Source organism: Bacillus rossius, chromosome 8 (genome assembly GCF_032445375.1).
Source record: "Bacillus rossius redtenbacheri isolate Brsri chromosome 8, Brsri_v3, whole genome shotgun sequence".
NCBI lineage: Eukaryota > Metazoa > Arthropoda > Insecta > Phasmatodea > Bacillidae > Bacillus > Bacillus rossius.
In genome coordinates this window covers 6,492,630-7,646,062 of record NC_086336.1, presented here as the reverse complement: position 1 = coordinate 7,646,062, position 1,153,433 = coordinate 6,492,630, and the positions used below count along the sequence as shown (strand labels likewise).

The window sequence follows — 1,153,433 nt, the reverse complement described above, 5'->3', positions numbered from 1 at the left end:
AGACTCATATTACAGCCTAAATTTTTATAGGCGTTTAACATTTCCTGGATAATAATCTTTTGTGTTGCCTAGAAACTTAGATACAACATTTTTAAAGCCATGCCAGGCATTTCGTTCCAAGGTTGTCATCACTTTTCCAAATTCTGTATCCCTAATCAGCTTCCTGATATCAGGTCCCGTAAATATTCCCTCTTTCAACTTCGCATCAGATAAGCTAGGGAAACATGAACAAAGATACTTGAAAGTATTTCCATCTTGCGGTAATGCCTTTACGAACTGTTTGATCAAACCAAAGTTTGATGTGAAGTGGTGGAAGCAATATTTTTTTCGGGATCCATCAAGCTCAGATTGATGACATTTTTTACTCCAACTTTCAATTCCATTCTAATTTTCCAATCAGTTTTTTTCCAATGTAAATTTCTTGCTCTACTGTCCCGTTCACAAATATAACAGGGGAATTTTATGTAGCCTTGCTGTTGACCAAGAAGCATGCATATGATTTTTAAATCACCCATAGGCGTGCCCAGACATTTTCATTAGGGGGGGGGGGCGCCTGCTAAATTGTTAAATCAGAAGCTGAATTTAGAATGTTAAATAGCCTAAATACATTCACTCATTGACTTGTTTATTTTTGTGCAGTATCAACGAGATATGTTTATTACTTAATATTTATATCCGTATAATTTTTAACAATCTTGAAAATATGTTTTTTTTTCCATAGACAATGTTTAAAGGGTAGGACTTACACATTTCCCCCCGTCGAATTTTCCAATAGCTTGGTCCAGATCTACCTTGAAATGAACTTCTTTTTAGTGAATGCAAACACAGCAATTCAGACAACAGAACTTTAACAAACCTCTTAAAATATTTTTTTTTTGCTTTTAAATATATACATCATCGTAAAAAAATTAAATCAAAATTCTAGATGACACAGACGACACTCAAAAGGTACATGTTTTTAAAACCACAATAGCTTGAATTTTCAACTGACCTTGTTTTACAATGAATGATTGTTCAATCCATCAAATTTTAAAAACATAAAAAAATATTTTGATTTATGTGGTGATATATTGTACTCAAGTATTTTCAAATTAACTCAAAGCACTGATTACCAACACAAATTTTAACAAACCTGCAAAATATTCTTATTTACATGGTAATACATTCTACTTAATTATGTTCAAATTAACACAAAGTTCTTATTAAAAACACACATTTTAAAAAACCTGCAAAATATTTTCATTTACCTGGAAATAAATTCTACGAAATTACGTTAACGAAAACATTATCTCAAAGTTCTGATTACAATCACAAACGCAAATATTAAAAACCTGCAAAGCATCCTCTTTTTTTTTAATCAATTACTAAATTTTATAGACTCGACAAATTGAGAACAGTTTTGATTACAAAAATAAATTTTTAAAAATATTCTACTGTATTTAATTACGTTCAATTAACCCAAAGTTATGGTTACGAACACGCAAAAAAGTTAAGGTAATTTTCTCTCAACAGCTAGGAACTATCTATCATAATTTTAAGTTGTTTTTCAATTAATAGAAATATAATGATATCCAGGCAATATGTAATTGTAAGTTAAACAAACCGGCAAGCATTTTTATTTATCTGGCAATAATTGTTGCTAATTTAAGCACAAGTTTACTCAAAGTTCTAAATTACAGACACAATCGACGCTCAAAGCTTACAATTTTTTTGAATTCTTCAATTAATTGGTCCATATTTACCTCTGTCGCAAGTTGTTTTTCAATAAACGGAAGCATAAGGTCGTCCAGTCGTCCTTGGTTCATTGTTGACCTCAGTTTGCTTTTCACATGAACTAATTTGGAAAATGTTCGTTCACAGGATGCACTACTTACAGGAATGACACTAAACTCAGTAGCAACTTTCTTGAATTGTGTAAATACATTTCCTAAACCATTATGTTTCAACCAGTCTAGCCATTATTACAACATTGTTTAGAAAGGACTTTGTCTGTGTCACTTTCACGTGCTTTAAGTAGTCTTATTTCTCCTTCCAATTCATCTGGAGAAAGATCAAATTTATTCGACAGAATAGCGATTTCGCCTTTGTTTATTTCCAGTTTAAACACATTTCCTACCGCTGTGACGATCGCAGTTGTTTCTTGACTAAACCGTTGATCAATACCTTGAATCAAAGTATCCAGGGTAAGGAAAAAAACTTTCGTACGAATCTCATCTTTTTTCGTTTCTGGTAAATGTTCATTTTGCCAATTTTCATCCAAATGCCGAGAAACCTTTCTTCGTTTGATGGAAGGGACTTCTACTTCATTTTCTTCACAACTTTTCAGAACAGCAGTGTATGTTTCATTGAAATACATTTCGTTTGAACGCATACCTTGCAACGATGATCGTAGGTGTTGCACTTCTCCTATGGCAGTTAAAATATCTAACTTGGGATCTTGATGTATCTCGCTGACTTTAACAATCATTTGTAGTATAGGGTGCATGAACTCAATACCTACAAAAAACTCAAAACTTAGGAGTTGCTTGAGTAGTCCTTTCCCTTTAATTTTTACATCAGGGAAGGTGGTAGTTTCAACAACATGGGAAATAGTTTTCACAATAGCAGAGAAATTCTGACGAACTGCAGCAACAGCTTCTGCTCGACAAGCCCATCTTGTTGTTGAGAGTGATTTAAGTGTTTTCAGTTTTGTTTCAACATTTTTTTATATTTGTTCAAAAATGGCATGGCGAGTAGGACTTCCTTCAATAAAGTTGTACAATAGTTGAACTACTCCAAAAAAGTCAAATATTAAACTGTTTTCAGATCTTGCTAAACATGAACCAACTAGTACTAGATTCAAGCAATGTGCAAAACAATGAACATACATTATTTGGTTATTAATGTCTTTGCATCGGGATTGAACGCCACTAATCTGACCTGACATTGCTGAGGCACCATCAAAACATACAGCAAGCACAGACTTCCAGCTGAGACCTAATTCCTCCATCACTCTGTTAAGTGTACCAAAAATGGTGTGCGCATCTCTAACAGGTAATCGCCGAAGACCCACAAATCTTTCAACAGCCCTATTTTCGTTATCGTCAAAATATCTTATGACAATAGCCATTTGCTCATGATGGCCACAGTCACTTGTTTCATCTGCCATAAGCGATATCGTTTTATCCTTTAGTGTTTTGCAAATTGACTGCAAAATAACATTGTGTAGGGATTTTATCAAGTCATTTTGAATTTTGTTGCTCAAATATGTACTATTCTTTGGTCCTGCTTCCAAATGCTGTTTCATAACAGAATCATACTTTTTAAGAAAATCTATTATTTCCAAAAAGAGTCCTTTATCTGCACTGTCAGTACTCTCATCGTGGCCTCTAAATGGTCTCCCTCCTTTCGCAAGCAAAATTTTTACTTCATTTCACTTTCTTTTAAGGCATTACTTTTCTGAATGTCAATCAAGGCATCAACAGGTGTAGCATGTGAAAATGATTTCCAAGATGAAACACTTTCAATGTGGCTTTTAGACTTTTCATGAAGTTTGAAGCACTCTATTGCATCCTTCCAATTTTTGAAGCCTTTGTTGAGGAATGCAGTATCAATATGGCCTTTAGATGAAGCACTGTTAGCACAAAATGCACGACAGTAGAAACAAAATGCTGCATCCTTGTATTTACTGTATTATAGCCAAGTAAACCTTTCAAACCATGTTTGTTGAAAACTCCTAAGACGATTGCCGAACTTAGTGCGAGGAAAATTTTGCATAGAAGGCTGACAAGGCCTACTGGCCAGTCTTGTTTGACGTTCCAAACGCTGAAGTGGAAGAGGCAGAGCTGGGTCATTGTGTTCTATAAGATCTTTTCCGTCGTAATCCGATGGTAATGGCGATGATCTACATGAACTGTCAAGACTGCAACATGCATCACTCAATAAGTTTTCAACTCTTGCATTAGATTTACTGGATTCAGTGCCCACATTCGTTATATCAGAGTCCAAATATTTTGCAGTTTTGTGGAATGATGAGCCATCATTCACAGCCTTCCGAATAACAAACCTAAAGTACAAATAATAGTTAGCAATGATGAAAAATGTAATAATTCTACACTCTTCATTTCAGCACGAATGAAAACTGACAAGTATGTTAAAAAATAAATAAATAAATATAATATGGGGAGTGTACCGAAGGGCAGGGCATCGTACCCCGAGTGCAGACTTGTTGTTGGGCGACTGTAGGCAAGTGCATGCCGTGAAGGATGATATTAAATGAAGCCCTACAATGGAGTAGCGCCGGAATGAAGGGGGCGGGGAAAATAGGAGACCCCGAGAAAACCCGCCGAACACGACATCATCCGGCACGATTCCCACATGCAAAAATCCTAGGTCAGACCCCGCCAGGAATCGAACCCGGATCATCATGATGAGAGGCGAGAGGTCTGACTCCTCGCCCACCACGGCCCCTACAACGTGATTAACATTGCAGACAGACACTTCAGAAGCGTGTCTTGTACATAATCATTGCTATGAACCATAGTGGCTGTCGCTGTCGCATGATGAAGGCATTCCATTAGCATTAGTGACGCCTTAGAATTTTGGTATGGAGCAAGGGTGAATCAGAGAAAACTATGTAAAAATTATAGAAAAAAAATTTAATTTTTTTTCCGAGCAAATGAAACAATTTTGGTTTTTCATTATTAGATATCCTATGAAAACGATAATGGCTTTCACGAAACAACTCAAGAATAAATGTCTGATATCTTTAAATTAATTAATACTACTGAAGTTGGAAGTTTAAGATTAATTGGAGAGTATGTAGGGCATTCAATTGATTACAAACACTTGACAGTTAATTTTTTTTTCTATTTACGCTCATTAAGGAGATTCGTTCAAGAGATCAAATGAATTTTACCATATTGTGTATGTAAATACTAAATGTTTGTTCTCAATATATGTTCTAATCTATATTTTAATGTTAAGGGCGCCGTCTGGCTGGAGGATTATGCTCGTTTGAGCCACATAAGTCGGGGAGCGATAAGGGTCAACACATACGCTTCAAGTGCCCCGGCGGCGCCTCTACACACAAGGCACCGAACTTGCGTGCAGAGTTTTCGTCCCACGCTTTTGCCATAGGACTTTAAGTGGTGCGCGTGTCGCTCTGGTGGTTTCACTGATTTTTACATATAATATTTCAAGATATAGTAGTCTGAAAAAAGGCATTTTTGGCCATTTGAAGGCCTTTGGAAGAGTGTTTGCAAAAAACGCGGGAGTTTTAAATCACCATAGTCCGACATAGCCTGATGTGGGATTTCTTTTCGTACGACGTGGACGCACGTGAATTAAATTTTGTAACGAACAAGTACGACAAACACTCTGCAACACCGTTTGCGCGCGAGGCAGGCGGCGCCCTTAAGTAAAAAACTACCCTACAAGTTATGCATTAATGTTACATGCAAAGTGGCTTAATCATTAATTCCTGTTATTTGAACAAGGGCCCATTGCATAGAATTCGGACACAGCTAGTAGCCAGCTTGACTTTGCCTCTCATGGCCATGAAAATGTGCACATATAATCATCTTTAATCTACTTTGTAGATCAGGCTGGCGCAGACCTACAATTTAACTAGCACAAAAATAGCACACACGCAGTCATTGGACACACAGTCAGCACGTAACTACAGACTGCATTAAAATATAAAAATTATGTACAGTCATATCGAACGTTTGTATGATGTTATAATACCTACATACCGCGCCTCAAGTTTGCACCCAGCCATAAGGAAAAGTTGTGGCTAGCCTTCCCTTAGTCTAATATCTTGGAAATCGAAAATCATATAATTATGTGACTGTGGGGTTTTATTAGACGTAACGAAAGCCAAAATAAAGAATTACAGATTCCAGGATGTACATTTCTCCTTTAAATTAATTGTGTATTATGTATCGAGGGTTTAGTTGAGAGTGTTTTACGGCCCGTTAACAGCAACATCTTAAGAGCCGATAAGTGTGATATCAACTGAAGGACACTATGTCCAAGCTAGGATTTGAAGCCCGGACCCCTCACACCGCAGACCAGTGCCTAAACGATTACACTATGGGGGCCGGTTACAGATAAACAGGTATAGGCTACAAGCGAACACTGATTTACAGAAATATATTATTAGGAATGTCCCTTACATGATTACAAAATAATTAGGGGGGGAATTTAAGTCATGTTGTACCTATTGTTATGTACTATGTAATAACAAAATGTTATGTACTATGTAATAACAAAACGACGCACAAAAATCAAACTGTTTCCATTTTCAACGAAGTCTGATTCATCTTAGTTTTAAGTTTTGACAACTATTCAGTTTGTGTTACTAAAATAAATAATTTTTTAGAGGGATAGGAGAACCCCGAGAAAACACGCCTACTTGTGGCATCACCCTAGAGCGATTCCTATCACGTGCGAAAAGCTGGGAGTAATTCCGCCGGAAATCGAACTCGGAGCATCTTGGTGGAAGGCTTATTCTCTTACCACTTACAAAAAATGTTTATGATATGTACCTGGTTGGTAGAAAATTACATACTTTTCTAGCATTATTTCGTACTTTTTAAAATGAACCTCACACGACACAAGAATGAAACTAATTGCACTTTTTTATAATTGATTTTCTTGGGTGCATATTTTTGTTAAGTAGTTGAAAACTAAGAAATACACATTTATTTAATCTAAACTAGAAAATTGAAACATACATACCTATCCATCGCTAAAATAACGGACCACTGCAAATGAAGCACTCATTCATATTAACATTTTAAAGGTACAACACACAAGCTTTTTCTACTGTGCTTGACCTGATCTGGCGAAGTCGGAGAAGTCACTGTTTCAAACGAAACAACAATCGTGACAGGTTGGATGAGTTTTCTCACGGATATAGGGTAGAAATACCGCATATAGTTTTCAAATCCAGGAAGAAAAAAGATTTAAAAAAAGAGAGAAGAAAGATTATCTTGTGTTTACTGGCTACAATCGCATTCTAACTTTTCATAGGCTGCAGTCTGCACGTATTTATGACAGCGATATTGGAGGCTATTTATACATGTTGATAACTTCCCCTATTTGTGTCACAGATGCAGGAGAGCAATAAACATTCCCGCGTGTAAACTGTCTGACCGAATTAAAGTATAAGTTATAGGCCATTTTAAGGGACCTTATGTTTTAAATAAACTAAGGCGGCTGTATTTCCAGAACGATAAAATGTTTAAAAATGTTGTTAATTAGCACGCTGCAACACTGAAACACAGTTTGAGTTTCACAGTGCCAGGAATATACGAATATTAACGAACGCATTAGAGAAAATGCCGATCTTAGTGATTACATTAGGGGGGGCCATGGCCCACCTGCCCCCCCCCCCCCCTGTAGGCACGCCTATGAAATCACCGCAAACTAAACATTTGTGTTCGGTGTATTTTATTCTCTCCAAAACATTTTTCAAGTTTTCTTAAGTTTCTTTAAGATAAACTGAATAAGCTACAGGTATCAATGCAAATTTATTGCCAATATGCAGAAGGACAGCCTTTAAGCTTATTTTTGAAGAATCTATAAACAGTCGCCATTCTTGTGTATTGTATTCGATATTTAATTTTTGTATTAAACCGTCAATATCACAGCAAAATACTAAATTATACTCTTTCTTAAAATACTCCACAAATTCGTGTTCTCTGCTTCGATACCAATAAAATGTAGTTGCAGCATCTAATAAATTGTTTTCTTTTAGTCGAGAACCTAGAAGTTCTGCAGCGTCCTTAGGTAATCCAAGATCCCGTACCAAATCATTCAGTTCTTGCTGTTTTAAAGGTCGATGGTCATTTGTAGGGTGAAGCATTTCACCATTGCTTTGCAGATGAACACTTTGTTTTGAGTTTTGTGATAAAGGCGTTTCGAAGCTGTTAGTGTTAGTAGGAACTGGTATGGGTAATTCGGGTCCATGTGGAAATGGCTTTGTTACAGACGAAACATCAGGATACACAATTTTGGCGCGGTTTTTAGAATTTTATCTTGTTACATTGGTCAAACAAAAATACCAATCATTTAAATGATTTTTTTCCCGCCACAACATAGGAATACCGAATTACAATGATTTTGATTTACTGTAAGTCCACTGTGTTAACACTTCAACACATAGCCAGCATACTGTATGCGGAACCCACTGTTTCTCTTGGTAACATAACCTCATTCCGAAGTAAGCATAATAAGCATTTTTAACAAAGTCTGTTATTTTTAATATTTGCTTAACTATTGTATATTGACCGCAAATATAGCAAAATACATTTGGATTGGTTTTGCAACTCCTAGAGCCATAGTTACAGATTTAATAAAACAATCATTTATTACACGTTTTTTTGCAGTTTAAATCACTATGATTAGTCATAGACTACATAAAACATTTTTTGATACTTTTTCTCACAGGGGAAAGGCAGGTTAGTAACAATAGACTATAGGATGGTCGGTCATAGAGTATAGAATAGAAATATAGATCATGGAATGAATTTTGTAAAAAAAAAAAACGAACTTACCGATCTAACAAACTATTATATATTTATCAGTATGCAAAAAGAATGTGACGTGATACGTTAAAACAAAGTTTATATTTGCTATATACAGACCAACATCTACATGTTTGTGATAAATTTATTTTAAAAACTTTTTCATCGCAGACCTGTGTAATGGAAGCACCAAACGTATTGGCGTGACAAATATAACTGTATTGCAGTGGGTATATTTGGCACACTTAAACATCCATAGCAAGAAGTAATCACAACTTTTAAAACACGTAAGAAACCAGCATTACTCGCGCCCTTTCCGAATCACATTGTCTTCGGTAGTGCGGGGCAGAGCGAGCGTGTCGAAGTTACTCTCAATTTGAGGTGGTTCAGGTGTCGTCGATGAAACAATCTCTTTTGTTTTTTATAGCAGATTACTGAATCGTTCATGGTGTACTTTACGCAAAAACGTATTAATAATTAAATTTTTTAATTTTATTGCTATAATAATGACTTTAAAAGATAGCTCAGCCCATTTGTTAGGTTATTTCATAATAGGTAGGCCAATAACTTTTATTTTCACTTAAAGTAAAAATTAATTATACGTTCACATGTAATTTAAACAAAAAATATATTCTTGAACTGAAACAGCTACGTTTATTAGGAAATATTGATGAATATTCATGAATAAACGATGTGGCCAGGCTTCTGGCCAAAATACATACTGTTTTGCCTTTGAGACTTTTTTTTATATAAAAAAGAGTTTATCTTTGTTTACTTATTTTTTATTTATCGTTTCTAAATATTTAAATACTATTATATTTAATTGTTGGTTTAGTTTTTTAATTAAAAGTTTTTTCTCATAGGTTTTTTTTTTTAAAAAAATAATTACTGTTTTTAACTCTATTGCGTCACTGGGGAGTTGCGCGGGAGTGCGGAATCAGTTTCTTCGTGTAGAGAGTTTAAATGGCAGTTGGCAATAGGAAGTGTGAGTTGGCTGCCCTGTAATAAATACGTTGGCCGTGGTGTGTAGTGAAGTGACGAGACATTCGGAGTCCGCGGCTAGCTGAGGCGACACCTCGTTGCAGTGTCTGTGCGCGGGGAGTCAAATGGGCCCGCGACTGTGGAGTGTACAGGCCATGCCCGGGCGTGGTGCAGAACTTTTCACGGGACTTCGAATTTCATACGATGAGCCTCAAGCACGTTTGTTCGGCTTTCGGGGATAGGCCAGGGTATATTTATTAAAAGGCACGAAGAAATTAAAATTCCTTGTTTGAGATTAGCTACGAGTGTTTATGCTGCAGCGACGAGGGAAATTGTGAGTACAGCTGATCTGATTGTAGATGGTGTTGGTTTGGATAAACTAGAATTTTAGTACGTGACTTTGTGGTGGCACAGAATCTCCGTTAGCGTTTTGCGTGCACCTCAGTGGGCGAACATTAGCTTGGTTCAGAATATACATATATATTTAAGTTTATGTTTCCAGAAGTAAACTATTGACTTAAACATGAAATATTTGCGCCTTCCCTCAGCGTTTTGTATAGCATTTTGGTAAATGAACATTTTTTTAGTAAAATTAATTTTTTTAATAGTAATTTTTGATGTAATTTTTGACAACGAACACTTCATAAGAACAATATATATGTTACGTAACCTAAATAAAAATGGAGATAGTTTTCATCCACTTAAGATTTAAGTCTAAAATGGTAACTACTGCTATCTTAAACTAAACATGTTTTTTGGTCCAGTTTGGTAAAAAAAATTTTTCCTTAAATCTAAAATTTCATTGTATTACTTTTAAAATACTAAGAAATCATTGCTATATTTTTACAAGTAAAATGTAGAAAATAAAATATCACATATAATTCACTAGGTTACATAACTTTAGAATAAAAGGCTGGATTTTAGTATATATTCACTAGATGGGTAAATAGGCAGCAACGTGTTTATTCATACTCCGATATACTTGTTTTGGTCGGCAACTGCGTTGGCTGGTTTTCTGTTAAGAATTTAAGTATCGTTGGTATGGAGTAAATAATTAATTTTTCTATTCTGCTATAAAAAAACTTTCATGCCCACTTTTACACCCATGGTTATAACAGAGGGTATAGAAGAAGTTGGTCATTGTGTGGGGTGGGCTCAAGAATTGTGCTTCCTTAAAGGTAAAAATTGTAAATAAAATAAAAATGTGTTGTATTAAAGTCAGTCACGTAACTTTAAATTGCGTTTATTTTTTACGATATACGGAATTTCAAAATTCCACTGATTACGCGCCAAAATCATAAACTATATTCTTGACTCAATAGTGTTTTTGCCAGTCTAGTAAAAGTATAGTATGCCAGTGGAATGTTATACTTCTAGGATAGGGCTGTTCTTATTACTACCAGGAACTACAAAAACCCAGTGAGATGAACCATGTTGAGGAATTTTTTTTTATTTAGAGTGGCTACGATGGAGTAATCAAATGTGAAGTAGCCACAGGAAAGAGGAGGTTTGAGTTGATGGAATTAGCAATAGTTGTCAAGAAATTATTAAAATGTTATCAGCACCAATGTTGGAAAACAGTAAAGTTATTCGATTTTAATGACTACTTATTTTTTTTTGCGATGTATAAAAGAATCGGAATCAGCCAAAAAAAAAGTAAACTTTGTTGTACACGAAGCTCAAAAAATAAAAATTTCCTGTTCCTAGATGATAATTGGCTTTTGAACAGCTCTTAGGCCTAATGCAGGAAATCCTGATGCAGCTAGAGTGGTATATACCTAATACCAGTGTCATTATTTCATTTTTCTTTATTTTCATTATTCTGATATTTTCTCACTAAGGTAAAAAAAAATCTGATTTTACTTGCAAATGTCAATAAATAAATAATGTTACTAAAGTCATTTCGGCGTTATATATATATATAAAATGTAAAACGAATGTGAGCATTTATTTAAAATTTGACTTCGTCAGTTAGGTATGATAATTTCTGTAACAAACATTTTTTCTTAATTGTTGTTAAGAAACTAATTATGATTTTGTTAATGAGGCATATGAATCTATATAGTTGGTGGTACCCAGACCGCCAGCCTGTTTTTCCAGAAAACAAATAGTGCAGAACTGGTATAAAAATCAGTTTACGTTATTGACGTGACAACGTCTAATAAATTGATGAACGCCGGCTGCATAGACGAAAAAGTGTCCCGTTACGCACATTGTCCCGTTACGATGTGTCCCGTTACGCTCATTGTATGTTTGCGCCTCATCTATCTCTCTTCCACTCGTTTGGAACAACCATCGATTTGACTTTTTCGAGGCACATTAAACTTGAAACACTCCCATTAGTTTCCTACTTTTCCTATCATCGTCCTATCCTTAACAGAATAACACAGATTGCAAGAAGTTAAATAGCAAACATGTATAAAAGTTATAGTTAAAATAATCTCTTCATTAAAGTAATAAACGTATTTGAATTAATGAGTGCAAATAATAGTAAATTTATCAATTAAATTGTAGATTTCATTTCACTTCATCTTTTTATCCATACAAATAAGTGATAATTCAATAAAAATTATTTAATTTTATTCATAAAACAATGCAATTATTGTATTAATGTTTTGTTATGACGTTGTCACGTTAAACTATCGTAAACCGACTTTACAGACAACCAATTTTTGTATCACATATTTTCCCGAGGTTGTTTAAAAGAAACTTGTTCATTTAATGAAGTGTATGTTAAGATATTGCAGTTAAATTACGCTTGAGGTCGTTTGGTGGTTAAAACAGCAACCTCTCTCCCAGCCATTAAATTGCCGTTAGCATGTTCTTCCTGAATAATCTAGTGAAACATTCCAAGTGGAGGTCGCAACACAGTTACTTGCTGAACACTTCGGAACGACCAACCCGTATTGCATCTGCACCAGTTCGCAGGGAAGGTGGTTGAAAATTTAGGCCCGAGGCACACCTTGATCCGCCATGTTTGGTCATTAAAATTTTTCATACCAATGTTTTTTTTTTTTACGATATTGTTAGATGTTATACTTAATTAATGTTTAACCACTGAAATTTTAAAACTTGCTGCTTGACGTCCAGTACTTGTTAAAAGGTCGAACGAAAAAACCATAGCCAGATTGTCGATCTAACTGCGCGGCGGTAACTCATTAGGGATTCATTATCTGGGTTATCACAATCCTCATATTGGCAAAGCTTCTGTGATCACACTTTCTAAATATTTCTTCATAAAAAAATATTCAAAAAAAGGGTTGGTGTATGGGGGGGGGGGGGGGGGGGGGAAACAAATAACAATGTGGTGGGGGAAACCTAGTCTAGATTTATGATTGCCCGCGCAATTCGAAGAAGTGGTAAAGTGTCCCCGGCTACAGAGAAGGCTACATGCGCGAGCGAACCAGAAGGTCTCTGGCGGGTGGGGCGGGGGGGAGGGGGTGTATCCTGCAAGCGAACCACGCGCCTCCTGTACATCTTCTCTCCGCCAACCGTCGACCGAGCAGGAGGCATGGCGAGGGAGGGGGAGAGACACCCCCTCCTCAACCTTAGCTATGCGTCGTTCACAGCCGCAGTACGTCATGTGCCACCCTAATACCCGCGCCGCCGATAAAATATTGAGTCCCGCGGAAAAACCCCCACGCCCTTCCAAGACGCGCGCGCATTGGACGGGGAGGGGAGGCGCAGAAGTGGTCCAGACGGGTGGCTGCGAGGCTGGGGGCGAGAGATGTCAGGTATTGTTCCATCCTCCCGCCACCCCTTATCCCCTCTCTCGGCCATGCTCCTTCTAAGGGGGCCAGCCATGCTTGCTTACGGGAGCCCCCAGGATTTATATTGGACGCGCGCAAGACAAATGGCGAGATTGTGGCCGAAATTTTTAAAGCCGTATTATCTGCTATTTTCTACCTCTCTCTCTCTCCCTATCCCTCTCTCCTTCTCTGCCCTCCGCGATTCCTTTTCCGGGGACTTTCTTCTTGCGGACTTTTCTCATTTTTCTCGTCCGTCATTTATCTTTCGTGTGTTTTGGACAAGGTTAACCCTTCTGTCCCTTCCCTTCACCACCAACCCCTAAACATGAAACATTTATAAATCCTCAATCTTATTCTACCAAGACTATTCCAATTATTCTTTGCTGACATATATAAATGTGTGTGTGTTTCGAAATTATTATTTTTTCGCAGAAAGGGAATTTTTACCCTTATCAACGCTGACACCACCTGAGGTGATTGGAACTGAAATAACATAGAAAGAAAGTGTGTAACAATGGTGCTGCCATTTGTGACAGATGGTGTGAACTTAATTACACAAAGCCAACGGGAAACTTTATAGTATTAACAGTTTTGTGAATTTTAGAGATGGACAGTATTTTAATAAATTTACTTGATGAAAATCAGTTCCAAAGCCTGTATTTAGTTGTTTTTTTTTTTTTTCAAGTATTTTTCGTTTTTATCGGTGGTGTTTCATTATATAGTTTGAAATTTCAGAATGCAAATGGAATGATTTGATAGTCGACGAAGCTGCTCCGGTAACGAATTCTAGCGGCAAGTGTGGTAATTACGTGTGAATTGTGTTTAGAAATGTAGTTGAAAACACAACTTGAGTAGATTTATCACGTTCGGCATTATTTTAAGAATTCTATATTAGACATCGTGTCCGAGTTTCGTACTATAAGTGTATTTGCAACACGGGAACACATGAATTTGTTCGTTACCGAGGTTAAACGTTACACATCACTGGTTTTGAAGTAGTGCTGTATGTTTAGTCGACAGCGAAATCTTTGCAGTCGGAAACGTCAGGTAAAGGAGTACAGTCATATCGTTGGGGGGTTTGGGGATATTTCCCGTACATTCCCCTCCCTGATCATGGCCTAAACGGAAATGAATCGTGCTAGCATTTTAATGGAGTGATTTCCAAAAACCACTGTCAACCAGTCAGTATCATCGGAGCGGCATCTGTAAGCTATTTCTGTAAGACTGCGTGAAGTATGCGATAGGCATGCTGAAATAGCAGTTTCTAAACTGTGGTGTAACAGCTAAACTATGTGATCTTTTGCTTGTTTCAATACTCATACGTTGTGGCAGAACTCTCCGTGTGTGATATACATATAGTACACATAATGCCCCTAATTGAGAGTGTAGGAGATAGGTTCAAATACTGGATGTGTGATATCCAGGCAAACATATGAAAAACTCTCTATATCGTGTATTACTCTTACCAGGCAGGTAGATAAACAAAATAAAAAAAATATGTTTTGCAATAATCAGGTAATAAAATTTATATGTTATTGAGAAAATATCGTTACAGATGTAAACACCCTTTCTGTAGCAACCGACAAACATCTGTAGGTTCCTCAAATATAATAACTTATCTCTATGATAACACATTTTATTTTATTTTTAATCGTTTTTATTAACTAGCTTTCTTGTCTGTCTGCTTGTCAGTTAAATTCAACATTTTTAAATCTATTTTAAACTAACTTCACGATGAGCTAGAGACTTGAAACCTTAAACATAGCTTAATACTGAATGTCAGTGCAATATTAACTCGCTTTCTTTTTATTGCAATCTGTACAGGGTTAGGAATTAAAAATAAAATTAGATACTCAATCCGTACTAAAAAATAAACTAGATAAATGGCAAAATTTCACACAAACAACACTAAAATACAGAAAATAATAACTAAATAACATATAGTTTAAAAAATCACTTTTTTAAAAAGCATAAAATAATTTCTAATAGCCCCGTAAAGATATATAATACCATTAAGATTACTATCTCTATACCTACATATATTGTATTAAAAACTATTTAATTGTATTAAAAACCTACTAATTAACTTGCAGAATTTAAAACGAAAAAAAATCGTGAGGCGCCTGCAATAGACAGTTGATGCATGAATAGTTCAATTGCAATTTTATTGCACTGCAAATAATATAAACTGTTGTGTAGGTTTTTTTTTTTCAATTAAAGCTACTCCCTGCGCATGTGCCACGCGTTTTAGGTGTTAAAAATTAACACTCACAAATTTTTAGGGCAAACTGTATGGGGTTAGGAATCTCTATGGTTGTTAAAAATCTTTACAGGATTAGGATAAATTATTTAATACATTTTAATCCTTTTTAAAAACGTTATTTAAAAATGTTATTTCTATTAATTATTAGTAGTATTACAAGGTATCAGAACTTTGCTAGCCATCAGTTTGTTAATGTAACAAGATGTTGTAGTAATATCTCAGTGTCAAACGGTAAATAATTATAGCAAAAGATTTTCCTTAAGTAATTGATTTATTTTGGGGTTCGGTCCGACTAGCGGATATCTGCGTCGAGCAGAGAAACGTACAAACAATACCACTGGGTGCGAGATCTGAAACCTTCTGGGTCATTCCGTCTTCAAGACTGCGTGAAACAATTCAAAACTGAAAACAAACAAGGCAGTTGACTAGCATGGACTAAGAATTACTAATGCGTGTGCATTGCTATAATAAGGCATTCTTTTATGAAATCAAAGTAAAGAAATGATCAGTAAACTTTCGACAGTTTATTAAAATTAAGAAAATTCATATAACTCTCTGAAAATATCATACACACACATATATATATTTGTGTGTGTGTGTGTGTGTGTGTGTGTGTGCACGCTAGAGAATATGTAACAATTAATATTATGATTGACAGTTTAGGTAAAAAAAGTAATATAGCAAGCTGTCATAAATGACACTTAAGTACATAATAAATGGCTTGAAAGATATTGTGAATAATTCAAATAGATGCGGCACTTCAATAAGAGTTTTTATTTTTCGTAAGTACACACATTAGCTGTATCCGAATACACACGGATGCATTCATGTCACAAAATCCCTACATCACTTAGCAAGTTCAGCCACGATGTAAAAGGCACATTTCTAATAGATGGATAGTATCCGAATACTTTCACTGCTAGCACACCTGTTCATATTTGGTCGTACTAATGTAGCTACACGTAGCCATTTTGGAGTCGTGATATCTACGAATATCCAAGAACACGGAACTATCAATGACCAGTTAAAAAAGTTAATTTAGCGCCCATGTTATAAATGTTAACGAACAAAATAAAAAAAATTTCTTATGGTTTTAAAAATAAAATAAACCTTAAATGAGTATTAAGTTAGCCTTTCGTAGTTATTATTAACTTTATATTTGTCTCTACTTGAGTTATTTCTTACACTTATAACTTCTTGAACATAAATCACATTTCCAAAGATAATGAATGTAGGGACACATCAGTGTATGTGAGTGTTGCATCCCTAGTGGACGCGTGTAGGGATGCATCGGCATCCCTGGTGAGAGTTCGGACGCAATGCAAAGACACAATGCACTTCTAGTCGAACCCTTCTATTGTGCATTTTAATACTTTGTTAGAAAATGAAAAAATCAAACATATACATGCGTGGATACTCCTGAAAATCCGCGCACCATACACGGTCTAATTATAATAAATTAAAACCTGTATAAGTTACAAAACTATAAAACTATAAAGTATAAGGTATAAAACTCCCGACGCATTGCAAATGGGAATAATATCATAAAACACTATGGCCATCCCTATTCAGTATTTCATAACAGGGGCCTACAAAAATACATTCAAGAATACACATTCGTTCCAGGAACGACTCAGGGAGTGACATTAAGGGCCGGTTTCACAAAGTCTGGTTATCGTCCGGTTATCTTCTGATTAAAATTTAAGTGCTGGTTAGCAGAATTACCTGTTTCTCAATATAGGGTTAACAGTAATCGGCCGATTAACTGATGGTAACCAATGGTTAAGTTAAACACAAGAAGAGGTTCTGATTAGTTGGCTACTGCTGATAGTTTTGAGGTTATGTATATTTTTGAAGCTGTTTGAAACCACATAGTGTGCAAAACAGAGATAATTGATTGAAGTGCCGCAGTGATGATGGCGAATGAATTGAACATTTTGTTTGAATATGATGATGAAGAAATTGTTGATTATTTAAATAGACCACGAATATTTCGAGTAAGGCCAAATCACTTTCAAATGAATGACAGTGAATTTGCAATGAGGTTTCGGCTTAGCAAAACTACGGTCCTAGCACTGTTGCTTTGTGCCATATTTTTTGTATATTAAGCGCCCCATGCTTTTTTCTCATTTATACTAGTATTGCTTATATACTATTGTCATAAATTAAATTTTAAAATTATTTTTTACTTTTTAGTTTGATAATCTTTAAAAGCATGTTTCTTTAGTTTTTTAAACTATATTTATTTTTAACTTTTTAGTTTGATATTCTTTAAAAGCATGTTTTTTTAGTTTTTTAAACTATATTTATTTTTAACTTTCACAAAGTCTGTTTAAAGTTTCGGTTATCTAATCGAACGATTAATTTAAACAGAACATTAAGGTACAAAGGTTAAGGGAAATATGGCAACCAGGCGATGACGTATTGGATCGCGATTGGCTGTCGTGCTACCTTCGTTTGTTACTTTTGGCCAGTGTTTAAGGTTCGGTTAGAGAAAATTGTAAACAAACATCAATATGGACGAAAATAAGCGGCCACGATCCGGAAATTTTCTTGCTTCGGAAACGGAATTACTTATATCTTTAGTGGAAAATTTTACCTAAAACAATGTCAAACACTTCCAACTGTCTTTCTATTTTACATGCTTTATATTAGCTTCACCTGTATGTTTGTTTGTCCGTCCGTCTGTAACTCTTTCGACTAAGAGTGAGTGACTCATCACTGTAAAATGTCCCACGGATTGCATTATGTTCGTTAGCCGAGCGGTCTAAGACGCGCGACTTCAGCGATCGTGGGTTCAACTCCCGGCCACGCCGAAAAATAAAAAATGTTTTTTTTCCCCCCGGTAAATTCTAAGATTATATCCATACATCTAACTGTAAATGATTAAGAGAGACTTTACCATTTCTTTGTGACGTTGCAACTCCAAATAGTTATCTCAGATGGTAATAGGTAGTGTCGGTAACTCATTTCCCTATGATAATTATACATAACTATAGTTTAAAAAACTAAAAAAACATGCTTTTAAATAATATCAAACTAAAAAGTTAAAAATAAATATAGTTTAAAAAACTAAAAAAAACATGCTTTTAAAGAATATCAAACTAAAAAGTTAAAAATAAATATAGTTTAAAAAACTAAAGAAACATGCTTTTAAAGATTATCAAACTAAAAAGTAAAAAATAATTTTAAAATTTAATTTATGACAATAGTATATAAGCAATACTAGTATAAATGAGAAAAAAGCATGGGGCGCTTAATATACAAAAAATATGGCACAAAGCAACAGTGCTAGGACCGTATTTTTGCTAAGCCGAAACCTCATTGCAAATTCACTGTCATTCATTTGAAAGTGATTTGGCCTTACTCGAAATATTCGTGGTCTATTTAAATAATCAACAATTTCTTCATCATCATATTCAAACAAAATGTTCAATTCATTCGCCATCATCACTGCGGCACTTCAATCAATTATCTCTGTTTTGCACACTATGTGGTTTCAAACAGCTTCAAAAATATACATAACCTCAAAACTATCAGCAGTAGCCAACTAATCAGAACCTCTTCTTGTGTTTAACTTAACCATTGGTTACCATCAGTTAATCGGCCGATTACTGTTAACCCTATATTGAGAAACAGGTAATTCTGCTAACCAGCACTTAAATTTTAATCAGAAGATAACCGGACGATAACCAGACTTTGTGAAACCGGCCCTAAGATCGCGCGTAATTAACGTCGAAGCCCGGACAAGAGAAGACACGACAACCACACGAAAAAGTAGCTCGTCAAACAGGGGCAACGGCTGAGCTACTCCAGGCGCAAGAAGGCTCATTAAAACAAGGGGGTTAGGGGGAATACCCTTGATTGCAGAAGTAAACATAAAGAAACGTAAAACGATCGACCCCAGAAAATAATACGAATTATCATGCCATCCGTTGTGAGCAAGCATGAAGCGCTGCACCTTGGCATGAACTATTGTGTCCAATAACAGGATCAAACCAAATACACGGTACGCGGGTAGTTAAATTTAGAATTTGGCAAACGAGACATAATTTCAAAACACTGGTCAGTTTAAAGAAAGATCCCTCCTGGGCGCAGCTATTTTGCACCAAATTAGCCAGACTCGCGTAATACCTACACGGACTGTACCCAAGCGAATACGGCTGTCTCAGAACAAGCGGGGACACGCAAGACGGGAAATCGTCACTGTAAAAAAAAATTACGGTCTCCAAAAATTTTAATTCACCTCTTTCGAGTATATCGTGTACTAGTGCGTGTATCTACGTGTGATTTTGTTTACACATTTACCATGGGTGTAGACAGTATTTTTGGATGGGGAGGGCAGAAGCCAGACCCTCTGGAAACTCTTTACGAAGATAATGCTTGAAAATACATTTTCAGGTTAGTTGACGATCCCTTAAGTACTTTTTGGAATTCCTGTCATTGTAATTTTTGTAAAATAAAATTCTTTGTCTAAATAAATCTGGCAACCCTACTCCCCCCCCCCTTTTTTTTTACTACACTCTTGACACTTATTGTTACAGAAAAAAAGGGTTGTCTGTAAAGTCGGTTTACGGACGATAATTTTACGTGATAACGTCATAAGAAAACATTGATGAAAAATTTCATGCTTTTAATTTTCAAATATTATTTACATTTTTTTGAAAATTTAATTTAAATTATTTGTTTAAATATAATCACGAACGATTAGTTAAAAAGCCCGCCTTAACCTGTTTGATATTATAGAAGATTTTGTCGCACGGTGGTTGGCCGGTTCGTGCACGCTCGGCTCAGGCGGAACGTGACAATTTTTCGTGCGTGCAGCCGGCGTTCATCGATTTATAAGACGTTTTCACGTCAAAGAAAAAAGAACGTGACATAGACAACGACAGGACGTAGAGGAGATGGAAGGGAGGGAGGGAGGCGCGAACCTGATGTCTTCGAGCAGGAAACGTCCGTCACAGAGTCTTTAAAGGTTGATATTTAATTCGTTGAAATAAGTACAACGCCTTACATCATTCATTGCGTCTAGTTTATTACACAATTGGTTTCATTTCAATAAATTACTTGGTTTTGAGATAGCAACTTGTGCGCACATTAACAGTCGTTACTAGGCTGGCCACGTATATGAAACCTGGCGACTTAACCGCGGCGTCTTGCATATATTGTGTACAACAGTATTTAAGTGTTGCCCTTTGGCATCTCGACTGCGAGTCGGGCGTCTTAGCACTGCGGCCGCCTAGTTACACGTGCATATGCACATACACAATTATGTGTAGGTATGTGCTTGTGAGGGTGACATGACACAGGTGCATGCCCGGCTCAAACATGCCAGGAGCCTTTTTTTTACAGCCGATGCAGCACTGACACACCTACACTAGGCCGGGATATGACGTCATTATCGCAGGTCAGTGATCTGTTGCCTTTATCAGTCACGCTGCGCTACGGTGGCATTAATCTACTTTCATCCATGACGGACTGAATGGTATCTATGTTTTTACTTGGCAATAGAAAAGTTATCGTAACGGTAGTTCCATAAACTTGATAAACATATATATGCAATGTATTACTCTTTATTTAAGTGGTTTTTTTTAAAGCACTCTATATCAACACTACTTTATTAACAGTGACAATGAAACTTGCAGTTGCTAATATTTTTTGTATGAATAACATTACTTTCTATACTGTATCCGACGACTTTCAACCGTTTAAAGTGCTTAAGGAGAATAAAAAAACGTTACGTGGAATGTGGTTGTATCTGTATAAGATACATAGCTGAATCTGCAGTTTTTCTTTTCTTCTTGTAGCTTGCGAATTTGAGAAATGTATTCCATGTTCATTTTTCCTTTGCCTTTTTTCAGGATGTTGGAATATAAATTAAACCCTCATTAACATATTAGACGTGTGGAGACAATGTTGCGTCGTTGCAGTCAACTGTATCCAGGTCATTTCGAAGCCAAATAAAAAAAAAATCAGCAAGTCTGCAGTAAAACTGGTTTTTTGAAGTTGTCGCGACTGTTAAAAGTGGACCTGAAATGTTTTCACGCAAAAAAAGTCAAGATTTATATATAATTTTCAGGTGTTGAAACCAAGAAATACATACTGATTTAGTTACTGTAAACGAGGTTTTCTTAAAATCGTTACTATTTTTTTTTATTTCGTCTCGTAGAACTTATAATTATTCAAACATTTTTTTTTATGTGTGACCATATTCGCTATATTCTACACACTCATATAAACACATATATATTAATTCTCACAAATATATATATATATATATATATATATATATATATATATATACTGACAAATTAACATAACTAGAAAACACAAAAAGTTAAATTCGGTGTCGTATCGAAGCGTTATGTTGTAGGTAATAAGTTACTGATTTAAGTTACTTGTCTGTATTTATTACAATGACACAGTTAAAACTCAATACTATACCGTAGGCCTATATTACAAAATTTTCACCAATGTTAAAAAAATAAAACTAAAAGTGAAAAAATAAATGCAAACAAAAATTTTCTTTAATTATTTAAAAGTAGGTAGGCCCTACAGTTTATAACTCTGTGCATAAATCATAAATTATTTTTCCAATAATTCTCAAGTGTCCTACATATTTGTTTTTAACATTATGTTACTAGTACCTACTATTTATATAAAGGAAAATCCAAAACTTTTGGCACTTTAAAATAAACTTATTGCATTAATTTACAGAAACATTATTAAAAATCTGACATTTTTATTTCAGAAATTTTATGCAATGTTGTTTATATAACCTATACTTTAAAACAATAACTAAGACAACTTTCACCTAAACAGCTTTTGTAGTTCTTGCTGAATTAGGTAACACGCATTGCATATAGAGCATGTAATTTTCCCCCTAGTTTCCCGAAAACATTATATTTATGGACTACTCATACCTACTTATATATGCTGAAAAAATACAGATCCTTGAAAATGATATGACCTAACTATGCGAAGACATATTCGAGATACTAAAATAACCAGAAATACATTTTTTTACACACAGCAAGCAATAAGGATATCTAAGAATTATCTAAGATCCCAACTTTATATATTTGGTACACCTTAGAAAATGCCAATGCTAATTTCTACATGCAGTGGAAGGCAACATATAGAGACGAAGGCAGATCCTAAGCAGGGCTCGTGCGATGTACTTTTGGCAGCAAACTAATTATACTTCACCGTGTTATGTAATTATTAATATTTCCTAGAACTGACCGAAACTGCATTGAACATTAGTTTATTTTAATTTAAAAAATGATTTACAAGACAGTCAAGCAAACTAAAATTGTCTTAAGCTGTTGCTAAAATGTCTGAATTATTAAGTAAAATAATTTATGGTCACAGGCATAAGTATTATTAATAAAAAAATAACTAGACTCCAAAATGCAATTCCTCTTCGCTTTAGGAGGATCACAAATAATCACATTTATCACTGCTCTCAGTTTCAAAGAGCTGGATTCAGATAGTCGTAAATTTCAGGTCGTTGGAAACTGCGCCGGCGTCTGAATTAATGAAGTGAATCTCGAAGTAGCCATCGTTCGGCCGGCGGATGCGATGACATAAGACATGGGGGGTGGAGTGGGGGGGAACACGAGATTCCTCCGCAAGATGTCGGCAGACGCACTTTCGCCCAACTCGTTTCGCAACCGACCAGCTACCAGTATCTTGTAGAGAGGGACAGGAGATTCAAGGAGAAACAATCCCCCCCCCCCCCTTCTATGCCACAATCTCACCGGTCTGTATTTACGTCTGTAGGTACATACATAACGGCATGACATCGTCCACGATATGCAAAATACATACTAATCAGGAACACTAACTTGTAAGGGAGAGCATCTCGGGAATAAAAATTCGCTTCAATTATTTGATGACAGTTTTGAATGCAAAAGTCTATTATACATGGAAATAGATCCTTGAGGGAGGGGCTATGCCCTCACTGAGGGTGCTCTATTACGCTTGGAAAAGCGTGAGGATGTAACTACATTGATAAATGTAAACAAATAAAACTATGTTTTGTGGAATACTTTCTGTAGGTATATATAATAGTTTTCTAATATAGTTGGCTGGCTAATTTCCACGGGTCCCACTTAAAAATCTTACTGGGTTTTATGACACACCCCGTTGGAATACGTAGATGTTTATCAATCCAAAATTATCCTCTTTAAACCTATTGGTACTAAAAGGTAGAATCTGGCAAAATGGTAAAAAGTAGTAGGTAGTAATTTTCCTCAATATCTTAGTACCCACCTCGTAAGTTTCGCAGATTAATTTTTTTTACTAATAGAATAACGGTCCTCTCGTCTTTTCACCCCATTAGAGTTAAATTTTGGGAAATTGATAAATCACAGTACGTAACTGTTTATGCATACTCTTCATGCTCAGTTCTAACAAAGATTCTGAGATCAGCATTAATTTATTTCCATTAATCCGGTGGAACCATTATTCACAAACCTAGGACTGTAAATACAAACAATTATAAAATGGTGATGGTAGTCTGGTATGCGTTTTATTGGTACGCAATTAACTTACGTATATTTATTTAGCTTGGGAAATGAATTAAATGTTTTAAAATCATATTTAAAAATAATTACCCGTTTAGAGTGTGAAATTTTGTAATAATATACTACCTAGTGCTGAAGTTACCAAAAATCCGTATTAATAATAAATTACCTACCATAATCAATTCAGAAGATTTCGAGTGATAACCGAAACCCGAAAGAAAAAAATGTCGGATCTTAATTTTTCAAGTAAAATATTAATGTGAAAATTCTTGCCTTCCATTTTGTGGTCTGGGTACTAGATATTTCCTATTTACCTAGCAAGACGCCTATGGAAGTACGTGTGAAGTCCTCGTTTACTTGGTTCCTTGCATACTTCACTTCCGGAGACAAGCATACACAGAGAAAAAAAGGTTTGTTCGAATCAAACAAATATGTGTTTATATATGGCGAAACAAATATTTACTTGCTGTAACAAAATACTTTGTTAGCTTAACCAAACTTGGTAAGTAACAAAAAAATTGGTTGTCTGTAAAGTCGGTTTACGGACGATAGTTTAACGTGACAACGTCAAAACAAAACATTAATGAAATGATTGCATACTTTTATATGAATAAAATTGAATCATTTTTTTTGAATTATCACTATTTTTTATGGATACAAAGTAGGAGTGAAATTAAATCTACAATTTAATTGATAAATTTACTTTTATCTGCACTCATTAATTCAAATATGTTTACTACTTTAACGAAGAGAATATTTTAACTGTAACTGTATACATGTTTGCTATTTAACTTCTTCCAATCTGTGTTATTCTGTTAAGGATAGGACGATGATAGGAAGAGTAGGAAACGAATGGGAGTGTTTCAAGTTTAATGTCCCTCGAATAAGTCAAATCGATGGTTGTTCTAATCGAGTGGAAGAGAGATAGATGCGGCGCAAGCGTACAATGACCGTAACGGGACAATGTGCGTAACGGGACACTTTTTCGTGCGTGCAGCCGGCGTTAATCGATTTATTAGACGTCATGTCAAAATGATTTCTTACACCTAACCAAATATACGATTGATTTGAAAACATTTTTTTGGGTCAACAGAATCTTTCCTACTACAAAATATTTTTTTGAATGAACAAATTATATTTATTTCGCCATGTATGAACAAATATTTTGTTGAGGCAAACAATTATTCTTTGTCTCGGTGTACACTTGAGGTGTAACTCGGACACGTAGCGCCCAGAGCCCCCTCGTGTCTCGAGTTCCCGCGGGCCTGGACGGCTAGGATTTCAGCGGCGCGGGGGTAAGGAGCGAGCTAACTCGTAAATCCTGCCGCGCCCCCCGCTCCTAGCCGGGGACCCTAGCCGGGCTGAGTAATGGCCGTGTAGGGGCGCGCATTATGCGCGGGCCCCCGGCACCAGGCCTGTACGGCCCGCGACGTACAGCTCAGGGAGATCTGTCGTGCGGCGGCAGGCGAGTTCGGCTCGTCACGGCGACCCGGGTTCCCACTCGGCGAAATACCAATCACCTGAGCAGTTCGCGTTGTTGAAGTGAAACTTCTAATGCGACTTCCAACAAGGTTGCGTTAAACGTTCAACGCTCCTGGGGATGGGGGAATAGAAAGAGACAGAGCGAGGGTGAATGCGTGGCACTCGAACGCATGCGCGTAAGTATACTACCTGTTACAGGCCAGCGCGAGCGTTAGCAACGAGTAGCGTCCAATATTCCAAGCACATGCGCGTGGTATTCTTGCTATGCAGCGAAGTTAACAGTGTGAGCGTCGTGAAATTATCTGAAATACGTACTAGTTGTTCTATTTTAATTTATAATAATCATTATTTAATTTACTTGTTATTTTTTAGTTTGATTTGATACAATATGGTTTCACTAAAAATCAATTCCTACCACTTCCTATTTTCATTTCCACATTACGAAGTTTCACTTCTTCCGCGCGGAGGGACTCCACACACTATTTTTTTCCCTGTCTCAGAACACACACGAAAAAAAAATCTCTACTGAAAAAACACGTCGCCAAGAAATAGTTTGTAATACCTAGGGACAGGAAAAATTCGCAAATTCAATGACCTTCACAACAGACTTCCAAGATCCTCTATGCACTCGGACAAATTACATCTGCTCAGTGGCTACTGACTCGTGACAACTATTAACTAGAATCCTTTTCATTCGATACTTATTTCGCTGAGGATTATTCATTGGCTCAGAGTCCTTCAGACAACCTGTGGTACAATCACTCAAGCAACAAAAACTTAAAACAAATTTGAATTCTAGGCTATCGTGAAATGAAATCGCGAATTTTTCCGGTCTCTAGTAATAATACCTCAAGAAAGGTCAACTAGCATTGTACAACGCATGTCTATGGTTATTATTGGACATTCGAAATACGTTTTACGAGATATTACTGAGTATTTCTTACGAAAATGGGCTCTTATTATCATTTTTAATTGATGTTTCATTCAAGAATAATTTTCTTAAACCGCGGGGAAAAAATTGATCGAATATTCGATAACTTATTTAATTTTGTTGGATCATGCTCAATATCTGTTTCAGTTAATGCTGGAAAACTATTGATGGAACAGTTTGCAAAAAAAAAACTGTAACTATTGGAGGTAGGTACTGGAAAAATCACATAGCATAAATGCCCGGTTAATAACCCGTGTCCAGTATTACTACGAACACTATTTTGTAGTAATAGTCGTTTCCATGTAAATATATATATTTTAGAACTATCTGTAATCTTACGAGAATATTTCTGTTCCATTCGCAGTAAAATTACGGTGTAGAATACACGAACATGTGTGTAATCAAGTCGATGTCACGTGTTCGTTGGCTGCTGCCACGTTTCACCTGCTCTGCGGGTTGATCATGATTCGATAATATGGTCTTTCATTGGCTTAAAGTCCTCCAGAGCGTGTCGAATGACGCCAGAGACTTTCAAGTGCGCACATACGTAGGTATGTACACTCTTTAAGGGAGTGCCTCTCATTTCAGGTCATGATTTTATATTTATATTAATCACTGATCAGCTTTTAGACTTTTTCAATATTTTAACTTTCACGAAATGAAAAATATATACAGCCCATCTTTTTTGCATAATTAGCTGCCAAAGTTACATTTTTAACGTTTTTGGGTTGTACAAATAAGGAGAATTTAATTTATTGCAGAACTGAAACTTTTTAGGATTAACTACAATGCCACTGGCTACTTCATGATATGGTTTGCATTTCTATCACAAAAACACATTTCATGTTTCTTGGCTGTCAAGATCATAAAAAATTTGAGAATTTTGAAATTTCAGATAAAATTAATTAATATTTTATTAAATGAATTCAAATACATCTGCTTCGCGTTGATTATTGAAATACAGTGCTCTTGACACTACCTTGTTGAATCTGGTTTGGTTAACACAAAGAAAACTTAAGCATATATTTATCTAAGAGTATTAATAATTTTATATGATTTAAAGCGTCTGTTGCTAAAAAAAAACTATAACTTTATATCAGTAGAAATAATTTATTTGAGGTTTTACTGACTATCTTATCTGTAAAGACGCCATTCATTTGCGCTTTTAATCGGTAACAAAGCATACTTAATTGCTTTATGTAAATGTGTGTGTATGCTTCAATGATAACACTGAATCATTGTTTTGACAAACTTTAGTCAAAATCTGAGTCAGAAATAATATCACATGCAGCTAACTACAATTTTTTAAATAATTTTTAGTGACTAAAGTAGGTGTGAGTAAGACACTGGATTTTAGGCCTGAAGTGAAAAATTAAAACTCAAAATGTCGAATGTCTCGTCACGCTGAATCTGTCTGTTCGTGGTAGCTCTACAGCCGACACTGCCAGGTATGTAGCTATGTAATCTATCATGTTTCCTCTTCAACCCGGTCATCGTTCAGTTAATGAACAGGTGGCTTCGTAAATCATTAATGAATTCTGCAGGAAATCCGTGTTCTTTGGTCTAAGGGGTCATAAATGTGGGTTTTCTCCGGAAATTAACGTATAAAGATACGAATTACCGCATCAGCTACAGTACTAAAATAATTATGTCTTTAGTAGGTAAAGATACCTTAAGCCAAACTTTGAAATTGTTTCATCTGAAATACCCTAGTTCTTCTTTCAAGTTTGCATTTAGAAGAATAGCATTTATATCATTAAGTGGGATATATGATATTTGGTGAAAGTTACACTAAGACCACGATATCCGATTTCTGGCGATAATTAAATATATTCTCACACAAGTACTGGAAAAAGTCAATGTGTGTTTTTTTTCTACATAACATTTACCAAACTCGAAGAATTAATATAAATAGTTATTGGTAGGGACTGGAAAAATTCGATGTTTCAACGACCTCCAGGATAGACTCAATAATCCTATGCACCATGTGGCAAATGCCACCTGTTCATTGGATTCTGATTTATGAAATTTCTGAACTGGATTTTCGTGGATTCATTAATTCTGTGACTGATGAGTTGTCATTTTCCCACGGTAATCCAGGTAAACTGTGTACCAATAGTGGTAGCACCATAAAAGTCCAATGGTTTTAATTCTAACCTATCGCGAATTGAATCCGCGAATTTTAACCAGGCGCTAGTTATTGGTAACCATAACATAGGACATTGTCTTAGTTTCCAAGGTGGTTTCTTCTTTTGTCTTAACAAGCTTTCAGGTATCCGGCGCCTATTGTGTATGAAGCTGCCTTGCACGATTATGTACAGATACTTTAGACAACGAGGTCATCAATATTATAGTAAACTGTGAACCACTTAATAAATGACCGGATGATTTTATATCAATTAATTCCGGAGGATAGAATGAAACCTCATCACTTGTACGTGTCGTCCTTGCATCTACATGCATCAACAGCCCTGAACTTTGTTGTTTACGTAGCGTCTAATAGTACCTTATTTGTAATATTTAATTATCCGTCAAAAGGAATGTGTTCAAATGTGTCATTCTTTATTAACACAAAAAATCACTCTTTCACAACGCCATATAATACCAGTATAATCTTGAAATAGGCCTAAAACATATTAAATTTATAAATTAACCTTTCATTAACTGAAAGGCGGAATGGTCTCGCCAAAAGATAAATATAAAAACGAAAATGTAGTAAATTAAAACTATTTGAAAACAGAAGTAATATATTTGCTGTCAGTCTAATTAAGCCACAAAATCAAAGGAACGAGCTATTATTATTGAAATCAAGTAGGCTTTATATTTAACTGTGCCTTCCGGATGGCTTTGATTTATTACATTGTTAATTCTTGGAACCCGAATGTTCCAGAAGTCAAAAATAAAACGTTAAAATAAAAACGGTTTTAGTTCTTGCAAAATTATAGAAAAATTATAGCTCACTTTCTGCTACAAAAACATATTATTGTGCAGTTTCTTAAAAATATATAATTTGCAGCTCTTTCCATTTTATATGTGTGGTAAGACAGTAAAAACTGCTCAAATTTGAGATAAAATATAGAAAAATGTATAAAAAACCTACTCCAACAATAATTCATTACATTACTTTGAAATATCTGTATTTCCTGAGAAGACTACGGTATGTGCGAGCTCCCTCTAAAATCTACATTTATTGTCACACCATCGACTTCTGTGTGACGTGATTTTAGTGATAATTTCCATATATGGATAACTTTATGTACACAAGATTGGAGGTCAATATAAAATATTTAAAATACTCATATCTAGTCATTATTAAAAAAATTGTAATCTTAATAAAAGCTACATGGAATTTTTCTGATTCAAATTGAACTTTGTACGGGAGGATACCTGAGCTTATCAGTACATAAAATATATAAATATTGTCTTTACGAATTCAAGTCATATTTTATCACCAGTCTGGGTTCTAATCCCGCAGTTGGGATTATCGAGCTAGTAATAACAAACGTGTTCGATTGTTCGGTTCACATGAGTGTAAAGCGTTGAAGGGTTGGATTGTTTTAGTCTGTCTTCTTGAAAAAAAAATCTACACTTGTTGAAAAGAAACTTTAAAAACATAGAATGACAAATTACTTTAATTATTAGTTCAAAGCTATATTCAGTTAGTTTATTAATGTAAAATTAGTTTATATTTATTAAATATTTAATTTAATATTGAAGCATATATTTGGTGCAAAAGAAACATTAATGTTTAGTTCCTGTTATTTTTTTCAGTTGATTCGCAATTATAATCTTGTATAGCAAGGTATGAATACAAGTACTGGTATCTTAAACATATCATTGGAAACTTGCATAGTTTTCCGCAGTCAAAAAGTCGCTACTTCCGAATTTCACTAAGATAATTACAAGAATTGTTTTCAAGTTCCTTTAAGATACAATTACAAAACCGCATATGTACGATTAAAACCACCTCTTTGCAAATATTTCGCATCGACATTCAGTGAATTTATTAATGAACAGTATGATTATTTAGCAGGAGATTAAGATTTCTGTGAAGAATATGTAGGCGTTGTATTCACATTATGTAAAAGTGCGTTAAAGGAGCTGCGAAGTAAAATTACGCCCAAATGTTATGAAGAGCAAACTACAACGATTGGGACCTGTTCGTAATGCTAAGTCTGATTTTCGAATACATAATTGACTGTGTACATTTAAAATTAAAATGGGTGAGATGGAAAAGGAAAAGATTAAACTTCGTGCAAAATAAAAATAAAAAACCTTTTTGCTTACTAAACGGGAAATTTAATGTAAAAATGTACAGTTTGACATTTGTTTATTAGAATGTAAGGAAAAGTAAAAATGCACCTGAAATATGTAATACCTATTATGACCACTGAGTTATATGTAGTTAAAAGTTGAATAAATGTTTTCATTTTTAATTTAAATGAGTTGCATTCTTTCTTGCTATCTTATTTAATATATGTAAATATGATATAATTTATGGAGCCCTATAAAATGATTTTAACTTACTTTTGCTTATTAAATTTGTTTAAATTGCTATAATATTTACTATTTTTTCAATTTATGTGCATATAATAAAGAATTTGGATGATGTTGTCCAGATGATTAATATATCATGCTCAAGGTTTTTCTCCTTAGGTTAGCTGAAGGTAATTTCGCACATGCCGGAATACGATATGAGGTGAAATCTTTCTTGAACCGTTGCGGTCATGCCATGGCTGCTGGGAAAGTTAGGGTCAGACAAGCATACAAGTATTCACACACTGCACCACGTGGGCAGTATAAGAGGTAACCACTAAAGAACAGAATCAACAAGAAAAATAACATTCCTGCTATTACAAACAATATCAGATGTTCCTCGATGAAACTACATCGATAACTTACCACTCACGTCAGTAAAATATGAATTACAGCATGCCAATGATAAAAATTATTACGACAACAATGTTGTGATGTCACACAATGGGTTGGATTTCGAAGAAGGTCGTTGTGACCTTAGCACTGAATAAAGAAGGAAGACAGTAACTACATATCAAGGCGATTCTGCACCTAATGTAAAGAAATTATTTCTAATCGAACATAACACAAATTAATAATTTTGATGTTTTCTTAACAAAATTAAATTTTCTAAAGTTCGTCGTCCATAATAATCTTGAGGTTAGGTTGAACAAAGTTAAAAAACAAATAATTGAATAACACATTAAGCGATACACTGGTGTAGCAGGGAAGTAACAATGAAACCATAGTGTCGTCATAATGTATGAAATAAGAAAAACAATATTGAAGCAGCATCTTGATTTGAGACAAGTACAATTAATAAATAAATTAAAAATTCGGGGTCAAGTTCTCTAATTTCAAAACGAAGGGGAAAAAAAAGCCAAACACAGTTGAGCAGATGTCACACACCAGCTGTGCAGTGGCACACTAGACAGAAAAAAGCTAGTTCAATGTTGGCACCAGTATCATTTGCACGTTAGCAAAAATCACATCGTTACAACCTAACATATAACATGAAAACAAATACCACTGAGTAGAAATAACTTTCACGTGGTGCCGGTAGGAAGAGGGTGGTCTGACGGAACATACATTAAAATGTTTCAATGTAAAACTGATTTTTAAGTGCGTGTATCAAAGTTAAGAACATTACTGAAATGATTTTATCAAAGAGCAAGATACTTTTATTCTTATTACAAATTAGGAGAGTGCAACATATACTGCCATCAAGATTTTATTATTACTACTTATTTGCAACATTAATAAAATTATATTCTAATTTACATGCGTTATTTATATATGTTATGTACATATATGTTATATCTTCATGCATTATATATATTAATTTTTGTGACGTGAAACAAGACAACGCTGGATAAATGGCAGTCATTTAAGTCTGCTGAAGGTCTCAAAAAATAAAATGCGAAGAAATATTTTTTTTTTCAAAGAGAAATTTTGTATTATATGAACAGCACAGACGAAAACAAACGTTAACCGAGAAATTTAGTTCATGATGCGTTCCATTCACAGTCTTTACCACTCAACTCGCACTCTCTAATGCCATCGTGTGAACACTTAGCTGTTTGGAGATGCCTGTACTGAGATTTCACCGTGTTTATTGTTTGTCTCAAGAGTTGAATTTGCTCCGTCAAGTACATCGCCAGTGTGGATCGAAGCAGTGTGAGAATTGGGAAGATGTTCGTTCCCCCCCCCTCCCTCTCTAAACCCTCTCCCAAGGAGGCGTGCCTGTGAACCGGCAAGAATCGATGGTTGGAAGTTCCCGAGATTAGGGCCAGCGAGGCAGAAGTCTTCGGGATCGCTCGGTTGTTTTGTTGTAGCTTCTCCATGGGAAGAGATCCACTGGCCCGACTTTTCCCGTCAATCGCCGAGAGATATCCCCCTCCCCCTTCCCAAACCCCTTCCGCACGACCGCTTCCGTGCTATCTCTCTTTCGCTCGGTCCCAAAACTCAACATGCTCGAAGGAAAAAAACTTCGACTGCGACATTTTCCGCGAAGGGCGAGGGCGCATTTTCGGCTTGCCCGACGATGCGAGAGTAAACTCCTTTGTTGAACTCCGGGTCTGAAGTTTGTTTGGACGGAGACAAGTTGCTTTAGCGCGCTCGACTCACCGTGGATACTTTTCAAACCAAAATAAAAAAAAAAGTACTGATAAATAAATGCATGGTTAACCAACAAAAACATTGAGTACGAAGTTTGTAATCTATAATAATACTAAAACAATTTGGGCTTAAATGTCTATACTTTGGAATAAATTAAGAAAAATAACCCTCTTACGAAGCGACTATTTAAATTATTTATAACGAATAGTTTATGAAACTTTATAGTCTTTGTTTATTACGGTATCACTCGAAAAAGATCTGGACGCATTTCAGTAAAACTTTTATATTAGTAACGTTTTTGGTTAATTTAAACAATTTTAATGTGCGTTATTTCACGATTCACCCCTAACGAGGCGAAAGGGGTATAAATAGTCTTACAATAATTAATAATATCTCTGAAGCTAAGAAAACATTATTAGAGTAACTAAACAAAACAATACTACTTACTCATTTTTAGCACTCTGCAAAACTGCGCCCTTAAGACGTGTAAATAGGGGTTGTTTTGTTAAAAAAAAAAAATCATATTTTCAAATCTATAAAAGTGGTAAATACGAAATCGAGTATAAACAACTCATGCACGGATGTAATTAATGTGATTTTTATTTTCTAAATTTTACTGTTTTGGAGGTGAAACGGGAAAATGTTTTATTTTATTAAAAACACATATCACTTTAGGCGATTGCGTGGGAGGCTAGACATTGAGCATGAAGAACAGAACAGAAAAAACACTAAGAGTTTTAACGCATCTCCGCAGCAAATAAAACATTGGGTACATTTTTGATACAAAAAAAATCAAACACTACTAAAAACCTGTCTAAAATTCTCCCATTAAGAGGGTAAAAACGATTTTTATATTTATTTTAATGTATAAAATAAATATCACTGAAGCTAACCAAACAAAGAAAAGATATCCGACAAGAAAAAATTAAACACACATAAACTATATTTTATAAAATACATAATTCTTTCTATAATCATTTGTCTCAAGCTTTTAAAAAAAAAAAACATTCTATCAGGTAATAATACAAAACATACAATAGTACCACCACATTTGTACAATTTTTCGAATGTTAATCTATGATGGGATAAAAATGGGATAATATTGTTGATGCAAAAAACTTCTTTCAGAATGTATTCATCTGTAAAATTACTTTAAAAAACTCTTTTTTCCGTGGTCTTAAAACCATCAGCCAATAGCAAAATTAAACATAAACTTGATTATTGTTTGCGATAATATAATAGTTTTAATGTTAAGATGCCAGGTGGTACGAATGCGGCAACCGTGGTCACCATGTGCTCTGCCTGCGATCCAAGCGTGGTGCAGACTATAGCACGGGCGAAGAGCTGCACAGTCCCACCGGGGCGCCGGCGGTAGAGACGCCCACGCAACAGGCGCCGGGCGTCCATGCTGGGGTCGGCGGGGAATGCGCGCGGCGCCGCCTGATTGTCCGCGGATGATTGATGGCGTCATGCGGACCGCGTGTGCGAGGCGCCCTCACTTTGGGACGCCCGTCGCGTCCGCTACCTCGACGTCATCCTGCGCGCCGCGATCCTGGTTGCCACAACGGTGCGTCGACGAGAACGCCACCTGACCTAGTTTCGTCAAGCAGCATCTGTAACGTTTAATGCGGTGTAACGCCCTCAATGTACAGCTTCTGGTGGAAGTAATTTCGTGAATGGAACGGAAGTCTCATGGAACGAAATGTGTAACCAAAAGGGAAACCTTTTAATAATGTTACGAACTTGGGAAGCAAGGGTGCCGCGCCACCCCCTCTGCCAACATATTATCTTTCCTCGGCGCTTTTATCTATCCGTGAATGGCCTGCGAATTCCGTGATATTTCAGATGCCGCACGCGTGGAGTGGCGTGAATAAGCGCCACTGTTCTGGATGCTTCGAGCGTCGTGTCGGCCCGGGATAACACAGTCACGTCACCAACTCTCCAGTAAGTTCCAGAAAGACAGCCAACGGGTATAAAGGTGGTGAAACCACCCTCCGCGGGAGTTCCAACAGGCGAGTTGAGTGAAGAGCGAGTTTAGCAGAAGCGTAGCGACGGGACCGTGCATGTGTGACCGAGTGGCGCGAGACTGTATGTGTGGACAGGTGCGCGGTGATGGGCGAACCACTGCTGAGCCTAGCTCCAGTGAGGAGTGTGAACTGTGGACTGGACATATACTTATGAATTTGAAGATATGCATTAATTGTGGTGATTTAATAAGTAATGAAAATATAGGTAGCAAATAAAATTAATTGGGCTATCCTTGCGTACCCGTTCTTCTGTACTCGTAACAGAATTAAATGTTTAATGAATTTTAACAATATGAATAGTATTTTAATAAAATTACTTGTTGTAAATGAGGTCCAAAGCTGAGGTTTAGTATTATTTAAGTATTTCTCTTTTATCGGGACTATTTAGTTATATAGATTAACGTTTCGGTTTGTTAATCCAACGCCTCGATAGTCGTCGTAGCCTCTGCAGTAGCGACTTATCGGCGGCTGCGGAAACTACGAGTGATTCGCGTCCAGAGATGTAGTTGAAAACACAATTTGTGGATACTTAATCATGCTCGGCATTTTTTTAAAGAATTTTCCTTCGATTCTCGTGTCTGAAATTTGTATTAAAAGTATATTTCCAACATGAGAGCACGTGAATTTTCTCGTTACCGAGGTTAGATGTTACACATCTCTGGCGAGTACTTGAAGTTTAGCTCCCGTTTTTAATTCTTCTTTTGGCTTGGTGAGAAATTATCAAATAGCAAAGTAGACTTGAAGAACATATGTGCTTTACATCTACTTCACGTTGATGATCTGACTACAGTGCTTTTGAAACATGCTTGACAATTCTGAGGCAGTTGAAATAAGAAAGAGTGGTTACCAAATCGTGTATAAGCCACTATGAGCACTCTAAAATAACTTGATTATGCATGGGCAAGTTAATTGTAGAAAAAAGATCGTGACTCTAATCATAGACAAAAACTTTTCAATAGTGTGTAGTTGGATAATTTTTCCCTTAGATACCTACTTGAAAACAAAAAAAAAACCTGAATTTATATTTGTGGTCATCTCTGAAGCTTTCAAACTACCCCAAATTACCAAATACAAACGAACAAAAGACTACTATTCTAGCTTTATCTATCATTAGTGCTATGTAACGTTTTAGCCTAGCTGAAAATTGTAAAAATTTACTGTTATAAGTGGGAAAACAGTTTCAAAAGGATAGCCCAATTAATTACAGTTTTATTTGTTACTACTATTTACAACTTAAATTTATCGAAGAACACATAGTCCAATTTCATTCCTCAAACTAAGTCTCACGACGATCAGTAAAACATTAGCACTGCCCACTGGAGCCTGCACAGAGAAAAAGGTTTGTTTGAATAAAACAAATAATTGTTTATATATGACGAAACAAATATTTACAGGCTGTAACAAAATATTTTGTTAGCCCAACAAAACTTGGTAAGTAACAAAAATGATTTGTTACACCTAACCAGGTAGCCTATAGCTACATTTGAGTTGGAAAAAACCTTTTGTTGGATCAACAGAATCTTTCCTACTACAAAATATTTGTTTGAATTAACAAATAATATTTATTTCGCCATGTATGAACAAATATTGTGTTGAGGCAAACAATCCTTTCTGTCAGTGTGGCTGGACAGTGGCTCGCCACCTCTGTAAGTCTCTGTCCACTCACTCTGTTCACGCCGCGCCGCAACACGTCCCGCACTGTCGCTACTGTCGCTACTGTCGCTACTGTCGCACCGACTCTCTCGCGGGTCGCTACCAGAGAGACTCCTCCCTCGGTGACCGAACAGCCGCAGGTGTCTCTCTCCTCTGGTCGGCTGGTGCCCTCTTACACCCGCGCAGGTCAGAGGTCAGGCGTGGAGGCAGCCACAAGCCGCGCTGTAGTCGCAAGTGACCCTGACCCCACGACGCAAGCCTCGCGCACCCTACGAGGTGTCGACCCTAGAACGAATGTTATTTGCCTATTTGCTACAGATAAGTGATATTATCTTTGAAAGATTTGTGCAATGGGAGTGCATGACTTGATGTAGGCTTTTGGACATACGCCATTGCTAAGCACATGTATGTCTGTAGAAGAAAACTACAAAAAACACAAATTAAGCAAAAAATTGCTGTTGTCAGGATATAAGCAACACACAATACTCCACAACAGGAATATGGTCAACAAACAAAGAAAAAACAAAGAAAAATGGAATAACAGAACTAAAAAACACCCACAGATGATGACAGCACAAAAATACTTCTGTTTTTTGGAAAAATATTGTGTTTTGCTGTGTTTTTGTCTCGTTTCAACTGTTGTGCTGAATTTTTTGGGTTCGGTATTTTTGTGCTGTCATCATTTGTGGTTTTTTTTTCATCTTATTAGTCCATTTTTCTTTGTTTGTTGACCATATTCCTGGTGTGGAGTATTGTGTGGTGCTTATATCCTGACAACAGCAATTTTTTGCTTAATCTGTGTTTTTGTCATTTGTGTTTTTTTGTAGTTTTCTTCTACAGAAATAAATGTGCCTAGCAATGGCGTATGTCCAAAAGCCTACATAAAGTCAGATAAGTGATATATAGGTACCACATACATATGGTAAACTAACAAAAAAAAATTTAATGCATTCTAAACAATAATACTTATAGGAGATACAGCATTGATAGTTTAGCTTATCCTTACTATTATAATATTAACAAGACTATGCACGAGTTTTCCAATAATAAAGATCGCAGGCTCTCATGACACAGGCCTCGAGTCACTGCTCTCTGAAGATGGCGACTGCAGTGTCGAACGAGACGTCGCTGATATCCACGCCTCCGATGCGGATACAACCCAGAAGCCAAGCAACTTCCAGTTATTTAATAGTTAAATTTGAGCGACTCTTAGAGGGAAGATTGTTGGTCATTAATTCAATTGTGTTTTGTTTTAAGTAAAGTAAAGTTAACATATTTATTTTTCGTTAAATGTTATCATTAGAGACCTGAGTAGTATACGAATGTATGTCCTGAAACAGGATTCAGGTTGTGGATGGTGCGGATTGTGATTGTCGGCCCGCCATTTTGGATTGTGACGTCACGGCGGCCATCTTGGATGAGTGTAACGGGACACAGTGTAACGGGACATAACGTAACGGGATAAGTATATCACGGCGGCCAGTTTGGATCCACCATCTTGGATCCGCCATCTTGGATGACATCATTTTTTTTCTCGAACTTTCCGCCATTTTGTTTTCTGCCATTTTGAATTATGTCGTCACCGTTGCAATTTCCGTTACGTCCGCCATCTTTAACTTTTTTATTTATTAACCGATTTTAATGGAAAAAAATTTAAAATTTATAAAAAAATTAAATTAATAAAATTTTAATATTTTTTTTTTTAAAAACGAACATTTACGACACGGAGCTCGGAGTCCTCGGTTCGAACCCGACGGGTGCAAAAAAAAATTAAAAATGGCGACAGGCTTCTTCCCCCTGTGGTGGCTGCTGACAGACTGGCCCCCACCACTTTTTTCAAAGCATATATATCGACAGTGAGCATGACGTCATGTCCGCCATCTTGTCTTCGATGTTGGAAACCATCATCATTGTATCGGCGGCGAGAGTGCGCTGGCGCCTAGTTAGTTTGATTCTTACCCGCTAGAGTGCAGTAATCATTTATTACTGTGACACCCGCCATCTTGAAATTTGGTCGCCATCTTGAAAATCCGTAATTTTAATGCTAGAGATTCGGGAAAAAGTTCAAAATCCATTAAATAAATTTGTAATCTATATACTGATTGATTAGATCGACTAAGGTCCTTGGTTTGATCCCTGGCCGATACAACACAACTTTAATTTAAAAAATACCACAAAAGTGACAGGATTGAGAAAATAAAAAACACCGCAAGTACTTTTAAAAACTTTTATTACATAAATTCAATACACTGCTACAAGTACAAAAAATAATACACAGACATAGAACTAAAGTCTTGTGGATTTCTTGATTCAAACAGTCTTCTTATTGTATGGACTAAGTCCTTTACATGTTCGTAAATGTCTATTCAGTCTATCAGGTCGACATATTGGTACACTACAATTTTCACACAAAACCGAATTATCGACTTCATTAAAAGGACAGTGATATATTTCATGTTGTTTAGCACTTCGAATAGTTGTAAATGTTTTGTTACAAAATATACAGCTTGATTCTGATGAATGTACAGCCAGTCTATTACAATTCCTGAGGTGCCGTTTTAATCTTCCATAGTGTTTAAACTTGCTTAAACACCTGTTGCACTGATATTTAATACGTTCAGAGTTATTATTACAATTGTGTATTACATAATCACGTAATTTCAAGTTTTTGATCTTCTCACAGTACGTACAGTTGGGCGATGGAACACCGTTGGATGCTCCTTCCTTTATCAATGACACTGGAACTGTTGACAACCATTGTAACACTGCTGTCATGTTAACTTCGGAAGCCTTTGAGGTCTGCTCTGCAGAAGATGTTGCACGCGACGAAATCTCCTGCTGTGCTGAGAGAGCAGGTGTAGCTGTAGACGACGTAGTCATCGTGGTCTGCACTGATGATGGTAGACCTTCGATCCAGGTCGGTGTTGATACTGGTAAAGACGCCATCGAGGTCTCAAGAACAGCTAGTTTTTGGTCTATTATTCAAGTCTAACTACCCGATGCGTTCATCACCGCAGCCAGAGACGGACTAAAGTTCATATCACCAGGGTCTCACTTATATGTTCTCATCAGCTGGTACAACACATGAGTCAAAACAATAACCATGTTCATTATACTTGCACTTAACTGTCTCGGAGCATTTTATATAATGACGATGTAAGCTGTCGAGGCGTGAAATTAGTTTATTACACTTATTGCACTGAAATTGTATTGGTTTCAGTAAATTATTCGGACAACTGCTTCTTTCATGTCTGCGAGCGCTTGAAGTGCTAGTAAATGATGCGCCACAGTATTTGCACTGATGCGAAGTACGCTCTTCATTAATTGAAGTCTCCTCTGCAGTCGGTATCGGGATCTCCGCGACTGTCGACACCGCAGCCACTGAGCTCTCCGCTGTCGTGGTCTCCTCTGCATCTGGTATCGGAATCTCCGACTCCATCATCATTGCTGTCATCGAGGTCCCCGCTGCTGACGGTAAACAGTCTATCCCGGTCGACATTGGAGCAGTAACTAAATCTCACGAAATTGACTGAAGAGAGCATGTCCGTACTGCACCGCGGCCAGAGGTATACTGAGGGTCCACTCGTCTGAACTTCGCTTATATACCCGCGGTCTACTGGAATACTACATTAGTCAAAATATTGTCTGTAATTAAAATTAATTTTTATTAGGTAGCTAAAAATTGTAGAAATAAAAAACAAACACAAGTTCAGGTTTTACACATTTATTTATAAAAAAATTACACAAATGCATGTTAGGTTAAGGAATTAAGCATTTTCGCAAGCAAAGTCTTTAATGCCGCACGAACTGCCTCTTCGACTCCGGTTCCAACTGGTTCGCAGGTCACGGGATCAGGAACACAGGTTTCCAGCTGGTCATCTTCTGCGATGTCGTCATCGCGAGCGAGACTTGGTCGATGACGTCTGTGACCACGTCTGCGCCTTGGCTCTACTGCAGTGCTTGTTGGGACAGATTCACTGCCTGAACTTCGACGACGTGACGCACGCCGTTTGGAAGTCTGCGTAGAAGCATCACAGGTAGCAAAAGGTTGCAACACGCTCATGTTTGGTGTTACACGTGCAGACGAGGCAACTACCTCAGCGATGCTAGCAGGAAGGATTGTGTGCGGTCTCATGTGATAGACGGCACAGTTTCCAGGTTCGCAACAATCTAATAGCTGCTGAGTCGGTTCGTAGGACACAGGAAAGTGAGCAAACCGCCAATGCTGAGCATCTCCATCACAGGTTTCTGTATATGTACGTAGATACCCGGAATCCCAGTAGCTGTACTCGACACTGCTGAAGCTAGGTCTTGCGCTCACGTACACGTTAGCAGGATGAAACGTAAACATCTTCTTGCAGGTTGAACGTCAACTGAAGGCATGTACGTAGGTACGTCATTTATATATGCAGGCTCCTACTAACACTGTGTGTGCCATTTCTGCATTAACTGCGAGTTTGTACAGGCACAGACACGTTCAAACTTGTCACGTAGCTGCACGTCGTATATTGCACTAAGCTTGCGCAGGGAAGGACAGCCATAGTCGGTCTGTAGGTCTTCAATTTCAACTGTTCCGTCGTCACATAGATCTCGTAGCCATTTCTTCTGTTCAGGTCCGGCAACGTATATTGTTTCGTTTTGAACTAGTAAATCTTGAAGTGTGTTTTTCACTTGGTGGTATGGGATTTTTCCTTCGTCCCACTCTAGTCCGTGATAATATTTGCATAGCCATTCGTTCGAGCGTTTACTTTTTTCGTCTAGTAGTTTCCACGGATACGGAGGTCGGAAGCTGCGGGTTCGAGTCTTGTCTCCGGAGGTAACAGCATTTTCTTTGAGAACAAAGCCGTTTTGGCTCTGGAAACCTTGAAGGTTGCAGTACATCTTGTCGCTAGCAATGCTCGATCGTAACTGAATTATTATCGCAAACGAAAAGGTATTTAAGTCAGAATTTTCACAAGTTTGTCTCTACAATTGTACGATGCAAGCCGATCGTGAAGTATCAGACAAAATGCATAGGTGTTTGGCGGAATATTTCCGCTAGTCGTTATCTCGATCCTACAGTCGATGATGTTTGAATTTATACGATCATCCTGTTTGGAAACGTCAAACACCATTAACGGAGCCTTGTTCTTGAAACTGTCGGGACTCAGTATCGGTGACTGTCTCCGCCTATAGTAAGCTTGCTGAAACTTGGCATACATTTGATATGCGAGAAGAAATCTTCCACTTTCAAAGTCCATGTTCATGTCAACGTACGGATAACTTTCGCTGTTTAAAAATATTTTTACATTACGTAATTGACAGTTATCGAATAAGGAGCGACTTACTCCTGCATTGAGCTGTCTTCCGGTCTGAAGCCCGACGATGATGTATCTTGGTTTTTCCGTAGCGAAGCTGGACTTTACTATCCAATTGATACGCTGACTATGAGGCAAGCCAGGATAAGTTTCCAGGCTCCAGGATCGGAATGGCACATCGAAGTTCTTGCCATTTTCTATGTTCTTCAACATCTTGACTCGTTCAACGGTGCTCACTTGGATGTGGGGCAGCATCCACTCGATAGACTGTAGTGTTAGCGAGACATCTTGAGGGTTTTCTGCAGCGGTGATAATTGCATTAATGTGCGTGTTGGCTAAAAGCAGTACGAGCTCTTGATTCGAATTAATGATTATAGGCTTGTAGTCTTCAGCGAAGCCAAGAAGCATGGACAGAGGAACACAAACTTCGAACTTCCCTTCGGCATAAACCGGAAGCTTATATTCATCCTCGAGAGCCCAACCGGCCATCTTTGCAGCAGTCAGTTCATTTGGCGTGATAGAAAGGTAATTTTTGATAGCAGATGTTATGCCTACATCTCTCGTCTGGTCTACCTCGACACCATTAAGTACATAAGTAATGCGCTCGATGAGGTGAAGAATACTATTGCAGGATATTGTCGTCGTTGTCGGGTGCGTACCATCCGCTTTTGTAAGCATGCCTCTTATACGTAGAAATGACTGCGAAGGTAAAGTACAAATATCTTGGTGCTGTACAGCAATGCGTACTTCCGATGGAAGTGCGTACGGTCCGAGCAGGAAAGGCTGGTACTCGTGCAATTCCATTTTCGTAATGCTGTCATCAAAAATGACCGGATCTTCCACGTTGAGGATTTCGTCTTCCATATTTACTCGGCACTTGTCCAATACTGAGAAGATACTTTATGCTGTCAGGTGTTAATGCACCGATGTCTGGTAGAGAACTGTTCTTATTCACGACAATACGATTTCTTTTATAACTGTTCGGTGTTACGAACTTTATGCCCATTGCTTCAAGTGCAGACGTAATGTAATTTCTTCGTCTTGAAAATTCACCAATCGTCCTCGCTGGTCAACGATTCTGACGACGACTTCGTGTGCGCACTTCACGACGACTGGAACGTAAATGATACTTTGCGGTACTTCGACCAGTTTATATCCTGGCGGGACCATCGGCGAAAATTCGTGCAGCATTTTGTTTAGTCTTCCGTTGAGATACGTTCCACTTGCCAAATTACAGTTTATTCTTATGACATTCACAGGCAAAATGTTTACTGCGCGCGTAGATTCGTACGTTCTTCCTGCATCATACACCTTTGATTCGAATCCTTACATCGAACCTATGGTCCCAGGTTTCGTAAAGTCGACAATTTCACTGCATGTTAGAATGCTTTTTTGAGTGTTTGGATTTCCACGCAGTTGAAAGTCTACATCCTGTGGTAACATATCCCTGATGTAATTTGCAATGTCGTCAATTTCGTAAGATCCAACAGGTAACTGTATTTCATGAGCGGTCCCATCGCTTTTCAGGAAGCAGATCTTGCAGTTTTCTTCGTCGATATTCGGTATGGCATTATACGTTTGAAAATCTACGAGTCCGATACACCATTCTCCGTCTAAATCCAGAGGCGGGAAATGAACCGCCCGCAGCTCAGATGCGTGACCTGTCAAGGTAAGTGTTATTGACATGACTAATAAATTATCATCACTGCACAACCTTTAAGTAGCAATTTTTATTTGTCAGCTAAATTATTTTTTTAGTTAAAAAGCGAAGACACAAGTGTCCGCAGTTTGTTTGATTAGGCCTCTGTTCCGTTTCGTAATTGTAGAACAGTGTAGTGGTCCGGCCCAGGTACCGCCTAAGTTCAGGCGGAGGTCTCAAATTACCGAAACTGTCGTAGTAAGTAGCTTTTTTTCCAGACTTTATATACGCTACCCAGTGCGTGCCGCGACCTGCCGACGTGTCTAAATTAATTATGGCGCGTTCGTTGGTTTTTGGTTTGCTGGGTAAAGTGTCTCGCATAAACACGCCGCAGAAATTTGGTATTTTCAGTTTGCGTGCGTACTTTATTAAATCTACGTTGGTGAGCGGTCGTTTCGGCAGAGAACTTAGGATTTTCGTTTCTTTTTCATGCCTCGGCCTGATTTGTGAGGACGTAAGTACAGTCCTGCGCCGTTTTTTTTACCCATGGCAATGGCTTCCATGCTTGCATTATGTCGCTGTGCTTCTTTTAACTGCTTTCGCTCATTCTTCGAAGTGTTGACTGCCCGCACTATACCGCTCGTTGCACCGATGAGACCGCCGAGAGCACCCAATGCAGGCAAAAGCAAAGGAAGAAATCCTCCTTTAATCTTCTTGTCGAGAGTCTGTAATTTTTGCTTGGCTTTTTGTATGCGTGCTCCAGTCTTGCGTTTGGTCTTGCGTGAGTTAGTCTTTGACTTGATGGAGCTGGCTTGACGAGCACCCAGTCCTAATTTCGTCTTTGCCTTCATGATTTTAGATACGCCCCAGGCCGTGATTTTTTCTCCTAGACCCGCGTGCGTCGATTTACTTATTTCTTCAGCTTCCTGTGCCAATATCTCGTCGGCCCGGTGCCTGGATTCCAGATCCTTGCCGAGGGAATACGCAATATCGTGCTGCTTGCACTTTTCGTCGAGAGAATTAATGCCCACGTCACCGCGAGCTAACCTTTTCGCTAGTTTAGTGCCGGGGCCGCAAAATCTGTAGCCGGGAATGTGTAGCTCGAATGGAAGAATGTTTATCAGCGAGTTTACGAGTCCTGCACCGATGTGTTTATTGTTCTTACCTCTTCGAGCCATTACGCGCAACTGACCAGAAAGTATAAATGTGTTTGATTATATACAATTTATTTAGTACAATGCAGGTCGTCAAGCACGAAGTGTGTTTGCCCGTGCGAATTACGCAAGACGATGAAACTAGCGGTCGCGAATCGCGACATGGTGTATTATTACCGTCCACCGTACGTTGCATCATAGCAGGACCGTCAAACTGTGGCAAGACGTGCGTTCTACTGAGTTTACTGGAGGAACCAAACGGTCTTCGGTTCGAGAACGTTTACTTGTATTCCAAGTCGTTGCAACAGCCAAAGTACCAGCGCCTAGCAACTGTTCTACGCTCGGTGGAAGGACTGGAGTATTTTCCGTTTACCGATAATACCGATGTGGTGTCTACCGACGAAACAAAGCCTAATTCCGTGTTTGTGTTCGACGATGTAATGTGCGAGAAGCAGGGCATAATACAAGAGTACTTTTCCATGGGTAGGCACGCCAGGGTAGACAGCGTATACCTGTGTCAGACGTACAGTAGAATACCCAAACATCTCCTACGAGATAATGCGAATGTTATAGTGCTTTTTCGCATGGACGAACTTAATTTACGTCACGCCTACGACGACCACGTAAACACCGACATGTCGTTTCAGGAATTTAAAGACATGTGTTCCTTGTGTTGGAAACACGAGCACGGATTTCTAGTAATCGTAAAGGACTGGCCTCTATATAAGGGCAGGTACAGACGAGGTTTCGATCAGTTTATCGTCAAACATGAGTCATAGCATTTCGAAATTCGGTCGTAGCAGCAGACATACTGTAGGCCCCGACTCTGATATCCGCAAATACATTTCGCTACTGGCTCAAAAAGTAGACAGTGTGAAAAGGGAATTACTAGAGTATCTCGTTGCCATCGACCAGCGCGTAGAAGCCTCGGATTCTCGCATTCGCGACATGATCGAAGTATCGAATGCACAAAGACGTGACGATCTGAGAACTTTTCAAAGTAGTCTGAAAGCATCACTATCTCACTTGTCAACAAATTCAGATTTTGCCACACACAAGAAAGAAGTTTCTGCGAACGAATAAAAAAGTATATATAAGGAGGTCTTGCAATAAGTTTTCAACCAGTACAATGTCGGACCTGGCCAGTGACCTTCATCGAGCTATACAGTCTGTTCGTGAAAAATATTTACTTGCTAGACGAACCAGACTTGCACGTGAGATGGCTAATGAGGAGATATTTAAACCAATCACTAGTCGCCTCGACGAACTTAAATACATGGAAGAACCAGCTATCATTGTGAAGACAGAAGTTGAAGATGAAATTCCAACTGTAAAGAAGAGAAAGTATGAACCAGATCGAGAAGAAGAAGATTTAACAAGTACAGAGACCATGCACAAGAAAAAAATACCGAAAAAGGGACATCAAGTGAATGCAATGGTCCGACCATACCTGATATCGTTTACGAGCCGGAATAATGACACGACCTACGGAGTGTACAGAAAATATAATAAGTGGTTCCTCGGTGCTAAAGAAATAGACTTTCTACCAGGAAATATCGTACGCGTAGCAGAGTACAAAACGCGCGGGACTCCGGGTCTGTACGAATAGCTGTTTCGCAGGGAGCCTAAAGGATATTCTCACAAAGACTTACAAGAGTACAAAAAACTGCTAGAGCTAACCAACGCACATTTTCGCGATAACGATCCAGATAGTGGTGTATATAAAGACGTAGATCATGAAAAAATCGACATTCTCGCTAATCTCTTCAGTGAACTAACAATACATGGCGAAGGTTTAAAAAAGCTAGAAAGTGGTCAGATATTTGACTATGTATATTGGGACGACCCTAATGAATTAGTTGATCGCCTTAGAATTCTACATGCTTCGCTTAGCGTAGGAAACTATTCGCACATCAACGAAATAGTCTCCATACTTGAAGAACTGAGGGAAGCCGGCTACATACAATGAGTCGAACCGGTATCGCTCGCGAACTTCATGCTCCTGCTAGACGGAAATACCTTCGTCGCAAAGTCATAGTTCGTGGAATTGACGATTTATTCCAGGCGGACCTTGTTGAGATGATACCGTATTCCCGATTGAATAAAGGTTTCAAGTACATGTTGACAGTCATCGATGTTTATAGCAAGTTCGCTTGGGCTAGACCTGTCAAATCAAAGACTGCAACTGACGTAGCCAAGGCCATGAACAATATTTTGCGTGATGGACGTGTACCGTCGCACCTGCAAACGGACCTCGGGAAATAATTCTATAATGCAACCTTCAAGGCTTTGATGAAGAAGTATGGCATCAAACACTACTCTACATTTAGTAACGTCAAAGCCTCCGTTGTCGAAAGGTTTAACAGAACTTTGCGTTCCAAGATGTGGCGGCAGTTCACGGCTAACGGAAATTACAAGTGGCTTGACATCTTGCCGAAACTAATAAGCGAGTATAATTCCACTGTGCATTCTACCACGAAAATGAAACCAAACGACGTAACGGACAATCGCTTGCTTCAAACAGTGTTTTCCAACATGAAGAAGAAAGATCCACGAAAGCCTAAAGCTAACGTCGGTGACATTGTGCGAATCTCCAAGCAGAAAGGTATCTTCGAGAAAGGTTTCACTGCGAACTGGAGTCCCGAACTTTTCCGTGTGACACATGTTCGTGAATCAGAGCCTAGGACCTACTACCTCGAAGATTTGGACCACAAACCTATCCGTGGCGGCTTCTATGCCGAAGAGATTCAGCCTACGTTGTATCCTGATATGTACTTGGTGGAGAAGATTATAAAACGAAGAAACGGACTGTCCTACGTCAAGTGGTGGGGCTTTCCACCTCGCTTTAATTCGTGGGTGGCAGATGCAGACATCGAGAAATCCACAAGACTTTAGTTCTATGTCTGTGTATTATTTTTTGTACTTGTAGTAGTGTATTGAATTTATGTAATAAAAGTTTTTAAAAGTACTTACGGTGTTTTTTATTTTCTCAATCCTGTCACTTTTGTGGTATTTTTTAAATTAAAGTTGTGTTGTATCGGCCAGGGATCAAACCAAGGACCTTAGTCGATCTAATCAATCAGTATATAGATTACAAATTTATTTAATGGATTTTGAACTTTTTCCCGAATCTCTAGCATTAAAATTACGGATTTTCAAGATGGCGACCAAATTTCAAGATGGCGGGTGTCACAGTAATAAATGATTACTGCACTCTAGCGGGTAAGAATCAAACTAACTAGGCGCCAGCGCACTCTCGCCGCCGATACAATGATGATGGTTTCCAACATCGAAGACAAGATGGCGGACATGACGTCATGCTCACTGTCGATATATATGCTTTGAAAAAAGTGGTGGGGGCCAGTCTGTCAGCAGCCACCACAGGGGGAAGAAGCCTGTCGCCATTTTTAATTTTTTTTGCACCCGTCGGGTTCGAACCGAGGACTCCGAGCTCCGTGTCGTAAATGTTCGTTTTTTAAAAAAAAATATTAAAATTTTATTAATTTAATTTTTTTATAAATTTTAAATTTTTTTCCATTAAAATCGGTTAATAAATAAAAAAGTTAAATATGGCGGACGTAACGGAAATTGCAACGGTGACGACATAATTCAAAATGGCAGAAAACAAAATGGCGGAAAGTTCGAGAAAAAAATGACGTCATCCAAGATGGCGGATCCAAGATGGTGGATCCAAAATGGCCACCGTGATCTACTTGTCCCGTTACGTTATGTCCCGTTACGTTATGTCCCGTTACGTTATGTCCCGTTACACTCATCCAATATGGCCGCCGTGACGTCACAATCCAAAATGGCAGCTCAATGTCGTTCAACTGGAGGGGGAAGGGGTGTTTGAAGTGTTTGACACTTGTCCGCTAGGGACCACCACACGTCGATGCCCTAGAGATGGTGGCGATTGCGGCGGTGAATTAACCAACCACCTCAAAACCGTATTAGAAATTTTAACCTGGGCTGGCGACTTCTATACAGTATATATATTCAAAGGACGCACTTTGTCCATCCCTAACCCAGACTCCTCCCAAATACACTTAATTTTAGTTAGTTTATGAAAATAAACGTGACGGACATTCAGAACATGAGGAGCCACGGGCCGAGGTGGAGCGACGCACGACAGCGCCAGAAGTCGGCCGAAGCCCAGACCAGCGACTCCGAGGAGGGCGTCGGTAGGCTGCGAGATGCGAAGAGGAAACTAAGCGGACGACGCCTGTGACGGGTGTTGGGGAGACTCGCTTGAGTCCTCCACCCCGGCGAGTAATGTTATCATGAGCGAGTAGCACCCGTTCTGCCACCAAAGTCACCACTTGAGCGCGGGCTTGAATCCTCCACCCACGAGTTGTAACTCGCTAGGCGAGTAACGTTATCATGAACGAGTAGCACCCGTTCTGCTGCCACAATCTACACTTGAGCGCGGGCTTGAGTCCTCCACGCACGAGTCGTAACTCGCTAGGCGAGTAACGTTATCATGAGCGAGTAGCACCCGTTCTGCCGCCAAAATCACCACTAGAACGCGGGTTCGAATTCAACATCCCGACCCGCCGCTCGCTGAACGAGTAGTTGTCTGCCTGAGGAGACACGAGCAGTTGGATTCAGACTTTTCAAGGATTCTTGTTGTTCGACAAGTACTGAGATTACTTATGTTGAAAATATTATAAAAAAAAAAAAAAACTTGTTAGTCTACATAAAAAATATAAGTTATTCCTTCCACGTGAATGTTTACCCTTATACAATGGAACATCGAACTCTGAATTCGGAATAAGGTGTAGCTTCTGCGTAGGTCCATTTGTTTGGAACAGTGAAAAAGAATTAAAGTTTGTATGTCGAAACCATACTACTGAAGGCAGCAATAAACTCACAAATCTGAGGTGTGCCTGTGATTCAAATACAGAGAATCTCGGACAGTGGGTAAGTTTGCTGCACCGTTGGAAATTGCAGTGAAATTTCGGAATTTTCAACGGAAAAAATTTAACTCATTCAAACAGTCCTCCATAATTACAAACAACTGAATCTTCGTTTCTACATTTCCTTTTAAACAAAAGGTAAACACACACGTGGACAAAGAAGAGTGTTATTGCTGTAGATTTAACCAGTTATTGGAAGTTTTACTAATACACAAGATAAAATGTTAAAATGTCCGTAAATTTACCAAGAACCCTGGATAACTTGGAACCATAGTTCTTTTTAAACTGATGGTAAAAATTTTGGACAGCGTGGCAGCTCGATAAAAATTGGCCACTAAAACGGGGGTGAATGAAATAAAATTTAAAAAAAAAAATTCGCCAGTGGTGCCAACATGCCGGGAGCGAGGGACTTGTCGGCGCTACTGGAGGTTCCATGGGACTTGCCGAGCCGCGGCGGACTTAGCGCCTCTCGTAATGAGACTTAATGGTCGCGCTTGAATCAAGACACATGTAGCCGCGCGCCCTTCCAGACTCGACGGCTCTCGCAGTCGAACACCGCGAATCGCGTTCCTCTGCCCCAGCTTCGTCCTTAAATATACACACATACATATATATATGCACTCGTATAACTCACCAGGCCATTTTAAATTGTGATTTACTCCGCTGTTTCCCCCCCGGCACGGAATTAAATAGAATCGCTGCTCTCTCCAACACGGATTTAATGAATAGAGATGAACGCGCGACGTTTTAAACCGTGTTCCTCGTCCGCGCTCTCCGGAAAGAAAACACCCGTGACGAAATTACGGCGATATTTTTTTTTACCCGTTGTTTCATTAGTTTTCTGACTGTGTGAACCCCCATTAATATGTATATAAAACTCAAACCCAGATGGCCGCACGAAAGCGTGAAATAATTACTTTTTTTTTACGAATGAATGAAAATGAAGACTTTCGTATGTCTTTCACCCCAAACCAAACAAAAAAAAATTAGTTTTTGGCTCTTTTTTGGACAACATCCGCCAGGGGTTTGTTTCATGAATTTCCATCCCGCTCAAAGGGAATGTTATGTATGAAATTAAAAAAAATAATAATTTAACGGAACTAATTTTGCTTTATTATTTGACGTGAATTATATGAACATCAGAATCATCAGAGAGAATATTTCACGTCCATCACCAGACAATTTTCTGCATCCCCGTCGCTTCTCGCGAGGTGGACGGCTGAGGCTCACTCGAGCGCAAATTTCGCGCCTCATCAGGGGGGGCTCGTTTTGCCCCACTGGCTCATTTCTCTCGGCTACTTTGTGCCTCATTCGATACCTACGACTCTGCATTGTTAAATGCTACTGCTTATGTGGTTTCGCTTGTGTTTTTTTTTTATTTTCTTCAACATAACATGTTTTCACTTAGGCTTTTTGCAATTAATGGCTCCAAAACCAAAGTTAGTAACTTAATATATATTCCACTCAACTAGCACCACTCAGTGTTCAATCACGAGCCATCCATAAGTAACGACCACGTCAGCTCTACTCAGATACATTTACTTTAACTCTTTATCTTACATAGTTTACGAGTTTTAAGCGATGTTGAAACCTCAGCCGAAGTAACACCCAACACGATATTAGACATTCATATTCCTGTCGGAAATTCAGGACAAAATGTTGTAAAAAATACGTTTATTCCGTGAACATACATAAGTGTGATGCGTACAGGCCTAAAAAATCTACAAACCACTTTAAAATAGTTTTATTTTAGTTGTCTGCAGCCTGAGTGCCTTGGTTAAGCTGCAGTGAATTCGCTTTTTACATTATGCATTTAGCTCAAGATACTAAAACCAATTGTCATAATTTGAGAAAACATTTTTTTTCCATGTCGTAGATTGTTTCTGACTATGTTTAAATACAAACAAATACTTCGATAAAATTTATTCACAATTTACCTTTTCATGTATCTAGAAGTGTTGACACAAAATAAATCTATTAATACGAAGGCGTTGGCCCTTTATGTGCAAAATTGGGATAGATAGTGTAGGTTTTAATACTGAAGGATTACCATTTAATTAAATAAAAATATACTTTGCATTCACTGCTTTAAGTAATAAGATACTTCTTAAAGTATACTGATTTTCAGGGTCAATGAATTTTATTAAAAGTATAATTTTGTAAAATTCAGTAGAATTTTTTATATCCTTACTATTATTATAATTGCGAAGGAGTGTTTATCTGTTTGTCCTTCTTTCGCGTAGCAACGGAGCAACGAATCAACATTATTCTTGTATATAGATAGTTTAGGACGAGTAAAATTATGTACCTACTAACCGAAGTCGTTGCCCAGGCCAAACACATCAGAATATTAGGAACGTTACCATCGAGTTTTCAGTCTGTAGGACATACGCTTGAAACACCGGAGATTTTTATTTTAAAGTCCCATTGATTGCGCAATCTCGGTGCATCAAGCCTACGCATCAGCTCAACCTTGACGCCAATCTTCAGCTTCATTTTGTGGGAAGGCAGGTAACCCCCAGACAAGATGTGACGGACGCAGCAAAAGATTGCGCGTTACAAATTCGAGGAAACGCCATCTATTTGACGAAGATCGAAACTAAACGGTTATTAGCGCCTTCAGTTCGCTAGAAGCCGCGAGCTTCACTAAGTATATGGGTTTCAACCAAGGAGGAGAATAGGAAGTTGCCAGACCTTACTATATGACCGTGTGGCAGACATAGATAAATGACACAAACTCACTGTCTGTGTGTCTATGACCTACCTCCTATGATTTTCTATTATAAAAATTATTTACACCTTTATCACTTCCTTAGGGAAGAATTTCGTAATTATATGTATTCTTAAGTCACACTCCGACTCCTAAACTATATATATATATTTATATTTACAAGAATAATGTTAATCCGTTGCTCCGTTGTCGCGTGAAAGAAGGACAAACAGATAAACACTCTTTCGCAATTATAATAATAGTAAGGATATATTAAATTCTACTCAAATTTTACAAAATTATACTTTTAATCAAATGCATTGACCCTGCAAATCAGTTTACTTTAAGAAGTACCTTATTACTTAAAGCAGTGAATGCAAAGTATATTTTTATTAAATTAAATGGTAATACTTCAGTATGAAAACCTATAATATCCATCCAAATTTTGCACATATGGAGCCAACGCCTTCGTATTAATAGATTTATTTTGTGTCAACACTTCTAGATACATGAACAGGTAAATTTTAAATTCTCGTACAATTCTACTAAGGTAAGTGTGAATCGGTCACTCTACCGATGTCTGGTTATAATTAGCTCAGTGAGAAATTGTTGGCGTGACAAATAGTATTGATTACCTTAAAATAATATCTAGTTTTTAAATGATAAAGAAGTAAATTTAATACATACATTCAGTTTATTAGAAAAAATAAACTAAGTTTTTTGGACGGTGGTGAACGAAGATTTTATATTGGACATACGCCATTGCTGGTAAACAGCAATGGAGTATGTGAAGAATAACATCTCGAGTAGAAAAAAACTGCACGCCTTTTCAAATGATTTATATTTGCTTACATTTACCACACATTATATGTTTCAGCTTTATTCTTATTAGTGAATTAAAAAAAAGTATTCATGTTTGCAATTCTGAAGTTGGCAGGTACATACTCTAGGCTCAACTTGTTTATATTTATTCAAGTATTTTTGAGTGCTCATTGCTGACTAACAAGTTCATATCCTTTGATAGGATTACATTTGATTGGGTAACCACTTCTTTCCTTGTTTATAACTGGATCAAGGTCGTTATGGGCGTTTCATAAACACGTGAAGCACATGTATGATGAGTGTTCCAATTCTACATTGTTATATAATGAACCCCCAAAATGTAGGTAACACACATTGCAGACATACTGACGGATGGACAATATTGTTGGTTTACAGGGTACTTAATTATAATGTGATAATGATTATACAAACTTCTTGTGAACCTTGCTGTTGAAATCCTAAAATCACGAGCGAAATTCCCGCATTTGCATAGGGCAGCTCCACAAGCTATCTCCCCCTCATGCTTGAACTCTATCAGCGTGTGTTGAGCGGAATGCGGAATCACCAAACCCTGGAGTCGTCCCACAGCCAGGAACAACCCCCTCTCCCCCTGCCGGTTGACGTGATCGCCAGTCGAATGGCGCTGTTCGCCCGGCACGTGCGTGGAAGGTCGCGCCGTGCCCATGTGGTCCTGGGTTTATGGCCCCTGAGTACACTCGTCCTCGCCCGCAGATGTCGCCCTTGTCGCGGCGATGTGACGACCAGGGTTTCACTCAGTGCGCCGGAGCTATCGCCAGAGACCTGGCCACGTCTGGAGTGCCAAAGTTTCTTCTTATTTGACATGTCTCGAAGGAGACCTCTTTCCAATTCATGTGCTACTCAGAGGAACTTGATCACCTACACATTTGCCTGGCCCAATGTCGCGACGGCTTAATCCTAGGAAAATCTTCAGCTCGCTTCACCATAAGCTGCAATTCAAACATTTTTGCTTACATTCTCCAACTGTTGGAACACATCTTTTATGAAACACTCTGAATTTATGAGAAGACTTAGAAGAGAACTCCCGGGCCAAAGCCCAACCCAGTCAAGATACATATGTCACAGCTCAGATATCAGTAAAGTCTAAAATTTTCGTAAGTATGTAGGGTGATGCGGAGTATACCATGGATGTCATTGATCCACATACATTTTCCAATCCCTAGTTATTACTTTAGGCCAAACGTATTTGTGAGTTATATAAACTTTTAGGCTGAATTCCAAAACTACTATGTACATTAAGATAATTGTACTTGTTCATTATCGTTCCTTGAGTTGATACATGTTTGGGTTGAAGGCTACTCACTGTTTCATAGTTCTCCAAGTCAACTGTGGGCTTATTTCGGAAGCAGCATATTTTAAAACATGTTTGAATGTTAGCCTACCGTGAAAATAAACTGCGGCTTATTATGTAAACTAACATTATAACAACACTATTGGGTTGTTGTTCAGTATGGTGTGATCAAGTAAAGGCGTGAAAGGTTAACCTGAAAAATGGGTTGCCATAACAACCAGGGGCAAAGTTAAAGCTATACATAAAAAAGTCTTTTTAGAGTAGGTCCACTCATTCATCGACAACAAGGCTTGTCAGGTTACCTACAAGCGATTGGGCAACCACTTCTTCTCATTATTTATAACTAGCTTGTATCCAATCTTAATGCAAAAAGTCTCCTTAGTAGGTTGTCAGTTCATGTTTAATTTACGGGACAATGCCGAAACTATGTTGTTCAGCAGTGCCTGAGTCAATCATTTGAATTGGGATTTCACTGTGGGCCTACTTCAGTAAGAGTTTAAACCACTTCCACCACATACATAGAAACTATATTACTATTTGTAAAACAATTATCCTGATCGCAATGATGACGTACTCTAAATGACAGAGTAAAAATTGGAATGGTTTATATTCCCATTTCTAGAATAATCCTTTTTCTTTTAATTTTTTTTCCTCGATGCAGGAATGTGATTTGTAACAATTCTTTGGAATGAAGTGCGAAACCATTAAATAATCACTTTTCCTAGGCATTCTTTTTTACTATACTTTGACCCATAATTCAGTCATCACCTATTCATCTGCTTGCGTCAACCGAAGGTACCAAGGACGAAGATATTATGACCAGCCACCAGCACACCTTCCCAGAGCCTGCCACGACAGCGGGCGATACGCCTGGTGTTCCACCATTCCTGGTGGGTTCTCTCCTTGGCACAGTGGGGAGACACCACTCATCATCAACAGGCCGCTCATCATTCACAACGTTTCCAATTGGATCGCTTTTATTTCCCGCCGCTTCCTTATTCGCAGCCAGTAACCGGAACACGGTACACGCCAGGGGGGAGGGGGAAGTTTCTTCCCTCGTCTCCCTCCAGCAGCCAGCACATCCGAAGAACCCCTCTAAGGTCCGCCACGGCAGGCCACCCCCTGGCCCAGCAAAACAATTCTTCTTTCGCCCTCTCCCCCGCAGTTCTTCCCAATTTCCTTCATTTTCATCTCGTGCGGACCAGGTTCTATATTGCGATTCGCAGATATCATAAATCCTCACCCTCCCCCCCCCCCCTCCATCTCACACACCGCACTCTTCTACCGCGCTATCCTTTCATTCTGTCCCTTTCCTCCGCCCCCGCCATCCACCCGGCCACCGAGACCGAACTTCATTTTGGTTCCTGCGTCTTCTCTCCTCTGCCTCACACCGACACCCCTCCCCTCTTTCCACCAGCTTTATCTGTCTGCTCCCGCTATCGCTCGTCTTTTGTCTTCGGCCCCTTCCCGCGCGACAAGCATGCAGCAGTCGTAAGATGATACCAACCTCCCGCACGCCACTCCTCTCTCTGCCTTCTTCGCGGGAGTGCCCCCATGCCCGATACATCTCGGCCAGTCTTCATATTCTCTTGCCAGTGTTTCATTTCCTTGGCAGGAACGAAGAAAAAAAAAATAAATAAGCAACACTTCAGTTACTTCTGTGGTGATTCTTATACTGTCACGTCATTTCGAACTGATATATGGGTCATAATAATTTTGTACTGCAACATATAGTTTAAAGGATTATAACCCCCGTAATAAACCAGTAATAATAATTTCGCTAAATTATTGCTTTATTTGGCCATAGTGTAATAATTTAAAAATAATGAGAATACTGTTTGTGTCCTCGGTACCCATGCCAACTGAGGTGTCACCCTCCAAACCTAAGCACAAAAACATCATGGACCCCTGGTTCAAACCTCAGTATAATCACGTAAGCCATTCTATCTAGCCTCAGTTTATTATTACAGCCATGAACGTTACACCGTAAATTTTATATTATTTTAAAATACTTAACCAACTGTTGTATTATCTAACAAGAACTTTTAATGATTTTTTTCGTGACTATCATCCAAATTCAAAACAATTTAAGTTTTAAATGTTGACACGAAACTAATTTTTAATAGGTATATATGTAGTAATCATATTTAAAATATTCCATTGCCTTAAAGGAAAATATACACTTAATTATACAAAAATACACTAAAACTAGTCGACATTTTGTTAAATCCAGAGTTTCTCTTAAGATGCAAACAAATATAAATTTCAATGATTACAAACATTCAAAACTACCTGGGCCCTTGCAATACATCAAATACTTTTAAACCATACGAAAATGATAGCTTAAGTCTTGAATGAAATTAAAATGAATTAATTATAATTGTTCGATCTTTTATGTTTCATGTAAAGACTAAACTCTGGCATGTGTTTTTTTTTTTTAGAATTATCAATGGTGAAAATCCCTGTTAATAACGCCTTATATTGACTTTCTGACACTACACCACCTAATATTTTGTATAGCACTGTAATTTGTATTATGTCAAGAGTTAAATTTGTCAAGTTATACGATTCCTTTCCTCTTGCGTAGTTATCTCCAAGGTTAGGTGACTGAAAGTTTCCATAATTTAAAAGGAGTTTTGTTAAAGTCAATATAATTTCGTAGATTCATTGGTAGCAAAGTACTGTAGAAACACACATACACCAGCTTAGCGTTCATGATTGGACTAGTGTGCTCTTGACACGCCCTTGGTGACACTGAGCCAACTAGGAGAAGGGGTACGTACCAAATGACGTGTAACCCGACAAAGAAGTGACCGTGTTATTGACCGATGAGCGCTCTAAAAAAGGCTTGATTATTTTTAGGCAAGTTGGGTCAAACCTGGAGTGAAATAAAACTACAAAATAATCAAGGCTATGCTTACACAATATTATTTATAAGTTTAGCTAGAGAGAAAAGAAAACCTTTAGTTTGTGAACAGATTTTAAATGTTTCTAATACAAATATAAGATTGAAATATTTTTATTTTACTTTGAAAAGTTGGAAAAATAATTAACACCGATAAAATGTTATCTAATACGAAAGAAGGGAACATACAATTATAACTTCTAAGTGTCTATTTGCTTAAACAATTCTCATCAATTATATTCTTATAGTTCCTAAGGAATAAAAAAAATACAGAAGCAGGTTATCGCAGACGGAAAGCTTGAAGTGTATAAGTAATTGTTGCTTGGCTTTATTAAATTCGTATATAATTTCGCAAGAAAAAAGGATTTATGGCTATGCTTGGGAAAACCCGTACGAATTGAACGAATTTATCCACACAGAATGGTTTTTAGTTTCTTTGCGCGCAGGAGACCAATTAATGTAAACTTGAAATAATGGTGGTCGTGATAAAAGACTCATTTCCTTTTGCAGTCAGAAGACATATTCAAAATTTGCCAGGCTTAAATCTCAAAAAGTGTGCGTGATCAATTTGATGTCATGTGTTCATTGATGCAGCCACATTTCAGCTTCTCCCCGGGTCGCTCATGATTTGGTCATATGTATTCCTATTTATTTTTCATTAACCTTTAGTTCTTCAGGATGTGTAAAATAACCAGGGAAGTTCAAGTATATACATATTTGCTGTGAGACTGCCACCATGTCTTTAGCTATCAGTCACACATTTTGTTATCATTTAAGAGCAGCCTACTTTTGTATTTCAATATTAAGTAGTGTGTCATGTTTTGTCCCTTCTCCAAACTAAATATTAAAGCTTTCAGGACTTTGAAGTGAATGGGATTAAGAATAAGAATACCTTTACTTAAATATATTTTTCAAGGTGGTCGCTTGTACCTGTGATAAATCGAAAAACTATGTGCGTGTATCTTGATTGAAATTAACGGAGTATTAATTTTTATTAATACTCTTTATATTTGTTTCTTTAACAAACGTAAATAAACTCTCAAACATATTTTGTTAATATTCGTAACTTTATAAAAGGTATAAAACTAGACATATGTATGAGAAATTTACCGTAGAAATATGGTACTCTTATTTAAATAATTTCCCATACAGAATTGTAGGTGAGTAACTTTTAGGAATTTTCAAATATTATTTTCGGAGTAATGGTTTTTATGTCTTAAATGTAACGGAACGTTATATTAAAGTTGTTGTTGGGCAGTCGGCGGTGGGGCCGTAGCGTCTCTGCCTCGACAGTCCAGGGTTCGGCACCCGGGCTATGCGGGGGGCGCAGTCAGCGTCTTGCCGTCCCTCGTGGTCGACCAACGAGAGGGCACTTGCTTCTTCACCGCGAGGACTCGCAGTTGGACGTGTGCAGAGAGAGTTGTGTCTCGAAGAGAGCTGGGGTTATTGTAGTTGTATACCGAGAAGCACGTTAGATAGACTTGTATAGCAGAATGATAGTCATCGACGAGTACAGCGGATTGCCTACCCGAAAGTCTCAGGGTGTACTGCACTCACGCAGGACTCCAGTTCAATGCCAGAGAGAGAGAGAGAGAGAGTTAAAGCATCCAGAGACCGATGCTGTACAGGGCAGATCCGCGCAGAGGAAATAAATAGCGAGTGTATGAAACCGAACAGGAATGGACTAGTTTTTGAGTACAGCTCATGAGTCCCCAGAAAAGGGCGAATACTTAATCGATGAATGTGAAGTTCCAGAGATCCTAATTACGCTCAATATGGTCCTGACGCCTGCCCAACCTCATCCCCTCTCCTTACCCATCCCCTGTCCTTACCCATCCCCTCTCCTTACCCATCCCCTCTCCTTACCCATCCCCTCCCTTGCAGAGTCTGCTCTGGTGGTGTCGTCAGACAGTAGAAGCCATTACAATCAGTGTTACAAATGGGAATTCGCATCCTTGTCCTCCAGTTAAACCTTAAATTGATCGTTTCTTGTCGAGTGTGCGTTCGTATTTCGAAATACGTGTGTCAGAATGAACCGATAGACATATTCTCTCTCACCTCGTGTGGTCCGTACGTGAGGCTGCAAGTGTTTTTTCGTGCTCATGTTTCGTGGCTTTTATCATTCGTCTCCATGTCTCCTCCGTGCTACCAGCTGTGTTCCAGTCTACCGCGATGTATCCTGTCTCGCCGTGTCGGTTTCAGTTGTATCCACCGTGTCCAGCTAGCGTTCCACGTGTTCCTGTCGTCACTATGCTATGCGTTTCGTCTGTATAGTAGAGCTGTAGAGTTAGATGACTCTCCTCATGTCCTGCTGACCTCAAGTCTACTTGGTACCGAGTTATACATGACTGCATCCAGAAATCAACGCTAGAGCGACTCAGTTTTATTCCTCAGTTCCTGAATCAAAATTATGTAATTCAGTATCAGAATCCAGGTAGTCAAGAAAGCAGAAGGACGTTTTATTTAAATTCGTACAATAATTTGCCTTAAATGGGTTTCATCCACCGTAAGTAAGAAAGCCTGAAACCGTGTATGAAAATAATGAGTGATTTGAATGACTTGGAATAGAGGTTGGTTCATAAGTAGACCACTGATTTTATAAGTTATATAGTTTTATAAGTTATATAATTTTATAAGTTATATAATTTTGTTTGTAGGAAAAAAATCTGTTAAACACAATTTTATGTCGCAACAGTCAATCAAGAATTTATTTCCAATTACAAAATTTATTACTCTGGAAATACTTATGAAGCATGAGTGTACAGATTGTACAGAATGGTTCGTCTAGATTTCCTGTAGTTTGAACCGTATAACTATAGGTAGATGAAGAAAAACAGATCCCGTATCTTTTAACCTTTGTACTTCCTAGGACAGCACACTTATGGGCAGACAAAACGAGTCAAGGTTTGAAGTTTAGTATTATGTAAGCCAGCTCATCCAACTGAATTCATTCAGTCTCTATTACATCGAGTAGATAGGAGATATCTTGTTGTGGAAAAATAGTGGTGACATTGTCCTCCCAAATTCGGTGTGAAGAAAGAGTTTAAAGCTGCTAGACAAAGAAGACGTCCTTTAAATGTTTTATTATGTTCGTTAATATGTTGCCAGAGAAATTTCGAATTTTGTTAATCTCTGAACAATTCATGAATATTAGTGTAGTCGACTGAGAAATAACTAAAACAAAGATTCATTTTTCAATTAAGTTTCGTAGAGAGCTAGAAACATTAATAGAGAAAAGAAAGAAAAATGCAAAGCAGTTAGTACCTAATAATATAACTTTGAAGCTATATAAGAAGATATAAAAAATCGATAAACAAGAATTTCCAGATTGTCAACCGTCCATCATTGTAGGTATTATGTTCAAGAATTAAGAAGCCAAAACATAGTTGTGACGTTGTGTATGTATCAGAACAAGCGTATAAATCATGCTTCTCCAGACTAAGGGAAATACTTAACCGATAAGTGCGAAGATCCGAAGATCCGAATTCCGCCCACAATGATCCTGACCTCTCACCAAACTCTTCCTTTTTTCTTCCAATCCCCTTATTTCGAGAGTTTATTCTGGTGGTGTCAGAAGTAAGACTAAAGACCTCCCATGCCAACATAACGAGTAGAAGTTTTATATAATTTTCTTTTTACAATTTCCTTTAACTTATAAAATGCCCGCTGAGGTATCCGTGTTTTTGTAGTTATTAAAGCGATTAAAATTGAAGTTTATTTATTTCAGCTACTATGGCTGTTGCCTCCTTCCCTAATCTATTACGTTTATAATTTTTGTGATTTTATGGTAATGTTAATAACATTAAACTAAAGCCACAGCCTTTGGAGTATGGCTGCGAGTTGGTGCGAGATACGTGCGTTTTGAGTGTTTTGATAGCAGATACAGATTCATGTCGAATGTTTCGTGTGATAGATACTGTTCCCAGCGGGCTGTGGGAATTGTGGACAGATGGTGGTGGTGGTGGTTGGGTTGGATGGTGGTGGTAGTAGTAGTAGTAGTAGTAGTAGTAAAGCTTTTGGCAACAATATAAATTACATTTTTTGGTTTCGTTTTTATTGCGCGTGTTTTTAAAACACACTTTAGCTTAAAATCATGTTTTGATTAATTATTTTAAGTTTGATATACATAGAACGCAATACTTTCAGTTGTTTTAATCGGTACAATGCAAGTTTTATTTTCAATTTTCATCATTTACTGTGGACAAAAATCTGTTGTAGGCCTTCGGCCAAACAATTGTTATTATATCTGAACTAATAGCTCTAGCGCTTTGAGTTGAAATTCCATCAAAGATGTAGAACATTTATGAAATTTATCTGATAAAAATTGGAAAATACAACCAGGTTCCAACCACGATAATGCTATGCTCGCTTGTGGTGTTGAAGTATCCACATATGATGAGCGAGTTTAATTTCATATACATAAATATTAATATTTGTTAGCAACTTCGCTTTTTTTTAAACGTGCTTGTGTACTTGTTCGAAACGATGAGTATAATCGTACTCGCAGCGTTTAATAGGCTGCCACCATAAATCGAGCATTTAATTGTGCGCAGAGAGCCAGTCCATATCTGCGCGCAGTTTGATTAAAGAGCCCGATGGTACGGCAGGGTTTGTGAGGGGGGGGGGGGGGGGGGGCACCGCGGAGAAATGGAAGCGAATTAATTAAAGAGACGCAGAGGAATTCAAAAAGAAGAAAAAGGGGGAGGGGTTCGAATAGCAGGGTGGTCGGCGGTTTCTACTCGCATTCGGAGACGAAAGAATTGCGTGGCCTCGTGCTGGACGAACGAGGGGGGAGGAGGAGGTTGGAAGGAAAAGGGCAGAGACAAGAGAAACGGAGAAATTTGCCGCTACCTACAAAAATGCCCCTCCGCTTCGCACCCGGACAAGATGCGTACACTAGAGAACCGCTGTTTTTCGCAACTCGACGATGATCTTGCATTAGCGGGATGCTGTGTACTGCACATATCTAGGGAGTTCCTCTCTACCACAACTGTTCACTTATTTTGCAATTCACGTATGAATAGGAAAGTCACAACTTGAAACAACATTGTGTTTTGTTAAAAATTTGTGTAATTTTGCACAAACAGTGTGAATTTAAGCACTAAGTAAAAGTGCATATTCACTCAATTATTTTCCGGTGTGCCTGTCAGATCACATTCCTTGCGTAATATTTCCTCTGCATTTTACACCTAATGTAGGTTGGGCTAATACTCTTCAAAATACACATTGATAAAACAAACTGAGTTTCAATGTAAATAAACAACTTTTCTGATTGCATGATCTTTAAATGATTCATGCAATGGTTTTTTGGACATACGCCATTGAAGTTTTGCACTGTTTGTCATGGAAAAATTTCGAAAGTAAAAAAAAAAAATATGGAAATAAAAAATTTACAGAAAACAAGACTAAATCAGCTGATGTTGGACAAACTCAACCAACGATGAAACTAAACAAATATTATGGACAACACAACTACGGCAGCACGCACAAAAAATGTCCAACCTCTAACTTAGTCATGAAAAATAATATAACAACACAGATGCACATAGTGGGCTTACAACGACGAGACATTAAATGAAGGCAGACAACAAACCTGGAAAACGCAGTAAACATATAAACACAGCGATGAAGATAAACAAGTACTATGGACAACACAACGACGACAGTACTGACGAACACAGAATGTATCCAGTGACAACAGTTGCGACGTTTCGGGAACTGACATCTATTCCCGTCATCAGGCATTAGCAGACTGATATTGGACACCGGAAAACTATGGGTTTATACATGTTAGAGCTCCTCTCCTTGCACAGCAAATGGCATGCCAGAGCTATTCTGATTGGCCGTGCACAAAATGGGTGATAATATTGGATGATTTATTACTGCAAGAGTTGTTGGTTTGCAGCTAAGTTGTGCAGTAAATTGGTTCCGACAAGAAATCAGTTGTTGATGAACAAAATCGTTTAAAGTATGAACTTCTAGAAAATGGCTATCCACTTGACATCATAAAACAGCAAATGACATGAAACAAATTTCAAATCTCTGAATAAAAAGAAAACTACCGATAAATCAAGCAGCATAATAATTATTCCCTATACTCGTAGTCTCTCGGAAAAAATAAGACGTTTGGGAAACAAACACAGACTCTAAACCTTTTTCAAGTCAAATTCCACTATCAAAATAATCTTCTCCCTGAATTAGTTGTTTTCTCTTAGAAACACTCATGAAATTTTTATTTCATCTAATCGAAAACACTTTTACCGTCACACACTGGTGTTCGCGTCAGTTTCAGAGCTCACAAAGGAACGAACGACTCAGTTGTGCAAAGAAGTTCACGTTGATGCGGGCAGATGCCACCTCATTCCACAAACTTGTTATTTAGACCGATGGTTCAATTTAGGCGCCTGTCCAATATAGGCAACTTTCCCCTACACTTTCAACGTCCCTGGCCATTGGATCATAAGATATTTTACATACTCGAATGACCAGAAGCCAATGAAGAACTCCTAGTAAATCACTTGACCAAAAAAAGTGCTACCAGGAGAGAAGGTGAAATGTGGCAGCAGACAATAAACATATATCATAGAGTTGATTATGCACACGTTTATGGATTCTAACCTGGTGCCAGAAAATATCGCGATTTTTACAGCAATCAGCAATAAGCAATCACTCGAGCCGATTCAATATGTTAAGAGCCAGTCAACAAATCGCTCTATCGTGAGTATGCACAAAAATGTACAGTCTACCCTGTTCCCAGAAACTAACTCTAAGTAATCAGGTTTCCTGTTTACTAATGTCACTCTGTGGTCCCCAAATAATGCGCCAGGGCTTCCAACCACTATCAGATTTGCTCAAGGGCACTTTAGTTATTTCTGACTGCTTTGCAATTGGCCGGAAATGACCTGCCTTTGCTTAATAGTTAGAGCCACGAGTATTTGAATTATTTATTTGGTAGCAAAGTAGACTTGAAGCACATCTGTGTATTTACTTCTCGTGCATGATTTAACAACAAGGTTCTTGACAGTTTTTTGACAATATTGAGCAATTTGTAAACAAGGACGATAACTAGTTACCCAATAACTTGTAATCCTTCAAAGAATGTGACCTTGCGATCAACCAATGAGTGCTGTAAATATATTTGAGTATATTTGTATATAATTTGAGTCTGGTTTGGATTGAAATGATCCACAAAATATCTAATCGTGTCTTTTTAGTAGTAACATGAGAGTTTTCTTAATTTACGGTTTAAATTTAGGATAAATCCACTCTAATTTTCCTAACGTGGTGTCGAAATTCTATACCCATTCATTGTACGTAAAACTACCAGTTGTAAAAAATATGGTAAAGTTATTATTATATCAGTTACATGAGGAGGAGGTACCACGAAATATTGGGTAATATCTAAAGTTTATTTATTTATTTATTTTTTGCTAGAGGAAGTGATCTTTCGCAAAACAATATAATTGCAAAATCTAATGTAATACGATATGTCTGCGACAGAAATTTCTGCCTTGTGCTTGGCAGCAGTCTGCAAGTGAAGTAATTTCCTTATCTGGCAAGGGCATTTGGAAAGTGACTGCTTCCGCACAGAGTTGCTGTGGTTTGGGTGCCAATTATGGGCGTGTACAGCCAATCACGTCACACAGACGATATTACAGTGTTTTAAAAAAAAAAACTGGTATGGAAATCTCTTCGCGAATAAATCACTGCCTCTAGTTATTGCGCCCACTTATCGTTTTTCTCATAGTTTTCATAAGAAATAATACTAAAACACTACAGTTTTACCGTCGTTTAGTTTGCGATTGATATGCCAATCAACGCTCCCTTGAGCTGGAGCGGCATGCAATACAGCTTTTAAGCTTTCGTAACAAAAAATTTTCATATTTAAAATTACTTGTTTATTGAACACACACTTAAAAAAATACTGTACGTATTGCAGCGTAGTCCTTTATAAATTTGTTTCAATAACATATTTTTTATTTCGAGCTTAAAAATTTTTCCTGTTCCTATTGTTATCATTCACAGTCCTTTGAGATGAAACAAAATGTATCGTTCAGATAAATAATTAGTTGTATGATTTTATTCCATATATGTGTGAATTGTTATGTTTTGTATTTTTGTAAGAAATTTTTAGTAAACTATTAAATTTTGATTTTAAATTACACAAAAAAAAAGTTTTAGTATGTAGGCTAAGGAAATAAGAAGTTGGTATGTGAAGGCGGCTGTGCCTGAAGGAAGTCTTGCGCGGACAGCCAGACAGACATACATCCCTGGCGCGCGGCCTGTTCCCTCGGGCCGGCGCGGCGAAGATGATGTGTCTCTAGTGCACTCGTGCAAGCTCCCGCCCGCCGCCCCGCCCCGCCCAACACACCCCCGGAGTTCTTCAACTGGGGCGATCCGTCTTGCGTCAAGTGCGGGCCCGGTGCCCGGCGCTGGCATGGCCGCTGCGCTCGAGCCGAGGCGAGAGAGATACCACCAGCCGTCTTGGCAGGGGAAGTTCCTCAGATCTCCAACCAGAAGCGGACAAGTGGCAATGGCGAGAATACCGACTCGCTCGGTTTGCAAGAAACACAACCTACCTAAAGCACACCGTAATTCCACGTATTAAATATAACTAGTATCACACTGTCGCAATAGACGTACATACATACGTTGGAAAACACAAATGTAGTTAATGAATAAAATGTATGTATGACTGTCGACAAAATCAAGAGCTAAAGAGCCCCACCCCGTAAATCCATGTATTAACTTTTAGCTAGTGTCATACTGTCGCAATAGACGTGCATGCGTTGGAAAACACAAAAATGTAGTTAATGAATAAAATGTATGTATGACTGTCGACAAAATCAAGAGCTAAAGAGCCCCACCCCGTAAATCCATGTATTAACTTTTAGCTAGTGTCATACTGTCGCAATAGACGTGCATGCGTTGGAAAACACAAAAATGTAGTTAATGAATAAAATGTATGTATGACTGTCGACAAAATCAAGAGCTAAAGAGCCCCACCCCGTAAATCCATGTATTAACTTTTAGCTAGTGTCATACTGTCGCAATAGACGTGCATGCGTTGGAAAACACAAAAATGTAGTTAATGAATAAAATGTATGTATGACTGTCGACAAAATCAAGAGCTAAAGAGCCCCACCCCGTAAATCCATGTATTAACTTTTAGCTAGTGTCATACTGTCGCAATAGACGTGCATGCGTTGGAAAACACAAAAATGTAGTTAATGAATAAAATGTATATATGACTGTCGACAAAATCAAGAGCTAAAGAGCCCCACCCCGTAAATCCATGTATTAACTTTTAGCTAGTGTCATACTGTCGCAATAGACGTGCATGCGTTGGAAAACACAAAAATGTAGTTAATGAATAAAATGTATGTATGACTGTCGACAAAATCAAGAGCTAAAGAGCCCCACCCCGTAAATCCATGTATTAACTTTTAGCTAGTGTCATACTGTCGCAATAGACGTGCATGCGTTGGAAAACACAAAAATGTAGTTAATGAATAAAATGTATGTATGACTGTCGACAAAATCAAGAGCTAAAGAGCCCCACCCCGTAAATCCATGTATTAACTTTTAGCTAGTGTCATACTGTCGCAATAGACGTGCATGCGTTGGAAAACACAAAAATGTAGTTAATGAATAAAATGTATGTATGACTGTCGACAAAATCAAGAGCTAAAGAGCCCCACCCCGTAAATCCATGTATTAACTTTTAGCTAGTGTCATACTGTCGCAATAGACGTGCATGCGTTGGAAAACACAAAAATGTAGTTAATGAATAAAATGTATGTATGACTGTCGACAAAATCAAGAGCTTGAGAGCCTCACCCCGTAAATCCATGTATTAACTTTTAGCTAGTGTCATACTGTCGCAATAGACGTGCATGCGTTGGAAAACACAAAAATGTAGTTAATGAATAAAATGTATGTATGACTGTCGACAAAATCAAGAGCTAAAGAGCCCCACCCCGTAAATCCATGTATTAACTTTTAGCTAGTGTCATACTGTCGCAATAGACGTGCATGCATTGGAAAACACAAAAATGTAGTTAATGAATAAAATGTATGTATGACTGTCGACAAAATCAAGAGCTAAAGAGCCCCACCCCGTAAATCCATGTATTAACTTTTAGCTAGTGTCATACTGTCGCAATAGACGTGCATGCGTTGGAAAACACAAAAATGTAGTTAATGAATAAAATGTATGTATGACTGTCGACAAAATCAAGAGCTTGAGAGCCTCACCCCGTAAATCCATGTATTAACTTTTAGCTAGTGTCATACTGTCGCAATAGACGTGCATGCGTTGGAAAACACAAAAATGTAGTTAATGAATAAAATGTATGTATGACTGTCGACAAAATCAAGAGCTAAAGAGCCTCACCCCGTAAATCCATGTATTAACTTTTATCTAGTGTCATACTGTCGCAATAGACGTGCATGCGTTGGAAAACACAAAAATGTAGTTAATGAATAAAATGTATGTATGACTGTCGACAAAATCAAGAGCTAAAGAGCCCCACCCCGTAAATCCATGTATTAACTTTTAGCTAGTGTCATACTGTCGCAATAGACGTGCATGCGTTGGAAAACACAAAAATGTAGTTAATGAATAAAATGTATGTATGACTGTCGACAAAATCAAGAGCTAAAGAGCCCCACCCCGTAAATCCATGTATTAACTTTTAGCTAGTGTCATACTGTCGCAATAGACGTGCATGCGTTGGAAAACACAAAAATGTAGTTAATGAATAAAATGTATGTATGACTGTCGACAAAATCAAGAGCTAAAGAGCCCCACCCCGTAAATCCATGTATTAACTTTTAGCTAGTGTCATACTGTCGCAATAGACGTGCATGCGTTGGAAAACACAAAAATGTAGTTAATGAATAAAATGTATGTATGACTGTCGACAAAATCAAGAGCTAAAGAGCCCCACCCCGTAAATCCATGTATTAACTTTTAGCTAGTGTCATACTGTCGCAATAGACGTGCATGCGTTGGAAAACACAAAAATGTAGTTAATGAATAAAATGTATGTATGACTGTCGACAAAATCAAGAGCTAAAGAGCCCCACCCCGTAAATCCATGTATTAACTTTTAGCTAGTGTCATACTGTCGCAATAGACGTGCATGCGTTGGAAAACACAAAAATGTAGTTAATGAATAAAATGTATGTATGACTGTCGACAAAATCAAGAGCTAAAGAGCCCCACCCCGTAAATCCATGTATTAACTTTTAGCTAGTGTCATACTGTCGCAATAGACGTGCATGCGTTGGAAAACACAAAAATGTAGTTAATGAATAAAATGTATGTATGACTGTCGACAAAATCAAGAGCTAAAGAGCCCCACCCCGTAAATCCATGTATTAACTTTTAGCTAGTGTCATACTGTCGCAATAGACGTGCATGCGTTGGAAAACACAAAAATGTAGTTAATGAATAAAATGTATGTATGACTGTCGACAAAATCAAGAGCTAAAGAGCCCCACCCCGTAAATCCATGTATTAACTTTTAGCTAGTGTCATACTGTCGCAATAGACGTGCATGCGTTGGAAAACACAAAAATGTAGTTAATGAATAAAATGTATGTATGACTGTCGACAAAATCAAGAGCTTGAGAGCCTCACCCCGTAAATCCATGTATTAACTTTTAGCTAGTGTCATACTGTCGCAATAGACGTGCATGCGTTGGAAAACACAAAAATGTAGTTAATGAATAAAATGTATGTATGACTGTCGACAAAATCAAGAGCTAAAGAGCCCCACCCCGTAAATCCATGTATTAACTTTTAGCTAGTGTCATACTGTCGCAATAGACGTGCATGCGTTGGAAAACACAAAAATGTAGTTAATGAATAAAATGTATGTATGACTGTCGACAAAATCAAGAGCTAAAGAGCCCCACCCCGTAAATCCATGTATTAACTTTTAGCTAGTGTCATACTGTCGCAATAGACGTGCATGCGTTGGAAAACACAAAAATGTAGTTAATGAATAAAATGTATGTATGACTGTCGACAAAATCAAGAGCTAAAGAGCCCCACCCCGTAAATCCATGTATTAACTTTTAGCTAGTGTCATACTGTCGCAATAGACGTGCATGCGTTGGAAAACACAAAAATGTAGTTAATGAATAAAATGTATGTATGACTGTCGACAAAATCAAGAGCTAAAGAGCCCCACCCCGTAAATCCATGTATTAACTTTTAGCTAGTGTCATACTGTCGCAATAGACGTGCATGCGTTGGAAAACACAAAAATGTAGTTAATGAATAAAATGTATGTATGACTGTCGACAAAATCAAGAGCTAAAGAGCCCCACCCCGTAAATCCATGTATTAACTTTTAGCTAGTGTCATACTGTCGCAATAGACGTGCATGCGTTGGAAAACACAAAAATGTAGTTAATGAATAAAATGTATGTATGACTGTCGACAAAATCAAGAGCTAAAGAGCCCCACCCCGTAAATCCATGTATTAACTTTTAGCTAGTGTCATACTGTCGCAATAGACGTGCATGCGTTGGAAAACACAAAAATGTAGTTAATGAATAAAATGTATGTATGACTGTCGACAAAATCAAGAGCTTGAGAGCCTCACCCCGTAAATCCATGTATTAACTTTTAGCTAGTGTCATACTGTCGCAATAGACGTGCATGCGTTGGAAAACACAAAAATGTAGTTAATGAATAAAATGTATGTATGACTGTCGACAAAATCAAGAGCTAAAGAGCCTCACCCCGTAAATCCATGTATTAACTTTTAGCTAGTGTCATACTGTCGCAATAGACGTGCATGCGTTGGAAAACACAAAAATGTAGTTAATGAATAAAATGTATGTATGACTGTCGACAAAATCAAGAGCTAAAGAGCCCCACCCCGTAAATCCATGTATTAACTTTTAGCTAGTGTCATACTGTCGCAATAGACGTGCATGCGTTGGAAAACACAAAAATGTAGTTAATGAATAAAATGTATGTATGACTGTCGACAAAATCAAGAGCTAAAGAGCCCCACCCCGTAAATCCATGTATTAACTTTTAGCTAGTGTCATACTGTCGCAATAGACGTGCATGCGTTGGAAAACACAAAAATGTAGTTAATGAATAAAATGTATGTATGACTGTCGACAAAATCAAGAGCTAAAGAGCCCCACCCCGTAAATCCATGTATTAACTTTTAGCTAGTGTCATACTGTCGCAATAGACGTGCATGCGTTGGAAAACACAAAAATGTAGTTAATGAATAAAATGTATGTATGACTGTCGACAAAATCAAGAGCTAAAGAGCCCCACCCCGTAAATCCATGTATTAACTTTTAGCTAGTGTCATACTGTCGCAATAGACGTGCATGCGTTGGAAAACACAAAAATGTAGTTAATGAATAAAATGTATGTATGACTGTCGACAAAATCAAGAGCTAAAGAGCCCCACCCCGTAAATCCATGTATTAACTTTTAGCTAGTGTCATACTGTCGCAATAGACGTGCATGCGTTGGAAAACACAAAAATGTAGTTAATGAATAAAATGTATGTATGACTGTCGACAAAATCAAGAGCTAAAGAGCCCCACCCCGTAAATCCATGTATTAACTTTTAGCTAGTGTCATACTGTCGCAATAGACGTGCATGCGTTGGAAAACACAAAAATGTAGTTAATGAATAAAATGTATGTATGACTGTCGACAAAATCAAGAGCTAAAGAGCCCCACCCCGTAAATCCATGTATTAACTTTTAGCTAGTGTCATACTGTCGCAATAGACGTGCATGCGTTGGAAAACACAAAAATGTAGTTAATGAATAAAATGTATGTATGACTGTCGACAAAATCAAGAGCTTGAGAGCCTCACCCCGTAAATCCATGTATTAACTTTTAGCTAGTGTCATACTGTCGCAATAGACGTGCATGCGTTGGAAAACACAAAAATGTAGTTAATGAATAAAATGTATGTATGACTGTCGACAAAATCAAGAGCTAAAGAGCCCCACCCCGTAAATCCATGTATTAACTTTTAGCTAGTGTCATACTGTCGCAATAGACGTGCATGCATTGGAAAACACAAAAATGTAGTTAATGAATAAAATGTATGTATGACTGTCGACAAAATCAAGAGCTAAAGAGCCCCACCCCGTAAATCCATGTATTAACTTTTAGCTAGTGTCATACTGTCGCAATAGACGTGCATGCGTTGGAAAACACAAAAATGTAGTTAATGAATAAAATGTATGTATGACTGTCGACAAAATCAAGAGCTAAAGAGCCCCACCCCGTAAATCCATGTATTAACTTTTAGCTAGTGTCATACTGTCGCAATAGACGTGCATGCGTTGGAAAACACAAAAATGTAGTTAATGAATAAAATGTATGTATGACTGTCGACAAAATCAAGAGCTAAAGAGCCCCACCCCGTAAATCCATGTATTAACTTTTAGCTAGTGTCATACTGTCGCAATAGACGTGCATGCGTTGGAAAACACAAAAATGTAGTTAATGAATAAAATGTATGTATGACTGTCGACAAAATCAAGAGCTAAAGAGCCCCACCCCGTAAATCCATGTATTAACTTTTAGCTAGTGTCATACTGTCGCAATAGACGTGCATGCGTTGGAAAACACAAAAATGTAGTTAATGAATAAAATGTATGTATGACTGTCGACAAAATCAAGAGCTAAAGAGCCCCACCCCGTAAATCCATGTATTAACTTTTAGCTAGTGTCATACTGTCGCAATAGACGTGCATGCGTTGGAAAACACAAAAATGTAGTTAATGAATAAAATGTATGTATGACTGTCGACAAAATCAAGAGCTTAAAAGCCTCACCCCGTAAATCCATGTATTAACTTTTAGCTAGTGTCATACTGTCGCAATAGACGTGCATGCGTTGGAAAACACAAAAATGTAGTTAATGAATAAAATGTATGTATGACTGTCGACAAAATCAAGAGCTAAAGAGCCCCACCCCGTAAATCCATGTATTAACTTTTAGCTAGTGTCATACTGTCGCAATAGACGTGCATGCGTTGGAAAACACAAAAATGTAGTTAATGAATAAAATGTATGTATGACTGTCGACAAAATCAAGAGCTAAAGAGCCCCACCCCGTAAATCCATGTATTAACTTTTAGCTAGTGTCATACTGTCGCAATAGACGTGCATGCGTTGGAAAACACAAAAATGTAGTTAATGAATAAAATGTATGTATGACTGTCGACAAAATCAAGAGCTTGAGAGCCTCACCCCGTAAATCCATGTATTAACTTTTAGCTAGTGTCATACTGTCGCAATAGACGTGCATGCGTTGGAAAACACAAAAATGTAGTTAATGAATAAAATGTATGTATGACTGTCGACAAAATCAAGAGCTTGAGAGCCTCACCCCGTAAATCCATGTATTAACTTTTAGCTAGTGTCATACTGTCGCAATAGACGTGCATGCGTTGGAAAACACAAAAATGTAGTTAATGAATAAAATGTATGTATGACTGTCGACAAAATCAAGAGCTTGAGAGCCTCACCCCGTAAATCCATGTATTAACTTTTAGCTAGTGTCATACTGTCGCAATAGACGTGCATGCGTTGGAAAACACAAAAATGTAGTTAATGAATAAAATGTATGTATGACTGTCGACAAAATCAAGAGCTTGAGAGCCTCACCCCGTAAATCCATGTATTAACTTTTAGCTAGTGTCATACTGTCGCAATAGACGTGCATGCGTTGGAAAACACAAAAATGTAGTTAATGAATAAAATGTATGTATGACTGTCGACAAAATCAAGAGCTAAAGAGCCCCACCCCGTAAATCCATGTATTAACTTTTAGCTAGTGTCATACTGTCGCAATAGACGTGCATGCGTTGGAAAACACAAAAATGTAGTTAATGAATAAAATGTATGTATGACTGTCGACAAAATCAAGAGCTAAAGAGCCCCACCCCGTAAATCCATGTATTAACTTTTAGCTAGTGTCATACTGTCGCAATAGACGTGCATGCGTTGGAAAACACAAAAATGTAGTTAATGAATAAAATGTATGTATGACTGTCGACAAAATCAAGAGCTAAAGAGCCCCACCCCGTAAATCCATGTATTAACTTTTAGCTAGTGTCATACTGTCGCAATAGACGTGCATGCGTTGGAAAACACAAAAATGTAGTTAATGAATAAAATGTATGTATGACTGTCGACAAAATCAAGAGCTAAAGAGCCCCACCCCGTAAATCCATGTATTAACTTTTAGCTAGTGTCATACTGTCGCAATAGACGTGCATGCGTTGGAAAACACAAAAATGTAGTTAATGAATAAAATGTATGTATGACTGTCGACAAAATCAAGAGCTAAAGAGCCCCACCCCGTAAATCCATGTATTAACTTTTAGCTAGTGTCATACTGTCGCAATAGACGTGCATGCGTTGGAAAACACAAAAATGTAGTTAATGAATAAAATGTATGTATGACTGTCGACAAAATCAAGAGCTTGAGAGCCTCACCCCGTAAATCCATGTATTAACTTTTAGCTAGTGTCATACTGTCGCAATAGACGTGCATGCGTTGGAAAACACAAAAATGTAGTTAATGAATAAAATGTATGTATGACTGTCGACAAAATCAAGAGCTAAAGAGCCCCACCCCGTAAATCCATGTATTAACTTTTAGCTAGTGTCATACTGTCGCAATAGACGTGCATGCGTTGGAAAACACAAAAATGTAGTTAATGAATAAAATGTATGTATGACTGTCGACAAAATCAAGAGCTTGAGAGCCTCACCCCGTAAATCCATGTATTAACTTTTAGCTAGTGTCATACTGTCGCAATAGACGTGCATGCGTTGGAAAACACAAAAATGTAGTTAATGAATAAAATGTATGTATGACTGTCGACAAAATCAAGAGCTAAAGAGCCCCACCCCGTAAATCCATGTATTAACTTTTAGCTAGTGTCATACTGTCGCAATAGACGTGCATGCGTTGGAAAACACAAAAATGTAGTTAATGAATAAAATGTATGTATGACTGTCGACAAAATCAAGAGCTTGAGAGCCTCACCCCGTAAATCCATGTATTAACTTTTACTAGTGTCGTACTGTCGCGATAGACGTGCATGCGTTGGAAAACACAAAAATGTAGTTAATGAATAAAATGTATGTATGACTGTCGACAAAATCAAGAGCTAAAGAGCCTCACCCCGTAAATCCATGTATTAACTTTTAGCTAGTGTCATACTGTCGCAATAGACGTGCATGCGTTGGAAAACACAAAAATGTAGTTAATGAATAAAATGTATGTATGACTGTCGACAAAATCAAGAGCTAAAGAGCCTCACCCCGTAAATCCATGTATTAACTTTTAGCTAGTGTCATACTGTCGCAATAGACGTGCATGCGTTGGAAAACACAAAAATGTAGTTAATGAATAAAATGTATGTATGACTGTCGACAAAATCAAGAGCTTGAGAGCCTCACCCCGTAAATCCATGTATTAACTTTTACTAGTGTCGTACTGTCGCGATAGACGTGCATGCGTTGGAAAACACAAAAATGTAGTTAATGAATAAAATGTATGTATGACTGTCGACAAAATCAAGAGCTAAAGAGCCTCACCCCGTAAATCCATGTATTAACTTTTAGCTAGTGTCATACTGTCGCAATAGACGTGCATGCGTTGGAAAACACAAAAATGTAGTTAATGAATAAAATGTATGTATGACTGTCGACAAAATCAAGAGCTAAAGAGCCTCACCCCGTAAATCCATGTATTAACTTTTAGCTAGTGTCATACTGTCGCAATAGACGTGCATGCGTTGGAAAACACAAAAATGTAGTTAATGAATAAAATGTATGTATGACTGTCGACAAAATCAAGAGCTTGAGAGCCTCACCCCGTAAATCCATGTATTAACTTTTAGCTAGTGTCATACTGTCGCAATAGACGTGCATGCGTTGGAAAACACAAAAATGTAGTTAATGAATAAAATGTATGTATGACTGTCGACAAAATCAAGAGCTAAAGAGCCTCACCCCGTAAATCCATGTATTAACTTTTAGCTAGTGTCATACTGTCGCAATAGACGTGCATGCGTTGGAAAACACAAAAATGTAGTTAATGAATAAAATGTATGTATGACTGTCGACAAAATCAAGAGCTTGAGAGCCTCACCCCGTAAATCCATGTATTAACTTTTAGCTAGTGTCATACTGTCGCAATAGACGTGCATGCGTTGGAAAACACAAAAATGTAGTTAATGAATAAAATGTATGTATGACTGTCGACAAAATCAAGAGCTAAAGAGCCTCACCCCGTAAATCCATGTATTAACTTTTAGCTAGTGTCATACTGTCGCAATAGACGTGCATGCGTTGGAAAACACAAAAATGTAGTTAATGAATAAAATGTATGTATGACTGTCGACAAAATCAAGAGCTTGAGAGCCTCACCCCGTAAATCCATGTATTAACTTTTAGCTAGTGTCATACTGTCGCAATAGACGTGCATGCGTTGGAAAACACAAAAATGTAGTTAATGAATAAAATGTATGTATGACTGTCGACAAAATCAAGAGCTTGAGAGCCTCACCCCGTAAATCCATGTATTAACTTTTAGCTAGTGTCATACTGTCGCAATAGACGTGCATGCGTTGGAAAACACAAAAATGTAGTTAATGAATAAAATGTATGTATGACTGTCGACAAAATCAAGAGCTTGAGAGCCTCACCCCGTAAATCCATGTATTAACTTTTAGCTAGTGTCATACTGTCGCAATAGACGTGCATGCGTTGGAAAACACAAAAATGTAGTTAATGAATAAAATGTATGTATGACTGTCGACAAAATCAAGAGCTAAAGAGCCTCACCCCGTAAATCCATGTATTAACTTTTACTAGTGTCGTACTGTCGCGATAGACGTGCATACGTTAGAAAACACAAATTTAGTTAATTAATAAAATGTATGTATCCACTGTCGACAAAATCAAGACCTTAAGAGCCCCGCTTACCCGGACACGGTGTGTAGAGATTATGGAAAACGACGCGATATAAAAACTTCTTAAGATATCCGAGAAGGGTCTGTTTACGAAAAGCATTAAATAGTTCACTGAGGATGGAAAAGGTCTTTTTTTTCTGGATTAACTTTTTAAACTGCATTTTTAGAAGAGTTAAGATGGCTAAAACGCGTGTTTTCAAGTAATTTTAAAGCATAAAATAACCGGTACAGATTCATTTAAGCACATCATGGATTTGAATTACATCTCTATCTATCTTTCTCCGCATTATGATGTCACGTTCGCCACTCAGTTTTCATTTTTGTCCTATGGACGACGAGAAGATTGCGCGCCAGTTCAGATCCTTGCGCTTAGAGGCGATACCGCGCTAGAAGCACCAGCGAGCGTCGCGCTTATCAAATTGCCTCACCAAACAGATACACCTCTGACAAGTTGGGACTCTTAACATTTTGGCAAGAAGTTTACCAAGTCACTGTGCAAAATAATGTCTTCCTCGCTTGCTACGGATGCTACGGACTGGAATTGAAACAGATTGCAAATAACTCCAAATTATTGAAATTTGAAATAACCCCAGAGGACTCCAGTTATTCGCCAGACAATAACAAAGTGCAACTCACTTCGCAGGAAATAGTAGCGTTTATTTATTGAACTCATGTGAGATAACTTGTTGCAAAATATTTAGAGACTTAAAAAAAATCGTTTATTTTGTTATCAGGATGAATTGGATACACACGTCTCTTAAATAAAAATGTCTATTTCCAATTGGCTGCTACCACAATTATACATTCCAGCCACATTGCACAGGTTATTGAATTAATTGAACTTTTTAATGATGTAATTGGTTTATTGACCTTTGGGGCGTGTGAAAAATATCTGTGGTCCAAATTTAATACAGTTAATGTGTCTTATATTATGTATTCCATCCTGATTTCGAATTAAAAAGAAATCCCTTTCGCCAGTCCACAGGCGTAGGTTGATTTCGAAGTATCTATTTATTCTGAAAATATTTAGGAAAATTCTATAAACATCTGGAACATTTTAAGAATTAAATTATTTTTATTTCAGCCAAACGTTTAGATGAAGTTTAGGATTCATAGAATAGATTATAGAGGATATGATAGTATATCTTTAAAATAAGTAATTATTTTTCACTTTCAAACCTTGTTATTTCCACCCCTTGCAGTAATGATTGGGTAAACAAAAACAATAGTTTGAGTAAATATTTATAAAGTAAAAAAAAATGAATTTTATTGTGTACCAGGTATGGAAGTTTTATTTATTTTCTCTTTCCAACCCCAGTTTTTTTCAACCCCTTGCAATAAGGGTTTTGTATTATCAAAAATTGTTTCAGGCAAATGTTTTAGATAAAAATTTTAAGATTAACAAACAATTTGAACGGATTTGATGGTGTGCCTACTAAGGGAATTATGAATTTTATTGTTATTCAACCCAAGTTTATTACACCCTTTGCAGTCATAGTAGGTTGTATAAAAAATTATTTCAGACAAAAGCTGTAGAAAAAAATGTTTTACAATAAATTAGATAATAAATTTGATAGTGTACATGGTACTTAAGTTATGAATTTTTTGAAAGAAAGTGTACCCTTGTTTTTTAACCCCCTGCAGCAATGGTTCATCTGATCAAAAATTGTTTCAGAAAAACGTTTTTTTTAAAAATTATAAGATTTACAAACAATTCAATCGGATACGATTGTGTCCTTGCTCAAGGAGTTGTCTTTTTTTTTTACTTCCAAATTTTTTTTACCACCCATTGTATTTATGATTGGTCGTATGAAAAATTATATCAGAAGAAAGTGTAGATAATATTTATACGGTTTACAAAACAATTCAAACGGATTTAATAATATGCATATTAAGGGAGTTTTGAATTTTTTATTTTGTCTTTCAACCCTCGTTATTTTCCAAATCTTGCAGTATTATTAGGTCATTTAAAAAAAAAATTCGGGCGAAAGTTGTAGATAATATTTTTAGGTTTTATAATAAAAATAAATGGTTTTAATTGTTCAATGGGTACGGATTTTATGATTTTTTATTGCAACCCTTTTTTTTAACCCAAAAAAATTCAGGACAACAGTTGAAACGAGACAAAAACACGACAAAACGAAAAGACGAAACAAACACAATAGTTTTCCAAAACAGAATAGAACGATAAAAAACCCCACATATGATGACAGCACAAAAATATTGAACCCAAAATAATTCAGCACAACAGTTGAAACGAGACAAAAACGCGACAAAACGAAAAGACGAAACAAACACAATAGTTTTTCAAAACAGAAACAAGCGACGTTTCGGGAACTGCTATCTGCTCCCGTCCTCAGGCAGAGACGCACATGGTACGAAATCACAGGTGCGAAAACAGCAATTTTTTGCTTAGTTTTTTTTTGTCTTTTGGGTATTTTTATTTATTTATTTATTTTTATTATTTAGTTTTCTTCAACAGAAAAAGTTCTTAGCAATGGCGTATGTCCAAAAACTCACATCAAGTCGTAATATTTTCCATATTATGGGAGTTACAGCGATTTTTCTGTTTTTCAAAAAATCTTAACCATTTCTACCCTTTGGTCATACATTACCCATTAACGAACTGGACCGAAATTTTCCACTACTAGATTTTATGTACTAGTTTTTTGGAAGTGATTTGTGAAAAATTCAGCTATCGTGATTGTTATATATATGTATATTTAAACTTTTGAGTTTACGATGGTTTTGGGGTCTATGGACACGAAACGTTAAACTATAAAAAAAAAATTCTGAGTCGCACCATGGTAACGGCTACAATAGGTAATATTTCTTTCTCTACAATCCTATACATACTTGAGAACATGTCACGTGTTCATTGGCTGCATATTTGAGAGACTTTTAAACTTGGTCATCTGTGTTTTGACCCTTCTTTAGTTGAGGGTTTCTCATTGGCCTGGATTCCTTCCCACAAACTGTGAACCAACAGCAGAAACTCCACAGAGGTAAAATGATTTCACTTTGAGACTACCAGGAAATAAATCTTCGAATTCTTCCGGTCTCTACTTATCAAACTTTGCTTTCCAGAGTTTATCACGACGATAATGCTAAAACCCTCGCGTTTATGCTCGTGTTAAGAAAGGGGAAATAATTATATCAGCCGAACAATGATCATCTCAACTGTATAATCTGTGTCATGTACGTATATTGTCTCAACTTTTGGCATGTTCCTCAGTTGTCTGCCTTTGAAGTTCTGCCAACAATGTCTTAAAGAACTTCATGTTGTTTTCAGTGGTCATAAACAAACATCAAGTGACATTTTGGAAATGGGCACCACAGGTACTACTTTAAGAGTCACATGAAACAGGTTGTTTTAACCACTGGGAAACTGCCAGGCACATTTACAACCCGCCAGTGTCTGGACCTTCGCCTCTTCTCGTAGTTCTTCCTTCATCCGCGTGGTGTAAGGCGGCGCAACGCTCCATCCTGGCGTGTCGATATTTTCTCAGGACGACAGTATATTATTTCCATGCATCCCTGCTGCGGAGGGACCAGTCCTCGAAGGGCACACGAGCCTTCCCCCCCCCCCTGACCACCCCCTGCGCCACTTGTTCCCGGCGGCAACACTCAACCTCCCCGGAGCCCCGTCGGAGGTTCCCCTTCGTCGGTGTCACAACCACGCCCGGGTCCACGACATCCACATAAATTATTAACAAACTTCCATCCTCTCACATTCTTCTTACTTTTTATCTCCCTTTCGCCAGCCTCCTTCGCCCCCTCCGCCCCACCTACTTCCCCGTCGGATTGGCTCGTCGCTCGGGCTTAGGGGTCGTCGCCGCTGTCCCCTGCCCGGTAGATGAGCGAGTAGTCGGCCGCCCCAGCGGCGACGTCCTGGAGGCACAGAGGCCGCAGCAGTAGATCGGAAAAGGTCAGTAGACCAGTGGCGGATCCAGGATTTTGGTTTGGGAGGGCCTTGACCCAGCTGAGGCTAGGCTTTATCAAGGCAAACACTAAAACAATAGTGGACCCAGATGCTTTTGGAGGGGGCTTGAGCTCCTTAGCTTCCCCCCCCCCCTCTGGATCCGCTACTGCAGTAGACTGACAGTCGTGTAACCGAAAATATACGTTTGATCGAACCCCCCTTTCTCCGAATTTTCAGACAGATCACTTTCTGTCCACAGACTTCTTTTTTTCCCGAGGGATCCTTTGGCATAAATCTCGAGCGAGCGTGTTCCGAGATTGTCAATGCATTTGTCACTGGAAGATAATAATACTAATTGGGAATTTGTTTTATCACTGAAAAACCCCTTTTTTAAAAGCTTAGAAAAAAATGTAAGTAAAGAAATACCGCAAATCCACTTATCAAATCTACTAAGCCACACCTCGAGTCCAAAAAATTGGCGTATTTATTTCGTTATATAATAGAAATCAAACAGTTACGCATTTACTTTACTTCTGCTATTGGCTCACAGTTTATCTTGGAGGACTCTGGAACAATGAGACACCATCGATCAAAGAAGAATGGAATCACATGCTTCTCATTTCAGCAGCCAATGAGCAGGGGACATTTTTCCGAGAGTGCAGTGTGTCGTGGTCATTAATGCCACGAACATTTTCCTTTCATCAATTAAGAGCTAAGATTAATTTTTATGCTGGCTATCCTAATTCCGGAATTTATAACAAAGCATATAAAGATGTCCAATTTCGATTTTCACTGAAAAAGAGGAAACGCGTCCCTCTCAAGTTGCATCAGATTATATTTCCAAATTGTTAATACCTATACTATTTTTTAACTAGTCAAAGGACTGTTTTTAAGTTTTATGAAGCGCCAAGTAGGAAAAAGTGAAATGTAATTATGAAATCTGTAAAAACACACCTTGTTTACACTTGTGTGTTGAATATGCTCGGTTTAACTCCGTGTCACTATGTCAAATTTTCGTATCCAACAATACTTATACTATAGTAAAGTTTGAGACGTAATATTAGACAAAATAGTGTTCAATTTTCTCAAACATGTTTTAAGTCCTTACACACTATAAGATTATATGATTAAACGAAGCTAGCTGTAACATTTTAAAAATTGCTATTATACATTACAGTTCTGAATAAAACATTTTTGATCTTTTATGATTTTTCCCTAATTTTAAAATTTAAAAACATTTCTGAATTTCAATAACATTAATACTCATTGCATTATGAAATTAATATTCTGCATTCTTAAGAAGTCGGAAGGCTATGGACACGTCATTCAGTTCTTTCCAGAAATATTACTTTACATAAAACACTTATATTTTTATTACTTTACATTCATAGCTTCTCTAATCTTCCATGTGTCATTTGCCATTTAAGAGACGCAGAAAAAACTTCATGCTATTTCTGGTTTTTTTTTCTTGGGACGATATTGTTAACATCTAAAAGTTTTCATAACCCATCTTACATACAAAATATTTTCTTGAAAATTGAGTCATCTAAATTACAAAAAAAAAAAAGGCCACACTGGTGACGTTTTTGGAGTCTTCATGAAACTCCTGATTGGTTTATCCTACTATATTGGAATGTTTTGGAAGCGTACGTTTGACAGTGTAACGCAGCCTTCACAGCCATCAGTTTGTCACCGACCTATTTTACAAGTCTTCGTGGTAAGAGCTGTGGCAACTGACTCGCCTGTCGTAGAGGCGAAGACGAGCTTATTTGTAGCGCGCTGGTAGACCTTGTGGTCGTCCTGCCCGGTACAAGGTCACGCGGTACCCACGCCGATGTTTCAGCTCCGTTGTTCCGCCTCAGCGCGCGGCGGGCAGGCGACGCCTCCGCGTCTAAGGGGGACCGGCAGCCCAGGGCTGGAGGGGGTAAACAGGAAAACCCGAACTGACAGTGATTTACTCGTTTCATTTCACCGGCGCAACCCCCTTCTGCCGCACTCACCCCCTGAGCCCCTCGCGAGGAACTCCCCATGATGATTTACCGTCGCGCGGTGTGGTAACCCATGATTTATTAGCGCAAACACGGGGCAGGCAGGAGTGAGCGGCTTGATGAGAACTCCGGGGGGGGGGGGGGGGGGAGTGTTTGGAGCAGGGTTATGGGTGCTGCAGTCGCCATCCCTAGCTCAACCCTTCATGCAACACCCCTCGCGCGCTGGAACTACCCCCCCTCCCCCCTTCACGCATCGAGCACCCCGATCCTCGAATGGCGGGAGAACCAGTCTTAGTGAATGGTCGTGGCTGAGAGGAAGGATGGGGGCCATTTTAATGTTAATACGCGCGCGCGGCGATCCGACCCAATTATTTCGGCATATCTCACACACGTCCTCTTCAATGCTGACGTGCGTGTTTTTTTTTTATTCCCCTCTCTCTCTCTCTGTCTCTTATCGTACTCGTTGAAACACTTTTATTTTTGTATTACCTATCTCACTTCAAGTACGAAGGAGAGGGAAAAAAAGATGCAGCTACGCAGCTTGTGATTTCCTTCGTGAGGGCGTGAATCGGCTACCGTCCGCAGCCTGTGTGTGGGTTCTTTCTTTGAAAATAAATCGCATGGGTGGTAGTAAGGACTATTTCCTTCTGAATAATTGCAGGCTTTCGCTGCAGATCACCACACCAATTGTATGCCGTGGCGTTTAACGCTTGGGTACTTTGGCGACTCTCGACAAAATTCATCCTCGTTGCGGAATGCTGTTAAAAAAAAATCAATGGCATTTTGGGGATTACATAATTACGTATATGTAGTCTGTCTCACGCTTGGATCACAGTGCAGGGCAAATGTCACCTTCTGTGACCAGGTTGATACTACCAGCTTGTTAGCATTAACATTATTATTTCCTATACTATCGGTAGTCATGATATGTTAAAGTATAAAGTAGCTTGGCTTCTGGGTTGTAGCTGCGTCCAACGCGAATATATAACCGATTTGTAGGTAGACATTGCAGTCTCCATCATAAAATGTCGACGGAATTGTCGGTGATATATTCGCCTTGGACGCGGCTACAACTCAGAACTCAAGAAACTTCAGACAATGGCCGTGAAAGCCTATGATTTGCCATAAGTTATAGTTTACTAATTTGTTGAATTCTTAGACCATAAAAAGTAACTTTTAATAGTTATTACAGTTGCAAAGTTAGGCCAACATTATGAAATAAAAATAAAATAATAAAATATATACATATATAATAACCCCCATTTATTATTTTACTTGAGAAACTATTTGTAGCATTCGGTCAACATTAATAACAAGTCATCCCATTAATGAATTTCTATGGTCGATCAGAAATTAAATGTTTAATATTGATGACAAATGGTTGAAACAAAGATGGACATTTCTTAGAAGTAATAATAATGTAATCATTAGATTATGTTCTTGGTGAAATGCATAAATAAACTGTATTTTAAAAATACATTCCCAAGTAAACTCTTAAAAATTAAATTTTTATTTCAAACATTTCTGGCAACAGGGCACATTGAAAAAAGGTCAGCGCTAATAGCAGATATTGCGCATTGGAAAGAAAGAGTAAACGTCCATTAAAATGCACCCTGCAATCTGAGGAAGAGACTCGCTGTACGGCCATTCCATGCCAAAAAGGACCAAATTGTGTACAACTAAAACATAACATAAAATGTTTTTATAAGACTATAACTACTCAACATATCCTTAATTAACCATAAATGTATAAATTTTTCGATTTTTCTTAATTTTTCATACATAACTTTTCATTTTAAAATGGGTACCTAATAATTACCATGTATTATGGTATAAACAAGTCAAGTTGGCGCTCCTTTAACATTGGCTATATATGTTTTTCTTTAACATCTGTGTTTTGGAGGGAAAAGGCCTGTTCATTTGGCTTCCATCTGTATGGTTTTTGTGGTTTAAAGTTATTTTTTAGAGGTTTCAGCTAGTGTTTTTTGAAGACCTGTTTGATAGTGTCCCGTCCGTAACAAAAAAGTAAGAAAGTTTATTACACGCATAAAATATTAATCAAGTAATTGTTTATCATACATGACTAGATACTACAACTAGATGTTAACAGAACCTCAAAGTTTAATGTTGATTATTAATTTTCTGGACTAATAAATCACTTTTTTAAGATTTGTCCTGTCCGTAACGTTTTTAAGATGTATTATAACATATTATCATTTTTTTTTGTTTTTTTGTAAATTATTGCGAATTTACCTAAACATGTGCTAATAACCAACATTCACATGAGAATTTCTATAGTAATATTAACAAATTTAGAAGCATGTAATGTACATAAATCTTTATTTTGAGAGTTGAAGCCAAGGAACAGAATTCCATATTACCGTAAAGTGTACACTGATTCGGAGACAGATGAAGAGTGTGTTGTGCAGAAGCTTAAGAACAATGTTCAAGGAGGGCAGTACCTACTCATTGAGCAAGTAGGGCAGAGTAAACATAAATATGTGGTGTTGAGCCAGGGAGGAGTAGAAGATGGCAGCATTGATATTTTCTACATGGAGCAGGTTGTACGCGATGGATGCCAGGACATTCTTTTTAAAACAATACGAGGAAGAAATATGTTGTGAACTTTTCAGAAGTGATAGGTTTACTTCCAGAACCTGAGTTAAAACAGCTTGGAGATAGGATTTATTACAAATTTGAAAAGATAATTCCTGCGATTATGTAGAACCTGCTTTTCTGAACTTAAAAAATATTTACGATACTGAAATGACTGATAATGTTAGAATTTTTGCTGTTGTGTTCATTAAGGAGTAACTTTTAAACCAAATTTTTATGTTCAGTAAGGTGGTATTGTAAATTATATTTTGTCCCAGGTCATGTCCCGTCCGCAACAGGGCACTCACTAACAAACATTTTAACTGTTGCTTAAAACTTAATTTTTTATGTCATTATATAGTATACTTTTAACTTCTCGTTATCTAGATACTAAATAGTAAATTAATTTGGATAAAAACCACTTAATGATTTTCAGAAAATATTTAGTATTCCTCTTTGAATCAGAGGCCAAAAATAACTTTAAAATGGACAATTAATATCATCATATATGCTGATATTATTAAATGTAATTATGTTCTGTTCATTAAGAAAATTATTTAAGTCAAAGTACTAAATTAAGAGTTTTATTGTCATTCAGACTTTTCTCCCGTCCGTAACGTCCCGTCCGTAACGTGTCACTCTCTCAAAAACATTTTATTGGTGGTTATTAAAACTAAGTTCTGATTTCAGGAGGTTATGCATGTTTGAACTAAGTACTACTATACAATGTATTGTAATAACTGGATGTAAATCACTTCATAATTCACAGAAAATATTCGGTGAAAAACTCACCTTTGCCGTCCTGTCCAAACTGTGTCCCGTCCGTAACAATACCAAAAAGATGTATAATTCAAGGATCAAATTTAATAATTATCTCGTACATCAACAATTGGAAGGTGTTAATACGTACTAAGGGTGACCAACTGCAGATATTGATAAAATAGTTAAATAATATATTTGGGACAGTGTGCAACATTATTTTTAAGGTCTAATTGTCCCGTCCGTAACAATGGAATTACCCTGTAGTGATGTCAACCTGAATGAAGTACATGTACATCAGCTTCACATTGATGATGGGACTAGAGGGCTCGTGACACTCCTTTGACGACCCTGAGCCAGTTATAAACAAGAAGAAGTGGTTACTTAATGCTAAATTATGTGACCCTGACATAGACCACTGAGCACTTTAGAAAGTCTCGTTTATCCAAAGGCAAGTAGTCTAGTCTGGAGTGAAATTAATCCGCAAAATGATCTTAGTTAAACTAAAATCGTTCCACATATTATGTTTACATTATATCACGATACAATTTTTTTCCGAAACTATCGATGGATTAATTATATTTTTTAATTAATTCATATTTTACAATTTAATAATTGCAGCGTTAATGTTGTTTTAGTCCTATTTTAGTCGAATAAAGCAATAATTATATATTGTTTACACTTAACTGAACATTATATTCAAAAACAATAAAAGTAACATTAGGGTTGTACTCTAATACCTAAATATGTTTTCTCTCCAACTAAATCAATAGGTAAACCATAATTTATTCAGACAACAAGATTTAAAATCAGCTACTAACTAGTATTATAGTAGGGAGAATTCAACACAATTTACCACTAGTATTGTTGCTAATATACAATGTTGCTCTAATATTTCACAATTATTTTGCAAACCAACTTAAATTAAGAGACATATTTCCATGTTCGTTTGTTGAAATACAGTTACAAGCATTTTTGCCACGAAAATAGAGAATGGCTTAATTCAGGTTGTCATTATTTCACATAAGAATATTAGTCTTCAAACAGAAATCTATCTATTTTCTCAATTTTTTTAGTGAGTTAATAATATCAATATGATGTAAACATTTTTTTTATTTTGACATTTACCCTTGCTCGTTATTTTAAATGTTCTTAATCATAATTCATTTCAGTTTTGAAAACTATCCGAGGAAACTCAAAATGAACCAAACAAATTCAAAGGTAATAAATAAATTATTTAAATATTTCTTGTAAATTTATTTATTTCCAGATGAACTCATTCGAGCAAATGTTTATACATAATATTTTCCTCTAGCTATCATACTGAATTGATTTAGAATTTACGACTTCCTGGAAGGGATAAGGTACATGTGTACATTAGAAATGTTCTGAATACGACCAATTTTCACTCCATTTGTTATTTTTTTTCTTTCGTGCAGTATTATAAAGTTTGCTACAAAAGAACAATAACGTTCTTCAGCTGTCAAAATTTGATGCAAGACATGCAGGCTTCACAAGATTTACAAAGCCACGGAAACACGATTGCTAAAATCACGACAAAAGAACGCAACGAACCCTAAGCGCACACACAATTTTTTTTTTTTGGATCGAATTCGAGTTAGATGTCCCTCTTTTCAACGGGGAATATTACTGTTTTGAAGACTGCGAATGTGGTGTCGGCGACTGTGCCTTCCACCCCGGTGGGCGCTCAGTTGTTCGCAAGAGGAGGGTTCGCCATTGTCGCGTGCCTTTAGTCCTGGTCGAACTCGCCTCGAGTTCCGGAACGCACCCGCCCTGCGCCGACCCCCTTCCTCTCTCATGCCCTTCACCCTTGCTCAACCCTTCCTTCCCCTCGTCCAACAACAGGCCGGGGGCCCCCTAAAACACAATCCGCTGACCCCGTGCATTGGACAGGCAACACATGCTGCCAATATTTCATGGTGCGCCATGCCGTGCCCTGGCGTCGCTCGCTTTGCAACACGATTGCGTTTTGCTTTTCACTCCCCCCCCCCCTCCCCCCCACGACCGCCGACCAAAACCTTCCCACCCCACCCCCCCCCCCCCCCCGATCACCACGACCCACTCGTAATTTTTTTTTGTCAGGTAAGCTCGGCATCAGCTGTGACGTGGCAACATCCCCACTTGAATATTCGAGCGCGTTATTTGATCCGCAGGCCGCTGCGCGATATATTACACTGGATGTGGGTGGAGCCCCCCGCGTTCTACATTATGCATCTCCGTGATTAGCTCGGCGTGACTGGGGCTACAGTTGTTTGATTGGGGGAAGAGGGGGAGAGAAAAAATAATACGAAGCGAGAATTTTATGTTTGGGGTGTGGTCGATCGTGTCTTTTATTATTGCTTTCGGTGAAAAGTGAAAAAAAAATTGTAAATGGAACAGAAATATTCACGCAAACATACAAATATTTGTACACTTGTACATTTACACTACAGAATAGGGTTCGCATTCTTAACCAGGAATTTATGCTTTGTGTTGTACAAGTACCTCCAATGGTTAATGTTATTTGTAAAACTTTCCCTTGATAGCTTTTAAGTATTAGCTGCGCACATTAATAAGCATAATAAAAAAAATACTCAAATTTGTGAATATTCGAATACCTTTTACGCTGTTTGAAAAAAATTCTGCTTTAATGAAACATCAATTAAAGTATAAAATTATGCGCCAATTTTCGTAAGAATAACTCTGTATTGTCTCGATAAAAAAAAGTGCTTTATATATGCAAAAATAACCATAGCCATGAGTTGTTAAAATTTAAAGTGTATTTTTTGTATTATTTTAAGGTTTCCGAAAATACATATTTTTTTAAAAGTACAGATCGTACGTTTGGAACGGTGACAATGCATTCGTCACAAAGGCTGCAAGCGTGGATTGATACTGCGGGAGAGACATGTGTTAGGACTCAGTCTCACGAATCGTATTGGTTATTTCGTTTCGTTTGAAATCTTTTACTGTAAATTTATCACTTTAATTCATTTGCAATTTAATTATCTCCTCAAATCTCCTCACATATTTACTGAACATAATCTAACAGCGGTAAAATGGTAAGAATTTAAATATTTGAAAATTCCTGGTAAGAAAATTTGTGACCCAACTACAAGTGCAAGGTGACTAAAGTGCTAAGGGCGATATCCGAAGACGTTCGGGTAAGGAAGCAAATAAAGCACTACCTTGTTGGGATACGACTGTAACCCAACTCGCGGGCCGTATTCCAGGACGTGTCCAAACCGAATCCCAGTAAGGAATAAAATCGGCAACCGTTTTAATAAACGGCGCCCTGCGCGAGGCTAGAAACTGGCAGATAGCAGCACCATCGCACAAAACTAGAATCAGCATTTCTAATTTTCTCAAGTATTTTTAATCTAAGAGATTATTTCTTGTTATGACCATTGAAGTGTAAAAAATTTATTCCAGGATAGTTTCGCGACCATAAAGTTTCATTTGGCACACCAACGCGCTCGATATGTTTACCGATGATCACAAAAATGACTATATACGATTATTTCGATCTCTCCAGGCTAGACTCAATTTTTGTACACATACTCTAGAGCCACATTCGTGTGCTCATTGGCTGATAAAATGCTCATATACTTTACATACTGTTATACCCAGTGGCACATGATTAGTTCACAATACTTCTCCCTGTGTTTCACTGTCTCAGCGTGTTACAAGGAGTGTCTAAAGAAATCGTAACCCCACATTTTATGTTTTCAAGTTTAACTGTATGACAATTGAACTACGATACAATCGTGGCATTATCTAAAGAAGGCCTTACCGGTATTGCTCATATCAATACTTTGTCACAAAAAAGTGTTTTGACGTGACAACGTCTAATTAATCGATTAAAGCCGGCTGCACGCACGAAAAAATGTCCCGTTACGCACATTGTCCCGTTACGCACATTGCCCCGTTACGCACATTGCCCCGTTTCACGCATTGTCCAGTTACGCACATTATCCTGTTACACACATTGTCCCGTTACGCACATTGTCCCGTTACACTGTTTCCCTTTACGCTCATTGTACGCTTGCGCCGCATCTATCTCTCTTCCACTACAGATTGGAAGAAGTTAAATAGCAAACATGTATACAAGTTATAGTTAAAATAATCTCTTCGTTAAAGTAATAAACATATTTGAATGAATGAGTGCAAATAAAAGTAAATTTATCAATTAAATTGTAGATTTCATTTCACCTCTTCTTTGTATTAATACAAAATAGTGATAATTCAATAAAAATAATTTGATTTTATTCATAAAAGTATGCAATAATTTCGTCAATTTTTTGTTATGACGTTGACACGTTAAACTATCGTCCGTAAACCGACTTTAAAGACAACCAATTTTTTATTACTATTCCCCGTAGCGCCTGTGGGCGGGTACTTGTGTATTTCTCCTTCCCACTGGCGGGACCATGTCTCGCCGACTTGGTAAACAAATAAATCTGGAGAGTAAAGGACGCGGAAGGATGCTCTTCGCTTGTCACATGGACCTAGTTTCGCCGGAAGCTTTGGGACCATGGTAGCCGCGAGGGGGAGGGGGTGAAAGGACCGACGGGGATGGGGGCAGTTGATTTGTGGACGGTCCTTTGTCCGGACGATGGGAACTCGAACATATGAAATGCCGCGAGAAAAGGGTCCTTTCTGTCTTCCTTTCTCTCCCTCCCTTCCGCCCTCCATCGCTCTCTCTCCGGCAGAGATAGCGTCCATTTACGAAAAGGACACTTGGGTCTCCACCAATTGTTGGCGAGTGGACACTCCCGTAATATTTTGCCCCATCTCTGAATGTCTCAGCCGGTTTTTTTATTTAAATGCCCTTAATTTTTTCCACCCTAGTACAATGTTTTTGTAAAAATTTTCTATTTATAAACCAGCAGATTATAAGTAGGGCCACGAATATTTAGCGAATTCATTTCATTCCAGGGTGAATACCAATTGCCTTAAAATTATGAAACATTTATAAAGTAAACTTTCTTAGCTTTGCTCATTTAGCTCTCTTTTGGTAAACTTTTTTGTTTGCTATTCCATAAGTGGGTTTATGTAACTCCTAATGACTAATATATCCAATGAAAAGAGGCCAAACATGTTTGGCCGGTACATAAGTCCATATAAAGATAGTCCTGCCCTTATTGGCTGTCACCTAAGTATAAATTAATAAAGGTTTCGTGATTGGCTGTCTGAAGAAAAGTCTTGGCAGTATACATACAGAACAAAAAATCTTTTAGCTCCCATTTGATCTCTCGAACCTAAAGATGCCTCCTGCAATGCAAAGAGAAAAGTCGATATAAACTATCAATACGACTCGATTCAACCTCGAGAGCCAATAGCTGGCCAATGAGAAGGTCACATATTTTGGTGGATTGCACATGATTGGATAACCACTTCTCCTCGTGTAAAACTGTCTCAGGGTTGTCAAGGGCGGGTCAAGAACACTGGAGTCCATACATCAACGTGAAGAAAGTGTATATGTGCTTCGATTCTTCTTCTCAAGGACATGCTGAACAAACATTTTTTTTCTTAAATACCTGCGTTTGGAACCTTTTATCGCATCGAATTAGATACAGTATTCTGAAATTTTTAAAACAAAATTTGATCATTTAAACCACTATTCAAGCCGGATCAACAATACAAAGTAAATTTCAGAAAATAAACATAAGAGCGGTAATTACGTACAGAAATAAATATTTTATTATAATAAAAGAATGTTTGTATTATAAAAATTTCAGAAGAAATTGTTGTAATAAATTTTTTCAAATATTCTTACTTAAAACAACAGACAAAACTTAGTCAAATCTGAGCTATAAGAATAAATACAAAAGCAGATATAATTTGAATTTATAGAGCTGTTTTTAAGCCTGCATAATTATTTGTAATGTAGATTTAGCGTGCCAATTATTATCTACAACTTTAAGTGTAGGTATTAAAAAAAATATTTTGGAGCGAATTTTGAAGTTGGTAAAACACTTGTATGTTTATTTCTGAAGTTGGTTGTTTCATCTCACCAGTTTTAAGATTCATTATATTTGACTGTAATCAAAAATTCTAAAGTATTTAATTTCTTTTAAATTATTAGAGGCGGAGGTTCGCAAAGCAGAAAAAAATGTTGGTAGTGTTTTATAGAGAACACTCTAAAAAAAATTTTGTACTTTTACAAGGGAATTTCTTGGAAACCCTGTTGCCAAGGATATTTCTTGCAAAACTACAAGGCAGAGCCTTGCAAAATCGCACATCGTACAAAGTTCTGCCTTGTAGTTTTACAAGAAATGTCCTTGGCAGCAGGGTTTCCAAGGATTTTTCTTGTAAAATATACAAAAATTTCTTTCAGTGAATGTATAATATCCATTTCCTTAACTCCCACTTTATGATCTAAGGTTTAATAATTATTTTTTATAATAAAACTTGACTTACCTTCATTTATATCCTTAATAGGCATGTTACTAAGCCCGGTTACTGGTTGGTTTTCCCTAAACCTCGAAGTAATAGAGTAGATGCTACGTACCAGCACAAGTTCATTCATTACAACAAACAGAGGCTATAGTATATCACACAAATTATAAAAATAAAATTCTTGCTTTACAAATTTTTTTTTTATCGTTTCTGACTGAGTCCATTTGCTGGTGCACAAGGCTATGTCGAAAGCGATACTGTAACATAGATTGCTGCGTTAACGTATATGTTATGTTTATAACAACATAATGAAAAATTATATCCTTGCACTTTACTTTATTGCTATGCACCAGAATCATTGGCAAGCTTATTTTTAAAACAATGTGCTCACAGCTTGTGATTACCAAATATATTTGCTCAGTAATTAAATTATCACACAGCCTACAAAATAAATTAAGGAGCAGAATTCAGCTAGAAAATTTACAAGAAACCCAAACGAAGCTATCAAAACAAACAATAATTATGGACAGTTTAAACTTTAAAAATATTTAAATGCAACAACTGAACTACACAATTTCACAAATTCCTTAAATAATTTATCCTAGTGATATTTAAACTCTTGAGTATTATTTAAGAAATCACAAGATATGTGTGCACTGGCAGGCACCTGCCTAAGATGGTACTGTCATGTCTCATCAAAAATATTAAAAGAAAAATTAGTTTTTAGTTATTATGTGACAGGTTCAAATACTCACTAAAGTCGTGAAACTGAAAGGCCAAACGGGTTAGCACCACTCGTCATCAGCGACTGCTGGTAACTAGCGACGGCACGGGACTTTGATCGTGTGTTGTCTCGTGTCCCGGGACTTTGAGACTGTCGAGACTTGCCAAACATTAGAAAGGGCCCGTCTCCGTCCGCGTGTCCGTGTCATTGTAGAACGACCCGTGTTAGACCCGTTCTACAATGACACGGACACGGAGACGGATCTCACGGACCAGAAGGGTCGTACCACAACGCCGAACGTACAATAACGTCGAGTACCATAACGCCGAATGCCAAATTGACCGCAACGCCGACAGCTAGAAAACTGCTGTGTACCACAACGCCGAAATACAGTAACGCCGAAAAATGTACCACAACCTAACCTAACCTAGGCTAGCCTAACTTATCCTAACCTAACCTAACCTTACCTAACCTAACCTAACCTAACCTTACCTAACCTAACCTAACCTAACCTTACCTTACCTAACCTAACCTTTGTGGCAATCCTGCAATTACATTTTTCGGCGTTAATGTATTTCGGCGTTGTGGTAATTCGGCGTTGTGGTACACAGCAGTTTTCTAGCTGTCGGCGTTGTAGTCAATTTGGCATTCGGCGTTATGGTATGGTAATTCGGCGTTGTGGTGCGTCCCCTGCGCGGGCCGCGTAACTCGAGCGGAGCTTTCCAGAACAAGAGGCGCACAGCTGGCGATCGAGGCGCTCCAGTCGGAAGTACGCCGTGTGGCGATCCCGTGTACCACAGAAAAAGGCGGGAAATAAAGAACCGAGACTCTTACAGTGGAAACTGACACCATGTTTCACGCGACATGTGTCGCTATCTGTTGGGTGGGCCCACAACTATCAGCAAATAAAAAATCGGAATAGAGGTTCTCATAGAAATTTTTTTTAGTTAATACTTTTTTTTTGGTTGTATTAAGTTATTTCCTTGGCTGCGCAAAACTAATTTAATCGATGCGAAAATACTTAATGCTGTTTTGTAATAAACCGTCATGTAATAAATAAAGAAGTGGGAGGTGCAAAAACTCATAGGTACTATTACACACCACAAAATTAGTGGATACCTAAATAGAGTGAATTTTCACTGGTTTGTTTGCCTGATAATAGCTTGTACATTACTTCTCCTAATAAATACAATGTAGTTATGTCAGCAATATTGGTATTATGAAAACTACTATCCAGCGGACGGGCCCATAACTACTTCAAAAACATTTAGTTGTCTGTAAAGTCGGTTTACGGACGATAGTTTAACGTGACAACATCATAACAAAATATTGATGAAATAATTGCATACTTTTATGAATAAAATTGAATCATTTTTATAGAATTATCATTATTTTGTATGAATTCGGAGTGAAATGAATTCTACAATTTAATTGATAAATTTACTTTTATTTTACTCATTAATTCAAATATTTTTATTAATTTAACAAAGAGATAATTTTAACTATAACTTTTATACATGTTTGCTATTTAACGTCTTCCGATCTGTGTTATTCTGTTAAGGATAGGACGGTGATAGGAAAAGTAAGAAATGAATGGGAGTGTTTCAAGTTTAAAGTGCCTCGAAAAAGTAAAATCGATGGTTGTTCCAATCGAGTGGAAGAGAGTTAGATGCGGCGCAAGCGTGCAATGAGCGTAACGGGACACAGCGTAACGGAACAATGTGTGAAACGGGACACTTTTTCGAGCGTGCAGCCGCTGTTCATCGATTTATCAGACGTTGTCACGTCAAAAACTGGGTCTCAGTCTCGGTAATTAGAGTTCCTCCCCCGTGCCGTGTACTGCCTGGCCAGGTGTAAGTCGCGGTCCTGCGCGGGGAGACACGCGGTGTGCGCCGGCGATGACGCGGCGCGCGCAAATACCTGCCGATGCCGCGAGCCGCCGATGACGTCATCCAACCGCGGCGAACAGGCGTATCTCAGGCGCGGCATCTGTAGCGATCCGGCGGTCAGACATCACCACGTGATCCTCGTCGCATCCTCCCTACCACCTTTGAATATATATACTGTATAGAAGTCGCGAGTGGATAGGATTTACTCTACGTTTTTCAGGAGCGTATGATGAGCAGCTTGGGAACTTCACCGCTGCAGTGCGCCGCCGTAACGCCCTGTATCGTCTTAGTTGTTATTTACACGTTAGAGCGCAGCTCTGTCGCCCGCTGTCATCCCCCGCACCCCCTACCATTCATTCCCTGCAGCTCAAGTTCGTTCAACAGGAGGGGGAAGGGGTGTTTGAAGAGTTCGACACTTGTCCGCTAGGGACCACCACAAGTTGATGCCCTAGAGATGGTGGCGATTGCGGCGGTGAATTAACCAACTAACTCAAACCGTATTAGAAATTTTTACCTGGGCTGGCGACTTCTATACAGTATATATATTCAAAGCTACCACCCTCTAGCGACTCTTAATTCCTTTCCTGTCTTGCAAGACTCTCTTTAAACCCCGTGGCGATGAAGCCCGCCAGAACGCAACAATAAACTGCTAAGTCTTGCAAAATTCTGGTTTTGATTTGGCGTCAGTTTAGAAAGAAAATGAAAGACTAGAAACCAATGTTCAACATCTAGTAAAACTTCTGACAGAATCATGTGCAACCCAGACAGAAAGTGAAACGTGGCAGAAGGCAATGAACATATCTATGGCATCAACTTTACTACTCATAATATGTGTGTGTAGTCTAACTTGGCACCGAACCACAAATATTAATTTAAAGTTCTTTAAAAATCGCTTTTGTTCTTACAAGCAAGCAATTTGGTTTGATCGTTCTATTTTTTTTTTTTTTGCTGGGCTTTACGTCTTTATTAAAAGCAAAGTAGTTATATACACGGCATCAAGTATACTGCTGTTACGACTTATGCGGGGTGAACTGGATTCGTAAGGGATAGCCATTGTGTTTTATTACATTTTTTTATAAATTAATATTTACATTTCTAATAGATAGTTGTAATTAAAAATGCCCGATCACCAATCACTGGCACTTAAAAATGTTTATTCGCAAGTCACTCAATTTCTGCCCACAGTTCACACTCCTGACTGGAGCTAGGCTCATTCATTCAGTGGTTCGCCCCTTACCACGCGCCTGTCCACACACAGTATCGCGCCACTCAGTCGACCTCTCGATCCCGTCACTCCGCGTCGCGTCACTCTAGAGGGGGTCTCTCACCCTCTTCGCCGATGTTGAACTTCTCTTCACTCGCGGAACTCTCCGAACTCTCGGAACTGTCGCGGGACTCCCGCGGAGGCCGGCCTCGCTGCTTATGTACCTGTGGCGCCCTTCTCGAACCGACGAGAGCAGCTGTGACGAGTCGCGTCATCCCGGATCGAACCTATGCCCGAAACAACAAGAACGGTGTGGCTCATTTGCGACACTCCACGTGGCGGCCTCTCTTAAGCCCGGAATTCCCAAGCCGCTAAAGGTGATGATAGCCCGAGGCGTGACGATGCACGTAAAAGGAGGGGGAGGGGGTTAGCGAGGACCCTTGTAATCCGGCCAGGCACACGTGGCATGCCTTACATCAGTGGCCGTGCGGGGCCGCCAGCCAGCTCCGAACCTGGTGCGCGTCGCGGTCCTGTCTGCGTTCGTAACAATACACTATTAATGAACACTGAAGCTGTTCGCGATGGACCGGAGGCTGCGGCGGTCAGACGTCCAGCTGGGTGGTCCGGGTCCAGGCTGTATCCTCTCGTGCGCATGCGCGGGAGGCCCCGTGCAACGGCTCCGTAATGAAGCACGCGGACCGCGTCTGCGCCGCTCGTAAAACCGGCCGGCCTCACCGCGCATGCGCGCGCAGCGGCGGTACGCAAGGAAGACGGTCGTAAAACCCGCGCATAGCCTCAGCGGCAGTTGCCATCAAGGTTACGTGCACCTTATTTTAATACTTTTCAATCTTCGACATTCTTCTATTTTAACAATATAAAACCTATCAAAAATTTGCATACAATTTTTATTTGCTTTCTTAAAATAATACGTGGTTTGCATTCCAAAAATTATGTCTTCCCTCATAGGTTTATACCTACATTATCAAAATCTTCATCCAAGCAAAAGATTACGTTACGACAGCAAAATTTACCCAAGTGTTTAAACATTGGAGATGCATTACTACCAAAATCTAATTTTAAATAACTCGATTTACAGTTCAGAACATGTACTCACATATATTCTCGATATATTTAAAACTGTTCCAAGCGTGAATCTAATCGTTCCATGTAAACCAATTTTACAGAAAATGATGTTCTTTAAGTTTTATTTGATGTACTTCAAATGCAATTTTCAACTTACAATAATTAGAAACAAAATTTTAATATTTGTATGGTTGTTCCTTATGTGGATGGACGAAGCTCCAGTCTCATTCTTGAGGCTTTGAGGAATGTGAGAAGTAGGTCTGTGAATAAATATAGCGCAACACTAATTTTTCTTTATTAAGAGGCCACTCCAGTGTTTCAGGGGCACTACGTAACCCGCGTTAACCTCATAAGATTCAATGTTATTTTCATTTTGCTTATAACTAATTAACTAATGTAGATTTTGAAATGATGCTTGCTTGATATGTAAAACAACGATTCTCTTATCAAAGCCCCTTTCTTCAAAAACGTGCTTAAATTATGGTTTTACACTAATCTTTACTAATATGTATAAGTGTATTAACTAGGTTTGAACCATAATTTATGCACGTTTTTGAAGAAAGGGGCTTTGATGAGAGTATCGTTGTCTTACATATAAAGCAAGCATCATTTCGAAATCTATATTAGTTAATACGTTATAAGCAAAATGAAAATAGCATTGAATCTTATGAGGTTAACGCGGGTTGCGTAGTGCCCCTGAAACACTGGAGTGGCCTCTTAAGAATAGAAATTTTTTTTCTTGATTTTAAGAAACTTTGAATAAATGTTCCAGATCAGCTGAAGTATGTAAGTTGTGGAAAAATATTTGATTTTTACAAATTGGGATTTCTGCCTCCTTTCCACATTCTGCGCATGCACCAACAGCAAACTTCCAGTGCAGTGAAGCAGCTGTTGTGGGGGCTAAACGATGAAAACGCTATCATGTAACTGCAGGAAGCCAACATGGCAGGGGCCTCAAGGTCCCGTGTGAGACGCCCTGGTCGCCGGGGACTTAAATTCAGACGACGTCGCGTCACGGAAGACTCGGCTTTACGAGCGCGCGCCGACGGGAATCCGCTCCGGCGATGACCACGGAGGAATAAGACCTAGCTGACCACCAGCGATGTTGGTGACGGACGTCTAGTGTTAAACTTAGTGTTGTTTAGGTGCTCACAATGTGGATTTGGCACTTGTTCCATTTTCTGCACCTCCTGTGCATTTTCTTGTTTGGTGGTCATATTGTTTTCAATGACTTTATTTAGCGCTCCGAAGACCTTGCCTTATAAGTTGGTTAATAATTTTTGTTGGTAAAGATATTAATCATTCAAATGTACCTTATAAATTTTGGCTTTATACCAAAGAAAACTATGAAGTTAGATATAGTATTTATTGTATAAAACTATTTTAGTACTGGAAGTTATTTATGAGATAGGCCTATGTTAAAGATTAAAAATAAACGTTGGAAATAATTTTATGTATTTGGTCAATGTTCTGCCACCTTACATTTTTCAGCATAGGTTTTTGTTCCTTTGTATTTGGTTTTGAATTTAATATGCAGGTTAGGCCCCCATCTGGGGAAGTGTTTACCTTGCGGAAGGTAACAAGAGTTGATGCTTGCAGTGGGAGTTGGGACTCTGATGGGGCCCGGCCTCAAGTGCCCTGGTGTGACGGTTTATGTACCGCACGTGTAGCTTTGTGAAACAACCCTGTAACACCACATGCATACGCACGCTAACTCACGTCTCGTTCCGAGGCCTTCACAGTTGAGATTCACGCCGAGTCGAGTGCAAGATTAAGAGGTCCGCCTAGTCAAATGGGTGTACCTGTGTTAGTGAGCCGGGATGATAATCACAATACTCTCTGGTGCTTCTAGCGCGGTATCACCTCTAAGCGCGAGGCTCTGAACTGACGCGCAGTCTTCTCGTTGTGCATAGGACAAAAATGAAAACTGAGGGGTGACCGTAACATTTTTGGCGAAGAAATGAAGATCAAGACGTAACGAAAGTATCTTAAGTGCTTTCAAGAATATCCTCCGGTGGTTTTATGCCTAAAAATTATCCTTAAAACATGCCTTTAAGCAATTTGAACTCTTTTAATAACAATGTTTAAAAACCTTAACCTGGAAACAAAACTACCCTCCGCGAATTCTTAATTGCTTTTCGTAAACAGTCACCACTCGGATATATAGAGTAGTTTCAAACCACGAGTGTTCTTGTGAAACTTCGGACACCTTGTGTTTGCCCCGGTAGGCGGCGTCCAAAAAATAAGTAAACTCAGTAGCCGTTAATTGGCGAATGTCCGTGTATAAGTTCACAAAAACAAGAAGAAACTATAAAGTAGTATTAATTGTTATATTAATTTTAAATATATGAAATATGGGCAGTATTTTAATAAAATTCCTCGTTAAAAATCAAGGTCAACGCTGGACTATAGTATTTTTTTCAATTATTAATTTTGTTTTTATCAGAGCCCTTTATTATATAGTTAGTCTGCTAATAAAATGTTTTGATGGTCAACGTAGCTGCTACTGCAGCGAGTTCTACGGCAGAAGCGACAACTACGTGTGATTCTCGTCAAGAAATTTAGATGAAAGCACAATTTGCGTGTATATTTATCACGCTCGGCACTATTTCAAAGAATTCTACGTTAAATTTCATGTCCCGAGTTTCTTATTACAAGTGTATTTGCAACATGAGAACACGTGCATTTGCTCATTACCGAGGTTAGAGGTGACAGATCACTGGCGAGTACTGAAAGACTATCACAAAAAATTTTTTTTCACTTGATTGTAGTGTCTGGCATAAAAAAAAACCTATTGGTTTACAGAAGAAAAAAATTCGCTGAAGATCTAATTGCCAGCGAGGTCATTAAAGACCGTAAAGCGAGACACAGATCGTAGGTATATCGCAGCAAACATCGGACGTAGCACATAGTAATGTCCCACCATTCCCAGCGTTTTCCTTGTGATTTTTTGAAAAACCTGACAAATCGAAATCAGGGTTGCCGAACCGAGATTAGCAGCCGAGTCCACTCTAATGAAAATCCAGTGTATTTTCCACTATGCAATCCCACTCCAACACACACCATGTTTTTTATTTAATTTTTTCTTGACATTACTTTTTTGAGATGTTTTTTTCCTGTATATTAACCACAGTAGCATTCTTGCATGTAATATTTTGTTGTTGTTTTTTTCAACAAATAGATATTTACGCAAGTGTTCATAATTGTGATCACTTGATTGCCCTTGTTTAGCACAAGGATGACGCTGACTATATGGCGAAGAAGTTTGTGATAGAAAAATTTTCATGAAAGCTATCGGAATAAATTTAAAGGAAAATCCCTTGGGTAATAATGATGACCAAAATATGAACTGACTAACATGTAGTGTGAAACCAGTTACAATTTATTATCTCATTTTTACGTTTAAAACGGTTAATCTTTTAGAAGTTTTTAGTGTCTAAACTTTAGCAAAATTAATATATATATAAATATACATATAGGTACATTACATGCATTTTGTATAATTAGCTGGCAAATATGATTTTTTAAACATCTTTGTACAATATAAATAAGTAGAAACTAATGGGATATAAAACTGAAACTTTTTTTGTGTTTAAAGGCGTTGCTGGTGGCTTCAGCTTGGTATGGTTTAAAATTTCATCAGAAAATATTATTTAAATTTATTTAACGTTTTTTTTTAATTATATATTTTTTAATGATTTTAAAAGGCCAAGTAAAATATTTTTTTCGGAAAGAAATTAATCCATATCAGTTTGTATCCAGTAAAACTGGCTTTAAACCTTAAACGTTAGTTTTGTATTCCACTTCATTCTGCATTTCCATATTGTACAAAAAAGTTTAAAATGCAACTTTGCCAGTTAATCATACAAAAAGTATGCAATTTCTATATAGGTATATTTCTTTTTGTAAGAGTTCAGCCACTTAAAACGTTGGCAAGTTTGACCGTATGGTACGTAAATATAAAATAATACCGTGGACCCCCGTGCGACTCTTACGCAAGGCGTGCGTATACGTCACCCCCCTGACAGCCTTCAAGGTCCCTCGCCGCAGGTGACCTTGAACGGCGATGGAGATAAGCCCCTAAGCACCAGGCGTGCAGCGAAAGTCGTTCCTTGGGCCTCCTAACAGGACGGCAGTTGGATTAAGGAGTTCCTCGACGTGATCTGCATCGTTACTACCGCTAATGAGACCACGGTCAGCTCTTAAGGGCTAGAATAAAACTTTTAATCACTGTCGCACCGTCTCTAAGCGCAATCCGATGAACCAGCGTTTATTTACTTCATATTGGCACACGGATTGTAGCTTGTCTTTCGTGACCCTTCGGATTTAATCTAAAGCTTCTCAATCTGTATTAATAAAAAAAAAGTTTTAGTTTGTAGACTTGTTTGTAGACACGGGGGTCCACGGTATTGTTTGTTTGTATGTTACTTGCTAACAAAAAATTAAACAGTTTTATTCCGAACTTGACGTTCAAAACAAGAAGACGGTCTTTGACGACATGATATTGTGGAAAACTACACCAAAACCCTTTCCCATCATTTGAAAAATAATTTGGTTACTTATTGTTGTTTTTATCCAATCCCCTTGCTTGCACGAAATTTCTAATAACTATCTCCATCCCCTTTTCGCTTCTTCTGAAGCAAGATTTCTGCACTACTCGATGGAATATTGCACACTTGATGTTCAAGATAAGAGGAAAATACTGTATGAATCTGAATTCGAAAAACCTCACATATTGCCCATTCCTGCATCTTAACAGAAAAATTTGTTACTACTTGATAAAAATTTGCACAAGTTATATTCAATAAAAAAGGAAAAAAATTCTGAGCCTCAATTAAAAATATAGAGGTACATATTCTCGTCTCCACATTTCAACCATGGATGTATGTGTTAGTCTGACAACATTTGTGAAGTCATCCTGTTAGCAAAACAAACCGTGGTTATTTAAAGACTAATAATATAAGTTTGTTTGATAACTGCAATGGCGTACGTGAAAAAAAAATGCATGAAATGCCACTCGCTGCCTGCTCGCCCCAGTGGTCCCAGCAGCTTGTCCGTCGAGAACAAGGCGAGGCCGCCAGTGTGGGTCAGGACGGACGAGGAGTGTCGCGAAGAGACGTGCGTCCCGTGAGTGACGAGCAGCGCATCAAACCAACATAACGGCCGTTGAGGTAGGTCCGTCGGCCAGTGTTGCCAAGCGCAGCGGTGCTTGTGCCGGCCAGGGCGTGCGGGGACGTGACGTCATCCGCCAGGTCACCGACCGCCATGTCGGGAGTCGGACGGTCCACCGCGGGAATCCTAAGATGTCCATCATGTTCTGTCCCTGCCCGATCACGCCCGAATATTCACCTTCGGCCAACCTCGGGATTCGTTATATTTTTGCGCAGGAAAAATGAATTCAAATATTAAAAGTGGTCGGTTAGGTTAGCTACATTAAAAAAACTTTAAAACACTATGGACGGTTAGTTAGGTTGGTACTTATTATCTTTGAAAGATTTGTGCAATGGGAGTGCACAGCTAATCAATGGCTAAGCAATGGCGTATGTTCAAAAGCTTACATCAAGTAGTTAGGTTGGTATAGGTACATTAAAATAAACAGAAAAATATAAATATATATAAATAAACCTGAGGTGGGCCGAATGTGAATATTCGGGCGTGTTCGGGCAGGGACGGAAGTTGATGTACCTACATCTTAGGCTTCCCGCGGTCCACAGCTTCCACCGTGCAGAGCGAATGCAGGTGTGACGTGATGACTGGGACAAGCCTGTTTGTTTGTTTTTGGGTAGGCTAAGCAACGTCGTTGCTGACGGTAACACAACCAAAACTGACCTGATAGGTTCAAGCCACTATTCGCGGATACATCTGCTTCACTTCGTTGATTGGACAACGGCGCTCTTGACACGCCCTTTGACGACCCTGAGCCAATTGTAAACAAGAACAATAAGTGGTTCCCCCAATCAAGAGTAATATCTGTCAAATAGTGTATACTTGACTAAAAAGCACTCTGAATTGATCAAGTTGGGTTTAGACTGGCTCTACTGATAGCAAGTTAAGATTTCAGCAAGCCTACTAGCCTACAGGCCCACAGGCCTTAAAGATATAATCAAGCATGCTACGTGCTTGTTACGCTAGCTATAAGATGCTTGTAGGCCTATCAATCTGGCACATGTTTGACTCAAGCTGACAATAAGTAACTTGTCTAGGCTCTTCAAGCTTGTTGCAAGCTTGCGCATGCAAGTGTCTCATGATGATCAGTGTTGGCCTGAAACACGCCTGAATAAAATTCGACCATTGCGCTATGTGAGCCTACCGCAAGCCACAATACAACGTTAGAAACGAGGGAAATGAATCGCACATGGTCTATGTCAAGAAAGAATCGAAAAAAGTGCGCTGCTAGAAATAACTGCAAATTTACGGACTTTTCAAAGAAGAATTCTTCGTTTTTTAAGATAACTGGATCTTCGTAGAATTCACGGAGAAATTCAATTTCCCAACACTGTTTTTCGTCATAAACAGGGCAAACCAACTATGTGTTTGCAGTAGTCTTAATCAGTTTCCGAATGTTATTAATAAATACCAACCAAGAATATTGTTATGGGTTCATGTTCGAAGTGAGTGAACTTTGTGAACGTAAATGTACGATGATCCATGGATAGTTTGTAACCAGAATTTTTCTTAAATTTATCGAGTGGAAATTGTTAACAGTGAGGCCTTGCAGGAGTTCGAAAAGTCGCGGAACACGCAATTCAGTGTGGCCGGTTAGACGCTCTGGAATGGAAGGTTGCACGGTGTACGGTTAAATACTAATTTTCACATTCAGTTTACGAAGAACGCTGGTAACTAGTTGTTCAGGGATCTTCATAAATTCCCGGTTATTTTCGCTAAATTTACGGACACTGAATTAACTTAATTTGAAAATGAATTTTAAAAATATACTTAGTACATTAAAAAAATTGTTTAAGTCTACATAAGAACACTCTTACTTTGTCAAAATTTTGTTCAGAACGAAACCTACAACTCGGAAGTCGAAATACGGTGTAGTTTCTAAGAAGATTCTGTTATTTGAAATTACGAAGAACTCTTCGTTTATTTCAGCTGAATTCTTAGTTTAAAAGTTCGTTAGTTTACTGTAGTTTGTAGCAGTGGCCTGCGAGCCTGCCAGTCCTCGGCGGCCCAACTGCTGTGAGGGTCGTGGTTTCGAGCAGTGTTTTAGCAAGAGTCTCTCAGTCCTTAAGCCTCATTGTGCCACTGTGAGGCTTTAAAAAGTTTCAAACAACGAACAAACATGCGACATGTTCTTCACTTACTACATCACAATCACGGTTTAATACCGCTTATCTATAAAATAACACTGATAATATAAATATAGCTTACGGTACCTATTAATTTGGAAATGAAAATTCTCTATTTATATTCATATTATAGATTCATATACATCACTTTTACCCCGTTTTTATTAGCTTGACCTGTATGTATGAATGGCTATGTAAATAAGACATTATAATAACTTATTTTCATTCAATTTTTACCCCCTCTTCGACATCCGAATGTGTTCAAATTTTGCATACATATAATGAACCTCTATTTTTATAACGTAAGACCTTGGTGTCAAGGGGAGTGGGGGTGAGAGGGTCGAAAAACCATAAATTTCAAACTATGAGTAATAACCATGCTTCTGTGTATCCATGAGATTGGGGCATGGTGGGAATTCGCCCCGGGGTCGACTGTGCCCTTAGGGTGGAAGGGGGTTAGAGCCTCAAAATTTGGAACATTTAAAAATAAATGCTTTTTCGATTTAGTGTTTCTGATCCATGAGGTCGGATTATGGTGGAAAATGTGCCCGGGGTTCGACCTTCTCCCACTCGGTGTGAGAAGGGATTAATGACCCAAAATTTGGAAAACTTTAAAAAATGTTTCTCTATTATTTGGAGTGTTTTTGATCCAATATGTTGGGTTATGGTGTAAAATGAGCCTGTGAAGGAGTTAAAGCCCTAAAATCTTTAACGCTCTAGAAACCCGCCTTGGAGGCTGATTTTTAGGAAAACCCCGTGCTTAGTTAATGTGTAAGTTATATAAAGAATATCCCTGCCGCGTTTCAAGCCTGTAGATATATACATGACAGACGTTCAAGAGTTTTCATCTTACCTTGCCCTCGAAAATTTAGATAAGTCTTCACTTAAATTAGTTTTTCATAACCATAAACATTTGTTATTAATTCAATAGTAATTTTTAACTGGGAAACTAAAAACATTGTCTTAATTTTTATTGATCAATAAATGTCTGCAGTTCTATGGTAGTACTGCAATGCTAATGTGCTGTGGTACATAATAATTAATAAAGTACGAAATGGGCAATGACAACTGTATAAAACATGGCGACGAAAGCCCTTACGCGCAACGAGAGTTTCAGTGCGAAACAACAGCGCAGAGGTAAGCGGCATTTTCATTACGTTTCCAAAAGATTTCTTTGGAAACAAGTTGCAAGACAACGTTAACATCGTTTGTAACACTACAAGAAAGATACTGTATCTCTGCATAACACATTGCTATGTTTATTACTGCATATATTTTAAATACGTTTTTCCAGATCATGTTGAGTTTTTTTTTTTCAAAAAATTGGCGCATAGTTTTATTTTGTTTTATTATGCTTATTAATGTGAGTAGATCATATTAGAAGGCTTTTAAGGAAACTGATTACAAAAAACTTTAACTATAGGAGGTACTGGGACAACCCAGTGTTACTGATCACACTATTTTGTAGTGATACAGTGGTTTTCATGTAATTGGATTCAATTATTCATTCATTTTTTTAAAAAAAAAATTGAGAATATAAAGAATCAATTAAACTTAGTCTAAAAACTATAAACCCTCTTTCATCGTTGAATGACCTAAAATAAAAAAAATAAATTTTAAATTTAATTTTTTGTCCAACAGCCAAATAATAGACCAGAAATCTGTATAACTAAAAGCTTGGTGTGCTTGACATCATTTGTCTTAAATTTTCTATCAGTAATAACAATATGATTTGTAGTATATTTTATATCAAAATATTTAGGATATAGTCAATACATTTTAGGACATAGTCATTACAAAAAATTTAGGAAATAGTCATTACTAAAATGAATGAAGACAGCACCCCACACTTTTTTATACAGAGTTATGGTGCATTATTTGGCTGTTGGATAAAAAAACTTAAAATTAAATTTTATTTTGTAAATTTTATTTCATTCAACGATAAATTCGTTTTTTTTTTTTTTCGTTTCTTAAACTATGAGTTATTTATACAATATCAATTGTTAGCAAAGAAGTGCAATACAAATAGATTGAGCCAGTAAACAAATATATTTCTTATGTTACCAAATTTTTGTTAGCATTTTAAAATGAGATTTAGCTATGCCAACCAAACATATGTTATTTCTTTGAGAAAAGTTGTTTTTTTTTTAAAAAAATATCTAGTTATATATGACGGTTATGGTTCAAACAAAGTTTTGTTTGATATTTTAGTAAAGAGTTTAATATGTTTTTAATTTTGGGGTAGGGAAGTTTAGAAGATGGCTAAATGTGTTGCATACTGTTCTGAGGTTTACGATGGCGCGCAGTGACAAACCTTGGTGATGTCAGTGAACACGAGAGAGAACCCATCAAAACTTGTTGCCGCGGCCGCACCGCGCCGAGGTGCACCTCACATGCGGGATGCCGCCGGCGAGCCATCAAGATGCGGGGGTTGGAGGGAGGGGGGGGAAGCGTCGCGCGAATACCTGAGAGCTCCTGATTGGCTGTGATTAGCGTGCTCGTCGCTGCACGGCGGCGTCACAAAGTGTCGAGCGCGCCGCGCCGCCGGGGCGGGACAAAGCCGGGCGCCGCTGACTGCAGTCCGCGGTCAAAGAAAGGTCCCTCCATCAGCGGTGACCGAACCGTCATGCGCCGCGAGTTGCCATTGGCCTGCCGAGACTCGGGCGAGTGGCACGCTCTGTTGCATATCTCCACCTGCAACGCTTGTTACAGATTATCCAGTGATCTTCGTAAACGAACACGGAACTGTGAACACGAATCCAAAAGAATATTTTTGGTATTAAAAAAGTGCCAGTTATATGTGTTCGTATTATTTAAGTAAATTTTTTTTATTAATGTAAATATTAGTAAACATTAAAACTTAATTTGGCTATCCCTTACGACCCCCAGTTCTCCCCACATTATAACTCGTAACAATATAATGCTCTTTTGTTTGAACTTAAGTTATTTTAACATCACAAACCAAAACTAAATTTATTACTAATAAAATCAGTGTTGGCTGTTAGTACAATCTCACCATAATAGATGCAAAAAAATCGGGATAGGTATTTATATTTTCTATTTTTTTATGCATCCATCTTTGTCTAAGAGCATCAGTCGTACATTATTTCCAAATTGGATAACTAAACGATTGCTCTAGTAAGATTAGTAAACACCAATACAATACACAACCAAGACAGGTAGGGTACTTGTATATAAACGTTTAGCTATGCGTAACAATATAAAATGTGTTTAATTGTTTTTAATATGTTAACTTAAAAAAAACTACTGTACCGAATAAAAACCTATTTTTATGTCACATATTTCTATATGTCAACACAAGTTTTTTATTTAAAAAAAGTTAATTTCCTTAAGATATTGCATTATTTGTAACAAAACCAGGGGAAAGGGCTTGCGCTATTAAACCGTCATATAGGTCCCTACCTAGGTATGTAACAAAAATATAATTTCATGTCATTGTTAAACTATATATTTAATATAAAAACAAGTAAACATAATTTACGTATTTTAGTTCAGTGTTTCTGTAATTGTTTTCGTCATAATATTAACAGAAAATTAGTTAAATACCTCAATATAAATATAAGTTAAAAAAATTGGCGTTATACATTGAGTTAAGTACCTAATCAGTTTTTTAAGGTGATTCTTAAGATAAAATTTGCTGTGTTAAAAATCTTAATCCACCAGTGTGCAGCTATAAAATAAATACACGAAACAACAGTGAAAGTCATCAAAGTGTATTCTCCGGTGTGTGAACGGGATGATTCACAATGGCGTCAACTCGTTCGGCGAGTGGCTTAAATCTCAGCGAACAAAGGACCTTCTTTTTGACCGTGCTCGATAGCGTACTGTGTTTTGTGGCTTTATATCGACCACGCGGATTTATACATTCGCCCGCAGGCAAAATAACCCGAACATGGTAATTTATAGCTAACTAAAATCCTTAGGATGGAATATATAAAAGAAAATGTATAGAGCAGGTATTTGTGGCGCAAAAAGGACACTATATACTACTGTGGTACGCTGGACAAGCTGTACACGTAATTCCAAGCGGTTTCACTTTTTTACCAAAAAATGAAAGAGAGAGCAAATAATCACATATTACAATTGTAATATAAATAATACACCATAACCAGTATTTACGCAAAATCTGACGATTAAATCAATTTGAACAGTCGCATCTCAAGTGATAAAACCACTATGGTTTTTAATACATTCACTTGAAAGATAAAATACTTTACAAAGTATTAAAAAGTAGTATTATTTTTTTCTTTTTGAATGACGAAAACTTTAAATAATAATTTTCTTTCAGTTTTCTGGGAAATTACTATTTTAAATTAAAAACCATAGTAGAACAGGTCATATTTTTCCATAAACATTCCATGTGAAAAACGGGTCTGGGCACAGCATTTAATGTTGCACAGTTTGCAGACAGTAACGTGTAAGACTCCGCCCAGACAAGGCGTTACTTTACAGGTGTCCCTTTCAAACCACTTTCACACTGAAACATAAGCTCACCGGACAAAAAGAAATCACTCATATCTAGAGAGATCATAACAAGAATCAATTTAATACCGTGTAACTCAACCTCTGGACTTTACAACCGCCTGGACTCGGTTAGAACGTCAGCCCACGAGATGGTGCAGGTACATTGATTGCGGGGATGCTGATGCCAGCGTTTTGCCCGCTGTTCCAACATGCCTTACAGATTTCCAGTGTGGTTCAAGCCAGTGGATTTTTCAGGTCAATCTTAATGTAATTGGTAGGGGCAGGCGTTTTTCGCAAATAAATCAGAACGCCTGTTGGACTTCAACAAGGTATACCCGCAGCAGCGGTTTATTCCTTGTGATTGGCGGTCGTCGGCCAGAGAAGTCGTTGCCTCACTTGGCCGAGCCACTCAGGACGCGTTTGCTTCCGCACTGAATAGCTGTGATTGGTGGTTTAACAATCGACATGTACCTGAAAGAAACTCGTCCAATCGTGACACACAAACGATGATACATTGTTTTAACTTTCAGCTAGTCTCAGAATCTTTTCGCGAAATATGCATTCCCCTAGTAAATGGTGAAGGAGTGCTCATAGAACCAGTCCATATGCGTCCAGCCCGATGAACTTTGCTGTTGACTGAAAGGCAACGCCTGATCATCCGGAATGTTAAAATAAACACGCTGGTTCATGTTGGTGGTCACAGCAGTGAGCACACCTGGTCCATGATACGAAAAAAAAAAAAACCCTCAAAAACATCACAGACCCACCTCCGGCTTGAACTTGACCTTGCACACATCCAGGATGAAGTGTTTTTCATTTGGCCTTCGGTGCACTCTACGACGTGCGTCATTGGAATGCACACCACAGTACGTTCCACCAGTCAGCTTCTGTCCACATTCGATCAAATACTTCACAGTTTTATACCTCACCCTCAATACAATGTCTTACAAATAATTTTTTATATAAAATTAATACAAATTTTAATAATAAATTTAAAATAAAAAATGTATATTTTATTACCACCCAAAATAAATATGTCTCTGAAATATCTAGAAAAAAATTAAAAATTATTTCAATAATAAAAATAATAAATAAGGCTTTTAAGTTTAGAAAAATGTAGGAAATCACTGAACTTACATGTGTAATGTTATATTTTTATAATTATTATTTAAAATGTGTGTACGATTAGCCAATGTGACACGTTTAAGGTATATAGTATAATGTAAATAAAATAAACTGGTGGAAGTACTAGCTAATCTTGTGGAATATAACCCAAGTCAAGTTTGGGGAATTGTTTACCAACGTTTTGGTAAACATTGTAGTTGCACGCTAAAAAAACAACCAACTTAGCAAATTCATACACTGATCGAGAATACCACTGAAATTAACTTAAAAGTGCTGTGTTGCAATCAATTCTGAAAAAAAGATAATTTTTGTACAGATATGCATTTTCTTTTAATGATCGTGCTACATCCACAACAACAAAAAAACAGACCTATACTTAGATCAACGATTGATTTGAGGATTCATTGAGTAGCAAAATAGAATTCAAACACATATTATATATGCTTTACGATGATGATTGTACTACAATGTTAATGATATGCCTTTGACATTTCTGAGACAGTTAAAAATAAGGAGAAAAAAGATAACCCATTCAAAAGTAACCCACTCAAAGATGTCACTTTGTCATCCAACAATGAACACTGGATTGCAGTATATATCTTTTTGTAAATGGAACAGAATTTTTTATGTAAAATTACAGACGTTTTTTGTAAATTTTGTACATTGTCATGATATCAACCGTATCACTACAAATTGTTCGCAGTAATACTGGGTTCTGATTATTACCCGGGAATGTATTCTTTGTGTTGTCCAAGAACCTCAAATAATTATATTTTTTGTAAACCCGTAGCTTTCCAGTATTAAATGCGTTCATTTATTAGAATAATAGAAAAATTAATTATTGAATATACGATTATCTTTTCCAAAGTTAAAAAAAATTGTGCTTAAACGAAACATAAATTAAATTATAAAATTATGCGCCAATTTTCGTAAGATATTCTCGGTATTATTTAAAAAAAATATATAATTCATTTTCAAAGTAACAATATCTTTCATGTAGTTGTCATACGTAGGGACCGGAAAAATTCGCGGGTTCAATGACCTCCAGGATGAACTCCATAGTTTTACGTACACTCGTTCAAATGCCACCCACCCATTGGCTGCTGTCTTGTGTAACGTCCCAACGTAGCAGCCTGTGATTCGATAAAGCTTCGGTTGGGTGTTTCTCATTGGGCCAGAGTCATCCAGGTGAGTTGTGAGCCAATAAAAGAGGCAGCACTGAGGTACAACTATTTGTATTTTGGCCTATCGCGAAATGAATTCGCGAATTTTTCCGGTCTCTAGTCATACGGGATCTGATTACAGTTGCCAACAAACTGTTAAAAATTTTCTCTTTAAAATTACGGAGAACGCTGGTTACAAATTATCCAGGGATCTCCGTAAATTTATGGTTATATTCGTTAAATTACGGCTGCTATGTTTACTTACTATGAACATTAATACACAATATTAATCTTCGTATCATTCTAAAAACCTTCAAAAACCTTCTTAAAAATTCCTACAAAAAATATTTCTTATAAGTACTGCATGTGTGTTCTAACGGCATAAATAGAACTCGGAGTACGAAATACGGCGTATTTCTTACAAAGATCAAGTAATCCGATGTGTCAAATAACTCTACGTTTATTGAAGGTGAATTCTTCGCTGAAAAGGCCGTAAATCTACAGTAATTTCTAAGAGTGCATAAGCTAAGCCCGAGCCTGTACACAATAAAGTGGCCAAGTAGTTCGCAATCCTTTGTAATCCAAGAGATCACCCTCTTTGAGTGGTTCTTGCAAATAGAAAAGATTGATTTAGGATTTTTTTGTAGACTTAACACCAATGATGGTTACATCGTATGTCGTAATAAACATCAATAACAGAAGGATAAGATGAATATACAAAAGAGATGAATGCTGCAAACAAATGGAAAACAAGACAAAATTAACATTTGTCTAAAAATTAAAGGACAAAGCACAGAAAGTTCCTGGAAGAAATTAGTCAAAAACACGTGAATGTATATAATTAAAGCGCTGACGGACTTAGTGGGCTGCCGACGACGATACAGTTGCGAAAAAAGCAGAGAATATTGACAAAAGGACAGAGACAAATAGAGAAACCCAACAATGATTCAAAACAGATAGGGGATGGTGGGGCAAGATGGGTAAGCTAACTTTAACACCTTACAAAACATGTAATAACAAACAAATCAAAGCGTTTTGATTACATTTTGTTTGTTCAACAATTAAACTACAATAACTTGCTCCATATGCGGGGTAAGACGGGGAACGAACATTAATACAACTTTAAAGCCACTTAAGCCTTTATCACTGTCTTATCGAATCTTATTTATGACTTTCGTGTAACACACACATGAGAACTACCTCGTCGTCTTCACTTTCTATCCCTTCACAGGAATTGTGGGAGCAACGCCCACATCCAATGCATTGTATCAAACCTTCTTCGGAGAAGTCGTAGCAGTATAATATTTGTTCATCATTTTCTTCTGTGTCACTGGGCCTTATTTTATGGTCTGTTGAGCATGGGGATTTGTTTAAGAAATCAGAACTCACTTCATTTTTCATGCCAATAAGTTTTTTTTTTGTTTCTTTGTTTCATTATAACTCTTTGAACTCTTTTATCATTTTCAAGTAGAAGATTTGAGCAAAATTTTCTTTTAATTTCTTCAACCAATTAATTATTATAAGGTGATTCAATTAAAACAACAGTTTTTGCACATCTGTAGCATGGTTTTATTTTGCTTTTGTTGGTCCACTTTTGGAATACCTAAAATGAATCTAGGGCTGATAACTTTAAAGTTAGAAGAAGCAGCCACTTGTTCTTATGGTGATTTTTCTCGTGTTTTAAACCTTTGACACAGTTGCTTGATACTAATGAAGCATTTGTTTTTGGATCTTCTGGAATCTGTTCTGCAGTTTCTATGTCTTCTACTGTGGGAGCTGGAGGAATGTCTGTATTTGAAGATGGGAGAAAATCACTTTCTTGAAATACATTTTTGTCCACGGGCCAAATTCCTGTTTTTATAAAGTCATTCACAGCTGTGCTCACGGTAGCTGAACGGATGAAAGCTTTACCGAATAAACTTGAGATCTGATGCAGGGTAACCACTTTGCCAGGACTGGTGCAAAGCCATGTTCCTACCTCATCTTCGTAAAACTTACTCAGAGGTTTCATGAATGCCACGTCCAAAGGTTGGAAGACGATGTAAGCGATGTGGTGGCAAACAAAGTAAGAAAAACCCCTTCTTCACTTGCCAAATCAATCAATTCTAAGTTCTTGGTGTGTGTTTTGTGGCCATCTAATACAAGAAGTATTGTTTTGTCCTTTGATGCTCCAGTAAATTAAATAAACCCTTTGAACTAAGTGAAAAGTTATTTTGTCATCCTACCAGTTACTTCGACTTGTGCCAAGGTACCAGGAGGAAGTCCACTCTCAAAATCTAGTTGCATTCTTTTTCGGGGAAACAATAACATCGGTTGGACGTAGCACCCTGAAGCTGAAACAGAGATCTCTGCAGTCACAGTGTGGCCTCTTTCTGCTGAGGTAACTGCTCCTACTTGTCTACGCCCTTTCAAAGCAATAACTTTTATGTGACCTATAGGATTGACTTTTAACCCATTTTATCTCAATTAAAGGTTCTCTGCCCAGTTAACTTCAATTTATCTACTTGACTTACTAAAAGATCTAAAAGCTTGCCTACAGCAATTCAATTAAAACCCATAGCTCGTGCGACTGATGTAGACTCCGGTTTTCTTATTGCTAAGGTTGGATTACGAGTAAGAAAACATTTTACCCAATCTCATCCACCAGATTTGGATGCAGCATAAACGAATTTTTGACGCTGTTCCTTTCAGCAAGCTGAAAAGCAAGTTCACCAATTTATTTAATAGTTAAACCAAAAAACTGTCCCTACATTTGCGTTAGGTAGTCTTTAAGTTCTGTCTCTTATTCCGTGGTAAATACACTAGTTACTGGTCCTAGTTTTTCACAAAAATATACCAAGGATTAGCACACAGGATTTGCCACATTTCAGTCAGTTGTAGTTGGAGTCTCTTTAAACTTTCGAGCAGCCTTCAAAGAACCCATTGGGCCTTCTAAAACAGCATTTACAGCTTTTTCCACGGACTCCAGTGACCATTCATGCCTTGAGGTTTTCCGTTGATACTTGCGAACCATCTGAAACAAAACACATCGAACCTGTAATACATAAGGATCACACTTAATAATCGATATTATATCTTTATAAATGAAGTTGTAATGTCTGTCTTTGTGCGTGTGATTGAGGAGAGCGTGGTGCAGTAATCAGAAAACGCAGAAATTCTTTTTTTTATTTTTGAGCTATAAATCCATTTATTTCTTGAAATACTGGACGGAAAATTACGATTAATGTTGCAGCTTAAAGCTAGAATTTTTCTGTAAACAAATAATTTTAAAATAGCTGTTTAAATTTGTTCCAATCGGTCAAGTGATTCTTTTTATTTTATTTTGATAATTAAAAATTAGGATCTAGGCCTGATTAGAAATTTTTTTCGATAGGAGACTATAATTTTGTTAATGTATTTTTTTAGAAACAATTATTTATTAATAATAAGTAGGTACGGAGTGAGTTGTATAATAGAGTTGGCAAGACGGGGAGATTCCCCCTCTTTCCCCTCCCAGTAATGTCCCAAAGCATGCTTTCAGGATAGGTTAGGCCTATATGAAAGTTTTTAAGTGAAAATCTAAACGTTTTACGCCATTTTTTTTGCTAATAAAACATTCTATTCAGTGTTATGCGTACCTACAATTCGGACGATTGACGATGTATTAGAGCCTTAAAAGAAAAAGAAACAATTTTTCAAATCAGATTTTAGTTTGTTTTTTTTCATTCAGAAGTGTATATATATATATATATATATATATATATATATATATATATATATATTAATTCTACCCGGATTCGGTATGATGGTTCCGTGCCAGTCTGGCCTCGCTGTCGTAGAGACGTGAAAGACATGGCGGTGCGGCGAAGCGCTCCCAACCGGGACTTGATTTACGCGGCCGGCGCTACGACTCGGACAATCGTCAGCAACAGGTGAGCTTTGTGCGATAGCATCACTCACGGCGCACTCGTGTATTCCGCGCCGCGCGGCCTGTTGATAAACACCCCCCCCCCCCCTTTTTTTTCACCTCCCACCCCCCACCACCCTCTTCATCAGTCCTTTTTCTCCACATGGCCGCCACAAAAAGCTTCCTCCTGTCCGAGTACGAAACCTCTTCCGTTTCTGTACATGATTTTTCACGGAAATATTATCTGATTGCTATCTGGAATACAATACATGTCTGCGGCAGCAATTTCCACCATGTGATTGGCAGCCGTCTGCAAAAGACAGTAATTCATTCTCTTAATTGTTCAGGTCATATAGAAAAAGTTTGATCCCGTACAGAATTGCCGTGATTTGTGTGGCGATAACGGGCGTGTTACTTTTGAAAAACTCAGCCAATCACGAAACACAGACAATACCACACATAAAAATACTTAATTTTCCAATTTTTTTCTCTCCATTTTGAGCTTGAATTCGCACTTGTACCTCTAATAAAATAAGATATGGAACCACTTTTTTATAAGTAAATGCCTTAACATTATTTTTCGGCGTCAGTTGAGCTAGGATTTTTGTTTCTTCTTCAATCAACCGCTTCATTGTACATTGTAGAAAGACCAAAATTTGATTTATCTACGTCAACGTCGCTTAGAAAATTCTGCATGTCTCTCTGTTGTTCGGGGTTTAATTTTTCTTTGCCTTTTGATATCGCATTTCCCTCTGCGATCATTTTATTTAGCTTTAAAGTGTCCGAACCGAGAAAATAATATCTTCCCGCAATTTAATAAGCGTATTTATCATAGTCCAAAATTGTTAGGACTTATTTATTGTATTCTTGAGGTACAGTAAAATGATGTAAATATAAAATTATTTTGGCTTCAGTTCACAATCTAATTTTACTAAACAAGATAAAGTGTATATAAGATAGTATTGCCAACATTTCAAATAAGTATTAAAATGCTGCTAAACAAAACACGCAACTTATTTTCCACGCTATGTACTGATGTCAACCTCAGAGTGATTTGTTTAAACATATGAAGTATTTTTTCAAGGGTGGAATCATGTGGTGTTGATAATTCCATGAATGCGTCATAGCTCACGTCATTTGACGGCCAATGTAAATTGATACGGTAGAGCGATAATTGCATGTGGCGTAGAGCATAGACCTGGAGTACTTAGGTACCAGACACATACCCCGGTGGTTTACGCAAGGGCGTGTTAAGGGCACAATTATAGTCCAATCATCAACGTGAAGATGAGGATCCACACATAACTTAGAAAGTCACAACTTAGAATTCTTGAAAAAAAATCCACATAACTTAGAACTGTTTTGGTTGGAACCGCCATAACTTGGGAACACACAACGCCGAACCAAACAACTTAGAAACGTAATAACTTAGAAAATGCTAACTTGTGTGTTTCTAATTGAGGAGGTTGCTGCAATAAGGGCCGATGAGACCATGGGCCCAATTTTGGGGAGAATACAAAAATGAATCCTACATATCTTAATCTCTATGGTCACCAAATATTATCCAGAAATTTTAATTTGTTGTGTCGGGAATGAAATGATTCATGTGATGTTATGAGCCCTTTTTGAAGATAACCATTTTAATTGTTGAAAGTTTTCAGTTATGTGTTCGTGTATTAATAGTTGTATTTAAAAGAAGTGAAAGTATATTAAGTGAACGAAGAACTATTGTAGATTTAGTGAAAAGAGGAGCTAAACTTAAGTGTGTTGACCACCGAGAAAACTTTGCGCCTTGATGTCTCAGACCATTGTTTTGGAGCAACCTCCTCAAGCGACAACAGAGCGCCGAGCCGGTATCGGAACAGGCCGGGTAGCAGCGGCGGGGAAAGTAGTCGACACGTGGCGGGCAGGGGGGAGTGTGGAAGCTCCTATAAGGCCCGGCGTGTAGTCCCGCGGACGCCGCCGGCATGCCGAGAGCGCTGGCGTCGCCTTGGCAGGCGGCGCGGTCGCGTGCTGCGCCGAAGGCCCGTTAGCGCGCAGAACCGACCAGCGCGCAGAAGCGCACACTCGCATGCTCGCGTCCACGGGCCTGCAACGGCCGCGCTACGCTTCTCTAGGCGCGTTGAAAAGAATCATTACGATGCCCGGGCAAAATGAAAACAAAATTGACAAAACGGAAAAAAAAAATTGGTTGTGTGTAAAGTCGGTTTACGGACGATAGTTTAACGTGACAAAGTCATAACAAAACATTGATGAAATTATTGCATACTTTTATGAATAAAATTGAATTACTTTTATTGAATTATCACTATTGTGTATGGATACAAAGAAGGAGTGAAATGAAATCTACAATTTAATTAATAATTTTACTTTTATTTGCACTCATTAATTCAAATATGTTTATTACTTTAACGAAGAGATTATTTTAACTATAACTTTTATAAATTTTTGCTATTTAACTTCTTCCAATCTGTGTTGTTTTGTTAAGGATAGGACGATGATAGGAAAAGTAGGAAACGAATGGGAGTGTTTCAAGTTTAATGTGCCTCGAAAAAGTCATATCGAAGGTTGTTCCAATCGAGTGGAAGAGAGATAGATGCGGCGCAAGCGTACAATGAGCGTAACGGAACTCCGCATAACGGGACAATGTGCGTTTAGGGACACTTTTTCGTGCGTGCAGCCGGCGTTCGATTTATTAGACGTTGTCACGTCAAAAAAAGACTACGTAAAAAAATATATATATGTATTTGCTTTTAAATCTTATACTTTAGTGATTGATATTGAATACTGGTCCATATGATTAAAAACATTTATTTATTGTTGGTATTTGTGATATAAATTGTGTTTATAAACTTTCCTGAGTGTTCTTTTAAATATATTTATAGTTTAAATAAGGTATTTTCCCGTAGTCTATGTATAATTTATTATCATTATAATTAGTTTGACTTTTCATTTTTAATTAATATGTATCTGGATTATTTTACTAAATTAAAAAAATCAATATTATACACATGTCTACAATAATATTGAATACTGAGTGTTGATTTAATGTTTTAAATTTGATAGAATTTTTAATTTACTAAACATATATAAAATATCAATCCAGTCCTTTTATTATATTATGTATATTAATTACTTGCACGCAAAATTGAAGTTAGTTATTTATTACGTCAAGTAAGACTAAGTATAACTTATAACTGTAGTATCAGTACAAATGTGTAAACAGGCTATTTATATTTTGGTGAGTTAGTCCAGTCTCTAGTCAATTTATCGTGGGAGCCCCTAAAAATATTCTCCAGGCAATACTGAATGTTCAATTTATCCGCTGAACGTGAATAGCGGTAGATTACATTTTGCAAGAATTTACTACTGTACTGCTAAATATATAAGTAATCAGTCCTGACATTGGTAAGTAGTTGATATATTTTTTGTTGATTTCATACATCTCGTGATTAACGAATACACAGAAAAACATATATTTGGGATAGTAATGGAGGAATGCATTATTACATGGCATATTTTACTCGAGTTATTTCGTTTAAAAAAATGAAAAAAGTAGATCATATCCTCTTGACAGGAATCTGAGCATGTGTACATTTTGCCTTACACTTAGGAAAATATCTGTGTGGGAAACACGAACACACTTGTAACACTGCGGTCATACAAGTGTAAAATTACAATCTAGTAACTTGGAAAAACAAATCTATTGTTGTATCTTACTTATCAAATCAGGTATCCTGCTAGCCTAAAAAATCTCTAAACTTAGGTAAAATAAACGTGAATATATTGCATAGCCTGTAGGTACTTTGAATGTTCCCTTATACTCTAAATGTTTGCTTTTATGCCAGTGGTATTTGAAAAATTTTCTGCAACTGCGGTGTATAAAAATAATTGTTCACCAATATATAACATTTCTACCATGAGGGATGTGATACAATTATGTTAAGAACATTTTCTGATTTTCAGTGCTCGGTATTAGAAGTATAGCCATAATTTACTCTTAATTTGTTAAGTCAATGTCCCTTTCTAACTAAAGTATTACAAACTAATTTTATTCAAGAAAATCTCACATTATTTATCTCTTTTTTTCCAGGTATTTTCGGAATAAAAAGCTTACACTCTGCTTGCATCCAGAACCCAAAAACATGAGCTCGTTTAGCAGTTTTCAAGGTACGTACAGTAGCAATGAATTCATATAGTGAATGTAGCTAAATTATTCACTTTATAAGAATGTGGCACAGATAAAATTTGTATTACATATTTTAGTTTATTTTCCTCCTTGAAGATCAGCTCATTCAGTAAGTAAGTGAAAATGTGACTTAATTTCTACATAAAGTTTACATTTATTTCCATGAATATTTTGTATGAGAATGTTTTTAAGATTGTCATTTTCAATTCGTCCAGAAACACGTGAGCAAACTTGGCTATTGCAATAATTACTTAGTGTTATAATAATATTTTTTATTGTTATATAGCAGTTCCTGCCTAGTATCAAATTTTATCTACACATGTGTATCATTTTATATATGTGAATGTATGAGCTTATTCACTGCTGGAAAGAATGTGTTCAAAGAAATCAGTAAGTGTTAATGCTTGTTATTCTTTGTATTATGTTTATTTAATAAACCGTACTGTTACGACATATGTGGGTAGAACTGGGTTCATAAGGGATATTTCAATGAAGTTTTATTACAGTTTTATTAATTACTAATATTTACAGTAGTAATAAATAATTGTACTTAAAAATGACCAATCAAAATCACTAGCACTTTAAAATGTTTATTCTCAAGTCACTCAATGTCTGTCAAGTTCCGCAGTTCGCACTCCTCACTGGAGCTAGGCTCAACAGGGGTTCGCCCCTTACCACGCGTCTGTCCACACAGTCTCTCACCCTCTTCGCCGATGTAGCACTTCCCTTCGCTCTCGGAACTGTCGCGGGACTGACGCTCGGGAACTAGTCGCGGAACTGCCGCGGAGGCCGGCGTCGCTGCTTGACTACTTCAGGTGCCCTTCTCGAACCGACGAGAGCGGCAGTGACGAGTCGCGTCATCCTGGGCCGACCCGACGCCAGAAAAGTTCAGAAAGGCATCGCCCCTTCACGCCATTCCGCGCGGCAGCCCACGGAATTTCCAAGGCCACTCAGCGATACATAACAGCGCGGAGTAAGGGTGTTGTGCGGGGAGCGGCGATCCTTGTAATCCGGTAAGGCACGTGTGGCATGTATAACGTCAGTGGACCGCTCGTGACCCGGCGCGTGACGTCAGTGGCCGTGCAGGGCTGCCAGCCAGCTCAGAACCTGGCATCGCGGTCTGGTATCTCGCGTTCGTAGCAATATACATATTATATTCATAAATATAGATAACCTTTAACATTTTTAGTTATTATTTTAAAATCTTCATAAAATTAAGATATTTTTTTTTATGATTTTCATTTAAATTTGTGATTTTATGTTACTTTATAAATACATGTCACTTAATTGTATACCAAGACGATTATATACAACTACCCCTCTTTAACTGCAAGCCCCTGCTATCTCCATTATTATACACTAACTGCAATTAAAACCATTGCAACCAGATTTCAATATTAAATTATTATTTTTAATACTTTTATAAAAATTTAATTTTTTTTTCTGGTTGTAAGTTCTAAATCCTATTCAGTTCGTAACAAATCAAACTTTAAATGCTTTTGATTTCTTTTGAAAGAAATGGTATAAAATTTAGTATGTAACAAAGATGGATTAATACTTAGTACCTATTACTTATCGTTTATTTGATTGTTAAAAGTTTTGGCCCCATGTGTATCATGTGAGTTATTATACCTTTATTATTATTTGCTGAAATCAGCTACAGGCAACTTAACATTCTGCTGAACCTATATGAAATTACTGGTCAGTGAAACGATCAAACATGGGTGTGAATCCCAAAGAGGACTAGGGGTAGGGGAGCTGTGGGACATGTGCCCCTAGAACTAAAACCCTCCTCACTGAGGAGGAAATCTAAATCCTGAAAACAGGTATGATAAACGCAATAAGAGCACCCAAATTATGTCTTAAGTCATAATTGTTTCCGCTTACTGAATGCATGTTGGTGCAGACCGCCCGTGAGATGACTCGTGTCGGATATGCCCCAGCGCGAATCACTATGGCCGCATATTCTCCTAATCATCCTCCCCCTTCTTCTGAAACTTGCATAGTTGCCCATGTGCCTATTGACAGCATAATGACAATAAACCGTAGTTAAACAACAGTTAAGCAGCTTGAGACCTACAAGATACGGTTTATTAACCGGAGAAAAGCTTAAATGCTTAATATATAGGACGCTTTAACTGTGTTCTCGTTGGACCACAAGTAGTTTCTGACACTCCCCGAAGGACAAGTTCGGTAAGAACATTTCAAAATTCTGATTAACCAATCGAGTGCAATCTGGCTGGAAGATAAAATTGTGTGAGCGGCCAATGAACAAACGACTTATATGTGTAGGTACAATTGCGTGTAGTTCACTGTGGTGCCAGAAAATAGCCTGCATGTCGCTGCTTGGCTTGTGCTATGCAGTTCAAAAATTTTTTTCCCAGCCAGGCCTTGTTTTCGCGCGCGTCGGTGTGACGTCACCGCCGGCGAGGCCATGGCGCCCTGGCGCAAAATTCTGGCACACTCACACGTGGTGTCTCCCCCCCTCACTGGCATGGCGAGAGAGGGGAGGGGACCGCGCTTTCCCCCTCCACGAGGCGCTCGCCGTTCCCCTCCCCCCCCTCGTGAAGAGGCGGCGGCGCCATGATCACTCCCGTCTAACCCTGGCGTCCGCGCCGGGGCGCGAACTCGTCTGGCGTCTTCACTCCGCCTGTCAAAATGTTGTGTGAACACGTTTTAAAAACAATCTGCCCTTCCCGCTGTTCCCTTCCTCCACTCTCACTGCGAGGGAATGCTCCCTGCTTGCGGATGAGTCGCCCGCAAGGAGGGGAGAGAGGGGAAGAGACTTGATGCCCCTCCCTCCCTCTCAAACAAGCTTGTGTCCCTCCCCCCCCTGCACATATTCTCCGTCTCTCTCCCACTCACGTGCGCGGGCACCTCTGTCCTGCTCTCTCCCGTGTGGAGCATGGCCGTGCTTTGTCGCGGCCGCCCCTCCCGCCGCGCGCGATCGTGGTTGGGCACCCGAGGGGGGAAAGGGGTCCGGGAGAATGGGGAGGGTTCGCGGGGGTTGGGGGGTGGGGAGGGACCAAGGGGGGAGTTTTCCAACTCCAGCAGCCCGTAAACCATTCGGCCAAACACTTAACTCACGCATAGCCGACAAGACAGCTAAAGGTAGGCGCACCGGTGCCCGGCTCTGAGACCACGTGAAGACGCGGTTTCCCCGTCGAAGGAAAGAGCGGCCTGCCGTGCTCTGGGCTCGAACCCCGCGCGCCAGACACAAGAGAGACGGCGAGAGGGAGAGAGACGGGGAGATAACAACCCGCCAGCACGTGTCGACGCCGGGGATGTGACGCCGCAGAACCGTCGGCGGACGTCTGAACGGTGAGTTTGCTCGACTCCACGACGGTCTCCGGGAATTACACGGACAACCACGTGACGGACACGGACAGATTTTGGTTCCCGCAGTCCTGCCTGTCCCGCGAGAAATTTTGGCCATCCAGGTGACCGTATTCATCGTCTTCAACAGGTGTAGCCCCATAAGTAAATCTTTTACTTTCAGTGCAAAACGTACTTCAATATTATAATTTTTTATTAGCTGTTGCAATACGACCGTAATTTTACGAAAAAACTTAAAACCAAATGATTTGTTTTCATTTGTGGCCATTTGTATCAGTGTATCTTTCGTTTGATGCGTTGTATCGTGATATAGGTACACCAAAACTGCAAACCTAACACGCACTGTCTTCCCATAAGCGCGAAACTATTAACTAGTAAATTATACACAGTGATAATGCTAATATTTTGTGGCGTTAAAATTTGCATAATTGACATTGGTTTTGCTATTACTATCTTTGATTTTCCTAGGCTATGACACATATGTAAAATAATTTTTATGATATTTAAATCCTGAGATTATGATGAATAAATCCTAATTGATTAATGTAATTTAAATAAAAATTATGAATAGGACTCTGTGCATCATTATACAACTTATTTTATTTTTGTTATGATATCATACAAAATTGCTACTAAATAATAATAAAAAAACATTTTGTATTTTTCCTTTAAAATTTGTTTCGACCATAGCAATGCCATAACTAAACCTAATAATTAAAAAAAATTATTTTAGGCGTATAGTGGTTTTAGTCAACGAACTTGCTACCTGTTGCGATGGTAAGAAACAGTTAAAACTTTTTTCCAGGTCTGAGTAAAGTGTTTAACTCTCAGGAACCACGAGGTTACAGAAGGCGGTGTAAGATTAAGCTTTCAGAAATATTTGTCAATCGGTTATGACAAATGCCTATAAAAATGCTCGAACAAATTTACTGCGTAGCAAATGTGCAGTGAAGGTCACTTCTAAGAGACCGTTTATGTAATGCTCCCAAGTTATGTAATTATTTAGTCTCTATGGGAATGACCTGCCAAAAATATAAGAACTTATTTTTCATTAATAAGTTCATGAGGCTTTACCACTTAGGTGTGTCTATAACAAAAAAAAATTAATTCACCATTATTTGAACATTAAAAATTGTATTGATCATAAGTTTCAGCTTTAGATATAATTACGCTTATTATTCTTTTACCAAAATTAAAAATTATCTATTTGTATAAGAGTGTTCAGCAGTTAACTTATTTTCATTATTTATAGCTTATATCGTATATTTTTTTAATTCAATATAGTTTTGATCAAAAGAGAATTCTTACGTATGTACTGCGAGAGTCTAAAAATTGTTGGTGTTTTATGTTACCGTGGTAATAGCATTAAATAACTTTAAAAATTCGTGTTCAATAGTAAAGTAAAAATTACGTACACTGTCAAAATTTTCTAAAATAGTTGATTAAATGAATATTGTTTTTTTGAAGAAGTAAGGCTTTGCATTCAAAGAATGGCCGAATTTTTAGTTAGTAAATAGCTTCTTAAAGCAATGACTTAATAGTATAGGTATTATTATTTTATTATTTCCTCTTTCGAACTGAAATCTTTCCTCTAAGTGTGAAATGTTGTAAAAATTAAAATAAATATAGAAGTACCTATTAAAATATCGTTTTTAGCTATAGAGAATGCTGAGAAGTGTTGAAAATTTATTCCAAAAATAGTTATGTTATAACCCAATACTTAAATAGTAACCGTTTATTTAATCTTTCTAATATTTTCGGGGGGGGGGGGGGAACATCCCCTTCATTGAAATATTTTTTGACAGTGCCCTTTATTATTTATTTCATTCTAAACACTTAACAGTCGTAAGAATAATTTAAGTACATAGGCCTATCTGTATTCAAATATAATGCTACAAAAACAAACTTGAGTTATATGTTTTCTCTAACAAATTAAGTGATTCCTATAGGCCTATAATATACAAAGTAAGTTAAGTTAATTAACAGTTCACTTATTTTTTATTCAGGGTACAGCTGTGTAGGTTGAAAATGTTAAAATAATTTTTAAAAATTTTACGCTTATTTTTAGTAATTATAATACAGAAACTTTGAACGGAAAATGAAAACCATTTCCCTTGGTAAACTATCGAATTAATAAATTAAAAACTTTTCTAGAATGGTACAACATATTTGAACTAAACCATCATTTTTACAAAGCATTGTAACTTTCTTATCCTCAAAAAAAACTAATATTAAATTACTTTTGAATGGGTTGAATTATATTATAATATATATGTATATATGATATTTCCCAGGGTTTAGTTTCCGATTTCAGATATGCGGCAAAATACACTCACCGCGACCATATAAATAAAACTTTCCCTCTCTACATTACATATTCCTATGTTTGATCCTTTGGTTAGCTGCTTGTAAGATTGCAGGAAATAAAGTGAAATAAATATAAAATTCAAATATATTTTAAGTAACAATATGTTTATATATATATATATTTCTTTGCTAGTAAAATTAGCAGTTTAATTACAGTGGCAGCAACAAACTCTTAAAATTTGAATTTCGGTAGAAATTCAATGATGTACAATAAATCAAGAAAATTTTATGGTGCCATCAAAATTTTAATAGTGCATTAGCAATTCTTTCTAAATTATGTTGGTATTTTTGTTTCAAGAATTTCAGCTAAATAGTTTATCACTATTTTGGAAAGCAATAACAAAACAAAATAATGGAGCTTCAGAAAATAAAATCTTTCTTTTATAATTTATACAATTTAATGAGAACCAACGTGTGCTCACTGTTACATAATTGTTACACAAAAATTCTGAACGGAAGATTTGAAAGTTAGTTACCGGTACGGCAGTCCTTTAGCTAGAAGGCATAGGTATTCTTTAAAGACCTACCTAAGGAAACAATGTTCGAATTAAGAAAAATATTCTGATACACACTAAAGTTGAGGCAGAGAAAACCACCCAGAATCATTGAAATGTAAACGTAAACAAGAGAGGGTTATCTCAGTGGAATATTTGACACCCATGTTATCATAAAGTGATTAAAATTCTACTAATTTATAGAGAACAAGGGTCTGTGGGGCACTGATTGTAAAAACCTTACTATCAATGATTTATTGAAACATTAATAAAATACTAGTCTTCCAAAATACTACAATTTAAGAAACATTATGATTTATTGTACGAGAGAACGCATGCAATACAAAAAAGGTTTAACTTACGGTTCTTAAAAAAATAGTCAAGAACTTAAACCTCTTGTAACGCAACAAAGGAAGGTTTCCACATTTAATAAAACATTCCTGTGAAACTAGACAACCACATCAAAGATACATTATTCCATGATCAGGCACATAATATTATTATGATACTATATCCACAGCATTGCATTGTAATAGTTTTTTCAACAATTTATTTTTAGTAAAAAAAAAAAACAGAATGTTTTACAGTTTAAAGTGTTTTTTATTATAATTTTAAAGAAGGATTAAGGAATTTATAATCTGTTGGTTTTGTTTGTTATATACTTCACAAATCACTTGGTTTCGTAGTAGCCCAGACTCATTTTATGTGTCATGCTAAGTGCCTTAAATATGAAACATCTCACAAGTACTAGGCGACCAAAGGTACCTAGTCCCCAAATATCACTTGCAAAGCACACACGATGTATGTATACAACGAAAAAATTTCTGAACTTTTACAAAAGATTCCTTTGGAGACCAGTTGCCAAGAAATAGTAATACAATCATGAACATATTGTAACATTGTATAACACATGACTATATTTTTGCGTCTATCAAATACGTTTTTCGAGACAATACTGAGTATTTATTAAGGAAATAGGTGCATAATTTATTTTATAACTGATGTTTCGTTCAAGCAACAAATTTGTTTAAACCATTAAAAATAATTGGACTTAGTTTGTTTTATTATGATTATTAATGTGAGTCCTTAATAGTTGAAAGCTATTCAGGGAACGGTTTATAAAACTTTAAGTAGGCTATTGGAGGTACTGGGACAACACTAAGCATAAATGCCCGCGTAAGAATCCGAGCCCACTATTTTGTAGTGATACATTTGTCTTCCCGTAAATGTATAAATTTAAAATAATACATCTGTATTTGTAATTTTACGCTAATATTTCTGTACAATTCACAAAAGAAAATTCCAGTGTGCGAGCACTGACAATCGCATGCAGTGTTACAAACACTGATGATGCAACAACAGAGGGCCTTCCATTGGACTGGCGACCTTAGAGCAGGTCTGAGCGGCACGAACGCTACTGGCAGGCTTCGAGCCGCGCATTGGTAATCTTGGCGGGTAAAAGTTCGCAAGTCGCACTTCCTGCACACACGTGCGCGCGCACACACAAACAACACACACACACACACACACACACACAGCGTCCTGTAGCGAGTACGGCTGTACACCTCTAGGAAGCCTTGCCTTTTATCCTTATCCTCTTTATAGCTTTCCGCTCGAGTATTTTTTTTTTCCTGTTTGTCTCTTTTCCGGGTGCGTTAAATGCGTAGTGCATACAAACAAACGCAAAAGTCATAAAAAGGAAATATTTGCTATTCAATATTAATCCACTCCGCATTAGGATTTGATGAAAAATCTTGTAAGCATCCTTCGTTGATAGTATGCTTTGGAAAAAAAATCAATTTGATTATTTTAGTTACTTTACCGATGTAACATTAACTTTTAGAAGTACGTATCTTTATAATATATTTTGGTAAGGTAAGATAGTACCTATATTTAGGGCAATTGACTTTCAATAGTAGGCCAAAAAATCTTCAACATTTCCTTTCAAAATGCACTCAATTTAATTCAAATTTAATAGAAAAAAGTACATATCTATTCACGATTAATCTCGCAGTAAATTGAGTATGAGTGGATTCTCTTTATCATAAGCCAATCGTGAATACTTAGCGATTTGTTATAAAACTCTAAAATTTATGAAAAACTGCAATGGAAACACCATTCAATAGTTACATGCTGCTTATATTCATCATATCAAAAAAATGTTTTTCTTTAAAAAAAAAAGCTAAAACCTAATTGTTAAAGAGGTCGCATCGGGCTTCAATGACGAGAATATAAAAACAATAATAGAATCTGAAAAACTTGACAAAATTCGATGGGGGTTGTTTTGTCGGCTAGATATTTTCATTGCGTAGAGTATAATGTACAGAAATGGTAAATACAATTTATAGTTTAATAATAATTACAAACATATTTTTATAAATTAAGGGCTTGAAAACCAAAACCAAAATCAAACAAATATGAAAAAAAAAATTGGCCTGCAAAGTTATTAAAACCACATGAGAAAACTCTCAATGATAATCAAGTCTTATAACAACAAAAAAACATATATTTCAATAGTTTTCCTTCACAATTGCACAAAAGAATGTTTAAATAATTTATAATTAGCTTAAAACTGGAATATTCTTATTTAGTTTCTAAGTTTTGATTACAGTAGAGCTTTTCTTATGTAATTTTAATCCATGTACCACCGATTTCATTATAATTGTTTATTTTATGTTTTAAGCCCTTATTTTACGAAAAAAAAAAATATATATTTTTAACTATTCACTGTATTGACTATTTCTGTACATTCACGTCTCCGTAATAAAAATATCGAGTCAACAAAATCAATGCCATCGAAATCTGTCTCCGTTAAGATTCTATTATTGTTTTTACATTCTGTCACTCATGCACATTGCAAACTTTCCTATCCTGTTAAAAAAAAATACAATAGCACAACCGGGAAGTTTATTATATGTTATGCAAATGTGTTTGCTCACTGAAAACATTTTATCCAAGCTATATTAACCAACATTTTTGAAGCATTTTATGTGTAATGCAGTTAAAATACATTCTTAAAAAAACATATGTACAACTATATTTTAAAACCACAGAGGCTAAGTAAACGATAAAATCTTTATTTCTTAGGCTTTTAAGTTTTTATCAAAATATTATACAAAAATATACAGTAGACCTATACAAAAATATACAGTAAACAAAAATACTTGCACAGTATAAATTTCGTTACTGTTATAAAAAAAATAATTTGTATTTGAAAATTTACGTCCTAATGTTAATCAAAATATTGAATGCTTGAGAACATAGTTATTGTTCAGGTAAAGCTATTTTTTTGATAATTGATATCGAATTCTTTTGAATGAATACTTTTGATTGACTTGAGGTTGAATACTTTACATTCTATTAAATGTTTTATAGTAATAGGAGTTTCATTTAATTCTTTAAATAATTTGTAATTATTTAAATAAACATATTATTACCTAATAGTTTAAATTTAGTGTATTTTTCTGAATATTTAGAGATCAAATGCTGTTCTGAATGGTTCACAAAATAATTTTTGAAAAGCTAACTAATAATATCTATTTAAAATAAAATCTTTAAATTATGTTTTCTAATCTGAAAGACGTATTCGATTAGGCAAGGCCTGTATTATCTACACGAAATACAAACTAGTATTTTGTTCAAATAATTGAAACAAACATAACTGAAACTTTTTTACTAAACTAAAAGAATCATGTTAAATATTACTTTTGAATAACGTTAATTTAGAAAATAAATTTAAAAAAAAGCTCTAAAACCGATCCACCAATGTGCTTGTATTGGCGGAATTAAAAAATCATGTAGCATATAAAAGTATTTGTTTTTAAAAATAAATATCATGTGATTATAATCCCTAGTATTTGTGTGTCCTTAATACTTTCAAATGTTTTGATGTCTTTCGTTTCTATTGATGAAGTTATAACTTAATATATATGCGTATAAAAATACATTTATATAGGTGTATGTATATTGTGTACACTTATAACTAAAACCTGGTTTTTTAAATTATTTATATAGAACTTTACATTTCTAATATAAATTCTTATAATTTTTCTTTATAATATTTTTATAGCCAGGTTACACTTTTATTTAGGCCCACGTACGCGTAAGTTAAGGATTTTTTTAACTTGCATATTCAAACATTAATAATTTCAAATATTTCCTATTCCTTTTAATTAATAAAATCCTAAAGTGATAATATTTAATTGTACAAGACGCCATCTATTAATGAACTAGCTATTAAAATTTTTAGGTAAACATTTTAACATAATGAAACTCACTAACCAAAATTTTGAATGTGAAATTCATTATACAATTTGGTAAGAATTTTCTGTTAATCTTATTCCTAAACAAATGTAAAATAGATGCCACGGATTCTTGTGAAATATATTTATCATTAGTAATTTATATCTACTCATTAACATAAGAATGTTAAATTTTCAAACAAGTTTTCACAATCTACGTATACGTATTAGAATGTTGTAGGCCTGAATAAAAAATGCAGAAAAGAAAAATATGAACAGTTATGAAATAATTACTACTTGCATCTTAGTTTAACAATTCTGTCATACATCTTTGTGAGAGATTGTGGTTTCAGTTCTATGTATATTAGAAAAGAAAGTCTTTATTAGTAAACCTAATTATTTAATGTATTCTTTAGGTCACAAAAGACTTTTAAGTTGTGTACTCATAAAATATTTGTGCAGGTACAGTATTAACGTTCTTTTTAAACTTTAATTTTTGCATGATATCCATTACAAATTCTGAAATTTATTGATATAAAAAATTAGATTTAGGAATATATTTTTTTAGGAAAATACCTTTTTCACATTAACGGGGTCGCCTAATCAGAAGTGTATCTATGCTAGTGAGGCGGGATGAAAAGCGCGATTCTTGCTGGTGGTACTAGCGTGGTATCGCCTCTATGCGTGAGGCTCTGAACTAGCGCGCAGTATTTATGTCATGTATAGGGAAACTATGAGATTTTTGAGCGGGTAGTCATAATAGTATATGGCGGAGAAACGAAAATAAATTTGTAATGCAAGGACTTTGTGAGCTTCAAAAATCTTTACTGGGCGTTTCGTGTCTAAAAATTACTCTGAAAACACGCGTTTTAGCCCTTTTCACTCTCATAAAAAATACTTTTTTAAAAAAAATATGGAAACACTTCTATCCATCCGTTGTCAGCGCATTCTAAAATGATTTTCGTAAACAGGCATCACTTGGATATGTTGAACAGTTTTCAAATCACGTAGTTTTCTCTCAAGTTCTGCTCACTGTGTAAGCGGGCCTCTAAAACGTATTTGTAAAATTGAAAGTGCATTGATATGGTACAAGCGAAACTAATTCCGTATATGGATAATTATGGAGCTTAATTTAGCCTCAATCTTTATAGTGAACTTGGTGATAATAATAACTAACATATTAATAAATAAATTCTTCTCGTGAAGGTTTTTATAAAACTTTTAAGGCACAATATTGTAGACTTTTGAATACAATATATAGATATTTTATAAATTATTCGTAAAAATATAGCTCTTCAGAAGAATCGCTATAATTCCGTTAACGAAATGTGCATTACTCACTAAATATTTCTTTTCGGGTCTGGTACAAATTTAAAAACAATTAGGATGCACTGAAGATAAGTTTTAGGAACCCCAGGAAATTACCACTAAATAAACTAATACTGAATCGCTGAACCAGGCCTAATCATCTATTACAACAGCAGTCATTAGCTATATTTGAATCCAAGACCATTAATTTGATTCCCAATTAACTAACAGTTGCGCAGCAAATGCGTGCTATTATTTTGAAGCCCTGTTGCTATTGTATTGCCTGTGTGAACTTGACCTAGACGCGGATAATAAGCTGTTTACTAAAATGTGTTCCAAATGTGAAGAGCTCGTGGCTTCCAACGCAAACATCCCCGTTATATCATCATGATAGAGTCTGCACCTGTGGCGATCCAATTTTTGGTGTGTTACTTAGACTATGGCCGGGAAAGTCTCCTGAAATATAAGGAAGTTAATGTTTAAATGTTACTTTGTTTTTAGGAGGTTAACTATGTTAATTTATTATATTAATTTTTTCTTAATAAAGATTTTAAAACTGATCCCATAATTCTTAGGACTCTTAGATAAATTTTCAACTTGATAAGAGCTATGAAAATAACAAAAAGAAATTTGAAGAAAAACTAACTCTAAAAATTTGGCTAGTACCTAATTGTCCAAAATTAATATGTCAGATTTTTCTTTAAAATGTTTGCATTAAGATCTTCTCGTCATTTTTACACTTATGACAAGTCAACTACCAAATTTATTTAATTTAGCTATTCCGAAGATACGAAACACTCGAGAGTTTTGTTTTGGATTAAAGTTTAATTTTTGTATAAGCGATTTAATTTTTTTTGCTGAAAGAAAAACTAGATTATTCAGCCGAAAGATATCTAACTCGCTTTTAATGCGTGATCTCCGTAAGGTGACAAACGATGCGAAATGCATGCTGTCGCAAACAACCAAGTGATGATTAATTTCAGGGAATTGAGATACTTATCCAGCCTGTATCGCTCGAGCTGTCCTACGCCTTGTCTGTACGCAGACAGAAGAAGGCGCTAAACAGAGGGCGTCGTAAACTAGCGTGGTCGGACCGCATCCTCGGGAGGCTTGAATGGAGTGTTTTCTCACTCCCGCCGGCTTGTCAGCCCTCCCGCCCTCAGCCGTGCGTTATTTTTCATTCACAGCGCTGGAAATTACACGTTGCGCAATGTAATGACAGATCGCGCGGTCGGTAATACCACCAAATTATCCGCCGCGCGAGTTAACAGCGCCTGCATAATAGATCCCTGCGCCATTCTTCACGTTCACTTAAGCTTCTTGTCTCGTGCTGCGCTTTGCAGAAAACTGCTTTGCTCCGTTAGTTAGCCTACTCGCCAGCCAGCGGCGGAGGAAGATAATTTCTTGTGGAGTGTCTGGATGGGTTTTTAATAGTTCGTGCAACGTCCCGAGCTGTTGTTTTTTTCTGTGCGGGCTAAACGCCGTCATTTACCACACGGTAGTTTCTGTACCTATCCATAGAGACCGGAAAAATTCGCCGATTCATTTCACGATATGCTAGAATCCAAACAACTGTATCTTTATATTGCTTCTGTGATTGGCTTACAGTTTATCTGAAGGACTTTGAGCCAATGAAAAACCTTCACCCAAACAAGTATCGAATCGCAAGCGTCCCAGTTGACAGGTGTCACAAGTCAATAGCCAATGAGCAGGTGGCATTCGCCTGAGTAGGTAGGGGATTGTGGAGTTCATCCTAGAGGTCACCGAAAACGCGAATTTTTCCAGTCTCTGCCTATCCATGTTTGACGACTACGCTGAGAAATTGTTCTTCAATTTACAATACATATGTATGGGGTTGACAAGAAATCACTAATAATAAAGATATTGCCAAACAATTCATTGTACGTTTTCTATGATGGTTTAGCAATAGCCTAAAATGTAAAAAAAAATAAGTTTTGATCTACATATTCAGTGTTAATGTATTTTTATATTGGTCGTACTACTCAAAAGAACACATACCTACAGTTTATGTATTTTTGCACATTCGTTGTCTAAAATTACCACTATATAGTGTAAATCAACGATTATTCTAGTATTTCACTGGTAGAATCCTTGGAAAAATACACCAACATGAAGTAAAATAACTTGTGTTGTGATAGTGATACACTATTGTGATGAATGAAACTTTACACAAACAGTATGCATTTTTACACATTATTAATATAACACTATTTACTCGTATTTTGGGTCTCAGGTCCATTCCTTGTGTACAAATACAACTTCTAAATGTAATTTTTACTCTACAATAGGGTACTAAAAATTCGAAAATTGACTGTAGCGCGTAGTTCTAGACTGGCGCGCAGTTTTCTCGTCGTGCGTAAAGAAAATGTAAGAAATAAAAAATAATTAGAGCTAAAATAACTTTTGTAAAAAAGTACAAATGTTCATAAAGTTACAAATATATTATTTGTGAACCTGAGATTTATTTCCAATCACAAGAAAAGTAAGAGTAATATTACATAAAAAAATTTGTTTAGGTTTAGGTTTTAGGAGAGGGTTTATATTCTTGTAGCCTGGATGTGTCGTTTGAATAAGTAGTTATGTAAGGATCATGTGTCGATTTGCATAATTCAGTCAATGTGTAAACCAGAAATACAAAGTATTGTACAAATACTGAATATGATGAAATCTTAAAGTTTGTGAGCAAATTCTTGACTGGTTCTGCCATGGCAGTTAAATTCACACGGACAGTGTTGGTGTAGTTTTACACAAAAATGGAGCACTGAAAGTGTTATAATTTGACACACACTAACTAATAAAACACAAAAACGGAAGTTTTTTACATAGACAGTTTATGTGTAGTTTTATAATTAATAAGTTGAAAATCAACTACATATAATTAAATTTAGCTACTACAGGGTTGGTGTAAATTGATACTATGTTAGTGTATTATTACACAAGCTAGGTGTCAAAATACACAGACGCATGTTAGAGCATAAAAACTCAAACATTTTAGGAGATTTGTGCTGCTAACAACAATCGTATAAAATTACAAAAATTTTTACAGTTTTAGCAAAATTCTAGAAAATGAACCATTTATGTATAGTTAATTTCACCTTTATTGTAAAGCTACGTAGGCCTACATAAATTGTTTAGGAACAGTAGATACTTAAATATTATTTTATAGAATGTTAAGTAAATTCATTTTGACTCAAAATGTATCCTTATTAACATTCAACATTCAGTAGCGTACTAAAACCTATAAATACTGCTAGGGAGAAAATGACAAATTCCTATTGATATTATTTAGGCCTAAACTTGTCCTAATTTTCCACCAGGTCGTTTCTGAGGCTGCTAAGGGCTGGAAAAGTAAGTAACCAAATCCAGGTATCTGAAATATTGTTTTAAATCAACTGAAGTAAATTTTCATGTAAAAATTATTATAAACGCCTAATTAAGGCCCGGTGTTTTGTATTGACAGTGAAATAGTTTTAAGTCACTAAAATCCGGTTGCAGAAATAACAAATTTTATTTTGTATACTGTTTATATAGGCCGTTTAATAAATTTAATTGGTTTACCATCAATCATTTAATGATCCCAAAATTTATTTTAAATGCTTCTTACCGACGCAAAAACAAGAATGGCAGAAATAACATAACAAAAATATACTAAAAAATTCATCTACAAAAGTTTTGTAATTTAAATATTTTTGTGTAGTTTTTAAAAAGTACAGTATAAATTATTTTGCACAAAATTGTAATAAACCAAACAGTGCTACAGGCCTTCGCCAAATAGTACAGACATAGTCTTTAATAACTGATACTAATTTGTTTAACTACAAATTTGGATGTAGTTATAGAATATGAGAAAATGAATGTACGATAAGAGAGTTTAATTAATTAGGTATCTATTTTTATAGCAAACATCAATATTAAAACAAACTAAATTTCGTTCTAAAAGTCTATAATATTCTCCAGAGTAAACTAACAACTACTAAATATTACAAAACTAAATAGGCCAAATGACAAAATCTCATTAAATGAAAAATATTTTGCTGTTTATACGATATAAGTAAAAAATTATAGTTTTAATACAGCTTGAAAATAACGTTTAGTAAATAGCTGGATAGAAAAACTCGTGACTTATTAAAACTGTAAGGGACCCATTGAACTGAATTACCAGGATAATCACTAAGTTGTAAGTAATGAGAAGAAAATTAAATAACTAACGAGGCTTGGGAGACCTAGCCTTTATAGTGCGCACAGTTGTCGAAAGTTAAGATGTTCGACTAAGTGAGGATTCAATAGAAGTATATAAATATGTATATATATACGAAATTATCTATGTAATACTGATTTAAATTACCATAGTTCTAATGTTCACAATGTGTATTAACAGGCTTAAGCTACGAAAAAAAATCGGAAAGAGGCAAGGTAATTTTCCATATGTAAAAATATATACTTATAGTTTGTGTAAATTTATTAAACATTGTAGTAATATCAAATTGCATTTGTTGAAAATTCACACATGCTTTGCCTATATGAATTTACTTACCGTGTTTTAAGAACAACCCGGCTGTGGTAAATTCATCAAACAAGAGCAATTGCTAATAATTGATTTTAATTAGTTATTATTTAAGCTCAAAAGTTAAAATACACCATTGTATGTAGACTCTGTGTAAAACTAAACTAACATCGGTGGAGAACTTACTGCACACATATATTTTGTGTATGATTACACTTACATGTACCATTACGCTTTCCAATTTCCACAGCAACCTTAGAGCCACTTGACAAAGATACTCAAAGAAGTTTCTTATCGCTCTCTAGGAAGAATTTGGCTCTCCACCAGTTATCACTGACTGAACATGTAACTTGAACAGCGTTCTGAGATCTCACCTACGGCTTGGACTCTACTCGAACTGTGTGCTCCAAGGAAAATAACTTCGCTGTACTCATGTTCGACACGACAGCATAGACTTCAAGACAATCGTTTGTCACCGTTTTTCGTGCAAAATGAGCACAGTTATTCCAACATATTCCAAAGCATAGTCAAGTACAGAATTGTTATGCAAGGGATTAAAAATATAAATTTAATAATGTCTGAATTTTATTTATATTTTAATCTTGTTGAGGATATTTACGTCGCCTCGTGCTAGGTAGGAACTTAGCCCAATGACTCAGGATTAGAAGTTACCCTTTCGCATGTAGTACCCGTTAGGTATGTTCTTAATCACGTACCAAATTATTAAACTTTGTGTGTGGAAATTTCGTAGTTTTCTATTAATTTGAAATATATTCCACAAAATAAAGAAGATTAATTTACTATTCATAATTTTGTTCTTGTGTCCATACTTAAATATGATAAATTACTGAAAAATTTCTTAACTGAACTAACAAAAAAAAGTCCTGTGAATATTTTCTACCTCTGTTTTGTTTTTGTAAATGTTCTTCAGCACGTGATATATTTTTTTCTTTTTTCTGATATGTCAAAAAGGAAAGCTTTTTCTTATCCAGTTAAAAGTAGAAGCAGGAAGGAGTTCTTTCACTTGGTCACTTGGTCACACACCAATAGTGTGCCAATGGGTTACATTGCGTCTTTTACGTAAGGAGACGAAAAACTCGCGGGTTCAATGACCTCTAGGATAGTCTCCATGGTCCACTGCACACTCGGACGAATGTCCCCTGCTGATTTTTTTTCTCACCTATGAAACGTCTCAACTGGTAAACCTGTGATTCGATACTTCTTCGGGCGATGGTCTCTCATTGGTCCAGAGTCCTCCAGATAAACTCTGAGCCAATAGCAGAAGCAGCGCAAATGTGTAATTATTGTTTGAATTCTAGTCCATCGCGAAATTAATCCACGAATTATTCCGGTCCCTACATAGCCCTATACGCTATATATAAGTGTATATATATATATAATGTGTGTGTGTGTGTGTGTCATCCGTTCAAATTTCAGTGCGAGTTATTATTAAAATAGCTGTTTTATGCTGGGACAACTGCAAAAATTCGTGTTATTTTCTGTGCCAGGCTAGAATTCACAAACGTGTTCGAGGTCATGTCGATATCGTGTGTTCATTGACTGCTAACACATTTACCTCTCTCCGGGTCACCCATGATTGGTTCATACTTTTAATCCGATGGGCAGGAACGTTTGAAAATTAAGTCGAAACTTTCATGTCTTTACTCATGCTTGATATGTAGTACTGTAAATTCCTTAGTAAGATATGAAATGTGCATAAAATATATTCCTTAGTAACCCAGTCCTTAAAGAGTTTCTTTCGGAAAAAAAATTGTGGACCTATTCATGCTTTTAATGGCGTTCATCAATAACAATTTTTTTACCGAGATACTTACCCCCATCGTATCAATAGTTTAAATAAATCATTATTTAATTTTTCTTCTTGTAAATTAATACAGTTGTGGCTTAATCAGCATCTGACGAATCACTGAAACACAGATCAAAAGTTTTAGTATCACAATCAAAAATATACTCTAAAAGTAACTAATACTTTATACACTCTAAAATTAAACCGTTTATTAAATCCAAAATTAAAATACCTGTATTTTACTTTACTTCTTTAACTTATTTTTTAATTCGCTCTTAGAAGAAGGAAGGATAACTTGCACTCTGTCTTAACCAATAAAAGCCATCTCCAAATGCAAGCGTTTATCAACCGCGATCACGCAGTCGCCTAAATACCGAATAACTCAGTGTTATTCAACCACTCTGTGAATTATTTAATAAATATTTTTGGGTAGCATTACAAATTTTTGCAGTAAAATGCCAATGAGCTGTATAGAATCAACTGATTCAGGGCCAGTCAGATGATTTACAGAATGCAATCAGAATATTTTTTTATTTGATTCACATAAGTCCAATTGTGATAATTAATTATTGACAGATAACGAACTAAACCTTTCTAAAACAAATATTTTGTTGTCCTAAAATAAATGTAAAACAAATAAAATAAATATTTATCGCTCATACCGCACAAAATTAATCAAAATTCAAATTCAAATGACACATTAATCTGTGATCTAGTACGCAGTATTTACGCTAATGTTCCAATATTTAACAATAAGATTATTCACAACAAGCTAACTTTGCATGAACGTCTAAGAATTTATCATAAGTGTAATAATGTATAAAGTTTACAGTATGACTACAGCAGAACGCTTTGTAGTGTTGCAATCACTGATCTTGTACCCATGCAAGCATCAGAGGGTGAAAATTGATTTTTGTGAATTTTAAATAGTTTGTATTTTTTTAAAAGTAATATATGCCTACAATTTTTTATCATACTCGAAGGACGTGCTGAATAGTGGGGCTTCACTTTGTTCAAAGTCGTTTTCTCTTATTTCTAGGCAAATTTTAAGAATAAAGAAATATGCGAGTCAGCTACTCGCCAGAGACGTGCAACATCTTACTTCGGTAACGAGCAACTTCATGTGTTCCCATATTTGAAAATGCACTTGTTATACGAAAATGTCACGAAATTTAACGTCGAATTGTTAAAAATAATGCCGAGCGTGATAATTATACAAAAATATTGTTTTCAACTATATTCCTGAAGGTAAAACACATGTAGTTTCGGCACCAGCTGCTAGAAATCGTTAACGGAAAAGCTACGTGACTATTGAATCATTTGCAGATCTCAAGGTTAAACTTTCAAATGAAACGGCTCCAATAAAGGCTGAAAAAATAAATCTTGGAAAAAAATATTAACCTCCGTTTTTGGACCTGATTTTTACAAGAAACTTTTTTTAATACTCGTTATCTTGTTAAAATTCACTAAACAGTTACTATTATAACGTTTCCCTTTGGTTTCGTGAACATTGGTTCGCGCCATCCCCCACAGATGGCAGCACCGTGGTTACACTTTTGCGTTCCGTGTGACTTCCGTTCCGTTCACGAAACAAACCCTGCCGAAGGTCGTGCACCGAGGGCAGAGATTCTCGCGGCCAGATACAAACTACTGAAGTACGACGTATCCCCGGCCGTCGCTCGTACACGTCACCAAATATTCACCCCCCCCCCCCTCCGTACCCAGAAACAGGCCGGCGCGTCGCGAACCACTCGGCCACGATTGTTCACGGCACTAGCCGGCAGTTGTGGTTACACTCGCCACCACCCGAACCCCACCCGGCCGCCATACAGTCATACAGTCCGGCGGCCGTCAATGCACGCCGCAACTCCTTGGTCGGGAGGAGGTCGGCCAGAATTGCGGCCGTAATAATCGGAATTAGTCTTACGGATTCCTACGACACTTTGCCTTAGCAGTAAATTAACAAAAAATAATTCATTCTGTTACACAGGAATAAAATTTCTGTACTTTTACGAAAGATTCATTTCGGAAACTGTTTGTAAAGAAATAGTTCGTAACACTACAAGAAAGATATTGCAACTTTGTACACATGGCTATGGTTATTTTTGCACATCTGAAATTCTACTTACGAAATAGGCATATATATTTTTTTAAATCATGGAAAACATAATCGAAATTTCAACCTTATACTGGAAAGATATTTAGGGAACAGTTTACAAATAACTTTAACTATTGGGGGTACTGGGACAACACAAAGCATACATGTCCGGGTGAAGTATCCGAAGCCAGCATCACTGCCAACACTATTTTTTAGCGATACAGTTGTTATCATGTAAATGTACAAAATTAGTAATATCTGAAATTTTACATGAATATTGCTGTTCCATTCACGAAGAAAAAAATTAGAGTGTAGGAATTAAGTTAGCTATTGTACCTTGATTACCGATAATAGAACTGTTCTGCTATTTATATAAGCTATTTTTTTCCCTAGCGAAACAAAATTCATCTCTCATTTCTGCTATTACATTGCGGTAATGTGAACGCCTTTTGTCGTACTATCAGCTTAATCGCTGAAGGACACGCGTATCTGCAGATTGTATTCTGAACCGACCTCGTCTGTAATTAACATTATTTATTTTTCTGCATGAACTTTACTTTATTTTAATTTTATTGCTTTCAAATAAATTCAGCCTTGTAATTTAACTAACGTGATTGTATGGATTAAACAATCTTGATATTTTGATAGGTAATTTTTGTGAAAAGTTTCACATGCAACTTAGAGCTTCTTCTAATATTTTTGACGACTTATCATAAATATCAAAACTATTGTATAAGTGGCAGGATTGTGCCTCATAAAATGCGAATCACTCATAATTGTTTTCTCTCTCAGTTATACATAACATAGGCCTATATCATGCTACACTTTTAAAAGTCTTGTATATTTTACAAGGAAATTCTTTGTAAACTTATGTATTTTGATATGTTACTGTAGTGCTATAAGTAAAACTTTATATATATTCTGACATATTTTAGTGAGTAACAAAAATTTTATGCTGTAACTAGAAGTTTATTATCGTTTATTTGCTTTAACAAATCCTCGTTTAAAATTACTTGCTAATTTAGCGTAGTATTTTTTTTTTAGATTATGGCTAGTCAAATTAACCTGTATTAATTTTTTTGCCGCATTAGTGTTCCAAATAATTTTTTTCTCTAAATTTATTATTTTTTGATTGTGTTTAATTGTAGGGTTATTTATGTTTTTGTAGCAAATTTTTGGTCATAGTATCTAATAATTTGGTGCAAGGTGGTGTTATTGAAAACGTTTAAAAATAATGCCTATAACTCGAAAACTACAACACTTTTAAATTAATTTTTTTGTGGTTTTCAGAACACTCATTTACTGGCCTAATAAATTTTTATATAAATAAGATATTAACCAAGCAGCTTACACATGAACTAATTCAATTGGCCGCTACAGTCACAAAATATATATTTTCAGTATGGACACAGCGAAACTATTTGTGACAAAAATATTTTTTATGTATTCAAAGTAGCTTATGTAAGTAGCAGCAACATTTTGTTGTCAATTAATGGTTTTGCCTAGATTAAATTTGTTGTAAATTTTACCTATATATTCGGTAGAGTCGATATCGATAAAAACTATTTCATTGCGAAGCAGTTATAATTTAAAAGTGTTTCGTTATCTGCATTAAAAATAATAAACAGTAACATGTAAACTTAAAGAGAGCCGTACAGAATTCTTAATGTTATTTCAGTTTAGGTAAACAGTAGTCTGTATCATGAAACGTGTTTCTTTATCATGAAACGTGTTTCTTATCTGTAAGTTCTCAAAAGTAACCCCATGTTCCGCGCGTACTTCTGACACTGTCGTTTTGTCAACAGTGCTTGGAAACAACTTCTAGTGAATGACGAGCCTTCGTAAGACAAATTACGTTAGCTGCTTTGCAAGTGACAGTTGAGAAATGGGTCAACGCCGGTACACAGATCACAATTTTTTTTTAACTTATACAAAAGATTACTTCGGGAGCAAGTTACCAAGAAATAAATTGTAATACTACAAGGAAAAAAACTACTATAAATTTTTGCAACACAATTTTTTCCATGTGTGTTTCTTTGGAAACAAAACTAAATGTGTATATAATCGCGATTATTTAATTGATTTTCAACACAATCATAATTTTTTAAACAATGGGGAATATAATAATATAGTAGTATACTTCATACTTATCAGCATTTCGTGCAGTGATTGACTTCGAATCTCCTGATGGCGCTTGAGGATTGTAAACTTCAGACTTATTAGAATTTCATGCAGTGATTGTCTTGGAATCTCCTAATGGCGCTTGAGGATTGTATACTTCAGACTTATCTGCACTTCGTGCAGTGATTGTCTTGGAATCTTCTGATGGCGCTTGAGGATTGTATACTTCAGACTTATCAGCATTTCGTGCAGTGATTGACTTGGAATCTTCTGATGGCACCTTATCAGAATTTCGTGCAGTGATTGTCTTGGAATCTCCTGATGGCGCTTAAGGATTGTATACTTCAAACTTATCAGCATTTCATGCAGTGATTGACTTGGAATCTTCTGATGGCGCTTGAGGATTGTATACTTAAGACTTATCAGCATTTCGTGCATTGATTGTCTTGGAATCTCCTGATGGCGCTTGAGGATTGTATACTTCAGACTTATCAGCATTTGGTGCAGTGATTGTCTTGGAATCTTCTGATGGCGCCTTATCAGAATTTCATACAGTGATTGTCTTGGAATCTCCTGATGGCGCTTGAGGATTGTATAACTTACTTCAAACATATCAGCATTTCATACAGTGATTGACTTGGAATCTTCTGATGGCGCTTGAGGATTGTATACTTCAAACTTATCAGCATTTCGTGCAGTGATTGACTTCGAATCTCCTGATAGCACTTGAGGATTGTATACTTCAGACTTATCAGCATTTCGTGCAGTGATTGACTTGGAATCTTCTGACGGCGCCTTATCAGAATTTCGTACAGTGATTGTCTTGAAATCTCCTGATGGCGCTAGAGGATTGTATACTTCAAACTTATCAGCATTTCATGCAGTGATTGACTTCGAATCTCCTGATAGCACTTGATGATTATATACTTTAGAGATATCAGCATTTCGTGCAGTGATTGTCTTGGAATCTCCTGATGGTGCTTGAGGATTGTATACTTCAGACTTATCAGCATTACATGCATTGATTGTCTTGGAATCTCCTGATGGCGCTTGAGGATTGTATACTTCAAACTTATCAGCATTTCATGCAGTGATTGACTTCGAATCTCCTGATAGCACTTGAGGATTATATACTTTAGAGATATCAGAATCTCGTGCAGTGATTGTCTTGAAATCTCCTGATGGCGCTTGAGGATTGTATACTCCAGACTTATCAGCATTTCGTGCAGTGATTGTCTTGGAATCTTCTGATGGCGCGTGAGGATTGTCCGTGGTTGTTAATGAATGTCTGCTGGACGTAAGGCCGGCGAGGGAAGCCCAGACGCGAGCAGAGAGCAGCCTGGCGCGGGTTGGGGGGAGGGCAGAGCTTGGCCGAGAGCCGCGGCACGTAGGCAGAACGCGCCGAAGGAGACAATGGTTAAAGGGATCCCGTACACGGCTGGCCGGAGGCTGCGGGTCATTGTTTGTCCGGCGCCCACGTGGTCCTGCGCGCCGCGCGAATCACACCGCGAGGCCAGCCGCGGCCGCGCGTACCCGTGTACAGTCGCGTGCAAACAACTCTACTGCGCTGGGCTCGGATGCTCACCCGCGCATCACCTCTTTGTAGAGACCGGAAAAATTCGCGTGTTCAATGACCTTCAGGATGGACTCCAATATCATCTACACACTCGGGCAAATGCAACTGTTCATTGGCTGCTGACTTGTGAGTCGTCTCGACTGGGTGGCCTGTAATTCGACACTTCTATGAGTGGAGGGTCTCTAATTTGCCCACTGTCCTCCAGATTAACAGTGGACCAATGGCAGAAGCAGCACTAAGGTATAATTATTTGAATTTTTGCATAACACGAAATGAAACCGCGAATTTTTCATGTCTCTACCTCTTTGTGCTGTCCCAGTATCTGAAATATCTCAGTTGTTTGTAAACCGTTCCCTGGCCAGCTTTACAGCACAGAACAAATCAAATTTTTTTTTTAATTTTGATTATCTTTTCCGTGGTTCAAATAAATTATGCTTGAACGAAACATCGATTATAATATCATATTATGCGCAAGTTTTCGTAAGAAATACTCAGTATTATCTCGAGAAAAAAAAAGTATTTCATACATGCAAAAAGTTAAAATATATTTTTGAATTGGCCACTGGTTTTCAAAGTAATATTTTTTAAAAGTACAGAAAATTTAATTGTGTGTACCTAGGCCTTCTCCTCTAAGAAGTTTGGCAACCATCATGGATATGCGGGCTAGAACCCAGCCATGATGAGTTTCTTGGGGATGACATTGGTTTTTCCTGTTGTCTTCTGCATCCTCTGACGTTGACCATGAAGTAGTTCTGGGTATGTTTCGCCCTCCAAGGACAAGGTGGTGACATGTACCTTCTCCACTCGGCAGAGGAAGTCTCCTCACTCGGGAGTCTCACGGCTGGCTGACTGCAGTGTCGCAGGCGCCGGGAGACACCAAAAGTTTGTAAGCTACACACGAGCAAAAAATAATAATAATAATTGGTTGTCTGTAAAGTCGGTTAACGGACGATATTTTAACGTGACAACGACAAAACAAATCATTGATGAAATGATTGCATACTTTTATGAATAAAATTGAATCATTTTTATTGAATTATCACAATTTGTATGGATACAAAGAAGGAGTGAAATAAAATCTACAATTTAATTGATAAATTTATTTTTATTTGCACTCATTAATTCAAATATGTTTATAACTTTAACGAAGATATTATTTTAACTATAACTTTTATACATGTTTGCTATTTAACTTCTTCCAATCTGTGTTATTCTGTTAAGGATAGGACGATGATAGGAAAAGTAGGAAACGAATGGGAGTGTTTCAATTTTGATGTGCCTCGAAAAAGTCAAATCGATGGTTGTTCTAATAGAGTGGAAGAGAGATAAATGCGGCACAAGCGTACAATGAGCGTAACGGGACACAGTGTATTGGGACAATGTGCGTAACGGGACACTTTTCGTGCGTGCAGCCGGCATTCATCGATTTATTAGACTTTGTCACGTCAAGAAAAATATTTCGGCACAGCCTACAAGCATAGATATATTTCGAAGTACCTAATTCTTCTGGAAATATTTTGTATAAACTCTTGGAACATGGTGCGCCATCCCTCACGATGTCAGCTCCGTGTGTTTTAATTAAGTTTAAAACTTAAACGTTATTAATCCTTGTCCGTCCACGCTTGTGACGGTCAGGATTCATCGTCGCAGACGACACTTTTCACGCTATTAGACTTTTTTTTTGGGGGGGGGGGGGGGGTAGATCCTTGGGTCCGGACAGCTCCCTTCCAGGGTTAAATAAAAATAAACAAGCGAAGACAGAAAAAGAAATTGTAGCAAATCTACTTACAGATTATTTTATAAGGATTATGTACATAATAATCAGTGGGCTACAATAATGTATTTCGTCCAGGATTACAGACCGAAATATCTCATACACACAATTTGTGCACACACACACACACACACACGCACGCACACGTGTTATTGGAAACATGTCTTTCATACAAACTTGACATGCATGTTCAATGTATTTAATAACATAAGTTCACATGTAATCGTGACATATTTTAAAGAGATCATCATATAATAATTTATTTAAAAACAAAGTATTAAAAACGAATTAAATAAAAAAAAAACAAAGATAATGAAATGTTCAGTACCTTCAAGCGAAATATATTTAATTTGTGCTTGCAAAGATTGGAATTCTAAATGTTTGATATTCCCTGAGGTTTTATTTAAGCGTGACAGTAAATATTCTTTTAAAAATCCAGTGATAGGGAAAAATGATAAAAATAAAGAAGTATATGATGGATGTGCTGGACTCTCCTTCGCCCCACCCTGGCCAGGGCCTGTCTGGTGTGTGCTTGGCGAGGGGAACTGACTCCCCGGGGGTCAAGCCGACGTGCGCGTCGCTTCAGGCCCTCGCGCGCAAGTGGCCGGCGATTACGAGAGACTCGGCCGTGAACACTTATATCACGTCATCGACAAGAACTCTGACTGATCCTGCGATAAGGCTTGTCTTTAAAAACGTGAATACCTCAGAGCTTATTCCACGATTCTAGAAAAGCTCAGTGTGAGATCCCGTGACATTATTTATTTTTTATGAACAGTAATTGTAACGTTAAGTACAGTTCTACTAAAGTAAAGTTTCATTCGGCACACCAATGCGTTGGTTTTTCCCCTTAATTTTTACTTACGTGACTCTATAGAGAGTTTATGTTACTACGCATGGGTCCACCAACTTTGTCACATTTTCGAAAGTTACATAAATCATTTGTTCTGTTTTTGAGTACTAACAAATAATTAAAGACAACATACATGTATTAATTTGATTCGTCGTTTATTGGCTAGCCTTAAATATTAGCGAGACCAGAGAGAAGATTGTTACCTGCTCGTTGAGCTGATAATTAAAGGAGACACACGTACACTCATGCTTATCCAATTTCTGTAACGCACTACACAAAAAAATTGGTTTTCTCGACCAATAAATATACACATATTATTCAAAATAGTAAGAAGAAAACATTCTGAGGCGATTATGGAATGCCGGTCATGAATTCCGACGGAAAAAAAAAATGTTATCGAAACGACTCGTAAAGTCGTATGGCTATAGCTGACACGGGTTAGTGTTCTTGATGCAAAATGAGTCCCAGGCAAAATTTTTAAATAATTTCTTGTTAAATAAAATAAAATTCCATTTTTTTGTGATTCGCCTTAAAAGGAAGTACTATCAGATAAAAATATTTCTCTAGTGAATAAGAGCGAGAAAAATGTTACATTGTTTTGCGAAAAATGTTCATGTTAGTAGTAGTGACGTAGTATTAGAAACTGGTAGGTAGAGACCGGAAAAATTCGCGATTTCATTTCACGATAGCCTAGAATCCAAAATTTTTTTAAACTTTTTGCTGCTTCAGTGATTGGACCACAGGTTGTCTGAAGGACTCTGAGCCAATGAATAATCCTCAGCGAAAGAAGTATCGAATCAAAAGCATTCTAGTTAATAGTTGTCACGAGTCAGTAGCCGCTGAGCAGATGTAATTTGTCAGAGTGCATAGAGGATCTTGGAGTCTATCCTGTGGGTCATTGAATTCGCGATTTTTTCCTGTCCCTACTGATAGGGCACCGACCTTCAAGGGAATGGCATCGCGGACCCAGTGGATGCCTCGCTGCCACGTGGTTCCCCGCCCCCGGAGGCTGCGCCCCGCCTCCGACCACCGCCTCCCGCCTGGAGCGGGGGCGGCGCCCTTGCGCGGGGTCTCAACGAGTTAATGCCCACTTTTCTGGCCCCCCGCCGCCTCCGGCCGCCTCCGACCGCCTCCGGCCACGCTCGCTTCACGACGGCCGACACTGAAACAATGTACACTTACAATTCACGACGCCCTGGGCACATCACTTGATAGTGTCGACGACTGTGATGACGATTGATTGGAGGGTGATCAGCCCGGAGGCTAGTGTTAACTTGAGCCGTGACAGGATTGGAGTGTATCACGGGATGATCCTGCGATGGTTGGTCCCTGCCTACCGTCCGCTGCATGGAGGTGGGGCGAGCACACAACACCAACAATGTAATTTTTTTTTTTTTTTGTGAATTTGTTCATTTGCATGAAAACAACTGTATCACTACATAATAGGTTCGGATTCTTTCTCGGGCATTTATGCTTTGTGTTGTACCAGTATCTCCAGAAGTTAAATGTTGTATGTGAAAAGTTTTCTGAATATGCTTTCCAGTATAAACTGCGCATATTAATAAACGTGATAGAACAAACTAATGTCAGATTGATTGAATATTTGATTATATTTTCCATGGTTAAAAAAATGATACTTAAATAAAAAATCAATTCAAATTTAAAATTAGACTATGGGCCAATCATCTTGTAAAAAGAATTTCATATATGATATGCAAAAATAATCATAGCCACGTGTTGTAAAAAGTTGCAATAGCTCTCTTGTAGTATTACAAGCAATTTATTGGCAACTGTTTTTTCTAGAATCTTTGGTGAAAATACAGAGAGTTTTTTTTTTTTTTCTGAGCAGTCCTCAGCCCGGAAAGAAATTCCCGACCCGACTGGGAATAGAAACTGGCACCTTTGTCTCACTAACATGGAGCTTTAGCCCCTGACCAAATATGTCCGACTCGCTATGTTGATCCTTGTCAACTATTTGACGTACACTTTACGTCTCTTCGACGGCGAAGTCATTCGGGGAAGAAATGCATGACAAGATAAATAAGAGCTAATGGGATAACAATCAGGCATTGCCTTTAGTTAAGTTTCGTGGCAGCATGAGAATGGAAGGATTTCAGGAGTTCATGGAAAACTGAATTCTAAATGGTCGGACAGAGATTTGAATCCTGGATCTACGAAATGTGAGTCTCGTGTATTTACACTTTTACAGCTTACAGCTTAAATGTTTCACGACGACGCCATCTGGATTCGTACGTGTTTTGTCGTGTTTTCGAAAATAGTTTTGTTTTCTAAGTGACGGTAATAATTTCTAGTAGCTAAAAAACTGTTTCGAGGTCTCTGGAATACTAACTACATTGATTTCAGCGCAAAATAATTTACAGTGAGACTTTAAACATATGTGGTGGTTTCAAAAACCAGTTCATTTTTTTTAAGGAGATCTGCAAAAGTCCTACGCATACATAAGTATTACTTTTGCACTAGTTAGCACGTATACTTATTAGATAGTTTGACACAGTGAACCTTGCCCCCTGCAATGCATTCGACATTTTGACTATGGCCTACTTATGTTTGGATGACACATTTGATAAGCTACTTCTCCACAATTAGTAACAACTCAAAACAGCCTGGTCCTCGAAAGCATTGTAGGTATGTGTTATAGTTTTCTTATGTGTTGGTGTAAACAAAATATTAAATGTATTGTAACATTTTGAAGTGAAAATTCTTTGCTCAGGCTTCAATTTTCCAGCGTTACGAAAATTCCGATCGATTGACGAGAATAGCTTGGTACGTGGTAGGGGAAGCATCTGCGGCGACGCCACTTTGATTCAGCATGCACTAGCGGTCAAATGGGAAAGACGGGGGAAAAATGGGGGGGATAGGTATTTAGCGTAGCGTAGCGTAGCGTAGCGTGCTATATGATAGTTTTACCGGCCAGATGAGGAAAAGACAAGGGAGAGGTAGAAATGACGCAGCATGATGCTACGGAACTCTCGTAACGCTGCTTGTTTTTGCCTACTCCTCAGTTTTCATAGCGGTTAACGATTTACGCTACCATATTTATTTTATTTTATTAAAATTATGTACAATTTATTCGTGTAAAAAGTTATGGATTTGTGCTAATAACTTTATAAATATCATTTATTTTTATTTGAATTGTGTGATTGAAAATGTAAATGATTTATCTTTATCTATACCTAATAAGCAATAAGATTCACTTCTATCACGTGTGGACTCCAAGCGCAAACCTTTTTTTAATATACTCTTTTTAACGCACACAAATAGTTCTACTAATAGTACCACGGTTTCTCTCGCATAATTTTAGAGCATTGCTGATATTTTACCATTGTAAGAAAAGTATGCGATTAATTCCAAACTTTATTAAATACATAGACACAATACATTGTCAAGTGTACAAAAGATTTGATTTTTGACAAAACCGTTTAATAATTGTATTTACTAAAGTCGGTTTGCGTAAGCCTTTTTAAAATTGTTAGTATAGATTAAAGATTAAGTATTTCGTTTTATAACCCACTTTTGCCCGCGACTTCATTTGGGTGGACTTCAAAATTTCCTCCAGAGTGGAATAAATAAAGGGAAAAGGAATTTTTATAAAATAAAAAAATTGTCTGATTTTTACTACAGTTTTTCGCTTCATTGACATGATAATAAGAGTCACATATACCTATTTTTTTTGACACTTATAATTTTATGTTATATAGTGTGTAGAAAACATATGCTTTATTTATCTGCCAGTATGTACAAGCTTTGGGAACTCAATACTCTTGGACAAACAACATAGAGCTGACCATGCGAGAAGCATGGAGTACCCAAGTAAATTCCTGCCAATTTCAGTGTTTATCCCTGGTATTTACTAATTTTCATTGTAAATGCTAGCTTAAGCGGGAATTGTAACCTCTTAAATTGAAAGGGCAAATTATTGGAAATGATTAGGAGGCAGAGAATCAAACCGCTCTCACCTCATAATGGTTCTCCCCAGTAAAACCGGAACGCCAACCCTCAACTCCAGTCCGTGGGAAGGCACGCCTGCCGATGCTAAGGAGTTCAGGAATTCCACGAGGGAAAAAGTACTGTCATCACTGGTCAACACCGTATTTATATTCCATTCGCCGAATACCACGTATAAAATCAATTTGTTGATTTTATTTACGAACGCGCAAAACGATAGTGCGTTTCTAATTCAAGGCAAGGCCATCTATTGCCGAAGTTCAAGACTAACCTGTTATTAATGTTATTAATGTTGGCTAGCCACCGCGAGCTTCATTGACGGACGGGTCTTTCCAATGAGAAGGATAGGAAGTTGCCAAACCTTACTATATGACCGCGTGGAGGAAATAGAGACACACACTTAATGTTTGTACGTCTATGACTTAATTCATATGTTTTTCTATTATAAAATAGGATTTAGCTAGCTTTTTCCATTTCTTTAAAAACAGAATTTCATAATTATATGTAGCCTATGTGTTATTCCAGGGCGTGATTATAATTATATGTAGCCTATGTGTTAATCCAGGGCGTGATTCAGTAAAAAACATCTAAATATCCAAAATTTCAGATTTATAATATTAGTAGAATTTATGTACAAATTGTATTCCTCCTTCCCCTAGAAACTTGCAAACTTTGGTTTATCATTTAGACAGAGGCTGAAATGCATACTAATATACATTTGAACTTCGTCCTCGTTGGACCACAGATACTTTTGACAGACCCCAAAGGTCAAGACGCCTAAGAACATAGAATTACCAAATTTAAACGACCCGATAACATGCAATTCGGCCGAATTGTAAATGAGGCGTCAGCCAATCATCAACATGTGGAGTAGGCCTACATCCTGGTGTTGGAAAGTAACGTTCACTTGGCAAGGACCGACTAATGCATCATAAGGTATTTTTTCCTACGTGTTCCTGTTTAGATATGATCCGATAAGTACATGGAAAACGAGTCCTTCAAATAGGCAAGAATATTTTGAGATGCTTTCGTGAATAATCGGGACGTTGCGTTGCTGGAAAACATAATTACGTACATTAAACTAGTGGAATTACGTGTTACTCCTTATAGCGGTTCTTTTTTACTCTGCGGTCTTCTGTTTCAATAAATAAGTCGTTCAAATGAGTATGGAATGATGAAATAGCCTTTTTTCACGAGAAGTACATTTTCGAAAGATTCTCATTTGATTTAATACATAAGATCAGACATATTAGTTTTTTTTTTTAATATCATGATTGTTTCTGATATCGTCATATGTTCGGGTGAATTAGGGGTAGTAATATACATACTACGTTAAAATACTGTGACAACTTTATAATCCAGCTGTAATTATAAATATTTTAAATATAAGTTTCAAATATAAAATAAAGTACAGATTTGGGAGCGGTAAAAGTTATTTTATCTTCTATCATTGACGACATGATATTTTGTATCATTGGATGAAAAATCTTTGCTAAATTTTATCATCGTAAGGTAAAGATGCGGAAAAATTGGTTGAAGTGCAATAACTACTATTCACGAAATTAAAAGATTCAGTGAAAGTAAGCGGTAAAAAAAGGCCTATATAATTGCAAACTAAACATATAATTTAAATAGTTGTGATAAATTATTATTTCATTATTAATTTTATCTTTTTTCAAGGTAAATACATAATTGCGCAATAATCCCGTTATTATAAACATGCTCATTGTAAGAGAAGTTTAAAATAAGATTTAATGCTTGTTTTCTGGACATACGCCATTGTTGTAACTAGCGATGCCATAGGCCTATGTCCCCAAAGAAAAACAAGTCTTCGTCTTTGTGGAAATTATTCAAAGAACTCGTTAAAAAAAGTTATTGAAATAAAATAAGTGTAATAATTAATTTTTAAAAGCTTCAAAATTGGTATGTAAAATATTAAACATTAACCTGGTATATCATTTTCTTGTACAAACATGCTCTAAAAATACTTGAATAAACGTTTGTTTCCAGAACCAAATATTTTTAATGCAACGAATATTATGTTGTTTTAACCATATAAATTAAAATAAATTTCTAATTTCGGTAAAGAAGACATTATCGGCATGCATTTTTATGTAAGTTTAACCACTTAATAGTTACAATAAATGTATGAATACCATTGTTCGAATTAAAAATTGTTAGTGTTTAAATAAATTAAGTTAATTTTGGTTAGATTAAAATATTAAATTTTAAATAAATGTTTCATGACAACAATGTCATTAGATTTTTCATTTGCCTACAACAAATTTGACACATAATAATTAGAGACCCGTAAAATTTGCGGGTTCAATGATGGACTCCAATATCCTCTACACACTCGGGAAAATGCCTACTGTTCATTGGCTGCTGACTTGTGAGTCGTCTCGACTGGGTGGCCTATGATTCAACACTTCTATGAGTGAGGGTCTCTAATTGGCCCTCAGTCCTCCAGATTAACAGTGAACCAATGACAGAAGCAGCACTAAGGTATAATTATATAAATTTTAGCATAACACGAAATGAACCCGCGAATTTTCCGGGTCTCTAATAATAATATACAAGTGTGTCGCAAATGTTATGATTAAGATTTCATCATTAATTTTATGACCAAACTTAGTGAAAAACTTGTTTTAGTGAGGAAAATTAAACCATTCCAACTAATAACAAAAAAATAATAAAACTACTAACTTGCATGGTACAAAAAGTAATAAATTATGCATATTTTTATTTTTCTGTACTAATTAAAACTTTATATTTTAAAGTTAAATGAAAAGCGCCTACCATATTATTTGGTTCGAATAACCTCTTGGTTTCAGTATATCAAGTATGAAAAAAGAAAAAATACATGACAGTAACTCGTCATGAGATGGTTAATGACAGGCCTTCTCAAATAAATTTGCCTTCGGGCCACTTGCATTAATTTTACATATACCTGAAGGTTTTTTTTTTGGCGCGATTAGGGGGTGGGAGGTGGAAAAAGTGAAAAAAGCTAACTATTCCATGTTTTTACATAAGTCTTCCTTTTATTAATTTTTAACAAGAAACAACTAATTATCATCAAAGATTCGAATCATTTTATGTCCCAAGCACCTGCAAATTAATTTTACAAAAGCATGTTAACCAATCAACCTGTCAAGCACTTTAGCGTGGAAATGGGCTGGCACTCTTCTTTCTTGAGCTCCGTGTACTGGGGACCGTTCCTGGTGCGAGAAATGAGCATTAATTAGGCTTTCAAGAGTGTCATCCTTCGAAGAACTTCTGTTTTTTTTTTTTTAATTTGTTGGTAGACATTACTCTGAATCTTCTCTCTTGGATCCATGTTGATCCAAACATGGTCAGTATTTTGATTGCTTTTTATGTAATAGCTGGAAAATTCTTCATTTTACTTAGTTGAATCCAGAAATTTATGTAGTCAGTGGGAATCCTGAAGAGTTCATTCACACTTAACTGAAAATATAAATCACACATTTATAGCTTCATACTTATTCATAAATTTAAATCCCAATTTTAAGCTAATTTATGAGCTCTAGTGTAAGGTCGGTAGTCGAAGGCCTCTGAAGGAATTGTAAAATAAAATTTTCTTTTAATTTGTTTGAATATTAAATAAAATTTAGAATAATTATTATTCAAGTAGCTTATCATTTCATATGTTAAATCTTTTTTATCTTTAATTGTAGTAAAATAATTAAAAATTCCACACAAAGAATCCTGAATAAAAAATTCAATATATTCCTTGAAATTTAAGACGGATTATAAAAACTCACATATATTTTTTATTTTTACCTTACAAACCCCAAGTAAAAAGTATTTATATATGAAAGAATGTCAACAAGAAAAGCAAGCCTTGCAAGTTTATTTGAATCTCGTAAAAAAATGTTAAGAAAATAACCCCTTTTTAGATGTATCCATTTGTTCTAGGAAAAGAACAATTTATTCTCTCAAATCCCAAACTCATTTTAGCATTTGTCCTTTGGTGAGGCGCCTAACATTTTTGTAGAGAAAAACATCTGAGAGTTCAGAGTTAATATCATTTAAAAACTGTTTAAGTTTTCTATGTGTAAGATCTTAATCTGATCTCAAAATATTTACCAGTTTTGTGATATCAGTTAGCAGGGGATAACAATCTTTACTTGTTTTACCACAGAGGACAGTATTATTAATTATGCAGCGATAAGGAATTATTAAGTTGTTAATACATTTAAGTTTTCCAACAAGACGTCTCTTTTCACTTGCCATTGCTGGTGCTCCATCCGTTACTACAGATTTAATATTTACAATGCTTACATGTTTTGATGCAATAAGTTTGGAAATATCATTTAATAATATTCCTCCAGTGGTTCTCTCATAAAGTGGTAAGAGTCCTAACAACTCTTCCACAAATATTTCTCCATTAGAAAAATCCCACAAAATCAGAAACCTGAGCTATATTCCAAATATCAGCAGACTCCTCAGCGGCCAAGGAAAAACCACTGCTTTATCAAAGTTTTTCAGATACCAAAAACTTATGTTATGTGCAACTTATTTGCAACGTCGGGTTGCAGTATCGTTTGATTAAGAGATTTTCTGGCAATTTTTAGACAGTCTCATCACCTTCCATAACCTTAAAAATTGCAACTAGACATTCTTTCACAACTTCGGCATGAGTAAACGGCATGATGTTTAACACAAAACCCATGAAACTCTTAAAGAAGCTTTTGTACATTTATTTTGGGCTTAACTACCCTCACGCATAATTGGACTCCCTTGTTTGCACTATAAAAACACGCTGTTGATTTTTTAAATCTTAATGAATAATCACAAGAAATTTTGCTGTGAAATTTCTTGTGCTTACTCTCAAAGTCGTTTTAAGTTACATACCTGGACAACCGAGAGTACTTTGTTACAAAAAAAGTGGATTGGCTTATTAAGGCCCCAACATGGTCAACAAAATGGGTCCGCCCACTCATTCTTTAACTTGCGTTTTTCTATGTTCACTTTCCTTTGTTTACTACACGGTAATATTCCGCACTTAAGTAATATGAAACTAAAAACTTGTACCACTCTTATACATAACACTGAATCAACACTCAACACGTAAAACAACTTCACCGCCGCGTCACTGGACTGATGGCTTGTAATATACCCGAGCCATTCCAGTCACCATCATCACTCTTGTCCATAAGGTCTCCAGTGCAGTTCACATAGGCACGCTTAGCGCAAGCGCGGTTTACATGGGCATGTTCGTTGTGCTTCCTCGTTAATAAAGAGCGATAATTTATAAAGTACTGATTGGATACAATAAAAATAATCCTCCAAGCGTACCCCAGTAAATAAATATTTGCTTCTAATGACATTTGAGTAATTTTCTTTGAACTATTGTATCAGGGTGAGCCAACATAAATTTGTCTGCGGGCCGGTTTTGGTAAACGGGCCGCCTATAGAGAAGGCCTGGTTTATAAGAACGTAAAATGTCGTCAGAATTACGCCATAGTTTTTCCAGGTCAAAAATTGACTTGTAAGCACACACTTGTATGCACGGAGTCACACAGGTAAAATATCAGAAGCTATTTTTGAAAATGAATATTTGAACAATTAACTAGTTTCATATAGTAGCTATGCAAGTACCCACTGGCTGATTGTAAATAGCAATTACTTTGAAATGTTACATTATATATCCAAACCTACATTTTACTTAAAATAATAAAATTAAAATAATTGGGTGTACTATGGTGAAACATGTAACGTACATTTTGTTTGAGTGTTTTAATAACTCCAATTTATCTCCTTACTTCGTCAAGATTATGAATTTTTATTGAAGTTGGCAAAAAAATAAATCATCAACCGAAGGAAGAAATAGTACCCTGGCACGTAGCGCTCGCGTAATATTTTCTTCGTATAATTTGAAGATGTAAGGCCAGTGTGCGGTTTTCGAGCACGACTCAAATTTGAATTTAATCACCCGGTGCCGCCTGTCACGTTTCTGAATGTGACACTTGGGTATTCCTGGAGCGGCTCGCTTCCTTTCCACTGGGTGCTGTGGTCCGGCATGGTGTTCCTGGGGAGGGGATGTCTGGGCTGAGTTTTGGAGGAGGGGTTGCCTTTTAATCACCACTGCCCCCCTCGTAATAAAGTCATAAATCTCCGTGCTATCATTGGCCCGAGGAACGGAGAAGCCTATCGTGGAGGGGGGGGGGGCGGCCTAAATTGTTTGAACACGATGTTATTTTGCTGTCGGAATGCAGATCAGGGTGTCGTAAGGGGGGAGGGGGGAGGGTCGTTGACGCGCTGCCTTAAGTGGCAACTTTACGACCGCCGCTTATTTACGAGCCGGCGTCGCGCTGTCAGGCAGACGAGACCAGAAATCTCCATAATTTTGGGCGACACGAAATGAGTTAGGGGGGACAAGCCGGCGGGATCTGGATTTTTTTTTTTGATACCCCTGGTCCAACTTCGACCACCTCTGCGAGAAGATTACAACCTCCGGCACACTTATTCCTTATTTACGAACTCTTAAAAGTAGCCGGATTTATGCCTGTTATTACCTGCACGCATCCGCCCAGACCGCCTCTCTCGACAGGCAAGTGTTCTTATATTTTAATGAGTCCCGGTAATTTGAAACAAAGTGTCTAGCCCACGCATGACTTGATTTCCTCTCCTTGCCCGGTAGACTATCGTTATTAAAATAAAAAAATATTAACAAAAAATTTCCCGTTTTATTGAAAAGTCCCCAAATTTACCAAAACTCAAACTGGTTTTTGATTAGCTGGTTGTAAATTAACCATTTGGTATCCGTGGCATCAAAGTACAAATTCGTGAGCCAATAGAGGGAGAAGGTTACTCTGGGGGGAGGGAGATGGAGGTAAATTGGTTGCCAGGGCACCGGACTCATCGGAAATGTTAATATCTGGTTCGGCAGGTGGTATCTGCATGCATGTGAAGCGAAGAAGGGGGCGGGGCGGTCCTGAAATTTGACTACAAGCAGCGTTCTCGACCCGCAGGGTGTGTCCAATCTCAGTTCAACACTGAGCACACAGCTCCTCTTTCAGCGAGACGTTAATATTTAATGAGCTTGATATGCATACCTAGCATTGTGAATCAGAAAACACAACTACAGCCGTTGGAATAAAAAAATTCCTCTTGCGTATTTATTACTGTTTATATTACTGTCTCGTTAACAGCAAGATAACAAGATCCACACACTTATAGTCTGAACTGTGTTACTTGTATCGAATTTGACAGTTATATTAAGTATCAATCGTCTACGAACCCTTTTTTGCCACGGTTTCTCTGTCAACAGTGTTTGCAAGCAACTTCATGAATTTTCCAGGATTCGTAAACAAACATCGTCTGATGCTTTGCAAAAAATGTAAAATGGGTACCACTGGTACCAATTTCAAGAAGCGTCAAGTTGGAGATATGTTACGTGACATAGCCCACACAACGAGTACACAACAATGGAACTAGGGAAAGAATCGACGCTAGCTTGATAATTTAACTCTTTACTATCTCGTCAGCCAAACACATTCTTCGTGGTGTCGTTATCTTTTTTTTTTCATCACGGTCGACAACAGAACTTTTTTTTTTATCTAAAATGGATGAAGGGCTTGCGACGCGGATTTCGTGAGTCACCATAAAATAACAATGCATTGTTAAAATAATTTCTCTAAACCATAGGCAAGAAAATATAAATCGCATTATGATTGCCTTGCCGCTAAACAATTTCGCGACGGATAACTTCTTCGAGCCACGGTCAGTATAGCAAGCTGCCCTGCCTTGTGGTGGAAGAAACTAAAACACATGCAGCAAGTACTTATCATTTGGCAAAGCCCTGATAAGGAAAGTTGTACGAAAATTTTGTTTGCATCTAACTCAGATTAATTTAATTTTCTTTGTTCCCCTAATGTATCGATAAAGCTGGAAATAACTAACGTCCAAACGGCGCAAGAGCATTTTGACCACAGAATGTCCAACGGAGACAGACGCCTCCTGGATCTCAGTGAATCACTTGTTGACCACTTGTGTTCTCAAAAACTTATTAATAAATCCACGCTGGCTCCTGCCTAACTGATAATTAACAAAGCTGTTAGTTGTATTTTCTATAAATCCATCACGATAAGCGCTCTTGAATTTCCTTGTTGTTGTTGTCTCACCATTTTCACACACGATATTTAGTAAACGTTATTATGCATAAATTATGCGACATATATATATATTTAATTTTTGTAAATGTTCAGCCACACAAGAAGTCGGCAAGTACAACCGTGTGGAACTTAGAAGTCAAATTGGGACATACGTTCTTGAGATTAATTATAACCAAAAATAGTTTTGCTGTGCGGATGGGAAAGGGGGTGGCATCAGGTGTTAGGACGGGAGAGACTGGGGAAGCCTACGATTCACGCCGAGTATTCGACATGCCCGAACATTACCGAATACCTGCCTTCGGGTGACTTCAGAATTCATTTGTTTAGCTATGTAGCTAACCTATCTTAACCAATCATCCTAATTTTAAAGAATATTAAATGGGCTTAACCTATCATAACCCACTGTTCACACAACGTAACCCAACTGACCATTTTCATTCTCTATATCACAGATTTGTAATACATAAACCTAACCTAATCATTTGTTAAAATGGTGAACTATTAGATCACAATGTCAGTAAAACCTTGTCAAAAAGTAGTTGTTTTTATTATTATTTTCCCTTTTGTAAAAAATTACTCACCTTAATAATTACAAAATTATTTTTTCAGAAGAACAATCATAAATGGTGTTTTATTTCTTTTTTTCATTCATACATAACTTTCCAGTATATGTAACACTCACATTGACTAGATTTTCTCATTGGTAGCATTGGAGAAGTTAGCATTGACATTTCCCGGCATTTAAAACAGACGTTTTTTTCACCTAAAAGAAAACGAATTCCGAAGACACCCGAAGGCAAGTACTCGGTAATGTTCGGGCATGTGGAATACTCGGCGTGGATCGCAGGCCTTCCCGAGATACTGCAGTGGAGCGGGAGGCGAGGTTGCCAGACCGCCGCCGCGGACTCGAAGCTGGCGGCGGCTGGGCCCGCCCCGGCCGCCAGCCGCTCCTAGGAGGCGGCGGTCACACGGGGTCACCGCGCACCCTGCAGCTCCATCCCTGGGCGCTGGGTCCAGCCCTTCGTAGCCGCTCTTGGAAACATGCACACGCGCCGTTGCAGTTTTGCGCCGCTCGTCACGGGAAACCACCTGCTGTGTTCGCCTGTGTTGTGGTAGTGTTTGTTGTCCATAATTAGAGCCACGGAAATCTCGCGGATTCATTTAGTCGCAAGCTAGAATGCAAACCTCCACACTGTCGCACTGTGTTCATGATTGGACCGCAGTTATCTGGACACGCCCCTCTACGACCGTGAGCCAACCATGTCCAGCTTGGAGAGAAGTAAGCGAATCAGGTAGTGCCAAATAACAAGGATAAAAATGTTCTCGCTAAGAAATCAACCAATGGGAAAGTAAACATGGGTCGAGCACACCTATAACTAGGAATTCTATCCTGAGGCCAGAGGAATCCGCGAAATTTCCGGGACTCTATCCATAATACATGTTTTATCTTCATCGTTGTGTCCGTATACTTGCTGCGTTGTCCAGGTTTTTTGTTGTCTGCCTGCTTTTACTGTTATTGTTTTAAACTGTCCTGTCGTTGTTGGCCCACTCTGTTCGTCTGGGCTGTTATTTTTTTTTTCATGACTTGAATTCTTTCCACGGAATTCTTGCGCTGTCTGATATTTAAAGTCTGATTGTGTTCGCCTGTGCTGTCGTCGTTGTGTTGTAAATAATAACTGTTTTAGAACATCGTTGGGTTTATCTGTTTGCCATAGCTGATTTAGGCTTGTTATTTGTGGTTTTTTTATTTTTACTTCTTAGTTTGCGTTCTGGAATTTTTTTTTCATTACAAACTGCATAACTACAATGGCAAGAAATTGAAATAAATTAAAATTTCTCATCGCATGAATAATTTAAAGATCGGATGTAACGATATTTACAGTTGCTGTTTAGTCGAAAAAATGCACCACGAAATATTTTTTTCCTAGCTGTAAACTATCGTGCAAGTTATCATAATTATAAACGCTTGCGTAACTTTTACCATTAATATATAATGTAAGTTACTTAAAAAATTCGAATACTAACCTACTGACAGATAATGCACAGCTTTAATGATGGATCTAGAAACATGACATTTTGTATAGTAGTTTGTTTATGACGTAGGTGAGCATCAAAAGAAAAATTTTAAAATATCAATGCCTAAGCGGATTAAATAGGCTATGGAAGTTTGTCATGTTTTGATGTTAGAAATATGGAAATTGGGGTTTAGGCTTCCGTTTATAAATAAGTCAGTTTTGTCAGCGCTTTTGGTTAGTTCATCAAAAATAAATATAAAATACTTTCCCATAAATATCTGGTGACAAAATTGTAACTTAGGAAATATGAAAGAAATCCATTGTGGTAAATGAATAAGAATGGTTTTTAAAATATGATAATTTTAATAAAACGAAATATTCAACTTTATCTGTGAGAACAAGTGACGGTAAGGAAAATAGGTTAAGTAGATAAACGTAGTATTTGATATAAAATGTCACCAATTCATTTGTTAGACAATGTTTGAACAAGTTTGTGGTAGACGCAAAGAAACATTCCTCTTAGTGTATCACTTTGGAAATTCATTGTGAAAATTAAACTGGAAACGTTTCCATGGAAATCAAATAATTTTTTAAGGTAGATTACCGAACGTATTAAAAATATTTAATTGTGAGTTAGTTATTAAGGCACGCATTAGGCCTATAATAAAGACTAAAACAATAGAAATATATGTCATTAGTTATGAGCTAATACTTCTACTATTTAACTGAGAAGATTAAAACAAATTAATTTTTTTTTCCTCATTGCTTTCTGCAGAAATTGTTTTTATACGTTAATATTTAAAAAATAATAAATGCCATAATTTTAAAATACATTCTTATAGAAAATTTGTTTAGTACAAAAAGTTATTTTGGATATGAGTAATTTTTTTTTCGGAAACGGTAGAAAATCTAATTTTCAATCCCTAAAGATTCTCTATTTTTGTTTCTTACATAATTTTGGTAAAATATTTTTAAAAATGCATAGAAAGCAAAGTTAAAAAAACTTACAGAGAAGTTACAACACGTAAATAAAAGACGATTAAAAAACATTTTTTATGTATGCTGTTATAAAACTCATTTTATGTGGAAAATCTCGGTCGAGTTCGTTAATAAATAATATCCGACCAAATGGTAGAAATGGGGAGGGTTTTTTTAAACAAAAAAATGCTGTAACTGCCATTATATGAAAAAAATATCACATCCGTTTGAACGAATTATAACTCGTAGAAGTAACACAAAAACCTTTTGTGGGAATAATTTTTTGATATGACCAACCATAACTAAGGAGTTGAAAAAAAAATTGTTGCAGGACAAAGAAATACATTACTGCCTTCGTAAGCTAATCGGATTCGTTTAAAATTAATTTATCTTGTAATTTTTATCTAAAACATTTGTCTGAAGCAATTTTTAATTATACTAACCATTGCTGCAAGGTCTTGAAAAAACAGGGGTTAAAGGGAAAAAATCCATAACTCCATTAGTAGGAACACTATCAAATCCCTTCTTATTTATTTTGAAAACCTTAAAATATTATATACCACTAATATCTGAAATTACTTTTATACAACCATCCATTACTGCAAGGGGTGGAAATAAACAAGAGATGTAGGGCAAAAACATTTATAACTCTCTTAATAGGCCCACTATTAAATCCGATAAAATTGTTTGTAAATCGTATACATAGTATCTGAAACTTTTGTCTGAAAAATATTTTTACGACCAACAATGACTGGAAGGGGTGGAAAAAACAATGTTTGGAGGACACAAATTTCATAACTCCCTTAGTAGGCACACAATATAATCCGTTCAAATAGTTTGTAAATCTTATAATTGTTATCTAAAAATTTGTTTGAAACTTTTTTGATTAGACAAACCATAACTACTAGGGGTTGAAGAAAAAAAAACAGTGTAGAAATAAAAAATTCATAATTTCTGTACCATGTAGGGCCTACGCTATTAAATCCGTTGTTATTTATTGTGAAACCTTAAAAACATTATTTGCAACTTCCGTCTCAAATAATTTTTATACGACCAGCCATTACTGCAAAAGGTGGAAAATAACAGGGGTTGAAAGAAAAATAATTCATAACTCCCTTAGTAAGAAATCCGTTTAAACTGTTGGCATACCTTATAAATATTATATCAAACTTTTGGCTGAAAACAATTTCTGATACAAACATCGCTGGTAATATTTTAAGGTATTAAGTATTGAATTTTTTTTAAATTTATAAACACTTATCCACGCTTCTCTCATTTCTTAACTTAATAGTAATGATGATGAAAATCTCGTGTCCAATCGTAGGACTGTCGGTTGCAGTGTTAGCAAGTTCTGAGAACCAGGACCTATGAGTGGACTCACATGCTCCTGCTGTGATCTTGTGAGATAACGGGACAGTGGCGGGATTTAAACGTGAAAACCCACTGGCTCAGAGCAGACTGCGACGTTTACAACTTATGCAAAATTTGGGTGTGAACCCACCGAAAGATCAAACCTTGATGGGAGGCAAGTGATACTGTTGCAATATTATTTAAAAAAAGAAAATTATATAATGTTTGTCTCTTTAGAGCCTAAGGTCCCACCTGTCTATGAGTTAAGTTTTTATGAACATTTATTTGCTTTAATTTTTATAGTTTAACTTACATTGGACTTACTTTGGGACAAACCAAGACTGCATACTCAGATTCACACGCATGACTTACCCAGAACTCGCACCCAGGACCCAACACGTTGAAAGCCTGGAGCATCCAACTGCGTTACGGCGGTCGGCTCTGTACGTAATTCGCCCTTAATTATAATTACGCAATCTATAAAAAAAGAATAAAATTATAAATTTAATTGGATTTCTGGCTAGCTTGCTGCAAATCATTTTCGCTATAAATTACCATCTCAACAAATGGCTGGTTTATAGCAATGGATATTGCCACTGAAGTTGTGGCCAGCCTTTTTAATTGCTGAATGCGAATTCATGAACTGCAAGAAAACGCAGAAAGTAAAAGTTTGTATCACGTATAGATTTCATGTGTAATTATTTTTTTTTCGTGTTATTGCGTAAATATGTCTAAACAAGCCCCGAGCACTGAAATTTATATGTTTTAAAATTATTTTCTATGCTTTTAATGGCAATATAAATATTCAAACATTCCACTTATCGGTATTATTTATATTTTTATATACAAGACAACCTTGCAGTGAATAATGCTTTAAAATTCTATCGAGCCATGAGGACTCAATCAGAGACTACAAAACCAGCGAGAATGCGCAGATTTATGTCGTATCTATATTCTGCAATTAAAAACACGTAAAAAACTTCCAGCCATTTTCGCTTTGATGTAAATCATAAAGTTAATGAAGCTTATGAATTACACCTGTACTGGTTTGGGCGGGTCAGCTCGAGATAAATAACCATACTAAAATTTCCCACTCGTAATGAAGCCGCTGCAGTCTCAAATCAATTAAGCAAGCTAACTCCACCACGAGCTCAGAAGAAACAAGGCAGATCTTTTTGACCAAGGCTGGCTTCCACTTTCTACAGCTGAGAAACTTCGACACCATCACTGCAGCTTTAGGAGTAGTATTTTCATAAATGAATAATACAATTCCAAAAAATTTTATTTCATGTCCAGACATAAAAATGCACTAGCACTCATATTCATACACCTGATAAAAGTCTGTATTAAACTTACAAAAAGTTATAATTTAACAAGAGAAATCTAGTACAGACAACATAAATAGTCGCATGCTGGGAACTCGCGTGGCGTTTTGAACTTATAACAGTGAAACATCTACGGAGAAACTGTTCAGCACTGTTTTCAGTGGAGAAAGAGATTCCAGCTTTATCTCTGTTGTTCACTCGAGTTTAATTGTAGCGATTTGTTACATATTACAGCCGCTGATTAGGACCTCGTAAGATGACTGCTCGATGTGCTTTTGTCTATTGGGAGAGATTCTATTAAATGGAGTAAAAAATTACTGGATATTTATGAGCTGTCATGATATAACATTACCTTCTTTTAAACCAGTTTATTCTGAGTTAAGAAATAATTTCTTGAGCATTCATCTCCTTAGAGAGAAATGTTGTAATTTGTCTCTCTGGCAGCGGAGAAGCACCGAGGTGGAGATAACGACACTAGCTCATGCATCAACTGCAACATCACTTCAAAGCACAAGAAACGGAACAGGCTAGCATTTTTCTCGTGGTCGACCAAAGTTCAAGTGAATAAAAATTATTACTATATTAGTTTTATACAAAGCTGTATGATTTTTACTAACACTATTTGGACGTAGATATACAATCAGTTACCATTTGATATTTTATAAATTTGGGATATTGGTTTGAGTCGTCAATTATTTTGTAGAGAAATTCATATGGAAAATATAGATGGCAATTAGTGTGGTTGTATACAAGTGTAACATTTTATTTTAAATAATATGTAAAGATCGCTGAAAGCAAACAAAAATTTTGTTTTTGTATTTGGTTCCTAATTATGTTATTGCGTCAAGTTCAACAATACTTATACAACACTTAATGTTTTCTTTTTAAAATTAAGAATATTCCCTTTGTGAAATAATTCAATTTCTAGAGTGCATTTATTATGAAGGATGACTTCGTTTACAGATACCTAATAACACCTTCAAAATTGCTATGTACAGTTAAGTATCATTTTAACGTGTAGTGCCAGCAAAGTACTGTATCATCATTCACCAGTAGATACATGCAGGATTCACATTATATTCTAGTGCCAGGCTATATATCACAAACATGTGCGTTGTCAAGTCGATGTCTTGCGTTCATTGGCTTCTGCAACATTTCACCTTCTCACCGGGTCGCACATTCAGGGTTTTTTTTTTTTTTTGTGATTTCCATTGGGTTATAGTGTTAGTATTGGTGCAATAATAACCAGGGGCGTTCATGTGTGTAAACATTATGATCATTCACTGTCGCGTTATAATAACATGTATTTAGTAGATCTCTAAGGCTTGGTTCACAATTAAAAAAAAACATAAACGAGTGCATAGCAGACCATGCGCACAACGTGTGCGAAGTCGGTTCACAATTGAAATGTTACTGTTAATTTCAGCCAATGAAATTTCGCGATGCGTCCGACATCTGTTGGCAGATTTAGTAAGTAACTATATTAACTACGAAATATTTATCCCGTGACATCTGACCAGAAACTTTTTCTAGTGACTTATAAGTAGCTAATAGCATTGATTAAATTTTAAAACAGGAATCACACCTGAGCATTCCAATATCTGGAAAATTTCTCGCTAAAATATGGTTGAAAAATATAAGCAGTTCTCTAGTCCCGCCAAAATGGCTACCTGTTCTACTCTCATTGGTTGTTGCGCCATGCGTCCTTAACAGAAATAAAATATATTCATTTCCCTTCTATGTGCACGGCCTGTCTCCCATGCACACGATCGTCCTATGCGTATTGTTTAAAAACATGGCGGTCAAATCTTTTGCGCACGACTTATTGTCACTGTTAATGTTTTTTTATTGTGCACACAGCTTAAAGCATCAGGTTGATCGCGTGTGTGTTGTTTTCACGAAGGATAACGTTTTGAGCGACTTGCTACCCGGCCCAGCGGAGGTCGGGCGGTCCAGATGCTGGGCCATGAGGAGAGCAAGTTGAGGCGGAGAAACGGGATGAAGATAAAAAAGAGAAACAAGATTCCAGGCGGCAAAAGAGAATGTTCTTTCGGACCGAGACGCGGCCAGACAGGTTAACCTCCCGTACCCATTCCCCCCCACCCCCTTACCCACGACCAGCCCCTCCATGGTCGGGAAATTTCTTCCGGAGAGTTTCACCGGGTAGGCGGACTCGCGCCGATAGCATCTCGGCAGGTCTGCGCCTCGGCTCCAACCCGCGACCGTCGGCCAGAGTGTACCCCCTCCCCCCTGCCCACTCATGACGGAGCAGCCAGGTGGGCCCGGGGATGTGTCCAGTACCTCATCTCGTGCGCATAGCAGCGAGTGCCGTTGGCGTCGCCATGGCTGGCCAGTCTTTGCCGCGCCATCTCGGCCCGCCACTGCTGGGGCAGTGACCCACGTCTCCATCACAGGAAAACACTGCTCTGTCGATGAACACGGTATCTTTCACGTGAACATATCTTCCCCGAGACAGATGGCATTGGTTCGTGGGAAACATCTTTACCATCAGGACATTAACGTTACTCCCGAACAATCACTTGGTGTGCTCTGGGGACGGAAGCAGATTATCCGCCCAGCGTGAATAAGTGAAGACAGTGAAAAATCAAACCCGGAGGCCATCTCATGAAAGACCAGGCTCTTCATGCCAGTTTGCGTTTCTTTGACGATCGACTCACAGCTCGTGCAGGAGGGGGGGGGGGACCACTGCTGGCGAACAACTTCTGATGTAGGGGAGACCGGGGTAAGTTGGCGAACGGGGTAAGATGACGAATCGTATGTAACTAATCCAGAAACACAGATAGAAGGTTGGCGCCCCTGTGACCTTGAGTGTCATCATCTGCACCTACTAGGCAGGTGCAGCGGAATTCTCCAGTCAGTTTGAATGTGGCAGCTTTGAGAGGCTAACTGTTTCGTGAGCCATTGTTGCAATATTGAAGGTACGTATGTTAAGCTATTACAAGAAAAGAGTCAATTTATATAAAATGTTTATACATGTAAAATGAAACGCTGACTTTTGGGAGTATTTTAATGTATCGATTGTTGAAGAAATTTTTTTAATGTTGTTAGTGATTTTGGTAAAGCAAAAAAAGGGCTGCTGGGGCAAGTTGACGGGGGCAAGATGACGAATTCGTCATCTTGCCCCTGCAATCGTCAACTTGCCATAGGTAATGAGAATGTGAGCTTTATTTTGTATTACTTAAATGTGTTATTTAAACCAATGATATGCAGATATGAATAACATTTATGTAAAAGCAAAATAATAATGAAATTGTATAATATTATAAATATTTCCTGTGTTAATAGCCGTAACGATTTTGTTTGATTTTTTTTGTAGATGCCCAGGCATTACGGAAAGGAGAACGGAAAGGAGTTGGAGTGAGGTAGAGATGACTGCTGCTGTGAATTTTTGTCGTGATAAAGGTATTGTGATAGTCTGATTGCCACCACATACTTCGTATAGGTTGCAGCCATTGGATGTTCCGTTTTTCGGCCCTTTGAAGACATTCTACTCACAAGCCTGTGAAAATTATTTGGTGTCACATCCCGGACAACAAATAACTGATCGTAATGTGGGAAATCTCTTCGCTGCACCCTATTCAAAAGCAGCAACTGTAGGCAATGCCATCAAAGGGTTTGAGGCTACTGGGATAGAGCATTACAACCCTTAGATATTCAAAGAATGTGATTTTGCTGCTGCGGCTACATTGGATAGAAAACTTCCCGGAAGTGAAGAACCAATGATCACTTAAATACCAATTTCATCTGACCATGCATCAAACGATGTGTGGCTAAATTATATGCCTAATGCTTCAGGAGCTGATTCATTAGCCCAGCCAGAAAAAATAGTGATCTTATCGATGAAGCAGGGCCTTCTTTTGGGAGGGCCAATGCAAGTTCATGTAGTAAAAAGGCATCTTTTTATGATTTAAAACCATTGCCAGTGGCCCACAGGACAACCGCGACAAGGAAAATAAGTACAGGATCAGCTTCAGTAATAACAAGCTCACCAATCAAGAACATGTTGTTACAAAGAGATAGAGAGAAGAAGCAGAAAGAAGAGAATAAAAATGAAAGAAAAACAAAGAAAACTGAAAAACGAAGCTCTGATCATTCTGTAGCAAAACCATCAAGCCAAAATAGTGTTTCTTGCCCTGCATGTGAAGAAGTTTATGTGGAACCTCCAAATGAAGACAGGATTCAGTGTTCCACATGTTCTGAGTGGTGGCACGAAAACTGTTCCAATTATGTGTGTGACTATTGTTAATGACATTATTCAAAGCAAAAACTTGCAGTTTTTCGTTACTATGTGGCAAGGAATTTTATCAAAGTCGTACAAATATGTTACAATATATCTTCTTTACAGCCTGCATGTTGTTTAGTGTAGGATATCTATAAAACTATTGTGTACTTTGTCTATAAATATATATATTTTTGTTTCGTCATCTTACCCCAATAGGTTCGTCAACTTACCCCACTCCTGGGGCAAGATGACGAATGTGCTAACTTATTGGTTTCTTGTCAATAACTTCAGAACTACACACATTAATACAACCTTGTTACATGTTTAGGTAGAAGATAGTATATACTTCGTATTGGTACCAAATTAGATATAATAAATGCTTATTTATCTGTTAAAGGCCATTTCAAAGCTTAACATCGTCAACTTACCCCGGTCTCCCCTACTTAGATTGATGCAGATCATGAGATCACGTGAGACGATTGATGCAGATCATGAGATCACGTGAGACGATTGATGCAGATCATGAGATCACGTGAGACAATTGATGCAGATAATGAGATCACGTGAGACGATTGATGCTGGGAAAAAAAACCTTAACTAAATGTTAACTGAAATAACATTCAGAGCCATATTTTTTGTGTGTGTTTTTTCCATTTTACATTGGTAAATAGTGTTATTACCTTTTGTTCTTTGTTTGGACATGAAAAAAAACCTATAATCCACAAAAGAGAGCGTGTCAAGTCGACATGTGTTCATTTGGTCAGAGGTTTTCTAAGGTGGTTTTTAAGGGCTTATAATAATTCAGTGTATGTCATAACTCGGTAATCTATAACCATAGACGTTCAGGTGCAAAAAACACAAGTATTATAGACTTTTGTCACATAATAACGCGAATTTAGCCAGTTTCTATCCATTATAATCACTTCCGGACTGCTTATTTTGTGTTTGGTTAACGGGACACGATCATCGCGACAGCAACATCCCGCCCATCCTGTAACTTCTTTTTGCCCTTTTTTTTATTTTGGAGCCAAGGGGCCGTATCTTATTGGCGACTCCATTTTCTACCGCCTGCTTGGGGCCCTGATATGTGTTTGAGGCCCGAAAGCAAGGAAACAATAAGGGCGTAATCGTCCGCATAATAAGTGCCCTTCCACCCCTATTCACGTAAAGTAGTTAAGTTATAATTTTGTATTACGGTAAGCACCGCTAAAACAAGTTAACGTTTTGTCAGTGTTAGAAAAGAAACACCGTGTGATGCAGTAAATGTGACAGTTTGGAAATGGATCATAACTTCATTATTAGTTACACTACATGATAGGTTCAAATTGTTTGTAAGCCTTATAATTTTTTTAAACCTTTCTCATTGCTGCAAATGGTGGAAAATAGAGGTGTTTAAAGAGCAAAAAAATTAGTAACTCCCTTATTAGATACATATCCAAAACTTTTCAATTCATTGAATATATTTTCAGTATTATCTAAAACCTTTTTTCTGGAAGAATTTTTGATAAGACCACTGCAAGGGATTGAACAAAGAATTGTTGAAATCCAAAAAAAAAAAAAAAAAAAAAAAACGTACTATATACACCGTTTAATCTGCTCTTATTTTTTTTTAACCTCCTAATATCATCATAAATTTTGTCTAAACTATATTTCGATACGACAAACCAATACTGAAAGGGTTGTAAGTAACATGGGTTTAAGGACAAGAACACTTTAGTAGTATACGCTCAAAACCCTTATAATTTATTTTAAACTTTTAAACAATTTTTAAAAGTTTGGCTAAATTAATTTTAATGAAACTAACTATTACTGGAAAAATATTAAAAAACAACAAGGGTTCTTTTAACGACAGATTTGAGACAAGTTACACGACACGGACTATACAACGTGTTCTCGGAATGATTAGCCGCGAGTGATACTCCCCGGTGACAATTGAACTTCTCGCTGCGAGATAAGCCCTGCGTGACAGCAATCGCTCCCACCGAAACAAGGAGAGACCTAGGAAGGGAAAAAAAAAATCAGTAAACACTTTTTCAAAAATCACTTTTCTACATCCTATCACTCCCTCCCCCCCTTACGCTCTTACGCCTCCTCCGAGCAATGAATCAAAAACTGACGTGCTCGCCTCTGCAGGCCTCTTCCACTGATAGCGTTCGGCGGGAGAGCCATTGTGAATTAATTTTTAGTCTCTCTCTCTCTCTCTCTCTCTCTCTCTCTTGTTCATTCTCTCCGCCTACCAGTTTCGCCCTCCCACTACCCTGTTCCCCGACACAGCCCCATTATTTAATGCACGTTCTTTCGTGCATTATCGTAGTTATTGATTCGAGTAATTACAGCCCGCGACCATTCATCATTGACTACTTCTGTGTGTTGTCCCGTCCTGCATGCGTTCCCGATCAGTTACATTGTGTCCGGCGACTGAGCAGTGGGAGGGGTCCCACTCTCATTTTTATCCTGTCACGCTGTAGTTCTTTATGCCCGCCGAAAGGGGATTTTAATACTTTTACCCTCGCTGTTGAAAAATTTACGTAAATATACGGCGGCATTTTTAAGAGAAATGTTTGCACTTCGAAACACTGAATATCGCTTTTTAAATTATTAGTGAAATATAGTTAGCCGAATTTTTGATCGGCGACAAATTATATCAGTTGTCAGTTATTGCTATCGTTACAGTTTGAACCCATAGCATATCTGCTAAGCTTCAGGATAAATATGGAAATATTTGTATAACATATTGCAGTCCAAGTTCGCATCATTAAAGAGAGCCGTATAAAATTAAAAAAAAATGGCGAGATAAAATTACTTCAAGTTATTTAGAGCCAGGGTTAAATAGCGTATACACATCAAAATATTTTAAGCACTGAAACTTACATCAGTTTAGTTTTAAATTAAAATACATGTTGTCGTGGTTAATATAAATTTATTTAGTATAATGGCTTTAGTTAATATAAAGAAACACAGCATTACGGAACTATAGGCTACGCTGTAATTATTTACATAAATGCTTAAACAAAGTGATTTAGGTACATACTATTCAACGAGCCAACTGCACTTGTAGCCTTGGCTCGTTTCCAGCTAAGTGGAGGTTCGTGGCACGAGTGAAATCTGACACATCGCATCTTGTCCGCTACGAAGCATGGACACCAAGGGCGCACTGTACAGAACTCGTCAGCGATACGCGCTATAGGTTTTGCCGTTGCAATGACGCGTCGAGAGTTGGAGAGAAGGGCCTGGGTTGATTGGGCGGAAAAAAAAGAGCACTTCTTTCAATTCACGCCAGATATTTTTAACCTCTAACCTCGGTAACGAGCAAAACTTTATGTGTTTTCATGTTGCAAATACACTTTTAATACGAAACTCGGACAAAAATTTAACGTAGATGTTCCCGAAATAATGCCGAGCGTGATAAATTTGCGCAAATTGTGTTTCCAACTACAATTATGAACGTGATTGAAACGTAGTTTCCGCACCCGCTGCTATGATTTACTACCGGAGCCACTATGTTGACCATCGAATTATTTGATTAACAGACTTACATGTTAAACTATGTAATGAAATGGCTCCAATAAGTACAGGAAAAAGAAAGCCTTCAAAAATAACTTAACTCCGGCTTTGGAAGTAATTTTTGACCAGGAATTTTATTAAAGCACTTCCAAACGTTTTAATAAAATTTTAACCAGTTAACACTTGTAAAGTTTCCCTTTGACTTTGTTAACTTCGGCTTGTAGCTACCGTCAGTTACAGAGTTACACATTTCCGAAATGGCAGGAAGTGGGTGGAGGAAGTATTGTCCTGTGTTTACGACCATCCCCCAAGGGGTGTGGGGGGGGGGGGGTGTGAGGAATGCCCAGAAGTTCGCAAAACCACGCCAGCACATTTCACTTTGTCTCTCCCTTCCTCTTGATAATTATTAATGCAGTCTAATGATTTGAACCACGCGCATAAATCTGCGAGCTAGTCTATTGTAATTTATGTCCCGGCTCGCTCCACCCCGCACATCCCACCCCTGTGAGCTCGCATAGTAAATTAGATCTGTATCGGGAGCGTTGAAACTCCCCGCTCGTAATGACTGCGTGACGACTGGGGGCTGATGATAGCCACATTTGGCCGCTCGCAAGGCGCGGGACTCTTCTTCGTGGTGCGCCGACGAACTGACCACGAGCGTCTCCCCCCCCCCCCCCCTTCCGTGGCGTTGCCCAAAGAATAGAGAACGAAAAAATTTGCGGATTCATCGGAATCAAAACTTGTTTACATTCAACTGCTTCATTGATTAGGCAAAATTTTATCTGGGGGACTCTGATCTAGAGACCGGAAAAATTCGCAGGTTCAAGGAACTTCAGGATAGACTCCAATATCCTCCACACACTCGGGCAAATGCCAACTGTTCATTGGCTGCTGACTTGTGAGTCGTCTCGACTGGGTAACCTGTGATTCGACACTTCTATGAGTGAGGGTCACTAATTGGCCCCTCAGTCCTCCAGATTAACAGTGAACCAATGGCACTAAGGTATAATTATTTATTTGAATTTTAGCATAACACGAAATGAACGCGCGAAATTTTGAGGTCTCTACTCTGAGCCAACAAGAGAAGTATTAAATTACTGTCATCCTTGTGGGCAGGTCTAACAAGTCAGTAGTCAATGAGCAGGTGGTAGGTATTTCTCCGAGAGAGTGGAGGATTGTGAAGTCCATCCTAGAGATAATCGAAATCGTGAATTTTTTCCAGTCCCTAGTTATAAAATAAAGGAAGTTGTTATCCAACCACGTATAACTAGGGACACTTTTATTTCGCGAATACATTTCGCGTCAAGGTATTTCACAACATACTGTAGCTTTTTAGTATAGTTACTGGCTGTGGTCGGTGAGGGATGTTCTCCTCCACTTGACAGGGTCACTGAGAATGTGGGTACCGTTCTGCTGCGCGCCCACAATTCGCATACAGTCTTTTGTGAAATATGTTGACAGGAAATGTATTCGCGAAATACAGGTGTCCCTAGGTATAACTATTTGTATTTTAGCCTATCGCGAAATGAATTCGCGATTTTTTCCTGTCTCTGCTGATGGACCCAGACCAGGCGGGCTGCTTCAAGCCCGGAGAGTGAAATGGTCGTGGCTTCCCTGCTTCCCCCGCCTGCGGTGACTTTTTTGACGTGATAACGTCTTATAAATCGATGAAAGCCGGCTGCACGCACGAAAAATTGTCTCGTTCCGCCTGAGCCGAGCGTGCAAGAACCGGCCAACCACCGTGCGAGAAAATCTTCTACAATATCAAACATGTTAAATTAAATTTTGCAAAAACTGTAAATAGTATTTGAAAAATAAAAAGTATGTTTCATTATGACGTTATCACGTAAAATTATAATCCGTAAACCAACTTTACAGACAACCCCCCTTTTTTTCCATAAATGCTTTTATTCAATGAAAATTTTTATTACATAGGCGGCGAGGCCAATAATAATATTAATAATGTTCGCAGGCTTTCATGGCCACTGTCTGATGTAGCTTGGCTTCTGGGTTGTAGCCGTGTCCTTGGCGAATAATTCACCGACGTTTCGGTCGACATTGCAGTCGCCATCAGGGAGCAGTTACCTACAGTAGGTGAATGGAGTCGGTGAAATATTCGCCGAGGACACTGCTGCAACCCAGAAGCCAAGCTACTTAATAATATTAATGTACAAACAAACAATTCCAGTATATAGAAGCTGCAATGCCAGACGGTATAGTTAGGAGCAGGCATTTTTCGCGAAAAGATTTGAGCAATTATTAGACTGCAACACGGTATACCCGCACCTGTTGTTTCTTCCTTTTGATTGGCGACCGTCTGCGAGAGAAGTCGTTGCCTTGTTTGACCGAGCCACTCAGGACGCGTTTGCTTCCGCACTGAATCACTGTGATTGGTGTTGTTACAATCTATATGTACCTGGGAGTGACTCACCCAATCACGAAACACAGACGGTGCTACAGTGTTTTAACTTTCATCCAGTTTCGAAATATTTTCGCGAAATCTGCATGCCCTTAGGTATAGTCTCTCCTTGCAGACTTTGAGACGAGTAAGTACAAGGGACAAAATCTCGTGCGTGACGAAGGTTGTGGAGGAGACCAGTGGCGGATACAGAAAAATCTCAAGGGGGGGGGGGGGGGGCGCAGGTCTACCTCTTCCACACACTCCCTTGTTACGTCACCTTGGTTGCTTGGATGCAGCCAGAGATCTTTTTCCAAGCTCTATCCGTTTCATTTACGTCTCGCCCGAATATTTGCTGTTGTTGGTGCATAATTGTGTGCTATATGTAGTTAAAATGGCCAATTGTGCAGTATAAAAATGTCAAAATCACCACAGAAAAACTAAAGATTCTAGTCACATGCAAAGCTTAATAAAACTTTACTCAAACTGTTTCCAAGACATGAAGTCGTTAAAGGTAAGTGTATGAATGTGTATTGTATAACATCGGCGGCCGGGTGCGCGCCCTCCCCTGGCCAAGAACCATGCTTGGTGCTGGGCTGCCCTGGTCGGAGACACAGAGACAGGACGCCGCAGCCAAGGACGCCACGCCGAGGAAATGTCTCCTCCGGGGGATTCCGAGAAGCGCCTAGGCGCGGACTGCATACACAGGCAGAGCTGGTCCGCGCCTCTGCTTCACACAGCTGCAGGGCTGGCTACAACCACCAGTCAGGGGACCGGAATCAATGAACTAAGGATTGCAACTAGTTTCAAATTAAAGCTACGCAAAATTTCTACAAGTTTGAAAATTTTTTTGACGTGACAACCTCTAATAAATCGATGAACGCCGGCTGCACGCACGAAAAAGTGTCCCGTTATGCACATTGTCCCGTTACGCTGTGTCCCGTTACGCTCATTGTTCGCTTGCACCGCATCTATCTCTCTTCCACTCGATTGTAACAACCATCGATTTGACTTTTTCGTGGCACATTAAACTTGAAGCACTCCCATTCGTTTCCTACTTTTCCTATCATCGTCCTATCCTTAAAAGAATAACACAGATTGGAAGAAGTTAAATAGCAAACACGTATAAAAGTTATAGTTAAAATAATCACTTCGTTAAAGTAATAAACATATTTGAAATAATGAGTGCAAATAAAAGTAAATTTATCAATTAAATTGTAGATTACATTTCACTCCTTCTTTGCATCCATACAAAATAGTGATAATTCAATAAAAATGATTCAATTTTATTCGTAAAAGTATGCAATCATTTCATCAATGTTTTGTTACGACGTTGTTCCGTGACACTATCGTCCATAAACCGACTTTACAGACAACCAATTTTTTTTTAGCTTTAATTTGAAACTAGTTGCAATCCTTCGTTCTTTGATTCCTGAACCCAGACTGGACGTTGTAGCCCTGCACCTCTATATAGAATACATTATAGATAATTTTTCTGCCAAACATATATTATATCATTTTTGTTGTGTACTAACAAGGAGAACTAAACAAAACATAGAATTGAACGCTTTTTTTTCGTTTAAAACCAATGCTAATGCTACCACCATGCTATGATTTGGATTTATTACATTAAAAAGTTTTTTTTTTTTTTTTTGGCTTGCCGGTTTTAAAATTCCCCAGTTTTACAATTCCGAAAGGCCAGGAAAAAATTAAAGAGATCGAATTTAATTATGTAATGAATTAGCCAGTGCTGTTGATTTAAATTTTTTTTCTATTTCGGCAATTAATTTATTACCTTTATTTTTACGATCCGATAACTTCTAAAATTTAACTTTGGCAGCTAAATGCAAAATTAAAAAAACAAGAATGCTATATATATATATATATATATATATATATATATATATATATATTCTATTTGAGACACTCAACAAGTTTCCAAGATTAACGTTGTAAAAGGTAAATATAAAATTATTACCTGAAGCGAATACGTGGGTTAAATGAGTTGTGAAAGGAGAAACACATCAAAAATACCAACCGGCTGACGGTGACATTGTTTTACTTGTTCAGTTACAACTATTTATCTTGGAAAGTATGTATCATAGTAGTAAAAATACATAAATATCTGTGTATCTATAGGATTTCTAGGCGCATATTTTTTCTAGCCGGCACTCACTGTAAATATTTCTATAAATAAAACATAAATAATTATATTAAATTACAGATATTTATAAATTGGTACATTTAAATAAAAAAAAAACGTATCACTACAAAATAGTGTCCCCAGTAATACTGGCATCAGATTCTCTCCCAAGCATTTATGCTTTATTTTGACCCAGTAGCACCAATATTTTAATATATTTGTAAACCATTCCCTGAATAGGTTTCCAGTACTAACTGCGCACAAAATAATCTAGATGTAAAAGAATAAAGTCAAATTGTTGAATATTTTACTACCGTTTCCATTTAAAAAAAAAAATATGCTGGACTAAACATTAATTAAAATATAAAATTATGCATTAATTTTCGTAGGTAATGCTCAGTATTAAGTGATATTTGCAAAAATAACCATAGCTGTGTGCTGTAAAATTTTACAATATCTTTCCTGAAGTATTACAAACAATTTCTTGGAAACTTGTTTCCAAAGTAATCTTTTGCAAAAGTACAGAACATTTTCTTTCTGTGTGTATACTGTGTCATTTTATCTGTCTCAATATTTACAGTTGTGCAGAGCAGTAGATACGGGTGGTTATCATTTCCCAACTCTTACTTGCAAAGCATTACGAACGTTGACAACCACGCGAAGTTAAGAAACAGTGTGACGGAATCACAGTGGCAGAATGGTACGTAAACCATTGGTGTTTGTAAAACTGACAAGTTTACAAACTGAAGGCGAACTGCGCGTGGAGTACTGGACGAGTGAGGATGAGAAGACTTGAGAAAGTCAGGGCTACAGGAGAGGATGCGGTGCGCTGGTTCGGGCAGCCCGAGACTTGGCAGCGACTCTGGAACTGCTGGAGAAGGCCGTAGTTTCTGGGAAGGGAGGAGGAGTTCTCCAGAAGCGTGCAAGGCCGTCAGAGGACTTCTGCATCTGGAGCTTCTCCCTCCAGACCCGGCAAAAACCCGGAGCAATCCGAACAGGGGCTTGTTTCAGAAGAACCATACTTCACTAAAGCTTATCCCAACACCCGAAATCGATCACTGGTACAATGTCAAAAATTTAAACCCTAAATTTACGAAGAAAGTGAGTTTCTTTCAGGTACATGTCTACTGTTGGAACGCCAATCACAGCAGTTCAGCGCGGAAGTAAATACGTCCTGAGTGCTTGGTAAAAGAAAACGCATTGGCTTCTATAACGCAAGAGCCTCGCGCCTATATAGAGGCTGCACCGCACTGGAAATACCAGCGAACGCCTCAGTAACTCAGCTGGATCATGAAATAATTGTGGCTCTTATTAGTAATGACCGATACAGATCTATGAAATTTGCGGTATTATTTGGACAGAGGCTGGAAGGCATACCATTGCAGTCTTTAATTCCGTTCTTAAAGAACAAAACATTCAAAAACTTGTTAATTCTACAGCAAGGACACTCTTATTTGTACCACGTGTATGTACACTTTTGGTTAGAAAGAAACATACAGCTTGGAAGTCTAAATATGGCGTAGTTTCTGCGAAGATTATGTTGTTTGAAATTACGAAGAACTCTTCGTTTGTTTGAGGTAAATTCTGCGTTTAAAAGCCTGGAAATTTACTGTAATTTCTAACTGTGTAGAGACAGGAAAAATTCGCGGTTTCATTTCACAATAGGCTAGAATCCAAACTCGTTTACCTTCACGCTGTTTAACTTGTTGGACATGAAGGACTCCGAGCAAATGGGAAACACTCAGCTAAAGGAGTATCGAATCACAAGCATCCCAGTTAACAGTCAGTAGCCAATGAGCAGGTGTATTCTGCCTGCGTACATAGAGGACCGTGGAGTCTATCCTAGAGGTCATTGAAACCGTTAAATTTTGCAGTCCCTAATTACTGGAATTCTTCGTGTTCACAACCACCGTTAAAGTCTACATAACCTTTCCTTTGGGAAAAAACAAACTATACTTTGGAAAACATAAAACTTCTCACTGACGTCAATGAAACAGACTGAAATTGAAAGTAATTTTTTTTGAACTAGGTATTTTTTTATAAGATCTAAATGTATAATTTATTCACAGATAAATAAACGTAGAAATGGCAATAAATATTTTTTTTACCTGGAAACAATACAAAACAGAGTACGCCGATATGTTGTCAAATATATGTCTGTGTACTCTGTGCTGGGTTAAAATAACATTTTGTGCAGTTTTTTTTAGTTATAAAGATCTTAAGAATTTTATTTGAGATACTTCGAGGGAGTTTATCAGTAAATCTAAGCTAATTATTTCTTTAAAATTAGTATAACTTACTCCTAAAAAAAATATGTTGTTCAGAAGAGGACAAGCTCGTTAAGAAAATTTTGTGGTTTTAAATTTTAAGATACAGATTAAATACATGCTCACATATCCTGCACAAAGCGCGACATTTGGCCGAATAGGTTCGTTTAAAATGACATCCTTTGATAAAATTGCATTTGCCCCAGGGCATAAATGACGGTGTAGCATAAGGTACAAAGAATGTATTAAAACCAAAAAAAAATTGGTTGTCTGTAAAGTCTGTTTACGGACGATAGTGTAACGTAACGTCATAACAAAACATTGATGAAAGGATTGCATACTTTTATGAATAAAATTAAATAATTTTTATTTAATTATCACTATTTTGTAAGAATACAAAGGAGTGAAATGAAATCTACAATTTAATTAATAAATTTACTTTTATTTGGACCCATTAATTCAAATATGTTTATTACTTTAACGAAGAGATTATTTGAACGATAACTTTTATACATGTTTGCTATTTAACTTCTTACAATCTGTGTTATTCTGTTAAGGATAGGACGATGATAGGAAAAGTAGGAAACGAATGGGAGTGTTTCAAGTTTAATGTGCCTCGAAAAAGTCAAATCGATGGTTGTTCCAATCGAGTGGAAGAGAGATAGATGCGGCGCAAGCGTACAATGAGCGTAACGGGACACAGCGTAACGGGAAAATGTGCGTTACGGGACACTTTTTCGTGCGTGCAGCCGGCGTTCATCGATTTATTAGACGTCACGTCAAAAAAAAAAAAATAAGGGAGACTTTATCACAGTCTTCGCGCCAATACCTCTCTGTGTTTCTTGGTGCAGTTTTAGTATGTCTCCGGCTAGAGAAACGTTACCACCACGCGTAACCGAGCTCACCTCGGCCGACAAATTGTGAGACAGCGGTTGCAGCAGAGGGCCTGGTGCTCGCTTGAACACGGTAGGATAAAAAAAAAACTTTGTATGGAAACATGTTACGCAGGTTCTCCAGTCGAGAACTCGCCACGCTTCGGGAAGAATTGCAGGTGTTAGCGGATGCAGAACTGCAATCAAGAACACGAAAGAGAAAGACTCGGTAATAAGTTATGTATCCCGCGGAAGCCAAGCTGGAAGTGACTGGTTTTTATCGCCGCTGGACCGTGACGCGCGGGAACTTGTTCGATGCCAGTTTATGGCGGGTTTCGGGTGCTCCCTGTTATACTCGTATATGTATATGTTCTCTTCGTTCGTGGAAAGAGAAAACAGGTGCCTTTCGAAGTCTGGCGACCACTGGCAGGCTGAGTTATTCCGCCTGTAGCCCTTGGGTACGGAAAAAATGTCGTAACTGATTTGCGCCACACGGTTGAGCGCAGCCGGGCTTAAGAAAACAGAACCTACACTGTAAAAGTTAGGTCCGCATTACCTATGTATACGAAATCGTGAGTGTAGAAGTAGTCAATGTAGTCGTTAGAAAGAAACAAAATTCCCGTTTTTATTTGACCACAGTCTCGATTGCAAACGTTTGTACAATTCAATGACTCTTTTATTTGGATCACAGTTTGTTTGATATAATGTAGGACTACCCAAAAGTCATGTGGCCGTATCATGTATTACCCTGATAGAAACTGTTATGTTGTATCTGTCAATGGAAACATAACACTGATTAGATAATGCGCACTTTCGTATATTCTAACTTGAAAAAAAAAAACATGAATACATCAGGCCTACAGAGCCAAGATTTTTTCGTCAATTTATTTCTCTCCGGGCTACATATGACAACAATCATTTACACAATCAATCCTTTGTATAATACTTGTTGGTTAGTAACAAGATCACATCATTTTACACAGGGTCGTAAGAGGCGTGTTAATCACTGAACTGAAGTACAATTATCAAATCATTAATGAAAATCAAATGTTTATGTTCTTCAAGTCTACTTTTCTTCCCTATTATTACTTTACTTCCCTATTATACCATGAAATAATTGTGGCTCTTATTAGTAATGACTTATACAGATCTATGAAATTTGTAATATTATTTGGATAGAAAGGCGTACCATTATATACTTGAATTGCGTTCTTAAAGAACCATAGGTACAGTTTTTTTTTTTCAACGTCAAAGATTTTCAGACTACCTAAGACTAAGATATTTGCGTCGTCTGTGTTTCGTTCAGGTACATGTCTACTTTTGGAACGCCAATCACAGTAATAGAGTGCGGAAGTAAATACGTCCTCAGTGCTCGGTCAAAAAAGGAATTGGCTTCTATAACACAAGACCTTCCATTGCAATGAAGAAACCACTGGTGCAGGCATACAGTATTGCAGTCTAATGGGCTGTGATTTTTTTTTTCGCGAAAAATACCATTCTCTAACCATAGGATGTAGTTTCAACACGCTCCGAAGGACATTAAATCAATAATTAATTTACAAAACTCAAATTAAATAAACACCGTTTTATTTGTCTACAAGTGTGTGGATTTCATCATTGTTCAAAAAATTACCAAATACTTTATCGCCTTTTTGCACCTATGAAAATTATAGAAGATTTATTTAAGATGTTACAACCATCCCTCACTCATGACTTTTTTACATGCTTTATATTAGCTTCACCTGTATGTTTGTCTGTCCGTCTGTAACTCTGTCTGTCCGTCTGTAACTCTTTCGACTAAGAGTGAGTGACTCATCACTGTAAAATGTCCCACCCATTTCATTACGTTCGTTAGCCGAGCGGTCTAAGGCGCGCGACTTCTGTGACGTCAGCTGTCGGATTCAGCGATCGTGGGTTCTACTCCCGGCCACGCCGAAGAAAAAAATGTTTTTTTTCCCCGGTAAATTCTAATATTATATCCATACATCTAACTGCAAATGATTCGTAGAGACTTTACCATTTCTTTGTGACGTTGCAACTCCAAATAGTTATCTCAGATGGTAATAGGTAGTGTCGGTAACTCATTTCCCTATGATAATTATACATAAATATAGTTTAAAAAACTAAAAAAAACATGCTTTTAAAGAATATCAAACTAAAAAGTTAAAAATAAATATAGTTTAAAAAACTAAAAAACATGCTTTTAAAGAATATCAAACTAAAAAGTTAAAAATAAATATAGTTTAAAAAACTAAAGAAACATGCTTTTAAAGATTATCAAACTAAAAAGTAAAAAATAATTTTAAAATAAAATTTATGACAATAGTATATAAGCAATACTAGTATAAATGAGAAAAAAGCATGGGGCGCTTAATATTCAAAAAATATGGCACAAAGCGCCTCAAGCTTTTTTCTCATTTATACTAGTATTGCTTATATACTATTGTCATAAATTTAATTTTAAAATTATTTTTTACTTTTTAGTTTGATAATCTTTAAAAGCATGTTTCTTTAGTTTTTTAAACTATATTTTTGTAAGTATATCCGTTAATTACATGATGGTTGTGGTACATTTGACTATTTTATTTAATATTATGTCCTGCTCACAGACATAAACAACTTTTGGGGATTCCGCCGGTAGCGTCAGCAATGTTGCTTCTGGACTCCTGGAGCAACAAGAAACCTAAACATTATGATCCTCGCATCTCAAAAATACACTGATCTGATCCTTTCGTGACCAAGTCTCCGGAAATATAATTCAATGCATATTTCCGTACAAAAAATACCCGCCATTTCACAGATATTTTTTTATTAAGTGTATAAGGACTAGCGGCCATCTCTTTCTTTGCGCACGCTCGTAGGCGCAATGCGCTTTGTTCTTCCCCCTCCCCTAGCCCCTTCCACAGCTGGTAGCGCCCGCGGCGGCTTGATTTATCGCCAGAGTCGATTTGAACACCCCTCCCTTTACATACGTATAGGCAGTGTTGCCAACCGCATTTTTGGTATTTTTTTCTTTGCAGTGTGTACGGCTAAATAGTATATAACTTTTAATATACTAGGCTTACTCTAAAATTATATTAATCAGGTTCACCACCACTAATAAGATAAGTGTAAATTAGTGTGTTTTTAAATCATAACGTAAGGAAATAGTTAATGTATCGTAATGATAACTTATACGTAAAATGTAACTTTATTACTGTCTAATAATAAATACAAAAATAAGTTATTTCCTACAGCGAAATCTTTATTTACGAGGTTAGTCATAAGTCGCCACACAAATGGTGAAAGCGATGATTAAGTAATGTTTATTTTATTCGTACATCGTTTGAAATTTACAAAATTATGTGAATACGTTCTTCATGCGTTAAGTGGCATCTCTTTAAATTGAATTTTCTCCCAAAAGCAAAAAAGGAAAATTAGTCACCGCTCTCACCATTTGTATGGAGGCTAATGACTCACTGTGTGAAACGAAATACCAACATTTTTATCGATGGCAAACTTCCCTGAGGAAAATAAATCCCTGGTCGAAATAAGGTTCGTTCATAACTTGTTACCGTTTATTTGCTAGGTTCCGACCTTTGGATAACGCATACGAAATTGTTCTGACAACACAACATTAAAATTAAAATTGTTAATAAACCTCCAGTCCCGGAAAGATATGTTCCAGCGGGCAATGAACAATTGAGACACGCTGTCTCATCTGTGTACAGGTGCTTGCAGTTCATCTGTGTGCCAGAAAAAAACCCTGTTATAAAACAGTTCTTTTGTCCTCGATCTGCTCATTCGTTTCAGTGTACCGAGCACGGGCTGGCGAATATACTCGTTTTGTCCGTCCTGAACTTTGTATTCGCACGCGGTTACCTTTCGCGATACCTTAACTTTCTCCTCGGGAGAACGCGTGGTGGGCGATAGATAGAAAATCGGCGGAGTTTATTTTCCCAATGAAATTACGTATGCGGTGGCGTACTCGCGGTATATTTACCTATTCCGAAATCCTGCTTAAGTTCTACTTTCGAAATAAAAACTTAGTATTCTTCGCCCCATACAAACTTGAAAACTCTGGCTACGTGACTCCCATGTGATTGCGGAAACTGTCGAATTTCGACATGATTCCGTTTCGGATGACACAATTGTGTGCCAAAGATGTTATTAACTTGGAGGACGCAATATACTATGACAATCATGGGATAGGTATATAGTGAAAGTCCATCATTTAGGTAACACGAGTTAACTACTATATGGCATCATTTTCGAAAAAAACCTTACGTCTGGCTGCTAAAAGATTGCTATTCTCTGGCCCCAAGATGAGCAAAGTAATATAGCAATAACACGATAGCTTTCAAGTAGATTGAGGCGAATAGACGCGATGTTATACAACAAACCATGGCATATGTCTTTAATAGACACTCAAAAGTAATATCCTTATTTAATATCATTGGCACACTAGTTTTAACCAATGAGCTTGAAATTAAAAAATTCTATACTAAATCCCTATTCATTTGTGTTTTACAAATTAATTATTAGGACTTTCTAGTTTCTACTTTAAAATTTAAACACTACTCTTCGTTAACGTTATTAGCAGAGTAATGTAGTTAATAAATAAGTTACCAAAAAAATGAATGTGCTGTGGGTAGGTATGTTATTGATTTCTCGGTGACCGAGAACCAGTAATCGGCACTAGTGTTACGTGCAACGGTCAATAGTTTGAACCCAACTCCCGATATGAAGCATGCCTATATAATTTTCGAGTACTTTGTCGGTACTATGAGTTTCGGATGCCTTGGTATTCCAGGAGGTGACTTTTTCTTAGCCATTTTATGCCAGGGGTCTTAATAAACTTAAGGATGTATCTTTTCGTAAATTTGCGGACACTAATTCTCCTTATTTTGAGCACGAACCCACAAGAATCATCTTGGAATGTAGAAAAAGTTTTCCGGGTGCAAGGGTGGCTGAGTAGCTGTCTCCTGGTGCAGGGATGTCTGGGTAGCTGTTTCCTGTGTTTGGGTAGCTATCTCCTGTCAAGGGGATGACTGTGTAGCTGTCTACTGGCACAGGGATGACTGGGTATCTCTCTACTGGCACAGGGATGTCTGGGTAACTGTTTACGGTGTTTGGGTAGCTATCTCCTGACGCAGGGATGTCTGGGTAGCTGTCTACTGGTACAGGGATGTCTGGGTAACTTGCCTGGCACAGGGGTGACTGAGTAGCAATCTCCTGGCACAGGGATGTCTGGGTAACTGTTTAAGGAGTTTGGGTAGCTATCTCCTGACGCAGGGATGTTTGGATAGCTGTCTATTGGTACAGGGATATCTGGGTAAATGTCTCCTTGCACAGAGGTGTCTGTATACCGTTTTTCGGGTGTTTGAGTAGCTATATCCTGACGCAGGGATGTCTGGGTAGCTGGCTCCTGACGCAGGGATGTCTGGGTAGCTGTCTGCTGACGCAGGGATGTCTGGGTAGCTGTCTCCTGACGCAGGGATGTCAGGGTATCTGTCTACTGGCACAGGGATGCCTGGGTAGCTGTCTCCCGGCACAGAGGTGTCTGGGTATGTGTTTCCAGATGCAGGGGTGTCTGGGTAGCTATCTCCTGGCGCAGGGATGTCTGGGTAGCTGTCTCCTGCTACAGAGGTGTCTGTATAACGTTTTCCGGGTGTTTGGTTAGGTGTCTCATGGCGCAGCGCCGTCAAGAGATGCATGAAACTGATTTCCATACAGCCAACTCCAAGTGTGCGAGTTCGAAGGCCGCGTGGCCACGCGCGGGCTACGCTCCGGTGAACAAACTGCCCGACTGAGCACTGCCCGTCTGAGCACTGCCCGACTGAGCACTGCCCGACTGAGCACGGCGCAGAGCACGATCCCGACATCTGGGTTGTTGCAACAAGCAGCAGGTCAGCTCGTGCGGGACTTGCGCGTATCTGGCTTTAACATTCGTGGTTGATCTCGAAAACTGTGCCAACGTCTGGCACGAATTAGCGATATACTGTTACAAAACAAGTGGCAGTATGATTTCTTTTTAAATAATATCACACACTCCAATAAAAAAATTATGAAAATAAAATTTTTAAAAAAATTGTAAATTTTTGATATTTATTTTCTAAACACACAAATAATCGATTCTATACGCATTGTGTAAGTAAAACTACCTTGTGCTTGGATTAGATATTATTTTGCCAGAAAAAAAGTGGCCTTCAATATAACAACGAAGTGAATTAATTAAAACCTATTAGCTCACATTTCTCTTTGAAAGTATTTTTAAAGTCTTAGCTAATATCCTCGATTATTTTAAGTGGAGTGTTTTTGTATGCGTAACTCAGTATATATTATGTAATAAATTTTTGGTACCATAAGTTGTTAAAATTTAGGAGCTTTTAGACAGATGTTTTGTAAAACATTATTTCAAGTATATAAAAATTTAAATATTATGCGAACATTATAAATCTTTAAATGAATTCATTTAAGTCGGTTAAGTGTAAAGTTATAACATATTTTTTGTTAAAACATTAATCGATTTTATGTAAGGTTACAATATATTTTAGAAACATTTTAAAATAAAAGAAAACTTATTTCTCAGGGGTAAATTTTTATTCGACGTTATTTCCATTTTGAAATAGCCTGAAGTAAAGTGATAAATCACGATAACTTAAATTCACTTAACTTTCGAACAAGGTAGTCTTGCGTATCATTTTATTCTTACAGATAATTGATTTTAAATTATTTTTGTAGTGTTTTGTCTAACCGTAATTTTCATCTATAAAGAAATGTGTATATAACTTAGGGCATTAGTGAAGTATAATTGTGTTTGCCCAAAAAGGAAACCAAATTAAGTTTTCATCGGATATTAAATAATATTTAATGAAGAAAATCCCTAATCAAATTATTGAAAAAATTAAAAATTAAAAAAAAATTAAATCTTATATATATTTAAAAAGAATCGTAAAAATGTTTTAAATATTGCCACATTTCGTTTATCATATATAGTCTACGCTTCCTAAGGGTGATACTATATCGGTCATTTTCCCATTAAACTACGCACAAGGCACTGAGAAGAAAAAGTGCCTACTACATGTTCATGTTTCTACGGAACGTAAAAAAACTGAAAGCCATTTTTTCTATTAATATATAAATATTTTTTTTTCGTTCAACAAAATAAGTCCTAATCACTGTGAAAGTTTGTAAGGTCACGATAATAACTATGACCATTTTGTTTGTGTTGTTTTACGAACTTTACCGACATTTATTTTAGATGCAGAAAGAGTGAACGAGTGTAAGAGAGAACCTTTTCTGTAATGTAAACATCATAGACTTTGTAGGTTGGGTTTTGTGTGAACTCAGAATAAGTATATACTCAGAAAAGACGCATGGGTTTCAACCTGACAGAGGAATAAATAAGGGAAAGAAGTATGTCCGTAAGTCGTAAATTTTCACCTAATATCGATTGTTGTCTGTGTAGCCAGATTAATACAGAATAGTGAAGAATTTTTTAGAAGCTTTCGTTGCACCTGGTGTGGGACAATGGGAGGAAGAGAGGGTTTTTTTAGGCGGTAATATCGATGTTTTAGTTGTCTTGATCTTATTTATAATGTCCAGTAGTATTTTTTATTTTTAATTGACTGTGTTTCATTTAATGAGTTAAACGATTAATCGTTTCTGTGATGTTCATGCACTTTATTCAGTATGTTGGTGCGTAAGTAAGCAATGTAGTGTTGATTAGAGTATTGTAGAGTATTGTACCATGTTTATTTTTGTCCACGTTCTTCATATGATTTTGCGGCAATATTTGAGGGCAGAATGATTTTAGAAAATGCTTCACTTTAAGAACCATGTCATTACTGAATATCAAGTTTTTTTACCCAATAAATTTTGCTCTTAAGATAACGTTTACAATGTTAGGTATCATAATTGTGCGGTATGTAAAGTTCCTGATAATAAAAATGAATCTTTATTTTTTATTTTTTTTATTGATTAAGTGAGTAAATAGAATATATATCGATGTAGGCCTACTGAGAAAATATTAATCAATAAACTCAAAAGAAAATTCCAAGTTCTTGCTTTGATAAACTGCCACCCTTGAAACATCGTGACAGTTGTTACATTATTAGGTAATTGTTTTGAGGTGTGGTTTTGAAAGAGTTAAAATGTAGGTTGGCCACCGTAAGGAAAGTAAGATTAAAATACATGCTGAGAGAGCTGATGCTTGCAGTGAGTGCCCGGGTCAAGTATAAACAGCCGCATCACGAAACGTGAAAGCATTCAGCCATGAAGTCAAGAGTTTATTCTTAATATTCTTAATATTTTTTTTCCCTCATAATTACTATTCATATCTGATGTACAGTTAAAAAAAATAAAAAAAACCTTTTCTACTCTAATAAGCCACATAATTATTTTTGTTAGTAATATTCAGTCCTCATACAGCTTAGTATTATTTCTTTTTGACTTAATTTTTTTTTAGTTTATTGATTAACACGTGTTCCCCATAGAACAAAAATATCACAAATAATATTAGGAATGTTCTTTCCTAATGTATCATACACCACTGAAATTCTATTTTTTGAACGCAACGTAATAAATAATTTTTGTTTAGTTTATACGATCAGTGACAATGTAATATGTACCACTGCAGTGAATAATTTTGTATGATATTGTACGTCACAACGAGATTATATTTTTTATCTCAATAACAGTGCATTAATTAAATATAGAATACACAAATGCCTGAAGGATAAATTACGGAGGTAGATTATATACCTACTCACCTTCAAGTTGTCAACATACGTGGTATAGACACCGCCAGTGAGTAGCACAATAAGTAGTACAGTGTAGCACCGAGCCCTGAATGTATTCCCTTCGTCCCACGCAGAAAGATTTTTTTTTTTTGGTCATTTTATAAAAGATTTTTTTTGAAACCAGTTATGTAATACCTAAAGAAAGATATTTTAGTTTGTACAACACATGGCTACCGTTATTTTTGCATAAATAAAATATTTATTTTCGAGATAATACTGAGTTTTCTTAGGAAAATTGACGCACAATTTTATATTTTAATTGATCATTCAAGAATTTTTTTTAAACCACGGAAAATACATTCGTATAATCAATAATTGGACTTTATTTTGTTTTATTATGCTTATGAATGTCCAGGAACGGTTAACAAAAAGTATTGGAGGTACTGTAACAACACAAAGAATAAATTTAATGGTAAGATTCCCAACCCAGTATTACTGCGAGCAATATTTTATAGCGATACAGTTGATTTCGGATAAATGTACAAATTAAAAAATATCTGTACTTTTACAGGGATATCTCTGTTCCATTTAAAAACCAAATAAAGGGGGTTGTCTGAAAAGTCGGTTTACGGACGATAATTTTACGAACAAAACATTGATGAATAATTGCCTACTTTTTAACTATCAAATAGGTATTATTTACAGTTTTTCCAAATTCAATTTAAATAATTGTTTAAATACAATCACGAACAATTAGTTAAAAAGCCCGCCTTAACCTGTTTGATATAATAGAAGATTTATTCGCACGGTGGTGGCCGATTCTTGCACGCTTGGCTCAGGCAGAACGTGACAATTTTCCGTGCGTGCAGCCGGCGTTCGTCGATTTATAAGACGTTATCAAGTCAAAAATTTCCCTGCACCCTAGACCTCACCCCTTCTCCTTCGGGAAAAGCCTTGCCCCTTTTTTTTCCGCTACGGACTATTCTAGGTCCCCTCCTCGCCGGCCTTTTATCTTGTTTTGAACCGGCATTCAAGAGCCGGCGGCCGGGAGGCTGGGAGGGTTGCTGGGATAGGGTGTCGGTGGGTTGCGCCGGGGGAATGTTGAAAGCGCCAATAGAGATTGGTTTCGCTTGCCCCGCATGGCGGCGTTTCAGCCTTGTGCCTTGGAGCCCGGCGGGGAAGGGGGAACCGGGAAACTCAGCCGCTTGTGGTCGAGTCTGGAATTCGAACCGCCTTTCCTCCGTTGGGAACGGAGAAACATTTATTTTTTACAGCTTTAACGAAAATATTTCCTTGGAAGAGCGTCTTTTTCCGTGCTCAGCAGGTTCACATACTTCAGTGACAAAAAAAATGTGTACCTTGAATAACCTCTCTTTTTCTCTGTTTCTGAACGTTCCTCCTGAATACCATTATCTATTTTTCTCAATAACATCTATTTTTCTTAATGTGTATCCTGAATATCATATCTTTTACTCTATACTTAAACTTTTATCCTGAAAACCACTATCTCTTTTCCTTAATGTGTATCCTGAATAACCTATCTCTCAGAGTGTAACCTCAAAAATAGCTTGCTATGTGTATTCTGAATAAACTCCCATTTCTCTGTCTTTCAATTTGTGGATAACCTTAAAATAACCTCTTCCTCTTCTACCTAGAATATTCCATCTCCCTATCTCTTAATAGATAATTTGTAGTAAATTAAATGGCAAAACTTATCATATAAATTAAAATATTAATTGCTAGCATTATTAAATTAATTTAAATGTTAACATATAAAAAACAGTTGCAGTTTTTGGCAAATATGTACCAGTTATGATTAAGGAATTCAGAAATTTGTTTGGGAAGTGTTCTGGTTTGTCTACGTTTAGGTGGATCAAATGAAAATTTTCTTTAGGGAACCAAGTTTATATTATTTATATTTACTGTAATTATTTGTAAAACCGGTATATTTATTTTACATAACGATGTATAACCACTTCAAAATTGTACTTCTTTAGAGGAACATGCTAGATGATTTAACTTAAGAATTTTTGTATATAATTTTAAATTCTTTGTATCTCGTAGTTACTAAAGACATTGGGTGAGAACTTATCACAAGAGATTAAATACCATGAAGTCGCTTGTCCATGATTTTTTTTTTCCAAAAAATTTTCTAATACCATTGTTGACTACTGAACAGTACCATGTTCTAAATTGTTTCTTAAAATTATAACCAAGTATCTAATACATTCCAATCACTACATGATATTTTATTTTTAAAATTATTGACAAACCTCTAAATGTAATTTTAACCTTCAATTACTCTGCAATTACTAACTAATATTTACAAAAACAATTACTGTGAAAACACAAACTGGCTGTTAATTTTTTTTATTATTTTTTACTGAGCAATCACAAATTGACAAACACTAAAGGATTTTTTTTCTCATAAATGTACAGATGAAAACTCAATAGCAGTCTTAAAATTTATTTTTTCTCCTCGTTGAGTTAAACAAACAACTATAGCAGCACACCAATGTGTCCTAATGAATGCAAGCCTATCAATTTTAACAGTAATTTTTCTGCATGAAGTTTCGAAGTCGTGGTTATGCGTCAGTGCTCAAGAAAGCTTAAACTGATTTTGCGCAGGAATATGTGATGATAGAAGCGATGTGGCTAAAGCATTGATCATAGCTGATGGTGATTCAAACAAAGATTGATTCGTAAGGCGTGCATATAATGACGTTTCGATGAAGTAATTTGCAAAATAAAGTTATGCACTTGTTCTCACTCTTGGTTTACAAACTGTCTTGGATGAAAGAAAAAAAAAATTGTTAACATGTTCTATAACTAGAGCTGCGAATGTTTTTTTTCTTATTTATTGGGTAGACAGTAGACTAGAATAACTTTCACATGTATTTTCACTGGTGATTACAAAACAGTTTCGTTCTCATGGGTCCCTAAGTGCGGAATGAACATTTTTACACCTTTTGGTGTTATCTAGAAATAAATTTATTTTCAGAAAAGTGAAGCTGCGAAATTTTTGAGAGTAGTGTAAAATAAAATTGGTGGATCGATAAAGTCCCAAAGAGAGAGCTACAATGTGCAAATAAATAGTTTGCAAGTAATTCCATCATAATATTCAACTACGCAATTAGAACTTTACACAAATTTCTGGAAAGTTTTGCAAAATGTACCCTACATTAATAGAAACCCGGACTGTTTATTTTAAAAAATGGACCTCGTTTCCGTAATTTACAAACGTGGAACTTTCCGTTTTTTTTTTGTTAGTTTTGGTAGTCGAAGAAGGTCGTTTCCGAAGGTAATCGAAGCGTTCCTACGGCACTGATGCCTTAAAACGATCCTTCCTATTACAGTTACGGCAATCACACTACTGGCACTTCATTTTGAAGTATTACAAAGGTCCCTAAATCAGGATGGATAGATGAACGAACTTAGTCCGGACGAAAAACAGCTTTCAGGTGAAAATCTACAGTTAAGGCATGAACCCCGTTGCAGATAATCACGGAAATATGTTGATAATTTCCCCTGTGAATACAGATACATGTACATTGGAAATCCTAGGAGATCCTTTGAACACGCATTAAAGAACACAAAAACAACATTTGTAAGGGTGAAACTAGAAAATCTAGAATTTCCTATCATTCTGGAACAACGCTACTTCCACCCGTACAGGAAAACTATATGAATCAGTATTAATTGCATCGTATTAGGGAGTTTTATTTTACCATTTGGTTTTTACTCAGAATTTTTTGGAACAAATTTATGGATAACTTTCTAAATTAAAGAGAAAATTGTTTTCTCCATAAAAAAATGCAAACTCACAACATTCTCATCAAGACACCAGTCAGTTGCATTAGTTAGTCCATAAGTGCGCACCCAATTAGGAGAGTCCTTCTTCTTCCATTGGTGTAGCAGAAAAGGGAGTTATATAACATATTAGTAATCCCTATTTTCCAGTTTTCGCTATCAGTTTGCGACCGATGACAGGAACATATGCTCCTGAGACGTCGCAAATCTTTTGTCGCAGTAAGCCTACTATGTTCTCTCGTACTAAATTCCTTCCAAGGAAGTTTCTGTGTTGCCCAGGCATGTAACAATTTACATCAGGCTAGCACTGCCTGATCCTCAGTGTGTTTATAAGTACTTACATATTTATCGTTCGTGTCCATTACTGAGGGTTTTATCTATTGCAACCAACCTAAACTAGCAAATGCGTATCTCAAGTTACCATAGAAATAATCATTTAAAGAACATGCAATATTGGTATTAGCTTATTTTCCTTCGGGACATGCCAATGACTACCAATGACCAAACGAGGACGCAGTTCAAGTGAATAACGGTATGAATTACAATCTCTTTCTCAGTAATAACCCGAATGTTTCTTATCTATAGTGAACGTATGAATAACAAATCAGTTTTTCAAACAGTAATAGGCCTAAAATATATACTTCAACATGACCTTTCGGGAATATTGTAGTTGTAAGCCTGCATCTGCATTAGATGTGATCTGAACTATTTTATGACTTGATATCAGGAAAAAAAAACCATGTACAAACAGCAATAACAACAGGTGCTCTTTTGTCTCTGTGTCTTATCGTTTTTTGTAAGGGCGTTAGGACAGTTTCTTTTAAGGATCCTCTAAGTCCGCCATGCCACGTTACAGCATTTTCGTAACACTATTATTATTAAACTCCAATACCTACAAATGGTCAGGTTTTTTTCAGCGTTATATAAACATAATTTTTGGTTGCAAATTATTTTATATTATTTTATGGGTTAAATCTATTTGATATATGAGTATTTACAAATAAAAATTCAACCCTGATAGATTAGACCAACATCAGGCACTTAAAGTTCATTTTATGTGATTCTACGGCTGGTTAATTATTGCCTTCAATTAGGCGTCTACATTTCTTTTTTTCCCCAAAAAAAATAGGTATACATAAAAATCTGAAATTCATAACGAAAGTAAAATATTTAATTTAGTATAATAATTGAAGTTAATGTGTGACTGACATCTCCAGTTTCTCTCGTGTATTAATAATGTATAAGATATTATTTTAATTTAAGCTATGGCTTTATGAATTTTTTTTTAATTGTAGGTATTGTATTAGAATGTAGTTACCCTTTTAATTTAAGGGTAATTAGTCCCTTGCCATCTTTTAATCATATACAATATTATAATATTTTGATATCTCTTGCAATGAAGTTGCCATTTAAACATTTTTTCGGCTTACATGGCCAAGGACCTTTTTTCGGCTTCTTGTTGATGTCAACACTTGTGAACTTTTGTCATTATCATGTTAGCTGTAGTCGCCCGCCTGAAATAAGTTATTTTCTCGTGGCACTTAAAGACTAGAGCCTGTTTGTAAATACATATGTGATTGAAAAAAGCACAGGAGATTTGGGAGACATGGTTTAAGCACTGACGTGCCAAAATAATTGTAATAAATAGTAAAAAATTTGAATTATAGCAAAAAGAGTTAAAAATCAAAGTGGCTGACTTAATCCCTGCCTTAATCATGTGTCCATAGCAATGTTTTGTTTGGTTTTGTCACGTACTAATTGTAAAACATACGAGAACTGAATTTAACCGAGAATAAATAAATAGTATTGCATTCATTTACAACTGTATCTACTAATAATGTCATAAGACACGATTTGTTGGTCTGTAAAAATTTCTTTAATGTTATCTCTGGCATAATATTCAATATTTAACGGTATGGTCAAGTTATCAAAAAAAAAAATAGTGGGTTTGTCTGTAAAGTCGGTTTACGGACGATAATTTTACGTGATAACGTCATAAGAAAACATTGATGAAAAATTGCATACCTTTTTAATATTCAATTATTATTTACAGTTTTTGCAAATTTAATTTAAATAATTTGTTTAAATATAATCACGAACAATTAGTTAAAAATCCCTCCTTAACCTGTTTGATATAATAGAAGATTTTCTCGCACGGTGGTTGGCCGGTTCTTGCACGCTCGGCTGAGGCGGAACGTGACAATTTTCCGTGCGTGCAGCCGGCGTTCATCGATTTATAAGACGTTGTCACGTCAAAAAAAAAAAACTGGTTGAAACCAGTACGGCGTTTTTCGGCTGCTCCTATCTCTCTCTGTGTCGATGTTCCGCCTGCGAGCAAATGGCCAGGTCTGCTTAAAGTCGAGGCGCGCCTGGGAGAGGTAATGTGCCCACCTTCTTCGCGGCCAGCGTGTCATTAGGGCAGGCGGAAATCACGCCGTAGTTTTTTTTTCCGTGAGGTTGCCTACCCTGCACACACTATAGCCTTCCCCCCCTGCCTCTTCCTTCCCCCCTCGATCCTTCTCTAACACGAGCGACTACTCCCTCCATACCGTCCTCTCTCTCTCTGTCTCTCTCTCTCTCTCTCTCTGGCGACTCGTAACTTGCGGTGATAATGGCCCATAACATAAAGTACCGGCCAGAACCCCGCACGCCGACTGGCTTTTACTACTTCCCCCCCCCCCACCCCCCCCCCAACATCCCTGTACGCTACCCTCGTGACGTCACGCCATTCACAACGTCACCCCGAGGTTCATTCACAAAACCGCCCGTAGCGCGCGTCCCTCTGCCGACTGCGAGTTTCAGTTTTGCTGACTTAAAAAATGCACTTTTAACAAAAAGAAGCTACACTTAATGTATGTTAACTGTACCTCATCGAGTTAATTACGTATGCAAAACCAATTTTTAACTTATTTTAATTTATGGCGTGTGTACAAAAATATTACTAAAGAATATCTTTAAATGTGTGTTATTTATATTTTGTGCCAATTTTTTTTGTTTATTGCGAAATTAAAAAAAAAAACTCTCTTTCAGGCAATCATGCCACTACAAATAAAAAATTTCGCTAAGTCGTACACATAGGTGCTGGACAAACTTCCAGCTCTTTCCCGCAAAATGTAACTGCTTTGTACTGTCCCTGGAATGGTGGCAGGAAAAATTTGCCTAATTAAAAACCTTGCTGTTTTTATCCGAGTAGACCAAGCCAACGACCTCTGATCGCATTGCGTCCCAACGAAGTGGTTCCCGGAAAACAACCATTTAACCGTAATGACTCAAAATTAAATCTTATTCATTGTATTTGTTTATATTCCACAGTTGTACCTAATCAGAAAGGAATTTCTTTGAGTGATACTTACCGGCTTCGGCGTATATTCCTAGGAAGGGGTACTGGGGGGGGGGGGGGGGTTGTTTGTCTTCTTGCGATTGCCAAATCGTGACTGTGAAACTGGCTTAGCGTCAAAACTATGTTTAATGAAAATTTCTGCATGAATATGTTGTAAAGTTTACTGATTATTGTATGCATAAAGGCCAAAATGTGGGCAGTATACTACATGCAAGCGCTCTATCCAGGGATGATCCGTGATGACACGCAAAACTGTCTGCCCCCTCCTCCCCCCTCCTCAACCCCTTCGGCAACGTGACCTCGTGTTTACGTAGTGAGTGTTCAGGACTTGGGGACCTCATAATATTATAAATTTAATTCTTAAAACAGTAAGCAATTGTTATTTTGATATATGTATATGATTTTTATTTTGTTCTTTAAGGAATTATTATGTTATGATTTACACCAGCCACAACATGCAGCTTCACTCGCGAACTTTCAGAGTATTGCTGATATATTACCACTGAAAGGAAAGTATGTGATTGGATCCAAACAATTTTTCTTAAAGAAATAAATAGACACTCTTCATTTAATAGATTAAATAAATATCTGAGTTTACAACATGCTTTTTCCCGCGACTTCGTGTGCGTGGACTTCAGGATTGGGGAATGAACGAAGAGGGAAAACGAATTATATAGGAAAAAGAGAGTGATTTGTAATGTATCTTTGGGCTTCACTGACATAGCAGATTCGCGGAAAATATATTGTTTCTCTCTTTCAATTTATTATTTTCGGCCAGTATGCATATGTTTGGGGCACTCCAGTTAAACAACTTTAAAGATAACTGCAACGAGGCACGCCGTAACATCGCGCACATTATCATTTCCATAGACGTGGCTTACAACCGGAGGTCAAGACGTAGTTTGTGACTCTGGACACGTGGCCTATACGATCAACACTCAAAGTTTTCAAGGTTTATTCCGAGCGTGTCATGTTACCGAGGATGGCGCAGCGGAAGTCAACTGCAAACAATTGCAGCGTCAGCCAGTAGGCCCTTCGTCATCTTCCACCCTCGTACATCACTGTACTCATTCTGTGCTAAGGTTCTTTCTTGTCTCTACAAATTCAGCGTCGAAAACTCATTACGCTTTGGTGAATTCAAGTGCCAAGGTATTTGTTCGACAAAATTAGTAATACACCAAATACTACTTCAAATGTATGTCCAATTATTTTCACTATACATAGAATGTCACTGCAAAAATATTTATTTCATTCTATAATCTGTTTTTTTAAATTTTTTTCAAGGTTACTAAATTTGTTTTTCTATACCGAATGAACGGTTTGTCACATTGTCAATGAGTGATTCAGTGAAAGTGCTGGTGAATCAGCGAGGAGGCATCACTTAAAACAATGGCATCGTACAGCAAAAAGAATTATTTGGGAATTAGTAAAAAATTACATTTAAACTAGTTGCTAGCAGCAGTTTCTCATTTAAATGTCACTCTTTACTACATCCCCTATTCCCTATTGTTATTTTACACCCTTGAGGGTAAAACTTTTACAAACTTTGAATGTCATATTTATTTATATCGAATCAACAGCCTAAAAAATAAGAGTCAAGCTTCTAGCGTTAAAAATGACGATACTTCCATACAACTTTTCATCCCCCCCCCCCCTTTTCAACAGCACACAACCCTTTTTTTCGCATTAAAAAGTAGCCTATGTCGTTTCACAGGCTCTAGACTATCTGTGTACCGAATTTCATTTAAATCGGTTCAGTAGTTTTAGCGTGAAAGCGCGACAGACAGACAGACAGACAGACAGTTACTTTCGAATTTATAACATTAGTAAGGATTAGAACGCTTTAACCGCGTGTGCGTGGATGGATACAAGGCCGTAAAACCCACTGCGTCTGTGACCTTGAGAGGTGGGCGGGAGTAGACGAATACGCTCCTGGAAAAAAAAAAAATTAAACCGATTCATTTGCGTTCGCGTGCAAAAGCGGCACAAGCATCCGCCAAGCTCGGCCTCTTAATAATCAGTTCCTGGAGCCGATAATAAATTGTGTTGAAAGAGGGACGGGAGGAACACTGCACGGTTTAGTATCGTGTTTATGGATGGCGTACCCAGAGTTATGCGACTGCTTTTTGTGGTAGGCTCTGTCGCCGACGCCATGGTCTCCCGCGGACCGGCCCGTAAATCAGTCGCCTCGATCTAGATATCGCGTGGCCTTTGCGGGCCGGGGAAAATGGCTTACTCGGTTCACCCGCGGAAAAAAAAAAAATAAAAAATATTGTCAATTCTTACGATGATCAATCTCTCTCCCCCTTCCCCCATCAAATCGTTCCCAAAGTAGATTGCCGGACCGCTAACTCTCTTTCTCGCTTTAAGCGGCTGGTCGTAAACAGCATTTTACAAAATAACGTGCTGATGTTGGTAGCACTTGGGACTTGATTTACATCACCAGCCATTGTAGTGAGTTTTCAACCAAGAGCACAAAGAAGGTATCTGGTGGGTGAAGTAGTTAGCCAATGAGTATTAAACGACCTTTATAAATTGGTTGTCACGATAGCACGATTATGTTGACAAAAATGTATGGTTTTGTTTTTAGGCTAAGTTTGTTTTTCAAACAGGAAATTTTGGTTGATATTTTTTATATATTTATAAAATCTGTTTATTAAAAAATATAGTATATTAGGTACTAAACAAATATGATACTTAAATGTTACGTGATACTAATTTCTCCAAAACAGTGTTATTTTCACTCAATGGCCTTCGAGATGTACGTTTTTAATATAAATATTTGTAATAAGCCTTTCAAACTTTTCGGAACAAATAAAATGTTTTAAATATTTTCTACTGGCGTAGTGTAAAAATGAGCAAATAGTAACAATTAGAAAATAAAAAAATTAAATTTTTACATCTATTTTATTTTTACTAAATTGTGGTAAAACGTCATGCAAAATAAATTAATTTAATCAAATTTAATGTTTAATAAAATGTTAGATATTTGTAATTAGAGTCCAGTTCTCACGAACAATGTTGATTATTTTTATGGTTTTAATTAATTTCTGTGCTTTGTGGTGAATTAACTTGATATTCGGTGATATGGTGTACTGACAAGCCTTTCAGTGCTATTGTGGTTTTAACGCAATTCACCATATAATCTTGTCCCTAGCCATAAGGCTCTATCACTCGCGCCGAGACTTAGTTAAGGGATTTTTCTGCAAATATAATCCGATAGCTGGCACACACTTTTTTTGTTTGTTCACAAATTTAAATTCAGATATTTATTATAGGTACATTACATACCTATAATTTCTGTTAAGTGTAACACAAGTTATAGTAATTATCAATACCTGAAATACTTGTTACCGTCATCGGATGGTTTTTTTTAGGAAACATGTGTCAAGAAAATTTGAAGTGAAAATTATAATGCACGATAACTATGGAAATAAATTTAATGGAAAAACTCTCCAATAATACTAAAGATAAAAATTAAAAATAACTTTTTCGTACACTGTTAATAAATGCTGCTTATTATTTAATTCAATTGTACCTAATACATATTTTACAGACCTTTTACGAGCATATGCATACATGAGAATGTTTAATTGTTTCATAAGATTAAAATGCCAAATGGACACAATTTATACTTCAAAAAATGTCATAACTTGTTTTAAAATTTGAAACACAAAGGTTAAAACGTCTCAACCCCAAACATTTATTAAATTCGGGAATGATTTTTTAAAACGATGTGTTTGTTCTTTTGTTTTAATGTATTATTTATCATTTACACATATTTGTGAGTCTGTCATAATGGTTTTATGATCATAAATACGCCTATTATTGTTTCGCTTTTACGTTTACGTACGATATCGTTACTCTGAAAAATTTCGGAGAGAGGAAATGTTTAAAGTTTTGAAATAAATTACTCAATAGTTTAATCAAAGAACATATTAAATATGATTTGTATAACGTTACTAGCTGTCATATGTGATGTTGATATGTTATTTTTTTTTCTCTCCCTCTATAGATTTTAAATGCATTGTAGTGCGTTGAGTTTAATTCTTAAAAAAATAACCAATTTTTTTTATTTGCTTCATTTTTAAAATACGTAATCATTTCCAACTATCCACATCAAAAACCATTATTTTTTTGTATACGAAAACCACAGGCAAAAAAACATAATTAATAACTGCACTGTAAACTTTACATGAAGATATAAAAATTCAACTATTGGAACATTAAATAGAGACTGTGTTTAAAATCTCCCAAAATTAAAATAAAGTTGAAATAAATTACTGTAACATACATCGAAACCGGTAAAATTCCGGTTTTTGCAAGTTATAATACGGGTAGTGTAGATTCACTTCTTTGTTTAAAAGGCAGTTTACTGTTAATGTTTATTTAACTGCGTGCTTTAAAATTTGATAGTTTGTTCAAGCGCCATCTGTTCGGGTAACTACATTTCGCTGTGACGTTTCAAAGTGTTTTAATTCTTCGTTAAAATATATTTCGCAGCGATAAGACGACGGCCAAGAAGTTGTTTCGGTTAGAAGACACCTGCATTCGTTCCCGGTACGTTTAAGTTTAGTTGCAGCTTCCTGTTTCGTTCGAACAGCCTATAAATATATAGTAGGTCTTTTAAACGCCTAGGCATATATCATGAGCCACCTGCCATTTAAGCGTGTTTAAATATTTTTTTTTACTTTTAAATGATAAATATAGTCGAATGTGGACGTAAATATGCGTTCGTTTGTCATCGATGCTGAGAGGGCGGAAACTGAAATTCCCAGCCGCCAGTTTATCACCACGTGGCGATAGCTACCCCGGCGGGACCGTAGCTGAAAATGTCTAGTTTGAATGTCGTTTCGTTCCCCCTACCCCGCATCGTATGGGTTTGGGGATGGGATGGGGGGGGGGGGGGGGGCAGGCAGTTCCAGCAAGTTTATGAGCGCAGTAAACTCGACTCCCGTCCCCTCCGCATGCACTCCACATCCCCCCCCCCCCTCATCCACCTACATTGTTTACAGCACTAAAACACACGGCACGCATTACCCCTGACGCCACTCCTCGTTGGGGTAGGTCAGGCTCCCCGAAAACTTTCTCCTCCTTTTGTTTACGTTGCGCTGGCGCTTACTGCAAGCCAACGTGAAGAAACTAAAAATTCTTGGCAATGCAGGTTTGCATAACCTTGCACACAACTTCAAGAGTACCCGATACTTCAGATTTATTCTCCATTTGATAGGCATACAGTGTGTTTAGATCTATATTTAATGGATTTTACGTAATACCTAGTACTCCATATCGCCCGACACGCCATTTTGGAATTTCATAAACTCATTACCAAAACAAGTTAAGGTGGAGACATAAGAGCGAGCACCGCATAACAATCTATTGTTTTACTTAACACATCACTTGTTATTTAATGTGTACACTTCTAAGACTTAATACTTATGTTTGAATAATTATCTGCCAAGTATATCTAATATCGTAAAAATTTTCGTACCATTGTCAGTAGACGAACAAGTCTCACTGCTAAACATCATGGCAGAATTTTGAAGTAGTTCATATGTCTTTCTCTTGGCAGCACCACTTGACGAAGGAGAAATAAGAATATTCCATACTATCTGACTTTTCCATATTACCCGAAGTTCAGTTAAAGTAACTGAAAATTTTGCAGGAAAACAAAAAAAAAAAAAGAATTATAAGCTCTAAGCAAGAACCATAAAATTGATTACCAAATAATTACTTACGTAATACGAACATATACATAATAACATTTTTTTTAAACTAGCATACCATCAACTTTTTACTAGCGAAAATATCATGATAGTGCTTTTCATATGTCAAATTAGGAAAATATGTGATTAACTATAAACGTACAAGAGTCAAGCATAAATAATATTTTGTGGACTGCATTTTTTTTTTTGAAAATGGAACAGAAATATTAATGTTAAATTAAATGTATTTGTAAAAATTTACATTTACATGAAAACAACTGTATCAAAACAAAATATTTTTAGCAGTAATACTGGTATCAGGTTTTTACCGAAGTATTTATGCTTTGTGATGCCCCAGTACCTTCAATAGTTAAATTTATTTGTTAACCGTTTCCTAAATAACTTTTCATTATTAACTCCACACATAAGAACTGCATGCATGATACAACAAAATGAAGCCACGTTGTTGAATATTGGATCAGCTTTTATATGGTTTAAAAAAAATTGACTTGAATTAAACATGAATGAAAATATAAATCTCTGAGCCAATTTCCGTAATAAATACTCAGTATTATCTCAAAAATCGTATTTAATATATGCAAATATAACCAACAGTTGTACATACGAAGATACAATATATTTATTAAAGTGTTCTAAACTTATATCTTGGCAACTGGTTTCCAAAGGAATCTTTTGTAAAAGTACAGACATTTTTTTTCTGTGTAATAACAAGATGACATTCGTTACAAAACTATTCAATGTTAAAACAGTATTAATGTCTAAAAGGTTACTTATATTAATGTGGATTGAAAAATAATGTTTTCAACGGCAGTATAATTTTCTCTCTCTCAAGCCCAAACGATCCTTTCAAAAGTAACAACCAGTATGTTCGGCCGCCTTCCTCCAGTGCCGTACTCGCTGACCTTGGGCTGTTTGCGTGTAGCATTTTGTTTAACCTTTCTAAAACCCCACCTCCCCTCGTCCATCATCCTCGACGCGCGCATGCAAATGGCCGCCACGCCACTCAACGTTACTTGAAAGATGTGTTGTAGCGTCGCCCACACGACCACTAGTCGTCGAGGTTTATGTGACCTACGAGATGTGTCGCATCTGACACTGCTGTGGACGGTTCGACACCGCTCTGGAAGTTGAACACTACTGTGGATGTTGCGTCACTTCTCTGGAAGTTGAACACTTTTATAGACGTTGCTACACTGCTGTGGAAGTTGAACATTACTTTGGACGCTGCGGCACTTCTCTCGAAGTTGAACGCTACTCTGGAAGTTGCGACACTACTCTGGAAGTTGCGACACTACTCTGGAAGTTGCGACACTACTCTGGAAGTTGAACACTTCTATGGACGTTTCGACATTACTCTAGAAGTTTAACGCTACTATGGACGTTGCGACACAAATTCTGGAAGATGAACACTACTGTGGACGTTGCAACACAAATTCTGGAAGATGTACACTACTGTGGACGTTGCGACACTACTCTTAAAGTTAAACACTATTATGGACGTTTAGTCACTATTTGGCGTCATTATTTGGCGACAGCCTAGAATGAAAATGTTTGAACGATTAAAATTTCATGGGTCATTTTATCACGGCTTATTCGACACGCCCTGAAGGACCTGTCGTACCTAGAACAACATCTGACCATCTCATGTGAGACTCGAGGAGAAGGTTAAATCCAGCAGCAACCTGAAGGCAGCAGGTGGTTGGTTATCTCCTGCGGGCAGCTACAACTGTAATGGTAGTCGCACCACTGAGACAGAATTGCAGTCCTCACTTCAGGCACAGGAAAGTCATTCACCTGCAAAGTTTTAGCCTGGATTTTACGTATCTCACTGGAAAATCTGCTCTGAATGGAATACGAAAGCAGTGCTTGAATTAGAGACAATATCAGTATAATTTTTTAAGTTCAAATTGACACAAATACACAAATAGTTTATATGGTATTACCGATTGAGATCTGAAGTTTTCTTTGTAATTGGAATACAATATCTTTTTGATTTTATTTATTTTTATGCCACAAATTAGAGATTATTCGAGCTTGTTTTAAAGAAAGAACCCTTAACTGATAGTAATGAGAATATTAAAAATAATCAAAATGACGTGCATACAGCCTTAGGAGCTTGTGTGACTTGTTTCGTCAACAGACCGAGTGAAAATACTAATACTCTGTTGAACAAATTAGTTTTATAAATCAATTATTATCGGTTTAAATAACAAAAATCAAATATGGTAAACTTTCAAATCATGATTTACATGGAATTACAATGTATCCCATAGCAAAAAAAAAAAGTACCATGTTTTCAAAATAATTAATTTTAATACGCGCTAAGTTGTGTTTACGGCATAGAAACAAATCCTAGCAAAAAAAACTTATCATATTCATACGTTGATAAGGGCTCGCTAGTCAGCCTTAATGATATAGAAGTTGATAGGTGTCAAGAAAACACCTGTAACCTTTCGTAAGACATAATTTTGTGCTAATCATTAGGAATTTGGTTTCTCGGATAGATTTTAACCAATACAAATAAACAATAAAAATTTTGTGCAAACTTTTACCCTTAAAAGCATAAGAAATCCATTTTCTCTTTCTCTACTGAACTGTTTATTATGTAGAACCGTACACAACACAGCAGGAAATGCATGCCAATATTTGTGTAAATTCTAAATTTTTTATTTAATTGCTTTTCTTCTAAACACTTTTTAAAAATTTAGCTTTTTTTTACAGGAAAGAGGATACTAACAAAAAAAAACACATTATAATTCCTAAAAAAACATTTTATACGATGAATTATCATATTTGTTTGTTAATTGAATATCCGTAAATTATTAAATTTAAAAAATTCATATAAACGATAGAAAAATTAAGGAAAATATTTTCCCCTTAATTGAAGACACGCGTGCAATAAAGGGGTAAATTTTTCTTCCTGTAATTTTAAAGAAAAATTTTTTCTCTGTAATAACTGACGAAAGTAACACATGTCAAGAAAGAGAAATCATTACTTTTTTTCATCTTAATTACAGACAGGGTTTGCTCATGTTTTATTTTTTCTGGCGCCACCACTAATTTGTGACTGCCCTCTTAAACGCTGCTCAAGTTGTGGAGTAATTGTAGTTAACGAAGCCAGCTGGCCAGCACTCAGTATATGTAGGGTTCGGTGCTGTGACAATGGTGTATGATGTCAATCCGTGAGTGGTGGTCCTTATTTCATTAGATTTTCGTCTGTAGAGTTTTCACGTGTATCTAATTAAAATTAATTGAAGAGTCCTAATTATGAAAAAAAAATTAAATTGTCGCCGACGTATTCTTACAATAACTTGGTTGATAGTACTGGTTCAAATGTATGTTTTACTTTTGTAATGAGTTTTATTTTACATCCTTCAATACAGAGGGACAGAACATAAGTAACCTTAGTTTCATAATGAATAGATCATGCGATTTAACTAAGCAAGTAAAACAGATAGCAAAACTATCATAGTGGATGGCAGCTACAACGAACGGTGTAGTGTATACATCATTCGCTTCACTGTTAGAAATTACAGTACATTTACGGACTTCACTTTAGATAGAGTATGTATGACTGGAGAAAATAATGCACAGGGAGAATTCAGAAGCAAGTAGACTATGTAAAGAAAAGGGGAAGGGGGGAAATACCGATCATTGTTAGTTCGCTTTCTGCCAGTTATTTTTGTATAAGACAAACGTGTCAAGTTCGTCTCTTAAATCCAAACTCTTACGTCAGTAAGAAGTGTCGACTTTCTGACTTTTTTGGCCTTTTTTTTTTAGCTACTCGCCTCACGGCGGTATATATATTTCCCCAGTGTCGTCAGTCGCTCAAGAAGAGATAAAAAGAAGTTAAAAAGTGTTTCAGTTTCGTGGAAGGGGGAGGAGGAATAATTCCTTCTTTGCCGGCATGTGTGTCGCAGCTCCAGCTACGCGCGGTGGAACTACACTGTCACCAAGAAGTACTGTAAATCCGAGGTCATTTCAACGAAGATTGCACTCTCAAAAAAAAAACTGAGGATATTCGTTGTTCCAGATGGCTGGGCCTTTTAGGATGGATTTCATACTAATTTCTTGAGCAATTCCTTCGACGAGAAATTCTTCTACGCATTCTTGTTTAAATGTTTGAGTGTCATTAGACGTTTCGAGAGATTGTCTAAAGGTGGTCGTCTTGATGAAGACCATCTTATAACATTCCCATATTTCTTATTTCTGAGAGGGCATTCTCCTGTCTCGCAGTCGTCGCTTAACACCATCGCGGAATCATGTTCCATGGTTTTTGAGACCGTGCTTTAAGATTAGAAATAAGACCGTCTTTGCCAAGACCGTTGCAGACATGTCTCAAGCAATTGCTTGTTCAGGTCGCATATGAGTAGAAAATGGCTGATTCTAGAGAACCTCGTATTTTTTAACTAACATGAATCCTGTATGAAGTGCTGAACGCATCTGATGAGTGTTTTAAATGAGTTAAGTGTTTGTTTGTGACCGATGGTTACGTTTCCAAGTGCCAAAAAAAAAACAGTTTTTTTTTTACATATCGATCGCAGAACGAGTACATTGGATATGAAAGGCGATGTTCATCATGGTTGATGATGTCAATATCACCGTCAGGAAAATTAAATCTACATTCGTGATGCCCAGATATTTTGCAGCACTCCTACTTCTGGCAGTAGAGTGTGTTTGTTGTGCACATAACTGATTTCAGAAAGTTTTATCACTTCAATATTATTCGTATGAGTTCATGTTTGTTTTTTTTCCGAAGATCCCTGGATATTTTTTTTTTTACCAGCGTTCGTCGTACTGTTCAAAATGAACATTTTTAACAGCGTAACCAGAAAACGCGGAGAGCCAACTGTGTGGAGAAAATGGGGGGAGGAGAAAGAGAGAGTGAGAGAGATGGCGGAGCGGAATGCGTGCGCGGTGAGCAACCTAGTTTAAAAATAAAAATACGCGTGGAAAGAAGGAATAAAAAGAGAGGGGACGGCCATGCTTCTAACTGAACTGAAATAAATTATGTGCGAGTGTATGTGGGAGGCGACACACACTTGGCGGCAAATGCCGCTCCGCGTGTTGGGAGCAGGCTAACCGCCTCCTTGCCCGCGGGGAGAGGCGAAGTATGGGTCCGCCCTCGGCAAGCCTTCATCTCACAGACGAGAGAGCCACACCCGCTCGCTTTTTGACGTGACAACATCTAATAAATCGATGAGCGTCGGCTGCACGCACGAAAAAGTTTCCCGTTACGCACATTGTCCCGTTACGCTCATTGTACGCTTGCGCCGCATCTATCTCTCTTCCACTCGATTCGAACAACCATCGATTTGACTTTTTCGAGGCACATTAAACTTGTAACACTCCCATTCGTTTCCTACTTTTCCTATCATCGTCCTATCCTTAACAGAATAACACAGATTGGAAGAAGTTAAATAGAAAACATGTATAAAATTTAAAGTTAAAATAATCTCGTCGTTAAAGTAATAAACATATTTGAATTAATGAGTGCAAATAAAAGTACATTTATCAATTAAATTGTAGATTTTATTTCACTACTTCTTTGTATCCATACAAAATAGTGATAATTCAATAAAAAATATTCAATTTTATTCATAAATGTATACAATCATTTCATTAATGTTTTTGTTATGACGTTATCACGTTAAACTATCATCCGTAAACCGACTTTACAGACAACCAATTTTTTTTTTCGTTCTATCTCATTGTATAAACCGGTGTGGCATTAAATTTAGCTGTCGATTTGGATAGGTTAGCTACATTATAAATACTTTAAAACAATGTGGATGGTTGGTTATATAAGGTAAGTATAGCTACATTAAAAATACTGTAAAATCATTTTATGGTTGCTTAGCAAATAACTTTTTAATATGTAGCTATCCAGGCTAGGAAACAGTTTACATGATTTCACAGTATCTTTCATGTAGCTATCCTAACCAAATCAACCGTCCACAATGTTTTAAAGTATTTATAATTTAGCTTACCTAACCTTTTACAATGAACAAAAAGAAACCGAAGATGCACGATCGGGCGTTTGGCTGTCTCGTCTGTGAAAAGGTTTGCCGTCCCCCCTCAGCTTTGCGACGCGTCGCGTCTGCTGTAGCCGCGCAGGACCTTACAGGCTGTGGCCGTGGCTAGCGAGCGCACAGGCTTGATCGAGATGAGGTCCCCACCTGGGCAACACCTTAATCAATATAACAACGTGATCAGCTAATCCGGAGCCACGCTAGGTAATCTGTAGGGGCAGGTATTTTTCGCGAATAAATCGGTACACCTTTTAGACTGCAACAAGGTAGGTATACCCGTACGAGCGGTTTTCTTCCTTGTGATTGGCGGCCGTCTGCGAGAGAAGTCACTCAGGACGTGTTTGCTTGCGCACTGAATTACTGTAATTATTGGTGCTGTAACAATCGACATGGACCTGAAAGAAACTCGCCCAATCACAAAACACAGACTGTTCTGCAATGTTTTAGCTCTCAGCTATCCTCGGAATCTTTTTGCGAAATACGCATGTCCCTTGTAATCTGTTTTGTTTTGTTCATTACGTCTCGATGTTCAGCTGTCAAAATCTGCATATTTCATTCAACCGAGGACAAATCTAATACAGTTGTAAGTACAATTAAAATATTTGGTACATTTGATTTTTTTGTTGAAAAAATGTCTTGTTTTCTATAGCACTGCAGTAAAATAATACTTAAGTAAGTTTGGTGAACTATGGTAAAACGAAAAATAAAAAAAAAAATTTTGAATGGTTGAGGGGAAGGCCACGCCACTTTGGTCCCCCCCCCCCCCCCCCCCCCCCCCCCGACCGGGTCCAAGTATTCGCCAGTGTATTCAGAACATGTCAGAAAATATCTCACGATACGTGAATAAAGTGTAGGCTCACTTTTTCCCTTTGATTTCTCCATGTACACTGTTAAAAAGTTCCTCCTGTAAACTTACAGAGGATAGTGATTACAAATATACCAGGGATCTTAGTAAATTTTCTTATATATTCGTAAAATTTCCAGTATTTAGTTAACTTACTTTGAACATTTTTAACTTACTTTGAACATATATCAACAATAATAAGCATTGGAAAATTAATTAACCTTTCAAAAACAAATAAAGCCTACACCAAAAACTCTTTTCTTTCTTGTATGTGCATATTTACCCTAAATTTAAATACACATGACACTCGGAAGTTAGAAATAGTCGTAATTTCTACGAAAAAACCAGTTATCTGGAGAGAAAAAAATGTTTGCTAATCGTTTGCACGATATGCATTCTTCAAAGGAAAGTCTGTTAATATAACTGCAGTTTCTAACTGTGTATTTTATGTTCTCTCTGGCGTTACAAAGGCGTATTGAGGCCAGGCGCATCTCAATATTGATATGTGCGAAATTGTTTTTCAGATTTAAAATTGAAATGTTCTTCATGAACTCCAGCAGCGCACGCCAGCACTGGCCATCAATATGACGGAACACAATTCTCCACACAGAAAATAATTTTCATCAGTACTTACAGATACAAAATATTCCTTTGGAAACAAGTTGCCAAGAAGTAGTTTGTAATACTACAAGAAAGGTATTCTAACTTTGAACACTACACGGCTATGGTGATTTTTGTATAGCTATATGTATGAGATACGTTTTTCTACATAACACTGAGTATTTCTTACAAAAAGTTGGCACATATTTTCATATTTTAATTGATGTTTCATTCAAGAATAATTTTTTTTAAATAGTGGAAAAACTAATCTAGCATTCAACAATATGACTTAATATTTTTCACCGTACTTATTAATATGCACAGTTAATACTGGAAAGCTATTCAGGGAACGTTTTATAAATAATTTTAACTATTGGAGGTATACAGGGAAAACACCAAGCATAAATGCCCGGGTAAGAAAATCCGAACCCTGTATTACTCCGAACACTATTTTTTAGTGATAGGTCTACTATCGCTTTCATGTAAAACACATTAATAACTTTGCTATTCTAATATCTATCTTTTTATAACAAACATTTTTAAGTACGCTCTTTTAACTCTTCTATTTTGGCCACATTAATAGGATATAAATATATAGAACGATTTAATGAAATAAATCCTTTAAAAATTAATTGTATCTTCAAACTTTTTTACTATGACCTGTTTTAATTTATTTACACCGGTGGGCATTTGAAAAATGTTTCGAAATTAAACAAGCAAAAACATGTTTACACAAGCTGCAAAAGATTTTTTTTTTTCGGAATTAATAAGTCTGTCTACTTGTTTTTATGTCTACACTCTAACTCACCTACGTATTTTATAACAAACAGTGAACTTTTACTGGCGTATGGAGAAATCCATTGCATATGGAAAAATAGTTACACTTGTCTTAGGATAAAATCTTTAATATTTTACTGTAAGCATAACTAGTTTTTACACTTTATTTATCTCTAAATGTATCAAAAATGTTTTCTTATCAGTACTTATAACTAAATATTTTACCTAAATTGCTATATAAATTTCATAGACGGCTATTTGTTATTTAATATTTAGTAGCTGTGTATGTATGTAAAGAAATTTGTTTCTGATTGTGAATTAATTGAAATTTATTGCTTCTCTTACTATAAGCGTTTTGAAAAAAAGAAAACAATAGATTGCTAATCCAGGATATCGAATCAGTGCTTATGACTAAACCTTATTTAATCTTAATGTAAGAAATTATAGATATTTATATATTGCAAAATATAACTTGAGAAAAAATACAAATATTTTTTAATAGTAGGTACCTACTGAAATGACTAGCACACACTACGGAGCACAAAAATCATAAAAGGAAATAGTTTGTTTTAATAAATGAGTGACAGGACAGCGCTATTATAGAGAACGTCGTAACATATGTAGGTATATATAAAGTTGCATTGAATATAACACTTAACTTTATAAAATAAATAAATAATCAGGAATAATTTAATTGTTCCTTCGTAAAAAAACAAAAACTTGTTATAAAAAACCTTATTGTGTTAGACTAAGCCTAATGATTTTAAGATTTAATTTTTAAAAATTACACTAAATAATTTTATCAAACTAATGGACCAATGAACTTAAAACTATGACATCCAAACCTACCAGGTTTACTTGATTTTTTTTTTATTCTTTAGTAAGATATTTCTTCTGTCATAAATCTGCGACTACCTTACACGGCAATATATAAAAAAAAAAATTCTGATTTTTATTTACAGCGTAAAATACACATAGTATCCTTTACAGGTTTCACGCCGTAATTTATGATTCAAGATGATAACTAAGTGCTGAAGGCGTTTTCCTCAGTTACAAGGTTCTTGTTTTGAATAATCCTCTCTGTATCGAAGTGGCTTGCCGCACAACAAGCTTAGTACGCTGTATAATGTTTTTCATTTTCTTCTCACATTTCTGGTGAGAAGTTGGCAAGGTTTCGAAGATTGTTGTTGCTAAAAATAGACTATGCATTTCTATCTTGTTCAACAGGTTGAACTATAAATCTCTAAACGGCAGAATTTTTCTGACATGTAGACCGAGGAAACAGCGAAAGTAATAAACATCCTATGACAAGCTCGAAAAGAAAACATTCAGAGAATCAAGAAAATAGCATTTTTATGACCAATTTTAAATTTATTTACTTAGAAAGTTGTAGGAAATGACTAATTAATATTTATGGCACGGTTTTTAAATCTCGCATACTAATAGGAATAGTGCATGACAGACAAACAAGTATGTAGACTTAACCGTAGTTAAATATCTGTAAAATATTTAAATTTGACTAACTTATTGCACAATTAATAATGTTCACAAATACACGGTCTACCGACATAACAGTTCACAGATTTTCTACTTAGAAAATGTGGAGTTTTTCCGTTTTTCAACAAGCTGCATTACTAATTTTTTTTGTGGGGGGGGGGGAGGGGGGTGTTTGTTTTTGAGAAACGGAACACAATAATTTATCGTTTCTGTAGTCTAAAATGTTTAAGACGCCATTTGCACAGAAATTTGTTTGTCCCGACGTTATGTACGAGATGTTATAAAGTGACGAATCCTACTAAAATAAACAATTAAATAATGTTTATTGCTTGAACGTTTGGGTAATAAAATTGATATTTATTCATAGGAATAGCCTAACTATTGTATCGAGGAATAAGCCTGTAATTTTTGAAATATATTAATTATTTACGGGTAGTTTAAATTTCATAGAAACCATTTACAATTTACTCATTTTAAATGGTTTTATCTCTAACTGTATTTTAGTTAGATTTTATTTTAAAATTTATTTTTTTGAGGTTAAAATATTAATTTTATTAAAACTTCATATTTTTAAAAAGTAAAGCATACTTTTCACGATATTATAAATTTTCTTTGAAAACTAGCTGAGCCAATTGTAAAAAATAAATCTTTACCAATAATAAAACTGTAAGTCTGTACATTTGGTGAAATGATGAAAAAACTATTAAAATGCTTATTTACAATATTGAGGATTCAAAAATATAGTTTTTAAAATTTTTGTCTGTTTATTTGAACATCAATCGAAATATATTTTACGGATTTTGATTAGGTATTATTTTTAATTATAAAGGTCCTTTGCTAACTTATCTAGGTTTTATATATTTTACAGGATTTCACCCCTAATATTGTTTTTAGAGAATTAATTACATTTCAAACTAATAAAGAAAAGTTATTTTATATTAATAATTAACTTACCAAAATTATACTACAAAAAAAATTTAAATAAAAAAAAACACCGTTTAGGGATAAAAAAGAGGGTAAATATTTTAAGAAAATAATTAATACCTCAAAATTTAATTAATCATAATAAACGAAATTGGTTACCAATAATAAAAGAACAAATACAAATAACTACTTTTTTTACTATTTTGCGAAATTTATTTTCCAAGGGGTAAAAAGGGGTAGGTATTATTTTAGATTAATAAATGTATCTCCAATATCAATTTAGCGCAATAAATGAAATTCGGTAACAATAATAAGCATACAAAATCTACCAACCACAATTTTTATATTTTGCGAAATTGTAAGGGGTGGTAAAGGTGTAAGTATTTTTTAAATGTTAATAATTACTATATCTCTGAATTAAGTTAAGAGTAACAAATTATACCGGATACCAATAATATACATATGAAAATTACCAACAACAATTTTTATATTTTGTGAAATTCAACCCATAATGTGAGAAAAAAAGGTAAATATGGATTGAAGATAACAAATTATATCTCCTAAGACAACCAAACACAACAAAGGATACACTGGACTAATAATAAAGATAAGAATTCTACCAACCATAATTTTACCATTTTCCTAAGTGTAACCCCTAAAGAGGAAAACGGGAATGAATAGTTTTAACATTAATAAGTATATGTCTGAAAAATTAAGCATAATTAACTATTTGGGACAAATAATAAACATAAAAAAATTACCAACCACAATTTTACAAGTTTGCATTATTCAAACCCTACGGTTGGTAAAAGGGGTAAGAGTGTTTTTAAAACAAAAAACTAACATTTCTAATTTAATTTTATGAACTAGAAAAACTTGCATCTATATTTAGGTGTTGCTTATTTTTACGTTTATTAACATTCGTATTTTAATGGGGTGCAAGTGGAGTAAGTCTTTATTTATTCAAAAAATTCGTATCTCCGAAACTAAATAAGTAAAACATAAATTAATAATAAAAATAATAATATATGAAATTATTATTTTACTTATGTGTAAAATTCCACCCCTAAATGGTGTAAAGCGTTAGGTTTTGTTTAAAGAAAAAATATGCATACTTCAGAATCTACTATACCTATCTGAAGGTTAGATATTAAGTATTAACATTAAGCATATAGAGTTTCAAAACTGAATTTTTTACGTTTACTGGTTTTTTTCTTTTAAGGTTGTGAAAAGGGATAGGTTATGTTTTATCATTAAAAAGTTCGTATCTACATAGAAAACAAAGCTGGATGAAAAATATTAGAATAAATAGCGTAACTAATTATATACGTAGAGTGCTCTTAAAACTATTCGAATCCAATAGCATTCAAACGGGGGCACGTTAGTTTTTATAATAATAGTTCACATATCCAAGCAAATTAAGATGAAGGTAAGAAACCTATCAGGAATAACTAGCAAAATTTATATTAAATATCTTGTTTTAACCTTAATAATTTTTCCATATTTGACTGCATGATGGGTGAAAATGTGGTTAATTTTGTTTACTATAAAAGTCGTATCTTGAAGCTAATCAAGCAGGCTGTAAATTATGTGGTATGATTTATAAACATGCATAATCGACCAATTATTTTTTACAATTTGCTGAAGTTCTAGTTTTTAAACGGTGAAATATTGTAAGTATGGTTTTAACATTAAAAAATAATATATTCTCATCAAATTAAACTAACTTTAAGAAATTGTAAATGATAAACATGCAATCAGCTACATTCTTTATTCAACGTTTACCTGAATAACACCTCTCAATTTAAACACGGTTTGGTATTACCTATACAAAATATAAACAAGTTATGAAATCCATTTAATCATATTTTGGCAAGATAAATTAAAACTAAATATAAATATAAGTTTATTATAATTATTTATGAATTCAATCTCCGGTAAAAAATGAGAGATTGTTTTTTGTTTCGTTAACGGATATTGCCATATTTATTTAGTTCTGAATTTTCACTTTGGCATTCACGTGGGAAAATAGAAGAGATGTAACAAATTTGGGTATATTATTTAAATACTACTAAAAAAAACTAAGAATGAACTATTACATTGGATAAAAAATTTGATATCGTACACTTTATTTCAAACAAAGATGCTATTGTGTGAAATATGCTTAAATAATTTTAGTTATTTGTAGTAAGGTGATTTAATTTAATTATACTAACCATAGCTTTAGCCATAGTAAATGAAAGTGTAGTGTAAACTATGGAAAAAAATATACTTAAATTAAAATAGGTGCGTGTTTAACAGTTTTTTTTAATTGCTTACCTCATGAAATGAAAAGAAAGTAAATGTGATTTCATCAAGGTAAAATAAAATATATATTCAAACATGACAAATTTATTGTCTGTTTATTTAGTAAAAAAATGTTTGGAAATAATAACATACTTTTCTTCAAATGGTCAGATTATATAAATACTCTTAATTGGCGCAAGCAAAGCCGCGGGTTTAGAGCTAGTAATAAATAATAATAAAGAACCACAGTAGTGTTCTAAAGTTTGCAGAAATATTTGGAGATGGAAAAAAAAGAGGGGTAAAAAATCGGGAGTTTAACGATATTTTTTTTTCTTGATGCGTTGTTGGCATCTATTTTTTTGTCAGTGTTCACTTCGAGATGATATTGTTACTATTCTTCCTAACGAGTTCGCGTGAAGCGTAACCCGTGTGCGGGTATTGATAGTTTTCATAGCCAATCACTGACCATAGCAACTTCGTCTCTATAACCGGCAGCCTCATGGACCACCTCCTGCAAAGGGAAGCCATCTTTTCACAGACGAGAGAGCCAAACTCCCGATTGTGTATCTTGGTTTTTTTTTTTTTTGTTCATTGTAAAAGTTTAGGTTAGCTACATTATAAATACTTTAAAACATTGTGGACGGTTGATTTGATTAGGATAGCTACATGAAAGATACTGTGAAATCATGTAAACGATTTCCTAGCCCTGGATAGCTATATACTAAAAAGTTATTTGCTAAGCAACCATAAAATGATTTTACAGTATTTTTAATGAAGCTATACTTACCTAATATAACCAACCATCCACAATGTTTTAAAGTATTTATAATGTAGCTAACCTATCCAAATCGACAGCTAAATTTAATGCCACACCGGTTTATACAATCAGATAGAACGGGAAAAAAAGCGAGCATGAACTTCGGGGAACTTCGGGTGTGGCTCTCTCGTCTGTGAAATGAAGGCTTCCCCTCCTGCAAGCCGTAGCGGCCTCACACTCCGCGGAGCCCTGGACCATGCACTGTCACGGGGCTATAACGTTTTGAAGATGAGCCTTACCGGGAGGCCTGAGAGGTGTATAAATTCCCCCAGGTCCTTCTATGGAAATTTGGAAAACTAAACTCTTAAAAAGAATGCTATTTAATCCAATTTGAAACTTAAAAGTTCTACAATGCTTATTGCTCATTCACCTCGAGTAATTGTTGTTTTCTTCCCTGGTGAACTGGTTGGTTTTAAAAATTCTAACGAATAAATTCCTGTAAATTTTGCGAGGCAATCAAATCTAAGAAAAATAATTTTTATACGAAATAATGAATTGATAAATGAATTGACCAGCACTTTAAATTTCATCCTAGGAAAGAATAAAAAAATGTAGAGTCCACGCGCCACAGAAGTGAAACTACTTGCTAATTAGATAAAGATAGGGGCAAAGTATTAGTATTTTTTATATTGAACAAGAGATGCAAGGATGCGGGTATGATCTGAAATGAAAAACTGGTTGTCTATAAAGTTGGTTTACGGACGATAGTTTAACGTGACAACGTCATAACAAAACATTGATGAAATGATTGCATACTTTTATGAATAAAATTGAATCATTTTTATTGAATTATCACTATTTTGTATTGATACAAAGAAAGAGTGAAATAAAATATACAATTTAATTGATAAATTTACTTTTATTTGCACTCATTAATTCAAATATGTTTATTACTTTAACGAAGAGATTATTTTAACCATAACTTTTATACATGTTTGCTATTTATCTTCTTTCAATCTGTGTTGTTCTGTTAATGATAGGACGATTATAGGAAAAGTAGGAAACTAATGGGAGTGTTTCAAGTTTAATGTGCCTCGAAAAAAGTCAAATCGATGGTTGTTTCAATCGAGTGGAATAGAGGTAGATGCGGCGCAAGAATACAATGAGCGTAACGGGACACAGCGTAACGGGAGAATGTGCGTAACGGGACAAGGTGCGTAACGGGACAATGCACGTAACGGGACAATGCGCGTAACGGGACACTTTTTCGTGCGTGCAGCCGGCGTTCATCGATTTATTAGACGTCGTCACGTCAAAAAAAATCTGAGGAGTAGACAAACACAAGCAGCGTTGCGAGAGTTCCGTAGCATCACTGTTGCGTAGTTCCTACCTCTCCCCTGCCGTCTCCCTATACGTCGGTTAGAACTAGCATGTAGCATATTACGCTACGTACTCCTCCCCTCCTTCCATGGCGTCTTCCCGTTTGACCGCTAGTGCATGCGTTGGGAGTCTCTAGGTCGTAGACTGTTCCCCCACCACGTACCTATCTATTCCCCTCGTGCGACGAAGGTGTTCATGACGATCGAAAACTGTAGCGTCTTCGGGAAAGAAGATTTTATTTTCAAAAAACATAAATTTACCTTTCCATAATAATGTACATATTTTGAGAACGAAATGAGAAATAAGGAGCGGGTCGTGGCCCGAACAGCAGTCCCCCCTCCAACCCCCTCGCTAAGGGTGGCACTCTAGGAGACAGGCGGTGGTTTCAGCGGTCCACAGGTGCTCATTAGCATCTCGGACACCGGTCAGACCGCTACCTCTGCTGGATGCAGCCGGTGCCTGCCTGCCTTTCTCCTGGGTTCCGCATCGGCTGGCATCATGCTGGCCAAGGTAACGTCTTACCTCTCACACGGCAGCTTGGGGCGAGCTTTTACCCTGCGTCACATGTTCAATATACCCTATTTTACCGCATAATCGTCGCACCTATATTTTAGGACGTCAAAATTTGGATGAAAAGACCTCTTGCGTAATCGTCGCATGATGATTTTTGGTCCCGCTATTAGATTCCGGGGTCTTTGTGTAGGTATTTTTTCCGTATAAAACGATGTATTTTAAAGTAGAAATCTAATATTTATTCCGACATTACCTTGCTGAACATACGCTCTGAATCTCAATCACTTATTTGAATCATTGGAATGTTAGTCAATGAAAATTCTGCTGACTGGTGAATCAGGAGTTGACTGTGAACTTTAGGGAAAAAAAATTGTGAAACCCAATGACGAAACGGCAACGCTCAGTTACGGAAACAAACGTTGTATGAATCAAATGATTGAAGGACTGGTTCTCGGTCAAATTTCGCTTAATCAACTCAAAAGCTAGTCAGAGCTATGCAACACATCTCTGTATTGTTCCACATACATATATTTTTTTTGCTGAATAAACGTTCTACGTTTGTTCTCTATACTTGGCTTTTCGATTCGTTAAGCTCTTGGTTTCTGTGACGAAAAAGCATTTAAATTACGACAGTTCAACATTCATCTACCAGTGATAACTTCCATTCCAAGAATATTTCAAAGATGGTCTGTTTGATGATGCCTGGTTCATAGTTACCTACATTTAAAATAAATACTTATATAAATAATTTTTTTGCTTTTACAAAATCAGTACCCAAGTTTATAGGTTTTTTTTGGGGAAACAAATTTTTTTATTGATTTACAAGTGGTAGCAAGAATTTTACGACAAATTATACACATTACACATAATGTTTAACTCAAAACTGTATGCTATGATTAAAAAATATATATTTAAATATGATAAGACACTTAATAATCACTTACTAAATTGCTAAAAACTATTTTGTTGTTAGCAGGAAATGGTTGAAATATTAATTTATTTAAAATAATGTGAAAAACTTGAATTTATAGTAGCAAATTGTTTTAGTACACTTCTCCACAAGCGAATAAGTGTTATGTTTATCGACACCTTCGATGTTGGTTTCGGGAGTTTTCGTGCGGCTCGCTCGTAAGTCTCTCGGAGTTCCAGGTTGCTTTACACTGTTAGAAACTGCGGTAAATTAATGGACTTTACTACGAGAAACGAAGAGTTTGGTAATTTCAGATAACTGGATCTTCCTGAAAATCGGGCAGGATTTCAACTCTTGAGTTCTGGGTTTATTTATAAACTAGGTAAACCCAGAAGTAGATCCAACACGTTTTTGAATGTATTATTCATATTATATTATTATTATTTTGATTCTTGATTAAAGTACTTGAACTCAGCACCCGTAAAATTACGAATATAACAGTAATTTTACGAAGATCCTTGGATAATTTGTAACCACGCTGTTGATTTTTTCTCCTTAAATTCATGAACAATGCTGATTACAAATTATTCATTATTATTATTGAACATGAATCAACCATAATAATTTTATTATGTTAAAAAAAAAACATCAGAACCTTTTTTTGAATATACAGCAGAAAACTTTCACGCTTGTGTTCACCCTGCATTGGATCGAGGCACTCGACTCGAAATCGGTACATATGCTGTAATTTCTAAAGGTGAAGCGTTCTTCGTCAATTCCAGGTGAGGATTGTTGACGGTGTGGGCCGTGCGCGGTGTTGGTCGGGCCAAAAGAGCAGGTGAGGCCTGGCTGATTTAGTGCCGTGTCCACAGAGGGACGGCCGCCTCTTTGCCTTCTCTCTCGGCCGGGAACATGGCCGTCTGACCCGCCAACCACTTTCCAGCCATCGGCGCTCCTCGACTATACCAACAGCTCCCCGTCGTCCCAGATAGGTGAATCTTCGTGACACACACCGACCTTCGATAGTCTGGCAACTTCGCTGATCTCGCACGGCCGGAGTCCTGGAGGTACATCACGTTTGGGGGAGGACAGGGTAGGAACACCCCCCCCCCCTCCCCCCCTCGAATACCCTTTTTCGGAAACATAATTATTAGAGACCGGAAAAATTCGCGAATTCATTTCGTGGCAGGCTAAAATACAAACAGGTATACCTCAGTGCTGCCTCTGTTATTGGCTCACAGCTCACCTGGATGACTCTGGGCCAGTGAGAAACAACCAACCGAAGCTTTATCGAATCACAGACTGCTACGTTGGGACGTTTCACAAGACAGCAGCCAATGAGTGGGTGGCATTTGACCGAGTGTACGTAGAACTATGGATGTCATTGAACCCGCGAATTTTTCCGGTCCCTAATAATTATTAATGTTACGCGTAAATTTTAATCTTAAAATCATACTTTCCCAAGAAGAAGGCAACTTAAATAAACGGACGTGTCTTCGTATACAATATTATTTTTTGGAACTGGAACATAACTATTCATGTAAAATTACAGATATTTTTTGTAAATTCACATATTTACATAAAAAAAACAACTGTATCACTACAAAATAGTGTTCGCAGTAATACTGGGTTCTGATTGTTGCCCGGGAATTTGTGCTATTGTGTTGTTTCATTACCTCAAATAGTTTTTGTAAACCGTTCAATGAGTAGTTTTCGAGTATTAACTGCGTACATTAATAAGTCTATTAAAAATTGTGTGTGCTTATCTACGCGCGTTAGGATTTATACTTACTTGGTGTAATAAAAAATAACTTTAAATTTGCATGCAAATAATTAATATAAATAAAATAATAAAAGGACTGGAGTGTTATTAAAATAAATTTGCTAAAGTATTATTTCAAACAAATTAAAAATTGAAATAAATAGCTAATCTGTATTCAATATAAATATATTCATGTGTATAAAATTTACTAATAATTAGGTAAATAATAAAGATAAATTTTAATCACTACATAGTATAAAACAAAGTCGCTTCCCGCTGTCTGTCTGTCCCTATGTATTATTAGATCTTTAAAACTACGCAACGGGTTTGATGCGGTTTTTTTAATAGATAGAGAGATTCAAGAGGAAGGTTTATATGTACAATTTATGCATAATATAGCAGAGAAACACTGATAAATTTTGAGGTTTCTAATGTGATGTCGTAAATAAACACATTTTTTTTGCACTTACATTGCAAACACTGGCTGAACCCTACGAGATAGATCAAAATAATGCTACAGTATTGTACACCTTAAAAGGTCTACAAAAACGTCTGAGATGGTATATGTCTATCTCTTAGGGATAACCCACATTAACCATTTTTTATCCTTTACTTTTTACGAGAAATAATGTCTTATTTACGAAGCGATTTTAAGCAATAGTGCATTAATTCTTATCCAATTAAGTACCTTAAATACATTGTGAATTTAATTGATCTATATTATGTTTGTATTGTCTAATGACAAAAAAGCTATGAGCGTTGTATATAAAGACATTCTGTAGTGTATTTAGTATCAGCATTGCACCCGTGCGAAGTCGCTAGTTAAAAAATCAATAAATATGCTGAATGCTTATTCTAATATATAATTCGAATTATTTATAAAATAATTTCATAATTTATAATGCAAATAATTTATTCTTACAAGAACATAAACTCACGTATATGCATAGGCCTACAACACAATATCTAAAACTAAAAATCACCAGAAATATATATATTTTTTAAATTATATGAAGCAATATTCAATATCAATCACTAAAGTACGAGACTAAAAAGTACATATATATTTTTTATTTGAATGTAGCCTATTTTTTGTGTGTTGCCTTTTTTTTTATCCTGTGAAAATTTCGTTGCATGGTGCGCGCGCATTGTAAAAATTCACTCTTGTCAATTTTTTTCATAACGCGCCTAAAAACGTACAATTTCAAAAATAAAGTCCAAATATTGAATATTCTATTATGCGCCAGTATTACCTATCTAAAGAAAAAAAGTTGTCATGTATGCAAAAATAATCATACACTGTAAAAAAAACTTTTTTTCCGACGAAAATCCTTGAAAGTTGTAAAATTGCGTTTAGTTCAAGGTTTGACCTTGTAATTTTACGAGGGATATCGTTGGCAACATGGATTCCAAGGACTATCCTTGTAAAGGTACAAAAGAAAATTTTTACGGTGTAGCCATATGTTGTACAAAGTTATTGTTCCGTATAGTGGCAGACTTGTAAAGGTGCAAGAGTGTGTTGTTTGGGAAGCCTTCATTTCACAAACGAGAGAGCCACACGCGAAGTTCCCCGAAGTTCATGCTCGCTTTTTTTTTTCGTTCTATCTCATTGTATAAACCGGTGTGGCATTAAAGTTTGCGGTCGATTAGGATATGTTAGCTACATTATAAATACTTTAAAACATTTTGGATGGTTGGTTATATTAGGTAAGTATAGCTACATTAAAAATACTGTAAAATCATTTTATGGTTGCTTAGCAAATATCTTTTTAATATGTAGCTATCCAGGGCTAGGAAACCTTTTACATGATTTCGCAGTATCTTTAATGTAGCTATCCTAACCAAATCAACCGCCCACAATGTTTTAAAGTATTTATAATGTAGCTAAACCTAACCTAATTGACCATAAGTCATCATGAGTTGTCCAAAATAAACATTCACGGACACACGCCAAACGAAAAATATTGTGGCGTACAAATAAGTACCGTTGGCTTGTTTATGGTCTTTTCTTTTATCAACACCGCCATATTTATTTACTATGAACAAAACAAAACCCGAAGATGCACGATCGGTGGTTCGGCTCTCTCGTCTGTGAAAAGGCGGCTTCCCGTGTTGTTGTGCGTGCACCCGGTGGTGTCGGACGAGGCGCATACATCACGGCGGCACAGATGTCCGCGGACTGCGGCGGACTGCTGGGAAAGTGTCGGGATGGATCGGCTGGAATACATACATCACCCCCGCGCCGGCGTTTAGCGTGCGGCGGCCCGTCTGCGCGCCCGTGTTTACGACCCCGCGCCCGAGAGAATGCACTAGGCATGGAAAGTGGAGAGCAGGGTGTCCACAAGGAAAAAAAATATTTCGTACCAATTTAGGAGAGAAAAAAGTACTAGATTTGAAAGAAAAAAGTACTAAATTATAATTTGTTTGGATTTTAACAATTAAGGAAGTTATTATGACATTGAAATGCTCTAACTTAAATATCACACCACACACACATACATTCCTTAGTTTTTAAAAATAATTACGCTTAATAATAAAACATATTGGAGTTACTGTAATATTATTATATTAAAGAAAAAAAGTACTAGATCTGAGCGTAAATATACTAGACCACTAAAAAAACTTATGGAAGTACTAGATCTAGTACGAAAGTACTAACTGTAGACACCCTGAAGTGGAGCGCAATCGAGTTCCGGAACCCCCCCCCCCCCCCCCCCCCCCAATTCCTCCACAGGAAGTTGTCCCACAGGAAGTTGAACGCCCGGCACTTAAGGGGGTGCCTCCCATTTCAGGTCAAGATTTTATATTTACAGTAATTACAGATAAACTAGTAGACCTTTTCAGTTGTTTAACTTTCACGAAATGAAGAAAAAAAAATGTACAGCGCATACTTTTTGCATAGTTAGGAGCCAAAGTTCCATTTTTAAAGGATTTGGATTGTACAAATAAGGAGAATTTAATTTATTGCAGAACTGAAACTTTTTAGGTTTAACTACAATGCCACTGGCTACTTCAAGAAATGGTTTTGGATTTATTCAGAGAATATTAATAAATTTTACCTGGCATTTCAAAATTCTCAAAATTTTTTTTTTATTTTGACAGCCATGAAACATGAAATGGGTTTTTGTGATAGAAATGCAAACCATATAATGAAGTAGCCTGTGGCATTGCAGTTAAACCTAAAAAGTTTCAGTTCTACAATAAATTAAATTATCCTGATTTGTACAACCCAAAAAACGTTCAAAATGTAACTTTGAAAAAACTTATGAAAAAGTATGCGCTGTATATATTTTTCATTTTGTGAAAGTTAAACATTTGAAAACAGCTAAAAGTTGATCAGTGATTAATATAAATATAAAATCATGACCTGAAATGGGAGGCACCCCCTTAAGGCTGGGTACCCACACGCCATGTTGACTTTGAATTTTTCGTTTTCTTCACATTACTGTTGTTTGAGGGCTAACACCGAAAATTTTAAATCCCTTTTATCTCTTGTTTTGTTGTTCTGCCAAAAAAAAACATTTTCAACAGATATTACTAATTGTAATATTTAGGTGTAATAAAGGTGCGCAATTCTTCCTAATAATCATCACTCCAGCAACATTTTACACCCATCACATTACTCTATGTGAATATCTGTTGAAAACAGTGTTGTTGTGGTAATACAACAAATGCAAGGGTGGAATCAAGAAGCGATTTTAGAAATAGCCCCATAAATAAAAAAAATGACGAAAAACCGACCAATCAATATGGCGTGTATGACCGGTTCTTAGGTAAAAATATGCACTTTGAAGAATTTGCTGGAAAAATATATATTTCAAAAACAATTGTCGATTTTAGAAGGGAAGTTAGCCTGTAGGTAATGTTTGCTGAAAATTAAGACTAGGCATAAGTACCTACCTATATCTTGTCCGAAAATTTCTAAATGTAACTTGCAAGGCAACACATGATATTTGTTTTAAAACAATGAGGATCACATTTAAATGTTTACAATCTTTTTTGACATGACAACAGTTATAAATCATACTAAACCACTGGTATTTTCAGGACTGTAAATTTTAAGACAAGTAGCTAAAAAAAAAATGTCACACAAATACGAATATTCAATTTATATTTTTTGAGGGAGGATGTATCTGTGTGACGCCTGCTGGTGCTTCTAGCACGGTATCGCCTGTAATCACAAGGCTGTGGATAGGCGCGCAGTCTTCTCGTCATGCATAGGGCAACAATGAAATTTGAATGGTTACCATAACATTATATAGCGGATAAATGAGGTTAAAGGTGAAATTAAAGGCCCTTGGATGGTACCAAGGATTTTTACGGCCGTATCGTGTCTAAAAATTACCCTGAAAACACACGTTTTAGCCGTTTTCACGCTCCTAAAAATAAATTTCAAAAACGAAATATATGGAAACATTGCCGCCCATCCGTCCTCATAGTATTCTTAAATGCTTTTCGTAAAAGCTGTGAAGCTCTGCACACCGTGTGCGCCCAGGGAGGTGGGCTACTGACTATTCATTATGAGGTTGCATCAAAGAGAACGACTTATTTTACCTCAAAAAATATGTAACATAAATGATACAACCATACAGGCTACGTTAGTAAATATAACTCATATAGAGGTGCCAAACAACTTATCAAGTGTAGTAAATCTTTTTTAAGTTGTAGCATTAAACCCAAATTGCCTGTTTTAACACTCAACGTAAAGAAAAGTAAATACGTCAACCTTTCGTTTGTATGTAGAGTTGACAAAATTATAATTATTAGGTTCTTAGAACAATTTGGGGTTGTTTTTAATGTTTATTGTATTTTGCAGTGAATCACCCCACTGCTCTGCTGCATTGATGATCAGTATTTGACTATCGCATAAATAAATAAAATTTGTTTTATTAGCGAAAATAATAAAGTTGATTACTTAGATATTTAAAAAGTATAAATTAATACGTGTTTGGCCACGGGTTTAAGACATACGAAGTACTTACTTTGTATTTTTTTTATCAAAACAAAGTTAACCCTACATGAAAATTTCGCTTCTCACACTATGTAGGTATCTATAAATTGCACACACACATACACACTACGTGACGTCTCTGAAAAATTGTAAAGTATATTTATATTATAGAAATGGGTTGGATACGTATTTATGAGCCAGCTTGCTTGGAGTGGAAAATAGAAGCTTGTGACGTCACTTCAGAAGAATAAACACGTAAGTGCAACACGACGCTGCCAGAGAAGTCAGGTGATTAATATTGTTTGTCTTGGCGTCTTCTTGAAAACATTTCCTTCCTCCCAAAAGCCGATGAACTCTCTTTCATGTGAGAAAAACTTAATACAAAGTCATAGATTATATAGGGCCTAATAATTTTTTAGGCCCACAATTTTAAAACTGTTGTGAACACATTTTTTAAAAATATAATACAAGTTTTTTTTCTCAAAAGAACCTCAAGATTCTGAGCTAGGCACATTAATAAAATACACGGGCCTATTTGTGCAACACTATTTCAAAGTCATTTCTAGCAATGTAATTTTAAAAAAATGTGTATTATTTCCGTCAGTGTTTTCATAAACTAAATAACCACTGATTATTTTCATGGTCATTGGAAATGTCTTATATATTTTTGCAGAAATAGGAGTATTACCTATTAAGCAGGTTTTTAGCAATATAAAATTTCATACGGAGCTTCAAAACTCTGTTACTAAACGTTACTTAAATTGGCAGGATTCATTGATAAAACTGTTACAAGTGTTAAATTTAGCCGTGTAATCCCCTTAAAAAATTCGCTGAGATTATCAAACAAAATTAAATTACATCAATTATTATAAGTATATATATCAGTTTGTAAAGTGATAACCAGACGGTTTTTTTTAACTGGTTCTGGAACTGATTCTTTTGATATTTGAGAAAGAGGTTTAATACGCCAGGTTGGTCTACATAAGTATATAGGGACTTCCCTTTGGATTTACTTTAAAATTGAAGCACATTTATTTACCTGTGAAAACCTTCCAAAAGAGTCCAGGAAAAAGAATATTTTTATTTGTGAATCCCTTTTTCCTGTAAAATAAATTTTTGTTCACTAGAAAAGTAATTATAATTCACCAACGTTGCAGATAAATCTTATGTCGTATAGTGGCCACAAAATGCCAAAGTCCTCTGAATAAGGAAACGGTGTGTTTCTATTTTTTTCTCTCAAAATTGCCTTTGAATTTCTGTCAATAAAAAGAAAACGAAATTTTTTCAATGTTTCCAAGAAGATGTGATAAAATTTATTCAAAGAAAGTTTTTGAATAATATTTAAATATAAATATACAAGCTATGGCAGAATTCAGTGTTTAAAAGGAGCAGTGCGAACAAACACCACTGATATATGGCCCTATTTGTTTTGATTGGAACAAAAGATTTTTTTTTATTCTCATGAGCCACAATTATCAGGGTATTACGTATTTTTATAGCGTTTCCCCGAATCCCGCCCCAGAACACAACCTCCCTCCTTGTTAGGCGCCGCTTAAACCATGCAAAGCCGTGGACTTACCCCCTCCCCTTAGCGCGGCGGATCCACACACACTGTTACCGGCTCCGTATTATACGCCCTTTTGCCGGTGAGTGTAGCCTCGGTGAGGGATGGCCTTCTCGGGCTTACCCTATCTCCCCATCTCCCGCCGCACAGCATCTTGCCTTCTCCATTCCGCTCCCCCATCCTGCTCCACCTCCTCCACTTCTTCCTCCACTCGACGCGACGCGCGCAATTCCTCTTCCCTTAAAACCTGAGCGCGCGCGCTTTTCTCCCCTCCGCCCGCAAGTGAAGCAGTAAGTCTTCCGGACTTTCCCGGGGAATTGAAGAAAATAGGACGACGTTGGCGCGGAGGCCCGGGGAATTGAACCGTTTCCCCGTTTTCCCCGTTTTCCGCGGGCCTTGCTGGGTGACGTCACCTATGCAATTAAACCCAAGATCTGGTCGCAGCCTGGCTTTGTACTGCTACACGCGGAGCAACACAGAGGGAGAAAAACTTTTGAAATCAACCTTTCAGAAATTTGACTGCCCATATAGCCTGTCCCGTGTAACTTGTTTCAAATTTTGACATTTTCAAAAGTTGTGCTGTTGGATCTCATTTAACAACTGTTGCTTGCAAAGCACCACATTACGAACATTGACAACCTCACAAAGTCGTTCAGAAACAAAGTTGCCAGAACAAAAGGGCATACCCCCATTCCAGGCAGCCAGCGCTCCGGGCAGATAATATGTAGCCGCCCCCATTACTTTACCAGTTGTACAAATTCAAGCTCATTTATTATCACTTAAAAAACAGCACACAGTGCAACTAAAAACTGAGTTTTTTTTCAAACATAGGCTTTTGGTCGTTTTTCATATATAAATTTGATGAAAAGTGAGCTATAGTATACTTTATATGGTTGAACGAGATTTCAACCAATTTGTCAAGTATTTGGTTTAGGGCCTGATATTTTAAAGCGCACTGCAACAGTTAGTATGAACTAATATTTCCCCTCGACGTGGATTTTTATAAAAATCAAATTATTACCCTACGTTAAAAAAAACTTTTTTTTTCCGTCCAAATTTTTTGTCTTTTTTTTCCGCACTTCAAAAACTTGCGCTCTCGTCATATTCCCTTTTGGCGCGTTTGTAAACCTAGGCCTGCAAAAGGGGCAAAGAGCAATGGCGTTGGGAGTGAGAGTGACATAGAATCGAAGTTTATTTCAGTAAACTCCCTATTATCCGCGCATGTAGATTATCCGCGCATGTAGATTATACGCGCATGCTACGAAAAAATACAGCACATATGTAAATCTGTATTTTATTATAAGTGAGCAAATTTGATCTCTACTGACGAGTGTATTGTGCAGTATAAGTACAGTAAAACGCCACAGGCCTTTTTGGAACTCACGTAGTAGGCTGGCATGCATTGCTATTTTTGTCTCTGTCGCACTTTGTTTCTAGTCGTATGGTTGAGCATTTTTATGTTTACATTACTGAAATGTATTGTATGTTAATTATTCAGTAAAATACTACAATTTTAGCATAATTTAAAATGTTGTAGTGTTGATTGTAACTTTTATTGTACATAAATGTTTAGACTTTTAAGTTGAAATTAATGTTTCCTTTTTTGTTTCCCATTTCCGGCTCTTTTGCGGATTATCCGCGATTTTCACTATCCGCGGTGGCCCTGCCACTGAATTTCGCGGATAATCGTGTGTACTGTACTTTGGTTATTTTGGTTCAAATGAAAGCCATACAACATTCCGTTTTCTGCCACTCGTGTTGAAGCGAATTCCAGAAAATCTGCACATCTGTTTCACTCTGATGATTGGACGAACATGGGCCATTTCTCACCCAGTTATGTGTAACCCGCCAAAGAACGTCATCTTTTTGTCCACCACTGAGCACTCTATAATGACTTGACAGCGTATCAACAAGTTGAATCTGGCCTGGACTGAAATCAATTAGCGAACTTAACGTGGCTCCAATCAGGGTTGGCTGATTTAAACCACAATAGTTTAAAACATGGTTTAAACCAAAGGTTTTTTTAAAGGAAAACAAATTTATTTAATAATGTATTTTTAATTAAAGATCTAATTCCACGCTTATAACATCAATAGTTTGCTCATTGATGTTTCTTGTGATTTACAGGAACAAACATTTAGTATCAGATATTATCATTTAAATTATCTGAATAAGTTGTAAAATAACCCCAGCTAAACACTCCTTTAAATTTCAAATGAAATTATGAATTGTAGTCAAAGTGTAAAAGAAGAAATAAAACAAAATAATTGTAAAAAAAATCCTAATTTTTTGGGAAATCTCCGAATGTTGGTACTGTGAATCCCCATTCTATGGGAAGCACCCGTTCTATGAAAAATCCTCTTCCTGTGGGTAAATACCCTTTCTATTATTAAGTCCCAGTCAGATGTGCAGTTCTGCTGGACTTCAGTTCTTTGATGTTATAACTTTTCTGGTTAAACACGAGTGGCAGAAAGCGGGATGTTGAATGGCTTTCATTTGAACCAAAATAAAATAAAGTAATAAAAAAAGCTTGGTTCAAAACAATAAATCTGGTTTAAAGCGAAAAAAGTTTTTTTTTAATTTAAAACAAAAATGTTTATTTTTCCAACCTTGGCACCAATAAATAATCTTTTAACCGCATGTCCCATGTTCGCAAATTGGTGGGTACAAAACCCACCTGCGTATTCCCGTGGCTGAACCGGCCGAGGGAAGACTGGAATCGAAAGCTACGCCACTCTGCCTGGTCCAGTCGCTACCTTCCCGACGGGAGATCCAGGGATGCTGCCGGGATCACGCGCGCGTGAGCGGACTGCCGGAGCTTCCCGTCAGCGCGAGAAGGGAGTATACGAGCGAGGCTCGTCATCTTTGCGCTGCCACGAGTCACCGAGCTGTGCTGTCCGAAGTTACCAACAACTGAATCTTAGAATCTCAGCCGGATCCCGTCAATACTCAACAAACCCTGTAGGCTACTCGTCGTCAATTCACGACCGTTAACGAAGGGGGGAAAAAATACTGCGATGCCTGGTTCATTTTGAATAAGTGTTCTTCTTTGTTTTTCTTTGTTGACCATATTCCTGTTATGGAATATTATGTGGTTTTCTATATCCTGTTGACAACAGCATATTTTTGCTTAATTTGTGTTTTTGTCTTTTGGGTATTTTTTAGTTTTATTCTACAGACATACATGTGCTTAGCAATGGCGTATGTACAAAAGCTTACATCAAGTCGTGCACTCCCATTGCACAAACCTTTCAAAGATAATATATATAATATAAATACGCTCATCATTGACTCACTGACTGTATCTGTAACGCTATAAGAATTCTGTTTTCGTTCGCCTACAGTGTAACATTTTCATTTTTCTTTGCTAACCTGTTCCTCCTAGCATTTCTGCCGAGTCCGTGGCGCAAAGATAATATGCATAGCATCATATTTTGTCGAGGCACATAGTTTCAGTATTTTTCAGTTATTAAGAGCGAGCCGTGGCTTGGTTTGTCACGTTTGTGGCTGCGTACATCTGTTTGATATGAGTTAAGTTGTTAGCCTCCGCTTGCAGATATGAATATGGCAACCAATGTCGTGTCTATTTTCCAGCGCTAATGATTGGATTAATTTGAGGCACTGACGTAGTAAAGGAGGTAAGCGCCATATTTCACCACATTGTCATTCTCAGGAAAAGTAGAATCTACTGAAGTTGCGAAAGTGAACATGAACCAAAAGTCCCACAAATGTTATAATACAGCAAATTAAGTCTGTGGTAGTGTATTTATACTCCTCAAATGGGTTTTCTTTTCCTTAAACAAAAAGCATTAACGGCGTTTACCTCATTTTCATTGTTTATTGGTCGTGAATTGATGTTGATGCAGATTCGAATTGTAGTAGGATGCTAATGTTGCTGCGAAATCTATTCAATTTAGCACCTTCATACGAATCGCACAGCCAATTTCGTGTAAATTTTTTTTATAATATATATTATATGTCAGAAAAAATATTCATTTTCACGATATTAAAAGAAATTGAATTTTTTTATATTTCGGGTATATTAAATTAAAGTGCTGTTGTATTCATAATTTTTCAACGGACGCCTAAAGTGCCTTACAACTAAATAGTGTGTGTGTATATATATAAGAAAACTGTTAAAAGATTTCGATGAAATTAAAATTAAGTATCGATAGCTGCTAAATGCTTATGTGAATTATATAGTTTTTAACATGTACATACTTTGTAAGACTATAAATTTGATAATTTTTTGAACTTAAAAAATAGCTTTACATATATTACTGTGTTTCACAGTTTAAACATACGTTAAAGGCATTGAGGTTTGATTAAATTAATGACGGAGTGAAAAATTCATAGTTAATTCTAACTGCTTTAATTTGTGGAGCAGATTATAGGTGTAAGAAATCTTTTATGTGCATGTTGAGAAAGTGTGTTAAAATAATGTGCAGGAAAATATAGCATACTTATAAAAATACCTTTTTTACACTAGACGTATTATACTAATGTTCATTATAGCGTACAAATAGGAAAAACCTAAACAAGTTAAATATTATAAAATAAAATATGACTGAATCACTTGAAAAGTAGTCAAAATAAAGGCCTATCGATAAGGCTGCAGCCAAATTTATTAAACTATTTTGACACGAGTGTATAAAGACAAATGTTTCCAAGCAAACATCCTTGAAGTGCTGTATTCTTATACCTCGAATGACATTAAATAATTTTTTAAAACAGTCACGCAGGGATATATGTATTGTTTAGAAACATGTAACTTGTCAACACACGACACCCAATCCCTCATATTATCACCAAAACTTAAAAATCATTTCTTAGTGCCATTGTAACTTAAAGGCACAAAATATAAAACTGTTACAATTTATTAACAAGTCACTTCGAAACACACAACGCCAATACACATTGGAAAACTCTGAATATACTACCACTGGCTTTACTTCGGCATTATATTTAAGCAAAGCTTTAGTGTTGTTTTAATTAATTTTCTTTAACTTTACGCCTGGAATGTTCCGTTATCTCTAATAACAAATGAACACAAACAGGATAATACATAGGTTAACTAGGCGATTGTAAACAAAATTCAGTACCAGAATTCAGTAAACAGAACTTATTAAACTAAATTTAATCACAACTACGCGTGTTGCATTAACAGTTATCCTATAGTGCCTCTAGCCTAGCTTATGGTTCTCTAAGTGAGATCTTTGTAGAGAACTTATTTGCATCCAAACATTTCTCTCAATTTAATTTCTGATTTGGTACTGTTTCATTCTGATGCATCGACCTTGAACTTTATTTTATACTATTTTGTTAAATGCTAACTAAAGTATTTTTAATTGATTTAATACGTATCAATAAAAATAACGCGCTATTTGGAAAATTCATGTCAAAAATGTCTTAAATTTTGTGGAAGTAGTAACTAAACAACATAAACATGTCCAAAAACTTACATCAAGTTAAACAACATAACATGAAATGAGTATTGCAGTTAGTATGTACAATACAACAAAATTTATTGTATTACCAAATTATTTTTTTGCTAAAAAAAATTAAGTAAATTATTGTACAGCTTTAACAGGTACTTTATTCTTATTACATGGAGAAGGAAAAAAATATGGTAAATAGACAGTGCGTGAACTAGACAATTTTACGGATTTTACATTTAGCATCCCTGCTTACCTACCCCTTCAAGAGTTACCCATATATTGCCCGAAGGGCAAAGGGAGCTCACTAAAACTGACAACTATAATTACTTCGCTAAGTGTATTCGTAAAGTGAGTATCCCCTCCCGTAGCGCTCTGAGCGCCGTGTTACTAATAAGCCCGCTCACCTAGCGCTGCAGTTGTATGCAGATGTTCCAACCCCTTGGATGGTTAATTCCGCTGGACTAGGAAGCAGGGCTGTTCCCCCACCCTCACAAACCCCATCCTTGAACACTTCCCTGGTGGATCCAAACTCCTTCCTCGCGCCTTCTCTCAAGCCAGATTGCACCCCGCCTTGCCGCCAAAACGCCGTGGCTAATCCCCGCAAACTATTCTTCTTTGTTAAAAACTTGTTCTTTTCCGCGGCCTTGTTGCTACAGATGTGCAGGCTCCTCTCATAATGGCCGGCAATATTTCTTCCACTTAACTACACATTCATATCCACGCGAAACTCCAGCCACCACCGCACACTTCTTTCAACCACGACCATCTTCTTCGGTACTCATTCTCCCGGGAGTCGCTTTTATTTTCGTGCAGAATGTTTTCAAAACGCTCCTTTCGTAATAAGTACGAACTGCGTTGGAACTATAGAGATTAGTCCGCGTATTAATATTTATCTAATGAACATGACCCAACATTTTAAAGTTATTTGGAGATCATCATTACTCTGTGGGAAATCTTCGAAAATAAAAAAATGTTAACTTTGTTCGGAAATTAAAAAAATTGTATACTTAAAGTTCTAGTTGTTGCGTAGCTTTCTGAAGAGCGTCCACATCTATTATTTTTTATTAAAAACAAATAATTTTTTTGAAGAAAAACCTCAAAATTATTAATAAATAAAGTTTAAACTTTACATAGAGAAAAGTGGCATCATTAAGAAATTCTACAGCTAATCTGGAACTTGGACTGTTATTTTAATCTCTATTAACCAATTTAAAATAAGAACTTATTATATACATCATAACCTAGCTCAAACTGTTCAAACAGAAAGCTACTAAATAACTAAACGTCTAAATGACTGGAAGAAGACTTTTTACAGGTATTTTTTATGTATTGAGATGAACTAGATCTATATTAAGTTATGCAAAGATTTCAGAGCCGTCTTAAATGTGTTTAAAAAGGAACAATTTCTATACGTGTTTGACAGCTGGACTTAGCTTGTATGAAGTTAGCAATTAAAACGTTAAATATCAACGCAAAATCTTTTTGGTTTTTTTTCTCATATAATAAAATTATTCCATATAAACGTCCAACGGTAAAGTAAACCCAATAACTTTCACGTGAAAAGGTTTTCGTTAAATTATTACAACCAGTGGTGCATTGCAATTAGATTTTAAATAGTCTTAACTACAAAAGTAAGTAAAATTTAATAGCAAATATAAAAAATGCTGCACTTGGATACGAGGATTTCTTCCATTTATATCCGGTCATGTATTTTACCCACTTATCATAATTCCTATACCTTAAAAACATTTTTTGCTAGAAAAATACGTTGTTGTGCCAGTCAGGTTATTTAGTGAATTTTCAGTTAATATAATATTACAAATCGAATAATTTATGTCAATCTTTAAGTAGTACAGAGAAATAAAGTCCTGGTAAATGTGGGTCAAGCACAACAGATTTCAAACTTTTCTACGTTAGAGTTGTAGGCAACGAGCAGTGCTTGGACACTGGCATAAAAATGTTACTACTGTTATCACAGAGCCTAGTTCTGACTGAATCTTTAACTGAGGAGCAAGTTATGTTTTACCAAGAGGAAATGTCTGCAATTGATAATAGGATTAATTTAACAGTGTTGTATCGGAAACAATCATTTTTGGCGTGGAAATTTGATTACCGTTTATTGAAAATATTTAAGTTTCTGCATTAAAATAAGGGCAATACATTTATTTTTAAATAATTTTATTCCTGGCCAAAAATATTCTCGAGTGATGTTCCCCTTGTCAGGGCAAACTAAGCCAGAATGTAGTGTTGAAAACTCTGTTGATCCTGTGTCGAACTGCGCGCTGGTTAAAAGCGATGCGCGGTTAACACACCCCGCAGGTGATTTAGTTTCCGACCCCGCCGGCAGAGCGCTCCAGCGGCGCGTCGCGGCGACCCCAAGAGGACGTCCGTGTAATGTAACACTCTCGTGCCGGACCGTAAAGGGAACAAGAGGGTTTGGCGGGTACTTAGGGGGGGGGGGGGGTCCGGAACCTTGTTAGTTTGTCGGCTCGCCGCTACCTGCGCTGCCGACGCGGTGAATCATCACTGTTCACGCGGGGACAGCGTTTAAATTGGACAAACGCTTGATTAATCAGCGGAGACGAGTTTTCATGGCGCCTCTGGAGCTATGTGGTGTCGGGTGTCCATTTACACTCCGATACTTCAACTGTCGGAGCTTCCTAGCGTTCGATTACAGCTGCCGTAAATACACACGGAGCCTGCTCGTAAATCCGCGCTGCTTCCGCACCAAGAAAAATTCTTATCGATGACCCGCTGTAACTGTGGCAACCATTTAAAAAAAAAGGTTCCGTCGCAGAAGCGTATTCGCTCTAGCCTGAGGAACACACTCCTTCAATGAAGGATTGTTGTAGCGCTGGAGGAACCATCCGTCTTACCTGTCAAGGCAAATAAGCTAGTACTTGAAAGGAAAACGCAAAAAAAAAAAAGTTCTCGGCGATAAAATAAGTGTCGTTCGCGAGTTCCTGTCTCTTTTGCTATCGAGATTTAAAGTTCCAGTTTTGGAATGTACCACCCTGTACACTTCAGTAGCCCACGCCACACCTTTCACCTGCGGCTCGTAAATTTTGCGAGTCATTTTAAACTAGTTTCACAGGAATTTGCACACTTCAACCTTTGCTATTTTCTCAGTAGTGACCAGCCCACTAACATAGGCCCCTACAATAGAAGATAAAGAAACTGTTGAAAGGGCAACATACAAAATCGTTTATGAGAATAAGGCCTGCCTATAAGTTTCTTGTGGTGACAGAAATTATTCTTAATTATGAGAATTACAAATTTTTACCCATATTTGCCTCTAATAATTATCATCGAAAATTGCAACTTTAAATTTTGCGTTAGAAAAAAATTACTTCCCTTCAAATATTTACATATTTATTGATGATTTTAAAATATAAATACCCGCTTTTCCTATCAAAAACAAAGTTGATAGATAATACGAGCTCCAATTCCTCATAAATTTTATGAAAGCCAATTTTTTGGTATTAGCAAACGTATTGCCTTCACTCACCTATTTCTCTTGAAATTCTGTTGTGTTCCGATAAAATTAACAAACTATAGACGCTTTGAACGTTACTAACTGAAAGTTTAAATTACTAATATATATATATATATATATATTTTTAAAAGTAACGTAGTTTAAAGACTCTGCTGATTGTATGTCATTGAAAGATACCGGTTGAAGTCTTATTAGAACAACTTGAACTACAGTGTTAGAAATTTCAATATAAATATACCAAGAATAAGGGATACAAATTATTTAGGCACCTTAGCATATTTAAGCGTGTCTTTGTTAATTTATAACCTATTTATTACCTATTTTGAATAAGCACTCTCCAAAATAATCTTAATATTTTAACAAATATAACAATAAAACATATATAGAGTTTTTAAAATCAATCGAAATGGTGGAGTCAGGTGTGTTTTCCACGAAGATCCAGTTATTTGAACTACGTAGATCTCTTCGTTTATTTCAAGTTAATTCTTCTACGAAAATTCTAGAAATTTAATGTAATTATAATAGTGACCAATTTTATAATAAGTTATATCGGAAATTTATGTAATTTTTTTAACTGTTGAGTAAAATCATGGGCCCGGTGTATCCTACAGTCTCCTCTATTTTGTGCTCTGTAAATAAACTTCCCACCCCTTTTTCCTTACTGTACTTGTACTTGCTCTTATTCTTAAATCATTGACTTAAGTTTATTATTAATAAATTTTTTCCAAACAAAGAGCACGTGTAACTCAGTACAAGTGATATAAGTTTACTTGTTTGCCAATTCAAACCTCCACTCGTAAGTATATCATTAGGATTGAAATGGCAGATAGAGAGAGAGGAGAATGAGACAAGTTTTTTTTTAACGAGCCCAGCAACGTATATAGCATAGTGCTCTCTTCATCTCTCTTTGGCCAAGTACCCATTAGCTGTACTTTTCGCGTCAGAAACGTTTCACAACAATGTTTCACGAGAACGTTGCATTAAAATTCGGCCTTTAAATTTTACTCTATTCGCGCCCCAAAAAGATTCACTTCAAAAAATGATGTTGTGGATGGATTGTTTCAAATAAAACCGAGTTTATACAAAGGAAGTGAAAAAAATGCATTGTATACATCTCAAATTTTCTCTGCTGAAAATAGCCACTGAAGTAATTTTTCAACTGATTTGCAGTCGAGTTCCGATGAATCGGGAACGCTGTAGCCGGTGCGGAACAAATAGTGGGGGGGGGGGGAAGAGAGACGCACGTGGATTCGACGCGACGCACCGCGAGCGCGGGCAGACGTCTTAATTGCGGTGTTAATTAGGTGTCGAGCGCCTGGCTGCTGCACCGTCGCCTGGCGTCACTAATGATCGGCCCGCTCCTATTGATCTTCAGGGGGAACGCCCTCCTTCGTCGGAGACGTCGGCGTCGGGACGCCCTCGGCCCGGTACGAAGAAGCTCGTCACGTGAAGCGTCGCGACGCCAACCCACGTTCAATAAAACCCTGTTTAACTTTTCAAACTTTTTGTTTTCTTTTACCGAAAGGCTGTTAAAAAATTTAGACCTACAAATGACGAAATTCAATTTAATTACACTATTATCCAAGAATGGGAAGCCTTCTTTTCACAGACGAGAGAGACAAATGGCCGATCGTGCATCTTCGGTTTTTTTTTTTTGGTTCATTGTTAATAAATATACAACTCATGATAACTAATGGTCGATTGCGTTAGGTTAGCTACGTTATAAATACTTTAAAACATTGTGGACGGTTGATTTGGTTAGGATAGCTACATTAAATATACTGTGAAATCATGTAAACGGTTTCCCCCAAATAAATACACCTGTTGTGGTACGGAAAAAAAAGCAGCGAGCATGAACTTCGGGGAACTTCGGGTGTGGCTCTCTCGTCTGTGAAATGAAGGCTTCCCATCCAAGAATCTTCATATATCTACGGATATCGTCGTTCAGGCCCACATATTTCTCAATGTGTATCTTCGAGCACTGACAAAACTTTCAAAACCTTGATAGATACAGGGTAGGCTCTAATCATATTATTGTTCCTCACTAGCTGATAACCCGAGACCTCGCTCATAAGTTTCAGGGTATTGCTGATATCTTACCATTGTAACAAAGTGTGTGATTTTTCCAAAGCGTTTTCAGGTAAAATATATACAAAACAAAATATCAGGCGTATAGTAGATTAAATTCATAACAAACTTGGTAAGGTTTTTATTTTCTAAAGTAGTAGTGCGTAGGTCTGTCAATTTTAATCATAGATAATAACCCGATTTTATAACTTCCGTTTTAGTATATTCGAGGATATTTTCATTTATAGATGGAATATCTCTTACCTACTTTTAATTCCATAAGTAAGCAGTTTAAAATATAGTGAAACAAGTGACTATTACATTTTAATAAAGATTATGTCAGCATTTATACTCACACGTGTATTTATTTTGGTTATAGCTATGTTCATAAAAATTAAAAATTTTCACCTTTTCACAGATACCTATTTTATGTTTTTTGAAACATACGCATCTTTATTTAAGGTGTAGAATAGAGGGATCACAGGGATTACCTTCAAATTATAATTAGTGATTTTATATGGGATTAAATTTATTTATTTAATTTTTTTTTGTATGGAGAAATTTGTTTCCTCTTTAGAATGAGGTTATTTGGACAGTGACTAAGGTTGGCAACGGTTTTTTTTAGTTCATAGTTTTCTTAATTCTTTATGTTTGGTGTGTGTATTTTTGATAATTTATTTCCTAGCCCTTCTTTGCGTTTGAATAATTGTTTTAATTGCAGAGCTTGCATGGGGGTTATGTAGCGCGTCAATTTTTTTTTTAACTTTTGAATTGTAAAAGTAATTGTTAAACAAAGCAATGTAAGACTTGAAACTTAAGGGTGTGCTGTTTTGACAAGAAAGAGGAGACTCGTTTTTGTCTTTTTGAGCTTATGGCAGTTCAGAGACTGTTTCCAGTGCTGCAGAAGAATCTATTAATTTAGCTCAGAATAGTTTGCAGCACTTAGCTGGTGCTGTCAAACCAAACTCAAGAGTTTAGTCTAAGTCTTTAGTTGACACTATATTACGAAACATTTTGCATTTAGGGTTTGTTTCGAGATTTGAAGCAGTGTTATAATCCTTTTGTATTTTGAGTGAATATGCCATTTTGGATTGGTTAAGCCAAAATTTATCTTCAAAAGGGAAGCCATATAAATTTTACTAACTTCCTCGTTGATTTCCGTGTTGAAACTTACATAACAATAAGCCCATTAGATTAACTTATCTAATGAAAACATTTATTACTGCCGGATATAAGTTTTAGTTTTAGTTCGTTTGTGCTTGGCCTCAAATATCGGAAGTCTGATTGACAATGATTTAGTTGCACCTAAAAATTTGTTAAATTTCAAATAAACTAAAACCATGAAAAGGTTTTTTTAACTCAAATTTATAAAATTTTTCTCTGTAAGAGTGAAAAAAGGCAGAACATTTGTAGTTCCCTTGTCCAACCTCAAAGCTAGATTAAATATTATTGCATTTTAGTATTGAATCTTATTGGAGGTAGATCTCTTTATTCAAGATGAAATTCAGAGTGTTTTTTGTTACATCTCTTGTTGCTATGTTTTTTGATTATGTATTTGTCAATTTTAATTGTGTCTATGTGTTGTGTTTTGTTCTGTGTGTGTGTACTTGCATAACGTTACTAACATCATTTTTCAGAGTAAAATTTTTAAATAATGAATAGGTACTTCCTTTAAATTAAATTTAATGGTAAACCCTCATAGTCGTTTGTAATATATGGTATTGGCAATATATTAATATTATACAGATGAATTACTTTCTTCTTTTCTTCTTGATTGAATCTACTCCGCGTTCGAAATTATTTTTGTAGTACTATAATATACCCTTTGTCTTTGTGAACTTTGATTCACGCCTTCCACCACAGATGGCAGCACCGTGGTTAAACATTTCCGTTCCTTGTTTTCCGTTCCATTCACTTAATTACTCCTAACAAATGCCGTATACCGTAGGCTAAGTTGTTATTCACAAAAATAAAAAATTAATCAGTTTTGAACGGCTTTGAATAATGTAATTTTTATCCTAGCAAACGCAAAGACTTGACGGTAGGAAATCTGCATATTCTATTTTTTGTGCCAAAACGAATAGCGCATACATCATGTAGGCCTAGTAGGCCTATTCTGCAAAAACGCGTATTTTATAACATTCCACATACTAACTCCAGGCCGTACTAAGTTTGTCATGGTTGTGATTAGACCTGACCGTTACATCGCTGCTGAGCTAGAGCTTCACTTTAAAAACCACCAGTTCCTTTAGTATAGCTTATATTAATTTTATTTTATATCTACAAAATACTATACAAGTATTGGATTATTAAAATACCAATGTGACTGGGCGTGATTCACAAAACATATTAAAATGTAATTTTTAATGTAAATAGGTTTGATGTTAGGTTAAAGCCATTAACGAAAAGCTAATTTATAATTCTATGTAAGTATCGAAAGTATATTGATGACGATCGAACAGCCTAATTAATTGCCATGCTTGCTAATCTGATACACAATTTAGAAGTTGGTTTATAAACCATATACTTAAGTGTATCAATCAGCTATTGATTTAAAAAAAAGGGTTTTTTCCTACTAAGTGAAGAGAGTATAATTAATGTTCGCTTTTGCACATTAGAATATAAAAAAAATTGTTTAAGTGGAAATGTGTAATAATTTTATGGAATAATTACTTAATTGTGCATGATATTAAAATACGGGCAACTGAAAGTTGTCATTTGTTATAACTAAAAGGTATTAATTTAAAACCCTTCAAAATATAATCGCGCGTTATACGTGTTTCAAACTGATTTATTCCCACTGCATACTTGCACGATGCCGGTGATTTTATTTTAATCTCTTAGGTTTCTGAGTGTGGTTGAAATAATGCTCAAGTACCATGTTGATTTATGGTTTGCTATCAGATGTCGACTTTCTTTCCCCCAACGTCTTGCACCGAGGTAGCGTGTGGCTTAATGATTTCGCACTTTCTTACAACGACGTTAAAAATTTCTGTTTAATCTTCTCCGAGACTACCTGCAGTCCATTTGCTCTCGAAATATAATTTTTATCTCCCTCGCGTTCCCCCCTCCCTACGTTATTTTTATCATCGCCCTCTTAATTACCATAAATATTTCTCTCCCGCGTTTCTGTGTTGTCATAATTTGTTCTGCGCCTCCTCTTTCCCCTTCGCAGTTTTGTCCTCTGTCCTGCCTCCGTTCCTCTCCCCTATTACTCCTTAATATATACGCGAAGCCGTAGCTTAAGCTAATGCAAAATCGATACCCTACCATTATATCCTTGTATATGTGTGCTATATATATTAATATCGCTGCAGTAAATCATCTGCAAAGCGTGCAAAGAAGCAAGCAAGAGGCCCTTTTTTTACCATCCTATCTTTTTTATTTAAAAAAAATATTAAAAAATTTAAATGGGAGAAAAAAGTTTTTTTTTCTCCTCGCTGTGTAAGGCACAGCTGCTGCAGAAGCGACCACGGCATCCAGTTTCCAATCCGCTCGTGTGCCTCCCACCATTTCCTCCCTTTTAACTTACCCCCCTCTGTCAGTTCGTTCATTAGATCCCTTCCTACTCCTGCGCGAACATCCCTTTACGCCCTCTGCAGCAGCGTTGCTTTCTTTGCAACAGCCCCGGCCTCGCTACAGGCTGTACAACAACCAGTTACGGCGCGCGCGACGGCCATTTTGCGCGGAGGAACATCGCCATCACTGACGCCAAGTCTGGTCTTTTTATTTCATCCAGCATCCCGAGACATCAGGTACCTACATAGTTCCGGAGAGATGCAAGAAGACATCTCTCGGCGCTGTCCAACCTCAGCCACGCTCTCATACTCAGCATCCGACTCTCGCAGCCCGAATGTTACCAGAAGCACTTGACCTAATCGCCAGGCGAAGACTTGATTGCTATGAGCTACGCATACTTAGCCTGTGTTTGGTCTTACATGTGTCCATTAGTGTTGCGTGAATTCCTCAGCTATGTTTAATTTTTCACTGAATAATAACACGCTCGATTTAATTTGAAAAAAAATTATAATAATTTAATATTGCATAGAAAATATTCTCACGCAATAAAAGATAGTATGTAGGTATGTTGGTGATGGATATTATACATTACGTGAATAGTTTTGTAATTAGTTTAAAAATTATTAATTTGAGTAATTAACATGGACTATTTTTATAGGTAGATATATTTCGCATTGAATGCAGAGTACAATTCCAACATTTTGTGAAGTTTGGTAGTCATTTTAATTAATTTGCTGCATTGCACTTTAAAATTTTCGTGATCATCTATCATAAATTTCGTCATCACAATTCTAAGAATTATTTATATTTTTGTACGAACAATGAACTTTTCACGATGAAGTCTTTGTGAAAAACTAAAAAATCTAAAAATAATTTTATTGCGAAATCTGTGAAATCTTATTTTTACGTCCTTTATTCGTACTTTTAACACGGACTTTTCCTGATGGGTAGCATATTTCGTCACACGTATCATTTAATCCTAGTTCTCCGTATTGGCTATGCAACCGTTACGTCTTGATCCCTCCACATATGTATGCATGTATGCATGTATGCATGTATGTATGTTTCCTATGGACTACAAAACGGCTGGACCGATTTTGATTAAATTTTCAGGCGATCTTCAGATTTGCCCAGCGGGTCATCCTGTGAAGTTTGGTGGCGATCGGATCAACAGAACGATTTTTTTGGCATTTTTGTGTCATATGTTCAATACAAATCAATACAAAATTAGATTATTTCTATTATTATTATTATTTTAGATTTATGAACATTCACAATTAAAAGCGATATTAGGGTCGCTAGTAAAGGATAAAAGAAGAATATTACATTAATAACAATATGCTCAACAGATGTAATAATCACACAGCTCACAATTTATGTACATAAACACATTTAAAGGGGTTTGATAAGATGTGCGTGCAGAAGTGGTTTGGAGCCGACTATAGAATACTTATTTAAATTTCCTGTGGTAGCTTAAGTAAGTCGTTCTAATTCATACCTTTAATTATATGTGTGTTTTTAAATATATACTAATTAAGCAATTTCAGATTTTAGCGTCAATAAACTGCTCGTCTAGGACAACAATTATTCTTAATTTTGTTCAAGTCATTAACTAAGCTATATTTTTCTACACCTGAGTAATCCTCGTATTTTTTTTTGGTACCATGATGAATCCCACAAACATGCTCATAGATAAACCGGTGTCCTTTGTCCATTGGCTGATGCCCCATTTTACCATCTGTCAAAAGGCAATTCATGTAATAATGTCGTTTGAAATTGCTTATGTTAGTAATCTCTTGTCTTTCGGGCCGTGTTAAAACTGCCTTTAGTCCAACGATAACTCAATTAAGGCACCCTCTCTTCAAATAACAACGATAATTCTGCAGGTTTTCGGGATAAAAAAATTAAAATGTTACACGTTTACTTATTATTTCATTCGAAAAAAAAAATTTCGTGCGTGCAGCCGGCGTTCATCGATTTATTAGACGTTGTCACGTCAAAAAACCGAAGATGCACGATCGGGCGCTTGTCCCTCTCGTCAGTGAAAAGGCGGCTTCCCGGCAGCTAGCTGCGTCCGCCCTTCGACGTCCGCTTGACAGCTGACATTCTCCCGGCCTCGAGGGTTGCCATGGCGACGGCTTGCGTCACGCTCGACGGATCACGCTCGCCGGCCGCGGCGAAGCGCGCGTCGAGTTGGTGCATACGCTCGCTGGCCAGCACCGTCGGTGTTCGCACGTTGTGTTGCCCTTCGCGCGACTTCACCTGCCGTGTTTACAGCATAGCTATACGTAGAGACCTGAAAAATTCGCGGGTTCATTTCGTGTTATGCTAAAATTCAAATAACTATACCTTAGTGCGACTTCTGCCATTGGTTCACTGTTAAGCTGGAGGACTGAAGGGCCAATTAGAGACCCTCACTCGTAGAATTGTCGAATCACGAGGCCACCCAGTCGAGACGACTCACAAGTCAGCAGCCAATGAACAGTTGGCATTTGCCCGAGTGTGTAGAGGATATTGGAGTCTATCCTGGAGGTCGTTGAACCCGCGAATTTTTCCGGGTCTCTAGCTATATGATTTTCGTAGCTCAGAACACGGGGGAGAAACTCTAATAGCCGAGACTGAAACCTAGTTTTATTGAAGCAGTTCTGGGACCACCCGCTGGGTAGTAGTTTTCAGAATATACTAATAACATAGCTACATTGGTTGTGAGAAGTAATGCATAAGGTATCAGGCAAACAAACCAGTGACATACTGTTTTAGGTTGCTGTAATTTTAAGATTTTATTTTTGTTTTAGAGTAATGGTTGTTGATTTTTTAAAACTTTATATTTTGTTTGGTTTTTGCAATATTTTTTCCAGCTTTAGCTAAGCTATATACGTTATCATACATGATTAAGAAGCCGGTTATTTATTTGCAAGTTTTGTTATTATTTTGTCCAATTTATCCAACATGGGAACTCACCCGAATTCATTGATTGATTTTCCACACCTACGCAATGCAGATAACTTACTTATCTTATACAATGAAATCTTCGAAACATTTGTTTAGATAATCATCTTCAAAAAAACTTAAACATCCAACTCAGCGCATAGCGCCCAGCTGTGTAATTAATGAGCTAGATAGGTTTTAGACCTTTGTTGACTGTGCCAAGATATTCGTTCCTGGATCCGGAAAAAAAAAATTGTACAAGTGGTGGTAAATTTCGTGCCCAACTATGAGATTTAAAGTTATTTCCCAAGCTTGCCAAAGCAATTTGAATGGCCGTGGGTTTTCGTAGATATCTGTTATTCCGATTAAATGAAAATAAAATATGAAAATATGATTTAAAAGCAGTTTTCATATACATGCTGATTAGCGTTGCAATGGTAGTGTTTGTATGAAAAATTGTCCTTTTTTAATTTCTTTCCGTACACATCCTTGTTGCTGATTGGTCAAGCGAACGTGCCACGTGTTTGCAGGCACGGTATATATTGGCTGCATTACCTCCCGCGCTCTGCCAATAGATGTTTTCACTAGATTTATTGTGGCTCTACAAATTCGTGTCTGTGCTCGTGCTATTATAAATGAGTTATACTTTATAAACATTTTTATCAAATTACTAAATTGAAGCCCAACATTTAGGGACTCATGTCAATCCAAGTATAAACAAAGATCATGTAATCGTGTGGTATAAAATTTTTAAATAAAATTTATAAGTGGTCTTTGAATTTTAAAACATTCATTTTTAGTTTAACATTCGAACATATATCAGTCAAAATTTAGTTTTCATAAAGTATAAAATCCTCAGATATTCAGGATTTGTGGGGGGGGGGGGGGATATTTATTTGTTTATGATATACATCCAATGTTAGTTTTACGACAACGGCTACATAACAATTGTTATTTATAAATTATATAGCACGATTTCATACTGACATGTTAGGATTACAATAAAAATTGAACTTTAAGGGCCTCAAAACCATTAAAAAGTCCTTATTGAAGTGACATTACCACATAAAAACTATAACTGTATTTAATTTTTTAATTAAAATTAAATAACCGTATATCATACCTAATGATATGTGAAAAATCACTGAGGATACCACCCACTACAGATCACAGGCTCTCTGAAATATCTTATCTGAGGAGTCACAGAGATGTGATAAACTTAGATGAGGGCTTCGTGATACTCTTAGGATGGGGTTTCCTCTGAGTCGACCACAGGTGAATCTAATAGCAAGTGGTGGCGAGACTTAGGATTGGGATTCCTCTGAGCCGACAACAGGTTAGCCTAATAGCAAGTGTTCGCTAGACTTGGGATGGGAATTCTCCTGAGCCGACAACAGGTTAGCCTAATAGCATGTGGTCGCTAGACTTGGGATGGGTATTCCTCTGAGTCGACTACAGGTTAGCCTAAGAGCAAGTGGTCGCGAGACTTAGGATGGAGTTTCCTCTGAGTCGACCACAGGTTAGCCTAAGAGCAAGTGGTCGCGAGACTTAGGATGGAGTTTCCTCTGAGTCGACCACAGGTTAGCCTAAGAGCAAGTGGTCGCGAGACTTAGGATGGAGTTTCCTCTGAGTCGACCACAGGTTAGCCTAAGAGCAAGTGGTCGCGAGACTTAGGATGGAGTTTCCTCTGAGTCGACCACAGGTTAGCCTAAGAGCAAGTGGTCGCGAGACTTAGGATGGGGTTTCCTCTGAGCCGACAACAGGTTAGCCCAAGAGCAAGTGGTGGCGAGACTTACGTAGGATGGGGTTTCCTCTGAGCCGACAACAGGTTAGCCTAAGAGCAAGTGGTGGCGAGACTTACGTAGGATGGGGTTTCCTCTGAGCCGACAACAGGTTAGCCTAAGGCCAAGTGGTGGCGAGACTTACGTAGGATGGGGTTTCCTCTGAGCCGACAACAGGTTAGCCTAAGAGCAAGTGGTGGCGAGACTTACGTAGGATGGGGTTTCCTCTGAGCCGACAACAGGTTAGCCTAAGAGCAAGTGGTGGCGAGACTTACGTAGGATGGGGTTTCCTCTGAGCCGACAACAGGTTAGCCTAAGAGCAAGTGGTCGCGAGACGTAGGATGGGGTTTCCTCTGAGCCGACAACAGGTTAGCCTAAGAGCAAGTGGTGGCGAGACTTACGTAGGATGGGGTTTCCTCTGAGCCGACAACAGGTTAGCCTAAGAGCAAGTGGTCGCGAGACTTACGTAGAATGGGTTTTCCTCTGAGCCGACAACAGGTTAGCCTAAGAGCAAGTGGTGGCGAGACTTACGTAGGATGGGGTTTCCTCTGAGCCGACAACAGGTTAGCCTAAGAGCAAGTGGTGGCGAGACTTACGTAGGATGGGGTTTCCTCTGAGCCGACAACAGGTTAGCCTAAGAGCAAGTGGTGGCGAGACTTACGTAGGATGGGGTTTCCTCTGAGCCGACAACAGGTTAGCCTAAGAGCAAGTGGTGGCGAGACTTACGTAGGATGGGGTTTCCTCTGAGCCGACAACAGGTTAGCCTAAGAGCAAGTGGTCGCGAGACGTAGGATGGGGTTTCCTCTGAGCCGACAACAGGTTAGCCTAAGAGCAAGTGGTGGCGAGACTTACGTAGGATGGGGTTTCCTCTGAGCCGACAACAGGTTAGCCTAAGAGCAAGTGGTCGCGAGACTTAGGATGGGGTTTCCTCTGAGCCGACAACAGGTTAGCCTAAGAGCAAGTGGTGGCGAGACTTACGTAGGATGGGGTTTCCTCTGAGCCGACAACAGGTTAGCCTAAGAGCAAGTGGTGGCGAGACTTACGTAGGATGGGGTTTCCTCTGAGCCGACAACAGGTTAGCCTAAGAGCAAGTGGTGGCGAGACTTACGTAGGATGGGGTTTCCTCTGAGCCGACAACAGGTTAGCCTAAGAGCAAGTGGTCGCGAGACGTAGTATGGGGTTTCCTCTGAGCCGACAACAGGTTAGCCTAAGAGCAAGTGGTGGCGAGACTTACGTAGGATGGGGTTTCCTCTGAGCCGACAACAGGTTAGCCTAAGAGCAAGTGGTGGCGAGACTTACGTAGGATGGGGTTTCCTCTGAGCCGACAACAGGTTAGCCTAAGAGCAAGTGGTGGCGAGACTTACGTAGGATGGGGTTTCCTCTGAGCCGACAACAGGTTAGCCTAAGAGCAAGTGGTGGCGAGACTTACGTAGGATGGGGTTTCCTCTGAGCCGACAACAGGTTAGCCTAAGAGCAAGTGGTGGCGAGACTTACGTAGGATGGGGTTTCCTCTGAGCCGACAACAGGTTAGCCTAAGAGCAAGTGGTGGCGAGACTTACGTAGGATGGGTTTTCCTCTGAGCCGACAACAGGTTAGCCTAAGAGCAAGTGGTGGCGAGACTTACGTAGAATGGGGTTTCCTCTGAGCCGACAACAGGTTAGCCTAAGAGCAAGTGGTGGCGAGACTTACGTAGGATGGGGTTTCCTCTGAGCCGACAACAGGTTAGCCTAAGAGCAAGTGGTGGCGAGACTTACGTAGGATGGGGTTTCCTCTGAGCCGACAACAGGTTAGCCTAAGAGCAAGTGGTGGCGAGACTTACGTAGGATGGGGTTTCCTCTGAGCCGACAACAGGTTAGCCTAAGAGCAAGTGGTGGCGAGACTTACGTAGGATGGGGTTTCCTCTGAGCCGACAACAGGTTAGCCTAAGAGCAAGTGGTGGCGAGACTTACGTAGGATGGGGTTTCCTCTGAGCCGACAACAGGTTAGCCTAAGAGCAAGTGGTGGCGAGACTTACGTAGGATGGGGTTTCCTCTGAGCCGACAACAGGTTAGCCTAAGAGCAAGTGGTGGCGAGACTTACGTAGGATGGGGTTTCCTCTGAGCCGACAACAGGTTAGCCTAAGAGCAAGTGGTGGCGAGACTTACGTAGGATGGGGTTTCCTCTGAGCCGACAACAGGTTAGCCTAAGAGCAAGTGGTGGCGAGACTTACGTAGGATGGGGTTTCCTCTGAGCCGACAACAGGTTAGCCTAAGAGCAAGTGGTGGCGAGACTTACGTAGGATGGGGTTTCCTCTGAGCCGACAACAGGTTAGCCTAAGAGCAAGTGGTGGCGAGACTTACGTAGGATGGGGTTTCCTCTGAGCCGACAACAGGTTAGCCTAAGTGCAAGTGGTCGCGAGACGTAGGATGGGGTTTCCTATGAGCCGACAACAGGTTAGCCTAAGAGCAAGTGGTGGCGAGACTTACGTAGGATGGGGTTTCCTCTGAGCCGACAACAGGTTAGCCTAAGAACAAGTGGTCGCGAGACGTAGGATGGGGTTTCCTCTGAGCCGACAACAGGTTAGCCTAAGAGCAAGTGGTGGCGAGACTTGGGATGGGTATTCCTCTGAGTCGACAACAGGTTAGCCTAATAGCAAGTGGTCGCGAGACGTAGGATGGGGTTTCCTCTGAGCCGACAACAGGTTAGCCTAAGAGCAAGTGGTGGCGAGACTTACGTAGGATGGGGTTTCCTCTGAGCCGACAACAGGTTAGCCTAAGAGCAAGTGGTGGCGAGACTTACGTAGGATGTGAATTCTTCTGAGCCGACAACAGGTTAGCCTAATAGCATGTGGTCGCTAGACTTGGGATGGGTATTCCTCTGAGTCGACTACAGGTTAGCCTAAGAGCAAGTGTTCGCGAGACGTAGGATGGGGTTTCCTCTGAGCCGACAACAGGTTAGCCTAAGAGCAAGTGGTGGCGAGACTTACGTAGGATGGGGTTTCCTCTGAGCCGACAACAGGTTAGCCTAAGAGCAAGTGGTGGCGAGACTTACGTAGGATGGTGTTTCCTCTGAGCCGACAACAGGTTAGCCTAAGAGCAAGTGGTGGCGAGACTTACGTAGGATGGGGTTTCCTCTGAGCCGACAACAGGTTAGCCTAAGAGCAAGTGGTGGCGAGACTTACGTAGGATGGGGTTTCCTCTGAGCCGACAACAGGTTAGCCTAAGAGCAAGTGGTGGCGAGACTTACGTAGGATGGGGTTTCCTCTGAGCCGACAACAGGTTAGCCTAAGAGCAAGTGGTGGCGAGACTTACGTAGGATGGGGTTTCCTCTGAGCCGACAACAGGTTAGCCTAAGAGCAAGTGGTGGCGAGACTTACGTAGGATGGGGTTTCCTCTGAGCCGACAACAGGTTAGCCTAAGAGCAAGTGGTGGCGAGACTTACGTAGGATGGGGTTTCCTCTGAGCCGACAACAGGTTAGCCTAAGAGCAAGTGGTCGCGAGACGTAGGATGGGGTTTCCTCTGAGCCGACAACAGGTTAGCCTAAGAGCAAGTGGTGGCGAGACTTACGTAGGATGGGGTTTCCTCTGAGCCGACAACAGGTTAGCCCAAGAGCAAGTGGTGGCGAGACTTAGGATGGGAATTCCTCTGAGCCGACAACAGGTTAGCCCAAGAGCAAGTGGTGGCGAGACTTACGTAGGATGGGGTTTCCTCTGAGCCGACAACAGGTTAGCCCAAGAGCAAGTGGTGGCGAGACTTACGTAGGATGGGGTTTCCTCTGAGCCGACAACAGGTTAGCCCAAGAGCAAGTGGTGGCGAGACTTAGGATGGGAATTCCTCTGAGCCGACAACAGGTTAGCCCAAGAGCAAGTGGTGGGGAGACTTACGTAGGATGGGGTTTCCTCTGAGCCGACAACAGGTTAGCCCAAGAGCAAGTGGTGGCGAGACTTACGTAGGATGGGGTTTCCTCTGAGCCGACAACAGGTTAGCCTAAGAGCATGTGGTCGCGGCGTGTGGCGGGACGACAACCAGCGGCGCGGCGCTGCCTTCTAACCAGGACGTAATGAACCCGGCGGCGGCTAATTGCGTGCTTTCGGCGGTCAGCGCTGCCAGCTCTCCCGTCTGGGAGGAGGCGGGCTGCCTCGACCGTCGCCAGACGTCGCCGTGAACCCCGCGGGTTATTTACGTTGCCATTCAGACGCGATCCGCCTTTGCCGCTGGTCGCCATGCGTCAAGCCCCCCCAGATTTACCGCCGCTAAAAGAAAACGGCCTCGGTTGTTTGGTTTGTGCGGTGCCTTCACACCTGCGCCACACTACCTTTTAGTTCGACTCAAAACACCTTCCTTCTTATAAAACAGAATAACTTGCTCTCTTAATTAGATTTTTTTTTATTGTTCTTCCGCTGGAAACACGCTGGTGTAAGATTGATGCAAGACAAAAATTAATTGCTTCTTTCTACTGGCAAGGATAATTGGTGACCAAAATAATTATTCCGCATTTTCGTGTTTAATATAATTCTCCATTGTTTTCCATAATAACTTATTATTATGTCGCTAAATAACTACCTATGTGTTATCGCATCCGTAAAGCTTTCTTGCAACATAAATCACAAAGTATGTCACTTTTCTGTATTCTTATGACGTACGACGTCTTAGGTTTTACACTCAGTAATGTGATTGGCTCCGAGTTAACATATTTAACGAATTCAACTGAATTTAATATCAGTGGTATTTTGGAAGCAATGTAGCAAAATTAAATAAGTGGGATATAATTTAAAATCATTTGTAGAGAATGATAAATGTCTTCAAAATCAGTATTTTAATTGTGTATACCGATGCTTGTACGTACAGTTAAAGAAATTCAGACACTATTGTGTATTCTCTTCAGTTTAATTGATGTTTGTCTAAATATTATTGTTCAACCATCAGCAATGACGTTTATAAAATCATCATCATGCGTGGTTATCAAAATTTTTCCTTCGCTAAATTTAAGTCACAATAGTTATAAAAACTTGCAACTTATTATGTTTTATTTAATTGTTGTTTATGTTTTCAACTGATTTATATAGGTACTAAAATAGGCAGAATAGCATACCAGCTACAATGGGATTAATTTTTCAAAGTGTACTTTCCGTCATTAAAGTTCTGTTCAAAGAGTAAAAATAAAATATTCATGACATGAAAATTTTAAAATATTTACATTTAATTAATAGTGTGGGCATTTTTTTAATATTAGTTATAATTTATAGAACATGGTGCATATTTAAAATAGAATATAGTTTAACAAATGTGTTTTTTTCTTTTGTTGCAGGTAAGAGTGAACTGGACGTTGTAGAAACCAGCCAGCCATTGGCATGTTGGGTAAGGTCATTGGCACTATTTCTATCACCTCGTACACCGCTCGAAAGAGTTTTGAGCCACCTGGTTTTCTGATCAATAATGTTGAGCTAAAGGTTTATTCTGATCAGTAAATGAAAATATACATTTTATGACACCAAAACACACGCTTTACTGTACAAACCTAACCAAAAAAAAAAAAGCCATAAATCTGGAAATGGGTACATATAATGCTTGTCAGATAACTGAGTAATTTAAAACTGTTTTTGAGTAGTTTAAGATCTGATAATATAGAATGAAGAAATACTAACATCACGTTGGTGTATTACCGATTTCGATCATTGTAGTTTTCTATGAATTTGCGCAGTCTTGCAATTGCACTTATTGGCTGGGTGGCAAAAAAATTGGTAATCTGCGAAATAATTGTTTCACAGTTGGGTCCTAATCAGCATTAATGGAAACAGTCTGTAATAAATCAATAATTTCGCAAATGTAACACTAACGAATTAAAACTGCAATGACAAGTTGGTTAAAAGACAGAGTAATTTAATATTTAATAAGGTCGCCTCAAACTTTATCCGTGTAGTTTGAGTGACATGAATCTGCCCGTGTTGCGAATTGACAGTAGCTAGAGCAGTCCAGCTGAGGCCATGACGTCGAGAGAGTTGTCCCCGAGTGTTGTCCAGTGCACGGCCAGCTCCCGTGACGTCAGGCCGGTCAAGCGACACATATTTCCGACCTCGAATTAATTTTATACCTGACAGGCTGATAAAACTGTATCAACCTGCCTAGGCTGATAAAACTGTATCAGCCTGCCAATGACTGACTTCCTCGCTGACATTTGAATATTAAAAATAAATATATTTTTTTTTTGTAAATGGAACAGAAGTATTCATGTAAATTTATAGATATTTATACATTTGTACATTTACATGAAAACCACTGCATCGTTACAAAATAGTGTTCTCATTTAAACGGGGTTCGGATTCTTACCCGGGCATGTATGCTTTGTGTTTGTCCTAGTATGCCTACCTCTAATAGTTAAAGTTATTTGTAAACCGTTCCCTGAAAAGCTTTCCAGTATTAATTGTGCACATTAATAAGCATAGCAAAACAAAATAAAATAGAGTTATTGAATATTTGATTATCTTTAAAATGTATGCTTGAATGAAACTTCAATTGAAATATAAAATTATGTTCCAATTTTCGTAATAAATACGCTGTATTATTTCACAAAACGTATTTAATCTATGCTAAAAAAAAGCCATAGCCATGTGTTGTACAAAGTTACAATATATTTCCTGCGGTATTATCAACTATATCTTGACAACTGGTATCTAAAGGAATCTTTTGTAATAGTATGCACAGAAATATATTTTTCTGTAATGTCTAAAAACGAACGATGGATAATAAAGCAGGTTATTTATTTGCTTGAGTTACGTTAGGTATAATTATTGAGAGTTTATATCTCGGCACATAATATTGGGCATATTTCTCTAAAATTTATCAAAGTGTTGTACTTCAAGAGGAGTTTATTAAAATGGAATTTACGTTAACAATGTTAACGTTGACTGAGTTAACGTTCGGTTATAATTTTAACTTACAGGTAAGAAAAGTAACAATAGGAGGTCTAGTGCTTCTAAAAATTGATTTTTAAAATTGATGAATACAAATTTATTTATACTTAGTCTTCATTTAATTATATTTGTAGTTGTAAATATACGCAACAAAAAAATTAAATCGGCTACTTGTGAACTTTTTGTCCTCGAGCACCAATGTATCCTCTAGTTATTTATTTTTTTCATTATATTTTAAAGGGTGAACGGTAGAAAATTTCTAAAGAAAAATGGATCTCAGCCATCTTTGAATTTACAAAGTTATATGAGACATTACGGCAGTAGGGTTTTCGTTTAACATTTTGTGTCCCAGTAAGTATGAGGATTCAACAATCTCATTTGTTTAAGATATCGTTTATGCACTCGCACATCTGAATTCGCCAGCTATTTTCCCCTAGTTATTAGAAACTAGAGTATATTTATTTATATCAGAGCAGAGTGAACGTACGGATGCAATAGAATGTAGCTTCAGAAATAGCGAGAACAAATGTCGCATGGCCGATATTAAAAAAATTCAGAATCAGCACCTGCTAGAAGTGAAATTGGAAGTTTAAGTGCGAACAAAATTTTTTCCTTTTGTATACATTTTTTTTTTCAGGTTTGAACGTCACCACGTTATTCGAGTCACTATCCAAATAAGCTTTACCAATATGTGAACTCTCGTGTGCTTGAATTACTATATGCGACAAAGTAAACCAATGCCAAGAAGTAAATTTTAATCTACATCTAGAAACGATTTATGCATTGATTTTCTTTGGATACTGAAAATATACATTCATCAAAAATTTTAATAATTAAATCATTTAATATATATTATTTAATGCAGTTTTTTAGGACATTCGCAATTGCATTTTTTAACGGTTTTTCCGAAAATAAAATAAAAATAACAATTAACATAAAAAAATCACAGAAAATAAGATTGAATCAACTGGTTGTGTCTTGTTTTCTGTACAAATTTTATCTTCATATTTTTTATTTATTTATTTTCGGAATTTTTCCATGACAAACAGTGACAAACTGCAATGGCGTATGTCCAAAAAAAACTGCATTAAATCAAAATTCCTAACTGCATGAATCATTTAAAGAACGTATCTTATGCAGTAGTGTTTTTAGTCGACACTTAGTTTACATTTAAACGATATAAACAGTTTCAAATGTGATTTGTAAAATAATTGTATTAAGATAGTCGAAAAATGTTATTCTTAAATAATCAGTACGGGCAGGAAATTTTCGGGGGAAAAATCTAAACGCCTACTAGATTGCAACAAGGTATACCCACACCAGTGGTTTCTTCCTTGTGATTGGCGGCCGTCTGCGAGAGAAGTCGTTGCCTTGTTTCCACGAGCCACTAAGGACAAGTTTGCTTCCACACTGAATCAGTGTGATTGGTTGTTGTAACAATCGACATGCACCTCAAAGTAACTCACCCAATCACGAAACACAGACGATGCCATAGTGTTTTAACTTCCAGCTACACTCGGGATCTTTTCGCGAAATTTTCATGGCCCTAATAATCAGTGTAGCCACATTTGGGTCTGTATTATCTTTGAATATATATACTGTATAGAAGTCGCGAGTGGATAGGATTTACTCTACGTTTTTCAGAAGCGTATGATGAGCAGCTTGGGAACTTCACCGCTGCAGTGCGCTGCCGTAACGACCTGTATCGTCTTAGTTGTTATTTACACGTTAGAGGGCAGCACTGTCGCGCGCTGTCATTCCCCGCACCCCTCACCTATCATTCACTGCAGCTCAAGGTCGTTCAACGGGAGGGGGAAGGGGTGTTTGAAGAGTTCGACACTTGTCCGCTAGGGACCACCACAAGTCGATGCCCTAGAGATGGTGGCGATTGCGGCGGTGAATTAACCAACTACCTCAAAACCGTATTAGAAATTTTAACCTGGGCTGGCGACTTCTATACAGTATATATATTCAAAGGTATTATTTAAGGAGAGGAGATCGCTTCGGCGATTTTTCCAAGTCTGGAGCGGGACACACCGACGATGTGAAGAAGTCCGTGGGATGAAGCTTGGGGGGGGGGGGGGAAGGGGGAAATTGTTTTTTGTTGCAGGAAGCCACGAGGGAGGTTGTAGCACGGCGTTTAGCGAGTGAGGCTCCCAGGCAAACACGCTGCCAGGGAGCAATAACAGGGAAACAAACAGTTGAGGCGAGAGACTTTTGACGCGGTGTTTGTGGATGCTCGTGAGGTTCGGTGATGGCTCGAAGGAGGGGAGGTCTGGAGGATGAACAAGCGCAGTTCCCTAGCGACTGGTGCGTCGCGCTGGTAAGAAGCAGCAGTGACAAATCCGGGTTGTCGCACACTCGATGTAGCGACGCAAAAAAAAAAAAACTTAATTTGGAGGATGTCCGATAAAATACGAAACGTGTTATTTTGTTAGTCGGGTGAGCTTTACACTTGAGACGATTGAATATTAGAGTTATTGGCTTTCAACAACAACAACAACAACAAAAACAACAAGGTGTGGGTTTCTTGGCTACAAACCACCATGTTGAATAAATGTACATCCGTGACATTAATTTTTATATAGGAACGTTTTATTGACGTCACACTGTACAAGCATAGAATTTAATGTTCTGTAACGCCAGGTAATGGCCAACATGTCGGATTTTTTTTTTGTAAAAATGCAGGTAAATGATAATATCAATATTTTTATTTCTGTAGGCTGGCTTCACCGGGGCTGACAGCCAGAGCGACACCCGTCTCCTTTCTTATGGCCGGTGGGGAGCTGCGTTTACAGGAGAGGCGCGTTATTCTCCTATATATTATACAAGAACTATTTCTGACCGAATGACTTAGTTTAACAGCGTATAAACGTAACAGATATACAAATTCAAAGATATGAAAGCAGAACTCTGGCCACAAGCATGAAACTTGGCTGCGGGGGCGGGGCCTAGGTTCGTCCGAGGAGTGCTGATTGGTGGACCGGGAGAGCTCCGGGTCACTGAACTGGCCTCCTCGATGGACGATGTGCAAAGAGGAAACATGAGTCTCGATACTGCCTCGAAGGCGCACTGACGTGTCCGTCCATCGAAGGGTCAGCATTGTTTTTGTATTTGCGCTTCTTTTCTGGGGCCAGGAGCTTTATCGGCCTTTGGAGAGCATGAGACGGTTTAAATCACTGAATCATTTCCTTCTGTTATTTTCTAAACAATCCAAATAGTAAATTAATGATTATTAAGTCTATTATGTTGAATTGTTCACAAATTGGATCTCCAGTAGCCAAGTTTAACGAGTGTACATATTTTTTTTTAAAATCCTGTTGTTTTATTTATGTATGTCTGATCGCGATTTCAATTCCGAGTCTAGCCGGACAGACAGTTCGAAGGACGTAACTGACACGTCATTCATCAGTAGGGCGGGTTACAAAGCATGGACTGAAATACATCTGCGGGCACGTGCGTGCCGAAGGAATCGACACGGCCACGGTGAGTCGTTTTTCTCTTCCCCCTCCCAACCACCCCTTCGTCCTCTCTCTCTCTCTCTCTCTCTCTCATACAAACACAGAGTATATATATCTCTCTCTCTCGGAGACCAATAGCGAAAGCGACCAGCCGACGGCCGGCTAAAATATCGAAACGGCGGTTGATTGGTGCGCGGCTTAATTACCGTGAAAAACAGGCCTGGCCGTAATTTATCCGCGGGCGTGGGTGGAAAGGGTTTGGGTGGCTGAGCGGTTGAGGAGTAAGGGGGTAGGGTGAGAAGGGGGGGGATGCAGGAGGCGATGGTAACGAATTGCTGTACAGCTGCCACGCAAAATTAAAGTCTGTATCCGAGCTACGAGTCCTTCCACGCATGTACACTTGCCTTTATTTTTTTATTTATTTATTTTTTTTGCCTTGCTACACGTCACACAACCTCTTGACACACATCTGGGTCCTGCCTTTGCGCAAATCAGCCAAGTAAATAATGTAGATAATCAGTAAGTGTTCATATGCATATATAATATATTCATAAAACTTATATACACATAAATTTAAAAAAAATACTCAGATTGCTAACTATTCAGAGGAAATAAGCATCAGAACAAAAGAACACACACGGGTTAGAAATTTTGAATAATCGTTTTACTAAGAAAATACTTGCCGCATGCTTACTGAACTACACGATAATGTACCTGTACGTACCTACTGGTGGCAAGCAGAAGCAAACATTTTTGTAAAAATTTTGAGGATTTTTACGTTGCACGGTTATGCGAAGTGCATGGTACCTCCATCTTCGTAGTGGCCTCCAAACATTCTGATCATCAAATTGACGCTCATAGGTACCAGTTGTTGGGATCGAACCCGCGACTCTGACCTCGCGAGCTCGAAGCATGAACAGGAACAGGAACCCAGAACAGGAGCCGAGCTGTCAGACTGGCTTTGTGATCAACGCGCAACCATTGTTTTATGAGGAATGCGGGTAAATAGTTGTTCAATAAGGACGACACACTTAAAAAAAACAAAACAATATTTAGGGAACAGTTTTGTGACCAGTTCTGAGTTAAAAAAACATCTGTAGCTAGCATTAGATTTCTCTGTAAACAATTGCTGGAAATGTTTCTGTTTATGGTAGAAACAAGAGTGCTCTGGTGTAGGAACTTAATGAGGTTTATAACTCACCATCTTGCAATTTCACGCATTCTGATACGGCTTGCAATCAAGTTTCCATGGCATTAGGACTTAGCTTTGGCTACTTGTTGAAGTCAACACTTGTGAACTGGTAGTAGTCGCTGGCGTGAAATAATAATTTATTTCCTTGCGGTGCTTTAAGACTAGAGCCCGTTAGTAAATGCGTGTTTGCAACAAGTTATAGTAGTTCAAGGAGATAACATTAATGCCTTGACATGCCAAAAATTGAGATATATTCAAAATATTTATAGCAAAATAAATTAAAAATCCAAGATGGAGGGGCTTAATACCCATTCAATCAAAATTGCAATGATAATAACAAAAATTTCTGGCGGCAACAGTAAATGATTGGTACCAAAAACCACAGTTTTATTGGTATCACTATCTACGTTAAATAATATTTAGGTGTAATGGTGTAAATCAAGGTCGTGTGCGTTTGCATTTGCAGCCAGTGTCACTAGCAACATTTTGGCGTTTCGGCATGCCTTTTTAAAGTCATCTTAAAATGATATTTAAAAAAAACTGAAGCCCTGGCAGAGTATTAGGTGTTTAGGACCACATACGGACACCAATCACGCTCAGTTTGCTGTGACTGTACCAGAACACTAAGTGTTCGATTATTAATCCCCCCTGAATATGGCTGCAGCAAATCACGCAAGTCATTAGGTGGCTCATAAGCGGAATTCCGTGCTATCTACAAACAAAAAACCTTACACGCCTCCGTGCTTCATACTAACCATAACCTTACATGCTGAAGTCGGCGCCCAACCACCGGCAATTTCATATTTTGACGTGACAACGTCTAATAAATCGATGAACGCCGGCTGCACGCACGAAAAATTGTCCCGTTACGCACATTGTTCCGTTACGCTGTGTCCCGTTACGCTGTGTTCCGTTACGCTGTTGGCGAGTGCAGTAATAATAGGTTATGTTACAGTTGACTAAAAAGTTATAATGATTCATATTATTGATGATAAATATTTGATTACAGTTTATTTTAATGAAAACTTGTTCATAATTATATTTAAACTTTATAGCTAAACGCCAGTTTTTAAAATTAATTACGAGTCATCTACACGTGAACTGTTTCGTCGACTGTTTATAAAGTGAAGTAAAAAGTTAATGTGGATTTCATTGCTTATTAAAACAAAAATTTCTGCATAAAAGGTTAATTATTCTTGCATTTTAAAAATCTGATTACTAGTATAATTTCAAGTATTTATTGTCTTATTATTAAAATAAAAATGATTCAATTTTATACATAAAAGTATGCAATCGTTTCATCAATGTTTTGTTATGACGTTTTCACGTTAAACTATCGTCCGTACACCGACTTTACAGACAACCAAATTTTTTTACTAAATCAGTTTGTTTAGCTGGTTATTTTTATTACAATAGAGCCAACGATCAATATGTGATTTATTTTCAACGATTTAATAAACTGTACGACATGTATTTTTATTGAATTTGACATTACAATTGCACGCAGAAAGTACTTTTAAAAAGATAACTTTGGAAATCCGTCGCTAATAATTTGTTTATAATAATACAAGAAAGATATTGTAAATTGTACAATACATTTCTGTCGTAACTTTGGGATCTTTCAATTGCGTTTATTCATGATAATACTGAGTATTACCTACGAAAATGGGAGTATAATTTTATATTTTAATTGGTGTTTCAATCAAGCATAATATTTCTAAAACATGAAAAATAAATTAAATATTCAACCATTTGACTTTATTTTGTTGAATCTTGCTTGTTATGTCCGCAGTTAATGCTGTAAAGCTATTCAGGGAACGTTTTACAGATAACTTGAACTATTGGAGGTAGGCTACTGGGACAACATAAAGCATAAATGCTCACATAAGAATCCGAACCCAGTATTACTGCGAGCACTATTTTGTAGTGATATAGTTGTTTTCATGTAAATGTAAAACATTTACGAATAATAGTAATTTTTGGGACCGGAAAAATTCGCGGGTTCAATGACCTGCAGGACGAACTCCATAGTTCTACGTACACTTGGTCAAATGTCACCCACTCATTGGCTGCTGTCTTGTGAGACGTCCCAACGTAGCAGCCTGTGATTCGATAAAGCTTCTTTTTGGTGTTTCTCATTGGCCCAGATTCATCCAGGTGAGTTGTGAGCCAATAACAGAGGCAGCACTGAGGTATAACTATTTGTATTTTAGCGTATCGCGAAATGAATTCGCGAATTTTTCCAGTCTCTAGTAGTTTTACATAAATATGTCATGTTCATTTACAACAAAATAAAATAAAAATAACAGTGTACACTTATGCCTGACTCGGGGCTAGAATCCGACTGCTGTTAGGAGGTGGGGTGTTGGTCGAGGATTCGAACCCGGACCTGCCAGGAGCGGGCTTGTCAGACTGTTGCCGGAAGTCTGATGTGCCTCACCTGGGAGCTTGTGGTCGTGGTTCCTGAGGTCTGCGTCACTGCAGTGGCGTGAGGTGACCTTGTTATCTGCGCGCGGGGAGGGGGTCCGACATTCCCCCTCTTCCCACCTGGCCGTGCGGGAGGGGAGGCGAGTTGCGGATCAATTGGAGGAAGACAATTTGGAGGGTCAGAGGGCCAGTGGACAGTTCCCCGACCTCGTCATAACCCCGACCGTTTCCCCTGCACTTCTTTGACCTCCCTCCACGAGACATCCTGCCAGCCCTTGGTCCGCCCCGCAGAAGGGGTGGGACCCCCCCGCACCGCCCTCCACGAGACATCCTTTCAGCCCTTTGTCTGCCCAGCTTATGGGGTGGGACCCCCCGCGCGGTGGCAAAGACTCGTAAAATGGCGGGTAGCGAAATGTTTAAGCCAATAGAAAAACTTAAGGAAACTTTTATGTTTTCTTAACTGTAAATAATGTAAATAATGCTCATTTTCTTAATTAAAGTATCCGGGAACCACAAGGCAGATGGAGGTAGCAGGAACGTTTGCTTGCCATGATCGTTCCCGCAAGACCTTTTTTTTTCCAGCAGAGGAGCCGAACCAACAGAAGTATCCGGCGCTTAGAAATTGCATGGACGTATACTGCTTGATCGTGCCTACGAGACTTCATTGGTGAAACAATTTACGTTTGATATATTTTAAAATTAAAATATCAATCAACCACACTAGCAGTTTATATATATATATATATATATATATATATATATATAACGCTTGTGTATGAAAAAAGGCTAAGGGCCAATTGAACCACAGTCGTTAAACAATGTTTTATTAACGACTGTTAAATGTTACCTCTCCGTTTTAAACAACGATTAATCTTTTTCATTTCACCACACTTTTCTTGTGTTTAACTTTCCTCAGGTAGATAAAATGGTTTATCGTTATTAAGGTTCGTTAGAAACTATTACAAAGTAGTGGTCATTCTTTTTTGTTTGTATTGAGTTCATAAAAAGCTTTAATTTGCAAATAAAATGTTATAGTTCAGAACAAAACTAGATTATTTTAATTTTGTTAACTTACGTTTTATTATGTGCAATTATTTATGTTCATAATAACTTAAGTTTGACAATATCATTGGAGCTGAGATTAGTGACGACTCAGCTGACTATTGTTTGTTACAATAATATCCACTGGAAATGTTCGGCAAGAACAGTAAATTTAAGCATAACTTATTTCGTCTAAAAATTACATCAACAAGACTTCAAGATGTTATAGCAACTGGAAGTAAATAAATTTGTAACATTCGAGGTGTCAAGCGTGACCAAAATTTTCCTTACAATATCTGGATGACCAAGCTTCGCTCAGAAGAATCTTATTAAATGAATAGCTAATAACTCGCGTCTTCGCTCTTGCAATTTTAAGAGGGTTGCTAAAACCTTACAATTTAAAAAAGTGTATATATGATTAATTCCCAATATTTGGACTAAATAAACAGACACAATAAATCGTCAGGTGCATAAAAATATATTTTGTAAAATAACCGTTTTCGAAGTAGTTATGGGTATGCTATTTTTAATTTTTAGTAAAGATTAGGTATCGGATTTGAAAACTTATTTTTTAGACTGATCGAGGATATAGTTTACCTTGATGAAATTACACTTCCTGCCATTTCATGCGGTAGTTAATTAAAACATATAATTATTAAACTTACATCTATACTTTTTCAATTACGTTTACGAATCTTTTTCAATGTCACATTCATTTTCTATGGTTGAACCTAAGCTTAGAATAATCAAAGGATCTGACATTTAGATAAATACATCCCGTTTTTAAGAATATTTGATGCAATCGGATCTTTCTTTTAAATGAAGAGTACATGTATAAAGTTTATTATTGAACTTATTAGTTGAATCTTAGTTGTTTTTTTTGTTATTAACTAAGCAGTAGGCTTATATCCAAATTTTTACCAATCTCTTCTTTCCCACTAGGATACTGATGTAAATATTAAGAATTAAGTAAATGTAGCAATATTGTTTAACCAGAAAAAAAAACCAAACCCAGCTAATTTATTAGATTAAATAAATTTATTACTTTTTAAAAATAATATTAACCTCTGTTAAGACTGACAAGTGATAATTCGGAGAATGTTGAATAACTTACGTAGCGTAGGTATGGTCATTTATCATTTCCTTAGGCACAAATTTGTGGGATTTGTTCATAATATATTTTTTTTAATATTAAAACAGTAATTGAAATATTTAACCTCTTAAAAAGTTAACTTCTGTAATTTGTAGAAAAGAGTTGATAGTTTTTGCATGCTTGTAAATCCTACCACATAACTTACATTCCGCTTCATTAGCTTTAGGGATACGACTTTTATAATAAAAACAAATTCAAATGGTTTTTAACACCTTTTGTGGTAGAATGTGGGAAAATGATAAAAGTTAAAACCGATATAAAATCATAATAACTCATTTGAAAGTTATTCTTGCTCAGTTTTTAACATCTTAATTTGCTTGAATATATGATTTAGTAGACTATTATTAAAACTAACGTGCCCCGTTTCACGCACTGCCTTTGAGGTCGAATATCTAAATATGTTTAAAGTATTCCAGATAATAATTTAATAAAGTAATTCATGTGAAGTTGCTTACAGCCAGCTGTATTTGCTAAGGAGATATGAATTTTTCCATATAATAAACATAACTTACTCCCTATTCGCACCATTAAAAATGAAGGCAAAAAAAAACTAAAGAAAAAATCATATGCTTAGTGCTTACCTTTATGTGCTTGTTATTGAATCTTAATTTCTAATTCTTATATTTATTAATTTCGGAAGTATTAATTTTTGTCTTTACATGAAACGTCGCCCCTTCCACGTAAGGACGGAATCATACAAATAAGTAAAATAACAATTTTTAATTTATTACCTTACCATTTTATTTACATCTTACTTAGTTACCGAAATTTGATGTTTAAAAACATACTACCTCATTTTCCACGTCATTACAAGATGTATTTTAATAAACGACAAAAAGTAATACGTAACTTCAGATGCAATTTTTTTAGTATCTTACGTCTATTACTTATTCATTTGGAAGCTTTTGTTTTTTATTTAAAAACAACCCTATCCTTTTATCAAACCTAGGGTTTGAATTGCGCAAAATGGTAATGTTGAGTTTGGTGGTTTTTGTATGATTATTATTCGTTCCCAATTTTTTTATTGTGCTTGATTAAGTTTTAAGTTAAAATCATTTTATCCAGCAGATAGACATTCCACTTCTAATGCCAGAACAGACTGGTCAGCCAGTATGATTTCATGGCAGCCATCTTGAATCTACCAACTTGTTTTCGTCTGCAAGAGGTTGCAGCCACCATATAAATTAAAATTTTACCCATATCATTGCTTGAAAAAACTTTCATCACAAGTCAAACCATTTCAGCGATAGTACGAGTTCAGCTATGTTTGGGCGTGTGCGCTATCGGAATTCTTTATAAATGACTCAAAATTCCTAACAATTTTCATATTTCGAGGGAAAAATTTCCGTTTCAAGACAATTTCCTGTTTATTAATAAATAAAAAAAAACTAAAAATTCTAAAATCTAAACACCAAAAAGGTTTTTCTATTTGAAAGAACCTTATGTCCTAAACATGGCTTAAAACTCCTGAAAGCAAGCCACTCTGAGCTGCCTCGACATGGACTGTAAGATTGAAATTCTTTAATTTTGACCAAAAACTTCGGGGAAAAGACCAAAAATCATCAAAAAATTCGCTTGTTATTTTACTGATTAATTCGAGTGATTCCTGCACGTATTCGATCCTTGCCTTATTCGCAAATGGTAATATCAGGGGAAAAAAAGATCTAATAAATTACAAAAAAAAAAAAATCTTAAGGTATATATTCATCATACACCAACCACCAGTAAGGCGCAGATAATTTTAGGTTAAATATATTTCTCTATTTAAACTTAATATTGAATTACAATGTTCAAGGGAAAATGCAACAAAATTACAAATAAGAAAATTTATTAGGCCTATATTATTTCCACCAGTACAAACAAGGATTACTAGCATTTCTCGAACTCTTCAGTCTTCTTGGAAGGTGGATCGAGTTCTTTGCGTGCACTGACATGTATTTTCAAGGCAGTTCTACATGACAGTCGATTAAGAAGCAACGTACAATCAGTGGCCAGCAACATACATTTGGTTGTTTAGGAACGTCAGATAGGTGCATTTAGTCGGGGTTTGGGGTTGGAGGAGCTTTGCATTCTCAGTAATGTTGGAACAACCAGGTATCTTTCCCATTCCCAACAAAGCTGGTCAAAATATGTAAGGAATGGGGATGGGGTGAAAGGCATCGTCTTGTCCCGCAGGGTACTTAGCAACGATAACGGATTGAAGGCGCACCTGCATCTGGCTGAGGTTTTTGTCTTCTGCGACAAGCTGCTTCCGGCTCAACTTCTTACACACAAGACATAGTGGCAGCAAATAATCCTGTCTGACTGGAAGCTACAACAATGCTGTCTGGAGTATAGAAGTTATCAGAGATTTCACTCCCAGGCTAAATATAATTTCTTCTCTTTTCCTGAAATAGGGCACCAATGAGCACAAAGAAATGTAGTTTTGTCTGGAACGATATCAGGATCTAAAGTATTTAGAATTATTCGGGTCCAGTTTTTATGGCTCGTTAGTAAATTTCATACTTTTTACTAAAATATCATCTACTTTGTATTTCCGTATCTTGATAAACATGACATATATATGAAGTATTTTTTAAAGATTATTTTAGAGACGGGAGGTGGCGTTCGTTGGTGGTATAAAACTATATTAGCTCGTTAAATCGCGATATCAATTTACATAGATGGCCATATTACAGTGCCTTCTTTCACTGGCGTATGTAAATAATACTTTCTAGTATGAACGATTGAATAAAGTCACGTAGAACTGTTAGAACTATAAATATGATCAATTTATTCTTACTTTTCTCCTAATAAGACATGGAACTGGCTGAAAATATAATTACCTACTTTAAATAATGACCAATTTTAACTGAATATCTGCAAAGATCACTATGAGTACAAAAATATTTTTCATAAAATAAATGAATTTCTTGTAAATTTGAAAAGTGTTCATATAACAGCAGACGAACAATATAACAATAATTCAACATGAATTTGGGCTTGGATTGATGTTTTTCTAGTTTGTATGTAGCCAATATTTTGATAGCGCATATACATATCGATGCAAAACGCCCACAAAAAATAGTACTGTATGCCAAAAGTTGAAGTGAACGGTTCCTTCTCATAGTTGTAATTTTATAGTAAAGTATAACCTTATAGCCTAGTCGCTTTTATAACGTCGCCCAAAATCTTCCAAGAGGATTGAAGGCGATTACAAAGCACATTAAATTACTAATAACTATAATATTTTGTAAGAGAAAAACGGGACTTTATATGTTTTAAGTTGTGATATGGTATGGTATTCGCTGTTCGTGGTAAAATCGCAATATAAAGTGGTTTTACTTAAACCTATATTATTTATTATTATTTTAATTGTATACAGAAATGAACACTTATTACAAACACGGTTATAGGGTAGCTCACGCAGCTCTCTACCAAAATATTTAAAAACACAACCATTTAAGTGTGGCTGAGCACCAGAGAAACATCGAAATAATATTTATTTTAATAGAAAAACATTTTTAATATAACATGCAGCTTCTATTCCGACAAGTTGCGTTTGATATAATGTAGAGAAAATGTTACTTTGAAAAGCTAATTCACCATATTTTTTGTGTGTTGTATGACCTAAATATACAATTAATCGTAATCTTCTAAATAAAAACTGTTAACTAATTTGTTACTTAAATTTACAATTTTAGGTGAAAATAATAAATAAACTAGTATGTATTTTGGATAGTGAAAATGTAGAGAAGACATTTTTACAAAAATTATCTAATTTTTTTAAATATCCTACGGTTATCAAGAATATTGTTTTTTTTATAACGACAGTAATCTACAGTAATTTAGAGGTATTTTCTATAAGTGTAAACATTGTAGTCTTGCCGTATTAATTCGATGTATGACATGCTTTGTACGTTTCCATGGTACACAATCTTAATACAAAACAGTTCTTTGTGGATCTCATCAATAATTTTGCACTGAATCTAAGCCAAGCTACACATTTCATTCGAACATGCTAGTGTACATACACCGGCCGGTGTTGCCAGTGAAGCTGCACTGCATTTTGCTACGCTGGCTAAGAGTCTAATGTTTGAAAGAAACATAGCTGAAATTAACGTATTTGTACAAAATAAAATCTTTTGCGATCGTGCGTTTTTTAAACTAAGTTTCAGTTTAATGTTCAGCAATAACCATAAAGTATTATCCTAAGAAAGAACAGCAGCGGAAGACTTGCACAACCCTGAAAATAAAGTGTCGGTGAGACGTTGCGGAGTGAAACTGTGGTTTTAGGTACCAAGTAATAATTCTACTAGAAACCAAATTACTATAACTATATAATAAGTAAAAAAAAATTTCCATCATGAATATTTTTTCATTTGGAAAGAGTTCAGAACAAAAACTATAGCTGAATACATAGAGGAATTAGTTATAATTTTTTTTTCTGGTTTTGTATTATGCATATTTAAAAAATCTAACATCCTATGAATACTATGATTTTTTATCCACACTATTCAATATAATATAATGATTGCAAAAAAATTATTGATCATTGACATAATCTATTTAAAAAGCACTTGCACATGTTGCACTTTGCCCCACATGCGGGGCATATTGCACCATTGGAAGGGCCACATTGAAACATTATCTAATTCGGAATTTCCAGATTCTAAATCGTCTGTGTCATTATCTGCACAGTCAATACACACAAAAAAAGGATTGTTTTTAGCACAGGACCAATGTAACCACATTTTGCACCTTAAACATTGTACTCATTCTTCGTTATTCTTATATATTTCTCCACAGTTCAGACAGTGAGTGTGTTGTGATGATTCTCCGAAGAATCATCACTGAATTCAAGTTTCCTTTTGATTCTTGTTTTCTTCTTAGATATTTTGATGGGCAGGTTTTACTTTTTTGTTTGTTTTTCTTCTTACTCTCTCTTGCGGCTTTTTCCATTTCCAGCAATGTTTTCTCTGGTGTATCTGTGAGAATTGCACATTTCCTTTTTTTCCTATTTCGACTGCATTCTTGCCGTGGCCCTGCTTTAGGATACGGGCGAACAGCTTGAGGTGAAAATGTTTGCGTTAAATCTCCATAGTCTGATATTTGGACACTGCTGGGCCCAGGGACGATATCTAGTTGGTGATCACTGCCCGAAAACACTTCATTCACTTCCTTTATTTGACTTATATATTTTTTGTATGCCTTCCTCGGGCAGAGTACGATCTGTTACAAAAGAAGCTGCAAAATCACTGTCTTGAAACTTATCAACATTCAGTGGGAAAATGCCTGCAGCTGAAAATCCTGAAGTAATATTACAAGGTGTGAATGATGTCATGAATTCTTCTTTAATCATACTTGGGAAGTCGTAGATATTAAGAGTTTTTCCTGGATTTATTTTTATCCAGGAATCGACTCCCCTGGTATAGAGTTTCTCGAATGGTCTGTAAACACGAATGTCAAGGGGCTGGAGCCGGTGTGAACAGTGTGGTGGAAATGACAAGAGTACTACACCATTGTCTTTACACAAATCCAAAACTGTAACACTAAGGTGAGAGGAATGGTTGTCTAGTAACAACAATAGAAGTGGATCGTCTTTGTTCGGTTTGGTTTAGGCAATAAAATGTTTCATAAATTGCACAAAACTGTCTTCTGTCATCCATCCAGATCCTGTAGCAGCACCAATGCAACCAGCTGGTACATCTAGTATGAAGTGGTCTTTGAATTTATTTCTTGGCAAGATAATCATAGGAGGAATAAAGGTTCCCTGTGCAATCACCGCTGCAGCAACAGTTACGAGTTCACCACGTTCTGCTGATGTGACTGTTCCCACTTGTTTGACTCCTTTTCCTGCGACAATTTTATTTGGTTTCAGCACAGTAGTTGCTCCAGTTTCATAACAGTTCCAAATTTTTGAAGGAAGTAGCCCTGATGGGTGACGTGAGTAAACATCAGAGAGTTTCTTGTAAAATTCATTCATATTATGCTTTTTAAAACTTGTCATCCTGGCTTAGCTAGTTTCTTCCGGTTGTCTTATTGATAGCTCTGGATGTCTTTTCAAAAATCCACACAACCAGTCCACTCCTGCTGTTTCTTTTTCTGCCCAAGATGGGGGCATTTTTAGTCCATATTTTTTAGCACAAAGGTACGCAAGTTGTCTCACTTCCTTAGGGGTCAATCCAAACATGATGTCACTGCATCCGACTCGGAAGTGTTGTTCGTTAATACCGCCAAAAAACTGTGTTTTAAGAGATAACAAATTCGGGAAATGTACTAAAGTAGTAAGAAATGGTATTCTATGTGAAAACTGTGACAAATGGTATCACTTCAATAAGTGTAGCAATATAGAGGAAATAAATATTCCAGAAAATGAGTGGGTCTGTGCCACGTGTGCCACTTGTGTAATACAAATTAATGGATGATGAAGCTACACGGCATCACTGTAGAGGGAGTACAACACAACGCATCAAATTTGTGCAACTGTCTCAGACGATAGTGCTACGAAAACGCAGGTGATCCTTGTCATCCAACTTCTGGAAGAGGTTAGTTCACTACGAGAAGTCATAAATGTACTGCAAATTGAGCTGAAATCTGTTTGACAAAGGTAAAGAAACTGTAGTGAGTCTTCCTTCTCCGTGCTTGTGGTCGCAAGTGGTGCGTAAGCGGAAGTTCAGCAAGACAACTTTACCGTGTGATTTTTCCATTTGTGTATCAAATAAGTTTGATGCTCTGAACAACAGGGCAGAAGAGGCTACCAAACAAGACCACACAATCAAACGCGATTCAGTGAAACACAAAAAGTCAGGTAACATAGTTATCCTTGCTGCCAGTCATGGCAGAGGCATAGCTGGCGTGTTGAGTAATGTAATGCCTGAAAAATGTGTATTTGGTATGATTAAACCAGGTGCAAGTATACAAACCGTCCTGGTAAAAAGTGAAAAACTTGGTCATAACGATTCAGCTGTAATCATTGGTGGATCCAATGATGTTTCAAAAATGAAGGTGATAAAGTGATTAATGTGCTGAAACAAAAACAGAAACTTTTTAGTGAAACAAATGTGATATTGTTACAGAACTACCCCCCCCCCCCCTCCCCTCGTCTAGATCAACCAACTTGGTCGTGTGTTAATGTAGCAGTAAAGGACATAAATAGGAGTATCAACAATGTTTGTAATTTGTTTAAAAATTTTCAAGTTATAGAAACTAGTACATTAGCTAGGAAATTATTTACCAGGCATGGATTGCACTTGAGCCGCGAAGGTAAACAGAAACTGACTACTCTAATCCATAGCTCTACCAAAACAATGTCAGGTGGGCAGTGCATATCCGAGATTATTCCTTTAGGCTTTACTGTACAGGGGAACTAGAGAATGGAACCGAACTAATAAATAATAAATACAGTAAAGCTCGGTTCTCAAACTCAAACACAAGTACTTTTAAAGTTGATTTTGGTGAGAATGTATTCACACTACCTATAAGTACTGACAATGGTAATAAGTTTTTTTCCGAATAACAGAAGTATTATGTTATAAGATTTGTGCAATTGGAGTGCATGACTTTATTGATGTAGCCTACATCAAGTCAACAGAAGTATTAATGTAAAGTCCCGGAATTTAATATCTAGGAATAGCAATACATATGGTACACAAACTAAAGATAATATTCTCAATAAACAAGACAAACACCATGCTTCTAACAAACCTATGCGTCTCATCTTGCACCAGAATATGCAGTCACTGAGAAACAAACTCACTGATCTCGATTTGTTATTTAACACTACACTGTTAAAAAGTGAAGCAACTACTCCAAATATTACATGCTTTATTAAACATTGGTTAAAAAATGAAGAAATTGCGTTTTACCCAATACCAAATTACACTATGATTTCCAATTATTGTCGAAATGAACTTATAAATGGAGGTAGTTGTATCTATATTCAAATCAATCTTTTATTTGACAGATGCATTACATTATGTATTTATAGGCCACCTGACAGAGACATTGATTCTTTTTTAAACGGATAAATTAATACACAAAGCATGGAAAACACATTAATACTCTGCGGTGACCTAAACATTGACTTCTTAAAAGAGACTAATGCAAAAAGAAAATAGTGCACATCCTTAATTCATATAACTTACATAACATAATAATAAGCACACCAGAATCACTAAACAATCCAGTTCTACAATAGACTATTTCATTACCAACCTTGACCCAAAATACCTTACAAATAATGTAGCTGACTATGGACTCTCAGATCATATGGCTCAGATAGTTAAAGTGCATCAATGACATGTACCTGATAGGAAAACTAAAATAAAATATAGGCGCATTCATAAGCACAATAAAACATTGTTCTTAAATATTTTGGATAAGGAAACTCGATGGATATCGATGAAATGACAACCATTGAACAAAAATTTAAATGCATAACAGAAAAATTGACAATCATCATAAATGCCACATTTCCGTTAAAACACGTTACAACTGACCAAAAACCCAAACCATGGCTAATCAAGGGAATAATTTCATCCAGTAAAAAGCTAAAGAGCTTATATTTATTAAGTAAAACCTATAGTCAGACCACACATTTTCAGCAGTATTACAAGAACTACAAAAAAAATTATAGGAGTGTGATACGACAGGGTAAGAGGATGTATTTACAGAACAGGATAAATCTAAGTGAAAATAAAATGACCACAACATGGAAAATAATCAATTCTGAACTAGGTAGGGACACTAAACTGGCAAAAGAAATCAATAAACTAGAAATAAATGGCAAAGTAATACAGGACAGTGAGCATATTGCTTCAGAATTCAATAAGTTTTTCACTAATATTGCTGATACACTAAATTCAACACAAAACAGACAAATAACAGAATCTATTCAAAGTCTGAAACATCATTGTCCCTTTAACAATAAGACCGTTTACTTATACCCAACATCAGCAAAAGAAATAATAAAATTTGTAAAACAATTAAAAAACTCAAATTCTTCAGATATCTATGGCATATCAAACAAAATGATAAACGTTTCTGGACTTCACATTGCCAAGCAACTATCAAAACTAATGAATGAAGTTTTTCTGGAAGGTATTGTACCATACTGTTTGAAAAAAACAAAAAAATACTCCCTGTCTATAAAAAAGGAATTACGACAGATGCAGCAAACTATAGGCCTATTGGTTTACTACCAATATTTGCCAAAATCTTTTAAAAAGTAGTTTACAATAGACTATCACTTTTCTTCAGAGATTGCAATATTTTGAACAATAATCAATATGGTTTTCAATAACATAAATCAACATTAAATGCTATACATAATTTAACTAGTAAAGTTTTTAACATTTTGGTCTATATTAATGACCTGCCTCTAAACATTCCACAGGCCAACACAGCCGTAACTTATACTGAGAGCTAACATGTTACACATCAGAACATCCAACATCAATTAATGCAAATGAGTCATTGAAGAGAGAAAAAAATTTGCGCTGCGAGGTGAGGTAGAAATCGACAGTGGCAGCCCCAAGTAGCCGAACAATGAAGGCAAGGGTGGGACTAGCCTAACTCTCGGCAAGGGAACGAATATCTGAACAAAAATACACGGACAGGTCATGGTCACTAATGTCAAGTTTAGATTTACAGGGAACCCAAGAAATAAACCATCCAGCGCTGCGCCTATTTCCTGCCGCTCAAAACAGCTATTAGCCCAGGAAACAAAGAAATAAAAAGGACATCTGTAAAAAATTTGTGCAAATACGAAATTTTGCACATTGGTACAGTTGACTATGCTTAATAACATACCGTTAGTTACTGTTATAGACCATGTGCGTATCACCGAAAACATGCAATTAAGTTCTATATAACAGCGACTTAAAGCAGTCCCTTAAAATGCTTCCCAATTATGCAGTTTTCAAATAATTTTTCCAATAACCAATCGGAATAATGTATAAACGCTATTTAACATATTTATGTTAAAAATATTTCGTGTGTTTAGATTAAGGATAGGATTTAATTCAAATTATTTATAAAGTAAGTTTTATATTTAATCTCTACCACCCGAACAGCTAAAAATAAGATTTGCAACGAACTGAAGAGCCCAATGTGAAAAATTTCGGTATAAATATTTTTGCGTATTCTTTAAGCTCTAAGACAGTGTATTGATTGAGAGTCTATCTAAACAGGTTGGTTCACTAGAGTGGACCGAGTTTCGCAGGGGGTTTACACTGCAACGGTTCTAAGCTCTCACGGCCAGCGCGACATTGCGAGACAAATTATTACTTTTGGTATTATTCAGGGACTAGCTAATAACCCGCGTCTTCGCTAGCACATTTTCTGAGTATTAATAAAATCATACTATTAAAAAGCTTACATCCAGCATTATTTTTATAGAGATATAACGTTTTATGATTAAACATAACTGAACCCTTTTCCCCACGCTTAAAAGACGAAATAAGAAAAAAAATTAAATAATAAAATTTGTAACTCAAATGCTGGTTTTCATTCTTAATTTTTTTCTCTGAGATCCAGAAGATTCTCCCCACATTATTTCGTAATAATACTGTAGGTAGTGATTTTCTTTTCTTTTTGGCGTGGCAGTATGACGTTTGAAGAACCAAAAAAAAACAACTAAGTTTGCAGTACATTTCGCTAATAAAAGTGCCGTCGTTTCGAAAAAAAATTTTTATATTCATTAATACTTTCCATGAAAATTTTGCCGAAGGCTCGTTGTGAAAGTATATGGGGTTTTAAATATTTTATTGTATGTGAGTAAATTATAAGCAATGACTTGGGTAAACAATTAATTAATATGGTGGCAACAACAGTCGACGGACAAATAAAAGAAAAACTACATAAACATTTTTCGAAAGAAGTACATTGGTAACGGCTACAATAGCTAGTTTTATTCAATATCTACATCAAACTGTATTCAATTAATTGGATTATCCTTTCAGACCTCTTTCACACCCATCACATTTCATTGTTTTTTTTACCGTTTCTATTTTTAATCCCTTTTTATGTCCATATTCTCTTTACAGATGTCTTAAAATGAGAATATTGTGACTTACCGATTACAGTTTCAATAAAATTAATATTCCAATTACTAAAAAACAAATTTCGTTGAACTTCTATTTTTATATAGGCCAACTAAATGTTTAATCTAGGTGGGTAACGTTTCGTCAAAATGAGGTCATACGAGACGGAAAAACTCATCAATAACAATCAGGTGTGTTAAAAGATATGTCATGACCTGCAAGTGAAAACTACCATTTGTTTTGCCTATAGTGACTTATAAAACTATCCAGTGTGCTGTTACTATTTTCATAATGCACAGAAAGTAATGATTTATTTTAATGATACTATTATTTATTAAAACTTATTATTTTGATTGTTATTATAATTATGAAATTTTATTATTTAATTTGTATATTGTTCGCCCGCAAAAGTTATTTAAATATATTTTTATTAATTATGTATATCTACAAGAGCTATGCTCTATGACCTGAAATGGACTTATATGGACAGTAAATTGAGTATACCCCTCTAAGGACTAATGAACTTAACGAATAAACGATGATTTTATTCGGGGAATTACTTAAAGAAATTTTCATTGTTGGAAATTTTCGTTTTAAATTTACCGCATTTCTGTGTTTTAAATTGTATTAATAAGTGTTATTTACGGTATTTATATTGTAAATTACGCTAACCGATTTTGGTTTCGGCCAATGAGAGGCCGTGTTTTAGATGTGAGGCGTCTAGAACGTCTTAATTAATAAGAAGAATGGTTGTATGAAGGCGTCTGATGCCGACGCAAAGGCGCGAGGCCTATTTTAAATTTGAAAGATAGCTAGCTAAATTATGCCATCCGACACTCAGGATGAGCTTAAACGACGTATAAATAAATAATGTGTAAGATTATAAGGGCATATTCTGACGGATATGTTATTAGGAGTGAAAATCTGTAAGTAAAGATCTTGCATTTTGTATCGCCCATAGACATACCCAGCTGTATGTAATTTCTTCGTGAATCACTTCGATTTGACTACAAACTGATTAGTTTTCACGTAAAAGGTGTCAATTATCCTGAACTACGTCATGAATTGTTAGTTCCAAGATTTAAATTATTATTTTATTTTGTGATACCCAGAGGTGAAATGGGAGTACAAGTTTCGTGTCTCTACCATATAAACTGAGTTAAGCCAAGGCAAATACGAACCCAAATATAAACATAAATAGTAATCATACTAATTAATTGTGCTATGATTTCAAAAATTTTTCTGTTATGTAAGAATGCGTCCGTAAAAACATCATTTGATTTATTTTCTGAACTTACACTAACGAACTTTTGTGAACGATTCATGTGTGCTACGTATTTTCCTGATGTCTAATTTACATAAGCGCATATCCACGAGTCATGTTCAGTATGGTTTGGATTGTTTTTCTGTGATTTTTTTTATCTAATTATATTAATATTGATTTTTATCTCTACACCTATGTTAGTTGTCCCTGATGAATAGCCATTTTAAACTTAATAATAAAAACCTGAATTCTATCTTTATGTGTTGATATATGTTACCTAGCTACCTGTGTCCAAGAGTGTGTGTTTTATTATAAATAACATTTTATGCATGTTTCTAGGGGTCACAGTACAAGAGCTTAACAGTACCATTGACACATATATATATATGTCTATATATATATATTTTTTGAAAAATAGTGACAGCCAGTGTATATCGTCCCGACAACACATACACAACAAAAGGGTCTATTTATAAATCAACGAGTACTATTAATGGTACTGGCGCCAGCAGTAAGCAGCAGTAGAGAGAGTGGCTACCACAACAGTAAGCATACACCAACAAGTTTAGCAGTACACCAGATTTTTAAAACTGCGTCAATTTGCTTCATTGGCTGTGATTTATATCTCTATATATACATATATATACACACATATATATAAGCCTAGTTGTTTGAACAAGGTTGACACATAACACATGAAAAAAATCCCTTTCGGCGCAGCCTACAGGAGCAGGTAGATTTTGACGTTTATATTTCTTTATGCTGGAAGAAAAGTGACTTATATTCATTTTAACAACATTACCAGAAAAATCATCAATATCCGCTTAGAGACATTTTAAATATTAACAATGGTTTCTTAATTAATTTTTTTTAGAGGTATCTTGTATCTAATATTTACTATATTTAAATGAATAAGAACAGATTGAATAGTGATCATAGTACAGAAATTATTAATTTGTTTTTAATCGCACAACATTTTTTATCCCCTTGCACCGAGTTCATCTTATAAAAAAATTATTTTCGACCAAAGGTTTTAGATAAAATATAAGGATTTATAGACAATTCTAACGGAATTGATAGTGTGCCTACTGAGGAAGATATGGAATTTTTGGTTTTTCAACCCCCGAATTTTTTCCACCCCTTGCAATAATGGTTCGTCGTATAAAAATTATTTCAGACAAAAATTGTAGATAAAATTAATACTCTTTCAATAAAAAAGATTAGGAATCAATAACGTACATAATATGGAAATTATTATTATCTTTAAATATTCAAACCCTGTTTTTTCCACACCTTTTACCAATGGTTCGTCTCATCAAAAATTGTTTTTGACAAAAGTTTTAGATAAAAATTAAAGGATTTATACACAATTTGAATGGAATTGATATTATTCCTACTGTGGGAGTTATGATTTCTTTTGACAACCCAGATTTTTTTACTTCTTGCAGTTATGATTAGTTGTACAAAAAGTTATCTAAGATAAAAAAATTTTGGTATTACTCATTACATTTATTAAACGTTCAAACGGATGTGATACTAATCATATTTTGGGAGTTATTTCGATTTTTCTGTTTTTCTTAAAACCTTAGCCATCTCTGCCCATTTGGTCGGATATCGCCCATTAACGAACTCGACCGAGATTTCATTTATCAGTTTGAAAGTTATTTGTGCAAAATTACGACAGTTATCGTGACTATAAAAGTTTGAATTGTATATATATAGTATATATATATATAAATATAAAGGCTATATAAACTTTTGAGATGACTATTGTTTTGGGGTCTATGGACCCTAAAACGAAAAGCATTACAAAAATATTCCGGAAGTCGCACCATGCTAACGGCTACAATAGGTAGTATTTCTTTGAGATCTACCTAACAAGGCAACAAAAAAAAACACGTAGGCCTACCACAAAAAGACGCCAATCATTACTTAAAATAAACATATATTTCATTAAACGTTAAAATAATGCAAACAGTTTTTTTCTTTTTGGAACTATGACTTGATATTTTAATGGTTTAGTTTTGTTCAGTTGGAAAGAATCGATGTCACAAACATAATTTTCATTGTCAATACAGCAGCTTATTAATTGTCCAGTTCTGAGTGTTGTGTAATACTTCTAAATTTGTGGTTTCAAATCTTTAGGGGAATTTGTTAAAAATTTCTTAATAGTAGAGCAAACAGAGAAAACTTTAAAAAGGAATCATGTATTTAAATCTTAGCGCTTTACTTTAAATAATTTTTATCGTCGTGATCATACACAAAATAAATTTGAAAACTGATAACTTTGACAAAATATTTCATAAACACTAATACAAAGTTTAATTATTTGAGCTAATACATTTCCAAAACGTGTTGAGCTCTTTTCCTAAATAGAATGATCAACCACAGAGTAGATTTCCAATTTTTATGAAACTAATTCATGCAGTAAACAAAATAGTTGCCTTCATTAGAATTTTTGATCATATTAGAGATATTTATTTGGATTTAGAAGATATTTATATGATACAAATAGAGCTTGTTGACAAGTAAAAGAATGATTTGTATTTAATTGTTACAAAATATAACCAAAACAATTTCACGCAAAAAAAAAAATTGCGGGGAATAAATAACCTGAACACTTTTAAGTACGTGTGTTACTGTATTATCTCGTAACTTATTTACCCGTAAGTTTTCACCAATAGTTGCGGCACTTAAAAAAAAAAAAATATTTTCATGAAAAATCAAGCACGTAAGCACATATATAATTGAATGGTGAGAGAACACTAGTATTTGATACAAAAAAAATGCGAATTACGCAGATATTATGTTTCATACAGCATTATATTTTAAGTGGAATGCAGTAAATATTTCAAATAAAAGACCAATGATCAAAGACCATATGAATGCATTTGTAATGCCGCAGGAAGTTTCCTTCACCTCCCACACAGTTATGAGCTCCTAATACCCAGTTCGCCCGAGCACTCCGCATTCGAGTCCCAACCACCGTGCGAGTCCCACCCACCCCTTGGGTCCCCCCCCCCCCTTGGGTCCACCACCTCCCCTCAGCCAATGGGAGAGTATTTGGCCACTGCCAATGGGAACAGTGATGTTTCTGCGGGGCGGACCAAGGGCTGCCAGGAGGTATCGTGGAGGGAGGTCGAAGCAGTGCAGGGGAAACGGTCGGGGTTATGACGAGGTCGGGGAACTGACATAGAGCCGGGTCAGAGACATCACGGAAGGGCTTTTTATTAAAGGGTTGGTGTTTTCGGCGGTCGCCGCAGCGACAGAGGGGTCGCAGGGGGTGTAGGTGTGTGAGAGAGACGGCGACGCCAGAGGAAGGAGAAGGGGTGACCAGGAGGGAGGTGTTGGGGGCAGTAGGCGCAGGCGAAGACCGCAGTGACGCAGTGCGATGATTGACACAAAACAATTTCCGCTTTGCAGGGTCCCGGAAATGTTGCAGGATTTCGCGAATTGACGCAGGGCTCCAGAAGGGTTCGAAGGTCGTCTGGTCGGGTCGGTGGTGGGGGGAGGGTTTGGTGAGTGGGGAGGGGTTGGCACATGCATCATCGTCCCGGTTCCGCCCGTCAGTCAATAGCGAGAGGGAAAATGGAGTTTTGCGTTCGTAAAAAAAAAGAACCGAATGATTCGGGTTGGCGCATTTATGAAGGGGAAAAAAATTTCCCTTGCCATTTAAGCCAGCAGCGAACCTCGAGAAGCATAATGTAAAACAGTTTTAATCATTTTTTTTTTCACTTGGGTAATCCCACGACCCACTTTACTAACGGGTGTCTCAAAACATCAATTTAAAATAGTGAACAAGGAAGTTGGTTTACAAAGATACTTATTGAACGTTTACACGTTTGAAGAAGAGCCCAGAATACATAAGATTAACAACATTTATTTAACTATCAGGAAAAAAAACTATTTGCTCTCAATATGATTTTTAATGTTTAGCCATACTTGCATAAAGTATGCCGGATAAATATGCAGAATATGTTTCCCCGCACCTAGTATGGCTCAATTGTTGTTGTCTAAAGTATTTCCGGTGGGACAAGGTTTGCTTTTGTCGCAATTTAGGATAAATTTTAATATAGGAAGAAGTGACTAGGATTTGAAAGCTTGTCGGCTTCATGTATGTATAACAGTGGGGAACTTTAACTTTATACCTGTTCCTTGTTCTAAATCTTCGCAAAGAAAATTTTGGGTTGAATTTAAATACTTATAAATTATTGCCAATAATATATTTAAAAGGATATCACTGCTTTCCTGGTCGGCTGTTTGTGATTTTCAGTGAATAAAGCTTATGCTTATAAATCGTTTTGGTTAAAAAAAGTATTCAAATCTCCAATTTTCTTATTGTTTATGAATGCTAAGGATCCTCTCAACTTAGGTCACAGTGAACAATGCTTTTAAAGCATATAAAAAGTGAGTACATTTACAAAAACTTGTTAAGTGTACCTGAAGAATTGGTCTTTACCAATATAGCTTCACCTACTTCTTGATCAAGAAAACTCCTAAATATAACCTTTCTTAATACGAAGCCTATGTAAATTTATTATTGTCAAAGCAGTTGGAGATGAAATTCACCTTGAACTGCCAATGCCAATCAACTCTCTCGATTGGTAAAGTAGTTAACTGTCATAGCCTAAGTCAACTGTTACATTATTGTTTAAAGTAGGCTTTAATTGCTGTATTTTAGGCGTTTTGACAATGTCTTACGACAGATATTTGTTGTGAGTTCCCAAATATTTTAAACTTAATTTTACTATGTTTTTCAGGGTAGAGATTTAAATCAATGCGTCGAACAGACACAACTAAAATGGAACAATATTGTGACTACTGAAAATACTGTGTAATCATCCCTTTCAATTGTGGCTCGGCTCTAATGGGCTGTACTTTTTGAAACTTATGCAGCCTAAGATTTATTGCGTGTATAAAGTACACCCGAACGTTTGAAGATACATTTAATGAAACAAATGAAATATATGAGTGGTCGTTTGATTTCATATGATCAATTACAAGTATAAGAAAAAAAAATTTTAGTTTTAGTTTTTTTAGTTACCTATATATGGGCAATCTACATGTTCTTTAATTGGTTAACATTTTCTCTCTGTTGTTAAAACTTTATTATTTACGCATATCATTTTCCCTTGCATGTTATAAGAAACTATTTGGCACTGTGAACCTACATTAATTTGATATGCATTACAAATGTCAAAATGATACATTAAGAAACCCGTATTAAATTCGCGATGCCCATTCACCCGCAACTCTTACGGCTTTCTCACTCAATCCTGAGCGAGTGTATAAGGTACAGCATCGAGTATTGTATGATGCAGGTACACCTATCAGCAGAGGGCTTCTGTCAGTAGTACTCTTCTTAAATAAGCCATCTTTAAAAATAACTCGCTTAGTTAGACAAGTTATTTTTTTAAAGTATGATTAGTCAATGTTATCTAATTAAAAATGTTTTTGGCATAAGACGTGCACATACTTTTCCCTCCTAATTTATGGCATGTTGTGTTTTAAAGTGTTATTAAAAGTATGGTTATTCACAAATGCGAAATAAAAAAATTCTATCGGAGCATCCAATAATTTTGTGCAGGGTGGGGATATTAAAACTTTATAAAAATGCCTATAACTCATATACTATAACCTTTTTTTTTTGTTCAGACCCTTTATTTCAACTGTTCTTAGCTTGGCGTTGAGATCTGGAACATAATGTATAGATAGGCATTTTCTCACATGGAGTGAAAAAAAAATGTGGGAAATTGTGTCTACTTGTTTATTACTGGCTTCAATGTTAAAAAAAACTTCACCTTCAGTTTACGAAGAACGCTGATTTTAAATCATCCAGGGATCTTAGTAAATTTACAGCCATCTTATTAAATGTACGGTCACTGAGTTCATTTACTTGAAACATGAATCCAAAAGAATATTCTTGGTAAATTAACAAAACATTAAAAAAATCTGGTAGTCTACGGTAAGAAAACTCATAATGCCCACGTGTAAGTTTACCTTTGTTTAGAATTACAACTCGGAAGTCGAAAAACGGCGTAGTTTCTATGAAGATTCAGATAAATAAATTTCGAAAAACTCCTAGTTTATTTGAGGTAAATACTTCGTTAAGAAATCAATAAATAAACTGTAATTTCTAACAGTGTGGGATTGGTACGAGGTGCTTTGCCGCAGTTGACAGGGTCAGTTTGAACACGATGTTGTACTTCAAAATCTTCGCCACAACAGGAAGAACAAAACTACAAGGACTTGAGGAATTACTTGATACTAAACGTTTTAGTATTACAAAAAATTATTTTAGTATTGTTCCAAATATGAAGGCTTTCGTGATCATATAGGTATCAAACCAGTTCGTTGCTCAAAAAATTTTAATTTTGCAAAGGAATTATTGTTGCCAAAATACTTTCCAGTTAACCTACAAATTGAACAACGCAAATTAGGAAATACATTTCGGTACAGCACTAAGAGAAATGTTTATATTTTGAACAAGCTGTTTTCTCGTGATTTATTTTATCCGTCCTAAATCACTGCATTAATAAATGTCATATATTTTTCTCGTAGCATCACAATAAACCTTTTTAGCAATTTATATACCAACGAACTAACCATATTGTAAAACTTATACAAAAATATTTACTACTTAACGTACCAACATTTCGTACAGTACTAAAAATGTGAGTACCTTTTAACAATAAAAGTTTCCTGAAATAAATAAAATCTTTTCATAGTTCGAATAACTGAATGTTAGCAGAAACTATGACGAATTCCAACTTCGAAGTTCTGTATTTGTAGTAAACAAGGCAAAACTGCACTGAAAATAGGAGTCTGTTTTTTTGCTGTACCCTGGACATAAACAGTTACTGAAATCTCTGCTTGAACTCCAGTTGATTCTTGTAAGCTAATATCAAAGAAAGTGAACAAAAAACGTAAAAAGATATGAAGATCCAGTAATATTTTATTAACTCTCTTCTAAGTAAATACGAGGAAATAAGTTGGGCACTAGATTCACGTACAACTATAAAGGTTTCATTTAACTTCAGATTACTAATATTTAATTTTGTCTAATGGCATGCTAATAAAATATTTGTAAATTATATATATTTTTAAATATAGAGTACAGGTATTTCTTCAGTTTATACTTTATTTAAAAGAAATGTTAAGTGGCCTGCTTCTATTTCCATGCATGCCTTATATTTTTACGTCAAAACATAGTTCATATAAATTGTCAAAATCCTTATAATAAAGGCTCACAAAGTTCAAAAAAATTTATTTGTTATTTTTTTATGCCATTCGAAGTTGTAATAAATAGAGACCGGAAAAATTCGCGAATTCATTTCGCGATACGCTAAAATACAAATAGTTATACCTCAGTGCTGCCTCTGTTATTGGCTCACAACTCACCTGGATGACTCTGGGCCAATGAGAAACACCAAACCGAAGCTTTATCGAATCACAGGCTGCTACGTTGGGACGTTTCACAAGACAGCAGCCAATGAGTGGGTGGCATTTTACCGAGTGTACGTAGAACTATGGAGTTCATCCAGGAGGCCATTGAACCCGCGATTTTTTTTCCGGTCCCTAGTAATAAACAATTTACATCCCTCTTGCATTGCTTCTTCGAGCTTCTGAAAAGAACCTAATGAAATGAATTCTTACTGTCGATCTCGCAGTTGGAGGTTTCGCCAAAATAGGGACATCGGGTATCGGCACCAGGTCAGTCTGCGCCGAGGTACAGGAGTCGCACAGAGCGCAGTAGGAGGAGGGGTCGTGGACTGGCAGTGGGTGGCAGTGGGTGGCAGTGGGTGGCAGTGGGTGGCAGTGGGTGGCAGTGGGTGGTAGGTACTCCGCGGTTCCCCCGGCACCTGTGGCTCACACGGCGTGCGAAAGGAACCGACCTCTCGCTTGCTCGCGCAGGGGGCGTCGAAGCGAGGACTCCCTCAATGGATCGAGCACTTAACGCGGTGGTCGCTAGGGCCCTTCTCACCTCCACCCCGCCTTCCTCGTCGGCGGGGTCAAGTCTCCACTCGTTAACAGCTCCGCCGCACCCCCCTGCAACATCCTTTAAGAGTTCACAGGTCGCCAACCACGGAGGAAACTGCGCTGAGGCGCCCACCCCAGACCGCAGACCGTTGCTCGGGTATCGGCACAAGGGTATCCGAACCAACAGGAAAACAAAAAGAAAAAGCGACGATGCTCTCAGCAAGAAGGAACTTGCAAACTTCGTGAAATCACGTGTATTTCACTTCACTCCAGGACTTTTAATGTTCTCGTTGTCGGTAACAAGGTCGTGATTGGCTAACCGCTTCTTCTCCTCCTTGTTTGTAACCGGCTCAGTGTCGTCACAGGTTCTGTAGTCCAGTCACCAACGCGAAGCAGATGCATGTATGCTTCAAGTCAACTTTGCCACCTAATTGATGTGTGAAATAACCGTGGCTCTATTTTTTAGTAACCACTGGCCCAGTATTGTCACCGTACAAAACAGCTTTTATTTACTGCAGCAAATTTTTTGTTTTGTTTAGAAAGGTATAATAAATTGTATTTAAATTTGAGTCACTGCAAATATTGTGTTGCTGCAAGTAAACTTGTTTGTTATCATGTAGGTAGACCTATATATATGTAGAAGCAAGCTTGCAGTGTCATTAAAATAGTAAAATGAAAACATTGTTACAAGCCCAACTATTAAAACATCAATAAAAATTGGTATCCGAATAATTAAAGAAAAGCGATAGGTCGTTTTAGACAATACTGAGCATGGCCATGGGCATGGGCAATGTCACGGTGATGGCAGCCGTGACGTCGCTATGCTTGCCGAGGCAGTATCATTCTGCAGTGGTTTTCCATTGCCTTCCGCGGGATGAACGTGAAAGGGACATCACAAACACCCAGTCCTGAACCAGGGAGAAGGTTTGAAAATTCTCCTCCAGCCAGACACGCTACTCACTAGACCAAGTGGGCGGACATAAAATCCATAAAATTATTTAATTACATATTCCAATAAAATTATATTATGTATAAAAAATTATTTTAACATGTTATTCTTAATGTCCCATAATAGAAGTGGTTTGCTATTTGATTTTTTTTATAAGTCCATTTAACGAGAATCAAATCGACAGCCGTTTGCGATATATGTAACTTATTTATGATTTTAGAACATTATTTTTGTCATATATTTGTAAAAAAAAATTTATTTTAAAAAATATCGTAAATTTTAGAATATAAGTGAATTCTGGAAATTTACCTGAAAGTGAAGCCAAAAAACAACTTTAAGATAATTTTTCCTGCAACCCACCTTAAAAAACCTACTAAGTCATAAATTCTATTTGGCCCAAACTCAATAAACAGCGGAAAACATTACTATATATGACATCTGAACTAAATATTGAACTTTACTCTAGGGACAAACATTATATTTGTAAGAAAACTTCAATTTTATTTTACCACCCATCACTTCATTTAACGACAAATAAAAAAGGTAAATATTTTCAGTACCTAAACAAAAAATAATTATTTATTTATATATTAAGTTCAACCTTAATTATCATTAACTTCGTGGCTGTTATGGCCAACATGTACATTACAAAAATTTATTAATATATTGAAATATGTTTAAAATATTTATATTGAAGAATCACCATCATAATCAATCGTTAGAGTTGAAAGAGAAAACAAATAAAAAATCCCTTTAATTTTACTTATCTTTTAGCCTCTACTCCTATAAGTAAATGTAGACTACTGTAGTTTCATGTTGGTACAAGTAGAATTTGCCGCTGTGACATTCAGTTGTTTAAGCGTAAGATGAGAAGAAAAATTTTAGTTACAAATGCGCTGAAAGTTGTCATGGGCCAGTTGGTTTTTTTTTTTTTTTTTCGGGGCACTCATGTTTCGTCAACCATTCATTTCTTCGCTGTTCTATCTCACCATTGCACCCTTCACTAGTATATGAGTAGGTAGATACCTGCAGAATTCGCGCTATTTTACAGTGTCAGGCTTTAATATACAAACGTGTGCCTAATCAAGTCGATGTCATGTGTTCATTTACTTCTACTATCCTTCTCTGCGGGTTGCACATATTTCGGTCAGATGTTTTCCATTGTCTTCTACTCAGTAATTTTTTTTTGTATTGTTAATGGAACAAATATTCACGTTAAATTACATATGTTTGAAAATGTTGTACATTTACGTGAAAACAACTGTATTACTACAAATTAGTGTTCGCAGTTATGCTGGGTTTCGAGTTTTACCAGGACATTTATGCTTTGTAATGTCCCATTACCTCATATAAATAAAGTTATTTGTAAATCTTTTCTTGAATAGCTTTCCGTCGTTTGAGATAATTATGCTTGAATTAAACATAAATTAAAATATAAAATCATGCGTCAATTCTCGTAAGTACTCCGTATTATATCTAAAAACGTATTTCATACACGCACAAATATTCATAAATGTACAAATTAACAATAACTGTATTTTTATGTTACAAACTATTTCAGAGCAACTGGTTTCCAAAGGTATCATTCGTTAAAATCATTCAAGGGATGTCAAATACGCCGTGATCTAACAAGGCACTTTCAAGTGTACAAACATTTGCATTCTAAAATTCCACAAAAAATAAGGCGAATATGGAAGGTTTGGAATTTTGTGTGTTTAAGCTCATTATGTTTCCGGATTGTAATACAGGCACTAAACCTATTTTTAAAAAAACCTTATTTGAGACCCTGCAAAGAAAAAAAAAAGTTTTTCTTGCCTCACCTCGAATCTCGAAATCTAGCTGCTGTTTTATGCAAGATATGTCTCTTCCACTGGGCGTCACTCGACAGACGAATAATTACAACTTTGCGATCACAAGAAATAGGGGGGGGGGGGGGGGGGAAGTGCGCAGCGGTATCTCTTCCTTCTTAAACCCGATGCGCTAAGATATATTTCTCTTTCTTTACGCCAAGGGAGCGAAACCCTTCGCAAGACAAATTCTTTTATCTTCTTATATTTCTCTCCCTTTTTTTTCTCCTTCTGCCTTTCATCTTTTTCTCTGTTCTGGACTTCCTACGCGTTCTCCCGCGTCCTTCCCCCACCCCCCTCTTTTTCTGTTTTTCCAACTCCCTTATTTTTTTCCCCAATCTCTTTCTCTCTCTTCTTCCTATCCCTTCGATGCTCGACCATCCCTTGCGCGTCGCTCTGTCTCTCTCGCGCCTTCTCTCTCAACAAAGATAGATTACTCGCCCATTCTTGCAATTTCCCTGTCGTATCGGGGACCGTAAATTCCTCGTGAGTTATAAGGTGGAGTTGGAAATAGTAAGGGGGTGGAGGGTGGATCGAAATCTCCCAGGGACCTAAAAGAAGCGGGGCGGGGTAGGGGATGGAAGGAGGGGGGAGGGTTGTAGGGGAAGATGGAGCTCGCCGGGTGGCGGGCGTCCGACAGCCATTGTGAAGCCCGGTGCTTCTCAACCTGAGACCTCTGGCCATCCTTCACTGTTATGTAGCTCATCAAGCTCTTCCCCATTGTCAAGCCCGGTGCTTCTCAACATGAGACCTCTGGCCATCCTTCACTGTTATGTAGCTCATCAAGCTCTTCCCCATTGTCAAGCCCGGTGCTTCTCAACATGAGACCTCTGGCCATCCTTCACTGTTATGTAGCTCATCAAGCTCTTCCCCATTGTCAAGCCCGGTGCTTCTCAACATGAGACCTCTGGCCATCCTTCACTGTTATGTAGCTCATCAAGCTCTTCCCCATTGTCAAGCCCGGTGCTTCTCAACATGAGACCTCTGGCCATCCTTCACTGTTATGTAGCTCATCAAGCTCTTCCCCATTGTCAAGCCCGGTGCTTCTCAACATGAGACCTCTGGCCATCCTTCACTGTTATGTAGCTCATCAAGCTCTTCCCCATTGTGAAGCCCGGTGCTTCTCAACCTGAGACCTCTGGCCATCCTTCACTGTTATGTAGCTCATCAAGCTCTTCCCCATTGTCAAGCCCGGTGCTTCTCAACATGAGACCTCTGGCCATCCTTCACTGTTATGTAGCTCATCAAGCTCTTCCCCATTGTCAAGCCCGGTGCTTCTCAACATGAGACCTCTGGCCATCCTTCACTGTTATGTAGCTCATCAAGCTCTTCCCCATTGTCAAGCCCGGTGCTTCTCAACATGAGACCTCTGGCCATCCTTCACTGTTATGTAGCTCATCAAGCTCTTCCCCATTGTCAAGCCCGGTGCTTCTCAACCTGAGACCTCTGGCCACCCTTCACTGTTATGTAGCTCATCAAGCTCTTCCCCATTGTCAAGCCCGGTGCTTCTCAACATGAGACCTCTGACCATCCTTCACTGTTATGTAGCTCATCAAGCTCTTCCCCATTGTCAAGCCCGGTGCTTCTCAACATGAGACCTCTGGCCATCCTTCACTGTTATGTAGCTCATCAAGCTCTTCCCCATTGTCAAGCCCGGTGCTTCTCAACATGAGACCTCTGGCCATCCTTCACTGTTATGTAGCTCATCAAGCTCTTCCCCATTGTGAAGCCCGGTGCTTCTCAACCTGAGACCTCTGGCCATCCTTCACTGTTATGTAGCTCATCAAGCTCTTCCCCATTGTCAAGCCCGGTGCTTCTCAACATGAGACCTCTGGCCATCCTTCACTGTTATGTAGCTCATCAAGCTCTTCCCCATTGTCAAGCCCGGTGCTTCTCAACATGAGACCTCTGGCCATCTTTCACTGTTATGTAGCTCATCAAGCTCTTCCCCATTGTCAAGCCCGGTGCTTCTCAACATGAGACCTCTGGCCATCCTTTATTGTTATGTAGCTCATCAAGCTCTTCCCCATTGTCAAGCCCGGTGCTTCTCAACATGAGACCTCTGGCCATCCTTCACTGTTATGTAGCTCATCAAGCTCTTCCCCATTGTCAAGCCCGGTGCTTCTCAACTTGAGACCTCTGGCCATCCTTCACTGTTATGTAACTCATCAAGCTCTTCCCCATTGTCAAGCCCGGTGCTTCTCAACATGAGACCTCTGGCCATCCTTCACTGTTATGTAGCTCATCAAGCTCTTCCCCATTGTCAAGCCCGGTGCTTCTCAACATGAGACCTCTGGCCATCCTTCACTGTTATGTAGCTCATCAAGCTCTTCCCCATTGTCAAGCCCGGTGCTTCTCAACATGAGACCTCTGGCCATCCTTCACTGATATGTAGCTCATCAAGCTCTTCCCCATTGTCAAGCCCGGTGCTTCTCAACATGAGACCTCTGGCCACCCTTCACTGTTATGTAGCTCATCAAGCTCTTCCCCATTGTGAAGCCCGGTTCTTCTCAACCTGAGACCTCTGGCCATCCTTCACTGTTATGTAGCTCATCAAGCTCTTCCCCATTGTCAAGCCGGGTGCTTCTCAACATGAGACCTCTGGCCATCCTTCACTGTTATGTAGCTCATCAAGCTCTTCCCCATTGTGAAGCCCGGTTCTTCTCAACTGAGACCTCTGGCCATCCTTCACTGTTATGTAGCTCATCAAGCTCTTCCCCATTGTGAACCGGGTGTTTCTCAACTTGAGACCTCTGGCCATCCTTCACTGTTATGTAGCTCATCAAGCTCTTCCCCATTGTGAAGCCCGGTGCTTCTCAACTGAGACCTCTGGCCATCCTTCACTGGTATGTAGCTCATCAAGCTCTTCCCCATTGTGAACCGGGTGCTTCTCAACTTGAGACCTCTGGCCTCCCTTCACTGTTATGTAGCTCATCAAGCTTTCACCATTGTGAATCCCTTTTTTTTTAACTTGAGAACTCTGGTCATCTTTTATGTTATGTAGCTCATCAAGCTTTTTTTCTATTGTTTGGCATTGAATAAATTTGTTTGCAGATTTTTATTTAAAAACTTATTATGTATATACATTACTTTTTATTAAATTTCTAATATATACACTTATATCTACATCTATATTCATAAAGTAAGCTTTATCGAAAGAATATGGTACAAATAATTAGACATTCTTATCATAATAGTTATATTTCTAATTACTTAAAATTATTACACCTCTCACATTTACTAATCCAACCTAACGTTGGGGAAACGTTAACTCTGTGTAATTATATAACATATTAACCGAACATACAGTGATTTTTAATCATGTCATTGTATAAAATTTCCTTATATGTAAGTTCAAATGTTAGGCGCGAGGGCATGGTACAGGGTGAAGTTGGTGGTTGACCTTAACCCTTGCCACCTTTTTAGATGTCGATAACCCTGACCATTATTTTTTGTCTTTCCAATACGATACCTGGCTGAAATTAGAAACTTTAAATAAAAAGTTATATTTGGATTATATTTTAATTAAAATTAAAAAACAATTGTAGGTACATATTTTTAATATATGTTTATAACAAACCAAAAAAATTGTTGAACTTGAACCACATGTTTACAGTTCGTATCTAAGCAAGAAAAATACAGTTTTCTGAATTAAAAAAAATCTTACAATTATATTATATTACGAAAAAAATAATATAAAATCTTTAAAATATGGAAAATAGCTGTCGGTTTGATTCTCGTTAAATAGACTTAAAAATTCACATAGCAACCTTCTACGAACCATAACACTGGGCGGGACTGATTCACACCACTACCGCAAAGAAATGAATACGCATGCCTTTTGTGACGTCACATTAGCCATACCAGCTGCCATATTGGGCTCTCTTCTCGTCTGGTCGAAAATTTCATCTGGTGTGCCAGTAACGGAACATCGCTCGTAATTCTCAAACTCTGATTTTGTACCAAAGATTTATGTATCTTCCATAGTCTTGGGGAACCATTTTTTTTTTTGGCATTCTTGTGCATCACTATTGTAACTACTATTATAAACAATCATATTTTATTGTATTAATCTAATGAGGGGGTAAATTTGACACATGTGTGTTATGAAAGTCCATACACGAGTATGTTTATCTTCAGAAATTTCTGGCGTCCATGCATTGAAATCAGTTACACGTGTACCTTTTCTGAGAGAGTTTCCTTCCCGTTTTTTGTGTTCCGGAGGAGTGTCGGCTCTCTTCCATTTTCGCTCGGGAGGACACTCTTGCTTTATCGTATCTTCGGCACCCTTGGCGCTGCAGACCAGCCCCCTTCTTGCCCCCCTCTCCACCTCACTCCCCCCTCGGGGGTGCTACCGATCACCGGAGGGGAGAGAGAGTCCTGCTGGCGACAGATCGTGATGAGGAACTGCTCCTGAGGGGATGCGGGTGTCCCTGAAGAAGACAACCTCCCTTCTCACTCCCTGAACACACCCTCTCCCCCCACCACTCCCACCCCTGGGACGAGGGCTGGAGCGAGCATCCCTCTCCCGAGCTCCTGGATTTCATCTCCCCCTTATCGCACGCCTAATTAGCATCGCCTACCCCGCCGCGGGAGTTCCTTCCGACCTGCCCCCTCCTTGGACCAGGCTCACGCAGTCCCTGGAAGACAGGAGTCCTCGCGCCCGCTCGTGTGGACCCGACCTCGGCGCCTCGTGTCCACGTCTGCCGCCAGTCCGGGTCCTTGTCCTCAACAAGATCTGGACTGTCGGCCTCACCAGCGACCACCCGGATTACACCCTTAAAGGGCGCAACTGCTGGTACCGGGTCCGGATAAGTCATGAAGGCCAAGATGGCCCGATGACATGTCTGGAAGGTCTTCGCTTCGGCTGGAGAACTGGGGAAAGGGCCCGTCGGGACTGTCGCGATCAGGGGAAACTGGCGAGTTGATCATCCCTACCCGGACATACCTTATTTTTGATATTTAAAACTCCGGTATTAAAAAATTCATTTAAAGGGATATAGTCTATATGTTAACTCCAATAATGTCCCTTCGCTAAATTATGGTACGAAAATAGGATATTATTGATGTCATCGTCATCCAGGCTGGTTTGATGCAGACAACTATGCCCTCTCTTTCTTTTCTGAACGTTTCATGATATATAACACCTTATGCTACACTTACGCAGCTGGTCTAACTTCTGATGTCTGGAATCGTACGGCAGTGTCGTATGTAACTGGACCGGTAGGTTGGAGTGCTGCTGAGCACGCCTGATCGGGTAGCGGGGGACGAATCTCACTGGCTGTCCTGTGAAGCCCTCTACCGAAAAGGGGGACATGTTTCCCAAGCCTGTTCGGTCCAGTGTGTTTCAAGGCTCTGGCCCAAGAGGATCTGTGAGCTGACTCCCACCCTAACCTCAAGGATGCGTATGTGTTGGAGGAACACAGGAAGGTTGAGCCGTCCTTCGGGTCAGGAAACAGGTCTGGACGTTTCAGGTTGCTTTCCTCAAAATATTTACAAATTGAGAATTATAAATCAAAGCTCAACATCTCTATTAAGGGCCCCGTCTACCCAGGCACATACACGGTGCGTAGAGTTTCAGGAGAAACAAAACGATTTCTAAACTACTCAAGATATCCAAGTGGGATCCGTTTACGAAAAGCTTTTAAGAATTCGCTGAGGGCCAAAAAGTACTTTTGATTTCGATTAACTTTTTAAACAGTAATTTTAGAAGAGTTAAAATGGCTAAAAGGCGTGTTTCAGAGTAATTTTTAGGCACAAACAACCGGAACAGATTTTTGAAAGGACATCTATATAATGTTCGGTCACTACTGAAATTTCACAGTTTTCCTATGGACGAGGATAAGACTGCGCGCCAGTTCAAGCCTTGCGCTTACAGGCAATAATGCGCTGGAAGCTGCACCAGCGAGCGTCGCGCTTATCATCCCGCCTCACTAACACATATGCACTCCTGACTATATGGGCCCTTTAAATCTGCAAATGGTCTCATTGCTCTGTTACCGATTTGATCATATCCGTTATTTTTCGTATGATGACAAATAAAAAAGAAATATTTAATTATTTTTTATTTATTGTACAGATGTAAAAAGTTAACTTTAGTAATAACACAATTAATTTTTAAATGTACAGCACAATATTAACTATGGCTCTATGAAAAAGGTTTTTAAAATCTATGTTAAATTCTACGATAGTGAAATTGACAGAATGACAAATTTAAGGAGGGGTATGCATAGGCCTACCCTCATCCAGCCTGGTTGAAATACTTTACATATAGCGCGTGACGCAAATCGGTCGCCTTCACGATAATCCGTTATGCTGTGGTGGTAAAAAAACCAACTCATTTGCAATTAATCGAAAAAGTGCTTGTTCATGATAAGTTTACTAAATCACAAAAAAAAAATGATTACAGTAACTACTTCTTTTTAATGCTACGAAATATACGGCAAGGTAATGATATGTTGTAATTGAAACAATCTAATGTTTCAGAGCGTTGACATGTGACAAGTGTTTCTCCGGCATAGAGATTGTTTCCCTTAGGTCCGACACCTCTGTGTGGTAGGTTCGCCTTTAATGGGACATAATGTCTTCCAATTAATTATACTTCTGCCAAGTATCAAAACGTATAGGTACTGCCGTGCTTGCTGAAATCTTTGCAGATTGACGTGAAATACACTTCCTAGACAATCCTGTTATATTGTGTTTGATTTCACTTTATTTCAAGCCTGTGTAGTCTTTATGGCACAAGGTATTTAAGCCTGGTGACTCATATCATAATGCCATTTGCAGTTTCCATTAGCTTAGTTTAATTTTGACAGCTTAGTTTTACCAGACGACCTCGATACAAGCTTTCTACAAGTTTGACGGCAAGCTTGTATAGGTTTTGTACTGGCCAGCTTGATTCAAGCTTGTCATAGTGATTTAGCAGAAAGTTTTTAGTGTTCAAAATAATGTTTTAATCAAGTTTGTTTTAAGCCCTTTTAAACTTGTTACAACAAGTTTGCTGCAAACTCATTCTGTGGTTTGCTAGTGACTTAATAGTCATTAATAAATAACTTTGAATTCTAAAATTGTTGCAAATTATGTATGTTACAGTTACATAAATGGTTAATGAAAGATACGAAAAACTAAAGGAATGTCTAGTAATAAGCCACACCGGCTGCACACCACTACATAGTTTAATATATTGTTTTTTTTTTTAATTTTCAAGGAAAAAAAGAATTAAATTCTCAAGAATGTTTGTTAATTTACGGATAACTTTTTAAATTCATGTTTACTGAATTAACTTCCTTTGAACATGAACTTGCAAGATTCATTTTGGAGTGATAAGTGGACCTTGTTAAGTCTCCAGATAATACATTCTTCCTTATTCGTGCCTGTTGGCAACTAACAACGAAAAAACTCAGAAGAATTAATAACCTTCGAAGATTCTGTTATCTGGAAGAACAAATATCTCTTCGTTTAGTGGAGGTGCAGTCTTCACTGAAAAGTCTGTAAATTTGCCGCAATGTCTTACCGTTCAGAGCGTGTGACACTTTGTATAGCATTTTTAAAGGCAGAAATGTACTAGGAAGATATGGCTAGCTATTCATTAGCTGAAGAACTAGATGCTTTCCAAGGCTCAGTGTGGAAAGTGTTGAAATTTTGGCCAAATCACATGAAAGAAATTAAATTTAACAGAGGTTTTTAATGCAGCCTGATGCTTTGCAAATAGGCTATACCGTAAACTTTACACAACAGAGTATAAACTTAGTACAAATATACTTTAACTGACGTAAATGGTTTATTATTTAAAGTTGTCTCCAAAATATTTTTTATTTAGTTACCATCAGGAACTTCCAGCCTAGTTCATTAATGTGTTAAAATAATTGTGAGTATACTTTAGCTAGTTTTTACACTAGAAAGCACTTATTTTAAGAGAATATTTAAACGATTACGTTCATATAGTTAATGGCATTTATCAGTTATATGCCCAGAAATATAATTATCAACCTTTCAACAACCTTCAAATTGCCGCAAAATCATTGGAGCTTAATAATTCAAATTCGTTCAACATTCCTAAGCAAAGTGGTATTAAATTTGCCTTGTTTTACAAGTTAGCTAATTAAAATATTTTGGTTGGACTGATTAGTATATGTGACTATTGGTTTGGAAGTTGCCAGTTATGACTTCGTAACTTAATGTAACAGGTGGCTTGGCACTTGAATTGCGAACAATTAGCAAGAATAAGCTTTAAGCTGATGAACTGCTGAAAGTTGTTCGCCGGAAATACGGCGTTACCGCCTTAAGTGCGGGAAATCTTCCCATTATTATTGGAGCATAAATTTGTAGAGGAGGAAAAAAATGATAGGTGTTTGCATGTCTCAGGTTGTTTCCTGACCATAATTGAAATTAGAGCTCCCCCACTATTTTCCCTACCACCACAGGCCAACTTTAAAATTGGCCATCTGCCACTTTGAGGGTGGGCTAGTTCAGAATCTGTGCCAAATGTTACTATGTAAGTATTTCAGCTTGTCATTTGAAATTGCGTTTCCATACTTGAACGAAAATTAATGTAACCTTAGAACAAAACATTAAATTATCGCTTACACATGAAGAAAAAAAAACGTGTTAAGTATTCTTTAAAACCTCTGGTTAAAAAAAAATTGATATTTAAAACTCCGGTATTAAAAAATTCCTTTAAAGGGATATAGTCTATAAATAAGTTAACTCCATAATATCCGTTCGCTAATTATGGATACGAACATATGATATTATTGATGCTATCGTCATCCAGGCTGGTTTGATGCAGAAAACTATGCCCTCTCTTTCTTTTCTGAACGTTTCATGATATAAACACCTTAGGCTACACTTATACCAAACAGCAGTGGTTCGAAATACGTATTCAAGCGATATTACTTGCGTTTCATAACATAATTTACTGATTTAATAATATTTCAGATGACAAATGGTTAAAGACAGTAAAATATTGTGAGTTTTCGTAACCTTAAACAGTTTATTTACTAGGAATAAATTTTTATTAATGGTGTTTTTTAAGTTCAGACAAAGCAATATTGTGAAAATTATTGTGCAGTAATAAATTTCGTTATTTTGGCTTGTACTTAAATTTAACTTAATTTAAAACACATCTAACTTAGATTACTTTTTACACTATTTTTTTACAAAAAATGCGCTTTTGCACCTGTAAACCCTTCAAAAACTTACAACTACCTTTTATCGTACCCGTATTACATTATTAACTCATTGCTTTTGCAATGACGAACGTACACCTTTCCACTATCTTCCCAATGTCGTGAAAGGTCCTTTTTTCCCATTGTCCTCCAAAGGTTTACTTCTCCCGTTCGTCTGAGAGAAGTATCTCGCCGTCCTTCTTCTCAGGGCAAGTGGTGGTGTTACTTATCTACTTTTACCCGCATTTCTTTGGCACTTCCTCCCCCCCCCCCCCCCCATGTTTTTCACAACGCATCTCCCTCCTCCACCCTCCACCCCACCAGCCTTCCCTCCGACGCCATCATTCTCTCTTCTTCCACCCGTCCCACTCCAATTTATCTGCGACATTCCTCCCCGCTCCCCTAGCTACCATTTCCCCCTCCACTAGCCACCCAGAGCCACCCCTCCTTTGTCGTGTGGCGCATCCCCCTCTTCCCCCCCTCCCCGCAGCATCCCAAGGGCTCCTGGACCAGCAGGCAGCCACTCCTGTCGCGCCGCGCTCAGCACAACAACCACTTACATCCGGCCTGAGCGCCGTGCTGTTATTTCCCCACCACCATTACAAGTCCGAGTATTGTTTACATCACTACGATCACAGTTCCGAGTACGGTTTACATCACTACGATCACGGTTCCGAGTATAGCTTACATCACCACGATCACATGTCCGAGTATAGCTTACATCACCACGATGACATGTCCGAGTATAGTTTACATAAACACTATCAGATGCCCGAGTATAGTTTACATCACTACGATCACAGTTCCGAGTACGGTTTACATCACTACGATCACGGTTCCGAGTATAGCTTACATCACCACGATCACAGCTGCGAGTATAGTTTACATCACCACGATGACATGTCCGAGTATAGTTTACATAAACACTATCACATGCCCGAGTATAGTTTACATCACCATGATCACAGCTGCGAGTATAGCTTACATCTCCATTGCGTGTCCTGTGTGTCTACTGTGTGTTCAATATGTGTGTATTGTGTTTTCATTGCGGGTCCAGTGTGTGTACTGTGTATTCGATATGTGTGTACTGTGTGTTCATTGCGTGGCCATAGTGTGTACTGTGTGTCCATTGCATGTCCTGTGCGTGTACTGTGAGACCATTGCGTTCACTATGTGTCCATTGTGTGTTCAGTGTGTGTGTTTGTACTGTGTGACCATTGTGTGTATTGTGTGTTCTATTCGTTTGTTGAACGTGTGTCGTTTCGTTAAATGTGTGTACTCAGATAAGTAATAGCTCTGAATACTTACTGGTTTAAAACATCTTGGTCTTCATAAAACCTTTTTTAATGAATTTTGGTCCTTTAGGAAGAACTTGTTATCGACCAATAAATAGGCCTGTAGATCAGTTAAGTCTAGCTTCGAGAGAAAGAAATTTGCTGAAAATAATCTTGGTTCTGTTTATAGAAAACGAAACATTGAATAAAATGTAAGAAGTCTTTAAGAACTCGTAGTGATGTGTAACATCTAACCTCGGTAATGAGCAAATTCACAGTGTTCTCATGTTGCAAAAACACAATACGAAACTCTGGCCTAGGACACGAAATTTTAGGTAGAATTATTTTAATAATACCGAGTGTGATATATATAATATATATGCAAATTGTCTGTTCAACTACATTTCTGGACGCGAATCGCACGTAGTTTCCGCACCCGCCGCTAGAATTCGCTGCCGGAGCAGCTACGTCAACTATCGAATGACTCGATGCACAGAGCGAAAATTTAAACTGTGTAATGAAACGTCTCCGATAAAAGCGAAAAAAAAAAAAGACTTGAAAAGATACCAAATTCCTCGATTTGGTCCTGATTTTTCGACTATGAATTTCACCAAAATACTGCCCATATGGTTAAATTTCATTCGACAGTTAATGCGTATTATAATGTTTCTCTTTGGCTTTTTTTGAACTTTTGTTTGGTCCGCCACAGGTGTAACAACGTGGTGTCACAAGGAACATCCGTTCCATTCACAAAACACCGAGGGCTGAGTTGTTACACATCCGGCGGGTAGGGGGGGGGGGGAGCTGCCAGGGGTTTGAACCCCGACCATCGCTGGCTTGTGCCCGCCTGCAGCTATGCGTGCCGGCGGTGTGGGATTGCCGTATATTACATGCATGAGGTGCGCAGCGAAGCAGGGGGGGGGGGGGGTCGTGCTGGGACGCCCCTGAGGTAATCAGGCGCCGGCGTGAGTCACACAGACACCGACAATGGTGAGGGGACAGCTACGGGCGCGTGCGTCTCCCCGCTACTTCATCATCTTCCTTCATCTCGTCGCATTCTTCCGCGCCGCTTCTCTGCGGGTTGCATTTCTTCCGCTCGTATGGCGGGAAACTCCCCCCCCCCACCCCTCTTCAACCCACCCTCGAGCACGGCCAGTCCCAATACAGTCCTACCAACCAGCCTATCCCCCCTCCGCGCGCGCACGCACGGGGCATTATAACGTGGAAACGTCGAGGGATTACCGTCCATAAATTAGGATGGCTATATTAATAACGGCGGGGGTCAACCACTCAGGCCCTACCGAAGCAAGCGCACAGTTTCCCCCTCCCTCCCCCTGCCGAGCTAACCAAATCTCCGCGGCTTAACGCTGACGCGTCCTGATAATTTACTGCAGACGCTATCTCGGCGTGGCCGGAATAATTTTCCCATGGGGAACGGTTTTTAGTTTTTTCCGCCAGAAACCCCTCGTCGGTTGGTATTCTTGGCGATGGTGTGTATAAACGTGCTGTCGAGAGGGAGAGAGAGAGAGAGACAGAGAAAGTGAGCATGGCAGGTCCGTGCCATTGGTGGATTAATGTTCTCCGGTGAGAGATTTAGTGGCGCCTGAAGAACTTATGATAATTTGTCTCTACGGATTTGAACGGACTGTTGTCGTTTTGTACGAGTTTAGAATATTTATATTTTATTTTTACTCTCCCGTATTAATTCTCGCAGGTGGTTTGGCTATTCGTGGAAGTTGAGTTACAGGATTCTATCAAAATTACCCACAATAGCGCTATAGAATTTTCGCGATTATACCTACGTTTATTGCGATATCCTGCTCGTATTTACTAATTAAAAGAGTAAAAAAAAAAAATTTAAAATGTTTAAAATATATATATTTTATCCTTCAAATTGCTGACGGTCGTTTTGGGGGGGGGGGGGGGGAAAGTGTTTATTTTAAAATATGAAAAAGCGTAACACTCTTTTTATCTCTCTCTTGTTGCTGAAACGCTCATTAAGAACCCATTGTCACATAACAATTAAATAGTCGCAAAATACTTGCGAAATTCGCATTATATTCCGGTACTACACTCTAAAAAAAATTGTACTTTTACAAGGGAAATTCTTGGAAACCCTGTTGCCAAGGTTATTTCTTGCAAAACTACAATGCAGAGCCTTGCAAAATCGCACATGGTACAAAGCTCTGCCTTGTAGTTTTACAAGTAATATCCTTGGCAACAGGGTTTCCAAGGATTTCCCTTGTAAAATATACAAAAATTTCTTTCGGTGTAGGATAAACTCCACACAGTAAAATAAAGGTAATTATCATTATTTATTTTGTAAAAGTAAACATTTTTGGAAAGTTACAAATTTTTTTTTTGCTATCCTGTGCCTTCTGTACAATCTCAAGATAACTGACAATAATATGACAAAAATATCTTTTAATTCGATACAATACTTCTGTAAGCGTTCATTCCTTGGTGAAAGAGACTCAAGAAGTTACGCTTACTTTACATGGATGGAAATACGCTGCAAAATGTTGAAGTCGTCTCAGCTGGTTTGTCTGTGATTCGATTCTTCTTTGGTTGAGGGTTTATAACTGATTGAGATTCGTCCAGATGAACAGTAAGCCAATAGCAAATTTATCTAAGAGGTATATGCGTTTGAATTCTAGCCTATCACCGAATGAATCCGCGAATTTTGCAGGTCTCTAGTAATAAGTGATGTAATATTCTCCAGTACATGTAGTTAGAATTTTCTCTACCGTGTATATTCGTCAAATCGGTCGCTTCGATGGGGTAGGCAGCACCCAGGCAGTAATCCTCCTGTGACTTGTTACATTACAAAACATTGACTGCAGATGTAGATCTTTCAAACTTGCGGTGGGCTAAACAGTTATTTTCTAATAATATTTTCCTTTGTTCGTGTTCCTAAGAAATAAAATATACTGAGAAATTCAGCATTATTGATGTATTTTCCCCATAAATATGCTTCAGAATTAACATAAATTTTCTTGTAATTTTACAAAAAAAATGTGTAAAGTTACCATTTTTTTTTACTGTATACACGTTTGTATGACTCCATCGGCTGTGGCCACATTTTACCGTTCATTTAGATTGGATGTGATGAGATCATTTACAATTTTTTATATTGTTATTGGTTTATCGTCCATCGTGTAGTGTCGAAACTACCTAGGGTCCAATTAAAACATAGCTAAGCTGTATAATGGTGTGCATTTCAACCTCTCTCAAAATAATAACGCAGGTCTTTGGTCAACGCGTACCAGCGAGTGGTGTGCGCGCATCAGCCATAGAGGCGAAGATGCACCAGTTGAAAGCTTGCATGTAAACCTTACCGATGCAAGGTTAAAGTGTTTGTGAATACAAAAATAAATTATCAAGGGATTTAAATTCCCCTTATCCTCCTTGAGAACCCAATAATTTTCATTTGCAAGTTAGATACATTAGTGTATTAGTAAGCCCTACAAAAAAAAATCATTTTAAAGTCATTTTAATTTTCTAAGAAAGATACAGGAAAGAAGGTTAAATAGTCATATAATCAGGTCGATAAATATCTAATAGCTACGTAACGTCCAATTGGTTTAATTTTTTAAAAATGTTTTTTTTTATATATATATATTCCATAAACGTTCTGTTTCACAAGCAACCAAACGTATCTACGTTTCTTCCTCAGTACCTATATCTATCATGTTTCTAACCTACACAAGAAAAAACCCATAGGCTATAAGAATTAAACACTTGCTGAGCTGTTTCACGTTAAAAAGTGACTATGACTTAGATTGTTCTTAACCATACATATTCAGATCTGCAGAATTTATTACGTTACTTATTTTATCAACAAAATAAAAATAATGGGCACTTGACGAAACAGAGATGGCATAAAACAGTGGTAGGATGCGTAAAAAATTACCACGCTAAAGATGTTTTAGAGACGTTTAACATTTATGTATTCTTTTTGTACGTTTTTATATAATATTGATGATTACGTTTTTTTTATTTTTATGATATTAGGAGAGATATCTTTAAAATTATATAAAATCTTGGTGTCTATTTGTGGAATTATTATTATTAAGTATAAAATATTGTTCCTGTTAAGAAATTAGGCAAGCACCCTACCTAAACAAATTAAACGTCTTTCAAAAATGTTTGATTGTATTTGTGGAATTATTTAAATCAATGTCTTCTGATGTTCTTGACTTGAAATTTGGTATTTTAGTCAGTGGTATTTTACCTGTGGGACAGCCACCAAGTTTTGGCAAGTATATATGATAATTAGAGTCCCGGAAATTTCGCGGATTCCTCTGGCCACAGGATATAATTCAAAGTTATAGGTGTGCTCGCTCGACCCATGTTTACTTTCCCATTGGTTGATTTCTTAGCGAGAACATTTTTATCCTTGTTATTTGGCACTACCTGATTCGCTTACTTCTATCCTAGCTGGACATCGTTGGCTCACGGTCGTAGAGGGGCGTGTCCAGATAACTGCGGTCGAATCATGGACACAGTGCGACAGTGTGGAGGTTTGCATTCTAGCTTGCGACTAAATGAATCCGCGAAAATTCCGTGGCTCTAATGATGATCATGTTTGAACCAAAATCTTATTCTGAACAAGTGGTCAAAAATACTTTCTTCCGTACTAGAGTTGAATATTCTGAAACGATTTGTGTCCATTATTTCGCACCAAGTTTTTTTTTTAAAGAGTGGCAAGACTGCTCCGTCGTCCACTGCGGAGAGGAAAAGGGGCTGCGTAAACCCCGGCGCGGGCGGATGGGAATGTGTAATTAGTCGGGAACACGTGTTCCCTCGGGGTCTCCTCTCGCAGCTGAGTAGGAGAGTCACTACTCATCCCCCCCCCCCCAATCCACCCCTAACATGGAGGCAAACCCTTTCGCGCGTAGCCGAGCCACGAGACTGTCGCGCCCTTCTCTGCGTGCGAGCTACCAGAGTCATAGCTCCCCCTTCACCACCCCCAACCAGCAGTCAGGTGTCGCTCACCTGGCACCAGCAGGTGATAAGACTTCTTAGGCACCCGTCGAAAAAACACTTTCATCTGAGCTATTAACCGATCACTTCAGCAGCAAGGAATTAAGTGACCACAAAAGAAGAATGCACTATAGATAGAGACCGGAAAATTTCGCGAATTCATTTCGCGATAGGCTAAAATACAAATCGGTATACACTCAGTGCTGCCTCTGTTATTGGTTCACAACTCACCTGGATGACTCTGGGCCAATGAGAAACACCCAACCAAAGCTTTATCGAAACACAGGCTGCTACGCTGGAACGTCTCACAAGACAGCAGCCAATGAGTGGGTGACATTTGACCGAGTGTACGTAGAACTATGGAGTTCATCCTACAGGTCATTGAACCCGCGAATTTTTCCGGTCCCAAACTATAGAATTTCAAAATGGCGTAACTACATACAAAAAAAACAAATCAGCCAAAAATACTGTCGGGCATACAAACATAGAATATATCAAACAAAAATACCAACGTTGTTTTTAATAAAGTTATAAACTTCAACGATATAAGCATGGGTATTTAAAATAGGTATATAAAAAACAAAATTTTTAGAAAGGGCATCATACAAAATTCAAAACATTATCAAAAGATTCCCAGTGACAGCACAATATTTTGTACACGATAAAACCGACGTCACTCTTTCACGAATTATGTGTTTCTTCAACGAAAACAAGAAATAGGCTACTAATGGATGGATTCATTCGATTCGTTTATTTCATTCTTGAAGATTCGTTTTTTTACAAACTTCCTCACCGAGTTCTGGGTACTTTTTGATCCAATAAAAATGGCGCCCTAAATTGGCAAAAAAAAAAAAAATTTTAAACCTGACATAGTTTCGCCGAGGATACGGCTGAACTGATATCACAAAATAAATCGACTCTAGTCCTTAATTTCAGCACGCATTCTAACACACTTGTTGGGTCTTAAAAGAAGTTTCTCGAAGTTTATCTGCAAATGCGGCCAGAATATCAGTTCTTGAGTGAACTTGTTTCAAAGAGATGACTGATTCTATCGACTAATTGAAAATTCATTTTTCTGCTCACTTAAATGTGTGGATTAAAATGTTTAGGGTATGTGTTTGAATTCCCGTCGTAGATATTTCATTAGCTCGAGTAGAGCCCGTTACAATTTTAACAGGAATACATTTCCCCGATAGCCAACCAGTCGTCACGAAAAAAAAACTGCAGAATGAGGATCCACGAAGCTTTAGCAAGATGCCAGGCAAAGTTCAGTGCCCCTGTCGTGGTTTTCTCTTCCCTGATCTCTGGCTGCTGCGTTGACGGGTTGATCCCGAGGCGAGTCGGGTTGGAGGCAGACGTAATTCACGGCCGCGTCTCCGAGTTCGGTTTGCCGCCAGGGAAGGGGAAGGAGGGAGGTGATAAAGACCCGTCGACCGCCCGAATACTGACGAGGACGGACAGGCCTCGTCCGCCGACGTCCGCCTGCTTGGTATTCCCCGGCCTCCAGCCTTCAGGGGGTGAGGAGAGGGAGCAGATGGCCGGGGCGGGGCCCCAGGTGCAGGTCTGTTCGACGGCCACGTGGACCCGACACGTGCCGCGCGCAGGTGTCTCATCTGGGGCGGGGAGACGCGCTCCGCCTCGGAATCCGCGGGCTGGCCGGCCGGTGCCAGGCCGCTGGTGCCTGGTCTCTGGTGCCTGGTCGCTGGTGCCTGGTCGCTGGTGCCTGGTCGCTGGTGCCTGGTCGCATGTGCCTGGCCGCTGGTGCCTGGCCGCTGGTGCCAGGCCGCTGGTGCCAGGCCGCTGGTGCCAGGCCGCTGGTGCCTGGTCTCTGGTGCCTGGTCGCTGGTGCCTGGTCGCTGGTGCCTGGTCGCTGGTGCCTGGTCGCACGTGCCTGGCCGCACGTGCCTGGTCGCTGGTGCCTGGTCGCTGGTGCCTGGTCGCTGGTGCCTGGTCGCATGTGCCTGGCCGCTGGTGCCTGGCCGCTGGTGCCTGGCCGCTGGTGCCTGGCCGCTGGTGCCTGGCCGCTGGTCGCTGGTGCCTGGTCGCTGGTGCCTGGTCGCTGGTGCCTGGTCGCTGGTGCCTCGTCGCTGGTGCCTGGTCTCTGGTGCCTGGCCGCTGGTGCCTGGTCGCTGGTGCCTGGCCGCTGGTGCCTGGTCGCTGGTGCCTGGTCGCTGGTGCCTGGTCGCTGGTGCCTGGCCGCTGGTGCCTGGTCGTTGGTGCCTGGACGCTGGTGCCTGGTCGCTGGTGCATGACCGCTGGTGCCTGGTCGATGGTGCCTTGTCGCTGGTGCCTGGTCGCTGGTGCCTGGTCGCTGGTGCCTGGTCGCTGGTGCCTGGTGCCTGGTCGCTGGTGCCTGGTCGCTGGTGCCTGGTGCCTGGCCGCTGGTGCCTGGTCGCTGGTGCCTGGTCGCTGGTGCCTGGCCACTGGTGCCTGTTCGCTGGTGCCTGGTCGCTGGTGCCTTTATTATACACATCTCTATGGATTCGGCTAATTTTTTTGTGCATCAGGATACGCTTGTTTCCAAGGTATACATATAGGCCTATCTTTGGCGTTAGATTCGGAGAGTCAGTGAAGAGCATTACTATATATGGGTTGTCGGATGTCCGTTATTTCTAACCAAAATACCTTCCTCCTTTTAAACTATTGATCTTCAGAGAACACACAAGTTAGTGTGTTGCATGACGCACCACAGTCGTACACTTAATGTCTTCTGGTGAACAAATCGTCATGACATCGAGATCCAGAAAGTCCCTAAATTTTTTAAAAAAAATAAGTTTTGTATAGAATTAAGTGTAAGTCACGGAAATGTTAACGATTCTCACAAATTTGTTTACCTCTTGAGAATATTATTATTTTGTTACTGTCTGGTGAAAAATATAAGGCAGAAACTTCCTAAATTATTTTTAGTTTATTTGTTTTGAAGAAATGGCACTGAAAGGAATGGCACTGAAAGGGCAAGAAAATATGACTCACATTCTTTTATTTACCCTAGTAATCAGTTGGTGACAATGAAAAACCTTTATTGCTCAATGACGCGACCGGTAACCTCGGGTAAATAAAGAAGCCGTGACAAGCCACGCGTTTTCTTAATAAAGCAATTGCATTGCATGAAATTTGGGGAAAAGACAATACAAACAAACTGAGTCCTGAATGTTGACAAAGAAAATCTTAAGTCTCCAAAAATCCCTCAACCTGACTGAACTCTCACCCGAAACCTTTTTTTATGCCAGTGTTTCGTCCTGAACAATGTATGGAATAGTGGAGCTCAGATTTTCGACCAACGAGGAGATCACGTGAGAAATATCATTCTCCGCAAGGGAACTTGTGCCCTCAGTGTCCAACTACCAAGGAAGCTAAACTTCGGGCATTGTTTGGTTTGCTGCCTCGTTGGGAACATTGGCCAGTTGACTCGTCGTACGCGGCAAGAGTCATATGGTGTAATTTTATTGTATGGGAGAATGGCTTTAATATAAGCAAACTGTGCCGTTCTATATATTTCGTACGGAATGAAGAAAAATATCCCAGGTTTGACACGTAATGATGTTCCACACGTTTTCTTTATGCATGCAACCGATGTCAAAAGGTTTTTAAACCATTCGTGGTATCTGGAAACAGAATTAAGTCATCCCAACTAATTACAATATTTCTTGCTCTCTTATTGAACATTGTTGATCAGGCATCTATTTAATATTTTAATTAATTAAATGATGGTTTAAAACGGAGTATTTCTTTGGTTATAAGTAAACAAACGCTGAAAGTCGAACGGGCATACCAAACGAACGACGATTTCAAATAACGCTCAGTAAAATTAAATTACAACTTTTAAAAGTATAGCTTTAAATAATGTGCTGAATTATTCCTTTACTTGCCAGAGATGTATAACATCTAGCTTCGGTAACGAGAAAATTCACGTGTTTTCATGTCGTAAATATACGTATAATACGAAACTCGGACAGGGAATTTTAACGTAGAAATATTGCCGAGCGTGATAAATATATTACATATATATGCAAGTTGTGTATTCAACTACATTTCTAGACGCTTATCGTAAGACGTTTCCACACTTGCCACTAGAATTCGTTGCTGGAGGAGTTACGTCGACCATTGAATTATTTTATTAGCAGACCAAAATAAAAATCTAAAAAAAATAATGAAACTGCTCAGATGAAAGTGGAAAATGCTTGAAAAAAAAAATTCTATAGCACGGCATTGGACCTCATTTTCGAAAAGGAATTTTATTAAAATACAGCCTTGGTGACGCAAGCACCACTTGCCTCGGACTCTGAAGTGACGAAGACGGCGTCACCGTCCCTCTCCAGTCCTGGATCTGTGACCTCGCCGTGATTGGCCGAGCACGCGCGGGAAGCCACGCCCCTCTCGGAGGTCAACTCCGGACGGCACTGCCGGACACCTGCTGTCCGTCGCCGTCGACCCAACTTGCCGCATCAGGAACCCATTCCGCGCCCCACAGGTCACGAACAAGAAGTGAGCCTCCACGCCACAACACCCCGCCCTCCGACGGAACATTGCCTGCATCTGGCCGGCTGCACGCAGTCACGGCTTTCAATATCCCATGTATAGAGACAGGAAAAATTCGCGAATTCATTTCGCGATAGGCTAAAACACAAATAGTTATAGCCTACCTCAGTGCTGCCTCTTATTGGCTGACAACTCACCTGGATGACTCTGGGACAATGAGGTAACACCCGACCGAAGATTTATCGAATCACAGGCTGCTACATTGGGACGTCTCACAAGACAGCAGCCAATGAGTGGGTGGCATTTGACCGAGTGTACGTAGAACTATGGAGTTCATCCTGGAGGTCATTGAACCCGCGAATTTTTCCGGTCCCTACTCATGTATTGTAGGGAATTATGTAAGCAAAGGAACATTCTAATAATATGTGTGAATAAAAGTGTTCAAATAAATTACAGATATTTTGCAAATTTGAACTTTCACATTAAAACAACTGTGTTCGCAGTAATACTGGGTTCGGATTCTTATCCTGGCATTCATTCGTTGTGTTGTGCCATTACCTCCAGTAGTTAAAGTTATTTGTAAACCGTTCACTGATTAGGTATTCGGTATTAACAGCGCACTTTATTAAGCAAAAAAATGTCAAAGTATTGAAAATTTTATTATCTTCGCAGTTATACTGAGTTAGCAATCTTACCTGGGCATTAATGTTTTTTGTTGTCTCAGTACCTCCAAAAGTTAGGTTATTTACAAAGAGTTCCCCGAATAGCTTTCCAGTATTAACTGCGCACATTAATACGCATAATATTATAAAATTAATTCTAGTTATTGAATATTCGACTATCTTTTCCATGGCTTGAATGAATATAAAATTATGCCCCGATTTTTGTAATGAATACTCGTTATTATCTCGAAAAATGTTTTTTTTTTTTTTTTTAATTTATGAAAAAATTACGACAGCCGTATGTTGTGCAAAGTTACGATATCTTTCTTGTAGTATTACAAACTATTTTTTTGCTACTGGTTTCCAAACGAATCGTTTTTAAAAGTACTGAAATTTGTTCTGTGTACAGGTAGGCTACACCAGAATTAATTGATTTTATAGGAACCAAATTTCTTTCCCTATTGTTTGTATATGGCGAAATAAATATGTTTTGTTAATTCAAACAAATATTTTGTAGTAGGAAAGATTCTGCTGGCCCAAAAAAAAAATTTTGTTAACTCAAATGTATATTTGGTTAGGTGTAACAAATCATTTTTGTTACTTACCGAGTTTGGTTAAGTTAACAAAATATTTTGTTCCACCAAGTAAATATTTGTTTCGCCATATATAAACAAAAATTTGTTTGATTCAAACTAACATTTTTCTCTGTGTAGGCCTACTACCCATGTGCAGGATGTTGGGGATATAACTGAAATAGACAAGAAAAATCACCATATTATATGTTCTAAAAACTCATCCGGTGAAGCGCTTGAGTCCGGTATGCGTTTTGCTGCGAAATTATGAGAAACTAGACAAAAAGACGGAATGACAGGGCTCACACTATTCACGCCGGGAATTTCGCTTGCAATTCGCAAACGAGCTCCTTTCACAGAGAATGTTGTGTAATCGCTTAAGAGTGTATTATCCGTTCCACGTAATTATTTAATTTTTATGTTTAACACGGTTAAACAGGAAGACTTCGCGTTTAACCGAACATATATATATATATATATATATATATATATATATATATATATATATATATATATATATAGTACTTACCTTTTGCATAATTAGCTGGAAATTTTTTGAAATTTCACATTTATGTGCAGTATTGATAAGGAGACAAAACTGAATAAATAACTGAACCTTTTTGGGTTCATAGGCAATGCTAGTGGCTACTACGCGGCATGGTTTCAAATTAATAATAAATAATCTTTTTAAATTAGTCTTTTAAGATCATATAAATTCTGATGAATCAAAACAGGCAGACAAAATTCGAAAATTTTAAATTAAACCTTATCACATTGCAGCCATTAATATTAATTTTAAACCTAAAAAGTTCCAGTTTTATATTATACACCAGCTAATAACCCGCGGCTTCGCATGCACAATTTCTGCGTATTGCAAATATCTTACCATTAAGAAAAAGTTATCTGTTTCATTCCAAACATTAATAGCTAGTATTCCGTTTGAATGAAAATCCAATTAAATTTGAAATTTGAGGTAAATAAGTAATTGATTGAAAAATACATAAAACTTGAAACTACTGTTAACAGAAAAGAAAAAAAAAGTTATATAAGCTACCAAGGAATAGAAAACCTTGCTAAAATATTGTAGAAATCCCAACATCATTAATAGATGAATGGATTGTTTTTTTTTTAATTGAATCCACCACAACAATCTTTTTCCGTTACCTAACAGTTGAGGCGCTCGGCAGCGCCACTGCAGCGCTCATCCGTCAGTGTCGCAACATGGCGGCGAGGCGTGTAAACAAAACACTGGCGTGGTCTCCCCCCCCTCCCCCCCCCCCCCCCGAGGCAAGCCCGCGCGACACGACGGTGCCGTAATTAAAACACAGCGCCCGGGGGCCGAGGTGTGGAGGGGGGAGTGGGGAGCCTCTGTCTCCTTCCCGCGCGGAGTTATGGACTGCAGCGCCTCACGCGGCCTCCTTAATAAACTCTCCCCGGCCTCTGAGGAGTCCGCGCCGCCCGGCGGGGGATCAAGTGGCGCGCAATTTGCCCGCCGCCGGCCCCCGTCGCGGGCAGGGCTTACCTCCGACCGCCGCGACCGCCGCCGCCGATTCATCACATCGCCATCCTGTGGGCGAGGCCAAAAACCCAAGGTTCTACAACTCGCTCAGTGCATTGTAATTCAGGTGCACCCCACACTGCTGAAGAATCATTTGAATTCGACGGCGGGGGTGCGTGTCTCGTGGGATAGGTTTGGCACACGGGCCTGCGTGTGCGCTGGTAGGTTGTGTAATGCTTAGAGAACTGTAAAATTCGCGGATTCATTTCGCGATAGGATAGGGTCCAAATACTTTTGACATTATTTTGCTTCAGTGATTGGGCCACAGTTTATCTGAAGGACTCTGGGCCAATGAAAAATCTTTAACAGAAGAATTAGCGAATCACGATCATTCCAGTCAACAGGTGTTACGAGTCGGTAACCAATCAGCAGATGTAATTTGCACGAGTGCATAGAGGATCATCGAGTCTATCCTTTAGGGATTTGAAATCGCGAATTTTATACAAGTCTCTAGTAATGCTATAAAAGTTACGTGTACCTAATTCGGCGGGGGGAGTGAAGCTCCCCACCAGTCAAATCGGCTAACTGGCGTGATGTAGTGGCGATGTTGGTGTGCATTAGAGGCTTGTCGGTGTGCTGTAATTTCAAGTGAACCTAGTTAAACTCGGGTGTGGCGTGTAGTGTAAAGCTGTGCAAGCCGCTCCTACGAAAACCCTGGGAACACGTAACATGCCAGGGATTTAGCACATTAGTGCATGTATCAGGTAGTTCAGGCCGACACTCGCGCAGGCATATAATCGTGTGATGTTGTTGCTGATACGTTAAAAGAAATTACATGCATTAGTAAACATCTGGCCGCCTTAAGGACCGAACTATTGCGTTCCGACATAGCTCGGTCAAAGTATGGCTAAGCCAGTATTGTTGTCTGCGACCACCAGACCCGCTCTCGCTTTAATACAATTCCTTGCACTTACGCCATTGAAGTTTGGCACTGCTTTTTCGTGGAGAGAACCCAAGAACGCCAACTAAGATTCAAAAAATGAAAACACAAACCCACAGGTAACTAGCCCAAATCAGCTGATGTCAAAAATATAAAACCAACGATCGACCACAGTGGCAGACACCAACCAACACAGAAGGTTTCCTGGTGACAAAACAGTTGCGACACGTTTTCGGTAACTGGCATCTGTTCCTGTCATCAGACAAAAATAGACGGACATCAGTTCTCGAAACGTCGGAACTGTGTTCGTTGGTGTTGTCTGTCGTCGTTGTGTTGCCCATAATATCTATCTTCATCGTTGTGTTTATATATTTGCTGCGTTGTCTACCTGCGTTTACTGTTCGTTATTGTTGTCGTTGCTAGCCCAATGCGTTCGTCAGTGCTGTTATTATTTATTTCATGAGAAAATTCCTTCCACGTAACTCTGGTACTGTCTGATATTTAATTTTGAATGTGTTCGTCTGTGCGGTCGTTCTGTTGTTCATAATACATGTTTATGTTCATCGTTGGGGTTATCTGTTTGACATCAGTTTATTAAGGCTTGTTTTCTGTTGGTTAATGTTTTAATTTCATATTCTTAATTTGCGTTCTTGAATTCTGTCCATGAAAAACAGTGCAAAAATGTAATGGCATATGTCCAAGAAATTGTATTAAATAGAAATTCCCCATTACATGAATCATTTAAAGAACGTAACAGAGCCACTATTCTTTCGTGGATTCGCAATTTCAATGACCAGTACCTATAGGATAGAAACCATAATCCTATATGCACTTGGGAAAATCATACTTGCTCATTGGCTACTGACTCGTGACACCTGTTAACTGGGATGCTCGTGATACCATACTTCTTTTGCTGAAGGTTTTTCACAGGCCAGGAGTCCTTCAGCTAAACTGTAGCTGAATCACTGAAGCAGCAAAAATTCAAATGTGTTGGTATACTTGTCTATCGTGAAATGAACCTGCGAATATTATAAGTCTCTATTATTTGGGCAATAGTTTAACCGGGGGACTCGACACCAATGAAGAATCGTCTACGAAAGAAGAAGTATCAAGTCACTGTAATCCATGTTGACAGTTCTCACAAGTCAGTAGCCAATGAGCAGGTGGTATTTGTACGAGTATGTAGAGGATTGTGAAATCTATCCTAGGGGTCATCAAAAACGCGAATTTTTCCAGTCTCTACTCACTGGTCGTTAAGATCAAATATTTTTGGCGGGGTATGCTTTACTGGGTAACCTCCTCTTCGTCTTGATACAACTGGCTCAGATTCGTCAAAAGCCACTCTCCGCTAACAGCAACTTTAAAGCTTATGTATACTTTCTTCAAGACTACTTTGCTAATTAATGGATCCGCGAAATAATCATGACTATAAAAAAATATTAAAAGACAAACAAAATTTGCCTTTTAATAATCGAAAATTTAAGTTAAAATATTTGTTCACTTGAGAGTCCCTAGTCATTATTAGGGCCATGCACTTTTCACGAAAATATTTTCAGACCAGCTGTACGACAAAACTCTGTAGCATTGAGTGTGTTTCATGTTGGACTGGGTTTGTTTTCATGTACATGTACTGTTATCACAGCAATATTAGCCATTCGGCGCGGAAGCTAACGTGTCATGAATGGCCCGGCCGAATATGGCAATGGCCTCACTTGCAGACGGCCGCAATATACAAAGAAACTATCGCTAGCACGGGCATACCTTATTGCAGTATAATGAGGGATCATATTATTTCGCGAAAAATACACGCCCTTAGACATTATATCGCACGGTTATTTGTCACGCTCTAAAGGACTAGAATTTCTATGAAAACATTTGACCGAATCATGTGCAAACCCGGAGAAAAGTTGAAATGTGGAAGCAGCCAAAAAAACACGTGACATCCAGCACAAGTTCACACATATGCGCTCACATACAGAAAAAAAATTCTGTAGTTTTACAAAAGATTCATTTCGATATCAGTTGCCAAATAATAGTTTGTAAAAATACCATAAATAGCTATATTGTAACTTTGTACACCATATGGCTATGGTTATTTTTGCATATAGGTATGAAATACGTTTTTAGATATAATACTGAGTTTTTCTTACGCTGAATTTAATATTTAATTTGATGTTTCGTTCAAGCATACTTTTTTTAAAACCATGGAAAAGATAATCGAATACTCATTAATTCGACTTTATTAGGTATTATTATGTTTATTAATTGCGCAGTTAATACTGGAATGCTATTCAGGGATTAGTTTACAAATAATTTTTTAACTATTGGAGGTACTGGAACAACACAAAGCATAAATGCCCAGGTAAGGATCCGAAACCTGTGTTACTGCGAACGCTGTTTTCTAGTGATACAGTTGTTTTTATGTAAATGTAAAATTACAAATATTTATCATTTTACATGAGTTTTTTTTTCACGCAGAAAAAAAAATTACACGGCAATTGATGCGGGGGGTTATGCAGCAACTAAAAGAACTCTCGGTAAAGAAGTATCGAATTACGTGCTACACAGTTGAAGTTCTTATGAAGTGAGCGGCCAATGAACAGACGACATTTGTTTGAGCGTGTAGAAAGATGTGGTGTGTATCCTAAAGGAATTTAAAGTCGTGAATTTTTTTCAGTCACTATGTACATATTTGCAGTTTTATTGACCTCTCGCGTAGACTCAACCTCTCTTGGCATGCTAGGGCAATCATCGGCTGTCATTGTCGGCTGACTTTCACATTTCTTGGCTGAGCTGGGGCAATTATTTGGTTAACAGTGTTTATATTCATCCACATAAATTGTATGCTAATATATAGAGCACACATATAAGTAGAAAGGTTTGAATTCTATTTTATCGTGAAATTAATCTGCGAATATAGACCTAGGTATGGCACATGAGTATGTTCTGGTGAAAATCGTAGTTTCATTTTGTTTTTTTAACCGTTTCCATGAATAACTCCTATAAGTACCGTTGCGAAACGTGGGGTATTCACTCAAAATAGTAAGAACTACGCGGTAGGTGAGCATTATACAGGTACGCTACTCAGATGGGGCATGCAACAGCCCCATGCACACTGCTTATTCGGAAAAAAAATAAACCATTGGGCATATGTAGGTATCAGAGACGAATCCCCAAGTAGAACCTAAAATGGCAGCCTGGAAAACTTTCCGCTGGAGACTCAAAGTCGATAGAATGGTCATATTAATAGACTGTACGTTTATTTATAACCATTTAAAGCGTATTTGTAATAATTAAATTTTTTTCGAAAAGTTAATGTGCCTAGATTACTAAGTGATGAATAAATACACACGAAATATTTTTCAATAATGTTTTGATGAGTGAATATTACAGACCATAAGGTTCGTGGGATTTTTTGAAGAGATATTGTAAATCATAACATATAAAACTTAAACAGCGTTTTTTAGTATAAAATATAGTTTAGACGTCCGGAAATAGAAAGCAATCAGTAAAACACATTCACAAATTGAAACCACTCAGTTGTGTGCAATCCCCCGAAAGGTGAAATGTGGCAGCAGCAAGCAGCAGCCAATGGACAGACAACTCCGGCGCGTGCGGTACCAGAAAATAACGCCAATTTTTGCGTGTCACAAGTGATTATGTTTTAATCTCCGCGGGTTGAACAAACTGCCAGTTTCCGCGAAGCAGATGCACGCGGGGCTAATTATTTTTTGCGAAACTAATTACATTGAGCGCGTTGACGCGCGCGCGCCGTTGAATGCGCAGGAAGCCTTGAATCAGGCCCGTGCAGGGATGCCTGCTCAGACAATAGCGTCGGGTGGGGGTGAGAGTGTTGGGAAGGGGGGGGGGGCGAGAACACGAGATAAAACACCCCCTATCACCCATCCCCAACCCCCGTCCAACAGTTTTCCACTTCACTCCCGTCCGCTTCAAGCGCCGGAGGAGGGGACGTGAGGGGGGGTGGCAGCCTGGATTAATTACTCAGCCAAGTTAATTAGGCTTAGTCTACCTGCGCGGTACACTCTCATATACGAGTAGAGCGCGTCCGACCCATCTCCCTGTTTCCCGTCTCCCCCTCCCCGCCGCAGTTCTATCTTCCTCTGTTCCTCCCCATCTTGTTCCGCCCAACCCCTCGCTGAAGGTGGATTTAAATTAAAGGTGGTAGGCGTGCGTGCGGGCCAGCGCCGCGGCCGCGCGGGCATTTCTAATTTATTGTGGTGGCGGACCTGCAGCTCGCGGAATTAAATACGTTATGAAGGGGACTTGCGACTTGTTCTGCGCCCTCTCCCTCCCCCTCTCACCCTCTCCCACAAGCCGGGCACAAGTCTCCGGGAACTGTTCTCGTACGCAGAGCGGCGCGGCGCGCGAAAATTCCTGCCCGGCTTGCTAAATAAATGTTTGTTCACGCGGGACAGATTACAGATATTTGTAAAAAAAATAATAATAAGGTTCGCTGTATTACTGGCTTTTTGCTGTCCCAGTACAAACTAGTAATTTGTAAAACGTTCCTTGAGTATCTATCCAGTATTAACCGTGCACACAAATAAGCATGATAAAAGAAAATAAAGTCCAAATTTGGAATTTTCGACCATATTTAACATGAATAATGTTCGCAGGCTTTCACGTCCATTGTCTGAAGTAGCTTGACTTCTGGGTTGTAGCCGTGTCCTTGGCAAATGATTCACCGACGTTTCCGTCGACATTGCAGTCGCCATCATCAGGGAGCCGTTACCTAGTAGGTACCAAAGAACTGTCTAATCGCAAGCATCCCAACTGACAGTTCTGACAAGTCAGCAGCCAATGAGCATGTGTCAATCGCCTGAAAATGTAAAGGATTGTGGAGTTCATCGTAAAGGTCATCGAAACCCCGCATTTTTCCAGTGCCTACAAATAGCACTTGATCCAAATACCAGATAAGTCAGTTCAAGTGAGCAAATACGTTCATTTAAGAATGTCGCCGATTAATAACACGAATTTTTAAGAGTCCTACCGATATATTAAATGGAAAATTCACAACACAAATAATTTATTTTTATTTTTCATTTTCCGTAAACAAAGGACAGCTAGAGGAGATTTGTGGGAAATAGTTTACCATTCGTTATTGCATTATACGCATACATTAAATATGATACATTTTTGGAACAGATTCTTACACATATAACTTACTCCGGTGCCTGTTATGAAGTTTCCTAGCCTTTGGGGGACTTAACCACACCCTTCTGATCAACAAGTTGTTTAGCTCCAGAAGTCGTGATTTTCATAAATTTGTTGTATAGCCGATGATTTTTGTGACAAAATTTAATGGAGCTTCTAAGTATCTTTATTTGTATATTTTTTCGTCTGAGTTATCCATATTATGTGATTTGGCACAATTGATTGATGTTTTATGAACACAGGTAGGGTAAATTTCGTGGATTCATTTGGTCGCAAGCTAGAATGCAAATCTTCATACTCTTGCAATGTGTTAGTGATTGGACCGCGGTTATTTTGACACGCCCCTCTTCGACAGTGAACCAACGATGCCCAGCTAGGAGAGAAGTAAGCGAATCAGGTAGTGCCGATTAATGAGAGCAAATAGTTTCTCACTTATAAATCAGCCAATGGAAAAGCAAACTTTGGTAGAGAAAATATAAGGTTCTGACGTCAAATGAATTTGTGTAGTTTCAGGGTTTCTAGTTATGAAAGTTAAATGCTCGGCCTCTACTCATATTTCTAAAGTGTTCCAGAATTCGTGTGTTTGGTATTTAACATATTGTCGGTTCAATGCGCAATTCTTTACTGTAGGATATTTAAGGAAGATTGTGCCTCACCAACTTCGAATTCAAATATTTTGACACGACTTGCAATAAAGCTTAACGTGATAAATATTTTTGGGTTTGACATGGCATAGTTATTAGTTTCGTTACCTGTTGAAGTCAACACTTGTGAAAGAATGTGATTATTTTCATAGTTTTAGTCATCCGCGTGAAATAATAAAATATTTTCTCGCTGCGCTTACAGACTGTAGCCTGTTAGTAAATATGCGGTTGCAACAAGAAATAGAAAGTCTGGGACGTATGATAATTGCCATGATTTCCTAAAAACAACTTAGGTTAAATAGCTCAAAATTGAAATAAAAGTAAAAAATGTAAAAAAAAACAAGATGGCAGGCCTAATCTCACTTAAAGGCCCCGCTTAATTAAGCACACACGGAGCTTCGGGTAAAACAACGCGATTTGGAAACTACTCAAGTTATCCGAGAGTGGTCTGTTTACGAAAAGCATTTCAAGGTTCGCTGAGGGCCGACAAGTAATTAGGTTTCCGGATAAAGTTTTTAACTTCTGTATTTTGAGAAGGGTTAAATAGAATAAAGGGAGTGTTTTGAGTAATTTTTAGGTATAAAACAACTGGTACTGATTTTTGAAAGCACTTAAGGAACTTGCGTTAAACCTTTATCTTCATTTTTTACGCCATATGTTTCGGTTACCGCTCAAATTTCATAGACTGCGCGTCAGTTTAGAGACATTATCTTTGAAAAATTTGTGCAATGGGAGTGCATGACTTGATGTAAGCTTTTGGACATACGCCATTGCTTAGCCATTGCTTAGCAATGGCGTATGTCCAAAAGCTTACATCAAGTTCAGAGACATGCCGCGGTAGAAGCACCAGCGAGCGTCGCGCATATCATCCCGCCTCGCCGACACAGATACACACATGACGAGGCGGACCCCTTAAAGCTGAAATTGTTTCGCTGCGTTATTGACACGGTTATGTTTGTCTGAATAGTCCATCACTTGAACGACGATGTCCGGCGCGGGGCTGTTGGTGGTGGTGGGGGAACTGCCAGGCCAGGTTGATTGTAAGATACGAGCCCGTAGGCGCGGCTGGCAAGGGGGGTGGGGGTGGAAGGGGGATGACCTTTATTAACCGACGCGTGGCCCCGTCGGACAATTGCAGAGCGCCTGTGGGATGAGCAATCCATCATGGCGGCTGCGCGCGCATCGAGTTCTATCCCTTCTCCCTCCAGCCCCGGGCCGACCCCCAGCGACGCGCGCTGATTGGTCCGCGGCGGAATCACGTGATTAGTTGGCGCGCCGGTTCAAATCAGCGTGTCCCGGGGTTCCGCGGGAAATTCGACGGTGATTTGCAGTAGTACGGCGCCAGAGACCCCGCTTGGCAGTGACCTGTCAAATTATGCGAGAATTTCTGGCTTCAGGGTAGAATCCGCAATGCTGCGCACGATCAAGTTCATATCATTCGTCCACTGGCTGCTTCAATATTTTAATTTTAACGAATTGGGTCATATGTAGCGACCTGAAAATTTCGCGGATTAATTTTTGCAATAGGCTAGAATCCAAATACATTTATTTGCCTGTTTGCTGCTTCAGTGATTGGGCCACAGTTTATCTGAAAGACTCTGGGCCAATGTAAAACCTCCAACAAAAGAGGCATCGAATCACGAGAATCCCAGTTAAACAGGTGTCATGAGTCGGTGGCCAATGAGCAGACGTAATTCGCCCGAGTGCATAGAGGATCATAGAGTATATCATGTGTCATTGAAATCGCGATTTTTTCCGGTCCGTAGTCATTTGAATATTTTTAAGTTTGTTACTGGCTTATAGACGTCCGGAGAGTGCCAGATCATGCTTTAGTCAAATATAAATTTTATTAAAACATACAATAGTACATACCTATATTATCTCTTGTCGCTGAAAAATAACTTGAAATTTTTTTGTCTCTCGTGATCATATCTGCTAGCTTGTGAACTTCTCGTTTGTTCAGCAATAATCTAGTTCTAGCACAAGCCAGAATCTTTTGTAATTTCTTATATTTTATTGTTCTTTCGTATTTTTTACTTTTATTTTGTAATTTTGAAAAAAATTTTTATGTGATTCACTGATCTCGATTTAGGAAAACGTGCGTTAGTATTCTCTGTGTGCTCATGATTATTCATCTCAATATTTTGTTGGTTTTCTCAATGTGCTCATTATTCCTGCCAATATTTTGTTGGTTTCTCCAAGTTCTTCTGGTCATTCACGACAACGCTTCTGTTGGTTTTCTCCGTGTGCTCCTTGTTATTCCTGGAAAGACTTCTGCTATTGTTCTCTGGATGATTCTGGTAATTTCTGAGAAATAAATCCCTGCATGAAAAATATCAAACTTTATGAGAAATTGAATTTTTTTAATAGTTTTGTATAAATTGCTGAATTCCTGTTACTGAATCAGCACTTAAAATATTGTAATCTGGTGGAATTCAAACAAACAATAATTATTACTCAGTCGAATACTATATGCAATTTAAATCTGAGAAACACTATAATGCGAAACGACTTGTCTTATCCTTGATGTCTATTAGCGAAGCCTTCCTTCTCTTGCGACCGAGAGAGATCATCCTGCATCCCACATAAAAAAAAAAATATTTATCTTAATACAACATGTGGGAACAGTCAGTGTGGTTCCTAAATCAGTAGTTTCATCGTCTGCGTATATGTGTCGGTACTGTGGGATTTCGTTCATTAAAACCAACAATGCTAGACGTCATGAGAAAGGCAATTGTACAGTTGTGACAATTGTAGCTTTCGGTTTGTACGAAGTTATAAATTTAATAAAAAAACACATCAAAACCCGTGAAGGTACTCTTTTATCGTCTACTGAGAACAAGTCAGTTTTTGGACCAAATGTGTGTGGAGTTTTCATAAATCATCACACTTGGGCAAATTCATCTCCTGCATTAAAACTTAATGAGATTCCAGCATCGAAGAAACGAAAACATGCTATCGTACTAAATTAATAAAAATTATTTACCTACAATTACCTTTTTTGGATAAAGCAAAGATCGAACCAAGCACTGTAATCGATCGAATCAATCAATAAATTATTTACTGATGATTTTATGATACAGTTTGGAATGTTTCAGAATTTTTATCTTAAGGGGAATGGAAAGGTACAATATTTTGGGAATCCTGGAATCGAAGATCAAGGATAAAATCTGAACTACTCATCATATTTCTTTGCGGTTTGTTTTGCCAACTAGATAATTTAATTACGGAGGGTTGTGTGTACAGCAGTGGCCACAATAATGCATAGTTTTTTAGAGAAAAAAATTAAATAACTTTATGCAGAAATAAGGGGTATTATCCACAAAATTAAAAATTATACCAAAATGTAATTTTTATATTGTGTAATATAATATTATCTAGAACTCTATTATAATCAAAGTGAAAAACACTTGATCGCTGAATTTTAAAGGAATTTTAACCAATTAAAACCTGCCATGCAACATTTAGGTAAGGAAGGACACGCTTGTTGAGCAATTACGTAAAATTCTGTATTATAGAGCTCTAGATAATATTGTATTACACCATTCAAAAATTATATTTTGGTATAATTTATAATTTTGTGGCTAATACCCCTTATTTCTGCATAAAGTTATTTCATTTTTTTCTAAAAAACTATGCATTATTGTGGCCACTTCTGTACACACAACCCTCTGTAATTAAATTATCTAGTTGGCAAAACAAACCGCAAAGAAATATGATGAGTAGTTCAGATTTTATCCTTGATATTCGATTCCAGCATTTCCAAGATATTTTACCTTTCCATTCCCCTTAATATAGGATACTGATTTCCAATATGGCGGCCAAGACGGACGACTATATGGTGGGCACCCTGGCAATAAATAATTACTGCACTCTAGCGTGTAAAAATAAATTATGGCGGTAGCACCCTCCAGCAGACGAAAACAAGATGGCTGACTTAACGTCATACTGGCTGACGCAATATATTCCTTGGAATTTGTGGTGGGAGGTCAGTCTACCGGCTGCATTCTTGGAGGCAGGATCCGTCACCATGTTTAGCCCTCACCGGGTTCAAATCGAGGACTCTATGATGTTATGCATTTATTAATTAAATTTTAATTTATTAAAATTTATTATTTTTTAATTTTCCTGAATTATTACCTGATTATATGAATTTCCAAGATGTTGGAGGTAAATTCATAATTTCCAAATGGAGGAATGTTTTTTAGTAAATTTCTCTTAATGTTTTTTATTAAATTCAAAATTTTCCCGATTTTCTAGCATAAAAAATAGGAATTTTCAAAATGGTGGCCGTATCGAAAATTGCAACGGTTACGTCACAATTATTATAAATTGCGGTCATGACCTCGGTGGCTTAGGGCGGCTTGCCCATGGGGAATTGAAGTCACTTTGGGGAATTATCTAGCCTTTGGCATTTTTGAGGATTAAAACGGGAATTTTTCCTAAAAACAGGTATGTTTCCCTTGAAATAGAGAATTTTTTCCCCCGATTTTTTTAAATGTTTTTGGCGGATTTTAGCAAAATTTGATTAATTTTGAATAATTTCTGGCAATTGTTGGCAAATTTCGAAGTTTAAGTTCAAGGTAAAATGTCAAGGTCATCCAAAATGGCCGCCGTGACGTCAGAATCCAAAATATCAGACGAAACCACCGACACCGCACCTTAAACCATGTCCTCGGAGGAACTATTATATACTACTCCCTTGTATTTATTTTTTACGCCATGAATGGAGGTCTGCGAAATTGGCGATAAATTTGTTCACAGTTTAGAATTTAAATCTTTCTATTTTTGGACGACCCCGGAAGGACTAAAACCCAATGAAAAACACCTAGGGAACATCCGACTATAATTATGTGCAACCAGAAGAGAAGGTGGAATGTTAAACGAACTTTACTACGCACACGATTCTAGCCGAGCAATAAAAACCATCGTGAATGGTGTTTGTCTCTAAAAGGCCACGGGAGTAAATGAACGGCCTGTTCATCACACACGCACGCTTGTTTACAGCAATAACTGAAAGGGATTTGGCAATGAAAAGACTCGGCTCTGGCTTCAATTTATGTGCGAACGAGCAGGGGTTTGCGTGTGTGATGGCAGTTCCGCAGCTATCACTACGAATACTGCATACGGAGGCATCCATCTGCACGCTATAGTTTACGCTATCGTATATCAGCCCGAGTCGTGATTGTTGTACGCTTGCCATTGAGAGAAATTTTCATCTTGAAGCCTAAACATCGTTTCAAGACGGTTACGGATGATAATTTTACGTGATAACGTCATAAGAAAACATTGATTAAAATTGCATACTTTTTAATTTTTAAATATTATTTAGTTTTTTTTTTTTTTCAAATTTAATTTAAATAATTTGTTTAAATATAATCACGAACAATTAGTTATAGAAATAAACTGAAATCCAATCAATGTCAATAAATTGTTAATTTGAAATGAAATTGGACAAATAAATGAATTTTTTTAAATTCATGCTTTTAAAAAGCCCGCCTTAACCTGTTTGATATTATAGAAGATTTTCTCGCACGGTGGTTGGCCGGTTCAACTTGTCATTTTAGACACATTGTTATGACATGTGTGAGGTTAAACATTAATTTTTAATCTTACATTAATAGGTACGCACGATCATGTTTTTCATTGAATACTAAATAAAAGCAGTTGACTTTTTATACGATCGTTTATATGAGATAATAATTTTTTAGTCAAAATTGTAACATAACCTATTATTACTGCACTCGCCGACCGATGCTACTTTTTTTTAATAATCAAAGAACCAATATATGAGATTATATCGCTAATCAAATTCTTAAAATGCAAGAATTAATTACCTTTTTTGCCGCAATTGTTGTTGTAATAAATACTGGAAACCACATTAACTTTTTACTTCACTTTATAAACAGTTGACAAAACAGTTCACGTAAAGGTTGTGTGCAGCCGCTTTCTCTCTTCTACTCGGACGCATCGGCCGATGGAGTGGAAGAGAGATAGATGCGTCACAAGCCGAACGCTTAGGCCGATCGTGCCTCTCTATCGCTTGTTCCGCGGTCTCGCTTGCACGCTTGGCTCAGGCGGAACGTGACAATGAGTCATGCGTTTTTCGTGCGTGCAGCCGGCGTTCATCGATTTATAAGACGTTATCACGTCAAAAACACGTTTGAGTGAACTTTCTATAAAAGTGTCATTGAATTGATTATGCGTTGTTTTCTGTTACCTGAATGAACTCCTAGAAGTCGCTCACGATGAAGTCGGTGTTTATTGTCCATTGTGTTGCTAACCAAATTGTTTAGTATAGCGAAAAAAATAATTTTGTTTGAATTGATGAAGATTAAGCAAACACACGGTTTTGTTGGGGAAGAGTTATGATTTGTTTAGCTGAACTAAATATTTGTTTAAAGTGTTGACCCAACCAAATAATTGTACGGTACAGCAAATTAATTTTAAACAAATAATTTATTCATGCAAACACTTACTATCGTTTTTTTTTGGCGCTTCTAACGTTTAGTATGATCAAATAAATATTTGGTAGAGTCAAACATATTTTTTGAATTAAACAACCAGTATGCAAACAAATTTATTTGGTTCCTAGACCCAACCGTTTTTCTCAGTGTGGCTTCCATTAAATGTTAAAGAATACTTTCGAAATGTTGCAATGTAACCATGCTAGTTTGCAGTTTATGTTTGGGTCTCATGTGTCCAATAAACGGCTGCATGACAGATACAGTTGTTTACATGTAAGTGTTTAAATTTTAAATATATGTAATTTTTAAATTAATATTTTTGTTACATTGACCAAAAATAGACAGTGTAGATCAGTCCTAGGCCAGTAACATATGGGGAGAATAGAACCAATTCCTTTCCGAAAATCCCTGAGCTGTGTATTGGGCTGTATTAAAAACGTTTTGACTAGTATCCCGCTCCAGATGTCATTACTGAGACCCCTATCAAGAGGATTGAAGTGTTTTTTGAGTGTTAATTTAGAAAAATTTTGTTAGAAGAGTAAATATTGACAGTATTTCTTATTTTAAAAACTTTTTTTTTGTGTGTCTGCTGCGTCTGTCGCTGTAAAGTCAGCGCAGCAACGTACCAATGAGTAACGGAACTTTTAAACGATTTAAAATGCAAACGTCCGCCATCATCAGTGGATGTTCCTTGCAAAGTGCTACAATAATTTGTGAATTCTATCTAGAAAGAATAAATAGCATCCATCGGGTTCATGATGTTCAGGATGAGTTTCAAGTAATATAAAGCCAGATATCCTACACTTTTAGAAGATCGCCCTACGGTGTTGTACGTAGGAGTATTTTTCCTGTATAGCAAATACTATCTATCGTAAGTCCATATTTCTCCTATACGTAGCCCATTTAGCAAAGACAGTTAAGCGACGCCGATGCCGTTATTCAAAAACGGCGAGTTCAAACTGAACGAACTTAACATTTTTGTGAATTTAATAATACCGCCTATTTAAGACAGTAACTTTATAATCTGATATATATATATATATATATATATATATAATTCAACAAAATTGCTTATGGGGATTCTTGGTATAACTCATAGGTCCAGGAACATCGATCTTGTGTTCTGCACTGAACTAAACTAATCGTGGCAATTTAATATCAAATAATTATTTTAATATTGTGTTGTGCAATTATATAAATTAAGAGTTATCACTGAAATAAGTGATTGAAAAAATACTGTTACGAACATTTTGTGTTAACCTTGTGCCCATAAATAAAGCACATTAATCATCAAGTTTGAAAGTAATACAGTTCTGATATCCGATTTTGAAAAAAAAATTAAGTATTATATTTAAGTTCACTGAATTTTTTTGTCAAAAAAATATTTTTTATGAGGCCTCAGTGTCTTTTATATTCTTTGCATATACACAATTAAAGAGTGTAATTGTTTGTATTATTATATCACAAACAGTATAGGTATATATATATATATATATATATATATATATATATATATATATATTAGTTATAATTACCTCAAATATATTTTTGTTGTGTTCATTTCCTCCTCTTTGCACTATCAAATCAGAATAACCTCCAATGTTGTATAAAGCACATCTTGAATAACTACAGAAACGCAACACGACTTAGACAAACCCCAACCTAAATATGCAGAGTACACGCACAAAGGTGATAATCATTCAAATAAATCTAATAATAACTATTTATAATATAAATAAAATATTGTAATTATAAATAATAACTTATATTTTAATTCATGGTGTCAAAATCATTACTACAGAGAAATCGTTCAACTGCTTAAAATAAGATTTTTCACATACCTATATGTGTAGAACTGAAGTAAAATTAAACTTTATGTTACTGTACAGTATTAATGAAGTTTATTAACTGGCAGTTTATCATGATAAATATCGGAGAGAAATGTGACACGACAGCTCATTACCCAAGTGTTAACAAGTGAAACCGTTGAAGCTAATAAAACGCCAAATGTGCGTGAAACGCAGAGAAATTGTGGCTTTTTAATGGCTGAAGCGTGACCATGTAATCGACCCAGCAACTCAGTGGCGATAGAATCTGCGGCAGCAACGCTTATCACGATTAAAAAGCAAGTTGATACAACAGCACATTGTTGTTTTAGTGGCCTGGTTGTAAAATATTTGGTAAGCTCTCTTAACTTAAAATATTGCTTTTATTACCAGGTGTCACATATAGCAATCGGTACAATGTAAATGTTTTTTGTATTTTTACAAGGTAAATCTTTTGTAAACTCAGTTGCAAACGATGTCATTTGTAAAACTGCAAGGCAGAGCTCTGTGAAATTGCAGTTTGGTACAAAGCTCAACCTTGCCATTTCACAAGTGCTATCGTTCGCAACTGAGTTTTCAAGGACGAAGGTTTGCGTTTTAACTTGAGACTAAATGAACGAGCTAAATTTCCTTATCATTTCAAAAAACGCGTTTACATTAAGTTTTCTTTGCGATAACGGAGATCAGAAAAATGTGTAGTGCTAAAATTAAAACGTTTTGACACCATTTCTGACATTGAGAAGGCCTCAACGGAAAAGCTGAAGGATTTCCGAGAAAAAAAAAACTTCTAGAAATACTTCCAATCATGGAATCAACATTTGGATAGATGCGCATTGTTAGCCAAGGCGAGTATTTTTAAATAGATTGGTTCACACTTGATGAAAGATTATTAATTTTTTCTAGTAAAATTATTCACCTAATTTTTATTAACACACGTCGTATTTGTCTTTAAACAGTTATGCAAGCATTGAAACGTATTATTTTAGTTCTGTTAGGCCTGGATTTGGGAAGAATGTGTATCTATAAAAAAATAGAACTACTTAGATATAAGTTGAAAGTACAAGCTATCGGGGCCTAAAGGCAGCTTCTCGTGGAATAAAGCGACGATCTTCGAGCTTGCTGTTCCCAAAAAGCAGTAAGCTTCCTCGCACCGAACGTCCAGCAGTATAGGTGACAAAAGCTTAATCGCAAACGGGTTTCGAACCGTTTGTGTACACGACAGAGCGCTGGGAGATTTACGGTGGCGTTCTTACCCGGCGATAAATCAGTTCCGTCGACCACTGCGGGGGTGGTGCTGAGTAAACATCACTGTTTGCTGGTGTCTGGCCGATTTCTACGAAATGTTAGTTTCACAATAAATTGAGCTGGAAGCCATAAGCCACTTAAAACACACCCTAGTTTATGGAATAGAAAATTATTAGAAATGTCAAAATATGTGAAAATATGTGATTTAGTACAAACTGATTACTGATATACTGTTAAGTACACATACTACCTATACGAGGAGTTTACGTAAAAGTCAGAAATTTTGACCATTTCTTTCTTTCTTAATATATTATCTTTTCATAAATAAATGCACCTACATTTAAAAAAGAGGCAAAAATTACAAATTCCAAGTGTTTAATTAAGGATTACACCCCTACGCTTAGACGTTTTCAATAATACAATAAGCTTATTATATATAGCTATCTATATTTAGATTCACTGGTTTATTTATAATCTATATGATTTAAGTTTAAACCTTTATACATATGTTAATGTATTATTTTAATGACAGGCTATTATTAATTTTTCAAATGACCTATATTAAAGTTTATTTTACTCTCTAAATTAACTAGCTGCAGTAATAAGAAATATATTATTTTTCTAGTAACCACATAGTAAAAAAAATCCGATAACATTCTAAAAATTCATTTAAAATTTTCTATTTTCCGGAGCTCTCCAGAAAAATGTTTTCCTTTCTAGCATTTGATAATAATTATACGACATTTTCTGTGACTGTGAATTTGCTGCTTCTTTGGAGATGTTTGTGTCAGATTCACAAAGAATGAGGTAAATACGTTAAGGAATGTTCGTATAGTAGCGAACACACAATGCAATCCAACCACATAGTTATAGGTTATACTACATATAGCGAAATAGTATGTTCTTTGTCAGTCTGCTGTAATGCAACCTTATTATTGTAAAAAGAGGTTGTGTACTTTTACACTATATGTATGTGGCATCATTGTCCCCACCAAAGTTATTGTAATTTTGTATCTAACTAAACGTGTTGGTTTATTTTTACTTAAACACAAAAGTAAAAATACACCAACATCTGGACATTCGTGTAAAATACACCAACTTCGATGAAGTCTTTGCTGTCACATACTTTTAATATAAAATTACAATTAGTTGGTTTGATAAATATGCCATATCATTGGTTATTGTTAAACAGTGTTAAATTAATTTAAAAATGCATGCTTTCATAAATTAGCCTCAACTGTTCGGTAATTTTACTGCATTATTTATTAAATTTACACTATGACCATTTTAATTGGTAATACTTCCAAAAAAGTTTAAAATTTTGTAGCTTTTATCTTCTTTGAACAATAACACTGTATATATTGTTTTATATTTGATCACCTATTAATAGGGACCGGAAAAATTCGCGGGTTCAATGACCTCCAGGATTAACTCCATAGTTCTACGTACACTCGGTCAAATGCCACCCACCCATTGGCTGCTGTCTTGTGAGACGTCCCAACGTAGCAGCCTGTGATTCGATAAAGCTTCGGTTAGGTGTTTCTCATTGGCACAGAGTCATCCAGGTGAGTTGTGAGCCAATAGCAGAGGCAGCACTGAGGTATAACTATTTGAATTTTAACCTATCGCGAAATGAATCCGCGAATTTTTCCGGTCTCTAAGTATTACCAGTGCGTCAGCAATAGCAGGGCCGGGGCGAAGTGCTTGGAGCCACCCATGCGCGCCGGGGGAAAGCCCTGTAGTCCGCTCCGTCCAGCGAGCGAAGTTCCGCAGAAAAACCGCGGCCTTAAATACAGGGACTGTTTCAGCGGGCCTTCGCTGGAATCCACCCCGCTTTGTGACAGCCATTGTTGTCTCGCGTGCAGAGCGGGGAGGAATTGTATCATTTATTGCAACCCCCGGGTTCCCTTTTCATCCCCCCCCCCCCCACTTCCCCCCCCCCCCCACCCCCACAGCAGCGTTGTAGGCCACCGGCACAAAACACGGGAGTTAATTCCGGGGCAAGAAACAATTGGACAATGAGAGTTTGCCTTCCGCGCCATTTCAACCCCCTCCTCCCCCCCCCCCCCGGAACACCCGTGGCATTACCGCTTTCTCGCACAGCTTTTGAAGCTCGTGAGTTCGGCGCGCGAAACTCCCTGTGCTTTCGGGACTTTCCCGCAACTTCCCGGCTGTAGCCTTGGCCCCGCGGCGACGACGGGGGTGCAGTTTACGTCTCCAACCTGTCCAAGCAAGTAACACTGACCACACGGGAGGCGATGGCGGCTTCAGGATGACTTTTCGGGAGGGGCTATCGCACAAAGAAAGGTCGTAGTTGCAAAAAAAAAATGAAAGTGGTCAGATATTGGCCTTGGAATATTATTTACAAATTACAGGTTTCAGATACAGAACCTTAGTAGCTCCATGCAACTTTTGATGAGATAAAAGTTTAACATATTAAATTAAATATTTAAGTAAACATAAATATACACTAATCGAAAAAAAATTGGTCTCGGGAGGGACTATCGCCCCCACCACCCTCCTTTTGGACCCGCGCTTGCCACACGGAGAGAACACAAATTCTTTCATACTTAAATCAGTAGAGCCACGAATTTTTCGCGGGGTTCATTTCAGTAGATCTACAGGCTGGCTCGACGCACCCACGTACAACCACGATCTTTGGAATGTACCTACGTTGTTCGATAACCAGGTCACGCGTGATTTTTCTAACTGTATATCATTACAAATAGTGTTCCTAGTTGTACTGGGTTCGGAATCTTACACGGGAATTTACTTTTTTTTTGTCCCAGTACCTCCAATGGGTAGGCCTACTTAAAAGTTATCTGGAAAACGTTCTCTGAATAACTTTCCAGTATATAATGCGCATATTATTAAGCATAATAAAAGAAAATAAAATCAAATTGTTGGATGTTTAATTAGATTTCCAGGGCTTAAAAAATTATAATTGTATGAATCATCAGTTAAAAAATAAAATTATGCGCCAATTTTCGTAAGACATTTCAGTATTGTTTTGAAAAGCGTTTTTATGTAAAAATAACCATAACCGTTTGTTGTAAAAAATACAAGAAATTTATTTTAGCTTTACAAACTACTTAGCAATATTGGTTTACAAAAAAATCTTTGCTAAAAGTACAGAAAAATTTTTTCTGTGCTTTATACTTTTGTATAGGAGGCTCAAGGTTTTCAAGGGCATTCTAGTAAAATCATCAGCGCGGAGCTCGTATGGTTAATTCAATGAAACCGAGAAATAATTACGGCTCTATTTATCAGCTTCCCTTTGGTTGATTGCGATAAGTTTACTTACGCGATGGTTCTCTGAAACCGATTTAAATTGACACAATTAATTTTGAGAAATAATGGACATACGCAGATCTAATTGCAATTAATTTGTCTGTTGCAAAGAATGTTTTTGCTTTGTCAGTCTTTTCTAAATTAATTTTATTTACTACCCTTATTGCAACAAACTATCAAAGAACAGTCTTACAAAGTTAAGTTTTATTTTTTGTACATCCTCTTGGTACAGTGTAAATTTTTATTTTGTAAAAGGAAGATTTTCGTGTAAACGTACAGATTATTTGTAAATTTGTACAATTACATGAAAGCAGCTGTATCACTACAGAATAGTGTTCGCATTAATACTGGTTTCGGATTCTTTCTCGGGCATTTATCCCAATACCTCCAGTAGTTAAAAGCTATTTGTAAACCGTTCCCAGAATATCTTTCCAGTATTAACTGCGCATATCATAATAAAACCAAATGCAATTACTGATTATTCGTATATCTTTCCCATGGTTTAAAAGAATTAAACTTGAACGAAACAACTAAAATTTAAGACTATGCGTCAACTTTCGTAATAAAACTCGGTGTTAGCTCGAAAAACGCATTTTAAAAAGCAAAAATTACCATAGTTTTGAATTTTACAAAGTTACATCTTACTTGTTATATTAACTTACAAACTATATTTTGGCAAATGGTTTACAATGAAATCTTTTGTAAAAGTATAGAAATAATATTTTTCGTGTAGCTGAGTAATTTTGTAAAAATATTAGGCTGTAATAACTCAAAAGAAAAAAAAACGCAATATTCCTTTATTATTTTCATTTCATTCAAGATGTGTTACATGTAGGGCAAGTGTACCGAATATGAGACCCTTTTTTTTTAATATTTATATTTTTTTATTAAAACCACTATTGGTAGATTTATTTATCTTAGATGATATATTATGAAATGCACTTTTACTTCAAAACAGGATTGAGCACTTGTATAAATACAGAAAATAATTAAACTAAGAAATAAAAAAAATGCGAAATTTTGTGAAAACAAAAATGTGTTCCTAATATGAGACACCCCCTACATTATGTTACAAATTCCATATTTGATATCATTTAGTCACTTTTTGCACTTTTGTTTGTTACACATAGGACACACAAAACATGGATCAGCTCCGCAATTAATGAGCCCACCCATAGCACTTGAGGCACTGCCGCCATTTCTCGCCATGTCTGTCCTCTGAGAAAAGGCAGCCGCATAACAAACACTCTGCATCATCATCACTTTCAGATCCATCACTTTCATTTGAACTGTCATGCAGCGAAATATTTTCGTCACTGGAGTCCTCAGAATCTACAGCGATGAATGATTTGGTAGTAATCCTTAATTTGTCCGTGTTGCGAGATCTGGTTTGTGTAGGTCTAGCTTCGTTTCCTTTCTGTTTCCCAAGAACCAATTTCTTACGAGCGTCAGCCTTTTTCTTCCTTGCGACATTTTCATCCAAGCTTGTTTTGTATGACGATGATGTGATAACATTAGCACTGCCACATCTAATGGATATTTCTTTTGAAGGAAAATTTGGTAGTGGTGAAACATCCACAGGTCTGATAAAGGGCCTAACTGCACTGCTGCAACATGGCTGATCTGTCTGCATCGAAGTTTCTCTTGGGTGGCTCTGGTCTTTTCTACAAATGGCTGTATCTGAATTCTCTTGAGCTCCATTTTCTTCTCTAGTTTCTTGGCCATTTAATGATTTAGAGAAAGCACCAAATTCATAATCACGAAATATGTTTCGGTTAAATGGAAACAGGCCTGTTTTATTAAAAGAATTAACAGATATTTCCATTGTTGCTGATCTTTGGTATGCAGCATTGAAAAGTTTAGCCACTGTAAAGTTTGTAACAACATGATTTGGGTTTTGGCGCAGCCAGTCTTCTACTTCTTGAGCATAATATGTCTTGAGAGGGAACATAAAACCTACATCCAACGGCTGCATCTTATGAGATGAGTGTGGAGGTAAGCAGATGATCGAAACGTGGCTTTCCCTGGCCTTCTCAAGAAGAGAAATATTCCTGGTATGAGAATTATGTCCATCCAAAACTAGCATGACTGGATCTTCCTTGGATGGTTTCACAAATTTTAGGAAATGGTCGAACCACATCGTGAAAATGTCCGTCTGTATCCATCCTGATGGATGACATGCTGATATTGAACCTGTTGGAGCCCCACACATTAATTCATCCTTCATGTTTTTTCTCGGCCAGACAATTAAATGTGGAACAAATGATCCCACTGCATTCATGCAAGCTACAACTGTAATTAAACATCCTCTCTCTGCTGATGTCAAGCATCCCACATTCCTTTTACCCTTCAAGGTGAGCACTTTGCTGTGCTTGTGCTGTACAACAGTTATTCCTGTTTCGTCTACATTGTAAAGACGGTGTGGCTGGTTATCAATTTTTTCCAATTCTCTTCCATATAAATAGAAAAATTTCGAAACACTGTCAGGATTGAAACCTTTCACTCTTGCAAACGATGTTCCCCGAGGACTGCGGACAGAGAGTTGTGGGTGACGCTTTAAAAATCCTTTTAGCCACTTCCTGCCAGCATTTTTTTTGTCATCTGAAAAAGGATGTTTAATGCCATTCCTTAATGCTAGCTGAAATGCTAAGCGCTTGATGTCTTTTCTCCTCAGTCCATAAAACCGGGAATCCATATCAACACAGTAACGCTCTAATTCCGATTCCAACTCATCTGTCAAAACTGGTCGTCTACCCAAATGAACGTTTACTAAAGCTTCAGGTGACTTATTTTTATCTTTTACGTACCGTTCAAGAGTTCCTTTTGGAACGCAAAAGTATTTTGCGGCCCGCTTGTAGCCCATTTCACCTGCTCTCACACTTCGAACAGCACCAATCATCATTTCTGGGTCCCATTTCTTGCGTTTTGGCGGGGTCATCTATGACAAAATAATTGTAAGGATTACTACTCACAGGGCCTACATATCTAACTATGTTTTATTACAAAATTTTAAGAAATTTTATATATAATTAAACTTATTAGTTACTGTTCTTACAGCGACAGTATTATTTTAAATCTAAATCACCTAATATGAGACCCTTACTCCTAATATGAGACCCTATCTTAAATTAGGACATGTAAGTGGTCTCATATTAGGCACCTTATCATGGCCGCTACAAAACACATAAACAAGGCTGAAATTTTAAACTGCCATAGTTCCTTATTTATACACATGGAAGCTTACTTCACTGCTAATAAGAAAGTATGAATGGATAATTAATATAAACGTACCTCTATGTTGATAATAAAGCTGCAAGATGCCACTCACGAAAACTCAAAACGAAGAAAATCGTATAAACTGTTATTCTGGATCTCGCGCGCATCAGATAAATGTCTCACTCTCTCCGTGGTCGGGAAATGGAGGCTGCTAGTAGTTCCAAGAGTGGCTGATAGGTAGCAGCTCTTACTTGTCAAGATAACCAAGGGTCTCATATTAAGGCCGGGTCTCATATTTGGGTCACCTACCCTATACCTACGCTTATAACTTCTGATGGTACACTGTTAGAAATTGCAGTAAATTTACGAATTTTTCGATGAAGTATTCACTTCATATAAACGAAACGTTCTTCGTAATTTTAGGTGATTGTGTCTTCGTAAAAACTTAGCTGTGTTTCAATTTCCCTGTTCTGTTTATGGGATAATAACACACGTAAAAGAAATAAGTGTGTTTCTGCAGACGTCTTAACAACTTTTTGTATGTGTTGTTATTAAGGCAATATTATTATTATATACTCTTGTTCAAATTGGGTGAATATAGCAACCGTAATTTAACGAATCCCTGGATAACTTGTAAACAGCTTTCTTAGTGAATTTAAGGATAAAATTCTTAACAGTGTAGGCACTACTCACAGCTCATATCCTGTACTATCGTAATTCTGAAAGTTCAACTGCTGTCGTAATGCGGAAACGTGCGTGACTATTGCTCGGCTTAGATTAATGGTGATTATGAAGGTTTGTTGATACTGGTGGGCGAGCACGGTTATATCAGGCAATGGCGGTGTGATTCCGCAGTGGTTTACCAATGCCTCGCGGTGTGAAGGTGAAAGGAGATTATACAACACTCAATCCTGCACCTGGGAAGAAAATGTTCTTCAAATAAAACCAAGCGGACAGGCCTGGAATGTAACCTAGGACCTTCTGTCTCTCGTCTGATCTAACATATGGAATATTTTCCGGATACATCCACAAATTAATTTTTCTTTTTCAGTAAAAAGGTTTAAAAATACATTAAAAAAAGCGCTTTACGTACTAAAATAGTTGGTCTTCCTGTTTCTCCTTAGTACTTAACGTTTTTAAAAGTCAGTTTATTTCTGAAACAAATTTTCAAAATGATTAATCTCGAATATTTTATATTTTTTTATCTTCTAATTTAACTCCAGCAAAACCTTTTTCTGAGTTTCTGATGAGTTTTGAATTATTCTGGTAATTATATAAAATAGAAACACAATGAAACAATCAAGATTAAATTAAATAATGCTTAATAGTTCCGGTAGCAATTTAAATCTATTTTTTTAATTCTATCAGATTTTAATATCAAAGAAAGTAAATGCTTCATCAAATTTACTCTAGAGCAAGATACTGCAGTTTTATGACCCGAGTTATGCTTAAAAGTTTAAATTTAAAAAAAAAATTATTTTAAAAAACTATATTACAAAAAATGAGCTGTACAACTGACAATAATGACATTGGTACGATGGAAATAAATGCAGTATTCTTGCTTTAAAAATAATAACACTTCAGTGCAAATGCTTATTCAACCTTAAAATTGTAACTGCTTAATAATTCTTAAAGTAAAATAAAAATCAGAGTCAAATTTGAATAACAGCCCTTTAAGTAGTATCTATGAGTACCTATGTCTTCACCTAAGATCTTTTAAAGAAAACTATTATTATTTTAATTTAAAAAAGAATAAGTATTCAAAACTAACCGAAAAAAATTGTTAAATTAAGAAAAAAATTAATACTCTTAGTATAAAATTGAGTACTATATTTTTAACTAGGAGAGTTTTACAGGAAGTAGTTCAAGCTAATCCATTTAGAATTACTTTAGCCAGTTTTAAGAGATTTTGTTATGTATTTAATTGATTTTCAGTAGTATAAATACTTGTATTTTTACAGTTTCGTTTTTGTATATAATGCCATTCTCACACAAATATTTTTCTAAAAAATTAAATGTTTTTTGGAGCACATATTTAAGCACGGTACATTTATTTAAATACATTCTTTAGGCAAAGTAGCACAAAACGGAATTGGTGTTATAATTACTTAAATTATGAATGATGTATGAAAGATGTTAGTTCACGAACAATATGCAAGTGACTCACAGAGTTATGAAAGTTACGAAGTCACAATGTTACGAAAATTATGAACGTCAAAAAAAAGTTCGAAATTAACTGAAACTAAGGATTAGTTTCCAGCTGCATTTAGCTTGATTTTACATGCATAAAACCCGAGGCCTGTTTAGAAATTTTACGTGTTCCGTAGTTGCCAACCAATATCAAATTCACGGATACTGTAGTGTTTGCAAAAAAATATTACAGAAGACGCAACTCAAAATAAGATTTTAAAGTTAGATAATTGTACTGTCTTCCGGTCGGTTGACTTTGTAGAATCATGTTTTCCCATATAATTCTTACCTACAAATTTTTAGAGGATTTTTCTAACGGATTACAAAACTGTACTAAGTGGAACTTTTATTGTTACGTGATGGGTAGAGACCAGAAAAATTCGCGGGTCCAATGACCTTCAGGATAGACTCCAATATCCTCTGCACACTCGGGCAAATGCCAACTGTTCATTGGGTGCTGACTTGTGAGTCGTCTCGACTGGGTGGCCTGTGATTCGACACTTTTATGAGTGAGGGTCTCTAATTGGCCCTCAGTCCTCCAGATTAACAGTGGACCAATGGCAGAAGCAGCACTTAGGTAAAATTATTTGAATTTTAACAAAACACGAAACGAATCCACGAATTTTTCAGGTCTCTAGTGATCGGTAGAGGCAGGAAAAATTCGCGGGTTCATTTCGCGATAGGCTAGAATCCAAGTGCGTGTAACTTATTGCCGCTTCAGCGATTGGAACACAGTTTGCCTGAAGGACTGTGAGCCAACGAATGACCCTCAACGTAAGAAGTATCGAATCATAAGCATCCCAGTTAGCAGGTGTCACGAGTCAGTAGCCAATGAGCTGGTGTAATATTCCCGCGTACATAGAGGATCGTGGAGTCCATCCTAGAGGTCATTCAAACCGCGAATTTTTCCAGTCCCTAGTGATGTGTCAGCTCACCGTTCAAGCATCTGAGACGTTCCCATCGCCTGCCTCGGAGCTGCAAGCGCGCGAACCACACAGTCTGGAGAACACATCTGCGCTCGTTTGGGGCCTTTCACGGAAATCTCCGCGTCATTTCTGGCGAGGGACTGGGGTTGTTCCCCTTGGGTGAGGAGGGGGGTGAGGGTCGGCTGGACGCGCGTTGGGTAGCCAATGCGAATGCAAGCTTAACTCCCCCCCCCCCCTCAAAAGACTTCAGGGGGGAGCCGCCTCGTTGTGCGTAACGACTGAAACTAGGCCAGTGGGGTAGGCAGATACCGCGAGAAGAGGGAGTAAAACACATCAGGGATACAGTTTCCTGCCCTGCCAAACCTCAGGGGTCGTGATGTTAGTCTTTCCCACTTCAAGCGAGGAACAAAAGATTCCTGTGGAAACCAGTTTCAAAAAGAAAAATCTCTTCATGAAATATATTGTAACTTGTACAACTCATGACTATGGTTAGTTTTGCATACATAAAATACCTTTATTTTTATATACCACTGAGCACTTCTTACGAAATCAGGCATATAATTTTAGTTGATGTTTCATTCAAGCTTGGAAATACAATCTAATATTAAATAATTTGACTTTATTTTATTTTGTCGTGTTTATTAATGTGCGCAGTTTATGGCGGAAAGCTATTCAGGAAACGGTTTGCAAAAAAACTTCAACTATTGAAGGCACTGGGACAACGCAAAGCATTAATGCCCGGGTAAAAATCTTAACCCAGTATTAGTGCGAACACTATTTTGTAATGAAACAGTTTATATCATGGAAATGTAATAATTTACAACTAATTGTAATTTTACAGGAATATTATCATTTCACAAAAAAAAAAAAAAGTGTAGGCTACATGTTGAAAATTTTTTTTCAAGAAATACCTACGAAATAAAATATCACTCCCTCAGTACTAATTGTTTGTGGCACCTTATGACTCGGTCTATCAATGCATGCCGATAATTTAATTCATTTTTCATGAGGTGTGTGCCCCGCCTCGCGTGAGTTTAACTTTGTTTTGCACTTTGATGTGAATTCATGTCAATATATTTCTTGCATATTGTGTTTCAGCTCAGAATCATCATTAGATATTTACTCAGTAAGTTATTATCTAATAGAGGTAGAAAGTCACGCAAGAGTACATTATAATGATTGTCACTTGCGTGACCATTTACAGTCGATAATACCGTTTTGATGAATATATGTTGAGAGAATATTAACTTTAACACCATTGCAAGAGAGCTATTAGGATGATTTTACAGGAATTACGTTAGTTAATAGCAACTACACGAATATGAAATAAGTAACTCGTCGTGGAATACCAAGCATTAAAATATATTTCCAATATATGCGACGAAATTTTCATATTCATACGTCCTTTCAACAGTCATACGTCCATTCAACAGTATGAATCATTAATTGATATAAATTCAACCATCATAAACTTTTAAGCATTACATTTGTTATTAAAATAAACATGGCTTGCGAAACAGCAAATTTATTAAGTACGCTTTGCATGCAAAGCGGTGTTATGTTGTGTCAGAAGAATGTTTTAGATGCATGTTGTGATCATCGATTTTTAATGAAGCTGGAAGATGAATAAAATATGACCTGAAAATATTACAGTTTATTTTGTTTTCGACATTCAAACCAGTATTATAACTACAGATCATAAATGTTGAATCACGTAGTTTTATGTCGCAACAAACCAACATTTTCCTATAGTGCCTACCTGAACTTGATATTTTTCATGACAAATAACTTTCTTTGATAACAGTTTCGTGTTTAAAAGTACTATAGAAGTACATGCTTATTCGGTGCCTAAGAGTATCTTATTTCTGTTTTGTGCTTAATAAAGACTAGTAATTTGCTAGAGAGAGAAAAAATATTTGGCTGTTGAAATGTTTCAAATACATTATAAGTATTGAAACTGTAATGATGATATTGTATCTCTCAATTTGTATATAGTACCTAAGATTCTTTAGATTTCAGCCTACTGAAATGTATTTAGGACTGCTATCCATGTCAACACTCTTCAGTCGAGTCCTATGCAAGTCTCTGTACCCACTTAACTTTATGCTAATGTTTTCATCTTTACATATAAAAATCGTAAACACATTCTAGCCTAGTCGTGAAACTTGCATACAATATTTGAAGTATATGTACACTTATCCTATTAGGCCTACGAGGCGTTTCCGATTCTTGAAAATTAACATCAAACATACACATACCTATACAAATCGATATTTCACAAAAAAATTAATATAGTTTAAATCTTTGTTTTATATGCCTATACGAGTCAAATTACTTTCCCAATATAGCTTCAATGCTGACGTTGGCTTGTTAGTTGTATGTTTGAAACATTCATTTTTTTATTTTTTATTTTTTTTGCCATTTCTGAGCAACGACGTATGTTATGTAGTAAAAATCAACAGGGCACGAAATGTTAAACGCTGTTTCTTAGCGGGACAGTAGCTGGTAGAGTTTTAGATTTTTGTGGTTTTTGACAGTGTGTTTTTAGTTTGGTGTTGACGGTGTGCGAATGACCCAAGAGGGCTGGAGGCCTGCCTCTCCCTGACGCCATCATCCCTGCCCTTCCTCACCCCCCACCCTCCACCCTCCCCGCGGCCAGTGAAGGCAGCGGGAGTTATTATTCTTCCCCCAGCGTCTGTAGCTGTCGAGTCCTCCGAAGCGCGGTTGGACGGAACCCCACGAAACATCCCAACCCTCCCCTTTTTCAAAGGCCTCTCTCACCCCCCAAACGCAGCCCCTTTTTCCAAAGGGTAGGAACCCCTTTCCGAACTACGGACACTTTTTCCACAGCGCAAGATGGGCTAGACCGTTCCCTCTCCTGGGTGCCGGGGCGATAATAAGCTGGAACCTGATTGGCGGTCCCTCGGCCGGATCAGTGGGAAAACAGTGCCCGGCGCCGCAACACATTCTCCGGGTCGCTGGGGCCGGTGGTTCGATGTCAGGGAAGCTACTCGCATCCAGAGAGAGAGAGCTGTTCTGGCAGCCCCGGTCTGCAGGTTCACACGCACCTCCGGCAGTTTGTAGTGCGCGACGTGCGTGTGTGTGTGGAATAGTTTTCGTCTTGTCCTTTACATGGATGCGCGTGGAAGTTTGTCGAGTGATGCGCGCGGGACTTGTTATATTCACACGGACCCCAGTGACGCGGGTGCGAGTTTCGAATGCTGTGTAGGCCGGTATGGAAGCTCGGGAGTTTAACGAACGCTCCCGTCTACCTAAACAAGTAAGAATTAATTTTTAATAAATAACTATTGGCTAAAAATGTAATAATTATTTATTTATCTATACTAATGTTATAAAGCTGAAGAGTTTGTTTGTTTGAACGCGCTAATCTCAGGAACTACTGGACCGATTTCATAAATTCTTTCACCGTTGGATATGTACGTGATCCCTGAGTGCTAAAGGCTATATATTTACCACGGGCGAAGCCGGAGTGGACCACTAGTTATTAAATAATTTACAAATAGGCCTACCAATACATACTCAACGGCATAGTTCCATTCTTCAGGTACGATTGATACTGGTAATCAAGCCCAATATTTTCATATCATATACATATGCTTATAATATTTATTACACGTACAAAACGCATAATATCCAGGGCCCATGTAGAAATTTTACGCGTTACATAACACAACTACATTTAATTATTTGAAAATATGATTTTAAGGTGAAGTATCACTGTCTTAATATTTTTACTTTTGGATTAATTTTTCCCATATAATTTTTATCTGTAATTTAGAGTTTTTTTTGCAAACGTACAACAAAACTGTACTTAAGTGGGATTTTAGTGTTACGCGATGGGCCAGCTCAAGTAACGAGTGATTAAAAGAATTAGTTATTAGTATAGTGTATCCTAAAGTAGCTTACAGCCATTTTTTCGTGGGCCTCGTAAGCCTGTAAAAATACATAATGCAGAGTATCTCTTACGTATAGTGATATTCATATATGTAGCTACGTCTGTCGATAAATAACTACAAATTTGTTTTTCGTTTAAATAAATAAAAATAATTTTACAATATAATTTTTTTTTCATTTATTCAATTGAGTGTCAAATTTCCATTTTTAACACTCTTGGCGGAAATACCCTCATTCGCGCGAACTTCGATATTTTGGTGTTCAATTTTTCTCAAAATAATTCAGCGTATTTAACGTGTAGTCTAATCATTTACCATATCAATTTATAAATTGACATATGAATATTAAGTTCCTTCGGCGCTAAGTTTGCTTGTATAAAGAAGAATATATAAATGTATTGCATTGGTTTTATTTTATATCAAAATTAATTAAATAAAAAATTAAATGTTCTGAAGTTTTATGAATTTAGAATGAAACTATTGACAACAAACGAGAATATCATATTAACTCCCATACAAGCAGTAGTAGTAAGTTATAGCTAAGAAGTTAGTCGCTAATTACAAACTTAAACTTAAAAGAACTAATTGAAACCAACATATAAAAATTTAATTCGTTGAAATAATGAATAAATTTTATACTTAAACGCATATAGCTTATATGTAAATTTTATGAAAGCATTGACTAAATTAAAAAAAATAGTTATGTGTCATTATTACTGTAGCCATAAAATGTCCTATAATGATTTCACGTGAATGTTAAAAAAGTTGTGTTATTGAAAATGAATAGATACAACGATAGTATACTGCACGCTAAAAAGGCCTTTTTTTTTACCGATAAGAGCTAAATAACTCATTTAATTACAAGCTTATTCAAGCTTCGATTTGTTACTGTGTTGAGTTAACGAAAAAATAAGCATAACACATAGGCCTAACATAAAATAATGCGGAGCCATTAAATCATTACAATTAGTTATAAAAAAATAGACTGTTCCCATATAGTCTAACTCCATCACATGCTATAACCTGATCGAGGATTTCAAATAAAGTACCTATAAACATTTATAAACCAAGGTAATAATTTATTTGCTAAAATAAATATCACTTCCACTTTCAGAAAATGTGTAACTGCAAGACACAAATCATTTCTTAGTTCGTATACAAATTATGAAAAGAATACTAATGTGAAAATTAAATTATATAATTGCATTTTTGCATTAGTCATACGAAGTATTAAAATAATTTTAAGTCCCAAGTGCGTTCGTAAACCTTTATATTTTGGTTATAAAGTTCAAGACATTTTGTTACTCAAAGATTTTAAACAAATATTAGCACTGAAAACCTACGAAGGCAGGATAGCATTAACGTATGTTTAGGGCCTAATATATCTACTTAATTCTTATAAGGATGCAAAGATCAATTATTAATGTGATAGAGTTTTGTATAACTAACGTGTATTTTTGGTAAATGCTAACCATAAGAGCTATTTAGGTAAGAGAGGGTTATATGGCCAGAATAAATAAAACCTATCTAAATGTAGGAATTAATTTTACAATATGAATTTTGGTTAGCAAAAATTATGCATAAGCAAAATATATCTAACTTAGCATTCATTGAAATTCAATCCTTAAATGAAATATTATGCTTATAGCTAAGTTTTGTGGGTTTTGTGTTACGAAGATAAGTTTATTTAACAGCGCAGAGGACGATTCTATTCTAAACATCGACCCCCTAAGAAATAACATTGTATCTTTACCTCTTCGCGTGTATAATTTACCTTATTAGGGTAAGAAAATATTACTGCCATAAATGATTTAAGAAAAATATTTTATGAAATTTTCAGAATTTTTAAATCTATAGGCCAACTCTGCTGAGTGATCCAGTGTTTCTTAGTGTCTCAAAACCACTCGACATGCCTATTATTATTATTATTATTATTATTATTATTATTATTATATTGATAGGCCTTAGAGTGTTTTTGTTGCGAATTAGTACTATACCGTCAAATATTTTTTATTACTTTCATAACACCATTTTTATGCGAGATAGGCTGTGTACCATAACATTTGGTACTATAATAACTAGTTTTGTGTATTATATTGTAACGGTTCTTTAATTCTAGTGTTGTATCTTAAGGTCTCATTATACAATTATAAATGTATAAATACAAAGTTAAAGATATATTCTTTTAGTTTTGAACTAGCCTGTATGTACAGCAGGCCTACACAGGAGTGTTAGTGTCTGGTTGTGCAAATGATCTGAAACATAATCCTTTTATTTTATAATATAAATTCCACCTGTAAAATTCTTTTACTAAACGTACTTGTTCAACTAATATACTTCTTTCTAAAGAATCTTCCAAATTTGAGCTCATATTCAAATACCAAACATAGTTTTTTGTGCTAGTTTAAATATACTATCCTTAATAAATTTAAGATGATATTAAGATAGTTAAGTTTTTACAATTAATTTGTTTTTATCTTACTAAATGTTATAATAAAATGAGTTAAAACAAGCATAAATGGTATAATTTGTTGTAATACTTAAATTCCGTTATTTGTAACTTTCAAGAGTATGTTTCAAGAAAGGTCCATTCTTATGAACTACATACATAACTACATTAGTTATTGCAAAATTAATTACTTTTGGTTTAACATTAAAAATAAAAATATAATATTTTCTCATATATAAAACGATAATTTGTCATCTAAACCAGCCTAGGAACAGACAATAAACTGTGCCTAAACATTATATGATAGATTTTTTTATGACCGAGCCGGTGGTAAAACCAACATGATAGAAGTATAAAACAAAATAGTAAAACTATTGCAAAGCCGTAATTGGGATTTTAGTAAAAAAATTAAAAATTATTTTGTAACCGCTCATATAGCCTACCTACTACTGTTTGCTTTTGGTACTTAAAACGTGAAATGTTCAAAAGTTGTATGAGTTACTCTAGTTCAACCTCATTACTTATTATTTATTTGTTTGTTACATTGTATTTCAACAATAAATGTGGTCTCCTTGGGAAAATATAGTAAAGGCACCTTATTTCAAATAAAAATAGAAAAATTACCGATCCGATGAAATAAGAATTTAAAAAAAAACAAGCAATATTTCGTAACTAGTATCTTCTTTGTCTGTTTTCATGTTGACATTTATCATGAAAAATTTAATTTCAAACAATAATAATAGTATCATAATAGTGCAAGAAATTGTTACATTTTATAAAAAAATATACGGGATGGATAACTCTATGAGTTTGCAATTTTAAATGAAAGTGAAATATAAGTCTTTGAACTAAAAGGGTTAATTTTGTAGTTAATTTTACAGAATGTGTGAAGTTGTATATGCTTGTTATATCTATGTGATTTTTCTTTGTTTGCATACTAATTGTTGATCTTTATTTTTTTAATTGATGAAAGAACAGTTGCATTGTTACACCTGATGGTCGGAGCATCACGAAGTGTGTTGAGACACTTAGTTACAAACATGCAGGCTTACTGCGACATATCACACTCATTGAGAACCTTTCTTGCATCCCACCCTGTGCTTGGAACGCTGGATCAATCAGAAAAACTATAATTTGATGATGGACAATGATAGCCTGATATTTGTGCGTATGCACATAATTTGTTTCCGTTTGCTATAATTACTGTTAAATACAAAAAAAATTGTAGACATCTCATGTGGATTTGTTTTATTTTACAATTACACGATATAATATTTATTATTTAATATTTATTTGTAATTCGAGGCAGGCTGGCTAGTCTCGAACCAGTAACACTGAATTAAAAATCTGAAGTTCAAATCCAAGTTCCATAACCAATTACAAAGATTTTGCAGTTTTCGCGAAAGGTTTTCAAGACTGTTTGAAATTTAAAAAAAAAAACTCTCTGTGTTTCGTGACTGGGTGTGTTTCTTTCAGTTACGTATCTACTGTCAGCTTACCAATCAAGGTAATTCAGTGCGGAAGCAAACGCGTCCTGAGTGGCTCGGTCAAATAAGGCAACGGCTTTTATCTCAGACGGCCGCCAATCACAAGAAAGAAACCACTCTTGTAGGTATACTCTAATGCAGTCTAAAGGCCGGCCGTTCAGATTTTTTCGTGAAAAATGCCTACCCCAAACAGTTACGCACAAATTTTAGTGTTTCTAGTTATCTATTGTAATTTTTTTTCACTAATCACCATTCACTGATTGAGAAAAACAGTTGGCCAAAGCAATTTTTGTGTGCATTCTTCTTCGCCCGTTTCTTCACCGCTGTTCCTGATCCTTGGAGGCATAAAGAAGAAAAGATTGTAATGCGTGAAAGATGTTTTTATGACCAAACCTTTTTTTTTTTTTGCGGGTATCGTTTTGGGGGAAAGCGCGTAAGGGCGCGAAATCCCATTATTGTTACCTCGAGTTCTCCCGTTTGATATTGTGTGTGTTTCGAAGTTGGTTTGTGGTTGGCCCAGGAAGGAGGAGGGGAGACCGAAGAAGAACTAGGAATTTGAGGTGGGGGCGGATGATGATACCACGAAGGAGGGGGAGAGGGGGAGTGCGGTGTTTCGGGGATGGTCCGCACGCCACGGTTGAATGGGACGATGGCATTTTCGCGAAATTAAATTCTTATCGATCCGAACTGGATTGTAGCTGCGACGGGACCCCACTACACAGTGATGCTTGCGGCCCGCCCGCAGAATAGGGGAGAGCTTCTCTCTCTCTCTCTCTCTCTCTCTCTCTCTCTCTCTCTCTCTCTCTCCACCCCCGCGTTCACGCATCTTACACCCTTCTGGATGGAGTCTGTTTCCGCATAGATAGTGCTGCGCCCTGCTCGCGCGTGAAATATTCCCCTTCGGCGTTTTTTTTCCCTCCACACCATTCTTATTACACGTCTTCGCCACCGCCTTAGGCGCTAGTTACCTTTCCGCCCTGCGCTAGGGTGGGCGGGGGTGAGCGCTTCATACAGAAGGATGACTTGTCGCCCAAACCCCCCACGTGTTAAACACCTCACGGTAATGTTCCCTCGGAGCTAGGAGCCGAACCCCCTAGGCGCTAGGGACGATGTACGATGTGAGACATGCATCACTTCTCGGTCTGGCCCGAGCCCTCGGCAACTCGATAAGGACTTGTGCCAGAGCGCCGTCGCCGCACAGTAGGCGGGGCGCGAGAAAAAATAATTAAGCCCACAGTCGGGAAGATCATCTCGTTGCATTCATTAGTATGCGGTTTGGGTAACGTTTCATGTGCATTCTGCATCCACTAGGTTCTCCTGCATTTTAAATTAAATTAAAGTAGGCTATGTAAGTACTTTAATATCATTCTTTAATTTGCCTATACCTACCAGCCGTTCCGAAATACTTCAAAAAAATTTTTTTGGGTTTATTTTAGTCCTGAATTTATAACTAGGTACTACGCCAATATAACATATTTTGAAATAAGTCAAAATAATACTTACTTATTTGTTGTTTACGTGTAACTTTAATTTAGTGTAGGCTAATTTAGTAAAATAAAATTGTCTCATATCACATTTATAAATCAATAATATTTTTTTTTTATCTTGCAGTAAGATTTTAACACTATGTTTGCAAATTTTTTCAATTCTAACCTGACCAAACACAGATTCGCCTACTATTTTATTTCCACGTTTGATTTTGGCCAATGATTCCAGACCATCTTTTGCGATGTGGATTTTAGACATCAATAATCAACCAAATCAATTTGGAAAATTCATACAGTTATGTTATTACCTATCATACAACTGCCATAACAAAGCTATCGTGCGTTCAAAAAGAAACGACCAGAAGCGTACTTTCACGACAAAACTTTTAAGATCTTTGAGCTGACAGAATTGGTTTTATTCAGGCCAAGGCTAAACTGTCCGCATTTCAAGTTTACTTAGCATACCGAGGCTACAAACCATCACAGATGTTCCTTAAAGGCATAGATGAATAGGTATCTTTGGAAGTTTGCAGGTACTGAGTTTATTTTACGTCCAACATTAACTAAGGAGAATTATATTGAAGGATTAACAAAATATGAAAAAATATGAAATGCTAAGTAGCAAAAGCACTCTCCTCGCATGGCTGTTTACTCTTTTTACACTGGAACACAGAAATCAAGAGTCGGAATCAGTTATTTCATTTTTGAATGAAAAGTAAGTAAATTTAGTGTAATTTCTAACATCGTTCAAATGACTCGCAAGCGGTGTGGTAGTCTATGTGTTTTTCTGAATGATTCTGTATGCGAGCGGTTCAGATTACCCTGTGATTTTGGCGGGAATGTATCTCTTAATTTTTTTTAAACTAACTATTCAATCCTTTCCTACTATCTAAACGGACACGAAGTTTTTCGAGATGTTGGCTTTTATTTATCCCGAAAAGAAGAAAATTATTCTGCTACTGCACTGTTAAAAATTTTAGCCGTAAATTTACGAAGAACGCTAGTTACAAATCATCCGAGGATCTTCCTATATTTATCGTTTTCTTTATAGATTTACGGGTATTAAATCCACTTCAAATTTTGATCAACAGAAATAAACCTTTTATAAGCAAAATATTCAAATACAATTATGATTTCTGCAAAAAAAACACAATTACTTATTTCTTTCACGTGTGTGTTTAACGTGTTTACATCGACTCACTAACTTTGAATTCGAAATACGGCGTTTATTTTACGAAGACCAAGTTTTCTGAAATGACGCTCTGTTCGTTTATTTCAGGTGACTTCTTCGTTGAAAAGTCGGTAAATTTACTGTAATTCCTAACAGTGTGTCGAGTTTATATACTATTCATTATCGTCGTTATTGGTGATGAAGATAAGTCGATAAGTTTTAATTACACTTAACCAGGTTTACTGCTATTAATCGTACATTAAAATTTTTAAAAAATAAGCACGTCATAACATAGTAAATGATAAAATAGCTAATAAGAAAGAAGGCAGAATTAAGCTTAAGATAAGAGGTAGGGCAAAACAAGATGATAATAAGAACTACATTAAAACCAGTCCTTCACATTCACTCACAGATTCAAGCCACGAAGTATAAATGGAAAATAGGTGTTCCAAAGATTTTTTTTCTGCCTATGTTTGAAATTAGCTAATTTTTTTTATTGCCTTGTTGTCTAGTCTAGTTTTATCAAAACTGGGGCTAAAATGTTTTATTTTTTATTTTTAATAGCCGAATCTCGTTTCCTCCGATTCCCTGATTAATGCGCAGGAAATGCACTAATTATCTAAGTTATAGTTGTATGATAATTCATGCTGAAAACACTTTTGACTCAAATTAGGTACTTTCCTGTGTTGTTATGCAAATAATGAAATATCTATAATCGCCAATCACGCCAGTTTGTTGGTACCTATGTTATGAACTGTTAATGGTATTAACCAAATGTATTTCAGTGAAAATTACAAAATAAAAATAGATACAAATTCGGATTTTATAACTATAATAAAAATTTCTTAACACCGCGTAGCTTTTCTTTTGTGTGAAGACAGTAAAATTTATCCATATTTACTTCTAGCATGACTTAAAACTTATGACCAGAAAGTCGGTTCTTCAACGATTTAAAATGTAAGTGCATAAAATGTGAAAAGTAATGATTACTATGTATGCTTTAATAATTTTTAAATAGGTACATATACTCAAGTATTTCACAATTACATCTGTAAATTGTTTTGGCAAAGTATTTAATGCCTAATTAATTATTGTTATTTATCTAATAATTTAGGGGAAGATATTTGGATCAACTTTGTCGTCAGTAAATATGTTAATTAAAAACTTTTAGGGTAGGAAAATATTTATTACAGTTTCGTTGGGAGGTAAATTATAATAAAAGTTTGCATTTTTTCAGTGTGATCTGGTGTTTCTAAATATAGGTCTATCGGAAAAGTGGTTGAATTTGAGGAGGATGTGTAGGTATAGGTATTTCTTTAAATATAGGACAAAGCTGATTCTCGCCCCGCATTTGCCTGTTTTGTTGTGCGTGCCCGTATGTAATAACCGTGTAATTTATAAACAGCTGGTGGCGCGCTTAAACAGTCTTGCAAAAAGTAAATACTTTTAGGCTATACAACGTCATATAGTTTTATACGCATTTGTTTGCATGTAGCTATGTAGAATAAAGTTGTCTGCTGGCAATGTTTGAAAAGATATTTCCCTTTTCTTCATCACATGCAAATTATTTTACTAACTAATTAATGTTTAGAACACATCAGACATAAAAAATGCGGCGTGTACTTATGTACGCCCGTTAGAAATTATACTTACTTGGCGTAATAAATTAATTTAATTTTGCATGAAAATAATTAATAGAAATAAAATATTAAAATGACTTGAGTTATATTACAAATAAATTCAATTAAAAAAACAAATACCCAGTATTCAATATTAATATAAACACATGTATAAAACTAATAAATAACTTCAGTAAAAACGAGATGAATTTTAATAATTATAATAATACAAATTTTAAATGTTAATTTTATTTGTTATTTTATTTATTAAATAATAATGTAATTTATAGTTAAAAATGCAAATAAATTATACATACGGGAACATAACCTCACTTATAACCTATAAATACACATGTAAAATACAGTGGAGAATGTTTATAAACACAATATATTTCAATAATATTCACACAAAATAATTTTTTTTCAATAAATAGACCAGTAGTCAATTTCAATCACTAAATTGATAGATTTAAAAGCACATATGACATTTTTATTTGTATATAGACTTTCTTTTATTATCCTGTGAAAATTTCGTTGCACGGTGTGCGTGCGTCGTTAAGTCCCTCTGATCATTTTTTTTCTTTCATAACGCGCCTACAAAGAAGTGTAACTTGAAAAAGGCATCGCTAGAGACCGGAAAAATTCGCGAATTCATTTCGCGATAGGCTAAAATACAAATCGTTATACCTCAGTGCTGCCTCTGTTATTGGTTCACAACTCACCTGGATGACTCTGGGCCAATGAGAAACATCCAACCAAAGCTTTATCGAATCACAGGCTGCTACGCTGGAACGTCTCTCACAAGACAGCAGCCAATGAAAGGGTGGCATTTGACCGAGTGTACGTAGAACTATGGAGTTCATCCCGGAGGTCATTGAACCCGCGAATTTTTCCGGTCCCTAGCGCATCGCAAGGAGTGAAGTCGGCCTTCGCGGGTCTAGACCACCGAGAGAGAGAGGCTGGGCTGGACCACCGGGAGATGGTCGACGGCGGGAGATAGGCTCACCGTGTGTCTCCCACGAAGAGCTTGGCCGCTCGACGCGACGAGTTGCGAAAGGAGCGAGTAGCATAGGTCGTCGGTCGTACGCGGCGGCGATTCTAGATTCCTGCAGGTTTTTTTTTTTTTTTTTTTTTTTTCCTTCGACTTCCTCGACGGGTGCGTTCCATTTCGGCCGCGGCAGAACTTGCGGGGACGTTTGGCAAGACCTCGGCGCGTTCCACCTCGACACTTCCTGGTCCCTCCGAGGTCCGGACAACGGGACCCGCGCACGCACACTGCCCGACACACAAAGGGAGGCATTGTTGTCCTCCTCTTTTAACCCCGGCGGCAAGGGAAGAAAAACTCTCCTTTTTTTTTGATCCCCCGGGTGTTTTACGACCCGTTTCTTTGTCCTTAAAAATCCGCGTGGGCGCGCAACTCCCTCCAGTTCGCTTTTCCTCCTGGACACAATAAGGACACGGACAGGTTACCGTCTTTTTTGTCTGCCAGCGACCCCCTAGAGCGCCGGGCACCATGGCGTCTTCTTGGAAACGATTATGCTCACTTCCCTGCTGCCACAGCGTACAAAAAACGGAAACTCTTGCGTGACCTTGAAAGCATAAGCATCAGGGGGGAAAAAGTAAGGGAGTTTGGATTTCAGAGCAAAAAATAATAATAGTAATGCACCCTACCTTATCGGAAGGGCAGCAGAGTTGTAGTTTATTATTTCAAAACCAACGCCTGGTGTTGTAATTGGCTGAACGAAATATTGTCAATCGGGGATATAATAGATGTGGATGATATTGAAGGCCTTGTTCATATAAGAGGGTTGTCTGAAAATTTTTCGACCACAACATGAAGATGGCAGCACTCGTCAAAAAAAGTTGGGGAATGTGTTTGCTCATGCTTTGGAAGATACATGCCCTCTGAAATTTCAGCCATTTTGGAAGCGCAGTTGTTTTTAACAATCTTTTTCGTAAGTCATTGCAAAATAGTTGTTTACGAAGGCGGTGGCCTCCTCATTCTACAAAAATCTCTATCTCCGGGCGCATCTTCTAGCCTAATGAGTGGTCAAGCAGTTCAAACCGTCATTCGTGGATTTTCGCCATGACGAAACGAGCTGGAAAGTTGTTTAAAATCCGAAAATCCGGCGTTTCCAAAACAAGATGTGCATTCGACGAATCCCGTGTGTCCACGGTGTTTTAGACCAAATATCAGCTAGTATAGAAATATTTTCGCGTGAAATAACTCAACGGCCGCTGGTTGTTGGTTGTGTGTCCGGTGGTGTACGCTGCGTCGCTCTCGTATGCGCGGGCAAGTATAGTTGGTTTTTGTTTTTATTTTATTTTGCCTCGGGGGGAATCTGAAACAACGTGGCCATGAGGCGCGCGGTTAAGAATTCCCCGCGCATAGCCGCGCTGAGCGGCGGGAGCCGTGATTCTGGGAAGCCTTCTTCGCGCGGGGCAGACCTGGGACATCCTCCAGGCGTAACACTCCGCGTCCACTCTGTGCCGCCATTTTTTTTGACATTATAACGGCTTATAAATAGGGGCATGCAGATTTCGCGAAAAGATTTTGAGACCAGCTGAAAGTTAAAAAACTGTAGCATCGTCTGTGTTTTGTGATTGGGTGCGTTTCATCCAGGTACATGTCTATTGTAACAACACCAATCACAGTAATTCAGAGCGGAAGCAAACGTGTGCTGAGTGGCTCAGCCAAATAAGGCAACTACTTCTCTCGCAGACGGATGCCAATCACAATGAAGAAACCGCTGGTGCGGGTATACCTTGTTGCAGTCTAAAAGGTGTGCAGATCTTTCCGCGAAAAATGCCTGCCCCTAAGCATCAGTGATTGGGCCACAGTTTATCTGAATGACACTGGCCAATGAAAAACTTTAACAAAAGAAGTATCGAATCACTAGCGTCCCAGTTAACAGGTGACACGAGTCAGTAGCCAATTAGCAATGGTAATTTTTCCCGCTTGCATAGAGGATCATGGAGTCTCTCCTACAGGTCACTGAAATCGCAAATTTTTTCCGGTCTCTAGGTCTACTTATAAATCGATGAACGCCGGCTGCACGCACGAAAAATTGTCACGTTCCGCCTGAGCCGAGCGTGCAAGAACCGGCCAACCACCGTGCGAGAAAATCTTATATAATATCAAACAGGTTAAGGCGGGCTTTTTAACTAATTTTTCGTGATTATATTGAAACAAATTATTTAAATAAAATTTGCAAAAAACTGTAAATAATATTGGAAAATTAAAAAGGTATACGGTTTTTCATCAATGTTTTCTTATGACTTTATCACGTAAAATTATCGTCCGTAAACCGTCTTTACAGACAACCCCCTCCTTTTTTTAAGTAAACGGAACAGAAATATTCATTACAAAATTACAGATACATTTGAGCGAAAACAACTGCAACACTACAAAATAGTGTTCGCAGTAATACTGGGTTATAATTCTTACCCGAGGCACGTACCTATGCTTTGTGTTGTCTCAGTTACTCCAATGGTTTAAGTTATTTGCGAAACCTTTCATGGAATAACTTTCCAATGTTAACTGCGCACATTAATAAGTATAATAAAACAAAATATAAGAGTCCCAATTATTTGATATTCGATTATCTTTTTCATGGTTTAAAAAATAAAATTTATGCAATGCTGAAACAACTGTTAAAATATGTACAACTCTATGCGAAAATTTTCGTTAGAAATACTCAGTATTAACTCACAAACCATAGCTATGTCTAGTACGAAGTTAAAATATTTTTTCTAGTAGTAGGCTATTTTTTGACGACTGGTTTCCATAAGAATATTATGTAAAAGTAAGAAAATTTTATTTTTCTGTTTGTAAACAGCTAGTGATTTCTAACAAGAATAATTTGTTTAACTTATCTTCTCGTTTATAGAGACATGAATAACGCGCTTATTTTTTCTGGTGCCAGGCAAAAATCTATACACGTGTGAGTAATCATGTCTGTGTCACGTATTCATTGGCTGCTGACACATCGCGCCTTCTGTCCGGGTCGCACGTGATTGGATCAAAATGGTACATAGGTGTTTTTCATTGGCTTATAGTCCTTCAGGGCGTCTCAAATAACCCTTTCCACAGTGAGCAGAGATGTTCAAGTGTATAAACATTTGCATTCTAGACTGTCATCAAATGATAACGCGAAATTGGATGTATTTACTCACTAGCACGTATTCATGAACTATAAAAATACCTCATTCTCTAATAAATACCAATAATAAATTAATACATTTTGTTCGTTGGTAAGTATAACCTCTTTTGGGAGATTAAAATTACAAATTTATATCCTGGACTGTAAATAGAGAATACATACGTACGTAACATACTATACGTAGATATACCTACGTATAAGCCTATTGTGTGTCGGTATAAAATATTTTTACTCTCGCGAAGATAGCGTCAATAAAGGCAAAATAAATGTTTTGAAATACATATAACTATCTATTAAATATTTACATCAAAGATTTGCCTTAAATATCAAACATTTTCAATAAGATATAAAATATTTTTTTATTTTATTTTTACCACATTACAGTTTCCAGAAACTGATACATCGTAAGTTTGTCGTTGTGTCGTTTGGGAGTTTTTATTTTTATGGTTTTGTGAATGCAATCATAGCCATGATTTTTAGAATTAATTAAGTTTGAGAGAAGTTCAAATCCTATACTATGTTTGCTATAAGTTATTCAGTTGTTTGTATAAAAATTAAGTAATTATTTTACTTATTTTAATGCATGTATTAAATAATTTTTATGTATCAGTTTAAGAATATTGGCTAAGTCAAGTTATCGCGTCTGCTGCTTCCAAAATACACGGAAACGTAACAAATTGCAACCAATAAGATTACATTTCATGCTACAAACAATAATTCAATTTAAATAATAATATTATGCTTCGAGAATATAGCACGGGCAGAGTTTACATATATCCAATAAAGAAAATTAAGTACATTTTGATAAAGAAAACTAGATATTCTTGTACTTGAAACACTTTTCAACGTATTTAGAACATAAACAAACAAAGCTAGCACCGCAGCCAAGTTCTCGGTTTCTATTGTTCGCACGGATCAAAGTAAACAGAAGAGCTCAGCATTGCCGAGCTAATCCGTACCGTACGGGTACCTGCGTCTCCGTATACGTGCTAAGAAGGAACTCTGTTCTGTGATATCCGTCTCCGTTTGAGAGATCCGTCACCGTTGTCTTGTCATTTATTTTATTTATTTAGGTATTCATCGTCTTTATTGCTTTTCTTACAATTTACCACTTTTCTGCAATTACATCAAATAGTGGAATATTAAAAATTAAGCATGATATAAGCAGATGTTGACAAAATATTAAGAGAACAAATTAAAATTTTAACTTAATATTCAAATATTAGCTAATACAAAAGATTCAACCATAAGTAATTTAAAGTAATTAAAAATTAAGCATAGACATACATAAAAAGGAAAGTGATTAAACATACAGCAAATAGTATAAAAACATTAGGTGCTACTACATTAAAACCAGTCACTCGCACATTCACACACAGATTCAAGCAGTAGGGTAGCAGTGAAGTGGTCATGGTAAGCAGTTGTTACAAAGATGTTTTTTCAGCCTGTACTTAAAGGAACCTAGAGTGTTTGTTTGCCTTGTCGCTTGGTCTAATTTATTCCAGAGCCTGCTACTCACGGTTGCAAAAGATCCCGACAGACATTTGGATGAGTGCACTGGGATAGATAGCATTGGGTTGCGTTTGTCATTGTAGAATGGGTTTAAAACGTAGGTGTTTAATTTTACAAAGAAATGTTGTGGAAATAGGATGCCAAAATATGTTATTGTATATTTTGAAATACAACAGTTTAAATTGTACAATATATTCCTGTAGAATTAGTAACAAATAATGGTTTACCTTAAGAAAAGCAAAAATTGTATTTTCCCGAATAATGATATACACTTCAATCTTTTTTTTATTTTATCACAGATCAGTATGTTTGAAAATATGCCATCAGTTGCTTATACCAGCAAAATAAATTATTTTGGCAACTAAGTTTCCAAAGATAATTTTTTCGTTAAACTTACAATTATCAGATTAAGTACATTTTTTTACCTTTTATTTTCAGCCATCTATATGAAAATTGTTTATTATTTCTTGGAAATTTTGTAATATTTCTAACGTGTTAGAATTATAATGTGTTTAATAAAAATTAAGAAACACTCTAGTTACCTATTTCATTAAATTGTACAGTTATTTCAGTATTGCAATGGGAAAAATCAAAATCACTCATATAGCAAAATAAAATTAAGGAAAACCGTCATTTTGTATTAACAGTATGTTACTGATATGTACCTACCATTTCAACTAAAACTAAGTTTCAAATGTATGGTGTCATTTTGTATTTTTTTATTTGAGAAGAAATTTAATTATGGCCTGATTCACATTCTATGGTCACAGATCCTCCATCGCGCAGTACCGGAGTACACGCAGGGATCTAGTGACACAACTCCACGGGCTGTGCTGTTAGTTCAGCTGGCCGCCGCCGGCGACGAAGAGCGCGCGTGCTGCTAGTTCCGCTGGCGGCCGCAGCGCGCGCTCCGTCTGGGCGGGCGCGGGGCCGGGAAATTGCAGGTCGCCAATCGCTAATAGACGGGCAGCGCCGTGGTGAATCCAAATGCATGCAGGCTGCCAGTTGTTCCACGCATGCAAATGAATGATCGTGTTCACAGGTGCCTTTACTAGGTAAAAACACGTATGCTACCTGCCACTTTGAAATCGCAAGTGATTAGGCAATCATTGAGCTACAGTTACAATGGCTGTCTTCTAAAGAAATAAACAAAAAGTAATGTTTAAATAGAAATTAAATTACTTTTAACTGTAACAAGAAAATTATTTTTAGTAAGTCAATAAAAAGGCAAAAAAAAACATATTTGGCAGTTAGATACTTTTTCAAATTTATTTCTCGTGTTTTATTTTTTTTTTTTTTTTTGGGGGGGGGGGGGGGGGGCATTAAGACTTATAAACTAAGAAATAGAGCGATATAAAACACGGTATTTATTTTATCATTTACGCTGACTTTAATTGTACGTAAAACTTGGACGCTTTTTCTACAAAAATAAACGGAAGTAGGTACGATTTTCTACAATGTGGTAGAGGGATCCGTTTTAATTGTTCTTAGGTAGTCAAATTTTACTAGTTTACACAGAACGCATGGAAGGGATTTAAAAAAAATCAAATGACATGATACGACAATTTTTATTTAAGAAGTTATAAATAATTCTACATAATTCATTGAAGAAGAGATGACCTAATATTTACAAGCTTCATTATACCTGCATCTGGTTTGCCATGGACCTAGAATTGTTGGAGTGAGGTCGTTAGGCTAATAGCAGCGGGGGGAAAGTAGGTTTTTTTAACACACGTAACATTCCACCAAAAACACAACGTGTCTCTTTCAAAGGCCTTTGATCACTTCTGATCTTCGTTAACGTGTTTTATTTGTAGTAGATAATGTATCCGAAGTAAAGACTGACATTTTGTTATTTGAGGGAAAAAATCATTATGTTGGTTTGAGATGATTATTTTTGTTTTGACTGATTTTTCTATCTTGTAGAGATTATCAATATAATATTAACTTCTAACGCTTGTTAGGAATTTCTGCTAACAGTTTCACTGCTAACGAATTGAATAAATTAGTTGTAAATAGATAAAGTAGCAAACAAATCCTGCTCTTGCCAAGTAACTTGGAATGGCCGCGCCACGCGTTTGGTTGGCTGGAAGTGGCACGGCCATATTGTGACGTCAGCATCCCCTATCCAGCACCGCCCCCCAGTCCGCCATGCCGGAGGCTAGGACGGCCAATGACCTTCCACCACGCAACCGGGTGATGCGGAAACAAGTAAACTGTATCTCTCACATTTTATTCATCGTGGGATGAGGAAGATTGCTTACTGGAAGAAACATTTGAGTGCGAAAACAGTTTAAAAAAAAATCTTTTTTTTATATTAATTATGGCATTCAGACAACAATTTAAAAGAGTTCCATACATTTCCAAAAAAATTTGAAGCCGTTTTTTAAAATTATAAATATTGTTTTTAAATCACATGTAAGTAGAATGAAATTTTATATAGGCTATCCCAAAAAAATATAGACCTATTAAACTGATTCCGTTATATTTTCTTTCTAATAAAAGTGCAAAAAACCCATGGTTCATTATTTGTTTTCATTTCATTTACCTTGTAATGATGAATACATTTTGAATCGTTACGTAATATTTTGAGTTTTATCTCATATTTATACAGTCTTAACATTTGTGTGAATGGAAAAAGTTACGTCCTGTAAAAACTATGACATGCAGGTGAAAATCGAGTTTAATAAGTTCCGAAATAAATTGGTAAATGCCTATAGGACGCGTGAGATATATTTACCTACCCTAAATGGGTTGTCAATTTAATCCAAACTGAAATCGTGTACAGGTGTAGCTTCTACACCTACATACATTTTGTGTCGACATTTTAATCAATGATTTATGTGGGTTTGAGTTCATAATTACATTCTTGTTGATGGTAGTCGGTTACCTAAAGCATTATATCTTGTATTAGAGAGCATTATTTTTTCGAAGAAAAATAATGCGCCCCAGTGTATTTAAACTTCATCTCCGATGTTTTAATTATTTTTTACCTAAACCAGGTTAGTGAAAACAGATGCGTCAGAAAGTTCCAAACATGGAACAGACGCAGAAAAATTAATTATTTTTCTTAGAACAGATCAATTATAACGGCACGCACTTTGTTCTGCATAAGCACGTAGACATTTTGTAAAGTATTTACTAAAATATAATACGCTGGGTGAATTGGTACAATGACAACATGTTTGTTCGTTTTTCGAATATTTGCTTCAGAAGTAGCTATAAGAAGATTCTTTGCCCAAGATTCTAATAAAATAAATTAAATGAAGAGACTAATTGTTAAAAAATATCTGATAACCAAGAAATTAACTTTGTTGGGGTAGACGAATATAGGCCTAGGCCTGAATAGTAAGATATGAGACCTGTGTAGTTGACCTCGTTTAGTGAAATTGAGTGCCATAGAATAGATATTAATATTTTGTTGCATATGTTGGATGCACTTAAGAATATTTTTGGAAGAAAGCCAATACCGTAGGCCCTACTATTGGCGTTATTATAAATTAATAATTGTAAAAGATAAATCCAATGAGTTTGTGGAAGTCTTCCGATCTCTCTTATTTGTTTTGGAAAACCTTTATTCCAGTGAAATGTACCTAAGGTTGGTATTGTAATTTTAATTCTTTTTATAGGTTAATAAATTTCATGAAAGGCTAACGAACACTAACAAAATTTTGTTTATTTTTAAATTCTAGGCAAACAACTATTTTAATTAGTCAGTCAAACAAATATAGGCCTATGTGTGTAGGTAGCCTATATGTTCGAGCAACAGTTAACCTTTATGCAGCTATGATACAGTTAACGTATGCAGCTATGATAATTCCCTATTTTTATGTGAAGACGTAAAAATTTATCTTAGCAATGGGGATGGATACAGAACTAACGGCATTTGGGAAATTTTGCATTAAATATTAATAATAATATAAAAAATATTCTGTAGTTCACAGTGGATAATTATTTTAATGTTTTACAATTTGATGCCAATGATTCCCTTCAATTCGAAGAAAATACATACAAATAAACAATTTAATAATGCTTACTGTGAAACATGTAGCTATAAGTAACATTACCTACAAATATCCATACATCGAGAACGTGAAACAGTATGTGAAGTAATTATTGGTAGTGTTGTTAATAAGTAAATACGCTGTGTTAAATTTTCCTGAATAAATATAACCACATAGAAAACTGAAACGTTAAATTAATTTTGGTCTTATACAGCGGAATATAATGCTTTTCTATTATTTATTTCCATTTTAAGAAGCTTTTGTTTTTTTCATATTTGCTGTAAACTAAGGCTTCTCCGTAAAAATATGTTAATTCATATATTTATGTGACATTTAGACTATGTTTTGGTTATAACGTTATAAAAATAGCCACGATTTTTGAAAGAGTAAAACAACCCTAGGGTTGTGAATAAAATATCAGTGCTATTTTATAGCCCACGTTATTTCTGTGTAAAAGATGAACGATGCGCTCGTCTATTGTGTGGTTACTTTCAATCCTGCTACATAAAATGATAAAATAATTGCTCCATTTTGGATTTTATTGCCGTTCGATCGATACCTTACTTTGAAAAGAGGTGGAGGCGCTTTCACTGTGTAGCCTCGGTGACTCACCCACCGACGTAGTTCACACTTCTGCCGAAAGATGGCAGTGTTTTATATAGCAGTGAAAAATCGCCATTTCCCTTTTTAAGGGCCTTTTACTTGCGCGGGAATGGAAGGAAACATAAGTTAACGCGTCAGGAAGTAAAATCCACAATAGCATCGTGTTTTAGCTTCGAGGATATAAACTTGTCATTTTTTCTTGGCCAATTATGGAAACTGTTTATTTCAATTAATGAAAAAAAAAGATAAGGGTAAAACACATAGCGGCTTACACCCTTTACCTATGTGATAAAATTACGAATAATATACGTTTCAGTAACATAGCCATTTCTAAACCTACCATTCACGCAATTTTTGACATATTCTTTCCGACGACCCTTCCACTTAATTGATTTCACAACTGATTGCGTAGACCAATAAGAAACGACGTACCAACCGGCCATTTCTGAATGGCCCTTATTGAACGAAAACATGATCAACATTGTTACAGGGGTTGTCTTCTTTAAAAGGAAATGTAGGGTAGTTTTTTGTAGTACAATTACGTGAACAATTTCTGCTTTGGGTAGCAATAGAAAAACAAAGTAACAAAAATACTCACAGAAAATTCCAAACGGAAATTGGATCATTTTAATGTGCTTTTAATCCTATCTGCCTCTTAATACCACAATATATACCCGTAGGCCTATGTCAATGGTATAAATTTTATTTATATAGAGTCAAAAAATATAAGTTTTCAATTATGTCACCCATCATTTGTTTATAACAGTGTCATTTAAGCTGTTTAAAATCAACGTCTATCAAAACTTACCTATTTCTCGTTACCTTTTTTTTTTTTTTTTTCACTTTAAGTTATCGAAAATTTACGTCTTGAATAGCGAGGTCGTGGGAAACGAACACACAGCTATAAACAAAGATAACAGGGAAGGAATGTGTCATGTCACATCCAGAAGATTACGGAAACGGAAACGGGTAACGTAAACGGAGACGGATATCCGGGAACATTTCACCATCGCATCTGCTGCTTCATGGGCAACCAATGAGATTGAATATTAAGGTTACAAAACATTTTTTACTTTTTAAAATAATATGCTTCGATATAATAGCAGACAGAATTCGCAATAATAATAAAAATAAACAATAATAATAATAATAGAACACTTGATATTCTTAGACTTGAAACCTTTTTTTAAAAACGTTTTTAGAACTTAAACAAACATGGCTACCACCGCAGCCTAACACTCGGCTTTGATTGGTCGCATAAAACAAAGTAAACGGAGGCGCTCAGCATTGCCGAGCTAATCCGTACAGGTTCGTCTGGTCTGCGTGCTGTTATAGAAACTCTGTGCCGTGATATTCGTCTGTGGTTACGTGCCATTGTAGAACGGGCCTTAGTCCCGGTTTATAAACTACGCAAAAAACGTAAGTATGCAAGAAACACAAGACGCAAAAATTTAAAAAAAAAAATTGGTTGTCTGTAAAGTCGGTTTACGGACGGTAGTTTAACGTGACAACGTCATAACAAAACATTAATGAAATGATTGGATACTTTTATGAATAAAATTGAATCATTTTTATTGAATTATTACTATTTTGTATGGATACAAAGAAGGAGTGAAATGAAATCTACAATTTAATTGATAAATTTACTTTTTTTTGCCCTCATTAATTCAAATATGTTTATTACTTTAACGAACAGATTATTTTAACTATATTTTTTATACATGTTTGCTATTTAACTTCTTCCAAACTGTGTTTTTCTGTTAAGGATATGACGATGATAGGAAAAGTAGGAAACGAATGGGAGTGTTTCAAGTTTAATGTGCCTCGAAAAAGTCAAATCGATGGTAGTTACAATCGAGTGGAAGAGAGATACAAGCGTACAATGAGCATAACGGGACAAAGCGTAACGGGACAATGAGTCATCCTTTTTCGTGCGTGCAGCCGGCGTTCATCGATTTATTAGATATTGGCACGTCAAAATCATCGTTTTCAAATACCTATTTTTAAATTACGCGTAGAAACGTAACGCAATCACCAACCAAATTTCTACCTCTCGCGTGTAGCTTGTTTTTCACCTTCCATATTTTAAGTAAAGTGTTCCGAAAGATTTCAAAGACTTAAGACGTTATAGAAGGTCACCAAGTTGTTAATACATACATCACGTTTCCGAATGTAAAATTTTCACACAGTGAAAAAAAATAAGACTTCTTAAAATAAGTTTAGTGTCATTTTCCCCCGGCCTAGCAAAAGGAGCATATGTAATGCGAGTCCAATGTTTTAACATAGCGCCATCTCGCTGAAATGATTTTTGACGTGAGAACGTCTAATAAATCGATGAACGCCAGCTGCACACACAAAAAAGTGTCCCGTTATGCACATTGTTCCGTTATGCTGTGTCCCGTTACGCTCATTGTTCCGTTATGCTTTGTCCCGTTACGCTCTTTTTTCCGTTGCGCTGTGTTATGTTACGCTGTCGGTGAGTGCAGTAATAATAGGTTATGTTACAATTGACTAAAAAATTATGGTGATTCACTTTGATGATAGATAATTGATTATAGTTTATTTATATGAAAACTTGTTCATAATTATATTTAAACTTTATAGCTAAACGGCAGTTTTTAAAATTAATAACAAGTCATCTACACGTGAACTGTTTCGTCGACTGTTTACAAAGTGAAGTGAAAAGTTAATGTGGTTTTCATTGCTTATTATAACAATTTCGGCAATAAAGGTTAATTATACTTGCATTTTAAAAATCTGACTACCAGTATAATTTCAAGTATTTATTATTTTATTATTAAAATAAAATTGATTCAATTATATTCATAAAAGTAAGCAATCATTTCATTAATGTTTTGTTATGACGTTTCGTTAAACTATCGTCTGTAAACCGACTTTACAGACAACCAATTTTTTTTTATTTCTGATGTTTGACGTAAGCGCGGTTTGTAAGAGTGAAGGAGCAATTACAATAGCCCGTCGCCTCTTTCCGTCATCCATCCGACCTTCACATTTTTCGTCCGTCAACGCCACCCAGCTAGCCAGACGATTTACAACATGACTTCAACCGTCCGTCGAAATATTTTCCCAATAAAGTGTTATCAACAATTAGTGTTTTCCTCTCAGAGACCTATTTAGATTTTATTTACAATTTATGTCGTGTCTGTGTGTGTTTTACTCGCATATCCTCGTGAAAATTCAGAGTCGTGATTGAATAGATTGTTCTAGTAACAACTGACTGCCGCAGCTAAAACCATAGATAGGCTATATTTAATCCATCCGTCCGTCGTGTTTGCTAAACTTTTGACGGGCCGACGGGTGACATTTTTCGGGCCCTCCTATTGGCTGCAGGTCACTTGACCGATGGGCAGATGAAGAAAGAGCGGACGGAAGCGACGTACTACTCTAATTCCGCCTTGACAGTGGCTTGTGAATAAAACACTGCATGTCCTCTAGGACGCAAAGTAGGCTCCTGATCTGGCGTACAAGCTTTCTTTACAACAAAAGTATAATATTCCTTGAATGGTGTTTCTAATTGGCCTTTTGGGGGCCAAGTAATTCGGCAAATACTAAGGTAAGGAACGCAATAAAATTAGCAAAGCTGGAGCTTCTTGAAGTGTGAAATATTACACATAATGACTTAGTATATCTACATGCTCTGAAAAAAAATTGTTTGCGTATAAAAGAGAGAAATATATGTATGTATATATAATATGTTTGTGTGTGTGTGTGGCCTTTAATTTTTTAATCTGATAAACCATCAATAAAGCAACTATAATGCCAAAGAAACATATGAACATTGCTCATAAAAATTAAATTATATAAGTTACATAGGCCTAGGTACCTACTTGGTTTATTTTGGTATGTATTTTTGAAATCATAACTTCAAGTTTTTTTGGCGTTAAAAGTACTAACTGCCGCCGTATTAGCTATTCTTCAAACTACTGCTCAGAGAGTTGCAGGTGTCTTCACCATTAGTATCACACGTTTCACATTATTTAGGCTACAAGGGGAAAAATTATATGGTTTTGTAAAGCACCAACACGTATTCGTACAGTGATTTCTTTATATTGAGAAAGAGAGAGAGAAATAGAGAGACAGAGAAGGTAGAGAGATGACGCTGCAGTTCACCGACCGCCAGCACTTTACCCCCCCCCCCTCCCCCAACCCAAAAATAAATCCTTCTGGTTGATTTTGTCGTCGACGAGGCGACACACGTCCAAGAATCTGCCCCGCATCACCTGGCAGGCAGGAATTCACCCCACAGCCGCGCGTCGACTTAAGTTTCTATTTTTTTTTTTTTTTCTGTCGCTCTCCCAGTTGGAGCAACCCCAAGTTACAGGGCTGTCCCGTGCACTCGAAAGAAAGAGACAAAAAAAATAGGAGGGGGGAATGACATTGAGACAAGACAAAGATGGATGGCCCTCCCGGGGAAAAAAAATGGCGCGAGGTATGAAAAAAAAAAAACAACGTGAAAGTAAGAGGTACGAAAGCGAGTGGTGTGGAAAACATTATTTTAAAAGTTAAACATTTTTGTTTTTTTCCCCCTTTTTTGTTCGACTTTAAATCACCTGGCTCAAATAAAGTGCAATTAATCTGCTGCGGAAACATGTAGGTCCTGCTGCCACTAAATCACTTAAATAAAAAGAATTACTCCCTCTAAATCAGAGAGAATTTTACCAAGACACTCAATAGTAGGTACAGAAAATGCATTCTAACTGGCTGGGCCAAATGTGAAATTTTAACAACAATTTGCATTATAGAAATAAATGTAAAAAAATATGAACACGATCTAACAAGGCCTAAAAGGGTTGACATTTTTCTTCAAAATGCAATTGTTGGTACATAGCGTAAGTCAAAATTCTACCAATAAACTTTGACTGCAGGTTCGTCACTGAAAAAAAAAGTTTAAAAATTATAAACCACTTGTTATGCTTATTTTTCATAAATGTTTGTGATGCGTTGTGTGGCTCCTAATTATTTCCAAGGAAATATCCAACGTTAAGTGCTCAATATTAGAATTTGTAATATAATTTTTTATTAAACAGTTGTTTCTCTCCAACTTTAAAGGAATATATGCCCTAGCGAGTGTTCCCTTGTGATTGGCGGACGTCTGCATGAGAAGCCATTGCCCTATTAGGCTGGGACATTCAGGACAGGGCAATGGCATATCTCGATAACGGCCGCCAATCACAAGACACAATCTCTAGTGCGGGCGCACCTTTTTGCGGTATATTGGAACGGTCAGATTTATTCGCGAAAAATACCTGCCCCTACGCTAGCCGAATTGGTTATTTCTGATCCATGTCATTATTAGCCTACTAATGAAACTGCCGCCGGACAGAGTCGCTAGATTTGCATGTCTCCATTAATGACAAAAAAATAATAATTAACGAAAAGGACGTCTAAGATCAAGCTTTAATCATTAGTAATTTTTTTTTTCATTGGCTTCTGTGGTTATGTAAAATTAGACTACATGTCGCCCTTATTAGAGACCGGTACAGGTTTTGACTTGAGTCGGTCGTTTCGATGCTGCGACTTTGTTTAAGCACCATGCGTAATATGGGCCGTGTAAAATTACGCGAAGGGCCAATTACAGGTGTTGTGAAGTCTATCCTGTTTGCAAGTGTATTCGCTAAATGTTCCGGTTCCTAATTGCAGGTTCCAGGTGACTTGCAGCTTGCCGCGAAGAGTAATTGCGCTGGAGGTCTCGCGAGTTAGCGATAATTGCAGCTTTACACGAGTCGTCTCCAGTCATGGACAGTTTACACGCAAGGGAATCATGCAAAAGAGGAACTAAAACATGTAGTGGAAGGTTTGATTTTCAGAGCGCGTCTTTCAAGCTATGTAAGGGGCGTTTCACAAATTATCCTAAATATTTGGTGCTAGGTAATTCTGCAACACACAACTTCTCGTCATTTGAAGTCATACAGTCTGTTTTACTTTAGTTTTATAGTCTGTTTGTGCCTAATGAAGGGAACATATGGCAGTTCTCATAATGTCGCTAATTTTTTTTGTCATAGGAAACCTACGTTGTTCGTCGGTATTGTAGTCGTGTTGTTGTCCATAATATCTGTTTATCTTCAGCTTTGTGTTCGTATATTGGCTGCTTGTCCAGATTTTGGTGTCTGCCTGCATTTACTGACTCGTCGTTGCTAGCCCAATGTGTTCGTCTGTGCTGTAATTATTTTGACGTGACAACGTCCAATAAATCGATGAACGCCGGCTGCACGCACGAAAAAGTGTCCCATCACAAACATTGACCCGTTACGCTGTGTCCCGTTACGCTCATTGTACGCTTGCGCCGCATCTATCTCTCTTCCACTCGATTGGAACAGCCATCGATTTGACTTTTTAGAGGCACATTAAAGTTGAAACACTCTCATTCGTTTCCTACTTTTCTTATCATCGTCCTATCCTTAACAGTATAACACAGATTGGAAGAAATTAAATAAGAAACATGTATAAAAGTTATAGTTAAAATAATCTCTTCGTTAAAGTAATAAACATATTTGAATTAATGAGTGCAAATAACAGTAAATTTATCAATTAAATTGTAGTTTTCTTTTCACTCCTTCTTTGTATCCATACAATATAGTGATAATTCAATAAAAATTATTCAATTTTATTCATAAAAGTATGCAATCATTTCATCAATATTTTGTTATGACGTTGTCACGTTAAACTATTGTCCGTAAACCGACTTTACAAACAACGAATTGATTTTTTCCATTACAAACAGTGCCAAATTGCAGAGGCATATGAACAATAATTTACATTAAATTAGGACGCCGCGGTTCTCAGAGCTTCGATTCTGATAACGCGACACTTCTTTGGGGCCACGAGACATTTCCAGAGCGGACCTGAGAGGTGTATAGGCTAAAAAAAGGACGGCGAAGTGAAGAGGGCAAATGACCTCTTGGTGAGCGATGGTGGACGGCGAAAGGTGGGCTACTTACGTAATTACTTCCACCAAATGCCGTATACCGACAAAAAAAAGAGGTTACATTTTAATAAATAAATAATACACAAACTTATAGTTAGAGACCCGGAAAATTCGCGGGTTCATTTCGTGTTATGCTAAAATTCAAATAATTATACCTTAGTGCTGCTTCTGTCATTGGTTCACTGTTAATCTGGAGGACTGAGGGCTAATTAGAGACCCTCACTCATAGAAGTGTCGAATCACAGACCACCCAGTCGAGACGACTCACAAGTCAGCAGCTAATGAACAGTTGGCATTTGCCCGAGTATGTAGAGGATATTGAGTCTATACTGGAGGTCATTGAACCCGCGAATTTTCCGGGTCTCTACTTATAGTTAAAAAAACTAAATTAATTACCCGATTTTATCGTTGAATGAACTAAAAATTAAAAAAAAACCAATCATATTAATTTTTTTCTCCAACAGCCCGGACACATTTTTCACCGTAATCCGACCTTGGAAACATTTTAAAACGAAAATAATATATTTCAAAGTTTTGAATTAGGGGCTTTATGCCCCTCCTACTCTGAGGGAGCGGAAGACGAAGCCCAAGCATATTTTCCACGATAGCACGACTTTGGAAACACCTTAACAATGAAAATAATATATTTAAAAATCTTAATTTAGTGGCTTTACGGCCCGGGGGGGGGGGGGGGGGGGTGGTGGTGGGGGATTTTTATTTCCAGGGCTAATTTTCCACCATAACCCAACTTCAGAAACACTCCAAATAGAATAAGCATTGATTGTTTAAATTTTCGAAATTTTCTGTCTCTAACTCCCACCTACTCCACGGTACTGTCGACGCCTGGGTATATTCCCACCATGCCCCGACCTCATGGATATACAAAAAGCCTGGTTATTACCCACAGCTCGAAATGAGTGATTTTTCGACCCTCTTAAGTTATCATAATATTGTACTGTCAGAGGTTACTTATATGTAGAGACCTGCAAAATTCGCGGATTCATTCGGTAATAGGCTAGAATTCAAACACATATACCTCTTAGATAATTTTGCCATTGGTTTACTGTTCGCGTGGACGAATCTCAACCAGTTATAAACCCTCAACCAAAGAAGGATCGAATGACAAACCAGCTGAGACGAATTACAAGTCGGCAGCCGATGAACTTGCGATAGGATTTGCCCGAGTGTGCAGGGGTATGTGCAGTCTATCCTGAAGGCCGTCGAAACCGCGAATTTTGCAGGTCTCTACTTATATGTATGAAAAATTTCAACACATCCGGACGTCGAAAAGTGGGTGAAAATTGAATTACATACTCCATACATACGCGCATACAGGTGAAGCTAATAAAGGTGCGGTAAAAAGAGCTCCTGGTGTGTTTGTACTCGCCGCCCGTTCAACCACGGATCGCATCTCGCTCTGGTCGCGCGGAGGAGTTTAATGGGTCCGGCGGGCAATCCGGGCCTCCCTCGTGTGCTGTGTCTCGGGAAGGGTAGTGGGGAGGGGGGGTGAGGTCCGAGCTGCCGTCGTGGCCTCGAGGCGTGTGTAATTAGCGGTAACTTAGAGAGCAGTTTGGCGTTCCGGGCGCCCGAGAGTCGCGGTGCAAGTCGTCCAGAACCACCGCTAGGAGGTACAGCCTACTGTGCGGGGTGAAAAACCTTGGCTTTGTGGTCACCCTTGCTTTACCCACCAACTCTGATCTTCGCTTCCTCGCTTGCTTCAGTTTACGTACCAAGAGAATTGGACAGTATATTTGGGACTATACCTATGCATAGGGACCGGAAAAATTCGCGGGTTCAATGACCTCCAGGATGAACTCCACAGTTCTACGTACACTCGGTCAAATGCCACCCACTCATTGGCTGCTGTCTTGTGAGACGTCCCAGCGTAATAGCCTGTGATTCGATAAAGCTTTGGTCGGGTGTTTCTCATTGGCCCAGAGTCATCCAGGTGAGTTGTGAGCCAATAACAGAGGCAGCACTGAGGTATAACTATTTGTATTTTAGCCTATCGCGAGATGAATTCGCGAACTTTTCCGGTCTCTACGCTATTCATTGTCCAGCTGTGGGAACACAGGAAAAATAAAAAACTTTTATCGAACGCGGGACTTTCCACTAACAGCAGATTATGTCTATCTTAAACATAGCTATATGACGACCAAATTTGCGACAAAGAAAAATATGCAGTGCTTTCAAAGTGCAATTTCGGTAAGTTTTAGACACGAAAATACAATAACCCAACATAGTGGATGAGGCCGAAACTTAGCAAAAAAATTATAAACGAAAACCTTTATTATCTCTACTACTGTGATACTGATTGTAGGCCTTGATTTGGTTATTTTCAATTTAAAAAAATTATTGTAATTTTGTACGACCAGGCATCGCTGAAATTTATTTTAAAACTGCTGTGACAGAACTACGAGAGCCGTACGTTGATTATCGAATCATTTCATTAGCAGGCCGAAATTTTAAACTATATAATGAAACTGCTCCGATAACAGCGAAAAAGACTTTTAAAAAAATATTCCTGGGTTTGGACCTGATTTTCGACAGTAAATGTTACTAAAATACTGCCCATTTTTTTCCCTTTCGGTTTGCGACATCCGCCGCAGATGGCAGCACATTGGTTAAGTACCCATTTACGTTCCATTCACGATATTACTAGAGACCTGAAACATTCGCATATTCGTTTCGTGATAGGCTAGAATGCTATCTATTGTACATCTTCGTTGCTATTGTTATTGGTTCACAGTTTGTGTCGCGGACTTAGGGCCAGTGAAAAACCCTCGTCCACTTAAGTATCGAATCTTAGGCAAGCAAGTTGAGAACTCTGAAAAGTCAGCAGCCAATGAACAGGTGGTATTTGCCCGAGTGTGAAAAGGGCTATCGAGTCCATCCTAGAGGTCATTCAACCTGCGAATTTTTCCGGTCCCTAGATATTACTCCCACCGAATGACGAATATCGACAGCTAAGACGTTGCACGTGAAAACAAAATTAAAGCGACCGACACGAGCGGGGATTGCCCAACGTTGAGAAGAGTTTTGTCGTACGCGCGCGATGGTTACCGCGCGGCGCGCGACAGTTACCGCCCCTCCCGGCGCCGCAGGACGTCTCGACGTCACGTGCAGGTGCCGTGCGCGCCTGGGTGGTCCGTCGCCTGGCCCCGCCCACGCCCCGAGGGGGGCGGTACAGTCCGTGTCGCAGCCAACCGGCTCCTCCGCGCACGCGCTGGCCCGCCGGGTCCACTTGCAGTGCTTCTGATGCTTCGCCTAGGGGCCGGAAAATGTCGCGGTTTCGATGGCCTTCAGGATATACTGCACATTCCCCTGTACACTTGGGCAAATAACGCAAGTTCATCGGCTGCCGACTTGTGAGTCGTCTCGGCTGGTTTGTCTGTGATTCGATCCTTCTTTGGTTGAGGTTTTATAACTGGTTGAGATTCGTCCAGATGAACAGTAAGTGAAAAGCTATAGGGACCGGAAAAATTCGCGGGTTCAATGAACTCCAGGATGAACTCCATAGTCCTACGTACACTCGGTCAAATGCCACCCACTTATTGGCTGTTGTCTTGTGAGACGTTCCAGCCTAGCAGCCTGTGATTCGATAACCTTTAGTTGGGTGTTTCTCATTGGCCCAGAGTCATCCAGGAGCAAATAACAGAGACAGCACTGAGGTATAACGATTTGTATATTAGCCTATCGCGAAATGAATTACATTTTAAGATCACTACTGATCAAAAACATCTATATACTATTATAGCTTACAGCTAAATAAAGACCATAGGAAAATAAAACGGAAGAAAACTACTCGATAAAAATTTTATCATGAGAAGTATATAGCCTGTAAGTCATTTAAACAAGTAGGATTCGTTTAATATGAATGGAATTAGTCAAATTGTAAGCCGTGTTCGCTGTCTTCTCTAGACTATGGTATTTCATTGAAAGCTCGTAGTCGCTGAAAGTTCAAAGGAAGGGGGTATCCCTCATGAGAAATTTGATGTCAACTGAACGAATTCGTTCATAGCTGCAGCCTAATTTACAAAAATTACATGTACAAAGCTACATATAGGCAGCAAAGTTTTAAAAGTATTTTATTTGTAAATTCTTTTGCTTTTCCGCTGCGAAAGAATCCATTAGAGGGGGAGAGGGAAATTCCCTAGAACTTAACTCCATCAGTTGGTAACACTGCAGTTCTGTCGGTAGCTTGTCTCTCATCTACCTCAGACGTTCGTCTGTGCTGTTGACTTTGTGTTTTAACGTTGGGTCCATTTGCTAATTTATGCTTGTTCTCTGTGGGTTTATTATATCCTTTTTATTTATTATATTTCATTCTTTAATTATTTCCATGACAACCAGTGCAAAACTGCATAGGCGTATGTCGAAATAATTGTATTAAATATAGTTTAGCTTTAACAATACCTGCCTGTAGTTTTAATTTTCATAAACATTTTAGTGGAGAGTATATACTTGTTTGCTATTTACTTTGATTGATAAAAAAAATTGTAAGTAATTGCTCTGTGTAAAGAACTTATTTGACTGTTTTGTGTATGTCTGTTAGAAATTGTAACGTCTTGCATAATATAAATAGGGACGGTATAAACCAATTTTATATATAGAAATTTAAATTCATTACCTGTAATCATAAAAATATTAACTAACCTTTTTTTAGGCATACTAAAATTCTCACTATAATAAAACAAAAGGTCTGATTTACCTTAAAATATAGTTATTTGTAACGAACTTCTTAACAGATAATCGGCTTGTACTCATTAAATTGAGCAATTATGGTACAGAAGTCAAGTAAAATAATGCTCGTTAGTGCTACCAAAAAACGGAAATGAGTAATCATTTTATTAATCAATAGGCAATGAAAGTACTGATTTATGCTTTACTGACATAAAAACTCCCCCTTCAAATGTTTTTATCGGTAGGCTACTTATGCCCTCAAAAGATAGCTCATGCCCTATAAGTGACTGGTTTTAATGTAGTAGCACCTATGTTTTTATACTATTTGCTGTATCTTTAATCACTTTCCTTTTTATGTATGTCTATGCTTGATTATTAATTACTTTAAATTAGTTATGGTTGAATCTTTTGTAATAGCTAATATTTGAACATTAGGTTAAAATTTTAATTTGTTCTCTTAGTATTTAGTCAACTTATGCTTATATCATGCTTAATTATTAATATTCCACTATTAGATGTAATTGCAGAAAAGTGGTGTAGTGTAAGAAAAGTACCGCCTTAACTTCGCCACCAATAAAGACGATAAATAAATAAATAAATAAATAAAATAAAATAAACAATGTGGCCATCGGTAGCTAAAATATTTTTCCTAGGGAACTGCGTTACCTAGCTAAACACGTGTTTTCAAATATGAATGTAGCAGATCATCTTTATATATATATTTATTGTGTGCGTGTGTATGTCACTGAACTCCACCTAGACGGCTGGACCGATTTCGATGAAATTTTGTGTGTGAGTTCACGGGGATTCGAGGATGGTTTAGATTCACAATTGGATATTTTATCTCGATTCTGAGTTAAGAAAAACTAAAAAAAAAAACACGCTTTAAAAGCAAATATTGCAACGCATTATTAGAAGCCATTAAGTTTTGCTATTGTAAGGAACTAAGTAGAGAGTAAGAAAAAAATAAAGATCCTGACTGTTTATAGCGTCGCCATGTTTGTTTCAATTTTCAATACCCTTTTTGTATATTACAATTTAAATTGCAGAAAAAAAATCATGTTTGATAGCCACACAAATAGTGAGGATGGTTTAGATTCACAATTGGATATTTTATCTCGATTCTGAGTTAATAAAAACTAAAAAAACACGCTTTAAAAGCAAAAATTGCAACGCATTATTAGAAGCCATTAACTTTGCTATTGTAAGGAACTAAGTAGAGAGTAAGAAAAAAATAAAGATCCTGACAGTTTATAGTGTCGCCATATTTGTTTCAATTTTCAATACCCTTTTTGTATATTACAATTTAAATTGCAGAAAAAAATCATGTTTCATAGCCACACAAATAGTGAGTGTGTGTCATTTCTCTATGTCCACGAGGTCCCGCCGCGTCAATTTTCTCCTTGGAGCGAACCCGTCCGCTTAATTAAATAAACAGCTTTTATCGTTGAATGATTTCATGATTTATTTAATGAAAATATGCTCTCATAAAAAAATTAGTTGGATAGACATTCAATAGGTGTCTTTCTCTCTCTCTCTCTCTCTCTCTCTCTCTCTCTGAAATGTATGTAGCTTTCTCGCGGGTCAGTAATGCAGACAATCTTTACATTCTAGCTCGAGACGGAAAAAACAGTAAATGTGGTTTACAAAGACATTTTATGAAGTGTCTTCCCGTCATTACATTTGAAAGTAGAAACATATTTACTCAAAATTTAGGTAGTAACATATTTTTATTGCAAAGACTGAAATAGAGGTGAGAAAAATTATCATTTGTGAACATAAGAAAACTACTACAACTGTATCAACTGTTATGTTATAATGTTTAAATTTCTAAATGGTGCAAGATAATACAAAATTCCATGCGGAAAAAGTCGTGGGCAGCAGATACGTATAGTTATAGGTGTGGGGCTATGCATGCTGATTTTTCATACACTGCATGGATGCGAACATGTAAGAATAATCTATCTATCTTACTATAATAAAACAGTACTTTTTCTGTCTGTCTGTACGCGATTTTGATGAAATTTTGTGTGTGAGTTCACGGGGATTCGAGGATGGTTTAGATTCACAATTGGATATTTTATCTCGATTCTGAGTTAAGAAAAACTAAAAATACATGCTTTAAAAGCAAAAAAACTAAGCATTGTTGATAATTAGCCTCCATGGCAACGGGCTTTTGCATTGTTGTTGCCTTCTGCGTAACCATGGGAAATGTTTTTGGTAACGGCAGTGGCGTGCCCAAGAGGAGGGGTATGTATAATGAGAAGATACAAAATGTCCAGCGTAGAAAAACTTACCGCCATATCCATATCTCACAAAAAGTACATTTGGGCAGGACAATGTCTGTCGGGTCCGCTAGAAAGATATATAGAAAGATAGAGATATAAATAGAAAGATAGAGAGAGTTATAGAGATATACATAGAGAGATAGGGAATTAGAGAGATAAAGAGAGATGCTTAGTATACGTTTAAAAAATTACAAAAAAAAATTGATTGAGGCATTGCAACGTATGCCGGGCATTATCTAGTAGGTATATATATTGTTTTCTTATTCCACTCATGACTCGGTTAAACCTCAGAAACACAAACAAAGTAACTTAAACAAACAAGATTGATTCGAACGAGTATGTACAGGTTTGTTGTATGTGGTATGCCAGGCTTAATGTATTTACTTAACAGAGTTCAAATTATTAAAAATTTTCTTTTTAAAAGATTGCTCGCAAGAGTCAAATTGTATTAAGCACTTTTTTTTTTTTAGTTACTAGAGGAGATAAGCTAGGTAATTCATTGTTTTGCTGGCATAACCTCGTTGTTGCATTCGATTGTGAAAGTATTAAATGTTACGTTAGGTGTATCTACAGATATTTTATTATTAATTAATTTCTTAGATTAGCCTTAATTTTATTTTTACCAGCAAAAATAATCAGTTTTTATAAATCTTTTTATGTAATAAAATATTTTCTTGGATATTAATATTTTTTACCAATATCGGTGTTGAATATAAGATATATTTAAATGAAACTACTATACAAAAATATTTTATTAAATTTAAATTAAAAAACTTTTTGTAAAATATTTTTTTGAAAGCATTAAGATTATTTAATAATATGAAAAGTGCCTTATGTATCTTAAGAAACAGTTAAATCTTTAGCTGCCATTTCTTTTCTGTCCTTGTTGCTGCTCCGGAGTTGTTGTAGTTCCAGAAACCGCCGCTTCGCGTGGCGCCACAGACTGCCACGCCACTAGCGCTGCCATCTCTCGGCGGAGAGCTGAACTACGTGGTGGCTGCAGCACGGCTTAGCGACTGTCGGAGCAAAGTTGCGCCCGTTCGGTTCGCCGGCGGGAGGGGATGACAGGGGGGGAGTTGGTTGTTTTTAAAGGAGGGGAGGGGGAAATGCTAGCAGCGGCGAAACTTGCCGCAATCGATCATTGTAGCCGTGGATTTCACACTGCTTCGCGACGAGATATTTATGGTCACTAGCGGCACCGGACCGCGCCGTGCCAAGGTTCCGAAAAGACTCAAAGGAGATATTTCCGAGCTGTGCGCGAGTTCGGGGTGAAAATTTATATCTCGTGCGAATTTTTTTTTTTTTCATTCGTTTCTGTGCGCCCGCCATCGTTCGTAATGCTTCAATTTTCCCGCACACACACGCGGCAGCAGCGCGCCCGCCGGCCAGCCAATAGGGGCGCCCAGTTCCGGTCACGTGGTGCGGTCTGCTTACCAATTTCCGCGTAGGGGAGGCGAAAACAAAACGGAGGAAAATTATAAAAAAAGAGGTATGTTGCTAACATGATTTATCCGCGTGTGCACATTCCCGAGAGTCGCCTTGTCAGATAACAGAAGCCCATTTTCAAATGGGCCACGTGATGTTTTTTGTGGAAGCAAGTGTTTTATCCAGTGTTTTGTTTCCATCCTTGTAAGAAACGTCGTCTGCTGGGAGGCTGAACCTGTTCTAACCTGGCCAGGACAAGTTTCACAAGATTTTTCTTTTCAGAGCTACCTTTTTTTTTATAAAGTCACTCTTTTTTTTTTCTTCTGGAAATACGTAAGGAGTTTCGTCACATCCTTCGATTCGACGTGACGTCACACGGCGATTGGAAGCTTGCCCGAGCTGTGGATACTTTCCCAGTTGGATACATGTATCTTTCTGTCTCCGTCCCCTGTTTATGCGTGTGTGCCGTGATGCATTAATCATGGTGATGAATGGTGAACACAAATATATGGTCCTCGGTATTTATCACGTTTTGGCGTGCCAGGTTTCTAGAATGTGTGCTAGAGCCTGCCCGTTGCTCAAGCAAAGCAAATTCGGTGGCTTCAGCGTTCTTCATTGTGCATATTTTGATACTGTTCTCTTGCGTCAATCTGAATGATATGGGTTACTCTTAAAATGGTAATTAATTTACCAATTATATTTAGTGTTTTACGTCTGTGTTTCTGAAATCATAACAACTTAATTTTCAATAATTAAAATATCACGCGAAAAAATTTCTTAAAACAAAATAAAATCGGTCAAATGCATGAAGTTACAATTAAATAAGTTGTTAAATTTGTTGTTGTGCTATACGTGTTCGTAGCCTGAATCTTAACGTTACATAGGCTAAAGGTTAAATGTAGCTACTCATAATAAGAACATTTTCAGAAGTCTGTTTTTGCCGTGTTTATAGAAAAAAATAATGCTGTGCGCTAAATTTGCGAGTGTGGTTTTTGTTGAAACAAAACAATAATATCTACGACCAAACTACGCCCACGGCCAAATTCTGTCAGTTTGAGTCCAAAGTACATTTTAACATATACATAATAAACGTACCTATAAATTTCATTTAAGTAGGGACACTATTTTACACATTTTTGTTGGTTTCTCTTAACCATTAAATATGTCAGCTACTTTACATGTTCAGGCTAAAGTAAAGCATCATTTTACTTTTCGTAAAACATGTTATAATATTCAATAAATTGTGGTAACTACTATTATTCCGTAGAGCGGAAGTAAACTTTGCTGTAGGCCTAATCATTAAAGCTGCTTAGTTAGTATTAGACAATCACGAAAACGTAATTTTAAAAACATCCTTATCTTTTCGTTAGAAGTGTTTGTTGTTCCCAAAAACAAATTTGAAAACGAAAATTATAATTTTCTTTTTTTCAAACGAAAATCCAATACATAAAACGACAAATTAAAGAAAACTAATTTCTATACGGGTTATTGCCGGGGTACCTTTGGATATTAATAATACATTACTGAGCCATTTGTGCATGATAGTAAAAAATCTTACCTAATGAAGTTTTTTTACAAACTTTACAAATATATTTTTAAAAAATAATGTGTTTGTGTGTAATTTGTTTCGTAAAGATACCTAATCATCAATTTTACCGTTGCATGAGCTCTAAGAATGTGCCGATAATTTTACATCATTAATTTAGATTCCATTGTAATTTTTTTTTTTTTGTAGAATTTCAACCAGGTCTCTAAACAATACAGTCATTTAATCAATCTAAAGTTACATAGGTAAAGACATCAAAATAAATGGTTTATAGGGTAACATATAATTAGCCTATAATTTTTACGTATAAGTATATCAAAGCAGAATTTTTTGAGTATTTACTAAATTTTAAGGTACATGTACTATCTGTGGTGAAACACTGTGCAACGTTTTCCTAGTACATTTAAGGTCAATTAAATTTTGTCATTTTGTTATTTTGTCATTACTTTGCACAAACAAAAGTTCAATTTATTAATAAATCAAATCTACTATAGTAATCATAGCTGAAAGTGACCGAATTGATTCCGTTATTCTTAGTAAATCACTAATTGCCCTGAAAGTTAGCTTCTGCCACCGTGTATTTAACTTTTATCACAGGCCTGATCTCACTAGGAAATTTCAGATGTCATGCAAGTTTTAGAAATAAAATACAGAAACGAACACGGGTTGGTCTGTGTCAAATCATTCGAGTAAACAGAGAGGTAATCCATTTCAATCACAGTTCAGTTCCACAACTTGAATGTTGGTAAATCAAGACAGTTTTTATTTCATTTGTACGAAAAGTTCTTCTTTGAAGGATTAGCACAGAAATCATAATAAAATTTTCACCATAAAAAAAACTTTAATTTCCCTGAGTCACGTAAAACCTGTTACTAGTGAATACCTATAGCCTTCTCACACTACTCAAATATCATACTAATCGTATTGTTAGTAGCGTTTCTTTTATTAATTAAAAAAGAATTCCAGGCCGTTTAAGAAAACATTGACTCTGGTATTGTTAGAAGATAATTTTAAGTGAAGTTATCTTTTTTGCCAAAAAAAAAAAAGGCCAAGGTTTCTAAGTCCATCCCGGCTGGATAAAACATATTAGAATATTTATAATATAATTTTTATAATATTTTTTTTAGTCCGAACCAAGCTTAAACATTGCTGCTTTTACTTCTGTGTTTGGACTTTCGCACACAGCATCACACAACTTGTATAATATTCATATGTGAAAAATTAAATCAAATATTAGGAATCAAATTGATGATTCACATTTTTTTAAGTTGCGATAGTTGCATTGTAGTTGATAGGAAATATATTTCTACAAATTTTCTGGTGTTATTACGTGCGAGCTCATGAAGTTTAACGGCACGGGTTTTTGCATTTAAAAAGCAATTTTTAAACAAATGAAGTTCTAAGCGAGTAATGTAAGTAATTATATACAGATAACAGTCAAAAGAGAAATTTATTCAACGCCGCGCCGGCAAAGGAAGCGAATTTCTTTTTTATTTCTTCTTTTTTATTTTTTGCATGTGAGTGGGAATACAGAAAAACAGGTTTTATTTTTTCGAGTTACATGCGAGGCAACCGCTGAGAGACGCCTCAACGGCGCACATACACTGTCATAAATTACTGTAAATTTATGAACATTCCAACGAAGAATTTCACTCAAATAAACAAAGAGTTCATCGTAATTTCGAATAGCCTAACTAACTGAACCTTCGTAGAAACTGCGCCGCATTTCAAGTTCCGATTTGCATTTTTCGTTCTGAACAAAGGTGAACGCACACGTTGACAAAATGAGTGTTTTTACTGTATCTACACCTAACCAGTTTTTAATCTTTTGTTAAAATACCAAAGAATATTCATTCGAGTTCAAGTGTTCGTAAATTTACGGAGATATCTGGATATTTGTAACCAGCTTTCTTCGTAGATTAGGGTTGAACATTTTTAACGGTGTACAGGCCTTGCAACTGTCGCTCGATCAAGTCGATATAGAGAACAGGATGAGTGCAGCGTCGGTGTTCAGGGCCGTCTTAGGCCCTTGCAGAAGCCCTGCTTGGACACACAGTTTTGGGGCCTTCTAAAGAAAAAGAAAGAAAAAGAAAAAAAACATCAGTTATGCACTTTTATTTAGTGACTTTATTCGCTACTAGCTAATAACTCGCGGCTTAGCTCGCACAATTTCCGAGTATTCCTAAATCTTACCATTAAAATAACATTATGCGATTCACTCCGAATATTATTACCTAATAGACAAAATAAATTGTCAGATGCATAAAATATTTATTTCATAACAAAACTTATAAGAATAATATTTTTGAGTAGTTTTGCGTAAGACATTTTTTTTTTTAAGTATAATCAACCATCTTATTTTAAAGCCTTTGTAGCAGAGTATTCGAAGATATATTTTGCATTGAGGAAATCATAGGTACTTACCTCCTTTTCATTTAATGAAATAGACAATTGAAATAAAATGTTCAAACTCACACCTAAATTATTTAAACAAAGTTTATGGCATCGTTTACACTGAAAAATTAATTTATAATTGTTAGAGATATTCTTAGGCATATTATATAATTTCACCTTATTACAAATACCTCCCATTATCTAGGGATATTATATACAATCACTTATTTATTTGAAATATATAATACAGATATAAAATTTATTATACAACATATTAGTTGAATCTTAGTTTACTTAGCCAGTATTACTTAAACAAAATCCCCATATTTTTACTCATCACCTCTTTTCATTCAGGTATGCCAATGTAAACATTAAGAAATAAGTAAATATGGCAATATCTATTAACCAAACAAACCAAATCCAACCCTTTTTAGCCCTTTTACCTACGTCAAATGTAGAAAAATAGTTAAGGTTAAAAAATATTAAATTATAAATTTTACCATATTCTTGCTCAGCTATTTACATTCATTATAGTTTGCTTATATATATATATATATATATATATATATATATGATTTACAACTCTAAAAACTGACGTGCCCCCGTTTCACTCTCTTTCTGCCTTTAGAGTAAAATATCGAAAAAAATGTTAAAGAACTCGATATAATTGATTATTTAAGTTTATATGCTAAGTTTCTTACATCCAGCTATATTTGTTATTGAGCTATGAAATTTTTATGTTATAACATAATGCACACCCTTTCCCACCCTTAAAATATGAAATCCGAAAATATTGAACATAAAATACAATTCGTAACTCTATTTGCTAAACGTTTATTCATAATTCCTAACCCTTACTCCTTACACCCCTTAGGGGATAAATATTGCAATTAAGTAAAATAATAATTTTAGTTATTTAATTTTAACATTAAATTTCCATAAAACATTTGGAGATACAATTTTTTTGGAAATAAATTAAAACTAACGCCGTTAACACCTAATAAAAAACATATTTTATAAACGCAAAAAATAAGCAAAAGGCCTACCTAACTTTATGTTCAGGGATTTTTTTTAGTATATTACTTATGCTATTATTTAATTCAAAGTGTTTTTTTTGTTTATAAAAACACCTAGACGTACCCCTTTTACCAATCTTAGAGTTTGAATAAAGGAAAATGGTAGAACAGTCGTAGGTAGATTTCAAATGTGTATTACTAGTACCCATTTTTTTTTCTTGATTAAATTCGAAGTGTAAATCATGTATCTTAAAACTATATTCACCCCTTTTTCACACCTTATGGCTGGAATTTCACAACAAAAAAAAATTGCAGTTGGTAGTTTTCGCATGTTTATTATTGGTACATAACATATCACTTACTACGCTTGATTAAATTTTGTGATATAATTATTAATTAATTTTAAAAACATACTCCTTTTTCATACCAAAAGGGTTGAATTTCGCTAAATATAAAAAATTTGATTAGTAGTTTTTGTATGTTTGTGTTGTACCCAAAATAATTTATAACGCTTCATTACGTTATAAGATATAAATAATCTTAAAAACATACTTAATTTTCCACACCTTAAAGATTGAATTTTTTTCAATGTAAATATTCTGGTTTATAGTTTTCTTATGTTAAGTATCTATTGGTACCCAATATTTTTATTACATTTAATTAAATTAGAAGATAAAATTATTAATCTCCATAATATACTTACCCCTTTTACACGCCTTAGTGTTTGAATTTTGAAAATACAAAAATTGTGAGTGAATGTTTTTTGTAGAGTCATTTTTGGTACCCAAAATAATTCATTACGCTTAGTTAAATACGGAGTTACAATTATTAAACTTTAAAATATATTTATTTCTTTTTCAAATTTTAGGGGTTGAATTTCGCCAAATATAAAAATTGTATTTGTAAGTTTTCGTAAGTACATTCATTATTAGCAGACCTACCCAAAATCATTTTTTACAGTTTTAAATTCGGAGATATTATTTTTTAAAACATTCCTTTTTTCACTTCTTAGGGGTTGACTTTCACAAAAAAAAAAGTGGATGAAAAATTTTGTATGGTTTTTATTGGTACCCAAAATCGTTCATTACGACTAATTAAATTCGGACATATAATTATTAACTTTTAAAACATACCCTTTTTTTCTCCCCTTAGGGGATGAAATTTGCAAAATATAAAAATTATGTTGCGTAGTTTTCGCATGTCTATTATTTTTACCCATTATTTTTCTTATGCTTGATTAGTTTCAGGTATATGATTTATTATCCTAAAAAGTATATTTACCCTTTTTAACCCGCTTATGAGTGGAATTTTGTATTTATACACAGCCTAGTTTTTAAGTAGCCAAAAAGCTTTCCATTAAAAAATTCATCAAATTATGTCCAGTGGTTTTTGACATAAAAATATAAATAAATTTTTAAGTTCTCAATAATGTAAATAGCCATATGCAATTTGTTTTCTTAATTTCGTCCATTGTACAGACTTTTACCTCGAAGATTTTTATTATTAGTACAGATTATACAAATAAATAGTATGAGAATTGATTACTTTTTTGAGAATTGTACTTAAGTGAGGCCCCATTAAACTGAGAGCCTCGGGATCGTACCCCATTTGCCCTTATGGGAAATACGGAACAGTCAGTGTCGCTGAGAGGAAATTGTCCGGCTCCAGGCTGGATTCCACAAATGTATGCGTAATCATGTCGATATCATGTCTTGATTGGCTGCTACCACTTTTCACCTTCTCTTCGGCTCGCACGTTTGTCATTGCATTTTAGTCCTCCAGGGCGTATCATTAAGGGCAGGCATTTTTCGCGACAAAAAAAAAATATGAACGCCTATTAGACTGAAGCTAGCTATAACCACACCAGCGGTTTTTTCCTTATGATTGGCGACCTTCTGCCAGAGAGCCACTCAGGACGTGTTTGCTTCCGCACTGAATCATTATGATTGGTGTTGTAACAGTAGATATTTTTCTGAAAGAACCTCTCCCAATCATGAAACACAGACGATGCTATAGAGTTTCAACTTCCAGCTACTCTCGGAATCTTTTCGCGATAGATGCATGGTCCTACGTATCATAGGCCTATAACTAGGGATAGGAAAAATTCGCGGGTTCAATGACCTGCAGGATGAACTCCATAGTTCTACGTAAACTCGGTCAAATGCCACCCACTCATTGGCTGCTGTCTTGTGAGACGTCCCAACGTAGCAGCCTATGATTCGATAAAGCTTTGGTCGGGTGTTTCTCATTGGCCCAGAGTCATCTAGGTGAGTTGTGAGCCAATAGCAGAGGCAGCACTGAGGTGTAACTATTTGTATTTTAGCCTGTCGCGAAATGAACCCGCGAATTTTTCCTATCCCTACCTATAACCCATGAGTAGGGACTGGAAAAATTCGCGGTTTCAATGACCACTAGGATAGACTCCACGATTCTCTATGTACTCGGGCAACTATCACCTGGTCATTGGCTACCGACTCGGGACACCTGTTTACTGCGATTCTTATGATTCGATACTTCTTTTGTTGAGTTATTGCTATTGGCTCAGAGTCCTTCAGGTTAATTTCGGTCCAATCACTGACGCAGCATTAAGCTAAACGAGTTTGGATTCCAGCCTGTCTCGAAAGGAATACGCGAATTTTTCCGGTCTCTAGCCATGAGTAGGTGCAGGTATTTTACGCGAAATAATATGATCCCTCATTAGACTGCAGTAAGTTATGCCTGCGCTAAAGATTGTTTCTTTGTAATTGGCGGCCATGCAAGAGAAGCCATTGCCCTATTGGGCCGGGCTATTCAGTTCGCGTTATTTTCCGCACTGGATGGTTGTGATTGGTGTGCTGAGAGTAGACATGTGCCTGGAATAAACCCGGCCAACCACGAAAATACAGACAAAGCTACAAAGTTTTAACAAACATAGCTGGTCTGGAAATCTTTTCACTAAAAGTATATTGCCCTACCCATGATAGAATAACATAGTCTTTAAAGCTATAAGTAGGTACTGGAAAAAATCCGTGGGTTCAATGACATGCTATGGATGGATGACAAGGTTATCTTGTGATTTTATAAAAAATATTTGATTGAGGATCTCTAATTGGCTAAGAGTCCTCCAGATTATCAGTGAACCAATAGCAGAAGCAGCAAAATGGTTTAATTGTTTGAATTTGAGCCCCTCACGAAATTAACTTCCGAATTTTTCCGGAAAGGATGGGGAGGGGAAATAAAACAGGCATAACACGTGCTATTCTATGCTCGATGCGAAAACAGTGAATCTCTGCTATACCGAAAAACGCTGTGTATGATTTGCGACCTGTTTTCTCACTAGGACACAGTTCCATGAAATACCTACTCTATATAGGCTGTTTGTAGTAGATATCTGTTCAAACTGTTAAAAGAGATTAATAATTCATTAATGTTAAAAATTATGTACAGTGGGGAAGCAATAAGTTATACATTCCAGCGAATTTTTATTTATTTTACACTTTTAGAAGATTATATAAATGATAGATAAGCCAATGCCAATGCACTTATATCTTCTCTTGTTTCAGATGAAACAGTGTTGTATCATATGATTCTCATTTCGACCACTCAATTATTAGTCAAGTTTCTTGTATCAGGGAAACGGAACGAGGTTTCACGCCATCCGGTGCGCGCCGTGCAAGAGACGAATATCAAAGAAACCATGTCTCCATTCATGATGTGACCGCAAAAAAAAACCCCAACCACAGCCGTTCATCGGAACCACTTCGCGCGCGCTTTACGTCCCCTCTTGACACCCGGAGACATTTTACGACGTCGTAAAGCACCGTTCGCTGCGCAGCGGAGGGGTATGTGAATGGGCGATTTTTTTTTTCAGTTTTTATCTTCACCTCGTCAGTTCGGAGGTTTTATCGCGAGCAGGTCGGACGTTTACGGCCGCGGGGGAGAAGTGTGTTAGCCCTCGCTAACTGGCGGCTAATGAGCGGGCGTATGAGCCGCACTCTCGGCCGCCGAACCAGAGAGCCGCGGCACTTCATCTCGCCGGCCGCTGCCGCTTGTTCGTATACGAGCGCTCGTAAACGTCACCCGGCGCTCCTGAGGCGGCCGGCGCGCCTGGCCTCGTACTCGGGAGTTCTTCCTCACAGGGAAGAATAAAACATTTATGTACTTTGGAAAAAAAATGGGTTGTAAAGTCGGTTTACGGACGATAGTTTAACGTGACAACGTCATAACAAAACATTCATGAAATTGTTGCACACTTTTATGGATAAAATTGGATCATTTTTATTGAATTATCACTATTTTGTATGGATACAAAGAAGGAGTGAAATGAAATCTACACTTTAATTGATAAATTTACTTTTATTGGCACTCATTAATTTAAATATGTAGGGATAGGAAAAATTCGCGGGTTCATTTCGCGACAGGCTAAAATACAAATAGTTACACCTCAGTGCTGCTCCTGCTATTGGCTCACAACTCACCTAGATGACTCTGGGCCAATAAGAAACACCCGACCAAAGCTTTATCGAATCATAGGCTGCTACGTTGGGACGTCTCACAAGACAGCAGCCAATGAGTGGGTGGCATTTGACCGAGTTTACGTAGAACTATGGAGTTCATCCTGCAGGTCATTGAACCCGGGATTTTTTCCTATCCCTACAGATATGTTTATTACTTTAACGAAGGGATTTTTTTAGCTATAACTTTTATACATGTTTGCTATTTAACTTCTTCCAATCTGTGTTATTCTGTTAAGGATAGGACGATGATAGGAAAAGTAGGAAACGAATGGGAGTATTTAAAGTTTAATGTGCCTCGAAAAAGTAAAATCGATGGTTGTTCCAATCGAGTGGAAGAGAGATAGATGCGGCGCAAGCGTACAATGAGCGTAACGGGACAAAGCGTAACGGGACAATGAGCGTAACGGGACAATGAGCGTAACTGGACAATGAGTCATCCTTTTTCGTGCGTGCAGCCGGCGTTCATCGATTTATTAGACGTTGTCACGTCAAAAATATTCCCTTTGAAACCGGTTCCCAAGAAGGATACTGTAACTTTGTATAACACATGGCTACGGTTATTCTTGCAAACATGAAATACGTTTTTTTTAGATTATTTTTAACGAAAACTTGTGCATAATCGTATATTTTAATTGATGTTTCATTCAACCATATTTTCTTTGTAAACCATTTAAATGATAATCAATGTACAACAATTTAACTTGTTTCCTTGTATCATGCTTATTATTTGCGCAGTTAATAGCTATATACTGGAAAGCTCTTCAGGGAACGTTTACTATTGGAGATACTGTAACAAAAAGCATACATATCCAGGTATACTGTGAAAACAATTTTTTTTTAGAAACACGGTTTTTTTTTTCAAGTAAATGTACCTACAAATTTACAAAAAATCTGTAATTTGACATAAATATTTTTGTTCAATTAACAAAAAAAATTAAAATACAGCGGAACTGATGATCCATTTTCCCTTGGGAATAAAGTTCAGGTGACATAAAATGTAGACTTGACAACTTAACATTAACTATTTTGATGTTGTTTTGGTGACCTGTAACTAAAACCATTTTAACTTACATTGAACAACATTAAAGATTATTATCGTTGAAACCCATAAGATTTTTAATTTTTTTTATTATTCTGTGGTTAGATGTACCTATATATTCATATTTTAAAGTCTTTATGAACATATAATAAATGTTTTTTTAGTTTATTACGTAGGCAACTGGAAATCATGACTCGCCTTTACAGCGGAATTAAAATAAGAGGGTTTAAACCCTGAAAAGATAATAAGTAGGGCCATGCATATTTCGCGAAAAGATTCTGAGACTAGCTGAAAGTTAAAACACTGTAGCATCGTCTGTGTTTCGTGATTGGGTGAGTTTCTTTCAGGTACATGACGATTGTTAAAACACCAATCACAGTAATTCATTGCGGAACCAAATGCGTCCTGAGTGGCTCAGCCAAATAAGGCAACTACTTCTCTCGCATACGACCGCCAATCACAAGAAAGAAACCGCTGGTGCGCGTATACCTTGTGGAAGTCTAGTAGGTGTTCAGGTTTATTCGTGAAAAATGCCTGCCCCTAATAATAAGAAATAGTTTTCACAAAACCGAATTTCAATATCGACGGTACTCCTATAGGTACTATCATTTGGTTATTATCATTGACCTTTTGTTTGCATTTTAAATTTTAGCGAGTAAAGAACAAATTGTAGTTAATAATTCGAATTTTTTTATTATGAAGTGTATAAACGTAGGCTATCTGAGTTAAAAAAAAATTTACATATTTGCAAGACGGCTTTTAGAGTTTTGCAGCGAATTGCCATATATTTATTTTCGTACTAATATGAGTATGCTCAGCGAGAAAAGCAACTTTTTGACTCTCCACACATTAGAAACAAAATATTCTTGGAAATTATAAAAAAAAAACACATATAATTTAGCTGGCTTTGCCGTATCAGTTAAAGTTTACCTCAGGGTGTAAAATAGGACGTACTACAGATGAACCATGTATAAAGGTGAACTAAACAAATCTTGTTCAGTTTTTATAGATGTATACCTAATCGGATTTCTAAATTTAATTTGCCCGTTACTGTGGAATATTTGTAAAATTTTTTTTCCTTTAAAACGTAGGCTAAAAAAATAATTCAAAATTATACAAACTTGTTAATCACAGTAAATATTTTATTTCTCATTTGCAGATTTTTTAACGTTCTTAAATATTTGTCAGTAAATTTTGCCTATATACATTATTACACTACATAATTGAAAAAAAAATTGCTTTATAAGTAACTAAAATTAATTATTCTGTAATTTAAAATGTAAAGCAAACATTAAAAGATTTTATAACAATTTTAATTTTAGAGTTCAATGATTACTAAAAATTTGCTCCCCCCCCCCCCCCCCTCGCAAAAGTGATACGCATTTTTTTCACCGAGTTAAAAATCTTGCAATTTTAATTACGTTTATTTTAAGTTTTTAATGATGTTCATGCATGTCATCAGAATAAAATGAAGATATTTAAATAGGCTATCTATGTGTTATTAGAAACGAGAATACTAAATATTGTTACATATAAAACTTGAGGGTAACATAAAATGTAATATAACATGTTAACATAAAATATAATATAAATATACTTTATATGAATTATTCTAATGTCCACAATATCTGAGTTGCTTTTTAGTTGATTCTAAAATAATATACAATTTGTTTCTATATTCCATTTAAAAATTGTTATTTTTTTTATTGTTCCAGGTGAGTTCGGAAGTCAACCAGTTACTTTGGTGGTCGGTGAGTTGGCTACAAACTGTTCTATGAACTACGAAAAGCAACCCTAAACTGTGGAAATTTTAAGTAATCAGAATGAATGAAGAAAGCATGTGAGTGCATTATTATGATAAGGTTTTTAGCTCACTTATGGCCAAACATTTTTATTTCAAAGATTCGTTGATGATCGATGTTAAAAATTATAACCACTATGCTAATGATATTTACAAGACTTAGCATACGGTGCAAAAAAAATGGCACAATTTCATTGAAATTAATGCTTTAAAAAGAAAAACCAAAACAATTTTTTTGTCAAAATGGTTGTAGATATTGGACTAAAGGTTAGGTTGCTTACTTCTGAACGTAGTGATCAGCACAGAGCAGTTATGTATTTGTTTCGAAGTCTGCTGAAAAATTGTACGTAGGGGCAGGTATTTTTTCCGTAGAAATCTGAATGCTTATTAGTCTGCAACAAGGTACATCCGCACCGGCGGTTTCTTCCTTGTGATTGGCGGCCGTCTGCGAGAGAAGTCGTTGCCTTATTTGACCGACCCACTTAGGACGCTTTGTTTCCACACTGAAGCCATGTGATTGGTGGTGTTACAAATCGACATATACCTGAAATAATCTCACCAATCACGAAACACAGACGATGCTACAGTTTTAACTTTCAGCTTGTCTTGGAATATTTTCGCGAAATATGCATGCCCATAATTATTTTCTATATAATCAGTATACACCATTTCAATGGTGTAAGGCATTAAAATACATAAGTGAATAAAAATCTTTTAGTTTTCAAGCAACATTCAGCTCTATTTTATCTTAGTACAGTTAGTTATTTATATCTCTTGAGTGTTTGTGAATATTAAGAAGAAGCCAACGGGGTTGCTTGAATAAACACCCATTAATAACACTTGCCTCTCAAATTACTGTGTAAGACAAATGCCTTAGATTTGCTTGCGGTTATATGATTGGTTGAGATAAAAAAAAAGAAATCCAGCGCTCCGGAAAATGGTTTCCGGAGTAACAGAAATAAACTGTTGAGCTACTACACCGCGAGTTTTAATTTTTTATGACAGTCAAACATTGCGTCAAAAGTTAAGCCTAAGATACCATCTCTGTCGGATCCACTTACGTGCGGAAGGTTTATTACACAGCCTGTTCACAGAAAAAAATGTTTTCATAGAGAGGAATGGGGTGTAATTTTTGAGGGAGTATGGACATGATGAGATACCAACTTAACGCCACCCAATTTATTTGAAAACGATTTTACGCTTTGTTGGCAGCAATGTTATTAGATAGGATAGACATAACGCAGTGGAGGGAGATCGGACAAAGAAACGGTCGTTGTATAGTGCGAAAAAAATAATTTTCCTGCTCTAAAAAACAACCTTTCTTTCAAAACTAATTATTTAAATTCTTAAAACAAAAAATATATATCCCAGCCCCTCCTGCAAGTTATGCATGTTGCTGAGACAAAGTGCTTGCTTGAAAAAATTATATTTACAATGAAAGCAAGCTTTCACTGTCGTTAATGAAGCATAAAAACTTTCACGATAGGTAACAAAAATGCTGTAGTAAATAAACTTTTGTGTGACAAGACAATTTATCATGTCATCAAAAATCATGTACAATTCAAAGTAAACTAAATGTAACAAAGATAGACTCTGCTATCTATATAACATGATTATTTAATATTATAGTTGTTTTTTTTGTATTTATTTGATTTGGCCAAAAAGCTCGTGTGAATTTTTTTTTTCTGTGGCATAAATAGTGGTTTTTGCATTGTGGGTTGGCCACTGGGTACTGGGGAGTCCACCGAGTGCAGGAAGGTATTGGAACCCGGGTCGTTACCACAACGCCGAAATACCATAACGACGAATCTCAAAATTGACCACAACGCCGACAGCTAGAAAACTGCTGTGTAGCCTACCACAACGCCAAAATAACGACAGAATGAATTTGTGTGTGTTTCTTAAAAGTACCTTAACGCCGAAATACCACAATCAAACCTAACCTTACCTAATCTAACCTAACCTAGAGTAATATAACTTAACCTAGCCTACCCTAGCCTATCCTAGCCTATCCCAACCTAACCTAACCTAACCTAACCTAACCTAACCTAACCTAACCTAACCTTTGTGGCAGTCCTGCAATGACATTTTTCGGCGTTGTGGTGCGTCCTCTTCGAACCCGGGACCTGTCGGACGCGAGTCAAGTTTTTTTTATTACTGCGCCGTCTCGATGACATAGCGACTGCCTGGGGGACACATCGGCGGACGTGAAGCAAGTCTGAGCGGTTTCTGCTTCCCCACCCCTCGACCCCCTCATCGTACACCTGCGGCCGTCGACAGTACCTTGCTCACCTAACGGCGACGTCCTCTGTCGACGGCCGACTGACTGGAAAAAAACGAAGGCTTCAAAATTCCTGGAATGTTCTCAGTGGAATGGCCTTGCTTGAAAAAAAAAATCACAGTGACATTTTTTCTAGCCAGGGAATCATTCTAGTGCGTAGGGAAACAGCAGAGAATGATGACTAGAGACTGGAAAAATTCGCGGGTTCAATGACCTCCAGGATAGACTTTACTACACTCTACACACTCGGGCAAATGCCAACAGTTCATTGGCTGCTGACTTGTGAGTCGTCTCGACTGAGTGTCTGTGATTCGACACTTCTATGAGTGAGGGTCTCCAATTGGCCCTCATTACTCCAGATTAACAGTGAACCAGTGGTAGAAGCAGCGCTAAGGTGTAATTATTTAAATTGTAGCATATCACGAAATGAATCCGCGAAATTTGAAATTTGCAGGTCTCTAATGATGACTTAAGGAGAAATACAGTAGAGTTTGTGTCATTCTTTATGTATATAATAATTTAATAAAAAATAACGAACGCTGAACGTAGGCTAGTACAATTAACTTATGTAAGGTCTAACACATTGTTAAATAATACCGTTATAAAACTGATGTCGGTGAAAATGTGAATTACGACACTTGTAATGCTAAAGAAAATATTTTGGAAATAATAAATTTCCAACGTAGCTATACTTGTTTTAACCGCTGGATTATTTTATTGCATAGCTGCACGTTTACTTTATTTGCGAGGTTTTTGATTGACTGAATAAAAGTAAATTTTACTCATCGAAATGATTTTTCACCAATATTGCAGACTATAAAACATTTTAAAATTCTTTCCGGGGACCAAGTCGTTTCAGGATTTTGAAAATCAGTCAAAATTTCTTAATATCAATCAAAACGTGTTACAACTGTGTCACCTAAAGTAATCAGAAGGATTTTAGTGATTACAACATTGCATTCTCCACTTTTTTTCTGTCAGGTAACTATTGTGATTTTTCAATATTTAACATTTTCCCTTATTTTAAGTTTAGAATGTGGAATTTTTATCATGAGGTACAAACAGTCTAGATACCTGGGAAATTCACTTTTATATTTGGTGACAATTTATAACACAAAAGTTTGTACACTTGAACATTCCTGGTAATTGCATCACATGTTGTGTAACACTCCCTGAAGGACTATAGGCCAATGAAATCAGCCATAAATAACTTTTGTCTGAATCATGCGAAACCCGGAGAGAAGGGGAAATGTGGCAGCAGCCAATGAACACATGACATAGACTCGAGCACGCATATATTTACAATGAAGTTTAACGTAAACTATGTTTCTGGTTAGGAATTGTTTCGGTAGTATTTTTATCTACTGTTTTTTATGTTTGCTATGGCAATACACACTGACGACACAAATCAAGTTTACTCCATCTTTACATTAAAAAATTATTAAGCAAATCACCGATTAATTAAATGCCCTAGATAAAACTAAAATCTTTAAAATGAATATTTAATTTATCAGTGAAACAAATTTTCACTGTCACAACAGTTTGTTTATCGTACACGTTATTTATTAATTGTTTGCTGGCACTTCAGACGTCATCGATTTATACCGTTCCTCACAAGTCCCTGGATAACAACGAAACACACACCGTACGATGGTTCGTAATCTCCAAATGGATACGTGTTTCGTTGGAGCGTGGAGTGTTCGTAATAGGCCCGCTGGCCTTCTCTGGGTATCGAACTCTTATCCCCAGTAATGGTAGACCGCCGTGCTAAGACCTCGACTTCACAGCAATGTATTTGGTCACTAATTAAATTAATAACTTTCACCTCCGTTTGTGTTGAATTTCACTGACCTCAAGCAGTTACCAACGTCTTGACCTGGGAACACACAACCATGTTTAAAATTCTGGTTGGATTCCAAAACTGTCAGGACCAAGGGACAAGAGGGCGAGAAAAAAAAAAGAAATTGTATCCGAGACAGTTTAAAAAGAAATTACGGTGAGGCATGAAGAGCCCTGGGTCGAAAAGGGAAAATGAGGGACTAGGAAAAGGACTCGTCGGAGGAGTTAAAGAAAGCGAGATACTAGAGGCAGTGCATGTAATGGGATGTCCGACACAAGAGGAAATCTAAGAAGTGAATTCCGAGGTAAAGAGCCCTGTCGGGGCCTGGGTAGGTATATGGAGTCTGTTGTGAGGTCGTAAATCAGTCATAAGGCCGTTGTGATTTATCGCTCTTGGTCTGGAAGGCAAGGGAGAAAAAAAAAGGTTTTACAGGGGAAAACATTTTTTTTTTGTTTGTTTCTGTGGTTGGTTGGGTGCCCTGGTTGGAGGAGTGCTATGTTGTGGAGGAGAGGAGGGTTCTGATGGAAGGTACAGGAACCTGAGGGCATTATTCTGGGAACTGCGGCCGGGGTGGGAGGGGCGGAGCTCTGTTCCTGGGCAGGATCCTTGTTCGACCCCGGGTCGACCAGAGAGCAAGCCACGTGTTGCTGATATCGCCTACGGATCTGACCCTAGAATTCGGCTTGTGAAAGCGATGCGACGCAGAAACTAGAAAAAAATAAATTCGCGAATTCATCCAGTAACCGGGTAATTCTGTAGCAAATAAAATGTTACAATTTTTTTTTTGACACCACATATTTATTGACCCAAATTAAATCAATCTGAATAAACGACGAAACCGCAAATACCATTAGGAACTGAACGTGTGTAAAAATCAAAACTGAAACTAGTTTCCCATTAAGAGAGCAACATTACTTAAGTTTTGCCTTTTAATATAATTCTGTTTATGCTAAACTAGGTTTACTATTGCATTTACAGCTCAGGATTGAAAAGCTGACATTTATTTTACTTGCGTAATCTTTAAATATATCATGCTTAGCAATGCCTAGAATAAAATAATTTCATTTTACAACGTATCTTTGCATTGAATATGTTTTCGTATTTTTTCGTGAAACATTTATATGCATTGTTTTTTTTTCCGAACCAGTGTCTCTCATGGATATCCTTATACATCTCCAACCACGAATGAAGTAGCCTACATGCAGTGCATACCAAACAGTTCCATGAGTAAATAATTTTAAGATAAATTATTCACAATACTTAATAATTATTTTAGTTTTTTTTATAAAACTAAATAAATGACCATATAAAAATCTTATAACTTATATGTAAGTAATCAAGTTTTTTGATGTGGCCGCAAAATGTTTTTCATTAAAAAGAACAAATAACAAAAAACTTTATTTTATTTTTACAATACAATCGTAACGTAAAAAAAAATTGATAATCGTATTGCGATAAATTTAATTCTCATTACAGATATCACAGATTTACTTGTATTTTCATACATTATTCTGGTTGCTTAGCGGAGCAAAAGTTTTTTAGTGTATTTTTATTAAAAATAACAATTATAGTGCGCTAAAATTGATTTTGATTTTTTTTACACCAGAGATGTCTATTAAATATGTGTAATTTTCTTTCATAACAAATTATAATTTGTGTTTTCATTTTTACCTTTTCTTTAGTATTTTTAATTACTCTGCACTTTTGGTAGCATTGGTTCCAAACATTGCAAAATTAATGCTTCATCGACTTATTACTTCTTATCTATAATAATAAATAAGAAGCCATAGTATAATGATGTTCGATTACTGAGGCACTTTTATATTATTTTCTTGGATTTATAATAATTTGATATTATAGTCTGAAAAAAAGATATACAGTGTTTGTAGCAGAGTTTTGTGTTATAGTTGACTATATAAATAACGAAAATTTTTACCATGCAATGAAAATGTTATCATTGGCAAGTACATTTTATGGCTGTAATATTACTATTTATACTTTATTTTTGTAGTTATTACAAATAGGAAATGATAAAATGAAAGCTTACCTATTAACATTTCGGTGTATCATAAGTTATGACCCGTGAATTTCGCGGATTCATTTCGTGTTATGCTAAAATTCAAATAATTATACCTTAGTGCTGCTTCTGTCATTGGTTCTCTGTTAATCTGGAGGACTGAGGGCCAATTAGAGACCCTCACTCATAGAAATGTCGAATCACAGGCCACCCAGTCGAGACGACTCACAAGTCAACAGCCAATGAACAGTTGGCATTTGCCCGAGTGTGTAGAGGATATTGGAGTCTATCGTGGAGGTCATTGAATCCGCGAAGTTCACGGGTCTCTAATCATAACTGGTTCATGATTTAAGGTTATATTTTTTTAACACTAATGGATTTAATAGACTTATGTGCGCACTATTACCGAAAAGAAATTCATGTTTTAATGAATACTTATTGCATGAGGTATTTTGACAATTGTAATTTATTTCACAGTAGACATATTTTTTAAAGTAAATTCACTTGCTTTCAACACTCGTTAGTTTAATTTAATTAATTGTAAAGAAACACATTCAAAAGCATGACATTAACTATCCCTGTAATTACTGTTGGTTTTGCTGTCTGCACTTCTAAAAACCTAATTTTAAACTCATATGCTGATTACATGCTTCACACCTTAATTGCCTTGTTTGTTTTTGAAGGCACACCTCAATTCGTTAATTAGTTTTTATACGTCTACTTCTATGGGCAGGCAGTTTTTGCGAAGAAAAAAATTATCAGGCCGTTCATTAAACTGTGGTTTCTTGTAATTGGCGGCCGTCTGCAAGAAAATCCTTCGCCTTATGTGGCAGGGTGACTCAGAACGCGTTTGCATCCTCTCAGACTCGATGTGAATCTCGTGATGACGTATATATGTAAGTGACCGAAATTCAACCATTCACGAAACACAGGCGTTGCTCCAATGTGTTAACACGCAGTGAAATCGTTTCGCCAAAATATACACCCTATGTTTTAATTGCATTTATTAATCTTGACTTTAGGTTAAATATTTAAACTAATATCATACCGTTTATCACAATCCGAAATCGAACATGAAGTTATGGCTAATTTTATGGTTTTTTGCAAGTACCTACTCAAGCAGATGTTCTCTATAGTAACTAGTAATTAAAATTTTCTTTTTACTAAAAAGAGAGATTTTCGAATGCTCAATATTAGCAACTTAGTTTTCCTCGCAAGCGTTTTTTTATTGAAGAGTTAAATAGACTTTTAAATTTTTAGCTGTGTTTAACGGGTTGGCTAATGTGTTGTGATATGGACATATGAAGGGCAGTAGAAACACGTTTGAAAAGTCACACATGCAACAAAAAAACTGGTCGTCATAAACATAGGTTAATGCAAATGATACGATAACACAAATAAAGGGGATTTGGCTAATAAAAAAAAAGAAGAAATCGTCGTATTTGCAGGTTTGAGTTTTTAGACTTACCTATCTAGGTCAACCAAAATCTTGATAACAAATTCTAATGTTTTTTTTTTTTTGTGATAAGAAATTAGCAGAGATAATAAACATGTTAATAACAAGAACCTCGTGCACTCGGAAAATATTTGACGGAATGCAGAATTTCTTATCGCTGTCCAATTTTATTTTTCATTCGTACTGTACCTACACACAGCCTACCATTCCAAGCAAATGCCAAAATAATTCAGCAGAAAATATTTTGGCCAAAAGTTAAAAAATTCGGTCTTTTAAATAAGGAGATTATAATAACCTGAACAATTATTTTGCGGAACAAAAAAATACAATGGGAAATATTAGTTTACTATTGCGTCAGAAAGAAAAGAAAATGCAAATTTGTACAACCGAAATTCCATAAGTTTGAACAAATTGTTGTAACATTGTTATGTTGCGCCAATTTGACTTATGTGACTTATTGTGCACACATTGTTGTGCAACTTAAATACGGCGTAGGCTGTATTTATATAATACTTCTTCGGCCTCCATAACTCAACATGAATTAAAAATTTGCGGTGTGTTAAGGTTTCAGTGTCACAGGAAGCCGGTTTTTCTTTTGGTCACAGCGAATTAATTTGATAAATATTAATATAATTGGTGTGTTTTAAAGTTATGTCTTTATTTGATGACAATGCCAAAAGGAGATCGTGATTTCATAATTGAGGCATTCTATAAACACTTCGGGGTTTCTCCTCATCAGCACTTAATTCCTTTGCAACTACTTAACTACCATATTGTCTATCACCAATGAGTGTATGAACTGAGAAAATACTTTTCCTGTTTTTTTTTTCTCAGACACCAAACAGCATGAGCACTTTCTCTTATTTGTAGGACGGCAATTTTGAAAGAAATGTTTTTAGTTTCTTTGACATAAGATGTGTTGGGGGATTCATGTTGACCTTAGAGTAGCCAGAAGTGTATATGTATCGTTTTCGTAGTTTATCATGCTGCGGATTGCCGGCATTTGTTCGGACAGACGGTGTGTCTGACTGGGGGGCGCAGTTACACTGAACGCCGAACTGCTTCGGGTGAACAGGTTAAAGTAAACGTGCTTACAAAAGGCGAAACCGTACGGTCACACGGCAGTTGGCATAAAAATGTGTTCAACTCCAAAACCGATTGTCTACTGCGACCGAATGAATGTGTTGTGGATCCTTTTTTTTTTTTATTTGAGCAAGCGTACCTCTGTTAGAGAATTACCGTCAAACAAAAAAAATTACCTGTTGATCCTTTTTTTGTTGCATTCGGTTAAATATTACACGAACTTGCTCCAGGAACGGTTACCGTATTGCATTTTTCTTGAAGGACTTTCATACTCTCAACAATCAACAGCTAATCAGGGGATTACTTTGAAGAGATTTCTTTTTGAACTGCTTCGCCAACCTGTACAGGTTGAATGAGAAACGGCCTCGAACGAAACATGTGACCGCACCCAACAGTCGAACTCTGAAGTAGTCACTAGTCCAGGGTGACCGCGCCCTACTTACTGAATCGCATGGGGACGCACCACAACGCCGAAATACCACAACGCCGAACGTACAATAACGCCGAATGCCAAATTGACTACAACGCCGACAGCTAGAAAACGGCTATGTACCACAACGCCGAAATACATTAACGCCGAAAAAAGTCATTGCAGGACTGCCACAAAGGTTAGGTTAGTTTAGGTTAGGTTAGGTTAGGTTGTGGCATTTCGGCGTTAAGATACATTTAAGAAACACACACAAATTAAGTCAGTTGTTTTTCATTTTGCTCCTGTGCCCCCTCCCCCTCACCGCAGCAACATTATTCGGCGTTACTGTATTTCGGAATTGTGGTACACAGCAGTTTTCTAGCTGTCGGCGTTGCGGTCAATTTGGCATTCGGCGGTGTGGTACTCGGCGTTATTGTACATTGGACTTTGTGGTATTTCGGCGTTGTGGTAACGACCGCAGTCGCACTACTTGCACGGGCCCGACCTGTCACAGTTTCCCTCCTCAACTCCGCGGCAGAAGCAGGTTTCAATCAACAACCCGTATGATGCGGAGCATGAATTTTTTTTCCACGCCCGTGTGATACGCGCATTTTTTTTTTTTTTTTTTTTGGAAACTTTCACGGGTTCAGACAAGGCATGCATGAACGCAAGCTCCTCGCTGTCCTATACTGATTCTTTAGAAACAAGAGTGCTTGATGTTTCATTCTAATTATTGCCGCATGTTGTATGGTTTGACGTGTAGGTACATTTTATGTGGTAAGTTATTTAGCTTAACATGTAGGGTTGAATAATGAATGGTTTTTAGAGTATCTAATACTGATTAGCTTACATGTTTTTTTTTTTAAATTTTAGTTTAGTTCTTGTCTATGTTCTTGTTATGTTGTATTGTGTACTTTTTCTTTGTAAGAAATAGGACCACCATTTAAGAGCTCATATTGGAAAATAATTAATCATTATATAGTTTTTTTTTCCGTAGTTTTAGGTGCGAGCTATTTTCTTAGCTTAGTCTATTTTTTAAGTGATCACTTAATGGTTTTTCTATTTAATGTTTAGTTTTACTTGTAAATTAATATTTTTAAAAGTATGTAAAGTGTAAGACAATGCTATGTCCACTCCTTAACTTAGCCACATGTAAAAATAAGATCAATAAATAAGCAGAGGTTATTGCCTCAACAATATAGCTTCTTAATTTTCATCATACAAAATGTTTTGTGATGGGAAATATATTTTGTAGAAAATAATGTTATGGATTTCATAAAACTCAGTGTATATGATTGGTAATAAGTACTTTGTCCCAGTCAATCAAAAGCCTCGCACATTAGAAATATTAATTTTTTTAAAGGAATAATGAATCTTCACCAACGTTAGTGTAATTTTCCAACTACATATGTTGATGTATTTTTACTCTTGTGCAAAAGTAAAAATACTATCAAAAGTGTAAATGTACAATTGTTAGAGTTTGATAAATGTCATAGATGTTGGTGTACTCTGTGATATATTAATTTACCTATGCATGTATGTGTACCCTACACATATCAATTAATTTTACTGCATTATTAATTATATTTACATTAAAAGTAAACATTTAAATCGGTAATACTACCAATTTTTATATTTGGTTTTAGTTAGTATCTGTTAATGCACAAGGTGTACCTTATAGCGATACTTAATTTTATCACCTTCAATTGTCTCATTAAATAAACATTTCTGATAATTTGATTGAACTAGCTAAGTATCGAACTCACGACCTTTGGTTGATAGTCTTGCGTCTTAACCACTTTATCATCGTGCGCACTAAAAATTCCGTAACTTATAAGAATGTCATTTTATGTAAGTTGGACAGGCATTTGTCAGTATTAATTAAAAAATATTTTATATTATTTGCTGTCCCTTGTATTAGTAAGTTTACTCTGACAAATATTTTTAAATTTTAGTATGACATTTGCTTGTACTGACAAGTACAATTTACTGACAAAAAAGAGGCACTGATTAATTTAACACTTCATGTATGTGTAATTTCATGCATACATCTAAATGTATAATTTTAACACATAAGATATTAAAATAAAATATTTACATTCATGTTTTTTTTACCGAAGCCTGTAGCCCAGATTGTGAAAATTTACACCAACTGTAGGCTACTATATTTACAAACACGACATAAAATATTAATTTAAATCTTTGCACGAAATTTTTTTCAACTTTTTTTTTTAGAGTTTTTGAGTAACAAACCAATTAAATTATGGTAAAGGTGCGTGCAATTTTTATGCAGTATTGCGGCGTCAAAGCAAAATTAATTATTTCTATGTTGGTTAAGCTATTAGAGATGAAGATTAAAAGTGTGGTTACTATATAAAATGTACCTAGGTATTTTTAAAAGTTCAATATTGCTTTATAGGTAAATAAAAAACCGCAAATATTATTAAAGAACAAAGTAAACAAGAATATATATTGTAATATTTTTTTCATTAAAAATAATATTCTGTAGGCCTAATCATTAAAACCGATTATCATCTTTTCCGAACTCCAAATATTAAATTGTGAAAACTGCTCCAAATCGATTCAACTTTGTCGCCAATCTATAAAAAATGTTTTACTTTAATTTTCAGATTGATATAGTTTACTTCGGTGAGTGATAACGCTGATTTAGAAAAGATTTTTCATTGACTTTGCAATTCAAACACATTCAAATTGCAATCACTGATTACACAATAATAAGCAGATTGTTACCAGAATTTGTAGTACATATATTCACTGAGTTGAAATACTGATTCAGATTAACAGTGTAGACAGGAATTAAAATGGAGACACCATTTTTTTTCTGGTAGTAAATTTTAATTACCCATTATTTGTCCGTAGTTGACATATTTTGAAATATTTTGTATGTAGAATATAGAACTTTCACTTTCTGAAAAATGAGCAGAGAAAGGACGAGTACAATTGTGTAAAAAGGCTTAGTTCCAGTAAAAATATTGAAAATTTAAATAACATAGTTTACAACAGTTCTGCGTGGTCTAGGATCAATTTTGTGATACGAAAAGTCCTTAACAGTCAATATGGTTTGGTAGTATGGAAATTTGGTTACTACAACCATCACATTTTTCTTATTGCAGAATACTTAAAACTGTTACATATTATTTTTAACGTTTAACGTTCAAAGGTGGCAGTTTACTAATAAAATTTGAGTTCAGCCTTGAATTTAAATGTTTTAAAAACTAATTTGTTGATGTTTTCCTTTTTTTTTTCTGAAATCGTTTCTTTCTCATATGATGGTCGCAGCTGGCTGGCTGGCTGGCTGGCAGCGGCTAGCGTATGCCACTTGTTTATTCCCCTCTCGTCGCACAGTCGCGCGCAAAGCAAACAAGCTCGCTCCAGACATAGAGCCTCCCGGTTTCCCGGAGCTGCTTCCGTCACGCGACCGAGGCACCGAAACCCTTTTCTTTTCCAGTTTACAAACATTGTGAGATTTCCGTAGTCACTTATTTGTCCGCTATAAACCCACTTTCTTCGCCGCCCTCAATGACAAAGTTACCAACTGTAAACAAAGGAAGTACCTACATACGAAGTATTGTTTTACATGGATAAAATGTGTGTCGCCTCAAATATATAACAACAATGACTTTACAAACTAAATACAACAACGAAATATTCTGAGATATTTTGTTTTATTAAAATATGTAGTATTTAAAATCTCAATTTTTTGCCTCACAGAAAGTAGTTATACCTATGGTATGCGTAAAATAATTTCCTACAGGTGTGCATTTACTTAATTTGATTTTTCTATTTACTTTTTAAAAGCCAACATGTTTGCTTCAATATGGAAAAATTGAAGCATTAAGACCCTCAAAAGTTAAATAAGACAAAATCACATAAACACATTGAAATTGTCTATTTCAGAGAATAGATTGGTTTCTATTTAACTGAAAATGTTTGAAACTAGGTGTACTCAAATTACTCTACTTGAATGCTTATGTACGTTATTGTACGATATCTTATTTGTCTAAGAAGAGAAAATCTAAGTAGAATTTTTAAATGGAGATATTTGCATTGCTCGCGCAGTGAATATTTATTTAATACTAAGGAATATTTAAAAAAAAGTAGAAAATAGAAGAATATTTTTTTGCGATCCAAGTTCAATTTTTTTTGTTGCAATTAAGTAGTTTTTAAATATACTTTTATAGTTTTGGTTAGTAGAGCAGGCGTTTATTTTGTAAACATAAATAGTTAACTGGCCCCAATATGGCCAGTCATACTCGCATGGATACTTTAAACGAAAGTTGACTGTTTTCATGATTTCAAACAGAATTTTATATTCTGTATTAATTAAGCACAGACCGCTTCAAATAACTTGCTGCCAATTTGCCATACAACAGCAAAGTGAAAATAGTTTAAAGTAAATTGTAATCAATTAAATGCAGTTATTATACAAATGATTATTATAACAGTTCCGAAAATATTTAAGAAATTACCATCACATATAAAATGAGCTGTTCCAAGCGTATATGACGTTTACAGATTGTTTTAGTAAAAGTAGGTATTAAATATTTTCGTTAGAGGAGATTAAACCGGTATTGTTTCACATCCAAACAAAGCCGTGATTTAGAACTGTTAACACCCAGCGAGTTCATGTGTTTCGAAGCCCGTAGATATTAATTTAAAAAAACAATGAGATTGCAACTTGTTTCTGAGAAATTGAAATTGCTACATAGAATAATCACACATTGAAACTGCGTCACGGAGATTGAAAATTGGTTTTCCGCGTCTTATTAACGCATATTAACGAGGCTAAAGTATAAGTTAACTAGGCAAAGTAAATTAACAGTGTATAATTCCATCATACTACCCCATCTAAACTACTGTGCTTCTGTCATGCACTTTGCGGATAAAAGCTACAAAGCCAGATTGCAAGTATTACAGAACAGGGCAATGCGAGCTATAGGTACTGTTGAAAGATAGGTAGGAGAAAATTGATGTTATGCTATAGGAATTGTGTTTGCTAAGTGTCCGTGAATTTCTTTATTGCAATTGTATGAATTTTATATGTAAGATTAATATTGGAGTCCTGCCTAAATATTTAAGCAATAGGTTAGAAAAAAATTCAAATGTACATTCTTATGCCACACGTAATTGCAATAAGTTCCATTGTCAATATAGGCGGACTGCTTCAGTTGAACAGTCAATCAATGCTAAAGGTCTCCAGGAATTCAACAATTGGCCAGTTTACATTAGAGAATGTCCACATTTAAAAATGTTCAGGAAACATTTACAAAACTATTTGCTATGCAAAATACAGCAATGACTTGAATACCAACCTATAAGTCGGATGGTGTATATATGTATACCAAGGTGATTTTGTATGTATAAGATGTTATAATGTTGTCAGTATTGGATGTATGAATCCTATGTTTTATTTTTATGTGATTATGTTAGCATCTGTGCTATAAACAACAACAATAAATAAACACAATTCACTTCGCGCACGGAATATAGTGGACACAGGCTTCGCACGTACCTGGTAACTGTTCCTGAAGGATAGCAAACACGTCTTCGATCCGGATACCCGCAGACTTGCCAACCCAACTGGAGACTGACAGTATTTCCCAACTTCGCGACCATAAGGCACCCCTCTTCCCCTCACAATTTCCCATCACAAACCAAAGTTCCACCGGCCGGGCACCGTTAGGAGGTCGCCAGCGTGGCAAAATATTTACAACGGAATTTACATGGCCCTCCCTGCTTTTTCGTGGAAGTGTTTTTGTTGCGTCGTTTCTTTGTGAGGTTTGCGGGGGTTTTTACTGTCTCTCGCGTCAATTCGTTATAGGGTGTGTGCCGTTTCTTCATCGCTTTATTTTTTTGTATGTTACCGCCGTTGTTCGACTGCAGTCGAAAAACTCCCCCCACCACCACCACCCACCCTTAGTAGGCATAGACATTTTACAGCCGGACCCCAATAAATGTCAGCGTTCTTCGTTGACAAAAGGCGAACGGGCGAGGGGGTGGGTGGGTGGGTGGGTGGGTTTCAAGGTCACCCGCGGAAGACAAGGGAGGTTTTCGGCCCCCAAGAACTGTTTATTGTTCCAACTGGCTTGTGTTGTGTCCCGGTATTTTTTTTTAGGAGGGGGAGGGGATGGTTCGTTCCTTCTTGAGAGCAAGAAAACGTTATTCCTTCCCAGAACAGTACTTCTGACTCCACAACATCGTGCAACACGAACAGAAAAAAAACAAGCAATTTTCACTGAAAAGAACGGTAAAAATGTGGGAAATTGGGGATTTTCAAAATATTCGTTATCCTGTCTGCTGTCTGTAGCTCTGGAATGAAATACACCAGGCTACAAGGCAATCAAAAACTTGGCTAATATACCATCATAACTTCGCAGCTTACCTTCTGCTTGAATCTGTGTGTAAATGTGTGACTGCTTTTATTGTAAAACCACTTTGTTCTAATTTTGGCAAAGCCGGATTTTTGAAGTGTAAATTACTCTCCAGCAAGTGTATATTATGCTTAATTTTTAGTTGCCTGAAAATTGGCTTTTTGGTTAAATTTTAATGGTATTATCTTAACTTTGAACATGTAGTTAAAGATTAATTCTGCTTTCTATCTTATTACCTACTTGTTTTTTCTTCTATTATATTTATGTTATTTTAATTTTTGTAAAATTTTAATGTATGACGTAATAGCAGAAAATGTGGGTAAGTGTAAGAAAATGAACATCGCCTTAACTTCGCCACCAATAAAGACGTTGATAAATAAATATATTATCATGCGTTTAAATCACGGAGTACTGAAAGCTAAGTGCTAATAACAACCATGCTTCACTTTCAGGTTACCGCCTTCAGCTGAACACGCAAATGAGTTTATTGTACTCTTTAAATATGGTACCACAATATGTTTGATTTTAAAAAATGCGCTTCATTTTTTCTGAATATAACTCACACAAGTTTTAAATGTTATTTTAAAAAATAACTTACCTTCAGTAGTGATGCACTGAAAAATAAATAACAATTTTGTGGCAACCATAAAATATGTTGTATGACTTCTCTCTTTCAAATAATTTATATTGAGTACTCACTCTACTTAAATAACTTTTCGTAGTGTCCAGAATTATTGTATTAGTGTTAGCAATATTTTTTATTAATATTAATATATATTTGTGGAAACTAAAATTTTTGGTCACAGTTTTTTGCCAGAAAAAATACTTACAAAATATTTGTGTAGACCAATTTTTTTTTTTGGTGATAGGCTGTAATCGACGTTCTAGTTGTTAAAAAATCACTTTAATAACACAAAAACAAATGTATTTTTTAACAGAAAACACACTTACGTTAGTTTTTATGTATAAATATACATTTACTAATAAAGTCAACTGATAAAAATACTTACTCTATGCCAGGCCAGGATTATGCTCCAATTTTAATTTCAGTACAGGATTTTCTTTAATTATATTTTTATTTTCAAGTCTGATGTTTGCCTTGTTGATTTTTGTGGCTGACATAGTTACACGTGAGTTAAATTTCAGCATGATCCTGAGATCTTTTTCCGGTGGAAGTAATTGATATGCATAGTAATTCTAGAAATAAAAGTGACTTAAATGCATAATTCTAATCTTATCGGTTAGCTTAAAATGTTGGAGAAAGAACTGTTATTTTTTTTTAAGTTTATGAAGCTAAAAATAAAGAGTAGACTATTACAAAAAATAATTTTATGTTGCTGAAATAAAAAAAAAAGAAATGAATGTTAAATTACTTCGAGGTCTCTGTACATTTTCGTATAAGCTTGAATAGACAAAAATATAAAACGGTATTATTATTTTGTAGCTCGTAACTTTGCAAAATTGTTTCATAATTCGTAACAAAATAAACACACCGGTAGACAGTAAAACTGTTTTTTTTTTCTAATATAAATTGTTCTTACACTTAAAAAGTTTTAATTTAACATTGCAGTGTGTTGTGTGTTCCAGTACCTCCAATAGTTAAAGTTATTTGTAAACAATTCCCTGAATAGCTTTTTAGTATCTATACAACTAAGTAAAGTCATTGTTGAATGTTCGACTGCGTATCTTTTAAATAATTAAAAAAAGGGGTGATCTGTAAAGTCTGTTTGCGGACGATAATTTTACGTGATAACGTTATAAGAAAACATTGATGAAAAATTGCATAGGCCTACTTTTTAATTTTCAAATATTATTTACAGTTTTTACAAATTTAATTAAATAATTTGTTTAAATATAATCACGAACAATTAGTTATAGAAATAAACTGAAATTAAATCAATGTCAAATAATTGTTAATTTGAAATGACGAAATTGGACAAATAAATAAATTTTTTTAAATTGCTGCTTTTAAAAAGCCCGCCTTAACCTGTTTGATATTATAGAAGATTTTTTTGCACGGTGTTTGGTAGGTTCTTGTACGCTCCGCTCAGGCGGAACGTGACAATGAGTCATGATTTTTCGTGCGTGCAGCCGGCGTTCATCGATTTATATAACGTTATCACGTCAAAACATTATGCTTGATGAAACATTAATTAAAATATAAAATAATGCACAAATTTTCATAAGAAACGTATTTTGTATATGAAAAGAAAAGCCATAGCCATGTGTTGTAAAAATTTGCAATATCTTTCTTGTAGTATTACAAACTATTCCTTTACAACTGGTTTCAAAGGAATCTTTTGTAAAAAGTGCAGAATTTTTTATTCTGTGAAGTAGGGTATATTATCATATTTCTTCGTTGATATCGATTACCATCAGCCATCCATTCATCCATCCATTCATTTATCGGGCACAGTGTCGTGCTGGATTCCCACAAACTCTTCAGTTAGTGAAGAGACAAATTCTTGCCGTGAACAAGGCTCCGTGCGGCATCGCTGGCTATGTGTATGTGTGTGCAGTCGCCTCGTGTTAGAATCGCAATATTGCGACGAACGCGACGCGAATAAGGACGCGACGCGACAGGAAGACATCGCGCTATTGTGAACAGGCGGCTGGTACCAGCGGGCGCGACCAAACGAAAATTAACTATTTAACACAACATGAAACCTTCCTTTACATAGATACGTACCGAACATACGGAAGCCGTCAAAGTTAAGAGCTGCCGATTTTTGTTTTCAATCAGATTTCCAATTTAACATTCAATAACTATTGCGTGAACTCATTTGAAATATTTCACAGATAATATAAGTTAGGCATCAGCCTAACCATGTTATGAAAACAAAATGCGGGTTTTGATTTCAGTTAAGTTGTGCCCATGGATTCGCGCCGTCCTATTCACATGATTGTGCCACCAGTGTTATTGTATTCCTAGTTGTCGTTCAGGAGGGGGGGTGGTCAGGGGAAACACAGCTACAATATTTGTAAGGGGAAGACTGTTTCAACATTTGGAAGGCGAGGGGAAGACTGCTCCAACATTTTGGGGACAAGAGGAAGACTGCTCTAACATTTGGTGGGTGAGGGGAAGACTGCTCCAACGGTGTTTCCTTCAAAAACAAACATATAAGCTCAATATGATCCATGATCCTTCAGTTTGGGTTAATGTATTTTCAAGCTATTGTTTTTAATTACTATGGAAGTTACACTTGATAAGCATGACATATTACTTTCAGTTGTAAGTCTTGAATCTATACATTCAGAGTGTTCAAGAATTCAACTTCAAACTTCAAGCGAAGAACGGTTAATAGGCCAATAATTTAAATTTCTGAACTAAAAAAATAATAAAAGAAATGTGTTCTAGTTTTTGAGTTAAAGGTTTAAAAATATTTATCGTGCATCAAATTATTATCTATATACTGCAAATTTTGCTTCGCTATTCTAAAAAAGTGTACTATTGATAATTCGTCAAAACAAAATAAACATTGGCCTGATTTACTTTTGGGAGAAAAAAAACTCATTTTCACAACTTACGCGGAAAATACTATTTAATCGGATGACTACGACGATTTAACACGTAAAAAAAATTATATGCTAACAAAGAAAGTGATTTGCTTGAGTGAGTCATCGTTGAGTTCTGTGAAATTTTGTTGTAGGTATGTAGTCTGCTACACATTGTCTGATATTTGTAAAGAGCCAGGCAGATGTTTGTGATAACAATTCTGGCCCGACTAATTGCGTCCGGCGTGCTTTTAACGAGCTAGAACTTGTGCAGCTGGTTGTACTCTAAAACTATTTTGAAGACATTTCTTCATACAGATCTGGAACTAGTAGCCGGAGCCAGTGGCGTAGCCAGGATTTGTGTAGGGGGAGTGTTAAGAAGCATGGCCCACCCGGATTAAAGCAGGGGGGGGGGGGGGTCCGGGGGTCCTACCCTGAGAAAATTTCGATTTTAAGGTGTATAATAGTGCAATCTTAGCAGTTTTCGGTACTTAAATTTAAATATTGTAATGGTAAAATTTTTATTAATTTCAATATGAAATTTGTTTGAGTGATGAATAAGAAATTATTTAAAGATTTGGCGCTAAGGGGGGGGGGGGGGGGTTGAACCCTTAAAACCCTCCCCCTGGCTACACCCCTGGAAAGAGCTGACAACAAACAGGTTTTGCGGGTGAGGTCGAGCGTAGAAAGGCTGTCAGCCGACGGTCGGCGGGCAACCAGAGTTTCCCGACCGACGTCGAAGGCCGCGGAATGGTTTAATCAGGACGGCCGCCGCTCGCAGCCGCCTGCGACCCGCTCCAGACGATCTCTTCTCGTCGGCCGCGGCTTGATTTATGGGCGTCTCTCCGGCGCGGCCAGGACGCCGAAGAAGGGGCCCCCCCGGGGGGGGGGGGCGATAGGGAGGGGTAGGATGTCACACAGCGATCCGTCGTCGGGGCTGGTTAGCGCGGCAGACGCCAGACGCCATCTGCCATCTGCCATCCGCCCAGTGGCACCAGCTGAGGACGAGGCCCCTGCATCTCTGGGTCTCCGTGTTGCCAAGAGTCTCTCCCCTCCCCCCTCACCCCCGGCGGACCTGTGCCTGTCGCCTGTGCGTAGGACCGTTGTTGGCCGACAATGACTTTTCTCCTCGAACGAACTTTCAATATTATTGACATATCGTCAGAGTCTGCACCGCTTCGCTAATACATAGGGACCGGAAAAATTCGCGGGTTAATTGACCTCCAGGATGAACTTCATAGTTCTACGTGCACTCGGTCAAATGCCACCCACTCATTGGCTGCTGTCTTGTGAAACGTCCCAACGTAGCAGCCTGTGATTCGATAAAGCTTCGTTTGGGTGTTTCTCAATTGGCCCAGAGTCATCCAGGTGAGTTGTGAGCCAATAGCAGAGGCAGCACTGAGGTATAACTATTTGTGTTTTAGCCTATCGCGAAATGAATTCGCGAATTTTTCCGGTCTCTGCCAATACATATGTTCCACACTTCGGTTACCGGTACCTGGTCCTTTAAGAGTACAGGCGTGATTAGAGTAGAAGTAGATTTGGCACCTGACAATCACAGTGTCGGACGTAGATCAAACCTACTTCCCAAAGCACACCACAAGAGTTGAATCCACGGGCGCCGCCTGGGTTGGCCCGAGGCATAGTTCCATCTCGACGGACGCGCTCCGTAACGGATCGCATTCATGTCGAAATGTTAAAAGTGACACCTTCGTTGGTTTTACGTTTATGTTTCTCTACAGGTTCGCGATTTCTGGTTAAATATTAAGTATTAAGTAAGTTTTAGTTCCACTCAGTACTAACTTCAAAGTAGCGTTCTCTGATGTGATAGTTTATAACTAGGGACCTGAAAAATTCGCGGTTTCGATGACCTTCAGGATAGTCCACACAGTCATCTGTATACTCGGGCAAATAACGCCAGTTCATTGGCTGCTGACTTGTGAGTCGTCTCAAATGGTATTGCCCGTGATTCGTTCCTTCTTTGGTTGAGGGTTTCTCATTGACCCAGAGTCGCCCAGACGAACAGTGAGCCTTTAGCAAAAGCAGTTTAAAGGTATACGTGGATGAATTTCAGACTATCGCGAAATGAAAAATGAATTTGTGAATTTTTCCGGTCTCTATTTATAACTTAAAAAATACGTGAGTCGTGCAAATCCTGAAGCGTGATTATTTCTTTCACAGTTCTATTGTCGAATAAGTCCGAAGATGTTTTACTGTTCGTCGTTTTCCGACGGTCTTCTCCCAGGACTTCACCTCTGGAATCCTGAAGGACTGGAGGAGACCCTCGTGAGACTGAAACAAAAGAGGAACACGTGGTTATCGTCCATTCACACTCACGCTTGTGTGGAGGGGGGTGGGGGGTGACACCCGTTTAGTGGCCTTCATAAAATATTTTCGTTGATATATAGACCCGCAAAATATTTTCTGATGGCAAGATATAACGTATTGATGTCCACTGTATGGATTATTAGTATTTTTTTTTTTTTGCAATTACATGTAAAATTTTTTGAGGTAAAAAAAATTATATTGGTTGGGGTCTATACTGACAAAAACTTTTTTTTTTAGCCACCACAAAACAGGTTTATTCAGTGTGTCTGTACCGCAGGAAACATTGGCGCGTAGACGCTACTCGTTGCGAACTGCAGTCGTACACGCCAACAAGACAACAACATGTACGAACTGTCCGGTGATGTGGCGTAGACAGTGCAGATAGTTCATTGGAAGAAATAAGTCACAAACACCTCACAGGACAGACGAACAAAGTAAACTCCCTAAAATAAAACAGACGCGACGTTTAGGAAACTGACATCTGCCCCCATCATCAGGAACAAACATACTTATTGATGACTGTAGCTTTTGGTTTTACATTTAACTATTCTACAACAATAAATAGTATTATTTGAAGAACTTTTGATGACTATAAACAGAATGAATATAGACATCTAAATTTCTAAACAAATGTGATACGTAAAACCTTAAGAGAGAAAATTACAACTTTGATGATACACTCATGAAAAATTTCAACAGGTTAATGGACTATAAAATATAATTGGAATTAACACGCACATATCGACTATACCTTCTAAAGTGATTCATCACACTGTGAAGTCTTGCCCGATACCTCAAATTACCTTCCTTGTTAATACGCCCTTGGCTTTCAGCAGGAAAACAGTTTTCGTGTTAGCTTCGTAAGTTCGCGTGTCATCTTAGAAACGCTTTAAAATTATTTGCGTAGAGTGTGAAGTATGTCGTGTTTGTCTGCAAATGATAGACATTTTTGTGATCTTGTGGAGAGTAAAACAAAATTCTAAGTGATATTAACTATCTTCTCTTGGTTATATAATGGGCATGGATTTTTTCAGTGAAGTCCGCTTGAATTCTAACGCAAGGACAAGTTGATGTAAGATTTTAACCATTATTTCTTCACCACAATCACAAAGATTTCTCTAATGACAATAAATTAAATACGCCATATATATCTCGGCACAAGAAATATTTTATATAATTTCTCGCATGGTACAAAAATCTGAATTATAGAATTCTCTGCGCGTTTTAGGTAAAAAAAAACTCTAAAATCTTAAGTAGTTTAAATAAATTATAGTTCCGCATTTACATATATTATTAGGGTATGTCTGTATTCTATGTTGCATATATTTTTCTGTAATGAGTAAATATATTTTTCAGCGATGTTTACGTTTTTAAAGAAAAAAAGTTTTTTATTAAATTAGATTTTATAAAGCTACATATCAACATTTTTTTATGATTTAGTATTTTTTGCTTTGTTTTTAATGATATTGAGTATTAAAAGTGATTGTAATTTTTGGTACGAAGAGAGAAAACTAATCGCAAATACGTACATAAAAGCACACTTTCACGCAGCATAAGTAAACATTAACATAGCCAATTTTTTGGCTGGATCAACCAAATCTGACTTCAAAGCAGGTATTTTGCAACAAACCTGTTATTAAAACAGAATTTTGATTGTATCAAACAAAACTTTACAAGTTCGCTGATGGTTTTTTTTTTTACATTTTTTTGTTTGACCTGCCTGAATCTGCATTGGCCATCGCTGCTATTGTCCGTGACTAAGCTAGCATGCAACCACATGTAGCTGGCAACGTGCTTCCCCGCTATACGCACTGCTGATATTCCTTAGCCTGCTAATTAAAGTAATTTAATTCTGTCCTTGCAGCGAGGTTACCTCATTTCCTTATTCATTCGCGCATCTTTGTTCCGCCAGTCCCTGCGTCTAACTGTTTGCAGTACGAAAGAAGTGAATATCCTTTCGTCTCAAAACAGCAAAAAAGAGAAGTTTATTTGTAAATAATGTCTTAACTACGTTGTCTCTAAATCAAGAGGCCAATGCCATTTTGTACGTAGCTGGTCATTCAAATGTAAACGACAGTTACACACACATATATATTAATTTTTACAAACTTAATTTTTCGTATAATTACTAATGGTAAAAAATTCATTAAGAACTGTACCGTTTTATTTCTTATGTTGAATGTTAAAACTTGTTCTTGCATTTTTTTAAGGTATTAGTGAAGCAAATTAAGTATTTTTGAGATCATAAATAAAATGGACGTGCTCGATATCAGTTTAAAAAATTGAAACCTTATCATCATTAGGCCTTGTTTATAAAACTATGTACGCAGAACACAAGAAGGCAAGATTCAAAATGTTCAACAATCACATTTTAGAATAAAGGTTTATAAACTACTTGCGTTGCGTTATGTACCTTGCTTATTCTTTAACTCAACTTTCAGGCGTTTTCGACGGCCAAATTTGAAGGGAAATGTTCCGAAAACTTTGAGAGACGCAGATATTAAGTGCATAGAAGCCCATAATGTTATTTTTACTATCGACATGATTACACTTGTTTCAATTTCATATAGTGGAAGTAAATTGCACTTTTAAACCAAAATATTAACAGTTTCTTTTGAGATCATGATAAAAATAAATCTTCAAAAGAAACCTGGATAAGAAAAATATTTTTTTTACTGTTTTACGAATTCATGTTGTGTGGTCGGTGACGTCTTGCTACTTATGTTCTTCATAAACACCGAGAATTTCTTGCGTTGGTTACGTGTTACGCTGTTTAGTCCCAGCGCTCCTAGCGTAGCATCAACACAGCTTATCTCAAAGACAATCATTATTATTGCATACCTTATATTTTTCAGAAACGATGCAATTTAATATCATAGCCTATACATAAATAAAGTAAAATTTTCTTGTCACGCTTAATTTCTTTACTGCCCACTTTTTTAGTAAAAAATTATAATTTTCTGTTAGAGTTTTTTGCATTTTCTTTTGTTGATGGACAGAAATGACTTTTAACATGTAGCTTTAATTTATTCCGTAAAGTAAAAAAAAATGGTTGTCTGTAAAGTCGGTTTACGGACGATTGTTTAACGTGACAACGTCATAACAAAACATTGATGAAATTATTGATCCAGAAGAAAATGAAATATCATATTAGTTGTGGTAGTCAGCGATGCTAACCGCACGGCCGCGAGGCAATTTTGGAATCAATTGTTTCAGATGTTATATATATATATATTTATAAAAATTTTGTTTTTTGTTGTGGAAGTTTTAAAAACGTATGTAGTCCGCCATGTTTATTTCTTATGGTGGTAGGCGGTAAATTAATAACCGTACCGATTGTGTTGAAAATCGGTGGATGATCGTTAAATGACATAATATTAATAATTCAAACGAAGAAAATATGATTGAAAAGTCAAATCGATGGTTGTTCCAATCGAATGGAAGAGAGATGCCACGCATTCGTACAATGAGCATAACAGGACACATCCGTAGTGGGACATCCGTAGTGGGACAATGTGCGTTACGGGACAATTTTTCGTGCGTGCAGCCGGTTCATCGATTTTTTAGACGTTATCACGTCAAAAATGTAGATGAATTGGTGTGAAGTATTTCTTATAGGCCTACTGACTAAAACTCTAGGTTTCTTCAACTCCAAAGCATCCATTGTATTGTTTAAAAAATTTTATACTCTTAGAACAATAAATATTTTGCACTTTACATTTTTTATTACATTCACACGTGAATTTCATTCGGATAAATAACTAAACGATAAAAGAGTAATATTTACTCAAGAACAAATCTTCCACGTTTAATTTCACAACTACTACTAGGTTACTAATTTTGAATGCCACAATTGACTCTGCTACTTTTATAAACATTATATAAGAATGATTTGTGCCTCGTCTGTTTAAATTATAGCTAAGCATTTTTTTAATCTTGAACTTTGGGTCTTAATTTTTAATCAAATGCACCATAAAATCGTGATAGTATATAATAACAATTCTAACATTCATTTCATCACGCTTATTACGGTATGAATAAATAATAAGAAAAATAATTTCTATATTAGTATATTAGAAAATTTTGAAACATACGATTCCAAGGTAGTGAGATGTTATTTAACGTGTACGGTAGGCAACCAGTGAGTGTGTTCAGTTTTTGTGAAAATACTTCTTTTTCTCCTCTGGGTTATGTTTAGGCGGCGGCGTCGTCTTGGAAAAAAAGAAGAAACAAGCGGTGGTCTTGAGGAAACACCATTAAGGGGGAACACTCGTGTTCACTTAAACGCAGTAATCAACCTCGTGTGAGATTCTGCGGGAGACGTCGGTGGTTTGGAGCGCCGTTCGTACAGATTCTCCGCAGGCAAGCGACAAGCGAGCGCTTCTTCAAGTAACGACCCGTCTTTATCCCCTCATCACCACTGTCTCCTTCACCATATACCGTCCACTGCCACTTACTGTATCCTTATCTGTGTATACTTCCTCAAATTGTAACGTTTTAAAACTCACCTCATTTTAATCTGAATAATACCGCGAATGCATTTTATTTAAATTCATGTACATCTATGTAACAGTAATAAAATGAAACTATTTTTTTTTCTCACGTGATAAATAATTACCACTGTCACTCAATCTACAGCAATGTCTTCCAGAAAACACATGGCGTGGCATGTTTTGGTAGGTATTAAATATGATGTTTTTAGACAATAATAATTAATAAAAAATGCGTTGGCACCTCAGACCAACACATTTAGTTTGTGACTTCTGTAGTCTGGGTGCTTGATTGGAGACTAGCTAATTAGACGACAGATGTTATGCTAAATGAATATCCATTCTGCGGCACGTCTTGGTACTCGCACACCATTGCCGCCGACGCTAATTCTGGTTTTACAGGGAATATCCTCTTGCTCTTGAATAAAAGTTCACCTAGTTTGATCAATAAGTTTTTACAAGTAGTTTATAGCCACAGAGAAGAAGTAATTTTTACTAACACTAACTAACAATCCACGGATTCGCTAGCGCACATTTGAGATTATTATTGATAATGTACCATCTTATGAAAAGGATGTGAATAATTACAAACGTTTTCACTAAAATAATTGACACATTAAAATGTCACGTATATATAATACTAGCTGCAGTACCCGGCTTTGCCCGGGCTGAACAACGGGTGATATATTGTCCGCGAGTTACAGCAAAATGGATAGCGATATGTCCAGTGTGGTGGACATTAAGAAATGACACATGATTACTGTTTGTGTATCTGTGACCTATGATTTTCTGTTTACCCAGGGCGATCGGTTGAAAGGGTTAGAAGTTGATGCGCTACAGCGCCATCTAGCGGCGAGTTACAAAAAAAATGGATAGCATAAAAACCTTCTTCATGATAAAAACACTTCGATGTGCCAACTTTCATGGCGATCGGTCAAACGGTGTAAGAGTTTATCGACGTCATACATACCAAAATCCAATTATATATATTCTTATATTTCAAAATTTTGGGGCTTTCACTTTTGCGAAAAGTGGATGTTCAGGACCTCGAATGGTTTGGAACACTCCATCTCGAAAGAAATGATATTTGAAATTCCTGAAATTGTCGGAATTTTGGGGGTTTGTCCCCAGAGGAGGAGGGAGGGGTGATTTTGAGGACCCTGAATGGCTGGGAAACAATAAAAATCGAAAGAATGATATTTGAAATTTTTTAATTTTTGGGGTTTTGACCCCTGAGGGGGGGGGGGGTTATGTTGAGGACCCCGAATGGCTCGTAAACACTCCAAATAGTAAAAAAAGTATTCTTAAATTTAAGAAATTTTTCGAAATTTTGGGGTTTTGCATTCCCCCAATCCCCTTACCACAAATTTGTTGGAGAACACGTCCTTGGGTAAACGTTCCGCCATCCTCCGGACACTTTAGTTAGTAATGACTTAATTTTAATACAATTTCCTCCAATTTTTCGAAATTTTGTGGCTTGCACTTTTGCGAATGGGGGGGGGGGGGGGGGGTGGAGGTTCAGGACCTCGAATGGTTCGGAACACTCCATCTTGAAAGAAATGGTATTTGAAAATCCTGAAATTTTCGAGATTTTGGGACTTTGTCCCCAGAGGGGGAGGGGTTATTTTGAGGACCCTGAATGGCAGGGAAAAACTAAAAATCGAAAGAGAATGATTTTTGAAATTTTCTAAATTTTGGGGCTTTGACCCCTAAGAAGGGGGGGGGGGGGCGGTGATGTTAAAGACCCCGAATGGCTCGTAAACACTCCAAACCGAAAGAGAATAGGTTTTAGAAAGTTTGGGAACTTTTTTTATTATTGGGTCTTTGACTCCTTGTGGGGGGAGGGTAGTTTGAGGACCCCGAATGGCTCGGAAACACACCAAATAGTAAAAAAGTATAGGTACTTAAATTTAAGAAATTTTTGAAATTTTTCGTAATTTAGAGTTTTGCACTCCCCCCCCCCCCCCCCCTCCCACAAAATTGGGTGCGAAGTCGACTTTGGGTAAAAGTTCCACCATGCCCCGGACACTTTAGTTCGTAATGACTTAATTTTAATACAATTTTCTCCAATTTTTCGAAATTTTGTGGCTTTCACTTTTGTGAAAAAGGCAGGAGGGGGGGGGGGTGGAGGTTCAGGACCTCGAATGTTTCGGAACACTCCATCTCGAAAGAATAGATATTTGAAATTCCTATAATTATCGAAATTTTGGGGCTTTTTCCATGAGGGGGGGGGGGGGGCGGGGGATTCTAGGACCCTGAATGGCTCGAAAACGCTTAAAATCGAAAGAAAAAGATTTTTTAAAAATTTTTAACTTTCGAAATTTTGGGTTTTAACCACCTGGGGGGGGGGGGGGAGGGGGTGATGTTGAGGACCCCGAATGGCTCGGAAACACTCCAAATCGAAAGAGATATAAAGGAAAACTTATTACCTACCTATGAATAATTTTCTAAATAAATTAATAAAGAACTCTATGTTTAAGAATTTACGTACATACATAATATTAAACTTCAAACTATACACACCAAAAAAACTAAGGATGTTTGTGAAACTATTTTTATTTGTCATAATGTTTAAAACATTTGTAGGATTTGTTGATATGTAAAACTGTGGTGGCCATATTCCGCTTATCCAAAGGAGTATAGAAATTAATAGAGATATCACTCCCTGTACACACCACAAATCTTTGAATTAAGTAAAATAAAACATAGTCCAAAATGATCTCCTTGCCAAATTTCATTACGATCCGTTCAGCCGTTCAGCCGGGAAAAGGTAACAAACAGACAGACAGACAGACAGACAGACAGACAGAGTTACTTTCGCATTTATAATATTAGTAAGGATTTAATTTTTAACAAAACCATTTAAGGTTGATATCATCTAAGGTGTTTAATTTTCGGTGTAGATTAAGTACCAGAATATATTGCGCCCGTATCAGTGTATTTAGGGATGTATTTTACCTTGACCTTCTTTTCATTTCACCTCCATAGAACAAAACCACTTCGACAAGGCTGAAATTGGAAAGCCAAGATTGTTAAGAGCTGCGTTTAGTCCATGTGCTACAGAAGTGAAACTTCTTTCTTATTTGGTATATATAGAAATTAATTATTAGTATATTTTTATTTAATAAGAAATAATATTATAGAATAGTAAGGATGCGGGTATGATCTCAAATAAAAAAAAAAAAACGAAATATGGTAGCGTCAATAATTAGCCGTTACGAAAACTGAGGAGTAGATAAACAAGAGCAGCGGAATGAGAATTCCGAGGCATCACTGCTGCGTCATTTCTACCCCTCCCCTGCTGCCTCCTCTTCCAGCCGATACAACTAGCATATAGTATGCTACGATACGTACCTACACCCCCCCCCCCCTTCTTCCTTATGTCATCATTAAAATTCGACCCTAGCGCATGCGTTGGGGTGACATCGCTGCTGACGCACTCTCCTGCTCTTCAGGTTCCCCCACCACATAACAAACTAGTCCCCTCATGCGATCTGAATTTAATTTTCGTAACGCTTGACAGTTGCTGCCCCCTCAGCAAAGAATTTTCACTTAAATAAACGTGTGGGCTGAGTCCACGTGCGACAGAAGTGAAATTTCTTGCTTAATATATTATTAGGTATGGGTATGGCAGAGGTAGCAGATCAAAAAAATATATAGGGCTATATGCAAGTATGCGAAATATAAATTAATTAATCTATTGCACAATTATGCAAGTGTGAAAGTGTGTAAATATGCGTGTGTGCATGTATGTGAGTGTGCAAATATGCAAGTGTGCAAGAATGCTGCGTCATTTCTAACTCTCTCCTGCCGTGTCATACTTTACCGATTTCTCCCTCCCCGATCCTCCCAAGTTCCTAACTATTCCCTTGATGCGATCTGAATTTTCGTAACGCCCGACAATTGCAGCCGCCTCGGCAAAGAAGTTTCACTCGAGGAACTGTCGGTGCGCCCGGGACGTGTTTGCAGTCGCGCCTGGCGGTCAGCCGCGCCCGCGCCGGAAGTGCAGGCCGCTCGGCTAAGCGCTCACTTCCTGTCCCCGCTCCAGCTGCCTCGCGACAACCCCCCCTCCCTTCTTTGCTCCTGAACGTAGCAAGTCCTGTCGCGCTCGCCACTGCATCGTACACCGTGGGTTGTTGGGCTGGGTTCAAAACTGAAAAAAAAAAAACAAAAAAAAAACAACTAATAACTCCTGCGCACAAGATTTGCCAGTCATGTATTTGAAACTACTGTTTCATGCACAATAGCGCATACGTAGGGGCATGCAGATTTCGCAAAAAGATTTCAAGACTAGCTGTAAGTAAAAAAAAACTGTAGCATCGTCTGTGTTTCGTGATTGGGTGAGTTTCTCCCAGGTACATATCGATTATTACAACACCAATCACAGTAATCCAGTGCGGAAGTAAACGCGTCTTGAGTGGCTCGGTCAAATAAGGTAACGACTTCTCTCGCAGACGGCCGCCAATCACAAGGAAGAAACAGCAGGTGCGGGTATACCTTGTTGCAGTCTAATATGTGTTCAGATCTTTTCGCGAAAAATGCCTGCCCCTACGCATAGGACGGTCGTGCGCGTAGAAGGGTAATGAATATATTTTATTTCTGTTTCGGACGCATTGGCGCAACAACCAATGAGAGTAGAGCAGGAAACCATTTTGGCGAGACAAGAGAACTGTTTATATTCAGCAATCATATAGTGGCAAGAAACAGTGGAGGTATTACAATGCTCATGTGTGCTCACAAAATTGCCCGTCAAATGTCACGGCATAATAATTTTGTAGTTAATATAGTTACTTACTAACACTGCAAACATATGTTTTCATTTGCTGAACTTAGCAGCAATATTTCAATTGTGAGCCGATTTCGCACTGATTGTGCTCAAGGCCTGGTATGCACTCGTATATGTTTTTTTTTTTAAATTGTGAACCCAGCCTTACTTAGATAAACTAATTATGCACTGTGTTCACATGCATACATTTTTTAGGTTTATCTCTTATTTTCCTAAATCGAACTTTCTCTTTAGAAGTGTATCTCCGGTGCTAAATAGCTTCCTGATATGATTAAGTGATTGGGTTAATTAGGTAGCCTACACATTACAGATACATATGATAACTAAGGAAGTAAAAATTGACTACTTACTCTTATAATTTAGAAGCCTCGAAAATATATTCACATAACATAGAAATAAACAACTTAAAACTATTACAAGACAGGACCGTATAACATATATATGGCATAAATAAAAAAATAATTTCTCTCGTGTGTGTTTATAAGATGTGACAGCATCCCGACAATATTTAAGCCCTTCGATAAATTTTACTGGACCAGTAATATGTCTCTCGGTCGCTTAAGTAAAAAAAACAAACATGTAATCTGACCACTTCTCAGACCACATGGAAGCGTTCCGAGTGATGTGTTAAAAATGGTGTTACTTGTATTTAACTCGACAGGTTCACCGTCGTATCCTGCCCCTGTTGTGTTCTCAACTGTGTTTTTAAATAACTCCTTGTTGTTAATTGTTCGTCAACCAAACAAACGTCATGCGATGCTTTGAAAGCAGCAGTGAGGAAAGGTTTACTACTAGTATAGCTACCAGTTGTTTAAAACCGGTAAAATGACACAAGTCATCATTAGTGGAGACCAGGAAAAAAAACCGCTCATTGGCCACTGACTCGTGACACCTGTTGATTGGGATTCTCGTGATTCGATACTTCTTGTGTTGAAGGTTTTCCATCTGCCCAAATTACTTCACTGAACACGTAAGAAGGCGAATGTATTTTTGAATACTAGCCTATCGCGAAATGAATCGGCGAATTTTTTTTCCAGGTCTCTAATTACTAGAGACAGGAAAAATTCGTGATTAAATGACCTGTATGATATACTCCATGATCATCTATGCACTCGGGAAAATTACATCTGCTCATTGGCTACTGACTCGTGACACCTATTAACTGGGACGCTAGTGATTCGATACTTCTTTTGTTTAAGGTTTTTCATTGGCCGAGCATCATTCAGATAAACTGTGGCCCAATCACTGATGCAGTAAAAAGGCAAACTTTTTTGGATTCTAGACTATCACGAAATGAATCCGCGAATTTTTCAGGTCTTTGCTAATTACTAGGTAGTTTGCAGCGTGCTGACTTTCTCGTTGACTCAACACACGTGCACACGCGCGAACTTCATCCGATTTCCTTGCGTCGTTCAGTCGTTTAGTCTCGCTGACTGCTGGGTTTGAAGTGCTCGTGACTGTATACAAAGGTCGTTTCCTCTAGTGGGTTCTCTCGCTTCGTAACTACACGAAATTACTGGCGCTCCAAATAAACAAGGCGGGGAATCTTTGTGGCTAATGTTTTCTTTTTTTGCCCTGACCGTCGGCTAACTTCTTCCCCAGCCCCTTTCCCCTGGTTAACCTCCAGGTTTCAGATAATTCCCCTCGTCCCCTCCGATGGCGCGGCGCTAATAACACGGCGCACTTGGCCCGCTCTCACTCCCGGAAGCGGCCGGCGGCGGTTGCGCGCCGGAAGGGCGTGTGACGTCACGGGCCGGCGACCGCGCGATTGTCATCTGTTCGCCCGGCCTCGCTGCGATGGCCGCCGCCGGGCGAGCGAGTCTATCTTTTGTCTCCGGACTGGCTCTCGCGCCGTCTCGAGGCTACACATGCGTCTGTGTTCCCTGGTTCATAGGGGCATGCAGATTTCGCGAAAACATTTTGAGACCATATGAAAGTTAAAACACTATAGCACCGTCTGTGTTTCGTGATTGGGTGAGTTTCTCCCAGGTACATATCGATTGTAACAACACCAATCACATTAATTCAATGAGGAAGTTAAACGCGTCCTGATTGGCTCGGTCAAATAAGTCAATGACTTCTCTCGCAGACGGCCGCTAATCACAAGGAAGAAACCACAGGTACGGGTATACCTAGTTCCAGTCTAATGTGTTCAAATCGTTTCGCGAAAAATGCCTGCCGCTACTAATTCAATACTATTTTCCTCTTTGCTTGCGTGAGGAATACGCCCCACTTTTTTTTTTTATCGACGTTATACCGACGTTAGGCGAGAGTGAATTTTAACGATGCGCGCGCACCATGCAACGAAAATTTTCACAGCATGAAAAAAGATATATGTGTACTTTTTCATCTCATGCTTCTGTGATTAATATTGAATGCGGGTCCATGTCACTAAAAAACTTTATTTGTTGTGGATGTTATAGATATAAATTGTGTTTATAAACTTTTTAAAGTGTATTTATATGGGTGAGAATACTTTATACTTCTTTAGGCGCCGTTTTAAAAAAAATTATGAGAACTAATATTTACGAAGCGCGCGTTGCATTGAACAAAAATTGATACGCGTTGTTGATAAGGTGTTGGCGACTGTAACTTCTTTATCCCCGTGCATTTCCTCGCATTCCACTTAGCTTTATCTCACTTGGAGTCAGAGCTATTCGAGTGCTTGAAAACATCTTTTGTACTGGCATAATTGTATGGATATTCCGTAATCTAGTCACTCCCATTATTTTCCTACTTTTCCTATCATCGTCCTATCCTTAACAGAATAACACAGATTGGAAGAAGTTAAATAGCAAACATGTATAAAAGTTATAGTTAAAATATTCTGTACGTTAAAGTAATAAACATATTTGAATTAATGAGTGCAAATAAAAGTAAATTTATCAATTAAATTGTAGATTTCATTTCACTCCTTCTTTGTATCCATACAAAATAGTGATAATTAGGGATAGGAAAAATTCGCGGGTTCAATGACCTGCAGGATGAACTCCATAGTTCTACGTACACTCGGTCAAATGCCACCCACCCATTGGCTGCCGTCTTGTGAGACGTCCCAACGTAGCAGCCTGTGATTCGATAAAGCTTTGGTCGGGCGTTTCTAATTGGCCCAGAGTCATCCAGGTGAGTTGTGAGCCAATAGCAGAGGCAGCACTGAGGTGTAACTATTTGTATTTTAGCCTGTCGCGAAATGAACCCGCGAATTTTTCCTATCCCTAGTGATAATTCAATAAAAATGATCCAATTTTATTCATAAAAGTATGCAATAATTTCATCAATGTTTTGTTATGACGTTGTCACGTTAAACTATCGTCCGTAAACCGTCTTTACAGACAACCAATTTCTTTTCATAACCTAGTTGAACGCTATACCTAGTTCCAACAGTTGAAAGCGTCGCATGCTTTTAGGCCACTTATCAAAACTGCAGTACGACGGAGAGGAAAACAACAGCCGTTCGTCCGTCTATACGTCGATAACGCTACCTACCCATAGTTGTACGCGCTTGTGTCAGGGGCTTATTGAGTGCGCGGTCAAATCAGATAGTGACCGAGAGAACGCGAGTTCATACACTGACCCGTGTAAACATTTTATATCATTCTCATATTGAACAAGTGAAGATTGTTTCATATTAATGTATATCGTCTGCAGTTCAATGAAAACTATTGCACGGAAAACTTGAATTGCAATATCAAAAGGAAGCTTTCGGAAAATAAAATTTAACAATGCTGAGCTTTAGTACAACATAATAGTAAAATTTGTTGCACGCATTTGCGTCCTTCGTGGAACACGTTTAGGATAGAAATATTCGCAAAGAAGCCGTATTTGCAATAGTGCAGATAGAATTGTGTATTATTAGAGAAAAACATTTGGTGAACCCAAAGCAAAACCTTCTATATCCAAAGAAAAAAAAATAAAAATTACCGAAAGATGACATATTAATGCAAGTAAACTAACATTGAGACTAAACATTACTATTAAGTAAAGATACCGAACTTTACTTTGTACGCTCAGAGTGATGAACAAAAATGTTCAAGATAAATTTAAGGACATGTGTAGGTATGTCTTATCTTCGTTACTAGTTCCCAGTTGTTTCCAGAGATTCTGGCTGGTTATCCAAATCCAAGAGTCGCGTGTTGTTCGGCCGGAAGGCTATGGTTTCCCTCCGCAGTATCACTTCAAGCCAGCCTCTGACCCAATAAACGCATCATCAGCAGAAAAAAAAGTTAACGAGTAGGTACTCGCCTGTACTATGTAACCTAGGTAACATATAACCTCAGTAACTACAAATACGCATCTTCTCATGTTGTAAATACACATATAATACTAAACAAGGGCCTACGACACAAGAATTTAACGTAGCATTGTTAAAAATAATACTGATCGAGATATATGAATGAAAATTTTGTTTTAAACTGTATATTTGGACGAGAATCACACGTCGTTTCCGCATCCGCCTATAGAATTCGCTACCGGAGCTGTTGCCTCGACTTAGAATCATTCTATTTGCGCACAAAAATTAAAAACTATATAATGTAAATAGTCCCGAAAAAAGAAGAAAAAAACTCTAAAAAATACGTAACCTTGGCCTTGGGCCTGATTTTAAAATATAAATTTTATTAAAATACTTACCATTTTATTAAAATTCATTAAACAGCCAATACTAAAATCAGATGGTAGCACACTTTTCCGTTCAATGTGACTTCCGTTCCATTCACGAAATTATTCCTGCCAAATGCCTAATACCGAGAAGTAAAATGTAAACACGTCAAAATGCAAACTAAAAAAAAGTAATCTGTTTAATTTGAGATCCATTACATGGCACTAACTTCAGTCAGTGTCAATATTACGTCCGCGCCACCTTGGTAGGACACAGGAGTATGTGAACCTGACGGAGCCTATAGTTGGTGCACGCCAACTTGGCTTCACCGCGGTACAGTGTGTGCCTACAGACACCGCGCCTCCAACAGGCAGCGTGTAGGTGCGCTGGGAGGTAATGGAATAAAGCTACCCACACACGGCGACCATGGTGGTGTCTCCGGCCCGGCACGGGTTATAGACCGAGCCTATAGTAGGTGCACGCCAACTTGGCTCGCCGCGGTACAGTATGTGCCTCCAACAGGCAGCGTGTAGGTGCGCTGGGAGGTAATGGAATAAAGCTACACACACACGGCGACCATGGTGGTGTCTCCGGCCCGGCACGGGTTATAGACCGAGCCTATAGTAGGTGCACGCCAACTTGGCTCGCCGCGGTACAGTATGTGCCTCCAACAGGCAGCGTGTAGGTGCGCTGGGAGGTAATGGAATAAAGCTACCCACACACGGCGACCATGGTGGTGTCTCCGGCCCGGGTTGACACACCCAGGGGTCCCTCGCTTATAATTAGGCCGCGGAGGCCTCTGGGTAATTTATCGCGCTCCCCTCCGCTGTACGCCCCCGCGCTTCGCAGAGGGGATGTGCCCCTCCCACGTGTGTGTGACGCCGCCAGCCTAGAGACGGGAGGAGAAAAAAAATTAAATATAAAAACCTGTTCCGGTGTTGACCGCGGCGGCAACCAGGGAATTATTTATCGAGGTACTTAGTTCATTGCGGCCCATAACTCAGGCCGCCGGCGCGAGACGCGGGTCGCGAAGGCAGTGGTTTGTCAGCGTCGCGGCTTCAAACACTTGCATTTTTTTAAAACTAATTTACTAGCTTCTGGGCTCTGCACCAACAATTCCTTTGGCACTCGTGACGATCGTACTCGCCCAATTACGATTTAAGTTTCCTTTTTGGATTTAATTAGTTGTGAATGTTTAAATACACTGATAGAAAGGTTTGTTCGCCTCAAAAAAATATTTGTTTATATATAGCGAAATATATTTTGTTAATTCAAACAAATATTTTGTAGTAGGAAAGATCCTTTTGACCCAAAAAATTATTTTGTCAACTCAAATGTAAATTTGGTTAGGTGGAACAAATTATTTTTGTTACATACCGAGTTTGGTTAAACTAACAAAATATTTTGTTCCACCAAGTAAATATTTGTTTCGCCATGTATAATAAATTATAAACAATAATAATAATTAAATAAAAATAAATAAATAATAAACAAATATTGGTTTGATTCAAACAAACATTTTTCTCTGTGTAGATTATGTTCTTTAATAGACCTGCTTCATTGTATTCAATTTTACTTTTTTTTTAACTACGTGCTTAGGTATCATGAACATAAACGAAGAACAAATCAATTAAAATATATTAAAGAATCAATCGACGTTGGCCTACTGCAAAGGCTCTACTTCACCCTCCAATTTAGATTTTTAAAGTGACTGTACATGTTAACTTCTATGGATTGGATATCCCAGCGGTGGAAACAGAAAATATCCTCAATTAAAAAAAAAAATTGTAAATGAAAAAATACTTGCCACTCAATAATAGTCGGTAGCGTGTCGTGTATAGGCCTATATGGCAACATAATTTTGAAACAGAACGTAATGTGGAATGTTTGAAGAGTGAAATATCCGTAGGAATTTAACCAAACAAAAACCCACAGCCATGAAAATTCAAAATAAACTATCCCAAGATCTTCCTGTAATGATTGGGGAGCAACCGAATGCGGAATTTGAATGTGGGTCCTCAGTAATGGGAGTCAAAAACTTACAATTTCGCCATCTCGCTGCAAAGGCTATACCTATTGTTTGAAGTATTTTTCAATGTTATTTTTTTTAATAACCTATATTAACGTTTAAAATCTAAACAATGATAATTTGCGTTATAAGTACCTCGTAACAACATGCAGATGATTTATTACTATTTTAAACTTTAAGTGATTGAGGATGTAAAACAAAAGTAACCACAGGAAATTAAATTACGCTTCTATTACATTTAGCCTTGAAAATATTCAAAGCCATAACGTAGTTATGTGGTCGATTTATAACACCTAACAATGGACCATTCCAGCCTGGTAAGTAGGCCTATATAAGAAAACTATTCTAAAACAGAAAATATTATTTCAGTTGGAAATACCTATGTCAGGGCGGCTTAAACCAACCAAAAGCTAAAATTTAAACAATATGTTAACCGGATCTGACTTTACTTTTCAAAACGTAGTGTGTTGTGCGCACGCGACTAAAGGCTTTACCGACCATAGTGCTCGATTTACGTTATTTTTATTTGTGTGCTAACCTCAAGGCCACGTTTAAGTTATTCATCCCTCGGAAAAGAACACCAATGTCAAGTGTAAACCGTTTCCAGCGCATGCAATTCAGATAACTTTAATTTTTTGTGGCCTTGAAACGAGGAGGGGAAAAAAATTCTGCGTACGATTCCGGGCCATTTCGAGGATTTATCACCTAAAGGAAATATCCTCCTTGGGTGCAAGACTGGGTGTCCAGCTATATGCCACATAAGGCAGCGGTAAGTCATTGCAGAGTCATCTTGTCTTGAAACATTGTGGTCAACATACCACGACACCCTCCATCTTTCCCCGTCCGTATCAACCCAACATGTTCGTGACACTGAGTCGAAAAGATTTTTCACCTAAACTCTCGCTGCTGGATTTGAAACACTTGCCCGAGTGACCAGTCGACATGAATTAACCCGGGCCCATCAAGGCGTGTGTGTTCAACCAGCGTTATAAAATGTCTGCGCGGGGCCTTAGAATTTAAAGTGTTTCCCCAGCCATTCATCAGGGCACCGATGCCTGGGTTCCGGGCACCGATGTTGAATGTTGAACAGTGACAGTAAGTTACAGACCCCATTTGTCACGACTACAAATGATAGACTCCCATTAAAAAAAAGTTCCTATAAATTCGTGGCTACGATTTTTTTCTCTCTCGCAGTTTGAACTTTCGGGAAGGCCACACCGGCCGGGAGAACAGAAAACCTGTTGGTGAGGCGGACTGTGCGGATCAATTTTTAGATCTTCCACTTCCTTGTCCAGCGATCCGGTTTTCAACCACTCTCTGTACTTAATGATATACTTCACCTCCTTTCCTCCTCCCTCAGCCCGATTCATTACTAATTTAAGATACCGAAAGAAAGGGGTAAGCAGTAATAGAAAGTAAATTTGTACGGTATTATGTGTATTAAGTAATAACTGTTGTCACTATGGCCAGTAAAACAAAAAAAAAGTAGCTCCTCTGACAATCTTGCGATGAGGATCCACACATGACTCAGAAACTCACAACATAGAACAGTCATAACTTAGAATTCTTGAACAAATCCACATAGCTTAGTACTGTCCCAAGTTAGTACGATCACAGCTCAGATACACGTAACTGCCCAGAACCTATAAATTAAAAAAAAATCATAACTTAGACCCACACAATTTAAAAATGTCATTACTTAGAAACATGTAATTTAGAAATTCATAGCACCGAACCAAGCAAATTAGAAAAACGTTAACTTAGAATTATCATTATTAAGAAACAAACAACTTAGAATTGCCATAGCTTAAAACACGTAACCTAAACCCACAACCTTGAACCACATCACTTAGAATCGTCAAATCTTAGAAATACTCAACTTAGAAAAGGAATAACTTAGAATATTCAGTCGTGTGATTTCCTGAGTTGTGTGTTTCTAAGTTTTGACAGCAACACCACGCGGGGGACTACGTTATTTACAATAAGCTGTGTCAATGCAACACCACATATAAACTAAAGGCGAATCTTCGTATAAAGTACAAACGCTTTGAACTGAGTTTCCCGAATTCTATCTCACTTTTAAATCGGGCAAACAAGCACGTGTTAGAGAATCAAGCGTATTTTCTGTAGATTTATAAAGTTTTAGAATTTTGTTATTACTAATTTAATATTATTTTGTAATTTCATTTTCAAAATAAGTAAACTCAATACCCGTAAATTTAGAAATACATCCGTACATTTGAGAAGTTTACTGGATGATTATACAGCGTTCTTAGTAAATTTAAGTTTTTTTTTTTTTTCAATTTAGAGGATTGTTAATTTTACAAAACTTTGACTGCCTTTGAAATTATAAAACTAATGCTTTATGTGATCATGCAAGTGTGTATTGTAGTCTCCGTGTTTTCGATCCTAAACACAGGGATACTTTGGCGTTAACTGCGGTTTTTTTTTCTGTTGTTGCTGGAATGTGCTCGTAATTACAAAGCACTATGCTTGTAAGTTTGACAAAAAAATTATATTTTGGCAAGTACTAGTTTCCGAAAGAAAAAAAACATTCTTTTGTGAAACAGAGAGAAAAAGTGAGTTCCTGGTCGGAGAACCGGCGTGGGACGACAAACCCCCCCCCCCCCCCCCCCAAACATACGAGTCACGGCGTCTCGCTCGCTCTCGTAATTTATGGGCGCAGGTGCGCCCTCCTTCCTGCTCGCACGTCACAGGCGGTCCGGCGGGCTAACCGCGCAGCAGTGTTGCCACCACGAGCGCTCAGATATCCCGACAAGTTCGCGAGTCAACAACGCCTTAACTCCTCACTCATTTTCCCGGTGAAACTTCTTTTGGGCGCGATGAGAGTACAATGTCAAGGTCTAATTTCAAACCAACGATTCTGACGCGAAAAAGGACAGAGAGTAGGTATTTGGCCAAAGAAATTTAAAGAGAGCACTATGCTATATACGTTGCGGGGCTCGTTTCCGTTCTCCTATTTGTGCGATGATTCGTCACGCGCCAAAAAAAAATCCCTTTCGGCACAACCTACTGGCGTAGGTAGATTTAGAAATACCTATTTATTCTGGAAATATTTTGGAAACTTCTATAAACTTCTGGAATCTTTTAAGAATTTAATGTAGCCTACATACCATCCTATATGTTTACCTTTCTTATATTCTTACACTACGCCCATACGTTATTTGGTAGTTAGGTATATTTCGGATCAATAGACTATCTTACAGTCTAGCTTCAATTTATTCAATTATTAGTATACTCATAATGTGATAGCTCTCAAGCAAATACATATATTTATTGCGGTAAATTTAATGGTTAGTCAGTTATCACTGATTTCACCAGAAACTTCAGGTGAACATTATTATTTTAAAAGAAAATTCCTTTTATTATTATGACTAAAATTTATCATTTATAAGCGTACATATTAATTTTGATCACAATCGTATCTACATTTACTAAATGATAGTTTGATAGCACTTACTAGAGATGACATAAAAATAATAAATTCCAAAATACAAGAATACAAACTGTAAAAAATAATTTTCGTAATATTCAAAAATGTAATGCTATGTGCCTGATGTTTCTTCGGACTTTGTGTGTTGTATGATGTGCCAGTGCTGCTTAAGTGACGTCACTGCTGCCATATTTGATTACCTTGAGTCTCATGTTTTCATTTTGGATGACCTTGCCCCGACAGCCATCACGGACAAATTAGAACTGTTCACCATATTGGGTCCATCTTGGGTTTCTAGAACATAAGACATACAATGATTTTAATTCTACCATTTTTAATGCCAAAGTCAAAAATTAAAAAAAAAAAAAAACGTGTCTATTTACATAGTCCTATATATTTTTTTAGAAATTAAAATGTTAAAAAATATATATATTTTAAAAATTTTAAATGATTTCATATATGATGAATGGGGTCAATAAAAAATTTTTAAGTCCTCCAAGATGGCGGCAATCACCGTCATATTTCCCAGAAGAGAGGTACAAGTAATTTTTATACCTAGTACCTACTTTGCTGAACATATAGGCTAGACCTACAAGATGTTAATAACTAATATATTTTATTAAATGTGTACTACACAAATATGGAAAAAAATTTCAAAAACAAAAAATAAAATAAAAAACCTTACCGTGAATTAAAAGGAAATATAACTTTACAGTTTGTAATTTCTTATAACGATGGTACGTCAGGATGCTACCTAAATGTTTCACTTACAGTGTACCTTCTCCAGCTTCCCTCGCGACTCTAGCTCTTTTTCCTAGTAGGTACATTCACTATGTGCCGACATGTCTGCTGTCGAATGGTCAGGTGACTCGCTTCCCACAAATGCGATCCTGGTTAAATTAAAATTCCCGGCGAAACTCGCGCGAGTAGGAACGTATGGTGGACATTGTCTTGGCCACAGTGGGGTTTTTAAGGGGAACTCTTATTTCCTCTCTCTATCTCCCCCCCCCCCCCCCCCACCCGCCAACAATTCCATCCCTCAATTCATTCCACCAAGTTACATTCACGTCTAGTTATCGTTCACCGCCTCCAATGGCCTTGAAAGCGACGTGACTTTGATCTAACCGCCCCACTTCTGTCTGGTATCCGCTCATGGATTCCTTTCTCCCGCACAGAGCACTAAACGGTATTTTTTTTTGTATTTGGAACATAAATATTCACGTAAAATCACAGATGTTTGTAAATTTGTACGTGTGCATGAAAAAAAACTGTATCACTACAGAATAGTGCTCGCAGTAATAATACTGGGTTCGGATTCTTAACCTGGGCATTTATGCTTCGTGTTGTCTCAGGAGCTCCAACAGTTTAAAGCTATTTGTAAACGGTTCCCTGAATTGTGTAGCTTACCTGCAATTAACTGCTCACGTTAGTGACAGTAATAAAACAAAGAATAATTCAATTACTTAATATTCGGTTATCCTTGAATGGTTAAAAAAAATATATTCTTGAATGAAATATCAATAAAAATATAAAATCACGCTACAATTTTCGTAAGAAATTTCTACCTTGGACAATTGTTGTACACATATATAATAGATTTCTTGTAAAGTATTTCTTACAAGTATTCTTTCTTACAAGTATTTCTTACAAAGTTTTTCTTTGGCAACTGGTTTCCAAATGAATCTTTTATAAAAAAAAAAACATAATTTTATTTTTTTCTGTGTAGGCGTTGAGATCGTTGTTTCGAGTCACCCGGTACTCGCGCCGGCCATGCGAGCGGACGCCGACAAAAGGGGAAGTGCAAGATGTTAAACCCCCTCCCCTCCCCTCACCCAACCATGTCCTTCTCTTGGAGGCAGCCTCACAAGTCGGCGACAGCTGTGACCGATGGCTTTAACCTGCGCACGGTGGGGGGGGGGGGGGGGGGGGGGGGGGGGGGGTAGATGCGCCGGCCACCCAGCAACTGTGGCCGGCCAATCAGCGTGCCCCACCCGCCTCCCACCCCCCCAGCAACAACTGATGCGTGGCGACGTTGCCAAACGGGCACCGCCTCCCTGCGTCGTGAAATGTTACTTAGTTCACGTAAAGCCCTCGACTCTAGCAAAAAATAAATATATCGTTGAAACTAAGTTAGTGTGACATTTGATACATTTAATTAATATGGACACTAATATTAATTTAATGTAACAAAAATTTTGAATTATTATCAACGTTTTTTTTTTTGTAGTAGCAATGGTATTGAAAATTGTCGTTAAAAACTTCGTTGACCCGTTTTAAAGACAGTCAAGGTTTACTTTAAATTAATTAAACATTTTAAAAACAAATTTCTCTTTTTCTAGCAAAAAAAAACTACATTTTTGTGGCTTGTAACAAGACTATATTTTAGCTGGATGCAATAAACTATTACTCCTGGAAAGAAATATAACTTTTTTTTTGGCCATGTTCCTAAAGAATAAATGGAAGTTATGTAGGCCCCTACCCGTACCTTCGTATTATAAATTCACATTTATTTGTGTTAGGTATCATTCCTAGATGCGTTTAGAAATATATACGCATAGGAAATGTACCAATTGTGTGTTGTATGATTTTTTTTTCATATCATGTAGGCCTACAATGTTTAGGAGCGTAACAAAAATATTCCAAAAGGGTAATTTGGAATAATAATAAACAACTTATTCAATAACTTTCACTGTAATAGTATGGCAATATATTCAGTTCATTTTGTTTATATTTTGGGAAATATAGTTCACAGATAATTATGAAATATTTATTTTGTAAAATTACAAATACGTTCGTTGTATTACTAGAGACAGGAAAAATTAAATTCGCAGTATTCATTTCACGATAGGCTAAAATTCAAATAGTTGTACCTCAGGGCTGGCTCTGCTATTGGCTCACAACCCACCTGGATAACTCTGGGCCAATGAGAAACACCCAACCAAAGCTGTATCGAATCACAGGCTGCTACGTTGGGACGTCTCGCAGGACAGCAGGCGATGAGCGGGTGACATTTGACCGTGTGTACGTAGAACTGTGGAGTCCATCCTGGAGTTCACTGCAGCCGCGAATTTTGCCGGTCTCGCTACGTATTAACTCCGGCGCTGGCAGGTCTGTTCGCTTGGGAAGCCTTATTTTCACAGACGAGAGAGCCAAACGCCCGATCGTGCATCTTCGGTTTTTTTTTGTTCATTGTAACTCATGATAACTAATGGTCAACTAGGTTAGGTTAGCTACATTATAAATACTTTAAAACATTGTGGACGTTGATTTGGTTAGGATAGCTACATTAAAGATACTGCGAAATCATGTAAACGGTTTCCTAGCCCTGCATAGCTACATATAAAAAAGATATTTGCTAAGCAACCATAAAATGATTTTACAGTATTTTTAATGGAGTAATATAACCAATCATCCACCATGTTTGAAAGTATTTATATTGTAGCTAACCTATCCTAAATCCACCGCGAACGTTGGGCGTGGCTCTCTCGTCTGTGAAATGAAGGCTTCCCCTGTTCGCTCGGCGATCTCCGCCGGTGCCCTCTGGGAAGTGACGTCACGAGACGAGCACCACGTGACTCACTCGGCCCCTCCCACGCGCACAGCCGCCGGCCTTGCCAGGCCCTGGCCGGCTGCCGCCTCGCTGGAGGCGCTCCACTGTGCACTTAGTAACTTGATGTAAGCTTTTGATTTGGTACTTTTACAAAATATTCATTTTTAAAGCAGTTGCCATGAAACACGGGTTGCCACCAATTACCTACCTTTACTAAAGACTAGCGCAATCTCAGGGCATTGTTTATATCTTACCATTGTAAGAAAAGTATGCTTAGATCCAAACATTTATTCTGAAGAAATAGACACTATAAATTTTTATGTGTATAAAACATTTGATTCATAAGAAAATAGCTTAAGAATGTTATTTTCTAAAGTGGTTAATTGTAGTCTTCTAAACTTTTAGTAAAGAATAAATATTTGATTTTTTTTTACAGTTTTTATGTGTTATAAGAAATCACAAATCCTTTTTATTTCATTTCATTAGATAGCGAATTAAAAAAAAGAGAAAGAGATGCATATTTAATTTTAAGTAAGATCATGCCATTGTTAACACTTACCCTTCCATTAATTTTAGTTATAGCTCTGCTTAAAAAAAATAATTCAACCTTATTACGATTACTTACATTATTTTAGTATTTTTAAACAAATTCAATTTAATTTAAAATGTAAATTAAAGGTATTATATTTATTTTCAAATTTAGTAGTAGTTATTATGAGCATTACTTAATCAAAATTCCCATAATTTTTACATTTGTTTTTAAGTCGAATCATAAGCTTTTAAACACAAAACGTTTCATCAAATCGGTACAGTAGTTTTTGCGTGATACCTACACAAATAAACAGAAAAAACAGACACACTACTGTTACAGTTTTGTAATAATAGAGTTTAGGTTATAATTGCAGTAAAAATACAATAGGTTTATGAGATTTTACAATTGAGTTAAATTTAATTTTTCGGAAAAGCACTCGGGACTACATACAACGCCAGATAGGCTATACAGATTTAAGCCTATATTAATTTGTTGTTATTTTCGTAATAAAATGATTATAATATTTTTTAAAGTAATAATATACTAATATAATATATTATATAACACATTTTATTTTTACAAATGTGGGGATACAGGTCCGGAAAGTTTATCCCAATCAATTATCTATATTTTAGTTTATCGTTTATCAACTACTAGATAACCTACATTTTTTTTCCTAATATACGACAATCAGAATGACTGTCCCCAAATTAATCACACTTTCATAAGTCCACTATTTGCATTCCCTACTGGAGCGCGGCTCGATATTGGCTGACTCTGCTGTTCGTATCTTACCACTCCACCCGGTACCAACACACTGCTATGCACTGCTCTCTCGATATTCGCACACGAAGCCCGTCTCTCGTCGCCCGCTATCGCTCGCCAAAAAGGTCACTCACACTCTTTATTTCACTCTTCCATCGCTGCAAGGATTCGCCGGTATCGCCACCAGTCTCGCGCTGGCTCGTCGGTCAACGCTGCCTTATATGCCTCAGGGTTCGTAGAAGGTCTCGTAGAAGTGTCACATCATCAGGGTCCCCTGACTTAGCACTCCAAGCTGCGAGAACAGTAGCGTCCTAGTTGCGCCACTTAACGCGATTGTGCTATTGCGCTCTGTAGAACTCTCCAGGTGAGACAGTATACAGAAAAGTTGCCAATAAATAGTTTGTAATACTACAATAACCATATTGTAACTTTGAATGGTTATTTTTGCATATATGAAATACGTTTTTCGAGATAATACTGAGTATTTCTTACGAAAATTTACGCGTACTATAAAATATTAACCGATGTTTTATTTAAGAATTTTTTCAAACACTATAAAATATATTAGAATATTCATCATTTCACTTTCTTAGGTTTTATTATGCTTATTTATGTGCGCTATCAATACTGGAGATCTATTTAGAGAATGGTTTAATATTACGTTTTTACATTTAATGGTACTGGGACAACACAAAGCATAAATGCCCGGGTTAAGGATCTGAACCTAGTAATTACCTACTTCGGACAATATTTTGTAGTGATACAGCTGTTTTCATGTAAATGCACAACTTTACAATTATCTGTAATCTTATTTGAATATTTATGTTACATTGACAAAATTTGTCAGTGTAAGGTGCTTCCCGGTCTTCTCGGGACAGGGAAGTTGTTTTAAGAAAGCAGCTATCTAATGGAGAGTCCGTGTAATAGTAGAAGGAAGGGAAAGGGAGAGGGATGGGCATTACATTATTAATATTTAAATGTATTGTTGTAAATTTTTGGATAGCGGAAGGAAAAAATTAAATTCTATAGGTAGATACAGGTAGGACTACAGAAGTTGAAAGCATTTCGTGTAAGTACCTAATATTATCTATGTTTTCCGCGGGTAGAGCAGCGACGTAACAAAATTGATATTTTTCAGGTAACTATTAATTTTATTACCTTGATATGTGCGAAAGTTTTGCAACTAAGTTATGTAAAACCATACACAATGTTATGCACGAACAAGAAAATAGTCAACGCACTAAGTTAGCTAGCCTGAAAACCTAAGTATCTGTTTTAAGGGAACGAACACTATTTACCTAAGTATTTAATGAACCGGAGTTTTAAGGAAAGTATTATGGTTGTTAAAGGTGGTTGCTACATACTGCAAAATAAATAGGCTAACATAGGCTGGAAGTCAATCATTCTGAGTTTTATAATTCTTCGTAAATAAACAATTTTTTTTTAAGTCATTTAGAGAGTTGTAAGCACAGAAGTAATTAATCCATATATGATATAGGCCTACCTGAAACAGGTAGGTATATAAAATCGAAATATCCGATTACTAAGCCATAGTTATCATGTTTATAAGACTAGGTATTTGCTACTTTCGTTAACTTAAACCATTAACGGTGGAAAAGAAGAAAACTAAAAGTAAAATATAGAAAATTTCATGGAAAGTGAAAAGGTCGCTTGATGAATTAAATATACCATACCGAAAGATTTACGTTGTCGCATATTTTTAATCAAATTATAAATATATATGTTATCATTTTTCTTTGCATGTTACATACGCCTATGATTCCACTCATGATGGAAGTCTGGGATCAGAGGGTAACGTCAAAATTTTCCCCATAGCAGGTACGTCTCGTTGGGTGCGGATGTAAACCAGATACTGTTAGAAAGTCGTTGTTTTTCCGGGAAGGACTTCGTTGGTTCTGGTTCATACTCCAGCTTAATAGACATCGTGTGGAAGCCTCAATCTTTACTGAGTGTTGCAGCAATTTCTGAACTATTTTCCCCGAGGTAAATATCAGTTAATGACTGGGTGTCACGTGAAAAGAAAGCTGGACCTTTGATTAATGCGCACGTTGCAAATTAAACCTCACGTTGCCTGAAATATTCGCACTGATGAATGATAATACGCCGAGAATTGCAATGTTAACTTCTGACAGTGTTGTTTATTCGTATTTTTTTTAGAATGTTTTTTTTTACCGACATATAACTGGGTGAATTAAAATAAAGTGTACACTAAAAACGTTTTTAAGTCAGTATTTAACACTTCTTCCGTGATTACAATTTTAAGATACTCGACTATAAATCAATCAGTTGTTTACCCTAAACGGCTTAAACGAACGCATTACTGGTTAATATTTACTTTGTTCAGTTATAATATCCAAAAAAGTCTCGCGGTGAATTTGGAATTCTAAGTGTTTCTAAATAAAATCAGCTAAGCATTCGCCGTTACGGTTGGATATAAATGTTTAGTTTTATTCAATGAAAATCATCTTTAAAAACTGAAGAAAAAAAACATGTGCCAACTGAATAACATTATAGAATAATCAATATATTTATAATGCATAAAAGTTGAAAAAAATTATTAATGCGCAACTGTAAATGAACGTCTCCCCTCCTTCCCCCCTTCTCCTCCTTCCTACAAAACCACTCACCCAAGAAATGTCTTTACAATACAGAGGAATAAAATTTCAGTGTTGCAAATCATTTCGATGGTCTCGTGATATGTTTTTGTTTATTTTGCAAAACTTAATACATGTAGCACTGTCAAAATATTTTTATGCCATCATAAGCTTTGGTTTTATATGTAATATCAATGTGACAAAAGAAAGAATACAAATAGATCCACAATGAAAAGGATCATTACCATAAAGTGTAATATCCTAATGTGCAATAATTAGTGCATAGTTATTGACCGGAACCAAAACATGTTTTGATATTTATCGGCAATGGTAATGGAGGCCTACGAAATTCGAGTTGTTAGGTGACAGTCTAGAATGTAAATGTTTGAACACTATAACCTCCCTGGTCATTGTATCAGGGCTTATCGGTAGGGCCATGCACTTTTCGCGAATTTCAATACCAGCTTAGAAATAGCTGTGATTTCAGGCACATGGCTACTTTCGGTACACCAGTCTTCAGGCCGTAAAGGACTATAAGCCCGTTAGGAAAAGATCTGACCGAATCATGAGCGACCAAGAGAAGTGAAGTGTGACAGCGGCCAATGAACACGTGACATCGACTTGACTACGCACACGTTTGTGGATTGTAGCCCGGGGGCCCTGAGTTCGAACCACTCGGCTCTCAGAGACACTCGAAAAATCGACGTGCGAAACTCGAGACCATCCTCGGCACACTTGGCTATGTTCGAACGAAATTATTCCGCATTCGTGTTCGAGATGACGGATGTCGTATGTGGCTCGTGAGCGGTGAGGAAATTTGATTTACGTGTTGTGGCTAATCTGTTTTACAGAGAGAACGAGCGTCTTTTATTTCTCACGCATTGCCTCGTGGCGCAAACTCGAGGCTTCCCAGGTATCTAACCACAGGGAAGAATTGCCATTCGCCACCCAATCCAGAGGGCGAAACGTCCGGAAACGTCCGCCGCAGTTAGCCGACCAATAGCAGACCGCCGATGGGGCGACGTGGAGGTCACAGGGGTCGAAGCAAGGATCAGTCAGGACACTGGAGGAGGAGGACTCACAAACCACCCCCCCCCCCCTTAAGAAGCGCTGAGGTAATGAGTTACCTGCATCCGCGCCACGACCGCGCGTCCATAAACAACTCATCCCGAGACAGCGGCCCGCGAAAGACACGGCAAGAGGGAGGAAAACTGGGTTCAAAGTTCTCGAAACCCTCGCGGGTAATTAATCTGAGAAGCATCTCCCTTTTTTTTTTTCTTTTGCCCCCTCCCTCAACCCAGTACCGTGTTTATCTTTAAATACCCTCCCTCAAGAAGCTATCGCAGGCGTCAGGATGACCAGCCAGGCACGATGCAAGTTTCCTCTCCCTTTTACTCGCCGACGATGCCATCACTAGCGAATCATTCCCGCGTGACCATTTGCACGGTTGCTAACGCGGTAAGTTACTTTCTACTGGTACTCGACTTAACATCGTCATCATTTTTGATAATTTTTTTTCCCTTCAAATTACTATTTCTGAAACAAAATCATTTTTTGAAGTACGGTCAAGAACCCCTGAATAGCTATAGCAAATTATAGTTTGTACTCCGCGTAGAAAACAGTCAAAATTAAAAGAATGAATTTTAAATAAAAGTCGAAACAAGTTTTATTTAAATGCTGCAATCTGAAGCAAAATATTTTAATCTAAGATAGAAGAGTTTTTTTTGCTGGGTACCGAAAATTGAAAACCGCCCTTATGAAGAAGGAAAGCGTCAGTTATGCTATTTGAACTGTTATGTCCTTGCTCCATCTAGGCACAGGGTAACATCACAAGAATAATTTTGCAAGACCAGACAAATGACTCTACAATTGAATTAAGAAACGGCCACAAGTTAAACTTGGCTGCTGGATGTTAATTTTATTAATGATTTAAGAAAATAGTTATTTATTTACTATTTTGATTCTGACGAAAATAACGTACGGACTTATGATTAAATAATTCCAAACTTCTTGTGCCCTTCAAAGGCTGAGAAACTTCCCTTCTGGCCCCAGAACAGCAGCAAATACAAAAACAATGCTGACCCTTCGAAAGGCCGGACACGTCAGTGCGCCTTCGAGGCAGTATCGAGACTCATGTTTCCTCTTTGCACATCGTCCATCGAGGAGGCCAGTTCAGTGACCCGGAGCTCTCCCGGTCCACCAATCAGCACTCCTCGGACGAACCTAGGCCCCGCCCCCGCAGCCAAGTTTCATGCTTGTGGCCAGAGTTTTACATTCATCTCTTCGAAATTTTATATATGTTACGTTTATACGCTGTTAAACTAAGTACTTCACTCAGAAATAGTATCTGTATAATACATTGTGAAATAACGCGACTATCCTGTAAATGCAGCTCCCCGCCGGCCATAAGGAAGGATACGGGTGTCGCCCTGGCTGTCAGCCTACAGCCTCTGGTGCAGTCAGCAAGACTGTCTGTTAGGAGTGCGCCGTGGTGCAGGGTTTTATACTTATACTGAATATTTGACACGAAACCTTAATCAAACAAATTATATGCAAGGTTTAACTGCTACATTTTTTAAAAAACAAATGAAATAAACGAGATGTGCCAGTTGTGGAACTGCTGAGGTCGACTGGGGAACAATGGAAAGCACCGCGGTGACGAGCCGACGTGACGCGAGCCAGTCTTCTGCCCGCGGACAGCCGCACGGCGGGGACCCCAGCCGGGGACGCACCACAACGCCGACAATACCACAACGCCGAACGTACAATAACGCCGAAAACCATAACGCCGAATGCCAAATTGACTACAACGCCGACAGCTGGAAAACTGCTGTGTACCACAACGCCGAATTACCACAACGCCGATATACATTAACGCCGAAAAATGTCATTCCAGGACTACCACAAAGGTTAGGTTAGGTTAGGTTAGGTAAGGTTAGGTTAGGCTAGGTTAGGCTAGCCTAGGTTATGTTAGGTTGTGGTATTTTGGCGTTAAGATACATTTAAGAAACACACACTTTCATTCGGTTGTTTTTCATTTTGCTCCTGTGGCCCCCCCCACCCTCCCCGCAGAAACTTTTTCGGTGTTACTGTGTTTCGGCGTTGTGGTACACAGCAGTTTTCTAGCTGTCGTCGTTGCGGTCAATTTGGCATTCGGCGTTATGGTATGCGGCGTTATTGTACGTTCGGCGTTGTGGTATTTCGGCGTTGTGGTAACGACCCACCCCAGCCGCGGTCCCCGCGGCGGTCCACTGCAGCGAGACCTGAGACCTGTTCCGCACACAACCGCGCTTCGGGCCACGCGAGGAATGAACAATCGTGGCCAATAAATATCTGCGCGGGGATTTTGCCGTTGAAAGATTAGGCGTACACGTTGCATTACCATTCCCAACCAAGAAACCTCGAGCGTTTTGCTTTATTCCTCCCTGATGCTCGTGACTTGTAGACTTGCAGACTCGCGAACGCACTTGGCTTGAGACCTGCGCAATTTCCGTTTTCGTTTTTTTTTTCCTGTTGTAGCTTGGCTTCAGGATTGTAACCGCGTATAAGGTGAATACATCACCGACGTTTCGGTCGACGTTTCAGTCCCCATCATCAGAGTAACTCTACCCTGATGACGACGACTGAAATGTTGATCGAAACTTTGGTGATATATTCGCCTTGGACGCGGCTACAACCCAGAAGCCAAGCTATTTCAGATAATGACCGCGAAGGCTTTCGATCTTTTTTTTTTGTTGCCAGGCTAGAACTCACAAAAGTGTGCGTAGTAAAGTCGCTGACATTTGTTCATTGGCTGCTGGTACTTTTTGTCTTCTTTTCGGGTCGCATATATCCTTTCCCTAAAAATAAGAGAAAGGCCGTTACTTTCGTGCACCAGGAGTACGGTTAGGGAACAGGTGAACATATTCAACACCTCAAACTTTTTTTACTTGGAATACCGACTTAGGTGTTTTTCAGTGATTTTAAGTCATCTAGAGCGTGTCAAATAACCCGTGAAAACAAAGACCAGAGACGTTAAATTAAGCAAGCATTTGCAGTTTAGACTGCTGCCAAATGATAATGCGAATGAGAAACAAAAAACAGTTGATCGCTTTGATTGCGCTGAGTCAACTCAGGAGCAGAACGTCTTCTCTCAGAGACAGCAGCCAATGAACAAATAAGAGAGTCTCAGAGAATTAAATTATTTCAAGTCTAGCATGCAGGTCTCTAAGCTCGTGAAATTTTTGGTTCACCATAAATTTTGTCTTCTTTAAGGATTCGCATTGACTATCGGTTGAGATTGAGCAGTCTTAAGAAAAGTGTCCCTTGAAATACTTCAAACTCCATGTTATTTAAATCTTATAGCAATCGTATTTACTTTCAGCCTAAACGTTCACCGTGCATCACGTTTTAACTGTCGAACTCCAACGTATAGACTATTCATAAACAACCACTTTTGACTTCAATCTAGGTTTCTTTAACTAATTTAACCTGTTGTGTTCTTGCCAATAGCACATTGTTTAGATATTTATTTCATTACTGGCCGTGTCCCCGATATGATTTCCCAAAATTTCAAGCCCTATTAAACCCCCTTATGGAATGAATTAAAAAAAATCCTTTCTTAGTGCTTACATACGTTATATAAGGAAGTCCTATGCAAAATTTTATGCTTCTAGACTCGATGGTTTAAGTTGTGCGTTGTTTGTCGGTCAGTATTAGAGTTTTACAAAGTATATAGATTGCAACGAGAATACGTATTCACTCCAACACTGATAGAAAGCGGTATTTTATTACTTCCTACTCCTGCAAATCCGGGCGAGTGTTTTTTTTCTGATCGAGGAGGTGAAACCTGACAGCGGATGAGAACCCCTGGTCGCACCGGTTTTCAGAACGTGGATCCAGACACCTGGAGCCGCGGTGGCGCAGTGGTGAGGCACCCTCCTCCCTGGGCGGTGACCGCTAGTGTGACCCCGGCTGACCCAGCGCGGGTGTCATGGTGGGCGTGGCCGTGTGCCGCTGGACTTTCTTCGGCTACTCTGGCGACACCGACCCAACACGAGGCCTGATGCCGCGCGCATCAGACCAACCCGGGGGTCGGCAGACCGCGGCTCTTTCAATTGTATTTTGCGGCTCTTCAAATCACAGCGCTGCCACAGCAAAAAACAAAAAATCTAATATCACCAGCCGCTTGGAAGAGTTCGAAAGAGAGAACTGAAATTTGATTTTTCACCGTAAGTGGACGGCTGCAAAACAAATGCCTAAAATATAGGAAATCGTATTTTGATACGTGGAATAGGCTTCCTGAAACCTATGAAAACAACACCAAAAAAAACGAGCTTTTGCTATTCTAACAATCTTTGGCTCTACCTATTCATGTGAACAAACATTCTCTTTAATGAATCAAATAGAAATAAATTAAGAAGTAGATTCACCGACGACAACTTACAATCATGTCTAAAATTGAAAATAAGTGGTTTCTTGCCAGTCATAGATAAGCTTTCGAAAGCGATGCACGGTCACCGTTACAAAAGTAATACATTTTACCAAGCCCAGGTGCTTTTTTATTTAAATTATTTATTTATTGAAACAATTTAGTTTTTATCAGTAAATAGAGCTGTACTAATGAAAAAAAACCGGTTATGGCTCTCTAAAAAATTGGAGAAACTGTTTACTTAATACTTGTCTCATCTCACTCGAAAGTATGCCGTCCCAACAATTCTGGCCATGCTCTTATCCCTGCTACCTAAACGAGCGAAGAAATCATCTTATCCTTGCTTAGATATAACATAGTTGTAAAGAAATACATAAAAACCTCATTTAAAATCAATGTAAAAGACGAATGGGCCTACATTAATCACCTTATAAAATAACATTCTGAAACTTTTTTTATGAATAAATATTTTATACACCTGAATATTTATTGTCTCTTTCGTATTTTTTTTTAGAATAAATTACACACTATTCTTAAAATGGTTTATTTTATATATAAAACCAAACCAATACTTCCTTCTTATCATTAGGAATGGAAATACAAAAAACGGTTTCAAAATGGAATAGATAGTATTTATAAAGATGCGGTTAGAAACTAATTGTATACCTTTCGTTTTAATATATCTAAGTGTATGCTATATCGGTATAACCCAAAATTATAATTAATAATCTTCCTAGAGATGGAATTTCCCAAATTATAAAATGATATTCATTTACTTTAATGTATTTTATTGATGCCGAATAGCTTTTTATTTCTGCTTTATGGAATTCATATACTGCCTTTCAAACTATTATCCTTCTTTGGCACCATAAATACGATTATACAACAAAAAATAAAAAATATATAATCCTATGTAACTTAGGTATAGCTTATATACTTCCTTAGGGGTGAAATTTTGAAAAATTGCTGAAAAGTTGGTAGTTTTGAAGTGCAAGTTTCATTCAACGCCCTCATACTCTCTAACCAAAAAAAATGATTTTATTCCTTAGCGTGTATTGTAAGTTACTAAGATGTAAATACGTATGAGTAGAGACCTGTAAAATTCGCGGATTCATTTCGCGATAGGATCGAGTCCAAATACTTTTGACATTATTTTGCTTCAGTGATTTGGCCACAGTCTATCTGAAGGACTCTGGGCCAATGAAAAATCTTTAACAGAAGAATTAGCGAATCACGAACATTCCAGTCAACAGGTGTTACGAGTCGGTAACCAATCAGCCGATGTAATTTGCACGAGTGCATAGAGGATCATGGAGTCTATCATTTAGGGATTTGAATTCGCGAACTTTACAGGTCTCTACTAATAGCTTATTCACTTCCTAAGGGGTGAAATTTCGAAAAATTGCTGGGAAGTTGTTAGTTTTGAAGTGCAGGTTTCATTCAATGCCCTCATGCTCTCTAACAAAAAAAAAATGTTTTTATTCTTTGCGTGTATTGTAAGTTACTAAGATGTAAATACGTATGAATTGTTGATGAAAATAGGAAAAAAATACCGAGGATGTATTCTTGGGAAGCATCAGTACACACAGGACAGTTTCTCGGAGCGCGCACCGACCAGCCAGGGGCCGTGATGAATGACTCCAAGTGTGTCGCTGGTCAGCGAGCGGGCTGCCCGCTTACGGGAGCATCGCCGCCTACACTCGCCCAAGCACCATTCATCCTCGGAAGGCGTGGGACCTTGGGCCGGGAGAGCGGGGGGGAGGGAGGCGGATAGGGACACGTAATTGCGGAGTGATACACTCACTCGACTCCGTATAAATAACACTTCGGCCCTAATCAATCCCTGCGCTACCCTCCTCCCTACCACGCTCACGCAATACTTCGCAGGGACAAATTAAATGCAAATGTCCGTGGTGCGTTTCCTTTCCCTCCTCCACGACTTCGTTTTTTTTTTTAATTTTAGTTTTCCTCTTTATCATTCTTTTCTCCACCCCCCCCCCCCCCCCCCCTTTTCCTCACTTAGAACTCTTACCACAGCACCGTCCGGGTTCTTTCTTTGGCGATAGCGTGTCTTCGAAAAACTCGAGGGAAATTTATCCACACGAGGGGCATCATCGCGAAGTAATCGAACAGAGTGTAATTAGAGCCTCATTATCATGCCGGGAAGAAATGTATCATTTCTCTAGTCCGTCCGGTTGTTCGAGCTCTTCTGAGTGCCGAAGAAGAAGAAGAAAAAGAAAGAGAAGGAGAGGGAAGGGGGTCAAGGAAGGTGGAATATGGGGCCTTTTTTCTACTCCACGCGAACGCCGTGAAGGTATAGCTATAGTGTCGAACGAGTCGGCGCCGATATTTCAAATAAACCACTTCGGCAGTGCTACTGCGAATTAAATGTCCGCCATTACGTCACGCCCATCTGGACAACCTCTCTTTTTTTTAACGAGGATAAAATTACAGCGGTAAATGTTGGTATAATATATTCTCTCGGCGTGTGGTCCCCCCGACTATTGTTCTCTTAAGTGCTTGCGAGCGGGCAGTCGGATACTCCCAACTCTGCCATTCGTAACGTACAGTCTGCGTCACGTAACGTGTCTCAGATCTGATAGTTCTTAAATCCTGTACCAATTGTCCAGGTATCTTGTTCGGTCAACAGTGTCAGCAGTGATTGTAAGCAATTGTGTGTAATTGCCAGTATCAGTAAACAAACATCGAGTGGTGCTTTGCAAACCACATTTAGGAATTTGGCACCCGTTAATACTACTTCTGAGAACTGCCAACATTTTGACGAATAAAATGATACATAGGCTACGTAAGTTTATCGGTTCAAAATAATGTCGACGAACAGCAAGATACGTCTTCACGACTCGAGTAAACGTTTAAATCGGGCACTGAAGAGAATTAGGGGAAGAACCAGACATCGCCTGTCCTGAGGAATCACTAATGCACTGTCTTGGTGAGTGATTTCGGAATACCGAAATTGGGGTGTCTGAAAAGACATCGAACCAGTGTCCTCGCGAATGTAAGTCCCGAGATTTACCAACGTGGCTACTTACTCTATTAAGTGAAATCTAATTGGTAGGGGCATGACGATTTCGCGAAAAGATTTCGGGACTAGATGAAAGTTAAAACACTGTAGCATCGTCTGTGTTTCGTGATTGGGTGAGTTTCTTCCAGGTATATATCGATAGTAACAACACCAATCACAGTGATTCAGCGAGGAAGCAAACGCATCCTGAGTGGCTCGGTCAAATAAGGCAACGACTTCTCTCACAGACGGCCGCCAATCGCAAGGAAGAAACCACAGGCGCGGGTATACCTTTTTGCAGTCTCATATGTGTTCAGATCTTTTCGCGAAATCTGCATGCCCCTACTAATTGGTAGGGACCGGAAAAATTCGCGGGTTCAATGACCTCCAGGATATACTCCATAGTTCTACGTACACTCGGTAAAATGCCACCCACTCATTGGCTGCTGTCTTGTGAGACGTCCCAACGTAGCAGCCTGTGATTCGATAAAGCTTTGGTTTGGGTGCTTCTCATTGGCCCAGATTCATTCAGGTGAGTTGTGAGCCAATAACAGAGGCAGCACTGAGGTATAACTATTTGTATTTTAGCCTATCGCGAAATGAATTCGCGAATTTTTCCGGTCTCTACTAATTGGTAATTATGGGTACTTGCGTAGAAAGGGTAATTGGCTCGATCCTATCTCCTCGAAAGGAGCAAATTTTAAAGCAATGAGTCGGTGGCATAGTGATTCGAAGCATAATGTAACATTAATAGTCCAGTTCGTTCCAGATACATTAAAGGCCTGATCGTGCAAGAAGATACGATTCCTTTATCTTTCAATGTAAAATCATGCAAGAGAAATTCTTGCCTTAACCATTTTACTTGCCCTCAGAGGGTTTGGCACACACAACACAACAAAAACCTTGAAAAAAATATTAACTGACGTGATTTTTGAACATAGAATTCACGAGATCGCAAAAATTAATTACGAAGAATTTCTTTTTACTGACTGCGAGTGCAAAAAGAAAATCGTGCGAGTTTTATCGGTATCTTATGGGCTTATTTGTTAGTTGTTTAATTGAATTTAACCTGAAATATTTTCCAACAAATAGTTTTCAACAAATTAAATATAAGTATAACATTACGATTATAAATATTACTTCATCATACGGAGAGAATGTGTGCGAATTATGAAGAGAGGGGGAAGCTACGTTTTGGTGATTAAATTGAACAGGTTGGAATGACACGCTAGTTTAATAAATACTCTTGGATCCGAAGTCATTTTGTTTCATTTTTGTATTTGATTGTTTGCTACATATTTTACGGACACGAAAGGATGTTCGTTAATTAAGGCTCACGGGTTCTTATATGTAATCTCTTGAACAAATACAGAGTGAGGAAGTGGTAATGGTTATCAAGCACTAAGTGCAGGTGTGTGTAGCATCGACAAGGTGTGTTGCGATGGCTATAAGTGTGACCAGCAGCCTTAATTAAGTTCGTGTCCGCACAAATTGCACTGTTTGTTACTTCTCTCGTGGCTTACTTTTGCTGTCTAGCCAGCGTCGCTTGCGGTTGGAAATGCAAGCGTAAGGTCCATTGTTTATGGGAGTTTTCCAGCGGTTGTCTTGCTCTTTTGGAGAATTCACTTCAAGTTTCTAGTTGTATTAAATAACCTTTTTTCCCCTGCGTCTTTCTTGGAAAGAGCACAGACTAATTTTGTAACATCATCTATAACAAGAAAAGGTGTAGATAAGTAATTAGAATAGTTATAAATGTTTAATATCCTTCTTGGAATAAGATCCTACAGATTGATAAAATGAGGATTGAATTCCTAGTAAATTATTTTATTTCGACACCATTCATTGTAAATCAAAAAGTAAAGCTTTGGCGACCTAGGCGACGGAGGAAGATATTAACATATAAAAACAAGGTGATAGCATATTGTAAATTATTCACAAGAATATTTTTTGTTATAGATATAATCGTACCATAATTTGCATTTCCGAACCTATTTCTGTAGAAATTACACAATTATTTGATTTTTATGTTAATAATAAAAATTAGTGGTTATAATACTTGCTTGAACGTATCAGTTATTAAGTTTTTTTTTATTCCACGTCAATATTTTGTAAAATTTGCACTGTTACACTTTTAACTAGTCAAATAATTTTCTTTTGGAACTGGTTTCAAAATTTAAAAAAATGTTCACTATAGGCTTATCACAAAATAAATTATTTGTAATTTGGAGGAGCATACAAAAACAGTGTATAGTGTGAGTGGTTGTAAGGATGTTATGAAATTAAAAAAGAATTACTTATATGTCAAACGGGGACTTGGGCATTTTACTAGAGCAACTTGGCCTTTGTTTTCTTTTAGGTGTGGTTTTGGACAAAACATTTACCTTAAGTTGTTACTAACACGTCGCAGTTTTTAAGTACTAATATTTTTCTTAACGTCAAGTGTTTTTGATTTAGTTCTAGGAATGCCAAAAATAATATAAAGTCCATCTTTTGATGTGCAGTTGATTTACTTTCTTCCTTATCACCTTCCCATCACTTTCTGTTTGGTGAAAAAACGAAAATCTCAATAATTATAAAGCGAATAGATACTAATCACTGAATTATTATTGGGATGTGGTCATCAATAAGTACTATCTCAGTGAAAAAGTTTTTACTTATTTCCTCACGGTAAAATATCATTGGTAACAAGTACAAAGTACAGTACCACTTTAAACTGCAGTTATTTTAACAGTAAAGATAAATCTAAACTATCGGTAACGTTTCTTATGGGAAGGCTTCATTTATTGCCTTTCATTTTAGTCGCGTTTATCGAACGCACCCTTCTTTTTAAATGCGATGCTGGTAAATCATTCCACACTATTTTGATAGAAGGGGGGAGGGGAAGGTGAGAGAAAGTGGTGTTCGGGAGAAAAATAAAAGTCTTGCTGTAACATTCTGTACAGCAATGCGTTTACGTTTTCGTGACGTCTGTCGCATTCATCGGAGTAATTTTCGTGCCGCAACGGTAAATCTATCAAGGAGTCGGGAAGATGCCCGTGGCGAATTACGTATTTCAGTGACAACCATATTAATATTAAAGTCTTCTTTTTTTGGTTCCACACGAATTAAAAAAAACGGTGCTTTCGAACCATGCCAAGGCTTAAAAACAGGTTAATAAAAATGGATAACAATATTCACCAGCTAACCTGGGTGGTCTGTCGATTTTTTTCCCCTTCAACCATTGCAAAAAGAAAACACAATGAAATAAAATAAATGTTCCGATGTTTTGTCTACTGCAGGGGAGAAGCATTTCTATCACACAAAGGTTTTTTTTCTCTCCTCGTGCCTTAAAGTGACCTTGAATAACAAAGGAGGTGCCGCGGGGCATTTGGAGCAGGTAAGTCCTCAAACGTCGAAGCCCACCTCTGCCTGGCTGACCACAGAACACAGCGACACAGAATTCCTATTTCTTCGTCACCGTATAACGTGTACGCAGGGTCATTGAGACATTTTTTTCCTCCCGTTTACCTTATTCGCAGTTTTTTTTTAATTCCCAAAATTTAAATATATACGTTACCATAGTCATAACTGTGAAATTGTACTGCTTTTATCGCATAAGTTTCAAGGTTTCCATTTAGATATAGGTATCGACACAAAACTTGTAATTTTCGTTCTGCTATCAGGGTAAAGTCACACACAAAATAATCTCTAAAATCAACCTGACTACACTATATTGTGCAATGGCCCAGGGATTTTTCCTAACCCCGTCCCACCTGCTACCCTTGCTCTACCTCGGCATGTACTTAACTGAATATATTATGCCTAGGATTTTAACCACTGTCCGAAACACATTCAATTAGTCAGAGAATCGTTATCCTTCATTATTCATTCTTCTTGGTTGTATTCTCTTAATGTGCTTTGATAATATAAATTTTGTTGTAGGTGCCAAATTTTTCTCACACGCAGAGTAAAAATTTTTTAACAGGTACGATGATCGCTGGCTACAAATTATCCAGGGATATTCGTAAATGTACGGCTAACTACGTGAATTTACGGACACTGAGTTAGCTTATTGTGAAAATGAGCCCAAAAGAATATTCTTGTTATAATATGAAAACATTCAAAAACTGGTCAAGTCTACAGTGATAACAATCTTCTTTAGTCCAAGCGTGTGTTATCTTTTGTTTAGAACTAATCATACAGCTCGGAAATCGAAATACGGCGCAGTTTCTACGAAGAGTCAGTTATTTGAAATTACGAAGAACTCTTCGTTTATTTGAGTTAAATTCTTGTTGAAAAGTCCGTAAATTTACTTTAGTTTCCAACAGTGTTGTTGGTACTATTATAACTGCTACTGAAAAAAAATTAGCGGTCGTAATATATTGTTTAGATGGTTCTGCGTGTTCATCTATGAATTTCTGTACGATTGTTTGTATGTTTCATCAAGCTCTCTTACAAATTTAAACTATCTAAAAAAAATTATTTATTTTGATAATAGTAATTTATTATTCTCTTTTCTTATCAAGGAAATGGGTAAAAAGATTTTCACACATTGCAATTTGAAATTTATTCTCAAATTTCCTTTCTAGAGGTACATAAAAGTTTACCCAAGAACAAATTACGCGTGCCTATTATTTCAGAAATTTTAAATTATTCTGTACTCTCTCTCCTAATGTCTGAAACTCTACTACAGGTTTTTAAAAACTATTCTACATCTATACATAAACGAGCTCGCATCAAGCACAATTGTTTACATGAATTGGTATTTAGGGGGAGGGGGGGAAAGGAAAGTAACCACATACACGTATCCAAAATTTTTACTTACTAGTCTTGATCTAATTGCAAAGTAAAAGACGAGTCCAAGGAACCTCCAGTTCACGAGGAATCACTGCTAGTATTCCAGCAAATTCAACTGCAGCGTGGTGCATTTCCAGGTTTAGTGGGCACCAACTCCATCGTAGGAAGTAGAAGTACCAATCTTAACCCGGAGCTGGCCTCTTCACGGCGGTGCTGTAATTACAATCATCGCCAAGGCTCAGCAAGCCGGATTGTCAGGTAGGGTTTGTTTCAGGGGGTGGGGGCTGGGGGTTAGAAACAAATGTCTGAGTTGTATTTGTTTGAAATGCAGCCAGTCCCTGGACGCGGGGGAAGGGCGCGGCCATGCGCGAGGGGTGGAGATGTTATCAAGGCGCGGGGAGGGGTGGCCACAGCGCGGAGGGTGTTGGGGGTGGGACAGGTGAGGGGGCAGACGCTGAAAGGGTGGTGGTGCAATATGGGAAATTTCGTGCTGCTGCCCCTGAGGAACTGCCCCGGATCACGCCACGCTCCTCCTGGGTACAGCGCTGGCCAAGAGAACCAGAGCCTCAACACTCGCTTCCTCCCTCTCGGCAGCTAGCTTCTGCACGGTGTCCAAATGACGCAATGCCTTTTAATAACGTTACCAAGGCCAACAGTCTTTTCATTTCGCCCCATCGTACCACGTCTGAGAATAGCCGTGTCTCGAAAGACGAAAAAAAAAAAAACTTTAATAATTTATCATTTGCTGAAGTCAGAAAATTCACAAGTGTAAAACACCCCCACTTGCCATCTCTTTCAAACTTTAGGAGATCTTTACCCGAGCTTACAAACTGATCAATCACCTGGTATTTGCCAGTAAACATAAATGTAGGTTTGACGTCAGAAGGTTCGCGCATACGTGCTTCGCCTCTCACGCAGAGTTGGATATTTTTTTTTATTGTCATCACTATTTATGATATGAAGTGATCTGCGAGAAAATTTTGTTCTGACAGCGTCCCTGCATTAGTTTTTTTGGGTAAAAAAAATTCTCTCACTAACTTTAACTTTCCTTTTAAGCTGATTAAGGAAACGTAAGCGATGAAAAACACGAGCTTGACTTTTTACCGCTATTAGATAATTTAAAGCACGTGTCTGTTGAGAAAATTTGAGACTTAGCATGAAGTCCAAGAATGCGGTCGTGATAACTTACAGGAAAAGTAATGAAGCAACGTTAATGACAGTACAATAACTTATAAGGAAAGTAATGAAGTAACATTAATGACAATACAATACAATGAAATAACCAAACAGAGTGCAAGACCAAGCCTTGAGGCGACGGAACCTCCCAGCTCACAGTGGATGCCGAAGAACATCTAAGACACTTACCAGTTGCTCGTGGTTAGCTCGGTGCCGAGATGTTGGATTCGAACCCATCACATTAGCTGTCGGTAATCACTGCCCCCAAGAAAACAGCCAGTGAAGATACGAATGTGGTTCTGCGTTGGAATAATTATGTATTTATCAAAAATTAATAAAATTTATATGGCGTGATTTTAACCGGGACTACTGGTTGATAAATGATGCTCTAACCGCGCGCTATCTGCTCTCTATCTCGAAAACTATTCAACGTATAAAAATATTTTTGAAACAAAAGTTTCAAGGAAATTAATCCTATACAACATTGGTAATAAATGCAAATAGCGAAAAACCCATAGGAAACGAGATATTAGCAAAACAATGTGAAATAAAACCGATTTTTGTGACCTTTAACCTTAGATTTTAATAGTCGCGTACACCCTACCATATGTAGGTTTTGAGACAACTATAAGAATTTTAAAATACAAGTTTATACGAGTTTATATCTGGGTATCTCAAATTCCGAGATACTTACCTAATTTTGACTAAGATGACTGGACTATGAGCTCCTGAACCAGTTGCGTAAAGACTCGGTGATTGTGTACTGATTGTTCATAATAACTTCCTCTTTACCAATGCAAATGCGGAAAAATTTATGTAACTGATTTTGTATTTACAGCTACGCAAAACAGCTGACTTATTTTACAAGCTTATTTTTATAGTCATATTGTAATAAGCATTGTGTTTGTACTAAACATCGTGCTAAAAGATTAAACCATTTCATTTCTCTAGGCAATACAGAAGTTTTGTCGTATGAACGACGTTTAAGGGACTTATCCAAAAGGGCTAGACAAAACAGCTGACTTTCTTGAGATACCTGTTACCTGTTTTATAATAATATTGAAAAAAAAAATTATAGAATGGACCAATAAAGACCTCAGAAACCATCAAATTTTTAGGAGTCATGAGAATCTGTATGCAAGGGAAAAAATTAGAATAAAAATATTATTAATTATGTAAGGTAAATTCAGAAACACAAACACTTCCATTCGTGTAGCTGACAAGGCCTACATAAGTTATACATTTCTACAAAAGCTATTATGAAAAATGGTTACATTTGTAATAGTCTACAATGCTCCGTGAATGTTTGTTTGACGCTTCAGGGATATTTTTAGTAAAAAGAAACAGTTTAAATCCTTTGCATGTTAATATGATTCTTTTGGAATATTTTTGACGTGACAACGTCTAATAAATCGATGAACGCCGCCTGCACGCACGAAAAGTGTCCCGTTACGCACATTGTTCCATTACGCTGTGTCCCGTTACGCTCATTGTACGCTTGCGCCGCATCTATCTCTCGTCCACTCGATTGGCCTATGCGTCCGAGGAGAAGAAAGACAGCGGCAGCACACAACTTACATCTACACGTGAACTGTTTCGTCGACTGGTTATAAAGTGAAGTGAAAAAATGTGGTTTTCATTCATTGCTTATTACAAAAAAAATTTCGGCAATAAATGTTAATTATTCTTGCATTCTAAATATCTGATTACTAGTATAATTTCAAGTATTTATTCTTTTATTATTAAAATAAATATGATTCAATTTTATTCATAAAAGTATGCAATCATTTAATCAATGTTTTGTTATGACGTTGTCACGTTAAACTATCGTCCGTAAACCGACTTTACAGACAACCAATTTTTTTTGGGGTTAATTTTTTTTCAAACCTAAGTTCCTGTTCCCCTCCCCCCCCCCCCCCCTCCCTCGTGTATTATTTGATTCCTGATGCTCAAAATCTCTTGAGATCTAATACGGACTCGAGATAATCAATTTTACAAAATTGATTTGATTCATCACTACGTCACTTGTGGCTGTAATGAGATTGCAAACAAACAGCGATAGGAATACGTCGAGTGCTGCGGTCCTCGGCTCTGTGTCGGGAAACAAACGGCCGAGGGCGCGGACGCTACGGAGCGCTCCAGTGACTGATCACAGGCGCTGCGCGGCGCGATGGTTACATATGCTCTCCGGCGGGGGTCGTCCCACGCCGCTTGTTTGCCCTCAGCAGTGGCCGTGGCCGTGTGGCCGGGTGGTCCCGTCTGCACTCGTCGCTTGGGAGGACGTGTTCCTCGTTACAACCTCTCAGCGATAACAGCAACCACAACAAAACAAGGAATTCTTGACCAACAATGCGCCTCAAATGAACTAAGTTATCTTCGTATAGTTCCATGGAACTAATTCTTCGTCAAATCTATGCCAGATTCTAAAATTCCGAGTTGTTTTAGATAGAAAAAAGATGTTTTTATCTATACTCAAATGACATTCTTGTAAGTTCATGTTAAAAGTAAGTCAATTATATGCCCATAAATAAAAAATAATCTACGTAAATTTTACTATGGTTACACAAATCCAGTCATTTAGCACGCCCAAAGTAGATTTTAAAAATTCACGAATACTTTCATCTGTGCAAATTTAACAAAAATATTTAAAAATATGATAGATGTGTGGCTATTTTGTTGAATTTAAGTTAGGTATCTACATGATACCAAATCCAGAAAATAAGCAGCTATGCTATGTCTAAGACGCAATACTTACTTAGGCATATGTATACTGCTAGTCGTGATGGTAAATTGTTTGTAAGCTATCAAAAATAACTTTCCTATCTAGTAGTAGAGCCAGCTTCATTCATGCTATCGTAGGCTTATCAGATACAGGATGGCCACGACTTGGCCAGGGCAGATTATGTGAGATATGTGGCGAGTGCCGTTGCCTTCCGCAACTAGTAGTTGAAGGGACAAGACAACCGCTGGCCCTGAACACTGGAAAGAAATTTCTGCGCTGGTGGAAAATGCCCGAACCTGACTGGTAATCGACCCCAGGGCCCTTGGCTGATCTGAGGGCAGCTATAAACCACTGATACAACATGTCTGGTTCTACTCCGACGTAAGTCATAAAACTCGTCTTCTCACGCCCATTGGCATTGCGTGCGCATGCGCCTGCGGTAGACCAAATACAAGTTCAGAGCCAGGTGGATGGTTCAGCTTTTCCCACCCTAACAACGAGGAACAACTCAACACATGTGCTCCATCCGATTTACAAACGGGCCAACAGGGCGTGTTCCCGGAGCTCCGGTTTTTGACGGGCAGGAAGAATTTTAAGTGCGAAAAACATTGAATGACAAAAAAAACTTTTTTTTTGAGGGACGGGAAGTATAAGTTATTAACATACAGTAATAATTTTATTTTCAGACATGTCATATCCTACAGTTTAACAGAAAGACGAGTTATACCTATCCCCGCGCTTGCCGTAAGATATAAACAAATAACGTATTGCAGGTTGTTTGACCTCATTTGTAAGGTGACAGGGTCTATGAAAAATCTTATATATTTAGTTGTATAATATGCTGTTTTAAATTTTGAATTTTGTAAAATTTTATGAAGTTTTTGGTTAACTGGGAAAGTGTTCCAAGGGTTACGGCTGAAGATTATCTGCCCAGAGCGCTAGCTACCTGAAATCGGTGCCTGTAATACATCTTAATACAAATACTGTGTCCTTATTGAGATATAATTTACACGAACTTATATCTATTATTTATAAAAGCCTTCATAACTAAATTATTTTATAATTGGACAGTTTTATCATTATATATTTTTTTACAGTATTGTACAGCGGGAAGATTAACTAACTCACCAGTCTGAATGTAAGGCAAGGTGAGCTGTAGTCTGTTTCATGTAACGTGTTTCATACAGGACAGTACCAGTGGTGCACATTTTCCAACTGCCACTTGAAGACTATCACATCAACGAGATTATCAGAGACGGGCAACTTGGCGACGTATCAAGGAAGAAAGTAAAGTATATACGCACGCCCATGGCCAGTAGTAGGAGCCATGCTGGCGTGTTCCTGGGGGTAACAGTGGGAAATCGCGGGAAAAGCGGGCCGAATGGGCTGGGACTCGAAGTTCCTTGAATTATTGACGGGAATGTTTCACAGGGATGAGAGCCACACACGAACGGGAAGCCTTCTTTTCACAGACGAGAGAGCCAAAACCCGAAGTTCCCCGATGTTCATGCTTTTCTTCTGTAACTTTTATGTAGCTATCCTAACCAAAACAACCGTCCACATTGTTTTAAAGTATTTATAATGTAGCTAACCTAACCTAATTGACCATTAGTATCCTTTTATCAACACCGCCATATTTATTTACAACGAACCAAAAAAAAAAAAAAAACCGAAGATGCACGATCGGGTGTTTGGCTCTCACGTCTGTGAAAAGTATTCCCCACACGAACAGTTCCGAAGTTCTCCGAGGTTTGCTGATCACTAGTCGAAAAAAAAAAAAAAAAAAAAAAAAAACATATTTCAGGGATGTATACATTTTACGGTCACATAACGTTTTAAACAACGGTAACCTAACCTAAAATAACCAACATTTTATTAGTAACGATAACATTACGTAAATTAGCCTACCCTCTCGGGAAAAAAAAAATTATTTATTGCATTTACCGAACCTAACCTAAAATTCTACTTCGGTGAACTTCGGAACTGTTCGGGTTGTGGTCGTGGCCTTCGTCCCTGTGAACTGTGGACTCGGACCTACGTCACTCGGACGCAGCTCGTCATGCACAAGGGCGAGGCCATATCGACCCTCCAGCCCAGGTGGGCGGTGCCGGGGTGGATATAAAAAAATATATTCCTGTCCCGTCGCTTCATGCTCGCCGGCAGGACCGGCGTGTGTGTCTAGCAGGGGGGAGGGAGGGGGGGTTAGGCGGAGCTGTGCTACCCCCTGAGCGTGTGCACGTTTCGTGACGGGAAAAAAGCCCCCCCCCCCCCCCTCCCGGTCCCTTAATTCCCCCTCCTGCAGCATTGCCAACCTCGCCACGCTATTATTACCTGGGGCCCCTCCCGAGAACTTCCCTTCTTTTCCTCCCCTTCGAGCCACTGCAACCCTCCGTGCATCGCCGACAACCTTCCTAGCGTTTCTTTTGTGTTTTCTGGACGAATATTTGGAACAATGCCCAAGCGAGTCAGGCCGCTACACTCTTTTCTAGTTACATGGTCACTGTTATTTTTGGACAGTAACTTCAGCGAACAATTTCACCTTGACATCGGAATTATTTCAAAAGGTCAGAAAAACAATTACCAATAAGTAGAGACCTGCAAAATTCGCGGATTCATTTGGTGATAGGCTAGAATTCAAACACATATACCTCTTAGATAATTTTGCTATTGGCTTACTGTTCATCTGGACGAATCTCAACCAGTTATAAACCCTCAACCAAAGAAGGATCGAATCACAGACAAACCAGCTGAGATGACTTACAAGTCGGCAGCCAATGAACTTGCGTTATTTGCCCGAGTGTACAGGGGTATGTGCAGTCTATCCTGAAGGCCATCGAAACCGCGAATTTTGCAGGTCTCTACTAATAAGTTATGTAGCTATTCTGGTTCTACTTAAATCTGTATTGGTTTAGTTTACTTTTGCAGTGAAAGTCTGAACGTTTGCTGAAGAACATGTAAAAAAATTGACACATCATCTTGAACGGAGTGAACGCATCAGATAAGGTATGATCATTTCTTTCCAAAATTCTCCTAGAAAACACACCAGACTGGGAAGTAAGTATGTAGGTAGTAGTAGTAAACAATCTTCAACCCTTTCACTTACGCCATCAATCTTCTTGTTATTCGTGGTGTCTATTTTTTTTCCTCACGCTTGTTCACAAACATCTTCTGTTTTCCTGTCTACGTATTCATTTACCCTGTTTACATTTCTCGCCGAGGAGTCTTCAGTCATCTCACCGAGGACCACAATGAAGTCAGTCTCTTCTAGTAATCGTTGGAAGTTGCCAGTGGGGATATTATTTGACTAAATTATATGGAATATTTTTTATTAATATAACATTAATTCTATTAGCATGAGAGCACATGTAAACACTATACAAATATAATAATTTGTATACCTGTACCGTTGGTTTCTGAATGTTAGTATTTTCATAACGTACATAAATACACCAACTCCGCTAGAACTCAAGGTTTTAGTTTCATGGCTATACTGTACAATGCTAAGCTTAAGAGAAGGGCTAAAAATCCAACTAATCCAAAATTCTCTGACCCCTCCTGGTCTTGTATAAGTTTTCACAGACTAATACAGCAAAACTGTTTTTATTTGCTACTTCCTTACATTACCATAGTCGCAATGGACTTAGGGTTCTTCAATGTCGTGATAAACAGTTAAACAATGAACAAAAAAATACACAAATTGTTGTTTCGTACATTGCTCCGAGATTCCATCAAGACAGAATTCAACATTGCATGCCATTAAATATGACACATTTGAAAAAAAAACTCGACATCAGCATTGCAAAAAAAGGAGACTAAACCCAGAATCCAAAAAGATGCATGGCACAGATAATGATTTAGATATAAGGAATACTCCTTTCGCTACACTGTTTTAAATTACAGTAAAGTGACGGAAATTTAAAAAAAAATTTGACCTTAAATAAAGGAATACATCTTCGTAATTTCAAATGACTGAATCTTCGTAGATACTACATCGTATTTTGATTTCCAGGTTGTATGTTTCGTTCTAAACGAAGGTGAACAATCATGTGGACAAAAGAAGAGTGTTCTAAACACGTTTTTTAAATTGTTTCTTTTTAAATACCAAGAATATTCTTTTTGGACTCATTTTCACAGAAAGTGAATTCACGCGTCCAAAAATTTACGAAGATAGCCATAAATTTACGAAGATCCCTGGATAATTGGTAACCAGCTTTCTTCGTAGAGCGAAAGTAAAATTTTTGATAGTGTAAACATTTCATTGAGACTCATTGATAGAGACTGGAAAAATCGCGCTTTCGATGAACTCTAGGATAGACTCCACAACCCTCTACATACTCAGGAAAATGCCACTTGCTCATTGGCTATTGACTCGTGACACTTGTTAACTGGGACGCTTGCGATTCGATACTTTTTTGGTTGAAGGTTTCCCATTGGCTAAAAGTTCTTCAGATAAACTGTAAGCCAATCACAGAAGCAATATAAATGTACAGTTGTTTGTATTCTAGCATATCGTGAAATGAATCCGCGATTTTTTCCGGTCTCTACTCATTGATAGGTGCGATATCCAACTTGATGTTTTGGGTTTCCAGGAGGTAAAAAAAAATCCGCGACCCTTCCAGGCGTCCCGTGTATCTGCTGGTGCTGGACACCCCGAGAGCTGACTGTCTCTTGCTCGCATCCAGCACGGCTCTGGGAGGTTGCAACAGGCCCGGTGTGATTAGGGTTACCAGACGTCCGGCAAAAGGAGGACATGTCCTCCTTTTTATGTATTTATTTGCGTCCGGCCAGATTTTCCTTAATGCTCCAAAATGTCCGGCTTTTTTATAAAGTGAGATAATTCCTGCAGTTACACTCTGAGTAAAGCGCGCGGTGCTCGCTAATGCACTGTCTGCAGTCACCCCACTAGTAAGTAGTTCTATGACAGCTTGACAGGTAGCAGCACATGCAGAAGCACGTGTTTTTATTATGCTGTATATGCGTAGTTTGTTTGATTCTTTATACTGAAACTGTATTAAATGCCAAAACATTGTAAAATATCGTACTCCATTGTAATTAATTCATGGCTTTTTAGGAAAAATATATATTGTCCTCCTTTTTAGTGAAATGTCCTCCTTTTTCGAGGTGAATGTCCTCCTTTTTTGTTGTCAGTGTCTGGTAACCCTAGGTGTGATGCAACCTGCAGTTGAGCGGGGGCTGAGAGAGAACACAGCTTCGCACACTCCAGCCACGACCGAGACACTCCCAGAGGCATATGCATTCACTCACCTCGACTGTAAAGGCTTTCAATTGGGCAGAAATTTCTTGGACATACGCCATTGCAGTTTTGCACTTTTTGCCATGGGAAAAAAATCACAAATGCAAAATAAAAAGTAAAAAAAAAAAATTGGTTGTCTGTAAAGTCGGTTTACGGACGATAGTTTAACGTGACAACGTCATAAAAAAACATTGATGAAATGATTGCATACTTTTATTAATAAAATTGAATAATTTTATTGAATTATCACTATTTCGTATGGATACAAAGGAGGAGTAAAATTAAATCTACAATTTAATTGATAAATTTACTTTTATTTGCACTCATTAATTCAAATATGTTTATTACTTTAACAAAGAGATTATTTTTACTATAACTTTTATACTTGTTTGCTATTTAACTTGTTCCAATCTGTGTTATTCTGTTAAGGATAGGACGATGATAGAAAAAGTAGGAAACTAATGGGAGTGTTTCAAGTTTAATGTGCCTCGAAAAAGTCAAATCGATGGTTGTTCCAATTGAGTGGAAGAGAGTTAGATGCGGCGCAAGTGTACAATGAGCGTAACGGGACACCGCGTGATGGGACAATGTGCGTAACGGGACACTTTTTCGTGCGTGCAGCCGGCGTTCATCGGTTTATTAGACGTTGTCATGTCAAAAAAAGTAAACACAAACCCACAGAGAAAACGCCTAAAACAACTCGTGTAAAACAGATGAACCCAAAGATGAACCTGAACAGGTATTATGGGCAACACAACGACGACAGCACAGACTAACACATACAAACTTAAATATCAGACAGCACAAGAATTCCGTGGAAGGAATTTAGTCATGGCAAAAATAAAAACTGCACAGACGAACCCATTGGGCAAACAACGACAAGACAGTTTCAACAAGAACAGTAAATTAAAACAGACAAATAAAAACCTGGAAAACGCAGCAAATGTACGAACACTACGATGTGCTGTCGTCGTTTTGTTGTCCAATAGACCTGTTTTGGTTCATCGTTGGGTATATCTGTTTGACATCTGATAATTAGGATTGTTTTTTGTGTGTTTGTATTTTAATTTTTCTACTTATTAATTTGCATTTATGAATATTCTCCATGATAAAAATTACAAAACTTATTTGGCGTATGTCAAAGAAATTGTATTAGATAAAAACTCAAACTGTTTGCTTTTCCTCCAAGAGTTTACGATTTTTCATAACGCTACACCAAACTAAAAATATTTTTGACAACATTCACAGAAAATGTTATTTATATTTTAACTTAAATTCGTTTTTCGAAGAAATTTTCATATGAATTTTTATATATACAGTAACGAGAGTTTCAGTTTGAATGTTTCTTTGAAGTCAATGGAATTCCTCAAAACTTTGTTCTCGTTAGGATAAAAATTAGAAAGTCGCTGATTTGATAAAATAACGTGAAACAAGTGCCTCAAGGACCGACTAACAAAATCAAGGTAATTTTAAAGATCGGTTTTGTTTTAAGCAAGCTGTATCTCAATGTTAATGATCAAGCGTTAGTTCTTCATCTCCCAAGTTATATTTTGTTTAATTTTTACAATTTTACTTGTAAGACTCAACATTCTATCATTCATACTACACGTCCCAAAAAAAAGTCGACTCTAAATGAAAGTGCTAATGTTACGATATGAACGGTCCAACTAACATCAGACCTCGAGCACTCGTCTTGGCGCGGAGGGAGAGGAAGTCGCGGCGGTATCGGAAATGGCCGGTGCGCTAATGACCGATACCTCGTGAAAGCTTCCGGCCGTCAAGTTCCGAACTCTCTCTCTCTCTCTCTCCCCCCCCCCCCCCCCTCCAAACCCACCCCAGCAAAACAATCCCTTTCGGAAAGTGTTTCCCTTGTTTCTGCCGAGGGTTAGGCCTGCTCGCAGCGGTTTCCCCCACCCTTCCAACTATCGGTTCAGTCTCCGGAACGAGTTATCCTCCTGCAAGCCTCCCCCCCCCTATCAACATCTAACTGCTGCTGCGGGTTCTTGGGCGCCTGCCTTCTTCGCATTCCCCCGGAGACCCTTCGCGAGGCCGAGGGAATCAAACCACGGTTCATTGACTCGCGCCTTGGGGCGCCCGCCTGCAGCGAGGGGTGCGTTCCGCCCCTAGCTACCCCCTCCTCCACCCATAGACGGGCTGCAGTGCTGAGTGGTCGCGGGTGCTTCTAGGCGCCGTGCTTGTTTCAGTCCTGCCAACCACACCACAGATATTTAATTTCACCGCAGATAATGTTGAACCGAACGGAAAATACCACCTGCACAGAAAAAAAAAATTGGTTGTCTGTAAAGTCGGTTTACGGACGATAGTTTAACGTGACAACGTTATAACAAAACATTGATGAAATGATTGCATATTTTTATGAATAAAATTGAATCATTTTTATTGAATTATCACTATTTTGTATGAGTACAAAGAAGGATTGAAATGAAATCTACAATTAAATTGATAAATTTACTTTTATTTGCACTCATTAATTCAAATAGTTTTATTACTTTATTTGGAAACAAGTTTCCAAGAAACAGTCTGTAATAATACATAGCTATGGCTATTTTTTTTTGCGTGTATGTAATACGTTTGTATTTCTTACAAAAATTGGCGCATTATTCTGGAAATTATTCGCGGAATGGTCTACAAATAAATTTAACTGTTGGAGGTGCTGGTACAACACAAAGCATAAATGTCTGGGTAAAAAATCCGAACCTCAGTATTACTGCGAACACTATTTTGTAGTTTGTGATACATGTAGGCCTACCTTTAAAAATTTACAGACACCAGCAATTTTACTTGTAGGATACTTATATTCCATTTTAAAAACAAATTGCAGTGGGTCGATATTGCATTTTCAACACAAAATCTCTTTTAGTTTTTCATCCCATTTTATTAAAAATCATTATTGTATAATCTCTACAAACGATTCTTTGCGAAAATTACAACCAATTTTCTTTCCAGTAGTTTTTCTCATTAATATAAAACTATGTTATTTTATAGATATGCAGCGTTTAATTAAGTCAAAAAAGTCAACATTCTTTATGAACCCGAGATTCAGTTTTGATGGTAATGCTAACACCGCTTTTTTTTTAGAATTAAACTATTTTGTGGTGTGAATTTTACGTGTGAACACGTGTTCATACAATGTGATAATTGCTTCATTAGCAATTAGGTTGAGAACTGTGCCTATCTTACTTAACATAAGTGATGTCTAGTTAAAATTTTAAATACTTTTTAAAATTTGTTTACCTAACATAAATCAATACCCGTATCCTCGTTTAAAAGGAAATGTCTGTAGTTGTATGTTTGCTATTTAAAATATATGAATTGTCAATGTTCCATGCTTCTCTCATGAAATGACTAGCAAGCAAGTAATCTATGAAGTTATTGTTAGTGACCATTTTTCAATAAATATGTACATTCTAAAGTGCACTGCCCATAACTTAAATTTATTTCTAATCAATATTGATATCTTTTCACACATTATTTTTTAACCAATTATAAAAGAAAAAAGGTTACAATGAGTCATCCTTTTAAAAATACTTACAGAAAATTCCGTGATAGCATATATTTATGTTTAAAGTTACATTTTTGTAGTACCTTAATTTGATGTATCAGTCATGTATGTCAGCGTAAGTCATGAAAGCGTCCTTAAAGAGTTTTTTTACGACTTTATTACAAACATGAGATTTATCTACTATCTTCAAATTTAATATCAATGGTCATAAACCTTCCGGAAGAAATTCTATAATGAAGGTGAAAATTCGCTCAAAAATCATTTAGAAGTTAGCGAACAGACAGACAGACAGACAGACAGACAGACGCGAAGAGCGACTTTGTTTTACACTATTTAAATATACGTCATTTAAATGCTAACAAGAATACTCGCTTCCACTGGTTTTTCAGGAACCAATAAATCGTACATCACGTTGCAACCAAAAAATGATTTATTTTAATGAAAAATTAATTAATAAATTTGTACATAATGTTTCATATTTTAATATTGCAAAACCTTTATGTTATTGCTTTTATTGGAAAAAAGTGACTCACAGCAAGTAATATTATACGGCATGTAATTTACCTATTTGAAAATAGCAGCAAAAAATTTTGTAATATTTGAAGTTGAATTTTATTTCGTATTTTAACACATTAATGTTAAACGTACATATTTAATTGTGATCCGGGAAAGTCCAAATGTTTAATTTTTTTCATGATAAACTACAGCCAAATGTTATGGTTAAATATCGAAATGTTATACTAGAATGATTCGCTGGATATAATCATGAACAATAATTTGCGCATTGCCAAGCTGCAGAACTGGCCATGGTGTTTATATATATATGGTGTCAGAATTGTATGTAAACAAAGCACTACGAAAATCTAAGAGATTAAATGAATGGTTTCCAAGACATATGTCACATCTTTCCATAGACGTCACCGCAGCTGTTCAAACTAAAAACCTTTCATCTAACGGGTATGAACTCCGGTATATGTTCCAGCTTATCTGTACAATTTAAGCTGCGTTTTGTCAGCGAAGTCAAGCCTAATAAGGCTATAAATTCAAATTAATACTACAAGACAACCTCCAGACATGCAGTTTTATTGATTTTGGTTTTCGTTCTGCCACAGATTTTGTGTCTCATTTAATGGTAGAGAAATTGATACTGCTCCCTGAACTAAGAAATTCGGAAGTGATCCATAGTCATCACTTCTAATCAGTCTACTACATATATCATATCACTTTTTTTCTGGTGCGTTTACGCCAGTCCCTTTAATCTTCGACTATTCTACCTGTGTTTGATCACATTCATGCATTTATTTTTCTTAGAATTGTTATTTAGTATTGTAGACTCATTGGACAAAGTAAAACATTTCTGTAATTATAATAGCAGAAATTCTGATGAGAATCCTCACTTCTTAATTGAGCACTGTCAATCGTTGTGCATAGAAAAAAATTGTGTATTATACGAATTAATTTGGGAATTCACTACTAAAATAAAAGGTGTTAACATTACAAGCAAAACAGTAAATTTTCCTAATACAGTGGTGTGAAAAGAAAATTTGAATTTATTAATCAACTGGTACATTAGGAATCCACAATATTTTAGTGTGTTAATATAAAATAGTGAAATAGGTATATTATAAAGCAAATTATTGTTATATTTTAGTTTTTTATGGAATATATTTGAAGCTAGTTTCTAAATTATTTATTTATGACAAAACTTAAATATTTACATTTTATATCGTAGATAATGGTCTTTAGTGAATGTAATTTGGCGAGAGAGCTAAAATAATTTTATGTTTACAATGTCTACATCAATTAGAATTCTCTTATGGACACTCTGCATCAATGTGATAATGGAATTTTATTATAAAAAATCATAATACAATTTTTCAATACAAATAAATAGAAAATAATTATTTGTAAAGAGCTAATGGATATTGTTATACGTGTAAATTTAAATGTTTAATTTTCAAGTTCTGTCGCAAGAAAGTTTATAAATTTCGCATAAGTAAGTTTGCTAGAAAAGTATTTAATTTTGGATAGTGTAATAAGAGTTTTAATCGTAAACCACAATGATAAATTAAAAGAAAATATTCAGGTATTTGAAACGTTGTTAAATTTCCTGTGGACTGTTAAATGATGATTGATATTGACGATGAAAAGGAATATTCTAATACATTTAATATCAGTTGTAATATATTTTAGTTTAATTATTTGAAGTAAAGGATGAAACACATTTAAAAAACGCAATTTAGATAGAATGATTAAGACCAGCTGACAGTATCACTCTACACCTGCACAGCGAACCAGATTAACATACCCGTAATATTCCTGCCATTTTTCACTTGAATTTGTGTTCATTCCGCTTCTAGATTACTGATAATGAAGCGATTTCAACTTGTCGTGTAGCGTATTTTACGCATACTTAGATTTCGTTGAGCGATACGCACTGGTGTTCAGAGAGTATAATTTACGTCCTTTTAATTATAGCTAACCGTGGGAGCACAGTTCATCACTGGAGTTAGTAAACAAAGCTTGTAAAATCTACCGGCTTTTGAGGACTGCCAAAACATGATATATTCGCTTAAAATTAATAGGTTTTATTTTTTCAACATTTTATCAAGTAACAAATAATAGGCCTATATTGATTTGTGATATTTATCTTGTAATAACTTAATTACCTACAGTATAGCAAAGTTGTTGTGCTCAAAATTTTTATCAAACATGTTCTGTCAGTCATAAGTAGGCATACTTTCAATAGTTTTAATCCTTTTTTCTAATAGTACCCAGAACTAGCCCACTTGAAATGTGTTTTTGTGTGTCAAATAATGACACCCAATTAATTTTTTTTTCCGTTTTAAGTGTAATAAAAATAATAAAAGTAGTGGTTACGCTTTCAATGTAAGTTCTTGCACATAGTCTTACTATTCTGTGATGTTCTATATGTTTATTAAAAAAAACATAGGAAACTGTCCTAAAGAATAAATTATAATAAGATTAATTTAATTTTATGTGAGAATGGTAATGTTGGTTCTTCAATAAATTTATCAAGATTATTTTCATGCACTACTAAGTACAGTTAAACGTGTTGTTTGTAGACTATGGACAAAGATAATCGAAATAGGTAGGACTATGTGTTTCAAGATTGTTTTTTTCCTTCTTACTATAACTTTTATTTTTGTATTTTTTATATAAACATTTTTAAAATAAATTTTCATTTAGAAGGTATTTGAAGACTGCGTATTCAGATTTACAGGCATCAGTATATTTTTTGTTACGGTCCCATTTAATTCGTTTCACGTTTGCTATTCGTTTATAATCCTTCGACGCATTAAACTATAATGGCATATTTGAAGAAAAAAAACGTGTACACAAACTGAAGTAGCAAGTGCTGAGATCCAACCTGACACAGAATAAATTTGTGAATTTATTTTCACTTTTGTTAACTGTTATACCATATTATTTTTTCTGCGCCCGTTTTCGCGGCTTTGTAATAAAACTTTGGCTTTGCTTGAGTCTATATTCATTCAAGACCTGACGTCACATCTGTTCACCGTCTAGCACTTTGGTTGCCATTACGCTCCCGCATGCCCCTTGTACACTGTAAAAATAATCTTCTAATTTTATACCAAGTGTATGCGCCAAAAGTGTCAACACGCCTTCACGTGTTGATGTGACTTTACTCATGTACTCAAGTAGAAAAAATTACCAAAAGAGTAAAAGAACGATGGCTATGGTTTGGTAAATATGTAGGGCCATGCAATTTTCGCGAAAAGATTCCGAGAGTAGCTGGAAGTTGAAACTCATAGCATCGTCTGTGTTTCGTGATTGGGTGATGTTCATTCAGATACATGTCTACTGTTACGACACCAATCACAGTAATGCAGTGCGGAAGCAAACACGTGGTTGGGTCAAATAAGGCAACGACTTCTCTCATATACGTTATCAAATCACAAGGAAGAAACAGCTGGTCAGGTTATAGCTAGTTGCAGTCTAATAGGTGTTCAGATTTTTTTTTCTCGCGAAAAATGCCTGCTGTTGGTTTATTTTTACTAAGTGATATAAAAATTTACACATGTAAACATGTTTATATTTACCAGAAGTAACAATAAATTTTTTTGCATCATTGCGTAAATTTACTCTGACAATGAACATACCTACTTTCACTGCTTCCAAAAATGTTTTGTATTTATTAACGTATAGCTTAAAAAAAACAATGCACATTATAATTAAAGTTATTATTTTATCACCTAATATTAATCGAAGTAAACACTTCATATTGCGTAGACTAACCGAGTACCGAATCCACCATCTTGTGGTTGAAAGAATAGCAACGTAATCTCGCGATCATCGTTTTCGTAACTCAAAGTAAATTAAATAGGTTTTTGTTAGTTTTAATTGTGAAACACATTGTATTTTTGCAGTTTCTTTTTCATTGTAATAATTTAATTTTTATATAGCCTATTACTAAAGTGTAAGGACCAAAAATACGACACTGATTTACTAACACTTTTAATATGTGTAATTTCAAATATTCATCCAAATGTGTGATTAAACACGTTAGTAATTTTAATAACAAATGTACAGTCGTGTTTATTTATTTTTTTTACCAAAGCCTGGAGTTCAATTTGGTTTTCCAGGAACAATTGTGTAAAATCACACAAATTGTACCGGTTTTTCTAAATTACACGACAGAAAAGTATAATTGTTGAAAATTGTAGGCAATATGTACGGTTGCCTATATTACGTTTTTTTACAGTGTAGCCACACGTGATAATAACGTTTACCAACGAGCTAAACTTCTTAATAGCATTTCAGAATTCAAATTTGAACTAACAAATAATCGTCATAAACAATCTCCCTCAATTAATTGGTTATAAACCGTGATAAAAAAAATCTGTATTTTTTTATTACTAACTAGCTTGTTCCCTACAGATAACGGGTCTGATTTCAGAACCAAATTTTTCCCGTTTGAAACTGTGGATCAGCGGTGGCTCTCAAGCAGACGGCTTTAGATTGTTGCTCAATTAAATGACTTAAAAGCCGAACTTCGAAAGTTTATCATACTGGGGATGCGTAGGATTTTAAGTTCATCAAAAACGTGCTGATATTTTTGACACATTCCTGAAAATATTTTATAAATTTTGTTAATCGAGACGAATATTACTATAGCTATTTCATTGCAGATCTAAACAATAATTAGTATTTTTAAAAATAACACATGCACCCACAATAAATAAAATGATAAAAAGTTAGATTTTTTTTAAAGTAATTTGATATCTTTGTTTATTTGTTATGTTTTGACTGAACTATATTTTTCTTTAAAAAAAATCCTCAACATGACATATTGCTTGGCAATGGGAAACTTCACTGGGTCAATGACCTTTAGCACAGTTGCCTTTGAATCAATACTTATTTGGTTGGACATCTTAAAAAACATTTAATCGCCAAAATATCACAAAATTTTTTGGTATTCGAAAAACAATTACGAAAAATGTAAACATGACAATGCGTTCCTGTGCAATAGTTGGGGACTTGAAAAATTCGGGATTCAGCTGAACTTCTGGAAAGACTTACACAGTCTCCTGTTTACGTGGTAAAATCACGCCAGCTCATAGGTTTCTGACCTGCGAGTGTCTCAACTCGGTTGCATGTGATTCGATAATTCATTGGTCGAGGGTTTCTCATTGGCGCAGAGTCGTCCAGTTGAACAGTAAGCCAACAGCGGAAGCGTCTTTATGCTATCACTAGAGACCTGCAAAATTCGCGGATTTATTGACCTCTAGGTTCGACCCAACAGTCCTTTAAATACTCGCGGAAATGACACCTGTTCATTGGCTACTGACGCGTGAGACGTCTCAACTAGGCTGTCCGTAATTCGGCACTTTTTTGGTTAAGTGTTTCCCATTGGCTCACAGTTCCCAGGATAAAATGTGGGCCAATCGCAGAAGCGGTACGAAGGTATAGTTGTTTTGATGCTAGCCTATCGCAAAATGAATCCGCGAATTTTGCATGTCTCTAGCTATCACGAAATGAATCCGCGAATTTTTCCGGACGCTACCCAATAGCAGATGCATCGGCATAACTACTATGTAGTTTATCAAAACAAGTAGGTAAGCATTGAAGTCACCAAAATTATGATAAACAAGAAGTTGTAGCACATAGTTTGCAGTGTGTAAAGCTGTTTGTAATTTTTGTTTCAACATTACAAGAAATAAATATTGTGATAACTTGTTTCCAAAGTACAGGATGTCTATAAAAGAATATCCCAGTTTCAATAGTATATTATAACAGTTTAATTTAGACTATTTACAACAAATCATAAATAAAATTGAAGCTTAAATGAGTTTTTTTTTACAAATGTTTACTATGTGCACCCGTTAGTTAAGTCCAGTTCTTCTCATACTTTGGTTAACCGTCCGGAGTAATGGAAGCAATAGCCTCTTCAATTCTGTGTCTCAACTCTGGCAAATCATTAGGTAGCGGCGGAACGTAGACACGATCTTTTATAAAGCCCTAAAGGAAAAAACATCGCTTTGCGTTATTTCAAGTGAACGTGGAGGTCAGCGAAAAAGAGGAGGTATATCGTCTCGACCGTTCCGACTCCAATCCAACTGTCATGGACTTCGCCGTTCAACCACTCCCGTACATAGAGTTTCCAAAGGGGAAGGGCTTCAACCAGATTGCCAAATGAAGTATAGAGGTTCACCCTCTACCTACTAATCCGGGAAAGAACCATTCGTTCGCGCTGAAAGCGAGGAAACAACAAAGCAGTATTCGCGCAAGCGCATGATCTAAAACTGTTCTCGAGTTACCCTTCAATTGTGACCTTGAACCCAACACTCTAAAACGCTTACAGTTGATACTTTTAAATTTTGTAACTGGGGAATTATGTTATGGAGGTACTGTACTACCTAACAGTAAACTACTGCTGGCTGCCTTGTTCAGTCTCGGTGCCCGGGGGTGAAGATGGAGGCCGGAGCACATGGGTGGAGTAGAAAGAGAGAGAGAGAGAGAGAGAGAGAGAGAGAGAGACTGGAGGAGATGGGCGGGAAGAAACAGGCCGAGGGAAGGTTCCAGATGGATGACTCGAGCCGGTGGGCGTGGTGGGTTCGTCTCTCAGCTGTCAAGGTATCACAAATGCTTGCCGCGGAGGGGGGAGGGGTGTTCCGCCCACTTCTTGCCCTCTTGCCCGCTGCGGCTCCTCGACCTGGCGCCGCCCCCCTCTCGCCTACCTGCCGCGGGTCCAGGCCCCGACGCTCTGCCCTATCACATTTGTAATACCCGCCTGGTCCCGGGGGCCATCTTGCGGCGGCGCGCGGCCATTGCCCGACTGCAGCGCCTCTGCCGGCGGAGCGAGACGACCAGTCCGCAGTGCTACCAGCAACACACTGTAGCTCTGTACATTTCTGCACACGTGAAATATACTGAGTGTGATGCTTCATTCAAACATGATTATTTTCAACCATGAAAAATATTATAGAATTTTCAATAAATAGAGTTCATTTCGTTTTATTATGCTTTTTTTTTAATATGCGTAGAACTTTTTGACGTACTGGGATAACACAAAGCATAAATTTGCCCGGGTGATTATTCGAAACCAGTATTACACTATTTTGTAATTTTTTTTGTGTAAATGTACAATTGTACAAACATCTGATATGTTACATTGATATCTTGGTTCCGTTTACAGAGTATGACATATATGGGTAATTCTTGTGTTTTTTTTTTAACCCGGAGTCGCTTCCGCTGAGTGTCTCAGCTCCGTGCGTCATCCATCTTTTCCTTTTGTACGTCAAGTGAGCAACAATAAAGTAGGTGTTTCATCCTGCGGTGTGGAAGGGGAGGGGGGTTGCATTTCGGCCTGCGGTTCGGTCGGAGGGCCTTGGTTGTTCTCGGGAGGGCGGACGGGGCGGGGAGGGTGGCATGAATATGTATGAAAGCACAGCCCCGCGGTAATAGGGCGCGCGAGGGGTTAGGGGAGGCGGCGGGGGGTTGGGCAGTGCAGTCGAACGCCGCGCGGAGGGAAAGAAGTGCCTCCCCAGACACGAGGCAGCCCCACGCGAGATGACGCTCATGGGTCAGCCCGAGTTTTAAACACGGAGCTACGTAATTTTCCGTAGATGATAATAATAATAATAATAATAATTAGGGGCATGCATATTTTGCGAAAAGATTCCGAGACCAGCTGAAGTCAAAACAATGCAGAAACGTCTGTGTTCCGCGATTGGGTGGGTTTCTTTCAGCTACATGTCGATTGTCACAACACCAATCACATTAGGTCAGTGCGGAATCGAACGCGTCCTGCGTGGCTCGGTCAAACAAGGCGACGAATTCTCTTGCAGACGGCCGCCAATCACAAGAAAGAAACCGCTGGTGCGGGTATACCTTGTTGCAGTCTAGGAGACGTTCAGGTTTTTTTCGCGAAAAATGCCTCCCCCTAATAATAATGCATAGATAGGGACCGGAAAAATTAGGAGGTTCAATGACCTCTAGGATGACCTCGATAGCCCTTTACATACTCGGGCAAATACCACCTGTTCATTGGCTGCTAACTTTTCAGAGTTCTCAATGTGTTTGCCTGTGATTCGATACTTAAATGGATGAGGGTTTCTCATTTGCCCAAAGTCCGTGATGCAAACTGTGAACCAATAACAATAGCTACGAAGATGTACAATAGATAGCATTCTAGCCTATCACGAAACGAAAATGCGAATTTTTCCTTTCTCTATGCATAGAGACCTGAAAAATTCGCTGATTCATTTCACGATGGACTAGAATCCACATACATACGTGTGCCTTTCTGCGGCTTCAATGATTGGGTCAAAGTTTACGTGAAGCACTCAGCCAATGAAATATCTTCAACAAAAGAAATATCTAATCAAGAGCATCCCAGTTAACAGGTGTCACGAGTCAGTGGCCAATGACCAGGTGTGATTTACCCGAGTACGTACAGGATCATGGAGTCTATCCTGTGAGTGACTTGAATCCCGGAATGTATTTAACTGGCAGGGAACCAGCCGCTAACAATCACGCTATAGTAAGCTAAGCATAAAAATTATAAACTGTATTGGTTTTATTGTGTCATAAGGGAATTCATAAATTTTGCCGTTAGAGTGATGATGAATTGACTAGTGTGTATGGTTTGTACAGTAAATATTTTTGTTTAGTTTCAATTACTATGAATTTGTCACTATAATAAGCATGCCAAATTACGTTTTTCTGATACATTTTTCACTAGTAATCTTTTAAACTTTATTTATTACATGTTTATACAAGGCCATGGAAAAACAAGTTTAAGTTTTAACTAATTTATTCTACTTTCCTCAAAAATACTAAGTTTTCAGTTTCTTGTTATACATATGCAAAAAGGTCGTCCGATGTAAAATTAGTTGTTTTTGTATTTATTTCCTATCTGTTGGCTTGTTTTTAGAAATACGAGGGAAACACATTCCGTTAGTAACAAAACATAAATTTAAATATATAATTCATTGATAAACAATTCAGAAATATTTTTATTTTACAATATAATTTATATCAATATGTATTTTTATTTTCATGTCGTGTTGTTTTTATCAGAGCCTAAATGCCAGCTGCTTAAAATGTTGTGCGTTGCTATCTCAGCCACATCAGGACACGCTCATGTTCTAACGTACAGTCTCCGAGAACCTCGCCATTTTTAAACCGAATGACTAGAGACCAGAAAAATTCGCGAATTCATTTGCGATATGCTAAAATACAAACAGTTATACCTCAGTGCTGCCTCTGTTATTGGCTCACAACTCACCTGGATGACTCTGGGCCAATGAGAAACACCCGACCAAAGCTTTATCGAATCACAGGCTGCTACGTTGGGACGTTTCACAAGACAGCAGCCAATGAGCATGTGCATTTGACCGAGTGTACAATAACTATGGAGTTCATCCTGGAGGTCATTGAACCCGCGAATTTTTCCTATCCCTAGTTATTGCCTCACAACTCACCTGGATGACTCTGGGCCAATGAGAAACACCCAACCGAAGCTTTATCGAATCACAGGCTGCTACGTTGGGACGTTTCACAAGACAGCAGCCAATGAGCATGTGCATTCGACCGAGTGTACGTAGAACTATGGAGTTCATCCTGGAGGTCATTGAACCGGCGAATTTTTCCGGCCCCTACGGAATGACGCATGCGGGCGTATTCCACCTAGTTAACATGAAATGATTATCTTGGAATGTACTTGCTACTACTACTTTAAGATAAATCATACCGATTTGTAAATTACTTAATGAATATCACTCGTATATCATTTGACGACAACTACCAACCACCAGCGGTTAGCAGCGAGCTCTTTCTCGAAACGCATCGTTACGCGGCTACCGAACAGTCGAAGAGGCATGCTCGGTGGGTAAACAGTCGTAGCGGTTTGGGCCCGCCTTCTTCTTCATTTTCCGCCTCGCACTCTGTGTTTATCGGCGACGAGTTAAGTGACGCTATGATTGCCCCGCAGCCTATTATCGAACGACTCTGTGCTTCGAGACTCGGCGACACTGATTTATGGCCATCCGGCCAGCAGTTCTTTTTTACTCTCCTCCTGTACGAGTCCCAAGGCCGCGTGCGAACGACGCCTCTCGACCTGGAAACAGCGCGTGATGCTGGCGAGAAGAGAAAACTTAGCCTTCGACATTTTGGGGTCGGCGTGGAAAGTCCCTCCTGGGTTGAACAGGACTTTGGCCTCAGCGCGACGTCTACTGTACGAACTAACACAACTCAGTTAAAACCTCCTTCAGATCAGCTGAATGCCACTGAAAATGTCCAAATATATTTTCATGGTGGGGCAATTTTTATACTTTTATTTCCGTAAATTCTAAACATTTCGCTATAATTTGTAAAGTTCAAAAATATTTAAATGCATACCTACTACATAATATATATTTTTATTTTTATAAAATAGCGCATTGTTTTGGACACAGAACCCTACAAAAAATGTTCTTTTCAATTTTTTTCTCTAGATTTCATAACCTTGCGCACTGAAACAAAAGTTTTGTAGTCACCGAAAAATGTTTGCCAAATGTTAAAAGTGTCTACAATTAGTTTGCACGAAATTAAACTTTTTGTGTACACTACAGAATTGTCTGAAGTCTCCACAGCCTAATTTGCAGAGTAAACTTTAAAAAATACATTTTTTTAAAGGTTGCGATTTCAGATGAAAGCTTTATTCAGAATCATATAGCATATCGGGAAATATGATTAATTCTAGTCAAGCTGTTACAGATAGCAAAATAATTTTCCAATTCATTTCACGATAGGCTAAAATCCAAATACTTGCACCATTGGACTGCTTCTTGCAACTGGCCCATATTACATGTGGATGACTCTAAGCCATTGGAAATCTTCAAACAATGAAGTACCGAATCAAAAGCAATCCAGCCAATACATCGCTCACGTGAGTAGCTAATGAATAGATGACATTTTCCAGTAGGCCTATTCGCAGGATGTGGAGTCCGTTCTAGATGTCATTGAACCAGTGAATTTTTTCAGTCCCTGGACATCATTCCAACTCACCTGAGTTCTATACTTATAAATATTAAACTACTCCTTATTTTAAATCTGTGCAAGACCGGCCGTGATTAAGTTGAATTTATTGCAGTTATGGATAGTGACATACAGTTGACACAGGTTGGTTCTAAGTGTTCAATTTACCCGTGGAACGCAATTTAATTGGCCAACAGGTTGTACCCACTCGAATTTAGCTGTAATTTGTAACTGCAATACTAGAGTATAGTTTTAATTTAGAAAAGGCAAATAAGTTTAAATCTGATGGCAATCAAGATTCTTTAAAAATTCCCAATTTATATGTGATTTCCCAAAGAAATTCTACACTAATCTAATTAAAATGTTTAATAGAGAAAAATAAATAAAAATATATGTCCATAAACTCTGTTTGCGACGAGTTAAAAGATTTCTCCTTTTTCAAGAATAAACCATTCACATCTATGTAACTTCGAAGAATAATACATAGCCTAAATATTTCCATAACTAAGCGGGTTCTTATGGGTTATAATTCCTGAAATGTTATACTTATTTTTTGCAAAGTAAACATTTACGATATTAAAATATAATTATTCAATGAGATAAACAGACCAGCGAAAATCACGTTATTGTCGGGTGCAATGCTATAATCTTCATATGTTTGCATAATCAAATGCGTAATAATTCGCTGTTCACACATTCAACATCTTCTCTCGGTATCGCATGACATGGTCAAATGTTTCTTTAGTGTTTTTCATTGGATCTTAATCTTTCAGGTCTTCTAGTTATAACACTTGATTTAAAGACCAGGTAATTTCAAAAGCACAGACACTTTCATTCTAGAAATAATGAAGCTCATAATTAATAATATGGACAACATAGTACTTTTTTTTTAATCTCCATCGTCGTGTTTATATGTTTGCTGCGTTACCTCAATTTAATCTGTTTCGTCGTTGTTAGCCCACTGTGTTCGTATGTGTTGTTATATTGTTTTTTATGACTTATTTTTGTCAACGGAATTCTTGTGTGGTTTGATATTTAGAGTTGAACATTTTTTGTCCGTGCTGTCGTCGTTGTGTTGTTCATAATACTTGTTTAGTTTCATCGTTGTTTCCGTTTGTCCGACATCAGCTGATTCAGTCTTGTTACCTGCGAATTTTTTATATTAATATTTTTATTATTATTTTTATTTTCGGTAGTTTTCCATGACAAACAGTGCAAAACTACATTGGCGTATGTCCAAAAAAACTGCATTAAATCAAAATCCCCCAAGGCATGAATCAATTAAAGAAGTAAAATGTGGCAGCAGACAATAGACTATAGACGCCTACTTATTGTGAACAAAAGAATGGAGTTTATCCTGGTACCAAAAAATAACATCAATTTTTTTAGGTTTCTATGCGTAGGGAACGGAAAAATTTGCGGATTCATTTCGAGATGGACTAAAGTTCGTACCCTAAGGCTACCTCTGCACCTGTATGACTCTGGGCCATTGAGAAACACCCAACCAAAGCTGTATCGAATCACAGGCTGCTACGTTAGAACGTCTCGCAGGACAGCAGGCGATGAGCGGGGGACATTTGGCTGAGTGTACGTGGAACTGTGGAGTCCATCCTGGAGGTCACTGAAGCCAAGAATTTTGCCGGTCCTTACCCATTAATAGTCAACCATGCTTAGGCAAATTATTTACCTGTAGTGTCAAAACTACTAGTTATAAAATAAATTCATGAGTATTTAACCCTAATTTTTTTTGTTTGAAACTTTTTTAAGATAAAGTAAAATTTAAACTATGTTTAATATTTTTATGTTTTATAACTAGTGACCTGCAAAATTCGCGGATTCATTCGGCGATAGACTAGAATTCAAACACATATACCTCTTAGATCATTTTGCTATTGGCTTACTGTTCATCTGGACGAATCTCAACCAGTTATAAACCCTCAACCAAAGAAGGATCGAATCACAGACAAACCAGCTGAGACGACTTACAAGTCGGCAGCCAATGAACTTGCGTTGTTTGGCCGAGTGTACAGGGGTATGTGCAGTCTATCCTGAAGGCCATCGAAACCGCGAATTTGGCAGGTCTCTATTTATAACCGTTCGGTTTCCAACTTTGCCTTTTACGTGATGGATGGATGATGCGTGTATCGGTTTAGGACAGTATCTTGATCAACTTCCCCTATTAATAGAGACCTGAAAAATTCGCCCATTCATTTCACGATAATCTAGAATCCAAAACGTTTGCATTTTAGCTGCTTCGGTGATTGGGCCACAGTATATCTGAAGGACTTTGGTAAACAAAAGAAGTAGCGAATCACAAGCATCCCAGTTAACAGGTGCTACGAGTCAGTGACCAATCAGCAGATACAATTCGCCCGAGTGTATAGAGGATCAAGGAGTTTATCCTATAGGTAATTGAAACCGCGAATTTTTCCGGTCTCTACCTATTAACCTCGTATTTAATTATTTGACATTTATCCATCGAGCCACCAAATTGACGCGCAGTTAGCAGGAATCTTATATTACGTTCCGGAGTAAGGGAACACTTAAAGGATTCTCGCGGACAAGTCGCTGGCCGGCGGGAAGTGTTCGCAAAGCGACGGGGGGCCGGCAGGACGAACACGCGCCAAGAGCTGCGAGGGGGCCGTGATAGCGGCTTCGAGAGCGCAAACGACCAATTACCGAGTTGCTGTCCCTGTGATCGTCGGTTCCGCCACGGCGATTTGCAGCGCGCCCCGTTCACATTGCCCCGCCGCCCGCCTTACCCCGCCTTTCCCCGCCTTTACCCGCCTTCCCCGCTTTAACAATAACCGATCAATTCGCCGTCACCGTGCTCGCCTTTTTTTTTGCAGACGCGGCAATTAGAGGTTTTCCATTTTGTGCAAATTTTAAAATTAAAAAAAAAACCGTTGTGATTGGTTTACTGGCGATTCTAACATTTCCAAAAAAAAAAAAAAAAAAAATCCAACTTTGAAAAAAAAAATTTAATTAAGCCTTTATGTTTTCAACATTTTTTTTGCCATAAAGGTTTTTTTATAATTTTATTTTTTTATAATTTGGATTCGTCAAAAAACTAGTATTGAAATAAGTGGGATTGTAGTTAATAGTGACTGGCTTGGAAATAACTGCAGTTTTAAACGCACACTCTGTTAGGGTTTCATAATCTCTTAAAGAACGATTTCCTTCCTAAAAAAAAGTAAATTTTCAGTTTTAAAGTTAAAAATTACATCATGGCATTTAACCTGTTGAAAACTATAAGGTAAATTTCTGCTCATATTTCTCCCCCTTACCTGATGAAATAACGGGTTTGCCGTTTGGATGTTTTGGATTGACAAGCGAATGACCTAATTAAAACTTTTTCATAAAGTCTGAGTACCTACAACCGTTTAGAGTCTTGTCATGGATATCACTTGCAGTGTTTCTATTTATAATATTTATCATGTTAATAAAGCAACAACAATGATTGCTACAATATCCACTTTATTCAAGCACATATTTGCATGAAAATCAAAACTCATATACTTAGGTAAACCCTACAACATAATAAAATGTATTTCTTGCATTTTTATATCTCTATTCTTGTAAAAAATGCTTGGTTATCGTCTTATCACCTTCTTAATTATCTGGTTATTTAAATCTGTTTAAATTTAGTGCTTACATGGCTATGGTCTCCACTGTACACAAATAATTAAGAACTAAATAAATGTTGAACTTTTAACATATTATTTTTTTCCATGTTAAACAATAAAGCTTATTTACATTTTTGTGTAATTTTTAGTAAATAGGTTGTCTTGATGGATATTTTGTTATCAACTAATTAAAAGGTCCTGTTGCGTTGGTAAATGCCACAAAAATAAAGTTTTTTTGGAAGTAATAAAATATTTTGTGGTGATAGAAAATTAATTTCACAACCACACAAGTAGATATTTGCAATTTTTTTGTTGTAACAAGAAAATATTGTTGATGTCAATATTTAAAAAAAATGTTATGCTACACTTACAAGTGCACGTGCAATCGACAAGTAGACACGTGGGGAATTGATTGAAATTATACTTTTAACATCAGCTATCGTATGGTTGCCCCATGTTGTAATGAAAATTTGGGTCTTTCATATTTATAGGTTTTATGAAATGTTTGTATGATAAAAAAATATTTTTTCATAAATATTACCTTTTTATAAAAAAATATGACCACTCCTAGCTAAGTAAGATAATTCTAAAATTGATTTCAGGTTAAATCTTGTAAACTTTTGCGCGTGTAGCAAGCAATGTAGGCCATACGTCTATAGTGTATGTCTTCTATATTTATACTTGGATGATTGAAATTTTATTTATGAATATTGCGTGTAAGCTATTATAAGCGTTTTTTGATTCATCAGCAGAAAAAATATTATTTTATAAATAATTTTGTTATTGTTAAAAATCTATAGTTTGTTGATCTTAAAAAATAATGTAAAAATTAAAACAAGGAGACAAAGACATTGTGTGAAAATTGACGGAGTAATATATCGAAACCCACAATTTTACAGCTTATTTGAAACATTGAACTATTAATGGAAATATTTTTGTACAGTAAGTTGGTTTAGCCTTGAAAATATTTTTTTTAAACTTTATATGGTAATGTAAATACCATTTTTTATGTTAGAATTTTAAAAGTAACATTTTTTCCCCATACAATTTGATGTTATTCACTTTAACTGGTGAAAAAACATGGAAAACACATTTAAATTACACAAAGTAAATTTAGGATGCCTGTGGCACACTTAAAAAATACTACGTTATCGCTTTTATAGTTGTACCGCTAAATAGTTTCTTCCGTGTGTATTTTAAACATACATACATTTGGTACTTATAATGAAAATACCTTCTTTATAATAAATGTTAATTACACACTTCGTCACACATTTGAATAAAACGTGGCGGAATCAACCATGGATTAACTATCGGTATGCCATACAACTGAAAATTGAGACGACTAAATAATAAGACCCAAGATACGGACACTTGAGACTCTAAGGTATGGTTTCAAATAGCAAAACAATCGAAATACTAGAGCTTCTATTCAATAAATTATTTTAATTTTACACATACTAATTTGAAGAGCAGCCGTTAAAAGTACAAAAGTAGAATTAATGTAGCCTATTTAAATTATGATCGTGAAAAAACTAAAGTATAAATAATCATAAGAACTTTGCATTCGTTAAAAATAAATATTCACATCCATGTGGCCACGTTGTTTGAAATTTGCTCAGTCGTAAAATGAAGGAAACAAACGAAGAGTTTCGGAAATCTTTAATTTGCTTTTATTGGATTAAACTACATAAAGTTAAGAAACTAAATATTTAAGCTTCATTAGAATTTACTTCGCTAATTTAGTCGGTACGTATATTTCTCATGGTTCTAAAAAAATAAATTTTTTAATGTTTAAGTAATTAAATAAGAACTACCGAATAGAAAACCAAATAATTATACCTATGATTTGTACATTACTGTCTGTAATATGCAAATAAATATTTTTTTTTTAATTTGTAGTACATAGTTATTTAAAACAAAGTAATGGAAATTTACAGTATATCAAATCGTTTTACAAATAATTTTGTTATTTTAACCTTTACATATATTTGAATTGTTTACAGAGTGTAGTGTTCCGCATGATCAGCTAATATCGTCTTACTTTTAAACTTTAGGGTGGATACATATTATCCTAGAAAGTTCTCTTTGAGGTTATCCGTTATCATCAACAACGAGGGCCGCTGATAATAAATTGTACTCAGAAGCTGCTGCCGGCAGCCGAAGGGTTAATTTGTTTAGTTTAGGTAGTACATCCCGCAGCCCGCGCTGTTGGTATCCATGTTTGTTTACAAGGGCGGGGAAAGAATATTCGGTAATGGCCGCCATAACTCAATGCTTCCCCTGCAGATGGCGGTTGCTTCGAGTGCTTCACTTGTTTTTTGTTCCCCGCCGTCACTCCATTGGGCGCGTCGCCCCTCTCATTCCCCCCAGAGGGCCTCGGGGGTAGTTTTTCATGCCGCTGCGTGGGGGAAGAAATGCTCCAGAGGAGCCGCTCTACTCAGAGCACTTGGGCCCGTTTAGTTCCAACCCCTACCATGTCTTCCAAATTGATTGTAACGTAATAAAATACGTCGAAAGTGTTCGTGCCTTTTCTTTCCTCGACCTTATAGCTTACCACACACGCTGGTATTATAATTACGTAATTTAAAATTTCATAACTGTCATCCCCTTTCAAAATATGTTTGATTCAATGTTTCTCACACAGGATAATATTTTTAATTTCATAAAATTTGACATAAATGACTTACTTGGTGTTGTAGAAACACTAAAGTATAGGGTCTAAAATAAAAAAATTAATATTTACATTTCTTTTTTCCCGTAGAATATTAAAAAAATTGTCACAATGGGTTCAAATAAAATGTTACAAAATTAGTTTCTATTTACGTAAATCCCAAATTTTCAAACTGATTCAGAGGATTTTTGCAGTCCAATATTAAAATTTGAGTTAGTGTTGTGTGTACAAATAGTTATGTGTAAAAATTTGTATGCTTTTTTTTATTTATTTTTTCTAAAAATACATAGGTGTACCTAGAAGCAATTTCAATCTTCTATTTACATTTCAGTTTTTTTTTAACAAAAAAAGAGGTACTCGGCGGAATTGCGTTAATTAATTGTCAATTTTTAAACTGCTATTAGAAATTAACTCAAAAAAACATTCTGAATTTTAAATACTAATCTTATGTTCATATAAAAATATTCAGGATTTAAATATTTGCACACACTGTTATTTTAACTGTCTCGCTCGTTCAGCTGTACGAACAATGTGACTAACGTTCATTTTAACTATTACAGAATTAGTTACCTTAAGAAAGTAAATATGAATTTACGTGCCAGTGAACAAAATTAAAATGCATACAAAAATCCTTCCATAATTTTTTATGAATTTCATAACTGGTTTTAATTTTTTACTTGTAATATTAATATCTACTATACATATTTTACACATAGGTAATAATATTATTTCCAAAAAATATATTTTACTTTGTTTAGGCCCTATGGATCAAATTGTAGAAAAGTGATTCAAAACTTTTTTTATTTGCCGATCTGTAAGTCTTATGTGTCGATGTGACGAGGTTTGCGAATTCAATCATAACTCACATCCATGAGCAAAGAGTGATTCTAAGTCTACTTTAACCTTGTAGGTTCCCGCGTCTTAAACGTCTGTGCATAACCAAGATCATCAAACTCAACAAACAATTAACAAACACTGGCATGAAGAAAGGCATGAAGAAAGGCATGTAGGAAGGGCGAGACACCTATCTCTTTCCGAAGATTAAAAACAGTTAATGGGCAGGCTATATCTTATGTTGAGATCCTTGAATCACTTGTGTTCATAAATAATTACAAATCGTATATAAACATTATTTAAAAATGTATGATTCTTTTTACCGATTAGAAATATAGTTTAAGTTACCCTTCATCAAGGTTTTAAAACTAAAACATTCGTTAAGCTACTGACCGAAGACAATATAAAGGTCGCTCACAAACACTTAATTAAACCTCTGTGCCAAAACTCGCTACCTAAACGACTTAAAACCCTGTTTTTTTTTTTATTTGACTTATCTTCTTTCATCTTGGCTCGGGCTGACTGAGTTTTATAGTTTAGCAAAGGTGGAAGTCTTGCGTCTACACATAATCTATTTAAAGAAATAATCGCAAGAAAAATATTAGTAAAGTTATTAAAAAAGTAATTTGGGAACAAGGTACCAGTTGTATAAGTTTAAAACAATGATGGTTCGCTTGGAGTACCTACACCTGGCTGTTAGGCGCGCCGTGGCCACGAAAGGCGCGCGCTTCCTTCGCGAGGAGGCAGCGCCCAGGCCTGGGAGCGGAAGCCCGCGCCGGGTGTAATTGGCCATTGTGGATCGCAAGGGGCCTGGTCCGCGTGTGGTCGGCTCCATGACCCCCCCCCCCCCCCTCCATAAAACAAAGACCACAAGCACGTCGCGCGACTTCCAACCTTACCGACGCACGCGGTAGCGCCCACGCACCGGACGCGACGTCGCCGGCTGTCGCGGGTTATCGTCGCCTGCCCCTTGGCGGAGTCCGTAAGCGACGAGTCCATAAGGGCGAGAGAGCGCAGGTGGACCTACTGGCCCGCGTCTTCGTTCGCGACGGCCGCGCCCCCTGCGACTTCTGCGACCAGCACGAATCTTCTGCGTTCTTGTCGCCGGAATCTTTACCAAGACTGACAGACCGAAGAACAAAAAAAAATTATCTATAAAAAAATAACAAATTATTTTTTTTTAGAAATACTTTTACCCTATTACCTATATATATAAATAATATATATATATATAAATAATATATATATATAAATAATATATATATATATGTGTGTGTGTGTGTGTGTGTGTGTGTGTGTAGGTGTGTAGGTGTGTGTGTGTGTGGGGGTGTGGGTGTGTGTGATAACGTAAATTAAAAACCAGTAATAAATTACATTGCAAAATTATAAAAGTGTTTTGTAGCCATTTTAATTAGGGAAAGTTCCACTTGCATTTCTTTTGTTTCGTTTTCAGTTTCTAACCACTTCCGAGTCTAAGTAAAACGATATTATTTTTTGATAAGCTCTTACAGTAATTTTGATCACTGACACGTAACTTGACAAATTTTACTTTATTGAGGTAATTAGTTACGAAATGCACCTACTTCCTGCGTCGCTCAATATTTGGTCAGATGTTTTTTTTTTCTGAGGCGTTTCTCATTATCTTGCAGTCCTTTAATCCACCAGCGATCCAATGAATAGGGAACATTTGCAGTCCTGACTGTTGCCAGATAACAGAGCCACGTGTTTGAATTGGAAGATTTTGTATGCTTAGCAATAATAATTTGATAGACTTGCATAAGACAAATATGTCTCAAATAAACGAAGGTATCTTCTCAGTGCCATATATCTGGATGATAGTAGAATCTTCGCCAGGACCAAACTTCTGGTTCGATCTCTGTCTTCCTTTGTAAACAGGACTAGCAGCCACGCGGACGTAAGCTGTGGAATCTTAAATTTACGGAAGATCTCCAGATTAACTTAACCAGCGCCTTCATTATTTTACATTGAAAATGTTTGGAAGTGAAGTTGCTTGGCTTCAGCGGCTACAACCCAGAATCCAAGCAACTCCAGACAATGACAGCCAAATTCTGCGATCTTTACTAATGCTTAGAAGTGTTTGGTAAAAGTTGTCACAATATCAGATTCTCTGTCCGAAAATGGTGACGCATTTTCGGGGCTAAAAAAAAGTTTCTCATACTTTGTATCTAAGAAATTTTCCCAATATTAGGAAATGTATAAAATTACGTATTAGCCTTAGTAGAAATCTTTGAAACAAAATCCTGTATGTATTATTTAGTATATTTAACTTATAAGTTATTTGCTGTTATAAATACGAACATTATGAATTATTGCTATTAGTCGCGATATTTGGCTTAAATATTTTTGCGGTTAGCTCAATGAAACATGAAATAAAATTATTTGTGTAATTATGGAACAGTAAGTTGAATTGGAGATATATTTGGAAGCTTTATGGAATCATCCGATTCATTATAATAAGGTCTGCGTTCATTGAAGTGAATAAAGATGTGGTTTATAATGTTTAAAAATTAATTATGATGCCTAGGGAAGTTAATGCCACTGAATTGTCGCTGGCAATCTCCAAACATCGAGAAGGGGATTAATTTCAGATGTCAGATAATAAATCTAACATATCCTGAATTATTAATGGGCCAAGTTCAGAACTCTGAACAGGTGAGGTTTCGAATGGTTCGGGCTTAGAACGTGACGACTAACGAAGTCAACAGTCAGCAAAAATCCACTAAACTTTACCAAAGAATAATTTGGTTTTTACATGTATGCCTACCAGAACCAACTAACTATCGATATAGAAATAAATCTGCATTTGCTTGACGTGGTGGTGCATGATCCGAATATTTAAGGGCCAAGTGTATGACATGAGATCCTAAGTATTCTGGTGTCTTCGATGGTCGTTCACGAGCTGTACGAACTTCAAGTGGTTGAAGCTCAGACTGCCCGTGGAATACGATACGCCGCATGCGGAAGCTAGCCGGCCGGTGCTGGGGCTCGGCCAATGAGAGGCCCCTTCCCGGCCAGCAGCAGCCAACAGGACGCGAGGCCAGCTCCCGGCACGGCCAATGAGCGCCTGGCTTCGCTCCCGTCAAAGACACCGCCGGCGCCATCTTAGCTCCGCGCGCACTTACCTATGCACATCCCGAGCTGCTGTGTTCTCCTAAACACCAGGGAGCCCACGGAATAACTTTAAACGTCCCGTTTTATTTCATCTTATTTTATTTTCCATCACGGACACGAATTCACCATCTTGCCTGCCGAGACGCCGTTTTCCATCAAAATTCTACCGGCGCTGAGATCCGCCGGGGTGGGGCGGCAGTAATTACACCGCTGCCCCGGCTTACACGATCCACTCCTGGTCCTGGTGGAAAAAAAAAATAAATAAAAACATGGTCGCGATGGTCATTTTCCCCCGTTGCGAGCAGGCCACGACTGCGCCGCTCGGAGTACGCCGGGCATAATAATCCCGGGCCGGCGGTAGTTTTCGACGGCGACGGGCAAGCCGTGTAATTTTTGTTTGATGGCGCCCTGTAGCTGAAAGGACGCGTCGTTCGGAAATGCGGGTCATTAATCACGCATGCAGATGATATTGAGATTCCGTTCGCGTGACCCCTTCCCCTCCTCCACCCCTCTTTCAACCAATTTTTCCCTTCTCGCTGGCCAGTTTTTCGGACCCCCTCACAAATTCATCTCCCCCCCCAAACCCCTTTCTACTACCCCCTCCCCGTTATTTTCCTTCCCGAACATCAGGACGCCACGGTTATTACGATTTTTCGGCCAGTTTTAATCGACTCCGAAGTGACAGATAGAGAGGATGATTGCGGTGTTGGTAGGGTCGCTTTCCAAAACACGCCGCGGCCTCCGTGCTTTTATTTTTATTATTTTTTTATTTTTTTTCACCATCGTCACGCGAACGATTTTCTCGTCGGTTTAGCGTCCGCCCCGCTGATCGCTATTCCCCGCGCGACGTGGATTCTGTCCCGTCGCGCTTCGTAAGGGAAATTACAGCGTGGGCGAGTGGTATCACTGACGGCGACGCATCTGCGTGAGACAGGACAGGTTTTATTTGTACAGTTAAAAAAAAACTCACCTTCGTGAACTATCATCCAAACATTCGTCGTGCGCTTATAGGACCTACATTTTTGTATTTTAATTCTAGGCTACCAACATTTTTTGGTACTTTTTATTTAAAGGTTCTATTGAAATAACTAAGCTAAACAATTGAATGGAACATTTACAATTTACTTTTAAACAAATCTATATATTCAGATTAACTCATACAAAAATTTATGCAAAATATTTCATCTAATTTTTTTTTTAATTTTACAAATAATTCTTAGGAAACTAGTTACCAAATATTTAATTAAATATACAAGTATACTTATTAGCGTATCTTTTAAATATAACCCCATGTGTAATAAACAGAACAAATTGTTTATGTAAATGAGCAAGTACTTATTAAAGTCTGCCAAAATATGATATAAACATGAATTTACAGCATGTTATAGATACATGGGCTTGAAAATATATTTTGGGAACTAAGTTTCTAAGAATTCCATTGTAAATCGTAGAAATTTGTTTTAATGTGTTAACTAAAAAAAAAAAAAAAATCCACGTGGAAGATAAAATTCTAATATGTGGAAGTAGTAAATAAGCGGAATCACAAGTAGGTACATAAATTGGTTGCGAACTAACTGCAATGTAACATAACTAAATGATATCACAGGTCTATAACATGATAAACTAAAAAAAAATTGTCATCTTGTGTTTAAGTATACTAGACAGAGATCTGTAACATTTAACCTCGGTAACAAGCAAATTTATGTGTTCTCATTATGCAAATACACATAAACTACGAAACTTGGAAACGAAATTTAACGTAGAATTCTTGAAAATAATGGCGGGCATGATCAATTAACGCAAGAATCACTCGTAATTATCGCACCCACCACTAGAATTCGCTTCTGGAGCAGCTACGTCGACTATCGAATCACTGGATTTGCAGACCTGAAATTTTAAACTGTATAACGAAACGGTTCCGATAAAAGCGAAAAAAAAAAAGTCTTGAAAAAACCACGAAACCTCGGCTTTGACCTGATTTTCGATCAGGAAGTACCAGCTAGTACTATAAAAGTTTCCTTTTGGCTTCGTGAACCTTTTTCTCGCGTCACCCACCATAGATGGCAGCACCGTGGTCACACAATTTCGTCCCGTGAGACTTTCCTCCCATTCACTGAATTACTTCTATTAAATGCCGTATACCCGGAGCTATGATGTTGACACACTAAAAAATCTGTAGCCAGATACAAATAGTTAGGGACCGGTAAAATTCGCGGGTTCAATGACCTCTAGGATGAACTCCATAGTTCTGCGTAAACTCGGTCAAATGCCACCCACTCATTGGCTGCTGTCTTGTGAGACGTCCCATTGTAGCAGCCTGTGATTCGATAAAGCTATGGTCAGGTGTTTCTCATTGGCCCAGAGTCATCCAGGTGAGTTGTGAGCCAACAGCAGAGGCGGCACTGAGGTATAACTACTTGTATTTTAGCCTATCGCGAAATGAATTCGCGATTTTTTCTGGTCTCTACAAATAGTCTACTTGTGAACTTTGCCAAAATTTTAATACGTGTATTGTCCCAGATGTCGGCGGTCCTAATTCTCGCAAGGCCACGGGTGTCGCTGATAACAGCCTTGCTCCTTATCTGCTTGTGGCGCTAGCGACTGCTGTCCGCCAGCCGAAACTCCCCTGTCGCGGTCATGCGTGATTGATTGGCTGTCAGGATTAATGGCCGCGGCAGGTGAAAGGCTGGTGGGAGTAGTCTGGCCCGCAAAGTGAATGCAGATCGTGATGTCGACCGCCACATATAACGAGTGACGAAATTGTACGAGATAACTGGGTGTAGGCGTTACGTCGGTGAAAGTCACTGTGACTCATGCCGCATGTACACATTCTCCAGTTGAAGTATAGGTACACGAGTGCTAAAAAAAAATTATTGGATTTCTCTATGGTTACTGTAATTTGAAATGTCATTAAACTACATACATGAGAATAAGTAATCTTCACAATTACGTGGTAACCGGGCGAAGCTGTTCCCCCCCCCCCCCCTCAAATAATGGTATACGTCATGTAGGTTAAACGCCTAAAACATTGGCTAAAATGTTGCATTTGCATTATGATGAGAGTTTAAAATGACTTTCTTCTATGGAAGTGACTGTGCTAAACAACGGAGATTCTAAGTCATTCTTATTAAACATCATCAGATATGGTCAACGTCATTTCCACAATGTTTTGAATGTAACAGTTCGGCGAAGGTGAGATAAAAATGTGAATTCAACTACGTCGTAACATGCCGTCTCTTGACAATTTATAACTCAATGAGAATAAGTTTATAGTAACATAAAAAAAGGTTCAATTTTTATTTATTAGTTTAAAGGGTAAGTAATTAAAATAAATTACTTTTATATAGCTATAGTATGTAACACAATTTTTTTCAAATTAATGGCGGTTTTAAAATATTAAAAAAAATGTTATGATTATTGAATAGTTATTTACTAATTTTACTCTTCTTTTGTAGTGCGTAATAAAATTCAAAATGCAATTCCACGAAATCCGTATTTATTCTTAAAATTTTTTAATTAATTTCAGGAAATCATGTCTGTTCATAAGCACAAACGTTTTTGCTCAAACGTAACCAGTGATTCAACCACTTAGCTACGGTTGATAAAATAGAATTTAGTAGTTTGGATCTTAACCTCTTATCGACCCTTTTAGGGTCCAGATGTGGTGAATGGTAGCAGCTCTTATGAACCAAGCCCAAACCTACGGACAGGAAAATATGTAATGGCAAGAGTCACTAACCAATACATGCATGAAAACGGCGTGTGCAGTTAAATATTTACGATTGCGTCTCAATAAAATCATCAAGATCAATGAATATTATTAGAGCCATTCATTTAGTCGCAAGCTAGAATGCAAACCTCCACACTGTCGCACTGTGTTCATGATTGGACCGCAGTTATCTGGACACGCCCCTCTACGACCGTGAGCCAACGATGACTAGCTAGGAGAGAAGTAAGCGAATCAGGTAGTGCCAAATAACAAGGATAAAAATTTTCTCGCTAAGTAATCAACCAATGGGAAAGTAAACATGGGTCGAGGACACCTATAACTTTGAATTCTATCCTGAGGCCAGAGGAATCCGCGAAATTTCCGGGACTCTAAATAGTATACATATCATGTTTAAGTAAGTAATTGGCAACAATTATAAAAATTATTTAGTTAAACGTAATTATGAGATCGTTGACCATTGCATAAATAAATATATCATAAATCGGTTATACTAACATCAGAATGATTTCTCATAGTTTTTTTTTTTTCAAACCACGTTACAGAAATTAAGTTCAAGCTGTCGTAAAAGAAAGATAACATTTTCTTTGAGGTTTTTTTTTTGAAGGAAGAGAGAGATTGAACTCGGCTATAGGGCCAGCATTTGCATGAGGATCGTTTATGCCGCGCGAGCCGCCGATAAGGCGGGGGCCGGTCTTCGACGCCACCGGGAGGTCGGCGGCGATAAGGCGCGCTCGTTGCTCGGAGGGAGGGAGGGAGGTACGAGCCCGGGTCGGGTAGCGGTCCTGGGTTCGAGCTGTCGCGTGGCCGGCAGCAGTTACCCGGGGCCGCCGGCGACTATCGCCCAGCGCGGCCGTCGAGACGTCGAGGACATCTGCGGCCGGACAGCGGCCGTCGAGCGCCGAGGTCACCCGATACCGCGGGCGAACATGTCAGCGCTGGTCTGAACACCGATGAAGCCTTTCATTCTAACATACAACACTTTACTATAAATAGATGCAGATTTCGCGAAAAGATTTCGGGACCAGATGAAAGTTAAAAAACTGTAGCACCGTCTGTGTTTCGTGATTGGGCGAGTTCCTCCCATGTACAAATCGACTGTAACAACGCCAATCACAATGATTCATTGCGGAAGTAAACGCGTCCTGAGTGGCCCCGGTCAAATACGGCAACGACTTCTCTCGCAGATGGCCGCCGATCACAAGGAAGAAACCACAGGTGCGGGTATACCTTGTTGCAGTCTAGTGGACGATCAGATCTTTTCGCGAAAAATGCCTGCCACTACGAATTCATTTCGCGATAGGCTAAAATACAAGTAGTTATACCTCAGTGATGCCGCCTCTGTTATTGGTTCACAACTCACCTGGATGACTCTGGGCCAATGAGAAACACCCAACCGAATCTTTATCGAATCACAGGCTGCTACATTTGGACGTTTCACAAGACAGCAGCCAATGAGTGGGTGGCATTTGACCGAGTGTACGTAGAACTATGGAGTTCATTCTGGAGGTCATTGAACAAGCGAATTTTTCCGGTCCCTAACTTTAAATATATGTAAATGAGAGGTTACTGTCAAAAGTTTAGTTACGGTCAAATGTAAAATAGCCTACACTAAAAAAAACTGTGAGCTTAAATATTATTTTTTATGCATATGTTTGAATATTTTGAAGCGCCTACATTTTATACCTTAATAGATTCAATACCAGATTGGATATTAAATTTAATGTTAAAAATTACATTGATAGTGAACCTGTCAAATAATATTTTTTTCTTTTAATCAGCTGAAACTTAGTTGTTTCCCAATGAATGTTCTGCCAAATTGTCGAATATTAAGAAACATGACTATTGATGCATAGAACCATTGTTTTATTATTTTCTTTCTAAATGCTCAGTGAATGGATTTGAAAATCTTTAGAACTACCACTCAAATCTCCGGACCTTTTAAAACCAATAATGCAATACCTTACTATAATTGTGTTCAGAAAAAAAAATTATTATTTATCGGTAATACCACATAAGATTTCTTAGTGAAAACTTATAATTTAAGCCATTAAAAATAAAATTTAATTATTGGCACTTTCGGGACTATTTACATCACAAAATTTAAGGGTTGAATAATTTAGCTATCACTTAATAGCTGGAGTAGGATAAGAATAACAAAGCTTTTTATTAGAGTAGGCTATGTTTTCTAGAATTATGCAGAAAGAAAATTAAATGAAATATGTAATAGGCTGTTTATTATCAAAGATATAAAAATTACGGTGAGTGGTAAGACCTCTATTTCTGAGTGAACTTCCTGTGTTGGTACCGGAGGGCATTGCAGCGTGCAGGCTTCGAGCGGGAACACGGCTGGAAGTATTCCCCCACCACGACTCCCCGTGAAACTTAACACCCGCTGTGAACTGAAGTGTGTTTCTGATAATCAACTCATAGCTGGATACACCTCGCCTCCCTTGCCCCCATCCCCACCCCCCACCCCCACATGCCTCACGTGCCGACATGCTTGTGTTCTTTGTGCCCCGCACTACACATTACACATTACTCGCCGTCCGAACTGCTTCTGCTCGCATTCACACAGTCAGCGACATACAAAATAACACTGTTTCCACAATAAACTAAGTATATATCTTACGGATTGACTTTAGACAAAGTAACTTAATTAAAAATTTATTTTCTGTGACCAGAGAGAATTTTTAAATCGAGTTAACATAATTCCTCAGATATTTGTGTAAGAAGGCTTACTTATTTCTGCGCCAATGCTACCTAATACATATTTTAGGACTTCATAAAACTTCTTCGATGAGTTTTTTTTCATTAAAATCTCTTTTGTACTGAACTTAATATTTATACAGGGAAAAGCGATATTTCTTTACAAGTGCATATAAAAAATTACTGTTATTGAGATAATATTTTTTTTAGGAATTTTAATACTGCTCCGCCAACTTACTTGAATTCATTAATGATTTACCAAACCCGTTTTAGTGCTCTTAAAATATTGTAGTCCTACTACAAAAAAATAAGTAAAAAGTACTGCGAAATATAAATTTCCCTTTAGAAATTAAATGAGATATGTGTGTGTTTATGGAACCCAACACTCATATTGTTCAAGAATACACATGGACGATCACAAAGAATTCTGCCGCGCGTATTTGTAAGAGAAATTATATTCCTGAATATATTATACCAGTTGTGTTGGTTATACAGAACTTATACCAGTGTTATGTTAATAGAATGTACATTAAAATCCTAGAAAATGCTAAAAATTAAGTTTCCAAAGTTTTTTTTTTAAGTTAGCAAACAGAATTTTGTTTCATATTACCTTCATTAAACTTGCAATTTTATGGCATAGAAAGGTTAAAGCTTCTTCAAGCAATAGCTAGCTACCTCTTTTTAACTAGTTGGACGATATTTACTATTTTATGGTAAGTCTTGGTTTTCCTGAAAGTTAATCACTAGCAAGAGTCGGCACGCGAGATTGAAGTAATTTTATGGACGCGAAGACTATTAAAACCGATAAGTGAAACAGCTAAATAGCACGTGTCTTGTCTTCCTGGCCGATACTGATATGAAAAATGGCAAAATAAGTGAACATAACTGTGCAGAAACGTGAAACAGGTTCGTTGACGTGATAATATTTATATCGCCATAAATGTCAGCGCGCCCGCTAAGAGTAATGACTTAACAAATTATCGGCAGTTTTCTGAAGTCTCTACTAAATTATTTCAAAGTTAGGTATTTAATGTATTATTCTTAAAATACTAAACCAGCAGCAGACACTTTGAATAGTTAATTAAATTAAGGTAATTTAAATCTGATGATTTTATTATCACTTTACACGTATAATGATTTACATTTTTGATTTAAAACGATGAGAATTAAATTCAACAAGAGGAAATATAGTACACCACTTCACTAGAATTATTGAAAAGCCAATTATTTCTACCTGCAGCAGATAATCTTAATTTATCTTCAGTTATTCACATAACTATAATGTGAAGCAATATAATTCGATTGTTGAGTGATCATTTTGATTTATAAGATTTGATTTTTGATGACCGAAGGTTAGCTTGGATTTTATGCACAAGCGCATATTACCATTCCTAACGCGGGTGGTCATACGAAGTTAATGCCTGTACAGAAGAATGTAATGAATTTGTTTGGCCATTGAAAAAATAATGTTTAACATCCATTAGCCTATTTCAATATTTACTCTCTTTATTACAGCGCAAATTATTTGACGTAATAAGTATTGCATTCGCCAGCGTTTGCTCCTTGGTAAAAAATACTTTGAGAGATCATCATTTAAATTAAAGACTCCGATACTGATAGATTTATATAAAATAGTTAATCAATTATTTAAATTTGACAAATTGGAAACAATTTTTTGAGGTCGCCAAAAACTACTTTTAAACTGCAGCGTGTTAAAATAAATTATCTTAGCTGTTTACGAAAAGAGACAAGTGCAAAAGTAGTTTAAATCTCTTATCTTTTGATTTATTAGTATAATTATAATAAAAATATTTAAGAATTCCGACAAGAAATTAAGGGTATGCAAACACCACTAACCGAATAAAAACTTTCTTGAAAGATATATGACTGTTCACAATTGATGCATCGTGTAAAATTAATCCATTCTGAGTACAATTTTATTCCAGAACGTAAAATAAATTTTCTCTCTGTATTTTGCTTTATTTCCTGACTGTTTACATTTTAAATAAATATATATTTTTTATAAGTATTCTAAATTATTAATTTTCTTTGCTTGCTTTAGCATGGCAACGAGTTCGGGCAAGTACCTACACTGCCGCATACTTTCATACAATAGCAAAATAAAAAGTTCACAAAAAAATTACTTTACTGTTAATTACATGTCACCTTTCTTTTTACATTATCTTGGCACTGCTTAGAAAAATATGTTTAGGAATTCCTTCATTCAAAGTGAAGAAGATAATTTTTTTTAAAGTCAGGAACTCGTAAATTTACATGATAATAATACTCTTCACTACCTTTTTTCTCCAAGTCCTGCTCTTACGTTATACCAATTTCAATAAATTATTATAATTATTAACAATTCATCCAAAACATGATTTACTTGTGTAGTGATATAAATGATTATCTTTAACTGTGATCGTACTGACATGGGTTTATAAATATTTTAAAACAATTTAGTAAACTCTTTATCATCTTTATGCTATTACCCCTATAATGGCTGTGCGCCCAACTCCCTTTTATTCTTTCTCCCTCACTAACTTTTTCTATATTTTAAGAAATAATTTTTCAGAATAACCAATCCAATATACCTACATCTTTAAGCATTGATCGATAAACCAGTAATAATTGTATATCTTTCCCCTACTTACATCAACTATTCCATGTTGAATGACTGAAAATGACCACGCAGTTCGACGAAAACTAGCGATATAAAATATTCCGATGTGGTAATTGAAAAATCGCTTACTATTTTAGACTTGAATTAGGTTAAGGTAATGAAAATCCGGTTATATTTAGCGCTGAAATCAGTTATGAACAAAGCTCTAGTGGTACTGTGACATGGTGATGTCATTATTGCCTAGAGTGTAATTTCAATCAAGACTGTCGTTCAGAATACTGATAAAAAACTGGTGCGTGTACTTGTGTAAGCGCTTTAGACTTTATATGTACTTGCCATACTAAAAAAAATACTAACTTGAATTTTGCACGCAAATAATTAATAGAGAAAAAATAATAAAAGGACTGAAGTGGTATTATAAATACGTTGATAAAGTATAAATTCAGTCAAGTTAAAGAAAGTAAAATAAATATTCAGGTGTTAATATTAATATAAACAATTTATAAAATTTTATTCAATTTGGTAAAATAATCGAGATGAAATTACATAATTTAATAATGAAAATCAGTACATATACTGAAAGATTAATATAATATATTAATTTTAATCATTAATTACATATCAGTGGAATAATTTATAATGCAAATAAATTTTGCATGCGAGAACATAACCTCACAAACACTCCCACGAAAACGGCCAGGAGACTACTTAATCTTTCACAGACACTCTCTGTCAGCGACAATGGAAGCTTACTAGCAACCTGACATCGTTATACATATACGGGAACAACCTCGTTTATATAATACACTTAAAATGTTTATAAACACAATTTCTATCACTGATATTAGATATTATTTGGACCAGTATTCAATATCAATCACTAAAGTATACGATTTAAAAGCACATACGTAATTCACATTTGTACGTAGCCTTTATTATTTCATCCTGTGAAAATTTCGTTGAACGTAGCGCGTGCGTCTTAATAAAATTACTGTCCTAATTTTTTTTCATAAAGAGCCTAAAGAAGTATAACTTCAAAAAAATTTGTTGTCTGTAAAGTCGGTTTACGGACGATAGTTTAACGTGACAGCGTCATAACAAAACATTGATGAAATGATTGCATACTTTTATGAATGAAATTGAATCATTTTTATTGAATTATCACTATTTTGTATGGATACAAAGAAGGAGTGAAATGAAATCTACAATTTAATTGATAAATTTACATTTATTTGCACTCATCAATTCAAATAGGTATGTTTATTACTTCAACGAAGAGATGATTTTAACTATAACTTTTATACATGTTTGCTATTTAACTTCTTCCAATCTGTGTTATTCTGTTAAGGATACGACGATGAAAGGAAAAGTAGGAAACGAATGGGAGTGTTTCAAATTTAATGTGCCTCGAAAAAGTCAAATCGATGGTTGTTCCAATCGAGTGGAAGAGAAATAGATGCGGCGCAAGCGTACAATGAGCCTAACGGGACACAACTGAACGGGTCAATGTGCGTTACGGGTCACTTTTTTGTGCGTGCAGCAGGAGTTCGTCGATTAAAATGACGTCACGGAAATATTTATCTTAGAAAGGCTAAATAAATTTAAATACAATTTTATCAAAGGATTTAAAACCATATCAAATAGTAGCCACCAGCATTGCCTTTTACCCCAAAAATTTGTAGTTATTTATTCATTTATGTTCTCCTTATCCATATTGCGCAAAAATGATAAAAATTCAACTTTGCCAGCTCATTGTGCGAAAATTTTGAACCAGATATATTTTTTTAATTTGTTGAAGTTTGGCCAATCAAAAAGTCTAGCGTTTGCCGTGTTGAACGTAAAAAAAAATAAAACAGTGAGCTGGAACGGGACATACACAATATAATTCTAGACTGTTTACATGAAAACAACTGTATCGCTACGAAATAGGCTTTGTGTTGTCCCAGTACCTACGATAGTTTAAGTCTAGTCAGTTGTAAACCGTTCCCTGAATAGCTTTCAAGCATGAACTGCGCAAATTAATAAGCATGGTGTAAAAAAAAATTCATATTATTGAATATAATTTCCATGTTTTTTTTTTTAAATATAAATGTTAGAAGAAAATATAATTAAAATTTAAAATCATGTGAAAATTTTCGTAAGAAACGCTTAGTATTATTTTGAAGAAAAAAAAACATTTCTTATATTAAAAATAACCGTCCAATCACGAAGACGGCTGCGTACGAGACTTTGTCACCTGCGCGTTCCGTCATCCGTCTCCACCTTCAAAAAAAAAAATCACCGCTGACCTCGGAATATTGGGGTGGGGAGTTGCCGACGTGGATTTGTTCCGCGGGGCGCGTGTGTCGGGGGAGGGAGGGACCCCGCCGCGCGGTGGCGCGTGGGAAAGGAGCGATAGAGAGGGAGAGAGAGAGAGAGAGAGAGAGGGAGAGAGAGGGAAGATGGACGTGGCCGTGGTGTCTGCCGGACAGTCGGCGCGCCGGCCCTGCGAGGGGGGAGGTGGCAGTCGCCGCTGACGGACACGCATAGTTCGCGATAGTGTCTGATAGTGTCTGCCCGCGCGCTGCCACGTCACACGGGCTCGGCTCCGGAGGTAAGTGCGAACCTTCCCCCCCCCCCCCGGCCCAACCAAACGGAGTGACTACCGATACACCTCGTGTAACAACCTGTCGGATACCATTTTCTTTGCTGTTGTCTGCCACTTCTTAGAGAAATGTCTGATCATCGCGAGTTTAATGAATTTCCACACATTAAAACCAGATATTCAACAATCATCCAGACTGTATTTAAGTCACAACAGATTATCAATGATTTGAAGGCGACTTATATCTACAGTATTGTTTTGCAGTGGAAAAAAAAAATTAAATGTCGGTTTCAACGTGTTATTTTTTTTTTATTTTGAGCTTTTTTTTTTTTTTTTCGACAAGTGGAATGTTTTGATGCGAGAAGACGTCGAAAAGGTCGATCTATCGACACGAGGGCGGCGTCTCTCCCCTCCTGTTCGCTAGCACAACCCCCTCCCTTCCCCCCTCCTCTCTTCACCGGCACACCCCTATCTCGCGCTGGCTCTCGATTCCTCTGTCTCGTGAGCACGCCGCGCGTAGCACCTCCCCACCCCTCCCCTCACCGTTACGTAACCATTCTGGCCTTGGCCTCAAATTGAAAATGATTAAAATTATTAAATAACCAGCCACCCCGCGGCAGCCGGCAATTAATCGAGTTCGTGACTCCGAAAGTTTTCTCGTGGGAAATTTTTAATTCGACTGAATCTGGTTCTTCTTTTTTTATTCTGTAATCATCTGCGTGTGAACGAAATTTCATGCTGTAAACATAGCAACGCTATTTTTTTTTTCAAACCAAGTGCTCTTAAATAACTTAATAAAATCAGTGCGTGGTGAGGTTTGCCTGTTACTCCACTGCATATTACACTTTGGAACTTTAGGATTTGGTGCCTGCTCTTAAAATAACACAGTGGAAAAAAAACTGATCAATCAATCATCTATACCGCTAACCATTCAAACATTTAAAATTCAGCGTAATGCAGTGCTTAACACATTGCTTAAGGCAACATTTTTAACAGTAATTTTAGATATTATGAATTAACAAATTAAAGTTATTTTTTCACGTTTGTACTACCTATGGCGAATAGCTGTTAGCGGGACCAGGTAAATTCTTTCCATGTTGTGTCCATCCATGCATGTTTTAAGAATGTGTGTATGTAAACCCATATACAATTTCGCGCCACATGTTTTTGATTCTTCGGAGCAGGCTGCCCTCCTGTCATTTCAGCCAGTTCGTCAGATAGTGAAATATTGGTAAATATATACTCCTAAACTATTATTATAGTGATACTTATATAGTTTTTTTTTTTCAGACTTTAACCCGCGTTGTTGATGTAGAGCTGTATCTGTTGCTGTTTCGGAATAGATAACTCGTTAAAAAAAAACTTTATTTGAAAGGACCCTTAAAAAGTGAGTTATAAAGAAGGTCAGCCATTTTATTTTTTGTCTTTCGCATCGCGTCCTTTCATATATCCTTGTGAGCTTTAGGGGTTTTTTAGCCCTATATTTTGGTAAAAATTAAACAATGGTCTGTTGCTTTGCCAGCTAACTTCTGTCTGCGCAATTATATATCTAATCCTTAACTAAAAAATAATTTCAAACTGCCTTAAAACGGTGTGTGAAAATTTGTGAACGCAAATAAATCGCTGTCGAAAAAGTATGTTTATTTGTTGATGCACCAGATCGTGTTGCGCGTTTAATAATTCTGATAACCATCCATGGCTCTGGTGCGTCACTGAATGCAGTCTTGAGGTATGAGGATCCTTCGGTTGAAGTTGCTTCTTCGGTAACGGACAAACCCTCGCTGTCCGGTAAACAGCTGTGCGGACGGATGTCCAGACATTCCGTCCCGTCTGGACGGGCAATTGGGCCAGTTCCCGCCCCGCGAGATGGTTTTTGTGCCCTTCCCCCTTCCCCCCCCCCACCGCGGTTAAGGGGGTGGGGGGTGGGGGTGTGGACCTGGCACCAAGCCGCGGTCACTGTCACGAACAAGAGCGCGGGGATATGTGTCGTATAGTCGGCGTCGGCGTCGGCCTCGGCGTCCCAGAGGTGTGCACTAACGGGGACGCACCACAACGCCGAAATACCACAACGCCGAACGTACAATAACGCCGAAAAATGTCATTGCAGGACTGCCACAAAGGTTAGGTTATGTTAGGTTAGGCTAGGTTTGGGTAGCCTAGGTTAGGTTAGGTTGTGGTATTTCGGCGTTAAGATACATTTCAGAAACACACACATTCATTCAGTTGTTTTTCATTTTGTTCCTGTGCCCCCCCCCCCCACCCCCCCTTCATTCCCCGCAGCAACATTTTTCGGCGTTACTGTATTTCGGCGTTGTGGTACACAGCAGTTTTCTAGCTGTCGGCTTTGCGGTCAATTTAGCACTCGGCGTTATTGTACGTTCGGCGTTGTGGTAACGACCCTACACTAACTATCCAGGGAACGTCATTAATTTACAGGTATCTTCGCACCTTTTAGGGGCGAACGATCAGTTCACTTGCTTCAAACATGTAGCTTCAGCTTATTGAAACAAAAAAAAATAAAGAAACCTGTTAAGTTAACAGCAGAAACACACACTTCCTTCAACGTGCAGGTTTACCCGCAGTTTACCCTGGAACACGTAACTTGCACGCAAGAACGTGCGGCGTGGAACTACGAAGGCCCTTTTCGTGTACGATATGAGGTGGATCCTTGTTTTAAAATTCAGTTTAATTTAACGTAACTTGTAATGTAAACCTTTGGAAGAGCGATTGTGTTATTAATGCTGTACTTGCATAATTTTTTTTTTGTTGTGAAGAAAATCTTTTGTCGGTGCACACTTTACCTTTGGATCAAAATACTCGTTAGATAAGAGCGCGCACTTGCTCACTATCATCGCCAACACGTGCGGCATTCAAGTGGTGAAGTTGTGCTAGTGTGAGCGAGTCCATGAATAATTTCACCCTGCAATGTTCAGGAAGTGGGCGAACTCCTCCGGCTTTCTTATAGCCGCCTACCGTGCGCCAGCTAACTTGGAATTAATTATTGCCCAGGTCACGTAGGCAGATAACACCTTACCGGACACCCAACCTGTCGTCACTTACCTGATTGGCCGTTAACTTAAGGCCATTGGATAGTAAAAAAAAAATTATTTTGTACGTAGGTAAGTGAGTACCTATAAAGTTAGCTCACAATTTCTTTTCTGACATTAAGTTAAATACGTACGTATCTGTTGACAATGAAAAAATGCCTTAAAATTATCACTTTTTAACTTTACGAAGATCATTGCTAAACTAAAATAACTCGTGAAACACACTGTTCTAGACTTCATAATTTTACCAACTAAAAGTCAAAAAAAATATATATATATATATATGTTGCGAAAATATTTTCTTGAGAAGAAAAAAATATTGCTAATTCTGTAATAAATTTATGTGACATAGCCTATAGGCTATAAAACTGATGATATTTATTAATGAGAAAATACTGAAATACGGTAGATTTACAAATTATGATATTTATATGAAGTTATGGAGTTATATCGTAAAAAAATCTCATTCCTCAGTTATGTCGTGTAACATTTATAATAATCGACATAGGTACAGTTACAAGTATATTTGCAAATATGTTGGAAAGAATTAATTTTTTTAATGTTTCAAATATACTACGCAATATTGTTACGTAGTGGTTTCTATAGCCCGTGAGAAACAGACAATGAACCCAGGTCTTCTGAAATGCGATGAGTCTCTCTTCTCGGATCCACATGCGAAAAATTTGTCTCATCTATCCACAGATAATTGAGCATTGTCTGTCGAGGGGGGGGGGGGGGGGGGACGACAACTGGACTTGTGTTTAGTTCATTCTATGCTTCTGTACTCCGCCACTTTTATACGTACATACATTGATTTGATTTTTGCAATGCTGACTTATTTTCTTTGTAACAAGCATCATTATGTACCTATAGTTCTTTGGTAAAAGGCTTTTCCTCCAAGATTACGTATGTAGTGGTGTGGTGGAACTATGAATTATAAAATCGGTCAAATTACCCCGATTTCGGTTTTTGTTATAGTTTGATGAAGTCATTCCAGACAAATGTTTTGATGGTCCTGTATCAAAGGATATGCTCAATTATTTTTTTAATATGATTAAGTCTACACGTAACACGTGGACGTGTAAAATATTCTGGTAATTGATTGTAAACGTATGTTACAAGGTAGCCTAACCGATTTCCCGAAAAGTAGAGGTATGTCGTAAGAATGTAAATTCACCCTTCCTTCCTAACAACGTTGATTAGCTATAGGACACACGCATATCTTTCTTGTGGAATCTTCACTTATATAGACAATTCACCTGTCATCATATAGGTACTTATATATCCATATACGGCGGCGTAGTTACTACGAACTAATTCATGAAGTTTGCGTTACGCAACTTGTCATCAATTTAACAGTTTTCCAAAGCAGTACCAATGGTGTATGTATAATTCTGCCACTGTTGTTCCTGTTATAGTTATACACCGTTGTTCCTGTTCTGTGTATGCTTCTGCCACAGTTGTTTCTGTTCTATGTATACTTCTGCGGCTTTCGTTCCTTTTCTATGTGTATTCATGCTAATGTTGTTCCTGTGATTGTGTTTGTAAAAAAAAAAAATATTGTGTTAATCAGAAATTCGCAATCGGAAAATGGGTACCACTGGTACTACTTTTAAAAGTTGTCAAATCTGATACAAGTTACGTGGCACAGACTATATCGGTACAATGCCAAATGCACTGCATTACCTTTACAAATCCTGTCAACAAAAAGAATATACGTATAAACCCATTCTTACTACGACTTTCAAAGGTATACTGTTCTGCCTGCCCTCTCTCTCTCTTAAAAAATTCCACCCTTTCCGCCTTGTGTAATTGCTATTTATCTGTCTGCCATGCACCCAACGTATACACACAAAGACCAGACTATATATGTATACGCATGACCCCTCGCTCTTCCACACCCCCTAGGAGACCTTGAAACATGTACACGCACGCCAGAAATATTCTAAAGGGGGTTGGGGGGTTAAAAAAAAAAATGCGAGGCGAATATTTTTAAGAGACCAAATTTATGTGCACTCGCTAATTTAGGAAACTATCTTATGCAGGCATTGTTGCCTCGTATTTACTGGTGATTTATTGCCCAAGTGGTTTTGGTGACTACATTGTGTATATTTCACTTCTTTTTTCAAGGGTCACAATGAATTAGGGGTCTTAGTTTCATTAACGCTTTTATTTTTTGACATAAACTATAACATTAAAAAAACTTTCTGGCTCTAGATAATTTTTACAAATACCTGAAAGCTTGAAATAGTGAAAAAAGCTATTTCAAATTGTATTTAGCTTAATGTGCTTAACTTATTCCAAAATATTAATGAGCCTATATGCTTAAATAAATTAATAAATATATATAAATATATATATATATATATATATATATATATATATCGAATGGATCTGCGTAAAAATTCAAGGTTGAGAAATTATATGTAAATCGTAAAGAATATGCATATTTTAACACAAATAAATGTCTGTAATTTCAAAGACTTAATCAACTCACGTATTATAGTTTTATGTATTGCTTGAACGTATAACAGTTAGCATGAGATAAAGCGGAATTAATTTTATCAAAGTTGGCCTTCTTACAACTTCAGTATTTCAATAAACCATATTTTTTTTGTTACACAGTTTAAATTTGTATATTCTAAGCTGAAATATTTCCTGTAACATTATTTTATAAATGTGGTAAAAGCAGGCAAATAACTATTTCCAACCATTATATTTTGACTGCTCCGTGAACTGAAATTAACAGAATGCTCCTTTTTATATTAGTCTCAGGGATCTAATTTTCATCCAGAAATTTATTAGTTTATTAGATTAAGTACTTGAACATAAATTGAGATATAACTCACTTAGTAATTTCCTAGCTGATAAAATATTTTTGCAAGTTGTTTTGTGTCGATTCCGATATTGATTAATTATTTTTAAATAACTTAAACATGCTAAACTATATCATTGAAACTTAAAATAAGTCCATATTTAGCCTCAATTGTAGGCTTAAATTAATTCAAAAGCGAGTTAAACCTGCTCAACTTAAAAATATTTATCTCTGCTTATTTATTTTGTGAATAAATTGCCTTGATATCACTGGTACACCTAAGAGATCAAAACTTATTTAAAATGTAGGCCCACTTTTTGGAAGATTTAACATGATTCTTTCGATTAAATTTACAATAAATCTCACCTTTTTACACGAAAATTTCCGAAAATATTCGTTAAATTAATAGGGATCCCTAAATCTCTGATAGATTAATGAAAATTAATTGTTAAAATATTAATAAAAATTCCCTGAATATAACCAGTGTTCTTGATTAGTTTAAGGTGAATATTTTTAATCGTGTAAGTGAACAATTCGACATTATTGCCACTATGACAAAGAATAGACAACGATAGTTAACTATGACGAGCTCAGACTCAAGTGTTTTCCGAAAAGTTAAAATTGAATATTTTCAATCTAAAAAATTGAAGCTTCCGCATAAATTCTGACACAGTAGTATATTTAAAACGTTATTAGAAATGATTAATGTAATAATAAAAAATTATAATGTAGCATTATATGTCTTATGTATAAATTAACTTCAAATTAAAAAAAAGTACTTTAAAGGATATTTTTAACTTTTTGATTCTTTTTTAAACAAAAAACTTGTTTTTTACTAAGTGTTAATGATACTTGGTAATGTATTTTTAACTGTGAAATGTTGGTCTGTTTGTGAAAAAAATGTTGTAACTTGATTATATTATTGAAGTTAATCGCTATAACCAAGTGGGAGGGGCCTCAGGATAAAGTTTACGATATCGTTCCAATTTCATAGTTACGATTTCGTAAGCACAGGGTTATGGGAAAAAAAAGGGGGGGGGGGGGGAGAGAATCAACGCCCGTGGCTAGAACCATTCTCAAATATGATAGTCAAGTAAAAGATAGAAGTCACCAATTTAATTTAAATAAAACGAATTTCATTTTACCAGAAATCTTGAAGAAAAAAAAAGTAATCTTTAGGAAAAAAAAGTCAATGTATATCTGGGAACAAGATGGAAAGAAGTGATGCTTTCAGTTTTCCAGAGAGTGCGCTCAAGATTTGAACTCGGCAACAGCTGTCTTGCCCATAACCCCGATTTTTCAATTTTGGTCCATCGGACATTGTTCTGTGTGCCGATACGTGATTTACGGGCGTCGACCAAGGTCGCCGGAAAGCAGTTATCCACGTTTGTTTTGGTTGCTGTCTCCCGCCTATCGCTGCTCGCTTGTAATGGCGGTAATAACGGTAATTTACATGGCCTCCCGTCTGCTCTGCCTGGGTCCACGCCCCCCTGTTTCTCCCCTACGCGGCAGAAGGGGGAGGCGAAATGCGTGCGCAAGCAGTTTCTTTGGTCGCCGCTAGAATGCGCGGCGTGTGCGAACTGCGACGCCAACCGTGGACACTTGTCTGAGCTAGTTCCATGAAACTGCCGATAGATAGTAGCTCTGTGACAAAAAAACACTCTGTGCGTCACTTTCGAAATTCAGTCAAATTACACACTGTTAAAATTACAATTGTGTTTATGTTGTTAATAGTAGCATCGTTTTACTTTTCTCATATAACTTAGATGTGTTTTCGGTTGTTGGTGCACAAAAGAATGCCTGAATTAACGGCTATAAATTTATTTAAGTACCATTATGTCCATATGTATATAAACAGATTAAATTGTTCAGCTGAACAACTAATTTAATGTAGTATAAATTTTCGGTTTGCGTGTGCTTTATTAAATTTTGTAATTGAGAAGCTATTTTTGTTTGTTTTTTTAAACGAAGTTCTTTGATACCGTGTTTACATTTACGAGAGAAAAAAAAAAGTGATTAAGCTTTCTTTTTGTTAGATACGAAATTTCCTACATTAGACAACAGCGCTACGTGCGACTTTATTTGGGCACTACGTGATACATTGGTACAAATCACAATATAATGTTTTCAGGCGCACCTTTATTTATCATCAACATAACATGGTTAGTTGAGGTCCATAGTTAAATAATGATAGACATTGTTAAAGGGAAAAGTCTGACGTGCTAGTTAAATTTTGTACAATGGTTATAGTGTCTAAAAACGCAAAATCCTTTCCCCTCCCTCTATTTACGTACTTCAGTTGTTACAGTTACATATATTAAGACGTTTATAAAAAAGTAAAGTTTTGCACCATGCAAATCTGCAAAACTATTTCTGTATAAATCCAATTATAATCAATTAGAATAGATACAATCATCCCATTTATTCACTTAGATTAAATGGCAGATATGGACTCTAGTGAATTAAAACGTTTCAAATATTTTTGTACCATACATATTTCATATTCGTGTAGCTGTGAATTTTTTTAAAGGTAACACTAGAAACTGACAAATTTTTCACCCTAAGTATAAATTTATAAGAATAAAAAAACTAATGGAAACTCATAGAAAGAATACGGGCTAGTTACAACCCATTTCAAACAGGAATAAAACTAAATTCTATCAACATTTGAAAGACGACTTCATTACCAAGGCAGTTTGGACATTATTATTTACTTGTCACGAAGTTATAGGTTTATATACGTGATAATGTGATAATCACTCATTTTTGTGCATTTAATAAAATATAGTGAAGACAACTAGGCTAATAGTGTTAATTTATAATTTTGATTTATTCTTTAGGAATGAAAATTACAGGTAATAAATTTATTCTGTTTCCTAAATCTTCTCAACGCTATAGCAAGTGCTACATTATCGTAATGTTAGAAAGTTTGTCTATTTTATTTCAAACACGAATGCTTTAGAATCTGATTTGAAGTTATTCGGTAACAAATGACACAAATGCCAGGATTATGAGAATCATCTTTCATTTGATTATTTTTGGTATTATTTATTTAATTAATATTTTTCCCCAAAGGTTTAACAGCGTCTGCTTTTAAAATTCATGTCATATCACTCTGTGGTTTTATTATCGTTATATTTAACGTTTTCCTATTTTAACTATTCTATTCGTCAGACCTGCCTACAAGCTATAAACATTGCATTTTTAGAGTTTACTGTCAAATAATTTCCAGTTTATCTACAATGAATTTAGTAAAATAAAAATAAATTATTACTAGCAACGGGAAAAAAATAACTTAAAAAACTTCTATGCTAATTGAAGTTGTTCATTTATCACACACACCTGAATAGAGACATTCGTACTTTGCTACGTTGGTATATTTCGAAGATAAAATATCCATAAAACATGTTAAATATTTAGTTGAAGATAACACAAAATTAAACCATTTTATAAAGAGCAAACTACCAAGCAAATGAGTTTTCTGTGTTGTGCAACTTGCTCAAATTTAAAAGTACTCAAAAGTTGTTCTAGTAGACCCTCAACTGAAACTTGAAATCCTGAAAACCACACGGAGTTGCTTACAAATAGGTACCTACTATTGGCAGAACAGCAGTAGCAGAATGATATTGTCTAGGCTAAGGGTTACTTAGTGGGGGAAACCAGAACATAAATATAAACATTATGGCAATCATTATTAGAGCTCTACTGATAAAACAAGAAAACAAAAAAAATTATTTAATTAATTATTAAAATAAAAACAGCGCCTGGACTTTGTAAAATGTATTTCTTAGTTGGAACGGTGACCTTGCATCGCTCTCGAAAGCTTATCTATGTCTGACAGGTGACGGACTTATTTTCAATTTTATGCATGATTGTAAGTTCTCGGTTAATTTGTTTCTTAATTTATATTTTATATGTTTCATTGAAGGGAATGTTTGTAGCCTACACGTGAATAGGTAGAGCCAAAGATTGTTACAATAGTTAATGCTAGCTTTTTTTTATCGGAGGTTTCAAGAAGACTGTTTTATGTAACAAATATGATATTCTCTATTTCTGGCATTTGTTATGCAGAGCAGAGAGATGCAGAGCCGCACAATCGTATGAAAAGAGCCGCATGTGGCTCGCGAGCCGCGCACTGCCGACCCCTGACCTAGGCCATTGATAGGCCTACTACTTTTGAGAAATTTCAAACTCAGACAAGTCACGTGGCACAGACTATACTCAGTGCCGGAATCAGGACTTCGCGGGGTCCTGGACCATTTGCTGTCACGGAGCCACGATATCTCGAAGTGGGGTCTTACCAGAGAGGCCCTGGGAGGGGGGGGGATGTAACAGCCCCTAGGCCATCCCCAGAAAATGTGAAAATAAACTCGCTAAAACAAAGGTTTTTTTTTTTTTTTTTTTTTTTTTAGTCAATCTGGAACTGCCATTTAAACAATGCTTTTGCTCGTTTATATTGAAAAAAAAATTGTGTTCTTTCCTGACAAATTATTCTCGGCTTGGTTTTATAAATACAAATGAATGATTTTCTTGTTCGAAATCATGAACTGAAAAATTGAATTGACCAGCACTTTAAATTGCATGCAAGAAAAATAAAATTTTCCTTTTCCCCGATGACACCCATATTTTTAACAACGAAGTTGTAAAACTTTATTGTTGTGCGCCCCTGACTACTTAAGGGGAAGGAAAACGAAACAGAAATATGAACTTAGACGTCAGTAAACTACGCAACGTGTTTAGGTATTGAATATGCAGTACCTATCCTCACGCATGTTGGCAGTGAGTTAGTCTTTGGGAGGTAGGTTTAACGATGGCGAAAGCAAATACCCCCTCCCCACCAACCCTTCTTTATTTTGTTGGCGTAAGCGCATGGAATTTATTTTTGTGGTGTTTTATTGCCGCGCGCACTTGGTCGACGCTCTGGAAGGCCGCGAGGCAAATCTCTCGGGATAGAAGAAGAATCAAGGTTGCGTTGAATTTGCATGAATATTTATGAAGCGGGGTTGTGTTTCTGGAATAAGGGTGGCCCGGGGGTGGCAAGGTGCAGAATACAGAGACTTGCGTGAGGGTTAGCGGGGCGGGATGGAAGTCAATATGCCAAATTCTCTCTTAGTTGCCCCTCCCCCCCCCCCCTTCTAGCTTACAGTGTACACGAGGCCAATTAAAATGGATGAGTTTTCGCGCATTTGCATAGCTGGCAAAGGTTTTTTTTTTAACCCTCCCCTCCATAAAATAAACAAGCACGAATAATGAGAAATAAAAATGCGAATAATGAACGCGGTGCGATTGGTTTTTCATCAAATTTCGCCATCTAGCTTGCAACACAAATAGGAAATGTAGCCGATTTATACAGGAGAAAAAAAAAAGCTGTTTCTTCGATATTTGAAAATTCTTTTGATTTTAATTCAGTAAATTACTCAGAAATTCCATAAATGGGTAATTCTCATGAAATCTCTAAATTCTTGTCCTTAGAGTTTTTATAAAATCTATTCGACATATGTTGGTAATAATTTTTCCTTGAAAAGCACATTACTTAGGGTAATAGTGTTGGTTATAATTTTTGAACCGTAAGGGCACCTTTAAAAAAAATAAATATATAGTACCCTGAAAATCATTCCCTCACTATGTTTCAAACTCTAGATTGTAATACTTTCACATTTTTAAATAAAAATATTAAAAAGATTTTTTTTGCGAATTTGACTAATCGATTAAAAATACAACAGATTTTTAAACATTATTTGAATTTGGAATAAAAAGTAATTTACAAGTTTTCAAATACATTTTTTTACACGTGTCCCATTAAAAAACACACCTTTACCAACAGTCGATACATGAACGCACTTTCAATTATTCATAATCGTTTTTATTGGTTTTTGATAGTTGGCAGTACTGTTAATTTTTACAAATGGCCAATTTGTCTTATGCGTGCTAGAGTATCTGTGTAGCAAAAATATTATATGAAAATTATTCAAAGATTACATTTTCAGCCATCATTCCCTCACATTGAATAAAAACAGAGTTAATTACTATATCTAAATATGAATTGCACTGTGAAGTAGCTCTTTAGAGATATTAAACTTGCACAAAAAATCAGGTGTAGCAAAAGGTATGTAGCAAAAAATTTTTAGGGTATGTTTCATTTCGTCATTCCCTCACCTGACGATTTATGAGTTAATGACTTCTAAACTAGTCTAACTTGGCATTTTTATTTCTTTGCTAATGTAATCCTTGAATCTATCGTTTTTTACCCTAGTTTTAGGACAAAAAGAATGGCAAGAAAATATAAATTATCTGATTCAGAAGCAAAATTAAAAAAGAAAGAATACGATAGGAAGCACCGAGAAAAAGTGAAGTTTAATCCTGAGAGTTTAGCAAAACTTCGCCAAAATGCAAGGGCTAAATACCTGGAAAAAAGAGGAAGGCCAAGTGTAATCTATATCAGTTATGAGTTCCAGAAAAAAAAAAACTAAAGAGAAAAAAATTGGAAGAAAAATAGCAAAACATATGGAGACCAAAAATCCGCAAGAATTTGACAAGGCTCTCAAAATAAAAAAATCTTCCTTCTAATTCAGGACCTACTATACAACCCATTTTTCAAAATACGTCAAGGCTAGGTAGCTGCTCAGAGAAGTTTGCAACTAAAAAGGCACAGAGCAATACAATATGCGAAAATAGCCAGGTTTAAGAAAAGTTTGAAAGAAGAAACAAGAAAAAATTATAAATATCGTAACAGATGTCAAAGGCAAACCAAAACCGTTCAATCGTCTCCTGAAGCTAAAGTATCAGCACTTTTAAAAAACGTTATCCTTACTTCCTTACTAATATTATAAATGCGAAAGTAACTCTGTCTGTTTGTTACCTTTTCCCAGCTGAACGGCTGAACGGATCGAAATGAAATTTGGCAAGGAGATATGTTATATCCTGGGGATGAACATAGGCTATCTTTTGTCTAAAAAAAAAAAGTTTTAAACGGGTTAAAAAAATATATCTTAATTTAATGTAAAGTGTGTCATAGATATACAAACTGTTAGTGTCATTCCTCTATGTCTGCCGAGCAATAGCTTTCAAGCCATTACGTTACGTTTTGCTATTGTAAGGAACTAAGTAGAGTAAGAAAAAAATAAAGATCTTGACAGTTTGTAGTGTCGCCATATTTGTTTCAATTTTCAATACCGTTTTTGTATATTACAATTTAAATTGCAGAAAAAAATCATGTTTCATAGACACATAAATAGTGAGTGTGTGTCATTTCTCTATGTCCACGAGGTCTCACCGCGTCAATTTTCTCCTTGGGGCGAACCCGTCCGCTTAATTAAATAAACAGCTTTTATCGTTGAATGATTTCATGATTTATTTCATGAAAATCTGCTCTCATAAAAAAGTTAGTTTTATAGACATTCAATAGGTGTCTCTCTCTCTCTCTCTCTCTGAAGACCAATCTATGAATCATTACAAATTTATTTCCTTTATTTTTTTAGTTTGATTTGATACAATATGATTTCACTAAAAATCAATTTCTACCCCTTCCTATTTTCATTTCCACATTACGAAGTTTCACTTCTTCCACGCGGAGGGAATCCACGCAATATTTTTTTCATGCAATTAAAAACTATTTTTTAATGTTGCCAAAGAAGTATAACTTCTCATGCACGCACCTAAGTACACGCACCCAATTTTTTTATTTAATTTCTTCTATATATATTTTTTCTCCTTACCTAGGGCACTCATAATTATTTTAAATTTCACGTGTATGTTTTCAATGTCATTCGAGTTGTTCAATATTTTTTTTGTCAAATTAGTCATTATTTATAGTACTTTGTTTCATTTTGGAAATAATAAAAAAATAGTTTCACTAACATTCTTAGGTTTTTATTGTGTGGATAGTTTCAAGTTTAATATTATGTAGGTACATAAATTCTTAAACTTATAAATTTCATCGAAATTTATTCATAGATAGGTAGGGCCTACTAATATTTTCTGTCAATGTTGTTATTTTTTTTTACAGTACCTACTTATTTGCAAGGAGTTTGGTTTAGTGTTTATAATTTATCTGCTGAGCGTCAAGAGTCTTAGGGCTGCTGAGACCGAAGACCAGAAATATTTATCAATTATGTAATATATTGTTGAAAAAATTGAATTTAACTATTTCAAGAAAGTTGATATTTTTATTAATTAGAATAGTTACGTGTAATTGCCATCATCCTTATTTCATATTAAACATTATGTTTGGTTGACTGTGAGATAATTTTATTTATGTATGTTTTAATTTCATATAATTTCTTATATATATATTCTTACCTACCTACTTCTATTAAATTGCAGGCGGATGTTAACATTGTCATTCCAGTTGTATAATTTTTTTTGTCAAATTAGTTGTTATTTATACTTTTTGTTTCATTTTGGACTGTTTTTTTTTTTTTTTTTTTTTTTTTTTTACTTAATTCAAAGATTTGTTGTGTGTACAGGGAGTGATATCTCTATTGATTTCTATACTCCTTTGGATAAGCGGAATATTGTCATCACAGTTTTACATATAAATAAATCCTACAAATGTTTTAAACATTATGACAAATAAAAAATAGTTTCACAAACATCCTTAGTTTTTTTTTTTTTTTGGTGTTTATACTTTGAAGTATATTATTATGTATGTACGTAAATTCTTAAAAATACAGTTATTTATTAATTTATTTAGATAATTATTCATAGGTAGGTAATAAGCTTTCTATTTGTCAATATTGTTATTATGGTAGATAGGAGTACAGTAAATGCCTACATTCTTATATTCCTTTATATCTCTTTCGATTTGGAGTGTTTCCGAGCCATTCGGGGTCCCCAACATAACCCCCCTCCCCCCACCCCATAGGTGGTTAAAGCCCCAAAATTTCGAAAGTTTAAAAATTTTTAAAAATCTATCTCTTTCGATTTTAAGTGTTTTTGAGCCATTCAGGGTCCTCGAACACCCCGCCCCCTTCTGGGAACAAAGCCCCAAAATTTCGACAGTTTCAGGAACTTCAAATATCTATTCTTTCGAGATGGAGTGTTCCAAACCATTCGAGGTCCTGAACATCCAACCCCCCCCCCCCCCCCCCCCCCACCACCACCACCTCAAAAGTGAAAGCCCCAAAATTTCGAAATATAATAATATGTATATAATTGGATGTTGGCATGTATGACGTCGATAAACTCTTACACCGTTTGACCGATCGCCATGAAAGTTGGCACATCGAAGTGTTTTTATGCTAACCTTTTTTTTTTTTAACTCGCCGCTAGATGGCGCTGTAGCGCATCAACTTCTAAACCTTTCAACCGATCGCCATTGGTAAACAGAAAACCATAGGTCACAGATACACAAACAGTAATTATGTGTCATTTCTTAATGTCCACCACACTGGACATATCGCTATCCATTTTTCTGTAACTCGCGGACAATATATCACCCGGTATTCAGCCCGGGCAAAGCCGGGTACTGCAGCTAGTATTTTATAAGATAGTGAAAAGAAGCTTATTTTTTCGGAAGTTATTACTAAACAACTAAAAGACAACTACACACATTTGAAAAAAAAATACATAGTGAGAAGAAGAAATTCTACGACATTCTAAATCCCGACCTTCTGAAAAAGTATAAATTACTGCATTTATAAAAAACTTTTTTTAAACATGAGACCTACAAAAAGAGTGCATCTAGGAAATTACATGTACAACTGATAAAAATTAAACTAGACGTTACAAATTTTTTAGAAAAAGATGAGAATTCCAGGATGTGTCCCGGGAAGAAAGATTCCCTCATATTAGTCGTCATTCCCTCACTTTTAAGTTTTTAAATCATTCTTTGGTTCGCTTGAAATAAGTTTATTCTGGGAACCACTATATTAGTACAATCTAGTTACATAAGTAGCCTTCTACAAAATTGACAGAAAAATTCAATTTAATTAAAATATTTTTTATTAATTGTTTTATCTAATTTCGTGATATCACGAGAATTACCCAAATCTATGTATAAAATTATTCAAGTCGTGTTCAAAATGGTTGGTATAAATACATTTGTCCTAAATATCTTATGCACGTACCTACATTTACGAAGGTATTTTATCACCAATATTTATTGATCGTGAAATAAAATTATAATTTTTCTACTATGGATACCAGACAGTGATTAAATAGATGTCTATTTAATTCCATAGTTCAGAAATCGCTACGATAATCTCGGTAGGAAATAAATACTTAGAACTTACATGCCAAATTAAAGAAGTGACGATGTACAGTGTTTTAAAATTGTGGGTAAATTCTAAAAATAACAAGCGGTATGTAAAATTATTATTGTGTACCTGTGCTTGTGTGGAATTCTGCCCATACCTAGCCCTAAGTAAAATATGTTCATATCAAGATATAGCCTATGACTAATAACTTAATCTAGCTTTACCAGCCAACAATAAAAAATTTAATATTGCATTAGGTACTGTGAATATATTTTGCATGGAAACGTCTAGTTCATAGGATAAGCATGTACTTCAACCTACGAAAGTGTGTTTTAAAGACCAAACATAAAATAAAGTTGAATATACATAGCATGACGTTTACTAAAAATATATAATTTTACATATATCTAGATATAGGTCTTCCTTATAAATGCAATCAACAAAAATTCAATTATGAATTCGATTAAGGTTTTGGACTTATAACGCTATTTTATTTTTTTATTTATATTATAGCATCAAATAAGCCATAAGTAGACACCTGAAAAATTATAGTTGTTTCTGCTGCCAGGCTTGAATTCACGAACCTGTGCGTGAACCCATTGCTGCACACTGCACCTTCTCTCCGGGTCGCGCGTGATTGGCTCATATGTTTTCATAGCTGTTTCTCATTGGCCAATTGTCCTTCAGGACGTCTCCAATAACCCGTGATGCAATAACCAGGAACGTTTTAAATGTACAGACATTTGAATTCTAGACACTCTCAAGTCATAATATGATAAGAAAATGCTATTATCAAAAAGGGATTGACTTCAGTATTTTTATTGTATTATGTTTGTGATGTCTTCATGTGTAAAAATAATCACCTTAATTAAAAGGTTTTACATTTTGTTTTTCTTTGTTTCCAGGTATGTGACTCACTAAATGCTACAATAAAGGATGCTCCTTGATATACGGTAGGACTTCCAAAATAATTACTTATGTATAAGGTAGTGAGTAGTAATAATCGGAATCAATTTTACACATAGGGAGAGAGCATTATTATATATTTTAAAGGACTCGGGTATATATTTCGTCACCGTCTTTATCGATAACAATATTTCCTATGGGTGCAGAACCTAATTTGTTTGTACCATCAAGATCATTAGAAACATGTACATATTGAAGTTTATGTAATAATTTAAAGAAGAAATGGCTGTTTCAATGCAAGGAATTGTGCAAACAGGATAAAAAAATGTGTGAAATTTAGAATATAAAATCTTGTTACGAATATAGATCTGAGTTTTTTTTTCTAATCTCGACCAGAATAATTTTATATTATTTTTACCTAATAGCTTTGTGCTTGAAGAATGGTTCAATTCAAACTTTAATAATTTCATTCCTAGTTGGGAGTGAATGAAATCCGAGTTTTTGAAGAAAACATTTATGTCAGTTAAGGCAAATACATCTCAAATACCCACCCGGCATATGTAAATTTGGTTTTGAGTCCTCAATTGTGGTGTAGATCTTGTTACGATAAGCCATGTGACTTAAAACCCTACATTTTCCTAAGTAATTTTAAAATATTTCGTGGTTTCAAACGCCAACTAAGAATTGCATTCATATTTTTCATTGCATTTGGAAACGCGTGTTATTTAGTGTCTTGATCTTATGGTTAAGAGCACCAATTTAAGAAATTATTATATCAGAAACTATTATATGATAACGGTAAGTATAAATATCAACAAAAAAAGGACGAATGGAATTGATCACTCATTTTCTTAAACCTAAAACGAGTAAACGAGTAGCACCTACTTGCTCGAGAACTGTCAACACTGAATACTGCGAGTGAACACATCGATTCTTGTTGGCTGTGTAAATGTTTGGTAACTTTCACTTCCGCTCATGCGGCGATGTTTTGTGTGCCTTGTCGTTAAGCTTGAGTTATTGATTCCTGAAAAGTGAAAACTTGTCTTCTGTTTAGCGAGAGCTGAACGGCCTTTTGAAAGCACAGCTGACAATAGCTCTGTTGCCTGCTACGACCTTCCTTCCCGTCATCTTATGACTGCCTTAGACAACAGACGTATTTTCTACAATATCTTTGCTGGTCTTGAAATATAGTACATCTAGACATAAAACATTAGGCATGGGTTTAAGTTTTATAAAATACATGTGTGACCACTTATAAAATCATCGTATCAAAATGTAGCTTTAGGGAAATGGGGGTCGACGGTTTAGTATACTCACGGGCTTTAATTCAACTGTGGAATAATGTAAAAAAAATTACTTATTTTTGTGTCTTAAAATACGTACCAACGATTAGCCGAGAATACAGTTGTATTTTAGAAAGGAAGGTGCATTTTCTCAGGGTAACATTCAGTGCGTTTACTTGCAAGCGCTTGAATATTCATTGAAATCTTCAATTTGGAATTTAAATTTTTCTTTAAACACGCCCATTTAAGATATTTTCAAGTTGCATCACTCAACTCACGATTTAAATATTAGTTCCAAGTTACGGACGCGGACCAAAAAAATGTTTACAGCGAAAACGTGAGTTTCATACAACGCGGTCTTAAATCACCGTGATACGTCTGCGACACTAATCGTGTATTCTTTTATTTCCCCAAACAACTTCCTCTTATCATTTTTATAGCTCACTGACACGTAACTCGATTAAAATCTGTTTTTAATAATAACTGAGAATTTCCATAAACGCATATGTATATATACATGAATATTTATTGGATGACTACTTGTTGGAATGCGGATTACAATTTACGGTAAACGTAGAAACTGGTATTTTATTACTATACTCAACGGCCAGTGTCGAAATACTTCCCGACAGGAATACCATAGAAGGTATCCAGTAACTGCCGCTATCTTGTCCAAAAATGGAGGCAAATTGTAGAAATATAATATTTATATACATGGCGGGACAAGAATGCTAACCTTAATAATAAAATAAAAGAGCTTAGCTATTTTTATTGTAAATTCTTTATTTTAGGAAGCCTACTCACATTTCAAAATTCTAACCGAAGAAATTGTTTTAAATTTATGTTTATTTAAATATATCTTGCAAGTGAAAACTTGTCTGCTTACTTCACTGATATTTGATATTGCTAAATAATGCTAATGCATTTTAACTTTATTTTACACTTTTTACTGCCTATTTCCTATATTGCCCGAACGCACTGAATTCCTTGTAATTTTTTTTTAAGGACTAAGCTTGGATAGTAATTAGTTAATATTTTACGAATATAAAAATATGCAGGACTAATTTCATAGCAACAGATTCCTGTTATTAATTGAATGGATACAAGTTTTCAACATATGAATTTTTTTTTACTTACAAATATTTTTTAGCTATACCAAAATTAAAATTAATATAGCTTGAAACACAAATAATCTTCAATGCCAATATATTCTGTTCTTATTTCTTTGTTTTTAATATATTGCGGTGCTCTTCTTTCTAAAGTTGCTGATAGGACACATGACGTTTCAGAAAGTTCAATTCTTCCACGATACCTCCCGTAGAGTATAGACGTTAATGAAAGGTTAAGAAGTACGCTGTTAATAATTTCTAAAAAAACCTAATTAATTAAATAATAATTATGTAACAAAAATGCCAATAAGGATTCTACACATTCGAATATGAATACTTAACTCAATTGTTGATGAATTATTGTTAAACTAGTTGTGTGTCCGAGGCGAAATGAAATTAATTTTTTTCAAGCCGTTTTTCGCCTGAGTTTCAAACCGGCATATCTGAGAAATACACGAACCTCACATTGACAAACTAGCTTTTCGGAAATAATTAGGAGGAAAACTTTGACAGGTGAATATCCTTTTATTATAGGCCTACTATTTCACAAAAGTATTAGTTCCTAATTTTTCATGAATTACCAAAAACGACTTTTGTTTATAAACAGAAGCCTAAACACCAGATTCCATATTTCCAACTTCAAAAATGACAAAATTCCATACAAACTGCCATCCCCTATTTAACCCTATTAGGGGATACATTTTCCAAAACTAAGTTTTTATAAGGAACTCCAATGAAAATGTTAATGCTTCATGACCCACCGGTTTGAACTGTGCGTTGTGTTTCGTTCATTCAGTGTAAAGAGTTTTATCAAGAAGATGGTTATTGTTAGGGACCGGAAAAATTCGCGAGTTCAATGACCTCCAGGATGAACTCCATAGTTCTACGTACACTCGGTCAAATGCCACCCACTCATTGGCTGCTGTCTTGTGAAACGTCCCAACGTAGCAGCCTGTGATTCGATAAAGCTTCGGTTGGGTGTTTCTCATTGACCCAGAGTCATCCAGATGAGTTGCGAGCCAATAACGGAGGCAGCACTGAGGTATAACTATTTGTATTTTAGCCTATCGCGAAATGAATTCGCGAACTTTTCCGGTGTCTAGTTATTGTTCGAGAACAGAGCGTGATCGCGTTCCACAGGCTCCTGGTCAGTCGAAGCGAGGCGATGAAACATCAGCGGTGCTCGTGAGTTTCCCGCACCCTCCCGCGTCGACACGCGGACATGACGGCGGCGGCGACAGCAACACTTGCCGTGTGCGCCGGGGGCGGGCGGCGCTAAGCCATGCAAATCTCCGCAGACTCTTATTGCTCCCCGGCCGGACGGTTTGTCACGCTCCGGAATCAATTTCCTGCCCCCCCCCCCCTCCCGCTTAGACTGAAGAACAACCCCCCTTTCCATTCTCCGGTTCTGAGTCCTGCAGCCTCTCACCTCCCGTGATCTCCCCGGCTTCCCTCCGATCCCACATTTCATTACTCCCCCCCCCCCATCCCTTAACACGCCTGGAGGAGCACTCTTGAGACCAATAGCGAGGGATACCCCCTAGTCGCTTCCACCCCCGTTCCACTCGCATCGCGGGAGTTCGCGATCTAGAAATATCGCCTTGTATCGCGCCGCCTCTTCGGCGCCAAATCTGGCCGCTGCCCGTCCTCAGGTTCCCTTTAGGTGGACTCCTGGGGCTCTCCCCCCACTCCCTCTCTCTCTCCTCCACTATCTCTCTCTCTCTCTCTCACCCTCTCTCAGTCACCAGCGGCGCTTTCCTTCCCCGTTCGTCCTCACTTCGCGGCTTGGGGGAACCTGTCTCTGCGCGCTGCGAACTTCTCTCTCGGCCTCATCCGCCATGTTTATCTTGGCTTTCATTTTTTTATAATTTTCATGTATGTACAATTTCTAAAATAATAACTATTTTCAACGTGTGTTTGCTAAGTGTAATATGAAGGGCGTAAAAAGTAGAGCAAGTGTTCGTGAGTACAAACACTTACGCCTTTTTACGTTCTTACATTATATGAATATCTGTTGAAAATATTTTTGACAAAATGCAAGGGAGGTGGCGAGTTGAAATTTTATAAAAAGTAATGACGAAAAATTACCGTGATTGCGGGTAAGACTGAGCCTTATGACACCTAGTATACATTCTCTTACACTAATAATATTTTTAAAATAACAACCGTTGCATTAGCTACTAAAAATTAAGCAATTTAACGTAACCAACATTTAGCTGGCAATATGTTAAAAAACATAAATGTTTCAAAACAGAGTTATAAACATTAAAATTCTGAACGAAATCTAATTTACGTATTACTTATTTTAAATTAAGTGTAAGCATTCGACTACTTCCATTAGTTATATCCAAAAATATGTTGCTAGCATTATTACCAGTCCTTTAACATGCAGTAGGTAACCCACGAAGTGATCTTGCTGAATAGATGTTCTGGGATGTTCCAATGTTCAAATTGATCAATAAACAAATACGAACTAGCAATTCAATGTAATGACTCATATACAATTTTTTTGTCTGACTAAAATTTAATAAAAAACATGTTCTGAAGTGATGGTAAAAATATTTTTAGAAACCACAAGAAGACGTTGAATTGTTTACAAAAATAAATATGTTGATCATATTTATAAATATATTTATGCCTCCGTAATATTTATGATTTCCAAAAATAAAATATTTTATTTATATTATAGTTATCAAAATTTACTGCAAAAAATATCACAACCAATTTTAATTAAATTACTTTTTCCACGCGACGCTTTGAAGACGTTTAATGAACACACGTTTAGCACTATTAAAAAAAGGTCCATTAAGCAAAATTTTTCTTTCTCTTTCCGTAAAAGGAAATACGAATGTGATCGCTCATTGCAGATTGTTTCAGATTAGCAAAACTTTTAAGAGTTTGTATCGAACTAATTCGATGGAGCCCATACACACTAACACTTAATTGCTAATATCTAGATCCCCACAAACCTCACATTAATGCCTAATGGCAGGCTAGAATCCACAAAAGTGTGCGAGATCAAGTCAACCTCATGGTGTTTATTAGCTGTTGCCACATTTCACTTTCTCTCGGGGTTATGCATGATTCCGTCATTTGTTCTCCAGGTTTTTTTTTTCATTGGCCAAACATTTGCATACAAGAAAATCGCTCAATCATACCATGTATTAACAATATCTCTCGTAATAACTCAAGGACACAAGGATTTCGCTAATTAAATCGGTGTGTCAGAAAAGACGCAAAACTCGTATTTTTGGTTCACTGTCGATGGTGTATGTATATATATATACACAAAAATATATATATACATATATATGTGTATATAATATACACTCATGACACGTCCTTATCGAGGCTGAACCAATAGCATCAAGAGATAAGCGGCATGAGCTATTGGGTGCAACCAAGTCAAAAAATGAAAAGCTCCCAATTTTGAAATCATCCAATAGGCATGCAACGGTTGTGCGAGTGTGTACAAAGGTCTGATTCCAGACAGTAAAAAGCACAAATAAATCCTTTGTAAACTAAGATGTAAAAATATTAATTTGTATCAATAAGGGAAGTTAATTTTCATTGCATGGAATAAAATAACTCTGCTATGTAATTTATGCGGAAATGTGTCCAGAAATAAACATAGTTTTACACTAAAATGATCAAAAAATTTGGTAACCATTTTGCAGTGAAATTTTTTTCAACCAAGTTAGATATAAATATAAATAAAGAAGATTTGCTTAAAACTTGTAACTTGTCGATACGGAAATTAAGTTATTTACCTATACATATTTATGGAAAATTTACCATACAATAAAATAAATGTGAGACATAAGGCAACCTATCCTACCATGCAATACAGTGACATCTGTTACTGAGCCGCCATTATTTCGTGGGTTCGTCTCACTCCAGGCTAGTCTCAACTTTTTTTTTTTTATAAACGATCGAACATCGTTAGACGCTCATTGGTCGATAACAAGATCGTGTGCTTTGGTGGGTTGAACGTGATTGGTTAACAACTTTTTTTTCTTCTTCTTGTATATAACCAGCCCAGGCCCGTCAAGTGCGCTTCAGTCTAATCGATTTTGCTACCCGGTCCATCCGCGGAGTTTAATTTTCTGTTTTATTTATTTATTTATCGTCTTTATTGGTGGCGAAGTTAAGGCGGTACGCCTTTTCTTACACTTAACCACTTTTCTTCAATTACATCAAAGAGTGGAATATTAAAAATTAAGCATTATATAAGCAGATGTGTACTAAATATTTAGAGAACAAATTAAAATTTTAACTTAATGTTCAAATATTAACTATTACAAAAGAACTATTACGAAAGAAGAGACGCGAACCGAGTTCTGGAGTGGAAAGAATACGTGAGCTCCACACGCAACTGTTACCTGGGCTAGCCACGACGACGGCTATGCTGGCTGCGACATCGTCCCCGTGGCTCGTCGACGGAGTCCCTGGCGGCTGTGGGCCCCTCCTCTGCTGTCAGCGCCCTGATGTCTCAATCGCCAGCTACCGTGGGTCCGCACTGGGGGGCTTCTGCCCCCCTCCCCCCTCCCCTCAGGGAGCGGTGCCAGGCTGCTGGCTGGTGAAAGTTTCAGCCCCGTTCTGCTGCCCCCCTGCCGGAGGGTCGCAGTTTCCACGGCCCCCCTAACCCACCCCTAGGCTTGCCTTGTTAGCGGAGTCCCAGACCTATCGCGGGCTATCGCGCGTACACGCAGCTGCCTCGTCTGGCTATGCTCTCCTCCATCCTCGGGGGTAACATGCTGATTATGGCTGCTGTGTAGGAACTACAAGTTTGTCCATCCTGTGCCGTGCTATATATAACTCACTTATGTTACTCTTTTTTTTATAACTTTCCTGACTTTCTAAAGTAAACTAATAATTCAACGGTATGGGAAATTTACCATACAGTAGAGACTGGAAAAATTCGCGCTTTCGATGACCTCTAGGATAGACTCCACAGCCCCCTACACACTCAGGCAAATGCCACTTGCTCATTGACTATTGACTCGTGACACCCGTCAACTGGGACGCTTGCGATTCGATACTTTTTTTGTTGAAGGTTTTCCATTGGCTCAAAGTCCTTCAGATAAACTGTAAGCCAATCACAGAAGCAATATAAAGGTACAGTTGTTTGGATTATAGCATATCGTGAAATGAATCCGCGAATTTTTCCGGTCTCAACCACAAAGATATTGTACCTTACCTACATTATTCAGAGAAAAGTTAATCTATATTTAATGTGCCATATCTGTTATTAGCTGTCTAGGAATTTCACCTACGATTTTTCATTGTGAATCAATTTGAAAAATTACAAAACTAAAAATATTTAGTTACAATTTCAAGATATTTGGAAACATACAACCCATCAACGTGTATTGAGGAAAGGCTTGTCGTTAAGTTAAAAATAATATTCCACACATGTCGGTTATCCAATTTTATCCATCAACAATTTTTCAGAGCATCCAATCGCAAAATATTATGTGCAGTTTTCAGTCTCAATTAAATTATAAGAAATTTAGTTAAAGAACTGCTTAGGTTTATTTCAATTAAATGATAAAATGTTTTTTTAAATATTAAGGAACCACAAAATCCTTTTACCGTAAATTTCTTAGTTGTCTTTTCCTCTAAACTCTGCATTACATATTTTCATGATAAATATTTTAGGAACAAACAGAGAAGTACTATTGAATAAAATATTAGTTAAAGGCTATTTAAAATATATAGCTGTTGTTTACAGGTATATTATATGATGTTCATGTTGAACAAAACACTAGCAAACATATGAACAATTTTCCTTCGTTTCTGAAACATTGCCTTCCAAGGACAAGAGCATGTTTCACCGCGGACGACATCAACACTGTGGATGCAGGCGAGGCTGAGATGCGCCCAATCGAGGAGACAGCCAGTGCAATTGTGTTTCCACGGAAGTTATTATCAGTGGAGGGTGCGTGTCTGCAACGAAGAACGGGGACAGTGGATGCGCCCGCACGTATGCAATGGACAGGCATCCTTTTGACTCTGCGTATCTCCAAACAGTGGACCAGACATTAGTCCGCACGATTACCCTATCTAAATTCGATCGAATCTGCACTGCATGGATCTGTGTGTGAATGTGTAATACTTGTATTAATGTAATGTATTAGTTTTTTTATTCTTCTTGCTTGACAGCAGGTGTATGCATATACAGGTGAAGACTGAATTTGGCTTACAAACTTCGATTGTAGGTTCATCACAACAAAAGTAAGTTGTCAGAGACTGGAGAAATTAGCGGTTCCAGGAACCTACAGGATAGACTCCATAATCCTCTAAGTGCTCGGGAAGATTACATTTGCTCATTGACTACTGAGTCGTGACTCTTGTTAACTGTAGTGCTTTTTGATTCGATACTTCTTTTGTTGAAGATTTTTCAGTGGCTCATAGTCATTCAGATAAACTGCGACAAAATTACTGAAATAGCAGAAAGCTATAGCCTATTTGGATTCTGGCTTATTGCGAGAAAAAAATCCGTGAATTTTTCAGTTCTCTAGAGAAAAAAACACACTCAAATATGTAGATATAAAGTGATTCCCAAGTGTGAAGTTGCAGCTGAACAACGTTTTTATTGTGAACTACCTAAATTACCCATTCTTCGCTACGCTTACACAGCTCATTGCACGCGCCCCTCATAAAAGGTACGTCACTGCAGCGCCTCGAATGAAATTTGTACAATTTCTAAACGTATACCGATTCTCCTCATTCCCTGATCTAAATACAGTTATTTGCTCATGAGAAACCTATGTGCTTGGAATGACACCCTCAAAAGACTTGATTTACGTATATTAACTAATCGAAAAATCCAACCCGAACTGCAAGCTATCGATGCAATGGCCGTTGCCGTGTAGACACAAGGTATTTACAATGCAAAAGCCAGTTACTACATATACAAATAAAGCTTTAATAATGCAACTGCAAAATTTGTTCAGCCGTTTTAGCACTTTCCGGATCCGTCCCACAGCAACCTTCCATTTTTTTTTACAAAATTATCACATTTTAAGCCGTAAATTTACCCAGTGCATTGTAGGCTTCTTGTTATCAAACATCAGAAACTTCGATAATGTATCAAAACTCGGACGTATAAAAAACACACGGTGTTTTAGAACCTCTCGCCAATACGCTAACAGATGCTTGCCATAGTCCATTGTTTTCGGACTTCTGTTGATGTAAGGCCGTTTCATGTAAGGTCTGAAAGACTTGTAAGTAGTATAGGAATGTATTTCCTGGGACACGGGTTCTGGGTGTGGTGCCGGTGCCGGTGTCCGTCATCTTGGATTGTGACGTCACGGCGGCCATCGTGGAGGAGTGTAACGGGACACAGCGTAACGGGACAAGTTTGACCTTGACCTTTGACCCTCAAAATTCGCCAAAATTGGGCAAAAATTGCCCAAAATTTCTCAAAATTCGCCAAAATGTACATTTCTGTGGAAACAAATTCCGCCAAAAAATCTCAAAAAATTCCTCAATTCAAAAATTCCCGTTTTCGAGAGAAAAATTCCCGTTTCGAGGGAAAATTTCCCGTTTTTAGTCCTTAAAAATCCCAGCGGCTAGAAATGTCCATATGTAGGCTTAAGCATCCATGTCTACAGCCTACGATAAGCCTCTGACGTCATCATGGATTATGACGTCACCGTTGCAATTTTCGTTACGGCCGCCATCTTTAACTTTTTTATTTATCATCCGATTTTAATAAAAAAAAATTCAAATTAATAAAAAAATAACTTAATAAATTTTTAATAAAAAATATTTAAACATTCTGCTAGCTTGTGAACTTCTCATTGTTGAGCAAAGATAGAGTTCTAGTACAAGCCAGAATGTTTGAATTTTTTTTTCGTTTTTATTTTTTATTAATTTTTTTTTGTATTTTAATGATATCAAAGAAAACTTGTGGCGGTTTTCTCCGTGTGCTCCTGATTATTCTTGCCAATATTATGATGGTTTTCTCTGTGTGCTCCTGATTATTCTTATCTATATTTTGATGGTTAATCCGTGTGCTTGCTATCATTCCTGCGGTTTTGTTCAAAGGTCAAGGTCACACCCATCCAATATGGCCGCCGTGACGTCGTAATCCAAGATTGCGGACCGTGAGAAATCTGAGAAGCACTAGCAGGAAGGACGGACTTTTTTCTCCTTGGATACTATCGAAGCCAACCTCCCTTTGCGATCGATAGTGAGCGTTCCGCATCCTACATTAATGAAATATATATTATTTACCTGCAAGCAACACGTGGCGCCATCTGTTGACGACAGCCGGAACTAGTTGCAACAATTTGCTTTGCATTAGATAACTTAACTCTCGCTGATGAAATATTTCAAAAACTCTATTTAAGAAATGGTTCCAATTGGAGAAAACTGACAGTTTGTATCTAACATTAGTCACAGAAGCTATCATGGATCGTGGTTTGTTATCTATAGCTGAATCGGAAGGAAGCCGCTGTAGATACTGTGGCAAGGATTTTGTCATGAGAAGGAATGCCAGACGTCATGAGAAGAATGATTGTGCTAGAAACCCACTACGCAACATGTTAAGCTCTAATCGTTGTAGCAGGTTGTTAACACGAAATGACAGCTTAAAAAGACATGGTAGAACATGTAAAGTCAAGACTACTTACGGCATAGAGGACACCGATGGATCCACTAGACTAAAGAAGAGTGATCTGCATTATGACAATAATTTTCCCTGTCCTGAGCGTGATGGTATTAGCTCACCCGATCGTGAGGAAGAACATAAATTAAAGGATGCTAATGGCTTCGGGAAGACTGAAACTAATGGAAGTATCAACACCGTGAAAAGTGAGAATACATTCAAGCCTATATTCAGTAGATCCTCCATTCTTTGTAAAAATGATGGACCCCTAAAAAGGAAGCATGAAGACGATGAAGACACTACGACATCATCGATAGCGAATTCATACGGTAATCTGGGTGAAGAGGATGTCTTCTACAGTGATTGTTACAGTGACTCTGAGGCTGTTGACAAAGGCATAGACTGTGATGAAGCACCTAGAGCTGACAAGATCGAAGAATGTGGCGATGTCCTGAGACCGAAACGATGGAAACGTCGTGTTATAATAAATAAATCTGATAATGCTTATTATGATCACTGGGATAATTGTGATATTAAAAGTATTTATAATAAACAAGCAAGTAAGATGGTGGTAGAAGAGATTGATTACACATCATGGAAAGATCCAAACATATTGGTTGACCGGCTAAGACTTCTACATGGCTCGCTTTGTGCAGGAAACTATCCGTGCATCAAAGAAATATCCTTCATACTCAAAGAACTGAGGAAAGCTGGCTACATACAATAATGGCTTCTTTTACTTGTATTTGTGTAATGTTGAGAAGTAATAAAATATTTAAAGTAAAATTTAATGTTTTTTATTTCTTGTATTCTGATTTCCAACAAAGCCTGTGTGTGTTTCCGCTACTGTATGTGTGATCATTACGTTTTCTGTGTGTACTGTGTGTACGTTCCGTTTCCTGTGTGTACTGTGTGTACGTTCAGTTTCCTGTGTGGACTGTGTGTACGTTCCGTTTCCTGTGTGCACTGTGTGTACGTTCCGTTTTCTGTGTGCACTGTGTGTACGTTCCGTTTTCTATGTGTACTGTGTGTACGTTCCGTTTCCTGTGTGTACTGTGTGTACGTTCCGTTTCCTGTGTGTACTGTGTGTACGTTCCGTTTCCTGTGTGTACTGTGTGTACGTTCCGTTTCCTGTGTGTGTACTGTGTGTACGTTCAGTTTCCTGTGTGTACTGTGTGTACGTTCAGTTTCCTGTGTGTACTGTGTGTACGTTCCGTTTCCTGTGTGTACTGTGTGTACGTTTAGTTTCCTGTGTGTACTGTGTGTACGTTCCGTTTCCTGTTTGTGTACTGTGTGTACGTTCAGTTTCCTGTGTGTACTGTGTGTACGTTCATTTTCCTGTGTGTACTGTGTGTCCGTTCAGTTTCCTGTGTGTACTGTGTGTCCGTTCAGTTTCCTGTGTGTACTGTGTGTCCGTTTAGTTTCCTGTGTGTACTGTGTGTACATTCCGTTTCCTGTGTGTACTGTGTGTACGTTCCGTTTCCTGTGTGTACTGTGTAATCATTCCATTTATTGTGTGTAAATTGCATGTATTGCGCGTACATTGCGTACATTACGTGTTGAAGCTGATGGAGCTGTTGGAGCACTTGCAGCTAATGGTCAATTGAAGCATAGGAGCAAAATGTAGTTGGATCTGATGACGTGAATTGTAGCTCTTGGAGCCGGGCGTATATTGGAGAGATCGATATTTTTTTCGATCAAATGATCCTCTTTTTTAATTTGTAGATTTGACTCCAGTATTATTGTAAATGGTTCTTGATTTGACTAGCGTATTATTCCATACGGTGCATGTATATAAACGAGTCGTAGAAAGCAGGACGCTCAGTTTGTTACTGCCGTCGACGGTGTACGGATCACCTAGTTTGTTTCTTCTGGTGCATAAGTCGCGTAACAGGCCTGTTCTTGAGACTTCGATGGCATCTTTACCGACTTTAACGTCGTACTCGATGGAGGATGTACCATCGACTACGGGAACCATGACGTCGGCGCCGACGATGTTGGAGCAGATCCCGTTGGCAACTCCTCTGACAACACTGGAGGAGACTTCGATATGTGCTGTTCCACCATCAGCTGAAGTTTCATCAGCATTGAATACTTCAATTAATGAAGAGCGTACTTCGCAACAGTGCAAATACTGTGGTGCATCATTTACTATCACCTCAAATGCTCGCAGACATGAAAGAAGCGGTTGTTCTAATAATGTTCAAAGAATACAATTTCAGTGCAATAAGTGCAATAAACTAATTTCACGTCTCGATAGCTTACATCGTCATTATAAAAAATGCTCCGAGACGTATAATGAACATGGTTATTGATTTGACTCATGTGTTGTACCGGCTAATGAGACTATATAAGTGATATGAACTTCAGTCCGTCTCTGGCTGTGGTGATGAACGGATCGGATAGACATTTAAAGTCATGTAAAAGGCTTAGTCCGTACAATAAGAAGACTGTTTGAATCGAGGAATCCAAAAAGGCTTTATTAATTTGTCTGTGTTTTTTTTGTACTTGTAGTAGTGTATTGAATTTATGTAATAAAATTTTTTAAAAGAACTTGCGGTGTTTTTATTTCTCAAACCTGTCGCTTTTGTGGTATTTTTTAAAATTAAAGTTGATTTGTATCGACCAGGGATCGAACCAAGGACCTTATTCGATCTAATCAATCAGTATATATAGATTCCACATTAAGTTAATGAATTTTGAACTTTTTCCCGCATCTCTAGCTAAATAATTACACGATTCCAAGATGGTGACCATAATGACTTATAGGATGATGGTTGATTTGTAAACTATGCTTTATTTAGGACTTTGATGATTATTTATTAAAATTATTATAGTTCACTTAAAATTAATGTTTTGCATCGTCCAGGGATCGAACAGAGGACAGGAGCGGATCGAATCAATATGTAAATTAATGAGTGATTTATTTAATGAATTTTGGAACTTTTCCCGAATCTCTAGCTTTAAAATTACGGATTTCCAAGATGGTGGTCTTGATGTCTGATAGGATGATGGTCGTAGAGGATTTAGAGTCTCTTTACGAATGTTGAACATGGTTTATTGAAATTATTATTTTTTACATAAAATTAAACATTATTGCATCGATCGGGTATCGAACCGAGGACAGGAATCCATCGAATCAATATGTAAATTAATGAGTGATTTATTTAATGAATATTGGAACTTTTCCCGAATTTCTAGCTAAATAATTACGGATTTTCAAGATGGCGGCCGAATTTCAAGATGGCGAGTGTCATAGTAATAAATGATTACTGTACTCTAGCGGATAAGAACTAAACTAACATGACGTCAGCGCACTCTCGCCGACGATACAATGATGATGGCTTCCAGCATCGAAGACAAGATGGCGGACATGACGTCATACTAGGTGACGATATATATGCTTTGAAAAAAAGTGGTGGGAGTCAGTCTGCTAGCACCCACCACGGGGGAAGGATCGGTCGCCATTTTTAATTTTTTTTTGCACTCGTCGGGTTCGAACCGAGGACTTCGAACTCCGTGTCGTAAATGTTTGTTTTTTTTAAATATTTTTTATTAAAAATTTATTAAGTTATTTTTTTATTAATTTGAAATTTTTTTTATTAAAATCGGATAATAAATAAAAAAGTTAAAGATGGCGGCCGTAACGAAAATTGCAACGGTGACGTCATAATCCATGATGACGTCAGAGGCTTATCGTAGGCTGTAGACATGGATGCTTAAGCCTACATATGGACATTTCTAGCCGCTGGGATTTTTAAGGACTAAAAACGGGAAATTTTCCCTCGAAACGGGAATTTTTCTCTCGAAAACGGGAATTTTTGAATTGAGGAATTTTTTGAGATTTTTTGGCCGAATTTTTTTCCACAGAAATGTACATTTTGGCGACTTTTGAGGAATTTTGGGCAATTTTTGCCCAATTTTGGCGAATTTTGAGGGTCAAAGGTCAAGGTCAAACTTTACCCGTTACGCTGTGTCCCGTTACACTCCTCCACGATGGCCGCCGTGACGTCACAATCCAAGATGACGGACACCGGCACCGGCACCACACCCAGAACCCGTGTCCCAGGAAATACATTCCTATACTACTCTTGTAGGTGCTGCTCTATGCGCGTGTGGACTTGGTCCGTGTCTGGGCGCCGCGCTGGTAGGATCATCTGCTTCCCGACAAGCCGGGACACCGCAGGCTCGGCGGACGTACTTCGAGCTGGTGGGTTTTCTCGGGGTACTCCTACTTCCCTTCTCCCATTCTTCCCGTCAATCCGCCATCAGCAACTCATCATCTCTCCTCAAATTCCTTATATGACAGCGATGTCTCCAAGACATCAAGGGGGAGAAGTGGGAACAAAAAAAACTCTCTTGTTTTGTAAAGATGTTAGGCTACAAAGATTTGTATTCCTTTAAATTTTAAAATTTTCCTTCCAATAGGCCGAGAACAAACATTGAAAATTTTGAAGTAGCTTGGCTTCTGGGTTGTAGCCGTGTCTTTGGCGAATAATTCACCGACGTTTCGGTTGACATTGCAGTTGCCATCATCAGTAGGTAACTGCTCCCTGGTAATGGCGACTGCAATGTCGACCAAAACGTCGGTGAATTATTCGCCAAAGACACGGCTACAACCCAGAAGCCAACTACTTCAGGCAATGGCCGTGAAAGCCTGCAAACATTATTGAAAAATTTTCCTGCAAAAAATAATTGGTCTCGAAGGACAGTATTATTATAGTTTAAGTCATCTTCAAAACCTTTATTTCATACTAAATTCCAGTGGCATTACAAGTGAAATTATATGTATCATTCATTCACGTTTTATATGTGTAAACATCTTAGCTTATGGTATACGGCATTTGGCAGGAGTTACTTTTTGAGAATGGAAAGATAGTCTATGAACGTAGGTAAATGTGGGACAAAGATGGTGAATCCACGTGTAGAAACATAAACCCGTTAATAGTAGACTTTCGTAAACATAGGGAACATTCCAAACGTATTGATGTACGAAATAAAACTTTTCGATATTGAAACTACCCTGGAATATATTTGGTAAACTAAAAATAATCATAGGAAATTATATCCCAAGTTTTAAAATACAAAGGAAAAATCGAGATTACACTGTAAAAAATAAATAGTCTCCTTCCTTAACCCAAATTGCCTCGATAGTATAGTAGTAGAACGCGCGGTTATTAAGGGGATTGGTGCAGGACAAAAAACAGTCATTCGCCAGAATTTGTTGGAAATGAGCTTAAGTGTTTCATAAATGCTTGTTTATTACTACTGTAAGGCCAGCCAGCACGTATATAAGCTAGCGGGTTAGATTTGGCGAGTTAGTGGCGAGAGAGCTTCTGTGGGTGGAGGTTGTCGAAGGTCGCAGCTCTGAGGCCTGCCATCTAGCGGGAATCTTTCGAAGGTCTTCCACAATATCGCCTTTCTCTCTCTCTCTCTCTCTCTCTCTCTCTCTCTCTCTCTCTCTCCAACACGGACGGAAAGCGAACCGCGATAACCAGCTATTATCTTCGCTTCCCATCTCGCCCTATCCTTCATTCTCGGATCAGGTAGCCGCCCTACCCCGCGTAGACTTTCGTGTTACTCCAGGAAACCAAGACTTAAAAATGCACAAACCTGTGAAAAATTTGTCCAAAGCTGAATTTTTGTACTGTGGTAGAGTTGACTATGCTTAATAACATACAGAAAGTTTACCGCTGTAGACTTTGTACGTTATCACCGAAAATTTGCATTTAAGTCGTAGGTGACAGCAACTTGCATCAGTCCATTAAAATGCTACCCATTTATACAGTTTTTAATTTTGACTGTCCGTAAACTTACCAAAATAATCTAGAAACTGTAATACACCCATTAATGTTAGAAAATAAATAAATTTTTAATATTTAAGATATGATATAAAGCGATTAATTCACGACATATATTTTTTTATCTTTGCCACCCAGATAAAAATACGATTTACACCGATTTGAAGAGCCCAATGCGAAAAAATGTCTAATGTTTTTTAATTATACTTTTAGCTTTAAGATAGTATATTTATAAAGAGTCTAGCATAATTATTTGCCTCATTAAAGCTGCCCGAGCGTTGCAGTGTACTGCGGCCGTACTGATCTTTCACGGCCGGCGGGCTTTGAAACACGCTGCGTACTGCGACACTCAATAAACTTAGTCTTATTTACGGATTACTTAAAATATATTTAATGCATATGATATGGTGTATTCATGTTACATCTATTGAGATATACATATTCTTTTTTCTTATATGAATGATTTTTGATACAATAAAATTAATAATAAACAATTTCTGCTTGGAACTTGTAAATCAAAATTCTAGAGGACCTCTGGTTTTATATATATGTGTGTTCGTATTTTGTTACAAAAATTTTATTATTCAAAATGATTTTAATACCAAAAAATATAATTATGTTTTATTTCTAATCTTAATATATATAAATCTCGTGTCACAATGTTTGTCCTCAATGGACTCCTAAACCACTTAACCGATTTCGATGAAAATTGGCATTTATGTGTAATTTTTTCCAACTTGAGAGATAGGATAGTTTTTATTTCGATTAATGGTCTTAATCTGATAATTTTAGAGTTTTCTAATGTGATGTATGTATGAGTTGGCAGAAAATCACCACGGCAACGGCTGTAGCATTGTTGATGCTTCATTCGTCTCCATGGCAACGACTATTTCATTGTTAGTGTAGTCCTCATCACTCATTAAATATAGACCACCAATTTTTAGATATATAAGGGTAAATAACTATACACTGGTAGAACAAAGTCGGTCGGGATTTGAAAGTGATATAAATTATTCAAATTAAGAAGACAATTACTAACTACATCTGATTTCTAAAAAGGTCCAGTGAACTCTTTACCAAGTCAACCGATTTCGATGAAAATTGGCATTTATGTGTAATTGTTTCCAACTTGAGAGATAGGGTAGTTTTTATTTCGATTAATAGTCTGAATAATTTATAATTAATAATAAACTGATTAGCAATGTTGATTGGTGTTTAAGCCCGGGAAACAGTGGGTACTTCGTTTCCATGACAACGTTGCGTGCTCGAGAGTCGGGAAACCATCGGTGCTATTCGATTTGGTCTCATTTTCCCCCCCATAAATACAACCGTGCGAAGCCGGGTCGGGCAGCTAGTACACTATATTATTTTCGATCAGAACTATGCAAAATTTTAATGTAGCCTATATTATAATATATATATATATATTTCATTGTATAAAATTAGTTTACTACATAACAATTGAAGAAAACCATACACCGTAAATGTACTTATTGAGTTTTGTCACTTTTATAACATAATTCGTATGATAATATTATTTTTTTCCAGAAAATAAATAAAACATAATTTGTGTTGTAAAATGTATTGATAGAATTACATATTTAGTATTTTTTTTTTCTAAGTTAATTCATTGGAGTGCTGCGCCTAGCTTACTTCGTTGAATTGCTAGTGGCAAAGAGCGGTGGTGGATGTTTTTGCAAGAGTTTGACCGTATTTTATGACCCTAGCTGTGAGAGGGTGTTTGTCCCAGAAATCCTAACGGTCAAGGGAAATAGCCTTTCTCTGTAGTCACGTACGGGTCTGCTACTCGCGCAATATCGTCAGTTTATCACAACTTTCTGGGAAGTTCTATTGTTGTTATTTATTAATAATTTAGAAATTAAAGAATTTATCATACTAACACTTTTACCTAAGCAAATCGCATCCTGGAAGATTTTTATCTACGTTTGCAGCAAAAATCACTTGTAGTTAGGAAACTTTTATTCTTTCAGAGTAAAATTCAGTCTGGAATTACCATACATTAAAAACCTTAGTTTTCTGTAGCAAAAAACGTCCCAGCACGAGCGACTTTAACACTGCTGCACACACACTACGCAGCTTGAAATACATCAGTGGTCAGACTATTGTACCAGACACTCAAAATATACACATTTAAACCTTTAAAAAAAACACACACACAGACAATATTTATGAAGTGATTTTGACGCTACGCTCAACATATTTAATTTATGTAACATGTAGTCAAATTTCTATAAAAATATATTTTTTTCTTACCTTTTATGATTAAAATTACCAATTTAATAATATGACGTTTAAACTTTGAGGTGTTTATCACAATTACCATGTAGGGCATTCTTTTATATTACATTGGTGTCATAATGAGAACCGACTTAAAAAAGTATTAAAGTTATTAAGTTTACGAAACATTTTTGTGGATCATTGTAGAAATTATCATTAAGGACTCAACTGCTCATTATTGGCGTGATCACAAGGTTTCATCGGTAAACGTTTGACGTGTTACTAAGAAATGTTCATTCTACTACTGTACAAAATTTTTGCTTTGGGATAATTTTCCATGTATTAAAAATTTTTGTTTCTTAACAGCGAAATTCGTCCCGACCCGAGCCTACTTCGACAACCTCGCAGTAGTATACACTACGCGCTCGGATCGCTTTAGTGGTCAGACTAATTGTATGAGACACTTAAAAAATATACCAATTTAAAGATGAATAAATATGCAACAACGTTTACTTCAAGCGATTTCCACGTTGGGCTCTTTAAGTTTATGTAAGATGTATTTATATTTCCTTAAAATTGAATGAAAGTTAATTCGTTACCTTTAATGATTTAAAAGGTCTATTTTATAGAAACATGTTTAAACTTTGTGCTTTTTATCACTATCCTCAGATAGGGCAATGTTTCCAGATTATTTTTGGTTCCATACTGACGGTCTACTCCATAAACTGCATTAGCAATATCCATTATTGTGGATCGTTTCAAAAAATTGTCATTTTGTACTTAACTGCTCGTTTTTGGTGTGACGCAGGGGCGGAACAACTAAATTTCCAAAGGGGGGGGGGAATATACCTTTTTATAAAGAATCATCGATCCTCCCTATTGAAGCGTGGGGGTCCGGGGGTCCTCCCCCTAGAAAATTTGTATTTCAAGGTGGAAAATGGTGCTATTTAAGCAGTTTTATTATCTAAAAATTGATTACACAGCACTTTCTTTGCCCCCGTTTGCCCCCACTTCAATGTTTCAGAGGGGGGGGGGGGCAAAATACCCTTGCCCCCCCCCCTTGTTGTTGCGCCCCTGGTGTGACGCACAAGGTTTGCGGCTGTACTTAAACTTTTGACGTGTTACTAAGAAATGTTCATTCTACTACTGTACAAATTTTCGGCTTTGGGATAATTTTACATGTATTAAAAACCTTTGTTTCTTCACAGCGAAATTCGTCCCGACCCGAGCCTACTTCAGCAACCTCGCAGTAGTATACACTATGCGGCTCGGATCGCTTTAGTGGTCAGACACATTGTACCAGGCTCTCAACAAATAAACTAATTTAAAATTTAAGAACTAAATCGTGATCGTAAAATGGCCGCCATGGTGATTTGCGAATTTATGGAGAAATAAAAGCAGTTAAAATCTTATGTAATTTCCAAGAGACATTATTACATCACCAATCATCTAAACAGGTTTAAAAATTTTAAACATATTCAGTAACTGGTCAGTTTTTTCAAATGTGTTAGTATTAACAATCTGGACCATATCTAGTCGGTGAGGTCTGTTTTGTTACAGACTATCTGTATTCTGGTATTTGGATTTTGAAGCTACTTAATGATTCGCTTTCAATGTCTATTAAAATATACCTAATGCTAATTGCAGGAATATTTCTACTCGATTTCAAAATTATAATTCCTGAACATTTGTAGCGGACACATTTCAATGTAACACTTAGTGATTTTCGAGTTGTGTTGAGGTTTCACATGCCACTTCGTATATACCTGCTCTGGTAACAATGAGTCATCACAACCGGTGCCGTCTGTACGAGCGTCTTCACAAGTTATCCTGAAATATGTTCTTAAATATTAATTCAAGTGAATTCTTAAAATCCTACACACCTTATCTTAAGTGTCGTAAATGAATCGTTATATTTTGTAAATCCATATAATATAGTAGCCAACATGGCGCGAAGCGATGGACGCGATACGAATAATATTTTTTTTTTACCAACCACTACATCAGTAAATATTTGTGGTTTCCATTCGCTATGAATTCAAGCATGTAACATTTGTACTGCTTCTTCAATTCGGCCACAGTTAAATGGGAGGCTCTGAATCACTGAAAACTCCTCAACAAAATCAACGATGAATCACAGGCATTACAACAAACAGTTGTCACAAGTCAAGTAGCCAATGAGCAGGTGACATTTTTCGAGTCCGTAGAGGATTGTTGAGACTATCCTACAGGTCATTGGCAACGCGCCCTTACGCGCATGGTTAATGCATGAGTAGAGTGTAAAGGCGTAAGCATGAGACACATCTAGGTCCTCATCTAACCGCGCACACTTATATTTAACTCAGGATAGGGTGAAAAATGTTTACTAATTTTGCAGTCCTAACAGTCACCAACGAAACGCCAGCAAAATAAATAAATAAGCTCACGAATATTGTTCGTGAATGAAGGCGAAGCTGATACTTTGGAAACGTTACCAGCAGATATTAAATAATGTTTAACTATTATTTACGTAGCTTACTTCTTAAAACTGCATTCATGTAAACTGATTTTGTGTGAGACTATGTTGAGTGTTTTCTGCTACACTTATTTTTCTGAAAAAAGTCTATTGTGGCTTAAAAAACTTGTTAACATTGATGCCTCTCATAAAAAAAAATTCAAACGTAATTATACGTATACATGTTGAGTATAGTTTATGAATGGTTCACGCATTGCTGGAAAAAAAAACATGTTTACAATTTTACACATCTTTTTGTTGTCGCATCGCGTCCATCGCGTTGTACATACGCAACTCTGAAAAATAAATGTATGGCAAAAAAAGCTATAATAAAATAATATCTTATCTTTCTTTATTCTTTTTTCTAAGCGCTCTAATGGCTTTCGATAGTTTTGTTCTTTTGTGTACTCTGCTTCTTCGGCATTTTATTCCTGAATAAATCTCACGCTTACAACAAAAAACATCTAGCTAAATCACTGTGCTCAATAATAACAGAGAATAACCATTCAATTATACGCCGAGCTAGACCAAACACGTTCTCTTATCTACTGAAAATGAATACGTTGACTTCATATCAGTTTCACGCGAAATCCCGTCTCCCCTTCGTAAACAGCAGACAGCTGTGGCAGGGTGGGAACGGGCTGCAACAAGTTCGGGAAACTGTCGCAAGGTGTCACTACTGTCCAGCGCGCTCCATAATTTCTCGTATCCGAGCTTGCACGCGGCTCAAACATCTACAGCTACGTTTTTACTTTAGGTCCGACTGCAATAAGCTAAAGACTAAAATAAAGTCAATCATTCAGCCGACAGATATGTAGGCGTTTGAATTACAAATGAAAACGCGAATGTTATTAAATTCGCAAATGAATATCACGCAATTTCGTAGCAGCTCATTTATTAAAATTTAAATTGTAAATACGTTAAATTAATAATGATTACAGATAAAATAATGCTCACAGTCATATCTCCCGTGTCTGAAAATGTATCTGCGAAAGTTTTACCACTGAATTCTTTATAGTTTTTTAATAAAGCTTGAATTTAAAAAATTCCCGAAAATCAGCAATAATCTAATTAAAATAAAAAAATAAAAAAATAAATTTTACACCAGAATGGTTCAAATCTTCTCTAGCAGCTGAATCATTCACAAATATATTGTTTTTTATAATACGATGCTGGTGCACCAATCCCCTTAAGCACAAGGAGTATTTTTGACGTGGTTCAAAACTCGTTAGTTAAAAAAAAAATATTTTTGTATTATAAAAATTATATTGGAAGCAAATATATTTGAATACATTTTATTTGTTTATATTATTGCTATAATATAACTAAATACTTAGCTCGGTCCATTGTTTTTATATTTCATATGTACTAGGTATATATCCTTCATTTTTACTTCAAATAAATTACGTTTGTTAGGTATGAAATGAACGTCCATGAATTCATTAAGTTATTAAAAAATTATTTTTATAATAGTACAATTATCCTTTAATACTTTGTTATAATTTATAATCATCTAACGTGTGCGGAAGCTTTATATTTTTAACTTCTTGATTAATTTTAACTAAATGAAAATAATTTTTATAAAATTAATTGTATAAAGTCAGGCCCTAAGCTGGGGTTTAGTATATTTCCAAGTCTTTTTTTACATGCTTTATATTAGCTTCACCTGTATGTTTGTCTGTCCGTCTGTAACTCTGTCTGTCCGTCTGTAACTCTTTCGACTAAGAGTGAGTGACTCATCACTGTAAAATGTCCCACCCATTTCATTACGTTCGTTAGCCGAGCGGCCTAAGGCGCGCGACTTCTGTGACGTCAGCTTTCGGATTCAGCGATCGTGGGTGCTACTCCCGGCCACGCCGAAAAAAAAATGTTTTTTTTTTTTTTTTTTCCCGGTAAATTCTAATATTATATCCATACATCTAACTGCAAATGATTCGTAGAGACTTTACCATTTCTTTGTGACGTTGCAACTCCAAATAGTTATCTCAGATGGTAATAGGTAGTGTCGGTAACTCATTTCCCTATGATAATTATACATAAATATAGTTTAAAAAACTAAAAAAAACATGCTTTTAAAGAATATCAAACTAAAAAGTTAAAAATAAATATAGTTTAAAAAACTAAAAAACATGCTTTTACAGAATATCAAACTAAAAAGTTAAAAATAAATATAGTTTAAAAAACTAAAGAAACATGCTTTTAAAGATTATCAAACTGAAAAGTAAAAAATAATTTTAAAATTAAATTTATGACAATAGTATATAAGCAATACTAGTATAAATGAGAAAAAAGCATGGGGCGCTTAATATACAAAAAATATGGCACAAAGCGCCTCAAGCTTTTTTCTCATTTATACTAGTATTGCTTATATACTATTGTCATAAATTTAATTTAAAAATTATTTTTTACTTTTTAGTTTGATAATCTTTAAAAGCATGTTTCTTTAGTTTTTTAAACTATATTTATTTTTACTTTTATTGAATACGTTTCATTATTATACCTAGTTTAACCTTTCTCTCTGCAAATCAAATGATTTGATAGTCGATGGAGCTGCTTCGGCAACGAATTCTAGCGGCGGGTGCGGAACTACGTGTGATTCGCGTGAAGAAATTTACTTAAAACACAATTTGCGTATATGTATTTTTTATGCCCGGCATTATTTTTAATATTTCTACTTTAACTTTTGTTTCCCAGTTTCATATAAGCTCGTTACCGATGTTAGATATTTACACATCACTAGCGAGTATCGAAAGACACAATTATTATTAATACACCAAACGTATTGGTTTTCCAAATTAAATTTATGATAGTGAAACAACCATTGAAAACATTTGGTAAACATAACTTGTCAAAGCAAAAAGTCATCTCAACTTTTAAATTACGTAAAAAAATGGCATTACAAAGAATATAATACACATTTTTCCTAAGGCTCTTTAGAACAGAGGTTGAGCGCACACGAAATTATTTTAACCCTTTTTTTAAACTTTTTTAATAAGATAATAATAAAATATTATGTAATAATATTGACTCAGCTCAATAAGTATATTTTTGGTTTTGTAGGGTGTATTTAATGGCTAATTTCAATAGATTAAGCAAAAAAAAAACATTAATATACTTAGTATTATAATTAATTCAAGCATTCCACTCAAATAAAAAATAGTCTTTAGCAAAGTTAAACTTTTTTCTATAAAAAAAATATTGTAATGTCTTAAATAAGGTAGGCTTCCTACTGTAGAAAACCAATGCGGTAACATTTATTTCCTATTTCTCCTCCTTACGTCCATGTTTAAATCATGGGTTTGATTCTTTATATTTAAGTTCCTTTTTTTTTCCATAATTATTACTTGGAGTATGTTTCTTAGACGTTTATAAAGTCTGGTTTTTAGTTTTTGTATTTATAATATTATTAAGAATTGACGTAGGTATGTGTGATGTGTAGAGAACGGAAAAATTCGCGGATTCATTTCACGATACGATAGAATCCAAACAACTGTACCTTTATATTGCTTCTCTGATTGGTTCACAGTTTATCTGAAGGACTTTGAGCCAATGAAAAACCTTCAACCAAAAAAAGCATCGAATCGCAAGCGACCCAGTTGACAGGTATCACGAGTCAATAGCCAATGAGCAGGTGGCATTTTACAGTGTGTGTAGGGTATTATGGAGTCTATCCAAGAGGTCATCAAAAGCGCGAATTTTTCCGGTCTCTAGTGACGTGATATTTTTGAAGCAGAACATGAGGTTAAGCGCGGGAGCAGTACAGTACAGTCGGTTACTGAACGAAGAAAGCGGATGGATGGCTGTTGGCGCGGAACGGACTGTACGCGGACGGCACTCGGCGACGGACAGCTGAGCCGAGGCGTGGAAGCCGGCGGTCGTAAATCTGCGGGGGTAAAGAGCGTCGTCGTGTCGGAAGCCCCTCTCGGGCGATGGAATTACATCGTGCGGGGGTCTCCCCTCTCCCGCAACCATCCCCTCCTACCACCCCAAAGACGCCTCGGGGCCGACAAAAGACCCCACCCTCCCGTCCGCTTCAGCCCCCGGGAACTCGCGAGGAGGGGAAAAAAAAAAACTTCCAACCCCCTGGACCACGCCAATGGCCGCCGCCGACGAACTGAGATGTTAGCCTTCCCCTCGCTCGCCCCATGGCTTCCCCCCCCCCCCCCCTAATTCTTCCAGGACCTCAGCTCCCTTACTTAGGGCGAGAGCGCTCTGACTCATCATGTCCTTGGGACGGGCCGTCGTCAGCGGAAATAAGGCTCGCTGAGTCCGGGGGACGGATTCATCTCGGCTCTCTTCCCCCAAATGCATACTTCTGTCTCGGGAGCACAAAAGTGGTGCATTTCTCGTGCGATTTCGTCTAAACTCGGCAACTGTCGGGATTAGCTTTCTCCCTCTCCCTCTCTCTCTCTTTCTCTCTCTCTCTCTCGCTCTCTTTCTGACCGCTTCGCGTAGTGCACGTGGCGCAAGACTTTCAAACCCTTGCTTTCGAACGACGAACGAATAGAGTTAACAAAAAGAACTCCAACTTTACCCTTTGCAGAAACGATGTTCTGAGTATATACAAATATAGCTTAGACAAACAGACGTGATAGGCTAATATTTGCAGAAGAGGCTTTTGAAAACATGTAGATGGCAATTACAAATTAATTTTAGAACTAGGTTTTTATGAACACACAACAATATATTCTTGCACCCCTTTGTGCTCCCGAGACACGAGTCAAATGCACCATCGGAGAAATCAGCGAGATTTCCCGACGTCTCCGTACAAGATTTTTTTCTCACCCTCTTGGAAACACATTTATATTATTTAACATTTACAACTTATGTAAGGTTACTTAAAGTGAGCTGTTCGCATAGTTAAGACTTTTTCAAAATGTTATTTTTTTTTTTAAATTTTAACGTTGGTTTGTAATTGGAAAATTATTATTTTGTTATTTACTAGTGACTAAGGCAAGGTGGTCATCGCTTTAAATTCACCCCATGTAAAAATAGGACGAGTAACGAGTAAATATAATAAAAAAATTAAGCGACTTTTCCAGTACTCGCCAGTGATGTGTTAACATCTAACCTCGGTAACCAGCAAATTCAAGTGTTCTCATAAATTTTTGATTCGTAAATTTTACACGAAATTTAACGTAAAAATCTTAAAAATAATGCCAAGATGATAAATATACTGATAAATACAATATTCGCTTTTGGAATACCAACATTTCTGGATGCGAAACACACGATTAATTTCCGCGCCCGCCGCTATAATTCGTTGCCTGAATCGTAAACTTTGCTTGTTACCATCACGCGCAGATAGAAGCATGAAACAACAGGAAATTTTAAACTATTAGAAAAGGCTCCAATAGAAGGGTAAAAGACTTGAAAAAAATCTTGAACCACGGGTTTGAGCCTTATTTTCGACCAGGGAATTTATTAAAATACTGCTTAATTGCTAAAATATCACTCAATAGTTAATACTTTGACGTTTCCGCACACGTTAGAAGTTACAATGATATGGCATTACGAAAATACGAACCTGAAATGATTTTTAAACAAATATAATGATACTAAGTATATTGAAATCAGCCATTAAATGCATCATATCAAACCAAAAATAAACTTATTGAGCTGATTCAATATTATTACATATTATTTTATTATTATGTTATTAAAAAGATTTAAAAAATCTTTCTATTGACGAGGTTTGAACCGGGTCAAAAATTTCGTGCGCGTTCAACCTCTGTTCTAAAGAGCGTATGGAAAAATGTGTATTATATCCTTTGCAATGCAATTTTTTTTGCGTAATTTAAAACTTGGGATGATTTTTTGTTTTGACAACTTAATGTTTACCAAATTTTTTCCATGGTTGTTTCACTATCATAAATTTAATTTGTAAAACCAATACGTTTGGTGTAAATATTATTTTTCATCCCTTGCACTAATAACGAGGTTGAATAAAAATTTACTTTGCACTAAGGTTTAACGTAATAATAAGATGATTTAAAATAAATACAAACGAATTCTATGCTAAGAAAGTTTAAAATCTTTTTTTTAAATTTCAAACCCGGTTTTAGATACTGTTTAGAATTTATACAATAAATTAGAACGGAATTTAATGTATACATATATTTTTAAGTAATGCTATTTTACTTTCAACCATTGTTATTACCACCCATTGCAATAATGGTTGGTTACATAAAATTTTATTTTAACAAAAGTTTTAGACAATATTTAGAAAGTTAAAATAAAAGAATGGTTTCAATGGTAGGGAAATTTTATTTATTTTCTTATTCCAACCTCAGTTTTTTTCAACCCCTTGCTATAATAGTTTGTATTATCAAACATTTTCTCAGACAAAAGTTGTAGATAATATGTATAATATGAACGGATTTGATAGTGTGCAAACTAAGGGAGTTATGAATTTTTTTTCCATTCAAACCTTGTTTATTCCACCTCTTGCTGTAATGGTAGGTCAAATAAAAAAATATTTCTGACGAAAGTTTAATAAATAGTTTATGGTTTTACAATAAATAAGAACGAATTTGTTGTTTTAGTGACACGGGAATTATGATTTTTTAAAATTATACTCCTGTTTTTTTTAAACTCCCTACACCAATGTTCCATATTATCAAAAATTGTTTCAGACAAAAGTAATAGATAAAAATTATAATATCGACAAAATATTTGAACGCATTTGATAGTGTGTTTAATAAGGTAGTAATGAATTTATTTTTGTATTTTAATCTCTTTTCAACCACCCTTTGAAGCAATGGTTAGTTGTATAAAAACAGTTTCAGATAAAAGTTTTAAATAATATTTATACGGTTTACAAACAATCAGAACTGATTTACAACTTATTAAAGGAGTTATTAATTTTCTTGTCCTACCACTGTTTTTTTTCCACCCCTTGCAGTAGTAATAGTTGGTCGTATAAATAAATATTTCAGAAGATAGTTTGGAAAGTAATAATGTATGGTTGTACAGTAAATTATAATGGATTTAATAATAAAAATTGTACGAAAAATATTATTTTGTTTTAAGTTATACCATTGTTTTTTTATCCCGTTTCTGCATGGTTCGTTTTTATCAAAAATTGTTTTAGAAAAATGTTTTTGACAAAAGTTATGCCCTTTACAAACAATCTGAACGGATTCGATAGTGTGGCTACTAAGGGAGTTATGAATAATTTTCTGCTCCAACTTTTTTTTCCACTCCTTTCAGTTATGGTTGGTTTTATCAAAAAAAAATATTGGTTGTGTGTAAAGTCGGTTTACGGACGATAGTTTAACGTGACATCATAACAAAACATTGATGAAATTATTGATCCAGATAAAAAGGAAATATCATATTCGGCCTGAAACTGAGCCGTAATAGGTTTTTGCAACCAAACCAGTTAGGCATTAAAAAAATCATATTCTTTGAAGAAGAAATTTATTTTAATTTTTCTACCTTTTGTATGATAAAATCTACCTCTGCATACTTTTATGAATAAAATTGAATCATTTTTAATTGAATTATCACTATTTTGTATGGGTACAAAGGAGTGAAATGAAATGTATAATTTCATTAATAAATTTACTTTTATTTGCATTCATTAATTCAAACATATTTATTACTTTTGAAATGTTGCGTGAGCCGTATTTATTTTTACAAGCACAAAAAAAAAATTCGCAGCTGCCGGGATTCGAACCGACAACCTTTCGATTCTATGATCAATTAAATTCAATTCAAAAGATTTTTATTGTGATGTTTGTGTACATTTTTTGTTTACAATGGTTCACTTAGTGGAACGCCAGCACATTGTGCTCTTTTTCCATAAGATAGCGACGCTGACAGCACGACCACGAGGCCATACTTGAAAAATAATAGTTTTAGATGTTATATACATAAATTATTTATAAAAATTTTGTTCACGGTAGGGGAATTATATTATTTCGTTTTTATAACACGATTTTATAACAAATACGCATCCCAAATACACCAAACTTATTTATAATGTGTTACAATATTTTTTAAACATTGTGCAAAAGATCCCGGGTGTAATTTGAATTATTATGTGTAACTGTAAAGCACCATTGTTGGTTCAAAACTTATTTGAATACTCAACATTACTTTTAAATAACCGTAACGATTGTCCTGAAAATCGGTGGACGATCGTTAAATTACATAATATTAATAATTCAAACGACGAAAATATGATTGAAAAGTCAAATCGATGGTTGTTCCAATCGAGTGGAAGAGAGATGCCACGCATGCGTACAATGAGCATGAAGAGAGATGCCACACATGCGTACAATGAGCAAACAGGACACATCCGTAGTGGGACATCCGTAGTGGGACACTTTTTCGTGCGTGCAGCCGGCGTTCATCGATTTATTAGACGTTGTCACGTCAAAAATGTATTTATACAAAACGTTTTTGGTATTTCTCCTGTGAGTTATAATACGTCCAAACAGATGTGTTATTCATTATATTATGGGAGTTAGAGCGATTGGGTGGGTTTGAGAAGATTATATTGGACCATGGACTTCTCCACGTTTATAATTGGCTCAGGGTCTTCAAAGGCGTGTCAAGAGCGCTGTAGTCCAATCAACGTGAAGCAGATGTGTAGGTCCTTCAAGTTTACTTTCCTACCAAATAAATCCGCTAAATAATCGTGGATCTACTGTTAACAAATATAATTTCACAACGTAAACAAGATTAGCAATATTTCACTTAAACTGTAAGCTACATTGTCAATAGTTTTATAAACAATTAAAGGTTATAAGAGAAAAAAAACGTGTATAAATCTAAGATGGCGTGGTATAATCATATTATTCTCCTTTAAGAGTGCGTTCGAAGCAGCAACAGCCATACTTTATTTCCTGGTATAATTCTTGAAAGTGGTGTTTCGTCTCGACCCCTCCTCTTTCTTATTTCTTCCATCCCCTTGTGTTTTTTTTTTCTCGCTCCCATTTCCTTTTTCCTTGTGTTTCCTCCCCCTTCGTCGTAAGACTGCATTATTTTTCTTGTCTCTATTACGTATATCTTTTGTTGTTGCCACGAAACTCGCCCCCTACACTATGTCCTAATCCCCCTGCAATTGTCTAAGAATTTTCCTCTGATTAATTGCTTGTTTCCGCGCCTCTGCGTCCAGGACAATATTTCTCTCTCTCTCTTTCTCTCTCTCTCTCTCTTTCTCTCTCTCTCTCTCTCTCCTGCTCCCAAGTTTTATATTTTTGCAACTTTTCGTCCCACGGTTTTCCACCCGAGACCCCTTGCTCTCCATCCAAAAAAAAAATATGATGTTTCACTTCGCTTTTAATATTTATGATGCCTTTTGTTTACTCTGCGATAGTGATTTACGGCGGCTGAAAAGGAATTTTCCAAGCGTTTTAATGGCCGTTTGAAATGCGTTAATTTTTTTTAAACTGAACCTTTTTTTTATTACTTCGCGTCAGGAGTAAGAAAAACTCAATTACTGGGTGGTTTGTGCGTAACTTGGCTTCATTGTTATGAAGCTTCTGTCTCTAGAAATGCCCGACTAAAGTAGCTCGCATGCAACGTTTAAGAAAAAACTGATAAACTTTTCTTATTGTTTTTCGGTTACAATAATAGCATATTTTCACATCCATTAACTAGCTAGGTTCTATATTTTAATTTACATTTTTTTCTGTAGTTAGGAAAAGCTAAATTTGTTGTATTTATAAATAATTTTGGAACAAATATGTTTGTAAACGATATTTAAAGTGGTAAGTTCTTCCAGAATATTTTTCTTCATAATTATCTAGCCGAAATAGAATCGTCACTCAAATTCCAATGTATATGTGTACAAAAATTACAAGCGGATTCATTGATTTTCTTGAATATATGAGGGAAAATATATCCTTAGAGCTATCGTGCTTTTAGTGCTCAACAAAACACAAAATATAAGAAGGATACCTTGATGTACAAATAGACGTAGTTCACAAATCTCAGTAGACATCACCATACCTACACTTTATCGAACACGAAATTGCCTCACAACTTAACCAAAAAATTCACGAAGTTGTCTTTAATGGATAGCAATTTAACTTTGCCCTGTTTTCCTACAAACCGGCAGTTACACTGAAAATATTTTTGCTGCTCCGTCGCAAGGAAAATCTTTGGAAACTCAGTTGCCAACGATATCTTTAGTATATCTGCAAGACAGAGCTTTTTACCGTTTTATGAGACAATGATCTAGCTGGCAGTTTTACAAGTGATGTCGTTGGCAAATGAGTTTTCAAGGATATTCCTTGTAAACGGGCAAGAATTTTTATTTTGAGCATAAATTTTGACGCAACCATTTATGAACTTATGACCTCACGACATACAGTTCACGGTGTCTTGAAAGTTGTGAAGGTCGAGATGAGCACATGACCGTTCTTTAAATGATTTCTGCAAAAGGGAATTTTGATTTTAAAAAATAGTGTCTTGGACATTCACATTGCAGTTTTGCACTGTTTGTCATGGGAAATATTCATAAATGTAAAATAAAATTGGTTGCCTGTAAAGTCGGTTTACGGACGATAGTTTAACGTGACGACGTCATAACAAAACATTGATGAAATGATTGCATTCTTTTATGAATAAAATTGAATCATTTTTATTGAATTATCACTATTTTGTATGGATACAAAGAAGGAGTGAAATGAAAAATACAATTTAATTGTTAAATTTACTTTTATTTGCACTCATTAATTCAAATATGTTTATTACTTTAACGAAGAGATTATTTTAACTATAATTTCTATACATGTTTGCTATTTAACTTCTTCCAATCTATGTTATTCTGTTAAGGATAGAACGATGATAGGAAAAGTAGGAAACGAATGGTTGTGTTTCAAGTTTAATGTGCCTCGAAAAAGGTCAAATCGAAGGTTGTTCCAATCGAATGGAAGAGAGATAGATGCGGCGCAAGCGTACAATGAGCGTAATGGGACAATGTGCGCAATGGGACAATGAGTCATCCTTTTTCGTGCGTGCAGCCGGCGTTCATCATTTTATTAGACGTTGTCACGTCAATAAATGAAAATTAAAACCTAAAACCCTCAGAAAACAAGCCTAAATAAGCTGATGTCAAACAGATAAACCCAACGATGAACCTGAACAGGTATTATGGACAACACAACGACGACAGCACAGACAAACACATTCAAACTTGAATATCAGACAGCGCAAGAATTCAGGAAGGAATTCATTCATGTAAAAAATAACAGCACAGACGAACACACTGGGCTAACAACGACAAGACAAGTTATCGACACATTTTCTTCCAGAATAACATCAAAATATAATAGTCATTTGTAATTTGGTATAAAGTTCTGCTTTATATTTTTGCTAGTGATATCGTTGGCAACTGAGTTACCAAGTATCTTCCTTTTAATAGTACTTTATTTCAGTGTAACGCCCCTCGTGCCTCAAGGTTGAATTATTTTTAATTAATTAAAAAAAGCCTTGGAAACTGCTGGGTAAGAAAAATGAGACAATTAAGTTATTGACCAGAGGTGGCACGAGGTGGAGAACAAGATAATTTGGAACTCCCTGACACAAGCAACTGGGGAGCTGGTGGATCTTTTAAGGGAACAAGGTATATCATAAATAAATTAACACTACACAAGTAGATTGGTCTATAGGTTCCCTGTTTTATTATTAATGAATTTTGTGTTCGTATTATTCAAACCTGACAATAAAAATCTTAGTAAATAACAAAGTTAAAGGGGGCCCCCCAGGATTAATTAAAACAATACATATTACACCTTAACAAAAAATTATTACATAATCAAAAATTTAAAAATTGCACCAAATTTGAATGTCCCAACAATTACATCGATGATTAGTTTTATTGATTCTACATATTCTTGAGGAAAGCACTGTTCGCTGGTAGGCTATTCATTCGATTAATGTAGTTCGTAGCTAGAAAGTGGGGGGGGGGGGGATGTTGATTTCACATTACCACCCGGGTCTTCAAAAAATAACGTCGGGTCGCGGAAACCTCTCTTCTAACGTGACCCGCAGTGGAGGTGCAGGACCACGAGCTGGGAGCAATTTGTCTCTCCAGCACTTCGACCCTGTCTGAAACCCAAATCAAATTCAAAACGAATTAGACTTGCTTCCAGACAGTCCTACACCGTCGGCGCAAAAGGCCAACAAACGGGAATGGGGGGGAAAGAAAAAAAATTACTCACCAACCAGGGTGTAGAGTTCGGAGCTCACTAGGTGTCTCGCGCCGACATCAGGATGCCGCGGACCGAGAAATCAGGATGCGCGGACGAAACCGGAATTTTTAGAATTAAATAAGAAGAAATAAAAATTTAACTACGCATGACTTTTCTAAAAACTACCTCTGCCTGGCTACTGTACAAACGGGATCAAATCCCTTAAGCAAACTGACTACATTCTCGTGCACGCGAAAATCACCGTTCCCGCAAAAAGCCTCTTAGCGCAGAGGACGTAGAAGAGACGTGGTCAGTAGCCGAGGTCAGAGGGCTGAGTCCCCGCAATCGGCCAAAGCACCTAATTAAATCGGGCGGTAAGGCCCCGGGTCAAAGGAGGGGGTAGGTTCGGTTCTAAGCCGAAAATTTCCGAAGGAGTCCGAGGCGGTCGTGACAACAACACGACATGCGCGCTCTCTACCGGACCGAAACGAAAGCAAAGAACAATCGACTTCTCCGGGCCACGAGAGGAAAGCATAGTGCCTTATGGCACCGCGATGCTGCCTTCTAGCGGCGTAAGGGGGAACTACTTGAGGTGGTGAGCAGACTTGCCACCAGGTGTCATGAGGGTAAGCTCTGCACGCTGGCGACCAGGCCCGCGGTTACTTTTTTTTCTCCGCTAGATGTCGGGGATGAGTCTGTCGTACCCGGGAGAAGGTTTTTGCATCAGGTCATCGTCCCGTCCGGTCACTGCTCCTAGCCTAATTTCTCAGAACTGAAGTGAGGAGGAGAGAGAGGAAGGGGGGCAGAAATAGCCACTAAGGTGGGAACGCAGCTCCACTGGAGACTGCTTCGTGACGAGACATGCTTTTCTCAGCAGGCCTCTACAAGGTAGCAGCTTGCAGCCCCGGAGCTGCTCAAAGCAGTTTTGGTCATGCAGGGAATTAAAATTACAAACTCGGGACGTGACTGCAGGCGAGAGAAATTTCAACCGGGCTGACCATGTCCACATTAGACAGCAAAATATCAGATTGGCCCCCTGGGAAGGGGCTTCGGTCTACTGGCACAAAGTTTAAATCCGTGGCGTACACCGGCCTAACAAAAGTAAATCACCCCCATTAACAACCAGATAAATTAGAAAAAACAAGAAATCCCCAAATAATTTTAAAATTATAGAATAAATTAAAAAAAAGTGACGAAATGCCTAATTTCCGGCACATACTCCCCCGCTTGAATGCGGAGCATATAGGGGAAAAAAACACACTTACACTGCTCAGTAAAACTAGTACCAGGTTCGCCTGTATCCTACTACTTATATAAAAAAAATATGTTGATCAAATCGAAGGTATATTATAATTGTCTAAGTCACCCTTAACGGTGAATGATGTCATGAGGAAAGTTGATCTCAGATGTTGGGAATGGTGTCACGTGACAAAACTCTAAACATGGGCGCTGTGAGGCGGGCCTAAAACACTGGGCCGGAACCGGAACTTGGTCCGTCGGGTGCCAGTTATGAAGGTGGGGATTTGTGTACCCCTGAAAATAATGAAAGTGGGAATGTAAACCCCTGTACAATAGTCTTTCCATAAGAAGCCGAAGGCATTGGGACTCAGCCCTGCACAGTCAGGCGATGGAGAAGACAGTCGAATTTGCTGCTTGCTCGAAGGCGAAACAGAGCCTCAGTCCCAGAGTGACACAGGACCTAAGGGTGGAATTCCCTTGGCGGAATTTTAAATGATTGGGGATGAAAACCCCAAAAGATCAACAATCCGTAGGGAATGAATGAATTTAAAAATATTAAATATTCGATAAATTAAGAAATTTCAGCGCATACCACTCTGATGTTTATTATTAATAACTAATATTTATTATTTAAAAGCATTCTGCAAACAAAACGATAAATTAACGACTCTTCGCACTCAAATTTAAATTATTTAAAGAAATGTAAAATGCAATAAACCAACAATTATAAATCAAAAAGGGATAAATTATAATGGAGCGGTTAGATCTTCCATGACTGCTGATAGACTTCGCACTGCCTGAGAGGGGGTTTGAACATAGGCCGTCCAAAGATGAGTGGTGGGAATGTAACCCAAAGAACACTCGAAAATGGTCATGAGATATTTCACTCAGACGACCTTGGTCATGGCTCGTTGGCTCAGAGGACCCTTACTTTTGCGCCGCTCGTTGGCTAGCTTGACCTAGCTCCTATTTTAGAAAAACACATAAAAGAAACCAGTTTGCCGTCTGGAAGCCACGTAGCTCTTACTAAAAAAAAAACAATCTCATCGATAACGATGTAAAGGAAATATAACTCAGGGGTAGAATGCAAAAGAAAAAAGAAAAATGGCTAGATGTGACAGCTTCAGTGCTCAGACTCTAGGTACGTCACTGTACATCACATTTACGTGCAAGGGAAAATAAAGAAATAAACATGTAAAAGTATTAACGCAAAATCAGGACAAAAAAACACTACAAACATTATTTTTGCTTACTTTACGAATTATGGTTATTAAAAAAAGGAACGTAATCAAAAATTAAATATATGAAATCATGGAACAAGATTCATGAAGATTCAAAAAATATCAGAGAGGTATTTCTGAGTAAAAAAAATACTAAAACTATTTATGTCAAGTAGCTTGTTAAAGACTGAACTTACGTATGTAAAAATTAAAAATTAAAATATCTTAAATTACCTCGAATGTGCTAGCCTAGAAACGGGATGCTTAAACATACCCAAATTAATTCAGTGCACCTCTCGTTGGGGGTTGAAAGTATTTCACCCTTCTCGGTGATTAAAGACTGATAAATATTAAAATGAGACTAGTCACCTCGTAGCTGCTTAATTTCTGGGGGAATACATATTTTGATACGCTTGATTATATTATTATTATTGAGCAAAAAAAAGGATGCCTATTGCCCTACTACTTGTAATAGAAGCCGAATTAATTCCATGTCCTTTGTCTGTAACACTTTATGAGTCAAACACAAGGTTTATAATTAAATAGGGTCCATTTAAACTTGGTTTGAATTATTCAAAATAAATCCTTAAAATCATATAATAAATAAAAAATATTAAATTTAAAGCTTAAAGTACCTGTATGCTTACAACTATTTATGTCTTTGCTATATTAATGAAATAAAATTCATCCCGTTGATCTCAGATTTTGGATATTGTGTAGGAACACAAAATGGGCGCTATGAGGGAGGCCGAAAAGCACTGAGGCCGAAACAAGGGAAATGCGTCCTTGAGCACTCAGTGACTAATGGGGACTGTAACCCCTGTAAATGGGTATGGTAACCCGTAACTTACAAACTAAATTTGGGAATATAACCCCTGTACATAATTGTTTCGCTGTCCATAAAAAGTCTAAGGCATTGAGTCATAGCTCTGCACAATCTGACGATGGATCAGACGAAATGATGAATTTAATACTTGCTTAAAAAGCGAAGTACACCTCGGTCCCGGATACCTACATTTCTTAACTCACATAGGCTCAATATGTTCAAGCTCTGACGGTTGATCAGACCATCAGGCTGAAGCAGAGAGACCTACGAGGGAATTTCACCCCTGAGTTAGTTCGGGTTCGAAACCCGAAAGATCAACGAATTTGGATGAAAAATGGATAATGAAAAAAAATTTAGATGTTTTAAATACATAGCTGTACACCACCTTATAAAAGGGAAATAACACCGATCCAAAAAAAAATATATAAGTTAATAAATTGTTTACTCAAAATTCATAATTACAAAAATATTATTTATCCTTTACTTAGCCTTCTTAGATTAATTGGTAAATTGCTCATAGAAAACTCGACGTTAAAAAAAAGGTGTAGTACTCTATCTTACAATAAATTCCTCACTACATGGCTAGCGTAAAAAGTATTGGGGATTCAACCCGTATATATAAACAATTTAATTCAGTAACCTTTCCTTAAAGGCATGAGTGATTGCACCTCTCGTTGGGTGATCACGAAATAAATCTAAACAAAAGCTAGGCACATGGATGTGTATAGTGACACAATGAAATGGTACGTCGAAGTATATTACGTTGCTTGTGAACGATGCAATAGGATTAGAGTACTTGTTAATAATACTTAAGAGCATATTCTTATTTTATATTACGTAATGAATGGACCCTTTATAAATTTATTTTATGTACTATTAACATACTTTATGGTTAATTTTAAGATACTTAGAAATAGTAAACAATGGAAGATTCTTAACGTTAGCTAAAACAAAAGGTTTATATTATCATATTATTTGTATAGTTAATATTATTATAAGGTATATATAAAATTGTTATGTTATATTTTAGTAACCCTAGATTAGAAAATACTTTGCTGCTAGATTTAAAGTAGTATAGATTATTTATAGTGCTTGTTTTGTGACATAAAAATTATATTATTAGGACATACAAAGCATGGGTAGTTTGTTTACCAAAATACGTGGCCCATGAGTGGAGCACACGGAAGAGGAGAGGGGGGTTCCGCGCGGTTGGCGGCCCTGTCATGTGGTGAAGAGATAAGTCGGCGCGCGCAAGACTCCGAGAGACAAACCAAAAATACCACAATGTCCGAAAGGACTTCGATGATCTGTTTTTTACAAAGATGGCCTGGTTTGCAGGCGGATGTGTTATAAAAAAAAACACAGATAAAAGGAGGAATTTAGAAAAACTCAGGGCACTGTCGGCCGTGAGGAAACAAACTAGATTGCAACGTATTGTTTCGCTGCCGGACACGACATGACCTTGCCTGCTCCAGCCGGTGAGGCGTGAAGGGGAGGGGTGTCTGACCGCGCGCAAACACAGTCACAGCGGGACGTAAAACTCAAAATAAATTTTAAAATAGAAAAAGCAATATAACTACAGGGTGTACCAGCGATCAGTTTACAATATTATTACAAAATTGCTATTATCAAAAATTAATTTAAAAAAAAATTTTCGTACTTTTATTTTTATTTTAGATATGCTTATATTATTCAGGTATGCCTATAGACCAAGGAAACCACGCTCTGCTACCAATTGTAACGCCCCTTATGCCTCAAGGTTGAATTATTTTTAATTAATTAAAAAAAGCCTTGGAAACTGCTGGGTAAGAAAAATGAGACAATTAAGTTATTGACCAGAGGTGGCACGAGGTGGAGAACAAGATAATTTGGAACTCCCTGACACAAGCAACTGGGGAGCTGGTGGATCTTTTAAGGGAACAAGGTATATCATAAATAAATTAACACTACACAAGTAGATTGGTCTATAGGTTCCCTGTTTTATTATTAATGAATTTTGTGTTCGTATTATTCAAACCTGACAATAAAAATCTTAGTAAATAACAAAGTTAAAGGGGGCCCCCCAGGATTAATTAAAACAATACATATTACACCTTAACAAAAAATTATTACATAATCAAAAATTTAAAAATTGCACCAAATTTGAATGTCCCAACAATTACATCGATGATTAGTTTTATTGATTCTACATATTCTTGAGGAAAGCACTGTTCGCTGGTAGGCTATTCATTCGATTAATGTAGTTCGTAGCTAGAAAGTGGGGGGGGGGGGATGTTGATTTCACATTACCACCCGGGTCTTCAAAAAATAACGTCGGGTCGCGGAAACCTCTCTTCTAACGTGACCCGCAGTGGAGGTGCAGGACCACGAGCTGGGAGCAATTTGTCTCTCCAGCACTTCGACCCTGTCTGAAACCCAAATCAAATTCAAAACGAATTAGACTTGCTTCCAGACAGTCCTATACCGTCGGCGCAAAAGGCCAACAAACGGGAATGGGGGGGAAAGAAAAAAAATTACTCACCAACCAGGGTGTAGAGTTCGGAGCTCACTAGGTGTCTCGCGCCGACATCAGGATGCCGCGGACCGAGAAATCAGGATGCGCGGACGAAACCGGAATTTTTAGAATTAAATAAGAAGAAATAAAAATTTAACTACGCATGACTTTTCTAAAAACTACCTCTGCCTGGCTACTGTACAAACGGGATCACATCCCTTAAGCAAACTGACTACATTCTCGTGCACGCGAAAATCACCGTTCCCGCAAAAAGCCTCTTAGCGCAGAGGACGTAGAAGAGACGTGGTCAGTAGCCGAGGTCAGAGGGCTGAGTCCCCGCAATCGGCCAAAGCACCTAATTAAATCGGGCGGTAAGGCCCCGGGTCAAAGGAGGGGGTAGGTTCGGTTCTAAGCCGAAAATTTCCGAAGGAGTCCGAGGCGGTTGTGACAACAACACGACATGCGCGCTCTCTACCGGACCGAAACGAAAGCAAAGAACAATCGACTTCTCCGGGCCGCGAGAGGAAAGCATAGTGCCTTATGGCACCGCGACGCTGCCTTCTAGCGGCGTAAGGGGGAACTACTTGAGGTGGTGAGCAGACTTGCCACCAGGTGTCATGAGGGTAAGCTCTGCACGCTGGCGACCAGGCCCGCAGTTACTTTTTTTTTCTCCGCTAGATGTCGGGGATGAGTCTGTCGTACCCGGGAGAAGGTTTTTGCATCAGGTCATCGTCCCGTCCGGTCACTGCTCCTAGCCTAATTTCTCAGAACTGAAGTGAGGAGGAGAGAGAGAGGAAGGGGGGCAGAAATAGCCACTAAGGTGGGAACGCAGCTCCACTGGAGACTGCTTCGTGACGAGACATGCTTTTCTCAGCAGGCCTCTACAAGGTAGCAGCTTGCAGCCCCGGAGCTGCTCAAAGCAGTTTTGGTCATGCAGGGAATTAAAATTACAAACTCGGGACGTGACTGCAGGCGAGAGAAATTTCAACCGGGCTGACCATGTCCACATTAGACAGCAAAATATCAGATTGGCCCCCTGGGAAGGGGCTTCGGTCCACTGGCACAAAGTTTAAATCCGTGGTGTACACCGGCCTGACAAAAGTAAATCACCCCCATTAACTACCAGATAAATTAGAAAAAACAAGAAATCCCCAAATAATTTTAAAATTATAGAATAAATTTAAAAAAAGTGACGAAATGCCTAATTTCCGGCACATCAGTTTGAGGTCACATCCAAAATTTTTCACAAATGAGTATTGCAGATGATGCAACCGTTTAATGCGTCAATGCTTCATCATCAACTCATTAATTCACGTACGAAGCATGGCAGTCCCTTCTCGTGGGTACTGGCTCTCTTAACCTGCCATTAATGCCACCCCCCAGTTATAGGTTTGGACTAAATAGTGTGAGAATATGTCACCAATGCGGGTTGGTTTAAATGTGAAAAAAATAAAGTTATTTAAATAGAGATAGGGTGTTGGCAGCCGTACAAACGTACTTAATGACAATCTATAAAAACGAACATATAATTTTTTTTTATTATTGTTTTCTTGTAAAGGCATGTTTTTAGCAAAATAAGAGATGGTATTGATGTGTTATGCCTTGAGCTCGAAAAAAAATGTGTTTTCACCTGTAGGATAGACACCATGATGGTCTATGCACACCGGCAAATTACCTGTGCTCATTGGCTACTGACTCGTAACACTTGTTAACTTGGATGCTCGTGTTTCGATACCTTTTTTTAAATTTTTCATGGGGCCAGAGTCCTTCAGATAAACTGTAGCCCAATCACTGAAGCAGCAAAAAAAAAAAAAAGACACACGTATTATGATTTTAGCCTATCGCGAAATGAATCCGCGAATTTTTCAGGTCTCTAAATATGCCTCTATTAACGTTGTCAGCACGTGCTTCAGAATGATAACAAACCATAGACCCTCGTTTCGTGATTTACGGCGCCGGCGCGTATGCACTAGGGGAGACTATGTTGGATGGAAGAGTCATAGTTTCTCGCCTGGTCTCGCGAAGGCATGACGGATTTGCCGCGGAACAGGAAACGACGGTGCGCCCCTCCCCCCTTGCCAACCACCCCCTCTCTCCTGCCGTGGCAGACGACGGTCCCATATTTCCAATTAAATAATTAATGAAGTAATTTCCAGTGTTCCTTAATCTCACGCTCCGGGTGCATACGGCGCGGCTCTGCTCCCCCCCCTTCCCCCCCTCGCCAACCCTAGGGCGCTCCATATCGTGATTGTATTGTTCGAAGCCACCCTCCCCCTTTCTTCCCCGGGCTTTATCTGCCCGTGTCCATCACACACAGCCACCCCCCACCCACCCCCTCCCGGCCCTTTCACATCCAATCAACTCTCCCTCAGTCGTCCCTGTCTGATCCCCCCTTCCATTCTCCTCGTCACTCGCTCCGCCGTAGCCATGGCAACTGAAATATTGAGTCGGGGAAAACTTTTCTGTTGAATGCTTCAACCGAGTGGAGCAATACCCACGACGCGACGCCAAGTGAAGGGAAAGATTTCGAGGAAGGGCAATAATAATAAAAAAAAAACAAGCATTGTTTGAACCTGCTCCAACAGTTTGGATCGTCTGTGCCAAAGCTTTTAAAAAATGTACGGTACATTCACAGCGAGTCGTCACGTGACTTCCGGGTTGCACACGGTAACTTCCAATTGAAATATTTACTTACATGTAAAAGTGTCATAGTTAGTAGGTTCAGTCATTTCTCATACTCAATTTCCCCCCCCCCCCCCCCCCGTAAATGCGGCTTAGTGTGTTAAAGATGAAACATTATTGGTTTAACATTATTTATGCACGTGCATGAAATAATGGATGATATAACATTTTTTTTTCCTGAGTTTAATATGGGCAAATGATTAAGTGCTTAGATCGTTGACTTGAATCACCCGTTTTGAATAAAGTAGCAAGTCGATAATCTCGCACTTCAGCGCAAAGTTGGTAAATAAAAAAAAAAGACGTAGAACATGTTTGGTCAAATATTCATTCTTTCTACGTTCTTGCGCTGCGTAAATAAGATACTTTTTTTTTAATATTTATAGCAACTTATATTAGGATTTAACGTGGTATTTTACTGTAAACAAACAAATGTTTCGTAAGATTTTGTCAAATTTTTGTTTTGGGAGTAATAAAAAGCTGTTGGAGGTATGTGCATGATCTAAGTCTAATAAACAAAACAAAAAATCATCGTGACTTTTGTTGCAAAAGGTAGTTCTTAAAAGTTCCTACGCCTTGAGCATAGACAACCCAAGGCGCAGTCCCGCCAGGCGTGTAGTCTAGCGCGTCAGACGATGTAACAATACGTGTTTATTAGCGTTGTGTTACGACCACGCGAGAGGTTCGGCCGGCGAGTAAACAGGTTGTTAAAGGCCCCGCGCGGGAATCTGAGGTGGCGCGGGTAATTTACAGCCTCGTAACTCGTACAGCTGCGCTCATAAAACTTTCATCGCGGCAACTGCGTGGCCGCTTCCTGTCGTATTCCGGCGAGCGCGCCCGCCCTAATGTCTTGACTGCCGGCGATCACATGCGTCATTCTAGCAATGACAAATGCGCGCGCTGTCGCCACGTCTCATCAACATAAATATTTTACGCCTTGTTTTTTTATCAGTTTCCTGAATTACGGAATGTGCCTTCCGATGAAAACCTCGAACAAATAACTATTTTCGCGCTACAATTCATAACCGTGGTAAGTAACCTGTTCCTTTGTGTTGCGTTAGACAGTATTTTTTTTCAGACAAACCACAAATTATTACGAAAAGTGTAATTTCTTGCGTGACGTTACACACACAGATATATATATATATATATATATATATATATATATATATAATATATTTATAGGCAATTATTTCTTCTTGCTCATAGCTATTTTCCCCACGGTGTTTTTAATACTGTTTAAACGTCTATTCGCTCAATTATTTAATAAATATAATTATTGTATTTTAAGTTTATATGCTTGTACGGAATGAATATTTGTACAGAAAGCAACAAACTTATAATTGGTTAACAATCACCTAATATTATTTGACTAGGTAACCCTAAGAAAATGTGCAAACATTTCAAAGTACTGCCTTCAGTAATGTCCCTTGATCTATTCTACTCTGTACTCCCACTATGATAGGGTAAAATCACAAGATTACGATTGTGAGATCACACAATGAAACAATTGAATTAAAATTTGCCGCGCATAAAACGTGACTGCTGGAGTTTCAATTTATGACGAATTTAACATAATATTTACTCATTTACAATATGATTCCATAGTAAATTAGGGAAAGGCTCATGATTCAGTTAATCAAACTATCTCGTGCCCTCCAAAGGCTGAAACACTTACCTGAGGCTCCAGAACTGAATCGCATAATAAACGGTGACGACCCTTTGAAGGTCGGACTCATCAGCGCGTCTTCGAGGCTGTATCGAGATTCTGGCTTACTCTCAGCACAAGGTCCCTCAAGAAGACCAGGTCAGTGACCCGGAGCTCTCCCTGTCCACCAATCAGCACTCCCCGGACAAACCTAGGCCCCGCCTCCGCAGCCAAGTTTCATGTTTGTAGCCAGAGTTTTATTGCGGTCTCTTTGATTTTTTATAATTTGTTACGTTTATATACTGACACACGAGTTTCTTGCATTAGAATTATTATGTGTATGAAATTTTGGAAAATAGTTTAAATTTAATATTTCTCTAGCCAGAAGGAAAGAAAGATAGCGTAGTTTTTACAGCTGAATATTTAAAATGAAACCTTTAATTAAAACATATGAATTCACTAATAACGTAAATACATTCACGAAAACAAATAAAATGATCGGAATGAAAAGTGCTTATTAGAACGTCTGAACCAGTATCCGTGCAGATGTGTGAGAAAATCAAACATCTAGCCCGAAGACGTTTTGGCAGCATAATTAAGGACATTTAAAAACAAATATATTGTATCGTTATGAGTATTTATGTTTCCAGATATAATTTATTTAGTAGGGTTTTAAACCATGTTTGTTTCTCTGTAGGAGTGGTCTAAGACAACGGTTTATGCTATATGACACGCAGGAAATTAAAAAACGAACATACGTCATGCAACACACACATCATGAGGGCGGCATTGTGTAATGCTAGTGAACAATCTAAAATTCATTTTAATTCTTTCCTGCATATATGTGTTAGCAACAGTAGTAAATTAATTTATTTACGTCCATGTTATATTCTTAAACAGCATGTATTTTAGTCTTCATATTTTAGGTAAAAAAAGTAATAGGCAACTTTTTCTTAGCTGAACGCTGTTGGCAAGATGCAAGTTATTTTTTCTTTATTAGAGTGGCACCGACATCATTGGCAATTTTTAGAACAAACGGAAGTTAATTACCACGCATTATTAGCGTTTAATTAAATTGCATACATTATTAAATATGTGTCCATCTGTTTCATTGTTTCCTACATATGTAATTCCAGCTCCGAGTCGATGATTTTTTTTTTATTCTAAGAACAAGTCGGGAATTCCTCATCCTCCATAAATTACTGAGCTCCGCCCCTCCTCGGGAAACTTCGCCAGTGGTTTCTGACCTCTGACCTCGGCTCGCGCCGAACTCCAGCTCCCCCCCCCCCCCCTCTTCCAACTCGATGAACCAAAGCAACCCCCCTTCCCTTACATGAGGCCCAACGCGCCCCTCTGAATTCCTCATCCGCGTGCCAAAATATTTGCGTCTAATTCGTCATTTCCGGGAGGGCCCTATTTTACTGTCGGCCGCCTCCCTCCGCGCCTGACCCCGGCCGAGTTGACGCTGTAGTAATGCCCCTGGCGTCAGGAATCCTATACCCCGCGCGCGCCCAACGCCGCCTGTGTTTACTCCGAGATGAAGAGCCTTCGCGATGGTTTCAGACTTCGCGTTTCGCGGCTGTGAGGAGTTCCAGTCCTTGGCGGTGGGAAAACCGGAGATATTTTCCTTTTCGTGCATAAAGCTATTTCGTGGCTCAAGAATGTCTAGGAAAAATTGGCTTAAAGCATTGCAACTAAAAAAAATATTTTTAAACCAGTACCTTTTTTTCCGGCGAAGATTGTAGGTATTACAATGTCTATCCTATAGCTTGCTGGTTTTCTTTTTTGATGTTAAATTTTCCATTAAATTTAGTAATTACAAAAAAGGTGTAAGTCGATGTTGTCTATAAGATCACGTGTTTAATAGGCTCAAAAAATATTCCACCTGGAATTAAAGATAAGTCCGTATATTGCACACATTTTTAAATGATTCGCCAAATTGAGAAGGTGAGCCATACGTAATTGATACCTAGCTAATTAAAATATAGAGTTATACTGGTTGGCATTTTTTTTATGTATTAGGTATTTTCAACCAATTTTTTTTTAGTTTTTACCATTCTATAAATTGAATCAGTGCCTACATGTGTAATTAGATAGGCTATTTATTTTAAGTCTCGTACTGTTACAGTACATGTGAAGATGATGTCAGACATCAAATGAGCAATGTGGTAACCTATCCCAGGGTTTCTTCCGTGGAGTGTCTTTGTATACCATTTAGCTCTTCGTTTCACCTGCCAACCGAAAAAAAAATAGAAATTATAAATATTATCTTTGTTCTGGCTATCTTGTTATCTCTCAACTGTGTCAAACAATATTTTTTGAATGTCATAAGTTATATGCCTGCTAGAATATGCCGTGGTGTTCCATTATGGAAAGTATTTAGTTATTAAAATACTCAAAATAATTGCAGTAAGAATATTTAAGCTACAGTTCAGCTCCATCAACTCTCGTGGAAGAATACACTACGAATAATTCAATTGTTGAGATAAAGAACCTCAATGGTTTGGAGTTGACATTTTTCGTGAAAAAGGAATAGGCCCGACTTATGCCTCGATAGGCCCAGCAAAGAAAAAAAATGCAAAATAAGGCTTATATTTATTGCGCACCAAACCTAATTATGTTAAGTGTTCCATTGTATAGGATAATCATTATTACTTTCCTCAAAAATTATTTATTCCCTACAAGATAACAGTATGTTTGAATCTGTGTTGGTAAATCATCAACCTATTCTGGGGATTGGGTGGAAATTATTTTCACACATAATCTTGCTATTCGTGAGTGTGACGGCTTATAACGCACAACATCTGACAATTCCTAATGGAAGTTTTTTTCTCGAAAACTGTTAATTTGGCTTGACAGAGCTACCAAGAAAAACCGAATGCAAGCCTTATTTACGTTAGACAATCTCATAAGGTCCGGTCAGGTAGTGAAACATTAACGAGTGGGGAGATATAACCCTGTGACCTTACAGCCTTTGTGCTCTTACCGATAACTTCTGATATCGATTTGTGATGATGGGGGTGCAAGAGAGCGTATTAATTGAAAGTGATTAAATAAGAGTATGCCTTTTAAAATTTCATAGTTTTTGTGGTCGTTCCTAAAATACACTTTGAAAACCTTGAAAACATTTTATTATGAGATTTCTTAGAATTTTTGAGACATGGAAGGACGGGAGATATGCGAAAAGCATAGCGGACGCGATGATTTTCTTTTTTACTTTTTTTTTCTGTCTAGACTACTGTTACGTACAACTCTTCGAACATTGAGCTTAAAATCGCCAGGAGACGGCATTCTGCGACATAGCTAAGTCACTTTTTAACCACACCATCGCCGTATCGAAATAATAAAAACATCGCGGAAATGATGCTTGAATTAGAATGTCCGTCGTCAAACCAGTCGCTTCCATCACGTGCACTCCTCTCACAATTTTTGACGTGACAACGTCTGATAAATCGATGAACGCCGGCTGAACGCACGAAAAAGTGTCCTGTTATGCACATTGTCCCGTTACGCTGTGTCCCGTTACGCTCATTGTACGCTTGCGCTGCATCTATCACTCTTCCACTCGATTGGAACAACCATCGATTTGACTTTTTCGAGGCACATTAAACTTTAAACACTCCCATTTGTTTCCTACTTTTCCTATCATCGTCCTATCCTTAACAGAATAACACAGATTGGAAGAAGTTAAATAGCAAACATGTATAAAAGTTGTAGTCAAAATAATCTGTTCGTTAAAGTAATAAACATATTTGAATTAATGAGTGCAAATAAAAGAAAATTTAATAATTAAATTTTATTTTTCATTTCACTCCTTCTTTGTATCCATACAAAATAGTGATAATTCAATAAAAATGATTCAATTTTATTCATAAAAGAATGCAATCATTTAATCAATGTTTTGTTATGACGTTGTCACGTTAAACTATCGTCCGTAAACCGACTTTAGAGACAACCAATTTTTTTCTTTCCGAAGCAAACTCTTCACTTGAACGAATGTCTGGGGTGTTCCGCCAGCATCCTGCATACCATCAGCTGGCCGAAGAGGGTCTTCGCTTGGTGCCTGGAACAGTGCTTCTAGCCGTCACTAGACTGATGCATGTATAGCGACTGCCCGGGATCGCTGGCTCACTCGCCAGAACCGCCAGCTGGTGCTGGTGTACACAAATAAACTTGTAAATGTATGTTCGTTCAAATCTTATACCTCCGAAAGTTCTCAACAGGTTGCTTTGAAATTTTGACGCAACATTGCATTCGAACAGGCGCGTGTTTTTTTTGTATAGGCCTACCTACGTCACACCTATGACAGGTAAAAAATAGATTGAAATATGTGAAGGTAAAAACATACCTTTACAATATTTTCGATGCTTCACTGAAAGAAATTTTTGTGTATTTTACAAGAAAAATCCTTGGAAACCCTGTTGCAAAGGATATTACTTGTAAAACTACAAGGCAGAGCTTTGTACCATGTGCGATTTTGCAAGGCTCTGCCTTGTAGTTTTGCAAGAAATATCCTTGGCAACAGGGTTTCCAAGAATTTCCCTTGTAAAAGTACAAAATTTTTTTAAGTGTTAGCTCAGGGCCAATCATTAGAATTGTGCGATTTAGATCTGGACACGGATTGCTTTTCACACGGAGAATTGCGTGATCTACAGTTGACAAACCAGACAATCTCTGTGTCTGCACAGACAATGGGACAGCAAAAAAAAATATACATGTATACCCATAAGCATTGTAAAAATTAAACATATTAGAAATGTGTGCTTTATCTTGTCTTTCTTTTCCGTTTAACCAGACGGTGCCCCAGCCTACGTGTGGCCGGGTATAGATTGTTAAAACAAAAATTACACCTGCAGAGCATTTAAAAATAGAATGAACAAGATATACAAATAAACTTAAATTAACAATTTTATAGCCGGAGCTGAGACACGTAGAAGTGAAAGATCATACAAAAAATTCACTCTCCATCTTTAGTTGATTTCCCAACCCTGAAGATGCAAGCCGTACAGTCGCAGAGCGAAACGGCGATACAGTCACCCTCTTCAACAAATCCTGACCTCTTGAAGCAGGATATGCAATTGGACGGAGGCCGCGAGATCACGCCATGACGTCACACAGGCTGTGAAGGACTTACAGCAGGGGAACAAATCACACCTCCAGAGGGGAGGCGGCAGGGGCGATAGATCCTTCTGAGCGACAATTTAATATTGGAATTCTATTTTGGAGCTTGCATTTATGTTTAATTGAATCCTTAAAGTCATGCGTTAAATTAAAAAAAAATAGTTCAGTATTTTAGAACCATACATTTTTAAATATTCGAAGGTCATTCTATGAATAATTAAATGTCGTGTTTTGCGACTGCTTTCTTCTTTGTCCCAAGAAGTCTTCCTGCAGCCACCCCTGGCTCTGACTGTACCTGGTCTCGGGCAGGCGCGCGAAGGGCGGCAGAGGGCGGCTCCAGGTTGCGGGCGCACGGAGTGTGCACTGGGGGCACAGACCACTCGCCGCCCGAGCTGCCCGACTGTGAAGGGCAAGGACAGAGTTTTGGCAAGCCGCGCGGCCCTGCCGTTACATACGACTGTCCCCGCGAGGGTAGACGATGTCAGGGTCTGTGGGGAAGGTGCCGAGGCTAGCATGGCTTCGTTGGGGGAAAATAATTTGAGAAATGTTAAGAGAGAGGAAGAGTAATGTGGTTCACCCTTCACAGCAGCAGTCGTGAAACTTTTGCGTTTCATAAAGAGGACAATGGTCAACGAGACAAGAAAGATGCGGTTATCACGAAAAGCTCTTCACCACATCCTCGCTCATCCAAACCAAAAACACTGAGGGAGGTCTCTTTACAGACTGACAAGTTTTCGTAAAATACTCTCCCTTCTTTAGTGAACATTAATTTTTCTGGGGCCTTTGTACCTACACTGTAAAAAAACTTTTTGAACTCTTTACGAGGAATTTACTTGGGAACTCAGCTGCCAAAGATATAACTTGTAAAACAGCAAGGCAAAGATGTGTAAAATTTCCAATGGTACAAACGTCTGTCCTGACATTTTATAAGTGATGTCGGCAACTGATCCTCCGAGGACCATCCTTGTGAAAGTGCAAAAATAAATTTACTGCGTCAAGATGAGAAAATACCCTCGGCAGTTCGCCAGTCGCCGATGGCGAGTTTCGTTCGCTTAGCGGACCGTGAACTAGCTAGCGGAACTACCGGCGAACAAAGTTAGCTTTTCGAAACACACGACTTCAGCAGTTTCGTAGCGGGACGAGACGTAACTCACCGTCTTCAAGAACTACAATTTTTTTTCTCGAGTTTAGTTTTATCCCCGCATTGTTTTTGTAGGTAGACAAGAAATGAACAGATAAAAACATACGTGTATATTAATTTTTGGACAATTAATGCGAAAATATAAGGCTTACATCTTCAGTAACAAACTAGAAAAATTATAATTTGGTTTTGTAAAAGGAAACTGGGATAAAAGCAAATTATAAACTGCAAAAGAAATAAAGAGAATTAATTATCAAATCCTTTTTACAACGCTTTTATTAGCTTCACCTGTATGTATGAACAGGCTATGTAATAAAATCTTTCCATTCAATCTTTAGCCACTTTTCGACGTCTGAATGTGTTGAAAGTTGGCATGCATATAAAGATTTTGATAACTTAAGACCTTGGTGTTATTGGGGAGTGGGGGTCAGAGGATTAAAAAAAACACTCATTTCGAGGCTTTTTGTGTATTAATGAAGTCGGAGCATGGTGGTAATTTTCCCCGGAGTCGATTGTTGCCCTGGATTAGGGGGGAGGGCTAAAAACCTAAAATTTTGAAAATTTAAAACTCAATTCATTTTTAGATTTGGAGTGTTTCCGATCCAAAAGGTCGTTATGGTGGAAAAGTGCCCGGGGTTCGTTAATAGCAATATGGGTACTATATATGAAATAATCTAGCCACTCTTCTAGCGTGATAAAATGTATGATACGGACATTCCATCAGTCCGTGTTGATTTCGGTAAAGATGGTGTACATATAATTAAACCAATAACCATTCAGTTTCCAGCGAAATACAGCTATGGTACTGCAGAAAGGCGAATGTTGTCATTAATACTAAGGTGGGCATCTACCGTGCATGAAATGCAAGGCCGCACTGTGTAGATTATGCAGTTGTTTATTTGGAATAACGTTTTGTTTCTGCCAGACAGGCTTATGTAGTCCTTAGTCGTGTTGTTAAGTCAAGCAATTCCTTTATTTTAGTATTTTATATAAAAATTAACCCCCTCCTCCCTTCGCTCCACTCTACGTCTTTCCTCGGCGCTGTTATCTATCGCTGAGCGACCTTGTGAATTCCGCAGGCCGCCACGCGCAGTGGCTTGAATGAGCGCTGCCTTTCTGGACTTATAGTTGGGTCGGCCCGGAATGACCGACTCGTCACAGCTGCTCTCATCGGTTCTGGAAAGAAGACCCACTAGTATAAAAGGGCGACACCAGCCTTTGCGACAGTTCCGGGTGAGTTAGGAGAGTTCGGACAGTTCCGCGAGTGAAGGGAGGAGCGACATCGGCGCAGAGGGTGAGAGACCTCGAGAGTGGCGCGACGCGGAGTGACGGGATCGAGCGAGACTGTGCGTGGACAGGCGCGTGGTAAGGGGCGAACCACTGTTGAGCTTAGCTCCAGTGAGGAACTTCACATACATTAAGTAACTTGCGAATAAACGTTTTTAATTGCCAGTGCCTGGTGGTCGGACATTTTTATGAACAATTATTTATTAGTAATGTAATATCAGTAATTAAAAAACTGTAGGTAATAAATGTTAATTGGGCTATCCCTTACGAACCCAGTTCCCCTACATTAAATTGCTACAGTATTATAACTAATATGAGTAATACAAAAATCTTTTGTTTGAGTAAGTTTTTGATACGACTAACCATAATTGCAAGGGGTTGAAATAAAAAGGGCCTTACGACAAAAAAGTTATAACTCTCTTCGTGGGCACAACATCTAATTCGTTTGTAAATCTTATAAATTGTATCGAAAACTTTTGTTCAAACAATTTTTGATTAGACGAACCATTGCAGCAAGGGGTTAAAAAAATGAGGGGCAGAATTTAAAAAAAAATAATTATACCTTAGTTGGTATACTATCAAATATGTTCTAATTGTGTGTAAATATTATAATTTTCTGCGAAAACATTTGTCTGAAACAAAAATTGATAGTAAGTATAAACCATGACTGCAAGGTGTTGAAATAACAAGGGTAAAGGACAAAATTCATTACCTTTTTAATAGATATAAGTACTATCAAATCCATTATAATTTATTGTAAAACGCCTAATCTTTATCTAAAACCTTTGACTGAAACAATTTTGATGAAACAAATATTACCGTAAAAAACATGGGTATAAATTAAAAAAAAAATGTTAATTACAAATTCTTCGGAATTTATTATTAATCATCTAAATGATAACCTTTGTCCAAAAAATTATACGATCACGCATTAGTGCAAAGGATGAAATATAGTGTTTGAAGATCAAAACTAATTGCATAACTACTTTAGTAGGAATAATATGAAATGCCTTAAGACATTCAATGCTGGATGCATTAAGATAATAACAATCAAAATATTTTCGCTGCATGGGATATGAAAAAACGTTAAAATGTTTTTTTTTTTTAATATTGGCGTTCATATAGGATGTTATTTAGGCTACAAAAAGTTGTTAAAATGTTCCAGGAGTTTATAGAAGTTTCTAAAATATTTCCAGAAGAAATAGGTACGTAGGAATCTACCTACACTTGTAGGCTGTGCCGAAAGGGATTGTTTCATGTTATTTTTGAAATTATATAGCGATAACTTATTGACTGGGTACACATCTCTTCACCATCTCAAACACACGAAGTCCAGAAATCGATAAATGAACGCCACTCTCTTGTGGTGCCCATTCTGGCAGATATCTGGCGTGCAGTATAACAATGAATAAATGTTTTGGCAGTATTATTATTGCTTTCCAGTGATTTTATTTAAATAGATAAATACAACATTTACTGTTTGCCTCATTCACCTGGAAGTAACCTAACATACTCAATGATTGGCTTTACTGAGGAATTTTGAAAATGAAACTGATATTACTTTGTGTATAAGTAATATGTGCTTGTTTTGTCTCTTCACTCACATATTTCTAACAAAAATGGCTACCTATTGACCAATCAATTCGCTTTGGGAATGCTTGATACTGAACGATTCTAATGTCTCTGAAGTATAAAACAAATCATCGGGACACTTAATCCCCAGTTTGGCAATGTAGACTAATTATTGGAATGAAAATTTTGTACTTATTATCAATGGGTATGATAACAGTACAATGCCAGAAAAGATGTACACGCCTTATCTGTAACATTATGACAGAAAAAATTTATGAGAATAGTTGGGCGTGCCTAATAATTTTTAATATAAGTATACTAAACGCGCGAGAATAACGAGCACCCATTTTATTTCAAGAAAATACAGGTTATAATATTTTACATACAAATCCTAAACAATCTCGTGGAATGTATGTTAATATCTTAACTTGTAGAGCCCACCCACATTCTAACAGTGTATATTTCTTGCATTGTCGTACACGATAACTTGTGTTTTCTTTCCAAAATGAAACACCTTGCAGTGAGCTGGCAGGTTTTCTCGGGGTGATTTCGTTTATTACACTCTGGCATTCCGTCACTGCTCGATGTTTGCCCGATTGATCTCTTCTACCGTCAAATAATGACAGTCACTTATAACACAGTTTCCACATAAAAATTCCCTCCACACTGAAACAAATGTTGTTAATTTAACTACAGCTCTTTGAATCATGGTGAATTCCGGTCTCCTAACATAACTCTAGTTAACTTTGCCACACAATTAAATTTATATGTGTGTGTCAAATAACCTATATCTGTGTCATTAATACTTTCAGTTGATCAGTGGTGTTTTGAAAATTAAAATGACAGTAGTAGGTACTGGCAAACGTAACTTCAATTTGACAACCGTATACAAAATAAATTTCAACCGAAAAAAAACTAGCTGACATATCTATAGGAGCACAGTTTTCTTAAAAAAAAAAAAAACTTGTAAGTGACTTTTCATGTTTTATGTTACACCGTACAACTCACCATCAGGATTAATATTTTTCTAAAACCGGTAGTTGTAATAGTTTTCTCGGGTTTATTTATCTGAGAATGAATATCCACAGGTGCAAAGGGCAAAAATGCAGATGAAATCTCTGTAAGGAACTTTATTACTCGACTGTCGTCTGCACTTTAACGGTTGCAATCCTGTTGTCGCTCGTCATGTTTGCGAGCACGCCATGGTGAAATGCCCGGCTCCCCTTTCCAATCATCAGGAGGCCGACTCGCGTACAATGGCGGCGCACTGGTGTACGCAGTATCCAGTGTCCGCTGCCACCCCTCCTCTTTGTGTGGCTCCCCCCACCCCAACCCCTTGTTGTACCCAGCCCTTGTGTATTGTGTTGCCCCCGCCAGCCCCTGCGGGCTAGGCCGGCCCGCCTGACATTTCCTTCCAAAGAGCATGGTGGCATTTTGGAGCGGTCTCTCGCTCCCCTCTCGCTTTCTCCCTGGAGACGGGAGGCGGCGAATTAATTAAACTGCCGGCCGCATCAGCGCGCCACCGACCACCCCCTTCACCACCCCTCCCCCATCCTCATCAGTTTACGCGCGCACGAGCGGTTTTGTTGCGTGCGGGTAGCGGGGCGGTCCGCACACGCGAGATCGAAATAGCGCGCTGCTGTTCGACATGTCGACACGTATTTTAGATTTAGGGTTCGACATTTCGAGGGTCGACATTTTTTTTTTTTTTAACTATCGCTGACATCTTCCGAGTCCGACAATTCGAACTTTCGTTAACATGTGAAAGATTGGCAAATATTTTAAGGTTATGAAACTCTACATAATACTCTCAGTCAATGAATAAACACTTATTCAGAATAGGCCTATAGTACAATTATATGCATTGATATGAAATACAATTTTACAATTGCATTTCATTGCAATTGTCTTTTGAAGTAAAAAAAAAATGTTTATAAAAAAGTGAGCGAGTCTTGTGTAACATATAACGTCGGTGACGAGTGAAATTAATGTGTTATGATGTTGCAAATACGCTTATCATACGAAATTCTGACACGCAATTTAGTGTAGATTTCTTTAATATAATGCCGAACGTGATAAATATAAGCAAATTGTGTTTACGACTACATTTATGGAAGCGAATCACACGTAGTTTCCGTACCCGCCCTAGAACTGGCTGCCGGAGCAATTAGGTCGACTATTGTAGAATCATTCTATTTGCCGAACGAAACGTTAAACTGAATAATGACACGATTCCGATAAAAGCGAAAAGACTTGGGAAAAATTCTTAACCCCGGCTTTGGGTAAATGTTGGACAAGAGATTTTATTAATATTCTGCCCATCTTGTTGAAAATTCATAAACATGTTATCACTATCAAGTTTCCCTTTGGCTTAGTGAACTTTGGTTCGCGCCATTTGCCAAAGATGGCGGCACCGTGGCTTCACATTTTCTTTCCATAGGACTTCCATTCCATTCACGAAGTGCCTCCTACCAAATGCCATATATAGCTAGAGCTAAGACGTTACACATCAAAAACCTAAAACTTATCAGTTCTGTATTCATTAACAGATTTGCTTGGATTTGATATTTTGTGTTAGGCAGTGATATTATTGTTGAAATTAAATATTTGGTTGTAATATGTTTATGATAGGTAACGGTGATTGTTAGGTGCCGACCTCCGTGGCACAGTTTGAAGTACGCCGGCATTAGGTGCGAGGGTTTTGGGTTCGAGTCCCGGGTAATGCATGGTTGTAAATTTTGTAGTTGTCTATATTTAGAGACCGGAAAAACTCGCGGATTCATTTCACGACAGCCTAAAATTCATATAGTTGTACCTCAGTGCTGCCTCTGCTATTGGCTCACAACTCACCTGGATGTCTCTGGGTCAGTGAGAAACACTCAACCGAAGCTGTATCGAATCACAGTCCACTACATTGGGACACCTTCACAAGACAGCAGCCAATGATAGGGTGACATTTGACCGAGTGTATGTAGAACTATTAATTTCATCCTAGAGGTTATTTAACCAGCGAATTTTTCCAGTCCCTACTATATTAGTCACAACACTTGTCACCGCCACTGAAAAAAATTAAAGATATAAAAAGTTGTTACGTCATTATCCTTCCACTAGCTATCTGCGTTCAAATCCCGGCCACGTCAAAACCGTTCTATCATCCCCTCATACGTTGACATCGATGTCGAAATGCACGATCGTAATTCATTCCTTTATTCGTATTGCATAACTGCACGTATCAGTAACGGATTGTAATGTTCGACGTAGAGGAGAAATGTTTTAACACGTCCAATAGCTGACAGCATTGCTACCATCAGCTGTCAAAACATATAATGCGACAATTCTTACTGCCCTTTTTTCTGTATTCTGAAAATTTAAATTTATATCCTACTAGCAGTATCAGTCACATCTTGAACTATTTGCAAATATCCGGCCATTAAATATCTTTTGATTTTTAGCATTTCTGTATATATAATTTCATAGTAGTTATTTTATTATATAATGATATATTTTTGTCTAGTTATAACAAGAAATCCAATGCATTTAATATTAAAAGTGAACTTTAGTTTAATCGTGTTGGCCTTGATAATACTGTATTATTTTCCTGTTGTACTTACAAAAAAGGATAAGTACAACGTATTCCTCCTCCTATGCTCGTCAGCAGTTTAGGTGTATTTTGTTAAGACAATACTATTTTTAATTTATTCACTCACACCTGAGCTTCATTTTATTCCAATCTTCCAAAGACAAGCCACTTCATTATTGCACAATAACACATCGAGGTGTGTTTGTCACATACTATACAATGAACAAAATAAAATAAAATGTAGGTAATAGTGGTTTAATATGGCGAGGTGGGCAGAATAATTCACGGCTGTTTCACGTAAACGAGTCTCTACAGGTATGCGTGAATGGTAATGCATTCCTGAGTTTATCACCTTGCCATTCTACGTAAAATGAGGAATAGTTTGTTTTGCTTGTTGCAAAGATATAAATGACTGTATTTTTGTTACGCTTTCGAGTAATTTTTTTATGTGTAACACCTTAGTTCTCAGTATATGACATTTGGCGGAAGAAATTACATTAATGTGAAGGAATTCTAAAAAAAGGAAATGTGTAACCACGGTGATGTCATCTGTTAGGGATGGTGTGAACCAAAACTCACGAATACAAAGGAAAAACTTTAAAGTATTGACTGTTTAGTGAATATGAAGAACATGGACAGTATTTTTTATTAAAATTCTTTGTCGAAAATAAGTTCCTAAGCCGGGGTTTAGTTTTTTCTCAAGTCCTTTCGCTTTTATAGGAGCCTATTCATTATATAGTTTAAAATGTCGATCTGTCAATATAATGATTCAATAGTCGACGTAGCTGATCTGGCAGTGAATTCTAGCGGCGGGTGCGGAAACTACGTGTGATTCGCGTCCATAAATGTAGTTGAACAAACAATTTGAATATTTTTTTTATGGAATTATACGTTAAATTTCGTGTCCAAGTTTCGTATTATAAGTTTATAGAAATTTGTCTTAATTTCAAGACTTTCAGTGAATTATCTGAGATGCATAATTTTCCCCGATTTTTCGGGTAAAATGACGCAATGTAGTAAGTCGTAATTTTTGCATATGCACTGCTGTACTAATTGTGAAATGCGTACCAGTATTATATATAAGAAATGTGTATAAAGTATTGAGCTTAGCACTGAAATCATAGATCCATATGTCGTTTTATCCAAATTTAATCTAAGGTGCGCCATATTACCACACTCTCCAGATGTGATTTCATTCTTATTTTCCAAGGACAAACTACTTAATTACTACACAATAACACAGCGAAGCGTACGCTTGCCACGTACAGTACAGTGCAAAATCACAACTCAAAATTTAAGTTTGTTTGATATTCTTTTTATTTCTGTTTGGTTACATGTTTCACTAGCATTAAAAATGTACATTGAATAAATTAATTTACAACATTGTTCCAGACTGTATCATGTCTCCTGCAACGTTGTTGGTTTGAAACACATAGCCTAATAACATTGATTCAAACACATGATAATATACCTATAGGTACACATATTGACTACTTATTTCGACGAACAAAACTAACATAAGAAACTCTCCCGTTATTCGAAGTGATATTGAGCGAATGAACTGATGTTTTTTTTTTTTTTTTTCCAACGTTCAAAGTGAATTATGAGATCTGTAGTCTAACAGCTTCTTGTGAGGATATGGACGTGTAGGATCGTTTTGGGCTATGAATTTTACTATGTAAGGACTGAATTTTTGTATGGATGAAAGTAATTAATCATCATTGGATACGCAAGTACAAGCTAAGGAGTACATGCGTCTTTAAAATTTATATTTAGTGCTTAAAAAATGTCAAAACTGCGTTTGCGATAGATTTCTATGAAAATAATTTCAGTTAATAACATTCTCAGAAGAAAATAATTATATGTTAATCTTAAATAATATATGTGTTTGTTTTATCAAATAACAGCTTTTCTATGGCAGTTGTAGTCATAACACAGACTGAAGCAGCATCTTTCAAACACCTATTACCATGATCTTTTCACGGCTTACATACTGCATGAATCTGTGTGTGAAAAGAGTGACTGGTCTTGATGTAGTACTATGTACCTACTATTATCTGGTTTTTGCAATGCCGGATTTTTTAAGTGTTAATTATTTCCAGCCTGTGTATTATTATGCTTAATTTTTAGGTAGCTGGTAATTTAAATTTGTAATTGTTACCTTTTTTTCTTTGAACATTTAATAATAGCTGAATTCTGCTTACTATCTTATTGCCTATTATATTATGTTTCCGTTATGCTTATTTTTGGTAAAATATCACTGTATGATGTAATAGCAAAAAAAGTGGTTAGTGTAAGACATACTATCTATTGATTCTCTTATATGAACGGTTTTTGATTCAACACGAAAATTAACACTAAACGATTACTGCTTGGAATTTGTAAATCTAAAACTGTAAGAGATCTTTGGTTTTCTATCTGTGGTTGAATAGTTTGTTTTAAAAAAATATTAATTACAAATTTAAGTTATTAAATAACAAGTATTTATTTTTATTTCGTGTGCATTATTTTATTTTCAATGAGAACAGTGCAAAATTTTAACTAAGCCTATATTCGAAAAAATTCTAAGAAATTTAATTGTTCAAAATAAGTTTATTACTATATAAAAATGAAGCAAATGCTACATCGATTAAAACCTTTTTAAAAATATTATTACTAAATAATATTTCCAAAAATAAATTCAAACAAGAGTGTTATTTCAAAATATTTAGCATGAAAGATTTGTATTTTTTTTTTTAAGTTGATATTTTTGTGTGCTGTCTCTCTGACTTCGTTGGATCCTTAGAGTAGCAATGAGTCGGGAGGGTTTTTTTTTGCAAGGGTTTGACCGTTTTTTATGACCCTAACGGTGAGAGTATGTCTGCCCCAGAAATACTATAGGTTAAGGAAACTAACCTTCCTCTTTAATTACGTACGGCTCTGCTACCCACGCAATAACCTTTCGTCAGTTAATCAAAACTTTGCGAGGAATTCGATCATTTCTGGGTTAGATCTGTTTCACCATAGTAACAAAACAAATATCGTTGATAGTGAATCCATGTTTTTACTACTGTAGCAGAATTGCGTATGAAGAAAAAATTAAACTGATTTTGCTGTACATTACATGAATAAAAGTGCACTCTTTTCGAACGAAATCGCGAGTTCATTAATACTGTTCGTAAAAATTTTACTAAGGCTCGTGAAAATTTACGATTATAAATTTTATCCCTAGAAATAACGCTATTGGTCCCAGTGATAGCTGCTTTATTTGTGTTTTTAATTTATTGATATTAAAGAAATTGAAGGGTGAATCGTACTACAACACCATTTTACCTAAGCAAATCATATCCAGCAATTTTATTTTTATCTAGGTTTGATATGTAACAAGGAAAAGTTTATTCTGCTACTGTACAAAAGTTACAGCTTTGTGATAATTTTCGATATACTTACCACTGTGCAAATAATTCAGTTTTGAACAAATTGTTCACAGTTTGAAACCTTTGAAGTTGCTTGGCTTCTGGGTAACTCTACCCTGATGATGGCGACCGCAACGTCGGCCGAAACGTCGGTGATGCATTCGCCTCGGACGCGGCTACCACCCAGAAGCCAAGCCACTTCAGACAATGGCCGCGACAGCCGGAGATCCTGGGCTATCTTCTTCGCGAGTGTAGATAGCGGAGTGCAGGACTCGATAAGCGCCCGGGGGAAGACATACAAGGGGCAGCCGGGGCGACAGTAAACAATGCCTCTGTGACCCCGGGGCATTCTTCACGCCCCGCCTTGTAGGGGGACGTCAGACTACCTCCCCCTTCCCCTCACCATTCCCACCCTTAATGGCTGTCGATCCGTTACACGTCCACCGGAAAGAAAAAAAAAACTATTCTTGGAGGGGTGCGCGCGCATTTTCCCCCCTGTCAAGGCTTCGGGGGGTCGGTTTGAAAAGGCATTCGGGGACCCCCCCCGCGTCAAAAACTTCCTGGGGGTTTCTACCCCCTCTTCGATTTCTCTTTGTCAGGGGACCAATGGAAGCTAATCACATCGCTTTTTCTTCGTGACGAGGAAGTCGCCGCTCCGTCGGAGAAGGAAGGGAGAGATGGTCTTTGTCGCCTGACACAAAGACGTTCTCTGTTTTTTTTCCTTCCTTCCTCCCTCCCTCCATCAAGTAGCGCGATCAAGCTTGAATGTTTCCATCGCATATCGTGTCGGAGCTGTTATGTTTTCGGTAGCCGTCCTGAAAGTCTGGCCTTGCTATCACCGCCCACAAATAAGCGAGTCTCTGTCGTGCTGGCACGGGAAGTCTTCAGACAGAAGTCAAGAATTTGACGGGGATACACAGATAAAAACATTTTATGAACTTTTACATATACTGTTTGGGAAATCAGTTACCAAGAAATTGTTTTTGTAATAGTAAAAGAAAGATTGTAGCCTAAATTTGTACAACACATGGATATGGTTATTTTAGCATAAATGAAATACGGTTTTTTAAGATGATACTCAATATTTCTTACGAAAATTGACCCAAAATTTTAATTGATGTTTTATAGAAGCATAAATTTTTTTAAACCATAGAAAAGATCAATTAGTATACTTATTATCTTAGTTTATTATGCAATATATATGGTGCGTAGTTAATATTCAGGGAACGGTTTAAAAGTAACTTTAACTATTGGAGATACTGGGACAACACAAAGAATAAATGCGCGATTAAGAATCTGAGCCCAGTATTACTGGGAACACTATTTTGTAGCAATTAGGTTGTTTTCATATAAATGTACAAATTCACAAAGATCTGTAATTTTAAATGAAAATTCCTGTTCCATTTACAAAAAAAATAAAATCAGTGTAGGCACCTTATTAGATACCTAGATCATTTACTACTCCGTCGTGCAGTCTAGGACATGACATACCAGAATCGCTCGAACTCTGGGTGGCAGATGTTATAATGCCTGCTAGGAAACATATTTAGATTGATCTAAGAGTGCGCCCTAATGCACTCACTGTTTTTGAATTAAGGTCACTGTGTAAACATGTCCCCCCCCCCCCCTATGTAAATGTGAACCGGTCGCCCTACATATGGTTAAAACACGGCGCCGTGAACTAATCTACAAGAAAAGTTAGAATATACCGAGCTGCATTAACCGAGGCATATTTTTTGGAAATGTTAACATTATATTAGTAACGGTAATTTATAAGATGAATGGGTGTAATTTTTTAAGTATTTGTTTTTAGTAGTTAAAGTGGTATATTTTAAACATTAGAGGTTTCGCGCTGTTTTATGTTCAATTATGCTCCTATTTTTTTACTGTGTAGAAACACTCGAAAAAATTGTAAACCAGCATAGTGCTGACATTTTTGTGCATAAATAATTAAATATAATAAATGAAAATCACACAATGCATCCGATAGTATGTATAAATAATCATCAACAAAAACTTATTTTTTCCTCAATTCTATCCAAAGATATGTAAAAGGTGTTAAATTTGATTTTAGAAATACAAAATTCATATCTCTGAAGAAAATGAATGAATAAATAGGAAACTTACTATGAATAACATACGTAAAAAAACGTTGCATTGTAAGTCAGCATGCATTAAAAACATAAAGAATTAGGTGGATTGATTTTTCTATATTTTTAATTCGACCAGTTTTTTGGTAAAAAGATTTTAGTTGATTTTTTTTAAAAAATAATTTTCTCGAAGCCAATAAATTCAGAGATGTTTCTAAACTTTTACTCTAAAAGTGTGATTATTTGGTTCGTTTGGTTCGTAAAAACTTTTCTAATACAGTATCTTCTAAAGGTAACGGTGCGTGATGAACCATTATAAATATTTATAATGTTTTACGTAGTTTTTTTATTATTTGAAATTTTATCAGTCAGGTAGGTAAACAGGAATATATGAGAAACTGGGCATGACACGTACACACAAAATTCTCTATTCAATAAAGTTTTAAATTTATAATTATTACATATCAGTATTACTTAACTACGAGAGGTAAATTTTTAATTACAAGTATCTATAACCCCAAAATAATTAAAAGTTTACTATTAAAATATTTTTTACCTGATGTGGTAAAATCGTGATAAGTTTCTTTTTTATAGGACAACAGGTATCATACAATCCACACAAGCGGAAGGCATGATTTTTAATGAACATATACCTAATGACAATAAAGTCGGTATTTTATACCTACTTTTCTTTTGTAGGAAAAATGTAAAAGCGTGAGAATTTCGTGTGCTTAGTTTAATTAAGTCTTAGCATGAATATGAAACCATTAATACGGACGATAAACATGTGATGGTAGGCTCTAATTAACATTAAAAATCAAGACGAGAAAATTTCACCGATTTTCGAAATTTCATTTTAATAAGATGGGGGAAATGTTTTGATGATACTTAATGGGTGATTGTAGCCAAGACTTATGAATCTGTCATCGCCATTTCAAAGAAATAGGCGAATGTTGTTAAAATTCACTTCTGATGCAGTGTTGTGATTTTACCAATAATTAATATATCTCTGGATAAACTAAAACGGCATAGGCATATAAGGTATTGACAGGTAATCTCTTTAAAAATAAATAAAATTCTATATGTACAAAAATGTTTTTTTTTTTTTTTCCATTTCCAACCTGACATTTTTTGTAATGAGAGAAACCTTAATATAAGTATTGCTATACTTTAAGATGTTATGAATTTACTCATATACGTCTACTTTTCCTAAAATAATACATTAGAAGCACTTTTTAATAATTTGAGCGAGTGAAACCGCGGGTGGTAAACTAGTTTTTTTATATGTCAATAATGATCAATACTGACAATAATATATATTTTTTAAATTACATACTTTGATAAATTACTCTAACACTAAAAAAAGTTATATTGATATTAAAGTTAATCGCAATGATCCCTCTAAAGCACGCATTCAACACTGTGATTAAAAGGTTAATGTGGTTGATAAACCCGATCATATAACTTAATAAAACATAGTCGTTGTGCACCCCTCCCACTAATTCGTACCCTGTATAGTTTGTGTGCTGCATCTGAAGAAGTTAATGGTAGACCTGTGGACGAACGTTCGCCATATGTCAGTAGGTAGGTCTACCTCCAGCGAAGCGCATGAACCGGAACATTATTTCCTTAAATTATCTTTCCTATCGAAACGCGCTGCCTATTTCTAACACGTAATTATCCTGCAACAGTATCTTTTATCGCTGGTAATATACTAAATTAGGCCTATCTTTTCTTTTGCTCTTTGTTCATTGTATTTACAGACTCCTGAATTTCCAAAGGCTTAACAGTCTTATTACTACCTTACATTCTAACCTGACAGTCACTAAGATGTACCCTAACGTTTTTTTTAATTCATTTTGTAATAATAAAAATTACTTTATCTTGACACGAGCTTGCACTTTCCTTAACAGTTGGCCTCATGTGTGTAGGCAAAGAAAAATAAGATAATAATACAGGCTTGCCTCGTATTATTCAGTCGAAATTTTAATTTATATTTCTTTGAATGTTACATATAATTCATGCATTCCTATTACTTGAAAATCGGATATCTAAACAAATAATGTTGTATTGCTATATAGATTGCCTCGAAAGTATTGGGAGTCTTTATTTCATATTCTAATAAAACGCCATTTATTACATGGTATCTTATTTAGAATAATTAAATTATGTAACATTTTTTTTCTCCCGTTCTTTTTTTACAGACTGTAGTTCCGTATAGCATGGTCAACGTAGCTGTGACTGAATGCCACAGATGTGTGACAGGTTTTGAGATGAACCCTATAAATGTGAAAATATTTATTTAAGTGAAATCAAAATAACGCTAAAAGTTTAAAAATTTAAATTTAGTTTTAGGGTGTGTAGTTGCCTTCGAAAATTCGGCTGTAAAAAGTTAAATTAAAAAAAAAATCTTCAGAAAATCTGTGTCATATAAAAAAAATATTTGAAAACTTCATCACACTTAAAAATGGATCTCCCCCTCCCCCCTCCCTTTTCAAAATTCACTAATTTGCTGGAGTTCTCAAAGTGTCGGTATCTAGAGTGTAGTACCAGACGAATTAGTGGAAACCGCCGTTATTCCCAGCGCGCTGACCTCTTCACCGCCGACGCTTCCTGACAGTTTGCGGCGATCGACCACCCTGGTCTCACCTCCCGCCTGATAGCGCCTTGCGTGATTTTTTTTCCTAACCTAAATTAAATATAAGTGTGTTGGGGGACGGTTCCGTGTTAGGGAGGGAGACTAAGTGCGTCTCAGGCTGAAGCCCACACGCTCTAATCATGCAGGGTATTAGCCATGCATGAGGGGTAGCATGCACCGTGTGCTAGGATGGAGATTGGCCAGCCATGGCAGCGATTGGCGCCATGACTAACTCCCCTCACTTACTATACTAGACTAAAACTAGACAAGTTGGGCCCAGGTAAAAACCTGCATAGACACAGGGAAAAACCCTGGGCTCTGACATGCGGGATGCAAAATTTCATGCATTAATATCAAGCAGGAGGCTTACGGGAAAACAGAAGGATGGATCTGGAAGAAGTGTTGGACAGAGTAGAAAAGAGTCTACCATGCGGGTGGGGAGGGGGGGGGGGGGGGTTGGGGGCTTGGCCATGCGCCGTCGCGGCCGGAAGCCGAACCACAGGTGACGTCATCGGCAGTTGAGTCTGCCGGTGACGTCATCGCTCAGTGGGCGGGGCAGGAGGGCAGAAGGCGAACGTATCAGGCACGGGAAGCCTGCCGACTTTCAATGGAGTGGTGGGGAGAGGGGTTGAAGAAACGGAACAAGCCGTGGCCAAGGAAGGAGAACAAAAAAAAGAAAACAACGACTCAATTATTACCGGCAGTGAAGCGGCTCTAATAGAAACCAATTATTATGACTATTATTCCTTTGCCCCTCCTCTAACCCCCGTCGGTTAACATCCTGTCTGCGGCCTGTCTGCCAGGTAACGAATGCTCCGCTTGTTCCTGCGGCGTTCGTTGTTGCAAGAAGTCGCTATGCTCGCATCCCCACGACGCTAAGTTGTTATGAACGACATAAAACAAATCAGAGAATCTTAAATAAAACTAAGACATAATTTTCCTGCCACGTCAGGAGGAATAACTTGGGTTTCTTTGAAATAACCCCCTGATTTCATTACTGACGCGAATATTTAAGTAAAGAACTAAATTTTACCACAGTTATCTTAAAAAAAAAAGTAATATTCAGTAAGATTCTATTTAAGTAAATTGGCAAAAAAACATTTAAAACTGAAAAAATAAAAAAAATAAATATGATAGAAACGAGAATTTATTTAATGGTAAGCGTTTATAGTTTTGCTATTTTTTATTCTTGACATATGTAGGCTATATAAGTTTTTCTGATTAAAATATATTTTTTTTTATCTTTTATTCACCATAAACTAAACTTTTCAATTGCTTACACGAACCAAACACGTGTTTAGCATACAAATAAATATCGCCCTTTTTGTATTACATAAATAGACCTTTCACGAATTTGAAGTAAAACCATAGGAGTATTTAAAATCCAACCAAAATGGCTTACGATCTTTGCTACATCACTACATACAATAAAGTTACAATGTCATTTTTTCGTGGTAGTCTGTAACCTATCCTATTCTTAAAGTTTGAATTTTGTGTGGGACAAAAGTAGAAATTATTTTTCGAATTATGCCTATTCGTTTCAAATATTGTTTGGAAATTGCAATGAAAAAATTCTGTTAAATAGTATTCTCAATAGAACTTCCACTCCTAATAAGGTATTTTACTTGGTAGTTCATTTTAAATTATATTTTAACATAACGTTAATTTTTTTCTAATATAATTTTATTTACTTTCTTTCTATAATAGTCAACCCGTCAAATATTAAAGTTCTTTAGCTTTCTAATCAAATATATATAGCCTTTAATGATTCACTATTTGATCCCCCCCCCCCCCCCCTAAAGCATAACTTTCACTTTCCACTCAAAACCAAAACAACATCTTCTTTTAAAACACTTCCATATCGCCCATATGGCCAGAGTACGTACGAAGCGTGTTTTTTTTTTTTATCTGCCATCCCTCTCGACTTCTAGGGCCAAATAAAAAGATCTCTCGGAACTGCACTCGGGAATACCCCCCCCCCCCCCCCCCGCCCCCCCAACCATTATTTTTACCCTCAATCACTATACCCGTGCAATGCTTACCACGTCAGGCGTCAAATTTTGAGTCACTGTTTCTCCTCAGGGGTTCGTCTGCCCTTATCGCCGTCACACCCTCCCTCGCCGCATCTCTGTTTCCCGCATTCCCCCTCCCTTATAAAATACTATCATTACATTTTTATATTCTACTTTTCTTTTCCTATTGCCGCAAACACTACGTGCTTGCTACTGATATTTCAGAAAACATCTCCCAACTCGTTCAGAAATAACAGCAAATTTACGGACTTGTCACTTAAAAATGCACTTTAAATAATAATCGATTACTACTATACCTTTGTATAAACTTTTCCATATTCCTAATTCCGATTTTTGTTATCCTTAGTAAACAGAACACACATGGAAGTGAAATGAAGAAAAGTATTTTTCCCGAAGACTTAGCAAGTTTTTGAAGCTTATGTTATCACTTGTGGTTTCATGTTTCTAGTAAATAAGTAACATTAGTACCTACATGTAAAATTACGAAGTTATTGGTATGGTTACGAAAATCCGTGGATAATTTGTAATAGAGTTTTTGGTAATAAAAGGTGAAGTTTTTTAATAGCTGACTGTTAGATTATTTGCCTGAAGAGTATAGCAATATCGTCTTATTTTTAAAATATTAGGCCCTATTTTTTTCCAATAGTTTTAATTTTAAACCTGTAACATTTATTTTGAACTTTGTTTTGTTTCATTTTGGCCAAAATGAGGATCCTTTTGGAAACTGGACACAGCAAGGCCGATATCTTGCGGCTTAGAAAATCCATTTCTTTAACAATAATTTAATGCTTATGTAACACAAAATATTGAAATCTTTTATGCTGTTCATAATGATGTTATAAATGGCAATGATTGTTTTGAGTTCATTTTATAATACGTGTCAGAGAGTCATAATTAGCCATGCTTTTATTCGTATAAAAATGTTTCGGCATAAAACTGGGAATTTTGGACATAAACCTTTTGCATGGGTTAAATGAATTAATGGTCCAATAATGTATTTTCACTCTACAGTGGTAGACCTGTAAACTAATAACTAGTTAGCCAGTGTTGTGGCCAGTATTTTGATTCGTCTATTCAAAGACAGTTGAACTTTCTTTGTATACACAAACACAAGGCCACACATACAGTGAAAAAAATTACGCAGAATATACCGATATAATACTTGAAAAACTAAATAAAGTTTAGTTGACATATCCTTTACTATTATAGACATATTTGTAACAAAAGATAATGGAAAGTAAAAAAATACATTTGTAAATATTTACATATAAAGGTTTTTACATAGGCCTGTTAACATATGGTTAATTGTGTAAATTAAAAATACTCTAAACATGTAACAGCCTTGTTGTTATGGTTTAAAAAATATGCCAAAGCTGTTTGGGTAGGACCTCTACGTGATATGAAATTGTACATGCGCAAAGTATGTGTAAATTTACAATAATAAGTGCAAGCGTGCCAGAATATGCAACTACATTTGAGTGTGCGTGTTTGCGAGTATATAAGAAGATATAAGAATACGTGCAAGTATCCGAGTGTGGAAGTATACGAGTGAGACAGTATGCGAATGCGTGGGCATCACAAGTGCGCAAGTATGCAAGTGTACTGCAATGCATACATGTTATCGAGCACTGCTGTGGCCTTCTGTGTTTTCGAGTTATTGAATAGCTTTAGTATGACGAATGTTTTTGCTTTGCACTTCTCATTAATCTCTGAGATTTAAAATTTTTCTTACGCTCTGATAACGTGTTGGCCTCTTCTGTGAGGAAGTTTTGCTTCAAAAATAATGACTTGATTAGATTACGTGTGTCTTCAACACTTGACGGAATGAATCATGTGTTAAGTTCGAAACGAAACAAAGTAGCGGCTGATTGATAGGTAGGTAAACGAGAGTACTATACGTACATATGTACCTTTTTTTTATATGACTTCCGGATTGGCCACTCAGGAATCGAATCATGGTGGTCTTGGCGCAAATAAAATGGCTCAAAAAACTCAAGCACAACTTTCACACTTATAAATTACAGTATAATTACAAAATTTCCCACGAAGAACTCACTTCAAACAAACGAAGAATTATTCGTAATTTAGATAACTGGATCTTTATATAAACTACGCCGCATTCCAACTTATGAAATCTGTTTTTCAATAAAAAAAAACACGCTAAACGACTATGTGAGTTTTTGCGTCAATCATAACCAATTCTATTATTTTGGTTTTGTTTTTATTTAGGAAGATAACGATAAATTAATAAAGATCACTGGATTATTTGTAACCGAGGATTACGTGAACTTAAAGTGTAAACTTTTAACAGTGCCGAAGGAAATTGAGTTTTGTGACGTTGCTTTTGACTAACTGAGCGCCGTTAAAAATAACAAATACTTACTAGGACAGGCTTTTCAACGAAGGTTGCCGATCAAATAAACCAAGTGCTTTTCGCATTTTATAAAATTGGACCTTCGTCGAAATTCCGACTTTCGAGTTGAGTGTTTCTTTGTGAGCAGGGCGAACATACTCGTGTACGGAATTAGAATGTGTTAACTTTGCAGGCTACAGCCAATGTGTGAGCTTATTGTTCACTACTCCCAAATAACTAGACCCAGTTCATGTTGAAAGTAACTGAACTCAGAGCCTGTTAATTTATCGTAGATATACGTAACTTTACGAAGATCGCTGGATAATTTTGTACCTATCGTTCTTTGTGGATTTCAAGAGAACATATTTTAACAGCGTGGTTGGTTGAATGGAGTAGCTGCGTGCGGGCAGAATAAGGTAGAAAGTAAAACAGGAGAAGAAAGAAATCGTAAGGCACAAAAGGGCTTTAGGGTTGGGCTGAAAATGGGAGGAGGCATCCAACTCTGACTTCGATTTTGTGTATCTGCTGACACTTCAGCGCCCCTTCCTCCCTTCCCCAGCCTTTTGTTCGTCCTGTGCGTATATGGTCGACCCTGCGCAGCCAGCCGTGTCTGAAACGCTCTGCGGGTCCCGCTTGTTTTTTATTTTTCCTCACTCCCCCCTCCAAACTCCCCCCCCCCCCCTCAACCTATTTCCCATGTGCCAACGCTATGCCAGGCGCCTTTACCCATGAGCTTGAGCCTCTCAAGCAACTTCCGCGGACTTGTACAGGAAATCCAACATCATGAGACAAACGCTCATGTACAAAACACAGACCTCATCTTGTAGTTACTATACCTACGCTGTCTAGTCATCCTGTTCTGCATACAAGCACACCATAAATTGGGAGACTGCCCGAAGTAAAATGGTTTATATTGGACGTATATCAAAGACACCTATTTATACTACTTCTTAGCTTGTAGGTTGACGTCACGTCAGTGCAAAATATGAGTGCCCGAAGTTTCGGCATGCCTTGTTTTGTTGCAACCGGGATTTAATCATCCTCAAAACCAAATATGCACACAATTATTCTAGGCCAATTTAAATTATCTACACAGCTACCATAGCCACGAGACACGAACCACAAACAACTAACTCTATGCTGGCAATCTCCGTACATCCAGCCAAATGTTTGTTATGATCATTTGCAGCGACGTGTAGCCGGCTCAGGAACGAACTAAACAAGGCAACAAGGAAATCTAATTATCTAGCAACGTTCAAGCACATGCTGAAGAAACATCTCTATATGGTCAGGGTATTTCGCGAATTACCTACTGTTAGAATGTGCGTGTGAATGTGAGAGGGACTGGTATTAATGTCATACTATAGCATATTGGATAACTAATTTTACCTTTAATTACATTTCAGCAGGTGTTATGCCTATTTCGAGTTAAGTACAAAATATTTTTCTTTTTATCTTTCATATTTTTATATTTAGTTTACATTCAAGTTTGTTTTATATAAACTATTTTTTGCTATGCTTAATTATTTTGTTTTAATATGCAACGTTAATGTAGAGGAATGGGAATGTTTAACGCGGTTAAGTGTAAGAAAATGCGTATCGCCTTAACTTTGCCACCAATAAAGTCGATAAATAAGTAGGTAAATTAATTAAAGATGCCTCGGCTGCAACAAGGCCGAAACACATCAGTCACTCCTCACTTCCGCGAACCTGGTCTCGACCCAGTAGCCAAAAAATTAGTGATTAGTGTAGGTTAGAATGAGACTTAAATTAATTTTTTGCGTTTTATCCTTTGGGCTTAGATGATAACTTTAACCTCTTTTATATTATTTTAATTCTTTGTGTAACTTTAGGCATTTGCAATATTGCGCAGAAGAGAACCAAAATTTTTTGATTAGAGTTACGTTTTAATTGCAGTGGCGAGCCAAGATATCATTTAAATTTATAATGTTCTCACCACTTTTTTATTCTGCCATGATACCTGCGTCATAATAAACTAGGAATGATATGATGTGAGACTATCATTGCGAGTTTCCTGGTCAGATGTGATTGAGTAGTTTTGAGGCGAGGTACTCGGAGAGTGAGGCGAGGTACTCGAAGAGAGTGAGGCGAGGTACTCGAAGAGAGTGAGGCGAGGTACTCGAAGAGAGTGAGGCGAGGTACTCGAAGAGAGTGAGGCGAGGTACTCGAAGAGAGTGAGGCTAGGTACTCGAAGAGAGTGAGGCGAGGTACTCGAAGAGAGTGAGGCGAGGTACTCGAAGACAGTGAGGCGAGGTACTCGAAGAGAGTGAGGCGAGGTACTCGAAGAGAGTGAGGCGAGGTACTCGAAGAGAGTGAGGCGAGTTACACGAAGACAGTGAGGCGAGGTACTCGAAGAGAGTGAGGCGAGGTACTCGAAGAGAGTGAGGCGAGGTACTCGAAGAGAGTGAGGCGAGGTACTCGAAGATGGTGAGGCGAGGTACTCGAAGACAGTGAGGCGAGGTACTCGAAGAGAGCGAGGCGAGGTACTCGAAGAGAGCGAGGTGAGGTACTCGAAGAGAGGCGAGGTACTCGAAGAGAGCGAGGCGAGGTACTCGAAGAGAGCGAGGCGAGGTACTCGAAGAGAGCGAGGCGAGGTACTCGAAGAGAGCGAGGCGAGGTACTCGAAGAGAGCGAGGCGAGGTACTCGAAGAGAGCGAGGCGAGGTACTCGAAGAGAGCGAGGCGAGGTACTCGAAGAGAGCGCGGCGAGGTAGGTACTCGAAGAGAGCGAGGCGAGGTACTCGAAGAGAGCGAGGCGAGTTACACGAAGACAGTGAGGCGAGGTACTCGAAGAGAGCGCGGTGAGGTAGGTACTCGAAGAGAGTGAGGTGAGGTACTCGAAGAGAGCGCGGCGAGGTAGGTACTCGAAGAGAGTGAGGCGAGGTAATCGAAGAGAGCGAGGCGAGGTACTCGAAGAGAGCGAGGCGAGGTACTCGAAGAGAGCGAGGCGAGGTACTCGAAGAGAGCGAGGCGAGGTACTCGAAGAGAGCGCGGCGAGGTAGGTACTCGAAGAGAGCGAGGCGAGGTACTCGAAGAGAGCGAGGCGAGTTACTCGAAGAGAGCGAGGCGAGTTACACGAAGACAGTGAGGCGAGGTACTCGAAGAGAGCGCGGTGAGGTAGGTACTCGAAGAGAGTGAGGCGACGTACTCGAAGAGAGCGCGGCGAGGTAGGTACTCGAAGAGAGTGAGGTGAGGTACTCGAAGAGAGTGAGGCGAGGTACTCGAAGAGAGTGAGGCGAGTTACACGAAGACAGTGAGGCGAGGTACTCGAAGAGAGTGAGGCTAGGTACTCGAAGAGAGTGAGGCGAGGTACTCTAAGATGGTGAGGCGAGGTACTCTAAGATGGTGAGGCGAGGTACTCGAAGAGAGTGAGGCGAGGTACTCGAAGACAGTGAGGCGAGGTACTCGAAGAGAGTGAGGCGAGGTACTCGAAGAGAGTGAGGCGAGGTACTCGAAGAGAGTGAGGCGAGGTACTCGAAGAGAGTGAGGCGAGGTACTCGAAGAGAGTGAGGCGAGGTACTCGAAGAGAGTGAGGCGAGGTACTCGAAGAGAGTGAGGCGAGTTACACGAAGACAGTGAGGCGAGGTACTCGAAGAGAGTGAGGCGAGGTACTCGAAGACAGTGAGGCGAGGTACTCGAAGAGAGCGAGGCGAGGTACTCGAAGAGAGCGAGGCGAGTTACACGAAGACAGTGAGGCGAGGTACTCGAAGAGAGTGAGGCGAGGTACTCGAAGAGAGTGAGGCGAGGTACTCGAAGACAGTGAGGCTAGGTACTCGAAGAGAGTGAGGCGAGGTACTCGAAGACAGTGAGGTGAGGTACTCGAAGAGAGGCGAGGTACTCGAAGAGAGCGAGGCGAGGTACTCGAAGAGAGCGAGGCGAGGTACTCGAAGAGAGCGAGGCGAGGTACTCGAAGAGAGCGAGGCGAGGTACTCGAAGAGAGCGCGGCGAGGGAGGTACTCGAAGAGAGCGAGGCGAGGTACTCGAAGAGAGCGAGGCGAGTTACACGAAGACAGCGAGGCGAGGTACTCGAAGAGAGCGCGGTGAGGTAGGTACTCGAAGAGAGTGAGGCGAGGTACTCGAAGAGAGCGCGGCGAGGTAGGTACTCGAAGAGAGCGAGGTGAGGTACTCGAAGAGAGCGCGGCGAGGTAGGTACTCGAAGAGAGCGAGGCGAGGTACTCGAAGAGAGCGCGGCGAGGTACTCGAAGAGAGCGCGGCGAGGTAGGTACTCGAAGAGAGCGAGGCGAGGTACTCGAAGAGAGCGCGGCGAGGTAGGTACTCGAAGAGAGCGAGGCGAAGTACTCGAAGAGAGCTAGGCGAGGTACTTGAAGAGAGCGAGGCGAGGTACTCGAAGAGAGCGAAGCGAGGTACTCGAAGAGAGCGAGGCGAGGTACTCGAAGAGAGAGAGGTGAGGTACTCGAAGAGAGGCGAGGTTCTAGATGAGAGCGAGGCGAGGTACTCGAAGAGAGCGAGGTGAGGTACTCGAAGAGAGGCGAGGTACTCGAAGAGAGCGAGGCGAGGTACTCGAAGAGAGCGAGGTGAGGTACTCGAAGAGAGGCGAGGTTCTAGATGAGACCGAGGCGAGGTACTCGAAGAGAGCGAGGCGAGGTACTCGAAGAGAGCGAGGTGAGGTACTCGAAGAGAGCGAGGTGAGGTACTCGAAGAGAGGCGAGGTTCTAGATGAGACCGAGGCGAGGTACTCGAAGAGAGCGAGGTGAGGTACTCGAAGAGAGGCGAGGTTCTAGATGAGAGCGAGGCGAGGTACTCGAAGAGAGCGAGGCGAGGTACTCGAAGAGAGCGAGGTGAGGTACTCGAAGAGAGGCGAGGTTCTAGATGAGACCGAGGCGAGGTACTCGAAGAGAGCGAGGTGAGGTACTCGAAGAGAGGCGAGGTTCTAGATGAGAGCGAGGCGAGGTACTCGAAGAGAGCGAGGTGAGGTACTCGAAGAGAGGCGAGGTTCTAGATGAGAGCGAGGCGAGGTACTCGAAGAGAGCGAGGTGAGGTACTCGAAGAGAGGCGAGGTTCTAGATGAGACCGAGGCGAGGTACTCGAAGAGAGCGAGGTGAGGTACTCGAAGAGAGGCGAGGTACTCGAAGAGAGCGCGGCGAGGTAGGTACTCGAAGAGAGCGAGGCGAGGTACCCGAAGAGAGCGCGGACGCAGTGCAGCAGATGTCCAGATGTCCGCAGCAGCGGCGACCCAGCGAGCAGATGGCGGCGGTGTTGTGTCCTCCCCGAAGACACCGCCGCGCGACGTCTGCGGGGGAGGCTAGCCTCCAGGGGGCGGCGGGTGCCGGGTATTGATTTAGGAAAAGGCGGTCTATCTGCTGCGTCGCGCCGGTGGACGAAGGGAAGAGGGGAGAGTAAGTGAGCTCTGCTCTGGTCCTCTAGCAGAGGGGGAGGGGTCTGTAGACGGAGTGGTGATGGTTGCCAGACAGCTGAGTCCTCCTGGCGAGGAAGATGGTGGCCCTGCCCCGCACACTGCTTCCAGCCGGCGCCAGATGGTGCCAGGGCGCGCGACCATGTTGTCTCTGCCAAGAAACACAGCAATCAAAACAATGTAATAAACATTCACAAACAAATTAAAAACTATGTAGCTTAAACACTCGCTCTCTTATAGCTGGTAGATCTAAATAATTTCCTTCTATAAGTTATAACAATGCGTTTACCTATTTATCCACACTTGCAAGAATTTATACCTTTTTTAAATGCACTAAACTATTTTTTTATTAATACCATAAAAATAATGTAACTTTTGGACTACGGCCATAGTTTGACAAATAACATAACATTTATGTACAAACAAAATTTTCTTCTGTATTATAGTTCAAGTTTACTTAAGTTGAGACCTTTTCTTCACTATTAAATTTTACAAACTGTGAAGTTTTATTTGGCATACTGATACTTTATTTACGTCCCCAGATGATCACGAAAGCGAACAAGTACAGGTACATATTGTTACATGATTCTACAAGCCGGTCCGCCATCTTGACGACTTGAGCTGCTGCGTATAGCAGAAACGCGCATTTCACTTATCCCCTCAAATTTTCGTTCATGGTACGCGCGAATTTAGTTGCATACTTAATGTTTACCCTCAAAGAGCTTAAAGAAGTAAAACTTCAAAAAACCAACCCATTATCTATTGCTAAGGTATCATTTAAACTATTTGTTTACTTTTATCACCTAATTTATGACAAAGATAAAGATTTTAGCCTTATCTTATATACCTTAACTTTTGACCAATTAAACAAAAATCCCGTTACACAAACTAACGACAGAACAAAACTTAACTAATGTAACATTATAAAATATATTTATTTTTAACTAAAGTACAGATATTATAAATGTCTAAAGAACATGAACATAAGTAATCACACACACACACACACAACCATTAAAGTCTGTCAATAAATTAACCCTGTGTGTTTCTGAAATCTTTGGCGATGGGCCTACTGAGAGATGTAGCTATTTCGCAATCCCAAGTTTAAATTTTGAACAAATAAAATATCAAAAAATTAACAAAATTATCTCTAACGGTGCTTAATTTCGTCTACTGTTTTCGTATTTATAAAAAAAAAATTCAGGGTTAAATGTTTACAATTTTAACTCCGAATAATAGTGTCTTATGTGACTGGGCTGCGTTTGATGGCTAATTTGGAATAATTTTTGTCATTCCAAACTGATCAAAGATGACATAATTTTCTTATATTTTATAAATAACTAAAGTTATTTAAAGGATCACATTGCAAAAGTTCTCTCTCTCTCTCTCTCTCTCTCTCTATATATATATATATATATATAGTTTGCCGAGGATCTTATCGGACATTCTGAGCGAGGAATGCGCGTGGAAGCACAAGGGAAAATAAGCACTGTTCTCTTACAAAATGTTCCTTCGGAAACCAGTTGCCAGGAAATAATCTGTAATACCATAAGAAAAGATACTGTAACTTTGCACATCACATGGCTATGGTTATTTTCGCACTTATGACATACTACGTTTTTCGAGGTAATACTGAGTATTCCTTACGTGAATTGGCGCATAATTTTTGTACTTTAATCGATGTTTCGTCCAAGCATAAAAAAATTTGACTATATTTTTATTATGATTTTTAACGCACGGTGTTATAACTGGAAATCAATTCGGGGAAGGGTTGGATATTTTTAACTATTGGTGGTACTGGGACAACACAAAGCCAGTATAACTGCTAACACTATTTTGTAGTGAATAAAGTGGTTTTCACGTACAAATTGAAAAAAAAAATCTGTGATTCTTCATGAATATTTCTGTTCGATTTACAAAAAAAAAAAATACTGTGCGAGGGAGAGCCACAGACGCCCGCGTCGGCCAATCGAGATCCAATCGGCGCCGACTGCACCAGACCTCTGGAGAAAGGTTTTGATAGGGAGAAGTAGGAGGAGAACACATCGCCAACACTCCCCTTCCCGGCGACCAGCCCTTCTTCCCTAACACTCCCCCCTCCCTGGTGTGGACGGCCGCTGAGATGGAGCGCCGCACTTAGAGCCCGGGAACTGCTCCTGTGGGATGCTGGAAGCTGCATCTCTCTCTCCCCTCTGCTGCCCCCCCCCCCCTCCGCCTGAGAACCACGGAGAAACAAGGACAACGTCAACACGCCATTGACTGCCCAAGTGTTTTTCTGCACTGGCCTGAACCGATGTTTTTATTATTAATTACCAGGGCTATGTGATCTTTCTTGAAAAATGTCATGTGATCAGATACTTACTTTTCCGAGACTAACGTGCACACGATTCAAATAGATCGATTTTTAATATTTTCTTTGCTATTGAGTGACATATATAGATTTTTAGAGATATATGGCTTATATATATACGAGAGATAAAGGTATATATATATATATATATATATAATTTTGAGAAATAGAGACAAAGATAGGTAGAGATAGACAGGTTTGTATGTAGAGATAGATAGATATAGAGAATTAGAGAGAGATAAGAGAGATGCTTTGTACATGTGTATGTACTTAAAAAAAATTAAAATAAAAAAAACTGAATTGCGATTGCAACAGATTAGCTAGGAAAATAATAAAATAAAATTAGTTATCAAGAATTCTTTCACTCGAGCTTCCTTGCTGCTCCCGCGTCGTGTGTGATCTCTACTCTGGCTGTCAGAATATACATATAGGTATAAAGAGTGTGGAGTAATCAGTTGGCTCACTAGAGCGGTCCGAGCGTCGCAGGGTGTGTCGTACTGCGGCGGTTCTAAGCTCTCGCGGCCGGCGCGTATTTTTATCTGGGTGCCTTATTTCTTTACTTAATCATTTTAAATCTTAACTTTAATCTTAACACTTGGAATATTTTTCAACATTGATGTATACACTAGCGTTTACAGATTATTTTAGTAAGTTTATGGAGAATCTCCGTTAAAAAAAGCATACATGGGAAGCATTTTAAAAGGGACTGCTGTAAATCGCTGTCGTCTTAAGACGTTAACAGCAAGTTTTCTGTGATACAGATCTACTGTGGTAAACTTACGGTATGTTGTTAACGCATAGTTGACTCTAAAACGGTGCGAAAATTCAGCTTTGGACAACTTTTTCACAGGTTTGTGCCTTTTTATGTCTTAGTTTCCTGGACTGGTAGGGAACGCAGAGATTCATCTAACCCCCCCCCCCCCCCTCCCACTCCGCGCTTCGCCGGCGAAGAGGAAGACTTTCTCTTCCCTCTCTCTTCTCTCTCTCTCTTCTCTCTCTCTTCTCTCTCTCTTCTCCCCGTCACGGCGAGGAAGAACTTGAGATATTTACGAGCAGCGAAGACGCGACACTTTTACACCTTCCCACTTCACGACAGTCTTGCCAGCCCTCGCTGTGCCACCCCGCTGCCACCCCCTTCACCACCCCCTACCACCCCTCACTCCCCCCCCCCCACGGAGACCCGGTGTCCCGGTGATATCATCGCTGGATGTCGATGGTAGTGCTGCTTTGGCCGGCTGTGATGCTGGCTCCATGTACTTATATGATCCTTTTTTTTTTTAAATGTGATTATCTATAGCCGAGTCCATGCATAGTGAGTCCATCATGGGCGAAAAACTGTAGGATTCCCAGATAGGCCCGTGGGATAGCAATTATTATTCCCAGTTCATAGTTACGATTTTGTAAGTGGAAGCCCTTAGGATGGGGCATTTTGATTCCCGGGAAGGGAGGGGGTGCATCTACCCCCCATTTGATCTACGTGGTGTCCATCCCTATTTTTTCTCCCATTATTGCTGTTCGTATTACTACTTTAATTTTATTGGTTTACGTATTTATTATTTTATTTTTTGAATTGTATTATCGTTTCTGTATTGTCGTAAGTTCATGTAAACTGGTTTTTGTATATTTTTTTTAAAGTTTAATAGCAGTGGTAAATAATTACTCCTTTATTAATTTTGAAAGACATTTTCAAATTCAACCAAAAAACCTCCAACAATAGGCTGACACAATTAAAAAATATCCTCAAAACAGTAGAGAATTATAAATTCAACAAAAACCCTAGCAATCAAACAGTCATCGAACAAATGGTAGGGCAGAATATAAAACAACCAAATCCAGCTCATGAACAGTGTATATGAATAGTTTGTTGTTTGTTTATTTTTTTGATACCTACTTAATGGTGAGTTTGTTACCTAGCCGTTGGAAATTAGAATGGCAACAAGAGCTTAAGGAAACACAGAGCAATGTATAACACATATTTAGTACGGCATGTACAGAGATTTATTCACACATTATACAAACACATATAATCCTCATACATTAATATAAATTTTCTTATTATGTTGGCTGTTACACATTACTGCTACAATTCATGTTCCAGCGATTACCAACAAAACACCTGAAATAAACTTATACAAAATTACGTACCATTCACTACTTTTTAAACATTTTCTCATAACTACACGAATTATTCCTCAATAAATAATTCTAACTGGACCCTTTTCTTTTAGTTATAATTACTAATTCTTTTTTATACAAAATACTTAAACCTTCAATTACAGATCAAAATTAGACATTGTTTTAACAGTACCAGAGACTTAGGAACGAGATATTTCTAACACAATTTAAATTTCAACACTTCTCCCCAAATAAAATTGGCTAAAATCTTCAGTGTCGTTTAAGTGATAGCGGCGAGTGTTTTTTATTTCCGTTGATCCTTGACCTGATCACCCCAGTCGGACCGGAAACATCGACGGAGCGAATGTCTTTATTCTACCTCTGCCGCCGTGCTGATTCCCTGATACTTGCACATTTTCGCCGGCTCTTAATTCACACTATTTGGTAATAAAACGAACACTATATTAGTGCAGAAAATTGGAGACAAATCACCTAACATGCTGTTGCTTGAAATTATTTTAAAACAGTTTTTCATTAAAAATTTACCTCCTTGTTTATGTTCATTGGTAGTCTTAAACGCCACGACTGGTAGTCCCGCTAATGCCACTGCACTACGCCCTTAATGTTTTTAATCAAGTAGTAACACCTTTTATTTTCACCGTATTAATAGAACTAGAAAATATATATTTTTTTTTTTTTTAAGTATTGCTGAGCAGAACTCTGTTATGTTCCTAGTCGCAAACCACTTCATGACCCTCGGCGGAATTTTCTATGTTCCCCTTGGTCATTTTACTGCAAAGTCCGACACATACTTTTTACTTCCGAAGTCCCGTGCCAACTTGCAAATTGTTACTGGGCTACCACTGAATTATTACCAAGTCCGTAACTGACTTGTATAACTTGCGGCCTCTCTTACCGCCTTTTTCGGCATCCATGCGCAGCTTGAAGACCTCAGCGGGCAGCCTTTCGGCGTCGATGATCGAAGGTGCGGGTCGTGGTCACCGCATTATTCACGCAGCCGGTTGAGAGAAGACTCTGTGGAACTCGTGCTAGCAGCCTGCTTATATACTCGCTGCGCTCCATACTAAAACAGCGAGGAATATTCTGGACATCCTGAATCGGAAACGCGGCTCGGAAACTTCCGACCACGTCCACGTGCTCCGATCAAAGGCGATTCGGCACGAGTGGACCCGAGGATCTGCTATCCAACGCGCATCAATTGAAATTCGCGCGCCGAGTCCGTGCAGTGTATGGCGGGTGGTATCCCACTAGCCCGCAGGGGCGAGTTTCCTCGTTACGCAGTACCAACCTGCGTAACAAGTTTAAGGCTTTTATACTGTATTAATTGGCTCAATACAGAATTGTTTTATTAAAATTACAAAAATAGGCTACTTAATTTCATTATCTTCCATCCTAATAACGTATAGTAAAAATGCATACTTTTTACACCACTAAATTACAAAAACAAACGTAAATAATAATCATAAAAATTACTTAAATTTTTTACAATAATAGAACGGAAAGTTATGTATACACCACACGCACATCTATATGAACGTCTTACTAAATAAAAAACGTTGGTTTTGTGGCATAATTGGCGACATTGTACACTGTATCTCGCAACCTTACATTTAAACATTGAAAGTGTTTCTTAACGTCACAATTCTGCAGGGAGTCTATTAGTACCCTTAGTTTAATTGTGACCACCAATTTCATGGTTATATACCTATATATATTCTTAATGTGGCTCTCTATAATTCGGTTACCTTATTGAATTCCATATTATTTCTGAAATTTTTCCCTTGTCTGTTAATCATTTACATCGTTTGGTTTTTGTTCTTGAATATTTTATAATTTCTGCATTGTCATTAGTTTTGTGTAGAATGATATATATATATCTATGTATTTTAAATTTAATAGCATGGTGAAGTATTACCACTCAGTGAACTTAAATCGACATATCCAATTCTCGTGCACAATTCAAGAAAAACACGCAAACTGTTAAATAAAATAATCCAATGTACAAAACGATACAGAGCTATAAATTAAACAAAATTAAATGTCAGTGACTATCGGCACAGACTAATTCAAAACAACAAAATCCAGCTACATGCTGCAAAAGAGTACACACAGCAAACAACGCAGAGGGAGGGCCCAACGAAGATAAACAACAAAGTGGGAAACAGTTAGACAACACAGGCATGAAACGACTTTTTGCAGTCTGAAATCTGGCACCTTCTTCAGGCGAGATTCTGGGTGGTAGTAACAATCGTAGTAGACTGCAAACGCATTAAATAGTAAAGGAAAGTAAAATAAAAATACAAAATAAAATTTGGAAAAAATTATTTACAATTTTGTCTGCTGCGATCACGCCGTTGAAATACCGGTGGGGTTTTCTGGTAGTTTGCGTCAAAATATCGTTATGGCTGAGTCAAAATATTTGTTTCTGGTGGTTAACTAATGCCGTGCGGATCTTCTTGTTAATTTTACTATTGATCTTCTTATGTTGTGTTGTGAGCTCGCTACCATCAAAATAATTACATAAGTCTGTGTGAGATAGTGTGAGCAATGCAGCAAAATAATAATTATTTTGGCTTGGTTATAAATTTTTTTTGAAGTGGGGATGTACGGTTATAAATATTAGATGATTTACATTTTGACAGTCGTGTTTTAAACTCGAAACCTCGGTAATTTAACAAATTTCAAAATTTGGCTCGATATTCAAAGAAGGAACGGCTTGCGTCATATAATTCATTATCTTTCTCAAAATATATATATATTTTTTAAATTTTTTTTAGAAGTAGCAGCGTAACGCCTCATTAACGTATACGGTGATATTTCTAATCCTCTTCCGCCGGAAGATTTTTTTTCCTTCTTTAGGATCATTCCCATCTCTGTTTTTTTCTTTTTACACAGCTCCCTCCTGTTCTTTTTTAAGGGTTGATGGCAAAGTTTTCCCCGCTGCTCCTGTGACAGCATCAGGCTGGAGTAGCACTTAATCTCGACTGAAGGAGATGAATTAAGCCTACTGGCGTGTCCTATTCGGGGAGGAAAACAAAAGGGGGACTCGGAAAGAAAGGAAATATGCTAAGCCTAGTGTGAACTGAAAATTTTTGGCGAATGTTTCTACACACCATGGAAATTTTTTGTAAAAGCTTGTTTCAATTATTTTTTTATTGCTGTCATACTATCTGAATCATTTCCAAATAAAAATATCGCATTAGTAGCTATGTATTTTAATCTTTTCAAAATGTGTCAAAACCAACCTTTGGACGAGGTATTTGTTTTGTGCTTGGATTACACTAAAACGTAGAAAGCACGCAAATGTTATTATTTTCATTTTTATGCATTAATATTATATGCCAAAAAGAACCGAACTTAAAACTTGCTTGTTCTTTTTTCGTTTAGGATTTTAGCCGCAAAATACTAGGTTTATTTCATGAACCCAGTTGTTTAAAATAGAAACATAATAATATTGCGTCCACTGTGTGATCATGACGCAATATTGGTGCACAATGTAAGTTCAGACATCCGCTCGTGATATTTTTAAATTAGAAAATAGCAAGTAAACAAATATATAAGTAGGTGGTAAACTTTAAATCAAAATTTTAACAGTTCTAAAAAAATTGGTGGTTATTTTGAAGGGCAAAGTTAAATAAATCAAAATAGTGTGAAATTATGCCTCCACTCCAGTGGCAGGCAAGAGTGAGTTTATTTTTGTTTGTCCATTAATTTTAAATTTAAGAAATTTGTTTCTCAGGTGCGTATGTAACAATTGGTTTTGCCCTGCTTAAGTACTTTACGTAACGTGTGAGTATTGTTTAGGTTATAATTTCTCACCTACATAATGAAATTTTATTTTGGCGAAGAGTAACCCTTTGCGTATCTGTGTAGTAGTTTCCGTCCTTGACCCCAGATGCTAAAAATAAAAATGTAGGAGCTATTTGAAATTTAAAAAATGATTGCGGAGATCAGATCTTTTTTTTTCCTCTCTCTCTCTGGTCCTCGTTCTCGTGAATCCGCCGCAGATATCCGTCCGCCGGGAGATGCCCTCGTGCACGGCCGGGCAGTCGCCGGCGTCCAGCCCTCATTAATAACCACCCCTCCCCTCCTGTGTCGTGCCGGAGCCGTGCCAAGTCGCGCCTGAAGATCTGCCGGTGCGGCCGGGGGCGCTGATGTGCTCCGCCCTCTGACCTCGACCGCGACGGCTCTGCCCGTGCCGCGAGCTCAACTCCAGGACAAACTGCGCCATGCTTCACCTTCCATTCTGTGGCATTTTCAGTTCCAGGTGTTTGATATTTATTTTTGACGTGACAACGTCTAATAAATCGATGAACGCCGGCTGCACGCGCGAAAAAGGATGACTCTTTATCCCGTTACGCTTATTGTCTCGTTACGCTCATTGTCCCGTTACGCTCATTGTACGCTTGCGCCGCATCTATCTCTCTTCCACCCGATTGGAACAACCATCGATTTGAATTTTCGAGGCACATTAAACTTGAAACACTCCCAATCGTTTCCTACTTTTCCTATCATCGTCCTATCCTTAACCGAATAAGACAGATTGGAAGAAGTTAAATAGCAAACATTTATATATGTTATAGTTATAATAATCTCATCGTTTAAGTAATAAACATATTTGAATTAATGAGTGCAAATAAAAGTAAATTTATCAATTAAATTGTAGATTTCATTTCAGTCCTTCTTTGTATCCATACAAAATAGTGACAATTCAATAAAAATGATTCAATTTTATTCATAAATGTATGCAATCATTTCATCAATGTTTTGTTGTGACGTTGTCACGTTAAACTATCGTCCGTTAACCGACTTTACAGACAACCAATTTTTTTTATAAGTATATATCCTGCGGCTGTTTAACTACATAAACCCTGGTCCATTATTAGGCGCCTTAGGTGCCCGTTCCAAAATTATCAATATAAAAAACACTAGTTAGTTGTAATAAAAAATTAAATTTATTTTTAAATTGTGCAATTTAAAGTATTTCTGATACACACACATAATGATAAAATATTTGACAAAATGGTCTTTAATGAAGAACCTCTTCAAAAAAACCTACATTGCACTTGAATTGTCTCTGGTCATTGAATAATCTTCCTTGCTGTGTATTCGATTCAATATGCACCTTCACTTGACTTGCGACTCTTGATCGTGACAAAAGCCACATAGGTAGAGTTGGCCGTGTTTAAATACTGGATTGACTAATTCATCAGTTGACTAGCCTTGCGCCTTGTTTATTGTAAAAGCGTAAGCAGGAATTATCGGAAATTGTGGACGTTTTAATACGAAAGGTAATGTTTAGGGGCAGGCATTTTTCGCGAAAAGATCTAGACACCTATTAGACTGCAACAATATATATCTACCCAAGCCTGCAGTTTCTTTCTTGTGATTGGCGGCCGTCTGCAAGAGAAGTCGTTGACTTATTTGACCGAGCCACTCAGGACGCGTTTGCTTCCGCACTGAATCAATGTGATTGGCGTTTTTACAATCGACGTGTACCTGGGAAAAACTCTCCCAATCACGAAACACAGACGGTGCTACAGTGTTTTAATTTTCATCTAGTCTCGAAATCTTTTCGCGAAATCTGCATGTCCCTAGTAATGTTGTGTCGGTCGGAGTGAGATCAATCCTGGGAATTAGAACTATATCTTTGTGATTGCATGTTGTAGTGATTTTTGCTCTCATCAAATTTCGTCCAGGCTCTTCCATAACCAATCGGGTCCCATTGCAAAGTCCTTCGTTTTGGGTTGAAGTTTCTCAGAAACATGATGATTACACCTTTCTTAAGCAACAACACATGAGTTGGGCATGCCGGATGGAGTTCGCTCATTACGGAATTCTACAGGGAAATTTAGTGCATTATTTGGATCTTCACTGACAACAGAATCGGCTATATATAAGTATTTTAGAGTTACGGTACCGCCAATAAAATCGATTATCTTCCATTTAATTTATAATTATCGCGCGTGTCGGCGCGGCAGTCTTTTTAAGTTTGGATGATAAATTTGGTTATTTAAATTTAAATTCGTTTATTCAAATTAAAATTAAATTTAGATTCAAATGCACTTCTTAACACATAAAAATATGGTACGCGAAGCGGAGTAAGTAGAATAAATTATATTACGCGGTGGAACAATGCATCAGTGATAAGCATATTTAAATTAATAATTGAAAATTACTTTTTATTGTTTAATTTTTGGCCATATATATTTGTTAAACGTCACATATACATTTATCACAAATATTTTTTTTTGTATGATCATTGTCATCTTGGCAGTGCATATGGTTTCACTACTGTGACTCCAGTTATTGAAATATTTTTCATACCTTGAATCAGCAAAAAATGGGATGTGGCAGTGTCATTGACACGGTCGTCTTTTGTACGTGAATACGTGTACGTAACAGGTAATATTTTCTATACAAAATATAAAATACGCTATTTTATGTATGATAGATCCTGTTTTTTATTTGAACACCATATATATTCACCGTAACTATTTTACACTACTGTTTTATGAATTCAATCGATAGATTTTGTCGAGAGCTGACGATTGAAACCAAAACGAACGTCGTAGCTTCTCCGAGTCAAAAGTTATACTAAATTGAAATTTCGAAACGCAGCAAAATGACCTCAAAATGGCGGCGCTTCCCCCTCCACCGCGCGCGATGCGTCACAGTCCTCACTTAGCGTAAGGAGTTCTTTGATTCTTCAGCTATTCAGTGGTGTAATTAAATTCTGGATGGAGATGATAGGTATGTAATTGCAACACCAAAACTGTATCCCCCGATTTTATTATCATTCGTTTTGTGAATTGCCTCCCACTATGGAAGCAATTTTAAAGACGTATTCACGTCAAAAAAATAAAGTCAATATGGTGGGTGAAGCTAAGTAAATTTCCGGTGTATGACTTGAAGCGCTGATGTGCTTGGTTGCCGCAATCATAAACTACTGTTTTGGGAATGCTCAATAGGCCTGTGAACGTGAAAGCGCAGTAAAATACGTCCCCCCGGCGCGCGGCGTGTGTACACATGTAGCCCTGCCTCCCCTCCGGCTCCGCTGCTGCCAACCTGCCGCGCGCGCGGGAGATGAAGTAGCTCCGGCTGTAAAGTTGTCAGTGCGGGTCGTAATGCTCTCATCCGGCCGCTCCAATACCCCAGGCGCTACTTGCCGCCGGCGGGGCTTCCTTCCGCGGGTTGGCACGCCTGCTCCTGCTGGGAGGTACAGCTGCGCTCACAAGCTCACACACCGCACGTCAAGACAAACCAACAAAAAAAGTAAGAATGAATAAACGAATTAATCGTGAAACGCAGCGTCCACGTTGAGCTTATTAAAGACGAGGTTTGAAGCAATCTGAATATAGAAGCAACGGATTTTTTTTTTTTGGGCGAAACCGGAGTTCCCTGAGAACCCCGACAGTTCACGGCAACGGCCGTCCGCATTAAGCGTTTGAAATAGAATAAAGCAAATAATTTTAAAATTCTAGATATGATATCCTTTAGGGATAATATGTGAAAACAATTTATTCATACTTATCAAAGAACAGGTTCTTTCAGCTTTCTTCGCATAACATCCCTACAGCTTGATTTTTAGAATCATATGTTGTAATTAACTGCTGTGCCTCCAGTTTTTATATTTGATATTATTCTGTTAAAATCACTGTTGGTTTGATAATTTTGAATACCTATTTTTTTTTTTTTTAGATTTAATAATAAGAATAACATGCAGTGGACGTGGCCATGATTTGTTTGTGTGTGTGTATGTTTGGGCGTGTGTGATGTTTTAAAAACCGCTTTCCACTGCGTAATACCGTAAGTTCAACAAAAGAAAGCGCAGTACACATGGTTTAGATTGGAATTGGTAATGACGCTTCCTACAATGAATTTTTTTTAATTTTTGTAAATTGAACAAAAAAATCTTGTAAAATTACAGAATACAAGAAAGGGCCCGCAATGATACTCGTTTTGGATTCTTACCCGTGTATTTATGCTTTGTGTGGTCCCAGTGCCTCCAATATTTAAAGTTATTTATACACAGGTTCATTTAATATTTTAGCAGTATTAACTATGCACATAATAAAAATATCAAACAAAATACGGTTCAATTATTTACCTTTTTCCATTGCTTAAAAAAATGGTTGGAAAGAAATATAAATTAAAATATTAAATTAAGTGCCTATTTTCTTAAGAAATACTCAGTGTTATCCCGTAAAACGTATCTCATGTATGCAAAAAAAAACCATAGCCATGAGTTTTACAAGATACTATGTATTAATTGTACTGTTACAAACTATATCTCGGCAACTGGTTTCCAAAGGAATCTTTGTAAAAGTACAGAAGTCCTTTTTTTCTGTGTGGCCTAGCACAATTCACAATATCTATGCCTCAACGAATGCAAACACGGCCTGGTGCGTAAGAGATGGCGTTAAAATGTTTTTGAGTTCCATTAAAAATAAGTCACACTTCTCCGAGAAGCGGCCGGCCAGTTCGTTTCCGCGCCATCTCGCGAGCACTATGATAAAAGAAAACCGGTTTTGCCAGCACCGCAAGCTGCTTCGGCGGCGGCCAATTAACATTGGAAATTTAAAACGGACGTTGGGAATCGTCTAGGACTCGCTCGCGTCACTTTGAATTACCGTTCCTCCATTGGGCACACTCACGGCACAAGGTCTCCTTAATTACGTTTTGTTGGCCTGCGGAAAAACCAGTTCCAATAGCCCCCCCCCCCCCCCCCTTCAACCGTTTACGAGCAACGGGACAGGAAGCGAACTGAAAACCACCCTAATGTATTCGTCCGACACCTTGAAGTAAAATAACATAACAGGTTCTACCACCTTCATTCTTACCATCTCCACCAACGTAATGAACAACAGCTGTAAGCCGTTTGGCCAATGTGAAAGCTGGCCTTGGCTTGTTCAAATAAACATTTTTTTTTTCAGCTGTGTTATTGAACCGATAATGGCGTTTTTTTAATCGAGCGCGAGAAGACACGAAGTTCTTCTCTCTCGCTTTCGTCTTCTTTTTGAAGATTCTTAGGGAACTGGGGGGGAAAAAGTATAGAAAAAAAACCGTCAGATTTGGAAATAGTTTGTGGTCGCAATAACCGCGTTTCCTTAAAAAAAATTACGTTCAGTTCCCTTGCTGTGTTTTAATGATCGGTATCGCCCGACCTGTTGGACTATTATTTGAGTTGTTTACTTAAAGGTACTTCGAAATCTACCCACGCCTGTAGGCTGTGCCGAAATTGATGTTATTTCTGAGCACGTAGAACACTCACTTGTACATAGATGCTACTTGTAGACCCCTACATACCTATGCCATTGAAAGTAATTATTCTCACAGTTAAAGGAAGGACATTACAACGAATAATACAACTCGGAAAGAAGAAACGTTAATGGCGTGTGTCATATATATGAATTATTATTTTAATTGAAAACAACTAGGCAAAATAATGTACACCCATAGTTTCTTATTTTAAATATCTGTGTGTAAAGTGGTTTTGTACTTTTAAGCGTTAGCTACGGTACCTAAAAAATATATAAAAAAAGCAACTCTTTCATTGTAGGAAGTGCTGCATCTAACTTTGTTAATTTACTGTAAAAAATTATTATTATTTTTTCCATTGTTTTAAAAAATATAAATAATTTATTTAACGGCAGTGCAGTGTCGGATGACGAGCCTCAGTTTAGGTGACGTTAAGGCAATAACGGCATGAATGCGATGCGCTTGTTGCAGTGCGTGTCGAGTGTTTAACGGAATGCCCGGCTTCGAGATACCAGCGCGCTCATCTTACTACGCAGCGGCAGTGTGTCTATCGCGCATGCGCAGAGTTGGCCCCTGCCCTCTCCCCCCTCTCACTCTTGTATCTTCCGTCACCCCACAAACGATTTCTCGTTCCCCCCCCCCTATCTCTCTCTCTCTCTCTCTCTCTCGCCTTCATGCCGGCAGTTTTTCCCGGCCAGGGTGTCCACAGTTAGTACTTTCGTACTAGATCTTGTACTTTCATAAGTTTTTTTGTGGTCTAGTACATTTACGCTCAGATCTAGTACTTTTTTCTTTCATACAATAATATTACAGTAACTCCAATATGTTTTATTATTAAGCGTAATTATTTTTAAATCTATGGAATGTAGGTATGTGTGTGTGGTGTGATATTTAAGTTAGAGCATTGCAATGTCATAATAACTTTCTAAATTGTTAAAAAACCATAACAAATTATAATTTAGTACTTTTTTTTTTTCAAATCTAGTACTTTTTCTCGCCTAAGTTGGTACGAAATGTTTTTTTTTCCTTGTGGACACCCTGTTCCCGGCGCAGTTCCGGAACCCCTTGACAGGGACTCCCACGCACCAACCTTCAGCGACCTCTCTTGGACCACGACACTCTGACTATAAAGGCCAGTCTACAACAGAGATGAGGGAAATACACAAATTGAGCATAAGGTCAGATTGTCGACGAGGGGGGTGAAACCAAAGAGTTTGGGGGCGGGGATGGTTTAGTTACCACACGTACCAACATGGCGGCCGTTTGTTTACAAATATATCACTGTACCAGTATTGGAGGTTAAATTGGAGAAAAAATTTCAGTTCATTACATTTACGTTATGAAGATTCGAATTGGACTTTTTATATATACCTATAAACATATTAACCAGAATATTTCTATCTAATTACCATCCGAACAGCTTAACTACAGTCTTTAATAAAATGAGTCTAGAACAGCTGATACAAATATAAACAAACGTCCGCCTTATTTATGTGTGAAAATCAGAAAAAAATTGGGGAGAAAAACGGTTTCGCTTCTGACGGTTAATGCTCCTCCATCTGTATCGTTTCCTAATCTCTGGCTTAAAACAGTCCGTGTCCTTATTAAAATATGAATGACGTCACACTGTCGCATGTCTACAATTGCGATGTCCGATTCTACTGATTTATCGAGCGCCAACATAATTTTTTTAAATTGTTTTTGTTTCATTGCAAATAAGTATGCATCTTAGTTTTGAAAACTAAAAAGATAAAATGAACCCTTAGCAATTTCATCTTACGTTGATTGTTATCAACTTTTAGGAAGTATAATATTTAACTTTAAATTTTTAAATTAAATGTGTTTCCTAAAATTTATTAAATTACATTTGGAATAGTGAACAAGACTAAAGTAACTAGGTGTAATCGCTTCTATAAAAATATCAAAGCACAAAGTACAGCATGCAAGAAACTTTACTTTATTCGACGATGACTGAGTTATATTGGTTGAATTGAGTTAGGGCCTTGAAACTCATTTTGATTTTTAGATCACTGTTTGTGCGTACTGACTTAAGAAGGAGAAACCTCGAATAAAATATTAATCTTAAAACTATCAGGATGAAGAAAAAAAAGTCGCTCTTAGGAATTTTTAAATGCCTATGCTGTGGTTGGTTTCTAACAGGTAAGGTTAGGTTAGGCTAGGTTAGGCCAGCCTAGGTTAGGTTAGGTTGTGGTATTTCGGCGTTAAGATACATTTAAGAAACACACATTCATTCAGTTGTTTTTCATTTTGCTCCTGTGGCCCCCCCTCTCCGCAGCAACATTTTTCGGCGATACTGTATTTCGGCGTTGTGGTACACAGCAGTTTTCTAGCTGTCGGCGTTGTAGTCAATTTGGCATTCGGCGTTATGGTTTTCGGCGTTATTGTACGTTCGGCGTTGTGGTATTTCGGCGTTGTGGTAACGACCCAGTTCCACGCAGTCACGTGACTAGGGGCCGCTCGCGCCTGGTCCAGAGGACGAGAGAGGTTCATCAGCATTCAGGCGGCGCGCACAGAGGGCCTCGATAGTGGTGGGGGGGGGGGGGGAGGGGGCTACTGACGGTACCGAACCCCTGATTCGCAGGCCGACCCCTACAGACATGGCTCTCTGCTCTGTTAGCATGTCACCTAGAGCGTGTCACGCACTTTTCCCAAATTTAACCGTTCTCGAAAGTAGGCTATAGGGGCATGCACGTTCCGCGTGGAGATCTCAAGACTAGCTGAGAGTTCCGTGTTTCATGATTGGCTGAGTTTCCGCCAGGTACGTGTCAATTCCTAGAACACCAATCGCAGAGAGAAACAGTCCTGAATGGCCCCGGTCAAACAAGACAATGTCTTCTCTCGCAGACGGCCGCCAACAGCCATTCTATAACTGGCAGAAGCGGGGCGGTAATCTTAGAAGATAGAAAAAGAAATATGTGCGTGGAGTCCGCGCGACATAAGTGAAACCATTAATTTATTGTTTTGATTGGTATAGGAAACATTGTCTTTGACTGAGGCAGCAGATCAAAAATATTTATTTGCAAGTATGCGAACGCTAAAGTATGCGAGTATATATGTATGCAAGTGTGCAATTATTCAAGCGTGCAAGTAGGTATGCTACGTCATTTATAACTCTCCCATGCCGTCGCTTCTGCCGGTTCCCCCACCACGTACCTCACTAAACCCCTCCTGTGATAGGAATTTTCGTAACGCTTGAAAAATGTAGCCCCCTTAGCAAAGAAGTTTCACTTTAAAAATTTAAAGGTAGCTGTTTAGTTACAGAAACAAATGATTTTCCCCAAGTTTTCTCCGAAAATTTAATTTAATGCATTGCAATTTGTGGACAAAACAAAGGAAGGACGTTTGCCAAAGCCTCTCTTGTATCCACCACTGACGGTAGCGATATAGCACTACAAATGGAAGAGGGTAACATAAGACGCAGTATTATTACGGTGGCCTAATTAGGATTATATTCCTCATAGTCATGACTTTGTGTCCAGCCCACATTACAGAGAAATTACCAAACGGTTCACAATTGTAATTTTATCGTATCTTTTTCTTAATGGATGCTTGATTGAAATTTGAATTATTTTTCTTGTCGTAAAAGGGTCATGTAAGTATTATTTTGCAGCAAGCAGTCATAAATGCGAATGTTTAATACGCTGCTATTATTAACTAGTATTATTGTTTAAGTTAATATGTACACTTAGGAGTCACGAGGTAAGCATATGTTTGCAACCATATGTAAGGCTGGAGTTACGAGTAGGACCTTTTTAGTTTTTGTCTAGCTTGTAAAATTTGTCCGAGGAATTAAGATGTTTGCTAAATAAACTGTTTATTAAACTAAATGTCAACATACTGTACAGCGAAGACCATCAAGGACCAAAGTCTGTAATTTGTATAAAGCTGAGGCTTCTTTTAATTCTCGTAATAATTAAAAGAGGTATCCACCAATTAAATGTAATGCTATCTGATACGAGCAAAACAAGCGATAGTTCTTTTAAGCCTACTAAAAAATGATCTTGGTTTGTAGATGTGTGTGTATATGAAGACACTTGTGTATAAATTAAATTAATGTAATGAATAACAAAATACATAGCAGTTAGTAAACTAATAAAATCAGCAGAATACAAACTTAAAAAATACACTATTTGAAAATTTGTGAGCTGATTAGTTATTGTGCTCACCGGTGTAATGGCCGCGGTGGTGAAGTGCTTCATCAGACGCTACAGCCTGGCTGAATACGGGATTGATTCCTCGGTAAAGCAGGAAAATTTAAAATTTGCCCTAGGACTGGTTTAGTTTAAAAAATTAAGTATACCATGTAGAACGAATGCGATCAACCGTAAAGTTATCTTTAAAATACACATTTTTTGTGGTAATATAAAAGATACAATTTGGCGGGAATTTGAAAACTTTCGGAAATAAAGCATGAATGTATTTATTACCATCCCACTATGATGCCAATCATGATACCCAGTATGCTATTTTTTCCCCAAGAAAATTGTCATGTTTAACGTATTTAATATAATATTCGCACGAAAATCTCGTGTTTATAAGTATCCACACTAAGAAATTATAGTGCTGAAAATATTGTTTGTAAAGCTATAAACGAAAAAAAAAAATACTGTTGTTGGATATCAAAAAGAACTTTAAACAATTTAGTATTTTTAAGTTTCAGATTGAAAGGCAACTGCGATAGCACCGTCGTATACACTTCCACCGCGCCTATGCCCCAGAAGGCGACAGGACGCCATCGCGTCATTCATTAGCTTTATTGCGAGCATCTGGGAGCCCGGGACTGGAAGCCTCGGTCGATATAAAAAAATGCAAGTCCATTAGTTGGGCGTGGCTCTGCGGCACGGACCCGCCAACGAGCTGTCGTGAATCTCATCACGGCAGCAGCTGAGGCGGATTTTTAACTTTACAACACGCTAAGGAACGCGTAGAAACTATTATTAGGCCCAATAATTTTTTTTCTGTATGATGTGCACACACTTCTTTTTACAATTTGGTTCTCGAATTTCGTTGGATGAGAAAACAACATCAAATTACAATACATGTGCAAGCAAAAATAAAAGAATTAATAAGGGAGCAATTGTTTTTGTAGTAAAAAAAAATTGGATCAAGAATTTGTCCGGGATTTTTTTCAAACCTAAGAATAAATTATTTGTGTTTCGTATTTTTTCTGAAATTGTAATTTATAGGTCTTATATTTATCTTTAATCTTGTATTCGGTGTAAAAAAAATGGTTCAGTAAGAAGTTACTTAGAAGCATTAATTTATGTCCTTCATTTATTAAAATTACATTTTTGTTTATTATTCGTAATATCACTTTGGAATTAGTTTGTTAACTTAAATTTGATTTGTCTGAAGGATATTTATTATTATCTTTGTACTTTTATTTTTTTTTTTTGGTACAGGGGTTCACCCACCTCATTTCCACGTTGAGGTGAATTGCAAGGAATCGGCTATTTTCGTCTCTTAACTGTGCGACATCATATCTGTGTATGAATGTTTTTTTTGGCAACGGCGGTTCCTTTTATACGTCAATTAATTTCGAGCTCGTGTATACCGATGTTCTAATTTTTAGTTACATTTGAATTAGCGTTTTGGTAAGATTTTTTTTAAATGGTTCCCTGTTTCTACCTTGTTACGTATGTATTCTATAGTCTGTCGTGTTTACGCTAGTTTGAACGAGCGGCGAAGGGCAGGCGTGGAGCGAAGGCGCGCGGCACGCGGGGGAGACAGGGGCGGCTCGGACGCATGAGCACTCGCGACGCCGGGCGCCCCGACGCCGCGCAGAGGGGGCGGGCCAGGAGCTGGAGGGGCGGGGGGAGGGGGAGAGATGGCGACGCGCCGCGCGCCGGTATAGACGACCCGGCAGTAGTGGCTCGCTTCAGTTGAGTTGCCCGCGCGCGGAGCACGGCGGTCCTCCCCCAAGTTCTGTCCCCGAAACTGCTTCGCGTTCGCAACGTTAGCTATTGTTTCCATTCGTCCCCCGCACCGCTTCAAGGCTAGAAATTGTTGTTTTCAGTTTCCAACCCTCGGGAGACACGCGGTATTCCTCCGGTGCTGAGGAGAAGACGTGGTTTCTGCGACCTTGACGCGTCCGTCGTCTTCTGCAGAGGACTCGAAGATCAAACCCCGAAGGAAATAAATCACGTGAGCGAAAAATGACGACGCGGTGCTCGAAACCCCAAGAACGCCCAAGAGGTCGGTCCCGCGTGCCGAGACTCCGGGGGAACCATTCTTAAAGACTTCAAGGTCGTCTGACGTCATCCAACCAGATCCGAGGACGAGGAAAGAAGGAACGTGCAGCTTCGCCCGCCGGGAGACGTCGACAAATCTGCGAGCTCTCAGATCGCGGCCAGCGGAGATTCCGCGCCTCGTGGGTTCAACGAACTGTTAACGGTGTCCCCAATTCCTCCACTTTATTTCTCTCCCTCCTCCTCCTCCTCCTCCTCATCTTCTTCGTCCGGGTTTGAGCGTGCGTCGAGGCCGGACACTGATGAAGCCGTACCGCGGACTGTGTTTGTTTTCGCTCCCCAGTGCGTTCTGATTGGCCCGGAACACGACGGCAGCGAAGGACGACTGGCCGGACCCGTCATCTGCATACTCGTGCGCGTCGCGGTGAGGTCCTGCGAGGTCGCGCGTGAGGAGAGATGTGAGAAGAGGAAGGCAGGGGAGAGACGAGAGCGAGGCCACGTGGTTGGGCGGAGAGCGGTGCCGCTAGGCCCCACGGCGGGCCGGCATGAGCGCGTGAGGAGACGCCGCAGGGCGCCCGGTGGCAGGCGTCGTCGCCGGCTGGTACCGGGGGCGGCGCGCCTTCACGCGCGGCAGGACGTCGGCTCGAAGGAGGCGCCGCAGGAGGTAGGCCCCCCGAGACCCCCGGTGCCCCCCAGGGGCGTAGCTGAGGTGACTGGCTCACCCCCCCACCAGCCCCGGCGCCCCTGGTGGAGGCCATCTCTGCCACTGGTGCACCCCCAACCGTCCAACATTCACAAACTGAACCAACGTCTTTATTTCGCGAGTCGACGGGTTTTTTTTCGGGGTGGCGCTTCCACGCCCTCTAATTAAGAGGCGAAGAGGCGTGTAATTAGCCGGCCAGTGTCACCCTTAGCGACCCCCACGCATTTCATTTATTTATTTGTCAATATCATTTACACAATAATAATATTTTTTAAGGAAATATAAAAATGAATGTAACTAATATATTTATGCCACCGGTGGTTTTAAAACTTCACAAACCCTGTTAGGATAAAAAAAACTTCCAAATAAAAATCAAAAACAAAAATAAATATTACAACTAATTATTTTTTTTAAAGAGCATATATATTTAAGTAAGATAGATTACTATACTGATTTAAAAATATATATTAAACCTTAAAATACGATTTGGTAGATTATACGATGTGTTAGATTATTTTATTTTCCACTAAGAACGTCCTTTAATATTTCCAATAAGAAATGCCATGTCCATACATGAACGTATAGTTTTGACAGTGATGCGATCACTATGCCATAGACACGACTTCCTTGATTTCTCCAATACTAAAATAAAAAAAAAAACACTTTAATGATGTGGTACAAACTTTCCTGTTTAATGTATGAACTATATCAGTGGCTGACATAGGCTACAGTGGTGGGAAATAACTAGCCACCAAACTTCATCCAATTTAGCTGGATTAGCATGCCTTCTCGGTGCTGTGTCAGACACATTGTGTATCGAGCTGTGGGGTTAACGTGGACTGATTCTAGCGCTTGGTAGGAGCCCTCCTGGCTCATAACATTGCATTTAATGTTTACTTTCTCGAACATGTTTCTGCAGATATTGCACAATTTATATAGTATACCTATGTATGAACATCCTTATCCATTTTGTACATCCCTCAGCAATATATCGTAAAAATTACTTTCACAGTGTTTTTAGATAAAGTCTTGGCTAAAGGTTTCCAAGTAATTTGTAGTTAACAGTACAAATTTTATTTTTTTAGGACAATTTAATAAAAATCTATATGACAATGAAAAAACAACATTTTAAAATAAAATAGTGGCCAGTAATAGTGCTCAGAGTTAGTTACAGGGACCAGGTTATGAATATTTCTGAATAATAAGAAATAATGGCAGTTTCACGACATACCGAGTGTAGCTATAGGAATATTACGTCACTTAAAGGTTTCACAGATGTTCCAACAACATTGTAGTGGGAGCCGAACCACTTCGTAACCGAATCTGTTCTTTTGAAATGCTGTCATTCCGTGAGGTTGGAATCGAACCCACTGCCCTCGCCTGGGAGCGCTAGCAATAACAGCTACTGAGAAAGCAGGGTACAAGATGTTTCGTCAACATAGGCCTTAAAAACCTTTAGTGGTAAAATAAATATTGGTAACTGACTGCGAATTTCTCTGTTGATTAAGTTGGAAGCAATTTTATAGACAACACAAATAAATGTGTTACCGCAACAAATTAAGTTTGCGAGTTATGTGATGAAAAGCATTATTTTGTGCAGCTACATTTTTCGGTCTGACAGACCTGATTCGCTGTGTTGAGAGGTCGCAGCGCTAAACAATCGATCAGAAAAATCTATGACGTTATTTTTCCTGTTAACATAACTCAAGTCTGTTAGCCCTGCATAGACACTTCATACCTTAACTTTCTCAACGTACAATTTACTAATAAAAATTCAACCGTTATTTTAAATCATCATAGATTATATATATCCAATTTCACCATCAGCGTTTTGACTAACAAATTCATTAAATAATAATTTTAAACGTGGCAAGAAATTAAGCTGTCAAATGTAACATCGTAAAAACAATTTTTTTTTTCATTTAAAGGATTTGGTTTCTTAAGATATAATTTGGTTGTATGTCTATGCATGAATTTTACTTAAATACTGTAATACAATAAAATGTTTTAAAGTCACAAATGGAAAAAAAATGTACTTTAATGCCAACTTAAAATCCATCACTACATGGATTTTGAAATTAAGGTAATTTGATGAAACACATTTAGCAAGATATAGTTATTAAGCTTTTGTTGTTAAGCGCTGGGTGTTAATAACCATGTTCTTGAAAAGTCTGCGACAAGGCGTTTGGCATAAAATAAAAATTAATTCACATTTGGTCTCAACTCAGGAGCCAAGAAACAGTTTTTTTTGTTTTAAAAATTGCAAAACAAATACCAAATAAAATTATTTTAAAATAATTATTTTGAAGCAGAAGTTATACTGCTAATGATACATTTTTGTTTTCAGTTAATAAAATGCTACGTTAGTCACAACAGTTTAGTTTAGTTATTTAAACATATTGTTTAGATCTCATAAGGAACTTTATATTAGATGCACTGACGCATATAAAGTGAGGAAAATGTTTATAAACGTTTCGTTGGGGCAACCTTATGATCGGGAAACTGGACATATTCCCATGAACAAAATCCTATTGTAACCGAACAAAGTCTAACTAACAGCGTGGCTGAGTTTACTCTGTCAGCCTAATACTGAACTGAAACAAATATTTAATATAGGTTCCGTTGGAACAATCAATAATCCACTAAAAATACATTCAGTTTGAAGTAACTTTTAATTAGGTTGTCTCTGAACAAATACCGGTTATTGAAACCTGACTTAATTGGGACGCGGAATCATCTACATAACTAGGGCACGCAACAGACTACTTGTCAATATGATTTATGTCGAAGGCTTCTCACGACCCTATTTCGTCTCGACACGTGAGTGGCTTGTCGGACTGTTTAAAAACCACCTGGAAGCCTTTTGTCAGAGAAGACCAACTGGATTCGTGTCCAACATTACTGCATGACTAATGATATACAATCTCTGAGCTTTTTTTTATTTGTCTCATCATAACTCTTAATATTTTTTCCCACAAAGTGTTTACGTCCATAACAATGCAACGTAGCACCATATCATTGTCGCTACCTCCCCCAGAACTTTTACTGCAAACTGTGAACATAAAACTGTGCTGTTATTTCTTCTGAAGCAATCATTTTGTGGGTAAAATACAATTTATTTAGGCTTTTGTTAGTTTCGAAAGTTTAATAATGATAACAATTTTTTTCCTGTGTTAAATTAAACCAAATTCCGTAACTGTGACAAATAACATGTTATACGTACTAGGAATTCGTTTGTTTCAGTGAAACACGAATTGATGATGTAATAAATGTTTATTTTTTAATGATCTCTACGTACTTTTCTTTTTGTTTGCATTCTCATAAAATGTTGGCATACGAAATAGAATTCCAAGATATCATGTGGCATATTAACTCTATTTTGTATCTATGTAAATATATATTTACAGGAAATCGTTTAAGTGCTTGAAGTACCGGTCAAGTAAATAAATACTAGATATATACAAAGAAAAATGCAGAAATATCAGCTCATTATATGACATTCTAATGAAATGTTTCATTTATCCAAGTTTATATAAGTTGAGGTCTTAGAAGAGTCATTTTTAAGGAATTTTGACTGCGTACCTGATGGAATTAATTATCGTCAACGGATACATATTAGAGATCTTACAATCAAACGCAATTATTTCAGCATAGCCTTATAAAAGAAACCAGGACGAAACAATAAACTGTGTTCACTGAAATGCAGGCATTTGAAAAACACCACTTGGCAAATTTTTATTTATTTATGAATGTTCTAGAAAAATCGTCATGATACTCTAAATTTAATTTTATAGCCCGTTAAACAAGACAGCTAGTTTGGATGAAGCTGGTTATTTTTATTTGAAGAACGTATACTATCGTACACACGGAAGAAGGTTCAGAGGAACAGTGCTTCTTATGTGACCTTGAAACTTTTCAGACTCGAGAGCTTGTACTGGCTGGAGCACTGGACCTGTTTTACAGCGCACAACCATTCGGGGAAGGGAGGGGAGGTGATTATATTTTATAGTGCATAATGTTTTAAACGTTTTGCGTGCGTGGATCATGTTTAAATCAAATCGTTATACCTAATGTTCGTTTAATACACATTTAAATACATCCGTGTACGTACTAATATATATATATATATTGATATATATATATATATATCAATACTTAGACTTATTTAAACGTGTGTTTATATGTGCATACATACACACAGATGTGTGTGTTTGGCATTTTTTATTCAAGGTGAAACAGCTCTATGTTTTGCATTAATTTGGAAATGTTATTCCCTCATGAATTATTTTCTTTATATTTACTTTTAAATTTACTTATTTGCTGTTGTACATTTTAAGAATTCATAGATTTTATTGTATTTGTTTGCATGATAAGATTAGTGGGCAAAAATTCCCTGACCTAACCAGTCAGAAGCTCGAACCAGTATTATACTTTTTTCTAACAATTCTTCGGGACGTACGAAATCTGCTGTGCAGCTTAATGTCCGTCATAATTTGGGAAAATTTAATAATTGCTTATTCAAATAAAGTTTTGGCTAGCCTGTATCTCTTCCACACGAGTGTATTGCAAACTATAAGTACCTACCTGCATGTCCGGTTTCTTTTTTTGGATTCGAAATGAAATATTTCAGCAAACAGTTTCTGAAGACTTTCTTTAGAATCTCCTAAATTGTATACGTTGGGCGACAAAGGGCATCGTGACGCTTGGCAATGTTGGGTCACAAGAAAAAAATATGTTCCCCTTTGGCATTTCTTGGAACGTGTTTTTTTGGGGTTGGTCTAGGGAGGGGGAAGAGGGGGTCTAGCCACCCGTCGTGAAGACTCATCGCTCAACTGTCACAGTCGCAGGCACCTCCGCGCCGATTGCCTCTCATCTACTCCACCTTCTTTTATGCTCCAGACCCGCTCTCCCGCGCTATTGGCAGGTTCCGCGCGGACTCTCCCCCCACCCCAACTCCCCGGGACCACCACGAAGGAACGACGAGGAATGTCTCATTTCGTTCCCTCCCGTCTGCGTGAAGGGCGGCAGCGAAACAAACCCGCCAATTCTTAGGGGGCCTGCCTACCTGGGCACACACACGGTGTGCAGAGCTTCTGGAAAAAAAAACGCGAATTTAAAGCTACTCAAAATATCCGAGTGGGGTATGTTTACTAAAAGCATTTAAGAGTTCGCTGAGGCCCGAAAAGTACTTTTAATTTTGGATCATGTTTTTAAACTGTATTTTTAGAAGCGTTAGAATGCCTAAAACGCGTGTTTTCAGAGTAAAATTTAGGCATAAAACAACCAGTACAGATTCTTGAAAGCACTTAAGGGGCTTGCATAACACCTTTATCTTCATTTCTCCGCCATATAATGTTACGGCCACCGCTCCAATTTCACAGTTATCCTGTGCCGACGAGAAGACGGCGCGCCAGTTCACAGCCTCGCGCTTAGAGGCGACACCGCGCTAGAAGCACCAGCGAGCGTCGCGCTTATCACCCCGCCTCACTAACACACACACACCCCTGACGAGGCCCGACCCTTAAGGGGCCCGCCTCGTCAGGGGTGTATCTGTGTTAATGAGGCGGAATGGTAAGCGCGACGCTCGCTGGTGCTTCTAGCGCGGTGTCGCCTCTGGACTGGCGCGCAGTCTTCTCGTCGTCACAGGACAACTGTGAAACTTGAGCGTTGACCTTAACATTATATGGCCGAGAAATGAAGATAAAGGTGTAATGCAAGTCCCTTAAGTGCTTTCAAAAATCAGTACCGGTTGTTTTATACCTAAAAATTACTCTGAAAACATGCGTTTTAGCCATTTTAACTCTTCTAAAAATACAGTTTAGAACTTAATCAGAAATCAACGAACTCTTGAATGCTTTTCGTAAACAGACCCCACTCGGGTATCTCGAGTAGTTTACAAATCGCGTTGTTGTTCCTGAGGCACTGCACATCGTGTGTGTGACCGGGTGGGCGGTGCCCTTGAGGGGCGTGAGGACGGATCCACTCTGCACTCTTAAAAGTAGCACTGTGAAAACCAATGGTGGATCAGTGCAATTTACCTGAAGAGCTGTGAGCACCGCAACCCTTTTAGGAATCTTTCGAAGCACTTGTAAAAGATTTTTCCTATCTCCAGAACGTTTGAACTGCATTTATTCTTCCACGCGAAATCACTAAACGATATTTTAAACACTTTCATCTACGGGGTGAGGGGGGGCAGATAAATTGGCCTTAGTCAACTTCAAATATCACATTTAAAATATTTTTGCACCTTTGGTAAACATTCATATCAAGCACGTTATAGAAAAAAAATGGATTTTCATACTTTTATAGCTTAAAAATAAATTTTAACATTTAATGAAGTTTTCCCGAGTCCTGCAATTAACGTTGGGGCAACTGATTGTGTTAATATGAGCTTATTACACATAAAGTAGTAGGTTTTACAAAGTGTTGCTGTTCAGCCGTCAGCTATTCATTAAAAAAAAATTACATCTATTGGCTTGTGTTCTATTTCGTGGTGCGTTTCCGAGGTTGGAGTTTTACTGGACACCCATTAAAATTACGTAAATTTGGCAGAGCTAACGGAAAAGAGAGAGTTAAACCTTTGTAAAATTTTATTTGTTTACAAGCTAAGTACCCGGCGATGCCTGGTCTAAACCCATCATAATATGAAGAACATCACTACCGAGTTTCAAGTCTGTATGGCATACACTTAAAAAACGGAAATTTTTTATTAAAGTCTCATTTATTGCACAATCTTTGTGCATCAAGACTACGCATCAGCAAACCCGGGACGTCAATCTTCAGCTTCATTTTGCGGGAAGGCAGGTAAATCCTAGGCAAACCAAACGATAGCACGTTACAAATTCAAAGCTCCGCCATCTATTGACGAGGTTCTAAACTAAACTGCTATTAGCGCCTTTAGTTCGCTAGCAGCCGCGAGATTCACAGAGCGGATGGGTTTCACCAAGGAGAATGATAGGAATTTGCCAGACCTCGATGTATAACCGTGTTGTCGGCATAGAGAAATGACGCAAACTCACTGTTTGTGACCTACCTCCCATGATTTTCTATTATAAAACTGATTTTACCCATTCTTCACTCCCTTAGGGATGGAATTTAAATATTATATGTAGTCTGTCACTCTCCGGCCCATAAACTATCTATATACATGCAAAAAAATGTTGTCAATTCGTTGCTCCGTTGCTACGCAAAAGAAGAAAAAACAAACACACTTTCGCATTTATAGTATTAGTAGGCAGTTGGCCTTCACTACTGGCCAATATTTTAATGGTTTTTTAATGGGTAATGTTTGTGCTACGTGAAATATCAGCGTTTTCTTGTAATCATACATTGCAATGAAAATATTTCTTGATTCGAAATAAATACAAGAAACATTTCGATTGTAATTATTTCTCCCAGCAAGCCAAGAAATACGATCGCACAAGACAAATAAAGAACTCAAATGTAAGTACAATACAGAGGAAGTCATCAATCTAAAGCAGTTAGTTACTACGGATTTTGTTTTTTAGCTTCTGTTCCCGTGATGTACGTTCATTAACTTGGCACCCGTAAAAACGAAAGTCTGTTCCTTAGTTAGCACCCTTGCCAAGAATACGTCTTTCCAGAATGAAAGGCAGTTAGTTGACTTTTTCACTAAAAAAAAGGATACAATGCAAGTGACAAAAATATACCTACGTAAATTACATGAGTTGTATGTGGGAGCATGGCTGGGCCTCATTATTTTCTTCTTTGTACCTACCTCATGAATCTTCCCTTCTGAAGTGTTGAGATAGAATAAGATCCACGCAAGAAAATGTAACTAAAACTACATTTTTTTTGGGGCGCATGTAACAAAGTTTAAATGAAAAAAATAATGTTTTAAAAAATGGTTAATTTGTAATTTTAAAATGTTCTTACTACACATTGTATATTTTATCGTTGTTTTACCTTGTTCGATAATTAAGTCTATAGGAATATTAGCATGAAAATATTTTTTTAAGTTAATCATTGATAAACAACGTGGTATAAAAAACTTTTTTTTAACACTTTCTGATTCGTAATCTTGACAAAGACCTTCGTGGGTGAGATTGTTATAAATGTAGTAATTTTAGTAAATAAATTCGACACGCATATTGCAGAAGAACGCCTGGGGTAAGTTTCTCTGGCCGGAAAGCCTGTGGTAGGTGTGTTCTCCGGGGGTGACTCAGGCGGTGACGTCACCCCCCCCCCCCCCCCCCCCAGAGACGACTTGTACGGGCAGAGGGGGCGGAGATACCGGGATCAATTGCCAAGACAACAAAGTCAATTTGCTGTTTATCCCCGGAACAGCTCCAGGGGAAGAAGGGCGCCCTATGGGCCAGAGGGCTCTTCGCTTCCTGTAGGATCGTTTCCCGAAGCTCGCTTGTCGAGAAGGCGCAGGGGAGACTTAAACACACTGCAAAAACCTTATTGTACTTTTTTTACAAGGAAAATCCTTGGAAACTCAGTTGCCAGCGATATCACTTGTAAAACTGCAACGCAGAACTTTGTAAAATTGCAAACGGTACAAAGCTATACCCTGCAAATTTACAAGTGATGTCTTTGGTCACTGAGTTTCCTAGGACCATCCTTGTAAAAGTACATAAACAATATTACAGTTTGCAATGCACTTGGCCGTCTTTTCTGTATGCTAAATTCGACTAATGTTTAGCTTGAAACACTTACCAATCAACACAACAAAATACATCATTGGTCGTATTATTTAACGAACACTGTTTTTACACACTCAGTCGAGTAATTATTATATACAAAGAAGTGACGGAAATGCATCGGGAAAATTTGCTATATTGAAGAAAGTCAAAAAGATGCTTTCTTTTTTAATGAAAATTTGTGTATTTGAGAGAAATTTAGGATCTAAGATCGTGGTCTTAATCAAAGAGCGAGTTACAATAAAAAAAATGACGGCAAATACATATGTCGTACACTCTCTCACTTGCATCATAGCACCACAGTGTATCATAGCTCACAAAATAAGTAATTAAATCTTCTGATCCATGACATGTGCGTGAAGCTTTATAGATGGCATCCACCAAGATCCCCATAGTGGTAATGGTTGAATAAACTGGACCAAAATATTGAGTTTGTTGAAATGTTTCATTTTCACAAGAAATATTGACAGTAAGTCTTAAAAGGAGGATCTAAAACGAAACAGTGATTGCATGATTTATATGTGCACATATATAAATACATTCATGCCTATTTGCTGGTTGATAAGCAGAATTGTTTTCTGAAAAGGAAAAAAAATAATAATTGTGTTTGCGTGCCTTGAAATTGTTGTCATATTATTCTGAGCGTCTGTGCCCAGAGCCGCAAGGTTCACTGTTTGTCAGTAACTATCACTGTAAAGAAAGTGAATTTCATTATTATTGCAGCACATCCTTGAGCGTAAAATAAGGATGAGACATGCAAGCCAACACGACTGTCGACCTCTGAGACACCACAGTGTCTTAATTATTTACTTCTCCCCTGAAGTTGGGTTTCTGCGTTTCTGTGTTGTTATTACTATTTTCTTATACAGAAAAAATTCCGTACCCTTACAAAGGATTTCTTTGGAAACCAGTTGCCAAAAAAATAGTTTGTGATAGCTACTACAAAAAAGATAAAGTAACGTTGTGCAATACATGGCTATGGTTATTTGTGCATTTGTGAAATACGTTTTTTTCGAGATAATACCAAGTATTTATTACGAAAACTGGCACACAATTTTATATTTGAATTGATGCGTCATAAAAAGATAAATTTTTTACATTGCGTAGAAGATAATCGAAAATTCAACAATTTGACTTTATTTTTCTTATCATATAATGCTTATACTGTGCGTAGTTAATAGTGGATAGCTATTCAGGGAACGGTGTAACTATTGGAGGTACTGGGACAACTCAAATCATTAATGTTCGGGTAGGAATCTGAACCCAGTGTTAATGCGAACACTTATTTTACATACAGTTCCATTTACAAAATAAATAATACAGCGTGCTGTGAGGAAACCCTCGCACACGTGTGGTCGCTTGTTGCGACCTGAGGGATCGTGGATCGGATAGCAACGTCGAGAGCGCATTGTGCCTGATCGGGCTGAATCTGTTTGCACGTCAGTGAATCACCCGGCTGGGCTCAGGCCTGTCGCCATGGGGAATTCTTCTTTTCACAGACGAGAGAGCCAAACTCCCGATCATGCATCCTCGGGGATTTTTTTTGTTCATTGTAAATAAATATGGCGGTGTTGATATAAGGATACTAATGGTCCATTAGGTTAGTTTAGCTACATTATATATACTTTAAAACACTGTGGACGGTTGATTTGTTAGGATAGCTACATAAAAGATACGGGGAAAAAAAAGCATGAACTTCGGGGAACTTCGGGTTTTGGCTCTCTCGTCTGTGAAAAGAAGGCTTCCCGTCTCCATGGTGTGGTTGATGGCAAGGAGGGAGCGCCACAATAGGTCCACCCCAGAAGAAGGACAACCCTCCCCCCTCCCCTCTTTAGGAGCGCTTCTCCGGCCAGCGATGGCCGCATGCTCATGGCTGACTCGCGAACCTCACAGGCCGTCGTCCGTGTAGTGTTTTCCCGCCAGTCCGAGCGTTCTTTGGCCACGGAGTGGGAGTCTGTTTTGAAGTTGAAGCCATCCTGGGAAAAACCCAACCGCGGCCCTATTAAGACTAATGATAGTCTAGATGAATTTTAAACCTCCAGGAAAGTAAGGGTCTAAACTTCAAGGACAATTGTCTCCATGAAGCCTCATTGAGGACGATTCTTTGAGTTGTTTAGAATTTTATATTTTTGAAGGGAAATTTTAAAATTTTTTTAAATAATTTAAACATTTTTTTGGTTAAAGATTTTTGGTGTCAATTTCTTTTTCTAAAATCTGGAAATTCTGAGTAATTCTAGCGAAGTTTTGGAAAATGTTGAAGTTCAAGGACATCCAATATGGCTACCGTGACTTCATAATCCAAGATGGTGGACACAGGTTCTGCCTCCACACTCCTACTCCTGTGGCAGGAGGCACTATTACATACCTACTACTCATCTAGAAACTCCTAAGTCCTATATTTATGCAAAAATTTCAATTTAGAAATAAAATAATTTTTTCTTGAATGGGCTAGAGACTGATCAACTCATAAATAAATTTTAATCTATATTTATGATTTTTCTTGTACCTGCCTTCGTTCTGATTTTACCACATAGCATATGATTTATTTTTTTTCCAGCGCTAGCATAATTATTTCCAGTTTATGTTACCTGCAGGACTATTTATTATTAATTTATTAAACAAAATTTGAAGTCTTTTTCCTATTTTTCTGTTTCCGTTTCGTAGATCCGTTCCGTATCGTGACTTCAGTTTATACGTTTTTTTTTTGTCAAAGGGAAAGGTTAAATAAATTCAAGAACAGTAACCACATATCTGCCAGATCCTTCATCGCGATTAAATCGCGTGTTCTTTCTTGTTTTCTTTCTTGTGCGTGGCACCACCAAGGTCAGACGAGGACGAGAATGAATGGCCTCTGCGTCCAACTCTTACATCAAGGCGCTTGACCTAGCCCAACAGCAAACTTTCATCAGGATACCGAACGATAGCGTATTTCGATTTTACATTAGTTTTTAATCAGTCTACGTTTCTTTTTTCTTTTTTTTTCAAGGAATGCGAAGCAAATAGTGATGCTGTTTTTTTTTGGATGGACGCTAGTTAGATTACATTTGAAACTGCATGTCTCGTAGCAAATATAATCACACGCTCGCCTCATATGTTTATGCGATTTATAGGGCCGTGTTGTATCTCTTCAAGTAGTTCCACAAAATTATTACAGAGCGCAGAGTCGTAGCTGTCAATCACAGAGGATTGTCCCTCGCCACTGTGCGACAGCCAGCTACCTACCCGTTCGTGAGATCCGCAAGAAATAAAACCGTTGGCATATCGTGTATCTGAACTTACTCTTCTATTAGGTATATAAATGTCAGACTTATGTCTCCCCTGGGTTCTTTATTAAAAATCTTTACATTATTATAATTAAAAACAAAATGTATAATAAAAATGAAATAAAAAAAATTCTTACTGGCCACTAAAATGATTAAATAAAACTCTGTATTAAATAGTAATAACATCTACCATTTTTTTAAAAAAAACTAGCGCTCACCCTTAAATAAAATCACGGTATGCCATGCGCGAAAGCCTTAAATCCTTGGAACAAGTCCGACGGAAGGAAACGCGACCCTTGCAGATTTTTTTCTCCTCTTGGAAAAAAAATTTGCATATCGGAAGATGAGGTCCTCCCCTACACCCACCTTCCATCATCCATCCCTTAACCATCCCCTCAGGACCTGGTCACGCCGCGGTGCTCTCTCTCCCCCCACCACCCCTCTGCATGCTCCCATACTCCCCGAGTGATGTATTTATTACGCACGATCCATCATAGAGGTCGTCCTAATGAAATTCTCCGTCCTGTTTCAAGCGCGGTTTCTTTTTTTTTTTTTTTCCTTCCCTTCTCTTTGCCCCGTCACCCCGCCGCTGGGCTACCCTTGCGTGTTGTCCTCCAATACCTGACAGCGGCCGGAGAGCCGGCGCACGTCGGAATATCTCCGCCTGCCCACCCCTCGCCCAGGTGGCGTCGAGACAATGCCCGCGGCTAGGGGATGCTCACCCCTTCCCCGCCCTGGCGGGCATGGCGACCCGGAGGAATTAGTCTCGGCTGCCCTCCGTCGCCGTGTGACGTGTTCATGAGCACCAGCCCTGCGAGAAACACGCTTGCACCGTCGAACAATGTTTCACCTTCAATTCACAAAGAACTCTGGCTACAAAAAAGAATTGGTTGTCTGTAAAGTCGGTTTACGGACGATAGTTTAACGTGACAACGTCATAACAAAACAATGATGAAATGATTGCACACTTCTATGAATAAAATTGAATCATTTTTATTGAATTTACACTATTTTGTACGGATTCAAAGAAGGAGTGAAATGAAATCTACAATTTAATTGATAAATTTACTTTTATTTGCACTCATTATTTCAAATATGTTTATTACTTTAACGAACATATTATTTTAACGGTAACTTTTATACATGTTTGCTATTTAACTTCTTCCAATCTGTGTTATTCTGTTAAGGATAGGACGATGATAAGAAAAGTAGGAAACGGATGGAGGTGTTTTAAGTTTAATGTGCCTCGAAAAAGTCAAATCGATGGTTTTCCAATCGAGTGAAAGAGAGATAGATGCGGCGCAAGCGTACAATGGGCGTAACGGGACAATGAGCGTAACGGGACAATAAGTAATACTTTTTCGTGCGTGCAGACGGCGTTCATCGATTTATTATACGTTGTCATGTCAAAAAATTATATCCATGGATCTTCGTAAATGTACGGACACTGAGTTCACTTACTACGAACACGAATCCAGAATAATATTCTTGGCATGTTAACTGGTTAATTCTACAACAAGAACACTCTTCTTTTGTCCACGTGTGCGTTTTACCGTATACAAATTGGAAATTTTAAGTACGGCCTTCTTTCTATGAAGATTCAGTTATTTCAATTCACGAAGAACACTTCCTTTATTTGGGGTTAAATACTTCTTTAAAAATCCCGTCAATCTGATGTAATTTTAAATAGAGTAGGCTTCAAATGACACAGTTTAGTACTACTTAACATTTTTAATTATCACCTCTGATTTGCAGAACCATATATTAACATATGCATGAAAACCACCGTGTCATACAAAAAATATATATCGGCAGTTTCAGAGTAGCTGAAATACTCTCCTTAATGAATTGGGTGCGGTGACGATACACACGTACACACATATATATATATATATATATATATGTTATCTTTAAAAGATTTGTGCAATGGGAGTGCATTACTTGATGTAAGTTTTTGGACATACGCCATTGCTAAGATTTTTTTTTTTTTTATATAAAAATTATACCAGCTGAAGTGATTGCTGTACGCACATTCCAACGAAATTCATCTTGTTTGGCGGCAGGAAGTTTGTATATTGCACTCTCAACAGATGAAACTATGTCAAGTGCAGGAATGTGTCGTGGAGCAATGCTGAAATTGAGGCCTTTTTGTAAAACATTTTCCTCGCTATTGGACAGTTTTCTTGAAGATGAATTAACGACAGTGTTGATGCTCTGTGTTGTGGGATGTGTTTTTGTATTCATCTTACTCGTCAGTTTGGCTAATTTATCTTTTTGCTTCTCTTTGCACTGTAGAGACCTCTTTTGGACCAGATTCGTGATGGACTGATAGATGCGATTGAAATCTTTAGTATTGAGGGTAGACTGAATTTCAAGCTGTAGTGCCGAAATTTCATTGTTCAAATGTGATTTTTGGCAGTGATATGCGGCAATTCTTTCACTCAGAAGCTTTTGGCTGGCTTTCCGGGTTATTTGTTGAGCCTGTTTGCTGTTGACCGGGGATTTGATTGTGAGTCCTCTAGGAATGACTCCCTTACTGCGACATTTACAGAGAAAAGTCAAGTTATTCGAACATTGTGATAAATCAATTAATTTCTTTTCCAACTTCCTCAGAGAAATATGCATACCGGGTCCATACCGAGCATTGATGTTATCTTTAAAAGATTTGTGCAATGGGAGTGCATGACTTGATGTAAGTTTTTGGACATACGCCATTGCAATGGCGTATGTCCAAAAACTTACATCAAGTCAAATATATATATATATATATATATATATATATATATATATATATATATATATGCCCATACGAGACTTAAAATCTGTAGGAAACTCTAAATTTGGGTGTTTTACATAAGATAAATTATTATAACTAAAAGGTTTTTAATGCGCTGCTGTTAAAGTGTTTAATAATATGATATTACTGAAATATGAGCGAAATTAGTTGTCCCTTACAAAAATCCAGTCATTTAGATGAACCGTGGGAATTCGTGGAATTTCCGTTATAATAAAATTTACCGGTTTTGGATAAATTTTAACATATTAGATGGCGTCATGGTCACTAATTGCAGCAAATTTTATGTCGGTTTGCAAAGTTGAGTGATGCAGATATAACTTAGTAATATATTTTTTTAGAATATTTACTTATGTGCATTTGTAATGAGCAAAACCATTCAAACGTCAACATGGTGAGAACAGATGAGTTTTAATATAGACTAATAATAATCATATTAGTGCTAGGTAAACATAGCTGTCGTTTCTGTGTTTAGGCATGCCATAATATTGTATTTTAGATATCTGATCAGAGGTAAGAGGAGTGTTTATTTAGCAGTGCGGATACTTTTTTCAATCAGCAACAACATATTTTGCTCCTATGAGTGCGTGTCTGAAGTAACTGCATACAGCACAATTCCGACTGCGATTCCATCGGTCTCGAGTATGAGGAAGATGGCAGGGGCAAGAAACAGTCCTGCAACACACTGCTGAATATCCGAGCTCAAACATCGTGCTTTGCGGGTCGTATTTGGCGCCTGCCGTATCTACAGCTCCACCTGACGGGTGGTGATGGAGTCGAATTGTTTAGTTTGTGTCCTTCCGGTTAAACCCGAAACTGTAGCACAAACATACAATACAATATTGTAAATCATTATATTTCTGTTACTATAGGTAAAATATTTTATACTGTCTTTTAAATTATTTTAAGTTCATTTGTTACTCAGCAAAAATATTCATTTGAACAGTTTATTTCTATTTTTTTTTAAAGAAAATGTTTCTTGAAAAAGTTTAAATCCAACAACCATGTTATTTACAATAACAAATAAAAGCATTAATGCGTCGTTTTTAAATCTACACGTAATAAATTCATGAACTGTGGCAATGTATAATAGAGGCCTGCATAAATCATGGCCCAATATTAATCTTCTCCCTGTACAGCGAATATTGAAAACAATTTGGCAGGAATTAGTGAATTAACATTTATATGTCGAGCTAAAATTATTTCAACGGACTCGTTGGGTACCAAAGTAGACTTGAAGCAGATATAGATCGGCTTCACGTTGATAGTTGGAATACAATTGCAGAATCTGAGCCAGTATTAAACAAGGAGAAGAAGTGGTTACCCAATCACCTGTAACCCACCAAAGGTTGTGACCACAATTATAATTTATTTTGTAAATGGAACAGAAATTTTCATGCAAAATTACAAATGTTTGTAAATTTGTTCATTCACGTGAAAAACAACTGTATCACTACAAAACCATGTTCGCAACATAATACTAGTTTCGTATTCTTACCCGGACATTTATGCTTTGTGTTATCCTTGTCCCAATAACTCATAAGTTTAAAGTTATTTGGAAAACAGATCACATTTAAATAGCTTTACAGTATTAACTGTGCAAATTAATAAGCATTACAAAACAAAACAAAAATTGTCTAGTGCTTGATTAAATTTTTTTTTGGTTTAAAAAATTATGTTCGAATGAAACATCAATTAAAAAATTTTGTATGCACCAATTTTCGTAAGAAATACTCAGCGATATCTAAATAAACGGTTTTTTATAAATTCAAAAATAACTATAGCAATGTGTTGTACAAAGTTACAATATCTTTCTTGAAGTATTCCAATCTTTTCCTTGGAAACTGGTTTCTAAAGGAATATTGTGTTAAAGTATAATATGTATTCTGTATTGATTTAATTGGTATAAAAACATCTTGATAATATACAGGGATTATGAGTCCAGCCTGGAGCCCATTTAATCCACGAGAAAAACGCGGGTCTATTTCCAGGATGATGTTGCACTTATTTTTCCCGATATATTTATCAGTGGCGAGGCAGATCCAGCAGAAAACTGGCGATCGCAAACATCGCGCGAGTGTCGGAGACATCGATGGGACGGGTCGCGCGATCATTGGCGATGCTTGCAGAACCCAGTGGGCGATTGGCGATCGCAAACATCGCGCGAGTGTCGGCGACATCGCTGGGACGGGTCGCGCGATCAGTGGCGAGGCGGGCAGACCCAGTAGGGAACTGGCGATCGCAAATATCGCGCGAGTGTCGGCGACATCGCTGGGACGGGTCGCGCGATCAGTGGCGAGGCGGGCAGACCCAGTAGGGAACTGGCGATCGCAAACATCGCGCGAGTGTCGGCGACATCGCTGGGACGGGTCGCGAGATCAATGGCGAGGCGGGCAGCGGAATTAACGGCAATATTTTTTCCCGCTGGCGCGTATTGACCGCCTTCGTGGAAGGGCGGGAAGAGGATGTTTTTAATAAGGGCAATGGGTTTTGATTGAATTATTATATCCCTGGGATGGAATTGGTGCGCCACAGCAAGTGAAAGATAGTAAATTTATCTTTTTCATAACTGAGGGTGAGACTGGAAAATTTGGGTGTATGTAAAGTCACTTCTGAATAAAAAAAATCAACACTATGAAATAACATGCAACGAAAATATACCTACCATTGCTTTTAAAACTGTATCGAACTAGACAACGACGATTATGAAAGCGAGATTTTATATTTTTTTTAGTAATTTAATAAGAATTTTTTTTTAATGTGACATAAAATTTAGAATGCGATTGTTAGTATGTTCAAATGAATGTGATTTATAAAATCTCAAAAATGGCTATATTTTGACTAATAATTATTTTGCCACGATGATTACAAATTATTTTGAAAATTTAGATTGACATATTTATGAACTATCTGTTAGCTTTGCTTGCGTAATTTCAGTGTATTGCTGACATTGCACTATTTTAGGGAAAATGTTATGAAATAAATACACATTAAATTGTCAGGTGTATAAAATATTTAACACATAACAATACCATTTAAAAATGTTATTCTATAATACGATTATGCATAATCTTACTATGTCTGGGTCTAGATTAACTATCCGATATTATAATTCCCGTTTTAGTGTGTTTGAAGATACATTTTACCTTAATTTAATCATATTTAACTTTTTCCATTTTATTTTCGAGTAGCGTTCTACTCGTCTGAAAAAACGCCGTCAAGCATTTAAAATGTCGCTAACCTTAACTAACCTAACCTCACGTTCACATCATTTTACAATATTTTTATTGAAGTAACACAACCCAAACACACTTTCACACGATTAAACTGGGACCATAACCTGATACAATTTTCTGGACCTGGGAAAAAAATTAAAAATATCTATTCGCCATGTAAAACATTTACACAGCCATAGTCACTATATTAATCTTCATGTCGTTGCTTCACGCTAGCAGCAACATACCTACATGGAGTACAGTACATACTACTTCATTGCACTCATAAAATATTTTTTCACCACTGCCATTTGTGGCTGTAACGAAATATTTCTTCGAAATATTTAACAGTTCACTTGAACTATAAAACTAAACAAGAAAGTACAAGATTGTTCAAAATTGTAACAAACATTGCGAAATAAAGCCTCTTTGTTACCGCGCGGGAGTTTAATTCCAAATATTCAATTTTTTTCGTTTGGACGATGAAATTAATCAATGGAGTACACAATGAACACACAAACTTGTAGGTAACCTGGGGACGAAACAACTGCAGAAGTTTAAATTTGTGTTAGGCCTTTTCTGTATTTTATATTCGTTGTTCTCTACCCCATGCGCACTGTTTTCTCTTTCCCGTCATTATTTTTTTTAAAAAAAGGGGGTGGTTGCCTGTAAAGTCGGTTTACAGACGATATTTTTACGCGATAACGTCATAAGAAAACAATGATGAAAAATTGCACACATTTTAATTTTCAAATATTATTTACAGTTTTTGCAAATTTAATTTAAATAATTTTTTTATAAATATAATCACGAACAATTAGTTAAAAAGCCCGCCTTAACCTGTTTGATATTATTGAATATTTTCTCGCACGGTGGTTGACCGGTTCTTTCACTCTCGGCTCAGGTGGAACGTGACAATTTTTTCGTGCGTGCAGCTGGCGTTCATCGATTTACATGACGTTCACACGTCAAATACCCGCGCCCTCGAGCAATAACCGTTACCCCCGTCACTTCCGTTACCCTGCAGTGACGTCATCATAGTTTCACATGAAAACTACGTGCGTGAGCGCAGTGACAAGTGGCTACGGGTGACGAAGTCGCTGGGTTGGCTGCCCGAGCAACCTAAATAATTTTCTTTCTTCGTAATTTAAGTGGGCTGGCTGGCAGCCCGGCGGGAAACGACTAAAGTCGCCCTCGAAACAACCAGTGCTGCCAAAACCAATGCGGACAGCAATGTGCAAGCCCCCAACCCCCCGCATGGTGGACTCTTTTCTACAGTGTCCAACTCTTCTTCCGGAACCATCCTTCTGTTTCCTGCAATCAACCTGCTTGCCAATAATGCATGAAATTTTGCATCCCGCATGTAAGTGCCCAGGGTTTTCCCCTGTGTCTATGCAGGTTTTACCTGGGCCCAACTTATCTAGTTTATAGTCTAGTGAGGGGAGTCAGTCATGGCGCCAATTGCTGCCATGGCTGACCATTCCCCCTCCTAGCACATGACGCATGCTTCCTCTCCCGCATGGCCTGAGACGCACTTAGAGGCTATCCCTTACCTAGTACCCCTCCCAAATACACTTAGTTTTAGTTTAGGTTGGGAAAAAAAATTGCCCGGGCAGCGACGCTCTGCTGGCGTGGAGGAGGCATCTTCTGTCGACGAGGGGAACTCTTGGAGGATGAAGGGTCTCCGAGGATTGTGGGCGAGGGTGGCGGGGGCTGCGTTTTGGGGTGAAGTTTTTGTGATAAGCGGGAGGGTTTTGGCAAGGACCTTTCCCTCAGAAGGCTTCTGGGGGAGGGGAAGGGGCTGTGTCACTTTAAAAAGGGCAGTGGAAGCCGAGGAGGCGGCAGAACGCTCTTTTGGCGCAGTAATTTATAGCTTCCCGGCAGCGGCCCAGCTCACCTTGAAAACCAACAATGGCGGCGGGGGTTGGAAGTCGGCGGGGTCATGGTTGGATCAGCAGTGAGGAAGGGGAGGGGAGGTTGTTCTTTGTCATGGATATGACACGAGCTGGTCCGACGCGACTGGGCTGGAAGAAGACGGAACAGAAAGTCGCGGTGCGGATCTGATGGTGTCTTCACGCCTGCGCGGGAAACTGGGAACACGCAGTGTTAATGATTTAATTGTAATGTCTTGGTTTTGATTGGAGGGCTGTTTCTTTTAGTTGTATACGATAACCCTCCTGCAACTTAATTTTTTTGTTTAATGACAAATAATACCCGTGAGACTCCACAAAACTGATGATAATTGTGAAAACTTCCGCGATTTCTCACATCTGTTATAGGTATTACAATATTGAATATCAATTGTAAAATTAGCGACAGAACAAAAATGCAATAATGATATCGTATAAAATACACAAAAAATTACCTTAAATAGTAGTGATGACGAGAAAATGAAATAACCTACACAGCATCCGAGGCCGAGCATTAAAAATTAATTAATTCATTGAAATTTATCTATAAATATATATTTTTTAAAACTTATCCTAACTAATTTATAATGTTGCGTTTTCAAATATTTCTTAATTTTAAATTGAATTGAATAACAATATTTTTCACAGTTATACATTTATAGTGCAAGGATAGATTTTTAGCGTTTCGACCATGGCAAGAATCTTCACGGATATAAGTAGGTAAAAAATTTGGCAGTTTTAAAACTTGCCATAGGAAATATTTTCCCTTGGGATGAAAGGCATTAAGGACTATTTATTTATAAAAGTTAGGCCCTACACATAATTTGTGAAAACATATACAACGAAATACATATCACATTACTTATGTATTTTATTTTCGCAACTTTTCCTTAAGGAAAAATTATGACGTAGATAAAAATTGTTTGTGAAAATAGAGTTTGAGGTTATGTTTGGATTTCGTCTTTTATAAAATCGATACAGTCAACTAAAATAACTTTTAATTTTACAAAATCTATTACAAATCATATTGTTATTACTAATAGAAAATTAATGACTAATGATATCAAGCACCTCACGTTATAGTTATACAGAGTTTTGGTGCATTAATTGGCTGTTGGAAAAAACTTAAAAATAAGTTGTTTTTTTAATTTGTAGTAATTTAGATGATAAATTTTTGTTTTTGTTTTTTAAACCATAAGTTTTTATTACAAAGGAATAACTATAAAGCAATAGCAAAAATTGCGAAAATTATGTGATGTAAGGTTTTCATTCTGTTAAACTAATTATCTTATCTCAACCATGATTAACATAGTCCATAGTTTTAAGATTGGAACGTTTTGAACAGTTTTGATTATGGTATTACTAGTACGTGATCATAGCTTAAATATGAAGTGAATCTGTATGATAGAGATATAATTACTTTTGATTTTTTCTGCATCAGACGTTTTTATTCTCTTTCATTAAAATGTATAAGTTTCTCATTAAGTAGTCTAAAAAACAAAATCTACAGCTACATAGGTTTCCAGGGTTTTATAACGTTTATTTTCAGACACTAGAGAATTATTCATTTATAATGAACAGAGTTTCTCCAGCGTAGCGTTAAAGAAATTGCATAAATTTTAAATATCTAAGATGATATAGATAGTGGAATTAACAAGGAATAATTAAAAGAACGTAATAATATGCGCATACCTAAAGACGCGACGTAACTGAGATATTATAGCCATATGCAACCTCTTCCTAATTGTATAATTTTTGTGTCAGAAATAATGATAAAAACATTGGACCACACATTATGTAAATATAAACGATTTATCACATTTGGTGATTCTTAGCGGGGTAAAGGTAGTTACTCGGTTTGGATAACTTGCAAAGAATTGCGTTTCTACGCGTGATAATGCCCTATTCGGTTTTATTATCCGATGAACATTTTTTACTTAGACTACAGTTTCTTTTTCTATGAATTCCTTATAATCCTACGTAATTGTATCCATGAACGAGTTTGTAAATGTTGTAGATTCCTCAGAGATGGATTAATCTACCCCAACCCGTAAATGACAAAAAATATTATATTGGGTTTTTACCATGCTCGAGATTGAATTTGAATCTATTTTGCTTTGTTATACTTATTCGTCATAAGCATTGCCAACTATTATAGATAAAAAGGATTAAAATGTTAAACTTTCAAGTCGATATCGATCAACTTAAGTTGTTCTCCCATAGCTTCTCATACTGCAACGCAACCCTACCATAGGCTGTACAAACTTTCGGAAACACATTAGCATGCAAAAACCCGCTACAAATGCAAAACTCCGTGAAATGGTGGGTTTCCTAAATTATCTTCGTTTATAGTTCTCCCTCGTTTCTTGTTCCTCTGCCAGCTAAAACCTCGCTGCTGCTTCCTTGCCACGCTGTTCTAGTAGGGTGAACACGTGAACACGTGAACACCTGAACAGGACCATTCCTTCTGCTGAGGAATACTGCGGTCCTATTTGACTCTGGTCGGCTACTATGACTTATTATATAAACTGGGAAGAACAATTGTTTTGTCTATTACTAACGTGATAATCTATCCTATTGTTTCTTCAGATATTTTACGTCGGATTGAAGGATGATTACTCCGTTCGTCTCCGTAAGATATTAATTTTTTAATTTTTTTTCTGAAGTTTAGGCCAAATAATTTAGTGGAATGATTGTTTATTAAGTATTAGTCTATGCTTAAATTATAGAGCATGAATCAATGTATTTTTTTTAAATCTATTCTTCATAATACTATTAGCTATACACACGCATACAGACGAAATCTGGACATGTACATACAGATAAGTCAAGACACAAAGCGACATAAAATTTATCATTTGTTTGTTTTGACATTGTTGGGGAAAAAATTTGAAAAACTTGCAAACAAAAGTGGTGCAGAATTTTCTCGAGTAAAAAACGCAGAAAAATGTTTACTCAATAATCCCTGTTTGGAGCACCATAGAATATTTGAAAATTAAGTTCTCATATTTTGCGTTCGTCATACGATTTATCTGCTGTGAATCGTCCCACCAACAAATTGTAATAATCATAAGAGTTATCCCCCATATGTACTCTTGTATTTGTTTGCGGAAACATCGTAGCCACGTGGGAGAAACTTTAATTGCCAAGACTGAGACTACTTTTTTAAAGTAGTTTTGTCCTGCCCTCTAGATAGTAGTTTCGTAATATATTACTGACACAGCTACAACGACTGTGGGAAGTTATACATAAGCATTTATCAGGAACTCAAACCAATGAAAATTAATCCACTTTATTTAGTTGCCACATATGTAATTTGTGATGTAAAATAACAGGCATATTGCATAGCCTACTCATTTATATAGAACATGATTTTTTTTGTTCTTACAGAACAGCATTTAGTGTTTTTCGCACAGTTAAAAACTATTTTACTGAGCAATTAGTCGTCAAGGAGTTAAATTACTGTTATAAACCTAAACCTTTAGAATTGAAACTCTAACCTAATTTTTTTTCTTAGTAGTTATGGGCCCACCCAACAGATAGCGTCACCTGTCGCGCACAACATGGTTTCAGTTCCCACTGCGAGAGCCGCACTTCTGTATCTCTCTCGTTCTGTGACCGCGGCTCGGGGCGAAGGCAGGCGCGCGGTGATGCGGAAGCCGCGAGAGGCACAGAAGGGCCTCCCGTGACGTATCTGGACCAGGAAGCTGCGAGTGTTTCGCGGTTGGGGGAGGGGGGGGGAGGAGAGAGCCTGTCGTCTTGTCTGGAGCCGGACAGCTGTTGCCATGGCAACTGTTCGGGGTTGATTTACGGCCCCGTGGTATACAGGCCTCCCTCCGTCACAGTACAGGCGCAACCCCCCCCCCCCCCCAACTCCTCTTAAGGCCGGCGGAACCCCGCCTCGTGCGCTATCAATCAATAACAGGCATCTCGCGTTCCTTGGCCGGGAATCTGCCTGCCGCTGCGCCCTGGTCGTGACCTTGAACCCGCTGCGGGGACCAACGTGTGCGCTCCGTGGTGCAGTGACGACCGTGGTGTATGCAGTTGTTCGCCCACAGAGCCATCGTCATTCAAATAGTAGCCTGTACATTCTAGCCGTGTGCCCGATGGGAAAAGATTTCATCCTCATTTTTGATGAATTTCCAAAAAAAAAAAAAGAATATTCAACCGACTTGTATTTTATAAACAGAAGCCTAAACACCGATTTCCAAATTACTTAGAATAACGAGGTGAAATATTTTCGTCAAGTTCTTTAATGTAGAAAGTAGAGCCAATTAGGAAAATTATGGAAAGTTTAAAAAAAAAAAAACAGAAAAAAAACTTTCTAACTATGAAAAATATTACATCTGTTTACAGTAGTTTTTCTAGAAACACCAGAAAAAATGCTCTCCGCTTACAAAAACTATTTATTAAGTCGTTTACATTAAAACGGGCTATTTTTGACAATGTCGGGTGGGATTTTCATTGGATCATAGAGCTTGTTAGCCGTCCCGCACTAAGATCTTCGGCTTGAGGGCCCCGTATCCTTGTGTGCACACATGGTATGCGGGGCTTCAGAAGAAAAACTGATCAAGACACATAATGTGTCTGTTCACGAAAAAGCATTCAAGAGGAAGTTGAGGTAAATCGCAATGCTGTTTGGGTAGGCTATGTTTTGTTTTTAAACTGTATCTTTTGCAGAGTGAAAATGGGTAGCAACGAGTGTTTTCAGAAAGATATTTGGCTATGAAACTCTCAGCAAAGCACTAAAGAGACTTTCTATACTACTTTATTTACACGTCTTTATTTCTCTGAAATGAAATGTTATATTGTCAACTTAAATCTCATAGTTTCCCTATGCACGACATGCAGACTGAGTCGTTGCCACTATTTAAAGCCATATTTTTTACATTCTTATCGTTTTAATGTGTTTAATGCTGGAACAAAATATTAATCAAAGTGGTAAATAGGATAACATTTCTATTTTATGGATAAGTTGGCGAACATTGCGCTTAAAAGCGTTGAAATGATTAATACGCATGTCATTATCGTCCTTAGCCCTCGTATCCTCGTGGGCCAAAATACGTCTTAGGAAACTTTTTAAGGTGTTAAAAATTAAATAAAGCATTCTAATCTATTTCAAGCCCCCGTTACTTGCATCAATATATCAGTTTCCACGGTTTTAGCGTATTCATCATTGGAAAGGTAATGACTGTAATTTCAGTGAACACATATCCAATAAAATCCTAATCTTTAGAGTGACCATGTATGAAGGTCAATTTGAGTATAGATAATTGAAAACTAGTAAATATCTGTCACAAGAAAATAATTTTTCATTAGATACACGTTAAAAACAATTTACAATAGTCATAATCAAAATAATAACGTAATTGAAACAATTCACTTTTATGTTAACTCTACATTACTGAATAGACCGATTATCTGTGGAGAAACCTTCAACATTGACAATTCAAGGATCGTGTGTGTTTTTGTTATAATTTTATTACAATTAAACGCTTTTCCGACAGGCAGGGCATTGTAAGCCGACGTCATACGACACAGACCGAAAATGTTGGGACATGGCCTACACTGTAAATTATTTTTTGTACTTTTACAAGGACAGTTCTTGGATACTCACTTGCCAACGGTATCACTTGCAAAATTGCAAGGCAGATCATTGTACAATTTGCAATTTTGCAAAGCTATGCCTTGCAGCTTTACAAGTGATATCACTGGAAACTGAGTTTTCAAATATTTGCCTTGTAAAAAAGTACATAAATGTTTTACAAATCAATCAGATGAACTATCCAATAATGTTTCATGCGTCACGTAGCGAATCTAGGGGAAACTGAAGTCAGAGTGACTGTTCCACGTCGTTAGCACGTCAGTGCTGGTTCATGGCCACAATGTACATGGCAATGCCAAGTAAACTGTTCACCAGTGGTTGTCTGAGCAAGCAGTGCCAAACAGGGCTGTTAAACAATACATAAACGGACGACGTGCATTCTGATTCACTGTAACAAGTTGTTCTCTCTACGACGTTATCTTCTGTAGTTTGAGTAGCAATTCGACCTTTTAACATGATTTTATAGTGTTAGGCTTATTCCTGGTCACGTTTTACGATTTGAGTTCTGTGTTTTGAGCACGTGGCTATGTCATGGATTGTTTGTGTTTGTAACTGCATTTGCAGAGGTATGAAAATTACTAGACTCAAAGAACAGAGTTTAATATTTTTAGTTTTTCTTATTCTACATATGTTTTAGGATCACTCAGCCATGATATATTGACAATTAGTCCCATTAAATGCAAACAAATTGCAACGTACTATTTAATTTTGTTGCTAGAAAATTATTCGACTATATATTTTTTTATTTTGGGAAATATCACTTTAAGTCTAATTATTTTCACGCATATTTACATGTTTAGAACATTGTAAAAAAAGTCTTAAATTTATACACGGTAAAACCATAATGTTAATTTGGTAAAATGAGGGTCGGATGCACAATTGTTAGCCATGATTATAGCCACTTTATTTTTACGGATTTATTTTACTTCTTACTAGAATGAACTCACCTGTATTCAATAAAACCTTTTGAGTATGCTCATTGTTTGGTAACAAAAAAAAAAAACGATGAACGAGTCTTTCAGTACTGGCCAGTGATGTGTAACATCTAACTTCGGTAAAGAGCAAATTGAAGTGTTATCAAGTTGCAAATACACTTATAATAAGTACGAAACTTGGACGCGAAATTTTCTAAACTAATGCAGATTGTAATGAATATATCCATGAATTGTGTTTATAATTACGTTCTTGACGCAAATTACACGTAGTTTCCGCACTCACCACTAGAATCCGGTTTTGGATTAACTATGTCAACTATTAAATCATTTTGATTAGCAGACAGAAATTAAAACTATGTACATATAATGAAACTGCTCCGATGATAGAGAAGTTGAAAAAAAAAATACTAAACCCTGACTTTTGACCTGATTTTCGACAAGTAATTATATTAAAAACTACTGACCATCTTGTTAAAATCCACTAAATAGTTAAAACTAAAAGGTTTCCCTTTGGCTTTGTGAACTTTGGCTCGAAACATTGGCCTCAGACTGCAGCATAATGGTTACACATTTCCGTTCCATTCACGAAATAACTTCTACCAAATTCCGCATAACAAATACTGTAACTTAACGCTCCAAGGAGTTGATATTCAGTTCTCTAACGTCGTAAGAAATCTGGGAGTCCTGATAAACACAACCTTAACCTGGAGGGAGCAGATAATGCAAATTTGTAAGAAGGTACATTTTTCCCTTCACTGCTTACGACGGTTAAAAAATTTGCTTCCACTTAGTATTAAAACCATGCTTGTTCAAACATTAATTATGCCCCACTTTGATTACTGCGATGTCCTCTTTCCTGATCTAACAGATAAACTAGCTAAGCGACTACAGAAGCTCCAAAACTGCTGCGTAAGATACATTTTTAACCTTAAATTACGTGATCATCTAACCCAATACTACCAGCAGTTAAAATGGCTCACTCTCGCACAAAGACGCAAAATGCACATACTTATCCTTGCTTATAAGGTGCTGCAGCAGGTATCACCTCATTATATGTCAGCCGGTATTAATTACCTACATAGTTACCATAGCCATGACACGCGATCCACACGCAACCCAATGCTATCTATCCCAGTGCACTCATCCAAATGTCTGTCGGGATCTTTTGCAACCGTGAGTAGCAGGCTCTGGAATAAATTAGACCAAGCGACAAGGCAAACAAAAAATCTAGCATCCTTTAAGCACAGGCTGAAAAAACATCTTTGTAACAACTGCTTACCATGACCACTTCACTGCTACCCTACTGCTTGATTCTGTGTGTGAATGTACGAGTGACTGGTTTTAATGTAGTAGCACCTAATGTTTTTTTTCTTTTTTTTTCGGTTTTGATACTTTTTGCTGTATGTTTAATTACTTTCCTTTTTATGTATGTCTATGCTTAGTTTTTAATTACTTTATAATTAGTTATGGTTGAATCTTTTGTAATAGTTAATATTTGAACATTAAGTTAAAATTTTAATTTGTTCTCTTAATATTTAGTCTATATCATGCTTAGTTTTTAATATTCAAATCTTTGATGTAATTGCAGAAAAGTGGTTAAGTGTAAGAGAAGGCGTACCGCCTTAACTTCGCCACCAATAAAGACGATAAACAAACAAACAAACAAACAAGATGTTACACATCAAAAACATATCCTTTAGCGGGTTGCACGTGGCTGTTCACGTCACGGGCTGTCAAGAGTCCTGGGGTCATCAGATTGTTCCGACATACGACCGGCATCCTCACGGTCCCCTCCCACATGTGCGCCCTGTCAGGGTAGGGCGGGAGACATTTCAAGTTCGATTTATTAACATTCCAGAGCAATAAATATAAACAGAACTGCTAGGGATCACTACCTCTTTTTGATTTGAAAGGTATTAGAGCTTCGGCAATGACCAGCGGCTGGGGCCACCAACCCAGCATAGTCACCACCTCAGCCCCGTACCTCACTCAGCTGACCAGACATTTGGCACTGCTGGTGCCTTCCCCGACCTTCCACATCACGCTGGGACCCGGTGAACCCGTGGTCCGGTGGAGGCCTGCTAGCTGTCCGGGCTAGTACCGGAGCTGTGTCATCGTGTGAGCTTTCTCCAAGCGATCGGAGCACCACCACCAAGTACGAGTCCTACCCAATCAGAATCCTGGGCCTCGGAGGAAACCTCAGCGGGACACCCCGTTCAATCTTTCATGGATATTTTCCCGTACGTCAGCGTGAATTAGATGTACGCGTGTTTGGAGTCTACTTCGCCACGCGATGCATCTGCCGGTTAACCGCGGCTCCGGCGTTAATCAACGCCGCACTGCTGCCGCGAAGGAAACGGCCCCACGACAGTAGCTGCAACCAGGGCGTATCGATCTCTCCCCACGCGGCCAGGCTGTCAGTCGCGCGACTCGGCGTGGCGAGTCACGTGTGTGAAGAGTCACGCGCGCCGTTCCAAGCGTCCAACTCGACATTTCCAAGAGCACGGACATGTGCGTGGACATCCTCGTGACATTTCGAACTGTGAGTTTACTTGCTTTGAGCATGAAACCATAATAAGTAGAGACCTGAAAAATTCGCGTATTCATTTCGTGATAGGCTAGAATCAAAATACGTTTGCCTTTTTACTGCATCAGTGATTGGGCCACAGTTTATCTGAATGACACTCGGCCAATGAAAACTTTCAACAAAAGAAGTATCGAATCACGAGCGTCCCAGTTAAAATGTGTCGCGAGTCAGTAGCCAATAAGCAAAAGTTATTTTCCCGCGTGCATAGAGGATCATGGAGTATATCCTACAGGTCATTGTAATCGCGAATTTTTCCGGTCTCTAATAATAAGTCATTTTGGGGCAGAGATAAAAAACTTTTAAATGCAGGCTAAATACATAGCACACACTTTCTTATTCCTTACACATGAATGTTAAATACGATGTGTGAAAAAAAAATACGGTGATTGAATTTTTAATGGTAGCAGCAGCTGCACAAGCTAGAGCCATTTAAAGTAATAAGCCCGATAACCTGATACGTTGAGATAGTCACATTTGAACAAGTTGTGACTTGTCAGTCGGCTTCCAGAGCCGGAAGAGACAGGTCGTGTTTACATACTGTAGTCTGTCGGGCGTCATGGATAGAGACCCGGAAATTCATCTTGCTACAGGTTTGAATTCAAAGTAATGGGTGTTCTCAACCCGTATTTGCTTTCCCGTTGATTGATATCTTAGCAAGAACCTTTTTTTATCACTGTTATTTTACACCACCTATTTCACTTACTTCTCTCCTTTCTCGGTCGTGGAAGGGCGGGTACAAATAACTACTGTGCGAGAGTGTGATGGTTTGCATTCTCACTTGCGACTTATTAAATGTGCGTAGTTTCCGTATCTATAATTATCACTTTCGAATAAGTCGTTTAAATAACCTTTGTTTGAGAAACGGAGATCAGAAAAAATGGGTTTTTGCTAAAAGTAAAATCTTTTGACGCCATTCCCGACATTGAGAGGGCCACAAGCAATTGAAGACCCTTGCGAAAAAAACTTCCGAAAATGCTTCCATTATGGAATAAACATTGGGTTAGGTGCGCTACGCTAGCATAACACCGGATACAAGCTCAGAGGTTCAGAGTTTAGAGTTGCGAATTACGAGTTGCCAAAGTATGCAAAATTAGATATGTGAAATTATGGAAAAGTTAACAAAAGTATTTGAAAGTGGGCTATATGAAGTGATATACTGTTGCTGCTATCAGTGACCCCGCGCCTTCGAGCAATCACTCATCGACCATCTCTCTCTCTCTCTCTCTCTCTCTCTCTCTTTTCTTCCCCTCTCTACGGCAGCAATAGAAAGTAACGCAATCGTTAAACGGGAGAACCTCGTATAAAAAGTATAACTTCAATAACTGAAGAAAGTTGTGTAAACAATCTATAGTTTTCTTTGTTTTAAATAAATCGGTTCCACAGTGCAAATTAAATGAAGATATTTTAAAAGTACTTCAGTGGCTTAACGGTTTGTTAAAGGTATTAGACGCCCTGGATTTTCAAAGCAGTTAACTTTAAAATTCGTAGCTAACTGCAATTGTTTCACGAATAAATTACTGACATATTTTATACACAATTTTGCATTTTTCAACAAATTAAACAAGTTAAGGAATCAGCTATGACTAAGGGGATGCAGATTTCGTGAAAAGGTTTCGAAACTAGATGAAAGTTAAAACACTGTAACACCGTCTGTGTTTTGTGATTGGGTGAGTTACTTCCAGGTACATATAGATTGTAACAACACCAATCATAGTGATTCAGTGCGGAAGCAAATGCGTCCTCAGTGGCTTGGTCAAACAAGGCAACGACTTCTCTCGCAGACGGCCGCCAATCAAAAGGAAGAAACAACAGGTGCGGGTATACTTTGTTGCAGTCTAATAATTGATCAGATCTTTTCGCGAAATATGCCTGCCCCTAGCTATGGCCTGCAAAATTTCTTTATATGTCGAAATCTAGAATTCAAATGTATATATGCTTGAACGTCCCTGGTCATTGTATAGGTGTAGACTAAGTATAGCTATCGGATTATTCGATACACCCCAAAGTACTAGAGAGCGACCTGGAGAGAAGTTAAAAAAGTAACAGCAGCCAATTAACACCTGGTGGCTTCGACTTGGTTACGTACACGTTTGTGGATTCTAGCGTGGCACAAGGATGTAATGTGAATTTGGCAGGTGTCAACTAATGAGCCATTCAGCCCACTTCGTCGAACCCCGCTTGTACATTGACAGATTCTGTAATTTTTAATCTGCGTGCAAAATTGTACAACACAGGGTTGCACGAAGCAATATTCATTCATCAAATATTTTAGCAGTAAAATTCACTAGTTTGCAAAAGCAGTGAGCAGAAAAGTATTCAACATGGACTGGAAAAATTTCGCAATTATGATTACCTCTAGGATAGATTTCACAATCCTCTACACACTTGGACAAATACCTTCTGCTCATTTGCTTGAGAGACTTGTCAACAAGGATGACAATGAAGTTATACTTCTTTTGTTTAGGGTTCTTCATAGGCTCAGAGTCCCCCCAGCTAAACTATTGCCCGATAAATGAAGCAGTATGAAGGTAAACATGTATTGATTCCAGACTATCGCGAAATGAATCGTCGAATTTTTCCGGACTCTATTAATGAGACATCTGACCAGAAGTCAGGGGGAAAAAGTGCGTGAGTCTTTCAGTACTCGCCTGAGATGTGTAATATCTTAAGACCTGCAAAATTCGCGGTTTCGATGGCCTTCAGGATAGACTGCACATACCCCTGTACACTCGGGCAAATAACGCACGTTCATTGGCTGCCGACTTGTAAGTCGTCTCAGCTGGTTTGTCTGCGAATCGATCCTTCTTTGGTTGAGGGTTTATAACTGGTTGAGTTTTCCAGATGAACAGTAAGCCGATAGCAATATTATCCAAGAGGTATATGTGTTTGAATTCTAGCCTATCACCGAATGAATCAGCGAATTTTGCTGGTCTCTAGAAATATCTAACCTTGGCAACCAGAAATTTCATATGTTCTCATGTTGCAAATACATTTATATTACAAAACTCGGGACTCGGACACGAAAATTAATGTAGAATGTCGAGCGTGACAAATAAACGCAAAATGTGTTTTCAAGTAGTACATTTACGGACGCGAACCGCACGTATTTTCCGCACCCGCCGCTGGAGTTCGCTGCCGGAATCGTAAAAGTGGCTTGCCACCACGACGCGCAGTGTCGACTATCGAACCATTTGATTAGCACACAGAACTTTTAAAACTTTATGAAACGTCTCCTATAAAATAAAAAAAAAGACATGACAAAATACTAAAATACAGCTTTGGACCTGATTTTCGACAAGGAATTTTATTAAAATACTGCCCATCTTGTTAAAATCAACCAAAGCAGGCAAAATTTGTATGTGTATTTGTGAACTTGGGTTCTCGCTATCCCCCACAGATGGCAGCGTGCACACAGAGAAAAAGGTTTGTTTGAATCAAAAAAATATTTGTTTATATGTGGCGAAACAAATATTAACTTGCTGTAACAAAATATTTTGTTAGCCTAACCAAAATTTGTAAGTAAAAAAATTGATTTGTTACACCTAACCAACTATACAGTTGAGTTGACAAAATCATTTTTGTTGGGTCAACAGAATCTTTCCTACTACAAAATATTTGTTTGAATTAACAACATATATTTATTTCGCCATATGCAAACAAATATTTTGTTGAGGAAAACAAACCTTTCTCTCAGTGCATGCATTTAAGGACCCTCCCCACTCTGGAATCGCCAGAGGTTCGAAGCGATACCCGTGGCGAGATGGAAATGCACGTAATGAATGTGTGTAACTAATTCCTCGAGTAGTGAGCTGTGTGCGAGCTCAACAGGCTGCGCGCGGGCGGAACAGCCTGGCCGGACCCTGGCGGCCGCCTGAAGGGACGCTCCACAAATCACCGCGCGCCGTACCTCCCCGCTTCCAATCAAACTCAACCTTTCCAACCAGGGACGCCGATAGGCCCGCCCCCACCTCCTGGACTCTTCCCTATCACCTTAATGCGTCGGTGCATCATCGGAGCGCATCGTGACCCTACCCGCACGTTTCCCGCGACGCCATTTTTCAGCGTTTATCTTCCCCCTGCCCGCGCCTATCGACTTCATTCAATCGCCTATCGATGGCCCGCCGACAATTTCCCCCCCCCCCCCCCTCAATCCCTCGTGTTCCTGCTCCGGGCGGTGAAAGGGGGTAGGTAGATGTGGGGAGTGGGGAAAAAAAATCGAAATCAATTTTATTCGCGTTCCCATTGTCGCCGCCACAATCCATCAGCGACAAACGGCGGAGGCGTATCGCATCGGCCTGCGCTGTCTGTTTGTTACCTTCGCCGGGAAGTTCCATCGTTTTCACACACACACACCCCCCGTAACTTGCCTCCCCTTCATGCCCCTTCTGCACCAACCCTTACTGAAACGCAACCCCCCCCCCCCCCCCCATACCACCGATCTCCTCTCGCGAGCATGCACTCCTCCCGAACAATTTTTTTTTTTTTCAAAAACTCTTGCCGGTATTATTTATCGTCGGCGCATCACGGTCGAGCGCGTATGAAGGGGGGTTTAGCGCGGGGGAGGGAGTAGGGAAGTTACCCCCTTCCCCCCGCCCGCAAACCCCTCCCTCGTGATGACGGAGGCTGGGCTCGTTGATTTGTGGGCCCGCGCGAAACGGCGTAAATCACCCCTCGCCCGCGGATTTCCATTTGAATCGCGCGCGCTACCGCCAGTCTCCCCCACCCCTCTCCCATGAACCAACCCACTCTCCCCTCCCCCTGGCCATGTTCGTGCATGCGCGCGCACGCACCGGAAGCGCTTCCTTTGCGACGAGCTACCTCCCCACCCCTTCCTTCTTTCCCGACCCTCCACCCACACTCTGTATCGCTGGCTGTGCTGTGCCCCCCCCAACCCCCCACTACATCATGGCCGATGGGCGCCTGCGGTGGGAGCAGTCAGTGGGTTAGCGCCCGTCGCTTCAGTTTGAGCGATGGCCCCGATAGCGGATGATAGCTCTCCGGGCAATGATGCTGGATGCACTGAATGAAAAATGAAAAAAAAAAAAAAGAAGTGGCTTTATAGCCGACAAAATACTTCTTTGTAGTTGGTCAAAATACTTTTTTTTTTTTTTTAGCTTCACTGGAACTAAATTCATCCAGAGTCAAGTTTTATTGATTTGAAAAAATCGTAGCATTTTTATATTAAAATATCTTTAAAACTAAATAATTTGTTCCATTTTACGCATTTGATTTATTTTTTAAGAAAATATTTTTGCAAAAAAATATCCTCTCAGGTAGTCTAAAAAAAATACTATTTAAGCTTTGGGATAGTTCCCTTTTAGAAGTAAATTTTGCAGTTGCTTTATTTGCATTTAATGCATATACTTATTTAAAGCAAAAATTAACTTTAAAAGAGGAGTGAGAAGAAAAGGGATTCTCAAAACCAGTGGTTGAAACTGGGAAGACTATGAAATTCTCAGTAGGGATTGATATTATCTTATCAGATTGATTTTATGGTTACTAAAACGATGTAGAATGAATAAGAAACATCCACGAATTCACATGAGTCAGAAGTAACCTCCCCTTATTAAACGTAAATATAAATTGTAGAACTTAAATTTGAATTAAATATGTGGGCCTACCTATAATTAAAATATTATTTTTCAGTGACAGGAATATTTCAAGACTGTGGAAATGTTTACTTCTTGCTTCGCGTCTCTAAAAACGGTAAATGATGCTTACAACGTTCCAATTCTAAAGTCTCATAATTAAAACAGTTTGATATTAACATAGACTAATTATTGATTTTATCGTTTACCTCTACTAAAAATTTACTGAATATTTGCTAACATATGTCTAGCTGTCTCTGTAAGCTACTGGGAAACAAAGAAACGTGCATTTATCTGTATGTTCTTGATATTCAATTAACAATTTATACATGCTTTTCCTGTAATTGGTTTTATGTAAAGTGGTCATCAGATGTGGAATAGTGGTGTTCCATTCACGAAATTTTAAAACACTTTCTGCATGGACATTCGAATAAAAAGTTCCATAACATCGAAGATTATGTTGAATGAATAATGAAATGAACCTATTATTTATATAAACATCCGAAGGTTTTTAGGGCCGAGAGGTGGTGCTACCAAAGACCGCAATGGTTTCTTCAGAATTAGGTTGATGCAATAATTTCACCAAAAAAATATTTTGTAACTTTAACTTTATTCGTAATTTGGTGTCTACTCCCATGTCCTTTCCAGCAAACTGCAGGGAAGGTTTATCGAGAGAGCGGTATCAAGTTGTATGTCCTATGTTGTGACAGTTTAAGACGTAGATTGTTTTCTCTGGAGAACCGTTCATGTGGCGTATAAAGACATAACCGGATTTATTTCTCTCAATTTTCTTTCACACCCGCCTTTAAACCCAAACACCAAATCAAAATATCAATAAATTAAAAAAAATGAATGCTTTGCAAGTCGCTTCCAAAATATACAAACAACACTTTTGAAGCGGAATTTAAAAGTTTCAGTTTGCGAAAATGTAAAAAAAATAATACGCTTTATGGGCTTCTAATTTTGAGTTTTTGAACGTCACAGACATTTTTGAAGTCACAAAAATTTCCAAGTTCACCTCCTCTGTTAAAGTGTAATCTTAGCAGGCTTAATTATTTTTATTAGTTTGTTCATACTGATAGAACATTTTGTTAGTTAATGATTATAAGAACCGATCTGAAAGTTTCACGGATTCATTTCGCGTTTGCCTTTTTTTGCCGCTGCAGTGATCGAGCCACAGTTTTATCTGAAGCACTCTGGACCAATGACAAATCTTCAACAAAATAAGTACCGAATCACGAGCATCCCAGTCAACAGGTGTCACGAGTCAGTAGCCAATTAGCATGTGTAATTTGCTCTAGTGCATAGAGGATCATGGAGCCATTGAAATCACGAATTTTTCCCGGTCTCTAAATGAGTATGTGAGTAAACTTAGTATCTCTGGAGAATTTTTAAATATAAGTATATTCTTTGCGAATTTTAAGGTAGAAATTTTTGGGGACGCACCACAACGCCGAAATACCACAACGCCGAAATACACTACCGCCGAAAAATGTCATTGCAGGACTGCCACAAAGGTTAGACTAGGTTAGGTTGGACTAGGTTAGGTTATACTAGGTTAGGTTAGACTAGGTTAGGTTAGACTAAGTTAGGTTAGACTAGGTTAGGTTAGACTAGGTTAGGTTAGACTAGGTAAGGTTAGACTAGGTAAGGTTAGACTAGGTTAGGTAAGGTTAGGTTTGATTGTGGTATTTCGGCGTTAAGGTACATTTAAGAAACACACACAAATTCATTCAGTTGTTATTTCGGCGTTTTCTAGCTGTCGGCGTTGTGGTCAATTTTGACATTGGGCGTTATGGTATTTCGGCGTTGTGGTAACGACCCGAAATTTTTTAGTGAAAAATTCGCACTTCGCTGCTAAGAAGACCTGATTTCCATTCTCCCTCTCGACCCGTCCTCGCGTGGCTGAATGTTGTGTGAAGGAGGTGGGGAAAGGAAGGGGGAGGGAGAGAGAATGGAAGACTCTGGTTCGTGCGCCGGGTAAAAACAGCGGGCTCCGGGAGGGGGGGGGGAGGCAGTGGGGAGGGCCACTCTTGGATCTCATCGATCTCGCTATCACGAGGAGGTTCGGGCAGCTGCTGCGGGGATGGATTCAGAGAAGGAACGGGAACACGTGAGGGTTGGTTTATATTTTTTTTATTTGGAAGGGGAGTGGTGGTGGGTTGAAGAGACGAGTAGGTAGAGCGATTGGATCCAATGGTTCCGGAATACATCCCGAGAATTCCGTCAGGGCTACTCGCATCCCCCCCCCCCACCCATACTTGTTCCTCCCATGGTAGTTCTCTTAAAACGGGTTCAAGGCAGTGAAACGTAACCCCGTTTTTAGCTTTGTTCGGAATACGCGTTATTATCTGTCGCCACACTAGACTCCAAAAGCTATTACGTAATGACTGTTTTTTTTTTTAATTTTTACTTTCTGTTCGGAACGCTTGCAATTCGATCTTGTTGGTTTCAATCCATCAGAACGTGTCAAATTCCCTGTGAACAAAAAGTAAATATCGTTCTAAATTCAATGGTGTCATATATATAGGGGGCTGTAGCTCAGCAAACGAGCGAATATTGCAAGTTTCCGCTAATATAATACAACATGTTTCTAACTTCCACGGGCTACTTAACAATGATGGCACTCACTCACTGTGATAACTACTTTATCCTGGCAACGGAAAATCCCACTAGGATCATGAAGACACTGCATTTTAATAGTACAACTGTGTCATTTAAGATGTAGTCTCTATTATACCGGTTTTTAGTAGACATTATCCTAGTTACTTATAAGAATAGATGGGAGCTGAGAAAGTAATAGTTAACAAATAAGTATCTCAATACCAACAAATTATAAATATTATTAATTCGTGTTGCTATCTTTTGCCGTCTTGTAAGCCCAATAAAATGAAAAAAAATTCCATTGGCAAAGAATATTTTAGGGTTTTTGAAGCAACAGGAACCTAGATGTTATTCTCATCTATCGTGTTAAATATTTTTAACCTTTGTACAAAGAAATTCTTTTAAACTTTGTTTCCAAAGTATTTTCTTCTAGTGCTGGAAAGTAAAACATTGTACTGTTTTAACACATTTCTGTGTGTCTTACAAGGGTGTGTTTTAATACCATGATTAGCATAATTTGTGAATGTTTAATTATATTTTATTTATAATGCAAAGAATGTAATGCGTAGTTCACACTGACATGGTTGTAGATAACAAGATATTTTTTTCACTAAATATGTAGTTTCGGAAAAAAAGGCCTTTGTAAAATTACCGGTATCAAATATCAGTGTTTATTTTGTAGTTACAGATTGGATAGTTAATTGATCCTATCACTGGTGATGGTTTAAGCATAATTGTCCCAAGAAACATTTCGCGTTAAATTACATTATCTTGTAAACATTGTGCCACACCATTACCATATGAAAAACTTAACTACAACAAAAACAATGAAAAAGCAGTATTCTGAGTCAGAAAATTGGAAGGGTAGCTAGTTCTTGTTGAACTTAGAAAATAAATTTAAAACACAATTTTTATTTCGTTGGAATAGGTAAAAATGCATTTTTGACACTCAAACCTACAGTTTTTAAAATTATGGGCAGAAAACCATAATGGAAATTTTTCTGTCACAATGATATTCTCCACCAAGTTGCTGGATGCGTTATATTTAGATCAAACTTGTTACGTGTTCAAAACCCAGCTACTCTTGTGGTGATTCCAGATGAAAGTTTAAATCAATTTGATGTTAAAGTTGCTCTTGATGACTGAGGATATTAAAGCGCAATGTTTATAGCAAATAACCATATGGTTATAAACTTATAAGAGTAGTATTGTATTTGAGTTATTGAGTAGTAATAAACCATTCAAAACATTACCCTAAATAAAAAAATGTAGTCCCATTCATATTAATATTCTGTCACTTTCATTGGCACTGTTCGAAGTCAGATCATTAATGTTCCTTGTTTCTTTTGTTTCAGGTAAGCCTGCGCCAATTACTCTTTGGCAACAGTGTGGTTATGTCTATAACTATCACCTCGTAATGGTGAGTGTTATTTTACTTACAGTTATGTTATCTATATAATTAGGATTATGCATATGCACTTATTTTTTTTTTCTAAAAATGCAGCAGGGTAATTCTTCCTGGGATTAATAAATTAATACCTATCACTGCGTAATATTGCCAGTTATGTGGCGGTGATTTACAGTTTCAAAAATACAACTATTGACAATTTTTTGCCAATTAGTAGGGGCATGCATATTTCGCGAAAAGATTCCGAGACTAGCTGAAAGTCAAAACAATGTAGCACCGTCTGTGTTACGTGATTGGGTGAGTTTCTTTCAGGTAAATGTCGATTGTTACAACACCAATCACATTAGGTCAGTGCGAAATCAAACGCGTCCTGATTGGCTCGGTCAAACAAGGTGACGACTTCTCGCGCAGACGGCCGCCAATCACAAGAAAGAAACCGCTGGTGCAGGTATACCTTATTGCAGTCTAGTAGAAGTTCAGGTTTTTTCGCAAAAAATTCATGCCCCTACTAATTAGGTTCGTTCACTGCTAAAATTTTTAAAGTAAAATAGTTTTTAAATCTTAATTACATCATAATAGAAAAATGTCATGGCTATAGACCTACAGAATACTCGTTACTTTCTGGTTCTTCAAATTCTCAATACTTGCACACAATGAAGTCGATGCCTATTGACTATTGGATGCTATCACATTTTAACTACAAAAATGATTGCATGTTATTGGGTTATTTTGATTTTGGTAATGTTTTTATTGGTATCTTGCCTTCCAAGTGAGACAAATATACTGATGGTAGTAGCCTAATGATAGGATAAGAACGCGAAAAAATTTGAACGCTTATTAGGGTGCAACAAGGTATAACCGCACCAGCGGTTTCTTCCTTGTTATTGGCGACCGTCTGCGAAAGAAGTCGTACCTTATCTGACCGAGCCACTTAGGAAGCGTTTGCTTCCGCACCTAATGCTGTGATTGGTGTTGTCACACATAAAAGAAACTCACCCAATCACGAAACACGTACGATTCTACAGTGTTTTCACTTTTTAACTTGTCTCGGAATATTTTCACGAAATAAGTTAAGTTTGCATTCCAGCCTCTCTGCAAATAACAACGCGAACTTTTCAGGTCCTAACTAAAACTGTAATGGACGTTATTATGCTGTAACATTGCATTGGACATTTACCTTTTTAAATATGGCATGTCTTCTAGATTTGTTTAGGAAACAGTCAAATTCATAGGAATGGTGCCAACACTGTATGACTATATATCTATTTTTTTATTCTACAAAAGTTATTTATTAACTTCGAAAACTTGCTAAGGGATGTTTAAGTTTCTCGCAGGTTACGCGTGGCTGACGGAAAGGTCTGACACCAGAAAAAGTTTCTAAGATAGTGCATGACTAAGGGTGTCACCAATTACTGAACACCCTGGTTCTGTTATTTAATGTCTGAGAGCTTCTGTAATCCGGTGATTTACCGCAAAAAGAGTTAAGCCGCACATGCCAAAACTAAAAAAAAAATATCTTTATTTAGTTAATGCAACTTTTTGTAATTCCCACTTTTGAATGCACAAAATTGCGGAATATTACGCTGAAATAATTCGCATAATTTAATAATCTGTTTTGAGACGGGGAAACATTCAGTCTTTAAGATAGGATACGTCTCTGCAGTTCTGTTTTTTTTTTGGGAGTGGGTCATATCTAAACGCCAAATGCCTAGTTCGCAGTTAAAAATAGTCATGAAAAGTATAATTTTGATTATCAGTAACCCGGCCGATCAGAGTAATATATTACCCCATCTTAGTTCACTAGTATGATCTAGTTCTATTGTTGTGTTCACGGAAAGTTTGTAGTTATTATCTCAACCAAACCATCGATGTTGATGAGAACTTGTAAAACCTACTGCGAAAAAGTGAAATGTAAACGCAAAAAATGTGAAAACTTAATTTTTTGAAAATCGGTTTGTAGACTTATTTGACACTTTTTTCGATGACACTACACGTATTTGCAGTAGTTTTTAAAAATCATATTTATTACGCTTATGAGACGTTTTCATTAAAAAATTTTTTAAACTGTTTGAAAAATATTATAAACTCCTAAAGTATCACTAGTTGACAAAGCTTTAAAATATAAAGCTTAAAAAACTACAAAAAAAAATTTCCCCTTATTTATACTAAGGTACTGAAGCTCATTCCTATAAATGTTTTGGAAACATTTAGGAAATTCGTTAGAGATATACAATATTTGTATCGTTCATTTCCGTACCATTTTGAAGTTTATAATGCACATTAAACATTAATAAAACATTAAATAAAATTTTCACAGATTATCTTTTAAATAGGTTTCTAGTAAATCATTAGATATAAGAAATAACGGAGAATTAGAAAGTGATAATATTCCACTAAGAAGGATAAGTCTGAATCCGAAATACAAACTTCAGCTTCAGATTCATCTTGAAATAATTTGTTGAAATAGGCCTAATATAACTACCCCAAGAAGAGTTATGTTTCGGTTAAACCGCAAGATTTGCCACTGTCGTTAAATGAATTATATAATTTAAAAATCTACCAAATAAAACTCGCTGACACGCAACGCACGGCTTAAACCGGTGGTCTAGAAGCATGAAATGTTGCATTAGTAGTTCCTTATGTAACGTAGTTGAGCACTAAGAAAGGACTTATTTCATAATTTCTTCCATTAAGGGAGTTAAATAGGGGTTGAAAGTTTTGTCATTTTTTCGAAGCTAGATACATGGAAATTGGTTCTTAGGCTATTGTTTGCAAACAAATGTCAGTTATATAGCGTGTTTGGTAGCTCATCGAAAATGATTATCAAATAGGGCCTACTTTAACGTCGGGCACAGTAGTGTATGAAAGAAACACGACTTGATGTACGCTTTTGGACATACGCCATTGCTAAGCACATTTTCTGTAGAAGAAAACAAAAAAAAAATACCCAACAGACAAAAAACACAAATTAAGCAAAAAATTGCTGTTGTCAACAGGATATAAACACCACATAATATTCCATAACAGGAATTGACTAAGAGAACTAAAAAAAAAAAAAAAAAAACACAAATGATGGCAGCACAAAAATATTGAACCCAAAAAAATTCTGCAGAACAGTTGAAAACGAGACAAAAACACGACAAAACGAAAAGACAAAACAAACACAATAGTTTTCCAAAACAGAAGAGAACGGAAAAAAAAAAACACACAAATGATGACAGCACAAACATATTGAACCCAAAAAAATTCAGCACAACAGTTGAAACGAGACAAAAACACGACAAAACGAAAAGACGAAACAAACACAATAGTTTTTACAAAACAGAAACAAGCGACGTTTCGGGAACTGCTATCTGCTCCCGTCCTCAGGCAGAGACGCACATGGTACGAAAACACAGGTGCGTGAATGAAACACGTCAGAAATGTTTGAGTAGTGCGTGTATTTCTTAAACCTCTGATGCCTGTTGGTGGTGGTTGGGGGAAGGGGAGGCGGTGACTTCCGCCTCGCTGGACGGAGCTACGGTCCTTGACACCGGACAGTCCGGGAGGGGTCGGCATTGCCACACCGCCGTCGAGACCAGGCATCAGACCACGGCTCTTCGGAAACCCATCAAAATAACGACTGGGGCGAACCCATGAATTATGCATTTTCAATCACAGGGTCGTTTATAACACGGGCCCCGACGGAACCCCGAGAAGTGGAACGGCCTAGGGGGGGGAGAGAAAAAACAGGCGAAAATGGAACAAAACTACAAATATTGCGACACCGAGTTTTTGGTGTTTTATTTTGCTTCGCTCAGTTTTTCTCTTGAATGGGTTCGCATTATAGCTGCGCATGTAAATGAGGTTACAGTAGAGAGCGTTTGCCTGCAGGAACAGCTTTTTTTAAAAAAATCCCTGTATGTTGTTTTATTTGGACCGGAAAAGAGGTGGGGGGAATGGGGTAAATTGTGGAGCGGCTACGATGTTCCCACAAGAGTCGCCTCCCATCTCGTCACGAGACCCCAGACGCGCGATGAGGAAATCACTCTGCCGTGATCTTTTTTTTTTTGTCGTTGTCGGTGAAGTGTGAGGGGGGGGGGGGTTAAGGGGGTTAAGGTGGTGGGGCATTCCCCCACGCGCCGGCCGGTAGGTCGTAAATCCGCCATTAACGTCGCGGAGAGCCGGGCTTCATCATTATGGGAATAAAAGTGGCTGCTTAGTGATCAACTCCCAGGAAGAAGCAGCCCGGGCTAATAGCCATGTTTACGACCGGCGCGCCCTCGTCAGGAGAACACGGGGACCACACATGGCCCTTGAGGCCTTCACACGCGATCAGCGCAGCTCCCGGCCCGAGCTGACAGTCCGGATTGAGATCCTCGGCACACACGATCAGTCCAAGTGCTCATTTCGGACCGAACATGAAGCCCTTCCCTACACACGGTCATTCTCGTGACGCTGTTGAGTGTATCGTTTGCATGGCTGCATTGGATCTTGCAATCGAACGTTTAGTTGGAAAACAAAATCGAAAAGCAACCAGCATAGAACAAACAAAGACGTCTGTCACGACACTGAGCTGATGGACTGCTTGTTTGGACTTGGCGAGACGCTGTTCCCCCACACTCGGTAGTTCGGACTGAGGGATCTCGAGCTCACATCCCTGTTTGATGGGAAGACACAAGCTCGTCAGTTCATCAGTTCCGACTGCACAGTCCGACGGAAGGATCCATCATGTTAAAATGGTGTCCCGTTGAGGTTTTCTCCAAGGCCCAGGATTCTGATTGGGTAGGACTCGTACTTGGTGGTGGTGCTCCGATCGCTCGGAGCAGGCTCCAAGTGTTGACGTGATGAGCGATGACACTGCTCCGGTACTAGCCTGGACAGCTAGCAGAGGTTTGGATAGTCCTCCACCGGACCACGGGTTCACTGGGTCCCAGTGTGATGTGGGAGAACGGGGTAGGCGCCAGCTTTGCTGAACTCGTCTATAGGGCTTTGGACGCAGCCACTTGTCTGGTTAGCTGAGTGAGGTAGTGTCTAACCTGGGATGGGTAGCCTCACCCTCTGGACATAGCTTGATATCTAACACCTCTCCTGTTTCGCGTATACGGCGTATACCGTATCCACGCCCGTGAGGGCCCCAGGCCTGCAGGGCCTAACGGCTAAGAGGACTGCGGGTTAATACATAAAAGGGGGAGCAATCCCTTTGACATTCGTGTACAGTCCGACGTCCTTGCACACACACACGGCAGTTAGGACTGTTCAGTTCGGACTGATAGGTCCTAACGATCAGTTCGGACTGATCGTGTGCAGGGGTCGCTGCGTCGCCGGCCCGCCCGCTTCGCATCTTCTGAGTCCCTTGAAACTTTGACCATTATTACATCATATACACATTATTATACACCGCAAAATATTATATATAATAAAGTATATCAATATAATTATTATATATTAATACAAGTTCTAGATTTTTTTGGGAGTGGACTATATGCTAAATGCCAAATTCCAAGCACACAGTTTAAAAATTTACGAAAGCTCAAATATTAAAATATTAAAACAATCCTTCTATGTGTTCATTTAAATATTTTTAGCTGTCTCAGTCTTTTTAACATGTTGTTTTGTATATAATATATTTTATATTAAGCATGTAACAGGAACATAACTGAGTAGTTCTCATGCGCCTGCTTTCAGTTACTGAGGGACGAACCTCTTAATGCTTTACAATAGCTCTTTGACATTTGTTGTTCGGGCATAGATTTTCACACTAGATATTTACAAGACCTTATTTTCCTGAATTTTTTTTACAGCAATGACATATTATTAAGTAGATATCATTTGAGAAAATTTGTGATGAAACACAAATTGCGTGAGAACAACTGTATCTAATACTTAATAGTATACAAGTACAGCCTTTGAATAACACATATGAAAGACAAGATAATGGAACATCCAACATTACGAATGGGCCCGAACCTTTATACTCCAGTTCTCACGCCAAAGTGGTCACTTCACATGCTCATACCTGCATTTTATAAGGAAATATTGTTAAAATATAACCGGGGAAGTAAAGTTAATTTATTACTAAGCTATGGAGTTAAATTAAATAAAAAAAGGCCTAAAATAGGTTAATTTGACACTCGTAAATACAAAGAATTATTTTTGTTAAGACAGTTTATCTGGATTTCTAAAAATAGCAAATGACCTATAAAACATAAATTCTGCAACAATTACCAATAAGCGGAGACAAGCAAGGCTTGCGTTATTTTCTGGTACCAAGATAAATTCTACCCAGTTGTACAATTACAAGTCAGTGGTTATTGTCCCCTGGCTATGGTGGCATTTTCCTTCCAGTCATGTTGAGTGTAATTGGGTCATTAGAATTTGTGTTTGTTGTTATTGGTGTCTTGTTCTTTGGGGCATGTCAAAAGTACCTACCTATGGTCCAATGAATTGAGCGCATTTCAAGGAAATATAATCAAATATTCAACAATTTTACTTGATTTGGTTGTATAATACTTATTTTTTATTTGCGCATTTAATACTGGAAAGCTATTCAGGGAACGGTTTACAAATAACTTTAACTATTGGAGGTACTGAGACAACACAAAGCACAAATGCCCGGGTAAGATTTAGAACTCAGTATTACTGTGCACATTATTTTGCTGGCATACAGTTGTTTTCATGTAAATGCAAAAATGTACAATTATCTGTGATTTCACACGAATATTCCTGTTACATTTACAAAAAAATTACACTATAATAGAAACGCGACTTTTGTAGGTATGTGACAATAGATGTGCCATGATTTTAAAGGTTATGACGTGGAAAACCTGCAATAATCCCACGCCACTGCACACTTACTTTATTTAGTGTAATTACAGGCCCCGATTTACATAAAGGCCAACAGGGCAATTGCCCAGAGCGCCAATTTTTTAAGGGGTGGGAGAAACTGAATTTTATATATTAGTTCCGTACTATATACCTATTACCTGTTAGTTCTATATTTTGATTTGTATATTCAAATATTGTTATATTTTAAAGAGTTTTTAAATAAATAAAAATATATAATTCTTTGACTTTGTTTATTAAAAAAATTGCATAAAACAACCTTTTTTGGCAGTTTTTATTTATTTTTATTCTTTTATTTTTTAATTTGTTACCACGGAGTACTAACTGCTAGTTTTACTAACTACTGCAGTGCGCTTAAAAATTTAACCAAATAGGTACTTTAGTAATAGATTTAAAACTCTTTTAACAATATACATTTAGTTATATATATAAAAGCTGTTTAGGTCTGCAACAACCATTTATTAAATTTTAATAAGGAAAAAGATAAACAGCTTATCCTTCCGCAAAACCTTAGCATTTATTTGCATAGTTTTTTTTTTAAAGTTGATAACAAGTAAGCTTGAATTAGTAAAATTTCTGTGATGTTTGGGAGGAACTGGAAAAGAAAGGTGGCGGCTAAAGACTATCTGCTCAGAGCGCTAGGCTACCAGAAATCGGGGCCTGGGTGTAAAATTTCCAGATGGTAAACTGAGGATATGGTGGGTACCGGTCTCCGCATATCGTCTGCTGGGGAGTGTTTGGATTGAGGGGGTGAGGGGAGTTTAGTCTGCCCCCCCCCCCTCCCGAGTGAAGAAGACGCGCCACAATAGGACAGTCGAGCAGCTGCGCAGATTCCTAAGGTGAAAGTCGGTCCCCTGTTACAACCGCTTACGCAAACTGACGACGGGGGAAGAGCGTGGAGAATGCTTTGTACTCGTCCTTCTTGACTTTTTGTTCCGAAAGAGTGAAAGTTGCTGCATCTCCAGTCCCCAAAAGTTTCTAAAGGCCGGCGTGGAATGGAATAAATTGTTTTAACGGGGAAGACATAATAGTGTCGACATAACGCAATGACTATTTTGGTGCTGGTTATCGTAGAAGAAACCTCAGAAAACCTTCTGTTCACTCCAAAAATATTATATAAATTATATTAAAGTTAAAAAGATCATATTTGTAAAATTTTTACGTTAAACTTAAAACTCACATTCAAATTCTAACTAGTCAATGCAACCACAATTTATACTTGGTTCACAATATAGACCATCATATTTACCAGTAATTCCTCATCGTACTGTTAGGAACAAACACTGTATTTGCTGCCAGTTTTTGTAACCAAACAACTATTAGGCTGAAATATAAATCTTTGTCTCAGTTTTTATATTTTTTTTACTAAAGCTTAAAATTTAAGATTTATGCTGTATTATCATTTTAGTGTAGGCCTGTATAGTTAATAGTCGAAATTACTTTGCAAACATTCGTTACAATTTGACTACGCTATCGTGTTATGTAGTTATAAGCGGGTCCTTTTAGGCATATCTCGAATTTTGAGTAGATTTCTATTGTAGCCGTTACCATGGTGTGACTTCCGGAAATAAATTTTAGTTTCATGGTCCATAGACTGCAAACCATCATCTCGAATGTTTGTAAGTATATAGGTATACCTTTAATGGACACGACAACTGCCGTAGTTTTGGAAAAATATCTTCCAAACTGATACATATAATATTATAGCGGAAAATCTCAGTCAAGTTTGTTGATGGGCATAATCCAACCAAAGGGGTAGAAATGGTGAAGATATTTTGAAAAACATAAAAGTTTATATAACTCTTTTAATAGGTATGTCAAATATCACATTCGTATGAATTATAATATCGTTATAGTAGAATAATTCTTTCATCAAAATACATGATATGACCAACCATTGCTGTAATGGGTGGAAAAAACAGGGATTGGAGGACTAAATAATTAACAAATCGCTTATTTTGTACTGTATCAATTCCGTTACAATTTATTGTAAATAATCTAATATAATTAAATCTTGTGACTGAAACAATTTTTGATAAGGAAACCAATACTGCAAGGGGTTGATAAAACAGGTGTTAAAATACAAAAAATTTCAATTCTTTCGCACCGTATAGGTACATGATCGAATCCTGTCTTATAATATTATCTAAAACTTCTGTCGAAAATAAATTTTCACAGAGCGATTTATTGCAAAGAAAAAGTTATTCAGTGTTGGATACATTAAATTAAAAACATTCGAAACGTTTTCATCTATTGAATATGAAGATATGTTAAATCGATCATTTTATAATAAGAAATAATATTTAAGGGACTAAGTACATTAAGTTCTAAAATATCTCAGAAGTTTCCAAAACGTTCCAAAAGAAATAGGTGTGTGTATACATATATGCGCCTGTAGGTTATCCTGAGAGGGATATTTTTATAATATCCTGTGCTAAATTTAAATGTAATCTAGCGAATCGCAGGCAAAGTTTACGAAGAAACCTTTTTGCTATAAAGAAATTGAAAACTTTTGAGTCGAGTTTGCCGGCCATTGAAATCTCATATTAAATGCAAGATCTCTATATATATTTAAGACGAAAACATTTTTTTATAATTAACTTAATTTTTAATTTATCGTTTGCCGGAATAAACGATAAGGTTTACTAGTTTTCCACTAGCAAAAAGGCTGGACAATGACACAGCCACGTGACCACGTGGTGCTGGCGTCACTCATTGCAGATGAACTCATCGGGCTTATCACAAGGTCTAATTACACGGTCAGACAGCCGCCGCCCTGCCGCGCCCCTCTGCAGGGGTGCGGACTCAACCGCCGCCAGGCCTCGCGCTCATTTGCATGCTATCCGCTTATTAATATGCATGGCTCCCAGAAGGACTGTGCATTGTGCCCGCCAGCCGCGTGTACCTTCCTACTTGACGCGATTTCATGCGCGGGTCTTTATCTTTCATCCCTGCAGTCACCGCCCTCTCCATCTCTCTCTCTCTTCTCTCCTCTCTCGTGCAGGGTACAGAGGGGCAATAGCGTGGTCATCACTCTCAACTCTCCTCTCTAGTCCCCGGTACAAGGAGGAAAGAGCATGGTCATCTCACTATTCTATCCTCTCTCGTCCCGGGTACAGAGAAGCAAAAATTGAGTATAGCTTTTGCTACTTACTTAAAATATTAGTGACTCGTTTGCAATTAGGTTTTTAATTGATTGTGTCTTACTTGAACTAAACGCCTCAAGTAGCTTACAATTAACAAACGAATTTATTTCAATAAAAGTAAAAGAACAGATTCCAATTCTCTTTTTGAATTTCCAAAATTTTTCACTGTCCAAAAAATCATAACAATTCCAGCAAAATAATTATCTGCCTATTAAGGTTGTACATTAAAAGAACCTGCATTTATTACCACAATTTTACTATTATTTAATTAAAAGAACCAATAAATTATAAGCCCATTAATTAAAAACATTTTTAGGTTTACCTATAAGTTTTTAAGTTCCTCTTAGGAATTATCTATTCAACAATAAAAATTGGGTTAGGTGTATAGAAAAATAGACTTAGTAAATAAAACAAATATCGTAAGTAGGCAAACCTATAAAGTATACAGGTGAGCTCCGTATTCCTCTGCAATGGTTGTTTCATTATATTTTCCTTTGAATATTTAATCGCACTTCATGGTGTCATTAACATCCGCCTAATAACATGGTGTGTTTTTCCACTATGCTTGAACAGCGTTCTGAATTATGCATGTGGACATTATGCGCCTCCGCACATCCGTGGAATGTATTTTTATTCTTCTTCCCTTCCCCTGCTTTTAAAAGTAACCCCCCTCCCTCATCTACCCTGAAACCCTATTCCCCACCACTCCCCTCTTCGTATTGACAACAGGCCCCCGCCTCTCCGGATCAGAGCGCTGAAATAATTTAGGGAGATATTTGCTAATAGGACACGGAGGGTGGGCCTGCAGCTATTAGTCATATGCAAATATTCTCCCCGGAGATCTTAGTCGAAGGGCGCAGCTGCGAACAGTTAAAAAAAAAATTGAGCAACGTCTTTCACGCGAGTTTTCGATGCAGAACGGTCGGTTATTTTTCGCGGAAAGATTAGTTTACCAGAGTATCGTTCGAAACAATCTTTTATGTATTTCACGAGAACACTCACGATGATTTTTTTAAAAATTAAATGGCTCCAATGTAGACTTAAAGCACATAAACAACTGCTTCACGTTGATGATTCCATGTCTCATGACGCGCTCTTGACGCCTCTGAGACAGTTATAAACGAAAAGAAGTGGCTACCCGATCACTTGCAACCCGCCAAAGGATGCAACCTTGTTATCGAACAATGAATAGGGACCGGGAAAATTCGCAGGTTCAATGACCTCTAGGATGGACTCGATAGCCCTTTACATACTCGGGAAAATACCACCTGTTCATTGGCTGCAGACTTTTCAGAGTTCTCAACTTGCTTACCTGTGATTCGATACTTAAGTGGATGAGGATTTCTCATTGGCCCAAAGTCCGCGACACAAACTGTGAACCAATAACAATAGCAATGGAGATGTACAATAGATAGCATTCTAGCCTATCACGAAACGAATCTGCGAATTTTTCCGGTCTCTAACAATGAACACTCCAGAATGGCTCGATTATACATAGACAAGTTGAGTCCATCCTGGAACGAAGGAATCCACCAAATAAACTAACTCTGTACACAAGTGAACGAATTCTACTTTTGTTATTCGTTAACTCTTTGCACGTGAATTACAATCATTATTTTGTAAATAATAGTGACCTATTACAATGCACCCTCTGTTCTACAAAGAAAAAACCCGTTTTTGTAAAAAATAAATTTGTAATGTGATATTTTACCATGTGATTAATTAATCACTATGAACTATTAACTAAAAAGACGAATCATTATAATCTGGCCGCCTATTCCGAAACAAGCAATATTGCTGACACGATATCCAACATCTTCCTCTTTTAGATCTCTGTTTTGTTGTAATGATACGGGGCCCTCTGAGTATATTACAACCACAGTCGTATATCGCATCAAATTATGTATTTGCTGTTGCAACATGATAGAGATATGACAGTAAAAATCGGCCATTTGTTGTTTTTAGCCTTTGAGAATAAGCATGTTTATCGTAATATCTCAAGTTTGGTGTTTTCTTAAGCATGCGTTCGCTTTAGGCTATAATTGAGCAGACGCCAGTAATACCCAACTATCAACACCTTACTGATGGCTAAACAGTTATTGTATTGTGTTCTAGGCAGGTTTTAAATAAAAATTCTGATGTGATTTTGGAAAAGTAGGGAAAAAATATCTTAGCTATAGTAAAAATTATTTCAATTCTTTCTCTGATGTTCTGTGAACCTGACTGAGTGCGTGTTGTGCTATGCACTTACGGGCCCAGTCAGTTCAACCCCCTGTTTTGCGAGCACCGCGCGGAAGATTCCGCAGCTGCGAGACGTGAGCTGGACTAGAGGACGGCCATCGATTGGCCCATGACTGGCCCCCTTTCAACAATAGGCCTATTAGGACGCGCGCCAATAGCTGAGCGCGGAAGCATCTCATTGGCCCGGCAAATGAAAGGGTTTCGAAAATCCCGCCCTCGAAGGGAGTAGCGGTCGCATGCCCGTCCAAAACGGCCTGTAACGTTATTTACTATAACAAAAAACTTACAAGTGTTTTTTTCAATGATTGGGGTCTATAATTATTGTTCTCTGAGACACACTCACGAATATTGACCTTATTAAAGAAAAATAATTAGTTATTTTAAATGATATCTTGAAAATACTCATAATCAGTACCTGTTTTACTAAAATGTACTTTCATATATTTAATAGTATTATTTTGCATGTGGGTATCATCGAAACGTTTTTTTTTCGCTCAGTTCGTAGTATAAATTGTTTGTATACCTACTTACGAAAGTATTCGTACGAAATCAATTCCTGCTTAGCAGCATACATACACTTCATCTTTCAAAACGTTGTTTGTTAATAACTTCGTGTTCAGATCGGCAACTTTCAGTGTTTACGGGACTAGTCTTTAGGAGGTGTGATATCAGGTGACGTAAGTTACTTATGTGTGTGTTCCGACATGGTCGAGTTATTAGACCTACATAAGTGTCGTTGATTCAGGAGCGGGTTTTGCGTTTGTCCCGTCACCTTCATTCTGCGGAAGGCAGTGGTGGACCACCGCAGCATCATTTTGCCTTGTGCGTCCGTCATGCCCACGGCCACCGACCACGGAGATGACAGGGGCATTCATGCCTGCCCCCGAACAGGTCTACCAATCATGTGTGTGCAATACATACGTATTCCTTTACGCATGTGTACGTGTTAAACGTATGAGCTTGACATGTTTGTATGTTAAAATGTTGCTATATTGGGTGCGAATATGTTGATGGAAGACAATATGTACGAATTGCCAAGGCAAGACCTAATGACCTGTATGAGTCTGCTCAAGCACAAACCCGTAAACAGAAAATTACAGGAAGAAAAAACGGATATTTCAAAGCAGATATTTGACGTTACTATTAATATTTTTGCGAAATCATTTCAAAACCTTCCAGCCAAGTAGCTTATTAAAATCAATTATGAGAAATACTAAGAAGTGATAATCTTTTTCATTCTGAACGAATATTACAAACTGTCATTTTTTTTGCCTTGTGGTTGGCAACCCATAAAAGAAAAATTAGCTTGTTTGCTGCATTAACTCTGATTTTAAATCTTCAAATATTTGTTCTTCGTCACAGTCGTAAATACAACACTGGTAGCGCCACGTTACTTTTTAATACTATAGCTATATGAAAAGATTAGTAAACATTATCTACCAAAAACCCTTTTGTAACTAGTTGGCAATTTATTTTTGTAACAGCGCATGTTAAAAACTGTACGTTTTCGAAGATGTTTCTGTGGAGCTTTAAATAAAGATATTGTCTTCTTTGAGATTTGCGGTCAGGTCCTAACATACGTGATGTTCACAAACAGGCCGCAGATCCAAATCTCTCTAGTTTAAGTTACGTGCGCAATGTCTCTGGAGCGAAAAGTGTTTCTACACCCGGATCAACCCCCCCCCCCTTTTTTTTTCTAAGCCGTGTTTTCCACCCTTCAGTTCACACCCCCGATTGCAGCCATAACTCTCGTGATCTCATCCCCTCCACACCCCGCCCCGCATCATCCCTTCGGGCGCAAGCAATAACATCCCCCGGATCCGAGCGGCATTCCTTTACCAGACTATCGCCTCGCACGTACGGAAATTTAATTCCATCTAATTCATTGTAATTTTTTTTCTGCTGCGAGCTCTCGTCTGCGCGCTACGCCCACCCGTCGACATCAATTTCGTCGCGAGCGCTATGAGGCACCGCGGATGGGTCTCCCGTTGTGGAGAAGGGGGTGGGGAGAGAGGGGGTGACTATGCTGACGACGCGCATGTTCGTCGGAAAGACGCCTCCCGCAACCCCTCGGTCGTCTCGGAGAGCGAGTTTTCAATTAGGGACCACGAATCTGGAAGTAATTTAATTTTCGCAACCCTGTTGGGAAAAAAAAAATAGGGGGTGGCGTGGAACCCGCGCAGGTTAGAAGAGAAAGCATTACTTTCACTCCTGTCCGCGATTTATTTACGATTGCCCTTCCACACCTCCCCCCCCCCCTTCTTTTTCTCTTTTGGACCTTTCTCCCCTCGCGCCTTAAATTCTTTATTTTCACTAGACAGCCAACAACAAACGATGGGGTTCCCGGAGTTGCTCTGCGAATTAAAGGGCGAGTTTCGTGATGGAAACGAAGAGATTTCTTTCCATGGTAGGTAAAGGAAACGAAATGACGATGATTTAATGTTTTAGAAAACGCATTTGAATAAACAGTCATTGATATGATGAAAATGTGTGTTTAAGTCGTTGTACACTGGCCAGTTCATACAATCGTGAATTGATGCAAACTATTAGCCCACAGGATTGACCTGCAAAGAGTTTACTTATGTTTTATTTACTTAAGTGGCTATGCAGTCCTATCTATTTACACCAAAGATCTAAAACATTAACTTTAGAAATAACTTTTCTGTGGAGTGCACCGTTGTACACCTTTAAGTAAAAATATAAAGCATTGCTTCAAATCAGTATACATTATGGGCAGATCGTTTAAAGGGATTTAATATATTATATCAGGAAAAACTCCTGGATCGTTTTATTCAAACATTTCACACATTAGCGATAATTCCTGTTTATTGAATACAATCAGCATATATATTTTTTAAAAATTTCAGGCATTCCTCATATATTACAGGCCTTATTCACAAAAATTTCATGAAAAATAATTGTTTATTTATTTCTTTTCTCTATTTTACGTTCTGTATGATTAGTTAAAGTTTCTAAGGACGGAGGTAGGCTTCAATATATAATGTGTTTCAAAACTCTTATTTTTCTACGAGTTTTTTTATTTAAACTGACTGAAATAAAATAAAATTTTAGTTGATGTGCTACTTACAACCTTGGAGATTGCTTCCACATGTTGAAGACCAAATCCCGCTGTATCTTATGACTCCCTTGCACTGATAGGCTATACATTCATAGTAATCTGCTGCAACAAGCAATCCCCAGATTTGTTTCCGTCTGGGAACAGTTCTCGTTAAAGGATGTTATATCGTCTTTATTTTTCATCCCGTGAATTCGAAGGGAGTGAGTTTATCTGGTATCTGACGTGGACATATTCGGCACCCTTGACACCAATCAGACCTCTCCTCACGGGGGAGGGGGGGGGGGGAGATCGGGAGGCAGGCGTTTTACTTTCTCCCGTCTTCCAACGCGTTCGTAACGGCCCTCCCTTCGTCTGTTTCTCGAGCCCACCTCCCCCGCGACTTCCCATCATGCATCAAACAGTCCCTCTCCGCGTGGGATAATACCACGCATCCATCACGCCACGGTTGGCAGGCCTGCCATGACGCGGCCAGGAGCAACATGGCGGCCCCCATTCTCTGTAACAAGGTTAGGTTATGTTGCCGTTGCATTCTGATGCCTGTGAGGGATCTCTTCGCTCACGTCTCCTCTTTTTTTTTCCTCTTCCTTCTATTTGTATTTTCTCTCTTTCTCCCTCTGGCGACGTGGTATCTGTTTTGTCTCGTATTCTTCCTTTGACAGTTTCGACATTCATCTTGCTCCCGTCTGGTCGCCGCGTGGTTTTTGAACTGTCGGGTTGAAGTTTCCAAATGGTATGCGCCCGGAGGAAGCCGTTGGTTATCTGGCGTCTGTTTCCCTTCATATGCTGATATGCTCAGACGCACTTCATCAGTCTGTTCTCCAGTGGCATGCCCAAACAATTCTTCTCCTCTCAGCTGATAAACCATTAGCACGTACCCTACATCCGTGTTGCTTCTAACGTCTGTTCTCTCACGAATGTGTGTTTACTATGTTTAATAACTGTAGTACACTGTACGATTTTGTATTTTACTTTTAGTTTATGACTACTCTTCCCGGAAGATTTATTTATTTATTTTTTTTAGGAAAATTGAGTGCTAAAGCGTTAATTTTCACCATATACATGCATTCTTTTGATTATTTGTAATAATTGCATGTGAACTGTTAATAAAACTTTAGATTATAGCTTAAACTATATAGTATTGAATGCGGTATTTATTAATGGTGAGACAAACCCAAGCTGTGTATACCTTTACCTATGTTGAGAGATGTACATCGTGAAGTACGCTTAATTTTGTCCACAAAATAGGTCAAAAAATTGTCGGTTTTGGAAAAATGTATATACCTAGCATTTATTTATGTCAAAAAATGTATAGGGTAAATCGATTTTATCTTTAACAGATATTAAATATTTATATTGAATGTGGTTTTTACGAACCAGCATTAAAGTCATTCAGCCTAAGATTTGCCGCACAACTCATTCAAGTCGTTATAACATTGAAAACTAATATCCGAGGTTCATTCAAATTTAAACAAGAAAATTTTTCTACAGATGTATTGGTGATTTATGAAAATACAAATTAAATGTCTTAAATTTCTTCATAGTTTCCTTCAACAGAAATACATTTTCTCCATCAGATAGGAAACTTTTTTTTATCCCTTCACGAGAAAAAAATTATGGTTGCCCCAGTAGCCAATTGCGCGTGTAGCTACTGTTGATGGCAGTGTCGTTTTGAAAAGTTGCCCCTCCTGATGCCGCCTTCAGTGGACCCCCCACAAGCTTAAGCACGGCCTGAATGTTGTCTTCATTGACGCTGGTCACCGGACGACCTTCGTGGCTTTGATTATTCACTTTATCACGACCATTTTGAAACTTCTGGGCCAAACCGTACATTTGGTTTTCACTCAGAGTAGCATCAACACATTAGTCGGGGAGAAAATGAATTATATCGCGTCGAGCAACTGACTCTGGTGCTATCACAGCGACTCTGACACAACGGACTTGAGTGTGAGGGCCGGATGCATGCCTATCCCCTCTCCGTCCAACCTCCAACCGATTTTCCATCTTAAGTCACTACTTGATTAGAATGAACCAAATGCTGCTTTACATTTGATTGACCCTCGAATTTCGACGTATAATTGTAGTTTTAAGACGCACTTGTTGTTCAGCGCGGCTTTAACTGTAGGTGTACACGGGTACAGATGGCGCTGGTATGTACAGAAAGGCTTCAGCTAGGCCTCGAACTTGGTTTCCACGAATGGTGCGGGTTTATGTGAACTAGCGCGGGCCTAAGTCCACACAGCGCTATCCTTCAAACTCCACGTGGCGAACACGGACATGTAGTAGTGAACACGGCCATGTAGTAATAAGCACGGCCATGTAGTAGCTAGCTCGGCAATGGAGGAACGAGCACGGCCATGTAGTAGCTAGCACGGCCGTGTAGTAGCTAGCATGGACATGAAGTAGTGAACACGGCCATGCGCGAGCACGATCATGTAGTAGAAAGCACGGCAATGGAGGAACGAGCACGGCCATGTAGTAGCGAACACGGCCATGCAATAGCGAGAACGGCCATGTAGTAGCTAGCACGGCCATGTAGTAGCGAACACGGCCATGCAATAGCGAGAACGGCCATGTAGTAACAAGCACGGCCATGTATTAGCAAGCACGGCCATGTAGTAGCTAGCACGGCCGTGTATTATCGAGCACTAGCGAGCACGCCCATAGAGTAACAAGCACGGCCATGTAGTAGCTAGCACGGCCGTGTAGTAGCTAGGATGGACATGAAGTAGTGAACACGGCCATGCGCGAGCACGATCATGTAGTAGCAAGCACGGCAATGGAGGAACGAGCACGGCCATGTAGTAGCTAGCACGACCATGTAGTAGCTAGCACGGCCATGTAGTAGCGAACACGGCCATGCAATAGCGAGAACGGCCATGTAGTAACAAGCACGCCCATGTATTAGCAAGCACGGCCATGTAGTAGCAAGCACGGCCATGAAGTAGCTAGCACGGCCGTGTATTATCGAGCACTAGCGAGCACGCCCATAGAGTAACAAGCACGGCCATGTAGTAACAAGCACGCCCATGTAGTAGCTAGCACGGCCGTGTATTATCGGAACACTAGCGAGCACGCCCATGTAGTAACAAGCACGGCCATGTATTAGCAAGCACGGCCATGTAGTAACAAGCACGGCCATGTAGTAGCGAGCACGGCCATGTAGTAGCGAGCACGGCCATGTAGTAGCGAGCACGGCCATGTAGTAGCGAGCACGGCCATGTAGTAGCGAGCACGGCCATGGAGGAGCGTCCTCGGGAGAACAGTCCGGATCGGAAGTCTGGAGGCCTTCAAGTCGAGCGTAGCTTTGGACGATACGACCTTTTCAGAATCGTAGACTGGATATGAAATATCGCCAGCTGCTCCCTCCCTTTGAGACGTCATAGCGCCCTCAGAGTGGCTGTGAAAAGCAAACCCTCCTACTCTTCCCTTCTTTTTTTTTCTTCTTATTTTCCCTCCATCCCTGGCGATGGAGCAGAGGGGGTTGCCTCACTCCGACTGACGCGGGAATGAAAGATAAAGAGAGTGTGACGCATGTGCTCCCCCCTTCCCCTTCTCGCCCCTCACAAAAGTGAGGCACCGCCCACATATACCCTCCCTGCCAGCCATTTGCTCTCGACACTCTGTCCGTAGCTGTATTAGTTTGTTGTTACTCAATGCATTTTGGGTGATTTCCACTCACTCGTACTTGTTCATTTTATTATTGACGATGCAATAACTTCTCCTGTGTCAAAAATAATCACATTTATATGCCAAATCTTTTTTAACTTAAAAGCATAAACATCAATCTTTTGTCATGATGAAAATTATCTAGCCTAATTAATTTAAAAGAACGAATTAAATAAATTTATTTCCCATGTTTAAATAACCGGGCAAAATTTATGAAAAATATATTTTTATCTTCCCTTTTAATTAAATCAATTAATATCTTTAGTGGTGAATGGAGAGACCTTTGTTAAAATATTAATGCAAAATAGAATGATATTAAATTTTTTTGGCAAACTTTTTTTCTAAACCTGCTTTAAATCACTTTGTGTTATCGTTAAAAAAAATGTATAAATGACCAAGTCAACATAGTGCATTTAATTTAACAATAAAAAAAAATGCTAATTGTATCTGAACATAAGAAATTTTTCGAATTTCGAATGTTAATAATACGATTATATATGTTTGAAAACACACACACACACACACATACATATATATATATATATATATATATATATATATATATATATATATATATAAACACGCACGTCCTCGAGTTTTTTTAACGTATTTTCACTGCAATGTTTTTTCCATCGTGAGCTAGCTGTGGAACGAAAATCTAAATTTGCTGGGCGTACCAAGGTTATTGCATCAAGTGGAATGTAAAACAGGTCTGAGCATTGCGTAATCTCTAGTTTCCTGTTGGTTTTTTTTTTGTTGCGCTATTTTACCGCAACCGAACAGGGCAAACCCGCTGAACGATCTGATGCTAGCTCTGGAATCTCCTGCTTGAGGCGTACCTGGTTAACTGTAGGTACTCCTAATGGACTTGCGGTATTTCATTTTTAAACTGTTGGTTTATGAAGTACATGCTACGAAGGTGTTTGGCACGATTTTAGCATGAGATACCGCAGAAATAGTCACCAAACATATTTGCAACTGAAGTTCACTTGGAGTGTCTGATGTAAAGCGAACCAAGACATAAAGTGTTGATTGTTGACAAATAGAGATTTAATTTTATAGCTATCCAAGCCCTAGCTTACAAACATAATATATAAATATATGGTCAAAGTTAATTTATATAGGGTGATATTGTAATACATATTTAGATTTGGAATGAAACCTCAATTTGGCAACATTTTAGAATTTGTATTTGTTTTACTGTGGCATCAGACTTTCCAATTATTGTTTCGGCTACTTACCAACATCCTCTAACTCGGGTACATGTATTTTTTTTTAAATTAAATATTTATTTTCTTTTGATATTCTAAGCTGTATTTTTGTGTGCGAAACATGTTTATATGCCGTGATAGTGATTAATAACGGGCCAATTTTACCGCGCGTAACTTTTTTTAAGGGCATAAAAAATGAGAAGAGCTCATTCATCACGTTTTTAACAAACAAGAAAGAAAACTCAATGCTACTGGAAATTTTCCTCTTCCCTGTGGATATGTTACTTACAGACTTATATATTATTAACAGCACTTTCTTTCGTAAATGGAATAGAAATATTCACGTAAACATAAAGATATTTGTAAATTTTGTACTTTTACATGAAAACAACTATATCACTATTTTGTTTTGTGTTCGCAGTAATTCTGGCTTCAGATTCAGAACCGGACATTTTATGTCTAGTGCTGTCGGAGTACCTCCAATAGTCAAAGTTATTTGAAAATAAGTTCCCTGAATAGCTTTCCATAAAGTCAAATTGTGGAATATTGGATTATTTTTTCCACCTTTAGAATAAAAAATGTGCTTGAACGAAACATCAGTTAAAATTCAAAATGTTGAGAAACTTTTGGTAGGAAATACTCAGTATTGTCTCGAAGACACGTATTTCGTATATGCAAAAATAACGAATAGCCGTGTGTCGTGCAGTTGCAGCGTCACGAAGTGGTTTGGCTGGACTCTGATGTCTTGATCTAAGCTTTTGGACATACGCCATTGCTAAGCACATGTATGTCTGTAGAAGAAAACTACAAAAAACCCAAACGACAAAAACACAAATTAAGCAAAAAAAAAAAATTGCTGTTGTCAACAGGATATAAACACAACATAATATTCCATAACAGGAATATTTGGTTGTTTTTTTTGTAGTTTTCTTCTACAGACATACACGTGTTTAGCAATGGCGTTATGTCCAAAAGCTTACATCAAGTCATGCACTTCCATTGCACAAATCTTTCATAGATAATGGAATTGATGTGAAGGCGCCGTGTGCAGGCCTCGCCCGAGGCATCGATTGGCCGTGTCCCTTGCGGGGAGCACGCAGATAGGAGCGACCTTGTTAGCGCAGTCAGCAGCGACCCAGGGCCCGATAACCAGACACGTCGACAGCCCCCGAGGAGCTGTGGCCGGGGGATGAAAGAGGGCCGGAGGGGGTAGGGACTCGGGAATTATGATCCTACAAGGGGTGACACCAGCGAACGGCGGGAAAGAGGGACGGGGAGGGGAGGTGAGGTTTCTACCCGTGGCACGATACCAGGAGGGTAGGAGTCCACGGAGTCAGGGTGGTTGGGGGGGGGGGGGGGGGGGGGAGGGGCTCGTCCCTCGAGAAGCGCTTGTCAAGCAGTACCCATTCGGACGCGTTCTTGGCCGCACGCGAAGCGGTCTTTTCGGTGTGACCACGCCCACTCGGACGGAGCCGGCGACGGTCATGGACAGTTGTTTCTCTTGAACTCAACCACCGGGTGTCGCGAGTGTCTGGAGGAAGACGCGCCGAAGTGGTCCGCGCTGCTCGTGTGTGGATGTCTCCCGCGCCTAAGACCATGTGACGATGAAGACGTCACACGTCGGCGGACTGACCCCTACGCCCCGCATACTGGGAGGTGAGTTCCCGCGCGCTCGTCTGCTGGGTGGGGCAGGGGGGCGGGGTAGCGGAGCTGGTTAATGAATGGACTCCCGGCTGACGAGCGTGAAGGAGCGACCGTCGAGACGAATTATTGTTCGAGTCGTCGCTCCTCCCCCTTAACTAATCCACCCCTAGGCCCCCTTCCCCGTGTTGGTCATCGCCGCGCTCTTTTCTAGCCCTGCACCCTCGTGGCTGTGCAGATAATGCGCGAACCTGTTTCTGCCATTACGGAGATCAACATGTTCTCCTGTTCATCTAGGTTTGCGGACGCTCGGAAAGTGAGCCAATATAGCCTATTTATACTGGTTTAATATTTATTTCAAAAGAGCAATTATTTTTACAGAGATATATTTAAAACCTAATATGTTATTAGGCTATTTAAAATTGAATCCACATATTTCTTAGAAATAGTCAGCTTGGCAGAACATTGGGAAGAAAATTAGATTTTGAATAAAATGTAGGCCTATACCGTAAAACTTTTTTTTTCTTTCGAACACAGTGTAATTTATTTATTTTGCTTATAATATCGTTTAATTTTTAAACTATATGTTAGGTATTAGCTTACACTTACACGTAAATAAATTAAAGCTCATATAAATTTTAATTTTACTCCTTGAGACTATTTTCATAGAATTTTATTTATGAATTCTCTTGAATTTATTGATTATATGTTGTATATATAGGTAAATTTCCATGTGGCATCATTACGTTATATATTTTAATAATTTAGTTTTTAAACATATGTAATTGATATATTTTTAACTTGATTCTTGATTCGGCAAAGATGTAATATAAAATATCTTGTACATTATTTTTAAGTTAATATGTATAAGAGGGTAGACGCTAATTTTGGCATCGTTGATGGGTTTCAATAGTATATAATATTTCACCAACGAGATTTGTCTTAAAAGTAGACCCTACATCACAAATTTTTTTTCTCTCTCTCTCTCTCTCTTTTTTTTTTTTGCTAATTAGTTACGTGGTTTCTTGTTTAAACGCGTATTTTAAACCCTTTGCAGTATGATTCCGCACCAGTTGAAGTAAAAACCTTATAAATAAAAATTACACAATATCCTATTTGGTGCTACTTTAGTTCAAACTCCGATTTTGAAATGATAGTATAATTTTTAAATTATAGTGTCCATTAGATTCCTGTGGCTTAGCGTACAGAAATAAAGAGTGAAATTCAAAAATTGTTTAAGTAAATGATACTATGTTGATGTTATATGTATGCACTAATACATACAACCACCTAAAAATGAAACTGCTAACCATATTCCTATTTTTAAAATAGGTTATTTTGCTTTTCAAGTCAACATGGTTTATTAATTTCAAATTTTGGATTTTTTAAAATAAAATGAAGAAGTTACTCTCACTACCACGGTTAAACCCATAAAGTTATAGATTATATCAAAATAACAATTTCGTAAATATACTTAGCAGTTGGAAATCAGCAATGTGAGAATTAAAAATTATGTTATTATTCACTCTCTAAAAATATCTCCCCCCACCCCCCAATCCCCTCACACCATAAAAAAATCAATTCGTAAAGATACTTGCAAAATTCGGGTTATTATTTCGCGATAGTCTATAATGCAAATTTTAGTGCAGTATATAACTTTCCTTGGCAGTGTATCACGGCCTATTTCGCACGTATTGGAGAACTAGATATCACCAAGTAAAATGGTCGGTGGCAGCGGTTTTATGTTCTTCATGCCCGAGTTTTTGGTGAGGCATCGACGACTTAGCGGGCTTTCTCTTGCTCGCGGGATTCCTGAGAGAAATAGAGAGACTGAGTGAAGGTGATTCCGTTTGTGAACGATGTTTGGAGAGAGAGAGAGAGAGGAGAGGATGGCTCATCTTCAGAGCTTCTTCTCTTGCGGAGTAAAAGTTTGGTTCAACAAATAAATAAAAACTACGCTTGTGTTTGTTTCGAAAATGATAAATCGGTCATATTTGATGCCCAGTCACCCCCTGTCACAACTCCTCAACATATATCATAGTTTTGAGCGAAGCTATATGACGAACATCGAAAGAGTTTCTGTTGTCGAAACTTAGCTATGTTAGAAATAGATATGCGTGTTTAAACATAGGGTGTATTTAAATTTAAGGTGGAATCATTAACCCAAATATATCACTCTACCAGGTTAGGAGCAATCTTGTGAGCACTAAACGATGTACCAAAATATTGTTACGAGGATACTAGAAGGGGGCAACGAGGCAGGCCAGTCGGCTCAGCGGCGCGCCGGCCAGCCAAGGGTGCAGTGCGGGTAGCGACCGTCCCGCTGCGGTAATCCAATAAGGCGCGGTGCTCTCCTCCTGTCTCTCGAGTGTTCGCCTAGAGCTCCGTCTGCGTGAAGTGGCGTAACTAGGACGCCACTGTTCTCGGAGCTTCGAGTGTTAAGTCGGTGGTTCTGACGACGCGACACTCCGGAGGGCTGCGAGGCCTCTGCAGGTCGGGACTCGGCATGTATTCAAGACAGAGGTCGGCCTGGAGCGAGTAGTGAGGGCGTTACAGAGGCAGGTGGCGACACCGGCGGCTCCCCGGAGCGGCCTGAGAGGCCAGCGAAGTGACCCCTTGGCGAGCGATAGTGGACGACGAGCGAAGGGCTTCGTGTGCGGAGATTGGTGCATCGGGGACCGAAGCATCAGGGTGTGGTTTGTGCGGCGGACGAGGAAGTAGTGCGAAACAGCGTGTTAAAGACGGAGGTACGAAGTAAGAGACGAGCAGTAGAGAGAGCCACTTTTGGGCCAAGCTCCTGTGGAGGTAGTAAATTGTGGACCGTTATGAAAAAGTCATTAATTTGTGGACGAACATGTAAAATTTTTATAAATTAATAATAGTGTAAATATAAGAAGTAATTAAAACCATATTGTATTAATTGGGCTATTCTTTCCAGACCTCTGTTTCCCACAATCGTAACAATATTAACAACTTACCATATCTCAATTAATTGCCGTTGACTGAAATTTTTAAATAACTGCTAATTACAAGAAATTATGTGAGAAACTAGTGGTCAAAGCGAAGTACTTCATTTAATGTTATGTAAGTTTAATTCATATGAACGTTCAAAGGAAATGTACTAAAAAAATAGCTTCTTGTAAGGAAAATTAATATTGGAATGATTAGCTAAAGCTGTGGATCATCGACAGCCTACCTTTCGTCCAGCTGTAATTGGCCCACAGCAGCAGCCAGTCGAGAATCACTCACCTCTCAGGATAGAGTATTAAAACACAGGAGAACTTATAACTTCAGTAGATAACTCTACCCTGATGATGGCAACTGCAACGTCGTCCGAAACGTCTTTGATATATTCGCATTGGACGCAGCTACAACCCAGAAGCCAAGCAACTTCACACAATGTCTAGGAAAGCCACCAATCTTTATGGGACATTTTAAGATTTTACTATGGCTAATTTACAGAATTATTTCTCTGAAAGACATTTAGGGCTGATATAAATAATTGGCGTAGATTAAAAAATAATTATTATTGACTATCAGATTTCTTTATAAGGCCTACTAGCGAAGAGTTTTGTAGGACGCTTTAATACTGTTTGGCAGTATGAAATTATTTTGTGGTGGTCATTAAATGTATTTAATTTCAGTACATTAAAAAGTATTATTAATAGTTTATCGTAACCAACATCAAACCAGCAAGACCACTTGTTAAAGCTTTGCTAGAATGTCACATCAAAATAACCACCACGTTGCTTCGCCTCTGTATTCTTGCATGGTGTGTGCTTTTACCCTACCCTGGATGACGTAGAACACCTACCTGCGTTAAGCCTATCTTGTCATCTTTGTGAGATTTACGGCATCAAGGATCGTTTATGGCTCAAGAGGTGACTAGAGAGTTTTTGTTCCGGACATAAAGCAAAGGACCCTTTTTATCATAACAACACACTACCAAGCATTATAAATAGCAACAGCAACAAATTATATTAACAAGTTACCGTGCCACACGTCATAAATTAGCAACGAAATTTGCTACACGTCTATTTTATTAGATACGATAGAACACTGACATTGAAAACAACCGTGTTTGCAATATCTTAATTAGAAATTTTGGCTAGCTGAAGGCTCAATCTTACATAGGCTATAATGTTTTTTTTTCGTCATTACTTTTATTAAAAATATATTTACAAAAAATTTTCAAATTGATACCTCCCTTGAATTTGTGTTATGCCACAAATATTTTCAACAGATATTTATTTACTTAACGTTATATAATGGGTGAAACTATCATCATTAGTAATGATAATCACGAATGATGATCACGTACGCGAATGTTCACACCCATAATGCGTGTTGAATCCCTGTTGAAAGTATTTCAGGGGTGCCCACAAGGGGGGGTAACGACGCAGACTGCGTCATTAAAATTTCAGGGGGGGGGGGGTGGTTAAAAGACGAGAAAAATGTATATATTATTTACATAATTATAGCTTCTAATGTGAAAATACGTTTCTGGTGCTTTGATAATTGAAAGGGATCTTGTAAATCAAATTGGCATCCCCGCACTTTCCTCAACAAAAGCAGTTTGGCATCTGTCGGTTCAGGATGGAAATATTTCCTGATATGACCAAAATCATTATTAGAAAATCAGTTTTAATTAATGCAAAATGTGATAAAATATAATACTAAAAAAGTATAATATTATAAAATAATTGAGTAAATCATTGAGAAAATGGCATAAAAAATTTCGGGGGGGGGGAAGGGGGCCCCATCATTAGGTTAGTAAGGGGGGGGGTGAGTCATAGTGTTTGGGGGGGGGGGGGCACCTTGAGTATTTGAAGCAGAACAACTGATGCAATGGAGGTATCAAATGTTAAGGAAAAAAATTAAACGAAAAAATCAACATGGTTTGTGAGACCGAACCTTAAATGGACTTTTTAATATCAGTAATGCAATATGTTTAACAGGAGTGTGTTTTTCATTTGTAAGCATAATTTCAACTTACAGAGAAGTCGTACGCCTTATGATAGCCTATGATAGCTTATTGATGTGTAAACATCTTAGCTGTCGGTTATCGGCATTTGGTAGAAATAATTTCGCGAATGGAACGTAATTCGATTCGAACGGAAATGTGAAAACACTTTGCTGCTTCACCAGTGGAAGTCTCAGAAATCTTGATAAGATGACGGACCCGCGGGAATCATCCGTGTGTATTTACTTTCGCGGACATCGTGTAATTTACTAAGCGTATTGTAGAGACCTGAAAAATTCGCGGGTTCATTTCGTGTTATGCTAAAATTCAAATAAGTGCTGCTTCTGTCATTGGTTCACTGTTAATATGAAGGAATGAGGGCCAATTAGAGATACCTACTCACAAATAGAAGTGTCGTTTCACAGGCCACCCAGTCGATACGACTCACAAGTTGGCAGCCAATGAACAGTTGGCATTTGCCCGAGTGTGTAGAGGAAATCGGAGTCTATCCTGGAGGTCATTGAACCCGCGAATTTTTCCGGTCTCTACGTATTGGTTTGCCATTGTAAAATTTATACTGGTATAAACGTCATTTTAAACTTTATGATATAAGATATAGTCCTAAAACGTTATGACAACTCAAAAAATACGTTAAAATACTGGCATTACAATTTTGATCACCCTTAGTTAACATTGAAATGTAGATATAGTGAAGCGCTCATTATAATGTAGAGACAAAATAAATTGTTAGTCTACATATTTCGTGATTAGCAACAGGTTTGCTGTTAAATCATAAATGTTGAATCAGCCCAATAAGATTATGGTTTGTTTGTAGGGATTTCTGTCGTTCAAGCAAAAACCTATATACATATACTTAGTGTTATATTACGTGTTTTAAAATGTTTCCGTTTACTTTTCTAATTTTTATTTTGGACTGCAATTCTTAGTTTGAAAACTATACTTAAAAGATAGCGCCGCGTTCATAGTGCCTTAGAGCACAAAAAAAATCTACATTTTACATCATATTTTCTACATCACAAATATCCTGGATAATAAATCTTTATATATATATTTCTTGTGTGCGTGTGTATGTCACTGAACTCCTCCTAGACGGCTGGACCGATTTTGATGAAATTTTGTGTGTGAGTTCACGGGGATTCGAGGATGGTTTAGATTCACAATTGGATATTTTATCTCGATTCTGAGTTAAGAAAAACTAAAAAAACACGCTTTGAAAGCAAAAATTGCAACGCATTATTAGAAGCCATTAAGTTTTGCTATTGTAAGGAACTAAGTAGAGAGTAAGAAAAAAATAAAGATCCTGACAGTTTATAGTGTCGCCATATTTGTTTCAATTTTCAATACCCTTTTTGTATATTACAATTTAAATTGCAGAAAAAAATCATGTTTCATAGCCACACAAATAGTGAGTGTGTGTCATTTCTCTATGTCCACGAGGTTTCGCCGCGTCAATTTTCTCCTTGGAGCGAACCCGTCCGCTTAATTAAATAAACAGCTTTTATCGTTGAATGATTTCATGATTTATTTAATGAAAATATGCTCTCATAAAAAAATTAGTTAGATAGACATTCAATAGGTGTCTTTCTCTCACTCTCTCTCTCTCTCTGAAATGTATGTAGCTTGCTCGCGGGTCAGTAATGCAGACAATCTTTACATTCTAGCTCGAGACGGAAAAAAACAGTAAATGTGGTTTACAAAGACATTTTATGAAGTGTCTTCCCGTCATTACATTTGAAAGTAGAAACATATTTACTCAAAATTTAGGTAGTAACATATTTTTATTGCAAAGACTGAAATAGAGGTGAGAAATTTATCATTTTTGAACATAAGAAAACTACTACAACTGTATCAACTGTTATGTTATAATGTTTAAATTTCTAAATGGTGCAAGATAATACAAAATTCCATGCGTAAAAAGTCGTGGGCAGCAGATACGTATAGTTATAGGTGTGGGGCTATGCATGCTGATTTTTCATATACCTACTGCATGGATGCGAACATGTAAGAATAATCTATCTATCTTACTATAATAAAACAGTACTTTTACTGTGTGTCTGTACGCGATTTTGATGAAATTTTGTGTGAGAGTTCACGGGGATTCGAGGATGGTTTAGATTCACAATTGGATATTTTATCTCGATTCTGAGTTAAGAAAACCTAAAAAACACGCTTTAAAATCAAAAAAACTAAGCATTGTTGATAATTAGCCTCCATGGCAACGGGCTTTTGCATTGTTGTTGCCTTCTGCGTAACCATGGGAAAGGTTTTTGGTAACGGCAGTGGAGTGTCCAAGAGAAGGGCATAATGAGAAGATACAAAATGTCCAGCGTAGAAATACTTACCGCCATATCCATATCTCACAAAAAGTACATTTGGGCAGGACAATGTCTGTCGGGTCCGCTAGAAAGATATATAGAGAGATAGAGATATACATAGAAAGATAGAGAGAGTTATAGAGATATACATAGAGAGATAGAGAATTAGAGAGATGAAGAGAGATGCTTAGTATACGTTTAAAAAATAACAAAAAAAATTGATTGAGGCATTGCAACGCATGCCGGGCATTATCTAGTTATATATATTTTTTAATTGACGATTATATCTTATGACTATTCAAGTTTACAAAATTTGTTCCTGGAGAGTTACACTGCCATGAAGAGTACTTTCACACGCAAATACGCTTAGGTTCGTCCCCTGATGTTCACAAAATTTAACATAAGTATCCACACGTGAGTGCGCCATCTTGACGTCTTCGGCTCGTGGCTATAGCAGTTTCTGCATGCATGCACATTGCACTTTCAACCAGTTAAATTTTCGTTGTGTAACGCGGGCTTATTTCAATGCAATTCGTTTTTCGAGACAATACTGAGTATTTATTACGAAAATTGTTACATTTTATTTCATTCAAGGAAATTTTTTTTTAAAACTATGTAAATGATAATAGAACATTCAACAATTTGACTTAATTTTGTTGTATCAAGAAGCTCTTTACGTGTGCAGTTAATACTGGAAAACTATTCAGGGAACGATGTACAAATAATTTTAACAATTGGCATTTATGCCCGGGTACGAATCTGAACCCAGTATTATTACGATACGGTAGTAAATGTACAAATATCTGTGATTTTACATGAATATTTATGTTCCATCTACAAAGCTAATTATAGTGTGGAGTATTGCTTGTGAGTAGTATAGGAATGTATTTCCGGCGGCTGGCTTCTGGCTGTGGTGCTTGGTGCCGAGCCACATCTCTGACGTCACGTCTATCTGTGACGTCACGTCGGCCATCTTGGACGAGCGTAACGGGACACAGCGTAACGGGACACGGTGTAACGGGACATAACGTAACGGGACAAGTAGATCACGGCGGCCATTTTGGATCCGCCATCTTGGATCCGCCATCTTGGATGACGTCATTTTGTTTTCTCGAACTTTCCACCATTTTGTTTTCCGCCATCTTGGATTATGACGTCACCGTTGCAATTTCCGTTACGGCCGCCATCTTTAACTTTTTTATTTATTATCCGATTTTAATGAAATTTTTTTTAAATTTATAAAAAAAATTAAATTAATAAAATTTTAATAAAATATTTATAAATATTGAACTTTTTAGACACGGAGTTCGGAGTCCTCGGTTCGAACCCGACGAGGTCAAAAAATTAAAAATGGCGACCGATCCTTCCCCCTGTGGTGGCTGCTGACAGACTGCCCCCCACCACTTTTTTCAAAGCATATATATCGACAGTGAGCATGACGTCATGTCCGCCATCTTGTCTTCGATGTTGGAAACCATCATCATTGTATCGGAGGCGAGAGTGCGCTGACGCCTAGTTAGTTTGATTCTTACCCGCTAGAGTGCAGTAATCATTTATTACTGTGACACCCGCCATTTTGAAATTTGGCCGCCATCTTGAAAATCCGTAATTTTAATGCTAGAGATTCGGGAAAAAGTTCAAAATCCATTAAATAAATTTGTAATATATATACTGATTGATTAGTTCGACTAAGGTCCTTGGTTTGATCCCTGGCCGATACAAAACAACTTTAATTTAAAAAAATACTAAAAAAGTGACAGGATTGAGAAAATAAAAAACACCGCAAGTACTTTTAAAAACTTTTATTACATAAATTCAATACACTACTACAAGCACAAAAAATAATACACAGACATAGAACTAAAGTCTTGTGGATTTCTCGATTCAAACAGTCTTCCTATTGTATGGACTAAGTCCTTTACATGTTCGTAAATGTCTATTCAGTCTATCAGGTCGACATATTGGTACACTACAATTTTCACACAAAACCGAATTATCGACTTCATTAAAAGGACAGTGATATATTTCATGTTGTTTAGCACTTCGAATAGTTGTAAATGTTTTGTTACAAAATATACAGCTTGATTCTGATGAATGTACAGCCAGTCTATTACAATTCCTGAGGTGTCGTTTTAATCTTCCATAGTGTATAAACTTGCTTAAACACCTGTTGCACTGATATTTAATACGTTCAGAGTTATTATTACAATTGTGTATTACATAATCACGTAATTTCAAGTTTTTGATCTTCTCACAGTACGTACAGTTGGGCGATGGAACACCGTTGGATGCTCCTTCCTTTATAAATGACACTGGAACTGTTGACAACCATTGTAACACTGCTGTCATGTTAACTTCGGAAGCCTTTGAGGTCTGCTCTGCAGAAGATGTTGCACGCGACGAAATCTCCTGCTGTGCTGAGAGAGCAGGTGTAGCTGTAGACGACGTAGTCATCGTGGTCTGCACTGATGATGGTAGACCTTCGATCCAGGTCGGTGTTGATACTGGTAAAGACACCATCGAGGTCTCAAGAACAGCTAGTTTTTGGTCTATTATTCAAGTCTAACTACCCGATGCGTTCATCACCGCAGCCAGAGACGGACTAAAGTTCATATCACCTGGGGTCTCACTTATATGTTCTCATCAGCTGGTACAACACATGAGTCAAAACAATAACCATGTTCATTATACTTGCACTTAACTGTCTCGGAGCATTTTATATAATGACGATGTAAGCTGTCGAGGCGTGAAATTAGTTTATTACACTTATTGCACTGAAATTGTATTGGTTTCAGTAAATTATTCGGACAACTGCTTCTTTCATGTCTGCGAGCGCTTGAAGTGCTAGTAAATGATGCGCCACAGTATTTGCACTGATGCGAAGTACGCTCTTCATTAATTGAAGTCTCCTCTGCAGTCGGTATCGGGATCTCCGCGACTGTCGACACCGCAGCCACTGAGCTCTCCGCTGTCGTGGTCTCCTCTGCATCCGGTATCGGAATCTCCGACTCCATCATCATTGCTGTCATCGAGGTCCCCGCTGCTGACGGTAAACAGTCTATCCCGGTCGACATTGGAGCAGTAACTAAATCTCACGAAATTGACTGAAGAGAGCAGGCCCGTACTGCACCGCGACCAGAGGTATATTGAGGGTCCACTCGTCTGAACTTCGCTTATATACCCGCGGTCTACTGGAATACTACATTAGTCAAAATATTGTCTGTAATTAAAATTAATTTTTATTAGGTAGCTAAAAATTGTAGAAATAAAAAAGAAACTCAAGTTCAGGTTTTACACATTTATTTATAAAAAAATTACACAAATGCATGTTAGGTTAAGGAATTAAGCATTTTCGCAAGCAAAGTCTTTAATGCCGCACGAACTGCCTCTTCGACTCCGGTTCCAACTGGTTCGCAGGTCACGGGATCAGGAACACAGGTTTCCAGCTGGTCATCTTCTGCGATGTCGTCATCTCGAGCAAGACATGGTCTATGGCGTCTGTGACCACGTCTGCGCCTTGGCTCTACTGCAGTGCTTGTTGGGACAGATTCACTGCCTGAACTTCGACGACGTGACGCACGCCGTTTGGAAGTCTGCGTAGAAGCATCACAGGTAGCAAAAGGTTGCAACACGCTCATGTTTGGTGTTACACGTGCAGACGAGGCAACTACCTCAGCGATGCTAGCAGGAAGGATTGTGTGCGGTCTCATGTGATAGACGGCACAGTTTCCAGGTTCGCAACAATCTAATAGCTGCTGAGTCGGTTCGTAGGACACAGGAAAGTGAGCAAACCGCCAATGCTGAGCATCTCCATCACAGGTTTCTGTATATGTACGTAGATACCCGGAATCCCAGTAGCTGTACTCGACACTGCTGAAGCTAGGTCTTGCGCTCACGTACACGTTAGCAGGATGAAACGTAAACATCTTCTTGCAGGTTGAACGTCAACTGAAGGCATGTACGTAGGTACGTCATTTATATATGCAGGCTCCTACTAACACTGTGTGTGCCATTTCTGCATTAACTGCGAGTTTGTACAGGCACAGACACATTCAAACTTGTCACGTAGCTGCACGTCGTATATTGCACTAAGCTTGCGCAGGGAAGGACAGCCATAGTCGGTCTGTAAGTCTACAATTTCAACTGTTCCGTCGTCACATAGATCTCGTAGCCATTTTTTCTGTTCAGGTCCGGCAACGTATATTGTTTCGTTTTGAACTAGTAAATCTTTAAGTGTGTTTTTCACTTGGTGGTATGGGATTTTTCCTTCGTCCCACTCTAGTCCGTGATAATATTTGCATAGCCATTCGTTCGAGCGTTTACTTTTTTCGTCTAGTAGTTTCCAAGGATACGGAGGTCGGAAGCTGCGGGTTCGAGTCTTGTCTCCAGAGGTGACTGCAATTTCTTTGAGAACAAAGCCGTTTTGGCTCTGAAAACCTTGCAGGTTGCAGTACATCTTGTCGCTAGCAATGCTCGATCGTAACTGAATTATTATCGCAATCGAAACAGTATTTAAGTCAGAATTTTCACAAGTTTGTCTCGACAATTGTACGATGCAAGCCGATCGTGAAGTATCAGACAAAAAGCATAGGTGTTTGGTGGAATATTTCCGCTAGTCGTTATCTCGATCCTACAGTCGATGATGTTTGAATTTAATCGATCATCCTGTTTGGAAACGTCAAACACCATTAACGGAGCCTTGTTCTTGAAACTGTCGGGACTCAGTATCGGTGACTGTCTCCGTCCATAGTAAGCTTGCTGAAACTTGGCATACATTTGATATGCGAGAAGAAATCTTCCACTTTCAAAGTCCATGTTCATATCAACGTACGGATAACTTTCGCTGTTTAAAAATATTTTTACATTACGTAATTGACAGTTATCGAATAAGGAACGACTTACTCCTGCATTGAGCTGTCTTCCGGTCTGAAGCCCGACGATGATGTATCTTGGTTTTTCCGTAGCGAAGCTGGACTTTACTATCCAATTGATACGCTGACTATGAGGCAAGCCAGGATAAGTTTCCAGGCTCCAGGATCGGAATGGCACATCGAAGTTCTTGCCATTTTCTATGTTCTTCAACATCTTGACTCGTTCAACGGTGCTCACTTGGATGTGGGGCAGCATCCACTCGATAGACTGTAGTGTTAGCGAGACATCTTGAGGGTTTTCTGCAGCGACGACAATTGCATTAATGTGTGTGTTGGCTAGAAGCAGTACGAGCTCTTGTTTCGAATTAATGATTATATGCCTGTAGTCCTCAGCGAATCCAAGAAGCATGGACAGAGGAACACAAACTTCGAACTTTCCTTCGGCATAAATTGGAAGCTTATATTCATCCTCGAGAGCCCAACCGGCCATCTTTGCAGCAGTCAGTTCATTTGGCGTGATAGAAAGGTAATTTTTCATAGCAGATGTTATGCCTACATCTCTTGTCTGGTCCACCTCGACGCCATTGAGTACATAAGTAATGCGCTCGATGAGGTGAAGAATACCATTGCAGGATATTGACGTCGTTGTCGGATGCGTACCATCCGCCTTTGTAAGCATGCCTCTTATACGTAGAAATGACTGTGAAGGTAAAGTACAAATATCTTGGTGCTGTACAGCAATGCGTACTTCCGATGGAAGTGCGTACGGTCCGAGCAGGAAAGGCTGGTACTCGTGCAATTCCATTTTCGTAATGCTGTCATCAAAAATTACCGGATCTTCCACGTTGAGGATTTCGTCTTCCATATTTATTCGGCACTTGTCCAATACTAAGAAGATACTTTATGTTGTCAGGTGTTAATGCACCGATGTCTGGTAGAGAACTGTTCTTATTCACGTCAATACGACTTCTTTTATAACTGTTCGGTGTTACGAACTTTATGCCCATCGCTTCAAGTGCAGCCGTAATGTAATTTCTTCGTCTTGAAAATTCACCAATCGTCCTCGCTGGTCAACGATTCTGACGACGACTTCGTGTGCACACTTCACGACGACTGGAACGTAAATGATACTTTGCGGTACTTCGACCAGTTTATATCCTGGCGGGACCATCGGCGAAAATTCGTGCAGCATGTTGCTTAGTCTTCCGTTGAGATACGTTCCACTTGCCAAATTACAGTTTATTCTTATGACATTCACAGGCAAAATGTTTACTGCGCGCGTAGATTCGTACGTTCTTCCTGCATCATACACCTTTGATTCGAATCCTAACATCGAACCTATGGACCCAGGTTTCGTAAAGTCGACAATTTCACTGCATGTTAGAATGCTTTTTTGAGTGTTTGGATTTCCACGCAGTTGAAAGTCTACATCCTGTGGTAACATATCCCTGATGTAATTTGCAATGTCGTCAATTTCGTAAGATCCAACAGGTAACTGTATTTCATGAGCGGTCCCATCGCTTTTCAGGAAGCAGATCTTGCAGTTTCCTTCGTCGATATTCGGTATGGCATTATACGTTTGAAAATCTACGAGTCCGATACACCATTCTCCGTCTAAATCCAGAGGCGGGAAATGAACCGCCCGCAGCTCAGATGCGTGACCTGTCAAGGTAAGTGTTATCGACATGACTAATAAATTATCATCACTGCACAACCTTTAAGTAGCAATTTTTATTTGTCAGCTAAATTATTTTTTTAGTTAAAAAGCGAAGACACAAGTGTCCGCAGTTTGTTTGATTAGGCCTCTGTTCCGTTTCGTAATTGTAGAACAGTGTAGTGGTCCGGCCCAGGTACCGCCTAAGTTCAGGCGGAGGTCTCAAATTACCGAAACTGTCGTAGTAAGTAGCTTTTTTTCCAGACTTATATACGCTACCCAGTGCGTGCCGCGACCTGCAGTCGTGTCTAAATAATTATGGCATGTTCGTTGGTTTTTGGTTTGCTGGGTAAAGTGTCTCGCATAAACACGCCGCAGAAATTTGATATTTTCAATTTGCGTGCGTACTTTATTAAATCTACGTTGGTGAGCGGTCGTTTCGGCAGAGAACTTAGGATTTTCGTTTCTTTTTCATGCCTCGGCCTGATTTGTGAGGACGTAAGTACAGTCCTGCGCCGTTTTTTTTACCGATGGCAATGGCTTCCATGCTTGCATTATGTCTACGTGCTTCTTTTAACTGCTTTCGCTCATTCTTCGAAGTGTTGACTGCCCGCACTATACCGCTCGTTGCACCGATGAGACCGCCGAGAGCACCCAATGCAGGCAAAAGCAAAGGAAGAAATCCTCCTATAATCTTCTTGTCGAGAGTCTGTAATTTTTGCTTGGCTTTTTGTATGCCTGCTCCAGTCTTGCGTTTGGTCTTGCGTGAGTTAGTCTTTGACTTGATGGAGCTGGCTTGACGAGCACCCAGTCCTAATTTCGTCTTTGCCTTCATGATTTTAGATACGCCCCAGGCCGCGATTTTTTCTCCTAGACCCGCGTGCGACGATTTACTTATTTCTTCAGCTTCCTGTGCCAATATCTCGTCGGCCCGGTGCCTGGATTCCAGATCCTTGCTGAGCGAGTAGGCAATATCGTGCTGCTTGCACTGATCGTCGAGAGAATTAATGCCCACGTCACCGCGAGCTAACCTTTTCGATAATTTAGTGCCGGGGCCGCAAAATCTGTAGCCGGGAATGTGTAGCTCGAATGGCAGATTGTTTATCAGCGAGTTTACGAGTCCTGCACCGATGTGTTTATTGTTCTTACCTCTTCGAGTCATTACGCGCAACTGACCAGAAAGTATAAATGTGTTTGATTTTATACAATTTATTTAGTACAATGCAGGTCGTCAAGCAAGATGTTTGTTTGCCCGTGCGCATTACGCAAAACGATGAAACTATCGGTCACGAATCGCGACATGGCTTACTGTTGCCTTCTGCTGTACGATGCATAATGGCGGGACCATCAAACTGTGGCAAGACGTGCGTTCTACTGAGTTTACTGGAGGAGCCAAACGGTCTTCGGTTCGAGAACGTTTACTTGTATTCCAAGTCGTTGCAACAGCCAAAGTACCAGCGCTTGGCCACTGTTCTACGCTCGGTGGAAGGACTGGAGTATTTTCCGTTTAGCGATAATATCGATGTGGTGTCTACCGACGAAGCAAAGCCTAATTCCGTGTTTGTGTTCGACGATGTAATGTGCGAGAAGCAGTTAACTGCTTTCGCTCATTCTTCGAAGTGTTGACTGCCCGCACTATACCGCTCGTTGCACCGATGAGGCCGCCGAGAGCACCCAATGCAGGCAAAAGCAAAGGAAGAAATCCTCCTATAATCTTCTTGTCGAGAGTCTGTAATTTTTGCTTGGCTTTTTGTATGCCTGCTCCAGTCTTGCGTTTGGTCTTGCGTGAGTTAGTCTTTGACTTGATAGAGCTGGCTCGACGAGCACCCAGTCCTAATTTCGTCTTTGCCTTCATGATTTTAGATAAGCCCCAGGCCGCGATTTTTTCTCCTAGACCCGCGTGCGTCGATTTACTTATTTCTTCAGCTTCCTGTGCCAATATCTCGTCGGCCCGGTGCCTGGATTCCAGATCCTTGCTTAATGAATATGCGATATCGTGCTGCTTGCACTGATCGTCGAGAGAATTAATGCCCACGTCACCGCGAGCTAACCTTTTCGCTAGTTTAGTGCCGGGGCCGCAAAATCTGTATCCGGGAATGTGTAACTCGAATGGCAGATTGTTTATCAGCGAGTTCACGAGTCCTGCACCACTGTGTTTTTTGTTCTTACCTCTTCGAGTCATTACGCGCAACTGACCAGAAAGTATAAATGTGTTTGATTTTATACAATTTATTTAGTACAATGCAGGTCGTCAAGCAAGATGTTTGTTTGCCCGTGCGCATTACGCAAAACGATGAAACTAGCGGTCGCGAATCGCGACATGGCTTACTGTTGCCTTCTGCTGTACGATGCATAATGGCGGGACCGTCAAACTGTGGCAAGACGTGCGTTATACTGAGTTTACTGGAGGAGCCAAACGGTCTTCGGTTCGAGAACGTTTACTTGTATTCCAAGTCGTTGCAACAGCCAAAGTACCAGCGCCTAGCAACTGTTCTACGCTCGGTGGAAGGACTGGAGTATTTTCCGTTTAGCGATAATACCGATGTGGTGTCTACCGACGAAGCAAAGCCTAATTCCGTGTTTGTGTTCGACGATGTAATGTGCGAGAAGCAGGGTATTATACAAGAGTACTTTTCCATGGGCAGGCACGTCAAGGTAGACTGCGTATACCTGTGTCAGACGTACAGTCGTATTCCAAAACATTTACTGCGTGATAATGCAAATGTCATAGTTTTGTTTCGCATGGACGAACTTAATTTACGCCACGCTTACGACGACCACGTAAACACCGACATGACGTTTCAGGAATTCAAAGACATGTGCTCCTTGTGTTGGAAAGACGAGCACGGATTCATAGTCATCGTAAAGGACTGGCCTATATATAAGGGCAGGTACAGACGAGGTTTCGATCAGTTTATCGTCAAACATGAGTCATAGCATTACGAAATTCGGTCGTAGCAGCAGACATACTGTATGCCCCGACTCTGATATCCGCAAATACATTTCTCTACTGGCTCAAAAAATAGACGGGGTGAAAAAGGAATTACTTGAGTACCTCGTAGCCATAGACCAGCGCGTGGAAGCTTCGGATTCTCGCATTCGCGACATGATCGAAGTATCGAATGCACAAAGACGGGACGATCTGAGGACTTTTCAAAGTAGTCTGAAAGCATCACTATCTCACTCGCCAACAAATTCAGATTTGGCCAAACACAAGAAAGAAGTTTCTGCGATCGAATAAAAAAAGTATATAAGGAGGTCTTGCAATAAGTTTTCAGCCAGTACAATGTCGGACCTGGCCAGTGACCTTCATCGAGCTATACAGTCTGTTCGCGAAAAATATTTACTTGCTAGACGAACCAGACTTGCACGTGAGATGGAAAATGAGGAGATATTTAAACCAATCACTAGTCGCCTCGACGAACTTAAAAACAAGGAAGAACCAGCCTTCATTGTGAAGACAGAAGTTGAAAATGAAATGCCGACTGTAAAGAAGAGAAAGTATGAACCAGATCGAGAAGAAGAGGACTTAACAAGTACAGAGTCCATGCACAAGAAAAAAATACCGAAAAAGGGACATCAAGTTAATGCAATGGTCCGACCATACCTGATATCGTTTACGAGTCGGAATAATGACACGACCTACGGAGTGTACAGAAAACATAATAAGTGGTTCCTCGGTGCTAAAGAAATAGACCATCTACCAGGAAATATCGTTCGCGTAGAAGAGTTCAAAACGCGCGGGACTCCTGGTCTGTACGAATTGCTGTTTCGCAGGGAGCCTAAAGGATATTCTCACAAAGACTTACAAGAGTACAAAAAACTGCTAGAGCTAACCAATGCACATTTTCGCGATAACGATCCAGATAGTGGTGTATATAAAGACGTAGATCATGAAAAAATCGACATTCTCGCTAATCTCTTCAGTGAACTAACAATACATGGCGAAGGTTTAAAAAAGCTAGAAAGTGGTCAGACATTTGACTATGTATATTGGGACGACCCTAATGAATTAGTTGATCGCCTTAGAATTCTACATGCTTCGCTTAGCGTAGGAAACTATTCGCACATCAACGAAATAGTCTCCATACTTGAAGAACTGAGGGAAGCCGGCTACATACAATGAGTCGAACCGGAATCGCTCACGAACTTCATGCTCCTGCTAGACGAAAATACCTTCGTCGCAAAGTCATAGTTCGTGGAATTGATGATTTATTCCAGGCGGACCTTGTTGAGATGATACCGTATTCCCGATTGAATAAAGGTTTCAAGTACATGTTGACAGTCATCGATGTTTATAGCAAGTTCGCTTGGGCTAGACCTGTCAAATCAAAGACTGCAACTGAAGTAGCCAAGGCCATGAACAATATTTTGCGTGATGGACGTGTACCGTCGCACCTGCAAACGGACCTCGGGAAAGAATTCTACAATGCAACCTTCAAGGCTTTGATGAAGAAGTATGGCATCAAACACTACTCTACATTTAGTAACGTCAAAGCCTCCGTTGTCGAAAGGTTTAACAGAACTTTGCGTTCCAAGATGTGGCGGCAGTTCACGGCTAACGGAAATTACAAGTGGCTTGACATCTTGCCGAAACTAATAAACGAGTATAATTCCGCGGTGCATTCTACCACGAAAATGAAGCCAAAGGACGTAAGGGACAATCGCCTGCTTCGAACAGTGTTTTCCAACATGAAGAAGAAAGATCCACGAAAGCGTAAAGCTAACGTCGGTGACATTGTGCGAATCTCCAAGCAGAAAGGTATCTTCGAGAAAGGTTTCACTGCGAACTGGAGTCCCGAACTTTTCCGTGTGACACATGTTCGTGAATCAGAGCCTAGGACCTACTACCTCGAAGATTTGGACCACAAACCTATCCATGGTGGCTTCTATGCCGAAGAGATTCAGCCTACGTTGTATCCCGATACGTACTTGGTGGAGAAGATTATAAAACGAAGAAATGGACTGTCCTACGTCAAGTGGTGGGGCTTTCCACCTCGCTTTAATTCGTGGGTGGCAGATGCAGACGTCGAGAAATCCACAAGGCTTTAGTTCTATGTCTGTGTATTATTTTTGTACTTGTAGTAGTGTATTGAATTTATGTAATAAAAGTATTTTTTAAAAGAACTTGCGGTGTTTTTTATTTTCTTAATCCTGTCACTTTTGTGGTATTTTTTAAATTAAAGTTGTTTTGTATCGGCCAGGGATCAAACCAAGGACCTTAGTCGATCTAATCAATCAGTATATAGATTACAAATTTATTTAATGGATTTTGAACTTTTCCCCGAATCTCTAGCATTAAAATTACACGATTCCAAGATGGCGGCCAAATTTCAAGATGGCGGGTGTCACAGCAATAATAAATGATTACTGCACTCTAGCGGGTAAGAGTTAAACTAACTAGGCGTCAGCGCGCACTCTCGCCGCCGATACAATGATGATGGTTTCCAACATCGAAGACAAGATGGCGGACATGACGTCATGCTCACTGTCGATATATATGCTTTGAAAAAAGTGGTGGGGGGCAGTCTGTCAGCAGCCACCACAGGGGGAAGGATCGGTCGCCATTTTTAATTTTTTGACCTCGTCGGGTTCGAACCGAGGACTCCGAGCTCCGTATCGATAATGTTTGTTTTTTATAAATATTTTATTAAATTTATATTATTTAAATTTTTTTATAAATTTTAAAAAAAATTTCATTAAAATCGGATAATAAATAAAAAAGTTAAAGATGGCGGACGTAACGGAAATTGCAACGGTGACGTCATCATCCAATATGGCGGACAACACAATGCCGGAAAGTTCGAGAAAACAAAATGACGTCATCCAAAATGGCGGATCCAAGATGGCGGATCCAAGATGGCTGCCGTGATCTACTTGTCCCGTTACGTTATGTCCCGTTACGCTGTGTCCCGTTACGCTGCATCCAAGATGGCCGCCGTGACGTCACAATCCAAGATGGCGGACACCGGCACCAAGCACCACAGCCAAAAGCCAGTTTCAGGAGCCCCATTTACATACTACTCTTGTGGATGTGTTGACCAGAGGAGTCGCACCTATGTTTTCGTACCATGTGCGTCTCTGCCTGAGGACGGGAGCAGATAGCAGTTCCCGAAACGTCGCTTGTTTCTGTTTTAGAAAACTGTTGTGTTTGTTTCGTCTTTTCGTTTTGTCGTGTTTTTGTCTCGTTTTGACTGATGTGCTGAATTTTTTGGGTTCAATATTTTTGTGCTGTCAACATTTGTGGGGATTTTTTTTTTTAGTTCTCTTCTTTTTTTGGAAAACTATTGTGTTTGTTTCGTCTTTTCGTTTTGCTGTGTTTTTGTCTCGTTTCAACTGTTATGCTGAATTTTTTGGGTTTCTGTTTTCTTAGTCCATTTTTCTTTGTTTTTTCTTTGTTTGTTGACCATATTCCTGTTGTGGACTATTGTGTGGTGTTTCTATCCTGACAACAGCAATTTTTGCTGAATTTGTGTTTTTGTCATTTGTGTTTTTTGTAGTTTTCTTCTGCAGACATACATGAGCATAGCAATGGCGTATGTCCAAAAGCCTACATCAAGTCAGAGGAAGAGCGGTCCTCTCGGAATGAAGATGAGTGCTCGCCCAGACGGAGTGGCGCTTGCACGTGACCTTGCCGGCAGAGACAGCCGGCTCCATTCAGGCCGCTCGTTAGACGTCGCTTTATCGCGGCGGACCTGCTTCCTGCGAGGACTTTTCCATTCGTCTCGGACCTTGCCCTTCGTGACCTGCGCGCATTACACCGCGAATTGCTCCCTCCGCCTTTTATTCCTCGTCCTTTTTTTCCCCCCGACATTATCACCCCCCCCCCCTCCCTTCAGACACGTGGACGCGAGAGGGCGGACTCGGGCCGTTGTCGAGGCGACGCGGGACAGGCGCATTGTCCCGTCGGTTATTTGCATGTCCGTCCTCCCTCTAACTCCTTCGTGCGCCTCTGATTCGTGACGAAGGAGCGTTTGTAAGCCCAGGCCGTGTCGGAGAACTCGCAAGTGCCCGCCGCCATGCCACGGGAACGTATCAATTACCAACACCTGAGTGTTTCATTCTCACTTGGTGGACACCATTTTTCACATCTTTCAACAATTTTTTTTCGTTCTAGAATATATCATATTCGTGGTCGTGTTTATTTAACATTTTTTTTTTTTTTACAAAATTTGTTTATCGCGAAAAAAAAGGAATTAAGACTGCCGTAGGCATTAAAAAAATTGCGCTAAAGAAAATGGATGCGCCATTTCCCCGCTGCGAAGGAGCAAACAGTTGCTGTCGTCACGTTCGCTAATTGGTTTACAACACGGAAATCTAAGGGAAGCGCGCGCGCGCGCGCTTTTTCCTGAAGATTTACGTCGCGATAGTGTAAACACTGCAGCGAGGAGTTCCTTTGGACTGTTCCGTTTTGTTCCGCCGTCCACCCGGCAGATTTGCGCGGGTCGAGACACCTCCCTCCCTTCCTCCTTCTCCTGTTACGTCGTCTCCTTCATTCCTTCTCTCCTCCTTAATTAATCGTCCAACTCGCAGCGAAATTGGGCTCAATTTTAAAATCCTCGACTTGAGATTAAGCAGCTAACGGATCGAGGATTTGCAGTATATTCTATCCCTACGGTTTGGAATGTGGTTTGTGGTCGGTCATATCTTGGTGTTTACCATCGCTTCCTTTACCAACGTCGTACAGACACTTGCAGCGGTATTCCAAGACGCTCGGGCTAGGTAGCGAATAAGCACTGCCTTGCTGGGATACGACCGTTACCCAAACTTGCGAGGCCGTATTACAGAATGTGTCCAATCCGAATCCCAGTAAGGAATCAAATCGGCTACCTTTTAAATAAACTATGCTCTGCGCGAGGCTAGAAACAGGTTTCAACGCATTCTAGCGGACGTTTCGCAACCATCGATACAATTGTTACGGCAAAAATAATAGAGATAGTAGCACCATCGGACAAAAATAGAACCGCATTTATAATTTTCTCAAATACTTTTTTAAGTTGCGATTAGTTCTTGTTATGACCATTAAAGTGCACAAAATGTATTCCAGGGTATAGTTTCGCTATCATACAGTTTAATTTGGCACACCAACACGTTTTGGTACATTCACTGATAATCACACAAAAGTCTATATACTTGTTAATGGCAGCAGACGCTAATCCGCCATGTGGACGAAATCAATGAAGTTTGAGCGACGGGTCGGCAACGGATAAGACACCGAAATCGGACCCCTAAAAATAAGGACTGGCCGTGTCCTATCATGCATTAGGAATGGTAAGAGTACAGATGTAGCATATTCAACACCTAAACCCTTATTTTTTCGTCTTCGAATACCGGCCTTCGCCCCTCAACACGAATAAACACTTAGACCACCCCCTTGAGTCTTTGCCTCACTTTACATGCTGGGTTTGTGATTGCATTTAACTTCGCTTGTATTGTTTTATTGTAATTTCTACGGGTGTTCGATTACATTAACACTGGAAACTGTTTATTTTTGGTTTATATATTCCACTCTTTACAGTTTGTTTGTAAAGATCTGATAGTTAAAATACTTGCTAACCAACTGAGTAGTTGTCACAAGTAATTTATTTTTTGTGTAATCAAAGTCTGGAAACGCATAGGCCTACTAAATAGCTTTGCAGTCTCACTATTATTTCTATATTTTTAAAATAAAAATATAAATTTAACGGAAATCCAAAATCAAAGGGAAATTTTAATTGAAAATATTTGGCCACGTATTTGAGTAGCCTATTCACGTGAGACTCCTCAACCTAAAAGTTCGCAACATTTCGGCCTGGTGTCGATTTGAAACCTTACAAGGTTTCTGTGGGACCGTTGCTGTCGAGAAGAAGGTGACCCGACCCGTAGTTTTAAAATTTCTTACCTTCTTTTTTTTTTTTTTTTCAAAATTTTAAGTCTTATTAATTATAGGTTTGGGATGATTGAAGAAATAATGTAAAAAAAAAAATTGTTCATAAAAGCAAAATCTAATGGCCGTTCGGGCGTGACAGGGAGAAAATTGCACTAAAATTTGTATTCACCGGTTATGATTGTCAATGATTATGTAAAGTAAATTCATGTGATTGCCATACTTAATTCATTAGTACGCCAATAATATTGTTAAAGGTTGTGAATAAAATCTGATTCTTGTTTCAGTGATACATGCGAACGGAGCAGCGATATTTTAAAGAACATAGCAGTGTTAACTACTACATTTGATGGGAGGACAAGGCTTTTGAACTGGTGAATGTGAACTGGTTTTCCGGGGAAAGCATTTGGTAGTGATGGAATTTTTTTTTTCTTCCCCCCACTGCGACGAGTAAGGGTTGTTTGTTGGAGCAGCTGCTGATGACTTTTCGACGCGTGGCCTATGGATCAGAAAAAAAAAACTCGGACGTCCAGGCTTGCTTCCCCCACGACGGACGCGCGAGCTGCCATGTTCCCGCGCGCAGGCCGCCCCGCGCACCGGTTATTACAACCCTCGACTCCTTTGTGCTCGGCCACCCGGGTGTTTGCGCGCGGCTGAAGTTGTCCCGGCCCCTACCCCCCCTCCATCACCCCGCCCTGAAACAATGGCCGCGGGGCTGCAGACAAAGGGACGGGCCGGAATATAAAAAGCACGTCATGTCAGCCATCTTCCCAAGATGGTGGCCGAAAGTGTTCAGGGTCGAGTATGTAGGGGGGAAGAAAGAGCCCACGTCAATTGTCCGCTGGATGATTGATGGACGCCCGGACACGCCCCTCCCGCCGCGGTGACGCAGCGGGGTAGAGCCCCCGTGTCCACGCGTCAAGCATCTCGTCAGGAAACCAAGGCGGGTCGTTACCACAACGCCGAACGTACAATAACGCCGAATATCATAACGCCGAATGCCAAAATTGACCGCAACGCCGACAGCTAGAAAACTGCTGTGTACCTCAACGCCGAAATACAGTAACGCCGAAAAATGTTGCTGTCGGCGTTGTAGTCAATTTGGTATTAGGCGTTATGTTTTTCGGCGTTATTGTACGTTCGGCCTTGTGGTATTTCGGCGTTGTGGTGCGTCCCCAACCAAGGCTCCGTCCCCCGCTCGGCACAATCCTTCAGTTCTACTCTGGCCCTTTTTATCAGATCCTGATGTGTAACAACTTGGCTCTCGGTATTCGGCAGAATTAACCTTCGCCACAAATAAAGAAGATAATAAATAAAATTAATTATTAACATTTCTTACTAACAGTTAGGGACCGGAAAAATTCGCGGGTTCAAATGACCTGTAGGATGAACTCCATAGTTCTACGTACACTCGGTCAAATGCCATCCACTCATTGGCTGCTGTCTTGTGAGACGTCCCAGCGTAGCAGCCTGTGATTCGATAAAGCTTTGGTTGGGTGTTTCTCATTGGCCCAGAGTCATCCAGGTGATTTGTGAACCAATAGCAGAGGCAGCACTGAGGTATAACGATCTGTATTTTAGTCTATCGCGAAATGAATTTCCGAATTTTTTCGGTCTCTACTAACAGTGTAATTATACGAACAGTCTTGCTGCTAACATGCGGTTACGATTAAACTTTTTATGTTATCTTGATTCAAATTTTCAAAGAAGTTATGGGCCATAATGGTGCCGTGCGTCAGTTAAAAACGTATTTAACACGATGCTCCTATGTCATAACGTTAATCCGCCACATTTGGGCATGTAGGCGTTTTTCACTATGTTGCTTTACCCTGCTCGCGAGAAAAAAAAAGCGGTTAAAACATAGTTGCTCTTTCAAAATATCATTCCTCATCCTCTCATTCAATTTTGTTAATTCTTCTATTGTTTGCCTTCAGTGCCATCGTTCTTTCCTACTTTCCCGATACGTATTTTCCCCGATCCCTCTTCCTCCTTTTCAATTTTTTGTTGTTGCTTGTATTCTTCTACGTTGCCTTTTATTACTAGACCCGTTTCCCCAGTTCTCTGCGCCTATTCACAAAAAAAAATTGCCTGTACTTTTTTTTTGTATTTTTTATTTTCCTTTTTAACCTCTTTCCTCTGCGCAAAACTCCCGCCAACTCTTTATGGAAATGTCACTTTTTCTGCGCACAGCCAACCACCAGTTAAGCCTGCCCCCACCCCACTCCTCACACTCCTCTTTTACCCTTCATTCTCCTAAGGGGTTTAAAAACTGTCATGAACTTTTTATCTGCCTAGGAGGGGGAGGGAAATGTTTTTATGTGGACGTTTTAGGTTGGCCCCACCGTCCGCTGGCGCGTGGTGTTGGGTCGCTCGGTCTCCGGACGAGGGGAGTTTGTGAACGAGGGGACAAGAGAACGAAGGAGTTATCACGACAGAAAAATCACAACTTCGCAAACAAGATAAAATTTGACACATTCAGGGGCTAGGTCGTGCGAAGCTCAGAGGTATTCTTGCGATTATAGGGCGGGCTCTGACTCCGTCGATATCTTATATATAAAATTCTCGTGTCACAGTTTTCGTTGCCATACTCCTCCGAAACGGCTTGACCGATTTTTATGAAATTTTGTATGCATATTCAGTAGGTCTGAGAATCGGCTACTATCTATTTTTCATACCCCTAAGTGATAAGGGTTGTCCACCCCTAACATTTATTTTTTTATTTTTTGGACAACATTTTTATTTTTTATTTTTTTTATAATGTGCCATCAAAAATACATACAACCCTAAATTTTCACCCTTATATCACCAACCCCTAATTTTTAATAGAATTTTATATTTTTCAACCCCGGTCGATAGCTGCAGCTATCATGATCAATTAACACTTGATCAACCTTCCCCGCCTACAGCGAGCTCATTACCTGGATTAACACATAGACCACATATTAATATGAAATTCCATCCCTAAGGGAGTGGAAAAGTGATAATTTCATTTTATAACAGAAAAAAATCATAGGTCAAAGACATACAAATACTGAGTGAGTGTCATTTCTCTGTGTCTGCCACATGATCATACACATAGTAAGGTCTGGCAAATTCGTATTTTTCTCCTTGGTGAGACCAGCCCGCTTAGTGGAGCTCGCAGCGGCTAGCAAAATAAAGGTGCTAATAACAGTTTTGTTCTTAACTTCGTCAATAGATAGAGTTGCCTTGAATTTTAAACGCACCATCGTTTGATGCGTTTGTCATGTCTTTAATTTTCGTTTGTTTGTGCCGTATGCGTTCCTATACCATTCTTCCGATTGCGATGAAATTTTGGTGAGTTGTTATGCGCATGCCCGTGAAGGTTTCTGAGACGGTATAACTATTTTGCAATAGTTGGAGCACAAATCGTTTCAAAAAATTAGTTTATTTCATATTATATAGCGGCACTTCGTCTGTTTTTGTTGTATAAGTGCGCACGCATGACACAATTGATTTAAATATAAAAGAGAGACAGAGATAGTGTGATATATAGAGAGTGAGATAAAGAGAGACAGAGAGATAAGTTGAGATAGAGCGAGGTATAGAGAATGAAATGGGTTAGATAAACAGATATACATGTATAGAGCTATATAGAGATTTATATATAGAAGATATAGAGATAGTGGGAGTTATATATATATATAGTATATGTATGTAGATATAAAGAGATAAATATAGATATATACACATATAGATGTATATAGAGATAAATACACATTTGGAGAGATTGATGTATGATTTTTATATGTGGAACTACTTCAAACATATTACAAAACAAAACTGAATGAGGCATTGCAATGCATGCCGAGCATTAGCTAGATAATGGAATCTTTTCAATATTAGTAATCTCTTATTTTTAAGCTTTTATTGTTATAGAGTCTAGACTACATACAGATCACCAATTTTTAGATATATACAGGTAAATAACTATACACTGGCAGAACAACGTCTGTCGGGAACTGAAAGTGATATAAATTATTTTGCACACTTGACATTCAAATTAAGAAGACAATTACTAACTGCATCTGATTTCGAAAAATGTCACATTCACCCTGTGTTCAGCCCGGGCAACGCCGGGTACTGTAGCTAGAAATTCCCTAGAAATAATTTATATGGCAAAACAACGTTTGCCGGGTAAGCTAGTGAAATATAGATTCCAGGAAGAACAGGCTTCCAAACTCCTCAGAGCACATTGGAAGGAAACTTCACTGATGTTCTCCCCCTCGCCTCCATTTTCCAGTATTGAACATTTCTTGCTGACAGCCCACAAACGAAAGCCGGAACACGAAATAAATTAATATTTTTTTTCTTCGGTATAGCATAATAATTTTTATGCCTCTGCAGTTAAAATACATAATGAAGTCTCATTAAAATACATATGTCTATGTAAATCACGCTTCAAAACTGTTAAAAAACCCTAGTGAAATTACTTAAAAACCAATTTATTGTTTTAAGTATCAGAAGTGTTTGATTAGCAGTTGTTATGTATTACTAATTTAAAAGGTTTTCGCACTAGTTTTACAGTTATTTTGATGACCTCATCTCGAACTCTCATTTAAGATTACTGAATGATCTGCGACGGGAAACTTGCAAATAAGTTTTCAGTGAAGCAGTCGATTTGTTCGCATTTACAGTTCTTGGGAGTCAAACTGGGTGCATTGTAAATTATCGGGAAGGACCCGCATGAGATGAGACCTGGACATAAGCGAGCGTTCAGACTGTTAAGGGGTGGGCCTCATCAGGGGTGTATGTGTGTTAGTGAGGCGGGATGATAAGCGCGACGCTCGCTGGTGCTTCTAGCGCGGTGTCGCCTCTAAGCGCGAGGCTGTGAACTGGCGCGCCGTCTTCTCGTCGGCACAGGATAACTGTGAAATTGGAGCGGTGACCGTAACATTATATGGCGGAGAAATGAAGATAAAGGTGTAATGCAAGTCCCTTAAGTTCTTTTAAGATTCTCTACTGGTTGTTTTACGCCTAAAAATTACTTTGAAAACATGTGTTTTAGCCATTTTAAAAATACTTTTTAAAAACTAAATCCGAAATCAAAAGTACTTTTTGGCCCTCAGAAAACTCTGAAATGATTTTCTTAAGTAGACCCCACTCGGATATCTCGGGTAGTTTTGAAATCGCGTTGTTTCTCCTGAAGCTCTGCGCGCCGTGTGTGTGTGTGTGTGTGCCCGGGTAGGCGGGGGCCTTAAAGAAAAGCGTCAACCACGATTCGATTCATGGCGTCGTTCCCTTTTGGCTCAACAGCGCCCGCCTCGCTGTCTCCTAATTGGAAGCTGCATCTAATCCTGGCTCTGTCCAACAACGAGACGTCTGGCGCGTTGTCTTCTCTCCTCGTGTACCGTCCCACCGACTCGATCCTCTGTGAACCTCGGTGTGATCCGTTGTGATCCTCTGTGATCTTCGACTCGGGTGGGCCCGGGTGCCTACCGCAGGCCACACGAGGGGACGAATGGGAGATGCGCGATGCAAACATTAATAAATAGGGGCATGCAAATTTCGCGAGAAGATTTCGAGACTAGATGAAAGTTAAAAAAAAAAAAACTGTAGCATCGTCTGTGTTTCGTGATTGGTGAGTTTTTCCCAGGTAGTACATATCGAGTGTAACAACACTAATCACAGTGGTTCAGTGCAGAAGCAAACGCGTCCTGAGTGGCCCGATCAAACAAGGCAACAACTTCTCTCGCAGACGGCTGCCAATTACATACAAGGAACACTCTAAAAAAAAATTGTACTTTTACAAGGGAAATTCTTGGAAACCCTGTTGCCAAGGATATTTCTTGCAAAACTACAAGGCAGAGCCTTGCAAAATCGTACATGGTACAAAGCTCTGCCTTGTAGTTTTACAAGTAATATCATTGGCAACAGGGTTTCCAAGGATTTTCCTTGTAAAATATACAAAAATTTCTTTCAGTGAATAAACCACAGGTTCTGTTAAACCTTGTTGCAGTCTAGCATGCATTCAGATCTTTTAGCGAAAAATGCCTGCCCCTATGAATAAATTATTTGCGCAGTTAAAAGCTTCTCACCAATTCCCAATTTACAATCTTCTGCTCAGTCTAGTATTTGCCAGATAGCGGAGTTAAAATTCTGGTGGCAGAGACATGAAAATTCTGGTATTTTCCATCACATCTTGGTACAGTTCAAAATAAAGTTTTAATGTTTTTTTTAATAATTATCTCAAGTTTTTACTTGAACATATTAGTTAAATACGTTGTGACAAAAATAACTTGCAGTGTGCTGTCAAAGATAATTTCTTTTTCTCGTGGAGGGATGCAACGTTTCATCTGTTAAATGTTCACCAATAATACAGTTTAGGTGGCAATTTTACTGATAACATTCACTACAGCATTAAAAGCTTACTATATTTGGTAGCGAGACACCAAATTCTGACATTTTTCCGTACCTGAAAAATGTTTATTTGGTACTTGGCACCTATGGTCAATTTCTGGTGAATTAACAGACATCTGGCACGTCTAACCACCCTACTGTTGTCTTCAATGAAAATCTATTTGGAGTTGTGAAATTTACTGCAAAATCAAAATTTATGAATAACTCAAACATTTGTAGTAATAAAAGATTAAGTAGTGAAAGTATTAGTATGTTTTCACTGATTTAGGTAAACCAGTTTTAGGTGCGTTGCAGTCACGTTGTTCGATTTTAAATTTAGAACGTGGATAATAATCTCTGAGTCGTCTGAAACTATAAAATATATCGTGAAAATTCTTTTCGACTGTTAGAAACATAATGAAAAAATGCACTTTTCTAAAAATCTAACTTTAGAAGAAGAAAATTTAATGGCTTAAAATTCATACGTCTATTGTGAGAAATATTCTGGTAAGTAAATGTTTGGCTAGCTTAGTTCTTTGGTAAACAAAGTACTACATTACTTTATACATTATTTTATGGAATAGTTTGTGAAGAAACTCACATAAAATGACTAGAAAACTTAATTAATAAATGCTATTTGCATGGTGTATAAGTTCTTCACACAAGGAGATTTGTGCATGCTAAACTGGGATTGCACAGCTTTGCGCGTGGTACTTTCATTATCTCATTGAGTTTTTTTTTTTTTTTTCGCTAGCCCACGTGTTCCTTAAAATACTTGCCACATAAAACGCAGTTGGTATGAATTTAAAAAGATGCCATACAAATCATAAAACCATATAATAACCCCATACAAGCTACATATTTAGTTCGGCATACCTAAATCACGCACAGCCGCTCAATCATTGGACCCAAAAAGATTATTTCCACCTGATTAAAGTTAATTTGAATGGGAAAATGCATTGGAGGGGGAGGGTGGATGTATATTATTTTCCAAACGGGCGTTTTATTAACTTTGGGTGATGTGGAAACGCCGCAAATCTCTTTAGAGTACAAGTAAGTATTAGAGATTTCCAGTGGGGGTCGGAATGACGTCGGTAAAGCGAGGGTAAAGCAGCATAATGTCTGAGGTGAAGCGTGCTAATTCTTGAGGGTTTGCCCCCTTCCCCCTCCACCCCGGGTTGACTAACCACCAACCTCGAATGCGCCCCTATGAATATTCACTTGTGTTCTGCTGCCAGGATTGTGCTCACCTCCTCACCCTCCCCCCCCCCCCCTCCCCACCGATACACGGGATCTGTCGGCGCTCACGTCCTTGAAGCTAGCGCCCCACCCCTCGTAGGGATTATGTTCATGCCCTCATTCGTGGGTTGGGGGTTGGCTGGAAGGGTAAACACAGGCCTACACGACGTGGCTCTCCCACCCTTCCCGTTATTCCTCCCGCAGTCGGACACCATCACTACTCGGTTACTCAAAAAGCAATATTGTCACTTGTGTACAGTATGTGTGTACGTGGGGGGGGGGGGGGGTGGGAAATACTGTTTTTTAAAAGGGTTCGATCGTTTTAATTTTATAGTTCATCAATGCATATGTATTTTTTTTAAAATTATAATGTTTAGCATTCTATTTTACATTAGTTTTATATTTTGTTAATTTAATTTGTTAACCTTATTTATGTTTAAAAAAATTAAATAAGAAATGTATCAGAATTAATAAGCCCGTATTAATATGTAAATATTTTTTCAGTTATACTTTTTTGGACGCGTTGTGATAAAGTGATGAGTGGATTTTTTTACAATGCGCTCGCACCATGCAACGCAATTTTTACAGGATAAAAGAAGGGCTACATATAAATACGAATTATATATGTGCTTTTAAATCATTTAAGTGATTTATATTGAATACCATATAATTAAAACATATATTAATTGCGAATTTTAGTTACGGAAATGGTGTTTATAAACTTTTTCAAATGTGTTAATACAAGTGAGGTTATGTTCCCGAATGTATAATTAATTTGCATTATAAATTATTACATTATTATTTAAAAAATAATAAAAAACTTAAAAATAAACATACAGAATATTTATTTCCATTTTTAATTCAAAATCATTGCAGTTATTTTATTAAAAAATAATAATAAATTTTATACTCCTGGTTATATTAATATTAAATATATTATTTATTTCAATTTTTTAATTTAATTTAATTTATACTTTATCATTAGTATTTATGATATCACTCCAGTCATTTTATTATATTATTTCTATTAATATTTGCAAGGAAAATTAAAGTTAAATTTTGTTACTTTAAGTAAAAATAACGTCTAAAACATGTACATAAGTACACGCACCTTTGTTTTATAAATGAATATACATTTTTAGATAAGTAACTCCGCTTTGTGATCTAATAATTTGAGAGATTACAACTTTTATTTTTATTTTTTATTAATGGTTGAGTTTATAGGTAAAAGTAGTTTCTCTTTTCCTCTGGTTAAATGTAAGGCAAGTTGGCCATGCCTCAATTTCGCCGCATATAAAAACCAAGAGAAATAAATAAAATATGGCAGTGTTTCTGAAATTCACTTTCACATCTATAAGAGGTAGATAATTTTAAAATTATGCCAGAGGCTTCAATTTAAATTCTTCCACCACACCTGTAAATAGAAAGCTTTGAAAATATGAAATTTTGGCTGTATCTATAACATTGTGAATTTTTTTATTCTTTCTAGAATCTGGTAACTTATCTTCATGTATTCAGTGACCAGTGTTTTTTTTATTCATTGAATACATATACTTATGAACATTAAGTAGGTACATGAAAATTGGCCTGGGCATTGTTGGTCGAAATGAGTTGCCTGTCACGATCTAATAGGTAGCTGCATTAGGTAATAATTTAATCTTTAGTTTAACTTATGTTTCCGGTTGTTATTGGTACCCCACTCGTTTTTAATAGTCAGAAATTAATTAATGTTCAGCAAGGTGAAAGAAACATTATTTTCTAACCTGTATTATATTAATTTACGATTTTAATTACATTTTAAATATCACATATGCGTGTCCTCGTAATTTTCCGGAAACTTGTAGTGGGAAACGGTTTACAAACCAATTTACTAACTAAATGCACTCTTTCCTGGAATCAAACCCTCGACCTGCAAGTACAAAATGTGGCCCACTGATCAATACTCTAACGAGGCTCACTTCGGTAGTATAAGATTCTGTTCTGATCACTGCAATGGTTTGGAGACCATTTTGATCGTGGACGTGAATGTCCATTGGACCTAAAAGAATCTGCTTTATCTTTTTACGTTAACAGTAATTTTAATTAAGAGCTAATGACGTCACACGGCGAAAAATGGAGTAATGAAGTCAAAATGATTTTTTTTGAACGTACAAATTTTAAAGTTTTTAGTGTCCAATGTTCTAATACTAATACGGCTAGATAAACATCGATATTACACGTTTTACGAAAAGCATGAAAGTCACGTAAAAATTCCAGATTTTTCGTTGATAGGTATTACAAATATTGTGCCACATTAAATTCAGGTGCCTTCGTAGCTTTACGATGCCAGAATCTTAATGTAATAGTAAAAAGGTTTACAAAACGATTTTCTTAGTCCTAAAATATCGCGTAGTACTTAAATGTGCATTACCCAGGATTTTATACATGATAATACTCAGTATGAGATGATTCATTTGTTTCATTTGCTTTCTTGGAAAAGCAATTATTTATTAGGTTAATTTTATTTTTCGAATTGAGTCTCGCGTTCTACATTTCTATAATTATAAATGTTTAAACTAATTAAGGTTTGCAAATGGTAGTGCAGGTGTCTCGTTTAATATTTTCCGGGAAGAAAGATGAGTAAAGCGAAGGTCCACTCGCCTTACTAGAATTCTCAGTTCCCGGATATGTGTTACGCCACTTGGATTCCACGTAATTAAGTGGCTTTCATGAATACCTACTGTCTACAACAACAAAAACGAACTATCGGAATTAGATGCATGTCCTTTCTGCCTTTGCTTTTCGTAGCGTGGTACAGTTTAGAAAGACTTAAAGTTAATCCGCACGTTATGAAAAGGTAGCGATTATATGTTTAGCTATTATTTAAAAGGAATGCGTGCCTGGCTGCTAAACAGAGCGCAAAACTCTAGCAAAAACCACGTCATTAAAAAAAAAGCCCCAATTGTAAGTGTTTTTTACGGAGTAATTCAAAAATAATCTCCACGAAAGAATTAATGTATTTTTTTTTCCTTCAGATTTTATGTGTATGCCCGTAGAGACGATATGGCTTTCTACGTGCCAGCATGTGGACACATAAGTAGCATGTTATTTCGTAACCTTGGAATGCAGTCTTATCGGTTGCGATTCGCCACGTTTCCGGGCTTCGTGGAAGCAGAAGACGCGAATGTCGATTGTTCCGTTATAACGGGCCTAACACGCAGTACCTACTGTGTGACTGTGTGCTGGTGGTTGTGTTCCCGGCAAGGGGTACAAGAGGTGCAGGTCTGCAACAAGGGAGCGCGCGGGTTGTATCCAAGGGATGCAACACTCGCCCTTGCAGCCCTGGAAAGGGGGGGGGGGGGGAGGAGAGCCAGAAACCACGGGAGTAATTAAATGGACCGGCCAGGACTCGGGAAGGATGAGATGGGTAGGGGGGGTTGGTTGGAGGGCGACGCGAAAGGGCCCTGCGCCGCGCTCTCTAATTGCGGGGACTGTTTGCGCAAGGTTACCGCGGTAATTAGTTAATTAGCCTTTTGCGCGGGGAGACGCCCTGCACCGTCGCGAGGGGACTAACAGGTCCGTGGCGAATACGCGCGTCTGGAGCCGGGGGCGGAGCTCTTGATGAGAAGCGGCATGCATTTTTTCTCTCGAAATAATCTGATCGCTCATTAGACTACAGTTGCTAGCAGAGGCGTAATTTCAGTTTTTTTTTAACTGGGGTGGCAAGGGTGTGGAATGCCTCCACGTATAAGGGGTGTCCGGGGTCCTCATCCGGGGAAAAAAAAATTAATTGTTAGTTCCAATAAACATTTTATTTTCCTGCGCTATATAAGAATTAATAATGAATAAAGATGGTGCCGTGCTTGTAAAATTCTATTTTACAATTGTCTGTAAATTATTGATATTTTTAGTTATAAATGGGGTGGCTTTATGCTGGGTTGGATAATCTTGGGGTGTTAGCTGCCAGCCACTTGCCACCCACGAATTATGCCTACGCTCACTAGCGGATGTTTCCTTGTAATGAATGTGTGACCGTCTGGAAGAGAAGCCATCGCCCTATTTGGCAGGACCATTCAGAACGCGTTTGCTTCCGCACTGAATTACTTTGATTTATGTGCTGAAAGCTGTCATGTAACTGAAATAAACATAGATAAATGCAAAAATGTCTTAGCACACATCTGGTCTGGAAAACTTAACGCTAAAAACTCATGGCCCTAGTGATGAGTAGGTAGGGCTATAGCGACACGATTACACCGCGGGTTTGTTTGGTGGAAAAGAGGACTTGAAGTTCCTCGTGCCTATCTGCTTCACATCGGTGATTGGACTACAGGGCTTTTGGCACGTCCCTAAGCCAGTTATAATCAAGGAGAGGAAGTGGTTACCCAATCCTGTGGAACCAGCCAAAGGACGTGACCAATGAGAACTTAAATTATATATATATATAATTATATATATATATATATATAAATAAGTTTAGTCTGGAGTGAATTGAATCTGCGAAATAATGGGGGCTCTAATATTGATATTTATGTTGTTAGAAACTATACTTGATTCAAGAACTTTCCTTCTAATAAACGAAGAGTTCTTTGTAGTTAGGGATAACTATCTTCACTGTACCAACACTAGGTACTGACTCACGAGTGCTGTGTTCTGTGGTAATCAGTGCAAACAATTGTTGACAAGTTTTTAAATGTTTAGAAAACGGCCAAATTGTTCTTGTGAATGCGTGCACTATAAATTTATGGGTAAAATTACGGCTATTTGTTAATTTGTACATTTACATGCAAACAACTATACTCATCAGTAAAAAATAGTGTTCTCAGTATTACTGGGTTCGAATTCTTACCCGGGCTTTTATGATTTGTGTTGTCCCAGTACCTTCAATAACTAAAGTTACTGGTAAATCGTCCGTTCGCTGCGCACACTAGTAAGCATAATAAAACAAATTAAAGTTCAATTATTAAAAATTTGATAATAATTTCCGTGGTTAAAAAAAATTATGCTTGAATGAAAAATCAATTAAAATATAAAATTATGTGCAAATTTCTGTAAGGAATACTCAGTATCTTTTCGAAAAACCTATTTCATATACCTATGCAAAAATAACCATAGCCACGTTTTCAAAGTTACAACATCTTTCTTGTAGTACAACATAATATTTTTGTCAACTGGTTTCCAAAGAAAACCTTTGTGGAAAAAAAGAAAATTTTCATATCCGTGTTTAAAGTAAGTAAATTTAGTACCCGTAATTGACTAACGTATCTCTGTACACTGGCTAATTTTTAACCACGTTCCTTCGTTAATTTAAGGTGAAAATGTTTTGCCATTGTGAGAATGGGGTGGATGCAATATGGTTAAATGCAGCCGTAGTGTTACACCGAGTTATGAAATGTGCACTAAAAGAAAACTGTGTACGTGGAGCCCAGGCGTGAAAGAAGTGATACTTCTAGCTTATTACGTATAGATAGAGATTTAGTATTTTTGACGTGACAACGTCTAATAAATGGATGAACCTAGGCTGAACGCACGAAAAAGGGTCCCGTTACGCATATTGTTCCGTTACGCTGTGTCCCGTTACGCTCATTGTTCCGTTACGCTGTCGGCGAGTGCAGTAATAATAGGTTATGTGACCATTGACTAAAAAATTATGGTGATTCATATAATTGATGATAGATATTGATAACAGTTTATTTATATGAAAACTTGTTCATAATTATATTTAAACTTTATAGCTAAACGCCAGTTTCTAAAAATTAATTACAAGTCATCTACACGTGAACTGTTTCGTCGACTGTTTATAAAGTGAAGTGAAAAGTTCGTGTGGTTTTCATTGCTTATTACAACAATTTCTGAAATAGAGGTTAATTATTCTTGCATTTTAAAAATCTGATTACTAGTATAATTTCAAATATTTATTATTTTATCATTAAAATAAAAATGATTCAATTTTATTCATAAAAGTATGCAATCATTTCATCAATGTTTTGTTATAACGTTGTCACGTTAAAATATCGTCCGTAAACCAACTTTACAGACAACCAATTATTTTATTGAATGAGAGAAAATAATTGAGAATAGATAGGATGCGGGTATGATCTCAAGTAAAAGAGAGAGAGAGAGAGAGAGAGAGAGAGAGAGAGAGAGAGAGAGAGAGAGAGAGTAAACAAAACACAATCACCGTTACAAGAATTCCGTAGCATCACTGCTGCGTCATTTCTGCCTCTCCCTTGCTGTGCAGGGGAGAATGCTACTCTACGCACCTATCCCCCCTTTCTTCAGTCTTCCCATTCGACCGTTAGTGCATGCATTGGAGTGGCGTCGCCGCTGACGCACTCTCCTCTTCTAACATTCCCCCCACCAACTCAACTATTCCTCTCGTGTGATTGGAATTTTCGTAACGCTCGACAATTGTAATCCCCTCAGCAAAGACGTTTCACTTCGAAATGTGTTGTCACTGTCGCAAACTATTTAATCATTTGCAAGTGACACTTTTAAACTCCAACAAAATCTTACTATCACTGTGAGAAACAACTTGGAGGACATAGCGCATTCAGTTCCTTTGTCATTACCAAATATTTTTAAGTGCAATATTTTCAATTTTTATTTTGATAACAATAGAAGTTAATTTCATTCATTAAAATGCAACTGCTAGGTGTATAAGAAGCAAAGACTTATTTGAAACCATATTAATTATAAGATAAAGAGAACAATGAATAAATACCTAAGGTTTAAAATAGTCTATTTCGAAGTCAGGCTGCAGAATTTTAAAATAAATAACTTTGTGCACGAAAACTTGTTAACGAGAGCTTTCTTATGCGGTAATATAGACCTAATTAACACAAAATCGATATCCTGTTAAAAGATTTATTTGCTCTTACGAGCTAGTGTTGCTGGAGATTAAAGATACTAAACTATTTTTTTCAAACACAGCAGATGGACGTTAAAATGAATGCATTGTAAATTTCACCACAGAAATCTGCGAAATATAACGTCATTACTATATATGATTACATCGTTAGGGGCTAAATGGTTTTAACAATTTGTGAATAACGAGATAAAGCAAATAGCACATATTTTAGTTTTGTTTCAACTGTTATATGCATGAAGGTTTTATGTAGTATAATTTTTCGTTGATTCATATCACTCTTAGTTTTTAATCTGCAAGGTTACATAACACCACGTGACAGACACTAGGAACACTGTTGATAATTACAGTAAATACCTATACTCAGTAGCGGATCCAGAGGGGGGGCTAAGGGGCTCAAGCCCCCTCCAAAAGCATCTGGGTCCACTATTGTTTTAGTGTTTGCCTTGATAAAGCCTTGCCTCAGCTGGGTCAAGCCCCTCCCAAACCAAAATCCTGGATCCGCCACTGCCTATACTGAATAATTTACTGACATTTAAAAAAAAATGCACCTCAGAAGAAAAAAAAATTATAGGCCTTTGGTGGGGTGTGTGTATTTGTGGCGGGGTGGGGGGAAGGTGGTTCTTCAAATTGCCAGATAACTGGATCTTCGTAGATACATCAGATTATTCTTCCTTATTATTTGTTCCGTTATGAAAAGAATAAATACGCACCGGGAAGGCAGAGGAATCATAATGCATTAGACTTAAATTTTTGAAGGTTTTGTTCATATTTCAAGACGATTGTAGTAAAATCTGTTTTTTAGTAAGAAATCTCAATTCCCTAAAGTTTAAGAAGATCCCTGGGCAAATAAACAGCGTTCTTTGTAAAATTTTAAGGTGAAAATGTTTAACAGCGAAGCGTTCGCGCAGATTTACGCTGATTCCTATGAAACAACGCTTCTACTTTGCTTGAAATGTTTTAGTTTTTTTTGTTGTTGCGCCCGCCGCATGAAATACCGCGCGTCTTTGTAAACAGGACTCATAATTGCGCCTCCTCGCCTCCCTGAGGGAAAATGCGAGAACGCAGGGATGAACACTGCCCACGGCATTAGCAGGGAGAGGGGAAGGTGCGGTTTAAGTAAAATAGCTTCAGGGTGGTTGGGGGGTGTGGGAGGAGGTAGGGGGTGAAGGAGTGCATTGGTGTGGGTTCATGTCGCCTCCCTCTCGCATAGTTTATCGTTTGTTTCCGGCTGAGCGTTATGATTTATCGCGGGCCGGGCGCCCCGCGGAAGAAGTCGCGCATAAAAACAACGCTCGCGGGTTTGCACGCCGTAAATAACAACGCCCCCACCCCTCCCCCGCAGTCCACGTGGAAATACAAAGAAAACGAGAAGAAATACACGTATCTTTCTCCGCCGTGCGCGTCATGGGCTGTTCACCTTTGACTGAACGGAAAGCGGTGGTTGACAGAAAGTGGCGCGCTAATGGACGGCCCATGCAGTGGTATGGGAAAGGACTGTTTATCACAGCTGTAACACACATACGTTGGGAGGAGGACGATTTGACGCGTCGATCTGGCTGGCCGGCCCTCGTCTCTAGCATCCTCGTAACAATATATTTCATTGTCTATCCCGTGAAATTTCCTGAAAATGACCTCCACAAAGTTTTACTCCAAATTCGGTGTCATCTGGCCAGATCATAAGGATTTGACAATGTTGTTATTGGTTAGTTGTCCTTAGAGACGCTTCAAAATTTCCTATGGTCCAATGAATGGACCACGGGCTCTAGCCTCTCTCTAAATAGCAACGCAAAACTAATAGGTCCCTTGGAAGAGAAGAGCATTGCACAAGACTTGCACAAAACGCAGGGGGAGAAGGGAAATGCACGAGACTTGCACAAAACGCTGGAGAGAAGAGCATTGCACGAGACTTGCACAAAACGCGGGGGAGAAGAAAGAGCCACTGCATGAGACCTGCACGTGACGGCAGAGCGGACCGGCCGCGCCCGAAGACCGGCGCGGTCGATAAGATGAATTACTGGCGCCGCGGGGCCAATTTACCCGCCGCTTCCTTGAGACAATGGCCCAAGGTCACCGGCGGTACAGTCGCGGCCAGGACAAGGGACCTCGCGCCATGCGGCGGCGGTGCGGCAGAGCGACTCAGAGCCCGTCCACAATAGTCCGAACCTGTGCGTGGTCCGTGTCCTTATCCGAATGTGAGTGACGTCGCATTGTCTCACCGAAAACTGACCTGTCCACAATTGCGATGTCCGATGTCCGAATGTATTGATTTCTAAAGTTGTCACCAGAGCGCAGTAAATGTGCCAAAACAAATTGTTTTGTTTATTGTTTTGATGCTTTGTAGTTTGAGATTGGATCTTATGAAAGATGTGGGAGTTCAAAATTATATATTTATTCAGATATTTAACAAAAACAAACACCACGTTTTCAAGCGGGAACCGGAAATTCAAATATTGTGAGTGTTCTGTTCTTTTTCTGTGTCCGAAGTACACAGGTTGGGACAAAAAGTTCAAATTGACGAATGTCTTCGGACCAGGTAGGTTCGGACCTTCGCCCACTTGACGCATGACGTCAGAGGGTCACGTGGACCAATCAGCGACGAGTGTCCTTGGGACACATTTTAGGACATTGCTATTGTAGACGGGCCATTAGGCGGGGGGTACAGCTGGAAAAAAAATAACAGTTCATCGTGTGCAGAAGATTTGACCGCCATGTTTTTGAACCTACTGATCCACAATAGAGCACGGTCATGTGCATGGGAGGGAAATAAATATATACGTATTATTTCTGTTAAGGACACATGGCGTAAAAACCAATGAGAATAGAGTAGTAAGCCTTTTTGGTGGGACCAGAGAACTGTTTATATTTAGGCCTATCAATAATGTTTTTGCCACAAATTGTCGAGATATTACTGTGCTCAGGTGTAATTCCTGCTTTAAAATTTAATTAATGCTATTACTTATTAGTCGTTAGCAAAAATTATGAATTAAGAAATAATGTGTCGTGGTTAGAATGGTTAGCAAAACAAAATTATAATAACTCTTATTTATATGATGAAAAACTGTGCACACAAATTGCTGGTCAGATGTCACGGGATAGTCATTTAGTAGTTAATATAGTTACTTACTACGACTGCCAACATATGTTGGCTGGATGCATCGCCAAAATTTCATTGGCTGATATTAGGTAACAGTAAGATTTCAATTGTGGACTATTGGCAATTGTTCATTGTGCACAGTCATGCGCATGTCCTGCTATGCACTCGCTTATGTTTTTGTGATTGTGAGCCCAGCCTTTCCAGGGGGGAGGAAAAGGAACGGTGCATTAGAGGGGGGAAGGGAGGGAAATAAAATGAAACATGGAAGAAAAGGAAGGCAAAGGAAAAAAACCGCGCGGGCGGAAGGGGAATCGTGTGGTAAATGAGTACCTGAGAAGTCCAGGTCGCTTCCTCCGGAGGTAAATAACAGTGTTTAGCGCGGCCGGCGAGACCAGCGCGTGACGTCTTAATCTCAAAGGTCCCGGCGAGATTGAGGTTCACAAATGAGTTACTGCTCCCGCCAGGCTTGCAAATAACCGGGGAGGTAATCTCTCAGCGCTCGGCTAAACCGAAATTTACACAATCAGCTTTTGCTAGTTAGGAGTCATTTGGAAACTTGCACACATTGGTTCTAAATTAAAAAAAAAAAAAAGTCTGTAACCTCATTAGTAGGGGCATGCAGATTTCGCGAAAAGATTTCAAGACTAGCTTAAAGTTAAAACACTGTAGCATCGTCTATGTTCCGTTATTGGGTGATTTTCTTTCAGGTACATGTCGATTGTTACAACACCAATTGCAGTAATTCAGTGCGGAAGCAAACGCATCTAGAGTGGCTCGGTCAAATAAGGCAACGACTTCTCTCGCATACGGACGCCAATCACAAGGAAGAAACCACAGGTGCGGGTATACCTTGTTGCAGTCTAATAGCCGTCAGATCTTTTCGCGTAAAATACCTGCTCCTACTCATTAGTTTTGATTCAACATGTTTTAACTCATTAGGGACGTGATATAGACTAAATATCTATGCATATTTTAATTATGAATCTGTGTTTATCCTACAGGTATTGTGCACTGGTATTTTTCTTGTAAATAGGCTATCATATAGGTATATGTAAAAAAAAATTGTTTGAAATTTATATTTGCCTAATTTACCTATATGGTTTAAAGAACACTATAAAATATTTTTTTTTTGTACTTTCTCAAGGATAGTCCTTGGAAACTCAGTTACCAACGCTATCATTTGTAAAACTGCACAGAAGAGCTTTGAACGTTTGAAAAATTTTACGAAGCCCTGCCTTGAAATTTTTACAAGAGATATCGTTGGCAATAGAGTTTTCAAGGATTTTCCTCGTGAAAAGTACATAATATTTTTAGAGTGAAGGCACAAATTTGGAACCACAGAATTGCAATTGATCACGGCTTTAGAATCTATCAGTTTCAAGAACATTTCTATGTATTATAACCATACTTAAAGTTTTATTCGACAAATGTTTTATGAACGTAGACATTGTAATTTAAAAAATGCCTATTTGGCATTATTCTAAACTAGGTGTTTCATAGGAAAATTGTTATTTTGTTGAAATCATTATTTATAAAGTAGGTCTAACAGGTTTTCCGTTGAATTTATTTTATTTGATTATAACGTAGTAGCCATACGTTGTCTTGACACAGACATATAGGCCTACAGCTTTAAAAATTCAAAATATATAGCAAGAAGAAGGTTTATTTCATCTGCGTTGGACGAAGCAGTTAGAACAACAAAAGTCAATTCAAATAAAGTTTAATGAATATAGTTACAGTTTTTTAATTAAATATTGCATGATTTCATTATGACATCACTGATAGCAATTGATGCAGTGATCGCTTTTGCCGAGTATAATAGATTTTTTAAACACAGTTTCAGTAGCATCTTTAGGTACAATGCACCTCTATATTCTGTTTATCAATCAACAGCATAAACGTCTTTAGTACCTAAAATAATCTACTTTTTGCGTAATTATATTATTAAGACTACATGGTTTTTAGGAGTATTTTATATTCAGTTTGAATAATACAGAGATCACAAAACTCTAATTTAAATGACAAAAGGTTTTTGTGCAAATTAGGTAATGCGTGGCAACATATAACTGTAATTTTAATAACATATATAAAAACTAATGTTTAGGCAATAAATGCTATTGTGTTAAAGATTGCTTTAATATCAACTTTTTTTTTACGCTGTGTCACTAAACATCACAGCTTTCTAATATTCCTTTATGATTTGTGCTTGCGTTAAGGTTTCTTCACATGGGCGTGGTAGTAAAATTTAAATTTTTATACTCACGCATTATATTCTACGAAGTTACTCTTGTGGGTATTTTTTCAGGCGGTTCTGGTTTAACGTTCGCTCGAAGCCTGATAAGCTTATTTCAATTTTCAGAGCTTTACTTGCACTAAAATATTTTAAAAAAAACTTGTAGATAGTAGGTTCTATAGAAAATATATCATAGGTAGATACCAATAGCAAGTGTTTAAATTTATCAACCTTATTATGTAAGCCTAGGCCACTTATATATAACCTGGTCATGTGTTGCATCCCTTTAAAACAAACGGTGTTATAAAATGACTTCCAACAGGAAGCATTAAGAAAGAATCAAATCTATTTAGTATAAACATCAAGATATAAGTGTTTTATTTAAGCTCGAAATTCGAAACCAAATTATAAAATTTAAAAAAATACAGTTATTTAACCCTTCCTACATTACATTTTAATGTAACTGTGTTTAATATAAAAATTTCCGGAGGCTATATATGGGCTGTAATATTTTCTATTCTATGTGCGGACGCACTTTAAATGAGTTTTCGATTAGGGTTTCACATACCAGTGACTTCTTGTAAAAGGAAACTGAAGGAACGAATGTTGTACGTTTTTTTTCCTTGGGTGGGGTTGAAGTGCGTTGGTTCACAGCTCTTTGGCTGTATAAACCATCCTGTTCTGCGCTGTTTGAAGGCTGCAACACGAGTCGTGCACATCCACCATGTTGCGGCAGCTATGGCCGCTCCTCCAGCCTGTCTCTGCTTGTCTGTCTCCCCTCCCCTTCCTCATCCCCTCTCCCGGGAACATCTCTCTCCCTCCCCTCCGCCGCTCCGTACATCTGCCAACAACAGCTGTTGGCTGGCGCGGCCGCCCCACTTCCCCTCCTGCGCTTCCCGTGTTGCGCGGCCCGCTACTACCCGTCCCACGAACATCATCCCTCGTTCCTGCAACCGAGCGTGGTACACAATCAACATGCACGAGTACTTCACCAGCAAAACACAGTCGAAATAGCTACAGTTATACGTACGTTGGGGTTAGAAATCATCAAAGCGCAATATTAGTATTAATTAGTGTACATTCTAATTTAACTCTTGCTTAATACTGTGTTATTACCAGAACAGTGCTTCCTTATCGGCCATTCAGAAGATTTAAATGTCATGTTACTTTTTCATTTCAGGATTTTGTTTTCTAAATAAGATAATTTTTTCGACTAGTTTATGCCAAATAGTTTTTTTTGTTATGTTCAAACCACGGAGTACCTATAGCAGATAAAATTATACATAGTTATAATAATAGTTGTTATAAATAGTTCTACGTATGATTATTTTCTGCTCTATTATGATTCGAAACGTAATGTTACTAACTTTTGATCCTATTCACCCCTCTGATCCTATTCACCTCGTTTTACGGTACATGAATATTAATGTTCCATTCGCAAAAACAATTTACAGTATAACAAAATTGTTTTGGTTTTCCGTGGATCCTTCGTGATGCCATCCGCCCAGTAGCTCTTGCTTCTTAACGCGTTAACTGGATTGTCAAGTCACGAACTTCAAGATCGCACTTCGCTGCCCGTTTCTTGTTGTTTTTATTTTTCTGCTTCTTGACCAAATTAACTGTGTTTCCTTTTTTATTCCCATCCTTCTCTTTTTCTTCCTCCCGCTCCACTATTTTTTCCTATGACTGCCACGCTGAAACCATTACTTATTTCTTCCGCGCTACTTGAGACTTTGTGTTCTTTTTATTCCCGTTCGACGTGCCATACAGTTCTGGATAAAAAAGGAGAATCTAGACTTAGAACGTAAGGTCGAAGCCCTCGTTGGGCCAATTAGTTGACGTGAGTTCCCTGCCACGTTGTACGTAGTCTAGTAGCTGAATGTTCTTCAATTCGCTTCAGGTTTTGCTCAAATTTGAATTTTATTGTGATCATTTACTAAATATATACATCTCGTGTACACGTGCAATCCTTTGAACGCAATGTATATTAAATATGAGTTTACACTCTCTTTCAATTCATTATTTATGCCATTTTGTTTTGGTATGCTCTGTTTCCACATAGCCTACATGTCATTGAGCACAAACGTTTTTGATACAAAATTATACCTAAGTCTGTCCGAAATGTACATATATCCCAGTTATAAAAAGTTAATGTTTTCAAATATAAGCGTTGTAGTGTTGGTTTTTGATAATTGCGTGCGCAAATACTGCTTTGTTGTTTTCTCGCATTCCAGCGCGAAAGAATGGCTCTTTCATCAATTAGTAGCGGAGTGAAACTGTAACCTTTATTTCGCAACTGGATAGAGCCCAACCCCATTGGAATCTCTTCGAACGAGACTGGTAGAACGTCGAAGTCCCTGACCGTTGGATTGGTGTTGTAATGGTCGAGACGACAGAGATTTTCTTTTTCGCTGGCCTCCACGTTCACCTGACAAAGGCCAAGCGAAGTTTTCCTTTAGGGCTTTATAAAAGATCTTGTTCCGCCGCTACCTAATGATTTGCCAGAGTTGAGACACGCAACTGAATACGCTATTGATTCCACTTATCCGGACTTGTTAACCAAAGTATGGGAAGAATTGGACTTTAGGTTGGTTGCATGCCGTAGAACTAAAAGCGCACATATTGAACATCTGTAAGAGACACTAGGTTAGTTTACCTTCAATTTGATGTATGATTGATCTTAAATAGTCTAAATCAAACTGTTATAATATACCATTGAAATTGTGACATTATTTTATAGACTCTCTATATAACTAGTTGATGTAGGTACGTCGCTACGGTAAGGCGTCGCAGTGCTCATTATACATAAATGGGGCGAAGTACCTACAGTGCTGTAACATTTACTCTATGTTCTATGTCAACAATTAAAAACATTTTTTATTTAGATATGCTGTAATGAGTCGCAGTGAGTGTATGCCACTCTCTTCCCTGCCACAAATAAACAAAACTATATCGACGTTTAATAAACCACCCCATGAAACCAAACTATGTTTACATTTAAGAATAAATGGAATAATTGTAAATCCAACTTTGATATCTTGTTTCCAACTATATAAAGTTTTTAAGAATATGTATCAATTTGTATTACACGTTTACCGTTCTTAGGGCAGAACAGTAACAGACAAAATATTAAAATGTAGATAGCAGTTTTGATTAAGTGTCCGATTAAAACAATGTCAATTACCTAACACGACTGCTGTATAGAAAGTATTATACTGTTAAAATTAAATGTGCCACAAATACAATTTTGCAACTGGAATAAAAATAACGACGATTAACAAGCAAAAATTCTGACAGTTGTTTCTCTACTTTAAGAATCGCGTGGAATAATGAGGGAAGAAAATCAAATTTTATGAGCAAAATTCTTAAAAAAAAATATTTAAATTTTGAAAAGAATTGTCTAAAAGTGCAAACGGACGGCCCCTAAAAAAACTATGTGCCAAATTCCACGGCTCTTGGTCGTTTTGTGTCTGCGATACGCGAAAGACAAGGCAAACACTCTCTCCTTTATTATAGAGATAATTATTTTTTAAATCATGTCTTTCATTATGTTTTAATATGTATATTTTAATTAAGGATGATTTGGAATAAAAATTTTTGTAATAAATTTTCTTGTATTTCATCTATTTCATTATTTTTTTTACTTCAATTGAGAAAAACTGAAATACGCCATCTTGGTTTCAACAGTGTTTGTAAAAAATTGTTTTCACTCATTTAGTATAAATTTTCTTTTCTGTTTGAACATAGAGCATAATTTAATGGAAAGAGTTGTTATTAAATAGTGGCCGACTGCTACAAATAGTTTCTTGTGTGAAATAATAATTATGTTTAGCATTTAACTTTTTCTTTCAGAATGGCAAATAATGCTTTTAATAATACCTATTTCATAGTATTAAAAAAATCAACAAAAAGTAAAATGAAAAAATATATATAATACATTAAACCTTATTGTAATTAATGATGATATAAAAGTTATGATTTTGAATGTAAACAAACTGGGTACTATCAATCTTACAACAATGGACGCCTTTTAATCTTTACTGCAAACTAAGAGTGGGACATGCTATAGGACCGATGTTAGCAGAATTAGCAGATTCAGAGAAACAGTAACTTACCCAGAGGTCGTTACTTGGATGATTCTTCTGTAACGCTATTAGATGATTAGCACAGAGCAGAGTCGGAATGAATTGAAATTATGGCAGTCCCCCCCCCCCCCCCCCCCAAAAAAAAAACACCGGCTCAAAGCAACATCCGCCACGTTCTGCACTTGTGGAAAATTCCGAGATCACCTTTGTGGAAGGCGAGATAACTGCCCACTCACCTACCATGGTCCATATCGTTTACGGAGTGTAATATACGCCGACCGTTTTCAAAAATACCTGTTAATTTTTATACCAATGTAGGCCTAAGCAAAACGTACTCAGACGTGGTTCGTAAATTCTTGACTTGGAAGAAGCCAGGCTCTTTAAAGATTCTATGCATAAAACATCAACATCAAAAGAATCTTATAACAAGTATTAAGAGAATAATGTGTGAACATCTTTCATTTAAATACTGTTGTGTATGTGGCCAAGTAGGTCTACTTTTTATAAACATTATTATTTTTTTAATTTTACATCATACAAACAGCATTGTAGCACTCACGCCAGTAAAAAGAGATTCAATTATTTTACCATGGTAATAGTTTTGCCTTGGTAAAAAAAAAGTAAAAGTAACCGAAATGTAGTAATAAAATTCATATTCCTACGAGGCGTTCTGCAGATATATATATTTCTCATAGCATACTTTTTGTTTATTTTGGCATTAATAGCTGCACACGTTTGCTGGTACGACCTTAATTAAATAATGGAACAAGTTTATTTGTTTGAACTGCCGCATCTGGCAACTACACAGTAAAAAAAAACACCTGGAATTTCAGAAGAACTCTGATTTCAATCTATCTTCGTAAATTAATGAACATTGAGTTAGCTTTGTTTTTAACAAGAACTCAATAGAATTAATCTTGGAGTACTAATACGAATTTTTAATTATTTTTACGTCTTCTGTAAAAACACTCTTTCCCCTTCCTCATGCATTTTTACCTTGTTCAAAACGAACATAAAACTAGGCAGCCAGGACATGTCGTAGTTTCTACAATGGACCATTTAATGCACTTTCGAAAAAAAAAAAAATTGGAAAGCTTTGGCTCATAAGGAAGTTGGTGTTTACAATTTTTGCCATGTTAATATTTGAAGTCTATCTGCATAGCAAAAACCACTTTTGGATATAATGAAGTTTAACGCTTATATATTTCAGATGTGTTGGTATTTATTATGTTAGTTTAGCATTATTCAATACACGATGGACATATTCACGATTCTTCCTGACGAGTTGTTTTCAGGTTACTAAATGAATTCACAGCAATTTATTATTTTTTCAGGTAGCTACTATTTGTTTTGCTGTCCAATTGCCAACCAGGACAGACTCTCGCTGCATGGACTAACACATCTAAAAGCTTGACAGTTAAAAAGTAAGGGACGAAGGCCAGGAAGCAGCTGAATGGTATCAGGGAAGAAGAAGAAGAAGAAGAAGAAGGCTCGAGAGAGCGGGGTGGGGCCCATCTGCCCCGATAAGAGGCGGACGGCTGTAGACAGGAAGTGAGGTGCGAACTTCCCTCGCCCGAAAATAGCAGCGCCTCTCCCTCCCCGTCGGGCGTCTTGCCAGCCCCGGCGTCGCTTTCTCCGGCGTCCCGACGCTCCGTAATCAGAGCCGCGCTCATTCCCTCGCGTGATTTGTGAGCCGGAGACACGACGCCCGCCAGAGAGGACGAAGGCGCGGAGGAGGAAATAACGAAAATTGGACGAGCCAAGAAAAGAAATAATTTAATTCAGAAAGTAACTTCTCCCTCGGTTGCAAAAAAAAAAAAAACAAGCACCTCCCCATTGGAGGGCACATACGCTCCCAAACCTCTCCCCTCCCCTCCACCCCTCCAACATCCTTTTTAGCCTCCGAGGGTTAATTAGTAGCGCCGGCAAAAGGCGTGCTTTGAAAATTCGTCGGAAATGCGGCGTTCCACGCTTCGCTTGAAGGCCAGACGAAATTCGGTTGTTTGGAATTACATGTAGGTAGGCCTACTAGAAATAATGAGTACACACAGCGAAAAACACTTGCCAAAATCGGATGCCGATTAACGTCAAGCGGAAACTGATATTTCGTGGGATTATTGGAAAAAAAAGTAGGTTAAGTCCAGTAACTTTAAATCTTGTGTTTTCTTATAAGTATGAATATAGGGCTATGAAAATAAAGTTTGTGTGGGAAAGAAGTCAGTACTAAGTGTGTAACATATGTCTTATGAAATACGCGTTGCACATCTTGACTTATCCCAAACACAGTTGCTATCCATAGTTGACTCCGACTTTTGGATAGATTGGCAAATAGATACCGGTAGTAGGTAGGATACTCAATTTGAGAGCTGTGAGATTTGGGAAATACCCTAGTGTTATGTTGGTTGTTAACAAGGATTACAGACTTTCACGGCCAGAGTCTGAGGTTTTTTTTTTTTTTTTTTTTTGGCTTGTTGTTTCGAGACGCGTCTAAAGTGAATAGTTCATCAATGTTTCGGTCGATATTTCAGTCGCCATCTTCAGAGTAACTGTCTTCAACTGAGTCTTCACAGCCCTCTTGCCCCAAAGGTTTTTCCTGATTGGCTGCAGCTGTAGGACAATCACGGCTTCTTTCCTCCAATTATCTGAATGCGAAAAAAACAGCTTTACCCTTTTACCATGTAACCATGTAGACATGTCTCAGACAATATTTCAGCAAACAACAGAGAAAGTATTGTGAAAATTGTTATTGATTCTTCTTGGTGTAGAAATGCACTTTTATTTTGTTTTATTTTGGTACTCGCGTGTTGTTTAGACAGAGAAAGAGGAATGTTTTGTTGTAGTTCTCCTCCTAACCGCACAACCGCGCCTCCGGCTTGACGAAGCGATTGCAATGCCATCTCGTGTCGGGCAGTTCAAAAATGCAATTATTTTTTCTTATAGTTTGGCGACTTCTATAGGTAAGTATATTCATATTCAATGGAATAACTCTGAGAAATTAAAAGCAAATAATTATTTTGACATATATATATATATATATATACAAAAGTGTAATAAAGAAATAAAATATTTAATGAAAATCTTTACCCTCACACACTTTGTCAAAAAAAAATCTTACGTGGTGGTTTTTGCTAAAATTATTTAAAAAATCTTTCATAAAATTAAAGTTTATATACACACCATAAATAATTGCACTTTGATCTGTGAACACTTAAGATTGCGGATTAAACTCATGTATATAGCCTGCGTCTGGTTATTAAATGCCTACATAACATATGAGTTTATTCACATACACGGTGTGCAATTGAAATATAGAGACAATATTTGAATATTCATTTGGCGAAACGCTAAAATGCGAATTCCTTAAACGTTTTCCTTTTGCGGTTGAGGTGTTTCCACAGTAAATTTTAAGCACTTAGCGGCCAATGTCAACTCGAGCAGAACAGTGTAAGAACTTTGCAGTAGGATATTTACTCTGAAATTAACGTTTACTAACTTTACTTAAGCATTATAGTCAGCATTAACATAATAAAATAACAAAAAAACAAATTGCAATAGGTAAGTGTAAAAAACAAAAACAAATAAAATTATGTTTCAGAATGTTTTTAAAATATTTTTTTTCATCATTAAACATTTGTATTAGGTACATATTAAATAGTTGCGTATATTTACCAGCTACGTTTTTAATTTGTGTAAACTGCGCATGTAGTATAGATAATGAAGGACACTAAACCACATAAACAGCAAAATCACACTAAAAAGAAAACTTAAATAAAAACCATATTGGCAGGTTCTAAATGAGAAAATTCTTTGTAATACTGAGCTGTAGGAAATTTAAACGTGTACTTTAAAGCGAGGTACTTCACGAGAATGAACCGTGAAGAGACTGTTGGGAGCGTAGCGAGCTCCAGCCGCGAGTCTGGGAAGCAGAATGAACTGCGCACACACGCGCTGCCAATAGAGGCACAAGGTCACCGTCCAATCAGAGCCCGCTGACAAACCTGCAGCATGTCGTTCTCAGCTGCCTCGAGGGCCTGCTTCTCAAACCGCCAAAACTCCTGTCGTACAGACCGTCGGCGTCGGAAGTCTGAGGACGACGCGTGACATTAGAAATGTGAAATTCGTGTTATTATCGGGAGACAGTAATTTTTTTTTATCACAGGTTATTCTGACACGCCCTGCAGGACTAGAAACCAACCGAAAACATCTTGCCAAATCATGTGCGACTGGAAGAGAAGATGGAATATGGCGGCAGCCATATAACACGTGACATCGACATGATTACGCACAAGATTGTGGAACCCAGCATGCACTGTCATTTATTTGTAAATGAAACATAATTATTCTTGTAAAGTTACAGATATTTGTAAGTTTGATCATTTACATGAAAACAATATTGTTTCACTACAAAATTATGTTCGCAGTAATGCTGAGTTCGGATTCTTACCCGGCCATTTATGCTTTGTGCTGTCCCAGTAGGTACCTCCAACAGTTAAATTTATTTGTAAACCGTTCCTTGAATAGAGTTTCAGTATTACCGGGCACCTTATTAGCATAAAAAATTAATGCAATTATTGTATATTTGATTATCTTTTCCATGGTGTAAAAAAATCTGCTTGAATGAAACCTCAATTAAAATATAGATTGACACGCCAATTTTTGTAAGAAATACTGAGTATTATATCTAAAAACGTATTTCATGTATGAAAAAATAACCATTACCATTTGTTGTACACAGTTATATTATATTTCTTGCAGTATTACAAACTGTTTCTTGGCAACTGGTTTCCAAAGGAATCTTTGGTAAAAGTACAGATTTGTTTTCCGTGTGGCACGCAAAATAACCGGAACCTTGCAGTTACTACGAAGCAATGTGTGGGGAATGTAAAGCACTGAACTCGTCCGAGGGAACATGTGTTCCTGGTTGACCTTCACGATTCTTATGGTTTCCCGAAAAATGACCTGGGCGAATGCTGTGAGATTTTACCCTCCAAGGCCATAGTCTCACTATCCTATTTCCCTGAGGTCTGTTGGTTGTGTGTCTCCTGGTCCAATGACTTGGCTGAGGTTGGTGTGTAATTAATTTTCATATTAAAATATAACGGAATTTTATTGAATAGCCTGTACTTGGATGTTTTTTTGATGTAGCTAATGTCATTTCTGAAAGCTTCGATCTCCAATTATTACCTAACAAGTATAAAGTTTATCTTGTCTAGCTGTTTGCTTTGGAAGTGTATTTGAAACTGAGAATCAGGAATTAATTATATTTACCCTTCTCACCCTTAATACACACATGCCAGCACTAAAGCTATTGGGAATTGTCATTGACATATCGTCATAAACTTCATCTTCATAATCCTAATAATCACACGTATGTACGATGTAAACTGTGTCATGTAACTTGTTAGTTCTCGAAAGAAGTAACGTTTGAACCTTAATTTTTGCCAAATGTAATTTTCAAAGAAACACTGGAAGTATGTTTAGAAACAGTTGGCCTATTGGCCGAACAACAGTAGCACGCAGAAAAAAAAATCCATGTTATTTTACAAAAGAATCCATAAGAAACCAGTTGACAAAAAATGTGTGTATTACTCCAAAAAATAGGTAGGCTATATTGTAACTTTGTACATCGCGTTTATATGATCATTTTTGCATATATGAAATGAGTTTTTCGAGACAAACCTGATTGTTTATTACAATTATTGGGGCATGATTTTATGCTTTAATTTATAATTTTAAAAAACACGGGAAAGATAATTTAATATTTAAAATTTTGAGTATTTTGTTGAATGTGCTTGTTATGTGCGCAGTTAAAACTTGAAAGCTATTAATGAGCAAATTACAAATTATTGTATGTACAGGGACAACACCTAGCTTAAATGACTGGGTAAGAACTCTTATTTTGTAGTGACACAGTTGTTTTCACATTATGTACAAATTTACAAATATCTGTACCTACTTTTACATATAAATATACGTTCCATTTACAAAAAAAAAATATTACTGTGAAGCATAGTTTAGTTGTCGAGGGCCACATGGTATGTAATTATTTTTGTCATAATTCACATTTTTTTGTATTTTATTTAATGAGGTTGCTTGGCTTGTGGTGTTTTGGCGCGTCCAAAGAGTACGCGGACGTTTCGGTCGACATTGCAGTCGTCATCATCAGCGTGTGACAGCGCAGAAGGATGTGTCGACCTATAGCTAGGGACCGGAAAAATTCGCGGGTTCCATGACCTGTAGGATGAACTCCATAGTTCTACGTACAATCGGTCAAATGCCACCCACTCATTGGCTGCTGTCTTGTGAGACGTTCCAGCGTAGCAGCCTGTGATTCGGTAAAGCTTTGGTTGGGTGTTTTTCATTGGCCCAGAGTCATCCAGGTGAGATGTGAACCAATAACAGAGGCAGCACTGAGGTATAACTATTTGTATTTTAGCCTATCGCGAAATGAATTCGCGAATTTTTCCGGTCTCTACCAATAGCAAAAGCAGCACAAAAGCATAATCATTTGGATTCTAGCCTGTCACGAAATGAATCCGCGAATCTTTCCGGTATCTACCTATAAAGCGGCCACATCGGAGACGTGTGACGCGACGCAAGGGCTCGGTGTGGTCGTGGTTGATAAGGTTGAGGGGTGGGGGGTTCGGGCGGCGCGTCAAGCCTTATCTCCGCCACAAACACGCGCGACTCGCCCGGGCGAGATCCCAGCTGACGCGCCGCCGCACACGCCGTTCCGCAAACATGCGGGCGGCCCGGCGCGAAGGGCCGTACCGCAAACATCGCGATCTGTCTGCGCGCGGCGTGACTAACGGGCGGCATTAGCTCAGTCTTAGCGCGCTCAGGCCTTCACTCCATTAGCCCCGCGCGTCGGCGCCGAGCAAACAAGCGACCAATGACTAGAGACATGAAAAATTCGCGGATTCATTTCTTGTTATCCTACAATTCAAATAATTTAACCTCAGTGCTGCTTCTGTCATTGGTTCGGTCTTAATCTGGAGGACTGAGGGCCAATTAGAGACCCTCACTCATAGAAGTTTCCAATCACAGGCCACCCAGTCGAGACGACTCACAAGTTAGCAGCCAATGAACAGTTGGCATTTGCCCGAGTGTGCAGAGGATATTGGAGTCTGTCCTGAAGGTCAATGAACCCGCGATTTTTTCTCCTGTCTCTACCAATGACGACTGAGTCCGTGTGAAGCGACCACGCTCGTGTTCATTTGATGACATACGTGGTAAAAAAAAAAAAAATCTGGGTAGGCTTTGTTTTGGACAACAGGCGCCCGGGGTTTATTAGGTGAATTTCAATCTCGCAGAACGGGAATGTTGTGTATGAAAGAAATAAAATATTTTAACAAAAACTGATGTGCTTTATTTTTTTTTTGTGTGAATTCGATGAACGTCTTACTTGACGGTCGGGCAGCCACGACAGAACAATTGCGACACCAAACCGCCATAAACTCGGCTCATCGCTCACAGCCGCTGGCTCAACTGACTGCTCATCAACATCAGAATCATCAGAGCACATCCACGGCCATCACCAGACAGTTGTCTGCATTCCCAGTCGCTTCTCGCGAGGCGGACGGCTGAGGCTCGCTCCAGCGCACATTCCGCGCCTCGCTCCACTGGCTTGTTTCTCTCGGCTACTGTGCCTCATTCCATACCTACCACACTTCTCTGCATTGTTAATTCCTTCTGCTCGAGCGATTTCATTTGTTTTTTTTTCTCTTTCTTTTCTCCAACACAATATGTTTTCGCTTAGGCATTTTGCGATTAATGTCCAACCAAAGTTAGTAATTTTATAGATATTCCACTCAACTAACTTACTCACGAGCCATCATAACGACCACGAGTAAAGCTGCTCTACTAAAATATAATTATTTGATTTCACTCTGTAGCTTTCATAGTTTAAACATTTAAGCGGTGTCGAATCCTCAACAGAAGTGACCCAAGCCGAGATTAAAGACAGTCATTCATATTCCTGTCAGAAATTCATGTCAAATAAATACATTTTTTTTTTATTTTACTAAACAAGAGACGTGCAAAATTTGCGTTATTTTTCTAGTGCCAGGCCAGTATCCACTAACGTGTAATGTGTCCATTGGCTGCTGCAGCATTTCCACTTCTCTCCGGGGCGCACATGATTCGGCCAGACGTTTTTCTGGTTTGTTTTTTTTGATTGGCTTCCAATCCTGCAGGGCGTGTCAGATAACCAGTGGACCAATGACCCGAGACATTCAAGTATACAAATATTTGCAGTCTAAAGCTGTAGACACGACAGACACAACGGACACGACACGACAGGCGCGACACGCTCAGCAGCCAATGAAATACAACGTCGCCGTGACGTCAGCACGACGAAATACGCCGCCCGACGGTCCTCATGAAGTAGATTATAAATCTAATTTCACCGTATCGTGTTGCACGACAAAATGCAAAACTGAAAACTTACGAAACTAAACTTCGAAAATATTTACCTAAAATATGTAGGCTACTTGGTAAATCTTTTTGCTGAAAAATCGAGTTTGGTTAGGCTTACACTTTCGCATTTGTAGAGTGACCTAAACTTTTCATTCTTTTTTTTTTTTAATGTTCAAATAGTTAACAGTGGAATTATTTTCTGTCTCTTATTAACATGTTTATATCTTGCTTCTTTATATCTAAAATAAACTTAACCTCACTTAGTCCCAGAGATGAATAAATTTTATATAGTCATGCACCTCCACTGTCAACATGAAATAAAGGATTTCTGTAGGCCCTACGCTGTTTCTAGCGCATTCTATACCGCATATTATGAACGAACTTGGCATGGGACGATTTGCCGACAGGCATATTAGCGTTCGTCGTGTTGATGTTGTCGTGGTAACGCTATTAACTCTGTCGTGCTAGATCGATGTACGCCGTATAAACTGATTCATCGTGTGTCCGTCGTTGCTTCGTGACTCTAGCTTAAGACTGTCACGAAATAATATCGTCAATTATGCATGTCACAACAAATAATTATTCGTCAACTATTTGCCTGGTTTATTATTACTGTAACATTGCATGGAGAAAGAGTTATTTTCGCAACGCTTTGTATTGAATTATACAAAACCACTGAGTAGTTTTAATTCTGAACAAGAAAATGTTACAATTTTGATATTGTTTAAAAAAATTTTTTTCTATCCAATCAGAAAATATATGAGAGTAGTTTTTAAATAAATGATGTCGATGATATTTTTGCTGTGATTTCATTAATCTTATAATTATATATAATTATTATAAGTTAGCATTTGAAAATACACTGATTTAATAGAAACTCTACAAAGGTAAACTAAATTTCTGCGTATATTCACCAGTTTGGTAGAAATGTTGCTGATATGTTGAGTATTTTTTCTTTGGTCTTTTAGCATATTCATTAAACTATAATGCACCGGCCTTATAGTTTAGGCCAATTGAGTTAAATCACTTCTTAAATTTAGGAAGAATATTTATAATTTACTCTTAGTTTCTTTTACTAAAAAACAAAGTAAATTTATGTTTCTATTAAATATAGTATTATAATTTGAAATTATTACAGCGCATTTTAATACATTTTGGTTAATAGGAAAGACCTGACGTAAAAACATATTTTATTACCCACTTCTAATAAAAAATTAGTGATCCAAACCCTTTTAAAAGAATGGAAACATAGGTATTACAATATGTTACATGAAATCGGCTGATTTTAACATTTATACAGCCTCTTTTTCTAAAATAAATAATAAGAATCATCTCAAATACAGAAACACGAATAATCAATTACATTTCGCAGGAATTTTGGGTACTATTTAAACTATATTTATTGGTAACCACAAACAATTATGGCAGAATAATTGAAACAAATTGAAAACTACCTTTAATGAGATGAAAAGGCGCCAAATAACAATAAAATTATAATTGTAAAAAAAATTCTTTGTTATTAGGGCATTTATAGAATAAAAAAAAAATCTCGTTTATATTATTTTTGTAAGAGTAGAAAATAAGTTCGGTGCAAACCAACACTTACGAAGATCATTTGTGTTTACCCGCGAATACGCGTGGCGAGCATCAACATCCTCGAAAACACCGCGGGTACGTTACGTTATATCCATACGTGTGCGAAGGTAGGTACATGCTTACCCAGCCATAACCGAACACGCGCCGGAAGAAGATAAGCTGCGCTATTTCCGGCGCGCGATAACCACTCCCGCTCATCCCTTCCATTTTTTTTTTTAAATTTTATTTCGCCCCGTGACACTCTTTGCGGTTTCCGCGGTGGTGGTTACCCAATTTTTTTCCCCCCCAGGATTCGGAAAAGTTTTTGGCGTCTGATAAGGTTTCGCCGGAACGAGAGAGCGGGGTAGGAAGTAGAGGAGGGGAAGGGGGGAGGTCGACGAAGCGGGAAAACGAAAAAAAAAAAACACCTCTCGGCCGGGTGCTTGCATCGGACCGCGCTATTTCGCCTCGCCGCGGCGCGTGAAACGTCATCAAACTCGCGACTACCCTCGGGCGAGGGGTGGGGGTGATTTTGGAAGGGTTGGTGGGTGGGTGGAGGGTTGTGTTTCGGGGGTGTGGACGGTCCGGCCCGGCGCCCATAGATCAACCGCGCCGTTTCACGCGGGGAGGGGGTTGGGAGGGTTCGCAATGCGTGATGTGTGATACGGCGGACACTGATAAATTGAAAACGCGCGGATGTGTGAATGTGTGTATCGGAGCGGCAGCGAAGGGCAGAGATTGCCCGCCCATGCGTCATCGTGCGCGTCAGTCGCAATGAAGGTTCTCTGCCCGTGGGGTTGGGGGAGGGGGGGTGAAACAGGGTCCCGACACCCTCTACTCCCTCCCCTCTACAAAACCCACACCTACAAAAATTTTGATAACGCCACTGAGCTGATAACCCGGCACAATGCCTCGCAATAAATATTAAGTAATGCCTCCGGACTCATTTAACAGCCACGTTTCGCTTTGCTTCCAAACACAAAAAAAAAATATATATATATATTTTCGCCCCGATAGAATTTTAATTTGTTTTACTAATACTACAACAGGTCTAAATCCGTTAATTAAATCCCTACCCCCGCACCCTTCAGCCGTATGTGGTATGTGCCCCATGGTGGAAACGTGGGAAATTGGTTTAGGCATCGGACCCTTTCGACATGCTTTCGTTATGACAACCACACAGGGCTGTTCTCTTTGCTGTGGACGCAAAGTTAGCTGTGCAGCTTAGAAAAAAATAATCCTAATGAGTTGCTGTGAGGCTCATATTGTCCGGCAAAAATTGTATTGTAGAATATTTTACAGTACTTCTTTATAATTTACAAGTATAGATTACGTGTAGAATACATTTGTCACAAATTAACGCAAAGATTAAAATGCAATGCACATATATCTATAGTGAAAAAAAAAAACTATAGGAATTGCAATACGTAGGGGCATGCAGATTTTGCGAAAAGATATCGAGATTAGATGAAAGTTAAAACACTGTAGCATCGTTTGTGTTTCGTGATTGAGTGAGTTTATCCCAGGTACATATCGATTGTAACAACACCAATCGCAGTGATTCAGTGCGGAAGCAAACGAGTCCTGAGTGGCTCGGTCAAATAAGGCAACGACATATCTCACAGACGGCCGGCAATCACAAGGAAGAAACCACAGGTGCGGGCAAGTGTTCAGATCTTTTCGCAAAAAATGCCTGCCCCTAGCAATACGCAATTCTCGGGTTCAATGACCTGCAGGATAGACTCCACGATCCTCTGCATTCTCGGGCAGAGTTCGCCTGTTCATTGGCTGCTGACTTTTGAGGCGTATCAAATGGGTTGCTCGTGATTCTTGTTTGACTTAGGGTCTCCAGTTGGCCAAATGTCCTCCAGATTAACAGTGAACCAATAGCAAAATAACAGCACAAATGTATAACTATTTTCATTTTAGCATGTCACCAAATGAGTCGGCAAGTTTTCCTTGCTCTAGCAATAACACAACGTGAAGGTGAAGGTGAGCCTCTACTTGCCGGCTTACGTGAAAGTTTATTTAGGCTTCCGGAAAATGTAAGTTCGTTGTGGCGGTTACTGACGTTAAAAATGCCGCGTGGTTATATTTCTTTGGGCAGTTAAAGGATCTCTCAAGAACGCATTCATGAAAGTGTACTTAGGCCTTAAAGTTTCCTATTTGTGAATGGCCGTCTTCCAGTAACCAATCGCACAGAGTTGACCCCTCCTGATGGCGGCCAATCACAGTCGATCAATTTCGACTGGTTAGTGTTGTGTGCTGGAGCAAAGCCTGGAAATTCTGGTAGTCATATTGGCTAATAATTAACTCACATATACCAGTGAACCAATTTTTTAATGGATCATGATATTTAAAAAAAAAAATATATTCTGGGAGGCTTAACACTTGCAATTTCATTCTTGCAATCTAAAAAATAAAAATCACTTTTTATGCAACTGTTTGCGGTTACGTTAAAATTATGCGGAATGCATCCCTTTGAAAAAAATTAATTAGCAATTTATTTTCGATAGAAAAACCATTTTGCAATTTGCAATATGTGCTTAGTTGCGATGCTAGACTTATGGAAATCTTTCATTAGCAAATAAAGTATAAATTATTTACGTATGATATCATTCCTTTGATTTTTAAAGGGTTCGATTTCGCTTGAAAAGGAACAAGAAGATGATACGAACATTACACACATTTTAACAGTTTCAGTTAACTTTTTATAGCAATATACGAATCATCAAAAGTTATCTTACCAGAGGGGTTTTTGTCCCTTCAGCCAGAATTTACGCCTATTCCCACTATAGCTTGAAGCTTAAGGAGGTGCCTTCCATTTGAGGTCAAAATGTTATATTTACATTAATTACAGATAAACTTGTAGACTTTTTCAATTGTTTAACTTTCACGAAATAAAAAATATAGGTATACAGCACATACTTAAGGCATAATTAACTGCCAAATTTACATTTTTAACATTTTTGGGTTGTACAAATCAGGAGAATTTAATGTATTGCAGAACTGAAACTTTTTAGGTTTAACTGCAATGCCACTGGCTACTTCAGGAAATGGCTTGAATTTCTTTCAGAAAATATTAATTAATTTTACCTGGCATTTTAAAATTCTCAAATTTGTTACGATTTTGACAGCGAAGATATATGAAATGAGTTTTTGTGATAGAAAATCAAACCATACCATGAAGTAGCCAGTGGAATTGTAGTTAAACCATAAAAAGTTTCAGTCCTGCAATAAATTAAATTCTCCTTATTTGTACAACCCAAAAACGTTAAAAATGTAAGCTAATTATGCAAAAAGTATTAGCTGTATATATTTTTTCATTTCGTGAAAGGTAAACATTTGAGAAAGTCTAAAAGTTGATCAGTGATTAATATAAATATAAAATCATGACCTGAAATGGGAGGCACCCCCTTAAAGAATACTAAAAAGTTTTCCGGTACTTGTGCTAAACGTGTTTCACGACTACAATAGCCCAGGGCGACGTGAAGGAACGGGCATTGTTTCGTGAGTCGCCTTCTCTTTCTCTTGCTGCCAAGTCTCGCTACGGACGCCTGCGACCATCAACCAGCGCTCTCAGCACGCTCGGGCAGTAATAGTTTCCTAAACGGACCTGTAACCGATACTGTACAGTCTGACGGGAAGCCTTTATTCCACAGACGAGAGAGCCACACCCGAAGTTCCCCGAAGTTCATGCTCGCTTTTTTTTCTTCGTCATATCTCATTGTATAAACCGGTGTGGCATTAAATTTTGCGGTCGATTAGGATAGGTTAGCTACCTTTTAAATAGTTTAAAACATTGTGGATGGTTGGTTATGTTAGTTTATTATAGCTACATTAAAAAAACTGTAAAATCATTTTATGGTTTCTTAGCTAATAACTTTTTAATATGTAGCTATCCAGGGCTAGGAAACAGTTTACATGATTTCACAGTAACCATCCACAATGTTTTAAAGTATTTATAATGTAGCTAACCTAACCTTTTACAATGAACAAAAAAAAAAGAAGATGCACGATCGGGCGTTTGGCTCTGTCATCTGTGAAAAGAAGGCTTCCCACAGTCTGACCAGTCTGTTCTAGTTATATATTTTAATAGTATCAACTCTAAGCGTTGTAGAGTGGTGTTTCAACGTCACAATTGAAGAATACCTCGAAAGGTTTTAGATAAGCGCATGCGCGAGTTCTGCTTTGTTGTTTTCTCGCTTGCGGCGCCACCTACGCAAAATGGCTACTCCTGAGCGGAAAGCGTTTTGTGTTCTGGATTTCGATAAGAGTGAATCTGTAATATTGGTTCAACGTGCGTTTCATTTAATTTTAATTGTGATCCCCCTGTGTGGCAAAAACATCCGCAGATGGTATAGGCTGTTAGAGGCGATAGAGCTTTTGTTCGCTGGCCTCCGCGTTCACCTGACATAACGCCATGCGATTTTTTTTTCTTTTGGAGCTTCTTTATGTTATACGTAAAATATTTAAATGAATGCACCTGACTTCATATAATGATCAATTTTTTTTTTAATTTTTTAACAGTTTTATGGAGTCTTATACGAAATTAAGTCCCAGTGTTGCAACCACTACTGCTAACCAAGGCCCAATTCTGTTAAGCGAAACTAAAACAGAATCGAAGTTGAGTTGTGCTGTGATTAGTCCATGGGCTAATCACCACTATTCGAGAATTGAAACTGACCAGTCATGAACCAACAACTACTATTCATCTTTGTTTACGTTTGCTTACCAGCTGGGCTTCCCGGTGACGTAATCTCTCTCGTCGCTCGACGCAAAACTTCAGACAATGAGCTTTGATTGACATGAGCGTTGACAATTTTCTTGACTTTATTTAGGGGGTGGGAGGGGTTTTTTTAACCCCAAAACACCCCCACTGGGTGCACCTAGAATAGGTTAACTATTTATATACACATATACACACACATATTTATCTACTTTCACAGTGACACCAGAAAAGTAGTCAAATCACAAATATTGCTAGGAGAATTTTTAAAAAATATAATTGGCTTAAATTAACAAGTTTTTTTTTTCAGTTCTAGGCTTATATCGACAAAGTAAAGGGTCGTAGCAGCATTGTCAGCTTTCCTTAGATTATTTATAATTGATCTATAATTGTAATAACTTTAATATTTTTAAGATCATGCAAATGTAATAATTTTTTTCATTAACATAAGTTTGTTATTTATTATTATTAAAGCTATGTAAGTATATAAAACTGTAACTGTGAAAAATAACCTCGAAACGGTGTTTTGTTATAAGCTCGTATTAGTATAACAGAATAATCATGAAAAGTGAAACTATAGCACAAAGAAGAAAAAGCAAAAGCTTGTAGTAAAAGGAGCAGAACTCTCCAGCAAAGCACTAATGGAGGAAAAGATTAAATGAGGACTTTACTTTTAAGAACATAGCGATAAAAAATGCCTGAGGCGACAACCAGTCTTCCCAAGTTTATGCGACTTTATAACACTCAAACAAGAGAGTTTCGCAGTCTGAGGAGGCCAGAGTAGCTTGCAGCATAAGTGCTAGCTAATATTCAATGTAGGCTATTATATATGGCGGATAAAATGGCCACTAACCACTTTTGTGTTAAGATTAGTAAAGTATGCACTGAATGATGTTATCCGTATCATCATGAAATAGTCTTAAAAGCTTGTCGTGCTCTCTTTTTACATATTAATAATTATTCTATCGTAAATAATAGCCGTTTATGATAGGAAATTTAAGACAGCTGATTACAAGCAACCACGTTTTTTCATTAAAATAATAATTTTTGTTATTGGTTCAGATTATCAGCGTGATTAAAAAATAAATATATACATGGTGTGGTACATTCTGTCGCGGTTGAACAAATTTCTTGGATTAAAACATTATTTTATTACCTTTTTCTTCATATTACTATGAAAGGATGTTAAAAATATATATTTTTTATTTATTTCGGCAGTTAGGTTTTTTGTCAGTTGGTGTTCCAAGTACGTTTATTCAGAATCGCCACACTAATCCTAAACACGTGGAAAGAAATAAGAGTCTTTTTGCTGTAGACTTAACAAGTTGTTGAATGTTTTAAAAATATACCGATTGTATATAAATCATTAGTATTTCATTAACATAAATTGGTTATTTATTATTATTAAAGCTATGTAAGTATATAAAAATGTAAATGTGAAACATAACCTCAAAACAGCTTTGAAATTCAACCTTTAAGATTGTGAAAAAAGGGTGATTTTTGGCATTTGTGAGTAATTTTAAAAAATAGTGATAGGTGCGGTTTTGTTTTGACAACCGATTGCTAGGGACCGGAAAAATTCGCTGGTTCAATGACCTGCAGGATGAACTCCATAGTTCTACGTACACTCGGTCAAAAGTCACCCACTCATTGGCTGCTGTCTTGTGAGACGTCCCAACGTAGCAGCCTGTGATTCGATAAAGCTTCGTTTGGGTGTTTCTCATTGACCCAGAGTCATCCAGGTGAGTTGTGAGCCAATAACAGAGGCAGCACTGAGGTATGACTATTTGTATTTTAGCCTATCGCGAAATGAATTCGCGAATTTTTCCGGTCTCTATTAATATATTTTGGGTATTTTTTAGTACTTTTAAATAAAAACTATTAAAGAAACTCTAGTGCTAGGTGCGGTTTTGTTTTGACAACCGATTGCTGAGTAGAGTATCGTAACCTCACAACGTTCACTCACGTTCGCGGAGCAGAATGAAGAGGGGAAAGAGAGGAGAAGAAATGCAACGCTGGCACGGCCAGTGCGCATGCGCGGAGGACAACACCCCCCCCCCCCCACCCCTCCTCCATACCCTAGGCGGCGCCGCGGCCACAATGCGCTGCGGTCTGGCCATTATCACTTCACACCCGATGGACCCGACTCATAACTCTCTGCTGGCCGGCCGCCGCACCCGTAACTCTTTCCCCGTCCCGCGTCGCTTCCTGTTAGACTCCCCCCCCCCTTCTCACTCTCTCTCTCTCTTCCCCTGCGACCTCGTATCTCAGCTCTCCTTGTGCTGCGCTATCTCAGCTCTCGCGATGCTCGGCCGACTGGAGAACGGCGCTCGGTTGCGCTGGCTGTGACGTGGTTGTGGTCACTTGCACACGGCGCCACCGCCGTACTGCTCCGTCCAAAAACATTGCGGAAATACTGTTCGATAACGCCTGTAAGTTTGGAATAGGATCTCCAAAGTTAAAAATGCCACACAAAAATAAATTGTCATTTAAAACTGTTTCTGCAATGCAAACGCTATTTTTCAGTAAATTTTCTGGACTTCTAACCAACATGGTGCTACAACTAACAGGAGGCGCCAATTTATTAGTCCTCATGTCGCACTGTTAAAAATATTATTTTTTTTACCTTATACTACTATCCAGTGATCTTATATTTATTTCACAATTAATTACTGATTTTAGCCTGCTTACGTTGAACACGAACTAGCAAGACTCACACCGGAGTGTTGTTGAGATATTGAGGGGAATTTGTTTTCCCGAATAACCTGAAAAACTCAGGTTGGTGTATTTGTGAAAAAAAAAATTTATTGATTTATGAATGATATACAAAAAAAAAGGCTACACATAAAAAATATTTATTAAAAAAACTGTATACCTACAGCACAATTAGATGCTCTGAGTTAATGCTAGGGTTGACATAATAATTGTTCCTTGAAGTTTCTAAAAACCTTTATTTAAAAATATAAGGATTCTTATTCAATTTATATATTATTTCATAAACAATTAGCAATGGTTAATTTATGACGTTATTTAAAGTTATGTGCAAACACAAGAAGTTATGGAAAAAAAATAATTTAGGAACTTCCCCCTTAAATAAACTTCTTTCAATTAAAATTTCGAATCACATGATTATTATTATTATTATTAATCGTGTTGACAAAAGAGTCTCTCAATAGTAACTACAATTATTCCGCGGCTATTTGTTGTGTCCTAACAGTTTGCTTATATTGACAACTATAGTACAGTATTAAATTAGGTATATTTATGATTCATTGGATTAGCTTATGTTTTTATATCGTTTTTTAAGTTGTAAACAAATACTACCCTTCAATTTATTAGGCCTAAGACTTTTTTTATAATATAAATATTGAATAATCTTTATCAGTGTTTGTTAATGGATTTCATCATAACATTTAGTCTGTAATGGTTGCCCGCAATCGTAACAATAAATTTTTCTCTGGCTTTGTAAAAGAAGTAAAATCATTAAAGGAAAAGGTAAAAGAAGTAGCACCATTAAAGAAAAAAGGTAAAGTAAAATTGGGATGTGTAATTAGTGTTACTTCAATTTCACCAGAATGTATTTCATCTATGTTTTCTAAAATACTGAGAGATGTTTATCTGTATGTACTTGCATATCATAAAGTGAATTACTCGCAGTATTGTTAGTTTTATAATTATCACTTATTTATGTTATCACCTAATGACTTAAATACCAGGATATGAATTATTAGAAGCATTTATTTTTTCTGCATAGACAAATATTATTTTGTTATTTTATATGTTATACACATACCTACCGCGTCGAGAATACTAAAAATATTGTGAGCTACAATATAATGAAACCTACTATATGTAAGGTACTGTAGGCTTGCTGTATTCAAAATAAACTATTTTTGATATAGTAATTACTTTAAAATCAGTGCTTGTTTCTGAACCTTGTCGTCCCTAAATAAATGCCGATTTCCAAAACCTAATTATATGGCTTAATTTTTAAATTATGTCACTATAAAATATTTATTTCAATTAGAAAACATTAAGGGTTCCATAAAAAGGACTAGGCCTATACATAATTTGCCTTAGATTTACAAAATTTAGCTTTAATAAACTTCAAAACGTAGAAAATAAATAATCTGGGCAAGAGGTCAGACTGTCAGGTTTGACTTACAAATGTTTCCGTAGGCCTAACATACATTAAGGTCAGCTTTTAACTTAAAATGTAGTTCTATGAAGTCTTTGAAAAAGAATGTATGAGCACTTACCTATCCTTCAATTGACTCGAATTTAATATTTATTTTAACTATCAATGTTGTAACAATTTAAATACTCAATTAAAAAAACCCAAACTTGACTACTATCACGTCATTATATTACATAAAAAAATCAAACATCTTATGCGTTCTTAACAAATAAGTTATATCGCATATGCTTATGTGAATCTCTTTAAAAAAAGATAAAAAAATGTATACAATGTTTAGCTTTGGTTCAGAGTGGCACACAATTTTTAATTAATACATTCAATATTTATTAAGTAACAATTCATACTCTAACTAACTTTTGCCAGCTTCTTGTTCCAGCATTGACCTATTTATTTCTTAAACAAATATATAGGCCTACACGAGTAGAATATTTCAGAGAAAATATTGATAAGAATAAACCAAGTTACGCAATAGTAAAATTAAAACTAGAATTCCAAAATGTGCGTAGGCTATGCAAGCTGGTCCTATTGATATCGTTATGTTTTTTTCTAGTCGGCCACACTGACATTAAAAAAACTTTATTTTTCTGATTCGGAACCAAGGAAGGAATGAACGCCGGTATTATTAATTACCTCTAGCTTAGTGGTGATTTTTTGTTCATTTAATTTCCGTCTGCGAACCTAAATATTCAGCACGACATAGCCGCTCGATCAACGGATATTAAAATATTTCCATTGCGGTGTTATTTTATGTGGATTTATTTATAGGTTGTAGAAGATGATAGCTGCATCCGAATACTATTATAATGGATCCCTTAGCTCAGGTATCTACAAGAAGTGCATCGTAGCGGACGCCGTCAACTTTGGATTGTTTCCGAACTCTCACCATGGATGCGTTGGCATCCCATTACATGCGTCCACTAAAATAGAAGATTCTAGAGATGCGACACTCGCATCCACTAATGCTTCCCTACAGCCATTACCTTCGGAATCGTGTTTTATTTTGTTCGTATATAATATAACTTTAGATTTTTGGCATAATAGGCCTATTTGTTTAAAACTTTATAAGCATAAGTGATATCTCAAGTAGATACAAATAAAAACGTTAATAAAAATTACCAAAAAGTAAACTTAAAGTTACGGGGGTACTGAATGCTCATTATAAGTATTTTTTAATATCTTGAGATTCATGACATTTTTATTTTGATAGCTAACATTTATAAAAACCATTCTACATTAATATATATTTTAATCTTTTTTATTTACGTTTGGTTGAATATTCATAGACATCACGACTCAAAATAGGTGCGTACACATTAGTACGACCGACTGCACTCAGTAAAATGATTTGGATACTATCGTTCCATTAGAAATTCGTCCTTTAATTGTGGCTGCATTTGCTAATGGATGTAGGGATGTGTGTGCTATGGACGCTTTTCTATGTATTCGGATACAGCTGATACCTACTCACCTCCAGATGAAATGGTTTCACTTGACGGACAGTGACACGGAACTTAAAACGACAGCAGGAAGGCTTTCTGAAATCGGCGCAAAGCGCTCCCCGCGCGCCGCGCTAATGAACCGGGGATTAGTTGTTTGTGGACGAGGGGCGTGAATGAGTTGCGTTCATCAGGCGCATCCTTGCGGCCATTACAGATCGCATCCCTCCCTTTGTCACCCCTCCGTCTAGCTTCGACTCTCCCCTAAGGTTTCCATAGAGTTCAGGCCCTCCCCTCGACCGTAGAACCACCACTGCAGACCAAACCCTCCCCTCCTCCTCCCTCGAAGCGCCAATGGCCGCAGCTACAAGCGACCGGAGGCACTGACATCTGTCGACGACACGGACAACTACAAGAAACAAACCAAAAGGTCGCGGTGACTCGCTCCAACTTCAACAAAAAAGTGGATTACTATACAGCTCGGAACTAAGCCCGGATTAAACGCATTTGTTATTTTTATACTGACCTTACCTTAATTTTTATTCATGTTTTTCAATAGTTGAGCACCACCTAGCCCTTTAAATAACGAATTTCAAGGACGCAGAACCGAAGCTGTGGAAGCTGTGTTCGATCAATAGATGTTGTGGGCAAAATGGCCACGTAACCCTATGTTGCACAAAAAAAAATTAAACACTTCGTAAATTATGTTGCTTTATTATTTTGTATACAAAAAAACTTTATAATAATTCTGAATACAAATAACGTAAATGACATGTTGATTTTAAGCTTGAAAATACCGTGTAAAATATGTACTTATTTAAAACTTATAAATTAGTTTTGGTTTTTATAATAATAAATTCTAATAGCTATAAACCACGATATGCGAATTACACACATATATATGATTATTTTGAAGTAAATTATACCTATTTTAAGGTTAAATTGTATTAATATTTGAGTTTGAGGCAATTCCAAATATATTTATTTAAGAAAATAGTGTGAGATTTACTATGAAACTCTTGAAATTTATTTTCTAAATCTAAATACATAAAGAAGAGTTTCAGTTATTTGTTTGTTTCTTTCTTATACGAATCAACAGTTATATTGCGATCCCGATAAAATATTATGTAGGCCCTACTTGACCTTCCAAACAAAAGGGAGGTGTGTGTCTACGTGAGATTTCAAAAAACCACCGCTACATCCATTCCCATACCCATTTTCGAAGGATTTCAATACTTCTAAATGAAATTTCGCTTGTGCATTTTTTATGCTTTCTTAGTCTCCATGAAAAATAATGTTTACATTGTTGATGATTTCTTTATTTCCTGCCAACGGCTTTTATATTGTTAATTCTTAATGCATTGGCGTACCCACGAGGAAGAACACGTATGACAAGCAATGCGAGAGTGTTCCATTTGTAAACTGCCGTAGCGAAGTTGCGGTCAATGTGAACAATTAAATTGAAACCTACCAGATCCAAAAATCCCAAGTTAAAGGTAATAAAAATATTATTTCGGTCGTTGTGAAATGGTCATTACATAAAATGTTTTGAAGCCAGATGATACATTTTAATGAAAAATCTTTCAGGAACCAAAAATGAGTTTTAAAATTTGCTTTGGGCAATTCATAAAGTGGGGTGTATCGATAACAAAGCAATACTTGCTATATATACAAAAAAAAGGCGGTCTCAAATGCATGCCACATTACCAAAGTGTTGATACGGTCTTTGAATTATTTTTGCATTAGGGTTTTTTTTATTTCGAACATTATGATTTATAATTATAACACCATTGCTAGTAATGATTTATGTTCAACACAATTTTTTGAAACAACGTGTTGAAGTTGCGAAGTACTTTATTAGTGGCACAAACCAGTCTGAATACATTTATTTTTTTTGCCGGCGAGAAGAAACGCCTTGAGTGGTCACGCCTCCTTTTTTTTTCTGTTTCTTCCGCAAAACAACTAGCGCGTTGCAGTCAAACGCTCCTTCTCTGTCGACTAGAAGTCTTCAGAATCGCCGACGAGGCAATGTCCAGCCCCTCCACGGCTCTTTCAAACCAACACTTCTACTTTGTTGACGCTCTTGCCAATAGCTAGAGACCTGTAAAATTCGCGATTTCAAATCCCTAAAGGATAGACTCCATGATCCTCTATGCACGCGTGCAAATTACATCTGCTGATTGGTTACCGACTCGTAACACCTGTTGACTGGAATGATCGTGATTGGCTAATTCTTTTGTTAAAGATTTTTCATTGGCCCAGAGTCATTCAGATAAACTGTGGCCCAATCACTGAAGCAAAATACCTAATGTCAAAAGTATTTGGACTATCATATCACGAAATGAATCCGCGAATTTTACAGGTCTCTAGTAATTAAAATAAAACAAGTCATAATAATGAAAAGTCAATTATCTTTCCATGGTTTTAAAAAAAAAACATGCTTGACTGAATCGTCAGTTTCGATATAAAATTAAGCTTTTTCGTGTGAAAATTCGTATATCATATAGGTATGTAAAAGTAAATATTAACCACGTGTTGTACAAAGGTACAATATTGCAGTAGCGGTAGGTATTACAACTGTTTTCCGAAGGAATCTCCCGTGCCGTCTGGAATGCGAGCGACGTGTCCGGGAGCCAGGGACCCGTGTCCCGCAAGGACACGCACGGACACGCACGGCCGCGCACCAGGGGTTGTTCCGTGTCGCGCTGCCTGATCGCCGCGCGGTCGACGGGGAGGGAGGGTCGCTCCGAACCAGCAGCCCTTGTTCACACCGCGACTCCCCCCTCTCCGCCACACCACCAGGGTCTCATTACACGCGATCAATCAAGCGGCCAGAGCTCCGGGCGTTGTCCGGAGCCTGGAGCGCCTGGAGTCAGACATCATCGGGAAACTAGCACACCCCCCCCCCCCTCTTTTCCATCACGAAGGTAAATATGTAGTTGGGTGATATGTGTTAAAAAAAATTTTTAATCCGAAAATACTTTAGGAGATATCGATTTTTTTTTTTTAATTTTCATCACAAATCCTGTGCATTCATGCGGCGGTCACTATTTGTTTCTTTTTTACGAGTTGACAAATGAATTGTACCCGCCTCTAACTTAAGTAAGTTTTTAACGTTTCAAATTTTAATGTTTTATTTGTTATTTGGATATTGTTGCGCAAGTAATAAGTAAAAAAATAAAAAAATAACGTGAGTTCCTACTGTTCATTCTTTGTCCCGGTTTGTTAGGTCAGGTCAGTTACATTATAAATATTTTAAAACTAAACAACCAATAAATAAATTCATATTATTTTTAATGTCCGCTTAGTTTGAAAGTATTTATAATGTAACTGACCTGACCTGACCTAATCGACCATTTTAATTAATTAGGCATTCACGAACACACGGCAAAATAAAAAATGGCTAAGGTAGAATGATTGCACAGGTCTTGTATTGCAAAATAAGAACGGCGATATCTCCTAAAATATTTGTAATTTCTTATCTCCGCCGGGATTTATGAAAAGAGGACGTTAAAAAGTATAGAATAAAAGTATTTTCGGAATTTAAATTTTTTTTTAAACAAATATTGCCCCACTACATATTTTAACAACCCCCCACATACAAATGGCCACGTCTGCTGCTGCCTAGACCAGTCTCACATTGTATCACTTTAACTGCTACAAACTGTCTGTCGTTTAAAAATGTACCTAGCTCTCAAAATGATTAAATATTCTTTGCAAATTTTATTTTTATTCCACAGTCATACTAGCACTGAGGAAATAATATTAGTTACTACACTTTAGCTTAAGTTGTACGACAAGCCTCCAGTTTTCAAATTAAATTATAATAATATAGAGATACACAATTAGCAGTTTAGTTTTCAAAATTAATATCTTACTATTTTTTCCAATAATTATTTTGGAGCATTAAAAAAAATTAACTTGCGACTGATTTTTGAAAAAATATATATCTTTACTGTATATCTTACGAGCTATGTGAAAATAATGATGTGATGACGCTCAATAATTCTAATATTAGTCAACTCTGGCAAAGAGTCAGACAAATCGATAATTTGCTCACATTATTATTTAATTATTTGGCTGGATTCACAATCTGCTTGTAGCTTACGCACTTATGTATGCGCAAATATATTTATAGGCGTGCCATGCGGCCGTTTACTTCCTTGCGTAGCGTACGTAAATTTACGTAGGATAGTGTTTAAACCCTCAACTCTGTCTTCCGTTGATTGAGAAAGCAAATGCCGAGGACATTTTACACGATCTTTTAACATTTTTGCCCTTGTTTTTAAGAAAACTGAAGTAATTTTTCACATGAATTCTGTCGCGTTAGAGCTAATGTTAGCAAACATACATATTTGTACAAGCCAGCGTAAGGGCCTGTTAGTGTTAATCCTGGAGACAGATTTAAATTCTAAGGGGCCTTCATTGTCACGGTGACATCAAACCTTTACCCTACATTTTTTTTAACGATGACCATGAAAAACAAATTTATAGCCCTCATGATTAGCTTGACAATTTACATTCAACTAGCTGCCTTTAAATATTGTAACGAAATACGCATTGGAAAGTTATTCCTAATCGAGCAAAGTTTTGAATAGTAATAAAGTACGCAGAGTTTCTAGCTTCGAAGTTTCTTTATACGTTTGTTTATTCTGTACTTACACGCACTAAGTTATTAATTTATGATTTGTAGACTAAGGTATCAAAAAAGTTGGTAAACATTTATTACTAATAATAAAAATACTAAAAGTACAACTATGCATGATTAATATTCTCTCGATAAGAATCGTTGAAAAAACAGCGTAGTTCGTTCTATTAAAACCCACTGTTTTGCTCCGTTCTGAGTAATAGCTTTTGTTAGTTATCTGTTACCACTGTCCCCACCTAAAAACCCACCCAATTCTGCACCAGAAAACCACGCGATTATAAAGCTTATTGAAACACAGCGCCCGGCGAAACAGGATGAACTGCAATTAATCGGAGCGAGTAAAATTAACACCAACAATTTACGACTTAGTAATTGCTGATGCCACGGACTGATATATTCGCGACAAAAAAGTTTTGTTTTCTCTCTTTTTTTTAAATTCTTTTTTTTTTCTGTTTCCCTGCTGGCGGAGGCTTTAGGGGATTATTGTTTATTTTTGATTAACAATAGCGATGCGCAGCTGTAGATGGATGCTCGTGATTAGACCGGAAAAGGGGGGGGGGGGGGTTAGTTAAATGGCTGCGCCGTCGTTACATAGGTGGTTAGTGCTCTGGGCGGCGTTAACAATCGCATTGTAATGAGCTTCGATCGATTGATAGGGAAAATGAAAAGCAGCGAAAAGCGGCCGGGGGGTGGGGGGAGGGAGGGGTGTGTGTTGAGGGAGGGAATAAAGGGGATTGGTTTTTGGACGATGCAACAGTGGACCCGCCGGGGTTTAAGGGCGGCAGAGTAACCCGGATCAACGCGCTGACAAGCAATTAAATAAAAACACCGCGCGCGAAAATGTGCATAGAAAACTGCGAGTTCTAAGCTTCGCCTCAGCTTCTGCAGCCAGGGAAACACCCACGGGTCTGGCAATGAGCTGAAGTGATGTTATCACGCGAAACTATTCCACCCGGTTCGAAGTACCTATGTGCATTATATTATTTCATTCGTGTTAATTATTGTATTCTGGACATAGTGAGTATTTTGAGGGAAGTTAAATTTATCCATCTTCTAGTTAGCCTATTAATTGTCGATGAAATACACTGAAACGTAACGTGCAGAAAATATTGAAGCCGATATAAAAATTAGAATGAGAGAGAAAAAGAAATGAGGGGTTAGAATGGGAAAGTGAATCTTCGAGAGGAATTTTTTTTTAATAACTCCTTTCTTAGTAAAACATTTTTATATTCTCCATGAAGATTTTACTTAAGTGATAGGTACTTGCTTAACTAAACAATCTACTGCTAAACAGTAATTAAACATTTTGCTATAAAATTGTTTTTAATAGTTACATTTTTGATACGTTAAAAAATTACGTCACAAAAGATATCGCCCAACAGAAAGTGAATACTACCTCGAATTTCGTTTAGTAAAAGACTTCATCAGAAAACTAATTTTTTTTTAACTTGTAGACATCGTTTAAGATGAAAGTTGTTCTGAAAATTGATGCATTCTATTTTTTTCTTGTGGCTGACGACACCTTAATATTCAGAGATCGAATTCTTTGGAGAGAGTGCGGGAGAAGAGGAAAGTGGTTTGTCGGAGTAGCTACACGTAGTTTTTCCTAAAATAGCTTTGCCTGAAATGAAGAGATTCGACATTATGACAAAGGAAATTATAACAAAGGACTGTATAGGTTTGAGGTTCGGTACAACATGCCATGGTAGTTATATCATTTTGTTGTCGTTGCTAGTATTGTTTCTGAGGTTGTTTTCTAGAAAATTTATCTCGATATAGATGTTTAAAATATATATATATTCATACGTATACATATACATACACATATACACTAGCCCCAAGGTGTAACCCACGTTAAATTAGAATTATATTGTACTATCTAAATATTCCCTTATAAGATTCCACAAAAAACGGTTTATTTAACAATTTAATGTTTATTTTTATTACAAAGTAACTATTGTTATAGAGCTTTTCTCTACACAATGTTAGCCATCGTTTTATGTTTGGAAGAAAAAAAATATTTTGGGTTTCTGTAATTCCGACTCGTGATAAACCAACATGTAGTTGCCCATGGGAGAAAATCCCTCTTTTCGTAAATCATGGGCCAACTAAAGAGTGTTTTTGTCCCTGAGGTTTTCACGGGTAACTGGAGCCGTGTGAAACATATCGGAAAGTCCGTGGGGATCATGTGAGTCCTCGATAGGTTACCTTTCCCACTTGGAATGTTAAAAGTTCAGCAAGTATCACGTGAGCAAAGTTTCGACCCAAGAATAAATAATGCAAGATATCTATCGGAAGGATCTTGACGGGAAAAATCTCTTGATCGACGGTAATGGCATGGGAATTAAATAACTATAGAGACCGGTCAAATTTCGCTGGTCAAATGACCTCCAGGATAGACTCCAATATCCTCTACACACTCGGGCAAATGCCACCTGTACATTGGCTGCTGACTTGTGAGAGGTCTCGACTGGGACGCTTGCGATTCGACACTTCTATGAGTGAGGGTCTCTAATTCAGCCATAGTCCTCCAGATTAACAGTGAACCAATGGCAGAAGCAACACCAAGGCATAATTATTTTAAATTTAGCATAACATGAAATTAATCCGCGGATTTTTCAGGTCCCTATAAATACCCAAACTCGGCATGCGAGACCGAGTCTTAGAAACGGTTGTCCCTCGGTTTTGGGACCGAACTATCTTAGGGCAGAGCGACGCCCGTTCATTGGCTTCTGTGTCCGTTCGTCGCCATATTCCTCGCGCAGGAATGAGATATTCCCCGTGGCTGAAACCCGGCGCGCGGGAACAATAAATTAACCAGGTTTATTGCTGCTCACCGACCCATTACAGTACCTCCCCCCTCCTTCCCGGCCCATTTTACCCTTCTCGAAGCCCTCGGTAACTACCGCAGGCCTCCTGCTCCAGGCCACTTGCTCCTGAAACACGTGTTTACCCGCGCGTTGGCAACACTGCGGCGCCGGGCTGGCAACAGCGCCCCCACCGAATCTACAGGTGGCGACCCTGATTCCTGGTTTACCAACATGCCGGCCAGTTGCCACTGAATGGAATTTCAACTGCCGAGGAAACTGATACTGCAAATAGTTAACTTTATTCAGTTATAACTTTCATTCAAATTACTACAGTTTCAACGCCTTTAAATTAAAGTATGTAAGGTGAATTAAAAAAAAAAATTATACACGTTATGCATCTGTTTTAAATTTATATATACTAAAATTGTTACTAATAAGTAACATGAAATTACATCATTAACATTCTTTAATATTTTAAATAAGTATTTCCAAACGCAAGCAATGAAATTTATCTTCATATATTTTTTTTTAAAATTTGAATTTAAAAAATAAAAATTATAATTTTCTGTTTTCTAATGTTGATTGTCGAAAGATACATTTTGATACATTTCTATGCAAACGTGTTATCACTGTAATCTCTTTTAACCAGATCTCTATAGCATGATAATTCTCTTAACATTTTATACAAGTAAGTTTACAAAATTTGCAAGTAACTTTTGTTTTATAAACTAGAAATTTTGACTGATTATTTATTCTCTCAGCAGAACTGACAGGTTTGATGTGTTTTTTTTGTGTATACCAGAGGAGTTAGCAAAATGTTTATTCGTGTCAACCCGCGATATGCAGCTGCTGCTATCCACCGGCGAACACGATAAACCAAATTGCCACGTGGTTGCTACGCTGCAGCTGGAACGCCCGGGAGTTATATTGTTCCGTCGTGGTACGATGTTTGTTTGGTTGCGTGCCAAGCAGGCGTTTCGTTTGGTTAGATAACAGCATCGAGTTCAGCCGTCTGCCGCCAGGGTCGCCATGTGCCAGGCACCACGAGGAACCTGTGTGTGTACAAGATACTTCAGCACACAATACTTGTTTACAGCAATAGCCACCCACAATGCTGCAATACACGTCAAAATTCTCGTTAAAACTACTCTCCAATTATTTGTAGAACAAACAACTTCATACCACCTTAAACGACCTGCTCTTCTAAAAATACGGTCGCAAACATATATAATATATTTCCTTAATTTTTCAAAGTTATGTTTTGTTTTATATGCGTTTTACACGTCCTGAAGTTTATCACTGTTTAAAAAATTATTAAATATAAAACAAAATTCCACGAAAACGTAAATAATGTAAAGTTTTTACATTTAAATGTAATAAATAAATGGTTTGATGTTGAATGCTAATATTGGAAATATATTGAAAGTTAGGAGTCATAAATAAATAATCTAAGAAGCGTGAATGTGTGTAGTAGGCCTACTATCCCAAAAGTCCATGGTAAAACGATTATTATGCATTAAAAAAATCTAGGTAAAAAAATTCTGTCGGGATATGAAATACCTACATTATTTACTCAAAAATTATTTTTACTGACCAATATTTTGATTGATGTTTGGCTGGAAAAAATATTTGTAACCATTTAATGGCCAGCGTATCACATAAACTGACATAGAAAATTAATTTAATGAGCTTAGTCATAGGCGAATCGAATACGGTTTATTCCCAAAAGGAAGTGAAAATTTATTTTTACTCGCACTATGTGTAGCTTATTTGTGTACCCTATAAAAATATAATTGTCACATTATATATTAATTGTGTGTTTATTGTTCTGGTTTGACAATTTACAAAATAAAAAATAAAAAATAAAAAACACTGTTGAAACATAAATTACTTATACATAAAATCTGAGACGATAAAAAAATGCACGTTAAGTACTTTCATCTTTCATCCACCATTCCAGAACTTACATCCCTCTTCCTACCCATTTTGATCCGTTTATTATTTATAAGCATGAGTAGTATCTTCATACTAAAACAGATACCAAAATTTTAGTTGCGTTAGAAAAATAATTTTCTGTTTTCAAGTAAACCATTTTAAAGAATTTGATGTCCCATTTTCTGTCACTAATAAGACACTACGTACACAGTAAAAAAAAAATCAATTCACTCCAGAAACAAACTCATAGCAAAGTTATTAGTTTTGGTTCAGTACTGACAAAATATTTTGTTCCGGACTCAACACTTTTATTCCAGTTAATGAGTACAAAGTTAAATAACAAAATGTAATTTTACAATTAAAATCCAGAGTCAAATCCGTAGAAGTTCCAAGACAAAAATACTGACGGGAAAATGTTTAAACCCAACTTGGAGGGAGAAGTGTACCAGTTAATTACTTAAATAAAGTACAGTTATTATTTTGAAAAAAAAATATTTTTCTTTAAGCACAAATTTTAATAGAGAAAAATAAACAAAGAATGAATTATATGAACTACACGAACATTTGATCTGTGCGCAAGTGTGTTAATACATTCATGAGGACACAGTAAAATTCTGTGTACACCAAACCAGTAAATTATTTAGAAAATATTTGCTTAACTGGGTTTTTGTAAAGCTGTAATTTATATATTGCAATTTTGTTAACATAATGTTGTTTTATATTCAAAATGAATACTGTAACTCAATATTATTTTTGTTATTTGTGATACTACAATTAATTATTGTTGAGATTTAATATTATTTTTACATACTCCACAACCGTGTATATGTACAGCAAATTAACTGCTATTAAGTACAGCGAATTTTATAATTAGAAATATAGTTTCGTTTAAGAGATCTTGTTTAAAAATATTGGTTAGATAGTTATATTTTTCGCTTTGTTTTGCAGTGCTCGGATATAATCCACCAACGTGTGTGCACACAAGTCGATGTCGTGTTTTTTTTTGCTGCTGCCACATTTCAACTCTCTTGTTCTCACATGATTCGACCAGATGTTTTCCTGGGTGTTTGTGTATATACTCTTTTTCTTCTAGTCCTTCAGGACGTGTCAAATAACATAGGAAAGCTCGAGAGTAACAACCAATTTCTGAGTAACCAAAAAAAAAAAATAATAATCGCAGGTCTCTGCCAATAAATTAAGAATTTTCTAAATGATTTAAAGAAAAATAATTTTTTTTCTTGGCGGCGGGAACGCCAGTGTTCCATGCTTGAAGGCAGGCAGGCTGCGAGATCTGGGTTGTTGAACCAGCTTGCATCGTGGCTTTATTCCAAAAGTGCTTCATATTTAACCCGAACTATTTTCGACCGCGCATTTTCGTGTCCGGTGATTGGAGTGGCACCAGAGCTCGGCCGAGGCTTTGCCGCGAGATAATGAGCACAGAGCCGCACTCAGGGCAGCTTCCCCCCCAATCACCCCCCCTCACAGTGCACTCGTCCTAATGCCCTCACGTAGGTGAACCCCGTTGCACCCGCCCTGGAGGCAGGCACAGACAAGCTGGAAGAAGTTTGATTATTTATTTTACGCAAAAAAAAAATTTAAAGTACTTTTGGAAATTGTTGCCAATACATTGTTTTTTAAAAACTAAAAGATATTGAAACTTTGTTCAACACATGGCTATGGTTATTTTTAGCATACATGAAATACTATTTCTGTGAAAATACTGAGTATTTCTTACAAAAATAATTGGTGCATTGTTTTATTTTCTAATTAGGCGTTTCATTGGAGCATTTTTTTTAAACCACGGAAAAGATAATTGTATATTCAATAATTTGACTTAATTTGGTTTTATTGTGCTTATTATGTGCGCAGTTAATACTGTAAAGCTATTCAGGGAACGGTTTACAAATAACTTGAACTATTGGAGGCACTGGGACAACACAAAGCGTAAATGCCGGGGTAGGGCCTACACTATTTTGTAGTGATACAGTTGTTTTCATGTAAACGTACAAATCTACAAATATCTGTAATTTTACGTGAATATTTATGTACCATTAAAAAAACAGTATATAATAGAAATAATAACAGAGGTAAAAAAATAAGTGCTTGAGGATCTCTGATTAAAATAAGCCTATCTTAATATGAGACCCATTCCAACAATATTTTAAATAAATAATTTAAAATTGTTATAATCGTGAAAAGTAACTATTCCGATAAACTAACACCATCTAAATGGATCATTTTTCTTATAACAACGTGTATTTTTTTTTTACGGCGAAGGACTTAAAATATTTTTTTGGGGAAAGAACGCCCATAGTACTTTCTATAGGCCTATCTGCTTTAATTTAAAGAAATTGTCAGAAAATTGCTGATTTGTATTTTTTTAATGCTAGCATTGAAAGTCCCTTAACGTTTATTCAAGCCACTGTAAGGCCTACTTTCAAGAGCTCATTTGTAGTGATACATATTGATAAGGCCGTAAAATTAGTAACGGGGCTCCTGTACAAGGCCTTCGAAAGAAAAAAAAAATGTATGTGTTTTTTTTTTCAGTCGAGCATGTATTTTAATTATTCGCTGCTTTTTCTTTAATTTTTAGTTTGTTTTTTAAGTAAGGTTCGTCATCTTGTTCGCGAACATGTCCAGACGTACGAAGCAGCGTGTGTTGAATAACACATTAGCGGCCGTGAAGCAACGAAGTCTGCCGGGAGCGGAGAGGCCGCAGGTTCCTGCGCGGACTGTACTCGCCAGAGTATTTATGGTCCTGGGCGGCAGATAGCGACCGAGAGTTTAGCGTGGATTGCAGGGGGTACATTTACACCTCATGTTTAGTCCTTCCCCCCTATCCACTATGCCCTACCTCACCCGCCCCCCTGCAACTTCCTTGATTAAATTACACGAGGCGAAAGGACTCCCCCTTCTTCCTCCCTTCTCTTTCGCTGTTCCTCCCCTCAGGGCTTCTGCCACCTCTCCATCGGAAATCGCACACCCTGCGGCTTTCAAATTTTACAAGTGGGCCTCTTCCCATTCTTCTTTCTCCCGTCGGATCGAAAAATGGAAAAGAACAGGCGTTCACCCCCCTCCCCCCTTCCACTCTTCAGGCTTATAATCATCGTCTACCTGGAAGAAGATAATAGCTGAGGGTGGGGCTACTGCAATTTTCTGGCGCCTTTGGTCTGCCCAGAAGTATAGTGGGGGGAAAAGTTATACTCTTTAAATTTGGATCGCGTTGTTTTTGAATATGCGGGAGTTGTTCGCTGGGAGAGCAATCGACAATGATCTCTACTGGTTTAAAAGCTGATAGTAAATAGTTCCATAAGGGAAAGTTTAATTCACACTGCAAAGTTTAAAACAACTTTCAAGACTTGTATGGTTAAGTTAAAATATATGTTATTTTTTTATTGCTTATCATTGTTTAGTCATACAGACCAAATATTCACGTTTCTATTTTAAAACTACCGCTATTGGTTTAATTCAGGTGTGACTAGATATACAAGATCCATAATTTTTATTTTATTTTAGACCCAAATTAGACCAAACAAACACTTAGCCTATAACTTGTAACTCTATGTCACATTAACGAGTGTGTTGAATCGAATATTACTTTTAGTTAATCGCCAACCAAATTTGAACGTTGAAACGTTACGAGAAATTAATAATAATTTTTAATGCAGACTTCTAAAAAATGACAATTTTTTTTTTGGTTTACAAAAACTTGCTATTACTAACGGTAAATATGTCATTAAATTGTTTCCCCTGTATGCCTATGTACTGGTATCTAGGTATTATTTTCAAGCTTAACAAGATTATTTTTTTTAATCAAGAGATTTTAAAAGAATTCGGAAGTCGTAGAGAATCAAGTTATTTCAATATCGAAACATGTTTGAAACGTCCTTGATGATCAAATCATTGCAAACGTTATTTAAATAGCAATATGCTTCACGATTACCATTATTGTGAGGAGTTTAATTATATTTGTAGAATATTCCTCAAGCATTTCTCGAAGTAAGGAAACAAATTTTATGAAATTTTTAGTTTGACAAACCTCAATAATAATATTCCAAACAAATATTTTGCCTCATTTTTTTTCTTTCAATTGTGTGATACCACTATTGAATTCCTTTTTTTGGATAGATACAATGTAAAACAATTTTTGTATACTTTATAATGTACTTCTTTAGAAAATCAGTCATGAAGTAAATTATTTTAGTGATTATAATGTGTTGTACAGTTTACACTGTTATATTTGTTAACAATAAATAAATTATGTTTCGATTAATCCCATTTTTGAAATAATTTTTTTTACAGTGTTTAACTTCACAAAGGAAAAACTAAACATTGAGGTTAACGATGGCTTAGATTATTCAAATATTTACAGTTGTAAATGAGAATAAAAACTGCGTTCATTTAATCTCACATAAAGACTGAGTAACATAACATGTCAAAAATTTGACAGTTCTAAAAAGTAGTACCAATAGTCTGCTTATTCTTCTGCCCCTGTTAATCTGATTACAATGTTTGTAAACAAATTCGTGTGGTTGCCAGTGTTAGTAAACAAAAGTAATATTTTTCCTTTGCAAGTGATTCTAGGAAATGTATACCACTGGCTCTCGTTTTTGAGAACTGTCGATTTAGAGATTTGTTACATGACGCAGAATATATCCGAAGCAGAGAACTACACTGTTAAAAATGTTCACCTTTTATTTACGAAAAAGGCTGGTTCCAACAGTGTCCTTCGTCCATGTACGGCTACCTTCGTGAATTTACGTACACTGAGTTCACATACTTGACTTTCAAAATAATATGCTTGGTGTATTAACAAAAAAACACTAAAAAAAACTGGTTGATTATGCAGTCAGAACGCTCTTATTCCGTCCGTGTGTGTGTTTACCTTCGTTTGGAGCAAAACATACTACTCGGAAGTCGAAATACGGCGTAGATTCTACGAAGATTCGTTTATCTGAAATTACGAAGAACTCGTTTTATTTCGTTGGAAAGTCGGGAAATTTAGAGTAATTTCTAACAGTTGTTGCTCGAAGGAAACAAAAAAAAAACACTTAACTGTAGTAGCTTGGCTTCTGGGTTGTAGCCGTGTCCTTGGCAAATAATTCACCGACGTTTCTGCTGCCTGATGACGGCGACTGCAATATCGACCGAAACGTCGGTGAATTACAAGGGCTTCGCGAGGGGGGGGGGGGGGGAGGTGGAGGCAGATGCCCTGGAGATTAAAAAAAATGTAGCCAAATGCAAAATAATACTCACTTTTCCCACAACTTGCCGCCCCCCCCCCCCCCCCCCCAAGTCCATCGGCTTGCCATCGGCTGGCGACGCCCTTGGTGAATTATTTGCCAAGCACGCGGCTACAACCCAGAAGCCAAGCTACTTCAGACAATGGCCGTGGAGGCCTGCGAACATTATTACACTTACTGTAGTTTTGGCCCAGTAGCGACGTCGTGTCAGCCCGGGAGAGTGACGTAATGTCCGCCCGCCGAAGGAGACAGGGTGAACCCGCGCGGTGACCTCGATGACGGTGACCGTTGCAGAGTTCACCTGCGCGGTATCTTCGCGCTCGGGAGAAGTCGCATCCCCGAGGAGATGACTTGCAGCACTGTCCTCCCCACTTGACGAGCTGGCGTTTGTCGCGTGCAGAAGTGAAAGTTTTCGCCGACAAGGTCGAGGGGGCAGGTATCTCGAGGGTGGACCACGTTCTTGCGTGTTTGTGCCGGCGGCAACAGCGTCCCTCGACACCGCCCAACCCCCGCAAGGACTCCAGAAACTGACTTTCTCTCTCTGGAAGCACAAAGGGCCCACGTACCAAAAAAAAAAAAAAAAAAAAAAAGGTCGGTTTACGGACGATAGTTTAACGTGACAACGTCGTAATAAAACATTGATGAAATGATTGCATACTTTTATGAATAAAATTGAATAATTTTTATTTTAATAATAAAAGAATAAATACTTGAAATTATACTAGTAATCATCAAGAATAATTAACCTTTATTGCCGAAATTGTTGTTGTAATAAGCAATGAAAACCACATTAACTTTTCAGTTCACTTTGTAGACAGTCGAAGAAACAGTTCACGTGTAGATGCTGGCGTTTAGTTATAAACATTAAATATAATTATGAACAAGTTTTCATATAAATAAACTGTAATCAAATATATCTATCATCAATTATTTGAATCACCATAATTTTTTAGTCAATTGTAACAGAACCTATTATTACTGCACTCGCCGACAGCGTAACGGAACACAGCGTAACGGAACAATGAACGTAACGGGATACAGCGTAACGCGACAATGTGCGTAACGGGACACTTTTTCGAGCGTGCAGCCGGCGTTCATCGATTTATTAGACGTTATGCTCAAAATCAGCCAAATAAGCTTCAATTAAATCTCAGGTGTGGCCAGTTAAAAAACATGCACGGGTGTGTTAACAATATATCTGAATCGTCAAATTTTCGCCTGATTTAAACGTATTTTATTTTTTTTAACTCTATCGAAACTAGTTACCTACCTTGTTTAAAGTATCTTCGAACATAAAAATGAGACGTCAGGAGCGATATTGTGACCGTGCTTAAGATATAGAAAGAGTAAAAAAATTGCTTTGAATATAAATTATTGCTATTTACTGTATTTATTTTATTTGACTCAAGATATATCAGAGTAAACTAACTTTTTTCTTGTTTGAGTTCACAATTTTTTTAAACAATAACAACCACAATAATAAAAAGACTTGGAGGCGTTTGAGGTGGAAATACCCTGTTAGAGATTACAGCGAACTTACGGACTTTAATGAATTACATTGACATGATTACCCACACGATTACGAGCTGTAGCTAGAGACCTGCAAAATTCGCGGATTCATTCGGTGATAGGCTAGAATTGAAACACATATACCTCTTAGATAATTTTGCTATTGGCTTACTGTTCATCTGGACGAATCTCAACCAGTTATAAACCCTCAACCAAAGAAGGATCGAATCACAGACAAACCAGCTGAGACGACTTACAAGTCGGCAGCCAATGAAATTGCGTTATTTGCCCGGGTGTACAGGAATATGTGCAGTCTATCCTGAAGGCCATCGAAACCGCGAATTTTGGAGGTCTCTAGCTATAGCTTGGTACAAAAAAAATAGAATTTTTCAGAACTCTACATATCAACCCAAAGACGTTGTAACAACTCAAATTTTTCTAGTGATCCATTCGCATATTTTCTGAATTTCCTTCTTTTGCAACGGATATAGCAAACTGTTGTGCGTTAGGAAACAAAGAAAATGTGCAGAATTTGTTAGCCGGTAGTTGACGCAACCATTCACTTACGTAATTCCTGACAAGAAGTGTACAAGTGCTCACGTTGGACAGCGTGTAGTCGCTATTTGCGTCAATATCACCGAGACGTTGATTCCAAGTAAAACAAAACAAAATAAAAAAAAAATAATAAGTAGGGGCATGCAGATATCGCGAAAAGATTTCGAGACCAGATGAAAGTTAAAACACCGTAGCACCGTCTGTGTTTCGTGATTGGGAGAGTTTATCCCAGGTACATATCGATTGTAACAACACCAATCACAGTGATTCAGTGCGGAAGTAAACGCGTCCTGAGTGGCTCGGTCAAATAAGTCGACGACTACTCTCGCAGATGGCCGCCAATCACAAGGAAGAAACAACATGTGCGGATATACCTTTTTGCAGTCTAATAAGTGTTCAGGTCTTTCCGCGAAAAATGCCCGCCCCTAATAATAAGCCACAGTCTAGTCACATGTAGGAAAAATTTTACGGACATTGATTAAGTGATAGTGACTAATAGATAAGACATAACCTGACGTCTTCAGATATTCAAATTCACAGGTTATTCAGTAGAAGATTTGCAATTGTTTAACGTACTGGATTTACTTACATTTATTCCAAGAAAGGCTGAATCCACCAACACGAGCTCCCAATAGCCGCTGGGAAATGGATACGTTATTTCAACGCAAATTGGAGGCGTTTGAGGTGGAGCTACCCTGTCAGAAATTAAAGCGAACATACGGAATTTTCAACGAAGAATCTGACAAATAAATGAAGAGTTCTTGGTAATTTCAAATAACTGAATCTTCGTAGAAGCTACGCCGTCTGTCGACTTCCGAGTTGATGTTTCGTTCAAAACAAAGGTGGACGAAAGAATATTGTTGTTACCGTAGACTTAACCAGTTGTGTTAAAATTCCAAGATTATTCTTTTGGACTCATTCAAAGTAAGTTAACTCCAATTTACGAATTTACGAAGATCCCTGAATAATTTATTACCAGCGTTCTTCGTAATATGAAGGTAATTTTTTTTACAGTGTACAGTGAGAGGCTGAGTCAACCCATTACAGCATCATTGCCAGCCTCACCTTAACCATTCGGCTACTCTGTGGTTGGAGCATATAAATTTTCATCCCACGAGTATCACAAGTCTATCACATCTCTGGGACCCCCCAGACGATACAGAAATGGTTCATAGTTCACAGCTGCCCGCTCTTTCTCTCCCTCAGGAGACGATTCCAGCGCCTCTCGCTCTCTCTCTCTCTCTCTCTCTCTCTCTCTCTCTCTGCGTCGTCAGTATTTATGCGTGTGTCGGGAGAAAATGTTTTCGCGGGCCACATTTTATCCGCGCTTGTTAAGTGTTTCCGGAAGAATTTGAAAACTTGCCCGCCTCGCCCCTTGAGGGGGTGGGTTTTTTTGGGGGGGTTGCGGAAGGGGGGGGGGGGGTGTCTTGCTTTGTTTACCTTGCGCAACTCTCGCTTTCACTCCAGCCCTGGAAAACTTCCTAAACAAGAGTAAATCGATTCTGCACGGCCATTGTAAACAAGTTGCGGGTGTGGCGGGAGTGAGGAAAATATTGTGCTTCTCCTCACCACTGAACCATCCCCTTTGTTTGGATTTTCTTCTCCTGGCTGGATGGGTCTGCTTAAGCCCAAGCTCTGCTATCTGCCAGCATCGAACCCACACTTCAGTACACTGTAAGAAAGTTGCACGTTTCACAAGGCAATTTTTTTGAAAAACGTATTTGGCAAACACATTTCTGTAGAAGATAAAAAAATGTACTTCGAAGCTTATTAAATTTTTTTTGAAGGGAACATAACACTGGCTTGTACAGATAAACAAAATATGTTTTATACATGTTCTATAGGAATGTTTGAAACGTGTAAATGGACGCGGTAGTTGTTTCAGTGGAGCGTGGAGTGCTCGTAATCAGCCCGCTGGCTACGCTCAACTTGCCTGCACGCAATCAAGCATTTTTTTTTTGAGTGGTCGTCATTCGATAAAGGTGGTCTCTCACCCTTTGGTCTACACGTGATCGGCCAACCACTTCTCCTCCTGGTTCACAACTGGGTCAGGGACGTGAAGTGGTGTGTCAAGTGCAGTCACCAAGCGTGAAGCAGAGAAGCATGCGTGATTCAACTGGCTCCGGACTGCTCACATCTCGATGTGTCTCCGGCTGGTTTCCCTCCAGTCCTGGGCGATGCCCTCCAGTCAGTCTGGCTGTGTCGCACCCAGAGGAAAAAAAAATTGGTTGTCTGTAAAGTCGGTTTACGTGACAACGTCATAACAAAACATTGATGAAATGATTGCATACTTTTATTAATAAAATCGAATCAGTTTTATTGAATTATCACTATTTTGTATCGATACAAGAAGGAGTGAAATGAAATCTACAATTTAATTGATAAATTTACTTCTATTTGCACTCATTAATTCAAATATGTTTATTACTATAACGAAGAGATTATTTTAACTATAACGTTTAACTTACATGTTTGCTATTTAACTTCTTCCAATCTGTGTTATTCTGTTAAGGATAGGACGATGATAGGAAAAGAAGGAAACAAATGGGAGTGTTTTAAGTTTAATGTGCCTCGAAAAAGTCAAATCGATGGTTGTTCCAATCTAGTGGAAGAGAGATAGATGCGGCGCAAGCGTACAATGAGCGTAACGGGACACAGCGTAACGGGACAATGTGCGTAACGGGATCTTTTTTCGTGCGTGCAGCCGGCGTTCATCGATTTATTAGACGTTGTCACGTCAAAAGATTTGTTTGAATCAAACAAATATTTTATTACATATGGTGAAACCAACGTTTATTTGCCGTAACAAAATATTTTTGTGGCCCTAAGTAAATATGTCAAGTAACCAAATTCAGTTGTTAGACCTATGCAAAAATAAAATTGAGTTGAAACTATAATTTGGTTGGATCAACAAAATCTCTCTTACTACAAAATATTTGCTAGAATGAACAACATATATTTATTTCGCCATATAAGAACAAACAAATGCTTTGTTGAGGCAAACAAACCTTTCTTTCAGTGTAGGGCACCGCGCCACCGCTTCTCATGTTTGTTATACCTGTTTGTCCTGTTTTATATTTTAAAATATTAACATTCCAAAAGAAAAAAAGGAAAATTAAAAATTTATTAGCATCCAATCTAGATTCTAGATATCATATTAGAAAAACCTTCAAATATTATATTTGCTCGTATAATTTACTCGTGTAGTTCATCAGAAAAGAATATAAAGATTTCCCTTTGCTAAATTAGCCAAAACCATCGTCGAAGTTCAAGTTCCAGGTAGGGTTAATAATGTTGTTTGAAAGAGTTGGTTCTCCAAATGTCCCACAGAGTTGCTGGCGCGAGCGGCCTGCGTCGAAGGCCTCGCCGACATGTGCGACGCACGTGGCGTGTCGTCGGAGGTGGCGCGGTCTGCGGCGGCGACGGGAACTAGGACCGCGCAGCCACGTGGCTCGTCCTGACGCCCGCCAGGCCATACCACCGGGACTCCCAAATGACAAGCGTAATTATTACAGACCTGCAAAATTCGCGGATTCATTCGGTGATAGGCTAGAATTCAAACACATATACCTCTTACATAATTTTGCTATTGGCTTACTGTTTATCTGGACGAATCTCAGCCAGTTATAAACCCTCAACCAAAGAAGGATCGAATCACAGACAAACCAGCTGAGACGACTTACAAGTCGGCAGCCAATGAACTTGCGATATTTGCCCGAGTGTACAAGGGTATGTGCAGTCTATCCTGAAGGCCATCGAAACCGCGAATTTTGCAAGTCTCTAGTAATTATGGATGGAAAGCCTTCTTTTCACAGACGAGAGAGCCAAACGCCCGATCGTGCATATTCGTTTTTATTTTTTTTATTTTGGACAACTCATGATAACTAATGTTTAGGGCCATGCATATTTCGCGAAAAGATTCCGAGACTAGATGAAAGTTAAAACACTGTAGCATCGTCTGTGTCTCGTGATTGGGTTAGTTTCTTTTCAGGTAAATGTCGATTGTTATATCACCAATCACAGCGAGTCAATGCGGAAGCAAACTCGTCCTGAGTGGCTCGGTCAAGTAAAGCAGCAACTTCTCTCGCAGACGGCCCGCCAATCACAAGGAAGAAACCGCTTGTGTGTGTATACTTTGTTACAGTCTATTAGGCGTTCAGATTTATTCGCGAAAAATGCCTGCCCCTACTAATGTTCAATTAGGTTAGGTTAGCTACATTATAAATACTTTAAAACATTGTGGACGGTTGATTTGGTTAGGATAGCTGCATTCATAGGGACCGGAAAAATTCGCGGGTTCAATGACCTCCAGGATGAACTCCATAGTTCTACGTACACTCGGTCAAATTCCACCCACTCATTGGCTGCTGTCTTGTGAAACGTCCCAACGTAGCAGCCTGTGATTCGATAAAGCTTTGGTTGGATGTTTCTCATTGGCACAGAGTAATCCAGGTGAGTTGTGGGCCAATAACAGAGGCAGCACTGAGGTATAACTATTTGTATCTTAGCCTATCGCGAAATGAATTCGCGAATTTTTCCGGTGTCTATACATTAAAGATACTGTGAAATCATGTAAACGGTTTCCTAGACCTGGATAGCTACATATTAAAGAGTTATTTGCTAAGCAAACTTCAGGGAACTTCGGGTGTGGCTCTCTCGTCTGTTATTTTGGTTAACTTAGTTCCAACGATTTTTTTTTATTGCTGAATTTATTTTCAAGATTCGAGTTAGTGTGTGAACGTACGCGGCAGTGAACGTGCCCATGTGAAGAGGCGTGTTTATAATGAGCAGTGGGAGAGTGCTCTGCCTGTATACTCCCGTACACGAGCGCAACAGCTAGCAAATTATAAACTTCCCGAAACATAAAGCTTAATACATATAATTACCACGTGGTTAACCAAAAATGCTGATCAAGATATAGTACTGGTTTTACAACAGCTGTAATTTCTTAATTACGTACGTAGCTTACCTACACGAAAGTTGAGCTTCCAACCAGACAAAAATTCTTTCGTGGAATACTGCTTGGCTTAGGGAGGTTAGAGTGCAGAGACGAGATCTTTTAAAGAGGCGTGGCAATCATCACGTGGGGAAACTTTGACCGCGTCGACCATTCACGAGAGCCAGTAGTGAAAGAGCTGTAGGCCATGTGGTTTGTAGAAATCCAAAACATTGTTTAAGGAACAAAGCTCATGAGTAGAGGCATGTAAAATTCGCGGATTCATTCGGTGATAGGCTAGAATTCAAACACACATACCTCTTAGATAATTTTGCTATTGGCTTACTGTTCATCTGAACGAATCTCAACCAGTTATTAACCCTCAACCAAAGAAGGATCGAATCGCAGACAAACCAGCCGAGACGACTTACAAGTCGGCAGCCAATGAACTGGCGTTATTTGCCCGAGTGTACAGGGGTATGTGCAGTCTATCCTGAGGCCATCGAAACCGCGAATTTTGCAGGTCTCTTCTCATGAGGTTTAAAATCTATCTACAGCTGGCTTACACACAGTTTTTTCAATAAGATAACGAAACATTTTTAGCTAGCTAACTTATCGGTATGGTAAAAAAAAGTACATTTTTTGTATATTTAACAGATATAGTCATGTTAAATAATAGAATATGTACATGTGTACATTAAATGAAAAAAAAAACTGTATCTCTACAAAATATTGTTCGTAGTAGTGTTTTTGTGTTGTCCCAGTACCTACAATATTTACAGTTATTTGTAAACTATTCCCTGGATAGTTTTCCAGTTATATTTGAGCACGTAAGTTTCATGATACAAACAAATAAATTCAAATTGTTTAATATTCGATAATCTTTTCCGTGGTTTAAAACAATTATGCTTGAATGAAAAAAAAACAATTAAAATATAAAATTGTTCTCCAGTTTTCGTAAGAAATACTCAGTATCATTTCGAAAAGGTATTTAATATGTGCAAAAAAAGACATAGCTGTGTGTTGTAAAGAGTTACAATATCTTTCTTTTAGTATTACAAACTATTTCTTGGAAAATTAAAGAATTTATTTCTAAAAGTACAGAAGTTGTTTCTTTTTCTGTGTAGCATGATGGCATAAAAAAAATTCTTTAAATTAAATATAAAAATATTGAACCACTCTGCGGTATCTGTACAGTAAAACGTATCCTCTATCTACCTGCAACTAGAGACCGAAAAAATTAGCTGATTCATTTCGTGATAGGCTGAAATTCAAACATGTGTACAGTTCTGCTGGTTCTGCTATTGGTTCCCAGTTTAACTGGATCTCTGTGGGCGAGTGAGAGACCATCAACCAAAGAATCATCGAATCACAAGCTACCCAGTGGAGACGCCTCACAAGTTATCACCCAATGAACAGGCGTGTTTGCTTGATAAATGCAGAGGATAATGGAGGCTATCCTAGAGGTAATTGAATCCGCGAATTTTTCAGGTCTCTACCTGATGCAACATACGTAGCTTTAACCGGAACGGAAGTTGAAAAGACCTGAATTTTTATTTCTGCTCTCGCGCTACGAGTCATGGCAATCATCGCGTCTCGCGCGCTCACAGGATCCTAGACGACGGATTATTCTCGTCTCGACAGCCGTGGCCTATATTTAAACCCCCCGTGTTTCTGGCCTCCCACACTCTTCCTGCATACCCCCTCCTCCCAGGTCACCGTGACACTCGACCATCGCCCTTAAGGCTCGTCTGCGCGCGCCATCTTCAATTGATGCTAGTGCAGATTTTTATGAAGGAATGTTTCCGAAATTAGATTATAGGAGCTATGTCGTATGCGTCACCTAGCCGTGGATACCCAGAATGTAAAATTCTGAATCATTCAGGCAAAATGTTTTTTATTATTTTTACAAATATAAAATAATGAGTAGCATATCATTTGCCACAAAATACGTTATAGTATGTACACGAAGTTTGTATAGGAGGATATCTGATGAGGTGGTCCTACAGCCTAAATATATTTTTTTTTACGTTATTAAATATGTAGGCCCTAATGTAAGTTATTTACCTCAGTGGTGGAATTAATGAGGGGGATAGGGAGAAAATATACACCCCTCTTTTTTTTTCCTAAAATGAAAAAAAAAAAAAACATTGGCAAAATATCGGTGAAGACAATATGTTTTTGAGCAGAAAGTAATATTTTTTTTAATGCACCAGTGAAAAGTATAATTTTTTAAAAAATTTTTTTCTGGCTCAAAAGTTGAAATTTTCAATTTACTTCATCCCCTCTAAAATATTTCTTTAAATATTTTTCCCTCGAGTATCGAGTCCTTGGAATACTAAGGAGTTGACGTTGTTTGAGGGTTTGAAGATCCGATTGGCCCGACCCCATTGCTGACCCAACATGGCGGGAATCCTTGTTTTCCCAGACGAGAGAGCCAAACCTCCGATCGTGCATCTTCGGGATTTTTTTTGTTCATTGTAAATATATAAGGCGGTGTTGATAAAAGGCTACTAATGGTCAATTATGTTAGGTTAGCTACATTATAAATACTTTAAAACATCGTGGACGGTTGATCTGGTTAGGATAGCTACATTAAAGATACTGTGAAATCATGTAAACGTCGGGGTAACTTCGGGTTTGGCTGTCTCGTCTGTGAAATGAAGGCCTCCCTGAAGGAAGACCCTCGGAGCGACATCTTGCGAGCGACACCCGGGCCGACGAGAGACGAGCTGTCAGTCACGCGACCCACGTGCTCGTCTGCCGCACCCTCTCCCCGCAGGAACCTCCCCCGCCCTGCGGGGGTGGGAGCAGCCGCGCCGCGCACATGGCTGTCAGTCTGCCCGTCAAGTTCCCCGCGGCGGCGACATGCCGGTACGGCCGCCGGACACGCCGACCGGTCGTCACGGACAGCACGGACAGGTATTTAATCCAAGGGAGACGCGCCGATCGTACATCACGGACAGGTATTTAATCAAAGAAAGACGCGCCGACCGTACTTCACGGACATACGGACGTCACGGACATACGGACGTCGCGGGCATACGGACATCACAGACAGGTATTTAATCCAAGGGAGACGCGCCGACCGGACGTCACGGACATACGGACGTCACGGACATACGGACGTCACGGACAGGTATTTAATCCAAGGAAGACGCGTCGACCGTACGTCACGGACACGTGTTTAATCCAAGAAAGACGCGCCGATCGTAAATCACGGACAGGTAATTAATCCAAGAAAGACGCGCCGACCGTACGTCACGGACATACGGACGTCACGGACAGGTATTTACTCCAAGGGAAACTTCTTCACTGCCAATGGGGTGGGTCGTGACGATGACGTCATCGGACCGAAACGGAAAATTGTAGGCACACGTTCACATTGCAGCATACTTGCAGACCTCTACACCTGCGTTATTGCACTTGTTGAGCACCCATACCGTCTTACTCGCATACTTGCACACAATCACATACCATGTGTTTTTTTTTTTTACCTGCAGTTCACCTCATAATTAAAAAAAACAGGTTTGTGATTGCATTAAAATGTTTTTGTGAATGCTCACCTTACCGCAAAGTAATCGGGAAATGCTTCAAAAGAGCGGTAGTGTCATGTTTATCAACTTTGTTACACATGATTAGGGGTATGCAGATTTCGCGAAAATATTTCAAGACTAGATGAAAGTTGAAACACTGTAGCCACGTCTGTGATACGTGATTGGGTGAGTTTCTCCCGGGTACATATAGATTGTAACAACAACAATCACAGTGATTCAGTGTGGAAGTAAACACGTCCTGAGTGGCTCGGTCAAACAAGGCAACGACTTCTCCCACAGACGGCCGCCAATCACAAGGAAGAAACTACAGGTGCGGGTATACCTTGGAGCAGTCTAATAAGTTTTCTGATCTTTTCGCGAAAAAAGCCTGCGCCTACACATGATGTTCCTCCTGTGATGGTTCATAAACGCTTTAAATTTGTATTATGTTTAAATGTATCAGCGTGTCTCCTGCACCAGCCGATATTTCAGAAATATTTTGCAAAGTACATTATTAAAAAAATATTTTGTATTAGCAGTAATATTGATTTTTTTCATCGAAATATTTTCATATTTATTCTAACAGACTCGAGGATAAAATCAATATTTGAAATCCTATAATAAGGTTAATAATGGAAATATTTAAAATTGAAAGACAATTTTCATTCTTGTAATTATTCTAAACATATCCAAAGTTTTAATTTTGCTGATTTCATTAATAAATATATTAATATTATTTATGTGTCTGTTTAAGGACAGCAATGTTCGCAGGCTTTCACGGCCATTGTCTGAAGTAGCTTGGCTTCTGGGTTGTAGCCGTGTCCTTGGCGAATAATTCACCGACGTTTCTTGTCGACATTGCAGTTGCCAAGGACACGGCTACAACCCAGAAGCCAAGCTACTTGTTTAAGGACAAGCCCGTGGCTCTGTCAAAAGAGAGTCCAGTTTTCCAGTTTTTTTCCAGTGCGTTGAGTCCATCTTCATCCTCATTTCGACTTTTCGGTCCGTGACATTACTCAGTTTTCTATTCGTGTCATGGCCTGAAGCGTAACATTTCATAGGTTATTCTATGAACGCCATGTCTGAGACATTTAGTTTAGGGTTGTCATTTTAAGAGACCCGCACTGTTTGTGTTTTTATATTGTCGACAGTCTAGTCGGCAAATGCGTGTACATTTGACCGACCCTGGTCATTGTATCACGACTTATCCGTAGGTACAGGAAAAATTCGCGGGTTCAATGACCTGTAGGATGAACTCCATAGTTGTACGTACACTCGGTCAAATGCCACCCACTCATTGGCTGCTGTCTTGTGAGACGTTCCAGCGTAGCAGCCTGTGATTCGATAAATCTTTGGTTGGGTGTTTCTCATTGGCCCAGAATCATCCAGGTGGGTTGTGAGCCCAAACAGAGGCAGCACTGAGGTATAAGTATTTGTATTTTCAGCCTATCGCGAAATGAATTCGCGGATTTTTCCGGTCTCTACTTATTCCTATTCGACACGAGCTGAATGACTAGATGCCAATGATTAACGCCTGTGTAAACATCTGACCGGGTAACGTTAGACCCGGAGAGGGGGTGAAATGTGACAGCAGCCAATGGACACACGACATCGACCTAATTATTCAAATAATTGTGAATTATAACCTGGCGACAGATAAAAAAAAATTATGAATTTTGTAGGTATCTAGTTATTTGTTAATTCACTGGAAACTGTTCAAAGTATGTGCAGTGCTTTGTGTTGGTTACACGGGGCAAGCATGAGTTTGTTTCACCACATAATTGAATTGGTTCCTTGTTGAAACTACGTTTCTAGCATTTGAATCAATTAATTATGAAGCGTTTTACATCCATGCCATATATTATAGAGGCACGGAACAGTTAACAAATATTACTCTCAAGTAAAACGTTTACATATGTGAAATATTAAACAAACAACATCAAGTCAAATGAAAGAAAAAACGAATGGAATTCACTCCACACTATAATACAGACCTCTTAACAAATTAATTAGCCATTCAACGTATTTGTAGTAAGTATAGGCTAATCCCATATTTGAGGTGTTGAATTAGGATAAGACATCCTAATAACAATTGAAAAACTAAAAAAATTCCTTACGTTGTCTGAAGAATATATAGCTATATATTTTTTTGGTTATACAATGTGCATATTGTTGTATTATTTTTTAAACTATAAATGTGTGTTATTAATCGAGCGATTTTGGCCCAGTATTATACAATTAAAAAGGCATGGATAACTAACTATTGTGTGTCGTTTCTAGGGTCATTATCATTTTTAAAATTCCACTTAATAGGGAACAGTTTTCTGTTTTGTAAATCCGCTGAATGTAGGTCGCACGGTTGTCCCTACCTTGTTGTTTGTTTTGGCGGAGTCGTGTCGTCTCGGAATTATTTTCCTTGTTCGCTGTCACGCCGCTTGAAGAAGGACGTTGGGCGAATCGGAGCGAGCATGAATTGTAGATGCAGATATTTCTCCCGTGCGACGCAGGTCACAGCTTACTTTTTTTTCAAAGAGGTTGGCGAGATTAATGTACGGAGATTAAGCTGTCTCGAGTTTCACTGCCGGAGCAGGTTACCGTTAGGTATTAACATTGTCTTCAAGAGATACGTTGAACTTGTGTTGCTTTATGTTATTACCTCTTGATAAATTTTTATAAACCGCTTAACAAAAGTATTGCAATTAAAAGGAATTCTCTGATAAAAATTTGAAACTGAACCAAACAGATTAAAATAATAGAGCAGTTAAAACAGTTTTCCAATGAATTTTCAACTGAATTATTTCAATTGTTTCAAATTAAGTTTGTAATTAATTCCTAAAATAATTTTCAAAGTATTTATTTAAAATATTTGATCACTGCTTCCAAGCGTTAGTGACACTGTCTTAACCTCTTTACTTGTCAGAATGTAGCATCCAGTATAATCTTTTGAAGCAGTATGTTGTATCTGGAATGAAACACTAGAATCCGAAGACGAGCAGATGTGAAATGGTAAATTAAGGTATATATACCTATATATATATATACACACATATATATATAGTATATCAATCTGTGTGTGTTGGTCTATATGACGTTGGTAAACTCCAACACCGTTTGACCGATCACCATGAAAGTTGGCACATCAAACTATTTTTTTTCATGGAGAAGGTTTTTATGGTATCCATTTGTTGTAACTCTCCACTAGGTGGCGCTGCAGGGCATCAACTTCTGCATCGTTCAACCGATCTTCATGGGTAAATTCATTTGTATAACAAAACAACATAGATCATGGCTTCACAAATAGTGAGTGTGTGTCATTTATCGGTGTCCACCACTCGGTCATTTCTATCCACATTGACAAGACCAGTCCGCTCAGTGGAGCTCGCGGCGGCTAGCGAACTAACGGCGCTAATAACAGTTAAGTTTTGATTTTAGTCAATAAATGGCCTGGACAACGCCTGATACAGCAGCTAGTATAACATAAAACTGTATAAAATTTGCGTAGTTTTATAAACATTTACATCAACTGTTAACCCCGTTAAGACTTAATTGCGAGATAGTTATTAATCATTTGGGGTGGCATACACGTATTCGGCTTGCTGATGCGTAGAAAATGTTTGTACGGACACTGTGGAGAAATATGCTGACGTCAAGATACTGGTGTATCAGCAGCCACGTACATAAACCAGTTTACTTTGTGGAAGCTTCTAGAAGCAGAACAGACTCGTAATCCGAGCATGCGAATGAATGAACTTTGATTGGGCACGATCTGCTGGTAATATCGGCGAGCAAATTGAAGACGAGTTAATTTGACTTCAGGCTTTCGCAGGATGTAGACGTTTAATGCCTGCCGTTGCTTGTGAAGCTAGTGGGAGTTGTGTAGTAACAAGAACGAATTTAATTTAAAATGAATGGCCTGCAAACCTACTGCTGGAGTTTCTTCTTTGGTGGACCTTTTCCCCTTAAATTCGGCTAAAAGCTCGGTCTAGAACCCACAAGAGTCTGCTTGCGAGGAAGCCCGATATCACAAAAAAAAAAAATAGTCTTTACTTTAAAAGAAAGAAAATCTTATTCGGATTATCGGAACTTCCATTTAAACTCTCAGTGTTTCAAATCATCACAGAAGCCAGCCATTACACAGCAGTAAATATGTAAATGTATTCAGCAAAAGTAAAACTTTTTTTTTAATAAATGAGTGGCTTCATAATATTGAATGAACGGAGAAATCTGTTGGGTCCACCTTTGTGGTCACAGCGTCCTAAAACCTGTAACAAAAAAAAGAACATTTTAATAATTTCTTTCAGAGCATTACTCGTCAAAAAAATATAATTTTATTTTATTTCAGATATTACTATCGCATCGACTTCATACAGGCAAGCTGGTAATATAGTGCGTTTGTGGGGGTTGAAGGGTGATTTAACAATGTTCTGCCCTCCTAGCGCCTGTACATACGCAACCATTTGAACCCAATGACTAGGGACCGGAAAAATTCGCGGGTTCAATTACCTGCAGGATGAACTCCATAGTTATACCATTGAATATATATATCAATGGTTATACGTACACTCGGTCAAATGTCACCCGCTCATTGGCTGCTGTCTTGCGTGACGGCCCAACGTAGCAGCCTGTGATTCGATACAGCTTTGGCCGGGTGTTTCTAATTAGCCCAGAGTCATCCAGGTGAGTTGTGAGCCAATAGCAGAGTCAGCACTGAGGAATAACTATTTGTATTTTAGCCTATCGCGAAATAATTTCGCGAATTTTTCCGGCCTCTACCAATGACTTAATATTGTTTTACGTGGAACAGTTTCTGCGGAAAGGTGAAACGCAACTTGACTGCCAAGATTACAGTAATCACCGAACTAATCTCTTAACCCGGTATGGTGCTTGTAATTTAACTTATACTGCAAATTTAGTGCTCCGTTTGTAGAGGCAATGCGATACAAGATGCACTTGCTAGTTTCACTATCATCGCTTCCATTTTTATGCGCCGTTGGTAAATTGTAAATATTAACGGCAGTAATGAGGGTGCCTATAAAACAAAATTCCATTTATTTTCACATACAAAGTTTGGTCATTGCGATCATGTATTTTTTTACATTAGATTTGCAATACGGAATTGTTAATCTCAGTCTTTTATTTGTTATATTTCTGAGCCACGATTATTTAGCGGATAATTTTGGCAGCAATGTAGACTTGAAGCACATGTACCTCGGTCCACGTTAATAATTGTATTTGTAACCTGCCAAAAGGTGAGACCTTGTTATCGACATATAAGCACTAAAAAAAAACTTTATTATGCAACGGTAAGTAAAATGAATCCGCGAAATAATCATGGCTTTATTTATATATATTGGCGAGTTTGTCAGCAAGTTTTCTCTCGGCATCCCCCCACGCCTACAGCCTTCGAAAATAAACCTTGTAGGTCCTAGCGCGGGGTGCTGTCCAATGTTTTGGGGGTTCGTTAGGCGCGCGGCCAAGACACCCGACGGCCCTTGAGGACTTAGCCGCGTGGCATTTGTCAGCTGCCACCCGGCGCCGCCAATTAGCGACCCGAGCGCCGGTGTTGGCCGGGGGGGGGGGGGGGGGGGAGAGCCCGTGGAGTCGCCTACCCCGAGCAGTCCCGAACTTACCCGAAGTTAACCGTTCGTTTGTTCCACTTTTACCAGCCATTATTAGAGACCTGCAAAATTCGCGGATTCATTCGGTGATAGGCTAGAATTCAAACAAATATACCTCTTAGATAATTTTGCTATTGGCTTACTGTTCATCTGGACGAATCTCAACCGGTTATAAACTTATAAACCCTCAACCAAAGAAGGATCGAATCACGGACAAACCAGCTGAGACGACTTACAAGTCTGCAGCCAATGAACTTTCGTTATTTGCCCGAGTGTACAGGGGTATGTGAGGTCTATCCTGAAGGCCATCGAAACCGCGAATTTTGCAGGTATCTAGCCATTATACATTTGTAAATATTTTAATATTCAGCACACGTAAAAAAATATTAAGTAAATGATTAGCATGCGTAAAACCTTGTTTGAATCACTGGTAAGTGTTAAGATGTACTGAATGTCATTGAACCGTATCTAAGGGTAAATTTTAAGTAAGTGACGGGCTTGTGCGATAGGACTCACATAAGCTTAAACACGCGTTGATATAAAAATCATCGCATGATGGCCGGGGTAAAGATAGAGTAACAGTTTGGTGAGATGGAATGTCTATGTAGATACCAGTCATCCATAACCACGAAACCCATGATGTATTATATTGATGAACAAGCTTTTGATGTGGGAAACGTTGATATTCTACTATCATTTATACACCTCACAAAAGCCCCAGTAAAATGGTAAAAATCAAGACAGTATTGAGTAGCATGTATCCCCGGCGCCACGTTCAAGGCTGTGTATGGTGTGGATGGGGTCAAAGAAAGACCACCATATGACGTCACGGCGGCCATCTTGGACGATCATAGATCTTGACCTTGACATTTTACCTTGGCCGCCATATTGAATTCTGTTCTCTTGAAATCGAGTGCCCCACTCCCCAAACGTAGCACTTGTTATGGTGGAACTTTCCGCAATTTTGAATTAGGACGTCATATACGCCATATTTTTTTCGTCTGCTGGAGGTCGTTTTCTTGGATGACATATTTGCCATAATCTTGTTTTTTTCTGCTGGATGTCGTCATCTTGGATACCGGCACTGTTTCTAGAGATCGCCAGCGTCGCTCTGTTGCATGCACGTTAGTTAGATGTTCCATTACCTATCAGAGATGTTATGGCCACTATAGACATATTAAATTTCATTTTTATACTAAATACATTTGAAGCAAGGTGATTAGAACCATGCCAGCTCGGACCTCAGGACTAGAAAACATACACCTTCGACCACACGACCATGGAGATATTTACCAAACCGAGAATTATATAACTTAGGCTATATAAAAAAAATTACATATTCGGAATTGTAATATTTTTAAATTTGAAAGAACCGCCATTTTTATTTTCAATATTTGCTCCTAGGAACGCTAGTGAACACGTCGTTTGCTAGAGATAGCTGCCACCATCTTATTTTCAATGCTCGATACAAGGAGAGCTAGTGTCACATAGTACACACAACTTCTGCTAGAGGGCGCTGCCGACAAATTGGTTAATTTTTACCCGCTAGACTACAGTATTATTTATCACTATGACATCCGTCAGCCTGTCGATCATCTTGGCCACCATCCTAAAATTTTGTAATTATTAACTTATAAAATTGAGGAAAAATTTAAACATCAAAAAGCATCTATTAATGTACTGCTTGATTAATTCGATTTTCGTGCTTGGTCCCATCATTCGTTATTTTAGGTAAAATAAATCTACTTAAATTAATATCACTTTAATTTACAATAAAGGTGACAGGTTAAAAAAGTAAAACAACAGATTTTTAACAAAAAAAACTAATTATGTAATTTATACAAGTACAAAAACAATCACATTACTAGTTTTTCACAAGTGCTAAGCAAGTGTTTTGCATATTTTGGCATGTCTTTTCAGGGCTGCTTCAGACGATATAAAGATAGCGGCTAGTACCTATTCCTTCAAATTAAAAAATATATATATATAAGGCTGATATGTGTGTGTTTTATATACCTATTTGAATCCTCGATCTGGTAAATGTCTCGATGGCCGTGTGGTCAAAAGTGTATGTTTTCAAACCCAGACGTCCGTGTTGTCATTGTTCGAACTACCTCGCTTCCGATGTATTTTGTATAAAGAATTATATTTAATAAGTCGATAAGGGCCATAACAACATGGGTAGGTGGTGGAACACCGACCTTACGTGCATGTGACAGAGCGATGCTGGCGCTCTCTACGAACAAACAGTGGCGCTATCCAAGACGGCGGACGTAACGTCATTATCAAAAATGGCGAAAAGTTCTACCGAAACGAAAAGTGCAACGTTCAATGGGTGGGGCACTCAATTTTTTAAAGATGGCGGCCAAGGCCTAAGGTCAAGGTAAAATATAACGTTCAAGGTCTAGGTCGTCATTGAACCAATCCACACCATTCACAGCCTTGAACCGGTGCCGGAGGAACATCCATATACTACTGTAATGAGAGTTTATTAGAGCGATACAAAATAAAATCCAAATGGTAGTAAGTACTACCAAAATAAAAGTCAAGGACATGATGCGCTTATGAGCTGGTTCCCGTGGTTACCTTCCATCCACATATCTTACAGGAATTTAAACGATCTACTTGGGCTAACGTTAACGTAGTTGTTCTTGTAGATACCTGTCGTTCGTGATTGTGACACGAAATTAAATCATAGGGCGAGGCTTGGACGTCAAGAATGGAATGCACTTGTAAAATGGGAAGGAATTTTTTAAGACGTATTTGCATCAACATTGACACAAAATTAAGTCTCAGTGCAAAAGACCTACCAAATGGCGAATTAAACAGGAATGCTCTTATGAAAGTCATCAACATTTTAGACATTAGCAAACTGTTCAAATTAAGACCTGGTTCGCAAGGATTAGCACCCGTGTTACTTTCATATTGATTAGATTATTATAGCAGTGAGGTCTCCGATACCGTTGGTATATATAATTATTATTAAATATTTTTTTTAAGTAGCCACCGACAGATAGTTATTTGTTTTATTCTGGTTTTACAACTCGTGAAATCGACGTAATTAGCGAGTGATAACGCAACATAACACAATTAAGGAAACTGAGAGAGCAGTCGGCTAATGCCCTTTTAAAATATCGGAGAACTTTCCGGGAGTGTTTTCGGTTAATCATGGAAAACCCGAGGAACCTTGGGTGTAACAGGTGCTCTTGGGTTATCACGTCGGCTTCCCTAACAGTTTATGAGTTTGGATGCTGATCAACCAACGAATCTACAATTTTGAATTTGAGGAAAATCGCACAGGCTGCTAATATCGGTGGGTGTTTTCTTTCATGTTCACGAATTTATTTATATCAAGGTAGAATCAGATGTAATGCCACGGTAATATAACAAGAACTTAGGTAGCCCCCTTCCCCACCTATTAACAATACTGGTCTCCACGTAATTCATTAATTGTTTTGGCCAGGTTATAGACTTTTTCGTATTGATGGATTATTATTATTATTATTATTATTATTATGTGGTTAGTTTTGCTGCAACCTATTATTCCGTGGTGATGGATATAGTGAGTGCAAGTCTGACTTTCTGCCTGTGTCCACGTTTCGACACCGATCAGGCGTGTCCGCTCTCTGTTCGCATGGTTTCGCACGATTAGCCTTATCCCCCCCTTTTTTCCCCCCAACATCTTGGAGCGAGGCGCAATTTGTGATTTAGCCCCAAAGTAAACTGAGACTTTGTTGGGCGGATGCAGGAAGCGAATCCGGTAGAGGGTAGAGTGATCCGCTCATTGTGACGGGTCACCTTCAGCCGGGTGGGGGGGGGGGGGGGACTTTTCACGCATTTTCCGGCGAAATAAAAACGCCGAAGGGCGGGCATTTGTCGCCTGTCGGACGGCCTTTTGAAAGACCCGAACATGACGTCGACAAGCCGTGTGGGGGGAAAGGTGCCATTATCCCGGTCCTACCCTCGTGTGCAATCGAGATGTCTGACGTTGTCCGGAACAGCGATGCATGTCCGACGAGCCGATGGAAACATTGCGTGGTGTGTTCCAGGGGCGGATGCAAGGAGCACTTCTACTGGTGGAGTCGCCTCAGGTCGCCCAGTGGTCGCCGGCGCAGCGCCGCCATCTGCAGCGGCAGCCGCACTTCGGAGGGCCGTCCCCGACGCTCAGCTAGTAAGTACGACTGCAACGCTTTCAAGAGGAGGAAAAAAGTCGCCGACTCCGCCGCCCGCCCGCGCGCGCCGCCCGACGACAGTGCGCGGCTAGTGCGGGGACCTGGTGGCCGGACAGCATGGCCGGCGTGAGGCCCGTGTGAGCCCCGGGGACCCAGTGCCGCGGTGTCCCGGGGGACCGCCCCTCGCCAAGGTGTATAGCGAGAGAGCCAGCCTGTTCGGGGCGCCGGAAGACAAGCCTCCGGGGTCCCCGGAGGAGTTCGGGCGGAGTGCTATGAGTTCGTACTTCGCCAACTCGTACATCCCGGACCTGCGCAATGGCGGCGTGGTGCCGGCCGACCACCCGCACCAGCACCAGCACTACGCGGCGCCGGGGGCGGCGGCGCCCGACGCCATCAGCTCGTGCGCCGCCCCCGACCTGCGCCAGGGCGGCGGCATCCCGCCGCACCACTACGGCGGGCCGGGCCAGCCGCCGCAGGGCATGCCCTACCCGCGCTTCCCGCCCTACGACCGCATGGACATTCGCAACGCCGCCTACTACCAGCAGGGCGGCGGCGGCGTGATGGCGGAGGGCGCCGGCTACCGCCCCGGCTCGCCCGGCGGCGGCATGGGGCACATGGTGGGCGGCGGGCCCGCCCAGCCCAACGGCCACCAGACGCCCGTGGTGTACTCCAGCTGCAAGCTGGAGGCGGCGGCCATGTCGGGCGGCGGGCCGGGCCTCGGCACGGGCAGTCCGCCGCTGGAGGCGGGCCAGCCGCCGCTGAGCAACCACAACCACAGCCACCAGAACCACCACCACCACCCGCAGCACCACATGGTGAACCACCAGCCGCCCCCGGGGCCGCAGCCGCCGCCGCAGGCTCAGCACCACCAGAACCACCAGAACCACATGATGTACAACCAGGCGTCGTGCGAGCAGGCGGCGGCGCACCACCAGGGCGTGGTGCCAGCGCACCAGCAGGCGCCGCCCCCGCAGCAGCCGCCCCCGCAGCAGCCGCCCCCGCAGACCAACCCCGCCGCCAGCCTGCCCAGCCCGCTCTACCCCTGGATGAGGAGCCAGTTCGGTGAGTGCCTGCCTCGCTTCTCTCCTCCTCTGACTCGTCGAGTCATCTTCATTTGTTTCCAGGTCAGCTAGTTGAATGTAACGAAAATTACCACAATGGGAAAAAAAAAAAATTGCATTATATGTCTTCTTGCAATTATTTTTTACACTTGGTCAAATGTCTGAAAATATTTCATAACTAACATTTTTTATTTTACTCGGTCATAGTCTAACAATATTTCCGCATTAAAGTCTTGACTTACAAAAAAAACGTTGTTGAAGCCCAGCTTTGAGGTATTTCTTAAGATAAATTAGATAATCTTAGCGTTTTTAGCCCCATTGAAGTTAAAGAAATAATCTCAAACGTAACGGTCAACATTCAAGTCACTATTTTCAGTCCACCAGTTACCTACTTGCCTGAAGATGGCATCGGCGTTGACAACCGAAACGTAAGAGTTTTTTTTTAATAATTCCACTAAAATTTTGCCTAGTTAAGAAAATGCACGTGAAAGCCTTCAAATTTTCTTGATTAGAAAAATTATTTATTCGAACTGTCAATACATTTTTTAATTGTCATATTTAACATTTTTTTGTAACCAGTCTAAAGACCTGTTGTATCTAAGTATCTACATAAAGTTGGTTTCTTTGATTTAATAAACAGTTTTTTTTTTCAAGTAACTTTCTTACAAATGTGCTTTGTGGGGTAATAATGTAAATTGTACCTAACTTCCTTCGCTTGGGTTGTATGTTTAGTTTCAAATTTCATTTATTCCTTTGTAAGAATTTTCGACATCACTGTGGTTTAATGCGTGCGGTTGAAATAATTTTTTTATCAAGCACGTATATTTAGATCTTGGTTTAAATTGAACTATACACGTGACCTGGTAACAATATCCATTGGTATGTAATAAGGAACTAGTTAGAACATAGCCTGCATACAAGCAAATAAGTATGCCGAACCTTAGTGTAATATTTCAATAAAAACATTGTAATTTCATTGATCTGAATTAATTCAATAACATATTAAAATAGTATTTTAAGCTAGAACAATTCTTAAAAGGCCAAAGTTTACTAAAATACTATGTAATTGTGTACAAATATTTGACAGTTGATTTTCAAAATTTTTTAAAACTATACAATAGCTTTAACTCAAAGAAATAAAATCTAAGTGTCAGTCATCTGAAACTGTAATATTTTTGATAACGTAAAATCCTTATTCTTATTTATATTTGCGATTTTAAAGGCCATAAGTTTAAGAATTGTGCGATAATTATAATAATTTTGAGAAACTTTCATGAGTCGAAACGGACTACAGCACTTAAAAAACTGGTAAAATGACTTGAATGTAGACTTTAAGTTAAATTTAGTAACTAAAAGAATTTCTTTTCTATTTTTGGAATTCCTAGAACAGAATTATTTTATCTCAGCTTGAAATATTGTTGTATAACTGCAAATCTAGTAGCTATTATATTTTCCATTAAAAAAAATTTAGATCGGCTACAATTATTACAAAAAAAAAACTAGCCTACTTCATTGTAAAATATTTATTGTAAAATACATTAAAAAAGAATTTAAAATTGTTATATAAGAAAATAATTTTCATCCAGCGTATCACATTTCGTTTACCTATAGGCTACACATTTAATTTTAAGCTTCTAAGTACAGCTGAATGTTTTTCTTTCTGGTACAACGTCAATTCTTAATTTGGCTGCATTTACGGTATGAAATAGTGTACAATTATCTTTCTTTATTTAAAATATAATATTTATTATACTAAATAAAATTGCTTCTGCGTCTTAAGAAATCTGTAGGCACATATTGGGATTTACGAGAATAGCTATCTATTTAGATGCGTATTGCACTAATTCTCTTTTCCCCTTGACTTTCTACTGCTCATATCGCAGATACATGTTACGAATAAAAAATAATCTTCAGAAAAAAAATATTTTTTCTAGCTTGAACTTAACAACGTTTACAAAAACGTAACAGTGCACATCTTTTGAGACGACACAGAGTCCAGTAAAATCTCCAACTCTCACAACAGATGCTTGTAAATTAATATTTTCAGAGAGAAACCTCTTACTTTCTTTACTCGCATTTATAAGCTTAAAGAAAAAAAAACTTTATTTTCAAGTAAAATTACTGTCACAAAAATTTTAATAATCACCCGGTAAGGCGGACTTTCAGCTAAGCTTATGTTTATTAATGTAATTCGGTTGTTTATGGGAGAACTAAGCAGTGGACAGTAAATTAATAACGTCACGTCAACAAGAGGTTCGTGTGAGATGATGAGAGTTGGTGAAATGAGATCGGGGTATTGATAGAATGAATGGTTAGAGAACATCCCGAGAAAACCCACTGTCCCACGGCAGCTTCAAACATGTTCTCTACTTGCGGAGAAACAAATCAGGGTTCGACTCAGCGGGGATTCGAACCCGCAACACCGAGATAGAAGGCAAGTGTTACAACCACTCAGTCACCGTTAGCTCTAGGTAGACGGAAAGTATTGGCCAGTAAAGTGCTGGTAGTTTTTTTATTTTTTTTTTAAATTTTTCTCAACGTCTCAATGACAGCAAGTTCATTAAGAAAATGTAGCACACATTATTTTCTACTTAGGTACACATTTATTTGTACGAATATTTAAGATATAGTACCTAGCCACGTATGGGTAAAACGTCCTGTAAAATTGTTAAAGTGAAGTTTTCATTCCGTTTTATATGTAAATTTATGGTTAAAAGAGCTATGTTGGTCTAAACATTAGCAGTTATAACTCACTTAGCATGACTAATTGGGTTCCTAAAAATGTTCGTGTTATTCGAAATCGCTTATTCTGAAGCATTAGTCTCCATAAATAGCAATGTTATTTTATTTAATGTTTTCCAAAATGTTCAGGAAAATATTTGTCACGTACATAATATAAATGCGTAGATTAACAATCAAAGAAAATTATATCACATAATTTATCTTTATAAGCCTACCATCGAATTCTTTGTATGAAAAATACGACACCGCGTAATGGGAGATAGGTGGTTATAAACTTCAAAATTAAAGTACTTATTCGCGTATCACCACTTTGTAAACACCAATCCTGTAAGGCCGTGATTTTTTTTACATTACCATTCATTTTACAACATTTTACATATAAATTACATGTGAATAATGTACTCATTTCTGTTCCTGTTTCTAATTTCAAATATTTTCCCTCTAGTACAACCAACAGCATCATATTTATATAAACGTTTGATAGAGTCCTTATTTACGATACGTAAGATTGTGCGCACAGGTTATTTGCTTAGAACTAAAGTGCGACCAACATAATTTGTAACCTTCATGACATTTTGCACGCCGTAATACTTCTAGTTTTGTCTCAAATGGTTGAACAAAATGCATTACGCTCTCACTTGGAAGCCATGATTCCATTATCATCACGGCCGAGCGACAATGGTACGCCCCGGGCCATACGCGCGGACGTAAAAACATTTAGTCCTTTACACCCAATAGCCGCAACTGAACTTGCCATAGCTGATGTTTGTACAACAGCCGATAGCGTAGTCAGACCTCCGCGCATCTCTCTTCTCCCCCCTTCCCAACGTATAGCTAACTGTATGCCATTGTACATACTATGTTGTTTACCGAGTTTAAGATTACTTCGTGGCATCATGCCCAACTTTTTTTTTTGCTGTAGCGCTTTCGTGCTAACTGAAATTTACAGACGTGCTTTTCAAAACTGGGGCAGTAAATTAATTGATCATCGCACTAAATTAATTCGCGCAATTTGAAGACGTGCTAACTGAGGGATTGGGCAAATAATAGATTAATGAATGACACAAAATGAAACGCCAAATGACTTACAGTAAGGAGGCTTTGCACCTTTTACTGTGGTGAGTTGGAGAGAACGAGGAAAACCGAAATAAAAAATTTCTGCCCGGGATTTTGAAACACGGGCTCTCTAGAATACGAATTCATTGTTTTACCCGTATGCCATATATATTTTTTTAATTTATCAAGGTTCATGTGGTTAGTATTTTACATACCAACGACAGGTTGGCGTGCAATATATCGTTTCATAATTCATTGAATACGTGGTAGATTTGTGACTATTCAAGACAAACACAAGGTTACACCCATGGCGGGCCCGGGACTCGAACCCAAAGCTGTTGTGCATCACATGGAGGTAAAATTAAAAGCGTTGGTATGTACAGTCGCTTCCACGTTAGTAACTGAGGCAATAATTAAATGAAAACATTCTATCCCATTTATTATATCTGCATGGAAGAACAATTTTTGGTTATAATGAAGTTCAAACCTAATTATAGCAACATTCACAACGTGATTCCATCTGTGCGATACTTCCTGGCGAGTTATTTTCAAGCCGTTAAACAAATGTGTAGGATATTGGCTTGTATACAGCTACGAAACCCCACATCCCCCCCCCCCCTCGTGAGCGAGACTTTCAGTGCTAGCGAGAGATGTGTAACATCTAACATAGCATAATACGAAACTCACACACGTATTTTAAAGAAGAATCCTTTAAAACAATGCAGAACGTAATAAAAAATTTGTATAAGCAATATGTTTTCAAATACATTTAAGGACGCGACTCACGTGTAGAAATATTTGCCGTAGCAGCTACGTCGACTGCATATTGAAGCGGATCTGATAAAAACAAAAATAAAATACTTGAAAAAATAATATACCCCGGCTTTGAAACATATTTTCTAAAAAAAAATTTTTTTTATTAAAATACAGCCCATTTTGTTAATACTCATTTAACATATCACACTGTGTAGTTTCCCTTTGGCTTTGTGAACTTCGGTTCGTGTCATCTCCCACAGATAGCAGCACCGAGGTTACACATTTCCGTTCCATTCACGAAATTACTCCTACCTACGATTTGTTTTGCTAAGCAATTGCTAACCGGTTGACTTCAACTTCAGAACCGACACCCATTCCACAGACTGATTCCTCCAAGGTGCTACCTGGGCTATGTGAGAGGGAGCCGGTAAGCACTGATGAGTGATCCCTCAAGGAAGGGAGAGGACTTAATGTTGACCTTGTGGCCAGGGCGTTCACCTGGCACAGCGTAGGAGTGTCTCTCACCCCCCACCCCCGCCGGCAATTGTTTCCTGGGTGTATTGTCCTGCCTTTAGTCGCGCTACCCCCTCCCCTTCACACAATTCCTTGTCTAAGAGCTGGTTTTCTCCGTCGTCGACTGACGTATTTATTTTACCTAACCGGGCCCAACTCCACATCACGTGTTCCACAAACTTGAACTCGCGAGTGATATGTGCCATAGGTGATGAGCAAATTGTTGTGTTCTCATATATCTAATAAACATATTAAACTTGCACACGAAATGCAACGTAGAATTCTCTAAAATAATGCCAAGCATAAGAAATATCCTAAAACTATAAAGGTTAAACGATCAATATTTTCCCCCTTTTTAATATCTTAATATAATTTTGTTTGACAAGATGGTAATAACCTAACCAAACCGAACCCAAACCAGGTGGTTAGGATAACTTTTATTTCCTACAAATTTTTTTTGAAGTACATTTATTTATTTAAAATATAATAAAATATACTATAATAAATTAAACTATATAATTTAATTAGTTCTTTAAATGCCCAAAAAATTGCAATAAAATTAATTGGGCTATCTCTTACGAACATCGTAAATCGTAACTATATGTTCCCATTGGCATTATTTCTGTGATCTGTCAGCTGTGGCACACTTTGCCTGATATAGATGACAGTAACTTCTTGAAAGTGAAATCTAAAGCGCACCTACGAGATCAGATTTGAAACGAAGACCTGAGAGAACCTTGGATCTCCACGGACAAAATTTTTTATACTATTTTATTATCGTCTCTATTAGTGGCGATGTTAAGGCGATAAGCATTTTCTTACACTTAACTCTATTTGATGCTATTACATCATACATTGTAATAAAAAGAGGCACAACATAAAAATAATAAATGTTAAAAAAGGTAATTTGATAGAAAACAGAATTAAGTTTTAAACAAAATGTTCAAAGATATGAGGTAACCATTAAAACATTTAACCAAAAATCTAATTTACAGGTAACTAAATATTAAGCGTTAGCAAAAAAATTTCCGCGTTGCTAAAAAAAGATAATAATTATTAGTAGGGACTGGAAAAATTCGCTGGTTCAGTGACCTCCAGGCTAGACTCCACGATCCTGTGCACACTCGGGCAAACGTCGCCTGTTCATTGGCTGCTGAATTGTGAGGCATCTCAATTGGGAGACTCGTGATTCGATACTCCTTTGACTGAGGGTCTATAATTGGCCCACAGCCCTCCAGGTTAACAGCGAACCAATGGCAGAAGTTGCATAAAAATACAATTATTTGCATTCTAGCATATCACGAAATGAATCCGCGAATTTTTCCGGTCTCTATTTATTAGTACCTACTTATTACTAGAGTCCCGGAAATTTCGCGGATTATTCTGGCCTCTGGATAGAATTCAAAGTTATAGGTGTGCTCGACCCATGTTTACTTTCCCATTGGTTGATTTCTTAGCGAGAACATTTTTATCCTTGATATTTGGCACTACCTGATTCGCTTACTTCTCTCCTAACTGAACATCGTTGGCTCACGGTCGTAGAGGGGCGTGTCCAAATAACTGCGGTCCAATCATGAACACAGTGCGACAGTGTGGAGGTTTGCATTCTAGCTTGCGACTAAATGAATGCGCGAAAAATTCCGTGGCTCTACTTATTACATGAAAACCAGTCACCCACACATTCACACATATTCAAGAATCATGGGTAAGTGGGTGCTCCAAAGGCGAGTCCGCCTTGCGAAGGCTCTCAAGTTGACGGCGTCCGGGACCTGCTATTGTGGGTGCGCTCAGCAGTTGGAGACGTCCCGTCCAGTTTCTGGAAATGACTCAATCCTTGGTCCGCTCTGTTGAGTCGCACCTCGGCGCAACCCCCAAGAGAGACTCGGCCGGCGGCATTGTTACCCATCACTCGGCGATTCTTCCTTCTCCCCGGAGGGCGGGGGCTCCGAAATTTCCCTTGTTTATTGTTCAGCCTTTGAAGGGGTGGGGGGTTTGGCCTTTTCGCTATACGCTTCGGGCTGCGGGCCGAGACCAGATACTGTACAGCGCCGGCCAAGAGGATAACAGCGGTCTCGGCTTTTTGGCGGATTTGGCGGGCGACCACAGCAAGCAAACCCTCGCCGGTGTCGTAATAGCAGCGCTGACGGCTTCCATGCCACCGGCTCCCCGCGCGCACGGACTGACGGGCGCCACTCAGCGCCACTCAGCGACTGGGTGGTGCTGAGTGGCGCGCTGCAGGTGAAGCTCCGCTCAAGTGGTGGGACCAAATTAGAATAAAAAAAACAAAGTTGGTTTTCTGTAAAGTCGGTTTTACGGACGATAGTTTTACGTGGTAACGTCATAAGAAAACATTGATGAACAATTGCATACTTTTTTAATTTTCAAATATTATTTAACAGTTTTTGCAAATTTAATTTAATTAATTTGTTTAAACATAATCACGAACAACTAGTTAGAAAGCCCGCCTTAACCTGTTTGATATTGTAGAAGATTTTCTCGCACGGTGGTTGGCCGGTTCTTGCACGCTCGGCTGAGGCGGAACGTGAAAATGTTTCGTGCGTGCAGACAGCGTTCATCGAATTATAAGACGTTATCAGTTCAAAAATCACGTGACCTTCGATAAGTATTATTTTTATTTAAAAACTACCAAATCTTTTGTTTGACTATTAGATTTTTTATAATTTAATTCCTGCAAATTTCCACCTCCTTTCAACAAACCTTAGCTAATGCTAAACACAAAATGAAGAAAAAAATATTTAGAACACCTAGTACCATGATCACTTTGCGGATTACCTACTGCTTGAATCTATGTGTGAATGTGTGTGAGACTGATCTTCATGTAGTACTATTTATTTTGTTTTGGCAACGCCGGATTTTTTAAAGTGTTAATTACTTTCTGGCACGTGTATGCCTTTACTTAATTATTAGTTACCTGTAAATTAGCTTCTTGGTTAAATTTTATAGTTGATACTTCTTTTATTTGAACATTTAGTTCAAGATTAATTATGCTTTCGATCTTATTACCTATTATAAAAGCTATTATGTTTGTGTTAGGAATTTTTAAAAATTTAATGTATGGTGTAATAGCAGATAATGTGGTGAAGTGTGTGATACAGAGTATCGCCTTAACTTCGTGACCAATAAAGACGATAATAAATAAATAAATAAATTAATTAATACTTCAAGTGAAGCTCTGCGGAAATGATTGAAATAAATAAAAAAATCATAGAAATGTCGTGAAGTATTATTTTTATTTAAAATTGTCAACGCTAAACGTTTAAAAATTATCAATTATTTGATTCAGAACTGAATGCATGTTGCTTTACAGCAACTTTCATCAATGTAACATTTGAGCGAACCTCACAAAATTGCTTTCTTTCGTACATATTTGTTAGTTTAGCCTATACAATAAAACAGATAATAACTGTGTACGCATGGATTTTCACGTGTTCAGTACTTAAATCGCCAACTTCACTGAGATTCATTAATTTTTTCACGGACTGTTATTTAGTTTCCCACTTGAAAGTTGGTAGGTTAATAATATGACTGCCTTCGAGCCTAATTAATTAAATGTTACATTTACTAACACCACACACATCAGTGTTTCACGAGGGACACAAACCCATAATCCCTCGCTCTGAAAACTGCAATTCAACTGTCGGAAATTATTTTGGAATGAAAATATTATATAGAAATTAATTAATCCTAATAAAAAATATCTGTTTTTACCCAGGAAAAAATTAATTATTTAAATTTACAAATCTACAAGTAAGATTTGCCGTATTAAAAATTAGGTTACCAGGAGACTTAGAATTTTATATGACTATTTTCTTTAAAATATATTGGCAGAAATGTGTTTTGACTCCAATTCACATTACTATACAATAGTTATTGGTCTACTCTTTAAATCCTTTATGTAGGCCTATATTCCAGATACCTTACATACCCAGGCCCGCCACTGATTATCAATGAACTTGGTTTTATCACACAACCAATTCTTAGTAATATAATGCCGCTGTCTTCAAAGCAAATTATCAGGTAATAAAATAAAAATAAATTTAAAAATCTTATTAAAAATAAAATTAATAAGAAAAAAATCGACTGTGGGTATTAATTCATGACTTATAAAAATATTTTAGCAACTGTCAGTGGTATCAATTTTCCAAACTTAAATGCCAAGTGGTACAAAAACACGAGAAACATATATATTTTTTTAAGTTGAAATATATAATCTGAAAAAATATTCTCCGCTAAGGCCTTCTTGCATTATTAGAACACAATTACGTGGCGGATTCATTGGGCATCAAAGTCGACTCGAAACACATAAACATAATGTTGGTGATTGGACTACAGTGCTCCTGACATGTCCTTGACGACCGGGAGGTAGATATAAACCAGAAGAAGAATGGTTTACTAAACACGGTAATCCTCGAAATGCTGATTTTTAATTCGTTATCTAAATATAAATCTCTACAAATCCTTTATTATTTTGGGCAAGTTGTGTTTTTGCCTGAATAAAAAGGAACCTGGGCATCTTGGCCTTCTTTGTGAATGTTCTTCAATGGCATTGACGACTTAATAATACTTATACCTATATAAATTACACATTTACAGTAGGTAACTGCTCCCTGATGATGGCGACTGCAATATCGACCGAAACGTTTGTGAATTAATCGCCAAGGACGCGCGGCTACAACCCAGAAGCCAAATTACTTCAGACAATGGCAGGCGATAGCCTGCGAACGTTATTAAATGTTGAAGGGTGAGAGTTTGTCGTGGGAAGAGAAGAAGTCCGGCTGGTGTGAAATTTCGCGCGCGGCTGTACCGGGGTCCCTGCTCTGCATGCAACAGGGGCGCAGCTATTGTCCGGCCTGGCTGGCCGCTGGGGGGCCGGTAAGGCACGGCGAGTGTTCGTTGACCCTTGCGCGGGAGGACACTTCCGCGAGCGCCTCGTCGCGGCGACAGTCGCAGCCTCGGGAGTCGTCGCGTCGACACGCGCCAAGGTAACCTGCAGCTCTCTCCCCAGGGGCGGGCCTTTTTCTTCGCGTTAGACTGCAATAACTGTAGAGACCTGCAAAATTCGCGAATTCATTTCGCGATATGCTACAATTTAAATAATTATACCTTAGCGCTGCTTCTTCTACCACTGGTTCACTGTTAATCTGGAGTAATGAGGGCCAATTAGAGACCCTCACTCATAGAAGTGTCGAATCACAGATACTCAGTCGAGACGACAGCGCCAAGTCAGCAGCCAATGAACAGTTGGCATTTGCCCGAGTGTGCAGAGGATATTGGAGTCTATCCTGAAGGTCAATGATGACGCGAATTTTTCCTGTCTTTAGTAATAAGTAGGGGCCGGGAAAATTCGCGGGTTAAATCACCTCCAGGATGAACTCCATAGTTCTACTTACACTCGGTCAAATGCCACCCACTCATTGGCTGCTGTCTTGTGAGACGTCCCAACGTAGCAGCCTGTGATTCGATTAAGCTTCGGTTAGGTGTTTCTCATTGGCCCAGATTCATTCAGGTGTGTTGTAAGCCGATAACAGAGGCATAACTAAGGTATAACTATTTGTATTTTAGCCTATCGCAAAATGAATTCGCGAATTTTTCCGGTCTTTAGTTAGTCCTTGCATTCGGCGTCCAGCTGCAAGAGAAGCTACTACTGCCTTGTTTCACCGGGACATTCAGAACGCGTTTGCTTCCGCGCCGAATTATTGCGATTGGCGTGCTGAAACCTGCCTGAAAGAAGTTCCGACGATTCACGAAGCACAGACGGTGTTGTGGTGTTTTAAATCTCAGCTATTCTCGAATATTTTCTCCTGAAAAATATACATGCACCTATATATATATATCTGTGATTATTTCGTGCGTTCCTTTAACTCAACGTGCTTATTCATAACTATTCCTTTTTAGAGAGCTCGTTTGTAGATTACACGCTCACATCTTTTTCGTGTGTACAACTGGTTCAGGGTCGTCAATGCCGTGTCAAGATCACTGCAGTTTTTAGTCATCAACGTGATGTAGATGCAAATGTGCTACGGAAGTCTCTTTTTGCTGTGTCCTTGGAATTCCCGGTCTCTCTCTCTCTCTCTCTCTCTCTCTCTCTCTCTCTGTTGTTTGTGCGACATTTGACGTAAGCATCTTTCGCGTGTCGTTGATTGATCGACACGTTGGTTTCAAAAAATGCCAGAGACAGTTAAAAAAAAAAATTTCAATCACGACCTATAGATTTCGATATGTTACTATCGACGTGACGAACCAAAAACTAAATCGATGTCGATAAGTTGCACAGCCATTCTGTAAACCTTGTATTTTTTTTTAAATTATAAAATACATTATTTTTTGTAAACATATAATTACTAAGTTTGTTTTTGTAAATCTAAAAAATGGAACTGTATAAAAATTACGATTTATTACAATTGAATTACGTAATTGTAAAACTTTAGTTGAACAAAGTTTTACTGCAGTCCCACTAGTAATAACAAGTTATGTCGTTGTTTGACTGACTGCAGTGTGATCTATAACTAAAAAAAATTATTTAGTCGTTAAGTCTTACATAAAAATATTTTGTTAACTAGTATCCAAAAATTAATTTTTTTTTAACGTAAAACTGATGTGCGCCACATTTACTCCGCGCTAATTTAATAGCTAGTCCACGCCGCTGTTTGGTTCCCTCACCTTGCACGTAGACCAGGGTCCACGGACTTGCTTGCAGGAGGACTTGAGTTCGATACACAGTCCGGTCATTCCCGATTTATGTTTCCCCATAATCACCCTACATAGAAAAAAAACTATTTCTGTACTTTAACAAAAGATTCCTTTGGAAACCAGTTGCCAAGAAATAGTTTGTAATACTTCAAGAAAGATAATGTAATTTTGTACAAAAGCATGGCTATGGTTAATTTTGCATATACATATATGAAACCTGTAATTCGAGTAAATACTGAGTAGTATTTCTTACGAAAATTGGCGCAAAATTTCATATTTTAATTAATTTTTCATTCAAGCATTTCTTGTTCAATAGAAAAGACAATCGAAAATTCAACAATTTGACATTACTTTGTTTAATCATACCTATTATGTACGCAGTAAATACTGGAAAGCTATTCAGGTCACGGTTTACAAACAACTGTAAATATTGGAGGTACTGGGACAGCACAAAGCATAAATGCCGGGGTACAAATACGAACTCAGTGTTACTGAGTTACACTGTTTTGTAGTGATACAATTTGTTTGCATGAAAACGTACAAATATACAAACAACCGCTAATTTTAAATTAATATTTCTGTTCCATTTCCAAAAAAAAATTTCAGTGCAGTATGTAATCTGTTTTGCTGGCGTAACACCTCATTGACCGTTACTGTCAGCTCATCAAGCTCGTAGGGCGAGGGTTCGATCCCAACTTCTCTGTGTTTCTAGAGTTCATGAGCGCTGACTCGGTTGCTGATCGGAGCTAAGTGCACCGCACGGACCTCGCCTTAAGCTCTGCGCTTAGCAGGGCCACTTAATTAATTACCATTTCCTCAGTCCTTCATCTGTCGTCTGGCGAATTGTTCTCCAGTAGAGAATTTGTTTTGGAGTCTAGTGTAACCGGAGAAATTCATATATCTCCTGTTCTATTAACGTTTTGCGATTTTTAAAGACATTTTTTTTAAACGCAAGTACTCAAGAAACCAGTTGGTGTAACTTAGTTTTAAGCGTCCCAAACATTTAGTTTTGTTTCATTTTTTTATATTTATGATACTTCTATTATGAAAAAAAACTTTTTCAAATATTATTGAACATTTATTCCCATTTTTAAATGAGACAAAATAAAATTTGGTATCTCAATTAGGAATTTTTTTAAAATCTCCAAAATGTCTACAACGAATAAATTAAAGGAGACCTGCATAGTTTTAAGAACTTTAATGATTTGGTAATATCGTTCTTGTTGGTTTTTACAGCTAGAGTTCCCAATGCAATATTAGCTTGTGTATTTTTTGATGTAGATTGGTCGCACTTTTTTGGGGGTGTGTTTCGAGGCCTGCTTGCGGCATGGCTTTGTTAGCTGTCTTGCTGAATTGTGAATCGTTCGGTATCAACTTTCAGTTGCTCAGTTGTGTGAAATCATGAGATTTCATCTGTTAGTTATACGAAAGAAATTCTAGTGTAGTTTTTCTTCAGTTTTTATTCGTTTTAGAGTGTGAGACACTGTTGACTATTTATACCTTAAATTTACAAAAAAAAAACAACTATACATAGTGTAAATTTAAGAACATCCTCGTAAATGAACAGGTGTTAGTTTACTAACTTTAAACATGAAGACTCAAGAATCATTTGGATGTATAGACAAAAATTTCAAAAACTCATTCTTTCTTCACCAAGAATGACTTTTATTCATTCTAAAAACGTTTTTATCCTGTTTACGTCAGACCACTATTAGAAGCATGCAATATATATTTTTTCGTAAATGGAACATAAATTTTCATGTGAAATTACCGATATTTGTAAACTTTAACATTCTTACATGCAAACAACGGTATATCACTACAAAATATTGTTCGCAGTAATACTAACTTCAGAGTCTTTCACAGGCATTTACGCTTGACGTTGTCCCAGTACCTCTAATTATTAAAGTTATTTGTAAAATGTTCTTAAATATTTTTACGGTATTAACTGCGCACATTAATAAGCATATAAAAACTTAGTAAAGTCCAATTATTGAATACAGAAATATAATTTCCATAGTTTAAAATATTAGACTTGAATTAAACATCGATAAAAATATAAAATTATGCACCAATTTTCGTAATAAATAATCAGAATTATCTCGGAAAACGTATTTCATATGTGTAAAAACAACCAAAGCCATGTGTTGTATGTACAAGTTACAATATCTTTCTTGTAGTAGGCCTATTATAAACTATTTCTTGGCAAAGGAATCTCAGGTCAAAATACAGTTAAATCTGTTGTGTGCGGAATCCGACTTAGTGATCTGGAACTAAGAAGACCCCTTCGTTTAAGACCTGCGAAATTTCTCGTTATTTTGGACGTTTCAAAATTTCTTATTGCACCGTCACTTACATATTTGAAAGTGCAGTCTTCGATGGAAAAAAAAGTCCGAAAATTTTGTACACTTTCTAGCGGTGTCGGTATCGGTCATGAATATGTTTAAACCGTTTATTAGCCCATAAACGCCCCCCCCCCCCAGAATCCCCCTCGCCTGGGGAACACAAGATGTCGATCTACTCGAACCCAGGAATTTAACTCGACGTCCAACAACGAAGGCCATCCAGTCCTGGAAACCAATAAGATGCGCTCTGGCTAACGTACATCGATCACTGTTCTGTTTCTCCTCTCGCGTACAAGAAAAAAAGATAAATCACTGAGAATGATGTCAGCGTCAACGTAACACAGCAAACATTATCCCTCTTCAAATCATCTTTTTTTTTTTTTTTAGGAAAATTCCCCACGATTCAAGCTGAGGGAATATTTTCCCCCCGGTGTCCCTGCAGTCCTGTGACAACTCCATCCCGCCCGCGGTGGATGAGATGCGGGACGATAAATTTCGCGCTTTTCGGGCCCTTGTCTCCTGCTTCGCTGCCGGACAGTTCCATAAATAAACCATTTCCTCCGCCCCCTTCCTCCCCCCCAGCCCTGTCTTCCCCGGCCGCTAATGCCTCGTCGTCCGTCATCGCCCATCAACCGTGGTCCCCTCGTCGGTCTCCCGTCTCGTCGAACTGTTTCCTCCGGCTGGCCGTCGCTTATCAGTCACTGGCCCACGGGGTGCATCGCCGCGGACCCGCGAGGTGTCTCCGCTCCTCCTGTCGCTCCCGGCGGACTTCTAGGTGCGTCCGTGCGTCCGTGCGTCCGTGCGTCCGTGCGTCCGTGCGTCCGACACGCCCGTGTTGACGCCAGGCGGACCCCCGCAGCGCCTGTCGGGCTGTTTACAAACACACACGGCAAACTCCAGTAAGAAGTCACGTGCTTACGACCACCACGTTATTCCTTTGAACTCAGATTAGTTATGACTAGGGGCATGCATATTTCGCGAAAAGATTCCTCGACCAGCTGAAAATTAAAATACTGTATCATCGTCTGTGTTTCGTGATTGGGTGAGTTTATTTCAGTTCCACGTCGATTGTCACAGCACCAATCACAGTAATTCAGTGCAGAAGCGAATGCGTCCTGAGTGGCCCGGTCAAATAAGGCAACGACTTCTCTCGCAGACGGCCGCCAATCACAAGGAAGAAGCCGCTGGTGTGGGTGTACCTTGATGCAGTCTAATAGGCATTCAGATTTATTCGCGAAAAATAACTGCCCCTAGTTATGACTAGAGACCTGTAAAATTCGCGATTTCAAATCCCTAAAGGATAGACTCCATGATCCTCTATGCACTCTTGCAAATTAAATCTGCTGATTGGTTACCGACTCGTAACACCTGTTGACTGGAATGATTGTGATTCGCTAATTCTTCTGCTAAAGATTTTTCATTGGCCCAGAGTCCTTAAGATAAACTGTGGCCCAATCACTGAAGCAAAATAATGCCAAAAGTATTTGGACTCTATCCTATTGCGAAATGAATCCGCGAATTTTACAGGTCTCTAGTTATTACGTTCTGACGGTATGTGCCGTTATCTTGCGAGTAGGTATGAACACACATTTTTCTAACGGTATATATCGCACCGTTGCGAAGGATCGAATTACAGACAAACCAGCTGAGACTACTTACAAGTCGGCAGCCAATGAACTTGCGTTATTTGCCCGAGTGTACAGGGGTATGTGCAGTCTATCCTTAAGGCCATCGAAACCGCGAATTTTGCAGGTCTCTACTCATAAGTAATTAATAATGTGATAAATTTAATGGCACTCTATTTTTAACATAGCTAGGTGTGTTAACGAACCAGACTTGCATACAATGCAGTCTAACGTAAACAATATTAGAGTTTAGGAATTGTTACTGTAGTATTTTTCATCAATATTTGCATAATTTCTACGGCAATACACAGCTATTGTAACGCTGTGACGACACAAATTTATTTAATCCCGTCTTTAAATTATATAATTATCAAACTAATCACCGATAGTTTTAAATGCCTGAAATAAAAAAAATTAAAACTATAGAAAGTAATATTAAATTTACTAGTGAAACAAAATTTGCATATGTCACTGACAAAATAGTTTACTCAACGCCAGCATTTAACTATTCAGTGGTTGGTTTCTTGTCTTTGACGTCACTGATTTACACCGTGGCTCGCAAGTCCCGCGGATCGTATAACGAAACACACTCCGCGTGTTGGTTCGTGATCACCAAATGCAGTTAGTGTTTCAGTGGTGGAGTGTAAGAACACCGTAAGTCTCCACGAAAGTTTGTAACCAGCCCGCAGCCCTCGTGGCGACAGGTTCTGGGTTCGAGCAAGGGTCGGTTTGGGGTGTGCGTTCGTAACATTTGATGTTACCGACGGTGAAATTGGCAAAACGAAGACTAATGTTGTCAGAATGAGTCATTAGAAAGTTAGCTCACTGAAACTTAAAAATAAAAAGTTATCCAATCATAAAAAAAAAAGTTTTTAGAGTTTTTGGCTGGTGATCCAAACTTTTCTGTTGGAACCCCAGCCGGATTGGGGAGGTTAAGCACCAGTGGAAAATATTTTGACGGCCATTTTCGAAACAATTTCGATCTTAAAAATTTTTTTTGCAACGTACGTTTGGCAGAAATCTTGGCAGATTATAAAAAATTATTAAAACAAAACTTTTATCTAAATTGACTATTATTTCTGTATCTAGACTGTCACTTATCAAAAATTAAAAATTGAGCTATTTACAGAAAAATAACTTTTACTAAAATAATTACTATGGTTTTATATACCTTTTTTTAAACCTCGAAAGAACGATACGCTTTAAAGCATTGTGTAGTTCTCATCATCACTTTTTCACCTACCTGTATTATAGTTAGTGTAAGCATCATATTGACTTCAACTTTTTATGTAGGCAACGCTTAATGCAAAATTAAGCATGTGAAACATTTGATTATTAAGAACTTACAACTATAAGGTAAAAGATTTTATTCTTCTCCACACAACATTAGCTTACTTTCAACACGAAGTATAATTTTCTATATTTTGTAGAGATTTTGTACATAAATGCGTATACATTAACACATGCTCTTTCATTGAACTAGTTCAGTCGACATAAATATATAAATATTTTGGCATGTATTTTACTTTGAATATTTGAATTTTTGAATAATATAAAGGAACACAAATAGTAAAATCCGTTGAGGATTTATTGATATAATTACTTTGAACACTTACAAAACAGTTAATCTCAAATTTAAATACGAGTTACTATAATAAACTGCAAATAATTTTTCTTAAAACGTTGTATGAACAACAATTACGAACAAAGCGTTTATTTTACCTACTAATGTCAACTCATTGTGCTAAATATGAATATTATAAATGTAAATATATACACATACAGGATGTCACAGTTATTAAAAATTCTTATTTCACTTTTCATTACAAGTTAATGGCAATGCACACCAATATAAAATCATGTAGCATATTTGACGCAGATAAATGCGTCGTTTAATAAACAAAACAATGTTTTGTGTAAGTAATTTATTTTTAAGATTATTTTATATGTTCGTAATATCTTTGCAGTCATCACTTATATTTAAATTAAAACCAGCATTTTTTGATAAATTTAAAATGAACCGGGTATATATGTAACTGTAGTTACTGTTTCTAGGTTATATTGTCCATAACTATTCTTCGTTTTATGCTATCTTTCAGTCAAAACGTTTGGATAATAAACGTCTTGTCCTAATAAAAGATTAAAATGTGATGAGTGCATGCTAGTTTAAGATTACCTATGTTAACATATTTGGTGCCATGCTTACGATAAATAAGAATCTGAGGCTATTGTGTGAGAAATTTGGATCATTTAATGCAGAGGTGTTTTTGGAGAAACTTAATATTTGTGATCTTTTCGTGAGGTGTTTAACCCAAGGAATGAAGTATAAATAATGTAATATTAACACAGTTTTGCCTAAACATATAATAATGAAGACATTGGCACAAATTTTCACTGCAATTTTGAGTCTTAAAAAAATTTGTCTTCAGTAGCTTTTTTTAAATTTAATAAATAGCTGTTGTGTGTAATCCTTAATGTTTCATATTTGAACCGATAGTAAGGCTATTATTCATTCTTAAAAGAATTTTATCATAAACGAAACAATAATTTATATCTATAAATACTTAGCAATTAACAGATTCATACCGGAATGGCTAAGTTTGAAAATTATTTATATTAATTTTAGAATGACTCAGATAATTGCAAATACTTTATTGAAATACATTTCGGAATAAAATTAAAAGTGTAGTCTACTAATAAACTTGGTTAGTAATCGTCAACACATTATTTGTGCAAATATGATTAGACATTATATTATATAAACTATTTTTATCTAAGAAACATATAATAATAGTTTTAATGTGGTTGTAAAAAAAATACCTTTCGACACAGCCTACAGGGGTAGGTAGATATCGAAGTAACTATTATTTTGTAAATATTTTGGAAACTTCTATAAGCTCCTGAAACATTTAGATAAATTAATGTAAACGACCGACATAACAGCCTATAAGTTCATCAATATTCAAAATAATATCGATTTAACATTTTCTTATATTGCATGCAGCGAAATTATTTTGAATTTTTTTAAACTCAATGAATACAGCATAAAATGTTTTGACGAATTTCATAATATGCCTTAAAAGGCAATCATGTAATTATTTGTTTTATCTTAAAACATTATTTTTCATCCTTTGCACTAATACGTGGTCAAATATTATTTTGGAAAATGGTTTAAGGTAATGTTCAGATAGTTTTTAATAAATTCCTACGAATTTGATACTAAAAAGTATAATTTTTTTAAATTTCAACCCCTGTTTTTACTGTAATAGTACGTTTTATCAAAAATTGTTCAAGCTATAGGTTTTAGATAAAGTTTAGGTGTTTTACAATAAATTATAATGTAAATGAAAGTGAATGTATATTTAAAAAAAATAAGTACTTGTTTTTCTACCATTGTTATTTCCACCCCTTGCAGTAATGATTTATATCATCAAAAATTGGTTTAACAAAAATTATAAGTAATAAAATAAAATTTACAAGCAATTCTAACGATTATGATAGTGTACCTAAAACGGAGTTAAAAAATTTATTTTTATATTCCACCCCTCATTTTTTCAACACCTTGCAACAATGGTTTGTCTAATCAAAAATAGTTTCCGAAAACATTTTTAGATACAAATTAATACACAATATGTATGAATTCGATGTTATGCCTACGAACAGTTATAATTATTTGCCCGCCAAGTTTTTTAAACCCCATGCAGTTATGGTTGGTCGTATCAATAACCTATTCTGACAAAAGATTTAAGAATTACTCCTATGAGTAGAGACCCGGAAATTTCGCGGATTCTTTTGGCCTCAGGATATAATTCTAAGTTATAGGTGTGCTCGACCCATGTTTACTTTCCCATTGGTTGATTTCTTAGCGAGAACATTTTTATCCTTGTTATTTGGCACTACCTGATTCGCTTACTTCTCTTCTAGCTGGGCATCATTGGCTCGCGGTCGTAGACGGGCGTGTCTAAACAACTGCGTGCCAATCATGAACACAGTGCGAGAGTGTGAAGGTTTGCATTCTAGCTTGCGACTAAATGAATCCGCGAAATTTCCGGGTCTCTACCTATGAGTTATAAAACATTCAAACGGAAGTGATATTTTTCATCTTACGGGAGTAAGAACGATTATTTTCGTTTTGGTTTTTTAACCTTCTTATTTCTACCTATTTATTCGGATATTGCCCATTAACGAACTCGAAAGAAAATTTTCCACTATTAGTTTTGATGTATCAGTTTGGAAGTGATCTGAGAAAAATTGCGACAGTTATCGTGTCCACAAAATTGAGATATTTATCTACATATGTAGATATATGTATCACATAAGCTTTGGGGTTTATGGAACATTAAACGAAAATTTATATAAAAATTCTCCGGAAGTCACACAATGGTAATGGCTACAATGGGTGGTATTTTTTAAATCTACCTAACGTATAGCTGCATCTGGTACGGGACTCGATAATTTATTGCACTAGGAAACTACCACTTGCCTGATAGCGTAGAAAGTCCGTAATCATGTGATTTCACATAGCTATGTGATATGACATTGGTTTTTAAATAACATTTAATAAACTGTTTGAGCGCATATCCTAGTTTCGTACGCAACGAAGCGAGCACATGTTTCATCATACATTTTAATAAATTTTTTTCTTTCAAATATCTACACGAAGAAATATTATGTGTGTGTTTATATGTAGGTTTTTTAATCTTAATTTGACAGGTCTAAATATATTAGTAGTTTAAAAGTAATATAATTTAACTTGAACGATAATTTTTTTATTTATAATTTTTTTATTGAAAAATGAAAATGGTTACTTACTTATAAATTAGTATACATCCCTCTGACACTTAATAAGGATGCCTGTATAATTTTGTCACTATTAATGCTTACTAGGTAACTTTATTTGACAGACGAAAAATATATTAGTTATAGGTTGTAGAAAATGTGTTAGCGTGTTCACTTTAAATAGCACGAAGCCCGACGTTGTTAGTAATGTCTTGGCCACTATTGAATATTTAAATTTAAAGAAAAATTAACTTATTTTGTAATTTTCGTGTGATCTGCAAATAAATACTTGATGAATTATTCTTGTTATGGTTACTATTTACGAGTTTATTTTTATAACTAACTACTAGTAGGCTATGGCTGTTTTACCAAGGCATTGGAATATTTTCAAAGCATCGATGTTTTCAGACTTATTTTTAAATGCGCGTTAAAAATATAAAAAACTGATAAAAATATTGAAAATTTTAGATTATATTAAATATTTTAAAATACTCTTTGTTTATGCCTAGGCCATAAGATAGCATGGCTATTAATTTATTCGTATGGTTTTCTTATTAGTGATCATTAAATTTCCCGAAGAATGAAAATAATAACTTTTAAAAAAATGGTAAATCAACTAGTTTTTCGATTTGAATAAAGATTAGATGGAAATCATAAATAATTACCCAAGTTTAATACGGGAAGCAAAGCAACATTTCGTCGAGTTCTCTGATATTCTAAACGACAAAATTTGTAAACGATTTTATACAATATTTTATCATTTTATTATTTTTTTGAAAATAATCACGTTAAATCTGAGTAGTAATTCCTGCGTGTGTGATTCGTTGAGCTGTCGTGGCAAACTTTCGTGGAGTGCCTGTGGAGTTCTTGACGGGTTTTAAGGTTGCGGGTTTAATACACTAAATCATTTTAAAAGAGAAACTAAATTATCTGTTGCATGGAAGGTAATAATCCTCTTGATCCCTCGCTATTGCGAAATTGTATATAAGTGTTTCTGTTTATTTTAATTCTGCATTTCCAGTTATTGTAATTGTGATAAATTGATCACTCGAAAGTTCAAAACTAACACTTTATTTACTCTGGGACTCAGCCACGACTTCCTGCCTTCAAACTAGGGATTATAGTAGTACGTAATATCACAATATCATGATATATCGTAGCATATATTTTCTGCTTTTAGTGTTTAAACTTAACTTAATTCAGAAAAAAAAATCTCCACGACTTAAACTTTGTACAGTCTTTCTCATGTTTTGCCTAGAAGTTACATGACGTATGCTAGATTGATTTATGTATTTTAATAATTTAAGTATATTTAACTTTTTCGTCGTTTTTCTGTTCGCAATTTATATATGTAGTGTCCTTCCTTTTGCTCTATGGTAAAATATGCGCTTTGTTAACCTTATATTTTTAATTGGTTAAATAAAACCAGAAACTATAGGGCTGCTTGAAAATAATTTGCTGTGCAATATAACAACTAAAAACCTGTAAATAAATATTGTGCTTGTATTTGTTGGATTAACGCTTTAAAAATTGGTTTTGGTTTGTTACACCACAGTTTTGCGCGTTATTTGTAATTTTGATTATGCTTTTAAAGGTGCAATCGTATGGCCTATGTAGTTATAAAAAGTTTTTCTATGTACACAATAATAAACTTTTTTTTAGACGGCAAAAAATAGTTCACTTATGTTACCATGGATAAGTATGCTGAAATCAGAAAAATATTTCGTATAGTTGCATGCACAAAACAGTTTCCGGTGCATGATTTTTCATTTTTCTTAAATTGTTTGGATTTTAAACATATTCAAGTTGGCAGCGACAAAAATGGCTCCCTGGTAGAACATTATATTAAATATTAAATTTTTTAAATGATTGACCACCTAAATAAATACGGCTAGGTATTTATTCATTAATTTAACAATGTGTGTTAAAGCAGCACTTTATATTTTTCTTTGAAAGATAAATTTAATTGAGTTGATGTATTATGGCATGCTGTTATCTTTAATGAATTTATTTTTGACAAATTTGTATCAGGAACTGATATAAGGTCGTCATTAAGCAATGCAAATGTCATAATGTCCAGTTTTTTATTCGTATGCTGTAGCTGTCCGAGACTTTAAATATTACGATTCAAACGATTTCTAAATCTGAACGGCATTAGTTAAACTTTAATCTTACAATGGCGATTCAGTGATAATGTCCTGGGGAAGCTATAATCAGCTGACTATAGTAGCACAGTTTATAAGAAACGTTCTTTAAAAAATAAATCGTATTGATAACTTTTATTTGAACGTTGTAACTGAAGAGTTTCAAACAAGGCCCTTCAAATTTCGGGTACTGATTCAGGGTTCATGAACAAATAGAACACACGTAAAGGGGTCGGGATTAAAGTATAGATCTTTTCTTCGCCATATTACCGCAGTTACTTCACCCGCACGAATGATACAAAAAAGTGATAATTTTATGAAATTATGTCTCTACCCATTCTCCTACTAAGGTTATTAAAACAACGCATTTATTGACTATTTCAATCATTCGTTACAGAATGGAAAAACCTACAGAATTTTGAAAATTTTTGAAGGCAACTAGCACAGTAGAAAATTGTTCTAATTCCATATCCGGTAAAGAAAATTATTATATTTTTTTTTTTTGCAATTTAAGCAAATAATATAATAGCAACCAAACCTTCGTGTGTAACCCTTATAGTAATATTTACTTTTTTACGGCATGTCACTTTTAAATTTATAAACATGTACTTGTTTCTTAATTTCCATAATAAATTGTAAAAAAAAAAGTTACTTGCTTGTCCAAACATAGCATTATTACACATTTTTGACAGAAACGTGTTATAAAACTTACACGGTTTTTGTTTTGTAGCGTTAAAAGAAATAATTTGACAACTAGCTTTCAAACAATTATTTATAAATATACAACAATACTTTTCGCTCTGTACACTTTTAACTGTTCTCTAGGCAAATATGTAAAATAACAGAAAAGGCCAAAATATGGACGTGGTGCTTAATGGTGGGAAAATTTTACTGTTTAAAAATTCTTGATACACTTTGTCCATTTATTTTCAAATTTATCTTTGTTTTTTTCTGACTGACTCTGATCGGCAAATGAAACTCGTGTCGCATTTGACGCAGCCAATGAGAAAACATATACCGCAGAACCAAACATCTGTGAACCACCTGGAAATAATTACGATAATTAAATTTTATTCCAACCATAAACAAAAGAATTTACAGCATGTTATCCTGGCATAAAACATTTCCGCAGTAAATGGTCTTCGCAGAAAAGAATATTTTCTATACTTTTGCGAAAAATTCCTTCCGAAATCAGTTTTTAATAAATAGTTTGTAATACTACAAGATATATAAGGCAACTTTGCACAACACGTAACTATGGTTATTTTTGCATATATGAAAAACATTTTTCGAGATAAAACTGAGTTCTTCTTACGAAAATAGGCCCATAAAATTATATTTTAATTGATATTCCATTCAAGCATAATAGTTTTTAAAATTCGAATATTCTATAAATGAGCCTTATTTAGTTTTAATATGCTTATTCATGTGCGTAGTTAATAAAAGGAAGCTACTGTCAGGTAAATGGAGGTAGGCTACTGGAACAACACAAAGCATAAAAGCCCGGGTAAGGATACGAACCCAATATCACTGCGAACTACGTCTTGTAGTGACACAGTTATTTTCATGTCTGTGATTTTACGTAATTACTAGAGACCTACAAAATTCGCGGTTTCGATGCTTTCAGGATAGACTGCACATACCCCTGTACACTCGGGCAAATAACGCAAGTTCATTGGCTGCCGACTTGTGAGTCGTCTCAGCTGGTTTGTCTGTGATTCGATCCTTCTTTGGTTGAGGGTTTATAACTGGTTGAGATTCGACCAGAGGAACAGTAAGCCAATAGCAAAATTATCTAAGAGGTTATGTGTGTTTGAATTCTAGCCTATCACCGAATGAATACGCGAATTTTGCAGGTCTCTAGTGATTACTTCTGTTGCGTTTACAAGAAGAAAAAAAGATCACAGTGTTGTCCAGGGAACGGGAGGGGAAGAGGATCGAACCGGGGCCTGGCCGAGGCGAGGCCGAACTCCGCGGGTTGGTGACGTGGGTGGCCTGCACTTGTTGAGCCTCGATTTATGGCAGCGGCGGCTGCAGGACTCCACAAGTGGCCGAGGACACGGGGGATCAGCGACCCCCTGCGCTCCCCTCCCCCCAACGTACTCGAGCACACACGAGCACGTGTGCTGCACTCCTGCCAGGTCCTGCCAGGTCCTGCCGCACCCTCGCGACCGCAGACACCACAAGCCATTTCCCAGTGTTTTCACAAGGAACCCCAGGACATCCTAGCTGTCTCACGAGAGTCATTTGTCCCGCGCTGCCTTCGCTCGTGTTTTTCCGAACATTTCTAATCGGTAGAGACCTGCAAAACTCGCGATTTCAAATCCCTAAAGGATAGACTCCATGATCCTCTATGCACTCGTGCAAATTACATCTGCTGATTGGTTACCGACTCGTAACACCTGTTGACTGGAATGATCGTGATTCGCTAATTCTTCTGTTCAAGATTTTTCATTAGCTCCGAGTCCTTCAGATAAACTGTGGCCCAATCACTGAAGCAAAATAATGTCAAAAGTATTTGGACTCTATCCTATCGCGAAATGAATCCGCGAATTTTACAGGTCTCTACTAGGCCTAATCGGTAGAGACCGGTAAAATTTGCGAATTCATTTCGCGATAGGCTAAAATACAAATAGTTATACCTCAGTGCTGCCTCTGTTATTGGCTCACAACTCACCTGGATGACTCTGGGCCGATGAAAAACACCCAACCGAAGATTTATCGAATCCCAGGCTGCTACGTTGGGACGTTTCACACGACAGCAGCCAAATGAGTAGGTGGCATTTGACCGAGTGTACGTTTAACTATGGAGTTCATCCTGGAGGTCATTGAACCCGCGAATTTTTCCGGTCCCTACTAATCGGCAATCACGTCCGGAAGTCCTAATCGTTCTGCTCCTAAATCCTAAAGATTGACGCTGAATAAAAACTTTCCCTCGAATATCCCCAAAGACTTATACAAGCCAAAAATTTTGCGCACAACAAAAGGAAAAGTAAGTTGATAGCTAACCAAACATAGTTTTGCTATGAGTATTCCCATTAACCTATTTGTTTAGGCAACTTAATGTAAAATTAGGCATGATGTATTGTTACAACTGTATATATTGTAAAAAAATGGAAAATTATCAATTTTTAAGTAAAACATGTCTCCCAGCGAGAAAAATCAGAAATATATTCTCGTGAATAAACAAAATTTATCGTTAACTTACATACTGATTACGTAATCAATTCAATAAATTTAAAATAATGACTTTTATAATTATATCTAAGTCATAAAATTACATAAAAATTATAATGAAATAATGTTTAAAGTTTTTTTTTCACTTCAACGACTTTTTAAAAAAATGAGTTATAGAGCTCTAGTCAGTTAAAAAAATTGTGTAAAATGAAGATTCAAGTTGCGCAACAAATTTGATGAGCTATGCTTTAAATATTTTTAAAACATCGTCCCACAACCTTGAATACATTTCATTTCCAAATTAAGGTCATTAATGTTATTAACTTTACAAATTCATCCTTTCTTTCCGCGGTGTGAGTGTTCGGTACTTCATTGATCCACTGCGTGTAATATAAGCAACAAAAATTTTTTTAAGTTTATTTAATAATTAATAACTAATATTTGTATGACAGAAATAGAATAAAATTAATTTTACAAATGTAAGATATGATCTGATGGACTTTTTAATTAAGTAAAAAATAATAATACACAAATATAATTGCGTTTATTAAAAAAAATATGCTTTAAAATAGTTAATTATAGATTGAATAAAAATGTATTTTATTTTCCATGGCTCTGGTCTTTCCTGACATCTGGTGGCCAAACCTGTGAACTACACGCACAAAATCCATGACGCCTTGTGATTGGCCGAAGGAAACTCACGTCAGGAGAAAAAGAAAGGAGGGATAAAAAGAAGACATTTCGGTGGGAGGGATAAGAAGGTGGTGGGAGAAGGGGAAAAAAACCTACAAGTGTGCTGTTCCCCTGGGTGGGGGCGGGGTGGGGGGACCAAGGAATCACACGAGGGGAAATAAACAGAGTTTGTGTTGGGGAGGGGTTGTGTGGCGAAAGAGAGGGGAGGAGGCAAGATGTACACTATTTCTCATCTGTCGTTTTTCCTACGTATGCTATCCATCAGCACAGTTTGCGGCTTTCTTTTAAAATTCGGTGTAGGGTAAAAAAAAAAAAACATATATATGTAACGTCGGTTGGAAAGTAAGGGGGCAAAGAAAATGAAAAATATTCAACTTATTTAGACAGGATACATTCTTAACCCAATATGTCGCAAAGGTAATATTTCCTGCTACGTCCGCCTCGGAGATATCAACTTCGTGTCACAATTGAATTAGATGGGGTGCAAAATGAATATTTTTGATGTATGGGCAGGCTTTATGTAAATGTGTAAGGAGAGACGTAACTTGCAAGGAATGAATTCAGGGTTGTAACACTGAGAAGGATAGATTGGAAAAAATTCACAAATATTATTTTTTTTTCTGGAAGAAAGGATGTTTCAAAACGATTTTTTTTTTTTGGAACTCCATTGATTCCTGCTGGGTTGGTGTGGCAGTCTTACCGTTTCATCTTTTCAAAACGCAAGAACTGAATAATTGGCGCTCGTCAATCTTTCCCGTACCCCTTTTATAGCTCTCTAGCAGACTCGCTTAATGGAAGCATGAAGTTCAGTTACGAACATCCACGGCAGTCTCGTGAAACTCGGTTTACACGAACGGTTCCGTTAACAATCGGGAATGTTACACGATGATGCTAGCTGCTGTGAAAAGTGGAACATCGAGCGGGACCATTATTACTCTCTGATTTATAGTGTTCTTGCAAATACGCTGAAGATAAGGGCGCTAAGTGCCCAAGCACTAAACGCCTCGTCGCCTTAAAGTGCATGGCTGTGAATTGGCATGTGGTCATGTAGCGTAGCATGCGGCTGTAGGACTTATCATTACCTTAAAATTAAATTTTACTGCCAAATTAATGCTTCAGTAGTACCGTGCCTGGTTCGCATTCTGGAGTAATAAACTGTTACAAAAACACTGAACTGAGAATTCCTTAGCAATGACTGCCTATCCTCAATAACCTATGATTGGGGTTATGATTTTCTAAACACTAGCACGTTGCTTATTTTTATAGGCTACTTTGATATTGATGGTAATATTTTACGTAAAATATTTTAGAGGCAAATTTGGTAAAATTTTGGTATGTAGGCCTAAACAACGTAAATCATAAATACCAATCAAAGGTAACTGTCAAAATAATTATTTTTGTTGTTGAAATACTGAATAAATATATTTATTCCATAACTGCTTCCGTAAAATTAAAAAAGAAAGTATTTGTGTGTTTTTATGGAAATTATACATGTGAAGTCTAGGTTTATTTATCTAATAAAAAAAAAAGTTAAACTGTTTGACCCTACATGTCATAAATTGTAATAAGCGGAGTTAATTGGAACCAATTTGTATCGTAAGTATAACTATTCAAAATTTCGAGATAATTTACCGTACAATTTCCGTACTTTGTGGCCTGTACGTGTTCACAATACGGGATGTTATTTTACCTCCCGAAATTGGTAAAATACGACGTGTTACTCGTGAGAAAATATGCACTTTCACGAGGTTTCCCTACTAATTTTCTGGTCCACAGCGGACTGTTACCAAGGTACCAACTCTCATTTAAGGGCGTTTACCCAGGACGAACAGCCGTGAGCAATCGAAACGCTGATGTTTTTATTTTGTTTAATATGCCGGCAGTTATTATGAAGCACTTTAATTTTCTCCCTGCGTGTGCAGTGTAGCGCCCCAGGCGGCCTTCTTAATCTCCCGAGGACAGCTTGCGTGTTTCTTATTGTTTATCACGTGACCAGCGGTTTCAAAAATGTAAATTAGGCGGGGCCGCACCTATCAAAGTGATCCTTAATGTTCGGTCTCCAGTCGCAAGGTACATGCTCCCAACACTGGACAAACTCGTCCTTCTGAACTATGATGAACTTTTTTTTCCCCAAAATAATTGTTGCAGAAAAAATTTTTCATTCGTTCGTGGTATGCGTGTTAATTAAAAATGATTAGCCTGCGTTTACAAAAAGAAAATTTAACATAATTTATGCTAGTTTTAATATAGTTTCATAACAAATTCCAAACCATAAATAATAAAATGAAATTCTCAGTGCCGAAAAGTCAGAAACACTTGAACTACGTTTCTATAAAATACATTAAATAAAGTGTAGAGTTAATCACATTTAAGTGACCGTTCGTTTAGTATTCGTAAATTAAATATATAGTCTTTTTATAAATTGTTAATTTTTAATTTTGCGAGTTGACTCTTCTGCCTACTTCACTCGAGATTTTAAATTCTAACTTGAAAAATTTTACTATTTTTAATTAATAAGGTTACACAGGATGAATATGTATGCGCACATTTCGTTTCACTTGCCATTGCAAAGTGCATGTTCATAAAAAGTTGCAACATTATACAAGACGTGTTACTTTAATTCTTAATATTTATGAAAAATGCCCTTTAAGTAAAATATGTAGGCCAAAAGTGAAAATAAAATTTATGTAATTTTTTTGTGTCATCTCTCCCGGAAAGTTTGAGGTACCTAGATGGTGCAGGGTATAAGAAAGATGGCGCAAACATCAATATTCATCAAAACATAGGTTAATGTTTATATCTAAACACAACTCATATAAAACACTTTACTTGATAGCAATTTGACAAAAGGTATAAAAAATATAATTCACTTATATTTTTGCATGTCCTAACCCATTTTCAGTGTGATTTATAGTACAGTTAGTCTATATGTAAATAAACACATAAAAAAATTAAAAACCCACAAGAAAAGAATACATAAAATAAATTCGTGTACACTGTAATTTATTTTGTAAATAAAACAGAAATATTTGTGTAAAATTACTAAAAAAATGTTTGCAGTAATACTAGGTTTGGATTATTACCAGGGAAGTTATACTTTGTGTTGTCCCAGTGCCTCCAATAGTTAGTTATTTGTAAACCGTTCCCTGAATAGCTTTACAGTATTAACTGCGCACATAATAAGCACGATACAACAATATAAGGATAATATTTTTGAGTTTTCGATTATCTTTTCTGTGGTTTAAAAAATTATACATTAATCAATTTAAAAAAACGAATTACGGTTCGATTTTCGTAAGAAATACCCACCTATTATCTCGAAAAAAACTTATTTCACATATACAAAAATAATCATAGCCATGTGTTGTACTAAGTTACAATATCTTTCTTGTAGTATTAAAATACATGTATTGGTAAATTGGTTTCCAAAAGAATCTTTTGTAAAAGAACAAATTGTTTTTCTGTGTAGAAAAAAATGGCCACAGACTTTAAGAGTTTAATTTTTAGTTAACTACTATCCAGTAAAAGGTTCATAAAAGCTGACAAACACGTATGTAGATATAAATGAAATGCTCGGAGAAGGGTCTATAAATGTTTAGTTGTTGACGCACTGAGAGGTGTTCGTGAACTTCCCCCCCCCCTCCACCATGACCCAAAACCCCTCCCCAAGTGCTAACGAGGACAGAGAGCCGCGAAAATCGTCGAGTCTGAAGCACTGGCTCGGACAACCAGGCTGGACGTGTACTCGTTCACCGCCTTGCATTATGGAGACAGCGAGCCCCTTGCATTAAGGATGCGGGGGGGGGGGGGGGGGTTGTGTGTTGTGATGCGCCCTCCTTCTCTCTCTCTCTCGCTCGAGTAGTTCGCCAATAGTGCGCCGGGTTCGAATGGCTGCAGCAGCAACCCGGGAGCTCCTTCCGACAGCTTAGGATGAGTAACAGGCGATTTGCCTAACGGCGGTTTGCCTAAACATGAATTCGTTACGGCGATTTGCCTAAAGTCATTTCGCCTAAAGGCGTTTTGCCTAGCGGCGATTTGCCTAACGGAGTTCTGCCTGACGGCGATTTGCCTAACGGCGTTATGCCTAACGGCGTTTTGCCTAAAATGTTACTATGATGACAAAACCTCGTTTTGCCTAGCGGCGAATTGCCTAACGCCATTTTGCTAATGGCGATTTGCCTAACAGCGTTTTGCCTAACCTAAGCTAACCTAAGCTAACCTAACCTAACCTAACCTAACCTAACCTAACCTAAGCTAACCTAACCTAAGCTAACCTAACCTTACCTAACCTAATGGCGTTTTGCCTATCAGTGGTTTGCCTAACGGCGATTTGCCTAACGGCGTTTTGCCTAAACGGCGTTTTGCCTAAAATTAGGCAAAACGCCTTTAGGCAAAACGACACATGCCCCTTAGGATGTGTCGCTCGGTTTCCGACACAGCGCTTTGACGAATAACTAGAGACCGGAAAAATTCGCGGTTTCATTTCACGATAGGCTAGAATCCAAATGTGTTTAACCTTCTTCTTGCTTCAGTGATTGGACTACAGTTTGCCTGAAGGACTATGAGCCCATGAATAATCCACAACGAAAGAAGTATCGAATCAAAAGCATCCTAGTTAATGGGTTTCACGAGTCAGTAGCTAATGAGCAGATGTAATTGGTCCGAGTCATAGAGGATCTTGGAGTCTAACCTGTAGGTAATTGAAATCGCGGATTTTCCCGGTCTCTACAATTAACTCTTACATAACTAGTCACCGAAAATTGTTTTTGGATGAACTTTTTAAATATATATATTCAACGCAAATTTTCAAAATTTAATAACAAGTTGAATATCTGTTACATTCCTATTACCTCAGTCACTTATGGTACGGTCCTAGGAATCAACGTTTCAATGCTATCACCTTAGTTACTTATGGTAAGGTTTAGGAATCTATGTTAAATTGCTAACGTTTTACAAACTTCACAGGTACAAATTAATTTTTTGTTGCTAAAATCTTTAATATTGAGAATGAAGAAGACTTACTAAAACTCTTGGTCCTTACGGAAATATCTGGAATAAATTTTTATTGCAAGTAAGAAAAATATACTTACATTTCTATTACGCCTAGTGTTATTGTACTCTTTTACTAACACATGATTTTCAAATTTACCTATCGTCAAAATATGTAACAAGCAAAAAAAAAAAAGTGTTCAAATAACAGATAAATTTATTGTGTATAAAGTTACCATCTTTTTGTGAAAAGAAAATAATATCAAACTATTTTCCTGAAATTTCGCTCAAGCGTGTGCAGATACCCAAGTTTTATCATACAACAGTTGTCACCATTAAATACCACTTCTCTGTATAATCTGAAGGGAATATTCATGTAAATTAAAAAAGAATTACGTCATATGCAGGTGTTACTAAACCAGGTGTGTAGCAGTTCTAATATTTACTGTTAACCTGATATTTTACTTTTTGTTTTGTGAAAAAAAAACACGAAAAAAATTGTAACCCGACCTAGTGTTGAATCTTGTTCCGCGTATAAATAAATTAAATAAGCATTACAATGATTTTAAATAATTTTGTCCAAGAAAAATGACCCGCATACTTAGCAGTGTGCGTTAAGCTATAGGCTGTATCTCAAATGAATCACTCATCTCCACAGCGTGAACGTAACTATCCATCCGTGCACGCTTTGTTATTGTCCTACAGTAAAAATATTTTAACGCTTCTCAAAGATACTGTTATGAGGCTTTTTGCCAAAATATTTTTGTTACATATAAATAAAATTAATATTTTTTTATTTATTCTTTACTTTTAATTTCAATCGTAATATTATATTCAAATAAGTAATATATTTACAATGTTCTACATACTTGGTAAATTGCACATTATACTATCGGTGTTAAACTAAAATGACAACTATAAAGAATGGTACTGAAGTAAGTTTTACTGTGCGTTGATTCGAGACAAACAGAAAACATTGCTTTTGACAGCCACATTATTCTTAAATTAAAAAAGACGCGTGTGGTGTTTTTTATTTCAGTTTCCATTCAGTCAGCGTTATTCATGCCGGAAGTAAAATTAATTAACTATACGTGAGACTAATGACTTACATCTGATGTGCACCAATGAAGCAATGGTGTGAAAAACTTATAGTATGCACTACATATTAAAATTAATTTTATGCAATATCACTTAAGCCATGGAACCACATTTAATGATGTGTAGAGGATTGAAATTTAGATTATTTTCCGGTGCAAGGCTATGATCTACAAAATTGTGCGCAAAAAGGTCGATGACATGAGTTCATTGACTCCTGCCCCATCACCTTCCCTCGAGGTCACACATTTTTCGGTCGGATATCCAATGACCAGTGATGATCAAGTATACAAATATCGGCATTCAAGACTGTTGAAAAATAACACGATTTCGGTGGGTCTACTACACTACAGCGATGTTTCTACAGACGGAATGACACAGCGTGAATAATTTATATAAGAATATTAATACATGCACGAACTATTGAAGGGAATTATCCTAGCATTTACGTTTAATGATTTTGGGGGACAATTGGAAGGATGGCTGATGGACTGGTATGCTTCCGCATGCCAGCCAAATTCTATACAATTGCACCGCCTTGCTAGATAAGTTTCATGTTATAGTGACTTAGTAGAGAATTCTTCTGTTGTTCAGAGTAATATTTATCTACTTTGTGTCACTTTTATCCGGCCTCTTGTTAAAAAACAGCTAGGCTTATTAAGTTTGGATTTGGAATCCCCAGTGATATACGCCACCAGTTTAAAATTGCGGGACATTCCAAAATTCATTAAGGTAATTGAAATGTTTTGTGTGGTGACGACAGTTGATTATTTGAGAGTTGGCACTTCACATCTTGTGGAAATTCCCCCTCGCACGATAAGATGCTGAACTGATCAGTCAGAACTGATGTACTGACGAGCTGACTGAACCCTAAGTTTGAACTATAGTATGTAGGAACAGCACCTCGCCAGCGCCACTCCAAACTGTCAGTCCAAACAATCCATCAGCTGAGTGTCGTGGCAGACATCTTTGTTTATACTCTTTGGTTGCTCTGCAATTTTTTTTCTAACCAAAAGTGTGACTGCAACATCCAACAGCAAGACAAACCACAATACTGATCGTGTGTGCTGAGGGTCTCCATTCAATTCAAACTTGTCAGTTCGGGCTCAGCAGTCCGAAGGGGAAGCTGCACTGATCGCGAGTAAAGTTAATACTGTAAAGCAATTCAGGGAACTGGGACAACACAAAGCATAAATTCACGGGTAAGAATCCGAACCCAGAATTACAGCGAACTCTTTTTTTTGAAGTGATACAGTTGTTTTCATGTAAATATACCAATTTAGAAATATATTTACTTTGAATGAATATTTATGTTCAATTTACAAAAAAAAAAAGATCATTGTAGGTAAGGACCGGAAAAAAACCCGGATTCAATGACCTCTAGGATAGCCTCCATTATCCTCTGCATTTCTCAAGTAAACACGCGTGTTCATTGGGTACTAAATTGTGAGGCGTCTCCACTGGGTAGCTTGTGATTCGACGCTTCTTTGGTCGATAGTCTCCCATTGGCCCAGAGAGCGACAGTTAAACTGCGAGCCAATAGCAGAACCAGCAGAATTGTACACATGTTTGAATTTCAGCCTATCACGGAATGAATCCGCGAATTTTTCCCGTCTCTAATTGTAGGTGTTGATTATATAAAGGCAGTTAAGTCTAGCCTGGAGTGAAATAACGGTGACTTTATTCATTCGAGGCGCTGTTCTCGTTGAGATGTCCGTATGTTTCGTGGCGGCGCACGTCGCTGGAACATGTGCAACCTCTCGCTGGAGGCAGACGGGGCGAGGAAAGGGCGCTGATAGCCTCCCGACCTCCGGTCTCGAGGAGTGGCTCCAGAGAGGACGCTGTCGGCGGGAGATACTGCCTCGTTTTCGGGCCCGTTAGCCGGCGGCGGGCGACATCTGAGGGCTGTCCCGGCGACACCTCACATCCATACTGCCTGATGTCGCGTCGGTGAGGTCTCGTCTCGGTACGCGGCTTCAAAAAAAAAACCCACGGTACACTAGAACCAAGTTACGGTACACACCTGACAAATACTATGCTATTCAATCTTGCATGATCGCTAGAGACAGGAGAAATTCGCGGTTCAATGAACCATGATCCTCTACGTGCTCGGGCAGATTACATCTGCTCATTGGTAGAGACCGAAAAAATTCGCGAATTCATTTCGCGATAGGCTAAAATATAAATAGTTAAAACTCAGTACTGCCGCCTCTGTTATTGGCTCACAACTCACCTGGATGACTCTGGGACAATGAGAAACACCCAACCGAAGCTTTATCGAATCACAGGCTGCTACGTTGGGACGTTTCACAAGACAGCAGCCAATGAGTGGGTGGCATTTGACCGAGTGTACGTTTAACTATGGAGTTCATCCTGGAGGTCATTGAACCTGCGAATTTTTCCGGTTCCTACTCATTAGCTACTGACTCGTGACACCTGTTAACTGGGGCGCTTTCGGTTCGATACTTCTTTTGTTGAAGGTTTTCCATTGACTCAGAGTCCCTCAGGTAAACTGTGACCCGATCATTGAAGCAGCACTGGATTCTAGCCAATCGCGAATTGAATCCGCGAATCTTCCCAGGTCTTTGATATCCGTTTAATGATTTAAAGGCGCATTACAAGTATCAGGTTATGAAGAACTTATCTAAAGGAATTATTTTTATTGGCCTTTAGTCTCGTCTATATTGACGTCATCGGAGACTGCAAAACACGGTACGGATGAAAGAAATGCGGGAACATACATGCCATTGCTCGTTATTCTTGACCATTGCAGCATTCGCCTCGGAGTGAATGGTTGGACCCAGGTATAACTGCAATGCGAGTTCCCCACTGTTCCTCCTCGCTGAACCAATGAAATAAGTTTAATACCCGGCTTACGCCCATGTAAATATTTGTAAAACTTTATGATCAAAATAGTCTGAATTTGACCGAAAAACTTCAGCTGCAGGTTCATCAAGACAAAACAAGTTGAAAACATCTGTACGACTTACGATCTTAAGTGTTTTTTTTTCAGACTGTTATACATCTGTGAAGTTGGGGGTGAATCACATGTTTATCTATACTAATATTATAAAGCTGAAGAGTTTGTTTGTTTGAACACGCTAATCTCAGGAACCACTGGTCCGATTTCAAAAATTCTTTCAGTGTTGGATAGTACATTTATCGAGGAAGGCTATAGGCTATATTATATTATCAATAACATTACGGATCCTTAATAAAAGTACAATTTAGAATCAAATGCATTGGAGGGGGTTAGATACAACATGCAGTACACGTACGAAGTGTGTGTTGACAATGCCGCAGGCGCTAGAAGTTTATTTCCTATTGCCTATTTACATTGTTGCCACGCACTAGATGCCTTATCATTCTTAATTTTCCCATACAAGTAAAAAAAACTGTGTGATATTAGCAACGAAGCAATCAGTACCCTCATATAGAATACATAAAGATAGTGTGAGGTATATATGTAGATATAAAGAGATTAATACAGATAGAGAGATACATAGATATGTAGTACCTACTATAGATGTAGATAGAGATAAATATATATTTAGAGACATTGATAGATTATTTGTACCTATATGTATAACTACTTCAAACATATTACAAAACAAAACTGTATGAGGCATTGCAATGCATGCCGAGCATTAGCTAGATAATGGAATCTTTTCAATATTAGTAATCCCTTATTTTTCAGTTTTTTTTTCTATATTGCTTTATAGAGTCTAGATTACATACATACCAGGTAAATAACTATAAACTGGCAGAACAACGTCTGTAGGGATCTGAAAGTGATATAAATTATTTTGCACACGACATTCAAATTAAGAAGACAATTACTAACTACATCTGATCTCTAAACAGTTCCCCTTCACCCTGTGTTCAGCCCGGGCAACGCTGGGTACTGCAGCTAGTTGTAAATAATAGGAAAGGATTAAATGGTGAACACTGAGCTTCTAAATGAGTTTAATTGAAGTTCTACAGACACTACGAATTTAATCGCTGTTAGACAAAATTATTTCATTGAAATAACTGAGTTATACATCTTTATTTTTCTCGTAATTTTATGACCTGTTTAAACCTCCAATAATTTCAATGAAATAATTTTGCGAAAGCGACAACATTTGTGTTGTATAACTTCATTAAACTGAACATAGAACCAGACGCCTGGTGTTCCATCTTAAATACTTTATATATCATTAACAAATAAAAGGTTACTGAGCTCAAACTTCAAAGGCGTACACAAGCCTTGGGGATCACTAAAGACCACAAGTCATAAAGAAGTTTCCAACTTGTTTTTGTCGTAGTCGAAATTTGTCAGTCGACTTCAGACTCATCCTGATTATACACATGGGCAGAAGTGAACTTGTATACTAACAATAGTATATATTATCCTTTGTTGTAGCAATGAATTGTTTCGCAGTTGACTAACACTGCAGTCAAATAGGCGACTGCTTCTCGTGGTACCCTCGGGTCGCGGGTACCTGCACCGACTCCAGTGGTCAGTTGGTTCGGAGCCCACTATGATCTCTGACGTCCCGTCGCCTCTAGCCTCCGTGCATCGCCATGTCCCGTAGGACACTGTCCAACAATCTGCTGGTGATACACAGTACGCGAGGCCGAATTACGGTACGAGTACCGTGACAGTGGTACTTTTGCTGCATCCTCGCTTCATGCGCCGCGACGCTTCTTCGCAGCCGAGGCAATTTGGGAGGATGCTTTTCGGTGAGTGGGGGGAGGGTTTGGAGAGCGCGAAAAGGCGCTACGCCCGAGATGAGGTTCGTGGGCTAGGAGAGAGGAGGGTGGGGAGATAATAAGACCGAGGAACCAAAGCGGATGGGATGTCGGCATTGCGTGTGTGTGCGCGCGTCTGAGCGCGCCAAGGCGATGGCAATCCATCATTTTGGTGCCTGGCAGGATAATTTATGTAGTCTGTGAGACTCCCACCACCACCCTGCCAAAGTCTCTTCCAACCCCCTCCCCGCACCCTTAAAGCTTACTTGTCTTTTTTTTTTTTTCAGCGCTACGTTTGATGCCTTCTTAATTAACCCCGGTCGCAAGGATAGGGAGTGGAAATAAAATTTAAAAAAAAACAAAAGGGAGTCTCTCCCCTTGTCTCTTCCCCCGCTTGTCCTGGTCCTCGCCCCGTGCTGCTCTGCAGCCCGAGTGGATGGCGGGACAATCTTCAGGCGGCGAATCCCAGAGTCCCGACCCCGCGGGATGGCCAATCTTCGGACCCCGAAACCTCGCGGGCCTTCGTTAGCATGTGTCCCGCGCGACGGAGATTTGAATTTAATTCCCGGCCACTCCGGGGCAAACGGCCAAGGCCGCCCCGATGGGGGTTGCGGGACCCACGAGCAGCCGCGCGGAAAGAGCGCCGCGATGGACGAGTTTAGCCCGTGCGGTCATCAGCGAAGTACCTGGTTCCAACTTCCAAGATGGAGTGTCTCTGAACACGAATCCATCCAATCACTGAACGTTTAGTTTTGTAACTGCAGTCTGAGATAGAGCCTGCACCACGTAACTTGTCTTAACTTAACATTTCTCGATAATACAAAATGTCTTAAGTATCCTTTTGTTGTTATGTCAACAACGTTTGTTAAGTAACTTCACGTTGTTGTTCAGTACTTGTGATCAAACACCACGTGTTGCATGGCAAGCGACAGTTGGGAAAAGGATACCACGGACTCTAATTTTCATAACTAACTTATTTGATAAAAGTTACCTAAGATGGATTAAAACAGCCTGCCAAGGACCTCGGAGCATTAATTTTACTTCATAACCACAATTAGTCTGTAAGCGAAATGTACTGCATCATTCCCTTTCACTGATTAATACATTAAAATAAAATTACAATGACTTAGTAATGAAAAAGGTGTTTGATTAGTGTGTCCGGCACAAGAAAAATAAATGTCTTGCTAATGTTTAATTTCACAAGAGATAATCGCTCTAACTCATATGGTTAGGATATTTTAAGTATATGAACCCAGTTGGAATTTTGACTGAATTTCAAAATACGGTTAAAACTTTAAGTAACATTCCATATTTTCAGTTTTTTGGTTAGTGAACTATAACGATACATATTTGAAAACTACTTTATAATTTTATCCCGAAAAATCGAGAATAGATTGAGACGAAAACGTAAAATCAATGTAGCATTGTTTAAAAGAAATATCTTGCTTTATAAAAAGTTTTCCAAAAATAATAATTTTGACTGGAAAACCAGTTTCGCTAATCGTATTGAATATCGTTACATTATACAATACATGATAAACGAACATTTGTTCTTATAATGAAAATTTTTAATATGTCATACGAGGTGTGATTGAAAAATACGGCGAATAAATTTATTACGAACAAAATAATAAGATTACTTCAAATTATAGCTAATCTCCTTCAATATGACTCTGCTTGGCTAGTGATGCACATCCTTCCAAATGTCGATTCTCTGATCGGAAGCATTTATGGATAGAGACCGGAAAAATTCGCGCTTTCGATTACCTTTAGGATAGACTCCACAATCTCCAACACACTTAGGCAAATGCCACCTGCTCATTGGCTACTGACTCGTGACACGTGTCAACTGGGACGCTTGCGATTCGATATTTTTTTGGTTGAAGGTTTTCCATTGGCTCAAAATCCTTCAGATAAACTGTAAGCTAATCGCAGAAGCAATATAAAGGTACAGTTGTTTGGATTCTATCATATCGTGAAATGAATACGCGAATTTTTCCGGTCTCTATTTATGGATGGGCCTTCAGCTGCTCTTTCGAGATCCTCTCAATGTCAGGAATGCTGTCAAAACGTTTTTCTTTTTAGCCCAACCCATTTTTCTGATCTCCGTTCCTAAAAAAATGATGTTAACTCTTTATTCGAAATCCATGGTTAGAGAGACAGACATTTCGCGTATTAATTTAGTCGCAAGTGAGAATGCAAACCTTCACACTCTCGAACTGTGTTCATGATTTTACAGCAGTTATTTGTACACGCCCATCTTGAACTTTGGCCAACGATGCCCTGTTAGGAGAGAAGTAAACGAGGATAAAACGGATAAAAAATGTCGCTAAGAAATCAACCAATGGGTAGGGCCCGGAAAAATTCGCGGGTTCAATGACCTCCAGGATGAACTCCATAGTTCTACGTACACTCGGTCAAATGCCACCCACTCATTGGCTGCTGTCTTGTGAAACGTCCCAACGTAGCAGCCTGTGATTCGATTAAGCTTCGGTTGGGTGTTTCTCATTGGGCCAGAGTCATCCAGGTGAGTTGTGAGCCAATAACAGAGGCAGCACTGAGGTATAACTATTTGTATTTTAGCCTACCGCGAAATGAATTCACTAATTTTTCCTGTCTCTACTCATTGCCTCTTTCGACCTCGATATTAACAATACATTTGACCTTGAATCATTGCTTTATTCATCGTGGAATACTAAACTTCCTCCTGGTTTTCCTTTATAAATGTAGTCACACATTTTTCGCGAATGCATTCGGTAGCATTCTGCTTCACGTTGATGATTGGACTGCAGTGCTCATGACGTGCCCTTGAACACCTTGAACCAGTCGTGGACAAGAAGAATAAGATGGAGCGTGTAATTTTCGCAAAACGATTTCGAGACTAGCTGGGAGTTTAAAAGGCTGCATCATAGCCTGTGTTTTAATATTGGTCGAGTTTCCTTCATGTTCATGTCCACGGTCAGCATACCAATCACAGTAATCGAAAGTAAACGCGTCTTTAGTGGTTCGGTCAACAAGACGACGACTTCAGTCGCAGACGACCGCCAATTACAAGGAAGAAACCGCTGGTGTGGGTATAACTTGTTGCAGTCTAATGGGCGTTCCGATTTTTTTCTCTCACGAAAATGCCTAATCCAAAGAATACGTGGTTACGCAGTCACTCTTAAGCACTTATAAAAATGTTTTATTGTGAATAGGCCTGATGTTAAGTCCAGTCATCGAGCTGTATTTATAATATTACCAACTTCATCAAATGGAAATTATTTTTTGTTACGATGGCATGATAAAATGATTAAATAAACGTCAGTGATGAGGCGACACCATGGCATCTTGCCTCTTTGGTTTGACAGTGTTGTGCTGCATGCGTCGATTTTTTTATTTGCGCCTTGTCCAGAAATTAGATAGTCTTCGCTAAATTAGCCCCGGACTGCGGTGAAGTTCCTGGAGCACTTTTAAGCTTCCAAATTTACCATCATAGCATTACAATGGGGACACCACTCCGGGCTCCCACCAATGAAGAGGCGCGGTAAACCCGCCATGTCGCCTAGTTGCGATCCCCGCCTGGACACGGGCAGCGTGTCTCGTCGTAGCGGCTTCTCCACCCCCCCCCCCCCCCCGAGAGTGGTTTAATGTCCGTGACATAGCCTCAGCCCGGTCCGTATTCCGTGCCACTCCGCCTCCACGGACCCACCGCCCGATGTCCGTGATAGCCCCCGGACAACCCCCCACGGACTGCTAGTAGAGACCGACTGCACTCACAGGCTCACACTCAGTGGCGTCCAGCTGCTGCCGATAATATGAAACTCTGTATCTCAGAGGGAGGTTTATTGGGGCTGTTTGTTTGGGACATTGTCGTTGAAAGTGTGCTGCTCTTCTGCAGTTGACCGAACCGACGAGAGTGCGGATTTCTTTGCTCTGCGATTCGCCTTCTGCAAGAGACCTGCTGTGTCGTATCTAGAACACACCTGCAACTTCCTGGTCAACGGATCGCAGCTTTTTTTGACACTCACTGAAGGTGCTGGGATGAGGCGACCCCATCGCTCAGCGCCTGCGACACTGCAGTCAGCCAGCCGTGAGACTCCCGAGTGAGGAGACTTCCTCTGCCGAGTGGAGAAGGTACATGTCACCACCTTGTCCTTGGAGGGCGAAACATACCCAGAACTACTTCATGGTCAACGTCAGAGGATGCAGAAGACAACAGGAAAAACCACTGTTATCCTCAGGAAACATCATGGCTGGGTTATAGCCCTCAATTCCTAGATGTTTGGCGAGGAGATGGCACATGGAGATGTATAAGTAGAAAAAAAGGACAATAAACCATTGCAATACCGCTTAAAAAATTTGAACTAATTGGGTGAAATGTGGCAGCAGCCAATGAAAATGTTACATACTTGACTAAGCGCATCAGGTCCCTATAGGTGCATAGCTAACGTAGACGAGTCCATATTGGGGTGGTTCTCTGTCTTGATGAATGGGATCTGAGTCTGAAATTCCTGTCTGCTCTTGAGACTAGACACCCTCTGGGAAAGAGATTTTTGTGACAAAAAATTACATAACATCCCTTTCAAAAAAAATCTAAATTGTATTTTGCGTTGGTATAGATACAACAGGTAGTGCGATAAAGTTGATTAAATGTTTTGGTTGGAATATGGAATTTTAAAATACATATTTATATTCCATGTTAGTTCCTTGTACTTACTTTTTATTCAGGCATACTCCTGTAATATTGCAACGAAAGTTCTCTATAGTTGTCGGTGGGGTCACAAATTTTCTTACCGGATACTAACTGAACTGTATTGTAGAGTTTGTAAACTTCGCACGCTAGTCATACTTGCATGTTTTTTTAGTGCTATTAAATAATATTTATTAAATGGAAATGTGTAAAGAAGTTTTGAGGCTTTACATAAAATGCAAGAGGTGTAGGCTTATCCTAATAAATGTGCAGGAAATCAAGGGCAGTGACAGGACGAAACTAACGAACATGGTGAATGAGACAGTGTTTAAGGGCTCCGTCTGCCCAGACACACAGGCGGTGCGCAGAGCTTCAGGAAAAACAACATGATTTGAAAACCACTCAAGATATCCGACTAGGGTCCGTTTACGAAAAGCATTTAAGAATTCTCTGAGGGCCGAAAAGTACTTTTTAAAATGTATTTTTAAGCGTTAAAATGGCTGAAAGGCGTGTTTTCAGAGTAATTTTTAGGCATCAAACAACCCGTGAAGTTTCTTGAAGGCACATCAGGGACTTGCACTACACCTTTATATTCATTTCTCCGCCATATAATGTTAAGGACACCGCTCAAATTGTACGACGAGAACACTGCGCGCAAACTCATAGCCTGGCGCATAGAGGCGATACCGCACCATAAACACCAGTGAGCGTCGCGCTTATCAGCCCCTTGGAGCGAGCTGGCTGAGCCGCCACGGTCCAGTGCCGAGCGGATCGGACTGTACCTCGAGGCACCAGGCGGGCCGCGGGCTAGTCGCGGCCAGATAAGAGCCGGAGGAATGTGTTTCCAGGCGCGCCATCCGTCTTCATCATTTCCCCTGACGGCCGCCGGTTGCCGTCTCGTGAACCTGGAGACCATGGTGCCTCCAGGAGGGGCCTAGGGGGAGGAGGGGAAGCCAGTCTTCCCTTGGGACCACGCGCTACCACCCCGACGAACAATCGCTTAATGCTCGCTCGTCCTTCGTCGACTGTCTGCCTTCAACGCATTACACTTACTGCACACTCCGAAACGTTTTTAATGAAACAGAAAAAAATTGGTTGTCTGTATAGTCGGTTTGCGGACGATAGTTAAACGTGACGTCATAACAAAAACATTGGTGAAATTATTGCATACTTTATGAATAAAATTGAAACATTTTTATTAATAATAATATAAGAATAAATATTTGAAATTATACTAGTAATCAGATTTTTAAAATGCAAGAATAATTAACCTTTATTGCCGAAATTATTGTTGTAAAAATCAATGAAAACCACATTAACATTTCACTAAACAGTCGAGTGGAAGAGAGATAGATGCGGCGCAAGTGTACAATGAGCGTAACGGGACACAGCGTAACGGAACAATGTTCGCAACGGGACACTTTTTCGTGCGTGCAGCCGGCGTTCATCGATTTATTAGATGTAGTCACGTAAAAAACTCATGTAAAGTTACAGGTATTCATAAATTTGTATATTTGGATCACTACAAAATAGTGTTCGCAGTAATACAGGGTTCGGATTCTTACCCGGGCTTTTATGATTTGTGATGTCCCAATACTTTCAATAGTTAAAGTTATCTGTAAACATTTTCTGAATGACTTTCCAGTATTAACTGCGCACATTAATAATCATATTAAAACAAAATGAAGTTTAGTTATTAAATTTTCGATTATCATTTCCATGGTTTAAAATATTATTTTGGAATGAAAAATCAATTAATTAGGCGTAATTATTTTCGAAAAATACTCAGTATTATCTCGAAAACACATTTCACATTTGCAAAAAATAACCATAGCCATGCGTTGTACAAATATACAATATCGTTCTTGTATTTTTACAAACTATCTCTTGGAAATTAGTTTTCAAAATAAGCTTTTGTTAAAGTACAAGAACTACGTATATATTTCTGTGTGGGTGTGGGAAAAAAATATGCTCATTTTCAGTGCAAAATATCCTGCGCCAACTAAGTTCCAAATAAAAATTTAAACAGATATGTTTCCTACGGAAAAAAAAAATAGTTGCTGTCTCTGAAGGCTTGGTTTATCTAATAATGTTTAATTATATTTTTTATGATTAAATACTTCGAAAATTGAAACTTATAAGTAAATAAGTACGCATTTTCTAGCTGTGGAAAATCGAAAAATGACTTAAGTCAATGAATTCGACGCAGCTAGTAAGGAAAAATCTTTATTTATGGATATTGCCTGATTTAATGAAAAAAATGTCAGCGAGTCTTCAAGTACCTGTCAGTGATAACGAGCAAATACATGTGTTATCATGTTGTTAATGTTGAAAATAAACTTATATTATGAAACGCGGACACGAAAATAAAGTATAATTCTTTAAGATAATGTCAAGAGTGATAAATATATTGATCAATAAAATGTTTGCTTTTCAAGTAGGTACATACAAAAAAATTTATAGACGCGAATCACAAACTTTGTTTCTCCACCCGCCACGACAATTCGCTGCCTGAATCTTAAACGTTGCTTGCAATCATCAACCGCAGATGGCAGCACGAAACAAACGTTAGTGTTAAATTATTAGAAACGGCTCCGATAAAAGCGATAAAAAATCCTAAACCCCGGATTTGTCCCTGATTTTCGATAAGGAATTTCAATAAAATACTGTCCCATCTTGTTAAAATTCACTAAACAGTTAAAACTTTAAAGTTTCTATATACTTTATGGGTTTTACTTCTATGGCATTACTAATATATTAACCTGAAACATTACAAAATTCATATTCTAAAACTTAAGTACAAATTTGTACATTTGTTTTTGATTAAACGACTGAAATCAGTCTGTAAATAATTACTACAAAAATCCTTAACTTTGTTGAGCTGATTAAACATTTTTTATTACATTTTAATGTTAGTAAAAAGTAGGAAATTTTTTCTAGTGACGAGATTCTAACGACAACCCTTGAGGTTAAAAAGCTCACTCTACAGATGTGCTACCGAGCCAGTTGATATATTGGAAGGAGATGGAAGGAGAATACGTATTATAATCATTGCAATGCCAGTTTATTTTTTTTCTTAGCACCCAATAGACACAGTTGATGAGCATTGGCTCTCTGAATATAGGGCTTGTGAACATGGTTACAATTTTTATGAAATACATCTATATGATTACATACACTGTTTCTAATATGTGTACAATATATACATTAGCTAGCAAAAAAGTTATATTACAAATTTCTAATAATGGATATTATGTTAAACAATTAAAATAAGTATTAATTAGCAGAGTTTTTTGAACATTAGATCAATTAGAACAATCTGTCTATTTCTAGTCCTATTCACATTAGTCACCGTAGTTCACATCATAGTTAAAATTCACATTATGTTATACACTATGAACTATTTATACAGTCTTAAGTATTTAAAAAATTTAATATTAGTTTTTCTATGACTATTTTATTTTACCAAAAATCTTCCGGGGTAGTCTTACTATCACAAAGTTTAATTTGGCACACCAATACATTTGGTGTGTACCCTAATGTTTGCGAACGTGTTTATGTTTCTTCACGTGTCTCTGCCATATAAGTTGGACAATTATGTTCATCGACGTCCGTTCTATTTTCAACTAATTACTCGCATCAAATGCTGTATACCTACAGAGAGCCAAGATGTTTACACACCAAATAAACTTTTTTAATCAAGCATATGTACATCAAGCATATCTGACAGAAATTTTTGCTACTAAATTCAATACTTGTATAGTTAAATTCTTTCGAAAACAATTATTTTAGATGAAAAGAATAAATGCATTGGAAATGCGAGAACCTAATGTAGTGTCCGTCTCACACAATGTAGTCAGTCACTAAAACACTAATTAATAAAAATCAAGATTGTAAGTTTATAATGACTGGAGGTCTTGGTATAACTCTAATGGCAGTATACTACTTAACTTTTTAATATAAATTTATGATTTGGGCCGGCTCCTTATATGTTTATTTGAAGGAATTGCTCATTATATTATATCATAATGACCCACGCATTCAAGCAGGGGCGAAAATACGGTGGATTCCTGGAAAATAAGGGGGTGGAGAAGCGAATTAAATTTATGATTTTGTTTCACAGTTACTATTTTTTAAGCGCAAGCAGACCCCCACAGATGGTTCTTTTTTTATTATTTCCAGGGGCCCAGCCCCCCCCCCCTCTCCCACCCGTCCTTGTACTTACACCCATGTATTCAAGAACATTACTTCTAAATTAGGTACACAGATAGCACTCAGCACTGCAAAAAAAATATATTTAGTACAAGCCAAGGCATGCCGTAAAATAAACATATATTCTTGTAAACACGAAGGAAAAAAACAATCATAATTTTTTTATGTATTAATGATATCAAAACGCCTATGATGCTTTCCCTTGAGCTGTAGATACCTAATTGTCGTAAGCAAATGAGCGATTAATGTTTTAATTAAAAATCTACGAGTTCATATGAATAATCAAATTTTTTGTTTATTTAAGCCAAAAACATATTAACCAACTTAAAGAGAACACTTGTAATTCTCCTTCACATTTCCAACATTTCACTGGTCATATTTCTATTTTCAATTTTGCGCATCCAAATTCGAGGACCCAATACGTGTAAACATTTTCAATTTGATTCAAAGAACTTTTAAAATTCATTAAAATTTATTATACGTGTTTTACTACCAACTGCTTATTTTTAAGTTTAAAATATTACCTATTCAGCATACTCGAACAAAAATTAAAAATTGAAAATTCTACTTTATAATTTAAAATATACTAATAATTATAAAGCTCGGATGCTTATAATATTTTTTTCTATCTGATATGAAGGTCGTAGAATCATATGGAAAAGATTTTTTATGGTATCTACTATAAAACATATGCATTTTAAATAGAGCAACGATTATTTTTGGCATTAATTTCACTCCAAACTATAGGCTCAACTTTCTCAAATATACTTATTCAAGTATTTTTAGAGTGTTAATTAGTGGATAACAAGGTTTTGTTTGGGTTACACGTTATTGGGTAGGTAACTACTTCTCACTATGTGAACGACTGGCTCTGGGTCGTCAGAGCACTGGTTTACAATCACTGACGTGAAGCAAATGTACAAGTGCCTCAAGTCTACTTGCTGGCATTCATGGAAGTGGGTGGGAGTTTATCCGCAAGCTTTTCTTTATTAACCCAGCGCTCTTAGCCTAAGGCCCCAGGGGTAGGGGCAGGCATTTTTCGCGAATAAATCTGAACGCCTACTAGACTGCAACAAGGTATGCGCGCACCGGTGGTTTCTTCCTTGTGATTGGCGGCCGTCTGCGAGAGAAGTAGTTTACCTTATCTGGCTGAGCCACTCAGGACGCATTTGGTTCCACAATGAATTACTGTAATTGTCGTTTTAACAATCGTCGTGTACCTGAAAGAAACTCACCCAATCACGAAACGCAGACGATGCTACAGTGTTTTATCTTTCAGCTAGTCTCGGGATCTTTTCGCGAAATATGCTTGGCCCTACCCAGGGGCATACGTAGTATGCATCTTTAATTCTGTTCCATTAAAGACAGTCTGCTCTAACAACACCATACGGCCAGTTTGCTTAAATGTAGCTTGCAGTTAAAGGTTTAAAAGCAAACACACTCGGATTGTAATTTCAGACTCGCTGGCATATGAATGGTTGTTGAACTGGATGCTCTCGAGCAAAACAAAACACCGTGGGATTTTTTTTTTTTCCCGCGGGCGCGCCTCTCGTGGGCCCAGCAGGGTAGGTGGAAGAGCGGGGGGGTGGGGAAGGGATTGAAAGGGAGTCTGTGTAAGAAGCGAGGTCGCCGCCTGAGTTTGGTGAACCGGCCGCAGGTATATAATTCCGCTTCGCCGAAGGTTAATTGCGGACCAATCACCGGTCGGCGACGAGGCGGGAGTGTTTCTGCCCGGGGTACGTCTCGCTCCCTGTTCTCCCCTCCCCCCCCCCACCCTCAGCTTTATTTTCTGAACCTTTCCTCCCCTTCTGAAAGGACCACGAACCAACCCTCTGGGATTCGGTGCCGACCCGGTCCCTTGTACAAAGAATCTCCTCTTCTGGAATATTTTGAGTAACACTTGGCGACGGTTGAAACTCCAGCGGGGGACAACGGCTGCGGAATTCAAAATTATTTTTTTTTTAACTGCGTATTTAATTAGCTTTCCCGCTGAACTAACTTAATGTGTGCAAAATGAAATAACGTTTCCACGCATTTATTTACTATAATATTATTAGGTAAGCATACTAAAGCCTACAGTTTTCATTTTTGAGTTATGCTTTCACAAATAATAATAATAAGACTTTAATAATTTATATCGAAATTTTTATAGAACTACTTAGCAATAAATAAGTCATCAATTTTTTTTCCAAAACAATTATTTATTGTTAGACAAGAACCGAAGTCAGGAAATGTTACTTGGTTATTATCTAATTCAGAATGTTATTGTGAAAACATCATAGCTATTGGTAAAGGCCTACGGCATTTGGCATGAGTAATTTAGTGACTGGAACGGAAGTAAATTGGAACCGAAATGTTTAAACACGGTGCCGTCATCTGTGGAAGTCTCACAAATCTGGGAAAAGATGGCGGACACACGTGATTCATCCGAATAAATTGCTTTCCTGAACATCACAGAATTTTTATCGCACATTGGTCTTAAAAAATAAGACTTCATAATAGTGCAGCTCTCCTTTAATACTTTATGTTATAATTTGTAATCATAGAAACGTAAGTAACATTTAAAAAAGCTGGCATTACAATTGTGATATTCATTAGTTAACATTGCAATATAAAGACAGAGCAGCGTTCAGCATGCTCTAGAGACACAAGAAATTATTATCTTACATACATACGACGCTATATTAATGTTTTCGCATGTTTTTTTTTTTTTAAATTCCGGAAAGGAGGGGTCCGGACCACTGGCTACGTCACTGCAAGGGGGGGGGGGGGGAGGGGACAAGAACACCTGGAGGACTGTCGCCGGTTTGATTGACGTCCTCCTCGTTCTAAAACCTGCGAGAAACACGGGCTTGTCCCCGCCCAGAGTCGAGTCCGGACCGTGCTCGCTTCAGCCGAGCTATCTGACCATCAGACATCTCGCCAGCCCCTTCCTTCCCCCCTGCCACCCTTTACCGACAGAAGAAGCACGCGCAAACTCCAGATAAAGTTGGATGACAGACGAGCTTCTTCCGTAATGCCAACACTGCCGTCTGAGGTCAACACCGCGCAGCTGACACTGATTTGTATTGATTACAACATGAGAAGCCTAAGATGTACATCAAGTTCTGTCCCTGCCCGAACACGCCCGAATATTCACCTTCGGCCCACCTCGGGATTTGTTTTATTTTTGCGAAGGAAAAATGGATTCAAATATTAAAAGTGGTCTGTTAGGTTAGCTACATTTTAACACTTTAAAACACTATGGAAGGTCAGTTAGGTTAGTATAGCCACATTAAAATAAATAGAGAAATATAAATATATATAAATAAACCCGAGGTTGGCCGAAGGTGAATATTCGGGCGTGTTCGGGCAGGGACAGAGCTTGATGTACATCTTAGGCTTCCCACTACAGTATCACAAGGTGCAGAGGTTTTTTAGAAAAATTGTTTTGTATCGTGTTGCTGTCTGTGAAGTCAAAACATTTAATAAAAGATAATTTTTGTTACGGGAAAAGAATTTACTATGTTTTTACCATAATTTATTAATGATTGCACTTCTTTTTCACTTTTACAAAGAAAGTCCTTGGAAACTCTTTTGTCACGATATCTCCTGTAAAAATGCAAGGCAGAGCTTTTGTACAATTCTCAATTTTACTAAGTTCTGCCTTGTAGTTTTACAGGTGATATAGTTGGCAACTGGGTTCCCAAATATTTTTCTAGTAAAAAGTACAAAAAAAAATTTCCATCCTAACAAGTAACGCTAAACATCAATCTGTTCATAGGAAGGGGTTTGGGTAACACTGTTTATTGTGTTCTTGTTCATCGCTCTAAAATAATCTCTGCTTGAGAAATATATTTTTCAGCACTCTATTAATATTATTCATATATATTTTATTGCAAATATTAACGTACCTTAATTGGTGAATGCGATTAAAATACACGAAAACTGGCTTTTCTCAATATCCTGGTGCAATGCTGCAAGTTAGTGTAACATATCTAGTTTTATTTCTGAAATTCATTTGGTTTAATATACTTTATTGAAATATTATCTCAAAATTTATTTTTGGCAATGTTTCAAAATATTACAGTGCTGTTATTAACCCATGTAATTTTTATATATCAGTTATATTTGTGAACGAAAATATTACATAGGCCTATGCATTATAGAAATAAAAAGTTTTCGAATGGTAAAGGATTAATTAATTCATAAAGGTTAAAATATTCCAGTAATATTTTATTTAAGTAGACTTAACAAGAAGTTTTTTTTAATGTGTTGTTTTGTAACATGTTAGGCAAAGAGAAAGGCTTCCGTTTCAGGAAGAAGTCAGAACGTTTAGATCTTTGGGGCTTTTCCTTGTGAAAGTTTAAAGCAGATATTAGGATAGGATGCAAATGGAGCATAAGCCGTAAGACGTGAAGCCGTTCCCCCCTCCCCTCATTTTTTTCCTTATTTTCACATACCAATATGGCGGACGTTTGTATGTATTTGTATCAGCTGTTAAAGCTTGCTTTGATTAACGACAGTAGTTAAGCTTTTCGGAAGAAAATTATATCAAAATATTACTTATTAATATGTTTATATAAGTATAGCTACTATAAGTCCAACACTAATATTCAAAATACAAATTTACCTAATGATATGTAATGATATTATTCTCCAATTTTACTTCCAGCACAGGTAAAACTAATACATTTGTAAACAAACGGCCGCCATATTGGTACGTGTAGTCCACTAAAATCCTCCTCCCCTTTTGGCTTCACCCCCCTCGTCAAGAATCGGACTTTATGCTCCATCTATATGTTTCCGTAATCTCTGGTTTCAAGCAGCATCGCGTAGGGCGAGAACTAACTGGTTTGGTTGCTGACTCGTACCTACTTTCCCCCGCTACCAAGACAATATGGCGGAGGCGCGCATGCAGCCAGCGCAGCCGTCAACACAGACTCACTCCCTCGCTGTTGCGAATCATTATACACCGGAAAATCCTTGGAAATCCATTTTCTAACGATATAACTTGTAGAACTGCCAAATGTTACAAAACTGTTGTCTGGCAGTTTTAGAAGTTATAACGTTGGAAAATGAGTTCCCGGAGAATTTCCCTTTGTAAAAAAAAAAAAAAAAACAGAATTTTTTTTACAGTGTTGCCGTGATTGTTTAACGGATTTATTTCACTCCAGTCTGGACTCAACTTGCCTGCACATCATAAAAACTTTTTTTTTTTTTCGTGGCTTACGCATGATTGGGTGACCGTATTTATGACTGGGCTCAGGGGCGTATCACAAATGTTTTGTATTTTTTCTTACAAGGAAAATACTTGGAAATTTAGTTGCCATTGACATCACTTGTTAAACTTTAGGGCAGAGCTTTGTAAAATTACAATTGAGATTCCAATGGCTTTCCTTGTAAAAGTACAAACAAATTTTCACAGCGAAGAAATTAGAGAATTTATCGTAGCTGTAGGAATTACAGAATAATTACGGGATTTTCGAAAGAAGAAAGTGCACATCAAACAAAGGAAGGATCTCTTTATATTTTCAGATAACTGGATTTTCATAGGAACGGGGCTACATTTTGACCCCTGAACTCTGAATGTCGTTGTAAACAGGATAAACGTGCACGCGGAAGGAATTTGCTGTGTGCTTAGCGCTTCCTTAAATGTTTTTGATGCTACTAAGAATTTTATTGCTTCAAAATGTTTGTATGACAGAAAAAGTAGGTCACTTAATAATTTTATAACTTTACCTACTATAGAAAAATTTTTCGTGGTTTGTATTTGACAACATATTTTTCTTTCTTGGACATTTTTTTTTACGTGTACCTCGGTATGTCACAGTTACATTAAGAATAAACGAATATTGTTTTTAATGCTTCATGCTATAATAGCAACGCATTTGGCATTGATAAGCCATTCATCTTATCTACGCGAAGTTCGGTGCAAGATAGTCATAGACTGGATTTCGTAACTCCTGTAAACATGAAGAATGTCTTCTGCAAGTGAAAAAAATGGCATTCTATGGACTATTGTATTCTTTATAATACATGTTTTCTTTATTATAATATAATCACAGAGCTTATATGAAATCGCATGCATTTTGTAACATACCGGTAAAGATTTTCAAAAACTAAAATATTTTATAATTGTTTTATGAATTATTGTCGATTACAAAATAAAATATATTCCTGCAGTTCTATCAGTAATTCTTTGATATTATTCCAGTGTACGCTATTTTTATGGTAGAATAGTACATAGTTAGCGTGTACAATATATCCGTATTGGATGCACACAATTTAGAGCGTTCCAAATAAGCTATTGTGACTATTATTTAATTGACTTCAGACAGTCCTTCTTGTTAACTTCTGCTCAAGATTATATTTAAATACTGCCTGCCTTACACCTGCTGCAACTGATCGGAATTTGAAATAATCAGTTTCATTTTTTTCACTATTACGAGCGAAAGTAAATAATTAACGTGAACTTAAAAGTGTTTGGAGTAGTAGCTATAGATACTATAGGCATTTAACAGTTTATAACGTAGAGACCTATAAAATTCGCGATTTCAAATCCCTAAAGGATAGACTCCATGATCCACTACGCACTCGTGCAAATTACATCTGCTGATTGGTTACCGACTCGTAACACCTGTTGACTGGAATGATCGTGATTCGCTAATTCTTCTGTTAAAGATTTTTCATTGGCCCAGAGTCCTTCAGATAAACTGTGGCCCAATCACTGAAGGAAAATAATATCAAAAGTTTTGGACTCTATCCTATTGCGAAATGAATCCGCAAATTTTACAGGTCTCTAATATAAGTTTCACAAACTGAAAGGAATTTCAGCGAATTGGAAGCCAAGCAATCCATGAGATTAATATTACATATGTTAAGAGAAATTATTCGCCTAGGTAAATTCCAAACGGATGTTATGTCCGGTCAAATTTTAAACATCAACTGTTTGTGTTTTTTTTAAACAGGCTTTGAAAAATTTAGCTTGTCAATCATCGTGTTTAGTAACATAGACTTTCATTTACAATGTAAAAATAAACATCAAAATCCATCAGTCAATCATGTGTAGAGATATCGCTCTACAAAGTAAGATTAAAGTCAAAAGGAAACCTACCATTCTCGATTAAGTGAAACATGGAGCTATTAAAGCGGACGCAGGAAATTTTTCTCCGATCTCTTCTGTTTACACTTTCACTTCGTTTTTAATTTGACCTGTTTGACATTTATATTAAAAATTATATATTTTCTTATTTGTGATTTATCAAGTTGAATGTGATGTGTGGTTGTACATCATATTAAATATAAATATAAAGATAAAGAAATGAAATAATTGTAAGTGCATAAAATTAGTTTCGCAACCATGATCTCACTACATAAATTTTCATTTTATTACTTTACGATATCATGAATAAATTTTCACGCTTCTCTAAAAATTAAGTAATCGAGTCACATTACACACAAATATTAAATATTTCATCTATAACTGTAATGTTTTCTTTAGTTCATTAGCTAATTTTTGTATAAAATAAAGTATTCGAGGCATAAGTAAATATTACAAGATTATTCATAAATAAATAGGTAAAGTAAAAAAAAATGCTGAAATGATTTTTCTTTATGCTTACTCTGTAGGAAAAAGGAATATTTTACCAGAATATCAAATTAATTTAAATTTAATTAGTATATTTTAAAAATTTGCCATCGTGGTTGGCTTACAGAAGGAGAAGGTTTCGCTATTTAAACAAAAAACTATTGCATAAACTAAGAAAACTAATATATTTGTTCCATTGAATTTTAAAGGCTAAATAAATATATAATTGCTTTGATGTTAAAAAGGACTATTTAAAAATTTATTTTCCAACTATACAAAAATTATAATTAATATATTTAACAGGTTTTTCTGTGTTCTATTTTTAAATTTTGAAGTACCTATGTACGATGAATAAAAAAAAGGTTTTGTCTTCGTGTACTGAGAAAAAGACGCAGAGATAGGATTAAAAACCCCCGTTTTGTAATAGGTTTACAAGTTAGCATTATCTAAACTGTAATACCATTAATAATGGATCTGTTTACAGAACCTTATACCTCATAATTAATAACAGATCGCACGGATAGTTCCACCGGTTCCTACAACTATACTTATTTTTTTGAGTGTGAGTATATTTCATTGTTAATTCTACTGGTCTAAGTGAAAAACCAAGCTGGCATACATTAAAAAAAAAAAAAATAACTACTAGTCATTCGAAGCAAAGTAATAATCCCCTCTGCAGTCATTGCTGTTGAAATTCCGGAAAATTAATTTTTTCCCGCGCATTAGGCACTGTTACAGATTCGTTTCTTTTTTTTTTCTCGTATTGTCTGTGTTTTAATGGGCCCTGTTCCGGCCGGGAATGTTAATTCGGGAGTGTGTACGAGATCGTGAGTGTACTTTCAAGCGCGTCTCGTGTCTCGTTCTCGTGTCTCGTTCTCGTGTCTCGTGTCCCGACCGAGTACAGCAGTGGCGGCCTGTGCTAGGAGGCGACCTGCCCGCCACGTAATTTACGAGCCTGCATAATAAATCAATTTGGAAATGACTGCTTATCATTCAAGGGTGCAGCAGTTGTCGTCACGTGTGTTGGGGTGGCGCGACGTGAACGCGCCGATTATGTCGTAACGCTGCGGGGCGGCTGAATTTTTAATTATTCGGACCGCCCGCCGAACACATACGCGCCGGTCTCCAGATATTCCGTCTCGGCTAATGACCTAACGAGGCGCAATTACGAAAATTTTTGGAGACGGGACGTGAATACCGGGTTCCGCGATCTGGCGACCGAAGCCGCACACAAGTGTAATCTACTTCTTAAACCGGTCGAACCGTAATCAAACATAAGCTGAAAAAAGATTTCAATCACTTACTGAAATGACTAGTGCGGCTTGTAATCCCTTGGCATTCCAAAATTATGAGCAAGAACTTAAAAATTATTCAAACCATTCACAAACATTTTATTTTTACCTACAAACTATTTCAAGAAACAAAACAAAATTATTTAAATCATCACAAAATTACTTCTACAAAAAATATTTTTACATGTAGCCTATTTAAAAAATAGTTATCTGTTTTTACAAATACCATTTGCTATTGAAATTGTTTTTAATAATCTAAATTTAAGCTAAAATTAAGTAATAGGTATATACATTTTTGCAAGTTTAGTAGGCACTGATCCATTACTAAATAGTGATTGGATGAGAAAAATGTGTTCAAAACTCCAACCCTGGTGTTACTTAAATTTACATAGGCCTACATGGATTGTTGACAAGGCGTGTAGAAGCTTACTATTGTATGGGCGTGTCCAAAAAAAACCCACCTTTACTTCAGTTCATTTTGTTTTAAATGAAGAAACTATAACCTACTAACAAACAATGTAATTTTAGTATTATATTTGCACTTATTCTGATTGTTCCAAACTGTGTATTGTAAGTAAGGCGTATTAACTTAACTAATATTGAAAAATTAAGTGTATTATTTACCACTGTGCAATGTTCTAAGTAGGATGTCGTTGTGTTAACTGCAGTTGTGATGTTTGCTTCCTGCCATACGTATGTGAAATATATATATATATATATATATATATATATATATATATATATATAGAGAGAGAGAGAGAGAGAGGTAGGCCTATATATATTTTTAATGATTACAATGCTTACAGTAAATATTTTTGTCCTAAATAGAGTTATTTTGAGAAATTAAATTATAAAAATTATTCTACATGCCAATTGATGTATACATTCTATGTAAGGCTTACAATTTTAGCATTTTACTCATGGGCTAATATGCATATTACAAAAAATGTATGATAGTTGTATATATTTAAATTTTTTAAACTTTTTATTATAACAAAAAATGTTTGTATGGACTAGGGTTTGAATGCCATTTCAGCAATCTGATACTGAGCTTTATATGTTTTTTTGAAATTACTTAAAATCTAACCTTGAAATTAATCCTTACTGTGAGTCATTGCATAATTTAGACTAGAATATACCAATAGCTCTTTATTGTATTGTTGTGTGTTTTAATATTTTACGTTCTCACAGTTAACGAGACACAGAACAAAATAAAAACACTAAATGTTGCATTACGAACAGATGTTTTAATCACAGTAAAATTATATATACATAGCATATATAGTTATTAATCACAGAAATGTCAGTTGGATTCACTGCTTACATCTTTACATCATTGTGAAATCAGTAGAAATAACTTATTACCGTTAAATTCACTGATGAATAAGTAGAGACCGGAAAAATTCGCGAATTCATTTCGCTATAGTCTAAAATACAAATAGTTATACCTCAGTGCTGCCTCTCTTATTGGCTCACAACTCACCTGGATGACTCTGGGCCATTGAGAAACACCCAACCGAAGCTTTATCGAATCACAGGCTGCTACGTTGGGACGTTTCACAAGACAGCAGGGTGGCATTTGACCGAGTGTACGTAGAACTATGGAGTTCATCCTGAAGGTTATTGAACCCGCGAATTTTTCTGGTCCCTATGAATAAGTTTAAATCACTGGAATATCAGCGAGGATTATTTTTAAATAATTTAGCTAAATCTACTTATATTAAGTTGAATCATGTTATAAATGCGTAGTTTGTTGTATTACAAATCATCCAATATGATTGGCACAATTTCAGTGGAGAGGAATGTTTGTAGTCTAGTTGGTGTTCCGGAATTGAGCTGACGTGATGTCCGGTTGGTGTTCGCAGAGCGGAAGCGCGGCCGCCAGACCTACACGCGCTACCAGACGCTGGAGCTGGAGAAGGAGTTCCACTTCAACAGGTACCTGACGAGGCGGCGGCGCATCGAGATCGCGCACGCGCTCTGCCTCACCGAGCGCCAGATCAAGATCTGGTTCCAGAACCGCCGCATGAAGTGGAAGAAGGAGAACAAGTCCAAGCCCGAGTCGGGCGCGAACAGCGAGGGGAACGCCGGCTCGGACATCACGCCGCAGACGTCGCCGCAGTAGCCCGCCCGAGCTGCCGAACACGGCCCGAGCGAGCCCGAGCGAGCCCGAGCGCGCCCGAATACTCGTGAACACGGCCCGAGCGCGCCCGAGTACTCGTGAACATGCGCCGCGTGCGAACAGAGCCCCGCTTTTTATCCAAACGAAAAAAAAAAACCTTCTGTTTTCATAAAAGAGCAAATATGCGTAAACGTTTATCACGTAAATAAAAAAAAACAATATAGCAGAGAAGACATTATTGTGCAACCAAAAATATGCTATATGAATATTGCCCACTATGAAATTATTCGATTTTTATTGTACATTGTAACATATGTTCGTTTTTTTTAACAGGTGTGATAACGATATATATATTTATATTTAAGTCCTTTATTTTGTCCCGTAGATGCTATGAACTAACTTGGGTTTGCATCACAGACACATATTATTTTTATTTTTTCATGTGTTTAAATTATACTCATATTATTTTGTCGAAATTCGGAAAATAAATCGCATTAAATATTTTGTGTGCACACTAGTTTTTTGTTTTTGTTACTTTGGCTTTTGTCTATTTTTATTTTACCTTATTCCTTGTTTGTGAAATCAATATAAATCAATTTCATTTTAATTCATTATTAATTATTTTTCTTTTTTTAATTTCAAAGAAATTTTTGCACGTTACTAAGTTGGTTTGATTTATTTAATGTATGTTGTCATTTCTGAAGTAAACAGTGCAATTGGCTGCGTTTTATAGCCATTCAATTAAAAAGAACCAAGTATGCATTAACAAGGCAATGAATTATAAAACGATTTACTTTCAATGAATTAATTTGGTCAACGAACGTTATCATGCCCACGAAGCAAAGATCGCGACAAAATGTTTGTTTCATTTTGATTCATCCGCGCAGTAAGATCATTTGCATACCAGTTAATTTTTAACACGTTCTCATTTTTTAGATAGTTATTCTTTTGTTAGTTAACTTCAGTTCGCAAATGAAGCTGTGGAAACATCAAAAGTCACTTATTAGAGTGTGTAGACTGCATGTACAAGTGCGGGCTTCCTTCGTGTGCGGTCACAAAAAAAATTCTCTTCAACTCTGACTTCATGCAGGATTCATCTGGACCCATCGCATCTCAAGGTCAGTTATGCTCCCAAAATTTTACTACGTTGTATTTCAAATAAAAAGCATTTGTCATGGGAACAGTAACAAAAAAATGACAGATTGAACTCAACACGGACGATAGATGTTAACCATATAATATATATATTTTTTAAATCTAGGAGGAGGACTCATTCGATCCGTCGTTTAATGAATAAACCCCGTCTGATTTGACAAGGCGGTATTCGCCAAAATCACAATCTCTTGAATTCCCGGGACAGTGGGATTGACAATAGTGTCTAAAAATAACCACTGAATAAGCCCAAAAAAATAACTTGTAGTGCCTACTTTCTTCTTGCAATATTTTTTTTTGTTTATCATTGCTTAATGTGTGCTAACAGCTCACCGAAATATTGAAATAAATTCGTCATACATTTCTGTCATATAGTGAAAACGAATATGTGTACCGTTATTCTTAAATACCTGAGTCACATAAAATAATAAACAGTTCCAATTAAGTTTGAGTTAAAAAAATTTTTATTGACACGGAATGCGTGCTTTTACATAAAGGCATCTTAGTCTTACTTCTGGCAAACACAGACATTTGGCCTTCAGAGGAACGCTTCCGAAAGAGGCGTGTTTAACACATTGCATCAGAGATTTGAATGCTATTTTAAAATTTCCCTTTCTATACGTCACTTTGAAAATGTCCCCAAAAAATAGCTGTAAAAATATTTTGGACAGATAAAAAAAATGCACGAAACTATAGTGCTTACGTTGCATTCTTCCTTGATAATGCAAGTGTAGGGCATTTATGTTTAGGATATCTAAGGGCAGGAAATTGTTATTTTCAAAAATGTAATATAACTGCAGCAAATAAATTTGTTGACCCCCACTAAATAGAGGTCAGGAGTTTTTTTATTATTAAGAAACACCCATACATTTCGCAAATTCATAGTAAAAAACGTAAACTGCGTAAAAATATATTTTTTCTAAATTTATGTTGTATAAAAATGAAAACATAGGTAGCCTATATAAGAAAAAAATTATCTTTCAAAATGTAAGCCTCTATTATACAAAAAAAAACTTCCCTAACACCTTGTTGAATATTTTTTTTGTACCTTATGTAGGTAAAATATTTATGCAATCAAAAAATAGATCACTTTTGAAAAATACTTAATAGTAGGTATGGTATTGAAAAATATAAAAAGGCAGTGAAGAGCACATTATCTAGCCATATATTAACTGCACATTCCCTCAGTCCTTTTAAGCCCTAAATAAATACAGTAATTATAAAGCCACGTCTTGCTAATGTTTTGCTAAAAATACTACGTTATTCTGTGTAAAAAAACATTTGATTACAGAATGATTTTCCTCTTATTAATATACAACTATAAAAAATTTTGCGTGAAAAAATATTAACATTATTTAAGAAATGCAACACGGTAACTATTCCAAGTAATTAGCTAAATTATGAGTGTTAAAACTTAAGTATCAAAAAAGGTTGAATGTTGACTGTGTAATATTTTTGTGTGACTAAAAAGTGTTGCAAGAAGGTACCTGGCAGCAGAGGTTATTTTCAAAAAGTGAGATCAGTTTTTAATCAAAATTTAATGTTATTGATTTCTTTTTGATGAAATCTTATTCATTCACACTTTAAATAATGGACCAGCCGAATGCTGGAACAAAATTTGTGCTAAAAATAATTTCAACCACAATTATATCGAAAATTTGCTTATCAATTATGGAAAAAAATTTCAGTGCGTGTGACTTGTTTATGGCAAGAAATTAAATGTTGTCTGTATATTTATTCGGTAGGTTTTGAAGAAGCTTATCTAGTGTATTATAAACTTTTATTTCTTGCGTTAAGAGTCATGTTTAAATTTAAAAAAGTTGGTCTCTCTTTGATCAGGCATATTTTGTCACGGTTGTTAATCTTGCTGGGAACCTGATTTCCTTTTTTTTTTATAAATAGCCGAAGTACCCTGGACACAACGCAAACGCAGTGCCAAGAACAAGCGTAAAGATTATTCTTAAAATTTCTACTGTATGTTGTAAGTTAACAGAAGACGAACAAAAATGTTTTGAAGTGGCCGTCTTTGCTAAAACGTGTATAAAAATAATTTAAGGACATTTTCGGGCACGTCAAAACTTTTTCCGTCTTGTATTTAAAGTCATTCAATGTCGTGTTTGTATAAAAAGTATTTTTCTTTTCGGAAAAGAAATAATTCTATATATTATAAATACTGTGTGTATTGTCGGACTTTAGCCTGTGTAACTTAATGATTACGTATACATATATAAATACAAAAATGTATGTAGATGCTGAAAGATAAAGAAAACTCGTTAAGCAGTTTGTCGAAAAATTGTCAGTGGTAAAGTAAACTTATGAAGCAAAGATGAAAGCAGCACAGACTAGTGAATGGAGTATGGATTGTAAAAGTGGAACATAAACATAAACATAAATAATTGTATTTTTTTTTTCCATAGTTTGAGTCAACTGTATGTGTGTGTGGTTATTTTGTAGTACATGTTAAAGAGAACTTTTCTAGCGTAAAGAACGAATTTATCATTGCTGTATGTTATGTGGTAGATGTTGAAAACTACTTAACTTGGGTCGCTGACATGTTGGCGAAAGTACAATGCGTGCGAAAGAACCCATCCCCACAGTTCCTGAACCATGTGTGTACTATATATAGCATTGTCGCACATCTCTTTCGCAAAAAAAAAGTTGCAACATTTTTTTACACAGATATTATATAGTACTTATAGGGAAAAAAATACACTCCGATATACGTAAATTATCTTCTAAAGAAATGTAACAACCAGGACGTAATGTAAAGTTGATTAATGGTATGTACAGAATGTGCTACATTACATTTAAATAAACAAAAAACATCGCTTATCAATTCAACTGTCTAAGACTGAACATTGTAAAAGAAGACCTGTTAACGATTAAGAAGGAAGAATTGATCTCTATATATGTAATGGTCTTGTGTTTTTCCTTTGCATAATAGTGATAAGCTGTAGGTAAGTAATTAACAGTTCACTCATTTTCTGTTGTGACTACAGCATAAACTAATATTTTATAAAAACTTCCTCCGTTAATATTCTCGCATAATAACATTCATTTAACAGTTTTTGCACCTATAGGTCTTCTAAAACTACGTTAGGTCTAATGTTTTCTGTGTGTAATTTATGTAATCTTTAATATAACACATGCGGATATTAAAATAAAGGCCTATATACACCCCAGATTTTTTTTAATGAAGTTTTGTATTTTCAGTCTACCAATTATGTACGCCCTTAATATTTTTAACGATAATACCGCTGGGATATATTAACATTCTCATAAACATTTTTTTAATACATACTGTTGATATAATAAGAAACATATTGCGTGTGACTATTTTTTTTAAAAAAAAAAGCTAATCATTGAACTTAAAAACTCAGATTTTCGTCAGTAAATATGTCAAGTAGGTTTTGAATGAAGTATTTTTCACAATTAGCTTACTTCAATCGTTTATCTTGACCATATTGAGATCAGTCAGCGGTTTCTAGTATTCTTTCATGTTGCCAGTCTTACACAGAAAGAATATAAGCAAAAGCATGTCTTTCAAACGAAATTGTGACACAAAGTATACGAAACGAATCCAACCATTTATATTTATTCAAGCGACTAACCTATATTTTTCAATCTTGCAAAAAAATTTTCTTAGTCATAACGAAGTAATTTTTTTAAAAAGATAATGGTTATTTACATGTTTTTTGAGAAAAAAAAATTGTAAATGGCTTGCAGGCCTTTGTCCTTTGTCGAATGAAATGAGATTATTTTTTTTAGAGTATTTAATACCGTTCCTTTGATGTATTTATTATAGTGGCTCATTGAATAAAAGTTGGTAGACTTGTAAATAATTATCAACAAATAGGCTTTAAACAGTACTAAATAGGCATTGATATACCTCACGTCCTTTCACACAAGCAAATATTTTATTTTTGCTGTCATAAATTAAATTTACATTAAATTTTTTAGTTTTATTCCTATCGGAATTTTTTTTTTCATTATCCCTTGATTGTTAGCTGTACCTTATTAAATATAGAATTAATACTCGTAATATAGTAGATGTCCCGAGTCCAGAACCATTATAATATGATATATAATATAGTGTATTGTGCAAACTGTCCAAATAAATTGTGTTTGAAAAACAACAAAACTTGAAAATAATAAAAATTGTGGTTGAATATAACTTTGTAGTGAGTTATTTTAGGTGAAATAGTATAAAAAATTTCTGTAAAACGAAAAGGATAAATTTTGTATATATTAAATAACAATTTTAATCTGAAACACATACTTATTTCAGGTTTAGTGAAGATTTTGGCTTATTTTTATAAAGACAAAATAATGATTTTAAATGTTAGCGTATTTTTTTAACGGTTTGGAATATATACTGCCTAACTTAAATCATAAAATATGTCCTTTTCTGTTTGCAGTTTAATTTTACATTCAGTTTCCAATTAAAATATCCACTATCCCCAATTCATTCACACAAAGTTGCCAACTAGTACACTGATCTATGTATGTTCACTCTGCATAATGGACTGTCGCGTTTCTTTTAAATATCTAGAACTGATATTTCTTTTGTAACGAAAAACGTAAAAAAATAATTAGGAATGATACGTTGAATATGAGCCATGCATAGAGACCTGAAAAATATTTGCGGATTCATTTTGTGATAGGCTTTTTGCAGTTGAAGGACTCAGACAGTGGAAAACCTTCAACAAAATAATTTTAACAAATAAAGAGAATCCCAGTTAACAGGTGTCACGAGTCAGTAGCCAATGATCAGATGTAATCTGCCCGAGCCCATAGATAATCATGGAGCTTATCCTATAGGTTCCTGGAACTGGGAATTTTTCCGGTCTCTACCTATGCATAGACATAAAGACCTGTCCAGTCCGTGATAGTGCTTGATGGAAACAGGGCGGCCTACTTTACCGTAAAATATTAGCTTATGTTTCTGGTTGCACGTCGCTGAGTTTTGTGGTTTTTTGTATTATTGTAATTTGCTTTTTGTCCTTTAGGGCGTTTCAAATAATTAGTCAAACTGTGATATACTTACATATATATATATGCTATTAAGTTGAATAACAGTTTTCAGTAATGTTTTCTGTCAAATGATAACGTGAATTTTGAATAACCTTTACTAAGAAATTAATGATAAAAAAATGTTCTTAAACTTTTAAAATTCTGCAATAAATTAGAACTTCGCAGACATATTATCTGTCAGGACGTTGATGTTCGTTACGTTTGTAGCTAGCCTACAGAACTTTATAGTCCCACTTTTCATGCTTTAAAATAATGTTCTTCATTTACTAACAAAATACTACAGTTATTGAATCGTTATGAAACTCTATAAAATATTTTTTAAGAACCAAAAGGGAAGTTGCCTTATCGTTAATTAGGTACTTACTTTTTTACACGTATTTTAACTCACGAAGAGACTAAAAATAATTCGTACCCATTGAAACTTCATTTTTATTAGGACATGGTTAAGAAAAAAAAAATCAACACGGTGATGCAAGTTGTAAATTGGGGAATGAAGAATTAAAGGTTAGCCGAGTTCATGTAATGTCTGCAACTATTTTAAAATTGTAAGGCGAATTTTTATCAATGAAGATATTTAAAAATAATTATATTGTTTTGTGTAACAAGTGATTATGGGAACATATATAAACTGGAGTCTCTTATTTTCTTGATATCTATACGTGACCTACATGCGTGTACTGCCCCGACAATGGTGCCTCCTCACCAGGATCTCGAAATGGTACCCTGTCACGAAGAACCACTCGGGGTCGGGAGTAGCACTCACGTGGCGAGGGTCGCGGGTTCGAGTCGCGCCTCTGGGACTACCGAGTCGTGGATCGGGCGTTCCGGAGCCCACCTTGAATCCATGCTTCCCTGTGCCCGGCTCCTGTGCATGAACACCTCATGAACAAACCCGCTCTTTTGTTTCGGCTTTGTGATCCCGAGCGCGACTTATTCGAAGTCGGTCGACGACGTGGTCGCGTGAGAGTGCGAGAGAGAAATATCACAGTTTCCCCCCTTCACCCCTCGTTCGGAGCGCTGAGGCTGGTAAAATCCAAGATGGCCCCCGCCCCAAGAGCGTATTATTATTGGCTAATACAGCGCGGCAGACCCCGCCTTAGCCGTGCCACTTGACAAGATGATTTATCGTCGGGCGCCCCCTTCCCCCCTTCTTTGGGTTCTCCTGCCATGAAAAGCTCCAAGTGTCAAATGTTTTGTGGGGGGAGAAACACGTGAAAAGAAGGGAAGGGATTTTGGAGGGGCAAAGAGGAAGAGAGAGAGGAGACTGCAACCAAGGGAGACGGAAGACTCGGCGCTACGGTGCTGCTACCTCGCGGCGCACGCTGCGACTAAACGTGGAAACAGAACTCCGCGCGCGCGCTCTGAGACGCCCATGGCTGCCAACGTCCGAGTGGAAACGGCGGGGAGGGAGGGAAAATAACGGGTGCCGTGCAGGTAAAGCGTAAAAGAAAGAACATCAGTTGGGGAATGGGCATTTAAAATGCTTCGCTGAAGAGCCCGAGTTGTTTGTTGCTGCCGAAGAAAAGAGGATGATTTAAGCGTAGGAGCCAGCCGCGCTTTAGCCGAGGTTTTTAGTGGGTGCTTACATTTTTATGACAGCCATAAACATCGTCCCCGCTCGTACGCTGGCGCGTGGTGTCTGCGGGCCCTGGAGGGGGGAAGGGTGTCGTAATGGCGGTTTAAACGGTCGTTTAAATACGGTGGCACGCGACCGTAATAAACTACTGGCAAGGGTGGGCGCAGGGGTGTGTAAAGTGAGGGGGTGGGGAGAATGTTATCACCTTCTAAAGTGCTTTCGGCTTCCTATATACCAGTAACATTGTTTTCTCACGTTCTTCAACTGTTGCTGAGGTTTAAAGGGGACGGGGAGATGTCTGATGGCAAGGTCGGGACGAATAATGGACGAGGGGGAGGAGGAGTACCTGACCTTGCTCGGCAAATAACAGTCGAGTTGTTTATTGGTGCTTCCTTCCCCCTCTTTCTCCCTTCTCTCTCCATCGTGCTGCTCTTAACAGCACACTTCTGTCTTCCCGCGGCCATATCTCCTCCTGGCCGCTTCACGTCTTCCTTACATCTGCTGGCCGCCTGAACAGGTCGCGAACATAGCGATGCTCGTTCCGGGGCCTCGCAGCAAGAGACAGTCTATCACATCGGCTCACGCATTAACTGAGGAAGGGGAATAAAATAAAATACATGTATTTCATTACCAGAAAATAAATTATGATTGATCTCAAATACATTCAGTAATCCTGTAGGCATATCAAAGTCAGGATTGTGTTGTTTTTTTTTCGCGTTGTACAAAGAAAACGTCTGAAAACCCTCATAAAATTAAAACTTAATGTAAGAACTTTAATAAAAATTAATAAAACTGATAAAACGCTATTTTTAAGTTTGATTTCATGCATGCAGTTTTTTAAACTAGTATTATCTACGTTTACACTTATCATACGTTAAGTAGGTTCTTTCATTTGTAAAGAAAATTTCTCGAGCTATACTCTTCATAATAATATTTTTGTGCTTGAATTATGCCTATGTTTAATCTTTAATGGCCCAACAATACTACTTATGGAGTTACAGGTACAAAGCCATACTAATAAAGCCTAAGTACTTTATTATTTCTTTAAAATTTCTAACTCTTGTTTGCGCTTGTCGATTGTTATTATGTTTCCAAATGCTTCTTTATATATCTACCTAGTTGGCTTCTTTTCCTAAAATTGAGTTTTGTCAAGAGTCAGTTTATAAGGATTGTTTTTACCTAGTAGTGTTTTATTGCCTGAAATGTTATACCTACTAAGCAAAACAATTCGATGTTTAATGAAATGCGCGAGACTTTATTTAAAAAAACGTAATTATAATTTAAGTAAGCGGGTTAGGTAAGCATTTTATTTTAGGTAGTTTCGTGTATGTGCAGCCTTGAAATAGTTATTAACTCGAGGGCATATTGATGAGTTTCATTAATACATATCAGACGTCCTCCGCTGTATGTATCCTGCCTGCAATATGTAACCCCGCACGAAAGAGTAGGCTACAGGGTTTTCCCTGTGCCTATAGTTTAATATAGGGGAATTAGTCATAGCATCAATTGTTGCCATGGCCTCGAACAATGCACACGATGCATGCTACCCTTCCTGCATGGCTGAAACCCAGCATGATTAGGCACGAATGCTTCAACGCGGGACGCACCTACAGTCTTCCTTCAGACACCTCCCAAGCAATTACACTTAGTATTGGTTAGGTTAGGGGGAAAAAATGACGCACTTCGCAGACTGCTTGAAAGCGCGGCGATAACTCCGGGAGCAGGAATTAAGGCGCCTGCTGTTCCTCGCGGTTACGTCAGCGAAGAACTCCTCGACCAGGTCTTTTGAGTCGCTCCGGTTAACGAATGGTCGCCGCCGGTCTCCAAACAAGAAAACGAACGTGGCGATAACGCGTGTCCAAGAAAGGAACAAAAGAAGTAGAAAGATGTATATAAACTCAGGAGGTGGAGGGTGGAAGGAAGAAAAAAAAAAGAACAGGTTGGCGCTGGTATCGAAATGGCATCACCATCTATCCGAAAAGGAGGCCCCCTGAATGCGCCGAAATTTATGGGTGGCCTCTTATATCACTTCCGCGTGGCCGAACCTTTTGATGAACTCTTGCTGCCTAGACCTCGGCTCCCCCCCCCTCTCACCACCCCTTGCTAGACTTCGCCACCACACGCCACTTCCTCTCTCGCGCGACCTTCCCTTTCAATTTCCTCACATAAATCATACATTGCGCAGCGCAAACTCCCTCCAGCGCCGCAGATACCCCCCCACGCCACCCTTCCCCCACCCCTTTTTCCATTCCGTCACATTCCACCCCTCTCTACGCCACCCCCAAACCATCCGAGCATCCCTGGACGAAATCAATTTTTCTTTCATCCGGTTGTCGACGGTATTTTCTTGCCGTAATTCTCGGAGATATACGAGCTACCGCGTGCCAAGTTAATTCTCCAGCTATTCCGGCCACAATGATCGCTCTGTGCGCCTGCGTGTATCTCCTTACGGCTCACGACGTCCGTACGGATGAGGGACGTGGTCTTAACTTGTCCTTCCAACTACGGTAATTTAAGGAGAGGGGAGAACTTTATGCTTGTGCTAACCAACTCGTTTGGAATTAGTAGTGATTTAAGTCGCAAAAAAATATGTCCACTGGTAATTCAGTTATTACATTTGACTATTTACATGATCCTGTTTCGGGACAGATGCTGAACAGACGACTTCACGTTCACGAGTAAAATGGTGTTGCAATAGTTTACGAGTTAGCTGTCACTGGTTTAGAACGTATTTACCATTTAAAATCCCAGTTTGAGCGTTACGTCAAGACTGGGCTGCTTTTATCGTTTATAGGCCTTTTCGTTACTGGTATTGATTTATCTGAAAATTGTTTAATTTTGGTTTGTAGTCGGGGTTACTTAATTTTTGGATAAAACTACACTATTTAACTAACACTCGTATTCCTTATTTATACCTATTCATATTTACATTTAGCTTAAGAAATGGCAACTTCACATTATTAAATTATTTAATAGGCCTATGTTCTCCCTAGTAGCTTCACTAACGTGAATTTCAGGATAGTGCAGTTCCAGTTTGTAACGTAGTTAAATAAAATTAATCGCTTCAAACACCAAAAGGTGTTTTCACAAAATGTAGGAAATGTATTATCATTCGTTACAAAACCAAAGAGCAGGACGGTACTTCTTCGGTAAAATAACAATCACTGGCATTAGCGAGGTGTCAGAGTTACATATTTTTTAAAATAAACCATATCATTATAAGAGAGGAAATTTCAGAAGAAGGTATTGGTTAAAAATACACTAAAAATGTTTGTAGAATATTATTGCAGAATTTCACCTCCAAAACTTTGTTAGCTTTAAAGATGGCCCTTCTCCTAGATATTACTTATTTACTTACTCATTCACCTCTTATTTCAAATACCGTACTGTAACGTAGTGTTGTTTAATTTTTATGTCATCAGTAATGAATGATTTTTAAATGCAATTTTAAAGGAGTTACATATATAATGTTTTAACACACAAAAATATGTATTACACTTTGTCAAGAAATAATAGTGGTATAAAAAATTTCCCTTTTCTAGGTTTCATAAAACATAAAATACCTTTATACATTTAACTCCAAATAGGCCTATAGATATAGTTTTTTGTTGGTCCCAAATACGATTAACTTTCAATTTAAAATATTTTTATTCTTTTGGTATCATAAGAATCTTAACAGTAACATATATTACAGTAGCTTTGGTTCTTGCAATTTTATTTTTTTTTAAATACCTTCAAAACAATTTTCACAACAAACACTTTAAACATTTTATAGAGAATAAATAGTTTTCACATTATATTTTTTTAAAGGTGATTTTTCTAAATGATTTTACTCAATTTTTAAGTTACTCGAAGAGCAATCAAAACCCGTACAGTGGTACATGTTGCTGAATTAAATGAGAACAGGCCAATAAAAATTTTAAAATGTACGTACTACATTTTGAGTGATTTTTTTTTTTTTAAATTGTAACCTATAGATAAGGTTTAGCAATATGTAGGATTTGCACAAACCAAGTCACATATATTTAAACAACACAATTAAAAAAAATTGATTGTAAAATTAATCCGTTTCCATTGTCAACTAAATAATATTCTGAGACTTATCACATACAAATTTTAAAAATTTATATTTTAATATTTATGAACTCAAACTTACTTTCAGTGATAGGTAAGGTGGTATTTAGACTATAGGGTCTATAGGTAAAAAAAAAAAAAACCTTTTTTTCACCCACAGTGTTACCGTTACAGTCTTTAGTACAAAAAATTGAAATTAACATATTAGCTATCCTTAAGTTCAAATAACATTTGCATGAATAAAAAAATAGTAATACAATCCTACCACCTCGCTTTCTCTCTAAAAGTTCAGATATTGACTGGTTTCAAATTTTTGGTACTAACAAGATATTATTCTGAAAGCCTACTTTTAAAAAAAGAAGGAAAGGGTGTTTTATAATTAATATAACTTTATCAATTTTATCACTATAAAAATGTATGTTGTCGACAAACTTTCCAGCATACCTTCATGTAGGTATACCATTTGTGATTTAAAAACATATTTAAATTTAAATGTAGTATATTTTTAAGTATTTTTCATTTAACATTTTACCTAATTTTATTCTACTCTGAACAAAAATGAAATGGTATTCAATAAATAAAAAAAATCACAGTTTAAATTTAAAAACAATATAATAAAATGTATTCTTTTTTGTTTAAAAACCTTTTTAACATTAATACGGAACTTATTCTTGAAATAGTGGTTCTATATTTCAAAATGGCAATAAGGATCTAGACGTATTCTTCGCTCCAGCGAGTAAAGTTGAAGACTACGATTTACTTTTTTAGCTAATCATTTGCTAGTGCGGTTATATTTTTACCGTCTTAGAAGGCTCGAAGAACACTTTAAATAAGAGAAACTAAAAAAATATATATATATACATATATATTATCTTACAAATGAATTCAAATTAGTAAATTAACGTGATGGAAACTTAAGATCACAGCAAACTTGGTGTTACTGGCTGAGTAAGCGCTGGTAAACTCGCTTAATGAAACTCAGACTTGAGTGAACGACTGTCGACTAAGGCGCACTCACGGTGATTCTCGCGCGCTAAGAGTCATAGATAGAGACCTGAATAATTCGCGGCTTCATTTCGTGTTATGCTAAAATTCAAATAATTATACCTTAGTGCTGCTTCTGTCATGGGTTCACTGTTAATCTGAAGGACTGAGGGCCAATTAGAGACCCTCACTCATAGAAGTGTCGAATCACAGGCCACCCAGTCGAGACGACTCACAAGTCAGCAGCCAATGAACAGTTGGAATTTGCCCGAGTGTGTAGAGGATATTGGAGTCTATCCTGGAGGTCATTGAAACCGCGAATTTTTCCGGTCTCTAGTCATAGAGGAATTCCTCTTTGGCGTGAGAGCCAATCTCCTTCACCGCGGCGGAGGAATTTATGGCGAAGCGATAGGTCTGCTGAAAACTTCCTCGTCCGGTGCGGGGTGGAAGTGGGGCCTAGCAAGCTGGCGTTTTCCGAGCGGCGTCCATTAAAAGGCAGTTTGTGCGCCGGCGGACAGATCGGTACCGCGAGCTGAGGTGTTTTTTTTTTTTTTTGCGATCGGGCGCGAAGGTATGGTTGGAAGGCGGTTAAGGGGGTAAAACCACGGTGTTCATAGAAAACACTTATTTCGCGATATTTTACGGAGCTCGCGCGCCGCGCAGCCCTGGAGAGAGACGGAAGATCTCGAGAGCGTGGCTCGGAGGCACATAAATCAATAACATCAACCCCTCGGCCGAGGGCGCTTCCGTGCGACAACCGCCCAAGTCGCGCGCCGGCCGGCACTCTACAGCTCGCCCCGCCTAGCTTTGCGGCCGAACTGCCGGACACGCATCAATTCCTTCAGCTGAATTCAGTATAGCTTCCCTTTTTTTTTACACGCTTTATATTAGCTTCACCTGTATGTTTGTAACCGACTCCTTTTAACTCGATTTTGACCCACTTTGAACGGACAGATTTAATCTAAACTTCGCACACTTATCGAGGACCGGTGACAATAAATTAATTTAATAAGTTTATCTCATTAACCTGATTAGGATCGACAGGATTAAGAAATTTCCTCACCCAGCCTCTGTGTGACAGCAAGTGAGACGACCGTGCAGTCGGCGCATGCGTACCGTCTACCTACTTTCCAGCTCCAGCACTCGGGGTATTAGTATTATTTACGTTTCAGCTTTACTCAGACAGTTCATTTACAAATATGACTCAAAACAACAAGCGCAAATATGTAAGATTCTCAAGGAAGGCACGGGAGTTGTGCGTGTGAGGTTAACGGACACAAGCCATCTTTGGATAGGATGCTTATATGTTGTATACTGCCCGTATTTGGGCCTATATACATACAATAAGCAGAAAATATTTTATTACACCAGGAAGTTTACCATAAAACATTTATCTGTCCCGATTCACAGTCACGCTTTTGCAAGCGCAAACAGCCCCCCTCCCCCCCAAGTGAGGGGCTTCATAATTCCAGGGGGGCCCGGGCCCTTTGACCCATCTGGGATCTACGCTCATGCGTAAATAGTTTTCTTCCCATTTTTCTGTGCCCTCATTAACAATATTTTCGCGCGGAGATGAAAAATAAAATTAGAATAAATCAATCTATCGAAAACAATAATAGTTGACTTTAACTTCATTGGAAGGGAAACTGTAACTCAGAGGATATATTCGCTTAAGAAAGCAAGAAGTTTATTCTCCCAGTACCACTTAGCTTGATAAAATTCTTCTCATTCTAGGATCGAAACGAATAGGTCGATGATCCCGCACGAGATGTCTGGTGAGAGATGGTTATAATTTTTTTAAAATAATTCAACACTAATTTAAAAACTACTTTCATTTATTTGAAAACTTCTAATAAGTAAAATCAGTCTCAAGGAACAGGTAGTATTTGCAGATCAATATTAAAATTAAAATTCACAACAACTATCTCTGTTAGGACACAAGTAATTAACTACTGAACGACCATACAAAAGAGGAAGAGAGCTTTGCCAAACTCTTCCCTAATCCATTCAAACATGTTAAATTAAGAACATCTAAATCCAGAATTGATTATTTTAGCTATGAAAAGATAATTCTGTAATTATTTTTAAAGAAACTGAACATTTTTTGATTCATCACCTTAAAACTGCCGTTTAAAACCCAAAAGAACTTTACATTTTCAAATTTGGACTCCACCGATTTGCTGCCAAGTCGGGCAGCATCCAAACCTAAGTGCTGCTTCTGCCATTGGTTCACTGTTAATCTGGAGGACTGAGGGCCAATTAGAGACCCTCACTCATAGAAGTGTCGAATCACAGGCCACCCAGTCGAGACGACTTACAAGTCAGCAGCCAATGAACAGTTGGCATTTGCGCGAGTGTGTAGAGGATATTGGAGTCTATATTGCAGGTCATCGAACCCGCGAATTTTTGGCGGTCTCTAATTATTAGACATGGTCTAGTATATTGACAGTTAATTTTTATAAATACTTTGTTCCTGTAAGCAGGTTTGGTCTTTGAAGGGAGAAAATCCTTTATAGATTTCGAAATGCACACTTTAGTAACACATGACGTAATTGTTGCTTAAAACATGTGATGTAGCCTACTATAAATGTTTTAAAGGAAAACATTACTTGTGACATAAATCCCTTTTGGGAGCAGAGTTTATACTTAGGTACTTGTTCTATGCAAACTTTCCCATTAAATAACCAAAGTGCTACTCCCCTTAAATGTCAGGATGGCTTGACATATCTATTTGAGAAACTCGCAGAATACTACTTGAGTAATGTATTTGTCCATTTCTTAACAAGCCACTAGCCTTGTAAACTTGTATGTATGAGTAATGACAGCCCAGCTGGCCATGCGATAAGTTGCTGTAGGTATTATTTCTTGCACAGCACAGAAGTTAACGAGGTCGGGTCGGTCCAGTAGTTCTTATTTAGATGGTAATGAGATACTGGTATTTAGCGAAGATGATTAACGGGTTCTTTTAAGCTGTTTTTGAGGACATAAGAAAAGACCTTCAACATATATGATTTGAAAAATTATAAAAATAAGTAAATGAGTTCGGCTGACTTTGTTACCGTTATTAATGTACACACAGTTATTGGTGTTGTCTTAAATAGAGACGTAGTATTAAAATTCGTTCCCAATCTTAATTGTTATTTACTACTCAATTTAAATTCGGGCAGTACAATCATCATTAAGTATGATCAATCGAATATGACTATTGGTAATGAACATGTGTCTATGTGCGACATCTTTCATCTATTTATACAGAATAGTGCTTATTTAAGAAGCAATAATATCAGAAATATGCTAATATCAAAGAAATGGTTCTAAATAAATGAAAAAAAAGATGAAGCTAATGATAACTAAAATATGTTCTTTACTGTCAACTTACGTATTTTTTGTTTAAATGTACATTATATTAATTATGTACATGTATTATCAAGTCGATTCAAACACATTGTATTTGTAGCCTTTACCTGTGTTAGAAGTTTCTATGGTCTTTCTAAATAAATTTTAACTTTCATAAAATCTTTTTTATCTTGTTCTTTTTAAGCCAACACCATTTAGTTAATGAAGAATTTAACTGCACATTTCTCGTATTGTCTTCTATTGTCGCTTTCATCTTTAATATTCAAAACTATTAATGATTTTTAAAGTAATCTTTTACTTTTTTACCGCATTCCGAACGGACGGTAAATAATAGACAATAGGCACCGACTTATTTGTGTTCATGCGTGTGGACTCCATCCTGCTACTGAAAGATAACGCGAATATTTCAGGTCTCTAATAGTGATTTCAATCTTAGCATGAGTTTAAACTTCTCTTACTTATTTTCTAGAATAATTGGTCGTTTATAAAATGTGAAATGAGCTCTTGTGGATTAGGGTAATTCCAAGAGAGACGCCGCAAATTTTGATAATAATCTGTGTAAAAAAAATTATTCGATAAAAATGTGACACACATGAAGTCAAATATACATTTTGTGTTTTATCAGAAAAAAAATATACACACTTAATAGCATAAAAATGTGTCTCGAAATAACTAAACAAATTCTAAGGCTTTTTTTTTTTTTAGCTTAATGTTACCTATAGGATAGATGCCGTATTAATGAGGTCAGATGCCGAGCTTTAATATTTTTTTATTGAGAGTTAAGTTTTCTCTTTTCATCTCTTCCAAGTTCATTACACAATGTGCCGTACAAGGTTTTCGGGGCAAAACTCCTTGATTTATGTTAAAAAAAAAATCGACCATCACAAACGCAATGAAGCAGCTATCCGGGAGAACTAACATGGCGTCGCTTCGTGAATACAAAACGCACATTCTGCTAGACCGGTGCTGCGATCTGTGTGGGAGTGCAGTAACTACCACGGGTAGGCATCTTACCTGCCGCGGCGTCACTCCCAGAATTACCCTAAACTACTCCATCTATTTGTTGGTGCAAAATATTTTTCATTGGTCAGTACTTAATCACGAAGTCCTTAAAAATATTGATAAGTGATAAATCCAACCACAAAACCTCAGTATCATAAATCTGCTCAACATTAAAGGCTTTGGTGTCATGGCTTTGATTCCAACACTCGGTATGACTCATTCACGAGCCACACCCAAGCAGATAGGAGTCCACTATAAACGTGTAAGTCCCGTAAGATCTTAAACCAAATCTAATCAAATCCTATATCCTATGAAGGTGACAGGAATGTGTTGCATGCTTGACAAGTAGCCTAAATATTATTTTTCTCGAAAGTCTTTGAAGAGTAGGTAGGTTCTTTCAAAACCAATTAACTACCAAAATAACTGAAATTTATGTTTAAATTAACTTATTGCTCTTGGTCTTGATACACAATTCTCGTTGCATGGTTAAAATTCCATTGTAACTTGTTTCGTTATTACCTGGAGAGTAAACCTTCCCACAAAACCTAAAAATCTGTATTTGATTGGATTTTTTTTAATCAATTTTGAACAGTATATTATTTTTTCGTGCTTATTCATAAACTTATGGGAAACAGGTTTCAATAATTCATTAGCAGGTAAACAATATCAAGGGTTACTGAAGATACTTATTTTAACTATAAAACACGTGATTTACTTATTTGCTAGACTTTTTCTAACAGTCTCCCTAATATAAACTTTGAACGATTCTCGTGATAATGGTACTTATAGGATAAGTGGATAAACGAAACATTACGGGTATGCAATTGAATGGAAACAGGTCAAATTTAAATGCAAATTGAAAACAAATCAATTTTGTGTAATAAATGTAGATGTAGATGAGTTAATAAAGTAAATACTAACTTTAAAATATTAAACTTTTACTATTTGTAGTCATTGGCCTTAAAATATCTTTAAAGCCCCAACAACCCCAATGTGGTATAAATAGGAGAGGTACGGAAATTTCATGTATTAATTTTGGTCGCAAGCTAGAATGCAAATTTTCATACTCTTTGAAATTATGAATGATTGGACCGCAGTTTTTTGGACACGCCCTTCTACGACAGTGAACCGACGACGCTTAGCTAGGAGAGAAGTATGCGAATCAGGTTTCTCACTTAGAAATCAGCTTGACGTTAAACAAATTCGCGAAATTTCCTTGTATCTATATAAAGACAACATTAATCTGTTTATGCATGATGGCAAGAGACTAAAACTACTTGTTAATTTCTGCTACCAGGCTAGAATGCACAAACGAGCGCGTAATCAATTCGATGTGATCTGTTGCCACGTTTCACTCTCTCTCCGGGTCGCACATGCTTCGGTCAGATGTTTTCCTGGGTGTTCATTGGCTCATAGTTCTCCAGGCACGTGATACAATGACCAGGCGCATTCAAGCTTGAAGCCTCTTGCATATGCGGGCACATCATTTTTCCGTCAATCGTCCGCTATTAATGGAACCACAGCTGTCCCAGCTGGCGAATTGCACCAAGCAATTAACGCCACCACCATGAAATGATAATGTGCGATTTGGCGGGTGTACGAAGCTTTTTTATTTAACATCACTTATCATTATCAGTTCACACTCCTTCATTAATTATTTAGAGCAATCGTTTCAACGAATATCCGAAATTAATTTCGCAAGAAGAATGTAATTTTTTCCCTTCAATATTTTAGTGCGCTATTTGTTTCACAAACGAATTAAAATGCGTTTTGTCTTTTCCTAAGCACAACTCCCACACCCAACTGTATAAGACACCTTTTAGTAGAAAACCTCTTTTTAGCTGTAGTGTTAAAAAAGTATTATTTTCATTGTCATTTATTTACCTCAGTAAGTTTTTTTTATAATGTTCTACATTTTTCCGACAGCAGAATTGCTTTATTCCTTACTGGTCACTCGAACATCTATTTAGAAGGACATTTTTTTTTCAAGAATACCTATAGGTACTTCACGAGTGTTTGATAATATGAGAATATGTATAATATAAATTCTTCTCGTTATTTAAATTTTGGAAACATAATATATTTTCTATTATCATACCATCCTCCCCCTCAAAAAATTAAAAAAAAGCCCAAGAGAAAGTAAATTTCAACTGAGATAAATGATTGCTTGGATAATTTTTTTGTTAAAAAAAATTGAAAATGTTTTTTTTATCTAAAACTTGGAAACATTTTTGTCATAATTTGTTTTTCGGAGTGACTTGCAGTTTGGTGTAGGAGCTATCTTCTATTCCTCCGAGATCTCGTTGGCTCGCCTGGCTTAAAGACTACACCGTATATGATAAAAATTATTTACGAGCACAAAGTAGACAGACGCGCAAGTAGCCTATTTTTGGCAGCACATCTGCGATTTAAAAAAAAAAATCCCTTTTGGGTACAGCCTACAGGCATTGGGAGATTTCGAAGATCATATTTATAATGGAAATGTTTCGAAAACGTCTGGATCATTTTACAATATTAATGTAGCCTACATGGCAGTCTATCCCATGCATCCAACATCCAGAATTTGGAAGAAGTTTCATATTATGCTTACTAAGGGAGTTATGATTTTTTTTTACCTTCAAACACTATTTTTCAGCCTTTTTACTAATACGCGGTCGTATAATTTTTTTCTTTTGGCCAAGGTTTAAGATAATATTAATATGGTTTAAAGTAAATTTGAACAAATTTGATAGTAAAGAAGTATTGAATATTTTTATTTCATTCGTTGTTTTTAAGGTAATAGTTGGTCTCATATTAAATTGTTTCAGCGAAAGGTTTAAATAATGTTTAGAATTTATGAAATAAAGAACGTATTTGATAATACATTTATGATTTATTTTTTTGTTTTCTACCCTTGTTAATGGTTGCTTGCATTTTTTTTATCAAGGCTAACGTTTAAGACATTGTTTAAACATTTAAAATAAATAAGAACGGATTTGATAGTGTACATGGATGAAGTTTCAACCCTTTTTTTTTCAACCTCTTGCAGTAATGGTTCGTCTTATAAAAAAATAGTCTCGGACCAAAATTTTAGATGATTTTTAGAAGATTTACAATTAATTATTACATATTTTGCATTTACTTAATAAGGAATTAATGCATTTTTATGGTCTTTTAACGCCCTAGAAACCATATTTTGTTGTATTAAAACTGTTTCTGACAAAAATGTTCGATAATATTTGTTAAGTTTACAACAATTTTGAACGTATTTGATAGTGTCGTTACTAAGTGAGTTATTAATTTTCTTTGTACTTCAACCCCTCTTTATTTTCCACCCGTTACGGTAATAGTAGGACGTTTGAAAAATTATATCACACAAACAATTGTAGAAAAAATTTTAAGGTTTCAGAATAAATAAGACCGGATTTAATAGCTTATATGGTACGGAAATCATGATTTTTTTATATTTATACTCTTGTTTTTTCAACCCCTAGCAGGAACGGTAGTACAGAACTATTGAGAAAACCAACACCTGGGAAGGAATCAGTATTAAGGACCTGCATTAAGGAACCAACCCGACTTCTGCAGAGTAACTTCAGGATGGCCGGGCCGGGCTTCGAACGTTGGTACTCTGGAATGCGAGTCCGGTGCCTTAGCACTGCGCCACCCCTCTTCATCCGGGAGATATCACCCGGACAGGAATGTTAGTTCATATCTTTGTTTATTTTCAAAATGCAGGGCACTTACATATACTATTGTTCGGCCGATTTCGGGCGTACACACACCCCCCCCCCTCCTCTTCCCATCAATACTTTGGGTGCGTTACACGGTACGCCGAACTACTTCAGGTGAACAGTTTTATGTAGACATGCTTGCAAACGCTAAAGTGTACGGTCACACGGCAGTTGGTGAAAAAGTGTGTTCAACTCCAAAACTAGTTGTCTACCATTTGTGGATCATCTTTATCTGAGGAATTTAAAATAGAGAATTACCATTAGCGCCAAAAAAATATTTAACTTTTCATCTCTTTTGTTGCAGTCGGTAAAATATTACACGAATTTGGGCAAGGAACATCCTCCATCTGTCGTTTTCCGCAAAGGACTGTTCATACTCTCAAAAGTCAACAGCCAATCAGAGACTTGTAATGCAGAAGAGATGTCGTTCTGAACAACTCTTGTCAACCTGTGTAGGTGATGATAAATGACCGCGAACGAAACATGTTCGGACTGTGTAACCGCACGCAATAGTTGAACTCTGAATTTGGTTCGGAGTCCTGTGTGACTGCGCCCTCCCTCCGTCCTTGTTGAGACTCTAAAAGGCACGACATTACACTCTCTCCTCCATGACGTCATTTCCGTCTGGAGGCGTGGGCGGTCCATATTCGACACTTCTCAAACGTAGTGCCAGCGGTGTACATTCCTCCCAAAGTCAATTCCAAACCAGCAACATGATTGGAATACCCTGAGATTTTGCGGATTCATTTGGTATCAGTAGGGCCATGCATATTTCACGAAAAGATTCCGAGACTAGCTGAAAGTTAAGCACTGTAGCATCGTCTGTGTTTCATGATTGGGTGAGTTTCTTTCAGGTACACCGATCACAATAATTCATTACGACAGCAAATGCGGCCTGAGTGGCTCAGCCAAATAAGGCAACTACTTCTCTCGCAGGCCACCTCCAATCACAAGGACGTTCAGATTTATTCGCAAAAAATGCCTGCCCCTAGTCCTTAGGTACACTCTACCCACGTATGCTTTCCTATCGGCTGATTTCCTACCGTAGAACGTCGCCTTATGTGGAGTGGGTCAATGTGATTCGGCAGCTCTACTGCTAGCCGGTAGATGACTGTCACATTCGTAGAAGAGAGTGGCCAAGATCCACGATACCAGGGGCGCATATCTTGTAAGATTCACATGGGTTGGCCAGCGGTAATGTCCTTGGGGGGGGGGGGGGGTTAAGAAGTTTTGCACGTAGGGTAACTGACACGCCATCTCTGGATACGGTGCATGCATGTTGCGTATTGCTAGGGACTGGAAAAATTCGCGGTTTCAATGACCACTAGGATAGACTCCACGATTCTCTATGTACTCGGGCAACTATCACCTGGTCATTGGCTACCGACTCGGGACACCTGTTTACTGCGATTCTTATGATTCGATACTTCTTTTGTTGAGTGTTTGCCATTGGCTCAGAGTCCTACAGGTAAATTGCGGTACGATCACTGACGCAGCGTTAAGCTAAACGAATTCGGATTCCAGGCTGTCTCGAAAGGAATCCGCGAATTTTTCTGGACTCTACGTATTGCTCATATTTTGGTCCACGTGAATGCAATAATCAGAAAACTATAAAATATACAGAATGTTTTTTATAAGACATATATTTGACATCAACCTATTTTCACAGTCACGCGTTTGCGAGTGCAGGAAGACCACTCTCAGTGAGGAGTATATCCCGTCAATGGATATGGATTTACTCCCATGCAAGAAACTATGTTCCAATGATCAAACCAATGCACACGTAGGTTAAACATGTTTTGTAGACTACCTCACGACCAGGCTGATCCGCGAAATTTCCGGGTGATGTTTGAATAAGGATACTGACAACCATTAGAAGTTGTTTACGAACTCTGTCGACGGAAAAGTGGCAGATGCCACATGGAATTGGTCTGCTTTTGAGAACTGCTATGTTTGAGACAAGTAACGAGACACAGACCATACCGGCCGCGCCGCATGTCTGGCGAGATTCCTGAGCACCGAGTGTGCGCTTGTGTTGTCCCTGGCACAGTCGTGATAGTTGCGATAATGACGATAGTCGTGATAGTTGCGATAGTGACGATAGTCGTGATAAATCGCAACACTCGGGGTCGACTCGCGAAAACTATCCTAACCCCTTTCCCACGGTGCACGAAGCCACACGATTAAAACGAAACTTTGCCTGATTTTCACGCTTACTTACCAGGACAAAAGGTTACATCATTAAACCATAATAAAATACAAGATTGTTTTAAAATGCATACTTAACCACGAACCAACATTAGGTATACAAATTTTGTGAGATATATAGTCGTTTAAAGCCTTACATTGTGACGAAAAAACCCTAATTGTATTAATTTTTTCCATTTTTTTAATACATATTTCAATTCTCCTCGTGCTCGTGGTCCAGGGAGTGTCTTTAAACGCGGTGGGAAAATCTTGAATTGGATACAAGTTGAAGTTGTAGTTTTATCGCGAAGCACGAAGGAAAAAAAAAATTAATGCCACGGTTTACAAACCCGACTGAAGGGCATATCTTCTGAAGGCGATACTCACTACTGCAGTGACGAGAATGATAAAAATAAACAAATGTGACAAGAAACCGTGCTTGTTAAACAAAAGTATGTAATTTGGAAAGAGAGAAGTGGTGGGGGGTGGGAGTGGAAGTGTTCAGTAACACTTTGCACACGGTTTTCATTCAAATTCTTTTGGTGGGTTAATAGTTTTTTTTTTTTTTTTTTTTTTTTTTAGATTTTCAGGTTAGTAGTGGGGGTGTAAAGATATTTTGTACCGCCGTCTCCCCCTGTGTAAAGACTAGTTTCACCCACCATGTAGATAGAATCTTTGCTTTTTGCTATTCCATGTTTTTGTTACCAAAAATATTCAAATTGAAATAGAAGAACCTAAATGTTTGTTTTTATTTATTTTTGTAAACCCAGAAAATTAACATTTAGAGAGTATTTACAATGAATTTGAGCAGTGAAAAAATTTAATTGGAATACTTGCCTCGTTTCTTAAGAATATTAGATAGCAATAATCATATATATGGTGACAAAATTTGCTAAAGAACACAAAATGAGTTTTTTTTATGTAGCAGAAGTTCCAAGAAATTTGTTTTATATTCCTAAACTAAGAATTTGCATTAAACAGGCACAACACAACGTGGTGGGTGAAGTCGACCCTGGACCTGATTGGTCGTGGCGTTAAGACGCCACAGTCACGTGACTACGAGACCAGACGCTGATGGTTAGATGCAACTTCTGGCACTACCCATCATTTATGAACGTCGAGTCAGTGCTCATAGCGTTCAGAGGCCACTGTAATCTCTAAAGCCCCGGTATGACAGTGTGCAGTGTGCGTTAAAACCTGACATTAACTTAATTTATAGGTGTACATAAAACATAAACTGTACGAAAAATAAGTTATAAGATTGTTCACATTTTCCACTATCTTATCAAAAAATTCCTGAGTCTCTATATGTATTGACCATTACCCTGGCTGGTAAAGACATTATAAGAAGAATCTTGATGTGAAATATTTCCTATTAGTGCGCTGGTATCTCTAAAGCAAATCATGACATTAAACCTTAGTACGTAATACTGTCGCGTGTATATTTAGACACGGGGCAGCAACCAAAGATTTCTTGTGACTATCATAATGATATAGTGAAGTATATGCGTGTAAATGACGGCTAAGTACCATGTTAGAGTTGCATCAGGACCTCCAGCGTATACCGAACTTGGAATAATATGGGACTTCCATGATTGCTGGTGAAAGCATCCATTTGACAGCTGGAAAATCACTGGGATTTAACACAGCACCGAGAAGGCGCGAAACGTCAGGTGCCATGAGGTAGAGTGGTCAAAAACATTTCCCTTATTAACCCGCACTACCAGTCAAAGATACATTAAGTTAACCAGTAAGTGTTTCTACAACTTTAGTCCACCCTTAGCATCTAACAACAGCGAATCTGTCTGCTCTAGGATGAAAGATAATGCTTTTCAGTGAATGTTAAATAAATATGTTCTTTATATAATTTATATAATTATATAATTTATTATTAAAACTGTTCTTACCATAGAGTCCGAGATTAATTTTGACTTACTCAAAACCGACCTACAAATAGTCATACTTATATTCATTACTGAAGTCAGACAAAAGGAGGCATAAAAAAAACATGTGTGCGAGTCTTTCAGTTCTCGAAAGTGATGTGTTCACATCTACATAATCTCGGTAACGAGCAAATTCGTGTGTTATCATGTTGCAAATACATTTATAATACGAAACTTGGACAAGAAATATTTAAAATAATGCCAACCGTGATAAATATATACGCAAAATGTATTTTTTAAAATACATTTCTTGACGCGAATAAGAAAAGTGTTTCCTCGCCCGCTGCTAGAATTCGTTGCCTTAGCAGCTACGTCGACCATAGGTTTTTTTTTATTCGTAGTACGAAATTTTAATATATATATATATATATAATGCAACGACTCCGATAAATTAGAAAACGTTTTGAAAACTACTATATCCCGGCTTTGAACCTGATTTGCAACAAGGAATTTTATTGAAATATTGTCCTTGTGTAAATGCTTATTGATTAAAAAAAACACGTTCACTCATGATAATTGGTTTCTTTAATTTATTTTGTTCAAAAAATACTTGAGGAAAAAAAAAAAAAAAAGGAGTTTCTGCTTATTTCGTTAGTGGCCACCCGGGGTTGAAATTCCAGCGAGGCCATCGGACGCTATCTCACGGACATCTGGCAGCGCCTTCCTGCCAGGGCTGTCTCGACACGGAAACAAGAGACGAGCGGTGTACAAGTGTAGGATCGCAGGAGACACGCACGTAGCAACGAGCCACTCCCGGGAGTGTATCAGGCGCGCGCCACCTAGGCACACGTGACCACGTGGTGCCATGCCCGCCGGGGGGGGGGGGGGGGGGGGGCATGATTGCGCGGCGCGCGAGTATTCTCGGCGCGTCCCCTGCCGGATAATGGTTAGGGATGAACCCACCCGAAGAGGAGGGTGAGGCCTGGAAATCTGTATGCAACGGTTTCGGCGCCGCTCTCGGAGAATTGATGAAGGGGGAGAGAATAAAAGATTTACGTAAATCTGATTGCCAGGCGCCAGGCGCTCAGACAACTAACCAAAGCTTTTGTACTTCCCCCACCGTTTAGAATTTTTTTTTTGTTATTATGTTACAGGATATCATCTTCCCCGTCCGATGCAGGAAATATGAATGAGCAAATCCCCAAATACACCCGTGCCCAAGTCAGGATTCGAACTCCAGACCCCAAAGTAATCGGGAAAGATCGCTATTCTATCAATGGGGACGGGACCACTTCTTAGAAAAGTGCAGGTCTGCAACCCGCGCTACAAGCGGGACTGATTAGGCTTGACGGGAGAACTAGAACATTAATTGGTAGATCATATAAATAAAATGTTTAATTTGCGTGCGTGGGATGGGAAGGTATTCGTCTGTCAAAACAATCTGCCAACCAGACAGTTTGCTGTGTCCTGAGCCCTAAGACTTTAGCTGAGTGAGGTACGGGGCTGAGGCGGTGAATATGCTGGGTTGGTGGCCCCAGCCACTGGTCATTGCCGAAGCTCTAATACCCTCCCGATCAAACAAGAGGAAGCGATCCCTAACAGTTCTGTTTTAAATAAGCTCTGGAATGTATATAAAACGAACAGGAATGTTACTCCCACCCTACCCTGATAGGGCGCACATGTGGGAGGGGAATGTGAGAATGCCGGCCGTAGGTCGGAATAATCTGTCAAAACAATCAGGTGAAGTCCAATGTGCGAGTTCTGGCCACACCGATATCGATGTATCTTGCAAACAAAATATTATCCGGCAAGTGGTTATTTAACAAAGCACTGTCTAGTACTGCATATGTGGAACTTACATAATTTCAGCTGATATGTGCGTAGGTATATGTATTTGTGTATTCAAGCATGTATGATGCGTAATGCCTAAGTGGTAATATTTTGTTGCGAGTCTGTATTCAAGACTAATCTCGTATCCAAGATTATTCGTAATTACAACTAACAAATTACAACCACGACATCTGATGGTACTGATAAACTTATAATACATCCACAAGTGTTTGTGTATTCATGTTTAAGCAGGTCTAAACCTTTTACTGAGGTTGTCAATCACTAAACCCATTTAGATGGTTCCTAAACTCGACTAATAAAAAGGCTTCATTGAGTACGTGTGTACCCAGGCCAATTACGCAACTGAACACATCTCCGCTGAACAGATATTTCTACGAGCAGTAAATACTCTTAAGAATTACTAGTTACCACAGTAGAATGTCTCTGTCAAATCGTTAACATTTTTGAGATGTAAATTTTCTGTGTTCAGGTACACTATATTATTATTTTTTTCTTTTTTAGTGTTTCAAAATTCACTTCGAGAGACAGCCTTGAAACAGCCACATTTAACACGGCGATTAAAAAGCTGTTTCGTGCCAACTTATTATACTTCTGTTTTTTTTTTTTTAGTCATTGCAATAATATTATAAGAAAAATAAAACATTCTTGGATTACTTCACACATAAATTCTTGCTGTTTAATTGAGTTTTTATTTGCCTCCTGTTTTCAAAATTAAGATTTATGATCCCGGAAAACATTATAATTGTTTAAGCGACTATAAGGCTGCTGTTTTACTACATAAGAATGATCAAAGTAATGTAGCCTTTACTTTAGCTACTGCTTATTTTATGATTAGGGGCCAATATTATTAATAGCATCAAGGTTAAATGGCTCAGATTATATACTCATTTGCTTAATCAATTTCATCGGTTTTCTCTATGAAATCATTGGATGTCTGATCACAAACTCTTAAAAAAACTGGCACCCATATTAATTCTACAGTGTTTTCAATTTAAACTTGACCTCAAAAAAGACAATAGATGATCAGCCAATAAATATTGACCATGTTTTATTCCGGAGTTTCTTCTTTAGGTTGGGGAGACGTTGTTTATTTTCCAGCGGGCGGTTCGAATTTGGCGGGCTTTCTCCCTTCCCTCGGCCGCGGCAGGGGCTCGGGGGCCATGATTGTTTAGCCCCTTGTAGCGGGATCAGGAGAAGGGATGACTTGAGAGAGGGCGGAGAGAGAAGGGAGGTTTTCGCCCCTCCTCCCACACTTAGTCGCTGTCAAAGTGGGTCAACCCCCTGGCTGCAGTTCCGCCCCCGGGCCGCCTCCGAGCCGACACGTGATTGGCCGGCCGCGGCACGTGACGCCGCGCGCTCATTTCGAATATGATAAGCAGGGGAAACGAGGGCAATCTATTAAAAGCCGTGTCTCTCCTAGATCAGGGGGGAGAAGGGAAAGGGCGCGACGCCGGGCCGGTGCTGCCATCTCGCGGGCGAGTTGCGAACTACGTGGTGGCCGCCCCCGGCCTTGTGAGACATAACAGCGTTGCCAAGTCGAGGGAAAATAATTTACAGCTTTTGCACTTACAAGACAGGGAGAGAAAAACAGTATCAAACTTGAAGACGTAACAAAAATCATGCTTATGTAGCCGGAAAACAGCTACAGATTATTCTAAACAAATCATACCTACATAATTCCGAATGTATAAACTTATTTATATTTAACGATCAGAAAACAATAAAAGTGTCACTGGGGTCGAAATAAATGTTCCTACGTATATTCGCTACTGGCATTTGATAGGCATTTGTTTTGATAATTTATTTCTGTATCATATTATATTTAGTTTACTGTAGCTATATAACTTCAGGGTACATCCAATAAAGTCTACGCAATTTTTTCACTCGTAAACAATTATTTCAACGTCAAGGAAATCAGGGTTCCGAAAGTTATGTTTTCTAATGTCGCAAATAAGTTATGTATGGTAAAAAAAGAACAGTTGTGGAGGCATTTTTAGTTACCTCTGTAAAAAAATGCAATGCTATTAACTTTATATAAACAACTTATGACATTTTACATTTAATTTATAAAGTCAAATTATTTTCACGTAGGAATAAAAATGGAAACATTTTAAGATTTTTTTTCCTTTATGCTTTATATATCTATATTTCATTTATTTCTTAGAAAATCTGTATTTTTTTCTTCGAAATTTTGAATAATGTTTATCTTATTTTATTGACATCCAGACTCCTGACTTGTTCATTTTGAGTTTAAATATTTAAGTATACAATAACATGAGATAGTTTATGAGTTGTAGATTCACTGGGCTAAGAAAAAAGTATAGATATTTTATTTCACTTGTATTAACACCGCATTGGCGAACGACCAATAACTTTAGGTAAATGAAGAGAACGATAACGGTCATACGTATGTAAAAGGGTTTGTTATCAGTACTGTCTACTGTTAATTAGTCAGACCATTAAAATATATATAATTGGCGTGACCTTGTTATCAACGGTCCTAAATCTCGCATGTTTTACAAACAACTAGAGCAGTGTGTCATGCCCATGATATCTTCATAATGGAATGACATACATAGCTTCATGAAGAAGGCGTTACTTGGCTGTGGATAGATTCAACTTAAAAATATGTGAATGGTTCAGCTTTAATGATGTAGTTTTGTGGTATATTATTACCTATATATATATATAAATATTCATAACTGAGAAATATAACATTTCATGATGTGGCATTTTGTTTCTACAGTTTATTTTATGCTGTCGTTTAATTTTAAGCTTAGATATTTCAATGTTTTAACACACATATTCTTTCATTTGCCTATGCATGGGTCTACAATTTTTTATGTAGACAGATTTAATCAAATTTTTGAGATCTAGTGACGCACCATTGTGATTCATGTTTCTAAAATGCCCGCCACCCAACGCTTAATATATAATACTGGTTATTTGAGAGGGTTTCTTGATTTTCCATAGCTTAACTTACTCATCACAACTGTGAATGCAATATAAGTTTCCTGTTTATTAGAGAGATCTGTCTTGTGGCGTATTCATAACTAGCTTTGTTACAGCGACAAAATTCGCGTATATTGAAACATTATTCTGTTGAACATAATCTACACGCTCAGTGTTAAATCTCAAATACTTCCTTTATTATTTACAGTAAAGAATTTGTCAAGCCCCAATTTAAAAGACGTAGCTATACTAATATTGGGAAGCACTTTAGGCCATATGTTATACGCCGGTCGGTATTCTGTATACACCTCTAATGTTTTGACATTTATTGTAAACTGATGCGTTATAATATTTTCTGTCCACTTTAATTGATTTTGTTATTTAAAATACAGTTTTAAGTTTATTAAAACGTTTAGTCAGTATCTTAAGGCAAAGTGGCTGTAGATATTCGCGAAAAATAAAATAAAAATGTGCTATATTTTAAAGCTTTACAATTCAGTAGTTTGGTTGTATAGTAAGGTTTTTATAGCTGACGTTTTACCGAGAAAAATAATGGTTTTCATTTTGGACTTTATTGAAAAACTTTTAATATCCACGTGCTTTGACTATTGTTTATAGAAGTTTATAAAATTCTATAGCTGTTGATAAAAATAATAGTACAGATGAAATAGCCTATAATAATGCAGAAGAGGTTTTAAATAAGTGATACGAATACATCAAGAAATTTATACCAATTAAAAGCGTAGGCCTACAATATTACAATTGAATGATTATCTTGGTATAAATTATGAATGTTATTTTTAAGGCTATATTTAAGTAAAATTTTGTTTCTTAAATTTAGTGCTCACTGTTTTAGGCATTTTATGTAGGCCAATATATTGTTATGTATGTAAATAATTTAAATTTCTTCTAAAAAAATTGTACTTTTTATGTAAAGTCATAAAATTAGTATAATAAGATAAAGAAAAAAATTATATATGCAGCCACTGTGAATTTCAAACTAATTTCCTTTTTATAATATTTGATTTTTAAATTTCAATGCTTAGCGAGATTTCATAAACAGTAAAGCTTATAGGTTTATAATATATCAAAAAATCTTGAATACTTTATAATGTATTGTTCAAAAATTAATCAAACAAACGAAGCCAACAAAATAAAGACTTTTAAGATGTATAGAAGTTGAATACAGGTTTATTATTAATAATAATATATTTTTAAATAGATTCTCTAATTTAAAAAGTTTCAAAACCTACGTAATTTAATTGTCATATTTTTTATCTTCTTGTAACGTTTTGGCATTGTGTAAAATTTTCATGTTTAATTATTACATGAGCTATATCACATTAATTCAGCAGGCTGCGTGCTAATACCATGTTTAATATAGCAAATTTTCACAATTTAATATATTGCTGCATTTCAATCATATCTATCGTATTAATACAACACTAAAAACAGATAAATTTAAAGTGGCTACATGTTAACAAAAATAAATTTTAAACTTTTAGCGAGTATGGAAAATTCACATTTGGTCGACTTGTGCTCTATATATTTATCTCGATCGTCCTTACACTGCGGTGCTTTAATATGTTCTAAAGACCTAAAAAAAAGTAGAATATTAATTTAAATTAAAGATAGCCATTTCATTAGTTAAACTAGAATATATTAAAATATTGTAAACCGTTTATACGGCTCGGTCTTAAAATACGTATTAGTTTGTGGATTGTATTTTGCGTGAGTACCGTTTTCAGGGTAGATAATATAAGCAATTGAATTGCTGTTTTTTGTCATGCGAATAATGTAGTTTTTTACAACCTGAAAAAACCCCCATAGTTCTTATTTTAAGTTATTTGATATATTGTACAAATTATTTATTACTTGTTTTTAGTAAACGCGCAGGACTTGATTCTTAAGAGTATTAATAGGTACCCATTACATTATTTATATAGTTTTATTTTTATTCATAACTTTACATTTTAAGAGGTTAATATTAAATAACAGAACTTTGTTTCATCACGCAACAGTCAGGTTTTGAAAAAAGGAGGGGGGGGGGGACCCCCGTGAATATACACTACATACCTATACATATTGCTATAATCAATTTTTTTCGATGCTTGTGTAGTTTTATGTGTAAATAAATAAATTTAGGTGTGTGGTCGTGTAACTACAGAGGACGGAGAAGAACTAGAACTGAATTTATCTCCAAGCTGCCAAGAGCACCAATCAAGACAAGCCTTGTATGTGTACCCGCTTCTCAGTTGTCTCTGGAACTGAGCCGCGCTGAAGACAGGCGATGTGCCTGTCTGTGTCATCTCGCTTTTCCTCCTCTGTATCCGTGAAAACAGTGACAACACTTCTTAATGTTATAGAGGTATTTGAGAAGCCCTCAATAGAAATGAATTTTATGTTTATTATTTTACTTCTTACCTCTATGACTTTGTCTTAGTCCTGTTATGAATTATATTTACCAGTATTGTATCTCTATGGTCAGGTCAAGTTGGTTTTACTCTTTAAGTATTTTCATGTTTTATCTAAGTAATAATTTTATGAAATGTCTTTGCAAACATTTGTTAAACGGCGACGAATAGGAAATGAGCTTACACCTTTTAATATTGTTTTTGGGTCATTACTGAGGAAAGAGTATATGTGATTGGACGCTCGACTGCGCATATATTTTATTTAAAGAATTTAGTATTTCCAGTGTGATTTCGGAGAGTGTTCAATAGAGAAAGCTTTGACTGTTTGAAACAAATTGGAACAGGAGTTTCTGTTCTACTATCATGGAAGAAGGATTAGAGAGAAAGAGCTCCGTGATTTAGTCATAAATGAATGTAAGAATATCACGTAAAACATTGGTACGACGACTGAATAGCTAGAATCTACGTGAAATTGATGATTTTATAATAAATACCGGAACTATACAATGAAGAAGATGTAGTTACCGATGTTCGAAGCTCTACTAAAGAATCGACGACGACGATAAGTTTTGACTAACAGCATAAATAGAACTGGATCAACGACGAATTAAGAAGAAAAGAAGAAAAGGACTATCAATCTTCGAGATGGAAGGAGTTCGACAGCGGTAGACGGCATCGTAGACGGTGTACCGGAGGACATCATCCTTCTAGACGACTCCAGGTGACCGACGCCAGTCCTTCTGGAGTACCAGCAGCACGAGAGGAGGTGCATCGAGACGGAGACCCAACCAGCGACATCGGAGGAGAGTGAGATCTAACCAGCAACATCGGAGGAGAGACAGGGGTTCGGAGAGGTTTTCCACAGCCTCTTGGTATTGTAACGACGCGACGAGGTTTGTTTGCCCCATCCCCGAATTAACAAGAACAGCGAGAAGTTACCTGTCCTATTTTAATGGCAAGATATCTTAAACTATGATGTTTACGATCAAGACCTAATTTGAAACTCGCAAAACAACTTAATACTACTTAACTACGTAAAGACTTGTAGCTTGTACATACTGGACCTGGTTAACTGACATTGATCAGTAATATGTACGATATCAAAGTTAAAATCTGTTAAAGTCATTAATTGTCTTGAATGTTTAAAGAATAGCCCCAGGTCCAGAAGTCTTGAGACAGTTTGATCTACCGAAAGAGACTGAGCTAGTAAAAACAAAGAAAAGACTAATTTGCCAGTTAAAATGTGTTTCAATAATATTTAAAATATTGACTGATAACCAAACTATTATTCAGTGATACAATTACGTAAAACGTAATTAGTTCTGAAAGACATTTAAGTATAACGGATATTGAAATTTTGTTTAATGAAAAACCTATTTAAACATGAATAATTGTCTCAAAGGTATTTGTATGTTGCTTGCTAATCATTGACTCTGTCACTTTTCATGTTACAGTTGGATATGTTGCAAAAGAGTATTGTCACCCATACAACCATGATTTTGACCCTAGTAAAAAGTTAAATTTTCATTATATTTTATTTTTCCGATTGATAACCATACTTACATATCATGTGTATGTTAAACCAGATAGACAGAAATATTTAGCTTGGATTGTCTTGAAAGAATAATTAGTTTTTATTACACTGAGATCAGCAGTCATAGAGAAGTTAATGCTTTTAAACACACTACTTATATTTGTTGATTTTAAGGTCAGAATACTTACACCAAAGAGAAGGAGACATACTGCTAAGGAATTATACGACATTTTATTGTTTGGTATTCACACTGAGTCAAACTACACCAGTACATACAACTTGAGAATAATTTATTTTCACTATCAACATAACAAGACATATTTTAGTTAATATTCTGTAGAGGTTAGTAGTTGTGCTACATACACAATCACAGCACTAGTACTTTATAGAGTTTTCACGGCGCCCAACTAGACCACATTTTACATTATAGATATTGGCATTTTAGTAAATATACTCCATAGAGTAATTCTGAAAATACTTATAGAATTTTTGATCACCCAACGGTGGCACACCCTTTTGAAATTTTGGTCGCTCATCCTTGGAGCTGTCTGAAAAATAACAGAAGAAAAGGGAAAATTCTGAAAACACTTCAATGTGTCTCACCTGACGTTTTCTCGAATCGGACGTATCTCGAGATTAGTGGCGACGGCAAGAGACTTTGCCAAATTTTACGTTGTTCCCCGGCACCAGGCTGGAACCCAACAATGTGCGCGTGTTCAAGTCTGTCACGTGTCCATCGCCTGCTGTCATGCTCCGCCTTCTCCTATATTCACGCGTGACTCGCTCAGGTGTTTTTTTGGCTTCTAGTTCTCCAGGGCGTGTCCATTAACTCACGATGATCAAGATTACAACAATTTTAAATTCTAAACTGTCGCAAAAAAAAAAAAACACGCAAATTCATATGATCATCGTAACCTTCCGTCAACAGTGTTTGTAAAAAAAAATACTCCATTAGGTGTGGTCAGTGTTGACAGACCAACATGGGAAGCCTACGATTCACTCGTCCTTCTGGACATACCCGAATACTCACGTTGGCAAGCCTTTTTACAACAGACGAGAGAGCCAAACACCCGATCGTGCATCTTCGTTTTTTTTTTGTTCATTGTGAATAAATATACAACTCATGATAACCAATGGTCAATTAGGTTAGGTTAGCTACATTATAAATACTCTAAAACATTGTGGACGGTTGATTTGGTTAGGATAGCTACATTGAAGATACTGTGAAATCATGTAAACGGTTTCCCCCAAATAAATACACCTGTTGTGGTACGGAAAAAAAAATCGAGCATTAAATTCGGGTATGGCTCTCTCGTCTGTGAAAAGAAGGCTTGCCAACGTGAGTATTCGGGTATGTCCAGAAGGACGAGTGAATCGTAGGCTTCCCGACCAACATTAAGGGATGGTCTGCCAGGGGATAGTTGGGAATTAGGGTAAACCTGGAAGTACATTTAAGAAGTTTCAAACGTTGGACGTGATAGATGCCGCAGACTGTGTACAGGACTCTCGCCCCCCCCCCCCCCTCCTGTCCTGCTCTTCAACTCCCCCCCTTCCTTCCCCCCTCGCCATGGGACGCCGCCCGATATGACGGTAAATCAATAACGCGATATCTGCGCGCTGTTGGGAGACGCCAAGCCGTGTGTGATCGCTCTTTCCCGCGGACCGCCTGCGCGCTATGCCAGGCATCGCACGACTGCATTCGCCTGCCTCTCCCCCTCATTCCTCCACCCCCACCATTGGTCCATCACGCCCTAATCACTCTTCCGAAATTTATTATTAATCATTTGCGCGCTGACACGAGCCGCCACCCCCTCCCCTCTTCTTCACCAGTGCCTGCTAATGGCACCTGAATGACTCTATTATAGTCGGGAGAGCTTACATACAAGCTGGGTGGGGGCCAATTATTGTAGGTGCCTCTTGCGCGCTTTGGTGGCGCTAAATCACCTTTACTTGTCCCCGGTAGCAAAAAAAAAAAATATTTGCACTCTCAGGAAAATCATACTACATAGTCAAAAAAATTTTTTTTAAGAAAGCTTAAAAAAATATTGCGAATCTAATTTGTTTTATTGATCAAACCAAAGTTTGTTCGAAGGAAAAATAAACACGTTGTTTTAGTGTACAAATTATAGGAGTGGGAATACTGCTGAAAAACATGCTATGAAACATGTAATAACAAAATTAATTTGATTCTGTGTTCTAGCAGCAGTGTTGTGTAAAGTAAAATAAAATTATAACTTGCTATATGTGATTCATTAGATGTGTCCTTCCTTGGGCAAATTTATGCTTTAGGCACACGTGCGAGTAGATGTGTTTTCAGCTGTTTCGTTATTTTAGTTTTCTGTGCTCGTGGAACAATTTAAAGACGTTTTAAATTAAATGTTCATTACAGTTATATAAATCTATATTTTATAAGTGTTTTGTTTTAATGAGTAACACTAAGTATTAATTTAATTACTATTGGCAAAATTTAAACTGGACGCTTTTTAAGTATCTGTAATGATATTTTATGATTAACAATTATTTCCACATGCTATTTTCCTCGAAAACATTCCAGACTGTGTTACAATTGACAGATATTTTTAGACAAAATGTTCACTTTTCCTTATTTCGTGTATACAAAAATTATGACTTTTTTATTAAATAATTTGCATTTTTGGATTTAACGACACTGACATTAATACCTTTATAACATTTCGAAACTAAATATGTGTATGTATTAAATCATTTTTAATATTATAAATTATATATTTTGATAAAAACTGATTTCTAATCAATTTAACTTAGCCGCAATACAAAGCGTAAACAAATATTTTAAAAACATAAAAAATATATATACCTAAGGTATTTTAACAATTATTTTTAGACAATTAGAAAGTATTTTATTAGAATAATTGAAACTGTTTTATTTTGAAATCTCTAACTTTTTTAAAAAAAAAATACTAAGCGGATATATGTTTCAATATGAGTGGGAAAAAAAATTATGAGTTCATTCAAATTGAAACCTACAAAATGTTAAATTAAAAATGATAAAAATTCACATGTCTTCAAGACGACTGTACTCCGTAAAGCCTAGAAAATAATACCATGGAACTGACTCACGCAAACATATTGGATGATTTGTAGTTAGGTTTCACATTCCGGAAAAGTCTGTTGTGATAGGCCTATAGCAAAGGTAATAAATAACACCTATCGTCGTGAAAGTAAGTTTCTTAAATTCATTTAAATTGGAAAAAAAAAAAAAAAATACTCTGCAAAATGGAAGTTTGAGTACTTGAGCTGTAAATATATCAATTACATCAAACTGAATTGTGTGTTTCGTATTTTATGTCATACATTCTTTTTATTGTAGTATGTGCAAGTGTTGTAAATGCTTGAGCACAACCTATGGTCTGTATAATATAGACTGTCTCAAATTTATAAGCTCTCGGAAGTAATTTGAGATGTACCTTTTTCGCAACTTTCACTTGCAGCAGGACATTAAGTTTGTTTAAAAACATTGATAACCACGTGAAGACGTTTAAAGACACCGTTGACAGAGCAACATTGGTAGAAGGATACTTACGTTAACTATTGCTATGCACTTAATTTAAGATGTAAAATTTCAGTACAAAACATGACTCAGACTTCACTTTTTAATTATTGTATTCGCTTATGCAGGCTTACTAGAAGTAGCGCTAAATTGTGATTTTCTTCTAAAGAAAATAGGGCAGCGCACTTTGTTGACGTAAATCATAACATATTACATAACGAATAAGCCTTGATGTTACGTCCCGGGCAGTTAATACGATACCTTGGGTCGATGACAAAACCTGAAGAACAGGATGTAGTTCACTAACTGTGTCATTAAAAGGTTTGAGCAAACACACCAACCATATTTTTTCCGCAATACCGGGGCCCTATGGAGCAGTCGGGTTTTGACGATCCGGAACGGAAAGACGTAAACTCGGCGATGCTTACGTGAAGATACGTTGGCGGCGCCGGAACAGCGACCTTGCCCGCTTCTCTGCACGGGCGACCGCCGCTTTGTAACCGTCATGGCGAGAGCAAGCGATACTCGCCCTAACGAGGCAGCGGGCAACTCGTTCCACGTAGTGCCTCTTGTTTTTTGTTTTATCTACAATCATTTACATAGAATACATCTAAATTTGCGTTATTCTCCGGTGCCTGACTTCAATCCACACAAAGACGTGCGTGTCACGTGTTAACTAGTACAGACCGGAAAAATTCGCGGATTTATTTCGTGATAGGCTGAAATTCAAACTTGTGTACATTTCTGCTGGTTCTGCTATTGGCTCGCAGTTTAACTGGAACTCTCTGGGCCAATGAGAGACTATCGACCAAAGAAGCTCGGAATCACAAGCTACACAGTGGAGACGCCTCACAATTTAGTACCAAATGAACACGAGTGTTTACTTGAGAAATGCGGAGGATAATGGAGGCTATCCTAGAGGTCATTGAATCCGCGAATTTTTCCGGTCCATATTAATTAGCCACTTATGCTACATTTCCCCTTTTCTCCCGGTAGCAGGTTATTCAGTCAGATGTTTCCATAGGTGCTTGTCATTAGCGTCTATTCCTTCAAGGCGTGTCGAATAACCCGTGATCCAATGACATAGGTACTTTTAGGTTTGCAATCGTTTTCAGTCTTGACTGTCAGCAAATAATAAAGTGAATTTTGCAGGGAACTTGAATAATTCTTGAAGTGATTCCAGGGCAGCTGTTCTTAAAATAGTTGCAAGTAATAAATGGTAGAAGATAGTTGCTTATTTGCATTCTAAACAGTAGAAAATACGCTGAATTCTTTATTATAACTTCTTTGACCGTGGTAAATACGCTAAACATACTTATTAGAAAAAGGATGAAAGGAGTTTTTGCTGTAGCCTATATATTAAAGAAGTTGTTTAAAATTTATTTATAATCAAATAATTTTTTTTAAAGTAAATTGAGTAGACGCGATCCATCGAAGATATCCGTAAGTTGACGAATATACCTGGATAAATTTATGTCCATATTTTTAGTATATTTAAGGCAAAACGTTTTATGAGTGCAGATTTTTCACAAAGGGCTTTGAATTTTAGCGCTACACCGGAAGAAAACTCAAAATTTCGGTGTCCTAATGTGTAAGTAGAGCCACGATTATTTCACGGGTTCATTGCGTAGTAAAGATTCTGCTTCTCGTTGATGATTGGACTAATGTGTCCTTGTCACGTCCTTGATGACCCTGAGAAAGTTGTAAACAAGAAGTGGTTACCCAATGTTCTGTAACCCGCCAAAAAAATGTGACCTTATTGTCGATTAAAATGAAACATCTTGATTTTATACATTCAAGTGACACTAAGTGAAGCGGTTTGGGGGTTTCCGCGTATTTGCGTCTCTTTCAGTCCTTTCCCACCCATCCACAGTTTCTGACCTTGAGTTGTTCACCTGGCGAAGTCTACCTGCTCGAAGTCATTGTCCAGACTGTCGCAAAGGGGGAAAAGGCGTTTGTTTCTCCTTTTCACCTTCCCTTCCTTCCCTAAATTGTTCTCGCCGAAAGATTTATGTGTCGAAGCGCGACCACCTGAGCGGATCCGATGGCTCAAGGTCACGTGGCTCGCACGGGAACAACCGACACGCGCGTTCACGGCGAAGGTGGGACCACGTCCTTGCATTCCGACCCCCGGGACGTGTCCTTGCTCCTTACTCCTTACTCCTTAATCCTTACACTGCGACTCTGAACACTGCTCGCCGTTTACACCTTGAGTTTGCAGAGAATCATTTAAGCACTTCCGTACATCTAAAGAAAAAAAAAGGGGGTTGTCTGTAAGGTCGGTTTATGGACGATAATTTTACGTGATAACGTATTTTATAAACAGTTGACAAAACAGTTTACGTGTAGTTTGTGTGATGCCGCTGTCTCTCTTCTACTCGGACGCATCGGCCGACGGAGTGGAAGAGAGATAGATGCGTCACAAGCCGATCGTGCCTCTCTATCGCTTGTTCCGCGCTTTCGCTTGCACGCTCGGCTCAGGCGGAACGTGATAATGAGTCATGCTTTGTCGTGCGTGCAGCCGGCGTTCATCGATTTATAAGACGTTATCACGTCAAAAATAAATTAGGTTTTCAAAGGAATCTTTTGTAAAATTATTTGTTTACAAGAATAGTTACTTATGGTTATTATACCATGTATTAAATACGTTTCTCTAGATATTACAGGGTATCTCTAACGGAAATTGGCGAATAATTTTATATTTTTATCAATGTTTCATTCAAACACAGAAGATAATCGAACATCCAACAATTTAACTTTATTTTGACATAGCATGCTTGTTATGTTCACATTTAATACTGTAACGCTATTCCGAGAACGGTAAACAATTTATTTTAACCGTTGTAGGTACTAGGACCACACAAATAATAAATTACCGTGTGAAAAACTGAACTCAGTAGGCCTATTACTGCGAACACTATTACAAAGTGATACATTAGTTTTTACGTATATGTAAAATTTAAAAATATCTGAAATTTTACATGACTATTTTTGGGTCCATTTACAAAAAAACAAAAAAAAAACAATAATTATTTTGTGAGTTTGATATTACCAGAATAATCTTGGAGATGTTACTGAAAAATCTACTGCAAAACCACTCTTCATTTCATTCTCGTCCACGTTTACCCTGTTTACAACGGAACAGGTCGGAAACCGATGTACCTAATCGTTGCTTCGAAGTTTCAGTTTTCTGAAAACAACGAGGAACCTTTCTTTTTGTTTCGTGTTTCTTCTTTGTAGAAAAGTTCATCAATTCTCTGTAATTTCTAAAAGTGTAACATTCAGATAATGTGAAATTTTTTGGAACAGCAAATAAATGGCTGCCAAAGATCTCGACCGCACATTATTCAACCTGCACATTAGAAGTCCTTGATAACTGTGATTGAAAACGTGTAAACGGGAGTACTGGGTTTGATCACTGTACTCGGAAACTTACCATGAGCAACGAGCCTGTGTCCAGCTAATACGTTCGTATTATACTGTGGCATAATGTTACAGGTTCCGTTGCCTTGAAGCTATGTGCGTAACCGTGTAATTTAAACTAATTTCTTAGCCACGTCGAAGGCGGAGGTTTCGCAGTATGCAGTAACCATCATCATGTTAGCACCATTATGATGATACCTCAATGATAACGACTGCGATGTCGACCGAAACGTCGGTGAACATTCACCTTTGACGCGGCTAAATAACACAAGCCATGAAACTTCAGACAATGGCATCAAACTATGCGATATTTATTAACGGTTTACATAAAATTATACAGTCAATTTGAACTTGCCTGCCTTGTTCCATGTCCCAACTGACCTTTCAATACAAGTAGTTTCATACGTAAACGCTTTCTTAACTGACTGACTTGAATGTAAGTCCAAATTTTTTGTGGGGATATGCTGGATTGCATTAAAGTTTTATAGTTTAACTGGGTAAACAGTAACTTAGCACCAAGGGGAAGTGAAATAATTAGTAAACGAATAGATTAAAAAAGGCAGAGACATGCAAACTTCGCGTTATTTTCGTTTAATTGAATAAACTTCTCACGCCTGTACAAAAATAAGTCGGCGTCTATTATCCACTGGTTGCAGACAGTTTTGAATTTCTGGCTAGATTGCATGTGCACGGGTCATTTGGATTTGTAAATGTTAAAATTGTCCTGTCCTTCGGGGGAATGTCAAAAAATACCAGTGTACCAATATGGACGCAGTTAAAGTAAATTAATGGTATTGATTGCAGCCTCTCTACCTAGTAATGTGGGTTAATGTCTCAACGACATAGAGGTACTCAGAGGCGGGTGCACATGTAGCAGCGAGCGCTGCATGGGTAGAGACCTGAAAAATTCGCGGATTCATTTCTTGATATGCTACAATTAAAATAATTATACCTTAGTGCTTCTTCTACCACTGGTTCACTGTTTATCTGGGGTAATGAGGGCCAATTAGAGACCCTCACTCACAGAAGTGTCGAATCACAGATACTCACTCGAGACGACTCACTAGTCAGCAGCCAATGAACATATGGAATTTTCCCGTGTGTATTGTATATCCTGGAGTCTATCCTGGAGGTCATTGAACCCGCGAATTTTTCCGGTCTCTATGCATGGGAGCTGTAAATCAGGGCGACGTCCGCCACATTTCCTACTCGCGGGGTTTGAAAGACGTGTCGCTACGGCGACTTATCGGACCACTCAACCACCCTTGTTCTGCTCGCGAGTTGTCCTCTCCCAGAGCACGCTTCGTTCTCTTCGTCAAAACTCTCATTCTCTCGCCATTGACTAGATGTGGGTTGAATGGGGAAGAGTGTAAGCTGACTGGTCGTTAAAGAAAGAAGTGGGCATGTTGAAACGTTTGAGGAGGTGTGTCTCGGGGAGGGAGAAGGGGTGAAAGGAAGAAACCAGAACGAGGAGCAACTCCTCACCAGTCGTAAATCTCACGACGGACTTAATTAGCGGAGGAAGTTCAAAGCAATGTAGGGGAGGGGGGAGTAATCACCGCAGTTCGCGAGTTGGGTGACGACCAGGATGCAACCCATAATTACCGCTTTTTCGTGTGGAAGTTACTGCCGCTTGATGCCCCGCAGTGTGCAGCGTTGGTGACCAAGTTAGGTGTTGTATTCGATAGCTACGTTCGTACCTGGTCCGTGGTCAAGTTAGGTGTCGTGTTAGATAGCTACGTTCGTAGCTGGTCCGTGGTCAAGTTAGGAGTCGTGTTAGATAGCTACGTTCGTAGCTGGTCCGTGGTTCTGTTTGTGTGGAAATATTGCATGAAATATTCCTTTGAAAAAAAAGGCATGTAGATCAAATTAACTATTTAAAGCAGAAAAAATGTACAAAGTAAATCTGATATCTACAAACACAGTTAATAATAAATGACATTTATTATTTATATCCATGCAGAAGTGTTTTTACCCAACTAATATTTGTTATATTACATAATAACTCTTTTATTAGGTGTTCCGGATTTAAACTTTGACGTCTCTGTGATGTATATTGTTAATTTTTTTTCACGTTTAAACAATTTTAATACAGTATCTAATTAACGCTACAAGAATGTTTTTACCATCACGCGACGCTAACATTTGAAATGTAGTTCATTTCCTGTTATAGTGTGTTAAGGAAACTCCCTAATAAGCTACTAAGAAGTGTTGAGTGATAAGTACGAAGTACCTTTTGTTAGTATTCTCAGCCAATCGCACCAGGATATTACTTACACGTGACCTTGTCAGCTTTGGTGGAATGATTATTCTTGTAGTTTTTTAATTGCCTTCTGCACTCTGAGCGTGAAGGGTCACCACAATTATTAGTCATGAATCCCGGATGGAAAACTTTCAAACGTTAACAAACATCGTTAGGTCTGGAAATCAAATCTAGAACCTTGGACTTATCAGTAATACATTCTGTTCACGGTAACAGACTGATACTCACTAGTAGCAAGGGGCGGTGAAATTTGACTGCTTCCGCCACCGTTAAGGCGGTTTATAATTTACTCAAACTGGGTGTTCTAGAATTAGTTTGGAATCTGTTCTCCACCAAGCTTCTCGGCGTAGGGCAGGGATGTTTAAAGACACTAAACTGATAAACAAGTTCCAATTCATCGTTATTTGTTTGCAGAATCCGATGGCATGTTGTCGGGTGGTTGAAGCTATACTGAGTGAGAGCTCTCATTGTTTTCGGTTTCACATCGATAGCAAACAAAATTTAAATTTAACAGTTTCTAAAAATTGACGAGTTACTCGCAGCTTTCGAATCGTAGGCTGCGCTAAGTTTTTAAATGTTCTATTACAGGCTTGACTGCTTGATGATAAAATTAATATCAGCCTTCATTATAAATTAATTATTATTCGTATTTCATCCAAATTATATTTATTTATTGGAATCAACCAAATGTAAAATTTTGTTTACGTAAAAGGATTTTGAAATTGTAAAATTATTGCCTGAATTTAGAACTGTGGGTAATGTGGTACATAACAAAATAAAATATTTTTTTGGTTAAAAAATGCAAACACCTTATTTTTTAAACAAAAGTAATTTAAAAATTTGACTGTGATAGTTTAAAGTCCACGTGATTATTTTCTGTATGTGTGCAGTTAAATTATATTTACCTACAATTATGTCAGTGGGAACTTGATGGTAAAATCAATGCGATTGACCGCCATTTCGCCAAAACACATTCTTAGATTAACAGAATTTATAACCAGATTTAACGATTTTTCCAGCGAATATTTTTCAATATTATACAGATTAAATTGTATTGTAAATTACAAAACCAGTACCTCCTCCTCTAACTGCATTAAAAATATTTTTGTTTATTCGTTTAATTTTGAAAGTGTATAGCCTAAATATGTTAGGGACATGATCGAAATATCCGCAAAGTGACAGTCCATTACGCAAACTTAAAAAAAAAAAAAACTCAAGGTTCTTTTATCACAGTGTAGGCCTACACCATACAGAGAAAAATACAACTTATCGCGAGGAGAAAAAAATTGTAAGGTTTTAAAAAGTTAAAGCTATTACGTTTTCATGGAGTTGTTACGGACCTAAAAAAAATCAATTTTTTTAATAATTAAATGCAAATATTTGTTAGTTCAATGATGTTTTATTTCACTTAAAATAATCTTAAGCATACTAAGCATTATATTAAAAAATTACAATAAATAAAATAAACAATTTAAATAAAGATCTACAGGGTCTTCTCGTCCTATACAAATTTAATCATAACTAAAATACTATGTTCTGAAAATATAAATAATAAATGATTACAATCTGCAATAATTTTCTTTAGCTAGAACATTTATATTTTCCTCTGTGTAGTGTAGGCCTAATGTAGCTACACAACAAATGCAACACTGAGTACTGCATATCTTATTTTGAAGATAAATTAGAAGAATGATAATGTGCATCGAGGTGAATACATTACAGATACACAAAATGTAGGCCTACATGGCAATATTCCTTAGAAAACATATAACATTTTCAAATTAAAATGCTGAAATTGTGTTTAGCTTTAAATCTAGGAACACACAATAGTATAAATTAAAAATATTCTGTTGTTCAAAAATTTTATCATCATAGTTCACACGTTTATTCTAGATACGAATAAATATGGTTCACAATACATATACTCATTATGATAGCTGTTCACACACAGGCGGTGCTCTTTAAGGTAAGTTTATTCGTACCAAGTTATAGTTTTGTGTTATAGACTACATATTTATCGTGGAAGTTGGAGGTAGACTATGGGTGAGTTTTTTTCTACTTATTGTTCTAAAGAAAAGATTTTTGCGTTTGAAAAAGGTACGTGTTAAAAATTCCTCACACATTTCTGGTTATAGTAAAGTCAATTTATTTAAAAATTCGTACACATTAATCAAATTCACTGATCTTAATCACTGTTTTAGGACAGTAAAAATATTCATTTAAATAAATTGCTTTTTTAAAATATATTATTTGTAGACATAGTATCTTGCACTATGTAAAGTATTACTTATCATGTGAAAAAAAAAAACTTTCTAAAACCTTTATATCTGAGTGCAAATTTAATTATTTTGCAAATATTTACGTTTGATTCCAAATCCTACAATACTTTGATACGTAGAGTGATGTCAAAAAATTATTTTGGACGTGTGCACCCTCATTTTTTCATTCACGAAAAATATTAATTTATATATTGAAGCTAACCTCTGAACATCATTCTGGCGGCAAATGGAAGTTTCCAGTTCTCTGTGTAAACGTGTTATTAACATTAGCTTTGAGATGGTTTCAGGACTTTGGTTTCTAAATGGATGATAAAGTAAAAATGGATATTATATTTAAAAAAATCGTTTTGCGATCACATAATGATGCAATATTTAATGTTATTTAAAAGTAATAATTAACCTTGTAATATTTTGTATTTCTTGATTTTGTTTAGATGTAGGACAAAGTGGCTTCAAATGGGTCTTAAGAGAAAGTATGAATTTTTTTTGTGCAAAAATGTTTTGAATTCTTTTAGTGTATGTCTGTAAAATTGTTATTTGTAGGTATTTCAAGATCCATACTGCGTATTTCACTGAAGTTAGAAGAGGACGAAATACGTAAGGCTCGGCATCTTACAAAGTGTAAAGTTTTCATTTTCATGTCATCAATTTTGTTGCAGCGCAACTTCTACGGATGTTTTTGTTTAGAATACATGTGTTATTTGCTTTTTTTGTATAAAAATCAGAAATGCTAATAATTGAGTCAGATTTGCTTACTTAAAGGTAATTTTGTGTGTGTGTTTTTTTTTGTTTCTAATCAGGCTAATGCATACAGCTCAAGCTCCACGGTTTCATTTCAGAACTTCGGAAAATTGTGGAATTGTCACATAAGCCAGTAATTACACAGCTGCAACTACGGCATTTGCTTCCTTACCATTAAATTTAAACTCAAATTGCACTTTAATTTTTTGGAGAAGCTACGCCATGGAAGATCGGATTTTTTTTGCAGGTTTACTAAAAAAATGAAAGTACAAGAGTAAAATAAACTTTACAATATTTGCATTTTGCGCGTAGGCATATGAGTATATATAAAACTATGCAGGTACATAACTTTACGAGCTACACTGAAAGAAATTTTTGTATATTTTACAAGAAAAATCCTTGGAAACCCTGTTGCCAAGGATATTACTTGTAAAACTACAAGGCAGAACTTTGTACCATGTGCGATTTTGCAAGGCTCTTCCTTGTAGTTTTGCAAGAAATATCCTTGGCAACAGGGTTTCCAAGAATTTCTCTTGTAAAAGTACAAATATTTTTTTAGAGTGTAGTGTTATGTTAGTTAAAAAGTTTGAAGTTGAAAGTTATTAGTTAATTTATTGTCCTGCGTTATGCGTGGATGGTTCGTTATTCGGTCAGATTTTCCCCCTGGGCGTTTTTCATCGCCTCCTGTCGTTCAGGGCGTAGCAAATAACGGCGTGATCCAAATGTCCAGGGACGTGCAAAGTGTTCAAGTGTGGCCAACAATTGTGCATTTTTGCAGGGTTGGTAATGGTTTGGGGGTGGTCGCCGGGAGAAGGAGCTGAACTGGACGCGGAGAGAAGAAACTCCGGAGTCCACATCCGCTCGGACGGGCGGTCGGCCGACGACTGGCTGCACTTGGGTGCTTCTTGTCCGGAGACGGCGTTATCTCGCCCTCCCCCCCCTCCTCTTTACGCGCGGGACGGCTTTTTTTATGGGGTGCGAAGTAGCTTCCACCTGATAGGAGAAGTGTCTTGCGGGAGGGGGGGATGGGGCTCCCCGCTGGAGGGGGGGACGTATGAGTTTTGGAGACGATGGTGGGGGGAAAAGCTTTGAGCTCCAGCCCCCCCACTCCAGCATCGCTACCCCTCCTTCGCCCCCTCCAACAAACTACCGCTCCAGCGAAGTTCAAGAATTTCCAGTTCCCTTATACGATGCTGCCATCTATATCGAAACCCGTGTAAGATTTTTTTGTACACCTCGTAATTTTTTTTTGCATAATTAACCTAAAATATATCTTTAATATTCTAAAAAATTAGTTTTTTTTTTTTTTTCGAATAATACAACAGCAGCGAAGATGAAGCGAATGCTGTCATTGCATTGACCGAAGAAGACCCCGTTAATCGTGAGTGCGAACTGAATTTTTATTCGTAGATTAACCTCTTGGATTCCTTTTGTTCCATTGTGTGCTTTCTGTCGAATGAACTACAGAATTGCTGCGTTTTAAACCATAAAAAATAAATCAGCTCTGTAAGATAAGGAATTAATTTTCCTCTAGAGTAATAATGTTTAATTGGGTGCTCAACAATGGTGCAAAAGGATTTAGAAACCAAAAATAAAAGCATGAGTGAGTGCATGTTGTAGTTATGTGTTTTTGTATTGCTATAAACTTTCTTCCTCGTATCATGAGTAGCTGAGCCACTATTTACCTTTTGCATCTTATATTTCGAAATATATTAAATATAACATTCTAATTGTTAGAATTTAGATACATTTCGCAATATGTAACGTTGAAGTGATTTCGCGGACTTAACAAAATGCTTAAATAAAAACCAACAATGTTTGTAGTTTAAAAATGCAATGTAAATAGAATTTTCGGGAAAATATTCTGGAAAAAAAAAAATATATATATATATATATCTTCACTTTTTCTTCGGCTTAATATTCTGTGAAGAACTGAAAAACTAGAGCGAAATATTTTATGAAATTTATTTATTTCTAAGTTTTAAATGTGTAACATTGATTAAAAATTTGGACACATATTTCGTTGGCTAAAAAATTATATTGATTTAAATTAATGAAAGAAATACATTAATTAGGGAAAATATAAACCATTTTTACAATACATTTATATTGCTTCTTGATGAGAACATGAAAAACAATATCTTTCTCAATATTTAAAAATATAATAATAATTGACACTGAATGCTAAGCTCATAAATTTATTAAATAAATAAACAATGTTTTAAAATTAAATTACGTTCGAAAGGCATACTAAGTTTTACGGCTTATTTATAGTTAATTCATTTTCACTGTAGGACTTTAAAGGTATGAATTGAGACAACACGAGTTACATAGTTGCTAACGAAACTGTTATATAAGTTATAATTAAAAAATAATATCCTAACCTTTTGCTGACCCTGAGTTTATTGCGTATTGAAATATTTATACTTATAAACTTTAACTAAATATAATTGTTTAGTGTGAAAACATATTGGGTTAAAATAGTATGCTTATTTGTACTATGGTTGGTAAAAATATATTTGGCATAACGTACCTCTTTTGAGACAAATTACGGTTATTCAAAAAGGTTATGGCCCATTTACAAGATACTCATGCCTTTTACACCAACAGAGCCCATTGAATTAATACAGTTTGAAGACGTAAATAAAGCGTTTTTAAGTCAAAGAAGCAGTTAAATTATCCCGCTATAAACCACCGTCCGTAAATAATTTAAAAAATAATAAATTATAGGTAAAGTAGTAGTCTTAATTAAATAAATGTTATGGTAAAACCGTACTCTAATTTATTGGAAAAGATTGGGATTTTACAAATTTTATGTAAATTATTTAAAAGTTCAAATTTAATTATTACCAACAACTACAAAATTATCTAAACAATTTGATTTCTAATTAGTTAAATATTTAAATAAATACTTAGACTACTCCTTATAATTGTTTTATTACTTTATAAATAATGATTAATTTTAAAATACCTAATTTTGGTTAAATTTGCCTTTTTTAACAAACCGTATTTTCTCAACAGGCTACGGCTTTCGCAATTATTAATAACATGAAAATTAATAAAAATCTATTAAGTTTTTAAGTTAAAAATTTAATATTAGTTATATATAGTTAATATAGCTCACGTAAAAGAGATTTTTTTACTTTTTAACGCCGTCGGTTTGTAAAAATTGTGCATATTTTGTTTTGTAGATTTATATTTCATACGTAAATTTTCGAGAATGTAGCCTTCCTGAAAACATTCAAAAATATAATACAATACTAAGATAATGTGATATCAACCTACTTTCAATAGTTACAGCGAACGAAATGCATATTTTCATATAAGTTATTACATAACTTAAAAGTTTGGTAGGTAAGAAAGGTTTTAAAAGAAATAGACTTTTTTATATATATATGCAAGTCAATTAATTCGGTTAGTTTTATTTATGACCTCTCAGAATTTTGGTGTAAGCCGCTGTTAATTTACAAGTTTTGCTTTAATTAGTTAATGTCAAATCAAAGGACACTACGCATTAGGTATACCTAACTCTTTGCCTGTTACGATTAGACAAACATTATTTAATATGATCGCAAACAGAATAGAATTCATTAATAATGCTATTTATCAAAATATCTGTTGCCATTCAGCTGTCTCATATTCAACTTAGCTGTGATTTTTTTTTTACTTTAAATAAAACCTCAAATATTAGAAGTAAATTTTTCCAGTCGGGATAGTTCTAGTACAAACAATGCAGAAAGATAATAACATTTTTTACACTTTGTGTAATTTTTTATTTAAAGTAAATAGATATATTTAAATTAACGGTCCTATAGAGGATAATTCAAATACTATGTATACATAATTGAAAATATAAAAAGATTTTATTTTAAAAATTTGATCCGAAATAGGTATTAATACTCAATTTTATCATTTTTTGCGTGATTTGTATTCTTCTGAGAAATTTCAGAATAGAAGCACTTACGTGTTTTGCAATACTAGAACAAAGTTAAGTTTTATAAAAAAACATTGTATAAAATTAAATATTAAAAATAATATTGTTGAATGGTTTCTGTGTAAAAATTGTAAATGTTTCACTACTATTTGGGAAAAAAAAGTATTTTTTTTTTTAAAATGGTTATTAAAATAAATGTAGCCTACCTATGGACTAAATATAAAATAATTTTTAGTTGATATGTCGTTTAAAAATCTAAGGTTAAAAATTAAAATAATGGCGCAGGCACTGCAAGCAATGTTTCCTATATAGAATAAAAGCGATCCCTTTCCATTTATCTTACAATTTAAAAAAAATTACAAAATAAACACACCAAGAATATTTGGATATGAGTTTTAACAAATGTAAGTATTTGAAAGCGGGTACCACAGATTACTTAATTTAAAATTGACTCTCTTTTTATAAATAGGCAGATTGCGTCTTTATTGCAAGATTTATTTTTACAGGAGAAACTATAAACACTAATGAGTCTTAAGGTTTTGAAGCAACAAAATAAAAAGTCAAGAGAACACAATTATTATATTTATAGTTTTCATTTTATTGTTGGACCAATCGTATAAGGATTTCATATTGTTAAATGACGTACTATAACTAATTATTCTTACGATCATACTTTTACTATAAAGTTATAGAATGTCGATCAATATTATTTATAGTTGAGTGACACGCCAGACCGTAAATTTATTTGCAATTTAACGGACCTTAATGTTATACATATAATTGTATCCACGATTATTTCGCGTATTCATTTCACTCCAGGTTAGATTCTACTTGCCTGTACATATTCAAGACATTTTTAGTTGTCTTTTACGATAACAAGGTCACATCCTTTGGAAGGTTATGCGAGATTGTGTACTCACTTCTCTTTGTTTATAATTGGTTCAGGGTAGCGAAAGACTTGTCAATAGCACGGGTGTCAAAATTCCTAAGCAGAGCAGATGTATTTGTGCTCTAAGTATAGCTTTCTACCTAATTAATTATGAATTATGGCTCTAGTAAAAATGTTATTTGACAAGAAGTTAAAAATAATGCGGCAGAATCATGTGCAATTTTAATGGGGAGGAAAATTCAACAGCAGCCAATAACATTCATAACTGTTCTATGACGTGGCACCAGATACAAAGCATATTTTAAAGACCTTTAGAACGTAAAGCGAATAAACATAGTTTTCGTGTCGAGTGTGTAGGTTCATCTCATGAAACTGAGACGGCGCGGCAGTGTCCTTTCTGTCTAATGCTACGACTCAAGAGTAATGTGTTGACATAAACAACGCTCTCTCAAAGGGCTAGGTTACGGCGGTAGTCCATATATTCACGACTGTGAGGGACTCATCAAGTAGTTATCGCCACACCATCATGTAACACTAAATGTTTCTATGATTTCGTTTTCATCTTGACTCGTTCTCGTTTATCACATATTCATTGATGCATGCGTTAAAAAATATCTCAGTTTCTACTCAATGGGGAATTTATGGACTTTGAATATAAAAGTTTTCTGAAAGTAATTTTGTTACAGATATTTTCAATAATCGCATAAGTTCAAATATTCTATTTCAGGAAAAAATAGTTATTCATTTCTCTTTTTATTTTTTTTCATTAGTATTAGTTTGTTTAAATTAAGAACTAAATATCTCTATGTAACTAGAATAAAATCTATACCTCAATATATTTCCTTATCTATATATCTCAATACTTATATTTATACACATATCCATCGCTCTATCTATATATCAGTATATCTCCCTCTATATCTCTACCTATTACCATATATTCCTATCCTTATCTTTACAAAACAGAAGACGAACACACAAACTTTATTTTATATATATTTTTATCTATATTTTTACCAGTCACAGATGTGGCATAGGTTCATACAAACACGCACGTATTTGAATGTAATGTTGTGTCAAAATTTAAAGCAATCGGTGAAGAACGTTTGGAGATTAGCTATTTTGAACAAACGAACACTTGAATTTTCATTTATTAAGAAAATATAATAAGATATGGACCATCCATCTAAACGGAATAAGCATATCAAATATTGTGATTTTAACTTTTAATTTTTCGGTTTTATTGCTGTACGGATGCGTAAACGAATAAAAAGTTTCTGTCATTAACAGCAACAACCTTCTATTCCACTTTGAAATTGCTAGTTACTTGAAATTGCTAGTTACATGCACCACAAACAATGAAACAAGAAAAAAAAAATTTCCGCAGGAACTGTAAATACAGCAATATAACGCCCGCTTACGTCACATAACAAAAAAGGTAGGTACGGCGATTGGATAAAAATTTCTGTGATGTCACTGGCCTTCAGACTAGCGTAAGCAGTTAGTTTTTTTTTTAACTAGCTCCTTCAGTCCAGTGCGTGGACAATTAATTACTCTTGGTTGGAACATGCAGGTGGCTCGATCCCTGATTTTCTGCCGCGCGGATTTATTATTGGAGCACGAGTCTTCAAGGACGACGTGAATAAATCTGAAATTACATTTGTAGACCAGGCATGAAAAGAAAATTGCACATTTCGCGTTATTTCCCGATGCCAGGCCAAAGAATACACCAGCGCACGCGTGTTCAATTCAGTATCGTGCAGTCATTGGCTTTTGCCACATTTCACCCTCTCTTCTGGTCTCACAATATGTGGTCGGATTTTTCCTAGGTGTTTTCCCATTGTCTTATAAAATACGCCAGGGCGTGTCGAATAACACGTTCAAGAGTACAAAAATTTTCTTTCAAGAAAGTCGGAAAATACAGGAGATTTTCAGGTCTCTAGGAATGAACCAAAGGCCAGATGGGGTTTGCAAATATCTTGTATAAATGCCGAATTATAGAAATATTACACATCTTTATACATTTAAATATTCCTATATAATTTTAACAACAGAAGTAGGTAATGTTTTAAACACATTTTCATCTTTTTAAATATATTGATATATATCACAAATTTAAATTGATTTAATGCATTTCATATTTATATTTTAATGTTCTTTTTACTTATTCATATATTTATTGTAAACTAATGTTTTATCTTTTTTAAACTAAACCCTTATTGCATTTATAATATTTAAAAGATTAATTACGTATAGTCACTAACAAACCTTGAATTTGAATAAAAAATTTATTCAAACAGCAATAATCCAAAATTACGAGTGTGAAAAGTATCAATATTGAACATATAAAGTAAATAACAAAATTTCAACGAACAAAATAAGAAAGGCAATTGAGAATCAGTATCATTGATTTTGAATGAAATCCAAAGCATTAATATAAACAGCTAAATAGTTAGACATACTTCGTAAAATACATCCTAAACATTTTAATTACAACATATACCTCTAAACCTACAATACTAAACATAAACATAAATGTCAAAAGCTTTTATCTTTTCTGTGTACGTGTTACAAGAGTGATTATGCGCTTAAATGAATAAATTACTGATAGATACGCATTTATACCTAAAAGTATTAAATAACAGGCATGTCTGCTTGTATCTCCAACATGTGTCAATAAATTATTATATAAAGGTACTTAAATATTTATTTTTACACTTTTAGTTTTGTTGTGTAATGGTATTTGAGGTTTAAGCTAGTTTAATTCATCGTGATAAATATAAATTAGTAATACACTCGTTGAGTTCCTTTATATGAAAAAAAAAATATTTTTTAATACATATTTCAGTGATTAAGGGTAAGAAATAGCTGAAATTTCATGTTGTGTTTACTTGTTAGTAATTTAATATTTCGAGAGGAGTTTTATTTACGAGATTCTCTTGAGTTTGGCTCGCAGTTATAGCACGCCATTTTTGTGCCATACTTTAATGACTAAACTAGAGTTGTTTTTATTATATCTGCGCGGTCTTGAGACAGTGATAAACACAGAGTAGTGACGTGTTGGAGTTGCTACGTGTGACTTATAAGGGGACCACCAAGTATGGTACAAACGGATTTTAATAGGTCTTGTATATGTTGTGGAGGGAGGCCCACAAAGTAGGTACTAAGCTAAAAAGGTTTTGTCCTATGCACCTTAGTTTTCGCGAAAAAGGTGGTTAAAGTTTTATACGAACGTTTTACACCGGTACGATTTCCTTCGCGCCAGGCAAGCCAGCCTATCCTAGTTGTTAAGGCTCTTGCCTAGCAGCCGGCCGTTCAGGGTTAGCTTCCTGCTCATAGAAACTTTGTTTTTTGCTTATTTCATAATTTTATAATAATTCTTATTTTAACGCTGAAATAAAAAGTCAAAAAATATCTTATTTATTGCGTGATGTATTTTTTTCAATCATGCTTGGGAAACGATTGCTACCTGATTTTGCCGTTCCCAACCTTTCTTTTAATAATCGCTCTTATGCTGTAGTTACGGTAGGCGAGTCCTAACGGGATTCTAATATTTTAAAGGGAAAATAAATGGTCAGGAAGTAATGAACTATTACACATTATTCACTCATTGTTATATTTAATGCTATTCAATGTGATTGGGAACGGCAAAATCAGGTAGCAATCGTTGCCCAAGTATGATTGAAAAGAATACAAGTATGATATTGTACATTTGTACACCACATGGTTAAGTTTATTTTTCCATATATAAAATCAATTTTTCAAGATAATCCGGAGTATTTCTTACGAAATTATGTGCATAATTTTATATTCTAATTGAAGTTTCATTTGAGCATAATATTTGAAAACACTGAAATAATTTAACATGTAACAGTTGGACTTTATATTATTTTATTATGGTTTTTAATGTGTGCAGATAACACTGGAAAGCTATTCAGGGGAACGGTTTATGAATGACATTAACTACTGGAGGTACTGGGGAAACACACAGCATAAATTCCCGGCCAAGAATCCGAACCCTGTCTTACCAAGCGCTCCGTTTTGTAGTGATGCAGTTGTTTTCAAGTAAATGTGCAAATTTACAAAAACGTCTGTAATTTTTAGATACCGGAAAAAATACGCGGGTTCAATGACCTCCAGGATAAACTCCAATATCCTCTACTCACTCGGGCAAATGCCAACTGTTCATTGGCTGCTGACTTGCGAGTCGTCTCGACTGGGTGGCCTGTGATTCGACACTTCTACGAGTGACGGTCTCTAATTGGCCCTCAGTCCTCCAGATTAACAGTGAACCAATGACAGAAGCAGAATTATGGTATAATTATTTGAATTTTAACAGAATACAAAATGAACCCGCGAATTTTTCAGGTCTCTAGTAATTTTACCTACATGAATATTTCTGTTCCAGTTACACAAAAAAAAAATACGTCGTACGCACGCGTTTGTGGGTTTGCATCACGCCGCCACTTGTACGTTAAGAAGTTTCTGAAATGTTAACCGGGGACTGAGTTCGGCGAGAGAAGAGGTTTTTTTCATAAATTCACGGTGCCTCTTCAACACGAGAAGGTATACGCGGGAGTAATTTTTTTTTGTTTGTTTCCGCACTACGTCCTCAGCGGCGGAAGGGTTAATCCGATCGCTGATTAGTTCCACGCCGGCTGCGCGGCGACTCCTGGACCGGGGGAAGGGGGTGGTAATAATTAAATATGGGTGGCGGCCCTCCTTCCTCCAACCACGGTCCTCGGGGGTTGTTTCCACAGCTGCTGGCGGGCAGAAGGTCTGTCTGCGAGGGGGGCAGAGGGGTCCTGACATGGAGGGCCTCGCCGGAGACCGGGAGAAAGGACGTCATTGTGGCGGGACCCTAGACGCGGCGGCCGCCGGCACAACGCGGGCGTCTGTCGACGGGCGACGTCTGGTCCCGGGGAGTCGTAGTTCGTTTCAGATACCCGACCGTGCGGGGAGTAGCTGGAGGGAGGGGCGGACAAAAAAAAATAACTAACCGTCGCTCGACTTGCAGACGGTGTACCGACGGAAATGTTCCCCCAACTCTCCTCCTCCTCCTCCTGTTTTGTGTTTCTCTGTGGGCTCAGACCGCGCCTGTGACCCAGCGCTTCTTCAGACAACACTAACCCCCGCCTCCTCCTCCTTGTAGTTCTTCCCAACAAAAACAACCTAGCTTCATGTGTTGACACGTGAGCGCAAGATGAGCGAGCCGTATGCTGCATTTTTCTTCTTTTGATCACGTCTGGAGCAATTCCCGAGATACGTCGACCTTGACGACGGACGATTCCGCTCCGATTGCGACAGACGTGTCTCTTCTCTCGGACGGGGCAGGATCTCTTCACAGCTCCTCGGTCTCACTGAAGCTGTTAGTGGATAAGGACGTAATGTTTTCTTTTTTTTGGACTTCGTTTGACGGCACCATTTGACGGGAATGTTTTTACACTCAGCCGCTCTCGCGTTTGTTTGTTGGCTGCTGCTATTACGGTCATATCTCTTGTTAAGCTGTAGAATTTGTATAATAATCCCCTCGTCCGTACTTTTAGGCATATTGTTATTGCTTGCTTTTAATTCTCCAAGACTGCGCAAGTTCTTACCTATACATATACCTACCCAACTGACACAGGAATGTATTTTCGATTGCAGTGATATCGCTAACCATCAAAAATGTTTCATTTGAAAATGTAAAAAAAATAAATGAAATAATAGAGTACCTTTTTTGAGTATCAAGTCATTGTATACATCTAGCGCCATTTACATAATTATTTTTCAACATAATTTACCACGGGAATACGTTTTGAAAGAACTCTTCAACTTAAAGACAACGCATTATTTGTAGGTGATTCACAGGTTTTGTTTTACAAGATCTGGTACAAAACAAGATTGAGTAGGGTTGTATGGTCGAACAAAACGTGATTCCTTGAGTTCCCAATATACATTTATTATTTTATTTGCGAAACTTTTACTACGACATAGATAACATCTTCATTTAGGAAAATAACTACAGGTGTAGGTACAAGCTAGTAATCTGCTGCTCCCCTCACGTAATATCAAGGCATTGCTAATATTTTACCACTGTAAAGAAAAGTATGTGTTTTATTACAACCTTTTTACTGAAGAAATGTACACAATACATTGTCAGGTGTGCAAAATATTTAATTAAAAACAAAACTGATGGGAATTATATTTAATATAGTCATTATGCCCACGCCTTTTTAAATTTATAGTATCTGATTTTGTAACACAATTTTTCAGATCCCGCACCGTTTTTTTAAAATCCCTGCTGTCAATATAGAATCATTCAAACACAACTCAACAGCATTTGGGGTTTTGAACAACATAAAGACGGATATTTAATGTTCATATGTCATTAAAAAATGTTTGGATGGATATTATTAACATATTCAATTTTAAATAAAGTTTTTTCAATAAACCTATTTTTTGTCATTTGATTTTAAAATAACTAAATCAAACTGCTCGATTATAATATTTATAGAAGTAAAAATCATTGTGAATAATTTGTAAGACTAATTGCACAAATGAGTGTTTTAAGATGTGCAAAAACTAAGCAGGTAGGTTATACGATTGAAATTTTTTTTATAGTAATAACAAGCTCTAAGTCAAAATTAAGATATTAGATCTTTAACAATCTATTAATAATTACAAGCAACATGTTTGTTTTATGCCATGCTTTATTTTCTATAATAGCGCAGAAATTATTTGGGAAGAAGTACTGTAACATAAATTTTAATCCCACTTTGTTGTTGTTATATCAGAATCATTTAAATGATTTCGGCAGTAAATATGTCTAGTAAACCTTCATTCAATTTGAACCTGTCTTTATAGAAAAATAACAGCAAATTTTGTGGTATATTCTAGGGACTCAAACATGAAATTTTTTTGTACAGACCTAAAAAAATAATAATAAAAAAATCTATGAACTTAGTTTAATAGCTACTTTACGCCAGGCTAAATTATGATTAGTATTTTGATCAAGTAGATTAGGTACTGTTTCATTGAATTCAAAGTTTTTGTAAACATAACAAAACTATTGCCAACAGTTATGACCATGAATGGTTTTTAAAAAATCTTTCGCAAGATATGCTGTTGCGTCCAAACCCTTAAAGATTATAACTCATTTAATGATCTGTTATATTTTCTGCTAAATTTTGTGAAAAATTAACTGCGATTCAGAATATTTCCGTGGTGTTTCTCATGAAAAATAGAACTATTTTTGTTTGATGCCGCGTTTTGTTGGTTTTATAGTATTTTTAATAAATTGTTTATTTGAAAGTGAATACACCCACACTTTTATTACAGTTATCAATATTGCTGCAGTAGTGAGTTTACGTTTTTAAAACCTTGAGAAAATTTTATTTTAATATAATAACTTTTGTAAGAAAATGTTTCTAACATCATAAGTGTCATAATAAATAATTAAGAAATACTCAACAAAACTATTATTGTTCTGGAAACACGAACATACGAAATGTTAAAATTTATGTTATAAAAAATATTTAAAAAAAATAATTCAGTTTGTCGTATTATTTATTAGTTAAATATATTGACAACTTTTAATTTATATTCAGAACATATTAGTATTATTAAAAAAACGACTTCATTTTATTTGATTAAAATTTTTCATTTTACTAATTAAAAAGATTAAAAACTAATCTTGAATTATATTTTTAATTAACTTTTGTTAAATATATTTGATTTAATACGTTGCTTATTACGCCCATGGCCCATGAATGTGAGCTAATAGTCATTTAGCATACATGAACACGAAGAGCCTAACCACAATGCTAGAGGCCAAACCGGACACAGTTATCTCAGCAGGTGTGCCAGGCCCGGAATAACATGGTCATTTTTCAACGGCAGTATCTCGGTATTATCTGTAAGTGGCATGGCGGTGTTAACAGGAGAAACAAATATGCTTTCAACAGCGGCTGATTTGAGACATGTTAAAATAATGTCTCGTGGACGAGTTTCATAGAGACGTTGTGTATCGTACAGTTTTAACTTCGTGCAAATGATTAATTTTCAAAAAAAAAAATATTTTAGCAATGTACCTAATGTAGAGCAGCATTAAAAACAATAATTGTTTTATACGCACTGGTTACAAAATCCAAATAAACACATGCTGCAATAAGTATATCACGCGATTATGCTAAAATTTTCAATCTCTGTCAAGGGTATAACATTTAAACTGTAATATAGACTAAGTCAGATTAGAGTTATTTATGTTTTAAGGATGTTAGTACAGTTCTGTATACGTGTCCCTTAATTGAGAAATTTGATTTTTGAGTTATAATAATGTAAAGTTTTTAAAAAAATAACACATAAGAGACACAACGCTGAAATTATAATCATGCACGTATACATACAATCCTGTTTTGTATCAAAATAGGATTTGATTGCTACAAGTGCATTAATTCTAATATATAATAATTAAATTTTTGATGGAAAATTCATCTAAAAAAATTTCAAAATTTTCAGATAAACGTGATAATTTTTCCATGATACACACAATTCATTATGGAATAATTTAATTTTTAACGTTTGCGTCTGCGATATCTGGGAATGCTCAACGACTTGAAGATAATTTCAACAGATTTTCACTTGCAACTTGTGCGGGGTTCTGGAATGTTGCTCCTTTCGCATCACACGTACGGGTTACAGAACAGCTCGTACAAATAAGGCACGGATGAAGTTGCACATAATCGTTTGATATCCATCAGAGATCGGTGCGATGTCTGGAACTCTGAAAACAATTTAAAGAAAAATATAAACGTAAAATTTCGAGTTTTTCGGACTTGTTGGCGCAAGCACGCACAGAAAAATTCAAGCTGAAGGGTGCTGCCGAAGGGATAACTGCGGCAGGAATGTGAACTACGTCACCACTCGCGAGATTCACTTGTCTCCTCCATATCGCATCGCTGTCCAATCGCGTCTCGAGGAAGGACTTCAACAACAGACTAAGGACTTCAACAACAGACTGCAGGCTGCCGGGTTCAGCGAAAGTTGGCGAGGAGGAAAAAAAGAGGGATGGTGGGGGGGGGGGGGGGAATTTTATAATAATTTTCTCTCCAAGAAATAATACTGGTGTATGATTTGTGAGAGTGTAACAAAAAATGGGGTTTGTAGTTTTTTTTATATAGTTAGTGACTATAAATTCAACGTTGTTATTTTTCCAATAACAAAGAAACTTCAATATCTAGTCAAGATAAATATCTAACTAAATGAGGAGGAAATTAACAAAAATAATTCCTGGCTCCTGCAGCTATAGATAAATTATTTTTTGTGCTCTATTGAATTGTTGAAAACAGGTTTTGCGATACCGGCGCTGAGACCAAATGTTGAAATCCTCGGTTATTGTAACTAAAAAAATACATATTCAAATTTAATTTTAAAAATTATAACTAACTATGAAACTTCAAAGAGCGAACTTTATGATTTTTAATTTTTATTATTTGAGGCCATTGACGATGAATCTATAATTTAAATTTTTTTATAAATTGTGCATTTATTACTGTAAGTGGATTTAAATTAATTTATTTCGTGAAAGTCTTAGTTATAAATAGTTATGTTGGTGCAGTTCATTACAATATGGCGAATAGAAAAAAAATTCCTCTAAAATTAATATGTTTCTTACTTTGCAGCTATCATTGTTTAAAAAACATTAAAATCTATTTAAATAAGCTTGTAACCCTGAATTTAAATAATACTACTTGAATTACTCGGCGTTGCACGGGAAACGCATAATATAAGGAACATCACTATCGAATTTTTAGTCTGTAGGACATACACTTGAAAAACGGGAAATTTTGATTTAAAGTGCCATTGATTGGACAATCTCGGTGAATATAGACTACGCATCAGTAAAACCTGGCGCCAAACTTCAGCTTCATTTCTTTTTTTTTGGAAAACAGGTAACCCCCAGGCAAGAAGTGACGGACGCAGCAAAAGATTGCGCGTTACAAATTTGAAGCAAAGCCATCTATTGACGAAGTTCTATACTAAATTGTTATTAGCGCCTTTAGTTCCCTATAAGCCTCAAGCTTCACTAAGCGGATGGGTTACGCCAAGGATAAAGATAGGAAGTTGTCAGACCTTACTTAATGACCGTGTGTTGGACATAGAGAAATGACACAAATTCACTGTTTGTCTATGAGCTACCTTCTACGGTTTTCTATTAAACTGAATATACCCTAGTAGTATATAAATGTCAGTCCGGAAACAGAATTTAAGCTGAGGAGCCGAGTGGTTGTCCGCCATATTGGATTATGACCTCACGGCAGACATCTTTGATAACCTTGACCTTCAAAAATTGCCAAAAAGACTTCAAATGCATCAAAATTTTCCCAAAATTTGCCATGATTTGCAAACATTTTCCAGTTTAAGGGGGAACAAATTTGTCAAAAATTCTGAAAAAGTAAACAATTTTTTTCTTTTTACTATTTCGAGGAAAAAACTCCCGTTTTGAAGAAAAATTTCCTGTTTTAGTACCTTGACAATTAGAATGTCATGGCCGCCATTTTAATTGTAATGTCACTGATGTAATTTTCTTTTTCGGTCGCCATCTTGAGATCACCGAAAACTGATAGCCCACCAATAATACCAATGTATATATTACGTCAGCCGGTATGTCACATCCGCCATCTGGTTTTCGTCTGCTGGAGGCCGCCATCTTGTATCCGACATATTGTTTTCGTCTGCTAGAGGCCACTACCACCATATTAGTTTATTTTTATCTTGCTAGAGTGCAGTAATTAGTCTAAATTAGGGTACCCGCCATCTTAAAATCTGGCCGTCATTTTGGAAATCTTCATTTATTAAGCTATAAGATCGGGAAAAGTTCCAAAATTCATTAAAAAATCACCTATTAAAATATTGATTGGATCGATATCCAACCTTGCTTTGATTCCTGGACGATGCAAAAATAGGAAATTTAATTAAAATTACCAAAATAAATGTTAAGTTAAAAAAACCACCTCGCAAAAATTTAAACATTTATTACATAAGTTTTACTATACTAGTGGAACACTTGTAAAAGCTAGTAATCTAATAAACATTAAGTTATTTGTCTGCTTGAATTGATTGTCAGCTCTAAAACGTTTACTGAAGACAGAGACCAGCCAGATCCTTTTCCTACATAGTCTTTTTTTCCCACCAGAGTTTTTCGATACTGTGTTTAACAGACTGCTTCACATCGTTGGCATTGTAAATTGGAGTATTCACGGTCTTGAATGCGTACTTCTTCACTTGGTCCTCGGAACGGAAATGGTTTGCCATATACAGAGGTCAGCCACAAATTATATTTTAAAGATCCAATCGTTGCTACTTCATCTGTAAGCTGATTGAAATGTTCTGCTTGATATCATCAAGAATAGTACAAAAGCATTTTGACTCAATAAATGTATTTATATAGTAGTAGTCTTGTGTTAAGTTCATTAAAATCTATTTAGCAGCTCAGTATTAATTTTCAGTAGTCAGCCAAAAATGGCCCGCGGTCCATGGGTTGGTTACCACATAGCATAGTTTTACCTATGAACAATCCTCAGTCACCCTTATATAGAGGGCTGTCTGATCATATCGATGACGTAATAGTATCCTGAAAACTCTAGAGTAAGTATTACTCAATGACGCTGGTGTTTGAAACATAATTATGAAATTTTAAACAATAGTCCAACTTTATGGCTTTAATTAATAAGTCAGTTTTAAACCAGTGTTAAACGGAGGCTCACAAATTCATGCAGTTAATAAATATTAGAAAAAACGTTTTTTTTTTACAAATTTCCTTGGAATTGAAAACGCTTATTACCTGTGTTTTGAGAGACTATTCAATTATGGCATGTCTATTTGGCTGTGAACTAAAACAAATAATGTTTCGTCAATTTAGGCCATACTAGATATTTTGTATAGACGTTTTAGACATTTGTATGGGTTTACTCTGACAGAATAAATTATGAAGCGACCAAAAACTAACTTGTTCCTATGTGTAAAATAAAATTCAGAGATTACTATTCAAAAGCGATTGAGAGATCTATGATTACAGTTCTTGGCCAATCGTCGCCAGATGAGTTCATTAAAAAAAATTGTTCTGAAATTCTTGGCGAGAAGATCGATCTCGTTCTGGTTTCTTTCGTCTTCCAATGGATTCTTCGTCGGTGCCGTCGGACCCACCCATCTTCTCCGTCACCACGTATCCCGACGTGGCGGGTCGCAGAGTTCTCCGCATCCTAGCGACATTAGCGACCTACGGACTGAAGAGGGAAAAAAATGAAGACCGTGTAGAGGAAAAGAAGGATGCAGTTCGCAAGCATCGCCTCATACATCAAAGTTTGTTCTCTTTCTTTGTGCCCCGCCAGGGAGCGAAGATCAGAAATGCACGGCGGAAAGAGAGAAGAGGACGCAAAAAAAAAAGACAAAAAAAATTTCGCTAAAGGACACTCCTGAGCGATGTCGGGGAGAAAAAGGACGAGGGAATACGGAAATGGTTTTCGGAGTAACGTCCTGCCTGATCGATCAGCGCAGTCCGCGGCAGACATTAAGGACTCTTCCTCTCTCCCACACTCGCCCTTCTTCCCTCATGACCGTCAGCTCCTTCGCTTCCTTTTTCTTCTCCCCGTGTACTTTCTCCCCTCGTTCTCTTCCGCCCCTCGCTCACTCCGCCCCGGGCTGACGAGTTCCCTAATCACTTTCCGGGAGTAATGGGAACAGGAGGGAAGTGGCCCCGGGGCTGAGGGGGGTCAAAAATAACGGCAGTAAAGATAAAGGTCTACCAGACTCCGGCCGGTCCTGTTTGGTCCAGTCTAATTGAGAAGCTGCAACAACTTCCCTGCGAAACATGCCGATAAATATTGATTTACAACTTTCCGCCCTTTCTGCGGCTAAGAAAATGCACTGGACAAACGTGAAAAAAAAAAAAAAAAAAAAAAAGAGAACTGAATTAAGTTCTGCGTAGTATTTATTTTGACAAGAAAAATTTTTACTCGTACAGCTAAGCTAAAGCAGTCGTGTGATGTTTATTTGCTCACTTGGCTTTCAATTTTATTGACTGATATATAATTTTGGCTCCAACAGCACTTTGGATCATGTGCTTGATATACTGATTTAATAAAGCATAAAACTTATAAGTGTATATTTTAATGAAAGTTGGCTTGATTTTCCCCTTATATTGAAATTATTTCTCATCTAAAATTCAGGAATTGAATGTAAGTTACTCCTAAATTTGACACATTTTTACTCTCTTATATCTTTAGTGGTCCCAAAATTAAGTTGAAAAAAAGGATTAGTAAATATTGTTTGAAAATTATGGTTTTTTGAGGTAACAACTTACACATATATGTAAAGGTTAAAACTGGGAATGTGTTAACGTTTCTTCTAGTTTTGGAGGGCGATATATTTCTGCTATAAAATCTGAAAACACTCCATACAGTAAATTTTCATCCAGCAAAAACATAGGAGAAACTGAAATGGCCTCCTGCTTTGATGAATGAATTGTAATAGACTTAAACCAATGCAGTGATCAAAGCGTCATCTCCTAGTGTGTGTGTGTGAATGTGCGAGTGACTGGTTTTAATGTAGTAGCACCTAATGTTTTTTTCTTTTTTTTTTCGGTTTTGATACTTTTTGCTGTATGTTTAATTACTTTCCTTTTTATGTATGTCTATGCTTAGTTTTTAATTACTTTATAATTAGTTATGGTTGAATCTTTTGTAATAGTTAATATTTGAACATTAAGTTAAAATTTTAATTTGTTCTCTTAATATTAAGTCTATGTCATGCTTAGTTTTTAATATTCAAATCTTTGATGTAATTGCAGAAAAGTGGTTAAGTGTAAGAGAAGGCGTACCGCCTTAACTTCGCCACCAATAAAGACGATAAACAAACAAACAAACAAGCAGCAGAGAAGGCACATTGCACAGTAAGCTGTTTCTTTGCGTTTCAGATGTGAACCTTAGCAAAAAGAGACTCATATCATTTAGTTTAACCTTTTTACTCTATAGGCTAAATTCTTCAGCCCTTCAAATAAAAGCAATCTTTAAAGTGTTAGTTGGAAGTGACCTGCAAATTTCGCGATACCTTCTGGTGACAGTTTAGAATGTTTGTACACTTTAACCTCCCTGGTGGTAATTTTGATAATTGGTTATTAGCTACATATAACCTAAAGGACTAGATGCCAAAGAAAAAAAAACCTAATGAAACATCTGACCCAAAATGTCTGACACGGAGAGGGGGTGAAATGTGGCAGCAGCCAATGAACTTGAATACGCACCCGTTTGCTAACGTAGCAACGATAGGTGGTAAAGTCGGGAGTATCCTTAGATAACTCAACCTTTCACGGTAACGTCCGTCACGTTTCTCACACATGGAGAGACCTGTTACCCTCTCCCGGTGTTCGAATACGTACCACCTTGGTGGGAGTAGAGTGAACTATTCACTCAGCCACCGTAGTCCATGTGCTTTTACTTGTTGCCAGGTACACTGTTATCTCCTGCATTCATTCCCATCCAATTTAAATTTGACTTGCCTACGTACGACGAAACCTTTCTAGAGTGATAATTGGTCGGTAACAATGTCACATCATTGAGTGGATAAAATGTAAGATTTCTTTTGTAAACGGAACAGAAAAAATCATTGTTAAAGGACAGATAATTGTAAATTTTTACAGTTTGCATGAAAACAAATTTACCACTTTAAAAAAAGTGTTCGCAGTAATAGTGGTGTTTCGCGATGTTCCAGTACCTCCAATAGTAAAAATATACTTGTAAATCGTTCCCTGAATAGCTTTCCAGTTTTAACTGTGGACGTTAAGAAGCAAAATAAATCAAAATATGGTCAATTAGTAAGCAAAAAAAAAACCATAGCCATGTGTTGTACCTAGTTAAAAGACCTCTTTTGTAGTATTACAAACTATTTCTTGGTCACTGGTTCCTAGAAGAATCTTTTGTAAAAGTACAGAACATTTTTTTTTTCTGTGTACCACGTGATTATTTAAACACTCATACTGGCTCAGGGCAGTGTCAAGTGCATGACCTCCACATTGGATTATACACAACCCCCCCCCCCCCAAAAAAAAAATACAGTCACATGCTACATTATAATTGCATGGTTATTTCTTACCTACACTCTTTTTAGAATGTTATAGGTATAACCTGAAAATACAGGGTAAAATTATGGTAACTATTTTATAAGTCCAGACAAAGCTTTATTTATACAATTGTTTTACTTTAAAATTACCACAGCTAGTATGTATATTTATTAAAAACATTGTTTATTAGAGCTGCAATAATTAATATGTATCAAAGGGATAATCAGTTAAATAATATAGGTCATAACTATCCTACACGGCATAGACAGAATATAAATTTACAAATCCCTCAATTTCATAAAACAATATCTCAGAGATCTTTAGAATTTTTGCTTCCAAAATTTGTTGTTATTCTTCCTGCAAAACTAAAAACTAAAAGTTATTTTCAAATGAAAAAAATATGTTAATATTTGGCTACATAATTTAACTGATGAAGAGATGGCTTTAGTATTTAAGTATTTTTTACATATTGTTATAACTTTGTACCTGTCCCATACAGCACACAATGTTTCAGTAACATGTCTGTGATATTGCAGTAACATTACTATGTTTCGAATAGATTACATTTCATCTGTCATGTTTCTGGAATATTTCATAAACATTTCATTGGACACATAGTACTCATGTCTATAAATGAAGTTTCAGATACATTTCAGCAAGATTCGTTTGGCAATATTACATTGTGGTTGATTCTGAAATGTATCTGAGACATTATATTGAAACTTCCCATCATGCTTCTCGGCACTGAAGTTTAGAAATCTTTGTCTTTGTGTATTATTTCTTGTTTTGGCGCAGTATTTTGGTACTTGGATTTTTATATGTGGTGAATAAATTGTAAGTTTTAACATTATTTATTTCATGTTAGTTTACTTTTTTTTTGTTTTTACTTTCGCACTTAAGCAAGTACCGGTATAGAAACATTCTTTTATGCGTCTTCGAAATGTGTAAAGCTGTAGGTTAAGGAATGTCTTTTTTTGTCGGTATGCTTAACATTCCCGTGCCATATTTATATGTGCGCTGTTTTCAGTCTGATTTTTTAATTTATGTGATGCATTAACAGGATATTCGCGATTTAATAAAATTGCGAAAGCATCTAATGAGTTTTCTACTTACTGTAGCTATATATGGTCGTTGACTGTAGAACACGAATGCTAATGTATGGGTTATTTATTATCTTTAGTTAAAAATCACACAAATATAGGGTTATAGGTTCCTAAATATTTTGGTTTTAATAGCATTTGATTAAACCAATTTATTTTATTCAGTTATCACCTTCGGGCTTTTATAATATACTTAAGTAAATATATTTCATAACCTATAAAATGTAGTTAAGGGTAATTAATGTTTATTTACTTTGCACAACACATAAATTAATTATTTTGTGTTTATTTTAATATAAATATTGAAGTGTTTTATTTGAAATAATTTACAATTCTACTGGTTAAGTAATTATTTTTATTATGTTATGTTCTGCACTCTGTAGTACTTACATCGTATGTTGTAGGCCTACGTATTACTATTAACGGAAATTTAATAAAGCCTGCTATTATATCTGGCTTGTCATAAATGTAATTTATTGTAAGTGAATGCACTAGGCCTACACATATAATTAGACAGCGGTTTCATTAATTGCCATTTCCTTAACAAAGTTATTTCTGCAATCTGGCCTTCATTTTATTGGTGGGCTGGAATTGCAGCGCAAAATAATTGAAATAAATCTTGTCCTTTACCGCAGAGAAGGTACAAGTCTTCGAGTTGTGTTGTACTAAGCATAAGCATCATTGGTTTTTCTATTTAAATTAGTTTTTCTTATGATAAATTATGGTAGTAACCAAGTATGTTTGATTTGGAGAGTTTGACAAAACCTAATTCCATCCATTATATGACAATAAAGGAAACACATTAAATGATGATTTATTAGATTACATGTGTATAGTTATGTAGTGGTAGCAATTTAATAATGAAAATAAACATTAAATGTGCACTACAAAGGGTAATATTGAGAATCTGCTCAAAAAATTACTAGAAATTTTAGAGTATTATTGCACAAAAACATGGGCTGAATTGTAATGATGTAACATCACAGGCACTGTTCACACAGACACTTATTAGGAAATCATTAGGATTTAAATTTAAGTTTTCTTTTAAAACTTTGCTTAAAATGTGTTATTATACAATGTCATGGGCCTCTTTGCATTAACCAGACACCATTAAATTGATTATTAGGAATGTAAATAGCATGTTAAGAAATTCCCAGTGAAGAAGTATTCCTGCTTAATAAGTTTGAAAAAAAAAATGCATAGGTTGCAATACCAATTTGTCCATTTTAAGATGCTTTTAGTTTTGAAATTTATCATTGGCATCAGAAACTTTTTTTTTCTGTTTGCATGGTAATTTAAAAATAAATAATGTAACAACTTAGTGTCTACATGTTTAAAAATCTCACATACATGTCATAATTGACCTGAAACAAGTTAAAAATAATTGTTTTTTCTTCTTTTTTTTCCAGCAAAAATCTCCAAAAACATCTGCATAGAGAGTCAGTTAAAAGTTTCATGTATTGTGTATATATATATATATATATATATATATATATATATATATATATATAGTATTTTTTATTAAAGTCTACTTCTCAGACTATGTTGTTATTTGTTATTGAAAATACCCCTTTGCATCTTTGCCTCTATTGTTAAGTATTCAAATGGAAAGAACCTGGTTTGACCTGGTGTGGCTTTCTGATTATGGTTATACATGGTTCTTAACTTACTTCAGGTGCATTCTTGGCTGGTTTCATAACATAGATCATAGAAGTTACAATCCAAAACCCTATTGTCTGTTTGAATAAGTTTCTCTATCTCTAATGACTTCATTGTTGACGAGTTAGGCCAAACTAGCTACCTTCTATTTTGTACAAAGTATAACTCGCCATTCATATTATTTTAAAATTTTGTACTGCATATTACAAAATTATTTATATTATTTGTTTACAATAAATTTGTGATCTCATTTGAATATACATAGTTTGTGTGGAAGTACTGTTGTGTTAATATTATTTTGTGTATTTACTTTGAAAATTTGGATTTTAGAGACCCTATATACTATTGCCATATTGTATTTGTTGTTTTATCCTTAGGCTATTTAGTCAATTTGGTAGTATTAAAATACAAATATAAAACCTAGCTTAATCCACGAACTTTAGGTAGATTAACATGCTATCTATAGAAAAAATTAAGGAAACCAGATTTTTTATGGACTGCCACTATTGTATCTTCAGCAAGTCACTGGCCACTCAATGTTAGGGAAGCTGGATCAATTTGAGCTCTTGTCTGATACAATAAGTCTTTCAATTAGGGAAAGTGACATTGCAATGTTAAAGAGTATTTCTCATTGCACATTTGTTTCATTCCCATTTATATTCCACTACTACACCACCATCTCACTTCATTTAGGCTGGTCAGACAAGTTTTTTGTTTAGTGAGGACAGCCGATTCTAGTCCAGTCTCATTTATGTTGAGCTTGTGTGAAATGGAAAACAATATGTCGATTATAAAGCTATATGATGAAATTGTATTAAGACTGCATTGTTTCATATTTAGACCCTCTGTAAATTAGTATATGTGTGTTTAAGAAGAAGAAGACATTAATTATAACATAAAATTGTTACATGTCTTTTGAGGGTTTTCAAGCGCACATTTTTTTCTTGCAAATGTCCAAAAAACAAGCACCAGCCATATATACTTACTATAGCATTAAATAAGGAGAAAAGTACATCACAATACGAGCACAGGTCAAGTCTCATGGCTGTTCATTATGTTAATACCGGTTTCCTGTGCAACATACAAGTAGGAATTTTCTATTATAATATGTTAGTGTATTGTATATAGGTATATTACTTTTTTATTTCTATAACATTTGTTTGAGGTTGAATGCGATTTTTTTTCTTGCGTGTATCAAGTATTTTAAGTTAATGTTACACCACATGATTATCTAGACCACTGATACCGTACACAATAACAGTGTCGTGATTTTTGAGAATGTCAACATCTGGAATGCAATAGAAAACCATACCCAAATTCTCAAGACATTGTTCAAATACAGATAAAGACATCGATGGACAAGTGCTCATTTATGATACTCAAAAACAAACTTGAAGTGGCCATAACACATTGGGTTGTGAAAATTATATTTTAAAATGCTCAGTAATCATGTCTCCTATGCAAGTGGGGTTTGGTTGTTATGGATTAAGTAAATATTAGCATACTTTCTGTGCTGAGCATAAGGAGATCACATCCAGATAGCTTGGGGAGTCTCAATTTAATTTATTCATTACAAGATGACATTGTAATTGTATTTAATAATGGAACCTTTGTGCATTAGCTTGTCCCTTTTTCCCCATGTACTGATGTAGATGCATGCCTGCCTGCCACTATATCACATTCAAATTCCCCATTAAAATAAAATGCAATGGACAGGAACCATGGACACCAATGCTGGGCTACCTATTACATTCATGTAAGTTTCATTCACTTTGCAAGCATACTGAAGACTTATTTAAATTTTACTTTTATAACCATAATTTGTTTTTAGAATAATAAAATAGTTTGTAAAATTAATGTTAGGCAAGTCTGGTACGCTGACCTGGGAAAACATCTGATGTCTTTATTAATTAAATTATTTCTTTAACTTCGTTCATATACTTATATATATATATATATATATATATATATAAATTATAAATTAAGCTCAGTAGGGTGGAGAATATGGTTTCATTAATTTACCTGAATTGTTGGATTTTGTCGGCAGGCCTTTTTAATCTTACATTAGAAATTATAAGTAAATTTTTAATTATTGTACAAGCCAAATTATTAAGTAATATAATCAATTATCATTACATTAAAAACGACAAAAATTTACATTCTATGCCCTACCAGAGCACATCTTAAAAATAATTTCAAACAAAATAATATTACAATATCTATTTTTTTATATAATCAAAAAATGACACATTACTATGGACAAGCAAAACTTGACGAAAACAAGAAGATACGAACAAGATCATATCAATCCACCGATTAACACTTTCTAAGGGTGTGGTCAAGGGTCATTATGCAAAAAGTGATCAAGAGGAAGTGTACGAGGGAATGCTGTGATGAATTGGAACACAGTCACTGCACTTCACTGCAACTAGCTGACCAATGCAGCTGTAACATTATGGTATCTGTTAAAGTGCAATACTCTTTTAAATTATAAATATACCCTCAGTCATTCTAATTTCCAGAGGTATTTTGGGTCACATGATACATTTTATATGTATTTCAGAACATTTATGGAAATATTTCGGTTAAATGTTTCAGAAATATTGATGGGACATTAGTGGAAACATTTCAGAAACATTACCATTTGATGTTGCAGGGAGGTTTCATTGAAACATTTCAGAAACATTACCATTTGATGTTGCAGGGAGGTTTCATTGAAATATTTCACAGGGCGGACATTTTGACGTTTCTGAAATATATCCGAGATGTTTCAGGTAGGTTGCGAAATGTTTCAAACATGTTACAATGTTTCAAAAGTTATATTTCTGAAACATATCTGTAACATTTTGTGCTGTATGGGGTACTTTACTTAAATACTAATTTTTATTTAATTTTATTTTCATTTATTCATGTAACAATGTTAAAATGTATAGGTACGTTTTTAGTTTTTAAATAATAATGAATTTTAATAAATTGCTCTTTTTAACTTTCATCTTTATACAACTAATGTAAAGTTTCTTAGGTTATATTTTATATAGGTATATTTATTTCTCAGTTATTATACATTTACAGATGTTTACAATCGTCAAAATACCGCATGTAATTTGAAGTGACTAGATGCACTCACTTACAAGCTTGCTTTTGTGAGTGCTAAATTTCCTGGTTAATTAAGTAAATATTGTTAACAAAGAGTAAAAAAATGGGAAATAAAAATTGATTGTCTGTAAAGTCGGTTTACGGACGATAGTTTAACGTGGCAACGCCATAACAAAACATTGATGAAATGATTGCATACTTTTATGAATAAAATTGAATAATTTTTATTGAATTACATATTACTATTTTGTATGGATACAAAGGAGTGAAATGAAATCTACAATTTAATTGATAAATTTACTTTTGTTTGCACTCATTAATTCAAATATGTCTATTACTTAAACGAACAGATTATTTTAACTATAACGTTTATACATGTTTGCTATTTAACTTCTTCCAATATGTGTTATTCTGTTAAGGATAGGACGATGATAGGAAAAGTAGGAAACGAATGGGAGTGTTTCAAGTTTAATGTGCCTCGAAAAAGTCAAATCGATGGTTGCTCCAATCGAGTGGAAGAGAGATAGATGCGGCGCAAGCGTACAATGAGCGTAACGGGGCACATCGTAACGGGACAATGTGCGTAACGGGACAATGAGTCATCCTTTTTCGTGCGTGCAGCCGGCGTTCATCGATTTATTAGACGTCACGTCAATATCACAGACGTACTTGGCGTCCTCGCGTTGAAACGGCGAGGTGGTTTTGTGGAGTCAGCAAACACTAAGCGCCTCCGCGACCGCTGAGGGACTGGTTTTTGCAAACATCGCAACTACCGTCAGAATTATTTGTGAGCGCTGACGTCACGCACCTGAAATAGCGCGCGAGACGTGCGTGCGTCCCGGCAGCGAGCGGACACCTCGCGAAGGAATTGAGTGATTCCCAAGGGAAGCCTTCATTTCACAGACGAGAGAGCCACACCCGAAGTTCCCCGAAGTTCATGCTCGCTTTTTTTCCTTCCCGTTTATCTCATTGTATAAACCGGTGTGGCATTAATTTTTGCGGTCGATTAGGATAGGTTAACTACATTATAAATACCTTAAAACATTTTGGATGGTTGGTTATATTAGGTAAGTATAGCTACATTAGAAACAATGTAAAATCATTTTATGGTTGCTTAGGAAGTAACTTTTTAATATGTAGCTATCCAGGGCTAGGAATTCATTTACATGATTTCACAGTATCTATAATGTAGCTATCCTAACCAAATCAACCGTCCACAATGTTTTAAAGTATTTATAATGTAGCTAACCTAACCTTTTACAATGAACAAAAAAAAAACCGAAGATGCACGATCGGGCGTTTGGCTCTCTCGTCTGTGTAAAGAAGGCTTCCCGATTCCCAAGCAGGCGTGAAGCACTCGCACACCTGCTTCACCGCGGCCTGTCGTGGTCTTGCTCATGGTCCCCACACGGGCGGGACTGGGGGGACCTCTGGGTCCAGGGTCCGGGCCTAGATCTGCTCATTTTCATCTCAGTGCGTGAAATAATAATAATAATATTTTTTTGACTTGTAAACGTCTAATAAATCGATGAACGACTGCTGCACCCACGAAAAAGTCTGCCGTAACGCACATTGCCCCGTTACGCTGTGTCCCGTTACGCTCATTGTACGCTTGCGCCGCATCTATCTCTCTTCCACTCGATTGGAACAACCATCGATTTGACTTTTTCGAGGCACATTAAACTTGAAACACTCCCATTCGTTTCCTACTTTTCCTATCATCGTCCTGTCCTTAACAGAATAACATGTCTTGGAAGAAGTTAAATAGCAAACATGTATAAAAGTTATAGTTAAAATAATCTCTTCGTAAAAGTAAAAAACATATTTGAATTAATGAGTGCAAATAAGAGTAAATTCATCAATTAAATTGTAGATTTCATTTCACTCCTTCTTTGTATCCATACAAAATAGCGATCATTCAATAAAAATGATACCATTTTATTCATAAAACTATGCAATCATTTCCATAAATGTTTTGTTATGACGTCACGTTAAACTTTCGTCCGTAAACCGACTTAACAGACAACCAATTTTTTACGTTCGTAGAATGGAAGGGGAGGTTACTTGAAATTTGTGCTGTCCAAAGATAGTCGACTAAAATTTTCGATTTTTATTAACAATATTATAATGTTTATTCAAATCAATGCCCAGCACTTCAGACGGTAATGATATTCCATTTCAAACTCACCTACCAATTACTAATCACAGTCACAATCACTATTTGTTGTTACTGAAGATTAAGGGCAGTGAAGATAACGATATTATTCTTTTATTTGCAGGCAAATGCAATTTGTGTTACACGTAAGTAACCTAGCATTGGACGTCTTATCTGTCAATAAACATTTAAAAATTTGTACCACACGCAACTAATTTATCATTGGAATTTTTATATATCAATTATTTATATAATATCTATTTTACGATAACTCAAGGGACATATAGCAACACATAATAACAAATAATGATTGTGACTGTGATTAGTAATTAGTAAGTTTAATAATGACAGTGTTTATGGTGTTGATTAATAATTGGTAAGCAAGTATGCAATGTAATATCTATATTTATGCCCATTATACTTTTAATTGTAGGCAAATTACATTTGTATCACAATAAAACTAAACAATCATTGGACAGCTTATCTGTCAACAAACATTAAATAATAGCAATAATTTGAAAATAAAATTAATATACACAGGAGAGACAACGTTTGCCGCGTTCTACTAGTATATGTATTTATATTATATGTTTTATATTAACTTAACGTAGTCATTGAAGGGCGAAGCATGGACGTTCTGTATTGGAGTATGTTACCTCATTGTATGAGATCCAATAAGTGTACTGAAGCATATAAAATAGACAATATTTCCCCCAATAAAATATCTATCTAGTGATAAGTATACATTTTCAACATAAACCGGGCACAAATATTTAAAAAAAAAAAGTTTTTTATAAACATTTTCTTTTCAAAATCTAAATCATATGTTTCAATATTAAATTTGCAGCAACTTATCTCAGTAATGTTTGTTATCATTCTTTTGGCTGAACATTCTGAATTTTTTTTATGTTCGGATCACTTTTAAAATTTTAACAATAATTCTGTCGTCATAAAAAAGTTTTTTATTCAAAACACTTTTGAAATAAGGTTATTAGAGATGAAAAAAGCGAAAAGATCTGAAACTGGAGGTATTTATCAAGAAATAAGCCATTTTATACCTCATACGAATTAGGGATTGGACTCGAAATGGAGTGCTTTCGAATGTCAGCCCAGTCATTTGCCACAGCGCCTCCTAACTCATTAAGTAATTGGTAAGCGCTTTTTCTGTTTTCTTTAATAGAAAAATTACTGGATATAACTCTATATACAGGTATTTATTGCATTGGCATTAATTTCTGTTCAAGTATACTTAGGCTATACTCAAAAAATGTGGAAAATAAACTTTTTTGGTGAAAACTAAGGTTGTGATAGCCTGAGAATTGTTTTACAGATAGCCAGATAGGCTATGTGCCGTATTTGTAGTGATTTCTTCACGTTAACATACAGTGTTACTTGTTGCTAAAATATTGTAATAATAATTACTGTGAATCAAAGAAATCTTAAAATGGTTTAAATTTTCAGTGCTTAAAAACTAACTTGAATCAACATGAGTTTATGTAAAAACGTTTATTCATGTTAAATATGTTACAATAATCCTTTTTAAAGTCAATAATTGTAAATGTTTTTGTGAGCGCATATCATCAGTTACATTGAGTTCTACGAAAAAAAATTTAAGGCATTAAATGAATCCTATAGATTACCTGAAACAGAAGAATATGTTGGTTCTTATCGTCTTATCGTTTCTCTTTGCAAGGTAACTAATCTGAGAGTAGTTATTTTAGTCGGCGGCTTTCTCTTTGTGGTTGCATGCGCAGCGTTCTCGATACTTTTTCGTAGCGCAAAATGCTTATGCATGGTTTTTGTTACGTCAATCAGTGAGTCGTCCAGGTGATTTCAACTTAAGGAACTGAGCTCCGATTATCGTTGCTGTCAAACACGAGACACAAAATTCAGTACAAACACTAAAGTATCATTAAGTATCATACATAATCATGACAACATATTGTGACGAGTATTTTCTATAAAAATGTTAGCTCCTTTCTGACTGAAATAAATCGCATAGGATACCCATACTTCACTTATTTTTCACTCTGTGTTTTTTTTTTTTTGTCATTCAGATACAAAGTAACTTTAGGTGGAGTTTATAAACTAAAGCAAGAAATAAAATAAAGCAAAGAAATAAAATACCCAAATATAAATCATGCAAGATGTAACAAAACCAAAGTAAACATCAGCCAAATTTTTACATATTTCTTTGTTTCCACCTTCTATATTTAAAGTTCAGTGTTTCGAAGTTTTTTAAATATGCAGATTTTTATGTGGCCTATAAGTCACATATAAAAAGCTACGAATTTCTTTTTTATCACTCGAGTCAGGTTTTCATTTATTGAATAATCGCACTGCGAGAAGAAATGACACTTTTTAAATAAAATTTTTAAGGATTTCACACGGTTTTGTGAAAAACATTAATATTGAAAAGCACGAGGAAGGAAATATATTATTCTACAGTTTTACAGTTCCAAGCTGTGACGTCTTGTAACTTGGGTGTTGTGCCATGCGCTTATGCGTTTCTTGCGAAGTTAATAAACTCACTTTAACTTTAATAGAAAATATTGGATGAATATTTTTTTGGCTCGCAAAAAATCAGATATTGACAAGCAACCGACATATCGTGAGCATGAGTACAACATGCAACACAATTCCTGTAGCAAATAAATGCCGGTGGCAACGATAGAGTGTTAAAAAGGATTTTCTCTGCTGTTCACGTGAAGTTTTTAGTGAGTTTCACCTGGTTACTGGCAGCGGGCTTGCGGGGCGTTTCAATTCGCGATTCAATGATGATTTCAATGAGGTTCGTTAATTGACCGATAGTAGTCCAGGTTGCCAGTGAGCCAATATCAAGAGGCACAAAATGAATCCGCTATTTATTCCCGGTCTCCGGCCGTGAGCTATTCATAAACCCGAGGAGTAGAACTGTCCGAACATACGAGGAGCGACCAGGAGAGAAGTTTCGTGCGCTGCAGTTGGCAATGTGCACGTGACACCGACCGGGGGAAGCCTTCTTTTCACAGACGAGAGAGCCAAACGCCCGATCGTGCATCTTCGGTTTTTTTTTGTTCATTGTAACTCATGATAACTAATGGTCAATCAGGTTAGGTTAGCTACATTATAAATACTTTAAAACATTGCGGACGGTTGATTTGGTTAGGGATACTGTGAAATCAAAAATCAAAAAAGCGAGCAAGAACTTCGGGTGTGGCTCTCTCGTCTGTGAAAAGAAGGCTTCCCCGTCTACCGGCGCCAGGAAGTGACGAGAATGTTGCAGGACCTGGGCCCCTGGAAGCGCCTGCGGTCCCAAGATGGGAGACACGGCCGATGTTAGGCGAGGCCGGAGAACACGTCCTTCCCCCCACACACCCCCGCAGCCTCCCTGGGGGAGGGGACATGCCCCGACTGTGGAAAAAAAAGGACCTCCCATAGTCGTCGGCGGGGGTGACTCGGCAGGAATCAAAAGAAAGGCGGTTTTCTGGAGGGTTGGAAGGGAGGAAAAAAAAAAAAAAAGACACACACCAACAGGAAAGGTTTTTGTTGCGTTGGGCAAGAGGAGGGTTTTTGGCGCTTCTCCGGGAGGGAGGAGGTTGTAAGATTTACGGGGTCGAGCGCTCTGTGTAAAGGCAGTCAGGGGCATGAATAGGAAGACAGCTAGCGTCACAACGGGGCCTCGGATAGCGTCCGGGGGTCAGCCCCGCCAGCAGCGATGTGCCGGATCATCCGCCGACACGCCTACACCGTCACGAATTGTCCGCGAATTTACCATGCCGAACCTACTGGAACATGTAAAACAGTGTTCATGCCGTTGAAACATATTTTTTTTGGAATTTACTTCTACAATAATGTTTGTGGTCACAGCCTAATTTCTTTTTTGACGTGACAACGTCTATTAAATGATGAACGCTGGCTGCACGCACGAAAAAGTGTCACGTTACGATGTGTCCCGTTACGCTCATTGTACGCTTGCGCCGCATCTGTCTCTCTTCCACTCGACTGTTTATAAAGTGAAGTGAAAAGTTAATGTGGTTTTCATTGCTTATTACAACAATTTCGGCAATAAAGGTTAATTATTCTTGCATTTTAGAAATCTGATTACTAGTATAATTTCAAGTATTTATTCGTTTATTATTAAAATAAAAATTATTCAATTTTATTCATAAAGTATGTAATCATTTCATCAATGTTTTGTTATGACGTCACGTTAAACTAGCGTCCGTAAACCAACTTTACAGACAACCAATTTTTTTTCCGACTCAAAACAAAAAAAAATTGACATTTTTTTTGGGAATGGAACAGAAGTATTAACATAAAATTACAAATATTTGTAAATTTGTACTTTTACATGTAAACAACTGTATCGTTACGAAAAAAGTGTTCGCGGTTATACTGTGTTCCGATTTATTTTTACCTGGTCTTTTATGCTTTGTGTTGTTTCAATACATACAATAGTTAAAGTTACCTGTAAACCGTTCCCTGAATAGATTCCAGAATTTACTGAGCACGAAAAGTAGGTATAAAGTAACAAAATAAAGACAAATGTTTGAATATTTAATTATCTTTCCCGTGGTTTAAAAATATATGCTTGAATGAAACATCAATTAAAATAAAATATAAAAGGCATTTTTTGTCATTTCGAAATACGTATTTCTTGTATGTAGTATTAAAAACTATTTTTTGACAACCGTTTTCCAAAGTTATCACAAAAGCACAGAAAAATTTTTTTTCAATGCACACTTCACTCTATTATGTGGCCAATAAGCGAGTATGCAGAGGACTATTTAATTAGTCGTTGAGTTCTGCGATCCGAACCAACTGTTCCAATCTAAGCTTTATACACACTTGCATACAAAGTCGAGCGATTTCCGTATCTAGACAATGTCTATAGAAAATCGAGCGGATGTATATAGACAATCGAGAAACAAATTCATGTGTACTGACACGCTTTTGAAACAAAAACGCAGGACTTTTTACTCCCGTTTGAAATGGGAGACATGAGATCATTCCGAGACAATTTTGCGCAAAATTTCGTAATTTGGACGTTTCGGCAGTTATTCTCTTTGCGCCGTGACAAATGGTTCGTCGGTTATTATTTACGTTTGTTTTTCTTTGGGAAGTTACTAATATAATGTAAAAATCGGATCAAGAAGAAAAAGGTTATTGAAGAGCTGGCCAAAAAGTATGAATTATCAGTGAGTGATAAGAAAAATAGGACCAATTTTAAAACACCTATTCATTGTGTAGCAACATAAACCAGTATACAGTTACTTTCATAAAATTTTGGGTACATACTAAACGTATTATTGTGCCAATTTAAAATTTTTTTTTAGTGAAAGCGCCCTGAAATATATTTGGTAAACTAAAATAGTAATAGTAAAAAGTAGTCACACGTGTGAAAATATATAAGAAAACTGGTTTTACAATGATTATAATTCATATTCTCCTTGCATATTTTCCGCATGCTTGGTAGCACAGCAACAAAGCACGCCCTCGGTAAACACGAGACAAGCAAGAAAGGTATGACGCAAATAATTAAAATACCAATTTATAAATCAAGCAAGACGTAAACAAAACTAACGCAAACGTCAGCCAACTTCTGCTTTGTTTCCACTTTGCTCGGTGGTCGTAGTTCAAAACTCGTCACTTTTTTTTTTTTTAACTTTTTAAAATAACATAGTAAAATAATTTTTAAAATAATAATAATGTTGAATCACTTCAATAAGGTAAGTACTTGTAGGACGTATTTACAGACTGATTTAAGCCGTTTGAGCAAAAACAAATCTACAGACATATACTAAATGTGTTATAATAAAATATTTCAAGTTAATATTTTAGTTATTCCATATAATCTTGAAGATTTGTGAAAACTGAAAATTTTTAACTGTTTTGTGACTTTTAACAAGATGGACGGTATTTTAATAAAGTTCCTTGTCGAAAATCATGTCCAAAGCCGGGCATTAGTATTTTTTCAAGTCTTTTATCGGAGAAGTGCTGGTATCCATACATGACGGTCGCAAGCAAACTTTACGATTCAGGCAGAGAATTCTAGCGGCGGTCACAGAAAGTAAATGTGTGCTTCGCATCCAGAAGTTTTGGAATGTACTAGAAAAGCTAATATTTTATTGATCAGTATATTTATTACGCTCGGCGTTATTATAAAGAATTGTACTTTAAATTTCGTGTCGGAGTTTCTTATTATAAGTTTGTTCGCAACATGAGAACACATGAATTTTCTTGTTACATATGTTAGATGATTACTAGAGACCGGAAAAATGCGTGATTTCGAATCCCTAAAGGATAGACTCCATGATCCTCTATGCACTCGTGCAAATAACATCGCTGATTGGTTACCAACTCGTAACACCCGTTGACTGGAATGATCGTGATTCGCTAATTCTTCTGTTAAAGATTTTTCATTGGCCCAGAGTCCTTCAGATAAACTGTGGCCCAATCACTGAAGCAAAATAATGTCAAAAGTATTTGGACTCTATCCTATCGCGAAATGAATCCACGAATTTTACAGGTCTCTAATGATTACTCAACATTGGTGAGTACCGAAATACTCGCTCACATCCATTATCATCTCTGCACAACCCGCAAGACCAAATAGGTTAGTCATATGTGGAAAATCACGAGGAACAAGGCATTTAAGTGTGTAAACGCGACAAAGTCTCTAGAATATCTATATACATTGTCTGTCTACATGTCTATAGACAGCCCCTCTAAGTCTACTTATAGAAAATAGCTTGACTTTGTATGGAAGTGTGTACAGGGCTTAACTCACACTGCAGAACCAAGGCGACACAATAACAGCGTGGTAAGCTTGCCTTCACTATCCCGATCACGCAAATTCTAAACGCTCCACTTAAATCTATTATTCTTAGTAATGTTTTTGCGTGACTTTACCAATCAATAATTTGGTCCAATAATACAGAGTGAAATGCACTTCTTAAAACGCTTTTTTTTTTTTTTTTTTTGTGAATTCCGCTTGTTGAACAGTCGGTTAACGCTCAGTAACAAAATTATTTATTTGAATTTCATTGATGAAACCACATATTCTTATAGATACAAATAATTATTATTCTGCGTAATTAGCCGTACTTTCCTTGATATAAAACAAACTTAAGTAAATAGGGGAGACCGGGGCAAGTTGACGATGTTAAGCTTTGAAATGGCCTTTAACAGATAAATAAGCATATATAATATCTAATTTGGTAACAATACGAAGTACATACTAATTTCTACCTAAATATGTAAAAAGGTTGTATTACTTTGCGTAGTTCCGAATTTATTGACAAGAAACCAATTAGTTAGCACATTCGTCATCTTGCCCCAGGAGTGGGGTAAGTTGACGAACCTATTGGGGTAAGATGACGAAACCAAAATATATATATTTATGGACAAAGTAAACAATAGTTTTATAGATATCCACTAAACAACGTGCAGGATGTAAAGAAGATATATTGTAACATATTTGAACGACTTTGATATAATTCCTTGACTTCATAATTGGAAAAGTTTTCATGCCACCACTCAGAACATGTGGAACACTGAATCCAGTCTTCATTTGGAGGTTCCACGTAAACTTCTTCACATGCAGGGCAATAAACGCTATTTAGGCTTTATGGTTTTGCTACAGAATTATCAGAGCTTTGTTTTTCGGTTTTCTTAGTTTTTCTTTCATTTTTCTTCTCTTAATTCTGCTTCTTCTATCTATCTCTACGTCACTCCAACGCCTCCTTTCCGTTTTCCGCTTATAATATGCCTAGGCATCTACAAAAAAATCAAACAAAATTGTTACGACTATTAACACAGGAACTATTTATAATATTTTATAATTTCATTATTATTTTTATTTTACTTAAATGTTCGTCATATCTGTACATCATTGGTTAATATAACACATATAAAACAAAATAATGCTCACACTGTCATTACCTATGGCAAGTTGACGATTGTAGGGGCAAGATGACGAATTCGTCATCTTGCCCCCGTCAACTTGCCCCAGCAGCCGTATTTTTGCTTTACCAAAATCACGAACAACATTAACAAATTTTCGTCAACAATCTATACACTAAAATACTCCCAAAAGTCAGCATTTCATTTTACATATAAAAACATTTAAAACAAATGGACTCTTTTCTCGTAATAGCTGAAAATACGTACCTTCAATATTACAACAATGGCTCACGAAACAGACTGCCTCTCAAAACTGCCACATTCAAACTGACTGGAAAATTCCGCTGCACCTGCCTAGTAGGTGCAGATGGTGACACTAAATGTCACAGGTGCGCCAACCGTCTATCTGTGTTTCTGGATTAGTTACATACGATTCGTCATCTTACCCCGTTCGCCAACTTACCCCGGTCTCCCCTAAATGTTTTGTTTGAAAGAAAAAAAGGGGGATGTGGTTTATGTTTCAATATTTTTCTTTACAATAAAATTAATTATAGAAACCTATGAAAGCTAGCTTTCGAGCTTTTACCATCGACAATGTTTTGATCTTCGTGGTCAAAGTTTGGTTTGGTCATAAAGTTTTAAAGCCAACATGTGGTAAATAAATTTATGTTGTTAGATCAACCTAAAAGCTAATATAGCGGGCGCAATTAATTTTTTAATTAATAACTTTATCACAAGTATTTTGAAACGATTTCAATGATTTTATAAATCTTAAATATCTTTAAAATGAGTTCTGAAAATTTCTCAGCTACATCATGTATAAACGTGTGATCTGGATATAATTTACTATTTTATAAGTATATAAAATATGTATATTTGAAAACAATTAAATTAACTTTTTTCTGATAAGTTATTTAAAAACTTGAATTCGAAATCCTTGGCTAAAGATGAAGACTGCCTTGAAATTATAATTATTCCTAGGTGCTTAGGAACGATGGTAATTAGATTAGTGCGTCGCCTTACGTGCTTTCTAAATAAAAATCAACTAATAATTATTTTATCTAAAAATATTATTTTAACTAAAATTAATTTGGAAAAACTAGTTTTTTTACATGCAAACCTTAAAAAATAAGAATTATACATAAAAAATACTTTCAAACAGCAACAATTTCGAAGATATTACTTACATATGCTTATGTACAACTCGAAAAATATCATAAGCATGACGAATTTTTAGAAAGTTGGCGTCGTGCTTTTCATTAACAGGTTGGGCCTACGGGCTATTGCGAAACGTTACCAATTATAAACTACATAATATCTGTAACTTCGTAGGTGACGAGTGAATAATGCTAGCCTACTAACAGAAAATGTCAGCTTAATGTACGGAACCTTTTTTTAGTTAGTGGTTTTTAATTCGACCTAAGCATGATAATTTTATTCCAGTGACTAAAAAAAGCTGATTTGGGGTAAAATTATGAGCAATATTAGTGTTTTATGATTTGAATAGTTCTTCGTGAAGTAAAAGACTAACAGTTTTTAAAAAAAAATTATATATGAGGAGCGTTTTAACTGATACCTATCTGTATTGCAATGTTATAATGATACCGCTGGCTTCAACATTACCCTCAGCTATCATTTAGGAAAATCAGGATTTATTTTGCAGTGTGCATTAACTACTATGTGGCTAAAAACTTGCGAACTTTTATTTAGAAGAGAGAAATTTCAATCTTTATTTTTTTATGCTGCCCTGCCGGATACAATTAGATGATGGTCTACCTGCCTTAGCGTTAATTAAGAAATAGTCAATTAATCACTCTTCAATTTTACCGGCGGGTCCCCGGATAAATAGCTACGCCATGGCTCTTCGCTTGTTTTCTCCGGAGATCAGCTTTATCCATCTCACTGTATCAAAAAAGGAAACATACAAGAAATATTATCATGCTTCATTCGGTAATTAATGGTTCTTCACAGGTATCACGTAAATATTTTTTAATCACGCAAATGAAATGCCATCGTTTTATTTTCTGTAGAATAGAACAGTTAAGACAGCCAATATTAAACTACCTGTAGTAAGAGATGACTCATTTTTGTCGTTTCAGTTCAGTTGATTTACACGTAACTCATTAAGGCTGGTTTTTTTATTACTGAATACATCACGTAAGTTGTCGCCAGAATTGTATTTATTTGATCGCTGTTCAAGTATTATACTTTGTCTGAATTGAAAACCGATAATTTCACGCCCTCTTGTAAATGAAACAAACAGGAGTGTCTGCTGGTGGGTAGGATATACTTCGTGGAGCAAATTCATATAGATACAATCGGGTTGAGAGATTATCAAACAAATCGAAAAAATTAATTTATTGTCACCTTAATTGCCATGGATTTGCTATTACATACGGACATGTATTTATTCCAAAAATTTGTGATGTAGTATTTGTAGGTGTTTGTTTTAATTTTTATTGTTGAATCATCAGCAACATTCATCCAATAAAAATAAATTATAACGAAATTTATGAAGATTTCAAAAGCACAAAATCTTGTAAATTAACTACATATTTTGTTGGCACTTTGCTACAGCACGTTAACAAGAGCACTATACCATTCCAAATTCTTTATTGTAATGGAAGTTCGTAAAATGATTTTAGTATTATAAATTTGACATTAAGTTAATCTGAAATATGATTAATCATAATCGCTTATAACTTAACATTTTTTTTAAGAGTCTTCGTTGACTGCGTTGCAAGGTGAACTTTACCTAAGTGATTTCAAAGGAATATTTAAAATCACATGTATCTTAGTTGGTAAAGTTTACAAAACTAGAGAACCATTTCATGATATAAGTACTAACTCGTGGGGTTGCAAAAATGTTTGTAGCAAATTGTTAACAATAAATTGTAAATTTACCAAAGTTCTTATATTACTGACCACATAATTTTGGCGTGAATAAATACCATATTAATAGATCTGTTTGGACTAATAGTATAACATATGTCTTGTTTTAATTTGTCATTAACATATCAAACTTATTTTAAAGTAACACTAGTTATGTACGTTTATGTTTCGTTTATTGAAGTTTCAATTAATTGAAGCAAGAGAACAAGCAAACAAAAAACCTAGGTGAACATTAAACTAAAATATGGTGCATTCGAGCTTATCTGCTTACTGTACTTACTAAAGAAAGAAAAAAAAAACTATTCGTTAATGGATGTATGTTATGCTGCCTAACTCTAAATAAATTGCACCATTAGTTTACGAAGAACCGTGGTTGCTTTTGATCAAGTGAACTTTGTAAACTAACGGGTATTTTAAAGTCCGCAGATATAGTGTAGTTTTTCACATCGGTTAAACACGCTGTTGCATTGAAGTTAATTATTTAGCTGAGTAAATTATATACATTTGTTAGTGTAAAAAAATCATACAAAGTTCATACAAAATGTTTGCATAAAAAAACTAAATGTAGATTTAATTGGAGACATCAAACAATTAGTTAATTATTTTGCCAGTATTCTTACCTCTAAGTGTGTCCTACATTGACAGTGTACAAAAAATTGTTTATCCAATCTGTTTGAATGAGTAGCAGGGAAAACTAATAAGGAAATTGTATTAAGTGCCATTATAGCATCATTGCATAGATTGATTCACTAAGTTACCGACACTCACAGAGCTAATCTTACAATCATTAGGAGAAAAATATCACATACCTAAATATGGGTCGTTCAATATTGACGGAGTTGTTCGACAAATGGACGAAGGACATTTGTGACCAAAATACTGCAAACACGTCACATCCAAGCCGCTACAGTACAAAAGACAGCCGTGTGCAGATACGCATAGAGTGTGAGACCAAGTATACTAAAGTAGAATGAATCAAGTTTGAACATGTAATGTTGAATTTCTTACACGCAATTGTGATACTACAATGCAAACGATCCGATCCGATATAAATCACCGTTTTAACTTCTGATTGGGTTATTATTGATAAATATCACAGGCTTTCGCAGATATTGTCTGGAGTTGATTGGCTTCTGTGTTGTAGTCTCAAAGATATCACCAACGTTTCGGCCGACGTTGCAGTCACCATCATCAGGGATCAGTTACCTACTGAGGTTATTGCAAGTTCTCTCGTCTGAGCGTGGAAGGGGGGGGGGGGAGTATTCCCCGTTTGGCTGCAACTGTGAACCAAACCAAGCTGGACTTCTGAGATTGTCTGGGAGTTCTAACCAATCAGTGGCCTCTTCTATTCTGGTTGGCTGGGCGGTATGTTGGCTGCAGAACTAGGTTTTGAGGATTTCTAAATAGTGGGTCCCATAATCTACTCAATTTGGTTACAAATTACAAATAAAACAGACAGATCACCTCTGGTTGGCCCAACGGCCAGGACAACCAGAAGAGAAGAAGCGAAGCAACACAAAGGTTATTGTTGTATTTGTTATTTTTCTAACGTTTCAAATTATTTTGTTAATGTTTGTAATTAGACCAAGCGACAAGGCAAACAAAAAATCTAGCTTTCCTTAAGTACAGCCGAAAAAACATGTTTGTAACAACTGCTTACCATGACCACTTCGCCGCTACCCTATTGCTTGAATCTGTGTGTGAATGTGCGAGTGACTGGTTTTAATGTAGTAGCACCTATTTTATTGATACTGTTTGCTGTATGTGTAATCACTTTCATTTTTATGTATGTCTATGCTTAATTTTTAATTACTTTAAATTAGTTATGGTTGTATATTTTGTAATATTTAATATTTGAACATTAAGTTAAAATTTTAATTTGTTCTCTTAATATTTAGTCAACATATGCTTATATCATGCTTAATTTTTAATATTCCACTATTTTATGTAATTTCAGAAAGTGGTTAAGTGTAAGAAAGGGCGTACCGCCTTAACTTCGCCACTAATAAAGACGATAAATAAATAAATAAATAGGACCCGCCATAACAGGGCATATTTTGCTCCGAATGGTGCGGGTGGTGGCGTTCCTCGCGAAACACTCTGTAAGTGTGGACGTGGCGGACGACGCCGGCGGCGGGTGACGTCACGCAGGGACGCCTGGAGGCGAGGCCCGCACCTGGGAGCCTGATGAACCGCCTGCCAGGCGGCGTCTGGCGCGGTGATTTAACGCAACTCGCTCGCGCATTCGAAAAGGCCGCTCAACTTCTGTCTGGCTTCGGGGAACCCCCCACACACACACCATCCGGGTCTTCCCCCCTCACCCCCCCCCCCCCTACCAGTGGTAGGACTCTCTCTCGCCCCGACAGCAATTTCCTACAATCCGGCACGAGATTAAGGCCTGCTGATAGCGTAGGCTACTTGAGCATTGGGGCTGGGGCATCGAGAGAGAGAGAGAAAACGCGCAAGTATTTATTTTTTTGTTTTGTTTCTTGTGCTGGGAAACGGGTTCCGTGGCCAATTGAGAGGCGCAGTTTGGGGAGAACAGAGCGGGGGTGACAATTGTGATGGGGGCGGTGCTCGAAACGGGAGAGATAAACAAGCAACGAGAGAAATCGCTCCTCTCTTGTTTGCCGAACCGATTCCTTTGCACGTTTTCTTTCACGACTTCAACTCGTGGCTCATTAAAAGACTGGACATATTTCTGAGTAACTACTTACAGTGTAGAGAAAAAAACATGATAACTATACATAACGGAATTATTTATTAATTTAGTTGTATAAAATAAATTTAAAACTTTTGTAGTTGGCGATGTAAAGGCAATACACTCCTTACAATTGCCAAAATTATAAATTAATTACCATTGTATTAACTACAAATAATAAAGAATTCAAATTTACGAAAATAGAGATTACCGTCGTTAGGCATTATTGTTTATAAAAAAGTAAGCATAATATTACTCATACATTTAATGAATTTAATAGTGATAGATAAATATTGATAATTATTTAGTTTAATTGGATACATCCATTATGCTTCTCAATATTTTTGAAACTACTATGGCCTTACGTAATTAATAGGCACTTTTAGTAGTATGGCTCATTAGATAAATTAATAGAAATTCTTATATTTATTTTATAGTTCCGTTTATTTTCAAGAAAATAATGCAATTTTTTTTTAAAAATTAAAATACCATGGCAAGGCCACGTTGTGTCAAGAATATGCCTTGATAAAAAAATTTAATATAAAAGTCAATTATTAAACCAACAACATTTCAAAGAGGTGATACATTTCAAGACTATAAAGAGAGCGATACACAAACAAGATCATTAGTAATTAATCGGAAAAGCACAGGATATACAAGCTGAAATTCTTAAAGGAAACTGGATGAAACAGACAAGACAGCACTAACGGTTGTACGGAGTAAATTGCAAGAAGACAGAAGAGACAACAGTATGTGGAGCTTTGATGAAATGAGAGAGAACCATGTGCTAAAAATCTTTCCGAGGTAAGTGTTTTATGATGACAAATAATATTTAAAAATATTTTTAAATCTGTACCTATACATACTAGTTAACATTCCTACTTTCGTGTCTCCAAGGGTCGTTATCTGTGCTCATGTTGGCTGAGTAAAATGCTTAAAGAGCTTCTTTCGCTAGTAAGAGCCCATAAGAAGATAAATGTTACTAATATTGAGCAAATATTTCGAAGTCTATTAAACAGACTTATTTTTCTACGTTAAACACTTGAATTCTCTTTACTAGTAATCGTATACTACATTATCATTTACTATCTTACTTAAAAACTTTGCTGGCTAAAATTAAACACGGTAAGATCACTTCACACACATACACACACACACACTCAGTGTTTATTCTATATAAACTACTCGAGGAAATTACTCCTCAGTATTTATCACCGCGATTCACGTTTATCAGCTCAGTTTACAATCTTGGAACCCATTCAAAATCAAATCGTGAACTTTTGATACCCATGCTCAAAAAAAAACATCTTTATGCCAGAATCCTTCAGTCATTTCATCTTGCTGCTGGAACAAACTTGAACAGCTCCACACCTACGGCCCGCTTATTGAACTTTAGCACTCTAAATTTGCAGACGTCTTACCATGGGAATTCAGAATGAATGTATTTGAATGAGTGTCTGGGTGTCTGTTTAGCTAACATCAATTAAATTTTAATCACAAACAAAATTTTGTGGGTGCTAAGGCAACTATTATTTAATTGATTCATTGTGTAGAAAAGTAGACTTGAAGCACGCATGCATTTGCTTCACGTAGCTGATTGGACTGCAGGGCTCACGACCTTCAGCCAATTACAAACAAGGCGAAGAAGTGGTTATCAATCATGTGTAACTCGCCTTACCTTTAAAACTTCTTACACGCCATGTCTTTTTGAAGTGAAAAATTTTTTTTGGGCGCGATGAGAGTAAAATTTGAAGGCCAAATTTTAATGCAAAGTTTTCGTGAAAAATTGTTGTAAAACGTTTCTGGCGTGAAAATGGACAAAGAATAGGTACTTTGCCAATAAAACACAGCTTTGTGTTATCTTGTTTCTAATCGTTGTGTAAAATAACATTTAAATTTTTTAAGTAGTTCACCAACAATTTTAACCATGTTTAATGATTTGGTTAGGTTAGCTATATTAAAAATATTGTAAACAATGTGTGATCGGTTGCTTCCATACGTTTCATATTTCAGTTGCCATAAAGCTATAATACGAACATTACTGTAAATGTCGAGGAGATAAATTTGAAAAATGTAACTCATGTTTTGGCTATAATTTTATCATTTTGATCCTTTTATTACTTTCCTTAAATCCTATTAATACTATAAATTATTTTTTAAAAAATGTCTTTTCTCTCTCTTCTCTCTGTCTGCTTACGATATACTACTTACGAAACAAGGTTTTGAATTGCCGAATAAGTTTTACTTCCATCAGTGTACTGAGTTAAAAGCGTCCTTTTTATCATGTTTGCCATTATTTTTATAAATGCTATTTCCAAAATTTTTAATCGATACCTCCTTTGCAATTGTTTTTATGTAACAAATATTTCCAACATTTATTCACTAATTGTAACATAGTGGATGTAAAAAGTCACTTAGGTCATGGGAATTATTATAACTTACGCGAATTTTTCGCTTTAACTAAATTGCACTTAGAACACCTGTTAAAAATATTTGTTACGGAAGAACAAATGCAAGGGAGGTACAGAGGTAAAATCGTTAGAAATAGTCCAGAAACAAACGTTATGTCGAACCAGCCTTAAAAATTGTAAAAGGTGTTGATTATGTACGTGCATGTTGAGTCTATTTTGAAGTGAACTGAGTCAGTGAAATAACCGTGGCTCCATCCCTCGAACAGCCAGGGATCTATCCGAGTTGGAGGGGGGGGGGGGGGAGTTGGACAATGGGGCTGCACCCCTCCGTTCCAGGATTATAAACAATAAAAAAAACAAGCGAAGACAGAAAAAAAAGTGATATTGTGGTCAGAATTGACATTGTCTGTAAAGTCGGTTTACGGACGACAGTTTAACGTGACAACGTCATAACAAAACATTGATGAAATGATTGCATACTTTTATGAATAAAATTGAATTATTTTTATTGAATTATCACTATTTTGTATGGATACAAAGGAGTGAAATGAAATCTACAATTTAATTGATGAATTTACTTTTATTTGCACTCATTAATTCAAATATGTTTATTACTTTAACGAAGAGATTATTTTAACTATAACTTTTATACATGTTTGCTATTTAACTTCTTCCAATCTGTGTTATTCTGTTAAGGATAGTACGATGATAGGAAAAGTAGGAAACGAATGGGAGTATTTCAAGTTTAATGTGCCTCGAAAAAGTCAAATCGATGGTTGTACCAATCGAGTGGAAGTGAGATAGATGCGGCGCATACGTACAATGACCGTAACGGGACACAGCTTAACGGGAAAATGTGCGTTACGGGACACTTTTTCTTGCATGCAGCCGGCGTTCATCGATTTATTAGACGTTGTCACGTCAAAAACTTAGCTACACAAGTTTACAGAGGGATTATTGCAATAGTAAGTGGGATACAATAGTGTATATCCTCTCCCTTACAGCCCGAAATGCCGTGTACATAGAAGGGGCACGAATTATTTTTCGAAGTAGTAACTATTTAATGTCGGATCGTATACGTGTTACTGTAAGCATGCGGACATGTGTGTTTCATGTTAGCTATATGTGCTTATGACTTCTGTTAGTAAACTATTCAAACAATGAGTTTTGAAAATGTGTGTAGTAAATATCACTAAATAAAAACCTTCATGTAAAGTGTCCAGTTTATCATTCTCAAGCAATATCATTTCTTATTTTTTGTGTTAACATCGGAGATCTATAAATATTTTGATTTATTTTAAAATTAAATTATAAAGAAAACATTGGCAGAAACAATTATATAATGGTTGCACTGTAACCCTTCCTTCACGTAATCCTGGCCGCCCGGTAGGGGACGCACCACAACGCCGAAATATCACAACGCCGAACGTACAATAACGTCGAAAACCAAAACGCCGACAGCTAGAAAACTGCTGTGTACCACAATGCCGAATTACCACAACGCCGAAATACATTAACGCCGAAAAATGTCATTCCAGGACTGCCACAAAGGTTAGGTTAAGTGAGGTTAGGTTAGGTTAGGCTAGCCTATGTTGGATTAGATTGTGGTATTTCGGCGTTAAGATACATTTAAGAATGACACACAAATTCATTCAGTTGTTTTTCATTTTGCTCCTGTGGCCCTCCCCTCCCCTCAGCAACATTTTTTCGGCGTTACTGTATTTCGGCGTTGTGGTACACAGCAGTTTTCTAGCTGTCGGCATTGCGGTCAATGTGGCATTCGGCTTTATGGTATTCGGCGTTATTGTACGTTCGGCGTTGTGGTATTTCGGCGTTGTGGTAACGACCCGCCGCGGTCTTGGAACTGCGGGTGTCTCAGTGGGACAACCCTCGACTCTGGGTTCGCCCGCACGCGACCTCCCTCCCGTCGAGGGCCGCACGGGGCGAGGAACACGCATTGCTCCAGTCCTCCTCCACGCTCCTCCACGCTCCTCCACGCTCCCCCACGCTCCCCCACGCTCCTCTCCCCCTCTTCACAGGCCTCCTCCGCGCCGACACGCCATCGCCGAATCACGCTGGCGGTTGCTGGGTGCCTCGCGTATCGCTGTAATCGCCGGGAGAGCAGGAACACGCCGGCGGCTTCGAGCGCTCCACGTCCCGACGTACAGACCGTCCCACGGTTCGATTGCAGTACACGGCTAATGGTGCGCCGCTGTTGCCAGATCTACAACACGTCACGAATGAGTAGAGACCGGAAAAATTCGCGGATTAAATCGGTGATAGGCTAGAGTTCAAATGCATATACCTCTTCGATGATTTTGCTATTGGATTATTGTTCATATGGACGAATCTAAACCAATTATAAACCCTCAACCAAAGAAGGATCGAATCACAGACAAACCAGCCGAGACGACTTACAATTCAGCAGCCTATGAACATGCGTTATTTGCCCGAGTGTACAGGGGAATGTGCAGTCTATCCTGAAGGCCATCGAAACCGCGAATTTTTCCGGTCGCTACGAATGAGTAGAGACCGGAAAAATTCGCGGATTCATTTCACGACATGTTAAAATGCAAATAATTGTATTTTATGCAACTTCTGCTATTGGTTCATTGTTAACCTGGAGGACTGTGGGCAAATTAGAGACCCTCAGTCAAAGCAGTATTGAATCAAGATTCTCCCAATTGAGACGCCTCACAAGTCAGTAGTCAATGAACAAGTGACTTTGCCCGAGTATGCACAGGATCGTGGAGTCTATCCTGGAGGTCATTGGGTACGCGAATTTTTCCAGGCCCTACGAATGAGCTCAGGGGAAGTACTCCTTTGGAGTTTTCGAATGCACACGAAGCATTATAAGAATCCATTAGAGTAATTTATAGTGTATTAAAACACAAACCAATTCACACTCATTAATTGATACGAATTCATGCGAATGTTCATATGATAAATAAAAAAACCAATCAATTTCAAATTTTTTTTACATCTGGCAACAACGCTTACAGCAGTCGGTGCGTGTTAGAAAGAGAGAGAAAGCGCCAATTTATTTCCACACTGCAATCTAAGAGAGGGACGCTCTATAGTAGAGTGTCGTACCGAAGTCACAATGCAGAACGAAATTGTTTTCACACTTTGAACGTGCCTGGTCTTTGTACCAGGGTATTTTCGACAAAGCCCTTTAAGGACTAGAAATTAATCAAAAACATATGACCAATTCATGTGCGACCCGGAGAGGAGAAAAGTGTCAGCAGCTAATGAACACGTGACATCGACTTGATTACGCACACTATTGTGAATTCTGGACAGGTTCCAGAAAATACCGCTGATTTTGGCAGGTTTGTATTGTTTCCAAATGCGTGATTCTTTATAAAGTTAAAGATCGGTGATTTTGCAAAAGTATATACTTACATGCCACGATCAAAGCAAATACAATGGGATTTTTCTGTAGTTTTACAAAAGTTTCCTGTGGAAACCAGTTGGCAAGAAATGGTTTGTAATCATTACTACAAGAAAGATATTGTCACTTTTTAAAACACATGGCTATGGTTATTTTTGCATATTGAAATACGTTTTCGAGATAATTGTAAGCATTTATTACGAAAATTGACTCATAAATCTATATTTTAATAGATTATTCAGTCAAGTAGAATAATTTAAAGTATTCATTTTTGTATAATATAATATAATATAATATTAAAAGTTGCTCGGTTATTAGTAGTGTATTTATGATGAAATATTTAGTTAAGTACCTATATAAAACTTTGTTTAGATTGAAACATTTCCATCACTGGTCACTAAGAAATCTATTAACTTGGTTTTTTGATGGATTATAATTGGCATAATATTTACTCATTATAACTGAGACATTGGTATATTTTATTAGTCATGTAAACAAGTTGAACTTTGGCAAACTTAGAGAAAGCTTTTTTTTAAAGGAAAAAAAATTTTGTTTGTGCACATTGCGAATGTCACATTTAAGATTTTCATTGTCATCGTCGAAAACGTAGTGCAATTGTTGAATTATTTGACACATTCGTCACTTTTACTCCCAATTAATGTTGAACTGTTCTCCCCGGTTGTTGCGACTCTTGATTCCCGAGCAGACTGACTAAGAGTTGCATCTCTCTTTTAGTCAGGGTTGTGTGTTTTGTTGTTCTTTCACATTCGAACTGCGGCAGGCAAGGGGCCAACCATCGAAGAATCACCTCGTCAAATCACCATCATCCGACATCAGATTTTCCTCGCCATTCCTTAGTTTCCCACGGAATAACTTAATAATCCCAAGTGAATGACACATTAAAGGCAATCATATTTAATTATCAACCCAATTTATAAAATTATAGTATACACAACAGTAAAAAAAGGAGAGATAAATGTAGATAAAAATCAAAACATTTCGCTTATTTGTGAAAAGTATAGAAAACCATTATTTTCGTGATTTTTTGGTTGGAGGATTTATTTAAATCCTTTCACACACGACTGAACTTTTAGTTTGCTCATGGGTTATGTTAAGCATCCCGAAGCGACTGAAACTAGTAACTAACATTCAAGAAACATTTAAATGAATCATTTGCAATCTGAATACAAGTTGAGTTACAGTAGCCAGTCAATTTTGCAATGGTTTATGGTACCAGAGTGTAAAAAAAAAAAACACAAAACTTAAAATAGAGTAATTTCATGCATGGAACCGAAATCACATGGAACGTATTTGTAAACAATGGTGCTCCATGTGTGGCAAATGACACGAACCAAATTTCACAAAGTCAAAGGGAAACTTTATAATATTAATTTTTCAATGAATTTTAACAAGATGGGGATCATTTTAATAAAATTCCTTCGCAAAAATCAGGCCCAAAGCCGTGGTTTGGTATAGTTTCAAGTCTTTTTCGCTTTCATCGGAGCCGTTTCTCAGTAAATTTTATACTTTTCTTTAAAAATTGAATGATTCGACAGCCGCCATATCTGCTCCAGCAAACGAATTCTATCTGCGGGTGCGGAAACTACGTGTAATTCGCGTCAACAGGTGTAGTAGAGAACTCAATTTTCATATATTTATCACGCTTGGCATTATTAAAAGAAAAAAATCCTACGTTAAATTTCGTTTCCGAGTTTTGTTCTGCAAGTATATTTGCAACATGAGATCACGTGAACTATCTCGTTACCGAGGTTAGATGTTACACATCTCTGACGAGTACAGAAAGACTAGCTAATTATATATATATATATATATATATATATATATATATATATATATATATATATAATGAGTACGCCACTGCCGAGCCCGTTGCCATGGAGACGCAGAAGGCATCAACAATGCAATATCCGTTGCCATGGAGACGAATGAAGCATCAACAACATGGTGATTTTCTACCAAAAAACTGGAAATATGATCTTTAACGTCCCCCGAAACTCCCCTTGGGATCGGATTTCCGCAGAATCCGTTCTTAGTGAGCGTCTACATCACAAAATAAGTAACTATGCTAAATTTCAAGTCAATCGGGTGTATAGTTTCGGAGATCTCGTGATGAGTGAGAGAGTGGTATTTCGCTTATACATGTACATATGTATATATTGGGATTTTTAAGTTTTTAGAGTTAACACTGAACAGCTGGGGAGTTGGAGATTCGCATTCGGGAGTCAGGAGTTGTGGAGATTTTTCAAAATGGCCATCCAGCGGCGGTCCGCGAATGAGCGTTGTCTTCGCGATGCTTTTCGACGGCAGCTGCCGAACCAACGCTATGGGCCGCGGCGGGGAATTTCAGGAGTTCGGCGGGTGTTTGGTATGCAAAGTGCGCTCGCGATAGTTTTATTATTCATGGGCCGAAATGCACATTAATATTGCTTTCCGCTTGACTGGCATCTCACTACCAACCTCCCCCCTCCCTTTCCTTTTCCACCCAACACATCTCTCCATCCAACTTACCCCCCTCTCACCCCCTCTCACCCAACACCTCACAACATCCTCCTCGTTACGGCTTACCGTTCCACGAGGAAAGAAAAAGTTAACTTTTTCTTTAAGAAAAGAATAAAAATAAAAGATGTACAGTTTAATCCGATGCTCGTTTATTCATCCGTACTTGCCCGATGTTAATTTTACTTTCCAAACTGAGCCGGAGGAGAGAAGAAGAAAAAAAAATCCTGATAACTTAATCAGCTGTCGTGTGATAAATTGCCGGCTGTGAACTGAAGATGAATTATGAGCAATAATAAATACCTTATCTGCCGGCTCCTTGAAACAACTTTCGAAATGTAACACCTGAGAATAATTGGTCTGCAAATTGCTGTGAAATACTTTTTTTTTAAAAAATAAAAACTCATATTTCTAAAAAAAAAATAACAACATTTCACATAAGCAATTATCTTTAGCCAAACTTAGCGAATTTACATTTGGAAACACCAGTTAACAGTTCGAGGGATTTAAGTTTAAGGCTTAGGCAAGTATTGCCGATTGCATTTGCTAGATTTAGTAAAGCCACTACAAAAATGTATTTCTTCTCATTTCCAAATAACCTTCTAATATTTTTAAGATTGCGGAAAAAAAATTATATGACAAGAAATACGACAGTATCGACATTTACCATAGTACAGTATATAGTAAACAGTATCTATACATTAATACGCGAAAAAAAAAAATGTACCCCTTTTTAAGCATATTGCGCGCACAGAGAGAGAAGGAGTGCAGAAAAATAACATTTACTTATAATATGTGTTACAAATACTTTAATTAATTAATACAAATACATGCATTTGCTTTGCGACTTCTTTATTCTATCCATGGAAACGGACTTTTTTTATTTTTCACATAATAGAGGTCGTCCAGTTTTTCTATTTATCAATGGAATTTCATTGTTTACATTGCATGTCAGTCACACTGTTGTTTATTTTGTAGCGTTTGTGCTTTAAACATTAGTGAAAAACAGCTTGCTCAATATACAGCTATTGTAAAAAATAAAAAAAATAACGTGTAGCATCAATGTTAATTGATGCTAGCGTATTCATTATTTCATTAAATATGAAATACAGCTAGCTCACTTACATACATTTGTCGTGTAGGATACATTTGAATTGATTCTCGCCTATTTAAGTCAAACAAGTGAGTAAATTTTACTAAGTAATTTTAATTTTGATAATTTTAATGACCTTTCTACATTTTTATTAATTCATTTATTCGCATCTACTTCCGTTATGTCTCGATATAGGACATTGGACTTTAGTATATTAAACCCTGTCTAATGTTGGTTTCACTAATTTAATTATTTTTTTTTTCCTTTCAGGTATTCGCACCTACTTCCATTATGCTTCGACAAAGAACATTGGCAGGTCGGAGTGAGAGACAAAGAATAAGGAATATATATATATATATATATATATATATATATATACACGAGAAGGAAAAACGTTATACACCTTGTTTAACAAAGCGAATTTTTAACTGGAACCACACGCAATATTATAAATTTTATTCCACGTATAAATTTAACATCTTCCAGTACTATTTTACCATTTACTTTTCAAAGAACTTAGGGGAAGGGTGGGCAGCCCCAGACACTTAAGTAATTAATTAATTAAAGGTAATTGAATTTTTTTTTAATTTTTATATTTATGTGTTAATTATTAATACAGATGTATTTTTTAAAGTTTAGCATGTAAACATAGAAATATTATAATTTATTTTTCTTACAACATGCAAAAATATCAACTTAATATAATGGGATTGACACAGAATAGTCGGGTAGCCCCGGACAAGACATTCGGTCCAATAAAAAACAGTGAAATGCCACATTTTATAAGCAATTATATCCTGAAAATAAACACAGTTAAACACATTTTGATCTGCAGTGATCACAGTGATAAAACGCATCATTTTCATCAACACTAGCACATTCTTCATGGGCCCAACCATTACAGTCCTTGCACTGAATCCAATCCTCCTCGAAATCTTCACCACAAATAATGCAGGTAGTTTTTACTTTGTCATTTAATCGTGACAAAGGAAACTTGGCTCTTTTTGTTTGTGGCTCCATCGACAAACTCTCATTAGGGTATCTAGCATATTTCGGTGTTGCAGTATTAGTATTCTGATTCGGGGTACGACTCTTTTTGTTAGATAAATTTTGTTTATTTTCTTCTATCTGGTTTTTATAGGGGGCTGGATGTAAGGATCTCACTTCTCTACGATCTCAGTTTTCTTGCATTCATTCTCTTCTCTGCTGCATTTGGAAGAGGTGACACTTTTTTCAGTGAGATCTGGAAATAAGAACATTTCAATTCCTGTAGCCCACTGGTAGAAGGCTTAGGCTCTTTGCTTGGTTTAGTTACGGCTGAATTCAGTGTAAGAAGGAAACACTTCAGAGTTCAATACGCTTCTGTGACATTCCGTGATGTTCGAGCTAACAGGAGAAAGCTGGTTCTTGTCTGCATTGTGTGGTAAAAGATGAGGGTCATGAAAAATGGTTGTAGAGGACTGGTGGTCAAAATGTTCTTGAGAACTAACTGAGATTAGACTTGCGGGGTTTGTAAACAGGTCTTCAGAATGTCCTACACTTCTGCTGAGACTATCATCTGTACCTGTGCTGCCATTCGTTGAAGGATCTGGAATGTCTGTCATGACACTTGCTTCAAAATCAAGATCAGTGAACACACCTGGGTTTAAAGGAAAAATTCCTGTGCTAGAAAACCCATTTACCGCCAATTCCAAACGACAAACTCTAGTGTATGCGTTATTCACAATGCCTGCAATGTCATAGTCGTTGATCCTCACAGAAGGATTTTTTCTCATCCAAAGTGCACAAGCCTCAGCGTATGCACCTTTAAAGGGTTTCATAAATGTGCGATCAAGGGGTTGGATCTTGTGAGATGTATGGGGTGGTATGCTTAACATATGAATGTGATTCGCACGAGCAAACATGATAACTACAAGTTCTCTATGGCTGCAATATCCATCCACAATTAACAACTCTGGATTTTCTTCTGTTGGATGAGTGAAGTGCACAAAATGATGCAAAAACTGTAGAAATATTGCTCCAGTTATCCAACCGGTTGGATGAGCAACAGCTAAGCTCTCACTTGGTGCATCGATTGTTAGCCGCTCGTTTAAACGACTTCAAGGATAAACAAATACAGGTGGAATAAATACACCATTAGCGTTCATGCAAAACAATATTGTAATGTTTTTTCCACGTTCTCCGGAGGTCAGTTTTCCAACCTGCTTTTTTCCTTTGGCCGATATTACCTTCGAATTTTCATGAACACATGATACGCCACTTTCATCAGCATTAAAAATGCGTGATGGTGGGACAGCATACTTCTGATATAGAGATTCCAGCTTTTTGAAAAACAGTTCTACTTGAGGTCTGTTAAACCCAACAGCTCTCATAACACTGGTAGATTCCGGCGTTCTCAAGGCTAATTCCGGAAATCTGGACATAAAGGCAGAGTAAAAATCTTTGCCTGCCATTTTAGTAGTTTTATTGAAGCGGTGTGCTAACTTCAAATCTTCAGCTAAATCAAATGCTAATTTGAGGAATTATTTTCTCCTGAGCGGCTATAAACGGTTGTCCAGGTCTCGGATGTGCTCAGCCAGTTGTACCTCAAACTCGTCCGGAAAAGTTTTATTGAACCGACCAAGTTTGGCTTTTAAATTGACTTGCAAACCGCAATTAACGCCCTTTGTTCTGTCATGCAGTGTGCTCTTTGGAACACTGTACCGGTTTGCTGCCTCTCTTACTGTCAAATCTCCAGAAACTACACGGTCCATAGCCACTCTCATGTTATTTTCACCCCAAGACCCTCTATCTGTCTTTTTTTCTTTAAACTTTGGTATGTTCCAGTAGCCCTGTAACAGAAAAAATACCCCATAATTTATTTGTTGTTAATTCTCCTATAAACGCATTAGTCGATGTTGTCCGGGGCTACCCATTCTTTATTTGTCCGGGGATACCCGATGCGCAATCATCTATTGAACACTTTAAAAACGAGTAACATTTGACCATGAAGGCTTATCACTATGACACACATATTTAAACATTACACTCTACATGTATAAGTAATATCAACAGCAAATGCTTACCTATATCCACACTGGTAAAGATTAAAAACTATGTCCGTAACAAGAAACTCACTTGCGAAACACACAGACACTCGTATTACCTACAGAACACTCCACAATGGCCGCCCGCTTCGTCACGGCTGTCTACTACGCTGAAGGCAAAGGCTCGTAACAGATTGGTACTCTTATCTAGCGGCGTTTAGTCGTACTAGCTTTGTCCGGGGCTACCCAATGTCCGGGGCTACCCACCCTTCCCCTAATTTTCGATTATACCTGCATTTTCTATGACAATAAATAAACCTCAAGCACAAACAACCGAAAAAAAAATTTAAATTTTATTCACACATGGACAATTGTACGTCGCAGCAAGTAGATATCGATCATTGAAAGGTTTGCGATTTTATATTTCTGAATATAACGGTCAAGGGTATTTGGCAAACGATGAAAGAGATTTACTAGAAACATCATATATACAGAGTTTTTTAATCATTAAATTCATTTTCAAACTATTTTAAGTTCAGTGGGCAACATTTACTTAAGTCCCGTTTATCTATTTATCTAATAAATTAAAAAAAAAATTTACATTGCATGTCTGTGGTCAAACAGTCGTACAGTCGTTTACTTTGTAATATTTGTAAACATTGTATATTTGTACTTTATAAATAAGTGACATACAGATTGATCTATATACATTTACTATTAAAAGAAGTTCCTGGTTGAAATTCGACCACTGGACGTCTTCTAGTATGTTTAAATCAATAACCTGATACTGGCAGAGAAGGATTTCAATGATGAAATAAAAAATGATTTAATTATACTATCTCGTGTTTTTTTTCTTTCAAATTTTAACTTCTAAAATATAAACTATGTGGATGAAACTGCACTATGGGAAACCCTGCACAATCTTAAACAGTGGCAAACCGTACGAGACAGGAAGATTTAAAACGACCCTTTTATTCTAAGGCCCTGCCAGCATTGTCAAACATTCGCTTCCAAATTCTTGATATTCAGAGTTTAAATGTGTTCGTCTGTGCTGTCATTGTTTGTTTTGTCCATAATACTTGCTTAGTTTTATCTGTGAGTCCCTCTGTTCGACATCAGCTGTTTTAGCTTGTTCCCCGTGGGTTTATGTTTTCATTTTTATTTTGAATTCTTAAACTTATTACATGACAAAGAGGGGAAAACTGCAATAGCAAATGTCGAAAAAATTGAATTAAATCAATATTCCTCATTGCATAAATCAATTAAAGAATGTGGCTATTTTTAAACAAATAACTTTTAACTTTGTGCCTTGCCTGATTCAAGCAAACCTCATCGTATCTTCACCAATAATTCATGACGCACAAAAAATATTCTTGATTACTCTGCTAATCATATTTTAATTACAAAACATTTTTTGTTTATTATTAAAGAAATAGAAACTTAATTTTGGACGTTAAATTATAATTCTTTTTTATTTGAAATATATATTGAAGTTATTCATTCTAAGATTCTGGATGTGTATAAAAGAGTTAGGAGCAATTGTACTCAGACATTAATTATTGTGAGTGGATGAACGGTGTATTTTCTGACAAGTGGGAAAAAATATTTTGATGTTTTATGTATGAGCTTAGCTCACGCTATCAGGAAAGATTGCAAGGGATGATAATTGTTTCTATCTCTTCCTGCTTCATTTATGCTTGATCTTCAAATCAACAACGTCATAAAGGAATCTCATTTTTCCAGCGTGTTTGTTGAAAAAATAAAATATGATATTGAATTACTGATATGAACCTGAAATGCAATGCATGTTAGCTAGTAGTAGTAAACGTCTGGCTTACTATTTAAATCAAATCCAAATTCTTGATGTCTGGAAAAGAAGACTTCCGAAATTTGGCATTTGAGTTTTCATTTATTTTCTAAGTGGTGGAAATTCTTTCTTTTATAAATTATAGCTGTAGTTAGTGTTAGTCACTATTAATTTTTTTTTCAAGATAAATTATGGACATTCACAACTGCATGTGATATGTCCGACACCGGTAAACCGAGACTGACGAATTATAATTTACAAAACACAAAAAACCAAACTCGTTACTATAGTCAAAAAAAAAAAAGTAAAATCATAGGAAATTCCGAAAAGTGTATTAATGGGGCAGAAAAATCATACAAAACAATATGTAAAATAAACAAAAAATCGATAGTACAACAAGATCCACATTAAATTACAGTGGGCAACCAGCTCTGGAGGGTACAACGACGACAACATAAACACAACTGTGAGAGTCTGGACATTAACACTAATGAGAATACCATAATAAGACAGCATGCATAAAATAAACACGTTTAAACTTCTAAGAAAATGCATTTACTTTTTGACAATAACCAAATTGGCTTAAAATTTGTATTTTGTAAATTATTTATTTCTCGTCCATGGAAAACTACTAGACAAATGACGAATGTTCATACTTTTTAGTGAATTAATGGCATCCGTTAAAAAATAAATAAAGACCATAACATATTTTTTGTATGAAACGTATTTTATTCCTGCAGGAAATTAAGATTTTTTTCCCAAATATTCAACAAGCAATATTTTCCATCACAGAATCAACATTTACTGTGCTGGTAGTTGTAAAAGTTGACTTTGCGTCATAAAAACGATCTTCTCGCTTGAAAAAACAACAACATATTAGAAAAATATAATATTCCCTGTTTAACATTTTTGACAATAAAACAAGAGAGGAAAATATCCACGTTATAGACTTACAGGAAAAAAACTAACACACCATGCCATGATTAATCATGTATTTCATTTTACACAGTGTATCCACGGTTCTTTCGCACTTTAACAAAACTCACTTTAACCTCACTTTAATTATTCAAACACAGTGCTGTTGACGTGTTCTAGGCACTCTGGAGCCAGATTTAAACGAGAAGAAAAGGTGGTCACCCAATCAAGTGTAACCCACCAAAGGACGTGTCTTTGCTATCAACCAAAGATCACTCTTAAAAACCTTGGTTATGCACACGAAAATTCACTCCTGCTGGGAGACAAAATATTCCACGAAACCATCATTTCTATCAATTCATGATAAAATCCTACATCTAAAAGAAAAAATGGTAATTTTTACGAAAATAGAGATCAGTTTCAAAAACCTTTATAATATGAATATTAAGTGGCCGGTATAATAAGTGATAGTTGAATGGAATGTTCAATGGAGTGGGGTGGCGTGCCTATCGTCCTCTAGTGTATTAAAGCGGCCTGGCCTCGCTACCCTCAATTAGCGCTTGTCAAAGATCCTGAGCCGTCCATCTGGTGGGTTCTGCGGGCTACCGGAGGCCGCAACGTGTAGTGGCGTGACTAGGACGCCATTGTTCTGGGTGCTTCAGGCGTCGGGGGTCGGCCCCGATGATGCGACACGTCAAAGGGGTGCGAGGGCATTTCAGAGGAATGATCGACGGGTATAACTGTGGTGACGTCTGCCTCCAAGCCAGTGCCGTAAATATGGTAAGTGTCCCCCCACCCCCCCCCCCCCCCCCTTTGTTTTTGTGAGGGTGCGCGGATGGCGAGCGACGGGCGACTGAGTAGCGCGAGACAGTGTGTTGGGAAAGAGGCGAGCAGTAAGGAGAGCCATGGTAGAGCCGAGCTCTAGCGGGGAGTTCAGTTTATCACCCCACATGTTGTCTGACCTGTAGAATTCGTGTTCAACTGCTACATTTCACATGATAAATTTTATGTTGTGATTGAGAAGTAACATATGCACTTTTTTATTCCAGTTTAAAACACGGTGTGTTAACTCATCAAAACATTTCATATTGACGTCAAGTGCTAGGCACCGCGTTAATTAAGGCCACACTCACTAGTGCATCTCTATCGCATTATCACCTCTATTCGCAAGGCTCCGAACTGGCACCCAGTCTTTTCGCTGGCACCGTGCCTGCATGAAACTTTCCGAGGCGAACCTCTTACAGCAAAACCTCTTTAGAAAGTTCCACTTAAAAATAATTGCATAATTAGTTAAAAAAAATTAGCACTTAATCTACAAATGCATACAAACTTACCTTCATAATAAGTTTTTTGTGTTAATAAATCTACAATTTTAAGTACCTAGAAAGATTTCTTAACGGTGTGTTACTGTATTTCATTTGGTTAAAAATTATTCTATGATAGACCAATTCAAGATACTCAACTGGTGCAGTGTGTTTTCAGGTAATTTTACTTCAGGTTTAGTACCTACAAAAATGCTTTATTGGGCTAGCTTTGGGCTTTAAAAAGAACGTTTGGAAGTTATTGTCCATTATGGTGGAAATGTGTTCTTTCTCACAATATTGGGAATACGTGTAATTACTAGGGAACGGAAAAATTCGCGGGTTCAATGACCTGTAGGATGAACTCCGTTATTCTACGTACAAATGGTCAAATGTCACCCACTCATTGGCTGCTGTCTTGTGAGACGTCCCAACGTAGCAGCCTGTGATTCGATAAAGCTTCGGTTGGGTGTTTCTCATTGGCCCAGAGTAATCCAGGTGAGTCGTAAGCCAATGGCAGAGACAGCACTGAGGTACAACTATTTGAATTTTAGCCTATCGCGAAATGAATTCGCGAATTTTTCCGGTCTCTAATAATTACCCTCGTGAAACTAAATCACTGGCGGAAACTCCGCCCATTGTAATAGTCAAACGTGATAGTGTCTTGCGTCTGGTCTCGGCCGACGAAAGTGGCCATGCCCCAAACCCTTTTTGTGTTATCTCCTCTGTCGTATTAAATCATTCTTTGCGTTGTTGCACCATATTTTTTTTGCCTGTGATATTTCCCTTCTTCGTTTATGAAACACCTACGCATGCCTTTCTTTTGAATAACTTGGCGCTCCTAGCCTAGTTCTGGCCGTACTACGGTTCTCAAGTGAACGGTAAAAGAAAGTCTGCTATCTTATCACGGACCATGACCTAGTACCTCACTAGAACGTGTCATAAACTAAAACTGTTCTAGGTATCGATAAAAAAAATTATGTTGTAAAAAATATAAAAGCAAGATGATTTTGGTAACCATGCCTACATATTCAGATGCTACCAGTTATCAAAATTCCGTTCGAAACATTGCTGGGAGGAAAAAAAAGAGTTCTAAAATAGTAATCGCGTTACCAACTTAAGAATTCAAAGTTTTTAAGATAGATTTACAGTTTCGAAAAATTATAGTAGGGCCTACATGTTTTAAACGTTAGTGCGCCAGTGGTTAAGCAAAGTGTATATACGTAGTTGTGCCTAAATGCTAGAAATTAAACTTTATATGTGCGAAAGTATTATAATTTTAGATTATTAACTATGAAATTATATATAAATAAAAAATACTTATAATTTATTTTTGTAAATATTGTGACACATTTTGTTGTCCATGCTGATTTCGTCATGCATTTAAAGCACTGAAATTATTTTTTTTTTTAAACTTAAGTTGACGAATTTTAGTTCTTGCAGTTACATGCAAGTTTAGCTTGCTAAACGCAATGCTAGAAGCGTTGAAAAATAAACGTGGCAATGCGCGCCGGTTCGACGCATGTGCCGCTCTTCCGCGCAAGGCGAGATTGATACTGAAAGTTGCGGATGTTCGCGGACCGCCTGAAGTTGAAGTTTGATTAGTATTCAGCGGGGTTGGATATGCCCCCCCCCCCTCCCACGGTGCCCCCACAGGGGTTGTCAGCCCTCTAATAAGATAGGGGAATTCCGCGCGGCAGGGCCCGGCGCCCCGCTATGATTACTATGTAAATCCATTGAAATCCACTGCGAGTATCTGCGCACTTACTGCAGTTCGAGGCACCCCTTCTCCTTGCCCCGTGTAACACCCACGTTTCGAGTCACCCACTGCCCCCCCTCTCTACACCAAACAACCCCTTGTGGTCAGGGGGGAGGGGGGACGATCTGTCGGCCGCGACACGACGGGGGAAACTTTGACGCTCGCTGGGAATATGGCGCTGGAATTGCAAATGAGGGCGGATTGGGTCGCAGGGAGGCGGAGGGGGTTTGCCCCCTCCCTCAGCCCCGAGGAGAGACCGCCGTGTGTACACGCCAAGGGTGGACGCTAGTGATGACTGGCCCCGAAGAGAAACCACCCTCCCCTCCCCCTTAGCCAATCCCTAGAACAGTGCTTCCTTTTTTTTTTCTTTTTTTTTTTCGTCCAGGGAACTTCTCTGATCGACTTTCTGTTGGCGGAACCCCAACACCTTCGAAGAAAGTTATTCGACAATAATTGTGAACATTCAAACCAAATGTATTTTACTTACACCCAGGGACCAGAAAAATTCGCGGGTTCAATGACCTCCAGGATGAACTCCATTGTTCTACGTACACTCGGTCAAATGCCACCCACTCATTGGCTGCTGTCTTGTAAAACGGCCCAACGTAGCAGCCTGTGATTCGATAAAGCTTCGGTTGGGTGTTTCTCATTGGCCCAGAGTCATCCAGGTGAGTTGTGAGCCAATGACAGAGGCAGCACTGAGGTATAACTATTTGTATTTTAGCCTTTTGCGAAATGAATTCACGAATTTTTCCTACTTACACCTTAATTTTAAATACCCATGATACCTGATTGTTTGCATGTCGTAATGTTCGATAATAATGCGCCACATTAAAAAAATTCAATTTGAGGAAATCCTTCCTACACAAAAATGTTAAAATTTCAGAATTTTAGTGAGCATTTTCCTCACAGTGACGTCACGTTGTCAAACGTCACTGAAAGCCAATATGACGGGCGATATTGACCTGCACCTTGCAGCCTACCTGAACTAGTATGCCCTACTGTATACTATTGAAATGCCCTTTTATTTTATCACAATAGTAATGTCTATCAAGTATAAAATCGTTAATTTTTTATTGTAGCTTGGCAGTAAAAACATTTCTGTGGCCTAAAATTATTCTAATGTGAACGACTTAAATGAAAATACTAGATAGTTTTCAGGGGAAAAAAATTGTCTCCTTAATAAAGCATAGTTATGTATGGCTTTGCATGCACATACGCATACCTACTTGTTTCAGCTTTCAGAACTGACAAGTTCCTACTTAAATAATGAACTCGTCGCTTCCACCGGTGGTGTACAAAGGGAAGCCTTCTTTTCACAGACGAGAGAGCCAAACGCCCGATCGTGCATCTTCGGTTTTTTTTGTTCATTGTAAATAAATATGGCGGTGTTGATAAAAGGATACTAATGGTCAATTAGGTTAGGTTGCTACATTATAAATACTTTAAAATATTGTGGACAGTTGATTTGGTTAGGATAGCTACATTAAAGATACGGAAAAAAAACATGCACTTCGGGGAACTTCGGGTTTTGGCTCTCTCGTCTGTGAAAAGAAGGCTTCCCGTGTACAAACGCCGTCGCCAGTGGCGTCATTCGCGCTATTCAGGGTGGTACAGAAGACGGCGCGACGTCTCTGTGGCGTCTCCGGACGAGCTTACAGTCGGTTAGCTACGAGTAAAGTTGTCACAGTTATGTTGGTCACCGCCTCTTCGTACGATAACGCTTCCCCGTGGTTAGATAGATTTAGGCCATTCCCATCGCAGAAGACTATACTGAACATGGCGCAAGAGGTGGTTACAGGAATTGTCTACTCGTCCATATCCCGGTTTGCGTGCAAATGACACCCAACAGTCACAAAGCTTGGCCCATTACCCCATCGTTCACGGAAGAATTGCCATCGTGGATATTTGAGTCGCAGACACTATCACTATACAGTTCATCCACCTTGTTGAACAGTGTGTGAAGCTTACTGGTGTTGACTGTCACATACCATAATGTACTCTGGCCATGTATAAATATTAATGAGAATGGTGAGAAATAAACGACAAAACACTACACATAATACACACCAAGAAGCAAACGTCTGAACTTGGTCCCTGTGAATATACTCCGTCCCTTGAAAGGTGTCATAAAATGTGTTCACGCAATAAAATTCGTGCTTATCTGATTACTAGATTACCGTGGAATCATATTATTCCTGAAGGTTTTCTCTGGTTTGGGCTTACATTTGGGTTCATACAAGCGTTTGAATTTAATTATCATGCAATCGCCCCAACCCAGAGAGCTTCCTCTCACATCTCCCATGAATAAGCTCTGAGCTGCACCCAATGAGCACGAAGTACGACTGAAACTTGAATACTCTCCACATTGCATTAATACTCTTAACATCAGATCTTACACTGTTAAAAATTTTCACCTTCAATTTACGAAGAACGCTAGTTAAAAATTATCCAGGGATCTTCGTAAAGTTAAAGCTATCTTCAGAAATGTACGTTCACTGATTTAACTTTCTTTGAATACGTATCCAAAATAATATCAAAGAATAGTCTTGGTATATTAACAAACATTTCAAGAACTTGTTCAGAACACTCTTATTTTGTCTACGTGCGTGTCTCTATTTGTAAATAAAAATGCATCTTAGTTTCTACGAAGATTCAGTTATTTGAAATTACAAAGAACATTTCTTTTTTTTGAGGTTGATTCTTCGATAAAAAGTCCGTACATTCACGGTAATTTCTAACAGTGTACTCATGGTTAGAGACCCGAAAAATTCGCGGGTTCATTTCGTGAAATGCTAAAATTAAAATAATTATACCTTAGTGCTGCTTCTGTCATTGGTCCACTGTTAATCTGGAGGACTGAGGGCCAATTGGAGACCCTCACTCATGGAAGTGTCGAATCACAGGCCACCCAGTCGAGACGACTCACATGTCAGCAGCCAATGAACAGTTGGCATTTGCCCGAGTGTGTAGAGGATATTGGAGTCTATCCTGAAGGTCATTGAACCCGCGAATTTTCCGGGTCTCTACTCATGGTCCAGCTTAAGTCCTGCCCTAACTCAATCTTTAAACGTGTACAGTGGTGGACCTGGCTTTGCTGTATTGAACTGCATTTGCTTTAGCACACAAAGCAAACAAGGCTACCGAAGTTTTATATAAGTCTTATTCCATGCCTGTTCAGGAAAACATATTATATCATGCATCGCCCACAGTAGCGATCCCTAATATGACCTGGCACCAATGAGCTTCCCTGGCATGGAATCCTAGATCTCACTTGGTCACACATCGAGCTTAGAAGTAAGAAGAATAACCTCAGATGTACAGCGGTCCACATTCAGGTTTCTAGTATACATAAACCCCAGGATCTTTCATGGGTTAAGCCCCGTTTTGACTAAAATTATATGTCCGCAAAGAAATCTATACACCAGCTTTACCTTTTCATTGTTTGTTATGTGTGTTTTGCCATGTATTCTAAAAATGCTCACGTGAAAGAACTATCAGACACTGCCTTTTTGAGATAATGTTCCAGCGATGTGATGAAGAGACATTAGCTTGGCACGAGAGTCGATAGGCTGTAAGGCATGCGATCATGCATTGCACATTACCCTCCCATTCCTTTACGATTTTAGGTTGTTACCTATCTTATATACCAGGGATGTCACGTCACAGATTAGAGACTTCTCTAAGTAGATGTAGATGAAATTGGGAACATTCACCAAGCCAAGCAATACGTACAAACAATGAGGAGTCCTCGGTGGAGGTGATCGCTCAGATGTCATTCTCATGTGTGAAGATAATATTTACTTCTCTTTACTTGGCACGCATAAGTTTACGACATCATAAATGTTTACCACGGTGGTCGAGTAGAAGGTTCACTCGCCTCCCAACCAAGCTCGACCATGCTCGATTCCCAGTGGGATTAATTCAAATGTTTAAGGAAGTGCATAAAACGTGGCTGAGTTTGCCGTAAAAGATCTTTCCATTTTCTCCAACAGTGCCTAATCTCGCGGTTCCATTCGTAATGCATAACCACAAGGCTTTTAACTAAAAAAAAACCTTTTTAAACAATTAACTTGCTTTCAATACAAATAAGTTTAAATTCGAATACTGGATTTATTTTGAGGGATCGTCATTTGCTGTAAATCTGTGGAAACAACTGAAGAATAAAAGGAGTTCCATGTCTTAAGTAATAAGTGTGATTTAAAATGTTGACGTTACTGTGTATATGGCATTTGGTGAAAATGACTTCGTGAATGTGAGGGAAGTCGCATGGAACGGAAATGTGTTGACCACGGTGCTGAAATCTGTGGTGGATGCTACAAACCCAAGTTCACAAAACCAAAGGGGAAAAATTTAGTATTGACTGTTAAATGAATTCGAATATACATGGCCAGTATTTTATCAAAATCCTTGTCAAAATTAAGGTCCAAAGTCAGGGTTTGGTATTTTTTTCAATTCGGAACCGTTTCATTTTATCATTTAAAATATTGCTCTACAAATCGAATGATTCAGTAGTCGACGTAACTTCTCTGGCAGCGAATTCTAGCGGCGGCTGCGGGAATACGTGTGATTCGGGTCCAGAAATTTAGTTGAAAACACAATTACCTTATATTTATTTGGAATAATTCTACGTACGTGTCAGAGTTTCGTATTGTAATTGTATTTGCAACTTTTGAACACATAAAATTACTCGTTTTCAAGTTTAGATGTTACACATCTATGGCGAGTACTAAAAGAGTCGCTCTTTTTTTTGACGTGACGTCTAATAAATCGATGAACGCCGGCTGCACGCACGAAGAAGTGTCCCGTAACGCACATTGTCCCGTTACGCTGTGCCCTGTTACGCTAATTGTACGCTTGCGCCGCATCTATCTTTCTTCCACTCGATTGGAACAACCATCGATTTGACTTTTTCGAGGCACATTAAACTTGAAACACTCCCATTCGTTTCCTACATTTCCTATCATCGTCCTATCCTTAACAGAATTAACACAGATTGGAAGAAGTTAAATAGCAAACATGTATAAAAGTTATAGTTAAAATAATCTCTTCGTTAAAGTAATAAACATTAGTGAATTAACGACTGCAAATAAAAGTAAATTTATCAATTAAATTGTAGATTTCATTTCACTCCTTTGTATCCATACAAAATAGTGATAATTCAATAAAAAAAATATTCAATTTTATTTATAAAAGTATGCAACCATTTCATCAATGTTTTGTTATGACGTCACGTTAAACTATCGTCCGTAAACCGACTTTACAGACAACCAATTTTTTGTGTGTGTGTTTAAGTTTTTTTTCTGGTCAGATTTTTGTTGAGGAGGAAGGAGGAAGCAATGTTGATGGACAGCACAGCAAGCAGCTCGCAACGTCACACGGATCCGGATCGCGCGTCCTGCCAGCCTGGGTAAGGAGTGCTCCGGCCATCTTGTCGCATGTCGTCTCCGAGACACGAGCCCGCTGGTCCCCTCGGACGTCCCCTGAGGTGCTCGGTGTCACGGTGACGGATGCCGGACGCCCTGTGCAGTCCCCTTATCCGACTGATCCGGGGACCCCATCCGTCATCTTCCCTCCGGACTGCACGGACGCCACGCTCCCTCGGCTCATTGTTTCAGACGACTGCCCGCCAGCGGGGACCGGACACATTCTTGTTTGCGAGCTGAGGTCGGCGGGAATCTCAACGACAATAACTAGAAACCAAGACACTCCCGCCTTCAGACACACGGAAAACGACCTTTTACACTCAAGCGTGCAGAATGTCTGTATGAAAACAAAACACGGGACGTACATAGTTATTGGCAAATAATTTTTTTTATGAAAAAAATTCATTGCCTTTACGAAATATATACTTTAAAGTTTATTCGGGCAATTTTTTTCATAGCGACAGTCATGGTCGTAGATTCCGGGTGAAGAAAGGGGGAAGGATCAGGAGGGCCCTTACAAACCTCCCCCCCCCCCTTTCAGGAATCAAAAATACCCCTCTCTGAGGGGGTCGTAACTTTTAAAATGGGAAAGATGAACGTTATTAACGTTATACAGATTTTCATCCATGGCGACAGTTACTTATAAGTGAGAAAAAAATTGTTTCTTGGCAAATATTTTATCACGAGAACACCCTATTAATTTAGCAAAGTGCCACTTTTAGATAATTGTAGGTTAAGATAAATAGATTTATATTGTTTTGAGTTATTCCGCTTTTGATTGCCCGTTAGCTTCCGGAGGATGTAAATGAATGAAGAGTGAGACACCAGGTGGGAACGACTTATGTCTAATTTCAATTTTTGAAAAACATCCTACCCTGCCTGGAATCAACGCAGAAGTCCTGGACATTGTGCTAACAAGTGAAACTTATTTCAACCTTAAATTGCAACTGTTGGGTAAGATATATGTCACGAAATATTATAAGTTGAATTCGCATTGATATTTACAAATGGTAAAGAACTATTTTTATTTCATTGAAAACGATAGTAAAAAACACTGAAAATTTTTTCACTTAACTATCGCAAATTTTAATGTAGCCAGAATTATTTGCGGATTCATTTTACTCCAGGCTTCAGACTTAGACTTAAATTACCTTTACATGATCATGCCATTTTTATACTTAGTTCTCATTTGACGATAACTGGAGATAGAAAACAATCGCAGATTCATCTCACACTAGGCTAAAATTTAAAAAAAAAATTAATATCTTTGCCATGCTTCTGCATTTGGTTCGCGATATATCTGGAGAACTACGGGTCGATGAGAGATCCTCACTCAAGTACTACTGAATCACACGCTACCTGGTTGAGACGTCCCGAATGTCAGCATATCAGAATAATCAGCAGGAGATATTTTTTCAAGTATAAGACCTATAGTTCATTGAAACCGCGATAGTTTCTTATTGGTACAGTGTCATAAAGGGCGTGTCTCGAGCACTGAAGTCCAATGATCAATGCAAAACAAATACATATATGTTTGGAGTCTATTTTTGGAAACCATTGAATCCGCGGAAATAAAATCGTGGCCATGCTAATAGTTCAAAAAGAAAATGAATCAAAGTGAAAATATTCCCTTCTTAATACTACGTCTCGTAATAAGCCACACAGAACACTAACCAATTGCTCAACGCGAACGCCGAGCACTGCAGTTCTTAGTTCAAGGCCGAGTTCAAGAAAGGCCGCCGGTTGAGCGGCACACCTCAGTGTTACCTGGGCCGGGACCCTCACAGCGCTGACAAAAGGCAGTGAGAACGGGGAAGACCTTGAAGTACCGGCGAGACACCTTCAACCCTGCGATGCATCCCTGCGGCGCGCTCCAAGGTCAGCGGACTCACAGCGCAGGAAACCCTCTTAATGGCTCCGCCCACCCGGGCACACACACGGTGTGCAGAGCTTCAGGAAAAAAAAACGCGATTTCAAAACCACTCAACACATGTTTACGAAAATCATTTAAGAGTTCGCTGAGGACCGAAAAGTACTTTTGATTTCGGATTAAGTTTTTAAAATGTAGTTTTAGAAAAGTTAAAATGGCTAAAAAGCATGTTTTCAGAGTGAATTTTAGGCGTAAAACAACCAGTACAGATTCTTGAAAGCACTTAAGGGACTTTCATTACCCCTTTAACTTCATTTCTCGGCCATATAATGTTACGGTTACCGCTCAAATTTCACATTTATCATGTGACGACGAGAAGACTGCGCGCCAGTCCAGAGGAGACACCGCGCTAGAAGCACCAGCGAGCGTCGCGCTTATCATCCCGCCTCAATAACACACATACATCCCTGACGAGGCGGGCCCCTTAAACTAAAACACTGGCGGAAACTCCGCCCATTGTAAAAGTCAAGCGCGATTGTTTCTTGCGTCTGGTCTCGGTCGAAGAAAGTGGGCGCGTCCCAAACCCGAAGTGGTGTAACGTCCTGCGTTATCTTCTCTGTCGTATTATATCGTTGTGCCATTTTTGTTTTGTCTGTGTCTTTTCCCTTTTTTCGTTTATGAAACACTTACATATGTCTTTCCATTGAAGAACTTGGCGCTCCTAGCCAGACCAGTCCAAATCTGTATCACTTCAGCGAACGTGTGTCCAGACTCAGGCGACCATGACACAGCCTTTCGAAGACGAAGCAATCCGGGCTGTATCACGAGAGACCTGCAAAATATGCGTTATAATTTGGTGACTGTCCAGAATGACAAAAATTCTACCTATGATGATCCCTGGTAATTGTTAGTAACATCTACCAAGATGTTTAATAAAGTCGTACCAAAAATATTGGCTCTCTAAATTCACAGCCACATAACCAAGGTAATACAGAATGAATGTGCGTGTGTGAGTGTGTGAGAGAATGACATTATGGTATCATAAGAATTGTTACCTAGTCGTTGGAAATTTGAATGGCAACAAGAGCTTAAGGAAACACAGAGCAATGTATAACACATTTTTAGTACGGCATGTACAGAGATTTATTCACACATTATACAAACACATATAATCCTCATACATTAATATAAATTTTCTTATTATGTTGGCTGTTACACATTACTGCTACAATTCATGTTCCAGCGATTACCAACAAAACACCTGAAATAAAATTATACAAAATTACGTACCATTCACTACTTTTTAAACATTTTCTCATAACCACACGAATTATTCCTCAATAAATAATTCTAACTGGACCCTTTTCTTTTAGTTATAATTACAAATTCTTTTTTATACAAAATACTTAAACCTTCAATTACAGATCAAAATTAGACATTGTTTTAACAGTACCAGAGACTTAGGAACGAGATATTTCTAACACAATTTAAATTTCAACACTTCTCCCCAAATAAAATTGGCTAAAATCTTCAGTGTCGTTTAAGTGATAGCGGCGAGTGTTTTTAATTTCCGTTGATCCTTGACCTGATCACCCCAGTCGGACCGGAAACATCGACGGAGCGAATGTCTTTATTCTACCTCTGCCGCCGTGCTGATTCCCTGATACTTGCACATTTTCGCCGGCTCTTAATTCACACTATTTAGTAATTAAACGAACACTATACTAGTGCAGAAAATTGGAGACAAATCACCTAACATGCTGTTGCTTGAAATTATTTTAAAACAGTTTTTCATTAAAAATTTACCTCCTTGTTTATGTTCATTGGTAGTCTTAAACGCCACGACTGGTAGTCCCGCTAATGCCACTGCACTACGCCCTTAATGTTTTAATCAAGTAGTAGCACCTTTTATTTTCACCGTATTAATAGAACGAGAAAATATATATATATTTTTTTTTAAAGTATTGCTGAGCAGAACTCTGTTATGCTCCTAGTCGCAAACCACTTCATGACCCTCTGCGGAATTTTTAATGTTCCCCTTGGTCATTTTACTGCAAAGTCCGACACATACTTTTTACTTCCGAAGTCCCGTGCCAACTTGCAAATTGTTTCTGGGCTACCACTGAATTATTACCAAGTCCGTAACTGACTTGTATAATTTGCGGCCTCTCTTACCGCCTTTTTCGGCATCCATGCGCAGCTTGAAGACCTCAGCGGGCAGCCTTTCGGCGTCGATGATCGCAGGTGCGGGTCGTGGTCACCGCATTATTCACGCAGCCGGTTGAGAGAAGACTCTGTGGAACTCGTGCTAGCAGCCTGCTTACATACTCGCTGCGCTCCATACTAAAACAGCGAGGAATATTCTGGACATCCTGAATCGGAAACGCGGCTCGGAAACTTCCGACCACGTCCACGTGCTCCGATCAAAGGCGATTCGGCACGAGTGGACCCGAGGATCTGCTATCCAACGCGCATTAATTGAAATTCGCGCGCCGAGTCCGTGCAGTGTATGGCGGGTGGTATCCCACTAGCCCGCAGGGGCGAGTTTCCTCGTTACGCAGTACCAACCTGCGTAACAGAATTATAATTATATTTTAATGTCTTTCTATTAAATATATTTAATATGTTTTTGGTTAGTATTTAATATTATTATAATAATTAATGCATTATTATTAAATGGTTTTTGTTTGCACTAAACTTGGATGTTAGTAGTTGGAAATAGGGGGTTCAAGAACAGGCGGAGGATCGAGGATCCGGCGGCCATCTTGGATGACGTCATCTAATCCGTATGCTAATCCATGCTAATCCGTATGCTAATCTATGCTAATCTACGCTAATCCATGCCAATCTATGCTAATCCATGCCAATCTATGCTAATCCATGCCAATCTATGCCAATCAGTATGCCAATCTATGCCAATTCGTATGCCAATCTATGCCAATTCGTATGCCAATCTATGCTAATCCATATGTTAATCCATGCTAATCCATATGCTAATCCATGCTAATCCATCCGCCATTTTATATTTCTAGAAATTTCCACCAACTTCGAATCGTGACGTCACCGTTGCACTTTTCGTCACGGCCGCCATCTTGGATTAGAATTTTTTTTTCGAACTTTTGAAATTCGATGTAATCATCAGCCGCCATCTTGTTTCGTCTGCTGGTGGCCGCCATCTTGTTTTCGTCTGCTGGAGGCAGCCATCTTGTGACGTCATATAGTTCTGTTGGTCGCCACCAGATAGCAGCAGGGATTATTTTATTTTAACTAAAATATTTTCAGTGCCGAGGCTGGGATTCGATCCATGGGACGTGAAAACGTCCAGGATGTCGTGGTTACGAGGCGGACACCTTGACCACTAGACCACGAGACCAATTGGGATATGGTGGAATAAATAATCTATATATGCTACGTACTGACGGCAAGTTTATGATAAATGGGGGAGGAGGGTGTTTTTGCCTTCCTTAATGCATACCTAAGGCCCCACATTTTAAATTAAAATTATTATACAGCCGCCATCTTTAATTCCAGCACAGACTACCAGATGGCGCTAAATTCAAAAATTAGTTACCAGAGGCGCCGCCATCTTGGTTCTCAAGTTGGCTGGTAGATGTCGCTAGTATCGCGCGCCAAATTCAAAAATTAGTTACCATAGGCGCCGCCATCTTGGTTCTCAAGTTGGCTGGTAGATGTCGCTAGTATCGCGCGCCAAATTCAAAAATTAGTTACCAGAGGCGCCGCCATCTTGGTTCTCAAGTTGGCTGGTAGATGTCGCTAGTATCGCGCGCCAAATTCAAAAATTAGTTGCCAGAGACGCCGCCATCTTGGTTCTCAAGTTGGCTGGTAGATGTCGCTAGTATCGCGCGCCAAATTCAAAAATTAGTTGCCAGAGGCGCCGCCATCTTGGTTCTCAAGTTGGCTGGTAGATGGCGCCACCGTCGCCATATTTTAGTTAATATAATCGATACCAGATGACGCCACCATCGCCATCTTTAGTTCCTAGTGTTGCTACCAGAGTGTGCCACCGTCGCCATCTTTAATTCTTAAAGTTACCGCCGGAGCGCGCCACCATCGCCATCTTTAATTCATAAAGTCGCTACCGGATGGCACCACTGTCGGCCATCTTTAATTCAAGGTATTGTCGCCGGATGGTGCCAAGTTTGAATTTAAAAACCTACAAGTGTTATGCAATGTGTAACCAGTCGAGATAAGTTTGGAACCTGTAGCCATATTATTATTATTATTTATTAATGTATGTTTATTAAATATGATAGAGTATTTATAAAATATTGGTGTTGTGTAGAGTCTCTCTCTCTTCTTCTCGTAGTGGCAGACAGTTGTAGCAATTGTAGTCAGTTTGGAACCACTATACTACATCTCGACACTACTTAGAAATTATGCCTCCACTATTTTACCCGGACTTGGCACCGGGCAAGCATGGAACCAGAAGAGTAATGCAAGGGAATGGCTTTTCATTTGTTTGTAACAAACAAACCATCCATCCGATTACATTATCCCAAGTGCCATGCCTGGCTGTGTTACCCCCCCACGAAGCTGAAAAATGAAAACAATTCCCATAAGAACACAAGGGGAGGGTAAATATGTGCAAACATTGAGGGAAAAATAACCATCGCTGAAACATACTTCCCAGCATTAATTACAACAACAAAAGATGACAGCAAAGAGGACGGGGAAGAGAAGGCCTAAATAAAAAATGTATAAATACATGTGATAAGCCTCCATTACCCAACGTAGCCATGGGGTAGCGTATGTATACCATCATCCTGGATAACTCTTTTGTTATCTGTCCAAGTAAGTGCTAGTTTGTTGGTGCACTCGGAATAGATATCATGGTGGTAGGAGCGTATAGATCGCACTTTTACACGCAATGTAGACTCCTGGTGTAGTGTACGCAGGTAGTCCTCAAAAGTGATTCGGTTTTTAATCACAGACCTTTGCACACCTTTGGCCTTCTTGGTTACAATGTCACTGCACTTTAGGGCGTACAGCTTAGCCCTCAAGCCGATAAATTCTGTCATGGGTCGACCACAGCACTCATCTTTGAATTTCCCGATTACTTTAGAATTGGTCGCAGAGTGCAGGACATGGTTGGTAGGGTAACCACTCATGTCAAAGTGGTCTAACAGTGCATGGTCAGACTGCAAATCAGAGTAGAAATCATGAGTATCAATCTGATAAATAAAACTGTCTGTATCCATGTAGGCTAGCTCAAGCCTATCATTATACCTGGGTTTCATCACATCATAATGGAAGTGGTACATCAAAGTCTTGGAGAGGTCAAGAACGGCAAATCCAACATATATTGGCTTGTCGAACATTATTTTCTCGTGCCGAAGGTGCACCAGTGCCAGACTCTGATTATAGACTGTGTAGTCCTTGAAGGTGGGGCGAGCCACAAGCTTGCGGAGGCGCTCTTTACAACACACCAGCTCCATTGCTTGCCTCTTACGTTTCGCCTCCATCAATTTCCCAAAAGTAGCATTATTAGCTAGTTTGAAAAAGTCTTTCTCAAAGTCGTTCTGTGCGGCTTGTCGTTTTCCAGTGTTCAATGCTATGTATGGCTGCAACCATGCTGACTGACGAAAATGTAGGACTCTATGGACATGAGTTAGGCGGAGACCATGGGAAATTGCTTGTTTGAGGTTAATGTAATGGATAACGTAGTGGGATTTGTTGGAGAGAGTGGTGAGAAGTTTAGATTGGGTAGAATTGGGAGGACACTCATTCCTAGGAAGGAAGGGTAGATCCCGGTGGGACGGATGTAATTCTACTGGATACTCGACGTCACACTCCACAATGTAGCCAATATCACTATCATCAGGTATGCTGGTAAAATCAATGTTCGTATCATTGCTCCACTGAAAGTCACTGTGTGGTAGAGGGCAAGACATGGCCCAACCGTACAAATTGTTGGCATCTAGGTATGCAAGAGACGATGAAGGTTTGGTGGGGTTGTGTGTCTCAGGTGCATAGGCATTGTTTGCCACGCAGTGCCTTTTCATGCACTGTGCCACCCCACCTCGGATGCCTGACTCAACAAATAAATGCATGTCATAATCTGTGAGCAGGTCCAACCGAACTTGGGTAGTCTTGAGCATGGCATCAAAAGTAAATCCTGGTGCACTAACGTAATGCGCACAATCTAGACCATACGTGTCAAGACAAAGGCTGCGGAAGCTCTCGAAAACATCACATAAGATCAAAACATCTGACTTTAGGTATACATCGCTATACTCCCCCAATGTCGAGCAATGAAAGGCATCCCAGACGGTGTGTGCATGAACATAATCCTCATCGCTAATGGTAGAGTCGGTGAGAATGTTAAAGAAAGCCTCCTTGGGCGGTAGCTGCAGTTCGTCCAGACGTTCCCAGGAATCAATGTGATCATATGGGAATACTCCCTTCCGCATGACGAGCGACACACAGGTGGGATCTAAAAACTTCATGGTGGTGACAAACTGTGCTGTTGGTAGGTTATGTGCTAGTGAAGACAGGGAGCATGCCATGAATCTAAGTGTGTCAATGAACTGGACTGAGAACCTATCACCAAGCTTCTTCGAGAATGTTATCATTTTCTCTTCACTGTGTGGTATGATGAAGATCTCCTTAGTGTCATACCCAAGCTGCTTGACAATAAAGTGCTGGTCGTAGCCGAGATTATGGAAGAAGACTACTAGCTTCTTTGGTCTACGACGCAACATGTTACAGCCATTACAGGAAGGTCCAATGTAATTTCCTGTAAAATGATCATGATCCTTCACCCTATAGTTTGATGCAGTGAAGGGTTTGTGGCAGTAGCAGCATTGTGCTGCATGGTTGAAGGCAATGTACTGGGTCCGTGTCAGAGGTGTCATTGGGATGGAGGTAGCATATATATCCTTCACCTTGTTCCCAATTTCAACTATATCCTCCATGAACCTACTCGCAGCATCCACACCTCGGTATATAATCGGTTCCTGTGGCAGGTTTGCTGTAAGGTGTGTGGGTATACGAGCATTGTCCACCTTGATGTATATACCATAGCTATATGGCTCATGCTTCTGGTACTTCTCTGTGTATGCTATATTGGGGTCAGGCTGACATGAGTCCACCTTGGTTAGCATGGCCTCGAAGTCTGCATACACAACTATAGGTAGTTTACCCATGTGGTGGAAGTTGGTGAATTCCAGCCTGGGTGGGTTTCCATCCTTGTCTGGAAGCGGCATTTCAACACGCACAGGTGCATGAGGAACACAGTACCTCCTATGTTGTTCCAAGCACTGTTGCCCCGTCATTCCAGTCACTCGGAGTTGATCATCAAATGATTTGAAGCATCTCTTACATATATATATTCTTTCATTGTGATTGGTTACCTGAGACCGTATCAGTCGTGAAAAGTTCGTTATGAGACAGTAGTGCTTGTGATCGTCATCAGATATTAGCAGAAGATCGAAATGCTGTTGCTTCTCTTCATCAACAACCCGAATTGGGACCACCTTATTCTCTTCACCGAGAGTATAGACATTAACTGACACGGTTGGGTTGTGTCGCTCAAAGACATTGATCTGTTTGATTGGTGTAGGGAAATCAAGTCCGTCAAAGTTAAACTGTGTCTCAAGGTTCAGGTATCGTTGGTCAACTCGTTTCCCCATTAATCCCCCAACAAACTTGGAGATAATGGCCCACTTGAAACATTCGTGGTCTTCGTTCTGGGGATTAAGTACAGCATGTTTGATAGCAATCGATGGTGGCAGAGGCAGATAGGAAGATGCACGCAGTGGGTCGAGCTTGCTGACACGAAGTTGTATGCACTTCACTGACGTCAGCGACCAGCCAGAACCTTTGCTCATGTACTCGTCCTCCTCCTTACAGATGTTCAAAATGCTATTTCGAACAGCTACAGCAACATCATCTACATTGTATAGAGGGATGTTGGGGGTCTTGAAGGCACGCAGGTCTGCACTGTCGTCGAATGGTGCTGGTTTTGCATAATTGCACTCGAGCCACATATTAAATTTTACGGCCCCAGTTGCCTCTACAATCTCAGTTAGCTGCGCAACTATTCTATCCTCCATCGTCTCAAGATATGTACAGATATCCAATGAACGGTCGAAATTGTTCCCGGCTACGAAGGTGCGCAAACTACCACTGAATGCACGAGCCACTTCAACAAAATCATTATTATTATTAATATCTTCTGGCTCAATGGTTGATGTGGACTGGGATGTTGAGGTATTAGGCAACACCATGGGTTGAATAGCTCTAGAAGTAGAGGCTTGCTGCTCATCACTCACAAGCATTGTGCACCGAGTCGGGAGAGCTGGAGTCATCACCGCAGACCCACAACATACCAAGCGGTGTGCTGCTAAATTGTCGCGCCGGGCAAAAACATTTCCGCACTTATCACAAAGAGCATTAACCACTCGAGCCTGGTTTCCAGTACAGGAATTCTCATGCCTACGAGCATCGAAGGTCCTCGTAAACTGTCTGTAGCAGTACCGACAATGCTTGCTGCGAGATGTATGTGTGCCGGTACAGATTTTCAAATGGCGCTGTAGGTTACCCCAACGAGCAAATGTAGTGCCACATTTCTCGCAAAGGTGCATTTCTAGGTTAGGTGCGTCTGCACACTGTCGTTCATGACGTAAGGCATTATTCCGGGCCGTAAATAACTTCTTGCAAAAGCGACAACTAGGACCCATCGCGCCTACCCCTGAACTAACTGAAATATCAGCAGACGTGGATGATGATGATGATGATGATGCTATATCTCTTGCTATCAGCTCCGGATCCTGCAGAGAAGCCTCGATGCGGTTCGACGGAGAAGTAGATACCTACCAACGAAATACTAGTTAAAATACTATTTCGAAGAATAACCAGCAGTCACTTGCATAAAAACAGATGAAAGTGTATAAGCAGGACCACCAACTTGTTAAAAAAAATTTTTATGTATTACTGAGAACTTGACAAAAAAAATGTGTCAACAGTTTGAAGCTGTAATATTTCCTGTGTAAACATAAGCAGGTCACACTAGCTTTATAATAATTAATTGTACTGGTAGGAAATGTGTGTACTAGCCGACGAGACTCTAACAGACCGTCTACCGCTACGTGATACAGTGCTAGGTATCGTGCGTGAAAAACTTTATTCATTAAGAATATATTTGTAATGAAATACGCAGCAAATGTAAATAACGAGTTAACAAAAATATAAATAATATTTATGATTTAATAAGGTATGGGACTCAGTAATATCGTGCGCGATGTAAGGAAATGGACTCGCAGTGCATATATAATTTCACGTAGCTCTGCGCTGGGTCAGAGCACTAATGGAAACCTTTCAGAAGGTGTGTTGAAGCTCCCCCCCCTCCCCCCACCACAACCTCTCTTACACCACTCTCTTCAGACAGGCGGCGCGCGCTTCATGACAGTCTGAGTCGTGTCCCGACATGTCTCGAGCACCCTATGCTGTCAGGGGAGCATTTACGTATAATGAAAGGAAGTAGCTCTGCTGTTTTATTGCTGGAATACTAGACATACTTACACTGATATTTAAAATAAAAACATAATCTATATAAATTAATGTATCGCTGCTCATAGCATAGTGTGCTGCCAACTGTGCGTCCTTTTCCTGTATGTGGCCAGACACTTTAGGATATATGATTTCAGCATAAGTACAACAAGAAAAATATTACTTCCTAATGTGGTCCCTACATTGTTCCCAGGGTATCGTAAATGGTTTCATGGCTACAACTGCATGTGACACTACATAAAATAACAATCACAAGTGTAATACTTTTTACAAGTATGTGTAGGCTTCTGACTGTGGCGGACTGAAGGCTCGTGCCTGCAGTAGGACGTTAACACAGACTACGTATGCATCAGTTGAGACGTGATAAAATTACAGGTTACATCAGCTGAGGCGAGGTCAAAGACTTGTCCGTGCCCTATAGCATAGGACCGATGCCTGAGAGCAGCGGTATATATGTAAGCCGCTAGGATATAACAGTACATTATGTAGACGTCAACTACCACTCAAGTCAAAAATGTGTTTAATAAATACGAAAATAACTATTCTATGTGAAAATACACTAGTATGAAAAATCCATATTACTCATGCTAGAGAATAAAACTGTGTAAGGACATGCACAATAAATTATAAAACTAATAATGAGCCTACTAGTGTTACATTGGAAATAATTATTTAAAATAAATACATCTTAATTTGTGGCTTGTCAGAATAAATAAAGTCATCGGTCCCCCCCGAGCATGTCTGGCATTTGGTTCAGTCAGGGAAAGAGGACTGAGCATGGTTGCTTACGAGATTATGGCTCGCAGACAATAATGCATGCGATACTAGAATTGCACTTGGACGTAACGTATACAGTAAATGTGACTATGAAAGATTTCAATATATAGACATAGTGAACAACTTTTTTTTGTAATAACATAAAACTGGACGAGATGGGTATCGAACCGCGCACTCCAAACTATGGAGCACCATGTCTACCAGATAGGAGCACAACACTGTAGCTACAAGTTGCAGAGGGGATCAATGTAAACAGTTTACAACTAACCTACAGACGTGTTAGGAATAAAGCATAAGCGTGCACGATTTGTGTTGGATTTCCCCAGTGTGCTTCTACTTATTCTTGAGACGGTAATTCTCCGTAAAGTTTTTTAGATATTAGCCACCACGACAAACGTGATTTGATGTGTGTTGGTATATATCGTAACAAAACTAGTAGATACATGGTTTTTGCAAAAAGAGGAAATTAACTCTCGCTAATGAATTATTTTAGGAAATATGTTTCAATTTTAAAATATCTGAATGCACCTGAATATATAAGCTAATATAGAATGCAGATCGATGCCTATAGTGTTATCGAAAGGTTGTAGATTTTTAGAGCCGAATAATCTGACTCATCGTAATGATTGCTAGACATTCAAAATGTTTTTAATTTTGAGTTAAATTTAAAATCTAGATGCTTGTTGACGCCACGGTACAGACGTTAACAATATAGATTATTTTTAACTACTGCTTTTGCTTCTTGTAAAATAAATAAGTAGTTGCAAACGAATTTAGTTATTACTATAAGCCGTTAATCTTCAGCCGCGAATAGTGTTACTTCACAACTAATGAAATGCACGAATGACAATACTTTAATATTAATGTGACATGGATCTGAACAATGCACTGTTATACTAATATTTCTTTTATAAACGGGGAGCGGGCATCTTACCTCAGCGGTGAACTGAAGACGTGGACTAGTGGACTGGTAGAACTCGATCATGAAGGCACGATACAAATGGTTGGAGTTGCGCTCGCTCGAGTATATAAAGGATTTCTGTGTGTGACGTCAGTGAGGTCATGGACGAGTCACTAGGGTGGGTTCACACCTGAACGTTCATTTGATGTGTTAGCTTAAAAAAAAAATCGAGTAAATTTTTACTGGTTTCCAACACAGGTTCTAAAGATGATGACTGTTTATAAATATATATTTTTAAAAACATTAATTTTTTTTTATATGTTTAGTGGTTTGATTTTTAGTATTAATGCATACCAGTAGTTTCATACATTATAAACTAATGGTATGCATTATTGAACTTCCTTTAGACATGCGTATTACAAAATTAATTTCGGATTTGTTGGGTCTGTTCATTACGAAGGACCTCGCATGAAACCACCTTAAGACTGACCCGTCTCCCACAGGCAGTCAACAAAATTCCTTACCCCGGAAATACTTTTTCCGTCCGGTCGCTGGCCTGGCATGCTGCTCCGAACCGTTGACCTCAACCTGCGTTTCAAAGCATGCACTATTTGCTTTAGGGATTTTTACACGAATAAATATTAATTTGAAGTTATACACTTTGGGGGTTTACTTAAATTAAAGTCGAGAAATACATTCATTATTTTTATTACAAGAAAGTCGACATATACTCGTGCAACCACAGATTGCAAATAATAATAATATATTTTTAAAAACAAGCCATTTATAAAACTTTCAAAATTAAATTTCTCGAGTTACAAACATTGTAATTTTAAAACAAAAAATATTCCACTTCATAAGTAAACTGCGTATGGCTCAGAGCATACTGGTGGTACGTGGTTCATTGTATACAGTTGGCGCATGAGTCTTATTTAATATTATAATAATTAGTTTCACGATTATGACGGAAACAATGTCATACAGTTGTACCAACTTTATTGTTGTGCAACACTTTCGTTTTTTTTTTTTTCAAAAATGGTTCTCTTGCATGTATTTCATAGATGTCACGTGGTACTAACTACCGGGTTCGTACAGAGGCTTAAAACTATGTAGGTTACATTGCAGGTAGTTGCATGAAGCCCACCATACTTGATTACTTTCTTCCTCAATGGTGTGGTGAATAAGCCCGTCACACTGTTCCGTCCAACTGATAACCGCGCCGGTGCTACGCCGCAACTCACACTTCATTGACGCTTGTCCTGGACGCACACGTAACGTTTCGGTTGCTGATGCAGCCTTAAGTATGTCTAAGCTTGTGGGAAATTTACTGTCAGGTCGTATATGATATATAACACAGTTGACCTTACTACATGCTTGATTGCGTACATCTAGGTTGTCCTCGTCACAGTTCGACACCCAGTGATGACCAAAGTTGCAGACCTCCAGCTGGAACTGACCATCAGCTGTCACGAAGAACACACGACGGAATCCAGACGTTACCTCTGCATACTCAGCAGATGGATCAAAAGACATTTTGACCACAGTACACGGGTACTGAATGAGATCTATGATTCAACTAGCTTCTTCAGGATCGTTGTCCTCAAATTTATATCACAGTACAAAATTTCAATATGGCCGCTGGACATGTTATTAATTTGTCAACATTTAATTTTCAAAATATTATTTAACTGTAAAAATTAAATGCAATCATTAAATTAAAGATTTGTCTGTTATCAAAGAAACATGTACAGTATACTTAATGCTCTAAGATGTAGATGTTATATAGAATAAAATAATGTTTAGTTGGATGAAGAATATTTATAAATTGTATTTTATGATTTAATAAAATTTAAACAGTTGATATTAAGAGGTGTATCTTAATTTTTGTAACTTAGTTCTGTATCGGGTGCAGATGGAGAATGAGTGTTTAATTGAGTGTTGATTTTGAATATGAATGTCGAATTAAGTATTAATTTTTGAAAAATGAGTGGAGAGTATTTATTTCCATACATTACAACATTTAAAGTATGATTATCGCACAGGGATTGTCTCATGTCATTTATGTAGTTGGGTAGTCTAAATATATTTGGTTATTCAATTGTTCTAGCTCCTGTAGCATACGCCTGTTTTGTCTGCTGCGGGAGTGACGTCTGTGCTCGGGAAGAGGCTTTCACAGCAGCGCGTGTTCAGGCAGGAGGAAACACGCAGAGCCACTCAGGGTGTTTGTGCCGTCAACCATAGGCTACGTCATGTTTTTGGAATGTGTTGTGCAGGATATTTCGAGCGAGTTCTGGGGTCTCACAGCATCGCTCCACTAAAGTGGTAGTCCAAACTTTTAAAGACTTATGGAAACCGCCTGGATAAATGTATAAAACTGTATGGCAAATTCCATTGCGCCCATTGTAATGTTCAGCTACTTAAATTCTGGCTATTCGACCACCCATACTACTATGTATAATTGGGTCTCGAGTTAATGTTGCCTTTGTCACTATGATGTGTAGTGTGTGAATATTATGTGATTTTATTACTCGTTATTTACTTCTTTTAAATCATCGATTGTTCTTACCCCTTGCTGTTTGTAATAAGATTTAAATAAATATGTGTTTAACATTTACGTTGTTTGCTTTAATTTCAAAACATTTAATTGCCGCTATTATTGAATTGTAACTATAAGTTATTAGTCTCCTCAGCTAGAGTGATTGCTTTAATACATAAATTCTAACACTACCTTCGAGATGTCTTCCGCCACTACGAGAAGAAGAGAGAGAGACTCTACACAACACCAATATTTTATAAATACTCTATCATATTTAATAAACATACATTAATAAATAATAATAATAATATGGCTACAGGTTCCAAACTTATCTCGACTGGTTACACAATGCATAACACTTGTAGGTTTTTAAATTCAAACTTGGCACCATCCGGCGACAATACCTTGAATTAAAGATGGCCGACAGTGGTGCCATCCGGTAGCGACTTTATGAATTAAAGATGGCGATGGTGGCGCGCTCCGGCGGTAACTTTAAGAATTAAAGATGGCGACGGTGGCACACTCTGGTAGCAACACTAGGAACTAAAGATGGCGATGGTGGCGTCATCTGGTATCGATTATATTAACTAAAATATGGCGACGGTGGCGCCATCTACCAGCCAACTTGAGAACCAAGATGGCGGCGCCTCTGGCAACTAATTTTTGAATTTGGCGCGCGATACTAGCGACATCTACCAGCCAACTTGAGAACCAAGATGGCGGCGTCTCTGGCAACTAATTTTTGAATTTGGCGCGCGATACTAGCGACATCTACCAGCCAACTTGAGAACCAAGATGGCGGCGCCTCTGGTAACTAATTTTTGAATTTGGCGCGCGATACTAGCGACATCTACCAGCCAACTTGAGAACCAAGATGGCGGCGCCTATGGTAACTAATTTTTGAATTTGGCGCGCGATACTAGCGACATCTACCAGCCAACTTGAGAACCAAGATGGCGGCGCCTCTGGTAACTAATTTTTGAATTTAGCGCCATCTGGTAGTCTGTGCTGGAATTAAAGATGGCGGCTGTATAATAATTTTAATTTAAAATGTGGGGCCTTAGGTATGCATTAAGGAAGGCAAAAACACCCTCCTCCCCCATTTATCATAAACTTGCCGTCAGTACGTAGCATATATAGATTATTTATTCCACCATATCCCAATTGGTCTCGTGGTCTAGTGGTCAAGGTGTCCGCCTCGTAACCACGACATCCTGGACGTTTTCACGTCCCATGGATCGAATCCCAGCCTCGGCACTGAAAATATTTTAGTTAAAATAAAATAATCCCTGCTGCTATCTGGTGGCGACCAACAGAACTATATGACGTCACAAGATGGCTGCCTCCAGCAGACGAAAACAAGATGGCGGCCACCAGCAGACGAAAACAAGATGGCGGCCACCAGCAGACGAAACAAGATGGCGGCTGATGATTACATCGAATTTCAAAAGTTCGAAAAAAAAAAAATTCTAATCCAAGATGGCGGCCATGACGAAAAGTGCAACGGTGACGTCACGATTCGAAGTTGGTGGAAATTTCTAGAAATATAAAATGGCGGATGGATTAGCATGGATTAGCATATGGATTAGCATGGATTAACATATGGATTAGCATAGATTGGCATACGAATTGGCATAGATTGGCATACGATTTGGCATAGATTGGCATACGAATTGGCATAGATTGGCATACTGATTGGCATAGATTGGCATGGATTAGCATAGATTGGCATGGATTAGCATAGATTGGCATGGATTAGCGTAGATTAGCATAGATTAGCATACGGATTAGCATGGATTAGCATACGGATTAGATGACGTCATCCAAGATGGCCGCCGGATCCTCGATCCTCCGCCTGTTCTTGAACCCCCTATTTCCAACTACTGATGTTATATTGGTAGAGGATTCATCAGTAATTGCTGTAATTTGCTAGTATGTAATTTTAAGTTGATTCCTAGATGTAACTTATTATACGTTGTTTATGTCTCGTGGTTCAGTGTAAGAGAAGACGTACACGCCTTAACTGTGCCAAACAAAAGTCAAAATAAATAAATAAAATTGATGCAAATGTTAAGACACAGTTATTTCTTGATTTTATTTGGTTCCACGATAGAGTCACCTTGCCTACACACAATCAAGCCTTTTTCAAGTGCTCATTGGTTTGATACCAATGTCACATTCTATGGCGGAATACACATTACTGTATTGTAAAATGTACTAGTGTAATTTTACACTAAATGTGCGTGGAAGCAGGGTCTCCAATATTTGTTAGTGTAACTTTCCACATAAATGTGTTGGTTCTAATTAAACACAACAGTAAAAGTACACTAACATAGTTGGAGACCCTGCGTCCACGGACATTAGGTGTAAAATTACAAATTCGATGGCTTGGTAAATATGCCATAGCTAGAGAACCGAAAGTATCTATAGCAAAAGCTGTTGGTGTATTTTTACAAACTATTTTTATAAACTGCAATTTATTGTAAATGTTCCACAACTTCCAGCAAATTTTTCTTCTTCATTTACTAAATTTGCACTAATAATGAACATGTTAATTTGTACTTCTTACAAAAATATTTTACTTTTTGTAGCTTACAGCTCTTATCGAGCAATGATAACATAAAATATTTTAAATTTTATCACGTTTGAATTATCGCACTTACTGAAATCTGAATAATCTGACGGAGGGCAGAACCAACAACCTACTGTTTATTACAAGCATTGTTACCACATGATTATCGTGCAGAATAATTACCACCAAGAAATGGGAATACGACTTTCGTAACCTAATTTTAATTAAATGAGTTTTCATAATGTGTAGTAAAATAATTGGTATGCACTTTTTCAATAAGGTAAGTGTGCATATACAACTGAAGTGTAATGACAAAATAATAGCACATTTATTAATATGACACTTTTAAGGGGATTTTACAAACACATCCAAATACCTATTTTGTTTAACAATTATGCTATTGAAATAAAATATTTACACTAGTGTATTTTTACCGAAGCCTGTAGCACCATTTGGTTATCTCCTTAAATTATTATAAAATTACACATATTGTTCTGTTTTAAAAAATTTCACTACAGAAATGTAAAATTCTTATCATTTGTGTATGTAATTTTACGAATTATATTTACAGTGTTTGTGTAAAAATATTAAAATTATCGTTTATTTACACGAGAACTGTATTTTTTTCGCCAATTTTAAGTTTTTATATCAACCTACATTTGGTGTAAAACTACACGATATCGTGGTAATTTTGCCCAACGTTTCCTGATAGGTACACAGGGAGAAAAGTTAATATGTTTCCACTTGCTAATACTGTTTTAAAATGTCAACTGTATAGAATCACACAAATGGTATTTGTTTTGTAAATTATACGACAAAAATTTAAAAATACACTACCACTGAATGTGTAAATTCAACACAATTTTATTTTACACCGTGGAGTAACCAGTCATTCTTCTTATTTACTACTGACTCAGGGTTGTAAAGAGCTTGTCAAAGGCACTGTAGTCAAATCATCAACGTGAAGCAAATTTAGTTTATGTGTTTCAAGTCTATTTGTCTACCAAATTAATTCGCAAAATAATTGCGTGTTCTAATGTCTGGTTATTTGACACGCCATGGACTAAAAGCGAGGGAAAACATCCAATGACGCCCGAACCGCACAGAAGGGGAAATGTGGCAGGTAATCTTTCTTCATTCTCACCTCTCTCTTCCAAGAAATGTATTAATGACTTGTTAATAACCCGCGGCTTCAATCACTTAATTTATGATTATTGCTGAAATATTACCATTAAAAAACTTTATGTGATTTATTCCAAACATTTTCACTGAATAAATAGACAAAATAAACTGTCAGTTGCATTAAATATTGATTTCATTATATAACTGTTTAAGAATGATATTTTTGGAGTAGTTATGCATAAGCCTTTTTTTTAGTATAGCTAGATTCATCTGATTTTAAAACTTTGGTTTCAGAGTCTTCGAAGATATATTTTACCTTGATGAAATCACACTTACTTCATTTTCATTTAATGAGGTAGACAATCAAAAAAATCTTAAACTTGCACCTAAATTATTAAAAACAAGTTTATACCATCGTTTACAATGAAAGTTTCATTTACTGTGGTTAGTGATATTCTTAAAATTATTTAATAATTTTACGTTATTACAAATACCTGCAATTTTAAACTGATATTTGATACAATCACATCTTTATTTGAAATATAAAATACGGTTATCAAATTTACTATACAACTTATAAGTTGACTTTTAGTTTACTTAGTACTACTTAACCAAAATCCCCAAATTTTTTACCCCTCACCTCTTTTACCAGAGGGTCGCCAATGTAAAAATTAAGAACTAAGAAAATATGGCAATATCTATTAACCACATAATAACCAAACTCAACCCTTTTCTTTCCTTTAACCGCAGATGTGTTCTCCAAAACAATAATAATACACTTATATTTATATTGAGTTAAAATTATTTTTTCCGATAATGATTTTTTATATTCCATAATATTTTTATTTATTAAATAATATTAACTCCTGTTACATACTTTAGAGCTGATATTATGAAACGTGTTGAATAAGAGAAGGTAGGTTAAGGTATGTTTATTAAACATTTACTATTCTTAAATTAAGTTTGATTTTATCAAAATGTATTAATAGCTACGTAAAGTTAAAAAAAATTTAGACATTTCACCTTTTAAAAAGTAGATCTTCTGCATGTTGTAAAAAAGAGTTGGTAGATGTTGCATGTCTGTAAATAATACCACATAATTTACATCCCGCTTGACTGGCTTCAAAAGTACGAATTTTTCAATTAAAAAAACAACTACTCTTTCACCCCTTTTATCTCGAATATAGTAAAATTGTAAATGTTAAAACAAATAATAAATCATAATTTTCTACCTTATTATTTCTCAGCTTTTAGAATTAATATTTATTTGCTCGGATATATGATTTACTACTTACTATAAAATCTTTCGTGCCCTCTTTACACTGGCTTTAGTATCGATAATCGAAAAAAAAAAAGTAAAATAACTCTACACAATTACTTATTTACGTTATTTATGCTGAGTTTCTTACATATAGGTTAATTTTTATGGAGCCATAAAATATTTATGATAAAACATAAATTACTCCCTTTCCCCATCCTTAAAAGAGGTAATTCTAAAAAACAAAAACAAAAAAAAAACAATTCGTAACTCTATGTGCCTCTTGTTCAGTCTTAATATCTAACATTTAGATAAAGTTAATTCGGAAACAAGCATTTTTTCTTCACTTCTAACGTTACCCCTTTACACCCCTTAGGGGATGAAACTTGCAATTAAGTAAAATAATAGTTTTTAGTTTATTTTTACCATTAAATTTGCATAAACTTAGTTACGGAGATACTATTTTTAACAATCAATGAAAAGGCGAATTTTTATAAAAGACAAATAATCAATACGTAACTTTAGATGCATGTTTCTTTAGTATCTTACTTCCAGTTATAATTAAATTGGAAATGTTAATTTTTTTTGTTTTGCTATTAATACACCAATTCATTTTACCAATAAATAGAGTTTAAATTTGGCGAAATGGTAGAACAGAGGTTAGTAGTTTTCGTATGTGTATTATCAGTACCCAATTTCTTATTGAACTTGATTAAATTCGATGTTAAATTTTTTTAATCTTAAAACCATATTCCTATCCCTTTTTCACACCTTATGGTTGGAATTTCATTAAATGGTAAAAATGTAGTTCGTAGTTTTTGTATGTTTATTATTGGTAGACAAAATATTTTACTATGCTTAGTAATTTAATTCGGAGATATGATTATTATTAAAACTATACACACAATTTTTCATTTATTACGGGTTGAATTTTCAAAATATAGAACTTGCGGTTAGTAGTTCTATTTTATTATTTGTACCCAATATCACATCTTAAGTGCTGAATTTCGCAAAATATAGAAATTTTGGTTAATAGTTTTCGTATGTTTTTATTGTACCGAAATTATTTACTACGATTAATTAAGTAATGGGATGTACAAAATAATAGTAAAAAATAATTACTTCTTTTTCATCCATTAGGGGTTGAGATTCACAAGAAATAAATACTACCTATTGATGAAAGTTTTTGTATGTTTATTAGTGGTACACAAAATAATAATGCTTAATTAAATACGGAGTTATAATAATTAATCTTTAAATCATACAAAACCCTTTATCACCCCTTAGGGGTTGAATTTCACAAAAATATAAAAATCGTGGTACCCAAAATCATTAATTACGCCTAAATAAATTTGAAGATGAAATTAATTATTAATTTTTAAAAATACTTACCCCTGTTTCAAATCCTAATGGTTGAAATTCGCAAAATATAAAAATAGTGGTGGGTAGTTTTTGAATGTTAAATGTTTGTACCCATTATCTTTTCTTAAGCTTGATTAGTTTCAGAGATATAATTAATAATCTTTAAACTATATTTACCCCCTAGGGGTAGAGTTATGTATTTAGACATACCCTAGTTTCTAGGTTAGCTAAAGAGCTTTCTGTTAAAAAAAAAGTCATCAAAATCCGTCCAGTAGTTTTTGATTGATGCTCGAAGAAAATGACAAATATTTTAAAAACTAAATTTTTGAATTCCTAATCATGTAAATCGCCATTTGTAATAGGTTTTTTTCCCATCATTTCATTCAATGTAGAGACTTTTTGCCTCAAACAGTTTTATTATTATCTAGTATAGGTTAAAAACGTTGATTTTATCAAGTTAAAAATAAACTGGATTTAACTTACTAAACTGTAAGGGTTTCAGATATGTATTTACAAATAGGTAGTTTAAAAAAATTAATATCAATGAAAGATTAGTGAAATTCGTGTTTTTATTTGTAGACAGGATAGCACATTATCCATTAAATAGCGTCGGGCCAAATCACAATTTTTTGGAATATGAACCAAGTATCCATACCTATCTAAAAGAGTACTTCGATATTCCCCTTGAATCCAAATATTGGTCTCAAGGGTCCAAAATAAAAAAAATTAAAAGATATAAAAATTGTTTACAATATTTTTGAAATGTTTAAACTTATAAAACGTTTTATTTATTTTTACTAATTTCCATTATGATTACATATTATAATTTTATTTATATATTACATGTTAAATGTACAATATCTTTCGGAATGGTAACATGATAGGAACGAAGAAACAAAATGACCTAGTTAACTTCAGAACGTTATTTAAAGAACTTTTCATAGGTTTTCAGAGTTTAATTTTTACTAATTCACTTTATTTCTTTTAATATTTTTTGTCATGCCTATTTCCTCATACATGGAATCCTTCGAATACTAAGGATTTGAATGTATTTAAGGCTTTTATTGGCTTTAGCCTTACTGTTAAACCTCTAAATCGCATTTTTATTGGATCATAGGTAGTGTGATTTGCTATGAAGGACACAAAGCTAAGTAGAAAACAAAAAAATAATATGTTTTAAAAAATAGTCAATCTGAAGAGATCGTAAAACGTGGCTAACTCTTACAAGTGGGTAGAATAGTATAATACCAGAAAATAACGCAAATTTCGCAGGTATCTACTAATAGCTAGTATGCTAGGAGTATCTTTGATCTAACATTTCAAAGCTTTACAGAGTGCAGTTTGAATGCGCGCGAAATTCACTTTTGTATTACCGGACATTTGTTCCTTAAATGTCGCTCATTTGGCGTCTGTTGCCACTCATATTTCGAAAAAAAAAGTTGAATAATATTAGTTAACATACTTGAATATCGACTATTTAAGTATTCCACACAACCATGCAATCTTCGGGAGTATTTTTAGCAGTCATGTGGAAACAATTAAGCGTATAGCTTGCTTTGGTACTCAAAAACCAGTATTGTTAGAGCCAGATTATTTCGTTCATCCATTATGTTCTAAAGAAAACTCGTGGACTACAGTGCTCTTGATATGCCCTTGATCACCTAGAGGCAGTTATAAACAAGAATAAGATATTGTCATCCAATCGCACGTAATCCGTCAATTGACGTGACTTTGTTACAAACTAATGAGAACTCTAAAAATATGAAATAATGTCTAGACAAACTGATTCTAGCCTGGAGTGAAATTGATTCGCCAACCTATCATGGCTGTATTTATCCTGCTAGAGAATTATTATTTATTTTTTTTTGTAAATATACGTCGTTTTCGTTCTGAGTTTTCCAATTTTGGTTGAAAGGTTATCGAAATCATTCGGTTACATACGAGTGATGTTTCAATACTGCCCACTCACTGACTGGAATGTCAAAATAAGTTAGCGGATAAACCTGTTTATTCAACGTTTTTGGAAGACTTTTTTTTAGTGATTGCTGCGCTATTGAATGTTTGTGATTCGCATGGAAAAATAGCTGCACATGATTAAAAAAATTATTTACTACCAACCAGGATATTTTACGGTATTTTGAAGAAAAAATGGCTCCGAGTCATTTTCGCGACATACAACAGTAGGTATCTCGTCTTCCCCTGTGGAGCGACCAGACGCCTCGCGCAGGGGCAAGGAAGGGTCAAACGGGGGACCTCCGCCCGCCAATCAGGTCGTTTCGTAACGGCCGCTCCAGCTTGTGCCAGGGTGGGGAGGGGTTAAGAGGGGGAGGGGGGAAAGGAAAGCGCCCTTGCGACGAGAGGACGGTCACAAATGCGCGTCTCCGAGTTCGATCGGCGGATCTTGAACAGGTTCGCCTCCCGGGGGTAGATCCCCCCCCCCTTTTTTTTTTCCTTTCACGACCCCCCCCCCCCCCTTCTCTGGGGCCGTGCCCCGTGTCTTCTTCATTCGGCATGTGTGAGTGCCGGGATACTGATTACTCCCATTAGTCTAGCGACACCATTGACATTTTTATTAATGCGCCTCCGTTGTGGCGCGCAGCGCTGCTACCGTCTCCCGCTATCTCCGTCTCTCTCCAGCGCCGCGGCCGACTACCCCCCTCCCCGATACCCCGGGACCCCGCCCCGTCTCCGGCAGACAGGGTGAAAAATCCGGTGGACATGTGAAAAATTGCCACACCAGTTTTTCTTTTGCCAAGGCTTCTACGTTCCTTTTTGGCCCTACCCACGGCCTTCGTAAACTCTCTGGAACCAACCCTACTTTATTCTCCTTCCATTCTTTCCCCTAAAGAAACCGTTTCTTTTCTATTTTTTTTTTTAAATCTAAGTCAGACATTTCACTTTTCTTACTCTTATTTTACAAAATTATGCAAATATATGAATTTTTTTTTGTCCTGGAGAATGTATTGTTACGTGACAATTACATCTTACCGTTCTTAGCTTTTGGTTTGCGCAGTTATGAATAGAGCCAAAGGTTCATCTCCTAGCGTACATTCAAAATATTTTCAGTTGTTTACAGACTACAATGTAACTTTACAAAAATAAAGGTAGATCCCAAAATCGCATGGACAGCAATGCTATGCCTCTTTTTGGCGACGACTTATTAAATAACGCACAACGTATATGGATGAGAACTGAATTATTAAAAAAGTTAATTAACGTATATGAATAATACGGAATGATTGACGGCTTAAGGAATTTAATACTTAAAATGCTATATGTAGTATATTCAGCACAAATAAAACAATTACACAAGAGCTTCCCCAAATTTTTTTAGTGTAAACCAGGTACTTTAAAACTTTACATAAGCGTAATAGTTGCTTAGCGTACACAGAAAATAATACTCTATGTAATTAGCGTACATTCTAGTTGTTCCAAACACTAACTTGTTTTCTTTCAGTCAAGAAGGCTTAAAAACACGTAATTGTTTATAATTGACAGTATATCAGAACAAAGTGTTAGTTACAAGGAAGGCTATGTTGAATTTGAGTTTGGTGTAGTTGTTTGAAGAAACGAATTCCAGAAGATAATTTAGAAAAAAAAAATCCCATTTCCTGCAATGCACTTTAAGAAGCTTTCCAGACTGTTGGTGTAAATATCTAATGACAATTATAGGTAAAAAACAGGGAAAATTCGCGTTATTTTTCGGTGCAAGGCCAGAATCTTCACTAACGTGTGCGTGAGTAAGTCAGGTTCATGTGTTCATTGGTTACTACCACATAATTACTAGAGACCCGTGAATTTCGCGGATTCAATGACCTCCAGGATAAACTCCAATATCCTCTACACACTCGGGCAAATGCCAACTGTTCATTGGCTGTTGTCTTGTGAGTCGTCTCGACTGGGTGGCCTGTGATTCGACATTTCTATGAGTGAGGGTCTATAATTGGCCCCCAGTCCTCCAGATTAACAGAGAACCAATGACAGAAGCAGCACTAAGGTATAATTATTTGAATTTTATCATAATACGAAATGAATCCGCAAAATTCACGGGTCTCTAATAATTACCTTTCCCTCCGGTCCGCACATTATTCAGTCAGACGTGTTCATAGGTGTTCTTCGTCTGCATCTAGTCCTCCAGAGCATGTCAAATACTCCCTGATCCAATGACCAGAGACGTTCAGATACACATAAATTTGCATTCTCGAGTGTCTCCAAAAAAAATGCGAATTTTTGCAGGGCTCAAGTTAACAAGGCAGCTTTGTCCAACGAAAATTATGTTCGAGGGGAAGAGGAAGTTAAGATTTATTCGAAATATCCCCCCTACACATACATACATGAATTGTAAACGATGTCGATGAAATATCGTCATCCATTTTCTTCACACCTCAGCGGCGTTTTGACAACTTGTGCGTTTGTACGCCTGGCGCCCTGTAGTTCATCACGAGGCAAGTTTGTTAGGTGGAGGGGGGGGGGGGGCGGGTTGAAGGCAGGGAGAGAAGAGAATAGTTTTAAGAGGACCGAGTATCTCATGCAGAGCGAAGCGTCTCCTTCTCGGGCCTTCTTCAGCGGCTGCTGACAGATCGCCGCAGAGGGCGATGTGTGCGCACCCTCTACTCCCGGGGTTTGGGGGGGGGGGGGGGGGGATGCGAGGGCGGATCTTACATCGTCAGCGACACCGCGCATTAATCCCACTGCACTTTCAACGGGAGGGGGGGAAAAATACACACATATATTTCATGAAATATGACACGCTGCAGAGTGCTGAGAGAGTGGAAATTTGCAAATGGATGTTTATGGAGCAGATAGTTCGTGTGTGAAATTCTATTCATATCCTCTACTTTGCTAATACTAAGATAGAGATATATCATTCAGACAGTTTTTTTTTTGTTTTATTTCAATCAAATAAAAATATTTAATGTCCTAAACCGTGTTCATAAAATGATTATTTCCCTATTATTTCTATTCGACATAGAAATCAATAAAAACTAGTAAAAAAATAAAAAAATTAAATTTTTAATTGCATTTTTTTACCGTCCTCAGAAACTAACGTAGCGAAGATAACTGCATAGGAGATGCTTAAGAAATATTTGCAATTGTCATAATATCAAATATAGTTTTTATGATCGGAAAATAGATTTTATGACTAATATATTTATAATTTTTTTCTTATGTCTGTCAAGAAATAGTTGTAATTAGAGTCTAGATGTTATCGAGGGTTAATTTTACCCCGTAGGATTATCTTAACTTGCCTGCTCACATTTAAGCCTTTACAGAGTGAAAGGATGTTTCAAGGCGTGCAAAGAACACTGTACAGTCCAATAACCAACGTGAAGCAGAGGTATATGTAATCTACTTCAAGACTACTTTGCAAACCGATAAATCAGCAAAATAATCGTAGATTTACGTATCAGAATGAGCAATGTCTACACGAAGTCAACCATTTCGCGCAAACATTACTAACCAGTTGTCAGTTAGCGCACGAAATAATTGATGAAATGAAAGCAAAATATAGCGGAGAACATTATGACTGCTTCCTGAAATAAAGTTAAATAAAATTAAAACAAAATAGGTATATAAATCTACAGTATTCTACAAACCTATGACCAGAAACCTGTCAAATTCGAGATATTTTCTGTTACACGATAAACTTTATAAACTTTTATACAAATTAGTCGGTATCTATTGTCCATTGGCGGTTGTAACAGCTTATCCTAAAACCGGATAGAATGTTATTGGGTGATTTCAAATTTGTAACTTTTTTAAATGTAATTTGAGGCGCATCATAAATATATAATTATGGTTCTCAATAGAAACACAGTTCAGGTATGTTATGTTATGCATTCTTGTCTCTCTATCCAAATAATAAAAGTCAGTATTTTATCTTTTGTTTCACTCAAGCAAAATATTTATAAACCATGGAAAAGAAAATCCAATATTCAACAATTTGATCTTTATTTTGTTTTATTATGATTATTAATGTGGGCAGTTAATATTGGAATGCTATTCAGGGAACGGTTTACAAATAACTGTAACTATTGGAGGTACTGGTGCAACACAAAGCATAATTGCCGATGTAAGAATCCGAACCAAGTATTACTGCGGAGACTATTTTGTAATGATGTAAGTAACTGTTTTCATGTGAATTTACAAATTTACAAATATCTGTAATTTTTCATGAATATTACTGTTTCATTAAAAATAAATGAAATGTAATAACATTTAAAAACAAACCATATACCTAATTTGGTCTCATCTATACATTCGTAGTGGCTAGAAGCTTTGCCTTCTCGTAAGACGACCCGGAATCGAGTCCCGGTTTTCGATTGTGGGGGTCAAGGCGGACGTTTCCGGTGATCGGGTGGTTTCTCAGGGTGCTCCCGCATCAGTGCAACCCGCCCCGACGTCTTAGCAGGGCTCTCAGTCACCCACACAGAGGTGAGGAAGACCCCCTCACGTCCCCTGCCGCTAGGTGAGTGATGCGTTGCCCTTACGTCAGCATCGTCACATGCAACCCCTATTATTAAAATCGTCTTAATTTTCCCATATTCGCATTATAGAGAACGAGCAGCGTGTACACGCATAAATACTAAACAGGGTAGACCAAACTGCATAAAAGCAGGGTAAAATTAGCTTTTACAAAATTTAAAATATTTTGTTATCTTAGAATAATTATCAGTATAGTGATAAAATATCCTGGCAGCATAATTATGACAACGACGGGATGGGTTTTGCTAAACTTTTATTTTTCTGCAAGTGCGTAAATTAAAAAAAAAAAAAACAGGGGATACGTTTTTACAAACTGAACCAATAAATGACTAAACAAAGTAGTAGGTTTAATATATATATATATATATTAACGCCTACCTATCTCCAAATAAACTAGAGCAGGGTGTAAGAAATGAAATATGATAAATAAATTAAAAGTAACGGCTTTGGCTAGTTTTAGAAGTACTCGTAATTTGGCACAAAAAGAATTAACAGCAAAATTAAGTGAAAAATTATTTTTACGCTTCAAAAAATTAAATTTGGTATTTTTCTAGGTTATTGACATATATAATTTTTATTTTGAACATGCTAATTTTTCACAATATAAAAAACTTTTAGTGCCTACAAATGGTATTTTATTGTAAATGTTATACCTTTCCATCCAGACACTATTGACATTTATTTAATTTGTTGCCCTGCAAGTTTCTCATCATAAAAGATACTCTAGGTTGGTGTATAGTAATAGAATTCACCCCGTAAATTAAGTCGATAGATAAATGAATCAACGAATAATAGTGAGAAATGTTGTTCATTGTGTTAACAGTGACGCATAAACATTTAGTACGCTTACCCCGTCCCCTTTTTCCTCCTCGTTGCTAACCAGGCGCCCGTTATAAAGATATTAAGATGAAAAATAACACCCCCGCTGCTATCTTTGGAATTATCACCACCACAAATTAATTGCAAACCACGCCCCGCCCGATTAATTCATCCAATTCTCTCTCTCTCTCTCTCTTTTTTCACGGACTTCTTCCTCGAAAGTTTTCAGCACATAGCGAAACGAAAAAAAAAGAAGAAGAGAGAGTTTGTGGTAAAAAAAAGGAGTGGGGGTTGTCTTAGCAGCGAAGGAGACCTACAATTGTAGGCACCGCAGTTTTGCTAATGGTTGGGGATATTAGGCCTACACCAGCCTTGGATTCGCTTGAATAACGCCCTCGGAAGGTTTTAAAAGGTCCTTTCCCGCCTTCGCCACGAGAGATCAACGAATTCATTTCACCATGCGAATTACCCTCTGCAACCTTCCCGCCAACTGCGTTTCCGCGCATTATCTCCATCGGTAGCAGAGCGGCGCTATTAACAGCCGCTTTCCTCCTGCCGTGAAACTTCCCGGTCCCTTCATCACAGACATCTTGTTCAACTACCGCGTCAATCATTACTACCTCTTTGGACGATGATGACCACAATGGTGGCAGCAGCTTGGAAATATCTTGAAGATATTTGTAGAGGACAAGACGCCTACTTTCTACCCACTTCGTTTCCCACCAAAAAAATGAATGAAATAGTAGCAGAAGGCTCTACTTAACCAATAAGTGCGAAGGTTCAGATTTCCGAAATCCACTTGAATCTGTGTGTGAATGTGCGAGTGACTGGTTTTAATGAGTATCACTTTTTTTTAATACTATTTGCTGTATCTTTAATCACTTTCCTTTTTATGTATGTCTATGCTTAATTTTTAATTACTTTAAATTAGTTATGGTTGAATCTTTTGTAATAGCTAATATTTGAACATTAAGATAAAATGTTAATTTGTTATCTTAATACTTAGTCAACATCTGCTTATACCATGCTTAATTTTTAGTATTCCACTATTTGATGTAATTGCAGAAAAGTGGTTAAGTGTAAGAAAAGGCGTAACGCCTTAACTTCGCCACCAATAAAGACGATAAATAAATAAATAAATAAAGGGTCCTGATCTCTTACCAAACTCTCCCCTTTCCTTCCCCTTCCCTTCAGAGTTTTCTCTGGTGGTGTCAGACATAAGAGCCAAAAACCCCAAACCAATAAGACCCGTTAAAATTTGATACTATTACATTTGGTGTCGTTACAATAGCTAAAATATTATACCTACATAATTTGTTTTCAATAAAGTACAGAGTGGATGTTCAAACTGGAAATTCACTGTTGTTATACAAACATTACAACGAAAAACCAGGCAAAGATTCTGACAGTTGTCTGACAATATGTTTTATTCTCCCTTTCGTTCCCTCACTCCAAACTTGAGTGACCTACTCTTGAATGTTGCTCTATGCTTTTTTCGTTACGCTCTGATCTCAACTCACTCTAACACCCTCACACTTGTCTGAAAACCTCTACAATATTGTGATATGTAAAAAATGCCATCCTACAGCCATGCATAAAAGAATTATGAGATTAAAATATTTACCTTCAATAAACCCTTTCAAAATATATTGTAAACATAAATTTATTTTTATACTTAAGTTATAGTTCAGCGTTCCCAAAATAGCGTTTACAAGTTTATTTTTAATTTCTTCTAATATTGCAAGCTAAAATGTGTGAGTGACAACCCGTAGTTTAAGCATTAAAAAAAAAATATTTTAAAAGGTTTTATATTACTTTTAAGACGACTTGAAATGGAACTTCTTGTATTTACAATTATTGAAATTACTGTTCACAAAGTTTTAACTAAAACGATCACATAGTAACATACAAATTTGATTTTTTTAAAGAATTTAAAATTTCATAAATGTCACTTTCTGATTGTTTTAAAGAATACTTTAAATATGGACTAATCAAATCAATTGATGACCAAAAAGTTTCCGTAAAAGTCATGTATTCTAATTGCTGCACAGAGTGTCGCTTACTACAAAATAATTTATAAGCAACGTTGATTATTATAAACATAATGATAGGCTAAAATTCCAAAATATCTATTAAGGGTTTTTCTTTGGAAAGAAAGGAGAAGCTTAATATGTAGTATATAACTAGGCCTATTTGGACGGATAAAATATTTTGCAAATGGTAAAACATACCTATTATTACGTTGTGACACTATTTCCCTTCTGCTTTCATTAGGTTAAACTTATATTTATTAGTTTTGCTCTTTTCTTGCTGTCAATAAGTATGTATATTAATTAGGTATGAGTATAAGGTTATTACGCTGATTACATTTTTAAAATTTTTATTATCTTTATGGCATTTTGATTTCCAACCCCCCCCCCCCCCCAAACAAAAAAATTCCCATATAAAACCTATTTTTTTCATTTTATCTTAAATATGCACGTTTTTCATAATTTGTAAGTTTTCAAATTACGTGAAAAGTATTAATAATTTTCATTAACTACCTATCATTTAAAGGCAGCGTTAGGCAACAAAGGGGTCCGAAGCACATAGTTAATTTAAGAACCTCGCCAGGTATGAAACATTGATCTCGGATTTTCCTCCTGGGTGCATGTTTTGGATGTTCGCGCTGTCAACATCGATCAGGGCGGCGATGTGTGTGGTCGGCCGACAACTGAGTCACCGCCCCTGATGTGGGGAAGCTAATGGCCATCTAGGGCGGGCTGATCACTGCTGCCGTATAAAATATTGCGGCGTTAACATAAAATCTCTAAGGCTTTCACGTGACCAGCGACGTCGAGCCGTATTCATTAGTCTTCGCAAAGCCGAGATAATATTTTTTTTCTATTTAACGTTATAAGACTTTTAACCGTCATCAGTTTTAACGTTAATAAAAACCAATGTAGTAGATTTCTCTAAGCAAAACAGAAGAAAAAAAAAGTTTTATTATTAACTTTAATTGATAAATTGTTTTGAAACAATATTTATTCTTGTTAAATAAAAATGTTTACTGTCATAAAATGCTAAACAAAATTATCCTAGATATTACTGAGAAGGTCTTAATTAAATCACTAAAGAAATTATGCAATCATGATTTAACTGCCTAAAAAAATAAATTTAAGATTAATTTTGTATTTAGTGAGCTATGTTTGGCCAATTCGAACGTAGAGAAACAGATTTTATTTGCCATTTATTCAGTGGATTGAGACGGGAGACTTACATTACGGTAGTTGTGCAGTCTTAAACGAGAATGCCAGTCACAGAAAATGCATCTCCTTTTACGGAATATCATACCAACAAATTTATCCGTATGTTAGAAAAAAAAAACGGTTCGCAATAAAACCTTCAGTTTCGAAGTACATACTCAAGACTTTTTTTAAAATAAATTTTAATGTAAATGATATATGTAAATGTAGGGGTTATCGCTTTTCGCGATAGTATGCAGGGTGGTTCTCGTGAATATTGATTGACCTCTAGACTTTTTGGCTTCAAATTTCCCCTCCGCCGAACATAGCGTCCCACCAATTTATCTTGTTTTACTGTAAAAACATGCAGTACAACTATTGGACTTATTATTACCCGGCAGCAGTAAACGTCACGCAATTAAGCTATATGACTTAAGTCCAGCCAGAACATGGTGGGCCGAGCAGGTGGATCAGGGGTGTTCGACACGCCGCGAACAACACGAAGCCGATAAAAGAACTAATAGGAAGGAAGGAAGAAAAATCAGAAAGAAATAATTAAAACACTGGAATGATGTAATCAATAAGATTGGTAAAGTATAAACTCAATTGAATTAAACAGTTAAAACGAATCCTCAGCATTCAATATTAATATAAACCCTTGTATAAAATTAACAATTGTATTGAGTAAAAATAATCCAAATCAATTTTAATAAATAATAAATAATGTGTTGAATGTATTTTCTAATTTAATCACTTTAATTAATTTTATTATAATTTATATTGTAAATAAATTATTAATATAGAAAAATGACCTCACAAAATCTCACATAAATACGTCCGGGAGATTACTAAACCTTCTACAGACAATAGAAGCTTACAAGCAGCCAGACATGGTAAGACATACGGGAACATGAACCACACATATATAAATACACTTGAAAATACACTTTAAAAGGTTTGTAAACACAAGTTCTATCACCGATATTCACATTATATAAATGATTTTAATTATCTGGACCAGTTTTCAATGTCAATAACTAAAGTATTGGATTTAAAAACTCATATATAATTTTTTTTTGTATGTAGCCTTCTTTCTCCCGTCAATTTTTGTTGCATGTTGCGCGCGTATCGTAAAAAAGCAACAACAGCAATTTTTTGCTTAATTTGTGTTTTTGTCATTTGTGTTTTTTGTAGTTTTCTTCTACAGACATACATGTGCATAGCAATGGCGTATGTCCAACAGCTTACATGAAGTCAGTAAAAAAAATTATTTTCTTTATTTTTATTACGCACTTAAAGAAGTAGCATCTAAACTCACTTTTATTAATATATTTGAAAATGTTTTTAATCACAATTTCTAACACTAATATTTACAATTGATTAATGTTATTAATTATATAGACCCGTATTCAGTATCAATAACTAAATTATAACATTTAAAAGCACATATGTATACTTTTTGTTTGTATGTTAGTTTTTTCTATGTAGAGTTCATTCTCAACAATTATTTTAAAACCCGTCTAAAACGTATAACTTAAAAAAAATTACAGTTTAATTACCCTACAAACTTACTATACTTCGTTCTATCTGTTAAGTTTAACTTCCAGCACGCGTGAGAGTCACGCATGAAATTTTTTTATTGCTATAAACAAAAACTGTGATTTTTTTGGAACTTGAAAAAATTCAAGAAAACATAGTCTGTTGCTTACACTAAAATAACCCTACAATACACGATACTTACTGCAATACTGCCATGGGCAATGGATATATGTATTCATTCATTTGTGCAGCATTAGGCTGTGATGACAAAGCAATTTTAAGTATGGACGTTTAATTGAAAATAAACTAAGAACAAAACTCATTTTTACATATTTAAAATAGATTAATTTCATTTTTACATTTTTTGTCCCAAATCTGTGTAAATATCCGTACATATAATAAGTTAAGTTCATGTATACGGCATACACGTTTGTATATTAGCGTGACGAACCTATGTAAAGTACACGTAGTACGTAATTTGTCGTCAGTATAAGTGGTGTATTATTGAATATTAATAGTAAGTCATGGTATCACCTTTAAAAATTTAATAAACGGTTTACTACTTTTGTTTGTTTCCTTCTTCTCCCTAATTATTTTAGCTTTAGAGTATTAATAAATTATTTTCATTATATTTCGTTCTTTGACTATACAAAGATTTCTATTTTCATTGGGAGTTGTTTACGTGACATGACTTTTGTTCGCAGCAATAAATGGAAAAGTTGCGCCGAGCTCCCTCGCCTCACAGCTGAGCAGCCATCACGGACTCCTGGGATGCTGGGGTTCCATTCTCCCTCGAGCTGGCCAGTCCGCTGTCAGTCCCCCTTTTGGTTTGTGAAGTTGGGGGGGGGGGGAGGGGGGAGTTCCTGAGTCAACTGGCGTGCGGCTGTCTCCCCTTTTCCGTCTCACCCCTCTCCAGTTCTACGAACACACCCCTCTTCCCTCCTCCCCATCTTCGTGGGCCACCGGCTAGAAGCTTTCCAGCGATGACGTTATTTATCTTCTTCACTCGGCTGTCGGGGGTCACGTCAAGCTTTTTGAAACCCCTCCCCTTCGCCCCTCGACGACTGCGCCCGAGACGAAGAGAGTGTGCGCGGAGGTTCCACAAGACTGGAGGAAAGAGAAGCGGTGTTGGTATGCCATCTCTGTGCGCTGCATTTCCCTCCCCCTCCCCCCTTCTAGGATAAGCGAGACGGCTGCCTGCGCGGCGGTAGACGCTCTTCCCGGGATGGAAGGGGGAAAAAAAAAAGTTGTTCCGGAGAGAAAACTACCCCGTGCCTCCTCCCACACTCCGTTGCGACCTTCCCGGTATTTCTGACGGCACACGCCACTTGCACGCCGGGGACACGGTCGCACCATTGATTATATATAATGTACGTTATATATATCCAATGGTCGCACACGGCACACGAGCAAAACCACGGCGAACCCAATGGCGGCTCCAGGAAGATCTCTCGGGCAGGGCTCTCACACTCAGGAGGATGCAGTTAGCTAATAATCATGACATTGCCCTTGGGATATTCACCAAATATATGGTCTCAAATACTGAAATATAGTATTTTCGTACACATTTTGGTTGAAAGAAGAGTTTAGCACATTAACGAAAGTACCTATTTAAGTTAACATTAATATTCCTTACAGAGAAATAAGTAAAATTTGGGCTCGGAAGGGGCTATCGCCCCCTGCGCCCTTCCTCTGGAGCCGCGCTTGGGTGAACTTAACGTTTGTTTTCCTGCCCCAGGCTAGAATCCACCAACGTGTGGTGGATCAAGTTGACGTCATTGTCTTCTGTCACATGTTAGGTACCTTCCCGCCGGATTTCACGTGATTGGGTGATTTGTATTTTGTAATTATTTTTTTAATGGTCTCTTGGTTTTGGTGGCGGGTTAAAACTACGTAGTGCTCCAATGAGTACGAAGTTCAAGTGTATAATGGCAGGAAGTCTCTCTACGAATGACTAGAGACCTGTAAAATTTGCGATTTCAAATCCCTAAAGGATAGACTCCATGATCCTCTACGCACTCGTGCAAATTACATCTGCTGATTGTTTACCGACTCGTAACACCTGTTGACTGGAATGATCTTGATTCGCTAATTCTTCTGTTAAAGATTTTTCATTGGCCCAGAGTCCTTAAGATAAACTGTGGCCCAGTCACTGAAGAAAAATAATGTCAAAAGTATTTGGACTCTATCCTATCGCGAAATGAATCCGCGAATTTTACGGTCTCCATAAATGACCCGTGATCCAATGACCAAATAGTAAGTCGAATTTTGTAGGTCCCTAGCCATTACCGACCGTCGCCTTAGTTTCGCACGCAACCACGGTAAATCATTTGCCTCGCTTTGGCAAACTTTCTGTATTCGTTTGTATTTTTGTGCGTCCCCTCTGAATTAAAATTAAAGAGACATTAATCCCTGCCATCTTGGATTTTTTTAAACTTTTGTCTTGTAACCTCAAGTTAGAGCTGTTCATCCTAATTTTTTTCACGGCAAGGCGTTAATACTAACTTCACAAGCTTTTATACCTATTTACAACCGGTCACTGCAGTTTTAGGCCATTTTACACAGTCGTTTTGGTGTGAAATCTTATTTATTGTGTAGCCTAGACTTGAATATTTTTATTTACAAACAAAACTGCTTTTTTTTTCCAAGGCCTTAATTTTAATAATTTAAGAATAAACAGGCGAACCTAGACAATCAAGTTCAGAGGTTCTGACCAAAGGAGTTTTTTGTTCTTCTATCACCCTGAGTTGCTCTGATTACGTTTAAAAAATACCCCGAGAATATACTATTTGAAATTTTAATAACCTCTGAGAATATTACTGAAATCCATATGGACTTTTTGTAAGTTGTGTCCAACATATCTGGCAAGTTCAATTTTTCTTTCTATTTGCTCTTCAACATTTTATTTACGGAATGGTCTATTGTCTATGTAAACAATATTTTTCTTTTAATTACAAATAAAATTTTACCATTTCTATATCCTTATCCATATTTGTTATTTTTTTGTTAAACCCTACCCTATACAGTCAATTCAGCAATTCAATATTTTATTTTCAAAGAGTTTTCACAAAGAATTAGTATGTAACAGAGACACTCTTTCATGAGTCCAATCTTATTAAATAGTACAACAGAATAGTAGAGTAAAAGAGTATATTCTCTGAAGAGTGGAGTAATATACTTCACAATAGTTTTTCGACTATGTCAACAGCGTTTGTATTAATCTTAATATGAATGACTGGGTTAGAGAAGACAGTACTAATGATTATTAGATCAGTTGTGATTATTTATATACCTACACGATCAGTTAAAATATTCTAAAATTAAAAAGAAGTAACCCTTAGAAAATGGCAGCAATAGAATTATACTCTTGTATACGTGCCAACACGATGGAATGGTAAGTAGAGCCTTTTTTGTGAAATTGTCATACATATGGACTGGACAAAATCGTCGGTTCAATGATATCTAGGATGAACTCCACAGTTCTACATATACTTGGACAGATGTCACCCAATGGCTGCTGTCTTGTGAGACAGAATTTCCAAAGTAGTAGCCTGTAATGCGATACAGCTTTGGTTGATTGTTTCTCATTGGCCAAGAGTCCTCCAGATGTATTGTAAGTCAATAAAAAAAGCATCACTTAGGTCTACACGTATTTAAATTTTAATCTATCGCGAAATGAAGCAGTGAATTTATCCAGTCTCTATTTGTATTTTTTTTTGTAACAAGATAAATCTGAACTCAGTTTGAACATTATTTCTTTGATTTAAAAACCGTAGGTATTTATTTTTTCGACTCTCAGAGGGAATGACAGAAAATATTTAAAAGTTTGTTTAGCAAGTAGCCTATGTGTTGCGTGTCGTAAATTTAACGTGTGGGTACATTTGTTCAAGACGTAACATATATTTTTTTTTCAGCAGAAGCGGCGATCTAATGCCTTTCTCCATAGCAGGCTGGTAAATCACAATTTTTGTACAGCTGTCGCTCGGAAGGGAGTAGGCGTTCCGGAGCTTCTGGCTCCACATCAGAGAAACGTTTCTTTTACTTCCTGCCCCGCGAGATTTATAGCTCCTGCACCCTCTCTCCCCCTCCTCCCCCCTCTCCCTGGAACACTTGGTGACTGGCCTCCCCCTCCCTTTGGGCAACCCCTCTCTACCCACGTATCCCTCCGCGCTCGGGATCCACGACTCCGCACCAGAACGTAGCCCGGCGACCTCGACATCAGGAGCCCGAAATAGCGCCGCTCTTCCAACGAGACCAACAAGAAGAAAACACGCTGTTATTCAAACCAGGCGGGCTACAAATCTGTCCCTCGTCATAGTCCGACCCAAGCATTCGGCATGAAATTGTATTTCCCCCCCTCCTTTCCAATCACTCCCTTCTCTTGGCTTTTAAGCCACGATCCTAGTAGCTCCTTGGCATTTGTTTCCCTTTGTTTATATAAATAGATCCCGCATATGCCGCAACAGGCAGCTAGAACTGTCGATTTGATAAATAAACCGTTGCCTAGAAAAGACTGATTTATTTATTTATTTACATTTTGCAATATTGTGGGTGAAAACGCTTTTGTACTGTTACCTACTTGTATGTTTAAAAAAGAAACGAAAGTACTTCATACAAAACATCTCATATTTCAACGTCATTAAGGGTACACAAAATCAAGGATATTTTGATATGCGCGTTTAAAACTTTTCTACGGAAACGAAGAATATAAATGTTAAAGCTTTAAATGTGTATATTAACGCATGTTTTAAAATCTATGTGCGCTACAACACCTCACTTAACATGAGTTATAAATAAAATCATCAAACTAAAATAAAAAAAATTAACTTTGAGATTGTAGGGAGAAAAGAAAGATATGTTTACTTTACAACCAGTATATCAAAAAAATATTTTTTTTAATTTACCCTTTTTTTGTTGTCAAACTATGCCAAATATTTGGTGGGTGACGGGGTGCTTTCACCAAAATAATTCAAGGACATCGTTTATACATGTCTATCTGTGCAATAAAGTTTTTTTTAAATATGTTTATAGTTCATTCAGTAATATATTCGTTGAATCCTTAGTGCTGGTTATACGTAGGTATTATTCAATTTCTCGGCTATTAATTGATGGGAAGAAAAATTAATATTGGTATAACAAAGTTGGTTTTTCCACACGCATATCCTCTAAATGAAAATTGTCGCACATGAATTTTGGAAGAGGAAAAGACACACACACTCAAAGTAAATGAATTCATTCTAAAGTCGTAACAACATTATAAAATAAACCTGCGTGCAATTATTTAGCTTTTAAAATTCAGCCTTTAAAAAACCAAAAAAGGAAATTGATTGAATTAATCTCTTTATTCTTAAGTTATATGTCCATTAGAAAATATAATTGCTAACTTGTACTTATTTAACGTGTTAAAGTATGACGGTAAATAAATTAAATTAATTTTATGTAAAATTTATAGATAACAACATCGCTATTATATAAGACCAATTTATCCTTCCACATACCTGCCTTTCAACTGCATAAATTAGCAAAAAGGTGTCGAAGCTTGTATAACTATCGCCCTAAATTTTCTGTAACTCATTTTTGCTAGGATTAACACCGGAATTTACCACGAAGAGCAATAAAAATACTTACTGTTTAGAATCAATCGATTCCAGTTGCTGATGAAGAAGATAACCTCGAGAATTCAGAACGCAAGTAAAGGTGTAGGCTAGAGAAGAGTGCATAGAAGGCATTGCAAGAGCGCTTTGCACGGAAGTCAAACAGGATTCTAGAGCGAATTTTAAGGTAGGGCTAGGGGCAGGCATTTTTCGCGGAAAGCTTTCCACACAAGATGTGTGTTGAAAACTTTGTAACTTTGCCTGTGTTTTGTGGTTGGTTGTGTTTATTTCATTTAAATGTCTACTGTCAACACACCAATCATAGCCATCCGGTGCGTAAGCAATGAATGGCCCGCCCGAACATGGCAATGACTTCTCTTGCAGACGGCCGCCAATTACAAGGATACAAAATACAGAACGGGCCTACCTTACCGCAGTCTAATGAACGATCAGATAAAATGCAGGCCCCTACCTATATGCCAATAGATTTAACAAAAAAAATATTGAGTAACGGTAATTTGCAGGTTGTTAGGTAGTAATAGGACTCGGTACGTCCAACTGTCAATGCAGGCTTGATTGGATCGTGTCCCTAAAAAATTTATAAAAAAAATATTGTCACTTGATTTTAACTAATTTTAAGAAAGCTTGGTTTAATGAAACACCAACAAACAGCAGATGATTATTAGAGTTGTGTTGGTGAATAAGTAGAGACCGGAAAAATTCGCGGGTTCATTTCGCGATAGGCTAGATTCCAAACTCGCACACCTTTATGCTGAGTCAGCGATTGGACCACCGTTTAGGTATCTGAAGGACTCTAAGCCAATTAAAAACCTTCAATAAAAGACGTATCAAAATCACAAGCATCCCAGTTGACGCGTGTCACGAGTCAGTATCCAATGAGCAGGTGCAATTTGTCCCAAGTACATAAGAGTAACATGGAGTCTATCCTAGAGGTCATTGAAACCGCGAATTTTTCCGGTCTCTAGGAATAAGAAGTGAATGACTGGACGGTGCGCTGGAGAAGACAGTTGTCGCTCTGGGAGCTAGGCCCCGATGCTCGCCGGGAATGTGACGTCACCGCGCACGCTGTCCCGTCGGAGGGAAGGGTTCGCGGCGCGAGGTGTCCTGGCCGATGAATCAACCCCGCGCGTCCCGCGAGGAAATGCCAGAACGGTAGCGTTATGTCACTGTCAAACGTTACTAATGGCCGCTGTAGCCCATTGTGACAGACACTGATGGTACATCGCGCGCCTGATTGGATGCCCACCCCTTGCGCGCGCGGGGGGAGGGGGTAATGGACCCGGGGGGTGGCTGGGCAGGGTGCCGAACCCCTGGCGGAGGGGAGAATGAGGGGTGCTAACATTGTTCTCGCCCCAGGCCGCACAATGCGACCCCAGCACAATGGCAACAATGGGGCTGGGATTAAACACAACATCCCCCCAGGCCCACCCTTCGCCGGCCGCGTCTTGGAACCCACGTCTGCTCCCTGAGGACGAGCCCCCTTGCAAGTATCAGGGTCGTGGCCCGCCGAGGGGATACGGCGACGTGGCCATCTTGGCGTGCGCGCGAACCCCCCCGTGCTACAGTCTGTGTCGAGCAACTTGTCTCACGTCTGACAATTTCTTCAAAGTGCATCCTTCTGTGGCAGCTTTTCTGTCTACATTATTTGTAGGGACACCTGTATTTCGCGAATACATTTCGTGTCAAGGTATTTCACAAATAATGTAGCTTTTCTCCTGTGTTTATTGGCTGAGGTCGGTGAGAGGTGTCGTCCCGCTCTTGACGGGGCCAATGAGAAAGTGGTCACCGTACTGCTGCACCCTCACAATTTGCCATGACTCTTAGAAAAAGCTACAGTGTTTTGTGAAATACCTTGACATGAAATGAAATCGCGAAATACAGGTGTCCCTAATTATTTGTAATCAACTTCTTTTGATTGTCAGTGCTAGTAAATAACTAGCGCCAACCTATTTGAGACAAATTATGCCGTAAAATTATTTATAAAAACACTTAAAGATTTATATATATTTTTATATTTTAATACAGTTCTAAAACACAAATAAAAAGTTTCGTTTGACTAAAAGAAACATATGTGTACCTAGCCTATATATAGCAAAACAAATGATTACTTGCTGTAATAAAATATTTTGTTGGCCTTAAAAAAGTTTGCTGAGTAACAAAATTGATTCGTTACACCTTACCAATACTTGCCTGTCTGACACCTAAGTGATCTGTGATTGGCTGTCTGTCCTGGCGACAGCCAACCACGAGGCAACAGCTCTTTTGAAGTGGGCCGAACGCGCTCGTTGCTGACCATACGAAAAAATTTCATAAGATTCGTGCGTCAAAACACTTTTAAATTACAGTACGCATTTAGCATAATTACTGTGTAGTGGTATCTTATTACTACTTGAGCCAGTGCTTTACTACGGCAGTCTGCAGCCAGATTATTCTCGCACTGCTCATTCATTATGTATGCCCCTCCTCTTGGGTACGCCACTGCCACGCTTTATACAAAAAAAACCTAAATTTGAAAATCAATTCATCAAACAAAACAGAAGTTATAACTAAGATAACCAAATGAAATATTGTATTGAACAGTTTTCTAAGGTCCTTCAAGTTCGCATTTATTTAACCAACAGTCACTAGCTGCAATGCCCGGCGTTGCCCTTGGTTAGAATGTATTATAATCTTAGATTTATAGTGGATGGTTGATAAATTGTTGACAGTTAAATCTGTAAGTCAACATCTTTGGAAATTGAGTTCGTTTAAAAATTATGGACATTTCTGTTGAAATTTGAGGTATTCGCCATATACCTACATACCGTTGCCTCATTTTTAATACAGAGTCTTGTGCCATTGCATATTTTAGGTGAATTCAGATTCTATAGAAAAATGATCGGCGAGCTAACCTTCATTTTTATGCCGTGAAAAATGAATTTCTGACTCATAAAGTGAATTTAAAAAGTTGCTAAGAGGCATCAACAATGCAATAGCTTTTGGTGTGGAGACGAAGGAAGCATTATCAGTGCAAAAACTGTTGCCATGGAGATTATCGGGTAACAATGGTTGAAAAGGAAATATGAGAAAACGAAAATTGAAACAAAGACTTACAGCCACTTCCACCAAACTCTCTCAGAATCGATAGTAGACCAAATGTCTATCACCACGACAGCGAGTGGATGACCGTTAGTGGTTGTGGGGAAAACTGAGAATTTACAAAAAAAAATACCCCATTGTTATATACCTATAGCCTATAGATTATGTACTCAATATGACTTGCTTAAAGCAGTTGCATCCGAAGCACGGTACAGTTAAACACGTTCGCTGAGTGAATAATGGCTGAGATGTCGGCCAGTTTTGGGATGTATTGCAATGTGACATAGTTAAGTTAAAGTAGGCATATATATATTATGTATATAAACTCCGACAACCGTTTGACCACTCATCATGAAAGTTGCCACATCAAAGTGGTTTTTCACGGACAAGACTTTTATGCTATTCATTGTTTTTCTAACAGTTCACTAGATGGCACGGCAACATATCAACTTCTATACCATTTAACCTATCGCCAGGAGTAAACTCTTTTTTATAACAGAAAATCATAGGTCATACTCATAAAAACTGAGCGTGTAATTTTTTTTAATGTCCGCCACACGGTCATATAGTAAGGTTTGGCTACTTCCTGTTCTCCTTGATGAGATCCACCCGCATAGTGGAGCTCGCGGCGGCTAGCGAACTAACGGTGCTAATAACAGTTTAGTAATGAATTTCGTTAATAGAAGGCGTTGCCTTGAATTTTAAACGCGCTATCGTTTGGTGCGTCCGTCACTTCTTGCCATGGGGTTGTCTAATATCTAGATATTTTCTTTCCTTTTTGTGTTATATCTTCCTCTAACAACTGATTTTGCACGTGTTTTGGATTAAGCGTATTTTGTTATTAATCAACTTGCTTTAGCTAGATGTTATTATCAGTTTTTATTTTTTTAAGTTGGTTATCTTGAACAGTGTGTACATGGCTTATGATTTGTGACTGACAAATGCAGACCTTCCTCTATAACGCCATTACTCTTACGAAGGACCAGCTACGGCAGGGTTCAAAGCGCACGTTATTATTGTAATAGAGCTCAGAAGGTTAGTTTCTCTTCAGGTTTAGTTTCAATGCTTCCTTTTCTCTAAATGTCAGAAAAATATATTTTTTTTAAATTGAAAAAGTCCTTCAGGGTATGCCCAACAACCCGTGACCCAACGAGAAGATTCATTCAAGCGTACGCCGTTTGCAGTGTAGGCCTAGACTGTGAACTTTGAACGTCCCTGCGCGCAGCTACAAATCAATTGAAATTAAACAATTCGCGATAAATTCAGGATGTTCAATATCTCAAATTGAAGATGAGAACAGTTGATAGGTCAGTAAATTATTGTTCTGAATAAAAAATAAATAAACTCAAAAAAGTGTCGTTTTCGAGTTGTACATATTTATTTTTCAGAAGTGTTAAAATTCCCACCCTGAATTAATTTTTTTTAGATTCTGTGACAAAAAAATTTTGTTACGAAATAATAAATAATTCTGCTAATTATTACAATTCAAAATGAAATATAATATGATATACTTATAATTAAAACAATTATTTATTAGACTTATGTGGAAAATAAATTTTTAATCAGTTAAATTTTACTAGTCATACTGTAAAAAAAATTACTTTGCCAAGAAATAACTTGCTAAGTTTGCAAAATAATTTTTTACAGTGTGTATCAGTAGTCAAAGCTTCTCGATTAAAATTTTTTAATCGTATAATCGTGCAAAGACTTTGAATGGTTTTTATTAGTAGCGTTAATTGTGATTGCGTAGGAACATGTTTTAATCACAGTATCTAATAATTTGGTTCAGGTTTGGGATGAATATTTAATTTTACAAAGTCTATAACTCAAAATCTACGACACATTTTGAATTTTTGTTTTTTTTATTCAGAACAGTGATTTATTCGCTTATCAAAAGTTCTCGATAACTTTTAGGTATTAAGTTTTATGTATATAAACATCTATTAATATACAATAACTAGACGTAGAACAAAAGGGAATTTAATTTTTTCTATTTAATCTTGCAGATGTCTCGCGTCAGAAAAGGGATAACTTCGGCATCCCACATGATGCTTCTTTGCAACTTGCGCCATGGGATACGCAGATAAGCTTCTTGGGTCTATTCCCGCAGTTGGTAGATAACATAAGATGTTGTATAAAATGTTGACAACCATTGTATTTTGCTTAGCAAATAATATTCTTAAGCAATCTAAAAACTTACCTACTTTCAAACACGGGCTGAAAAAGCATTTTTGGAACAACTATACTTATCACTTCACGGCTTACCTACAGCATGGATATGTGTGTGAATGTGCGAGTGAATAGAATTTCTGTAGTACATGATCTCTTTTTACCTTACCATGGTAAAGTGTAATTTTTAACCATTTAACACATTCCAGCTGATGAATGCCAGTGATTAATTTTGAGTTACACGTAAACTTAGCTCACTGGTTGGTTATCTATAAAAATTATTATTTTTTTATCAATTCAATTTAAGCTAGCTGATTTTTTACTAAAAATGTATAGTATAGTGGTATAAATAACATAAATGTAGTTAGAGTAAGAAAAGGATTATCGACTTAATTTTGGCCTTAAACAGAACGACTAAATAAAATAAAAATAAATAAATAGTTGACGTTGTTACGTTTGTAGTTGGAAATGTAAAAAATTACATTATCGTGGCGTTCAACTGGTTTTAAATATCTATATTATTTTCTGCTTCCAAATATCGCATGTTCAATAAATTGGCTGTTCATAGGCACATGATCGTTTTAAGGGGTCACATTTTTAGAGTCTCTTACTACCACGCGAATTCACGATCAGTTGGTTACATCACAACTGAAGTAAATACTAGAGGCATTTGGGTTCGCGAAGTACAATTAAGTTACCTACTTTACGTGGAGGACTAGCAGGCAGACTAGCACAATGCTGCTTACGTCAGCGTGTTTAGCAGATCTCCCCCAGTGCTTCCTTACGGTAGTGTTGCTGCTGGAAGTAGGAGGGAAGGGGGGGCACACAACATCAGTTGCGCTGATCGGCATGATTGCTCATTTCAAGGACAACTCCCAGTAGCGCAGTTGGACCGTCTGTCGAGGGGTGCGGAGAGAGAAAAAGAATGGTCTATTTATATAGAGATTGGAACTACGAGGGAGAGGAAAAAAATGGGGGAAACGCCTGTGGGCTGGAGTGTTTTTAGCAGGGAGGGGGGAAAAGAACGGGTAAACACGTAAGCGGGATGGAAAGAAAGAAGACGCATAATCTCCAATACTACGCCCGTGCACAAGCTCCTAATGAAAGTAGCGCCGTCGGTAGCTTGATAAAAAAAAAAGGGGGGAGGTCTTGTAGGGAGGAGGGTGACGTCGCAAGACCTACCACCATCCCCCTCCCCCCCTACATGAAGGCCTATCCACCAAATCCCCCGCACACACCCCCCGCAGGTCTTTCCTTTCTGAGGGGGGCACCCCACTGTGATACCACATCCAACATATCCCACCCTTCTCCAAACCTTCTCTTCTGCCGCAAAACCACCCCCCTTTTTTTTCTCTCTCTTCCTTTTCTCCTTCCTTTCTGAGCAATCTCTCAGCTAGTGCCAAAAAAAGGAAAGAAAGAAAGAAAGCCCGCGAGGGCGTCTGGAGTTCGGCGGAGGAGGAGATGGAGGGGGGAAGATGGATGTGTTTTTCCTGCTGGCGTCTCCCACCGGATAGACGCGTCTACCGGCGCCGTGACGCTGCGGCGCAAGAAGCGCGCAGGAAGCAGCAGCGCCCCTGGGGAGGACGCCATGATTACTTTGCTCGCCCGGCCCCCGCCGCGGGCTGCCGTCCCCTGCCTCCCCCCTCCACTTCCCTCCTCGTCCAATTGATGCATTGTCGAGGTTGTTCGGGACGACTCTTTCCCCGCGACCCGAGCCTTGGTTCGTTCTTGCCGTCGCGTCGGGGGAAACAGCTTATGGCCAATGAGTGACATGCCGAAGAGAACTATGTAACTCATTGACGATGACCACAACAAATATCACTAGAAACCCAATTTATTGCGAGGTACATCTGACCACCGTACTAGACTACAGACCCTACTCATACATGAGGTGACGTCAAACATCCATTCCGTCTGACGCATACTCCGTATTCACTACACACATCTGATTTAGCAAGACCCTTGGCTAGAGACACGATTATTAAGACAGATTAGATTTTTGCCATTATTCACCCAGTTTCAAAGATCTATTTTGCAAGCGTAAACGGGGCCATCAGTGAGGGGATTTTTAATTCCAGGGGCTCGTGTCCCCCCCCCCCCCAAATCTACGTGCATGAGTTGATACTGTTGACACAATATAGCAGCTCATGCGGTCGCTGCATTGTCTCTGTTGATATATGATAACTACTGAAAACACGCATACTCTACTAGGTTTTAATAGTTATTACAAAACGAATCAGTCAGAATTTTAACAGGTTTTGCTTAAAAATCTGTCTTTTTAAATGTTAAAACTATCTTCCGTATAATAAATTTTCTTTTTAAAACATTAAACTAAGTCCAGGACATTTAAACGATTAAAATATGGGTATTTCATGCAGTAAGTAGTTGTAACACTAGATAAAGCATCATTTTTCATAAATAAATTATATATATTGTAAATAATTCTATAATATTTACGCCTCGATAAAACAATAACCTGCACGACGTCCGTAAACGTTTTGTTCTGTTCGTTCTGCGTCGATCGGAGATCATTGTCATGAGCCGCCGGGACTGTTGGTTCATCTCAAAATTCCCAGTGAACTTGCATCTACAAGACAGTGATCTTCGTTCAGCGCTCACAACACAGTGGTCGGACCATGATAAAACCAGTTCATGAAACGAGGCCACGCTTGAATTCTTACGGCACAACTGGCTATGTGTCGTTTATTTGTAAATCCTGCTGTCCTCGAGAGAAGACACTTAGATTTTAATAACATGAATGCCAGTCAAACTTTTAGTTGCTGTTGGTCTGCGTATTTTTAAGGGTACCTCAGGGTAGAGACTGGAAAAATTCGCGCTTCGGTGACCTCTAGGATAGACACCACAACCCCCTACACACTCAGGCAAATGCGACCTGCTCATTGGCTATCGACTCGTGACCTCTGTCAACTGGGACTCTTGCGATTCGATACTTTTTTTGGTTGAAAGTTTTCCATTGGCTCAAATTCCTTCAGACAAATTGTAAGCCAATCACAGAAGCAATATGAAGGTACAGTTGTTTGGATTCTAGCATAACGCGAAATGAATACGCTTCATTGGCCAACTGACGACTTCTCAAAAACTTGCACGTGTCCGGAGTTTTATGAATTAAAAACGTCTGCTGGTTTCAACCAATGAAGCAGACCCTGATGTCTCGCGGTGTATTGCTACAGTCCACAGACCAACACAGCGCCGAGACTGCTGTCTTCCTCTACTCAATTAAACCACATTGAGTCCCCATACGCGACAACTAAACAATTCCCGGAGCCTGGAGGTCTTTTTTAGGCATGTCAGTTCAAAGAGCGTGTAATCATGCAAGAGGAAGATTAAATGCGTAAAGTTCTTAAGGGCTACCTGCTGGTGCTAAATTATGTCCTTAATTGGTAGGGGCATTATAGCAATGACTGAAGATGGTAATTTTGTTTGCTTGTTACAATTTAATCTTTGTTTATGATCACAGAACATTTTCTCTTTCTGGCCGTGATCGCAAAAAAAAATAACTTACTATATTGGGTCATAGACCCTCTTGATTGAAGCAGCTGTATTTAAGAGATTCGGAAGTTACGTGGTTTCGCAAAAATTCTTGTTGCAAAATTGTTCGACGTAACTGGTTCGTTGGAAAGGGAAAAGCTTACTCGTCTTATTATAAAGATAAATATAAAACGCTTGGCATAATCAGTCAACGACATTGGTAAAAAATCATAAAACTCTTCCGAAACTTATAAAAAAACATAAACTAGTGAAATGAAAACCTTTCTAAATCGACATTTCATGTATTATATTAAGCACGCGTGCATGACTTCAAGATGATTTATGCGACATTGACTGGCATTTTCAAGATGAGCGAAAACATTTGGAGATACAAGGTTCCGCTACTTAGTAAATTTGTAATAAACCAGGCCAGTTAGTACTAAAATAATGTACATTAAAAATAATGTTTTAAGGCGCTAGATGAAAAAAAATGTGTAAATTCAATACATCATTATTTTGGCTTATACTAATTTATGATTAAACAAGGTGACAGCTAATAAATGACCAAAACCCACATTAAAATCAGACTGTGCAAACATATCATTTTAAAAGAGTGATTTTTTTTTTTTTTGTATTTTGAAAGTTAAAAAAAAAAAACTAAAAATCTAATATTTAGTCTAATTATTCTATTGTGGTGTAACCCAAGCGGCCGAAATATGTAATAATAAGCGAGCGAGAATGTTAAATCATGCATTAACATGACTTGAGTAGCAGTCGAGAGTTGGGAGTTTAGTCTGAACTGACACTTTGGGGAAGAGATAGGCAGTTTTCCTAAACGTAATATTTTTATCTCTACTGCCTGTGAATGCTGGCGAAGTAACTCTTTTGGTATATGCATACATACATATAATATATTAAATAGTTGGCCAGAAACAGGAGTATGATTTTGTAAAAAGGCATTTCTTAGACAATTAAAATAGTACCTATTAGATAAAATACGCATTTTTGGTGTTTTTTACGAACAAAAATTCAGCTAATATAAATAATTGCAATATAATAGTAAAATAATGTTAGTTGTAAAAAAGGAATTATAACATTAAAAACTGCAAATTTTAATTTATGACTTGTTCACAGTATTAGAAGTATTTTTAAAAAAATGCTGTATTGAAAACCAATTTAATCTTACAAACACAAAAAAAACTATGTTAATACCAATATATGCATGCTTAAGAACATGCGCCCTGGATCTTCTGAGTGCCAGGTAAGCGCAGGCTTGTACCTTGGTCGCGCAACAGGTAACATTTAAATCCGTGAAGAGTTATTGCTTACATTCATAGCAACTGCGTCGCAGACGACTGGACGTTCTCTTGAAACCTACGTTTCTCAGAATACTGACGGAATTACTCTGGAAGAATATAGCCACGACCATTCGCCAGCGTAGGAGGAACCATTTATTGTATTGCTTGTGTCAGCAACCTTGACCTTCTTCCCCAAGGTCTCTTTCCCGCTCACCAAGAACACATACTCATTTTCCATTTACCGTGAATTGTGTAGCCACCTGTTTGAAACCCGTCTTTCCTTCAGTACCTTACAAGTAAAATTATCCATATTCTCAACGTTTTTCATAGAAGAAAAGTAATTGTTCAATAGAAAAGTAATTACTTGCTTCCCACCAAAAATAAAGGCTAAAGGCTAATTTTTTTTACTCAGTTTCCTTTAACAATGAAAATTGTAAAAATAACTAGTAAAGATGATATCTTTGAACACTTTGACCATTTTTCTGCAAAGGAATACACATGTTAACGCTCACGCAAATGTATCCCCGCAGCATTGTGAAAATAGTCCAGCACTTTTCGCAGCGTACTCCTTTGAGCTTGTGTCTGCCAGTGGCTGTTAATTCCTTAGTTCATTTATAATTCTTTTTTAATCAGTTACCTACATGATATATAGATTGTTCTAAATAAAATAAGTCTTTTCGTTGTTCATTAAAAATCATTGTGGGATGATGCAATTTACGAGACCTTTTGATAACAAAATATCTTAGGAGTGAAACTTTCCAAACTATCTATTACAAACATTTGTTTTATGTTTGTAGCAAACAATTTATGAAGTAAAATTGTAGCTTTTTTCCGACAATATAACATTTTTGATGTAAATTTTGTAAAATGGTAACAAATTTCGAATCGATGAAAAGTATGAACAAATCCAATTTATTTGACAGATAAGTTAAACGGAAAATAAGTTTAAATCTCTAACTATTCTGTTTAGCTTAAAACATAATTATTTATTATTTTGGATACCATGATTATGCTGTACATTATCCAACATATAAAAACGATATTCTATTAAAACCTTCAATAATTGTTTGCTGTGCACGAACGATAAGTTGTATTGAAATGTGTTGCGAAGAATTTTAGTAGTAAATTTTAATATATTACAAGAAAATACTTTTATTATACAAACCTATTCGTTAATGTTTGTATTTTGTTATTTTGACTAGGCTTATAAAGAGTCACTACAAAAAATAATTATATTTTCCGTTCTCTATCTGTTGCAGGTGAAACACATACTGCACGAAATCGACATTCGAGGAGAAATTACACCAAAGTAATGTTTTACAGTAGCTTTTACCATGTTGTTTTAAAATAATTAAATCTATGTTATTTTAAAGGTCTTAACATTCATGTCTATAATATTTGTCTAACTCGTGTACTTTTATGAGATTATGTTTGAAAATAAAGTATTAAAAAAAGTTGTTTATTTATTGAGAACTTAAGTCAGAAGTAACAAAAGTTGAAATGTAATATAAATATAATAGATTACTTTGGGTGGAATTTGAATGAATCGTGACCAGATTAAAAAAAAAACCATTACATTCATCTCCAAGTAGGTTCCATTCTGCATTGCGTGCTGTGACAAACACTTCAAAACCAGATAGCAACAGCCTTATCAAGTAAAACAAGTGGTGGCCAGTAAGGTTTCTTTGATGATACTGTTCACAAGCTCCATGTTTCTCCAATATTATCTCATTATAGCCAATTTCAAATACTCAACTAATAAAGTTTAAATAATTATTTTTTAAAATCTACGTAATATAATTTATAAGGCCACATACACAGATAAAGAATCGTTATGCTTGCAAAAAAAATCATAAAAAAAACAGCTATGAAAACAATTATTGTAAATGAATATATTGGAAAAGTCTTGTTATATACCAAGTCTGAAAGCCAAGTACGTTATAAAGTTATAAAACACCAATATGGACTCAACCGCGTAATACATTTGTCCACAATTATAAAAGAACGATCGTTTTGTGCCTTTATTTCACTCCGGGCTAGACTCAAATCACCTATTTTATAAAAATAATTCTCTCTAGTGCTCATTGGTTGATAAAAAGGTAAAATATTTTGGTGGTTTACAGGAATTTGTGTAGCCAATAAATTCTTCTCCTTGTTCACAATTGGTTCAGGGTCATCAAAGCCCTGTCAAGAGCACTGCAGTCCAATCATCCAGTTTGAAGCATGTGCATATGTGAAGTAACCGTGGTTAAAACTATAAAGAATAGATTACATTTAAAAAAAAAATTGGTTGTCTGTAAAGTCGGTTTACGGACGATAGTTTAACGTGACGTCATAACAAAACAGTGATGATATGATTGCATACTTTATTGAATAAAATTGAATCATTTTTATTGAATTATCACTATTTTGAACATATGGATACAAAGAAGGAGTGAAATGAAATCTACAATTTAATTGATAAATTTACTTTTATTTGCATTTATTAATTAAAATATGTTTATTGCTTTAGCGAAGAGTATTTTAACTATAACTTTTACACATGTTTGCTATTTAACTTCTTCCAATCTGTGTTATTCTGTTAAGGACAGGACGATGATAGGAAAAGTAGGAAACGAATGGGAGTGTTTCAAGTTTAATGTGCCTCGAAACAGTCAAATCGATAATTGCTCCAATCGAGTGGAAGAGAGATAGATGCAGCGCAATCGTACAATGAGCGTAACGGGACACAGCGTAACGGGACAATGTGCGCAACGGGACAGTTTTTCGTGGATGCAGCCGGCGTTTATCGATTTATTAGACGTTGTCACGTCAAAAATGGTAAGACTGTAGTGTGAAAAGAACCCGAAGTGAGGAGCTTTCGAGGATCGTCGTTTTCAGTCGTAAAATGAACATCAAATATGTAACAGAGCAGACTGCAGTAGCCGAGAAAACTCACCAGCTCTTGGCAACGCCCTCCCGACACCGCTGAGATGCCACTGAGGTGAAATCCGAGACTGGTCTAAATCTGGTAAGTGGCGTGGACGGTGCTCAATCGAGCAAACCGACATCTGAGATCATGAAGTCGATTACCTTTACACGAGCACTGAACGTAAATATTAAATTTAAACCATCCTGATGAATTTTTTTACGAATAAAAAGGTAATTAAAACATGTCATCGTCACTGGAATAAATATATACAAATTTTTAGAGGTAAGCGAAACGCAATGAATCTATTTATATGAGCAATAAATAAATATATTGGAGTTTATTTAAATTTAAAACCAAGGTTCTCAATAATTATCTGAAATACATAAAATAAAAATATTATTACAAGTTTAAATATTCTCTTTATTTACTGAAAACTGTAAACTTAATATTTTAGCATAAATCGGAAAGGTAATTAATGATAAAGGAAAAGAGGTTTATGATAATTACGTTAACGCTAATTTCAAATTTATTTTGTTCTGTGGATGTGTGATAATTATCTACCAACCTGAATATTATAGTAGGGGAGGACGGGGCAAGTTGACGAGCGGGGCAAGATGACGAATGACTTATTTCCACGTCATGCACTAGATAGCACCACCTAACAGACACTACTAGCGCTCCACACTGGTGGGCACTAAAGAATCGCACAGTGAAGCCGCTGCCACCATTTAGTTGTTTGTTAGATGATGTTCGTACATTTGGTCTGACGTATTGTAATTTTCAAGAACTTCGAAGTAATATCTCATGGACAAACAGGTAAGATATTTGGATATTCAATGCCACACATTATTACCTTAGACTATATACTTTTCTTAACCACTATATATTGTTAACCTTTTATTTTTTTTCCTAGCGAAAAAATCCAATACTAATAACATTGCTGATCGGGGCAAGTTGACTGGGGCAAGATGACGACTCGTCATCTTGCCCCAAGTGCTTTATACGGTTTTTGTGGTATCCACATACAACTCTTTTATAACTTTTGTTTGATTTTCTGAGCTTTATAATCTCATAAGCAAAATGCAAGTGTCATCACAAGCTCACCCATGAAAGCGATTCTGGTTCAGAGGAGAGCTCAGAGGATAGAACAAGAACGTTTGAAGCAACAAAGACAAGAGTCTAGAGAAGCCAAAAAAGGAACTGTTACTAAGAAACTGAAGCTCGATTCTCGAGAAAAATCCAAGAAGCTCCAACTTTCGACAGGCATGACTTCAGCTCAAATATCCGAAGTGCAGTGTCCAGTGTGTGATGAGATTTATGTCAATCCTCCATCAGAAGACTGGATCGAGTGTTGCAAATGCCACACATGGTGGCACGAGGACTGCTCGAACTTTGAAGGAGGAAAATTTGTGTGCGATTATTGTTTATAAAACACCAACTCTGAATTAGTTATGTAAGTTAACTGTTAATTGTAATTTTCAACAAACCAAGCCTTTAATAACATGCCTTATATGTAAAAACGCATGTAACAATGTTAAATTTGTTAGTTTACAGTAGTTTGCATTCTAAGAATAAATATGTTTAAACTTGTGTCAAAAATGTCATCTTACCCCGTAGTCAAAGCCCGGTAACGGGGCAAGATGGCACATTTGCATTATATTTTTAAAAGGGCAGAATTTTTGAGATAATATAGAAATATAGATTTTTTTCATGTAGTTACACCACGACAAAATACTATTCTAATAGTGTCTGGAAAGAAGGAAATTGCATTTCCAAAATTAAAATTATAAAAAATGGTGAACTCTTAACATCGCCAACTTGCCCCGTCCTCCCCTACTATTTTTTCCACGTCATTTTCATGTCGACATTCTCACACGGCAAACATAGTAACAGATATCAGTAGGCCTATATATTCAGGAATAACCACAAAAATCATAAAATTTACTTCCAAAATATGTCCCGATGTACAAAATTTGATTTCAAACTAAAAAGAAAAAAATTTAACAGACCACGAACTTTTTCGAAAATAAATTTTTTTTCAGTGATAAGGCGTAAACAAAATCCGAAAAAAAAAAAAAAAAATAGATGTGTTCTCAAGTTGTAAGTGCACTTGTAATACGCAACTCGGACACAAAATATAACTTTGAATTCTTTAAAATAATGCCAAGCGTGATATATATATATATATATATATAATAGTTGACGTAGCTGCTTAGGCAATGAATTCTAGCAGCGCGCGCGGAAACTGTGTGTGATTCGCGCAAAAGAAATGTAACTGCATATATATATATGCGCGAATCACACACAGTTTCCGCGCGCGCTGCTAGAATTCATTGCCTAAGCAGCTACGTCAACTATTAAATAATTAATAATCTTAAACTATATAATTCAACGTTTTAAACTGTATAACGAAACGGCTCCGATAAAAGTGAAAAAGACACGGAGGAAAAGAAATACTAAACCAAACTTTGGACCTGACAAGAAATTTTATTAAAATACTTGTCATATTGTTGAATTGCATCAAACCATTAATACTATAAAGTTTCCAATTGTCTTTGTGAACTTTGGTTCGCGCCAACCGCCACAGATGGCAGCTTCTTTGTTACACATTTCCGTTATAGTCACAAAATTACTCCTACCGAATGCCGTGTACCTAGAGCTAAGATGTTATACAAACAAAAAAATAAAAGTTACGACAGTAGAGTGACATTTAACGAGACGGTGAAAGAGAGATTGGTGATGGGGGGGGGGGGGGGGGGGGGGGGGAGGCTTGTCTCAGTCAGGGCGGGCAATCGTCCCTGCGGAGGAAGACGTAACCACAGGGTGGCCATAAATATTTATACACACGCGACTCCCGCGCACTCGCACCTCTGACAGCCTGGGAGTCGGGCGGCGGTCAGGCAGGAAGGAGGGGTTGTTTATAGGGGCGTGTGAAGGAGGAGGGGGGGGGTACGCTGGCACGGGACAAATAGCCTTGCAGCGGCGGACCCATCCATAATATCCCGAACACGCGAGCGCGCGACCCGAGATGGATGACTCCCGATAAACGTGACAAGCGGCGCGACTTGGGTGCGCCGCCGCGGGCATAGATATCCATCGCGGATCCAGTTTACAGCGAAATTAACACGGAAAAAAAAACTTCTGTACTTTCACAAAACTTAGGCCTACCTGTGAAACACCAGTTGCCAAGAAATATAGCTAGAGACCGGAAAAATTCGCGAATTCATTTCGCGATAGGCTAAAATACAAATAGTTATACCTCAGTGCTGCCTCTGTTATTGGCTCACAACTCACCTGGATTACTCTGGGCCAATGAGAAACACCCAACCGAAGCTTTATCGAATCACAGGCTGCTACGTTGGGACGTTTCACAAGACAGCAGTCAATGAGTGGGTGGCATTTGACCGAGTGTACGTAGAACTATGGAGTTCATCCTGGAGGTCATTGAACCCGCGAATTTTTCCGGTCCCCAAATATAGCTCGTAACATATTCAAGTAACCTACTGTAACTTTGTACAACACATTACTGTGGTTACATTTGCTCATACGAGATTAGAGATTATACTGTGTATTTCTTACGAAAATTGAAGCATGATTTTGTATTTTAGTTTAATTTTTATCCAAGCATAGATCTTTTATATCATGGAAAATACAATCGTACATTCAAAAATTTGATTATTTAATGTTATAACGTCTTATAAATAGATGAACGCCAGCTGCACGCACGAAAAAGCATGACTCATTGTCACGTTACGCCTGAGCCTAGCGTGCAAGAACCGGCCAACCACCTTGTGAGAAAATCTTCTATAATATCAAATAGGTTAAGGTGGGCTTTTTAACAAATTGTTCGTGATTATATTTAAACAAAAAATTTAAATTATATGCGCAAAAACAGTAAATAATATTTGAAAATTAAAAAATATGCAATTTTTTATTAATATTTTCTTATGACGTTATCACGTAAAATAATCGTCCGTAAACCGAATTTACAGACCACCCCCTTTTGTTTTATAATGCCTATTATTGTGCGCAGTAAATATTGCAAAGTTATTCAGGAAAAGGTTTTTAAATAACTGGAAATATTGGAGGTACTGGGACAACACAAAGCGTAAATTCTCGTGTAAGAATCCGAACTCAGTATTACTGTGAACTCTATTTGGTAGCGATAGAATTAATTACATGTTAATTTAGAAATTTATAAATACAAGTAATTTTACATGTAAATTTAGAAATTTATAAATATCAGTAATTTTACATTTAAATTTATGTTCCACAAAATTAACAGTGTACGCTTTGGGATGCGCCAAAGAAAAAATAAGTCTCCTTCATAGTTGCGAAGTTAGTTTCACTTATTAAAAAATTGCTAAAAAAAATTTCTGTGGACCCGTATAAATATGCTTTGATTTTCCCAACCTCCTTTTGGAAAGTAAGTTTTTCTCAAATAATGTTTATGAAAACCGAATGACAAATTTTTAATGATAATGTCTATATGATTTATCCGAAATTCTCTACTCATCACTATTACATCAGTTCTTTTTACTACAAGATAGATCCAACATTCCTATGCATAATCAAGCCTTTTTAGAGAGCTAAAGCTGATAGGTGGATAACAAGGTCACATCCTTTTGCGGGTTACAAATGGTTGGGTAATCACTTCCTTTCTGGTTTATAACTGGCTTACGCCATGTTTATGAACTACGCAAGTAAAGCAAGACGTAAAATGTTCAGCAATTCCATTTTCGAGTAACAGTTTATAAACTGCGGAAGAAGCAATAACGAAAAGCAATACTTGATCGAGTTCCAACTTTCTTGCGCACGGGCTTGCGTTTTCGAAGGCCATATTTGAACAGAAGTATTAAGAAAAAGAATTGGTTGCCTGTAAAATCAGTTTACGGACGATAGTTTAACGTGACAACGTCATAACAAAACATTGATGAAATGATTGCATACTTTTATGAATAAAATTGAATCATTTTAATTGAATTATCACTATTTTGTATGGTTACAAAGAAGGAGTGAAATGAAATCTACAATTTAATTGATAAATTTACTTTTATTTGCACTCATTAATTCAAATATGTTTATTACTTTAACGAACAGATTATTTTAACTATAACTTTTATACATGTTTGCTATTTAACTTATTCCAATCTGTGTTATTCTGTTACGGATAGAACGATGATAGGAAAAGTAGGAAACGAATGGGAGTGTTTCAAGATGAATGTGCCTCGAAAAAGTCAAATCGATGTTTGTTCCAATCGAGTGGAAGAGAGATATATGCGGCGCAAGCGTACAATGAGCGTAACGGGATACCGAGTAACGGTAAAATGTGCGTAACGGGACAGTTTTTCGTGCGTGCAGCCGGCGTTCATCGATTTATTAGACTTTGTCACGTCAAAAAATTAAAGTTGCACATATTATATGTAAAAAATTCCATGATGTTATTTTTATTTAATACAACAGCAGATGAAGTACGCGGCGTTGCCCGAGCTAAACTCCTTATAATATAAGGAACATCACTACCGAGTTTCAAGTCTGTAGGACACACAATTGAAAAACGGAAAACTTTGATTTTAAAATCCCATTGATTGCACAATCTCTGTGCATCAAGCCTACGCATAAGTAAAACAGGGACGTCAATCTTCAGCTTCATTTTGTGGGAGGGTAACCCCTAGGCAAGAACGCACCAAACGATAGCGCGTTATAAATTCGAGGCAACGCCATCTATTGAAGAAGTTCTATACTAAGCTGTTTTTAGCACCTTTAGTTCGCTAGCAGCCGCAAGCTTCACTGTGCGTATAGGTTACTATATCACTATGTGGAGGACATAGAGAAATGACAAAAACTCACTGTTTGTGTTTCTATGACCTCCCTCCTATGATTTTCTATAATAAAACTGAATTTACTCCTACTACACTCCCTTAGGGATGGAATTTCATAATTATATGTAATCTTTATCACTCTCAGGCCCAAAAAATATCTATATGCAAAAATCATGTCGATGTTCCTCCGTTTCTGCGTGATAGGAAAAACCAACAAACACACTTTCGCATTTATAATATCAGTAAGGATTTTAACACTCGTTAAACTTTCACACTGTGAAAGAAAATAACTTTCTTATAAACAAATTATTGAAAATTTCTTTTGTTTTCATGATACATATGAAATTTTAAAAATTAGCCTAGGGTTATAAATATGATTTTTATTCTTTTACAAATTTTAGGTTATAGAGTTGGTGACGTCATGCGACTACCGGAATTATTTTTTTGCGTTGTTTACGTGTTGCACTATTTCGTCATTGTGATACTTGCGTAGTTTATAAACCCAGCCTTATGGTCAATGACAAGTCAAGAGTACTTCAGTCTAATTATCAACGCGAGGCAGATGTCAAAAGATTCCATGTCTTCGCAGCTGACTCAATTCTCAAAATAATCGTGCATATTTTAATAACTTGTGATAAAGCAAAAATAAAAATAAATTAGAACCTTAAATTCTATTGTTTTGTCAACTGTTGCTTGTGTGTAAATCTACTTTTAATAACATTTCCGAGCACTGCTATCCATTCTAATTGTACTCATCCGAGGATATAGGTAGCTGTTATTCAAAATATTTATTTCGGAAGTGTCCAATAATTTTTGATTATTTTTGTTCTCATTACATTTACAGTTTTTTTATCTAGGTTAGAGCATATATTATGATTTAATTAAATAGCCAAATATAACTGGCAAATAATAAATACCTACACATTATTTGTTTCGCGGGTATTTTTCCTGGACAGGATAATATTGTGGCCAGAAAGTCCGAGTGTAAGGATAAAGGTGGTCTCTTTCTGGTGGCGTACTGTCTGTTCAGGCTCAAAATGGGTTCTTTCCAGGCAGCAAGATCTCCATACTGCAGGAGGCAATGGCTAGAAACTTGTGAAATTGGCTACAGTTAAAAATGCAAGTGTTCGAATACTTTGACGTCCCAGTTCATTGCACCACGAGTTATTTGACAAGTTCTGAAGGACACCCAGGAAAAAAATCCGATCCGGAGAGAAGGTTGAATGGGGCAGCAGACAATGAACACAAGACGACTTCATTATGGCCATTCTTTTTTTGGATTCTGGCCGAGCTCTAGAGAGTAAAGCTAATTTACCAACTTGCTACACAATATTTTGTTTTTGTTAATAAAAAAGAAATATTCATCTAAAATTACATATATTTGTAATTTTCACATATACATGAAAACAAATGTATCACTACAAGACTTTGTTTGCAGTAATACTGGGTTCGGATTCTTATCCGACCATTTAGACGCTTTGTGTTTTTCCAGTATCTCAAACATTAAAATTTACTTTTAAACCATTACTGAATAACTTTCCAGTAATAACTGCGAACATAATAAGCATTTTAAAACAATGAGTCAAATTGTTGAATATTCGATTAGTTTTCCATGGCTTACACAATATGTTTGAATGAAAAATTAATTATAATATAAAATTATGCGTCGAATTTCGTAAGAAATACATTGTATTATTTGAGAAAAAAAGTATTTCGTATATGCACAACTAACCACAGGAATCTTTTGAAAAATGTAACATTTTTTTTCTTCGGTGTAGTGATGGATTTTCTACCCTTGATACGTTACAACGAGAGCGACACTGAACTATAAGCTCTCACCACACCCTTGTTCGCAATCCCTACTTCTCCCTCGCGGGGGTGCAGGGGAAAATGGTGGAAGAGGGTGGATGGGGGTTGGCCCAAACCGGATAAAAAAAGGCAGAGATAAAGTGGCGTGTCTCATCTGAAACGCTGGGGAGATGCGGCGCTAGATGCTGGGAAAAAAAGTAAGAAACCAAGGAAAGATGGGGAGCAAAGAAATAAAGGTTAAAACAACCAGAAAAAAAGAAATTATTTATTCAATAACAAAAAAATGTATTTAGGCCTAAAAATAAGTCTATTTATTTACATTTTAATTCAAATATATATTTTTAATTTGTGTCACTGTTTTAAGTATGCATCTCAATTTAGCTTTGCATTTGGTGTTTTGTAAAAATTGCGTTGCCAGATAAATGTAGCTTGTTTCCACACACGCATAACGAAGATTTTGTAAGACTCCTTTGTTAAAAGTTAGTAACGGAAATTTTTTTTTCTGGTGCTCAACAATTGATAAATGCGTACAAATTAATTTTTGTAGTCCTGATTTACAAATATTTATTTTTATAAAAGTTTGAAAACAGCAATAAAAATTTATAAAAATCCAACATTACTGTCTAAGCAGACCATTTGGCCTATCTTTTGGTAAAGATGATTAGTTCTTTCATAAATGTAACGAATAACACGAGTAGTTTAAATTGCAATTGCAGGTTCTTGATTGAACACGTGACATCAAAAAGTAAAATTAAAAAATATATATTACGTTACTGGGGTAGTAATTATCAAACGTTAGGTTTTCTTCTCGCCTCTTTCCCACTACCTGAATTTTTTTTCTATGATATTTGTTTACAAATTTGTAAGGATATATGATATATAAATAAGATACTCTAGGTATCAATGGGCTATCGAGTTTCATTCCCAGTTAGGTTGGAATTTTTGTAATAAATATAATACTTCTCAAAATACTGATCAACCCATCCTTTCAATTTCTTTATCACTATAGTTATTGATATACCACCGCTGAATCACCTAGCCAGGAAAATCTCAGATGAGTTTAGTCTCTCACTAGCGCGAAGGTTCCTGGGATCAACAAGATTAGAAACGAAGATTGGCAATTATCGATGTTACTTTAAGTAATACCAGTTCAAGTATACTGAACACATTTAAACACGAAAAAATTGTTAAGGTTAATGAAAATAGTCCGGAAATGCCCCAGTTTTAAGCAGATCCATTACCTTGCTCAATGAAAAACACTAGATCCCTGTTAGGTATGTGGACTGCCATATCGGTACCTACATTCCTACTTAAACTGCTTCGTATGAGAACGTTAGCCATAGATAGAGACCGGAAAAATTCGCGGATTCATTCGGCGATAGGCTAGAAGTCACCTTTTAGATGATTTTACTATTGGCTTACTGTTCATCTGTACGAATCTCAACCAATTATAAACCCTCAACCAAAGAAGGATCGAATCACAGACAAACCAGCTGAGACGACTCACAAGTTAGCAGCCAATGAACTGGCGTTATTTGCCCAAGTGTACAGGGGAATGTGCAGTATATCGTGAAGGCTATTGAAACCGCGAATTTTTCCGGTCCCAAGACATAGCTCTGTACATGCTGCGTGCTGTGGCGTAGAGTCACGCAGAAATCTTGTTATTCTCTGGTGACAGGCTAGAATTCACAAACATGTTCGTAACCAAGTCGATGTCACGTGCTCATTGGTTTCTGCCACATTTCACCTTCCCTCCAGGTCGCAATGGATTCGGTTAGATTGTTTCCTATGCGTTTTTCATTGGCTTCTACTCATTTATGGCATGTAGAACAATCCATGAACAATCTCCCAGAAACAAACAAATGAAGATTAATTTGCATTCTTCGCTGTCGCCAAATAATACTGCAAATTCGACAAGCTTCTATGTATTAGGCCAGGATCATGTTTCTCACTTAACTAAAAATGTTAGACTTTTACGCAAGGCCTAGGAATAAGCCAGTAGTATACGAATGTATGTTCTGGAACATGGCTTCTGGCTGTGGTGCTGTGTGTCCTTTCCGCCATCTTGGATTTTGACGTCACGGCGGCCATCTTGGATGACCTTGACCTTGACCTTTGACCTTGACCTTTAATTTGATCCTCAAAAATCGCCAAAATCCGCCAAAATTGGGCAAAATTTGCCCAAAATTCCTCAAAATTCACCAAAATTTCCATTTCTGTGGAAAAAAATTCCGCCAAAAAATCTCAAAAAATTCCACAAATTAAAAATTTCTCTTTTCGAGGGAAAAATTTCCCGTTTCGAGGGAAAAATTCCCGTTTTTAGTCCTTAAAAATCCCAGCGGCTGAAAATTCCTAAAACTGGCTTAAGCATCCTTAACTCAAACCTCAGTTAAGCCATTTATAGGATTATGACGTCACCGTTGCATTTTCCGTTACGCCCGCCATCTTTAACTTTTTTATTTATTATTCGATTTTAATAAAATTTTTTTAAAAATTATAAAAAAATTAAATTAATAAAATTTTAATATTTTTTTTTAAAAATTGTACTTTTTAGACACGGAGTTCGGAGTCCTCGGTTCGAACCCGACGAGGGCAAAAAAAAATTAAAAATGGCGACCGATCCTTCCTCACAGTGGCTGCAGGCAGACTGACTCCCAACACTTTTTTTTTTCAAAGCATATATATAACGTCACCTAGTATGACGTCATGTCCGCCATCTTGTGTTCATTGCTGGAGACCACCATCTTGTTTTCATCGGCGAGAGTGCGCTGATGCCATGTTAGTTTAGTTCTTATCCGCCAGAGTACAGTAATCATTTATTATTGCTGTGACACCCGCCATCTTGTCATTTGGCCGCCATCTTGTAAATCCGTAATTATTTAGCTATAAATTTGGGAAAAATTCCAAAATTCATTAAATAAATCACTCATCATTTTACAGATTGATTCGTTCAGTTTCAGTCCTTGGTTCGATACCCGATCGATACAATAATGTTTAATTTTATGTAAAAAAATAATAATTTCAATAAACCATGTTCATCATTCTTAAAGAGACTTTAAAACCTCTACTACCATCATCCTATAAGCCATCAACACCACCATCTTGGAAAATTCGTAATTATATTGCTAGAGATTCGGTAAAACGTTCAGAAATCATTAAATAAATTTCCAATCAATGTACCGATTAATTAGATCGACTTAGGTCCTTGGTACGATTCTGAACGATGAAAAAAATATTAAATATAATAGTGGCAGGTCCGAGAAATAAAGCAACACAAGTTCTTTTACAAACATAATATTTATTACATAATTTCTATTCTACTACAGGATCACTTACGAAAGCCAGCAACTTTATAATCAATCATTAAGTTCCGCATCGGTGTGAAATGACTAATTCTTAGCTCCAATCGGTTTATACTAGACAGAGTCCAACCAGAACCTTTACTGACATAGTTCTCCTCTTCTTGACAGAGTTTCTGGATACCGTTTTTAACAGTTTGCTTCACATCGTTAGAACTGTAAATTACTGCAGCCGATGTCTTGAATGCACACTTCTTCACTTTGTCATCTAACGGATATGGCTTTCCATATAAACAGTCCAACCACAAGTTATATTTTAATGGTCCGTTTGTTGCTACGTCATCAGTAAGCTGATTGATTATGTCCTGTCTGATATCATCAAGAAAATTACAAATGTCCTTCGGCTCACCGAACGTATTTAGATAATAATAGTCTTTCAACGTTCCACGAAATGCAGACTGCGCCAAGTAGAACCCATTATCGTTTACTTGTAATGCACCGAACACAGTCTTAGGTTTATTTTCATGTTCAGACGTCATAGCAATCGGTTTCTGCACATCTGTTGTTTTGGTTGTACGCTTTCGTGTCTCCAATCTAAAGCGAGGAGTCGAAATGTCGGCAGGTAGTTCAGCAGTAGGAGCACAGACTCCACCTTTACATTTCTTCGCATGATGTCGCAAACTGTCAATCCGTGTAAACCATTTAAGGCACTCATCACAGCGAAACTTCATGCGAGAAGGATTCTTCATGCATTTGCTCCGCTCATGTCTTCGTGCGCCATGGGAAAATGCGAACGACGTATCACAGTAGCTGCAAGGATACCGTGGAGATATAGACGAGCCTTTCAGACCTAATCCAGATACAGGCGTTGCAACAGTAGTACCATTTCCAGGCATACTCTTATGCACATCGATGCATCGTTATTGCGCCGAAACCTTTACTTTCTGCCGCACGGCAGGACCTTTGCATGCCTTCATGTGCGTTTTCATATTATCTTTTCTAGCAAACTGCTTATGACATTTCTCACAAACAAACATTTTGCGATATAGGTTCTTGGCACATTCGCTCCTCTCGTGGCGTCGAGCATTGCTGTTGTTTGAGAAAATCTTGTCGCAGTAACAACACCGATGTTCGTTAGTTGTCAAATCAGCATCCATTGAAGTCTCCATCGAGTTCGAATCGTTGTTCGTCGTGGTTTCCTGCACAGCCAGCTCTGTAGTCATTAAGCTCTCTTCTGCTGGTGGTACCACGACTGATGAAGTCTCCTCCAATGTTGTCGTCCTCGTTGCCAACGGGATCTGCACCTTCTTAGTCGTCGCTGACGTCAAGGTTCCCGTAGACGATGGTACAACGTCCATCATATTCGTCGTTAAAGTCGGTAAAGATGCCATCGAGTTCGCAAGATCAAGTAATTACGCGACTTATGCACCAGATGAATCAAATTAGGTGATCCTTACAACGTCGTCAGTAACAAACTGAGCGACCCGATGTCTAGGACTCGCTTATATACATGCACCGGATGGAATAATACGCTAGTCAAATCAAGAACAATTTACTATAATACTAGAGTCAAATCAACATTAAAAATAGAAGCACCATCAAAAAGGCAGCACATTTTGGACGCGCCGTCAATAAAAAGGAAGCACATTCTACAAAACGAAAGCTCATGTAACGAAAAGGAGGTACATTCACACTTACATTAAACTCGATAGGATGCGATCGTCAGTGTTAAGCTAGGATATAATGTCTACATAAGTCTATGAATCCACCAGTTAGTAGTTCCATAAGTAATTGACTTCAACAGTCTTTTGGCTCTAATAATCGTTGGCTACAATTTTCGTAGGCTCCAATATTCGTTGACTACAATATTCGTTGGCTACAATTTTCGTAGGCTCCAATATTCGTTGGCTCCAATAATCATTGGCTCCAATATTCATTGGCTCCAATATTCATGGGTTCCATTATCAATTGGCTCCAATTGCTCCAAATACTCCAACAGGCTCCAAAAGGCTCCATCTGTCTTTTGGCTCCAACAGTCTTTTGGCTCCAATATTCGTTGGCACCAATATTCATTGGCTCCAATATTAATTGGCTCCAATATTCATTGGCTCCAATTTTCATTGGCTCCAATTTTCATTGGCTCCAATTTTCATTGGCTCCAATATTCATTGGCTTCAATATTTATTGGCTCCAATTTTCATTGGCTCCAATATTCATTGTCTCCAATATTCATTGACTCCAATAGACATTGGCTCCAATAGTCATTGGCTCCAATAGTCATTGACTCCAATAGTCATTGGCTCCAACAGTCTTTTGGCTCCAAAAGTCTTTTGGCTCCAATATTCGTTGTCACCAATATTCATTGGCTCCAATATTCATCGGCTCCAATAGACATTGTCTCCAATAGACATTGACGCGAATAGTCATTGGCTCCAATATTCATTGTCTCCAACAGTCTTTTGGCTCCAAAAGTCATTGACTCCAACAGTATTTTGGCTCCAAAAGTCATTAGCTTCTAAAGTCATAGGATCCAACTGCTTTTTGTCTCGTCAGCGTCAAATATATTTGGCTAGAATGCTACGAGTCTAAGAGACTATGAGCCGCAAGACTACAAGTCTAAAAGGATCTAGCTGGTTAGGAGTTATTCATGCCTGCGAGGCTACAGAGCTACGAAGCTTCTAGAACTCAAGTTTAAGTGACTGCGAGGATACAGGACTACAAGTCTGCATGAGTACTTGACTACGAAGCTTCTCATCTACAAGGCTCCAATTGACGCATCTGTCTTTGTCGGAATTTTCTCTTTTGATCCATCTGCTCCAACAGCATTATATTATAAGAATTACAAGGCTACTTGATTACGTAGCATCAAGTCTACGAGGCTACATTGCATCATTACTACGAGAATACAAGTCATGAGGTTCCGAGACTATGCGATTGCAAGTCTTAAAGGTTACGTGATCGCGAGGCTATAGGACTACGAAGCTTCCAGAACGCATGGTCACGCGACTGCATGACTAATTGGCCGCGTGGCTACGAAACGTCATGTCTCTAACTGACTACAATAGCAATATTCAGTGGTGAGAGTTAATTTATCTCATGCAAAGGTACTTGGTGCAAGTAGTTCCGCTTTTCAACATCAGATGACGTCACGTGTTGCTTGCAGGTAAATAATATTTCCTTTATGCGGAATGCGGGATGCTCACTATCGATCGCATAAGAAGGATGGCTTCAAGGAAAAGGAAGTTCATCCTTCCTGCTAGTGCTTCTCAGATTTCTCACGGTCCGCCATCTTGGAATGCAACGTCACGGCGGACATCTTGGATAGGTGTGACCTTGACCTTTGACCGAAACCGCAGGATTGATCGCAAGCACACGGAGAAAACCACCAATATATTGACAAGAATAATCATAAGCACACGGAGAAAAACGACACTCGTTTTCTTTGAAATCATAAAATTACAGGGAAAAAAATTTATTAAATAACAAATAAATTAATAAAAAATTTAAAATGGCAAAAAAATACAAAAAAAATACATAAACAGATTCTGCTAGCTTGTGAACTTCTCATTGTTCAGCAAAGATATAGTTCTAGTACAAGCCAGAATTTTATGTATTTTTTTTGTATTTTTTTGCCATTTTAAATTTTTTATTAATTTATTTGTTATTTAATAAATTTTTTTCCCTGTAATTTTATGATTTCAAAGAAAACGAGTGTCGTTTTTCTCCGTGTGCTTATGATTATTCTTGTCAATATATTGGTGGTTTTCTCCGTGTGCTTGCGATCAATCCTGCGGTTTCGGTCAAAGGTCAAGGTCACACCTATCCAAGATGTCCGCCGTGACGTTGCATTCCAAGATGGCGGACCGTGAGAAATCTGAGAAGCACTAGCAGGAAGGATGAACTTCCTTTTCCTTGAAGCCATCCTTCTTATGCGATCGATAGTGAGCATCCCGCATTCCGCATAAAGGAAATATTATTTACCTGCAAGCAACACGTGACGTCATCTGATGTTGAAAAGCGGAACTACTTGCACCAAGTACCTTTGCATGAGATAAATTAACTCTCACCACTGAATATTGCTATTGTAGTCAGTTAGAGACATGACGTTTCGTAGCCACGCGGCCAATTAGTCATGCAGTCGCGTGACCATGCGTTCTGGAAGCTTCGTAGTCCTATAGCCTCGCGATCACGTAACCTTTAAGACTTGCAATCGCATAGTCTCGGAACCTCATGACTTGTATTCTCGTAGTAATGATGCAATGTAGCCTCGTAGACTTGATGCTACGTAATCAAGTAGCCTTGTAATTCTTATAACATAATGCTGTTGGAGCAGATGGATCAAAAGAGAAAATTCCGACAAAGACAGATGCGTCAATTGGAGCCTTGTAGATGAGAAGCTTCGTAGTCAAGTACTCATGCAGACTTGTAGTCCTGTATCCTCGCAGTCACTTAAACTTGAGTTCTAGAAGCTTCGTAGCTCTGTAGCCTCGCAGGCATGAATAACTCCTAACCAGCTAGATCCTTTTAGACTTGTAGTCTTGCGGCTCATAGTCTCTTAGACTCGTAGCATTCTAGCCAAATATATTTGACGCTGACGAGACAAAAAGCAGTTGGATCCTATGACTTTAGAAGCTAATGACTTTTGGAGCCAAAATACTGTTGGAGTCAATGACTTTTGGAGCCAAAAGACTGTTGGAGACAATGAATATTGGAGCCAATGACTATTCGCGTCAATGTCTATTGGAGACAATGTCTATTGGAGCCGATGAATATTGGAGCCAATGAATATTGGTGACAACGAATATTGGAGCCAAAAGACTTTTGGAGCCAAAAGACTGTTGGAGCCAATGACTATTGGAGTCAATGACTATTGGAGCCAATGACTATTGGAGCCAATGTCTATTGGAGTCAATGAATATTGGAGACAATGAATATTGGAGCCAATGAAAATTGGAGCCAATAAATATTGAAGCCAATGAATATTGGAGCCAATGAAAATTGGAGCCAATGAAAATTGGAGCCAATGAAAAATGGAGCCAATGAATATTGGAGCCAATTAATATTGGAGCCAATGAATATTGGTGCCAACGAATATTGGAGCCAAAAGACTGTTGGAGCCAAAAGACAGATGGAGCCTTTTGGAGCCTGTTGGAGTATTTGGAGCAATTGGAGCCAATTGATAATGGAACCCATGAATATTGGAGCCAATGAATATTGGAGCCAATGATTATTGGAGCCAACGAATATTGGAGCCTACGAAAATTGTAGCCAACGAATATTGTAGTCAACGAATATTGGAGCCTACGAAAATTGTAGCCAACGATTATTAGAGCCAAAAGACTGTTGAAGTCAATTACTTATGGAACTACTAACTGGTGGATTCATAGACTTATGTAGACATTATATCCTAGCTTAACACTGACGATCGCATCCTATCGAGTTTAATGTAAGTGTGAATGTACCTCCTTTTCGTTACATGAGCTTTCGTTTTGTAGAATGTGCTTCCTTTTTATTGACGGCGCGTCCAAAATGTGCTGCCTTTTTGATGGTGCTTCTATTTTTAATGTTGATTTGACTCTAGTATTATAGTAAATTGTTCTTGATTTGACTAGCGTATTATTCCATCCGGTGCATGTATATAAGCGAGTCCTAGACATCGGGTCGCTCAGTTTGTTACTGACGACGTTGTAAGGATCACCTAATTTGATTCATCTGGTGCATAAGTCGCGTAATTACTTGATCTTGCGAACTCGATGGCATCTTTACCGACTTTAACGACGAATATGATGGACGTTGTACCATCGTCTACGGGAACCTTGACGTCAGCGACGACTAAGAAGGTGCAGATCCCGTTGGCAACGAGGACGACAACATTGGAGGAGACTTCATCAGTCGTGGTACCACCAGCAGAAGAGAGCTTAATGACTACAGAGCTGGCTGTGCAGGAAACCACGACGAACAACGATTCGAACTCGATGGAGACTTCAATGGATGCTGATTTGACAACTAACGAACATCGGTGTTGTTACTGCGACAAGATTTTCTCAAACAACAGCAATGCTCGACGCCACGAGAGGAGCGAATGTGCCAAGAACCTATATCGCAAAATGTTTGTTTGTGAGAAATGTCATAAGCAGTTTGCTAGAAAAGATAATATGAAAACGCACATGAAGGCATGCAAAGGTCCTGCCGTGCGGCAGAAAGTAAAGGTTTCGGCGCAACAACGATGCATCGATGTGCATAAGAGTATGCCTGGAAATGGTACTACTGTTGCAACGCCTGTATCTGGATTAGGTCTGAAAGGCTCGTCTATATCTCCACGGTATCCTTGCAGCTACTGTGATACGTCGTTCGCATTTTCCCATGGCGCACGAAGACATGAGCGGAGCAAATGCATGAAGAATCCTTCTCGCATGAAGTTTCGCTGTGATGAGTGCCTTAAATGGTTTACACGGATTGACAGTTTGCGACATCATGCGAAGAAATGTAAAGGTGGAGTCTGTGCTCCTACTGCTGAACTACCTGCCGACATTTCGACTCCTCGCTTTAGATTGGAGACACGAAAGCGTACAACCAAAACAACAGATGTGCAGAAACCGATTGCTATGACGTCTGAACATGAAAATAAACCTAAGACTGTGTTCGGTGCATTACAAGTAAACGATAATGGGTTCTACTTGGCGCAGTCTGCATTTCGTGGAACGTTGAAAGACTATTATTATCTAAATACGTTCGGTGAGCCGAAGGACATTTGTAATTTTCTTGATGATATCAGACAGGACATAATCAATCAGCTTACTGATGACGTAGCAACAAACGGACCATTAAAATATAACTTGTGGTTGGACTGTTTATATGGAAAGCCATATCCGTTAGATGACAAAGTGAAGAAGTGTGCATTCAAGACATCGGCTGCAGTAATTTACAGTTCTAACGATGTGAAGCAAACTGTTAAAAACGGTATCCAGAAACTCTGTCAAGAAGAGGAGAACTATGTCAGTAAAGGTTCTGGTTGGACTCTGTCTAGTATAAACCGATTGGAGCTAAGAATTAGTCATTTCACACCGATGCGGAACTAAATGATTGATTATAAAGTTGCTGGCTTTCGTAAGTGATCCTGTAGTAGAATAGAAATTATGTAATAAATATTATGTTTGTAAAAGAACTTGTGTTGCTTTATTTCTCGGACCTGCCACTATTATATTTAATATTTTTTTCATCGTTCAGAATCGTACCAAGGACCTAAGTCGATCTAATTAATCGGTACATTGATTGGAAATTTATTTAATGATTTCTGAACGTTTTACCGAATCTCTAGCAATATAATTACGAATTTTCCAAGATGGTGGTGTTGATGGCTTATAGGATGATGGTAGTAGAGGTTTTAAAGTCTCTTTAAGAATGATGAACATGGTTTATTGAAATTATTATTTTTTTACATAAAATTAAACATTATTGTATCGATCGGGTATCGAACCAAGGACTGAAACTGAACGAATCAATCTGTAAAATGATGAGTGATTTATTTAATGAATTTTGGAATTTTTCCCAAATTTATAGCTAAATAATTACGGATTTACAAGATGGCGGCCAAATGACAAGATGGCGGGTGTCACAGCAATAATAAATGATTACTGTACTCTGGCGGATAAGAACTAAACTAACATGGCATCAGCGCACTCTCGCCGATGAAAACAAGATGGTGGTCTCCAGCAATGAACACAAGATGGCGGACATGACGTCATACTAGGTGACGTTATATATATGCTTTGAAAAAAAAAAGTGTTGGGAGTCAGTCTGCCTGCAGCCACTGTGAGGAAGGATCGGTCGCCATTTTTAATTTTTTTTTGCCCTCGTCGGGTTCGAACCGAGGACTCCGAACTCCGTGTCTAAAAAGTACAATTTTTAAAAAAAAATATTAAAATTTTATTAATTTAATTTTTTTATAATTTTTAAAAAATTTTTATTAAAATCGAATAATAAATAAAAAAGTTAAAGATGGCGGGCGTAACGGAAAATGCAACGGTGACGTCATAATCCTATAAATGGCTTAACTGAGGTTTGAGTTAAGGATGCTTAAGCCAGTTTTAGGAATTTTCAGCCGCTGGGATTTTTAAGGACTAAAAACGGGAATTTTTCCCTCGAAACGGGAATTTTTTCCCTCGAAAAGAGAAATTTTTAATTTGTGGAATTTTTTGAGATTTTTTGGCGGAATTTTTTTCCACAGAAATGGAAATTTTGGTGAATTTTGAGGAATTTTGGGCAAATTTTGCCCAATTTTGGCGGATTTTGGCGATTTTTGAGGATCAAATTAAAGGTCAAGGTCAAAGGTCAAGGTCAAGGTCATCCAAGATGGCCGCCGTGACGTCAAAATCCAAGATGGCGGAAAGGACACACAGCACCACAGCCAGAAGCCATGTTCCAGAACATACATTCGTATACTACTTAAGCCGATCATGTGTATTTCTACGAGACCTTTAAAGTTTATGACAAGTAACGTGAACGTATGTTAATTTAAAGTAAAGCTTGTAGCCTATATGCTTACCTTTTGCGCTTAAATTTATAAGTAGGTACTGGAAAAATTCGCGGTTTCAATGACCACTAGGATAGACTCCACGATTCTCTATGTACTCGGGCAACTAACTATCACCTGGTCATTGGCTACCGACTAGGGACACCTGTTTACTGCGATTCTTATGATTTGATACTTCTTTTGTTGAGTGTTTGCCATTGGCTCAGAGTCCTTCAGATAAATTGCGGTCCAATCACTGACGCAGCATTAAGCTAAACGAGTTTGGATTCCAGCCTGTCTAGAAAGGAATCCGCGAATTTTTCCGGTCTCTAGTTATAAGTTTTACGTTTTATTATGGAAGTGTTCTTTGAACCAATCACAGGTGGGATAACATAAAGTTTAGATTGTGTATGTCGGCATGTTTTGCTCTGATGACCTCGTCATGAAATTGTGATATGGATTATGGCAGTAAATTTTAAGGAAAGTAACAATGATTGTGGCTAGCTTATTTAAAGATGTAAAGTTTAAGAATAGCCATGACAAAATTATGGCAGTATTACTTTTAAACACACCTAGTGGTGGAATAATTATTTTTGGTTGCATTATGAAATATGTTATTATGATCGAAAACAGTTTAATTTAACCACACCGCAAACAATTTTTACATGAGTTCAAAAATTTTACAAAGAAGATGGTTTTATATGCTGATACAGAAACAAACAAAATACATTTGTCATTAATCCCTGTTTTATAGCTTTGTCATTCTCTTATTTGTTTTGATAACTCAACAACTCTAAATATAATAGTACAAGAATAATAAATTTTAATTTTGTCAAACATAATTCAAGAATTTAAAACATAAAACCTTTAGAATTTCACATTAAATATTTCACTCCTTAATCAAATTATACATTCTAACGGAAAACATCGTGGCATAATACTCTGAATAAATTAGGCAACGAAAAAGTAAACGGTTTAATTCTAACATTTTAGTAGTAACGGGAAGTCATCGTGATTCCGACTTTACATAGTGACAACACTACATTGCAAACAAACTTTATTTTTGGCTACTGCAAATGGCTGATTTTTTTGAAATAGGACCATATGAATTGAGTTGTATGTATTCCACAGCTGTAAAAAAAAAAAAAAGACTGGGTGCGTGGCCGCAACGAGCGTTATAAGTGAAACTTTGAATTCAAAAATTCACTTGAACAACTACATTTTGAAGCGCATTCACAAAAAGAAAGCACTTTTAATGAACAGGACGTACATTCTACTCAGTAGGGCACGAACACTCAGTAGGATTGGATCGGTCGCAAGATACGGTAGCATACAATTCCTACAACTGTATTTGGCTACAAATGTCTTTAGTTCCAATTTCTCTAACCGCTCCAACTACTCCATAGGCTCCAATTGCTCCAACTGGCTACAGTAGATCCAAATGGCTACAGTAGCTCCAACTAATTTAATCACTAAAATTGCTCCAACTGCTCCATTTTATCCAACTGCTCCAATGGCTACAAGTGTTTCAATTGTTCCAACTGATCCATTTGACTCAAGTGCTTAAATTTCTCAAAGTGATCTACTTAATTGAAGTGCTTAAATTGCTCCAACTTATCAATTTGCTTTAATTGATCCAACGAAATTGTTACAAATGAAACTTGGAAACATCTGTATACAAGGAAGGCTACGAGGCTACATGGCTCCAACTGGCAACAATAACTCCATTCAGCAACGAGAGTTAAATTAACTCATACAATAAACTTGTTACAAGTAGTTCCAATTCTTGCCACATGTTGTGTTTAGGTAAAATATTATTTATTTTTTATGCGGAATGTAGGATGCTCACTCATGATACCAAGAGATGAAGGTCTTCGCTAGACACCAAGGAGAAGGAAGTTCGTCTTGAATGTCAGTGTTTCTCATTTGTCTCTAGGTATAGTAATCGACTCAGTAATGTATCCTATTTTTTTTAAATTTCACATTATAAGAAATGGTACATATTTGGTAACAGGAATCCGCCAATTAAACGAAACTTTGAATACAATTGCATGTCTCATTTCGAAAAAAATAAATAAACGCTGCGATTGTTTTCTCAGAAATAACTTTAAGCACATGGAGAGCACCAGCAGATTTCTTGACAGAAATAACCAGGAGCACATGGAGAAAACCAACAGAAATCTTGAAAAATCCAGATCAGTGAATACATTTAGATGTATGATTGCATATTAAAAAAATTATATTCCTAGCATATTTATATATATAAATGCAAACATATTACATATATATGCTAAGCATGTTATCACGCAAGACATACTCTCTCTCTCTATCTCTCTCTAGCCTATATATATATATATGCAATAAACCCAGACAACCACGAGAGACAGTTAATGCTACATAATTTTCGTGTAAACTGCATGGCCCTTATAATTACATAGGAAAAAAACACACTGGCACTATTGGAAATATGTATACAAAATTTCACAATCATTAATGAATTTAATTCATTCAATTAATAGAAAATTATTTGTAGTTTCTGGTGTAACGTATAATTAAGCGCAGTAGCATGGCTTCACTAACGCTTGCCCAAGAGTAGGAGAGGGCTTTCACTTTCCTCCCCCATCACCCATAATCCTGAAGGTTGCACTTTTAATAACGCTTTGATTAGTAATGTCCTCGATTTGCCCTCTTGGCTAAATATAAGTTACATTAAACAAATGTGAGCGAGTGTAAGTACTCGCCATACTACTAAAAATTTTCACTTTTTATTTACAAAGAACGCTAGTAACAAATTATCCAGGGATCTTTGTAAATTATCCTCGTAATTTTCCTGAAACTGCGTTCACTTATTTTGAATCATGAATACATAATAAGTTATTTTGTAATATTAACAAAATATTCAAAAACTGGATACGTCTACAGTGAGAACAACACTCTTGTTTCGTCAAAGTGTGTGTTTACCACTGTTAAGAATGAAACATACAACGTCGGTAGTCGAAATACTGCTTAGTTTATACACGAAGATTCTGTTGTTTGGAATAACGAAGAACTATTTGTTTATTTAAAATAAATTATTCGTTGAAATCTTTGTAAATTTACTTCAGTTTCTAACAGTGCATTTAGTGATGTCTCAACACCTAACCGCAGAAATGACCAAATTAATTTGTTCTCGTGTTGCAAATGAACTTTTATTACAAAATTTGTACACCAAATTTAATACAGAATTCTTAAAAAAAATAACGCCGAACGTGATAAAAATAAGAAAACAAATATTTTGTTTAGGAAAAAATTTAACTTTTCCCCCCCTTTTTAAAAACTATCTATAATTCTGTTTAACAAGATGGTACTATTGATTTCTCAGCGCTACCAGAACAGAAGTGAAGAATGCGTCGCATATAAATTCCTCAACGCTGAAAATGTGACATTTCCTCCTTGAACGTAACCATTATTGCCTGCATTTTTGAGGTTGTAGGTAGGTACTTCTTTAAGCGCGTTTTTTTTGAAATTTTAGTATGCTTCAGAAATGCCATGAAACAAGTGCGCATTACTCAACGGAAATTTGACCGGTTGAAAGTTCAATGCGCATGCATGCAGAACTTGCTATAGCCAAGAGCAGAAGTTGTCAAGATGGCGGACCCACGCTTGGCAACAAGCACCCGTCCATGTTGAGCGAATACCGGGGAGTGTACTAAGCCGAAGTAAACGTTATGGTTGTGAAACTATTCTGGAGTACATTTTGTAAATTTGAATATTCATAAGATAATTATAACAGCAACTAAAAAAAAATATCTATAATTTACTAGCCAGGGAAATTGTGTTTGAACGAACATGGCGTCAAAAGATATATATCGTTTGTTTGGTTTTTTAAAGCATTATCATTCAGGTATTTTTGAAACTAAAAGTTACAGTTTAATAGGTCCCTATTTGGATTTGATTATCAACAAGGAATTTTATTAAAATACTGACAATTTGTTAAAATTCATTCAAATGTTAATACTATAATTTTTTTGGCTTACGTAAGTATGGCATTACTAAAATTTTAAGATGAATTATTTTTAAACTTATGTTTTAAAATTAAATATACGTTTGTAAAATTATTTTTGCTTAAACGACTGAAATCAGTCTGTAAATACTTCCTAAAAACAATCTTAAACATTTCTTGAGCGGATTGAACATAAGGCTATATTAGAATAATTATTATATTATAATAATAGGTATAATTATATTAAGTTATTAAAAAATTAAAAAAAATTCCAGTGGAGTTATTTCAACCACGCACCATAAGTTTAAAAAGTACAAGTTCTACCACTAAGCAATCAGGACAATTTGAGTATAGGGAAGAGTCTATATGTATTATCAATAGTTAGGGACCGGAGAAATTCGCGGGTTCAATGACCTCCAGGATGAACTCCATAGTTCTACTTACACTCGGTCAAATGCCACCCACTCATTGGCTGCTGTCTTGTGAAACGTCCCAACGTAGCAGACTGTGATTCGATAAAGCTTTGGTTGGGTGTTTCTCATTGGCCCAGAGTCATCCAGGTGAGTTGTGAGCCAATAACAGAGGCAGCACTGAGGTATAACTATTTGTATTTTAGCCTATCGCGAAATGAATTCACGAATTTTTTCTGTCTCTATCAATAGTGTAATGCTATGTTCATAACGTATTTTAAAATTTCAGATTACTTTTTACAATGACTATTTCAGTTGACCAAATATACTCCAAGATAGTTTCACTATCATAAAGTTTCACTTAGCACACCCATACGTATGGTATGTAGCCTATTTTTTTTACGAAATTGACTATATACAGGTTTATGTTTCTACGCCTGGGTCCGCCATCTTTGTCCTAAATTTAAGTTCATCAACTTCCGTTCCATTTTCACGAAATAGCTCCAACCGAAAGCCGTACCTATACCGAGAGCAAAGATGTTTACACATTAAAAAAATATTAACTGCTAGTGATTCCATATGACGCAATTTGTAAAGGAAAAGTTAAAGTTATATAGGTACTTGTCTGACATTTCCAAAATAATAGATAGCATGTAATGCATTTTCGGTGAAGCAATTTAAAACGAAACGTATCTTGTCATGTTTATTACGGTGGATAATTCCGTACGAGAAATACCCTACAACCCAAATAATTAAATTAATGTTTAACAACCCGACACCTCAGTTAAACTAACCTACTTTAGCTGCCAGTGTATCATTAATCCAATATTTCATACCATGATATAGTACTGATACCATTTTCTGGTAAGTGCCAGATTTGCTAGATGTAACTTTTCTGTGGACATGCGTTGTAGAGTACGGCGTGCAGAGATAGTTACAACTACGTTTACACACGACAAAACACGAGAATTATGAAGTTATTATTGCAATTTTTTGTAAGAAAATATAAAGTAAATAATTGGTGCACGAATAAAAAGGACTAACCCTCTTAGAAGTTAGGAAATCGTAATACAAACCACAAGTAAAATATTATTTTCTGTAATTTTACAAACTATTCCTTTGGAAAACAGTTGCCAAAAAATAGCTTGTAATACTTAATGTTACTTTGTTCACACAAAAATATGGTTATTTTTGGATATGAAATACTATTGTTTAGAAAGTACATACTTTGTATTTCTTACGAAAGTTGGAGCATAATTTTATATTTAAGTTGATGATTAATTCAAGCATAACCTTTTTTAGGCGTGGAAAATAAAATATAACATTAAACCATTAAACTTAAATTTTTTATAGGCCCTAATGCTTATTAATGTGGGCAGTTAAAACTGGAAAGCAATTCAGGGAAAGTTTCGCAAGTAACTTTAAATATTGAAGATACCGGGACAAAACAAAGCATAAATGCTTGGGGTAAGAATCAGAACCCAAAAATTAATGCGAACACTATTTTTTTTAAATGATAAAGTTGTTTTCATGTAAATGTACAAATTTACAAATATCTGTAATTTTACGTGAATATTTCTGTTCCATTTACAAAAATAATCGGGTGTGGCTGTGTCATGGACACGGCCGTGTGTTGTACGTGAATGCTTGTACGTAACAGGTAATATTTTCTATACAAAATATAAAATAAGCTATTTTTTTATTTTATCACCATATATATACACTGTAACTATTTTATACGAATGTTTTATATTTGCAATAGATGGATACTGACGGGAGCTGACGATTGAAACTAAAACGAACGTCTTAGTTTCTCCGAGTGAAAGGTTATACTAAATGGAAATTTCGAAACGCAGCAAAATGACCTCAAAATGGCGGCGCTTCCCCCTCCACCGCGCGCGAAGCGTCACGGTCCTCACTTAGCGTAAATAAATCTTTGATCCTTTAGCTATCCAGTGGTGTGGTTAAATTTTGGATGGAGATGATAGATATGTGGCTGCAACACCAAACTGTATTCCTAGATTTTGTTATTCTTTTTTTTTTTTTAATTGCCTCCCACTATGGAAGCACTTTTAAAGACGTATTCACGTCAAAAAATATGTGCAGTGCACAGGTAAAACCTTATTTAGTTAATACGCTTTTCAGTTGCACACAAAAAAGTGTGTTGTATAGTGCTGTGTGTGTGTGACGGGAAAGATATTCAGCAGTAGGGGAGGTTCACACCACCGGTGCAGGAATCCGGGAAGCCTTCTTTTCACAGACGAGAGAGCCAAACGCCCGATCATGCATCTTCGGGGATTTTTTTTGTTCATTGTAACTCATGATAACTAATGGTCAATTAGGTTAGGTTAGCTATGTACATTATAAATACTTTAAAACATTGTGGACGGTTGATTTGGTTGGGATTGCTACATTAAAGATACTGTGAAATTATGTAAACGGTTTCCTAATCCTGGATAGCTACATATTAAAAAGATATTTGCTAAGCAACCATAAAATGATTTTACAGTATTTTTAATGTAGCTATAATTACCTAATACAACCAACCATCCACAATGTTTTAAAGTATTTATAATGTAGCTAACCTATCCTAATCCACCGCAAAATTTAATGCCACACCGGTTTATACAATGAGATAGAATGGAAAAAAAAGCGAGCATGAACTTCGGGGAACTTCGGGTGTGGCTCTCTCGTCTGTGAAATGAAGGCTTCCCCAGGAAATGCGGCAACACTGTCCGGCGCTGGCTCGTCGAGGGCCGGTGGGCCGGGCCAGGCGAGGCAGCCAATCCCGGGCGCCATCGCTCACCGGCGGCGAAGGTTGACGTCTTCATCGCGACAATTACGTCCGCGTGAAAATCACCCGCCGCACCGCATGGGGTAATTACACACCGCGCGGCGTCGGCCTTCCGCAGCGACACGAGACCCGCTGGAGTGTGTGTCGGCCACGCTTTTGCTCGGCCACCGTTGCCAAGCCTGCTTCCAGGGAAAACAGCGGCACAAGTTGCGCCAAACTTGTGTGTGCGTGTATCTTAATATAAGATATAAATCCAGTGTCCTGATGTTTGTTTCCAGTGAACTCTTAGAGTCAACCGATTGCGATGAAAATTGGCATTTATGTGTAATTTTTTCCAACTTGAGAGATAGGATGGTTTTTATTTCGATTAATGGTCTTAATAATTTATAATTAATAATAAACTGATTATCAATGTTGATTGGTGTTTAAGCCCGGGAAACAGTGGGTACTTCGTCTCCATGACAACGTTGCGTGCTCGAGAGTCGGGAAACCATCGGTGCTATTCGTTTTTTCTTCGGTACATTACAAAGCATTGTATAAAGTTTTTGTCAAAATTAATTAATTTTAATTTTATTTCATTTATTTTAAATGTAAATAAGAGATTTGGTCTCATTCCCCCCCCCCCCCCCCAATTAATACAACCGTGCGAAGCCGGGTCGGGCAGCTAGTATATATATGTGTGTGTATATATATATATATATACACACACACACACATCACATACACACACATACACACACTACTAATAAAACTGCTTCAGTTAAAAAATCTGTAAATAGGATGAAATGATGGGGAAAAAAAGATAGGTAATGACTATCAAAATCACTCAGAAATCAAAAAAATAGTTATTTTAGTTTTTGTCTGTTTGTTTGTCAGTTTCTTCTGGCCTCACTCAGAAACGTCTGGACGGATTTTTCTGCATAAAAAAGATATTGGTTATAAAAAATACATAGACTACCAAACCTAACACCCGAAAATTTACCATTTTTCCAATTCAACCATTAAGGGGTGTAAAGGGGTAAATATGGCTTCAAGATAAATAATTTTATCTCAGAATCTAATCAGGCATACTAAAATATATTAAGTACCGACAGTAAATGTACGAAAATTACCAAACACAATTTTACTATCTTGCGAGATTCAACTCTTAAGGTGTGGTAAAAGGGTAAGAATGGTAAAAGAAATGTACACTTCCGAATATATTAGAACTAGAGGTAAGAAACTAAGAGAGAACACACTGCATGTACCTGTGGAGTTAGGTATTGTAATTGTTTTCATTTATCGATATTCGCTTAAAATACGGTAAAACGGAAATAAGTATTGAGTCATTTGAAAAAAAATTGTTTCTTGAAACTAATAAAATTAGTAAGTTAATTATGTGGTAAAAATTATAAATATAATAAACCACTCAATATTATTTTAGCACTCTGAAAGATTCCAATCCTACGGGGTAAGTTTGGTTTAAAAAAAAACATACTTCGAATTTACCAGTTCGAAGGGTAGGCTAAGGCATTAAGAATGAATAAGCATATACCTACAGTTATCAATTGTATCGTTTAATTTTCCGAAATTCAAATTTTATATCATAAAATTATTATATCCTGTAGAAAATAAAGCTCTGAAACTGAGTTTAAATAACTTATATAATTGGTTCAGTAGGAATCTTGTATAACTTTTTAGAAATTTAATACCAAAGGCAGTGAAATGGAGGTAAGTTAGTTATTATAATTATAAGTCATTTCTCCAAGAAAAATAATCTGGTAATAAGAAACTGGGTAAGAGTAACGTGCATTAAATGATGTAATGGCTGTTTTCTATATTTACCATTTTTATATATTCGATCGCAAAATCGGTCACTCGTTTTTTTAAAAGGTTTATCTTAGAAGTAAGTTATGGGGTATGCTTTTAAAACATGTAAAATCTACAAACTCTATTTTACGACTTGCTGAAATTATATTGAAAAAGGAGTGAAATGTGGTTCATATAATTTTAAAATTAAAAAGTATTCTTATGATCCAATCAAACACAATTTATGATATTGGGATTGTGTGACCCCATCCCCCTTCCATCCTTCAGGGGTACAACACAAAAACGTTCAATAACGTCCAAAACGTTGAACATATTTAAATTCAAAAAAGGTGTGTAACAAACTGCAGAGTGAATAGGGGGACAAAAAATAACATAGATCAAAGTTACGATCATTGGGAGTGAAATTATCTGTTATACTTCTTACTAACTTTATTGACGTATTTAGTCGTAAAGCAAAACTTTTACGCACGCGTGTACATAAATCACTTACATAAATTAATACTAAACTAGCGACTAAATTTACAGTCTCTATTAAGTTAACACTGCAACTGCTACAGTTCAATTATGGTAGCAATGCAAAGAAGTAATGTTTCATCACGTACCATAATTTTAGTGGTTCAAATCAATAAAGACACTATCTCCTTCCCTGTGAAAGAGGATCAGAATTATTGACGAGTTGATTATTGACACTAGCGCCTTGAAGAATACTTCGTCTTGAGTTATGGTGACGCCTTTCTTGCACATATTGAAGAATGATTGATATTGACGATGATAAAGATGCGATTGAATCCCGAAAAAGAAATTTTTAATTTCTTACACAAACGGTGGAAATGGGGTTGGCTAAATGTAAGGCAAACTTAAGTTTCTTTCTTTGGGAAACTACTTTTGTAATGGCAAAACAATATATATGCACATACAGCTTGATACAATAAAATAAATTTAACATTAAATCAAAGGTTATATTAATGAATCCCATAATATTGAAAAAAACATTCTTTGACATACTTATTCATTTTGATATCAATATTTTTTGAGGTTAAATATTTTTAGAGGTTACAACAATATGTCTTGTAACAACATATTTTATACAAATATTTTCTTTCTTCATTATAAAGAAAGATGATGCACTTATTTAACGACAATGCAAGATTCATTTTACTATACATTTAATTATCCAATTTTTATTGCAGTACCTTAATCTTTGCAGTAACTGCAGATAAGCAATTTGTTTCATGCAAAAATAATTTGATGTAAATTAATTAATTTTATAATGTACTGTAAAACGCTTAATTATGTTTTGAGTCATAGATATAATATTGGCGCACTGCTCTGCAGTTTATGTTCTTAATAATAATTTAAAGTACGTGTAGTTTATTTCTTTGCTTTCTATGGTAAGAACATCTAGTGTTTTGATACGTACTGATATTACAACATCCACCATCTTACAAGTAATTGACAACCAAAGTAGTCATATATGAATATCAAATTGTTAAAAATTGAGTTATGCACATCACAAGATCTTTCATAAATTTTACATGAGAACAAATTCCAAGCGAATTAAAAAAAAGATAATTGTAACATTAAAAAACGTCCTGTGATGAATTATTGTAATTTTGGTCGTGCTGATGTAAAACAAGATTGTGTATGTAACATGTGTGCCATTTAAAGAAATAACTCAGTTTTTGACTGAAGCTTGAAGATTTATTAGCTGCCGTTTCTTACTGCCGGATAAAATACTGCGTTGCTGCTTTTAAATATTTTATTTCCTGACTTAATTAAGCAATTAAGTCTAATTAAGTCATCAAGAGATACAGAGAATTATAAAGAGAACGAGAGAAATGAAGAGAGAAAGAGAGAGAAATGATTATTGGCAAGTACAATTTCTGAAAGACCAATTAAGGGTAATTTGTACAGCGTGACACCTTAGATAGGAAAACTTGTCAGAGCGGTCAGAATTTCCGTTAAGGCGTCGAATATTTTGAACCGTGTAGCAGGAAAAAAATTTCTAGTTGCTTTTTGTACGCATATAGGTATAGCAATCTGAAAACTGAAAAAGATCCTACGATTTATTGGAATATTTTCATGATGCTGTAAATATCACAAAAATATACCATCTTTTCAGTTATTATAAATAACTATCAACGAATCGAACAAAAAACCTTATATTCTGAATACTGCATGAATCATTTACAGCACTTACATTGTGAAACATTGGCCCACTGTAGCTACTAGAGACCCGCATCGCCAGTGAAGTGGTGGATAAGTAAAAATATGCCAGTCAATTAATTATACAGCCATTTAATATAATTAAAATACAAATTACGGTATTAAAGTTTATGATCATAAAACTGCGTAGTCCATTTAAGCATCATGTCAAAGTGTACAATAAAAACTTAATTTCTTTGAGCAACAATTGTGTGAAGAAAAAAAATTTAATTCTTCAGTATTTTATTTAATGTTATACTCATATAAGTGTTACAGTTACTCGTATGTAAAAAATGAAATCACCCGTAGCATTATGGTCAACAATAACGTATACAAACCTCACTATTTCTGGTGTTAATTTGGTTGTTGATTCTCACAACTAGGTTAACTACAATACTCATTGACTTTATTTTTTTGCAAATGGTAAGAAATCTATATTATTTCCATGGATGCATTTATTGTAAGTCGTAAGTTTGATTCAGTGATTATTTTTTTCTTTATTTTATCTAACATTAATAAATTAATTTCACGCTTTTTGGGTTTGACATGTTCAAAATAATGCAGATTAAGAAAATAAAGTATTATTTTCCTATTTTTATTGAATGAATGGTAGAAATGGATATCATCTAAGATTCACTAGATTGCAAGAATACCAAACCTATCAAACAGCTAGTGAGAGCGGCATTCAGCCAGAAATTAAGGTTTAAGTCAAAACTGCGCCAAATTTTCATTTGTATTTGCCTTTAAGCTGGTCGTCTGTTCAGATCTTCAAATGGTGCAGAGTTTTATCAAGCCATTTCAGAATACTAAATTTGTTCTCCTGCTCTTTCTGGTCATTTTACTATTTGTCTCATTCTATCGTTAGTAAACTGACAAAAATTGATAGAGCTCGCAGCAATTTGTTCTTTCTGATGATACAGCTAGGACTTTTTTTTTTTTTCGAATGCAGTATATTTATTGCAACCGAAAATCAAAGATGTCCTAATCAAGGTTCTCCTGACTGATGAATGGATTTTCGAAGTGAAACTTATTTGCTGAATGGCAATTTTCGAGCGTTACGAAAATTTCGATCGCATGAGGGGAATAGTTAGGTACGTGGTGGGGGAACCGGTAGAGGAGAGTGCGTCAGCGGCGACGCAACTCCAACGCATGCACTAGCGGACGAATACGGCAAAAAAAAAGCGGGTTGAGGGGGGGGGGGGGAGGATTGGTACGTAGCATACCATGCTATATACTAGTTGTAACGGCCGGAACGGAAGACAACTGTGGAGAAGTATAAATGACGCAGCAGTGATGCCAAGAATTGACGCTACCGTATTTTTATTTTTATTTTATTTACAGAAGTTAACTTTGTAAGTGTAATTTATTTTCGTATGTGAAAACTGTGATTTCAAATGTCAAAAGGACATGGATTTGTGAGATAGATTTTATAAGTGTAATTTATGTTCGTTTGGAGTTTTTTTTTGTTTATTTCATTTTATTCAGTTGGAAATCGTGATTTAACATCATGACTAAAAATAATAAAAAAAAGCAGAAGCTGATTAGAGGTATTATCAAAGACACCTTGGGAATAAACTACTGAAAGAGGAGCAAAAAGTGCCAGTAAACGGATTATAGAGTAAAATGCGCGGAAAAAGCAATTTTTTTTTCATTTGCGATTATACTTGCATCCTTACTATTCTCAGTTATTATCTCTTGTTAAATAATTTATCTCTATCTACACCTAATAGCAAGAATATTCACTTCGGCCACGCGTGAACTCCACGCAAACTTTTTTGTATGACTATAGGATCTTTCTTTTATAAAAAAAAACCTCGGAATCTTTGAATTGCGTTAGCCCATGAAACTAAAATCTTAAAATTGGTTTTTAATTCTATTATTGTTTGGATTCGTCCTAGAACTGCATCATTCGTAGTACTTTCCCAACATCAAATTTTCATGATGGTGAACGGGCGTGAGTGCTGCGTCCATCTCAATGTCACAAGACAGTTGTTGTGACCCCATCAGCTATTGTCTTCAGATAAAGACCTTCTATGGTGTGCTGGGCGCGATTTTAATTTCAGCGCTAGCGCCTCGTAGAGTCCGGTGACACAAATTGGTTCTCTCGAAAGGGCTCGGAAAGTCTCCCAACAAATACCTCAAGCTTGAACATTCCACGGTTATTATTGTTGGTTTTTTCTGGTAAGTCCAGATTTCATTGTTCACCCAAACGATCCAGGCTTGAAACTAAGTCCCTTTTGGTAAAAGTGTGAACGATGTTAATGGTTGCTAAAAGATTTTTACGGTGACCTCTTGTTTACCTTATATCTGTATTTCATTATCTGTATTTGGTCCATAAAGTAACTTAATATAACATAATTCACTCTTTTGACTTACAGGTGATGACAAGTGTCCATAGAATAAAGCAGTTGGTTATACGTAACGCAAAACCTACGTCTCGGAACCCTACAAAAATGTTTTAGTTAGATTTACATCGTAGTAGTAATTTGTAACGATTCTTGAACTTCTCACAAAGAAACCCTGTTTCCGTGGCAGCTATGCCCTCTGACTGTCCGAGGCTTCTGGATCACATGCGGGATATGAAAGAAGAATACAATTTTCGTATATGTAGGCCTACTTCATTAAAAACTACGACTCACAAGGCAACATATTGACTTAAGCTGGGCTATCGCTGTTTAGAGCTCATTAAGTAGTTAAAAAAACACGAGTGAATTTTGGTTTCGTGAGGAGTCGTTGGTACTAACACAGCGATTGATAGGAGTATGAAATATAAATTCAAAATAGAAAATTTTCTGTACTAGAAAAACACATATAGGTACTACGAAAAGTCGCTACTAAATATTGTGTGAAATGAGAGCGTACATTAAAGACACTTCGGTATCTTTGTTTTTTTTTACTAAATCTAGCTAATCCACTTGGACTCCATCAAAAATATAATCGTACAGCTAAAAAACCGAAGGTAAACGTCAGGAACGAATGGAGGATTTCATTTCTGGAGGGGAGATATATCCCCTCCACTCCCATGGGTACACCACTGGTAAACGTCAAGTTTTGCATCGTACTGTAATGAATATAAAAATCCCCATAATCTACAAGGTTGCAACAGGCTCTAAACCTTTTGGCCACCGACTCGTTGCGCGTGATCGGTGTATTAGAATCTCCATGTAAGTTATAATTGATCACGTGGATAACATGTTCGTGACGACGGTGACCGAGCAGGACCCTCGAAAAGCAGGTCTCCCCGGCGATGCAAGTCGAACAGAGCTCCGCTGGAAACTCTAGAGCACTCACAACGGGGAAGGAAGGGGTTGCGGCGGCGCGGCACCCGAAGAATGGGATCACGTCAGTGGCGTCACTGGCAGAAACTCCTGTACCACCCCGACCCCCCTCCACACAAAAGTAGAGTTTCCGAAACTTGCCTGCAAACTATATCGAGCAACGGTCCCCGGGGAAATGTGTGAAGACGTGGGAAGGAAGTGCTAAAAGACGGGGCGAGGGGACGAGGAGAAAGGTGCGAAGAGAAGAGGGGAGAGAGAGGAGGCGATAGTGGAGCGGCGGAGGTGAAAGCGCCGCGGAATGAATATAAATCATGCAGTCGTTAAGATTTCAGATCTCGGGCGGCAGACAATAGCGACGAGCGCGGGAGAGCGACAGGCGCGCATGTCGAGGGAGGAAGGTTTTCGGAAAAAGGAAAAGGTGGAAAAGGGGGGGGGGATGAAAAGCCCGAGCATAGCGAAGGGGAACGGAGGGAAAAATAGAAGGCTTTGCCAGAGGTAGGAGTAGGAGTAGGAGTAGGAGTAGGAGTAGGAGGAAGAACAGGGATAGGAGGAGGGTATTCGGAAGGTGGTGTCGCGAATGATATACCGCCCGCTCCGCGCAGAAATTGCATTTGCTTCAAATGTATTCCATTTTCATCATCAAAAACACACTTCGCAAATACACAATACACCGTCGCCGGCGCGCTCTGGCGAGCTGAGATCGCAACGGGTGGTCCCGCGCCCAAGGGAGGCGTACACCACATACAACAAAATTTAAGCAGGTGTGTGATGTCATTACTAGACACCCGCAAAATTCACGTCGTTTTCTTGCGAATGTAGATTTATCGCCAGCTAGTATGATGTCATGTCTGCCATCTGGTTTTCGTCAGCTGGAGGCCACCATCTGGTTTTCGTCTGCTGGTGGCAGCCATATTGGATTATGACAAAAGCTGCCATCTTGTTTTCGTCGGTTGGAGGCCGCCATCTTGTTTTCGTCTGCTGGGGGCAACCGTCTTCGATTACGGCATTATAGCCACCCTATTTTTCGTCTGCTGGTGGCAGCCATCTTGGATAATGACAATAGCTGCCATCTTGTTTTCGTCGGCTGGATGCAGCCATCTTGTTTTCGTATGCTAGTGTGTGCTACCACCATGTTAATTTAAATTTTACCCGCTAGAGAACAGTAATAATTTATTACTGTGGTTCCAGCCATCTTATAATTTGGCACCATCTTAGAAATTCGTAATTATTTTGCTAGAAATACGAGAAAAATTCCAAAATTCATCTAAAAATAAGACTTATTCGATTGATTCCCGCCGTAACAAAATTTTCAACGGTTACTTCACAATTTAAATATGCAGTCGTGACATCCTATTGGTCGAGGTCATATCCTCACTGGCTTAGGGCGGCTTGTAGATGAGGACTTTAAGCCGCTTTGAGGACTTTTAAACGGGAAATTATACCTCGAAACGGGATATAGGAAAATTTTTCTTCCCAATTTTTTTTTAGATAATAATAGGTACCGTTTTTTCTAAACCACTGGAAATTTTGGCGAATTTTTGACTAATCATAGCAAATATTGAGTAATTTTTGGAAAATTTTGTAGGCCAAGAACAAATGTCAAGGTCATCCAAGAGGGCTACCATGACGTCAAGATCCAAGATGGTGGTTGGCTCCTGGCTCCTCCACCTGGCTCTTGTTTCCGGAGGAACTATTTTAAACTACTATCATGTTGTGACTGGGACGAGCTAGGCAAGGTGATACTGCAGTGGTTTACGTTTGTCTTCCGAACTAAGGGTGTGAATCCGGGAAGGGAATGTTCCACAAGTAAATACACAACACCGGGCCGGGAATAGAACCTGGGACCCTTGGCTCACAAACCAGAATCTCTAATATCTGAGCAGAAGTTTGGACTTTACCCTATCCTACTCCTATCTGTATGAAATAACTGTGAAAGTTTAGTTGTTTAGTGCTTAATCACGTCTTTACTACTTAAAAAATAGAAGAAAATATTAATTTCCCATGTACTTTATTCAAACATACCTATGCTCTATATAATTTCGTTATTTCTTTCCTAAGGAGAAGAAAACAAGTCAACTTTTAAAAATAGACATATACATCGGAGACAATTAGCTTAGTAAGTGGGTGAAAATGGGGTAGGTTTGATTTAAAAAAAAAAAAAAAAAAAATTCTGAATCCAATAAACAGAAAAGTGCTAAATCAAGCATACCTATTAAATGCACAAAGAGTTACATCGCCTGTTTCTTACATTAATAGGGATTTAAAAGATACGTGCTTTAAAATTAAACATCTTTTTTAAAGTATAAGATATCTACTAGGCTATATAATCGGAAGGATAATGCGTATAATTTATACACATAAAAACATATTTGCAAATAGAATCGAGCTAAAACTAAGCTTTTGCAATGATTAATTAAAACTTTAATTAAAAACATCTCTTTCCCATTAACCAAAGTAAAACCCTAATTTAATGAAAATGGGAAGGTTTAGTTTTATAAATAAAAATAATTGTGTCAAATATCCTACAGGAAAAGATAAGAAACATTGCAACTGTGAAACGCATACAATTTTGATAACATATAAAGTAACGTGTAAATATGTTTTATGATGTCAGTAGAAGACATCAAGACATAAATATATATTTTATAACTTACATTAAACTACTATCATACAACATATGGACAGTGTAGCGTTGTTTATTAGCACAAAATATTGTGTTGGAGCAACCAATATTCGTAAACAAACTTTCTGTTACACAAAGGTAATCTGCTGCACATTAAGCTGTAGATAGGCAAGTGGCTATTCATAACTACATACTAGACTACACAAGGCTTCATACGCAGGCATTTGACTACACAAACTCTTATACACACAGACTTTCAGCAACAAATATATGTACAATCGGCTTAAAATGAATACATCCATGGACATACATGCAAGCATTTGGGTACACACTTGGCTAAACAGATGGCTATAATCTATATAGGCACTAAGCCACCAACATGGATGCATGCATGTCTACACATACAAGGTGACGCAGAAAAACGGGTAGATACTTTTGTCAAACAAATAAAAAATAGAAAACACGCAACAACACAAAATTTTATTGATTGAAATTTAACCATTATGACTTGCCTTTTAAGAAGCAACACTCCAAATTATCAATTTCTGACAAATACGTCCTGCAGATGGCGTCCTTGTCTACGTATACATTGTTCTAATCTGTTGTTCAGGTTCCCCGTGTATCGCTGCAACATCTCAGCTGGGATGCCACGAATTTCGTTTTCAATTAATTGTTGCAATCAGTGTCCTTGGACGAGTCGGGTGGACCCGACTATTGATGTAGACCTACAAGAAAAAAAAATATAGACCAAAAATGCGGTGATATTGGTGGCCAAGGAATGTCACCGAATCTTGATATGACACGATTACCAAACAATTCTCGCAAAGCTGCAATTTATTGCCTTGCAGTGTGCGATGTCGATTGATTCCGCTGAAACCAGGTTCCCAATTTTCTGTGTTATATTTCATAAAAGGTTATGACTTACGTTTGTATTTTTCAAGTGTGGTATCATTTAATAAAACAGATTAAGCTTACTTATTAAATTGAATAGGTAGAGAACGTTGATCGACTGAATAATAAAACTGATTTAAAAATAATTCCAAAAGTTAATCCAATTTTTACTGGTTTTCAAGATGGCGGCTAAGGTGGTGTACGAGGTGGCCGACATAAGGATGGCTGGCGATACGGTGGCTGAAACTAGAGCACCTTAGCTGGTAAAAAGAAAATAAATATTGTGACAGAAAATAGCTTAAATTAGGATTTCTCAAAATAAATATTCTTGCCAATATAGATGTCGTGTCGTAACAATAGTCGGGATGTTTTCGTAACGGTTGTGTGGTTTGTTCTGTTTGGTGCTAAAGTGGTAAAAGTCTGTCATTAAAAATGTTTAATATGTTCACTCATCGAGGACATGTCATACATTCATGGAGTGTATGACCAATTTTTTTATTTATGAATATATTGTATATTTCATAAATTATGTATAAACTTTTATTTTTATAACATAAAAATTGTGGTTCTCGCCAGGATAAAAGGTCAAAGGGCAGGACCTGAGCAATTTTAATGTTTGCAAATTTGTATAAGGTTAGTCCTATTGAGGGAACATTTAATTCAAAATAGCGGTATTAAAAAAAATTAAATGTGTGATAATTCTGAGAAAATTTGAAGCAGTTTCACACAAAACGGTACTTTTTAAAGGTCAATAAGACCGACATCCAAGCAACGAGGTATCTCAGCCTAAAAGCCTGAGCTTGAATCGGTTAAATTATTCTACTTGTAAGTGGAGTTTATCCGCATACACGAAATTGTATAGTTAACTCGCGTGAACGGATGTGCAGGCGAGGTTACCGACGGGAGTTGGTTGCCAACGCAACTCGATGATAGCTGGTCCAGCGGTGGCGACAGTCACCCCTCGGTGGTGGGGGGGGGGGGGAGGGAGAGGCGTGCGTCACAATGGCGGGACGGCGGACAGATGCGCGCCGCGGGCCCGAGAAACGCCGTGACAGGCGGAGGCCGTAATGCGTCAGCGTCGCGGCGCATTCCTCCGCCCTCCATTGTGCGCGGCAATTTGAATCCCAGCGTGGCACTTTGATTCCTGGGAGGGGGCGGCTAATGGCGCCCTCCCGCGCCGTGGGGGCGGCCGGGGGCGGCCAGGGGCGGAGACAGATGCGATCTGCGCAGCCCCCGGCGGCGGAGGGTGGGTCCTCGCAGCGACGGCAGGCGCCGCAGTTGCGCAGCGCGCGTGATCTACCCGCAAGGCCGTGGTCACTGAGGCGGATCACGCATACGGAGACGGATCTCACGGAACAGATTCTCTACAACAAACGCATACGGAGACGGATCTCACGGAACAGTCTCTCTACAACAGCACGCAAACGGAGACGGATCTCACGGAACAGAGTCTCTACAGCAGCACGCAAACGGAGACGGATCTCACGGAACAGATTCTCTACAGCAGCACGCATACGGAGACGGATCTCACGGAACAGAGTCTCTACAGCAGCACGCAAACGGAGACGGTTCTCACGGAACAGATTCTCTACAGCAGCACGCAAACGGAGACGGATCTCACGGAACAGAGTCTCTACAACAGCACGCAAACGGAGACGGATCTCACGGAACAGATTCTCTACAGCAGCACGCATACGGAGACGGATCTCACGGAACAGAGTCTCTACAGCAGCACGCAAACGGAGACGGATCTCACGGAACAGAGTCTCTACAACTGCACGCAAACGGAGACGGATCTCACGGAACAGAGTCTCTACAGCAGCACGCAAACGGAGACGGATCTCACGGAACAGATTCTCTACAACAGCACGCAAACGGAGACGGATCTCACGGAACAGAGTCTCTACAACAGCACGCAAACGGAGACGGATCTCACGGAACAGAGTCTCTACAGCAGCACGCAAACGGAGACGGATCTCACGGAACAGAGTCTCTACAACAGCACGCAAACGGAGACGGATCTCACGGAACAGAGTCTCTACAACTGCACGCATACGGAGACGGATCTCACGGAACAGAGTCTCTACAACTGCACGCATACGGAGACGGATCTCACGGAACAGAGTCTCTACAACTGCACGCAAACGGAGACGGATCTCACGGAACAGAGTCTCTACAACTGCACGCATACGGAGACGGATCTCACGGAACAGAGTCTCTACAACAGCACGCAAACGGAGACGGATCTCACGGAACAGAGTCTCTACAACAGCACGCAAACGGAGACGGATCTCACGGAACAGAGTCTCTACAACTGCACGCAAACGGAGACGGATCTCACGGAACAGAGTCTCTACAGCAGCACGCAAACGGAGACGGATCTCACGGAACAGATTCTCTACAACAGCACGCAAACGGAGACGGATCTCACGGAACAGAGTCTCTACAGCAGCACGCAAACGGAGACGGATCTCACGGAACAGAGTCTCTACAGCAGCACGCAAACGGAGACGGTTCTCACGGAACAGATTCTCTACAACAAACGCATACGAAGACGGATCTCACGGAACAGAGTCTCTACAACAGCACGCAAACGGAGACGGATCTCACGGAACAGAGTCTCTACAACAGCACGCATACGGAGACGGATCTCACGGAACAGAGTCTCTACAGCAGCACGCAAACGGAGACGGATCTCACGGAACAGAGTCTCTACAACAGCACGCAAACGGAGACGGATCTCACGGAACAGAGTCTCTACAACAGCACGCAAACGGAGACGGATCTCACGGAACAGAGTCTCTACAACAGCACGCAAACGGAGACGGATCTCACGGAACAGAGTCTCTACAGCAGCACGCAAACGGAGACGGATCTCACGGAACAGAGTCTCTACAACTGCACGCATACGGAGACGGACCCGGCAATGCTGAGCTCTTCCGTTTACGTTGCTCCGTGCGGCCAGTAGAAACCAAGTACTTGGCTGCGGTGTAGCCATGTTTGTTTATGTTCGAAATACGTTAAAATTGTTTTTTTGCTGCAAGAATATCTAGTGATATATTATAACTTTGTTTTTATATTTATTATGTATATAAATTCTGGCCGTTCTGTAATCTGGAAGCATAAGTTTTTTAAAAAAAATTAAATTAATACGACGTAACCTTCAAATGCAATCTCATTGGTTGCCATTTGTTACGTCTCTGTGCTTTGCGGAAACAGCAGAGGCGATAGTAAATTGTTCTGGGAGATCCGTTTCCTTTTACGTGATTGTGTCTTTGTTTCCGTGGCGTTGTAAAACAGGCCTAAATACAACGGCTCAGCTTAACCGACATTCTCAGATTGCAGTCTTTCCAGAAGTTTCAATTTTTTTCAAGAGTTTCCGTTATTTTGCTTGCTCGGTTTTTTGTTTCTTATACAAATGATTGGGATTTGTTAAGAAAAACAAGATTACTTCACCTTCAATTTGATGTATTATTAGGGGTAAATAGCCTAAATTAAACTTTTATAATATACCATTGAAACTGGGACATTCATTCATGGACCTTCTGAATTATTCAAACTGCGAGGGCCCACAGTAGATAATTGGCCTGACAACTCGCCTTCAGTCTACGCTATCCAGGTTCGGGTACACAGCTTCATTTTGCAAGTGGGAAATGAGATTGACGTTGCTCCAAAACATGGTTTTCGCGGGTTTCTACCGATAACTTCCACTAATGCATTCCAAAACCGCTCCAGTTCGCCGTTCCATCTTCCATCCATAAAGTTGTACATGAAGGATTATGACATCACATCCGCAGTTTTCCACCATCTCTGATTCTAGAACTTTCCGCCATTTTGAATTGTGACATGACTTTTCCCAGTTTAGTTAACACCATTTTGAAAATCTGTATTTATCATCGGTTAAAATTGGTCAAAAATTTATATTCAATAAAAAATTTATAAATTAAAATTTTAATAAATATATGTCGTCCTTTTGTTTTCCACCATCATGGTTTCTGCCATTTCGAATTATTACTTCATCGTTGGAATTTTCGTTACGCCCGCCATTAATTATAAAAATATATTTAAATACAATTTTAATAAAATTTTAATTATAAAAAGCACATGTCATGAAGCTCGGTGTGTTTGTTGGAGGTCACCATCAGAGATTATGACAACACAGAAGCCATCTGGTTTTCGTCTGCTTTGATTATTACATCATAACAGCCATATTGTTTTCGCCTGCGAGAGGCCACCAACTTGCATTATGAAATCAGAGTCGCCATCTTGTTTTCATGTGCTGAAGGCACTAGTGTCACATAGTAAACACATCGTCTGCCAAAGTGCACTGACACTATATTGGTTAAATTTTTACCCACTAGAGTGCATTAGTATTTATTGTCATGGCACCTGCCATTTTGTCGTTCGTCTTGGCCAACATCTTGAAAATTCTTAATTATATAGCTAGAAGTTTGGGAGAATAAAAAATTCTTCAAAAAATCACTCATTAATGTACTGATTGATTAAATCCATTCATGTCCTGGGTTGGATTTTTATCGATAAAAAAATTATTTCTAACAAAAAGTATTAATTACAACAAATGGTGAAAACCTCAAAATTGGCTTAAATTACACTACTACCAAACTACAGTAAGCCGATGATGACATTTTGGCTGCCATCTTGGAAATGCGTAATTATTTATCTAGAAATTAGGAAAAACCTCTAAATTCATAAAACAAAATCACTCATTCATTTACTGATTGAATCAATGAATTATTGTCCTTGTTTGTATACTTGGCCAATGAAAAAAAGGCATTTTGATTAAATATCACACGAATTTACCATAAAAATGATAAGTTCAAAAAATAAAATACAAAAAGTTATTTTACAAACAATAAATTTATTACATGAATTATGCAGTTATACAAGTACAAAGAACAATCAAATTACCAAAGTCTTAAACATTTCTTTATTTCTGATTCTGCTACCCACGAATTAAAGCGAGGTGGGAATCCCCACAACTTCACGCAGTATCGGTCATTTCTCCGTTTGAGAAACTTTTCCATCAAGTACGAATCGGGATACATCGTAGGCTGAATCTCTTCGGCATAGAAGCCACCACGAATAGGTTTGTTGTCAAAATATTGGAGGTAGAAGGTCCTAGGCTCCTACATATTCGCATGAATGGTTACGCGGAAATTCCAGGACTCCAATTAGCAGTGAAACCTATCTTGAAAACGCCTTTCTGCTTGGAGATTCGCATAATAATGACACCGAAATTACCTTACACATTCGTGGATATTTCTTCTTCGTGTTGGGAAAACAATGTTTGAAGGAGGTGATCGTCCTTTACATTTTTGGGCTTCATTTTCGTGGTAGAATGCACAGTGGACTTTTATTCACTTACTAGTTTCGGCAAGATATAAAGCCGTGAACTGTCGCCACATCTTGGTGCGTAAAATTCTGTTAAACATTTCGACAACGGAGGCTTTAACAAAATAAATGTATAGTAGTGTTTAATGCCAAACATCTTCATCAAAGCTTTGAAGGTCGCAGTGTAGAATCATTTGCCAAGATTCCTTTGCAGGTGTGACGGTGTATGCCCATCATGCAAAATGTCTGTCATGGCCTTGGTTACGTCAATTGCAATCTTAGATTTCATAGGTCTGGCCCAAGCGAACTTGCTATTTACGTTGATGAACGCCAAAGTGTACTTGAAACCTTTATTCTTTCTGGTATAGAGTATCATCTTAAAAAGGTCCGCCTGGAATAAATCATAGAGTCCACGCACTACAACTTTGCGACGAAGGTATTTCCGTCTTGCAGGAGCCGAAGTTCGCAAGCAATTCCAGTTCGATTCATTTTATGTAGCCAGCTTCCCTTCAGTTTTCAAATACGGAGACGATTTCTTTTATGCCCGAATAGTTTCCTGCACTAAGCGAAGCATGTAGAAGTCGACCAATTCTTTAGTATCGTCCCAATACACGGGAGTAAAATTTCTGACCAAATTCTAGCCTTTTTAAACCTTCACCATGTACTACTAGAACACTGAAGAGATTGGTGAGAATGTCTGTTTTTCATTGTCTTCGTCTTTTATGTATTCCACTTTCCGGATCGTTTTCAGGAAATGTATATAATGGTGTGCATTTCAGTCATTTAACCGAACAATAACGTACATGTTTCTGAAGTCTATGAATCAAATGTTATTTGTAGTGGGAAAGTTACCGCAGTGCAAGGAAAGAGCGTGTAATTACTTTCGTGAGCTCTGGCTGCGGTCGCGTCACTTTCAGCGGACTTCAGAGGGTGCGCTGCTGAAAGCGAGTTCCGCCGATCCCCTTGAAGAACACCCACGTTGCTGCGCGGATATTATCCTCGGCGAGCTTTATTCAGGGGGCTGCAAAGCCCTAAGGCAGCCCTTCCCCTGTCCCCTTATCGCCATTCATTAACCAACTCTCTTCGCGACAGCCAAACTTTCGCTGGCGAGCAAGATGTATTTTCTGCAAGGAAAACACTACATAGACAGCGCAGGGCCGAGGCCTTGGAGAATAATGGTTCTTGATTAATTATTAACTTTGGCCCGCAGAAATAATTCCCCCCCCCCCCACCCGACGCAGACCTCTCGTCCTCTAACCACCTCCCCTCTTCACCCTTCCCTTCCACCAGCTTCGCGGAGCCTTAACCCCCGGGAGAAGGTGTCTTGTTGGTTTGCTCCGGAGCGCGCAGACGAGGCCGCAGTTTGGCGCAACAGCGGCACAAGAGCAGCCAGCGTGCTCGGACCAATACCAGCCACTTGCCGCACGCGTTACAGCTGCCTGACGAAACACCTGCCGACGCACACGATTCATTTGAATTTTTAGCGAACACAACATTAAATAAGCAAGAAAACAGAACTTTCTGTATTTGAAGCGCAAAGCAATCAATATATGTCATCTGGTCACGTGGATATAATTTGAAAACGAAAGATTAAGGCCTCAGATAAATCATAAAAACACACACACGTTCTGCTTTGTAAAACAAATTTTGAAAATTTTACTTTAAATAATAAATGTGAATTGAAACATTAAAAGCTAAAAGCCTAATTTTTTCGGTTATGACTTTTTAGTAAGTTTTAAATAATATATATAAAATTTAAATGTATACATTTAAAACTCTCTATTACATAATATATGTGATAACAAAAATCAAATAATATTTTGTACACATAAATATTAATCAACTTAAGGGTTTCTCTACGAAGATTTATAAAATCATAATTCCCAAAAGTTTACAGTATATTTAATTTTTAATTTTTAAATGTAAAGGATTTTTTTAACGTGTAAATGAATGGAAAAAAAAACGCTTCGGTAGGCAACTCTTTTCTAAACTAGTATCAATATATTTTTCAAACAAATATTTTTGGAACTAAATATATATATTTTATATAAATGTTTGTAATGCTTGAAAAAAAAGAGTAAAATATTTTTTTAACTAACATATAAAACATTACTTTATTATAAGAGCTTATGATATGACTTCAGTGCTCTTGACAAGAACTTGGCGACCCTGAGCCAGTTGTGAACAAGGAGAAGAAGTGGTTGTTCAGTCACACGAGATCCGCATAAGGACGTGGCCTTGTTATCGACCAGTCAGTACTATATAAAGGTTTTAATTACGTAGAGGCAAGTTGAGTCCGGCGTGAAATGAATTGCGTAATCAACAGTGATTTTTACCATAAGAAACATGTCTTTCACTCTAAACGTTTTCACAAATCATACAAAAAATTATGTTATTTCACAAAATATTTATTTAGAAACTATTTGCCAAGAAAGTTGTAATACTAAAAGAATGATATTGTAAGTAACTATGTAAAACATATGAAATACATTCTTCGAGAAATAAGGAGTATTTATTACAAAAAATTGGTGAATAATTTTATATTTTAATTGATGTTTCATTCAATCATAATATTTTGAAACCATGGGAAAGATAATCAAATATTCAACTACTAAAATTTATTTTGTTATACATACGGTGATTTACCTTTTGCTTTACTGTGAGCAGATAATACTGGAAAGCTATTCGGGGAATTTTTTACAAATAACTTTAGGTACTGGGACAAAACAAAGTCCATACGCCCGGGTAAGAATACGAACCCAGTATTATTGTAAATACCATTACGTAGTGATACCGTTCTTTACATGTAATGTATATTTATGACTGTAGTTTTATATGAACATTTCTATTCCATTTAGAAAAAAAAATTGCATGAAAACAAAGCGCATTTGCAGGTCTCTATTCGAGCGAGATTCTAGCAAAAAACAGTTCTGAGCTAAGCAAGCATGTAAATACGCGTGACCCAGTCAAAACTTTTTGCAGCCAGTAGCCAAGTGTGCGTGTGAACATGGCTTCCAGCTTACCGCTGATTGGACCAGCGATATTTTCATCATCCTACATTGAAAAATTAGGTATGTCCGTAGAAACTAAATTTTATGTTCCTTCAACCGACGAAAAATGTTAATAAAGGAACAGTTTTCTTATGAGCTGGATGACTGTTATTACTCAATGTTGCTTGCACTGAAGATTGGTTACCTGCACCTTGTAATTCTAGTCCAACATCAATTGCATTTGTTGATCAGCCACAAACATTTCAACAGATATTCACTTGGTGTAATATCAGGGGTGCAAAGCGTCAAGCAAGTAAAAAAAAAAAAACCCACATGGTTGACGTTGCCCTGCGCTGACTCACAGAAATGTATTTTACTGCACTTCTACAAAAGATTCCTCTCGGAACCAGTTGCCAAGACATGGTTTGTAACTCTCCAACAAAGATATTGTAACTTTGTATAACAAATGGCTATGGTTATTTTTGCATTTATGTAGTACATAATTTGAAATAATACTAAATGTTTCTTACGAAATTTGGCACTTAATTATATATCTTAATTGATGTTTCATTAAAGCATGATATTTTCAACCATGGATAAAAAATATTAGAATATTAAATAATTTGAATTAATTTTGTTGCATCATGTTTATTACTTGAGTATTTAATACTCGTAATCTATTCTCGCTTGGGCTTAGATCCCGGAGGGGGGGGGGGGGGGGGTTCAGAGGGCCCGGACTCCCCTGGATCTAACAAGCCCCTCACGGGTGGTGGGGGGGGGGGAGGTCCTCTTGCGCTTGCAAAATCGTGACTGCGAAGCCAGGTTTATAAACGTAAACATAAAAATTATGTTTTATTGAAAACTTTCTAATATATATTTTTTTTAATTTTTCTGGTTATCTCCATCCATGGATGACTTGTGTCTGTTAAAACTCAGGCGCAAAACTCTCAGCCCCCCCCCCCCCCCCCCTTCCTAACGAATTCTCGCAAGCTCCCTTTGAGCATTTGCGCCCCTGAATTCAGCGAACGCTTGTTTCATAATAATATTTACTATTGGAGGCACTGGGACAACACTAAGCAGTATAATTGTGAGCACTATTTTGTAGTGACACAGTGGTTTTAAAGTAATTGTACAAATTTGCAAATATCTGTAATTTTACAAAATAAAATGCGGTGTGGCTGTGTCATGGACATGGCCGTGTGTTGTACGTGAATACGTGTAACGTAACAGGTAATTTTTTCTATACAAAATTTAAAATACGCTATTTTATTTTTGTTATAATCATGTTTTATTAATTTTAACACCATATAGTTATATATACACTGTAACTATTTTACACTAATGTTTTATGTATGCAAACGATAGATTTTGGCGAGAGCTGACGATTGAAACTGAAACGAACGTCGTAGCTTCTCCGAGTCAAAAGTTATACTAAATGTAAATCTCGAAACGCAAAAAAATGACCTCAAAATGGCGGCGCATCCCCCTCCACCGGGCGCGATGCGTCACAGTTCTCTTTTAGAGTAAGGAATTCTTTGATCTTTTAGCTATCCAGTGGTGTGGTTAAATTTTGGATGGAGATGATAGATATGCAGCTGCAACACCAAACTGTATCCCCCGATTTTGTTATCATTCTTTTTTCGAATTGCATCCCACTATGTAAGCAATTTTAAAGACGTATTCACGTCAAAATCACACTGCAGGAAAATGCCCGCGGAAGCAAGGACCCTGGATGAATGCCGCTACACAGACACACGCGACGAGTGAATGGTTCGGATCACCAACACGAAACGAACATTTCTGACGCACAATCGCACTTCTGAGTTTCAACTCGTTAATGTAAACTGTAAGTTGTGTATGTTGTCTCTTTTTGAAGTCATACTTCTTAAGGCACAGTATAAAAAAATAATGAGAGTGAATTTTTACGATGCGTGTGCACCATGTAACAAAATATTCATAGGATAAAAAAAGTTACATACAATTAAAATTTAAATGTGCTTTTAAATATTATATTGGTGATGAAATTGTGTTTATAAACTTTTTGAAGTGTATTTATATAAGGAGTATACTTTCCCGTAAGTATAATTTATTTGCATTATAAATTATTACATTGTTATTTAATAGATATTTAATATTACTTATTTTAAATAAAACATTAAATGTATTTATTGATTTTTATTATTTATTTTTATTTATGTCAATTACTTAACTAAATTAAATATTTAATTTTATACACATGTTTATATTAATATTCAATACATAGTATTTATTTAATGTTTTATCATATGAATTTATACTTTACCAACCGTATTTACAATATCACTCAGATACTTTAATTATTTTATTCATATTATTTATATTTTGCACGCAAAATAGAAGTCAGATTTTTTATCATGCCGATTAAAATTAACTGATAACGCGCTAATTTAGTACACGCACCCATTTGAAATGCAAATTTTTTTTAATGAAATTTTTTAAAAAACAATTCGAAATTTCATTAATCTGGTCCTGTATAATAAAACGAGTTATTACTTAGTAAGTATTTCAACATAACAGAACGTGGTAATGGTAGTCGTCCCCCCCCCCCCCCGTGTGACGCATGTTTGAAAACAGCGTGTCCGCAGCAGTACGACACTTCTCTGTCGCGGGTCGTTACCATAACGCCGAAATACCACAACGCCAAACGTACAATAACGCCGAATGCCAAATTAACCGCAACGCCGACAGCTAGAAAACTGCTGTGTACCACAACGCCGAAATACCATAACGCCGAATGTCAAAATAGACCACAACGCCGACAACTATAAAACTGCTGTGTACCACAACGCCGAAATAACAACTGAATGAATTTGTGTGTTTCTTAAATGTACCTTAACGCCGAAATACCACAATCAAACCTAACCTTAACTAACCTAACCTAACCTAGCGTAATATAACCTAACCTAACTTAACCTAGCCTATCCTAGCCTAGCCTAACCTAACCTATCCTAACCTAACCTAGCCTAACCTAGTCTAACATAACCTAGTCTAATCTAACCTAGTCTAACCTAACCTAACCTTACCTAACCTAACCTTTGTGGCAGTCGTGCAATGACATTTTTTGGCGTTAATGTGTTTCGGCGTTGTGGTAATTCGGCGTTGTGGTACACAGCAGTTTTATAGCTGTCGGCGTTGTAGTCAATTTGGCATTCGGCGTTATGGTTTTCGGCGTTATGGTTTCCGGCGTTGTGGTGCGTCCCCCTCCGTCGCGCTGTGGCGGCGCCTGGCGTGCAGGTCTCGACTTGCGCCTGTTCTCGCCTCGTGGCTACTGCCGGGGGTGGGGGGCGGGGCGTCGCTCTCTCGCGAGTGAAGACGGCGAGCACGTCTGCGCGATATTAACTAGCGTCTCCGGCTACGAAGACGGCGCGGTGGGCAGGGTGGAGGGGAATAGCGAGGGGAAGACGCCGTGTCGACGCCAGGACGAGCAGACATTCATCAGCTCCCGGGGGCCAAAAGGATGAGGAAGGACGGAAGAGTTTGGCGCAGAAGGGACTTTGCATGCGTGCGAGTCAGATTTTCCACTCTCTCTCTCTCTCTCTCTCTCTCCGCTTTGATTGTCGCCAGGATCTGAAACCTCATTAGAAAAGCCTGGTTCGGAATCCTGCAATAGGGCTCGGTTATAAAATCACTGGCATCAAAACTATATAAAATAAATAAAAATACAAGCAATGCCTAGGTGCATGTGTTTTTTCGCCGCAAGATCCAGAGACCAGCAATGTTTCAAAAATCACTGGCATCGTCTGCGTTCCGTGATTGATCAAGTTTATTTCAGTATGACAGCCATTTCACAAGGAAGCAAACGAGCATTGATCGGCCCTGCTAAATATGGTAATAGATTCTCTTGAATTTATCTGCAGCGCATCAAGCAAATGCGTCACACAATTTTGTGAGTTCCTTTTTTTTTTTTTTTGACATTTGAAAATGATTTTTTAATCTTCGCTGTACCCAAATGCTTTTGTTAAAATACTATGCAGGTACAGAGGTGATTTTGTTTTTACAGTAAACCGTTATCTATGTTAGGTATGAGATGTACACTTTGGAGTAATTTGTTTGATTTTTTAAGTAATGATAGGTAAATTTAAATATTCAACGAAATATTCCAACAGTCTCAGAATTTGCTATACTTGGAAAATATATTTTATAACTGGGAAAATTTTTATTATTTGATAGGCTTCGATACACTATGACTATATTTGCAAAATTTCTTCCAATCGACTGTCATCGGAAAAGAATCTAAGTATACTTAGGTATAGGTACTTAACTCAACAAATGAGGAAAAATTGTATTGCATTACAGCAGGTCCATGATTTGTTAAAAAACAAAGAATTTGCGTAACCACCTAGCACGTTAGTCGTGAAACTTCACTGTTAGATGGATTTGATAGGAAATTTATGTGAGACACAAACATTTGATACACATGTAATTAAGTAGGTATGCGTTTAAAGTAGACCTTATTTCGACGTGTCCATAATTTTAGTGAAATAAAAAAAATAAAAAAATAGATTCTTTAAAACTAAATATGACTCATAATAATCTAAGTATACCTAATTACATTACGAATTATTTCACAATTATAATTCTAATACCAGATCAAACTTCAAGAGTTATAAGTTGAAAGATGATTGAAAAAAAATAGTGCGTGGAGTCCCTCCGCGCGGAAGAAGTGAAACTTCGTAATGTGGAAATGAAAATAGGAAGGGGTAGAAATTGATTTTTAGTGAAATCATATTGTTTCTTTAAGACAAACTTTATTAACATTGCTTACAATTCACAATTGATCGCATCTTTAAATTATCATTTTCGAGTGGAGAAATATCCAAATCTATAACATTTACAATGGGATTATGATAACTAAAGTAAGATACGAAATATTTGAGTTCTATTTTTTCAATATTTCTTGCAAAAACTGCATCAATGGTAGTTCCCCTTTTGGTTTTCACGACGCTCACACTGTTTACTTCGCTGCATAGCAAGAATACCACGCGCATGTGCTTAGGATCTGCCGACTCACTCTCTTTCTCTCTCCTACTTTCTACCTTTGTGTATCTTTCTTTCTCTCGCCCTCTTGCGTTGGAATATTGGACGCTACTCGTTGCTAACGCTCGCGCATGCGTTCGAGTGCCACGCATTCACTCTCGCTCTGTCTCTTTCTATTCCCCCTCCCCAGGAGCGTTGAACGTTTAACGCAACAGTGCTTTCGTACCCCCTCCATGGTAGCGTTAAACGTTTAACGCAACCTTGTTGGAAGTCGCATTAGAAATTTCACTTAAAAAATTGGTGAATTACGAGCTGTTAGTTTTGAGTTGCAAGATTATGTCGAAGTAGGCAAAAGTTAAGGTATACGAACGTTTGCGAAAGTAGGTATTCAAAATTAATGCATGACAATGGAAAAGACCATGAAATTATGGTACATCTGTTTTACCGGTTGAAAATATGTTTTAATCCAAAATGTCCAATAATTAAGTTTAACAATAAAACCTAAGAATAAAGTAAATAATGGAGGCTCTCAATGGTAAGAAACTTGCCTAAGAAAAATGTGTAATCAGTTTTTCAATTATATGACTATAATTAATTCGTTTATCCTTTTCCCCTCTTTTCTTTATGCGCCATCGAGCGATATCCGTTGTCTCATCTTTTCCGTTACTTCCGTTATTTACTCACTTTACGTTGCACTGTGATGACGTCATCGCTCGACTTATGCTACAGAATTTTGAGAATTCTTACGTCAATAACTACGTTATACAAAAAAAACTATTATAAGTCTAAGAAACTACCGTGGGTGGTAGACTATCTTAGAGCAAAATATATTCGCGATAAAATTTTATCTCAAACCATACTTCGTACAGAATGATGTAAAGAATGATTATTTATAGCGGAAGGAAAAATTATGAAAAATAAAAAAATTTTAAATTTATTCATGAAATTTTTTGGACTACATAAAGATATTTACGTTATAAATTTTTTATGTCACGAATTTCCCACATACACTCCCACCCAAATGCGAAGCCAAAACTGGTTCAAAAGAGGTGTTTTTTTTATTTAAACACAAGCCTGTAACAACATCAGAAGTTTTTTTATTCGGTCATTTTTTAAAAATTAATTTCCTTATGAGGAAAAAGCGAGCTTCTAAATAAATTCAGAGAATACATAGGCGTACAAGAGGCTCCAAAGGTTATAGGAACATTAAATAAATCCAGGCAATTAAAAAAAAAAAAAAACATTGTGGTGTTAAGCTTTAAGGGTAACGTATTGTATCATGCAAAGTAATTATTTTAAAAAGTTTGGAATTATTTAATATCATTCAATCTTTTTATCTTCATATAACAATGTAATTTTGTGTTATTTTTCCCTGCAGTCTCTCATTTTTCAATTGATCTGTCATTAACTTTATTTTTAAAAAAACTTCCTATGTTACGTACATTATCAGTGCTAGATGTAAACTGTAATATAAAGTTTAAAAATTGTGTCATTTAATCAAAAAAAATTAACAATGGGTTTTCTTTATATTATACTAGCGACCCGCCCCGACTTCACACGGGTGCAATACCTTCGTAAATAATACATTATTTCTCGTAAAAAGTAAAGGATAAAAAATGGTTATTGTGGGTTATCCCTAAGAGATATCCAAAAACCATTGCGAATTTTTTTGTAGACCTTTTTAAGCTGTACAATACTGTAGTAAATTATTTTGATCTATCTCGTAGGGTTCAGCCAGCGTTTGCAATGTAAGCGCAAAAAAAATATGTGTATTTACATCACATTAGAAACCTCTAAAATTATCAGTGTTTCTCTACTATATGTATTATACACATAAACCTCTCTCTTGAATCATTCTATCTATTAAAAAAAAAAAAACGCATCAAATTCCGTTGCGTAGTTTTAAAGATCTAAGCATACATAGGGACAGACAGCGGGAAGCGACTTGTTTTTTGTACTATGTAGTGATGTAAAATTATGTGTTACGCTCATGATATTGTACTTAAAAAGTTTTTAACTGAAATAATTATATGTGGATAGTCGTGCAGCGCTGGAAGTCTCCCTTCGCAGGACTCTTGGAGCGCAGGCAGTATTGCGATCCCTGCTGCAGCAAGTGGCTCGTATTTTACTGAGAACACCGCGCCCTCCTCCCCTGCTCCGGGCGACACCACTCATCCCGCGGCGCCGGCCCGCGCGCGCCTCCAAACTGCTCGTAAACGTCAGCCCGAACAGGGCAATATCGTCACTTCACCGGCGAACCGCGCCACGAACACTTCCTTCACCGATTTTTGATCGCGGTGAGCGTGAACTTCGTCCCACACTCTCCCAGCAACAACACCAGCTTCACAACTAAGCGGTATTTTCCAATTTTTTTTTCTTAGTAGAGATTTTCAAAAAATTTTTTCCATCAATGTCTTATCAATTTTTTTTATGTACGTATACCTTCATCTGGGAAATATTTTGCTTGTAATGTTACAGTTGCCACTTTTGGACATGTCACCGCATAATTGCAACAAGGGAATTTTTGTGACTGAACCGCAACATTAATTGTATATATTTTTTAATTAGATTATTGAATATAGACCCAATAAATAAATATATTTGAAGTAATGGAACTTGCATATAAGGTATCATTTATATTTGCATAACCTAGAGCTTGAGTACTTTTAAGAAACAATCTTACGTCCTTACTGTCACTAAAGTAAGTAAAGCCAAAATTTAACCTTAAGAATAGCTCCGTAAATACACACACACACACACACACATATATATATATATTTAAAATTGTTTGCAATAAAGGAAAATATAGTTAAAAAAATTTTTTCTTGTTTCGCAAAATAGTATTGTTTATAAAAAAATACTTAATTTTAATAATACAGAGAACTCCAAAGCCACTTGGACATCGACAAAGCGAGGGCGATGTGTTAAAGGGCACACAATTTCTAAATAATTTATGATAAATTATCAATTTTAATTTATATGTTGTGTCAAATGATATTTGGCCCAAAAAAATGATTGACTTTTGTGGATAGAAACACATATACCCAAGACTCTTAAATAATGTTTTAAATATTTAAAAAAAATAATATATTTATTACTCTGTAAGAAAATCTATTTAAGACAGTAAAGTTTTGAATGCACATGTAATAGTTTCATTTATCATTGTTGGGGAACTGCAACATCATATACTGGAGGAATCATATAATACAGATGTGTATGTACTTTAACTGTCCTTGTCATTGGATTGTAGAAATGAAATAGTTAAAAACTTAATAAAAAAAAGCGAATTAAGTGTGACCCTGGGAGATGGTGAAACTTAGCAGCAGCAATGAACATGTGTCATAGAGTTAAGTTCAAGAACGTATTTTTGGAGTCCAAACTTGCACGAGAAATTAATACGAGTTTAGCCGGTCTGTATTCGTTGTGTATGATTCAGCTGCATGGAATCATCAACATAGAAACCAAAACTAACTACGTGGAATATTCATTCACGATATTATTATTTTTAAAGCGATGGCGAATACCAGCGATATATCAAGTGACTAAATAATTTTAGACTAATTTTTTGACTATATTGAATTAATTTTACTTTGTGGCGATTAAGCTCCCTTATGCCTATTATTCATTAATATCTATTAAGTCTTCTATGTACTGGATGTAAACAAAATCATTAATTTTTAACATTTAACGAGGGTTTTTTTACCGTGTTTATTAAAGATTACGTTAAAACAGTATTTTTAATAACGCAATAAAAATATGAGAGTTAAATACTACTTACTACAAGCATATTCCAAGAAGCGTTTATTTGGTCTCATAGTTCCTTTCGTATTGGCAAAAAACAGATACTGATGTCATGTTTTTAATCAAGTCGGTATATCAAGACGAAACTTTTTCTAGAAATAAAAAATTCTGTCAATGGAAAGAATTTCTCACGGAATTATTAGCCCGTGAACGATACCTCAACAGCTTGAGTATCACTCGACTACATCGATTCTGGCTTTCAGCCATGGATAGGCCTAGATGACCTCATGAGATATCGGGCTTTCTGTGAAACGGAATTTCCACGATGTATAAGATGTATAAAATAATATAGAATGTGGGTTATAGTGGCGAAACCGATTTTTTTTGTTGGCTCACTGAATAATTCCCTCTTTATATTCACAAAACAAACATGATGCACCATCAGAACTTTTACTCAGTAAATCTTCTTTCGATAAATCTTAAAATGGGACAGATACGCGTTCACTGTGCTCCAGTTATGTTTACTGAAAACATTTACGGTTACACCAGGGCACAACGTGACAAAAGTTTCTCAATCAATCTACGATATGCCACTAACAAAACACATTGATGATTTGTGCCTGACCTATTTTCTTGAAACTTTAGTTAAGATAAAAAAAAGCTTTGTTTGTACTAATTTTGATTAAGTAAGAGTTCTTTAAATAATGTTATTACAATATTCATTGCGAAACCTTTATTTCTATTTTATATAATTTAATATTGAATTAGAAATATCAACGGGCCAAATTCTCCGAATAATATTTAGATTTTTTGACAACGTTACCAAAGTGAAGAGCAAGTAATTGGCACTTTTATGAGAATCCACATAAAATTTTCCCTGTAAAAGCAATGCAAAACAGTGCCAATTATGTATAGAGACCGGAAAAAAATCGCGATTTCAGTGACCCAAAGGATAAACTCCACGATCCTCTATGCACTCGGGCAAATTATATGTGCTCATTGGCTACTGACTCGTGACACCCGTTTAACTGGGTTGATCGTGATTCGATACTTCTTTTGTTTGAAGATTTGTCATTTGTCCAGCGTCCTTCAGATAAACTTCGGCCCAATCACTGAAGCAGAAAAAAAAATGTATTTGGATTCTAAATGAATCCGGGAATTTTTCAGGTCTCTAGTTATGTAGCAGCCTACACATGTTGGAATGAAATTCGCCTGATACGTCAGGGGTTTCTATCCTGGAAACAGGAAATAACACAACTTTGGCTGGACTCTTTAGTGTTTCTGCTTTTTTTTAATATCGGTAATTTATATTCATAATTGTTTCTACAGCTGGTTAACGCATACGACTAAGCAAGTATCTACGCATATATAAGAAATATTTTAAAAAAAAGTAACAGGCCAAATAAACATGGTGGTGAAGCGGACGGTGAAAAGTTTTTGCTGGCGTGCGTGGCGCCTGTCCCGCGCACGCAGATAACTCGAGTAATCTAACTGGCTACCTGTTGAACCTCCTCCAGGGCACAGATTGCCGCGACAATCCTTTGTAATGGCCGGTACTTGCGGGCTTCCCCTTCGTCGCTCCTGTTCTTCCCTCCCGGCTATCAAGTGGGCAGCACATTGGCTTCCTCGACCTCTGCAGTCCCCGTTACCCTCCCCCCCCCCCCCCTTGCTTCTTCCAACCACCCGGCCAAAACCATCCGCCCGAAGAATTTTGCCAGCCCTTCAAATGCACAGTTCTAAGTTATAATGTTTATAACTTGCGGGATTTGTCGTTGGATGTTTCTAAGTTGCGTTTTTATGAGTTATGATAGTTCTAAGTTACGTGATTCTAAGTAATGACAGTTATAACCTATGACAGTTCTAACCTATGACAGTTCTAACCTATGACAAATCTAACCTATGACAGTTCTAAGATATTACAGTTCTAAGATATGACAGTTCTAACCTATGACAGTTCTAATATATGGAAGTTCTAAGATATGACAGTTCTAAGATATGACAGTTCTAAGATATGACAGTTCTAAGATATGACAGTTCTAAGTTAGATGGATACTCACTAGTGACGAGCGATGTTCAATGTTTTGAATTTTCGCTTGTCAAATCAATTTGCAGGTGGCGATCTTCCTTGAAATCTGAGATCTCAATGCATGTATATATATTATATATATAGCCTATAGTACATGTATAAACTCAAAATTTCGTGGAAACAAAGATTCAATAAAATATTGTTTACGATTTTTACTCCTGGGTAACTTACAGTCAACTTGTGTTTGCAGGTATTTTTATTTTATTTTCAGTACTTAATAACAATGAACGAATATTTTTTAATATGACTTAATTTATTGTGCCTTTAATTTGGTGATAACATGTATTTAATTTTTTTTCAACTACAACTATATTAATGTGTAGTGAGGGAGACTGGAATATTTATCCTTTTTTTAATAATCGATATTTCTATTACAGTCAAAAAGGTTGCAGTTATTAAAAAAAAATTCAATTACTATTTGTGAGTAGCTGGTTAGTTCTCTGGGAGAAATAGAGGTTTACAGTAAATATCTTCGGCTAATCTGAACACTTTTGAGTTGTTGCTAAGGCTGGCGTCACGCTATGTGCTTCTGCCGCTGCTGGTACTATACTGCCGCAGCGCTTTTCGGCTGAGAATTCTTTCGACCGTTTACCCGCGCATAGCAGGTCTCTCAATAATGCACTAAATGAAGTTATAAAAATCGAAATGTTGAACATATAATCTCGAATAAATCCCCCAGCAGAAACTGGAAACAGTTCGGTTTAACCGCATAGAGAATGTTTCCAAAAAAATGTGAGACCTCTTATACCCGATTGATTATTAGGTCGGGCATTTGTTGACGTGACAACGTCTAATAAATCGATAAACGCCGGCTGCACGCACGAAAAAGTGTCCCGTAACGCACATTGTCCCGTTACGCGGTGTCCCGTTACGCTCATTGTACGCTTGCGCCACATCTATCTCTCTTCCACTCGATTGGAACAACCATCAATTTGAATTTTTCGAGGCACATCAAACTTGAAACACTCCCATTTGTTTCCTACTTTTCCTATCATCGTCCTATCCTTAACAGAATAACACAGATTGGAAGAAGTTAAATAGCAAACATGTATAAAAGTTATAGTTAAAATAATCTCTTCGTTAAAGTAATAAACATATTTTAATTAATGAGTCCAAATAAAAGTAAAGTTTTCAATTAAATTGAAGAATTCATTTCACTCCTTCTTTGTATCCATACATAATAGTGATAATTCAATAAAAATGATTCAATTTTATTCATAAAAGTATGCAATCATTTCATCAATGTTTTGTTATGACGTTGTCACGTTAAACTATAGTCCGTAAACCGACTTTATAGAGAACCAATATTTTTTTCGTTTGAACATGTATAAGACTGGCTATTTTAGGTTCAGCTTTGTACGGATATTAAATGGAATGACTATCACAACTCGATTCAAAAATGTTCTTATTAGCTAGGGTGCATCATGAGCAGCCGTTTGCCGATAAAATAGCCGAGAAACTTGCTGCGAGGGGGTTCGCTGGGGGAGTCTCCCTCACGTGGCAAGTGGTAGAGGGTTGCATCCCAGCCTCCGTCATGACCAGATTCAAGCTGGACGAGAGATGGAGTGGCCATCCTGGAGGTGTGTGTTGGTAGTTCGATCCCACGTATCCTCCAACTTTAGGGGCATCGCAGACGGACACTTGCGTCTCATCACTAGGGACTGGAAAAATTTCGTGTTTTCGATGACCCCCTAGGATAGATTCCACGATCCTCTATTTACACGGAAAAATTACACCAGCTCATTGGCTACTGACTGGTGACACCTGCTAAACTGGGATGTTTATGATTAGATACTTCTTCCGTTGAGGGTCATTCATTGGCTCGCATTCCTTCAGGCAAACTGTGTTCCAATCACTGAAGCGGCAATAAATTACACGCACTTGGATTCTAGCCTATCGCGAAATGAAACCGCGAATTTTTCCGGTCTCTACTCATCACAGGGAATTAGGGAAATGAATAGCAAATGAGCTACAGTGAGTGAAACATCCCATAATCAAAGGGGGAAAAAACGCGGGAAGAAATAAATCCAAAACGTTTGATAAATAAAAACAAAATGTTTCACTTCAAACGCAAGTGCATCAGGCCCTGGAATTAACTGGAACAGGCGACGAGGCAACCCGAACTCGCAGCTACCTTTTAAAAAACAGGCTGATAAAACACATTTTTAACACCTACTCAGCATGATAACTTCGCTGCTCACCTACTAAATGAATCTGTGTCTGAATGCGTGACCCTGATATTAAATATACTGTTTTTTTTTTAATTTCCCCATGTTGCCAACGTGTGAGGTTTCACCCTTAATGCTTATACTTTATTTATAGTATTATACACAAATTGAGATTTTTAACTATTCATTGAATATTTTTTTTAGTTATGTATTCAGTTTTACAATATATTACTTATTTAACCGTCAACTGTATATCTGCGTTTGGTTACATTAGTTATTCTGAATAACAAATATGGTTAAGGTGAAAATTCGGGAAGCAATCCGTAAACAAAACTAGGATGAGCGATTGAGCGGATCAATATTATAGAAAGCAAGTCCATCAATTTAACTGTGAAATAAAAATTTTGTTATTTTACTAGGATAGTCCAATGAACAAGGAATATATTTGGATCAAAAATAAATATACGAAGTCTGCCTTGCAGTTTTACAAGTGATATCGTTGGTAACTGAGTTCAGAACTATATTCCTTAGAATAATACGACACTTTTTGTTGATTGAAACTAACATTTAAACATAAAATGTGTCTTACAATTAAATCCCCACTACGTATAGGCTAAGTATGACAGACATCAATGTTCAAATTGGGTTTTAATTTAAAAAAACCTTCTCTAAACAATAATTAGCCTAATTTTTAGTGATAAATTTTTTACGTGAACTTATTACAGGATTTTACAAAATATATTCGTAAACAATATATAAATAACACGAATAATGTTTGAAATGCCTACAAGTACACTCGTTTAACCGTCATGGGAAAAACAATTCTGACGCTCATTTCAGTGAATTCGCGCCGGCGACATGTTGGAAATATAAATATATTTCTAATCGAAGGTATGTTGCGTTCACGCTGACCGCTCAGATGTGCTGGAGACGACAGTGTCGACTGGAATACTCGCAACGCGTCTATCGCTTTGCACCCGGCTCTACAATGATTCCGACATGAGGAGGATCATGTGCTCCATTCCGGAGCGCTAGGGGCGATTTTAGCTCCAGAATATGTTGCCTCGTCGCTTCTACGCACGTGACAAGGAACTGGCGTGAAGTATTGCGGCGAGTGATACACCCCTGTGAGAGTGTTTAAGTGACTTTGATTTTGTGGCGTGAACCTAAAGTAAAGGTTAGTATCACGCCTATATGTAACTGTAAATAGTTCTGTGCTGGAATTTACAATTTCAGTTATCAATTCCAGTTTTAGAGATAAAAACAGAACATCAACCTAAGTTTAACACCAGGGTGTGAAAGTTTTGTTAATATGTATATTACATAGTTTAACATTTTTAGTTCACATGTTCAACCATTTTTGCCTACAAAATGTCCAAGAGGTTTCTGTATCACACCACACTATGCGTCACTGCTAGAATCACATCCTTTTGTCATACCACTGTTGGCACACTGATCAGAAAAAAAAAGTATATTTAAAAAAAATTTATTATTCTTCTTACTAGATGGATTTTTCTTAAAAAAAAAGCCCCATTTTTGTGTAAGTTATATAATCTATCCATCTCCATTAGCTAAAATTTTGCAGCATGCAGGAAAATCTCTAGGCAACGCAACCTGTACCTGCGGTCAAAGAGTTTTTTTGTATAATAAGTAAAGAAACATACCCAAAACATAATTCCATTTTGGTTCTTTAAGCCCTTTTGTAAACTCTTACACCTGGAAATATTGCATTTAGAGCTGGTGGTTTTTAGATTATTTACACTCTTGGGGAAGGCAGAGCAATCCAAAGAATTTCTTCAAACGAAGGACATGCGAAGCAGGTAAAGGAATACCACGACATAGCTACCTAGTACTTTATTCCATTTTTTTAAAAATAAACGTGGTCTTCTGATAAAAAGAAGGTATTTAAAATAATTAATTTTCTAAATACACTATGCTAGGTACATTCATTGTTATGCTAGGTTAAATTCCTTTGTTATGTGAAAATACTGTTGTGTTTTCCAAAATTTCATAAGCTGCAGCTGATATATGCCGATGAATTATGTCCCACCTCGTTACTCTCTCCTGATGACTGAGGGGAACGAGTTGATTTTTTGGTTCCAGAAAGTAAAACAATGATTTCATCCAGACGTTAGTTTCTCTGTTTTTATTTTACTTTGGTTATTTGTAATTATATAATATAGAGCTACATAATGTAAGTGAATGAACTGAAAACATATACAACATGGAATTAAGATAAAATTAATAAAAGAATGGGCGGGTCCTTATTAGAGAATTAACATAAGTTGATAAACAATATTTAATTAAAGTCCGTAACAATAAACATATTAAATTATCGTAGTGAGGTTCTTGATTTCAGATCAAAGAAACGTCGTGGTTGTATGCTAGTACGAAAAAGGTTTAAAAAAAATTGAAAGGCTGGCGTTTTGGAGATTGTTGGATGAAGTGAGACAACTGACGAGATGTCAGAGGGCCTGGGTCATCCGCCCCGATGTAGACTGATCTGGTTCTTGGAAAAGTACCCGGGTCCGGTAGTTGGTGCCTGGTCCGGTTCTTCAACTCTGTTACTTGGTCCCTGTCTATGAACAGATCCAAACACATATGTTTAGGTCTGATTCACAGACAGTAGGTGGAATAGGCAGAAAATGCCTGCTAGTTACGATGACTGGTGGGGGGATGGTGGTGGTAAAAAGTCACCAAACATGGTTATGTCTTCCAGGGTCTGCCCGTTGGTTGAGCAGACGAGTGCGAAGCGGATGATCCACGATTCAAAAAAAAATCTACGATGACTTATACATGACTACTTTAGCTAGATTCACGTGGACTGACTAACGCCTAAACACTACTATGGTGGGAAACATCCCTCGTCTAATCTGATCACATTTCAAATTTGAAATTGTGCCGAAAATACTAGTTTACGGCACAACTAAATGATGGGGGATTGTAAAACCAGCTGTCTAGGCATGTTCAAGATAATCTCAGACTTTAAAAGTACCAATATCAAATATTTTTCGTAAATGTTTACTATTAAATGTAAAATTATTAATAAAATGAATCATATTTCTTATTTGAACAAATATGGAATTAACTTTTTTCTAACAGGTAAATGTATCATAGTTAACCCTTCAATGCTGCCCACAAGTTTCTTTTCTAAGCAATTATAGTGATTGTTTCAGTTTCACTCACATGCACGAAACTAGACATCACACAGTGATGCATATCGGTTGTGGTAAAATGGTTAATGACCGGCTTCGACTCTTCTTTTTTAACCAATTCAGCTTTTAGCACCGACTACAATTTCTCTGCAAGCAGTTAATATTCAAACAGTTAAAATTACGTTGGGAAACTCCATGGAGTCTGTATTTTACTGGCCTCGTTAGCAAAGAAAATTTTCACCGACGGAATAAAAACACTACCAAGACATGTAACTGCAAAAAGTATATTTGCAATGGAGTTGTTACTCGCATTCTTGCATGCTTTCGAAAGGACGAAATTTCTCACGTTTTTCATCAGTATGCAAATTTTAAGGCAGTTCAACATATGGTTGTGAATAGCTACATTCATCCTTGAATATTTCTTTATTAATGATTTGAAAATAAATAAAAAAGTAACACTTTTTTAACTTAAAAGAGTCGAGTATTAAAATGTTAATGCGCAACCAACAAAAATAAAATGCTTTACGGCCAGTGACGTGTCGGCAGAAATTCGTGCGACGAACTGCGTCCTCGTATTTCATGGTGGCAAGTTCCTGAGCTCCCAGGCTTATTTGCGAGTTGATGTATGCACACACTCCTCCAGAAAATTTGATCACTATAATTTTAGGTGATTTGTGGGGAGTCAAAACTCAATACAGGTATATATTAAGTTATAATATATGGAGGCAGCGGCGTTTAAAAACGGGTTCCGTGTTCTATAATTCATCAAGTTGGACGGTATAGCGAATCGTGTGGAGTTAAAATTACGTCGTTTTAAAACTACAATTTTCGGCGGCATCAGTCCCCGCTGTGGGCCCCCTTACCGCAAGCGTTAAGGAGTTCTTAAGTTACTGCCTGTAGTTTGGTTTCAAATTGGGTTTTAAAGTGCCGTAAAAATAATGCGGATCTGATAACAACGTAACTAAAGATTATTTCTATACTTTATAGCAGACGAGTTTCTTGAAATCAAGTTATTAGTGCTGTGAGTTGGAACAATTTAAAAATGTTTATGATGTGTTTGTGTGGTAACAGACAACCGGTTTAACTAGGTTTTTCTACATTGGCCTTACTTTAGTAAAAATAATATAAATTGTATTTTTATTCTTTAAAAAATTATTTATGAACGTTTATTATTATTATTATTATTATTAGAACAATTGGTCGTTTAGTTGAAAATTGTGTAAAAATTGAAAATTGTGTAAAAATTGAAAATTTATATATCTTTTTACAATAAACAAAATTTAATTTTAAAAAATATAATAGTTTTATGATTGGAACAATCTGATTGTGCTTCAACATGTTCATATTCCGTATCAATAATCGTCAGTTACATGAGGAGAATTACAAATATTTTTTTTTTACAATAACAAACCCATTTTCTTAAAATAAACCTTTCTTAAACTTTCAAATTTAATGCCTTAATTTGGTATTTTTATTTCATTAATTGTTTTATAACTACAAAAAATAAAAATAATCATTTACACGCAGCGACAGATACAATCAACTAAATTTAATACCCCAAAATATGAATGAATTCGCTGTGTATGTGTATAAATTCTATACATAAGTTAAATGAGAACACTTTTTGCTTCTGCATAGATGTATTTAGTAAAGAATGAACCAAATCACACCGCGAAGTTCCTTGAACTTTAACAGTTCTTTGCAATAAAACTATTTGCCTCATAATATCATCTTTATGAAAAAAAAAATTCAAGAACACCTATATTTTACTTACTCATGCGAGATAAACTTACAAAAACAAGGTAAATTTAAAAAACGTTTATTTCAATAATATCATTATGTCATAAATAATGGACATTATATTAATGATAATATAGGTACGTAAAAACGTTCAAGGTAAGAGTTTAAAGATACGAACATGATTGTTTATGTGTGAAGATGTCAACTGTTTAGACATACATATGATTTCTTTGTTCCTTGTAGCTAAACTATAGAAATAATTATTTGCACAGTAGAAAATCAATAAAAAATTATTTTTAATAACCTTTTTCAAAAATCGTTTGTTAAGGAAAATTTGCACATATTCGTTTCTTCCAAGTTACCACTAACATACTGTATAAAACTGCTTATAATTTTAGAAACGTTTAAGTACAAAAAATCAAATTACATCAGATGAAAAGCCTTAGGTTTTTCTTCAGAAAATAGTGATTTTCAGTGTTAAGTTATATTTAAAGTAGACCTACATAGGTATAAAAGTTAAAATTTTCTAAAATTGAGAATATGAAAATATTATATTAACTGGATTTTTAAACAAATACTGCTAATTCGTCAAATCTCACTGAAAGGACTTCATTTACTGGAATTTACATTTGTGTAGCTAAAGATATTAAAATTACGTAGGTTTACATTAAGTACCTACTTAAATGTTAGAAAACATAGTTTAAATTAATATATATTTTTCAACGAGGACCTTTTTTATTTCACAAAAAGTAAGTTGAAAAGGGTCACATTAAGAAAAAAAATGGTTCTTCTCTCAATAAGTAATGACAGAAAAATTTCGCGGACTCATTTCATGATAAGCTAAAAGTGAAACAGTTATTCTGAATGATTCTTCTGCTATTGGCTCACAGGACTCAGGGAAAATGAGAAACTCTCGATCAAAGTTGTGTCGAATCACAGGCACCTATGTTAGGACGTCTTGCAAGGCAGTGTCCTATGAGTGTGTGACAGTTTCCCGAGCATGCGAATATATCCTCGAAATCACTGAGCCCGCAAATTAAAGCAATCCTTATTAATACATCTTTAGAGAAAAAACATAACACGGAAAATAAGTGAATAAAACTAGGGCATGTTTATTTCCCAAAACCAATGCACATAAGGTACAAATAAAAACTTACATTACACTTGTTCAAAAATTTTAAAACAATACATTTTTTGCTAAAATAAATTGATTAAAAATTGATATTTCTGTGTTTAGAGTAATAACTCTAAACCTTCCCATCTTTTCGAATACCTTTTCCTCTAAAAACAGACAACCTATATTTTTTATTTTTACAATATTAAGTGATTATAACATTTTAAGATTATAGTATTTTTTATGTAAACCTATCTTTTTTTTGATTTTGCGAAATAATAATATTTCAAATAGAACTACGTTTTTTAACATACATATAACCATAATTTTTATAATACTAAATAAGGTTATTGTATGAATAAACCAATGCAAAGCTTATTAGATCAAGATGTTTTTAGTGAAATTTCAAGAGTAGTAGGTATTAGTTTTCAACTCCAGTAATTTTATATATATGTATATATATTTTTTTTACAAAAATTATTAAAATTGATATAGACCTACATTAAAACTAACTCTGAAAATAGAAAACCATAAATTCTAAAGCTTTTTCATCTGGTGTAATTCGATTTTCTGTAGATAAGTTTATTAGCGTTCTAAGGTAAGGTAGTAAAAATTCTGGAAAAATATGTGAAATATCTATCTCCTGAACAAAAGATTTTTCGAGAAATTTTTGAATCAAATTTTTTTTATTGTTTTGGAACAGTTGAATTCCTAAGTTAGGCCATAATACACTCACTATATATATATATATATATATATATATATAGTGTGTGTATAGTATGTTATATAGTATATTTTAATGTATATATATAGTACAATTACTGTACAACTAAATTCCAAATGTGGCCATAAAACCTCACTCATATACACACCATATATAATGTATTCCCACTCTCAGAAACGTCTGTAGGTACTATGTACTTGTACTGAGTACTGTAGCGTATGTGCAGCAACAACGTATATTTTGTGTGTGTCATTAGCTCTCTCTCTCTGTTTATGTGTCTACAATGACCACAGTTTTTAGTATGTACTATGACCTACGTGTATATACATATGAATATTCGTATGTGTTGACTTAACAACTTATATACAACCAGTGTGTAATAGGGAGCCAACACTGAGTAATCACACAGAAATATATTCATCCTGGATCACTTATGTATTTATGCAGACTGCTACAGAAATATTTTCCGTCATTGAGTTTGTTAGTGTGAATGAAACGACAAACTGTAGAGAAGGACTCAGAATTACCAAATGGCAAATAATAAAATAAAACTGTAGTTTAATCAACCCGACAAATGTCTTTTATGTGCTTAATTTGAGTCGAATTTGCAATAGTTTTCGGCATTTACACCATTTATTCTGGACATCAACACTATATTGAATGGAAGCGCCTCTTTCCCAAATATTAATGGAAAACAAAAGATTTAACTTGTTAATACCCTGGAAAAAAAGTAGAAAACGTCGTGTAAATGTCTCTTATAATATTTAACTGTCTCTCTTAAGTAAACTTTAATACCTCAGTTTATTTAGAATAAAACAAAAATATATTTTAGTTTAAAGTTAATTATTCGGCTAGATAGTTCAGTGGCTTCGCACATGTTCTTATTAAACCCCAGACCTCTTAGTCACGAGTCTCTTGAACTTATATTATAGTTTTTTCGACGTAAAATACATACATATTTTTAACAGAAATATTATTAAAAATAATTGATAGAAAAATATTTACTGTTTAATATTCTGCTTACATTGCAACACAAATTAATTATGTATATATTCTGCGCCCTTGGCTTCACCTGAATGTGTAGGTGAAATGACGTTGTTGAATCAGTGACTAAATGCGTTCTTCCAATAAGTTAAAACACATACATGAACATCCCTTCGGGAATAGCCCTGCCAAATAAGTAGACAAACCTATTAACAACAATTTAAACATCTATACAGCTATGTCTCCTACAAGTGACCCACTAATTACACTTTTGTATCAGTCAGTATCATACCGCAGACTTGCTAACACGATGATAACCCGTAAAATAACTTTTTTTTAATAATGAAACGTTTAAATTCTCATAACTTCCAAATATTGAGTTCTGATTGGTCCTTTGCTGTGATAATAATTCGTACACAGTCACAGCAAACTCAAAAGCCAATCGTAAACATTGCAGTAAAATTTCTTAAAAGTAATTGTTTTCAAAATAAAAATAATTTTGAATTTTATGCATCTTATATAATGTTTTTAATGAATTCATGGCATAGGCAATTTACAGGGTTCAGCTTAATTGACGTCAACTGCCGTTATGTCTATATTTTTTTTAATAACCCAATACTGCCATATAAATATGTTAGCATAAATTAAACCATCTGAAATCAATATGTAGCATTGTTTTGGTACTATACAGGTATATATAGTTAGTTCCGAAGCAATAAAAATTTCCTTTCAGTAACTTCTCGAAAATTCCTATTTTAAATTCATTGATATTTCACATGTTTATCCGTCTTCTCACTCACTACCTTATTTATTAAGAACGTTAATAATACACGAAATGCTTAAGCTACAGTAACTCCAACTATACAAATAAAAATTTTTTTTGGATAATACGTCAGAAATTTTGGTTTTATTTTTAAAAATTGGTCTACATCGTTCACACGCACATATTTATATGATGAGTCATAATTCGAAGGACAAATTTCAGCTGCAGGTTCATCACGAAAATTTTAAACCAAATACAAAACTTATGGTCTACGAGGTTAGTTTGCGCCCTCTAACCATATAAGTCGTATAAATGTTTTCAATCATTTTTCTTAATGAATCTGCATCCAAATATTGTTGGCAGAAATCTAACTCTTCCGCGATGGAACGTACTTCATTGACAGCAGTGTGCTTTACAATGCGGCGTAGTTTCATCAAAATTTCCCAACATGATCTCCCGTTTTAAACAAATTGTGATTTTAACAATTGGTTACATTACAACTATTCGTTAGAGAAAATTCATTAAAAATATTTTCTGCCAGCACATGTGTAATAGTTATAAAAATAATATGGAATATGTATGCATAATATATTAGGCTTTAAAAAAATACGTCTACAAATCGCGTCAGTTGTACCTGTCGCGAAAATATATAAAAAAGATTCCGTGTTTTTATGTATACGCGTTAGAAGTTATACTTACTTGGCTTAGTAAAAAAATAACTTTAATTTTGCAGGCAAATAATATAATAAATAAAAGAAATAGATTGATTGGAGTGCTATATTGATATATATATTTTTTAAATTTGCTTCAATGAACTACCAATTAAAATATGAAAAATTGCTGCAATATTAGTAAGGAATAATCAGTATTATCACGAGAAAAAGTGTTTCGTAAGTGCAAAAAAAAAAAAAAACATATCCGAGTGTTGTGCAAAGTTGCAATGTGTTTCTTGCTGGCAACCATCGGGGACGCACCACAACGCCGAATTACCACAACGCCGAAATACACTAACGCCGAAAAATGTCATTGCAGGACTGCCACAAAGGTTAGGTTAGGTTATACTAGGTTAGGTTAGACTATGTTAGGTTAGACTAGTTTAGGCTAGGTTAGGCTAGGATAGGCTAGGTTAAGTTAGGCTAGGATAGGCTAGGTTAAGTTAGGTTATATTACGCTCGGTTAGGTTAGGTTAGGTAAGGTTAGGTTAGGTTTGATTGTGGTATTTCGGCGTTAGGGTACATTTAAGAAACACACACAAATTCATTCAGTTGTTATTTCGGCGTTGTGGTACACAACAGTTTTCTAGCTGTCGGCGTTGTGGTAACGACCGACAACCATCGCCTCAGCGCGCGGAAGTTGAGAACTGCGATGGTGCGTGGCGAGCCAACTGCAGTCTGCTCCCGCCTGCCCGTCTGCCCGCTAACGAACCAGCCACCCCCAGGTCGTGTCTGTCATTAGCCGGGGCGTCCCTTGTGACGGCACGCGGTGTTGCGCGCTTCATTGCCCGGGGAGCTGGCGTCCTCCACTGCTAGAGCTGACTGCACATTCCCCCTCTGCTGTCGCTAAACCACGTTGTAACCAGGGTGTCCACAGTTAGCACTTTCCTACTAGATCTAGTACTTTCATAACTCTTCTTAGTGGTCTAGTACATTTACGCTCAGATCTAGTACTTTTTATCTTTAATAAAACAATATTACAGTAACTCCAGTATGTTTTATTATTAAGCGTGATTATTTTTAATAACTAAAGAATGTATGTGTGTGGTGTGATATTTAAGTTAGTGCGTTGCAATGTCATAATAACTTCCTAAATTGTTAAAAAAAAAATAACAAATTTTAATTCAGTACTTTTTTTTTCAAATCTAGTACTTTTTTCTCGCGTAAATTGGTACGAAATATTTTTTTCCTTGTGGACACCCTGGCTGTAACAGCTACAACAAGAAATATATGTACAACACATGGCTATGGTCATTTTTGGCATATATGAAACAAATTATTTTTCTCGAGATAGTAATACTGAGTATTTATTACGAAAATTGGTGCATAATTTTATATTTTAATTGATGTTTCATTCAATAACCAATTTTTTTTCTATTCTAAACCATGGAAAAGCGATCGTAGGCTTTCGCAGCCATTTTCTGGAGTTGTTTGGCTTCTGGGTTTCAGCGGATACAACCCAGAGGCCAAGACACTCCATTTAAAAGACAATATAATATTAAGTAATATGATATTATTTTGTTTTATTATGCTTAGTTAGTTATGTGTGCAGTTACTACCGGAAAGCCATTCAGGGAAATGGTTCACAAATAACTTTATTTTGGCGGTACTTGGACAACAACAAAAAAGAAGCATAAATTTCCAAGTAAGAATCCGAACCCAGTATCACTGCGTACACTAGTTTGAAGTGATAAAGTTGTTTTCATGTGAATATACAAATCTATTAAGATCTGTAAATTAAAATAATTTTTATGTTACGTTTGCAAATAAAAAATTAGTGTGTGTGAAGGGTCACGACCGGTGCTTGAAATTACTGCATGACTTCTAGTTAACACAAATGAGAATATCTAATTATTATAGACCTGAAAAATTTCATATTTATTATTGGTCGAGTGTCTGAATTAAAATGTCCGTGGTCATGGGATCACAGGTTTTCTGACACGCCCTGAAGGAATTGAAGCGAATCAAAATCACCGAGGAAAACACCTTGAGCGAATCATACGCGACCCAGAGAGAAGGGGAAATAAACACGTAACCTCGACTGGGCGCGCGATCCTGGTGTCTATCCTGGAAACAGAAAATAATCCCATTTTTGCGTTTTTATAATCCTAGTGTATAAGTTAACTGAATAGCTTAATTCGCTCGTTTGTGTACAAGCGAAGCCAAATGTTAGGGCAAAGGTATTACGTAGTGTTATCTAGTGTAAATCTCACTTTTTAAACGCTCATAAAACGTATCCCAATTAAACAACTGAACATCGTGGAATTTAAAAGGAATATTCTTAAAATTGCTCCATATAGGCTACACATTGAAAAAGGATAGTTTTGGTTCGTTTTTCAGTGCAATTATACTAATTCGCAGTTTTGTGTTTGGCGTGTGTACCTCGGTTTTTGTACAAGTATCGTACAGAACTAGTGATGTGTTTAGAGTGACGTTTGCCGTTGCGTAAAATTCGATTTCAGCCTCCCAAGCACAAGACTTAGCTACCAATTGACGTAAAAGGCTTTTCTTCATGGAATGTGTATCTATCGTATTTCAAGTAAGAAACCTGGCGATTTAGTTATAAAACTTCGGTACACAGCAAAGTTTAAAAGATTCGAATCTCTTTGTATGTTTTGGATAAAGTCTAAAAAATTTAATTAACAATAAAATGTTTGAGTCTGTTTTTGGATATATTGTGATAAGTCATGAGGGTCAAAATACGTTTAGTAATGATATATGCATAATAATTTATTCTTAATGTGTTTTCAACTGAAATTATACAACACAAATTCACGCATAGGTTATTTTTGTATGTTTGTGAGTAGCTTAATTTTTTGCATTATTTTATTTCAAGTAATTGTATTAGTGCCAGTCGGATGACGTGATAACTTACTTCGTTCTTTTAAAACGTAAGGAAATTAACACATCGCATTTAAAAAAAAAAAAAAAATTGCAGACATGGCTTGCCGAAACAAGTTCATGAAGTAGGAATCTTTTGAGTATCAAGCCACTTTCCTATAAACTAACTCATGTCTGAGGCTAGGTAACAGTCACGCTTCTCATCCTCATCTATTATGCATGATGCCTCAGTGCGCTTGAATAGTACCGCGTGACGAAAAAACATTATGATGTAGCCAGAAGACTAAACTATTTGTCAAAACTGGACTTGACTTAGTCTCACAGTTGAGCAAAAGATCTGTAAGAATTGACTAAAGTGTAGTTCTGATGTCTGGGTAATGACCTAGAATAGTCATCATCATTATCATCATCATCATCAATTGGTTCTAGCCTGTGGCCGGGTCAGCAAAGTGAAATAACTCCATCTTCCTCTATCCCTCCACCATTCCACGTCCTTTACTTCTTCACCTATCTCCTGCACTCCTTGGTCTTCCTTGGGGTGTTCTTCCTGTGTACTTCAATTTCATCATTTTCCTAGGCAGCCTCTCTTTTCCCATTCTCTGGATATTGTCATGCCTTCTGCTTCTTGCTTTTTCAATGATTTCATCAAACTCTTGAACTCCTGCTCTTGCTTCCACCATCTCATTCCTGATCCTGTCTCGCATCGTAACTGCCAATGTAGTTCTCATAAACTTCATTACTATTTCTGTGATCTTCCCAGCATCTCTATCTACAGTCCAATTCTCTGCTCCATACGTGATATTCTGCGATAGTGGAGGGAATAATTGGAACCAAATTAAAAGTAGATATAATATCTAGTAATATAGATTATATTGTGGCTGAAAGCTCTTAATATTTTTATGACGTTAATATCACCATGAACAATGTTATGAAAATTGAATTCTCAATTATTGAATTAAATACAACTTTTTTAACCTTTTGCGGAAATAAAAATTTAACCCGAGTTTTAAAGCTTGATCGATACTGATTACAATTACAAAACAAGGTGAAACTGTAGGGCTAATACTACTAAGATTTTAATAATTAGTGGCAATACTTATACAGCCCAGCCATTTTATGTAGTACACAGGTACGAGAGTACTGACATCAGCTTTAGAGGAATAAGAAAAATAGGAATTTCCCAGTTGCACATTGCAACGGATAATTTCGCCATTCGTTGTCTCGGCAGCTCACATCAATACATTATTAGTTGAAATAATTATAGTAAGAAGACCAAGTACAATCATATTAGTTTGCCACTTGACATTGTATAATGTAGATATTCCTGCTAGTTTTATAAAACAAAACTATTTTAAGAAAACTTTCTCTGTTATGTTGAGCTACCAGAGCTGTAGTCTTCTCTCATGCTTGGATCGCAACACAGTGTATACGGCAACCACTGTTGCTGAATTGTGAACATTAAAATTTTTATTTTATCTATCATATTCAATTATATTAAGTTTATATACATGTTCATATTGTTTTGTTTTTAAAGAATAAAAAATTGTTCTTATTGACAGTATTATCACAGTTGTTGTCATTTTGACAAAAATACTTCAATGCTGAACACAAACTATTATTTCAAAGGAGAAACTATTTGTTGCAGTCCGTCACTATTAATAAGAAGGCATTTCATAAAATTATGCGCCATTCTAAAAAAAATGAAAAAAAAAAAATTTAAATCATACAAAAATTGTTAAAAAAAAAAGGTTGAAACAAGATGTCTTCTTACAATTACAACTCTGTAGAAATAAATAATAAATTTTTTCAGATGATTCTCCTGTTAAAATACAACTGGAAAAGGTATTTTCTAAATCCTCATTGAAATTTTACTTTAAAAAATACGTTACATGTCATGTTAAAAATGTTTTGGTTTGATTGATGGAGCAGTGACTGGAGTAGTGGCGCAGAGCTGGGCAGGGCTGGTGCATCGCGCTAGTGTCGCACCCCGAGAGGCGCGAGGCGAAGGCGGGGCTCGAACCGGCGCCCCGCACCCAGGGAGCTGCCCCCGCCCCCGCCGCCGGCAGCGCTCCTGGCGGCGGGCGCCATTAATTACCCGCCGGGCCAGGGCCGGCGGGCCGCAGCTCCCGGAAATTAAAAGTGATAACTCAAACATTTTGAGGCGCGCGATGGGTTGGGCTGGGGAGGGGAGGGGGAATAGGTTACCCTCCGGCCGGAAGGGGTGGGTTTGGTGTTGAAGAGCAGGGGGAAGGGAAGGGTTGAGATAAGTTCCCCTCCCCCCGCTGCCCTAAACCCTTCCCTCCAGGGCTGGAGCATCCCGCGGAGGCCTCAACCTTAACCTTCAGCCCTTCCCGCGCGACGAGAACCTACCCCTATGTCCGCGGCCGCCTCATTAGTACTACATCCACGAACCCCTCCCTTCCCCACCCCTCCACCCGCAGAAACGTGCGTGCTAAACCCTCCCTCTTGCCAACTTAACACGGGAAGCCTTCTTTTCACTTACGGGATAGCCAAAACCCGAATTTCCCCGAAGTTCCTGCTTTTTTTCCGTATCTTTAATGTAGCTATCCTAACCAAATCAACCGTCCACAATGTTTTAAAGTATTTAAAATGTAGCTACCCGAACCTAATTGACAAGAGTATCATTTCATCAATACCGCCATATTTATTTTCAATGAACAAAAAAAAAAACGAAGATGCACGATCGGGCGTTTGACTTTCTCGTCTGTGAAAAGAAGGCTTCCCACTTAACACGCTCGCACCTGTGTCGCACAGATACCAACTATCCGCATTTGTACGGATTACTCACTGAAGACGAGAGAGGGCCATGCAGTTAGTACACGAGGTGACCAAGGTGACTTGACACACGCGTGACCAATGTCTTCAAGGTCCCGAGCTCTTTCACATTCTCCTACAACGAAGAAAAAAACACACACAAATATATTTTGTCGATATGGAAACTACCAGTTATCGTGTGTTGACGACTAAACTATATTTTTTCAGTGTCTACAGGTGGGTTTTTGGGAACAGCAAAAGGTACTCTAGCTCAAGTTTTTTTTAATGCTTTTATTATATCGTGGCGACTGACTGTGAAATATCACGGAAAATATGTGCCTACTTTTTGTAAAGCTTCCACAAGGCGTAATTCACGTGTGCAGCGACTCAAAATACGTTGAAATTCCCTGTTTGGATTTTTCACTTGATATTCTACAACTCACAAGTTTTCATGTTTCCTCGTGCTGAACAAGCAAGAGTGTCCGGCATAAAGTTCTAAAGTATTTAATCAAAATACAGGTTATAAACAAAATGACAGCGGCCCTGTTTAAGAGGTGACTACGGAGTAGGTGTACATAATAAGTATGTACATGTATGTGTATGCATTATATTTTTTCTCGCGTAAATAGGGCCAAATTGTTTTTAAGGAAACATCTCTGCAGCAGCATTCAAAACCACTGTATCACAATTCAGGTGTTGTGATTGGACATCTGAATTTTTAAATAATCTGGAGAGTGGCAAGGCACCTGAAAATGTTCGTTTTATAATGAACAAAAAAATATAAAAACATTTATTTACTCGAATTATACAATCAAAAACCTACCGATAAAGACTTAAAATGCTTCAATTTACATAAAGTAAATAAAGGCACGATAACAAAGGATACATTGAGCAGCAAAGTAGATTTGAAACAAATTTACAACTCTGCTTTTCTCCAATCAACGGTTTTAAAGTTATCGTCGGGCAAATTCACATACATTCATACAAACTTCGATTAGTTCATGTTGATTTGGAGACCTCTCTTCGCTCTGTCGATAGCTAAATATGTGTGCTCTCCATCTTTATTCAGAATCCTACACTATGTTAGGGCCTATGTCTCATACTACCCAAAAACTAAACTTTTTGAACTATTTAATCTCGTGCAAAAAATAACATTTTACTAGAAAACTTTGAAAATAATCCCAATTGTTTCTGAATGTAGCGATCCAAATAGTTTTCCAATAAAATTTTCTTTAATGAAGTAGTTTCATTCACTGTTTAATATGTAGAATGTACCCAAAATATTATGTACTATGATTGTGATAATACTGTCACGTGCACCTAGCCGGTGCCACCGCCATTTCTGTCACGATCCACTTTCAGAGGGGGGAGAGAATCGTAGCTCTTTACATAGAAACAACTCGCTTGGCATCAACTAGTCTTAACTTCATAAAATACTTTACTGTACCTAGGATCATAGGTTCGTCATCCCGTACAGGATGTCTGGTGAGAGCTGAACTAAGGAGATTTTGCAAAATAACATAATACTTAATTAAAATTATTTTATTCTTAAAGTCAAATACTCAACATCATTTTAAAGAACATTTAAATAGCAGGATTACAATTTAAAACAATAATCTCTTTACTTCCTTAACGATTGAACGACCTTACAAGAGAGAGAATGAGAGAACTTCACTAAACACTTCCCTAGTCCTTCCGAATACCTCAAATCATAATTAATACTTAAAATTAAAACAAAGATAAGTCCATACTCACATTTTCCGAAAAGCCTTTCTTGATCGATTACTTTAAAAAAATAACGTAGGGGCCTCTCCTGCCCTTGAAATCCCGAACGAACATTACATTTTAAAAACTATGACGCGTGACCCCTGACGAGGGCCATAGCCTCCGCCCGAAAGCTTGACGACTACATTATGACCTAACTTAAATTAAACGACTCGTGGCCTCTGGCGTCGACCATAGCTTCCGCCCGAAAGCTTGAATTCCTACATCACGAACGAACTAACAACTCGTGACCACAGGTGAGACGCATAGCCTCCGCCTGAGTGAGCCTGAATTCCTACATCACGAACGAACTAACAACTCGTGACCACAGGTGAGACGCATAGCCTCCGCCTGAGTGAGCCCCGAGTCACCACTCACTTGCGCTTAAATTCGCGCGCCCTGCCGCGCCTACCATAACAAAAGCTCGTTATTGAAGTCAAATTTACTAAACAACTAACTAGAACATCTGGGAAGACTACCCCCCCTCTACCCCGATGTGCAGGCCACACCGCGCGGCTTGTTACGACAGCGCGCCCCAGTAACTGCGGCCCGTGGCTGCGCCAGCGCGCGGCCAAACAAACAAACAAAATTCTGCAAGCCCGCAGCGCGCCGCGCCGGCCCCGTGCCCCAATTACATGGTCACGCCACTTGCGCTGACGAGTGAACAGAGCAGCCAGCCCAGAGTCCCGTCAGTAAAGTCCCTAAATTTGATTTCAACAACCCTGCAAAATTTCAACCCGCGACATAACCCTCCCCTCACAGAGCTCGAGCCCCATCGAGCTACCTCAAAATTACAAATTGTCTTTTTCCATTAAACCATAACTATAAATTCCTCATTTCACAAAAATAATAATTTTCTTAGTTCCTTGCTGTCTGAACATACATCTAGATTCTGCATAAGATTTATTTTAAAACAACAAGTATTCATAAAATTAAATGTAAAACTTTTATCTGGTTTGTTCTCACAGGAACCTTCAGAGGCTCGAGTTCTCAATTCTAAAAAAATTGTTCTGTTAGTGAAGCTCTCTTTACAAATTAAATTACTGTTCTTAGTTTCTCAGTATTCGTTAAACAATGTGCAAATTCTTGATAATTATTATTATTATTTTTTTTTCGGTTTCCGTTTATTACCATACTTCTTTCGTTCTTCAAAAAAAATTAAGTGTCCTTACAGTGTTTCAATTAATTAAACTCTTATCTCGTGAAGGTTGGTGCAACTCCTCGAAGTCAGTGTTGTCGAGAAGAGTAGCTCCCTGGGCTGGCCATCAGCAAACACCACTCAACTCCAACAGCTACTGGACTGGCTTCCAGGGCAGCTCACAACTTCTCCCCACATCTGCTTCGGAGTTGTGCCATCCTCATCACGAACAGATTACAATTCTGAAACATCATCAACAGGCATTACCATCACGCCTGACAAATACAAAACTAACTACTAAACTGCAATCGATGGGCAAGGATGCAAACACACAAAAAAATAAAATTAATTAATTCAACTGCTAACATAAATTATCCCACCCTTAGCATAATCTAATCAGGCAAATAATTTGATAGGAAAAACTTAAGGAAGGGAAACATGACCTCCAATGATTTTCCCTACCTCTTGAGTCTTGATCTTCTCTATACAGCAAATAGTCCCCACGAAGTAACTGGGTTGAAGGTCAGTTCACATGACCCACCCATAACCTCTTCTACTCTTCTTTTCTTCTGGGGGCAACCACAATGCCCACCAATCTCTCTCCATGGTGCCGAACCAGCTATCCCATGAGAGTAAACAACGTAGTCAATAGGAGCGCAGAGGGGAAACACCAATCTCTGGCTTGTCGAGTCATAAAACTGCTTTATCTTCTTCTTCTTCTGAGTAAAAATATCTGACTAACCTTGCTTCTATTCTTCCAAACAGTAAAAGTTCATCAGGTATCTTCATGAAAGAAACATTCTAACTAATAATTCTTCATTTTTCTTCTTCTTTATTTCTGTTAGTTGTAATAGAAGGCCATGTTAGGGAGGTTATAGGGAAAAAGAGTGGCCAATTCCCACCCCATCACCCACCTAGATCATGACTAATTAACTTTTAAACTTTCTATTTGAAACAAATAAAAAAAAACATTTTTTTTTATTCAAACTTTTAAACTATAATTACTTTTACTTCATAACCTCAAAAGCTAATCAATAATTCTAAATGAAATTGTGATTTACTGCATCCTTGTTCCATCCGATCTGTTTGTTTATAACCTTTCTTGTAAAGTATAAAATTTTCAAACATTACTAATTCAAAAAAAAATTAAATTCTGGTGTCCTTTGAGTTACAATTAACTTTACTATTTCTTAGCTTGAAATAATTTAAGTTTTCAGAACTATTTCATTGTCTAATTCACAACACTTAAAAATCAACTCAAAACAACAAATCATCAAAATCAATAAGATCATCTGACCTACCTATCAGTACTGTGAACTTGAACTGTTCGTACACATTTATAATAAGCTATTGTATTTAAATTCCAACCTAAATAAGGTTTAAAAAAAACTACTAATCCCTCTGTAAATTAAGAAAATTAACTTTAAAAATTAAACTTAAGGTATTAGTTCTTTTTGACAGCTACCACAACTCACTAGTTCCATTACATTACTATAACCTAAAAAGTTCTGTAAATAATGTTTATAACACAAAAAAAAAACTCCAGTTACTGTCTTCCATAAAAAAAAATAAAACTTTACATGACCTTATTAATCTCCACTTGTAAGTCCATGGCTGCCAGCTTTCTCTTCTCTTGAATCTTCAGTCTTGGCTCTTGTTTCAGTGATCTTGTATCTTGTCTCTCGAACTCTTGTCATCTTGTAAACTGGACTGCTGCTCAGCTCATCTTAAGGAATCTGTAACAGTTTCAAAAATACATGTTAATTTAAATTACATAATTCCTGTTCTTTGGTCCTAAAAAAAATTGTATTATTAGTACACATTACCCTGAAACAACATTATTATTCATTGTTTATTACTTAAAAAAAATGCTTTACCATAAAATCCTTTTTTGTTCTTTTCATTAGGCCTATTTATTTTCCTTCTTCTTAATTAAATTCTGCTTCAAATGTTAATCCTAACTTAAGACCTACCATCTATTTATTATTCATTACCTACATTATTTATGTTACCCTAAAATTACCATAAGTTTCTAATACTTCCTATCAAAGACATTCTCTCTAAAAAAAAATTTACTTGTGACTCTTAACTTAACAAACTTAAAAAAAACTTTTACACTAGACTTAACTTATTATTCATTCTTAGTTACTAAATTTCTATATGTAAACTTTAGTACTTACAAACAAAAACTGCCTATTTCTCTCTACCTCTTAATCTCTTTCAATTATTACAATAATAATGTTACCTTGCATCTTTAAACTTTCTTCTTTTCAATTAAATTAGACATCTCATAACAATAAAAATTCTGCCTATACTCTTCTTATGGGTGTACAAACCAACAACAAAATTTCAAATTCTCAAGTTTCCTTATATTTAAATTATGCAATACAAATAACCTCTGTGGTGCCTGTACCCTTTAGGCCTACCACCTTCTCCTCTCACAGCATAACTCTTATTCCTCGGGGTCTGTATTCACTGTTCCAAATCAAATATCTCAAATAAATTAAAAACAAATTTATTATTTTAAGAAAACAAAAATTTACATTGAATTTACTATGGAGCCTGGAAATCTTAATGTCTCACAGCAGCTAACATGACTAAATCCCATGGAACCCCAGGTTTACATAACCTGTGCCCAAAAATTTAAGCATACCAGGCTTTCCCTGCACTGGTTTTACAGCATCACACACTATTTAGGGCCCCTGATCTGCCATCAGTCCCAAGGAGTTTTCCCACAACCCCTCTCTACACAAGCGCCTACCGCATTCCTCTCAATTGGCTATCGGTTTTACGGCATTCTTTTGAGATCCGACCATCAAGTTAGGGCTAATCGAACACTAAACCTCCATACTTCCAAACTAATGTAAATCAATTAAATTTTCTCTGTAAATTCTAAAAATCAAAAAAAATTATTCCAACATGCCAAAGAAACTTCCAAAAAAAATTCATAATCTTATCTTCAAACCATTAAAATAAAAATAAATAGATTACTCTGTTTTCTCCTTAATAACTGTAAACTGTCAACAAATATCATGTCGTAAATTTTAACTATGCTTACTGACTCTTAATCATAAAATCTCATTTGTCCTAATTAATAAACAACCGATTTCCTTAAAATCTCACTGTATCTCTCACACTCAAACTTCACTGGCTGAATATCTCAATAAATTCAAAAACAATTATCTAAACTCTTAAAGAAATTCCTCCCCAATTATTCAAATTACTTCACATTATTTTATTTCATTACTTAAAACACCTTACTCAAAAAAAATTAATTAATTATCTAGCTATCTTCCATTATTATTTATTTACCGAACAAAACTTTCTCCTAAATTAATTTAGTAAAATTCAATTTCACATTAGGCAAGTACACTAACTCTCTACAGCAATGTTTCTCATTTCCCTCCTTCCTAACTGAATCCAATCTTACTTAACCTCCAGGGAATTTACCTCACAAAATAACCAAAAATTTCACTGTAGTGCCTATCTGCTATAGGCCCACTACACAGGGGGCTCTCACCCCACCAACAAACTTCATTGAAATGGTACCCTATCCCATACAGGATAGCCACTTCGGTACTACCATGGGGAACTCCTGCCCCAAACTACTCACAACTCTCAGGATTCTCCTAACCCTTAATTCACGTAGATAGCCCATCTCCTATGGGTCTGTTCTACAATCCCTACTTCCCAGGGACACAACACCTCACCTTAGGGTCCCTCGCCCTAAAGAAAACATTAATTTTGTCTCTCTGTTCTTTTGGAGTAAATTCCCTCTACACACAAAATCTAGCCTTCCCAGTTTTCTCAATGCTTATCGATTTTATAGTGTACCTCCTTAATAATGTTTACAAATCCCAAAAAAATATTTTTAAAACCGAGGTAGAATTTAACTAACAAAAACATAAACAACTTACAACGAAACACTTCTAGCCTATACATCATACACTTCTTAAATTAAATTACTTACATACTGAAAGTTCCTCTTCTCCTAAAACACACTTAAATTTAAATGTATTTAACCAATAGTCTATTTTCTTATCGCTAAGTTACCGTACAGCTGATCAAAACAAGGTCACGGCCTGTCCACGTCTCCGTATGAGCCCGTGACGTCACCGAATTCCATCAGGTGCGCCAACCCTCGCTTGCGGTTCCTCCGTTCTCCGCTAGGTCTCAGCACCTCCCCGTCACGTGTTCATTCTGCCACGTCCACTGACGTGTCGTTCTGAAACAACTCTCAACATTTTTCTAATTAAAACAAAACATCACTATAAATTCTATAACTCTCTTTTACATAAACTCTCGTTTTCTCTTTAATTCCTTTCTAACGTTTATCCTTCCCTCGACTGATTTAATTCGTACGTCTCGTCTCCTACGCGCACGAAAACAAAACAAACTTCTCTTGAAAATAATTCCTATTTACGACAAAAAACTTTATTTTAAATTATAATTCTCTTAACCTACAATCTTAAAATGAACTTCAATTAAATTAAACCACTTGCATTATCTCTAATAAGCATTTAACTTATAACGTATTCTCCTCACGTAATAATCCCCGATATAAATCTACAATAAATTCAACGACTTAAAACAACTTATCACTATAAACTTTATCCTTACAAGTATCCTCAAATAAACATCTGTTACGTCAAAAAAAAAATCTCAAAGACTTCCTCCACTATAGACTAAAATTCCGTAATCCTCTCCTCAAGTAAACTCTTAATAACCTGCTATCAGAAGCTGAAACTAACTTAATAATAAACATAAAAATCTACCTCTCTCTCTCTCTCCAGAAATAGAACCTATCCGGCGAACTCTACCCTTTCTATCACGTGCACCTAGCCGGTGCCACCGCCATTTCTGTCACGATCCACTTTCAGAGGGGGGAGAGAATCGTAGCTCTTTACATAGAAACAACTCGCTTGGCATCAACTAGTCTTAACTTCATAAAATACTTTACTGTACCTAGGATCATAGGTTCGTCATCCCGTACAGGATGTCTGGTGAGAGCTGAACTAAGGAGATTTTGCAAAATAACATAATACTTAATTAAAATTATTTTATTCTTAAAGTCAAATACTCAACATCATTTTAAAGAACATTTAAATAGCAGGATTACAATTTAAAACAATAATCTCTTTACTTCCTTAACGATTGAACGACCTTACAAGAGAGAGAATGAGAGAACTTCACTAAACACTTCCCTAGTCCTTCCGAATACCTCAAATCATAATTAATACTTAAAATTAAAACAAAGATAAGTCCATACTCACATTTTCCGAAAAGCCTTTCTTGATCGATTACTTTAAAAAAATAACGTAGGGGCCTCTCCTGCCCTTGAAATCCCGAACGAACATTACATTTTAAAAACTATGACGCGTGACCCCTGACGAGGGCCATAGCCTCCGCCCGAAAGCTTGACGACTACATTATGACCTAACTTAAATTAAACGACTCGTGGCCTCTGGCGTCGACCATAGCTTCCGCCCGAAAGCTTGAATTCCTACATCACGAACGAACTAACAACTCGTGACCACAGGTGAGACGCATAGCCTCCGCCTGAGTGAGCCTGAATTCCTACATCACGAACGAACTAACAACTCGTGACCACAGGTGAGACGCATAGCCTCCGCCTGAGTGAGCCCCGAGTCACCACTCACTTGCGCTTAAATTCGCGCGCCCTGCCGCGCCTACCATAACAAAAGCTCGTTATTGAAGTCAAATTTACTAAACAACTAACTAGAACATCTGGGAAGACTACCCCCCCTCTACCCCGATGTGCAGGCCACACCGCGCGGCTTGTTACGACAGCGCGCCCCAGTAACTGCGGCCCGTGGCTGCGCCAGCGCGCGGCCAAACAAACAAACAAAATTCTGCAAGCCCGCAGCGCGCCGCGCCGGCCCCGTGCCCCAATTACATGGTCACGCCACTTGCGCTGACGAGTGAACAGAGCAGCCAGCCCAGAGTCCCGTCAGTAAAGTCCCTAAATTTGATTTCAACAACCCTGCAAAATTTCAACCCGCGACAATACTAAATAAGCCAAAGTAATAAAATATATGTATTCCAGAAAAGTCCAATACTACATTGAATCAAGTAGGCAGTCTACTACCAATGAAACAATTGATATCCAGCTGGTATTGGCTTATCCTCCATGCGTATATGCACTTATTATTTGTTTTCCAATGTATAGGTTTTTCAATGATATCCAGCACAAACCATCAGTGGTGTACTTTCAAAATATTTTATTAAATAAATATTTCCCGTTGCAAGAACCATCCAAAGTAATATGCCACCCTAATAGCTACGCTTGCACCCAGAGAAGTCCAAGAGTTAGTACTCCGCGGTGCTACAGAAAAAAAAAAAATCCTCCCTCACACACTTCCTCAATTAAACACATGGCGGATAATTTTTTTTTTCCCCACCCCGCAGGACGAACTTTCCTATCGCATCTTGCTTCACCCCTCGACGATGCCGCCTGCTCACCCAGGGACAAACTTTCCTCATCAGGAGGCGTCGTTAGTCCGCGCCGAGACGCCTCGGATGGACGCCTGCCCTCCCGAAACACCAGCGAGGAACACCGCAGGAAAAAAATAAAACAAACAAATAAATAAATTGCATTCGTGTAATTAACCAACCCTCCAAGCATCAGGGAAGGACGCTCGCGACCAGAAGAGAAGAAAAAAAAAAAGGTGAGACTGATGTACCTCCTTATCTCGCAGCAAGGTATCTACATCTGAGCTCGGGGAAGTTGAAAACTACGCGTCAGCCTTCAGATGTTTTTTTTTCTTTTCTTCGAATGAGTAAAACTATTAACGTTTTAATTACCCATTTACAAATTGTGCTAGAAGATCATCGCGAAATGATACGCCAGCTGAACTGAATTCTGTTAAAAAATGTCCACAATTTCATGAACTGAATTGCAAAAAAAAAAAAAAAACTTTGTACTTGTTTTGATTGTATCAGGGGCATCACTTTGTACTAACTGATTGCCCAGATGTTTTGCAGCTGTCGACTAGGCAATATATTTGCCCGTCTGCCAGAGCACGGTAGGCCTGGTGGAAATTACCACCAGCGCCGCCTCCAACCATCTGAGGGGCCGATTCATCATATTGCCATCCGGGGCAGTAAGCGTGGGCGAGGCCAGAAACCGAAGTTTCTATAACTCGCTAAGTGCATTGTAATTCAGGTGCACCCCACACTGGTGAAGAATCATTTGAATCGACGGCGGGGGTGCGTGTCTTGTGGGATAAGTTTGGCACACGGGCCTGTGCGTGCGCTGGTAGGTTGTGTAATGCTATAAAAGTTACGTGTACCTAATTCGGCGGGGGGAGTGAAGCTCCCCACCAGTCAGATCGGCTAACTGGCGTGATGTAGTGTCGTGTTGGTGTGCATGAGAGACAAGCATCTGAGGGGCGCTAGGAGAGGCGCGTCTGACCTGTGGCACGCGGCTAGGGAGTCATTGGCTCGCGTGCGCCGCCTACAGGCATACAGAAGGGCCCGCGACGTCACGTGATCGGCAGGTTCTCATACATCGGCGGGCTTCCCAGAGGAGCTTACGACACCCTGGCGGCAGTGCCGTAGCCAGGATTTCCTCAAGGAGGAGGTCCAGTACAATCATTATATACGTTCAGTCAATTTTTCTTTAAAATTGAATTCCAAATAAAATTAACTGCCACGTTTTGGATCTCGGATACTAGTAGACCTTCAGATCTGCAACGTCTACATATATAACTTAAATGTAATTATTTTTCCTAAGAGAAGAAAAAGAAAACTGCACATTTTATGTTTTGTTTTATTTTATTTTGTTTTATTTCTTGGATCCTAAGTCAATTGTTTGATGATTTCATTTTAACATGTCCTCTCTGTCTCTCACTCTCTCTTGATATATATGGTATTAAAAACATGAAACACACACATGTCATGTGTGTATGAACAAACACGTGTATGCTAACTGCATTAATTTAGAACTACTTGGAAACATGATTCCTGCAGCTGTTGTGTATGAGGCGTGGCGGGATTTAATGGGAAGGAAATACATTATTTTAGCATACTAAAATCCTTCCGCAATAATATATGTGTAATCTTATGTACCCGAGTTGCTTTTAAGTTTCTTAATCTGCCTTGGCTTGTCCTATTGGCCATGTCCCTGCTAGCGGACCGGGCCGAGAGCTGCGATGTCCGGGCCAGGCTGAGACAGTGCAGCTGAGAGGCTGGTGGCGAGTTAGGGAAGCCTTCTTTCCACAGACGAGAGAGCCAAACGCCCGATCGTGCATCTTAGGTTTTTTTTTGTTCATTGGAAATAAATATGACGGTGTTGATAAAAGGAAAGACCATAAACAAGGCAACGGTATTTATTTGTACGACGCCATATATTTCGTTTGCCGTGTGTCCGTGAATGTTTATTTTGGACAACTCATGATAACTAAAAGTCAATTAGGTTAGGTTAGCTACATTATAAACACTTTTATAACATTGTGGACGGTTGATTTGGTTAGGATAGCTACATTTAAGATAGGTACTGTGAAATCATGTAAACGGGTTCCTAGCGCTGGATAGCTACATATTAAAAAGTTATTTGCTATGCAACCATTAAATGATTTTACAGTATTTTTAATGTAGCTTTACTTACCTAATATAACCAACCATCCACAGTGTTTTTAAGTATTTATAATGTAGCTAACCTATCCTAATCGACCGAAAAATTTAATGCCACACCGGTTTATACAATGAGATAAAACGGCGTATGACGCATGAGTAAGCTACATCCCTGTTGTGGTACGGAAAAAAAAAAGCGAACATGAACTTCGGGGAACTTCGGGTGTGGCTCTCTCGTCTGTGAAATGAAGGCTTCCCGGCGAGTTAGGCCCCTTCCAGACGAGGCGACTGGTTGATGCCAGAAGAAGTGTAGTGTCGTAGCACATGCCTGGGAACCTCCCCAACCCCTCGCCCCGCAGTCAACTCGACCGCTCTGGCACCCGGGCCGCTCACCAGCAGACTCGACACAAGACACTGCTCAGCACCAGTCGCTAGTTGAGTCGCCGAGGACGTAGCGGAGTGCGTCCCACCGGTCTGTTCCAGTGCGGAGCAGTCTACAGCAGTCCCGCGACATGGGACATGAGGCGTGAGGACCCGGCTATGAAGTCAAAAGGAGTGGACCTCGGAGGGAAGTGGCTCGAAAAGGCTATGCCGATTTTAACAGCGTGGTGTCTGCCGAACATGGCTTTTGTTTTGCTTCTCTTCTCACGGGAGAGCAGGCACAAGAAGTGGGTCTGCTTCCTCGGGTTCCAGCATCATGCTGACCTCCCGTTGGGAAAGGAAGTTGGTTCCACAAGTTTCCTGGTGTGACGTCAGCCCAGAAAGATTCTCCACACGGCATCCAACTAGTTGAGAGTCAACCAGGCAACTTACATTGTAGAAGAATCAACCAAACGACCTCGTCTGGAAAGGGGAATAGAGTTGGAGTTGGAGTTGTTGGTAGCCTCCAGCCTCCAGTTTCCAGCCATCGAAAACAATATGGCCGCCATGACGTCATTCCGAGTGACGTAATATTTGCCTTGGAAATAGTGGTGGGAGGTCAGACTGTCGGTGGCTTCCGTGGAGGGAGGCTCAATCCCCTTTTTTAATCGATTGATCTCGCCGGATTCGGATCGAGGAACTTATAAATAGTTTTTTATTTAAATTTTATTTATTTAAAGATTTTATAAATTTTAATTATTTCAATTTTCTTAATTAAAAATTACAAAATTTTACTATGGCGGACAATTTTCAAAATGGCGGAATGTTCTAGAAACTTAGCTGCCGGAAAAACAAAATGGCAAAAACACAAAATGGCGGATACAATATAGCCGCCGGGGATAATCCTTGAAAAACTTCAGTTTGGTAAGTTAATAAGCTTAGTTACACGTATTACAGTCATTTTGAAGTGGGTTAGAGACATGACTAATTACTGACATATAGGTACTTAACCTGTATAACTTAGTCTGTACTTTAATACCAACTTAATTATGTCATATTTCTTGTATACGTGGAAACTTTTTGGAAAAATAAACTTCAATTTATATAAATGTCACATATTATTGTTATAAAGTTCAAATAAATTCTATCAGTGAAATTTAAAATTTATTAAAAATAATGTTTTCTTTAATTTAATACAATATTTCGGTGTCGTTTGAAATTGTAGATTTACATTATAAATCTGAAAGGTATGAAACATCCCAAGTTAAATACATATATTTCTGTTAACATACTTTGCTGAATTAAGTATGATTCAATTTATGTCGTAGCTACATGTAACCCATGACAACGATTTTATAAAATACGAAATGTGCAAAATCGTGAAGACAACCAAAACAGGTTTTGTTTTGTATCTTCTTAATGTGTCGTCGCATTTAGTTTATCTCTCGCGCCTTTTATTTTCAGAGAAATAATTATTTTCGCCAACGAAAGATAAAATACAACGGGCTAAGTTTGTTTGCTGTTTAATGTGTCGTCACATACAAAGGTCCCTGGAGGGAACGAAACGAAAAGAGAGAAGGGGAAAAAAGATGAATTAATGCGACACAAAGGAGAAGAGAATGATGAGCAAGGAGGGAAAAGGAAAGAATGAAATGACAAAGAGTGTCAGAGTAACGCCGGGGCCAGAGTTAAGACTCGTGAAAAATTGTTTGCGAAAATGACCCGGGATCTGTGATTTTAGCAAACAGAACCAACAAAAAAATATAAAACGCGAGTTTTGGAGCTGGGAAGGTTTTTTTTTTTTTTGCGTGGCCGTTATTTATTATTATCTTTTTTAGCAGCTCTTAGTCACCGGTATGTCATGGTAATGTGCTCCGTCGTGGTTATTTGTACAACTTAACACTTGCGTATAGTCACAGGAACATATTTGTCAGTGCATGTATTGGAAAGTTTGCCCTGGCAATAGTAGGAAGGTATAGTCCTACATACAATCATCAATATGATTCAAAACATTTACTATAAAGGTCTGTTGTATTTTTATGAAGCATTCATCGAATTGCTTTTTCACGAAAGGAGAGTAACTGTTATTTGCAACTGATATGTATATGTATACATGTTCAATGAAACCTAAAGTATGTCACTTAGGATAAGTAAGCTTAAGAGGCTGTACGAAAAATGTTGGCTTATAGAGTGTCCCTTAAATGCTTTTTCAAATATATTTTTAATTCACGGAAAAACATCTTATTTAGTTACCATTTTGAATTCGGATAATTTAACGAGTTACACCAAAGCGCTAAAGCAAATAAAAAAAAGTATTTACACAAATCGTGCAGTCAACTACCATATGATAAAACTTATTCTAATCTTTCAAAATACTGGTATCTAAATATGAATTATGAAAAGCAACCAACAAAAAAGACAATAGTGTATTTATATGGAGTCAACACACAAAGTTATAGAACAAAGTTTTACGCAACTCATACTTGTTTAAGGCCCAAATTATTTATGTTTTTTTTCTTTTTTGTTTGCTTTTTTAAATGTTTCAAAGCAACTGTCCAGTTTTATTTAAGGAAGCAAGTTTTAATCTTTTCATACATTTCCGTTTAAAATAGCAGTTTCCTAACAAAAAGTGCATGTAAATAAAAAAATAAAACTTCTTTAGGAAGCTGGCCTGAAGTTGAGGCTAGGGCACCCAATATTTTTTTCATCAGGGAGTGTACCGAGTTGAATACAGACTCAAGATACATGATACGCGATTTATTTTCATAATGCAAACCACCAACCAACTCGGGAAGAAACGGCAAGGGGAAAAATTACATCAGCGTTTCTCTGAAAAGTTGACGAAAAATGAGGAAGAATTAACAAGAAAGGAGCTGGCCGAAAGGAACGAAAATGTGTGGAAATAGATGTAGGCGTTGATATTTTGAAAATACCGCGAATTTTTTAAAGGATGTACTGTAGGATATAAATATAAAAATAAGGTTTGGATTCATTCTCCAACTCTGAGGAGCAAACAGCTGAACTGCGTTATTGTAATGTTCATTTGATAACAATATGTGCAATAACTTATGTAGGCCTATAACTGTGTTTGAAATAAAAAAAAATAACTATCAAAAAAATTAATCTAAATAAAGACAAACTTAAAGGAGCAGAAACTGGCAAAAAACTATGCAAATATTTCTCAAATTTTAAAATTGGATTCCTAATTAAGTGAAAAAGGGATGGTTACATATTTCTAAGTCTTATAGCCAAATCTAATGAAACTGTAATATATATTATATATATATTTATTTACATTAGACAGAAAAAAGCACATTTTTAAAAAAAAATTTCAATGTAAGCTTCTGAATAGATATGAAAGTAAGAAGGCATAAATTTATGAACGTTGGTTTTTGTCTTCAAATACACAAAGAAATACACAAATATTTTGCTCACATTATCAACATAAAAAAATTATCTGTTAAAACTTGAAATTGTTGCTCTAAATGGTCAGTAATAAATAAAACCTTCATAATACTTGAGTATAATTTTTCCGGATATAGCCATCTTGTGGTTGTTTGGAATTTATCAAAAACGTGTATTACAGTTTCAGCTGGTTAGGATTAAAATGTTAAAGATTGTGAAACAAACTCGTTTTTAAAAAAATGTAGTTTATAGGAGTTAACGTTCTTATCCTTCACATAAATAGAACCAAATCCACGAAAATTATTTATTTTCCTTCTTTCCCCAGCAGGTGCTTAGTTAAAAACAAAAATGTCTTATTTATCATCAATATAAAATATGTTTATTAAAATATATAACTGTAAAATTTGAGGATTTGTTGATACCCGTTGCCTTAGAAATACCATACCAATGCTCATTTTACCACGTCAAGAAGAAAATGTTTAAAATATTTAATACATTTGTATTATTTTTGAATAACAATGATGTCAGTTTATTCATCCAGTTATACTCTAGTGACTACCAGCATACCATTAGTTTGTTTACAATCAAACAAACACTTTTTTTAAATTTAGGTTTGGTAGATTCATATAGGCTATATGAAAATTGTCTTTAAAACAGAAAAGTAACCACATCTACACCTCTAAGAGCTTTTGAGGTTTAGAGTGAGGAGTAAAATTACGAAAATGAAGGTTAAATATAATATGGTGAATATCACATCCGTTTGAATGAATTATAACTCATACGAGTAATGCCAAAATTTTGTGTATGAAAATGTTTTTTATACGACCAACCTTAACTGCAATGGGTTGAAAAAACAAGGGTTGAAAAAAAATGACATAACTCCCTTCGTACGCACAACATTTAATTCGTGAAAATGATGTATTAATCTTATAGTATTTATCGAAAACTTTTGTCTGAAACAAATTTTGAAAATACAAAACCATAAAAACTATATATAATCGCAATGACCAAATGAGGGCTGTAAACACAAGTGGTTTGACATCACTTCCAATGAAAGTAGAACTATACCGTTTCAATTGTCTTCTCAGTCAGAAAGTTATATTAATAGTTAAATATATTTATATAGTCTTACAATAGAATAATTAAAACATTTAAAGTGATTAAACATTTCTTATTGTGTAAACATTTTCCCGTAAAAAACGTTTCTGGGATTTTTTCTTCACCCAATGGATTGTAATAGTATTATTTTTTTCTGAGGTTTATAACCCTGTAAAATATTATTTTTTTACGTCTACCACTGATATGAATAAACGTATCTACATGATTAGTAACATACAGAAAAACTGGTGTTGGTATTAACAAACTTGTTATTTTAGCTAGCTGTTTTATTTTTAATTTTGACGCTGAGCTTATCACTATAAAAATTTATTTGTTTGTTACGTAATTATATACCCTCCTTTTTGTCTGAGAGACGTTTGGATAAGTAATTTTTTATTTTATATATATATATTTTAAACTTAGTGAAGCAGGAATGGAAGAAACAAAACTTTAAGCAGGAATTCCGCCTACTGGAGCTGATCGTTCTGGCGAGGCACGCACGTGTCTTGCACGCGACACGCCGTAACTTACCCGCCACCCGCGTGCTTCAAGCTCCCACCCGCGAGCTTCAAGCCCCCACCCGCAAGCTTCAAGCCCCCACCCGCGTGCTTCAAGCCCCTACCCGCGTTTCAAGCCCCCAACCGCGTGCTTCAAGCCCCCACCCGCGTGCTTCAAGCCCTCACCCGCGTGCTTCAAGCCCTCACCCGCGTGCTTCAAGCGCGCACACGCGTGCTTCAAGTCCCCACCCGCGTTTCAAGCCCCCATCTACGTGCTTCAATCACCCACCCGCGTGCTTCAAGCGCACACACGCGTTGTGCGGCCAGCGGTCAGTTCCTCCCTCTTCACCCTTCTCCTTGCATTTCCGAACCCACAGCCAATGAGCTTTAGGGAGGAAATATTTTTTCCAGAACCGCAGAACAAAAAATAAAAAATCTCCCATCATGAGCGCCATAAAGAGTGATGAGTGGCTGGAGTGATAGCAGCTGACAGAACCGAACATATGAACCCAAAAAAAAAAATACATGAAACTCACCCCTTACTCTTTCCCTTATGACACTAGAGGAGAGAATGAGGCCGATAGTGTGTGTGTGTGTGTGTGTGTGTATGTGGAATTTTTGTGGAGGCGAATGAAAAATAAAATTGGCGAGACCATAAATAACGTGTTTATGTGAGAGATTTGCGGCGCCCGAACGACAGCCGGTCCGAAAAGGGGCGTAAGTCTGCACGGGACGCCGGCGGCGGGAAAGGGGGACACGAGGACTATCGCGGGGCGCCATCCCCCCTCCTCCTGGTTCGATGTCAACCAGCCCCCCCCCCCCCCCCCCTTGCAAGAGCGCGCTGCTCGCTAATCCAAGTACGCGGAGAGCAGTGTCACCGCGCGGCAACTGAACTCTTTCAAAAACTACTCTCGCCTTGAACACCCGCCTGGCCGCGCGCTTCGTCATTGGCCGACCAACTTTAGAGGGATTCCATCTCCTCCTCACCCCCCCCCCCTTTCCCCCCTTTACCCACCCCACCAGTAATCCACACTCCAACAAACTTTGTTTTCACCGTGGGTTCATTGAACTGCAGGCAAAGTCGTAGTGACTACGTGTTATCTCGAACAGTCACGATTGTGCTGTTGTCCTCGATTGAAGCCATTTCTATCTCGAATGACATGACCATTAGGTGGCTTTTGTTTTGTAATTGCTATAGAGTACATTTGGAGTTGTCATAAAAACTGTGAGCCAACTGAATACGTCGGAAAAAAATATTTTATTTTTAAATTTTAATCTGTATAATGAATCTGTGCATTTTTTTTAACCTCTAGGAATGATCAAACACTGCATAAACTAAAACAATCATTCTAAGATTCTAAGATAAATGCAAGAATATTTTTTACAGTGTTTGTATATATGTATACGATGAAAAATTTGTGTATGCCTGAACATAATAAGTATTCAATGTTGCCAAATATTTTCTTAAATAAAATAATTAATGTGGATTTTTTTTAAATTATGGACTAATAATAAACTAAATTCTACATATATTTGTGTGATAATCTCAAAAGTATTTAAAATGTGTACAATAATAACCAAACAGTACCTATAATAACTACAACCAAACAAACCAAGAGGCTTATACCGGACAGCTCTATACTAAGAACACAGGGGAGAGTGTGAAAAATAACCTAGTGGCAAGAGGTGAGACTAAAATATAATTTATAGGTAAATGGTGTATTATAAAATATATGATACACTATTTACCTATAAATTATATTATAATATTATCAGAAGTGAAACATGATAAACGTCTTTTTCAGGAATTTGAAGCACTGTATGTTAATATTTTCCCATAAATCTGTACAACGATTAAAAAAGTTTCTCTAACAGAAAAGAATGTTATTTTCGTTGTTATAATGTTGGTACCATATGAACTAAAAAGAACCATTGTTTATACTGGGCATGCCATCTGCCATATATCGGACTGACGTGACAACAACGCCAGGTTTTCTCACGCAAACCCTGGAACTGTCCGGTATTAGTCCCTAGTGCATTTGCCAAAACTTTAAACCACAACAATTGGTTATTGCTGAAATAAAAAAGAATTACAAAACGTGGAAAACCTGTCTAGTCATTTCGACTTTCATTCTAAAATGATTTTGGATTCAAATAATACAAGTTCTGACACTATATAGGCTGAACACAATATTTTCAAGCATCCCTTGCGCCATGAAAGCTTCTTGTGAGTACCTGTCTGCGGAGATCGGACCAATCTTCGGTTTCACTCCACGGCGTGTTAAAATGCAAAAGACTTTAACTCTGTGCTGGATGGGTCCGCAGCTAGCTTGGAGGACTCTACGGCGCTGTCAGTCCCTCAACGCAGGAAAACCAACTCACGAGAAACAACAGGTAAATATCATTAAGTCACTTCAAGTAAAAAAAAAAATGCGTGTAACTCAGTAGGGCTACATGTGATGGAAGTGAGACTTTATTTGGCAATCCAAAATTAGACTCGTAAGAGAGAGAGAGAGAGAGAGAGAGAGAGAGAGAGAGATAATGAAAAAAGTCCAATTTCTAAAAATAACACAGCGCGGGGTTCTATGCCTTTCATTTCTTTTTCAAGTATTAAAAAAACATAACTTTGTTTGCATTTATTACAAATTTTAATTAAATAAAAATAAATTAATAAACGTGAATCAACAAAATATTGCTCAATTCGATATAACTGTTCAGTATATCAATAATTGTTGAAATACACCATTAAGGAAAACTGTGCGTGTTACTGTTTCTTCAAACAATTCTCTAATTTGGAACATGCCTATTCTCTGAACGAAATATAAAATTCATAACAGATAGTGCTATCTAAGCGGGAAATGCAGGGACGGACGCAACATCGCTCTCTACGCTGCTGGTTGAACAAGGAGGAACGCTAGCGCGCTGGTAGCATATATAAATTTAATGCATTCGCCGCTGACTGTAGGATACCTATAGCTATTTTCTGAAACAAGCGCATTAATCTCTCTCGGTTTAATTTTTTTTGGGTTGGGACGAATCATCACTCAGAGGGAAGAACTAAAATGGACCCAGCAACGTATATAGCATAGTGCTGAATTTATATATATTTGGCAAAGTACCTCTTGTATATACTTTTCACGTCATCAAAGTTTAACAACAATGATTCACGAAAATGTCACATTTAAATTTGGCCTTGAAATTTTACTCTCATCGCGACCAAAGACGTTTCACTTCAACAATTAATAAACAGGTGATATCCAACTGATTATACGTAAAAATCACGAGCCTCTTTTTAATATCTTAGAAACCTGTAAATATTACCTTTTTGGTGTAGGCATGAGATAACTAGTACTATATTATTTGTTTTTCACATTACAGATTCAACAAAAAATATTTAGAAAATAGGACAGCAAAATAAGTTCCATGCACTTTGTGTCCCTGGTAACACACAAAGAAACTTGTGGAAAGTGAACACAAAATTTATTTTTTAGTAATATGTGCAATAATTCTCTCTCTATCGATCTCTCTATGTATAATCTATATCTTTCTATCTCTATATCTCTATGTAAATATATAATAACCTTTTTCTATATCTCTATATCAATGTGTATAGGTAAATCCCTATAAAATTCTCTCATCTATATACCTATAACCTATCTATATATCTATCTACATATGTCACTAAATCAATGAAAATGTTAGAAATTTTTTTTTTCCTATGTATATTTTATCTATCTTTTAACCTATCACAGTATGACATAGGTATATAAAAACATGCGCGTATTTCAATGCATCGTTGTGTCAAAATTTCAAAGCAATCGGTGAATAAATTTCGGAGATTTAAGATTTTGAACGAACGAACATTTACGTTTCTATTAAGGTGTGTGTGTGTATATATATATATTAGAACCTAGGCGTAGTTAGGTATTCTAAGACGCCACATTGTCTGGTAGATACGAGCAACTGACCTGCCTCACCAGAAAGGACGTAGGAAATGCGAGCGGTGAAGGGAAGGGAAGCTTTCCTTCTTGATTATGTCGTTAGACTGTCTCTGTTTCCGTCTGGCGAGCTCGCTCGCACATAAATCTCTCTCTCTCTCTCTCTCTCTCTCTCTCTCTCTCTCTCTCTCTCTCTCTCTCTCTCTCCCTCTCAGCGCTGCAGCAGAGCGCTATATGACCGCCATAAAGCTGTCAGCCGGCCGCCCTCCCATAGCCGCCCTCGGCCCATGAACCGGCCGCCAAGTGCTTGTTCGTATCTCCGCGTCGCTTATTGGCACTTCTTCAGTCGCGGCCTGAAGCCCGACAAACAGCGGCTCTTCACACGAGCAACCACCTGTGATGCCACCGGGAGAGAGGTCCGTTTCCCCTCAAACCAAACACTGGTTTAATTTACACGATGTTTCACCAGGAGTTACCACAACTTACAAAGTTCATTCCTTACATCATTCGGAGTAAAATAGCCACACAAAGCGGGTCTCATTCATGATCTGGACGCAGGAGTTTGACCAATTGAAAATGCATTACAACGAACAGTTTCTTTCTTGTGTGGATGGAAGAAGGGCATAGTTTACTAAAGAAGAGTAACTATAGTTGTGTGTATATCACTATAATCCGTGTATATAGGTGTCAAAGGTCGAAAATAAAATAATGCGCAATAAATGAAAAAATATAAATCATGCGGTTGTAAAATTATACTCCTTGGAAGGGTTGTTTCAAATTTTGAAATTTCAAGAACCAATACGTATTTTAATTTTACTTACATAATTACACGTAAATAATACAACATTTTGGGAAATGCTAACAGGAAATCTAGACTAAATCACTGTTAAATTTTTTTAATTTACTTTATATCCTAGAATATTTTTCTTCAAACCTTTTTTTCCTAGAGTATCGAATCTTTCGATGATAGTTGAGGTTTGGAGGATTTTATTGGCCCCTTCCTAATTTAACACACATCTTTTGCAAGATTTTGTGCAATTGTGATGCTAGACTGCAAACATTACACCAACGTATGTATTTATGAATGGGTTATTATTGTGTTCGTAATTTTTATAATGTTTACAATTATTCTGTAAACACAAGGATTAGGAATCACATTTCTAAAGCATATTTTCATTAACATGATGTAAGGAATTAGTCATGTGGGTGGGTGTAACTACTCGTCAATCATCATACATTTTGTATTTTTTGTAATAAAATTGGGAGAGCTGCAATTCAAGCTTGGTTAATATGATCTTTGTTGATATGCATTTTTCTGCCTGTGTGTTGTGTTTACACATGCATGTTTGTGTTAACAGTGTGTTTTTTTTTGCATTTGTGTGTTATATGTAACTTTACGTTTTATGTGTTTGTTTTATTTATATCACTTTGGTATTAGCTCGCAATTGCTTGATGACACATAAGAAATGAATAAATAATTTATTTATCCATAAAAATGGCATAAGTCTAGCCTATAAATAATTTATTCAAAAAAATTATGTTACTCGTACAATACAAACGACGTAACAGTGTTTTTTTATATAAGTAAATGGCCGCTATAGTCATGGAATGTTTTCACTGTTACTCTTTTCATCATAATTAAGACCTTTAACTAAATTATATTATAAAAAATATATTAGAAACGATAAACAGCCCGTTCATTCAGAATAATTCGTCATTAGTCATTGCATATAAGTCTAATAATATATGCGCATTAAACTCTACGCACATTTTATCATCATCTCGAAATACGACTGTCCATTTACAGTGTAATAGAAAATATATATTTGTTTAATTTTCTGAATTATTTATGAAAAATCGAAAACCAACCGCAAAGTAAATATTTATTTAAAAAAATGTATAAACAATACTTTACCAAATTCAATTTATGCCTACAAATATTTTTTCCTTACATTGGAAATGAATATTTTTTTTCCCTTGTCGTTCAACCACTTTTAACTATCGCATTATTATCGTTTAGGCTACAATAATTCTAGAGATAATGTATTTTGACCCCATCGTGCAAGCTTTTCAAATAATAAAATCTTTCAGAGTTACTTAAGCATAGATTATAAAATTGTTCTTCTCTTCTCCATTTGAGTGGTTCTGTTTTCTTCACTTCCGAGTTAAAAGTTACGCTGGTTTGTTCTTTATTTAGATTTCTTCATCCCATGTATCTTTTTAATTATTTTAAATTTACTAATCAATATATTTTTAAAAATAAAGTTTTCAGTTACAGAGAATCAATACCTACAACAAATAATTTTCAAGATGTTTAGGCATTGATAATTATCGTCCTGACTTGTCTGGTTGTATAGGCATTAAGTGAGTTGATTTAACTACATGTGGAGGTAAATAAGCAATTTTTTTAATTAGTAACTTTATTGCGCCATTTTAAGTGACGTAATTTTGATTGCACACGGACTTGAATTTCAAGGGATCGTAATGGACTTGAATTTCGGGTATTAACATTTCTTAAAACTCATTATGCTACGCTAATTTTACATCAGCTGTGTAGAAAAGGCTTTTTATTAAACTTAAATAATATTTTTTTAACGAAATATAAAAATTGTTGTTATTGTTTCATTCATAAAATATACCTTCTACAAACCAAATAAATGATATGTAAAGGCCAATGATTTAATATTTTGATACGTATGCTTTTTGGCCTTAAATTTTACACGATAGTTGACCACTCCGTTTTTTTCTTTCAATAAGAACTTTCCTGCCAGGAAGCGATAGCTTATTAAGTATTTCTGGTGTACAATTTTGCGATTTAATCAAATAAATTGAACGTTTGTAAATTGGTTTATTCATTCCACCCTGCAGTTAAAGGAAATTAAATTTCCGCGACAGGTGTTTGAAAGAACCTCGAAGCACTTCTTGCACACCGTCTCGGGAGAATGCTTGCAAGCTGGCATCAAAGTAATGCGCGGTAATCCGTTTTTGGAAAAATCTGGTCGGGCAAGGCGTAAACATTACCCACCGTCCGTAACAGGCTGGGAGCAGACTGTTTTTAATTGGAGGCGGAAAACTGTTTCCAAGGTGCTTTGGTGGTCGAATTTCCAATTAAATAACTTCTGAATAGAATGTAATTTACTAAAAGGATCATGACTTAATTTAGCACGTAAATAATGTATGTAAGTGACGCAAATGGCCCCGTGGTTAATAGCTGGAAGAACAAGTTTTTTTGGGTAGTTAGTTTGAAAAAAAGAAAAAAAATATATTTTTCCTGGAGTTGAAGTGCGCGAAGAGATGGTTTGGTCGATGGCGGCGATAAAACGCTAATTTCGCAGGAGTGGGGCCCGCTCCTTACCTGGGCTCACGTGCTGTCGAGACAGCTCTGGTGGGAAGTGTCGCAGTTGACGGCGTGTGGGTGTCGGCACACACGAGTGAGCCTCACCCCCGGATCTGCACTTGCATTCACCGCCTTACCCTGGGCAACCTCCTCCACCTCCCGAAAAACTAGCAGCCCTACCGGACACTTGCGACCTCGAATGAGATACGGAGATAGATAAGGAGATATATAGAGATATGTACAGATGGATAGAGATATAGGTATATAGAGGAAAGCGATAGTGATGTAGATATATAGAGATAGATAAAGATAAAGAGATATATAATTATTGAGATAAATAAAGTCAGAGATGTAGAGATACAGGCCTATATGTAGAAAGATATATAGAGACATACATAGATAGATAATTAGAGAGAGAGAAAGTGATATGTATATGTGAACCTACTTCAAACAAATTACAAAAAAAAAAAAAAAATGAATGAGGCATTGCAACGCATTCCGGACATTAGCTAGTAGTAGGTACTACTACATAATCATTTATTTTCAGCTTACACCAATATTTTGATTTTTAAATATAATTTTCATGTAATTTTTGTAACAAAAATAAAATATTTATATATCTTTTTGGAAAAAAATAACAAAAAAATTGATAATTTTCGGGACATAAGTTTATTTTGTAACATAAGCTAGTTGATGAGTATTTTCATTATATATAATTAAATATACATAAATCCTTGATTACGAACAAAAAAATAATTGATATGTAAGAAACAAATCGAAAGCTCTTCTACAAAAATTACCAAAGGAATAAATAATTTGTATCAAAATACATTTGAATTTGTTAAAAAAAATATTTTACGTTATGCTGCAAATAAGAATCAGAAAACACAGGGTTTAATTATGCATCTATCATCTATGAAAATATATTATTGGCTAAAGCGTGATGGGAAAAAATAAGTGTAGAATTCACGGAATAATTCCTACAATTCGGCACCTGGACAAGGTCATGGAGGGGTGTGGAGAAGTCCTCTTGAAAGGCGTGTGTTGGCGAATGTCCTTCGTTGCAAGCTTGTGGTCAGTCACCTTGAAGCCAAGGACAAGCCAAGGCGAATCTCGTCCTGGCAACTCAACCATAACAATTGACGCGCAGGCACACTGAAAAATCATTGGACTTAAAAAAAAGCCAAGTGAATATTAAGCTACAATTTGGTACTTTGTTTTCTGAACGGAATAAAAAAGTGATTATATACAACTTGTAATTTTTATAAGCGACGAAATTCGCAAATTTCTATTAAGAATAAACAGATATCTGTACAATTTGCGTTTATATTTGGTGGCAGTCTAGAATATAAAAATTTACTCACTTGAACGACCGAAGTAATTTGAAAACAGGGGTAATTTTACACGCTCTGATGAAAGCGAAGCCATTGAAAAGAAACCTAGGAAATGATGTAACCAAAAATATTTTACACGAAGAAAAGGAGAAATGTGGCAGCAGCCAATGAACACATTAGCTCGACTTGAAAATAAACAGGATCTCTGCAAGACAGTTATGTTATTACTGCAAAACTTTTCAATCAATAACAATAATATAATGTTTAAGGTAAAGATATCGAACAGCAATGTCACTAGAAATAAAAAGCTGTGAGATAAAAATACACAGTCTATCGAAAAAAAAAATTACTCTCCAAAATTACTATGAAAAGGTACAAGCTAAAATTACTAACGTAAATTTCAGAAGATTATTAACAATGTTGGAGGATATATGTCTGGTAAAAGTTCTAATGAAAAATAATAATTTTTTACGTTCATCCAAACTTCATCCAAGCGAACTAACTACGCAATTTCCGGTTTGATATTTTGTTTGTATTTAACAAAAAATATAGATAAACTAATAAACTATTTTAAGATACCAATTTTTTTCTCTAAAAACAATTGTTTGAAATGTGAATTTTATATTTTCACACATCAAAAATAATTTAAAAAATTAAAATAAAAACGTTTGAAAATATAAGATTATTATGAAACATTAGGTTTCTCACTTTCAAAAATATGGTTATAGGACAGTTACTGAATGATTAAATTTAAAAAAATATAAAATGCAAATAAGTTAGAAGGCATAAAATATTTTTTGAAAATTTTAAATTATATTTTGTAACAAACAATAGTAATAATCAATAAAAATTACAATTTACGTTGACTATGAGCTCAATAAAGTTGTAATAAATTACGATTTTTTCGGTGAAAACCAGTCTTTTGAGTCTTTAGTTTTATCCTAAATTATATTTTATTTATTTTTTTACCTCTTTGGTAAAACAATATTTTACTATGTTCATTAGACTTAGATGACTATTTAAGTAATGGAAGACATTGAATGACTTATTATATTGAGATATTAAGTAGATACCGACGAAATACTACCATTGTAGCCGTTACCATGGTGCGACTACCGGACAATTTTTATAGAGTTTTTGTTTTATGGTCCATAGACCCCAAAATCATCTTCTCAAAAATTTATATATATAAACATATCACATTTGTTTGGACACGAGAAATGTCGTAATTTTTCACAAATCACTTTCAGTTTTACAAGTGATTCCTTTTGCAACTGAGTTTACAAAACGTTTTCTTCTAAGAAGTACATTTTTTTTACAGTGTATGATATGGATCGGTGACTAAATGCATTGGTTGAGGGGGGGGGGGGGGGGTTTGTCAGCAACCCGAGAAGAACCCCACATCGTCACGGAAACATTCTCCATATTGCCAACATGCGAAAAATTCGGGTTAGACCTCGACAAGTATCGAACCTGGATTGCCTTGGTGGAAGGCGAGCTGATTATGGGAGTTCCCTGATTCTTTTCCGATAGCTATATTGAGTTTTATACTAGGTCACACATTTTTCCATCAGATAGTGGATAAACGTTATATTTTGGTTGTAATTGGTCACTTAAGGGATCATAATTAAGCCCGTATTACACTATGGAAGTTTTCTTGCTTTCTTCCTTTTGTGGTATGAATTCCTTGAACGGTCCAGAAATTACAGTCACTTAGTCAGGGATTCCAAGATGCAAAAGAAAATAAGGTTGTATTTGTTCAATATGGTACACCTGTACCGTAACAGTGTTCCTAGTGCACGGTAGGACACGGCCCGGCCACATATTTTCAGGGAACGGATTTTGGTGTCCATCCGTTGCCGTTTTATGCTGTCCAAATTCCGCGCATGTGCAGAGCTCATATTTAGGTACATGTCAAAGAAATACTACCCATTGTAGCCGTTACCATGGTGAAACTTCCATAAAATTTTTATTTTGTTTTTCGTTTCTTATTCCATAGACACCAAAACCATCGTAAACTCAAAAGTTCATATGTGTATGTGTGTATGTATATATATATCACAATTTTGTGGACACGATAACTGCCGCAATTTTTAACAAATCACTTTCAAACTGATACATGAAATCTAGCAGTGAAAAATCAATTTCGGTCGAGTTTGTTAATCGGCAATATCCGGCCCAAAAGGTAGAAATGGGGAATTATTTTTTAAACAGAAAAATCGCTGTAACTCTCATAGTAGCTATGTATAATGATAAATCCTTTTGAACGTATATAACTCGTAGGATTTATTATTTGTCTTAAAAGTTTTTGATACGACGTACCATAACACCAAGGAGGTAAAAAAAACAAGGGTTTGAGGAAAAACAAATCATAACTCCCTTCATATGTACAATATTGAGTTCGTACGAACTTTGTATTAATCTTATAATTTTGATCCAAAACTTTTGTCCCAGACCATTTTTGATTGGACGAACCATGCTGCATGGGGTAGAATAAAAAAATCATAACTCCCTTAGTAGGTACACTATCAAATCCGTTCAAAATTGTTTGTAAATCTTATAATTTTTATCTGAAACTTTGTCTGTAACAATTTTTGATAAAACAAACCATTATTGCAAGGGGTTAAAAAAAATTGGTTTTGGAATAAAAAAAATTCCCAAACATGTAACTATGGAATACATTCCTTTTTTTTGTTTAACTTTCTGAATATTAAATAAAAATTTTGTTAAAATAAATTTTTATTCAACCAAACATTACCTCAAGAGGTAAAAAAAACAAGGTTTGAGAGTAAAAAATAAGATTATGGCTTTTTTTAATAGATTTGCTATCATATTCAATATAAATTATTGTATAAATCCCTAAAATTAATTTGAAAACTTTGGCTGAAACAGTTTTTGATGAAATGTATTACCACCTCAAAAACAGAAGTTTAATATTTTAAAAAAAAAATCAGAATTTCTTAGTATCAAATTCATTTGATTTTATTTGAAACCATCTTAATATTATTTTGAACCTTGGCTCAAAGCGAATTTGTTTTCGACCACGTTATATTAGTGCAAGGAATGAAAAATAGTGTTTGAATGTTAAAGCAATTATATAATAATCTTATTTGGTATATAATAAGAAATTCATTCTATTTTCGTTACATGGAAAATGAGAAAATATTTAATCGATCATTTTGTAATATTGGAGAACATATATAAGTTATGTATATATTAAGTTATTAAAATTTTCCAGAATTTTATAGAATTTTACAAAAAGTTTCCATAAGTAGAGTTACTTCAAAATCTACCTACGCCTGTAGGCTGTGCCGAAAGGGATTTGTTTTGTAGATTTCATCCAAATGGCGAACCCGCATCTGGCGATAGTCATTTTTGTGATCATCGGAGAACTTACAAAGCGTGTTGGTGTGCCAAATGAAACTTTATGATAGCGAAACTATTCTGGAATACATTTTTAACAACTTTATTGACAATAAAAATAAACACTCGCAACTTTTAAAGTAATTGAAAAATTAGAAAGACCGTTCTGTTTTTGTGAGATTGTACTCCAATCTCTAGAATTTTTACCGGAACAATATTATCGATGGTTGCGAAAGGTCCGTTAGCATTCGTTGAAACCATTTTCTATTCTCGCGCAGGGCACTGTTTATTAAAACGGTTACCGATTGGTTTCGTTACTGGGATTTAGTTTGGACACGTTATGGAATACAGCACGCAAATTAGTTTACAGTTGTATTCCCACAAGGCAGTTATTATTCACTACCTTACCCTAACTCTTGGAATACCACGTAAAGACATGTATCCATCTTTCAAGATTATTGAGTGTCGAATCAGCCAGCATCCGTCGCGTTGAAATACCAACTTACAGCACACAAAATTCTTGTGACTAAATTCGTTGAACGGTATGGAATTTAAAGTTCACTTACGTACTATTCAAAGAATGATACAACTAAAAAAAAATTGAGATGTCTTCTTGTCAGTGCCAGATAACCGAGTCTTCCTACAAACTACGCCGTACTCTGACTCCTGAGTTGTGTGTTCAGTTGCAAACATGTTGAACATGCACGTGAATATGAGAAGAACGTATTTATTTAGACTAAAAAAATATTTGAAAGATTTGTCATCACTTCGAGATTATTCTCGTGCGGTCTTTTTTGATGCAATTATACTCAATATCTGCACAATTATTAATTATATTTAGAAAGCTCAGGAAGATCCCGGTATTATTTCTAACCAGTGTTATTGGTAAGTTTTAAATGAAAATTTTCAAAAGTAGAACAACATTTTCCATTAAAAAACTTTGTTGTTTATCTTCGGCTGTTTCGGCCAAAATATAAGTGGCACATTTAATATTTTGACATCATTTACTTATTAAAACATCAGCCTATGATTTTTGGGTGCACGAAATGCCAAAAATACGCTCGCCCCGTTCACGTCAATGCACCGTAGAAAATAAAGGGGTCTACCAATAACATAATTTCGGTCTCATTTTGTGAATTCACAGATATTACAAATAACTGCATGATTTTAATTAAAAACTGTAAACATTGAAAATATGTGTCAAAATCATACTTCAGTCAATTATTTATTAACAATGGTCCATCTCTCGCCCATCAAATAATAAAATATAAAGGTAGCTTAACAATACAGACACAACGTGGAAAAATCGCGAAGATACGATAAAATATTAGATATGTGACGAAAAATTACTAGAACGCGCGTAAGTAAAGAAGGCCCTACCTAAATTGTCAATTATTTTGATCAAAAGGTTGCGTCAATCGATTGAGTACGCCTGACTGACCGTCTAGGAATGGTAGGTATCTAGATACACGCTATATTTGATAAGCCACGAAACGTAGCTGCACAAAAAAAGCATCATTTCACTTTTAATTCACAAAAGTCTTGCAACAAAAGGAATACTACCTTCCGTATGGAAACTCTACTACGATTGAGTTCCAATTGACTCGATCTTTTGATCAAATGACTGACCGTCTAGGACCTCCTTAAGTCAGTCCTAAGGTGCCGATGCGTCATCATCGCACACATTGGCAGAATATGGGTACAGTTCACCGAGATGAGAACCACATCCAAACAGATCCGTAGTTTTTTAAAGTTTGCCGATCGCTAGTGAAAAAACACCACATTGCAAGGATTTATATATATTTTTACGGTAATAGAGTATTTTAAGTAACGCTAACCTAACATAACTAAACTTTCATTTTAGTTTCGATAACCTAACCACGTAACCTAACCTACCCTTCGAAAAAAAAAGAATTATTATTTACTACACTGATCAAACCTAACATAACATACCTACCTTTTACTTCGGTAAACTTCGAAACTGTTCGTGTTGTGGTTGTGACTTTCATCCCTGTGAACTTCAGGCTATCTCAGAATGTGGGCCAGAGAGCAAAGACGAAATTTAGTATGCTCCAAGTAAAAAATAAACACAGCTATGTGAATTGAAATTCATTTATTTCATCGCAGGCAGTTTTCACGCTCCAAACAACCCTTAATCGTTTAGACGTCAAAGCTTACCCCAAATGATCTTTGAATTTGTTTATTTTTGACATATTTTGTGTTCAGTCTAAGAGCTGTATATTTAAAGTAACTAAATTTTTTTAGAAAAACATACCATTACATACTTGAATTACATTCTCATTGGCATATAGGAGTTTTTACAAGCCCCGAAGAAAACGAAACCAATAAAAACATTACTATATCCAAATAACATCCAATCCAGCTGTAAGGTTAAAAATGGTACAGCATATGGAAAATAGACAATGACATGTGTAAAAGTGTTTGAAAATCATACTGGTACTATAAATAAACGCGAAATTGGCAGGTCTCTACTTATTGTGAAAATATTTAAAAAAAAATTCTATCATAACGAAAATGGTGTTAATTTTGAATCAAGTAAAGCTTTTTGTCTGAACTATCTAAAAGGAACTGATCTGAAATACTCATATGGTTACATTTTTTGCAAAATTTAATGAAGGAATAACAGTACGGGCAGAATTAATTTTTCACCTATTAGACCTAATTATGGGTAGTATATTTATCATTCTCAAAAACGTTCATTAATATATATTTGAATGGTGGCCTTTATTTCTCTCACCCGTTCTTTCTCTCTTTCTTTCTTTTTATCTCTCCTCCTGTCACTCCTCTCACACAGAGGTCTTTTTATAGGATCACCGAAAAAGAACAATAATTCAAGTTATTGAAGTTTATTCTATATTCTGTGGATGATAAAAATCGTTTTTACTTGCACTCCAACACGTGTTTCTGAAAATACGCCATCTGTCTGTGAAAGTCGTGTCGTTAGTACCCGAAAACTATGAATAACTTATGATAAGCTATAAACGTCACGCGCAGGACAATGGGGAACAATTTTTTTTTTGGCCATCTCATCTTTCCGGCATAGTTTTTTTTTCCCCGGCCCAACTCTTGTCACTCTGGAAAATAATGACAACAAATGAAGGCGAGCAGACCACAAGCCTGCGACTCGGACATCTATCAAAATTATCAACACCCAGCGGACAGCTGCAGAAAAATTATAAATATTTTTTTGATTTATTTTCTCAAAACCGTAGAGATGGCAGGTAAAACACAAAAAAAAATTTACAGGGAAAGACTGGACAAAAGAGATGACGTGATATTTAAAAAAAAATTTCATCGTATATGAATACAAATGGCCGTATGGTGGGGTATTTTTTTGGGAGGTCTGTGTGCGAAAAAGCAATGCCATGCTATGAAATGAATGCACTCTTCGTTTATTTTTCCGGCCATACTCTCCGTGACTGGCGAGAGGAAGAGAGGGGCCGAGAGAGAAGCGAAGCAGAAGGGCTACTTTTTTTTTTGCGCGCAGTGGGTTATGTGGTGATCCACCGCAGGGTAATGGCGGAGTGATTAAAACAAACGCGCCATCACGTGCGGGCGACAGTACGGTTGATGGTCGCCAGCCCGGTGGTAAAAGGGGAAAGTGTTAAGGGGGAAGGGGGGAGGTTGGTGTTTTTCGCGGTCCCCCAGGGAGGGGAGAGTACACAAACATATTGTGACACCTCTCTCTCTCCCACCCTCCCTATCACCGTCACACCTAGATGTCACACCCACTCATATGCGTATTGATGACCGGACAATTTTTCGTTGCTCTCCCGTCCGCCCCTTTTGACCCCCCGTACACAGACCTTTCGCCTCTCTGCGCGGTCGTTCCCCGTCCTTTTCTGCTCCTCGCGTGGAGGCAATTCCGACCGCTGCGGCGTTCCATTACCGGAGACGCGCGTCGCGTGTCACGCCGCACCTGAAGTCGCGCTGAAGTGGGTCTGCCTTTCAGCGGCGGCTCCTGACCGCTGAAGCCTGTATGGCGTTCAATTATCATTCTTTCTCCCCCCCCTCCTCCAAGGGGCTCTCTCCCCCTCGGTCATTCGTTAAACCGGACTGCGACGGGAAGTGACGACTGAAGTTGCTTTCGAAGTGACGGCGGTCAGGCGGCTGAAGTGACGGTAGATCTAAACGTCCCTAATACATCATTCCTCTCTCGTCGCGTCGCGAGTGATCGCTCACACACGCGCGGGCTCTGGAGCGAGTGGAAAACACGTCAGTCACGGTGATGACAAACACGCGTGCCACTCCAGTGTCTGGGCGAACGCTGAAGATGGTCGCGAGTAGGTGCCGAATTTTTCTGGCTATTTTGTTGGTTCTCGTAAGCCGATAGATCACATTTTAAGAAATTGTCTGGATCCAAACGAATATATTAAACCCAAAAATATACTACATTAAATTCGTGCAGCTAAAAAAAAAAAAATATTTTTAAAATTCAAAAGAAATCATGGAACATACATTTATAAACTAGCAAACTCGAAATTTTCAATCACAATTTCGTACAATTTATCAGAATAACCATTTTATAGTACAAAAAATATTTTTACCTAGGTACCAGCTGAAAGAAAACTCGTTTAATCTACATTTTAGATATAAAAATAGTAAATATATTACTATAAAATATCGTACCGTAAAAAATGTAACATAATAGAGATATGGATTCGCGGATATAATATGATTATGTGTGTCAACATAACCATTGTGTAACTATAGAAATACAGCTAAAGAATGAAACGCATCATGAATTTTCTAATCATTACTATTGTGATGAAAATATACAGAAAATCGTGTAATTATTTTTCGTAAAACAATATATTTTTATAAGAATAACATGCGAGAGTTGCTACGTACGAAAATAAATTCATGAACAAAATTTATCACCTTTGGCATTTTTTTTAAACCACAACAATCGTAGCTGATGCAGGAAAAAACAGCGCAGCAGTCCTGGATTCACCGGCTGGAGTAAGTACACCAGCTGTCTCAAGGCAACTGGCTTAGTGTGGGACTCGTTGAATGTGGCTGTGTATTCCAAACTTTACGCAAAATGTTTGTTTGATTTTCGAGACCAAAATTATTGATAAAAAAACTCTTTATTACTTAGAAAGATATTATAACTATTATTTCAAAACTTATATGCGTATCAATCAACTATAACTTAAATAGGATGGGCTATCCTTTCAGGGCATTTGAAGCATGTTATAGGCCTATATTTAGGTTCATACGATCCACCAAAATTGTTTACAGCTACAGAAAAAAAATATTTTTACCTTAAGATTATTTTCTCCTTACATTACAATATTCGAGAATACCGTTTAACTTATCTGACCTTCAAAAGCTTTATAAATCTTGGCTTATTGATTTAAACTTTGACCCCTAAGAGTTTTACAATTTCCTGTGTGGAAGCATGTACGTCTACGTGTCTACTGTTAGCGTACGCACCACAGCCATCCTTTGTGGAAGCAAACAAGTTTTGAAAGACTTCTTTAAGTAAATAATTGGCATCTCTTGGAGACGTCTGTTGGTCTATTGAATGTTGAAATTTTTTTCACGAAAAATACCTGCCTTTTAAGATAGCGTGTCTTCCACAAACATTTTTAACACTCATATCTGTTGTAATAAACACTACATCTCTATAGACAACATTGTTGCTTACGTCTTCAGAGGCGCTGAATCACAAAGCTTTTTATTACAAAACCGGGGGGGGGGGGGGGGGGGGGTGGATTTTACCAGGTAACTTTAAGGAGTGATTTTTGCTTTCATACTGTTGCAAGACCTAAAGGAAACGTGACCCGTAAAACTCTTGCGTATAATAATCATAACCCACTCTCACTTTTCATTTAATTAAAAGTCACAATATTTAGTAGGCTTTGTTTATATCGCGCTAAAGACAAACTGAACGAAAAGAGTTCGCACATGAGTGAAATCGTTTTCTATACAATGTGCGAACTCATTTATTTCCGTTTGTATTTGGCGCGATATAAACAAAGCCTACTAAATATTGCGAAATAACATAAGTAGTATGTAAATGGGCATACTAGATCAGGGTTCAGGGTGTGGATTGAGATTGTCGGTCCGCCATCTTGGATTCTGACGTCACGGCGGCCATCTTGGATGGTTGTGACCTTGACCTTTGACCTTGACCTTGAATTTGAGCCTCAAAATCCGCCAAAATTGGGCAAAATTTACCCAAAATTCTTCAAAAATCGCCAAAATTTCCATTTCTGTGGAAAAAAGTTCCGCCAAAAAATTTCAAAAAATTCCACAAATTAAAAATTTCTCTTTTCGAGGGAAAAATTTCCCGTTTCGAGGGAAAAATTCCCGTTTTTAGTCCTTAAAAATCCCAGCGGCTGAAAATTCCTAAAACTGGCTTAAGCATCCTTAACTCAAGCCTCAGTTAAGCCATTTCTAGGAATAAGGATACCATGACCGCCATCTTGGATTATGTCGCCACCGTTGCAATTTTAGTTACGGTCGCCATATTTAAAATCTTCATTTACTATCCGATTTTAATGAATTTTTTTTTAAAAATTATAAAAAAATTCAAATAATAAAATTTTAATAAAAAATATTTAAAAAGCATACATTAACGACACGAAGCTCGGAGTCCGCGGTTCGAACCCGGTGGGTGCAAAAAAAATTAAAAATGACGACAGATCCTTCCCCCTAGGTGGCTGCTGGCAGACTGACCCCCACCACTTTTACCAATGCACATATACCATCAGGTAGTATGACGTCATGTCCGCCATCTTGTCTTCGATGCTGGAAGCCAACATCATTGTATCGTCGGCTAGAGTGCGCTGACACCATGCTAGTTTAATTCTTACCCACTAGAGTGCAGTAATCATTTATTACTGTGACACCCGCCATCTTGTCATTTGGCCGCCATCTTGAAAATCCGTAATTATTTAGCTAGAAATTCGGGAAAAGTTCCAAAATTCATTAAATAAATCACTCATTAATTTACATATTGATTCGATCGATTCCCGTCCTCGGTTCGATACCCGATCGTTGCAATAATGTTTAATCTTATGTAAAAAAAATAATTTAAATAAACCATGTTCAACATTCGTAAAGAGACTCTAAATCCTCTACGACCACCATCCTATCAGACATCAAGACCACCATATTGGAAATGTGTAATTTTAATGCTAGAGATCCGGGAAAAAGTTCAGAAATCATTAAATAAATTTCCGATCAATATACTGATTAATTTGAGCGACTAATGTCCTTGGTACGATCTAGGATGATGCAAAAAAAAAATTAAATATAACATCAATTTAACATAAAAGTAACAGGTTCGAGGAATTAAACACCGCAAGTTCTTTTACAAACATAATATTTATTACATAATTTCTATTCTACTACAGGATCACTTACGAAAGCCAGCAATCTTATAATCATTTAGTTCCGCAGCGGTGTGAAATGACTAATTCTTAGCTCCAATCGGTTTATACTAGACAGAGTCCAGCCAGAACCTTTACAGACATAGTCCACCTCTTCTTGACAGAGTTTCTGGATACCGTTTTTAACAGTTTGCTTCACATCGTTATAACTGTAAATTACTGCAGCCGATGTCTTGAATGCACACTTCTTCACTTTGTCATCGAACGGATATGGCTTTCCATATATACAGTCCAACCACAAGTTATATTTCAAAGGTCCGTTTGTTGCTACATCATCAGTAAGCTGATTGATTATCTTCTGTCTGATATCGTCAAGAAAATTACAACTGTCCTTCGACTCACCGAACGTATTTAGATAATAGTAGTCTTTCAACGTTCCACGAAATGCAGACTGCGCCAAGTAGAAGCCATTTCGTTCACTTGTAATGCTCCGAACACAGTCTTAGGTTTAGTTCCATGTTCAGACGTCATAACAATCGGTTGCTGGGCATCTGTTTTTTTGGTTGTACACTTTCATGTCTCCAATCTAAAGCGAGGAGTCGAAATGTCGGCAGGTAGTTCAGCAGTAGGAGCACAGACTCCACCTTTACATTTTTTCGCATGATGTCGCAAACTATCGATTCGAGTAAACCATTCATGACAATCATCACATCGAAACTTTATACGAGAAGGATTCTTTTTGCATTTGCTCCGCTCATGTCTTCGTGCATCATGGAAAAATGCGAACGACGTATCACAGTAGCTGCAAGGATACCGTGCTGATGTAGACGAACCTTTCAGACCCGATCCAGATATGGACGTTGCAACAGTAGTACCATTTCCAGGCATACTCTTATGAACATCGATGCATCGCTGTTGCACCGAAACCTTTACTTTCTGCCGCACAGCAGGACCTTTACATGCCTTCATGTGCGTTTTCATATCATCTTTTCTGGCAAACTGCTTATGACATTTCTCACAAACAAACATTTTACGATATAGGTTCTTGACACATTCGCTCCTCTCGTGTCGCCGAGCATTGCTGTTGTTTGAGAAAATCTTGGCGCAGTAACAGCACCGATGTTCGCTAGTTGTCAAATCAGCATCCATTGAAGTCTCCATCGAGGTCGTATCGTCGATCGTCGTGGTTTCCTGCACATCCAGCTCAGTAGTCATTAAGCTATCTTCTGCTGGTGGTATCACATCTATTGAAATCTCCTCCAATGTTGACGTCGTCGTCGTTGCCAACGAGATCTGCTCTACCATTGTCGTCGCTGACGTCAAGGTTCCCGTAGACGATGGTACAACGTCCATCGAGTTCGACGTTAAAGTCGGTAAAGATGCCATCGAGTTCTCAAGAACAGGTAATTACGCGACTTATGCACCAGATGAAATAATCTAGGTGATCCTTACACCGTCGACGACAGTAACAAACTGAGCGACCTGCTGTCTAGGACTCGCTTATATACATGCACCGGATGGAATAATACGCTAGTCAAATCAAGAATCATTTACAATAATACTAGAGTCAAAACAACATTAAAAAAAAATAGAAGGACCATCAACGAAAAGGCAGCACATTTGGAAGCACCGACAACGAAAAGGCAGCACATTTGGAAGCACCGACAACGAAAAGGCAGCACATTTGGAAGCACCGACAACGAAAAGGCAGCACCGTCAACGATAAGGCAGCACATTTGGAAGCACCGACAACGAAAAGGCAGCACCGACAACGAAAAGGCAGCACATTTGGAAGCACCGACAACGAAAAGGCAGCACCGACAACGAAAAGGCAGCACATTTGGAAGCACCGACAAAGAAAAGGCCGCACCGACAACGAAAAGGCAGCACATTTGGAAGCACCGACAACGAAAAGGTCGCACCGCCAACGAAAAGGAAGCACATTTGGAAGCACCGACAACGAAAAGGTCGCACCGCCAACGAAAAGGAAGCACATTTGGAAGCACCGACAACGAAAAGGAAGCACCATCAACGAAAAGGCCGCACCGCCAACGAAAAGGAAGCACATTTGGAAGCACCGACAACGAAAAGGCAGCGCCGCCAACGAAAAGGAAGCACATTTGGAAGCACCGACAAAGAAAAGGCAGCACCGCCAATGAAAAGGAAGCACATTTGGAAGCACCGACAACGAAAAGGCAGCACCATCGACGAAAAGGAAGCACATTAATTTGTCATTGACTCCAATATTCATTGGCTCCAATATTCATTGGCTCCAATATTCATTAGCTCCAATATTCATTGGCTCCAATATTCATTGACTCCAATATCCATGAGCTCCAATATCAATTGGCTCGAATTGCTCCAAAAGGTTCCATCAGCCTTTTGGCTCCAACAGTTTTTTGGCTCCGATAGTCATTGGCTCCAATAGTCTTTGGCTACAATATTCATTGGCTCCAATAATCATTGACTGCAATATTCATTGGTTCCAATATTCATTGGCTCCAATATTCATTGGTTCCAATATTCAATGGCTCCAATATTCATTGACTCCATTATTCATTGGCTCCATCAGTCATTGACAACTACAGTCTTTTGGTCCCAAAAGTCTTTTGGCTCCAAATATATTAGGCTAGAATTCTTCGAGTCTAAGAGACTATGAGACCACATGGTTACAGAACTACGTGACTACGAATCTTCAAGTTTACGAGACTGCGAGGCTACAGAACTACGAAGCCTCTAGTACACAGGTTTACGTGACTGCGAGGATACAGGACTACCAGTCTGCATGAGTACTTGACTACGAAGCTACTCGTCTACAAGGCTACAATTACAGCATCTGTTTTCGTCAGAATTTTCTCTTTTGCTCCAACTGCACCACCAGCATTATGTTATAAGATTACAAGGCCGCTTGCTTACGTAGCTTCAAGTCTACGAGGATACTTGGATACGTAGCTTCAATTCTACGAGGTCCTAAGACTTCATGACTACGCGACTTCGAGCCATGAGGTTACGAGATTACGTGACTACGAATCTTCATGTTTACGAGACTGCGAGGCTACAGAGCTACGAAGCCTCTAGAAAACGAGTTTACGTGACTGCGTGGATACAGGAATACAAGTCTGCATGAGTTCTTGACTACGAAGCTACTCGTCTGCAAGGCTCCAATTGACACATCTGTCTTCGATGGAATTTTCTCTTTTGCTACATCTACACCATCAGCATTATGTTATAAGATTACAAAGCTACTTGCTTACGTAGCTTCAAGTCTACGAGGCTCCAATACATCATGACTACGAGACTACGAACCATGAGGTTACGAGACATGCGATTGCAAGTCTTCAAGGTTACGTCATCGCGAGGCTATAGGACTACGAAGCTTCCAGAACGCATGGTTACGAGAATGCATGACTAATTGACCGCATGGCTACGAAACTTTATGTCTCTAACTGACTACAATAGCACTATTCAGTGGTGAGAGTTAATTTATTTCATGCAAAGGTACTTGCTGCAAGCAGTTCCGCTTTTCAACATCAGATGACGTCATGTTTTGCTTGCAGGTAAAATAATATTTATTTATTTTATGCGGGATGCGGGTTGTTCACTATCGGTCGCATAAGAAGAATGGCATCGATAGTCTTCAAGGAGAAGGAAGTTCGTCCTTCCTGCTTCTCAGATTTCTCACGGTCCGCCATCTTGGATTGCGACGTCACGGCTGCCATCTTGGATGGGTGTGACTTTGACCTTTGACCGAAACCGCAGGAATGATCGCAAGCACACGGATTAACCATCATAATATTGATAAGAATAAACAGGAGCACACGGAGAAAACCATTATAATATTGGCAAGAATAATCAGGAGCACACGGAGAAAAACGACACATGTTTTCTTTGATATCATAAAATTACAGGAAAAAAAAATATTTAAAAATAAAAATAAATTAATAAAAAATAAATTAAAATAAAAACAAAAAATACATAAAATTCTGGCCTGTACTAGAACTCTATCTTTGCTCAACAATGATAAGTTTACAAGCTAGCAGAATCAGTTTATGTATTTTTTGTTTTTATTTTAATTTTTTTTATTAATTTATTTTTATTTTTAAATATTTTTTTTTTCCTGTAATTTTATGATATCAAAGAAAACATGTGTCGTTTTTCTCCGTGTGCTCCTGATTATTCTTGCCAATATTATGATGGTTTTCTCCGTGTGCTCCTGTTTATTCTTATCAATATTATGATGGTTAATCCGTGTGCTTGCGATCATTCCTGCGGTTTCGGTCAAAGGTCAAAGTCACACCCATCCAAGATGGCAGCCGTGACGTCGCAATCCAAGATGGCGGACCGTGAGAAATCTGAGAAGCAGGAAGGACGAACTTCCTTCTCCTTGAAGACTATCGATGCCATTATTCTTATGCGACCGATAGTGAACAACCCGCATCCCGCATAAAATAAATAAATATTATTTTACCTGCAAGCAAAACATGACGTCATCTGATGTTGAAAAGCGGAACTGCTTGCAGCAAGTACCTTTGCATGAAATAAATTAACTCTCACCACTGAATAGTGCTATTGTAGTCAGTTAGAGACATAAAGTTTCGTAGCCATGCGGTCAATTAGTCATGCATTCTCGTAACCATGCGTTCTGGAAGCTTCGTAGTCCTATAGCCTCGCGATGACGTAACCTTGAAGACTTGCAATCGCATGTCTCGTAACCTCATGGTTCGTAGTCTCGTAGTCATGATGTATTGGAGCCTCGTAGACTTGAAGCTACGTAAGCAAGTAGCTTTGTAATCTTATAACATAATGCTGATGGTGTAGATGTAGCAAAAGAGAAAATTCCATCGAAGACAGATGTGTCAATTGGAGCCTTGCAGACGAGTAGCTTCGTAGTCAAGAACTCATGCAGACTTGTATTCCTGTATCCACGCAGTCACGTAAACTCGTTTTCTAGAGGCTTCGTAGCTCTGTAGCCTCGCAGTCTCGTAAACATGAAGATTCGTAGTCACGTAATCTCGTAACCTCATGGCTCGAAGTCGCGTAGTCATGAAGTCTTAGGACCTCGTAGAATTGAAGCTACGTATCCAAGTATCCTCGTAGACTTGAAGCTACGTAAGCAAGCGGCCTTGTAATCTTATAACATAATGCTGGTGGTGCAGTTGGAGCAAAAGAGAAAATTCTGACGAAAACAGATGCTGTAATTGTAGCCTTGTAGACGAGTAGCTTCGTAGTCAAGTACTCATGCAGACTGGTAGTCCTGTATCCTCGCAGTCACGTAAACCTGTGTACTAGAGGCTTCGTAGTTCTGTAGCCTCGCAGTCTCGTAAACTTGAAGATTCGTAGTCACGTAGTTCTGTAACCATGTGGTCTCATAGTCTCTTAGACTCGAAGAATTCTAGCCTAATATATTTGGAGCCAAAAGACTTTTGGGACCAAAAGACTGTAGTTGTCAATGACTGATGGAGCCAATGAATATTGGAGTCAATGAATATTGGAGCCATTGAATATTGGAACCAATGAATATTGGAGCCAATGAATATTGGAATCAATGAATATTGCAGTCAATGATTATTGGAGCCAATGAATATTGTAGCCAAAGACTATTGGAGCCAATTACTATCGGAGCCAAAAAACTGTTGGAGCCAAAATGCTGATGGAACCTTTTGGAGCAATTCGAGCCAATTGATATTGGAGCTCATGGATATTGGAGTCAATGAATATTGGAGCCAATGAATATTGGAGCTAATGAATATTGGAGCCAATGAATATTGGAGTCAATGACAAATTAATGTGCTTCCTTTTCGTCGATGGTGCTGCCTTTTCGTTGTCGGTGCTTCCAAATGTGCTTCCTTTTCATTGGCGGTGCTGCCTTTTCTTTGTCGGTGCTTCCAAATGTGCTTCCTTTTCGTTGGCGGCGCTGCCTTTTCGTTGTCGGTGCTTCCAAATGTGCTTCCTTTTCGTTGGCGGTGCGGCCTTTTCGTTGATGGTGCTTCCTTTTCGTTGTCGGTGCTTCCAAATGTGCTTCCTTTTCGTTGGCGGTGCGACCTTTTCGTTGTCGGTGCTTCCAAATGTGCTTCTTTTTCGTTGGCGGTGCGGCCTTTTCGTTGTCGGTGCTTCCAAATGTGCTGCCTTTTCGTTGTCGGTGCGGCCTTTTCTTTGTCGGTGCTTCCAAATGTGCTGCCTTTTCGTTGTCGGTGCTGCCTTTTCGTTGTCGGTGCTTCCAAATGTGCTGCCTTTTCGTTGTCGGTGCTGCCTTTTCGTTGTCGGTGCTTCCAAATGTGCTGCCTTTTCGTTGTCGGTGCTTCCAAATGTGCTGCCTTTTCGTTGATGGTCCTTCTATTTTTTTTTAATGTTGTTTTGACTCTAGTATTATTGTAAATGATTCTTGATTTGACTAGCGTATTATTCCATCCGGTGCATGTATATAAGCGAGTCCTAGACAGCAGGTCGCTCAGTTTGTTACTGTCGTCGACGGTGTAAGGATCACCTAGATTATTTCATCTGGTGCATAAGTCGCGTAATTACCTGTTCTTGAGAACTCGATGGCATCTTTACCGACTTTAACGTCGAACTCGATGGACGTTGTACCATCGTCTACGGGAACCTTGACGTCAGCGACGACAATGGTAGAGCAGATCTCGTTGGCAACGACGACGACGTCAACATTGGAGGAGATTTCAATAGATGTGATACCACCAGCAGAAGATAGCTTAATGACTACTGAGCTGGATGTGCAGGAAACCACGACGATCGACGATACGACCTCGATGGAGACTTCAATGGATGCTGATTTGACAACTAGCGAACATCGGTGCTGTTACTGCGCCAAGATTTTCTCAAACAACAGCAATGCTCGGCGACACGAGAGGAGCGAATGTGTCAAGAACCTATATCGTAAAATGTTTGTTTGTGAGAAATGTCATAAGCAGTTTGCCAGAAAAGATGATATGAAAACGCACATGAAGGCATGTAAAGGTCCTGCTGTGCGGCAGAAAGTAAAGGTTTCGGTGCAACAGCGATGCATCGATGTTCATAAGAGTATGCCTGGAAATGGTACTACTGTTGCAACGTCCATATCTGGATCGGGTCTGAAAGGTTCGTCTACATCAGCACGGTATCCTTGCAGCTACTGTGATACGTCGTTCGCATTTTTCCATGATGCACGAAGACATGAGCGGAGCAAATGCAAAAAGAATCCTTCTCGTATAAAGTTTCGATGTGATGATTGTCATGAATGGTTTACTCGAATCGATAGTTTGCGACATCATGCGAAAAAATGTAAAGGTGGAGTCTGTGCTCCTACTGCTGAACTACCTGCCGACATTTCGACTCCTCGCTTTAGATTGGAGACATGAAAGTGTACAACCAAAAAAAACAGATGCCCAGCAACCGATTGTTATGACGTCTGAACATGGAACTAAACCTAAGACTGTGTTCGGAGCATTACAAGTGAACGAAATGGCTTCTACTTGGCGCAGTCTGCATTTCGTGGAACGTTGAAAGACTACTATTATCTAAATACGTTCGGTGAGTCGAAGGACAGTTGTAATTTTCTTGACGATATCAGACAGAAGATAATCAATCAGCTTACTGATGATGTAGCAACAAACGGACCTTTGAAATATAACTTGTGGTTGGACTGTATATATGGAAAGCCATATCCGTTCGATGACAAAGTGAAGAAGTGTGCATTCAAGACATCGGCTGCAGTAATTTACAGTTATAACGATGTGAAGCAAACTGTTAAAAACGGTATCCAGAAACTCTGTCAAGAAGAGGTGGACTATGTCTGTAAAGGTTCTGGCTGGACTCTGTCTAGTATAAACCGATTGGAGCTAAGAATTAGTCATTTCACACCGCTGCGGAACTAAATGATTATAAGATTGCTGGCTTTCGTAAGTGATCCTGTAGTAGAATAGAAATTATGTAATAAATATTATGTTTGTAAAAGAACTTGCGGTGTTTAATTCCTCGAACCTGTTACTTTTATGTTAAATTGATGTTATATTTAATTTTTTTTTGCATCATCCTAGATCGTACCAAGGACATTAGTCGCTCAAATTAATCAGTATATTGATCGGAAATTTATTTAATGATTTCTGAACTTTTTCCCGGATCTCTAGCATTAAAATTACACATTTCCAATATGGTGGTCTTGATGTCTGATAGGATGGTGGTCGTAGAGGATTTAGAGTCTCTTTACGAATGTTGAACATGGTTTATTTAAATTATTTTTTTTACATAAGATTAAACATTATTGCAACGATCGGGTATCGAACCGAGGACGGGAATCGATCGAATCAATATGTAAATTAATGAGTGATTTATTTAATGAATTTTGGAACTTTTCCCGAATTTCTAGCTAAATAATTACGGATTTTCAAGATGGCGGCCAAATGACAAGATGGCGGGTGTCACAGTAATAAATGATTACTGCACTCTAGTGGGTAAGAATTAAACTAGCATGGTGTCAGCGCACTCTAGCCGACGATACAATGATGTTGGCTTCCAGCATCGAAGACAAGATGGCGGACATGACGTCATACTACCTGATGGTATATGTGCATTGGTAAAAGTGGTGGGGGTCAGTCTGCCAGCAGCCACCTAGGGGGAAGGATCTGTCGTCATTTTTAATTTTTTTTGCACCCACCGGGTTCGAACCGCGGACTCCGAGCTTCGTGTCGTTAATGTATGCTTTTTAAATATTTTTTATTAAAATTTTATTATTTGAATTTTTTTATAATTTTTAAAAAAAAATTCATTAAAATCGGATAGTAAATGAAGATTTTAAAGATGGCGACCGTAACTAAAATTGCAACGGTGGCGACATAATCCAAGATGGCGGTCATGGTATCCTTATTCCTAGAAATGGCTTAACTGAGGCTTGAGTTAAGGATGCTTAAGCCAGTTTTAGGAATTTTCAGCCGCTGGGATTTTTAAGGACTAAAAACGGGAATTTTTCCCTCGAAACGGGAAATTTTTCCCTCGAAAAGAGAAATTTTTAATTTGTGGAATTTTTTGAAATTTTTTGGCGGAACTTTTTTCCACAGAAATGGAAATTTTGGCGATTTTTGAAGAATTTTGGGTAAATTTTGCCCAATTTTGGCGGATTTTGAGGATCAAATTCAAGGTCAAGGTCAAAGGTCAAGGTCACAACCATCCAAGATGGCCGCCGTGACGTCAGAATCCAAGATGGCGGACCGACAATCTCAATCCACACCCTGAACCCTGATCTAGTATGCCCATTTACATACTACTAACATAAATTTACAAAAATCTTATTTTGCAAATTGAATAATGGAATAATCTTATCAAATTAGTGTATTGTCATTGGTCCTCGATAAATCTACAAAGTTTGAATGAAATCTGGCGGTTTAAAGTGGGTCAAAATCGCACCCAAAGGAGTCAGTTGCAAACATAGCGGTGAAGCTAATATAAAGCGTGTAAAAACGTTTTAATTAACTAATTTATTATTGTAAGCAGGGCCTTGCTTCGCAGGCAGATGGTCCCGGTGATCAGTCAGTGTTAGTGGTGCGGCGCCGTGATAACTTCACCGCGATTCTCTCCCCCCCCCCCCCCCCCCCCCCTGAGCACTGTAGGGGTTGGGGGATGATGGGAGGGGGTGACAAACACGGGTGCCTCCTGCGAGCTCGCTATCGCTGTGCCCACGGCCGTAGCACTGGCTGACGGACCCTGGTGTATTTTTTATGAAAGAGGAGGGGGGGTGGTCATTTGTCCAGGCGTGCGGGCCGTGTCACGGGTATTAAAACACACGCCGCCACTCGCTAATTACACTCGGCGTATACCTGCAGCTCGCCGACGAACGCAATTTTTTTTTATTCAAGCCGTAATAGATACGCCTTTAGTTGTATTTTTTTTCATGCGAAAAGAAGAGGTGAAACAAGGTTAACGCAGTGGTGAAGACAGTGAGGACCCTGGGTTAGAATACTAGGCACGAACATTAAAATTTTTAGTTTTATTCTTTTTTTTTTTAAATGGTTTCACGAAACCATTTCAGACTAACAATAAGACGGTCCCTTACGATAGGTCATCACGTTTTCCTTCGCCAACATTCCAGTTACTTTTTTTTTTTTTTTTTTTTTTTGCGCGCTGTCTGTACTGGCCTTGCTGTCAACGAGAAGATGAGCACAATTTACAATTAAACGTATTAAAAAAAAAATAGAACAAAGGTATGTTTTGCCAATGATTGATTTGGATTTTGTCTTTATATGTGGGGTTTTTATCGAAAGTCTTCAGTGGACGCTCATGTCCCGACGATGGATGACAATGGTGCCGAGACACTGATATGACTAATGATTAGGGGCATGCAAATTTCGCGACAAGATTCCGAGACTAGCTGAAAGTTAAAACACTGTAGCATCATCTGTGTTTCTTAATTGGGTGAGTTTCTTTCAGGTCAATGTATATTTTTACAACACCAATCACCGTGAGTCAGTGCGGAAGCAAACAAGTCCTGATTGGCCCGGTCAAATAAGGCATTGACTTATCTCGCAGACGGCCGCCAATCACAGGGAAGAAACCACTGGTACGGGTATACTTCGTTGCAGTCTAATAGGCGCTCAGATTTATCCGCTAAAAATGCCTGCCCCTACTAATGATTAATGTGCGGCTAGTCGATGGCTAAGTGGTTTGTGGTCTACAATAACTTTGGCTCCTATCTATAAAGACGAACTTAAAGTTTAACTTCCATATTAAAATAAATTACGTAGATCCATGTAAAACTTACTAGATATCAGTAGTAAATTTTGTTGTAATGAGTTACTTATTTTCATTAACAATAAAGGCATCTTTGTTTTTCCATATTTTAATAATACATTTTCAAAAATAATTTATGAAAAGGTCAGGGATAATTTTTAAGCTAACAAATATTGCAAAATTAAAAAGAGATATTAATAATTTTTCTCACCGCAAATATGCATTCATTTCAAAAGCTATATTCTACCTAGGCTATAGGCAGCAACCAAACAGTTATTTTAATAATCCTGCTGTTACACTGTATACGTGCGACTTATTATGATAATGAAGTATTAGGTAGCAATTGCCCTATAACAGTTCTTTGTGTACGTTTAAATCTTCATTTTATTTTGCATTTTCCCCTCTTTTTTCAAACCCATTCGTTGCGAAGAGGAAATGAATAAATACGTTCTGACGTCAAAAATGGAAAACAGATATCTCGGTATTGAAATGCAACCAATTTGAAAGAGTTTAAATGTTTTGCTTGAAAATATGCAGTTAAAATAGAAATAATATTAAATAAAATTTCCATAAATGAGGTAACTGATGCAGTGTTACAAGTATACGGTTAATTCAGACGCTTAATATATAAAGAATACATATCAAGATACAAGTCATCTATCAGATATGACAAAGGTTAAGAAAAGTGCAAGAGTTTACGTCAAACGGTTGTGCGCAAAGATGTTTAAGATTTGGTTTCACAACCAAAGTTTGGTTATTCATTTTCATGTGATTTCTTTAGTTGGTTATTTATTTATTTTGTAATTTCTTCTACATGATGGCTTTTCCTGTAAGTTAGTGACGATAGCTTTATTTAATTCTATGTTTATATTTAAAAAATATCTAATAGCTGTTAACAGTCACACAAGTGCGCATAATTTACGTTGATTAAATTATTCATGCAATAGTGCATTTTAATTAAGTACAAGTTCTTGGACAAAATAATAACTGTGAGCTAACAACGACGAGACAGTCTCAACAATAACAGTAAATGAAGACTTGACAACAATATCTTGACAACGCAGCAAATTTTTATTTCTTATTTTGCACTTATGAATTTTTCCATAACAAACAGTGCAAAACTGCAATGGCGAATGCCCAATATTGTATAAAAATATTAATAACTTATTATTATCAACTGCGTGACTATATACCGTTCGAAAATAAAGATTAGTAAATATCTGGTAACACAATTTGCTATCAAACAACAAATGAAAGAGTGTTCTCGGAATGAATTTACAGGTATTTATCATTGAAAGGTTTGTGCAATGGGAGTGCATGACTTGATGTAAGATTTTGCACATACGCCATTGCTAATCACATGTATGTCTGTAGAAGAAAACTACAAAAAAACCAAAAAACCAAAACACAAATTAAGCAAAAAAATTGCTGTTGTCAACAGGATATAAACACCACATAATATTCCATAACAGGAATATGGTCGAAAAACAAACAAATTACAGATATCCCTAAAAAAAATGACAAGGAAATTAGGTAACAAACTTGACGTGTGAGCCTGAGATCTTATGGTCGGAGTTACCAGTTTTCGGTTTGCTGCAAGTTCTTTGCTACCGGTTCACTAAGAGTATTTTCTTTTTCTTTTTACTTTCGGTTGGGTACTGGTTGAGGCAATTCCCCATCGTGAAGCGAACCTGGAACTTAATAATTTTCACCTCTGAATCCCACACTCCCCTATATATATTTAATTTGAAGAACTCGCTTCACAAAATCGAGGACACAGCAGTATTTATGTTGTGCGCTTTTAAAGCAAGCGAAACAGTGGTTCTTTGCTTAGGAAATTTTTCATTATATTCTTTGTGTACATTCCTGTTTTTTTCCATCTTAAATTCATGTTATATCCGGCCGAAAACGTGGTCATATGGTAGGAAGGAATTTACCATGATTGGGAAAATCTCTTCAACATTCTTGACGTGCTGGAGCAATTTTAAAGAAACAAAATCTCAGCTTTCCAATCTGTGTGAATTTTTTTTTCTCTCGACATCCGTTACAAAAGCACCTCATTATTTCAACCTCAGAAGGGATTCTGGCATGGTTGAGCCAAAAAAAAAATTGGTTGTCTGTAAAGTCGGTTTACGGACGATTGCTTAACGTGACAACGTCATAACAAAACATTGATGAAATGATTACATACTTTATGAATAAAATTGAATCATTTTTATTTTAATAATAAACGAATAAATACTTGAAATTATACTAGTAATTAGATTTTTAAAATGCAAGAATAATTAACATTTATTGCCGAAATTGTTGTTGTAATAAGCAATGAAAACCACATTAACTTTTCACTTCACATTATAAACAGTCGACGAAACAGTTCCCGTGTAGATGACTTGTAATTAATTTTAAAAACTGGCGTTTAGCTATAAAGTTTAAATATAATTATGAAAAATTTTTCATATAAATAAACTGTAATCAAATATCTATCATCAATTATATGAATCGCCATAATTTTTTAGTCACTTGTAACATAACCTATTATTACTGCACTCGCTGACAGCGTAACGGAACACAGCGTAAAGGAACAATGAGCGTAACGGGACACAGCGTAACGTAACATTGTGCGTAACGGGACACTTTTTCGTGCGTGCAGCCGGAGTTCATCGATTTATTAGATGTTTATACATTAAAAACATCATAAACTGCCGATGATAACTTTAAATTTGTATTTTTTTTTTGCTCGTCCTCACAGCAATGATACACAAACACGTTGCTCGGGGTTTGCGTTTTTTTTTTTTTTTTTTAAGGACCTATAACAAGGGTCATGTTATACTTGCACAGCTGTCTAGAGATGTATGCCATCTGATCCTGGACGCGTGACAAAGTTAGAATTATTCTGGCAACCAAACGAGAAGGGAAAATAATCAGGCCTGTTTTCATTCAAAAGAGTGTACAAAGCACGGGGTTTGTTTTTATTAACAGCTTTTTCACAGATTAGAAGATTATTTTTTAGCTGAGTGTTTACTTCGGTTTTTACGTTTGGTCAGCGACAAACACGCAGAACAGTCTTCTGTCTTGGGGCTACCCAAAAAATATTAAATTTCGTCCGGAAAGTTTTTCGAAAGAAAGAGCTCGTTCCTTTAGTGTCATCAGATTCGTATTCATCACAGTACAGCTTACGCATGCTGTTTATTTTTTAAATACGACTGCATATAAACTCGTTTTGATTTTCGTCTACAGTAGTGACTTTCCAGACATTTAAACGTTTTGATAAACTGCGGCACGTCTTGCCGTCGACATGTAGATAGTAGATTTTTTTTTATGTATGTCTCATCCTCTGGACTTTTGCCAGTCACGAGGTTACGTTTTAAAACACATTGAGCTCAATTTTTGGAAAGCAGCAGCACTAAAAAAAAAATTCTGGCAAATTCTGATTTTCCTTCCGTCTTTTATCATAAAGTAGCACTAAGAGGAGACATTTGACTAACGTTCGTCACCAAACGAATTAGTTTCGTCGGTTTGGCGAGGTGAATCTCAAGATGAAATTGTCTTTGAGTACATGAAAAAAATATCTACTCAAAAGCGTTATTGTTCTGCTGGGGAACGAAACAGATTGCATTTCCTATAAGTAGGTACCTGCATAAATAAATTATTAATATTGACAGTTCAACTCTGTTTTATCGAAATTATTACGAGAGGAAACACAATCAACAAGAAAAAAGTAACAACTTATTACTAGAGACCTGCAAAATTCGCTGATTCATTCGGTGATAGGCTAGAATTCAAGCACATTTACCTCTTAGATAATTTGCTATTGGCTTACTGTTCATCTGGACAAATCTCAACCAGTTATAAACCCTCAACCAAAGAAGGATCGAATCACAGACAAACCAGCTGAGACGACTTACAAGTCGGCAGCCAATGAACTTGCGTTATTTGCCCAAGTGTACAGGGGTATGTACAGTCTGTTCTGAAGGCCATCGAAACCGTGAATTTTGCAGGTCTCTACTTATTACTAGAGACCCGTGAAATTCGCGGGTTCATTTCGTGCTATGCTAAAATTCAAATAATTATACCTAAGTTTTGCTTCTGTCATTGGTTCACTGTTAATCTGGAGGACTGAGGGCCAATTAGAGACCCTCACTCATAGAAGTGTCGAATCACAGACCACCCAGTCGAGACGACTCACAAGTCAGCAGCGAATTAACAGTTAGCATTTGCCCGAGTGTGTAGAGGATATTTGAGTCTATCCTGGAGGTCATTGAACCCGCGAATTTTACGGGTCTCTACTTATTACTAATCTTTGCAGTTTAGCACGATTTTTCTTCCAATTTTTCAGTTTTTTTCTTCTTCTTCCTAGGAAGTTATGTTTATTCCTCGGGATGGCTGTTCATCTTTGAAATCCTGCACCACTCAAACTCTTATTACAACACAATTTATAATAGTGGAAAGAAACCAGTCGACAACGAGCACATAATGCAACAGCCATAAACAGAACTGAACAGATAGATTTAAAATAAAACCTGTTTTTGACACAAAATTTCGACCGGATTGAGCTTGGTTATTTTGAAATCGAATTTTTTTAGCGGGATAGTATCGAATAAGACCAATCAGGTTAAGCAAAAAAAAAATTGAAAATGATGGACTGAGAAGGTTAATTTGCTCAGTTAGCAAAAACCTGCAAACTTTGATAAACAACAGTCATTTGACGAACTTTTGAAAGAACATAGCGCTTAACATAAACAATTTTTTTTTCAGTAGCGGATACCTGGATCTTCGTAAACCCACGTCAGGTTCAAACATAGATGCCTTATGTTGTGTTGTGTTGTAAACATGATAAACATGACCACGAAATGAAGAAAAGTAATTTTTTTTGTATACTTAAAGTTTGCTAATATTATGTTAATACTACACTATCATTCTTCTGAGTACGTCATATTCGGTCTAAGTAAGTTTAATATCCGTAATTTTAGGAAGATGTACATAATATTATGAAGACCTTCGGATAATATGTAACCAGTGTTCTTTTCATATTAAAGGTGAAAATAAATTTATGTTCACATTTAAACAAAGATATTATTATTCCTGCCATTAAAAAATTAACTTTTAATAGTTTTAGCCATTTTATTCTGAAATTTTTGGTGAAGTGTAGATTTAAACTACGTAGTAAACATTCTAGGTGGTTTTAATATAAATATAATAAAAGTTACGTTACACAGACCATAGTACTGTGCCACTATACTTGTTTAATAGTTTATTTCATCAGTCTTTTAAATTATATAAAAATAAGCATGGTTAGGAGGCGCCATACAACATTAACTATACCATACAACATTAACTATATATCTTCCCAAAATTGAAAACGTCACAATAATCCTTTCCGTGGGGTTCGAACATAGGAACTCACATCGAAAATGACGCGTGCACCAAATGTCACGGAGGTCAGCATATTGGCAGTCTTCTAATGTTCCTTTCTTTAACTGACTGAGATCTCTTTAGCTGAGGCGAAGTTTCCTCTTCGATCATTCATAGATACATCGCCAACTATATACAAGGGATGTAATTAGTTATGTTCCTCGGATACCTGTGAATTAATCACAGGTTGCGATTTTAATAACGTTTCCCTACACTCCAGTGAATGTTTTATCAAGTAGCCTAACATGGAATTTGTTTGTGTACATCTTTGCATAGAGGTTCTTTGATACAATATTGGCCACAAGCAGGGCGATGTGCTCATACGCACGCCTCCACACGGTGTCTTGGTGAGAAGAATGGTGCGTGTGTTGGTTAAATAGCTTTGGAATTTTGAGTATTCCAGTCAGATTCTTACATTTCTCTTCTCAATTTACTGTTATGTTTGAGATAATCTGTTGACGATAAAATTTTACACTTAAAAATTTCATATTATCTTAAAATTAAAAAAAAAGAATAGGTATTAGATCCTTTGACAAGAAATGAAAGAAAAAATAAATCACAATTGTTTGGCAGCAGATTGAAAAAAAGGGGAGGGAGTGAGAGAGTGTGTGTGTGAGAGAGAGAGAGAGAGAGAGAGAGAGAGAGAGAGAGAGAGGACAAAACATGATAATGGAAATTATTTCATTCCGCATGAATAAGTTACAAAAAAAAATTAAAATTTCAATTTAAAAAGCAACTATTTTTTTTGTTATCATTAGTTATCTAAATAAGAAATTTCCGATGTTAAAAAAGCTATGTTTCGCTGTATTGAAAGAAGAGGTATCATAACTTCATTTTTTTTTCTCTCGTATCCAATCAAGTCTTCTTGGCACCTTTAATAACGCGAGTCTTTATGCCTCGCCTCTCGTCGCGCGCACTACAATAGCCCGTGAGCTGTGTTCGACACATCCATCTCCGATCAGGACAGGTGCTGCCCCTCCACACAGCGGCGGCCACTTGCAGCGAGGCCCGTCATGGACGCTGGTCGTCAGGTCGTCGGCACGGACAGGCTGGAGCAAGCCTCCGTCCGACCGCCAATCACGGGACCCGCAGCCAATCATGTGCGCTGTCACTGTCACGGGGAAGGCGCCAGCAGTGCTGACAAAGTCTTAGGGCACAGGACACAGCCAACTGTCTGGTCAGCTGAGTGAGGTACGGGGCTGAGGCGGTGACTATGCTGGGTTGGTGGCCCCAGCCGCTGGTCATTGCCGAAGCTCCAATACCTTCCCGATCAAACAGAAGAGAGTGATCCCTAACAAATATGTTTTAAATAAGCTCTGGAATGTATTTAAAAGTATCTGGAATGTTACTCCCACCCTACCCTGATAGGGCGCACATGTGGTAGGGGAACGTGAGGATGCCGGCCGTAAGGTCGGAATATTCTGTCACTGCTAGCAGAGGTTTGGATAGGCCTCCTCCGGACCACGGGTTCACTGGGTGTTTTGAAGGGTCCCAGTGTGATGTGGGAAATCGGGGTAGGCGCCGGCAGTGCTGACAAAGTCTAAGGGCTAAGGACACAGCCAACTGTCAGGTTGTCTGAGTGAGGCAGGGGGCTAAGGTGATGACTATGCTGGGTTGCCATAGTCTGGTCATGCTGAAGCTCTAACACCTTCCTCATCAAAGGGGGAAGTAATCCCTTGGCATCTTTGTCTTAATATTACTTGTTCTGAAATGTATAAAAATTGATCTGTAGGCCGATTCCCAATCTACCCTTAAGGGCGCATATTTGAGAGGACTGGTGGAGGGTGCCGAAAATAGGTTGGAGCACAGATGTTACAAATTACAGTGAATTTGCAAACTTTCCGACGAAGAATTCACATTGAACCACGCCGTATTTCGATTTCCGAATGGTACGTTCCGTCCTTAGCAAAGGTGGACAAAAGTAAAGTGTTTTCACTGTGCACTTCACTAGTTTTTGAATGATTTTGTTAATGTATCAAGAATACCTATTATTTTGCATTCGTTTTCAAAGTAAATAAACTCAGTGTACGTAAATTTAAGGAGATACCTGGAATTTTATCGCATAATGGTTTGTAACCAACGTTCTTAGTTATTTAGGGGTGAAAATTTGAACCGTGTGACCTGTAAAATTTCCATCTGTCCGTAAGAAGCTTGTCAACTTCATACTTTTAACGGACGGACTGATGAAATTATAACCTGTTAATTAAACATACTTCAAATCATCTGATATAAAAAAATTATTTAAATACTTACATAATTATTTTTCTAATCAAGTTTGGACAAAATTTTAAGGCAGTGTTTTGAAACGAAAAACCTTCTGATTCACAGAAGTGAAATTAATTACGCGCGGTAACTCTAAAAATGTTGAAATAAATACCATACTGATGGTTATTGAGTTTGATGAGTTATAATTGCGTTTCTTACACGATTTGTCATCTGAGAAATTTTCTCTAAAATTTTAATTTTTCTCAACAGTTGGCAGCATGTAGAAGGGAAAATATGACTGAAGAACGGAGTGTTGTAACTCGCCCAGGGCTGACGGATGATCGGATGACGGATGATTGGATGACGGATGATCGGACGACGTACAGACGTCACGGGCTATTGTAATTTCGGCCTTAGCGAAAATGACGGATCATCGAACGACACTATTTGAAAATGTGAAATGTGGTACGAACAATGCTTGAAAACATGAAATGTGTTTGTAACTTCATGAAAACTATACAGTAGCGATAAAATATAAGAGAACTATAAAGACTTTCAGCGCAGTAACTCGACCTGGTGGCCAAGATCAACAACAAGAATCCACAAAAATAATTTATTCAAAGCAATCCTCTTGATTGGTACCGGATAACAGAAAATGTTATCAGGAAATCGTGTTTTGGCTTAATTTGAAAAAAAATTGAATTGACTCAATATATCTTCAAAATTTAACTTCCATGCTATAATATTTAAACATTCAAGCATTCATACATGATCGATGCTACCTGCTCGATCCTCGTGGACACAAGAAATAATTTACCGTATCAATGTTTTATTGGTGTATTTTATCGTAAGAAAATACACCAAGAGTAAACATTAAGTCACTCAAATATACAACAACATTTCCATTTTAGGAATGTTCAAAAACTACTACCTTAGTTCCCTTGCTTTATCCAGTATAGTTAGTCCAAGTGGTTACAGCTTCTGGCCGTATATTTACAACATGCTTGTTTATAGTGCTGAACGAGTCAGGAATTTTCCACGTATGAAAAATGTCATGCCTGGGTTCATCATAAATGGGTATTATTTTTGATTCTCATCTTCATACACTGTAAAAATATTTGTACTTTTGCAAGGAAAGTTCATGGAAACTCAGTTGCCAACGACATCACTTGTAAAATGGCAAAGGGGAGCTTTGTATCATTTGCAATTTTACCAAGATCTATCTGCCTTGCAGTTTTACAACTTATTATATTGTTGGCAACCGAGTTTCCAGGATTTTCCTTGTTAAAAGTATATTATTTTTTCTTACATTGAGATAAAGCAATGCGACTTATGTCGTAGTTTGTGCACATTCGTAAACTGTAAACTGTTGGTTATATATTTACGATAAATTTCACCAACGACAACATGGATCCGGTAAAATATTCTTTGTCTCTTTAAAGATCAAGCAGGAAGAAAGTTTGAATTTTAAAATATTTAAGCATAGAATTTAAATTTTGAAGTTACATGGAGTAATTTTTTTTAGATAGGCCTATGCCAAAACTCAATTTCCAGATGACTTGGAATTCTGACTTTTGAAAATAAGGACTGAGGCAGTTTATAACTAGCTGTGCCATCAAAATGTTTTTCGCTGTGTGCTCTAGCATTGTTTCTGTGATGGGAACCACTCAGATGTTAGTAACTGAAAATTCTGCAAACAGGTGTTTTGGTTCGTTAATCTTTGGCCTTTGCTATGAAACTGATATTAAATTGTGTAATTCAGTTTGAATACACTGATAGAACGATGATATTTAGTTACAGAATTACTGTAGAAATTCACTGACCCAAAGGATAGGTTTAAATAGAATTCAGTCAAATCACACTCATTGAAACTGGTTTCAACGTATTAAAACTTAGCCTTAATAATTCCTGACACAATGAAGCATTTTTTTTTAGAATAAGTGAATATTTATTATATTATTTTAATGTTTGAAGGGCAAAGAAAATAGGATTTAAAAAAAGTAAATTGCATACTGAACTTCGCGTATACATTCCGCAATAGGCTAAAATCCAACAAATATACCTTCGTACCGCTTCTGCGATTGGCCAACACTTTATCAGAAGAAATGTGAGCCAATGGGAAACCCTAAACCAAGAAAGTGAAGGATTACGGAAAACCTAGTTGAGAGGTTCCACGTGTCAGCAGCCTAAGAACAGGTGTCATTTTCGCAAGTATGTGAATGACTGTGGAATTTATCCTGGAGGTAAACGAACTCTCGAATTGTTTCGGTCCCTATAAATGACTGAAGTATAGAAACTCCAGCAAAACAATTGCAAAAAAAAAACAACAACATACAAGTTATAGTATGCAAACATTTCCATTCATTCGGCTCACACATGGACTGTAAAAATAAATTAATATTGTTAATAGTACAATGAAAATTGTATTGTTAACTAGTCACATTTATTTATTACCAGTGATTAGTAAACTATTATTATTATTATTTTTTCGTTCAGGGATGTCGTGACTGTATGTAAATAAACACCTAATTAACTAATTTACATTCGTAATGATTCCCTTCACGTAATAAGACCCGTATTATATAAATCATTTCGATTTTCACGTCGTTTGTCACGCAGACATTTTTTTTATCTCGCCCAAACCAGACGTTGTTTTTATTTTTGTTTGATCGCACGAACAAGGAAACTGGCGTCGAACGTGCCGGGAACAAACGTCTTAATCAGCGGAATCCTGGTCGCGGGCGCCCACTGGGCCATCCATCACGCGCGAGGTGAGCGCCTCCACCCAGGAAGACGCCCTGGCCACGGGGGTTAAATGGGGGAAGGTATGGGTGGGGGAGTACAACAAATTAATCATCTTCCCTTTAAAAGAACGACAAAATAATTATTTTCGCTCGTAATTCCATCTCGAGACTTGTTTGCCGCAGATATTCTCGCAGGCCTCCCCCCCTCCCCCCGTAGCAGCGACGCGATGCTGCTATTGGAGTGAACGCGGCGCGATCTTGTAATTGGGAACGGCGCCTAGAATGGGGCTCGGTTAGGGGTTGTTTCTGGGGGTTGCGGGGGTGGAGATTGGGATTGGGAGTGGCATCACAAGGCAGGGTGGGAAATTGGGGGGGGGGGGGGGGGAATCTGGGGGTCTTGGAAGGGGGGTGGAGTGGCGGATCGAAGATGCATTTTCAAGCTACAAATTAAATTCAGGCGGCAGACAAGGACGGAGGTAGGTTGACTGGTAATGTAATAGGGGTTCGGGTGAGGTGAAGAGGAAAAAGGTTCTTGTGGGTGGAGGGGGTGGGGGGTGGGAAGTGGATAGGGAAAGGATAAAGGAACGCCGTGATGTAGTTTGGGAACCAGAGTGTTTGAGTTTTCCTCACTTTGCATTATGGATTTAGCAAAGCTTTCTTCTCTGAAACACCACAGGGGTTTATTTTAATCAGCAGCTGCTCTGATTTACTCAGAGCTCAGGGAAAATAGCCTTTAAGAAATTTACATGTGTACGTTGCCACGAAATCGTGTTTAAAAGCGATTTGATTCCTGAAATCTAACTTGTGTTCGTCAACTGTAGCTCTGAAGTAAAATTTATCCCGAAAATACAAATAATAATTTTAAAATACACAAATACTAATCAAACATCCCAAAACTTACCATTTTCTTCGTAAAATCCTTATAGTAAGCCTATTCACCGACATTATAATATGGAATGAAAAAAATTCCCTTTCGGCACAGCCTACAGGCGTAGGCACATTTCGAAGTACTTATGTAGGCCTATTTATTCTGGAAATATTTTAAAAACTAATAAAAACTTATGGTATGTATTAATATCTTAATTTACATAACATATTTATATTCTACAAAATTACAAAAATTATAGATTAAATATTTACTCATTTTCCATGATGCGAAAATATTACAAATATTTTTAACCCAATGTATCCAGCATTCAATAATGTACAACGAATTTAATATTATATGCCAAATAAGGTAATAAATTAATTTAGTTTTAACTTTAAAACACTATTAATCATCCCTTACACTAATAACGTGGTCGTATAAAAATCTGCTGTGCACCAAGGTAAAAAAATATTAGGATGGTTTAAAAAAAATTCAAACGAATTTGATACCAAGCAATTTTTGAATTTTTTCAATATAAACCCCTGTTTTTAAGGTAATAATTTGTTTCATCAACAATTGTTTAAGCCAAAGTTTTTGATGAAGTCTATGAATTATACACTTAATTTATTGGATTTGATAGTATATCTATATAAAAATAGTAAAAATTACTTTTAACATTCTATCTTTTTTTCCCCACCCCTTGCAGTAATGATTTGTTTGGATATAAATTTATTTTAACAATACTTTGAATAAAAATTTAGAAAGTTAAAAAAAATAAAAACGTATTCGATAGTGGACATGGTAGAGAAGTTAAATTTATTTCCTTATTCCAACCTCTTGCAATAATGGTTTTTATTGCTACGATTTATAATGTGGGGAGAACTGGGTTCGTAAGGGATAGCCAAATAAAATTTTATTACAAGTTTATTAATTAATAGTATTTACATTACTAATAAATAATCATACTTAAAAATATCTAATAATTAGGGACCGGAAAAATTCGCGGATTCAATGACCTCTAGGATAGCCTCCATTATACTCTGCACTTCTCAAGTAAACACGCGTGTTCATTGGTCACTAAATTGCGAGTCGTCTCCACTGGGTAGCTTGTGATTCGACGCTTCTTTGGTCGATAGTCTCTCATTGGCCCAGAGAGCTCCAGTTAAACCGCGAGCCAATGGCAGAACCAGCAGAATTGTACACATGTTTGAATTTCAGCCTATCAAGAAATGAATCCGCCAATTTTCCGGTATCTACCAATCATCAATCACAAGCACTTAAAATGTGTATTCGAAAGTCACTCAATGTCTGTCAAGTTTCACAGTACGAACTCCTCACTGGAGCTAGGCTCGACAGTGGTTCGCCCCTCACCTCGCGCCTGTCCACACACAGTCTCGAGTCACTGAGACACACACTCGACCCCGTCGCTCCGCGTCGCGCCCCTCTCGAGGGGGTCTCTCACCCTCTTCGCCGATGTCGCTCCTCCCTTCACTCGCGGAACTCTCCGAACTCTTAGAACTATCGCGGGACTCCCGCGGAGGCCGGCGTCGCGGCTTATGTACTTGTGGTGCCCTTCTCGAACAGACAAGAGCGGCTGTGGCGAGTCGCGAAATTCCGCGCCGACCCGTGGGCCCGAAACATCGCGAATAGCGTCGCTTATTCACGCCACTTCATGCGGCGGTCTCTGTAGGCCCGGAATTCCCAGGCCGCTCAAGGTGATAATAGCCCGAGGTTGGACGATGCGTGGGTTACGATTGGGGAGGGGGGTAGCGACGACCCATGTAACCCGGCCAGGAGCGCGCGGCATGTCTTAGTCAGTGGACGGCACGTGACTCGGCGCGTGACGTCAGTGGCCGTGCGGGGCCGCCAGCCAGCTCCGAACCTGACACCGCGGTCTGGTCTCTCGCGTTTGTAACAGTATTATCAATAATTTTGACAGACAAATTTTCAGATAATTATTACAAGATTTATAAACAATTTGAAAGAATTTGATAAGGTGCCTACTAAGGGAGTTATAAATATAATATCATTCAATCCCTATTCATTCCATCCCTTGCTGTCATTATAGGTCGTATAAAAATTTATTTCAAACGAAATTTGTCCATAATAATTAAAGGTTTTACAATAAATTAGAACGAATATGATAGTGTATATGGTACGGAAATTGTGACTTTCTAAATTCCACCCTGGTTTCCTTCAACCCCCTGCAGCAATGTCTCATCTTATCAAAAAGTATTTACACAAAAGTTTTAGATAACAATTATATGATTTACAAACAATTTGAACGAATTCAATTCTATCCTTAATAATGGCATAATGAATGTTCTTTTCTTTAAATCATTGTTTTTTCCACCCTTTGCAGTTATGTTTGGTCGTATCAAAAACGTTTTTAGACAGCTTTTAAAAAAATGTTTTTGGTATTACTCCTATGAGTTATAATACTTTCAAAGGGTGTGATATTCGTCATGATATAGGATATATAGTAATTTTTGTGTTTTTCAAGAAATACATTAATTATTATTTCCCAACTAATTTTTTTCTAATAAAACTTATTTTTTTCTAAATAATTTTATGCATAAAGTATTACATTTTCGTATCTATAAGTTCTCAAATATTTCCGAAAAAAATCACCTTAAACTTTTAAGTTAGATAATAATTATCTAGGTTCACATAAGGTAGTTTTTATTATTAGGTATAATTCTATCTTTAAGAGGAACAAAACCAATACTTTTTTTATTTGCTTGTGTTAGGCATTTATATATGCCAAAAAAGGCAATGATATTACGACCCTAACGTTTACACAGTCAAATAGTGTCTTAACACATAGGAAGTCAGGGTGTAAACTGGACTGTAGGTAAAGGAAATAACTAAATAATTATACCATTAATGCAGTGAAGTCTATCACTGTTTATTGTGTTCATAGTATATTGTAGATAATGTAATGCTAATATAAATTAAATTAAGTTCTAAGAAAACCCATAAGATAACTTTCAATCTTCCTTTAAATAAATTAACGTGTGTAATATAACTGCTGTTAGTGTCTAAACACCATGTTTTAAGGCTATTTGATCTCCCATGTAGAAATATTTAAAACTGAGTTATGAAGTAATAGGTCATTGTATGCATTACCCACATGTAAAGCATTGATTAACCACCATGAAGCTAATAATCAGTAAATATTTTACTCGTGAAATTCTTTCTAATTTTACAAAAATATCTGATATCTTACATAATATACAAATATGAGGCCAAAATAAACATCAAAAATTACTAATTTGCAAGGCTTATTTATTGAAAAATCAGTGGGAACTGCAATAAAACATGAAGAAAGTCGTGAAATAGAAATACTCCAACATGTGTGTTGGACCTGGAAATTTGGAAAGGGAGGGGGTCTCATAAATTACGAAGCTTCCATTATTTTTGTAATTTTTTCTTCCCCAAGGTTTTAAAAAACTTAAGATATATCAATGGGCAATGTTTACAAAGTTTACATCAGTCCAATGTGGTATTTCAACAAATTTTAGTAGCTCAAAAAGCAAATAACGTTTCAATACGAGCATGTACGTACAACTTTAAATAACGCGGTAAATTTTTTTTCGATAATATCTTTGTATGTATGGGGTATTTATCGTAAAATTGAATTGAAGGATATCATTCGTAAATTAATTAAGATTCAGCTATACCAAAAAAAAAAAAGGCTAAAAAAAAGTGTTTCGGGATTTTGCAAAAAAAAAAAAAATAATAGTTGTATATACGCGATTCCATGCTAGGAATAAACCATAAATTGGCCTTTCAGGTTCAGAAAACCATTAAATAACACTTGCTGGAGTCATTGAACGGTTACAGTACTGATTGAGCTGAATCGCCGACACCGACACCTAGAGCCTCCAGCCACCGGGTGGCTCGCAAGGAACTCCCCCGCTGGAGGCCACACGGGGTGTCGGCGCGCGCGGGCGAGGTCCCTGGAAGGAAACAAGCTCCCCCGCGTCTCTCCGTCTTGGGTCTGCGCCGTCGGTGATGGATGGGCGTCGTGCGGGCGCGGACGTGATGGCGGGAGTGCTCTTAGGGAAGGGGGGGGGAATCCCCCCTTCCTCCTCCACCTCCTCCAGGCAACAACATGCCTGGCCGTGACGAAGACAAAGCGGCGCACAAAATGGCGCCGGCTACCGGGGAGCGGGCGCTCATCACTCAGCCCGAGAGGATGGGTTGAGAGGGGGGGGGCGGGGTAAGAGACCGACGGACGCCTGGCGTCCACTCGCTGGACCCGGTGCTATCCCCCCCCCCTGTCACCCCTTCTCACGCATGGCCCGTTCCTCTTTGGTCTCCGTCCTCTCTTTATGAGTCCCCTTGCGTGAGGCAGGTTGCGAAGGAACACCACTCACGTATTGCGATCCTTACCGTGGTGCGACTTCTGGAATATTCATGCTAATTATTGGTTTCATGGTCACTGGACTCCAATAACCACTGTTAACTCATACTGTAAGGTATGAATGAATCATTAAATGAATCATTAAAAAAAAACCTTAGATGAATTTCAAATGTTCCAAAATACGTAATCTTTAAAATATATATCCAAAAAGAAATTTTTGAAAAGTCTTTATCCAATCACTGTTTAATTACTTTTATTTCACAAAAATAAATTTTTATTGTCTTTTATGTGTTTAGCGAAACTGTGCCTTACTGTCTCGCAGCAACGCAATCTCCTCGACTGAACACGAAGCCACGCCCACACCAGAGGACAGCCCGTTCTCTCTTGTCTTCCTCTGTGGCGTGTAGCTTGTGCCAAATTTTACCAATTATCTACGCCTTCTGCTGTTGTGATTCTGTCAACAGTGTTTGTGAACAACTTCGTGTTGTTGCTCAGTGTTTGCCAGTTTGCAAACGATCATCATGTCAGGGACTTAACCGGGGAGAGATCTGTGGGGTACGGAAACTCCCTTCAATGATTTAAAATTTAAATTTAAAAAAATTAAATCAATTTGATTGAATTTAATAAAGGGGATTGTCTGTAAAGTCGGTTTATGGACGATAATTTTACGTGATAACGTCTTTTATAAACAGTTGACAAAACAGTTCACGTGTAGGTTGTGTGCTGCCGCTGTCTCTCTTCTACTCGGACGCATCGGCAGATGGAGTGGAAGAGAGATATATGCGTCACAAGCCGATCGTGCCTCTCTATCGCTTGTTCCGCGCTCTCGCTTGCACGCTCGGCTCAGGCGGAACGTGACAATGAGTCATGCTTTTTCGTGCGTGCAGCCGGCGTTCATAGATTTATAAGACGTTATCAGTAAACAAAAAATAGTGAAGACAGAATGGGAAAATTACAGCAAATTAGCTACATTAGGTTATAGAGGGCTTTATTTCTAAGAATTAGTGCAACCCTTATAGTGGGCTACAAAAAATGCACTTCATCATCTCGAACAACATGCCTCATAAAAGAAGCGGCAGGAGTCGTTTACAATAAGTCTGTATTTTATGCCTGTTTGCACACGTCTTTGTTGTAAGCATTTCTTTCATACATATATGACATTTGTGTTTCATGTGTTAATCAACATTAATATTTATGTATTTCTGAATTGTTATAACCAGAAAATCAAACAATTGACATTAAGAAAAACATTAAAAACAAACTAAAAATTAAAAGTTAAAATTTATTTTCTCAAGCAAAATCATTACTTATATTTCTTGGTGTAAACGCTGGACTTCTAAAATTCTACTGTTTCCTAAGATTTTAGTGTGACAAATTTATTTATAAACTAAAAAAAAATCATAAAAAGGTTTTAGTGGTTTTACCGGACCACTTCTTCACAAAATGATGACTACGACCTTGGTCTTGTGAAAGTTGAGAAATACGTACCACTACTTTTTATAACTGTTCCATTTTAGACAGTTTACATGACACATAGGTACTACATTTACTTCTTCCTTGGCTGCAACAACCTAGCGTATTCGAAAATTGTGAAATATGAAGAATGAAATGTATTTGATACCTGTCATGAATTATACTATACTATTGCTTATGATTGAAATAAACTTTTTCAATGACGAACTTCAATAAAAATAATAATGTTGTAATAATTTTTGTTTTAAAAGTAAAACATTGTACTCTTACGTATCTGGAGGGTTTCAGAGCTCGAAAAAGTACCACACGATTATTAAATTACTAAATTTTGAAACTTATATTTTGATCAGAACTTAATAAAATTACTATTTACATACTTCACTTGTCAGTAACTAGCTCTTTCGTTCATCCGAGCACTTCTGACCAACCACAGTCCCACCACTGTATCTACACTGACGCACTACTCACTTGCGTCAAATAACGATATTGAAAGGAGAGCTAACTCATACTTCATGTATGCCTTTAGGTCTTCATCAGTCAGCTTGCTGATTCTAATAATTTGGACCTCAAAGGGTCAATAATCGCAGTTTCCACTTGAACATTAAAATAAATCGGCGAGGGAGAACTGGAGGTCGTTTGGACAATTGGACGTCTTAAAAATGATGTCCACTATTTTCTTTCGTTGCTTGAATTCCTATTAAATAAGCACTGTATCAAGTGAATTCATTATGACGTACGACTTCTATTGCCATTGATATAATTTGATTTGACAGATAAAATTGAGGATATTCTGAAACCAACATGGAAATTTATCAATATCTATAGAATCTTAAAAACGTGGCTTCCCAAAATCCCCACTATGTTCACTAATACAAAAAAGTATTCCAGTGAACTCTTCAAGTGATAAAATAAATAATGAGTGGTAGTTAGCGCTAGAACCCATTTTCTAATCTCACTGTCTGTAATTTCTCACCCTCACGTCAAGACATCCATGCTTTCCATTCCACGAATTGAGATTTACTAACTTGTATTGTATGAATACACCCCGTCTAAAATATGTGCTCAGCATGTCTGTCTTGCACGAAGATGTGGGTTTTATTTGGAATCATTACAGAGGGTAATTTTACTATGTCCTGAAAGTTATTGGTTCGAAAATTCTACCAAATAAGTCTTCAAGGATTACTTCTATGAAACAGATTAATATAATGAATTTAGTAGGGAATTTTATAAAATTAATTTTTGCTTAAACTAACCGTTTACATATTAAGAAGAAATAAACCGAAAAAATGTGACATGTTTCACGCCCCTGCCGCTATATTTTACTCTTGATTCATCGGGACTTTTTAATAAATGAAAATTGTTTAAAAAATTTTTTAGATGAGGGATTTTATTTTGCCCTTCATTTACAGGAATAAACAGGAAACATCTCCACGTTTGTCACCTACGAAATTGAATCGTAGAATGTCTTGAGACAGGCGCTGTTAAGATTAGCACTTTAATTGAGGGGAAGATACCTCTGCAAGTGATTCCAGAGGAAAATTTTTTAAGTAGAACATTAATATATTAGGTAGCATAGGACAAGCGTGAGACTTGTTCTTCCTATGGTTTCTATCCTGCGCTCCCAAAGCAAATAAGCTCAAATTCTTCCATTTTTATTGTTATTTTTATTTGAATAAATAAAATTACATTATGAAACATAACATTAAAAATAATACAATTAAAAAAATTAGCAAACAAATTATTATTAAAGTTCTCAGGCTCCAAACACTCTTGCAAATGGGCCTCCCAAAAATTTTAAATATGTAAATAAAAAATAATTTTCTGAAATTTATTAAACAGTTTGATTAAAAACTTACATATAAAGTGAAAGTGCTTGTTTAGTGGCCTTCAAATAATTTGCCCATAAAACGGATTTACGTTCGCGTTAGAACTTTTCTTCAAACGCTAAGTAGTTACGAAAACTTTTAAAAAAGTTACTCCAAATTTTCTGGGCTTGAACATTAAATTACCCGAATGATCAGAAAGCCATTTTGTAAGAAAAGTCAGACGTATATTTATACTTCTCTTATGCAAAGCATAATTACTATGCATTGGGACGATTACACCAATAATAACTTAAGTTACACAAAAAGGTAACCACCTATTAAATTTGGGGGGAAAAATTCGAATTAAAACTGAGGGCGAAACAAAAATTGATGGTCAAACCTTTTGTAAAATTAAAGTGTGGTTTCTTTCACAGTAGTTTTGTAAATAAAAATTTGGTGTTTTAATTTCAAACAAATATATATATCCTCCGTTCAGTAGTCTATCACTGACTTTGGGTCCCATTACGGCAGGGATAATAATAACAAAATTGGTTGTCTGTAAAGTCGGTTTACGGACGATAGTTTAACGTGACAACGTCATAACAAAACATTGATGAAATGATTGCATACTTTTATATGAATAAAATTGAATCATTTTTATTGAATTATCACTATTTTGTATGGATACAAAGAAGGAGTGAAATGAAATCTACAATTTTATTGATAAATTTACTTTTATTTGCACTCATTTATTCAAATATGTTTATTACATTAATTAAGAGATTATTTTAACTATAACTTTTATACATGTTTGCTATTTAACTTCTTCCAATCTGTGTTATTCTGTTAAGGATATGACAATGATAGGAAAAGTAGGAAACGAAAGAGAGTGTTTCAAGTTTAATGTGCCTCGAAAAAGTCAAATCGATGGTTGTTCCAATCGAGTGGAAGAGAGATAGATGCGGTTCAAGCGTACAATGAGCGTAACGGGACAATGTGCGTTACGGGACTTTTTCGAGCTTACAGCCGGCGATCATGGATTTATTAGACGTTGTCACGTCAAAAAAGAGATATTCCTCAATTATGCCATAAAATTGTATCGGAGCGCAATAATTTATTTGTACGTAGCCCCGTCGACGTTCTCAGTGGCAGTGAACTTTTTCGCTCCATTGTAAAGATCGCGACAGTCACAGAAGGTCCACAGCCCGTGAACTCCAGGCCGCAGGTCCCACTCGTAGTCACAGTCCGGGAACCAAGCAATGGCGATCACTCACCTTCCGCGTCGCACGTCAGAGCCGGTGCACCAGACGACATCTGACGTCATCCTTTCTCCTCGTCGCTGGTCGCGGCGTTTGGGGAAGCCTTCTTTTCACAGACGAGAGAGCCAAACCCGAAGTTCCCCGAAGTTTACAGGATTTCACAGTATCTTTAATGTAGCTATCCTAACCAAATCAACCGTCCACAATGTTTTAAAGTATTTATAATGTAGCCAACCTAACCTAATTGACCATTATTAGTATCCTTTTTTCAACACCGCCATATTTATTTACAATGAACCAAAATAAACAACCGAAGATGCACGATCGGGCGTTTGGCTCTCTCGTCTGTGAAAAGATGGATTCCCCGGCGTTTGCGTGCAACAAAGCACGTTGCCAACTTGCCACTCATAAATCGAAAATTAACGGCTGACATTTATTTTTATTTCATGTAATAAAATTTTTTTTATGTTTCAGAATTATTAACATAAAAACTCCATATTAATTCTGAAATCTAAAAAGCTTAAGAATTTAATTTTATGAAAAACATTTACAAATACAAGAACAAGACTTCAAATATTTAGAAGTAAATTTAAAAAATTATAATTATAGGAAAATATAATTTAATTATAAATACTAATTTGGACATATATTCTAAGCAGTAGCCATCGGCCACAAAAACATGACAATAAGAAGAGCCATTTTAAAGCATTATAGCTGTTTATGGTAGTGAAGTAAGCTTGTATTTGCAAACCTTGGCGAAATGAGCCCTTACGATCGCGATCAAGAGAATCAACTCTTTTCCTGCAATATGTTAACTACCAACAGGCCAAAAATAATTAATTAAGTTAGACATTTCGTTGAGAGTTTTTACTGCAGGTTCCCATTCGAAACGATAACCTACATCTTTCACGCAGTTGTTAACGCCTCAACAATCCCGAATAAACATCATGTGGCAATCTTCTTCAAGGTACTCTTGCACCCAAATGTGGACAGTAAACGATATTGGAATCAGAATTTGAATTAGAGCACAATATCCTTGTTACATTATTTCCCACGATATTTATTCACAGTAAGATAGCGAATATGCTCTGAAACTGTCTAACATAAATAATTATTCCTACAGTAAAATATGTCAAGAGACTGTTTTGTACAGTATTTCTACGGAAAAATTTCGCAGAAACAGAAATTGCTTTCCACAATTCAGAATATCACTAAAGTTATTACTATTTTTGCTAATTGAAAGAGAAAAATTTCATAACAAAAAACTATGAAATTGTTTAAATATAACCTTATCTTGTTTAACAATAACAGTACGGTTAGCAGGACTTAGAAAAACTGTTTCATGAAATAAGTTATCCACTTACTACTGGCTAGTACAACTTAGCATTGGCTGATACTCGGATTTCAGAAAGAGCGGTGAGTCTTCGCTTTCTAATTTTTTAAAATATAAATAGGGAGGAGTCAATAGATTGATTGTTCAAGACGCCATTGTTTATACGATTCGTTAGAGTCTTCCACTCATAGTGTGATAATACTAGAGAAATTTATGGCTTAGCCAATCATTCTAAATCCCTGCCGTGAACATAAACAAAAAAAAATAACTAGTGTTTTGTAAAATAAACCAAATTCACTAGCAATCTTTGCTTATTAATTATGCATTTGTATACCAGTGGTGTTAATTAAGTACTAAATGACCCAGTGGCTAATTCTTTTGCAATACTAAATTTGCATATTCAATTATTTTCAGTTTTGCTAACGTGACAAATGTAATAAATTTTTAGCTTTCTCGTTGATAAAGTTGATTTTAACGAAAGTCAGTCCAATTTTTTTAATTTAAAAAAATATATTTTAATTAGAAAGTAATTCAAATATTCCAACTCATTTAGTCTCGTCATTAACGAATATTAACAGGAATCTACGAACAGGGCAAATTGGTGATATTTATAGTATTTATTTGTTTAGCCTTGCGCAGACAAATAAAAGAAAATGCTGACACAACGCAGAGCTCTCTGTGGCGGTCCATCGTGGAGTTCCGGGGCACCAGCATCCAGACTCAGCGATCCTGGACATTTCTTCTACCCTCCCCCCCCCCCCTTCCACGGGGCCCCGGAATGAGCGTCCCACACCCTCGCGCGCGGGGCTGATTAATGCCCCGCTAATCAATACTCGGAAAACATTCCAATTAAATTCCATTCCGCGCGGGCTGGCGCGACAATGCCCGGACGCCGTTGTTATGTGACGTCAAATCACGCATAGTTGCGGGGGCGCCCCGGGATTGGCCTCCCCTCCCCTTACCCGGCAACACCCCCCCCCCTTCTCTCTCTCTATCTCGGGCATCCGAGCCCCGAGGGCCGATGGCATTGTCCGCCCGCAGGCACGCGTGCCTGGCGCTAGGTGTTTGGGGGTGGGTGTCGGCCGTGTATTGAGGCTGGCGTGTACGCCAGGGGCTCGGTCCGGAATGCGCGCGGCGACGCAGACAGATGGACGACTCCGGTCGAGGTACATGTGTACTGCAGGGAGGGAGGAGAAACACACACACACACACACACAGAGAGAGAGCGAGAGGGGCTGGCATTGTGCACCCTGGTGTTCCGCGGGTTTGCGTGGCGATAAGGGGCGGGGTTAGCCTACTCAGCGATCACTCAGACCCGCCAGGAATGTTCAATTAAATTGCGCGCGTTTCACCCGTGGTGGTGGGTTCCGCCGGAAGTTGGCGAAGGGGGAAAAACAGCTTCGATCGTGATCGCGAAACAACCGCCGCCCGCCCCTTTCCCCCCCAAAAAAAACGTATTTTTTTTTAAACGCCATTCCCTCGCTTTAAACTTTCCCACGGGACACGTAAATAAAACACCTCCCCTTGGTGACGACGAGGGAAATTTGGTTTTACACTCGACGATAAGGGCGAATTTTCCACCAGGACTTTGTTTGATTTGATCTCTGGACTTGGCTATCATTCTGGTACCCATTTGTAAATTTTATTTTAATATTTTATTTTAATATTTCAAATATTTAAGGATTTGAAAAAAAATTTAAAAATAACTCAATAACTAAATAAAGCACGTAATTTAAACTAAAGGATAAATTTAATGGCTATGTCATTGATGTTTTTAAAAATTTTCCAATGTACTTTTCCAATAGAAATAATAGCAACGAAAACATAAAATGGACTTCATAATTGTTAGGCTATATATATACATATATAAGCAAGCTTTAGAATGCATTCTCATTCGCACAAGAAAAATTGAAAATAAGTTATCGCTATAAATTAATAACGCAAAATGGCCACCTTAATTCTTCTTCGTCAAAAAACAATTTTCAACATAAAGTAGTAATTTCGTATTTTTATAGAAATACTAGGAACCTTTAATTTTACAATACAGCCCTTAAAAAGATAACTTTGAAACATATTTTAAAATCACTCAATGAGTCGAGTATCTTTAAAGGATAGTAATCGAATGTTTACTGAATTCGATCTAAGTTAAATTATATTAGCTTTAAAACTGATATACTTTATGGAAATGTGCACTTGAAACACTATACAATAATACATTATTTTTAAATGTTCAATGTATTATACCACCAAACCAATTCCTTATTTTTTCGACATATATTTTTGGAGCTTCTGAGTTTGGTAAGTTGAATTTAATTATGCGTTGACTCGTCAGTTTTAAGAAACAACAGAAACTTGTTTGATTAAGATAAATAGACTTCTTAGGAAAACTAATTAATAATGTTTCAGTTCTGCTGTAAATGAACCATTTGGTAAATTACTAATTAGCTGTTAGTTAAGCTGATGTCACAATCATCATACCGAGAAAATATTTCAACATCTTTTTAGAAACACGGTAAAAAAATTAATAATGGAGGTAATGAGTAGGCGAATTCTACTTCTAGCCTAGCCCGTGTGTAGGTATAAATTAGGAGGCATGTTTTACATTATTTTTGTTTTGTACTTTTGTGCTCAGGTTGCTAAGAAAGTTCATGTTTTCTTGAAAATGATGGTTTTAATAACTTTTGCACAAATCCTGACGTCATAACACACTGCATTCAAATACAATCTTATAACAAATGTCTCAGTAAAGATAATTTAAATATTTGGCAACTTCTTAACTGAAATCTATAGTTTAACTTAAAAATATTTTTCAAGCTAAATCAACAGTTTCACTAACTACTTTTTTCCCGGGAAACCATTAACACGTTCATTCCATCTTTTGCAAGTAAAAGGTGTTTTTCATAATACTTTAGCATTTCATTCCGAAGATAAATTTCCGCAATGCATTAGTATTTTTACTTATGATAGGTATACCGATCAATTCATGCATCTAAAAAATTGAAAAAAGTATCTGTGTGCTTAAGTTGATGATATAAAATGATAGGAAGTGTCTCTGAATAGAACTGTATGGAAAGCAGCACTTTATGCCAACCCAATATCACGATGCACGCCATTGAATTTTTACGACGGTCAACAAGAAACCAAAGATTCACGATGCCAAAGAAAGAGAGAGAGAAAAAAAATTCAGTCATCGTAGAAACGAAACACGAAAATCCCTTCCTATTGACAGCTCAGCGCGACCTTTCGATTTGGGCAAAGAGATGTGCAAGGTGGGAGAAAAAACTTCCCATCCAGTCCGTTTTACGATGGAAAGCCACGCGTGACCCGAAACGATTTTTGATCTCCGCAGAAGGATTTCTTCCTCTCCTCGGAGAGCGGGGCGTCTGTTTGTTATTCCTCGCCGACGGCTACGACCCCCCCCCCCCCACCCCAAGACGCCGGCGCCGATACACGGTGTCGCGCGGGGGATAAGCCCCCAGACGTCGCGGCCGGGATTATCGCACGAATCGAACTCGGCTTCCGACGAGAAGGAAGTGCGAGGAGGGGAAAGCCGTTACGGAAGGAACAAGGCGAGAAGAGGTCGCAATTACTAGAGACCGGAAAAATTCGCTGACTCCTTTAGAGCCAGGCTGGAATCCAAAACTCGTTTAGCTTAACGCTGCATCGGTGATTAGACCGCAATTCACCTGAAGGACTCTTGAGCCAATGACAAACACTCAACAAAAGAAGTATCGAATCATAAGAATACGCAGTAAACAGGTGTCCCGAGTCGGTAGCCAATGACCAGGTGATAGTTGCCCGAGTACATAGAGAATCGTGGAGTCTATCCTAGTGGTCATTGAGACCGCGAATTTGTCCAGTCCCTAGCAATTACAGTCGGCGCGGTGTGCCAGGAATGCGTCACGACCAAGTGCCCCCCAAGTGTTTCGCGGACCCATTTGAAGATAATTGAATATCTCAACACTTGCATATCTTCGCGCCGTCTTCAAATGAGCCGCAGTTATGGTTTTAACACGTTCCGAGGCACCCGGTTTTAACCAATGAAAATGGAGACCTACAAAATTCGCTTTTTTTGGTTCCCATGATGTTTTTTCACCAATGTGTAAATTCAATGTATTTTTTTTTTGTAAATTTAACAGAAAACTAGTAAAATTACAGATTTTTTTTTAATACTTACATTTTCATGAAACAAACTGTATCGCTCCAAAAAAAGTGTTCACAGTAATACTCGGATTCTTACCCGGGAATTCATGCTGTGTGTTGTCCCAGTACCTCCAATAGTTAAAGTTATTTGTAAACCGTTCCATGAATAGCGTTCCAATATTGATTACGCAAATTAATAAGCATGATGAGACAAAATAAAGTTAAATTATTTAATATTCTATTATTTTTTCTGTGTTTTTATAAAAATTAGGTACGCTTCAATGAAACACAAATTAAAATATGAAATTAAACACCAAATTTTCGTACTAAATACTAGTATTATCTCGAAAAAAGTATTTCATAGATGAAAAAGAGCCATAGCCCTTTCTTGTGGAAAGTTACAATATGTTTCTTTTAGTTTTACAAACTATTTATTTGCAAATGGTTTCCAAAGGAATCTTTGGTAAAAGTACAGAACATTTTTTTTTGTGTTGGCTGCTTCCACATTTCACCTTGTCTCCGAGTCGCACATAATTCGGCCGGATGTTTTCCAAGGTTTTATTCCTTAGGGTGTTGTACTTAGAGCCTGTCAAAGAACCCACCATCCAGTGAACAGGGACGTTGAAGTGTAAGAACATGTGCATTCTTGACTGCGTCAAATAATAACGACAACCTTGCATATCTTTAGTTATGTGGCCAAAGAGAACCTAATTTAGCTATCACTCGTAATTTACACTGTTAGAAATTCAAATAAATTTACGAATTAGTTAACAAAGAATTTATGTCACATGATCGAAGAGATCTTCGTAATTTTAAATAACTGTTTCTTCTTAGAAATTCCGCTTTATATCAACTTCAAATTAGGTATTTTGGTATAAAAAGTTTAAATACACACGAAGAAGAAATAATTGTTTTTGCAGGATCCTTGATCAGTATTTGAATGTGTATCTTATATACCAAGATTATACTGGTCGATCCAAAAACATTTTATGTTCGAAAAAAAAACATAGAAATTTGACGTGTCCTGTATCTGCATGCTAACAGCGTTGAGTAAATTATTATTATTATTTAAATAAAATAGCCAACTGTGATTTAAATCCTGTCTTAAGCATTGCGCAAGAAAACAAACTAAGTTTGCAATATTTAGGTACTAAAAATGAAACGATGCACCTCTGGCCACTAATTGAAGTGCAGATGTCCAGGCGTTAAAGCACCATTTGCAAATTACTCAAAATTTGTGAAAAGGGTTTGCTTAATATTGACCTACTTAATACTCTCTTACAGAAGTTAATCCACAATGTTAAGTATTTATCATTGAGTTTTGCATAGTTAAAATCGCTAATGCAGGTGTTTCAAGGAAACATTTAGGTATGAAAAAATTATTTGGTAGTTACACAGTGTTTGCACGTAGTGTACAGATGTAAAGAGAACTTCCATATTTTATATTCAACATTAAATTTTTAGGGGCATCGCTCGAGGTACCGAAAAAAAAACGCGTTGCCGAGGTGAGGTCCGAACGTCAGTTCGATGGCTGACGCGTAGGGGCGAAGAGTTATGTGATTCCCGGGCCAGTGTCGCCCTTAGCGCTCCCGCGCTTTCAAAGCACGCGACCAAGCGGCACGTTTCGAAACCTGAACTTCGCATATCGATGTAGTCCACCTGGGATCCTTATATATCGATTCATCGCAGCATCGCTCGTCTGCTATGTGCAGTGACTGGCCTTCTATACGGGACGTGTTTCAATGCGTGTTCCAAGGAAGTCATCCCCTAGGGGTGTCGTCTTTCCGCACCCGGCGAAACGGTTGCGGCTGATGTGACCCTTCCAGCGGCAGATGACATCGACCGCGGCAATAACTACCGCCGCGCGGAAAGTACTCTGGAGCGATATTGTACGTCTTCCCCGTCTCGTACGGGCATGCGACCGTCTGGCGCAGTTCCTCCCCTGGCAGCCAAACACCGCTGGGGGTTTGGGGGAAGGGGAAGGGGGGTTGTTAATCAATCTGCAGCGCGCACCCAGCCGAGGAAATAACGTGGTAATATTCTGTCCTCCACCTCCTCTTCGACTCCCTCTTTGTGGGACAACACACGTGTACCCCTGGCAACACCCCCTGGCAGGCGGCGGCACATATTGCAGGCGCGCGACCGCGGGGGTGTCAAAATAACATTACTTCGCGATGCAAACCTCCATCCCAGCCCCTCAGGAGTGCAAGGGAACTCGGCAGAAGCTTATTACGAGATATTGCGGGCACAAGGCTGGATGTCAGAGGGGGTGGGAGCCCGGGGTGCCTGCCCCTCCCCCATTACCCTCCCAAAATGCACCCCGTTTTTATCTCCCGCCTTCCCACCCCTTTCCCATCGTCCTGTTACACCACGCCGAGGATGAAAAAAAAAAATATATATATACATACATATTCTCGAATTTCTCTTGGTTCAGCATGTCACGTTGCCTTGACAGCTACTTAATGGCATTTTGTGCCCTCTACGGAAAACCCTCTCGGCCACCCCCTCCTATGGAACATCCACTAGGGCCCTTCACTGTTTCCCCTCCCATCACCCCCCCACTTCATGCAACCTCCTCCCCCAACCCCCTCCCTCGCGGTCGAGTGACAAGCGGACCTGGACGGAGGAGTTATTAATGCGGGCGACGATGACAAATGACGAACCGTCTGCAGCAAAAGCAAGACTGATATCCCGCGCGGCGGATACACCAGCGTGCCACACCCCTCCCCCCTCACTCCCCCCACTCCCCCCCCCCCCCCCGCGTGACTGTGGCGCGGGAGTCCTCTCCGTGGCGGGCGGAGTGCAAGACTCGCCAATACCCACGACCTCTTAGTGAACCTCTGTTAAACAAGTTCACGCTCATCTTCGAAATCCCATCTTTGAAAAATTGTGTCTATATCTCCCGGAAACATTTTTTTAAACAATTTAAAATTTTAACCTTTTTGCTCTCTGGCTGGATATTTTAACTGATATTTGAATTTCTCTTAACAAAGTATGATTTTCTTTCCTGTAACTTTTTTTAAGATTAAATTTTTTTTACCTTATTTAAATTTTGATTAAAACATTTTTCGGTAATTTTTTTAATTTTAAGTAAGTATGTGTATTAAAAATGCTGAATATTGATAAAAACTACACTAATAACACTCAAACACGTGTTAGCTTTTGCGAGTGTTATATTTACTGTAAAATATATCATAATAATACTAATTATGTAATATAGCAAAAAATTAATAGAAGTTTAAAATTATCATCAATATAAATTAATATAATACTTCAAACAATTTTATCTTAACATTGGCCGTAATTTCTAAATCACTAAATTGGTTTATCTGTTCGCTAGCTCTATCAATTTAAAATTGGTCTTCGCTTAGACCGCAATGTTCGCACTAATAAACTATATGCACTTACTATTAATCAACACAAACGAATATTTGTTGTGGAAAACAACTGCTTAATTGTAAATAGATTTTGAGCTTTGTTTAAATAAATGATTTAGATTTAATATTCAGAAGATTCTTAAAAATAAAAGTATTTTTTCGTATGAATAATTTATTTGAAAGCTGTCATTTTAGTTTTATCAATCACGAAAAATCACACTTATTAAATTAGTATGTTAGTATACGTCATATAAGTCTACTCGATTTTTGATTATTTTGTTTATGATTTTTGTTGTGCTGCATTTTTTCTTTGCTTAGTGGTTAAAAAAGAGCTACGTTGTAATATTTAACAATAAAAAAATAAAATGCGTGTTGTTACTAAAAAAATGGTTTAGCGTAAGCTACAGCCGAGTGCAGAAAATTAATTAATGTGGTAAATTATAGTAGAGGTATATTATTATAAGACAGAAATATCCATGCAAGTGTATGAACTCTATCCCATTATCACTACCCACTCACCCACACAAACACATACACCAATAATAAAGTTAAACTTTCATGAATATTTAAAATGCGCTCTTAAATTATTATTATTTAAATTTGTACTCTAATTGGACTTTTTTTTGCTTTTTTTAAGGTACAATTAATGATGTTTTGAAGGAAAAAATGCTGATTTAAGGGGTTTGATAATCCAGGGATTGAATTATATGAATATTAAGTTGAAATCAGAACTGATGATTTGAAATTATATGTAATGCATCTTCACAGATTCAGGAAAAGATATCAGGTTAACTTAAATCGACCAGTTCAGTTCAAATAAAAGTGGTCGCTCGTTTGACGTAATAGAATTTTTGGAGAAGCGACTATAAACAAGACAATTATGATTAACATCAAACCGTGACAAATTTAGAAAACTTATGTAGCTTTATATTACGTACAATGACGTATCGGGCCGAGGATTCGTAAAATATATATGATACAATTGTTGCTAAAGGTTGTTAACTCTTATAAAACAGACATTACGATACTTTTAACCTTTCTGCTGTTTTATTATGTTAAAAACTTAAAAATTGGCATTCTAGGGACCTGCAATATTTGCGTAGTTTGCGGTTCCAGGATAGAATCCAAAAACGTGTACGTAATCAAGTCTACGTCGTGTGCTCATTGGCTGCTGCCACATTCCACCTTCTCTACGGGTCGCAACATGATTCGCTCAGATGAATTCTTAGGTGTTTTCCATTGGCTTCTAGTTTTTAAGGACGTGTCAATGACCATGAACGTTCAAGTGTATACAAACATTTGCATTCTAGGCTGTCGCCAAATAACCTCTCGAGTTGTACAGGTCTCTAGGCACTACTTTAGCAAAAGTGAAAAAAAAAAAGTAAAACCAATTCTTGGAGCCTGCAGTACGTCTCGAAATATATCAGTTGATCTCGAAAGTCTGGTCTGTTCAGAAATGGCCATTCTCTAGACGGAGTTTCGCAAATCTGGTGTTGCACTGCTTTGTTGTTTCTGCACCTCCAAGAAATACCTGTCATGGTTCGTACAATGAATCCCTTACAAACGCGCGACAAGTAAACATTGCGGGAAGAACAAGAGATGTGGATGCTCTCGGTACCAGAACGGCCCATGTGCCTCATAGCAACCAACGAGTAGAGTAGACGTCATTCGCCCTGTTAATCACGAGTAGCGCTCCTGCAAGTCAAATTCGCATCCTTTTAAATCTTTTTATCATAGAACAATGAAATTATATTATTCCCTTATTTTAGATTGTTTGTGAAATAATTAGAGACCGGAAAAATTCGCGAATTCATTTCGCGATAGGCTAAAATACAAATAGTTATACCTCAGTGCTGCCTCTGCTATTGGCTCACAACTCACCTGGATGACTCTGGGCCAATGAGAAACACCCGACCAAAGCTTTATCGAATCACAAGCTGCTACGTTGGGACGTCTCACAAGACAGCAGCCAATGAGTGGGTGACATTTGACCGAGTGTACGTAGAACTATGGAGTTCATCCTGCAGGTCATTGAACCCGCGAATTTTTCCGGTCCCTAGAAATAATATATTGGTTAACGTTTTTTTAAACGTATTGATTAGCAAAAGGAAGAAGAAAGTTTTTTTAGTTCTATGGATACATCTAACTTGTTGTCTAAAACACGAAATCTGTACAAGTTCAATTAAATTTACACCTAAAATTGTTTCGAAATTTGAATATTGAAACAAAACAACAAAAACAATTTATGGACGCAGAATGATACAAAATAATTGAAAAAAAGTTTATGAATAATATCCCCTTGATTTGACATTCTATAACTAGCTTGAAGAGAACATTCGTTTTGGCGAAATATTCTGAAAACCATCAACAAGTCGGCCTATTATGAATTTTTTTATCTGACCAGTAGTAGGTAGGATAATAGCCGGAGCTGGCACAGGCGCCAAGCGGTAGAGCTGGAGCTTTGGAGCCTGCTGATTGCTCTGACGTCACGGCAGCCATCTTGGACTCAAAAATTCCTCAAAATTACTCAAAAATTCTCGTTTTGTCACTTAATTCTGTGCATAAACGGGTACAAAAGCAGGATGTTTGGTTTTCAAAAGTATCAGGTACCCAGTCTCATTAACACTGGCTTAGTGTCGGAAATGTGAACGGTACCCAACCAATTACGACCAAATATTTTTTTAATAAAAGCCTTATACATATAAGTTTTAGAGTAATAATTAAAATTATTTTAAATGGCTTAATTTTAGATTTACAAATAAAGATTTATTGTATGTTATTTTTATTTAAGTAATATTTTGATCTCTGTTTAAATACACCAAATTTAGAATGGGAGGAATTTTTACAAGTAAGTATGAAAAAATAAAAATTATATAATTATTTATATATTATTTTTGAGTCATTGATAACTGTATGTACTTTTCTTATATACAAGTTAATAACTGGCATGCGTTGAAATGAATCCATCCCTTTTTTTTTTTAATTTGTCGATCTCTCTAGCTCTCTATATTTATCTCTCTATTTCTATTAATCTCCATCTCCATATCTCTTTACCAACATATATCTCTCTATATATCTATATATGTATATGTCAATTTATAGCAATAAAATATTTTATATCTATCTAAATTTTATCCTTATTTTTACCCATCACAGGTGTGACACAGGTACATATATAAAAATACGCGCGTATTCGAATACACTATTGTGTTCGAATTTCGAAGAAATCGGTGAAGAACTTCCGGGAATTTAAGATTTGTAACAAACGATTATTAATTTTTAATTTATTTAGATGAAGCACTTATTGTATTATGTATACTAAGTAGAGACCGGAAAAAATTCGCGGATTCATTTCACGATATGCTAGAACCCAAACAACAAACTGTATCTTTATATTTCTTTTGTGATTGGCTTCCAGTTTGCCTGAAGGACTTTGAACCAATGGAAAAACTTCAACAACAAAAGTATCGAATCGCAAGCGTCCCAGTTGACATGTGTCACGAGTCAATAGCCAATGAGCAAGTGGCATTTAACCTGAGTATGTAGGGGGTTGTGGAGTCTATACTAGAGGTAATCGAAAGAGCGAATTTTTCCAGTCTATGATAATAAGACACTATGGTATTATTATTTTTTTAAATCCGTTCGTGACGTCTGAAGGGCCGGTGGACATGGCCGGTTGTTGTCCTCGCCCGCCACAACAGAAGAAGCGGCGCCTCTGAAGGCGGCTCGCTGTTGTGGCGGGAGGTGTTCGATTCGCCACGGAAGACGCCCTCGGAACTTTTCTCCAGGGAAAGCGAGCCCGCTTGTGGCTTATGTCCCCCCGGGCGCTGCAGGGAAACAAAAGGCCAGACGACGCAATGCTTCGGGACTCCGGGACTGGACACTCTCTCCGCTCGTAAATCACAAGAGAGCTTCTTCCAGGTCGTCCTTGTTTACGTGCGAGCGATATTCGGCGGCCTTGCACGTCCGTCGGCCGTCATTCGCACCAGATCTCCGACGTGGCAGGAAAAAAAAATTGGTTGTCTGTAAAGTCGGCTTTACGGACGATAGTTTAACGTGACAACGTCATAACAAAATATTGATGAAATGATTGCATACTTTTATTAATAAAATTGAATCATTTTTATTGAATTATCAGTATTTAACTTCTTCCAATCTGTGTTATTCTGTTAAGCAGAGGACGATGATAGGAAAAGTAGGAAACGAATGGGAGTGTTTCAAGTTTAATGTGCCTCGAAAAAGTCAAACCGATGGTTGTTCCAATCAAGTGGAAGAGAGATAGATGCGGTGCAATCGTACAATGAGCGTAACGGGACAATGCGCGTAACGGGACACTTGTTCGTGCGTGCAGCCGGCGTTCATAGTTTTATTAGACGTTGTCACGTCAATAAAAAAATGTGAGCAAGTCTTTCAGTACCCGCCAGAGATGTGTAACATCTAACCTATCGGTAACGAGTAAATTAATTAGTTCTCATGCTGCAAATAAACATATATTATTTTGAAACTCGGACAAGAAATAAAACGTAGAATTGTTTACAATGTTCAACTAAATTTCTGGACGTGAATCACATGTAGTTTCCGCAACTGTCGCTAGAATACGCTGCCGGAGCAGCTACGTCGACTATCAATTCATTCTTATTGCAGCGCGAAGGTGTTAGGAATTTAATGAAGCAGCTTTGATAAAAGTGAAAGAAGAATTCAAAAATTATTAAATCTTGGACCTGATTTTCGAGAAGTAATTTTATTAACCATACTGCCCATCTTGTTGAAATTAAATAAAAAAAATATTCTATAAAGTTTCCTAAAGTTTCCCTTTGGCTTTGTGAACTTTGGTTCATTCCATCCATCACTCATGGAAGCACCGTTCCAAGAAACTTCATTTCAACTCACGAATTTACTCCTACCAAATGCCGTATACCGAGAGCTAAGAAGTTACCTATCCAAAAATGTCTCAGTTGCGTTTTTTAAGTTATAATTAGAGACCCGGAAATTTCGCGGATTCGTCTGGCCTCAGGGCCATAGGTGTGCTCCACCCATGTTAACTTTCCCATTGGTTGGTTTCTGAGCGAAAACAATACATGATTCGCTTACTTTTCTCCTTGCTGGGCATCGTTGGCTCGAGGTCGTAGAGAGGCGTGTCCAACAAATAACTGCAGTCCAATCATGAACACGGTGCGACTAAAGGAATTCGCGAAATTTCCGTATCTCTAGTTATAATTTTATTAGGTGCGTCGGAAAGGATGCTACGGAAATGAGAACTGCGTGCGTGCCATGCCGCGAAAATTTAAGTTGATTTACAGCGCGCATGCGCGTGTATGCAATATGCACTAGCCGACTACTTGTGGCGACACTACGTAAACATCGGGTGACTCTGAGCGAATCGGTGTGCCAAATAAACCATTAAGATCGCGTAACTATCCGGGAATACGTTTTGTAAATTTTAAATGTCACAAAAATAAATAGTAGTGACTTTATAAATACGTTATAATCATGGCATTACAACATTCATAAACCAAATGTATCCACAGACTAAAGAAGTGTCTCTTAAGATCAATGGTTAAATGTGTGGTTTAAACTTCAGGGCCTCAGGTTTCGATATGTGGCATTTATTTACTTTTTATGTGACTTATTTTTTCATTTAAAGACCATCTTTTTAGAAAATTATAAGTATTATTAGTTACTTCTAATTTGTTATTCAATTGTCATAATAGCTTTTAATACGAAGCTCCGTGGATTTGGTTATTGCGCACTAGGTAGTTAAAGTCTATAACCTTAATACTTTAACTATTTAGGAATAAATCACAACTGACGGGCATAATTATATTTTTAAAACGAAAGGATTGTCACTGTCTGCATTCTATTTAAAATAAACATTACCATTCTGCTTGTCCGCCCCTTAAAAATAAATATAAGTACATAATTCTCTTTGGAATTTTTTTACAGCTAACGTTGAAATTAAGAGAAATGTTGGGTTCCGTTTACATCTGATTTAGAAAAAACATTAAAGTTTGAAAATCTAAAAAAAAAGCTTTTATACTTGAATGAACTAAATTTTTTTTTAATATTAAGCTTTGTGTACAACAGCCGAATAATGCACCACAAATCTGTGTAACTAAAAGCATCGGGTGCTCTCTTCTTTCATTTGCGAAATGACTTTAACCTAAAAATTTCGTAATGACTATATACTTAAATTTTCGTATTGAATATATCTTTAAAATAGTAACAGAAAATATATTACAAATCATTTTGTTATAACTGAAAAAAAAAAAATAAAGACAAATTATATCAAGCACCCCACGCTAACAGTGCTTAAGATTCCTGGGAAACTTATTTTCACTGAGGTAATTTTATAAACACGGTACGTCAGTTAAAATTAACCACACATATAACACTGTGTCGAATCAAAGAATTACTTTCATTTTGGCTGTAGTACATTCCGAAAAATAACACAACAATTTTTATAGTTCTTTGCGTTTATCCGTACTAATATTATAAATGCGAAAGTATGTTTGTTGGTTTATCCCTCTTTCACGCAGCAACCGAGCAACGGATTGACATGATTTTTTTTTAAAGAGAATTTGTATGGGCTAGAAAGTGTCTTAGGCTACATTTTATCCTGGAAAAATGCACGGTTGCTGTGCTAAAATGGCTGAACGGATTTTTGCTATTTCATTGTTGAAGCTTTATTTATAGCCATAGTAGTAGTATATGAATGTATGTCCGGAAACAGGCGGCAGGCGGTGGTGCTGTGTGTCCGATCCGCCATCTTGGATTGTGACGTCACGGCGGCCATTTTTGACTCAAAATTCCTCAAAAATGACTCAAATTGTCTCAAAATTTCCCGTTTTAAATAAATTTCCCGTTTTCGAGGGAAAAATTCCCGTTTCGAGGGAAAATTTCCCGTTTTATTCTGTAAAAATCCCAGCAGCTAGAAATGTCCATATGTAGGCTTAAGCATCCATGTCTACAGCCTCAGATAAGCCTCATCATGGATTATGACGTTACCGTTGCAGTTTCTGTTACGCCCGCCATCTTGAAAATCCGCAATTTTTATGTTAGAAAATCAGGACAATTTTTAAAAATCATTAAAAAATTATTTAATCGAATAAATAATAAAAATCTTAAAAACCACTGTTGCAGTTATCGTTACGGTCGCCATCTTGGATTATATAAATGTTGCATATTTCGTTACGCCCGCCATATTGGTTGAGTATTTTGTCTTTGTTACACATTTCATAAATTCCGCCATATTGGATCCTATTAATGTTGCAATTATCGTTATGGTCGCCATCTTGAAATTTAGACACCATCTTGGAAATCCGTATTTTTTATGTTAGAAAATCGGTAAAAATTCCAAAATTCATCAAAAAATTAACTTCATAGAATTATGATTGATTATATCGATTCCCGTCCTTGGTTCGAAACCGGTGAGGGCAAAAATAAAAAAAAAGATCAGATCCTTCCTCCACAGAAGCCACCTACAGACTGACCTACCACCACCAATAACAAGGTATATATCGTCAGCTAGTATGACATCATGTCCGCCATCTTGTCTTTGTCCGCTGGAGACCCTCATATTGTTTTCGTCTGCTAGAGTGTGCTGGCGACATGTTGATATAATTTTCTGTTCACTATACCTTTAACCTCGTCTGTTGACCTTGAAATTTGTCATTGACCTTTAACTTTGACCTTGACCTTGAAATTTGACCTTGAACTTTGTCCTTGACCTTGAACTTTGACCTTGACCTTGAACTATGACCTTGACCTTGAAATTTGACCATGACCTTATTATTTGACTTTGCCTTGACGACCATCATGGATCCGTCATTTTATGTTCAGTACATGCTACCAAGAGCTACCACATGCTAGTGGTCATTGCCGCCATCATGTTTTCGTCTGCTGGAGGACACCATCATGTGTGTACTCGTCTTACCATCATTCTAGTTTTATTCTAACCTGCTACAGTGCAGTAATCATTTATTATTACTGAGGTGCCCGCCATCTTAAAATTTGGGAGCCATCTTGAAATCATGTAATTATTTAGCTAGAAAAGCAGGAAAAATTCCAAAAGTCTCTGATGAAATAAATTATTAATTTACAAATTAAATCGATGGATTCCTGTCCACGGTTCGATTCTTGACCAGTGACAGTTGTAACAAATTATTAAATAAAATTTATATTCTGTTTTCCATTACCTTTCGTGGAGTTTATTAATCATTCACTCTACGAAAAACAACTCAAGTCAATATACCTGACCAACGAATTAATACAGTGCCGATTATCCTATTATGAAAGTCTAATTTTTCAATAATCTGAATAACCTATAAGCCGTTTATGTACAAAGCCACACATATAGATCAATTGCCTTCAGTCCATGAGACCGAGTCATGTCATTATCAGACGTATAGGCTAGTCATTTCAGGACCGCATGACCTTCGTCGTTAGCTAATTATATTCAATTAATCCATCGTAACATTTTTATATATTCTAAAGGACCAAGTAACCTTGAAAAATATTTTACTAACACCAAGAGGTTTTAAAATTGTAAATATTCATTCACTACATTATGTACTACACGCAATCAACAAAAAGGAAGCACCGTCAACAAAAAGGCAGCACATTTGGAAGCACCGACAACGAAAAGGCAGCATCGCCAACGAAAAGGAAGCACATTTGGAAGCACCGACAACGAAAAGGCAGCACCGCCAACGAAAAGGCAGCACCGCCAGCGAAAAAGCAGCCCATTTGGAAGCACCGACAACTATAAGGCAGCACCGCCAACGAAAAGGAAGCACATTTGGAAGCACCGACAACTAAAAGGCAGCACCGCCAATGAAAAGGAAGTACATTTGGAAGCACCGACAACAAAAAGGCAGCACCGCCAACGAAAAGGCTGCACAGCCAACGAAAAAGCAGCTCATTTGGAAGCACCGACAACTATAAGGCAGCACCGCCAACGAAAAAGCAGCACATTTGGAAGCACCGACAACTAAAAGGCAGCACCGTCAACGAAAAGGCAGCACATTTGGAAGCACCACCAACGAAAAGGCAGCACCGCCAACGAAAAGGCTGCACAGCCAACGAAAAAGCAGCTCATTTGGAAGCACCGACAACTATAAGGCAGCACCGACAACGAAAAGGCAGCATCGCCAACGAAAAGGAAGCACATTTAGAAGCACCGACAACGAAAAGGCAGCAGCGCCAACGAAAAGGCAGCACCGCCAGCGAAAAAGCAGCTCATTTGGAAGCACCGCCAACAAAAAGGCTGCACAGCCAAAGAAAAAGCAGCTCATTTGGAAGCACCGACAACTATAAGGCAGCACCGCCAACGAAAAAGCAGCACATTTGGAAGCACCGACAACTAAAAGGCAGCACCGTCAACGAAAAGGCAGCACATTTGGAAGCACCACCAACGAAAAGACAGCACATTTGGAAGCACCGCCAACGAAAAGGCAGCACCATCGACGAAAAGGAAGCACATTTGGAAGCACAAGTTACGAGAACTAAGTTTTAGTTAGAAATCAGAATACAAGAAATAAAAACATTAGATTTTTATAATTAAAATTATTTATTTTATTTCTGTACATTATGCAAATGCAAGTAAAACAAGCCATAATTGTATGTAGCCAGCTTTCCTCAGTTCTTTGAGTATGAAGGATATTTCTTTGATGCACGAATAGTTTCCTGCACAAAGCGAGCCATGTAGAAGTCTTAGCCGGTCAACCAATATGTTTGGATCTTTCCATGATGTGTAATCAATCTCTTCTACCACCATTTTACTTGCTTGTTTATTATAAATATTATGATCTCTGGTGTATTCCGTTTTAACACCAACCTCAGGGTAACTTTCATTATCGAGATAGTGATCATCACAAGCTTGATCAGATTTATTTAATATATCTCGACGTTTCCATCGTTTCGGTTCAGGACACCGACACAGTCTTCGATCTTGCCTGCTTTAGCTGCTTCATCACAGTCTATGTCTTTGTCAACAGCCTCAGAGTCGCTGTAGCAATCACCGTAGAAGGCATCATCTTCACCCAGATTACCGTAAGAATTCGATGCCGATGATGTCGAAGTGTCTTCATCGTCTTCATGATTCCTTTTTAGGAGTCCATCATTTTTACAGAGTAGGAAATATCTACTTGAATTCGGCTGGAATGTATTCTCACTTTTCACGTTAAGGATTCTTCCATTGTCTTCATTCTTCCATAAATCAACATCATCCTTCATTTTAAGTTTTTTGTCGAGATCGGAAGAGCCGCGAACATAATCTCTCCCAAGACAAGGAAAATTATTGTCGTAATGCAAATCGCTCTTCCTTAGCCTAGTAGAGCCATCGTTGGCCTCTAGCTTGTACGCAGGCTTGGCGTTACAAGTTCTGTCATGTCTTTTTAAGCTCTCTCTCCGCGTAAACGACTTGCTACATCTAACACATCTTATCATATTACGTAGTGGATTTTTAACACAGTCATTCTTCTCATGTTGTCTTCCAATCTTTCTCAAGATAAATTCTTTGCTGCAAAACTTACACCTGTGTCCTTTCAATACAGCAACAGTCACCGAATCAGGATTCATATTAGTTACTGAGACTATTGTCAGATGCAAACTGAGTGAATTAAATTAGATACATTACTTAAATAGAATTTTCTAAATATTTCAACAGCAAGAATTAAGTTACCTCATACAAAAGAAATTGTTTCATGTGGTTTCGATTATGTGCATGACATGTCGCAAAGGTGTTGTGTTGAGTCATAATTTATTTAGTTCTTTTATGTGGTATGCGGGATGCTCACTAACGTTCGCAAAACAAGGATGGCTTCGCTAGTCATCAAGGAGAAGGAAGTTTGTCTTTCATGTTAATGCTTCTCAGCTGTCTCAAAGCATATTATTTGTCTGAGTAAAGTTATTATTTTTTAAATCCACCTGATAAAAATATTGTATGTTCTGATTTTTTGACAGAATTTCACTGATTAAATGTAACTCTGAATAGAAATGACATGACTCAGTAAGTAAAAAATTCTTCATGCAGAGATAGATCTCTCACAAATAATCAGGAGCACTCGGTGAAAACCATCAGATGTCTAGCCAGGAATAATCAGAAACACTTGGAGAAAGCCATAAATATAATATCAAGATTAATCAGAAGCACTCGGAGAAATCCATCAGATGTCTAGTTAGGTATAATCAGAAGCACACGGAGTAAACCGCCATAATATTGTCAAGAATAATCGGAAGCACACGGAGAAAACCACCACAAGTTTTCTTTGATATCATAAAAATACAGAAAAAAATATTTAATAAATAACAAAAAAGATTAATAAAAAATTTTAAATGACAAAATAAAATACAAAAATACATAAAATTCTGGCTTGTACTAGAACTATATCTTTGCTCAACAATGAGAAGTTCACAAGCTAGCAGAATCTGTTTATGTATTTTTGTATTTTATTTTGTCATTTAAAATTTTTTATTAATTTTTTTTGTTATTTATTAAATATTTTTTTCTGTATTTTTATGATATCAAAGAAAACTTGTGGTGGTTTTCTCCGTGTGCTTCCGATTATTCTTGTCAATATTATGGTGATTTTCTCCGTGTGCTTCCGATTATTATTGTTAATATTATGGTGGTTTTCTCCGTGTGCTCCTGATTATTCTTGACAATATTATGGTGGTTTTCTCCGTGAGCTTCCGATTATTCTTGACAATATTATGGCGGTTTACTCCGTGTGCTTCTGATTATACCTAACTAGACATCTGATGGATTTCTCCGAGTGCTTCTGATTAATCTTGATATTATATTGATGGCTTTCTCCAAGTGTTTCTGATTATTCCTGGCTAGACATCTGATAATTTTCACCGATTGCTCCTGATTATTTGTGAGAGATCTATCTCTGCATGAAGAATTTTTTACTTACTGAGTCATGTCATTTCTATTCAGAGTTACATTTAATCAGTGAAATTCTGTCAACAAATCAGAACATACAATATTTTTATCAGGTGGATTTAAAAAATAATAACTTTACTCAGACAAATAATATGCTTTGAGACAGCTGAGAAGCATTAACATGAAAGACAAACTTCCTTCTCCTTGATGACTAGCGAAGCCATCCTTGTTTTGCGAACGTTAGTGAGCATCCCGCATACCACATAAAAGAACTAAATAAATTATGACTCAACACAACACCTTTGCGACATGTCATGCACATAATCGAAACCACATGAAACAATTTCTTTTGTATGAGGTAACTTAATTCTTGCTGTTGAAATATTTAGAAAATTCTATTTAAGTAATGTATCTAATTTAATTCACTCAGTTTGCATCTGACAATAGTCTCAGTAACTAATATGAATCCTGATTCGGTGACTGTTGCTGTATTGAAAGGACACAGGTGTAAGTTTTGCAGCAAAGAATTTATCTTGAGAAAGAATGGAAGACAACATGAGAAGAATGACTGTGTTAAAAATCCACTACGTAATATGATAAGATGTGTTAGATGTAGCAAGTCGTTTACGCGGAGAGAGAGCTTAAAAAGACATGACAGAACTTGTAACGCCAAGCCTGCGTACAAGCTAGAGGCCAACGATGGCTCTACTAGGCTAAGGAAGAGCGATTTGCATTACGACAATAATTTTCCTTGTCTTGGGAGAGATTATGTTCGCGGCTCTTCCGATCTCGACAAAAAACTTAAATTGAAGGATGATGTTGATTTATGGAAGAATGAAGACAATGGAAGAATCCTTAACGTGAAAAGTGAGAATACATTCCAGCCGAATTCAAGTAGATATTTCCTACTCTGTAAAAATGATGGACTCCTAAAAAGGAATCATGAAGACGATGAAGACACTTCGACATCATCGGCATCGAATTCTTACGGTAATCTGGGTGAAGATGATGCCTTCTACGGTGATTGCTACAGCGACTCTGAGGCTGTTGACAAAGACATAGACTGTGATGAAGCAGCTAAAGCAGGCAAGATCGAAGACTGTGTCGGTGTCCTGAGACCGAAACGATGGAAACGTCAAGATATATTAAATAAATCTGATCAAGCTTGTGATGATCACTATCTCGATAATGAAAGTTACCCTGAGGTTGGTGTTAAAACGGAATACACCAGAGATCATAATATTTATAATAAACAAGCAAGTAAAATGGTGGTAGAAGAGATTGATTACACATCATGGAAAGATCCAAACATATTGGTTGACCGGCTAAGACTTCTACATGGCTCGCTTTGTGCAGGAAACTATTCGTGCATCAAAGAAATATCCTTCATACTCAAAGAACTGAGGAAAGCTGGCTACATACAATTATGGCTTGTTTTACTTGCATTTGCATAATGTACAGAAATAAAATAAATAATTTTAATTATAAAAATCTAATGTTTTTATTTCTTGTATTCTGATTTCTAACTAAAACTTAGTTCTCGTAACTTGTGCTTCCAAATGTGCTTCCTTTTCGTCGATGGTGCTGCCTCTTCGTTGGCGGTGCTTCCAAATGTGCTGTCTTTTCGTTGGCGGTGCTTCCAAATGTGCTGTCTTTTCGTTGACGGTGCTGCCTTTTAGTTGTCGGTGCTTCCAAATGTGCTGCTTTTTTGTTGGCGGTGCAGCCTTATAGTTGTCGGTGCTTCCAAATGAGCTGCTTTTTCTTTGGCTGTGCAGTCTTTTCGTTGGCGGTGCTGCCTTTTCGTTGTCGGTGCTTCCAAATGTGCTTCCTTTTCATTGGCGGTGCTGCCTTTTAGTTGTCGGTGCTTCCAAATGTGCTGCTTTTTCGTTGGCGGTGCTGCCTTTTCGTTGGCGGTGCTGCCTTTTCGTTGTTGGTGCTTCCAAATGTGCTTCCTTTTCGTTGGCGATGCTGCCTTTTCGTTGTCGGTGCTTCCAAATGTGCTGCCTTTTTGTTGACGGTGCTTCCTTTTTGTTGATTGCGTGTAGTACATAATGTAGTGATTGAATATTTACAGGTTTAAAACTTCTTGGTGTTAGTAAAATATTTTTCAAGGTAACTTGGTCCTTTAGAATGTATAAAAATGTTACGATGGATTAATTGAATATAATTAGCTAACGACGAAGGTCATGCGGTCCTGAAATGACTAGCCTATACGTCTGATAATGACATGATTCGGTCTTATGGACTGAAGGCAATTGATCTCTATGTGTGGCTTTGTACATGAACGGCTTATAGGTTATTCAGATTATTGAAAAATTAGACTTTCATAATAGGATAATCGGCACTGTATTAATTCGTTGGTCAGGTATATTGACTTGAGTTGATTTTCGTAGAGTGAATGATTAATAAATACCACGAAAGGTAATGGAAAACAGAATATAAAATTTATTTAATAATTTGTTACAACTGTCACTGGTTAAGAATCGAACCGTGAACAGGAATCCATCGATTTAATTTGTAAATTAATAATTGATTTCATTAGAGACTTTTGGAATTTTTCCTGCTTTTCTAGCTAAATAATTACATGATTTCAAGATGGCTCCCAAATTTTAAGATGGCGGGCACCTCAGTAATAATAAATGATTACTGCACTGTAGCAGGTTAGAATAAAACTAGCATGATGGTAAGACGAGTACACACATGATGGTGTCCTCCAGCAGACTAAAACATGATGGCGGCAATGACCACTAGCATGTGGTAGCTCCTGGTAGCATGTACTGAACATAAAATGACGGATCCATGATGGTCGTCAAGGTCAAAGTCAAATAACAAGGTCATGGTCAAATTTCAAGGTCAAGGTCAAAGTTCAAGGTCAAGGTCAAAGTTCAAGGTCAAGGACAAAGTTCAAGGTCAAATTTCAAGGTCAAGGTCAAAGTTAAAGGTCAATGACAAATTTCAAGGTCAACAGACGAGGTTAAAGGTATAGTGAACAGAAAATTATATCAACATGTCGCCAGCACACTCTAGCAGACGAAAACAATATGACGGTCTCCAGCGGACAAAGACAAGATGGCGGAAATGATGTCATACTAGCTGACGATATATACCTTGTTATTGGTGGTGGTAGGTCAGTCTGTAGGTGGCTTCTGTGGAGGAAGGATCTGATCGTTTTTTTTTATTTTTGCCCTCACCGGTTTCGAACCCAGGACGGGAATCGATATAATCAATCATAATTCTATTAAGTTAATTTTTTGATGAATTTTGGAATTTTTACCGATTTTCTAACATAAAAAATACGGATTTCCAAGATGGCGTCTAAATTTAAAGATAGCGACCATTACGATAATTGCAACATTAATAGGATCCAATATGGTGGAATTTATGAAATGTGTAACAAAGACAAAATACTCAACCAAGATGGCGGGCGTAACGAAATATGCAACATTTATATAATCAAAGATGGCGACCGTAACGATAACTGCAACAGTGGTTTGTAAGATTTTTATTATTTATTTGATTAAATAATTTTTTAATGATTTTTAAAAATTGTCCTGATTTTCTAACATAAAAATTGCGGATTTTCAAGATGGCGGGCGTAACGGAAACTGCAACGGTGACGTCATAATCCATGATGAGGCTTATCTGAGGCTGTAGACATGGATGCTTAAGCCTACATATGGACATTTCTAGCTGCTGGGATTTTTACGGAATAAAACGGGAAATTTTCCTTCGAAACGGGAATTTTTCCTTCGAAAACGGGAAATTTTTTCTTAAAACGGAAATTTTGAGTCATTTTGAGTCATTTTTGAGGAATTTTGAGTAAAAAATGGCCGCCGTGACGTCACAATTCAAGATGGCGAATCGGACACACAGCACCACCGCCTGCCGCCTGTTTCCGGACATACATTCATATACTACTCATAGTAACGGGATTTTGCATTGTAAATACCTTCTACATCTCTGTGGCAACGGCTTTTGCATCGAAACTGGCGTGCTCACGAGGATTGGGATGTATAATGAGCAGTGTGAATGTTTTATGCCTGTAGACTGCCGTACTTCAACTACGTGTGTGTATACATGTGTGTGTGTGGACTTTTCCTTATTTTCACATTAAAAGGTTTTTTTTAAAAGACGTCTGATTAGAATATTTTTAAAACTACTATCTTTAATAATTATATGCTTAAATTAAAATTAATAAATTAAATTATGACAATTATAGTTTATATCCAAGATTGAAAATTTTTTGGGCATAAAATTCAATAAAATCAAGAAAAATAAATTTCATTGTAAAGAATACCTTTATCCATAAAACAATTAAAAAAACTACAAGGAATTTAAATAGATAATGAAATTACTACAATCTGTGACTGGGATATAGTACTTCTCACAGAGACGCCCCTTAAATATGTTCGGATTGTGGTAAAATGTTGCGCAATATGAACATTTTCAACGTTTGATTGTAGTTAGTATAACGCTTTAATAAATCTAACTAAACAATACTTAGAATAACTCATTTACATATTTTAAAAATTTAATTACATAAAAATGAACATCTAGTCGATAAAATGCTTTTGAATTAAAGCACGTGACAGCTGGAGTTCTTTGCGAAAAACAGTGATTGCATTGAGGCCCAAAAAATGTGGCCATTTCGTTAGTGAATATTCCTTGGATTTTAACGAACGTTTGTTGTCTCAAATTCACAAATTTTTATTCTGAGCATTGCGTCGAGTGACACTTACCGGGGAAGTATAAACGGCTACATATAATGTCACGGCCACTCATCTCTTAAGGGCAACGTCAGGTCGGGATATATGTGTTTTTGTGAGTCGGGATTTTTAGCGCGACGCTCTTTGGTAAATCTAGTGCGGTATAGCGTCTAGGCGCAAGGCTCTGAACTGGCGCGCAGTCTTCTCGTCGTCACAGGATAACTGTAAAGTTTGAGCGGTGACCATAACATTATATGAAGGAGAAATGAAGGAAAAGGTTGTTATGCAAGGCCCTTAAGTGCTTTCAAGAAAATATGCCGGTTGTTTCACGACGACAAAATCACTCCTTTTTGCCATGTTCACTCTTCTAAACCCCAGTTCATAAACTAAATCCAAAAACTAAAGTAATATTCCGCCCTCGGCGAATTTTTAAATACTTTTCGTAAACTGGCCCCAGTCGGACATCTTGAGTGGTATTGAAATCGCGTTGTTTTTCCTGAAGCACTGCACACCGTGTGTGCGCCCGGGCAGACGGGGCCCTTAATATAATAGTAGATGCTGAAGAGCCAGGGGACGGACAGTACAGGCATTTTCGAGCACCTTCTCCAGGCAGCCAGGTCGCGCACGCGTCAGGCACTTGCGTCCACATAGGGCTGAAGAGTCGGGGGGCGGACAGTACAGGCAGCTTCGAGAACCTTCTCCAGGCAGCCAAGTCGCGCACGCGTCAGGCACTTGCGTCCACACAGGGCTGAAGAGCCGGGGGACGGACAGTACATGCAGCTTCGAGCACCTTCTCCAAGCAGCCAGGTCACGCACGCGCCAGGCACTTGCGCACACACAGGGCTGAAGAGCCGGGGGACGGACAGTACATGCAGCTTCGAGAACCTTCTCCAGGCAGCCAAGTCGCGCACGCGTCAGGCACTTGCGTCCACATGGGGCTGAAGAGCCGGGGGACGGACAGTACATGCAGCTTCGAGCACCTTCTCCAAGCAGCCAGGTCACGCACGCGCCAGGCACTTGCGCACACACAGGGCTGAAGAGCCGGGGGACGGACAGTACATGCAGCTTCGAGAACCTTCTCCAGGCAGCCAAGTCGCGCACGCGTCAGGCACTTGCGTCCACACAGGGCTGAAGAGCCGGGGGACGTACAGTACATGCAGCTTCGAGAACCTTCTCCAGGCAGCCAGGTCGCGCACGCTTCAGGCACTTGCGCACACACAGGGCTGAAGAGCCGATGGGCGTACTTTACAGGTGGCAGCGCGTCGTGTCTCCCGGCGCCCGACGTCTGGGCGTCTCGACGCCGCCTCATATGGCGAAAATATGTATGTGAGTGGTGGAGGGGTGGGGGGGGGGGTTTCCAACACCATCGCGCGCAGAGGATGCTGCGTCTGCGGCGTAGGAAGATGCGTGGCTGCAGG

At 37.4% G+C, this 1,153,433-nt stretch overlaps 2 protein-coding genes and 1 long non-coding RNA gene across 3 annotated transcripts; 1 reads left to right on the top strand and 2 right to left on the bottom strand.

Annotated features, from left to right (window-relative positions):
- Positions 1–288,064: 288,064 nt before the first annotated feature.
- LOC134535256 (collagen alpha-1(I) chain-like) lies at positions 288,065–450,018 on the bottom strand. Its single transcript, XM_063374328.1, has 8 exons — positions 449,953–450,018; positions 447,009–447,170; positions 364,793–364,975; positions 306,262–306,502; positions 303,557–303,766; positions 300,672–301,680; positions 288,379–288,670; positions 288,065–288,208 (listed from the first exon to the last, which is right to left on the bottom strand). Exons 1-8 carry the CDS (start codon positions 450,016–450,018, stop codon positions 288,065–288,067), a joined length of 2,307 nt encoding a protein of 768 aa, XP_063230398.1.
- Positions 369,839–827,676, top strand: LOC134535511 (homeotic protein antennapedia-like). Its single transcript, XM_063374650.1, has 3 exons — positions 369,839–370,168; positions 763,958–765,142; positions 822,112–827,676. Exons 2-3 carry the CDS (start codon positions 764,353–764,355, stop codon positions 822,369–822,371), a joined length of 1,050 nt encoding a protein of 349 aa, XP_063230720.1. The 5' UTR covers positions 369,839–370,168; positions 763,958–764,352; the 3' UTR covers positions 822,372–827,676.
- A 234,721-nt stretch (positions 827,677–1,062,397) lies between these two features.
- Positions 1,062,398–1,066,900, bottom strand: LOC134535510 (uncharacterized). The gene is made up of 2 exons (XR_010075632.1): positions 1,066,401–1,066,900; positions 1,062,398–1,064,166 (listed from the first exon to the last, which is right to left on the bottom strand). It is a non-coding gene; the product is annotated as an uncharacterized LOC134535510 (long non-coding RNA).
- Positions 1,066,901–1,153,433: the final 86,533 nt, after the last annotated feature.

Bases quoted from the DNA above. Each gene is read 5' to 3' on its own strand.
- LOC134535256 (XM_063374328.1), bottom strand. From the start codon at position 450,018: ATGCACGGAGGGTTGCAGTGGCTCGAAGGGGAGGAAAAGAAGGGAAGT. The intron at 364,976-447,008 runs GTTTGTTTCCCG...TCCGGCCCCTAG, and splicing joins TAGCGTCCGCGCCCTCGGCC to GCGAAGCATCAGAAGCACTG. The intron at 288,671-300,671 runs GTCAGTATTCGG...CCCTTTCCCCAG, and splicing joins GACGAGGCCTGTCCGTCCTC to TTCTCCAGCCGAAGCGAAGA.
- LOC134535511 (XM_063374650.1), top strand. From the start codon at position 764,353: ATGAGTTCGTACTTCGCCAACTCGTACATCCCGGACCTGCGCAATGGC. The intron at 765,143-822,111 runs GTGAGTGCCTGC...TGGTGTTCGCAG, and splicing joins CTGGATGAGGAGCCAGTTCG to AGCGGAAGCGCGGCCGCCAG.